The 1,105,029-nt window shown below is 45.3% G+C and overlaps 4 protein-coding genes across 5 annotated transcripts in view; 2 read left to right on the top strand and 2 right to left on the bottom strand.

Moving 5' to 3' along the window:
• Positions 1 to 112,080, top strand: part of OSGEPL1 (O-sialoglycoprotein endopeptidase like 1) — a 152,750-nt gene extending 40,670 nt beyond the window's left edge. For both annotated transcript variants that reach the window (XM_073647843.1, XM_073647844.1), the window contains exons 3-8: positions 13,872 to 14,259; positions 30,733 to 30,937; positions 51,914 to 52,062; positions 66,658 to 66,788; positions 87,231 to 87,302; positions 110,498 to 112,080. In XM_073647843.1, the coding sequence (XP_073503944.1) occupies positions 13,872 to 14,259; positions 30,733 to 30,937; positions 51,914 to 52,062; positions 66,658 to 66,788; positions 87,231 to 87,302; positions 110,498 to 110,576 (1,024 nt within the window). In that variant the 3' untranslated portion in view covers positions 110,577 to 112,080. The remainder of the gene's footprint in view (positions 1 to 13,871; positions 14,260 to 30,732; positions 30,938 to 51,913; positions 52,063 to 66,657; positions 66,789 to 87,230; positions 87,303 to 110,497) is intronic.
• An 18,814-nt stretch (positions 112,081 to 130,894) lies between these two features.
• ANKAR (ankyrin and armadillo repeat containing) lies at positions 130,895 to 671,998 on the bottom strand. Its single transcript, XM_073647842.1, has 24 exons — positions 671,945 to 671,998; positions 616,208 to 616,867; positions 609,716 to 610,150; positions 596,848 to 597,011; positions 554,462 to 554,577; positions 527,930 to 528,110; positions 477,041 to 477,263; positions 441,854 to 441,898; positions 411,346 to 411,547; positions 327,567 to 327,775; positions 323,847 to 323,951; positions 311,940 to 312,184; positions 288,371 to 288,539; positions 270,574 to 270,815; positions 270,329 to 270,482; positions 250,844 to 251,005; positions 199,812 to 199,918; positions 199,554 to 199,673; positions 183,639 to 183,797; positions 166,462 to 166,579; positions 158,740 to 158,849; positions 146,012 to 146,208; positions 144,468 to 144,523; positions 130,895 to 131,350 (listed from the first exon to the last, which is right to left on the bottom strand). The coding sequence occupies exons 2-24, from the start codon at positions 616,794 to 616,796 to the stop codon at positions 131,148 to 131,150; spliced, it is 4,311 nt and encodes a 1,436-aa protein (XP_073503943.1). The 5' UTR covers positions 616,797 to 616,867; positions 671,945 to 671,998; the 3' UTR covers positions 130,895 to 131,147.
• Positions 671,999 to 672,015: 17 nt separating this feature from the next.
• LOC141162100 (glucose-1-phosphate thymidylyltransferase-like) lies at positions 672,016 to 875,431 on the top strand. Its single transcript, XM_073647841.1, has 9 exons — positions 672,016 to 672,140; positions 693,742 to 693,941; positions 707,561 to 707,650; positions 732,479 to 732,558; positions 749,790 to 749,905; positions 772,999 to 773,096; positions 798,880 to 798,948; positions 802,991 to 803,049; positions 873,846 to 875,431. Exons 2-9 carry the CDS (start codon positions 693,750 to 693,752, stop codon positions 873,961 to 873,963), a joined length of 822 nt encoding a protein of 273 aa, XP_073503942.1. The 5' UTR covers positions 672,016 to 672,140; positions 693,742 to 693,749; the 3' UTR covers positions 873,964 to 875,431.
• ASNSD1 (asparagine synthetase domain containing 1) lies at positions 873,823 to 916,836 on the bottom strand. The gene is made up of 6 exons (XM_073647840.1): positions 916,434 to 916,836; positions 895,126 to 895,179; positions 893,288 to 893,363; positions 883,452 to 884,949; positions 879,439 to 879,620; positions 873,823 to 874,362 (listed from the first exon to the last, which is right to left on the bottom strand). The coding sequence occupies exons 4-6, from the start codon at positions 884,865 to 884,867 to the stop codon at positions 874,107 to 874,109; spliced, it is 1,854 nt and encodes a 617-aa protein (XP_073503941.1). The 5' UTR covers positions 884,868 to 884,949; positions 893,288 to 893,363; positions 895,126 to 895,179; positions 916,434 to 916,836; the 3' UTR covers positions 873,823 to 874,106.
• Between the last annotated feature and the right edge of the window lie 188,193 nt (positions 916,837 to 1,105,029).

Here is a 1,105,029-nt window from a genome sequence, read left to right as displayed (position 1 = left end):
TATCACATCTAATGTAGTGTACTTTAATTATATGTACCAAATGTCCAGCTGGGGACAAGGGGCAAAAACTTAGGACAAGGATGAATCATCATCGCCACACAATAAAAGAGAATAGATCTACCTGTAGCCAAGCATTTTTGTTCCCCTGATAACAGCATCTGTAACGGGTCTGGGAGGTGGAACCTCTGAGCTACTATACAAAGGGGCAGTCCTTGTAAGGAAGCGGGTGGCTCCCAGGGGAGGCGGGCAGGTAGTCACGGCAAGTGACAGGAACAGTCTCTGGGAAGAAGGGCAGGAGGTCACGGCAAGTGACGGGGACAGTCTCTAGACAGGCGGGTGGTTACGGCAAGAGACAGCAGGGTAAGAGTCTCTAGACAGGCAGGTGGTCACGGCAAGTGACAGCAGGGTAAGAGTCTCGAGACAGGCAGGTGGTCACGGCAAGTGACAGCAGGGTAAGAGTCTCTAGACAGGCAGGTGGTCACGGCAAGTGACAGCAGGGCCTCCAGGTAGGCTAGCAGGCGGGAAGCAGGTGAGCGCTCCCAGGTGAGCAGTTAAGAGTCTCACGGCTGGCTGGCAGGTGGTTACGGCAAGTGATGGCAGAGCCTCCAGGTAGGCTAGCTGGCGGGTAGCAGGTGAGCGCTCCCAGGTGAGCGGGGAAGAGTCTCTCGACTGGCTGGCAGGAGGTCTCAGGCAGGTCTCAGGCAGGAGCTTCCTGAACCGCAGGCGGACTGGTCCATAGACAGACTGGCGGATGCTGGTAGACAGACTGTCGGACCGCAGGGAATGCAAGCAGGTAGACAGAGCTGGAAAACAGACTGGCAACGGGACCTGAGGGCTGAAGCAGAGGTGAAAGGCTTTGCAACAACTTTGCTCTGGCACCTCCATTTTGGAGGAGGTGCCTTATATATGGGAGCTCCACCGGCAATTGGCCGGGGACTCCTTAGGACGGCGCGCGCGGCCCCTTTAAGAGCGAGGGAGCGCGCACACCCTAAGCACAGTGCCGGGAAGCAGCGAGCGCTGCCAGCAGCGCGGGAGGAGGACGCCGAGGACTGAGCAGGGAGGTGAGGGGAACGGCCTCTCTGCCTAGCAGGAGGCAGGGACGACGACGCTACAGTACCCCCCCCCCTTTAGGCCCCCCCTTTTTTAGGCCAGAGAGAAATTTATCAAGGATGAGCGGGGCATGAATGTTCTCCCTGGGCTCCCACGTTCTCGCCTCAGGACCAAACCCCTTCCAATCCACTAGAAAAAAGGTCTTTCCTCTTACCCTTTTTGTGGCCAGAATGCTCTCTACCTCAAACTCGTCCTCAGCGGAAACCGGAGCAGGAGACGTACCTGTAGACTTGGAAAAAGAGTTAAGTACCACAGGTTTGAGGAGAGAAACTTGGAAGGAGTTAGGGATCCGCAAGTTGGCCGGGAGTTTCAATTTATAGGCCACCGGGTTGATTTGTTTGATAACTTCCAGTGGGCGATGAACCGAGGCCCTAACTTGTAGGAAGGAATCTTGAGCCGGACATATTTGGACGAGAGCCAGACTTTATCTCCAGGACGGAATTGGGGCAGATCCAGACGTCTTTTGTCAGCCTGTTTCTTCATCCGCTCGGAGGACTGAAGAAGTGCGGATCTGGTACTTTCCCAAATGGAAGAGAATTCGCTAACAAGAGATTCCGCGGACGGATTATCCACCGAGGCGGAGACGGGAAACGGGATCCGAGGATGTTGACCGTAGACGATAAAAAATGGGGATTTGGAGGAAGACTCGCTCTCGTGATTATTATAGGAAAATTCGGCCCACGGTAAAAGATCCACCCAGTCGGAATGGTGGGCATTAACAAAGTGCCGGAGGTAACTGGTTAAAATTTGGTTGATCCGCTCTACTTGACCATTGGACTGTGGGTGATAAGCAGAGGAGAAGTCCAAGGTGACCCCCAGCAGTTTACACATGGCTCTCCAGAAGCGAGAGGTGAACTGAACTCCTCGGTCGGATTCGATGTGGAGAGGGAGACCATGGAGACGGAAAATATGATGGATAAAGTCTTTAGCCAACTCAGATGCAGACGAAAGACCTGGCAGGGGAATAAAGTGAGCCATCTTAGGGTATGTGCACACGATGCAGAAATGCTCAGGATTTTTTCCTGAGCATTTCTGCATCTCCCTGGCAGGAAAAAACGCATGTGGATTGTACATGCGGTTTCCTGCCAGGGACATGCGGAAATGAAGCGTTCTTCACTTTCATTTCTGCATGCGGGTTGACAAGCGCTTCCCAAGCGATTTTAGCATCACTTGGAAAGTGCTTGTCAACTTCACACTATATAAATCCATGCAACCGGCATGCATTTAAATAGTGTGTGAATGTCAAAAAATAAGAAATAAATATATACTTTACCCTCTGACGGCCCCCGGTGTCCTGCTTCGCTCGGTCCCGGCTGCCGGCAGTGAAGACTTTAGGACCTGCCAACGTCAGCGCCACGTGACCCGTCACATGACTCTGACGTCATCGAAGGTCCTTCTTCATTCAACCCCAAGCAGGAGCGCTGCGCGGGCCGTCAGAAGGCGAGTGTATGTATGTGTTTTTTAATGGTACCTGGGTGTGAATGAGACTCTCCTCTCCTCCACACCCGGGTACCATCCGCACATTAGACCGCACGGAATGCGCATCAACATATACAGTGATGCGGATTCCATGTGGTCTAATGCAAGTCAATGGCGACAAAAAAGCAGCGTTTCCGCAAAATTAATTGACATGCTGCGGATTTTTGAGCGCAGCGTTTACGCTGCGGAAAAATCCGCATCATGGGCACAGCACATGCGGATTTCAATTGGGGAACATTGCTGCCCTTCTACCATGCGTTTTTAATGCGTTTCCGCAGCTTCAAAAACGCCGCGGAAACGCATTAAAAACGCATCGTGTGAACTCAGCCTTAGAGAAGCGGTCAGCGACAACCCAAATGACCATACAACCAGCAGAGACAGGGAGATCCGTTATAAAGTCCATAGCTATATGCTGCCATGGGGCAGCAGTTATGGGAAGAGGCAGAAGGCGGCCGGCTGGCAGATGTCTAGGAACCTTGTTGCGGGCGCAGGACGCACAGGCTAAGACAAAGTTTATTACGTCCTTGTGCAGGGTAGGCCACCAGTAATGCTGGGTAATAAGCAGGAGGGTCTTTTTCTGGCCAGCATGGCCAGCTAGCTTAGACGAATGTCCCCAGTGTAGGACCTTCTCACGATCAGGTACTGCTACGAACGTCTTACCGGGTGGAAGACTATTTAGATCCACGGGAGCCACCTGCATTACCTTGGCGGGGTCGATGATGTGCTTTGGCTCCTCCTCTAGATCGGAGAACAAAAAGGATCGGGACAAGGCATCAGCTTTGATGTTTTTGTCTGCCGGGCGAAAATGAAGAATGAAATCAAAGCGGGCGAAGAACAAGGACCACCGGGCTTGGCGCGGGTTAAGTCTTTGGGCACTCTGGAGATAAGCCAAGTTTTTGTGATCCGTGTAGATTATTACCCGGTGAAGAGCCCCCCTCGAGCAGGTAACGCCACTCCTCCAGTGCCAACTTAATGGCTAACAATTCTCAGTCTCCTATAGAATAATTGCTCTCAGATGAGGAGAAGAGTTTGGAGAAGAAGCCGCAGGTTACCATTCTTCCGGAAGACGACTTTTGGGTGAGCACCGCTCCGGCTCCGGAGGAGGAAGCGTCTACTTCTAAGAAGAATTGTTTGTTGCGGTCCGGACAGTGCAGCACAGGAGCGGAAGAGAAAGCTTGTTTCAAAGACAGGAAGGCCTCCTCTGCCTCGGGCGGCCATTCTTTGGAATTAGCGCCCTTACGGGTGAGCGCAGAGATAGGGGCAGTCCGGAAAGAGAAGTGCGGAATGAAGAGGCGGTAGTAGTTGGCGAAGCCCAGGAACCGCTGGATAGCCTTCAACCCCTCCGGTCGGGGCCACTTCTGGATGGCAGAAAGTTTCTCAGGATCCATTCGTAGACCGGTCTGAGAGATGATGTAGCCCAGAAAAGGAAGCGAGGTCTGTTCAAAGAGGCACTTCTCAAATTTTGCGTAGAGGTGGTTCTGCCTGAGCCTGAGCAGGACCTGACGAACGTCCCTCCGGTGTGTGGGGAGATCCGGAGTGAAGACCAAGATGTCGTCCAGGTACACCACCACGCAAGAGTAGAGAAGGTCACGGAAGATATCATTGACCAACTCTTGAAAGACGGCGGGAGCATTAGAGACCGAAGCGCATTACGAGGTATTCATAGTAGCCGTCCCGGGTGTTGAATGCCGTCTTCCATTCATCCCCCTGACGGATACGAACCAGGTTATAAGCCCCACGGAGATCCAGCTTGATGAAGATTCTAGCACCCCTCAGACGATCAAATAATTCGGGAATGAGCGGAAGGGGGTATTTATTCATCACCGTGATCTGGTTAAGGCCTCTATAGTCTATGCAGGGACGGAGTGAGCCGTCCTTCTTTTTAACGAAGAAGAAGCCTGCTCCCGCCGGGGAGGTAGATTTCCGGATAAATCCCCGGGCCAGGTTCTCCTCGATATATTCAGACATGGACCGGGTCTCAGCAGCGGACAAAGGGTAGATACGCCCTCGGGGCGGAGTAGCGCCAGGTACCAAGTCGATAGGGCAATCGTATGGTCTATGGGGAGATAATGTCTCTGCTTCCTTTTTATTAAAGAAATCAGCATAAGACCAATAGGGTACCGGCAGGCTGGGTAGATTGGCTGGGGGAGGAGAAGGACGGGCAGGACGAACGGGAACTAAACAAGTCTTATGGCAGTCCTGTCCCCAGCGAAGGACTTCTCCAGTCTGCCAATCAAGCACGGGTGCATGTCTCTGGAGCCAAGGTAGGCCAAGCAAAAGGGCATGAGAGAGTCCTGGTAGAACATGGAAGAAGATGCTCTCAGAGTGCAGCATTCCCACCTGCAGAGTTATGGGTTCGGTGATAAGTTGGATGCGATGCGGTAATAGGCCCCCATCCACGGCAGCGACAGATAAGGGTACAGCCAGAGGTTTGGTGGGAATGCTGTATTTCTCTACCAGGGACTGAGAAATGAGATTTCCGGCAGCTCCAGAGTCAAGTTGGGCTAGTTCAAAATAACGGTTCTCCCCGCAGATGATAGAGACCGACAGCAACAGAGATGGAGGGGGTTTACTCTTGTCTAGGACGACCTCTCTGAGCGATCCTAGACACAGGCGTTTCCCGACCTCTCCGGGCAGGAACGGATCCGGTGCTCCAACTGCCACCGTAGAAGCAGCTCTCCTCGGCACGGCGTGACTCTTGACGGGTTTTGACCATCTTGGTCTGGTCGACCTGCATAGGCTCGGGTGAGTGCGCCTGGGGAGTAACAGAGGAAGTGACGGGATTCTGGAAGGTAGGAGCAAGGCGAGGAAACCTCCTCTCACGGGTGACCTCTTTGGTACGCTCCTGGAACCGGATGTCAATCCGGGTGGCAAGTGTTATTAAGTCGTCGAGAGAGGTAGGAATGTCCCGACCGGCAAGTTCATCTTTAATCCGGCCGGATAGACCCTCCCAGAAGACGGACACCAGGGCGTCGTTATCCCAGGCAAGCTCAAAAGCAAGGGTGCGGAACCGTATGGCATATTGGCCCACGGTGAGACTCCCTTGACGGAGACGTAGCAGAGATGAGGTGGATGAGGTCTTTCGTCCTGGTTCGTCGAAGACTTTCCGGAAGGCCGTGAGAAAGGCTGGCAGGTTGGACACCAGGGGGTCTCCTCTCTCCCATAGAGTATTTAGCCAAGCCAGCACCTCCCCAGTGAGATGGGACATGATGAAGGCCACTTTGGCTCGGTCGGTGGAAAACTGGTGTGCCAAAAGTTCGAAGTGCAGGGTGCACTGGTTAATGAAGCCCCGTGCCTGACCGGGATCTCCACTAAAACGAGGCGGGGCGGAAAGGCGGGGACCGGGAAGAGATGCCATGGTATTGATGGGCAGCGACGCTGCCGGGGTAGGAGTCGTGAGACTAGAAGCAGGTCCCGATGAGGTAGTCAGTGTGTCCAGGCGGGAGTTAACATTACGCAGGTGGCTCAGGATGGACTTCTGTTGGGACCTCTGATGGGATAGTTCATGGCATAGGTCCGAGAGCGAGGGAGCTTGGGTGCCACCGGGTTCCATGGCCTGAGCAAACTGTAACGGGTCTGGGAGGTGGAACCTCTGAGCTACTATACAAAGGGGCAGTCCTTGTAAGGAAGAGGGTGGCTCCCAGGGGTGGCGGGCAGGTAGTCACGGCAAGTGACAGGAACAGTCTCTGGGAAGAAGGGCAGGAGGTCACGGCAAGTGACGGTGGACAGTCTCTAGACAGGCGGGTGGTCACGGCGAGTGACAGCAGGGTAAGAGTCTCTAGACAGGCAGATGGTCACGGCAAGAGACAGGGTAAGAGTCTCTAGACAGGCAGGTGGTCACGGCAAGTGACAGCAGGGTAAGAGTCTCTAGACAGGCAGATGGTCACGGCAAGAGACAGGGTAAGAGTCTCTAGACAGGCAGGTGGTCACGGCAAGTGACAGCAGAGCCTCCAGGTAGGCTAGCAGGCGGGAAGCAGGTGAGCGCTCCCAGTTGAGCAGGTAAGAGTCTCACGGCTGGCTGGCAGGAGGTCTCAGGCAGGTATCAGGCAGGAGCTTCCTGGACCGCAGGCGGACTGGTCCATAGACAGACTGGCGGATGCTGGAAGACAGACTTTCGGACCGCAGGGAATGCAAGCAGGTAGACAGAGCTGGAAAACAGACTGGCAACGGGACCTGAGGGCTGAAGCAGAGGTGAAAGGCTTTGCAACAACTTTGCTCGGGCACCTCCATTTTGGAGGAGGTGCCTTATATATGGGAGCTCCACCGGCAATTGGCCGGGGACTCCTTAGGACGGCGCGCGGCCCCCTTAAGAGAGAGGGAGCGTGCGCACGCCCTAAGCACAGTGCCCGGGAAGCAGCGAGCTCTGCCAGCAGCGCGAGAGGAGGACGCCGAGGACGGAGCAGGGAGGTGAGGGGAATGGCGTCTCTGCCTAGCAGGAGGCAGGGACGCCGACGCTACAGCATCAAAGACATGAAATTACTGGTATTAAAAGGTAACTTCAAATCTCAGAGCAAAAGAAGAGTCTCGGAATATAAACTCATGCTCACCTTTGACACCTTCAGCGCAGGAATGAATGTGTCGCATGGATTTATGTCATTCTACATCAACTAAGGAATGTGCTCATCAGACCTGTGGGGTCATCACAACCCTGGACCAAGTCACAGGAAAATAAAACTTTCACTCTCCTTATCTATTAACTGCTAAAATATTTATAGCCAGAACTGTTTATCTCTCCCATAGTAATAGTTCTGCTTTCGGTCACCTGTCTCATCTACTGCATTATTTCTGTGTCCTATTGTGTATAAATATGTGACTCTTCAGATTTTGTGTTATACTAGCCTGATGAAGAGGCCTGAGTAGTCTCGAAAGCTTGCAACTTGTTACCATCTTTTCAGTTAGCCATTAAAAGGTATCAACCACTGAGGACTCACAAATCTAAATATTTTTTATACCAAAACAGTAAGCTGTAGAGGCATGTACCGCCAAAATGTTAGGGTAGGGTCAAAATTTCATGCAGATTTTTGACAATTTCCATGTGAAATCCAGCCACAAACTGGCTCCCATTGTTTTAAATGTTAAATCCACATTGTCATACGCAGATTTTTTTTTAAATGCTTCGTCATGGAAAGTGTGGCAGATAGCTACATAAAGATTAGCCCCATTAAATGTCAGACCCCCCACTGATGGTGACTGAACCACCCCTTTATAACCACTCCCCTCATCTGAGGTTTTAGTCAGGGTCATGCATTTGTGTTTGGCTGTCTGAGTACGTAACTCAAAGCACGGATTGACTGCGACCTTATAGGTACAGTTAGGTCCATATATATTTGGACAGAGACAACATTTTTCTAATTTTGGTTCTAGACATTACTATAATGAATTTTAAACAAAGCAATTCAGATGCTGTTGAAGTTCAGACTTTCAGCTTTCATTTGAGGGCATCCACATTAAAATTGGATGAAGGGTTTAGGAGTTTCAGCTCCTTAACATGTGCCACCCTGTTTTTAAAGGGACCAAAAGTAATTGGACAATTGACTCCAAGGCTATTTCATGGACAAGCGTGGGCAATCCCTTCGTTATGTCATTCTCAATTAAGCAGATAAAAGGCCTGGAGTTGATTTGAGGTGTGGTGCTTGCATTTGGAAGGTTTTGCTGTGAAGTAAACAATCGGTCAAAGGAGCTCTCCATGCAGGTGAAACAAGCTATCCTTAAGCTGCAAAAACAGAAAAAACCCATCCGAGAAATTGCTACAATATTAGGAGTGGCAAAATCTACAGTTTGGTACATCCTGAGAAAGAAAGAAAGCACTGGTGAACTCATCAATGCAAAAAGACCTGGGCGCCCACGGAAGACAACAGTGCTGGATGATCGAAGAATAATCTCCATGGTGAAGAGAAACCCCTTCACAACAGCCAACCAAGTGAACAACACTCTCCAGGAGGTAGGCATATCAATATCCAAATCTACCATAAAGAGAAGACTGCATGAAAGTAAATACAGAGGGTTCACTGCACGGTGCAAGCCACTCATAAGCATCAAGAATAAAAAGGCTAGACTGGACTTTGCTAAAAAAAACATCTAAAAAAGCCTGCACAGTTCTGGAAGAACATTCTTTGGACAGATGAAACCAAGATCAACCTCTACCAGAGTGATGGAAAGAGAAAAGTATGGCAAAGGTGTGGTACAGCTCATGATCCAAAGCATACCACATCATCTGTAAAACATGGCGGAGGCAGTGTGATGGCTTTGGCATGCATGGCTGCCAGTGGCACTGGGTCACTAGTGTTTATTGATGATGTGACACAGGACAGAAGCAGCCAAATGAATTCTGATGTATTCAGAGCCATACTCTGTGCTCAGATCCAGCCAAATGCAGCCAAACTGATTGGTCATCGTTTCATACTACAGATGGACAATGACCCAAAACATAAAGCCAAAGCAACCCAGGAGTTTATTAGAGCAAAGAAGTGGAATATTCTTGAATGGCCAAGTCAGTCACCTGATCTCAACCCAATTGAGCATGTATTTCACTCGTTAAAGACTAAATTTCAGACAGAGAGGCCCACAAACAAACAGCAACTGAAAACCACCGCAGTGAAGGCCTGGCAGAGCATCAAAAAGGAGGAAACACAGCGTCTGGTGATGTCCATGAGTTCAAGACTTCAGGCAGTCATTGCCAACAAAGGGTTTTCAACCAAGTACTACAAATGAACAAGCCTCAACAGCTAGATGTAAATTGTCGGGGGTCTGTGTCTAATTATCCCCTGCTTCTGACAGAGGGAAATACACTCACATTTTGATTGGGTTGGTAGCACCTCCTGTGCCAGCATTTGTTTACAAGTCACTTCTGCTGTAGGTGATAATTTGCAGAGAGATCGCTCTTTAGATTGTCAGCTCTTCTCTGGTGACAAATGGTAGATAGGAGGGTGAGAGGGGTTTCAGGGGGAGAAAGAATTGTTAATATTTTTCTTAATATCTCCATGACCATACCATTGCCCTTAAACTGAATGACTTGGGTTAAACATTTGGGATATCCTTCCACAAGCTTCTACTGGAAATTTTTCTAGAGCAATATTGCGGTTCCATTTTTCCAAAATTCCACATGTACATAATGTAGCACTGATCTATTTTTCATGGCAGTAATGTACACTTCTCATAAAAAATAAAGGGAACACTCAAATAATACATCCTAGATCTGAATGAATGAAATATTCTCATTGAATACTTTGTTCTGTACAAAGTTGAATGTGCTGACAACAAAATCACACAAAAATCATCAATGGAAATCAAATTTATTAACCAATGGAGGCCTGGATTTGGAGTCACCCCCAAAATTAAAGTGGAAAAACACACTACAGGCTGATCCAACTTTGATGTAATGTCCTTAAAACAAGTCAAAATGAGGCTCAGTATTGTGTGTGGCCTCCATGTGTCTGTATGATCTCCCTACAACGCCTGGGCATGCTCCTGATGAGGTTACGGATGGTCTCCTGTGGGATCTCCTCCCAGACCTGGACTAAAGCATCCGCCAACTCCTGGACAGTCTGTGGTGCAATGGTGGATGGAGCGAGACATGATGTCCCAGATGTGCTCAATCAGATTCAGGTCTGGGGAACGGGCGGGCCAGTCCATAGCTTCAATGCTTTCATCTTGCAGGAACTGCTGACACACTCCAGCCACATGAGTTCTGGCATTGTCCTGCATTAGGAGGAACCCAGGGCCAACCGCACCAGCATATGGTCTTACAAGGGGTCTGAGGATCTCATCTCGGTACCTAATGGCAGTCAGGCTACCTCTGGCGAGCACATGGAGGGCTATGCGGCCCTCCAAAGAAATGTCACCCCACACCATTACTGACCCACTGCCAAACCCGTCATGCTGAAGGATGTTGCAGGCAGCAGATCGCTCTCCACGGCGTCTCCAGACTCTGTCACGTCTGTCACCTGTCCTCAGTGTGAACCTGCTTTCATCTGTGAAGAGCACAGGGCGCCACTAGCGACTTTGCCAATCCTGATGTTCCTTGGCAAATGCCAAGCGTCTTGCACGGTGTTGGGCTGTGAGCACAACCCGCATCTGTGGACGTTGGTCCCTCATACCACCCTCATGGAGTCGGTTTCTAACCGTTTGTGCTGACACATGCACATTTGTGGCCTACTGGAGGTCATTTTGCAGGGCTATGGCAGTGCTCCTCCTGTTCTTCATTGCACAAAGGCGGAGGTAGCGGTCTTGCTGCTGGGTTGTTGCCCTCCTACGGCCTCGTCCACGTCTCCTGGTGTACTGGCCTGTCTCCTGGTAGCGCCTCCAGCCTCTGGACACTACGCTGACAGACACAGCAAACCTTGCCACAGCTCGCATTGATGTGCCATCCTGGAGGAGATCCCACAGGAGACCATCCGCAACCTCATCAGGAGCATGCTCAGGCGTTGTAGAGAGGTCATACAGGCACGTGGAGGCCACACACAATACTGAGCCTCATTTTGACTTGTTTTAAGGACATTCCATCAAAGTTGGATCAGCCTGTAGTGTGTTTTTCCACTTTTGGGGGTGACTCCAAATCCAGGCCTCCATTGGTTAATAAATTTGATTTCCATTTATGATTTCTGTGTTGAATGTGCTGACAACAAAATTACTTTGTACAGAACATAGTATTCAATGAGAATATTTCATTCATTCAGATCTAGGGATGTGTTATTTGTGTGTTCCCTTTATTTTTTTGAGCAGTGTAGTTCCAATTATCTAAATACCACATAGAAGTGAAGTATGCCGGTATCCGTTCCCAAATCTTGCCTGTTTAGTCAAAAAAAACTCTGACTTTTTTTTTTTTTTTTTTTAAGCCCTTGGCTATCCACATCAGGAGGTGCTATGTCTAAATAAGCAGTGCTAATCAAATGTCCAAGAAAGTATGAAAAGACAGCACTCACCAATGGATGCAAATAAAAGATCCTGTATGCTGGATCTGAAATAAAAGGATCTTTTATTGGCATCCATTGGTGAGTGCTGTCTTTTTCATACTTCCTTGGACATACATTTAGATAATTGGATCCTTCTAGCAACCTAGAGTGCAGCTATATATTTTTTTATAACCCCTTAACCTGGTCTGTTTTCAAGTCTTGAGATATGGGAAAAATGTAGGCCGCCATACGAGAAAGCAGCAGCGGCGGTGGTGTCGGACTGCTGGATCCAGGTGTCAGAGAAAGCCAGAAAATTATGTAAATTTAAAAGGAAAAAGTCATGGCTATAGGAGAGTTTGTTACAGGATGATCGTGGGTTCCAGAGGGCAAAGTTAAAAGAGACAAAAGACATGCAAAGAATATTAATGAGATTTTCAGAGTTTCTGAGTGTAGCAGGGAATGAGTTAAACTTACTAATACAAGAAGAGCCGAGAGCTCTCCTGCAACTAGGAGAAGGAGAATAGAGAGAGTGAGCAAATGGTTAAGAGATTTGTGAGCTCGTCTCTTGTGTTGTATGGTTGGAGTGAATGGATCTGTGCTGTTTAAGAATGTGGAAAGCACGTGAGAGCGGTTTATAGGAGAGGAGAATAGGGGTTGATATGAACGCAGAGTGAGTGAAAGGGCAGTAGATAGGAGTGTCTGCAGCAGCTAGAACATAAATGAGACAAATACATAGGGTGAATACATTTTGCAGTACAAAATAACTGGGCACAAGTTTGTTTAAATGTCTTGCATGTCTTGCCTGTCTCCTGCCCTGTCCAACTTGCCATGTTTAACTGCCCTGGCACTTTGAAACAATTGACACTGGGATAAATCTGCACAAATGCCTTCCCCTTAGCTTTGTCTAAAGAGGAAAGACTTCCTTCATGGACAACACCCATGCATGCCATTCCTCTGCAGTGTATGCCATATTGTGTCACAGAAAACACTCACCCCAATTTGGCTGTCTACTTATTTAACTAACTACAGTAAACTTGCATGTCGATTTTCTTCAACCTTTCTCGTCAGAAGATGCTTCTGTTCTGACTGAAAAGTAAAGCTGTGCTGATCTTATTGTAGTCTTCACCTTTCTTTTGTAAAGAAATTATTTCCTTTCTCAGGTCTTGACATTTCTATTCCATGTGGTGCTATTGCAGACAGCATGAAATGGGAAGAGTTTTTCTTTGTTAAATAATGGCTCACATTTGTGGGAGTATTTTGTGGTATGTTATCCCATAGAAAATGTTGATTCCGAAAAGAAACTAAAGGATTTAGTTGGGGTATACTCATTTATTCTTAGCACTGTATATAAATAACGAAGGATCCACTATTTAACAATAGGATGTGGTTACAGCTCACTTCCTCCCTATAACTACAAATTAACCTCTGTATAGATCACAAAGGTTGACTAGACAACTCTTCCATAGAAGGCAATAGATCAGATTTACTATTGTGAGGGTGTCTAGACTTTGGTGAATTTTGCCTTAGACCTATATATATATATTTTTTTATTAAACCACTCATTTATTGATTTAGAAAAACTATTTTGGGCAGACTCCTGCACTTTTAATCCATTTTTTTTTTTTGCAAAACTGGAAGTATACTTTAAAACAGAACTGAACGTTCAACACATTGCATAAGTATGTTCTCAGAGAAATCTGCTTACTTCTGTTGATATGAGACACTTCTCCCTCTGTGTCCTGAATGCACCATCCACTTGGAAAAAAGTTCATATATCCATTGCTGAGACCAGAAGGACAGCTCTGTGTGGTGTGATGTGGTACAGCCCATTATACTCTTTGTAGAAGAGAGTGGAGAGGAGGAATTAGAAGCATAGTGCGGAAACAAGCAAAGGAAAACACAGATGGAGTGTGCTGAGGTTTCTAACAAGTCTTTTTCCTCACCCCATGTGCTGGGTTCGTATTCAGACACCTCAGCACTACCATGTAATGTCCTCCATGCTCCTGCTGCTTCTCTCTGTGTGCTAAAAAGGGATGAAAAGCAGGAATGTGTGATGTGCTGTCTATGAAAGACATTATAGCATCTCGGCTCCTCAATTGAGCTCGAAGTGGAATGTAAATTAGAGATGGTGTCTGCAGAAAGTAAAACTGGTGAAAATGCAGAATATAAGTCAACTAACCATCAGAAACTGTATTATTGCTGATGTACACACAGGTCAGTCTATTTTGAAAAGTTACTTGAAAGTATGGTTAACCCTTTAGTAATGTTTTTATTAAGCAGTTTGTAATAAAGCAGAGAAACCTTCTTACATAGTAGTACTGAAAAATAAATTTTTATAAAGTTTCTGTGTTCTGTAAGTGTTTTATTTTTGTCATTACACTTCTTTTCCAGAACTGGAGGAATCATACCAAGTGTGGCACAGCAACTTCACAAGGATAATATTGACAGAGTTGTTAATGCAGCTATTCTGTCTAGTGGCATCTCTCTACATGAGGTTTCGGCCATTGCAACAACAGTAAAGCCTGGACTTGCATTAAGCCTTGGAGTTGGTCTTTCATACAGCTTAAATTTGGTGAAACGTTATAACAAACCCTTTATCCCAATCCACCATATGGAAGCTCATGCATTAACAATTCGATTATTGCACCAAGTGGAATTTCCTTTTTTGGTGCTTTTAATTTCGGGAGGCCATTGCATCTTGTCCGTAGCTAATGGTATTTCAGACTTTTTGTTACTTGGACAGTCACAGGATGAATCACCAGGTCAAGCCTTAGACAAGGTATTGTCATTTGGTTTGCATTTAACCTTACAAATAGTTTTTTATTACATTTTTCTAATTAACAAGCGTTTTAAACTGTTTGAGGCAAATAAGTTTTACTACAATAAATAAACAGAGCAAGGGTAAGTCAGGAAGGGAAAAAAATCTAAGATTAGGTACGGGAAGTGAATTGGATAGATGGGAAAGCGAGAGAGGGAAATGTCTAAAACAAGATGGGGATAAAAAAAAATAAAAAAAATTTAATGATATTTAAGGTTTTGATGGGGATTTCAGGTTCAGATTCCTGACCACAGATTTGCAGTAGTGTGTAGTATAATACATGTGGGTGGGGTCATTTTATGGCAGGAAAGACGGATTCACACATCATTGTTTCATGATTCATACTTGGGCCATGATGCATGGGCTGGCTGCATATGTAAAGCTGTTGAGTACAGGTCAGGAGATCCACGGCAAGTCCTTGCATTGTGGTCCAAGTATGAACCACGAAACACTGATGAGAGAATCAGGCCTTAATCAATTTTCCAAGGATGTAAAAAAAAGCCTCCTGCCCAAGCACGTATCCTAGGGAAACTGAGTAAAAAAAAGAAAAAAGCAATAGTGTTTGGGCACAAATGGGCACTTTTGCACAGGGCACCATTAAGCGTAAGTTCGGTTGTGTAGGGCAGCATGGTAGCTCAGTGGTTAGCACTTCAGCCTTGCAGCACTGGGGTCTTGGGTCCAAATCCCACCAAGGACAACATCTGCAAGGAGTTGGTATGTTCTCCCTGTGTTTGCAAGAGTTTCCTCCCGGGTCTCCGGTTTCCTCCCACACTCCACAGACCTACTGATAAGGAATTTAGATTGTGAGCCCCAATGGGGACAGCGATGATAATGTATGTAAAGCACTGTGGAATATGTTGGCACTATATAAAAATAAAGATTATTATCGTGTGTGTGAGATGCAATGATACCGCCCTGTTTGCCTGATCTAACCTCCTACATGATTAGCAATTGCCCCCCTTCCCAAGCACATATGCGGTTTCCACACTTAGTCACATGCCGACGAGCTGCTCTCCCTAATTCTCTCAATGTTCAGTGAAAAACTGAGAGAAGCAGGGTGAGAAACTCGTTGTCACGTGACCTGAAGTATGAAAATTGCATATGAGTAAAGTGACTATGTGATGACTGATGGAGCCTGCAAGCAGATCCTGACAGTAAGTATTTTACACGCTGTTAGGATTGCCATGCTACAGTGCTTCATTTTATAATTAAAGGGCTCGTCTAGGTTTGAGATGAAAGTCTACAGTCACTCTGTGACTGCTGACTTCTGAATTCTCACAGCGCATGCACTGCACCATTTTAGGCAAAAGTGGACGGCCATGTAAGCACAATTATGAGATTTGTATACTTCTGGCAACATTCTGACCAGACATGTCCCGCATTTCTAAGTTCATTTTCATTGAGTGAGGACACGCATGTCTAGTGGGCACGTGACCACATGTATGCAAATCGCTTGCACCAGAGATTCCAGACAGCGTGCAGTGTGTACTGTGAGAATTCAGAAGTCTGCAGTCACATAGAATGACTGCAGACTCATCACAAAATTGGACAATCCCTTTAATGCTCCTAACAAATAGAAACATGAAAATTAGCATCACAAAAAAACATTTACATCCAGGTACCTTATAGATGACGTCTAGGATTGGAGTCGTTCTCTTTCTTTTCTTCATATTGCACAGACTCCATGATGACTTTTCTTATCCACAGCTCATCTCTGCAGACTTCCATTTTCTCCGGTTTTCTGCAGCACATACCCACACGATGCCCTTAAAAATAGCAGTGTCACTATAATGCTCTTGAATAAAGATATATGCCCTTAGCTGATTCCCTGAATAAATAATTGCCCCTCATGCACAAAATATGACCCCAAACCCCTCCCTCTTATAGTACTTGCCCTCCATACTGTCATCTCCTTTCCATGCTAGGCCCTCTCTTCACACTATCCTGTCACTGTGTCCCCCCTATAGGTCCCAGTCTCTATACTGTGCCCCCTCATCACACTCCCCCCTCCTTGGCATACTGTCCCCTCCTGGCAGTGCCCTTACCCTGTCCCCCATGCTACACCTCACACTACTCATTCTTTATTCTGTGCCCACTCACACTTTTCTCCCCTTATACTGTCTCCTCACACTATTCCCCTCAATAGTCTCCTCACACATCTTCCCCTCCCTTCTCATAGTGTCTCCTGTCACATCCCCCTGTTAACCATACTGTCTCCTCATATATTTACCCCCTCACTGTCCATCCTGCCTGCTTACACATCCTCCCGACTCCCTATACTGTGTCTGCACACATCCCATCACCCTCGTTCCCCATATGGTGTCTGCACACATCCCATTACCCTCGCTTCCCATACTGTGTGTGTACAACCAAAGAGTGTATACACCCCTTTAGGGATGACTACATACGTTTACCAGATTCCCCAGAGGGTAAATAAGCCCTAATTTAGGCATGTATCAATGGATCCAATTAGTTGCATAAAAGCATGTTTCTTATTGAAATCGAATAGACCAATGCAAACGTAGCAAAGTCATTAACCCATTTTTGCTGCACTATAGCCCCAGCCCCCCGAGGAAGCCAGTAATTACTAAACTTGTTGGGGTGGCTATATGTTTGTTTTAGAGAGCATCAGGGAATCTGTGTATATCATAGTGAGCAATCTACCTGATAAACTAACCTATGAACTGCAGCATAGGGGAGTTACTACTAAACTGACAAATGATTTATGAACTGTATGTATCTTAGAGTCTGTAATTTCGGGAATATACTCAGATTGATTAATTAATCAGATAGGTTTTAGAGAAAAGATTTTTTTTCCATAAATAACAGACAGCCTGAAATAATTTTAATATCAAATTTCCACTTTTTTAACAGAAAGTTTATTAATTAAAGTCATGTTTTAATACATCCCTGAATTAGGGCTTATTTACCCTCTGGGTAATCTGGTAAAACATACTGTGTCTGCACACATCCCATCACCCTCGCGCCCCATACTGTGTCCGCATACATTTTTCCGTTCGCTGCTCATACTGTGTCCGGACCCATACCCCCACTCACTCCGAATACTGTGTCTGCATACATACATTTCCCCCCTTTGCTCCCCACTCACCATACTTTCTGCACCCACCACCCCCTCGCTCCTTATACTGTGCCCTCACTCATCATACTGTGTCCGCACCATCCCCCTCATAATGTTTCCTCATACATGCCCCCCATCTCCGCCCTTGTTCCTCATTTTGTGTCTTCAAATTTCTCCAGCTCCCCATCTTGTCTGCACTTGTCCCTTCCTTGCTCCCCAAACTGTGTCCTCAAATCTTCCCCACCTCCTTTACTCCCCATCCCCACACAAAATCTCCCCCACACACTTAATATTTGGTGTCTTCGGCTCCACTGGAGCAGTTACCACCAATGCGCGCCTCTGCAGCGCCAGCGAATGCCGTCAGCAGTGTGATAACATGATCTGATCATGCTGTTGACGTTGCTCTAACCTAGCTGCCAGAGATTCAATTGTACTCGCGTCTGAAAACGACGCTGGGAGCCAGCACGCTGCAGCTTCTCTGAGACGGCTGTCAGCTTGACAGCTGGCTCAGAGAACGACCAACTATTTGTCCGGGGGGCTGCAAAATGCAGCCGCCGGGTGAGACACTTCGGACCGCCGCATTAGGCGGCCTGATGGCACACCGTCTGCACCCCCTTAGATACGCCTCTGCTCACACCTATCATAATACACACCGAAGCTGCTGCAGAACATCACAACAGCCACCTCAACTGCTGAAAAACCTCATAATACACATCTAATCTGCTGCAGAACATCATAATAGTCACCTCAACTGCTGCACAGCCCCTTTAAAGGAACCTGTCACCAGCAAAAAAAACCTATTAACCTGCAGATATGTCACTAATCTGCAGGTAATAGCGTTACTAAACTTCCCAGCGCCTGCACGTAGCTGAACGCTGTGGGGAAAAATGTAACTTTATTCTTTCCGGCAGCATTTGGTTTTAGTCACGGGGGTGGCATTTTAGCTGGTTTAGTCACCACTCTGAGTCCAGTGAGCGGCGGCTGTAAGCGCGCCTCCGATCCTGACTGACACTGACTCTGCATTAGGTCTGGCTGTCAATATCCATTGCCCCTTCCCAGCCTATTAATATCAGCCTGCAGCTTTCGATGTAGCCTTTGCTAGTTATTAAAAAATAGGGGCGACCCACGTCACTTTTTTTGGGGGGGGTCCCCCTTTTTAATAATAAGTAAAGGCTAAGCAAACAGCTGTGACCTGTTAATAGGCTGGGAACCATTATGGCTATTGGCCCCTTCCCAGAATAATAACACCAGCCCCCAGCTGTCTGCTTTCCCTCAGCTGGATAGTAAAATTAAGGAGCTGTTGTTTTTTAAATTTATTTATTTAATACACTCTATTTACCGACAGCGAGTGCTGACTCCAACTCTCATCAGCGTCGCTTGGTTGCGCTGATCGCAGGGAGACCAGGCGATGATGATGAGAGTTGGATTCAGCATCTAGCGCTGTTCCCAGGCGCCAACTGAACTGCTTTTCCCAGACGCTGGTACGTGTCACACTGATGGTTCACACGGTTGCCACACGGATATTACACTCGGACACGGATAGCACTTGGTACTGGTTTTTCCAGTACCGGAAATATCCGGACATGTGAAAGAGGCCTACTTCAGTAATTTCCCAACCATACCGACCAAACAGCAGTTTGTATGGTGTGTACCCAGTGGTGGCATGGACCCGATTGTTGTGCACCCACGCCAACTTTGAGACAAATTCAGGCCACCTTATCTTCCGATCTTCTTCCAATGTTCGCAACATTTGCAACAACGTCCTGTTGAAGTGTAACGGGTCTGGGAGGTGGAACCTCTGAGCAACTATACAAAGGGGCAGTCCTTGTAAGGAAGCGGGTGGCTCCCAGGGAAGGCGGGCAGGTAGTCACGGCAAGTGACAGGGACAGTCTCTGGGTAGAAGGGCAGGAGGTCACGGCAAGTGACGGGGACAGTCTCTTGACAGGCGGGTGGTCACGGCAAGTGACAGCAGGGTATGAGTCTCTAGACAGGCAGGTGGTCACGGCAAGTGACAGCGGGATATGAGTCTCTAGACAGACGGGTGGTCACGGCAAGTGACAGCAGGGAAAGAGTCTCTAGACAGGCAGGTGGTCACGACACGTGACGGCAGAGCCTCCAGGTAGGCTAGCAGGCAGGTAGCAGATGAGCGCTCCCAGGTGAGCGGGCAAGAGTCTCTGGACAGGCTGGTGGTCACAGCACGTGACGGCGGAGCCTCCAGGTAGGCTAGCAGGCAGGTAGCAGATAAGCGCTCCCAGGTGAGCGGGCAAGAGTCTCTGGACAGGCAGGTGGTCACGGCACGTGACGGCGGAGCCTCCAGGTAGGCTAGCAGACAGGTAGCAGGTGAGCGCTCCCAGGTGAGCGGGCAAGAGTCTCTGGACAGGCAGGTGGTCACGGCACGTGACGGCGGAGCCTCCAGGTAGGCTAGCAGACAGGTAGCAGGTGAGCGCTCCCAGGTGAGCGGGCAAGAGTCTCTGGACAGGCAGGTGGTCACGGCGCGTGACGGCGGAGCCTCCAGGTAGGCTAGCAGACAGGTAGTAGGTGAGTGCTCCCAGGTGAGCGGGCAGACTGATCCATAGACAGACTGGCAGGGCTGGTAGGCAGACTGTCGGACCGCAGGAATGAAAGCAGATGGATAAGTATCAGGCAGGTATCAAGCAGGAATCTGGCAGGTAACTGGTAACGGGACCTGAGGGCTGAAGCAGAGTTGAAAGGCTTTGCAACAACATTCCTCGGGCACCTCCATTTTGGAGGAGGTGCCTTATATATGGTGAGGTCCTCCGGCCATTGGCCGGGGACTCCTTAGGACGGCGCGCGCGGCCCCTTTAAGAGAGGGGGAGCGCGCGTGCGCGCCCTAAGCACAGAGGGCGGGAAGCAGCACGCGCTGCCAGCAGAGCGGGAGGAGGCCGCCGGGCACGGAGCGGAGAGGTGAGGGGAACGGCGTCCCTGCCTAGCAGGAGGCAGGGACGCCGACGCTACAGTACCCCCCCTTTAGGCCCCCCCTTTTTTAGGCCAGAGAGAAATTTAGCAAGGATGAGAGGGGCATGGATGTTCTCCCGGGGCTCCCATGTTCTCTTCTCAGGACCAAACCCCTTCCAATCTACCATAAAAAAGGTCTTTCCTCTTACCCTCTTAGTGGCCAGAATACTCTCTACCTCAAAGACGTCTTCAGCGGAAACCGGAGCAGGAGGAGTACCTGGATTGTTGGAAAAAGAGTTAAAGAGAACGGGTTTGAGGAGAGATACGTGGAAGGAGTCGGGAATCCGTAAGGTGGCCGGGAGTTTTAATTTGTAGGCCACTGGATTAATTTGCCTGAGGATTTCGAAAGGGCCGATGAAGCGAGGACCTAACTTGTAGGAGGGTATCTTGAGCTGTACATGTTTGGAGGAGAGCCAAACCTTGTCTCCCGGACGGAATTGAGGCGGATCCAGACGTCTCTTATCAGCATATCGCTTCATCCGCTCGGAGGACTGAAGAAGTGCAGACCTAGTACTCTCCCAAATGGTAGAAAACTCGCTGACAAGAGACTGCGCGGCAGGGTTGTCCACAGAGGCGGAGGCGGGAAACGGAATCCGGGGGTGCTGGCCATAGACAATAAAGAATGGGGATTTGGAAGAGGATTCGCTCTCGTGGTTATCATAAGAGAATTCGACCCAAGGAAGGAGGTCCACCCAATCAGAATGGTGGGCATTAACAAAGTGCTGGAGATAGCTGGTAAGGATCTGATTGATCCGCTCCACTTGACCATTGGACTGAGGGTGGTAAGCGGAGGAGAAGTCCAGGGTGACGTCCAGCAGTTTACATGTGGCTCTCCAGAAGCGTGAGGTAATCTGAACCCCTCGATCCGACACGATGTGGAGGGGTAGGCCATGGAGACGGAAGATATGGCGGATAAAGTCCTTAGCCAGCTCAGGTGCTGATGGAAGACCAGGCTGGGGAATGAAGTGAGCCATTTTAGAAAAGCGGTCCGCGACCACCCAAATGACCGTACACCCGGCAGAGACAGGAAGATTGGTAATGAAGTCCATAGCGATATGTTGCCACGGGCCAACAGGTATGGGAAGCGGCAGGAGATGACCAGCTGGTAAGTGTCTGGGAACTTTGTTGCAGCCACAAGATGAACAGGCAGAGACGAAGTCTGCCACATCCTTACGCAGGGTAGACCACCAGTAATGCTGGGAAATGAGTAGGAAGGTCTTTTTTTGGCCGGCATGGCCAGCTAGTTTAGAAGAATGACCCCAGCGAAGAACCGTCTCACGGTCAGGAGGCGCCACGAACGTCTTGCCGGGTGGAAGACGAGTCAAATCCAAGGGGGCCATATTCATCACCTTGGAGGGGTCGATAATGTGCATAGGCTACTCCTCTTGGTCGGAGGACAGGAAGGATCGGGACAAGGCATCAGCTTTGACATTCTTGTCCGCCGGGCGGAAATGAAGGATGAAATCGAAGCGGGCAAAAAACAAAGACCACCGAGCCTGACGTGGATTAAGTCTCTGGGCATTTTGGAGATATGCCAGGTTCTTGTGATCCGTGTAGATGATCACCGGGTATAGAGCCCCTTCAAGCAGGTAACGCCACTCCTCCAGCGCCAATTTAACGGCTAACAGTTCTCGGTCTCCTATGGAGTAATTGCGCTCAGAGGAGGAGAAGATTTTAGAGAAAAAGCCGCAGGTTACCATTCTCCCGGATGAAGACTTTTGGGTGAGCACCGCTCCGGCTCCAGAGGAGGAGGCATCAACCTCCAGGTAGAACTGTTTGTTGCAGTCCGGACGGTGCAGCACAGAGGCAGAGGAGAAGGCTTGCTTCAGGGAAAGGAAGGCCTCCTCAGCTTCGGGTGACCATACCTTGCGATTTGCTCCCTTACGGGTGAGCGCAGATATGGGCGCAGTCCGTGACGAGAAGTGAGGAATGAAGAGACGATAGTAATTAGCGAAGCCCAGGAATCGCTGTATCGCCTTCAAGCCCTCCGGACGGGGCCACTTTAGGACAGCAGAGAGCTTCTCGGGATCCATTCGCAAGCCTGTCTGGGAGATAACATAGCCCAGGAAAGGAAGAGAGGTCTGCTCAAAAAGGCACTTCTCGTATTTAGTATAGAGGTGGTTCTGCCTGAGCCTAAGCAGGACCTGACGAACATCCCTCCGGTGTGTGGGAAAATCCGGAGAGAAGACCAAGATGTCGTCCAGGTATACCACCACGCAGGAGTAAAGAAGGTCACGGAAGATGTCGTTGACCAGTTCTTGGAAGATGGCGGGAGCATTGCAGAGACCGAAGGGCATCACACGGTACTCATAGTGTCCGTCCCGGGTATTAAATGCCGTTTTCCACTCGTCTCCCTGACGGATACGGACCAGGTTATACGCTCCACGTAGATCCAGCTTGGAAAAGATCCTGGCGCCTTTAAGGCGATCAAATAACTCAGAGATGAGCGGAAGGGGGTATTTATTTTTAACCGTGATCTGATTGATTCCTCTATAGTCAATGAAAGGGCGAAGCGAGCCATCTTTTTTTTTGAGAAAGAAGAATCCGGCTTCAGCCGGGGAAGTAGACTTCCGGTTGAATCCCCTAGCCAGATTCTCCTTTATGTACTCAGACATGGCCCGGGTTTCAGCCGCAGACAACGGATAAATACGCCCACGGGGTGGAGTGGCGCCGGGTACCAGGTCGATCGGGCAATCATATGGCCTATGAGGTGGCAATGTCTCTGCTTCCTTTTTTCCGAAGACGTCAGCATAGGGCCAGTAAGGAGCCGGAAGACCGGGTAAATTAGCTGGGGTAGGTGGAGGACGAACCGGAACCAGGCAGGTCTTATGGCAGGCCGGCCCCCACCGGAGTACTTCACCAGAATGCCAGTTCAACACGGGTTCATGTGTCTGGAGCCAAGGTAGACCTAGCAATAGGGAGTGGGAGAGTCTGGACAACACATGGAAGGAGATTACCTCAGAGTGCAGCATTCCCATCTGCAGGGTTATGGGTTCCGTGACGAGCAGGATGGTCACCGGAAGGAGTCTTCCATCCACGGAGGCGACTGACAAAGGTTCAGCCAGAGACTTGGTGGGAATACGGTATTTCTCAACCAGGGACTGGGAGATGAGGTTTTCAGCGGATCCAGAGTCCAGGTGGGCGAGTTCAAAGTGACGGTTCTCTCCCCAGGAGATAGATACAGACAAAGTCAGGGTTGGAGAGGACTTATTTTTGTCTAGGGCGACCTCTCCGAGCGGTCCTAGACACTGGAGTTTCCCGGCCTCTCCGGGCAGGAACGAATCAGGTGCTCCTTACTGCCACAATAGAAGCAGCTCCCCTCGGCTCGGCGTGACTCTTGGCGAGATTTGACCATCTTGGTCTGGTCGATCTGCATGGACTTGGGTGAGTGCGCCCGGGGAGTGACAGAAGAGGAGACAGGTTTCTGGAAAGTAGGAGCTAGGCGGGGAAACCTTCTCTCACGGGTGGTCTCTTTGGTCCGTTCTTGAAACCGGATGTCAATCCGGATAGCCAGCGACACCAGATCATCCAGGGTGGTAGGAATGTCCCGACCGGCGAGCTCATCTTTAATCCGACCGGAAAGACCCTCCCAGAAGACGGACACCAGGGCCTCATTATCCCAGTCAAGCTCAGAAGCGAGGGTGCGGAACCGTATGGCGTATTGGCCCACGGTGAGACTCCCTTGGCGGAGACATAGCAAAGAGGAGGCAGATGAGGTCTTTCATCCCGGTTCATCGAAGACTCTTCGGAAAGCAGTGAGGAAAGACGACAGGTCGGACACCAGAGGATCCCCTCTTTCCCACAGGGGGTTAAGCCATGCCAGTGCCTCCCCAGTGAGATGGGACATGATGAATGCCACTTTGGCCCTGTCGGTGATAAACTGGTGGGCCAGGAGTTCAAAATGCAGGGTGCACTGGTTTATGAAGCCCCGAGCTTGAGCGTGGTCTCCTCCGAAGCGAGGAGGTGCAGAAAGCCGGGGTCCGGGGCAGGATGCCATGGTATTGGTGGGCAGCGGCGCTGCCGGGTTGCGAGTCATGACACTAGCGGTGGTTGCTGGTGGAGCAGTCAGAGTGTCCAGGCGGGAGTTGACATTCCGCAGGTGGCTCAGGATGGACTCCTGTTGGGACCTCTGACGGGACAGAGCGAGGGAGTTTGGGTGCCACCGGGTTCCATAGCCCGAGCAAACTGTAACGGGTCTGGGAGGTGGAACCTCTGAGCAACTATACAAAGGGGCAGTCCTTTTAAGGAAGCGGGTGGCTCCCAGGGAAGGCGGGCAGGTAGTCACGGCAAGTGACAGGGACAGTCTCTGGGTAGAAGGGCAGGAGGTCACGGCAAGTGACGGGGACAGTCTCTTGACAGGCGGGTGGTCACGGCAAATGACAGCAGGGTATGAGTCTCTAGACAGGCAGGTGGTCACGGCAAGTGACAGCGGGATATGAGTCTCTAGACAGGCGGGTGGTCACGGCAAGTGACAGCAGGGAATGAGTCTCTAGACAGGCGGGTGGTCACGGCAAGTGACAGCAGGGAATGAGTTTCTAGACAGGCAGGTGGTCACGACACGTGACGGCAGAGCCTCCAGGTAGGCTAGCAGGCAGGTAGCAGATGAGCGCTCCCAGGTGAGCGGGCAAGAGTCTCTGGACAGGCTGGTGGTCACAGCACGTGACGGCGGAGCCTCCAGGTAGGCTAGCAGGCAGGTAGCAGATAAGCGCTCCCAGGTGAGCGGGCAAGAGTCTCTGGACAGGCAGGTGGTCACGGCACGTGACGGCGGAGCCTCCAGGTAGGCTAGCAGACAGGTAGCAGGTGAGCGCTCCCAGGTGAGCGGGCAAGAGTCTCTGGACAGGCAGGTGGTCACGGCACGTGACGGCGGAGCCTCCAGGTAGGCTAGCAGACAGGTAGCAGGTGAGCGCTCCCAGGTGAGCGGGCAAGAGTCTCTGGACAGGCAGGTGGTCACGGCGCGTGACGGCGGAGCCTCCAGGTAGGCTAGCAGACAGGTAGTAGGTGAGCGCTCCCAGGTGAGCGGGCAGACTGATCCATAGACAGACTGGCAGGGCTGGTAGGCAGACTGTCGGACCGCAGGAATGAAAGCAGATGGATAAGTATCAGGCAGGTATCAAGCAGGAATCTAGCAGGTGACTGGCAGGTAACTGGTAACGGGACCTGAGGGCTGAAGCAGAGTTGAAAGGCTTTGCAACAACATTGCTCGGGCACCTCCATTTTGGAGGAGGTGCCTTATATATGGTGAGGTCCTCCGGCCATTGGCCGAGGACTCCTTAGGACGGCGCGCGCGGCCCCTTTAAGAGAGGGGGAGCGCGCGCGCCCTAAGCACAGAGGCCGGGAAGCAGAGCGGGAGGAAGCCGCCGGGCACGGAGCGGAGAGGTGAGGGGTACGGCGTCCCTGCCTAGCAGGAGGCAGGGACGCCGACGCTACATGAAGCATTTGCAGGCCCTGTTCCCTTGTGGGTGGTACGGTGTTGTGTAATTCTTCCATGACTCTCCCTTCGAAACAGGCCCCCTGGTCAGAGTGTATTCTCTTCGGGCACCCATACACACGAATAAAGTCTTGACTTATACACTAGGCCACCGCCTCAACTTTCTAGTCCCTGGTTGGGATCAAAACTGCGAACTTGGTGAAGTGATTTCATCACCAGGCGGTATTCGTAACCATTATGTGACTAACCAATCATCAGATAGCACGACCCTCAGTACTTCTAGTGGCGCAGAAGTCTGGATCGCTTGATCGGGGGCCCTTTGCGCTGGGGGTTTGGTCAGCTCACACTGTTGACACCTTCAGCAAACATCTTCCACCGCTCTGCGTAGTTGAGGCCAATGTACAAGTCCCTTTTACCAACGGAAGGTCCTTTCGGCCTCTTTCATGGGCTTCTTAGGCTAAGCTCAGTGCAATTTCTTATGGTACCAACACCTGCCATGTGGCACCGAATTCTTGGGGCAGCTGTAGCCTTCGATACAATAAGCCATTTTTCATGCTGAGTCCATTGTGCTAGGTTCTGAGTGTACTGTGGGATAAAGCTGCTCTCTCTTCCCTGCTGGGTTTCTGACCTAGAGCAACCCACTTCCGTAGCTCTGCCAACTCAGGATTGGATTATTGTAACTGCACCCACTCATCCCTTGGGCATCACAGTATCTGAGTGGATTGGGGTTCTTCACCTGACTCTTGGGCGGCTACTACAGCTGTAGCGAATCCCTTGAAAACTGGGGTCTCGTCACCCTCAAACTCTTCATCTGTGTCACGTGTTGGGCATCCCTGGGTTACCCTAGACAATGCATCTGCATTTTTTATTCTCACCTTTTGTCATGCAAGGTGTGAGAAAGACTTAGTGCAACACAAAGGGAAGAGGGAAAGGAAACCCTCTACACTCTAGGGAAAGGGGGGGAGTGGAGACCTCCTGGCTGATAGAATATTACCCTGTCTCTACTAACGTCCCTATATTGACTCTTCACCAGTTGCCACACGTGTTCCTCGCCCTGTCTTTCCCTGGCGTTAGGCTAAGGCTATAGAAGGGATGAGGTGAGCACTAGTCGATCCCCACTGCACACTAAAGACAACAAGGGAAGACAAACAGGCGGGAATTGATTTGCTTTAGACAACTCCAGACAAATGCGCACACGTCCTCAAGCACCAGAGAAGAGGAAGTACTTCTTTTGCTAAAGCCTTCACAAGGAGTAAAGAATATCGCCGGCACCTCCCTCTGGAACAGAGCAGGTATTTATACACCCAGGTCAGGGTGTTAATTAGTCAGAGGAAGGTAGCTGCTGGGTCCTAGACACAGTCTCTAAGAAGGTGTCTGCAATGCCAAACATAGAGATCTCCTGCAACCCACTGCAGGGCGACTGTTTGTCACTTCTGACACACCCGTGACACCTTTTGACCGGTATGATATTTTGTATCCATACTTGGACATTCTCGCAACTCCACCTCTGCTCCCCCAGTTTTGCATTCTCCAGGTGGGCAAGTGGATTGTTATCGGTTTATTACATGTGCTTCCGACCCTGACAGGTATTCTGCAAATTTCTCATTCATGTCCCACAATTGCTTTAGCAACTCCAATTTGAACAAATTGTAGTTGTTAGGATTCTTCTCCAAGTCCTTTAAAGACCAGCTGGTGTACACAATCAGCCATTGACTTCCTTCTGGAACTTGAGCCAACATCGCCCCCAAGCCGTAAAGGCTTCCATCGGTGTACAACACGAAGGGTTGGGAGAAGTCTGCATACGCCAGGATGGCGTTATCGGTCAGGGCCTGCAAACTTATTCTTGCCTTGGTCCCCATGGAATCGGCCATTGCTTGGTCCCTCTGGCCACCCCCTTCAATAGCTCATGTACTGTTTCTTTTTGCGAAATTTTTGATAAACCTTCGACAGTACTCTGACAGCCCCAACAATACTCTCGGCTCCCTCAGTGTTGTGGGCGTGGGCTATTTTTGTACAGCAGCTAACTTTTCTGTGGTAGGATAGACCCCAGCATTGATGACTGTGTCCCAGGTACTCAGTGGTTATATTTTTTTAGTCCATATCTTTGAAGCTGCTTCGGATTACTATACTGGCACTAGCGGGTATTTCCCATTAGGCCACCAATCCTTAGCAACATGTCACTTAGTACCCTATGTTTGTTCCTCACACTGGCTGTCCCCTGTCACTTTTGTAACCCGCCCTGTACCGTACGTCTATGCTGGAAGTAACGGCCCGGTTTACACACGTTTCCTGGTCTTGACTAGTGCAGTCTGGACTTCGGTGCTTGATCCGCTTGTCTCGGTCCCCAGCCGCTCTTTAGTTGCTGTGCTTCTGCGTTCCACCGCTCACACGTCCTACCTCTTTCACTGGTTGGTGCCATCTGCCTTCCCGCCTTCTCATTCCAGCCTTTTTATTTTTGATAACTGTGCCACAGCTAACAAGAACTAACCCGGTGTCCCCTTCAAGATCGTCCCACCAGAAGTGCTTCCTCCATCTTCTAGTTCCACCTTACTCGGTGCTGTCAGCAGATGGTGACATTTGGTCGTGAGTACCATAGAGCATTGATAAACCACATCTTTGGCTCCCCACCTCCTTACACATGTAAAGATGTTTTCTGTCAAAAATGCCTTGTTTGAGGAGACCAGGGAGCACACATATTGCAGAAAAGATCTGTGCACTCTCGACCGGAGCAGGAGAACTCTGATACTTGACAAACTAATGTTAGCAGGAAATAATAAGCAAATTATCAGGCCATATAGGAGAGGCTGCATTAGAAAAGTAATGCAGTTTTGAAGATGAATTGTATTTGAAAAGTTCATTGCTATTCCAAGACCTTTTGCACAGAATGTATTTACAATCATGGTATAACCACTTTAAGGAACCATTTCAGCATTTTTTGTTTGATTTTATTGCCGCACTGATACCTGTCAATACTATGTGTGTAGTGTGATTCGGTCATTGTCTTCTGCCATTTCCAACGCTGATTTGGTCCTGTCCTGCACCATTTGACCCCAGCTCTGGGTTTCTGGCCATTATGTCCTTTCTTATGAAAGCCTCCTTCTAAGTTTCACAGACTTAAATTGAGAAAGCAACATCTTATCCATACAAAAGATGCTGTGTGAGCTGACAGGTCACAATTGTTGTCACGTGATGCGGGAGACGACCAGAGCGAAACTACAAATGGTAGAAGACAGCGACGGTTAAGTATCTTAATGCACACATTTTATACACGGCACTGTTTTCTTTCAATAGTATAGGATTGTACAGTCACATATACACTGTGTGCAGAATTATTAGGCAAGTTGTATTTTAGAGGATTATTTTTATCATTGATCAACAACTATGTTCTCAATCAACCCAAAAGACTCATAAATATCCAAGCTTAATATTTTTGGAAGTTGGAGTGTTTTTTTTTTTAGATTTGGCTATCTTAGGAGGATATCTGTTTGTGCAGGTAACTATTTCTGTGCCGAATTATTAGGCAACTTAATAAAAACCAAATATAATCCCATCTCACTTGCTTATTTTCACCAGGTAAACCAATATCAGTGCACAAAATTTAGAAATAAACATTTCTGACATGTAAAAAAAAAAAAAATTAGTGATCAATATAGCCACCTTTCTTTATGATGACACTCAACAGCCTTCCATCCATAGATTCTCTCAGTTGCTTGATCTGTTTTCGATCAACATTGCGTGCAGCAGCCACCACAGCCTCCCAGACACTGTTCCGAGAGGTGTACTGTTTTCCCTCCCTGTAGAACTCACATTTTATGATGGACCACAGGTTCTCTATGGGGTTCAGATCAGGTGAACAAGGGGGCCATGACATTATTTTTTCTTCTTTTAGACCTTTACTGGCCAGCCACGTTGTGGAGTAGTTGGATGCATGTGATGGAGCATTGTCCTGCATGAAAATCATGTTTTTCTTGAACGATACCGACTTCTTCCTGTACCACTGCTTGAAGAAGTTGTCTTCCAGAAACTGCCAGTAGGTCTGGGAGTTGAGCTTCACTCCATCCTCAACCCGAAAAGGTCCCACAAGTTCATCTTTGATGATACCAGCCCATACCAATACCCCACCTCCACCTTGCTGGCGTCTGAGTCGGAGTGGAGCTCTCTGCCCTTAACAGATCCAGCCTCTGGCCCATCCATCTGGCCCATCAAGAGTCACTCTCATTTTATCAGTCTATAAAACCTTTGAAAAATCAGTCTTAAGATATTTCTTGGCCCATTCTTGACCTTTTATCTTATGTTTCTTGTTCAAAGGTGGTCATTTTTCAGCCTTCCTTACCTTGGCCATGTTCCTGAGTATCACACACCTTCTGCTTTTTGATACTCCAGTAACGTTGCAGCTCTGACATATGGCAAAACTGGTGGCAAATGGCATCTTGGCAGCTTCACGCTTGATTTTCCTCAATTCATGGGCAGTTATTTTGCTCCTTTTTTGGCCAAAACGCTTCTTGCGACCCTGTTGGCTATTTGCCATGAAACGCTTGATTGTTCGGTGATCATGCTTCAAAAGTTTGGAAATTTCAAGACTGCTGCATCCCTCTGCAAGACATCTCACAATTTTGGACTTTTCAGAGCCCGTCAAATCTCTCTTCTGACCCATTTTGCCAAAGGAAAGTAAGTTGCCTAATAATTAAGCACACCTTATATAGGGTGTTGATGACATTAGTCAACACCCCTCCTCATTACAGAGATGCACATCACCAGATTTACTTAATTGGTAGTTGGCTCTCAAGCCTATGCAGCTTGGAGTAGGACAACATGTATAAAAAGTATCATGTGATCAAAATACTCATTTGCCTAATAATTCGGCACACAGTGTAGTTGTTAGTGATCTGAACTGTAATTGTGTGGAAATAAAACAAAAATGCATAGTGACCTCTATGTAACATTTCTTTAGGTTGCCAGAAGACTCTCATTGTACAAACTTGCTGAATGTTCCTCATTGAGTGGTGGACAGTCCATAGAGTACTTGGCTCAGTTTGGTGAAAAGAGGTTTATCAACCACAGTCCGCCAATGGCACATTACCAAGACTGCAACTTTTCTTTTACTGGATTGCGCAACCATTATAATCGTCTTATTAAAAATCTAGAGGATAAGGAAGGTATGTTTGGTTTTGTGTTTTCTTTTTTTTTCTTTTTTTTTTTTCGATTTGTTCCCATCCACATCAAATGTGCCTAAGTAGTTTGAATTGTCTAGTTAAAGCCATCAATGCAAATTACTTTTTGATATGACTGTCATGCCATCTGTTATGGTAAGGTATACAGTTAGGCTATGTGCCCACGATGCAGAAATGCTCCGGATTTTTTCCTGAGCATTTCTGCATCTCCGTGGCAGAAAAAACGCATGCGGGTGTGAAGCGTTCTTCACCTGTATTTCCGCATGCGGGTTGACAAGCGCTTTCCAAGCGATTTTAGCATCACTTGGACAGTGCTTGACAACTTGGTCACACTATATAAATCCATGCAAACGGCATGGATTTATATAGTGTGACCTTAAAGAATAGCAGAAAATAAAAAAAATAAATCTATACTTACCTTCTGATGGCCCCCGCAGTCTTTATTCGCTCCGTCCTGGCTTGCCGGCAGCTCGTGGTACACAGAAGGGCCTGCCGACGTCAGCGTCGCGTGACCCGTCACATGACTAAATGACGTCAGCGCAGGTCCTTCAGTCCACCGCGATCTGCTGGCAAGTGAAGACAAGCGCACCGGGGGCCGTCAGAAGGTAAATATAATATTTATTTTTTATTTTATTCTTTTTTTTACAGGTTCTATGGTACCCGGGTCCGGAGGAGAGTCTCCTGTCCTCCACACCCGGGTACCATCCGCACATTGAAACGTTTGGATTCCGCATGTACAGATCCAGCGATGCGGAATCCAAATGTTCTAATGCAAGTCAATGGCGGCAAAAACGCAGCGCTTCCGCAAAATAATTGGTAGTGCTGCGTTTTTTTCTGCAATGATAACCCGCAGCGGAAATTTCCGCAGCATGTGCACAGCACATGTAGATTATCATTGGGGAACATGGCAGGCCTTCTACCATGCGTTTTTTAAGCGTTTCTGCAGCGTTTTTGCCGCTGCGGAAATGCTTAAAAAAAATGCATTGTGGGCACACAGCCTTAGATTTGCTAGTTGTTATTTTGCCTATCTGTGAAATTGTAACTTCATATCATTACCATTTGTGTTTGTTCTAAAAAGAAAATAGCATTGGAGGGGCTGTTTTCCTTTTTTTATACATCACACTTCTTTGGGCTTGTTAAAATGAGCATTTATTTAGTTCATTTACGCCATGCTTCACACAGACCGATAGTCCATGTGGAAAGAAATCATAGTATGCGCTATTCTGGTCTGTGAAATGCAAGTGATATAAAGTCCATCATTGCCATGATTTGTGGACACAACTGGCCCATTTTTTTAATATAGCTTTAACATAGTTTAGTATAGTCTACAACACTTGTTGTTTAGTTATAGGCTATAAACTAAGTCACTTTAGTGATTAACTGCTTCTGGACTGCCCCATAGCTCATAAGAGTATGTGCACACTTGAGTATTTGGATAACGAAATTTCTGCACCATTTCTGCATCTCTTGACAGGAAAAACACAGCGGACACTGTCTCACTCTCACTCTGAACTTGACGGAATAGTGAACCCAGTGGTCTTTTGCAGCATTTTTTGATGCGATTTAGCATGTGTTTTTGAACAGCAATGAATGCAATGGACATACTAGATAGATAATAGATACATATAGACAGGCTGGCAGACATACAGTTATATGAAAAAGTTTGGGCACCCCTATTAATCTTAAGCTTAATGTTTTATAAAAATTGGTGTTTTTTGCAACAGCTATTTCAGTTTGATATATGTAATAACTGTTGGACGCAGTAATGTTTCTGCCTTGAAATGAGGTTTATTGTACTAACAGAAAATGTGCAATCTGCATTCAAACAAAATTTGACAGGTGCATAAGTATGGGCACCCTTATCATTTTCTTGTTTTAAATACTCCCACCTACTTTTTACTGACTTACTAAAGCACTTTTTTTGGTTTTGTAACCTCATTGAACTTTGAACTTCATAACCAGGTGTATGCAATCATGAGAAAAGCTACTTAAAGTGGCCACTTGCCAGTTGTTCTCCTGTTTGAATCTCATCTGAAGAGTGGCATCATGGGCTCCTCAAAACAACTGTCAAATGATCTGAAAACAAAGATTATTCAACATAGTTGTTCAGGGGAAGGATACAAAAAGCTGTCTCAGCGATTTAACCTGTCAGTTTCTACTGTGAGGAACATAGTAAGGAAATGGAAGAACACAGGGACAGTTCTTGTTAAGGCCAGAAGTGGCAGGCCAAGAAAAACATCAGAAAGGCAGAGAAGAAGAATGGTGAGATCAGTCAAGGACAATCCTCAGACCACCTCCAGAGAGCTGCAGCATCAACTTGCTGCAGATGGTGTCACTGTGCATCGGTCAACTATACAACGCACTTTGCACAAGGAGAAGCTGTATGGGAGAGTGATGCGAAAGAAGCCGTTTCTGCAAGAACGCCACAAACAGAGTCGGCTGAGGTATGCAAAATCACATTTGGAGAAGCCAATTTCTTTTTGGAAGAAGGTCCTGTGGACTGATGAAACCAAGATTGAGTTGTTTGGTCATACAAAAAGGCGTTATGCATGGCGGCAAAAAAACACAGCATTCCAAGAAAAACACTTGCTACCCACAGTAAAATTTGGTGGAGGTTCCATCATGCTTTGGGGCTGTGTGGCCAATGCCGGCACCGGGAATCTTGTTAAAGTTGAGGGACGCATGGATTCCACTCAGTATCAGAAGATTCTTGACAATAATGTTCAAGAATCAGTGACAAAGTTGAAGTTACGCAGGGGATTGATCTTTCAGCAAGACAATGATCCAAAACACCGCTCCAAATCTACTCAGGCATTCATGCAGAGGAACAATTACAATGTTCTGGAATGGCCATCCCAGTCCCCAGACCTGAATATCATTGAACATCTGTGGGATCATTTGAAGAGGGCTGTCCATGCTCGGCGACCATCAAACTTTACTGAACTGGAATTGTTTTGTAAAGAGGAATGGTCAAAAATACCTTCAGCCAGGATCCAGGAACTTATTAAAAGCTACAGGAAGCGACTAGAGGCTGTTATTTTTGCAAAAGGAGGATCTACTAAATATTAATGTCACTTTTCTGGTGAGGTGCCCATACTTATGCACCTGTCAAGTTTTGTTTGAATGCAGATTGCACATTTTCTGTTAGTACAATAAACCTCATTTCAAGGCAGAAACATTACTGTGTCCAACAGTTATTACATATATCAAACTGAAATAGCTGTTGCAAAAACACCAATTTTTATAAAACAATAAGCTTAAGATTAATAGGGGTGCCCAAACTTTTTCATATAACTGTATACTTTATTTTTCACTTTATAGGACGCACTTTTTCCCCCTAAAATTTGGGGGGAAAATAGGGTTGCGTCTTAAAAAGCGAAATCACCTTACCAGCTGCGGTGAAGCAGAGTCCCGGAGATGCTGCGGAGGCGGCGAATGCTCAGATTGAGATCTCTGCTCTGAAATCTCAATCTGAGCATGCACCGCCTCCGGCGGCCATTTTCCTGGAGTCCACCGCATAGGACAGTATGGCAGGTGCGGGGCTCCGGCTGCCACAAGATGTCGTACCACCGGACACCTCCAGCGCAGAACTTGGCAGACAGCATGGGGCCGCAGCCGCTTCCGAACACCCCGTCCTGACCCCACAGCATCTCCAGGACCCCGCAGCATCTCCTGCCTCAGCCAGCGGCAACCCTGGGACCCCTCTCTACCAACGCTGCCCCCATGTAAGCTGATTGTAATATGCACCGATTTATTTAAAAAACAATTTTTCCTATTTTCCTCCCCAAAATTTGGGGTGTGTCTTCTAATCCGGTGCTTCTTATAATCCGCAAAATACGGTAGACATATAATTGCACAACTCCCCAGCATGTTATAAAATTGCACCCTGTGGAGCTTATTGGACAGCTTTTTATGAATAAAGTGAAACTGTCACCAGATTTGGCCAATATGAGATACGGCTTCCATTCTATAATGCTGCATAAAAGCCCCTGATCTGACCTGCAAGACAAGAGAAAGAGCTTTTATTATACTCACCTGGGGGCGGTCCTGGCAAATGGGTGTCGCTTGTCTTGGTCTGGCGCCTTCCTTCTTCTTTCAATGACGTCCTCCTTCTTGCTTCATGTGGATGACATGTCCCTACGTCATCAACACAGGGTCCCCAGCATCACGCTCCTGTGCAGGTGTACTTCTCTGCCCTGGCGAGGGCAGTGCAAAGTACTGCAATGCGCAGGCGCCGTGGCTTTGCCCTCATCAGGGCCGAGAAGCTTCCCTACGCAGGAGCGTGATACCGGGGACCCTGTGTGGATGACGTAGGATGTGTCATCCACACGAAGCAAGAAGGAGGACAACATCGGAAAAAGAATGGAGCCGTCGGACCAGGATGAGCGACACCCATTGGACCGGACCGCCCTCCCCTCCCGATGTGTATAATAAAAGCTCTTTTTCTTCTCTTGCAAGTTGGATCAGGGGCTTATATACAGCATTGTAGAATGCTGTATATCAGGCCTGCAAGGTGGTGGACTTATCTCATATTTGCCAAACCTGGTGACAGGTTCCCTCTAAATAATGAAAAAAAAATTGCTTGGGGTCCCCCCATATTTTGTAACCAGCAAAGGTAAAGCAGACAGCTGAGAGCTGATATTATCAGGCTGGGAAGCTCCATGGTTATTGGGCCCTCCCCAGACTAAAAAGGGTCCTAAAGCTGTCCAATAAGCTCCACAGAGTGCAATATGTCGGGGGTGGGTGTGCAATTATATGTCTGTTTATATCTATCTATCTATCTTATCTATCTCTATAATATTCACTGCTGTATAAAAACGCATACAATAGCGATACAAAAAACTCAGCAAATCCATAATCTTTTTTAGACCTGCGTTTTTAACTGTCTTTATTGAAGTCAATCGGTTTAAAACGCTGAAAGAATTGACATGCTGCAGATTTGAATCTGCACCAAATCTGCAACTCACAAATATGCAACGTGTGCATGATACTTCAGGATTCTTATTCACTTTGCTGGCATCAGGACTCCTTTCAGGTTTTGTGATAAATCCAAGAGGCAAAAACATGATATGTGCACACAGCCTAAGGCCACATGCACACATTGAGTATTTGGTGAGTTTCTTACCTCAGTATTTGTAAAAAATTACCAGCAGTATAGGGGGTATATAATCAATAACCACTTGATAAATAGATCAAAGCAAAATAGTGGTATAAGAGTTAAAACATAACCTTTAATTAATTATGTGAATAAAATCCTATATAGGAATAGTGATACAAAGGACTAAAATATAAATAGACCGGTCACATAGACCAAAAGTTACACAAATTATTGCCAAGTTGACCAAAAATCAGTGGCCTAACCTTCCTAGAACCATCCCAGCCTGAAACATCAAATTTCATTCTTAGCAGACCATCGGTGGTTAATAATGAGCACACAATTCATCAAAACTATGAATTAACACATGTGGAATTATATACTTAACAAAAAAGTGTGAAACAACTGAAAATATGTCTTATATTCTAGGTTCTTCAAAGTAGCCACCTTTTGCTTTGATGACTGCTTTGCACACTCTTGGCATTCTCTTGATGAGCTTCAAGAGGTAGTCACCAGAAATGGTTTTCACTTCACAGGTGTGCCCTGTCAGGTTTAATAAGTGGGATTTCTTGCCTTATAAATGGGGTTGGGACCATCAGTTGTGTTGTGCAGAAGTCAGGTGGATACACAGCTGATAGTCCTACTGAATAGACTGTTAGCTGCTTTTTTATTGCCATAATACAAATTCTAAGTAAAGAAAAACGTGTGGCCATCATTACTTTAAGAAATGAAGGTCAGTCAGTGCGAAAAATTGGGCAAACTTTGAATGTGTCCCCAAGTGCAGTTGCAAAAACCATCAAGCGCTACAAAGAAACTGGCTCACATGAGGACCGCCCCAGGAAAGGAAGACCAAGAATCACCTCAGCTTCTGAGGATAAGTTTATCCGAGTCACCAGCCTCAGAAATCGCAGGTTAACAGCAGCTCAGATTAGAGACCAGGTCAATGCCACACAGAGTTCTAGCAGCAAACACATCTCTACAACAACTGTTAAGAGGAGACTTTGTGCAGCAGGCCTTCATGGTAAAATAGCTGCTAGGAAACCACTGCTAAGGAAAGGCAACAAGCAGAAGAGACCTGTTTGGGCTAAAGAACACAAGGAATGGACATTAGACCAGTGGAAATCTGTGCTTTGGTCTGATGAGTCCAAATTTGAGATGTTTGGTTCCAACCACCGTGTCTTTGTGCGACGCAGAAAAGGTGAACGGATGGACTCTACATGCCTGGTTCCCACCGTGAAGCATGGAGGAGGAGGTGTGATGGTGTGGGGGTGCTTTGCTGGTGACACTGTTGGGGATTTATTCAAAATTGAAGGCATACTGAACCAGCATGGCTACCACAGCATCTTGCAGCGGCATGCTGTTCCATCTGGTTTGCGTTTAGTTGGACCATCATTTATTTTTCAACAGGACAATGACACCAAACACACCTCCAGGCTGTGTAAGGGCTATTGGACCAAGAAGGAGAGTGATGGGGTGCTATGCCAGATGACCTGGCCTCCACAGTCACCAGACCTGAACCCAATCGAGATGGTTTGGGGTGAGCTGGACCGCAGAGTGAAGGCAAAAGGGCCAACAAGTGCTAAGCATCTCTGGTAACTCCTTCAAGATTGTTGGAAGACCATTTCCGGTGACTACCTCTTGAAGCTCATCAAGAGAATGCCAAGAGTGTGCAAAGCAGTCATCAAAGTCAAAGGTGGCTACTTTGAAGAACCTAGAATATAAGACATATTCTCAGTTGTTTCACACTTTTTTGTTAAGTATATAATTCCACATGTGTTAATTCATGGTTTTGATGTCTTCAGTGTGAATGTACAATTTTCATAGTCATGAAAATGCAGAAAAATCTTTAAATGAGAAGGTGTGTCTAAACTTTTGGTCTGTACTGTGTATATATATATATATATATATATATATATATATGTTCGCCAATGATAATCCTCATGTGCTGTGCAGATGCTGCGGATTGTCATTGCGGAAAAATCCGTAGCACTACCATTCATTTTTGTAATCGTGGCGTTTTCGCCGCCATTGACTTGCATTGAATCGCATAATATCCGCATCACTACATGTGCCCATACGGATATTAAGCGATTCAATGTGCGGATGGTACCCGGGTCTGGAGAAGAGGAGACTCTCCTCCAGACCCGGGTACCATAGTACCTGTTAAAAAAAAAAAAAAAAAAATTAAAATAAACAATAAACATTATACTCGCCTTCTGATGACCCCCAGTCTCCTTAGCGATGCGTCCTGGCTCCATCGGCGGTCGCGTGACCTGCCACATGACTAAATGACGTCATGGAGGGTCCTTTTAGACCACCGCGAGCCGCCCAACACACCGGACACAGTGGACAAGGAGACCGGGGGCCATCAGAAGGTGAGTATAATGTTTATTTTTTATTTTTTACCTTTCTTTTTAACTATTAACTTGGTTACACTAAATAAATCCATACCCCAACTTGGCTCTGCCGCCGGATGGATTGCTTGCGCCGGGTGGTTAAGAGGGAGCGGTGCCCCTATCTGGGGTGGGCCGCCTCAGCATCGCTCTGGTGCCAGGTGGGAGCGGCGTCCGCGTATGAGGTTGTGGCTTCAGCGCTGCATGTTACGGCGGGGCCACACTCTTCCGGTATCTCTGTAGCCGGGGACGCGGTTTGATGACGCCGCTATGCGCCCCGGCGATCACATGACTGGACCAGGAAGTTCCGGCCACATGTGCTCAGATGCCGAGGGAGCTGCAATAACCCCTGCGACCAGCAGGTGTCACGCCCGGAGACCAGGTGCACCTGTTATTAGGAAGAATGTGTTTAAAAAAATAAATAAAAAGTGTGGAGCAGGTGCTGCTATTTAAGCATCTAGGCACCGTTGCTCCAGGCCTCCCAGCTACTTTTTTCTCTGTAATGGAGTCAGAAAGTGAGCAGCAGCAGCAAGTTCAGCAGCCGCCATCTTCACCATCTCAGCGGCTGCTTGGGGAGCTCCAGGAGTCACGACACCCTTGAGTTACTGGTAACACCCGGACCTCAGGAAGGCTAGGATCTGTGACCAGGTCCAGCCATCATGGCTCCAGCAGGATGGATAAATCTGCAGTCTCCAGGGACGATCCCCCGGCTGAGAAAGGTCCTTCCTCAAAACCGGTGCCAGCCCTTTGAGCCATCTGGGTAAGTGATCTTCGAGAAAGTTCACGTAGTAATGGAGTGTCCCTTCTTCTTGTGTATTCTTAGTAGGGAAAGAAGTGTACTTCCAAAACCAAGCACAAAGAATGTGCATTGTGTAAGGCCATTTTGACGGACTCCTATCCCAAAAGGCTGTGCCAATCCTGTATTAATTAAACTTTGGCAGACGAGACCCTTTAGTTTCGCCTCAGTGTTAAAAACCCTAGTAAAATCAGAGATCAGCAAAGTCCTTTCTAAAAAATATAAGAGAAAGGAGGATACAGATTGTGAGGTCTCCCCTGCCCCGGATGACTCCCTACCTTCTGCTCATGAGGTGGACTCTGACAATTCATCTTCTTCATCCTCCTCATCCTCAGACAGTGGTACAGATCAGCATTGTTTCCCACTACATGAAATTGACAGTCTGGTTAAAGCGGTCCGCTCAATTATGGGCATTACGGATACCAGACCAGAAAAATCAGTCCAGGACGTTATGTTCAGGGGACTGGGACAAAGAAAAAAAAAAGGTGTTTTCCGATTAATGATAAGCTCCAGGATCTGATACATAGGGAATGGGAAAGACAGGAGTGAAAGGACTCTCTCCCCCCTTTCTTTAAGAGGAAATACCCCTTTGAGGACTCATCCTCTTCCTCCTGGGAGAAAGCTCCAAAGCTAGATGTTGCTATAACAAAGGCATCTAGGAAGTCATCTCTCCCCTTTGATGATATGGGGCCCTTAAGGACCCTTTGGACAGAAAAGCTGATACCTTTCTCAATGGGACCTAGGAAACAACTGCTGGGGCCTTAAAGCCGGAAGTTGCTGCAACTTGTACGGCCAGGTCCTTGATGATATGGCTGGAACAGCTTGAATCCCACCTAAAAAATGACACATCCAGAAAGGAGATATTATCCAACGTTCCACTCATGCAGGGGGCAGCAGCTTTCCTAGGGGATGCCTCCGCGGCCTAAGTTACGTTGGCAGCAAGGTCGGCCGCCATGTACAACGCAGCCCGTAGAGCCCTGTGGCTTAATTTTTGGCCGGGAGATATCCAGGCCAGAACAAGACTGTGTTCTATATCATGTGAGGGGAAACATCGCTTTGGACCAGTTCTGGATGAGATCTTGGATAAAGCAAGCGACAAGAAGAAACGGTTTCCTAGCTTATCCATGCCTGCTTATAAACGTTCTTTTCGTAAAAAAGAAGATTTTTTTCGTAAAAGATCGCAGAGAGATCAGGATAAATGGGAAGACCAATGGCAGAAAGGTAGAGGGCTTCTGTTTGATTCTTCTTCTGCTCGGGGACCCCGGAAGCCGAGTCAATGACTCGTAGCCCAGGTAGGGGGGAGGCTGTCGGGCTTCTTACCTGCCTGGACAAAAATTTCGGCCAGTATCTGGATCCTTCATCTGATAGGTTCAGGTCTGAGGTTCAAATTCCAGGCGATTCCTTGTGGGAGATTAATCTTGACCCTGGTCCGTCCCTCTGGGTCAGAGCAGCTGGTCCTACAAAAGGAGGTGCTGGACTTAGTTCATAAAGCAGTACTGGTGCAAGTCCCGGCATCCGAATTAAAGGGGGTTGGGATTCTACTCTCCTTTCTTTCTAGTCTCTAAGCCGGACGGTTCTTTCAGGTGTATCATTAGCTTAAAAGCTCTTAAGTTCTTGATAATTCCCACCTTTTAAGATGGAATCTGTTAATTCAGCAATAAAATTGCTGTTTTCAGGCTGTTACATGGTAGTATTAGATTTAAAAGATGCCTATTACCATGTACCGATCCATGAAGATTACCAGAAATCCCTTAGAGTAGCCTTGGTCATGGATGGGGAAATCAAGCTTTTCCAGTATAGGTTCTTGCCATTCGGTCTGGCCATAGCCCCCTGGGTATTTACTAAAATTATAGCGGAGGTCATGGCTCATGTCAGAGAACGTGAGATTTTGATTGTCCCTTATCTAGATGATTTCTTCATAGTTGGAAATTCTGCCTTCCATTGTAATATTCACCTAAAAGAAGTGATCACCATCTTAGAGAGCCTGGGCTGGTTGCTAAATTTTAAAATATCTAGGTTAGTGCCTTCAAAAGTTCAGCAGTTTTTAGGTATTATGCTCAATTCAGATTCTCAAGAATGTTACCTCCCGGAAGCCAAAAAGCAAAAGGTTAGGAATCAGGTGAAAAATGCGATATCAAATCCGCTCATGTCCCTTAGAGCAGCAGTGTCTCTGTTGGATACCCTGACATCATGTTTCCCAGGGGTTCTGTGGGCACGATACCACTCCAGGGTTCTTCAGTGGGATGTGCTTTATAATGAAGTTTCGCTTAAGCGGCACCTGGAAGGAAAGATGTCCTTGTCACCCCGGTCAGTTGAGTCCTTACAGTGGTGGGAGGATGAGGCGAACCTATCTCGAGGTGTCCCCTGGGTTCTTAAAACCACTAGAACAATTACCACCGATGCGAGTCCCAGTGGGTGGCGAGCCCATCTGGGGGATATGATAGCTCAAGGGTCCTGGTCGGATAATGAAAAGGGTCTCTCATCCAACACTAAAGAGCTGCTGGCGATAGACAAGGCGGTTAATTATTTCTTAGTTTTCTTCCAAAGTCAGAGCGTAAAGATCCTTTCGGATAAGAGTTACGGTAGCATACCTGAACCACAAGGGGGGTACTCGGTCAAGATCACTGATGAGAGTGACGGATCATCTCTATCAGATCACGGAATGTCATCTTCTTTCCTTAATGGCCCTCCATATAAGGGGAAAATAAAATAAAAGAGCAGACTACTTTTTGCCGCTATCCTCTGAGACAGGGAGAATTGGAACTAAAACAAGAACGATCTGGGAGACTTTTTCTCCCAGATAGTTCGAAGATGGCGACCTCCGGTGGTAGACCTGTTTGCTACAAGGCTAAGTCGGAAGACAAAGGCTCTTCTGTTCCCTAAATCCCAGAGAAAATTCCCTGGCTGTGGACGCTCTCCTTATATCTTGGGATTTCAACCTGGCCTATGCCTTTCCCCCTTTGGATCTTCTTCCCATGATCATAAGGAAGATCAGGGAGGACAAGGCAAGGGTTCTACTGGTCGCACCATTTTGACCCTGGTTCTCATGCTTGAGGAGCATACCCATCTCCGATCCTTGGGTCCTGCCCAATGTCCCGGATCGCCTCTCCCAGGGTCCAATAATCCATCCTCAAGCATCTGGCCTCCACTCGACAGTATGGAACTTGAAAGGTCATTGCTAAGTCAAAAGGGATTTTCTCAAGACCTAGTAGCTACCCTAATGTGTAGCAAAAAACCCGTTACAACTTGAATTTATGCCAGAACTTGGAAAAAAATGTTGTCGTTTTCTGGGTCTAGAATTAACGAGGGGGCACCAATACGATAAGTTTTGGAGTTTTTACAAAAGGGTCTTGAACTAGAGTTATCCACTAGCACTCTAAAAGTTCAGGTTTCTGCCTTAGGCACCCTTTATAGCTGTGATCTGGCAGGCAATTATTGGGTTTCTCGGTTTATTAAGGCCGCGTTTAGATCGAGACCCATCATCAAAAGTAACTTGGTTCCCTGGGACCTAAATTTGGTTACAAAGGCCTTGACTAGCTCGCCTTTTGAGCCAATAGAATCAGCAACCCTTAAATCCCTCTCCCTTAAAACAGCACTACTAATAGCTTTAACCTCGGCTAGGAGGATTAGTGACATTCAGGCTCTGTCTTCGGCCTTGCCTTTTACTCAAATCCTGGATCATAGAGTAATTTTTAAACCTGATCCCGCCTATCTCCCTAAGGTAACTACTCGTTTCCACAGACTTCAGGGGGTAGTCCTACCCTCCTTCTGTCCTAATCTAAGCAATCAGAAAGAAGCAGAGTTACATACATTAGACGTAAGGAGATGTGTGGTTAGGTACCTCTCGGTCACCAAAGACTTTAGAGAGATAGCTCATTGTTTATATCCTACCAAGGGGTTAGGAAAGGGTTTAAGGTCACAAAGTCCACAATAGCTAGATGGATTAGGGAGGCTATTTCTCTGGCTTATGGGTCCAGCGGCGAGGAAGTACAAGGGTTGAAGACTCACTCCACCCGGGCTGTGGCGACCTCCTGGGCGGAGAAGACGGGTGTCTCGATAGAAGACATATGTAAGGCTGCTACCTGGTCCTCTCCCTCTACATTCTATAGGCACTATAGACTGGATATGGGTGTTTCATCTGACCTCACCTTTAGGAGAAGGGTGATCCAGGCATCTGACCTCACCTTTAGGGGAAGGGTAATCCAGGCTGTGGTCCTTCCCTAGATTACTTCGTCTTTGTAATTCTCTCGTGGTGCTGTCATGGTCGACCGATAAGTTACTTACCGGTAACTGGATTTTTCGGAGACCATGACAGCACCCATATATTCCCTCCCTTCACGTTTGTGAGAGCACTCCTTATTTATTAATTCGAATTTCACACTTAATAGGTGTGTATGATATAGTAGTTTTGTGATTGTTTACTATGTTCATTAACCTAGCGGCCCTCTCAATGCTTTGTAATCCAAACTGAGGCGAGAGAGAGGTGCCGCCCCTTTAAGCCTGTAGGTTTCCTGTCCTTGGTGGCCGGATCCCCTCTCTCGTGGTGCTGTCATGGTCTCTTAAAAATTCCATTACCAGTAAGTAACTTATGTCTTTCGCTGCATCCAGTACGCTGCGTTCAGTCACACAGTTAAATCCACATGTGTTCACTGAACAATGCAGATTTACCGCATCTAATACATTCTATTGTAGTAATTTCTGTCTCCGCAACAGAAATTAACATGCTGCGGCTCGTAAACTCGCGCTGTGGGTGAGTTACGTAGCGTCAAATAGAAGCACAGTGGGCATGGGATTTCTATAAATCCCATCCACTGTGCTTGTATCGTAGAATGCAGTATTTTGGATGCTGCGCAGGTGAGCTCATCCAAAACACTACTATTCCTGATCGTGGGCACGTACCCAAAGATGCACTTTTTAGCAAGAAAAATTCTTGCTAAAAAGTGTGTATGTCTTTTATAGTCCGAAGATAGCTTCTTGTTATCGAGAAGAACGCTGACACCGTGCCATTCTTCATCACTAAGAGAACTATGCAGGGGCACAGTACTCTAGCCTCCTCTCTCACACTGATCTATCTGATCAGTGCAGGGCAGGAGAGAATGCTGACAGAATGCTGCATGGCTTCAGTACCTGAAGGACCTTTCGCCCAACTAGATCTTTCAGGTGACGTGATTCCATGCCTGTAGGAGAGCTGTGTGTGTGTGTGTGTGTGTGTGTGTGTGTGTGTGTATATGTAGGAAAGCTGTGTGCATGTGTAAAACAGTTGAGTGTATATGAAAAAGAGCTGCTTCTGTGTATTTATAGCAAAGCTGATTATGTATGTCCTGTGCATGCAGAATTCTGTAGATGTGTGCACTGCAGAGAGTGTATATAATTTGCTTGCTGTAAAAAAAATTATAGATGTATAATACACGTCATGAAGAACCACTAACCATGGATTTGTGGTAAGGAGAGGTGTGCCCTTAGTGTCGACTTAAGCTTCGGACAGAGTAACCATTGCCATAAGGTACCGGGTGCTGACATATAAAAGTCAACACATGTATTTGAAAAGAGAACCACAGTGGCACTCACCGCTCCTGTAAAATCCAACGTCTTTATTTACTGCATTATAAAAACCTTGTGCAGGGAGGGAAGAAGCGCCTACATAGGATGACGGCCGTTTTGCACTGGCCTGCACTTCAACGGGTCCTGGGATACAGGTGGGCGGAAGGAACACACTAATATACCTTAAGCCCTCCCACCCACACCTGTACAATCAATCCCCACAGAACAGAAATAATACACCATATTCAAACAAACAGGTTTTTTTTTTATAAAAACACAGACATGTCAAATTTGTCATTGAATCCCACAGGTCCCCATGTGTGGGTACGCATAATCCATCTTGACTCTTTCATCAGAAGCAGTTTATGGTGATTATCGCCTTGTGGGGGACAGTGCACTCTTTCAATGCAAGCGAACCGCATTACATTGGGGTCTGCATTGTGTGTCTCACAAATATGCTGGATTAACCTACTTGAAACATTACCTTAGGATATTGACTTGAAATGTTCCCTGAATCTCACATATAAGGGCCTTATTGTTTTGCCTATATAAAAAAGATTACAGGGACAAAGAATAATATAAACAACGAACTGAGTTTTTTAAAAAAAATGAAATTCTGGACTTGATGAGTTATTTGCCCTATCTTGACAAATTTGGACGTCAGGTGCAGATTGCAGAACGGGCACCTCCCACATTTGAAATTACCTTTAGGTTGGACATCGCTCAACCAATAACTGCGGACAGGTGAGAATAAAAGGTGTTTTTTATTTTAATATAGATTTTTACTTTTTTTTTTTACACTGCGCACAGACACCGGCTAAGGAGACTACTTCTCGCCTCAGCTGCACCTGATAACATCAGTAGCGGCCGTCGGATGATGGGAGGAGTAGTCTTTCCAGATATCATTCTTTGTACTTTTTTGCGGCGTTTTTGACTCATTGACTTAAATTGAGTCAGTCAAATATGCAGCAAACATCCGCAGCAAATATATTTATACCTGCGTTTTTGTTCTGGATTTGACTGACTCAATTCAAGTCTATGGGTGAAAACGCTGCAGAAACGCACAAAGAATTGACATGCTGCAGAATTAAACGCTATGACAATCCTGACAGGAAAAATACTGATCATGGGCACAGCACTTCAGGATAGTCATTGCATTAGCTGACACATGGATTACCTAACATTTTTGGTGCATTTCCACACGGAAACAACACCGCGAAAACGCATCAAAGACACACAGTGTGCACATAGCCTAATTTTTTTTTTTTTTAAATACTTTTTCATTATGCTGACATGGAATAAAAAGTGATCAAAAAGTTATGTAATAAAAAAAATGGTATCAATGAAAACGTCAACTCTTGCAAAAAACAAGCCTTTATATAGCTCTGTTGGCAAAAAATTAAAAAAGTTACAGCACTTTGAATATGGCGATACAAAAATAAATTAATTTTTGTAAAAAAAAATTATAATTTGCAAAAATAGCAATTTATTAAAAACTAATGTTTAAATCTGGTCTTGCTATAATTGTACTGACTGTAAGAGGTTTATGTATCACTGAGGTGGTTGGCATCGGTGATGTAAATGCTGGAAAGTCTGTACCAGTTAGGCTATGTGCCCACTATGCATTTTTCAAGCGTTTTTGCCGCGGAATTTCCATAGCGAAAACGCTTAAAAGACGCTTGGTAATACGTGCCCCATGGTCCCCAATGATAATCCACATGTGCTGTGCACATGCTGCGGAAATTTCCGCTGCGGATTATCATTGCGGAAAAATATGCAGCATGTCCATTAATTTTGCGGAAGCGCAACGTTTTCGTCGCATTGGAACGCATGGAATCCACATCACTGCATCTGTACATGCGGATTCCATGCGTTTCAATGTGCAGATGGTACCCGGGTTTGGAGAAGAGGAGACTCTCCTCTGGACCCGGGTACCATAGAACCTGTAAAAAAAGAATAAAATAATAAATAAATATTATACTTACCTTCTGATGGCCCCCATGCCCTTTGCATGGATTTATATAGTGTGAACAAGTTGTCAAGCACTTTTCTAAGTGGTGCTAAAATCGCTTGGAAAAGCGCTTGATAACCCGCATGCAGAAATGCATGCAAAAGCACTTGACAAACGCTTCTACCTGGCGGGAAAAATGCATGTAAAATCCGCATGCGTTTTTCCTGCCAGGGAGAAGCGGAAAAAATATGCAGCATTTCTGCACCGTGGGCACTTAGCCTAACACTTGTTTACTGAGTAGTTTGTACTGAGTAGATTCCGGGGCCGGGATTTAGGAGTGACCGTAGAGCCTGGGTGGAAAAGGTCGTTCCCATACTGTAGCCTGGGCCTCACTGGCCTAATAAAAGGCAGCTGAGACAGCTCAGAAGGGGCTCTGTGCTTGATGTGAACAGTTGTGTTCTTTGGGGAGAGTGTTTAAAGCTGTTTGAGCTCCTACTGCATGCAGCCCAGAAATCAGCGAGACAATTACATTTATTTTGTTTTGCCTTGACTGAAGAAAATACTGTTTGTTATATCCTATTGTGCTGAAGAAATCAATTTTAGTTGAAGTGCAGAAAAACACAAATGTTATTTTGTGTTTGAACAGATACCTGTGCCTTCTTGTGAGCTGAAACCCCATGTGACCCCCAAAAAATCTCTCATCACTTTTACCACATGGTGAACAGCATAAAAAAACAGTAACTGAATTGCTGATTTATGATCATTTTGTGTCCGAAACATCTGAATAAAAAACAATCAAAAAATATTTTTAGTAGTACCAATAAAAACTTCAATATGTTCTGAAAAAACAAGCCATCATACAGTTTTGTTAGAGAAAAAAAATAGAAAAGACATAATTCTCAGAATATGGCAACCAAAAACAAAAAAAACCCAGTGAGTTAAAAAAAGAAACAAAAGCACAATATATAAATCTGATATTGTTGTAATTGTACTGATTTAAAGAAAAAAGCTCTCTTAAAACTCGTGAAAGCATGAACAGCGTAAAAAAAACAAATACAAATTCTTGAACAGCTGTCTATTTGATTAATCTGCCTCCCAAAAACCAGAGTGAGGTTCGGTTCACATTTATCCTGTACTTTCCGCCTAGCATTTTCCCCAGGGTTTCCGTGTAGATCCAAAAAAAAAGTGATTCAAATGGAACCCCTGAAATATAATAAGACAAAAGGAGACACTTTGGACACTATCTAGCCTTTGTTCTGACTGTGTCCTGACAATTTAAGAGTCTTTTCAGTGCACAAAAGTATGGTTGACAGTTGTGTACCTGCCTAATGGAACAGGACGGCCCTGGAACAGAGTTCAAAAGGAGTCCAAATGAACTCAATGTGCCTCATCTTAGTGAGTGGTTCCGTCAGGGGGTTTTGTCTGAACCGCTGTTTTTGGTGGATTTAGATGGAAGCCCCAATGTTACAGCACTGGAAAATATGAAACTAGTTTTTAAAAGTAACATTTTTTTCCTAAAAATAGGAAAAATTTCTGCTAATCTTCTTGCATCCAACTTCCCTCCGTCTCCAAACAAAATAAAGATAATTAACATGTCTACTTTATGGCACCATATATATTTTTTTAACTATTCTGTGCTGCATTTTTTTGTATTACCTGCAGAAAAGTTCAGATTTTTAGAAAATTGAAAATATTTCCACATTTTTCCTAACGGTTTGTGTTCTTACATGTTGTTTAACTTTATCATAAACTGCAATGTGTTGTGAAAAAAGACATTTGCATAACAGATTAGGTAATTCTGACATAATGTGACAAACATCAGGTTTGAAAAAAAGGGTTGTATTCAGAAGACTATCTGCATCCTTCTTTAATGACCGGTGGAAAAAAATAATTGTCATTGGCAGACAATAAGCAGGTTAAAGGCAACCATGTATGCTTACATTTTGGTTTCATAGGGTATTGGCAGCTATAAGATATATGTATTGTACATCTATAGGTTTAGATATAAGCACAAAAGACAAATTTGTTGCAGAAATTTTAGCAACTGATATTTACAGCATGTGCATACATTTCTGAATGCACTATGAATATGAAAGTGTCAGACATTTCTCCCTAAAATCTGACATACAGGTGCAGCTCATAAAATTAGAATATCATCAAAAAGTTAATTTCGGTTCTCCAGTACAAAAAGTGAACCTCATATATTATATAGAGTCATTACAAACAGAGTGATCTATTTCAAGGGTTTATTTCTGTTGATGATTATGTCTTACAGCCAATGAAAACACAAAAGTCATTATCTCAGTAAATTAAAACACTTTATAACAGCTGCTTGAAAAATGTTTTTAAAATCCGAATTGTTGGCCTACTGAAATGTATGTTCAGTAAATGCACTCAATACTTGGTCGGGGCTCCTTTTGCATCAATTACTGCATCAATGATCTTGATAAAACACAGTGAACCTACACCAGCAGATGACATGGCTCCCCAAACCATCACTGATTGTGGAAACTTCACACTAGACCTCAAGCAGCTTGGATTGTGTGTCTCCACTCTTCCTCAAGACTCTGGGACCTTGATTTCCAAATGAAAATTGGAACTCTGGGACCTTGTGGAGTGTGTCAATGACTGTCTTCTGGACATCTGTCAAGTCAGCCGTCTTCCCCATGATTGTGGAGACTACTGAAACAGACTAAGAGACCTTTTTAGTGCTTAGGAATCCTTTGCAGGTGTTTTTTTTTTGTTAATTATTTTAATTTACTGAGATAATGACTTTTGTGTTTTCATTGGCTGTAAGCCATAATCATCAACATTAACAGAAATAAACACTTGAAATAGATCACTCTTTTTGTAATGACTCTATAAAATATATGAGTTTCACTTTTTGTATTGAAGAACTGAAATAAATTAATTTTTTGATGATATTCTAATTTAGTGAGACGCACCTGTACCTACGGTAAATATACCTGAATATGCTCTTTGATGGTTTGCTGACTGGGTTGTCAAATTCTTGTCTGTCATTGAGTGAGACCACCAACCGGAGCCCAGAATGAGCAGAGATTTAAATGACTAAAATACAAATTATGCTGAATCTTCACAAGCCTGTATATCAATTGTGTCTGCTACCTGATGTATCAAAGGTTGTAAGCCTGCAAGCAGGGCCCTCTCTCTTCCTGGTATCTGTTGATTTATGTGATTATTGTTATTCTGTAATGTCTTTTATTGTCTGTACAAGCCCCTCTAAAATGTAAAGTGGTGCGGAATATGTTGGCGCTATACACTCCCTGACAGAAGTTATGTCGCTTATCCATGTTATGTAAATGAAAGCTTATAATCTGACGTTAAATTCATCCATTGGTTTTATAAATTACTCTTTTGAAAGCTGAAACCCTCCCAAATTTGGTATAGGTTAAGAAAATAAATTGGCATCAATGCTGAAATATTGATCATTTAATGAACACAGAATGGTCAGATTTTGGCAAGACAAAAGTTTTGTCGCCTGGTCATATAATGCACCCAATCCTAGTTTACATCCTCACCAGTGCTCAGTAAATGATCGGTTAATTAGTGATTGTGTATAAAAAGAAACCCAGCACCCCAGACCTTCACTTGAACTGCAACTTTGACAACATGCCAAAAATCCACCCTGCGACCAAAGCCTTGATTATCAAGAGGCTGAAGACCAGATCCACTGCAGAGGTGGCTGGCACCTTTTAATGTGTCTCAGCGTCAAGTACAAAGAATTAAAAAAAGATTTGAAGAGACTGGAGATGTGTTTGGCAAGCCCAGGTCCGGCAGACCCCGCAAGACAACTGCTCAGGAGGAACATTTGTTGGTTAGAAAATCCAAAGCAAGCCCCTCTTCCACTGCAGCAAAGCTCCAACAGGCCTAGTCACCTCAAGTCCCTGTGTCAACTAGAACAGTTTGTAGGATTCTGTCTCGAAATGGCTTCCATGGTCAAATCAGTGCCCAGAAGCCAGCACTAAACAAAAGGCAAATAAAAAAAACGTGTGGCATTTGCAAAGTCCCACATCCTGCTAAACAGATGGACGCTGGAAAAGTGGCAGAAGGTGGATTTCTCTGATGAATCTTCAGTAGAATTACACCACAGCCGCAGCAAATACTGCAGGAGACCTCCTGGAGCCCGTATGGATCCAAAATACACCCAGAAAACAGTTAAATTTGGTGGTGGAAAGATCATGGTCTGGGGTTACATTCAGTATGGTGGCGTGTGAAACATTTGCAAGGTGGAAGGCAATATCAATAGCCTAAAATATCAAGAAGTATTAGCTACCTCTTACATTCCAAATCATAAAAGGGGTCAAATTCTGCATCAGGATGGTGCTACATCTCATACATCCATCTCTACAACAAAGTTCCCCCAGGCAAAAAAGATCAAGGTGCTCAAGGACTGGCCAGCCCAGTCACCAGACATGAACATCATTGAGCATGTTTGGGGTAGGATGAAAGAGGAAGCTTGGAAGACAAAACCAAAGAATCTAGATGTACTCTGGGAGGCATGTAAGACTGCATTCTTTGCTATTCCTGATGACTTCATTAATAAATTGTATGAATCATTGTTGAACCGCATGGATGCAGTCCTTCAAGCTCATGGAAGTCACACAAAATATTAAATATGACTAATAGCACCACAACTTCATTCACCAATGTTATGCAACATATATTTGTATTTTAAGATAATTATTTGTTTGAATATCACATTACTTTCTGTGGGCGACAAAACTTTTGTCTTGCTAAAATCTGACCACTCTGTGTTCATGAAATGATCAATATTTCAGCATTGATGACAATTTATTTTCTTAACCTAAACCAAATTTGGGAAGGTTTCAGCTTTCAAAAGAGTAATTTATAAAACCAATGCATGAATTTAACGTCAGGTTCTAAGCTTTTATTTACATAACATGGATAAGAGACATAACTTCTATCAGGGAGTGTAGAAATGAAAATTATTATTAAAGGTTTGTTCCATGCTTAATAGAAAACAAACAAACAAAAAACTTAAGGAACGTGACTGCTAAGGTCAGACATTCAATGATGTAGAGTAGTTCAATTACTGAAGTAATAATGCATTTCTGAGCTTTTCTTTTTTATTCTAAATGATTTACTGCTTTTGTATTTTGTTAATAGCACTTTTGTTATTTTTTTCATTAATAATATTCATCAGGTATACAGAAAGGAGCACTGCTTTCTAATGCAGCTGACATTGCAGCTTCGGCTCAACACTCTGTTGCACATCACTTGGTGAAACGTACCCAAAGAGCTATTTTGTTCTGCAAGCAAGAAAGACTTTTACCATCTTCAAAAGCTTCATTGGTGAGAATTCTCATTATTTTGGGGGTATACCAGATAAAATGATGATGCTAAAGGTTTATTTCTATCTTGGACATTTATGGTATGCAATTAACTTCTAAAACGTGTCGATTACATAATTGATGCAAGTGGAATCATAGGGACCCCCTTGAGAAATATGTGATCCATCTACATTCCACCAAGTGTCCGATTTTAGAATAGAAGAAAAGGCACACTTTGCAGAACTTTTTCTTCTATTCTAAAAACAAACACGTAATGGAGCCCAGACAGACCCCATAGTAATTTATGTGATCTCTCTACTCGCATAAGTTATGCTACAGATTTATTTTGGACATGAATTCCTAAAATGAAACAGACAAATGGAATGTCCAAATGGAAATGTGAACTTAGCCTTACATTTTATTGCTGAATTGTTTATTGCGCATCTTGGACCATTAGAACTGTCAGCTGCAGGCTGTATTGTACGTTATGATGCTGTTTGCTTAGATGTTTATTATGAACAGCACAGCCATCAACTTTACTATCCAAAAGATTCTAAACCACGTCAAAATCTGTGTCTATAATCCTAATGTTTATATCAGCAACATCAAATTTCTAATATTACAATGGCACCTTTCAAATGTTGAGAAATATTAGGCAGCAAGAAAACGTTTAGTTTTTGAGGTTGAATAAAATAATACCTTGATATCTGCGACCTGATGTCATGGTTCTGAGAAATCCACATTTTTCTTAATCTGCAAATGAGCTGTTAAGATCTATGGTCAGGAGCTTATTTTAAATGAAAGGTGGTGTTTCCAGTGGGAGTAATATAGACCAGGAGAGCAGGCTGTCAGCCATTACATGTCTCACACTGGAATAAGATTTTCGGGAAGATCAGTGTTTCATAGATTGAAACAGCTCATTTACATATTAAAGAGAACCTATCAGCAGGAGTTAGCTCTGTAAACTAAAGGCATGGCCATAAGGGCGCTGTGATGCTGATTCATCTGATACCTGATATTAAGGGATTCGATCAGTGACTATTACATACTCACCTTATGAAGTTTTCCTAAAATGACGACTTGTGTGCTTCGGGGTGGCAAGTGGGGACACAGTGTCTTCTTCTGGTTCTCCTTCGCCCACCAGCCTCCTTTGCTTCTTGTGCAGTTCGCTGATTATTCAGTGACCTGCCCTGCCTCCTTTTTAAAATTCTATGCCGCCCACACAATGATGGCGCGCACAATTTTTCACGGAGCCGAAATCTTGATCTGCGCATGCGCCGCCTTCGGTGCCATTTTATTAAAGTCCTGCACACAGGATTCAGACTCACACTGCGCACGCGCCTCCCACACTGTAGGCACAGAATTTTAGAAAGGAGGCAGGTCACTGAATAATCAGTGACCAGTACAAGAAGCAGAGGAGGCTAGTGGGGGTGGAGAATCAGAAGAAGTTCCTGCTCCCAAGTCCCACCCCGAAGCACACTGAACCACAGAAGATGTCATTTCATGTAAACTTCACAAGATGAGTATTCAACAGCCACCTATCGGATCCCTTAACATCAGATATCAGATTAATCGGCATCACAGCGCCATTATGGACCCGACTTTAGGTTATAGGGCTAAATCCTGCTGACAGGTTCTCTTTAAGAAACACGTGGATTGTCCTGGAGTAAGACATCGGCTTGCAGTTATCAAGGTATCATTTTATTCAACTTTCTAACCTGCATGCTCACATAGACTGCTTAGGAGAATTGATTCTACTGACTGGTTCCCTTTAAGCAGTTTCTTCCTGTATCATTCTGCTTTTGTTTCCCTTTCTCTTCTCCCAGCTCCTCTTAGAGTTTTTATAGGCAAAAGGTGTATTTTGATTCCCTCTGCAGACCGATTTGTAGACATATTTTGAGAATGACTGATAAAACCGGAAACAAAAAATGACCAGTAGAGAAAGAAAATACATATTACAAAGTTTCTTATCTTCACTTGAACTGTAAATTAACCCCTTCCCGACATTAGACGTACCAGTACGTCCTATTTTGCAATGCATTTCCGCAAATGGACGTATCAGTACATCCTGACGATTATGGGGGCACAGAAGCTGTGCCTGCACGATCGCCACTGAGCGCTTGGCTTAAGAAGAACATGTGTATCTCTCTTTAATATAGTAACACTTCCCTGTACAAGGATGGGAAAAACCATCCCTCTTAAGCACTGTTGGTTACCCTTTTACCTCTACTAAGTATGTCTTACTTAACCTTATCCATGTGACACTTGAATTTTCTGTGCGTTGCAGGATTTTGATGACTGTTTACATTTGACCTGATACAGGTCACATGACCTATGTTACTATAACTTTTCCTGCACACTTTTGCTGTGATCAATGGATTGTATGGGTTGGACTATGTGACCTATTATAGGTCCAGTGTAAATCTGATACCAACTGTGTCTCTATCTACCCTCTGTTGCCTCATCTGCCCATGTTATGTCTGTTAATACATGAAATTAATACTATGTGTGTCTTTTAAAATATTTAAATAAAGTAGTGTACCTTTTTAGTCATCACATTGTGTTCTAACCACGTCTTATTCTGGGGTTTTTGAAACACTTATGGTCCTTCTTTTGCTTATCTAATGTTTAGTAGTATGCCCCTCATTATTTATGAGGTCTTGTTTTTCATTGTTACCTTGTTGTGCTTCAATTAAGAAATGCCTTGACAAACTATGATTGATACTACTATTCTTTATATTGTATCTGTTTGTTCATGCTATTGTGAACTGGTTGTATTGTTCAACCAACGTATTGGAGATTGCAGTTACATTGCAATAAGTAAATCACATAATTGGTGTTACAATTCAGACATTGGTTGATCCGAAAAATCTCCCCTGTGGCAGTAGCTTGAAATTCAGCACTCCCGTGCAACATTATATTACAGCAAAGACATTTTTTCCCCCCACAACGGTATGATCCTGTGATAGGGGCTCGTAGATTAAATCCTTGTATAGGATGATTACAAGATGTATGTAATTTAATCCTGCTAGGTGCACTGTGATTTTTTAAATTCATACTCCTGCGGAAAATAATATTAGGATTTTTTGGTATGATCCTTGGAAGAATAGGATCATTTGTTAGTGTTGACCAATATTTTGTCAAAACACTTCTTATATTTTTGTGAGATTGGTTGAACGTAGTGATAAAACTATATTGGATTTTTTGTTCAGTTCAAAACCCTCTTTAGTTTGTTCATTAATTGCTACTTCGTTTTCTTTATGGGACTTACCTTCTGTATTAAGACAATATAACTGGTTTAACCTCCTGGTACGTTCATAGGCATTTTTTCACCCCTTCACGACCTTTGACGTATCCATATGTTTTGGTTGGTAAGGACTTACCGAAATTTGACATATGGATACGGCCTAGCTTTAATGTGACACTGCGACCGCATTCGGGGTGATCACATTAAGGTGCCTGCTGAATCTTGCAGCAGGGCATCGGGAGTCGTCATCATGGGGTTGGCGCCGCCCCCCACAACTACGATTGCTGTGATTGGCTGTTCAATTTTGGACAGTCAATCTAAGCGATTGCCTGAAACACTGATGTCAAGCATATGATTGATACTGTAACAGCACTGAAAATAGGCTGGTGCTATGCATGTTATTCCACTTTTTTGGCGGTTTGATGAAAGCATATTTTTTACCACTTTTTATTATTTTTTTTACGGTGTTCACTAAAGGGGTTAAATAGTTTGACAGTTTTATAGATAAGGTCGTTCTGGATGTGACCATATCAACTGTGTACTTTTTTTTTTTAATATACATATTTATTGCTATATTTTTTCATTTTTTTTTGTTCTTTATTTTGTGATTTTATTTTTACTTAGCTCCTCTATGGGACTTTTATTACTCTGATCACTGATCTAATGCATTGCAATGCACCATGACTGCAGTGCATTATAGCTGTCAGTATTACACTGATAAAAAACGCCTTTTAGACCATTCTCTGGGCAGGGTATAATAGGCCATCGTAGCTGGCAGACTCGGAGATCGTCATGTGACCTCCTGCTGCCATGACTATGATCAATCCCCTTGATCACGTCTCAACGTGCCAATTGGGTGGGAGAGGGAGCACCATCCCTCTCCCAGCCATCTAAATGCTGCGATCGCTATTGATGGTGGCAATTAGGGGGTTAAATGGCTCGGGATGGTGCGAGCACCTTCCCTGGCTGTGACAACTGGAGCTCCGCTATCACTTAAGCTGAGCTCTTGGTGGCAATCAAGCGAGCACAGCTTCTGTGCCCGCATGATCACTATGTTGTAAGTTTTCGTCACTTTGCGGTAACCCTTTCCCAATCATGACGTAAACCTGCGTCAAATGTCGTGAAGGAGTTAAAAAGGTTCTCTGGGTCTAATCATTATCTGTCCGACTGCATAGTTCTTCAAATGAGACCGGTGGCGGTACGGCTGCAGCGCACCCACCTATCAGCTGAAAACTGTTCCTTAAGCAGCCAGACCTAAGCGATTTACGGGTGGAACATAGCAGCCCTGCACATCTCTCAGTACACGAGTACTGAGCCTGTTCTCCTATTTAAGTGAATGTATTACAGTATTTAGACAGCAGCCACTAAACAATGTACTTGCTATATACAGCAACCCCGTACATCTCTTAAGCTACATGCACACTGCGTCCGTGCACCTAGCCTACAATATACTCCTGGAAACTTTTCCAGACATATACTGTAACGTCACCATGGCTGACCATTCACCAGACACAGGCTAAACGTTTGATCTTTCAGCCTCTGTCTGACTGGCATGCACTGATGTAACTGTATAGGAAAGGTTGGCAGATTGAACTTTCCTATATAGGGGGACAATGTAAAGAGACATATTCAGCATGGTACACATCTCTTTACAGTGTGTCACTATGGTGGATGGTTTCTTCGCGATCCATGCTGACATTGCACGCAACAGTGTCGACAAGCGCAGGGTAGACCTAGCCTTAGTTCGAGTTGCTGCCAGAGTAGTATCAGCTGATTGTGAGAGTGTGGGACCCCCACCAATATTATATTGAGATGAGTCGTCAATTGTTAGGTCATGGACAACCCTTTTAGCAATCTGTGTGACACATGTCTCCAGAAGCACAAGTATGTTTGCAATTTTCACAGTGTGACATCCATGGTGCACTGATATCTGGAAAATTCCAGTGGGGTCAAAATAACCACTACATCCCTAGATGATTTTCCTGAGTGTAATTTACAAAGTGGGACCACTTTGGGGGGATTTCTGCTATTTTGGAAGCTTAGGGTCACTGCAAATTGTGCCCACTTTATGAAACTCTGTTCCCTAAAAGCCAAATGGCACTCTGTCTCTTCTGACCCCTGACGTACGCCTGAACAAAAGTGTATGACCACATATAGGGCATTTCTGAAATTGGAAGAAATAGCATATTAATTTATAGCCATGGTTAAAATGAAACATTTTGATCTAAATCTTATTATTGTAACATAACAAATGTAATTTCGATGCCTAAACAGTTGAAAATGCGATGAACCAGGCCCCCGGTGTCACCAATAGCAAGTGGACTCCTCCCCCCCGTTTATCCAGAGCCCCCGCACTTTCCTGAGTGTGGCGAGTGGTGACGCCAGTCATGCTGCACACCTTTAGTATTAAATTAATGGTGTACAAATGCTCTATGTGGCCAATATACAAACATATACATGACACCTTTGGTGGTCAGTTGTGCCGCCCTTTGTATATGTTACTGGCCTATTTTGTTCTCATATATATGATGCATCAGCACACTGCGACTAATGAATACATTAACTCCAGTATTGCTGTAAACAATAAAAACATTAAGGTACTTGACTTTTTTGATCAAAGAGAGCAAAAGCCATGCAACGACATCAAGGTGTACGTTTTAGCAATGTCGGACTGGGGTGTCTGGGGCCCACTGGAGGAATTGATCCTCAGGGCCCACCCTACAGCAATATGCAAATAACTGTTAGCCGATATCCCCGTTGTAGTGGAGCGCCGACTGTAAATCACAGGCGGCTCCTGCACATCTACTGTGCACATACTATAACTGGGATGTAGAATTACGGTAGTTTCTATTAAAGGGGTTCTTTGGTTAAAACAAGTTATCACCGATCCATGGGATCCACAGGATCGGTCACTGATTGATCGTTTGGGACCGAAATTGGAAAACGCACCTATCGGAAGAATGGGGACATTTTATCCCTGACAGGACACTTCTCCCCATTTTAAAATGCAGCAGCAGGTGGGACGTATGACTGCAGCTCCATTCATTCTCTTTGAGGATTCCAGAAAAAAAACAAGAACAGCCACTGAGGGAATGAATGGATCAGTGGTCAAGTCGCACATGAGTTCCAGTCTAATGGGGATAAAAGCTCCACACTCTACCAATCGGTGCGGGTCCCAGCAGTCAGACCCCCACTAATCAATAATTTATCACTTATCATGTGGAGAAGTGATTACTTGTTTTCCCTGGAGAACCCCTGTAAGTGCATCTTGTTCCAAGTATTTAATCACTAATGGAAATAAAGAATCTACTTCTAAGTAATATCAGAGAGAACAAATGACCACCATACACAACACAATCCACTATACCAACACCAATAGTACCACATACAAGGGAGAAATACTGCCACACCATGACCAGACCACATATTACCACCACATAGTGACCGAATAATACTATATACAAGGGAGAAATACCACCACACCATGACCAGACCACATATTACCACCACATAGTGACTGAATAATACTACATACAAGGGAGAAATACCACTACACCTTGACCAGACTACATATTACAACAACATAGAGACCGAATAATACCACATACAAGGGAGAAATACCACCACACCGTGACCAGACCAGATATTAACAGCATATAGCGTCTAAATAATTCCCGATCATTTCTCTCCCCCACCCCCATCATTGCTCTCCCCCCACCTCCTCCATCATTGCTCCCTCAAAATCCCCATCATTGCTCTCCCCCACCTTCTCCATCATTGCTCTCCCCCACCTTCTCCAACATTGTTATATCTCCCCCACCTTCTCCATCATTGTCATATCTCCCCCACCTCCTCTATCATTGTCATATCTCCTCCATCATTGCCATATCTCCCCACCTCCTCCATTATCATTGCCATATCTCTGCCCACCACCTCCATCATTGCCATATCTCCCCCCACCACCTCCTCCATCATCATTGCCATATCTCCCCCACCACCTCCTCCATCATTGCCATACCTCCCCCCACCTGCTCCATCATCATTGCTTTATCTCCCCCACCTGCTCCGTCGTCATTGCCACATCTCCCCCACCTGCTCCATCATCATTGCCATATCTTCCCCACCTGCTCCATCATCATTGCCGTATCTCTCCCACCTGCTCCATCATCATTGCCATATCTTCCCCACCTGCTTCATCATCATTGCCATATCTCCCCCACCTGCTCCATCATCATTGCCATATCTCCCCCACCTCCTGCATCAACAGTGCCATGTCATATCTCCCCCCACCTCCTCCATCACCATGCCATGCATATCTCTCCCTACCTCCTCCATCACCATGCCATGTATATCTCCCCCCACCTCCTCTCTCACCCCAACATGCATATCTCCCCCTACCTCCTCCATCACCATGCCATGCATATCTCCCCCTACCTCCTCCATCACCATGCCATGCATATCTCCCCCCACCTCCTCCATCACCATGCCATGCATATCTCCCCCCACCTCCATCACCATGCCATGCATATCTCCCCCATCTCCTCCATCACCATGCCATGCATATCTCCCCCAACCTCCTACATCACCATGCCATATCTCCCCCCACCTCCTCCATCGCCATATCTCTCCCCACCTCCTCCATCACCATGCCATATTCCCCCCACCTCCCCCATTGCCATGCCATATCTCCCCCACCTCCTCCATCACCATAACATGCATATCTCATCCCACCTCCTCCATCACCATGCCATGCTTATCTCCCCCACCTCCTCCATCACCATGCCATGCATATCTCCCCCCACCTCCTCCATCACCATGCCATGCATATCTCCCCCCACCTCCTCCATCACCATGCCATGCATATCTCCCCCACCTCCCCCATCGCCATGCCATATATTCCCCCACCTCCTCCATCATCATTTCCATGCCATATCTCCCCCCACCTCCTACATCACCATGCCATATCTCCCCCACCTCCTCCATCACCATGCCATATTCCCCCCACGTCCCCCATTGCCATGCCATATCTCCCCCAACCTCCTCCATCACCATTGGTCTCTCTATTCTCCCCCCCGCCTCCTCAATCACCGTTGCTCTCCCTCATCTCCCCCCACCATCAACATTGCTCTCCCTCATCTCCCCCCACCATCACCATTGCACGCCCTCATCTCCCCCCACCATTACCATTGCACTCCCTCATCTCCCCCCACCATCACAATTGCTCTTCCTCATCTCCCCCCACCATCATCATTGCTTTCCCTGATCTCCCCGCACCATCACCATTGCTGTCCCCCTTACCTCTCAGCACGTTCCACCGCAGCATCGTCCTCTGCTTTCTGCCCGGCATCTTTCTCCCTGACACAGGCTCGCTCTGCATGATGAAGTCATCAAGTAGCGCGAGCCTGTGTCAGGGAGGAAGCGCCGGGCGGGAAGCAGAGGTGAGGACGGATCCCTCCAGCTTCGCTGCCATTTTCCTCCTGTCGGCAGCGGAGCTGGAGGGATCGCTCCCTGCCCGCCGCACAGGATGAGGGCAATCTGGCCATGGGCCCCCCCGGAGCCAGATTGCCCTCATCAGCCACACTGCAAGGGCCTCCTGACCTTCCGGGCCCTTGCAGTACGGAGCACTGGTGGCCATGTTAACCAGGGGCCCCTTGCGTCCTGCTCGGGGGCCCGCCGAGGACCCGGGCCCACTGGAGAATTCTCCGGTGTCCCAGTGCCCCAGTCCGACCCTGCCTTTTAGTATAGATGGATGGTTTCTAACCACTATATGTCCTACCTCTATGTGCCAAACCACACCTCACCTGAATGAGGACTGAAAAGAAAACCAGGAGTAGCTCGCACTTAAAACCTTGTATGGGAAAGATACGTGGATAAGGGTGCTCAGCTTTTTCAGATGAGGCCATGGAGAGGTAGGACATATAATGGTTACGGACCATCCACATTAAAAGGTATAGTTTGACATGGTTGGATGGCTTTTACGCTTTGATCAAAAAACGCTAACTAAGTACCTTAGGTTTTTGACAGCAGTATTGATGTTTATATATTCATTAGTCGCAGTGGTCATATACATATATGATACATCCACACGTTCAAGCATAGTCTACTTTCCAAAAAGCCACTCCTTCCCTTTGAAGCTCTGCTGTGCGCCCAATCAGTAATTTTACCCCACGTATGTGGCATTTGCATGATCGGCACAAAATTGCACAAGAAATTGGGTGGTTCATTTTCTCCTTTTGCCCTTATAAAAATTAAACATTTTTGGCTAAAGCAATATATATGGGGAAAAAAATAATTTTTCATGTTCACAGTCCAATGTTTTAAAATTCCTTGAAGCACGTGTGTTTGTAAAGATTTGTAAATTTTGTTGGAAAAATGAAATATTACTGCTAAACGTTTAACCCTTCTCACTTAACAAAAGTAGACATCTGTTAAATGTTATTTATTAATTATTTTGTATAGTATGACTTTATTTTGAGGGCATAAAAATTCAAGGTTCAAATATTGTCACCTTTTTCATATTTTTGCCAAATTGTACATATTTTCATAAATAAACGCAAATTATATTGACTTAAATGTACTACTATCATGAATGAAGTGCAATGTGTCACGAAAATCACTGGGATATGTTGAAGCATTCCAGAGTTATTACCACACAGTGACACTGGTCATAATTGAAAAATTTGGCTTGTTAAGAAAAGTGAAAAAGGCTTTGGCATGAAGGGGCTAAAGTCCCATAGACATGCTGGTAAATGATACAGTGCAGGAGTGGTCAGACAGATTGAAGAAGCAGGAGAGAACTGTGTCCTTGAGGCCGATTGAATGGAGCATGGTGAGGAAAAACTGGTGATCCACAGTGTCAAATGCAGCAGGGAGTAGTGACAATTACATTTAACTATTAGATCGGTAGAGACTTTAGTAATGTCATTTTCAGTAGAGTGTAACAGAAACCGGATTGTAACAGGTCAGTAAGAGCGTTATCTGAGAGATGGCAGATTATGTAAGCGTGGATGAAGCAAGAGTGGACCAAGCATTCCAGGATTTTAGAGATGAAGGAGAGATTAGAGACAGGTCTGTAATTAGCAGCGCAGTTCTGGTCGAGGGATGTTTTTTAAGTAATGGGTTTATGATGGCATGTTTGAATGAGAAAGGTAAGATTACAGAAGAAAGAAAGGTGAAATATTTTAGTTAGGTGGGAAGTGACAGTCGGGGAGTGGTACTAAAGGAGATGAGAGTGAATAGGGTTATTGATGCAGGTTGTAGGTTGAGAAGAAGCATGGAGCCTGGTAACTTCTTCTGTGACAGGTTCAAAGAAGGAAAGTGAACTTGAGTTGCAGGAGTGAAGGGGTTCCAAGCTGTGAAGAGATTGAGTAAAAAATGTCCTGACCACTGACTTCAACTGTTTGCTTGTAGTACCAACCCAAACCCCTCTTGGGCTCACTCTGTCACCCCATTTTTAATCATTTTATCTTTTTCATGTTATGATATTCCCCTCCCCTAATTTTACTTCAAGCTGTTAATAAATATACAGAAATTTAGATTTGGGGTTGAGGTTGTGAAGATGGGTATCTGATCATGTGTCCTTTTTTACATTTAGTGTTTTACTTGGCCTGTAATATACCTGATTTTTTATTACATGTTCATACAATGTGGAGCTTTTCACACTCTCTGTACCTTTTTCTTTGCTATAAATAAAGTTATTAAAACAAAATTACAAAGGCTGCCTATTAGACCCCTGCCAATTGTTGGCTCTAGTAGGCTTCCTTTCCTGAGTGTATGGGCCATTGTTGGGCCTCAAGTTGCCATAACAACTCAGTGACACTCTATGATCGTACACATGCATTTACTTGCGCCAGTAGGTTGCTAACTACTTTGTGTGGTATGATCATATCTGTCTTAAAAGCAAAAAAAATGAAGTTTTAAAAGTAAAAGCATTCTAAAGTTATTGCCACACAAAGAAGCACAAGTAATATTTGAAAAATGATGCTCCATCCTGAAGTTCAAAGTAGGCTGTGATATCAGGATCAAATGCTTTTCTTTTGCATTTATTTTTCTTTTTACCTTTGTTGTATGCAACATTTTTATATTATAATTTTTAGATTGTTCAGTTTTTAATTTGTCTTACGATTTTTTTGTTTGCTCCCCATTGGAATAATGGGCTACTGTGTCTACTTGTAATCTACGTGAATAATTCACATTTTTCTTTTTTATGAACAGTGATGCTCTTGGCTTTAGTAAGTTATCTGCAATGCGATGCTTATACAGTGGCATGTAAAACTTTGGACACCCATGGTCAAAATAATTGTTAATGTGAACAGTTAAGCTAGTTGAAGATTAAGTGATCTTTAAAAGGCCTCAAGTTGAAGATGACACATTCCCTTTGTATTTTAGGCACAAAATATATATATTTTCATATTTTCCATTTTAAAAATTATAAAAAGGAAAATGGGCACCCTGCATGGTTAGTACCTAGTAGCACCCCCTTTTGAAAGTATCACAGCTTGTAAACGCTTTTTGTAGGCAGCCAAGAGCCTTTCAATTCTTGTTTGAGGAATTTTCATCCATTCTTCCTTGGAAAATTCTTCCAGTTTTGTGAGATACTTGGGTCGTCTTGCATGCACTACTATTTTGAGGTCTAGCCACATATTTTCAATGATGTCCAGATCAGGGGACTGTGAGGGCCATTGTAAAACATTCAGCTTGCACCTTTTGATGTAGTCTATTGTGGATTTTGACTTGTGTTTAGGATCATTATCCATTTGTAGAAGCCATCCTCGTTTCAACTTCAACTTTTTTACAGATGGTGTTATGATTGCATCAAGAATTAGTTGAAATTTCATTGAATCCATTCTTCCCTCTACCCGTGAAATGTTCCTTGTGCCACTGGTTGCAACACAGCCCCAAAGCATGATTGATCTACCCCATATTTAATGGCTTGCGAGATGTTGTTTTCCTGAAATTCTGTACCATTTTTTTCTCCACACATACCTTTGATCATTGTTCTATTTTAACCTCATCGTTCACTGTACTTGCTTCCAAAATGCATCGGGCTTATTTAGATGTTCTTTTCTATACTTCTGACATTGAATTTTATGGTGAGGATGCAGGAGAGGTTTTCTTATGATGACTCTTACATTAAGGCCATATTTGTGCTGGTGTCTCTGAAGAGTATAACAATGTACCACAACTTTAAATCTTCCAGAAGATCTTTTGCAGTCAAACGGGGTTCTGATTTGCCTCTCTAGCAATCCTATGAGCACTCTCACTGAAATTTTGTTTGGTCTTCCAGATCTCCACTGTTCCTGGTAACTGCCATTTCTTAATTACATTTCGAACTGAGGAAAGAGCAAAGCGTTTTCAAGGTGCCATCTACTTATAGCCTTCTCCAGCTTTGTGGGCCTCCACCATTTGCATTTTCAGAGTGCTAGGCAGCTGCTTAGAAGAACCCAATGGCTGCCATTTTTTGGCACATGGTTAGAGAGGGTTGGGTTTTTATAAAGCTGGGGAATTTGCATCACCTGGTCTTTCCTAACGCTAAAAGTGAACAATCCATAGCCCTAACAGGCTAATTAAGGTCTGAAAATTATCTGAGCACACAAATCTCCAAGAGTGCCCAAACATTTGCATCGGCCAATTTCCTTTTTGTAATTTTTAAAATGTAAAAAATTACAATATATATATATTTTTTTGCCTAAGATACAAGGGAAATGTCATCTTTAACTTTAGCCCTTTCAGAGATCATTTCATCTTTATCCGGACTGTAAGATGCGTATTTCATGCGTTTCCGCGGCGTTTTTGCAGTTGCGTAAACGCCGCGGAAACGCATGAAAAACGCATGGTAGAAGGGAAGCAATGTTCCCCAATTGAAATCCGCATGTGCTGTGCCCATGATGCGGATTTTTCCGCAGCGTAAACGCTGCGCTCAAAAATCCGCAGCATGTCATTTAATTTTTCGGAAACGCGGCGTTTTCGCCGCCATTGACTTGCATTAGAACGCGCCAATTCCGCAAGACTGCATCTGTACTTGCGTAATTGGCGCGTTCTAATGTGCGGATGGTACCCGGGTGTGGAGGAGAGGAGAGTCTCATCCACACCCAGGTACCATTAAAAAAGCTGTAAAAACAAGAATAAAATAAAAAATATATATATACTTACCATCTGTCGGCCCGCGCAGCGTTCCTGCTTGCTTCCCGGCACTTGCAGTGAGTTGTAGGACCTGCGGTGACATCAGAGTCATGTGACGGGTCACGTGACGCTGACGTCGGCAGGTCTTTCAATTCAAAGTTGCCGGCAGCCGGGAGAACGGAGTGAGCAGGACAGCACGGGCCATCGGAGGTAAGTATATACACTCTCTCGGGTCACACTATATAAATCCATGCTGTTTGCATGGATTTATATAGTGTGACCTAGTTGTCAAGCACTTTCCAGGTGATGCTAAAATCGCCCTGAAAGCGCTTGTCAATCTGCATGCGGAAACGCATGTGAATCTGCATGTGGATCCGCATGTATTCTGCAGGAAAAACGCATGCACAATCTGCATGCGTTTTTTCTGCCAGGGAGATGCAGAAATGATGCAGAAATTTTCTGCTTCATTTCTGCATCGTGTGCACATAGCCTGAGGCTGTGTGCCCACGTAGCGTTTTTCAAGCGTTTTTGATGCGGAATTTCCGCAGTGGAAACGCTTGTAAAACGCTTGGTAACCCGCACCCCATGGTCCCCAATGGGATTCCGCAAGTTCTTTGCACATGCTGCGGATTTTTCCGCAGCGTTTATGCTGCGTTCAAAAATCCGCAGCATGTCATTTAATTTTGCGTTTCCGCAAGCAGAATTGCCTTTGTCCAATGCATAAAAAACGCAAGGCAATTCCGCATGTGGAAAACGCGTGATAAATGCGCGATAAACGCGTGCGGAATTCCGCATGCGTTTTTCCGGGAGAGGACTTGCAGAAATGAAGCAGAAATTTTCTGCTTCATAAATGCAACGTGGGCACATAGCCTAACTGTTCACACTGCAAACTTTTACATGCCACTGTATATAGCTTGCATCTGAAAAGTTAATATATTATGGTTACTGATCTCTGTGCTATTAAAAGATCCATTGGAACAAACGCTGTCAACTGATCATGTATCAACTGACGCAATAAATTATTCTGTGCTAGACTAAACAAATTATTTTTCAGACTTTATCAAGTTAAAATCTCCTAAAATGATTGTATTTTACTTTTGTGCATTTTGAGTTGCTATGGTGATCCTAACCAATGACAGTTTTGAAAATAAATTCGTGATGAATTAATGACAAATTAAAAAAGATTGAGTTGATATTCATAGATGTCCAAAGTGTGGCTATATAACTGTCTGTATGTTCCTATTTTAGGTTGTATCTGGAGGGGTTGCCAGCAATAAATATATTTTAAAAGTGCTACAAAATTTAACAGATGATCTGGATATGTCTTTGTTGTGTCCTCCACCAAACCTCTGCACAGACAACGGTGTTATGATTGCCTGGTAAGATAACAGGGTTGAAAATTTTCACATATTTACCTAACCACATCTGTATATATAAGTACATCTAAAAGCACAGCTTTTTAGACACCCCTAATCCATCTGGATTTACTTACAGAAGGGCAACAGTGTTACCCAGCTACACTCCCAATATAGCAATTGACATTCAAGAAGGGTCCAGTGCTGGTTGCTTGACTTCTTAGATGCCTCTGTCAGCGGTCACAGGGTGCTGATGGAGAAACCTGGTATCTACAGCTTGACAAAGGTACTCAGTTCTGCTATAGGGTTTTTGCCTACTAGGGTTTTCACAGACAAGCACAATGACCAGTAATTACTTTATGTGCCTGTGCACATAAATAGTTTACTCGCTAACTGGTGGAAAAAAAAATCACATCGAGCACTAGTCTAGTGCATGCTATAGAAGGCAGTTCCTACTCCCATCCACTATGCAAATGACCACAAGCTCCACACATGAAAAATCAATTTGTGGATATGATTGACAATACCACCATATGAACCCAGCATTAGACTGATGTGGTCAGTTGATTCACAGCTACATATAAAAAATTACTTACAAAAATAATGAATTTGTTTATGAATTAAAACTAATATTGTTTAAAAATGGTAAGCCATCTAAAAAACATTATTGCTGCAGAAATAATGATTCATAGAATAAAGCTATATTTAAAGGGATTTTCCCACGAACGAAAGTTCATTTTAATCAATAGATGTTGGAATAGTAATAACTTCCACAATTGAATGTATTTAAATATAATGTTCCTGTGCTGAGATAATCTTATAAATGTGCCCCTGCTGTGTACTGTGTAATGGCTATGTCTGACCATGCAGGAACATGGTGTGATCATACCACATCTCCTGGGCAGGGGAGGACGCAAAAGAGTATACAGACATTACAGCAGTGGATCGCTGCTGATTAGTGTTGAGCATTCCGATACTGTAATATCGGGTATCGGCCGATATTCGCGGTGTCGAAGTTCCGATACTGAGTTCCGATACTTTTACAATATCGGATACCGGAATCGGAAGTTCCCATAATGCCTGCACTCTGCAGCCTCTGAAGGATGACAAGCTGGATGGCAGCGCTCAGCTGCGATCCAGCCTGTCATCAGAATGCCATAACGGCGTGAGAGAATTCTCCTGATTTTTTAAAAGCCGGCGGGCAGTAAAAAGCCAGCGGGCGGTAAAAAGCCGCCGGCTATTAAACAATCACACAGCCCCATACTGCTTCCCCGCAGCCTCCCACCCCGATCCTCCGCTCCCCTCTCCACCTCACATCCCGATCGTAAGTTAGGACCGGGCGGGGAGCGCAGCACCAAGGAGCAGGGAGCGAAGGACCCGGGCGGGGAAGCCGGCAGTGAAAAGACTTCACCGCCGACTTTCCTGTTCTGTGCTGCGCTCTCCCGCCGGTTATTTCAAATGAACAGCTAAGGTATCAGGTGATGCTGATCAGCTGTTCATTTGAAGTACCCGCGGTGCCCTCAGAGGGTTCATGTGAGTTCATGCTTCACTGCATTGCATGAACTCACATGAACTTTCCCACGGCCGCACAGGTCAGCCACACCTCCCAGACCATCAGACCCATCATGATTGGTGTGTGCGCGGTGTCTGTGCGATGTCTGCGGGTGTGTGCGCGATGTCTGCGGGTGTCTGTGTGCAGGCAGACATAGGCCGATGTGACACTACTACTCCCATCGGCCTATGTCTGTCCCCCGTCCACTCGTGCCAGCAGGATCAGCTTGATGGGAGCAGTAGTTCCCATCAGCCTGATCCTGCTATTTAAACTGCCCCATATGTTATTTTTGCCCCTATACATCTTTTATTCTTTTAGGCCCCCATATATTTTTTTGCTTTTTGGTCCCCAATAAATTTTAAATACATTTCATTGGTGGCCAGTGGTTACCTAAAATAAATTAGTTTATACATTACCTGTCCCCGCCGATCGCCACCTAAAATAAAGTAAAAAATAAAAAACTACACCTATACTCACCTAGACACCTAATTCCCCAAAGCCATCGATCTCCTGTAATAAAATATAAAATAATAAACCACAACCTTATCCTTACCCCTCCGTAGTAATCCACGAGTGTCCCACGAAGATCTCCAGTTTAGAGCAGCCACATAGAATGTGACCGCTCTGAACCGCTGCCGCCGCCAGAATGACGGGGCTGTAAAGCAGCCCCGTCATTGCATAAGCGGGTTCGCCGGAGTTCAGGCAGCGCTGCTCCGGTTAGCTCATTTACGGCCCTGCTGTACCGTGAGAAATTCCCACGGTACAGCAGTGCCGTAAAGGAGGTCTCCGGAGCTGCGCTGACTGAATGCACTCCGGTGACCTCAGTCAGGGGCTCCCGCTGCCGGGAGCGGACGTGTTCCCGGCAGTGTGAGCTTACAGCAGCCATGCACAGCTGTCACAATCTCCAGATGTGACAGCTGTGCATGGGAGATCAGCGCAGGAACGTGGACAGGTAACTATTTTTTTTTAGTAAACTAAGAATTAAATAAAATGGTGTGTTTTATTTCAAATAAATTATTTTTTTTCTGGGTGTAGTGTGTGTTTTTTTCTTTTTAACACTTTGTAGGTTAGTAATGGGGGTGTCTTATAGACGCCCATCATTACTAACCTGGGCTTCATGGCAGCTGGCGCTGACATGAAACCCACCACTATTACCCCCTGCCACCGCACCAGGGCAGCGTGGAAGAGCGAGGCTAAGTGCCAGAATTGGCGCATCCTATGGATGCGCCATTTCTGGGGCGGCTGACGGCTGCTGTTTCTAGCCTGGGAGGGGGCCAATATTCATGGCACCCTTCCTGGGCTATTAGTATCAGCCCCCAGCTGTCTGCCTAGCCTTTGCTAGCTATTAAAATAGGGGGCACCCCACGTCATTTTTTTGGGGGGGTCTCTCATTTTGATAGCTAGTAAAGGCTAGGTATTCAGCTGGGGGCTGATATTAGTAGCCTGGGAAGCTCCATGGGTATTATCCCCTTCCCAGGCTTCAAACATCTGCCCCAGCCGTTTGCTTAACCTCCGCTAGAGGCTAAAATTATGGGGGATCCCACGCCAATTTTTTTTAAAATAAATCCTTTATTTTAACACTAAATGACACTTGAGGGGTTAATAAAGATGCCATCCCTAAATTATTATTTATTTTTTAATTAATTTTTCCCAAAAATTTTGATGTGGACTTTGCCATATTTTTGTATGCCAGCAGGTACAGCATCCAGGAACGGGCTGCCCCCAACTCCCAGCTGCCTGTTTGTACCTGGCCGGACACAACAATATAGGGAAGCCCCTTTTTTTTTATTATTTCATGAATTTCATGAAATTAGTAAAAAATAAAAAAAAATACGTGGGACTTCGCCCTATTTTTGTGTCCAGCCAGGTACAACTAAGCAGCTGGGGGCTGGAATCCACAGCGCAGGGTGGCCCAAGCTTTGTGGGCCCCCCCTGCTGCGAACTGCAGTCCGCAGCCACCCCATTAAATGTTGCGTTCATAGAAGCGCCATCTTCTGGCGCTGTATCCAGCTCATCCAGGGCCCTGGTGCGGTGGCTCACTGGCTAATAAAGGGGTTAGGGCCAGCTTTGTATTATCCGCTGGCCCTAAGCCCGAAATTCATGGGGTCACGCCAATATTAGGCTATGTGCCCATGATGCAGAAATGAAGCAGAAATTTTCCGGAGTTCAGGCAGCGCTGCTCCTGACCGTGAGAAATTCCCACGGTACAGCAGGGCCGTAAGGGAGGTCACCGGAGCTGCGCTGACTGAATGCACTCCGGTGACCTCAGTCAGAGGCTCACGCTGCCGGGAGCAGACGTGTTCCCGGCAGTGTGAGCTTACAGCAGCAATGACAGCTGTCACATCTCCAGATGTGACAGCTGTGCATGGGAGATCAGCGCAGGAACGTGGACAGGTAACTATTTTTTTTTTTTAGTAAACTAAGAATTAAATAAAATGGTGTGTTTTATTTCAAATAAATTATTTTTTTCTGGGTGTAGTGTGTGTTTTTTCTTTCTAACACTTTGTAGGTTAGTAATAGGGGTGTCTTATAGACGCCCATCATTACTAACCTGGGCTTCATGGCAGCTGGCGCTGACATTAACCCCACCACTATTACCCCCTGCCACCGCACCAGGGCAGTGTGGAAGAGCGAGGCTAAGCGCCAGATTTGGCGCACAAATAGGATGTGCCAAATCTGGGGCGGCTGAGGGCTGATATTATAGCCTGGGAGGGGGCCTATAACCATGGCCCCTTTCTAGGCTATTAATATCAGGTCGCAGCTGTCTGCCTAGCCTTTGCTGGCTCCAATTTATAGGGGGACCCTTTTTATTTTTTTTTTTTGGGGGGGGGGGGGTCCCACCTGTAGAATGGGCTGTAAAGCCTAAGCTAACTGCTGCGGACTGATATTAATAGCAAGGGAAGGGGCCATGATCCTTGGCTACTTCCCAGACTATTAAATCAGCCCTCAGCTTTCCCTCTTTCCCTTAAAAATACGCGTAAGCCCACCTTTTTTTTTATACATTGATTAGGGGTTGGACTAGGAAATGACATCAGATTGGCCTTTTTTTTTTTTTTTCTTCAAAAACGCGTCAAAAACGCACATAGAATCCGCATGCGTTTTTCTGGCAAGGAGATTCGGAAATGGTCAGGAAAATTTCTGCTTCATTTCTGCATCGTGGGCACATAGCCTAATATTGGCGTGACCCCATGAATTTCGGGCTTAGGGCCAGCGGATAATACAAAGCTGGCCCTAACCCCTTTATTAGCCAGTGAGCCACCGCACCAGGGCCCTGGATGAGCTGGATACAGCGCCAGAAGATGGCGCTTCTATGAACGCGATATTTTCTGGGGTGGCTGCGGACTGCAGTTCGCAGCAGGGGAGTCCACAAAGCTTGGGCCACCCTGCGCTGTGGATTCCAGCCCCCATCTGCTTAGTTGTACCTGGCTGGACACAAAAATAGGGCGAAGCCCCACGTATTTTTTTTTTTTAATTATTTCATGAAATTCATGAAACAATAAAAAAAAAAAAAGGGCTTCCCTATATTGTTGTGTCCGGCCAGGTACAAATAGGCAGCTGGGAGTTGGGGGCAGCCCGTTCCTGGATGCTGTACCTGCTGGCATACAAAAATATGGCGAAGCCCACGTCAAATTTTTTGGGAAAAATTAATTTAAAAATAAATAATAATTTAGGGACTGCATCTTTATTAACCCCTCAAGTGTCATTTAGTGTTAAAATAAAGGATTTATTTAAAAAAAAATTGGCGTGGGATCCCCCATAATTTTAGTCTCTAGCGGAGGTTAAGCAGACAGCTGGGGCAGATGTTTGAAGCCTGGGAAGGGGGTAATACCCACGGAGCTTCCCAGGCTACTAATATCAGTCCCCAGCTGAATACCTAGCCTTTACTAGCTATTAAAATGGGGGACCCCCCCAAAAAATGATGTGTGGCCCCCCCTATTTTAATAGCTAGCAAAGGCTAGGCAGACAGCTGGGGGCTGATATTAATAGCCCAGGAAGGGTGCCATGAATATTGGCCCCCTCCCAGGCTAGAAACACCAGCTGTCAGCCGCCCCAGAAATGGCGCATCCATAGCATGCGCCAATTCTAGCACTTAGCCTCGCTCTTCCACGCTGCCCTGGTGCGGTGGCAGGGGGTAATAGTGGTGGGGTTCATGTCAGCGCCAGCTGCCATGAAGCCCAGGTTAGTAATGATGGGCGTCTATAAGACACCCCCATTACTAACCTACAAAGTGTTAAAAAGAAAAAAACACACTACACCCAGAAAAAAATAATTTATTTGAAATAAAACACACCATTTTATTTAATTCTTAGTTTACTAAAAAAAAATAGTCACCTGTCCACATTCCTGCACTGATCTCCAATGCACAGCTGTCACATCTGGAGATGGTGACAGCTGTGCATGGCTGCTGTAAGCTCACACTGCCGGGAACAAGTCCGCTCCCGGCAGCGGAAGCCCCTGACTGAGGTCATCGGAGTGCATTCAGTCAGCGCAGCTCCGGAGACCTCCTTTACGGCACAGCTGTACCATAGGAATTTCTCACGGTACAGCAGGGCCGTAAATGAGCTAACCGGAGCAGCGCTGGCTGAACTCCGGCGAACCCGCTTATGCAATGACGGGGCTGCTTTACGGCCCCGTCATTATAGCGGCGGCAGCGGTTTAGAGCGGTCACATTTTATGTGGCTGCTCTAAACTGGAGATCTTCGTGGGACACTCGTGGATTACTACGGAGGGGTAAGGATAAGGTTGTGGTTTATTATTTTATATTTTATTACAGGAGATCGATGGCTTCGGGGAATTAGGTGTCTAGGTGAGTATAGGTGTAGTTTTTTATTTTTTACCTTATTTTAGGTGGCGATCGGCGGGGACAGGTAATGTATAAACTAATTTATTTTAGGTAACCACTAGCCACCAATGAAATGTATTTAAAATTTATTGGGGACCAAAAAGCAAAAAAATATATGGGGGCCTAAAAGAATAAAAGATGTATAGGGGCAAAAATAACATATGGGGCAGTTTAAATAGCAGGATCAGGCTGATGGGAACTACTGCTCCCATCGAGCTGATTCTGCTGGCACGAGTGGACGGTGGACAGACAAAGGCCGATGGGAGTAGTAGTGTCACATCGGCCTATGTCTGCCTGCACACAGACACCCGCAGACATCGCGCACAGACACCGCGCACACACCAATCATGATGGGTCTGATGGTCTGGGAGGTGTGGGAAAGTTCATGCAATGCAGTCAAGCATGAACTCACATGAACTCTCTGAGGACACCGCGGCTACTTCAAATGAACAGCTGATCAGCATCACCTGATACCTCAGCTGTTCATTTGAAATAACCGGCGGGAGAGCGCTGCACAGAGCGGGAAAGCCAGCGGTGAAGTCTTTTCACTGCCGGCTTCCCCGCCCGGGTCCTTCGCTCCCCACTCCTTGGTGCTGCGCTCCCCGCCCGGTCCTAACTTACGATCGGGATGTGAGGTGGCGAGGGGAGCGGAGGATCAGGGTGGGAGGCTGCGAGGAAGCAGTATGGGGCTGTGTGATTGTTTAAAAGCCGGCGGCTTTTTACCGCCCGCTGGCTTTTTACCGCCCGCCGGCTTTTAAACAATCAGGAGAATTCTCTCACGCTGGGATGGCATTCCGATATTAGTGTCCCATTGACTTGCATTGGTTTCCGGTATCGGAATCGGCGATATATCCGATACTTTTTGGGTATCGGTCCGATCCAATCAGATCCGATATTTCCCGATATCGGAAGGTATCGTTCAACACTACTGCTGATTCTTTTTGTGAGATAAAACATTTCCCTGCCTGTTTTTAAACAATGTTTCACTTCAAAGAAAGAATCAGCTGTGATCCCCTGCTGAAATGTCTGTATAGTCTTTTGCTTCCTCCCCTGCCCAGGAGATGTGGTATGATCAGACAATGTTCCATACATAGTCAGACACAGCTATTACACAGGGGAACATTCATAAGATTACCTCCGCATAGGAACATTTTATTTAAATACATTCAATTGTGGAACTTATTATTATTTCAAGATCTATTGATTAAAATGAACTTTTGGGAAAACCGCTTTAAATTGCAGATTACATAACATAAAAAAAACATTAAAAGTTAATCAAAACATTAAACATTTCAAAAATGTGTGCTATTGAAATTAAATGTAAGGGTATGTGCATGTGTTGCTTTTTTACTCCTCAGTTTTGTCACAAAACCTGAAGAATTTCCTAGTACCAGCAAAGTGAATGAGATTCCTGAAGTCTTTTTTCATTGCAGATTTGGTGCAGATTGAAATCTGCAGCATGTCACTTCTTGTAGCGTTTTTGCTGCAAATTTCACCCATACTAATGAGTGGGGAAAATCAGCAAAAAAAAAACCTGCAAAAAATTGCACTTTTTTCCTGCTAACACATCAGTATTTGCAGCAGAATTGTCTACTGCAAGTCCTAGATGTGTGCACATACCCTAAAACTTAAGTAACTAAGCCAACACTATTACCTAATTATGCTGCAGGATAAGAATGTCTGTCAACAAACGTGAAAAACTTATTAAGATATATAGACACGTGGTCAAAATGGTTGGTACCCCTCGTTTAATGAAAGAAAAACCCTCAATGGTCACAGAAATAACTTGAATCTGACAAAAGTAATAATAAATTAAAAATCTATGAAAATGAACAAATGAAAGTCAGACATTGCTTTTCAACCCCGCTTCCACAGAATTTAAAAAAAAATTCAACTGATAAAATAGGCCTGGACCGAAATGATGGTACCCCTGAAAATAATGTGACAAAAGGCACATGTTAAATCAAGTTGTGTCCACTAATTAGCATCACAGGTGTCTACAATCTTGTAATCAGTCAGTGGGCCTGTATATAGGGCTATAGATACTCACTGTGCTGTTTGGTGACATGGTGTGTACCACACTCAACATGGACCAGAGGAAGCAAAGGAAAGAGTTGTCTCAGGAGATTAGAAAGAAAATTTTAGATAAGCATGTTCAAGGTAAAGGTTATAATACCATCTCCAAGCTGCTTTATGTTCCTGTGACTACAATTGCTCATATTATTTAGAAATTTAAGATCCATGGGGGACTGTAGCCAACCTCCCTGGACGTGGCCGCAGGAGGAAAATTGATGACTAATCAAAGAGACAGATAATACGAATGGTAACAAAAGAGCCCAGGAAAACTTCTAAAGAGATTAAAGGTGAACTTCAAGCTCAAAGAACATCAGTGTGAGATTGCACCATCCGTCGTTGTTTGATACAAAGTGGACTTCATGGGTGACGACCAAGGAGAACTCCATTGTTGACAAATAAAAAATCATAAAAAAGCCAGACTGGAATTTGCCAAGCTACATGTTAACAAGCCACAAAGCTTCTGGGAGAATGTCCTATGGACAGATGAGACAAAAATGGAAGTTTTTGGCAAGGCAGCTCTATGTTCACAGACGGAAAAATGAAGCATATCAATAAAAGAACACTGTCCCTATTGTGAAACATGGAGGAGGCTTTAATATGTTCTGGGGCTGCTTTGCTGCATCTGGCACAGGTTGTCACGAATCTGTGCAGGGTACAATGAAATCTTAAGACTATCAAGGGATTCTAGAGAGAAATGTGCTGCCCAGTGTCAGAAAGCTTGGTCTCAGTCGCAGGTCATGGGTCTTGCAACAGGATAATGACCCAAAACACACAGCTAAAAACACCCAAGAATGGCTAAGATGAAAACCTTGGACTATTCTGAAGTGGCCTTCCCTGACCTAAATCCTATTGAGCATCTTTGGAAAGAGCTGAAACATGCCGTCTGGAAAAGGCAACCTTCAAACACAAGACAACTGGAGCAGCTTGCTCATGAGTGGGCCAAAATACCTGTCGAGAGGTGCAGAAGTCTCATTGACAGTTACAGGAATTGTTTGATTGCAGTGATTGCCTCAAAAGGTTGTAAAACAAAATATTAAGTTAAGAGTACCATCATTTCTGTCCAGGCCTATTTCATGAGTTTAATTTTTTTTTTAAATTCTGTGGAAGCAGGGTTGAAAAGAAATGTCTGACTTTTATTTGTTCATTTTCAAAGATTCTTAATTTATTATTACTTTTGTCAGATTCAAGTTATTTCTGTGACCATTATGGGTTTTTCTTTCATTAAACGAGGGGTACCAACAATTTTGACCACGTGTGTGTGTGTGTGTGCCAAGAGCGTGCAAAGCAGTCATCAAAGCAAAAGGTGGCTACTTTGAAGAACCTAGAATATAAGACATATTTTCAGTTGTTTCACACTTTTTTGTTAAGTATATAATTCCACATGTGTTAATTCATAGTTTTGATGCCTTCAGTGTGAATGTACAATTTTCATAGTCATGAAAATACAGAAAAATCTTTAAATGAGAATGTGTGTCCAAACTTTTGGTCTGTACTGTATATATATAATACATACACTGCTCAAAAAATAAAGGGAACATTCAAGTAACATATCCTAGACAACAAAATCACACAAAAATCATCAACGGAAATCAAATTTAGTAACCAATGGAGGCCTGGATTTGGAGTCACCCCCAAAATTAAAGTGGAAAAACACACTACAGGCTTATCCAACTTTGATGTAATGTCCTTAAAACAAGTCAAAATGAGGCTCAGTATTGTGTGTGGCCTCTACGTGCCTGTATGACCTCCCTACAACGCCTGGGCATGCTCCTGGTGAGGTTGCGTATGGTCTCCTGTGGGATCTCCTCCCAGACATGGACTAAAGCATCCGCCAACTCCTGGACAGTTTGTGGTGCAACGTGACGTTGGTGGATGGAGCGAGACATGATGTCCCAGATATGCTCAATCGGATTCAGGTCTGGGGAACGGGCAGGCCAGTCCATAGCTTCAATGCCTTCATCTTGCAGGAACTGCTGACACACTCCAGCCACATGAGGTCTGGCATTGTCCTGCATTAGGAGGAACCCAGGGCCAACCGCTCCAGCATATGGTTTCACAAGGGGTCTGAGGATCTCATCTCGGCACCTAATGGCCGTCAGGCTACCTCTGGCGAGCACATGGAGGGCTGTGCGGCCCTCCAAAGAAATGCCACCCCACACCATTACTGACCCACTGCCAAACCGGTCATGCTGAAACATGTTGCAGGCAGCAGATCCCTCTCCACGCCGTCTCCAGACTGTGCCACATCTGTCACATGTGCTCAGTGTGAACCTGCTTTCATCTGTGAAGAGCACAGGGCGCCACTGGTGACTTTGCCAATCCTTGTGTTCTGTGGCAAATGCCAAGCGTCCTGCACGGTGTTGGGCTGTGAGCACAACCCCCCATCTGTGGAGGTCGGATCCTCATACCACCCTCATGGAGTCGGTTTCTAACCGTTTGTGCAGACACATGCACATTTGTGGCCTTCTGCAGGTCATTTTGCAGGGCTCTGGCAGTGCTCCTCCTGTTCCTCCTTGCACAAAGGCGGAGGTAGCGGTCCTGCTGCTGGGTTGTTGCCCTCCTACGGCCCCCTCCGCGTCTCCTGGTGTACTGGCCTGTCTCCTGATAGCGCCTCCAGCCTCTGGACACTACGCTGACAGACACAGCAAACCTTCTTGCCACAGCTCGCATTGATGTGCCATCCTGGATGAGCTGCACTACCTGAGCAACTTCTGTGGGTTGTAGAGTCCGTCTCATGCTACCATGAGTGTGAAAGCACAACCAACATTAAAAAGTGACCAAAGCATCAGCCAGAAAGCATTGGTACTGAGATGTGGTCAGTGGTCCCCACCTGCAGAACCACTCCTTTATTGAGTGTGACTTGATAATTGTCAATAATTTCCATCTATTGTCTCTTCCATTTGCACATCAGCATGTGAAATTGATTGTCAATCAGTGTTGCTTCCTAAGTGGACAGTTTGATTTCACAGAAGTTTGATTTACCCCTTTATTTTTTTGAGCAGTGTATGTGTGTATATGTATATGTATGTATATATATATATATATATATATATATATATATATATATATATATATATATATATATATATATATACAGTACAGACCAAAAGTTTGGACACACCTTCTCATTTAAAGATTTTTCTGTATTTTCAGGAGTATGAAAATTGTACATTCACACTGAAGGCATCAAAACTATGAATTAACACATGTGGAATTATATACTTAACAAAAAAGTGTGAAACAACTGAAAATATGTCTTATATTCTAAGTTCTTCAAAGTAGACACCTTTTGCTTTGATGACTGCTTTGCACACTCTTGGCATTCTCTTGATGAGCTTCAAGAGATAGTCACCGGAAATGGTTTTCACTTCACAGGTGTGCCCTGTCAGGCTTAATAAGTGGGATTTATTGCCTTATAAATGGGGTTGGGACCATCAGTTGTGTTGTGCAGAAGTCTGGTGGATACACAACTGATAGTCCTACTGAATAGACTGTTAGAATTTGTATTATGGCAAGAAAAAAGCAGCTAAGTAAAGAAAAACGAGTGGCCATCATTACTTTAAGAAATGAAGGTCAGTCAGTCCAAAATATTGGGCAAACTTTGAAAGTGTCCCCAAGTGCAGTTGCAAAAACCATCAAGCGCTACAAAGAAACTGGCTCACATGAGGACCGCCCCAGGAAAGGAAGACCTAGAGTCACATCTGCTTCTGAGGATAAGTTTATCCGAGTCACCAGCCTCAGAAATCACAGGTTAACAGCAGCTCAGATTAGAGACCAGGTCAATGCCACACAGAGTTCTAGCAGCAGACACATCTCTACAACAACTGTTAAGAGGAGACTTTGTGCAGCAGGCCATCATGGTAAAATAGCTGCTAGGAAACCACTGCTAAGGACAGGCACCAAGCAGAAAAGACTTGTTTGGGCTAAAGAACACAAGGAATGGACATTAGACCAGTGGAAATCTGTGCTTTGGTCTGATGAGTCCAAATTTGAGATCTTTGGTTCCAACCACCGTGTCTTTGTGTGACGTAGAAAAGGTGAACGGATGGACTCTACATGCGTGGTTCCCACCGTGAAGCATGGAGGAGGAGGTGTGATGGTGTGGGGGTGCTTTGCTGGTGACACTGTTGGGGATTTATTCAAAATTGAAGGCGTAGTGAACCAGCATGGCTTCCACAGCATCTTGCAGCGGCATGCTATTCCATCCGGTTTGCGTTTAGTTGGACCATCATTTATTTTTCAACAGGACAATTACCCCAAACACACCTCTAGGCTGTGTAAGGACTATTTGACCAAGAAGGAGAGTGATGGGGTGCTACGCCAGATGACCTGGCCTCCACAGTCATCAGACCTGAACCCAATCGAGATGGTTTGGGGTTAGCTGGACCCCAGAGTGAAGACAACAGGGCCAACAAGTGCTAAGCATCTCTGTGAACTCCTTCAAGATTGTTGGAAGACCATTTCCGGTGACTACCTCTTGAAACTCATCAAGAGAATGCCAAGAGTGTGCAAAGCAGTCATCAAAGCAAAAGGTGGCTACTTTGAAGAACCTAGACTATAAGACATATTTTCAGTTTTTCACACTTTTTTGTTAAGTATATAATTCCACATGTGTTAATTCATAGTTTTAATGCCTTCAGTGTGAATGTACGATTTTCATAGTCATGAAAATACAGAAAAATCTTTAAATGAGGTGTGTCCAAACTTTTGGTCTGTACTGTATGTAAGTATATATATGTATATATATATATATATATATATATATATATATATATATATAAATATAATATATTACCTCTCAACATGTGACACATTTATCTCCTGCACTAAAATGATAGCTGAATAGGAAAAACAAAGAAAACTACAAAATAGTCAATAATCTCACTTGTATAGTGGCATTAGAGCTGGAAAGCTAGAAGTGCATGAATATGATGTGGCTAAATATGTACAGACCTGGATCGTGAAACACAGACTTGAATAACAGTCCATATGATAGTAATGTAGTCTGTATAGGTCCGATGGAGCTGTTTAACCAACTTGCTCTCTTGTGGATAATACTTCGAATATGGGCTGCAGTGTCCGATATGCTTCTACTGCTCCATCCGAAGCGCCTTTTGCTTGAACACAAATAACACAAGTAGCTTTCGTTGGTTATGTCACCTGCATGGAAACCTAGGTAGGCCAACAGTCCTCCAACATGTTTTGAAAAGTAACACTTTCCTTTGACAGGGATGAAATCTTGTTATTCCCAGGCTCTTTATGTAGTCTCTCCAAGCTGCTTTTAATTGACTTGCAGCTTTCCCTCTCAGACAATACTAGACTGCCCTAAATGGAAACAATATTTAGGCTGGGTGCCCACGTAGCGTTTTTCAAGCGTTTATGCTGCCGCAGCGTAAACGCTTGTTAAGCGCTAGGTAATCCGCCCCCCATGGTCCCCAAGGGGATTCCGCATGTTCTATGCACATGCTGCGGATTTTTCCGCAGCGTTTATGCTGCGTACAAAAATCCGCTGCATGTCATTTAATTTTGCGGTAGCGCAGCGGAACTCCCGCCATTGACTTGCATTGAAACGCATAGAAACCGCGACTGTACATTTCTACAAGCGGCTTCTATGCGTTTCTATGTGCGGATGGTACCCAGTTCTGGAGGAGAGGAGACTCTCATCCAGACCTGGGCACCATTGTACCTGTAAAAAAAGAATAAAATAACAAATAAAGTTATATTCACCTGTCCGGCGGCTTCTCTCTGAATGCACCGCTTGAGGACCTGCGGTGACGTCACAGTCATGTGACCGCAGGCCCTTCACCGCTCTGTCTAGCGATATGCCGGCAGCCGGGAACCAGACAGGAACGAGCGCTGCAGCACACACCGGGGCCTCAGGGGTGAGTATAGCTTTATTTGTTTTAATTTTTACCGTTCACACTGTATAAATCCATGCCGTTTGCATGGATTTATATAGTGTGACCTAGCTGTCAAGCACTTTCCAAGTGATGCTATCGCCTGGAAAGCGCTTGTCAATCTGCATGCGGAAACGCATGTGAATCCGCATGTGGATCCACATGTATTCTGCAGGAAAAACGCATGCACAATCTGCATGCTTTTTTTTCTGCCAGGGAGATGCAGAAATGCTGCAGAAATTTTCTGCTTCATTTCTGCATCGTGGGCACATAGCCTTAACACAATCATGCCACATGCATATGTATCTTTATTGAAAATTTGTAAAAAAAAAAAAGTTATATATTGATAGTATACACTACCCACAAAAAATCATAGATGTCAATGTGATACTATTAGAAAAAATTGTTAGAATTAATGTATAAATAAACAGACTGCCTTAAATATTGTAAAATCCTATTTCTCATTCCAGAAAAATTCATATTTTTCTTATATGAAAATGAGCTGTTCATGACTATGGGCCGGACATTGATCTGTATGAGAATCTGCCTCCAAAGATTATTTTAAATGAAAGGGGGCATTACCAGTGTGAGACATGAACTAACACAGAACAGTAGAACTGAACTTTGTCTCATAACAAACAGTAGCTGCAGCTCTCACAGTTCTGCTGTATTGCAAAAATATTGCAACACTGGCTGCCTGTGAGATGGAAGCTGAAGCTGAGAGGAATCTGCAAGTGTGTCAGGTATAATCACATACATCTCTGCAGTGAGATCAGGAGAGCCGCCATTACACATCACACTGGTAACTTCCCCTATTATTTTAACCCCTTCATGACCGGAGCATTTTCCGTTCTTGAGTTTTCATTTTTTGCTCCCCTTCTTCCCAGAGCCATAGCCTCTTCATTTTTAGGCCAATATAGCCATGTGAGGGCTTATTTTTTGCGGGACGAGTTGTACTTTTAAACGCCATTACTAGTTATACCATATCATGTACTGGAAAACTGAAAAAAAAATTCCAAGTGCGGTGAAATTGCAAAAATAATGCAATTCCACATTTGTTTTTTGTTGTTTTTTCTTTCCACATTCACTGAATGCTAAAACTGACTGGCCATTATTATTCTCCAGGTCATTACGAGTTCGTAGATACCAAACATGTATAGGTTCTTTTTTATTTAAGTGGTGAACAAAAATTCCAAAGTTTGCTAAAAAATGAATAAATAAATGGCGCCATTTTCCGAAACCGAAGCGATTCCATTTTTCGGGATCTGGGGCCGGGTGAGGGCTTATTTTTTGCGTGCCAGGCTGACGTTTTTATTGATACTTTTTTGGGGTAGATCCGATGTTTTGATCGCCCGTTATTGCATTTTATTGCAATGTTGCAGCGACCAAAAAACGTAATTCTGGCGTTTGGAATTTCTTTTTCTCGTTACGCCGTTTACTGATCGGATTAATTATTTTTTTATATTCATTGGGCGATTTTGAACGCGGCAATACCAAATATGTGTATGTGGAGTTTATTTTTTATTTTATTTTGAATGGGGCAAAAGGGGGGTGATTTAAACTTTTATATTTTTTTATTTTTTTATATTTATATTATATATTTTTTAAAACATTTTTTTTACACTTTTTGCATGCTTCTATAGTCTCCATAGGAGACTAGAAGCAGCACTTGTCTGATCGCCTCTGCTACATAGAGGTGATGAGCAGATCACCTCTATGTAGCCGAAATGCTCCAGTGCTATGAGCGCCGACCATTAGGTGGCGCTCATAGCAATCTTTACATGATAACCACTGGGGTCTACTGCAGACCCAGGGTTGTCATGCCCACCCATCAGTGACCCGCGATCATGTGACGGGGTCACCGATGGGCGGGGTAAGTGACAAGCTTCCGGTGCTGCGCTGTTAAATGCCGCTGTCAGAGATTGACAGCGGCATTTAACTAGTTAACAGCCGTGGGTGGATTGCGATTCCACCTGCGGCTGTTGCGGGCACAAGTCAGCTGTAATAATCAGCTGACATGTGCCCGGTTCAGTGCGGGCTCAGCGCCGGAGCCCCCGCTGAAACGGCCTTTCCGACGTGGTGCGTACTATTACTGAACACGTTGGAAAGGGGTTAAAATAACCCTCAGACGCAGATTCTCATACAGATCAGTGTCCGGCCCATAGCCCTGAACAGCTCATTTACATATTCCAGAGAAATTTTTGTTTTTCTTATAAGACATCAGATGACAGATATCAAGGTACAATTTCATTCAGGTTCCTATAACCTACATGTCCATATAGACAGCTTAGGAGGGTTGATCCTACTGACATATAAATATAACTTTAAATATAGTTAGAGAGAAGGAGATTATATTTAACAATGTCCAAAACAGAGACTAGCTTCATATAGTTGTAATAATGAAATAAAATTACCATATTTTTCGGACTATAAGACGCACTTGTCTTCCCCCAAATTTGGGAGAAAAATGCGAGTACGTAATCTTATAGCCCAAATATACCTGGCTCGCTGAGATGAGGTGGCGGCGGAGCGGGGTCACAGGAGGCAAGAGCAGGGTCGCCACTGCAGGAAGCCGACGCCAGGGTCAATCATGTGTGTCCGATATTAAAGAGGATGAATACTCACTACTCCCCACGCCCATAATCATACAATTCTATGTAGCGAGGAGGAGGGAGGAGCTAGAGGCTCCCCTCCTAATAAAAAATTTTTTTTAAAAAATAGTACCCCTAAAATTCAACTGGTCCCAATGCTGGAATGCAACAATGAAAAACAAAAAAAAGTTTGATAATTAAAGAGGTATTCCAATCTGTAAGATCATATCCCAATATTTAGTAGTAATAGTAGCAGTAGCAGCAGCAGCAGCCAATTAGAAATGTAGTATAGTTCTTCTGATTCGCTATGTCGCTTAACCCATTTTGCAGGGCATTACAGTAGCTTAGGTATCCATAGTTACGACTACTCATAGTGACAGTTAATTAGCTTTTAGTTGTTGTAACCATGGATACCTAAGCTACTACAATCCCACGTGACATAGTGAATTAAAAGAACTATACTACATTTTTAATTGGAAGTATTTGCTAATATTATTATTATTACACCTACTACATATTGGGAAAGAATTTTGGAGAAAGGAATACCCCTTTAAGGCCAATTAGGCTTGGCCCTTAGGTCTTATTTAGACGTCAGTGATTTTTCTCATATGTAAAAAGATGGACTGTTCTTCATCAGTCTTTTAGATCCGAGTTCCATCAGTGTTTGTTCAGTGTATCAGTTTTTACCATCAGAGTTTCATTAGTGATTTCTTTTACAAAAAAGAAATAAGTTATAAAGCTTCTGTACATTACAATGTTAATCAGTTAATCATGGACTGCACATGGATTGTACATTGCTGCCATCCGTGTGCTCTCCTTGATTTGCACGGACCCATAGACTTGTATGGGTGATTTGGATCCCTGATGAGGATCAAAAACTGACATGTCTCCATGATTACTTTTGTGTACACATGGTTCATAAACAACTTGGACACGTGAATAGCACCTTATGTTATAATGGGTATGTGTTCTGTCCGTGAAGAATACAGAACACGTACTTGAAAAGACAGATGTCTGAATGAGGCTTTGGGGGTTTAAGGATTAGATGAGGATTCACATTTTAAAATCCTATTTCAAACCTATTCTTTATCATTTTAGCCCTTCTATAGATACTAGACAGCAATTAAAGTGAGAATCTAAAACATAACTTTTAATGTTTAACAATTAAGAACAAATAAACAAAAAATGGGGGGGGGGGGTTGATATATATGAGGTACCCCATTCATCATGACTTTATCTATTATTTTATCCATAACATGAGTGGCATACATAGGAGAAAGTTTAGGGTTATTGGCAGTATCTAAAAGACAATCTCATTATTGGTTGGCTAAAATGAAAAGTGACTCTGTAACTGATACGGAAAAAGGTGGTCAAATTCTTCCCTTTAAATTAAACACCCATAATTAATTTGTTCGTTCAAACCTGTCGGTGACATGGTTCTCATGTGGAAAATATACTTGGCTTCCTTCTGTAAGATAACCCTGTCCCAGTCTCCTCCTCTTATTGGGCTTGGCACTTTTTCAATTCCCATAAATTTGAGAACACCCAAATTGCTCCCATGCTGGTTATTAATATGCCTGGCTAGGGGTGTATCTCTTTTATGGCCAATATCTCCTACATGATCACCTATTCGTCTTTTAAACTCTCTGATGGTTTTTCCGATATATTCCATCCCGCAGACGCATGAGGCTTTGTAGATTACCCCCTTTGTACTACAATTAATAAATTCTTTTATTTTGTAGTTTTTCCCGGTTGTATTACTGCTAAATTCTTTGCCTACTAGAATATAAGGACAGGCCACGCAATAGCCACATTTGTAGCATCCCTTGCTGTCATTTACGAGCCACTTATTATTCATTTCCTTTTTGAAATGGCTATGTACTAGTCTGTCATTCAATGACCTGCCTTTTTTGTAGGTTATTTGGGGACTGCTGGTGAGTTGAGGGCCGATATTTTGGGCCATTAGAAGGATGGGCCAATGTTTATTCAGAATTTCTCGTACTTTGAAGACTCCATTGTCATATGTCATAATGAACCTAGTTACTGCTGGTTCTGTCATTTTGGCTCTATGGTTGAGTAGCTCTGATCTTTCTTTTCCTTTGGCCTCTTTATAAGCCTCTTTCCAATTTTTTTGTGGGTACCACCTTTCTTTGAGTCTATCTCTGAGCTCTCTTGCTTGCTCTTCAAAGAGCTGTTCCTTTGAGCAATTCCGGCGTACTCTGAGATATTGGCTCTTGGTTATACCTTTTTTAACATGTATAGGGTGACTACTCTCCCATTGGAGTAATGCATTGGTGGCCGTAGGTTTTCTATAAATTGCCGTCTCAAGTTCCCCGTTAGGACCCCTCATGATCACTACATCAAGAAATGCCAAGGATGAAGGGTGTGCCGTCCAGGTGAAGAACAGACCACAATCATTTTGGTTTAGCCCTCCCACAAAGTTTTCAAACTCATTTTCAGATCCTCTCCACACTATAAAGACATTGTCTGTATACCGTGTCCAGATGTCAAGTTTGTTAATTTCCTCTGCTTCTCCCCTGAAGAGCCTAGTCTCTTCCCACCAACCTAGATACAGGTTAGCATAATTATCGTAATAATTTTAGTATGAAGGTATTATGTGCCTGGTACTGACAGCCCCTCATCCCAAGAAAATATTGCACTGCCTCTAATCCCTTCTCGTGTGGGATGGAGGAGTACAAAGCCTCAACATCCTAATAACGCCTCGGGATCTATTGTCAGACCTTCTAAAGGAGGCAGTAAATCAGGGGTGTCTTGGATATAGGACTGTAATACGGTTACAAATGGTTTGAGAACCAGATCAAGGTAGATCCCTGTATTTTGACTGATACTGCCTATCCCAGACACAATGGGCCTCCCCTTAAGAGGGGTAAGCCCCTTGTGTATCTTTGGTAGGCAGTAAAATGTTGCTGTTACTGGATTCTTGGGGAAGATAAAGTCATACTCTGCCTGATTTATTACACCAGTTGCCAGCCCATCATTTAAGATATCTTTCAATTCCTTAACATATTTCGTAGTGGGGTTAGATGCTAAGATCTCGTAGCTAATACCGTCAGAGAGAATATTTTCACATATACCTTGGTATTTGTCAATATCTTCTATAGATATCTGTCAAGTCAGCCATCTTCCCCATGATTGTGGAGCCTACTGAAACAGACTAAGGGACCTTTATAAATGTGTAGGAAGCCCTTGCAAGTGTTTTTCGTTAATTATTTTAATTTACTGAGATAATGACTTTTTTGTTTTCATTGACTGCATGCCATAATCATCAACATTAACAGAAATAAACACTTGAAATAGATCACTGTTTGTAATGAGTCTATATAATATATAAGTTTCATTTTTTGTATTGAAGAACTGAAATCAATTAACTTTTTGATGATATTCTAATTTAGTAAGATGCACCTATAGTGATAAATATGGGTTTTATATATGGTAATGCACTGAAAATATTTTCATTACTACAGTTTACAAACCATTATTTCGTAGGAATGGTATTGAGAGGCTGCGCATTGGTGCTGGAGTATTTGAAAATCTAGATGACATACGGTATGAACCAAGGTAATGATTCCAGTCTTATACTTGTTTGTGTATACCAGTATATAAAAAAAGCTAAAAACTGAGTGTACTCAGTAGTTTATACTTTTAACGGCTACCCAAAAGATGATGACAAATAGCAATCTTCTGATGATAGTTTGGTCTTTTTTATGACATTTTTATGACATAAAGAAACCGAAGTTGTCTCCAAAGCATGTTATTAGTAATCATCATGCTTTCAATCAGGGCTGTGGAGTCGGAGTCGTGGAGTCGGAGCCCATTTTGGTGGAGTCAGTATAAAATGGACCAACTCCGACTCCTAAAATATATAATAAATTGGGTACAGTAGTTCAATGCAGTTTGTGGGGAATATTTTTTCATAAAAATTTCGGAAAGTTATGAAATGTCCTATAAATGTCTGTCCTATTCCTGATCTAAGGGTCAAGACTTTTAGCTGAGATGAATCTGTGCTACAGAAAATTTATCACTTAAACATGAGCCATGTATGAGGGAGTCGGAGTTGGAGTCTGTGTCATGGAAATTGAGGAGTTGGAGGTTTGGCTTACCGACTCCACAGCCCTGCTTTCAATTAGCCATTAAAAGGCATCAACTACTGAGGACTTTTAATTACAAATGATTTATTAATGAATAGAAAATTAATATTTCTAATAATGTTTACTTCATTTTAACACCAAAATGAAGTGTTTCTTATTATTTTGTTAATTCTGGTGAAGTCAAGGAATTCCAGTGATAATCTAAGATCTAATATCAATGGGACAAGGCTATTGCAACAGTGGCATGTAAAGGTTTGGGCACCCCTAGTCAAAATTACTGTTATTGTGAACAGTTCAACAAGTTGAAGATGAAATGATCTCTAAAGGTCTAAAGTTAAAGATGACACATTTCCTTAATATTTTAGACAGTTTTTTTTTTTTACATGTTAAAAATTACAAAAAGGGAAATGGGCCGATGAAAACGTTTGGGCACCCTTGGAAATTTGTGTGCTCATATAACTTTGACCAAGATTTCAAACCTTATTTAGCCTGTTAGGGTTATGGTTTGTTCACTTTCATTGTTAGGAAAGGCAAGGTGATGCAAATTTCCCAACTTTATAAAAACCCAGCCTCCTCTAACCTTGTGCCAAAACATGGGTTCTTCTAAGCAGTTGCCTAGCACTCTGAAAATGAAAATGGTGGAGGCACACAAAGCAGGAGAAGGCTATAAGAAGATGGCAAAGCGTTTTCAAGTTTCCCTTTTTAGGGTTCGAAATGTAATTAAGAAATGGCTGTTAACAGGAACACTGGAGATCAAGATAAGGTCTGGAAGATTAAGCAAAATTCCACTTAGAGCTGCTCGTAGGATTGCTAGAGAGGCAAATCAGAACCACCACTTGACTGCAAAAGACCTTCAAAAAGATTTAGCAGACTCTGTGGAGTTGTGGTACTGTTATGTTCTGCTACCAGAGCTAAGGAAAGAGAGGAGATCTGTCCCTACGATAGAACTCAGCTTGATCCCTACGATGTAACAGGGAACCTGATCCTGCGATCAGACCTGCTAAAGTCCTCAGCTAGTCTGTACGGAGACCTATAGATGTGGGGAAGGAATCCCTACAAGTACTAGGAACTGGGAGCAAAATGGACACCTCCTAACAGAAATAGTAGCAGACATACAAACAAACAAAATATATAGAACACAGAGGTCCGAAGACCAAGCAAACTAACAGAGTTAGATACTGAGCACAGGCTAGCTAAAGAGTAGTAATACAATGAAGTGCAGCAAAGCCAGAAGGGCGGAGCAGGACTAAATAGGCCAACAAGGTCATGTGACCAGCAATAGAAAAAACCTAAGAGCAAGGTTCTAACAGGTACATTGTTCTACTGTTCAGAGACACCTGCACAAATATGGCCTTCATGGAAGAGTCATCAGAAGAAAACCTCTCCTGCATCCTCACCATAAAATTCAGCGTCAGAAGTATGAAAAAGGACATCTAAACAAGCCTGATGCGTTTTGGAAACAAGCCCTGTGGACTGATGAGGTTAAAATAGATCTCTTTGGCCACAATGATCAAAGGTATGTGTGGAGAAAAAAGGGCACAGAATTTCAGGAAAAGAACATGCTTTAAGGTTGTGTTGCAGCCAATGGCACAGGGGACATTTCACGGGTAGGGGGAAGAATGGATTCAATGAAACGTCAACAAATTCTTGATGCAAACATAACACCATCTGTAAAAAATCTGAAGTTGAAAAGAGGATGGCTTCTACAAATGGATAATGATCCTAAACACACACCAAAACCCAAAGTAGTCTACCTCAAAAGGCGCAAGCTGAAGGTTTTACAATGGCCCTCACAGTCCCCTGATCTGAACATCATTGAAAATCAGTGGCTAGCCCTCAAAATAGCAGTGCATGCAAGATGACCCAGGAATCTCACAGAACTGGAAGAATTTTCCAAGGAAAAATCGATGAAAATTCTTCAAACAAGAATTGAAAGACTCTTGTCGGGCTGCAAAAAGCGTTTACCTAAAATACAAAGGAAATGTGTCATCTTTTTAACTTTAGGCCTTTAAAGCGCATCTGTCAGCAGGATTGTGCTCAGTAAACCACAAACATTATCGGGTGGGCGCCATTACACTGAGTAAAATGATACCTTTGTTGATGAAATCCATCCAGTGGTTCTTACATAATCTTTATTTTCATTTCTGCCATAATGATATGCTCGTGCTTCGGGGTGGACCTTTGGGGAGGGGTTTTAACTGGTGCTCTGCTTATGTATTCATATCTTTGACTTCTAACAGGTCACTGTGCTTTCAGTGACCTGCCTACTATTTTAACCCCTCTAAAGCCCAAGACGTATTAATACTTATGTGTGCCCTGGGCTTTAAGAGCCTGATACGTATTAATACGTCTTTGCTCTCAGAATAAAGCGATGCAAAAAAATATTTTTTTCTATAAAATAGCTTTTATTGTGTAAAAGCGCCAAAACATAGAAAAACGATATAAATGTGGTACAGCTGTAAACGTACTGACCTGAAAAATAAAGCTACCTTATCAATTTTACCACATGCGGAACAGCATAAAAAAAAAACAAAAAAAAAACAATTCCTGAATTGTTGGTTTTTGTTTATTTTATCTCCCAAAAATCGGAATAGAAAGCGATCAAAAAATGTCACGTGCCTGAAAATGGCACCAATAAAAACGTCAACTCATCCCGCAAAAAACAAGCCGCTACATGACTCTGTCGGCCAAAATATGGAAAAATTATAGCTCTCAAAATATGGCAATGCAGAAACTAGATTTTACAAAAAAATGCGTCTTTTAGTGTGTGACAGCTGTCAATCATAAAAACCCGATATGATTCTGGTATCGCTGTAATCGCACCGACCCGAAGAATAAAGTCGTCTAATCACTTATACCGCATGAGGAACGGCGTAAAAAATAAACTCTCGGGTTAGGGTTGTGTTAGGGTTGGGGTTAGGGTTGGGCTAGGGTTGGGGTTGGGGTTAGGGTTAGGGTTGGGCTGGGGTTTGGGTTAGGGTTGGGCTAGGGTTGGGGTTAGGGTTCGGCTAGGGTTAGGGTTGGGGTTGGGGTTAGGGTTGGGCTAAGGTTGGGCTACGATTAGGGTTGGGATTTTTTTCAAAAGTAAAAAGAAAAAAAAGATGACGATATGGCGACTAGTGTTGAGCGCAAGTGCTCGCTACTTGAGTTTGCATTGGGTGCTCGGGTATGCACTGAGTATCGCGGGTGCTCGAGTGATATATTCGAGTCTCTGCCCCATATGCTTTGCGGACAAAAAAAACCTTGCAGGGGTTGCCTACTATGCACGAGCGATCCCCGCATGTTTTTTTGGGTGTCTAATAACCGTGAAAAATATTTAGATTTGAGAGTCCTCAGTGGTTGATACCTTTTAATGGCTAACTGAAAAGATGGTAACAAATTGCAAGCTTTCGAGACTACTCAGGTCATTTCATCAGGCATAGTATACCACAAAATCTGAAGAGTCACATATTTATACACAATAAGACACACAAGAAAAAAAAATGCAATAGGTAAGACAGGTGATGAAAAGCAGAGTTATTATGGAAGAGATAAAACAGTTCTGGCTATAAATATTTTAGCAGTTAATAGATAAGGAGTGTGAAGGTTTTATTGTCCTGTGACAAGGTCCAGTGTTGTGATGACCTCACAATTCTGAGGAGCACATTCCTTAGTTGATGTAGAATGACATAAATCCATGCGACACATTCATTCCTGCTCTGAAAGTGTTAAAGGTCATCATCAGTTTATATTCTGAGACTCTTCTTTCTCTTTGAGATTTGAAGTCACCTTTTAATACTAGTAATTTCATATCTTTTATGCTGTGATCAGGGGAACAAAAATGCTTGGCTACAGGCAGATCTATTCTTTTTTCTTTTATTGTGTGGCGATGATGATTCATCCTTGTTCTAAGTTTTTGCCCTGTTTCCCCTACATAAAGACCCCCAGCTGGACATTTGGTACATATAATTAAGTACACTACATTAGATGTGATACAGCTGAACGTACCAGGGATCTTATAGTCCTGATGTAAATTGGGGATCTTTATCTTGTCTGTGGTCGTTATAAACGAACAGGTTTTACATTTTTTTCTGGTTGCAAGGAAAGGTACCTGTAGCTGGTGGAGATGACAGGGAGCTTCTGACAATGATGCTTCTTAGATTTGGGGGCTGCCTAAAACACAGAAGTGGGGGGTCTGGAAATATGGAGTCTCAGAATATAAACTGCTGATGACCTTTAACACTTTCAGAGCAGGAATGAATGTGTCGCATGGATTTATGTCATTCTACATCTTTGCAGTCAGTATGCTTAGTGCATATAAAAGGGTGTGGCCGCCCTTTGTCTGGGCTGAGACGCCCATTCTGCCCCGGCCTTATGCTCACCCTAGGGATCCAGTCTCTCTGCCCTTGTCCATATGTATGTCACTTGACAAATGGTAAGGTTTTTAATATTAGAGTTAGGACTGTCCCATAAGGGTTGCCGTGAAGTGGCGGGATGGCTTTCACATTATTTTGATCAAAATTATGTTAACTAAATACCCTTTATTATTTATCATTCTTTTTGCACTGTGTGCGATTTATACATTTACTTTCAGTTATTTTGGTATTTTTCTTGTCTTTGGTTTCTTTCTGTTTAATGGCCTTGTGTGAACATGCATTTACATTTTGCATGCACATCTACTTACGTTTCAGTTCAGACCTTCAGGTTTTTTCTTTGCAGTCAGTATGCTTAGTGCATATAAAAGGGTGTGGCTGCCCTTTGTCTGGGCTGAGACGCCCATTCTGCCCTGGTCTTATGCTCACACTAGGGATCCAGTCTCTCTGCCCTTGTCCATATGTATGTCACTTGACAAATGGTAAGGTTTTTAATATTAGAGTTAGGATTGTCCCATAAGGGTTGCCGTGAAGTGGCGGGATGGCTTTCACATTATTTTGATCAAAATTTTGTTAACTAAATACCCTTTATTATTTATCATTATTTTTGCACTGTGCGATTTATACATTTACTTTCAGTTATTTGGGTATTTTTCTTGTCTTTGGTTTCTTTTTATAAATATTTTAGCAGTTAATAGATAAGGAGTGTGAAGGTTTTATTGTCCTGTAACCAGGTCCAGTGTTGTGATGGCCTCACAATTCTGAGGAGCACATTCCTTAGTTGATGTAGAATGACATAAATCCATGCGACACATTCATTCCTGCTCTGAAAGTGTTAAAGGTCATCAGCAGTTTATATTCTGAGACTCCATATTTCCAGACCCCCCACTTCTGTGTTTTAGGCAGCCCCCAAATCTAAGAAGCATCATTGTCAGAAGCTCCCTGTTATCTCCACCAGCTACAGGTACCTTTCCTTGCAACCAGAAAAAATGTAAAACCTGTCCGTTTATAACGACCACAGACAAGATAAAGATTCCCAATTCACATCAGGGCTATAAGATCCCTGGTACGTTCAGCTGTATCACATCTAATGTAGTGTACTTAATTATATGTACCCAATGTCCAGCTGGGGGTCTTTATGTAGGGGAGACAGGGCTAAAACTTAGAACAAGGATGAATCATCATCGCCACACAATAAAAGGAAAAAGAATAGATCTGCCTGTAGCCAAGCATTTTTGTTCCCCTGATCACAGCATAAAAGATATGAAATTACTAGTATTAAAAGGTGACTTCAAATCTCAAAGAGAAAGAAGAGTCTCAGAATATAAACTGATGATGACCTTTAACACTTTCAGAGCAGGAATGAATGTGTCGCATGGATTTATGTCATTCTACATCAACTAAGGAATGTGCTCTTCAGAATTGTCAGGTCATCACAACACTGGACCTTGTCACAGGACAATAAAACCTTCACACTCCTTATCTATTAACTGCTAAAATATTTATAGCCAGAACTGTTTATCTCTTCCATAATAACTCTGCTTTTCATCACCTGTCTTACCTATTGCATTTTTTTTTCTTGTGTGTCTTATTGTGTATAAATATGTGACTCTTCAGATTTTGTGGTATACTATGCCTGATGAAGTGACCTGAGTAGTCTCGAAAGCTTGCAATTTGTTACCATCTTTTCAGTTAGCCATTAAAAGGTATCAACCACTGAGGACTCTCAAATCTAATCTTTTTCTATCTGCTGGCTAACACGGTACAAGAATATATATTTTCCCTATAATAACTGTGAAACATGCGGGCGGGGACTCGAGCAAGTCACTCGAGCACCCACGATACATGGTGCTTAACTGAGTACCCGATGCAAACTCAAGTAGCGAGCACTTGCGCTCAAGACTAATGACAGCTTATTCAAAATGATGACCTAATGTTATAAAATTCTGCGTCGTACCTGTGGGTTCAAAATGTTCACTTTACCCCTTGATGAAATCCTTGATGGGTGCAGTTTCTGAAATGGGGTCACTTGTGGGGGGGTTTCCACTATTTAGGCACATCAGGGGCTCTCCAAACACGACATGGCGTCTGCTCTTGATTCCAGCCAATTTTGCGTTCAAAAAGTCACACAGTGCTCCTTCCCTTCTGAACTCTGCCGTGCGCCCAAACACTGTATTTTCCCCACATATGGGGTATTGGCGTACTCAGGAGAAATTGCACAAAAGTTTTGGGGTCCATTTTCTCCTTTTACCCTTGTGAAAAAAAAAATTGGGGCTAAAACATAATTTTTGTGGAAAAAGTTTGATTTTTTTATTTTCACGGCTCCATGTTATAAACTTCTGTAAAACACTTGGGGGTTCAGGGTGCTCACCACACATCTAGATAAGTTCCCTGAGGGGTCTAGTTTCCAAGATGGTGTCACTTGTGGGGGGTTTCCACTGTTTAGGCACATCAGGGGCTACCCAAACGCAACATGGCGTCCGCTAATTATTCAAGCAAATTTTACATTCAAAAAGTCAAATGGCGCTCCTTCCCTTCCGAACCCTGCCATGTGCCCAGTGTTTTTTCCCCACATATGGGGTATCTGCGTGCTCAGGGGAAATTGCACAACAAATTTTGGGGTCCATTTTTTCCTGTTATCCCTGTGAAAATAAAAAAAATTGGGTCTAAATCAACATTTTTGTGAAAAAAGTTAAATGTTCATTTTTTTCTTCCACATTCCAAAAATTCCTGTGAAGCACCTGAAGGGTTAATAAAGTTCTTGAATGTGGTTTTGAGCACCTTGACGGTGCAGTTTTTAGAATGATGTCACTTTGGGGTATTTTCTGTCATAAAGACTACTCAAAGTGACTTCAAATGTGATGTGGTCCCTGAAAAAATGATTTTGTAAATTTTGTTGGAAAAATGAGAAATCGCTGGTCAACTTTTAACCCTTATAGCTCCCTAATAAAAAAAAAAAAAATTTGTTCCAAAATTGTGGTGATGTAAAGTAGACATGTGGGAAATGTTATTTATTAACTTTTTGTGTGACATATCTCTCTGATTTAAGGGCAAAAAAATTCAAATTTTGAAAATTGCAAAATTTTCAAAATTTTCACCAAATTTCTGCTTTTTTTCACAAATAAACGCAAGTGATATCAAAGAAATTTTGCCACAATCATGAAGTACAATATGTCACGAAAAAACATTCTCAGAATATGGGGGATCCGTTGAAGCGTTCCAGAGTAATTACCTCATAAGGTGACAGTGGTCAGAATTGTTAAAATTGGCCTGGTCATTAACGTGCAAACCACCTTGGGTTGTAATGGGGTTAAATACTGCCTGTGTAATTTGTGTGGCAAACATGAAATTCACATACACCAATATGGCCCCACCGCATCTGCAGTAGCATCTCTCGGTTACTGAGAGATGCTACTGCGCACGTGCAGGAGCCATTTTGCTTGAGGAAAAAGAATTTAAGTGCAGCAATATGGCGCTGCTCATGCTCAGTAGCATCTCTCGACAACCGAAAAATGCTACTGCGCACGCGCTGGTGGTGGGGGCCATATTGCTGGAGGCAAATTTTTTTTTTCCTCTAGCAAAATGGCGCGTGCGCAGTAGCAACTATTGTTTGCCGATGCTACTGCGCACGCGTGGACGCCATTTTTCTAGAGAAAAAATAAATTTGCCTGCAGCAATATGGCACCCGCCACCCGCACTTGCGCAGTAGCATTTCTCGGTTGCCGAGAGATGCTACTGCACATGCGCGAGCGGCGGGGGCCATATTGGTGTATGTAAATTTCATGTTTGCCGCACAAATTACACTGGCTGGCTACAAAAAGCGTTTACAAGCTGTGATACTTTCAAAAGGGGGTGCTACCAGGTACTAACCATGCAGGGTGCCCAAACTTTTGCTTCGACCCATTTAAATATATATATTTCTTTGCCTAAAATACAAAGGAAATTTTTCATCTTTAACTTTAGACCTTTTTAGAGATCATTTCATCTTCAACCTGCTTAACTGTTCACAATATCAGTAATTTTGACCTGGGGTACCCAAACTTTTATATGCCGCTGTAGTTAGCATTTGACACTGAACAATTGATAAGTAGAAAATACGCTACGTGACGCAGTGAGAATACATATAAATGGCTACATGTAAATAGCATTGTTCAGGATATTAAATGATGTAGTAGCCCCAATAGAAATAAAGAGGGGAAGACTTAAATGATACCTGTATAGTTAGGTAAAAGAAAGGGATCCGAAGGCGCTTCCATTGGTGAGGGGGATTCCAATCTACAATTAAAGCTTCACTGATTGTGTGTGTATGCGCCGGAGCCACTGCACGTCAGTCTGTGAAGCTTTAGAACTACACACTGCTTCACTGCGCACGCGCGGGGAGCCACTCGTCACAGCACGGCTCCCAGATAGACAGTGCGCAAGCGCGGCTGGTAAATTAACACTGCGCAAGCGTGGCAATTAAACTCCTATTCTAGTGACGTCTATGCAAACCCGGGAACAGAATTTAAATGGCGTGGGCGGCGGCAAGCCTAACTAAACACCATGAAGCACATCCCTTTGACTAAACGAGCAGATATGATATAACTATACAAAATGCTTTTTACAAAGGATAACAACGCTGATTTTAATGAAAAAAGCATGTTAGTGATGCACATTGCATCACTAACAACGCAATAGGGGCAGTATAGATACTACAGTCATGGCCAAAAGTATTGAGAATGACACCAAAATTATATTTTCACATGATCTGCTGGCCTCTGGTTTTTATTAGTGTTTGTCTGATGTTTATATCACATACAGAAATATAATTGCAATCATATTATGAGTACCAATAGGTTATATTGACAGAATGAGTTAATGCAGCAAGTCAATATTTGCAGTGTTGCCCCTTCTTCTTCAAGACCTCTGTAATTCTCCCTGGCATGCTCTCAATCAACTTTTGGACCAAATCCTGACTGATAGCAGTCCATTCTTGCATAATCAATGCTTGCATTTTGCCAGAATTTGTTGGTTTTTGTTTGTCCACCCTTCTCTTGATGATTGACCACAAGTTCTCAATGGGATTAAGATCTGGGGAGTTTCCAGGCCATGGACCCAAAATCTCTATGTTTTGTTCCATGAGCCATTTAGTTATCACCTTTGCTTTATGGCAAGGTGCTCCATCATGCTGGAAAAGGCATTGTTGGGCACCAAACTGCTCTTGGACGGTTGGGAGAAGTTGCTCTTGGAGGACATTCTGGTACCATTCTTTATTCATGGCTGTGTTTTTAGGCAAGACTGTGAGTGAGCCGATTCCCTTGGCTGAGAAGCAACCCCACACATGAATGGTTTCAGGATGCTTTACAGTTGGCATGAGACAAGACTGGTGGTAGCGCTCACCTCTTCTTCTCCGAATAAGCTGTTTTCCAGATGTCCCAAACAATCGAAAAGGGGATTCATCAGAGAAAATGACTTTGCCCCAGTCCTCAGCAGTCCACTCCCTGTACCTTTTTCAGAATATCAGTCGGTCCCTGATGTTTTTTCTGGAGAGAAGTGGCTTCTTTGCTGCCCACCTTGAAACCAGCCCTTGCTCAAAGAGTCTCCGCCTCACAGTGCGTGCAGAAGCACTCACACCAGCCTGCTGCCATTCCTGAGCAAGCTCGGCACTGCTGGTAGTCCGATCCCGCAGCTGAAACAGTTTTAAGATACGGTCCTGGCGCTTGCTGGTCTTTCTTGGGCGCCCTGGAGCCTTTTTGACAACAATGGAAGCTCTCTCCTTGAAGTTCTTGATGATGCGATAGATTGTTGACTGAGGTTCAATCTTTGTAGGTGCGATACTCTTCCCTGTTAGGCCATTTTTGTGCAGTGCAATGATGGCTGCACGTGTTTCTTTAGAGATAACCATGGTTAACTGAAGAGAAACAATGATACCAAGAACCAGCCTCCTTTTAAAGTGTCCAGTGATGTCATTCTTACTTAATCATGACTGATTGATCGCCAGCCCTGTCCTCATCAACACCCACACCTGTGTTAATGGATCAATCACTAAAACGATGTTAGCTGCTCCTTTTAAGGCAGGACTGCAATGATGTTGAAATGTGTTTTGGGGGTTAAAGTTCATTTTCTGGGCAAATATTGACTTTGCAAGTACAGTAATTGCTGTTAAGCTGATCACTCTTTGACATTCAGGAGTATATGCAAATTGCCATTACAAAAAATGAAGCAGTAAACTTTGGAAAAATTACTATTTGTCTCATTCTCAATACTTTTGGCCATGACTGTACAAATGACATAACAGGTTCCCTTTAAGGTGAAAAAAGGCAGCAGACTTGAAAGATTCTAGCATTTATTTGCTGCAATAATGATCCGATGCTCAAAGTGCAAACAAAGTGGAATATTAGAATTGAATTCGGGAAGGAGTTAATTGCTGCCTTGTTTTGTCCATGTGAATCCCACTGGAGTGAATACCATGAATGACCCAGAATTATCAATGAGACTAATTCAGGAACTATCGTTTTGGAAACATTTTTGAGATTTGAAAATAGTATAAATACAGAGATCAGACATCAAATAGTTGCTGATTTCTTGGAAATCTGTATCTCACAAAAATAAATACCAAAAGGTTTACAGGTGAATATACTATCCACTTTTTAAATGATACATAGAAAGCGTATCTAAACACCTGTTCGGTTGGCTTAATTAGACTGTTAATACAAAAACGTAAGGAACTCGCACTTGCAGGCACCTCCAATATGTGAAAAATGCTTACAATAATTAGAAAAATATTCCTCATTGTCTATTTATAAAGAAATCAGTATAGAGATTACCGCTAGATTAAAAAAAATTGAAACTACCTTGTTTGAAAATAAAAAGCACACAAATTTAAACGTGACCAAAACTCTGACTCCAACCGCACAGGCGTCCATCTCCATAATAGGTTTGTGTCTGACCAGAGGAATCAGTATAGGATTTTTTTACCTCATTCAGACAATACAACAGAGACATAATGTGGCCAGATCATCCCAATAGTTGCCTTCCAATAATATAAACCAGTTTCGAAATAAGTCATCCTCCTACTGAATTTCAATCCCTCACCTTTCATCGTACCTTACCCAAACCTATCCCCCAATTTGTGCGACAAGCACACAAATCCCCAGGTTCCCCTGTTCTAGTCGAGCCACACCCGGTTCAGAAGTGTACTGTTTCCAAACCAACAACCACTCATAGACCTCCATCCAATACCTCCAATTCTATGAATGTTCTTCCCATTCCTGTTCCAAATCCCCCCTCTCATTCCGTTTATTCCCTCACCATTAGTCACTACAAGTACATCCTCCAAGTTTGGAGACATATCCCCTATCAATTTGGACAGAATATCTATATATGATCATTCCTACCATCATCCTCACAAACCACTGTTAGGGTATGTGCACACGATGCAGAAATGCTCAGGATTTTTTCCTGAGCATTTCTGCATCTCCCTGGCAGGAAAAAGCGCATGCGGATTGTACATGCGGTTTCCTGCCAGGGACATGCGGAAATGAAGTGGTCTTCACTTTCATTTCCGCATGCGGGTTGACAAGCGCTTCCCAAGCGATTTTAGCATCACTTGGAAAGTGCTTGTCAACTTCACACTATATAAATCCATGCAAACAGCATGGATTTATATAGTGTGTGAATGTCAAAAAATAAATATATACTTTACCCTCTGATGGCCCCCGGTGTCCTGCTTCGCTCGGTCCCGGCTGCCGGCAGTGAAGACTGAAGGACCTGCCGACGTCAGCGTCACGTGACCCGTCACATGACTCTGACGTCAGCGAAGGTCCTTCTTCATTCAACCGCGAAGTGCTGGGAACCAAGCAGGAGCGCTGCGCCTGCCGTCAGAAGGTGAGTATATATATTTTTTTAATTTTATTCTTTTTTTTTTTTAATGGTACCTGGGTCTGGATGAGAGTCCTCTCATCCACACCCGGGTACCATCCGCACATTAGACCGCATGGAATGCGCATCAACATATACAGTGATGCGGATTCCATGCGGTCTAATGCAAGTCAATGGCGCCAAAAAACCAGCGTTTCCACAAAATTAATTGACATGCTGCGGATTTTTGAGCGCAGCGTTTACGCTGCGGAAAAATCCGCATCATGGGCACAGCACATGCGGATTTCAATTGGGGAACATTGCTGCCCTTCTACCATGCGTTTTTCATGCGTTTCCGCGGCGTTTACGCAACAGCAAAAACGCAGCGGAAACGCATTCAAAACGCATCGTGTGAACTCAGCCTTATTCCTCTAAATACATCCCATCCTTCTCTCAGAATAGAATCACCGTCCCCTACCTCATCTGTGGCTAGCACTATATCACATTTTTCTTTTTTAGGACTGGGATCCACATGTCCCTCACCACTGCAACTCCAATCGGCAACACTCCCTCCCAACAATCACCACAATCCTCATACCAGTTCCATAAAAAAATATTTTTTACATCGCAAATTACTCATTCGCGATCCACCCGTAGCTGTTAACCAGTTAAATGCCGCTGTCAATCTCTGACAGCGGCATTTAACTTGCATTTCCAGGAAGCGCGTCCTAGGCCCCGCCCATCGGTGACCCCGTCACGTGATCGCGGGTCACCAATGGGTGGGCATGACAACCCAGGGTCTGCAGCAGACCCCTGTGGTTGTCATGTCTCAATTGCTATGAGTGCCACCCAGTGGTCGGCGCTCATAGCAAGTGAGCATTTCTGCTGCATACAAGTGATCTGCTCATCGCCTGTATGCAGTAGAAGCAATCAGATAACTGCTGCTTCTAGTCTCCTATGGAGACTATTGAAGCATGCTGTAAGTAAAAAAATGTTTTTAAAAATATTAAAAAAATAAAAAAATATAAAAGTTTAAATCACCCCTCTTTTGCCCCATTCAAAATAAAATAATTTAAAAAAAAAACACATACACATATTTGGTATTGCTGCGTTTAGAATCGCCCGATCTATCAATATAAAAAAAGAATTAATCTAATCGATAAATGGCGTAACGAGAAAAAAATTCTAAATGACAGAATTACGTTTTTTTGGTTGCCGCAACATTGCAATTAAATGCAATAACGGGCGATCAAAATGTCGGATCTACCCCAAAATAATATCAATAAAAACATCAGCTCGACGCTCAAAAAATAAGCCCTCACCCGGCCCCAGATTCTGAAAAATGGAGACGCTATGGGTCTCAGAAAATGGCACCTTTTTTTTTTTTTTTTTTTTTAAGCAAACTTTGGATTTTTTTTTCACCACTTAAATAAAAAAGAACCTATACATGTTTGGTATCTACGAACTCGGAATGACCTGGAGAATAGTAATGGCAGGTCATTTTTAGCAATCAGTGAATGTGGTGAAAAAGGACCCAAAAAAAACAACTGTGGAATTGCATTTTTTTTGCAGTTTCACAGTACTTGGAATTTTTTTCCCGTTTTACAGCACACGATATGGTAAAACCAGTGATGTCATTCAAAAGTACAACTCGTCCCGCAAAAAATAAGTCCTCACACGGCCATATTGAACAAAAAATAAAAAAGTTCTGGCTCTGGGAAAAAGGGGAGCAAAAAATGAAAACGCAAAAACAGAAAAACCCAAGATCGTTAAGGGGTTAAAGTACACTCTGCACCCCATCTTGACTGAAAAGAAAACAGAAATTTTTTAAAAATTTATTAAAAAAGAAAAACTGAAATATCACATGGTCATAAGTATTCAGACCCTTTGCTCAGACACTCATATTTAAGTCACATGTTGTCCATTTCCTTGTGATCCTCCTTGAGATGGGACAACCTGATGTTGTATTTTTTGTTTCCATCTCTTATTTATGCTCAATTGTGTTATATTGTATTCCACGACTAGTACATATATCTGCCACTCATTATATTCTCATTAGTGTACATTTTCTTTTTCTAATTGTCGCCATTTTCTCCTGGTGAACTAGAATTTCATATATGCCATTGACACTGATGGTGGTCTGAAGTTTTGATCTATTGTTAGGAAAATGCAGGTTTTTATATACACATATTCACACCAGTTTCGTATTGGTCATATTTTCCCCTTTGATCTGGTGACATTGACAATTATGTGTGTGTGTGTGTGTGTGTATGTATATTTGTGTGTGTATATGTATGTATGTGTACATATATATATAATTACATACAGTGGGTACGGAAAGTATTCAGGCCCCTTTAAATTTTTCACTCTTTGTTTCATTGCAGCCATTTGGTACATTTTTTTTCTCTCATTAAAGTACACTCTGCACCCTATCTTGACTGAAAAAAGCAAGAAATGTAGAAATTTTTGCAAATTTATTAAAAAAGAAAAACTGAAATATCACATGGTCATAAGTATTCAGACCCTTTGCTCAGACACTCATATCTAAGTCACATGCTGTCCATTTCCTTGTGATCCTCCTTGAGATGGTTCTACTCCTTCATTGGAGTCCAGATGTGTTTAATTAAACTGATAAGACTTGATTTGGAAAGGCACACACCTCTCTATATACAGCTCACAGTGCATGTCAGATTAAATGAGAATCATGAGCTCATTGTAACTGCCCAAGAAGCTCAGAGAGAATTGTGGCAAGGCACAGATCTGGCCAAGGTTACTAAATAATTTCTGCATTTCTCAAGGTTACTAAGAAAACAGTGGCCTCCATAATGCTTAAATGGAAGAAGTTTGGGAGCACCAGAAGTCTTCCTTGACCTGCCCGTCCAGCCAAACTGAGCAATCGTGGGAGAAGAGACTTGGTGAGAGAGGTAAAGAAGAACCCCAAGATCACTGTGGCTGAGCTCCAGAGATGCAGTAAGGAGATGGGAGAAAATTCCACAAAGTCAACTATCACTGCAGCCCTCCAGCAGTCGGGCCTTTATGGCAGAGTGGCCCGACAGAAGCCTCTCCTCAGTGCAAGACATATGAAAGCCCACATAGAGTTTGGTCAAAAACACATGAAAGACTCCCAGACTATGAGAAATAAGATTCTCTGGTCTGATGAGATGAAGATAGAACTTTTTGGTGATAATTCTAAGCGATATGTGTGGAGAAAACCAGGCACTGCTCATCATCTGCCCAATACCATCCCAACAGTGAAACATGGTGGTGGCAGCATCATGCTATGGGGTGTTTTTCAGCTGCAGGGACAGGACGACTGGTTGCAATTGAAGGAAACATGAATGCGGCCAAGTACAGAGATATCCTGGATGAAAACCTCTTCCAGAGTGCTCTGGACCTCAGACTTGGCCGAAGGTTCTCCTTCCAACAAGACAATGACCCTAAGCACACAGCTAAAATAACAAAGGAGTGGCTTCAGAACAACTCTGTGACCATTCTTGACTGGCCCAGCCAGAGCCCTGACCTGAAAACCAATTGAGTATCTCTGGAGAGACCTGAAAATGGCTGTCCACCAACGTTCACCATCCAACCTCATGGAACTGGAGAGGATCTGCAAGGAAGAATGGCAGAGGATCCCCAAATCCAGGTGTGAAAAACTTGTTGCATCATTCCCAAGACGACTCATGGCTATACTAGCTCAATAGGGTGCTTCTACTCAATACTGAGCAAAGGGTCTGAATACTTATGACCATGTGATAGTTCAGTTTTTCTTTTTTAATAAATTTGCAAAAAATTCTACATTTCTGTTTTTTGTCAGTCAAGATGGGGCGCAGAGTGTACTTTAATGAGAAAAAAATGAACTTTTTAGAATTTACCAAATGGCTGCAATGAAAAAAGAGTGAAAAATTTAAAGGGGTCTGAATGCTTTCCGTACCCACTTTACACTGCTCAAAAAAATAAAGGGAACACTTAAACAACAGAATACAACTCCAAGTAAATCAAACTTCTGTGAAATCAAACTTTCCACTTAGGAAGCAACACTGATTGACAATCAAGTTCACATGTTGTTGTGTAAATGGAATAGACAATAGATGGAAATTATTGGCAATTATCAAGACCCACTCAAAGGAGTGGTTCTGCAGGTGGGGACCACAGACCACATCTCAGTACCATTGCTTTCTGGCTGATGTTTTGGTCACTTTTGAATGTTGGTTGTGCTTTCACACTCGTGGTAGCATGAGACGGACTCTACAACCCACCGAAGTTGCTCAGGTAGTGAAGCTCATCCAGGATGGCACATCAATGCGAGCTGTGGCAAGAAAGTTTGCTGTGTCTGTCAGCATAGTGTCCAGAGGCTGGAGGCGCTACCAGGAGACTGGCCAGTAAACAAGGAGACGTGGAGCGGGCCTTAGGAGGGCAACATCCCAGCAGCAGGACCGCTACCTCCACCTTTGTGCAAGGAGGAACAAGAGGAGCACTGCCAAAGCCCTGCAAAATGACCTTCAGCTGGCCACATGTGCATGTGTCTGCACAAACGGTTAGAAACCGACTCCATGAGGGTGCTATGTGGGCCTGACGTCCACAGATGGGGGTTGTGCTCACAGCCTAACACCGTGCAGGACGCTTGGCATTTGCCACAGAACACCAGGATTGGCAAAGTCGCCACTGGCGCCCTGTGCTTTTCACAGATGAAAGCAGGTTGACACTGAGCACATGTGACAGACCTGATAGTTTAGAGACGTCGTAGAGAGCGATCTGCTGCCTGCAACATCCTTCAGCATGACTGGTTTGGCAGTGGGTCAGTAATGGTGTGGGGTGGTATTTCTTTGGAGGGCCGCACAGCCCTCCATGTGCTCGCCAGAGGTAGATTGACTGCCATTAGGTACCGAGATGAGATCTTCAGACCCCTTTTGAGACCATGTGCTGGTGTGGTTGGCCCTGGGTTCCTCCAAATGCAGGACAATGCCAGAACTCATGTGGCTGGAGTGTGTCAGCAGTTCCTGCAAGATGAAGGCATTGAAGCTATGGACTGGCCCGCCCGTTCCCCAGACCTGAATCCGATTGAGCACATCTGGAACATCATGTCTCTCTCCATCCACCAACGTCACATTGCACCACAGACTGTCCAGGAGTTGGCGGATGCTTTAGTCCAGGTCTGGGAGGAGATCCCACAGGAGACCATCCGCAACCTCATCAGTAGCATTCTCAGGCGTTGTATGGAGGTCATACAGGCACGTGGAGGCCACACACAATACTGGGCCTCATTTTGACTTGTTTTAAGGACATTACATCAAAGTTGGATCAGCCTGTAGTGTGTTTTTCCACTTTAATTTTGGGGGTGACTCCAAATCCAGGCCTCCATTGGTTAATAAATTTGATTTCCATTGATGATTTTTGTGTGATTTTGTTGTCATGCACATTCAACTTTGTACAGAACAAAGTATTCAATGAGAATATTTCATTCATTCAGATCTAGGATGTGTTATTTAAGTGTTCCCTTTATTTTTTTTAGCAGTGTATATACATACATACACTACCGTTCAAAAGTTTGGGGTCACCCAGACAATTTTGTGTTTTCCATGAAAATTCATACTTTTATTTATGAAATGAGTTGCAAAATGATTAGAAAATACAGTCCAGACATTGACAAGGTTAGAAATAATGATTTTTATTTGAAAGAAAAATGTTCTCCTTCAAACTTTGCTTTCGTCAAAGAATGCTCCCTTTGCAGCAATTACAGCATTGCAGACCTTTGGCATTTTAGCTGTTAATTTGCTGAGGTAATCTTGAGAAATTTCACCCCATGCTTTCTGAAGCCCCTCCCACAAGTTGGATTGGATTGATGGGCACTTTTTGCGTACCATACGGTCAAGCTGCTCCCACAACAGCTCAATGCGGTTGAGATCTGGTGACTGCACTGGCCACTCCATTACAGATAGAATACCAGCTGCCTGCTTCTTCCCTAAATAGTTCATGCATAATTTGGAGGTGTGCTTTGGGTCATTGTCCTGTTGTAAGATGAAATTGGCTCCAATCAAGCGCTGTCCACAGGGTATGGCATGGCATTGCAAAATGGAGTGATAGCCTTCCTTATTCAAAATCCCATTTAACTTGTACAAATCTCCTACTTTACCAGCACCAAAGCAACCCCAGACCATCACATTACCTCCACCATGCTTGACAGATGGCATCAGGCACTCTTCCAGCATCTTTTCAGTTGTTCTGCATCTCACAAATGTTATTCTGTGTGATCCAAACACCTCAAACTTTGATTCGTCTGTCCATAAAACTTTTTTCCAATCTTCCTCTGTCCAATGTCTGTGTTCTTTTGCCCATGTTAATCTTTTCCTTTTATTAGCCAGTCTCAGATATGGCTTTTTCTTTGCCACTTTGCCCTGAAGGCCAGAATCCCAGAGTCGCCTCTTCACTCTAGATGTTGACACTGGCATTTTGCATGTACTATTTAATGAAGCTGTCAGTTGAGAAGCTGTGAGGCGTCAATTTCTCAAACTAGAGACTCTAATGTACTTGTCTTGTTGCTCAGTTGTTAAGCGGGGCCTCCCACTTCTCTTTGTACTCTGGTTAGAGCCTGTTTGTGCTCTCCTCTGAAGAGAGTAGTACACACCGTAGGAAATCTTCAGTTTCTTGGCAATCTCTCACATGGAATAGCCTTCATTTGTAAGAACAAGAATAGACTGTCGAGTTTCACATGAAAGTTCTCTTTTTCTGGCCATTTTGAGAGTTTCATAGAACAAACAAATGTAATGCTCCAGATTCTCAACTAGCTCAAAGGAAGTCAATTTTATAGCTTCTCAAATCAGCCAAACCATTTTCAGCTGGGCTAACATACTTGTGCAAGGGTTTTCTAAACATCCATTAGCCTTCTTACACAGTTAGCAAACACAATGTACCATTAAAACACTGGAGTGGTGGTTGTTGGAAATGGGCCTCTATACACCTATGTAGACTTTGCAGCAAAAACAAGATGTTTGCAGCTAAAATAGTCAATTACCACTTTAACAATGTATAAACAATAGAACCGAACTCTATAATAATGTAACATCCACATATTTAGTATTACGGGTACTCTACTGGATAACACATAGCCTATAAAGAGTATAGAGTATCTACCCAAACAGAAACAATTCTGAAACAATATATAAATGGTATTAAAACATCTAAATTTATTAGAACAATTAAAAGACATATCAGTATAGATAAAAATAGCAGGCCATCCGGGGTGAAATACACAAAAACAGAGCAGCAAACAAAAGTAGGTCCTCATGGGAAGATCTGACCAAAAATACACAGGCTTGCAAAGTAGTGTATATTAATTCAGACCATAGATAAGTTACATACATGTACAAAGGGGCTGAATAATTACAGGCTGTAGAGACACCAAAAGCAAAAGCCTACAGAACATCAGAGGTCAGCAAAAGCCTCACTAGGTAATAAATAATCGCGTGATCGTATATCTGATCACAACGACAAGCTTGTTTGTGAGGCTTACTCATGCAGGTGTGGGGACCAGTAGCAGCGCTGAAGACCCGACGCTTGTTTCGTGTTGCTTCTTCGGGGGGCTGTGCCGAAGAAGCAACGCGAAACGCGTGTCGGGGCTTCATTTGTTACCAGTCATCATCAGACTGCGGACCATACAGGAACCACAGTACTGATGAGACACAGGCAGTATCACAAATAAACAATTACATCCAGGTATCTTACCTGTGATGTCTTCTCTGATTAGAGTTCTCTTTCTTTTCGTCTCCATCTTGTTCAGACGCCATGATGTCCTTTCACAACCACAGCTCTTCTCTGCAGACTCCCATCTTCTCCGGTCTTCTGCAGCACATCCCGACACGCTACCCTTAAAAACAGCATAGTGATTATAATGCTCCTGAATAAAAATATCTGCTCTACGCTGAGCCCCTAAATAAACCATTAACTCTCACAATGCTCCCTGCACAAAATATTACCCACACTCTACCCCTCTTATGGTACATGTCCTCCACACTGTCCTTTGTATACTGGGTCTCCTCTTCAGACTGTCCTCTCACGCTGTGTCCCTCCCTATACTGCCCAGTCTCTATACTGTGCCCCTTCATCACACTACCCCTCCTCAGCATACTGTTCCCTCTCTGCTGTGACCTCACACTGTCAACCCCATGCTGCCCCCTCTCTATACCTCCCCACAGCTGTCTCCTCACACATTTCTCCCCTTACTCTCCATACTGTCTCCTCATACATCACCCTTCCCCATTCTATTCCCCACCATCCCCTTATTCACCATACTGTTTCTTCACACATTCTTCCCATTATGTCTCCTCAAATTTCTCCCCTATCTCTCCCAGTTATAATAATAGATATTCAGAAGAGCACGCTGACACACAGACCTGCAGAAGCATGCATACAAACACGAAGACACGCATTCATACATACACTTGCGTGCAGACACGCATATATTCCAAAAGAAAAGCAAGCAGCACTCCAATAATACTGAAAAAAGTGAGGACTTTATTAGCCCATCAGATGTGGCAACGTTTTGACTGAACACAGCCTTTTTCAAGCCACAGACATGCACACATAAACACACATGCAGACACGCGCACACACACAGAAATGCACACGTAGTCATGTTGTTTGGTCAACAACTCTGCTGTGTGTACTTTTAATTATATGTAACATTGTGCTATGTGCCATCTGCATATTTTTTATATAAATTTTCAATAAAAATACTTTAATTGGAAGGTATCTTCTTGGATAGTGTCTTTTCTCTACCATTTTTTTTATATATACGTTCTTCAATATGCAGTGTCCACTATCTTGTAGTGTTGTGGTGTCGGTTGCATTATTATATTCCTACTAAACTTTTGCACAAGAATAGCATAAGCAAAAAATAATGATTTTTTAATTAAAAAAAAACTGTCCAAAGACACTATAAATGTTTCCTATTGTTTTTTTATGTGCATTTACTAGCAGCCCAGAGCATATACCATGCCTAATCTACAATGGTGTTTAGAAGGAAAAAAGCAAAATGCTATGAAGATTACCGTATTTTTCGGATTATAAGATGCAGTTTTTTTCCCCAAAATGGGGAAAATGAGGGTGCGTCTTTATAATCCAATTGTAACTTACCAGGGGTGGGGCAGCAGCGGTGGAGCTGGGTCCCAGGAGGCAGGGTCGCTGCTGCAGGAAGCTGGCATTGGCAGGATTGTAGCGATGCTGCAGGCCCCAGGCTGAGAGGAGGGGGTGTTCGGCGGTGCAAGGATGCAGCAGACTCCGGGCCTTCACAAAATGTCGCTGGAGTCCCCCCCTCCCCGCTCATGGTTTTCAATGTGATGGACTTCAGAGGCTGCGCATGTGCAGATTGAGATCTCGGGAGCTGAGATCTCGGGGCTGAGATTTCAATCTGTGCATGCGCCACGTCCTGCAACCATTTTCACAAAGTCCACCGCATTGAAAACCATGAGAAGTATCGGGGCTCCAATGATATTTTGTGAAAGCCTGAGTCTCGCTGCATCCTTGTACTGCCGAACACCACCTCCTCCCAGCCTGGGGCTCACAGCGTTGCTCCACTCCTGCCGCTGCCAGCTTCCTGCAGCAGCAACCTTGCCTCCTGGGAACCCGTTCCACTGCAGCCGCCATCCCCCCTGTAAGCTACCGTAAAAGTGGACTATAACATGCATCGCCATTTTATTGAAAAAATTGTTTTCCTATTTTTCTCCCCAAAATTTGGGGTGCATCTTATGGTCCAGTGCGTCTTACAATCCGCAAAATATGGAATTTAGAAAAATTGCTATTTTGTGCACTGTAATATTTTTTTTTAAATAATTAGAGGAACACTTTAAAAATCTACCATAAGGCTGAGGGTTGTGGAGAATTGTGTGATGCAGTAATTTCAGTTCACCCCTTGTTTTTTGCGTAATAAACTTTTACACAACTGCATAAACTTTGTTTGAAAATGCATTGGACTTCGATTGTTGCTTACCATTTGCTATAAAAGCCATCCCACAACAAAATTCCTGTTTAAACCTAAAGTAATCTCCAAAATGAGTTACTTTAAGAAGTATCGCAATACTTATCCATAGAGCAAGACAATATAATATACAGTTCAACGTCAAATTCTACATAATAAATCAGAGGAAGAGAAGACGCTAGGAGAACCAATAATGATTATTAAAAATACAAATTTTATTGACTTCATAATTATAAAACTATTTAACAACTAGATAAAGATGACAGTATAGTTATGGTGGCTATTGCCAAAAAACAAGGGCACCATAACTATACTGTCATCTTTATCTAGTTGTTAAATAGTTTTATAATTATGAAGTAAATAAAATTTGTATTTTTAATACTCATCATTGGTTCTCCTAGTGTCTTCTTTTCTTTTGATTTATTAAACAAAATTCCTGTGTAGATCATTCATTATTTGGTCTTAGACATGTTAATTAAAGCCAAATTATTATTTTCCTTTTAGAGCTCTGCTTGGAAAAGACATCTCAGAACAAGTTCGGAAAGCTGCCATCAAGTTGCCTGCTCTTAAAAATATGAAGTAAATTTTAATCAATGTACATTTTAACTTGCAAAATTAAAAAAAAAACAATTTTGTTACATTTGATTTGGTCAGCTAGAAATGTAGTTCTTCAGTGAATGCAACAATCAAACTGTACTTTATATTTTTCTTACGGAAGCTCTCCCATTAATATTTTTATTAGCTAAACCTGTATTAATGTGTGTGTAATGTGATATAATCACTGTCTTCTCCAGTTTCCAGCTCTGCTTCGTTCCTCTTCTGGAACACGTGACCTCTATTCTGATTTGCAGCCTCACACCTAGGTCTAGTGGCGTAACTGGAGTCCTAGGGGATCCCACCAGCATGTTGGTCAGATGTATGAGCCTCTTTATTAATATTGTTTGTCCTGGCCCCTAGTCTTTATTGTCCCCCATCCTGTAGAAATTTCCAATGTCCTCTGTCCTGGCACCAATATTGTAATAATGTCCAGCATTCTGGCCCCATTTTATAATAATGGCCCCCTTCCTGGACCCTATCCTTTTGTAATGGCCCCCATCCTATAGTAATGCCCCATCTTGGGCCCCCTCCTGTAATAATTTTCTCCTTTCCTGGCACTCTACAAAACACATTTAAACACAAACAATTCTTCTTACTTTCCCTCGCTCCCGTGGCTAGCAGTGCCATCTTCCGCCTCCATAGGGCCCGTGGATGGCACATGCCAGTGACGTCATGCGTCGCTCCACAATGAGCACACAGACATCAGCGGTCGGCCTGTGATAGGCCGGCAGCCACTATAGCCACTATATCTTCTTACTTTCCCTCGTTCCCGTGACTAGCAGTGCCATCTTCCGTCACTATAGCCACTATATCTTCTTACTTTCCCTCGCTCCTGTGGCTAGCAGTGCCATCTTCCGCCTCCATAGGGCCCGTGGATGGCACATGCCAGTGACGTCATGCTTCGCCCACGATGAGCATACAGACATCAGCGGTCGGCCTGTGATAGGCCGGCAGCCACTATAGCTATTGCGGCACTGGAACCTGGCGCTTCACCGTACACCGCTTAAGATTTCGGCTAAATGTGTGTCCAAACTCGTACATTCAGCTGTAAACGTGGCTGGCATTGGTGGGCCCCCTGACTTCACGGTCGTGGTAGCACACTCTATGATCATTACACTCCTGCCAGGTTCTATGTGTGAGCCTGACAGTCGCTTTTACAATGTAAACCTATGAAGTATCAGAAGACAAGAGCGGTGCTGAAAACCAGCGAAGGCAGCAATTGGTAAGTATATTAACAGCCTTACACTACATTACACACACACTTACACAGGTTAAGCTAATCAAAAATGCATGCTTCTTTAATTCGTCAGAAATTTACTGATATATTATAAATAATAAAAAGACATTCTCACCTGCTGTTTTGTTTTCAAGTCTGCATCTAGATTTTTTTCTTACTTGTATTTGTCAAATTACGTACAGTTAGGTCCATATATATTTGGACAGAGACAATATTTTTCTAATTTTGGTTCTAGACATTACCACAATGAATTTTAAACAAAACAATTCAGATGCAGTTGAAGTTCAGACTTTCAGCTTTCATTTGAGGGTATCCACATTAAAATTGGATGAAGGGTTTAGGAGTTTCAGCTCCTTAACATGTGCCACCCTGTTTTTAAAGGGACCAAAAGTATTTGGACAGATTAAATAATTGTAAATAAAATGTTCATTTCTAGTACTTGGTTGAAAACCCTTTGTTGGCAATGACTGCCTGAAGTCTTGAACTCATGGACATCACCAGACGCTGTGTTTCCTCCTTTTAGATGCTCTGCCAGGCCTTCACTGCGGTGGTTTTCAGTTGCTGTTTGTTTGTGGGCCTTTCTGTCTGAAGTTTAGTCTTTAACAAGTGAAATGCATGCTCAATTGGGTTGAGATCAGGTGACTGACTTGGCCATTCAAGAATATTCCACTTCTTTGCTTTAATAAACTCCTGGGTTGCTTTGGCTTTATGTTTTGGGTCATTGTCCATCTGTAGTATGAAACGACGACCAATCAGTTTGGCTGCATTTGGCTGGATCAGAGCACACAGTATGGCTCTGAATACATCAGAATTCATTCGGCTGCTTCTGTCCTGTGTCACATCATCAATAAACACTAGTGACCCAGTGCCACTGGCAGCCATGCATGCCCAAGCCACCACACTGCCTCTACTGTGTTTTACAGATGATGTGGTATGCTTTGGATCATGAGCTGTACCACACCTTTGCAATACTTTTCTCTTTCCATCATTCTGGTAGAGGTTGATCTTGGTTTCATCTGTCCAAAGAATGTTCTTCCAGAACTGTGCTGGCTTTTTTAGATGTTTTTTAGCAAGTCCAGTCTAGCCTTTTTATTCTTGATGCTTATGAGTGGCTTGCACCGTGCAGTGAACCCTCTGTATTTACTTTCATGCAGTCTTCTCTTTATGGTAGATTTGGATATTGATACGTCTACCTCCTGGAGAGTGTTGTTCACTTGGTTGGCTGTTGTGAAGGGGTTTCTCTTCACCATGGAGATTATTCTGCGATCATCCAACACTGTTGTCTTCCGTGGGCGCCCAGGTCTTTTTGCATTGATGATTTCACCAGTGCTTTCTTTCTTTCTCAGGATGTACCAAACTGTAGATTTTGCCACTCCTAATATTGTAGCAATTTCTCGGATGGTTTTTTCTGTTTTTGCAGCTTAAGGATGGCTTATTTCACCTGCATGGAGAGCTCCTTTGACCGATTGTTTACTTCACAGCAAAACCTTCCAAATGCAAGCACCACACTTCAAATCAACTCCAGGCCTTTTATCTGCTTAATTGAGAATGACATAACGAAGGGATTGCCAACACCTGTCCATGAAATAGCCTTGGAGTCAATTGTCCAATTACTTTTGGTCCCTTTAAAAACAGGGTGGCACATGTTAAGGAGCTGAAACTCCTAAAACCCTTCATCCAATTTTAATGTGGATACCCTCAAATGAAAGCTGAAAGTTTGAACTTCAACTGCATCTGAATTGTTTTGTTTAAAATTCATTGTGGTAATGTCTAGAACCAGAATTAGAAAAATGTTGTCTCTGTCCAAATATATATAGACCTAACTGTATATGTGTATTTTTTTAATTAAATAATAGTTTTTAACTAAAAGTATATACAAGTATAGGAGTAAACCTGGTTGGTTTGGCATTTATGTCTCTGTGACGGATGCAATGAATTAAACATATTAAAGATTACTGTAAATAAAATTTTTGTATGTAACTGGCAGATTTAGGTTTAAATCAACCCTAAAGTCATCACATTTACTAGTAAAACATGTAGTTGTAGGAAATGCAATGCTAAATCTAGTGAGGAAAGTTTATGAACAGTGGTGCATTATAAAGCATTATAATGACTATTTTAACCCCAAAAGTGTCTGTAAGAAATTAATCTGCAACAGATGACAAAAATGAACTTTTTTCCCTTTAGGAAATTTGGAAAATTGGTAAAATTTTGGGGTGTATGTGATTTTTTTCAAATTACTTTTAAATCCAGATTTTGTGAGACAGTGACATTAAAAACAGTGATTCTGACAGTATTTATTTTCTATGCTGTTTACAGGGTTGAATACATGATAATTTTATAATTTGGTACGTTACAGATACGATCATATCAAATATGTGTTTGGCATGTTGCATCTCGGCATGGATCGCAGCTGCAGAAGCAACATAGGTCGCATTTTAACACCTTTCAAACATTGGACGCACTGCTAATGTCCTATATCTGCTCCCTGTCTCTGCTGAGCACTCAGAAACCGAACTCGGATCTATACTGGCAAATGATGACTGTTTTATTCAGCCATCACCTGCCTGTAACAGCCAAGAGTGGAGCAGAGCTCCGCCTGCAACTATTAACCTGTTCACTCGTTCATGCCGAAGCCTGTTTTTACCTTCCTGATCAGGCTAAATTTTTCAATTCTGAGCAGTTTCAATTTATGAAGTAATAACTCTGGAACACTTCAACATATCTTAGTGATTCTGAGATTGCTTTCTCGTGACATATTGTACTTCATGATAGTAGTAAATTTGGTCTATATTATTTGCGTTTATTTATGAAAATATAAAAAATGACACATTTTGAAAAGTTCACAATTTTTGAACTTTACATTTTAATGCCCTCAAAACAGTCATACAACATATAATAATTAATAACATTTTCTACATGTCTACTTTTATGTCAGTATCATTTTCTAAATTTTTTTTTATAGGACCTTAGAGGGGTTAAAAGTTTATCAGCAATTTTCATTTTTCAACAAAATTTACAAATCTTATCTTTTTAGGGACCACTTCACTTTTGAAGTGACTTTGAGGGTCCAATGTGTCGGAAAACACCCAAACAAGATTCCATTGTAAAACTGAACCCCCTCACAGTATTCAAAACCTCATTTAGGAAGTTTAACTCTTCAGGTGCTTCACAGGAATAATAGAAAATTGGAAGAAAGTAATGAAAAATATTTTTTTTCTACAAAAATGTTGCTTAAGCCCCACATTTTTCATTTTCACAAGGGTATCAGGAGAAAACGGACCACCGAATTTATTGTGCAATTTCTCCTGAGTACGCCAATCGCTGCCCATTATGCAAGGGAAAACTACAATTTGGGTGCACGGCAGGGTTCGGAAGGGAAGTAGCTCCATATTGGAGTGCAGATTTTTGCTGGAATAGTGTGTGAGTGCTATGTCACATTGGCAGAGCCCATGAGGCGTGAGAACAGCAGAAGCCCCCATAAGTGACCCCATTTTACAAACTACACATCTCAGTGAATTCATCTAGGGGTGCAGTGAGCATATTGACACCACAGGTGTGTCACAGATTTTTATATACTATGGTGATCAAGAAATAATAATTACATTTTTATCACTAAAATGTTATTGTAGCCCCAGATTTTTCATTTTCACAAAGGGTTAAAGTGGCACCATAATTTGTTACACAATATATAGTATCATATATGCTGCTGTACAGTACAGTTTGGCCACACGGCAGGTTTGGGAGGGAAAGAGCTCTATTTGATTTTTGAGGCACAGATTTCCCTAGAATAGTTTGCAGAACTCCAAATGTCAGAAAAGCAGAAACCCTCATCAAGTGACCCCTTATTGGAATTTAGACCCCTGTAGGAATTCATCTACAGGTGTAATGGCAATTTTGACTCCATGGGTGGAAGTTGCAGAGTGAACATGCAAATATGCCATTGTAGTGTTCCCATACACTTTAGTGCCCAATACATCAAGCCCAGCTTGCACTTCTGGAGAAATATACCCCATAAATTGAGCTAGCTCTCCTTGCTACAATAATGCCAAACATGTGGGCGCTAACTGCAGTTTGGGCACCCTGACAGAAGGGAGGAGGGCATTTGAATTTGGGAGCGCAGATGTCACTGGATTTCTTATGGGGGGATCCATGGCACTCTTCCAGAGCGTTTGTGCTACCAGTAACGTGGAAACCCCCTGTATTTCTGTTAACAGATGATGGACCTGGGTGTGAATTTGCTTTATTGTGGGTTGAGTTGCAGCTTTTATTGGTAGCATTTTGGGTTACATTACATTTTGGATGAGTTCACATGTATCCTGTGGTCTACACTACGCACTTACTTTAGGGTTTCCATCCAAATCTCCGAAATACATTATTCAGATGAAGCCCGCAACGGATCCATTCATTAATGAGGCAGGCAGAGATACTGTGTAGTCTTGTCTGGCTTCTGTTCAATGATGTCGGTCTTTTCAGACAAAATTGTGGCCGATCACACTTTTTTGAATGCGTAAAAAGACGAATATTGTCAGATCATAGGCCAGACGGAGTCCAAAAGTCCTCTTTCTATCTGCCTCACTATAAAGAATATTCCATTGGGCATTTTGTGGGAATCACATATTTTAGAGATTTACATGGAAACCCCCGTGTAAGTGCTCAGCGTAGAGCACAGGATAAATGTGAGCTGAGGCTTACTGCCTAACTGGCAGACAGAATGAGCAAATCAACAGCAGTTCAAGAATTGTTTCTATTTTATTTTTTTTACGGCGTTCCTCGTGCGGTATAAGTGTTAAAATGACTTTATTTTTCGGGTCAGAGTGATTACCATATTACCAGATTCATATTGTTTTTCAAGGTTTTGTAACTATCACACACTACTTGCTTTTTTGCAAAAAAATGTTTTTTTGTATGGCCATATTTTGAGACCTGGTTTTTGGGATTCAGAATTAGCAAAAAAACAGTAATTTAGAAATAGTTGGTTTTTTATGCTGTTCACCATGTGGAATTAGTGATAAGACAGCTTTATTCTTTAGGTCACTATGGTTACAGTGATACCAGATTTATACAGTTTTTTGTTTTGTTGCTTTTACACAATAACAACAGTGTAATAGAAAAACAAATTGTCTTTGCATCACATTATTTTGACAGCTATAGCTTTTTTATTTTTCCATTGACGGAGCGGAGTGAGGGCTTGTTTTTTGCGGGACAAGATGACGTTTTCTAATTTGCATATGACTTTTTAATCACATTTTATTCTATGTTGTGTTCGGCTGTACGATCAAAAAAAAGTTTTGCTACTGTTTATTTTACGGTGTTCTCTGAATGGGTTAAGTAGTGTGACAGTTTTATAAATCAGGTTGTTCGGGATGTGGTGATACTAAATGTGTACTTTTATTTATTTTTGTTTTTACAAACATATGCATATTTATTGGCGTAATAATTTTTAACAATTTATTTTGTTTTTTATTTAAGCTGTTGTTTTTTTACTTACCGTATATACTCGAGTATAAGCCAACTTTTTCAGCCCACTTTTTAGGCTGAAAAAGTCCCTCTCGGCTTATACTCGGGTATATACTTTATTGTATATACATTCTGGTGGTGGAGGGAGTTGCGGCGGCAGAGGAGCAGGGCACATGGAGTAGCTGCTGCTGCAGCTATCACGTGTGCCAGCTGCTAAAGGAAAATGAATATTCACCCTTCTCCAAAACCAGGTGAGAAACAATCACCGAAAAGGTATGATAGAAACAAATGAACCAATTCTGCATTCATCACTAGTGTTGAGCGATACCTTCCGATATCGGGAAATATCGGATCGGATTGGATCGGACCGATACCGAAAAAGTATCGGATATCGCCGATTCCGATACCGGAAACCAATGCAAGTCAATGGGACATAAATATCGGAATTAAAATAAACCCTTTCTTTCCTTGTAGGTTATTTCTACATGAAGGAAAACAACTAAGAATAATGTAGAATGTATTGGGGGAGGTGGGGGAGACAATAAAGGCATAGAGGTTTAGCCCAGTCAAATGGAATAGCAGGAATTAATATTTTTTTATTATGTTCTGAGTTACGGAAATATTAACTATGTTAAGTATTTTTATATTTTGTCAGATATTTATGTTTCACTACTTCCATGCTCTTCACCTTCTTTTTTACTTCTCCCACACTTTCTCCTTCATCATCCTCAGCATCTTTTTCATCCACTTCTTCTTCACCTTCTTCTTCTTCACCTTCTTCGTATTATTCTTTTTTTTACATTCTTCATATTCTACTTCTTCATCTTCTTCATATTCTTCTTCTTCATCATATTCTTATTTGTGACAGGCATTCCTGTAGTTGTTATCTATAAAAGGTTGGACATTACACCTTTCGTTCTGCCCGTCACAAAAGATTTACAACAGGATTTGTCCGCGTTCAGTTTGGCCTGCAGCAGCAGGTCTTTTCCAGGGGCACCACGAGGAGGAACGGACTCACCCCCATACACTGCTTAGTCATCTTCTGCTTATAATTTAGATATTATCTTTTGCTCTGATTTTTAGTCTTATGCTTAATGTTCTTCCGCTTTTTGTTCTGCAGCTTCTTGTATTTCTGCTTCTTGGTTTTCTGTCTCTTGTTTTTCTGTATCTTGGTGCTTGTCTTCTCTTCTTTGTCTTCTTGGTCAACTTCTTCAGGGTCATCTTCTTGGTCTTCTTCGGGGTGGTCTTCAGGGTCGTCGTCTTCGGGGGTCCTCGTCTTCGGGGTCCTCGTCTTCTTCGGGTTGGTCTTCTGGGTCCTCGTCTTCGGGGTCCTCGTCTTCTTCGGGGTGGTCTTCAGGGTCCTCGTCTTCTTCGGGGTGGTCTTCAGGGTCCTCGTCTTCAGGGTCATTGTCTTCGGGGTCCTCGTCTTCTTAGGGTTGGTCTTCAGGGTCCTCGTCTTCAGGGTCCTCGTCAGGGAGATCCAGAGTGATTACCAAGAACCATTTCAAAAAGCTTGAACTTGGAAATGTAGCAGAAGGTACAAGAAAGCTGAGGAACTACCGAGGACCAGCTGACGGTACTGGAACCCGGATGGATAGCAGAAGGTACAAGAGCCAATGGAACTACCGAGGACCAGCTGATGTTACTGGAACTCGGTTACTAAGCAGGAGGTACCTGTGCCAGAAAGCACTACCAAGGACCAGCAGACGTTGGTGGAACTTGGATACCGAGAAGGAGGCACCTAATCCAAAGGCACTGCCGAGAACCAGCTGACGGTACTGGAACCCGGATGGGTAGCAGAAGGTACCCATGTAAAAAAAAAGTTCAAGGCCGCGAGCCGGCCGCAGTTACCAAAACCCACAGTCCTACAGAGGGTGCTTGTCCTATTGGCACTATGGAACCAGCCTTCATTGCCAGATCCCGCAGCCCACATAGGAGTCACCTAAACTGCAGGCACCATAGAGTCGGCTAACCCGACCGCAACACGACAGGACAACGCATTGGAGGCAAAGTGACGTTGACACTACCCGGAAACAGCTGGCGTGCTGGAACCAGGCTGGGCAGGAGGGAGTACCCGTGCCAAAGACACTGCCGAGAACCAGCTGACGGTACTGGAACCCGGATGGGTAGCAGAAGATACAAGAGCAAATGGAACTACCGAGGACCAGCTGACGGTACTGGAACCCGGATGGGTAGCAGAAGGTACAAGAGCCAATGGAACTACCGAGGACCAGCTGATGTTACTGGAACTCGGTTACTAAGCAGGAGGTACCTGTGCCAGAAAGCACTACCAAGGACCAGCAGACGTTGGTGGAACTTGGATACCGAGAAGGAGGCACCTAATCCAAAGGCACTGCCGAGAACCAGCTGACGGTACTGGAACCCGGATGGGTAGCAGAAGGTACAACAGCCAATGGAACTGCCGAGAACCAGCTGGCGGTGCTGGAGCCCAGGGTAAATACTAAAAACAGAAGAGCCAGAGGTGTATTTGGAGGAGGTTTTAAATCCGTACTACAGTGGATGTGGACAAAGCAGGAGAATTTGCCGGACACACAGCTGGGGATCAGCTGACGTTACTGAATCCCAATAACACTGGAGCAAGCGTTGACTGTGCAGACGGCACTTCTGAGCAGCAACTAGCGGTATTGGAGCCCAGGGTAAATACTAAAAACGGAGGAGCCAGAGGTGTAATTGGAGCAAGTTTTAAATAAGTAGCACAGTGAATATGGACAGAGCAGGAGAAATTGCCGTGAACACAGCAGGGGAACAGCTGACGTTACCGAACCCCAATAACACCGCAGCAAGTGTTGACTGTGCAGACGGCACTTCCGAGCGCCAACTGGCGGTGCTGGAGCCCAGGGATAAGAATGAAAACAGAGGAGCCAGAGGTGTAATTGGAGCAACTTTAAAATCTGTAGTAGTGAGAATGTGGACAGAGCAGGAGAAATTGCCGTCCGCACAGCAGGGGAACAGCTGACGTTACTGAACCCCAATAACATGGTAGCAAGTGTTGACTGTGCAGACAGCACTTCCGAGCGCCAACTGGCGGTGCTGGAGCCCAGGGATAAGAATGAAAACAGAGGAGCCAGAGGTGTAATTCGAGCAACTTTAAAATCTGTAGTAGTGAGAATGTGGACAGAGCAGGAGAAATTGCCGTCCGCACAGCAGGGGAACAGCTGACGTTACTGAACCCCAATAACACGGCAGCAAGTGTTGACTGTGCAGACAGCACTTCCGAGCGCCAACTGGCGGTGTTGGAGCCCAGGGTAAATACTAAAAACGGAGGAGCCAGAGGTGTAATTGGAGCAAGTTTTAAATAAGTAGCACAGTGAATATGGACAGAGCAGGAGAAATTGCCGTGAACACAGCAGGGGAACAGCTGACGTTACTGAACCCCAATAACATGGTAGCAAGTGTTGACTGTGCAGACGGCACTTCCGAGCGCCAACTGGCGGTGCTGGAGCCCAGGGATAAGAATGAAAACAGAGGAGCCAGAGGTGTAATTCGAGCAACTTTAAAATGTGTAGTACAGTGGATGTGGACAAAGCAGGAGAAATTGCCGTCCGCACAGCAGGAGAACAGCTGACGTTACTGAACCCCAATAACACGGCAGCAAGTGTTGACTGTGCAGACGGCACTTCCGAGCGCCAACTGGCGGTGCTGGAGCCCAGGGATAAGAATGAAAACAGAGGAGCCAGAGGTGTAATTCGAGCAACTTTAAAATGTGTAGTACAGTGGATTTGGACAAAGCAGGAGAAATTGCCGTCCGCACAGCAGGAGAACAGCTGACGTTACTGAACCCCAATAACACGGCAGCAAGTGTTGACTGTGCAGACGGCACTTCCGTGCGCCAACTGGCGGTGTTGGAGCTCAGGGATAATACTGAAAACAGAGGAGCCAGAGGTGTAATTGGAGCAACTTTAAAATCTGTAGTAGTGAGAATGTGGACAGAGCAGGAGAAATTGCCGTCCGCACAGCAGGGGAACAGCTGACGTTACTGAACCCCAATAACATGGTAGCAAGTGTTGACTGTGCAGACAGCACTTCCGAGCGCCAACTGGCGGTGCTGGAGCCCAGGGATAAGAATGAAAACAGAGGAGCCAGAGGAGTAATTGGAGCAACTTTAAAATGTGTAGTACAGTGGATGTGGACAAATCAGGAGAAATTGCCGTCCGCACAGCAGGAGAACAGCTGACGTTACTGAACCCCAATAACACGGCAGCAAGTGTTGACTGTGCAGACGGCACTTCCGAGCGCCAACTGGCGGTGCTGGAGCCCAGGGATAAGAATGAAAACAGAGGAGCCAGAGGAGTAATTGGAGCAACTTTAAAATGTGTAGTACAGTGGATGTGGACAAATCAGGAGAAATTGCCGTCCGCACAGCAGGAGAACAGCTGACGTTACTGAACCCCAATAACACGGCAGCAAGTGTTGACTGTGCAGACGGCACTTCCGAGCGCCAACTGGCGGTGCTGGAGCCCAGGGATAAGAATGAAAACAGAGGAGCCAGAGGAGTAATTGGAGCAACTTTAAAATGTGTAGTACAGTGGATGTGGACAAATCAGGAGAAATTGCCGTCCGCACAGCAGGAGAACAGCTGACGTTACTGAACCCCAATAACACGGCAGCAAGTGTTGACTGTGCAGACGGCACTTCCGAGCGCCAACTGGCGGTGTTGGAGCTCAGGGATTACAGTTCAGGTGGTAGAAACATGAACAGAACAGGAGACCTGGATACTGTTGCCAACCAATTATTTATTCTGGAAGAGGACTGGCAAATTCATGAGAGATCCAGGCCTTGTTCATTTTGAGAAAAGTAAGCCGGTCAACGTTATCGGAGGATAGTCGCATGCGACGGTCTGTTAGTACACCACCTGCGGCACTAAAGACGCGTTCCGATAATACACTAGCAGCAGGGCAAGCTAGCACCTCCAGTGCATACTGACTAAGCTCTGGCCATGTATCCAGCTTACAGACCCAAAACTTGAAGGGAGAAGAGCCGTCTGGGAGTACACTAAGAGGGCAAGACATGTAGTCTGTCACCATCTGACGGAAACGTTGCCTCCTGCTGACTGGAGCTGTCTGTGATGGTGTAGACATTTGTGGCGGCGGGGACACAAAACTTTGCCACATTTCGGCCATACTGGTCTTGCCTTGTGCTGAGGCGCTGCTTCTGCTCCCTCTTTGTGCAGAGCTTCCTCCACTGCCTCGACGCACTGAGCTGCTTTGTAAAGCACTAGCAGCACTGCTCTCGGTTGGAATGGAGAACATGATGGAATGCACCAGTGCGTCTTGGTACTCCCGCATTTTACGCTCCCGGTTCAATGGTGTTATGAGGCTTTGTAAGTTGTCCCGGTAGCGAGGATCTAGGAGGGTGGACACCCAATAATCAGCCGTGTTGAGAATGTGGGCGATGCGGCGGTCGTTTCTGAGGCACTGCAGCATGAAATCAACCATGTGCTGCAGACTGCCAACTGGCCAAGAAACGCTGTCCCCTGCTTGAGGCGTGATCTCTGCCTGCTCTGCATCACCCCACCCTCGCTCTAGATACTGACTACTAGAGCATTGTGTACCTCCCTCCTCTGGACAGATGTCTTCCTCATCCATTGACTCCTCCTCATCCTCCTCACAAAGTGTCCCCTGCCTAGGCCTTTGTGAGGAACCACGTTGCGCAGACTGTAGAGAAGCAGATGGCATTTGTGACTCCTCATCCTCCACCTCTTCCAAAACCTCGTCCCTTAGTGCTTGCAGTGTTTTTTCAAGCAGGCAGATAAGGGGGATAGTCATGCTGACTAGTGCATCATCTGCACTCGCCATCCGCGTGGAATAATCGAAGGCACGCAAAACGTGGCAAATGTCCTTCATAGAGGCCCACTCAGTGGTGGTGAAGTGTGAACGGCGCGCACTGCGACTTGTTTGCGCCTGCTGCAGCTGGTACTCCATTACTGCTGCCTGCTGCTCACACAACCTCTCCAACATATGTAACGTTGAATTCCACCTGGTGGGTAGGTCACATATGATGCGATGTTCCGGAAGACATAATCGGCGCTGCAGAGCTGCAATGCGTGATCTTGCATTGCTGGAACGCCGCAAGTGAGCGCACTCTATGCGGACCTTGTGAAGCAGTGCATCAAGATCCGGATAGTCCCTCAAAAAACTCTGCACGACCAAGTTGAGCACATGTGCCAGACATGGGATGTGAGTGAGGTTGCCTAGGCCCAGAGCTGCCACCAGATTTCGGCCATTGTCACACACTACCATGCCTGGCTGGAGATTCGCTGGCACAAACCACACGTCACTCTGCTGCTTGATGGCATTCCAGAGCTCCTGCGCTGTGTGGCTTCGATTCCCCAAAGAAATTAATTTTAATACGGCCTGTTGACGTTTGGCCACGGCTGTGCTCATATCGGTCATCATAACAGGTAACCAACCGTTCACGGGTCGATGTGGAGGTAGACCGTGACGGCTCCTGCAGCGCTGATTCAGAGGAACTGGAGTATGAGGAGGAGTCAATGTGTACAGACTGGATTCCTGCAATCCTTGGAGTTGGCAGAACACGTACAGCGCCACTCTCAAGATCTGTACCCGGCTCCACAACATTTACCCAATGGGCAGTGAGGGAAAGGTATCGTCCCTGTCCATGCTTACTGGTCCACGCATCAGTGGTCAGGTGGACCTTGCTACTGACGGCGTTTTGTAGCGCATGTTTAATTTTTCCCTCCACATGATGTTGCAGGGCAGGGACGGCTTGCCTGCTGAAATAAAAGCGGCTGGGCACGTTGTATTGTGGGACTGCCAATGCCATAAAGTTACGGAATGTGTCAGTCTCCACCAGCCTGAATGATAGCATTTCAAGGGCCAGTAGTTTAGCAATGCCAGCATTCAGAGCCTGTGCTCGGGGGTGGTTTGCCGAGTATGGGCGCCTTTTCTCCCATGCCTGTGCTAACGATGGCTGTAGACTGGCCTGGGAGTGTGAGGATGACTGGGAAAGTGGTGCTGTGGGTGGAATTACACTGTGTCTCTGTACAACAGTGCCAGAGATTCTTCCATGGCGATCCTGTGAGGAAGCCGAACCAGCTGTGTGTGAGCTGGAGGAAGAGGCTACAACACGAGCTGAAGAGGTGGTAGGTGGCGCTGTAGGTTGGCCTAGGTCTTCAGTGTGTTTGTGTAACTCCACCACGTGCTTGGTCCGCACATGTTTCCACATATTTGTGGTATTGAGGTTGCTGACACTTTTCCCTCTTTTCACCTTCTGATTACACAGCTTGCATTTGACAAAGCAAATGTCATCTGCAACTGTGTCAAAAAAGGACCAGGCACTGCAAGTCTTGGGAGCGCCCGCTTTGGATTTTGGAAGAGCCATGCTCCTAATGGGTGCCGAAGTGGAGGCTACAGGCAACCAAGTCTGCCCCCTCCCTCTCCCTCCTTTTTGGGCCGTTCGGGGAATCTCTTCCTCAGAGCTGCTCCCACCACCTTCCTGTCCCTCACGCCATGATGGGTCAAGGACCTCATCATCTACACCACCCTCTTCAAACAACTGCTTCTCCTGGGTAGTCTCGACAGCACAGTACGCACCAGAAAGTGGCACCTGAGTCTCATCATCAGATGCGTACTGAGGTGTGCTGCTGACCATAGGCACTGGCCCACCCGCCTCTTCAGATTCAGAGAGACAAAACGGTTGCGCATCACTGCATACTACCTCTTCTTCAAATTCTCGAATTCTGCTTGGCTGGCCCCCTCTTTCCAAGCCAAGAGATTCAGAGAACAGAAGTAGAGATGGCTCCTGTCCAGGGCTCTCTGACTGCCTGGGCAATTTGGCAGGTGGTGAAGAGACAGATGGGTGCTCTTCAGTGCTCAGGACCTGAGAGGATCTGGAACTAATTGAAGTCGATGCGTTAGCTGCCATCCATCCGACAACGGCTTCAATTTGGTCCTCGCGCAGCAGTGGGGTACGGCTAGCTCCTACAAAGCTGCGCATAAAGGACTGTTCCCTGGTAAAACTGGGGGATGCTGAGTCACTGGTGCCCGCAGCAGGCACAGAATCCCCACGTCCTCTCCCTGCAGGCACAGAATCCTCACGTCCTCTCCCTGCAGAAACTCCACGCCCACGCCCACGACCACGACCACATGCCTTACTCCCTGCCTTCTTCATCTTGGTAGACTGATAAAGATAGGCAGAAAAGTACTAAGGGCTTAGTGTGCTTATTCCTGAACAGCTGCTAACAGGTATAAGAAACACTAATTTTATAAAGTGTGGACTAGACTTTAATATGAGCTAATGTGGCCTACACAACTGTAAAGTGGAGTGTTTGGTGAACTTTATTTAGGTTTTTTTTGTCACAAAAAGACACTGGATGTGCCTAAAGATGTAATAACGATAGTATCACAAACTTTTTGTAGCTATTACAATGTAGGAAGGTAACCTACAATGCAATAGATGAGGCTGCAAAAAATAGGCTAATACTAATCTGGCTGGGGCTGCAGGGCCCAATGCTGCAGAAAGGCTCCTCTATCTACTCCTATATAGTGTGTTTGGAATCAATTTAGCTGAATATGGATGGAACCACCACACTAATAGGAGATATCAGGAAAAATTATGAATTGGCAATAAAGGACAATGTATGAGGCAGTGACACACACTGAGTGCACTACAACCAGACGGGGTTGAAGCACACACTACAGGGTGAGCTGCACTCACACACCAGACCTTGCAGACAGCGGTGAACAGTACAGATGCAGAGCACTGTGCACTAGTGCTGCAAGACGGAAAAAAAATTCTCTATCTACTCCTATATAGTGTGTTTGGAACCAATTTAGCTGAATACAGATGGAACCACCACACTAATAGGAGATATCAGGAAAAATTATGAATTGGCAATAAAGGACAATGTATGAGGCAGTGACACACACTGAGTGCACTACAACCAGACGGGGTTGAAGCACACACTACAGGGTGAGCTGCACTCACACACCAGACCTTGCAGACAGCGGTGAACAGTACAGATGCAGAGCACTGTGCACTAGTGCTGCAAGACGGAAAAAAATTTCTCTATCTAGTCCTATATAGTGTGTTTGGAACCAATTTAGCTGAATACAGATGGAACCACCACACTAATAGGAGATATCAGGAAAAATTATGAATTGGCAATAAAGGACAATGTATGAGGCAGTGACACACACTGAGTGCACTACAACCAGACGGGGTTGAAGCACACACTACAGGGTGAGCTGCACTCACACACCAGACCTTGCAGACAGCGGTGAACAGTACAGATGCAGAGCACTGTGCACTAGTGCTGCAAGACGGAAAAAAATTTCTCTATCTACTCCTATATAGTGTGTTTGGAACCAATTTAGCTGAATACAGATGGAACCACCACACTAATAGGAGATATCAGGAAAAATTATGAATTGGCAAAAAAGGACAATGTATGAGGCAGTGACACACACTGAGTGCACTACAACCAGACTTGGCTGAAGCACACACTACAGGGTGAGCTGCACTCACACACACAGACCTTGCAGATAGCGGTGAACAGCACAGGGAACTGTGCACTAGCACTGCAAGGCACAGTGATTTAGAAAGTAGCTTGGGTAAAGCAGTATAGAGCAAATAGGTAGCTAAAACTGTCCCTCAGAACAACAGCGTCCTATCCCTAACTGAATTCACAGCAGAGTGAGCTCAAAATGGCGGCGGTGGCTTTTATAGTGCATCATGACATCATTTCAGCAGCCAATCACAGCCATGCCATTAGTTAAGATGCCTACATGCCTAACAGGATGTGCCCACACTTCTTAGGATCCTCATTGGCTGAATAAAATGAAAATGTCTCATTGCATTATGGGAACTTCCGATTCCGGTATACGATATTGCAATAGTATCGGAATTAAGTATCGGAATTCCGATACCGCGAATATCGGCCGATACCCGATATTTCAGTATCGGAATGCTCAACACTATTCATCACCCATTCCTAAGAAAAAATACTGACCGAATACTGACCAAATACTGATAGTGGGGCCGTGACCTAACTCCTGATACCTCAGGCCGGGTCGCAACTATGTCTGTGATTTTGATTTGATTTACAGCTGAGAATCTTTTCTTCTGTAGTTGTGATCGATACTGAGATATAGCCATAAGTAACCAGGACATACAGTACAGACCAAAAGTTTGGACACACCTTCTCATTTAAAGATTTTTCTGTATTTTCATGACTATGAAAATTGTGCATTTACACTGAAGGCATCAAAACTATGAATTAACACATGTGGAATTATATACTTAACAAAAAAGTGTGAAACAACTGAAAGTATGTCTTATATTCTAGGTTCTTCAAAGTAGCCACCTTTTGCTTTGATGACTGCTTTGCACACTCTTGGCATTCTCTTGATGAGCTTCAAGAGATAGTCACCGGAAATGGTCTTCCAACAATCTTGAAGGAGTTCCCAGAGATGCTTAGCATTTGTTGGCCCTTTTGCCTTCACTCTGCGGTCCAGCTCACCCCAAACCATCTCGATTGGGTTCAGGTCTGGTGACTGTGGAGGCCAGGTCATCTGGCGTAGCACCCCATCACTCTCCTTCTTGGTCAAATAGCCCTTACACAGCCTGTAGTTTTGTTTGGGGTCATTGTCCTGTTGAAAAATAAATGATGGTCCAACTAAACACAAACCGGATAGAATAGCATGCCGCTGCAACATACTGTGGTAGCCATGCTGGTTCAGTATGCCTTCAATTTTGAATAAATCCCCAACAGTGTCACCAGCAAAGCACCCCCACACCATCACACCTCCTCCCCCATGCTTCACGGTGGGAACCAGGCATGTAGAGTCCGTCCTTTCACCTTTTCTGCGTCGCACAAAGACACGGTGGTTGGAACCAAAGATCTCAAATTTGGACTCATCAGACCAAAGCACAGATTTCCACTGGTCTAATGTCTATTCCTTGTGTTCTTTAGCCCAAACAAGTCTCTTCTGCTTGTTACCTGTCCTTAGCAGTGGTTTCCTAGCAGCTATTTTACCATGAAGGCCTGCTGCACAAAGTCTCCTCTTAACAGTTGTTGTAGAGATGTGTCTGCTGCTAGAACTCTGTGTGGCATTGACCTGGTATCTAATCTGAGCTGCTGTTAACCTGCGATTTCTGAGGCTGGTGATTTGGATATCCTCAGAAGCAGAGGTGACTCTTGGTCTTTCTTTCCTGGGGCGGTCCTCATGTGAGCCAGTTTCTTTGTAGCGCTTGATGGTTTTTGCAACTTCACTTGGGGACATTTTCAAAGTTTGCCCAATTTTTCGCACTGACTGACCTTCATTTCTTAAAGTAATGATGGCCACTCGTTTTTCTTTACTTAGAATTTTTATTATGGCAAGAAAAAAGCAGCTAACAGTCTATTCAGTAAGACTATCAGCTGTGTATCCACCAGACTTCTGCACAACACAACTGATGGTCCCAACCCCATTTATAAGGCAAGAAATCCCACTTATTAAACCTGACAGGGCACACCTGTGAAGTGAAAACCATTTCCGGTGACTACCTCTTGAAGCTCATAAAGAGAATGCCAAGAGTGTGTAAAGCAGTCATCAACGCAAAAGGTGGCTACTTTGAAGAACCAAGAATATAAGACATATTTTCAGTTGTTTCACACTTTTTTGTTAAGTATATAATGCCACATTTGTTAATTCATAGTTTTGATGCCTTCAGTGTGAATGTACAATTTTCAAAGTTATGAAAATACAGAAAAATCTTTAAATGAGAAGGTGTATCCAAACTTTTGGTCTGTACTGTACCTCACACATCATTGGCTACTGAGTTACCACCCTGCATGGACATGTGAGATAAGGCTATGGTATACATCAACAAGTGCAAACTTAGCCACAGAAAGGAAATTTCACGAATTGTTAGGCTGTGTGCCCACGATGCCTTTTTTAAGCGTTTCCGCAGCGGCAAAACGCTTAAAAAACACGTGGTAGAAGGCCTGCCATGTTCCCCAATGATAATCCGCATGTGCTGTGCACATGCTGCAGAAATTTCTGCTGCGGATTATCATTGCGGAAAAAAACGCAGCACTACCAATTATTTTGCGGAAGCGCTGCATGTTCGCAGCCATTGACTTGCATTGGAACGCATGGATTACGCATCACTGTATATGTAGATGCGCATTCCATGCGTTTCAATGTTCGGATGGTACCCGGGTGTGGAGGACAGGAGACTCTCCTCCGGACCCGGGTACCATAGAACCTGTGAAAAAAAGAATAAAATAAAAAATAAATGTTATATTTACCTTCTGATGGCCCCCGCTGTGCTCGTCCTCCCATGCCGGCAGATCACGGTGGACTGCAGGACCTGCGCTGACGTCATAGTCATGTGACGGCAGGTCCTTCAGTGTACCGCGATCTGCCGGCAAGGGAGGACGGAGCAAAGCAAGACTCCGGGGGCCATCAGAAGGTAAGTATAGATTTATTTTTTTATTTATAACCAATCTTTGGGGTCACACTATATAAATCCATGCCGTTTGCATGGATTTATATAGTGTGACCAAGTTGTCAAGCACTTTCCAAGTGATTCTAAAATCGCTTGGAAAGCGCTTGTCAACCCGCATGCGGAAATGCAAGTGAAGAACGCTTCACATCCGCATGTCCCTGGCAGGAAAAACGCATGTACAATCCGCATGCGTTTTTTCTGCCAGGGAGATGCAGAAACGCTCAGGAAAAATCCGGAGCATTTCTGCATCGTGGGCACATAGCCTTAGACTGTGAAATTTACAATTTGTCATCAAGCCATCATCTTTTCCCAAAAGATTTGTTTAAAAAATAGTTACTACACTTGCAGACACTTCTTTTTTTGTTAACGTTTTGGCTATGCTGTTGTTAAAGGGTTTTTCCCACGAACAACGTACATTTTAATTAATAAATCTCTGAATAAAAATAAGTTCCACAATAGGATGGGTTAAAAGAAAATGTTCCTGTGCTGAGATAATCTTATAAATGTGTCCCTGCTGTGTACTGCGTAATGGCTGTGTCTGTCCGTTCAGGAACATGGTCTGATCATACCACATCTCCTGGGCAGGGGAGGAGGCAAAAGAGTATACAGACATTACAGTATGGTATTACTAATGATTGTTTTTTTGAGGCAAAATAGCTCACTGCCTATTTTTAAGCAATGTTTTACTTCAAAGAGAGAATTATCTGCGATCCCCTGCTGTAATGTCGGTATGGTCTTTCTTCCTCCTCTGCCCAGGAGCTGTGGTATGATCAGACCATGCTCCTGTACGGTCAGACACAGCTATTACACAGTACACAGCAGGGGCACATTTATAAGATTATCTCAGCACAGGAATTTTTTTTAAAACATCCAGCTGTGAAACGTATTATTATTCTAAGATCTGTTGATTAAAATGTTGATTAAAATTAACTTTGTTCATGGGAAAACCCCTTTAATCACCATGGAGACATCTTGTACCCCGACTGTCATCATGAAATTTGACTGTACAATTGTCAAAAACTGTGCTTCCTGAGGAGTGCTGTACATAACTCATGCATGTAAGATACAACAAGAAAAGTTACTCTGAGAGCTGTTGCTGAATGTAGCGTTTATTTTATGGATGATCTTGGTCTCCTTACATTTAGCTAATTTATTTATCAAATGTCTTAAAGCATATATGGGTAATTAAACATCAATTAAATAATTAAAACTAACAGTACATCCAAACATCAAACCATTATGTCACCTACTAACAAATATTAAAAAGTTTGTGTGACTGCCTGTTTCCATACTAAGCATAAATTTGCAACACAAATTTGAGGTTTAACGTGCTATCTGACTGTAGCATACTGCACTCGCATAACATACATATAAAATACATTTATTCTATTTAAAGAACTTTAAATTTTCCAAATTAGCAGTCTTAGGTCTTGCAAGGCCTAAAGCAGATGATAAGGATAGCCCCACTTTTCTTTGGGTGCGAGGGTCTGCTGTCCTAGGTTTCGAATGTAAAACCACAGATTTGAATCGGTAACGTTCTTTCCAATGGTAATCCTTTAAGTCTTCATAGTTTAGGAATTCTTTTGACTCTATAAAAACACAAAATAAGCTTATATCAAACTTAAAATGCTTAAGCACTTGAAAACATGTTGTCATGTGAAAATGCTAATTTTCTCCTGAATTCATATTAATGTTTGTGGGTACCATGAAATCTCCCTATAAAATCTTTTTTGGCAAGAGGATGATACTGAAGGGACTGCGACAACTGAGAAAAACAAATGAAAATGCCTTCAAATTATTATTAATTAATAATAACTAATCAAGGAACAACAATCACTGCTTTCGCTTATGGTTTTAAAGGGGTTGTCCGGTCAAAAGTGATAAGTCTGCAGTCACTCTGTGTGACCGCAGACTAATGAACCCCCCCAGCGCATGCACTGTGCGCTGCGGGGATTCGCCGGTATGAGACACAGGACCGGAAGCTATGTATGCGTTATACATGCCAGTGGGCATGGCCTCGCTTTCCATACACTTGTATTGAGCGAGGCCACGCCTTCTAGTCAGACGCGCCCACTGGCGGTCCACGTCACTTGACAAGGAGTGGCCTCACTCCATACAAGTGTAGAGGCGGCACTGAATGGCCGGGGGTATGTATAAGGTATACATAACTTCCGGTCACTCACGGGTCTCATACTGGCAAATCCCTGCAGCGCAGAGTGCATGCGCTGGGGAGATCCATAAGTCTGCAGTCACACCGAGTGACTGAGACTTATCACTTTTGACCGGACAACCCCTTTAACCCCAAGACGTACTAATATGTATCTGCGCTCTGGGACTTAAGAGCCAGGTACGTATTGGTAGGTCATGGCGATCGCGCCCGCACACAGGCTGTGCAGGCGCTATGGCCGCCGGATGTCAGCTGATTGTCACAACTGACACCCGGTGCTATGTGCAGGGAGGGGTCCCGTGCTGCTCCCGGCACATTAACCCCCGTAATGCTGCGACCGAAGTCGATTGCAGCATTGCGGGGGCAAGGGGAGGTGATCGGGATACTCACCTCTCCTGCCGGCGTCCAGCGATGTCTGCCACGGCTTCCCGGATGTTGCCATGACGACTCGATGTTAGGGTTGGGCTAGGGTTAGGGTTGGGCTAGGGTTAGGGTTGGGATTTTTTTCAAAAGTAAAAAAAAAAAAGACGATATGGTGACTAGTGTTGAGCGCAAGTGTTCGCTTGGGTATGCGCTAAGTATCGCAGGTGCTCCATATGCTTCGCGGCCAAAAAAACCTCATGGGGATTGCCTGCCATGCACGAGCGATCCCTCCATGTTTTTTTTTGGGTGTCTAATAACCATGAAACATGCAGGCGAGGACTCGAGCATGTCACTCGAGCACCCGCAATAGATGGTGCATACCTGAGTACCCGATGCAAACTCAAGTAGCGAGCACTTGCGCTCAAGACTAATGACAACTTATTCAATATGATGACCTAATGTTATCAAATTCTGTTTCGTACTTCTGGGTTCAAAATGTTCACTATACCCCTTGATAAAATCCTTGAGGGGTGTAGTTTCCAAAATGGGGTCACTTGTGGGGGGTTTCCACTACTTAGGCACATCAGGGGCTCTCCAAATGCGACATGGCGTCCGCTCTCGATTCCAGACAATTTTACGTTCAAAAAGTCACACAGTACTCCTTCCCTTCTAAACTCTGCCGTGCTCTCAAACACTGTATTTTCCTCACATATGGGGCATTGGCGTACTCAGGAAAAATTGCACAAAAGTTTTTGGGATCCATTTTCTCCTCACAGCTTTGTGAAAATAAAAAAATTGGGGCTAAATCATTATTTTTGTGGAAAAGGTTAGATTTTTTTATTTTCACGGCTCCATGTTATAAACTTCTGTAAAGCACTTGGGGGTTCAGGGTGCTCACCACACATCTAGATAAGTTCCCTGAGGGGTCTAGTTTCCAAAATGGTGTCACTTGTGGGGGGTTTCCACTGTTTAGGCACATCAGGGGCTCCACAAACGCAACATGGCGTCCGCTAATTATTCAAGCAAATTTTACATTCAAAAAGTCAAATGGCGCTCCTTCCCTTCCGAACCCTGCCGTGCGCCCAAACAGTGGTTTTCCCCCACATATGGGGTATCTGCGTACTCAGGGGGCCATTTTTTTCCTGTTACCCCTGCGAAAATATAAAAAATTGGGTCTAAAGTAACATTTTTGTGAAAAAAGTTAAATGTTAATTTTTTTCTACCACATTCCAAAAATTCCTGTGAAGCACCTTAAGGGTTAATAAAGTTCTTGAATGTGGTTTTGAGCACCTTGAGGGGTGCAGATTTTAGAATGATGTCACTTTTGGGTATTTTCTGTCATAAAGATGCCTCAAATTGACTTCAAAGTGGTTTTGTAAATTTTGTTGGAAAAATGAGAAATCGCTGGTCAACTTTTAACCCTTATAGCTCCCTAATAAAAAAAATAAAATTTTGGTTCCAAAATTGTGCTGATGTAAAGTAGACATGTGGGAAATGTTATTTATTAACTATTTTGTGTGACATATCTCTCTGATTTAAGGGCATAAAAATTACAATTTTGAAAATTGCAAAATTCTCTAAATTTCCTCCAAGTGTTCATTTTTTTCACAAATAAACACAAGTGATATTGAAGAAATTTTACCACAATCATGAAGTACAATATGTCACAAAAAAACAATCTCAGAATCAGGGGGATCCGTTGAAGCGTTCCTGAGTAATTACCTCATAAAGTGACAGTGGTCAAAATTGTAAAAATTAGCCTGGTCATTAACGTGCAAACCACCTTGGGTTGTAAAGGGGTTAATGAAGTTGTCCACTACTTTTTGATTGATGCCCTATCTGTTGGATAGGGCATCAATGGTTGAATGGCCGGGGGCCCGCACCCGGTACCCCCGCTGATTTGCTGTTATTGGTGCTGGCGGCCGCTGGCCAGAGGTACTCACTTGCGGTGCTTGGCCGTCCATCTGTAGTGGCGCCGCTGAGTACTACACATCCGCTTCCCACTGAATTGAATAGGAGGCGGATGTGTAGTATCCCTCGGCGGCCACTACAACTGAACGGCCAAACACCGCAAGTAAGCACTTGTGGCTACCGCCGCCGGCACCGGTAACAGCTGATTGGCGGAGGTGCCGGATCCGTGACCCCGGCCGATCAGTCAAAAAGTAGTGGACAACTTCTTTAAAGATCGAAGGCTCCTCTGACCATACCACACTGAAAGATCTAGAGTTCCCAATCCCTGTTTCTATCCCAATCAAGTAAGGATGGAAAATATGTACAGTTTTCAAGAAAGAGTTAATAATGTCTGAAGTAAACGTTTCCACAATTTGACACTTAGTTAAAGCCTTTTTCTTTTTTTTTTTTTTTTAAAGAAAAAAGGAAAACATTTCCTTGCAGGTTTCTAACCCGTCATGAAATAGGGTTCTGGTTGTGATAGAAAACTGGTGCCAGCTTACTCCCTTTTTTAGATTGTTCACATTCAGCAACCAGAGATGAGATAATTTGACATGGCTGGTGAGGATAATTTTCCAATGCAGAGTCGAGGGAGATTTGTCCCAACGAGACAGAACTGGGGACAAAAGTGGTCTTGTGTGTGTTGACACCAAAGAACAGCCTAAATACAGTAAATACTGTCATGGAATCCAGAATTGACATAACATTACTCAAATATACTTTTCTTTGTTTTTGGAATGAAGATGTTCTGCAAGTGACTCAGAGTCTTTTCTATTTCCTGGATAGTATTGACATTAGCTTGCAAGAATCAACAAGGATCTCTGGAAGGACACTGAGTTACAGAGGTGAAGTGGATAACTTTATTGTGATGAATTGAATAACTTTTTATCCACCTGGCTTTCCAGTCTTTTTAAGCAGTTAATGACCACACAATTGTCTTTATTTTTTCATGCTCACATTCAAAGAGTCATAAAAGTTTTATTTTCCTATTGATGTAGCACCAACAAGGGAACGTAAACCACTAATTGTTGGAACCCTTTGGCCCCTTTGACAAAGGCTAATTTGCAGATATATATGGCCCTCAGACAGGGGCATACATAGAAATCATGGCGCACTTTCCTCTCCCCCTCCGCCCCCGAAAAACAAAAATATTCGGTGGAGTCACAGAAGAGCATATTTCACAACTTTGCTGCCTTTACAAAGTAATTATCCTCCTACTGAAGCCCTAGATTCCCCTTCCACTACCCCTCATAAACTATGATGCCAACAAAAGTGCAGCACAAATACCGTATGATACCCCCCACAATGAATTCCTCCACAGTACCCACCACACACACAGTATGATGACCCCACAGTACTCCACCTCAATTCCCCCGGCAAAGTATGATGACCCCAATACCGTATGATTCCCCCAACTGTGACCCCCAAACAGCCCTCCATGCAGTATAATGGGCCTACATACATAAAGGGGGAGAAAAAACTACGATCAACAGTCCCAAATAGTGAAAAAATGCTTATTCAATTAATAAAAAGATCAAGGTGTGGGAAATAGGGAGACCACGATGTGATGGTAGGAAAGCAGTGACACACAGCACAGGAGCAAGCACAAAATGTATACAATAGAGCTTTGGACTAGCCTTAGTCAGGGGGCAGGACTGTGGGGATAGTGGTGGGGCTTAAAAAGGCTCGGCCAATGGTGCGGATCGGGAGCGACATATGTACTGCCGTGGCAACCGCGATGCCAGCCGGCATCCGCGTCAAGTGGTGAGTGACGTCAGGATCACATGACTTGGCATGTGACCTGACATCAGTCACCACATAGAAACACAGAAAGCCGGCGGGCTTAGCGGAACAGGGTGTGCAGGTTAGCAGTGGGTGGCTGGATATATATGTTCACAAGAATGGCGCCTATATGTTACCAGGGGTCAGGGAAATATTGAAAATATCCTTTCTCCCTCTGAAGCCCCTCTCACCCCTTCCTTATCCACCCTTTGTCACAAGAGGAGAGCTGAGAGCTATGTCTCTATTCAAATTGACAAACACCTGATAAGGGCCTTGGAAGCAAATGCTGGCACATTAGGTGCAACAGACCCATTTAGCAGGCGAGTGTGTTTTCCTCTGACACAGAGAGGAGGGTGCAGCTCGTTAAGATCAAATGCACTCAAATAATCAGAACAATTCCCAGCCACAAGTTCTCAGGACATCCAGTACTGATACAAAATATGGAATAGTTTAAGTTCCATAATTCTGATAATAACGTGACCTATATTTTTAGTGGCAGGGTCAGCCAAGGAACAAGAGGCTTATTTCTTGTAGCCGTAAGCCCCTCTGGGGGGCTGTGGCGCACAAGTAACAGAATAGCAGATCACAACTACGCCATGTGTGGTCTCTAAATGAAGGTAAAATCATAATAGAAAACATTGGGCTTCTGGGATCAACTACCGATGTTATCCCAAAAACCAGGTATCTTAAATAAAATGTGCAGGCTGGAGACCAGCCCCATGATGTCAGCACAGCGGGTGTGTGGGCAGATCTTCCCTTAGGCGTAAAAGAGCCAACTGAAGATTGATCCATATTCTTTACCAGGGGGGTATAAATACTATAAGCAACGGATCGCGTTCAATAACATTCAAATCAAATTGGGAGCCCCTCCTCCACCTATGCGGATTCGTCCCTGCGAACTGTATAGAGTAAGTTTCTTCTTTAATCGTTATTATTTTGTGTAACTGTCTATTCTGTATTGTAAATGTCCATTTGTAAAATCTTGTATATTTTTCGTAACACTGCCTTCCTTTTGGATTAAATATAAAATGTAATAGTCCTGTTTCTTTTGTCCTGTAATCGTTCCCTCCCTTGAAGCCATACACGCTACCAGAACGTAGGCGTCCATCCAGGCCTGTATTATATTTCAAATCTGGACGGTGGTGGCAGAGAATAATAATAATTGGGTTATCGTGAAGCTGACAGTGACCTACGGAGGCGTATACGCATATCCATGCGTTGGAATCCGGAGGTGTGATGCCATATACTCACTGGTCGCTTGCCGATACCTACGTAGTGAGTTGTGGGGACCGTGTGCTCATGGATCCCTGACGAAATCCTGACAGCGTGACGGCAACGGTGAGATATTGCGTGATCTCCCCGGTGTCGTCTCGGAGAGTCCCTAACACCAAGTGTGAGCCATAATAGGTGATAATAAACCTATGAAATGCTGGAAGAGGGTTGAATCAAAGGAGCAATAGTATACTATGGGCCACAATAGGAATATATATTATACAATAGAATGCATAAAAGTAAACATAAGTTGTGACACAACTTATGTATAGTTTCTTTATTAATTTCCTTTTGAAGTCTTGTATGGTAATGTTTGTATACTTGGTATATTTTCGTTCATATATATTTTCTTTATTTTTTCGCTTGTGAAGTCTTATATGATAATTGCTGTATAATTGGTACATTTTCTTTCTTTTTTCTACTCATCTTGTATAGTGACGTGTCAGTCATTTTTACTTACTTATGTATTCTATTATACAATATACTAGCTATTGAACCCGTTCTATGCTCGGGTGGCGAGCATTTTTATTGGTATATGGTCTCCCATGCTGGTATGTGCTGCCCCCATCCTGGTATTTGTACTCCCCAATCCTGCTCCCCCATCCTGTTATGTGCTGCCCCCATCCTATCCTGGTATGCATGACACCCCTTATCCCTATCCTGGTATGCATGGCACCCCTCACCCCCAATCCTGGTATGCATGGCACCCCTCATCCCCAATCCTGGTATGCATGGCACCCCTCATCCCCAATCCTGTTATGCATGGCACGCCTCATCCCCAATCCTGGTATGCATGGCAACCCTCATTCCAAATCTGGTATACATGGCACCCCTCATCCCAATCCTGGTATGCATGGCACCCCATCTCTGATCCTGCTATGCATGGCCCTCTCATCCCAAATTTGGTATACATGGCACCCCTCATCCCAAATACTGGTATGTATGGTACCCCTCATCCCCCAATCCTGGTATGTCTGGTACCCAATCCCTTATCCTGGTATGCATGGCTTCCTCATCCCCCAATCCTGGTATGTATGGCACCCAATCCCTCATCCTGGTATGTATGGCTTCCTCATCCCCAATCCTGGTATGCATGGCACTCCTCATCCCCCAATCCTGGTATGCATGGCACCCCTCATTCCAAATCTGGTATACATGGCACCCCTCATCTCAGTACTGGAATGCATGGCACCCCATCTCTCATCCTAGTATGCATGGCCCTCTCATCCCAAATTTGGTATACCAGGCACCCTTCATCCCAATCCTGGAATGCACGGCACCCCATTTCTCATCCTGGTATGCATGGCCCTTTCATCCCAAATTTGGTATACATGGCACCCCTCATCCCTATTCTGGTATGCATGGTACCCCTCATCCCTATTCTGGTATGCATGGCACCCCTCACCCCCTAATCCTGGTATGCATGATCCCCTCACCCCCCAATCCTGGTATGCATGGTACAACCTCATCCCTATCCTGGTATGCATGGTCCCCTCACCCCCCAATCCTGGTATGTGTGGTACCCTCACCCCCCAATCCTGGTATGCATGGTACCCTCACCCCCCAATCCTGGTATGCATGGTACCACCTCATCCCTATCCTGGTATGTATGGTACCCCCTCAGCCCCCCAATACTGGTATACATGGTCCCCTCAACCACAATCCTGGTATGTATGGTACCCCTCATCCCTACCCTGGTATGCATGGTCCCCTCACCCCCCAATCCTGGTATGCATGGTACCCCCTCATCCCTATCCTGGTATGCATTGTTCCCTCACCCCCCAATCCTGGTATGCATGGTACCCCTCATCCCAATCTTGGTATGTATGGCACCCCTCATCCCTATCACGCTGCACACATACAAAAAAATAAACACTTATACTCACCTTTCTTCCCTGTGCTCCAGCGTTGTGTCCCGTTCTGCCGGTAGAGGAGTGCGGCGTCGGAGTACGCGCGTGCCCATACCGCGCTGTCCGGCACCATTTTGCTGAAGACACACTGCAAATGTGTCTTCAGTAAAATGGCGCCGGATAGCGCTATGTGCATGTGCCGATTCCGACGCCTCACTCCTGCCCAGGTCTCCGGCGAGAAGAGAGGCGCCGCGGCAACGCTCCTCCCAGTCAGGTGAGTATGTAAGTATGGCGCCGGAGATCGCGGTATGCGTTCAGTGCCTAGGCATACTGCAATCTCTGGGCCCATACACACTCCTCTTACCTGTAATGGCTCCATGCGTTGTTCTGTCTGGAGCCAGACTACGCAGGCGTGTCGCGCTTGCGCAGTCTATAAATGCTTCAGACAGAGGGACGCATCTCCAGTTTTATTATAGATGTTCCTATTGTGGCCCATAGTATACTATTGCTCCTTTGGTTCAACCTTCTTCCAGCTTTTCATAGGTTTATTATCGCCTATTATGGCTCACACTTGGTAACATATAGAAACCAATCCTGTGAACATATACTACCATTCAAAAGTTTGGGGTCATTTAGAAATGTCATTATTTTTGAAAGAAAAGCACATTTTTTTTCAGTGAAGCTAACATTAAATGAATCAGAAATACACTCTATACATTGTTAATATGGTAAATGACTATTCTAGCTGCAAATGTCTTATTTTTATTGCAATATCTACATAGGTATATAGAGGCCCATTTCCAACAACCACCACTCCAGTGTTTTAATGGTACATTGTACATAGTGTAAGAAGGCTAATGGATGTTTAGAAAACCCTAGAACACCCTTGCACAAGTATATTAGCCCAGCTGAAAACGGTTTGGCTGATTTGAGAAGCTATAAAATTGACCTTCCTTTGAGCTAGTTCAGAATCTGGAGCATTACATTTGTTTGTTCTATGAAACTCTCAAAATGGCCAGAAAAAGAGAACTTTCATGTGAAACTCGACAGTCTATTCTTGTTCCTACAAATGAAGGCTATTCCATGCGAGAAATTGCCAAGAAACTGAAGATTTCCTACAACGATGTGTACTACTCCCTTCAGAGGAGAGCACAAACAGGCTCTAACCAGAGCAGAAAGATGAGTGGGAGGCCCCGCTGCACAACTGAGCAACAAGACAAGTACATTAGGGTTTCTAGTTTGAGAAATCGACGCCTCACAGCTCCTCAACTGGCAGCTTCATTAAATAGTGCACGCAAAACGCCAGTGTCAACGTCTACAGCGAAGAGGCGACTCCGGGTTGCTGGCCTTCAGGGCAAAGTGGCAAAGAAAAAGCCATATCTGAGACTGGCTAATAAAAGGAAAAGATTAATATGGGCAAAAGAACACAGACATTGGACAGAGGAAGATTGGAAAAAAAGTTTTATGGACAGACGAATCAAAGTTTGAGGTGTTTGGATCAAACAGAAGAAGAGACGCAGAACAACTGAAAAGATGCTGGAAGAGTGCCTGACGCCATCTGTCAAGCATGGTGGAGGTAATGTGATGGTCTGGGGTTGCTTTGGTGCTGGTAAAGTGGGAGATTTGTACAAGGTAAATGGGTTTTTGAAAAAGGAAGGCTATCACTCCATTTTGCAACGCCATGCGAAACCCTGTGGACAGCGCTTGATTGGAGCCAATTTCATCCTACAACAGGACAATGACCCAAAGCACACCTCCAAATTATGCATGAACTATTTAGGGAAGAAGCAGGCAGCTGGTATTCTATCTGTAATGGAGTGGCCAGCGCAGTCACCAGATCTCAACCCCATTGACCTGTTGTGGGAGCAGCTTGACCGTATGGTACACAAAAAGTGCCCATCAAGCCAATCCAACTTGTGGGAGGGGCTTCAGGAAGCATGGGGTGAAATTTCTCAAGATTACCTCAGCAAATTAACAGCTAGAATGCCAAAGGTCTGCAATGTTGTAATTGCTGCAAAGTGAGCATTCTTTCACGAAAGCAAAGTTTAAAGGAGAAAATTATTCGTTCAAATAAAAATCATTATTTCTAACCTTGTCACTGTCTGGACTATATTTTCGATTCATTTTGCAACTCATTTGATAAATAAAAGTTTGAGGTTTCATGGAAAACACAAAATTGTCTGGGTGACCCCAAACTTTTGAACGGTAGTGTAGATATCCAGCCACCCACCGCTAACCTGCGCGTATGCGCGCCCTGTCCTCGCTATCTCCGCCGGCTCTATGTGTCTCTATATGGTGACTGATGTCAGGTCACATGGCGAGTAATGTGATCCTGACGTCACTCGCCACATGATGCGGACGCCAGGTGGCATCGCGGTTGCCACGGCAGCGCATGCTTCACTTTTGGTTCGCGTTGATACACCTCTGGCTTGGATCCTCTTTTTAAACTCCCCCACTATGTACACAGTCCTGCCCCCTGACTAAGGCTGGTCCGAAACTTTATTTGTTATTTAATTGCTATTTTTTAATTTGAATTTCTTCCATGAGTAATCTCTGGGCCTACATACAGTGTAATGGTCCCACACCTTATCACACTGTACAATGGCCCTCTCTAGCCGTACAAACAGTATAATGACTCCCACACAGACATCCACATAGTATGATGGTCCCCACACAAACCTTCATACTGTATAATTGCTTGCATACAGCATAATGGCCCCCCATAGTTCTCCATAAAGGATAAAAGTTCCCACATAGCCCTTCAAATATTATAATGGTCCCCACATGGTCACATAGCCCTCCAAATATTATACTGGCCCCCCACATAGACCTCCATATATTATAATATCCCCCACCCCATAATCCTCCATATAGTATAATGCACTATACTAGTCCTCCCTATAGTATAATGCACTCACAATAGTCCTCCATACTGTATAATTTTCACCATAGTCCTCCAAATAGTATAATGCACTCCCCATAGTCCTTCTATACATGACAAGAATCTGCATAACTAATTATATGCTAAATATTTGAAAATCAACTTTATGTATGAGATTGCAAAGATGATTGTCTATAAAATGATGGTAGTCTCATGTTCGAAGCCGTAGTGGATGGTGAGATATGGAGACTGAAAGTTAAAAGTTCAAAACATTGTTACCCTTTTGCTTGTCAGTGTAGGATAATGCACTCCAAATAGTCCTCCATATTGTATAATTCACTCCCCATAGTCCTCCATATAGTATAATGCACTCCCCATAGTCCTCCGTACAGTAAAATGCACTTCTCATAGTCCTCCATATAGTAAAATGCACCCCATAGTCCTCCATATAGTATAATGTGCTACCCATAGTCCTCCATATAGTATAATGTGCACCCCATAGTCCTCCCTACAGTATAATGCACTCCCCATAGTCCTCCATATAGTATAATGCACTCCCCATAGTCATAGTAACATAAGTTGAATAAAGACCTGGGTACATCAAGTTCAGCCTTCCTCTCTGAATTGTACTCCTTACTCTAACACTACACTAATTTACTAACTAACTGGGACTAGGCCTCACAAATGTATTATTATTATTACTATTTTTATTATTGCTGCATTATTACAATTAGAAATGTACCCGTTTATAATTACATTTTTTTAATTAGTTTAATATTTTGTATTACTCTTGTGATTCTAATAATGGTATTACTAAAATCCCTATGCTTAATTCTGTTGATCCAGAAGAAGGCAAAGACCCCAGGACACCTTCAGCCAATTTGTATCACTGGGAAAAATTCCTTCTTGACCCCGAGAAAAGGCGATCAGTCCTAGAACCCTGGACAAAACCTAATTATAATACTAGTTATGTAATTACTATTACCGCATTATCTGTACTATTATAGTTGTAACATTGTGTCTAATTTAACTGTAACCCACAATGCTATGTGTACTGGGGAAGTCATCCAGCCCTTTTTTAAAAGCTGTTATAGTGTCGGCCATCACTACCTCTTATGGTCGGCATTCCACAGTCTGACTGCTCTGACTATAAAGAACCCTTTCCTATTTAGGTGCCGGAATCGCCTTTCTTCCACCCGTAATCAGTGCCCTGATCCAAAGTATGGTCTTCGGAAGGAATAAGTCATGTACCAGTCCTTTGTACTGACCACACATATATTTATACATGTAAATGAGATCTCCTCTGAGGCTTTGTTTTTCTAAGCTAAACAAGCCCAACTTTTACAACCTCTCATCATATGAGAGGCCTCCATCCCTTGTAATAATCTAGTTGCCCGCCTTTGAACTGACTCTAACTTCTGAATATCCTATTTAAAAATGTGGAGCCCAAAACTGGATCCCATATTCCAGATGTGGCCTCACCAGTGATTCATAAAGGGGTAACAGTACGTTGGGATCACAGGATTTTATTTCTCTTTTTATACATCCTAAAATCTTGTTTGCTTTTGCGGTTGCTGCTTTACAGTCCTCCATACAGTATTATGGCCACCACAATTAAAACAAAAAAATACAATACTCCCCTCTTCTTCTCCTTGTTCCCCTGGTCTCAGCAGCGAGCGCTCTGAAGCTCCACACATCCCAGCGCAACGGATGCCATGTAGTGACATCATTGCACTCGCTGAGCTGAGATGTCAGACGCCAAGGAACAATGATGGAGGAGGAAGCATCAGTTAACACTCCCTCTTTCATCATTGCTTTCAATTGTATCGGCATTCAGATACTGATATAGTTGAACTGACAGTGGGCCCGAGGGGCCTACGCTGGCTCCGGGCCCCCTCAGCTCATGGGCCCCATAGCAACCACGTGGCTTGCCGCCATCGGCGGTACGCCGCTGCCCTCAGATACACATGATAGACTTGAGGGCCATTTTTTGGCCACTATCTGCCATGGAAGATCATCAGCAACCTTCAATTGTGTCAGGATCCATGAACTGACAGAGATAGCCCCTCCCTCTGTCAAATATGCTGCAGTCGCTATTGACCACTATATAAAAAGGGTAAACTACAGGAGTGACTTAGTGCGTGAAGCTCTGCAACTGATAGCATCTATCTTGTAGGTATAATGGGTAGTACTCACGAGATCACCAATATTGGAACAAGAACCTGCTCATGATTGATATATCCATCACAGAACATAAAGGGTGTAGTTCCCTCCAGCAATAAAAACGTTAACATGTAATATAGTGATTCAAATTCTTTCAAAATACAATTTGGTCAATTAAACTTTATATATTTCAAATATTTACTAAAAAAAATCATGTTTTACCGGTAATATTCATTGTAAAATCCAGATACAAGCAAAATTGATTTTCATTTTCTTACCTTTCCAATCTTTCTTAGTTGTTAGGTTGATGGGTCGTCCTCCATTTACAGCTAAACTGTAAAATAAAACTGACAGATCAAAATAGTACACTACACAGCAAGTAACTTTGTGCCTGTAATATACTGTAGATGCTGTTATCATTTCTTGTGGGCCAATAAACAGCAGTTATGGTTTTCCACATGGAAATGCAAATCCATTTTCTTTTAATGCAATGTAAGATCTACTCAAGACTTGATACCGTGGCCTTCTGTCAACTGAATGTACTGACTTAAAGAGACTATATATTCAGTTAAACAGCTAATGCTCTCAACCGTTCCTTACTCACATGTCTGCGTGGATTAGCAAAGTGTGTATGCGTTGATGAATAGGAAAAGGGAAGTAAACCATTGCCAGAGAGACACTTATGGTGGAAGCTTATCTTCCTTGAGGATAAAGGATTGGGCAAGCTAAAATTCTACAGGTTAGATACCCTCCAACATCTGCCCACTACTATACATTTATATTGTCAGCCAGTCCCACCAAAATCAGAAGATTCTGCTGTCTTATTGTAATGTGGATCTGTTCTCTTAAAGAAGTCCTGTCACTTGCTTAAAAAATTGAGTTAAATACCTTACAAAAAAATCTCGGCGTTCCCATGATTCTGCCGCTGTTTTGCATTTTGCACTGTCCTTACTTTACAGAGATTGTCACATTTGTTTCTTTTGGAACGCACTATGCCAATAAACACCCATACTGTAAACCTAATCCGGTGTGCAGAATGCTGCACATCCCCAATTTTTTATTCTGGATGTGCAGTACTCTGCACACCGGATTAGGTTTACCTGTCACTACAGGACCTGGTACAGTTCTTGTGTTTGGATGATTATTACACAAGTTTTTGTAGTTATGTTTTTTCCCTCCTTTCGCCACCAGCATGTTCACTCCCCTGAGGACGCCTTGGCAGTGAGGCATAAACATGTTGGGAAGGTTTCTTCTTGGGGACACAAGGTGCAGCATTACACTTGGGTATTGCGCTTGTGAGGGCGGGAGCACTACACGGGACACAACAGGGAGACCTAGGGTAAATTAGACCTCCGTGCTTATGTGGCACCTCTAGTGACTCCATGAAATACAACAAGCTGTCTTCTGGTTTGCGTGAGATTGCAACAATTTACTGTTGACACAGGTATTAGCACTACACTTTGTAGCTTCTATGTTATACCTTGTTTTACCCTTTATGTCCTGTGTCCTGTAAACAGGAGATCTGCATAGGTTCCTGGTTAAATGATTTGTGGGAATATCCCTATTTTTAAAAGTTATATTTAAACAATAGAATCTCTTAATGCTATTTACTGAGATATTAAACTCATTTTTTTTTCAAACAAGTGAAAAGTCCTCTTTAACTTGTGCTCTAAACAAATCATTGTCCCACCTTTTATCACAAGTAAAGCTCAAGAAAGTTTTATAAATTATGAGAATGGGAAAATGTATTGGTTGGGTTGACTTTTCTGTCAGAAGCGCTTCGTATGTATGTTTTGATTTCCAATAATGCATAAGCATTTACCTGAGTGTGGGCAATCCTATTTGTCTTTGTGTTTTAAATTCATCTGTAAATTCTTTGGAAATCTTTGCCTCATTGCTGAGGTTATTTTTCAGCAAATCGTACAATTTTGGCTTGTTCCTGCATTTCGATAAAATAAGACGGTATGCATGGCTACTGAATGTTAAATATCCCAAAGCATTAGCACATGATACTCTGACCTATAAGTCAAAGGATAAACAGTTATTATAGATCTTACAGTTTGGCAAAACCTTTCTTAGACAAATATAAAAGAAGAACCCCAGCATTGTTTCTTTGCACATACAGTATAATGCTTACTCACATCCATATCCTAACTTTTTATTTTTTTCAAATATATTATGTTTTAACAGTAGAACCATGAATAGAATAAAATAAAATATAGCAATAACTTCAATATGTTCACAGATCATATTAAAAACCAATGGTGCATAACATTGTTGGGTGCACATGTGTAATGATGGCAGCCTGCCTGACCTAATAGTATGGCCGCCACTATAGGCTGTAAGCCGGACACTGTGCATGTGACTGACGCCTTATACAAGCTTTATCTGTGTGCATTTATAATACTAGGCAACCTCCTGAACCATGAATCGGGGGCATGTGTATGGGCAGCACGGTGGCTCAGTGGTTAGCAGTCCAGGGTTCAAATACCACCAAGGACAACATCTGCAAGGAGCTTGTATGTTCTCCTTGTGTTTGTGAGGGTTTCCTCCGGGTTCTCCAGTTTCCTTCCACACTCCAAAGACATACTGATAGGGGCTCACAATCTATATTCCCTATGGGGACAGTGCTGATATTGTCTGTGAAGCGCTGTTTAATTAATGGCGCTATATAAGTGAGTATCTATATAAATAAAAATGTAAATGTTGGTTTGATCAAAATCTTAAAGGGAATCTGTCACCACCTGGGAGATATCAGACCTCTACTATGGCCATACAGGGTATAGAAAAGTAAATCTATACATTGCAAAGAATTGCATAGAAAAGTGTTTTTATAAACTCCGTTTTGCACAGGCTTGGCGTCCCCCGGACGCCAAGAAATCCCCGCCCATCTGTGCACAGAGAGACGGGGTCGGGATGACGCAAATCGCGCTCTATGTGAGTGGTGCTTTGCGCATGCCCAGAAAATCAGGGAGCATAGTGCACGTCACAGGGCCCTGTGACGTGCAGGGGAATATGGTAATTAATCATATAGACGGAGATTTAGGGGAATAATAAACAGATGGGCGGGGATTTCTTGGCTTCCGGGGGATGCTAAGCCTGTGTTAAACGGAGTTTATAAAAACACTTTTCTCTGCAATCAGACCTCTACTATGGGGCCATACAGGTATGTATAGATTAACTTTTCTATACCCTGTATGCCCATAGTAGAGGTCTGATATCGCCCAGGGAGTGATAGATTCCCTTTAAATCTCTGAAAGTTCTTCACCGATTGCTTTGAAATTTTGACACAACGTTGCATTCGAATACACGCATGTTTTTATATACCTACTATGTTTTTATATACAAGCTGTTGGACATAAAAGCAACAGCGAGAGGGGGTGTTACGAGCTCAGTCCCAGGCTGACTCTCCCCGGCCGCCCGGCATTCTCCCCCCTTAGTGACATCTCATTCATAAACCCTTCTCCCTGTCTTTCATTCGTCCCAGCCGCTGCCTGTGCTCTGCTCCTTTCTTTTCCTCCGTGGGGGTTGGGAGGAAGGGGAATGACGAGACTGTCTGTTCGAGGCCGAAAGACGCTGCTATTTTCCTCCTTTAAAACCTAGGTGCATCTTATGCATCTCCGGTGTGTCTTATAGCCCGAAAAATACAGTAAATGTATGTTATTGGGATTTTATATGATATACCAACACTAGGTAGGAAGTATTTGCTAAGTGTAAAGGGAATGATGGATCATTTTCTAAATATTTTAAAAATATAAATCTGAAAACTATGACGTGCATTTATTTTGAGCTCCCTGACGTCTGATACCCCTAAATTTTTCCTGAGTGACCAATTGCCTCCAGAAGTCACAATTAGTAAATTGAGTCCACCTGTCTGTAATTTTATTCTCAGTATAACGACAGCTTTTCTGTGAAGGCCTCAGGGGTTTGTTTGAGAACATTAGTGATCAAACTGCATCTTGAAAACCAAGGAACACACCAGACAGGATAAAGTTGTGAAGTGAAGCAGGATTAGGTTATAAAACAATAGCCCTTAGCTCTGAACATCTCATAGAGCACTGTTCAATCCATCATCAAAAAATAGAAGGAGTATGGCACAACTGCAAACCTACCAAGACATGGCCGTCCACCTAAACTGACATCCCAAGCAAGGAAAGCACTAATTAGAAAAACAGCCAAGAGGCTCTGGAGGAAATGAAAGATCCACAGCGCAGGTGGGAGAATCTGTCCACAGAACAAATATTAGGGTTCGCTCACACTTGCGTAGAAAAAAATCAGTCCCATTCTCATCCAAGAGAATGGGACAATTTTTTTCTCACTTGTCATCCATGTGCTGTTCGTATGCAATCTGTTTTTTTACTCCACAGTTATTAATCTTCTACAGGACCATTGATTGACTTGACCAAGAAGGGGGCAGATGTAACTAACTTGAAGCCTGGGGCCATCCATGCCTTCAATAAGTTAAAGTTTTTCATCTGACTCTCTATTGGTTCAGCCTGATCTAGAAAATCGCTTTATAGTTGAAGTTGATGCCTCTGAGGTTGGTGTTGGAGCGATGCTATTGAAAGATACTCACTTAACTTAGTCTATACTCCTTCTATTCACGAAAATTTTCAGCCACTGAGAAGAACTATGACATCGCTAATCGTGATTTGTTGGAAATCAATTAGACCTTCGAGGAATGGCACAACTTCCTCGAAGGAGCTAAACATAAAATCACGGTTATCACTCACCACAAAAACCTTACTTATTTGAATCTGCAAAAAGACTGAATTCTAGACAAGCTAGATTGGCTTTGTTCTTTTCTAGGTTTGATTTTTTTGTAACGTTTAGAGCTGGAACTAACCATGTTAAAGCCGATGCTCCTTCCCAAAGCTTATGTAAGCATCTCAATCCAAGGACTCTGAACCACCCTATTTTAGCTGAGGGTATTGTTGTGTCCTTCGTTTTCCTAGATCTTATTGAGTTCCGTATCTTAAGTGTTCGCTCCAGACAATACTCCCACCCCAAAATTTTGCCCCATTCTCCTACCCCCAATTTTATTTATGAATTCTTCAGGCCAACCATTGTTTGAGATTGTGAGGAATATTTAATTGTTTGGGAAATCTGTGCCCAAGCTAAAGCACTATGGACTTGTCCTGCTGTACTTCTCCAGTCTTTACTCATAAAATCCCTTTGACACTTCTCTCCATGGACTTCATTATTGGCCGTTCTCCAAGGGAAATACTGTTATCTGGGTGGTGGTTGACAGGTTCAGTAAACAGTGTTATTTTGTCCCTCTATCTGGGATACCAAACACTCAAACCTTAAGTAAATTATTCATTGAGCACACTGTGCGTTTACATGGTATTCCAGAAAATATAGTTTTTGACCAGGGGACTAAGTTTGTTTAAAAATGCTGGAGGGCTTTATGTAACCAGATCAATGTAGAATTGTTCTCATGTGTTTACCACCAAGAGAGCAATGGTCAAACTGAACGTGCCAACCAAACACTGGGAGTAGTGATGAGCGAGTAAGATCGGTTAACCCTTTGCTTGTTTCTTAAGCATTCCTCACATGTATTAAAGCTGTCAAACAGTCACAAATCATGCACTCGGAAGTGATTCAAACATATTACCGAGTACGCTGAAGATACTCTGTACTCGCCCGAGCATACTCGTCAAAAGGGTTAACCGAACATACTCGCTCATCACTAACTGGGAGCAATTTCTTTGGTGTTAGGTCTCTGACTATCAGTCTGATTGGGTGGAATATCTGCCTCTAGCTGAATTCACCATAAACAATCAGTATTAAGAATCTATTAAAGGGAAACAGTCACAAATGTTTGAGTCTATCAACAAATGCCATGACCCTTATCTGCTGCTGTTATGCATTCCACAAACGTATACATTATCTCCTGACTCATCCTGTATACCTGAAAAATACCATTTGATTCTGTGCTGTATTTAAATTAGAATGGTCTGGTCAGATGGACATCATTGCTTCCACTCTGCTCCCAATAGCAGTCCCCCGGCTCTAATTGATGTGGATGACAAGTCCTGCATAATCCACACAGGCATGTGCAGTGATGTCCTTTGCTCTGCACGCAGTAGGGCAGAGCAAAGTTTGAGTGCGTGGGCCATCAATCCTACTGCGCAGGTGAGAGAATTCGTTGAGCTATGTGGATGAGGCAGGACGCGTTATCCACATCAGTTAGAGCCGGAGGATGGCTATTGGGAGCAGAGAGGAGGCACAGATGCCGCAGCAATGGTGCCCATTAGACCAGACCATCCTCATTTAGCCCCTTTACACCCAAAGGTGGTTTGCACGTTAATGACCAGGCCAATTTTTACAATTCTGACCACTGTCACTTTATGAGGTAATAACTCTGGAACGCTTCAACGGATCCCACTGATTCTGAGACTGTTTTTTCATGACATATTCTACTTCATGATAGTGGTAGAATTTATTCAATATGACTTGCGTTTATTTGGGAAAAAAATTGGAAATTTGGTGAAAATTTTGTACATTTTGCAATCAGAGAGATATGTCACACAAAATAGTTAATAAATACAATTTCCCACATGTCTATTTTACATCAGCACAATTTTTTTTTTGTTAGGAAGTAATAAGGGTTAAAAGTTGACCAGCGATTTCTCATTTTCCAACAAAATTTACAAAACCATTTTTTAGGGACCACATCACATTTGAAGTGACTTTGAGGGGCCTTTATGACAGAAAATACCCAAAAGTGACACCATTCTAAAAACTGCACCCCTCAAGGTGCTCAAAACCACATTCAAAAAGTTTTATTAACCCTTCATGTGCGTCACAGGAATTTTTGGAATGTGGAAGAAAATAATGAACATTTAACTTTTTTTCACAAAAATGTTACGTTAGACCCAATTTTTTTTTATTTTCGCAAGGGTAACAGGAAAAAATGGACCCCAAAATTTGTTGTGCAATTTCTCCTGAGCACGCCAATACCCTATATGTGGGAGAAAACCACTGTTTGGTGGGCGCACGGCAGAGTTCGGAAGGGAAGGAGCGCCATTTGACTTTTTGCATGTAAAATTTGCTTGAATAATTAGCGGACGCCACGTCACGTTTGGGGAGGCCCTGATGTGCCTATACAGTGGAAACCCCAACAAGTGACACAATTTTGGAAACTAGCCCTCAGGGAACTTATCTAGATGTGTGGTGAGCACCCTGAACCCCCAGGTGCTTCACAGAAGTTTATAACGTAGAGCCGTGAAAATAAAATAATCTAACTTTTTCCACAAAAATGATCTTTTGACCCCCAAATTTATTTTCACAAAATGGACCGCAAAAACGGTTGTCCAATTTCTCCTGAGTATGCCGATACCCCATATGTGGGGAAAATACATTGTTTGGGTGCACGGCAGGGTTCAGAAGGGAAGGAGTAGTTTGTGACTTTTTGAACGCAAAATTGTCTGGAATCGAGCACTGACACCATGTCGCATTTGGAGAGCCCCTGATGCGCCTAAACAGTGGAAACTCCCTACAAGTGACCCCATTTTGGAAACTAGACCCCTCAAGGATTTTATCAACGGGTATAATGAAAATTTTGAACCAGGAGGTCCGACAGAATTTGATAACATTAGATGATCATATTGAATAAGTTGTTATTAGTCTTGAGCGCAAGTGCTCGCTACTTGAGTTTGCATCGAGTACTTGGGTATGCACCATGTATCGCGGGTGCTTGAGTCCCCGCCCCGCATGTTTTATGGTTGTTTCACATCCAAAAAAAACATGTGGGGATCGCTCGTGCATGGTAGGCAATCCCGCAAGGTTTTTTTGGCTGTAAAACAGCCACGAGCATATGAGACTCGAGCATGTCACTCGAGCACCTGCGATACTCGGTGCATACTCGAGCACTCGATGCAAACTCAAGTAGCGAGCACTTGCGCTCAACACTAGTCACCATATCGTCATCATTTTTTTTTCTTTACTTTTGAAAAAATCCCAACCCCAACACAATTCTAACCCCAACTCTAGCACAACCCTAACCCTAGCACAACCCTAACCCTAGCACAGCCCTAATCCTAGCACAGCCCTAACCCTAGCACAACCCTAACCCTAGCACAACCCTAACCCTAGCACAACCCTAACCCTAGCACACCCCTAACCCTAGCACACCCCTAACCCTAGAGTTTATTTTTTACGCCTTTCCTCGTGCGGTATAAGTGATTAGACGACTTTATTCTTTGGGTCGGTGCGATTACAGCGATACCAGATTCATATTGGGTTTTTATGTTTGGCAGCTGTCACACACTAAAAGACACTTTTTTTTTTTGCAAAGACTAGTTTTTGCAATCATTTTTCCATATTTCAGCCAACAGAGTCATGTATTGTAAGGGCTTGTTTTTTGCGGGACAAGTTGACGATTTTATTGGTACCATTTTCAGGCAAATAACTTTTTTTTTTTACAACATTTTTATTTGATTTTTTAAGACACAAATACATAACATACACCTAATCTGGTACATAGAGAGGTAATAGTGCCCATACGCAGACTGGGTCTATAACAACTCTATTCACATATTTAATTGGTATAACAGATATTACAAACAACAAAATGAATTAGTTGACAGTATGTCTTATATCTCATTGAAGCCATCATGGATAATTAATGCATTTATATCTATGCCAGAAGTCCTGACCCATTGATTGTTCTCCTCACCATTCTCTTCTTCATTTTAAGTTAAACGAAGTGGACCTAAGTTATTTTTGAGATCTTCTAGTATATACCATCAAATAAAATTTTTTAATCGCTTTCTATTCCGATTTTTGGGAGGCAGAATAAACAAAAAACAACAATTCATGAATTATTATTATTATTAATTGATAAGGTAGTGTTATTCTTCGGGTCAGTATGTTTACAGTGATACCACATTTATAGCTTTTTTATGTTTTGGCGCTTTTATACAATAAAAACTTTTATAGAAAAAATAATTTTTTTGGTATCGCTTTATTCTGAGAGCTATAACTTTTTTATTTTTCGGCTGATGGAAGCTGTATGGTGGCTTGTTTCTTACGGGACAAGATGACGTTTTCAGCGGTACCAATTTTATTTATATTTGTCTTTTTGATGCCATTTTATTCCATTTTTTGTTTGGCGGTAGGATGATAAAGCATCGTATTTTGCGTTGTTTTGTTTTTTTACCATGTTCACTAAAGGGGTTATCTAGTGGGACCGTTTTATAGGTCAGATCGTTCCGGACGTGGCGATACCAAATATGTGTACTTTTACTGTTTTGTTTTTTTTCATAATATTTATTTATGGGTACAGTATATTTTTCTTTTTTTTTGATTATTTTTTCATTTTTAAAAAAATATTTTTACAACTATTTTTTTTTTCACTTTCTTACACTGTTCTTTTACTTTTACATTTTGTCCCACTATGGGACTTTCATTTTTTGCAGGCTGATCACTTCTATAGTATAGGGATGCAGCAGCATCCTTATGCTATGTAGGCTGTCAGCCCCTGCAGACACAAGTTAGATAGATCGTGCACTGAACATGATCTATCTAACTTGCTGATGCCTGGTGACCTGGATGTCGTCATGACGAAATTGAGTCACCATGGCAATGATCGGGAACCCTCGTACATAGCGCGGGGTCCACGATCCAAGGTAAGAGGTGCACTCTTACCGCTGCCTGCCCCGGAAATACTGAGATCGACTTCGATCGCAGGATTTCAGGGATTAAAATGCTGGGAGCGGCACGGAACAGCTCCTGGCACATAGTACCGGGTGTCAGCTGTGAGAATCAGACACCCGGCGGCGATCGCCCCGCACAGCTTCTGTGCGGGCGCATTCACATTGTGCGTAATAGTACATACCTGGTCCATTAGGCCCAGGGCACAGGGATGTACTATTACTGACAATGTCAGTGAGGGGTTAATTACAACTCAAACGGTATTTTTGGGGTATACACGGGGAGTCAGGAGACAATGTAAATGTTTGTGTAATGCATAACCGCAGCAGATAAAGGTTGTGGCATTTGTTGACTGATTCAAAAACTGTTAACAGGTTCCCTTTAAGATCTCTTAGTTTTTCTGCAATCTTGGGTATCACTCTCGCTTTGATTCCTTTTTCGGCTTCTGAATTTCACACCTCTGAGGCCAGTAAATCCTTATAAAAATTAAAGATTATCTGGTCTGAGATCCGAGAAAACCTGAGTAGGCCACAGGGCAGACAGTCATCTTTGGCTAATAAAAGTACTGATGGACCAAGTTTTGGGGTGGGGGAACAAGGTGTGATTATCCACAAAAAATATTAACGCACCACTCCAGCATTTTTTTTATTGCAGCACTGGAGTGGTTTTACTAATGTAAGTTCCCTGCCCCTAGTCTTATACTAACCAGTCGTCGTCTTCATCTTTTATCCGCGCCGCTCCAGTTGGTCTCCAGCAGTTTGTGACCTGCTGGATCTAACATAGTAACATAGTTTTTAAGGTTGAAGGAAGACTAAGTCCATCTAGTTCAACCCATAGCCTAACATGTTGATCCAGAGGAAGGCAAAAAAAAACATGTGGCAAACACTAAGCTCCACATTGGGGAAAAAAATTCCTTCCCGACTCCATACGACAATCAGACTAGTTCCCTGGATCAACTCCCTATCAAGGAATCTAGTATATATAACCTGTAATATTATACTTTTCAAGAAAGGCATCCATGCCCTTCTTAAATTTTAATAGTGAATCACTCATTACAACATCATGCGGCAGAGAGTTCCATAGTCTCACTGCTCTTACAGTAAAGAATCCCCGTCTGTGATTATGATTAAACCTTCTTTCCTCCAGACATAGAAGATGCCCCCTTGTCCCCGTCTCTGGCCTCAGAGTAAAAAGATCAGTAGACAGGTCTTTGTACTGTCCCCTCATATACTTGTACATAGTAATAAGATCAACCCTAAGCCTTCGTTTTTCCACAGTAAATAACCCCAAGTGTAATAACCTGTCTTGGTATTGCAGACCCCCCAGTCCTCTAATAACCTTGGTCGCTCTTCTCTGCACCCTCTCTAGTTCAGCTATGTCTTTCTTATACACCGGAGACCAGAACTGTACTCAGTATTCTAAGTGTGGTCGCACTAGTGACATGTATAGAGGTAAAATTATGTTCTCCTCATGAGCATCTATGCCTCTTTTAATGCATCCCATTATTTTATTTGCCTTTGCAGCAGCTGCCTGACACTAGCCACTAAACATGAGCTTGTCGTCCACCAATACACCCAGGTCTTTTTCAGTTACAGTTTTGCCCACTGTTTTACAATTAAGCATATAATTATACATTTTATTTCCTCTGCCCAAGTGCATTACCTTACATTTATCCCCATTAAAGCTCATTTGCCATTTATCAGCCCAAGCTTCTAGTTTACATAGATCCTCCTGTAACATAAAATTGTCCTCCTCTGTATTGATTACCCTGCCGAGTTTAGTGTCATCTGCTAATATTGAAATATTACTCTGTATGCCCCCTACAAGGTCATTAATAAATATGTTAAAAAGAAGGGGGCCCAATACTGACCCCTGTGGTACCCCACTGTTAACTGAGACCCAGTCTAAGTGTTTTCCATTAATAACCACCCTTTGTTTCCTATCACTGACCCAATTCTTAACCCACATACATATATTTTCCCCTATCCCCATTGTTCTCATTTTATGTATCAACCTTTTATGTGGAACCGTATCAAAAGCTTTTGAAAAGTCCATATACACAACATCCACTGCATTTCCTTGGTCCAGTCCGGAACTTGCCTCCTCATAAAAACTGATCAGATTAGTTTGACAGGAACGGTCCCTCGTAAACCCATGTTGATATTGGGTCATGAGGTTATTCTTCTTCAGATACTGTAGTATAGCATCTCTTAGGAAACCCTCCAGGATTTTACCCACAGTAGAGGTTAAGCTTACTGGCCTATAATTTCCAAGTTCGGTTTTTGTCCCCTTTTTGAATATTGGCACCACATTTGCTATACGCCAGTCCAGTGGTACAGACCCTGTTATTATGGAATCTTTAAAGATTAAAAATAATGGTCTGTCTATGACGTTACTTAATTCCTGCAGTACTCGCGGGTGTATCCCATCCCGGGGATTTGTCAACTTTAGTGATTTTTAGACGCCGCCGTACTTCCTGCTGGGTTAAGCAAGTGACATTTAATGGAGAATTTTTGTTATCACTAATCATGTTTTCTGTCATGTGATTTTCTTGTGTAAATACGGTTGAAAAAAACTCATTTAGCATATTGGCTTTTTCCTCATCCTCATCCGCCATTTCACCCAGACTATTTTTAAGGGGGCCAACACTATCATTTTTTAGTTTTTTACTATTTATGTAGTTAAAGAATATTTTGGGGTTATTTTTACTTTCTCTGGCAATGATTCTCTCTGCCTCAATCTTTGCTGCCTTGATTTGGTTTTTACAGAATTTATTTAATTTTCTATATTTATTTAATGCCTCATCACTACCTACTTGCTTTAGTTCTCTAAATGCTTTTTGTCACTTATTGCGCCCCTTACAGCTCTATTTAGCCATAGTGGTTTCCTCCTATTTCTAGCATGTTTATTCCCATAGGGTATATATTGTGCACAGCTCCTATTCAGGATGCTAATAAATGTCTCCCATTTGCTTTGTGTAGTTTTATGTCTCAGGATATCGTCCCAGTTTATTGCACTAAGATCATCTCGCAATCATTGGAAATTTGCCTTCCTGAAGTTTAGTGTCCTTGTAACCCCTCTACTACACATCTTATTAAAGGTTACATGAAAACGTATTATTTTGTGATCACTATTACCCAAGTGATATTGCGGTCTGGCCTATTGGTTAATATTAGGTCTAGCAGTGCCCCCCTTCTTGTTGGGTCCTGAACCAGTTGTGAAAGGTAATTGTCTCTCATAGTTGTCAAAAACCTATTACCTTTGCTTGAACTACAGGTTTCTGTCCCCCAATGTGTTTCAGGGTAGTTGAAGTCCCCCATAATAATGACTTCTTCTTGAGTCGCTGCTTCATCTATTTGCTTTACGAGGATATTCTCCGCTGCTTCCATTATTTTTGGAGACTTATAACAAACCCCTATCAGTAATTTATTATTTTTTCCCCCTCCCCTTATCTCCACCCACAGGGACTCTACATTTCCATTAGATTCACATATATCCTCCCGCAAGATGGGTTTTAAGGATGATTTTACATATAAACACCCCCCCCCCCTCGCTTGTTTGTACGGTCATTTCTGAACAGACTATAGCCCTGTAAATTAACTGCCCAGTCATGGCTCTCGTCCAGCCATGTCTCAGATATCCCCACCATGTCAGAATTATTTTCCAACAAAATTAATTCTAATCTCTCCATTGTTTGCTGGAGTAAGCTGGAAGTCACTTTTCAATGTAAGTCATAGAGAGCCAGAATGAGGCTCTCATAGACGTGCATTGAGAGCTTTTCACCGTTACCTCTAACATCCAGTCAGCCATAAGTTGTGATCACAAGATGGCACCGCGAGACAGGAGTAGCGCCAATAAGAGCTGAAGACAGAGGGTGCTGAGTGTAACATTAGGTGCAGGGACCTTACGTTTGTAGCACCACTACAGCATTGCAATAAAAGAAAAACGCTGGAGTTGTGCTTTAAACTTGAGGTAACTCTTCTCTAAACTAGGGCCAAAATGTATTGGTTCATACAAAAAACTGAGGTTATCAATCCTATGGCCATCCGCTTAAAGCATCACACTTCCTTTTAGATACCCAATGTGTTCCACAAATCATTACTGGTCAGTTCATCCTGTTAGAAATTCTCCTCCTCCTGCTTTGATAAGGCAATCTGGAATATGAAGTTTAAAATATTCTAAATTAACAGATTATGAGAGAGTCCCTACAATACTTGATGCATTGGAAAGGTTATGGGCTAGAGGAAAGATCTTGGGCTCTGGCTGGTAACATTGATGAAACCGTCTGACTAAGGTGTTTGCATTAGTCTTTCCCTGAAAAACCTGGTCCTACGGGTCTATGCGAAATGGGAAGGGGTACTGTCACATCCGTATCTGAACATACTGATGCAACCCTTGTCATGGTCGAAAGGCGGCACAGCACTAATACTGATTGTGGTCTTTTCTGGTTTCCAGTGCAGCTTGGGTCCCAAGGGATTGCTCTGCAGTTTTGCAGGCATATACAGAATCTACTTTGAGGAGCGATAGCTGTTTTCCCAGTGCAAGTCTATGAGACTCAGAACTAGGCTTCATAGACTTGCATTAAGAAAGTGATTTCCAGTCCACAAATAAATCTGTGTGTGAGCTGGCTAGGCTGATTTCAGACCACGGGGGCCAGAAAAGATTGAAGCAACGCTCTAAACCTTGGAAGAAGGTGATCCGTAAGCATTTTAATATTCTTACACACCACTACATGGATAACTAGGACAAGTTTTATTTGTATCTTTTATATTTTACTTTCACACCACTTTATTTAATGTAATTATTAGAATTATAGTTAAATATATTTAGTTTTACTTAGATTTTATTACTAAAAAGTGTTTCCCATGTTAACCAAATAAAATTTCTTACCTCTTCAATTTCAGAATTTAAATGGTTACAAAGGCATTCCACTGTTCCTAATGTAGTTATTGCTTCTGGAATTCCAGCTCTGGTGTGAGCTAAACAAGAAAGCAATTCCCCTGCCAATCAGAAATGTCTGTATTAACATTAATATAATCAATAGAAATACTTAAAGGTTTTGAGTCAAATTTGCAAGTTATTTACAATTTAATGGGCAGTTATTTACCAATACCATGCACACCTACACTTCCTTCATTCTTTATGGACTGCTGGAGAATGTAACAGATGAGTAAATTGTCACCTACCCAATGTATAGGAATAACTTAAAGATGCACAAACCCTTTAAGAACCATTGAAAAGACTATTTCCCAGTGTATCTATTTTTTAATTGTCACGTTACTAAAACCGTATATAGACTGGCCCATGATTATATATCTGAGTAACTTCAAAAAATTCTTAGCAGAAAAGTATAAGCATTTGGGGCGTGGTCAAGACACTGAGGGAAAAACATGTGTATGTGCACAGCTCCTGCTCCTAGATCCTTTATAAAGTACCTTTTTCTTAGAAAGTGAAGATAAAATCTCACCCACAGGATCCCCTGCTTACCCAAACCTGCTGGGAGATCAGGCTAGAAGAAGAAACTCACCAGGAAGGTCAGTGGAAAACACTTTGGACCTGGACCCTCTCTAGGGACTGTGACTGCAAGGTGTCTCTTCTGCCACACGGACTAGATTGGGAGAGGAGGAAGAAAAACCTGCCCTCTCATGGGCTGTGCTCAAAAGACTCAGAAGAGACCTTTTGTGGAGGTCTCTACCTGGTGCTACAGTCTGACGCAGTGAGAAGCAGGGACGTCTCTCACAGACGTACCCGAGGCAAGTCTGAGGTGATGGAGGGGACCTGAAGGAATAACAACAGGATCCCCACACTGGCTGAAAGAGATCTCTCCTCATTATATGGGGGCGAGTGACCAGCTCACCTGGGGTTGAAGACATTGGGTGGCTTTTGCTTCTCTCCTGGTGTCCTGGGCAGGAAATGCCATCTTGCCTGCTCTTGGCACCAATTCTTCCATCTTAAGAGGCATCAGTGCGGAACAATCAACATCACCCCTTCTCCACATATACGTGCCCAGCAGTGAAATTCCGCGCTACACCAAGAGACAATCACTCATAACCTTTATGACCGTCCTCATAAAAGAGGGCTACTCTAACTTTTCAGGCCCCCTGTTATAGGGGGCTGTATATCATCTGCTGATCACTTTTCAAAAGAAATCTGCATTTCTGTGATTGGGGTCTTCAGCCTAATTTTTCATCTATTGCAACACTGCAGTAGAACATTCTAAGATACAAGATCTTTGAATAAATCAGGGTCTTTGGCCCAAATTTTTCAACTGCTGAATCTCTACTGTAGACTATTGCATAATACAACATTTTGTATATATCTCCTGCCATCTACTGGACATTCTGAATCACAACATCTACACAATCTCCACCTCATATGTTTGTACAAATATCCATGTATGAACAGCTATCTGCGTGCTCACATCTAAACATGGTCAAACCCAGCAAAGAACGCGCAAAAAAAAACTGCCAACACTTCAACATCTCACAAATAAGGTGACAGAGACAAATTCTTGAAGAAAAAAAACTATCTACACCATAAGCAACTTTCAAATAGGCAACTTCCCATTCGACTCTGCTCCAAATGAGGTCTCAGCATCTAACAATGAAAACTGAGAGCGAATCTCAATCTGCAGACTCAGCACCCATCTCCACGTCACTCCTTAAAAAGACTTTAGCACAAGCAATGAAACCTTTCAATAAATTATCAGGTCTCAGATTTGACATAAAACAATTAGGACATCGGGTAGACTCCCTAGAAACTTCAGAGATGGATCTCCTAAAATTCTCAAACACCCAGAAGGAACAAGTGACCTACCACCAACATTAGCTCAACTCTTATTCTTGCACTGGAAGACCAGGAGAACAGAAGTAGATTCAAGAACTTTAGAATTAAAGGAGTCCTGGAATCTTTTCCCCAAGTGTCTCTGGAGTAAGTCACCAAAGAGATATTTTCTTCTATAATCAGCTCTGGCAGAGCTGAAAATATAGATGACGCGCCCCTGGGCCTGTGTCGCGCTGCGTTGCGCACGCGGGAGCTTACCCGGAGCCGGATCTCTTGAGGGTTGTAGTCTCGTGGCGGTGACCCGGTCCGTGCCCAGGGAGTCAAACTGAGCGGCGATGTAACAGCGGTAGATGCAGGACGACTACGCCACCCGTTGAATGCAGCTATGGAGCTGCCGCTGCAGGACAGTCCGCTGAGGCCGGTGGATGGATGGTGCAGCGTAGATGGTATAACCCCCAACGGGAGGGGTATGGCCTCAGGGCAGCAGATGTGGATGATGGGGGTAGCAGGAACCACTCAGAGACGGTGCGGTGTAATTCAGGGTCTTTACTGGTAACAACGATAGACCCTCCCGGAGTACTTGCTAGTGAACGGGGCCTGGTCAGTCCTTGAGCAGATGGGATCTCCCCTGGCCAGGCGGAGTTGTAGGCCTCCCAAACTGACTGTACTCTTCTGGCTACCTTGCTAGAAGCGGATATAAGTAGCCCACGTCCCTGAGTGTACCGTGTGGTGCTCACCCGTATGGCCGGTGACTCGGGGCCTTCTAATGGCTTCCGCTCCACGATGGCGGTGCTGGTCCCACGCGTGTGACCGTGCCTTCGGGTTTCTGGGCCTGAGGACCTGAAATCCCCTGCCGGTCGGCTTCTGCTGCTGGGTAAGAGTTAGTCCCCACAGCCTCGGACGCCGGGTCCGGTAAGAAAGCTTCTCAGTCAGGGCGAGCTCTGCAGCTGCCAGCCCCTGACTCGTAGTAATATTGCTCCCACTGAGCTTCTGCTGTTTCTTCCTATGCTGCTTCTCTGTCTCTACTCTCCTTGACTGACTAACCCTGCCTCAGCCCAGGGTTTATACAGGGGAAGTTCTTCCCCTCCCAAGACTGGGCAGGAGGTGTGGCATGCACAGGATCCCTGACCAAAGGACCTCCCACCTGCTCTCAGACATAACATTACATTACTGTGGAAAACCAGACCCCTGGGGTGCCACATAGAGATCGAAAGAGTCCCCCGAGCCTTATAACTAAGACCCTTGGACCCTCCGCGAGATCTAATATATGGTCTTCTGAGTTTTGTAGATACCTCAGCTATCCTTACCAAAGCAAGATAAATACCATCTCTAACCTACAACAGCATAACAATACAAATCTTCCAAGACATTGCCTCATCTATCTTAGCAAAGAGAAGACAGATTAAACCTCTGCTTGAAGTCTTACGAGCAACCAAATTAATCTGCAGATGGCTATTCCCATTCGGTCTTGCCGTTTTAAAACACAGGAAACAAATTTCCATTCACACTCCAGAAGATATGGGGATATTCTACAAATTACCCCAGTGGAAGTTCCTTCTTGGATGCCACTTGAAAGCTTCATCTTCCACAACTGCAGTTAACCAGATCAGTACACAAGAAATCAACCTCTCCTAAGGCCAGGAAACAGACCTCAATACATCCAGGTTCCTTGAGTCCTTAGAACAGATGGCTATGGCACATTGCCCTTTTGTTCCTCCTTTCCTATTTCTTCCCATAAGTTGCTGGAATTCCCTATTTCCTTATGACATTTTGCCTCAAACGAAATTTGCCCAGTCATTTTAACTGATGTTTCTCTACTCTTTTATATATTGTTGATTCTTTCTTTGTATTAAAGAATGAGTCACCATCTGGACTGTCTTGTCTGCTATACACTGAGATGTTACACCAAGACCTCCACTCCCCCCACGTCTGCTGCAGATAACATCTCTTCTGTTTATATTTGTATATTGTTTTTGTTTCTTTTATGCCTGAGATGCTGGAAATGTCCATAGGAACCACACCTCTCCAACTTCATAAATGGCTGACACAACTACTCCTGATTTGTGATGGGCAAACCCGAACAGTAGGGCACGGACCCCGAACAAGGACTTCCTCAGGAAAGTCCGTGTTACTGTTTGGGCTCGGGTGTTTCCCGCACTGTCACTTGTGTGACAGCGCAGAAAACACAGGTTTTGATCGGCAGTAATAGCATTACCGCGGTCAGAGCGCTGTGGCATCATGCTGACAGGTGTCAGCATGATTCCACAGCTTTGACAGTGACCCACGGTAAAAAGCTTACTGCGGGTCATAGGCGCCGGCTGATGGTACTACTACCACCATCAGCCAGCGCCTCCTGCCATAAGAAACAGCGAGGGCAGGCACCGCTGGATGGCAGCAGTAGTCTCCGATCCGCCGGCGCCTGTGCTCTGCTGAAAGTAAAAAAAAAATTATACTCATCTACACATTGTCCCCGATGTTCACCGCCCCTGCAAAAAAATAAAAAAACACCATATACTCACCTTACACCTAATCCCTGAAGCCCATGATCACCTGCAATAAAAGTAAAATAATAAAGCAACCTCATCTTCACATGTCCGCCGCAGTCCAGTAGCGATAGTCCCGCGAAGATCCCATGAACAGAGCGGCCACATTGTAAAATGTGACCGCTCTGTTCAGCAGCCGGCAATACACTGAGTTCAACTCATTGGCAAGCGTGGGAAAATACTCACTGCGCATGCGCTGACCTCATTTGCCGGCAATACACAGAGTCAGTGTATTCTGGGTGTAGGTGTTTTTATTTTACATTTTACTTACACTATCGGGTTAATAATAGGGGCGTCTTATAGACCCCTCTCCATTACTAATCTGGCCTTGATGTCAGCTGGCATTATAAGCTGACATCAACCCCAACTCTATAACCCCACTGCCACCACTACAGGGCAGTGGGCAGACCAAGGCTAAGTGCCAGAATTGGCACATCCTATGGATGCGCCATTTCTAGGGCGGCTGAGGGCTCCCGTTTCTAGCCTCGGAGGGGGCCAATATTCATGGCCCCTTCCTAGGCTATTAATATCAGCCCCCAGCTGTCTGGATAGCCTTTGCTAGCTGTTAAAATAGGGGGACCCCACGTCATTTGTTTTTGTGGGTCCCCATTTTAATAGCCAGTAAAGGCTAAGTATACAGCTGGGGGTTGATATTAGTAGCCAGGGAAGCTCCATGGGTATTACCCCCTTCCCAGGCGTCCGCTTTCCCTCTGCTAGTTAATAAAATTACGGGGGAGCCCACTGCCCTGCTATTACTGCTGATCAGAGCCTGTGTTTCTTGCGCAGTCACACATCTGACAGCACGGGAAACTAGGTAAATTCAGGTCCCCCATTCACATGAATGTGGTCCGGGTTCGAGTACTGTTCTGGTACCCGAACTTTTAAAAAAAAACTGTTCGGTGTTCGGCTCAATTAGCCGAACCCGAACAGTCAATGGTTCGCCCATCACTACTCCTGAAACAATCATGGTAGCATCGTTTAACATAAAGGGCATCAATTCCCTTGTAACCAAATATTGAATCTTCTAAGTAGAAAACATATCGATAGCTTTCATACAAGAAAGATATGAAAAATGTAATAAAATCCTACATACTCCCTAAAATACTATATACATTAAATATGCTGCCCATTGATCTCCCTAACTCCTTCTTCTTTACAAAGTCCAGTAGTGAAATGGGTTGGTTATTAAAAATGTTATTTCATACCATTGAGAATTCTTCATTTCCGCACGCACAGCTGTCACGTAAGGTATGGGAAAGACTTAGTGCAACATAAAGGGAAGGGAGAAATGGACCCCAGACTCTAGGGAAAGGGGGGAGTGGAGACCTCCTAGGCTGATCTAATATCACCATGTCTCCACTAACGTCCCTATATTTGTTCTTCATCAATCGCCGCAAGCGAACCTAGCCCTGTCTTTACCTGGCATTTGGTCCTAACTAGAGAAGGAAGGGGATGAAAGCTAGGCGATCCCCACTGACAACTAAGGAAAACAAAGGGGTAACAAACAAGGGAAGATAGCTTAGCTTTTAGTTGACTTCAGAGTGATGAACACCCGTCCTCATAGCTCCAGAGAGGAAGAAGTAAAGCACTTGCTCTGAGCCTTCACAAGGGGTCATGTGAATATCGCCAGCACCTCCCTCAGCAAATAGCAAGTATTCATACACCCAGACCAGGGTGTTAATTAGCCAAAGGAAGGTAGCCGCTGGTTCCTAGTGAGACAGCTTCTAAGAAGGTGTCTGTAATGCCAAATGAAGAAATCTCCTGCAACCGACTGCAGGGCGACTGTCTGCCACTTCTGACACACCCATGACAACAGCCCAGGTCCGGTGATCTCTCCATTAAAGTGAATAGAAAAAGCCTTAACTTCTATAAAATGCTCCCTCAGTTAAGCTCCTATATCCACCATCCCATATCTATTAGATTGTAACTATTTAGACATATATAATTGATGGGCCTATTTGCCGAACAATAGCATTTCCCAACTTTTATCCAACAAAATCCCTATGGTGGATTTCTGGCCAGAAGAGGATTCAAGTCGTCTTTGTTGATTTTTGGCAACTAACCCATGTCTCTCATATTCTTACTCTTTTTAAGACAAAATTCCCAACAATTGGAGAATGGTCCTGGCTTGACCTACTGTTAAGACTTTTCTTCCCTATCCCCAGAGGAGTCTCGAAAATATGTAACTATTTAATCTACTCAATGTATCCTTTTCTGATCTTGTGGGAAAAAGAATGAAGCATCAGCTTATCAGATTATGAAGTTAAATCTATTGTATCCAACTCCTATGACTTGTCCAGATGCTCATTTCTACAAGAAAATTCCTATAAAATACTATCCTGATGGTATAGAATTCCTGAATTCTTACATCACTTAGGTTTAATGGAATCTAACTGATGCTGGAGATGTGGCACCCACAAAGGTTCGCGTTCTCAAATATTCTGGTTCTGTTCTAAAGTAAAACCATTTTGGATGGAGATAGTCGACATTACGAGATCTAGACCTAATCAAACATTCTTTAACTCCCTCAGAAGTTTTGCTATCTCACCCTTCCAAATACTTTAAACCTAGAGAACATGACTTGTTAGCACTTTTGTTAGGAGCTGCAAAACACCTAATCCTTTTGCATTGGAAACAATCAACACCCCCTACTCATTCAGATTGGATAACTAAAATATACTCGATATATCGTCCTGAAGAGCTCTCTAGCTGGAAATCGCACACATCCACGGTTTCTTAAAATATGGACACCTTGTACAAAGAAACCCCTGGACTTGCTACCAAAAAAACATGCATTGCACATCGCACCCACCCTAAAACATCACAACCCTCCTGCTCCTCTTCTTACACTGGATGGTCTCCTTTTTGTTCCCTACAGTATTCCTCTTTTTCATAGCCCTTTTTATAAATTTGTTCCACTTTAGTAAACTACATTGATAAGGACATTCCTGATACTACAACTAATCACTTATTTATTATGCTTGGACATTATTACTTTGTTGATCTTTTGACCTTGTTTATATTATCATTTTTTACAATTATGCAAATTGCATCCTTACATTCACGTGACTGATGATCACATCAGAAAAACAGAGGAATCATGACAGTGTGTGGCACGATTCGGCAGTCTGCAGAGTAACTACAGACTTTTATGCTCAGCCTAAAATACTGCTTAAAGAATGGATTGTAAAACAGTTGATTAGCACAATACAGGATTTTTTTTCTATAAAGTGAAAACTATCAACTATAAATATTGTAAAAATCAATAATTAGTATGTTTAAATACCTGCCAACACAACAGTTGTTGAATTATTTGAGTGCAAAAGATCTGATAGTATTGTCACACCTCTGGATGAAAGAGAAACTTGATCCATGTCCACTATAATTCTGGCTAAAACAACAATCTGTAGAAATATATAATACAACATTTAGATTTCATCACATTATATCTGAGGATAATGACATCTGATAATAGTAATCTGAGGAACATTTTTCCATAAATAAATTAGTTCATGCTCTGATTTATTAGTTTATACTTTGGTTTTTTTTTTTTGCTTGAAACAGTACCGGTAATTATATTTGATAAATATAACCTACGTCTAATCCAAACATTATTACCATGGCTTTATTAATACCTGGGAGTACTACGTCCCGTAGTAACCCACTGTCACGAACAGTGCGATCAGCCTTGTCCATACCACTCTAGCGGATCTGATAAAGGATAACATAATTGATGACCATCAGTTATGATCTGATTCCCATAGACTTCAGTGTTTAATAAAACGGATCAGTCTGCTATACAATTTTTGGGCATGAAAAAAAAAAGTGCAGGCAACGCTTTTTGGTCCATCCTAAAAAACAGATATCAGATGGGATGGAGACACATAGTAACATTTTATGACAATTCCGTTCCCAGTCAAATGAATGAGTCCTGTACTGGAATGTTTTATTTTTATTATCTCAAAATGGATCCAAAAGAAGAAATAACTACTGGGCATGTGAACAGAGCCTGGTACTTAAGGTACTACTCGTGGTCATAACTGGTTACCAGGACTAAATTTCTGACTGGCCTGAGGAATACTAAGACTGAGACTTCTACTCCTAGTTCTGACTCTTATATACACACATGGTCAAAATTGTTGGTACCCCTCGTTTATTGAAAGAATAACCCACAATGGTCACAGAAATAACTTGAATCTGACAAAAGTAATAATAAATTAAAAATCTATGAAAATGAACAAATGAAAGTCAGATATTGCTTTTCAACCCTGCTTCCACAGAATTTAAAAAAAAATTAAACTCATGAAATAGGCCTGGACAGAAATGATGGTACCCCTGAAAATAATGTGACAAAAGGGACATGTTAAATCAAGTTGTGTCCACTAATTAGCATCACAGGTGTCTACAATCTTGTAATCAGTCAGTGGGCCTGTATATAGGGCTACAGATAGTCACTGTGCTGTTTGGTGACATGGTGTGTATCACACTCAACATGGACCAGAGGAAGCAAAGGAAAGAGTTGTCTCAGCAGATTAGAAAGAAAATTATAGACAAGCATGTTAAAGGTAAAGGTTATAAGACCATCTCCAAGCAGCTTAATGTTCCTGTGACTACAGTTGCACATATTATTTAGAAATTTAAGATCCATGGGACTGTAGCCAACCTTCCTGGACGTGGCCGCAGGAGGAAAATTGATGACAAATCAAAGAGACGGATAATATGAATGGTAACAAAAGAGCCCAGGAAAACTTCTAAAGAGATTAAAGGTGAACTTCAAGCTCAAGGAACATTGTTGTTTAATCCAAAGTGGACTTCATGGGACACGACCAAGGAGAACACCATGTTGAAAAAAAAAATCATAAAAAAGCCAGACTGGAATTTGCCAAACTACATGTTGACAAGCCACAAAGCTTTTGGGAGAATGTCCTTTGGACAGATGAGACAAAGATGGAAGTTTTTGGCAAGGCACATCAGCTCTATGTTCACAGACGGAAAAATGAAGCATATCGAGAAAAGAACACTGTCCCTACTGTGAAACATGGAGGAGGCTCTGTTATGTTCTCGGGCTGCTTTGCTGCATCTGGCACAGGGTGTCTTGAATCTGTGCAGGGTACAATGAAATCTCAAGACTATTAAGGGATTCTAGAGAGAAATGTGCTGCCCAGTGCAGAAAGCTTGGTCTCAGTTGCAGGTCATGGGTCTTGCAACAGAATAATGACCCAAAACACACAGCTAAAAACACCCAAGAATGGCTAAGAGGGAAACATTGGACTATTCTGAAGTGGCCTTCTATGAGCCCTGACCTAAATCCTATTAAGCATCTTGGGAAAGAGCTGAAACATGCCATCTGAAAAAGGCAACCTTCAAACATGAGACAACTGGAGCAGTTTGCTCATGAGGAGTGGGCCAAAATACCTGTCGAGAGGTGCAGAAGTCTCATTGACAGTTACAGGAATCGTTTGATTGCAGTGATTGCCTCAAAAGGTTGTTCAACAAAATTTTAAGTTAAGGGTACCATTTCTGTCCAGGCTTGTTTCATGAGTTTGATTTTTTTTTTAATTCTGTGGAAGCGGGGTTGAAAAGCAATGTCTGTCTTTCATTTGTTCATTTTCATAGATTTTCAGAGATTTTTGTACCACCAATTTTGACCACGTGTGTATTGCTAACCATGTTCCTGCCTAAAACATAGAATATTATACCTTATACCTATAGTACTACGTCTGGATATGACTCCTGACTTATGCATTTCTGGGAACCCTTACCTGAGGATCACCACTCAAAAATTCCAAATACTCTGTATCCTAGTCTAGCAATGTGCAAAATCACTTAGAGCCTAAAGATTCACTGTGCATGTCATTCATGGGTTAATTAAATGGTTGCTGTGAAACGCTGTTTAGATGCTTCTTGCTACAGTAGAGAAGCACATCCTTTATATCCTAACCAGCTTCTATGAGGAGGTACTATAACTTCTTGACTGTACTTGGGTAAATCATTGAAGGTTGCTAATTAGAATTTCTCAAAAACATTTGATGCACAAATCGGTATGTAAAATAAGGATGCTACAATTTCATATTAAATCATAAAACAGACATGTAAAAGGCCTAATAGATATTAATCAACATAAAATATATGAATCATTTAAAAGTGCAGATAACAAATCATGTTAATGGCAATACATTCCCTGTTTACTTAGGGCGATATGCTGTCAATTACTTTTTTTGCTGTTAAAAATTATCTGTTTACCCAGCAGATGAGCAGTTTGCAGATAATCGGAAACAAGTTTTCCTACAAAACAGATTTTGCAGATTTACTGGACGAAATGCATTATTAGATGTATCAATTAATGATAGGTCATTGCTACCACAGCTGTTAAGATCACAGGTTGCGACAAATGGGGCAAACATTTGTATGAGAACAAAGTTCTACTACAAATCACTAAAGCACTAAACTTTCCTCCAGGTTTGGATGTAGAACACTTTCTTTCCTGGAAGGCAGTTGAAGATCCACGTTTTTTTCTGTCCTGACAGGCACAACATTACCTCCTTTTAGCTCTCCATCAACCACTGACATTAGTTGCTCCCCTTCGTGGTTGGAGTATTATCAATTACTATCCTTCCTCTCCTCTTCTCATACAGATCTAAGATTTATTAGTCTACTCCTACCCAATTTGAAAAGCTTTTTCTGTAGGATTCATCGCCCGCACACACCGTGTCCCTTTATATGCTCTCTTGAGCCAAGGTGGCGAAACTAATAGACCAAAATATACAGAGAAATGGATGGAGGAATTGGGGGTCGACATCTCAGAAGCTGATTGGAAATAAGCATATTTATTTTCTCACAAATTATATATACCTTGTGCAGCGCAAGAGAAAAACTACAAGATACTTACCCGATGATATGGTTGTCCACCAAATCTGCATTCCATTTTTCCCTCTGTTTCTGAAAGAAGCTGGCGCTGTGACAGGGAAAAGAGTACCATGCTACATATATGGTGGGGTTGTGACAGCCTGAAGCCATTTGGAGAATCAGTTTTTTCAGTTTATGGGACTAATAATGGAAATAGCATGCACAATTCTCCTCCGGTGGCTTTCTCGTCCATTCTCCCAGAAGCTCTGAAAATGGAGCTATTGAGATTTTATTTAACAGCCGCTCGTCTAATTATCACTTGATACTCAAAATTGCCGCAATTTTCATCTTTAGCTGAATGGTTTCAGGAGATGACCCATCTTTGTAAAATTAAGATACGGAGAAGTTGTGGATACCTCCTGTGCTGCCGATTATTGAAAACGTCAGTTCACAGGAAATTAAACTTACGTTTTTTATTCAACGCATTTCGAAGTGACAAGCACTTCTTCTTCAGGAAAAAACCACATACCCCTAGTGTTTATTCTTTGTAAAATGGGAGATCTAACCTAAAAATTCAACAGTACTACCAATAAGTTTCTGCAAGTAGGGAGACTTTGGATCCTAATTTTGGATTCCCCTGAATTCCATTTACTATGTACTGTTACATAAGGGATAGTGATTTTCCTTCTTTTCTCTGTGTTCGTCCTCCATCTCATTTTTCCCGCTCCCCCTGAAAACGATCAGGTATGAACATCTTTACCAGAAGGGTTGAGGAGCCAATTTTCAAAGCAGCTGTCAGGGTCACTCTCCTGTACTTTCTCCAGAACCCCCACCAGCCTGATGTTATTCTGGCTCTGGCGATTCTCCATATCCTCTGCCCTAGCCAACAATTCTGCCACTGCCTGTGTAGGACTTTGAATATTTTTATGGACAGGGGCACCCTCCAGCTCACTTATTCTTCCTTCAACAGCAGTGGTACGTTCCACCCCCTTCTGCACATTGTGGCGAATTATGTTAGTGGTCTCCTGAATGAATCCCACCTGTCCACCCAAAGTATACAGTGTGGTATTGCATTCATTTACTGAATTCAATACATCCAATATGGAAGGGGACTCTCACAAAACTTAATTTACTGGAGCAGCCTTTTTCTTTCCTTCTGCCTCTGGGTACCCCCAAGTAGTGAAAGCCTTTGTAGGGGAATCCACCTCCTCAATTTCTAGGGCCACAAATCTGGACAGTTTCAATGAGTTATTTAATGATCCCTGAGTGTTCCCATCCGACTTTTGGCTCCTTGGAGTTGCATTTTGTGAGCACACTGCTCAAACTTGGCCGCCACCTTCCCATTGATATCTCGCTGTCTCCTCACACTAGGTGTATGAGTGTCTTTCTGGAATTCAGGCTGCATTTCTCCTTCCTCCCTTCCAATCTTTTGCTGCCTGTCATTTTGCTCTTTTTCCGGCCAGATAACCCCTTGACAGATGGCCCTCTTCGACACACTAGGTATAATCACAGAAGTCATTTACAGGATAAGCAGCATGTGGAGTTGAGAAATGGCGCCAAGATTCTCCTTTAGTAGAGTGTCATCAGCCCAGGTACCACACTATATTGCAGGAAATCCGGCACTTTCTCTGCAATTCTCTCAGACTTCGCTGCCCACAGCATGAAGGGAGTTGGAGGCACTAGGACCCAGTGACGTCTCCTTCACCTGTCCCCTCAAGAAACCCGAGATCTCTCACCAGGAGACCCCAGGACTACTCGAGCTCCCGGACCCATGACAGCGTAGGTAAGTATAATCAGAATAGCACCTCTTCTCTCCTCAGCACTCTTCACTTCTAAGCACTGTGTTCTGCACACAAGATGGCCACCATATCTACCTCAGCAAACAACAAGGTGATAGTTTTTAAGACTGGAGCCGTCCTCCATCCACTCCAGCCATCGCACTTCAGCCCTGTAGCTTCACCTCACCCTCCGACAGGCTTAGCCTGTAGGGAGAGCCAGAAAATGTATTTTCCTTTGCAGGATATGATGTCAGGATAGTAGGAGCTTTGCTTCAGCGCGTCTGTTACACTCTGCAGCATAAACACTCCCCCCAGAACTTCTTTATGTTAAACATTGACAGTCATAATTGTAGGCCATGCAATGATTTAGTGAGGTTTCAGGAGGCCCTCAATAATATATAACGTGTATCTAGTCTCAGGAAGGTGATCCCGATTCAGGGGGCTCAAAGAAGGTGCTCTTATTCTCTTGTGTTGTGTCTTCTAACAGATTTTTGACAGAGCCTCAGACGGTTGTGGTATTTCCCAATCTTGGAGGTGTGGAGGAAAGATAGTGAAGAGCTGTCACACACTAAAAGATGGTTTTTTTTTGCAAAGACTAGTTTTTGCATCGCCATATTTTGAGAGCTATAATTTTTCCAGATTTCGGCCGACAGAGCCATGTAAGGGCTTGATCTTTGCGGGAGAAGTTGACGTTTATTTTTGGTACCATTTTAGGGCATGTGACATTTTTTGATCACTTTCTATTCTGATTTTTGGGAGGCAGAATAAAGCAAAAATCAACAATTCAGGAATTGTGTTTTTTGTTTTTTTTATGCTGTTTTGCGTGTGGTAAAATTGATAAGGCAGCTTTATTCTTCGGGTCAGTACGTTTACAGCGATATTACATTTATATCGTTTTTTTAAGTTTTGGCGCTTTTACACAATGCCAGGGAAAAATTGAGAAATATTGAAAATATTCTTTCTCACCCTGTCATAGATAATAAGTCTTTCTCCCAAGCCCCTCTCCACACCTCCCTTATCCACCTTTTGTCACAAGACAAGAGCTAGCAATCGACCACCTGTCAGTACAAGAGCTGTGTCCATGTAAATCTCAACACAAAACCCCAATTAACACACTCCAGAGTAAGGCCTTGTACACAAATGCTGGCAAGGTAGGTGCTACCAATCTACTTAAAATGCGAGTAGAGTTCCCCTGGCAAAGGCAGGGGACAATTAGATGCAAGCGTGCAATAAATCTACAGATACCTGTTGAAATTTCATTCCCAGGGCTTCAAAGAGAGTTTAACAAAAGTCTCAGACTCTTCAGAGCCGAAAACTAAATATGGAATAACTAAAGTTCCATACATCCAATAATGATGGGATCCATATTTTTAGTGACAGGGTCAGCTAGAGAAAGGGAGGGATATTTTCCTGTCGCTGTAAACCCCTCTATGGAGCGGTAGCGAAAAAGCACCAGAATAACAGGTCGCAAATACACTATGCGTGGTCTCTATGCAAAGGTAAATTCATAATGGAAAAAATGGCGTCACTTGCCATCTTCTGCGATCAACGAGCGATATATTATCCCAGAAGTTAGTTATTTTAATAAAAACATGAAGGGTGGAGCTTGAGCCCACGTGATGTCACCACAGGGGTGTGTGGGCAGATCTCACCTTAAGTATAAAAGAGCCAACTGAAGATTGATCCATACTCATTACCAGGGGGGTACAGATACTATAAGCAATGGATCACGTTCGATAACGCTCAAATGAAATCGGGGAGCTCCTCCTCCACTTATATTGAATCGTCTCAGTGATCTTATAGTAGGTCTCTTCTTTAATCCTTATTATTTTATGTAATTGCTTATGTATTGTAATGTCTCCTTTGTAAAATCTTTTGTATATTTTTCCTAAACACTGCCTCCTTTTTGGATTAAATATAAAATGTAATAGTTCTGTTTCTTTTGTCCTCTAATCGTTCGTTCGTCGCTCTGGGACACAGAACCCATTTCCTTCCTGAGCGGTATGATGGCTGGACATTCCCATCTTCTTTGTACTTGCATATAATTGTTTGTACAGATGAACGAGGCACCTTCAGGTATCTTGAAATTGTACCCAAGGATGAGCCAGACTTGTGCAAGTCCACAATTCTCTTCCTGATATCTTGGCTCATTTCTTTAGACTTTCCCATGATGCTACACAAAGAAGCAGTGTGTTTCAGGTGTGTATTAAAATACATCCACAGGTGTGTCTCTAATTAACTCAGATGTTGCCAAAAGACCTATCAGAAGCTTTCAAACATATGGCATCATCATATAGGCAGACCAGAATTGTCTAAAGGCATAGTAAGCTTAGTGTATGTAAACTTTTGACTTTGCAGTAAGTAATAAAAATGCCTTAAAAGATTTTCTCTCTCTCATTATTCTGGCATTTGGCAAATATTAAAAATTATGGTAATCCTTATTGACCTAAAACGGGAAAGGCTTATTCTGATTTCATGTCAGATATTGAGAAAAGCATGCATATGTGTCTTTTTATATAGTGTATGTAAACTTCTGGTTTCAATAGTAAATACACATCACCTGATCTGCTTCATCCAATAGGCATTCAAGTTTATACAGCTTGGATAGGAAAATATGCATAAAAAAGATGATATAGTTAAAATACTCACTTGCCTAATATTTCCACACACAGTGTATAATGAACACCTGACTAGTGCTGCAAAGGCCTCTCTCCATGAGAATCCAGAATAAATTCCAAAAAAAGTTCTGGAGCATGCATAAATTTCTTCAATGCTTTTTTTTTATACATATGTGGTATTTATGTTCATCCCACAGATGATATTCCACCATAAACTATCACAGATAATGCAACCACCAAAATTATCACCATTGTGAATTATTCATCAAGATTTCATTAAGGTTTCCTTAAGGATACCTAAGCTACTGCAATGCCCTGCACATGGGGTAGCGGCTTAGCGAATCAGAACTATACTACATTTCTAACTGAAGGTATTTGCTCATATTATTACTATTACACCTACTACATATTGGGATAGGATTTTGTAGAATAGGGAATAGCACTTTAAGCCATAGAGCTAGCAGAGACACCTATGTTGAGATAAAGCATCCACAGACATTTTGAGGAACACTCCTTTCTCAAGCATGTGCTTCCAGTTTCCTCTGAGTTTAAAACACATTCACCACATGACAAACTTCTATCACTAAAAACATTGCAGTAAACAATATTACAAAACTTGCAACATTTTTAAAGGAAGATAAAAATGTAACAGCTGTGGACGCATTATCTCAACATAGAAGTCTCGGCTAGTTCTAAGGCTTAATGTTGTGGGTCAAGAAACGAAAAATTCACAATGGTGATTATTTTGTAAAAAATAATTTTTAAATATTTTCTAAAGTCTTTCTTTAAACCTTAAGGCAGCTGCCTTGTGTGGATATCTATTTTAGACATAACACCATTTCTGCCTCCACACACATGGAGCATACATGCATGAACTCCCATTTTCTCCCATAATCTGCAACGTCCTTAATTTAAAAAGGAAAGAGAGAGCACTCCCTTTGTAATACCGCAGAGTGATCGACAGGATGGCAACATCTCTGTCGCTCACCTGGATGAGTTGTGTGCGGCACTACTCAGATGCAGGTATAGAACCAAATGATAGAAGGCTCCTACTCCGGTCGCTGCACTCACACCAAGTGGGTGGAGAGGAGAATCAAGGAGCTGGAGGAAAATTGCGGAGGTGGTGTCCTGATGCTGCCAAGGAGGAACGGTGGACCAAGTATGGAGTATTGGATTTTAAAAAAACTATAAAAACATATTCCAGAGTTGGAGCAACTTCTCCAGATATAATAAACAAAGTGACCACCCACCCCTTATATAGGAGTAGGATGTGGCATCTGTAACCAATTACATCACAACTTATATATATATATATATATATATATATATACATATACATATATACACACATACACATATTCACCGAGGTTGGAAAAGCATGCTCCAGCACATGTAGTGCTGAGAGGGTTAATTGTGCGTATCAGAGCCGGTTTTTACGAGCAGTCATAAGAGTTGGGAAGGACTGGCTGCTCACATATCCCCACCCCAGGGCGTGTAAATAAAATGGAGACCGAGTGTCTCATTCAGTGTCTGTGGCTAGAGGTGTGGAGACCTCCAGCGTGTCTGTGCTACAGAACACTGACTGTGAGCGAGCGAACCCGCAGTATTGTATGGACTAGTTATTTTTTCTGCTTTGCTACTTTGTGCCAGACAAGGCTGTCTTTTGTTTACTTTGCAATTGCGGTTTATGAGGTCTGAATAAATCTGCCTTAGACATTTTTAAGAAACTGACTCTTGTGCCTACCTCAAAAGCAGCTGAGTGAGTACCAAACCCTACAATTGGTGCTAGAAGCACGGGCACGAATCCCAAGGGGCAGTGTGACTGCTACAGGAAACCGTTTATGTCCTGGGTAAAGGCCGCCAGCCAGCAAGGGACGTTCAGCAGCATGGAGGAGCTGATAAAGCAACTGGTGCAGGCTAATCTTCAGCAGCATCAACAGCAGCAGTGGCAACAGCAGCATCAACAGCAGCAATGGCAACAGCAGCAGCACATGCAACTGCAGGAAAAGCAGCAGATGGAGCTCCTAGCCGAGGTGGTCTGTGGCAGGGCAACCGCCTCACCCCCAAGCCCAGGTGACGACTCACATGTCAGGAAGACAGTAAGGAGAGCGTTACAAAAGACCCCGGGTGATGACGTCGAGGCGTTTCTGACTGTATTTTAAATGGTGGCGGAACGGGAGAGATTGCCTCCGGAACAGTGGGCAGAGGTTCTGGCGCCATATTTAACAGGCGAGCTGCAGAAAGCCTATTATGACTTGGCACTGCAGGACGCAAAAGAGTATGCCAAGTTAAAAATAGACATCTTGGCGCGCTTGGGGGTGACTCTTACTGTCAGGCTGCAACAGGTGCACCACTGGGCCTATTACAGTGACAAACCTCACTGGTCCCAAATGTTTGACCTCCTACACCTTGTACGAAAGTGATTGCAACCTGAATCTTCCTCCCCAGCACAGATGGTGGAGAGTGTGGTCATGGACAGGTTCATCCACTCCCTTCCGAGGTCGGTGCAAGCCTGGGTTGCCCAGGGAGATTCTGGTAATGCCAATGACCTGGTGGGGTTGGTGGAAAGGTACCAGGCACTGGAGAGTTTCTTGGGAACGCCAGAGGTCGTAGCATCTCCATACTAGGGTTCCCAAAAGGGGGAAGACGCCCAAAAGAGGGGAGCTCCAGGCACATCTGGGGGGCGTCCAAGAGCCCCGGAGGGGTCTGAGTTGCTGCCAAAGGTCAAGCCCAATAACATAGTATGTTGGAGATGTCACACCCCAGGTCACATAGCCGCCCGTTGCCCCATGACAAACAAGCCAATGGACTGCAGCATAGGACGGTGCTGTTCGCACTTTGCATATCCTGCCTGAAGTGCTGTCCCTCAACCAGACGAGGGACCGCAGCTATGCCTCGTGTCAGTGAATGGAGTGCAGGTGACTGCTCTGTTAGACTCGGGGAGTTTGGTAAGCTTAATAAGGGCCATAATTCCTCATCAGCTGATTCCGGGGGAAAAGGTTGGCGTGCGTTGTATCCATGGGGACGCTAAAGACTATTCTGTGGCCCAAGTGGTCATAGACACAAACTGTGGCACCGAGTCCCATGAGGTGGGCGTAGTCAAGGACCTGCTGCACCCTGTTATAATAGGGCGGGACTTTGCCTTGTTTTGGGACTTGTGGGAGAATGGGAGGAAGCCGGGTTGTCCGGACAACAACCACGTCGCACCAAAAGAAACCTCATCGCAGAACGCAGCCGACGGGTTTCCCTTTTGTGTGTTGGTTGGGGATGAGAATGAGGCAGCATCCCCGGAAGCCAACATCCCTGAACTGGAGGTGTTCTGAGGAAACTTTGGAACTGCCCAGCTCAGGGACTTAACTCTAAAATTGGCATTTGAAAATGTAACAGTTCTGAATGGTGTTGCTCAAGAGCCGGGGGCTGACACCCGATATCCATACTTTGCTGTAAATGGGGAGTTACTATCGGGCCACCAAGCTCAGAGAGGAGCTAATCGAGCAGTTACTAGTGCCAGGGCCGTACAGATGCTGGGTGTTAAATATGGCCCATACACATGTGTTGGGTGGTCATCTGGGGGTAGAGAAAACGCAGGAAAGGATCCTCCAAAGGTCCAATTGGCCTGGTTGTCACCGAGAAATTGTAAATTATGTATGTCATGTCCCACCTGCCAGCTGATTTCCCCGGTGGCTCACTTCCGTAGCCCCTTAGTGCCAATACCGATCATTGAGGTGCCATTTGATCGCATAGCCATGGATCTAGTGGGACCCCTGGTCAAGTCCGCCAGAGGACATCAGTATATCCTGGTGGTACTGGACTATGCTACTTGGTATCCGGAGGCCATGCCACTACGTAACTCCTTTGCCAAATGTATAGTCCGGGAGTTGGTCCACATCTTCTCTGGAACGGGGTTGCCTAAGGACATCCTAACAGACCAAGGGACCCTATTTATGTCAAGGGTGATGAGGGAGTTGTGCAGGACCCTGCAGATCACACAACTCAGGACCTCAGTCTATCACCCCCAGACAGATGGTTTAGCGGAGAGGTTTAATAAAACCTTGAAGGCCATGTTAAAGAAGGTCGTAGAGAAAGACGTCCAAGACTGGGACTGTCTACTGCCGTACCTTCTGTTCTCCATTAGAGAAGTTCCACAGGTCTCTACTGGATTCTCCCCATTTGAGCTGTTATATGGCCTGGGAGGCGGAGTCTACACCCTACAGGAGTGTGATCGAACACATTGCCCAGATGCAAGAGAGGATTGCAGAGGTGATGCCCATTGTAAAAGAACACCTCCTCAAAGCACAAGCGGCACAGTCGAGGGCATACAATAGGTCGGCGAGGGTGAGAAACTTCAACCCTGGGGATCGTGTACTGGTGCTGGTACTGTTAGAACCCTCCTGTTTGTTTTTTCCATCTTGTGTTTTGCGGTCACGTGATCATCTGCCTTTATATTCCAGCTCCGCCCTTTTCGCTGTGCTGGACTTCAGTGTTTGACTGTTTCTCTAGCCAGGTGCTTCTGTGCCTTTCTCTGTCAGTTCGCTTGGTCCTTCTGGGACCTCTAGTACCTTTTTGTCAGTTTGTCTTTTTGTGTTCTGCAACTACTTCTCTGTTTAGGTGTCCCATTTTTTGTCCCAGTCCTTAGTTCTTTTAGGGACCCCTCCCTTTATGCTATAGGTCTTCGTTCAGACTAGCCAAGGACTAAGGCGGGTCTGTTCGCTAGGAACAGGCAGCCCGCTACATCGTAGGGATTCAGCTTAGTCTTACTGTAGGGACAGCTTTCCCCTATCTTTCCTTAGTTCATGTTGCAGATCATAACAGGTACCTATGGTGGAGAGAAAATTCCTGGCTAAGTGGCAAGGCTCCTATTAAGTAGTGGAAAAGATTGGTGATGTCAACTATAAAGTCCACCAACCAAGGAGAAGGAAGCCCTACCAGGTGTACCATGTCAACCTGATTAAGCCATGGCGAGATAGGGAGCCCGTGGAAGCTCCGTGTTTGGTGGAGAAGTCGGAAGCCGATGTTGGAGAGGTCAAGGTGGCAGAGTTGCTGTCACGTGTCCAAAACAACAGTGCAACGAGTTGCTACAGTGGAACAGGGACCTGTTCTCGGATCTACCAGGGTGTACTCAGATCATAGAGAATGAGGTGCTTACGGAGCCTCATGTCCGAGTAAACTTGAAACCGTACCGGATTCCTGAAGCCCACAAAGAGGTAATCTCTAAAGAGGTGAAGCGCATGCTGGGTCTAGGAGTCATTGAAGAGTCCAAGAGTGGTTGGTCCAGTACCATAGTCTTAGTTCCGAAACCATACAGAGAATGGCATTTCTAAAATGACTATAAGAAAATCAACAAGGTCTCGAAGTTCGACACCTACCCAATGCCCAGGGTAGACGAACTGATTGAAAGGTTAGGACCGGCTAGGTACATTACCACCCTTGACCACACAAAAGGATATCGGCAAATACCCAAGTCCCAAGAGTCCAAGGAGAAGACGGCCTTTTCAACACCAGATGGGTGTTTTCAGTACACAAAGATGCCTTTTGGAATGCAAGGAGCTCCAGATACCTTCCAGAGAGCCATGGACCGAATCCTAGCTCCCCACAAGAAATATGCAGCGGCCTACCTAGATAATATCGTGATCTACAGCCAGGATTGGGGAAGCCATCTGAGCAAAGTCCAGGTGATCTTTGATGCACTACGAAAGGCACGGTTTTCCATCAACCCGAAGAAATGTGCCATGGGAATGGAGGAAACCAAGTATTTGGGCTATGTTGAAGGCCGAGGTGTGATAAAGCCCCAAACAGGTAAAGTTGAGGCGATCCAGGGTTGGCCACAACCCCTCTCAAAAAAACAGGTCAGAGCGTTCCTGGGTATCGTGGGATACTACCGTCAGTTCATCCCTAACTTCACTATGATAGCTGCCCCTTTGACAGATCTCCTTAAAGAGACAAAATCGGCTATGGCTAAGTGTTCTCCGGAAGCTGGGACGGCCTTCCAGAAACTAAAGCAAGCCCTGTGTAAACAGCCAGTTTTGGTGCCACCAGATTTCTCTAAAGAGTTTGTGGTCCAAATGGAAAAATTTTCCATAGTTGAGAAGGAATGTTTGGCCATCAAGTGGGTGTTGGACACTCTAAGATACTACCTCTTAGGCAGGAAGTTCAGGCAGGTATCTGACCATGCACCACTAAGGTGGATGAGAGAGAAGAAGGGGAACAATGCACGAGTGACCAGGTAGTTCCTAGGCCTTCAAGACTTTAGCTTCCATGTAGAGCATAGGCCTGGGAAACTGCATGGCAATGCTGACGCCTTGTTGAGGGTCCACTGTTTCTTAGCAGACGGTGCCAAGCCCCCCCGGCTTTGAGCAGAGTGGGAGTATGTAAGATAGCTGCCAGACAGGTCCTTGAGGGGAGATATGTATCACCAAGGTTGGTAGCTTCGGTGTTGTAAACCCAGGAAAAGCATGCTCCAGCACACGTAGTTCTGAGAGGGTTAATTGGGTGTATCAGGGCCGGTTTTTACAAGGAGTCATAATAGTTGGGAGGGATTGGCTGCTCACATATCCCCACCCCAGGGCGTGTAAATAAAATAGAGACCGCTTGTCTCATTCAGTGTCAGTGGCAGGAGGTGTGGAGACCTCCAGCATGTCTGTGCTACAAGACACTGACTGTGAGCGGGCGAATGCGCAGTATTGTATGGACTAGTTATTTTTTCTGCTTTGTTACTCTGTGCCGGACAAGGCTGTTTTTGGTTTACTTTGCAAGTGTGGTTTATGATGTCTGAATAAACCTGAATTGGACATTTTTAAGAAACTGACTCTTGGGCCTACCTCAAAAGCAGCTGAGTGAGTACCAAACCCTACAATATATATACAGTGGGGAAAATAAGTATTTGATATACTTCCGATTTTGCACGTTTTCCTACCTACAAAGAATGGAGAGGTCTGTAATTTTTATTGTAGGTACACTTCAACTGTGAGAGACAGAATTTAAAAATAAAAACCAGAATATTACATTGTATGATTTTTAAATAATTAAATTGCATGAAATAAGTATTTGTTAGTTTTTCTTTAAGAAGCCGTTCTACTTTGCACTCATTACCTATATTAATTGCACCTGTTTGAACAGCACAAGTCCAGGCCCATTTGAAGTTCGCCAATGACCATCTGGTTGATTCAGAGGAGGCATGGGAGAAGGTCATGTGGCCAGATACTGGACCATATCCCTAATAGATTTCAAAAACAAATCAATCGTGAATACTATTGAATTTTTAAATTATCTACTCTACTGCCCGAAGAGTTTAATGAGACTATTGAGAGCATATGGTGAGGGGTTAAATATGAGAAATAAAAATATTTCCCTATGCAATCATATTCCAATATAGCTAAAAATACAAGCAATACGTTTCTTTTATAAAACTATTTCCAATTTATACATTAGTTTCATGTGGGTTTTATGTAGTTTTCATTGGTTTATATGTTTGTGTATATATAAAAAAAATTGTATTGTAATTGGTTACAAATGCCACACCCTGCCCCTATATAAGGCATGGGTGATCACTTTGTGTATTATACCTGAAGAAGGAGTTGAATCAACTCCAAAACACTTTGTTTTATAGTTTTTAAAATAAATCCGATCATCCATACTTGCTCGATCGTTCCTCCTTGGCAGCACAAGGCACCACCGCGCAATTTTCCTCCCACATCTTAATTAAAAAGGAAGAATAATTATGTTTGTATCGCCGCTGAGTGCCCTGCTGGTCCTGAGCACCTGGATCCACCTGGAAAGTACGGCCCTGCCTAATCCACATATACTAGTACAATCACCTGCAACCAAAGCCAAGTAGCCTTATGTTGTAAGCGGATGCAGGGCTGATTAGCTTTCTATTGACAAAGTTGTGAATTGTACCTCATACCAAGTCCTCATAGACCAAATAGGCAGCCTCTGTGGCATTAATTACACAGAAAAGTGCAGGGAAAGTCTTGCAACAAATTTCAGAAAGCCCAATAGATAAGCTAGTACTTTCCCTTTTTCTCACCTTCCCTTTTATCATACACTGTCTTCACCCTATTCAAATGAAATTTCTTTAACAAAAGTTAAAACATTTCCACATATTTCCCGTTCCAATTTTTTCCCTCACCTTATTTTTTAAATGGACAACAACAGGGACCTTACACATTCCTGCATTAGCAAAGACAGTTACACTTGAATTGCTACTCCCTCCAGGCTCCCTGCTAGACTCTCACTCACTGATCTTCCTGCTGCTACTCCCTACTGACCCAAACACTACACCCACAGACACTTCTGACTCCAAGTACTCTACGCCCAATCCCCCCCCCCAGAGGGGCTAGCAACCCAGTGCCTAATCTCACTATTAACCCCCATCCAGATACTAAACCTCTCAGGCCACTTAACACTTCTGTAATACCCCTACTCACCACCCAAGGTGACCTTCAAAATTCCCCATGTAGTTAGGTAACAAAATACATATTTATATTCACTGGCTGCCTGAATGTCGGATGAATCAGGCTACTGTAACTGAAAATCCTTCTCAGCACAGTCTGAAGCTGTGCTAGTGTCACCTCCTAGCTTCTGGCTATGTCCCTCACATGCAGCACTAAGCTCCCTTCCTATAGGAAATGTCAGACAACTGCTGCACACTCTCCCACTCCCGTGCTGAGACATCATCACCTGTAGTCTCAGTATCACTCTGCCACCAAGACCCATGATAGGGGGTGCCATCACAGGACTTAGGCGTACTTGGAGGACTGGTCTTCTGTGACTGGCAAAACTGGCCATTGTCCCTTTGCCACTAACGTTGACTCAATAGGTTTTATGATTGAAAGTTTTTTTTTCTACATATCGAATGCGGAAAGATAGCTCTCTGAAGGTCTGTTGTTATACAATGGCTCCAGGCCCTTCTTAATCTGGTCAAGAAGGGCCTGTATTATCTTTACTCCCCCCTGTTATAACAATAACACTTTCCGCTCCTGTCAGTTTAAATTACAGTCCCTCCAAATCATGTCATACACAGGGTCACTTAGACCATATCTTAGTCCAGCCTCACTTTTCTGTTTGCCAAACCATATACTTTTACAAATGTACTCACCATATTTTACAGTAAACAGTGCCAATAAGGAAGATTGCTAAATGAATAGCTATGATCATAGCAATCCCCCAACAAGTCTTTAAATTAAATGTATAAGGTTCATTTTAGTTTGTTCTATAATTACCTGAAATGCAGATAGTGCTCTGTGGGCCTCAATCTCGGATTGTAAGAAAGGTTCATAAATGGATATTTCAATGCCACCATGCTCCAAAATGTAGAATTGTTGCAATGTATTGTTGTAAGCAAAAAGAGCCAATGCATAACCTGCTTTTAAACAAATATCCTGAAATATATTACGGTACATATTAAATTATTTTTTTTATGCTTAGTTAGAAAAAGGGAAACAGTAAGATCACTGATTAAAAGCTTCAGTCTCACTATTTTATCATTTTATTTGCTCTTTATAATATGGAATAGAAAGCAAAGACTTGGTCACATTATCACCAGCCAATCTTGTGTGCCATCCAGAGGTATGCTTGCAAGTTTGGCTCCTTCACCGTTTTTGCACTACTTATTATTTGATTAAAAGGAGCATCTAATGAAAGTACAAGGGAGTGGGATATCATTTACTAAGCATATGCACAAGCATATGAAAGAACAGAGCCATTGTATCTGATGTGAAGGGGCTCAAGAGAGGGATAACGCAAAACTTTTAAGCACCACTCCAGTATTTTTTTTTATTTCAGCACTGGAGTGGTGTTACTAATATAAGTTCTCTGCCCCTAGTCTTATACAGTGGGGAATTAAATATTTGATACACTGACGATTTTCCACGTTTTCCCACCTACAAAGAATGGAGAGGTCTGTAATTTTTATCGTCGGTACACTTCAACTGTGAGGCTAAGTGCCCACGATGCAGAAATGCTGCAGATTTTTTCTGCATCTCCCTGGCAGGAAAAACCCATGTGTATTTTACATGCGTTTTTCCTGCCATGTAGAAATGTTTGTCAAGCGTTTTAGCACGCATTTCTGCATGCGGGTTATCAAGCACTTTTCCAAGCGATTTTAGCATCACTTGGAAAAGTGTTCGACAACTTGGTCACACTATATAAATCCATGCAACCGGCATGGATTTATATAGTGTGACCATGTTAATAGTTAATAAAAAAGAATAAAAATGGTAAAAAATAAAAAAAAAACATTATACTCACCTTCTGATGGCCCACGGTCTTCTCTCCGATGCGTCCGGTCTCTTGTACGACTCGCAGTGGTGTAAAATGACCTTCCATGACGTCATTTAGTCATGTGACGGCTCACGCGACCGCCGACGTCAGCGGTCGCGTGACCTGTCACATGACTAAATGACGTCATGGAAGGTCCTTTTACACCATCGCGAGTTGCCAGGGAGCCAGGACGCATCGTACAGGAGACCGGGGGACATCGGAAGGTGAGAATAATGTATATTTTTTATTTTAAATTCTTTTTTTTTACAAGTAATATGGTACCCGGGTCTGGAGGAGAGTCTCCTCTTCTCCAGACCCAGGTGCCATCCGCACATTGAATTGCTTAACCCCCTTAAGCCCCGAGGGTGGTTTGCACGTTAATGACCAGGCCAATTTTTACAATTCTGACCACTGTCACTTTATGAGGTAATTACTCTGGAACGCTTCAACGGATCCCCCTGATTCTGAGATTGTTTTTTCGTGACATATTGTACTTCATGATTGTGGTAAAATTTCTTCGATATCACTTGCGTTTATTTGTGAAAAAAAATGGAAATTTGGTGAAAATTTTGAAAATTTTGCAATTTTCAAAATTTGAATTTTTATGCCCTTAAATCAGAGAGATATGTCACACAAAAGAGTTAATAAATAACATTTCCCACATGTCTACTTTACATCAGCACAATTTTGGAACCAAAATTTTTTTTGTTAGGGAGCTATAAGGGTTAAAAGTTGACCAGCGATTTCTCATTTTTCCAACAAAATTTACAAACCATTTTTTTAGGGACCACATCACATTTGAAGTCACTTTGAGAGGTCTTTATGACAGAAAATACCCAAAAGTGACACCATTCTAAAAACTGCACCCCTCAAGGTGCTCAAAACCACATTCAAGAACTTTATTAACCCTTCAGGTGCTTCACAGAAATTTTTGGAATGTGGAAGAAAAAAATGAACATTTAACTTTTTTCACAAAAATGTTATTTTAGACCCAATTTTTTTTATTTTCACAGGGGTAACAAGAAAAAATGGACCCCAAAATTTGTTGTGCAATTTCCCCTGGGCACGCAGATACCCAATATGTGGGGAAAAAACACTGTTTGGGTGCATGGCAGGGCTCGGAAGGGAAGGAGCGCCATTTGACTTTTTGATTGTAAAATTTGCTTGAATAATTAGCGGACGCCATGTTGTGTTTGGAGAGCCCCTGTGTGCCCAAACATTGGAGCTCCCCCACAAGTGACCCCATTTTGGAAACTAGACCCCCCAAGGCACCTATCTAGATGCATAGTGAGCACTTGGAACCCCCAGGTGCTTCACAAATTGATTCGTAAAAATGAAAAAGTGTTTGTTTTTTTTTCACTTTTTCATTTTTACGAATCAATTTGTGAAGCACCTAGGGGTTCCAAGTGCTCACTATGCATCTAGATAGGTGCCTGGGGGGGGTCTAGTTTCCAAAATGGGGTCACTTGTGGGGGAGCTCCAATGTTTGGGCACACAGGGACTCTCGAAATGCAACATGGTATCCGCTAACAAATTGAATGGAAAATCGGCTCAAATTGTTAGCGGACACCATGTTGCGTTTGGAGAGCCCCTGTGTGCCCAAACATTGGAGCTCCCCCACAAGTGACCCCATTTTGGAAACTAGACCCCCAAAGGCACCTATCTAGATGCATAGTGAGCACTTGGAACCCCCAGGTGCTTCACAAATTGATTCGTAAAAATGAAAAAGTGAAAAAAAAAAACCTTTTTCATTTTTATGAATCAATTTGTGACGCACCTGGGGGTTCCAAGTGCTCACTATGCATCTAGATAGGTGCCTTGGGGGGGTCTAGTTTCCAAAATGGGGTCACTTGTGGGGGAGCTCCAATGTTTGGGCACACAGGGACTCTCCAAATGCAACATGGTATCCGCTAACAAATTGTCGGCTCAAATTGTTAGCGGACACCATGTTGCGTTTGGAGAGCCCCTGATGTGCCTAAACAGTGGAGCTCCCCCACAAGTGACCCCATTTTGGAAACTAGACCCCCCAAGGCACCTATCTAGATGCATAGTGAGCACTTGGAACCCCCAGGTGCTTCACAAATTGATTCGTAAAAATGAAAAAGTGAAAAAAAAAACACTTTTTCATTTTTATGAATCAATTTGTGAAGCACCTGGGGGTTCCAAGTGCTCACTATGCATCTAGATATGTGCCTTGGGGGGGTCTAGTTTCCAAAATGGGGTCACTTGTGGGGGAGCTCCAATGTTTGGGCACGCAGGGGCTCTCCAAACGCAACATGGCGTCCGCTAACAATTTGAGCCGATTTTCCATTCAATTTGTTAGCGGACACCATGTCGCGTTTGGAGAGCCCGTGATGTGCATAAACAGTGGAGCTCCCCCACAAGTGACCCCATTTTGGAAACTATACCCCTCAAGGATTTTATTAAGGTGTATAGTGAACATTTTGAACCCAGAGGTACGACACAGAATTTGTTTACATTAGGTCATCATATTGAATAAGTTGTCATTAGTCTTGCGCGCAAGTGCTCGCTACTTGAGTTTGCATCGGGTACTCAGGTATGCACCATGTACAGCGTGTGCTCGAGTGACATGCTCGAGTCACTGCTCCGCATGTTTCACGGTAATTAGACACCCAAAAAAAAACATGCGGGGATCGCTCGTGCATGGCAGGCAATCCCCGTAAAGTTTTTTTGGCCGCGAAGCATATGGGGCAGAGACTCGAGCATGTCATTCAAATACCCACGATACTCAATGCAGACCAGAGCACCCGATGCAAACTCAAGTAGCGAGCACTTGTGCTCAACACTAGTCGCCATATCGTCATCTTTTTTTCTTACTTTTGAAAAAAATCCCAACCCCATCACAACCCTAACCCCAACCCTAACCCCAACCCCAGCCCTAACCCTAGCACAACCCTAACCGTAGCACAACCCTAACCCTAGCACAACCCTAACCCTAGCAAAACCCTAACCCTAGCACAACCCTAACCCCAAACCCAGCCCTAACCCTAGCCCAATCCTAACCCAAGAGTTTATTTTTGACGCCGTTCCTCGTGCGGTATAAGTGATTAGACGACTTTATTCTTCGGGTCGGTGTGATTACAGCAATACCAGAATCATATGGGGTTTTTATGACTGACAGCTGTCACACACTAAAAGACGCATTTTTTGTAAAATCTAGTTTTTGCATCGCCATATTTTGAGAGCTATAATTTTTCCAGATTTTGGCAGACAGTCATGTGATGGCTTGTTTTTTGCGGGATGAGTTGACGTTTTTATTGGTGCCATTTTTAGGCACGTGACAGTTTTTGATCGCTTTCTATTCCGATTTTTGGGAGGCAGAATAAACAAAAACCAACAATTCAGGAATTGTTTTTTTTTTTTTTTTTAATTCTGTTCCGCGTGTGGTAAAATTGATAAGGCAGCTTTATTCTTCGGGTCAGTACGTTTACAGCGGTACCACATTTATATAGTTTTTCTATGTTTTGCACTTTTACATAATAAAATCAATTTTATAGAAAAAATTATTTTTTAGCATAGCTTTATTCTGAGAGCTATAACTTTTTTATTTTTCGGCTGATGGAGCTGTATGGCGGCTTGTTTTTTGCGGGACGAGATGACGTTTTCAGCGGTACCATTTTTATTTATATTTGTCTTTTTGAGCGTGTGTTATTCCATTTTTTGTTTGGCGGTATGGTGATAAAGCATTGTTTTTTGCTTCGTTTTTTTTTTTTTACCGTGTTCACTGAAGGGGTTAACTAGTGGGACAGTTTTATAGGTCAGGTTGTTCCGGACGCGGCGATACCAAATATGTGTACTTTTCTTGTTTTTTTTTGTTTTTTTTATAATAATATTTATTGATGGGTACATTATATTTTTATTTTTGGTGGATTATTTTTTTTATTTTTTTTTTTATATTTTTGCAATTTTTTTTTTTTTTTTCACTTTCTGAAAGTTTATATACTTTATTACTTTGTCCCACTCTGGGACTTTTACTTTTTTTTCTCTGATCGCCTGCATAGCATAGGGATGGAGCACCATCCCTGTGCCATGCAGGCTGTCAGCGCTGCACAGTGAGAAGATTGTTTGGAGATGCACTGCGCATGTCCAAACAATCTTCCTGCTGTCTGGTGACCCGGATGTTGTCATGACAACATCGGGTCGTCATGGCAACACCCGGGAAGCCTTTGCAGACAGCGCTGGAAGCCGGAAGAGGAGGTGAGTATCTGCGATCACCTCCCCTTGCCCCCGCAATGCTGCGATCGACTTCGATCGCAGCATCGCAGGGGTTAATGTGCTGAGAGCGGTGCAGGACCGCTCCCTGCACATAGTATCGGGTGTCAGCTGTGACAATCAGCTGACACCAGGCGGTGATCGCGCCCGCACAGCCTGTGTGCGCGCGCGATCGCCATGACGTACTAATACGGGTCTGGCTCTTAAGTCCCAGGGCACAGACGCGTATTAGTACGTCAAATGTTGTTAAGGGGTTAATATCCGCATGTAAACATGTAGTCATGCGGATATTAAGCTATTCAATGCAAGTCAATGGCGGCAATTATGCTGCATGTCCGTAAAAATAATAGACATGCTACTTATTTTTCCGCAATGATAATCCGCAGCGGAAACTTCAGCAGCATGTGCACAGCACATGCGGGTTATCATTGGGGACCATGGGGCATGTACTACCAAGCATTTTTTAAGCGTTTTTGTTGGGAAATTTCGCAGCAAAAATGCTTGAAAAACGCATAATAGGCACGCAGCCTGAGAGACAGAATCTTAAAAACAAATTCAGAAAATCACATTGCATGATTTTTACATAATTAATTGTAATTTTATTTCAGAAAATAAGTATTTGATACAATATAAAAACAAAACCTAATATTTGGTACAGAAACCTTTGTTTGCAATTACAGAGGTCAGACGTTTCCTGTAGTTCTTCACCAAGTTTGCACACACTCCAGATCTTTCAGGATTTGGGGCTGTCGCTGGGCAACTGTCACGGGTGTGTCAGAGGTGACACAACAGTCGCCCTGCAGTTGGTTGCAGGAGATCTCTACATTTGGCATTACAGACATCTTCTTAGAGACTGGCTGTCTCTAGGACCCAGCTACTACCTCCCTCTGGCTGATTAGCTCCCTGGCCTGAGTGTATAAATACCTGGTGTGTCTGAGAGGGAGGTGCCGATGATATTCATTACTACTTGTGAGGCTTTAGCAAGAGCAGTACTTTGTCCTCTCTGGAGCTTGAGGCCGTGTGCGCATTTGGCTGGAGTAGTCTAAAGCTAAGCAATCCCCCCCTGTTTGTCTACCCTTGTAGTCTATAGAGTTTAGTGGAGATCGACTAGTGCTCATCTCCTCCCTTCCCTAGCCTTAGCCATATGCCAGGGAAAGTCAGGGCGAGGCACGTGTGCCGCAATTGGTGAAGAGCCAATATAGGGATGGTGGATGAGACAGGGTGACACTAGACCAGACTAGGAGGTCTCCACTCCCCCCTTTCCCTAGTGTCTGGGCTCCCTTTCCCTCTTCCCTTTGTGTTGCAGTAAATCTTTCCCACACCCTGCGTGACAGCAACATTGACTTTCAGCTCCCTCCAAATATTTTCTATTGGGTTCAGGTTTGGAGACTGGCTAGGCCACTCCAGGACCTTGAAATGATTTTTACGGAGCAACTCCTTAGTTGCTCTGGCTGTGTGTTTCGAGCCATTGTGATTAGGGCTGTGGAGTCGGTAAGCCAAACCTCCGACTCCAACTCCTCAATTTCCATGACACCGACTCCAACTCCAACTCCCTCATACATGGCTCATGTTTAAGTGATAAATTTACTGTAGCACAGATTCATCTAAGGTAAAAGTCTAGACCCTTAGATCAGGAATAGGACAGACATTTATAGGACATTTCATAACTTTCCCAAATTCTTATGAAAAAAATATTCCCCACAAGTTACATTGAACTACTGTACCCAATTTATTAAATATTTTAGAAGTTGGAGTCGGTCCATTTTATACTGACTCCGACTCCACCAAAATGGACACCGACTCCGCGACTACGACTCCAACTCCACAGCCCTGATTGTCATGCTGGAAGACCCAGCCATGACCCATCTTCAATGGTCTTACTGAGGGAAGGATGTTGTTGGCCAAATTCTCGCAATACATGACCCCATCCATCCTCCCTTCAATACGGTGCAGTCGTCATGTCCCCATTGCAGAAAAGCAGCCCCAAAGTATGATGTTTCCCCCACCATGCTTCACTCTTTAGACTGTGTTTTTGAGTTTGTACTTATCCTTCTACTTCCTCCAAACATGGTGTGTGGAGTTGATATCAAAAGGTTCTATTTTGGTCTCATCTGACCACATGACCTTCTCGAGAGAAAACCAAAAATAAATAGAACAAGGGTCTATAATTACAGACAACCTAAAGAAAAAAGACTATAAAAATTAGCTTTTATTACATCATTTGTAATGACATCATGTCCCTTAGGGTGCCAATCTTCACTCTCAGGAAGGGAAATGAAGGATAAGACACCGTCTATCTCCCTTAGATTTTTCTTGGCATATTTGACTAATATGAATGTTTTTCCTGATATGTGATTATCTACATAACCTCAGTGGACCTCACTTACTTAATTGATATATTTATTTAGTTGGTTGCTTTTTATATTATGTAATAAAAGCTAATTTACACATGACCTTCTCCCATGCCTCCTCTGGATCATCCAGATGGTCAGTCGAGTGCTTCAAACAGGCCTGGACATGTGCTTGCGTGAGCAGGGGGACCTTGCATGCCCTGCAGGATTTTAATCCATGATGGTGTAGTGTGTTACTAACGGTAATGTTTGAGACTGTGGTCCCAGGTGTCTTCAGGTCACTGACCAGGTCCTCCTGGGTAGTTCTGGGCTGATTCCTGTCCTTTTTCAGAATCATTCTTACCCCACGAGGAGAGATTTTGCATGGAGCCCCAAAACGAGGAAGATAGACAGTCATCTTGTGTTTCTTCCACTTTTTAATAATTGTGCCAACAGTGGGTAAATACATAACTACTAGGACCTGTGTGGACTCTGAGGGACTTTCAGGTAGTTCATTTGATACTTTCATGTTCTCTTTTTAGTACCTCTGACCTTTGCATTAGCCTTCTTATTCATTCACTCATTGACACTTTCTAGTAGTTATGTATTTACCCACTTGGGATATCTTTGCTGCACATTGCACTTTATTTAAATGATGGTTCCCATAAGTGTCTTTACCTTTACCTTAGGCTGGCTTGGTCATTGTGCTTTGTTACATGGTTCTAAATATTGATTCATGCTTCTACCTACCCCCCCTCAGATGCCCATTTTCTGTTTACTTTTTTCCTCTTTTGTATTATTGTTTCCTACGTGTTTTTATGGAATTTTTCAATAAATGTCTTTTTATATTGACCATGAGTCATATTTATAGGTTCTATTGCTTATTGTCCTGTAGCCCATCCCAGCCTTGTGCAGGTTTACAATTTTGTCCCTGGTCCTTAGACAGGTCTTTGGCCTTGGCCACGGTGGAGAGATTGGAGTGTGATTGATTGAGAGTGTGTACAAATGTCTTTTATACAGGTAACGAGTGCAGAGTGGGAGGGCTTCTAAGAGTATGTGCACACGATGCAGAAATGAAGCAGAAAATTTCTGCATCATTTCTGCATCTCCCTGGCAGAAAAACGCATGCGGATTGTACATGCGTTTTTCCTGCGGAATACATGCGGATTCACATGTGTTTCCACATGCGTTTCCGCATGCGGATTGACAAGCGCTTTCCAGGCAATAGCATCACCTGGAAAGTGCTTGACAACTAGGTCACACTATATAAATCCATGCAACCGGCATGGATTTATATAGTGTGACCGTAAGAATGTTTAAAAATAAAAAAATAAAGCTATACTTACCCTCCGATGGCCCGGCGTGTGCTTCCGTGTTCGTTCCTGGTTTGTTCCTGGCTGCCGGGATATCGCGAGACACTGTGCTGAAGGGCCTGCGGTCACATGACTGTGACGTCACCTCAGGTCCTTCAGTCTTGCACGCGAGCAGAGGGAAGGAGACCGGGGGCCGTCGGAAGGTGAATATATCTTATTTTTTATTTTATTCTTGTTTTTACAGCTTTTTAATGGTACCTGGGTGTGGAGGAGAGTCTCATCTCATCCGCACATTAGAACGCGCCAATAACGCAAGTACAAATGCAGTCTTGCGGTATTGGCGTGTTCTAATGCAAGTCAATGGCGGTGAAAACGCAGCGTTTCCGCAAAATTAATGGATATGCTGCGGATTTTTGAGCGCAGCATAAACGCTGCGGAAAAATCCGCAGCATGGGCACAGCACATGCGGATTTCCATTGGGGAACATTGCTGCCCTTCTACCATGCGTTTTTAATGCGTTTCCGCGGCGTTTCCGCAGCTGCAAAAACGCCGCGGAAACGCATTAAAAAAGCATCGTGTGCACACAGCCTTAAAGAAAAACTAACATGTCTGTGCGAGCCAGAATTCTTGCTGGTTGGTAGGTGATCAAATACTTATTTCATTCAATAAAATGCAATTTAATTATTTAAAAATCATATAATATGATTTTCTGTTTTTTATCTTTATGGAGCAGTGGGTGAAAATCCCTGCTGCCGTGTGTGCAAACTTGGTCAAGAACTAAAGGAAACCTCTGACCTCTGTAATTGCAAACAAAGGTTTCTGTACCAAATATTAAGTTCTGTTTTTCTATTGTATTAAATACTTATTTCATGTAATAAAATGCAAATTAATTATGTAAAAATCATACATACATACAATGTCATTTTCTGGATTTATTTTTATGATTCTGTCTCGCACAGTGGAAGTGTACCTACGATAAAAATTACAGTCCTCTCCATTCTTTGTAGATGGGAAAACTTGCAAAGTCAGCAGTGTATCAAATACTTATTTTCCCCACTGTACTCACCAGACACTCGTTTCATCTTTCATAGGCACTGCTCTGGTCCCGTGCCACCAACTTCTCACCGCTACTTTAGATTGACTGGAAGTCAGAGATAACAGTCACAAGCGTTCAATGTAAGTCAAGGGAGTCTCATTCTGCCTCTCATAGACTTACATTGAGTTGTGACATCCAGCTCACCCAGCAAATACTGGAGTGATCCGACAAGTCACAAACTGCTGGAGGCCGAGACCGACCAAAGCGGTGCCGATTTAAGATGAAGACAGTGGCTGGTAAGTATGAGTCTAGGGTCAGGGAACTTACATTAGTAACACCTCTTCAGTGCAGAAACAAACAAAAAAATGCTAGAGTGGTGCTTTTGTAAGGGGACGAATGAGTGAGAAAACAGACACAGTAATGCCTAAACTGAATGTCTGCAAATGAATATCACCAAAAATGATAAGAAAGGAGAAGGCAGAGACAACTACATTAGTAGGAACTGAAGAGTAAAGTACACTTCCCCTGAGGGAAGAGATTGGAGGGGATACCAGGTCAGCTGTGGTGTAGTTAATAATTATAAAAGGTCCAGGAAGGCCGAGAAGGGGAGGAGCTGGCTTCTGGACCTGTAGCGGGACGATCGTGTGAGCCTACGGAATTGGCTTATAGCCATCATAACAAGAGACCAGACCCAAGAGACCAGGCCCAAGTGAAGACCTAGGAGACCAGAACTGAGTGAAAACCCAAGACCAGAGTGAAAATTTATGGGCAAAGCTGAAAAGGCAGGTGCGAGCAAGGCGACCTACAAACCTGGATCAGTTGCACCAGTTTTGTCAGTTGGAATGGGCCCAAATTCTGACCAACTATTGTGAGAAGCTTGTGGAAGGATATCCCAAACGTTTGACCCAAGTCATTCAGTTTAAGGGAAATGGTACCAAAGAGTAATGAAATGTGTGTAAACTTTTGACTTTGCAGTAAGTAATAAAAATGCCTTAAAACATTCTCTCTCTCTCATTATTCTGGCATTTGGCAAACATTAAAAATTATGGAAATCCTAATTGACCTAAAACAGAAAAGGTTTATTCTGATTTCATGTCATTAAGAAAAACAATCATATGTGTCTTTTTATATAGTGTATGTAAACTTCTGGATTCAACTATACATACATGAATGGAGATACAGATACATGCGGCACATACAGAGAAAGGCATTCACAGGCATATGCATACAGAGACATATTCACAGGCACATACATATAGACGCATGCACATACATATAGACACATGAATGCACATACATATAGACACATGCATGCACATACATACAGACACATACAGACACATGCATGCACATACATACACATACTGGCATGAACATATATATATATATACATACAGACACATGCATGTACATAATGTACATATATACACATTCATGCACAAACATACACATGCACGCACATACAGTGAAGGAAATAATTATTTGATCCCTTGCTGTTTTTGTAAGTTTGCCCACTGACAAAGACATGAACAGTCTATAATTTTAAGTGTAGGTTACCGTATTTTTCGGACTATAAGAAGCACTTTTTTCCTCCAAAATGTTGGAGGAAAGTGAGGGGTGCGTCTTATAGTCCGATATACATAAATACTGTGGCTGTGGGTGGTGGGGGATGTGGGGGAAGCGACAGTGGCGGAGTAGCAGTGCACAGGAGGAAGCAGCCGCCTGCTGTAGCCTACACTGTGCCCGCTACTGAAGAAAATGAATATTCACTGCTCCCCAGGTACGCAGTCCTGGTGTGGGGAGCAGTGACTATTTTGGCACAGAGCGGGACACAGCGCTGGAGGAGAGAGGAGGGGAGTATGGTTGTTTATTTTTTTTTCTGTGCAGCATGACAGGGATCAGGGGGTGCCAAGCATACCAGGATGAGGGGGCCATACATACAAGGATGAGGGGGGCCATACATACAGGAATGAGGCATGAGGGGGGCCATACATACAGGTATGAAGGGGGCCATACATACAGGGATGAAGGATGAGGGAGGCTATACATAGAGGGATGAAGGATGACATACAGTACAGACCAAAAGTTTGGACACACCTTCTCATTTAAAGATTTTTCTGTATTTTCATGAATATGAAAATTATACATTCACACTGAAGGCATCAAAACTATGAACACATGTGGAATTATATAATTAACAAAAAAGTGTGAAACAACTGAAAATATGTCTTATATTCTAGGTTCTTCAATGTAGCCACCTTTTGCTTTGATGACTGCTTTGCACACTCCTGGCATTCTCTTGATGAGCTTCAAGAGGTAGTCACCGGAAATGGTCTTCCAACAATCTTGAAGGAGTTTCCAGAGATGCTTAGCACTTGTTGGCCCTTTTGCCTTCACTCTGCCGTCCAGCTCACCCCAAACCATCTTGATTGGGTTCAGGTCTGGTGACTGTGGAGGCCAGGTCATCTGGCGTAGCATCCCATCACTCTCCTCCTTGTTCAAATAGCCCTTACACAGCCTGGAGGTGTGTTTGGGGTAATTGTCCTGTTGAAAAATAAATGATGGTCCAACTAAACGCAAACCGGATGGAATAGCATGCCGCTGCAAGATGCTGTGGTAGCCATGCTGGTTCAGTATGCCTTCAATTTTGAATAAATCTCCAACAGTGTCACCAGCAAAGCACCCCCACACCATCACACCTCCTCCATGCTTCACGGTGGGAACCAGGCATGTAGAGTCCATCCGTTCACCTTTTCTGCGTCGCACAAAGACATGGTGGTTGGAACCAAAGATCTTAAATTTGGACTCATCAGACCAAAGCACAGATTTCCACTGGTCTAATGTCAATTCCTTGTGTTCTTTAACCCTAACAAGTCTCTTCTGCTTGTTGCCTGTCCTTAGCAGTGGTTTCCTAGCAGCTATTTTACCATTAAGGCCTGCTGCACAAAGTCTCCTCTTATCAGTTGTTGTAGAGATGTGTCTGCTGCTCGAACTCTGTGTCGCATTGACCTGGTCTCTAATTTGAGCTGCTGCTAACCTGCGATTTCTGAGGCTGGTGACTCGGATAAATTTATCCTCAGAAGCAGAGGTGACTCTTGGTCTTCCTTTCCTGGGGCGGTCCTCATGTGAGCCAGTTTCTTTGTAGCGCTTGATGGTTTTTGCAACTGCACTTGGGGACACTTTCAAAGTTTTCCCAATTTTTCGGACTGACTGACCTTCATTTCTTAAAGTAATGATGGCCACTTGTTTTTCTTTACGTAGCTGCTTTTTTCTTGCCATAATACAAATTCTAACAGTCTATTCAGTAGGACTATCAGCTGTGTATCCACCTGACTTCTGCACAACACAACTGATGGTCCCAACCCCATTTATACGGCAAGAAATCCCACTTATTAAACCTGACAGGGCACACCAGTGAAGTGAAAACCATTTCCGGTGACTACCTCTTGAAGCTCATCAAGAGAATGCCAAGAGTGTGCAAAGCAGTCATCACAGCAAAAGGTGGCTACTTTGAAGAACCTAGAATATAAGACATATTCTCAGTTGTTTCACACTTGTGTTGTTTCACACAATGTGTTAATTCATAGTTTTGATGCCTTCAGTGTGAATGTACAATTTTAAAAGTCATGAAAATACAGAAAAATCTTTGAATGAGAAGGTGTGTCCAAACTTTTGGTCTGTACTGTACATACCAGGATGAGGCGAGCCATACATACAGGGATGAAGAGTGCCATACATACCAGGAAGAGGAATGAAGGTACCATACATACCAGGAAGAGGGATGAAGGTGCCATACATACCAGGATGGGTGTGAGGGGGGCCATACATAACAGGATGAAGGGTGCCATACCTACCAGGAAGAGGGATGAGGGGGCCATGCATACCAGGATGGGGGATTGGGGTGCGAAGGAGACAACTGTTGGTGCAATAGTAAGAAAATGGAAGAAATACAAAATGACTGTCAATCGACATCGATCAGGGGCACCATGCAAAATCTCACCTCGTTGGGGTATCCTTGATCATGAGGAAGGTGAGAGATCAGCCTAAAACTACACAGGGGAACTTGTTAATGATCTCAAGGCAGCTGGGACCACAGTCACCAAGAAAACCATTGGTAACGCATTACGCCTTAAAAGTTTCAAATCCTGCAGTGCCTGCAAGGTCCCCCTGCTCAAGAAGGCATATGTGCAGGCCTGTCTGAAGTTTGCCACTGAACACCTGGATGATTCTGTGAGTTATTGGGAGAAGGTGCTGTGGTCAGATACAAAAATTAGCTCTTTGGCATTAACTCAACTCGCCGTGTTTGGAGGAAGAAGAAGGAAGAGCACAACCCTAAGAACATCGTCCCAACCGTGAAGCATGGTGGGGGAAACATTATACTTTGGGGGTGCTTTTCTGCAAAGGGGACATGATTACTGCACCGTTCTTAAGGGAAGATGGATGGGGTCATGTAATGCGAGATTTTGGCCAACAAGCTCCTTCCCTCAGTAAGAGCATTGAAGATGGGTCATGGCTGGGTCTTCCTGCAAGACAATGACCCAAAACATACAGCCAAGACAACAAAGGAGTGGCTCAAAAAGAAGCACAGTAAGGTCATGGAGTGGCCTAGTCAGTCTCCAGACCTTAATCCCATAGAAAACTTTTGGAGTGAGTTGAAGCTCCGAGTTGCCAAGCGACAGCCTCAAAATCTGAATGATTTAGGGATGATCTGCAAAGAGGAGTGGACCAAAATTCCTCCAGACATGTGCGCAAACCTCATCATCAAATACAAACAACGTCTGACTGCTGTGCTTGCCAACAAGGGTTTTGCCACCAAGTATTAAGTGTTGTTTGCCAGAGGGATCAAATACTTATTTCTCACTGCAAAATGCAAAAAAAAATGTATCTAATTCATACGATGTGATTTTCTTGATTTTTTTGGGATATTCTATCGCTCAATGTTAAAATGAACATACCCTTAAAATTATAGACTGTTCATGTCTTTGTCAGTGGGCAAACTTACAAAAACAGCATATATATATATATATATATATATATATAAATATAGATATCATATTTTTCAGACCATAAGACGCAGTTTTTTTCCCCAAATTTGGAAGGAAAATTGGGGTGCGTCTTATGGTCCCAAAGTAACTTACCAGTGGTGGTGGAGCGGGATCGGCGGCAGCAGGCGGTGGCAGCAGAAGAGGTATCTGCCTGGGAGCCGGGGCCTTGCCCGGTACCGGGGCCGGTTTCTTGATGTGAGCGGCGTGAGTTGCTTCTGGTGCGCGCAGCCATCTTTCTGAACCTGATCTACAGGAAAATGGCCACCGGAGCCGGCGCATGCGCTCTGCTATGCCGGCGGCCATTTTCCTGTAGATTTCAGCTTCAGAAAGATGGGCGCGAGCATCGGAAGCCGCTCACACAATAGAATACTTACCAGTCCCCTCTTCTTCAGTTCTTCTAAACTCCCGCACATTACAGGACCTGTGGTGACATCACAGACACGTGACTGTGATGTCACGGAAGTTCCTTAAGCTCTCTCAGGATTGAAAATTAAATTCATATTATCATTATAATTTTTGCTGTAGACGCTGGGGGCCCCTGGGGAGTGGGGGCCCTAGGCAAATGCCTAGTTTGCCTGCCCCTAATGCCGGTCCTGGCCTTAGGCACTAAGTACGTATAAATTGGTGTTAATCAAATAAATAGTTGTTGGTTAAGTACCACTGTCTCCTCATTCTCTGCAACGTTGCATCAGTGTACCTGTTAACACTTTAACAGGGGTTGGGAGGAGTGCATACATAATTTTTCTCTACTTTGCTCAGAATAAACTTTTAACAGTCAAAAAACCCCCACAATGAATGAATATTGGGGTACCTATTAAACCTAATAATGACAACAGTGGTGCAGTAAAAAAATTATCTGCCATCAGAACATGAAAAGTGTCTAAAAAATCAATGTAAAATCTCAACGAAAACAAAATACCTTATTGGATGAATACAGGAGATCAATAACATCAGTAAATGTAAATCCATCATTGTATAAATGACACTGTAGAGTTGTATTTCTCAGAACGATACAAGCAAGAGTACAGGCCACTTCAACCTGTCCATATAAATGAATGGATAAATAATATAGGTCAAAATTGATTTCTTTAGTACATAACAGAAACACACAAAAAATATTGATAACCAAAATGTGCATTAAAAAATATATAACATATACATTAAAATGATTGCCTACCTTAATTTCTAATGAGCTGTGAGATTTTAGAAGGTGAATGAGAGTAGTGAGTGCTTGTTCCTCAACTATTTTTTCCTGGGTAACTGGATTACTTATAAGTGCTATACCTTTAGAAAACAAACAAAAGAACAATATATATATTTAGGCTGTATGAATGCATATAGAATATAAAAGATAATATAGAAAATCACGGAGCACTGAAAGACTCAGAGGTGATAAGCTCCCATATCTTTACTAATAAATAATGTAAATTATATACAAAAGATTTAATGTCAAAGGGGTTGTCCGGGACTGTTATATTGAAGTTCTAGCCTCTGTGATTTGTGGGGGTGCAACACCCAGCAACTGCGCTGATCTGCTGTTCCCAGTGAAAGCGACGTCCAGATGTGCTGAGCTACAGAGCTGCACAGCTCTGTCAGCTGAATAGTGGCTGCAGCCGGGTATTGCACATCCACCCCTTATTGACTCGAATCAATAAGAGGTGGTTATGCTGTACCCGGCCGCAGCCACAATTCAGTTGACAGAGCTGTGCTGACCCCTCAGCACAATGCACAAGATCTGTTTCCCAGGCAGTTTATGGAATGGAGCCAGTCCTTTGGTCTTGCACAGAGGTTACATCCAGCACTCATCCAAAGGATCCAAAAATGTAAAAACATAGGCCCAAATTCATCACGATAAGCGTTGTTCATGAATTTGGATGAATGGCTGTCACTATGCTGTCGTCCCACCTCAGCTCTGCCTACTTTGTCCGATCTGCACAAAAATGGTGTGAGAATGACAAAAGTCATCAAATTTTAACACACCCTCAAGTTGCGCCAAAATGTTGTGACTTTCAAAACTTTCCTACACCAGAATACTGGCGTAAAAGCTTTGATGAATAGGGCCAATAGTTTTATTCAAATCAATTTAAAATTCACACAAAAAAAACACGTGGAGACTGGTACACGTTTCAAATCTTAGTCTGTGAATCCTTAATCATAACTGAAGAGTTTGTCTGAACCTTCCAACTAAAAACTTCATTCATTAAGGGTGTGTGTGTCAATTCAGTAAGTGAGTGTACTATGTATGGACTAAAAACTAATATGATAACATGGAGTTCATAGGTGTGTATAGGAGCATAGAAAAGGTGGTGCAAAATTGTTCCATGCACAAATTATTAAGATGGTAGTATGGTTAATTAGTCTTTATCTACGGGACAAAAACACAAGGTGTAAATAGTAACCTTTAGGTTAGGTTCACACAATCGTATTAAAAAATCAGTCAGTGTTTCATCCAGAAAAGTGGGACGATTTTTTTCTCACTTGTCATCCATGTGCTGTTCATATACAATCTGTTTTATTTGCTTTTGCACGTATTAATCTTTTACAAGACCATTTACAGTTTCTTATGAAAAAAAACTGCAATGTATCCGTAAAAATTGAATGCTATAGTGTGACTCCGTATGGCATATGATTTTTTTTTTTTACAAACCCATAGACTTGAATGGGCGAGTCTCATCCAATGTACGGAGGAAACTAGTGCATGCTGCAAGTTTTTCACTCTCAGATTAAGACAGTGATAAAAAATCGCTCATCTGCAGTGCCCCATTGAATAACATTGGTCCGGGTCTATGCATTCAGACCGAAAATACAGTCGTGTGAACGAGCCTTCACGGGAGTGGGTTGTAGAGAATATTCATGGACTTTAATAGCGGGCATGCTGACCGCCGGCTGCTGCAGGAGCCGCGCTGGGGGTACAGTGTGTGCGTTATTAGAGAATCAATGGTCACTGCTCCCCACGCACACAACCCGGGCGTGGGGACCAGTGACTGCCGGCACAGCATCTCACAGTGTGAGGGTGCATGGCGTCGTCGCTATGCGCGGCTCACACTGAGATAAGTGCTGGCTGCAGAGGAGAAGACAGCACTGGAACACAGGGAAGAAAGGTGAGTAGAACTAGTGTTTATTTTTTTGTGTGCAGCATGGGATGGGGGATACCAAGCATACCAGGAAGAAGGATGAGGGGGACCATACATACCAGGAAGAAGGATGAGGGGAACCATACATACCAGGAAGAAGGATGAGGGGGACCATACATACCAGTAAGAAGGATGAGGGGGTCCATACATACCAGGAAGAAGGATGAGGGGGACCATACATACCAAGAAGAAGGATTAGGGGGCCATACATACCAGGAAGAAGAATGAGGGGGACCATACATACCAGGAAGAAGGATGAGGGGGGATCATACATACCAGGAAGAGGGATGAGTAGGACCATACATACCATGAAGAGGGATGAGGGGGACCATACATACCAGAAAGAGGGATGAGGGGGACCATGCATACCAGGAAGAGGGATGAGGGGTACCATGCATACCAAGAAGAGGGATGAGGGTGGCAATGAATAACAGGAAGAGGGATGAGTGATGAGGGGTACCATGCATACCAGAATGAGGGGTGCCATGCAAACCAGGATGAGGGGTGCCATGCATACCAGGATGATGGGTGCCATGCAGGTGCCATGCATACCAGGATGAGGGGTGCATTCATGTGCAATACTAAATCTATCAATTTAATGCAAACCAATCATTTCCCATTAGAACGTTTATCAACTGTAGCAAAACTTATGTAGTTTATTTTATATAGCTTGTTGAGCCTGCAGGAAACAATACGTATAGTGTAAAAATCGCACATTACGAAAATGTATTAATAAGCATTGGTGGGTTATACACAACCCAACAACTAGAAAACCGTCTGGTACTTACAGACACGTTATGGATATACACTGAGGCAACACAGAACATCTTACTATTTTGCCGTGGAAATGGTCAACAGACTGTTTTGGGGAGAGATTGGCGCCACAGTCTCTTGAAAGAAGCATTATGTATCTTGAAAATTGTCACTTTTTTGGCTACCTTCTCACGGTATGTTTTTTATTATAACTTTCTACATCAGGGGTTGGCAATTAATTTTCCGAAGGGGTCACATGAGAGACTATAACTTACGGAGACCGAACCAACAGGCTTAAATTAATTTAGTTCATTATCATTATTATTGTTTTATATTATATTTTATCACTTAATACTGTACAGAATTGAGCATGCTGACTAGCTGCTACTGATAAGAATACATGTTATAATTAGCCCTACCAGTTGCAGCTAATCAAAACCATATAACTTACTGCTTTTTTTCTAAAGAGTAAATCGTACTGCTCCTGTTATTCAGTCATTGCACCATGATCCATGTTATGTAAATAAAAGCTTATAACCTGACGTTCAATTCATCCATTGGTTTTATAAATTACTCTTTTGAAAGCTGAAACCTTCCCAAATTTGGTTTAGGTTAAGAAAATAAATTGGCATCAATGCTGAAATATTGTTCATTTAATGAACACAGAATGGTCAGATTTTGGCAAGACGAAAGATTTGTCTCCCACAGAAAGTAATGTGATATTCAAACAAATAATTATCTTGAAATACAAATATATGTTGCATAACATTGGTGAATGAAGTTGTGGTGCTATTAGAGTCATATTTAATATTTTGTGTGACTTCCATGAGCTTGAAGGACTGCATCCATGCGGTTCAACAATGATTCATACAATTTATTAATGAAGTCATCAGGAATAGCAAAGAATGCAGTCTTACGTGCCTCCCAGAGTTCATCTAGATTCTTTGGTTTTGTCTTCCAAGCTTCCTCTTTCATCCTACCCCACACATGCTCAATGATGTTCATGTCTGGTGACTGGGCTGGCCAGTCCTTGAGCACCTTGATCTTTTTTGCCTGGAGGAACTTTGTTGTAGAGATGGATGTATGAGATGGAGCACCATCCTGCTGTATAATTTGACCCCTTTTATGATTTGGAATGTAAGAGGTAGCTAATACTTCTTGATATTTTAGGCTATTGATATTGCCTTCCACCTTGCAAATGTTTCGCACACCCCTATACTGAATGTAACCCCAGACCATGATCTTTCCACCACCAAATCTAACTGTTTTCTGGGTGTTTTTTGGATCCATACAGGCTCCAGTAGGTCTCCTGCAGTATTTGCATTTGTGGCGGCTGTGGTGTAATTCTACTGAAGATTCATCAGAGAAATCCACCTTCTGACACTTTTGCAGCGTCCATCTGTTTAGCAGGCTGTGGGAATTTGCAAATGCCACACGTTTTTTTATTTGCCTTTTGTTTAGTGCTGGCTTCTGGGCACTGATTCGACCATGGAGGCCATTTCAAGACAGAATCCTACAAACTGTTCTAGTTGACACAGGGACTTGAGGTGGAGCTCTGCTGCAGTGGAAGAGGGGCTTGCTTTTGGATTTTCTAACCAACAAACGTTCCTCCTGAGCAGTTGTCTTGCGGGGTCGGCCAGATCTGGGCTTGTCAAACACATCTCCAGTCTCTTCAAATCTTTTTTTAATTCTTTGTACTTGACGTTGAGACACATTAAAGGTGCCAGCCACCTCTGCAGTGGATCTGGTCTTCAGCCTCTTAATAATTAAGGCTTTGGTCGCAGGGTGGATTTTTGGCATGTTGTCAGAGCTCAAGTTGCAGTTCAAGTGAAGGTCTGGGGTGCTGGGTTTCTTTTTATACACACCCACTAATTAACCGATCATTTACTGAGCACTGGTGAGAATGTAAACTAGGATTGGGTGCATTATATGACCAGGCGACAAAACTTTTGTCTTGCCAAAATCTGACCATTCTGTGTTCATTAAATGAACAATATTTCAGCATTGATGCCAATTTATTTTCTTAACCTAAACCAAATTTAGGATGGTTTCAGCTTTCAAAAGAGCAATTTATAAAACAAATGGATGAATTTAACGTCAGGTTATAAGCTTTTATTTACATAACATGGATAAGCGACATAACTTCTGTCAGGGAGTGTATGATGTACCCATAAAGCACCTCACACAGTATGATGTCCTTACACAGCTCCTCGCAGAGTATGATGGCTCCACACAGCCCCTTAAACAGAATGATGTCCCTTCAGACAATATGATGTCCCCACACAGCCCTCTAAAAACTATGATTCCCTCACAAAGCCCCCCACACAGTATGTTGTCCCCACAAAGTCCCTCACACAGTTTGATGTCCCCTCACAGCTCTGCAAGCAGTGTGATGCCCTCACAGTCCCCATAAGGTCCTCCACCCAGTATGATATTCCCACACAGGCCACCATGAAGTATGGCGACCCCACACTTACCAACAAGTACTGAAAATTAAAAAAAAACATACCTAAACCCTGCTCTGTTCTGTGCAATGTACTGACCTCTGCGCCAGTGGTGCAAATGTAGTGATGTAATCATGCCTGCAGCACTCTCAGATGCACAGGCTCATTGGTAGAAGATGGAACTGACCGCTACATCATTTTAGTCACCAGTATCTGCAACTCGAAAATTTAGATACTAGTGAAATTGAGACACCAGGCAGGGGGCGGCTGAAAGTTGTGGCATACCATCGTTTCTAGGTGTTTGATGGTCCTGGTCCACAGCCAGACAGGAACAGCCTAAGGGCCAATATGACCAGCACTTCGCTCTGGTCTACTGTAGATGATCTAATGAGATCTAATTTCTTGCATGTGTTACTATTAATATTACTGGTCATCTTGTTCTGTTACATGTCAGAATCCTCTCACCGACTAACTAATCAATGTCTTTTAGATTTATTATTATAACTTGTCACATTCTACAACATTATTTGATAAGAGACTCTAGTATTTGAGCTCAGACCTTCTTTTAATAATTGGTTAATTTGTTTTTCAGCACATTAGCACATTACTATGTTGCTATTCACAACATATTTTTGTCCTACAAATACATACTGTAGATCAGTGGTGTAACTTGAGTCTGATGGGCCCCAATGAAAGATTTGGACCGAGCCCCGCCCCCCCATCCGGAATAAATGATATATACATCCTCCATCCTGGTATATATGTCCCTCATCCTGGCCCAATTCTGGTATATACAGTGCGTACGTTAAGTATTCAGACCCCTTTAAATTTTTCACTCTTTGTTTCATTGCAGCCATTTGGTCAATTCTAAAAAGTTCATTTTTTTTCTCATTAAAGTACACTCTGCACCCCATCTTGACTGAAAAAAACAGAAATGTAGAAATTTTTGCAAATTTATTAAAAAAAAAAACTGAACTATCACATGGTCATAAGTATTCAGACCCTTTGCTCAGTATTGAGTAGAAGCACCCTTTTGAGCTAGTACAGCTATGAGTCTTCTTGGGAATTATGCAACAAGTTTTTCACACCTGGATTTGGGGATCCTCTGCCATTCTTCCTTGCAGATCCTCTCCAGCTCCGTCAGGTTGGATGGTGAACGTTGGTGGACAGCCATTTTAAGGTCTCTCCAGAGATGCTCAATTAGGTTTAGGTCAGGGCTCTGGCTGGGCCAGTCAAGAACGGTCAGAGAGTTGTTCTGAAGCCACTCCTTTGTTATTTTAGCTGTGTGCTTAGGGTAATTGTCTGGTTGGAAGGTGACCCTTCAGCCAAGTCTGAGGTCCAGAGCTCTCTGGAAGAGGTTTTCATCCAGTAAATCTCTGTACTTGGCTGCATTCATGTTTCCTTCAATTGCAACCAGTCGTCCTGTCCCTGCAGCTGAACAACACCCCCATAGCATGATGCTACCACCACCATGTTTCACTGTTGGGATTGTATTGGGCAGGTGATGAGCAGTGCCTAGTTTTCTCCACACATACCGCTTAGAATGATCACCAAAAAGTTCTATATTCGTCTCATCAGACCAGAGAATCTTATTTCTCATAGTCTGGGAGTCCTACATGTGTTTTTGAGCAAACTCTATGCGGGCTTTCATATGTCTTGCACTGAGGAGACAAAGAAAATGACGGCACTTCCACTACAAAAACTAGGTGTGAACAGGTGCTTACTAAGAGCAGCTACCTCCATATATAATGAACAAAGTAGCACACTGTAACACTGAGTATATAGATGTGAAATATGAAATATGAATAGCATAACTGCTGTAAAAAATAGAAATAAATGAAAAATTTTTTTAGCGCATGAAATATGAAGTATGGAAAATGAATAGCATTACTGCTGTAAATAAATGAGAAATCTTAGCGCATAAATTGGCCAATTCATGTGTACCTGACAGCCGCGGTAAGGCGTTTCTCGATGTCAGGACCTACCAATGTGAATACCTCTCTAAGAGACCTCCGTCTGCTTATGTGTGGGAAAGACAGATCCTGATGCATTTAAAACCACCTGCGGCATGGGGGTGGGGGTGGAGTGCTCAGTCAACGCTAAATCTAGTAACAAAGAAAATGACGGCACTTCCACTACAAAAACTAGGTGTGAACAGGTGCTTACTAAGAGCAGCTACCTCCATATATAATGAACAAATAAAGTAGCACACTGTAACACTGAGTATATAGATGTGAAATATGAAATATGAATAGCATAACTGCTGTAAAAAATATTAATTTATTCTATTTTTTACAGCAGTTATGCTATTCATATTTCATATTTCACATCTATATACTCAGTGTTACAGTGTGCTACTTTATTTGTTCATTATATATGGAGGTAGCTGCTCTTAGTAAGCACCTGTTCACACCTAGTTTTTGTAGTGGAAGTGCCGTCATTTTCTTTGTTACTAGATTTAGCGTTGACTGAGCACTCCACCCCCACCCCCATGCCGCAGGTGGTTTTAAATGCATCAGGATCTGTCTTTCCCACACATAAGCAGACGGAGGTCTCTTAGAGAGGTATTCACATTGGTAGGTCCTGACATCGAGAAACGCCTTACCGCGGCTTTCAGGTACACATGAATTGGCCAATTTATGCGCTAAGATTTCTCATTTATTTACAGCAGTAATGCTATTCATTTTCCATACTTCATATTTCATGCGCTAAAAAAAATTTTCAAAAAATTTTTCATTTATTTCTATTTTTTACAGCAGTTATGCTATTCATATTTCACATCTATATACTCAGTGTTACAGTGTGCTACTTTATTTGTTCATTATATATGGAGGTAGCTGCTCTTTGTAAGCACCTGTTCACACCTAGTTTTTGTAGTGGAAGTGCCGTCATTTTCTTTGTTACTAGATTTAGCGTTGACTGAGCACTCCATCCCCACCCCCATGCCGCAGGTGGTTTTAAATGCATCAGGATCTGTCTTTCCCACACATAAGCAGACGGAGGTCTCTTAGAGAGGTATTCACATTGGTAGGTCCTGACATCGAGAAACGCCTTACCGCGGCTGTCAGGTACACATGAATTGGCCAATTTATGCGCTAAGATTTCTCATTTATTTACAGCAGTAATGCTATTCATTTTCCATACTTCATATTTCATGCGCTAAAAAAAATTTTCAAAAAATTTTTCATTTATTTCTATTTTTTACAGCAGTTATGCTATTCATATTTCATATTTCACATCTATATACTCAGTGTTACAGTGTGCTACTTTATTTGTTCATTATATATGGAGGTAGCTGCTCTTAGTAAGCACCTGTTCACACCTAGTTTTTGTAGTGGAAGTGCCGTCATTTTCTTTGTTACTAGATTTAGCGTTGACTGAGCACTCCACCCCCACCCCCATGCCGCAGGTGGTTTTAAATGCATCAGGATCTGTCTTTCCCACACATAAGCAGACGGAGGTCTCTTAGAGAGGTATTCACATTGGTAGGTCCTGACATCGAGAAACGCCTTACCGCGGCTGTCAGGTACACATGAATTGGCCAATTTATGCGCTAAGATTTCTCATTTATTTACAGCAGTAATGCTATTCATTTTCCATACTTCATATTTCATGCGCTAAAAAAAATTTTCAAAAAATTTTTCATTTATTTCTATTTTTTACAGCAGTTATGCTATTCATATTTCATATTTCACATCTATATATTCAGTGTTACAGTGTGCTACTTTATTTGCACTGAGGAGAGGCTTCCGTCTGGCCACTCTGCTATAAAGGTCCGACTGGTGGAGGGCTGCAGTGATAGTTGACTTTGTGGAACTTTCTCCCATCTTCCTATTGCATTACTGGAGCTCAGCCACAGTGATCTTGGGGTTCTTCTTTACCTTTCTCACCAAGGCTCTTCTCCCACAACTGCTCAGTTTGGCTGGACAGCCAGCTCTAGGAAGACTTCTGGTGGTCCCAAACTTCTTCCATTTTAGGATTATGGAGGCCACTGTGCTCTTAGGAACCTTGAGTAATGCAGAAATTCTTTTGTAACCTTGGCCAGATCTGTGCCTTGCCACAATTCTGTCTCTGAGCTCCTTGGGCAGTTCCTTTGAGCTCATGATTCTCATTTGGTCTGACATGCACTGTGAGCTATGAGGTCTTATATAGACAGGTGTGTGCCTTTCCAAATCAAGTCCTATCAGTTTAATTAAACACAACTGGACTCCAATGAAGGAGTAGAACTATCTCAAGGAGGATCACAAGGAAATGGACAACATGTGACTTAAATATGAGTGTCTGAGCAAAGGGTCTGAATACTTATGACCATGTGATATTTCAGTTTTTCTTTTTTAATAAATTTGCAAAAATTTCTACATTTCTGCTTTTTTTCAGTCAAGATGGGGTGCAGAGTATACTTTAATGAGAAAAAAAATGAACTTTTTAGAATTTACCAAATGGCTGAAATGAAACAGAGTGAAAAATTTAAAGGGGTCTGAATCTTTCCGTACCCACTGTATATCGCCCATTCTGCTATATGTCCCTTGTCTCGGTATATATATTCCCATCCTGGTATATATGTACCCGGTTTTGCCACTGTTCTTTAATGTATAGAAGAAAATAAACTATTATACTCACCAGGGGCATACATAGAAGTCATGGTGCTCCATAGAAGCAGTATAATGCACCCCCATAGTCCTCCATATAGTATAATGCATCCCATAGTCCTCCATATAATATACTGCACAGCTCATAGTCATCTATGTAGTATAATGCACAGTCCATAATCCTCCATAAAGTATAATGCACAGCCCACAGTCCTCCATAAAGTATAATGCACTCCCAAAGTTCATCCATAAAGAATAATGCACAGTCCATAGTCATTCATAGTAGTATAATGCACCCCCATAGTCATATATAGTAGTATAATGCACCCCAGTCATCCTATAAAGTATAATGCACTCCCATAGTCATCCATAGTAGAATAATGCACCCCCATAGTCAACCATAATAGTATAATGCAACCCCATAGTCATCCTATTCAGTATAATGCATCCGATGGACATCCATAAAGTATAATGCACCCCACAGTCATTCATAGTAGTATAATGCACCCCCATAGTCATAGTATAATGCACCTCTGTCATCCTATAAAGTAAAATGCACTCCCAATAGTCATCCATAGTAGTATAATGCACCCCATATTTAAATAAATAAACACTCACTGTTCCTACGCTCCTGCGATGCGCACTTCCTCTTGTGAAGCCAGCAGTTGCTTCCGGATTGCGACAGGAACATGTGACGTCACTGCAATGCGCCCGTCATTTGCAGTTGATGTTAGCTGCTGGCCTTTGATTGGCCGGCAACGTGTATTGCGGTGCACGGACCTGCGCGCTGCCATACACTTCGACTGTATGTGCGTCCAAAGACGCACATTCAGTTGAAGCTGTTGCTGGCATCGGCGGGCCCTGGACCTCATGCGCCGAGCCCCTGACCTGCCGGGCCCGATCGCAGCAGCGGTCATTACACCACAGCTGTAGATGTTTTATATATTCATTATTGTTACAATCTTTGTCTGACTAATTTTTCTCCACTTCTTTTTTTTACTGCCCTCGTTCATGCCTATGAACTCCATGGTTTATAGATCATATGTAATATTTAGTGATGAGCGAGTACCATAATATTCATAATCGCTATGCTGTTAACGAGTACTTTCTAATAATTGCGTATTCGTTCCGAATAGCGAGTACAATGGGAAATGCGAGTAATTTTCTGCTGGACCTTACAAAGTGGTCTGGGGGCCTGAGGAAAAGGCTGAAATGGATAGGAAAGTGATGAAACACAATGGGAAGAGCCTGAAGAATATGCCTACATGCATTTCTGACTCACATATGGTTCCTAGGAATAAGTTTGTCGCAGTATTACGCCACTTTTACAGACACACAAGAACCACTACCAAACCTAACCTAAATTGCATTTAACAGGCCAAAAGGGTTAAGAAATAGTTTTTTCCTGCATAATCATTTGTATATAAGACTAAATAAATAAGAGAAACCCAAGAAATATCCCTTTTTGCGTTTGCTCACACATACTGTTGTGGCTTTTTTTCACCTTTTACAATTGGGAGGGCCCTGACTTATACATTTTGTAGGTCCCTCCGTCATACATCATTTTTAGTTCGATATTCCCTAGCACTTTACAAGCACAGCTAGAACGCACCAGTGGCTCTATAACATGCGTTTTGGAGTGACAGCTGTTACTTAGACATTTGGGCGGTCCCTCTATCATTGACACTCAGATAGTGGAATACATATAGCAGTTTACAATGTTCCCATTCTAGCTTTGGGCTTGATCCTCCTCCTCCTCCACCATGCAATACTGCGGCCCTAAATTCAAATGTTCAGTGGGCCTGCAGTAGGCAGTAAAGCTGAGTTTTGTGAGAGCCCTCGTGTGGCCCTGTAACATACATTTTGAAGTGCCCTCCTCTAGAAATTTTGGGGATCCCTCTTGTGTACATTTGAGAGTGCCCTCACTTATTCATATTGTAGGGCCCTTATTTAACTCATTTAAGGGCAGAGACTACAGAGAAAAAGGCGAAGAGACATGGAGTACTAGGAGGTAGAAGTGAGTGCGGTCTGCGATCCTCAGGTATGGCTGAACTCTGTGAACCAGAAAAATAAAGCTGCACTAGTCAACTGGATGACTAGCTCAAATATATGACTTGTGGAAGTCAATGGACAAAGGATATATGGTGCCCCCCCTCCAGGATGGGTTGGAGAAGCTTCTCCAAATGGCTCAGAGATTTTGAGTGTTAATATTCTCCAGATTATATAGCAAGAGAAGCCTTCTTGATACTGTACTACTTGGTCCAGTGCAGAATGTGCATTGTATTTCCAAAAATTACTCCTGGGGGCTGTGTCATAGGTGCAGGAAGATTCCATCACAAGGGCCTCCCTTGACAAACATTATCTACAATGGAGTACTGTAGCAGTTGTGGACCTCAATTCCAGTTTTCAGAGGGCCATCAGTCGGTCATCAACAGTCAGTGTAAATTTCTATTGAATATGTATTCCCTATCTCAGTCACAATGTGGCACAAACCAGGCATGTTTTTTTGCCAAATAGGGTGACTGACAGTACATTTCTATTGAATATGTATCCCCTATCTCAGTCACAATGTGACACAACCTGTGACAAGGGCCTCCAATAACAAATATTAGTTTGGTACGACCATTGTACATTCCTGATTTGTCCACTGCATAATGTGCATAGGGTTTGCAAAAATTAGCCCTATGGGCTGAGTCATGATTGACGCAGGAAGCCACCAACCCAAGGGCCTCCAATCACAAATAGTAGTTAGACTGAAGTAGGAATACTATCCTGGTTTGTCCACTGCAAAATGTGATTAGGGTTTGTAAAAATTAGCCCTATGGGCTGAGTCAGGAAGGAAACGGGTTTTTATGGGAAGGGGGTGACGTTAACAGCAGTAGTATGAATCTGCATTTTTGGTGAATTTAGGTTGGCTTGCTGTGATCTGGAGGTATTACAAACTGTGGAGATATCCAGTACTTGTGAATTTAATCAGAATAAGTCTGTCTGCATTTTCCGTGGAGAGGCGTGTGCACCTATCAATGATGATTGCCCCAGCGGAACTGAAAACACGCTCTGACACCACACTAGCAGCCGGGCAGGCCAGCACCTACAAGGCATATAAGGAGAGGTCGGGCCAAGTGTTCAGCTTAGACATCCAATAATTAAAGGGAACTGAAGCGTCACAAAGGACGCATGTATGGTCAATTAAGTACCCCTTGACCATGTTCTGCAACTTATACCTCCTTGGCATTGTTACAGGCACAGATAGCCCTTGCTGTTTTGCTGGTTTCTTGAAAATTGCCCAATTTGTGCACATTTGTGTACTATTTGTGATTGGAGGCCCTTGGGATGGTGGCTTCCTGCGTCAACTATGACTCAGCCCATAGGGCTAATTTTTACAAACCCTATGCACATTGTGCAGTGGACAAACCAGGACAGTATTCCTACTCCAGCCAAACTACTATTTGTGATTGGAGGCCCTTGAGATGGTGGATTCCTGCATCAACCATGACTCAGCCCATAGGGCTGATTTTTACAAATCCAATGCACATTGTGCACTGGACAAACCAGGACAGTATTCCTACTCCAGCCTATCTACTATTTGTGATTGGTGGCCCTTGGAATGGTAGCTTCCAAAATAGGGGGTAAAATGGCTGGTGTTTGCTTGGTAGCAGGCAGTAGGAAATGTTTGGACTACTGCTTTGTGTAGAGCACTAAACGCCTTTTTAAGTGGACTAATGTAGACAGCAGAAGGCAGGCGGTCACCCCAAAAACAGCAGGGAAAATGGCCTGGTGCGTACCTTGTAGCAGGCAGTAGGAAATGTTTAGACTAATGCTTTATGTAGGGCACTAAAGGCTTTTTTAAGTGGACTAATGTGGACAGAAGGCAGGCTGTCACCCCAAAAACAGCGAGGAAAATGGGCTGGTGCGTGCTTTGTAGCAGGCAGTAGGAAATGTTTGGACTACTGCTTTGTGTAGCGCACTAAACGCTTTTTTAAGTGGACTAATGTGGACAGAAGGCAGGCTGTCACCCCAAAAACAGCAAGGAAAATGGCCTGGTGCATGCTTGGTAACAGGCAGTAGGAAATGTTTCACCCTTCCAGTCTCTAGCTCCTCATCCTCCATCCTCTCCTTTGGTTCTTCTGGAGGCAGCTCTCCTGAGCCGCTCCTCTTGGCTGGCTACGCCAATTGTAAGAAAGTCCTTACTGAGAGCTGGAAGAGCTGAGAAAACAGTGTGGACGATTTCTTCTTTACAGCAGAGAATAAAGTTTATTCAGAGATATGCGGCAGAACAGTTTAGAATGCAGGCAAGGAATATACACTGGCATTCGCAGGTTACCAAATCAGCGACACAGCATTACGATATCTGGCAGTGGTCTGGCGATGGTGTGCCCTTGGCGGTGGACTGCCTTGGCGATCGTCTGCCCCGAACAACAGTATCAGTGCCTTTTTATACATTGCTTAAACAAAGGAACTACATATTGTGGCAAAAGGTGTATACATGATAACATCATACTGCAGGGAAGACATGCATTTTAGAACAACAAACTGATAATGCAACATGACAATATTTATGAGTATTTTTACCAAACTCCATTACAATCCATAAATGCCCATGTTCCTCTTAAGTAATGACAGTTTCATCATAATTCTCCACATATTGACAACTGTATTGTCCTAGTTTCCATACCACAATTACAATGACACTATTTACTACACTATAACACCACTTATCTACTCTCACAATGACCTGCAGCTGCTCCCATTAACTTTTGTGTATACTAACCATACCTGCTTATGGCACTGACATAATTTTATGTCTGCATTGTGGGGAGAGCACGCAGAACATGCATCTCATTAGCTGCAAAACTTAGCTCAAACTAACAAGATGGCTGCTAGGTTTAACATGGCTGTTCAGAATATTAGGACTTCTCATTCTCTTACAACACACACATATACATACATACATACATATACTGTAAGAAGGGAAGAGGTAAGGTTGTGGATGTCAGGTATGTGTCACTGAGGTGGCAGACCTTGGTGATGTAAACCCCCAGAGACAGTGCACCAGCAACAATAGGTTACTGAGAGAGTTTTGTTTTGACTGGATTTTTGGTCTGGGATTTAGGAGCGACCAGCAACCAACAGAGCCTGAGTGGGAAAGATCGCTCCCATACTCCAGTCCGGGACTTACAGGCCTCATAACAAGCAGCTGGGTTAGCTGAGCAGTGTGTTGTTGCGCTGGGACTGGAGAAAGACAGTTCCTAGTGGATAGTCTATGTCAGAGACTGAGAAGTGCCTATGACAGCAAGTTGAGCATGCATTTCACTTGTTAAAGACTAAACTTCAGACAGAAAGGCCCACAAACAAACAGAAACTGAAAACCACCGCAGTGAAGGCCTGGCAGAGCATTAAAAAGGAGGAAACACAGAGTCTGGTGATGTCCATGAGTTCAAGACTTCAGGCAGTCATTGCCAACAAAGGGCTTTCAACCAAGTACTAGAAATGAACATTTTATTTACAATTATTTAATCTGTCCAATTACTTTTGGTCCCTTTAAAAACAGGGTGGCACATGTTAAGGAGCTGAAACGCCTAAACCCTTCATCCAATTTTAATGTGGATACCCTCAAATGAAAGCTGAAAGTCTGAACTTCAACTGCATCTGAATTGTTTTGTTTAAAATTCATTGTGGTTATGTCTAGAACCAAAATTAGAAAAACGTTGTCTTTGTCCAAATATATATGGACCTAACTCTAAGTACCTTAAGAGCTCTGTTTAACCATACTGTTTCTGAATATGTTTATTGTGTCCTGGAATGTTAAAGATTAGTGATGAGCGAACGTGCTCGCCACTACTCGGTACTCACCCGAGCATCATGGTGCTCGGCGAGTATTTCCAGGTTGCTCGGGCGGGAACTCGGGTCCCTCCCCTGCATGTTTGGCGCTCTTTAGAGAGCCAATGAACATGCAGGGATTGCCTGCCATGTACTGTAATGCCGTAGCCATGTTGGTTGTGGGCATTACAGTGATTGGCTGGCCGCACAGCGTCATCAGGTCTATATCAGACCTGGCGCCGCCATGCTCGTCACAGTCACTCCGTATCAGACAGTGTAGGGAGAGCTGCTGCTGTGTCAGGGAGAGATTTGATCGTGTATTAGGTAGTGTAGGGAGAAAAACCGTACATTACACATATCCATCTTAACAAACAGTCCATCTGAGGACTAATCCATCTGCAGAGATATCAGGCAGGCAGGGTGTATAGGCAGGCGGTGTATATAGCAGACTGCAGTGCACATAGCACAAGAGGCTCCATTCCAGTTCTGTCGGCTGCTGCTGTTAGATATTTCTGGAAATAGGCCCAGGTCTCAGGAGCCAGGAATAATTTTTTTTGCATCTTAATCCTCATTATTTGCTTAAAAAGCAATCCAGAGAACACCGTTTTTCTGCGCCATTTGCTTGTTGGCACTGCAGAATACAGCCAGGTCCATTCCATATTACAGCGCTAGAAATCCAGCTATTTAAAACTTTGTTTTCTCCGTCACACGGATCACATATACATTTTCAGAAAATACTGCCATTTCTGGCCTCCATTAAAAAAAATTTTTCAGTGAGTCAGCAAAGTTTTTGACACTGGTTTGCTGTTCAAAACAGTTACCTACAGGCCAGCTATATAAAACTGTGTTGTCTCTGCCACACGGATTACATATACGTTTTCAGAAAATACTGCCATTTCTGGCCTCCATTAAAAAAAAAATTCAGTGTGTCAGTGAAGCAATTGACACCAGATTGCTGTTCAAAATAGTTACCTACAGGCCAGGTATTTAAAACCGTGTTTTCTCCGTCACACGGATTACATATACGTTTTCAGAAAATACTGCCATTTCTGGCCTCCATTAAAAAAATTTTTCAGTGTGTCAGCAAAGTTTTTGACACTGGTTTGCTGTTCAAAACAGTTACCTACATGCCAGGTATTTAAAACAGTGTTTTTTCCGTCACACGGATTACATATACGTTATCAGAAAATACTGCCATTTCTGGCCTCCATTAAAAATTTCTTTCAGTGTGTCAGTGAAGCAATTCACAGCAGTTTGCTGGTCAAACTACTTACCTACTGGCCAGGTATTTATAACTCTGTTTTCTCCGTCACACGAATCACATATAAATTCTCTCCAAACTCAGTCATTTGTAGTGAGCGTGGAAGATACTGTCCTCCATTTAAAATGGGCAAGGCACGTGGCAAGGGACGGGGAACTGGACGTGATGGTAATGGTGCATGCAGAGGCCGAGGACAAGACCGTGGGCAAGCCAAAATAGTGCCACAACAAACACCCACATCTTCTCGCCTGACCTTCCGGTCCCAATTTCTAGGGGACCGCAGCACACCACTATTAAACCCAGAGCAGTGTCAAAAGGTTGTTGGTTGGATAGCGGATAATGTTTCCAGTCACTTAGCCACCACCACCTTGTCTTCCACACGGTCAAGTCTCAGTAGCCGTGAGTCTGGACCGCATATTCCTCACCCTGATCCTCCTTCCGCCCACCATGCCGAGTACCCAGAGACAACTGATCCCACACTTGGACACTCTGAAGAGCTGTTCACTTTTCCATTTATAGATTCGGGCCACTCGCCCGGTCCACTTGAAGCGGGGCAAGAGGAGATCGCGTGTAGCAATGCCCAAATATTTGAGCAGACCCGGTCACACGAAGGCGACGGTGGGAAAGTGTCACAAGAGGTGGACGATGATGAGACACAATTGCCAGAAAGTCAGGAGGAGGACCAGGGTGCGGAAGTGGAAGACGAGGTGGTGGATGATATAGTAACTGACCCAACCTGGCAAGAGGACATGCAGAGCGAGGACAGCAGCACACAGGGGGAGGGAGGCAGAGCACCCCAACAGGCAGGAAGAAGCAGTGTGGTGGCCACAGACAGAAGGCAGGCAACCGTTCCCCGTAACACCAACACGAAGGAAGTTGCCAGTACAACTGTTAGGTCTTCCCGAGTCTGGTTGTTTTTTAAAGACTCTGCCGATAACCCCAAAAAGGCCATTTGCAACACCTGCCAGGCCAGCATCAGCAGGGGTGGCAAAACGACCAGCCTGACCACCACCAGCATTATCAGGCACATGGCAGCAAAGCACCCGACTTTGTGGGCCGAACCCCAGGTTCGAGGAACAGTGTCTGCGGGTGGCACTATTGCTTCTTCCGCTGTTGTGCATGCAAGCCAATCCCTTGTCCATGGTGCATGCGAAGATGCCTCCTGCCCTGCATCTGTCGTTGCACACTCTCAAGTAGCAGCATCAGGAAGCACGTCCATGTCCTTGTCCCAGCGCAGCGTTCAGTTGTCCATACTTCAGTCCTTGGAACGCAAGTGCAAATATGCAGCCAACATCCCACAGGCCACACTACTAAATTCTCACATTTCACGACTGCTTGCGCTCGAAATATTGCCTTTTAGGCTCGTGGAGACGGAAGCATTCCGCAACCTGATGGCGGCGGCCGTCCCTCGGTACTCGGTTCCCAGCCGCCACTATTTCTCCCGGTGTGCCGTCCCCGCATTACACAAGCACGTGTCCCAAAACATTAGCTGTGCTCTCAACAACGCAGTTACCGGTAAAGTCCACCTAACCATGGACACGTGGACAAGGGTTTGTGGGCAGGGACGGTACATCTCGCTGACGGCACACTGGGATAACATAGTGAAAGCTGGGACCCAGTCAGACCTTGGGACGGAATACGTCCTCCCGACGCCAAGGATTGCGGGCCCTAGGTCAATCAGGGTTGCCCCCACGGTCTACAGCTCCTGCACCTCATCCTCCTCAGCCTCCTCCTCCTCTTCAGCCTCCATCTCCGAAATGTCCACATCAGTCACAATCTGGAAGCACTGCAGCACTGCCTTGGCCAAGCGGCAACAGGCTGTGCTGAAGCTAATATGCTTAGGTGAAAAACTGAACAATGCTGAAGAGTTGTGGACAGCTCTGAAATGGCAGGCAGATCTGTGGCTCACACCGCTGAACCTACAGCCAGGCATGGTCGTGTGTGACAATGGCGGGAACCTGATGGCGGCTCTGGGGCGAGGCGAGCTCACACACGTACCATGCCTGGACCATGTGCTTAACCTCGTGGTTCAGCGGTTTCTCAAATCCTAACCGGAGCTGCCGGATCTGCTTGTTAAAGTACGCCGCCTGTGTGCCCATTTTAGAAAGTCAGCTACAGCTTCCGCCGCCCTTGCAGTGTTTCAGCAGCGTTTGCAGCTTCCGGCTCAAAGACTGGTGTATGATGTCCCCACGCGTTGGAACTCTACACTGCAGATGTTGGGAAGGATTTGTGAGCAGAAGAGGGCAGTTGTTGAGTACCAGCATCAACAAGGCCATGGGTATTCAGTTTAGACTCCACACATAAGACCTCAGGAGTGGACATGGATGTTAGACATATGTACCATCCTCCAAAACTTTGAGGACTCCAAGATGGTGAGCGGCGATGATGCCATAATTAGCGTCACCATCCCGCTTCTCTGTGTTCTGAAACGCTTTCTGCTCACAATCAAAGAGGATGCATTGCAGGAGGAGCACGATGAGATGGAGCAAGTAACCATACAGGGTGATTACACACAGCCAAGCCTCATCTCATTCCAACGTGGATTGGGTGACAGTGAAGGAGAGGAGGAGGAGGAGGAAGGACAGGAGCTAGTTTCATGCACTATAGACGGTATTACCTGCACAGCTGTCATACAGTCTGTTCAGCGTGGATGGCCAGAGGACAGAAAGGAGGAGGAGGAGGAGGAGAGCATGGTCAGTCATCCTCTTGGTGAGGACACGGAAGTCTTGCCTGTTAGTAGTCTGGCACGCATGGCCGAGTTTATGTTACGCTGCCATGAACCTCGCGTTCTCAAAATTTTGGGTGACAGTCATTACTTGTTGGTGACACTTCTAGACTCACGCTACAAGAAGAACTTTATATCTCTTATTCCTGAGGCGGACAGGTCTACAAAAATGGGGCTGTACCAGAAGGCCCTTGTTGCGGAACTATTAAAAAAATTCTCATCTAAAAAAGCTGGCGGCAGAGGGCACACTTCGTTGGACAACCAAGGAGTACAGGCGAGAAAGACACAACTTCAATCCAGCAGAGGCAGGGAAACAGTCAAAGTTCTGGGAGAGTTTTCTCAGACCCTCCCATCGGACAGGCCCTGAGGCGCGGGGTACTCTCACAAGGAGTGCAAAGTTTGGGAAGATGCTGAGGGTGTACCTTGCCGACCGTACCAACGTCCTCCGTGATTCCGCTGTGCCTTATAATTATTGGGTATCAAAGCTGGATACGTGGAATGAACTGGCTCTCTATGCCTTGGAGATCCTGGCCTGCCCTGCCGCCAGCGTTTTATCAGAGCGGATTTTTAGTGCCGCTGGTGGAATTATAACTGATAAGCGCATCCGCCTGTCATCTGAAAATGCTGACAGGCTGACTCTTATAAAAATGAACAAGGGCTGGATTGGGCCAGACTTCTCAACACCACCGAATGATAGCAGCGTAACATAAACTCCAATCCAGTGTCTTTTCTTGGGAGGTGTATTGCATGCACCTTTTCACACCCACACATGGGTATACGCTTCCTGATTTTGGCTATTTGCTCTTGTCCTCCTCCTTCTCCTCATCCTCCACCACCATATCACCAGTGTGACCGTGGTCCGTGATGCAACAGCCACCTAATTTTTTTAAAGGTTGTTTATGATGCCCGTAAAAAAAAAAATTTATACAGTATGTTCATGTATACCCCCCAGTGGTAAATGTTTGTCAGCTCATACACTTAGTGCATGGGCATTACAAGTATAGGAGGCCCGCTCCTTTCTAATGGGAACATTTTTTTTATGAGGCCCTCCTCCACGTCTCTTCCAGGGGGCATTGAAGTGCCTCCAAATTTTTGGCAGCCCTTGCATTCCACTGCATAGGCCAACACTATGGGAGACTCTCTCCTTTCTAATGGGAATTTGTCATTACTGTGGCCCTGCTCTGTGTGTCTTTAAATTCTTAGTGGGGTTTTTCCTAAAATTGGTCAGCCGTTGGATTCACTGCATACCCTACAACAGTATAGCCGACTCTCTCCTTTCTAATGGGAACATGTCGTACCTTGTTACTGTGGCCCTGCTCTGTGTGTCTTTAAATTCTTAGGCTGTGTGCCCAAGATGCGTTTTTTAAGCGTTTCCACAGTGGCAAAAACGCTGCAGAAACACTTAAAAAATGCATGGTAGAAGGCCTGCCATGTTCCCCAATGATAATCCACATGTGCTGTGCACATGCTGTGGAAATTTCCGCTGCAGATTTCATTGCGGAAAAAAACACAGCTCTACCAATTATTTTGCGGAAGTGCTGCGTTTTCGCCGCCATAGACTTGCATTAGATCGTATGGATTACGCATCACTGTATATGTACAGTATAGACCAAAAGTTTGGACACACCTTCTCATTTAAAGATTACTCTGTATTTTCATGACTATGAAAATTGTACATTCACACTGAAGGCATCAAAACTATGAATTAACACATGTGGAATTATATACTTAACAAAAAAGTGTGAAACAACCGAAAATATGTCTTCAAGAGGTAGTCACCGGAAATGGTTTTCACTTCACAGGTGTGCCCTGACAGGTTTAATAAGTGGGATTTCTTGCCATATAAATGGGGTTGGGACTATCAGTTGTGTTGTGCAGAAGTCAGGTGGATACACAGCTGATAGTCCTACTGAATAGACTGTTAGAATTTGTATTATGGCAAGAAAAAAGCAGCTATGTAAAGAAAAACGAGTGGCCATCATCACTTTAAAAAATGAAGGTCAGTCAGTCCGAAAAATTGGGCAAACTTTGAAAGTGTCCCCAAGTGCAGTTGCAAAAACCATCAAGCGCTACAAAGAAACTGGCTCACATGAGGACCGCCCCAGGAAAGGAAGACCAAGAGTCACCTTTGCTTCTGAGGATAAGTTTATCCGAGTCACCATCCTCTGAAATCGCAGGTTAACAGCAGCTCAGATTAGAGACCAGGTCAATGCCACACAGAGTTCTAGCAGCAGACACATCTATACAACAACTGTTAAGAGGAGACTTTGTGCAGCAGGCCTTCATGGTAAAATAGCTGCTAGGAAACTACTGCTACGGACAGGCAACAAGCAGAAGAGACTTGTTTGGGCTAAAGAACACAAGGAATGGACATTAGATGAGTCCAAATTTGAGATCTTTGGTTCTAACCACCGTGTCTTTGTGCGACGCAGAAAAGGTGAACGGATGGACTCTACATGCCTGGTTCCCACCGTGAAGCATGGAGGAGGAGGTGTGATGGTGTGGGGGTGCTTTGCTAGTGACACTGTTGGGGATTTATTCAAAATTGAAGGCATACTGAACCAGCATGGCTACCACAGCATCTTGCAGCGGCATGCTATTCCATCCGGTGTGCGTTTAGTTGGACCATCATTTATTTTTCAACAGGACAATGACCCCAAACACACCTTCAGGCTGTGTAAGGGCTATTTGACCAAGAAGGAGAGTGATGGGGTGCTACGCCAGATGGCCTGGCCTCCACAGTCACCAGACCTGAACCCAATCGAGATGGTTTGGGGTGAGCTGGACCGCAGAGTGAAGGCAAAAGGGCCAACAAGTCCTAAGCATTTCTGGGAACTCCTTCAAGATTGTTGGAAGACCATTTCCGGTGACTACCTCTTGAAGCTCATCAAGAGAATGCCAAGAGTGTGCAAAGCAGTCATCAAAGCAAAAGGTGGCTACTTTGAAGAACCTAGAATATAAGACATATTTTCAATTGTTTCACACTTTTTTGTTAAGTATATAATTCCACATGTGTTAATTCATGGTTTTGATGCCTTCAGTGTGAATGTACAATTTTCAAAGTCATGAAAATACAGAAAAATCTTTAAATGAGAAGGTGTGTCCAAACTTTTGGTCTGTACTGTAGATGCGCATTCCATGCATTCTAATGTGCGGATGGTACCCAGGTCTAGAGGAGAGGAGACTCTCCTCCGGACCTGGGTACCATAGAAAACTGTAAAAAAAAAAAGAATAAAATAAAAAATAAATATATACTTACCTTCTGGCGGCCCCCGCTGCGCTCGTCCATTCATGCCGGCAGTTCGCGATGGACTGAGGGACCTGCGCTGACATCATAGTCATGTGACGGGTCACGCGATGCTGACGTTGGCAGGTCCTTCAGTGTACCGATGCCGTTAAGGGAGAACAGAGGGACGCAAGACAGCGGCGGCTATCGGAAGGTAAGTACATATTTATTTTATTTTTTGACATTCTCTCGGGTCACACTATATAAATCCATGCCGTTTGCATGGATTTATATAGTGTGACCAAGTTGACAAGCACTTTCCAAGTGATGCTAACATCGCTTGGAAAGTGCTTGTCAACCCGCATGCGGAAATGCAAGTGAAGAACGCTTCACTTCCGCATGTCCCTGGCAGGAAAACGCATGTACAATCAACATGCGTTTTTTACTAACAGGGAGATGCAGAAACGCTCAGGAAAAATTCCTGAGCATTTCTGCATCGTGGGCATATAGCCTTAGTGGGGTTTTTCCTAAAATTGTCAGCCATTGGACCTACTGCATACCCTATAACTGTATAGCAGGCCCTCTCCTTTCTAATGGGAACATGTCGTACCTTGTTACTGTGGCCCTGCTCCATGTGTCTTTAAATTCTTAGTGATGTTTTTACTAAAATTGGTCAGCCATTGGACTCACTGCATACCCTATAACTGTATAGCACACCCTCTACTTTCTAATGGGAACATGTTGTACCTTGTTACTGTGGCCCTGCTCCGTGTGTCTTTAAATTCTTAGTGATGTTTTTACTAAAATTGGTCAGCCGTTGGACTCACTGCATACCCTATAACTGAATAGCAGACTCTCTCCTTTCTATTGGGAACATGTCGTACCTTGTTACTGTGGCCTTGCTGTGTGTCTTTAAATTCTTAGTGGGGTTTTTCCTAAAATTGTCAGCCGTTGGACTCACTGCATACCCTATAACTGAATAGCAGACTCTCTCCTTTCTATTGGGAACATGTCGTACCTTGTTACTGTGGCCCTGCTCCATGTGTCTTTAAATTCTTAGTGGTGTTTTTACTAAAATTGGTCAGCCGTTGGACTCACTGCATACCCTATAACTGTATAGCAGACCCTCTCCTTTCTAATGGGAACATGTCGTACCTTGTTACTGTGGCCATGCTCCATGTGTCTTTAAATTCGTAGTGGGTTTTTTCCTAAAATTGTCAGCTGTTGGACTCACTGCATACCCTATAACTGAATAGCAGACCCTCTCCTTTCTAATGGGAACATGTCGTACCTTGATACTGTGGCCCTGCTCTATGTGTCTTTAAATTCTTAGTGGGGTTTTTCCCAAATTTTGGCAGCCCTTGCAGTCACAGCATGGGCATTACAACTATAGGAGACCCGCTCCTTTATGATGGGAACATTTTTTTTACTGAGACCCTCCTCTATGTCTCTTCAAAGGGGTATTGGGTTGCGTCCAAATTTTTGGCAGCCCTTGCAGTCACTGCATACGCAATAACAGTATAGAAGACCCACTTTTAATAATGGGAACAGCAAAGCATAGCCGGCTGATGGCTTTCTAACAATAGCTAGGGCCGACTGCTGGCCTTTTAAGAATAGTAAGGGCTGTCAGATGTCCCTATAAAAATAAGCTTTATGACTTTCAGAGTCCCTCCATCATAAATAAAACAGGATGTGTCTGATGATGTGTCACACACTACATTGCCAGATAAGGTTGTAAAATGTTGAAATGACATTTCCCGGTGAATGCATTTGTCTTAAAAAAAAAACGTAAAAAAACCCCCAAAACAATAGGATCTTTCTTTAGAATAAAAAACAGCGTCACCAATTTAACAACAATGTAATCACATTGTTCAGCTCATGCATCTCCTCCTCCATCTCCGAAATGACCACATCAGTCACAAGCTGACAGCACTGCAGCACTGCCTTGGCCAAGGCTGTGCTGAAGATAACATGCTTAATGCTTAATTGACAAACCGCCCAGTGCTGCAGAGTTGTTGAAAGCTGTAACACAGCAGCCTGATCTGTGTCTCTCACCGCTGAACATACAGCCAGGCATTGTTATTATTTATTAATATAGCGCCATTTATTCCATGGCACTTTACATGTGAAAAAGGGGTATACATACAAGAGCAATTACAATAATCTTGAACACAATGTGACAGCGACTGGTACAGGAGGAGCGAGGTCCCTGCCCGCGAGGGCTCACAATCTACAAGGGATGGGTGAGGATACAGTAGGTGAGGGTAGAGCTGGTCGTGCAGCGGTGTGGTGGATCAGTGATTACTGCAGGTTGTAGGCTTGTCGGAAGAGGTGGGTCTTCAGGCTCCTTTTGAAGGCTTCCACTGTAGGCGCGTGTTATGATCTGCTACAGGGACTAAGGAAAGACAGGAGAACTGTCCCTACAATAGAACTAAACTAGATCCCTATGATGTAACAGGGAACCTGATCCTGCGATCAGACCCGCTAAAGTCCTCGGCTAGTCTGAACGAAGACCTATAGATGTGAGGGAGGGATCCCTACAAGAACTAGGGACTGGGATAAGTTGGACACCGCCTAGCAGAAATAGTAGCAGACAAAGACAAACACACAACAAAAAGCATAGAGGTCAGAAGACCTAGCAAAACTAACAGAGAACGGCAACAGAGCACCAAGCTAGCTCAAGAGTAGTAAATACAATGAAGTCCAGCAAGACCAGGAGGGCGGAGCCGGATTAAATAGGTAAAAATGGTCATGTGACCAGCAAACTAAAAAAAACCTAACAGGAGAGTTCTAACAGTACCCCCTCTTCTAAGAGGATCCTCCGGATCCCCTAGGCCCAGGCTTACCAGGAAACCTCCTGTGAAACGCTCTGACAAGTCTGGAAGCAGAAACATCATCCGCCCTCACCCATGAGTTATCCTCGGGTCCGAAACCCTTCCAAGCGACGAGATACTGCAAACTCCCTCTGTACCGTCTAGAATTTAGGATGCGGGAAATTTCATATTCCCCGTCCTCCACCACCGGAGGAACAGTGGCAGAGGCGTCACCATCAGACACATCAGCTTTTTTCAACAGAGAAACATGAAACACCGGGTTAATCTTCCAGGACGTAGGAACCTCCAACCTAACAGCAGATTGCTTAACTATCTGAAGCACCTTAAAGGGCCCTACGAACTTGGGACCCAATTTTTTAGAAGGAATCCTCAATCGCAGATTCTTAGAGGACAACCAAACCATGTCACCAACAGCAAACAAAACCTCTTGCCGTTTCCTATCAAAGTACCTCTTAGATTTTTTGTTAGCCTCCTGAAGATTACCACGCACATCCGTCCAAACTCTCTCCAAATCACCGGAAAAACTCTCCTCCTGAGGCACAGCCGAAACCAATTTGGAGAATGACCCAAAAGACGGATGTCTCCCAGAACAACAAAAAAAAGGCGAACACCCAGCAGAAGAGGATGTATGGTTGTTAAGAGCAAATTCAGCAAGTGGCAGAAACTCAGACCACCCCTCTTGATTGTCTGCCACAAAACAATGCAAGAACTGCTCAACATCCTGGTTCTTCCTTTCTGTCTGGCCATTAGACTCAGGATGATATCCAGATGAAAACGACAAATGAACTCCCAACCTGTCACAAAAGGCACGCCAAAAACGAGCCACGAACTGAGGTCCCCTATCAGAAACAATGTCAGTAGGAACACCATGTAGTCTGACAATTTCCTTGATAAAGGCCTTAGCGAGTGTCTTAGCGCAAGGCAGTTTGATGAAGGGAACCAAGTGACACATCTTGCTAAAACGGTCCACGACCACCCAGATGACCGTGAAACCTTCAGAGGGGGGAAGGTCAGTAATAAAGTCCATAGCCAGATGTGTCCAAGGTGCACTAAGAACCTCCAGAGGGCAAAGCAACCCCGCAGCAGGAGCATGCGAAGACTTGGATCTAGCACACACAGTACATTGGCGCACCCACTTAATGACTTCCTTCTGCCATCCAGGCCACCAAAAACTGCGACCCACAAGTCTCTTGGTCTCAGAAATTCCTGGATGACCTGCCAACCGAGACTCATGACACTCAACAAACAAATCTCTCCTAAAGGTCCTAGGCACAAACAACCTCCCATGGGGAGTGTCAGATGGGGCATTCTCCTGAGCTTTAAGAATCTCATCCTCCAAAAAGGAGTCCAAAGCAGCAATCACAACACCTTCTTGTAAAATGCTCTCCTCTTCCTCCTCAACACCGACCATGGGAGAAAAGCTGCGAGACAAAGCATCCGCTTTAACATTCTTGGTACCCGGGATGTAAGTAACGGAAAAATTAAACCGCGAGAAAAAAAGTGCCCACCTAGCCTGACGGGCATTCAAGCGCTTGGCAGCATCAAGATAGATCAGATTTTTATGATCAGTGAAAACCTGAATGGGAAATTCAGCACCTTCCAAGAGGTGACGCCAGTGTTCAAATGCGAGTTTAATCGCCAGCAATTCCTGATTACCAATATCGTAATTAAGTTCAGTCTCAGAAAATTTTTTTGAAAAAAAGGCAGCGGGATGTACTCCATCCTTGTTTTCCTGAGACAACACCGCACCGACCCCCACCGAAGAAGCATCAACCTCAACCAAAAATGGCTTAGTCACATCAGGCTGCATAAGGATGGGAGCAGAGGTGAACCTCTCCTTTAGAAACACAAAAGCTTCAATGGCCTCAGAAGTCCACTGAACCGCATTAGCACCTTTCCTGGTGAGATCGGTCAGCGGTTTGACAATAATAGAAATTTTTTTTATGAATTTTCTGTAATAATTGGCGAAACCCAAAAACCTCTGTATCGATTTCAAACCAATAGGCCTAGGCCATTCCTGCACAGCTTGAACTATAACCGGGTCCATCTCAAAACCTCCACTGGAGATAATGTAGCCCAAAAAACTAATTCTCTGTACAGCGAACTCACATTTCTCCAGCTTAGCAAAAAGCGAATTGTCCATTAATAACTGTAATACCTCACGTACGCTCCGCCAATGAGACTCCAGATCAGGCGAATAAATCAGAATGTCATCCAAATACACAACCACATTTTTGCCGATTAAAGTTCTAAGGATGTCATTAATAAGATTCTGAAAAAATGCTGGAGCATTGGTAAGACCAAAAGGCATAACCAGATTCTCAAAATGACCCACAGGAGTGTTAAAAGCAGTCTTCCATTCATCACCCTCCTTCATGCGCAACAAATTGTATGCCCCCCGAAGATCAATTTTAGAGAACCACTTGGCCCCCACTAACTGGTTAAACAAATCAGGAATCAATGGCAGTGGGTAAGGATTGCGTACAGTAATTTTATTAATCTCACGAAAGTCCAGACAAGGACGTAAACCGCCATCTTTTTTTTTTACAAAAAAAAATCCAACAGCCACAGGAGACTTGGAAGGCCTAATGTGACCGGCGGCCAAGCTTGTCTGTATGTATTCCTCCAAAGCCTTTCTCTCAGGAATAGTAAGATTAAATAAATGACTTTTAGGAAGAGTCGCTCCAGGGACAAATTCAATGGTACAATCATAGTCTCTATGGGGAGGCAAAATTTGTGACTCCTCCTCAGAAAAAACTCTCCAAAAATCCTGAATAGGTACAGGCAATTCCCCTTTATCCACAGCAGCAATACGTCCGTTACAACACTTGTCATAACACTTAGGGCTCCAGGACTTAATTTCATTGGTAGACCAATCCAGTACAGGATTGTGCAATTTTAACCAGGGTAACCCCAATATTACTGGAGAAGGCAAATTATCCAATACCACCAAATCCAAATTTTCTTGGTGAATACCATTAATAGTGAGGGGAAATTCACAGACCTTATGAGTAACACTCTTCAAGGGAGAGCCATCAACAGAAACCACAGCAATAGGGGATGACAAAGTTTTAGGTTCTAATCTAAGTTTTTCCAAGAATCCCCCATCAATCACATTCAGAGTAGAACCACAATCCACAAATACCCGAAATTCAATTAATTCATCCTGAGCAGCAGTAGTGGCAGATTGGAATACTCCCTTAGAATTTAAACAGGCAATACGGGCATAACTGACCATTTTTTTTTCTTTCTGAGGTGGCTGTCTGTGTTTGGAGACAAAGGATTGTATGTTGAGGAATAGCTCTGAGGAGGAGGTGAGATGGGTGGGGAGAATGGAGGGAGAGATGAAGAGTTCATTACTAGGTGTAGGGATTAGGGGTGGTTGGAAAAGGTGAAGGATTAAGGAGGTGAGAGTGAAAACAAACACAAACTTTGTTGCATGGTCGTGGGTGACAATGGGCAGAACCTGGTGACAGAGAAATGACAGCCGAGGTAGATACGTTTTCCCTCTATGCCAGTCCTTTCACTGAGCTTAAGAATATGGCTGTGGTGAAATACAACTCCCACTGAGAAGCTGTTTCAGATTGAAAAACATTGTGCCCACCAGAGGATTTGATTCTGAGGGCTAGCCTTTCTCCCCCGCTCAAGAGCCACATAGCAGCTGCAAAGTTAGCGCTATCATGAACTCTCCTGAGGTAGAAGCCAAGGCACACCAGAGGATTCTCTGGTGGGACCGTCCAACCCTGCCAAGAAGCAGTCCAGGCTAAGAAAAGTGTGTGGAAAGGTTCCCGGACACTCTATGGCTGCTTTTTTACTGAGGAGGAAACACAGGCAAACACGGGAAGAACATACAAAGTCCTTGCAGATGTTGTCCTTGCTGGGATTTGAACCCAGGATCCCAGCGCTGCAAGTCTTCAGTGCTAACCACTGATCCAATGTGCTGCCATTCACTCTCTAATATCTAACAGGCTGGAGAAACTTGCACCTACTGCCACTCTATCTTCAGCTCCTTTGTGAGAAAATGTATTTGGGCAGCCACTCAGTCTATCAAATATAATTCCTGAGAAGGAAATTGGGGATGGCTTCGCTACTGGTACTGGGGGCAGTGCTAATACCATGGCGTTGTACCATAGTTTGCTGGAAATATTCCAGGCTGGTAGGAAGCAAGCAAATTCCCACAGAAAAGTACCAACAGTAATGTTCAGGGACCCATGCTTGTAGAAGACGGAGACAACACCGGGAGAAATAGTGACGGCTGGGGACTGAGTATGGACACGAGGCATGAGGCATGTGGTTGTGAAAAGCTTCTGCCTCCACGAGCCTAAAAAGCCACATTTCAAGTGAAAGCAGCTTTACCGGACATCCTGTGAGAAATGACACGCAGGGTAGATAGGGTTTCCCTCTATGCCAGTGCTTTCACCGAGCTAAATATAACTGTCAGCAAAAAAAGTTGTGGACTGGCTCCATACTGTCCCTGGCCACATTCACCTGTCCACGTGTTTGTGGTTAGGTGGTCCTTCCCAGTAAGTGCACTGAGGAGGGCACGGGTAATGTTGTGGGATCCGTGCTTGTGGAAGGCAGAGGCGATACCGGGAAATATAGTGGCGGCTGGGGACCGAGTATGGACACCCGGCCGCCGCCTGCATGAGGTTGTGAAAAGCTTCCGCCTCCATGAGCTTAAAAGGCCATATTTCAAGTGCAAAAAGCTGCCCAGAAATCTGGCAGTTTAGTGTTGCGGCCTGTGGGTGGGTGGCTGGCTGCATACTTGCACTTGCATTCCAAGTAACAGAAAACTAAGCAGATGGTGGCCTCTATCATCATCATGGCCTCACCTCGGCACTATGAAATCTCCTGAAGGAGAAGCCAGGGCCTGCCGAAGGAGTCTCCGGTTCTCTGGTGGGCCCGTCCAACCCAGCCGAAAAGCAGCCCTGGCTAAGAAAAGTGTGGGGGAAGGTTCCCGAACACTCTATGGCTGCTTTTTAATGTGGATCGGCCATGCTTATGCATGTTATTTCTCAAACCGCATTACAGATCAGGCCATTGTCCAACTCTGTATTCAAGAAATTAAATGCGCAAAGAAAGATGTGTGTGTGTCAAAGCACCACCGACAAGTGCAAGTTGATGTTGGGTGGGCTGCCATTGCTTCTGCAACAAGCTGCATTACAGGACTTCCTGTGAGAAATGACATGCAGGGTAGATAGGGTTTCCCTCTATGCCAGTCCTTTCACCGAGCTAAGTACAACTGTCAGCAAAAAAAGTTGTGGACTGGCTCTGTACCGTCCCTGGCCACATTCACCTGTCCATGTGTTTGTGGTTAGGCAGTCCTTCCCAGTAAGCGCACTGGGGAAGGCACGGGTAATATTGTGGGACCCGTGCTTGTGGAAGGCGGAGGCGATACCGAGAAATATAGTGGCGGCTGGGGACCGAGTATGGACACCCGGCCGCCGCCAGCATGAGGTTATGAAAAGCTTCCGCCTCCACGAGCCTAAAAAGCCACATTTCAAGTGCAAGCAGCTGTCAAAAATTTGGCAGTATAGTATTGCAGCCTGTGGGTGGGTGGCTGGATGGCTGCCTGCATACTTGCGCTTGCATTCCAAGGAATGGGGTAGGGACAACTGAACGCTGCAGTGGGACAAGGACGTGGACGGTGATTGTTGCAAGTCTGCAACGACAGGTTCATGGCGGGAGGCATCTTCGTATGCGCCAAGGATCACTTATGATAAGCACACTTTTAGGCAGTGCCCTGGGAGTCAGAGATCCTTCCAGAGGTCTTCCCCATGCTGTTGCCTTGACTTTTCAGCACCGTATGCATATGTCTGATGATGTGTCACACACCACATGGCCAGATAAGGTTGTAAATTGTTAAAATGAAATTTCCTGGTGAAAAAAACGCATCAAAAACGCTACATGTGAACATAGCCCAAGGTGTGGAGGAGTATTTTTGTTTTTGGTTATTTATTTTGCTTTATATACATTGTACATGTCATGGAAAGGATGTTCCTTAACATATTTCTCAGGAAAATCCATTTTGGTTTCGTTTTGGTATGTTTTATTGTGAGTCCGTAAAAGTGGCGTAATACCTCTGACAACGTTGTTGACAGAAGTGACCTGGGAGTCAGAAATGCTTCCAGGGGTCTTCCCCATGCTGTTCCCATGTCATCTGAGCACTGTTCCCATCGATTTTGGCAATTTTTAGGCCCTCTGCAGACCGCCGGGGGGAGCCGCCTGAAAAATGCTCGAGTTTCCCATAGACTTACATTGGGCTCGTTGCTCGGGTCGAGCGCCCGAGTATTCCAATTTGCTCGACCCGAGCAACGAGTACCCGAGCATTTTAGTGCTCGCTCATCACTATTAAAGATCTCCCCAAAAACGCATGAAACTCCTCTGACATCTAAAACGCTTAAAACCTGACACAGCCCTCCTTCAGGAGATACAACTCCCAGAGGCAGATTTCCCCCGGATGAAAAAATTTGGGTGGGCGGCATTTATGGTTCCTCTTCGGTGGATAGAAAGGCTGAGGTCTTAATCCTTATCAGTAAACATTTCTCACACCAGATTATCAGCCAGCAAACAAATAGTGAGGGTAGATTGACTCACCTAACAATATCTACGTCTTGTGTTTTTTTCCATTTATAATGTCTATGCACCTAATGTAGGGAATAAATCCCTTTTCAAACAACTGGAAACTAGACTTTTGCTCGATCCCCACCCCCACCCCAATTCTAATAAAATAGTAGGTTGTGATTTTAATTCAGTAGTATCGGTACATGAAGACAGGAAAAATATTATAGGCACCATCCAATTAAAAACTACACATCACAAGGCGCTGTCACCTCTTATGTCCACCTGTCAGCTAGTCGATTCATGGAGATTCCTTACTCCTAGCAATAGAGAGTATACACATTTCTCACACGCCAATGATTCCTGGTCTCAAATTGACTATATATTTGTGTCCCCCTCCCTGCTGGCCAAATTGATCTCTGTACACATCGATACCATTGCTATTTCAGACCATGCTCCAGTAATTTTGGAATTGTAGAAGGTTTTCCCCCGAGGCTCAAACTTTTTATGGAGATTTCTTGATTACTTTTGTAAAGATGACTCTTTCATCTTCTGTCTCAGATTATGGTGGCAAAAATTCATGTCGGACAGCTTGGCACACCAAAATGATCCTATGTTACTATGGGAGTCGGCCAAAGCGGTGCTTAGGGGGGAAAATTTTGGCGTATATATTTTCTCACAAAAAAGTTCTAAAAAATATGGTGAATGCTCTACTGATTTAAAACAAGCCTACACAAAATTTTTACTTGACCCATCCACCATAAATAAAAACCACTGGTCGCAAAAACAAGCGGAGTTCAACCAATATGCAGACTTGAGGGAAAAATTTCACCTATCTGAATCACAAGCTTATTTTTATAGATTCGGTAACAAATCAGGGTGGATGTTGGCTAATTTGGCTAGAGGGATGAGAAAACCACAGGGAATTTTTCAATTAAAAATGTACCAGCGGGGAAATTCACACCAACCCTAAGGGTATGTGCACACGATGTGGATTTAAAGCAGAAATTTCCTGAGCGTTTTTGCCTCTCCCTGGCAGAAAAAAATGCATGTGGATTTACATGCGTTTTTGACATGTTTTTACATGCGTTTTTTTAAGCGTTTTTGAGCATCAATGAATGATTTTTGGAGCTAAATAAAATTATTAGGTTGGACATTGCTTAAGCCCTTGGATTACCATAGAACTGGGGTTAGTATATTGGTTCATTTAAATGATTAAAGAATGGGTCTGTTGTATTTCAAATAAAGTGTTAACACTGTGTCTGTGTGTTTCTTTACTTTGCTTGATCATGAAAAGGTCTGATTGACACCTTGACATCACCAAACAAAAGAGCTGGGTGTTAACTAGTCCCATTCGTCCAAGCTTCATTAGCATTTCTATTCATATAATTTATGCGACTGCTGTGAGCTGTTTTTTTTGGTCTGGGAAGGTGCCATTAGGCAAACATTTCCCTGGCCATAATTAACATCTCACAACTGGTTCATTAGCCTCTATGTCCTCCAATCAGCACTCAGCAGCGATTTGGACACAATGTATTTATGTTGCGTCCAAAATGCGGTGTTCTAATGCCGCACTTTTGTTGTCGGTAAATGTGAATCCACCGCATATAATGACACTTCAATCGGTCTAAATCTGCAGTGGAGACTAGCGTGTCTGCTACAGAAATTGACATGCTGCGGGTGAATTTGGATACGTGGCCACGCTCAGGAGCCGCGGCAGGTTTGACGCTGCGAGTATATACAGCGTCAAACCCGCAGCGTCCAGATGTTACGGTATAGTGGATGGGATCTCTAGAAATCCCATGTCCACTATACGTGCATCAGAGGCTGCGAACCACCCGTGGACACTGACATGCGGCGCGTCTTTCAGGACTGCAGCATGCCAATTTCTCTTGCGGAGTCGCTAGTCTCCGTAACAGAAATTTGACCACTAGAAAGTATTGAATGCAGTAATTCGCATGGTTCAGTGAACACATGTGGATTTACCTGCGTTCAATAGAATGTAACGTTTTGGACGCAGCAAAAATTAGCGTCCAAGGGTTTTCTACGTTTGAGTTATGGGCACAGAGTCTAAAATTTAAAAAAAAACGGCGTGGGCTCCCTCGTCATTTTTATAACCAGCAGAGGGAAAACCAACTGCTGGGGGCTGATATTAGTAGCCGCGGAAGGGGCCATTAGCCAACAATGTTCCGTGGCTATTACTATCAGCCCACAGCTGTTGGTTTAGCCTTTACTGGCTAGATTACAGGGGGACCCTAGAAAAAAAATTTACGCAGGGTCCCCCTATAAAATCTAACCAGCAAACCAGAAATGGCGCATCCATAAGATGTGCCAAATGTGGCGCTTAGCCTTGCTCTTCCACACTGCCCTGTAGCGGTGGCAGGGGGTAATGGGGTTGGGGTTCACGTCCGCCTTCAATTGGTGGCTGACAAGAAGCCCAGGTTAGTAATGGAGGGCGTCTGTAAGACGCCCCCATTACTAACCACATGGTAAAATGGTCGCCGCTTTTTCAATAAAAGACACAGCCAGAATAAAGTATTTTAGTGAAATTAAACACACAGGGTTCTACGATTTTTTTTTATCACACGCCTCCGCAAAGCCCTCGATCTCCGTAAAAATACGTAAAAAAACAAACAACAATATTCCTCACCTGTCCGCCGTCAACGACGCAGTCCATGTACCGCCAAGGTCCCACGACGATCTATGTCACTTCTACAGCTGTGACATCAGAAATCACTGTCACAGCTGTAGAATACAGCATTGTATACTGACAGGGGTGTAAAATCACCCCCTGTCAGTATACAGTGCTGCAGGAGGTCACTGGGGTTCTCCAGCTGAAGATCAGCTGATGAGCCCCGGTGAGTTAGAGACCATGGGAACATTCTTGTGAAAGTCCCCACGGTCAGCTAATCAGTCATGAGACCGATCAGCTGATTACTGGCGTCAGTAATCACCTGATGGTCACGTGACCATCAGCTGATTGCTGCCAGCACTGATCACCTGATGGTCAAGTGACCATCAGGTGATTGCTGACGTCACCGATCAGCTGATGGTCGCGTGACCATCAGGTGATCAGTGACGTCACCGCAGGCCCTGCTGGACGCTGGAGAGAGAACATCGCCGCCGGGAGAACATCGTTGCCTGGGGCCGCCGGACAGGTGAGTATGAAGGTTTTTTCTTTTATTTTTACTTTTTAATCTTTTTTTTTTTTTTTAACTGCCGCGGGCACACGGGCTGGGAGGAGCAGGCTGCTGCTTCTCCCATCCACATCCTCGCTGCTCTCGCTGTTATCAGCCAGAGCTGCGGTTGGATGAGAGGAGTAGCAGTCTCCTCTCCTGACCCGGGTACCAGCTGCGATTTTGTACCTATTGATTTACATTGAAACGTAGCAAATCCGCATGTATAGATATTATACATGCGGGTTTTCTGCGATTCAATGCAAGTCAATGAATGCAAATTTGCAGCGGAATCGCGTGAAGACGTGATTATGCTGCGATATGTGCAGCAATGATAATCCAGTAATGAAACTTCCGCATCATGTGCACAGCACATGCGGATTATCATTGCTATACATGGCAGACCTTTTACAAAGTGGTTTTAATGCGTTTCCGTGGCGGAAAAAATGCAGCGGAAACGCATTAAAACCGCATTGTGTGCACCCAGCCTAAAACAATAAATGAGATATTAGGTTCTTTTCATAAGGACCTTTACAAGAATCCAAAACAAACCCCTCCCACAGTTACACTTTTAGATAGGGTCAAGCTGCCCTTTCTTCTCAGAGGAACAAAAATCTATATTGAACAAATATATCTCTTTGGAAGAAGTCACGAATACAATTAAGAAACTAAAACCAAATAAAGCACCCGGCCCAGATGGATACACAAAAAATTTTTCAAATCTTTAAGGGAGGAGATCTCCCCATTATTGGAATCAATCTTCAACAAAATATCTCAAGGCGATCCTATTTTTCCTTCTGCAAACATGGCATACATTAAATTGTTACTAAAACCAGACAAAGACCTGTTATCCACCAGCTCGTATAGACCAGTCTCTCTCATCAATTCCGACATTAAGATCATATCTAAAATAATGGCCGACAGACCAGCCTTCATTTTACCCCATCTGATATCTCCCACCCATGCAGGTTTTGTAAAAGGTCGCTCTGCCACGCTGAATGACAGAAAAATACTATTGGTACTGGATAATATTCACTCCTCATCTAACTCAAAAGGCTCCCCAGCGATTGTTTCCCGTGAACGCGGAAAATGCCTTTGATAACATAAATTGGGAGTGGATATACAAGGTCTTACCAAAAATGTCATTAACAGGCCCCTTCTTTAATTACATCCGCAATTTATATTCGTCCCCAAGGGCTCAGGTATACACCCCAGATGTCTTGTCCACTCCCTTTCATCTTGAGAAGGGTACGAGACAGGGTTGTCCGTTGTCCTCCCTCCTCTTTAACTTAGCTCTGGAACCCTTAGTTCGCATTCTGTCTGATCCAAACACTTTCTCAGGTATCCAGTTTACTAGGAGATCAATTCAGGCGGCTTTTTTTGCAGATGACGTCATTCTGTTTATGTCTGATCCCATTCAACATTTGCAAATAGTGTTGGACTTGCTTAAAAATTTTGGTTTTATTCTGGGTTTAAAATCAATGTAAAAAAGTGTGAAATACTCCCATTAATCGAGAAGGGAATAAAACTCGGCCCAAATGGGTCTTTAAACGGTATATCCTTAGCACCCTCGAGCGCAGCGTCAGCACCCGGGCAAGTGCCGGGGCCCTGGACAGCGGGGGGAGCCCACTCGCCTCGGTTGCTATGTGAGCGCCGCCCACGATGTCCTGGGTTACCGCCGTCCGATCCTCTTCTGGACAGCGGGGGGAGCCCACTCGCCCCGGTTGCTATGTGAGCGCCGCCCGTGGCGTCCGGGGTTACCGCCGGCTGGCAGATCCTTTCCAGTGTTCATGCAGATGCATTCTTAGCCTCCCGGCTCCGGCTATCGAGTGCCGCAGAGTGCATGCGCTGGCCGACATCCAGGCTGATGACACTATCTCGACTACAGCGCATGCGCTGCCTTCAGCCTGTGTGCGTCCTCCAAGCTCGAGCTCCTCAGGATTCAAGCGCCAGCCAGCAACCACCACCGGTAGGTAAAATTAGTTTATGTGTCAGAGACTGAACGTCTTATGTAATGTCTATATATAGATACATGATGATGTGACTGTGACATCATCATATATCTATATATAGTCTAGACATTAAATAAGACGTTCAGTCACCACTGCAGCATCTTACAGGAAACCCTGGCCCTGTCTGTGTGGTATGGCTGAGAAGGAAGGGGCAGGGATGTTGTTGACAATCTGCTGATCCATAGGAGGGCTATATATATTGTTATGTGGCCCCTTCTCCTGGCACTGACCACCCAGTGGTGCCCATCTCCACTATGTGGGGTCACTGGGTGAGTTACTGCCATGGCTCCAATCAGCACTGCAGTATAAACAGGAAGCCCTGTGAGAAATGGCAGAAAAGTAAGGGGCAACGATGTTGGTGATGATGGTGACAGTTTGCTGATCCAGAGGGTTAGTTACTGCCATGGCTCCTGTCATGTCACTCATGTAATGTAACAAGTCAGTGAAATCAGTGAAATCTTTGCATTGCACTATATACACTGTGTTCCAAATTATTATGCAAATAATATTTTCTCAGATTTTCCCAAATTACCTATATGAATTGCAGTCATTGTAATTTTCCAGTCAAATAACTATTAGAGTACAATTGAAAGGTTTTTGTACAAACTGCCTATGATAACAGTATATTTTTTAAAAAATAAAAAACTCAAACTGCACTCAAAATGCATGTTCCAAATTATTATGCACAGCAGAGTTTTCAACCTTTTCATTTTAATAAAGAACAAAAAAATGGTCATTTTTGAAATTATAAGCATTAGCAGGTTATTACAAACTGAAATCAAACAGTTTTCAACTCAAAACTTTATTCTAGGTGATGTTACATTTGCACATAGGACCGCTTGTTCGAAAGAAGCTTCTGAACTCTCTCGTCCATTGAATTTGTCAGGTTTTGAATGCTTTCTGCTTCAATTGTTTTGCATGAGGACAGAATACCCTCCCAGAGCTGTTGCTTAGATGTGAACTACCTCCCGCCATCATAGACACTCCTTTTGATGATGCTCCAGAGGTTCTCAATGGGGTTGAGGTCAGGGGAGCATGGGTGCCACACCATAAGTTTGTCCCCTTTTATGCCCATAGCAGCCAGAGGTGCAGATGTGTTATGTGCAGCATGAGACGGGGCATTATCATGCATGAAAATGATCTTGCTGCGGAATGCACGGTTCTTCTTCTTGAACCATGGAAGGAAGTGCTGTTTGAGAAACTCAACATACATTATGGAGTTCATCTTTACCCCTTCAGGGATCCTAAAAGGGCCGACAATCTCTCTCCCCATGATTCCAGCCCAAAACATTACTCCACCTCCTCCTTGTTAGCGCCATAGCCGTGTTTGCATGGGGTGTCCATCAACCAGCCATCCTCCACTCCATCCATCTGGACCATCGAGATCATTTCATGCATGATAGTGGGTGAAAAATATCATTTAGCCCAGATGATGCAGTATGCAGAAAAATGTCAAGATTGTCAAGTTGAACAGGCTAATATCACTTCCTCCCCCTTCAGAGCAGACTTTCAGGAGGGCGTCCCTTGTGCCTACATCGATGGAGCTCGATACTGGTATAATGGACGCTCTGCCACAGGTTATGCTGCATAGTTTCCCGATAAACAGTTGTTGCTGCAGTATAGACTCCCAGGTCACTTTTCTGGCCAGAGAGCTGAATTAGAAGCAGCTCTACAAGTTATTCTAGCGTTCACCGAACCTATGAATATTTTCAGTGACAGTGCCTAAGTTGTTTCCTCCCTTACTTTATATATAAATGTTTGGGCCCTGAGGGGGATGGTTGATTCACAGAACAAGCCCTTACAACATGCAGAGATTCTCAGACAAATTGAGCAGCGGGGCAAAGAATTCCCAAATTTATGGTCCTTTTGTAAAATCAAAGGTCACCAAAATCTGACTCCTGACCCCCACATCCTTGGCAATGCATATGTAAATCACACAGCCAAGGAAGCCGCCCTTACAGAACAGGAAAAATACCCTCATGAAGTGATTTCTGCTGTTACGAAGAAAGCCTCAAGAGCCCCCCCCCCTTGTTTTTTCTCCTTGTCAGGACCTCATACAGGCACAGGAGAAGGATGGAGACTCATCCTTGTTTAATTCCCTCGAGTCTTTGCCCATGGAAAAAGGGGAGTGTCTGTGCTACAAAAGGCTTAATGACAAGCTTGTGACTAACATCCCCACGACAATGATCAAGCCTCTGATTAAATTTAATCAGTAAGTTTTTGCTCACCCGGGACCTGGGGCTTTACTAGAGCTTGTACAACACAAAATGTGGTATCCCCGCTTGAGAGCTTTGTGTCATGAGATACATGATGAATGCCTTATTTGTTTACAGAATAATCCCAAAGGAAAAGGCAAGCCCCATTTCCAGAGAATACAAGTAGCGGAGGGTCCCTGGCAGCCTATTCAAATTGATTTTATTGGTCCCTCCCCTCCAGCAAAAGGAGGTTTTAAATATGCCCTTGTGTTAGTCAACATCTTTTCTAAATGGGTAGAGGCACTCCCAACCACAAACAATACTGTGCTGACTACAGCTAGACTCTTATGGAAAAATGTCTTCTCACATTGGGGTTTCCCTAAAATAATTGAAAGTGACAATGGCCCTCACTTTGTGGGACAGATTATGACCCACCTTTGTGCTCTGCTGAGGATCCAGCAGCGGTTTCATGTCCTCTATCATTCGCAGTCTGCAGGAATGGTAGAGCGCATGAACAGAACCCTAAAGTTGAAAATGTCCAAGATGATTCAGGAAAAAGGCAATTATTGGGTCAATCATTTACTGACTATTCTGTTAGCCACCCGTGCTGCGGCATCCAAGTCCACCGGCATTTCCCCATTTGAATTAATAACTGGGAGACATATGCCTGTTCAATTGCCAAGTGTCATTGTACTTCCTAGTGCAGAGGGATCAGTGATTACAACAAATACAACAGCAGATTAAGCTCCTTCAGCAGTATGCTGCTTTTCAGATGGCAAAGAGTTGTGCAGATCCTACTGGAAAATCCTACAAGTCTAAATTTGTTGAAGGAGCTCAGGTGATGATTAAAAATTTCAGAAAACCAGGACCTTAGGAAGCTAATTGGGAAGGTCCCTTTGTTGTTACTCAAATAATTGGCCCCACAGTTTTAGGAGTGTGGAGGGTTAAAAAAAAGCAAGAGATAAAGAAATCAAAATTGTTCATATTGATCAGTGTAGACTTCTTAATTATCTTATTGAGATTTCTGGTAAGGATTGATACTCCACCTTTTTTTCTCCTCAGGTCAGCCAAAGATTTTCATATTTGACTCCTGTGACCATGAACCTATCAAATGATCTAGAGATGGTGTTTCACACTACACAGTGGGACTCTGATAGTGTGAGAGAGGGACAAGACCAGGAAAATCCAGAAACCAAAGAATGAGAAGAAAAAGAGAAGACAGGGATCAAAAGATTTAACTATTATGGGACTTATTTTTTTGGGACTAATACTTTAATTACTTTTTATTATTTATTTTGCTTTTTTAGGGATTTTTGCTGCTCCAGACACAGGTTTATAAAATGATGAATTACCACAATAATCCTGTTTATAATAATTCACCTTTGCATATCACATCAATGTAAAGTTGTACTCTGGAGAGAGTACAAGAGGGGGACTTGTAAGAGAATGAGAAGTCCTAATATTCTGAACAGCCATGTTAAACCTAGCAGCCATCTTGTTCAGAAGTTTGAGCCAAGTTTTGCAGCTAATGAGGTGCATGTTCTGCGCGCTCTCCCCACAATGCAGACATAAAATGATGTCAGTGCCATTAGCAGGTATGATTAGTATACACAAAGGTTATTGGGAGCAGCAGCAGGTCATTGATAGATAAGTGGTCTTATAGGGTAGTAAATAGTGTCATTGTAATTGTGGTATTGAAATTAGGACAATACAGTTGTCAATATGTGGAGAATTATGACGAAACTGTCATTACTTAAGAGGAACATGGGGATTTATGGATTGTAATGGAGTTTGGTAAAAATACTCATAAATATTGTCATGTTGCACTAGCACTTTGTTGTTCTAAAATGCATGTCTTCCCTGCAGTATGATGTTATCATGTATATGCCATTTTCCGCAATATGTAGTTCCTTTGTTTAAGCTATGTATAAAAAGGCTTTGATACTGTTGTTTGGGGCAGACCATCGCCAAGGCAGTCCACTGCCAAGGCCACACCATCGCCAGACCAAAGCCACACCATGGCCAGACTTCCTAATGCTGTGTCACTGATTTGGTAACCTGCGAATGCCAGTGTATATTCCCTGCCTGCATTCTGAACTATTCTGCCACCTATCTCTGAATAAACTTCATTCTCTGCTTTAAAGAAGAAATCATCTATACTGTTTTCTCGGCTCTTCCAGATCTTAGTTAGGCTATGTGCCCATGATGCAGAAATGCTGTGGATTTTTCCTGAGCGTTTCTGCATCTCCCTGGCAGAAAAAACGTATGCGTATATTACATGCTTTTTTTTCTGCCAAGTAGAAGCATAAGTGAAGCGTTTTGAACATGCGATTTCGCATGTGGGTTGTCAAGTGCTTTTCCAAGCGATTTTAGCATCACTTGGAAAGTGCTTGACAACTTGGTCACACTATATAAATCCATGCAACCGTCATGGATTTATATAGTGTGACCAAGTTACAATGCTGCAAATGCAGTATCAATAGTAAAAAAATAAAAAAAAAACATTATACTCACTTTCAGATGGTCCCCGGTCTCCTCAGAGATGCGTCCGGTATCTTTGGCGGCTCCCGATGCTCTAAAAAGGAACTTCCATGACGTCATTTAGTCATGTGATGGTCACGCGACCATCACCTGACTGCTGACGTCAGCGGTCGCGTGACCGTCTCATGACTAAATGACGTCATGGAAGGTCCTTGCAGACCACCGCCGGAAGCCAAGGAGACAGCAGCGCCACTCAGAGGAGACCGGGTGGCGCTGGAAAGGTAAGTATAAGTTTTTTTTTTTAATTTTAATTGTTGTTTAACTACAGGTACTATGGTACCCGGGTCTGGAGGAGAGTCTCCTCTTCTCCAGACCAGTGTACTATCCGCGCATTGAACCAAATAATATCCACATGTTCACATGTAGTCATGCGGATGTTATGCGGTCCAATGGAAGTCAATAGAGGCTAAAACGCTGCGATTCCACAAAATTAAATGTAGTGCTGCGGATTTTTCCACAATGATAATTCGCAGCATGTGCTCAGCACATGCGGATTATCACTGGGGAACATTGCAGACCTTCTACCAAGCGTTTTTTAAGCGCTTCCGTGGCGGAATTGCAGCTGCGGAAACGCTTAAAAAACGCATAGTGGGCACACAGCCTAAGGACTTTCTTACATGTGTGTGTGTACATATACATATTTTATTCTATTCAAATATATTTTCCAAGTGGCAAAAAATTGTGATTTTTATATATTCTAGGTGACTAGACATGTGTCGCGTATAGTCATACCTGTTTCCCTCCATTTGACTCTTGCTGCCTCCTTAGCCAAGACTAGTATTCCGATTCTTCTGCATCCAAGATGGCTGCCGTAGTGGCATGGATAATTAAGTGGTAAGTCTGAACCACACTTTGCCTGCCTTTCTAACTACCTACTCATGTGCCACTCTTGCAGCCATCTTGGATGAAAGAGGAGTATAGTCTCAACAGAGGATGCAAGTGGAGGACAATAGGTGGAATGACTATCCATAACAATTGTATAGTCACTTTTCAGTGGCAGGATAGAGTATTGCTTTGAGGCTGGAATTTTTAAATCCAAAGCATGTACATTCCTTCTGCTAAGTTTTACTGAGGATTTGCATCTGTGTGCAGAATTTTTGATTGCAGACATAAGAGGTTATTTTTAATGTAAATTTAAAAAAAAAATAATAATATTCAGTCATCTGAGCGCAGCATTGTATATCTCCATGTCATCCATTGTAGAGCAGAATGTTCACTTTAAGGCCTGTATCATTTTAAATACTGTATTTTTCGGACTATAAGACGCACCGGACCACAAGGCGCACCTAGGTTTTAGAGGAGGAAAATAAATAAAAAAATGTAAGCAAAAAATGTGGTCATGATGCACTTTTAAGGGCGAGGGGGTCTTCTGCTGACACTGGTATAGGGGTAATGTCCCCCAATTCTGACAATATCCCCCATCCTGGTATATATGCCCCCTCCCTTCCTTTTATACGTGGTCCCCATTCCCATCCTGGTATGCCTGGCATCCCTCCATTCTGGTATGCATGGAACCCCTCCATCCTGGTATGCATGGCACCCCTCCATCCTGGTATGCATGGCACCCCTCATCCCCAATCCTGGTATGCATGGCACCTCTCATCCCCAATCCTGGTATGCATGGCACCCCTCATCCCTGTCCTGGTATGCATGACACCCCTCATCTCTATCCTGGTATGCATGGCACCCCTCATCTCTGTCCTGGTATGTATGGCACCTCTTATCCCTATCCTGGTATGCATGGCATCCCTATTCCCTATCCTGGTATGCATGGTACCCCTAATCCCTATCCTGGTATGCATGGCAACCCTAATCCCTATCCTGGTATGCATGGCACCCCTAATCCCTATCCTGGTATGCATGGCACCCCTAATCCCTATCCTAGTATGCATGGTCCCCCTAATCCCCATCATGCTGCACATAAAAAAATAAACACTCCTACTCACCTCTCTTCTCTCCTCCAGCGCTGCATCCTGTCTGCCTGCACTGATCTCACCATGTGAGCCGCGCATGGCGTCACTGCCATGCGCGGCTCACAAGGAGAGATCAGCTGCTGGAAGTCACTGCTCCCCACGCCGGGACTGTGTGCGCAGGAGCAGTGACTTCACTCTCCTTCATAGCCGGCACACAGCGGAGCTGCGCTGCGGCTCCTGCTGCTGCCGGCTATCTCGTGTGCTCGCTCATTAAAGGGCATGAATGTTCATCCCCTCCCCACGCCCATGGGCGTGGAGAGAGGTTGAATATTCATACCCTTTAACAGTGGGCACAGGTGATTCCGGCAGCAGCAGGAGAAGCAGTGGGGCTACACTGTGTGCCGCTATTAAGGAGCATGAATATTCAGTGCTCCCCACGCCCCATGGTTAAATTAGTGACAAGATGTACAATTGGTGGAGAAAGGTTGAACTTGATGGACCTAGGTCTGTTTTCAAACTATGTAACGATGTAACTAAAATAGAACGACCCCAGAGAACATCTGAACCGAGTTTCTCAGTGTGATCTGGTAAGAGTTATGTCTAACAAGGTCACACAACTCTAATTGCCAGAATTTTCTGTGCAGGGGGAGAATCAACAAAACAGTGTACTGTAACGGGTCTGGGAGGCGGAACCTCTGGGCTACTATACAAGGGAGCGGTCCTTGTAAGGGAGCGGGTGGCGACCAGGCAGGCAGTCACAGCAGGTGACCGGGACAGTCTCTGGGTGTACGGGCAGGAGGTCACGGCAAGTGATCAGGGCAGTCTCTGGAAGAACGGGCTGGAGGTCACGGCAAGTGACCGGGGCAGTCTCTGGGAGAACAGGCTGGAGGTCACGGCAAGTGACCGGGGCAGTCTCTAGGTAAAGGGTAGGTACGACCTGTGATGGCTGAACCTCCAGGTAGGCTAGCAAGGCAGATGGAGGATGTGTGCTCCCAGGTGAGCAAGCGAGAGTCTCTGGAATAGCAGGTGGTCACAGCACGTGACGGAGGAGCCTCCAGGTAGGCAAGCAGGCAGGTAGCGGAGAAGCGCTCCCAGGTGAGCGGGCAAGAGTCTCTGGAATAGCTGGTGGTCACAGCACGTGACAGCGGAGCCTCCGGGCAGGCAAGCAGGCAGGTAGCGGAGAAGCGCTCCCAGGTGAGCGGGCAAGCTGGTCCATAGACAGACTGACCGGAGTTGTAAGGCAGACCGTCGGACCTCAGGCAAGCAGGCAGGTAGCTGATGTGCGCTCCCAGGTGAGCGGGCAAGTTGGTCCTTAGACAGACTGACCGGAGTTGTAAGGCAGACCGTCGGACCTCAGGCAGGCAGGCAGGTAACAGGAAATCAGGCAGGATTAGGACAGCAAGCTGGCAGGAATCTGGCAGGTAACTGGCAGGTAACTGGCAACGGGACCTGAGGGCTGAAGCAGAGTAGAACGGTGCAACAACATTGCTCGGGCACCTCCATTTTGGAGGAGGTGCCTTATATATGGTAAAGTCCTCCGGCCATTGGCCGGGGACTCCTTAGGACGGCGCGCGCGGCCCCTTCAAGAGGGAGGGAGGGCGCGCGCGCGCGCCCTAAGCACAGTGGCCGGGAAGGAGCGCGCGCTGCCAGCAGAGCGGGAGAGGGACGCCGGGCACGGAGCAGAGGGGTGAGGGGAACAGCGTCCCTGCCTAGCAGAGGGCAGGGACGCCGGCACTACAGTACCCCCCCCTTTAGGCCCCCCCTTTTTTAGGCCAGATAGAAATTTAGCTAGGATGAGAGGGGCATGGATGTTCTCCCGGGGCTCCCACGTTCTCTCCTCAGGACCAAACCCCTTCCAATCTACCAGAAAAAAGGTCTTTCCTCTTACCCTTTTGGTGGCAAGAATGTTCTCTACCTCAAACTCGTCCTCAGCAGAAACCGGAGCAGGAGGCGTACCTGTAGACTTGGAAAAAGAGTTAAGCACCACGGGTTTGAGGAGAGATACATGGAAGGAGTTAGGGATCCGTAAGTTGGCCGGGAGTTTCAATTTATAGGCCACCGGGTTGATCTGACTGATGACCTCCAGAGGACCCATGAACCGAGGCCCTAACTTGTAAGAAGGTATCTTGAGTCGAACATATTTAGATGAGAGCCAGACTTTATCTCCTGGACGAAATTGTGGAGGATCCAGGCGTTTTTTGTCAGCGTGTCTTTTCATACGCTCGGATGACAGAAGGAGTGCGGACCGGGTACTCTCCCATATGGAGGAAAATTTGCTAACGAGAGATTCCGCAGCCGGGTTGTCCACAGAGGTGGAGACAGGAAAAGGAATCCGAGGATGCTGACCAAAGACTACAAAAAACGGGGATTTGGAGGAGGATTCGCTCTCGTGATTATTATAAGAGAACTCGGCCCATGGTAGGAGATCCACCCAGTCAGAATGGTGGGCATTAACGAAGTGCCGGAGGTAACTGGTCAGGTTCTGATTGATCCGCTCCACTTGACCATTGGACTGTGGGTGGTAAGCGGAAGAGAAGTCCAGGGTGACGTCTAGTAGTTTACAAGTGGCTCTCCAGAAACGTGAGGTGAACTGTACCCCACGATCCGACACGATGTGGAGGGGCAGGCCATGAAGACGGAAGATGTGGCGGATAAAGTCTTTAGCCAGCTCGGGTGCAGACGGAAGGCCTGGCAGGGGAATAAAGTGAGCCATCTTGGAAAAGCGGTCAGCGACCACCCAAATGACCGTACAACCGGCAGAGATGGGGAGATCAGTTATAAAGTCCATTGCTATATGCTGCCAGGGGGCAGCAGGTACAGGAAGCGGAAGGAGGCGTCCGGCTGGCAGATGTCTCGGGACTTTGTTGCGGGCGCAGGACACACAGGCAGAAACAAAGTCTATTATGTCCTTGTGCAGGGTAGGCCACCAATAGTGCCGGGCAATAAGCTGGAGGGTCTTTTTCTGACCGGCGTGGCCAGCTAGTTTAGACGAATGGCCCCAGTGTAGGATCTTCTCCCGATCAGGTACTGAAACAAACGTCTTACCGGGAGGGAGACGATTTAGACTCACGGGAGCCACCTGCATTACTCTGGCGGGATCGATGATATGTTTAGGTTCTTCCTCGAGATCGGACACCAGAAAGGATCGGGACAAGGCGTCTGCTTTGACGTTTTTGTCAGCCGGGCGAAAATGAAGAACAAAAACAAAGCGAGCAAAAAACAAGGACCACCGGGCTTGGCGCGGGTTAAGTCTCTGGGCATGCTGGAGGTAAGCCAAGTTCTTGTGGTCAGTGTAAATTATTACCGGATGAAGAGCCCCCTCGAGTAGGTAACGCCACTCCTCCAACGCCAGCTTGATGGCCAATAACTCTCGGTCTCCTATGGAATAGTTGCGCTCAGAAGAGGAGAAGAGTTTGGAGAAGAAGCCACAAGTTACCATTCTCCCGGAAGATGATTTTTGAGTAAGTACCGCTCCGGCTCCAGAGGAGGAGGCGTCAACTTCCAGGAAGAACTGCTTGTTGCCGTCCGGGCGATGCAGCACCGGGGCGGAAGAGAAGGCCTGTTTTAGGGAAAGAAAGGCCTCCTCTGCTTCGGGCGGCCACTCTTTGGGATTAGTACCCTTACGGGTGAGCGCGGAAATTGGGGCAGTCCGGGAAGAGAAGTGCGGGATGAAGAGGCGGTAATAGTTGGCGAAGCCCAGGAACCGTTGAATAGCCTTCAACCCCTCTGGTCGGGGCCATTTCTCGATGGCAGACAGTTTCTCAGGATCCATTTGTAGGCCGGTCTGAGAGATAATGTAGCCCAGAAACGGAAGCGAGGTCTGCTCAAAGAGGCACTTCTCATATTTAGCGTAGAGATGGTTCTGCCTGAGCCTGAGCAGGACCTGACGAACATCCCTCCGGTGAGTCTGGAGATCCGGAGAGAAGACCAAGATGTCGTCCAGGTACACCACTACGCAGGAGTAGAGAAGGTCCCGGAAGATGTCATTGACCAACTCTTGAAAGACGGCAGGAGCGTTACAGAGGCCAAAGGGCATTACCAGATATTCATAGTGGCCGTCCCGGGTATTGAATGCCGTCTTCCATTCATCCCCCTGACGGATACGAACCAGGTTGTACGCCCCACGGAGGTACAGTTTGGTGAAGATTCTAGCCCCCCTCAGACGATCAAATAACTCCGGAATGAGCGGAAGGAGGTACTTATTCTTCACCGTGATCTGGTTAAGGCCTCTATAGTCTATACAGGGACGGAGAGAGCCGTCCTTCTTTTTGACGAAAAAGAAGCCTGCTCCCGCCGGGGAGGTAGATTTCCGGATGAATCCCCTGGCCAGATTCTCCTCAATATATTCGGACATCGACCGGGTCTCAGCAGCGGATAATGGATAAATACGCCCACGGGGAGGAGAAGTACCAGGTAACAGGTCGATAGGGCAGTCGTATGGTCTATGAGGGGGTAGTGTCTCTGCCTCCTTTTTATTAAAGACATCAGCATAAGACCAATAAGGAATCGGAAGTCCAGGTAGATTAGCTGGGGTAGGAGAAGGACGGACGGGATGAACGGGAACCAGACAGGTCTTATGGCAGCCCTGTCCCCAGCGAAGGACTTATCCGGTCTGCCAGTCAAGAACGGGTTCATGTTTCTGAAGCCAAGGTAGGCCTAGCAAGAGGGCGTGAGAGAGTCCAGGCAGAACATGGAAGGAGATACTTTCAGAATGCAGCATTCCCACCTGCAGAGTAATGGATTCGGTGATGAGTTGGATGGGGCGTGGTAAGAGCCCCCCATCCACGGCAGCAACAGACAAGGGTACAGCAGAGGTTTGGTGGGGATGCGGTATTTCTCTACCAGGGACTGTGAAATAAGATTCCCGGCTGCTCCAGAGTCCAGTTGGGCTAGTTTGAAATAACGGTTCTCCCCGTAGACGATTGAAACTGACAACAGCAGGGATGGAGAGGATTTATTCTTGTCTAGGTGGACCTCTCTGAGCGAACCTAGACACAGGCGTTTCCCGACCTCTCCGGGCAGGCACGGATCTGGTGCTCCTTACTGCCACAGTAGAAGCAGGTCCCCTCGGCACGGCGTAAGTCCTGACGGGTCTTGACCATCTTGGTCTGGTCGACCTGCATAGGCTCAGGAGGGTGTACCTGGTTAGAGACAGAAGGAGTGACGGGTTTCTGAAAAGTAGGAGCTAGACGTGGTAACCTCCTCTCACGGGTGACCTCTCTGGCACGCTCCTGGAACCGTAGGTCAATCCGGGTGGCAAGAGTTATTAAGTCATCGAGAGTGGTAGGAATGTCCCGACCGGCAAGTTCATCTTTAATACGGCCGGACAGACCCTCCCAGAAGACGGAAACCAGAGCGTCGTTATCCCAGGCCAGCTCCGAGGCAAGGGTACGGAACCGTATGGCATATTGGCCCACGGTGAGACTTTCCTGACGGAGGCGTAGCAACGATGATGCGGATGAGGTCTTCCGTCCGGGTTCGTCGAAGACTTTCCGGAAAGCCGTGAGAAAAGCAGGCAAGTTGGACACCAGGGGGTCTCCTCTCTCCCATAGAGGATTTAGCCAGGCCAGGGCCTCCCCGGTGAGATGGGACATGATGAATGCAATTTTGGCTCGGTCGGAGTTAAACTGGTGGGACAATAGTTCAAAGTGCAGGGTGCACTGATTTATGAAGCCCCGAGCCTGGGCTGAGTCGCCTCCGAAGCGAGGAGGTGCAGAAAGCCGAGGTCCGGGGTAGGATATCATGGTGTTAGTGGACAGCGGAGCTGCCGGATTGCGAGACATGGCACTGACGGAGGTTGTTGGTGGAGCAGTCAGAGTGTCCAGGCGAGTATTGACATTCCGCAGGTGACCCAGGATGGACTCCTGTTGGGACCTCTGACGGGACAGTTCATGACAGAGGTCCGAGAGCGAGGGAGCTTGGGTGCCACCGGGTTCCATGGCCCGAGCAAACTGTAACGGGTCTGGGAGGCGGAACCTCTGGGCTACTATACAAGGGAGCGGTCCTTGTAAGGGAGCGGGTGGCGACCAGGCAGGCAGTCACAGCAGGTGACCGGGACAGTCTCTGGGTGTACGGGCAGGAGGTCACGGCAAGTGATCAGGGCAGTCTCTGGAAGAACGGGCTGGAGGTCACGGCAAGTGACCGGGGCAGTCTCTGGAAGAACAGGCTGGAGGTCACGGCAAGTGACCGGGGCAGTCTCTAGGTAAAGGGTAGGTACGACCTGTGATGGCTGAACCTCCAGGTAGGCTAGCAAGGCAGATGGAGGATGTGTGCTCCCAGGTGAGCAAGCGAGAGTCTCTGGAATAGCAGGTGGTCACAGCACGTGACGGAGGAGCCTCCAGGTAGGCAAGCAGGCAGGTAGCGGAGAAGCGCTCCCAGGTGAGCGGGCAAGAGTCTCTGGAATAGCTGGTGGTCACAGCACGTGACAGCGGAGCCTCCGGGCAGGCAAGCAGGCAGGTAGCGGAGAAGCGCTCCCAGGTGAGCGGGCAAGCTGGTCCATAGACAGACTGACCGGAGTTGTAAGGCAGACCGTCGGACCTCAGGCAAGCAGGCAGGTAGCTGATGTGCGCTCCCAGGTGAGCGGGCAAGTTGGTCCTTAGACAGACTGACCGGAGTTGTAAGGCAGACCGTCGGACCTCAGGCAGGCAGGCAGGTAACAGGAAATCAGGCAGGATTAGGACAGCAAGCTGGCAGGAATCTGGCAGGTAACTGGCAGGTAACTGGCAACGGGACCTGAGGGCTGAAGCAGAGTAGAACGGTGCAACAACATTGCTCGGGCACCTCCATTTTGGAGGAGGTGCCTTATATATGGTAAAGTCCTCCGGCCATTGGCCGGGGACTCCTTAGGACGGCGCGCGCGGCCCCTTTAAGAGGGAGGGAGGGCGCGCGCGCGCGCCCTAAGCACAGTGGCCGGGAAGGAGCGCGCGCTGCCAGCAGAGCGGGAGAGGGACGCCGGGCACGGAGCAGAGCGGTGAGGGGAACTGCGTCCCTGCCTAGCAGAGGGCAGGGACGCCGGCACTACATACCTATACACATTGTTCCCAAGGCTTTGATAATACTAAGAAGTGTTCTTTCTGCTATTTGAGGACTTCTCAACAACCGTACCAAAGAGCCAATGCTATTGCCTTCACATAGTTTATCCTGGTGAGGTTTGCTATCCTTGCACAGAGCAATAACTGCTTGAGCGCCTGCAAAATAAAATATTTCTAGATTAATTTAATGATACATGCTAAGTCATGTAAATATAGACCGTAACACAATTTAAACGTAGTGTTTTGCATTAGACATAACACATCGCAAGATCTAAGATTCATAAACATATTTTTGCTTAGATGGAAGAAAGTAACAAAGTACAAGCTCCATTTGACTCCTAAAACTATGCATTCAGAGTTGACCGCTGAACAGTGACTTTTGCTGTTAAATAAGAGCTGTTATAAATGTTCATTAGTCCTCCTGCAAGGTAAGGACAGATGTTGCTACTTTATACTTTGGGCTGAAGTTAAATAATGAAATTATGCTGTTACTAACCTCTACATTTTAGTGCATCTTACCCTTAACCCCTTAAAGTGCACCTGTCAGCAGGATTGTGCTCAGTAAACCACATACACTGTCAGGTGGGCGACGTTACACTGATTAATATGATACCTTGGTTGATGAAATCCATCCTGTGGTTGTCGTGTAATCTTTACTTTCAGTTTGGAGATAATGATATGCTCGTGCTTCGGAGCGGCCTGTGGGGGCGCTCTATCTGGTGCTCTGCTTACATATTCATCTGTATGCTCTTTTGACAGGTCACTGTGCTTCACTGACCTGCCTCCTATATTACATAATGCATCTAGTAGTGCGGGGCTAGATAAAATAGGAGGCAGATCAGTGAAAGCACAGTGAGCTGTCATAAGAGCATACAGATGAATATGTAAGCAGAGCACCAGATAGAGCGCCCCCTACAGGCCACCATGGAGCACGAGCATATCATTATCTCCAAACTGAAAGTAAAGTTTACACAACAACCACAAGACGGATTTCATCAACCAAGGTATCACTGTAATCAGTGTAATGTAGCCCACCTGACAGTGTATGTGGTTTACTGAGCACAATCCTGCTGACAGGTGCGCTTTAAGGACGGAGCCAATTATGTACCGTTATTTTTTGGACCATAAGACGCACTTTTTTCCCCCAAAATTTGGAAGGAAAATGGGGGGTGGGTCTTGTGGTCCGAACGTTACTTTACCGGTGGTGGTGGAGCAGGGATCGCAGGGTCCTCCGGCAGTGGCAGAGGAGAGATGCGTCTGGATCCGGGGCTTGTACCTGTGCTGGAGTGGCTGGTGAGCGGCGTCCGGCGGTGAGGCAGAGGAGCTGCCGGACACCGCTCACAGCCCGGCCCACGCCCCAGCAAGTCCAAAGGCCCCAGGCAGGTCCACAGGCCCCAGCAAGTCCACAGGCCTCGGGCAGGCCACAGGCCCCAGCAGGTCCACAGGCCCCAGCCGATCCACAGGCCCCAGCCAGACACCGGCATCTCACCTCTTCTGCTGCCGCCGGGTTCCTGAGGCAGGAAACGGAGGGACCTGCGATCCTGCTCCACCATCACCACAACTCACAGCTGCTGGAGCACCGGCTTCATGTATCCAAGGTCCGCAGCATTCCTCCACTTCCGCCGGGCCAGTTTCCTGAAGGACCCTGCCTCCTGCTCCACCACCCCCAGGTAAGATACCTAATCAGACTATAAGAGGGCCATCATCTTATAAAAAAATTTTTTTTCCTATTTTCCACCCCAAAATTTGGGGTGCGTCTTATGGTCCGGTGCGTCTTACAGTACGAAAAATACGGTACTTAATGACCAAGCCAAATTTTACACTTCTGACCACTGTCACTTTATGAGGTAATAACTCTGGAACGCTTCAACGGATCACACTGATTCTCAGAATGTTTTTTCATGACATATTGTACTTTATGATATTGGTAAAATTTCTTCAACATGACTTGCGTTTACTTGTGAAAAAAATGGAAATTTGGCGAAAATTTTGCAATTTTCAAACTTTGAATTCTTATGCCCTTAAATTAGAGTTATGTCACACAAAATAGTTAATAAATAACATTTCCCACATGTCTACATTACATCAGCACAATTTTTGAAACAAAATTGTTTTTTGTTAGGAAGTTATAAGGGTTAAAAGTTGACCAGCGATTTCTCATTTTTCTAACAAAATTTCCAAAACCATTTTTTTTAGGGACCACATCACATTTGAAGTGACTTTGAGGGGCCTTTATGACAGAAAATACCCAAAAGTGACACCATTTTAAAAACTGCACCCCTGAAGGTGTTCAAAACCCCATTCAAGAAGTTTATTAACCCTTCACATGCTTCACAGGAACTGAATCAATGTGGAGGGAAAAAAATTAACATTTAACTTTTTTCACAAAATGTTTACTTTTGACCCAATATTTTTATTTTCACAAGGGTAAGGGGAGAAAATGGACCACAAAATTTGTGGGGCAATTTATCCTGAGCATACCGATGCCCCATATGTGGGGGGAAACCACTGTTTGGGTGCACTTCAGAGCTCTTAAGGGAAGGAGCACCGTTTGACTTTTTGAACGCAAAATTGGGAGCTCGTAAGTGAAGGAGCACCGTTTGACTTTTTGATCGCAAAATTGTCTGCAATCGAGAGCGGACACCATGATGCATTTGGAGAGCCCCTGATGTGCCTAAACAGTTGTAACCACCCACAAATAACCCCGTTTTGGAAACCAGACCCCTCAGGGAACTTACTTGGATGTGTGGTGAGCACCTTGAACCACACAGAAGTTTATAACGTAGAGCTGTGAAAATAAGAAATCATTTTTTTCCCACAAAAATGTACTTTTAGCCCCAATTTTTTATTTTCACAAGGGTAACAGGAGAAAATGGACCCCAACATTTGTTGTGCAATTGCTCATGAGTATGGACATACCTGATATGTAGGGGAAAACTATTGTTTGGGCACACGGCAGGGCTTGGAAAGGAAGGAATGACGTTTGGAACACAGACTTGGTCTGTGGGTGTCATGTCGCCTTTGGAGAGCCCCTGATGTGCCTAAACAGTGGAAAACCCTGACAAGTTACCTCACTTTGGAAACTACACCCCTCAAGGATTTTTTATCCAGGGGTACAGTGAGCATTTTGTACCCACAGGTACTACACAGAATTTGATAAAATTAGGTTGGCATATTGAAAATTTTCATTTTTTCCACAAAAATGTAGTTTTAGCCCTAAATTTGTAATTTTTACAATGGATAATAGGAGAAAACGGACCCCATAATTTGTTTATCTATTTCTCCCGAATGCGATGATGCCCCATATGGCATCAGAAATTACTGTTAGGCCACACATCAGGGCTGAGAAGGAAGGAGCACTATTTGGCTTTTGGAGCATAGATTTTGGTAGAATAGTTTGTATGTGACATTTGCGGAGCCCTAAAGGTGCCAGAACAGCAGAAAAAATACAAAAGTGACCCCACTATAAAAATTACACATCTCAATGAATTCATCTACGGCTGCAGTGACTATTATGTAACATCCACACCAGGCTTGATTATGCATGATTCCAAATATGCCAGTTTAGTACCCATACATTGTGCCCCCATAAAGTGTAGTGCCCCCATACAGTACAGACCAAAAGTTTGGACACACCTCATTTAAAGATTTTTCTGTATTTTCATGACTTTGAAAATTGTACATTCACACTGAAGGCATCAAAACTATGAATTAACACATGTGGAATTATATACTTAACAAAAAAGTGTGAAACAACTGAAAATATGTCTTATATTCTAGGTTCTTCAAAGTAGCCACCTTTTGCTTTGATGACTGCTTTGCACACTCTTAGCATTCTCTTGATGAGCTTTAAGAGGTAGTCACCGGAAATGGTCTTCCAACAATCTTGAAGGAGTTCCTAGAGATGCTTAGCACTTGTTGGACCTTTTGCCTTCACTCTGCGGTCCAGCTCACCCCAAACCATCTCGATTGAGTTCAGGTCTGGTGACTGTGGAGGCCAGGTCATCTGGCGTAGCACCCCATCACTCTCCTTCTTGGTCAAATAGCCCTTACACAGCCTGGAGGTGTTTGGGGTCATTGTCCTGTTGAAAAATAAATGATGGTCCAACTAAACGCAAACCGGATGGAATAGCATGCCACTGCAAGATGCTGTGGTAGCCATGCTGGTTCAGTATGCCTTCAATTTTGAATAAATCCCCAACAGTGTCACCAGCAAAGCATCCCCACACCATCACACCTCCTCCCCCATGCTTCACGGTGAGAACCAGGCATGTAGAGTCCATCCGTTCACCTTTTCTGCGTCGCACAAAGACACAGTGGTTGGAACCAAAGATCTCAAATTTGGACTCATCAGACCAAAGTACAGATTTCCACTGGTCTAATGTCCATTCCTTGTGTTCTTTAGCCCAAACAAGTCTCTTCTGCTTGTTGCCTGTCCTTAGCAGTGGTTTCCTAGCAGCTATTTTACCATGAAGGCCTGCTGCACAAAGTCTCCTCTTAACACTTTTTGTAGAGATGTGTCTGCTGCTAGAACTCTGTGTGGCATTGACCTGGTCTCTAATCTGAGCTGCTGTTGACCTGCGATTTCTGAGGCTGGTGATGAGGATAAACTTATCCTCAGAAGCAGAGATGACTCTTGGTCTTCCTTTCCTGGGGCGGTCCTCATGTGAGCCAGTTTCTTTGTAGCGCTTGATGGTTTTTGCAACTGCACTTGGGGACACTTTCAAAGTTTGCCCAATTTTTCGGACTGACTGACCTTCATTTCTTAAAGTAATGATGGCCACTCGTTTTTCTTTACTTAGCTGCTTTTTTCTTGCCATAATACAAATTCTAACAGTCTATTCAGTAGGACTATCAGCTGTGTATCCACCTGACTTCTGCACAACACAACTGATGGTCCCAACCCCATTGAAAAGGCAAGAAATCCCACTTATTAAACCCGACAGGGCACACCTGTGAAGTGAAAAACCATTTACGGTGACTACCTCTTGAAGCTCATCAAGAGAATGCCAAGAGTGTGCAAAGCAGTCATCAAAGCAAAAGGTGGCTACTTTGAAGAACCTAGAATATAAGACATATTTTCAGTTGTTTCACACTTTTTTGTTAAGTATATAATTCCACATGTGTTAATTCATAGTTTTGATGCCTTCAGTGTGAATGCATGGGCATACCCAGGATCAAAACTAAGGGGGGTCAAGCCATGGTCGTTCAGGTTGTAAAATTTTAAAACGAAAAAGGTGCAAAGCTGGAAACAGATAAGACACCGGAGGGTGAGTATAAGATGGAGCAGGAGAATTACATTTAGAGCACCAATCCAGGTAATCACATATAGAGGCCTCCCCGTATTGTAATTACATATAGCCTAGAATAATGACGCTGACACTCGGGGTACAGGATTATGACACCGACATTGGGGGTACAGGATGACACCAACACTGGGGGTACAGGATAATGACACCAACACTCAGGGTACGGATTAATGGCGCTGACACTCGGGGTACGGATTAATGGCGCTGACACTCGGGGTACAGCATAATGACATCGACACTGGGGGTACAGGATGACACCGACACTGGGGGTACAGGATAATGGCGCCGTCATTGGGGGTACAGGATAAAGATGCCGACACTCGGGGTGCAGGATAATGGGGCCGACACTGGGGGTACAGGATAATGGCGCTGACACTCGGGGTATGGGATAATGGCGCTGACACTTGGGGTGCAGGATAATGGCGCTGACACTCGTGGTGCGGGATAATGGCGCTGACACTCGGTGTACGGGATTTTATTTATATTTTATTTATTTATATATAATAGTGCTATTGCTATAATAATTAACGTCCCCCCAGCTGGCCCAGCATTAACCACCTGTCCTTTCTCCACGTCCCGTTCCTACTCTCAAGGCCCAGGCCCCAGGCCCTTCCAAATTTCAATAATTACACAGTGAGTGAGTGTATTGTGTAATTTACACTGGCTGGCTGCCACAGTCACTGGCAGCCGGCCCATAGTAACAAGACACGCGCTCCACTCCGGCGGGATTCTCAGAGACAGGAAACAGGGGAGGCAGGCAGCGTGCTACGTCAGCACGCCTCAAGAGTCAGGACCCTGATCAGGTGACATGCGGCACTGCGGCGTGCTGTGTCACTCAGCGTGCGTTAAAGGTAATCCCGGCCGGACCCCATGCAGTGACACTGCGCAGTTCCGGCCGCCAGGTGCAGAGCAGTCACCTGCGGCCGGCCGCAGAGGGAACTTTCGCTGGCCGCGACCGCCGGTGATCTAAGTGTGTGTGCGGCGTGCAGGCGTGGATTAAGAGTAGCAAGGGCCCCGGGCAGTTTAGAAGGCGCGGGTCCCCCCCCCACACACACACACACACACCTGATGTAACACATGTCAGATGATCCCCTGTGATAGATTATGTGATAGTTCACGTGAAATTCATTTGGCACAATATTAATTATAATAATTTTGTTTAAGCTGTCTGCCCACTATGCGTTTTTTAAGCGCTGTGCACATGCTGCGGAAATTTCCGCTGCGGATTATCATTGCGGAAAAATCCGCAGCACTACCAAATATTTTGCGGAAGCGCAACGTTTTCGCCGCCATTGACTTGCATTGGAACGCATGGAATCCACATCACTGCATCTGTACATGCGGATTCCATGCGTTTCAATGTGCAGATGGTACCCGGGTTTGGAGAAGAGGAGACTCTCCTCTGGACCCGGGTACCATAGAACCTGTAAAAAAAGAATAAAATAATAAATAAATATTATACTTACCTTCTGATGGCCCCCGGTGTCTTTATCCGATGTGTCATGGCTTGCCAGCAGCTCACGATGATCTGAAAAGGACCTGCCGTGACGTCATTTAGTCATATGACGGGTCACGCGATCGCTGACGTCGGCAGGCCATCAGAAGGTAAGTATATATTTACTTTTTACCATTCTTTTACGGTCACACTATATAAATCGATGCTGGTTGCATGGATTTATATAGTGTGACCAAGTTGTCAAGCACTTTCCAAGTGATGCTAAAATCGCTTTGAAAGCGCTTGTCAACCCGCATGCAGAAATGCATGTGAATAACGCTTCACTTCCACTAGTCCCTGGCAGGAAAAACGCATGTAAAATCCGCATGTGTTTTTTCTGCCAGGGAGATGCAGAAACGCTCAGGAAAAATCCGAAGCATTTCCGCATCGTGGGCACATAGCCTTACATTAATTGTATGACTCAATATTGAGCACACGTAGCCATCTATACACAGCAGGAGGGCGCACGTAGCCATCTATACACAGCAGGAGGCCGCACGGTGCCATCTATACACAGCGGGAGGCCGCACGGCGCCATCTATACACAGCGGGAGGCCGCACGTAGCCATCTATACACAGCAGGAGGCCGCACGGTGCCATCAATACACAGCAGGAGGCCATACGTAGCCATCAATACACAGCAGGAGGCCACACGTAGCCATCTATACACAGCAGGAGGCCGCACGGCGCCATCTATACACAGCGGGAGGCCACACGTAGCCATCTATACACAGCGGGAGGCCGCACAGTGCCATCAATACACAGCAGGAGGCCGCACGTAGCCATCTATAGACAGCAGGAGGCCGCACGTAGCCATCTATACACAGCAGGAGACCACATGTAGCTATCAATACACAGCGGGAGGCCACACGTAGCCATCTATACACAGCGGGAGGCCGCACAGTGCCATAAATACAAAGCAGGAGGCCGCACGTAGCCATCTATAGACAGCGGGAGGCCGCACGGCGCCATCTATACACAGCGGGAGGCCACACGTACCCATCTATACACAGCGGGAGGCCGCACAGTGCCATCAATACACAGCAGGAGGCCGCACGTAGCCATCTATAGACAGCAGGAGGCCGCACGTAGCCATCTATACACAGCAGGAGGCCACACGTAGCCATCAATACACAGCAGGAGGCCGCACGTAGCCATCTATACACAGCGGGAGGCCGCACGGTGCCATCAATACACAGCAGGAGGCCGCACATAGCCATCTATAGACAGCAGGATGCCGCATGTAGCCATCTATACACAGCAGGAGGCCACAATTAGCCATCAATACACAGCGGGAGGCCGCATGTAGCCATCTATACACAGCAGGAGGCCGCACGTAGCCATCTATACACAGCAAGAGGCCGCACGTAGCCATCTATACACAGCGGGAGGCCACACGTAGCCATCTATACACAGCGGGAGGTCGCACGGCGCCCCCCCCAGAGACAGCGGGAGGCCATACGCAGTCACGCACACACAAACATATACAGACATAAACACGCATAAACACATTTGAAACACAAAAATACATATAAACAGACATCACACAATGATATCTGCCTGCACACACACACTCACTCACTCAATCACACACACACTCACACACACACACTCTCACACACACTCTCACACACACTCACACACACTCACCATCCCCCGGCTCCAGTCCTCCTGCTCCTCTCCGGTGCAGCAGTGCAGGCCGGGCGCGCACTGCGTGACGTCACAGCTAGGAGACACGGCCGCGCACAGGGCCGTGTCTCCTAGCTGTGACGCGGTGGGGCAAGCCGAAGAAGAAGTAGCGGCCGTGCACCACTGCTGGGGGAGCGGGCCCCCCCGTCACTGTCTGCCGGTATGTGCCGCGGCGCCACACATATAATGAGGGCAATCTGGCCATAGACAACCCGGAGCCCCGGGCGGTAGGCCAGATTGCCCTGCCTATGGCGCCGTGCGTCCCTGCTTCTAGGGGGGGGGGGCAGCTGTCCTCCCCTGCCCCAAGGTGGGTACGCCCATGTGTGAATGTACAATTTTCATAGTCATGAAAATACCGAAAAATCTTTAAATGAGAAGGTGTGTCCAAACTTTTGGTCTGTACTGTATAAGGCAAGAAATCTCACTTATTAAACCTGACAGGGCACACCTGTGAAGTGAAAACCATTTCCGGTGACTACCTCTTGAAGCTCATCAAGAGAATGCCAAGAGTGTGCGAAGCAGTCATCAAAGCAAAAGGTGGCTACTTTGAAGAACCTAGAATATAAGACATATTTTCAGTTGTTTCACACTTTTTTGTTAAGTATATAATTCCACATGTGTTAATTCATAGTTTTGATGCCTTCAGTGTGAATGTACAATTTTCAAAGTCATGAAAATACAGAAAAATCTTTAAATGAGAAGGTGTGTCCAAACTCGTGGTCTGTACTGTATTCAATGAGAATATGTCATTCATTCAGATCTATTATGTGTTATTTGAGTGTTCACTTTATTTTTTTGAACAGTGAATATGTACACTGACAAGCAAAAGGGTAACAATGTTTTGAATTTTTGACTTTCAGGCTCCATATCTCACCATCCACTACTGTTTCGAACATGAGACTACCATCATTTTATAAACAATCATCTTGGCTATCTCGTCCATGAATTTGACTTGCCGATATTTAGAATATGATTAGTTATGCAGATTGTTGTCATGTCACTGCATTGTTATGGTTATGCTCCTGGTGGTCGAAAAATATTTTTTTTCCTGTATACTACAAAAATACAACCTGTTCTCATAGTTTCCGATAGCTCAGTGTGTTATTAAGTGGATTCCCAAATGAAAGGTCACTGGTCCAAATCGAGGAGCAGCCATAAAGAAGATCTCCCAAGAAAAGGGAAACAGCATCATCCAGCTCATCTCGGCCAAGAAAATTGCCAAACTGCATCATGTGAGTGCCATGTCAGTTGGAAGAATACAAAATGAAGTCTGTCCATCCATTCAAAAGCTAAGAGGTGGACGTCCAGGCAAAATAGCGGAATCAACAAGTCGACTCATTACAAGGTCTATCAGTTCTGGAGCAACAAACAAGGTAGCGGAGGTGGCTGGTATGCTTAGTAATAGTGAGATCTCAGACGTCCATGCAATCACCATGCAACGCATGTTACACAAGTCTGGCATGGTGGCCAGATAAAAGGTGAAGAAACCTCGAGTTCAATATCATCATAAGAAGCATCGGCTCGAGTTTGCAAAAAAGTACAAATAATGGACAGTAGACGATTGGAAACGGTTGATTTGGAGCGATCAGACGAAAGTCAATAGACTAGGCTCTGATGGGTGCAAATGGGTCTGAAAGAAATAAGGGAAAAAGGTGCTCATGGATCAAGAAATTGAAGGAACTGTCAAGTTCTGTGGAGGAAGCTTGATGATATTGGGTTGGTTCACAGCCAAAGGCGTTGGATAGTTGACCAGAAACTATGGTGTTCTCAGTGTTGAGCTATATATCAGTATCCTACAAGACGAGTTACTTTGTACACTTGAGTAATTCAATATCGTCATAAGATGCATCGGAACTGGACTGTGGAAGATTGGAAACGCGTGATTTGTAGTAATGTGACAAAAGTCAATAGACTAGGCTCCGCTGGGTGAAAATGAGCCTAGAAGAAAAAAAGGAAAAAGAGGCTAACGGATCAAAAAATTTAAGAAACTGTCAAATTCGGTGTTGGAAGTCTGTAGATATGGAGTTGTTTCAAAGCCAAAGGCGTTGGATACTTGACCAGGATCGACGGTGGTCTCAATGCTGAGCTATATGTGAGTTTCCTACAAGATCAATTCGTACACTCGAGTACTATGGGTATGAAAAGCACGACACAATGTTCCAGCATGACAATGACCCAAAGCATATGTCGAAATTGGCTAAGAAATGGTTCAATGACAATAAAATAGAGGTGTTGGATTGGTCCCCAGACCTCAACTCAATTGAACACTTGTGGGCAGAGTTGAAGAAAATACTGTATACATACCTAAGTGACTCGACCAGTATGCATCAACTTTGGGAACGTGTAGAAGAAACCTGGGATCAGATTTGCGTCGAGACATGCTTGAATCTCATGGAGAGCATGCCCAGAAGGATTCAGGCAGTGTTGAAAGTCAAAGGTGGATTTGCAAAATATTAACAAAATAATAATTACAATTAAAATTTTAGGAGCAAAACAGTAACAATGCAGTGACATGACAAAAATCTTCATAACTAATCATATACTAAATAGTTGCAAGTCAAATTTATTTATGAGATAGCCATGATGGTTGTCTATAAAATAATGGTAGTCTCACATTCTAAGCAGTAATGGATGGTGAGATATGGAGCCTGAAAGTCAAAAGTAACATTGTTACCCTTTTCCTCATTAGTGTATAATAATATTAGCAAATACCTCCAATTAGAAATGTAGTATAGTATTTCTGATTCACTATGTCTCTTTCCTCATGTGCAGGCATTACAGGACCTTAGGTATCCACGGATAAGACCACTAGCAACTATATAACTAACTGTCACTATATCAGTGGTTGTAACCATGTATATCTAAGGTCCTGCAATGCCTGCACATGAGGAAAGAGACATAGTGAATCAGAAAAACTTTACTACATTTCTAATTGGAGGTTTTTGCTAATATTATTATTACACATACTACGCATTGGGATAGGATCTTGGAGATGGGAATACCCCTTTAGGTCCCTACTTTGGGCAGTCCCAAAGTAGTCCTGGCCAGGAATATTGGCCTCAGGGGATGCTTCCTCATCCTCCTGTACAGTGAACCAGGGGACACTGTTCCCAAATCCACAATCCATTTCAATTCGAGTTGTGCCAGGGTCCGTTTTACATCTCCCTTCCCCCTATTTCTCTTCCTGATGTTGGTCTGTGGTTATATGGCCAGACCAAGTGAATTGGGTTTATTTATTGTGTTATGATTGATTGTATGGACTGTATTTTAAAGCTATAATCTGCAATATGAGATTTCCTAGCCAGTACATGTAACCATATTATCAAATCTATTTTGGTGGTGCCATTTATTCTTGTAGATTCAATGTCTGGTATTTTATGCTTGTATAGAAGATTTCCTCTTTTTCTGTATGTATTTGATGGTGGCATTTTTTTACCTGTGGCGATTGTTCACTATAATCCCCTATTTGCACTTTTTACACTTCTTGCACTTTAGGCTGGCAGGTATTAGATGCTGCTGTTTGTATGATTTTTCCAATGTATTCACTTTTTACTTTGAATTGATATAGATGACATACTGTATGACATACAGTATATACTTACCATTTAATGATTTTACCCTGTGGCGGCCTCTATGAAGTATGACCTTTCTGATGTTCTTTTTATCTTTTCCCCATTGGAGGTGGGGGGGTGCTTGTTGTAACAATTGGAATTCCTTCCGATTGTCGTTATTTCCGGTTTTCTTTAAGTCCGTATGTACATTTTCTAATGACATATGAGAAAATGGCCTCCCCCTATGGACCTCTTAAAAATGGCTTACTCACTCTGTAAGGATTCATGTTTAGCATAGATGTCAGGGAAGATGGCGGCCCCCGCTGGACTTCACGAATATGGCGCCAGTATGCGCATGCACACCTAACCGGAGATCTCTGTATTGGTGAAGGCCTCTGTAAACTATCGGCGCATGTCTACAACGTCATGGATACACTTTTCTCCTGACACGCACAGGAGATGAGTGCCGGAGCCAAATGCACCTGTGATCTGGGGGAGGTTTCCGCATGCATTGCTGACATTGGCCCACATGTAGGCAACACCAGATATATAAGAATGGTAGGAGCAAGTATGTGACACACTCCCCTTGAGAGAGCATTGAGTGCAAAATGCGCATCGGGGTGGCTGTGGTGGTCCCCACAATTTGGTGTCCATTGTAGACAAAAGCACATATCATGTTCTGTCGTAGGGCCACTTTCCGTATTACTACAAGGAAATATGATATTGTAATCATGCCTTAAGTCTTACCTTGGTGACCATCACTCCTTTTATCTTTACTTGAATAATCCTCTTTATTCAGTCTTCATACATGTGTCATTTTTTACCTTATATGGTACATGGTTTTTAACAGTTTGTCAATAAAATATGATTGATTTTATATTGGTTTTTGCGAGTGGTTTATGGGTATTAAGTATCCAGGTGTTGGTTAGTATACGGAGTAATCCACTGCATGTAATTTTTCAACATTGTCAATGGGAAGACAGATACCGATCTGTCTCTAGCCAGGATTAATATTATATGCATCTTGAATATTTGTATAAGTACATATTTGGATATTATTTTGGAGATGGGAATACCCCTTTAACGGTGAAAAGTACTCTGGAAAAAATAACAGTGTTGAAGGGTGTTCCTCAAGAGCTAATAATCATTTTCAGCATCAGGCAGGGCATAATGTTTCAAGGGACCAAAAGGAGGGGCCAGGTAAAAGAGCGCCAAGGCACAAGAGGATACATTTGTATCTGTCTCCCATGATCTTCAAATTACTCTGAAACCCCCGCCACACAGAAGAGAGCAACAAAGCAAAACTTTCCTCCTCAGGAACTCCAGAAACCCCTCCCTCACTAAAGGTACTAAACTGAATGAAAACCGTATGCACCAAAGAAAGGTAACCTGGCAGTAGACTCTTAATGATGATTATTAATAGCAAACTCGGACAACGGTAAATATGATGCCCAATTCTCCTGGTTCTCGGAGACAAAACACCTGAGGTAAGTCTCCAAATTCTGATTAATGCGCTCGATCTGTCCATTTGACTGAGGATATAAGGCAGAAGAAAAAGACAACTGCACCCCCTGTCGAGTACAGAAAACTTACCAGAATTCAGAAACAAACTGGGTCCCCAAACCTGACACCCCATCGGAAGGTACCCCATGAGGCTTCACAATCTCATTAATGAATATCTGAGCAAGAGTCTTGGCATTCGGAAGTGCCGGTAATGCGATGAAATTAACCATCTTACTGAATCTATCTACAACTACCAGAACCACAGTCTTGCCTACAGATACCGGTAGGTCAGTAATAAAATCCATGGACACGTGTGTCCATGGTCTGCTAGGAATAGGCAGGGGCAGAAGAGGACCAGACGGATAGCTTTGCGATACTTTAGAATGTGCATAAATACTTGCAAGCAGACACATGTTCAACCACATCATGATGCAACCCCGGCCACCACAAATAACGAGCAAGGAGGTCCGCAGTTGCCTTTTCACCTGGATGACCAGCAAGCACAGAGTTGTGATGTTTCCTAATTACTTTACGGCGAAGATTAGATGGTACAATTAACCTCCCCATAGGGCAGGAGGCAGGGATGTCCCCCTAAGCCTCCTACACCTCTTCCTCCAGGTCAGGATACAAAGCCAAAATAACTACCCTCTTCTGCAAAATAGGGGCAGGGTTCTCATGGTCACCACCACCAGGGAAGCTCCGGGATAAAGAATCAGCCTTAATGTTTTTAACCCCTGGACGGAAAGTAACAACAAAATTGAATCTAGTTAAAAACAGAAAACATCTAGCCTGCCTAGGGTTGAGACGTTTAGCAGACTGAAGATTCTTATGGTCCGTGCTAACAGTAATAGGATGGACTGCTACCTCCAACCAATATTGCCATTCTTCAAAAGCCAATTTAATTGCCAAAAGCTTCCTATTACCCACGTAATGATTTCTCTCGGCCGAATACAATTTTTTGGAAAAGAAAGCGCATGGACGCCATTTACCGGGGTATGGATCCTGAGACAACACAGCCCCAACCTCCACCTCTGACTATCAATTTCTATTATGAAAGATTGAGAAACATCAGATTGACTGAGTATAGGTGCTGTGGCAAAACATCTCTTTAAGGTGGAAAAAGCCTGCTGGGTGGCATTCGACCATTTAGAAAGATCAGACCGCTTTCTTGTCATGTCAGTGAGGGGTTTCACAATTACCAAATAATTTTGGATAAACTTCTGGTAAAAATTAGTAAAGCCCAGAAAGTGCTGTAATGCCTTCAGGTTCTCGGGACGGTCCCAATCTAGTACAGCACTGATCTTCTCCGGATCCATCCAAAAACCCGATGATGACAACAGGTACCCCAAAAATTGCACCTCCTGGACAGCGAAAACACATTTCTCTCATTTGGCATATAGTTTATCTCTTAATATCTGTAGTACCTGTTTAACATGACCCTGATGCGTCTCAAAATCAGGTGAGTAAACCAAAATATCATCCAGATAGACCACCACAAACCTGATCACTAAATGATGGAAAATATCGTTTATGAAATGCTGGAACACAGCAGGTGCATTGGTCAGACCAAAAGGCATGACCAGACTCTCAAAATGCCCCTCAGGGGTATTGAACGCCGTTTTCCATTCATCCCCCTCTCTGATTCTAACAAGATTGTAGGCTCCCCTTAAATCCGAATTGGAGAACACCTTAGCTCCCACAATCTGGTTGAATAAATCTGGAATCAGAGGAAGAGGATAAGGATCTCGGACGGTAATTTGATTCAATTCCCAGAAATCTAAACAGTGACAGAGACCCCCATCTTTCTTCTTAATGAAGAAGATCCCTGCCACCACGGGAGAAGATGAGGGTCTGATATGTCCCTTCTCCAGACTCTCAGCAATGAAATCCTTCATGGCTTGTCTCTCAGGGCCAGAAAGATTATACAGTCTGGACTTGGGTACTTTAGCTCCGGGAATCAGGTTAATAGGACAGTCATGATGAGGAGGCAAATCCTGACACCCCTTCTCAGAAAATACGTCCTCAAAACCAGACAAAAACACAGGTAAGGTCTCCGTAGAGACCGCAGAAAGGGAAATGTTTAAACAGTTTTCATGACAGTAATCTCCTCATTCCACAATTTCCCTGAATTGCCAATCCACTATCGGATTATGTTTCACCAACCAGGGTAAACCCAGTACAACAGGAGTGGGAAGACCCTCCAGGACATAACAAGGAATTACTTCATAATGAAGGGACCCCACCCTCAGTCTTATATCATGTATATACTGTGTCAGACATCTCTGTGCAAGTGGCGCTGAGTCAATGGCATAAATAAGGATGGGCTTAGTTAACGTACAGCAAGTAAGCCCATGAGTTCTCAGAAATGCAGCATCAACCATGCTGACTCCATCTCCCCTGTCCACAAACACCGAAATTTTCTTAGTCCTGCTCTCTAGCACCACCTCTGCCGTCAGGACACATCGAGAACTGCATGTTGAAGACAAATGCACCCCCTGATTATCCAACTCCACACTACCAAGGGTTAATCGAGTTTCTTTTTGCTTAGGAACCAAGGGACAGACCCCAATAAAATGTCCCTTTTTACCACAAAAAATACACACCCTTTCTCTTGCGGATTTCAGGGGAAATATGCGACCAGTAGCTCCCCCTAACTGCAAGGGTTCCTCCAACTCATAAGTAAAGGTTCATCCCCAGACCGCCCCCCAGCCAAGGGCATTGCCCCAAAAAGGGGGCTCAGGAGAAGGTGGTCTCACCCACCTATCCCAAAAGCGTCTATCCACGCATATAGCCAACGACATGGCAGCCTCCAAGGACCCTAGGGTTTCGTAAACTGCCAAGGCACCCTTCAACCTTTCTGAAAGACCCTGACAAAATTGGCTTCTAAGAGCCGGGTCATTCCATTTGGTATCAACTGCCCATCTACAGAATTCGGAACTATAAGTCTCCACTGACCGATTCCCCTGCTGAAGGCGACGCAGCCTGGATTCAGCCAAGGACATTCGGTCAGGATCATCATAGATGAGGGCCAGAGCCTCCTCAGAAAAAAAAACAGGTCACAGCATTCCAGGGAATTGTAGGCTACTACAGGAGGTTTGTCCCTAATTTTCTCATAATATCAGTGCCTTTTACCGGTGTCCTAAAGGGCACAAAATCAGTGATGGATAAGTGGTCTACAGAGGCTATGAGTGAATGTCAAGAGCTTAAACTGGTCCTCTCTAGGCAACCAGTGTTGATAGCGCCCGAATTTCTCCAAAGTGATCCCTGGTACACTGTTTATGGGTAGACGGCAGTCAGCGCCCAGCTTTGGGCATAAGGGGAGGGTATGTAGTGAGGCAGTAACGTGTTACAAAAGTTTGTGTTTTCTGGTGGTCCAAGACGGGTACGCAGTGGTCCTACAAGACCATTTTTAACAAAATCTCTGCCAGTGATTGGATAATTTGTGGTCTATTATATGTTTCAATGTGTCTTTAGATGTATAACTGACCATTGTTTAATGAAATTGAATGAAGTCACAAGTATAATATTTCAGGAGTTTAGGGATTGTAATATGTTGTCTTCATTGTCTATATGACTGTTATTTCTGGAATGATATTGTTGTAAACTATGAGGATCCTTGAATGTTGAACTAAATGATTTTTGCGTGACTGACATATTGTCAAATAATTCTGATGAATCATCATTCTTGGTGTCTCTGTTGTGTGAACTCAAGAAAGGAAATGCCATAATAGGAGTTGTAGTCCTTAACAGAACAGCCAGTATATTAAAACCTGGAAACATAATAGCAAGAAAGAAAAGACATAACACAGATTTAATTGTCAAGCTGTGCCCCCTACAAGACATTGAAAAGAACTCCTTGGTTAGGTAGTCAAAGCCCGACATTATGCTCTGATCTGGGTTTCCTCGCCTCTTCTGTGCTAGATGTAATGTGTTTGAATCAGAGGAGGGGCATAAAGGTTTTTTAGAAAAATAACTTATTCTCCCATGACGTGGTAATTGCTTCCACTTGTCAAGATAACAGAACTATTTGTAGTATAGTTTTTGGATTGTTATTTGTTAGGTTGTCTATCAAAATTCCGTGGGTACAAAAAGCTGGTTATCTGATGTTGATATTTCCTAGAAATTCTTCTATTGCAAGAACAGTGGTTCTGGGAGTTGAAATCCTTCTCTTGCAAGCAAATTAATACGGGGGAAGGAGAGTAGAGCCTTCTGCAGTTAAGACTCTATGAGCCCATTTCAGAGTTATGCTGATGAGGGCTGGCAACTGTAAGGAAGTAAGCAACCTCAGAGGCACCACCCTTGTCTCTACATGTGATATAGTAAAAAGACTAAGAAGGAATGGGATAAATGTATTTACAATTGGAAAGGATGGCTGTAACATAGATAAGAACAAACTTGAGCAGGCTAGGATGCAGTTAGAAGTAACAAAGCGTCTCTCAATCAGTGACCATAAATCAAAGGAAACCAGACATGGAATTGTGCATGTAATCTATGAAAGTATAAAAAACAGAAACCCCTGTATTCTCTGTACTTAATGTAAAACTAGCATCCCATTTAGCTCCCCTGCCTTATGCAGGAATGATGGCATAGACCTACAGAAATTGTGGCCCATAGAATCCCCCTGGGGTTAATTGTTGTGTGTCCTGTTGGTCCCCACACCCAGGGATAGGGTTCAAGGTGTCTCTGCTCCCCATGAGGACCACAAGTCATGTACACTTTATACCTCCTAGGATAGAAAATAACTTGCAGGCACATGATCCTCCCCAGGTTTGACCAATAGCAACACATTGTCCCTGGTCCCCTAGTGAGCTCATTGCTCTTGCTACCCAACTCCCGGACTCCTAACATTTAGAATGCACTTTCAGGGTGTCCAGAAGGCATATCGAACCACATGGGATGGTCTAGTATCAATAATTTTACAGAGAAAGGGAGTGACCCCTTATTTACTACTGCTGCAGTGTTTCATGAATGGCCTTAGACCTATAGTCCAGATCACAGTTGCCCAGAGTGGCGCAATATGCAATGGGCTCATCTGAAGAAAATAGCCCGGGAGGCTGCACTAGAAAGCATGTCAAAGAAAGACATGCAGCCGAAAAAAGGAAGGGGGGGTTGACCATCAAGGAATAGAGACTGCAGCAATGTAGAAAGTTGGTCTTATGAGCAAAACGGATATTTTTGGCCAAACGTCCTACAAAATCAACAGCTTCATACCTGAATCCCCCATAAGAAATTGACAATCCAGATGTCTCCCTGTGCCCTGTAGTCATTCCCATGGACCCACACTCACTGTACCCATTTAGCTGGGGTGGGTCAAACTGTTTAATTCATGATAGACACTGGAGCAGCCTGTACAATGTTAAAGCAAAAACACATCTTGGAGGACATACTGTCCCCAGATTATGTAAATTGTGAAGGGATAGAGGGACGACCTACTAAACTGCAAATGACTCAGCCCCTCTGACTGAACTTGCATGATTGTTTGTATAGGACAGTATAAGGGTATGTGCACACGATCAGGAGCCACAGGGGTTTGAAGCTGCGTGTTTATGCAGCATCAAAGCAACAGCGTCCAGAAGTTACAGCATAGTGGATGGGATTTCTAGAAATCTCATGTCCACTATGCGTCTCTGTGCACCTGCGGATCACCCGAGAGTAACTGACATGCGACTTGTCTTTCAGACCCACAGCATGTCAATTTCTCTTGCGGGTCCGCAGGTGGACTTTCCCCTTAAACTAACATCAATGAGGAAAGTTCGCATGTGAAAAAAAAAATCGTTCCGCTCATTTGCAAAATGAGGGCGGAAGCCAAGCGGCTATTCAGCAGCTTTGGGGCCGCATGTGGCTACGGATCATGGGCACATACCCTAACTGGAAGATAAATAAATAAACAATCAATTTTTGTAGTAGCCTCTGAGTACAGAACATGACTTACCAACATACTGCATCTTGTCTGAAGGTGATACGAGCATGTCTAAAATTAAGTTAATTCCTATGTGTTCTGACATTGCCTTCTGTTGTTTCCAAGTTTGACCTGCAAGCACCCAAAGAGTTCTGCTACCTTGTTCTCTGACGTCCAACTGAAACACCTGAAGAAAAGTAGTTTTACAATAGATTCCATACTCATGAGAATCTGCAAAACAATAAAACATTTTATAGTAACTAACAAAACACACTTGCCTTAAGAAGTTTTAATATGGGTGTTGATGCAGATCTGTCCAGAAACTCTTTTTGTACTCCAGCATTATGATCGGCAAGGGCTTCTATGGCTAAAGCTGCTTTTACTTGGATATTAAGTTTCTTTGTTCGAATAATATGGATAAGAAAAGAGATGGCATTTTGATTTGAAATAGCATCCTGGTTAATTCTGTTTCCTCTAGCAAGCTCGGCAATGGCAGCTGTCGATGCACCAACAAGACCATCTTTAAGGGAATATAAACAAACAAGAATAATAATTAACATGAACTATGCATAGCTATATAATGGATAGAACATTAATTTAGGAGGAAATATTCTTTAACCTTTTGGAGATGAAATTTAGTAAGTGGGTTCTATAGCATCCCCAGTAAAATGTAAACAGATATTAATAATATATATAAAATAGCCTTTTTCTTGTATTATCTTGAAAAATTGGTTACTGCAGTCTATTGTGAAAATTATTTTCTCCTATAATATCCAGCCACAGGCTGGAATTCACAGGAGGAGAAAGATGGAAGCCATTGGGGCCTTCTACAGGCCCCTCTCTGCCATGTCAACCCATTGGCTTCATGGGATTATGTCACAGGGGGCCAGTGGGAACTGGTGTATGAGCGCACTGGTAATCGCACTATTTATGTTAGAACCCTCCTGTTTGTTTTTTCCTGCTTGTGTTTTGCGGTCACATGACCACCTGCCTTTATATTCCAGCTCCGTCCTTTTGGCTGTGCTGGACTTCAGTGTTTGACTGTTTCTCTAGCCAGGTGCTTCAGTGCCTTTCTCTGTCAGTTCGCTTGGTCCTTCTGGGACCTCTAGTACCTTTTTGTCAGTTTGTCTTTTTGTGTTCTGCAACATCTTCTCTGTTTAGGAGGTGTTCCATTTTTGTCCCAGTCCTTAGTTCTTTTAGGGACCCCTCCCCTTATGCTATAGGTCTTCGTTCAGACTAGCCGAGGACTAAGGCGGGTCTGTTCGCTAGGAACAGTCAGCCCGCTACATCGTAGGGATTCAGCTTAGTCTTACTGTAGGGACAGCTTTCCCCTATCTTTCCTTAGTACTTGTTGAAGATCATAACAATTTAAATGCAGCTGTCAGAGATTTCAGAAATGCCAGCTGATGCTGCCCTGTGACTGGGGGAAAACTCCAGGAGATTTTTGCAGAAATGCATAAACATGGTATACATATAAAGTGCTGGAAAATTAACATGATTCAATGCACAAGGACTTTAAAAAATCTAGATTGAGCACCAAGGGACACAAGAACGCCCAGTGGGGAGTTTCAAAATGGGAAAGAGGGGAGGAGAGAAAGGGTGTGATTATCAAATTAAAAAACAGTGGAAGTGTGGTGACTAAATAAAGTAAAGAGATAAAGATAGAAAATAGAAAAGAAAAATATAGTGTAACAAATGAGGCTATGACCAGAGTTAGGGTGAAGTTTCGGAGAGCATTGAAAGTGTTAGAGTTCACTCACACTTGCAAATAAAAGATCGGTCCCATTCTCATCCAGGAGAGTGGGATGATTTTTTCTCACTTGTCTCACGTGTGCTGTCCGTATACAATTCGTTTTTTTTTGCTCAGCAGCTATTAATCATTTACAGAACCATTTGCAGTTTCCTATGCTACAGAATTGTAATCTATCCATAAAAATCAGATGTTATACTGATGGTATACAATTTTTTTCTCGTACTGCCCGATTTCGGAGTGAAATCGCAGCATGTTGTGAGAAAAAAATTGCAGATCTGCATAGCCTCATTGAATAACATTGATCCGACTGCAATCGGAAAAGCTCATGTGTAGACTAAAGTAATTTAGTCTATTAGGATGTACCAGTTCTATTTATGGATATGAACATGCTTAAAGGAAAAGAATTGTGATTCTTTAAGTGATATGTAAGAACTATAAAACAAATTAAATTTTTTTTAATACATATACAGTAGTGTTCAAAATAATAGCAGTGTGTTAAAAAAAAACATGATTTCAGCACAAAATTACACTAGCTTTTATTCCCATGGATTTGGAACATTGCACACTGTTTTCTAATTCAATTTCTTAACATCACGCATTTTATTTCATGTCCATGAGACGTGTACTGTGATTACAATTTTTTATATTCTAATTTGTGGATGCCTATAGGTGTGAGCGCCTGTCTCTGTAGTGCCACCCACTTACCCAACCATGTATTCATTAAAAGTTTTTTAATTTGCTGCATTTGTATACCTTGATCTTTTTGTTCAGGTTTCCTCCTTTGTTTTGTTTTTTTTTATTCAAATCATGAAGAGAAATGTATATAATTTTTAACTACTTTGCAGAAAATAACAAAAAATGAACATTGGGCTGTTCTAAAAAATAGCAGTGTCTGCATTTGTCTTTACAAACTCACAATATGTACTCTTTTTTTTAGGATTTAGCATTCCTGTGAATCACTAACCTAATATTTAGTTGTATAACCACAGTTTTCAGAACTGCTTCACATCTATGTTCCATAGAGTCAACCAACTTCTGACACCTGTCAACTGTTATTCCAGCCCAGGATGCTTTGACTACATCCCACAATTTTTTGGCATTTGTTGGCTTTGCCTCAGAAGCAGCATTTTTTACGTCATCCCACAAGTGTTCTATCAGATTAAGGTGCGGGGATTGGGCTGGTCACTCCATAACCTCAATTTTGTTGGACTGGAATCAAGATTTTGCTTGTTTACTGGTGTGTTTAGGGTCGTTGTCTTGTTGAAACACCCATTTTAAGGGCATATCCTCTTCAGCGTAAGGCAACATGACCTCTTTAAGTATTTTAATATATGCAAACTGGTCCATGATCCCTGGTATGCGGTATATAGGTCCGGCACCATAGTAAGAGAAGCATGCCCATATCATGATGCTTGCACCACCATGCTTCACTGTCTTCAGAGTGTACTGTGGCTTGAATGCAGAGTTTGGGGGTCTTCTGACGAACTGTCTACAGCCCTTGGACCCAAAAAGAACAATTTTACTTTTATCAGTCCACAAAATGTTTCTCCATTTCTCTTTAGGCCAGTTGATGTGTTCTTTGGCAAATTGTATCCGCTTCAGTACATGTGGGGTTTTTTAACAGTGGGACTTTGCGGGGACTTCTTGCTAAGAGATTAGCTTCACACAGGCGTCTTCTAACTGTCACTGTACTCATAGGTAACTTGAGACTGTCTTTGAATGCCTCTCTAAGGGACATCCGTCTGCTTATATGTGGGAATATATGTGGCAATTAAAATCACCTGCGGCATAGGGGTGGCCAATTTATGCGCTAAGATTTCTCATTTATTTCTATTATCTACAGCAATAATGCTATTCGTATTTCACACTTCATATTTACATGCGCTAAAATTCCTAATTTATTTCTATTTTTTACAGCAGTAATGCTATTCATATTTCATATTTAGATACTTAGCGTTGCAGAGTGCTACTTTATTTCTTAATTATATATGGAGGTAGCTTCTCCTAGTAAGCACCTGTTCACACCTATTTCTTGTATTGGAAGTGCTGTCAGTTTTTTTTGTTTCTATGTTTAAGCTTTGACTGATCACTCCACCCCTATGCCGCAGGTGGTTTAATTGCAGCAGGATCTTACTTTCCCACATATAAGCAGATGGATGTCCCTTAAAGAGGTATTCACATTGGTAGGGTCCTGACATTGAGAAAAGCCTTACCGCGGCTGTCAGGTACACATGAATTGGATAATTTATGCGCTAAGAGTTTTCATTTATTTCTATTTTCTACAGCAGTAATGCAATTCATATTTCATACATCATATTTACATGCGCTAAAATTCCTCATTTATTTCTATTTTTTACAGCAGTAATGCTATTATTATTTCATATTTACATACTTAGCATTGCAGAGTGCTACTTTATTTGTTAATTGTATATGGAAGTGTGGCACCCCAGAGGGTCTGGTTGCCACAGTGGTAGTAATACCATGTCTGGGAGCAAAACAGGAGTTTCCTGGTCAGGAACACATTACATGCAACACCTCGTGCCCCAGACCAGAAAGGGGAGGATCCTGTCCTTTATAACTGGATCTGGAGGCGGGGTGAGGGGGAGTCTAGAGTGCAGTGTGTGGAGTCAAGTAGGACACGGAGGAGTAAAGAGCCAGGGACTGGAGCTGGAGTTAGCTCGTCCTGGATAGTATCCACAGAGGACCGGATGCCGGAGTCCGAGGCTGTGGGGATTGCATACCCAGCAGCAGATACCGCAGGGCAAGAGATTGCATGTCTCCTTGCCCAACAGAAGCCCGGAGGCTCAGCCACACGAAAGGACCCGTACCGCCACAGAGGAGCGAGGAATACACAAGGTCCGAGTCGCCAGCCATACGGGTGAGCGCAGGATGTTACACTCAGGGACGTGGGCTACAAAACGACTATAAGCGGGATAGCCAAAGAGTATAGTGAGAACGGCAGGCCTACAACTTCACCTGGCCAGGAGGACTCTAGGATTGTTCCCAGACTGATCAGGCCCTCATCACTAGTCGGTACTCCCGTTGGGGCCCATATAATTGCCAACAGTAAAGACCCTGGGACTGCACTGCAAAGACTCCGTGTTGTCATTACTGATACCTTGCACTACCACCACCATCATCTATACACGCTGCCCTGGAGCTACACTCTTCCTGTGGGGAGTTACTTCACCTTGCTGCACATACCACCAGCTTCAGCGGACACCTCCGCAGCGGCGGTTCCCAATAACCGCATTCCACAGGTGGCGCAGTTGGACTATATATAACAGATATACATAAACTACCCTTAGATTGACCACCTGGGTCACGGACCGGGTCACTGCCACGGTGACTACAACCCCCAGCATCTACAGGCCCGGCTCCGGGTACCCCACGGCCCAGGGAGAGCGTCAACTTTGGCGTAGTCGGCAGGATTTCGTGCCCGCTACCACCGGGTACTGCGCGCCTTCACAGACTGTGTCGCATACCGTGGTGAAGATTTCCCGCCATTTGTCGCCGTTTTCCGCCATTGTCCGCCATTTTCGAGTCGCCGCGCGGGAAGAAGAGGGGCGTGATCGCTGGAAACGCGCGAAGTCAAAAGCCCCGCCCCACGTACGGACGCAGCACCAGGTTCTGGAAGGAGCCACAGCGAACGCTGACGTCAGACGCGTGCGACGCCAGGTCCTCAACAGAAACCATCGCCTGCGGAACTGCGGTCTATGGAAGAAAAGAGAAGGAAGGTAGGCCACGGTTCACTAGGGGGGAGGAAGACACCCGATATGGAGGGAACTTCAACCACCGGCGTGGCCGCTGCCGCGGTAATGCCATTCTCCATGCCATATATACCGGGGGCGGCGTGGTTGCCCCAGTACTCAGGAGAATCGCACACCCTGAGTGACTTCAAGGAGAGACTAAGCAGTTTATTTAAAGTATACCCCCTGTCCGAGGAGCAGAAAGTGAGCATCCTCGTAGGCCAGTTGATTGGTGCAGCCCAGAGAGAAGTAAAATCCTGGTCAGCCAGAGAAAAAGGGACTGTAAAAGAGATACTGGCCCGCCTAAAGGACACTTTTGACACCCGTACTACGGCAGAGATAAAGATGAAGTTTTATGGGTGCAAACAACGGGCACAGGACAGTGTACAGGACAGTGTACGGGACTATGCTTTAAACCTGCAGGAGGCGCTGAGGGCCATCAAACAGGTAGACCTTGACAGTGTGCGTGATGAAAATAGACTGTTAACTGAGCAATTTATTGAGGGTTTACTGTCCAGCGCCCACCGAACCCAGCTGCGCATAATGGCTCTGCAAAACCCTGACTTGGACTTTGCTCAATTTAAGGACAGGGCCATCCGGGTGCTACAGGAACCAGCACCAGGTGGCGCTACAGCTCACCGGCGCCCGGCTATCACCTACCACCAGGAGGTGGCACTCTTTTCCCCAGAGCCTGTAGGAGCTGATGCACAGACTCTGGACAATGCCCCGTCTACAGACCTGCACCATCAGGTCCAAGAGTTAACTAAAAGTGTAGCTGTGAAAACCAAAACTGTGCAGTCCTTGCAAGTGTATCCCAAAGGAAAGATCCAGCTGGCTTCCAGTCCGGAGGACGTATCGTGGCACCGACAGAAGAGGATTCCACCATCCAGAGGGAGGAACAGCGACCACTACTACCAGGACGGAAAACCCATCTGCCGCCGCTGCAACCAGCCAGGACATTATGCAAGGTACTGTCATTTAAACGAGCAAAACCTGGGGCAGAGGGCCAACCCCCAGGTATTATGATCTGCAACATAGGCTAAGGAAAGATGGGGAGAGCTGTCCCTACAGTAAGACTAAGCTGAGCCCCAACGTTGCAGCGGGCTACCTGTTCCTTGTGAACAGACCCGCCTTCGTCCTCGGCTAGTCTGAACGGAGACCTATAGAGAAAGGGAGGGGTCCCTAAAGGAACTAAGGACTGGGACAAAAATGGGACACCTCCTAACAGAAGTTGTTGCAGAGTAAAAGATAAACTGACAAAAAGTACTAGAGGTCCCAGAGGACCAAGCAAACTAGAGAGAGATAGGCACAAAAGCACCAGGCTAGAGAGACAGTCAAAACAACACTGAAGTCCAGCAAAGCCAGAAGGGCGGAGCTGGAATATATAGGAAGATGGTCACGTGACAGCAAAACACAAGATAGAAACAAAAACAAACAGGAGGGTTCTAACACCAGGCGTAAGACCACCAGGCCCATCAAGCTGGAGAGACAAATATGTGGGAGGACAACCAGTCCTACCTATCGTGCTGGACGGCTTTCCAATGAGCGCGTTGCTGGACACTGGGTCCCAGGTGACCACCATCCCCTACATTCTTTTCAAACGGTACTGGACTGATTCGGACATTACCCGCCGTCCAGATGAACAATTTGAGTATTTATGCTAGTAATGGTCAACCCGTACCTCAGGTGGGGTACAAAGAAGTGACCATAAAGGTTGGCAAAGTCGAACTGCCAGCACAAGGACTGATTATTGTCGACATTGATCGCCGAGAAAGTCATCCCATGATAACCTTAGGCACTAATGTCATTGAAAATTGTCTTGCAGAAATAATTGTCTTGTTACAGCAGGTTGCGGAGACCGCCAGTTCCAGCCAGCAGCGGGTTCTACAAAGAGAGATCAGAGCCCTGATGAAAAGACAACAGGTAGAACTGTCTGGTGGTGAAATTGGCAGTGTCAGGATGAGTGACCCATTCTCTATTGCCATGCCCCCAAGAAGTGAAATGCTGATACGGTGAAGGGTAGCAATCGGTCTCCGGGGTAGAGATTACCAGGCCCTGGTAGAGCCCGTCTACTGTGACAGTAGGCCCACCATTTTGACAGCCAGGGGGGTGGTTGATGTCCGCCATGGGAGAGTGCCAGTCTGCATCCTGAACATTGGGGAAAAAGAAGTCCATTTGCCCCGGTATGCCACCCTAGCCAAGCTATTTACCGTCAATCAAAATGCTATAAAAACAGTGGAACCCTTACCTCCATCCAACCAGGCGGAGGGTAATGGTTCTGAGGGACAGATGGAGGACTGGTGTCAGAAGCTGCATGTGGGCACTGACTCCACCCCTCAACACCAAAAGCAAGGAGTATACCGGGTGGTCCAAGAGTATGAAAGCGTCTTCAGTAAACACCCACTCGACTTCGGGCAGGTAAAGGGGGTTCAACACCATATCCCCACGGGAGACCATCCACCCATTAAAGAAAGGTACCGGCCTGTACCGCCAGCACACTACCAAAATGCCAAAGGGATGTTGCGAGAGATGAAGGAGGCTGGGGTAATAAGAGACAGTTGTAGCCCCTGGGCAGCTCCATTAGTTCTTGTAAAAAAAAAGGATGGCACAATGAGAATGTGTGTAGACTATAGGCAAATTAACCACATAACACATAAAGATGCATACCCGCTACCCAGGATAGAGGAGTCACTGGCTGCGTTAAAATCTGCTAATTATTTCTCTACTTTGGATCTTACTAGTGGGTATTGGCAGGTTCCTGTAGCAGAGGCGAATAAGGAAAAGACTGCATTCACCACCGCAATGGGCCTCAGCGAGTTCAACTGCATGCCATTCGGGCTCTGCAATGCCCCAGGAACCTTCCAGCGGTTGATGGAGTGCTGTCTAGGGCATAAGAATTTCGAGACAGTCCTGCTGTACCTGGATGACGTCATCGTATACTCCAAGACATATGAGGATCATCTGAAGCACCTGGCGGAAGTGTTTGAAGCCCTGGCTGGCTTTGGCCTGAAGGTGAAGCCGTCTAAGTGCCACCTGCTGAAGCCCAAAGTACAGTACTTAGGACATGTGGTGAGCGCTGACGGTGTAGCACCAGACCCTGACAAGATCACCGCAATCAAAGACTGGCCGAGACCTTCCACCATCAAAGAAGTGCGGCGGTTCCTCGGGTTGGTGGGCTACGACCGAAGGTTTATACCAGGCTTCACCAAGATGGTGGCACCCATGCAGGACCTCCTGATAGGCCAGTCCAGGAAGGCCAAGAACCAGAAACCACCATTCAAATGGGACAAGCTGGAAGATGAGTCCTTCACCAGGTTGAAGATGACCCTAACAGGAGACGAGGTCCTGGCCTACCCTGATTATGGCCAACCCTTCATCCTTCACACGGACGCGAGCAACGTGTGACTAGGAGCGGTGCTGTCCCAGATCCAGCAAGGCAGAGAAAGGGTGATAGCCTACGCCAGCAGGAAGCTCCGGCCCACAGAAAGAAACCCAGAAAACTACAGCTCCTTCAAGTTGGAGTTCCTTGCCATCTTTTGGGCTGTGACTGAGCGCTTCAAACATTATCTCGCCTCGTCTAAATTCACTGTGTACACGGATAATAATCCGCTGACACACCTGGACACTGCAAAACTTGGTGCCCTGGAACAAAGATGGATGGCCCGACTGTCTAATTACGAATTCACCATCAAGTACCGGGCTTGGCACAAGAATGCAAACGCAGATGCGCTGTCCAGAATGCCTAACTTGCCAGACAGGGGAGAAGACCCAGAGGAGCTGGAAGAGATAGAAATCCCCGCGTTCCACCGCCATGGGATAAAGCAGTGCTCCCATTGTGTGAAGAACAGGTGCTCTGCCAACAGAGAAGCCACGTTCAATCCATTGCCCCACCATGGATGGGCAGAAACACAAGACAGTGACCCGGCTGTTCGCCTAGTCAAAGAGTTGCTGACACAAGCTGACTCATACCCTGATTCAGATGCTCCAGAAGAGACCAAACAACTGTGGAAAGAAAAGAGCAAGCTGTTTATCTATGAACGGAAGCTGTGTCGAAGAACTGTCAACTCCCGGACACATGAGCTGGTCTGGCAGGTGGTAGTCCCGAGGCGAGATGCGTCTATGGTCCTGGAAGCGTACCACGATGGAGCGGGACATTTTGGATGGAAGAAGCTGGAAGTCCTGCTACGTGAATGGTTCTATTGGGTTGGCACGAGGAAAGCAGTCGAGAGGTGGTGTCGAGAATGCGGACCATGCAACATGAGAAGAAAAGACCGTGACAGCCAGAGGGCTCCCCTGCAGCCCATCATCACCAAGCAGCCACTCGAACTGGTAGCCCTGGACCATGTGAAGCTATCCCCGAGCAGGTCAGGCTATGTCTACGCTCTCACCATCGTAGACCACTACTCCCGGTTCCTGGTAGTAGTGCCAGTCAAGGACCAAACGGCTCAGACAGCAGCCAGAGCTTTCCAACAGCACTTCTGCCGCCTGCATGGTTACCCAGAACGTGTGCTAACTGACTAAGATCCGGCCTTCGAAGCAGAAGTATTCCAGGAATTCTGCAACCTGTACGGCTGCAAGAAGATCCGTACAACGCCTTATCATCCCCAGACCAACGGGATGTGTGAAAAGATGAATCAGGTGGTGATAGACCTACTGAAGACGTGGCCCCTGGAGGAACGCAGCCTGTGGCCACAAAAGTTGCCGGAACTGGTGGATCTCTACAATCACATCCCAGTGAATTCCACCAACTGCACACCTGCTTACCTGATGAGAGCAAGACCTGGTAAGCTGCCCATTGATCTGGATATGGGAGTTCTGACACCAGAGGACGCCTCACCAGATGTGGATTGGGATACTGAGCGGCAACAGCAATACCGTAAGGTACAGGAAAGTGTTGAAAGAAGTCTGTCCCAAGCAAGAGAAAGGCAAGAAAGGACTTACAATCAACATGCACCTGCTGCCCCCTTGTCACCTGGAGAGCAAGTCCTAAAAAGGAAAAGGCGGCTCCATAAATTGGATGACCAGTGGGAAAAAAGAGCCGTACACCATTCTACCATCAAGGCATGATAACACCAAGGTGTACCTCATAAGTAAGGATGGAGGAGAAACGACAGCAACAGTTTCCAGAGACCACCTGAAGAAATGTCCCGAGCAGCTACAGCATGCTGAAGAAGGCCAAGATATCCCTCAACCCGCAGAGGAGGTGGAAGAAATGGTCAGCACAGTACTCGGAGAATTTCCCCGGTCATGGACGCAAATGAATAATGCCATTGTTGTGCCAGTCCTTACATTTCTCCAACCAGCCCCTCAGGGAGCTGTAGAAGTCCCAGTAAAGTTGGAAGAACCATTGGCCCCAGAGACAGAAGATTCCTCATCAGCAGACCAGGAGAATCTACCCTCTGCTAGTAGCGAACCTGTCGTACCCACGGTAAGCCAAAGGATCCATAGGGAACTGCCCAACCTACCAGAGACACCTCCAAACACCTGTAGTGTGGTGAACATTGAACCCACCACACCAGGGGTAAATACAGGGGACCAAGGTAGAACACGGATGGACAGTGTGTTACGTAGATCTACCAGAAGCACCAGAGGTCAGATCCCTGCTCGCTGGAGGATTTAGATGTAACCTATAACTGTAGTATTGCAAATGTTGAAATGTTTTATATGTGTGTACTAATTATGTTTTTCCAGTTACCCGACAGGGTTCAAAGACTTTCAGGTTATGGACAGTGAGTAACCAAAAACTTACCCTGTAAATAGTTGCACCTATAAAGTGCCCCTTTGCAACAGACCACGGAACAAAAACCTGTCTGGCATGGCCCTACTTGTGGTCCAACGGGACTGCCTAAGCCTTGCAGCCACGCCCAAGGCCAACTTTGGGGTTTGTTTTGGACAGGTCCCCCATTCTACAACTGCACCTTGTTGGGTGAAAAGGGACACCTGGTTACGGATGATACCGTGACCTATAAGGACTGTAATGCCTGTAAATATGTTCATGTATTGTTATTGCTATTGTTTATTGTTATCTGTTATATTTTTGCAAAATATGCTCAGTCCCGGAGTACTGAAATTTACTAGGGGGGAATGTGGCACCCCAGAGGGTCTGGTTGCCACAGTGGTAGTAATACCATGTCTGGGAGCAAAACCTCGTGCCCCAGATCAGAAAGGGGAGGATCCTGCCCTTTATAACTGGATCTGGAGGCGGGGTGAGGGGGAGTCTAGAGTACAGTGTGTGGTGTCAAGTAGGACACGGAGGAGTAAAGAGCCAGGGACTGGAGCTGGAGTTAGCTCGTCCTGGATAGTATCCACAGAGGACCGGACGCCGGAGTCCGAGGCTGTGGGGATAGCATAACCAGCAGCAGATACCGCAGGGCAGGAGATTGCAGGTCTCCTGGCCCAACAGAAGCCCGGAGGCTCAGCCACACGAAAGGACCCGTACCGCCACAGAGGAGCGAGGAATACACAAGGTCCGAGTCGCCAGCCATACGGGTGAGCGCAGGACGTTACACTCAGGGACGTGGGCTACAACACGACTATAAGCGGAATAGCCAAAGAGTATAGTCAGAACAGCAGGCCTACAACTTCACCTGGCCACGAGGACTCTAGGATTGTTCCCAGACTGATCAGGCCCTCATCACTAGTCGGTACTCCCGTTGGGGCCCATATAATTGCCAACAGTAAAGACCCTGGGACTGCACTGCAAAGACTCCGTGTTGTCATTACGGATACCTTGCACTACCACCACCATCATCTATACACGCTGCCCTGGAGCTACACTCTTCCTGTGGGGAGTTACATCACCTTGCTGCACATACCACCAGCTTCAGCGGACTGCTCCGCAGCGGCGATTCCCAATAACCGCATTCCACAGGTGGCGTAGTCGGACTATACATAACAGATATACATTAACTACCCTTAGATTGACCACCTGGGTCACGGACTGGGTCACTGCCACGGTGACTACAACCCCCAGCATCTACAGGCCCGGCTCCGGGTACCCCACGGCCCAGGGGGCGCGTCAGAAGTAGCATCTTCTAGTAAGCACCTGTTCACACCTATTTATTGTATTGGAAGAGTCGTCAGTTTTTTCTGTTTGAGACTGTCTTGGATCATCCTGGAGCTGATCATTGGCTGAGCCTTTGCCATTCTGGCTATTCTTCGATCCATTTGAATGGTAGTCTTCCGTTTTCTTCCACGTCTCTCTGGTTTTGCTTTCCATTTTAAAGCATTGGACATCATTGTAGCTGAACAGCCTATCATTTTCTGAACTTCTTTAAAAGTTTTATCCTCTACAATCAACTTTTTAATCAAAGTACGCTGTTCTTCCGAAAAATGTCTCGAATGACAGATATTTCTCAGGCTTTCAAGGAGAAATGCATGTACAACATGTGTTGGCTTCACCCTTAAATAAGGGCCATCGGATTCACACCTGTTTCTTCACAGAATGATTGACCTCACTAATTGAACTCAACACTGCTTTTATTTTGAACATACCCCCTTTTCAATTAATTATTCAAATACACAGACTCAAAAACATGCAGACCATGAATGCGGAGTCTGTTGGTTTTCTTAGAATCTACTGCACCAACTGGTAAATTGTTTGACATGTGCTAATATAATTTATACCAAAATCAGTGATTAATCTGGTTAGCCATACTGGACTGCTATTATTTTAAACACTACTGTATATGTATATGATTAAAATGTAAAAATGTATGGGTGGTGGAAAGGAGGAGGAGAACCAACGGCATGGGGCACATAAGAACCATTAAAAACAAAAGGGGGGTGATTTGTAGTGTTAGATATTTGATCATTTGGATGAGAGGTAACCCAGATCATACCAAAGTTTCTACATATTGAAGTGGTGTATTGAAATATAAATACATTGTTTTTTTTAAAAAAATTCTGTAATTTAATTTAACCCATATGAATTTAGAGTAGTAATTATGTAGATCCAATATATATCTTTCTTTTTTCATGACTTTCATCTGGAAGTTCCAGGGGAACAAATTCAATAAGTATAATTGAAATGTTCATGGAGTCTTTATTATGTTCAGTTGCACAATGTCAAAAAAGGCAGTGTTGTACAAACCTTTGACAAGGTTTGCACAATGAGAGTTCAACCTTCTGTGTAGGGTCTATGTAGTACTACCTACGTATTGTAACCTACATCTGCATTCCTTCAAGTATATAACATAGCGGGTTTAGCAATTCATGTTGGTTTTAAGAGGGAAGGATTCCACAGTCTTTGTGGACTGGAAATATTGAACATTATGTTTAATGCTTTTAAAGCATAAACATTTTTTCCACTTGATAGTTTACTGCACAGTACATGATGTGGAATCAGGTGCCATTTCTATGTGGATATGGGGGAACTGGTGTCAGTACCATGCACACTCTAATCTGTAGTCATTCAGACATATTATCTCCTGCAGACTGCGGGAGCATAAGAGCTCTGGAAACAGGGAATCACTTGTGAGCTGGTGGGGTATCAGAAGGTTTAGCTGTGAAAGCACATAACACTTTAAGCGATCCCACTGTTATCATTGTGGTACGAAGACACCGCAATTATAGGAAGGTCGTGGGAGTCAGGAGTAGTGTTGAGCCACCCCCGTAGTGTTCGGGTTCGGTTCGGTTCGTCGAACACCGGGATGTTCGAGGAACTGTTCGTCGAACTGTTCGTCGAACACCTTAGAACACCGTTGAACACCGTTAAAACCAATGGCAGGCAAACAAAAACACATAGAAACACATAGAAAACACCTTCAAAGGTGTCCAAAAGCTGACAAACTGCTCAGAAGACGCTCTCTTTAAAAAAGCCGGCCGGCAATTCAGCAGCAGCATACACCGATACCCGACAATTTAGACAAGAAGGAATAGAGCAGCACACATAGATTAGATAGATAGAAACATGTCAGTCACATATATATGAAGTACACTGACAGTGTTGCTTACTGTACTTGTCATTTAGTGTAAAGGATTTATTTAAAAAAATAATAGTGTTTTCATGCACCGTCTCTTTAAAGAAGCCGACCGGCAACTCAGCAGCGGTACCCGACAATTTAGAACAGAAAGATAGAGCATCACACATAGATTAGATAGATAGAAACATGTCAGTCACATATATAAGAAGTACAGTGACAGTGTTGGTTACTGTACTTGTCATTTAGTGTTAAAATAAAGGATTCATTTAAAAAAAAATTGGCGTGGGGTTCCCCAGACTTTTAGTCTCTAGCGGAGGTTAAGCAGACGGCTGGGGCAGATGTTTGAAGCCTGGGAAGGGGGTAATACCCACTGAGCTTCCCAGGCTACTAATATCAGCCCCCAGCTGAATACCTAGCCTTTACTAGCTATTAAAATGGGGGACCCCCCCCAAAAAAATGACGTTGGGCCCCCCCTATTTTAATAGCTAGCAAAGGCTAGGCAGACAGCTGGGGGCTGATATTAATAGCCCAGGAAGGGTGCCATGAATATTGGCCCCCTCCCAGGCTAGAAACACCAGCCGTCAGCCGCCCCAGAAATGGCGCATCCGTAGGATGCGCCAATTCTGGCACTTAGCCTCGCTCTTCCCACTGCCCTGTAGTGGTGGCAGTGGGGTAATAGGGCTGGGGTTGATGTCAGCTTATAATGCCAGCTGACATCAAGCCCAGGTTAGTAATGGAGAGGCGTCTATAAGACACCCCCATTACTAACCCCATAGTGAAAGTTAAAAAAAAAACACAGAACACCCAGAATAAAGTCCTTTAATTGAAATAAACACACAATTCTTTATTGTTCTAAATTAAACCATACTTACCATCACGCCCATTCCAGCTGAAGCCAACGATCTCCTGCAATAAAAGTAAAATAATAAATCAACATCATCCTTACCTTTCCATGGTTCCCACGACGGCTGGACACAAAAATAGGGCGAAGCCCCACGTATTTTTTTTTTAAATTATTTCATGAAATTCATGAAATAATTAAGAAAAAAAGGGCTTCCCTATATTGTTGTGTCCGGCCAGGTACAAATAGGCAGCTGGTGGTTGGGGGAAGCCCGTTCCTGCCTGCCTAAGTGCCAGAATTGGCGCATCCTACGGATGCGCCATTTCTGGGGCGGCTGACGGCTGGTGTTTCTAGCCTGGGAGGGGGCCAATATTCATGGCACCCTTCCTGGGCTATTAATATCAGCCCCCAGCTGTCTGCTAGCCTTTGCTAGCTATTAAAATAGGGGGGACCCCACGTCATTTTTTTGAGGGGTCCCCCATTTTAATAGCTAGTAAAGGCTAGGTATTCAGCTGGGGGCTGATATTAGTAGCCTGGGAAGCTCAGTGGGTATTACCCCCTTCCCAGGCTTCAAACATCTGCCCCAGCCGTCTGCTTAACCTCCGCTAGAGACTAAAATTATGGGGAACCCCACGCCAATTTTTTTTTAAATGAATCCTTTATTTTAACACTAAATGACAAGTACAGTAATCAACACTGTCACTGTACTTCATATATATGTGACTGACATGTTTCTATCTATCTAATCTATGTGTGATTCTCTATTCCTTCTATTCTAAATTGTCGGGTACCGCTGCTGAAATGCCGGCCGGCTTTTTTAAAGAGACGGTGCATGAAAACACTATTATTTTTTTAAATAAATCCTTTACACTAAATGATAAGTACAGTAAGCAACACTGTCAGTGTACTTCATATATATGTGACTGATATGTTTCTATCTATCTAATCTATGTGTGATTCTCTATTCCTTCTATTCTAAATTGTCGGGTACCGCTGCTGAAATGCCGGCCGGCTTTTTTAAAGAGACGGTGCATGAAAACACTATTATTTTTTTAAATAAATCCTTTCCACTAAATGACAAGTACAGTAAGCAACACTGTCACTGTACTTCATATATATGCGACTGACATGTTTCTATCTATCTAATCTATGTGTGATTCTCTATTCCTTCTATTCTAAATTGTCAGGTACCGCTGCTGAAATGCCGGCTGGCTTTTTTAAAGAGACGGTGCATGAAAACACTATTATTTTTTTAAATAAATCCTTTACACTAAATGAGAAGTACAGTAAGCAACACTGTCACTGTACTTCATATATATGTGACTGACATGTTTCTATCTATCTAATCTATGTGTGATTCTCTATTCTTTCTGTTCTAAATTGTCGGGTACCGGTGTATGCCGCTGCTGAATTGCCGGCTTTTCATGTTTCACTGTGAGCACTGTTCCCATCGATTTGGGCAATCACTGTAATGCCACAACCACCATGGCTGTGGCATTACAGTGAGTGGCAGACAATCCCTGCATGATTGGTGCTCTAAATAGCGCCAGACATGCAGGACACACTTTTGGTGCACGAACAGTTATCGAACATAACCTCGAACAGCCAAATTTTTTGCAAATCGTTCGGGTTCGTCGAACAACTCGAACACCACCCAAAACAGCTCGAATTTGAGATTGGCGAACAGTTCTAGTCGAACACCGCTCATCTCTAGTCAGGAGTCACTTTGGTGAAGTTAGAACAGCTTCTCGTTGTGGAACAGGTCCCTGGCAAGAGTCTACCTCCAGCCTAACACCTGACAGAAGTGCAGGGCTCTCCGTGTAGGCTGCAGGTGTGATAGTGGTGAGCAGTAGGCTGTACTGGAGTTGGTATGCTTGTATATTGCTTTGTGCTGGGGTGACGTGACACATCTAGTTTGGAGTTTGCACTTTTTGGTTCAGATCATGTCTTTTTATGCTTATTTGGCCTAATAAATAAGTGCTGAGGCAGAGAAGCTTTCAAATATCTGTCCTCATTCTTCTGCAGCTGGCAACCCCTCTGAAAACTTTTATTTTTTAAAGCATGTATTGCTTGCAGCATATTTTCCACCCGTCTTAAACTTTTACACAGTACTGTACATATACAGTGGATATAAAAAGTCAACACAGCCGTCTGAGAAATTAAAGAACCTCATCCACAACTACCACAAAAGATTTTTTGTTATCGTTCATATTCTCTGAAACAAGGCCAAGAAAGGAAAAATTCTGCCGGGGTATGTGAACTTACAGTACAGACCAAAAGTTTGGACACACATTCTCATTTAAATATTTTTCTGTATTTTCGTGACTATGAAAATTGTACATTCACACTGAAGGCATCAAAACTATGAATTAACACATGTGGCTCATCAAGAGAATGCCAAGAGTGTGCAAAGCAGTCATCAAAGCAAAAGGTGGCTACTTTGAAGAACCAAGAATATAAGACATATTTTCAGTTGTTTCACACTTTTTTGTTAAGTATATCATTCCACATGTGTTAATTCATAGTTTTGATGCCTTCAGTGTGAATGTACAATTTTCATAGTCAAGAAAATACAGAAAAATCTTTAAATGAGAAGGTGTGTCCAAACTTTTGGTCTGTACTGTATATATATATATATATATTTATATATATATATATATATATATAATTTTTTTTTGTATACTTCTCCTGTTTTATTGTCATTTGTTACCCTGATAGCCTAGTTAACAACACACTATTTGCTACAAATGCGGTTTCTTGCTCTAACCGCTGACACAACCCATTTAATACTTAAAAGGTAATACTTACCTGACTTGACAGATAGAAAATCCACAAGGAGAGGGATGCCGCCTAAATCTTTTATTGAGTTCTGATTGGATAGGTTATGAATACACAAAACCCTAATGCAATTCATAGCATTAATCAACACATCTTCAAAGTCTCCATTCAGCAAGTCAACCAAAGGCTGAAGTCCATCCTAATATAAAAAAAATACCCATTAAAGATTTTTTTCTATAATCATGATTTTAAGTCTGGAAGAAAATACTGAGCCTTAGGCACTACTGGTTGAGGAAGTCTGTATAGAATGAAAAGTCGATCAAACAGGATGTTAACTAAGTGAGTCTTTCTGTTATGATAGAGTAGTAACTCACTCGGGAAAATAGGTAACAAACTAACAACTGCAACTGACCCTGTCAGTTCCTGTACAGACTAGAGATTCTGACTCACAGTCCCTAATGGTTCCTGCGTGAGCAGAGATAGCCCTAACTATAGACTAGAAAATGGCAGCTCAGACCTATGTTGTCTGAAAGGCCGTCGTTAACTTCATGTTCCTCCTAAAGAACCGGAGGGCTGTGCAGAGTGTAAGTTACCTACAAAAAGAGAAAGTGTGCTGAAAAAAAGGAAAGATGCTAGAGTGAGAGAATACACGAAATACAATATAAAGTATAAAGTATATACTGTTAGAATATATGCTGTCTACTTCCTAAAGAGAAACAGAAGGCAGGTGTAGATTAAAGAACAGAAACAGCAGAGAGATAAACCCTAGCTGGAATTTCACGGACTGGCTTTAAGCTTCAGCAGAATGGCTGAATCCACAAGAAAGTATCACCAGCAGAAAATGCCAGCAGGAAAACAGAATATAAAGCCACATCCGAAAGGTGATAGGGCAAACAAATGAAAACAACAGGCATTTTTTTCTGTTATTTTTCATTTATTTAATTTATACATTTTGCCCCCTATAAGGTCATACAAGACCTTTCAGTAGTATTTTAAATATTGAAATATTTTTATTTTCATTTTGTTTCCCTTGTAGCTGTGGCTAGTATATTAGCCTCAGTTACAATGTAAATATAACAGCGATAAAGAAGGCGCAGATACAAACATACCATCTGAGTCTTCTATCTGGGGACCGGCAGTGAACATCCGGATCCCTGCTTCCGAAGCTACAAGACTGTGTCAACCTATGCTGCTCCTATGCAGTAACTTTTATACTGTTTCTGCAGAGTAGGAATGGGACCACTTGGATATTTAAAGTCTACTGGTGGTCCAAAAGCGGTTAACAGTGGCTTGTAAAGGTATCCTCCCCCTTGTTTTTTTACTTATTTTGTTACATTACAACCTGAGTTTAAATATTTCTGTAATCCGATTTGTGTGTGATGCATCAGCACTACATAGTTTAAATTGGTGAAGTGAAGGGAGAAAAATGTAGGCATAAAATTAAATTTATGAGATCAAAGAACTAAAAATTGGCATGTGCATATGTATTCACCCCTTTTGCTATGAAGCCCCTAAAAATTTCTGGTGCAAGAAATTACCTTCTTAAGTCACATGCTTAGGGAAAGGAAGTCCACCGGTATGCAGTAATTTGAGGTCAGACTTGAAGATTGCTATTCACTAGAGGAAACCATCTAACTTGAAGGTAGAGCAGTTTTGCCTTGAGAAATGGGCAAAAATCCCAGTGGCAAGATGTGAAAAGCTCATAGAGACTTATCCAAAGCGACCTGCAGCTGTAATTGCCACAAAAGGAGGCTTAACAAAGTACTGACTTTAGGGGGGGTGAATAGTTATGCACACTGAAGTTTTCAGTTATTTTGTCCTATTTGTTGTTTGGTTCACAATAAAAAGAAAACCAAATGTTCACAGTTGTAGGCATGTTCTTTACATTAACTGATGCAAACCCTCAAAAAAAACTGTGAAATTCCAGGTTGTGAGGTAGCAAAATAGGGAAAATGCCATGGGGGTGAATACTTATGCAAGCCACTGTAGATGGTTTCCTCTTGTGAACAGCAATCTTCAAGTCTGATCACAGATTCTCAATTGGATTATGGTCTGGGCTTTGACTAGGCCACTCCAAAACATTGACATGTCTTCCCTTAAACCACTCGAGTGTTTTTTTAGCAGTATGCTTTGGGGCATGGTCTTATTGGAAGGTGAACCTCTGTTCCAGTCTCAAATCACTGACAGACTGAAACAAGTTTCGCTCAAGAATATCCCTGTATTTCGCATCATCCGTCTTCCCCTCGACTCAGACCATTTTCCCTGTCCCTGCTGCCAAAAATCAGCCTGATAGCATGATGCTGCCACCACCATGTTTCACTGTGGGGATGGTGTTCTTGTGGTGATGAGCAGTGTTGGTTTGGCGCCAGACATAGCGTTTACCTTGGTGACCAAAAAGTTCAATTTTGGTATCATCTGACCACGGCACCTTCCTCCAAACATTTGGGGAGTCTCCCACATGTCTTTTTGCAAACTCAAAACAAGCCTGCCAATTTTTGTGTGTAAGTAAAGGCTTTTTTTCTGCCCTCTCTGGGCGTCCTTGTCTTGGCAGGTTTGTTGTGGTACCATATTCTTTCCATTTGATGATAATGGATGAGATGGTACTCCAGGGGATCATCAGAGATCAGGGTATTTTTTTTTAGAACCCAACCTTGACTTGTACTTCTCAGCAACTTTGTCCCTGACTTGTTTGGATATCTCCATGGTCTTCATGGTGTTGATTGGTTAGTGGTGCCTCTTGCTTAATGGTGTTGCAAGTTCTGTTGCTTTTCAGAAAAGCTGTGTGTATATACTGACAGACCATGTGACACTTAGATTGCAGACAGATGGACTTCCTTTCACTAAGCATGTGACTTAGTTATGATAGTAATTGCTTGCACTTGAAATTTTTAGGGTCGTCATCGCAAAAGGGGTGAATACGTATGCACATGGCAAATTATAGTTCTTTGATCCCATAAATTTATTTTATGCCTATATTTTTCTAATTTCATCAACTTATACTATTTATTGCTGACGCATCACGCACAAATCAAGTTACAAAAATATTTAAACACGGGTTCTAATGTAACAAAATAGGTAAAACCCAAGTGGGTGAATACTTTCAAAAGCCACTGTATAGTTTATACATATACAGTAGTGTGCAAAAGTTTTAGGCAGCGGTGGATAAAAATGTGCAAAGTTAGAATGCTATAAAAAACAGAAGTGTTAATAGTTTATTTGTATTACCGGTAATTAACAACACGTAAGTGAGTGAACAAAAGAGAAATCTAACTCAAATCAATATTTGTGATGGCCCTTTGCCTTCAAAACAGCATTAAAGCATCAACTCTTCTAAGCACACTTGAAATATCTCTGAGAACTAATTACTAGTGTTGAGCATTCCGATACTGAAATATCGGGTATCGGCCGATATTCGCGGTATCGGAATTCCGATACTTAATTCCGATACTTTTGCAATATCGTATACCGGAATCGGAAGTTCCCATAATGCAATGAGACATTTTCATTTTATTCAGCCACTGAGGATCCTAAGAAGTGTGGGCACATCCTGTTAGGCATGTAGGCATCTTAACTAATGGCATGGCTGTGATTGGCTGCTGAAATGATGTCATGATGCACTATAAAAGCCACCGCCGCCATTTTGAGCTCACTCTGCTGTGAATTCAGTTAGGGATAGGACGCTGTTGTTCTGAGGGACAGTTTTAGCTACCTATTTGCTCTATACTGCTTTACCCAAGCTACTTTCTAAATCACTGTGCCTTGCAGTGCTAGTGCACAGTTCCCTGTGCTGTTCACCGCTGTCTGCAAGGTCTGTGTGTGTGAGTGCAGCTCACCCTGTAGTGTGTGCTTCAGCCAAGTCTGGTTGTAGTGCACTCAGTGTGTGTCACTGTCTCATACATTGTCCTTTTTTGCCAATTCATAATTTTTCCTGATATCTCCTATTAGTGTGGTGGTTCCATCTGTATTCAGCTAAATTGGTTCCAAACACACTATATAGGAGTAGATAGAGACATTTTTTTCCGTCTTGCAGCACTAGTGCACAGTGCTCTGCATCTGTACTGTTCACCGCTGTCTGCAAGGTCTGGTGTGTGAGTGCAGCTCACCCTGTAGTGTGTGCTTCAACCCCGTCTGGTTGTAGTGCACTCAGTGTGTGTCACTGCCTCATACATTGTCCTTTTTTGCCAATTTATAATTTTTCCTGATATCTCCTATTAGTGTGGTGGTTCCATCCGTATTCAGCTAAATTGGTTCCAAACACACTATATAGGAGTAGATAGAGAAATTTTTTTGGTCTTGCAGCGCTAGTGCACAGTGCTCTGCATCTGTACTGTTCACCGCTGTCTGCAAGGTCTGGTGTGTGAGTGCAGCTCACCCTGTAGTGTGTGCTTCAACCCCGTCTGGTTGTAGTGCACTCAGTGTGTGTCACTGCCTCATACATTGTCGTTTTTTGCCAATTCATAATTTTTCCTGATATCTCCTATTAGTGTGGTGGTTCCATCTGTATTCAGCTAAATTGGTTCCAAACACACTATATAGGAGTAGATAGAGAAATTTTTTTCCGTCTTGCAGCGCTAGTGCACAGTGCTCTGCATCTGTACTGTTCACCGCTGTCTGCAAGGTCTGGTGTGTGAGTGCAGCTCACCCTGTAGTGTGTGCTTCAACCCCGTCTGGTTGTAGTGCACTCAGTGTGTGTCACTGCCTCATACATTGTCCTTTTTTGCCAATTCATAATTTTTCCTGATATCTCCTATTAGTGTGGTGGTTCCATCCGTATTCAGCTAAATTGGGTCCAAACACACTATATAGGAGTAGATAGAGAAATTTTTTTGGTCTTGCAGCTCTAGTGCACAGTGCTCTGCATCTGTACTGTTCACCGCTGTCTGCAAGGTCTGGTGTGTGAGTGCAGCTCACCCTGTAGTGTGTGCTTCAACCCCGTCTGGTTGTAGTGCACTCAGTGTGTGTCACTGCCTCATACATTGTCCTTTATTGCCAATTCATAATTTTTCCTGATATCTCCTATTAGTGTGGTGGTTCCATCCGTATTCAGCTAAATTGATTCCAAACACACTATATAGGAGTAGATAGAGGAGCCTTTCTGCAGCCTTGGGCCCTGCAGCCCCAGCCAGATTAGTATTAGCCTATTTTTTGCAGCCTCATCTATTGCATTGTAGGTTACCTTCCTACATTGTAATAGCTACAAAAAGTTTGTGATACTATCGTTATTACATCTTTAGGCACATCCAGTGTCTTTTTGTGACAAAAAAAAACCTAAATAAAGTTCACCAAACACTCCACTTTACAGCTGTGTAGGCCACATTAGCTCATATTAAAGTCTAGTCCACACTTTATAAAATTAGTGTTTCTTATACCTGTTAGCAGCTGTTCAGGAATAAGCACACTAAGCCCTTAGTACTTTTCTGCCTATCTTTATCAGTCTACCAAGATGAAGAAGGCAGGGAGTAAGGCATGTGGTCGTGGGCGTGGGCGTGGAGTTTCTGCAGGGAGAGGACGTGAGGATTCTGTGCCTGCAGGGAGAGGACGTGGGGATTCTGTGCCTGCTGCGGGCACCAGTGACTCAGCATCCCCCAGTTTTACCAGGGAACAGTCCTTTATGCGCAGCTTTGTAGGAGCTAGCCGTACCCCACTGCTGCGCGAGGACCAAATTGAAGCCGTTGTCGGATGGATGGCAGCTAACGCATCGACTTCAATTAGTTCCAGATCCTCTCAGGTCCTGAGAACTGAAGAGCACCCATCTGTCTCTTCACCACCTGCCAAATTGCCCAGGCAGTCAGAGAGCCCTGGACAGGAGCCATCTCTACTTCTGTTCTCTGAATCTCTTGGCTTGGAAAGAGGGGGCCAGCCAAGCAGAATTCGAGAATTTGAAGAAGAGGTAGTATGCAGTGATGCGCAACCGTTTTGTCTCTCTGAATCTGAAGAGGCGGGTGGGCCAGTGCCTATGGTCAGCAGCACACCTCAGTACGCATCTGATGATGAGACTCAGGTGCCACTTTCTGGTGCGTACTGTGCTGTCGAGACTACCCAGGAGAAGCAGTTGTTTGAAGAGGGTGGTGTAGATGATGAGGTCCTTGACCCATCATGGCGTGAGGGACAGGAAGGTGGTGGGAGCAGCTCTGAGGAAGAGATTCCCCGAACGGCCCAAAAAGGAGGGAGAGGGAGGGGGCAGACTTGGTTGCCTGTAGCCTCCACTTCGGCACCCATTAGGAGCATGGCTCTTCCAAAATCCAAAGCGGGCGCTCCCAAGACTTGCAGTGCCTGGTCCTTTTTTGACACAGTTGCAGATGACATTTGCTTTGTCAAATGCAAGCTGTGTAATCAGAAGGTGAAAAGAGGGAAAAGTGTCAGCAACCTCAATACCACAAATATGTGGAAACATGTGCGGACCAAGCACGTGGTGGAGTTACACAAACACACTGAAGACCTAGGCCAACCTACAGCGCCACCTACCACCTCTTCAGCTCGTGTTGTAGCCTCTTCCTCCAGCTCACACACAGCTGGTTCGGCTTCCTCACAGGATCGCCATGGAAGAATCTCTGGCACTGTTGTACAGAGACACAGTGTAATTCCACCCACAGCACCACTTTCCCAGTCATCCTCACACTCCCAGGCCAGTCTACAGCCATCGTTAGCACAGGCATGGGAGAAAAGGCGCCCATACTCGGCAAACCACCCCCGAGCACAGGCTCTGAATGCTGGCATTGCTAAACTACTGGCCCTTGAAATGCTATCATTCAGGCTGGTGGAGACTGACACATTCCGTAACTTTATGGCATTGGCAGTCCCACAATACAACGTGCCCAGCCGCTTTTATTTCAGCAGGCAAGCCGTCCCTGCCCTGCAACATCATGTGGAGGGAAAAATTAAACATGCGCTACAAAACGCCGTCAGTAGCAAGGTCCACCTGACCACTGATGCGTGGACCAGTAAGCATGGACAGGGACGATACCTTTCCCTCACTGCCCATTGGGTAAATGTTGTGGAGCCGGGTACAGATCTTGAGAGTGGCGCTGTACGTGTTCTGCCAACTCCAAGGATTGCAGGAATCCAGTTTGTACACATTGACTCCTCCTCATACTCCAGTTCCTCTGAATCAGCGCTGCAGGAGCCGTCACGGTCTACCTCCACATCGACCCGTGAACGGTTACCTGTTATGATGACCGATATGAGCACAGCCGTGGCCAAACGTCAACAGGCCGTATTAAAATTAATTTCTTTGGGGAATCGAAGCCACACAGCGCAGGAGCTCTGGAATGCCATCAAACAGCAGAGTGACGTGTGGTTTGTGCCAGCGAATCTCCAGCCAGGCATGGTAGTGTGTGACAATGGCCGAAATCTGGTGGCAGCTCTGGGCCTAGGCAACCTCACTCACATCCCATGTCTGGCACATGTGCTCAACTTGGTCGTGCAGAGTTTTTTGAGGGACTATCCGGATCTTGATGCACTGCTTCACAAGGTCCGCATAGAGTGCGCTCACTTGCGGCGTTCCAGCAATGCAAGATCACGCATTGCAGCTCTGCGGCGCCGATTATGTCTTCCGGAACATCGCATCATATGTGACCTACCCACCAGGTGGAATTCAACGTTACATATGTTGGAGAGGTTGTGTGAGCAGCAGGCAGCAGTAATGGAGTACCAGCTGCAGCAGGCGCAAACAAGTCGCAGTGCGCGCCGTTCACACTTCACCACCACTGAGTGGGCCTCTATGAAGGACATTTGCCACGTTTTGCGTGCCTTCGATTATTCCACGCGGATGGCGAGTGCAGATGATGCACTAGTCAGCATGACTATCCCCCTTATCTGCCTGCTTGAAAAAACACTGCAAGCACTAAGGGACGAGGTTTTGGAAGAGGTGGAGGATGAGGAGTCACAAATGCCATCTGCTTCTCTACAGTCTGCGCAACGTGGTTCCTCACAAAGGCCTAGGCAGGGGACACTTTGTGAGGAGGATGAGGAGGAGTCAATGGATGAGGAAGACATCTGTCCAGAGGAGGGAGGTACACAATGCTCTAGTAGTCAGTATCTAGAGCGAGGGTGGGGTGATGCAGAGCAGGCAGAGATCACGCCTCAAGCAGGGGACAGCGTTTCTTGGCCAGTTGGCAGTCTGCAGCACATGGTTGATTTCATGCTGCAGTGCCTGAGAAACGACCGCCGCATCGCCCACATTCTCAACACGGCTGATTATTGGGTGTCCACCCTCCTAGATCCTCGCTACCGGGACAACTTACAAAGCCTCATAACACCATTGAACCGGGAGCGTAAAATGCGAGAGTACCAAGACGCACTGGTGCATTCCATCATGTTCTCCATTCCAACCGAGAGCAGTGCTGCTAGTGCTTTACAAAGCAGCTCAGTGCGTCGAGGCAGTGGAGGAAGCTCTGCACAAAGAGGGAGCAGAAGCAGCGCCTCAGCACAAGGCAAGACCAGTATGGCCGAAATGTGGCAAAGTTTTGTGTCCCCGCCGCCACAAATGTCTACACCATCACAGACGGCTCCAGTCAGCAGGAGGCAACGTTTCCGTCAGATGGTGACAGACTACATGTCTTGCCCTCTTAGTGTACTCCCAGACGGCTCTTCTCCCTTCAAGTTTTGGGTCTGTAAGCTGGATACATGGCCAGAGCTTAGTCAGTATGCACTGGAGGTGCTAGCTTGCCCTGCTGCTAGTGTATTATCGGAACGCGTCTTTAGTGCCGCAGGTGGTGTACTAACAGACCGTCGCATGCGACTATCCTCCGATAACGTTGACCGGCTTACTTTTCTCAAAATGAACAAGGCCTGGATCTCTCATGAATTTGCCAGTCCTCTTCCAGAATAAATAATTGGTTGGCAACAGTATCCAGGTCTCCTGTTCTGTTCATGTTTCTACCACCTGAACTGTAATCCCTGAGCTCCAACACCGCCAGTTGGCGCTCGGAAGTGCCGTCTGCACAGTCAACACTTGCTGCCGTGTTATTGGGGTTCGGTAACGTCAGCTGTTCCCCTGCTGTGTTCACGGCAATTTCTCCTGCTCTGTCCATATTCACTGTGCTACTTATTTAAAACTTGCTCCAATTACACCTCTGGCTCCTCTCTATTTTTATTCTTATCCCTGGGCTCCAGCACCGCCAGTTGGCGCTCGGAAGTGCTGTCTGCACAGTCAACACTTGCTGCCGTGTTATTGGGGTTCGGTAACGTCAGCTGTTCCCCTGCTGTACGGACGGCAATTTCTCCTGCTCTGTCCATATTCACTGTGCTACTTATTTAAAACTTGCTCCAATTACACCTCTGGCTCCTCTCTATTTTTATTCTTATCCCTGGGCTCCAGCACCGCCAGTTGGCGCTCGGAAGTGCTGTCTGCACAGTCAACACTTGCTGCCGTGTTATTGGGGTTCGGTAACGTCAGCTGTTCCCCTGCTGTACGGACGGCAATTTCTCCTGCTTTGTCCACATCCACTGTACTACACATTTTAAAGTTGCTCCAATTACACCTCTGGCTCCTCTGTTTTCATTCTTATCCCTGGGCTCCAGCACCGCCAGTTGGCGCTCGGAAGTGTCGTCTGCACAGTCAAAACTTGCTGCGGTGTTATTGGGGTTCGGTAACGTCAGCTGTTCCCCTGCTGTGTTCACGGCAATTTCTCCTGCTCTGTCCATATTCACTGTGCTACTTATTTAAAACTTGCTCCAATTACACCTCTGGCTCCTCCGTTTTTAGTATTTACCCTGGGCTCCAATACCGCTAGTTGCTGCTCAGAAGTGCCGTCTGCACAGTCAACGCTTGCTCCAGTGTTATTGGGGTTCAGTAACGTCAGCTGATCCCCAGCTGTGTGTCCGGCAAATTCTCCTGCTTTGTCCACATCCACTGTACTACGGATTTAAAACCTCCTCCAAATACACCTCTGGCTCCTCTGTTTTTAGTATTTACCCTGGGCTCCAGCACCGCCAGCTGGTTCTCGGCAGTTCCATTGGCTCTTGTACCTTCTGCTACCCATCCGGGTTCCAGTACCGTCAGCTGGTCCTCGGTAGTTCCATTTGCTCTTGTATCTTCTGCTACCCATCCGGGTTCCAGTACCGTCAGCTGGTTCTCGGCAGTGTCTTTGGCACGGGTACTCCCTCCTGCCCAGCCTGGTTCCAGCACGCCAGCTGTTTCTGGGTAGTGTCAACGTCACTTTGCTTCCAATGCGTTGTCCTGTCGTGTTGCGGTCGGGTTAGCCGACTCTATGGTGCCTGCAGTTTAGGTGACTCCTATGTGGGCTGCGGGATCTGGCAATGAAGGCTGGTTCCATAGTGCCAATAGGACAAGCACCCCCTGTAGGACTGTGGGTTTTGGTAACTGCGGCCGGCTCGCGGCCTTGAACTTTTTTTTACATGGGTACCTTCTGCTACCCATCCGGGTTCCAGTACCGTCAGCTGGTTCTCGGCAGTGCCTTTGGATTAGGTGCCTCCTTCTCGGTATCCAAGTTCCACCAACATCTGCTGGTCCTTGGTAGTGCTTTCTGGCACAGGTACCTCCTGCTTAGTAACCGAGTTCCAGTAACATCAGCTGGTCCTCGGTAGTTCCATTGGCTCTTGTACCTTCTGCTACCCATCCGGGTTCCAGTACCGTCAGCTGGTCCTCGGTAGTTCCATTTGCTCTTGTATCTTCTGCTACCCATCCGGGTTCCAGTACCGTCAGCTGGTTCTCGGCAGTGTCTTTGGCACGGGTACTCCCTCCTGCCCAGCCTGGTTCCAGCACGCCAGCTGTTTCCGGGTAGTGTCAACGTCACTTTGCCTCCAATGCGTTGTCCTGTCGTGTTGCGGTCGGGTTAGCCGACTCTATGGTGCCTGCAGTTTAGGTGACTCCTATGTGGGCTGCGGGATCTGGCAATGAAGGCTGGTTCCATAGTGCCAATAGGACAAGCACCCCCTGTAGGACTGTGGGTTTTGGTAACTGCGGCCGGCTCGCGGCCTTGAACTTTTTTTTACATGGGTACCTTCTGCTACCCATCCGGGTTCCAGTACCGTCAGCTGGTTCTCGGCAGTGCCTTTGGATTAGGTGCCTCCTTCTTGGTATCCAAGTTCCACCAACGTCTGCTGGTCCTTGGTAGTGCTTTCTGGCACAGGTACCTCCTGCTTAGTAACCGAGTTCCAGTAACATCAGCTGGTCCTCGGTAGTTCCATTGGCTCTTGTACCTTCTGCTACCCATCCGGGTTCCAGTACCGTCAGCTGGTCCTCGGTAGTTCCATTTGCTCTTGTATCTTCTGCTACCCATCCGGGTTCCAGTACCGTCAGCTGGTTCTCGGCAGTGTCTTTGGCACGGGTACTCCCTCCTGCCCAGCCTGGTTCCAGCACGCCAGCTGTTTCCGGGTAGTGTCAACGTCACTTTGCCTCCAATGCGTTGTCCTGTCGTGTTGCGGTCGGGTTAGCCGACTCTATGGTGCCTGCAGTTTAGGTGACTCCTATGTGGGCTGCGGGATCTGGCAATGAAGGCTGGTTCCATAGTGCCAATAGGACAAGCACTCCCTGTAGGACTGTGGGTTTTGGTAACTGCGGCCGGCTCACGGCCTTGAACTTTTTTTTACATGGGTACCTTCTGCTACCCATCCGGGTTCCAGTACCGTCAGCTGGTTCTCGGCAGTGCCTTTGGATTAGGTGCCTCCTTCTCGGTATCCAAGTTCCACCAACGTCTGCTGGTCCTTGGTAGTGCTTTCTGGCACAGGTACCTCCTGCTTAGTAACCGAGTTCCAGTAACATCAGCTGGTCCTCGGTAGTTCCATTGGCTCTTGTACCTTCTGCTACCCATCCGGGTTCCAGTACCGTCAGCTGGTCCTCGGTAGTTCCATTTGCTCTTGTATCTTCTGCTACCCATCCGGGTTCCAGTACCGTCAGCTGGTTCTCGGCAGTGTCTTTGGCATGGGTACTCCCTCCTGCCCAGCCTGGTTCCAGCACGCCAGCTGTTTCCGGGTAGTGTCAACGTCACTTTGCCTCCAATGCGTTGTCCTGTCGTGTTGCGGTCGGGTTAGCCGACTCTATGGTGCCTGCAGTTTAGGTGACTCCTATGTGGGCTGCGGGATCTGGCAATGAAGGCTGGTTCCATAGTGCCAATAGGACAAGCACCCCCTGTAGGACTGTGGGTTTTGGTAACTGCGGCCGGCTCGCGGCCTTGAACTTTTTTTTACATGGGTACCTTCTGCTACCCATCCGGGTTCCAGTACCGTCAGCTGGTTCTCGGCAGTGCCTTTGGATTAGGTGCCTCCTTCTCGGTATCCAAGTTCCACCAACGTCTGCTGGTCCTTGGTAGTGCTTTCTGGCACAGGTACCTCCTGCTTAGTAACCGAGTTCCAGTAACATCAGCTGGTCCTCGGTAGTTCCATTGGCTCTTGTACCTTCTGCTACCCATCCGGGTTCCAGTACCGTCAGCTGGTCCTCGGTAGTTCCTCAGCTTTCTTGTACCTTCTGCTACATTTCCAAGTTCAAGCTTTTTGAAATGGTTCTTGGTAATCACTCTGGATCTCCCTGACGAGGACCCTGAAGACGAGGACCCTGAAGACCAACACTAAGAAGACGAGGACCCCGAAGACAATGACCCTGAAGACGAGGACCCTGAAGACCACCCCGAAGAAGACGAGGACCCTGAAGACCACCCCGAAGAAGACGAGGACCCTGAAGACCACCCCGAAGAAGACGAGGACCCCGAAGACGAGGACCCAGAAGACCAACCCAAAGAAGACGAGGACCCCGAAGACGACGACCCCCGAAGACGACGACCCTGAAGACCACCCCGAAGAAGACCAAGAAGATGACCCTGAAGAAGTTGACCAAGAAGACAAAGAAGAGAAGACAAGCACCAAGATACAGAAGAACAAGAGACAGAAAACCAAGAAGCAGAAATACAAGAAGCTGCAGAACAAAAAGCGGAAGAACATTAAGCATAAGACTAAAAATCAGAGCAAAAGATAATATCTAAATTATAAGCAGAAGATGACTAAGCAGTGTATGGGGGTGAGTCCGTTCCTCCTCGTGGTGCCCCTGGAAAAGACCTGCTGCTGCAGGCCAAACTGAACGCGGACAAATCCTGTTGTAAATCATTTGTGACGGGCAGAACGAAAGGTGTAATGTCCAACCTTTTATAGATAACAACTACAGGAATGCCTGTCACAAATAAGAATATGATGAAGAAGAAGAATATGAAGAAGATGAAGAAGTAGAATATGAAGAATGTAAAAAAAAGAATAATATGAAGAAGGTGAAGAAGAAGAAGGTGAAGAAGAAGTGGATGAAAAAGATGCTGAGGATGATGAAGGAGAAAGTGTGGGAGAAGTAAAAAAGAAGGTGAAGAGCATGGAAGTAGTGAAACATAAATATCTGACAAAATATAAAAATACTTAACATAGTTAATATTTCCGTAACTCAGAACATAATAAAAAAATAGTAATTCCTGCTATTCCATTTGACTGGGCTAAACCTCTATGCCTTTATTGTCTCCCCCACCTCCCCCAATACATTCTACATTATTCTTAGTTGTTTTCCTTCATGTAGAAATAACCTACAAGGAAAGAAAGGGTTTATTTTAATTCCGATATTTATGTCCCATTGACTTGCATTGGTTTCCGGTATCGGAATTGGCGATATCCGATACTTTTTCGGTATCGGTCCGATCCAATCCGATCCGATATTTCCCGATATCGGAAGGTATCGCTCAACACTACTAATTACAGATCTTCTATGGATGTAGGCTTGTGCAAATCCTCATGTTTCTTTATGCAATCACAGACAACAGTGTCAATGAGGTTGAGATCAGAGCTCTGTAGGGGCCATATCATCACTTCTTGGACTCCTTGTTTTTCTTTATGTGAACAATAGTTCTAAATGACAATGGGTGTATGTTTTGTGTCACTGTCCTGTTGATGAACACATGTGGAGCCAATTCAATGCCTCAGTGATGGCATTACATGATGGCTATTATCTGCTTGTCAGCAATTATATTGACCAAATCCCTAACTTTATTTGTTGAAAAGCAGCCCCAAAATTGCAAGGAACCTCCACCATACATATCTGTTGCCTGCAGTCACTCAGTGTGTACTACTCTGCAACACTTTGGAGAACAAACTTTCCTCTGCTACAGCCAAATATTTAAAATTTTGATTCCTCAGTCTGGAGCACCTCCTTCCATTTTTTGGCAGCCAAGTTCCTATGTTTACGTGCACAGTTGGGTCGCTTGATTTTGTTTCAACATCGAAAGTATAGCTTCTTGGCCACAATTCTTCCATGAAGACCATGTGGTGAAATTTTTCCAAACAATACATTAGTGTAGCTGGGTCACACTGGTTGCTGCAAGTTCTGAGCTAATGGCACTGCTGATCTTCCGATTTCAAAAGGAGGCAAGCATCTGCTACACTAAGTTTCTACTACATTTACCATGCTCAACATTGCCCATTTCTTGGTCTGCTCAATGCTGATAAAATAAAGGCAGACATGTATCCATCATGCAATACCACCAGGGAGGCACCTAATTATTGTATTTTTTGAACTATAAGACCCACCAAACCATAAGACGTACACAGGTTTTAGAGGTGGAAAATAGGGGGAAAAAAAGCTCCTATGGCATGCTGGGAGCTATAGTTCCCCACACATTTGTCACGTGGTTGCTCTGAGGAGAACGATAACTCCCAGCACGTCCTTCAGCTCTTATGTCATGCTGGGAGTTATAGTTCACCACAGGAGTGGTACAGTGTTTAATGACATGAGCTTTTTCACTTTACTTTATACTTTACTTCTACCTTATAATGCTTGCCTCTCATTCTGGATAGGCAGGGAGCGGGGTCACACTGGCTGGGGGCTGCAGCAGCGGAGGCAGCTGGGGTTGTGGCAGAGAAGGCAGCTGGGGCTGCGGAGGGGGCTGTGGCAGAGGAGGGGGGTGTGGCTGCGGAGGGGGCTGTGGCTGCGGAGGGGGTTGTGGCAGCGTAGGGGGCTGTGGCTGAAGAGGGGGCTGTGGCAGCTGTGGCGGCGATGGAGCGGTGTTACCCAGTGGGCGCCGCCATGAATTCACTATGGCAGCGCTAGACATCAGGAGGTGGGCGGTCTCCCATTCAGATCGAACGCTGCAGTGACGTTACTAAGAGGCAGGGCCGGGGCAACACAGAACAGCACAGCACGCCATCATCCCCGGCCCTGCTTCTTAGTAACGTCACAGCAGCGCGTGATCTGGATGGGAGACCGCCCACCTCCTGATGTCTAGCACGGCCATAGTGAATTCATGGCGGCGCCCACTGGGTAACACCGCTCCATCGCTGCCCCAGCCCCCTCCGCTGCCACAGCCGCAGCTTCAGCCGCTGCCGCAGCACCAGCTGCCCAGGCTGCAGCATTCCCAGTCAACTCCGCTGCCGCAGCCCTAGCCGCCCCCCACATCACAAAAATGGTACAGTCGGAAAAGGAGGCTTCAAAGTGCAAAGCAGTCATCAAAGCAAAAGGTGGCTACTTTGAAGAACATAGAATATAAGACATATTTTCAGTTGTTTCACACTTTTTTGTTAAGTATATAATTACACATGTGTTAATTCATAGTTTTAATGCCTTCAGTGTGAATGTACAATTTTCATAGTCAGGAAAATACAGAAAACTCTTTAAATGAGAAGGTGTGTCCAAACTTTTGGTCTGTACTGTATGTCACAAAAAATAGTTAATAAATAACATTTACCACATGTCTACTGTCACAGGTTTACCCCGACAGAGGGGCCAGAAGACCGCAGTGTCTGATTTCACATACTCCTGTACTGATTAGAAGCACTTCACCATCATATTAAACAGTGAAGGTTTCTGCTAGCAGTGCAGGGGTTAATCTGTTCAGTTGAGAGCTCCTGGAGCTTTCCTGCTTTGATGGTCTCAGCTGTTCTATGTTGGTCACTCCCATCTGCTATATATACTCAATCGGGGATTGCCAGTGTTAGTTTTATACTGCCTGGTTCTGGAGTTGGAGGTGTTGGTTGTTTGAGGACTTGTTTGGTGTGTTATTATAAAGACTGTTGCTTGGTGATTTGTCTGTGTGCATATCTTCAATCTCTCCTATTTCATTTTTTTTTCCTTCCTATACTTTCCAGTGTTACACTCTGTTGTTTGTGACTGCACATTTGTATGATTTGTATTTTCATTTATCACTGTACGTCTTTCCTTGTTAGTCTGGTTTGTGTATTCTTATAAACTACTATTCCCCACTTCCCTGGGTGGGGGAGGGGAAAGATAAGGGCTGATTGATTTAGGAGCTCAGCAATGCACGTGGCTCCAGCATTTTCACCATTAGAAGTAATCCGGGAGCAGGGAATAACTAGGGCGCCCCTATCTTTAAGGATAGGGAAGGAACCCCTGGCCCGGGGATATCCGACAACAGTGCAGTGACATCTACTTTACATCAGCACAATTTTTGAAACATAATTGTTTTTGTTAGGAAGTTAGAAGGGTTAAAAGTTAATCAGCAATTCCTCATTTTTCCAACAAAATTTACAAGACCACTTTAAGTACCACATTTGAAATGACATTGGGTCCTATATGACAGAAAATACCAAAAAGTGACACCATTTTAAAAAATGCACCCCTCAAAGTCCTCAAAACTACATTCAAGAAGTGTATTAACCCTCCAGGTGCTTCACAGGAATTAATGCAATGTGGAAGGAAAAAATGAACATTTTACTTTTTTTCACAAAAATTTTACTTTAGCCCTAAATTTTTTATTTTCACAAGGATAACAGGAGAAAATGGACCCGAAAATTTGTTATGCAATTTCTCCTGAGTATACCCTTATGTAGGGAAAACTACTGTTTGGACGCATGGCAGAGCTCAGAAGGGAAAAAGCACCGTTTGCCTTTATAACTGCAAAAATGTCTGGAATTGAGAGCAGACACCACGTTGCATTCAGACAGCCGCTGATGTGCCTAAACAGTGGAAACCCCCCACAAGGGACCCCATGTTGGAAACTAGATCTCTCAAAGAATGTATGTAGATGTGTAACGAGCACCTTGAATCCTCAGGTGCTTCACATAAGTTTATATTGTAGAGCCGTGAAAATAAAAAATCAAATTTTTCTCACAAAAAATGTTCTTTTAGCCTCAAATTTTCTATTTTCATAAGGGTATCAGAAGAAAATGGACTGAAAATTTATTTTGCAATTTCTCCTGAGTACGCCAATACTCAATATGTGGGGGAAAACTACTGTTTGGCAGCATGGCAGGGCTCGGAAGGGAAGGAGCACCGTTTGACTTTTTGAACGCAAAAAAGGCTGGAATTGAGAGCGGATGCCATGTCGCATTTGGAGAGCCCCTGATGTGCCTAAATAGTGGAAACTCCCCACAAGTCACCCCATTTTGGAAACTAGACCCATCAAGAAATGTATGTAGATGTGTGGCGAGCACCTTGAACCCTCAGTTGCTTCACAGAAATTTATACAGTAGAGCCATGAAAATAAAAAATCACTAAATGAGTGCGCCAATACCCCATATGTCGTCGAAACTACTATTGAAGCACAGTGCACAGAGCAGAAGGGAAGAAGTGCCATACTGGAGTTCAGATTTTGCTGAGGTGCCAGAACAGCAGAAATCCCTCATAAGTGACCTCATTTTACAAACTATACCTCTCAATGAATTCATCTAGGGGTGCAATGAGCATGTTAACACCACGTGTGCCTCACAGAAATTGAACCGCTTTCTGACGTGATCAGTAATAGGACGTCTCCCCACTCTTGGCCCATAGGACCAGGTACGTACTATTACGCATCATGCCATCACGCTCGCACACAAGCTCTGTGGGGCGATTGCCGCCGGATGTCAGCTGATTCTCACAGCTGACACCCGGTGCTATGTGCCAGGAGCGGTGCCAAACCACTCCCAGCACATTAACCCCTGAAATGCTGCGACTGAAGTCGATCGCTGCATTCCGGGAGCAAGGAGAGGTAAGTGCGGCTTACTTACCTTGTCTCCAGCATCCCGCGCTGTCTGTGTCGGATCCCGGTAGTTGCTATGGCGACCCGATGTCGTCATGACGACATCCGGGTCACCAAGCATCAGGAACTTAATTTGATCATGTGCAGTACACGATCAAAGTAATTTCTGCAAGGAAGCTGAGAGCCTGTATAGCATAGAGATGCTGCTGCTGCATCTCTATGCTATACAAGCGAAAAGCCTGCAAAAAGTGAAAGTCCCATAGTAGGACAAAGTATTAAAGTAAAAAAAGTGCCAGAAAGTGGAAGAAAAATTAAAAAACAATTGTAAAAATATGTCATAGAAAATATTAGGAATTTCTCTCTCCCCCTCCCGTATACTATTTGTCAGGGGAACAAGAGTTGACCCTTGGCCAGTTGCTTCTATGCAAATCGCTGTACACAGGAGAGGTGGCAAGCTCAATAGTCCAGTCAAATTAACATACGAATGTAGTTGTAGTAGCAGAGGCCTGTGATAAATATACACCTGGGTGTTACATAGTTTATAAGGCCGAAAAAAGACAAGCGTCCATCCAGTTCAGCCTATTTCTTGTGCACTGCAGCTATTCCGCAGCGTTGATCCAGGGGAAGGCAAAAAAAAAACATGCGGTATAAGCCAATTTACATCACTGAGGAAAAATTCACTTCCCGACACCAATCTGGCAGTCAGATTAAATACCTGGATTAATTAACTATCACTAAGCATAAGATGTAATTTTATTGTTCTCAAGAAAGGAATCCAGGCCTCTCTTGAACTCATTAACTGAGTTGATAGTTACATAGTGAGGTGAGGAGGATGCAGCTCCTAGCTTCAAAAGAATTCTCTCTTACCCCCAGGGCATCCCCATTTGCTCAACAGAAATCTGCAGTCTCGCCGGCACCAACACGAAATATGGAATATCGGAAGTTCTATACTTCCGATAATAATGGGACACATTTTTAGCGGCAGGGCCAGCTAAGGAACAATACGCATATTTTTCCGGATCTGTGAGCCCTTCCGGTGAGATGTAATCCAAAAGTACAAAGATAACCAACCGCAGTCACATCATGTCTAGTCTCTAAAGAAAGGTAAATTCGTAATAAAAAATATGGCGTCACTTGCGAGCTTCTACGATCAACCAGTGAGAAGTTATCGCGGAAGATAGATATTTTAATACAACCAGGAAGGGTGGAGCCCACCCCACATGAGGTCATCACAGGGGGGGAGGTATGGGCAGGACCCCCCAACAGCATAAAAGATCTAGCTGAAGATTGATCTATATTCATTGCCAGGAGGTATATATTCTATAAGCAAGGGGTCCCGTTCGATAACGGTCAAATCAATTGGAGCGCCTCCCCTCCAGCTAAACTGAATGGTCTCTGTGATCGGTCTAGTAAGTCTTCTATTAATCCTATTTCTTTTGTGTAACTGTATACCCTGTATTGTATTGTCTCCTTTTGTAAAACCTTTTGTATATTTTTCATGAACACGGCCTCACTTTTGGATTAAATATAAAATGTAATAGTTCTGTTTTCTTGTGCTCTGTAATTGTTCCCTCCCCCGAAGCCATAAGCTACCGGAAAGCAGGCGCCCGATCAGCACTGTATTGTATATTAAAGCTGATCGGTGGTGGCAGCGAATAATCGTAATTGGGCTATCGTGAAGCTGGCAGTGACCATAAGGGGGCGTATACACATATTCCATGCGCTGCAATCCGGACGTGTGTACGCCATACGCTCTCTGCTCGCTTGCCGATAGCTACGTAATGAGTATTCGGGATAGTGTGAGTGCGAATCCCTGACAATCCTGACAAAGTGACGGCAGCGGTGGGATATTGTATGCCTTCCCCCCCCCCCCCCCCGGGTGTCATCCCTGACGTTCCTGACAAAATATAAAAAAAAAGAAAAAATAATCCCAAAAAAATAAAAATATATGGTACCCATAAATAAATATCATGAAAAAAAAAAAACAATAAAGTACACATTAATAGAACTGTCCCAGTAGTTAACCCTTTTAGTGAACACGGTAAAAAAACATAAATAAAAAACTAAGCAAAAAACAATGCTTTATCATCATAATAAAATGCGATAAAAAAGACGAATGTAAACAAAAATGGCTCCACTGAAAACGTCATCTTGTCCTACAAAAACAGGCTGCCATACAGCTCCATCAGCCGAAAAATAAAAAAGTTATAGCTCTCAGAGTAAAGCGATACAAAAAAAATATTTTTTCTATAAATAGCTTTTATTGTGTAAAAGCGGCAAAAACATAAAAAAACTATATAAATGTGGTACAGCTATAAACGTACTGACCTGAAGAATAAAGCTACCTTATCAACTTCACCACACGTGGAACGGCATCAAAAAAACAAAAAACTATTCCTGAATTGTTGGTTTTTGTTTATTCTGCCTCCCAAAAATCGGAATAGAAAGCGATCAAAAAATATCATGTGCCTGAAAATGGTACCAATAAAAACATCAAATTGTCCTGCTAAAAACAAGCCATCACATGACTCTGTCAGCCAAAATATGGAAAAATTATAGCTCTCAAAATATAGCGATGCAAAAACTAGTCTTTGCAAAAAAAAGGTTTTCTTAGTGTGTGACAGCTGTCAATCATAAAAACCCCATATGAATCTGGTATTGCTGTAAACGCACCGACCCAAAGAATAAAATCATCTAATCACTTATACCACATGAGGAAAGGCATAAAAAATAAACTCTAGGGTTAGGGTTGTGCTAAGGTTAGGATTGTGCTTGGGTTAGGGTTGTGCTAGGGTTAGGGTTGTGTTAGGGTTAGGGTTGTGCTAGGGTTAGGGTTAGAGTTGTGTTGGGATTTTTTCAAAAGTAAAGAAAAAAAATGCTGACTATATGGTGACTAGTGTTGAGTGCAAGTGCACCGAGTATCGCGGGTGCTCGAGTGACACGCTCGAGTCTCCGGCCCATATGTTTTGCGGCTGTTATACAGCCAAAAAACCTAGCAGGGATTGCCTGCCATGCACGAGTGATCCCCGCATGTTTTTTTTGGGTGTTTAATAACCGTGAAACATGCGGGGCGAAGACTCAAGAATCCGCGATACATGGTGCATACCCGAGTACCCAATGCAAACTCAAGTAGCGAGCACTTGCGCTCAAAACTAATGACAACTTATTCAATATGATGACCTAATGTTATCAAATTCTGTGTCATACCTCTGGGTTCAAAATGTTCACTATAGCCCAATACTCCACTGTTTAGGCGCATCAGGGGCTCTCCAAACGCGACATGACGTTCGCTAATTATTCAAGCAAATTTTACATTCAAAAAGTCAAATGGCACTCCTTCCCTTCCGAACCCTTCCAGGCGCCCAAACGCCACATATGGGGTATCGGCTTACCCAGGAGAAATTTCACAACAACATTTTTGTGGGAAAAATGTGAAAATTGTATTTTTACGGCTCAATGTTATAAACGTCTGTGAAGCACCTGGGGATTCAAGTGTTCACCACACATGTAGATAAGCTCCCTGAGGGGTCTAATTTCCAAAATAGCATCACTTGTGGGGGGGGTTTCCACTGTTTAGGCACATGAGGGGCTACCCAAATGCGACATGGCATCCTCTAATTGTTCAAACAAATTTTACATTCAAAAAGTCATATGGCGCTCCTTCCCATCCGAGTCCTGCCGTGTGCCCAAACAGTGTTTTTCCCCACATATGGGGTATCTGAATGCTCAGGAGAAATTACACAACAAATTTTGGGGTCCATTTTTTCCTGTTACTGTTGCGAAAAAAAAAAAATGCGTCTAAAGTAACATTTTGTGAAAAAAATAGATGTACATTTTTTCTTCCACATTCCAAAAATTCCTGTGAAGCACCTGAAGGGTTAATAAACTTTTTGAATGTGGTTTTGAGAACCTTGAGAGGTGCAGTTTTTAGAATGGTGTCACTTTTGGGAATTTTCTGTCATAAAGGCCCCTCAAAGTCACTTCAAATGTGATGTGTTCCCTAAAAAAATGGTTTTGTAAATTTTGTTGGAAAAATGAGAAATCGCTGGTCAACTGTTAACCTTTATAACTTTTTAACAAAAAAAATTTTGGTTCCAAAATTGTGCTGATGTAAAGTAGACATGTGGGAAATGTTATTTATTAACTATTTTGTGGGCAGTGAAGAAAAAATAATTATATTTTTACCACAAAAATGTTGTTTTAGCTCCAGATTTTACATTTTTACAAGGGGAAATGGGTAAAAATAACACCAAAATTTGTCACACAATTTCTTCTAAACGTGGAAATACCCCATATGTGGCTGTACAGTACCACTTAGCCACACAGTGAAACTCGGAACAGAAGCAGCACTATTTGCCTGGTGCGCAGATTTTGCTACAATAGTTTATGGAATCCATATACAAAGCCCATAAGTGCTTAAAGAGCAGAAAACCATAGTTTGCCACTTTTTTTGTTTTCTTCATGGCTTTCACTCAAGAGGTTAACTAGTGTGACAGTTTTATAGATTGGGTCATTCTGGACGCGGTGATACCAAACATGTGTATTTTTTTTGTTTATTTTTTTTTTACATAAAAATGTGTATTTGTTGGTATAATATTTTTGCATTATTCTGTAGTTTTTTTAAAAAAAATATTTTTTAATTTTTTTTTACTTTTCTACTTAGTCCTTCTATTGGACTTTCACTTTGATCGCTGGTATAAAGCATTGCAATGCACTAGCATTGCAATGCTTTACATCTGTATAGAAGCTTCTTAGAGCTTGCTCTGGGCATGATCTAAGACGCTTTCCATAGCTTGGTGACCCGGGGTCGTTAAGACTACCTCGGGTCACCATGGCAATGATCGGGCCCCCGCGATGACATCACGGGTGTGCCGATCTGAATGTGGTCAGCCTCCCAAATGTTGCGATCACTCTTGATCGCATCTTTTAGGGGGTAAACAGCCATGGGCGGTGCTGTCACCATCCCTGGCCGTTACTGCAGGAGCTCGGCCATTAGCAGCGCTGAGCTCCTGCAGTGATCGTGCAGGAGCGACTGATGTTTCAGCACCTCCTGCACGATCATGCTATGATCAGTCAGTCACGGAACTGTCGGTACGGAACTGTCTCTGCGTAGTTACACTCAGTGACAGTTTTAAAGCATGACGGACGTAGCATGTCATGAAATGGGAACTGACACCCGCTCATGATATGCTATGCCCATCATTGGTCATGAAGGAGTTAAAAACTGCATGTAAGTGTACATAGAAGAATTGACGATTTCATCCTGTTTTGAAGGTAAAGGGTGGTCAAACCAAATATTGATTTGCTTTAGATTTGTCTCTTATTCATCCATTTTGCACTTTGTTAATTGATAAAAAAAAGTCTATTAACATTTATATTTTTTTAAAGAATTGTTACTTTGCAGAATTTATTCCATACCTACCTAAAACGTTTTCACAGTTCTGTATGTGTTTCATTACATCATTAAATGGATACCCAACCTTTAACACTGAGTTTTTCCTTAGGACAAGTCACAAATACTGGATCAGTGGAAATCCAACTATTGGAACCTACTTCAAATGATTGTTTGTACAAGTGCCACTCTTCAAACAGCTGATCCAAAGGGGTTACGATAGACCCTTATTAAAACAATGTTGATGGTTTAACCTAAGAATGGAAAACCCATTTAAACATTCATTTCATTTACATACGGTACTTACCATTTCAGCTATGAGGGCTGGATTATCATCCATTTGGGCAATATCACACAAAATAACTGAGCATCGGGACTGAAGTTCAGGATGTTTGGAATGTAGTAGTGTTATCAGAATTGGTATAGCTTCTGCTTGTTTAAGAGCCCTTGCAACAGGAACATTATTCGATATATTGCTTAACACTCCGGAAGCTAAACATTGTAGGTTCTCTTGCGGACTCTGCAGTAGTTTTACTAGACTTGGTATGCTTCCTATAAATAAATTTTTCCTAAATTAGTAATGTTACATCTTTACCAATGTGTGTGCCTTAAAAAATATTTAAGAATTCATATAAAAACTATATTTACATTTAGAAATTCTGATTTGATAATTCACTTCTAGCAAATAATATTTTTAGTGAGGACAGTTATATTAGAACATAATGGTTTCTGCACACCACAGAATAAGTGCTGTAAAGCCTCCTCTGTGTGAAAGCACATAGACTCTGTTGAATGCACACCTACATTTTTTTGCTGAAAATGGAACTAATTTGATCAATGGTGCCCAGTAGCATCAAAATTCTTTCAAACAATTATTAAATAAAACCTGACATTTGTAGTGAGGCTTCAGTTCACAGTACATACAGTGGCATGTAAACGTTTGGGCACCCCTGGTCAAAATTATTGTTATTGTGAACAGTCAAAGAAGTTGAAAATGAAATAATCTCTAAAAGGTCTAAAGTTAAAGATGACATTTCTTTTGTATTTTAGGCAAAAAATATATATATTTTCATTTTTTACATTTTAAAAATTACAGAAAGGAAAATGGGCGGATGCAAAAGCTTGGGTACCCCGCATGGTTAGTATCTAGTAGCTTCCCCTTTTGAAAGTATCACAGCTTGTAAACGCTTTTTGTAGGCAGCCAAGAGTCTATCAATTCTTGTTTGAGGAATTTTCATCTATTCTTCCTTGGAAAATTCTTCCAGTTCTGTGAGATTCCTGGGTCATCTTGCATGCACTGCTATTTTGAGGTCTAGCCACAGATTTACAATGATATTCAGATCAGGGGACTGTGAGAGCCATTGTAAAACCTTCAGCTTGCACCTTTTGAGGTAGTCTATTGTGGATTTTGACATGTGTTTAGGATCATTATCCATTTGTAGAAGCCATCCTCTTTTCAACTTCAGTTTTTTACAGATGGTGTTATGTTTGCCTCAAGAATTTGTTGAAATTCGATTGAATCCATTCTTCCCTCTACCCATGAAATGTTTCTCGTCCCATTGCCTACAACACAACCCCAAAGCATGATTGATCCACCCCCATGCTTAATGGTTGGCGAGATGCTTTTTTATTGAAATTCTGTGTCTTTTTTCTGTACATATACCTTGATGATTGTGGCCAAAGAGTTCTATTTTAACCTCATCGGTCCACAGAACTTGTTTGCAAAATGCATCAGGTTTGTTTAGATGTTCTTTTGCATACACCTGGCGCTGAATTTTATAGTGAGGATGCAGGAAGGGTTTACTTCTGATGACTCTTCCATGAAGGCCATATTTGTGCAGGTGCCTCTGAATAATAGAACAATGAGCCACAACTCCAGAGTATGCTAAATCTTTCTTTTGCAAGCAAGCGGGGGTTCTGATTTGCCTCTCTAGCAATCCTACAAGCAGGTCTCACTGAAATTTTGCTTTGTCTTCCAGACCTTATCTTGACCTCCACTGTTCCTGTTAACTGCCGTTTCTTAATTACATTTCGAACTGAGGAAAGGGCAATTTGAAAAGGCTTCGCTATCTTCTTATAGCCTTCTCATGCTTTGTGGGTCTCCCAAATTTTCATTTTCAGAGTGCTAGGCAGCTGCTTAGAAGAACCCATGGCAGCTGGTTTTCATAAAGTTGGAAAATTTGCATCACTTGGCCGTTCCTAACGATGATCGTGAACAAGCCATAAACCTAACAGGCTAAATAAGGTCTGAAACTTTGGTCAAAGCTATCTGAGCACACAAATCTCCGAGGTTGCCCAAACGGTTGCATATGCCCATTTTCCTTTTTGTACTGTAGTGTTCAAAATAATAGCAGTCCAATATGGCTAACCAGATTAATCACTGTTTTTGTTACTTTGATTAAAAAGTTGATTGGAGAGAGTAAAACTTACAAAGAAGTACAGACAATGATAGACCGTTCAGCTAAAATGATCCCCAATGCTTTAAAATGGAAAGCAAAACCAGAGAGACGTGGAAGAAAACGGAAGACTACCATTCAAATGGATCAAAGAATAGCCAGAATGGCAAAGGCTCAGCCAATGATCGGCTCCAGGATGATCAAAGACAGTCTCAAGTTACTTGTGAGTACTGTGTCAGTTAGAAGATGCCTGTGGGAAGCTAATCTCATAGCAAGAAGTCCCCGCAAAGTCCCACTGTTAAAAAAAAACACATGTACTGAAGTGGATACAATTTGCCAAAGAACACATCAACTGGCCTAAAGAGAAATGGAGAAATATTTTGTGGATTGATGAAAGTAAAACTTTTCTTTTTGGGTCCAAGGGACACAGACAGTCCATCAGATGACCCCCAAACTCTGCATTCAAGCCAAAGTACACTCTGAAGACAGTGAAGCATGGTGGTGCAAGCATCATGATATGGGCATGTTTCTCTTACTATGGTACTGGAGCCATTTACGGCATACCAGGGATCATGGGCCAGTTTGCATATATTAAAATACTTGAAGAGGTCATGTTGCCCTACGCTGAAGAGGATATGCCCTTGAAATGGGTGTTTTAGCAAGACAGCGGCCCTAAACACCCCAGTAAACAAGCAAAATCTTGATTCCAGGCCAACAAAATTGAGTTTATGGAGTGGCCAGCAAATCCCCACACCTTAATCCGATAGAACACTTGTGGGGTGACATCAAAAATGCAGTTTCAGAGGCAAAGCCAACAAATGGCAAAAAAATTGTGGGATGTAGTCAAAGCATCCTGGGCTGGAATAACAGTTGACAGGTGCCAGAAGTTGGTTAACGCTATGGAACATAGATGTGAAGCAGTGCTAAAAAACTGTGGGTATACAACTAAATATTAGGTTAGTGATTCACAGGAATGCTACATCCTCAGAAAAAAAGAGTACATATTGTGAGTTTGTAAAGACAAATGCAGACACTGCTATTTTTTAGAACAGCCCAATGTTAATTTTTTGTTATTTTCTGTAAAGCAGTTAACATTTATATACATTTCTCTTCATGTTTTGAATTAGAAAACAGTGTGCAATGTTCCCAATGCATGGAAATAAAAACTAGATGACAATTTTGTACTTAACTCATGTTTTTGAACACTACTGTATATTTGCCTAAAATACAAAGAAAATGTGTCATCTTTAACTTTAGGCCTTTAAGAGATCATTTAATCTTCAACTTGCTTAACTGTTCACAGTAACAGTAATTTTGACCAAGGGTGTCCAAACTTTTACATGCCACTGTAACACCTAGTGGTACACTCCATTTTTAAATAGAGCTATTTACTTATTTTAGGCTATGTTTACAAGTTGCGTTTTTCTGCGTTTTTTTTCTGCATGCATAACCTGCTCTCTTTGCAGTAAAGAAGTTGCTTACAAAAAGCAGGTTTTCAGGTTTTGCTGTGTTTTTTTGCTTCGTTTTTGCTTCGTCTCTTGCTGCGTTTTTCAGGATTCCAAAGTTCAGCTTTGCTTCCACCACAAAAGCATGAACAATGCAAGGTGTTAGGTCACCAATGCAAGACATGTGAATCCTTAAAACCATTTTTGGAGAAAAGGGCAATTTTATCAAATTATTAAGTGGAAAAAGATTTTTATATCTGAAAAAAATAGTGACTATTCTGAACAAAAAAGTTCATATGACTTCATGAAAAAATACACAATTACAAATGTAAAAGCAGGGGGAGTTGAATCGATCTGGAGTAGTTTACTTAAGACATTTGCAGAGCATTGAGTTTGTAGATGACTGTTTACTTTTACACTTTGGGCAGCCCTTGAGTTGGTCAGGTATTGTTCAATTTTACACCTTGGTCAGCCAATGTTTACTTTACACACAACCCTAATTTAATTAAACTGTACAAATCCTAACTTTCATTCTCAGGTGAAGACACCAAGATATTATGGATTAAATTTGGGAAAATCACAAAAATTAAATGTGTCTCACATACTGAGGTACTTGCTTTTTTTCACTAAAAATGCAGGAAAACCTGATACCTTGATTTTTGTTGCGTTTTTGCACTTAACCATTGCTTTCTATGGGTGAAAAAAAGCTGGAAATTTGGTGACATAAGTGACATGCTTCAGTTTTCAAAAACACAGCAGTTTTCCAATTCAGTCAGGAAAAAAAATGTCTGTATAAGATTTCTGAAATCTCATACCTTTTGCTAGTAATGTAAAATGCAGCTTTTAATTTGCATAAAAAAGCACCAATAATGCAACATGTGAACATAGCTTTAGGCTGTGTGCCCACTATGCGGTTTTTAAGCGTTTCCGCAGCGGCAATTCGGCTGCAGAAACGCTTAAAAAACGCTTGGTAGAAGGTCTGCCATGTTCCCCAATGATAATCCGCATGTGCTATGCACATGCTGCAGAAATTTCCGCTGCAGATTATCAGCAGCACTACCAATTATTTTGCGTAATCGCAGCGCTTTCGCCGCCATTAACTTGCATTAAATCGCTTAATATCCACATCACTGCATGTGCACATGCGGATATTAAGCGCTTCAATGTGCGGATGGTACCCAGGTTTAGAGAAGAGTAGACTCTCCTCCAGACCCAGGTACCATAGTACCTGTAAAAAAATAGAATTGAAATAAAAAATATACATTATACTCACCTTCTGATGGCCCCCGGTCTCCATAGCGATGTGTCCTGGCTCACAAGCAGCTCGCAATGGTCTAAAAGAACCTGCCATGACGTCACTTAGTCATGTGACGGGTCACGCGACCGCTGACGTCGGCGGTCGCGTGACCAGTCACATGGCTAAATTACGTCATGGCATGTCCTTTTAGACAACCGCGAGACACCGAGAAGACCGGACGCATCGGATAAGGAGACCGGGGGCCATCGGAAGGTAAGTATAATGTTTTTTTTTTTACGATTTTTATTCTTTTTGTTAACTAACTTGGTCACACTATATAAAATCTATGGATTTATATAGTGTGACCAAGTTGTCAAGCACTTTCCAAGTGATGATAAAATCGCTTGGAAAGCGCTTCACAGCCCGCATGCGAAATCGCATGTGAAAAATGCTTCACTTACGCTTGTCCCTGGCAGGAAAAACGCATGTACAATCCGCATGTACAATCCGCATGTACAATCCGCATGTACAATCCGCATGCGTTTTTTCTGCCAGAGAGATGCAGAAACGCTCAGGAAAAATCCGGAGCATTTCTGCATCGTGGGCACTTAGCCTTAGTCTTTAACTTCTGTTCCAATCTGATTGTCTGTTAAAAGCCTGACTGGGACAAAAATGTTACAATTGTGTTTTGGGACTGCTATAAATAAACCAGGAGTTAAATATAAACATAAAAAAACTGACCGGCACTTTCTAAATAGAGCTTGGTTCAACCTGCACATATAATTGTAGACTTTTAGCCCGGGAGAGGCATCATTTTAGGTTTACGGTCCGAACAAAGGGGTACGCCTTGTCGCTGGCTATTGGGTTCACACGAATTGGCCAATTTGTGCACTAAGTACTTTCATTTTTTAACATGTTTTCTACAGCAGTAATGCAGTTCCAATTTCATATCGCCAATGTTTACATATTATATTGATTCAAAGTGCAGCTTTAATTTGTTATTTAAACCAGGAGTTAAAGCGTCACTACTACAGGTGCCGGTTTTCATTTTTTAATTGGGTAATTACATACATACAGTGCTTTGAAAAAGTATTCATATATTCATACACTGTGAACTTTTCTACATTTTGTTTTCACATTACAGTCTCAAACTTAAATGTATTTTATTGGGATTTTATGTGATATACGAACACAAAATAGCAAGTTACATATAGTTACATAGGTTGAAAGTTCAACTTTCTTCACCAATTATAAATTATTTGTCACGATTTGAGAAGTGTAAAGGAAATGATACATCATTTTCTAAATATTTTAAAAATATAAATCTAAAAACTGTTACATGCATTTGTATTCAGCCCCCTGTAGTCTGATATGAATAAATATGACCAATTGCCTCCAGAAGTCACATAATTAATAAATTGAGTCCATCTGTGTGAAATTTATTCTCAGTAAAACTACACCTGTTATGTGAAGGCATCAAAGGTTTATTTCTTTCCATTACACTCTACAAATACAGTGCTGCTCACCATTCTTGGCACCCCTTCATTTTTTCATAGACTGTACAATATTTTTAGAAATAAGTGGAAATGCACCAAAGGGAAATCCTCAGGATTTTTTAAATAGTGGTTCAAAGTAATACAGCAATAAAACATTGTTTTCAACTTCCATGTTGCAATTTCCAAGAAGAAACAGAATAAACTGCATGTGCAGCAATAAAGGCACCCCTAATTAATACTTGGTTGCAGACCCTTTGGCATTGATGACAGCCTCCAAAAGTTTCTTGTAGCCATCTATAAGCTTATTGGTCTTCTAAGCTGGAATTTTCTCCCACTCTTCCTTTGCAGTTTGTTCAAGCTCTTGAATGTTTTCAGGGTTCTTTTTTCCAAAGGCAGATTTCAGCTCAACCCAAAGATTTTCAATGTAATTGAGGTCAGGATCACTGCTGGGCATTTTAATAAGCCCATTTTCCTTTTTCAACCATTCCTGTGTACTTTTGGATGTGTGCTTTGGTCATTGCCTTGCTGGAGGACCCATGATCTTCGACTCAAACCAAGTATTCTTATACAGGGTAGGACATTTCGCTCTAAAATCTACTGATAATTCTCTGAAATCATGATTACTGTGATACGATCAAGGCCTCCAGTACCAGATGCAGCAAAACAACCCCACGGCATTATGGATCATCCACCATGCTTCACTTTTGGTAGGGTGTTATTTTCCTTATAAGCTTCATTGCGCCGTCTGTAAACAAACTGTTGCTTTGCATGGCCAAAAAGCTCTACTTCTGTTTCATCTGTCCACAGAACATTTTCCCAGATGGATTGTGGTTTGCTAAGGTACTCTTTGGCAAATATCAGTCGTTCCTTTTTATGTCTTTACTTCAGCAATGGTTTCTTCCTTGGCCTTTGCCCATAAAGTTCTGCTTGGTTTAGTGTGCGGCGTATGGTACTTGTTGAAACCATGACCCCAGACTGCTGCAGGTTGGCCTTCAGGTCTTTGGATGATTGACGTGGTGTTTTTTCCACCATTCGCACGAACCTTCGAAGACATGGTGTTTTTTCCACCATTCGCACCAACCTTCGAAGACATCTTTTTCCTCTTTCCCCCACGTTCAGGGAAGTTCTTGACGGTCCCATGCTTGGCAAACTTCTTAATAACATTGCGCACTGTAGAAACTGGGATACCAAGGTCTTTGGAGATGTCCTTATACCCTATGGAAGTCTTTTGTTAATAATAGCAGTTCTGATGTCCTCAGACAGCTCCTTTGTCTTCACCATTGTGACAAAGGAACAGGGCCTACCATGTGGCTTTTTAAAACACTGTAGTCATTATTCATTGGCTAATTCAAGTCACAAAGGCACCGCCAATTAATCACAGGTGTATCTCTTTTGTGATTTACCATAGGCGAGTCAAAATGTGTTTCCATACTAAATTAATGTAAGGGGTGCCAATACCAGTGGCAAGCTTTAGTTTTTTCTAATTTTCTCTCCCATTGTTTTTGGTTTTAAATTTATTGTTTATCATTTGCTCTTTTGTGATTAACATAAGTGCTCTATACAAAAAACTGTTTCACTTGATTCATTTTTTCAGAGATATTCCACATTATGTACTTAAACTTCATGGGTGACAATAACGATGAGCAGGACTGTATTTGGTACTTTGCCTTGGTATATACAGTACAGACCAAAAGTTTGGACACACCTCATTTAAAGATTTTTCTGTATTTTCATGACTATGAAAATTGTACATTCACACTGAAGGCATCAAAACTAACACATGTGGAATTATATACTTAACAAAAAAGTGTGAAACAACTGAAAATATGTCTTATATTCTAGGTTCTTCAAAGTAGCCACCTTTTGCTTTGATGACTGCTTCGCACACTCTTGGCATTCTCTTGATGAGCTTCAAGAGGTAGTCACCGGAAATGGTTTTCACTTCACAGGTGTGCCCTGTCAGGTTTAATTAGTGGGATTTCTTGCCTTATAAATGGGGTTGGGACCATCAGTTGTGTTGTGCAGAAGTCTGGTGGATACACAGCTGATAGTCCAACTGAATAGACTGTTAGAATTTGTATTATGGCAAGAAAAAAGCAGCTAAGTAAAGAAAAACGAGTGGCCATCATTGCTTTAAGAAATGAAGGTCAGTCAGTGCGAAAAATTGGGAAAACTTTGAAAGTGTCCCCAAGTGCAGTTGCAAAAACCATCAAGCGCTACAAAGAAACTGGCTCACATGAGGACCGCCCCAGAAAAGGAACACAAAGAGTTACCTCTGCTTCTGAGGATAAGTTTATCCGAGTCACCAGCCTCAGAAATCGCAGGTTAACAGCAGCTCAGATTAGAGACCAGGTCAATGCCACATAGAGTTCTAGCAGCAGACACATCTCTTCAACAACTGTTAAGAGGAGACTTTGTGCAGCAGGCCTTCATGGTAAAATAGCTGCTAGGAAACCACTGCTAAGGACAGGCAACAAGCAGAAGAGACTAGTTTGGGCTAAAGAACACAAGGAATGGACATTAGACCAGTGGAAATCTGTGCTTTGCTGTGATAAGTCCAAATTTGAGATCTTTGGTTCCAACCACCGTGTCTTTGTGCGACGTAGAAAAGGTGAACGGATGGACTCTACATGCCTGGTTCCCACCGTGAAGCATGGAGGAGGAGGTGTGATGGTGTGGGGGTGCTTTGCTGGTGACACTGTTGGGGATTTATTCAAAATTGAAGGCATACTGAACCAGCATGGCTACCATTCCATCCAGTTTGCGTTTAGTTGGACCATCATTTATTTTTCAACAGGACAATGACACCAAACACACCTCCAGGCTGTGTAAGGGCTATTTGACCAAGAAGAAGAGTGATGGGGTGCTACGCCAGATGACCTGGCCTCCACAGTCACCAGACCTGAACCCAATCGAGATGGTTTGGGGTGAGCTGGACCGCAGAGTGAAGGCAAAAGGGCCAACAAGTGTTAAGCATCTCTAGGAACTCCTTCAAGATTGTTGGAAGACCATTTCTGGTGACTACCTCTTGAAGCTCATCAAGAGAATGCCAAGAGTGTGCAAAGCAGTCATCAAAGCAAAAGGTGGCTACTTTGAAGAACCTAGAATATAAGACATATTTTCAGTTGTTTCACACTTTTTTGTTAAGTATATAATTCCACATGTGTTAATTCATAGTTTTGATGCCTTCAGTGTGAATGTACAATTTTCATAGTCATGAAAATACAGAAAAATCTTTAAATGAGAAGGTGTGTCCAAACTTTTGGTCTGTACTGTACTTTGCACCTATACCAGCTTATAGTCCAGCTCAGTTGTTTGGTTTTGCAATTCTCCCCAAGAGGCAACACTAAGGAAAAATACTTCTGTAATATGGTTGAGCAAAAATATTCGCAGGACAACGATTCAGCAATCATCTCGGTAGAACCATGGCCACCGGATCAGAGCTATGCGCACCTCCTCCTATATACCAGCATACTCGTCGTCTGTTCTTTTTAGTAGGCATTTAGCAATGTCAGCATTGTCCACTAATAAGAGGAGGCACAGGTGATGCCGGCACATAGGAGAAAGTTCGCAGCACTCTGGTCAGACGGCCATAGACTATTGATATAGCTGGTAGACGGGGGTCCTAACAATTTATTTGCTCAACTCTACTCTGTACATGCAAGATGGGTTTTGAGGAGCATGGAGTAATATGCCCACATACAAAATTTTAGAAACACAGAGGTGAAGTGTAGGCTTCATGCTGTTTATGGCAGGCCTACACCGATTCATACAAAATCAAGCCATAATACAGCTGTGCGCACAAGCCATAAAGCTTTAGTGCAGAAATGTAAAATGCTCTTCTTCTTTCTTTCTTCAACTCAAGTAAGTCTAACAGGAGCAGTTCTAAAAACAGTACAATATATTAATGAGATTTTTTTATTGACATGTACTGTATGTAAACAATTGTGTGATTGTGAGGAGATGATGCTCCTCACTGGTCTTTAACCCTTTCACGACATATGATGTATATTTACTTCATATGTCATGTCCCTGACTTTGATGTAGGCTCCGCTACAGCCACAGGTGCATTGGAGCTCCACTCCCGGTTTTTATCCTTAAATCTCTGACACTGGGATTTAACACAAGCCAGCAGGAAGTGTGTGAAAAATCACACCCCTGTCATGTGATCGGGGAGTGCCGATGGTTTGTCATGATAGCAGGGGGTCTGCAGAAGACCCCCATGCCTCTCATTACGATCCTCTTGTGAACATTGGCTTGTGGCCGGCGTTCTTAGGAGATCATATTTTCTGCTATACATAACAGTGGTGAAGCACTGCTATATATGGCACAGGTGATCGGACGATCGCAGCTTCAAGCTATGTGCCCACGATGCAGAAATGCTGCATATTTTTTCCGCTTCTCCCTGGCAGGAAAAACGCATGCAGTTTTTACATGCGTTTTTCCCGCCAGGTAGAAGCGTTTGTCAAGCGTTTTTGCATGCATTTCTGCATGCGGGTTACCAAGCGCTTTTCCAAGCGATTTTAGCATCACTTGGAAAAGCGCTTGACAACTTGTTAACACTATATAAATCCAGGCAAAGGGCATGGATTTATAGCAGTGTGACCAAGTTAGTTAAAAAAAAAGAATAAGAATGGTAAAAAATAAAAAAAAAGATTATACTCACCTTCCGATGTCCTCCCGGTGTTTTCTCTGCTGCGTCCGGTGTCTTGGGCGGCTCGCGGTGGTGTGAAGGACCTGCGGTGACATCATTGAGTCATGTGACAGGTCACATGACTCAATGACATCATGGCAGGTCCTTCACAACACCGCGACCCATACAGCAGACCAGACGGAGGGGAGAAAACACAGGGAGGACATCAGAAGGTAAGTATAATCTTTATTTTTTATTTTAAATTCTTTTTTTTACAGTTTCTATGGTACCCAGGTCTGGATGAGAGTCTCCTCTCCTCCAGACCTGGGTACCATCCGCACAATGAACCGTGTGATATCCACTTGTGCAGATGCAGTGATGCGGATATCATGCGGTCCAATGCAAGTCAATGGCGGCGATTACGCTGCGTGGCCGCAAAATTAACGGACATGCTGTGTATTTTTCCGCAATGACAATCCGCAGCGGAAGTTTCCGCAGCATGTGCACAGCACATGCAGATTATCATAGGGGACCATGGGGTATTTTGCAATTTCACTGCACTTGGAATTTTTTTCCTTTTTTCCAGTATACTATATGGTAAAATAAATGGAGCCATTCAAAAGTACAACTCGTCCCATAAAATGTAAGCCCTCATATGGCTATATTGACGCAAAAATAAAAAAAAGTTATGGCTCTTGGAAGAAAAAGAGGAAAAAATGAAAACAAAAAAACGGAAAATGGCTATAGAATGAAGGGGTTAACAGAGTAACTGAGCAGTATATGAAAAGGAAAAATGTACCCCTACTATATTTTATTACTATGTTATTATATATATTATTCAAAACGTTCAAAGCTTACTAGGCATTCTGTGATCACAGGAATCTTCTAAGATTGTAGTATTCTCATATTATACAATAAAGTGTACACTATTAAAGAACAAAATAAGGAAATTCTGCAAGTTTTCATGCAAATGTAGTAATCACCAAGCGAAATGTAAGTTAGCTTACCACTCTCAGAAATGTCCTTCCAAAACTGGTGCTCCACAACACAAAGAACCTCCAAGCATCTCACTGCCATTTCTCTTCTGTGTATACCTTTAGAGTTCAGCATTTCTGATACAAAGAAACAGAAATCAGATGCATTTCTATACTTGTACAAGCAAGACATTCTAGAGAAGTATTAAATATTTAAGCATATCTGTCACCACATTAGCTTGGGTATTGTAGACCAAAATAGTATGTAGTGCCGGCGTCCCTGCCCTCTGCTAGGCAGGGACGCTGTTCCCCTCACCGCTCTGCTCCGTGCCCGGCGTCCCTCTCCCGCTCTGCTGGCAGCGCGCGCTCCTTCCCGGCCACTGTGCTTAGGGCGCGCGCGCGCGCCCTCCCTCCCTCTTAAAGGGGCCGCGCGCGCCGTCCTAAGGAGTCCCCGGCCAATGGCCGGAGGACTTTACCATATATAAGGCACCTCCTCCAAAATGGAGGTGCCCGAGCAATGTTGTTGCACCGTTCTACTCTGCTTCAGCCCTCAGGTCCCGTTGCCAGTTACCTGCCAGTTACCTGCCAGATTCCTGCCAGCTTGCTGTCCTAATCCTGCCTGATTTCCTGTTACCTGCCTGCCTGCCTGCCTGAGGTCCGACGGTCTGCCTTACAACTCCGGTCAGTCTGTCTAAGGACCAACTTGCCCGCTCACCTGGGAGCGCACATCAGCTATCTGCCTGCTTGCCTGAGGTCCGACGGTCTGCCTTACAACTCCGGTCAGTCTGTCTATGGACCAGCTTGCCCGCTCACCTGGGAGCGCTTCTCCGCTACCTGCCTGCTTGCCTGCCCGGAGGCTCCGCTGTCACGTGCTGTGACCACCAGCTATTCCAGACTCTTGCCCGCTCACCTGGGAGCGCTTCTCCGCTACCTGCCTGCTTGCCTGCCCGGAGGCTCCACTGTCACGTGCTGTGACCACCAGCTATTCCAGACTCTTGCCTGCTCACCTGGGAGCGCTTCTCCGCTACCTGCCTGCTTGCCTGCCCGGGGGTTCCGCTGTCACGTGCTGGGACCACCTGCTATTCCAGAGACTCTCGCTTGCTCACCTGGGAGCACACATCCTCCATCTGCCTTGCTAGCCTACCTGGAGGTTCAGCCATCACAGGTCGTACCTACCCTTTACCTAGAGACTGCCCCGGTCACTTGCCGTGACCTCCAGCCCGTTCTTCCAGAGACTGCCCCGGTCACTTGCCGTGACCTCCAGCCCGTTCTTCCAGAGACTGCCCTGATCACTTGCCGTGACCTCATGCCCGTACACCCAGAGACTGTCCCGGTCACCTGCTGTGACTGCCTGCCTGGTCGCCACCCGCTCCCTTACAAGGACCGCTCCCTTGTATAGTAGCCCAGAGGTTCCGCCTCCCAGACCCGTTACATAGTAAAATAGCAAAATAAAAATGGCAAAAAATATTGTGCTATTTTGCCAAATAGGAGTGATTGGAAAATACAAAGAAACTGTAAATGTCACAATTCTGGAGGAATTTGCATCAAAAATCTGTATTTTATGATGTGCTCCATATTTATTATTTGTTTTGACATTTTCGGTGCCTTAGTCGATTAGGGAGCGTGGTCTTGCAGAAAGGGCCGTGCCTTAGAAAGGAGTGAGGTCTTACTGTGCAACAAAAGTGTGGTGCAAATTTCTGGTACAAAACCAACTAATAGGTGGTGTAAACCTAGACTAGACCACCAGATTTATCAAACAATCCCTTGTATAAATCTGCAGCATTCTAAGACTATATAGACTACATACAGCAAAGTATCAGTGTATACTATGTGATATATATACAGCAGTTGCAGTGTGTCAAGGTATCATTTTATTCAGCTTGCTATGACCTACATACCCATATAGATGGCTTAGGAGGGTTGATCATACATCCCTTTAACAGGTAGAGAAACCTTCTGTAGGGGCTATCGTTAAAGTTACAGGACACAATCATATATATGTACAGAATTTACATACAGTACAGACCAAAAGTTTGGACACACCTTCTCATTTAAAGATTTTTCTGTATTTTCATAACTATGAAAATTGTACATTCACACTGAAGGCATCAGAACTATGAATTAACACATGTGGAATTATATACTTAACAAAAGAGTGTGAAACAACTGAAAATATGTCTTATATTCTATGTTCTTCAAAGTAGCCACCTTTTGCTTTGATCACTGCTTTACACACTCTTGGCATTCTCTTGATGAGCTTCAAGAGGTAGTCACCGAAATTGGTCTTCCAACAATCTTGAAGGAGTTCCCAGAGATGCTTAGCACTTGTTGGCCCTTTTGACTTCACTCTGCGGTCCAGCTCATCCCAAGCCATCTCGATTGGGTTCAGGTCTGGTGACTGTGGAGGCCAGGCCATCTGGCGTAGCACCCCATCACTCTCGTTCTTGGTCAAATAGCCCTTAAACAGCTTGGAGGTGTGTTTTGGGTCATTGTCCTGTTGAAAAATAAATGATGGTCCAACTAAACGAAAACCGGATGGAATAGCATGCCGCTGCAAGATGCTGTGGTAGCCATGCCGGTTCAGTACGCCTTCAATTTTGAATAAATCCCCAACAGTATCACCAGCAAAGTACCCCTACACCATCATACCTCCTCCTCCATGCTTCACGGTGGGAACCAGGCATGTAGAGTCCATCCGTTCACCTTTTCTGCGTCGCACAAAGACACGGTTGTTGGAACCAAAGATCTCAAATTTGGACTCATCAGACCAAAGCACAGATTTCCACTAGTCTAACGTCCATTCCTTGTGTTCTTTAGCCCAAACAAGTCTCTTCTGCTTGTTGTCTGTCCTTAGCAGTGGTTTCCTAGCAGCTATTTTACCATGAAGGCCTGCTGCACAAAGTCTCCTCTTCACAGTTATTGAAGAAATGTGTCTGCTGCTAGAACTCTGTGTTGCATTGACCTGGTCTCTAATCTGAGCTGCTGTTAACCTGCGATTTCTGAGGCTGGTGACTCGGATAAACTTATCCTCAGAAGCAGAGGTGACTCTTGGTCTTCCTTTCCTGGGGCGGTCCTCATGTGAGCCAGTTTCTTTGTTGGGCTTGATGGTTTTTGCAACTGCACTTGGGGACAAAGTTTTCCCAATTTTTCGCACTGACTGACCTTCATTTCTTAAAGTAATGATGGCCACTCATTTTTCTTTACTTAGCTGCTTTTTTCTTGCCATAATACAAATTCTAACAGTCTATTCAGTAGGACTATCAGCTGTGTATCCACCACACTTCTGCACAACACAAGTGATGGTCCCAACCCCATTTATAAGGCAAGAAATCCCACTTATTAAACCTGACAGGGCACACCTCTGAAGTGAAAACCATTTCCGGTGACTACCTCTTGAAGCTCATCAAGAGAATGCTAAGAGTGTGCAAAGCAGTCATCAAAGCAAAAGGTGGCTACTTTGAAGAACCTAGAATATAAGACATATTTTCAGTTGTTTCACACTTTTTTGTTAAGTATATAATTCCAAATGTGTTAATTCACAGTTTTGATGCCTTAAGTGTGAATGTACAATTTTCATAGTCATGAAAATACAGAAAAATCTTTAAATGAGAAGGTGTGTCCAAACTTTTGGTCTGTACTGTATATATATATATATATATATATATATATATATATATATAATATATATATGATAAATACGTATATGATATATATACGTACAGGAAAGTTGACAAGCATGCTCACAGAACTTACCAAACAGATGATTCCATACTTGTAGCTCTGGTATATTTAATTCTATTACATATTTTAAAATCTGAGTATGGAAATATAGCACAGCTAAATGAATTAAATTATTGCCCATACTATCAGTTTTTTTCCAACTTCCTCCAAGAGAAATAATATATTTGAAAGCATCAAATGCTCCTGATGTGGCTGTGAGAAGCAATGGAGTAGATTTGTATCTGTGAATCACAAAACAGAAGTAAATACAACACTGGGTTTAAATGAGGCTAAAAACAATAACATTTCAAATCTTACATCAAACTAAATTTAAAAAGGCAACTCAAACATGCACAAATGCAAGAGAAAAGTAGCAATAACCTATCACGGTGTATAAACATGAAATCATCACTGAAGACTCGCCACCAAGCAGAAAGCATGAACTTTGTTGCTGTTCTGCACTTGGTCATTGGTCTGATTAAGGTAGTATTGCATAAATTCTGAACTGCACCATTTCTCTTTTGTGGGTTTATTATTTAAGACTTAGGTGTCCAACCCCTTTAAAGACAATTCTAATCTATGTCTAATCTATGCAGTTAGTTGTTGTTTTCTTTTTACTTAAATGAATGTATGTCTAGTAGGAAGGTTTGCAACCCTTTTGTTATCTGTCTTTTTTGAGGTCTTCTCAGATGACTTATGGTCACAAACTACAATAAAGTTGAATGTGTAAGGAAGTAGAGCCTGTAACAATAAAACATTGCAAAATTTGTAATGAAGCTCAATTGTAAAACTTATTTTTAGCCCAAAATACATGCATTTAGATAAAAAAAAATGTCCCCAAAGGTGCCCAAACCCATTTAAAATCTCCTTATGGTCACTTACCATGCTAGTTTTGTTTAAAGATGACCTTTCATAAAATGTTTAATGTTGAACTGGACAAAAGTGGAATATAATTATTATTTTTTTTAATTGTGCCTCTTAGTTACAAAGATATTAGCAAAGTATTTGGTACCTATTGAGTTAACTTTTGTTAAGACCAAGTGGGTGTTATTAGATGGTTTTCACTGGGGGCATGTATGTCTTCTTCCTGTATGAGTTGCTTAATCATAAGCAGGCAGCAACACAGCCAAAAAGGAACATGCCCCCACCATAGTTTGGTTTCTCAGTGTGTGTGATGTTAGGATCATAGGCGGATTATAATGAGGCTGATCTGGGCTACCGCCCGGGGCCCCGAACCTCCAGGGGGCCCGGGGCTCCGGGGTGTCTATGGCCAGATTGTCCTCATTATTGTCCGGCAGACAGTGGCGGGGGGCCCCCGGACCGCTCCCCCAGCAGCGGCGCACGGTTGCTGCTTCTTCTTCGGCCGGGCCAGCACTGCAGCAGTTAACTTCCCTGTGCTGGCCCGGCCGCGTCACTGCTAGGAGACACGACCCTGTGCGCGGCCATGTCTCCTAGCTGTGACGTCACGCAGTGCGCACCCGGCCTGCAGTGCTGCATCGGAAAGGAGCAGGACCACTGGAGCCGGGAGCAGGACCACTGGAGCAGAGCCGGGGGATGGTGAGTGTGTGTGTGTGTGTTTGTGTGTGTGCAGGCAGATATCATTGTGTGATGTCTGTTTATATGTATTTTTGTGTTTCAAATGTGTTTATGCGTGTATGTATATGTCTGTATATATTTGTGTGCGTGCGTGACTGTGTGCGGCCTGCTGCTGAGTATAGATGGCGCCGTGCGGCCTCTTGCTGTCTCTGGGGGGGAGGCGCCGTGTGGCCTCCCGCTGTGTATAGATGGCGCCGTGCAGCCTCCCGCTGTGTATAGATGGCGCCGTGCGGCCTCCTGCTGTGTACAGATGGCGCCGTGCGGCCTCCCGCTGTGTATAGATGGCATCGTGCGGCCCCTTGCTGTGTATAGATGGCATTGTGCGGCCTCCCGCTGTGTATAGATAGCACCGTGCAGCCCCCTGCTGTGTATAGATGGCGCCGTGCGGCCTCCCGCTGTGTATAGATGACATTGTGCGGCCCCCTGCTGTGTATAGATGGCATTGAGCGGCCTCCCGCTGTGTATAGATGGCGCCGTGTGGCCTCCCGCTGTGTATAGGTGGCGCCGTCCGGCCTCCCGCTGTGTATAGGTGGCGCCGTGCAGCCTCCCGCTGTGTATAGGTGGCGCCGTGCGGCCTCCCGCTGTGTATAGATGGTGCCGTGCGGCCTCCCGCTGTGTATAGATGGTGCCATGCGGCCCCCTGCTATGTATAGATGGCATTGTGCGGCCTCCCGCTGTGTATAGATGGCGCCGTGTGGCCCCCTGCTGTGTATAGATAGCGCCGTGCGGCCTCCCGCTGTGTATAAGTGGCGCCGTGCGGCCTCCCGCTGTGTATAGATGGCGCCGTGCGGCCTCCCGCTGTGTATAGATGGCGCTGTGCGGCCTCCCGCTGTGTATAGGTGGCGCCGTGCGGCATCCCGCTGTGCATAGATGGCGCCGTGCAGCCTCCCGCTGTGTATAGGTGGCGCCGTGAGGCCTCCCGCTGTGTATAGATGGCTACGTGCGGCCTCCTGCTGTGTATAGATGGCTACGTGCGGCCTCTTGCTGTGTATAGATGGCTACGTGCAGCCTCCTGCTGTGTATAGATGGCTACGCGCGGCCTCCTGCTGTGTATAGATGGCTACGTGCGGCCTCCTGCTGTGTATAGATGGCTACGTGTGCTCAATATTGAGTCATACAATTAATGTAAGGCTATGTGCCCACGATGCAGAAATGCTCCGGATTTTTTTTGAGCGTTTCTGCAACTCCCTGGCAGAAAAAATGCATGCGGATTGTACATGCGGATTGTACATGCGTTTTTCCTGACAGGGACATGCTGATGTGAAGCGTTCTTCACATGCATTTCCGCATGCGGGTGTCAAGCGCTTTCCAAGCGATTTTAGCATCACTTGGAAAGTGCTTGACAACTTGGTCACACTATACAAATCCATGCAACCGGCACCGGCATGGATTTATATAGTGTGACCGTAAAAGAATGGTAAAAAATAAATATATAATTACCTTCTGATGGCCTGCCGATGTCAGCGGTCGCGTGACCCGTCACATGACTAAATGACGTCACGGCAGGTCCTTTTCAGACCATCGCGAGCTGCCGGCAAGCCAGGACGCATCGGATAAAGACACCGGGGGCCATCAGAAGGTAAGTATAATATTTATTTTTTATTTTATTATTTTTTTACAGGTTCTATGGTACTCGGGTCCGGAGGAGAGTCTCCTCTTCACCAAACCCGGGTACCACCCGCACATTGAAATGCATGGATTCTGCATGTACAGATGCAGTGATTCGGATTCCATGTGTTCCAATGCAAGTCAATGGCGGCGAAAGTGCTGCGCTTCCGCAAAATAATTGGTAGTGCTGCGGATTTTTCTGCAATGATAATCCGCAGCGGAAATTTCCGCAGCATGTGCACAGCACATGCGGATTATCATTGGGGAACATGGCCGACCTTCTACCAAGCGTTTTTAAGCGTTTCTGCTGCGGAATTGCCGCTGTGGAAACGCTTAAAAAATGCATAGTGGGCACACAGCCTAAAAAAAATTATTATAATTAATATTGTGCCAAATTAATTTCACGTGAACTATCACATGATCTATCACAGGGGATCATGTGACATGTCATGTGATACATCAGGTGTGTGTGTGTGTGTGTGTGTGTGTGTGTGTGTGTGTGTGTGTGTGGGGGGGGTGGGGGAGGGTTGGGGGGGCCGCGCCTTCTAAACTGCCCGGGGCCCTTGCTACTCTTAATCCACCCCTGGTTAGGATACAGCTCTGATCTCCTGGTCTAACCTCCTACATGATGAGAAAGTGCTTGGAGATTAGAGCACAGATGACTCACACCTTTCAGATAAATAAGGTCTCAGTTTAGCTGTGTCACATTACAAGCCCTTCTATCAGCTCTCCTCCTCTCATAGCAGTGTCAGTGCCTGTCCAGAGATGAGTCACAGTTACGTCTGTTGTGTTAGGAGTAGTTGTGCTCTTACTGCACAGCGATTACAAGTTGCTCTTGTGTGAGATGTAATGACACCTAGCTCAGCTCTGCTCTCACTGCAGAGGGATTCCAAGATGATGTGAGCACAAGAGACATAAGTGTGACTCATCTCCGAAGAGACACAAGTATAAGTCATCTCCAGACAGACAGTTGGGGGCAATGCAGTAGAGCACAGAGTGCTATAAGAGGAGAGCTGATAGAAAGATTTATAATGTGACATAGCTAAACTTGCTGCACTTTTCTAATCATGCAGAAGGTTAGATAAGGAGATCAGAGCTGTATCCTTACATATTACACACTGAGAAACCTAAGAAATGGTGGGGGAGTGTTCTTTTTCAGCTGTCTTGCTGCATGTTTATGATTGGGCAACTCATGCAGGGACAAGTATATGACCCCACTGAAAACTATCTGATAACACCCACTTGGGCTTAAAACATTAGTTCATTTGGTGCCAAACACATTAATTATCTCCACAATGAAGAGGAGAAATTAGAAAAAACAAAACAAAAAAAAAAACTTTTATTCTGCCCTGCAGTCACTATGTGTCTAGTTCAACAACAAAAAAATTGCAGAAAGGTCCTCTTTAATTCTTTGTTTAACTTGTTAAGCAAAATAATTATACAAAGGGATTCAGAAAAAAATGAGCAGGCGGTAAATACATGCGGGGCTGGGGATTTTGTTAAAACAATCATGTACACAGGAATAGAGGGCGCGCAGGTCAAATATATAATAGGTGGGTGCAAAGACCCAATCAGAATAGTGTTGGGAGTGGTCCATTAAAGAAGCGAGGGGAAGGAGAGAAGAAATCTGGAATAATAAATACATAAACAAATATATTAATTAAAATAAGCTGTTCTTCAAACTCTTTCATCACACTCTTGTAAACGCCTGTGGCCTCTTGTGGTGCCATCTTGCAAGGATTGAATTTATATCCTCGCGAGACCTTGAACAAGTCCTATACTTTTTGGATCCAAAACTTGAGAGAGGGATATTGGATTGCATACTCTTGCTGCCAGAGGTGCACATAAAATTCATGGGGCAGGGCACAGATCTACCCAAAAGTCTGCCTCCAGAGCTTTTTTTTTTTAAATGGAAGAGGAAGTTAACAGCGTGAGACATATGACTGGCACTTTTCTCTCAATCTTCATGTCTCATACTGGTAACTTCCACTTTTATTTAAAATTAGCTCTGAAGGCGATTCACTGGGAGACTATGTCCGGCCCATAGATATTAACAACTTATTTACATATTGAGAAAAATATGGCTACAACCACTAACAACTAACTAATTAACTGTCACTATATGAGTGGTCATAACCATGGATACATAAGCTACTGCAATGCACTCCACATGGGGTAAGCTGCATAGTTTATCAGAAGAACTATACTACATTTCTAATTGAAGGTATTTGCTAATATTATTGTTATTACTCCTATTACATACAGTTGTGCTCAAAAGTTTACATACTCCGGCAGAATTTTTCCTTTCTTGGCCTTGTTTCAGAGAATATGAATGATAACAAAAAACTTTTTCTCCACTCATGGTTATTGGTCTGCTGAAGCCATTTATTGTCAAACTACTGTGTTTTCTCTTTTTAAATCTTAATGACAACCAAAAACATCCAAATGACCCTGATCAAAAGTTCACATACCCTGGTGATTTTGGCCTGATAACATGCACAGAATTTGACACAAATGGGTTTGAATGGCTACTAAAGGTAACATCCTCACCTGTGACCTGTTTGCTTGTAATCAGTGTGTGTGCATAAAAGCTGAGTGAGTTTCTGGGATCCATACAGACTCTTGCATCTTTCATCCAGCCACTGACGTTTCTGGTTTGTGAGTCATGGGGAAAGCAAAAGAATTGTGAATGGATCTACGGGAAAAGGTAGTTGAACTGTAAAACACAGGAAAGGGATACAAAAAGATATCCAAGGAATTGATAATGCCAGTCAGCAGGGTTCAAACTGTGATTAACAAATGGAAAATCAGGGGCTCTGTAAAAACCAAACCAAGGTAAGGTAGACCAACAAAAATGTCGGCCACAACTGGCAGGAAAATTGTTCGGGATGCAGAGAAATACCCACAAATAACATCAGCTGAAATTCTGGACTCTCTGAAAACTAGCCATGTGGCTGTTTCAAGATACACGATAAGGAGGCACTTGAAGAAAAATGGGCTACATGGTCGAATCGCCAGAAGAAAGCCATTACTGTGCAAATGCCACAAAGTATCTCACCTACAATATGCCAAACAGCAAAGAGACAAGCCTCAAAACTTCTGGAACAAGGTAATTTGGAGTGATGAGTAGAGATGAGCGGTGTTCGACTCGAACTGTTCGCCAATCTCAAATTAGAGCTGTTTTGGGAGGTGTTCGAGCCGTTCGATGAACACGAACGATTTGAAAAAAATCCGGCTGTTCGAGGTTATATTCGATAACTGTTCGTGCACCAAAATCGTAACTGGATTTTTTCACAGTAATGCTGTTAATCAATGTTAATACACAGTTCGAGTGTACAGTGGGTGAGGGGAGGGGCAGGGGATGGATCTCTGCAGAAATAATGAAGATCTCAATTTTTTTTTTCTTTCCCGCATTTACAGTGGGGAGGTGCAGTCTGTCAGCCTATCAGCAGCGCACACACGCAGCGAAGTGCTTTTTATCACACAAGCAAGGGCATGTGTCATTGGCTGTGTATGTCACATGTCCTTGCCCTATAAGACCCAGCCATTTTCCACGTCGCCACCATTTTCTCACTGCTGCAGCTGAGTGTTAGACGGCACCGCTGCTGCTGTGGGCGCTATACTTTCTAACTGTGTGAATTGCAAGCAAATTTGCTCCTAAATAGACAGATAGGTTGGGAGTAGGGACTAGTTGTAATTGCAGCCCTTTTGAGGGCTACGTTACAGCATTTCCTAGGACTTTTTGCCAGGCAGGTCTGTTTTAGTGCTGTGCAAGTGTTTTTCACAGCATTTGGCTAAATCTAGCTAAGCAAATCCTTTTGGGCCTCTTGCAGTGTGTGCTAGTCAGTGGAGTAGTGTATCTGTGTTGCAAGCTACACTACCTGTGTATGTAATACAAATTTTTTACTGCACCTTTTGGGCATAGTAGCAGTGTGTGGTACTCATTGTATTAGGCCATCTATACCAAGCTCCACCAGCTTTGAAATTAATAATAATTTTTAGCTGCATCTAGCCCGGAAAATAATTTTGGGCATAGTAGCAGTGTGTGGTACTCATTGTATTAGGCCATCTATACCAAGCTCCACCAGCTTTGAAATTAATAATAATTTTTAGCTGCATCTAGCCCCGAAAATAACTTTGGGCCTGTAGCAGTGTGTGGTACTCAATCTATTAGGCCATCTGTACTAAGCTCCACCAGCTTTGAAATTAATAATAATTTTTAGCGGCATCTAGCCCGGAAAATAATTTTGGGCCTGTAGCAGTGTGTGGTACTCATTCTATTAGGCCATCTATACTAAGCTCCACCAGCTTTGAAATTAATAATAATTTTTAGCTGCATCTAGCCTGTAAAATAATTTTGGGAATAGTAGCAGTGTATGGTACTCATTCTATTAGGCCATCTATACTAAGCTCCACCAGCTTTAAAATTAATAATAATTTTTAGCTGCATCTAGCCCGGAAAATAATTTTGGGCATAGTAGCAGTGTGTGGTACTCATTGTATTAGGCCATCTATACCAAGCTCCACCAGCTTTGAAATTAATAATAATTTTAAGCTGCATCTAGCCCGGAAAATAATTTTGGGCATAGTAGCAGTGTGTGGTACTCATTGTATTAGGCCATCTATACCAAGCTTCACCAGCTTTGAAATTAATAATAAATTTTAGCTGCATCTAGCCCGGAAAATAATTTTGGGCCTGTAGCAGTGTGTGGTACTCATTCTATTAGGCCATCTATACCAAGCTCCACCACCTGTGTATGTAATAAAATTGTTTTACTGCTTCTAACCCAGCCAATCTTTTGGGCTAGTACCACAGTTTGGCCACTCAGCTCTGCTCGGTTTCCATCCATCGTTTTTTGTGCAAACAACTACAGAGTTGTCAATTAGTTAACCACCAAAATGAGTGGCAAAAGGCCTGCTGCTGGTGGAAAGGGGAATAGGCATGTTGGGAAGGGAAAAAAAGGTTGTGTCCGTGGGGTAGGTGTTAAAGCAACAGTAACATCTGCAGAAGAAAGACCATCTTCCAGCCAAACTAAGATGTCTACTTCTTTTCGTGGACAATGTGATCCGATCCCTTTCTTACGGCCACGCCCATCGCTACAAATTCCAGATGAGGCACAAAACAGCAGGTGCTTCAACGGATATCAAGTGCTCCTTTAAGTGGGCTCTCCTCCACCTCAACTTCAACATCACAAATACTCCAGTCCTCAAAGGTGTCACCCCAATCGCACTTGCTTCCTCACAGCTCCCAAGTCTCCAGCTGCCCGTCTGAGTATGGGGTAGCACAGATGGTTGAGTCTGCAGAGCTGTTTACTCATACTATAGCCTGGGAATCAGAGGTCTGCTCCAGAGCTTCTGTGAATCCAGACGAGGAAATGATCTGCACTGATGTCCAGAATCTTTATGAGTCGGATCCAGGACCAGATGAAGAAGGTTCTGAGCATAATGTAGACCCTCGTTCCCAAACTGTAACTCCTGTTGGTGGAGACAATGATGAAGACGATGATGAGACTCAAATACCTGATTGGAGCGACAACTTGAGTTTTCGGTCAGGGCAGGAAGAGGTTGGCTCTGAGGACGACGGGTGTGAGACCACACAGGGTGATGATGACGAGGTTGGAGATCCCACTTACTGTCAACCCACAGTCAGTCAGTCGATGAGGTCAGCAGAGGAGGTGGAGGAGGATGCTAGTGATGATGAGGTTAGGTTGCGCCTTCCTGGACAGAGATGTAGTACTGGAAGCACGTCAACAACTGCATCCTCAAACAGAACTGTGCCTTTGACCACAAGTCGTGGTGGCTCTTCAGGTCGCATGGGCTCTAAGCCTTGCATAGCCTGGGCATTTTTTCAGATCGATAAGGATGACCCAACTCGTGTTATCTGTAACATTTGTCACCAAAAGGTAAGTAGAGGCCAATAATCCATAGTTTGAGTACTTCATGCATGAACCGTCACATGGATATGAAGCATAAGTTGCAGTGGGAAGCTCACTGTGCTACAATGCGGCTTAGCGGGCCGGGCCAACCACCGTCTGCCCCATCTTGTGCATCCGCGGCCTCTTCATCCTCTGTGACTGGGGGGACAGCAATCACACATGTTTTGGGACGCAGACCTGCCACCTTTTTACCCGCAACAGTCAGCGTAATTGGCAGGTCATCATTTTATTTGGAAGTGGAAACACCAGCTGGTGTTGAGCGCTCTCCGACATCGAGAGCACCACCTTTGGATCAAGGCAACCTAACATGTCCGCCTGCATCTTCCTCACAGACCGTCAGTTTGCTGGGGACACCCTACTCAACCCCGTCTAAACACAACAGCCAGCCCTCGATCCCTCAGATGTGGACAAGTAAAAGTCCATTTCCTCCTAGCCATGAGAAAGCTAAGAGGTTGAATTTCACCATCTGCAAGCTCTTGGCTACAGAAATGCTGCCTTTCCGCCTGGTGGACACAGAGGGTTTTCGAGACCTTATGTCCGTCGCAGTGCCCCAGTACCAGATGCCCAGTCGGCACTACTTCTCAAAGAAAGGTGTGCCTGCGCTCCACCAGCATGTCGCACACAACATCACCGCTTCTTTGAGAAACTCTGTGTGTGACAGGGTGCATTTCACCACAGACGAGTAGGCATGGACAGGGGCGTTACATGTCGCTGACTGGGCACTGGGTAACTATGGTGACAGCAGGACAAGGGGCTGCTGTCCAAGTCTTGCCGTCCCCACGAGCTGTGCGTCAATCCTCTTTATCTCGAAGTTCCTCCACTGCTTCTGCCTCCTCAACCTCCTCTCGGTCCTCCACCTGCACCCAAAGCCTGCATGGTAATGCCACCCACTTTCTAACTGCGCAGAAGGAACCCTGCACACCTCCTTACTATGCTGGCAGCAGGGCTCAACGTCATCAGGCGGTTTTTACTTTTAAATGTCTGGGAAATGTGAGTCACACAGCTGAGGAGTTGTGGTCAGCTCTGGAGAAACAGTTTCATGAATGGTTGTCTCCACTGGACATGCAACCAAGGAAGGCCGTGTGCAACAATGCTGCAAACCTGGGTGCGGCCCTTCGCCGGGGCAATGTCACACACGTGCCTTGTATGGCTCACGTGTTGAACCTGGTTGTCCAGCAATTTTTAGCCCACTATCCCGGACTAGATGGCCTTCTGCAGAGGGCATGGTCGCTGTGTGCTCACTTCCGCCATTCGCATCCCGCAGCTCAGCGACTTACATCTCTACAGAAGTCGTTGGGCCTGCCACTTCACCGGCTGAAATGCGATGTGCCGACACGGTGGAATTCAACTCTGCACATGTTACAGCGACTGTGGCAGCACCGACAAGCCCTGGTGCAATACGTTGTGACGTATAGCCTGGGCCAACGAGATCCAGAGGTGGGGCAAATCACGCTGGAGGGGTGGTCTCAGATCAGGGACCTACGCACCCTTCTGCACAGTTTTGAAATGGCGACGAAGATGTTTAGTGCTGACGATGCCATTATCAGCATGACTATTCCGGTGATTTACATGCTGGAGCACATGTTAAACAGAATTCGGAGTCAGGTGGTGGGACAAGAGGAGGTGGAGGAAGTAGAGGAGGAGGAGTTGTATGCTGAAGGGCTAACATCTGCAAGGTGCAGACGGTCGGCAGCACAAAGTCGGCAGGCATAGGAGGGTGAGGGAGAGGGATTAACCAGGGCACATGGTAGCAGCAAACTGTTGAGGAAGGTGCAGGAGCCGAGGAATAAGTGGAGGACGAACTGGCGATGGGCATAGAAGACGCATCAGATGAGGGAGACCTTGATCACATTTCTGTTGTGCGAGGTTGGGGGGAGAGGGCAGAGGAAGGAAGCATGATTCTTACTTCGCCACCAACACAACAGGGACTTGGTGCTCCTGGATGCGCAAGACACATGAGTGCCTCTTGCTGCACTACCTGCAACATGAACCTCGGATTGTCAGAATTCGAAATAATCCTGACTACTGGGTTGCCACACTCTTAGATCCCCGGTACAAAAGTAAATTTGCAGAAATAATTCCTGCCATAGAAAAGAATTCACACATGCAGGAGTATCAGCAGAGACTGTTGCAGAATCTTACATGTGCTTTTCCACAAAACACCAGTGGTGCACGTAGTGAATCTCACAGTTCTAACTTGCCAACCGTGGGACTGTCGAGTCTTCAGCACTCAAACCGTAACAGAAACACAGTATCTGCTGGTAACAGCAATTTTGTGCAATCATTTCACCACTTTTTTAGCCCATCCTTTGCAAGGCCACAGGAGACAAGAAGTCTGACACATAGTCAACGCCTAGAGACGATGGTACAGGAGTATCTCCAAGTGAATATCGAAGCCATGACTGTGTCACTGGACCCTTGCTCATTTTGGGCTTCCAATCTGGAAAAATGGCCTGAGCTCGCCACTCACGCCTTGGAGATCTTTTCGTGCCCCGCAGCCAGCGTTCTCTCTGAACGTGTGTTCAGCGCTGCTGGTGATGTGCTGACAGATAAGCGCACGCGGCTGTCCACTGAGAATGTAGACAGACTCACGTTCATAAAGATGAACAAATCATGGATCCGCAAGGACTTTTCTACCCCTGTGTCATCCTGGGGAGAGTAAAAGCTTGAGGATTTGGTAAAATCACCTCACCAACCGTTTTAAGCAACTCTGGGGCAATTGATGCCACTTAAGTGGTGTCTGTGCCACAAATTTTTGGAAAAAAATTTAGACTCTTTTTGGAGTCCCCTTGCTGTGTTTTACGTGACGTTGGCATCGTCAATTACAGGTGGGTTGGGTCTTCCCCCTCCCCCCTTTTAACCGTAAGAAACTACATACACTATGGCTTGGGGTAACACAGATGGTTGAGTCTGAAGAGCTGTTTACTCAGAGGTCTGCTCCAAAGCTTCAGTGTCTGCTAGTCAGCGTAGTAGCTCAGCTGTGAAGCAAGCTGCACCGCCTGTGTATCTAATAATAATTTTTAACTGCATCTAGCCTAGGCAGACTGTGGGGACCCCCAACCAAACCCAGACGCTCAGCCCCCTTACCACCCCCTTTCATTGACAATACAGTCATGTAAGTCTTACAACTGGATGGGTGAGGATCGGTCACAGCTTTATTAACTGTTTATACTCATGACATTAGAAAGGCATTTTATTTCTAAAATAATTCAGCTTGTTGCAGCATGCCGTGTCTCCACACCGGCAAGTTGGCCAACAAGTGTAACTCTCCAACATGTCCTTTCTATTTCCAGGCTACAGAGGATCCTGCGTACTCGTATGCAGGACTCCGACCCCCATCCATCACTCTTAACGCTTGTTCCACTCCGTCCTGGAGTCCTGACAGGAATATGTCCAGTCCAATATCCATTAAGTGAACACCGTCGGGCCGTATGAGGCCTGCTTTATCTCCTTCCAGTTGTCGGTGTCGTATCACTACACCGCCTCTGTCTCTTATAAATTTTGCCATCCAAATATTTATTAGCCGCCTTGTCCGTTCAATGGCCGTGATGTCTTGGGCACCTTGCCATACCGCTCTCGGCACAATCTCTAACCGTACTATAGTTATTTTTGTGAAAAATTCTCTAAAGCGCTCAGTGTCTAGTTTCATTATTGCCATTAGTTATGCGCTCTTGTGATAACCTATGTCGTTTCCCCCGGCCTGTATAACTAAGATGACCGGACCTCTTGCCTCTCTCCCTACCTTGATTACCTCCATTAGTACTTGTGGCCATTGCAGGCCTCTGATACCTCTCCAGTTGAAATATGTGTTATGAAACTCAAATTTCCTCCCGCCTGGGCGGACTTTCGCCCTTTTTTCTGCCCAATATATATACAAGTGGCCTATCACCCACACTGTTGGCTTAGCGTCACCTGTAAAAGAAACAAACCACGTTAGGATAACAAGTCCAGTCTTATGTATCTCGCCAAACACGTGGATCGCCATCTCCCTATCCTCTGAACTTCCGTTTCTGACAGTCCTGCTCTTGCTGCTTCCGTGGCCGCGCCTATGCGGAATGAGTGTGTCCCATAATCTTTCGGGTGGTTCCCTGCCGATGTTAGGCATTTATTAAATATAGCTTGGAACTGGTATCTTGATAATGGCGTTCCATCAATGTGTGATAGGAAGAAATTACTTTGTGATCTGATGGTTATATATGTTTTTACTATTGTTACCCGACTCAGCGTACCATTTGTGTGTTGTAGAAGTACCCAAGTGCCCCTGCCCGCTGGAACCGTTTTCGATTTGCGAATGCATAGACGTATTGCATTATTGGCTATGACTACGTCCTGGTGTAATAAGCCTCCACTGGTGTTAATTTTGGATTGAGGGACTAATTCTCTTATGCATAGCGCCCCGAAGAAGGCGATCGCAAATACAGTTGACAGTAGTGTTGCTTCGAATTGTGAGTATCATGTTAATGGTGTTAGGGATATGATGTGAGAAATCAGTTTTAGTGACAAGGGACGGGACGTCTACACTCCTGACTTGGCTGACCCCTTTTCCACCCTTTTATGGATTGTCTGATGATGAATCTCTTTGTCACATCTCCCCAATTCAGTAGTTGGAAGTGAAATGCTACTCCGGTCAGCCACCACTGCGCTGACGCCCCTGATATGCCCCTCACAATTAGCTGGTGGAGAAATTCTATGGTGACTTGTAATCTGGCTTGTTCACATTGGTCAACCCGTCTGCCTGCTACTAGTCGTGTCCACTCTTCCCATGCCTTACCGTATGCTTGCCACATCGACGGGGCAACAGACGCTCTGATTAATGGCATCAACTATTCGCCACTAGATCCCATAGGGATGCTGGGCAACTGTTGCCCGATGGGTGGGCATTGGGGAGGAGCTCTGTGAAAATCTGCCAATTGAATTGTGATAAAGCATTAGCAGCAGTGTTAGACCCCTCAGCATCGTGGCTAGCGTGGACCCATACATTGTGTTTTAGGCACAGGAATGCTAGCCGGCGTAGTAGGCCTAGCACTGGGAGAGACGATGCCATATTATTAATGAAGTGCGCTAGGCTGGTGTTTTTTGTTATGAAGAATATATTTTTGTTAGCCAGGCGCGCGCCCCATATTTCTATTGCTACCACTATTGGAAACAGTTCCAGGACTGTCTATTTTTTTTGTCAGCACTTGTTCTGCCCAATACAGAGGCCATAAGCTTGTGCACCATTGGTTATTTAGTATCGCTGCATATCCGCCTGATTCTGCCGCCCCGGTGAATAATCTTACTTCAATGTTGGACTGTTCTGCTGACATAAATAACGTGTGACCGTTGAATGATTATAAGAAGGTTTTCCACACCTCTAAGTCCGCCCTTAGCTGCCTGCTGATTTTGATTGTATGACTCGGTTTAGATGCCCCTTTTGTTGCGGGTGATAAATGAAGAAAAAAAACCCTTCCGACTGGCATCACCCGGCTCGCAAACATGAGGAGACCTAGTAATACTTGCATCTGCTGTAGTGTTACTTTCCATACCTCGCAAAAACCTAGATCAGGTGTAATGTTTTGGTGTTTTTTCCCATGTGAGGCGGAACAACCTTGCTGTGGTGTCAATTTCGATGCCTAAGAACGATATGTTTGTTGTGGGGCCTATGTTTTTGGTTGGGCATAATGGGACTCCAAACCGACGGGAGATGTTTGTGAATTCGTTGAGTAAGGGGCAGCGAAAGTGGATGACCAATCGCCACGGCCCGCGGAGGGGCCACAACAGTCAGTGAATCCTTCCTTATTTAGTATAGAGTCTACCAATACTTTGGGCGTAGTAGCCCAGCTGCGAAGCAAGCGGCACCGCCTGTGTATCTAATAAGAATTTTTTACTGCATCTAACCCAGCCAATCATTTGATAGTATTGCTAGTAGCAGAGTAGCATGGGCTCTAAACCTTGCATAGCCTGGGCATTTTTTGAGAGGTCTAAGGATGACCCAACTCATGTTATCTGTAACATTTGTCACCAAAAGCTAAGTAGAGGCCAAAAAAACAATAGTTTGAGTACTTTATGCTTGAATCGTCACATGGATATGAAGCATAAGTTGCAGTGCGAAGCTCACTGTGCTACAATGCGGCCTAGCGGGCCGGTCCAACCACCATCTGCCCCACCTGTGTCATCCTGGGGAGACTAAAAGCTTTAGGATTTTGGAAAATCACCTCACCAACCATTTTAAGCAACTCTGGGAAAATTGATGCCACTTAAGTGGTGTCTGTGCCACAATTTTTGGAAAAAATGGAGACTCTTTTTGAAGTCCCCTTGCTGTGTTTTACATGATGTTGGCATCGTCAATTCCAGGAGGGTCGGGTCTCTACCCCCCCTTTTAACCGTAAGAAAGTACATACACTATGGCTTGGGGTAACACAGATGGCTGAATCTGAACAGCTGTTTACTCATACTATAGCCTGGGAATCAGAGGTCTGCTGCAAAGCTTCAGTATCTGCTAATCAGCGGAGTAGCCACCGCCTGTAGATCTAATCACAAATTTTTAACTGCATCTAGCCCAGGCAATACTTTGGGCCTAGTAGCAGTGTCTGCTAGTCAGCGGATTATCCCAGCTGTTAAGCAAGCTACACCACCTGTAGTTTGGACACTTAATTTTTTCAAAGGAAATGCTTCGGGCCCCCGGGACACTCAGTGAAGAGCATCGGGGGAGGCACCCCAAGGCACACGGGCTGGGACTGGCGGTAGGACGCCTTGCGGTAGACCGCCAAGCTCGATCCTTATAAAAGCTTTTTAACTGCAGCAGCTTTAGTGGACGCTACTGGAGCTGGAATTACCGCGGCTGCTGGCACCAGACTTGCCCTCCAATAGATCCTTGTAAAAGGATTTAAAGGGTAAACATTCAAATTAGAGAGACAATTTAAATTACAGAGCTTAGACCTGCCTCCACCGCGGGGGGGCTCGACCCACCAGCGGACAGGCACCAGTATTGGGAGAGGGGGGCTGGCCGTCAGGGTCCACCACAGCTCTGGCACAAACTCGGCGACACGGAGGTCGCACGGGCAGGAACGGACTGGCCGTGTCAGCTTCTCACTTTTTTTGTTTTAGAAGGGCATCACATGCCTATATCTGTGTCTCCCCCTCCTTTTACTCCTCCACCTCTTTTATTTCGCATGACTATATTTACTTGTCACTTTTCCATGTGTTAGTTGTGTCTTCTGAGCAGTTTGTCAGGTTTTGGACACCTTTGAAGGTGTTTTCTATGTGTTTCTATGTGTTTTTGTTTGCCTGCCATTGGTTTTAACGGTGTTCGATGGTGTTCGACGAACAGTTCGGCGAACACACCGGTGTTCGACGAACCGAACCCGAACACTACGAGGGTGGCTCAACTCTAGTGATGAGACCAAAATTGAACTTTTTGGCCACAACCATAAACCTTACATTTGGAGAGAGATGAAAAAAACACTATTCCTACAGTAAAGCATGGAGGTGGATCGCTGATGTTTTGGAGATGTGTGAGCTACAAAGGCACAGGAAACTTGGTAAAAGTTGAAGGAAAGATGAATGTAGCACGTTATCAGCAAATACGGGAAGCAAATTTGCACTCATCAGCCCGGAAGCTGCGCATAGGACGTACTTGCACGTTCCAACATGACAACAATCCAAAACATAAGGCCAAGTCGACCGGTCATTGGCTACAGCACAACAAAGTGAAGGCTCTGGAGGGGCCATCTCAGTCTCCTGACCTCAATATCATTAAGCAACTCTGGGGAGATCTCAAGCGCGCAGCTCATGCTAGACAGCCCAGTAATTTACAGGAACTGGAGGCTTTTTGCCAAGAAGAATGGGCAGCTTTACCATCTGAGAAAATAAAGAATCTCATCCACAACTACCACAAAAGACTTCAAACTGTCATTGATGTTAGAGGGGGCAATACATGGTATTAAGAACTGGGGAAAGTGAACTTTTGATCAAGGTAATTTGGACGTTTTTAGTTATCATTAAGAATTAAAAAGAGAAAACAGTAGTTTTACAATAAATGGCTTCACTCAACCAATAACCATGAGTGGAGAAAAAGTTTTTTTGTTATCATTCATATTCTCTGAAACAAGGCCAAAAAAGGAAAAATTCTGCCGGGGTATGTAAACTTTTGAGCACAACTGTATACTGGGATAGGATCTTGGACATGGGAATACCTCTTTAAGATGTTAAAAGAATTAAAAGTTTAGCAGCAATTTTTCTTTTTTTTTCTCTGAAGAGGTAATATGCATAATAAATGCAAAAAATAAGACCACATTTTAAAAACTCCACCGCTCAAAGTATTTAACACCACATTCAGAAAGTTTGTTAACCCTTCAGATGCTTGAAATGTTTTTAAGCCCCAAATTTTTCATTTTCAAAAGGAAAAATGGAGAAAACGTATCTAATAACTTGTTTTGCAATTCCCTTTGAATACATTTCTACCCAAAATGTGGCTGAAAATCACTGTTTCGGTACATAGGAGGGTTTTGAAGTGAAGGAGCGCTATTTGACTTTTGGAGCACATTTATTGCTGGAATAGATTGTGGACGCTGTATCTTATATGCACAGCACCTTAGCGGCCAAATATCAGAAACCCAATACATATGATCCCATTTTGGAAACTGTATTTAATTTGAGGTGGTGAGCATTTTGAAATGTGAAAATTAAATATTACATATTTATGACAAAAATGTTGCTTTAGCTCAAAATTTTTCATTTTCACAAGGTATGCTGATACCCAATAGGTGGTCAAAAACTACTGTTTTAGGTACATGGCAGGACTTCAAAAGGAAGGAGCGTTTTTCGCATGCAAATTGAGTAGTAGGATATTGTGTACGCCATGTCATAATTTGAAGAGCAGGACGTAGATCCAGCTCACCTGACATCACATTGAATAAAATTCTGAAATTTATTTCATCCAAATTTAAAAGCAAAATATTCTTCTTGTAAATTCATATATACATATTGTCCTCAATCCATGAGAAAAGAGAAGGAAGGAGAACCTGGGGTACAGTGCCGGTTTACAAGACGCGTTTCGAACAACACATGTTCTTAGACTTGGTATAGATGTATACTGGGAAACATAGGAGTGTTCCTGATATACAGTACAGACCAAAAGTTTGGACACACCTTCTCATTTAAAGATTTTTCTGTATTTTATTGACTATGAAAATTGTACATTCACACTGAAGGCATCAAAACTATGAATTAACACATGTGTAATTATATACTTAACAAAAAAGTGTGAAACAACTGAAAATATGTCTTATATTCTAGGTTCTTCAAAGTAGCCACCTTTTGCTTTGATGACTGCTTTGCACACTCTTGGCATTCTCTTGATGAGCTTCAAGAGGTAGTCACCGGAAATGGTTTTCACTTCACAGGTGTGCCCTGTCAGGTTTAATAAGTGGGATTTCTTGCCTTATAAATGGCTGTTGGGACCATCAGATGTGTTATGCAGAAGTCAGGTGGATACACAGCTGATAGTCCTACTGAATAGACTGTTAGAATTTGTATTATGGCAAGAAAAAAGCAGGCAAGTAAAAAAAAACGAGTGGCCATCATTACTTCAAGAAATGAAGGTCAGTCAGTCTGAAAAATTGGGCAAACTTTGAAAGTGTCCCCAAGTGCAGTTGCAAAAAACATCAAGCGCTACAAAGAAACTGGCTCACATGAGGACCGCCCCAGGAAAGGAAGACCAAAAGTCACCTCTGCTTCTGAGGATAAGTTTATCCGAGTCACCAGCCTCAGAAATCGCAGGTTAACAGCAGCTCAGATTAGAGACCAGGTCAATGCCACACAGAGTTCTAGCAGCAGACACATCTCTACAACAACTGTTAAGAGGAGACATTGTGCAGCAGGCCTTCATGGTAAAATAGCAGCGGCATGCTATTCCATCCGGTTTGCGTTTAGTTGGACCATCATTTATTTTTCAACAGGACAATGACCACAAACACACCTCCAGGCTGTGTAAGGGCTATTTGACTAAGAGGGAGAGTGATGGGGTGCTACGCCAGATGACCTGGCCTCCACAGTCACCAGACCTGAACCCAATCGAGATGGTTTGGGGTGAGCTGGACCACAGAGTGAAGGCAAAAGGGCCAACAAGTGCTAAGCATCTCTGGGAACTCATTCAAGATTGTTGGAAGACCATTTCCGGTGACTACCTCTTGAAGCTCATCAAGAGAATGCCAAGAGTGTGCAAAGCAGTCATCAAAGCAAAAGGTGGCTACTTTGAAGAACCTAGAATATAAGACATATTTTCAGTTGTTTCACACTTTTTTGTTAAGTATATAATTCCACATGTGTTAATTCATAGTTTTGATGCCTTCAGTGTGAATGTACAATTTTCATAGTCATGAAAATACAGAAAAATCTTTAAATGAGAAGGTGTGTCCAAACTTTTGGTCTGTACTGTACCTTAATCATTATCATAATTACCTAACAGGTGTCCAGGGAGGCGGTCACCTAAGTAATGCAACAGGTACACAGAAAACGACATTTAACAATAAAGTTTTACTGCAAACATTTAAAAACAACACCAATATTAAAATTAAAAAAGAAAATATACCATAGATTAATTAATAATATGACAGACTAGATTAGTAATATAACATCATTTCTTTTCTCAAATTAAGAACCAAAGGGACTCTGGTATTCAGAACAAATATCCAGAATTCCTCTCTATTTCGGAGCATTTTCTCCCTATCTCCACCATGGGAATTTTTTGGGATATGTTCTATATCAAACACTGAAAAATCCTTTATTGATCTGTTATGAGTATTAATAAAATGTTTGGATACATTTGATATATTTCGGGTAGAAGGATGTTCTATGTCGCATAAGTGCTCCCTTATACGAGCTCTTCGTTTTCTCGTTGTAGAGCCTATATACTTCAAATTGCATGCGGTGCATTCAATGACATAAATAATATTATCAGTATTGCAGTTTAAAAAAAAATTAATTTCATAATTTTGACTATTATCATTATTAGAAAAGGTAGATTTGTTTTTAGTGTGAGGACATGTTTTACACGCTAGGGAACCACATTTATAGAAACCGCTTAATGAAAGCCAGGTTTTCTGTCATGTGGTAGAATTTGTTTTTTTAAAGGCTTGGAGAAAGTTTATTTCCTATTGTTGGAGCCTTATGAGAAACCACCCCAATTAAATTATTCAAGATTAAATCTATTGTGTCATCATCCCTTAAGATGTTAATGTTTTTTTTCACTATGAAATAGCTGAAAAAAAAAGTACTATATGTGAGTAGTAGAGTGGGCAAACTGCATTTAGATTTTTTGTTGATATTCTTTTGATTTTTTATTTAATAAGTTAGATCTACTTTTTGTGTCCACAATATTTGTTGCACGATCGAATGTTCAAGTGGGATAATTTATATTCTGTAATCTAGATTTAATATTTTTTAATCCTTTATTATAAGCGATATTATTGCTGTAGTTCCTTTGAGCCCTTGTTAATTCACTGCCACGGGTGTGTCAGAAGTGACAGACAGTCGCCCTGCAGTTGGTTGCAGAAGATCTCTACGTTTTGTATAAATACCTGGTGTGCTCTAGAGGGAGGTGCCGGCGATATTCATTACTACTGGTGAAGGCTTTAGCAAAAGCAGTACTTTGTCCTCTCTGGAGATTGAAGACGTGTGTGCATTTGTCCGGAGTCATCTAAAGCTAAGCAATTTCCAAGTGTTTGTTCTTCCTTGTTGTCTATAGTATTTAGTGGAGATCAACTAGTGCTCATCTCCTCCCTTTCCTAGCCTGAGCCAAACGCCAGGGAAAGACAGGGCGCAGCTAGATCAACCTAGGAGGTCTCCACTCCCCCCCTTCCTTTCCCTAGAGTCTGGGTTCCCTTTCCCTCTTCCCTTTGTGTTGCACTAAGTCTTTCCCACATCTTGCATAACATTATCGCTGGCCGAGCACATTTTGAAAAGGAAAAAAAACAAACAAAAAACTGACACTTTGTTTTTTTTTTCTATGTGTGTTTTTGGGCGTGCACCTTTTTTTTTTCCTTTCTCCTTTGGTATGGGTTCAGTTGCAGAGATCGCAGAGCGGCTACACAGCCTGTCTCTGGAGGTAAATGACTACCACTGTGAGGTTCAGCAGCAGCATCAGCAGCTACAGGTCGCCAATGTGGGGGTCTCTGCAGGTAGGCCTGTCCAGCCTGAACCCAAGGTTGCCCTCCCGGACAGGTTTTCAAGAGGTAGGGACAAGTTTTTTGTATTTAAGGAGGCATACAAACTGTATTTTAAACTTCGTCCTTATTCTTCCGGAAATGAGGAGCAATGGGTTGGCATTGTGATCTCTCTACTGCAGGGATATCCTCAGTCGTGGACGTTTTCTTTACCGCAGGACTCTGTTTGTCTATAGTCTTTGGAGGGGTTTTTCGGGGCTCTGGCCCTCATCTATGATGACCCTGACCGAGTCATTTTGGCTCAGTCTAGGATACGCCACCTTCAGCAGGGGTATCGGTCAGTGGAGATGTACAGTTCGGAATTCCGTAGATGGGCAATGGATTCCAAATGGAATGACTCAGCCCTTAGAAGTCAATTTTGTGAGGGGCTTATTAAAAGGTTGAAAGATGCCTTGGCAGTATATGAAACCCCTCAGTTCTTGGAGGCTGCCATGTCGTTGGCCATAAGTCTTGAAAGACGCCTTCCTTCGGTATAGACGGGTGAGACCACCTTCTCCGGGGTCTTCTTGTCGGAGTTGTGTACCTCTGCCGGGGGAGCGATCTGGGGTTGAGCCAGTACTGGGGGAGGTGGAGGTACCCATGCAGTTAGGGGGTGTGTCTACATCACACATCTCCCCGGAGATTCGCAGGAAAAAAGGCGCATGATTTTTTTGTGGGAAAAGGGGACATTTTCTTGGGACCTGTCCTTAAATTCTAAACAAAAAGAGTCTCGATTAACCCTCGGTAGTCTGGAGTTGGATAAACAAGGGGTGCATTTGTTACCAACCTGCAGTTCCCACTTTGTCCTGTCAGCAGAGGTGGTGCTAGAGAGCAAAACCGAGAAAATTTCTGTGTTTGTTGACAGTGGAGCCGGAGTCAGCATTGTTGATGCTGAGTTTGTGAAAACTCATGGTCTTGCTTGCTGTGCTTTAGCTGAACCTATTTCCATCTTTACTATCGACTTGGTGCCACTTGCACAGAAAGCATTTATTCAGATTGTACATAATGTAAAACTGAGGGTGGGGTCAATACATTGTAAAATAATCCCTGGCTATGGTCCAGAGGAGAGGACGTGGGTTTCAGCGTCAGAGGTGAACGCTTCCAGGTTGGTTCGCTCATTCCACACGTCTTATCCTGAGAAACCCGGTCCTGAGTGTCCGGAGGCCACTCATAGAGGGGGGGTATTGTCACGGGTGTGTCAGAAGTGACAGACAGTCGCCCTGCAGTTGGTTGCAGGAGATCTCTACGTTTTGCATTACAGACATCTTCTTAGAGCAGGGGTCTCAAACTCGGCTAAGTATATGGGCCGCACATAGTAAAAATGTGAATTTGAAGGGCCGCATTCTTTGCAGGATGATATGAAATTTTTAATGATACCCTATTGTTTATTCTATACAACTTTTGGATCATTTTTTTTAACATTTTAGGCTTTTTTATTTTATTATTTTACATGACATTCATTTTATGGGCTATGGTACAGTTTTACAGCTTTTTACAAGTTTACAGTTTTACAGTTTTTATTTCCTTTTTGTGTCCCCTAATTGGCCACATACAGTGATTTTTTTTCTTACAATTTACACCATATAGTAATTCTGACCAACTTCTTATAGTAATGTCCCCATCTTGTAGTAGTTTCCCCATCTCGTGGTAATGTCTCCATCCTTGTCCGCATATTGTAGTAATGTCCCCCATTTTGGTCCTCCTCTCCCGGTCCCCAGCTTGTAGTAATGTGTCCATCCCGGTCCCCAGCTTGTAGTAATGTGCCCATCCCGGTCCCCAGATTGTAGTAATGCGCCCATTCCGGTCCCCAGCTTGTAGTAATGCGCCCATCCCGGTCCCCAGCTTGTAGTAATGCGCCCATCTCGGTCCCCAGCTTGTAGTAATGCGCCCATCCTGGTCCCAAGCTTGTAGTAATGCGCCCATCCCGGTCCCCAGCTTGTAGTAATGCGCCCATCCCGGTCCCCAGCTTGTAGTGATGCGCCCATCCCGGTCCCCAGCTTGTAGTAATGCGCCCATCCCGGTCCCCAGCTTGTAGTAATGCGCCCATCCCGGTACCCAGCTTGTAGTAATGTGCCCATCCCGGTCCCCAGCTTGTAGTAATGTCCCCATCCCGGTCCCCAGCTTGTAGTAATGTGCCCATCCCGGTCCTCAGCTTGTAGTAATGTGTCCATCCCGGTCCCCAGCTTGTAGTAATGTGCCCATCCCGGTCCCCAGCTTGTAGTAATCTGCCCATCCCGGTCCCCAGCTTGTAGTAATGTGCCCATCCCGGTCCCCAGCTTGTAGTAATGTGCCCATCCCGGTCCCCAGCTTGTAGTAATGTGCCCATCCCGATCCCCAGCTTGTAGTAATGTGTCCATCCCGGTCCCCAGCTTGTAGTAATGCGCCCATCCCGGTCCCCAGCGTGTAGTAATGCGCCCATCCTGGTCCCAAGCTTGTAGTAATGCGCCCATCCTGGTCCCCAGGTTGTAGTAATGTGCCCATCCCGGTCCCCAGCTTGTAGTAATGCGCCCATCCAGGTCCCCAGCTTGTAGTAATGTCCTCCATCTTTGTCCACATCTTGTGGTAATGTGCCCATCCCGGTCCCCAGCTTGTAGTAATATGCCCATCCCGGTCCCCAGTTTGTAGTAATGTGCCCATCCCGGTCCCAAGCTTGTAGTAATGTGCCCATCCCGGTCCCCAGCTTGTAGTAATGTGCCCATCCCGGTCCCCAGCTTGTAGTAATGTGCCCATCCCGGTCCCCAGCTTGTAGTGATGTGCCCATCCCGGTCCCCAGCTTGTAGTAATGTGCCCATCCCGGTCCCCAGCTTGTAGCAATGTGCCCATCCCGGTCCCCAGCTTGTAGTAATGCGCTCATCCTGGTCCCCAGCTTGTAGTTATGTGCCCATCCGGTCCCCAGCTTGTAGTAATGTCCTCCATCTTGGTCCACATCTTGTAGTAATGTGCCCATCCCGGTCCCCATCTTGTAGTAATGTCCTCCATCTTGGTCCCCAGCTTGTATTAATGTCCTCCATATTGGTCCCCAGCTTATAGTAATGTGCCCATCACGGTCCCCAGCTTGTAGTAATGTGCCCATCCCAGTCCACAGCTTGTAGTAATGTGCCCATCCCTGTCCCCAGCTTGTAGTAATGTGTCCATCCCAGTCCCCAGCTTGTAGTAATGTGCCCATCCCGGTCCCCATCTTGTAGTAATGTGCCCATCCCGGTCCCCATTTTGTAGTAATGTGCCCATCCTGGTCCCCATCTTGTAGTAATGTGCACATCCTGGTCTCCATCTTGTAGTAATGTGTCCATCCTGGTCCCCATCTTGTAGTAATGTCCTCCATCTTTGTCCCCATGTTGTAGTAATGTCCTCCATCTTGGTCCACATCTTGTAGTAATGTGCCCATCCCGGTCCCCATCTTGTAGTAATGTGCCCATCCCGGTCCCCATCTTGTAGTAATGTCCTCCATCTTGGTCCCAAGCTTGTATTAATGTCCTCCATCTAGGTCCCCAGCTTGTAGTAATGTGCCCATCCCGGTCCCCAGCTTGTAGTAATGTGCCCATCCCGGTCCCCAGCTTGTAGTAATGTGCCCATCCCGGTCCCCAGCTTGTAGTAATGTGTCCATCCCGGTCCCCAGCTTGTAGTAATGTGCCCATCCCGGTCCCCAGCTTGTAGTAATGTGCCCATCCCGATCCCCAGCTTGTAGTAATGCGCCCATCCCGGTCCCCAGCTTGTAGTAATGCGCCCATCCCGGTCCCCAGCTTGTAGTAATGCACCCATCCAGGTCCCCAGCTTGTAGTAATGCACCCATCCAGGTCCCCAGCTTGTAGTAATGCGCCCATCCTGGTCCCAAGCTTGTAGTAATGCGTCCATCCCGGTCCCCAGCTTGTAGTAATGCGCCCATCCCGGTCCCCAGCTTGTAGTGATGCGCCCATCCCGGTCCCCAGCTTGTAGTAATGTCCTCCATCTTGGTCCACATCTTGTAGTAATGTTCCCATCCTGGTCCCCATCTTATAGTAATGTCCTCCATCTTGGTCCCCATCTTGTATTAATGTCCTCCATCTTGGTCCCCAGCTTTTAGTAATGTGCCCATCCCGGTCCCCAGCTTGTAGTAATGTGCCCATCCCGGTCCCCAGCTTGTAGTAATGTCCTCCATCTTGGTCCACATCTTGTAGTAATGTGCCCATCCCGGTCCCCAGCTTGTAGTAATGTGCCCATCCCGGTCCCCAGCTTGTAGTAATGTGTCCATCCCGGTCCCCAGCTTCTAGCAATGTGCCCATCCCGGACCCCAGCTTGTAGCAATGTGCCCATCCCGGTCCCCAGCTTGTAGTAATGCGCCCATCCCGGTCCCCAGCTTCTAGTAATGCGCCAATCCCGGTCCCCAGCTTGTAGTTATGCGCCCATCCCGGTCCCCAGCTTGTAGTAATGTGCCCATCCTGGTCCCCATCTTGTAGTAATGTCCTCCATCTTGGTCCCCATCTTGTATTAATGTTCTCCATCTTGGTCCCCAGCTTGTAGTAATGTGCCCATCCCGGTCCTCAGCTTGTAGTAATATGCCCATCCCGATCCCCAGCTTGTGGTAATGTGCCCATCCCGGTCCCCAGCTTGTAGTAATGTGCCCATCCCGGTCCCCATCTTGTAGTAATGTGCCCATCCCGGTCCCCATTTTGTAGTAATGTGCCCATCCTGGTCCCCATCTTTTAGTAATGTGCACATCCTGGTCCCTATCTTGTAGTAAAGTCCTCCATCTTGGTCCCCAGCTTGTATTAATGTCCTCCATCTTGGTCCCCAGCTTGTGGTAATGTGCCCATCCCGGTCCCCAGCTTGTAGTAATGTGTCCATCCCGGTCCCCAGCTTGTAGTAATGTGCCCATCCCGGTCCCCAGCTTGTAGTAATGTGCCCATCCCGATCCCCAGCTTGTAGTAATGCGCCCATCCCGGTCCCCAGCTTGTAGTAATGCGCCCATCCCGGTCCCCAGCTTGTAGTAATGCACCCATCCAGGTCCCCAGCTTGTAGTAATGCACCCATCCAGGTCCCCAGCTTGTAGTAATGCGCCCATCCTGGTCCCAAGCTTGTAGTAATGCGTCCATCCCGGTCCCCAGCTTGTAGTAATGCGCCCATCCCGGTCCCCAGCTTGTAGTGATGCGCCCATCCCGGTCCCCAGCTTGTAGTAATGTCCTCCATCTTGGTCCACATCTTGTAGTAATGTTCCCATCCTGGTCCCCATCTTATAGTAATGTCCTCCATCTTGGTCCCCATCTTGTATTAATGTCCTCCATCTTGGTCCCCAGCTTTTAGTAATGTGCCCATCCCGGTCCCCAGCTTGTAGTAATGTGCCCATCCCGGTCCCCAGCTTGTAGTAATGTCCTCCATCTTGGTCCACATCTTGTAGTAATGTGCCCATCCCGGTCCCCAGCTTGTAGTAATGTGCCCATCCCGGTCCCCAGCTTGTAGTAATGTGTCCATCCCGGTCCCCAGCTTCTAGCAATGTGCCCATCCCGGACCCCAGCTTGTAGCAATGTGCCCATCCCGGTCCCCAGCTTGTAGTAATGCGCCCATCCCGGTCCCCAGCTTCTAGTAATGCGCCAATCCCGGTCCCCAGCTTGTAGTTATGCGCCCATCCCGGTCCCCAGCTTGTAGTAATGTGCCCATCCTGGTCCCCATCTTGTAGTAATGTCCTCCATCTTGGTCCCCATCTTGTATTAATGTTCTCCATCTTGGTCCCCAGCTTGTAGTAATGTGCCCATCCCGGTCCTCAGCTTGTAGTAATATGCCCATCCCGATCCCCAGCTTGTGGTAATGTGCCCATCCCGGTCCCCAGCTTGTAGTAATGTGCCCATCCCGGTCCCCAGCTTGTAGTAATGTGCCCACCCCGGTCCCCAGCTAGTAGTAATGTACCCATCACGGTCCCCAGCTTGTAGTAATGTGCCCATCCCGGTCCCCAGCTTGTAGTAATGTGCCCATCCCGGTCCCCAGCTTGTAGTAATGTGCCCATCCCGGTCCCCAGCTTGTAGTAATGCGCCCATCCCGGTCACCAGCTTGTAGTAATGCGCCCATCCCGGTTCCCAGCTTGTAGTAATGCGCCCATCCTGGTCCCAAGCTTGTAGTAATGAGCCCATCCCGGGCCCCAGCTTGTAGTAATGTCCTCCATCTTGGTCCACATCTTGTAGTAATGTGCCCTTCCTGGTCCCCATCTTTTAGTAATGTCCTCCATCTTTGTCCCCATCTTGTATTAATGTCCTCCATCTTGGTCCCCAGCTTGTAGTAATGTGTCCATCCCGGTCCCCAGCTTGTAGTAATGTGCCCATCTCGGTCCCCAGCTTGTAGTAATGTGCCCATCCCGGTCCCCAGTTTGTAGAAATGTGTCCATCCCGGTCCCCAGTTTGTAGTAATGTGCCCATCTCGGTCCCCAGCTTGTAGTAATGTGCCCATCCTGATAAGCCCCTTGTAGTAATGCGCCCATCCCGGTTCCCAGCTTGTAGTAATGCGCCCATCCTGGTCCCAAGCTTGTAGTAATGCGCCCATCCCGGGCCCCAGCTTGTAGTAATGTCCTCCATCTTGGTCCACATCTTGTAGTAATGTGCCCTTCCTGGTCCCCATCTTTTAGTAATGTCCTCCATCTTTGTCCCCATCTTGTATTAATGTCCTCCATCTTGGTCCCCAGCTTGTAGTAATGTGTCCATCCCGGTCCCCAGCTTGTAGTAATGTGCCCATCTTGGTCCCCAGCTTGTAGTAATGTGTCCATCCCGGTCCCCAGCTTGTAGTAATGTGCCCATCTCGGTCCCCAGCTTGTAGTAATGTGCCCATCCCGGTCCCCAGTTTGTAGTAATGTGTCCATCCCAGTCCCCAGTTTGTAGTAATGTGCCCATCCCGGTCCCCAGCTTGTAGTAATGTGCCCATCCTGATAAGCCCCTTGTAGTAATGTGCCCATCCCGGTCCCCAGCTTGTATTAATGTGCCCATCCCGGTCCCCAACATGTAGTAATGCGCCCATCCCGGTCACCAGCTTGTAGTAATGCGCCCATCCCGGTCCCCAGCTTGTAGTAATGCGCCCATCCTGGTCCCAAGCTTGTAGTAATGCGCCCATCCCGGTCTCCAGCTTGTAGTAATGTCCTCCATCTTGGTCCACATCTTGTAGTAATGTGCCCTTCCTGGTCCCCATCTTGTAGTAATGTCCTCCATCTTGGTCCCCATCTTGTATTAATGTCCTCCATCTTGGTCCCCAGCTTGTAGTAATGTGTCCATCCCGGTCCCCAGCTTGTAGTAATGTGCCCATCCCGGTCCCCAGCTTGTAGCAATGTGCCCATCCCGGTCCCCAGTTTGTAGTAATGTGCCCATCCCGGTCCCCAGCTTGTAGTAATGTGCCCATCCTGATACACCCCTTGTAGTAATGTGCCCATCCCGGTACCCAGCTTGTATTAATGTGTCCATCTCGGTCCCCAGCTTGTAGTAATGTGCCTATCCCGGTCCCCAGCTTGTAGTAATGTGCCCATCCCGGTCCCCAACTTGTAGTAATGTGCCCATCCCAGTCTCCAGCTTGTAGTAATGCGCCCATCCCTGTCCCCAGTTTGTAGTAATGCGCCCATCCCGGTCCCCAGCTTGTAGTAATGGCTTATTGTGGTCCCTAACTTGTACAACATTCAACTGAAAAGAATCACTGAATCACTGACTTTGGTGGCCCTCAGGACCAGGTCGTAATCATTACAGGGGCTCCAGTGCCTGCGGGCCGCATTAAGCAGCCTCAGGGGCCGCATGCGGCTCTCGGGCCACGTGTTCGAGACCCCTGTCTTAGAGGTTGTCCCTAGGACCCAGCGGCTACATTCCTCTGGCTAATTAACTCCCTGGCCTGGGTGTATAAATACCTGGTGTGTTCTAGAGGGAGGTGACGGTGATATTCATTACTACTGGTGAAGGCTCTAGAAAGAGCAGTACTTTGTCCTCTCTGGAGCTTGAGGACGTGTGCGCATTTGTCTGGAGTCGCCTAAAGCTAAGCAATTTACCCCTGTCAGTCCTTCCTTGTTGTCTATAGTGTTTAATGGAGATCCACTAGTGCTCATCTCCTCCCTTCCCTAGCCTGAGCCAAATTCCAGAGAAAGACAGGGCGAGGTACGTGTGCAGCGATTGGTGAAGAGCCAATACAGGGACGTCAGGGGAGACAGGGTGATGCTAGATCAACTTAGGAGGTCTTCACTTCCCCCCACCCGCCTTTTCCTAGAGTCTGGACTCCCTTTCCCTCTTCCCTTTGTGTTGCACTAAGTCTTTACCACACCTTGCGTGACGTTCACCAACAGGGATTACTATTATTATTATCAGAAAAATATTAATGTCAATAAAATGTTCTTCCATATTTGCCTGACATAAATGTTCACCCTCCTTCCTTACTCCCCTCACCACTAATCACCACCGAGCTGTCCCATTTTCCTCAGCATAAAAGCCTCAATTAACAAACGCCTGAGAAACAGCTTATGCAAACAATGCCAGCCAAGGAGTGTTATAACTTCGTTAGGAGGCAAGCATCTTGTCTCTGAAAGACACAGGAGGTAATTAAAACGCTGGCTTGCATTAATTTGCGTGTAACCGTGAGGCTGCGTCTTGAGCCTCAAAGGGAAATTTGCAGACGCTCTGACTCCGATATGAACTATGAAATATTGTGAGTTCCATACGTCCGACAGTAACGGGATCCATATGTTTAGTGACCAAATCAGCCTAGGAATGTATATGTAGTTTTTCAGGGTTGTAAGCAAAATCAGGGAGATGTAGTGCAAAAACACCAGAATAGCAGACTGCAGCTATGTGATGTGTGGTCTCTCAATAAAGATAAACTCATAAGGGAAAAAATGGTGTCGTTTGCAAGCTTGTGCGATCAACGAGCGATGAGTTATCGCAGAAGTTAGCGTTTTTAATAAAAAATGTACAGGCTGGAGACCGACCCACATGATGTCACCACAAGAGGAGTGTGGCCAGATCTCCCCTTAGGTATAAGAGAACCCATGGACAGTACAGAAGCACTCATTGTCAGGGGGGAATAAGGACTATAAGCAACGTGTCCTGTTCAATAACAGCATAATCCAACTAGGGAGCCCCTTCTCCACCTATATTGAATCATCTCCGCGATCGTATAGTGTAAGTTATCTTCTTTCATCCTGTTTTAATTATGTAACTGCATATGTATTTTAATGTCTCCTTTGTAACATATATATGTATGTATTTTTCTTAAACACTGCCTCCCTTTGGGATTAAACATAAAATTTAATAGTTCTGTTTCTTTTGTTCTGTAATCGTTCCCTTCCCCGAAGCCATATACGCTACCAAAACGCAGGCATCCGGCCAGGCCTGTATTATACACTGATCAAAAAAATAAAGGGAACACTCAAATAACACATCCTAGATCTGAATGAATGAAATATTCTCATTGAATACTTTGTTCTGTACAAAGTTGAATGTGCTGACAGCAAAATCACACAAAAATCATCAAAGGAAATCAAATTTATTAACCAATGGAGGCCTGGATTTGGAGTCACCCCCAAAACTAAAGTGGAAAAACACACTACAGGCTGATCCAACTTTGATGTAATGTCCTTAAAACAAGTAAAAATGAGGCTCAGTATTGTGTGTGGCCTCCACGTGCCTGTATGACCTCCCTACAACACCTGGGCATGCTCCTGATGAGGTTGCGGATGGCCTCCTTTGGGATCTCCTCCCAGACCTGGACTAAAGCATCCGCCAACTCCTGGACAGTCTGTGGTGCAACGTGACGTTGGTGGATGGAGCGAGACATGAAGTCCCAGATGTGCTCAATCAGATTCAGTTCTGGGGAACGGGCGGGCCAGTCCATAACTTCAATGCCTTCATCTTGCAGGAACTGCTGACGCACTCCAGCCACATGAGGTCTGGCATTGTCCTGTATTAGGAGGAACCCAGGGCTAACCGCACCAGCATATGGTCTCGCAAGGGGTCTGAGGATCTCATCTCGGTACCTAATGGCAGTCAGGCTACCTCTGGCGAGCACATGGAGGGCTGTGCGGCCCTCCAAAGAAATGCCACCCCACACCATTACTGACCCACTGCCAAACCAGTCATGCTGAAGGATGCTACAGGCAGCAGATCGCTCTCCACGGCGTCTCCAGACTCTGTCACATGTGCTCAGTGTGAACCTGCTTTCATCTGTGAAGAGCACAGGGCACCAGTGGTGACTTTGCCAATCCTGGTGTTCTGTGGCTAATGCAAAGCGTCCTGCACGGTGTTGGGCTGTGAGCACAACCCCCATCTGTGGACGTCGGACCCTCATACCACCCTCATTGAGTTGGTTTCTAACCGTTTGTGGCCTGTTGGAGGTCATTTTGCAGGGCTCTGGCAATGCTCCTCCTGTTCCTCCTTGTACAAAGGCGGAGGTAGCGGTCCTGCTGCTGGGTTGTTGCCCTCCTACGCCCCCCTCCACGTCTCCTGGTGTACTGGCCTGTCTCCGGGTAGCGCCTCCAGCCTCTGGACACTACGCTGACAGACACAGCAAACATTCTTGCCACAGCTCGCATTGATGTGCCATCCTGGATGAGCTGCACTACCTGAGCAACTTCTGTGGGTTGTAGAGTCTGCCTCATGCTACCACGAGTGTGAAAGCACAACCAACATTCAAAAGTGACCAAAATATCAGCCAGAAAGCATTGCTACTGAGATGTGGTCTGTGGTCCCCATCTGCAGAATCACTCCTTTATTCAAGGTCTCTTGATAATTGCCAATAATTTCCATCTATTGTCTATTCCATTTGCACAACAGCATGTGAAATTGATTGTCCATCAGTGTTGCTTCCTAAGTGGACACTCGGCTGGTGGTGGCAGCGAATATTATTAATTGGGCTATCGTGAAGCTGACACTGACCATACGGACGGCCTTAAAGACGTGTTCCATGCTTTGGAATCCCCGAGGATGGCAATGCATGTATAATAGGTATCACCGGGTGATCTACTATTAAATACTCTGATCTTTTTTTTAAACGATACCAGTAGAAAAACCCTCATTGATTCATTTTTTCAATTTATTCTGAAAAAAAGGAGTTGGATCGTTAGGTAAAGGTGTATATATGGTTTTATCCGCTAACATGTCATTAATAGAATTGGCATAATCATTATTATTTAGAACCACAATAGAACCACCCTTGTCAGATCTTTTAATAATAATATCAGATCTCATTTGAAGAATGTCCAAAGCTTTTTGCTCCAGTTTAGATAAATTACTGTATTTTTCGGACTATAAGATGCACCAGACCATAAGACGCACCCAGGTTTTAGAGGTGGAAAATAATGAAAACAAAACTTTTGAAGCATTCCGCCCATGGATTGCGACAGCTGATGCATGCTGCCCGTGGATCAGGCAGAATGTATCAGACACTGCGATACAACGATATGGTATGTTTCAGTATTCCGTTTGAAATGCTGCGGCAGAGGAAAACATACCGTACTTTGGCTTCTCCTCGCCTGCTGTCAATGACTGACTGGTCTCTAACTGTACACACACACAGGAAGAAACGCCGAAAAACAAACGTGGCTGAAGTCATACAGCCAGTATGCTACCAGATCCACTGGCGGCTTGCATCATGTACTGGCTGTATAACTTCAGCCCACAGGTTTAACTTTAACATCCCACAGGTATTGTTGTTGCCTTTGAGGGGCACTATAACTCCCAGCATATCCTGCAGCTCTTATGCCATGCTGGGAGTTATAGTTCACCACACATTTGTCATGTGGTTGCTCCGAGGAGAACTATAACTCCCAGCAAGTCCTTCAGCTCTTATGGCATGCTGGGAGTTATAGTTCACCACAGGAGTGGTACAATGTTTAATGACATGTGCTTTTTCACTTTACTTTATATTTTACTTCTGCGTTATAATGCTAGCCTCTTATTCTGGACCCACAATAGGCAGGGACCGGGGTCACACCGGCAGGGGGCTGCGGCAGAGGAGGCGGCCGGGGCTGCGGAGGGAGCTGTGGCAGCGGAGGTGGCTGGGGCTGTGGCAGAGGCTGGGGCTGCGGCGGCAGAGGGAGCCGGGGCTGCGGCAGCGGAGGCAGAGGGAGCTGCGGCAGCAGAGGCGGCTGGGTCTGCGGCAGCGGACGCGGCTTCGGACGGGGCTGCGGCAGCGGTAGCGGACGGGGCCGCGGCAGCGGACGGGGCTGTGGCAGAGGACGCAGACGGGGCTGCGGCAGCGGATGCGGACGGGGCTGCGGCAGCGGACGGGGCTGCGGCAGCGGACGCGGCTGGGGCTGCGGCAGCGGACGCGGCTGGGGCTGCGGCAGCGGACGCGGCTGGGGCTGCGGCAGCGGACGCGGCTGGGGCTGCGGCAGCGGACGCGGCTGGGGCTGCGGCAGCGGCAGCGGCTGGGGCTGCGGCAGCGGACGCGGCTGGGGCTGCGGAGGCGGCTGGGGCTGTGGCAGCGGAGGTGGCTGGGGTAGCGGAGGCAGAGGGAGCCGGGGCTGCGGCAGCGGAGGTGGCTGGGGTTGTGAAAGCAGAGGCGGCTGGGTCTGTGGAAGCGGACGCGGCTGGGGCAGCGGAGGCAGCTGGGGTTGTGGCAGCGGAAGGGGGCTGGGACTGTGGCAGCGGAGGGGGCTATGGCAGCGGAGGGGGCTGTGGCAGCGGAGGGGGCTGGGGCAGCGGAGGGGGCTGGAGCTGTGGCAGCGGGAGGGGGCTGGGGCTGTGGCAGCGGGAGGGGGCTGGGGCTGTGGCAGCGGGAGGGGGCTGGAGCTGTGGCAGCGGGAGGGGGCTGGGGCTGTGGCAGCGGAGGCGGCTGGGGCTGTGGCAGCGGGAGGAGGCTGGGGCTGTGGCAGCGGGAGGAGGCTGGGGCTGTGGCAGCGGAGGGGGCTGTGGCAGGAGGGGGCTGGGGTTGTGGCAGCAGGAGGGGGCTGGGACTGTGGCAGCGGAGTGGGCTGTGGCATCAGGGGGCTGTGGCAGCGGCATCAGGGGGCTGGGGCTGTGGCAGCAGAGGGGGCTGTGGCAGCAGAGGGGGCTGCAGCTGTAGGAGCGGAGGAGGCTGTGGCTGTAGGAGCGGAGGGGGCTGGGACTGTGGCAGCGGAGGGGGCTGTGGCTGTGGCAGCAGGGGGCTGGGGTTGTGGCAGCGGGAGGGGGCTGTGACTGTGGCAGCGGAGGGGGCTGTGGCAGCAGCAGCAGGGGGCTGGGGCTGTGGCAGCAGCAGCAGGGGGCTGTGGCAGCAGCAGCAGGGGGCTGGGGCAGCAGAGGGGGCTGTGGCAGTGGCAGCAGGGGGCTGTATGAGCGGAGGGGGCTGTGGCTGTATGAGTGGAGGGGGCTGTGGCAGAAGAGGGGCCTGGGACTGTGGCAGCGGAGGGACTGGGACTGTGGCAGCGGCAGAAGGGGGCTTGGGCTATGGCAGCGGAGGGAGCTGTGGCTGTATGAGCGGAGGTGGCTGTGGCAGCGGAGGGGGCTGGGACTTTGGCAGCGGAGGGGGCTGTGGCAGCAGGGGGCTGGGGTTGTGGCAGCGGGAGGGGGCTGGGACTGTGGCAGCGGAGGGGGCTGGGACTGTGGCAGCGGAGGGGGCTGGGACTGTGGCAGCGGAGGGGGCTGTGGCTGTGGCAGCAGGGGGCTGGGGCAGTGGCTGTATGAGCAGAGGGGGCTGTGGCAGCGGAGGGGGCTGGGACTGTGGCAGCGGAGGGGACTGTGGCTATGGCAGCAGTAGCAGGGCGTTGGAGTTGAGGCAGCGAGAAGGGGCTGGGACTGTGGCAGCAGAGGGGGCTGTGGCAGCGGAGGCGGCTGGAGCTGTGGCAGCGGAGGGGGCTGGGGCTGTGGAGGCGGCTGGGGTTGTGGCAGCGGGAGGGGGCTGGGACTGTGGCAGCGGAGGGGGCTGTGGCAGCAGGGGGCTGGGGTTGTGGGAGCGGGAGGGGGGTGAGACTGTGGCAGCGGAGGGGGTTGTGGCTGTGGCAGCGGCAGCAGGGGGCTGGGGCTGTGACAGCAGAGGGGGCTGTGGCTGTATGAGCGGAGGGGGCTGTGGCAGCGAAGCGAGCTGGGACTGTGGCAGCGGAGGGGGCTGTGGCAGCAGGGGACTGGGGTTGTGGCAGCGGGAGGGGGCTGGGACTGTGGTAGCGGAGGGGGCTGGGACTGTGGCAGCAGCAGCAGGGGCCTGGGGCTGTGGCAGAGGAGGAAGCTGTGGCAGCAGCAGCAGGGGGCTGTGGCAGCGGGTGGCTGGGGCAGTGGCAGCGGAGGGGGCTGTGGCTGTATGAGTGGAGGGGGCTGTGGCAGAGGAGGGACCTGGGACTGTGGCAGCAGCAGCAGGGGGCTGGGGCAGCGGAGGGGGCTGTGGCAGCAGGGGGCTTGGGCTATGGCAGCGGAGGGAGCTGTGGCTGTATGAGCGGAGGGGGCTGTGGCTGTGGCAGCGGAGGGGGCTGGGACTGTGGCAGCGGAGGGGGCTGTGGCAGCAGGGGGCTGGGGTTGTGGCAGCGGGAGGGGGCTGTGGCAGCAGGGGGCTGGGGCAGCAGGAGGCTGGGGCAGTGGCAGCGGAGGGGGCTGTGGCTGTATGAGCGGAGGGGGCTGGGACTGTGGCAGCGGAGGGGGCTGTGGCAGCAGGGGGCTGGGGTTGTGGCAGCGGGAGGGGGCTGGGACTGTGGCAGTGGAGGGGGCTGTGACTGTGGCAGTGGAGGGGGCTGTGACTGTGGCAGCGGAGGGGGCTGTGGCTGTGGCAGCAGGGGGCCGGGGCAGCAGGAGGCTGGGGCAGTGGCAGCGGAGGGGGCTGTGGCTGTATGAGCGGAGGGGGCTGGGGCTATGGCAGCAGTAGCAGGGGGTTGGGGTTGAGGCAGCGGAAAGGGGCTGGGACTGTGGCAGCGGAGGGGGCTATGGCAGCGGAGGGGGCTGGGACTGTGGCAGCGGAGGGGGCTGTGGCAGCAGGGGACTGGGGTTGTGGCAGCGGGAGGGGGCTGGGACTGTGGTAGCGGAGGGGGCTGGGACTGTGGCAGCAGCAGCAGGGGGCTGGGGCTGTGGCAGAGGAGGGAGCTGTGGCAGCAGCAGCAGGGGGCTGTGGCAGCGGAGGGGGCTGTGGCAGCGGGTGGCTGGGGCAGTGGCAGCGGAGGGGGCTGTGGCTGTATGAGCGGAGGGGGCTGTGGCAGCGGAGGGAGCTGGGACTGTGGCAGCGGAGGGGGCTGTGGCAGCAGGGGACTGGGGTTGTGGGAGCGGGAGGGGGCTGGGACTGTGGCAGCAGCAGCAGGGGGCTGGGGCTGTGGCAGCAGCAGCAGGGGGCTGGGGCTGTGGCAGCAGCAGCAGGGGGCTGGGGCTGTGGCAGAGGAGGGAGCTGTGGCAGCAGCAGCAGGGGCTGTGGCAGCGGAGGGGGCTGTGGCACCGGGTGGCTGGGGCAGTGGCAGCGGAGGGGGCTGTGGCTGTATGAGTGGAGGGGGCTGTGGCAGAGGAGGGACCTGGGACTGTGGCAGCAGCAGCAGGGGGCTGGGGCAGCGGAGGGGGCTGTGGCTGTGGCAGCAGGGGGCTTGGGCTATGGCAGCGGAGGGAGCTGTGGCTGTATGAGCGGAGGGGGCTGTGGCTGTGGCAGCGGAGGGGGCTGGGACTGTGGCAGCGGAGGGGGCTGTGGCAGCAGGGGGCTGGGGTTGTGGCAGCGGGAGGGGGCTGGGACTGTGGCAGCGGAGGGGGCTGTGGCAGCAGGGGGCTGGGGCAGCAGGAGGCTGGGGCAGTGGCAGCGGAGGGGGCTGTGGCTGTATGAGCGGAGGGGGCTGAGACTGTGGCAGCGGAGGGGGCTGTGGCAGCAGGGGGCTGGGGTTGTGGCAGCGGGAGGGGGCTGGGACTGTGGCAGTGGAGGGGGCTGTGGCTGTATGAGCGGAGGGGGCTGGGACTGTGGCAGCGGAGGGGGCTGTGGCAGCAGGGGGCTTGGGCTATGGCAGCGGAGGGAGCTGTGGCTGTATGAGCGGAGGGGGCTGTGGCTGTGGCAGCGGAGGGGGCTGGGACTGTGGCAGCGGAGGGGGCTGGGACTGTGGCAGCAGGGGGCTGGGGTTGTGGCAGCGGGAGGGGGCTGGGACTGTGGCAGCGGAGGGGGCTGTGGCTGTGGCAGCAGGGGGCTGGGGCAGCAGAGGGGGCTGAGGCTGTATGAGCGGAGGGTGCTGGGACTGTGGCAGCAGAGGGGGCTGTGGCAGCAGGGGGCTGGGGTTGTGGCAGCGGGAGGGGACTGGGGTTGTGGCAGCGGGAGGGGGCTGGGACTGTGGCAGCGGGAGGGGGCTGGGACTGTGGCAGCGGGAGGGGGCTGGGACTGTGGCAGCGGGAGGGGGCTGGGACTGTGGCAGCGGGAGGGGGCTGGGACTGTGGCAGCGGGAGGGGGCTGGGACTGTGGCAGCGGGAGGGGGCTGGGGCAGCAGGGGGCTGGGGCAGTGGCAGCGGAGGGGGCTGTGGCTGTATGAGCGGAGGGGGCTGTGGCAGCGGAGGGGGCTGGGACTGTGGCAGCAGAGGGGGCTGGGACTGTGGCAGCGGAGGGGGCTGGGACTGTGGCAGCGGAGGGGGCTGGGACTGTGGCAGCGGAGGGGGCTGTGGCTGTGGCAGCGGAGGGGGTTGGGACTGTGGCAGCGGAGGGGGCTGTGGCTGTGGCAGCAGGGGGCTGGGGCAGTGGCAGCGGAGGGGGCTGTGGCTGTATGAGCGGAGGGGGCTGGGGCTGTGGCAGTGGAGGGGGCTAGGACTGTGGCAGCGGAGGGGGCAGGGACTGTGGCAGCGGAGGGGGCTGGGACTGTGGCAGCGGAGGGGGCTGTGGCTATGGCAGCAGTAGCAGGGGGTTGGGGTTGAGGCAGCGGAAGGGGCTGGGACTGTGGCAGCAGGGGGCTGTGGCTGTATGAGCGGAGGGGGCTGTGGCTGTATGAGCGGAAGGGGCTGTGGCGGTGGCAGCAGGGGGCTGTGGCAGCAGGGGGCTGTGGAAGTGGAGGGGGCTGTGGCGGCGATGGAGCGGTGTTACTCAGTAATGAGCGGCGGCAGCAGCATGTTTGTGGGCTCAGCCATGAATTCACTACGTCCACGCTAGACATCAGGAGGTGGGCGGTACCGCGTCCAGATCGCGCGCTGCAGTGACGTTACTAAGAAGCAGGGCCGGGGATGACTGCGCGCTGTGCTGTTCTGTGTTGCCCCGGCCCTGCCTCTTAGTAACGTCACTGCAGCGCGCGATCTGGACGCCAATGGTAAAAAATAAAGTTTATACTCACCTACCGATGCATTCTCTGCCCCGTCCGGAGTCTTGAGCGGCTCACGCTGTTGTGTGCAGGACCTGCGGTGAAGTCATTGAGTCATGTGATGGGTCACATGACTCAATGACGTGGCAGGTCCTTCACACAACAGCGCGACGGAGGGAAAACATCAGAAGATAAGTATAAACTTTATTTTATTCTTTTTTTACAGGTTCTTTGGTACCCAGGTCTGGATGAGAGTCTCCTCTCCTCCAGACTTGGGTACCATCCGCACATTGATTCCGCTGCGCTTCCGCAAAATTAATGAACATGCTGCGGATTTTTGACCGCAGCATACAGTACAGACCAAAAGTTTGGACACACCTTCTCATTTAAAGATTTTTCTGTATTTTCATGACTATGAAAATTGTACATTCACACTGAAGGCATCAAAATTATAAATTAACACATGTGGAATTATATACTTAACAAAAAAGTATGAAACAACTGAAAATATGTCTTATATTCTAGGTTCTTCAAAGTAGCCACCTTTTGCTTTGATGACTGCTTTACACACTCTTGGCATTCTATTGATGAGCTTCAAGAGGTAGTCACTGGAAATGGTCTTCCAACAATCTTGAAGGAGTTCCCAGGGATGCTTAGGACTTGTTGGCCCTTTTGCCTTCACTCTGCGGTCCAGCTCACCCCAAACCATCTCGATTGGGTTCAGGTCAGGTGACTGTGGAGGCCAGGTCATCTGGCGTAGCACCCCATCACTCTCCTTCTTGGTCAAATAGCCCTTACACATCCTGGAGATGTGTTTGGGGTCATTGTCCTGTTGAAAAATAAATGATGGTCCAGCTAAACGCAAGCCAGATGAAATAGCATGCCGCTGCAAGATGCTGTGGTAGCCATGCTGGTTCAGTTTGCCTTCAATTTTGAATAAATCCCCAACAGTGTCACCAGCAAAGCACCCCCACACCATCACACCTCCTCCTCCATGCTTCACGGTGGGAACCAGGCATGTAGAGTCCATCCGTTCACCTTTTCTGCATCGCACAAAGACACGGTGGTTGGAACCAAAGATCTCAAATTTGGACTCATCAGACCAAAGCACAGATTTCCACTAGTCTAATGTCCATTCCTTGTGTTCTTTAGCCCAAACAAGTCTCTTCTGCTTGTTGCCTGTCCTTAGCAGTGGTTTCATAGCAGCTATTTTACCATGAAGGCCTGCTGCACAAAGTCTCCTCTTAACAATTGTTGTAGAGATGTTTCTGCTGCTAGAACTCTGTGTGTATTTACTTGGTCTCTAATCTGAGCTGCTGTTAACCTGTGATTTCTGAGGCTGGTGACTCGGATAAACTTAACCTCAGAAGCATAGGTGACTCTTGGTCTTGCTTTCCTGGGGCGGTCCTCATGTGAGCCAGTTTCTTTGTAGCGCTTGATGGTTTTTGCAACTGCACTTGGGGACACTTTCAAAGTTTGCCCAATTTTTCGGACTGACTGACCTTCATTTCTTAAAGTAATGATGGCCACTCGTTTTTCTTTACTTAGCTGCTTTTTTCTTGCCATAATACAAATTCTAACAGTCTATTCAGTAGGACTATCAGCTGTGTATCCACTTGACTTCTGCACAACACAACTGATGGTCCCAACCCCATTTATAAGGCAAGAAATCCAACTTATTAAACCTGACAGGGCACACCTGTGAAGTGAAAACCATTTCCGGTGACTACCTCTTGAAGCTCATCAAGAGAGTGCCAAGAGTGTGCAAAGCAGTCATCAAAGCAAAAGGTGGCTACTTTGAAGAACCTAGAATATAAGAAATATTTTCAGTTGTTTCACACTTTTTTGTTAAGTATATAATTCCACATGTGTTAATTCATAGTTTTGATGCCTTCAGTGTGAATGTACAATTTTCATAGTCATGAAAATACAAAAAATTCTTTAAATGAGAAGGTGTGTCCAAACTTTTGGTCTGTACTGTATACGCTGCGGAAAAATCCGCAGCATGGGCATGGACATTGCGGAATGCCATTGGGGAACATGGATATACATGCGTTTTACAAGCGTTTACGCTGCGGAAATTCCGCAGCATATACGCTTGTAATACGCAATGTGGGCACGCAGCCTTATGGTCCGAAAAATACGGTATGTTGTTTTTGAAAATTGTCAGGATTCCTTTGTAATGTCCTTAAGTCTCGATCTACATTTTCCTGAAAATGGTCCATCATATTGGTTCTTGCATGAACCGGATAAAATGAAGGGGTTTTAGTAGAAAGCATAGGTATAGTTTGTATATCTTGTGGCATTGTTTCATTTTGATTAAGGTCCATTAGGCATAATAAACTCGATTGTTCCATAAAATTCATCCCTTTAAATATATTTACTAATGTTGAAGATTCACCATTGTTATTCATTATATTAACTTGTGTACCGGATTCATTGTCAATATTCAATTCATTATTATTCCAAAAGTGTTTTTTGACCCTTTCACCCCGAAGCCTGTTTTCACCTTCCTGACCAGGCCAATTTTTTTAATTCTGACCATTGTCAATTTATGAGGTAATAACTCTGGAACGCTTGAACAGATCCCACTGATTCTGAGAATGTTTTTTCATGACATATTGTACTTCATGATAGTGGTAAAATTTATTTGATATGACTTACGTTTATTTGTGAAAAAATCGGAAATTTGGCGAAAATTTAGCAAATTTAGCAAATTTCTAAATTTTAATCTTTATGCCCTTAAATAGTTAATAAATAACATTTCCCACATGTCTACTTTACATCAGCACAATTTTTGAACCAAAATTTTTTTTCGTTAGGAAATTATAAGGGTTAAAAGTTGACCAGCGATTTCTCATTTTTCCAACAAAATTTACAAGACGATTTTTTTGTAGGGACCACATCACACTTGAAATGACTTTGAGGGGTCTATATGACAGAAAATACCCAAAAGTGACACCATTCTAAAAACTGCACCCTTCAAGGTGCTCAAAACCACATTCAAGAAGTTTATTAACCCTTCAGGGGCTTCACAGGAATTTTTGGAATGTGGAAGGAAAAAATAAACATTTAACTTTTTTTACAAAAATTTTACTTTAGACCCAATTTTTTTTACTTTCACAAGAGTAACAGGAGAAAATGGACCCCAAAATGTGTAGAGCAACTTCTCATGAGCACACCGATACCCAATATGTTGGGGAAAACCACTGTTTGGGCGTACGGCAGGGCTTGGAAGGGAATGAGCGCCATATGACTTATTGAATGTAAAATTTGCTGGAATAATTAGCGGACGTCATGTCGCGTTTGGAGAGACCCTGATGTGCCTAAACAGTGGAAACCCCCACAAGTGACACCATTTTGGAAACTAGACCCCTCAGGGAACTTATCTAGATGTGTGGTGAGCACCTTGAACCCCCAGGTGTTTCACAGAAGTTTACAACATTGAGCCGTAAAAATACAATTTTCACATTTTTCCCACAAAAATGTTTTTCAGCCCCCAATTTTGAGTTTTCATAAAAGTAACAGGAGAAATTGCCCTATACCATTTGTTGTGCAATTTCTCCTGAGTAAGCCAATACCCCATATGTGGGCAAAAAACACTGTTTGAGCGCCTGGCAGGGTTCGGAAGGGAAGGAATGCCATTTGACTTTTTGAATGCAAGATTTGCTGGAATAATTAGTGGACGCTATGTTGCGTTTAGAGAGCCCCTGATGTGTCTAAACAGTGGAAACCCCCCACAAGTGACGCCATTTTGGAAACTAGACACCTCAGGGAACTTGTCTAGATGTGTGGTGAGCACTTTGACACTTTGAACCCCCAAGTACTTCACAGAAGTTTACAACATTGAGCCGTGAAAATAATAAAAAAAATTCCTGCAAGAATGTTTTTTAGCACAAAAGTTTGCATTTTCACAAGGGTAACAGGAGAAAATGGACCCGAAAATTTGTTGTACAATTTCTCTTGAGTATGCAGATACCCCGTATGAGGTTAAAAACGACCTGATGAAGGTGGCTGTGTCCACCGAAACGTGTTGTGTGTATTAATAAATCAGTCCTTTTAATATTTTTGCCCTGTTATTGGCGCTCTGGTACCGCTATTCATATTCACTGATTGTCCCTTTCCCCCTGTTGGGGTGCGGTAGAGCTGCCTTTAATCTATTGTTCTTTCACCTGTGGGAGCAATTTAATTAGAATTACTACCCTGGTTTTCCAAGCTGCGCTGCCCTAACCCCTCCAGAACGCTGCCGGGGGTGTTGGCGAAGCTGGACGTCCATCTCGGCGTTACATGCTACTAACCTGACCACGTGATCCACCACCGAGAGATCAGGATGTGTCAACGCCGCTGGAAATAGATGACAGCCACCAACAGAGCGGAGCTTGTGGAGCTTTACACTGGGGTTGTGCAGAGGTGCACAACTTAACAAGGTTAGTAGCCATCCCCACACCCCTCTAACAATTGCAATACTGAGCCACCCATTGCGCCTTGTTCTCTCCTCTCTTTACAAAAACGACTTTTGAGGCATAGTGCAAAGCTCGGAAGGGAAGAAGCACCATATTGGAGTTCAGATTTTGTTGGACTGGTTTGAGGGTGCCATGTAACATTGGTAGAGCCCCTGAGGTGCCAGATCAGCTGAACCCCCCATAAGTGACTCCATTTTACAAACTACACCTCTCAATGAAATCATCTAGGGGTGCAGTGATCATATTGACACCACAGGTGTGTCTCATAATTTTATACCATTGGGCAGTGAAGAAAAAATAATTACATTTTTACCATGAAAATTTTGTTTTAGCCCCAGATTTTACATTTTCACACTGGGAAATGGGTAAAAATGCCACCAAAATTTGTCCCACAATTTCTGCTGAATGTAGAAATACCCCATATGTGGCTGTACAGTACTGCTTAGCCACACGGCGAGACTCAGGAGGGACGGAGCGCTATTTGCCTCCTGGAGCGCAGATTTTCCTAAAATAGTTTGCGTACTCCATATACAGAGCCTATACATGCTAGAAAAGCAGAATCTCCCTTAAGTGATCCTATTTTGGAAATTATACCCCTTTGTGAATTTATCTACAGGTGTAGTGACGATTTTGACTCCATGGGTGTTTTCCAGAAACAAGCAGCAGTGGATGTTGCTAAGTGAAGATTGCAAACTGCCGTTGTAGTGACCAGTACATTATGCCCAGCTCGTTCTTCTGGAGACATGCACCCATAAATTAGGCTGACTCTCATTGCTACAGGAATGCCAAACATGTGGACGTTAAGTGCGGTTTAGACACACACTGGAGCTCAGAAAGGAGGGGGACATTTGGATTTGGGAGCGCAGAAGTCGCTGGATTTCTTTTGGAGGGCGAGGAGCCATTTCGTTTTTTCAGAGCCTTTGTGCTACCAGTAATATGGAAGCCCCTATATTATTGTTAACAGATGACGGACCTGAGCAGGGACTTGCTTATTTTGTGAATGGAGTTGAAGCTTAAATTGGTAACATTTTACATAACATTTTAGATCACGTTTTTCCTGCGCTCTACACTGAGCACTTATATCGAGGATTACATCTAAATTTCCAAGTGATGTGATTTAGATGACATCCCCAAGGGATCTATTCACTATAATGAGGCAGCAGAGTTACCCTGGATTCCGTCTGGCCTCTGTTCAGCGTCGTCCTTCTTTTCAGAAGTGCACAGAACTGTGGCCTACGGCACTTTTATGCACGCCTAGTAAAAAGACAGACATCGCCAAATCATAGGCCAGATGATGTCCACAGTGCCTCCATCTGCCTCATTACAGAGAATCTTCTGCTGGGGGTTCTGTCTGAATCACATATTTCAGAGATTTACATGGAAATTCCAGTGTAATCGCTCAGCGCAGAGCGCCGGATAAATGTGAGCCGAGCCTTACTGCGATCTTTGGGAGGCACAAAGAACCAATCAGCAGCATGTGAAGAATTGGTTTTATTTATTTTTTATGCCGTTCTTCGTGCGGTTTAAGCGATTAGACGACTTTATTCTTCGGGTCGGTGCGATTACAGCGATACCAGATTTATATCGGGTTTTTATGTTTGGCAGCTGTTACACACTAAAAGACGCTTTTTATTGTAAAAACAAGTTTTTGCATCGCCATATTTTGAGAGCTATAATTTTTCCATATTGCTGCCGACAGAGTCATGTAAAGGCTTGTTTTTTGAGGGAGGAGTTGACCTATTTATTGGTACCATTTTCGGGCACGTGACATTTTTTGATCGCTTTCTATTCCGTTTTTTGGGAGATTTTTTTATGCCGTTCCGCGTGTGGTAAAATTGATAAGGCAGATTTATTCTTCGGGTTGGTGCGATTACAGCGGTACCACATTAATATAGTTTTTTTATGTTTTGGCACTTTTACACAATAAAAACTTTTATAGAAAAATAATTATTTTGGCATCACTTTATTCTGAGAGCTGTAACTTTTTTTTATTTTTCTGCTGATGGAGCTGTATGGCAGCTTGCTTTTTGCGGGACAAGATGACGTTTTCAGAGGTACCATATTTATTTACAGTCGTCTTTTTGATCGCATTTTATTTCACTTTTTCTTCTGCGGCATGATTATAAAGCATAGTTTTTTGCCTTGTTTTTTTACTTTTTTACGGTGCTCACTGAAGGGGTTAACTAGTGGAACAATTTTATAGGTCAGGTCGTTACGGACGTGGCGATATCAAATACCGTATTTTTCAGACTATAAGACGCACTTTTTTCCTCCAAAATTTTGGAGAAAAGTGGGGGTGCGTCTTATAGTCCAAACCTTCTATTCTATACTGTCTTGTTACTGTGGGTGGTGGGGTTATGGGTGGGGCAGCAGCGGCGGAGGAGCGGGGTACAGGAGGCAGCAGTGGCTACTGCAGCCTACACTGTCCCCGCTGCTGAAGAAAATGAATATTTACTGCTCCCCACACCCATGGGCGTGCGGAGCACTGAATATTCATTGTCCTTAATCACGGGCGTACAGTGTAGCTGCAGCGCGGCTCCTGCAGCACTCGGCAGTCATTTGTGCCTGCTACTAAAGAGCATGAATATTCACCCCCTCTCCACGCCCATGGGAGTGGAGAGGTGGTGAATATTCATGCTCTTTAATAGCGGGCACACGCAACCGCCCGGCAGCAGGAGCAGCGCTGCGGCTCCAGTGTGCGCCCGCTATCCAGGAGCATGCAATCACTGCTCCCCAAACACACAGTCCCAGCGTGGGGAGCAATGACTCTTCCGGCACAGCATCTCCCTGTGTGAGCGCGCATGTCGGTTACGTCATGCGCGGCTCACACAGGGAGATCTGTGCTGGCTGCAGAGGAGGACACAGCGCTGGAGGAGAGAAGAAGAAAGGTGAGTAGGAGTGTTTATTTTTTTGTGTAATGGAGATGGAGGTGCCAGGCATACCAGGATGTGGGGGTGCCAGGCATACCAGGATATGGGGGCGCCAGGCATACCAGGATGTGAGGGTGTCAGGCATACCAGGATGTGGGGCTGCCAGGCATACCAGGATGTGGGGCAGCCAGGCATACCAGGATGTGGGGCAGCCAGGCATACCAGGATGTGGGGGTGCCAGGCATACTAGGATGTGGGGGTGCCAGGCATACCAGGATGTGAGGATGCCAGGCATACCAGGATGTGGGGCTACCAGGCATACCAGGATGTGGGGGTGCCAGGCATTCCAGGATGTGGGTGTACCAGGATGTGGGGGTGCCATGCATACCAGGATGAGGAGGGGCATGCATACCAGGATGAGGGGGACTTTGCATACCAGGATGAGGGTGGTCTTGCATCCCAGGATGAGGGATTCCATGCATCCCAGGATGAGGGGTGCTATGCATACCAGGATGAGGGGCGCCAAGCATACAAGGATGAGGGGGGCCTTGCATACCAGGATGAGGGGTACCAAGCATACCAGGATGAGGGGTGCCAAGCATACCAGGATGAGGGGTGCCAAGCATACCAGAATGGGGGCTATTAGAACAGAATGAGTGGATATTACCCCTATAACAGTGTCAGCAGCAGACCCTCTCCCCCTTAACAGGGCATCATGACCACATTTTTTGCGTACATTTTTTTTTTCAGAGCATCAGAGCAGCGTCTGACAGGCAGGAAGGAGGCCTCAGCTCCTGCTCTCTGAGCAAGCACTGACAGGCCACCTTCCTGCAGGACCCTGAAGGATCCCGTGGCCATTTTGGGACCGGGGGTCACCATGGAAACCATCAACACAACGCAATCACATTGTGTTGTGTTGATGGGATTACAGAGGGAGCCCACTCCCTCTGCAATGTACTGCAATGTCGCTGTCACTACTGACAGCGGCATCAGAGAGGTTAAACGCCCACGATCGGTGCTGCAGGGTGCCAGCTCTCACACAGAGCTGACACTCGCATGTGATTGAGGCGGCGCTCAGCGTTAGCCCGCCCGATCACTGCGCCGTACATGTACTGCTGTTTGCGGGAACGCAGCTCCCACAGAGCAGTACATGTACGGTGCATGTCGGGAAGGGGTTAATAGTGAGGTCTCGTACAAATTTGTTGATATCTTTAAGTGTGGAGAAAATGTCCAAGTTATTATTCGTTGGATAACCTCTGGGTAATAAACTTATTTCCACATCATTTAATGTAATAGAAGACAGATTAATTACATCCAATGTTGGAACCGCATCCCATTCCTGAGACGCTGCTTGATGGAGTCTGGATCTCTTGCGGTGCTTCCTGCCCGCTCTCCTATATCGTTTTTTGTCTGTTTCTATTTTGGGGAACCTTGGTGGTTACTTAGTAACATGGATCAAATGTTTGAAAACATGAGGAAAGAATGTACTGCAAAAGTTTTTCTTGATTCCACTAAGCAACCTAATGTGGGGGCAGATATCCATGATTGGATTACCCAAATAGAAAAACTTTCCCTCAGGGAAAAACGTACCTGGTGGGACCAAACAACACTTACTAATTACATTGAAAAAATATGATCCCAAGGGGATTGAGACTGAAAAAGATTCCAACAACTACAGGTGTATCTCACTAAATTAGAATATCATCAAAAAGTTAATTTATTTCAGTTCTTCAATACAAAAAGTGAAACCCATATTATATAGAGTCCTTACAAACAGTGATCTATTTCAAGTGTTTATTTCTGTTAATGTTGATGATTATGGCTTACAGCCAATGAAAACACAAAAGTCATTATCACAGTAAATTAAAATAATTAACAAAAAACACCTGCAAAGACTTCTAAGCGTTTAAAAAGGTCATTTAGTCTGTTTCAGTAGGCTCCACAATCATGGGGAAGACTGCTGACTTGACAGATGTCCAGAAGGCAGTTATTGACACTCTCCACAAGGTCCCAGAGTTCCAATTTTCATTTGGAAATCAAGGTCCCAGAGTCTGGAGGTAGAGTGGAGAGACACAATCCAAGCTGCTTGAGGTCTAGTGTGAAGTTTCCACAATCAGTGATGGCTTGGGGAGCCATGTCATCTGCTGGTGTAGGTCCACTGTGTTTTATCAACAATTTCATCAATAAATTAACTTTTTGATGATATTCTAATTCAGTGACATGCACCTGTGTATATTCTGATGAATTTGTAATGGAATGGAATAGCATCTTAACATCCTGCTATATGCGACTCATGGAACTTATTGTAAAAAATTAAAATCAAGACCTTATCATGATACAAAAAAATATTTCTGAACACGTGTAGAATGTTAAAAAATCAATGACCTCTGACGACTATGGATTATTCCAAAAAAATCTACAAAAAAGATACAAGATCTTGAAGAATCAATTATCCTTATAAAGAAAAGGAAATTTAATTGGAATTCTATAGACTATAATAAGAACCAGGCTACCCGGCGCACAAGAACACTGCGGAATTAAAGAGATAGGTGGGGATTTCTTAGCGTCCGTGGGACGCCAAGAATGTGAAAACAGATTTTATAAAACTCCATTTCACTGCAAGTAGACCTCTGCTATGGGCCATACAGGTATCTATAGATTTACTTTTCTATCACCTGTATGCCGATATTAGAGGTCTCAAATCTCCCAGGGGGGTGACAGATTTCCTTTAATCAAAATGAAACAATGGCACAAGATATACAAACTATACCTATGCTTTCTACTAAAACCCCTTAATTTTAACCGCTACATGCAAGAACCAATATGGTATACCATTTTCAGGAAAATGTAGAGAGAGACTTAAGGACATTACAAAGGAATCCTGACAATTTTCAAAAACAACATAATTTATCTAAACTGGAGCAAAAAGCTTTGGACAATCTTTAAATGAGATCTGATATTATTATTAAAAGATCTGACAAGGGTGGTTCTATTGTGGTTCTAAATAATAATGGATTATGCCAATGCTATTAATGACATGTTAGCGGATACACCTTTACCTAACAATCCTACCCCTTTTTTTCAGGATAAATTGAAAAAAATTAATCAGTGAGGGTTTTTCTACTGGTATCTTTTCAAAAAAGGGATCAGAGTATTTAATAGTAGATCACCCGGTGATACCTATTATACATGCATTGCCAAAAACACACAAATCAGGCACTAATTTATCTATGCGCCCCATTATTACGGGTATTGGTTCTTTTGGGGAACATATAGGACAATGGTTGGATCTGTGCCTACAACCTTTAGTACATCACATTCCAGGTTACATACAAGATTCTTGTGATGTATTTGATGCTATTAAAGATACCGTTTGGCATAAAGATTGGTCCTGGATCACATGCGACGTTATCGCAGTATATATGGTGTCCCCCACCATGTAGCCATTTCAGCAATTCATCACCACCTGTCAAAATTTAGCTCTTATTCTCAAGAATTAAAAGCATTTATCAAAATAGTTTTAAAACGTTTTTGCTTACACATAACTATTTTATGTTTAATAATACATTTTTATTACAGAACAGTGGACTTTCAATGAGGGTGAAATTTTCCCCTTCAGTTGCAAATTTAGTGATGGCATGGTGGGAGGAACACTTTATGTATATCCCTTTTAATGCATCTATTTTTTTATATCTTAGATTCATTGATGACATATTAATTATTTGGAAGGGACTAACAACAGAAATCTCATCTTTTATTCAATATTTAAATAATAATCAATTTAATTTAAGATCTACACATACAATTAATAATAAAAAATATTACCTTCTAGGACCTTGAATTAACCAGAGAATACAATTAATTAATCCACAGTACTACATATAGAAAACCAGTTTCAGGGAATACCATCCTTCACGCTAAAAGCTTCCATCCCCCACACATAATAAAAGCACTTGTAGATTGTGAGCCCTCGTGGGCACAGTCATCTTTCCTCTTGTACCAGTCGCTGACTCGTTTTGTTCAAGATTATTGTAATTGTTCTTGTATTATACCCCTTTTTCACATGTAAAGCGCCATGGAATAAATGGCGCTATAATAATAAATAATAATAATCCCTGTTGGTGAATTAACAAGGGCTAAAAGGAACTGCAGCAATGATATCGCTTATAATAAAGAATTAAAAACTATTAAATCTAGATTACGGAATATAAATTATACCACTTGAACATTCGATCGTGCAACAAATATTGTGGACACAAAAAGTAGATCTAACTTATTAAATAAAAAAACAAAAGAATATCAACAAATCTAAATGCAGTTTGCCCACTCTACTACTCACATATAGTACTTTTTTTTCAGCTATTTCGAACATAGTGAAAAAAAACATTAACATTTTAAGGGATGATGACACAATGTATTTAATCTTGAATAATGAAATTGGGGTCGTTTCTCATAAGGCTCCAACAATAGGAAATAAACTTTCTCCAAGCCTTTATAAACCAAATTCTACAACATGACAGAAAACCTGGCTTTCATTAAGCAGTTTCTATAAATGTGGTTCCCTAGTGTGTAAAACATCTCCTCACACTAAGAAGAAATCTACCTTTTCTAATAATGATAATAGTCAAAATTATGAAATTAACATTTTTTTAAACTGCAATACTGATAATATTATTTATGCTATTGAATGCACCGCATCCAATTTGAAGTATATAGGCTCTACAACGAGAAAACGAAGAGCTCGTATAAGGGAGCACTTATACGACATAGAACATCCTTCTACCCGAAATATATCAAATGTATCCAACCATATAATTAATACTCATAACAGATCAATAAAGGATTTTTCAGTGTTTTATATAGAACATATCCCAAAAAATTCCCATGGTGGAGAGAGGGAGAAAATGCTCCGAAATAGAGAGGCATTCTGGATATTTGTTCTGAATACCAGAGTCCCTTTGATTCTTAATTTATGAAAAGAAATGATGTTATTTACAAATCTAATCATGTCATATTATTAATTCATCTATGGTATATTTTCTTTTTTAATTTTAATATTGGTGTTGTTTTTAAATGTTTGCGGTAAAACTTTATTGTTAAATGTCGTTTTCTGTGTACCTGTTGCATCACTTAGGTGAACCCCTCCCTGGACACCTGTTAGGTAATTATGATAATGACTAAGGTAGATCAGGAACCCTTCTATGTTTCCCAGTATACAGCTATACCAGGTCTAAGAACATGTGTTCGAAACGCGTCTGGTAAACCGGCACTGTACCCCAGGTTCCCCTTCCTTCCCTTTTCTCATGGATTGAGGACAATATGTATATATGAATTTACAAGAAGAATATTTTGCTTTTAAAACTGGATGAAATAAATTTCAGAATTTTATTCAATGTGATGTCCGGTGAGCTGGATCTACGTCCTTCACTTTATTGTACCTGAGCGCCTGCAGAGCGCTGATTACGAGCTCCTGGGGCTGGTTACTTCGCCTTTTACTTATACATTTGAAGAGCCCCTGAGGTTCCAGCAAAGCAAATATCTCCCACAAGTAACCGCTTTTTGGAAAATACCTCCATCAAGTAATTATTTTATGGGTATGAAGATCATTTTAAGTACTTCACAAAACCTTATAATGTTGGGCTGTGAAAATGGAAGATTTTGTCAAAAATGTTGCTTTAGCCCCAATTTTCTTATTTTCACAAGGGTAACAGGGAAAAATGAACTACACAATTTGCTGTTGTCACGGGGATACTGCGACAGAAAGGGGCCAGAAGTTTGTGGTGTCTGGTTTCACAAACTCCTGCACTGGTTAGAAGTATTTCATCATTTTATTAAACAGTGCAGTTTTTTGCTTGCTAGCAGTGCAACGGTTAATATGTTCAGTTTAAGGTCCTGGAGCTTTCCTATCTGGATTTTCTCAGCTGTTCAGTGTTGGCCACTCCCTCGGCTATATATGCTGGCCTCTGGCACTTAGGAATTTCTAGTGTTAGTTCTTACTGCCTGGTTTGGAGTTGGTGGTGTAGTTCATGGTTGGAGTTGGCATTTGGAGATTTGATCAGGAGATTGTTGCTTGGAGTTTTGTTTGTGTGCACAACCTCATCCTCTCTGTTAAGATTCTCAGGGATTCGCAAGCATACGATCCCAATTACTCACTACGTAGCTATCGGCAAGCGAGCAGAGCGCGTATGGTGTACATACCTCCGGATTCCAATGCATGGAATATGTGTATATGCCCCCGTACGGTCACTGCTAGCTTCACGATAGCCCCAATTACGATTATTCACTGCCACCTCCGATCAGCTTTAAAATATATAATGCAGGCCTGATCGGACGCCTACTTTCTGGTGGCGTATATAGTATAAAGGTTTTACAAAAGGAGACATTACAATACAGAATATACAGTTACACAAATAAAATGGGATTAAAGAAGAACTTACTATAAAGATCGCAGAGACAATTCAGTTTAGCTGGAGGGAAGCATTCCAATGCCGGTTCAGTGAACGTGACCTAAGCTACACTTAAATATGTAACTTCCAACATGAGTCCTGGCTCATCCTTGGCTGGGTCTTTTATGTCGAAGGGGGGGACCTGCCCACACACCCCCTGTGATGACATCACGTGGGCAGGGCTCCACTCTTCATTTTTTTTTTTTAAATCTCTAACTTCTGGGATAACTTCTCACTGGTTGATCGCAGAAGTTTGCAAGTGATGCCATATTCTTTATTACAAATTTACCTTTCCTTAGAGACTACACATGGCATAGCTGCGGTCTGTTATTCTGGTACTTTTGCGACACAGCTCAACGGAGGAGCCCACAGCTATGGAAAACTATGATACTGTTCCTTAGGTGACCCTGCCGCTAAAAATGTGTCCCATTATTATCGGAAGCATAGAACTTCCGATATTCCATATTACACGTCGGTGCCGGCGAGACTGAGAGAGAATTGTTTTGAAGCCAGGACTACATCCTTCTTACCTAGGTGTATATTTATCACAGGCCAGTGCCACTAGAAAATACACTCGTATGTTAATTGGGTTAGTAGCTCCCTTTGTGCTAGCATTTGCCTATTAGGCACTTCTTCAGTGTGTGCTAAATTGCAGAGAGACAGCTCCGTAGATTGCCAGCTTTTCTACTCTGACAAATAGTATAGAGGAGAGGGAATGAGGGGTGTGGGAGAAATTCTTAATATTTCTATGCACTCTCCTATTTTATTTCCCCTTCTGTTAACTCCCCTGTGTTACACTCTGCTGTTTGAGGAGTGTATTTTTTATGATTGTTACAGTTCTGTTCATCATTATTGGCACCCATGAAGTTTAAGTACATAATGTGGAATATCTCCTGAACAAAATGAATCAAGTGAAACAGTTTTTTTGTATAGAGCACTCGTGTTAAATACAAAAGAGCAAATGCTAAACAATCATTTAAAACAAAAAGCAATGGGAGGGAAAAATAGAAAAGCCTAAAGCTTGCCGTGACACTGGTATTGGCACAAAAGAGATTCACCTGTGATTATTTGTTGTGCCCATGTGACATGAATGATGACTGCGGTGTTTTAAAAAGCCACATACGTTATGCTCCTTTGTCACAATGGTTAAGACAAAGGGGCTGTCTGATGACATCAGAACTGCTATTATTAGCAAACACAAGACTTCCAACGGGTATAAGGCCATCTCCAAAGACCTTGGTATCCCGATTTTCAACAGTATGCAATGTTACTAAGAAGTTTGCCAATCATGGAACGATGAAGAACCTCCCTTGGCGTGGGGCAAAGAGGAAAATTGACAAGACATGTCTCTAAAGGTTGGTGCAAATGGTGGAAAAAACACCACATCAAACATCCAAAGACCTGAAGGCCAACATGCAGCAGTCTGGGGTCATGGTTTCAACAAGTACCATACGCCACACACTAAACCAAGCAGAGCTTTATGGGCAAAGGCCAAGGAAGAAACCATTGCTGAAGAAAAGACATAAAAAGGAACGAATGATCTTTATCAAAGAGTACCCTGACAAACCACAATCCTTCTGGGAAAATGTTCTATGGACAGATGAAACAAAAATAAAGCTTTTTGGCAGTGCAAAGCAAAAGTTTGTTTACAGACGACGCAATGAAGCTTATAAGGAAAAGAACACCTTACCAACAGTTAAGCATGGTGAAAGATTCATAATGCTGTGGGGTTGCTTTGCTGCGTCTGGTACTGGAAGCTGTAGGGTTCGGTACTCACTTAGCGGTAGGCACGGGACACTGTCTCTTTAAAATGTCCAAGGCAGGTTTATTATGCTGCACAAACCGAACTTCCAGAAGTAAACAAAAGAAAGCCTTGTCTGGCACAGTGTAACAAAAACAGAAAGTAAACAGTCCATCAAATATGGCGAGTTCACCTGGTCACGGTCATGGTCAGTGTTTTTTTTGGCACAAACACTCTGGAGGTCTCCACACCTCCAGCCACAGACACTGAATGAGACACTTGGTAGTAGCCCACGATGTCCAGGAACGCTCTGACCTGATTTTTTGAAAGAGGTTGTGGCCAACCCTGGATCGCGTCAATTTTATTTATTTGGGGCTTAATCACGCCTCTACCTACGACATAGCCCAAATACTTGGCTTCCTCCATGCCCATGGCACATTTCTTCGGGTTGATGGAAAATCCCACCTTCCGAAGAGAATCGAATATCGCCTGGACTTTACTCAGATGGCTACCCTAATCCTGGCTGTAGATCACAATATCATCCAGGTAGGCCACTGCATACTTCCTGTGGGGAGCTAGGATCCGGTCCATGGCTTTCTGGAAGGTAGCTGGTGCTCCTTGCAACCCAAACGGCATTCTGGTGTATTGGAAACACCCATCTGGTGGTGAAAAGGCCGTCTTCTCCTTGGTCTCTTGGGACATAGAGATCCGCCAATACCCTTTTGTGAGGTCAAGGGTGGTGATGTACCTGGCCGGCCCTAGCCTCTCAATTAGTTCATCTACCCTGGGCATTGGGTACGAGTCAAACTTAGAGACCTCATTCAGTTTCCTATAGTCATTGCAGAAGCGCCACTCTCCATCTGGTTTCGGCACTAAGACTATTGGACTGGACCAGCCACTCTTAGACTCTTCGATGACCCCCAGATTCTGCATGCGCTTCACCTCCTTCGAGATCCCCTCTCGGTGGGCTTCAGCAATCCGATATGGCTTCATATTCACTCGGACATGCGGCTCCGTAAGTATCTCGTGCTCTATGACCTGAGTACAGCCCAGTAGATCCGAGAATAGGTCCTTGTTCTGCTGTAGCAACTCCCGGCATTGTTGCTTCTGGGAACGTGACAGCGACTCTGCCACCTTCACTTCTTACACATTGGTTTCAATCTTTGTTATCAAAAACGGAGCTTCCACAGGCTCCCTGTCTTGGCACGGCTTAATGAGGTTGAAACCTGGTAGGGCTTCCTTGTCCCTGGTTGGTGGACCCTATAGTTGATGTCACCAACCTTTTCAACCACTTCATTGGGGCCCTGCCACTTGGCCAGGAACTTGATCTCCACCGTAGGTACTAGCACTAGTATCCGATCCCCAGGGTTGAAATGTCTCACCCTCGCTGATCTATTGTACACTCTTGACTGTGTGTCTTGTGCTTTGAGGAGGTGTTCTTTCACAATGGACATCACCTGTGCAATCCTCTCTTGCATCTGGGCCACATGTTCGTTTAGGACTCTTGTAGGGTGTAGACTCCACCCCCAGGTCTCCTTTGCCACGTCCAGGAGTCCGCGGGGGTGTCGGCCATACAACAGTTCAAATGGGAAGAACCCAGTAGAGGTCTGCGGGACTTCTCTAATAGAGAACAGAAGGTATGGTAGTAGACAGTCCCAGTCTCAGCCGTCTTTCTCTACTACCTTCTTTAACATGGCCTGAAGGTCATGGCCTGAAGGGTTTTATTGAACCTCTCCACTAAGCCATCTGTCTGAGGGTGGTAGACTGAGGTCCTGAGTTGTGTGATTTGCAGGGTTTTGCACAACTCCCTCATCACCCGTGACATAAATGGGGTCCCTTGGTGTGTGAGGATCTCCTTAGGCAACCCCATTCTAGAAAAGATGTGGACCAACTCCTGGGCTATACATTTGGCAGAGGCGTTACGTAGTGGCACGGCCTCCGGATACCGCGTAGCATAGTCCAATACCACCATACACTGATGTCCTCTGGCAGACTTGACCAGGGGTCCCACTAGATCCATGGCTATGCGATCAAATGGAACCTCCATGATTGGCAATGGCACTAAGGGGCTACGGAAGTGGGCTACCGGGGAGGTCAGCTGGCAGGTGGGACATGACCTACAAAAATTTACAACTTCTCGGTGACATCCGGGCCAATAGAACCTCCGGAGGATCCTTTACTGGGTTTTCTCGACCCCCAGATGACCACCTAACACATATGTATGGGCCATACCTAACACCCTGCGCCTGTACGGCCCTGGCACTAGTAACTGCTCGATTACCTCCCCTCTGAGCTTGGTGACCCGATATAACAACTCCCCATTTACGGCGAAGTGCGGATATCGAGTGTCAGCCCCCGGCTCCTGAGCAACACCATTGAGGACAGTAACATTATCAAACGCCCCTTTTAGAGTCAAATCTCTGAGCTGGGCGGTTCCAAAGTTTCCCTCGGACACCTCCAGCTCAGGGATGTTGGCCTCTGGGGATGCTGCCTCATCCTTATCCCCAACAAGCACACAAAAAGGAAAACCGGCGGCAGTCTGTGGCAAGGTTTCATCCGGAGTAACCTGGTTGTTGTCCGGACAACCTGAGCTCCTCCCTTTCTCCCAGAAGTCCCAAAACAATGCAAAGTCCCTCCCTATTATCACAGGGTGCAACAGGTCCTTGACTACGCCCACCTCCTGGGCCTCGGCACCACAGTTTGTATCTATGACCACTCGGGCCACAGGGTAGACTTTAGCGTTCCCATGGATACAACAGACGCTGACCTTTTTCCCCGGAACCAGTTGATGACGAACTGCAGCCCGCACTAGGGTTACCAAACTCCCCGAGTATAATAGAGCAGTCACTTGCACTCCATTTACCAATACAGAGCATGCCTGCGGTCCCTCACCTGGTTGAGGAACAACACTGCAGGCAGGATATGCAAAGTACGAGCAGCGCCGTCCTGCGCTCCAGTCCACTGGCTCGTTGGTCATGGGGCAACGGGTGGCTATGAGACCTGGGGTATGACACCTCCAACATACTACGTTATGGGGCAGCAACTCAGACCCCTCCTGAGCTCTAGGATGCCCCCCAGGTGTGGCTCTAGCTCCCCTCTTTTGGGAACCCCAGTATGGAGACGCTACGACCCTTTGTTTCCCCAAGGAACTCTCAAACGCCTGGAAACTTTCCACCAACCCCACCAAGTCATCGGCATTGTGGGGATCTCCCTGGGCAACCCAGGATTGCACAGACCCTGGAAGGGAGTGTATGAACCGATCCATGACAACTTTCTCAACCATTTGTGATGGGGAGGAAGATTCAGGTTAGAACCACTTTTGGACCAGGTGTAGGAGGTCAAACATCTGGGATCGGGGAGGTTTGTCATTGCAATAGGCCCAGTGGTGCACCCGTTGCGCCTTGACAGTCAGAGTCACTCCCAAGCGTGCACAAATCTCATTTTTCAACTTGGCGTACTCCTTTGCGTCCTGCAAGGTCAGGTCATAATAGGCCTTCTGCGGCTCCCCTGTTAAATATGGCGCCAGCACCTCCGCCCACTGCTCCGGAGGCAATTTCTCTCGTTCCGCCACCCTCTCAAAGACCGTCAGGAACGCCTCGACATCATCACCCGGGGTCATCTTTTGCAATGCTCTCCTTACTGTCTTCCTGACGTGTGAGTCATCACCTGTAGAAGGGGGTGGGACTGTTGCCCTGCCATGGATCATCTCGGCCAGTAGCTCCATCTGCTGATTGTGCTGTAGTTGCTGTATCTGCTGCTGCTGTTGCCACTGCTGCTGCTGTGCTTGCTGCTGCTGTTGGTGCTGCTGGAGGTTAGCCTGCACAAGTTGCTTAATCAGCTCCTCCATATTGCCGGATGTTGCTTGCTGGCTGGCGGTCTTTACCCAGGACATAAACTGTTTCTTATAGCAGTCACACTGCCACTTGGGATTCGTGCCCGTGCTTCTAGCACCAATTGTAGGGTTCGGTACCCACTTAGCCGCGTTAGAGGTAGACATGGGACACTGTCTCTTTAAAATGTCCAAGGCAGGTTTATTATGCTGCATAAACCGCACTTCCAGAAGTAAACAAAAGAAAGCCTTGTCTGGCAAAGTGTAACAAAAACTGAAAGTAAACAGTCCATCAAATATGGCGGGTTCACCCGCTCATGGTCACGGTCAGTGTCTTTTTGGCACAAACACTCTGGAGGTCTCCACACCTCCAGCCACAGACACTGAATGAGACACTTGGTCTCCATTCTATACACACGCCCTGGAGTGGGGATATGTGAGCAGCCAATCCCCCTCATCTCTTATGACTGCTCAAAAGAAACGGCCCTGATACGCCCTATTAACCCTCTCAGCACTATGTGCGCTGGAGCATGCTTTCCTGGTTTCACATCACTGAAGCGGCCAACCTCACCGACACATATCTCCCCTCAAGGACATGTCCGGCGGCCCTCTTTCAAGGCCTTAACCGTATCACAGGAATCATGAAATCAGAGAATTATCAAGAGATTTTAGAGTGAAATGTCCTACCCTGTGTAAGAAAACTTGGTTTGAGTCTAAGATCATGTGTCCTCCAGCAAGGCAATGACCCAAAACACACATCCAAAAGTACACACGAATGGTTGAAAAAGAAAAAATGAATGTTTTAAAATTGCCCAGCATTGAGTCCTGACCTAAATTCCATTGAAAATCTTTGGGGTGAGCTGAAATCTGCCATTGGGAAAAAGAACCCTGCAAACATTCAAAATCTTGAACAATCTGCAAAGGGAGAAAATTCTAGCTGAGAAGTGCAAGAAGCTTATAGATTGCTACAAGAAATGTTTGAAGACTGTGGGCAATGACAAAGGGTGTGCAACCAAGTTTTAATTAGGGGTGCCTTTATTGCTGCACATGCAGTTTTTTTTTTCTTTGAAATTGCAACATAGAAGTTGAAAAACAATGTTTTATTGTTGTATTACTTTGGACCACTAATTAAAAAATCTTGAGGATATAACTTTGGTTCATTTCCACTTATTTCTAAAAATATTGTACAGTCTATGAAAAAAATAAAGGGTTGCCAATACTGGTGAGCAGCACTGTATTTTCAGCTATCCCTGTCCATCTTCCCTTGTTTGTCTGTTTAGTATATTCCTATACACTTCAGCTTTCCCCCTCCCTGGTGGGATAGGTGGAAGATAAGGGTTGATACAGGAGCATAGCAAGGCACGTGAACCCGGCGTCTCCACATTCAGGAGTAATCCGGAGGACAGGGATAGACTAAGGCGCTGCTAGTTCTAGGGACCTGATTAGCGCCCACAGTTCCAAGATTCTGTGTGACAGTTGTGCAATTTCTCATAAATATGCAAATACTCCATATGTGGTCAGAAACTACTGTTAGGACACACACAGTAGGACTCGAAAGGGTAGCAGCACCATTTCACTTTTGGAGGATAAGTTTTGGTTGAATAGATTTCAGATGCCATGTTTAATTAGGAAAGCTCTTGAGGTGCCAAAACAGCATAAACTTTAATTCAATGTGGTGCTCGAGTAGGGGCCCAGGCCATAAAAATAGTGAGAAAAACTCGGCACTCGATTTTGCAGTGAATGAAAAAAAAATATTTTAATGGCATATATTAATGGCAATCCAAAATAATATTTTAACATTTCGGTCCTAATCTGGACCTTTGTCGGAAACTGACTGCTGCAGAATGAGCGATTATGAGCATCATGGAAGCACAATAGAAGGGAGTCCTGGGTCACCTGTGTGTAGCGCTACACACTTCTACTGTTTATGATACCTTATTCTGCGTCCGTTTCTGACGCAGTCCTGATTAGGACCGAAATGTTAAAATATTATTTCACATTGCCATTAAAAATTGTTTGTTCATTCACTGGAAAATCGAGTGCCAAGTTTTTCTCACTAACACTTATTGTAACTCACATATCAACACACCTCATGATTCAAGCTCCCCAACATGGCATTCACTGACAAAAAGTAAAAACCTGGTATCCAGACATTCCACTTTGCAAGGCTTCTTTTTTTATCAAATATTGAATCATATGTATATATGTCTTCTGTACAGATTTGCAATAAATCTATCTCCACTCTTACCTATGTGTAGTAAGTCCATTTAGAAGTAGTGTAGAAGGCTTCATTCCAGCTATATGGAGCAGAGAAACATCAGCACCTGTAGCGACATTTGGAGGACCTGCTGCTTTCTCAAGCAACAGAAACAAGTGACCCAATTTTGGAAACTACACCCCTTAAGGAATTAATTAAAGGTATAGGGAGCATGTTGTCACTACAGGTGTTTCTGCATAGTTTTATGTCATTGAGCAGTGAAGGAAAAATAATTCCAATTTTAGGACTAAAATGATGTTTTAGCCCCAGATTTTACATTTTTCATCAGAGAGAATAGATAAAATAGGATTAAAATTTGTGACATAATTTCTCCTGAATGTGGCAATGCCCCATATGTGCTAGTTCAATATGGTTTGACAATACAGGAGGGGTGCTATTTGATATTTATCATTTGGAGAGCAAATTTTCCTAGACTGCTGACTCCATTTACAGAGCTTTTAAGTGTCAGAACAGCAGAAACCCCATTTTGGAAATTACTCCAAGAGTTTTTTCCAGAAATATGCATGCATTGGATATGGCAGAGTGAAAATTGCAAATATGCCAGCTTTAGTGCCTGATACGTTGTGCCCAGCTTGTAATTCTGGAGATATGCACACCGTCAGGGTCGGACTGTCCTGGCCGGAAATCCCCGGAGGGCCCTTGCAGGGGAGAGTAAGAGTCAGAGGAGAAGAAAAAAAAAGAAAGAAAAAAAAAAAGTGGCCGCGGGCCCTTTAAGGGCGTGCGCTCGCACCTTCACCGCGGCGATGCCCAGGACAGTGGTGGGTGGGCTCAGGGAGCAGGGGTTGCTTGGCCACGTCACTGTTAGCAGACACGGCCGCAGTCACGTCTGCTAAAAGTGATGTCACTCAGCGCGCTCTACACTGCCGTCTCCCGCTGTAGAAGCGCTTCAATAAAACATATGGGAAGCCAAGGTAGGGTAATATTTCTGTGTGTTTATATGAATTTTTAGATATATCCCTACATGTATGTATGTGTTTATATGAATTTTTATGTATATGCCTAGATGTGTGTACGAGTATGCATGTAAATGTCAATGTATGCACATCTACCTGGGTGGGTGTGTCTGAGTATGCATTTCTGTGCGTGTGTCTGCATGTGCGTGTCTGTGTTTACATGTGCATTTCTGCGTGTGTATGTCTTTGAGTATCTGCATGTGCATGTCTGTGTGAAAGTCTATGTGTGCGTGTCTGCGTATGCATTTCTGTGCGTGCATCCGTGTTTAATTGCGCATTCCTGTGTGTCTATGTTTGCGTGTCCCCATTTCTGCGAGTGTGTGTCTGCGTGCGTATATTAGTGCGTATCTGTGTATGTGTGCCTCTCTTTGTGTGTGTAAGCGCACTTCAGCATATCAGCATGCTCTTCTGAAGCGTTATTACGGTATATTTGGGGAGAGATGGGGAGAAATTTTAGGAGACAGTATGGAGAGATGTGTGAGGAAACAGTATGGTGAACAAAGGGAGGGGGGAAATGGGTGGGGGAACAGAATGGGGAAGGGGATGTATGAGGAGACAGTATGGAGGGAGAAAAATTTGAGGGGACACAGAACAGAGACTGGGTAGTGTGGAGGGAAGTATAGAGACGCTGCAGTGTGGGGGGACAGTGTGAGGCCACAGCTAGGAAAGAACGGTATAGTGATAAGGGGGAGTGTGATGAAGGGGCATAGTATAAAGGGGACACCGTGTGAGAGGACAGTCTGAAGAGGAGACCCAGTATAGAAAAGAAAGGGCAGTGTGGAGCCCATGTACCATAAGAGCGGTAGAGTGTGGGTGTTATTTTGTGCAGGGAGCATTGTGAGAGTTAAGTTTATTCAGGGGCTCAGTGTAGGGCAGATATTTTTATTCAAGAGCATTATAATGACACTGCTATCTTTAAGGGCATTGTGTTGGGATGTGGTGCAGAAGACCGGAGAAGATAGAAGTCTGCAGAGACAAGGTGTGGATGAGAAAAATCATCATGGAGTCTGGACAAGATGAAGACGAAAAGAAAGAGAACGACTCTAATCAGAGAAGATGTCTCAGGTAAGATACCTGGATGTAAATGTTTGTTTGTGATACTGCCTGCGTCTCATCACTGTATGGTCTGCAGTCTGATGATGACTGGTAACAACAACTCACAGTATCTCTATTGTTAATGACATACTGGGAGTTGTAGGTGTATACGATACAAAGGTATATGGGGTTGACCTGACATTACAATTGATGTACCATGGTCTGATGGTGGTTCAGATGATGTATTCATATACTGGAGTGTTTGTGCGTGTCTGTGCGTATCTGGAATTTTATGTATTTTTGTACGATCCGTAAATGTAACAGTACATTGTGGTGTGTAACAACATTCATATGCTTGGGGTATAGTTACTAAATCTATAAGAGCTCTTTCACATGTGAAAGGGAATTCCATTTGTCTTTCCACGTTTAGCAACAGACTAGTGAAATTTGCTAACCTTGTCACAACTGTCACCTTAGGGTTGTGCTTTTATGGAGCGTGTTCAGGAGCTGAGTCTGCTCCATACCGGGCAGATGTCAGCTGTGATACATAGCCGGCGTCCGCCTGTTACAACAGTGATCAGAGCTCGCTTTGATTGCTGCTATTTTAAGTATTTAAGTGCCCTTGTCAATCAGTGACAGTGGCATTTAGATGGCCGGTGCATGCACTCACCGGCTTCCTTCAGCACCCTGTGACGCAATTGCAGGTTGCTGATGGGTTGCCAGTAGAGCTGAGCAAGCATGGTTGGATAAGGTGTTATCCGAGCATGCACGGATGCTATCAGAGTATCTAGTAGTGCTCTGCTAATATGTTCGAGTCTCTGCGGCTGCATGTTTTGCAGCGGTAGACAGACACAACAAATGCAGGGATTGTTTAACAAACAAGTCAATTCCCCTGGTGGGCCCTAGGCATCCCAGTCTGACCCTGCACACCGTAAAATAAGTTGCTTCTCAACGCTACACTAATACCAAACGTGGACACTAAGTGCAGCATAAGCAAACTATGGGGCTCAGTAGGGATGGAGGCATTTAGATTTGGTAGCCCATATATAGCCAGATTTTTTCTGGAGGAAGAACCATGTCATTTTTCCGAGCATTTGTGTTTATGAGTATCATTGAAAACACCCTATATTAAAGGGAATCTGACACTCCCTGGCACTTATCTGACCTCTAATATGGGCATACAGGTGATAGAAATGCAAATGTATACATACCTGTATGCCTTACATTAGAGGTCTTGTTGCTGTGAAATGTCTTTTTATTCCTACAAGTTTCTGATGTGTTCTAGTCCCGAGAACCAGAAATCTCTGCCTCCTGTGTGAATTACAATGCTTCCCCCCTCCCCTGCATGTCACTGTGCCTGGATTTGGCTGCTGCAACTGCACATCACAGGGCACTGTGACATGCAGGGGAGTGGGGAAACGTTATAAATCACACAGGAGGTGGGGATTTCTTCCAAGCCCCGGCTCCACAGCATCAGAAACTTAGCTGAATTAAAAGACATTTCACAGCAACAAGACCTCTAATATGAGGCATACAGGTAGGTATAGATTTACATTTCTATCACCTGTATGCCCATTTTAGAGGTCAGATAAGTGTCAGGAGGTGACAGATACCCTTTAACCCCTTAAGCCCCGAGGGTGGTTTGCACGTTAATGACCAGGCCAATTTTTACAATTCTGACCACTGTCACTTTATGAGGTAATTACTCTGGAACGCTTCAACGGATCCCCCTGATTCTGAGACTGTTTTTTCGTGACATATTGTACTTCATGATTGTGGTAAAATTTCTTCGATATCACCTGTGTTTATTTGTGAAAAAAATGGAAATTTGGCGAAAATTTTGAAAATTTTGCAATTTTCAAAATTTGAATTTTTAGGCCCTTAAATCAGAGAGATATGTCACACAAAAGAGTTAATAAATAACATTTCCCACATGTCTACTTTACATCAGCACAATTTTGTAATCAAAATTTTTTTTTGTTAGGGAAGGAGCGCCATTTGACTTTTTGATTGTAAAATTTGCTTGAATAATTGAGCCGACAATTTGTTAGCGGATACCATGTTGCATTTGGAGAGTCCCTGTGTGCCCAAACATTGGAGCTCCCCCACAAGTGACCCCATTTTGGAAACTAGACCCCACAAGGCACCTATCTAGATGCATAGTGAGCACTTGGAACCCCCAGGTGTTTCGCAAATTGATTCATAAATATGAAAAAGTGTTTTTTTTTTCACTTTTTCATTTTTACGAATCAATTTGTGAAGCACCTGGGGGTTCCAAGTGCTCACTATGCATCTAGATAGGTGCCTTGGGGGGTCTAGTTTCCAAAATGGGGTCACTTGTGGGGGAGCTCCAATGTTTGTGCACGCAGTAGCTCTCCAAACGCAACATGGCGTCCGCTAACAATTTGAGCCGATTTTCCATTCAATTTGCTAGCGGACACCATGTCGCGTTTGGAGAGCCCCTGTGTGCCCAAACTTTGGAGCTCCCCCACAAGTGACCCCATTTTGGAAACTAGACACCCCAAGGCACCTATCTAGATGCATAGTGAGCACTTGGAACCCCCAGGTGCTTCACAAATTGATTCGTAAAAATGAAAAAGTGAAAAAAAAACACTTTTTCATATTTATGAATCAATTTGTGAAACACCTGGGGCTTCCAAGTGCTCACTATGCATCTAGATAGGTGCCTTGGGGGGTCTAGTTTCCAAAATGGGGTCACTTGTGGGGGAGCTCCAATGTTTGGGCACACAGGGACTCTCCAAATGCAACATGGTATCCGCTAGCAAATTGTCGGCTCAAATTGTTAGCGGACATCATGTTGCGTTTGGAGAGCCCCTGTGTGCCCAAACATTGGAGCTCCCCACAAGTGACCCCATTTTGACTCCAATGTTTGTGCACGCAGTAGCTCTCCAAACGCAACATGGCGTCCGCTAACAATTTGAGCCGACAATTTGCTAGCGGATACCATGTTGCATTTGGAGAGTCCCTGATGTGCCTAAACAGTGGAGCTCCCCCACAAGTGACCCCATTTTGGAAACTATACCCCTCAAGAATTTTATTAAGGTGTATAGTGAACATTTTGAACCCAGAGGTACGACACAGAATTTGTTTACATTAGGTCATCATATTGAATAAGTTGTCATTAGTCTTGAGCGCAAGTGCTCGCTACTTGAGTTTGCATCGGGTACTCAGGTATGCACCATGTACAGCGTGTGCTCGAGTGACATGCTCGAGTCCCTGCTCCGCATGTTTCACGGTTATTAGACACCCAAAAAAAAACATGCGGGGATCGCTCGTGCATGGCAGGCAATCCCCGTAAAGTTTTTTTGGCCGCGAAGCATATGGGGCAGAGACTCGAGCATGTCACTCAAATACCCACGATACTCAATGCATACCAGAGCACCCGATGCAAACTCAAGTAGCGAGCACTTGCGCTCAACACTAGTCGCCATATCGTCATCTTTTTTCTTACTTTTGAAAAAAATCCCAACCCCATCACAACCCTAACCCCAACCCTAACCCCAACCCCAGCCCTAACCGTAGCACAACCCTAACCGTAGCACAACCCTAACCGTAGCACAACCCTAACCCTAGCACAACCCTAACCCTAGCACAACCCTAACCCCAAACCCAGCCCTAACCCTAGCCCAATCCTAACCCAAGAGTTTATTTTTGACGCCGTTCCTCGTGCGGTATAAGTGATTAGACGACTTTATTCTTCGGGTCGGTGTGATTACAGCAATACCAGAATCATATGGGGTTTTTATGACTGACAGCTGTCACACACAAAAAGACGCATTTTTTGTAAAATCTAGTTTTTGCATCGCCATATTTTGAGAGCTATAATTTTTCCAGATTTTGGCAGACAGTCATGTGACGGCTCGTTTTTTGCGGGATGAGTTGACGTTGTTATTGGTGCCATTTTCAGGCACGTGACATTTTTTGATCGCTTTCTATTCCGATTTTTGGGAGGCAGAAAAAACAAAAACCAACAATTCAGGAATTGTTTTTTTTTTTTTTTATTATGTTCCGCGTGTGGTAAAAGTGATAAGGCAGCTTTATTCTTCGGGTCAGTACGTTTACAGTGGTACCACATTTATATCGTTTTTCTATGTTTTGCACTTTTACATAATAAAAGCAATTTTATAGAAAAAAATATTTTTTAGCATAGCTTTATTCTGAGAGCTATAACTTTTTTATTTTTTGGCTGATGGAGCTGTATGTCAGCTTGTTTTTTGCGGGACGAGATTACGTTTTCAGCGGTACCATTTTTATTTATATTCGTCTTTTTGATCGCGTGTTGTTCCATTTTTTATTTGGCGGTATGGTGATAAAGCATTGTTTTTTGCTTCGTTTTTTTTTTTTTTTTACCGTGTTCACTGAAGGGGTTAACTAGTGGGACAGTTTTATACGTCAGGTTGTTCCGGACGCAGCGATACCAAATATGTGTACTTTTATTGTTTTTTTTTATAATAATATTTATTGATGGGTACATTATATTTTTATTTTTGGTGGATTATTTTATTTATTTTTTTTTATATTTTTGCAATTTTTTTTTTTTTTTTTTTTCATTTACTGACAGTTTTTATACTTTATTACTTTGTCCCACTATGGGACTTTCACTTTTTTTTCTCTGATCGCCTGCATGGCACAGGAATGCAGCACCATCCCTTTGTCATACAGGCTATCAGCGCTGCACAGTGAGAAGATTGTTTGGAGATGCACTGCGCATGTCCAAACAATCTTCCTGCTGTCTGGTGACCCGGATGTTGTCATGACGACATCGGATCGTCATGGCAACACCCGGGAAGCCTCTGCAGACAGCGCTGGAAGCCAGAAGAGGAGGTGAGTATCTGCGATCACCTCCCCTTACCCCCGCAATGCTGCGATCGGCTGCGATCGACTTCGATCGCAGCATCGCAGGGGTTAATGTGCTGGGAGCGGTGCAGGACCGCTCCCTGCACATAGTACCGGGTGTCAGCTGTGACAATCAGCTGACACCCGGCGGCGATCGCGCCCGCACAGCCTGTGTGCGCGCGCGATCGCGATGACGTACTAATACGGGTCTGGCTCTTAAGTCCCAGGGCACAGATGCGTATTAGTACGTCAGATGTTATTAAGGGGTTAAACACCATTAACAGATGACGGACCTCAGTGGGGACTTGTTTTTGGTGCATTGAGCAGAACTTTTTATTAGTACCACTTTGGGGACATAACATTTTGGATCACTTTTAACTCCTTCACGCCATGGACATTTTCTGTTTTTTCCTCCCCTTTTTCCAAGAGCCATAGCTTTTTTACATTTTAGTCAATATAGCCGTATGAGGGTTTGTTTTTTGCGGGACAAGTTTTACTTTTGAATAACACCATTGATTTTACCATATAGTAATCCAAGCCTGAAGAAATTGCAAAAAAAGTGCAATTACACAATTGTTTTGGGGGTTTTCTATTTATCATGATCACTTTATGGTAAAATTGTCCTGGTAACATGATTACCCAAGTCAGTATGAGTACACAGATACCAAACATGTATAATTTTTTTTTTTCATTTAAGTGGTGAAAATAAATTCCGAAATTTGTATGAAAAAAGTTTTTGTGTTTGTCGCCATTTTCCGAGACCCGTGGCGTTTCCATTTTTCGGGATATGGAGTTGAGGGATGGCTTATTTTTTGCATCGTGAGCTGACATTTTTATTGATCGCCTTTTATTGCATATTATTGTGATGTTGCTGCAGCAAAAAACACCGTAATTCTGGCGTTTCGATTTTTTTCTCATTACGTCGTTTATCGATCGGATTATATTATTTTATATTTCGGTAGATTGGACATTTCTGAAGGCATCAACACCAAGTATGTGTATTTTTTAATTGTATTTTGTTCATCTGATTGCCTGTGCTGCACATAGCAGAGCTTCAGCACAAGCCAGCGTTAACAGGAGTATCGTAATGACAGGCACAGTGGTCTGTTGCAGACCCCTGGCTATCATGACAACCCATCGGCGCCACGCCATCACATGACGGGTGCCAATGGGTCAAATTCACCGAATGACACGCTTCTGGCCGCAGCGTGTTAAATCCCGCTGTCAGAGATTGACAGTGGGATTTAACTGGTTAACAACCACGGGTGGTATGCCGATCCACCCGTGGCTATTAAAGGCACATAACAGCTCATTACAGAAAAAGATACGGGATCAGCGACACATGAAGTAAATATACATGTTGTGAAGGGGTTAAGACTCCATTCACATTTATTCTGTGCTATTTGCTGAACACTTACATGCACAGTATAAACTAAGGTGCCAGTTGCTGAGGGGTGCACTTAGATATCGCCCTCCTAATCTAATAGTATGGGCATCACTAATAGGCTATAAACCAGACACTGTGCACTACCTGTGTTTGACCAGCGCCCCTATCTGAATTTCCATTAATATTTTACATATATATTTAATTTTTTATCAGGTTTATGATAGCCAAATTATCAGTAGTGTATTGCATTGAGAGCGTATTAGTAGCATTAATGTTGTGTTTCGGGTGTGTTTTGTATTTTCAAGATATCCTTATCGTGATTGTAGTGCAACTTTTGCTTGTGCCCTATTCAGAACACCATTTTTATAGTAGAGTTGCTGCAAGTGATTTTTAATGTTAATGACAGTGCTATAATTAAAACCCCCCAATGTGCTGTGTTCCATTTTTAAATATAGATTTTTTGCTATGTGGTTTTAACAAGGGTGGAATAAAATTGGATTTTTATAAACCAGAATCGACACTGGATTACCTATTTTCCATTCTATGACAGTTTTTATTGGTGCCATGTTGGGATACATAAGACAGTTTAATAATTTTTATTTAATTTTATGCAAGGCAAGATTAACAATAATGGCAATTCAGGCAAAGTTGTATTTTTTTTTTCTGTGCGTTGTTCACCGTGTGGGTTAAAGACGGATTTTGGTAAGACCTTACCTGTAAAATCCTTTTCAGCGAAGGAAGGAAGGGAGACACAGATCCATTACTAGTGGGTAGGCGGAGCCCCACAGGATAGTTCACCTCAGATTAGAAAAAGTGACGACCGGCCCCTCCAGCTTAGGCTCCTCCTACTCCCATGTTATTCAGTCCCTACACAAGCTAAGGAAGAGCAGACAACACCAGCGGAACAACACAACCACTTCCGAAAATTCAGAAATGCGAGAGAACAGGTTATGCATATAACAGAAAAAACACACAGTCCCAGGCACTACTCACTGGACCTGACAACTGCGATGAGCTGGCAATGCTGGAACAGAGCCCTAGCGCGCCGACCCCCGCCCAGATGACCGCCATCAGAGAGGAGTCGCGCCGCATCTAGAAAACAATAATGCACTTCTGCCATGGGAGGGTGCTGTGTCTCCCTTCCTTCCTTCGCTGAAAAGGATTTTACAGGTAAGGTCTTACCAAAATCCGTCTTTCTGCAGCAGAAGGGAAGGAAGGGAGACACAGATCCATTACTAGTGGGATGTCTCAAAGCAGTCCAGAACTCAAGGGTGGGAAACAGTGGCAGAATCGCCAACACCCCAACAACTTAGTCAAGCGCGCAACAAGCGCCAAAACTAGATAAAGAGATAACCTAAACCACCGCCGCCTGCAGGACCCTGCGTCCCAAGGCCGCATCGGCGGAAGCACTCACGTCCACTTTATAAAATTTAGTAAAAGTGTGAACAGAGCGCCAGGTAGCCGCCCAGCAGAGCTGCGCTGCCGAGGCCCCCTGATGAAAAGCCCACGACGAACCAACAGCTCTCGTGGAATGAGCTCGAACCTTAACCGGACAAGGCTCGCCCTTGAGCTGGTACTTTTCCAGGATAGCCGAGCTATAGTGTCCTTGGAGGCCCGCTGACCACGCCGATGACCAGCAGGAATCACAAAAAGAGAGTCCGACTTCCGAAACCCTTGCGTGATTGAAAGATAGAACTTCAAAGCCCGCACCAAATCCAACGAGTGCAAGGCTCGCTCCTTTGGACTTTTCGGATTCGGACAGAGGGAGGGCAACACGATGTCCTGATTGACGTGGAAACGCGACACCACTTTAGGCAGAAAATCGCCACGGGTACGAAGCACCACGCGATCCGAGTGGAACTCCAGAAAAGGGGGCGAGCAAGACAGTGCCGCCAACTCAGAAACCCTTCTCAAAGAGGTGACCGCCACCAGGAAGGCCACCTTCCAAGAAAGTAAGTAAAGCGTAGCTGAATCCATAGGCTCAAACGGCCCATGCTGAAGAGCCTCCAAGACTAGATTGAGCCGCCAAGGAGCCACAAACGCCCTTCGAGGCGGAAACTGACGTGCAACCCAGCGAAAAAACGAGCGCACATCCCTGCGCGAGGCAATAGCCTTCCGAAAAAGCACGGATAGTGCAGATACCTGACCCCGCAACGTACCAACCGCCAGACCCTTGGCCAAACCACATTGCAGAAAAGCCAATAAGTTGGGAATGGAAAAAACCCTCGGGTTCCTTGACGATCCAGAACACCATGAATAGAAGGCCACCCAAGTTCTGTGATAAATCCTAGTCGTAGCTGGACCTCTGGCCGCCCGCAAGGTGGCAATGACCTCGGCCGAAAACCCACGACGGGTCAAGATCTCGGTCTCAAGTGCCACGCCGTCAAACGAAGCGACTTCAGGTCCGGATGACGAATGGGCCCTTGGGTTAACAGGTCCAGGCGAAGAGGCAGTGGAAACGGAGGCGCCGCCAGAAGAGACACCAGCGTTGAATACCACGCCCTCCGCGGCCAATCCGGTGCCACCAAAATTGCCGGAATTCGTTCGAGTTTGATCCGCCGGATGACCAGAGGAAGCAAGGATATCGGCGGAAACACGTAGATCAGCTCGAACTGGTCCCACGGGGCCACTAGAGCATCTACTGCCACAGCCTCCGGGTCCCTGTACCTGGACATGAACGTCGGAATCCTGGCGTTCAGCCTGGATGCCATCAAGTCCACCTGGGGAGTCCCCCAACGGGAGCACAGCAGTGTAAAAACTTCCGGATGAAGACTCCATTCTCCGGGATCCACCTGCTCGCGACTGAGGAAGTCCGCTGTGATATTCAGCACTCCTGGGATGTGAATCGCGGAGATGGCTGGGACCCTGGACTCGGCCCATACCAGGATCCGAGAGACCTCCATCATGAGTCTGGAACTCCTCGTCCCGCCCTGATGGTTGATATACGCGACCGCTGTCGCATTGTCCGCTTGAATCCGGACCGGCAGACCGCTCAAGGGGACTGTCCAATGTCGGAGGCAGAGAAATATCGCTCTCAACTCCAGGATGTTGATTGGCAGAGACGACTCCTCTGACGACCAGACCCCCTGAACCCAGAGATCGTTCCAAACCCCCCCCCAGCCAGTCAGGCTGGCATCGGTGGTAATGACCGACCACCGTGGGAGGAGGAAGGATTTCCCCAGGGATAAAGCCTCCGGACGTAACCACCATCCAAGAGACTCTCGCACCCTGCGGGAGATACCGACACAGCGATCTAGCGAAGCCGGCGATTGGTCCCAACGGGTCAGAATAAGATTTTGGAGACCCCGGGAATGAAATTGTGCAAACGGTACCGCTTCCATTGCTGCCACCATCAGACCCAGAAGGCGCATACACTTCCGAAGGGACATCGCCATTGCCGACCTCATATCCTGGACATGGTGACGAAGGTTCGCTTGTTTGTCCAGAGGCAGGGACACCACTGCTCGAACCATGTCGAAATGCATCCCCAAGAACAGGATTGACTGCGACGGCTCCAAAGATGACTTCTTCCAATTGACCAGCCACCCGAAGTCCTCCAGGTGCTGAAGGGTGAGATTGCGAGCTGTCACCGCCTCCTCCGCTGTGGATGACACAATTAACAGGTCGTCCAGGTAGGGGAGAATCGTAACTCCTTGCCTTCGAAGGAGCGCCATGAGCGGCGCCACAATTTTTGTAAAAACCCTGGGCGCCGAGGCCAACCCGAATGGTAGGGCCACAAACTGGTAATGGGCCTGACCTATGGCGAAACGCAGGAAGCGCTGGTGAGCCCTGCCGATAGGGACATGCAAATAGGCGTCGCGGATGTCGATCGACTCCAAGAAATCGTACTGCGACAGGGCCGCCACGACAGAGCGAAGAGACTCCATACGGAATTTCCGGGTCCGGACATGAACATTCAATTCTTTGAGGTCCAGAATGGGGCGAAACTTGTCTTCCTTTTTGGGGACCACAAAAAGGTTGGAGTAAAACCCCCTTCCCCGGTCCTCCGGCGGAACCGGAACAACCACCCCCTGCTGCAGAACAGAGTCGACCTCCCGCAGCAGTGCGGCAGCCAGCTTGGGCTCGGACGGGATGCGTGACTGCCGAAATCTATCCGGGGGTCGAGAATGAAACTCTATGAAATAGCCTGCCGACATAACCCGCGTCACCCAGGCGTCCGATACGCTGGACGCCCAAATCGACCCGAATTGAAGCAGACGACCTCCCACCCGAGAGCCCTCGAGAGGGTTCCTGGCGTCAGTCCGCCTTAGCGGGCTTTTTGTCAACCTCCCGTTTGTCCTGACGGAAATGTTGTTTCCAGGGTGTACGGGATTTCTGGGTGGTCTTCTTTCCGGAAGACGAGGGACTACCCGATCTCCAAGAGGGCTGACCGAACCGTCCCCTGGGCCGAAAGGACCGACGACCACTACCGGCACTTGACTTGCCAGACGTAGAAGCTGCTGCTTTCCGCTGCGGCAAAGCCGAATCCTTGGCCTTGGCCTTAGCAATCAGCTCCGTGAGGTCCGAACCAAAAAGCTGACCGCCCTTGTACGCCAGACTCAGCAAACCTTGTTTGGATACCGCGTCTCCAGTCCACTGTTTAAGCCACAGTGCTCTCCTGACTGAGACGGCCGAGGATTGAGCCCTGGACAGAACTGAAGTAGTATCCAGCACTGCGTCCCTGCCATATCGGGCCGCCTCTTCCAACAGCTGGAAGATTCTTTCCATCTCAGACAGAGTCCCATCTTGCCACGCCGTCCGCAGCTGATCCAACCACCGCAGAGAAGCCTCACTAGCCCACATGGCCCCCAAGGCCGCTCGGAATCCATGACCCGCGGCCTCGTAGATGGACTTCGCCGCTAACTCCGTCCTTCTATCCAGCGGGTCCTGTAGACTCGCCTTCCCTTTAACAGGAAGCAAAGAGGATTTGCTCAGCTGAGACAATGGCACGTCCACTTCAGGAGAGGGGACCCAATTAGCGATGGTCTCCATGGAGCTGGGATACAGGGCATCAAAAAACCGCATCCCCTGGAAGCGTTTATCCGGACACAGACGTTCTTTCTCCACCGCCTCGTTAAGTTCATCGCGCGCCGGCAGCGTCGAACGAGCCCGACGCGACTCCTGATACAGCCGGGCCGACTTGCCAGGGCGCCTCGTCACCTCTTCAGACAGCTGTAACGCTTCCCGCATAGCCCCAATAAAAGCATCCACGCGGCCCGAAAGCTAAGCACAGCGACCCTGCCGATCCTCTTCATCAGAATCGGAGATCTCACCAGCAGAGTCTGTCGGTGATTCCGAAGCCTCTGACACACTGCGCGGAGGAGACAGCGCCACCACAGGCCTGTGGCGCTTCTTGCCTCGTGACGTCGGTTGGGACTTAGCTGATACCCAATGACCCAGGAGGTCAGACAGACTGTCAATGGAGCGAGTGAGCGCTTCCACTTTAACATCACTGAGACCCCCGACCAGTGTCGAACCTGACGCCGTCGAAGACCCCGGCGTATCAGATACGCGTGACCGATCCTGAAGCGGACCGGGAGAGAGGTCCGCGCCCCCTGGTCCCTGATCCGACATGCCCCCACACAGTTGCGAGCGTCGTGAATAAGGCGGTAACAACCCCTTACAATGGGTACGGGAACCGAGGATGTGTGATTCTGCTACCACAGCCTGTTCCTACACACAAAACCCCCAAACAGTGAAGGGTTAAAGCTCCTCCTTAAAGGGAGAAGAGCTACCCCAGCTGCCTACAGAGCAAAAGTTAACCTAACAGACAAGGGTCCAGAAAGGGTTAACTGCCCTGGAGAGGCCAGACCCCTCAGAAGGGGTTAATGCTGCTGACCACGCAATACGCCTTAGCCTTAGAAGGATAGCGGTGTGCGAGTCCCTCAGCAGGGAAGTAGCAGCGCTGTATATAGCACACCCTGTCTGCCTTAAGAGGCCAGCAGTAAGGTGCTCTGCGTTGCAATAGTGTGAGAAAGGAATCTTCTGCCTTAAAAGACAGAAGTGACTCACCAGCTGGCCGGGGTGACTGCTCTTCCTTACACAGTGCTCGGTGTCTGGTGTAGAGAGCGGGGAGCAGGGAGCAGGGAGCAGGAGGTAGCATGAGGTAATGGCCGGAAGAAGAAGAGGGGGGCTGGGACAGTTCCAGCGCGCGCTTTCCTGGCACTTCCTGTCTGAGCTATGATGACAGGCAGCAGAGAGGCACGAAGCCACGCCCCCCGCCGCCGCTACCAACGAAGCCCGCGCTCCTCCGTCCCTGCTCCCCTGCCGATAACACAAACGCCTGCAGCGGAGATATCCTCCTGCAGGGACAAAACAAGCAGTCACCACTTGAAAACAGTAACAGCGGCTGCCACAGCAGCCGCTGAAGCACTCAGACCACAGAGAGCACTTACCCAGCTGAGCGCCACAGGGACCCCCAGGGATGTGTGGCGCCGTGGCCCTTTGCTACCCCCCACGGCGGAGCGCGCAGGGACCCCACAGAAGCGGTGTGCGTCTCCGCCAGGGAGCGCCCTGTATCCCCCGGGGCCGGCAGGCTTCTGCGGGGACCTCCTTAGGGGGTACACAGATCTGCCAGGGGAGGGTCAGGGGTCCCAGCAGCGCCGAGACCCCCTGAGACCTCTAGACCACGGGGGGTCCAGGTCTCCGGAGTAAAATAAAAAATTCTTCTGAGGAGCTGCAAAGGCAGCGACTATCCTCTGCGACCTCAAATTTTAGACTGGAGAACATGGGAGTAGGAGGAGCCTAAGCTGGAGGGGCCGGTCGTCACTTTTTCTAATCTGAGGTGAACTATCCTGTGGGGCTCCGCCTACCCACTAGTAATGGATCTGTGTCTCCCTTCCTTCCCTTCTGCTGCTGAAATAATTATATAGTTTTATTATACAAGTCATTATAGATGTGGTAATATCAGATATGTGACTTTTTGGGGGGAGCTTGCTTTTAATAAAACTGCCTTATCAAAATACATTTTACATTTTTTTTTAACTACTTCAACATTTTTTCTACTATATTTATTAGTTCTAGAAGAGAACTTGAATAAGCGATCCTTAGAATTATCAAGCTTGACAGTGTTAGGGCTCGTTCACGAGATTGTAATAAAACAGACATCACATGGACAGTACTATGACCCAAGATATTCTATGGAGTAGGGCTCATGAGAGATTTTTTAGCATGCACTAATTTCTTCCATGCGTCAGCAATAGGATGGAGAGGGGGCGCTAATAGTGCTGTTACCCAGACAAGTAGTGGTATAAAGGAAAAAGGATGCTCACCTTGGTGAGTTGTGAAATGCACAACTCATATGATGGTATAGTGGAGTGCTGCAGGAGACACCAAACCTCAAGGGTCCAAGTACCATAAGTTGTGGATGCAAGAAAGTGCCAATGATTCCGCGCTCCTCCGGGTCAGAAGAAGGGATGCATTACCCAGTGCTTGGTTAAGAGTCCATTTATTTAGAAGCTAAAATCAAAGCGTTTCGTGGACGTGCTGTCCACTTCATCAGTGCATAGCTTGTGTCAGGTATAGCAAGGAGTGGACATATATATACAAAAAATGTGAAAAAAACTGGCGCCAAAACAAGCTGGCCATTAAGGCAGATAAGAACAATCAATAAAAAGGCATAAATTTGAGTATCCATCAATATATATATGCGTCGGGAATAAAATATTGTTAGCATGATTAAAAATGAATTAAGAACCGATATAGTTCAATGCAAAAAAATAAATAAATAATTTAAATATATATATATATATACATATATATATATATATATATAAATCCTGAAGTGGGAATTGAACCTGTTGTATTGCGATCAACTGGATCGTGTTTAGATACTGATCATGGTACAACCGTCTAAGCAACGGGTGCTCATGTATGTTAAGATTTTGTTCTGATAGGAAGTAATAAACGAATATTAAAAGATATACAGTACAGACCAAAAGTTTGGACACACCTTCTCATTTAAAGATTTTTCTGTATTTTCATGACTATGAAAATTGTACATTCACACTGAAGGCATCAAAACTATGAATTAACACATGTGGAATTATATACTTAACAAAAAAGTGTGAAACAACTGAAAATATATCTTATATTCTAGGTTCATCAAAGTAGCCACCTTTTTCTTTGATGACTGCTTTACACACTCTTGGCATTCTCTTGATGAGCTTCAAGAGGTAGTCACTGGAAATGGTCTTCCAACAATCTTGAAGGCGTTCCCAGAGATGCTTAGCGCTTGTTGGCTCTTTTGCCTTCACTCTGCGGTCCAGCTCACCCCAAACCATCTCGATTGGGTTCAGGTCTGGTGACTGTGGAGGCCAGGTCATCTGGCGTAGCACCCCATCACTCTCCTTCTTGGTCAAAGAGCCCTTACACAGCCCGGAGGTGTGTTTGGGGTCATTGTCCTGTTGAAAAATAAATGATGGTCCAACTAAACGCAAACCGGATGGAATAGCATGCCACTGCAAGATGCTGTGGTAGCCATGCTGGTTCAGTATGCCTTCAATTTTGAATAAATCCCCAACAGTGTCACCAGCAAAGCACCCTCACACCATCACACCTCCTCCTCCATGCTTCACGCTGGGAACCAGGCATGTAGAGTCCATCCGTTCACCTTTTCTGCGTCGCACAAAGACACAGTGATTGGAACCAAAGATCTCAAATTTGGACTCATCAGACCAAAGCACAGATTTCCACTGGTCTAATGTCCATTCCTTGTGTTCTTTAGCCCAAACAAGTCTCTTCTGCTTGTTACCTGTCCTTAGCAGTGGTTTCCTAGCAGCTATTTTACCATGAAGGCCTGCTGCGCAAAGTCTCCTCTTAAAAGTTATTGTAGAGATGTGTCTGCTGCTAGAACTCTGTGTGGCATTGACCTGGTCTCTAATCTGAGCTGCTGTTAACCTGCGATTTCTGAGGCTGGTTACTCGGATAAACTTATCCTCAGAAGCAGAGGTGACTCTTGGTCTTCCTTTCCTGGGGCGGTCCTCATGTGAGCCAGTTTCTTTGTAGCGCTTGATGGTTTTTGCAACTGCACTTGGGGACACTTTCAAAGTTTGGCCAATTTTTCGGACTGACTGACCTTCATTTCTTAAAGTAATGATGGCCACTTGTTTTTCTTTACTTAGCTGCTTTTTTTCTTGCCATAATACAAATTCTAACAGTCTATTCAGTAGGACTATCAGCTGTGTATCCATCTGACTCCTGCACAACACAACTGATGGTCCCAACCCCATTTATAAGGCAAAAAATCCCACTTATTAAACCTGACAGGGCACACCTGTGAAGTGAAAACCATTTCCGGTGACTACCTCTTGAAGCTCATCAAGAGAATGCCAAGAGTGTGCAAAGCAGTCATCAAAGCAAAAGGTGGCTACTTTGAAGAACCTAGAATATAAGACATATTTTCAGTTGTTTCACACTTTTTTGTTAAGTATATAATTCCACATGTGTTAATTCATAGTTTTGATGCCTTCAGTGTGAATGTACAATTTTCAAAGTCATGAAAATACAGAAAAATCTTTAAATGAGAAGTTGTGTCCAAACTTTTGGTTTGTACTGTATCTATCTTATATGTACATACTAAACAAAATAAAAATGTATGTCAAGATCCAAAAGACAGTGCCTAAGAAGAGAATGTGTTTTATGGAAGATACGTATTAAGAAATGTACCAGTTACCCTTGGTCTGTATTATACAGCCCAAATGTATGAAATTTGTACTCACATACAATGAATTGTTCCCCCAATTTTTATTTTTATTTTTTTATTTATTTTTTTTAACTCTTCTTATAAGGGTATGTGCACACGATGCAGAAATGAAGCAGAAAATTTCTGCATCATTTCTGCATCTCCCTGGCAGAAAAAACGCATGCGGATTGTACATGCGTTTTTCCTGCGGAATACATGCGGATTCACATGCGTTTCGGCATGCGGATTGACAAGCGCTTTCCAGGCGATTTTAGCATCACCTGGAAAGTGCTTGACAACTAGGTCACACTATATAAATCCATGCAACCGGCATGGATTTATATAGTGTGACCGTATAAGAATGTTTAAAAATAAAAAAATAAAGCTATACTTTACCCTCTGATGCCCCGGCGTGTGGTGCCGCGTTCGTTCCTGGCTTATTCCTGGCTGCCGGGATATCGCGAGACACTGTGCTGAAGGGCCTGCGGTCACATGACTGTGACGTCACCGAAGGTCCTTCAGTCTTGCACGCGAGCAGAGGGAAGGAGACCGGGGGCCGTCAGAAGGTGAATATATCTTTATTTTTTATTTTATTCTTGTTTTTACAGCTTTTTAATGGTACCTGGGTGTGGAGGAGAGTCTCATCTTCTCCACACTCGGGTACCATCCGCACATTAGAACGCGCCAATAACGCAAGTACAAATGCAGTCTTGCGGAATTGGCGCGTTCTAATGCAAGTCAATGGTGGCGAAAACGCCACGTTTCCACAAAATTAATGGACATGCTGCGGATTTTTGAGCGCAGCATAAACGCTGCGGAAAAATACACAGCATGGGCACAGCACATGCGGATTATCATTGGGGAACATTGTTGCCCTTCTACCATGCGTTTTTAATGCGTTTCCGCAGCTGCAGAATCGCTGCGGAAACGCATAAAAAATGCATCGTGTGCACTCAGCCTAATAGAATATGTGATCGTATCTGCAACCAGAATTATTTTCAGAACATGAATGATTACTGTAGGAGTGTGTCCGTATTACCGGTGTAGTACTAGAGAATAGTCGTGCGCATTAATGTCCACTAGGTGCAGGGGTGGATTAAGAGTAGCAAGGGCCCCGGGCAGTTTAGAAGGCGCCCCCCCCCCCACACACACCTGATTTATCACGTGACATGTCACATGATCCCCTGTGATCGATCATGTGATAGTTCACGGGAAATTAATTTGGCACAATATTAATTATAATATTTTTTTTTAGGCTGTGTGCCCACTATGTGTTTTTTAAGCATTTCCGCAGCGGAAATTCTGCTGCAGAAACGCTTAAAAACGCTTGGTAGAAGGTGTGCAATGTTCCTCAATGATAATCCGCAGCACTACCAATTATTTTGCGGAAGCGCGGCATTTTCGCCGCCATTGACTTGCATTAGAACGCATGGAATCCGCATCCCTGCATCTGTAGATGCGGAATCCATGCGTTTCAATGTGCGGATGGTACCCGGGTCTGGAGAAGAGGAGACTCTAGAACCTGTAAAAAAAGAATAAAATAAAAAATAAATATTATATTTACCTTCTGATGGCCCCCGGTGTCTTTATCCGATGCGTCCTGGCTTGCCGGCAGCTCGCGATGGTCTGAAAAGGACCTGCCGTGACGTCATTTAGTCATGTGACGGGTCACGCGACCGCTGACGTCGGCAGGCCATCAGAAGGTAAGTATATATTTTTTATTTTTTACCATTCTTTTACGGTCACACTATATAAATCCATGCTGGTTGCATGGATTTATATAGCGTAACCAAGTTGTCAAGCACTTTCCAAGTGATGCTAAAAGTGCTTGTCAACCCGCATGCGGAAATGCATGTGAAGAACGCTTCACATCCGCATGTCCCTGGCAGGAAAACGCATGTACAATCCGCATGTAAAATCCGCATGTACAATCCGCATGTAAAATCCGCATGCGTTTTTTCTGCCAGGGAGATGCAGAAACGCTCAAAAAAAATCCGGAACATTTCTGTATTGTGGGCACATAGCCTTACATTAATTGTATGACTCAATATTGAGCACACGTAGCCATCTATACACAGCGGTAGGCTGCACGGTGCCATCTATACACAGCGGGAGGCCGCACGTAGCCATCTATACACAGCAGGAGGCCGCACGTAGCCATCTATACACAGCAGGAGGCCACACGGCGACATCTATACACAGCAGGAGGCCGCACGTAGCCATCTATACACAGCAGGAGGCTGCACGTAGCCATCTATACACAGCGGGAGGCCGCACGTTGCCATCTATACACAGCGGGAGGCCGCACGTTGCCATCTATACACAGCGGCAGGCCGCACGTAGCCATCTATACACAGCGGGAGGCCGCACGGCGCCATCTATACACAGCGGGAGGCCGCATGGCGCCCACCCCAGAGACAGCAGGAGTCCGCACGTAGCCATCTATACTCAGCAGGAGGCCGCACATAGCCATCTATACACAGCAGGAGGCCGCACGGCACCATCTATACACAGCAGGAGGCCGCACGGCACCATCTATACACAGCAGGAGGCCGCACGTAGCCATCTATACACAGCAGGAGGCCGCACGGCGCCATCTATACACAGCAGGAGGCCGCACGGCACCATCTATACACAGCGGGAGGCCGCACGGCGCCCCCCCAGAGACAGCAGGAGGCCGCACGGCGCCATCTATACTCAGCAGGAGGCCGCACGTAGCCATCTATACACAGCAGGAGGCCGCACGGCGCCATCTATACACAGCAGGAGGCCGAACGGCACCATCTATACACAGCAGGAGGCCGCACGGCGCCATCTATACACAGCAGGGGGCCGCACGGCACCATCTATACACAGCAGGGGGCCGCACGGCACCATCTATACACAGCAGGAGGCCGCTCGGCGCCATCTATACACAGCAGGAGGCCGCACGGCACCATCTATACACAGCAGGAGGCCGCACGTAGCCATCTATACACAGCAGGAGGCCGCACGGCGCCATCTATACACAGCAGGGGGCCGCACGGCGCCATCTATACACAACAGGGGGCCGCACGGCACCATCTATACACAGCAGGAGGCCGCTCGGCGCCATCTATACACAGCAGGAGGCCGCTCGGCACCATCTATACACAGCAGGAGGCCGCACGGCGCCATCTATACACAGCAGGGGGACGCACGGCGCCATCTATACACAGCAGGGGGCCGCACAGCGCCATGTATACACAGCAGGATGCCGCTCGGCGCCATCTATACACAGCAGGAGGCCGCACAGCGCCATCTATACACAGCAGGAGGCCACACGTAGCCATCTATACACAGCAGGAGGCCGCACGGTGCCATCTATACACAGCAGGGGGCCACACGGCGCCATCTATACACAACAGGGGGCCGCACGGCACCATCTATACACAGCAGGGGGCCGCACGGCGCCATCTATACACAGCAGAGGGCCGCACGGTGCCATCTATACACAGCAGGGGGCCGAACGGCGCCATCTATACACAGCGGGAGGCCGCACGGTGCCATCTGTACATAGTGGGAGGCCACACGGTGCCATCTATACACAGCGGGAGGCCGCACGGCGCCATTTGTACATAGTGGGAGGCCACACGGCGCCCCCACCCAGAGACAGCAGGAGGCCGCACAGCGCCAACTATACTCAGCAGGAGGCCACACGCAGTCACGCATGCAGTCACGCACACACACAAACATATACAGACCTATACATACACACATAAACACATTTGAAACACAAAAATACATATAAACAGACATCACACAATGATATCTGCCTGCACACACACATACACACACACACACACACACTCACCATCCCCCGGCTCCATTCCTCCCGCCTGCTCTGACTTCTCCATTGCAGCAGTGAAGGCCGGGCGCGCACTGCGTGATGTCACAGCTAGGAGACACGGCCACGCACAGGGCCGTGTCTCCTAGCAGTGACGCGGCCGGGCCAGCACAGGGAAGTTAACTGCTGCAGTGCTGGCCCGGCCGATGAAGAAGTAGCGGCCGTGCGCCGCTGCTGGGGGAGCGGTCCGGGGCCCCCCCTCCCGCCACTGCTACCGGTATGTGCCGCGGCGACCCGCACACATAATGAGGACAATCCGGCATTAGACACCCCGCCCGGAGCCGCGGGCCCCCTGCAGGCTCGGGGCCCCGGGCTGTAGCCCGGATTGCCCTCATTATAATCCGCCTATGACTAGGTGGTATGATGAGCACTGAAAGTATCCTAGGAAATAGTGCAGACTACTGGGAACAGAACGCAATGATCATAAGAAAAAAAAGGAAACTTGACTCGGTCAAAACCTGGATCGGGACAGGGGATCAAGAATAAGCCAAGACATATGTTCCTGACCATGTAGAGGTAAATTATATTTGCCAGTGCTTTCAAATAAAAATCTCTGATATTTCATTTAGACCCCAAGGTTTCATAGTATTTAGTTGATATATCCAGTATATCTCTTTCCTATTGAGACACTGAATTCTATTGGGAGTGGTGCATGGAATGTGCTCTATGGGCATGATTTTAAGACACCCAAAGTCTTTATTGTGATGGATTGCCATATGACGGGATAAACCATGTTTTAAAAAACCTGTAGCGACATTATGCCTATGAGAATTTAGTCTTTTATGAAAGGATTGCATAGTTCTACCGACATATTGCTTGGGACTCGTGCATTCAATCAGATATATGACAAAATCAGTGTCACAGGACATATTACTATTTATTTTGAACTGTTCATTGCTTGATGTGGATGCAAAAGTGTCGGCTCCATGAGTAATATTCAAGCAACACATGCAGTTCTTTTTGCCACATTTGGTGATTGTTTTATTCTTATTATTGATCTTGCTACCATCTAGAGTAGAAAGGGTGTGTATCCTACTGGGGGCTAAAATGTTCCTTAGAGTGGGGGCTCTCCTATACATAATGGAGGGTTTTAGCTTCTAAATAAATGGACTCTTAACCAAGCACTGGGTAATGCATCCCTTCTTCTGACCCGGAGGAGCGCGGAATCATTGGCACTTTATTGCATCCACAACTTATGGTTCCATGTGTCAGTTGAGACCAGCCCATTAAAATCTATGGGTGCGCCTAAAAAAACAACAGATGCCATATGGAGCCACAGTATACCATTTGTTCATTCTCTCAGCAAAACTACACACTGTCAATTTTAAGTTTGTAGTCTCATGACATTGTGGAAAATCTATGGAACACTGAACCTACAGTATGTTTGACGAGGCAAGGGAGCTTATAGTACCCTAAGTTATGAAAGTGAGTGAGGATCTGTTCCCACTGCTTTTGGTGTGTACGTGTAGTGTTTGTGCCGAGTATAACTTCCATACGATGAATAGACTCATTAACCCATACTGGCATAATGATGCCAAAAGAATATTTTGTTCTCCATCTACTGGTCAGGTAGACCTTTTTTTTCCCATTTCGTAATGCGTATTTGCTGTAGTTTTTTATACAACTGACCACCACAAAAAAGAGACAGGAGAGTTACATTATAAACATGATTGATAATTACTGATGACATATGAAACTACTACGTGCAGTTGCTTAGGTCAGAACTTAACGTCTGCCAAATCAACGGGATGGCGATGTAAACGGAGGCTGAGCACATTCTGCTCGAATAATGTTGGGTGTAAATTATATTTGTTTGGAAGCCTATACTAAAATGAAGGTAATATTCTGTTGGCAAACATCATCTGCTGAGATTACTAGGGCAAATAATTGTACATAATAGTGTCATACTTTGTGAAAGTAGCAGTTTTATATTAAAAATACTTTCATCTTCACAGTACTACTTACCCAGCAGCTGTTTCCATCTCCAATAAAGAACGGTCTTTTCTGCAAAGAGCTCGGATACAGGGAACTGCCCCATAAAAAGCTGCAAAATGTATTGCCATCCATCCCCGATGGTCGTACAACATATAATCTGCTTTCAAAGAAAGAAGGCATGTGAGAACTCCAAGTGAGCCACACTGAGCTGCGATGTGTACGGCAGTGAGTCCTTAAAGACAAAAATACCACATTTCATTGGTTATTCAGTGTCTGTAAAAGACCAAAAGACAAACAATCATCTACAGTTACAGTCAGACTAGAAGGCTAGGTTACTATAAGTTGTTCACAGAAATTTTAGATTTCATTGGATACATTAAAACAAAATAAATCCCCTAAATAGGAGCTAATACTTGTAAATAGAGAAAAGACTATTGTGTGGTGCAAGTATCCTTGCACCACAAGGGTAAATCAGGGTCTAAAAATAGGAAGGACCGGCAATACCTAAATAATGTGTGCCATACTGTGCCATACACCAGGAAACAATAAACAGAGAAAAGAAGAAACTGATGTAAAACAGCACCAGCACTCATATAATGCAGAAAAGAATATATGTGCTAAAGAATAAGAAATCTTTATTACTGTAAGTAATCCTAGCGAATAAAAGACACTAATACATTCAAAACAATTCAAATAGCAAAAATTTATTTATTTTTTGTTGCAAAAACAGGATATCCAACGTACAATATATGTGGAAAGTCTAGCACACTCCCTATAAATAGGTATATAGAAACATACATGCAAACAGATAGTATAGTATACAGCTCAAAACCATAAATACAGAGCAAATAACGAAATCCAAATAAAGGTGATACCCAAAAGAAGTATAAATGGGAGAACAAAAAAAATGAATAATGTATAAGATGGCTGTGGTAAAGCAAAAGCATTATTAATAGAGAATAAGGAAATAACAATTAAACAGTATAAACATCAGATCAAATATACTGTAGGAGTGTGACCATTTCATACTATCCAAATGTGTATAAAGAAAAATGGACAATCTGTGAACCCCAGCGTTACGCCAGCAACCGGTAAATTCTTTAGGGGAATGTGTCAAATATTCACAAGTATCATATATACTGTATATAGAGAGCATAATAGTAAATGAATCAATATTAAATATGTATAATACAGTATGATTCACTCGCTACTTTACCGGGAAAAAATGCTGTAACTTCTAAAAGAGACAATCTATTGGACTGAAATTTGGACTGAACGTACTTTGGTTCATGAGAAACTGATGTCTTAAAGCAGGTGTTAAAAATGTCCACCGTTCATATCCAAGCACGCCTGAATGCGCCGTTCCATAGTGTTGAATGTATTCCTCAGGACATCTTAGGTCATAGTCTGAATTTTTTGCTGTATATTCTGCTTGAGTTCCTGTAATGTTCGTGGCTTGTTACTGTACACCCGACCCTTCAAATGGCCCCAAAGGAAAAAATCCGGCAATAGCGAATTCGTTTCTCTTGATAGGGCCATTTCAATATCTGAATGTTAGTAACTCTCTAAGGGCGAACACGACCTTTCTTGGCCTGTGGATGACGACATGCCTGTCTCCTGGGAAAGCCTGTGCAATGATTTCTGTGGAGATGCCAGAAGTCGCTGTTTCACATCTTGAATTGTTTCCTCAGACATTTTTAGACATCCTCCATCATGCCTAACTAGTAATGTTACTGTACATTCCAGCATATTCACCAATGACAGAATACATGGCTTGGATGGAGGACTTCGACCTCCAAACTTCTTTAGAAACTCTATTTGGCACCTCTTTAAAGGGGTTGTCCGCTCAAAGCCGATAAGTCTGTGTCACTTGTATTGAGCGAGATAGCTCCTTCTAGTCGGACTCACCGACTGGCCGTCCACGTCACTAGACGGGGCGTGGCCTCGCTCCATACATTTGTGGCGCTGAATGGCCGGGGGTATGTATGACATACAGTACAGACCAAAAGTTTGGACACACCTTCTCATTTAAAGATTTTTATGTATTTTCATGACTATGAAAATTGTACATTCACATTGAAGGCATCAAAACTATCAATTAACACATGTGGAATTATATACTTAACAAAAAAGTGTGAAACAACTGAAAATGTGTCTTATATTCTAGGTTCTTCAAAGTAGCCACCTTTTGCTTTGATAACTGCTTTGCACACTCTTGGCATTCTCTTGATGAGCTTCAAGAGGTAGTCACCGGAAATGGTTTTCACTTCACAGGTGTGCCCTGTCAGGTTTAATAAGTGGGATTTCATGCCTTATAAATGGGGTTGGGACCATCAGTTGTGTTGTGCAGAAGTCTGGTGGGTACACAGCTGATAGTCCTACTAAATAGACTGTTAGAATTTGTATTATGGCAAGAAAAAAGCAGCTAAGTAAAGAAAAACGAGTGGCCATCATTACTTTAAGAAATGAAGGTCAGTCAGAGTGAAAAATTGGGAAAACTTTGAAAGTGTCCCCAAGTGCAGTTGCAAAAACCATAAAGCGCTACAAAGAAACTGGCTCACATGAGGACCGCCCCAGGAAAGGAAGACCAAGAGTCACCTCTGCTTCTAAGGATAAGTTTATCCAGTCACCAGCCTCAGAAATCGCAGGTTAACAGCAGCTCAGATTAGAGACCAGGTCAATGCCACACAGAGTTCTAGCAGCAGACACATCTCTTCAACAACTGTTAAGAGGAGACTTTGTGCAGCAGGCCTTCATGGTAAAATAGCTGCTAGGAAACCACTGCTAAGGACAGGCAACAAGCAGAAGAGACTTGTTTGGGCTAAAGAACACAAGGAATGGACATTAGACCAGTGGAAATCTGTGCTTTGGTCTGATGAGTCCAAATTTGAGATCTTTGGTTCCAACCACCATGTCTTTGTGCGACGCAGAAAAGGTGAACGGATGGACTCTACATGCCTGGTTCCCACCGTGAAACATGGAGGAGGAGGTGTGATGGTGTGGGGGTGCTTTGCTGGTGACACTGTTGGGGATTTATTCAAAATTGAAGGCATACTGAACCAGCATGGCTACCCAGCATCTTGCAGCGGCATGCTATTCCATCTGGTTTGCGTTTAGTTGGACCATCATTTATTTTTCAACAGGACAATGACCCCAAACACACCTCTAGGCTGTGTAAGGGCTAATTGACCAAGAAGAGTGATGGGGTGCTACGCCAGATGACCTGGCCTCCACAGTCACCAGACCTGAACCCAATCGAGATGGTTTGGGGTGAGCTGGACCGCTGAGTGAAGGCAAAAGGGCCAACAAGTGCTAAGTATCTCTGGGAACTCCTTCAAGATTGTTGGAAGACCATTTCCGGTGACTACCTCTTGAAGCTCATCAAGAGAATGCCAAGAGTGTGCAAAGCAGTCATCAAAGCAAAAAGTGGCTACTTTGAAGAGCCTAGAATATAAGACATATTATCAGTTGTTTCACACTTTTTTGTTAAGTATATAATTCCCCATGTGTTAATTCATAGTTTTGATGCCTTCAGTGTGAATGTACAATTTTCATAGTCATGAAAATACAGAAAAATCTTTAAATGAGAAGGTGTGTCCAAACTTTTGGTCTGTACTGTACATAAAACATCACAGAAAAAAGAGCGGCCTCACCAACACCACTTTAGATTACCAAAGCACAAGCAGGATGCAGCAGACCGCGCATAACAAAGGAGGGGGCAAGCACAGGTGCAAAATACTGATGCAACAGCCACCTCCTCCATGAATTGGCAGATATGTGAGTGGCTGTGTAGTATTACAATGCACACAGATGGGGCTTGCATAGGGCGCCAGCCACACAGATAGGTGTGATGCACAGTGTCTGGCTTACAGCCCATTAATGACGCCCATAATTTTAAATTAAGCGGGCTGCCCAGCACTATATACGTGCACCCCACAAGACAGACGCACCAATTCACCCAACCAACACTAAAAGGCCTGGCTGCATCCTTCAAAAAATGAAAAATGTGCAAAAAAGATGAAAAAATAACGTATAAGATAAATACATTACATGAGGTATTGGTCGATATTTTGGCCAAAATACGCAAGCTCGCAACCCGTGTCAAGGGTCCCCATACTTGCGAGTCCCAACACTAAAATTAAAAACGGCTCACACGGTTTTAAATTCAAAAAACATCACAGAAAAAAAAAAACGGCCGTGTTTTTTTCTGTGATGTTTTTTGAAGTAATGTCCTTATTAGTGTTGAGCGAGCACTAAAATGCTCGGGTGCTCGAAGCTCGGGCCGAGCTCGCCGTGATACTTGGGTGCTTGACCTGAGCAACGAGCCCAATGTTAGTCTATGGGAGACCCGAGCATTTTTGCAGCGGCACCCCCGGCAGTTTGTAGAAAGCCTACAAAGTGCCAAAAACGATAGTGACAGTGCTCAAAAGACATGGGGCAGCATGGGCAACGCCCCAGGAAGCATTTCTGACCCCCAGGTCACTGCTGTCAACAACGTGGTCAGAGGTATTAAGGCACTTTTACAGGCTCACAATAAAACGTTCAAAAACGAAACTGAAACGGTTTTGCTGTGAAATATGTTAAGGAACTTCCTTTCCAGGGTAAAGACTTGTGTGTAAGGCAAAATAAATAACCAAAAACAAAAATACTACTCCACACCTTGGGCTATGTTCACAAGTAGCATTTTTTATGCGTTTTTGCACTTTTGTATTGCTTTCAACCGTGACAAATGCATTCACCGGGAAATGTCAATTTAACATTTTACAATCTTATCTGGCCATGTGCTGTGTGACACATGCATACAGTGCTGAAAAGACATGGGAACAGCATGGGGAAGACCCCTGGAAGCATCTCTGACACCCAGGTCACTGCCTAAAAGTGTGCCCATCAGAAGTGATCCTTGCCGCATCAGAAGATGCAGACTTGCAACTATCCCCGTGCAAGTCCTTGTACCAGGGCAGTGTTCAATTGTACCTCCCCCATTCCTTGCAATGCAAGCGCAAGTATGCAGCCTGCCACCCACCCACCCCCAGGCTGCAATACCATACTGCTAGCTTGCTTGCACTTCAAATTGGGCCTTTTAGGCATGTGGAGGCGGAATCTGGCCACCACGTCATGGCTGCGTCGGGGGCCGTGTATCCATACTCAGTCTCCAGCCGCCTGGTGGCCGGGTGTCCACGATCGGTCCCCAGCCGCCAGGGGGCGGTCGGATGTCCATAAACGGTCCCCAGCCGCCCCGCGGCCGGGTGTCCACACACGGTCCCCAGTCGTCTGGGGGCGGCCGGGTGTCCACACACGGTCCCCAGCCGTCTGGGGGCGGCCGGGTGTCCATATACGGTCCCCAGCCGCCCCTATTTGAAGGACAGCCTAACCACAAACACGTGGACAAGTGAATGTGGCCAGGGATGGTCCATCTCACGCCTTCACACTGGGTTAATATTGTGGAAGCCGGGACACAGTTGGACACTGGGATGCAACAAGTCCTACAGACATAGAGGATTGCGGGTCCTGGGTCAATCAGGCTTCAACACAAAGTTCAAAAAGTAGACAGCAGCAGTGGTCGGCCTCCTACACAACGAGTAAATTATTCATGATCATGAGGCCATCCATCTCCTTAGCGTTCTGTTCCTTGGAATGCTAAGCGCATGTATGTAGTAGCGGCTAGGCCTGAGGTGGTCAGCGTTTTGGCGCATATCCTACCTTCTCCGAGGATTGCTGGATGTTTTCCTGCTACTATCCCAGTTCTATGACTCCCGTTAAAACAAAGCTTCAGGTGATAAATGATGGATGAGGTGGTGGCAAAGGAGAAAGAGCAGGAGGAACAGGGACCATTCACATCAATATGAGGCCAGTCAACCACAAATGTCTTGTAGGATATGTTTCTGTACCGAAAGGAGCGGTTTGGCTACACAGTTATAGGGCATACAGTGAGTGCAATGCCTACCAAAAATTTTGAGGCACTCCAATGCCCCTTGGAAGTGACATGGAGGTCAGAGGGCCTTAACTAAACCGTTTTTTCCATTTATAGCAACTGGGTCTCCTGTGCACTGTTGGCCTAAGCAGTGAATGGAAGGCTTTCCAAAAATTAGGAGGAACTGCAATGGCCCTTGAAACAGACGTGGATTACAGCATACTAAAAAACTTCTACCCATTATTGGGGAGTGGGTCTCCCTTAGTGTTCGCCTATGCATTGAAAAGCAAAAGCTGACAAAAATTAGGAGGAAATGCAATGTCCGTTGGAAGAGTCGTGGAGGTTAGAGTTAATTAAAAACAACATTTCAATGCCCCTTGGAAGAGCTGTGGAGATCAGAATGGTTTAACAAGACGGTTTTAATGCCCCTTGGAAGAGACGTGGAGGTCGCAGTAGCTTAACAAGACGGTTTTAATGCCCCTTGGAAGAGACGTGGAGGTCGCAGTAGCTTAACAAGACGGTTTTAATGCCCCTTGGTAGAGACGTGGAGGTCGCAGTAGCTTAACAAGACGGTTTTAATGCCCCTTGGAAGAGATGTGGAGGTCACAGTAACTTAACAAGACAGTTTTAATGCCCCTTGGAAGGGACGTGGAGGTCGCAGTAGCTTAACCAGAAGGTTTTAAAGACCCTTGGAAGAGACGTGGAGGTCACAGTGGAATAAAAAGACAATATCAATGCCCCTTGAAAATGTGGTGGAGGTCACAGTAGCTTAACAAGACGGTTTTAATGCCCCTGGGAAAAGTGGTGGAGGTCGCAGTAGCTTAAAAAGACGGTTTAAATGCCCCTTGGAGGAGACGTGGAGGTCGCAGTAGCTTAAAAAGACAGTTTTAATGGCCCTTGGAAGAGATGTGGAGGTCGCAGTAGCTTAACAAGACGGTTTTAATGGCCCTTGGAAGAGATGTGGAGGTCGCAGTAGCTTAAAAAGACAATTTTAATGGCCCTTGGAAGAGATGTGGAGGTCGCAGTAGCTTAACAAGACGGTTTTAATGCCCCTTGGAAGAGACGTGGAGGTCGCAGTAGCTTTACAAGACGGTTTTAATGCCCCTTGGAAGAGACGTGGAGGTTGCAGTAGCTTAAAAAGACGGTTTTAATGCCCCTTGGAAAAGACGTGGAGGTCGCAGTAGCTTAACAAGACGGTTTTAATGCCCCTTGGAAGAGACGTGGAGGTCACAGTGGAATAAAAAGACAATATCAATGCCCCTTGAAAATGTGGTGGAGGTCGCAGTTGTTAGAACCCTCCTGTTAGTTCTTTTTCTATTTTGTTGGTCACATGACTTTCTGCCTATATAATCCTGCTCCGCCCTTCTGGCCTTGCTGGACTTCAGTGTTACATTTACTCTTAAGCTAGCAAGGTGCCTTGTACCTAACTCTGTAGTTTGCTTGGTCTTTGGACCACTAGTACTCTTTGTTTGTTTGTCTTTGCTCTGCTACAATTTCTGCTAGGAGGTGTCCAACTATATCCCAGTCCTTAGTTCTTGTAGGGACCCCTCCCTTATATCTATAGGTCTGCGTTCAGACTAGCCGAGGACTTAGGCGGGTCTGTTCACAAGGAACAGGTTCCCCGCTGCATCGTAGGGAATCAGCTTAGTCCTACTGTAGGGACAGTTTTCCTATCTTTCCTTAGTGCTTGTAGCAGTTCATAATAGTAAGTCCAGCCCAAAATAAAACACTCTAGGAAAGTAATCCAGATATCAGCATGGTGTCGGTTCAGGAGTTGGCTCAACGCCTGCAGGGACTGTCTTTGGAGGTGGCTGAGCTCCAGCAACACATGAGTAGCTGTCCTGGAGCGCATTTTGTCGAACCGAAGGTAGGACTGCCAGATTTTTTTATGGTAAACAACAAGATTTTTTTTCCTTTAAAAATGCTTGTTTATTATATTTTCCTTTAAGACCCAGATCCTCGGGGAATGAATCACAGCGCATTGGGTTTATAATGTCACTTTTGCGCAAAGAACCACAGGGATGGGCCTTTTCTCTACAACCTAATGATCCGTGTTTTAGATCTGTGGAAGATTTTTTTTCTGCTATGGGGTTGTTGTATGATGATCCTGATCGTGTCTCATCTGCTGAAACGGAATTAAGACGTTTGAAGCAGGGATCAGGTGATGTGGAAAATTATTGTACATACTTCAGAAGATGGTCGGCCGAAGTGGAATGGAATGACTCAGCATTAAAATGTCTGTTTCTTGCTGGTCTAGGTGAAAGGGTTAAGGATCTGCTGATTGCCTTCCCAAAACCTGGAACCTTGCAGGAGGCAATGCAATTAGCTATACGTATGGACAGGAGACTGCGTGCTAGGATTAATGAAGAGAAATCTACTGCTATGGCAGCTCCTAGTTTTCAGAGGGTCTGCTCGGAAGGTGGAGAACCGATGGAGATTGGGGCGATGTCACCCCACTCTCAGGAACAAGACCACAGGTTTGCTAAGGGATTATGTTTTTATTGCGGTAAATCTGACCACTTTATTAAGAACTGTGTGCTTCATTTGAACAAAGAAAAAAAAAAGAGGTCAGTTACGCCCGTATAGCTTGTTTAAACTCAAAAGGAGTATTTCTTTCTGGAAGCACCTCATTCCAAGAGGAGTTGATTGAATTTCGGGTATTTGTGGATTGTGGTTCTACACTCAATGTGATTGATAAGGGATTTTTGGAAAAATTTAAATTAGTATCCAAACCTTTGTCATCTCCTATTTCTGTGGTTGCTGTTGATGGCTCTCCCTTGAAATGTATTACTCACAAGGTTTTTGAATTTCCCCTCACCATTAATGGTATTCACCAAGAGAATTTGGATTTGGTGGTATTAAATAATTTGCCTTCTCCAGTAGTTTTGGGGTTACCTTGGTTAAAATTGCACAATCCTGTACTGGACTGGTCTACCAATGAAATTAAGTCTTGGAGTCCTAAGTGTTATGATAAATGTTGTAACGGTCGCATTGCTGCTGTGGAAAGAGGGGAATTACCTGTACCTATTCAGGATTTTTGGAAGTTTTTTTCTGAGGAGGAGTCGCAAGTTTTGTCTCCTCATAGGCACTACGATTGTACTATTGAGTTTGTCCCTGGAGCTACTCTTCCCAAGAGTCGCTTATTTAATCTTACTATCCCTGAAAGAAAGGCCTTGGAGGAATACATACAGACAAGCTTGGCCGCCGGTGGTCACATTAGACCCTCTAAGTCACCCGTGGCTGTTGGATTTTTTTTTTTGCAAAAAAAAATGACGGCGGTTTACATCCATGTCTGGACTTTTGCAAAATTAATAAAATTACAGTACGCAATTCCTATCCACTGACATTAATTCCTGACTTGTTCAACCAGTTAGTGGGGGCCAAGTAGTTCTCTAAAATTGATCTCCGGGGGGCATACAATTTGTTACGTATGAAGGAAGGTGATAAGTGGAAAACTGCTTTTAACACTCCAGTGGGTCATTTTGAGAATCTGGTTATGCCTTTTGGTCTTACCAACGCACCAGCATGTTATCAGAACCTTATTAATGACATCCTAAGACCGTTGATCGGTAAGAATGTGGTGGTGTATTTGGATGACATTTTGATTTATTCACCGGATCTGGACTCTCATTGGCAGAGCGTACGTGAGGTATTGCAGTTGTTAGGTGACAATTCACTTTTTGCTAAGCTGGAGAAATGTGAGTTCCCTGTGCAGAGAATTAGTTTTTTGGGCTACATTATCTCCAGCGAGGGCTTTGAGATGGACCTGGTGAAGGTTCAGGCAGTGCAGGAATGGCCTAGGCCTATTGGTTTGAAATCGATACAGAGATTTTTGGGTTTCGCCAATTATTACAGAAAATTCATTAAGAATTGTTCTATAATTGTTAAGCCGCTGACCGATCTCACCAGGAAAGGTGCGAATATGGTCCAGTGGACTACTGAGGCCATTGAAGCTTTTGTGTATCTCAAGGAGAGGTTCAGTTCTGCCCCCATCCTTATGCAGCCTGATGAGACCAAGCCTTTTTTGGTCGAGGTTGATGCTTCTTCGGTGGAGGTCGGTGCTGTTTTGTCTCAGGAAAACAAGGATGGAGTACATCCTTGTGCTTTTTTTTTCAAAAAAATTTTCTGAGACCGAACTTAATTACGATGTCGGTAATCGGGAATTGCTGGCGATTAATCTCACATTTGAACATTGACGTCATCTCTTGGAAGGTGCTAAATTTCCCATTCAGGTTTTCACTGATCATAAGAATCTGATTTATCTTGATGCTGCCAAGCGCTTGAATGCCCGTCAGGCTAGGTGGGCACTTTTTCTTTTCGCGGTTTAATTTTTCTGTTACTTACATCCCGGGTACCAAGAATGTAAAAGCTGATGCTTTATCTCGCAGTTTTTCTCCCATGGTTGGTACCGAGGAGGAGGAGAGCATTTTACAGGAAGGTCTTGTGATAGCAGCATTGGACTCCGTTTTGGAAGATGGGATTCTGAAAGCCCAGGAGGATGCCCCATCTAACACTCCCCATGGGAGGTTGTTTGTGCCTAGGAACTTTAGGAGAGATTTGTTTGTGGAGTGTCATGAGTCTCGGTTGGCAGGTCATCCAGGAATTTCGGAGACTAAGAGACTTGTAGGTCGCAGTTTTTGGTGGCCTGGGTGGCACAAGGAAGTCATTAAGTGGGTGCGTCAATGTACTGTGTGTGCTAGATCTAAGTCTTCACATGCCCCTGCTTGGGGTTGCTTTGCCCTCTGGACGTTCCTAGTGCACCTTGCTATGGATTTTATTACTGACCTTCCTGCCTCTGAGGGTTTGTCTGTCATCTGGGTGGTCGTGGACCGTTTTAGCAAGATGTGTCACTTGGTTCCCTTCATCAAACTGCCCTGAGCTAAGACACTCGCTAAGGCTTTTGTTAAGGAAATTGTCAGGCTCCATGGCGTTCCTACCGACATTGTTTCTGATAGGGGACCTCAGTTTGTGGCTCGTTTTTGGCGTGCCTTTTGTGACAGGTTGGGAGTTCATTTGTCATTTTCATCTGGATATCATCCTGAGTCTAATGGACAGACGGAAAGAAAGAACCAGGATGTTGAACAGTTTTTGCGTTGTTTTGTGGCTGACAATCTAGAGGGGTGGTCTGAGTTTCTGCCACTGGCTGAATTTGCTCTTAACAACCATACATCCTCTTCTGCTGGGTGTTCTCCTTTTTTTTGTTGTACTGGAAGACATCCGTCGTTTGGGTCATTCTCCAAATTGGTATCGGCTCTGCCGGAGGAGGACAATTTTTCCGGTGATTTGGAGAGAGTTTGGACTGATGTACGTTGTAACCTGCAAGAGGCTAACAAAAAATCCAAGAGGTATTTTGACAGGAAACGTCAAGAGGTTTTGTTTACGGATGGTGACATGATTTGGTTGTCCTCTAAGTATCTGCGGTTGAGGATTCCTTCTAAGAAATTGGGCCCGAAGTTTGTAGGGCAGTTTAAGGTGCCTCAGGTAGTTAACCAATCTGCTGTTAGGTTGGAGGTTCCTACCTCCTGGAAGATTAATCCGGTGTTTCATGTTTCCTTATTGAAAAGAGCTGATGTTTCTGATAGGGATGCCACTGTCTCTGTTCCTCCGGTGGTGGAAGACGGTGAATATGAAATTTCTCGCATTCTTAATTCTAGATGGCTTAGAGGGAGATTGCAGTATCTCGTCGCTTGGAAAGGTTTCGGTCCCGAGGATAACTCCTGGGTAAGGGCGGATGATGTCTCTGCTCCTAGACTTGTCGGAGCGTTTCACAGGAGGTTTCCTGATAGACCTGGGCCTGGAGGATCCGGAGGATCCTCATAGAAGAGGGGGTACTGTTAGAACCCTCCTGTTAGTTCTTTTTCTATTTTGTTGGTCACATGACTTTCTGCCTATATAATCCTGCTCCGCCCTTCTGGCCTTGCTGGACTTCAGTGTTACATTTACTCTTAAGCTAGCCAGGTGCCTTGTACCTAACTCTGTAGTTTGTTTGGTCTTTGGACCACTAGTACTTTTTGTTTGTTTGTCTTTGCTCTGCTACAATCTCTTCTAGGAGGTGTCCAACTATATCCCAGTCCTTAGTTCTTATAGGGACCCCTCCCTTATATCTATAGGTCTGCGTTCAGACTAGCCAAGGACTTAGGTGGGTCTGTTCACAAGGAACAGGTTCCCCGCTGCATCGTAGGGAATCAGCTTAGTCCTATTGTAGGGACAGTTTTCCTATCTTTCCTTAGTGCTTGTAACAGTTCATAACAGCAGTAGCTTAACAAGACGGTTTTAATGCCCCTTGGAAGAGACGTGGAGGTCGCAGTAGCTTAACAAGACTGTTTTAATGCCCCTTGGAAGAGACGTGGAGGTCGCAGTAGCTTAACAAGATGGCTTTAATGCCCCTTGGAAGAGACGTGGAGGTCGCAGTAGCTTAACAAGACGGTTTTAATGCCCCTTGGAAGAGACGTGGAAGTCACAGTGGAATAAAAAGACAATATCAATGCCCATTGAAAATGTAGTGGAGGTCGCAGTAGCTTAACAAGACGGTTTTAATGCCCCTGGGAAGAGTGGTTAAGGTCGCAGTAGCTTAACAAGACGGTTTTAATGCTCCTTGGAAGAGCCATGCAGTACAGCATCTTAAAAACATTACTCCCAATATTGGGGAGTGGGTCTCCCATAGTCTTTGCCTATGCCTTCCAAGCAAAAGCTGCCAAAAATTAGGAGGGAGGAACTTGCAATGCTGGCAACACGGACCAAGGTCACCCTGGTGGTATAGTGGTGGTGGAGGCTGAGGATAAATAGAAGAGCAAAATACAGCCGAAATGAGGAAGCGTATACCCATGTGTGGGTGTGAAGCGGTGGATGGGAATACACCTCCCGAAATAACACAGTGGATTTGACTTTATGTTACTCTGCTGTCATTTGGTGGTGATGAGAAGTCTGGCCCAATCCAGCCCTTGTTCATTTTGATAAGGGTCAGCTTGTCAGCATTGTCATTTGACAGGCGAGTGCGCTTATCAGTTATAATTCCCCCAGCGGCACTAAAAACACGCTCCGATAACACGCTAGCGGCAGGGCAGGCCAGGACCTCCAAGGTGTACAGAGCGAGTTCATTCCAAGTGTCCAGCTTGGATACCCAATAATTAAAAGGCACAGAGGAATCACTGAGGATGCTGGTACGGTTGGCAAGGTACTCCCTCACCATCTTTTGAAACTTTCCACTCCTTATGAGAGTACCCTGCGCCTCAGGGCCTGTAAGCTGGGCGGGTCTCAGAAAACTGTCCCAGAATGTTGACAGTGTTCCCCTGCCTCTGCTGGATTGGAGTTGCGTCTCTCTCGCCTGTACACCTTGGTTGGTCAACGAACTGTGACCTCTGCCGCTAGCGTGTTCAGATGGGAATTTTTTTAACAGTTCTGTAGCAAGGGCCTTCTGGTGCTGCTCCATTTTTGTAGAGCTCTCCACCTCAGGAATAAGAGAGTGAAAGTTCTCCTTGTAGCAGGGGTCTAAAAGTGTCACCAACCAGTAATGACTGTCACCCAACATTTTTACAACACGAAGGTCACGGTTAAGGCAGCGTAACATAAAGTCAGCCATGCGTGCCAGACTGTTAATGGGCAAAGACTTCCGTGTCCTCACCAAGATGACGACTGACCATGCTCTCCTCCTCCTCCTCCCCCTGTCCTCAGGTCACCCACGCTGAACCGACAGTATGACAGTTGTACAGGTACTACCATCTACAGCGCATAGTACCAACTCCTGTTCTTCCTCCTCCGTCTCCTCTCCCTCATTGTCCCCCAATGCACGTTGGGATGAGATGAGGCTGGGCTGTGTGTAATCGCCCGCTACGGCTTCTTGATCCATCTCATCATACTCTGGCTGCAATGCCTCCTCTTTAATTCTCTGCAGAGAACGTTGCAAAAGACAGACAAGTGGGATGCTGAAGCTAATGATGATGTCATCGCCACTCACCATCTTGGTGGACTCCTCAGAGTTTGTCACGATGGTACATATGTCAGACATCCAGGTCCACTCCTGAGGTCTTATGTGTGGAGTCTGACCTGAATATCGACGGCCTTGTTGCAGCTGGTACTCCACAACTGCTCACAAATCCTTTGCAACATGTGGAGGGTAGAGTTCCAACGTGTGGGGACATCACACACCAGTCGGTGTGCCGGAAGCTGCAAACGCTGCTGCAACACAGCAAGGACGGCGGAAGCTGTAGCCGACTTGCGAAAATGAGCTGACAGGCGGCGTACTTTGACGAGCAGATCTGGCAACTCGGGGTACGATTTAAGAAACCGCTGAACCATGAGGTTAAGCACATGAGCCAGGCATGGTAAGTGTGTGATCTCGCCTCGCCTCAGAGCCGCCACCAGGTTACGGCCATTGTCACACACGACCATGCCTGGATGTAGGTTCAGCGGTCTCAGCCACAGATCTGCCTGCTCTTTCACAGCTGTCCACAACTCACAAGCAGTGTGAGGTTTATCACCTAAGCTTATGAGTTTCAGCACAGCTTGTTGCCGCTTGGCTGAGGTAGCACTGCAGTGCTTCCAGCTTGTAACTGTTGTGGTGATATCTGAGATGGAGGCTGAACATGAGGAGGATGAGGAGGATGAGGTGCAGGAGCTGTACACTGTGGGGGCAACGCTGACTGACATAGGGCCCGCAATCCTCAATGTGGGGAGGATGTGTTCCGTCCCAAAGTCCGACTGGGTCCCTGCTTCCACTATGTTTACCCAGTGTGCCGTCAGGGAGATGTACCGTCACTGGCCACAAGCACTTGTCCACGTGTCCGTTGTCAGGTGGACTCTCCCAGTAACTGCGTTAATGAGGGCACGGCAGATGTTTTGGGACACGTGCTTGTGTAATGCGGGGATGGCACAATGGGCAAAATAGTGTCGGCTGGGGACCGAGTACCGAGGGACGGCCACAGCCATAAGGTTGTGGAAGGATTCCGTCTCCACCAGCCTAAAAGGCAGCATTTCCAACGCAAGCAGTCGTGAAATATGCAAATTTAGGACTGTGGCCTGTGGGGCGTTGGCAGCGAATTTGCGCTTTCGTTCAAAGGTCTGGAATATGGACAATTGAACGCTGCGGTGGGACGTGGATGCTGTTTCTTGAGAAACTGCCATAACAAGTGAAGACTAAGAGGAGAGGGCATCTTTGCATGCAGTATGGACAGGGGATTGCCTGGCACGCACAACAGGGGGTTCTATTACACGCACAACAGCGGAAGAAGCAGTGGTGACACCCGCTGACACTGGTCGTGGACCCTGGGGTTCGCCCCACAAAGTCGGGTGCTTTGCTGCCATGTGCCTGATCATGCTGGTGGTGGTCAGGCTGGTAGTTTTGTCACCCCTGCTGATGCTGGCATGGCAGGTGGTACAAATGGCCTTTTTGGGGTTATCAGAAGAGTCTTTAAAAAAATTCCAGACTCTGGAAGACCTACCGGTTGTACTGGCAGCGTCCCTCGTGTTGGTGTTACACAAAAATCATCAATGGAAATCAAATTTATTAACCAATGGAGGCCTGGATTTGGAGTCACCCCCAAAATTAAAGTGGAAAAACTCACTACAGGCTGATCCAACTTTGATGTAATGTTCTTAGAACAAGTCAAAATGAGGCTCAGTATTGTGTGTGGCCTCCATGTGCCTGTATGTGTTAGAACCCTCCTGTTAGTTTTTGCTATCTTGTGTTTTGCGGTCATGTGACCAGCTGCCTATATATTCCAGCTCCGCCCTTCTGGCTTTGCTGGACTTCAGTGTTTTTTGCCTGTCTCTCTAGCCAGGTGCTTCGGTGCCTATCTCTGTCTAGTTCGCTTGGTCCTCTGGGACCTCTAGTACTTTTTGTCAGTTTGTCTTTTTGCTCTGCAACAACTTCTGTTAGGAGGTGTCCCTTTTTGTCCCAGTCCTTAGTTCTTTAAGGGACCTCTCCCTTTATTCTATAGGTCTCCGTTCAGACTAGCCGAGGACGAAGGCGGGTCTGTTCACAAGGAACAGGCCGCCCGCTACATTGCTTAGTCTTACTGTAGGGACAGCTTTCCCCATTCTTTCCTTAGTTCATGATGCAGATCATAACAGTAAGTCCAGTCCAAAAAAAAATAAAAGGAAAGAAATTCGGGGATCAGTATGGTTTCCGTCCAGGAGTTGGCTCAACGCCTGCAGGGATTGTCTCTGGAGGTCGCCGAGCTTCAGTAACACGTGAGTAGCTGTCCTGGGGTGCATTTTGTCGAACCCAAGGTAGGAGTGCCTGATATTTTTTATGGTAAACAGCAAGATTTTTTTTCCTTTAAAAATGCTTGTTTGTTATATTTTCGTTTGAGACCGAGGTCCCCTGGGAATGAATCACAGCACATTGGTTTTATTATGTCACTTTTGCGCAAAGAACCACAGGGGTGGGCCTTTTCTCTCCAACCTAAAGATCCGTGTTTAAGTTCTGTTGAAGAATTTTTTTCAGCTATGGGGCTATTATATGACGATCCTGATCGAATCTCATCTCCTGAATCAGAACTTAGACGTTTGAATCAGGGGTCAGATGATGTTGAAATTTATTGCACACACTTCAGGAGATGGGCTTCAGAAGTTAAGTGGAATGATTCGGCGCTGAAAAGTTTATTTCTTGCTGGTCTGAGTGAAAGGGTTAAGGATTTGCTAATTGCATTCCCTTCACATGAGACTCTGCAGGAAGCTATGCAGTTAGCTGTTCGTGTGGACAGGAGAATAAGGTCCAGGGTCAATGATGTAAAATCTCCTGTAACTTCAGGTCCTAGTTTCCAGAAAATCTGCTCTGACAGCGGAGAACCAATGGAGGTTGGGGTGATGTCATTCCGCTCTCAAGAAAGAGATCGGAGATTCGCCGAAGGTTTGTGTCTTTATTGTGGTAAAGCTGATCATTTGATTAAGTATTGTGAGCAACGTTTAAGTAAAGAAAAAAAAAAGGTCAGTTACGCCCATATAGCTTGTTTACGCTCTGCAGGAGTGTTCCTTTCTGGGTGTACTACTCTGCACGGAGATTTGATTGAATTTCAGGTATTTGTGGATTGTGGTTCAACACTTAATGTGATTGATAAAGAGTTTTTGGAAAAACTTAAATTGAAATCCAAACCTTTGTCATCTCCTATTTCTGTGGCTGCAATTGATAACACTCCTTTGAAATGTATTACTCACAAGACTGCTGCATTTCCTCTCACTATCAATGGTGTTCAAGAAATTTTGGACTTGGTTGTTTTGGATAATTTGCCCTCTCCAGTTGTTCTAGGATTGCCTTGGTTAAAACTGCACAATCCTTTGTTGGACTGGTCTACTAATGTGATTAAGTCTTGGAGTCCGAAGTGCTATGATAAATGTTGTAATGGTCGCATTGCGGCTGTGGAAAAAGGAGAATTACCTGTACCTATTCAAGATTTTTGGAGGGTTTTTTCGGAACAGGAGTCGCAAGTTTTACCTCTTCATAGGGATTATGATTGCGCCATTGAGTTTGTTCCGGGTGCTACTTTTCCCAAAAGTCGCTTGTTTAATCTGACTATCCCTGAAAGAAAGGCCTTGGAGGAGTACATAGAGACTAGCCTGGCTGCTGGTCACATTAGACCTTCTAAGTCGTCTGTGGCAGTCGGATTCTTCTTTGCTAAAAAAAAAAAAGGACGGCGGTTTACGTCCATGTCTGGATTTTCGTGAAATTAATAAGATTACCGTACGCAATCCCTACCCATTGCCGTTAATTCCTGACTTGTTTAACCAGTTAGTGGGAGCCAAGTGGTTCTCAAAAATTGATCTCGAGGGGCATACAATTTGTTACGTGTGAAGGAGGGTGATGAATGGAAAACTGCTTTTAACACTCCGGTAGGTCATTTTGAGAATCTGGTGATGCCCTTCGGTCTTACCAATGCACCTGCATTTTTTCAGAACCTTATTAATGACATCCTGAGACCTTTGATTGGTAAGAATGTGGTTGTGTATTTGGATGACATTTTGATTTATTCACCAGATTTAGAGTCCCATTGGCAGAGTGTACGTGAAGTTTTGCAGTTATTGAGTGATAATTCACTCTTTGCTAAGCTGGAGAAATGTGAGTTCGCTGTGCAGAAAATTAGTTTTTTGGGCTACATTGTCTCCAGCGAGGGCTTTGAGATGGACCCTGTGAAGGTTCAGGCTGTGCAGGAATGGCCTAGGCCTATTGGTTTGAAATCTATACAGAGGTTTTTGGGTTTTGCCAATTATTACAGGAAATTCATTAAGAATTTTTCTGTAATTGTTAAACCTCTAACCGATCTCACCAGGAAAGGTGCGAATACGGCCCAGTGGACTACTGAAGCCATTGAAGCGTTTGAGTATCTCAAAGAGAGGTTCAGTTCTGCCCCTATCCTTATACAGCCTGATGAGACCAAACCTTTTTTGGTCGAGGTCGATGCTTCATCGGTGGGGATTGGAGCAGTTTTGTCTCAGGAGAACAAGGGTGGAGTACATCCTTGTGCCTTCTTTTCGAAAAAAATTTCGGAAACCGAAAGGAATTATGATGTTGGAAATCGGGAGTTGCAGGCTATTAAACTTGCGTTTGAACACTGGCGTCATTTTTTGGAAGGCGCTAGATTTCCTATTCAGGTTTTCACAGATCATAAGAATTTGATCTATCTGGATGCTGCCAAGCGCTTGAATGCCCGTCAAGCTAGGTGGGCATTTTTTTTTCTCGGTTTCATTTTTCTGTTACCTATATCCCTGGTACTAAGAATGTTAAAGCCGATGCTTTATCTCGCAGCTTCTCTCCTACGGTCGGTGCCGAGGAGGAGGACAGCATTTTGCAGAAAGGAGTTGTGGTGGCGGCATTGGACTCCGATTTGGAGAATGGGATTCTGAATGCTCAAGATGATGCTCCATCTAACACTCCCCATGGGAGGTTGTTCGTGCCTAGAGCCTTTAGGAGAGATTTGTTTGTGGAGTGTCATGAGTCTCGGTTGGCAGGTCATCCAGGAGTTTCGGAGACTAAGAGACTTATCAGTCGCAGTTTTTGGTGGCCTGGATGGCAGAAGGAAGTCATCAAGTGGGTGCGTCAGTGTACTGTGTGTGCTAGGTCAAAGGCTTCACATACTCCTGCTGCGGGGTAGCTTTGCCCTCTGGAGGTTCCTAGTGCGCCTTGGACGCATCTCACTATGCATTTTATTACTGATCTTCCTGTGTCTGAGGGTTTTACTGTCACCTGGGTGGCTGTAGACCGTTTTAGTAAGATGTGTCATTTGGTTCCATTCATTAAGTTGCCCTGCGCCAAGACACTCGCTAAGGCGTTTGTTAAGGAGATTGTCAAGCTCCATGGCGTTCCCAAGGATATTGTTTCTGATAGAGGACCTCAGTTTGTGGCTCGCTTTTGGCGTGCTTTTTGTGACAGGTTGGGAGTTCATTTGTCATTTTCGTCTGGTTATCATCCTGAGTCTAATGGACAGACTGAAAGAAAGAACCAGGATGTTGAACAGTTTTTGCGTTGTTTTGTGGCAGACAATCAAGAGGTGTGGTCTGAGTTTCTGCCTCTCGCAGAATTTGCTCTTAACAATCATACATCCTCCTCTGCTGGGTGTTCTCCTTTTTTTTGTTGCACTGGGAGACATCCGTCTTTTGGTTCGTTCTCCAAATTGGGGCGGCGGTGCCAGAGGAGGAGAATTTTTCCGGTGATTTGGAGAGAGTTTGGACTAATGTACATTGTGACCTGCAAGAGGCTAACAAGAAGTCCAAGAAGTATTTTGACAGAAAACGTAAAGAGGTTTTGTTTACTGTGGGTGACATGGTTTGGTTGTCCTCGAAGAACCTGCGGTTGAGGATTCCCTCTAAAAAACTGGGTCCTAAGTTTGTGGGTCCATTTAAAGTGCTTCAGGCTGTTAACCCATCTGCTGTCAGGTTGGATGTCCCTACTTCCTGGAAGATTAATCCTGTGTTTCATGTTTCCTTGTTGAAAAAGGCTGACGTTTCTAATAGGGACGCCACTGTGGTGGAAGACGGTGAATATGAAATTTCTCGTATTTTGAATTCAAGATGGCATAGAGGGAAATTACAGTATCTTGTCTTCTGGAAGGGTTTCGGTCCCGAAGACAACTCCTGCTCCTGGGTAAGGACGGATGATGTCTCTGTTCCTAGGCTTGTTAAAGCTTTCCACAGGAGGTTTCCTGATAGGCCTGGGCCTGCAGGATCCTCATAGAAGAGGGGGTACTGTTAGAACCCTCCTGTTAGTTTTTGCTATCTTGTGTTTTGCGGTCACGTGACCAGCTGCCTATATATTCCAGCTCCGCCCTTCTGGCTTTGCTGGACATCAGTGTTTTTTGCCTGTCTCTCTAGCCAGGTGCTTCGGTGCCTATCTCTGTCTAGTTTGCTTGGTCCTCTGGGACCTCTAGTACTTTTTGTCAGTTTGTCTTTTTGCTCTGCAACAACTTCTGTTAGGAGGTGTCCCTTTTTGTCCCAGTCCTTAGTTCTTTTAGGGACCCCTCCCTTTATTCTATAGGTCTCCGTTCAGACTAGCCGAGGACGAAGGCGGGTCTGTTCACAAGGAACAGGCTGCCTGCTACATCGTAGGGATTCAGCTTAGTCTTACTGTAGGGACAGCTTTCCCCATTCTTTCCTTAGTTTATGTTGCAGATCATAACAGTATGACCTCCCTACAGTGCCTGGGCATGCTCCTGATGAGGTTGCGGATGGTCTACTGTGGGATCTCCTCCCAGACCTGGACTAAAGCATCCACCAACTCCCGGAAAGTCTGTGGTGCAAAGTGATGTTGGTGGATGGAGCGAGACATGATGTCCCAGATGTGCTCAAACGGATTCAGGTCTGGGGAACAGGCGGGCCAGTCCATAGCTTCAATGCCTTCATCTTGCAGGAACTGCTGACACACTCCAGCCACATGAGGTCTGACATTAAGAGGAACCCAGGGCCAACCGCACCAGCATATGGTCTTACAAGGGGTCTGAGGTTTTCATCTCGGTACCTAATGGCAGTCAGGCTACCTCTGGCGAGCACATGGAGGGCTGTGCGGCCCTCCAAAGAAATGCCACCCCACACCATTACTGACTCACTGCCAAACCGGTCATGCTGAAGGATGTTGAAGGCAGCAGATCGCTCTCCATGGCGTCTCCAGACTCTGTCACATCTGTCACATGTGCTCAGTGTGAACCTGCTTTCATCTGTGAAGAGCACAGGGTGCCAGTGGCAACTTTGCCAATCCTGGTGTTCTGTGGCAAATGCCAAGCGTCCTGCACGGTGTTGGGCTGTGAGCACAACCCCCATCTGTGGACGTCAGGCCCTCATACCACCCTCATGGAGTCGGTTTCTAACCGTTTGTGCAGACACATGCACATTTGTGGCCTGCTGGAGGTCATTTTGCAGGGCTCTGGCAGAGCTCCTCCTGTTCCTCCTTGTCCGCCGTCATGACGTAATCCAGATTGTCCCTTGGCGATCCGGGTTACTTCTACAGCAGTCACATTAATCACTGATGTGACTGCTGTAGAAGAGAGCACTGTACATTGATAGGAGTGTAATCACTTCTGTCAGAGTACATTGCTCTGCTGCAGGCTGAGGTCATGTGAGTTCATCAGCTGAAGATCAGCTGATCAGCCTCAGTGACTTCATACAGCATCAGTGGTACGCGGGAACATTTGTGAGAACTCACGTGACCTCAGCCGGCAGCAGCGATGTACACTGCCGGGATAGAGCGCTCCCATCAGTGTGCCGCCGGCCAACCGGGTGACCAGGAAGCTGGGGGACTTCGGGAGGATGACGGGGATAGGTGTTTTTATTTTGATTTTTACTTTTTTTTTTTTCACCTTGCGCACACGCCGGCTCGACTGAGGAAACTACTTCTCCCCTCAGCCGCGCCGCTCTCACTGTTATCAACAGGAGCAGCGGTTGGATGATAGGAGAATTAGTCTTCCCCAGCTGTCCCGGGTACCATCTATTGTGCGTTTTTGCAGCGTATTTGACCCATTGACTAGTCAAATACGCAGCAAACAACCGCAGCAAGTATGCAAATATATTTATAACTGCGGGTTTGCTGTGGCTCAATTGAAGTTAATGGACGGGAAACGCTGCATTTACGCTAAAAAGAATGGACATGCTGCTTATTTTACCGCAATGACAATCCTAAGCGGAAAATTCCGCATCATATGCACAGCACATCAGAATTGTCATTGCATTAGCAGGCAGATGGATCACATAGCATTTTTGGTGCATTTCCACGTGGAAAAAACGCAGCGAAAACGCATCAAAAATGCACAGTGTGCACATAGCCTAATAGTGTATTGTGGTGTATGTGTAATACATTTCTATATTGAGGGCACAACAATAAATCTATAAGAGCTTGATCACATATACAGAACAGGCCAAAAGTTTGGACACACCTTCTCATTTAAAGATTTTTCTGTATTTTCATGACTATGAAAATTATACATTCACATTGAAGGCATCAAAACTATGAATTAACACATGTGGAATTATATACTTAACAAAAAAGTGTGAAACAACTGAAAATATGTCTTATATTCTAGGTTCTTCAAAGTAGCTACCTTTTTGCTTTGATGACTGCTTTGCACACTCTTGGCATTCTCTTGATGAGCTTCAAGAGACAGTCACCGGAAATAGTCTTCCAACAATCTTGAAGGAGTTCCCAGAGATGCTTAGCACTTGTTGGCCCTTTTGCCTTCACTCTGCGGTCCAGCTCACCCCAAACCATCTCGATTGGGTTCAGGTCTGGTGACTATGCTGGCCAGGTCATCTGGCGTAGCACCCCATCACTCTACTTCTTGGTCAAATAGCCCTTACACAGCCTGGAGGTGTGTTTGGGGTCATTGTCCTGTTGAAAAATAAATGATGGTCCAACTAAACGCAAACCGGATGGAATAGCATGCCGCTGCAAGATGCTTTGGTAGCCATGCTGGTTCAGTATGCCTTCAATTTTGAATAAATCCCCAACAGTGTCACCGGCAAAGCACCCCCACACCATCCCACCTCCTCCTCCATGCTTCACGGTGGGAACCAGGCATGTAGAGTCCATCCGTTCACCTTTTCTGCGTCGCACAAAGACACGGTGGTTGGAACCAAAGATCTCAAATTTGGACTCATCAGACCAAAGCACAGATTTCCACTGGTCTAATGTCCATTCCTTGTATTCTTTAGCCCAAACAAGTCTCTTCTGCTTGTTGTCTGTCCTTACCAGTGGTTTCCTAGCAGCTATTTTACCATGAAGGCCTGCTGCACAAAGTCTCCTCTTAACAGTTGTTGAAGAGATGTGTCTGCTGCTAGAACTCTGTGTGGCATTGACTTGGTTTCTAATCTGAGCTGCTGTTAACCTGCGATTTCTGAGGCTGGTGACTCGAATAAACTTATCCTCAGAAGCAGAGGTGACTCTTGGTCTTCCTTTCTTGGGGCGGTCCTCATGTGAGCCAGTTTCTTTGTAGCGCTTGATGGTTTTTGCAACTGCACTTGGGGACACTTTCAAAGTTTTCCCAATTTTTGGACTGACTCACCTTCATTTCTTAAAGTAATGATGGCCACTCGTTTTTCTTTACTTAGCTGCTTTTTTCTTGCCATAATACAAATTCTAACAGTCTATTCAGTAGGACTATCAGCTGTGTATTCACCAGACTTCTGCACAACACAACTGATGGTCCCAACCCCATTTATAAGGCAAGAAATCCCACTTATTAAACCTGACAAGGCACACCTGTGAAGTGAAAACCATTTCCGGTGACTACCTCTTGAAGCTCATCAAGAGAATGCCAAGAATGTGCAAAGCAGTCATCAAAGCAAAAGGTGGCTACTTTGAAGAACCTACAATATAAGACATATTTTCAGTTGTTTCACACTTTTTTGCTAAGTATATAATTCCACATGTGTTAATTCATAGTTTTGATGCCTTCAGTGTGAATGTACAATTTTTTCAAAGTCATGAAAATACAGAAAAATCTTTAAATGAGAAGGTGTGTCCAAACTTTTGGTCTGTACTGTATGTTAGAGAATTCCATTTGTCTTTCCATGTTTAGGAAAAGAAAGGTGAAATTACCCCTTCTTGCAAAGTGATGTAATATGTCACCATAAGGCCTCATTCTCATGTTCGTGTTTCTGGTACGTGTTGTATCCGTTTTTTTTCACGGATACCGCATGTACCCATTATAACCTATGGGGCTGCTCACATGTCCGCTTGTTTACACAGACCATGTGAACCCAACGGAGACGTCCATTTTTTTTTCAAGCAGCACAGATGACAAGGGCAAATACAAGTCTATGGGTCCGTAAAAAGCATGTACTGCACAAGTGCTAAGTTTTGCTCTCATGAAGGTGAGACCTCTTAAATTCGTGTCTGTGCTTAAAGACATGCAGATGGACTGTCTCCAATAAGTGGAGAAGGATGATTGGGATCCTATCATGTCTGGATAATTAAGCTTGGGGGAACAATGTGACGATACAACTTAAAATCTTAATTAGCCAGTAGATTTGATTTGTTAATCCAAGAAAAATACCTTACTTTGTTTAATTAGAGATTGCTGGCTGTGTTTTATTAATGTTCTGCTTGCTCGTCAGTTTATGTACACTAATTAAACTTGTAATGTGTCCAGCATTCCACTAATTTCATTAGTATCTCAGGAGCCTCTAATCATTGTTCAAAAATCGTCTACGCCAATTGTTTAAGTTTTGAAAGAAGATCAGGCAGAGCCTTCACCACAGGGAGTATGTAGATCCAGGTGATTTGGTCCCCTTGAGAAAGATATCTCCACTAATGCACCCTGAGCTTTAAGGGGGGGGGGGTGAGTGAGAGCAGCTCTGCATTCAGGGGGCTGAGCCCAGAGAAGCAGAAGGGACATGTGTTTTTGTAGCAGTCAGACTTGGAACAGAATCACAGAGAATCACAAAGACTTTAGAAGGAGAATGAGAGACATCCTTCAGGAAAGTAGATGGATAGCATGGCATCCAAAGAGACACAGATTTGAATTATACATGATTCTAGCCTAAGGGTATCGGTACCTGGAAAGATTCAGATCTGCTCCATTGACCATCAGAGAGACATAGATACATTTTGGGGAGACCAGTGTTGGGACGAAGAAGTCACCTGGCCCCATGGATATGTTGCTTGGGGTTGCCAGGAGAGACCCACCAGTCACCTGGAACCCATAGAGACATTCGGAGAAGCCAGATTGTGACCTGTCGGTCATCTGGCCCCATGTAAACTCTCGGAGAGGCCAGGGTGGGACCCTCGAGTCTCCTGGCCTTGTACCTTGATGGACTGCTAGCTTCCTAAGCTTGCTGCTACCTTCACTCTGTGGGGGCCCGCCAGAAGCAGGGGACCACTGGTTGAGGTAGTTGGCCCTGGAATTCTCCAAAGTCGCAGCTGTTCTATCCCAGGCGGGCGGAGAAGGAAGGGTGAAACTGTGTAATGTTGTACCATCTTGGGTATTTGCTGGGACTGTTCTGTGTGTTTTTTGTCCACTTTGTGGTTCAATAAAGTATTGCCACGCTGTTTTACCCCCACCCTGTGTTGTCTGAGTAGCGTTACGCCCACGGAAGACCCTGGGTCTTCACAACCATTTTCTTAGGAACCACGTACCATTTGAAGTGATTTTGAGGGGCCTATGTTACAGAAAATACCAAAAAATGACACCATTTTAAAACTACACCCCTCGAAGTGCTCAATACTACATTCAATAAGTTTATTAACCTTTTGGGGGCTTCACCAGAATTAAAGCAGAATTAAAGTGGAAGGAAAAATTAAAATTTTACTCTTTCCCACAAAAATATTGCCTTAACCCCAAATTTTGCATTTTCAAAAGGGCAACAGGAGAAAAAGGAACATACAATTTGTTGTGCACTTTCTCCTAAGTACACCAATACACCATATGTGGTGCAAAAATACTGATTGGGTGCATGGCTTGGAAGGGAAGGAGAACCATTTGACTTTTGGAGCGCAAAAGTGGCTGGAATAGACAGCAGATGCCATGTCACGTTTGCAGAGCCCCAGATGTGCCTAAACAGTGGAAACCCACCGCAAGCAACCCCATTTTGGAAACTACACCCCTCAAGGAACTTATTTAGAGGTGTGGTGAGCACCTTAAACCCACAGGTGCTTCACAGAATTTTACAACGTTGAACTGTGAAAATAAAATAAATTTTTGCCACAAAAATGTTGCTTCAGCCCCAAATTTTTAATTTCCACAAGGGTAACAGGAGAAAATGGACCCAAAATTGTTGTGCAATTGCTTATGAGTAAGCCGATACCTCATATGTGGTGGAAAACTACTGTTTGGGCGCAAGGCAGGGCTCAGAAGGGAAGGAGCGCCAGTTGAATTTTGGAGAACAATTTTGGCTGGAATAGATTATAGATGCCATGTCAAATTTGAAAAGCCCCTGACATGCCAAAACAACAGAAACCCCAACAAGCAACTCCATTTTCGAAACTACACTTTTTGAGGAATTCATCTAGGGGTGTAGTGAGCATTTTTAACCCTCAGGCGATTCACAGAATTGTATAACATTGGGCTGAGTAAATAGAAAATTACATTTTTTCCACTGCAATGTTGTTTTGGCCTCAAGTTTGTAATTTTCAAAAAGAATAATAGGTGAAAATGAACAGTTCAATTTGTTATGCAATTTCTCCTGAGTATGACAATACCCTATATGTGGTAAAAAAATGTCTGTATTTTTCGGACTATAAGACGCACCTAGGTTTTAGAGGAGGAAAATAGAAAAAAAAAATGTAAGCAAAAAATGTGGTCACGATGCACTGTTAAGGGGGAGGGGGTCAGCTGCTGACACTGGTATAGGGGTAATGTCCCCCAATTCTGATAATATCCCCCATCCTGGTATATATGCCCCCCCTTCCTATTATACATGGCCCCCATCCCCATCCTGATATGCATGGCACCCCTCCATCCTGATATGCATAGCACCCCTCCATCCTGGCATGCATGGCACCCCTCATCCTTATCCTGGTATGCATGGCACACCTCATCCCTATCCTGGTATGCATGGCACCCCTCATCCCTATCCTGGTATGCATGGCACCCCTCATCCCTATCCTGGTATGAATGGAACTCCTCATCTCTATCCTGGTATGCATGGCACCCTCATCCCTATCCTGGTATGCATGGCACCCCTCATCCCTATCCTGGTATGCATGGCACCCCTCATCCCTATCCTGGTATGCATGACACCATGACACCCCTCATCCCTATCCTAGTATGCATGGCACTCCTCATCGCTATCCTGGTATGCATGGCACCCCTCATTCCTATCCTGGTATGCATGGCACCCCTCATCCCTATCCTAGTATGTATGGCACCCCTATTCCCTATCTTGGTATGCATGGCAACCCTCATCCCTATCCTGGTATGCATGGCATCCCTCATCACTATCCTGGTATGCATGACATCATGACAACCCTCATCTCTATCCTGGTATGCATGGCACTCCTCATCCCTATCCTGGTATGCATGAGACCCCTAATCCCTATCCTGGCATGCATGGCACCCCTCATCCCTATCCTTGCATGCATGGCACCCCTCATCCCTATCCTGGTATGTATGGCATCCCTCATCCCTATCCTGGTATGCATGACACCATGACACCCCTCATCCCTATCCTGGTATGCATGGCACTCCTCATCCCTATCCTGGTATGCATGGCACCCCTCATCCCTATCCTGGTATGTATGGCACCCCTAATCCCTATACTGGTAAGCATGGCATCCCACATCCTTATCCTGGTATGCATGACATTCCTCATCCTTATCCTGGTATACATGGCCCCTTCATCATTATCCTGATATGCATGGCCCCCTCATCCGTATACTGGTATGTATGATCCCTCTGACCCTTATCCTGGATATGTATGGCCCCTCATCCTTATCCTGGTATGTATGGCCCCCTCATCCTTATCCTGGTATATATGGCCCCCTCATCCTTATCCTAGTATGCATGTTCCTCGTAATCCCCATCACGCTGCGCATAAAAAAAAACACTCCTACTCACCTTTCTTCTCTCTCTTCCAGCGCTGCGTCCTGTCTGCCCGCACTGATCTCTCCATGTGAGCCGTGCATGACGCCACTGCCATGCGCGGCTCACAAGGAGAGATCAGCTGCCGGAAGTCACTGCTCCCCACGCCGGGATGTCAGCATACTTAATTCTGCTCAATATTAAGTGATACAATTAATATTAATATAAAATAATTATAATTAATATGTTAATCTTAATATATTAATATTGAGCAGATTTAATTTCAGCCTATTGGTTCGGCCCTCCACAATAGTCACGGTCTCTCATTTGGCCCCTTGGGAAAATAAATCGCTCACCCCGGCCTTATAGTGATGACTATAACCAAATTACATTCTCTTCCAAAGCACCAAAGATATATTCAACATCAAATATAGACTTATTAGTATAGTCCGTACGTAGAAGTATTGATATAAAATCACATTTATCTTATTAAATCTGCATCCTGATTAAAGTATGTAGGTCGCACTGTACATGAACTGAACAGCGGTCTGCACACAATAAGATACAATTGCCAAAGAAAGTATCTGAAAAAGAGTGTCTCTAAACACTGTGTACTGAAAAATAGTAGGGATATTTACTGTTTTACCATTACTAGCTCCCATTGACCAGACTGAAGCAAGTTGGGCCAAGTAGTACCAATGCCTTTGCTGATGAGACATCCACTGGATTTACGCCTCAACACTTTTTTCCCTTTTGTCTTGACCTCATTCTACACTGTGTGCAGAATTATTAGGCAAGTTGTATTTTAGAGGATTACTTTTATTATTGATCAACAACTATGTTCACAATCAACCCAAAAGACTCATAAATATCCAAGCTTAATATTTTTGGAAGTTGGAGTGGTGTTTTTTTTAGATTTGTCTATCTTAGGAGGATATCTGTTTGTGCAGGTAACTATTACTGTGCAGAATTATTAGGCAACTTAATAAAAACCAAATATAACCCCATCTCACTTGTTTATTTTTACCAGGTAAACCAATATCAGTGCTCAAAATTTAGAAATAAACATTTCTGACATGCAAAAACAAAAAACAAAAAAATTAGTTATCAATATAGCCACCTTTCTTTATGATGACACTCAACAGCCTTCCATCCATAGATTCTGTCAGTTGCTTGATCTGTTTTCGACCAACATTGCGTGCAGCAGCCACCACAGCCTCCCAGACATTGCTCCGAGAGGTGTACTTTCTTCCCTCCCTGTAGATCTCACATTTTATTATAGACCACAGGTTCTCTGTGGGGTTCAGATCAGATGAACAAGGGGGCCATGTCATTATTTTTTCTTCCTTTAGACCTTCACTGGACAGCCACACTGTGGAGTAGTTGGATGCATGTGATGGAGCATTGTCCTGCATGAAAATCATGTTTTTCTTGAACGATACCGACTTCTTCCTGTACCACTACTTGAAGAAGTTGTCTTCCAGAAACTGGCAATAGGTCTGGGAGTTGAGCTTCCATCCTCAACCCGAAAAGGTCCCACAAGTTCATCTTTGATGATACCAGCCCATACCAGTACCCCACCTCCACCTTGCTGGCGTCTGAGTCGGAGTGGAGCTCTCTGCCCTTTACTGATCCAGCCTCTGGCCCATCCATCTGGCCCATAAAGAGTCACTCTCATATCATCAGTCCATAAAACCTTTGAAAAATCAGTCTTAAGATATTTCTTGGCCCATTCTTGACATTTTATCTTATGTTTCTTGTTCAAAGGTGGTCGTTTTTCAGCCTTCCTTACCTTGGCCATGTCCCTGAGTATCGCACACCTTGTGCTTTTTGATACTCCAGTAACGTTGCAGCTCTGAAATATGGCAAAACTGGTGGCGAATGGCATCTTGGCAGCTTCACGCTTGATTTTCCTCAATTCATGGGCAGTTATTTTGCACCTTATTTGGCCAACACGCTTCTTGTGACCCTGTTGGCTATTTGCCATGAAATGCTTGATTGTTCGGTGATCACGCTTCAAAAGTTTGGAAATTTCAAGACTGCTGCATCCCTCTGCAAGACATCTCACAATTTTGGACTTTTCAGAGCCCGTCAAATCTCTCTTCCGACCCATTTTTCCAAAGGAAAGGAAGTTGCCTAATAATTAAGCACACCTTATATAGGGTGTTTATGTCATTAGTCAACACCTCTCCTCATTACAGAGATGCACATCACCAGATTTACTTAATGGGTAGTTGGCTCTCAAGTCTATGCAGCTTGGAGTAGGACAACATGTATAAAAAGTATCATGTGATCAAAATACTCATTTGCCTAATAATTCTGCACACAGTGTAAAGTTCCTCATTTGGGCTGAAATAGAAAACATCTGCCAAGTGAACTGGCCTACCGGTGATAGTTATATTTTGCTCAGGCTGTCATCCCCTGTTAGCCCGTTGCTCAGATTTAAAATTGTGCTATAAATTAATGTAAAAAAGTTTATTTTCATGTTTTGCTTACTTGAATTAATTTAATTTATACATATTACATATCGGGTACATTTTAACTGGTATAATTTCAACTGGTATAATACACTGAATGCATAACTATGTTCCTATGCTTGTTATCTAATAAAAGTATTGTTTCCAATATACTACTCCTATTCTTAGCTGGAACTGCTATATAAAAATTGACAAAAGTCTTAGATAAAACCTACCTGTTTTTTTAGAAGAACTTTCCAAATTCTGAAAACTTTGTGATCCTGTAATAAAATAAATAACTACTTAATATTAAAAACCAAAAATAAAAGTTAGATAGCATAAAACTGACAAACGTGAAAAGAGGCTCATTGCAACAATAAGGGTGTGCACACAGAGGTAGAGGCAGTGAGCTGTGCATAGAGGCAGAGGTAAAGTGCTGTGCACAGAGGCAGAGGTAGTGTGCTGTGCACAAAGGCAAAGGTAGTGTGCTGTGTATAGAGGCAGAGGTAGAGTGCTGTGCACAGAGGCAGAGGTAGAGTGCTGTACACTGAAAAAGAAGTCTGAGGAGTTTATGCTAAATGCGCCAGAAATCTACAATGCACCATTGTAACAGTATCAGCGTCCTGGGGCACGGCAGGGAGACTCAATGTCCCTGCACTGCCCAGCGGAGGGGGGGGGCCCGGTGCCAGCACCGGGGGTTCCCCGCCCGTCACCGCAAGCTCAGTGATGAGAGAGAGAGTGAAATTCTCCCTCTCCCATCAGTCCCCCCTCTGCGTCTGACGCCATCGCTTGGTGTCCGGCCCACAGTTCTGAAGATGTGTGCGGGCCGGGCGCTCAGAGCAGCAGGGGAACTATGGGGAGGGGGGGGGGGAGTATGCTACAGACTCTGCCTATAGGGGGGTGGTTATGCTACAGACTTTGCCTATGAGGGGGGGGATTATGCTACAGACTCTGCTAATTGGGGATTTTTATGCTACAGACTCTGCCTATGGGGTATAATGGGATTATACTACAGACTCTGCCTATGGGGGGGGGATCATACTGCATACTCTGCCTATGGGAGTAATTATGCTACAGACTCTGCCTATGGGAGTAATTATGCTACAGACTCTGCCTACGGGGTGGGGGGGATTATACTACAGCCTCTGCCTTTGGGGGGATTATACCATAGACTCTGCCTATGGGGGGGGGTTATATTACAGACTCTGCCTATGGGGGGGGTATTATACTACAGACTCTGGCTTTGGGGGTGATTATACTACAGACTCTGCCTATGGGGGGATTATATTATAGACTCTGCCTATAGGGGGATTATACTACAGACTCTGCCTATGGGGGGGGATTATCCTACAGACTCTGCCTATGGGGGGATTATACTACAGACTCTGCCTATGGGGGGATTATATTACAGACTCTGTCTATGGGGGGGATTATACAGCAGACTCGGCCTATGGGAGGGATTATACTCTAGACTCTGCCTATGGGGGGATTATATTACAGACTCTGCCTATGGGGGAGATTATACTGCAGACTCTGCCTATGGGGGGGATCATACTGCATACTCTGCCTATGGGAGTAATTATGCTACAGACTCTGCCTATGGGAGTAATTATGCTACAGACTCTGCCTACGGGGTGGGGGGGATTATACTACAGCCTCTGCCTTTGGGGGGATTATACCATAGACTCTGCCTATGGGGGGGGGTTATATTACAGACTCTGCCTATGGGGGGGGTATTATACTACAGACTCTGGCTTTGGGGGTGATTATACTACAGACTCTGCCTATGGGGGGATTATATTATAGACTCTGCCTATAGGGGGATTATACTACAGACTCTGCCTATGGGGGGGGATTATCCTACAGACTCTGCCTATGGGGGGATTATACTACAGACTCTGCCTATGGGGGGATTATATTACAGACTCTGTCTATGGGGGGGATTATACAGCAGACTCGGCCTATGGGAGGGATTATACTCTAGACTCTGCCTATGGGGGGATTATATTACAGACTCTGCCTATGGGGGAGATTATACTGCAGACTCTGCCTATGGGGAAGATTATACTACAGACTCTGCCCATGAGGGGGATTATACTACAGACTCTGCCTATGGGGGGATTATACTACAGACTTTGCCTATGGGGGGATTGTGCTACAGACTCTGCCTATGGGAACGCATTATAATATATTGAGGACTATCTGGTGCATTATACTATATGTAGGCTATTTATACAGTATGGGGATTATAGTTAGGGTCATACAGTGTGGGAGATAATGTGGGGTCTTTGCACAGTGTGGGGGCCATCATACAGTGTGGGAGATAATGTGGGGTCTTTGTATAGTGTGGGGTCCATCATACAGTGTGGGGAGCCATCAGTTTAAAGGCTACTAAAGGGATTAGTATACTGTGTGGGGTTACTGTACAGTGAGGGGGCATTATTATGTGTATAAGAGAGCATCATACTGTGTAGAGGGGAGCTGTACATGGGGGGAGTCTCAGGACATTATTAAATGTTAAGTGAGCACTTATCGTTATAGGGGAACTTAGGTTATTATGACTGTCAAAGGGGCACACAGAGGGCACTATTACTTTCTAGGGGGCAAAATGTGGGTACTGTTTACTAGGACATGGCATTATTCTAGAGGGTTGTTTTACCATCTAGAGGGCACACAGTACCACACAGCAGGAGAAGTAATAGGGACATATACGGCAGCAGAGGCTCAGTATTGGGGTATCAGCAGGATGAGGAGTTTGTGCAGGTTGGGAATAGATGGGGACTGTGCCTGAAATGTAAGGAGTCAAATGTGCCTTTGTTGTGATCTCTGCAGATGAGTCCTGGATGGAGACATAGTCGTATAGGTCTGGGCCAGATGGAAAAGTGAACAATTTAGTCAGAAAGAACGTCAGCTGTAAGTTACTATATATAACTGAGCTGTGATCTCTTATATGTTCTGCAGGACTGGTATCTATCAATATATGTCAGCATATGGCGGTAGTATCAGTCCTGATCTTTATATAGAGATTATTTTCAGTAACAGTGCAGTCATCTGCTGAGGTTCTCCTACATCCACTATCTAGGTGTGTCACCATAGTTGTAATCAGGGTTACCTGGCTAGGGGCCCACTCAAAAGTTTAGCCCCCTCTGAACCAAAACCCTAGCTACGCCTCTGGTTCCTAGGAACATCGATTTCATGATAATCTTGCAGCGTAACCAGGTTACTGAAAACCAAATAAACAAGCTGAACCCTTGTTTGTCAGTTGAAATGATTCGTGCTGCAAAAAATATATGTAGTCTTGGCAGCATATCATCCTATGTAAACAGGACTCATGATGCCAGGAAAAATGACATCCTATGTGCACTGAACGATCTATTACACATCCTTCAGTGTGCAACTAAAATGCAGTCTGCCAGCATAAACACCCGGCGGCGATCGCGCCCGCACAGCCTGTGTGCGCGCGCGATCGCCATGACGTACTAATACGGGTCTGGCTCTTAAGTCCCAGGGCACAGACGCGTATTAGTACGTCAAATGTTGTTAAGAAGTTAATAAACTTTTTGAATGTGGTTTTGAGCACCTTGAGGGGTGCAGTTTTTAGAATGGTGTCACTTTTAGGTATTTTCTGTCATAAAGGCCCCTCAAAGTCACTTCAAATGTGATGTGGTCCCTAAAAAAATGGTTTTGTAAATTTTGTTTGAAAAATGAGAAATCGTTGGTCAACTTTTAACCCTTATAACTTCCTAACCCAAAAAAATTTTGGTTCCAAAATTGTGTTGATGTAAAGTAGACTTGTGGGAAATGTTACTTATTAACTATTTTGTGTGACATATCTCTCCTATTTAAGGGCATGAAAATTTAAAATTTGAAAATTGCGAAATTTTTGCCAAATTTTCCGATATGCAAGTCATATCAAAGAAATTTTACCACTTTCATGAAGTACAATATGTCACAAAAAAAATCTCAGAATCAGGGGGATCCGTTGAAGCGTTCCAGAGTAATTACCTCATAAAGTGACAGTGGTCAGAATTGTAAAAATTGGCCTGGTCATTAATGTGCAAACCACCCTCGGGGGTTAAGGGGTTAAGCCTTCAGGTGCTTCACAGGCATGATTGGAAAGTGGAAGAAAAAAATGAACATTTAATTTTTTTCACAAAAATGTTACTTTAGACCCAATTTTTTTTATTTTTGCAAGGGTAACAGGAAAAAATGGACCCCAAAATGTGTTGTGCAATTTCTCCTGGGCACGCCAATACCCCATATGTGGGAAAAAAACACTGTTTGGGCACACGGCAGGGTTCGGAAGGGAAGGAGCGCCATTTGACTTTTTGAATATAAAATTTGCTCGAATAATTAGCGAATGCCATGTTGCATTTGGAGAGCCCCTGATGTGCCTAAACAGTGAAAACTCCCCACATGTGACCCCATTTTGGAAACTAGACCCCTCAGGGAATTTATCTAGATGTGTGGTGAGCACCTTGAACCCCCAGGTGCCTCTCAGAAGTTTATAACATTGAACCGCAAAAATAAAATTTTCACATTTTTCCCAGAAAAATGTTTTTCAGCCCCCAATTTTGCATTTTCAGAAGGGTAACAGGAGAAAATGCGCCATACCATTTGTTTTGCTATTTCTCCTGAGTAAGTCGATACCCTATATGTGGGAGAAAACCACTGTTTGGGAGCACGGAAGGGTTCGGAAGGGCAGGAGCGCCATTTGACTTTTTAAATGTAAAATTTGCTTGAATAATTAGCGGATGCCATGTAACGTTTGGAGAACTCCTGATGTGCCTAAACAGTAGAAACCACCCACAATTGACACCATTTTGGAAACTAGACACCTCAGGGAACTTATCTAGATGTGTGGTGAGCACCTTGAACCCCCAGGTGCTTCACAGATGTTTATAACATTGAGCCGTAAAAATAAAATTTTCACATTTTTCCCACAAAAATGTTTTTCAGCCCCCAATTTTGCATTTTCATAAGAGTAACAGGAGAAATTGCACCATACCATTTGTTGTGCAATTTCTTCTCATTAAGCCGATACCCCATATGTGGGAGAAAACCACTGTTTGGGCGCACGGCAGGATTCAGAAGGTAATGAGCGTCATTTGACATTTTGAATGTAAAATTTGCTTGAATAATTAGCGGACGCCAAGTAGATTTTGGAGAGCCCCTGATGTGCCTAAACAGTGGAAACCCCCCACAAGTGACACCATTTTGGAAAGTAGACCCCTCAGTGAACTTATCTAGATGTGTGGTGAGCACCCTAAACACCCAGGTGCTTCACAGAAGTTTATAACATAGAGCCAAGAAAATAAAAAAATCAAAATTTTTCCACAAAAATGATGTTTCAGCCCCAATTTTTTTATTTTCACAATGGTAGGAGGAGAAAATGGAGGCCAAAAACTTTTGTGCAATTTATCGTGAGTACGCCGATACCCCATATGTGGGGAAAATACACAGTTTTGGGAGCACGACAGGGTTCACAAGGGAAGGAGCACTGTGTGACTTTTTGAACGTAAAATTGGCTGGAATTGAGAGCGGACGTCATGTTGTGTTTGGAGAGCCCCTGATGCACCTAAATAGTGGAAACCCCCCACAAGTGACCCCATTTTGGAAACTAGACCCTTCAAGGATTTTATCAAAGGGTATAGTGAACATTTTGAACTCAGAGGTATGACACAGAAATTGATAACATTAGATCATATTGAATAAGTTGTCATTAGTCTTGAGCGCAAGTGCTCGCTACTTGAGTTTGCATCGGGCACTCAGGTATGCACCATTTATTGCAGGAGGTCAAGTGCCATGCTTGAGTCCCCCCCCCCGCATGTTTCACGGTTGTTAGACACCCAAAAAAAACATGTGGGTATCGCTCATGCATGGCAGGCAATCCCCGCCAGTTTTTTTTGGCCGCGAAGCATATGTGGCGGAGACTTGAGCATGTCACTCGAGCACCCGCGATACTCGGTGCATACCCAAGCACCCGATGCAAACTCAAGTAGCGAGTACATGCTCTCAACACTAGTCGCCATAACGTCATTTTTTTTCCTTTACTTTTGAAAAAATCCCAAGCCCAACACAACCCTAACCCTAGCACAACCCTAACCCATTCCTAACCCTAGCACAACCCTAACCCTAGCAGAACCCTAAAGCTAACCCAACCCTAAACCTAACCAAACCCTAACTCTAGCACAACCCTAACCAAACCCTAACCCTAGCACAAGCCTAACCTTAGCACAAGCCTAACCCTAGCACAAGCCTAACCCTAACACAACCCTAACCCTAGAGTTTATTTTTTACGCCTTTCCTCGTGCTGGATAAGTGATTTGACGACTTTATTCTTCGGGTCGGATTACAGCGATATCAGATTTATAGCGGGTTTTTATTATTAACCGCAGTCACACACTAAAAGACGCTTTTTTTTGCAAAGACTAGTTTTTGCATTGCCATATTTTGAGAGCTATAATTTTTCCATATTTCAGCCGACAGAGTCATGTCACGGCTTGTTTTTTGTGGGACGAGTTGGCATTTTTATTGGTACCATTCTTAGGCACGTGACATTTTTTGATCGCTTTCTATTCCGATTTTTGTGAGGCAGAATAAACAAAAACCAACAATTCAGAATTTTTTTGTTTTATGCTGTTCCGCGTGTGGTAAAATTGATATGGTAGCTTTATTCTTCCGGTCAGTACGTTTACAGCGGTACCACATTTATATATTTTTTTTAGGTTTTGGCGCTTTTACACAATAAAAACTTTTATAGAAAAAATAATATTTTTTGCATCGCTTTATTCTGAGAGCTATAACTTTTTTATTTTTCAGCTGATGGAGCTGTATGGCGCCTTGTTTTTTACGGGACAAGATGACGTTTTCAGCAGTAACATTTTTATTTACATTCGTCTTCTTGATCGCGTATTATTCCATTTTTTGTTTGGCGGTATGATGATAAAGCATCGTTTTTTGCTTTGTTTTTTATTTTTTTTACCGTGTTCACTAAAGGTGTTAACTAGTGGGACTGTTTTATAGGTCAGGTAGTTCCGGACGTGGAAATACCAAATATGTGTACTTTTATTGTTTTTTTTTTCATAATAATATTTATTGATGGGTACAATATATTTTTATATTTGAGGGATTCTTTTTTTCATTTTTTTTAAAAAGTTTTACAATTTTTTTTTTCACTTTCTGATTCTTTTTTAACTTTTACACGTTGTCCCACTATGAGACTTTCACTTTTTGCAGGATGATCGCCTGTATAGCTTAGGGATGCAGAACCATCCCTGTGCTATACAGCCTGTCAGTGCTGCACAGGCAAAAGATACTGTGACCGTGCACTAAGCATGATCAAACTATCTTCCTGCTGTCTGGTGAACTGGATGTCGTCATGATGACATCCGTGTCACATGACAACCACGGGACCCGGCCACAGACAGCGCGGGGCGCTGGTGAGGAGGTAAGTAACGGCACTTACCTCCTCTTGCCACCGGAATGCTGTGATCGATTTAGAACGCAGCATTTCGGGGGTTAATATGCTGGGAGCGGTGCGAGACTGCTCCCAGCACATAGCACCGGGTGTCAGCTGTGACAATCGGCTGACACCCAGCGGCGATTCCGCCCGCACAGCGTACTAATACGTATCTGATCCATAAGACCCAGGGCGCAGATACATATTAGTACGTATCATGTCAGAAAGGGGTTAACCGAGGGTTAAGAAAGGACAAAGGTAAGGGGCGCATATACAACTACAATGCATAATGCAGTCTGCCCCAAAATAACTTATCTTTCCCTCCAGATCTAATTTGTTGATTCACTGGACCACACATTCAGAAAAGAACTTTACTAGTGTTGAGCGAGTATGTTCTATTAACCCTTTCACCGAGTATGCTCGGGCCGAGCTCCGAGTATTTACAGCTGCTCGGTGATAAGGTTAAATCGCTCCCGTGTGCATGATTTGCAGCTGTTTGACAGCTTTATTACATGTGAGGAATGTCTATTTCTTACACATTCCTCACATGTAATAAAGCTGTCAAACAGTTGCAAATCATGCACACGGGAGCGATTTAACCTTATCACCGAGCAGCTGTAAATACTCGGAGCTCGGCCCGAGCATACTCGGACAGAACATACTCGCTCAACCCTAAACTTTACACCTTTTCATAAGTATTTCTGCTCTTTTTTTCCAGAAAAAAAAAAATAACCCTACATACATCCAAGATTTTTTGGAAACCATCAACAGATCCAACTGTGACCAGCTTTTGAGGTCGACTATTCCACCAATAATAATTAATAGTTCTTATGGTACAGAAGACCGGTCTCCTCTGGGTATTGAACCTCCAGGCAAAGGGAGTACCCCATTGTATTTTGAAGGGGTTTTGCATTAAGCAACTTTAGTTAACCATGTCTGTCCTTAGACGTCTTATCTCAAGACTTATGCATGTGGTCACATACAACACCCACATGGGCATCCTAAGGAAGATTGGTGCTGATCTTCAACCCATATTCTACAGACTACACACAGACTAAGGCCAGAGTCACACCAGGGTATGGCATCCGAGGTGAGAGCATGGGATGCAATATGCTAATGACCCCCGGCTCCTCCTCTGCTGCGAGTGTCGTGCTACTGTGCTGTGATTCTCTTGCATGAGAGGATCACAGCACCAGCTGCGGAGGAGATTGAGAAATTAATTTCTCCATCTCCTCCATGGCGTGATTCTGCATATATCGGACTGCACTGGGCTGACATCTGAGTGCAGTCTGATGTTTCTGTCACACTGTCACAGAATACTGGAGGTAGGGGGCCTAAGCTGACCCTAAGCTGGGGCCCTGACTAATCCCTCATCCTGGAGGTACTGTTAAAGGTACAGAGGTCCAGGCCGCCAGCGTAACCCCTACCTCCTGAGGATCCCTGCACCACAGTAATCTAGTCCTGAGAAGGACCCCGATCACAACAATTGGGAACCAGCGATAATATGCCCACACACAGTATTTAGACGAACGAGACAGTACAAGGGAAAAACCAAAACCACCTTGCATACAACTTCAACAAAACTACAACAGAGGGAACACCAACGGGAAAGGAGATAAATGATAAAGCGAGGAAAGGGAAATAACACTTTCAAATACACTTATCTCAGCAACTCCAAACACCACGATCCGCTCTGTAAGTCTGAATGAAAAGCTTTCACCGACACCTCACAAACAGACCTGCAGGAATATAAAGGAGTCTCACTAACGAAGCATTGATTGCAGCTGGGCGAGGCTGGACCTCAGCTAGCCCAGAGAGAGAGAGAATTAACTCCTTCACTGCCGAGAAAACACAAAGCACCAACAAGTCAGCTGCGAGAAGTCAGGCTGTGTACTCGTGACGATCTTCGTGGCAACACACCCGTGACAGTACCCCCCCTTCTACGAGGGGCCTCCGGACCCTCAGGGCCAGGTTTATCCGGGTGAGTCGTGTGGAAGGCCCGAACTAATCGGTCTGCGTTAATATCTGACGCAGGAACCCACATCCTCTCCTCAGGACCATACCCCTTCCAATGAACCAAGTACTGAAGGGACCGGCGATTAAAGCGTGAATCAATGACCCTCGATACCTGGAACTCCAAGTTACCATTGACAACCACAGGAGGGGGAGGTAAAGGTGACGGTACCACCGGCGCCACATACCTCTTAAGCAATGATCTGTGAAACACGTTGTGAATTTTAAACGTAGGGGGGAGGTCAAGACGGAATGCCACCGGATTAATAACAGAACTGATTCTGTACGGCCCGATGAACCTGGGACCCAGTTTCCAGGAGGGAACCTTAAGTTTAATATTCCTGGTAGACAACCATACCTGATCGTTCACACTTAGGTCCGGACCAGACACTCTCCTCCTATCAGCCATACGTTTGTATCGGTTCCCCATAGTATTCAGATTCTTCAGCACCCCTCTCCATACTGAAGCGAGAGATGAGGAAAATCGTTCCTCCTCCGGAACCCCCGAAGAGCCCCCCCTACTGAAAGTACAAAACTGGGGGTGAAAACCATATGCCCCAAAAAACGGGGACTTACCAGTGGACTCGCTTCGCCTATTATTGAGAGCAAACTCTGCCAGAGGTAGGAAAGAAGCCCAGTCCTCCTGGTTCTCTGACACAAAACACCGAAGATATGTCTCCAAGCTCTGGTTCATACGTTCCGTCTGACCATTGGTCTGAGGATGAAAAGCCGACGAGAATGACAAATGCATCCCCCGCCGTGCACAAAACGCCTTCCAGAACTTGGACACAAACTGAGACCCCCGATCAGACACCACCTCGGAGGGTACCCCGTGAAGCCTCACAATCTCCCCAATGAACACCTGCGCAAGAGTTTTAGCATTAGGGAGAGCCGGAAGAGCGATAAAATGTGCCATCTTGCTGAACCTGTCCACTACAACGAGTATGACCGTTTTACCCGAAGACGGAGGGAGGTCCGTAATAAAGTCCATAGACAGATGAGTCCAAGGACGCTCCGGGATCTTCAAAGGTAAGAGGGCCCCAGACGGACGGGTATGTGAGGTCTTAGAGCGCGCACAAACCCCACAGGACGCGACAAAAGTTACCACCTCTTTATGTAAGTTAGGCCACCAAAACCGACGCGAGAGGAGATCCACAGTTGCTTTACTCCCCGGGTGTCCTGCAAAAACTGAGTTATGGTGTGCCTCGATCACCTTTTGTCGCAACTGATCTGGAACGAACAGTCTCCCCGGAGGTCCAACAGGGGCGTCCCCCTGAGCCTCCAATATCTCCTCCTCCAGCTCAGAGCATACTGCCGAAACCACCACCCCCTCCTGAAGAACAGGAATCGGGTCGTCCGTATTCCCGGCCCCAGGGAAACTACGAGATAAGGCATCCGCCTTTACATTTTTAGACCCAGGACGATATGTAACGACGAAATTAAACCTGGTAAAAAACAATGACCACCTAGCTTGTCTGGGATTCAGACGTTTAGCGGACTCCAGATATAGCAGGTTCTTGTGATCGGTGATGACGGTGACCGGATGAACTGCCCCCTCCAAAAAATGGCGCCACTCCTCAAAAGCTAACTTAATGGCCAGGAGTTCCCTATTGCCGACATCGTAATTCCTCTCAGCGGACGACAATTTTTTAGAGAAAAAGGCGCACGGATGCCACTTACCAGGGGACGAACCCTGTGACAATACTGCTCCCACCCCTACCTCGGAAGCGTCTACCTCTACAAAGAATGGCTGAGACGCATCAGGTTGAATGAGTATGGGTGCCGAGGCAAAACATTTTTTCAAGGAGGAGAATGCTTGACAAGCCTTGTCAGACCACCTAGAAAAATCCGTCCCCTTTTTAGTCATGTCTGTGAGAGGCTTAACCACGGACGAGAAATTACGAATGAACTTCCGGTAATAGTTAGCAAACCCCAGGAAACGTTGTAGTGCCTTAAGATTCTCCGGCCGATCCCACTCAAGAACTGCCCGCACTTTCCCAGGGTCCATACGAAAACCGGACGCAGAAACCAGGAAGCCTAAAAACTGGAGTTCCTGTACGGCGAACACACACTTTTCCCACTTGGCATACAGTTTATTATCCCGCAAGATCTGTAACACCTGTCTAACATGCTCCTGATGAGACACCAGATCCGGCGAGTAAATTAAGATATCATCCAGATATATGACAACAAACTGTCCCACCAGGTGGCGAAAAATATCATTAACAAAGTGTTGAAACACCGCCGGGGCATTAGTCAGACCGAATGGCATGACAAGGTTCTCATAATGCCCCTCCGGAGTGTTAAAAGCCGTCTTCCACTCATCCCCCTCCTTCATCCTAATCAAATTGTACGCCCCCCTGAGATCCAACTTAGAGAACCATTTGGCGCCCACGATCTGATTAAAGAGATCGGGAATAAGTGGGAGCGGATACGGATCTCGGACCGTAATCCGATTAAGTTCACGGAAATCCAGGCAAGGGCGTAGGCCTCCATCTTTCTTCTTAACAAAGAAGAACCCCGCGGCCACCGGTGAAGATGAAGGTCTAATATGCCCCTTAGCCAGACTTTCAGAAATATAATCCTTCATGGCCTGCCTCTCAGGACCAGAAAGGTTATACAACCTAGCTTTAGGTAACTTGGCCTCAGGGAGCAGTTTTACAGAACAGTCATACTCGCGATGAGGAGGTAGTTCCTGACACCCATTCTCCGAGAATACATCCTCAAAGTCTGCCAGAAATGGAGGTAAGACCCAAGGAGTAACCGCACCGATGACCGTGTTCATGCAGTTTTTATTACAGAATTTACTCCATTGGCTTATCTCTCTGGTTTGCCAATTAATAACAGGGTTATGCTTAGCTAACCAAGGAAGGCCCAACACTATAGGAGTGGGAAGACCCTCCAACACGTAGCAAGACAACAGTTCTTTATGTATTGCCCCCACTTGAAGTTTTACGCCATGCACAGCTTGCAAAAAACTTCCCTGACCGAGAGGCCTGGCATCGATCGAGAATATGGGGATGGGTTTAGCCAACTCACTCAATCGCATACCTTGAACCCGGGCAAACCGAGCATCAACCAGATTAGCCCCGGCCCCACTATCCAGAAGAACAGATATCCTCTCAGTTCTCGTACCCACCACCACCTCCGCCGGTACGAGAAACTGAGACGAACCTAGGGACGAAATACCTACTCCCAGATTGCCGTCCACCACACAACCTGGGATCAACAGTTTTTTCGACGACTCTTTACTCAGCAAGGGGCGGGATGGACACCCCCCAATAAAATGTCCCTTTTTCCCGCAGAGGAAACACCTTCCTGTCTTATGGCGCACCACCGGTCCCCTTCCCCGAAATGATGTCCCTCCTAATTGCATAGGCTCCTCCGGACTGACCAGGGGAACCACCATATGAGGGGACCTTGTAAGAGGTGGAGACATTACAGGGGGTAGAGTTATCCCGCACCTCTCCCGAAGCCGTCTGTCAACGCGAATAGCAAGGGCCATAGCGGCTTCCAGTGACGCGGGAGAGTCATACTGTGCCAACACATCCTGTAATTTGTCGGATAAACCATGACAAAACTGGCTCCTAAGAGCCGGGTCATTCCACTGGGTGTCCGTGGCCCACCTACGGAACTCCGAACAGAATTCCTCCGCCGGACGATCTCCCTGCTGAATCCTACGTAACTTAGACTCAGCAAGGGAGATCCGATCTGGGTCATCATATACGAGTCCCAAAGCAGCGAAAAACCTATCCACTGACTGGAGAACTGGGGAGCTAGGGGGAAGAGAGAACGCCCAAGATTGTGGGTCCCCTTGTAGGAGCGAGATGACAATTCCCACCCTTTGTTCTTCACTGCCCGATGACCGAGGCCGCAGCCGAAAGTACAATTTGCATGCCTCCCGGAAAACAAAAAACTTGTCCCGCCCCCCAGTGAACCTGTCAGGGAGAGCTACTTTAGGTTCTGGTCCGGCTTGCTCCAGAGGATGCAAAACCTTGGACCTAACGTCCGCCAGCCCCATGGACAAACTCTGCAACTGCTGAGCTAGACCGGCTACTGGATCCATGGTAGCTGGAGAAAAACTAAGTTGGTCGGTGAAAATGTCACACTGTCACAGAATACTGGAGGTAGGGGGCCTAAGCTGACCCTAAGCTGGGGCCCTGACTAATCCCTCATCCTGGAGGTACTGTTAAAGGTACAGAGGTCCAGGCCGCCAGCGTAACCCCTACCTCCTGAGGATCCCTGCACCACAGTAATCTAGTCCTGAGAAGGACCCCGATCACAACAATTGGGAACCAGCGATAATATGCCCACACACAGTATTTAGACGAACGAGACAGTACAAGGGAAAAACCAAAACCACCTTGCATACAACTTCAACAAAACTACAACAGAGGGAACACCAACGGGAAAGGAGATAAATGATAAAGCGAGGAAAGGGAAATAACACTTTCAAATACACTTATCTCAGCAACTCCAAACACCACGATCCGCTCTGTAAGTCTGAATGAAAAGCTTTCACCGACACCTCACAAACAGACCTGCAGGAATATAAAGGAGTCTCACTAACGAAGCATTGATTGCAGCTGGGCGAGGCTGGACCTCAGCTAGCCCAGAGAGAGAGAGAATTAACTCCTTCACTGCCGAGAAAACACAAAGCACCAACAAGTCAGCTGCGAGAAGTCAGGCTGTGTACTCGTGACGATCTTCGTGGCAACACACCCGTGACAGTTTCACATGCACCCATGGACTTGTATGGGTGCGAGTGAATCAAGTCTCGCTGCAAATCGCAGCATGCTGCAATTGTTCTCTCATATAGAATCGGCATGAGAAAATAATCGCTGATCTGAGCTGCCCCATAGAATAACACTGGGCCTAGTGCTATGTGATGTATTATCGCATAGAACTTGGCCATGTTGACGGTAGCGTGACCCCAGCTTAAAAGGAATATTCCCAGGACTACCACTTCTCTCCCAGAAACAGCTCCCTAACCTAAGGAATCTCCTTGTCAGAAGTGTCCTCTGGTCACCCTCAGTGACGGGCACATTCCCCTATAAGGCTAAGTGCCCACGATGCAGAAGTGCTCCGAATTTTTAAGGAGCGTTTCTGCATCTCCCTGGCAGAAAAAACGCATGAGGACTTTACATGCGTTTTTCCTGCCAGGGACAAGCATAAGTGAAGCGTTTTTCACATGCATTTCTGCATGCGGGTTGTCTAGCGTTTTCCAAGCGATTTTAGCATCACTTGGAAAGTGCTTGACAACTTGGTCACTAGAGATGAGCGGTGTTCGACTTGAACTGTTCGCCAATCTCAAATTCGAGCTGTTTTGGGCGGTGTTCGAGTTGTTCGACGAACCCGAACGATTTGCAAAAAATTCGGCTGTTCGACGATATGTTCGATAACTGTTCGTGCACCAAAAGCGTGTCCTGCATGTCTGGCTCTATTTAGAGCACCAATCATGCAGGGATTGTCTGCCACTCACTGTAATGCCACAGCCATGGTGGTTGTGGCATTACAGTGATTGCCCAAATCGATGGGAACAGTGCCAACAGTGAAACATGAAAAGCCGGCAATTCAGCAGCGGCATACACCTGTACCCGACAATTTAGAACCGAAAGAATAGAGCTTCACACATAGATTAGATAGATATAAACATGTCAGCCACATATATACGAAGTACAGTGAAAGTGCTGCTTACTGTACTTGTCATTTAGCGTAAAGGATTTATCAAAAAAAATAATAGTGTTTTCATGCACCGTCTCTTTAAAAAAGCCGGCCGGCAATTCAGCAGCGGTACCCGACAATTTAGAATAGAAGGAATAGAGAATCACACATAGATTAGATAGATAGAAACATGTCAGTCACATATATAAGAAGTGCAGTGACAGTGTTGATTACTGTACTTGTCATTTAGTGTAAAGGATTTATTTAAAAAAATAATAGTGTTTTCATGCACTGTCTCTTTAAAAAAGCCGGCCGGCAATTCAGCAGCGGTACCCGACAATTTATAACAGACAGAATAGAGCATCATACATAGATTAGATAGATAGAAACATGTCAGCCACATGTTAGAACCTTGCTGTTAGGTTTTTTTTCCTTTGCTGGTCACATGACTTTGTTGGCCTATTTAATCCTGCTCCGCCCTTCTGGCTTTGCTGGACTTCATTGTATATCTACTTTCTAGCTAGCCTGTGCTCTGTATCTACCTCTGTTAGTTTGCTTGGTCTACGGACCTCTATGTTCTATCTATTTTGTTTGTTCGTCTGTCTGCTACTATTTCTGTTAGGAGGTGTCCCATATTCCTCCCAGTCCTTAGTACTTGTAGGGATTCCCTCCCCACATCTATAGGTCTTCGTACAGACTAGATTAGGACTTTAGCAGGTCTGATCGCAGGATCAGGTTCCCTGTTACATCGTAGGGATTCAGCTGAGTCTTATAGTAGGGACAGATCTCCTCTCTTTCCTTAGCTTTAGTAGCAGAACATAACAGTAAGTCCAGCCTGCAAATTCTCTAAGGAAAGATTTTTCTGTTCCATCATGGTGTCGGTTCAGGATTTGGCTCATCGCCTGCAGGGACTCTCTCTGGAGGTGGCCGAACTCCGTCAGCACGTGAGTAACTGTCCTGGAGCACATTTCTTGGAGCCTAAGGTATGTTTGCCGGATTTATTTTTTGGTGAACACCGAGAATTTTTTTCATTTAAAAATGCTTGCTTATTGTATTTTCGTTTGAGACCTAAGTCCTCTGGGGATGAATCCCAGCGCGTAGGGTTCATAATGTCACTTTTGCGCAAAGAGCCTCAGGAGTGGGCCTTTTCTTTGCAACCTAGTGATTCATGCTTCAGATCAGTGGATAGTTTTTTTTTCTGCTTTGGGACTATTATATGATGATCCTGACCGTGTCGCATCAGCTGAGACTGAGTTGAGACGTCTAAAACAAGGATCGGGTAATGTGGAAAAATATTGTACACATTTTCGTCGTTGGTCCACTCAAACAGGGTGGAACGATTCTGCTCTGAAAAGTCTATTTCTTGCTGGGCTCAGTGAAAGGGTTAAAGACCTGCTAATTGCTTATCCTACACCTGAGGATTTGCAACAGGCTATGCAATTAGCTATACGGGTGGATAGAAGACTGCGTGCTAGGGTTAATGAGAGCAAATCCTCTGCTATGTCAGTTTCTGGTTATGATAATGTGTGTACTAACAGTGGTGAACCGATGGAGATTGGATCGGTGGCACCTCGCTCTCAAGAAAAAGACCGTAGTTTTTCGGAAGGCTTGTGCTTCTATTGTGGAAAATCTGGTCATTTGATTAAAGGCTGTGAGCTTCGGATGAAGAAAGAAAAAAAAATGGTCAGTCACGCCCGTATTGCCTGTTTAAATTCCAAGGGTATATTTTTAGCTGCTGCCACGATTGCTCAGAAAAAATTAATGGAATTTCGGGTGTTTGTTGATTGCGGGTCTACACTGAATGTAATTGATGGGGGATTCGTGGAAAAACTCAATTTAAAACCTGAACCTTTATCATCCCCCATTGCTGTGGTTTCTGTGGATGGCTCCCCTTTGAAGAATATTACTCTCAAGGTCAGTGAATTTCCTCTCACTATTAATGGTGTTCACCATGAGAAATTGGATTTGGTAGTGTTGAATAACTTGCCTTCTCCTGTAATATTGGGTTTGCCCTGGTTAAAATTTCACAATCCTGTACTGGATTTGTCTACCAGTGAAATTAAATCCTGGAGCCATAAATGTTATGACAAGTGTTGTAATGGGCGTATTGCAGCTTTGGATAGGGGAGAATTGCCTGTTCCTATTCAGGATTTTTGGAGAGTTTTTTCTGAGAAGGAATCGCAGGTTTTGCCTCCCCATAGAGACTATGATTGTTCTATTGAATTTGTCCCTGGAGCGACTCTTCCTAAAAGTCGTTTATTTAACCTTACTATTCCTGAGAGGAAGGCTTTGGAGGAATACATACAGACAAGTTTGGCCGCCGGTCACATTAGGCCCTCTAAGTCTCCTGTGGCGGTTGGATTTTTTTTTGTAAAAAAAAAGGACGGCGGTTTACGTCCTTGTCTGGATTTTCGTGAGATTAACAAAATTACGGTACGCAATCCTTACCCACTGCCATTGATTCCTGATCTGTTTAACCAGTTATTGGGGGCCAAGTGGTTCTCTAAAATTGACCTTAAGGGGGCATACAATCTGTTGCGCATGAAGGAGGGTGATGAATGGAAGACTGCTTTTAACACTCCTGTGGGTCATTTTGAGAATCTGGTTATGCCTTTTGGTCTTACTAATGCTCCTGCATTTTTTCAGAATCTGATTAATGACATCCTTAGACCTTTGATCGGTAAAAATGTGGTTGTGTATTTGGATGACATTTTGATTTATTCGCCAGATCTGGAGTCTCATTGGCGGAGCGTGCGTGAGGTATTACAGTTATTAATGGACAATTCGCTTTTTGCTAAGCTGGAGAAATGTGAGTTCGCTGTACAGAGAATTAGTTTTTTGGGCTACATTATCTCCAGCAAAGGTTTTGAGATGGATCCGGTTAAGGTTCAGGCTGTGCAGGAATGGCCTAGGCCTATTGGTTTGAAATCGATACAGAGGTTTTTGGGTTTCGCCAATTACTACAGAAAATTCATAAAAAATTTTTCTAGTATTGTCAAACCTCTGACTGATCTCACCAGGAAAGGTGCTGATGCGGTTCAGTGGTCTTCTGAGGCCATTGAAGCTTTTGTGTATCTCAAGGAGAGGTTCACCTCTGCTCCCATCCTTATGCAGCCTGATGTTACTAGGCCGTTTTTGGTTGAGGTTGATGCTTCCTCTGTGAGGGTTGGCGCAGTATTGTCTCAGGATAACGGGGATGGATTACATCCCTGTGCCTTTTTTTCAAAAAAATTTTCGGAGACTGAACTGAATTACGATATTGGTAATCGGGAATTATTGGCTATTAAACTCGCATTTGAACACTGGCGCCACTTCTTGGAAGGTGCGGAATTTCCCGTTCAGGTTCTTACGGATCATAAAAATCTGATATATCTTGATGCTGCCAAGCGCCTGAATGCCCGTCAGGCTAGGTGGGCACTGTTTTTCTCGCGGTTTAATTTCTCCGTTACTTACATCCCTGGTACTAAGAATGTTAAGGCGGATGCCTTATCTCGCAGTTTTTCTCCCATAGTCGGTGCTGAGAAAGAGGAAAACATTTTACAAGAAGGTGTTGTGATAGCTGCTTTAGACTCCGTTTTGGAAGATGAGATTCTTAAAGCTCAGGAGAATGCCCCATCTAACACTCCTCATGGGAGGTTGTTTGTGCCTGGGACCTTTAGGAGAGATTTGTTTGTTGAGTGTCACGAATCTCGGTTGGCAGGTCATCCCGGAATCTCTGAGACCAAGAGACTGGTGGGTCGCAGTTTTTGGTGGCCTGGATGGCAGAAGGAAGTCATTAAGTGGGTGCGCCAATGTACTATATGTGCTAGATCTAAGTCCTCACATACTCCTGCTGCGGGGTTGCTTTGTCCTTTGGAGGTCCCCAGTGCTCCTTGGACACATTTGGCTATGGACTTTATAACTGACCTTCCCCCCTCTGAGGGTTTTACTGTCATCTGGGTGGTCGTGGACCGTTTTAGCAAGATGTGTCACTTGGTTCCCTTCGTCAAACTGCCCTGCGCTAAAACTCTCGCTAAGGCCTTTGTCAAGGAAATTGTCAGACTTCATGGCGTTCCTACTGACATTGTTTCTGATAGGGGTCCTCAGTTCGTGGCTCGTTTTTGGCGTGCCTTTTGTGACAGGTTGGGAATTCATTTGTCGTTTTCGTCCGGATATCATCCTGAGTCTAATGGCCAGACAGAAAGGAAAAACCAGGATGTTGAGCAGTTCTTGCGTTGTTTTGTGGCAGACAATCAAGAGGGGTGGTCTGAGTTTCTGCCACTTGCCGAATTTGCTCTGAACAATCATACATCTTCTTCTGCTGGTTGTTCGCCTTTTTTTTGTTGTTCTGGGAGACATCCGTCGTTTGGGTCGTTCTCCAAGTTGGGATCTGCCGTGCCTGAGGAGGAGAATTTTTCCGGTGATTTGGAAAGAGTTTGGACGGATGTGCGTGGTAATCTTCAGGAGGCCAACAGAAAATCTAAAGACTACTTTGATAGGAAACGACAGGAGGTTTTGTTTGCTGTTGGTGACATGGTTTGGTTGTCCTCTAGGAATCTGCGGTTGAGGATTCCTTCTAAGAAATTGGGTCCCAAGTTTGTAGGGCCCTTTAAGGTGCTTCAGGTTGTCAACCAATCTGCTGTTAGGTTGGAGGTTCCTACCTCCTGGAGAATTAATCCGGTCTTTCATGTCTCTCTGTTAAAAAAAGCTGTTGTGTCGGATGGTGACGCCTCTGCCTCTGTTCCTCCGGTGGTGGAGGATGGGGAATATGAAATTTCTCGCATCCTTGACTCTAGACGGTATAGAGGTAGTTTGCAGTATCTTGTGGCCTGGAAAGGTTTCGGACCCGAGGATAACTCTTGGGTGAGGTCTGATGATGTTTCCGCGTCCAGACTTATCAGAGCGTTTCACAGGAGATTTCCTGATAAGCCTGGTCCTAGGGGATCCGGAGGATCCTCTTAGAAGGGGGGGTACTGTTAGAACCTTGCTGTTAGGTTTTTTTTCCTTTGCTGGTCACATGACTTTGTTGGCCTATTTAATCCTGCTCCGCCCTTCTGGCTTTGCTGGACTTCATTGTATATCTACTTTCTAGCTAGCCTGTGCTCTGTATCTACCTCTGTTAGTTTGCTTGGTCTACGGACCTCTATGTTCTATCTATTTTGTTTGTTCGTCTGTCTGCTACTATTTCTGTTAGGAGGTGTCCCATATTCCTCCCAGTCCTTAGTACTTGTAGGGATTCCCTCCCCACATCTATAGGTCTTCGTACAGACTAGATTAGGACTTTAGCAGGTCTGATCGCAGGATCAGGTTCCCTGTTACATCGTAGGGATTCAGCTGAGTCTTATAGTAGGGACAGATCTCCTCTCTTTCCTTAGCTTTAGTAGCAGAACATAACACCACATATATACGAAGTACAGTGACAGTGTTGCTTACTGTACATGTCATTTAGCGTAAAGGATTTATCAAAAAAAATAATTGTGTTTTCATGCACCGTCTCTTTAAAAAAGCCGGCCGGCAATTCAGCATCTGTACCCGACAATTTATAACAGACAGAATAGAGCTTCACACATAGATTAGATAGATAGAAACATGTCAGTCACATATATATGAAGTACAGTGATAGTGTTGGTTACTGTACTTGTCATTTAGTATTAAAATAAAGGATTTATTATTAAAAAAATTGGCGTGGGGTTCCCCTTAATTTTAGGCTCTAGCGGAGGTTAAGCAGACGGCTGGGGCAGATGTTTGAAGCCTGGGAAGGGGGTAATACCCACGGAGCTTCCCAGGCTACTAATATCAGCCCCCAGCTGAATACATAGCCTTTACTAGCTATTAAAATGGGGGACCCCCCAAAAGAAATGACGTGGGGTCCCCCCTAATTTAATAGCTAGCAAAGGCTAGGCAGACAGCTGGGGGCTGATATTAATAGCCCAGGAAGGGAGCCATGAATATTGGCCCCCTCCCAGGCTAGAAACATCAGCCGTCAGCCGCCCCAGAAATGGCGCATTCATAGGATGCGCCAATTCTGGCACTTAGCCTCGCTCTTCCACGCTGCCCTGGTGCGGTGGCAGGGGGTAATAGGGTTGGGGTTGATGTCAGCTTATAATGCCAGCTGACATCAAGCCCAGGTTAGTAATGGAGAGGCGTCTATAAGACACCCCCATTACTAACCCCATAGTCAAAGTTAAAAAAAACACAAACACCCAGAATAAAGTCCTTTAATTGAAATAAAGACACAATCCTTTATTGTTCTAAATTAAACCATACTTACCGTCACGCCCATTCCAGCTGAAGCCAACGATCTCCTGCAATAAAAGAAAAATAATAAAGCAACCTCATCCTTACCTTTCCATGGTTCCCACGACAGCTTCAGCTCTGCTACATCGAGATGACAGGCTGGACCGCAGCAGAACGCTGCCATCCAGCCTCTCATCCCGCAGACACTGAGAAGCGCAGGCTTGCTTGCGCTGCTCAGCGTCTCTCTGTGACGACATCCAGATGAGCCGAGTTCATGTCCAATGAACTCGGCTCACCTCATGCACGTCACTGACAGCGTGGGAAAATTCTCAAGCTGAAGCGGTGAGTGCAGGAGAATTCTCCCACGCTGTCAGTGACGTGCAGGAGGTGAGCTGAGTTCATTGGACATGAGCTCACCTTATGCACGTCACTGACAGCGTGGGAGAATTCTCCTGCACTCAGCGCTTCAGCGTGAGAATTCTCCCGCTGAAGCGCTGAGTGCAGGAGAATTTTCCCACGCTGTCAGTGACGTGCATAAGGTGAGCTCATGTCCAATGAACTCAGCTCACCTCCTGCACGTCACTGACAGCGTGGGAGAATTCTCCTGCACTCAGCGCTTCAGTGTGAGAATTCTCCCACGCTGAAGCGCTGAGTGCAGGAGAATTTTCCCACGCTGTCAGTGACGTGCATGAGGTGAGCCGAGTTCATTGGACATTAACTCGGCTCATCTGGATGCCCTCACAGAGAGACACTGTGAAGCGCAAGCAAGCCTGCGCTTCTCAGTGTCTGCGGGATGACAGGCTGGATGGCAGCGTTCTGCTGCGGTCCAGCCTGTCATCTCGATGTAGCAGAGCTGAAGCTGTCATGGGAACCATAGAAAGGTAAGGATGATGTTGCTTTATTATTTTTCTTTTATTTCAGGAGATCGTTGGCTTCAGCTGGAATGGGCGTGATGGTAAGTATGGTTTAATTTAGAACAATAAAGAATTGTGTGTTTATTTCAATTAAAGGACTTTTTTCTGGGTGTTGTGTTTTTTTTAAATACTTTACTAGAAATTCATGGTGGTCATGTCTAATATTGGCGTGACCCCATGAATTTCGGGCTTAGGGCCAGCTGATAATGCCAAGCTGGCCCTAACCCCTTTATTACCCAGTGAGCCACCGCATCAGGGCCCTGGATGAGTTGGGTACAGCGCCAGAAGATGGCGCTTCTATGAACGCGCCATTTTCCGGGGTGGCTGCGGACTGCAATTTGCAGCGGGGGTGGCCCAGAAAGCTTGGGCCTCCCTGCGCTGCGGATTCCAGCCCCCAGCTGCCTAGTTGTACCTGGCTGGACACAAAAACAGGGCGAAGCCCCACGTCAATTTTCTTTAAATTATTTCATGAAATAATTAAGAAAAAAAGGGCTTCCCTATATTGTTGTGTCCGGCCAGGTACAAATAGGCAGCTGGTGGTTGGGGGCAGCCCGTTCCTGCCTGCTGTACCTGGCTGGACACAAATATAGTGCGAAGCCCCACGTCAATTTTTTTTAAATTATTTCATAAATTTCCTGAAATAATTTAAAAAAATTGAAGTGGGGCTTCGCACTATATTTGTGTCCAGCCAGGTACAGCAGGCAGGAACGGGCTGCCCCCATCCACCAGCTGCCTATTTGTACCTGGCCGGACACAACAATATAGGGAAGCCCTTTTTTTCTTAATTATTTCATGAATTTCATGAAATAATTAAAAAAAATTGAAGTGGGGCTTCGCACTATATTTGTGTCCAGCCAGGTACAGCAGGCAGGAACGGGCTGCCCCCAACCACCAGCTGCCTATTTGTACCTGGCCGGACACAACAATATAGGGAAGGCCTTTTTTTCTTAATTATTTCATGAATTTCATGAAATAATTAAAAAAAAAGTACGTGGGGCTTCGCCCTATTTTTGTGTCCAGCCAGGTACAACTAGGCAGCTGGGGGCTGGAATCTGCAGCGCAGGGAGGCCCAAGCTTTCTGGGCCCCCCCCCGCTACAAATTGCAGTCCGCAGCCACCCCGGAAAATGGCGCGTTCATAGAAGCGCCATCTTCTGGCGCTGTACCCAACTCATCCAGGGCCCTGGTGCGGTGGCTCACTGGGTAATAAAGGGGTTAGGGCCAGCTTGGTATTATCAGCTGGCCCCAAGCCCAAAATTCATGGGGTCACGCCAGTATTAGACATGACCGCCATGAATTTCTAGTAAAGTATTTAAAAAAAACACAACACCCAGAATAAAGTCCTTTAATTGAAATAAAGACACAATTCTTTATTGTTGTAAATTAAACCATACTTACCATCACACCCATTCCAGCTGAAGCCAACGATCTCCTGCAATAAAAGAAAAATAATAAACCAACCTCATCCTTACCTTTCCATGGTTCCCACGACAGCTTCAGCTCTGCTACATCGAGATGACTGGCTGGACCGCAGCAGAACGCTGCCATCCAGTCTGTCATCCCGCAGACACTGAGAAGCGCACGCATGCTTGCGCTCCTCACTGTCTCGCTGTGACGGCATCCAGATGAGCCGAGGTCATGTCCAATGAACTCGGCTCACCTCATGCACGTCACTGACAGCGTGGGAAAATTCTCACGCTGAAGTGCTGAGTGCAGGAGAATTCTCCCACGCTGTCAGTGATGTGCATGAGGTGAGCTCATGTCCAATGAACTCAGCTCACCTCCTGCACGTCACTGACAGCGTGGGAAAATTCTCCTGCAATCAGCGCTTCAGCGTGAGAATTTTCCCACGCTGTCAGTAGCGTGCATGAGGTGAGCCGAGTTCATTGGACATGAACTCGGCTCATCTGGATGTCGTCACAGAGAGACGCTGAGCAGCGCAAGCAAGCCTGCGCTTCTCAGTGTCTGCGGGATGACAGGCTGGATGGCAGCGTTCTGTTGCGGTCCAGCCTGTCATCTCGATGTAGCAGAGCTGAAGCTGTCGTGGGAACCATGGAAAGGTAAGGATGAGGTTGCTTTATTATTTTTCTTTTATTGCAGGAGATCGTTGGCTTCAGCTGGAATGGGCGTGATGGTAAGTATGGTTTAATTTAGAACAATAAAGGATTGTGTCTTTATTTCAATTAAAGGACTTTATTCTGGGTGTTTGTGTTTTTTTTAACTTTGACTATGGGGTTAGTAATGGGGGTGTCTTATAGACGCCTCTCCATTACTAACCTGGGCTTGATGTCAGCTGGCATTATAAGCTGACATCAACCCCAACCCTATTACCCCCTGCCACCGCACCAGGGCAGCGTGGAAGAGCGAGGCTAAGTGCCAGAATTGGCGCATCCTATGAATGCGCCATTTCTGGGGCGGCTGACGGCTGGTGTTTCTAGCCTGGGAGGGGGCCAATATTCATGGCTCCCTTCCTGGGCTATTAATATCAGCCCCCAGCTGTCTGCCTAGCCTTTGCTAGCTATTAAATTAGGGGGGACCCCACGTCATTTTTTTGGGGGGGTCCCCCATTTTAATAGCTAGTAAAGGCTATGTATTCAGCTGGGGGCTGATATTAGTAGCCTGGGAAGCTCCGTGGGTATTACCCCCTTCCCAGGCTTCAAACATCTGCCCCAGCCGTCTGCTTAACCTCCGCTAGAGTCTAAAATTAAGGGGAACCCCACGCCAATTTTTTTAATAATAAATCCTTTATTTTAATACTAAATGACAAGTACAGTAACCAACACTATCACTGTACTTCATATATATGTGACTGACATGTTTCTATCTATCTAATCTATGTGTGATGCTCTATCTTTCTGTTCTAAATTGTCGGGTACCGCTGCTGAATTGCCGGCCGGCTTTTTTAAAGAGACAGTGCATGAAAACACTATTATTTTTTTAAATAAATCCTTTACACTAAATGACAAGTACAGTAAGCAACACTATCACTGTACTTATTATATATGTGACTGACATGTTTCTATCTATCTAATCTATGTGTGAAGCTCTATTCTTTCTGTTCTAAATTGTCGGGTACAGATGCTGAATTGCCGGCCGGCTTTTTTAAAGAGACGGTGCATGAAAACACTAATATTTTTTTTAATAAATCCTTTACACTAAATGACAAGTACAGTAACCAACACTGTCACTGTTCTTCTTATATGTGAGACTAACATGTTTCTATCTATCTAATCTATGTGTGATGCTCTATTCCTTCTTGTCTAAATTGTCGGGTACCGGTGTATGCCGCTGCTGAATTTGCCGGCCGGCTTTTTTAAAGAGAGTGTCTTCTGAGCAGTTTGTCAGCTTTTGGACACCTTTGCAGGTGTTTTCTATGTGTTTCTATGTGTTTTTGTTTGCCTGCCATTGGTTTTAACGGTGTTCGACGGTGTTCTAAGGTGTTCGACGAACAGTTCGACGAACAGTTCCTTGAACATCCCGGTGTTCGACGAACCGAACCGAACCCGAACACTACGGGGGTGGCTCAACACTATTGGTCACACTATAAATCTATGCAACCGGCATGGATTTATATAGTGTGACCGTAAAAGAATGGTAAAAAATAAATATTATACTTACCTTCTGATGGCCCCCGGTGTCCTTATCCGATCCGTCCGGTGTCCCCGGTGGTGTAAAAGGACCTTCCATGATGTAATTTAGTTATGTGACGGGTCACGCAACCGCCAACGCCAGCGGTCGCGTGACCTGTCACATGACTAAATGACGTCATGGCAGGTCCTTTTAGACCATCGCGAGCTGCCGGGAAGACAGGACGGATCGCTATGGAGACTGGGGGCCATCAGAAGGTAAGTATAATGTATATTTTTTATTGTATTCTTTTTTTTTACAGGTACTATGGTACCTGGGTCTGGTAGAGTCTCTCCTCTTCAACAAACCCGGGTACCATCCGCACATTGAACCGCATGATATCTGTATGTGCACATGTAGTGATGTGGATATCATGTGACTCAATGCCAATCAATGGCGGCGAAAACGCCGTGATTCCGTAAAATAATTGGTAGTGCTGCGGATTTTTCCGCAATGATAATCCGCAGCGGAAATTTCCGCAGCGTGTGCACAGCACATGCAGATTATCATTGGGGAACATGGCAGATCTTCTACCAAGCGTTTTTCAAGCGTTTCTGCGGCGGAATTGCCGCTGCGGAAACGCTTAAAAAACACATAGTGGGCACGAAGCCTAACAGTAAAAAATGCAAGACTTGTACCCACATATTACCAACAAATACAGTCCGCATATTCAACACAAATCAGGACTATAAAATCATGGATTTCTTCTCGTGTACATCCTCCAAAGTGGTGTACATGATAAAATGTACAAGGTGCCCTGGAGGTACCTACGTATATTGGGGAATCGGGGAATCTACAAAGGAGGATGAATCTACACGGGCACAATTAGGAATGGACGGGGCTCACCTGTCGGAAAATATTTCTGTGGAGCTCAGTGTACAAAAACAAACTTATATAGCAGGATGCAGGGAGGAAGTGGAGACCAAACGTCATTGTTGCGAACGCCGGAGGTCACTGGAGCAGAAGTCACAGTGACTACCGGTGCCTGCGCCCTAGAGCAGATAAGTAAAATAGCGCAGGGAGAAAAAAAAAAAGCACCTTCAGCTATAGGTGCAGGGGAGGGGGGTAATATTTAAATTAAGCAGATAGGCGGACATTTTCTCTCTGACTCTATTCTACCACTGACATCCATATCTTCACTTCATGACACAAACAGCGCCACTGCTTTCTACAATGCCACTGTCGCATCAGCTATTGACTTGGTCGCCCCTCTTATGCATGGCAGAGCGCAACGAGTCAAAAGGCAACTCTGGCACAACAACCTCACTAAATAGCTTTGACAGGCGTCCAGGGTTGGGGAGCGGTGATGGAATAAAAGACTTCACAGCATTCAAACAAGCAACACTCGCATTCAAATCAGCACCCACCTCTGCTAAACAGGCCTACTTCGCAACCCTCATATCTTCCCTATCCTACAACCCCAAACAGCTATTCAACACTTTTAACTCTCTTCTCCACACTCCACTGCCCTCTTCGACCTCCGTCATCTCTGCTGAGGAGTTTGCCACACACTTCAAAAACAAGATTGACCAAACACGGCAAGTCTTTACTGTCCGACCACCACAACCCCTTTGTTTTCCACACCATTGCCCTACCCCCAAAACCTTCCTTCCTAACATCACAGAAAGAGACCTAACTCGTCTCCTCTCCAAATTACACCTCACCACTTGTGCACTCGACCCCATCCCATCTCCTGCCAACCTCACCCCCACACTCATCCCATCCCTAACCCATCTCTTCAACCTATAACTATCTTCTGGTACCTTCCCTGCTGCCTTCAAACATGCCACAATCACGCCCATCTTCAAAAAGCCATCCCTTGACCCAATCGCCTTGTCCAGCTATTGCCCCATATCGCTGCTCCCTTTTGCCCCCAAACTCCTTGAGCAACACATTCATGCTGAACTTTCATGACACTTCTCATCTAACTCTCTCTTCGACAACCAAAAATCCGGCTTCCACCCCAACCATTCCACCGAAACTGCCCTTACCAAAATCACCTACTTACAGGCAAAGCTAACAGACAATTCCCTGTACTCCTTCTTCTTGACCTGTCCTCTGCTTTCAATACAGTTGACCACTGCCTCCTACTACAGATCCTCTCTTCCTCTGGTGTCAAAGACCTTGCCTTATCTTGGATCTCCTCATACCTTTCTAACCGCACATTTAGCATCTCCCACTCCCACACTACCTCCTCACCCCGCCCCCTCTCTGTTGGAGTCCCTCAAGGCTCAGTCCTAGGACCCCTACTCTTCTCAATCTATACCCTTGGCCTGGGACAGCTCATAAAATCCCATGGCTTCCAGTACCATCTGTACGCTGATGACACCCAGATCTACCTCTCTGGCCCAGATGTCACCTCTCTGCTGTCCAGAATCCCAGCATGTCTAGCAGCCATATCCTCCTTCTTCTCCTCCCGCTTCCTCAGGCTCAATGTGGACAAAACTAAACTCATCATCTTTTCCCCATCTCGCATATTTTTCCCATCTGATCTTTCTATCACAATAAATTACATCACTCTTTCCCCTGTACCAACAATCCGCTGCCTCGGAGTAACCCTTGACTCTGCCCTGTCGTTCAAACCCCACACCCAATCTCTCGCCACCTCCTGTCACCTCCAGCTCAAAAATATTTCCAGAATCCGTCCTTTCCTCAACCCTCAATCTACTAAACTGCTTGTGCATGCCCTCATCATCTCCCGCCTTGACTACTGCAACATCCTCCTCTGTGGCCTACCTGTTAACACTCTCACACCCCTCCAGTCCATCCTTAACTCTGCTGCGCGACTGGTCCATCTATGGCCTCGCTACTCCTTTGCTACCCCCCTTTGCAAATCCCTTCACTGGCTCCCAATTAACTAACACTGACCTACAAAGCCATCCATAACCTCTCTCCTCCGTACATCTCTGAACTAATCTCCCGATATATTCCCTCATGTAATCTCCGGTCCTCCCAAGACCTCCTTCTCTGCTCCACACTTATTTGTTCCTCACGCAATCGCCTCCAAAATTTCTCCTGAATATCTCCAGTCCTATGGAATTCTGTGCCTCAACAAGTCCGATTATCCGCCACACTTGGATCCTTCAGACGGAACCTGAAAACCCATCTCTTCAAACAAACTTACAGCCTGCCATGACCTTGCTTGCTGCCACCTCAACAACACCGGAGCTACTGCAACCCCTCAACCTACTGTCTCCTTTCCCATTCCTGTAGAATGTAAGCCCGCAAGGGCAGGGTCCTCTTCCCTCTGTACCAGTCTATCATTGTTAGTTTGTTTACTGTAAGTGATATCTGTATTTGGTATGTAACCCCTTCTTATGTACAGTACCATGGAATCAATGGCGCTATATATATAAATAATAATAATAAAATTTCTTGGCGTCCCCTGGACGCCAAGCTCAGGAAAGAGTATTTAATAAAAAGATATTTCTCTACTATCAGACCTCTAATATGGGCCATGCAGGTATGTATAGATTTATATTTCTATAACCTGTATGCCCATATTAGAGGTCTGATAACTCCCAAGGGGTGACAGATTCCCTTTAATGCTATTATTTATATGCAGCATTATTGCATTATTTTAATGCACTCCATACAACTTACAGATGCTTCCATGTCATAAAGTGAAATAACAATAAAACTACTGCTATACCCCTACATAAATACAACAATTTTTCAATTTCTCCTAACCTTGCAGAGTGCCCACACAGCATTTTGTGACTACTTATTTGGCTTTGCTGCACCTAGCAGAACACAATTTATGTGTGTGTGTGTGTGTGTGTCCAGTGGCACAAACTGGACACAAAATATTAGGCATTAAAATGGGATATCTGCAGAAAAATTACAATTTTGACTATCTTTTCACAATAGCACAAGTCGGGTACAACATATTGGGCACTGAAATGGCAAATCTGTTACTTTACCTGTTATGATCTGCTACAAGAACTAAGGAAAGATAGGAAAACTGTCCCTACAATAGGACTAAGCTGATTCCCTACGATGCAGCGGGCAACCTGTTCCTTGTGAACAGACCCGCCTTCGTCCTCAGCTAGTCTGAAGGCAGACGGATAGATATAAGGGAGGGGTCCCTAAAAGTACTAAGGACTGGGACAAAATTGGACACCTCCTAGCAGAAGTTGTAGCGGAGCAAAAAGACAAACAGACAAAAATACTTAGAGGTCCAAGGACCAAGCAAACAATAAAGAAAGGTACAAAGCACCTGGCTATATTAAGAGTCAAAGTAACACTGAAGTCCAGCAAAGCCAGAAGGGCAGAGCTGGAATAAATAGGCAGCAGGTCACGTGACCACAAAATAGAAAAAAACTAACAGGAGAGTTCTAACAGTACCCCCTCTTCTATGAGGATCCTCCAGATCCTCCAGGCCCAGGCCTATCAGGAAACCTCCTGTGAAACGCTCTGATAAGTCTAGGAGCAGAGACATCATCTACCCTTACCCAGGAGTTACCCTCAGGACCGAAACCTTTCCAAGCGACGAGATACTGCAATCTCCCTCTATGCCTTCTGGAATTCAGGATAAGAGAAATTTCATATTCACCGTCTTCCACCACCGGAGGAACTGTGACAGTGGCCTCCCTATCCGATACATCAGCTTTTTTCAACAAGGAAACATGAAACACCGGATTAACCTTCCAGGAGGAGGGAACCTCCAACCTAACAGCAGACTGGTTAACCACCTGAAGCACCTTAAATAGTCCCACAAACTTCGGACCCAATTTCTTAGAAGGAATCCTCAACCGCAGATTCTTTGAGGACAACCAAACCATGTCACCAACCGAGAACAAAACCTCTTGACGTTTCCTGTTAAAATATTTCTTAGACCTTTTGTTAGCCTTTTGAAGGTTACAACGTACATCAGTCCAAACTCTCTCCAAATCACCGGAAAATTTCTCCTACTCCGGCACAGCCGACACCAATTTGGAGAACGAACCAAACGACGGATGTCTCCCAGTACAACAAAAAAAAGGAGAACACCCAGCAGAAGAGGATGTATGGTTGTTAAGAGCAAATTCAGCAAGTGGCAGAAACTCAGACCACCCCTCTTGATTGTCTGCCACAAACCAATGCAAAAACTGCTCAACATCCTGGTTCTTTCTTTCTGTCTGTCCATTAGACTCAGGATGATACCCAGATGAAAATGACAAATGGACTCCCAACCTGTCACAAAAGGCACGCCAAAAACGAGCCACAAACTGAGGTCCCCTCTCAGCAACAATGTCGGTGGGAACTCCATGGAGTCTGACAATTTCCTTGACAAAAGCCTTAGCGAGTGTCTTAGCGCAGGGTAGTTTAATGAAAGGAACGAAGTGACACATCTTGCTAAAACGGTCCACGACCACCCAGATGACAGTGGAACCCTCGGACACAGGAAGGTCAGTAATAAAATCCATTGCAAGATGCGTCCAAGGTGCACTAGGAACCTCCAGAGGGCAAAGCAACCCCGCAGCAGGAGCATGTGAAGCCTTTGATCTAGCACACACCGTACATTGATGCACCCATTTAATGATTTCCTTCTGCCACCCAGGCCACCAAAAACTGCGACCTACCAGTCTCTTAGTCTCAGAAATTCCTGGATGACCTGTCAACCGAGACTCATGATACTCCACAAACAACTCTCTCCTAAAGGTTCTAGGTACAAACAACCTCCCATGGGGAGTGTTAGATGGGGCAACCTCCTGGGCTTTCAGAATCCCATCTTCCAAAACGGAGTCCAATGCTGCTATCACAACTCCTTCCTGTAAAATGCTCTCCTCCTCATCGGTACCAACCATGGGAGAAAAGCTGCGAGATAAAGCATCAGCTTTAACATTCTTAGTACCCGGGATGGAAGTAACAGAAAAATTAAACCGCGAAAAAAAAAGTGCCCACCTAGCCTGAAGGGCATTCAAGCGCTTGGCAGCATCTAGATAGATCAGATTCTTATGATCAGTGAAAATCTGAATGGGAAATTTAGCACCTTTCAAGAAATGTTGCCAATGTTCAAATGCGAGTTTGATAGCCAGCAATTCCCGATTACCAACATTGTAATTAAGTTCGGTTTCAGAAAATTTTTTTGAAAAAAAAAGCACAGGGATGAACCCCATCCTTGTTCTCCTGAGACAAAACCGCACCGACCCCCACCGAAGAAGCATCAACCTCGACCAAAAAAGTCTTGGTCTCATCAGGCTGCATAAGGATGGGGGCAGAACTGAACCTCTCCTTGAGATACACAAAAGCTTCAATGGCCTCAGTAGTCCACTGGACCGTATTCGCACCTTTCCTGGTGAGATTGGTCAGCGGCTTAACAATTATAGAAAAATTCTTAATGAATTTTCTGTAATAATTGGCGAAACCCAAAAATCTCTGTATCGATTTCAAACCAATAGGCCTAGGCCATTCCTGCACAGCCTGAACCTTCACCGGGTCCATCTCAAAGCCCTCGCTGGAGATAATGTAGCCCAAAATACTAATTCTCTGCACAGCGAACTCGCATTTCTCCAGCTTAGCAAAAAGTGAATTGTCACTTAATAACTGCAATACCTCACGTACGCTCTGCCAATGAGACTCCAGATCTGGCGAATAAATCAAAATGTCATCCAAATACACAACCACATTCTTACCAATCAAAGGTCTCAGGATGTCATTAATAAGGTTCTGAAAAAACGCTGGTGCATTGGTAAGACCAAAAGGCATAACCAGATTCTCAAAATGACCCACCGGAGTGTTAAAAGCAGTCTTCCATTTATCACCCTCCTTCATTCGCAACAAATTGTATGCCCCCCGGAGATCAATTTTAGAGAACCACTTGGCCCCCACTAACTGGTTAAACAAGTCAGGAATTAACGGCAGTGGGTAGGAATTGCGTACGGTAATTTTAGTAATTTCGCGAAAGTCCAGACATGGACGTAAACCGCCGTCCTTTTTTTTTACATAAAAAAAATCCAACAGCCACAGGTGACTTAGAAGGTCTAATGTGACCAGCAGCCAAGCTCGTCTGTATGTATTCCTCCAAGGCCTTTCTTTCAGGGATAGTAAGATTAAATAAGCGACTCTTGGGAAGAGTAGCTCCAGGAACAAACTCAATGGTGCAATCATAGTCCCTATGAGGAGGTAGAATTTGCGACTCCTCCTCTGAAAAAAACTTCCAAAAATCCTGAATAGGTACAGGTAATTCCCCTTTTTCCAAAGCAGCAATGCGACCGTTACAACATTTATCATAACACTTAGGACTCCAAGATTTAATCTCATTAGTAGACCAGTCCAGTAAAGGATTGTGCAGTTTTAACCAAGGCAAACCTAAAACTACTGGAGAAGGTAAATTATTTAATACCACTAAATTCAAATTCTCTTGATGAATACCATTAATAGTGAGGGGAAATTCAAAAACCTTGTGAGTAACACATTTCAAAGGAGTGTTATCAACAGAAACCACAGAAATAGGAGATGACAAAGGTTTGGGTTCCAATTTAAGTTTTTCCAAAAATCCCTTATCAATCACATTCAGTGTAGAACCACAATCCACAAATACCTGAAATTCAATCAACTCCTCCTGCAATGAGGTACTCCCTGAAAGAAATACTCCCTTAGAGTTTAAACAAGCAATACGGGCGTAACTGACCTTTTTTTTTTCTTTGTTTAACAGAAGCTCACAGTTCTTAACAAAATGGTCAGATTTACCACAATAAAAACACAATCCCTTGGAAAACCTGCGTTTTTTTTCCTGAGAGCAGAGTGACATCGCCCCAATCTCCATCGGTTCTCCGTCGTCCGAGCAGACCCTCTGATGACTAGGAGCTGCCATAGCAGGAGTTTTCTCCTCATTAACCCTGGCACGCAGTCTCCTGTCCACCCGTATAGCTAATTGCATGGCTTCTTGAAAGGTTCCAGGTGCAGGAAAAGCAATCAGCAGATCTTTAACCCGTTCACTTAAACCAGCAAGAAACAAACATTTTAATGCCGAATCATTCCATTCCACTTCAGAAGACCACCTTCTGAAGTGTGTACAATAATTTTCAACATCACCTGACCCCTGCTTTAAACGTCTCAGTTGTGTCTCAGCAGATGAGACTCGATCAGGATCGTCATACAACAACCCCAAAGCAGAAAAAAAATCTTCCACTGATCTAAAACACCGATCATTAGGTTGGAGAGAAAAGGCCCATCCCTGTGGTTCCTTGCGCAAAAGTGACATGATAAACCCAATGCGATGTGATTCATTCCCAGAGGACCTGGGTTTCAAACGAAAATATAATAAACAAGCATTTTTAAAGGAAAAAAAATCTTGTTGTTTACCATAAAAAAATCAGGCAGTCCTACCTTCGGTTCAACAAAATGCGCTCCAGGACAGCTACTCACGTGTTGCAGGAGCTCGGCCACCTCAAGAGACAATCCCTGTAGGCGTTGAGCCAATTCCTGAACTGACACCATGCTGATTTCCAGATCTCGTTCCTTAGGATTTTTTTTTTTTATTTTGGGCTGGACTTACTGTTATGATCTGCTACAAGAACTAAGGAAAGATAGGAAAACTGTCCCTACAATAGGACTAAGCTGATTCCCTACGATGCAGCGGGCAACCTGTTCCTTGTGAACAGACCTGCCTTCATCCTCAGCTAGTCTGAACGCAGACCTATAGATATAAGGGAGGGGTCCCTAAAAGTACTAAGGACTGGGACAAAATTGGACACCTCCTAGCAGAAGTTGTAGCGGAGCAAAAAGACAAACAGACTAAAATACTTAGAGGTCCAAGGACCAAGCAGACTATAGAGAAAGGTACAAAGCACCTGGCTAGATTAAGAGTCAAAGTAACACTGAAGTCCAGCAAAGCCAGAAGGGCGGAGCTGGAATAAATAGGCAGCAGGTCACGTGACCACAAAATAGAAAAAAACTAACAGGAGGGTTCTAACATTACCAGGGTTGGGGACCCTCAGGCCCGGGGCCATTTAACGGCAGTCATTGACCTTTTATTGACTTTTACTTGAAGTGCGCAGTCAATGTATTTTGCGGTCACTGCATGAGCAGAGACACTGCAGCGGTGACCGCAAGATATATTGACTGCGCACGCGCCGGGAGCCACAGGTCATAGCGCATGCGCACTGAAGCTAGTGATTACACAGCCTCAGTGCGCACGAGAAAGACCAGCAGCCCGACGTGTGCAAATGCGCATGTGCCCCATAAACCTAGCGCTTGCCAGGAGCAGTATTCAAATGTCATGGGAGGCGCCAACACTGACTGGATGCGGTGCTGCCCATGACTGAATCTGAGATTCACACCCCTATGACTGAATACGAGCAGGTAGGACAAAGTATATAAAACGTTAGAAAAGCATTATGATACCACCGATTTTCATGAAAACAGCTTATCAGTGATGCACATTGCATCACTAACAACGCTATGGGGACAGTGTACATAGCAACTAGGACGTGACTGGTTCCCTTTAAAAACACAGATGTATATCTGCTTGTATAGTAAGAAAAAAGAAATATGTAAACAAACAGATTTCATCATCAACAAGTGACAGTAATACAAGATTTACCTTCTGTTAGAACATGATCACTTCTTCGCTGATTTATATTTAAACCAGCTTTTGCTAACTGTGAAACAATCGATACCCTGTTATGCAAAGCAGCATGGTGTATAATGGAATAGCCAAAATCATCAAGGATATTTAATCCAGAAATAGGTGTTCTGCGGCAGTAGGTAAAGAAGATTGCAGCCAGGCCTCTCTCTGCAGCAACTTTTAATCCACATTGCAAATTCTAAAACAAAACAATTAATTTGGATCAATACAATAACTCTGAATATGAATGAAACACAATTTAAGCATCCGACATGTGAATATTTATTTATTTTACTCACTTATATAGTTCCATTAATTCCACAGCACTTTACAGACATTATCTGTATTTTTTTATTTAGTATACTTAGAATTTATTTTATTGTGCTCTTCCCTTCATTCCTTCTTCAACGACTTTTCAGCCACATAAAGTATATAAACATCCTAACTGCAGCTGTTGACTTATTTTATGCCAGAAATTTTGCAACCTTTGACGTTTTTACGCCAGTTTGGGCCAAAATGGTGAGGGGGAATATGTGACAACATCTATTCATCTAATTCATGATGCGCTGTGGTGCACTTTATGCACAAATCTTGATTCTAAGATTTGTGGCGAGAAGCATGCCACTTAAAAGACGCGCCCGATTTATGAAGATACAGGTGCACCCTTTAATGAATCCCTCATCAAGACCGCAAGACTGGCATGAGCAATCATGGCCGATGTCTTTAGTGTTATTTGAATTTTGCACACCTGTGCTGCAAGGCAACAGTTATAACCAGTCCTTATGCTGACTACTTATACATATATTAATATACAGAAATATATACAGTCATGGCTGAAAGTGTTGGCACCCTAGAAATTGTTCCAGAGAATGAAGTATTTCTCCCAAAAAATGATTGCAATTACACATTTTGTTCTACACATTTTTTTCCTTTGTGTGTACTGGAACAACACAAAAAACAGAAAAAAGGCAAATTGGACATAATTTCACACAAAACCCCAAAAATGGGCCAGACAAAATTGTTGGCACCTTTCCAAAATTGTGGGTAAACAAAAGTGATGAGCGAGCACTAAAATGCTGGGGTGCTCGTTACTCATATCGAATACGTTGTACTGCTCGAGCGCTCGTCTCAAGTAACGAGTATAATGGAAGTCAATGGGAAACATGAGCATTTTTCTGGTGGACCCTTCCATGAGGACTGGGGGTCATTACAATTGCTGAAATAGATGGAAAAAGTGCTAAAATGGAATGTTAACAGCACGGGGAAGACGCCTGGATGCATCTCTGACTCCCAGGTCGCTGTTGTCAATGTTGTCAGAGTATTATGCCACTTTTACGGACTGGCAATAAAGCATACAAAACCAAAAATAAAATGGATTTTACAAGAAAAAATGTTAGGAAACATTCTTTCCTGTATAGAAAAAAAAGAGAAGGAAAAAAAGCTCCTCCATCCCTTCAGGCTATGTTTACATGTAGTGTTTTTGCACTTTTTCATTGCTTTCAATGGTGAAAAAAACATTTACCGGTAAATGTAATTTTAACATTTTACTACCTTATATGGGCATGTGGTGTGTGTGACATGGTTAGACACATTCTGTTCAATTTATAAAGGAGGAACTCTGAAACTTACAAAGCCTATGCAGACAACGCAAGAACTGCCAAAAATGAGAAGGAGAAGGAACTCCGATACACCCTGAATTAGAAGTAAAGGAAGGTCTCATACACAGTCTGTTAAAATTCTTAGCTACTGTGACTCCTACACTTATAATGTCAATGCACTATGTGCAGGGACTGACAAAACTGAGAAGGAGGCTCTCTGATACACCCTGGAAGACATGGTGAGGGCCTGGGGCACATAGACATGTAGAGGAGGGACCCTAATTCAATTCTGATACTATTTTAAAAAGATTCTGACTTTGAAACTGGCAAAGGCTATGTAGTCACTGCGAGGCCTAGCTAAAATTACAAGGAGGCATTGCAATACAGCCAGCAAGATACGTAAACCAATAGAGAAGAAAAGCAAACCATTGAATTTAGAGGTAATCAGTTTATCCACTCATATTTTATCTGATACTCAATGTGAGGTCCTGAAGTTAGGTTTAACTTTTGTGCCCAATAATAACTTCGATTTTTTTACCATAGTAAAGGACTTGTACCTTTTTTCAAGAAAACTTATCCTAAAAAAACTACACTCCAGGACTGATTCCCATTTGAACCTTAATATCAGGGCAAAGCAAAAGGCCATCCGAATTCTTGAAGAATTAGAGAGGGATAGCTCTGGAGCACCCACAGGTAATTTTCCTTCTTCCATCCTGCCCAGATCCACCACGTTCCACTGTCTTTGTGTCCTCAGGTGGAGATATTTTGCAGATTGGTCATGGAGGACTTTAGGGCTATGTGCCCACGTAGCAGATTTGATGCAGAGCGTTTTTGCCTCTCTCTGGCAGAAAAAAACGCATGCAGATTTACATGCGTTTTTTCTGCCAGAGAGAAGCGTTTTTTCAGCGTTTTTACATGCGTTTTCACATGCGGTTTTTCAAGCAGTTTTCCAAGCGATTTTAGCATCACTTGGAAAAGTGCTTGACAAGTTGGTCACGCTATATAAATCCATGCAACCGGTATGGATTTATATAGTGTGACCAAGTAATAGTTAAAAAAAAAGAATAAGAATGGTAAAAAATAAAAAAAAAAAGATTATACTCACCTTCTGGTGTCTTCCCGGAGTCATCTCTGCTGCGTCCGGTCTCTTGCAATGCTCGCGGTGGTGTGAAGGACCTGCGGTGACGTCATTGAGTCATGTGATGGGTCACATGACTCAGTGACGTCATGGCAGGTCCTTCACAACAGCGCGAGCATTGCAAGAGACCGGACGGCGTGGACAAAACACCGGGAGGACATCGGAAGGTGAGTATAAACTTTATTTTTTATTTTAAGTTCTTTTTTTTACAGGTACAATGGTACCCAGGTCTGGAGGAGAGTCTCCTCTCCTCCAGACTTGGGTACCATCCGCACATTAGAACGCGCCAATTACGCAAGTACAGATGCAGTCTTGCATAATTGGCGCGTTCTAATGCAAGTCAATGGCGGCGATTAAGCTGCGTGTCCGCAAAATTAATGGACATGCTGCATATTTTTGAGCGCAGCATAAACGCTGCAGAAAAATACGCAGCATGGGCACTGAAAGTGCGGAATTGCATTGGAGACCATGGGGGAAGGTTTACCAAGCGTTTCCCAAGCGTTTACGCTGCGGAAATTCCGCAGCATAAACGCTTGAAAAACGCATCGTGGGCACACAGCCTAAAACCATTCCCACCGGTAGGAGACATGATAATCTTACAGGGGCACAGAGAAAGGCATTGTGCGAATTAAGAGCACTGAAGGACGTGGTGATAAAACCTGCTGATAAGGAGGGGAACGTGGTGGTCTGGCCTGTTAGGATATATGAACAGGAGGCTTTTAGACAACTTAAAGAGGACCTATCACCTCCACACATCTTATGATATATTACAGTAAGGAAACTGTAGATATAAATAAACATGAAATAAATTACCTTTGGAAGAATTACTTGTGTTATGGAATAAGAGAATCACAGTTATGGGAGCGGCCATCTTGGGACTGGCAGCTCAGCGTGCTGTGTTCTGAGACACGCCCCCAGAGGCTAGTTGCTAGGCAGCGCCTCTGGTCAGCAGCAGTGTAGTGACCCTAAGAGCTCATTTATCAAATGGTCGTAATAGAAAGGGGGACAATCTATATAAAGGGGTCTCCTGTCTATATATATAATGTGTAAAGCCAGAGAAAAGGCTACAGAGTAACCACAGCATGTATGACCCATATCTGCTAATAAAAATCCACATTTACATCTCCTGGCTAAAAATGGAGCAAGTTGAATAATAGAGTTGAAGCAGCGCTGCAGTGGAAATAAGGCCGACGTCATCCACCTAGATCAGATGGGGGAATACAGTCTATCACTTATTTTCAGTGAAGTGCTGCTTCCATTCTATTTTTTCCTAATTTGAAGGTTTTTGGCTGGTTGCTGATATTTTTCCATATATCCCTCTATATCTATAGAAAAAAAATGGCAGGCAGCACTAGTTCTTTGAAAAAATATGGACTTTATTAGCCCAGTGTGACGACAGTTTCGTTGCATACAACCTTCATCACAGCTTGATCACTGCACCGCAACCGAAACGTCGCCACGCCGGGCTAATAAAGTCCATATTTTTTCAAAGAACTTTTGGCGTGCTACCTGACATTTTTTTGCTATACTCTCCCTTGCTATATATAAATATGTATGTGTGTATATGTCATAGAGCGAGAAATATAAATATAGCTGTGTACTATATATTATACAGGTATGTTTGTATATGTATCTCTTTCTATAGAGAAGAGAGCTATAGCTATACAAATATATCTGTGTAGTATATAGTAGTATATATATTACACAGGTATCTTCACATCTCTCTATGGCATACAGGAACATATATATATATATATATATATATATATATATATATATATATATGACACGCCCCCTGGGCCTGTGCTGTGCAGGGGATACCCGGAGCCGGATCGCTGGGGGTTGTAGTCCTCCGTGGCTGTGACCCGGTCCGTGCCCAGGGCGGTCAAACCAGTGGCAGTCTTAATGTTGTAACAAGTGTCCGACTACGCCACCCGTGGATTGCGGTCAGTGGGGACCGCCACTGCGCTGCAGACCGCTGAGGCTGATGTTGTAAGCGCAGCCAAGTATGGGATAACTCCCCACGGGAGAAGTATTGCCTCAGGGCAGCTAGTGTGGATGATGGGAGTGATGGGGTGAGCGTCCCAGTACTGATGGTGCTGGTGCGGCGATGAAACACAGAGACGTGGGGTTGCAGTTTCCAATGCTTTACTCACAGTTGTTATTCGTGTCAATCTTGCCGGCGATAACTGCCCAAGCCGTGCTGCGTCCACCAGGCAGGGGACTCGACCAACTCCCAGGCAATTCCAGAGCGTGGCACAGGGCTCCCTTCTCTGGCCGTCCCCACCAGTGACCCACCTTTGTCCAGCTTCCTCGGGCCTTCTATTGGCGAAACCTATCTCCGGTTTCCCTGACCCTATATGGTATGCTTTCCTGGTGGATGTAGTGAGGGGTCGCACCAAGATGTGGTCACAACCTCCGGTCTTTGGCTGAGGAATCTGTTGCCTCCACCAATTTGGGTCCCGGTACCCTGCTCTGCCAACCCTTCACCCGCAATCTCCTGGGCCTTTGGGGTTCCCTCTGTCCTCGTGTCTCTGGGCCTTTCTTGATGTTCTTGTTCCTTTCTTACTTTCCTTTCTGTTCCTTCTCTCTCTCTCAGGCCCCGGCCTCCTGACAAGGCCTGCCTGGGGAGCAGAGCCCATGCAGCAGCTCTGCTCCTTGTCACTCCTCCTCAGACTGAACTCACTCTCCGGACTGAACTGAACTGACTACTCTAAGATGGTGCCCACCTTTTATACCTCCCTCTAGCACCCGAGCCCAGGTGACTAGCAACCAATGGGCTCCTACCTATGCCCAGAGACCCACCCCTATCTGCTCCTACACCACTGGGTTTTCCTCCCCCTCCCCACTCCAGCCAGGGACAGAAGCTGTCGTGCCTGCACTTCTGTGGGAGCACCGTTGAGCTGTCCCTCGGAAATGGGGTGTGTGTGGTGCATGCAGCCTAACGAGCCCTAGTCCACACTCCATCCTTACCCGGGAGTGGAATATCACACCTCTGGTTTGAGGTGAAATACCCCTGTAGCAGCCGAGCCCTCGGGGTGCTACATTCCCCCCTGGTAAATCACAGCACGTCCTCGGGCTGGAAAAGAGCAAAACAATTTAAACATACAAAAATTTTAGAATGCATTCGTATATAAGACATTAACTATTAACCCATCCCTTTATGGGAGGCACTTTTCCCTTTTAACGTTACTGGTATAAAACATTACAAAACTTTCTTCACACACATATAAAATGCTATAAACTCTTTTAGCAGCATATGAAACTTTTTCAGTATAAGACATTCTTAAGTAAAACATTTTTTATTTATTTATTTTTTTTCAAAAACACATTCTTGAGTTCTGGCCGCGGTGCAACTTGCGACCAGGTGTTCTTTCTTCTTAGGGGAATGGCTGCTCTCAGTCCCCAGCCAGATTAGGAAAAAGGGATGGCTGTTCTCAGTCCCCAGCCAGATAAGGGATATAGGGGGTAACTTCTACACAGTTCTATATCAGTCCCAACGGGGACCACACTCAACTCAGCAACAGTTTCTATACCCTTACGGGTAACTATATACAGTTCCATTTACCGTTCATTAGTAACGGTGTCCTCCTGATGCTCCTTCCTCGTAATCTTCAGACCTGTCCGGGTCCTCTTGGCTTTCCTCGTACTGGTGGTACTGCAGCTCTTCCTCGGTTAGCCGGTTGACGTGGAGGGCGTACAATCCCTTTGCGCCCTTGTGCAGCAGGCCTTGCGGCGGGGCCTGGAGAAGGCCGCTGTTGATGACGCCCGGGGTCAGAGGGTGCGACTTTGGGCCTGGGCGCGGGCTGGTGGTGGCAGTGCCCAGCGCTAGAGGGCTCGGCTGCAGGGCTTGTTGCGGGGTCTGGAGCAGGTCGGTGTTTGCAGCGCCCGGGATTGGCGGCTCCACCAGGGGGCCCGGGAGCAGGCTGACGCTGGCAGCGTCTGGGACAGGGAGACTCCTATTACCTGCTCCCGCGACCGCTCCTGCATCACGCGTCTTCACCTGGCGCTGGTCGGGGCCCGTGACGGCTGGGGCACTGCCGATGCTGGGCAGCTTAGTCTGCTGCCGGTCCGCCATCTTGCTCTCCGTTCCTGGTGTCCTCCTCCACCCTGGTGGACCGTGGCCTACCCTGCGTTGATCTTCCTCCGTAGGCCGTGGCTCCGCAGTCGATCGTCGGGGTTGAGGACCTTGGTCGCGCTCCTGTGACGTAAGCGTCGCTCCCTCTCCCTTCCAGGACCTTACGCAGCGTCAGTGCGTGGGGCGGAGCTTCGGATCTCGCGCGCTTTCGGCGTCCAAGCCCCTCTTCTTCCCGCGTGGCGTCCCGAAGATGGCGTCCGATGGCGGAAAACGACTCCGGACGGCGGGAAACTTCTCTCAGGTAAGTGCAAAAGTCTTTTTTTTTTTTCTCAGGCACGCAATACCCGTTGGTGGCGGGTTGGTTTGAATCCTGCCGACTACGCCAAAGTTGACTCGCCCCCTGGGCCTGTGCTGTGCAGGGGATACCCAGAGCCGAATCGCTGGGGGTTGTAGTCCTCCGTGGCTGTGACCCGGTCCGTGCCCAGGGCGGTCAAACCAGTGGCAGTCTTAATGTTGTAACAAGTGTCCGACTACGCCACCCGTGGATTGCGGTCAGTGGGGACCGCCGCTGCGCTGCAGACCGCTGAGGCTGATGTTGTAAGCGCAGCCAAGTATGGGATAACTCCCCACGGGAGAAGTATTGCCTCAGGGCAGCTAGTGTGGATGATGGGAGTGATGGGGTGAGCGTCCCAGTACTGATGGTGCTGGTGCGGCGATGAAACACAGAGACGTGGGGTTGCAGTTTCCAATGCTTTACTCACAGTTGTTATTCGTGTCAATCCTGCCGGCGATGACTGCCCAAGCCGTGCTGCGTCCACCAGGCAGGGGACTCGACCAACTCCCAGGCAATTCCAGAGCGTGGCACAGGGCTCCCTTCTCTTCCCTTCTCTGGCCGTCCTCACCAGTGACCCACCTTTGTCCAGCTTCCTCGGGCCTTCTATTGGCGAAACCTATCTCCGGTTTCCCTGACCCTATATGGTATGCTTTCCTGGTGGATGTAGTGAGGGGTCGCACCAAGATGTGGTCACAACCTCCGGTCTTTGGCTGAGGAATCTGTTGCCTCCACCAATTTGGGTCCCGGTACCCTGCTCTGCCAACCCTTCACCCGCAATCTCCTGGGCCTTTGGGGTTCCCTCTGTCCTCGTGTCTCTGGGCCTTTCTTGATGTTCTTGTTCCTTTCTTACTTTCCTTTCTGTTCCTTCTTCTCTCTCTCTCAGGCCCCGGCCTCCTGACAAGGCCTGCCTGGGGAGCAGAGCCCATGCAGCAGCTCTGCTCCTTGTCACTCCTCCTCAGACTGAACTCACTCTCCGGACTGAACTGAACTGACTACTCTAAGATGGTGCCCACCTTTTATACCTCCCTCTAGCACCCGAGCCCAGGTGACTAGCAACCAATGGACTCCTACCTATGCCCAGAGACCCACCCCTATCTGCTCCTACACCACTGGGTTTTCCTCCCCCTCCCCACTCCAGCCAGGGACAGAAGCTGTCGTGCCTGCACTTCTGTGGGAGCACCGTTGAGCTGTCCCTCGGAAATGGGGTGTGTGTGGTGCATGCAGCCTAACGAGCCCTAGTCCACACTCCATCCTTACCCGGGAGTGGAATATCACACCTCTGGTTTGAGGTGCAATACCCCTGTAGCAGCCGAGCCCTCGGGGTGCTACATATACACACGTGTTTTGTGTATACATATCTCAAGAGAGCACTACATATACATGTATTATGTAGACAGCGACCCAACCATATTGTGCAGTTACATAAAAGACCACTATCTCTAGCTTTCTCTCTCTCTCTCTCTCTCTCTCTCTCTCTCTCTCTCTCTCTCTCTCTCTCTCTCTATATATATACAGTACAGACCAAAAGTTTAGACACACCTTCTCATTTAAAGATTTTTCTGTATGTTCTTGACTGAAAATTGTACATTCACACTGAAGGCATCAAAACTATGAATTAACACATGTGGAATTATATACTTAACAAAAAAGTGTGAAACAACTGAAAATATGTCTTATATTCTAGGTTCTTCAAAGTAGCCACCTTTTGCTTTGATGACTGCTTTGCACACTCTTGGCATTCTCTTGATGAGCTTCACGAGGTAGTCACCGTAAATGGTCTTCTAACAATCTTGAAGGAGTTCCCAGAGATGCTTAGCACTTGTTGGCCCTTTTGCCTTCACTCTGCGGTCCAGCTCACCCCAAACCATTTCGATTGGGTTCAGGTTTGGTGACTGTGGAGGCGTAGCACCCCATCACTCTCTTTCTTGGTCAAATACCCCTTACACAGCCTGGAGGTGTGTTTGGGGTCATTGTCCTGTAGAAAAATAAATGATGGTCCAACTAAACACAAACCGGATGGAATAGCATGACGCTGTTAGATGCTGTGGTAGCCATGCTGGTGCAGTATGCCTTCAATTTTGAATAAATCCCCAACAGTGTCACCAGCAAAGCACCCCCACACCATCATACCTCCTCCTCCATGCTTCAAGGTGGGAACCAGGCATGTAGAGTCCATCCGTTCACCTTTTCTGCGTCGCACAAAGACACGGTGGTTGGAACCAAAGATCTCAAATTTGGACTCATCAGACCAAAGCACAGATTTCCACTGGTCTAATGTCCATTCCTTGTGTTCTTTGGCCCAAACAAGTCTCTTCTGCTTGTTGCCTGTCCTTAGCAGTGGTTTCCTAGCAGCTATTTTACCATGAAGGCCTGCTGCACAAAGTCTCCTCTTAACAGTTGTTGAAGAGATGTGTCTGCTGCTAGAACTCTGTGTGGCATTGACCTGGTCTCTAATCTGAGCTCCTGTTAACCTGCAATTTCTGAGGCTGGTGACTCGGATAAACTTATCCTCAGAAGCAGAGCTGACTCTTGGTCTTCCTTTCCTGGGGCGGTCCTCATGTGAGCCAGTTTCTTTGTAGCGCTTAATGGTTTTTGCAACTGCACTTGGGGACACTTTCAAAGTTTGCCCAATTTTTTGGACTGACTGACCTTCATTTCTTAAAGTAATGATGGCCACTCGTTTTTCTTTACTTAGCTGCTTTTTTCTTGCCCTAATACAAATTCTAACAGTCTATTCAGTAGGACTATCAGCTGTGTATCCACCTGACTTCTGCACAACACAACTGATGGTCCCAACCCCATTTATAAGGCAAGAAATCCCACTTATTAAACCTGACAGGGCACACCTGTGAAGTGAAAGCCATTTCCGGTGACTACCTCTTGAAGCTCATCAAGAGAATGCCAAGAGTGTGCAAAGCAGTCATCAAAGCAAAAGGTGGCTACTTTGAAGAACCTAGAATATAAGACATATTTTCAGTTGTTTCACACTTTTTTGTTAAGTATATAATTCCACATGTGTTAATTCATAGTTTTGATGCCTTCAGTGTGAATGTACAATTTTCAAAGTCATGAAAATACAGAAAAATCTTTAAATGAGAAGGTGTGTCCAAACTTTTGGTCTGTACTATATATATATATATATATATATATATATATATATATATATATACAGTTAGGTCCATATATATTTGGACAGAGACAACATTCAACATTTTTCTAATTTTGGTTCTAGGCATTACCACAATGAATTTTAAACAAAACAATTCAGATACAGTTGAAGTTCAGACTTTCAGCTTTCATTTGAGGGTATCCACATTAAAATTGGATGAAGGGTTTAGGAGTTTCAGCTCCTTAACATGTGCCACCCTGTTTTCAAAGGGACCAAAATTAATTGGACAGATTAAATAATTGTAAATAAAATGTTCATTTCTAGTACTTGGCTGAAAACCCTTTGTTGGCAATGACTGCCTGAAGTCTTGAACTCATGGACATCACCAGACGCTGTGTTTCCTCCTTTTTGATGCTCTGCAAGGCCTTCACTGTGGTGGTTTTCAGTTGCTGTTTGTTTGTGGGCCTTTCTATCTGAAGTTTAGGCTTTAACAAGTGAAATGCATGCTCAATTGGGTTGAGATCAGGTGACTGACTTGGCCATTCAAGAATATTCCACTTCTTTGCTTTAATAAACTCCTGGGTTGCTTTGGCTTTATGTTTTGGGTCATTGTCCATCTGTAGTATGAAACAACGACCCATCATTTTGGCTGCATTTGGCTGGATCTGAGCACACAGTATGGCTCTAAATACATCAGAATTCATTCGGCTGCTTCTGTCCTGTGTCACATCATCCATCAACACTAGTGACCCAGTGCCACTGGCAGCCATGCATGCCCAAGCCATCACACTGCCTCCACCATGTTTTACAAATGATGTGGTATGCTTTGGATCATGAGCTGTACCACGCCTTCGCCATACTTTTCTCTTTCCATCATTCTGGTAGAGGTTTATCTTGGTTTCATCTGTCCAAAGAATGTTCTTCCAGAACTGTGCTGGCTTTTTTAGATGTTTTTTAGCAAAGTCCTTTTTATTCTTGATGCTTATGAGTGGCTTGCACCGTGCAGTGAACCCTCTGTATTTACTTTCATGCAGTCTTCTCTTTATGGTAGATTTGGATATTGATACGCCTACCTCCTGGAGAGTGTTGTTCACTTGGTTGGCTGTTGTGAAGGGGTTTCTCTTCACCATAGAGATTATTCTGCGATCATCCACCACTGTTGTCTTCCGTGGGCGCCCAGGTCTTTTTGCATTGATGAGTTCACCAGTGCTTTCTTTCTTTCTCAGGATGTACCAAACTGTAGATTTTGCCACTTCTAATATTGTAGCAATTTCTCGGATGGGTTTTTATCTGATTTTGCAGCTTAAGGATGGCTTGTTTCACCTGCATAGAGAGCTCCTTTGACCACATGTTTACTTCACAGCAAAACCTTCCAAATGCAAGCACCACACCTCAAATCAACTCCAGGCCTTTTATCTGCTTAATTGAGAATGACATTACGAAGGGATTGCCCACACCTATCCATGAAATAGCCTTGGAGTCAATTGTCCAATTACTTTTGGTCCCTTTAAAAACAGGGTGGCACATGTTAAGGAGCTGAAACTCCTAAAAACTTCATCCAATTTTAATGTGGATACCCTCAAATGAAAGCTGAAAGTCTGAACTTCAACTGCATCTGAATTGTTTTGTTTAAAATTCATTGTGGTAATGTCTAGAACCAAAATTAGAAAAATGTTGTCTCTGTCCAAATATATATGGACTTAACTGTATATACACACAAAAAAATGCATCACCCAGGACATCTACGTCTTCTTGTAGCAGTCACACTGCCGCTTGGGATTTGTGCCCATGCTTCTAGCACCAATTGTAGGGATTTGTACTCACTGAGCCGTGTTGGAGGTAGTCACAGGTTCACACAGTGATGCAGTCCGTGGGTTCAAACAAACAGGTGGTTTATTTAGTGTCCATACACCAGTGAGGAAACAAAAGTAACAGCCTTTTCCTGGCACAAAAAGGAATAACAGAACAAAGCTCAAAATAACAAGTCCATGCAGCACGGCCTCAGCCTTCCTCTGCCTCCAGCAAAGTCTGAGCAGCACATGCAAGGTCTGCTCACCTTGCCCAACACACTCAGACAGACTGAGACAGGTGCAGCTGTCTTAAATCAGCCTTCCAAGACCTCGACTAGAGGTAAGTGAGCAGCTGCCCCCCCCCCCCCAGCTCTTTCTGCTGCTCGTAAAACCCGGCTCTGTAATCGGGGCCCATTAAATTCCTCTCAGCACTATGTGTGCTTGAGCCTGCTTCTCCAGGTCCTACATCACCGAAGCCTGGCACTCCGGGAACATATACCTCCCGTCCACGACCTGTCCGGCAGCCACCTTACATACCCCCCCTCTCTGCCCAAAGCCGGGGGGCTTGGCATCTTCTGTCACCATACAATAAAACCTTGACAAGGCATCAGCATTCCCATGTTGTTTCCCAGGCCTATGCTCTACCCGGAAACTAAAATCTTGTAGAGCCAGGAACCACCTAGTCACTCTGGCATTGTTCCCCTTCTTTTCTGGCATCCACCTCAGTGGGGCATGGTCTGACACTAACCTGAACCTTCTACCTAACAGGTAATACCTCAGAGTGTCTAACGCCCACTTAATGGCCAAACATTCTTTTTCTACAATGGAGTAGTTCTTCTCACAAGTGGAGAGTTTCCGACTGAGGTATATTACAGGGTGTTCTTTTCCGTTAGTCTCCTGGGACAAGACTGCTCCCAGCCCGACATCCGATGCATTGGTCTGGACCACAAACTCTTTGGAGAAGTTGGGCGCCACAAAGACAGGCTGTTTACAGAGGACCAGTTTCAATTCCTGTAAGGCCACTTCTGCTTCTGGGGACCACTTGGCCATAGCCGACTTTGTCCCTTTCAGAAGATACGTCAGCGGGGCTGCTATCAGGGCAAAGTTAGGGACAAATCTTCTATAGTAGCCCACAATGCCTAGAAACGCCCTGACCTGCTTCTTCGAGAGGGGCTGTTGCCAGTTCAAGATCGCCTTGACCTTATTTATTTGTGGTTTTATTTCCCCTCTACCAACCACGTACCCTAGGTACTTGGCTTCCTCCATCGCCATGGCACATTTCTTCGGGTTGATAGTAAAGCCCGCCTTCCTTAGGGCACCAAGTATGGCTTGAACTTTGTCCAGATGACTTTTCCAGTTCTGGCTGAATATGACGATGTCATCTAGGTAGACCGCTGCTTTCTTTTTGTGGGGTGCTAAGATCCGGTCCATGGCTCTCTGGAAGGTGGCCGGAGCTCCCTGCAACCCAAACGGCATCCCGACATATTGATAACATCCGTCTGAAGTCGAGAAGGCTGTCTTCTCCTTGGCCTCTTTGGACAGGGGAATTTGCCAATATCCTTTGGTGAGGTCCAGAGTGGTGATGTACTGAGCGGGTCCTAGCCTTTCGATAAGCTCATCTACCCTAGGCATTGGGTAGGCGTCGAACTTCGAGACCTCGTTCAGCTTCCTATAGTCGTTGCAAAACCGCCATTCCCCATCTGGTTTCGGAACGAAGACTATAGGACTGGACCATCCACTTTTGGACTCTTCAATGACTCCCAGGTTAAGCATCCGCCTTACTTCTTTTGAGATCTCCTCTCTGCGGGCCTCTGGGATCCGGTATGGTTTTAGATTGACGCGAACATGAGGCTCTGTGAGTACCTCATGCTCTATGACCTGAGTCCTGGCAACTCGAAAACAGGTCTTTATTTCGCTGTAGCAACTCTTTGCACTGTTGCTTTTGGGCATGTGACAGTGACTCTGCCACCTTGACCTCTTTCACATCGGCGTCAGCCTCAGCCACTAAACAGGGAGCTTCCATGGGCTCTCTATCTTGCCATGGCTTAATCAAGTTAACTTGGTAAATTTGGTAGGTGTAATGCACACGCCCGGACTGACTGGCGTGTGCGTGTTTAGTGGTTCCACTGTGCCATGAACCGGAGAGTGTCTGGAGGGGCGTAACTAAGTATCTGCCCGATCCGACCAAGGTCGCACAACGGCATACGACGCCAGTGCACCAGGGAGGAACCGAGCAGAGGGACCAGGGTCTACTCCAGGTCAGACTCCGGTCACGGCTATTGACCCACACCGGGGAAGACAGGAACAGGCATACTAGAGCGCATGCTGGGTAGTGTCCAGTACAGACTGGGAGACAAATTCGGAGCCGCAGATGCGGTAAACAAACAGAGTAAAGCGATACCGCAGGTGCGTTAGTCAAGGCCGAGCAGAGCAGAATCGCAGACGCGGTAGACAAAGCAGAGCAGAGCAGAACCGCAGACGCGGTAGACAAGGCTGAGCCGAGCAAAACCGCATATGCGGTAGACAAAGCTGAGCAAAGCGAAACCGCAGACGTGGTGGACAGGACTGAGCAAAGCGAAACCGCAGACGCGGTGGACAGGGCTGAGCAAAGCGAAACCACAGACGTGGTGGACAGGGCTGAGCAAAGCGAAACCACAGACGTGGTGGACAGAGTTGAGCAAAGTGAAACCGCAGACGCGGTGGACAGGGTTGAGCAAAGCGAAACCGCAGACGCGGTGGACAGGGCTGAGCAAAGGTAAACCGCAGACGCGGTGGACAGGGCTGAGCAAAGCGAAACCGCAGACGCGGTGGACAGGGCTGAGCAAAGCGAAACCGCAGATGCGGTGGACAGGGCTGAGCAAAGCGAAACCGCAGACGCGGTGGACAGGGCTGAGCAAAGCGAAACCGCAGACGCGGTGGACAGGGCTGAGCAAAGCGAAACCGCAGACGCGGTGGACAGGGCTGAGCAAAGCGAAACCGCAGACGCGGTGGACAGGGCTGGGCAAAGCGAAACCGCAGACGCGGTGGACAGGGCTGAGCAAAGCGAAACCGCAGACGCGGTGGATAGGGCTGAGCAAGCAAGAACCGCCAAAGCGGCAAGCAAGGCAGAGCGGAGGGGACAGGGCTCAGTTCACACGGAACAGACAGGATGGGAAAGGCAGAACCAGATACCCACAGGGTACTTGCAGAGAAGTAGCGAGTGGACCACAAACTCACAAACGGAAGTACAGTGACAACGAGCAGGAGTTAGGTACGAGTTCAGACTCTGCAGAAAAAGGGAAGGTACGGACATAGATAAAAACAAAACAGGCTAGGAGAGTATTCAGACAAGAACAGACACAGCAGCAAGATACAGGAGCGGGTCTAGGTATGCGGCCCCTAGAAGGCGGAACGAACAGGCAGGAGCGTGTTCACACAGGCCTGGAAATACAGCCTCCAGGATAGGCAGAAGACAACAGGCTAGAAGATAATACAGACAGGACACAGTTCAGACACGGGAACTGATACCGAAGGCAGGAAACATAAACGGGACCTGGCATATCAGTGACCAGAAGCCAACTGACAGAACACAATGCTCAGGCATGGGTTAATTGGAGCAGCTGGTTTAAATACCAGGTGACAGACAGCAATAGGCTGAGGACGCACAAGGGGTGTGCCTGCAGCAGGTACACAAAGGAGGAAGTGATCGGGCGCCGCCCTTAAGCAGCAGAAACAGAAACAAACAGACAGCATGGAGGGAAGCCAGAGAGACATTCTGGATTGGAGATCAAGTGCGCGCTCTTGCACAGTGGGAGATGGACCACTATGCAAGGACGCCGCCAGGTATGTTACAGTAGGGCTTCATCTTCGCCGGTTGGTGGATTTTATAGTTGACTTCCCCCACTTTCTCTACCACCTCATACGGGCCCTGCCACTTGGCCATGAACTTGCTCTCCACTGTGGGCACTAGCACAAGCACTCGACCTCCTGGGTTGAACGGTCTCACCCTAGCCGATCTATAATACACCCTGGAATGTGCCTCTTGTGCCTTGAGGAGGTGCTCCCTCACAATGGGCATCACATGGGCAATCCTGTCTTGCATCTGGGCAATGTGCTCCACCACGCTCCTATAGGGAGTGGTCTCAGCTTCCCAGGACTCTTTCGCCACATCCAGGAGTCCTCGAGGGTGTCGTCCATAGAATGGTTCAAACGGGGAGAAACCTGTGGAAGCTTGGGGAACTTCCCTGATGGCGAACAACAGATAGGGAAGCAGACAGTCACAGTCTCGTCCATCCTTTTCCACTGCTTTCCTCAACATTGCTTTCAAGGTTTTGTTAAACCTCTCGACCAGTCCGTCCGTCTGGGGATGGTTCACGGAGGTTCTCAGTTGTGCAATCTGCAATGTCTTGCACAATTCCCTCATGACCTTCGACATAAATGGAGTTCCTTGGTCTGTTAGGATCTCCTTAGGCAACCCCGTTCTTGAAAACATGTGGACTAACTCCCGGGCTATACACCTGGAGGAGTTTCGTAGTGGTACGGCCTCCGGATACCGTGTAGCATAATCTAATACCACCAGGACATACTGATGCCCTCCATCGGACTTGACCAGAGGCCCCACTAGATTCATTGCTATGCGTTCGAATGGAACCTCGATGACGGGTAGGGGCACTAGGGGACTGCGGAAGTGGGCCACTGGGGAGGTTATCTGGCAAGTGGGGCAGGAATGACAATAACTCTTTATTTCTCTATAGCAACCTGGCCAATAGAGGATCCGTTCCTGAGTCTTGTCTGCACCCAGGTGACCACCCAACACATGAGAATAAGCCATATGTAACACCCTGCGTCTATAGGGCCCTGGCACCAGCAACTATTCTATTACCTCACCCCTTGGCTTGGTTACTCTGTACAGCAAATCCCCATTCACAGCAAAATGAGAGAACAGAGTGTCAGCCCCTGGTTCCTGAGGCACTCCATTTAACACAGTAACATTTTCAAAGGCCCCTTTCAGAGTTAAATCCCTGAGTTGGGCAGTCCCAAAGTTTTCCTCGGACACCTCCAGCTCAGGGATATTGGCCTCAGGGGATGGGGCCTCATCCTCATCGCCTACAAACACACACATGGGAAACTCATCTACCATGTTCTGCGGGTAAGTTTCCTTAGGGGCGACCTGGCTGTCGTCCGAGCAACCAGGTGTCCCCGCTTTCCCCCATATTTCCCAGAATAATGCAAAAATCACATCCAATTATTATGGGATGCATAGGTCCTTAATGACCGTCACTTCATGAGATGTGGTGCCACAATCTGTGTTTACATCCACCTGGGCCACAGGATAGTTCTTAGCGTCCCCATGGATACACCAGACACCCACCACCTTCCCAGGAACCAGTCGATGAGGGAGTGTGGCCCTTATCAGGGTCACCAAACTTCCTGAGTCCTATAGTCCAGAGACTTGTATCCTGTTTACTGACACTGAGCATGCCTGAGGGCCCTCGCCATATTGAGGAACTGCGCTGCAGGCGGGGTAGGCAAAATAGGAGCAACGCCAGCCAAAGTTGCAGTCCATTGACTCAGAGTTTATGGGACACCGGGCGGCAATATGGCCAGGGGTATGACATCTCCAACACACTATATTATGGGGTGGGACCTTGGGCAGCAACTCAGACCCCTCCTGAACTCTAGGACACCCCCCCCCCCGGTGTGGCTCCCTTCTTTTGGGTGTCCACCGCCTTTTGGGAACCACAGTTTTGAGAGGCTACGACCCCTTGTTTTCCCAATGAACTCTCATCCGCCTGGTATCTTTCCACCAATCCCACCATGTCATCGGCATTATGGGGATCTCCCTGGGCAACCCAGGATTGCACCGACTTCGGAAGAGAGTGCATAGACCTGTCTATAACAACCTTCTCCACCATCTGTGCTGGGGAGGAAGATTCAGGTTGCAACCACTTTTGGACCAGGTGTAGGAGGTCGAACATCTGGGACCGAGGAGGTTTGTCACTGCAATAGGCCCAGTGGTGCACCCGTTGCGCCCTGACAGTCAAAGTCACTCCCAAGCGTGCCAAAATCTCAGTTTTCAACTTAGCATACTCTTTTGCGTCCTGCAAGGCCAAGTCATAATAGGCCTTCTGAGGCTCGCCTGTCAAGTATGGCGCCAGTACCTCTGCCCACTGCTCTGGAGGCAATTTCTCCCGCTCTGCCACCCTCTCAAAGACCGTCAGGAACGCCTCAACATCATCACCCGGGGTCATCTTTTGTAATGCTCTTCTTACCGTCTTCCTGACGTGTGAGTCATCACCTGGATCTGAGGATGTGGCGGTTGTCCTGCCACGGATCTGCTCTGCCAGGCTTTCCATTTGTCTTTGCTGCTGTTGGATCTGCAGCATCAGAAGTTTATTTGTTTCCTGCTGCTGCTCCCGATGCTGCTGCTGCATGCTCTGTTGGCTCTGCTGCATGCTCTGCTGGCTCTGGAGGTACTGCTGCTGGAACTGTGCCTGCTGGGCCTGCTGTTGCTGAAGTTACTGCTGGTGCTGCGCTTGTTGCGCCTGCTGTGCCTGCAACAGATGTTTAAGCAGGTTCTCCATTTTGTCCGGCAAAACTTGCTGGCTTATGGCCGGCTTCACCCAGGACATCTACGTCTTCTTGTAGCAGTCACATTGCCGCTTGGGATTTGTGCCCATGCTTCTAGCACCAATTGTAGGGATTTGTACTCACTGAGCCGCGTAGGAGGTAGGCACAGGTTCACACAGTGATGCAGTCCGGGGTGCAAAGAAATTGGTGGTTTATTTAGTGTCCATACACCAGTGAGGAAACAAAAGTAACAGCCTTTTCCCGGCACAAAAAGGAATAACAGAACAAAGCTCAAAATAACAAGTCCATGCAGCACAGCCTCAGCCGTTTAAACAAAGAGCCTTCCTCTGCCTCCAGCAGAGTCTGAGCAGCACATGCAAGGTCTGCTCACCTTGCCCAACACACACAGACAGACTGAGACAGGCACAGCTGTCTTAAATCAGCCTTCCAAGACCTGGACTGGAGGTAAGTGAGCAGCTGTTCCCCCCAGCTATTTCAGCTGCTCGTAAAACCCGGCCCTGTAACCTGGGCCCATTAAATTCCTCTCAGCACTATGTGTGCTGGAGCCTGCTTCTTCGGGTCCTACACCACCGAAGCCTGGCACTTCGGGGACACATACCTCCCGTCCGCGACGTGTCCGGCAGCCACCTTACAATATATATAATATATGCGTGTATGTATATACAGTACAGGCCAAAAGTTTGGACACACCTTCTCATTTAAACATTTTTCTGTATTTTCATGACTTTGAAAATTGTCCATTCACACTGAAGGCATCAAAACTATGAACACGTGGAATTATATACTTAACAAAAAAGTGTGAAACAACTGAAAACATGTCTTATATTCTAGGTTCTTCAAAGTAGCCACCTTTTGCTTTGATGACTGCTTTGCACACTCTTGGCATTCTCTTGATGAGCTTCAAGAGGTAGTCACTGAAAATGGTCTTCCAACAATCTTGAAGGAGTTCCCAGAGATGCTTAGCACTTGTTGGACCTTTTGACTTCACTCTGCGGTCCAGCTCACCCTAAACCATCTCGATTGGGTTCAGGTCTGGTGACTGTGGAGGCCAGGTCATCTGGCGTAGCACCCCATCACTCTCCTTCTTGGTCAAATAGCCCTTACACAGCCTGGAGGTGTGTTTGGGGTCATTATCCTGTTGAAAAATAAATGATGGTCCAATTAAACGCAAACGGGATGGAATAGCATGCCGCTGCAAGATGCTGTGGTAGCCATGCTGGTTCAGTATGCCTTCAATTTTGAATAAATCCCCAACAGTGTCACCAGCAAAGCATGTCCACACCATCACACCTCCTCCTCCATGCTTCACGGTGGGAACCAGGCATGAAGAGTCCATCCGTTCACCTTTTCTGCGTCGTACAAAGACACGGTGGTTGGAACCAAAGATCTCAAATTTGGACTCATCAGACCAAAGAACAGATTTCCACTGGTCTAACGTCCATTCCTTGTGTTCTTTAGCCCAAACAAGTCTCTTCTGCTTGTTGTCTGTTCTTAGCAGTGGTTTCCTAGCAGCTATTTTACCATGAAGGCCTGCTGCACAAAGTCTTCTCTTAACAGTTGCTGTAGAGATGTGTCTGCTGCTAGAACTATGTGTGGCATTGACCTCGTCTCTAATCAGAGCTGCTGTTAACCTGCGAATTCTGAGACTGGTGACTCGGATAAACTTATCCTCAGAAGCAGAAGTGACTCTTGGTCTTCCATTCCTGGGGCAGTCCTCATGTGAGCCAGTTTCTTTGTAGCGTTTGATGGTTTTTGCAACTGCACTTGGGGACACATTCAAAGTTTGCCCAATTTTTCGGACTGACTGACCTTCATTTCTTAAAGTAATGATGGCCACTCGTTTTTCTTTACTTAGCTGCTTTTTTCTTGCCATAATACAAATTCTAACAGTCTATTCAGTAGGACTATCAGCTGTGTATCCATCTGACTTCTGCACAACACAACTGATGGTCCCAACCCCATTTATAAGGCAAGAAATCCCACTTATTAAACCTGCCAGAGCACACCTGTGAAGTGAAAACCATTTCCGGTGACTACCTCTTGAAGCTCATCAAGAGAATGCCAAGAGTGTGCAAAGCAGTCATCAAAGCAAAAGGTGGCTACTTTGAAGAACCTAGAATATAAGACATATTTTCAGTTGTTTCACACTTTTTTGTTAAGTATATAATTCCACATGTGTTAATTCATAGTTTTGATGCCTTCAGTATGATTGTACAATTTTCAAAGTCATGAAAGTACAGAAAAATCTTTAAATGAGAAGGTGTGTCCAAACTTTTGGTCTGTACTGTATATATATATATATATATATATATACTGTATATATATATATTTATACACACACACGCATATATATACATACACACACTGCATACAGATATATAAAAATACATACACTGCACACATATATTCACATGCTGCATATAGATATACACACACACATACACCTCATAAAGTTCTCAAATGCACCATACTCCTCCTCCACTTTACACGTCTATGCAGACATGTCACACATGTATACACACAATCAGGGCCGGCGTCAGCACCCGGCGTACCCGGGCAAGTGCCGGGGCCCTGGAAAATCAGAGGGGCCCAGCCGCCCACTCACTGTCGGGGCCGGGCTCACACACCCGCCCGCCCACTCACTGTCGGGGCCGGGCCCACACACCCACCCGCCCACTCACTGTCGGGGCCGGGCCCACACACCCACCCGCCCACTCACTGTCGGGGCCGGGCCCACACACCCACCCGCCCACTCACTGTCGGGGCCGGGCCCACACACCCACTCACTGTCGGGGCCGGGCCCACACACCCACCCGCCCACTCACTGTCGGGGCCGGGCCCACACACCCACCCGCCCACTCACTGTCGGGGCCGGGCCCACACACCCACCCGCCCACTCACTGTCGGGGCTGGGCCCACACACCCACCCGCCCACTCACTGTCGGGGCCGGGCCCACACACCCACCCGCCTACTCACTGTCGGGGCCGGGCCCACACACCCACCCGCCCACTCACTGTCGGGGCCATGGCCGCATCTTCGGCACCTGTTCAGTGACGCAGGCGCTGCTTGATAGCCGGCACTCCCCCAGTCCCAGAAATGGCCGTGCGCTGTCAGGCTGTGTCTGCTAGTAATGACACGGCAGGGTCGACGGCACTGCACCTTTAATTTTGCTTGTGTGTCGCCCCTGCCGCGTCATTACTAGCAGACACAGTCGCACAGCGCGCGGCCATGTCTGGGGGAGTGCCATCAAACACCGTCGGAGCGGAGGTCCTGCACAGATGGGGGGGGGAGCGGCCCGGACCCGACCGCAAGTGGGCCCCTCTGATGGTCCAGGGGGCCCTGCACTGCCCCATACCTGAGGAGCTGCTGGACAGGACACTGGACCGGGGACAGGTGAGTGAGGCTTCCCCAATCCCCATATTAAAAATACTTGTAATGGGTCTGTGTGAGTGCATCTATGTGAATGTCAGTGTGTATGACTGTGTATATATATTTGTCTGTTTTATATATGTCTTTAAGAATTTGTGTAAAAATATGTTTGTCTGTATGTGTACATATCTGTGTACCATGTGTGTCTGCGTACCGTGTGTGCGTGTCTGCGTACCGTGTGTGCGCGCGCGTGTCTGCGTACCGTGTGTGCGCGCGCGTGTCTGCGTACCGTGTGTGCGCGCGAATGTCTGCGTACCGTGTGTGCGCGCGCGTGTCTGCGTACCGTGTGTGCGCGCGCGTGTCTGCGTACCGTGTGCGCGCGCGTGTCTGCGTACCGTGTGCGCGTGCGTGTCTGCGTACCGCGTGCGTGTCTGCGTACCGTGTGCGCGTCTGCGTACCGTGTGCGCGTGCGCATGTCTGCATATGTGAAGGATGAGGTGGCAGGCTGGGCCCTGTGTACTAATATATATATATATATATATATATATATATATATATATATATATTTTCTCCGCCGTATCTGTGCATCATGAATCGTGTATGTGTTAAAAGGGCCCACTGAGACTCTTTCGCCCGGGGCCCAGAAAAACCTGGAGCCGGCCCTGCACACAATTATACATACACTGACCATATGAAATAAATAACACCCCTTTTTTCTGGCACATATCTTCCTCATGTTTAGTTTCTGTTGCTGGTAAGATCTTTCTCCTCTGTGTGCTTGTGGTGACCAGTCAGGAGAAGCCCAATCACTACTTGGGAGGCTTCAGTGCTGGATAGTGTGAGCAAGGGAATGGGAGGTGAAGGAGGAAACAGGAGAGCAGCTTCCAGCTCACTGCCTGGTGAGTTATGGAGCACATACCCACAGCTGCATGCTGGGCTGAGCACATCCAGCTCAGTCACAGTGCTTGGGCTCAGACCAGCAGACTACCGTTCACTTTCCTTGATGCACTGTATCATGGGAGAGTGACGTCAGCACAGCAGAGAAGCTGGGGAATCCCCAGCCTGGCTGCAACTTCAGCTGAAGTCGGCTCAGTTGAATCAGAGGCTCCTGCCAAGAAAGGGAGTTTTTCTCCCACTTGGTATATGCCTTGGTTATAATGTTTTGGCCAAATTCTAAATGTTATTACATCTGCATTTAATTTAAACAATAAAACATTTAGTGATAGGTGCGCTTTAAGGACAAGGAAGCATACATATCCCTTGCTTACAATCCCTTGCCAGGGTGTCAAGGGATATTTTTAAGATCTTGGATAGAGCCCTAATTTAGGGGATCATCACCAAAAAGGTCTTTGAGAGGCTGTTCACTCAACATCCAGTGGTCCCCACTTTTTATCTCTTGCCCAAAGTCCATAAAAATTCCTTTGTCCCTCCTGGACTTCGATTGTCTCTGGCATAGGAGGGCCTTGTGATCCAATTTGTAAATTAACTGAATATTATTTACATCTACTAGTGGAGACCATGCCCTCCTATGTCAGGGACACAACGGACGTCCTGAGGAGACTTGATGGTCCCTTTCTGGAGTCGAATATGCTGTTGGTAACAGCCGATGTTGAATCGCTGTACACGTGTATTCAACATCAACATGGGCTTAAAACAATTGAGTTTTACCCAAATATGAGCAATTTGGATTCCTTATTACGGTCACTGATTCTGGAACTGTTGGAACTCATATTAACTCATAATTTTTTTACATTCAATGATTGTTTTTTTCTTTAGAAGCAGGGGACTGCAATGGGTGCGGCGTGTGTGCCATCGTACGCAAACCTCTTGGTTTCTGGAAGAGGGAGGTTTTCAGGGGTGGCGCACACACCGCTACCCAGGTGCAGTGTTGGCATCGATATATCGATGACCTACTTTTGATTTGGCAAGGAACCTCTGAAGACCTACATAACTTTGCTAGGTCTCAATAAGAACGAATTCAATATCAAACTTACATATAAATTCCATCAGAACCAGATCGACTTTTCGGACATCCAGATTGCCATATCCAATGACGAGAGGATTTATACTGATGTTTTTTGAAAAGAAACATCAGTAAATGCATTATTACATGCATCATCAGCTCATATGCCATCCACAATACAGGCCATTCCAATAAGACAGTTTTGAGAATTAAATGTCAATGTCCCACCACTGAACTATTTGAGAAACAAGCTAGGGACCTTACTGATCGCTTTGAGGTGCACGGATACAGTAAATGGTGCATTAAGCGCGGATATCTACGAGCGAAGTTTGCAGACCGTAGTCAGCTCCTGGGCAGTGTAAAAAGGAATAGAAAGGGATCAGAGCAAATGAGGTTTATTACAATAGCCGTTGGAATTCTAAACGAAACATTCTTAACAAACATTGGCACATCCTTAAAACTGACCCAACTATTGGTGGTCTATTATCTGATAGACCCCTGGTTACGGCGAGAAGAAGCAATAACCTTAAGTATTTGTTGGTAAAAAAGCCACAATGTGGCACGACCCTCTCTTCCTTTTAACACGGGCAAGCCACAGCAGGGGTGCTATCCATGAGGATCTTGCCTGGCGTGCCACAATATTGAACGGGCAACTACATTCACCTCATCTGATGAGAAGAAGACATACCAAATTCGAAATTATATCGCATGTACTAGTGATCATGTGGTATACTATGTGACTTGCCCTTGTGGCCTTATCTATGTGGGCCTGACGTCATGCGAATTTCAGGTTAGCACAAGAGAGCACATCAGGGACATAGTGGCAGCCCAAGGTGCAAACGATCTATTTATGTTAAAAACAATACCCCGCCACTTCAGGTTGAGTCATGACTGCAACCCAGACCTCCTTAAAATACGTGGAATTGACCTTCTTCACGGGGGAATAAGGGGTGGTCATTTGAAAAGCAGGCTGGCGCAACTAGAGTGTAGGTGGGTCATTAAGCTGGGGACCATGATCCCTTCGGGTCTTAATGAAAAATTAAGCTTCTCATCATTCTTATGAATTGGGCTATTCTCCACTATATATCACTCTTTTATAACACTCTGGTATTGCATGCTTTTTAATGTGTTTAAATTCTTTTTAACCTTTTTAGTAGTTGGATATCAATATATTCAAAGGGTTCATGCCCTTTAAATTTTAATCCCAGACCTATGATGTCATCTATATTACCCCACATCAAGCACCTGGTTATGCGACCACTTCACCATATGGAATTTACAGTCTGTAAATTGATTGTTGGGTCAATATGCACCATGAGATGGTGTTTTTCATAACTTTTTTGGTAGGGGATGGGAGTTTTCTACCCTTTTTTTTTTCTTATTCTCCTCGCTCCGTAGCTGGAAGGCACAGGGTTAATTACTTATTTTTAATCTATATACACTAGTGCTTATCCTGCTCTTCCTACATAACTTTTGTAACATATATATGACATGAACACCATTGGGCTGCTTTGCCCACCTAATTGCCCATCTAATTGTGCATATTTAAGATGTTGGACTGAGACGTCATCACAGACGTACCTAGTATGACTGCTGCATGGTGTGTGTGGTGCTTCCATCCAAACTCCGTCGCTGAAGGTGCACAGCATGGGGCGGTGTGCGTCACTCTGACGTCACTAGGGGTATTCCCCCTGACATGCACCACCGCCAGGACACCGTAAGGGATGCGAGGGGTGGCGTAAGTACCGCTCTCCAACGCCAACGATACACGGGGGAGTGGTTCTGGGAATAAACAACGCTGGGATGATGGGATATATAAAGAGCACACCTGACACACATGCCACATCGCCCTCCGAGGAAGCTAATGCAAAAAGCGCATCGGGGCAGTGGCGTGACTCATCTGCACTGCTTCAATATATGGGTAAGGCAATCAATATTGACATGCACCTTATGCCTTCCCAGCTCTCACAAACATGCACTCAAATACTTTATCTTCCACAGCTTGTATTGACTACTTTAATCTACATCACTAAAGCAACATAAGGAACTGTCCCTTGGATTATTTGCCCTACATGTTTTTTGCTGGTGACATTTTTTGACTGTGACCTTTTTAGTGTACACCATCCCTACTTTGTTGGATAGCATTACAGTGTGTCATGTTTGCTATATGACTAGAGCATTGCTGGTGTTATCGCCCCTCTTTTTGTGTTGTTGAGCATCTGTTTATCCTATGTACTTTTCGGACAATATATTCATACTAAAACCTGTTTTTAATTATCTAAAATAAACACCGTATTTTTTAAAAATAACAGGTCTATGTGATCAATTATACTCTTCATGGGCTTCATGTATGCTCATAGTTTTGGGAGTGCCTCCCATTTAGGATCATGGTCCTTTCTGTAGTCCACTTTGCTGGCTATGCTTTGATAAGATAAGTAAAGGCAGGACTCTGATTAAATTCTGGTACTATTTTAAAAATATTCTGACTCCGAAACTAGGAAAGCTTATGCAGTCAGTGCAAGGCGAGGCTAAATTTACAAGGAGACATTGCAATACAGCTAAAAAGACACGTAGAGGGGGAACTCTGAATACATTTTTGGACAATTTTAAAAAGATTGTGAATTAGCTTGGATGACGAATACATTTTTGGACAATTTTAAAAAGATTGTGACTCCGAGACTGGTTAATATCTGCCATCCACCATCCAATGCACTATATGCAAGGCCTGACAAAAATTAGAAAGAGGCACACCAATACACCCAGCAAGACATGCAGGTGAAGGCCTCAGAAAACCATTTTTTACTCTTACTAAAGGAGTGGGACTCCTAGATTGGTAAAGGCAATGCACTATGAGGAAGGCCTGACAAAAATTTGGAGGGACACCAATACACCCTGGAAGACAAGTAGAGGAGGGACCCTGATTCACTTTTGGTACAATTTTAAAAAGATTTGACTCCAAAATTGGGAAAGTCTAAGCGTGCAGTGTGAGGCCTAGCTAAAATTACAAGGACTCAGGAGGCATTGCAATACAACCAGCAACAAATGTAGAGGGAGGACCGCAGACTAAATTTTGTGATTATTTTAAAAAGATTGTGAATTGGATTGCATTCTTTTGGGAATTTCTATCTAGACATGACCATAAAGAGACAAAATCAGGCAACGAATGCATGGAAAGAAGGCCTCATGCTGTGGACCGTGGAAGAGTCCAAAACAAAATAGGTGGTAAGACATGCCTCCAAGAGAATGTTTTCTCAAGTTAGGAAACTTACCTCGTCCCTTACTAGATCCATATGTAAACGTTCAAATAAAAAAGTCACATAGAGTTAATGAGAAGAACTGCCAGAAAGGAAAAAGAAACAAAGAATTTGCATCTGTTACAAGTTAAGGTCTCGCTAACACTTTAAGATTGTTGATGAAAAAAATATGAAAAATTTTGCAAAAAGCCAGTGAAACAAATTCTTTAAAATCATTGCAACACTGTAAACTGATGTGTTGGAAAATGATTCCTGCTTTCATTACAGCTTTTGAAAGGAGCAACACCTAGTTTTGAAAATTTCCCCCACACAGCCTGGAGTCATTGTATTGGGAGTTCCACACTTGGACTATGGTTCCTATTTTTGTTCATGGTTCTAGCAAATTTTGCATAGCCTGGTGCACAGTGACCACACAAAGGCAGTTTTACAATTCTACCCATAGAGCCTGACACTGCCCCTCACTCGAGCCACATTCTGTCTCTACACTAGTCAGAGCACAATGGCGGCGCCCCCCGTGATCCGGCGGTTAAGCTAGACCTCCTTAAATTATGAGTGAGAATTTTAAAAACAGTGGGACTCCTACACTGGCAAAACCTATACACTTAGTGTAAGTCATAGGAAATATTTAAAGGAGGGATTGCAGTATACCCTGGAAGAGATGTAGAGGAGGGCCTGAAGAATTTTTTTTTTCACATTACTAAGGAGTGGGACTCATAGTCTGTTAAATCGTATGTACTATGTACAACGGCTACCAAAAGATTAGAAGGAGGCACTGCGAGACACCCTGGAAGAGACATAGAAAAGGGTCTCAGAAAACATTGTTTTACCATTGGTAAGGAGTGGGACTCCTAGAGTGGTAAAACTGATGCACTATGTGCAAGGTCGGACAAAAAAATGTACCCCTATGGGGTATACATATATCTATATGTTAGCAAATTTTAGAGGTAGGCCTCTAAATATTGGATAGTAGGGCATTCGACACACCCTTGAAAAATTTGGAGATGAAATTTCTTCTCCGTTCTGCTGTATTGCTGCTCTGTTTTATTTCTAAACACTAGTTTTTATCTAAACACCCTTGAAAAATTAGGAGCGAGTGTCGGATCATGACCCTGTAGATATAGTGGAGGAGAAGGAACAGAAAAAAAACAAGAACCATATACTCTTGTTTAAGTGGGAAGGGGTGCACATGAATACAACTGAAAAAATGAACGTATTGGCTGCCTTTGGGTTCAGCTGCTGTCATCTGGTTGGGTGGCAGAGTCGGGGGAAACCCAGCACTTGTTCATTTTGATAAAAGTCAGCCTGTCAGCATTTTCCATTGACAGGCGGATGCGCCTATCAATTATTATGCCCCCGGCAACACTAAAAACCCGCTCAGACAACACGCTAGCAGCATGGGCAGACCAGCACCTTCAAGGCGTAGAAGGAGAGTTTGTGCCACGTGTCCAGCTTGGACACCCAATAGTTGTATGGCACTGAGGAACACAGAGAAAGCTGGTACCGTCGGCTAGGTACTCCTTCACCATCATCATAAACTTCTCCCTCCTTGTCAGAGTACCCCGCACATCCGGGCCTTGGTGCTGGGAGGGTTTAATGAAAACGTGCTCCCCTGCTTTTGTTGGACCTGGTGGGTGTATCCCTCCTCTCTACTCCTAGTTTGTCCAAAGAGCTGAGATCTCTGCAGTCAGCATTGTCAGAGGGGAATTTCTTTTACTGCTGCATTTTCGTAGCCCTTTATAACACGGGAAAGAGAAATGGAAAGTTCTCCTTGTACCATGGGCCTAGAAAGGTGCACAATCAATATTCAGTGTTGGCCAAATATGTATCACGCTAGAGTCACCGCCATGTGTGCCAGACTCCCAAATGCAACACTTCTTTACTCGCATCAGGAGGAAGACTCACCATCTCCTCCTGCTGCTCCTCTTCAGGCAATCCACGCTAAACAGACGAGAAGCTGGTGTTGGTAGTCCCGTCTGTAGAGCAGGCAACCATCTCCTGTTCCTCCTCCTCAGCATCCTCCTCCTCATTATCACCCAATCCGCGCTGAGAACATGAGATGAGGCTGGGCTGGGTAGTACCACCCAGTGTAAGTTCTTCCTACATAGCCACCAGCTCCACATGCAAAGCTTCCTCTTTAATATTAAGCAGCGAGCATTTCAGTAGACACAGCAGCGGGATGGTTAAGCTGATTATGGCGTCATCGCCGCTCAACATCTTGGTGGATTCCTCAACGTTTTGGAGATCTCAGACATCCCTGGCCACTCGTTGTTATGTGTGGAGGCTGAGCGGAATTCCAACAGGCATTTAGGAGCTAGTAATCAACTACTGCCCTCTGCTGCTCACAAAGCCTTGCCAACATATGTAATGTTGAGTTCCAGGGCTTGGGCAGGTCGCAAAGCAATTGGTGAGGTGGCAATTGAAAGCGCTGATGCAGCACTGCCAGAACGGCGGCAGCTGTAGGTGACTTTCTGAAATGGGCGCAGATGCGGTGTACCTTGAAAAGTAGCTCCGGCAAGTCTAGGTAGGTTTTCAGAAACCGCTGAACCACTAAAATGAGCACATGGACCAGGCATGCTACGTGTGCCAGCATGCCAAAGTTCAGAGGTTATGGCAATTATCACACGCGATCATGCTGGCTGTAGGTTCAGCAGAGAAAGCCACAGATCTGTCTGGTTTGTTACACCTTTCAACAACTCTGCGGCGGTGTGCTGTTTGTCACCTAAAAATATCAGTGTAAACAGAGCCTGTTGCAGCTTCAACGAGTCAGTGCTGCATTGCTTCCAGCTTACGACTAATGTGGATGCTAATTCTGACATGGGGGATGAGGAGGAGGGGGTGCAGGATCTAGTGTAGGAGGAAGGGGAAACCCTCATGCAACTTGGGTCCGCAATTCTAGTCATCAGTAGGACGTGTGCTGTCCCAGAGTTCAACTCTGTCCCAGCCTCCACCAGGTTCACCCAGTGTGCCGTCAGGGAAATGTAGCGTGCCTGGCCACAAGCACTTGTTGGTTGTTAAGTGGACCTTCCCAGTAACTGCGTTGGTCAGAGCACGGGGATGTTATGGGACATGTGCTTGTGTAAGACGGGGACAGCACATCGGGAGAAATAGTGGCGGATGGGGACCGACCACCAAGGGACAGCCACCACTAAGAGATTGCGGAAAGACTCAGTGTCCACAAGCCAAAATGGCAACATTTCCAGGGCAAACAGTCTGCAATGTAGCCGTCTAGTGTTTGGGCCTGTAGGTGGCTCCGTATTTCCGCTTGCGTTCCAATGCCTGGGGTAGGGACAGCTGAACGTTGTGCTGGGACAAGGAAGTGGATGCTGATGGTGCTTGCGAATGTGCAACGACAGCTGCAGGGCAGGAGGCATCCACGCTTCCAGGGCAGGGTATTGGCAAGCATGTAGCATGTGCTTGCTGGTGGTGCTCAGGTTGGTAGCGGTCTTGCCCCTGCTGAGCTTGGTATGGCAGATGTTGCAAATGACTGTCCTTTTGTCTTCTGGACTTTCATTAAAAAAGAGCCAGAATGGGGAGCACCTAACCCTTGGCCTGTGATCTGGCCACGTAGGGGTGCTCTGGGGAACAACTGACCTTCTTCTCTCTCTGGCCAACCCACTGCCTCTTCCTGCCTGTTGTGGTGCTACTGATCCCTCCCTCTCTATGCTGCTGTGCTCGCATGGATGCCATCTTGCAAGGTTGGGTCGGTAGCTTCATCATCTACCACCTCATCTTCCACAAACTCACTCTGGTCCTCCTCCTGAGTTGTTAACTTAACCTGACTTATTGGCAACTGAGTCTCATAATCGTTCACCTCTTAAGACAGTAATTGCCGTTCCCCACCGTTTGCTTCTTCTGACCATGGCTGCTCAAATATTTCGACATCACTGCACGCGATCTCCTCATGTCCCTCTTGAAACGTGCACGGTGAGAGGCCAGAAGAATCCATAAAAGGAAAAGTAAAGAGCTCCTCAGAGGGACAAAGTGTGGGGTCAATTGACTCCTGAGACTTGTTATGGTGGGAGGAAGGAGGATCAGGGTGATTTTGTGGTTCAGACTCTAGGCTAATGACACTGGACCGTGTGGAAGACAATGTGGTGCTGGCAAACAGGCTGGAGGCCTTATCTTCCATCCAACCATGGCCGTATTTGGTGTTTATGTTGCCCTAGGCACTCTAATTTGTGATGCCCCCTACTGATAAGTCAGACTAAAAGTGCCCATATCCTTTAGATAATAGTTAAAGTCCCCCATAAACACCAGACTAATGTTGACCAAGCTCACCGATATCTCGGGTTCAGCTGACAGTCTAAGGGCTGCCAGCTGTTTCATCCAGAAAACTCGGTCGATTTTTTTCTAATTTTCATCAGATTTTAATCCATGTGTAAATCCATGTATTTGTTTTTTATACAAGTACATGATCACATACAGTTTCCTAGGTTTATAATTGAAATCTATCAATAAAAATAGGATGCAACTTGGATGTTCCGTGTGCGATGAGATTTTATTTCTCGCACCCATAGACTTAAATGTGTGAATCTCATCTGAGATTCGGAAGAAAGTAGTGCATGCTTAAATTTTTTTTCTCATTTTTTTCTCCTGGGTAGTCATTCATCTGAACAGCCCTATTGAATAGCATGGGTCAGTGTGCTGTCTGTGTGCAATCTGATCAAAAAATCAGACAGCACACGGACGATTTAAATGTTTGTCTGCATGAGCCCTAAGGCTACATTCACACATCCGTGTGAGTGTTAAAATTAAAGTGTCATCCTAGTTGTACCTAATTGCTTTGGTGTGTAGAGGTGTCCTTCCTTCCAAGCCAATAAAAAAAAACTTTGGAAGATTACATATTTTACTCGTTCATCACTAAGCAACATATTTGTGATGCAAAATGGAGGCAAATGTGAAGCCTCCGATCTTCATCCGTGTCTCACGGATCCCCATAGACTTGCGTGACCAAGTCTGATGCCCAGATAGTATCCACATACTCTAGCAGCAGAATGAGACCTGCTCTGAGTCACAGGGATCAGATCCATGGTTTTAACGAAGTGTGAATACATCAATTCTACTTTATGGGACAAAGTGGTGTCCGAGGAAAAAATAAAATTTGGACAGAAGTCGGAAGTGAATTAGCCTCCCATCAACGTCACTCTGTCCCTGTGACATTGCCTGCTCGAGAGGAAGTCTCGCACGTGTGCATTACTTCTTTCCTCCTCAGTCTTCTGCCCTTATACAGGTACAGGTATCAGGTGTCGTGGAGCAGCTCGCCGCAGACGATCGTGATGGACAACTGCAGCTGATCCTGAAATTCCAGGAGCGAGCAGAGTAACGGGCCCAAGCGGACTGGGCTGAGCGAGAGGCCCAGCCTGAGAGAGCTGAGCAACAGGCCGAGGCTGACCGACAGCACCAGCTGGAGCTAGCCCGGATTCAGAAGGAGCCATCCACCCTGCAGATCTGTGAGTGGGTGCACCTAATCATGCCCGGAACAGAACCTGCCCAAATGCACCTGATGCCTGTGCCCATAGAAGGGAAGAATACTGCGGAGGAAAGATGAGAACAGTAATGCGCAGGTGCGAGATTTCCTCTCAAACAGCCAATGTCACAGGGACAGAGTGACGCTGATGGGCTGATGGGAGGTGAGATGTCAGGGAAATATTGAGAAACATTGAAAATCTTTTCATCTCCCTTGTCATAGATATTAAGAGAATATTAAAAAGTCTCTCTCTCCCAGACCCCCCATTCCCTCTCACCCCTCCCCTATAGTATTTGTCCAGAGATGACAATCTACAGTGTCTACTATGCAAATTAACACTCCATGCAGTTGCCTGTATGCAAGTCTCAGCACACAGGAAAAGTGTCTAGGTAGACAAATGCTGGCACAAGAGAGGTGCAACAGAACCCGTTTAGCATGTAAATGTGTTTCTCTCTGACACAGAGAGGAGGACGTAGCTCGTTAAGTTCAAAGGCACTCACAAATAATTAAGACAATTCCCCAGCTGCAGACTGCAGGATTCTCACAGCCGATACAAAATATGGAATAACTAAAGTTCCATATGTCCGATAATAACGGGACCTATATTTTTAGTGGCAGGGTCAGCCAAGGAACCATATGCTTATTTTTCAATTGCTGTAAGACCCTTCGGGGAGCAGTAATGCAAAAGTACCAGAATAGCAGATCACAACTACATCATGTGTGGTCACTAAAGAAAGGTAAAATCTTAATAGAAAATATGGTACCACTTTGGCTTCTGGGATCAACCAGCAATAAGTTATCCCAAAAAAAAGATTTTTAATACAAACATGAAGGGTGGAGCCCCAGCCCACATGATGTCATCACAGGGGTGTGTGGGCCGATCTTCCCCTTCAGCATAAGAGAACCGACAGAAGATTGATCAATACTCATTACAGGGAGTATATGTATCATAAGCAAGGGGTCATGTTCCGCTGAACGGTCATAAGGAGAGCTCCACTCCGGCTATATTGAGTTGTCTCTGCGAACTATATAGTAAGTTTCCTCTTTAATACTTATTATTTTGTGTAACTGCATATGTATTGCAATGTCTCCTTTGTAAAATCCTTGTATATATTTTCCTAAACACTGCCTCCCTTTTGGATTAAATATAAAATTTAATAGTTCTGTTTCATTTGTCCTGTAATAATTCCCTCTCCCGAAGCCATACGCTACCAGAACGCAGGTGTCCGGCCAAGCCTGTATTATATTTTAAACTTGGCCGGTGGTGGCAGCGAATAATATTAATAATCGGGCTATCGTGAAGCTGACAGTGACCGTACTGAGGGTGTAAACATGTATTCCATACGTTGGAAACCAGAGGTGTGATGCCATATGCTCACTGGTCACTTGCCGATACCTACATAGAGAGTAGTGGGGACCGTGTGCTCGTGGATCCCTGACGATATCCCGACAGACACAGAGTCACTGAAAACTTGCATGGTTCTTGCGAGAATCCTTTGCTCCTTTGCTGAGTTTTAAGAAAGCAGACTCAGTGTTTTAATATTTTTTATCTGGGACATTACTGTATGTGAAGCAGTTGCATCTCCTCCCCTTCTCTTGTTTTTCTGTCCTATCTTTTGTTTGGTAACGATGGCTATGCGTGGAGAGTCCTGGTATCAACAGCAGGCGAACACCACTATCACTGCTCTCAGTGAGCTGAGGCAGATTGACCCTACCGGCAAAACCAAGGACAAATGATTGCTGAACTGTTGCAAATTGCCGCAGAGCCAGTCCGACAGCAGAGCCCTGATGATGCGACGGCCAGCCAAGTCCCGGATGGCTTTGCTGCAGGGGTCCCACCTGTGATTGCCAGTCAGACCCGCAGCCAGGGTAGAGTGGACCCCCACCTGCAGTTCGGCTTGGAGCAGCTCGCCGCAGACGATCGTGATGGACAACTGCAGCTGATCCTGAAATTCCAGGAGCGAGCAGAGTAACGGGCCCAAGCGGACTGGGCTGAGCGAGAGGCCCAGCCTGAGAGAGCTGAGCAACAGGCCGAGGCTGACCGACAGCACCAGCTGGAGCTAGCCCGGATTCAGAAGGAGCCATCCACCCTGCAGATCTGTGAGTCCAACAGCACCAACAGCTTTAAACCCCGTCCTGAGCATTTTCCTGTAATGGAAAAGGATGGGGACTTGGACATATTTCTGTGCGGCTTTGAAAAGTCCCTGCAGGCAGTATCAGCTGCCCATGGACCAGTGGACAAGGGACTTAACTCCAGGGCTCAGAGGAAAAGCTCTGGAGGTGTTTGCTTCTCTCCCTCGAGAACAAGATGGAGACTATGAGGCCGTCAAGCTGGCCCTGATAAAAAAAGTACCAGGTGACTCCGGAGGTTTACCGGAAAAAGTTCAGAGCCCTCCAACGTGGACCCCATGATAGCTACAGTGATGTGGTGGATGGGCTCAGAACCAACTTTGAGCAGTGGGTCTAAGGACTGTCCGTTACCACCTTCGAGGACCTGAAGGATCTGGTGGTGAAGGACCAGTTTTTTCATCTTTGCCCTGTGAAGGTGAGGCAGTTTCTGCTGGACCCGGTGCCGAAGGAAACCGTCAAAGCAGCCCAGATCGCGGATACCTATGAGGCCAACCGCACACCCGAGGTGCGGAAGTTAGCCACCACCAGCTGGTAAGGGGGTAAGCCGACAACCACCCCCAGTGTTCAAACCAGCCGTCCCACAGCGGGTCCTGCCCTATCTTCCAGGATCCGCCTGCGTCTGACTCACGCCGGTGCTATACCTGTGACAAGATCGGTCACATCAGCCTCACCTGCCCGCAGAGGCGGAAGAAGAGCCCCACACCTAAGGCCCAGGGGCCTACTGCAGCAGTTATTTTTTGTGGGTGGGGCAGTTGGGGGCGGTCTGTGACAACCTGCAATCAGTCACCATGGGTGATAAAGTCACTATGGGGCTCAAGGACACCGGAGCCGAACGGACCCTCATCCGCCCTGAGTTGGCGTCCTCTGAATACCTTATCCCCGGGAAAACCCTGACTGTCACCGGGATTGGGGGTGTTCACCGTCCTTTGCCCATGGCCCGGGTTTTCCTAGACTGGGGTGCGGGGAGGGGGTTGTGGGAAGTGAGGGTGCCCGAGAACCTCCCGACCAATGGTCTATTGGAGACTGATTTGGGACGGTTAATTGCCCAATATGTTCCTGACAACCCACCCGAATCTGATAAGGTCGGTGATAAAATGCTGATTATATGAACACTAATATGAAGCATAATGATGATATGTATTGTGGTAACGGAGTGCTCAGCCATGTCACCCTGCGGGGTGATGTTGCTGAGGACCCCCAAAACGGAGCCAGCATGAGTGCTAAGAGCGATGGGAGCAGCCATGGGGACTTTGAAGCCAGTGGTCCCGTGCCGCCGACCAGTGTCACGAGGGATTGTGACTTGGCTGGTTGTAGCTGTCCCAAGATTGGCACGGCTCCTGAGGTATTGGGGGATGACAGGGAGGTGGTGCCTCCAGCTTGTCCGGCTGATGGTAAAGGGTTGTTGTCCTCCGGGGAGATGGCCTACATAGACGCTGTCATCCAGAGTATGAGTATCCAGAACGCACGCGATGTGCTGCCTTCTGAGCCCTCATCCCCTGGTGGGACAACAGAACTGGCTGTGGACCCAGAGCCGGTCCCAGACGGTTCCAGTGAGGTTGGGGCCCTAACGTCGCTTCTGGCTACCTCCAGCCAGGAGTTCCAGGTGGCTCTGAACACAAATGCTAGCCTAGATGAGTTAAGGTACCTTGCAGAGAAGCCCATCTCCAAATCCGATAAGGAGAAGGTAATTCTGGGAACAGGGTAGGTTGTACCGGGTAATGGTTCCCTGTAACCCACAACAGGAGTGGATGAGGGAAAGACAGCTAGTCATGCCCCATCAGTTTAGGAGTTGTTGCGGGTTGCCCATGAGATTCCACTAGCTGGACACTTGGGGGTCCGCAAAACCATGGCCCGGCTGTCATACCACTTCTATTGGCCCCAAATGGGGACAGATGTTGCCAACTACTGCCGCTCCTGTATCACGTGTCAAAGAGTGGGGAAGTCGGGGCGTGCCTCCAAGGCTGCCCTGATCCCTTTTCCAGTGATAGAGGAGCCATTCCAGAGGATTGCTGTGGACATCATTGGCCCGCTGGCCGTCCCCAGCAGCTCTGGAAAACAGTTCATCCTTACTGTGGTAGACTAAGCTACCCGGTACCCGGTGGCAGTAGCTCTGTCCTCCATTAGGGCTGATAAGGTGGCAGATGCCCTGCTGGCCATTTTTTCACGAGTAGGATTTCCCAGGGATATGCTTACGGACCAGGGGACTCAGTTCATGTCTCGGTTAATGGAAACTCTCTGTAAGAAAATGCAGGTGCAGCACCTGGTGTCAAGTTCGTATCACCCACAGACCAATGGCTTGTGTGAACGATTCAATGGCACCCTTAAGCAGATGCTTAAGATGCTGGTTGAGTCCCATGGGCGCGACTGGGAGCGGTAGCTCCCACACCTGCTCTTTGCTTACAGAGAGGGACCACAGACCTTGACGGGGTTCTCCCCCTTCGAGCTTCTGTATGGCAGACAAGTCCGGGGGCCCCTTGGTCTGGTAAGAGAATTCTGGGAAGGGGAACTGAACTCACCCAAAGTATCCATCGTAGAGTATGTCATGCGGCTCCATGACAAAATGGAGGCAATGACGCAGCTGGTGCATGGGAATATGGTGCAGGCCCAAGCCAGAAGCTGTGGTACGACTGGAACGCCCGGCAGCGGGTGTACAAAGTGGGTTACCCAGAACAAGCTTCAGGCGACCTGGGAAGGTCCATACCCCATATGCCAGCGCCTCAATGATGTGAGCTACGTGGTCACCATTGACCACGCCAGGAAGAGGCAGAAGTTATTCCACATCAACATGATGAAAGCTCATCATGACAGGGAGGCATGTGCCCTTCCTGTGTGTAGCGTCCTCGAAGAAGGCGAGATAGAAGTCCTGGTGGACTTGTTGGGTGCCGCCCGGGACGGAGGGTCTATTGAGGACGAGGAATTTAACCCGCAGCTATCCACGAACCGAAGTCCCAGCTGTGGGAGGTGTTCCGGCATTACCTGACCCTCTTCACGGGTGTACCAGGGAGGACGCAGCTAGCTGTCCACCAGGTGGACACAGGGAGTCAGCCCCCAGTTCGTCAATCCGCTTACCGTGTTCCTCTAGAGGTACAGAAAGACATGAGGGCGGAGATAGATGAGATGTTGGGCCTGGGAGTGATCCAAAGGTCAAAAAGTGCATGGGACTCGTCAGTAGTCCTGGTTCCGAAAAAGGACCGTACCACCCGGTTCTGCGTGGACTACAGGAGGCTAAATGCCATCACAGCTCCCGATGCATACTTAATGCCACGCATCGATGAGCTGCTGGATCGCTTAGCTGGGGCCCGGTACTTGACGATTATGGACCTGAGTCGAGGATACTGGCAGATTCCTCTGTCTCAGGAGGCCCAGGAGAGGTCCGCCTTCATTACACCGTTCGGGCTGTATGAATCCCTCGTCATGCCCTTTGGCATGAGTAATGCACCTGCCACTTTCCAGCGATTAGTCAACCAGCTGCTCGAGGGACTGGAAGGAATGGCGGTTGCGTACCTGGATGACATTGTCATCCTCAGTCCCACCTGGAAGGAACACCTGGCGCATGTGCTCAGGCGGGTCCACGTCACTGGGTTGACCCTAAGCCTGCAAAGTGTCAGATAGGCATGACGGAGGTGTAGTAACTCGGACACCGAGTGGGTGGCGGAACTCTGAAGCCAGAGCCCCGGAGGTTGATGCTATCACCTCCTGGCCGTCCCCCAAAACCAAGAAGCAGGTGATTACCTTCTTGGGTGCGGGAGGGTACTATAGGAAGTTTGTTCCCAATTATAGTGCCCTGGCTAAGCCTCTGACAGATCTCACGAAAAAGAAGCTACCACTGACAGTCAACTGGACAGCTGACTGTGAGCGGTCTTTCACAGCGCTGAAAGTTGCCCGGGCCAGTTCCCCAGTTCAACAGGCCCCGGACTTCGCCCGGTGGTTTGTAGTCCAAATGGACGCCAGTGCGTTTGGCCTGGGTACTGTGCTCAGCCACGTAAAGGGGTAGGGGGAAGAGCATCCGGTGATGTTCCCCAGCCGCAAGCTCTTACCCCGGGAAGTGGCCACTGTGGAGAAGGAGTGCCTCATGATAGTGTGGGCACTGCGGAAGCAGCAGCCCTATCTATACAGGCGCAACTTCATCATAGTGACTGACCACAACCCCCTCAGCTGGCTGCACCGGGTGTCCGGTGACAATGGTAACCTACTGCGGTGAAGCCTGGCTCTACAGCAGTATGATATTACCATTCAGCACAAGAAGGGTAGTGAACCTGGCAACGCCAAAAGCTGTCCCATCAAGGAGATACTGAGGAGGTGGGCTTGAGGGGTGATCTGTAAATCAGCCCCTACGCCACCTCAAAGAGGGGAAGATGTCAGGGAAATATTGAGAACTATTGAAAATCTTTTCTTCTCTCGTCATAGATATTAAGAGGATATTAAGAAGTCTCTCTCTCCCAGACCCCTCATTCCCTCTCACCCCTCCCCTATAGTATTTGTCCAGAGATGACAATCTACAGTGTCTCCTATGCAAATTAACACTCCATGCAGCAGCCTGTATGCAAGTCTCAGCACACAGGAAAAGTGTCTAGGTAGACAAATTCTGGCACAAGAGAGGTGCTACAGAACCCGTTTAGCATGCAAATGTGTTTTCCTCTGACACAGAGAGGAGGACGCAGCTCGTTAAGGTCAAAGGCACTCACAAATAATTAAGACAATTCCCCAGCTGCAGACTGCAGGATTCTCGGAGCCGATACGAAATATGGAATAACTAAAGTTACATATGTCCAATAATAACGGGACCTATATTTTTAGTGGCAGGGTCAGCCAAGGAACCATATGCAGATAGCAGATCAAAACTACATCATGTGTGATCAACTAAAGAAAGGTAAAATCATAATAGAAAATATGGTACCACTTTTGGCCTGCTGGGATCAACCAGCGATAAGTTATCCCAAAAATCTGATTTTTAATACAAACATGAAGGGTGGAGCCCAAGCCCACATGATGTCATCACAGGGGTGTGTGGGCCGCTCTTCCCCTTCGGCATAAGAGAGCCGACGGAAGAATGATCAATACTCATTGCAGGGAGTATATGTATCATAAGCAAGGGGTCATGTTCCGCTGAACGGTCATAAGGAGAGCACCCCTCCGGCTATATTGAGTCATCTCTGCGAACTATATAGTAAGTTTCCTCTTTAATCCTTATTATTTTGTGTAACTGCATATGTATTGTAATGTCTCCTTTGTAAAATCCTTGTATATATTTTTCCTAAACACTGCCTCCCTTTTGGATTAAATATAAAATTTAATAGTTCTGTTTCTTTTGTCCTGTAATCGTTCCCTCACCCAAAGCCATATGCTACCAGAACGCAGGCGTCCGGCCAGGCCTGTATTATATTTGAAACTTGGCTGGTGGTGGCAGCGAATAATATTAATAATCGGGCTATCGTGAAGCTGACAGTGACCGTAAGGAGGGCGTAAATACGTATTCCATGCATTGGAATCCAGAGGTGTGATGCTATACGCTTGCAGATACCTAAGTAGTGGGGACTGTGTGCTCGCGGATCCCTGACGAAATCCAGACAGAGTGATGGCTCGGTGAGATATTGTGTGATCTCCCCGGTGTCGTCTCTGTGGAATACCTGACATGATATATATTTAGATAAAGTGAGGAGGCAGCGTTCTCTTCCAGGCAGTTTCCTGCCCATAGCCTGGAAGATAGCTCATTTATATAAACAGATAAAAGATGATTTATCAACAACAAGGCGACTGACATACAGGGATCACTCTCCTCAGCAGTCTATGACTTGTATGCCCACATTAATAGTTTAGATAGGTAAAATAAGGTAACAGATTCCCTTTAAGCTTACAGTGGGTACGGAAAGTATTCAGACCCCTTCAAATTTTCCACTCTTTGTTTCATTGCAGCCATTTGGTAATTTCTAAAAAGTTCGTTTTTTTTCTCATTAAAGTACATTCTGCACCCCATCTTGACTGGAAAAAAACAGAAATGTAGAAATTTTTGTCAATTTATTAAAAAAGAAAAACTGAAATATCACATGGTCATAAGTATTCAGACCCTTTGCTCAGTATTGAGCAGAAGCACCCTTTTGAGCTAGTACAGCCATGAGTCTTCTTGGGAATGATGCAACAAGTTTTTCACACCTGGATTTGGGGATCCTCTGCCATTCTTCCTTGCAGATCCTCTCCAGTTCCGTCAGGTTGGATGGTGAATGTTGGTGGACAGCTATTTTCAGGTCTCTCCAGAGATGATCAATTGGGTTTAGGTCAGGGCTCTGGCTGGGCCAGTCAAGAATGGTCACAGAGTTGTTCTGAAGCCACTCCTTTATTTTAACTGTGTGCTTAGGGTCATTGTTTTGTTGGAAGGTGAACCTTAGGCCAAGTCTGAGGTCCAGAGCACTCTGGAAGAGGTTTTCATCCAGGATATCTCTGTACTTGGCCGCATTCATGTTTCCCTCAATTGCAACCAGTCATCCTGTCCCTACAGCTGAAAAACACCCCCATTGCATGATGCTGCCACCATCATGTTTCACTGTTGGGATTGTATTGGGCAGGTGATGAGCAGTGCCTGGTTTTCTCCACACATACCGCTTAGAATTATCACCAAAAAGTTCTATCTTCTTCTCGTCAGACCAGAGAATCTTACTTCTCATAGTCAGGGAGTCCTTCATGTGTTTCTGAGCAAACTCTATGCGGGCTCTCAAATGTCTTGCACTGAGGAGAGGCTTCCGTCGGGCCACTCTGCCATAAAGGCCTGGCTGGTGGAGGGCTGCAGTGATAGTTGACTTTGTGGGACTTTCTCCCATCTCCCTACTGCATCTCCGGAGCTCAGCCACAGTGATCTTGGGGTTCATCTTTACCTCTCTCACCAAGGCTCTTCTCCCACGATTGCTCAGTTTGGCTGGACGGCCAGGTCTAGGAAGACTTCTGGTGGTCCCATCTTCTTCCATTTAAGGATTATGGAGGCCACTGTGCTCTAAGGAACCTTGCGTAATGCATAAATTCTTTTGTAACCTGGGCCAGATCTGTGCCTAGCCACAATTCTGTCTCTGAGCTCCTTGGGCAGTTCCTTTGAGCTCATGATTCTCATTTGATCTGACATGCACTGTGAGCTGTAAGGTCTTATATAAACAGGTGTGTGCCTGTCCAAATCAAGTCCTATTAGTTTAATTAAACCCAGCTGGACTTCAATGAAGGAGTAGAACCATCTCAAGGAGGATCACAAGGAAATGGACAGCATGTAACTTAAATATGAGTGTCTGAGCAAAGGGTCTGAATACTTATGGCCATGTAATATTTCAGTTTTCTTTTTTTAATAAATTTGCAAAATTTTCTACATTTCTGTTTTTTTCCAGACAAGATGGGGTGCAGAGTGTACGTTAATGAGAAAAAAAATAACTTTTTAGAATTTACCAAATGGCTGCAATGAAAAAAACTGTGAAAAATTTAAAGGGGTCTGAATACTTTCCGTACCCACTGTACTAAAATATCATTGTTCTCGGCAGCAGATTGTCCTGTGTAAACATGTGCTGCTGAGAACATTTTTATTCTATGCGCACAGAGATGTCATATTAAGGATGGTTTTCTGCGCATGAAAGTGCAGTTGGCTGATCTAAACAGGCTAATAAACGACTGCCAATCGGCTTCAGAAAACCAGTCAGTGATAATTTAAGCGTCGTGATTGACCAGTGTAGATGCCTTCTTAGATCCAAGTACTTTATAGGTGACATTTCCTCTGATTTAAGTTCTTCTCCTTTTCTTCTTCATCTGATTCCGATGTTATATGCCAGTATGAGGGCACAAATACCAGGATGGGGCAGCATATACCAGGATGGGGGAGCATATACCAGGATGGGGGAGCATATACCAGGATGGGGGAGCATATACCAGCATGGTGGCACAAATATCAGGATGGGGGACCAGTTTTGGGGACCATATACCAATAAAAATGCTCGCCACCCGGGCGTAGAACGGGTTCAATAGCTAATAAAATATAACCTCAAAACTGTCCCCATCTTCAGTACCCCTCCCCACACTATACTCCCTCCATACTGTGCCCTCAATAAATACTACTCCCCCTCACTGTCTACAGTAAAAATTCCTTACATCTTCAACTCCACTAAGGAGTGCTTACCTTCACGTCCTTTGTGGCGCTCTATCACATACAGTCCGCAACCCATGTAGCGCAAACATACAGCATGCACCCCCTGCACTCCTATCCACCCCCATATACAGTCTGCACCCCCATGTAACCCCCACATACAGCTTGTACACCCATGTACCCTTTACATATAGTCTGCAATTAATTCCATGTCGCCCCTACATACAGCTTGCATTCCCATATTCCCCACACATACAGCCTGCACCCCCATGTAACCCCCACATACAGCTTGTACACCCATGTACCCTTTACATATAGTCTGCAATTAATTCCATGTCCCCCCTACATACAGCTTGCATTCCCATATCCCCCACACATACAGCCTGCACCCCCACGTAATCCTCACATACAGCTTGCACCACCATATACCACCCACATGCAGCTTGCATCCCCCACATACTTCCGGCACCCCATGCAGCCTCCAGATACAGCGTTCACCCCCATATGTACCCCCCACATACAGCCTGTTTCCCCATATGCACCCCCACAAATGGCCTGCACCCTGATATATATTTTAATTATTTAATATGCATTGTTTATACAGTGCCATCATTTTCCACAGCGAGACTTTATCATCACTGTCCACATTGGGGCTTACCATGTAAACTCCCTATCAGTTTTTGGAGAGAGGGAGGAAATCTGAGAATCAGGAGGAAACACACACAAACACGGGAAGAACACACAAACTCCTTGCAGATGTTGTCCTTGATGGGATTTGAATCCAGGACCCCGGTGCTGCAAAGCAAACAGTGCTAATCACTGAGCCAATATGCTGCCCATATAGCCTGCACCCCCATATATAGCCTGCACCCACCCATATGTACCCCCACATATAGCCTGCACCCACCCATATGTACCCCCACATATAGCCTGCACCCCATATATGTACACCCCACATATAGCCTGCACCCCAATATATGTACTCCCCACATGTAATATGCACCTCGTGTGTACCCCCACATATAGCATGCAACCCCCTATATGTACCCCCCACGTATAGCATGCACCCCCATATATATACTCACACATGTAGCCTGCACCCCCATATATGTACCTCAACATATCTCCAGCACCTCCTATATGTACCCCCACGTAGCTGCAGCACCTCCTATATGTACCCCGACATATAGACTGCACCCCCCAAATGTATTCTGCCCCCCCATATACATTCTATACCCCCATATGTATCTCCCCACATACAGCCTGCACCCCCATATGAACCCCCACATAGCCTGCATCCTATGTACCACTGTTCCCTAATTACCTGTCACTAATGTCTCTTCTCTGATGTTTTCTGCCCAGGAAAAAATTTCTTGCAAGCTGTTGTATGGCTCTGCCCATAAGTCACATGGGCATGACATCATCACAGGTCCTTAACTTCTATCATTTAACTTCCTCTGTCGGGCAGGGAGATGATAAGTGCTCATTTGCCCATGCACTCACCTAATAAAAATGGCGCATTTCATACACAGTCCAGTGGAGGTAAGAATAAGTGGGAAATTTAGAAAAATAAATCTTCCATCATGGTGGCGCCCCATACAACCTGCCGCCCTAGGCACCTCTCCTTGGGTGCCTAGTAGCAAATACGGCCCTGCATATGTGCCGCTCCGGCCAGCCACTGCAGTCACGGTACTGGTGCATGGCGTGATTTATTATTAACCCCCAATTGTTAATAATAAAATAATAAAAAGGTTTGTGACGCCAGTTGGGATAATCGGCCTGGTATGGCCGGTCACTGATGAAGGCTCCTGGGAGTTATCTAGTGATGAACTGTGTCAGATGATTAACCCTTCCCAACCAGGGCTGGCTCCCAGGGGAGTTGGAGCGGGAATGACGCAGCAGAGAATAATCAGCGTTAGACGGGTAATAACCAGTTTGCACCTTTTACTGAAGTTTTGTAAACAATTCCTGAAGCTTCCATACAACTCACTTACAGGGTTTTGGTCGGACCTGCGTGGTTAGGTTGCTGTGAGGTTGTGTAGCCTTCCTGCTGCTAATTATACCTCTGGTAAATGACCCTATAGGACTAAGATAGCTAGATACTGGATTTGTGATCCCTTCCAGTGAGAAGGCAGCTCAAATTCTGTAGAAAAACACCTACTTTCTCTTGCAGAAGTGTTCCTGATTCTATGCACAGCTGAGCTCTTGGGCAAAAGCACTCTTCTGCTCGATGTTTGAAGACCGAGCAGTCTTTCAGTTTAACATGGACCCTAGAAGTCTCTGAGCTCTAGGGACTGAGACCCTGCCTCACGCAGTTTGTCCTTGCAAAGAGAGCACACTTCTCTGCCTTGCACTGGGACCTCCATGATGCTATGTCTCCTCACATCTTCACTGCTCCACTGAAGCACACTTCACTTCAGAAGCACCTCCTCCCCTCTGATGGATCGTGCACACTTCCTGGTTTAAGCAAAAGTGCACAGTCCATCAGTAAATGATCGGGTAACAATGTGTGGATGCAATTATAACAGCAGAGAAACCAACCTTCACCATAGCTGGCAATACAGATAAATTATACTACACATGCAGGCATTTTGTGGCGCTACAGATACGGGTGTCACACATACAGCCCACAACCTGCTCGCACTGCTATGGCTTTAACAGTGGTGACCCGCACTCTCCAGCAAATTGTGACAGGAAGCTAGGTCGAGATGAGGTTTGGGGTGTGCCCGCAGCAGGCCCAGTTTGCCCTGTCACACGGCCACTTTGTGCACCACCATCAGCGCCACATTCACTTCCCCGCCCCTTATCGCTGCCTTGCACATTTTTTATTAAGTACGCATCAAAGAGCGGTATTACTAGAGAATGTTTTGCAATCGGCCCTGAACTTGGGGTCGTACGTGGCAGCACCAAGGACTGTAAAACAATAATCCCTAAAAAGATGTCTAGAAGCCTCTAATCTTACTCCAGAAAACTTTCCCTGCACTAATTACACCGAACAGCCCTATTAGGATACACTAGAATCTATTGTAATTAGCCCTTGTTTGTTTTAATGTTGTAACAGCAATAAACCCTGCCTAGGCATATAATTTGCTAGCCCTACTCCAGAATCTAGCCCTGCACTAATTACTAATTAGCTGTATTAGTATACACTAGAATTGATTGCAGAGCTTCCAAACGTCCCGGTTTCCACGGGACTGTCCCTATTTGAGAGATCAGTCCCACGTCCCGTCACGGCTCAGCTGTAAATCCCGGCTGTGGAGGGTGGTGGGCGTTGTTGTGGCGGTGGAGCAGCGGGCACAGGTAGTAGCCGGCAGCGGCAGCTACCACGTGTGCCTGCTGCTAAAGAAAATGCATATTCACTCCTCTCCACGCCCATGGGCGTGGAGAGGAGTGAATATTCATTCTCCTTAATAGCGCACACTGTGATACGCAGCCGCCGGCTTCCTGCTGCGGCTCCTCGATTCTGTGTGCCCGCTATTACAGAGAATGAATATTCACTCTTCTCCACTCCCATGGGCGTAGAGAAGAGTGAATATTCATTCTCTTTAGTAGCGGGCACAGAGGATTGCGGAGCCGCAGCAGGAGCCGTGGCCCTGCTGACAATGCATGCTACTAAGGAGGGTTACTATTCACTCCTCTCCACGCCCATAGTCCCGGCGTGGAGAGGAGTGAATATCCCCTCAGCTCACCTTGGCATCTGAGGGCGCATGGCAGTGATGTCATGCACTGTTCAGATTCTGAGATCAGCTGCTGGAAGACAGGACACAGCGCTGGAGCAGAGGGGAGGAAGGAAGGTGAGTATAAGTGTTTATTTTTTTATGTGTGCAGTGAGGCCATGTATACCAGGATAGGCGGCCATGCATACCAAGATTGGGTCTGAAGTGGCTATGCATACCAGGATTGGGTCTGAGGGAGCCATGCATACCAGGATTGTGTCTGAGGGGCCAAGCATACCAGGATTGGGTCTGAGGCGGCCATGCATACCAGGATTGGGTCTGAGGTGGCCATGCGTACCAGGAATGGGTCTTTGGGGGCCATGCATACCAGGAATGGGTCTTTGGGGGCCATGCATACCAGGATTGGGTCCGACGGGGCCATGCATACCAGAATTGGGTCTGACGGGGCCATGCATACCAGGATTGGGTCTGAGGGGGCCATGCATACCAGGATTGAGTCTGAGGGGGCCATGCATACCAGGATTGGGCCTGAGGGCGCCATGCATACCAGGATTGGGTCTGAGAGGGCCATGCATACCAGCATTGGATCTGAGGGTGCCATGCATACCAGCATTGGGTCAGAGGGGGCCCTGCTTACCAGGATTGGGTCTGAGGGGGCCATCCATACCAGGAATGGGTCTGAGGGGGCCATGCATACCAGGAATGGGTCTGAGGGGGCCATGCATACCAGGATTGGGGATGAGGGGGCCATGCGTACCAGGATTGGGGATGAGGGGGCAATGCGTACCAGGATTGGGGATGAGGGGGCCATGCATACCAGGATTGGGGATGAGGGGGCCATGCATACCAGGATTGGGGATGAAGGGGACATGCATACCAAGATTGGGTTTGAAGGGACCATGCACACCAGGATTGGGGATGAGGGGGTCATGCATACCAGGATTGGGGATGAGGGGGCCATGCATACCAGGAATGGGGATGAGAGCCGTCTGCTGAATGCCCCTCATTACCAGCGCCCTCCTGACAACTCCTCCTGCCAGGGGAGAAAGAAATGGTAAATGAGCATGGATTGGGTGTGGCCAAAATTTGCCACGGCGTGCTCAGCGCGCCAAATAATCTGTCCCTCTTTCTCTTCTTCGAAGGTTGGGAGGTATGGGATTGTAATTAGCCTTAGGCCAGGGCCCCACTATCAGTATTTGGTCAGTACTTTTTCTCAGGAGTGGGAGCCAAAACCAGGAGTGGATGATAAATGCAGAATTGGTGACTTGTTTCTATTATACCTTTTTTCTGATTGTTCCTCAACTGGTTTTGGCTCCCACTCCTGAGAAAAAATACTCCCCGAATACTGACCAAATACTGATAGTGGGGCCGTGGCCTTATACACATTTTATGTGATGGTGGGATGTTGAGTTTTAGTATGAGAATCTCTTTATATGTTCTCCCTTGGACAGGTTTTATTCTGGCAAAACTTCTCTTCTTGTATCTTGTTTTTAATTATATTTTAAAATTTGATCGATAAAATTCACTATATTTTATTTTCAGCTGTAGGCTCCGAATTTTCTGTGTTGGTGTCATGTTGATGCTAATACAATTCAAAGTTTTACTCGCCAAAGATCCGCAGCTCCATGATGCTAGCAACTAAACTGATAATGAGTACATATGAAAAACTCGGATGGAACACGTATGTGAGAAGCATCTGAATGGGGCCTAACTCTCCAGATTCACTTCAGCAGTGACAGAAATACCTAAGATTGCTTCCTCTGTCACCCCACAACCCCCTGCAGCATGATGACAGGATGTCCTCTGGGTCTGTCATGTTTAAAAGCCATTAAATCCGACCTACAGTTGTGCTCAAAAGTTTACATACCCCGGCAGAATTTTTGCTTTCTTGGCCTTGTTTCAGAGAATATAAATGATAACAAAAAACTTTTTGTCCACTCATGGTTATTGGTTGTGTGAAGCCATTTATTGTCAAACTACTTAATTTCTCTTTTTAAATCATAATGACAACCAAAAACATCCAAATGACCCTGATCAAAAGTTCACATACCCTGGTGATTTTGGCCTCATAACATGCTCAGAATTTGACACAAATGGGTCTGAATGGCTACTAAAGGTAATATCCTCACCTGTGACCTGTTTGCTTGCAATCAGTGTGTGTGCATAAAAGCTGAGTGAGTTTCTGGGATCCAGACAGACTCTTGCATCTTTCATCCAGTCACTGACATTTCTGGTTTGTGAGTCATGGGGAAAGCAAAAGAATTGTCAATGGATCTACGGGAAAAGGTAGTTGAACTGTATAACACAGGAAAGGGATACAAAAACATATCCAAGGAATTGATAATGCCAGTCAGCAGCATTCAACCTGTGATTAACAAATGGAAAATCGGGGGCTCTGTAAAAACCAAACCACAGTCAGGTAGGCCAACAAAAACTTTGGCCACAAATGCCAGGAAAATTGTTCGGGATGCAAAGAAAACCCCACAAATAACATCAGCTGAAATTCAGGACTCTCTGAAAACTAGCGGTGTGGCTGTTTCAAGATGCACAATAAGGAGGCACTTGAAGAAAAATGGGCTGCATGGTCGAGTTGCCAGAAGAAAGCCATTACTGCGCAAATGTCACAGAGTATCTCACCTACAATATGCCAAACAGCACAGAGACAAGCCTCAAAACTTCTGGAAGAAGGTAATTTGGAGTGATGAGATCAAAATTGAACTTTTTGGACACAACCATAAACATTACATTTGGAGAGAGTTCAACAAGGCCTATGATGAAAGGAACACCATTCATACTGTAAAGCAGGGAGGTGGATCGCTGATGTTTTGGGGATGTGTGAGCTACAAAGGCACAGGAAACTTGGTAAAACTTGAAGGAAAGATGAATGCAGCATGTTATCAACAAATACTGGAGGCAAATTTGCACTCATCAGCCCACAAGCTGCGCATGGGACGTACTTGGAAGTTCCAACATGACAACGATCCAAACACAAGGCCAAGTGGACCTGTCATTGGCTACAGCAGAACAAAGTGAAGGTTCTGGAGTTACCATCTCAGTCTCCTGACCTCAATATCATTGAGCGACTCTGGGGAGATCTCAAGCGCGCAGTTCATGCAAGACAGCCCAGGAATTTACAGGAACTGGAGGCTTTTTACCAAGAAGAATGGGCAGCTTTACCATCTGAGGAAATAAAGAACCTCATCCACAATTACCACAAAAGATTTCAAGCTGTCATTGATGTTAAAGGGGGCAATACACGGTATTAAGAACTGGGGTATGTGAACTTTTGATCAGGGTCATTTGGATGTTTTTGGTTGTCATTAAGGTTTAAAAAGAGAAAACACAGTAGTTTGATAATAAATGGCTTCACCCAACCAATAACCAAGAGTGGAGAAAAAGGTTTTTGTTATCATTCATATTCTCTTAAACAAGGCCAAGAAAGCAAAAATTTTGCCAGGGTATGTAAACTTTTGAGCACAACCGTATCTGTATGACACTGATAGGAAGGGATTATGCACTTAACTACACAGATATTACCTTTACTTTTCTATTAATTCTAATAAAGAGATGATAAAAGTTAATAAGTTACATGTACTCCTAAATGGAGCCACAGAGCTAGTATTTTCAGTCTGAGTGCTATTCGTGCAAAAATGACCATTTGCTTTCATGGACAGTACGTTCATGTGAAAAACAATCGCAGCATGCACAAGTCTTCTCCAAACTTCGGCTGAGACTCGCTTGTTCAAATCTATGGATGCACGAAAAAAATATAGGATCCCATATGGATTAACACACAGCTTCCGATTTTTATGGATATATTGGAATTCTTTAAGATAGGAAACTGTATGTAGTCTTGCAAATTTTAATTATCGCTTAAGTATAGAAATGGATGTCATACAGACAGCATACAGATCACACATGTATGACAATGCAGATGAAAATTCATACTTTTTTTTCTGGATGAAAAGCAGTTGACTTTTTATACGCTCGTTTGAGCTTAGCCTGACAAATACAAATCATACTACAAACAAGCCCACATACAGCTACGGTGACAAAAAAAAGGATTGTGGTATGAGATGATAAAAAACATCAAATGCCAAAATAGACCTTTTCCATAAGGTGTTAACTTATGCATAATGCTAATATTTCATAATTTACATGATTACATGGATGTGAAAAAATATGAATATGTTCCAAAACTATTTAAACTCAGCTAAAACAATTAAAATGTGTACAATAGTCTAAAATACCTCATCCACATACTTCAGTAAATCACTTACCTTACACTTAATGGCTTTTTTATAGCCACATTTTTTCTTGAACTGTTCATGCAGCTGGATATCAGTTAACGGAAGTCTTTTAGGTTTTAACGTGCATACTATTCCATTAATAGCTCCCCACCATTGTTTTTTCAGCATCGTTTGGTAAAAATCTTCAAGGTGGATTGAAAGGACATGATAGCTACAAGAAAACAAAAGTATTTAAAAAAAATGTTATGCTTTTGTTATAAAAAAAAACAAGCTGCAGAATAAAGATCCTACCACCCTAGTACTTTCCTAAATCAACACTATAAGTTTATGGTGAAAATCCTAGCATCCTGCCTCCATTACTTTCCACATTTCTTAAATCCAGCTTAACAAGGCTACTGTCATGGGTGTGGCAGAGGTGACGGACAGTCGTCCTGCAGTGGTTTGCAGGAGATCTCCACGTTTGGCAATGCAGACAGCTACCTAGATAGGAGGCTGTCTTTGGGACCCAGCGACTACCTCCCTCTGGCCTGGGTGTATGTATACCTGATCTCTCCAGGTGGGCGTCGCCGGTTATACTCATTTCTACTTGGAACTTGGCTGAAGCAGCATCACATTCTCTCTGTAGTCTTGAGGCTGTGTGCACTGTTGGAGTTCTTCTAAAGCTGAGTTGTTGTTCCCCTGTGTTGTTTTCCCCTTTTGCCTTTAGAGTGCTAGCGGAGGTTGACTAGTGTTCATCTCCTTCCACCCCCAACTATAGCCATACGCCAGGGATAGTAGGGCGAGGCACGTGATCGGCGACAGCTGCAGAGGCTGTATAGGGACGTTAGGGGGAGATAGGGTGACGCTAGTCGAGATTAGGAGGTCACCTCTTCCCCTTTCCCTAGTGTCTGGGCTCCCTTTCCCCTCTGTGTTGCACTCACACCTGGCGTGACTCTCTGTGTTGCACTCACACCTGGCGTGACATTATAACCGGCTGAGCACATTTTGGGAAAAAAAAAAAAAAAACGACACAAGATTGACATTTTTTCTTTCTTTGTGTGTTTTTGGGCGTGCACCTTTTCTTTCCTTACTCCCATTAGTATGGGATCAGTTGCAGAACTCGCAGAGCAGTTCTGCTGTCTGTCTCTGGAGGTGAATGACCTCCGCTGTGATGTTCAGCAACAGTATCAGCGGTAACAGTCCGCCAATGTGGGGGTCTCTGCAGGTAGGCCTGTCCAGCCTGAACCCAAGGTTGCCCTCCCGGACAGGTTTTCAGGAGGTAGGGACAGTTTTTTTGTGTTTAAGGAGGCATGCTAATTGTATTTCAAGCTTCATCCCTACTCCTCCGGTAATGAGGAGCAACAGGTTGGCATTGTGATCTCTCTACTGCAGGGAGATCCTCAGTCATGGGCAGTTTCGTTACAGCAGAATTCGGTTTGTCTCCAATCTGTGGAGGTTTTTTTTAGAGCTCTTGCCCTCATCTATGATGACCCTTCAGCAGGGGATTCAGTCAGTGGAAACATATAGTTCGGAATTCCGCAGATGGGCAACGGATTCCAAATGGAATGACTCAGCCCTTAAAAGTAAATTTTTTGAAGGGCTAATGGAAAAGTTGACAGATGCCTTGGCTGTATATGATACCCCTCAGTCCTTGGAGGCTGCCATGTCTTTGGCCATACGTCTGGATAGGCGCCTTCGGGATAGATGGGTGCAACCTCCTTCTCCAGGGCCTTCTTGTCGGGGTTGTGTACCTTTGCCAAGGGAGCGGTCTGGGGGTGAACCAGTACTGGGGGAAGTGGAGGAACCTATGCAGTTAGGGGGTGTCTCTACATCATACATCTCCCCGGAGATTCGCAAGAAAAAAGGAGTATGTTTTTTTTGTGGGATTTGCCTCCTCATCGTGCTTATGACTTTCCTATTAACCTGACCCCCGGAGCTAAACTACCCAAGTCCAGACTGTATAATCTTTCTGGCCCTGAGAGACAAGCCATGAAGGATTTCATTGCGGAAAGTCTGGAGAAGGGACATATCAGACCCTCATCTTCGCCCATGGTGGCAGGGTTGTTCCTTGTGAAGAAAAAAGTTGGCAGTCTACGTCCCTGTTTAGATTTCCGAGAATGAAATCAAATTACCATCTGTGATCCATACCCTCTTCCTCTGATTCCTGATTTGTTCAGCCAGGTTGTGGGACCTAAAGTATTCTCCAAGTTGGATTTAAGGATAGCCTACAATCTGGTTAGAATCAGAGAAGGGGACAAATGGAAGACAGCGTTCAATACCCCGGAAGGTCATTTCGATAGTCTGGTTATGCCTTTTGGCTTGACCAATGCACCTGTGGTATTCCAGCATTTCATATGATATTTTTCATCATTTGGTGGGGAGGTTTGTGGTGGGCTATCTGGACGATATTTTGGTTTGTTCACCTGATTTTGAGACCCATCGGGGGCATGATAAGCAGGTGCTCCAGATATTAAGGGATAACAAACTCTATGCCAAACTAGAGAAATGTGTTTTCTCTGTTCAGGAGGTGCAGTTTTTTGGTACTTATTGTCATCTTCAGGTTTTCGGATGGATCCGGAGAAGATCCGTGCAGAACTTGACTGGGAACATCCCGAGAACCTGAAAGCCCTATAATGTTTTCTGGGCTTTACTAATTTTTACAGGAAATTCATCCGAAATTACTCTGTTGTAGTGAAACCTCTTACTGACATGCCTAAGAAGGGGTCTGATTTTTCCAAATGGTCAGAGGCTTCCCTCCAGGCTTTTTCTTCCTTAAAGAATCACTTTGCCACTGTACATATATACTCAGTCAAACCGATGTTTCTCAACCCTTTATTGTGGAGGTCGATGCTTTGGATGTCGGGGTTGGGGCTGTGTTGTCTCAGGGTTCGTCCCCTGGTAAATGGCGTCCATGCACCTTTTTTTCTAAAAAAATTGTCTTCGGTTGAGAGAAATTATGACGTGGGTAATAGGGAACTTTTGGCGATCAAATTGACGTCCGAGGAATGGTGACACTGGTTGTAGGGGGCTGTCCATCCTATTACTGTTATTACTGACCATAACAACCTGTCATATCTCCAGTCAGCTAAACGTCTCAACCCTAGGCAAGCCAGATGGTCCCTGTTTTTTACTAGCTTCAATTTTGTTGTCACTTTTCGTTCAGGGGTCAAAAACGTCACGGTTGATGCTTTGTCCCGGAGCTTCCCTGGTGGTGGTGACCATGAGAACCCTGCCCTGATATTACAGATTGGGGTAGTTATTTCGGCTCTTTTTCCTTAACTGGAGGGTGAGGTGCTGGAGGCTCAGGGGGACGCCCCTGCCTCCTGCCCTTCAGGAAAGTTATTTGTACCACCTGATCTGCGCCGTAAAGTAATCAGGGAACATCATAACTCTGTGCTTGCTGGGCATCCAGGTGGTAAGGCAACCGCGGACCTCCTCTCTCGTCGTCTTTGGTGGCCGGGGTTGCATCGGGATGTAATTGAACATGTAGCTGCTTGTAGTATTTGCGCACGTTCTAAGGTTTCACACACCCATCCATCGGGTACTCTTCTTCCGCTACCTATCTCTAGCAGGCCATGCACACACTTGTCCATGGATTTTATTACTGACCTACCGGTTTCTGCAGACAAAATGGTGGTTTTGGTAGTAGTAGATAGGTTCAGTAAAATGATTCACTTCGTCGCTTTACCTGCACTTCCCGATGCTGAGACACTTGCCCAGGTGTTCATAAATGAGATTGTGAAGCTTCATGGGGTTCCCTCCGATGTGGTGTCTGATCGGGGGACCCAGTTTGTTTCCAGGTTCTAGAAGGCATTCTGTTCTCGACTGATGGTGCAGCTGTCCTTTTCCTCTGCCTTCCACCCTTAGTCGAATGGCCAAACCGAGAAGGGTCAATCAGAACTTGGAGATATACTGTACCTCAGGTGTTTCGTCTCCAAAAATCAGGAGGATTGGGCATCCTACTTACCGCTGGCAGAATTTGCCATCAATAATCATCGTCAAGAATCCACTGGCAGGTCACCGTTCTTTGGTGCATATGGCTATCATCCACAGTTTGGTACCTTCAGTGGGGGTGGTGCTTCAGGAGTTTCTGAGGAGGAACGGTTTGCTTCTTTGCTCTCCTCGGTATGGCAGGGTGCTCTGTGTAATTTAAAGACCATGGGTGACAGGTATAAAGTGTAGCTGACAGAAAACCCTTGCCAAGTCCGGACTTGAATGTGAATGACTTTGGGTGGTTTTCTACCAAGAATATAAGATTGAAAGTTCCTTCTTGGAGCCGGGACCTAAGTTTATTGGTCCCTATAAAATAACCGCCGTCATTAACCCAGCAGCGTTTCGTCTTGAACTTCCTCGGGCCCTTAAGGTCCATAATGTGTTCCACAGGTCCTTACTCAAAAGGTACGTAGAACCTCTTGAGCCCTCACCTCTACCACCGCCCCCAGTAATGGTTGATGATAACCTGGAGGTTGAGATTTGGAGGATTGTAGATTCTCATCTCCAACGTTGTTCTCTACAATACTTGGTGCCCTGGAAAGGCTATGGTCCAGAGGAGAGGATGTGGGTTTCAGCGTCAAAGGTAAACGCTCCCAGATTGGTTCGCTCTTTTCACACCTCTTTTCCTGAGAAACCCGGTCCTGAGTGTCCGGAGGCCACTCGTAGAAGGGGGGGTACTGTCACGGGTGTGTCAGAGGTGACGGACAGTCGTCCTGCAGTGGTTTGCAGGAGATCTCCACGTTTGGCAATGCAGACAGCATTTTTCTCCCCCCCTTTTCTCTCTTTTTCCTTTGGGATATTTTCTGCCCTTATTTGTACAAGTTTTCTCTAGGACTAGGCTACATAGAGACGTTATAGGGAGACAGGGTGAAGCTAGTCCAGATTAAGAGGTCACCTCTTCCCCCTTTCCCTTTCCCCTCTGTGTTGCACTCACACCTGGTGTGACTCTCTGTGTTGCACTCACACCTGGCGTGACAGCTACATGTCACTGGTCTCTGCACACCGGCTATTCTAACACCACTCTGTTGGCGGCTCATTACTGCTGATCTGACAACAGAGCGTGCGCATTCTGCACGTCACACAGTGCACAGGGACTAGCCCAGCCCCTCAAATAAGCGTCAGTGATGACACTTCAACTGATGACGTGTTGTTTGAGTATCTCAGCATGCATTGGGATTCTTAAACAAAGCACCATCAAAAAGGAAGTAGAGAAAAAAATGTAAAAGCCCTTAGAGTAGTAAGGGAAGGATTGGGAATGTTTAATTAAAGTATATTACAAAATAGCTTAGATTAAGGCATCAAATAAATAGGGATTTAGCATGAAAATTCCTTTGCCTTTGGACCGCCTGTTAATACGCCATACTTTGACATGTTTAGAGGAACCCGACTTTTTTTCCATTTAGCTCTCTATCCATTTGTGAACAAATGGCACTGAGGGACCCAACAGAATCCCACCGCTGCCACTAATGTGAAGAAATGGCAACAGAGAGACCCCGCAGAATCCCACCGCTGCCACCACTTGTGATGGATCCACATCCTGCCACCCGCCTTACGTTACTAGTACATCAGACGGATCACATGATATGGATCTGCCCTTTGACATTCCGTACCCCCTCGAGGATGCATATGGTCAGATTGGTACAGTTCTACACCGACACCTCCTGTCCACACGGGGACAGAAAGGCACCAGGGAGTGAGAAGAGGTGGCCCACTCTCAGCTCACTGACGTGGCACCACACTCGCTCACACCCCTGACAGGCTGAGAGGCTCCTTCACTAGCTCCAGTGAAGCAGAGCCTGGTCAGCCTGGGAGAGCTGCCACCAGTTTCTATTAGATATAAAGGACTTATATAGGGCTAGAAACCCACCCGGTAGCGTGTTTGTGGACCGAACAACGGACGTGAGAGCTTGTGGATCGAGATAAAAGAGCAGCCCAGGGTTAAATCATATATATAATCGCCGTAAGGGCACACTAGATGTTACACTATATACTTAAGCGTTATACATACACAATGGTTAGAATTGCAGACACAATAGTAGGGGTACGAAAGATATAAAGCAGTTATTGAGAGTCAGTTACCAGTCCGATGGACGACCTGGCTTTCATGGGAAGGGTTGCCACATGGGAGGCTTGTGGGCCCTCTCTTAGTTGCCAGACTCCTTCCAAACGACTTGACGTCACGACCTCCCCAGGAAAAAGGCACTGGGCTCTAACTGCAGGGACCTTTGAACTCTTTGGGTCACTCCCACTACTGTTCCCTGGTTGAGCCCAAGTCTCCACCCATGGTCTAAACTCCCAAAAACTACAATGGGCTATACCTCTCTAATGGACGATCCTAGAGGGCCGGTTCTGGTGACATCAGACCCAGCCGGACCCCTGCTACACCCTAGGTGCATGGTATGTATCCACATACCAAGCACCTAGGGGTCCCCACAAGGCTGTGCCATGTATCTCCCTTTCCCTATGTGCTGGACTGCACTGAAAGCTAGGGTGACATTCCCCGTTCTTTTGCGTTTCCAAAAATCGAGTTGGTTTATCACTAGGATGTATTGTATTCCCATAACTCGGTGTTGAATTATAGTATCTTACACAAAAGAACACATAGCCTGGGGGAGGGGTCGTCCTGTGCCACTCACAGCTGCTGTGAGGGATGTCACTCCCTTGCAAGAGTGTCGAATTACACTGTGCATTGAAGATCTCTATAAAACCCGCCATAACAGGGCACAATGATTGACAGGGGACTATCTTGAATATTCTTCACACCATTGCTCTACCATCTTCAAAACACCCAAGTTTTCAAGGTGGGTGAGAGGACATTTCAAATCACTGCTTTTGCGGTATCATGTTAATGATCTCACACCATAAAATTTATTTAACCCCTTTACCCCCCAAGCCTGTTTGCACCTTCATGACCAGGCCAAATTTTACAATTCTGACCAGTGTCACTTTATGAGGTAATAACTCTGGAATGCTTCAACAAATTCCAATGTTTCTGAGTTTGTTTTTTCATGACATATTGTACTTCATGACAGTGGTAAAATTTCTTCGATATGACTTGGGTTTATTTGTGAAAAAAGCAGAAATTTGGCAAAAATTTAGCAATTTTATGCCCTTAAATCAGAGAGTTTTGTCACATAAAATAGTTCATAAATAACATTTCCCACATGTCTACTTTACATGAGCACAATTTTGGAAACATAATTTTTTTTTGTAGGAAGTTATAAGGATTAAAAGTTGACCAGCGATTTCTCATTTTTTTTAACAAAATTTACAAAACCATTTTTTTAGGGACCACATCACATTTGAAGTGACCTTGAGGGGCCTATATGACAGAAAATACCCAAAAGTGACACAATTCTAAAAAGTGCACCCCCCACGGTGTTCAAAACCACATTCAAGAAGTTTATTAACCCTTCAGGTGATTCACAGGAATTAATGGAATGTGGAAGAAAACAATGAACATTTAACTTTTTTTCACAAAAATTTTACTTTAGACCCAATTTTTTTATTTACGCAAGGGTAACAGGAAAAAAATGGATCTCAAATTTTTTTTTTGCAGTTTCTTCTGAGCATGCCTATAACCCATATGTGGGGAAAACCATTGTTTGGGCACACGGCAGGGCTCAGAAAGCAAGGCACTCCATTTGACTTTTGAATGTTAAATTTACTGTAACGGTCGCATTTGGAGAGCTGCCTAAACAGGGGATACCCCAAGTGACCCCATTTTGGAAGCTTGATCCCTCAAGGAACTTATCTAGATGTGTGGTGAGCACATTGAACCCCCAGGTGCTTCACAGAAGTTTATAATGTAGAGCTGTGAAAATAAAAAATCTATTTTTTCTATAAAAATGATCTTTTAGCCCCAATTTTTTTATTTTCACAAGGGTAACAGGAGAAAATGGACCTCAAATATTGTCGTGCAATTTCTCCTGAGTACACTCCATATGTAGCGGAAAATCACTGCTTGGGTGCCCGGCAGGGCTCAGAAGGAACGGAGCACATTGGACTTTTTGAACGCAAAATTGTCTGGAATTGAGAGTGGAGGCCATGTCATGTTTGGAGAGCCCCTGATGTGCTTAAACAGTAGAAACCCCCCACAAGTGCCGCCACTCCTCTAGAGCCATCTTAGTTGTGCTCTGGGGCAGAGAAGGTCTTAGAGAAGAAACCACAGGTCACCATATATAGGGCTGCCACCAGGAATTTCAGAGCCCCATACTGGCAAATTTTTTGGGCCCCCTTGAGACTCAGGCTCCACCCCAGCTCCGCCTCCATCCCTCGAACCTTTCACAGTCCCACCGCCCACTCTTGGAAAAACTCACTTCTGCACGATGTCCTCACCAATCACACATTAACAGATTCCATCGAACACCGTATCACATACATAGCCATCGGCTTTTGTTTTAGACAAAAGATTTTTTAAGCCGCCACCATGACAAGGTGGACTCCAACTACTCTAACTTTTTAAACATTTCTTATCATACCCAATACTCTTTTTAGGTATATTTTTATTTATTTTTCTTTAAAGGAATGTGTCACATACATTTTTAAAAGGATCAATAATATCATATACAAGGGACAAATACTGTCACACCATGACCAGATCAAATATTACCACCACATAGTGACCGAATAATATCACATACAAGGGACAAATATCACTTCACCGTGACTAGACCACATAGTTACTAAATAATACCATATACAAGGAACAAATACCGTCACACCATGACCAGACCTCATATTATATATTACACACATAGTGACTGAATAATTCCACATACAATGAACAAATACCACCACACCATGACTAGACTACATATTACCACCACATAGTGACCGAATACTTCAATACTGATCATTAATAAAATAAACACAATACTAATATTACCATAAGTGGCATTATACACAGGAGCGCTGTACACAGTATACAGTGTATAGTGTAAGTGTACAGGTAATATAGTGATCACCAGTGACATTATACACAGGAGCTCTCTATATAATGTCAGTGTACAGGTAATACAGGGATCACCGGTGACATTATACACAGGAGCTCTGTATATAGTGTCAGTGTACAGGTAATACAGTGATCACCAGTGACATTATACATAGGAGCTTTGTATATAGTATACAGTGATCACCGGTCATATTATACATAGGAGCTCTGTATATAGTGTACAGGTAATACAGTGATCACCAGTGAGATTATACACAGGAGCTCTGCATATAGTGTACAGGTAATACAGTGATCACCAGTAACATTATACACAGGAGCTCTGTACATAGTATATAGTGTATAGTGTCAGTGTACAGATAACACACTGACTCACCGGTGACGTCTCTAGTTGAAGTCCTTCATCTTCGCTTTTCTCCTTCATCCAACGCAGACCGCCATCACTTCTTCCAGCCAGGACTCGTTTCGGCATAAAATAGCACAGTTATCTAGAGCAACGCTTCCAGAGCAAATTCCACAACTTATACACTATGCAGCTGAATACTGATATGCACCCACCATTAATATATTAGTTATTATGCAACCCAACATTCGAAATATAAATTGTAATCCACCACTGTGTCCCCACTAACTGTAAATAGCCAGTTTCCCCAGCCAATAAATATATAAATTAGCACATGTACTCTTTCCCCCAATTTATTACTAGTCACACTCCGTCATCCTCAACGCCCCCACCCTGTACCTCCTGCTATACCGATTCATTTACATGCCCCTCTTCACTCCAATTCATTATGTCATGTCCTCTCTCTATCCCATCCCCAACCTCTATTCATCATCAGTTACTCTACCCCACCTCCAGTTCATCATCATTTGCTCTCCCCACCCCCCACTCCCAGTTCATCATTTGCTCGCCCCACGCTCCACTGTCAATTCATCATTTGCTCTCCCAACCCCCCACTCCAAATTCATCATTTCATCATGTGCTCTCCCCATCCCTCACTCCCAATTCATCATGTGCTCCCCCAAGACCATTTAATTCTATAAAAAAATAAATAAAGGTTTATATACTACCCTCTCATATGATCCCCTGCTGCTCCACTTCTGGACTGGCAGCATCCTAGCGCTCGATGCCGGCGAGTACGCAATGACGTCATCGCGTATGCACTGTCTCCAGTGCATTACAGAAGAGTCAGAGGGACTCCCTTGGAGCTGCACAGCCATTCAGTTTTGATGGCTATGAGAGCTCCAAGGCTCCCTGCACGGAGGAGATGTACGCCGTGCTCCGGCACAAGATATCCCGGGGCTCAGTGAGCAGAAGCACAAAAAGGGGGGCCCTGGACCAGGCCCCCGCTCTTTTCTTCTGTTCACCGGGCCCCATACAGCAGTAAGGGCAGTAATGCCTGTTTCAGAAAGAGAAAAGCATTCTCAGCTTTTGGGGTCCATACTTCGGATCAGCACCTTTGCGGATCATGGTGGAGATGAGAGCGGTCCGGTACGAGAAATGCGGAATGAATTGTCGGTAGTAGTTGACAAATGCAAGAAATCAATGAATAACTTTAACTCAGTCAGGACGAGGCCACTGAAGGACGGAAGACACCTTCTCCGGATCCATCTCCAGGCCTGTGTATGAGATGATATAATCTATGAAAGGGAAAGAAGATTGTTCAAACACACATTTTTCAAATTTAGCATACAGGTGATTCTCTCTGAGTCACTGCAGGACTTGGCGAACATTCCGCCTATGAGAGGGCAGATCTGACAAGAAGACCAAGATATCGTCCATGTAAACCACAACACAAGTATAAAGGAGGTATTGAAAGATGTCGTTCACAAATTCTTGGAACACAGCTGGGGCATTGCTGAGCCCGAACGGCATAACTCGGTGTTCAGAATAACCGTCCCAGGTGTTGAAAGTGGTCTTCCATTCATCTCCACGACTTTTCAAGATTAGATTGTATGCTCCTCGCAGATCCAGTTTGGTAAAGATCCTACGTCCTCTGAAGTGATCGAACAACTCCAAAATCAACGGCAATGGATATTTGTTCTTAACCGTGATCTGTTTAAGACACCTATAATCAATGCAAGGTCAAGTCGTTTTACTTTTCAAAGAAGAAGCCGGCTCCAGCTGCAGAAGAGGATTGGTAAAACCCCTAGCTATATTCTCCTTTACATACTCGGACATGTCTAGAGTCTCTGCCTGGGACAGAGGATAAATACGGCCTTGTGGAGGTGAGGATCACAGAAGCAGGTCTATAGGGTAGTCATATGGCCTATGTAATGTCTCTGCTTCTTTTTTGTCAAAGTCGTCCGCATATGACCAGTAGGCAGATTGTAATCCTGACAGAGAAGATGGTGCCATGGGAGGCCAGGCCGGTCATACAGGTACAAGACACTTTTAATGATAAGATTGGCCCATCGAAGCACCTTTACAGATCCCCAGTCAAGGACGGGTTCATGCATGCGGCGGCACGGTAGAACCAGAAGAAGCGGATGAGAAAGGCTAGGAAGCATGTAGAAGGCGATCTTCTTAGTGTGCAGCATTCCTATCCAGAGATCTACTTGCTCGGTGACCACCTTAATGGCTTCAGATAGGAACTTCCCATTGATAGATGACACCAGGAATGGGTTTTGTAGTAGTCGAACGGGGATATGGTAGCGATCTGCCACTGCTTTTGCTGTATGAAGTTCCCTGCCACAGCGGAATCCAGATACGCTGTCTCAACGAACCGGGAATCTCAAGAAGTCACCGATACGGTCAGGATCAATGTTGGAGAGGAACTGTTATCGCCCAGGGTGGCCTCTCCTAACAGCCCTAGGTTTGGGAGTTTCCTGGCCAGTCTCTCTACAATAGAAACACAAGCCCTTGGCTCGACGGATATCGTACCGTTGCTCAGCCAGCTCCAGGTTGTCAACTTAAATAGATACAAGAGATGCTGTGGGCGTGGAAGGATGAGGAATTAGCAGCCTTTGGAAGGACGGAGCCAGACAAAGTGGTTTTCTTTCACGCTCCATTTCTCAGGAGCGATCCTGGAACCAGAGGTCGCTTAGGATGGCCAGGGAAACTAGATAATCCAGAGTAGTAGGAATGTCTCGGCCTGGTAGCTCATCCTTGATTTTCCCGGACAATCCCTCACAGAAGGCGGTTAACAGTGCCTCGTTGTTCCAACCGAGTTCAGAAGCCAGGGTGCGGAAAAGGACTGCTTATCGGCCTACAGACAGACTGGACTGACATAGTCTGAGGAGTGATGAGGCAGTAGAAGTAACTCAGCCTGGTTTGTCAAATACATTGTGGAATGCCTCCAGGAAGATCAGCAGGTCTGAGATTATCGCATCTCCTCTTTCACACAAGGGGTTGAGCCATGCCAGGGACTCTCCTCCAAGATGAGCCATTAGAAAGGCTACCTTTGCCCGATTGGAGGGAAACTGGTGGGCCAACAGTTCAAAGTGCACCAAGCACTGGTTGATAAAACCTCGGCATTGATCGGATACCCGTCAAAACGTGGTGGTGCAGGTAGACGGGGACTCTGACTTGAAGCATGACTTGTGGACCGAATGGTCACTACCAAGTTTGCCACAGAATGAACCGGAGCGGATGCGGCAGCTGAAGTCAAAGCATCCAGGCGGGTGTTAAAAGTCCGTAGCTAAGATAGAATGGTACATGTCCGAGCCTGGAGGGGTATGAGAATCAGCAGGTTCTATTGTCTTAGCAAACTGTTATGAACGTGGTTTATGGAACCACTGTGCCACAGTCTGGGAAGAGCTTGGGGGGGTGTAACTAAGCAACCACTTGGTTCTTCACTAGAGCCCCTGATGGTGTGGTTAGACTTGAACCCAGGTGGATGCCTGGTGCTACTCCAGGATGGACCCTCGGACCCATGACAGATGACCCCCAAGGGAACAGGGAAGCAGGACTGGCCAGGAACTGGATTATCAGGAGGGATACAGCTTGTGGGTAGATAGATGTGGAATTCAAGCACAGGCAGGACAGGTGCAGGACAGGTGCAGAAACACAGGATGGCCACAGGTACGGGATCACAGGTGCAGGTACACAGGTGCCGGTTCAGGCGGATCAGGTACAGGACGAAGTACAGACAGGACGGGGTTCAGATGTAGGTGAAGTAAGATGGACTGGAACAGGTCGAGACAGGATAAGGTATACAGGACAGACAGGATCAGATGCAGCGTGCACAGGTATGGGGACCTTACAACTAGGTAGCAGGATGTATATTGATAACTGAAGTTGCTAAGGCACTTCCCAATAGGACAATAGGGCAGGGTGCCTTATATACCAGGCGCCTCCCAGCAATTGGCCAGGGACATTTTAGAAGCGTGATCTGGCCCTTCAAGAGGCAGGGAGCATGCGCGTGCCCTAAGCACACTCCCAGGAGACCTGCGTGCCATGCGTTGGTCCTGGGAGTAGACAGACGTCGAGGGAGCGTAGACAGGTAAGTGAACACGCCGGCGTCCCTGCAGGGGAAAGGAAGGGGACTCGTGTAGGGACGCCGGCTCTGTTCTAACAAGAGATATCTCGTACATATCGTATTGAAGCCTGATGAAGGACACATCACCCGAAACGTTGCTAGACTTCACACTGGTTTCATTTTCTGGATACAAGGAAAGCAAAATGAAAAGCATTCAAAAACATTCCTTCTTGTGCCTATTTTTGATGTGCTCTTACACCATACACTATTAATTTTCTGATGAATTAGGGAGCAATATAATCTGCTCCAGTGGAATAAGCACTCATTCTCTTTTTTGCCTATAAACTGGAGGTTGAGCAACTCAGCTTTTTGTCCACAACTATTTTTATTATTTCCACCTTTTTTGTCAATTATTTTTCACTATCACTTCAGGTTTTTATCTTTGTTTTATGTGAAACATTTTTCCAAGATCCTTGTTCACACATCACCATTGTACAATCCATTTGTTTCCTTATCCCTCCTTATCATTACCATTTAATTGGTACTACTTTATCAATTACAGGTTATTTTTTCAACAGTTACTTGCTGGCAAAAAAATTCTCTTGACTGACTTACCTGAATAAAATGAAGGTTTGGCTTTAATAACAGAGTCTCACATATTCCTTGTATATTATCATCACTGGTAACAATATGCGCTAATTCCATGACTAGCGTATACATGTTCTGTACCTGCTTGTATTTGCCACCTGGCGCATGTACAATGTCTATAGCTCTATGTTTGGTACTTGTCTTCTGTGCTTGCTTATATTCAAAATTTGACTTATGCTCAATGTTGTATATTCCTGGGCCGCCTTTTACACATATATTCATAGTACTTCCGGACACCAACCACTCACGTGAGCATCTCAGCATATTCCTCCTTCCGTTAATTTGATTTAGTTTATTGCTTATTATGATATGTTAAAGGACATTATTACCATACTGTATACTTCGCCCCTGAGGAGGCCAGAATTATTGGTGGAGGTACATCTGGATTTTTTGTACCCTGCTCCGCTGTACTGTGGTATGACCCTCTTGCCTGGTCACTTGTTGCTATATTCTCCTTACAGGTTTACACATTGGTAACTTACTTTATAATATTTTCAGTCATTCCCTGACTCTCATTTGTCACCTTGTACTTTAACATCTTCTTATGATCACTTTATATATTTGTTTAGTGTTAGTGGTCCGCATTAGTGCACCAATACACTGTATGTTAATATGCATTGGATATTTAGTGCTAACCATTATAGTATACGCAAAATTATTATTGTGCAAGCCTTTGGTCATTTTTAAAGGGAATCTGTACCCTAAAATTGGGTACAGTAATTCAATACAGTTTGTGGGGAATATTTTTTCATAAGAATTTGGGAAAGTTATGAAATGTCCTATAAATGTCTGTCCTATTCCTGATCTAAGGGTCTAGACTTTTAGCTAAGATGAATCTGTGCTACAATAAATTTATCACTTAAACATGAGCCATGTATGAGGGAGTCAGCGTCATGGAGTCGGTGTCATGGAAATTGAGGAGTCGGAGTCAGAGGTTTGGCTTACCGACTCCACAGCCCTGGTTGTTATAAAGTATTCTAATTTACTGAGATAATGACTTTAGTGTTTTCACTGGCTGTAAGCCATAATCATCAACATTAACAGACATAGACACTTGAAATAGATTACTCTGTTTGTAATGACTCTATATAATATAAGAGTTTCAGTTTTTGTATTGAAGAACTAAAATAAATTATCTTTTCGATGATATTCTAATTTAGTGAGATGCACCAGTATGTATATGTGTGTGTATGTATATATACTGTATAAATATATACATATATATATATATATATATATATATATATATATATATATATATATATTGTAAGGCGGCAGTGTTCACACCGTGAAGTAACTGAGGCAGTGACCCAAGCAAGTCCAACATAAGCAGCTTTAATTCAGCAGACTCACGGGTAAACAGAAAAGTCCTCCGGTTCGCAGCCGGGTTAACACAAGTCCATAACAACGGCTGTCGGGGCAACGGCCGCGCCGGGCCGCTCAGAGCCTAACGGGTGCAGAGCCTTCCCAGGCGTGGGTTCAGCTACTCACAGGTCCGCCGAGCTTTCCTGCTATGCTCCTAGCAGGTCCCAACTCTGAACAACACTAATCCTTAGTGCAGGGGTTTTAAAGGACCTGTGGCAAGAGCCACTGGAAAACCCGGGTTGCAGGGAGGAGGCTGCCCCACTGCCTTCCTGTAGCCTCCTCCAAGAAATGAAGGCCCTGCCAGGTTTTACTTAATCTGCCTTAGCCAGATAGCCTGACCAGGTCAATGCTCACCTTCATTCCTACATTGCAGCCGCAACTGTGTCTGTGACTGCCATGCACTCCAACAGGTTTAATAGGTCTGTACACATTCTGGGGGATATATAACGTCCCTCGTATACGATCCCGGTCACTGCCTCACAATATACAGGGTGGTCCAAAAGTAGGTGGCCAGAAAATAATAACATTCATTTTGATTTATATATAAAATGATATTTACTAACACAAGCATAACAATGACAATTAAATTTTATTCTGAACAATAATACAAATGCCCTTAAATTTTATCAGCGCAGGTGCTCAAACTGTTTTCCATTACAATTTGCACAGTTTTGAAGTCGGCCTCTTACGCTTTGACAAATTTTTTTGCACAAGTCTCTTTGGGTATTAATTTCTTGAAATGCAGCTCTAATGTAATTTTTCAAATCACTGACACTTTTTGGTTTTCGACTATAAACTTTGTCCTTGAGTGCTCCCCAAAAGAAAAAATCCATTGGGGTCAAGTCTGGTGAAAGTGCTAGCCAATCAAGTGCGCCTCTTCGGCCAATCCATTTATTAGGAAATGTTTCATCAAGATACTCGCGGACTACTCTTGAATAATGTGGAGGGGCCCCATCTTGTTGGAAATAAAGGTCATTTGAATTAGGCTGTTGATGTAACTGGGGAACAACTTGATTCATTAGAATTTCGAGATGCTTATCTCCTGTGACTGTTTCATCAAAAAATATTGGTCCTAAAACACCAAAACTTGAAATACCACCCTAAACATTGACACCAGGCTCATTTAGTTGTTGCTCTAATGTTAAATGCATGTTCTCATTATACCAGTAAATACAATTATGTCTGTTAATATGGCCGGATAATTTGAAAGAAGCTTCATCACTCCACATAAGGTTATCTAAAATTACTGGATTTTCTTCAATTTTGTTAAGCATAATCTCACTAAATTGCAGCCGCCTGTCTGGATCATCCTCCAATAAACCATGAATTAGATGTGGACAATAAGCTTTCCACCCAATAGATTTCAGGATTCGCAGGATAGAAGCTCATGAAATTCCCAATTCCAAAGAGGCTCTTCTGGTGGACTTTTTTGGACTCTGAACAAATGTTTCAGCAACAAGTTGTTTATTATCTTCTGTACAGACTGTTTTGGGTCGACCAGTTTTTGGAGCATTAAGGATTGAGCCAGTGGCATTGAATTTGTCACGAATGCGGTAAATGGTTTGTCTCTTTGGGGCTTGAGTACCAAATGTTTCAACCCAGTTTGCTCTAACGGTTTCAGCATTTTGAGATTCCCAATACTCTGTTAAAATCCATTTACTTTGATCTGTATTTAAATTATTTGCCATTATGTGTTATCTGAATTATCTGAAAAGAAAACAGATTTGGGGGAGATCTATCTGTGAAAACTAGATCTGTGAAACTGGCCCAGTTGCCCTTAGCAACCAATCAGATTCCACCTTTTATTTTCCAAAGAGTCTGTGAGGAAGGAAAAGTGAATTCTGATTGGTTACTAAGGGCAACTGAGCCAGTTTCACTTTACACCGTGTTTGATAAATTTCCCACTTCATAACCTTATTGCACTTTCTGTCCACCTACTTTTGGACAACCCTGTATACAGTACAGACCAAAAGTTTGGACACACCTTCTCATTTAAAGATTTTTCTGTATTTTCATGACTATGAAAATTGTACATTCACACTGAAAGCATCAAAACTATGAATTAACACATGTGGAATTATATACTTAACAAAAAAGTGTGAAACAATTAAAAATATGCCTTATATTCTAGGTTCTTCAAAGTAGCCACCTTTTGCTTTGATGACTGCTTTGCACACTCTTGGCATTCTCTTGATGAGCTTCAAGAGGTAGTCAACGGAAATGGTCTTCCAACAATCTTGAAGAAGTTCCCAGAGATGCTTAGCACTTGTTGGCCCTTTTGCCTTCACTCTGCGGTCCAGCTCACCCCAAACCATCTCGATTGGGTTCAGGTCTGGTGACTGTGGCGGCCAGGTCATCTGGCGTAGCACCCCATCACTCTGCCTCTTGGTCAAATAGCCTTTACACAGCCTGGAGGTGTGTTTGGGGTCATTGTCCTGTTGAAAAATAAATGATGGTCCAACTAAACGCAAACCGGATGGAATAGCATGCCGCTGCAAAATGCTGTGGTAGCCATGCTGGTTCAGTATGCCTTCAATTTTGAATAAATCCCCAACAGTGTCACCAGCAAAGCACCCACACACCATCACACCTCTTCCTCCATGCTTCACAGTGGGAACCAGGCATGTAGAGTCCGTCCGTTCACCTTTTCTGCGTCGCACAAAGACACGGTGGTTGGAACCAAAAATCTCAAATTTGGACTCATCAGACCAAAGCACAGATTTCCACTGGTCTAATATCCATTCCTTGTGTTCTTTGGCCAAAACTTGTCTCTTCTGCTTGTTGCCTGTCCTTAGCAGTGTTTTCCTAGCAGCTATTTTACCATGAAGGTCTGCTGCACAAAGTCTCCTCTTAACAGTTGTTGAAGAGATGTGTCTGCTGCTAGAACTCTGTGTGGCATTGACCCGGTCTCTAATATGAGCTGCTGTTAACCTGCGATTTCTGAGGCTGGTGACTCGGATAAACTTATCCTCAGAAGCAGAGGTGACTCTTGGTCTTCCTTTCCTGGGGCGCTCCTCATGTGAGCCAGTTTCTTTGTAGCGCTTGATGGTTTTTGCAACTGCACTTGGGGACACTTTCAAAGTTTTACCAATTTTTCGCACAGTACAGACCAAAAGTTTGGACACACCTTCTCATTTAAAGATTTTTCTGTATTTTTATGACTATGAAAATTGTACATTCACACTGAAGGCATCAAAACTATGAATTAACACATGTGGAATTATATACTTAACAAAAAAGTGTGAAACAACTGAAAATATGTCTTATATTCTAGGTTCTTCAAAGTAGCCACCTTTTGCTTTGATGACTGCTTTGCCCACTCTTGGCATTCTCTTGATGAGCTTCAAGAGGTAGTCACCGGAAAAGGTTTTCACTTCACAGGTGTGCCCTGTCAGGTTTAATAAGTAGGATTTCTTGCCTTATAAATGGGGTTGGGACCATAAGTTGTGTTGTGCAGAAGTCTGGTGGATACACAGCTGATAGTCCTACTGAATAGACTGTTAGAATGTGTATTATGGCAAGAAAAAAGCAGCTAAGTAAAGAAAAACGAGTGGCCATCATTACTTTAAGAAATGAAGGTCAGTCAGTGCGAAAAATTGGGAAAACTTTGAAAGTGTCCCCAAGTGCAGTTGCAAAAACCATCAAGCGCTACAAAGAAACTGGCTCACATGAGGAGAGCCCCAGGAAAGGAAGACCAAGAGTCACCTCTGCTTCTGAGGATTAGTTTATCCGAGTCACCAGCCTCAGAAATTGCAGGTTAACAGCAGCTCAGATTAGAGACTGTAACATCCCTGGCGGCATGCTGGCATGGCTTACCACCTCCCACCATGCAAGACCGCCATCTTACCTATCAATCCAGGCTGCACACTTTGCTGCAGTACCTGCTGTGTCTCTTGTCTGATTGCTTAGGGCGGCGGTGCAGTTACTGCCTGATTCTTATAGTTACTGTGTGCGCACTCCTAATGCCTTCCCAGCCTATTGCTGTGAGTCACTGGATACTTAAACCCCCTCCACCCAGTAAGGGGTGCCTGAGCAACACTTTTCTTCAGTGTGTTCCTTGCAACTGAGTTGCCAGGTCCTGTCCTGTATCTTGTCTGTTCCGCCCCTGGGGGCTGTATACCCAGGCCTGTTACCTGTATCTGTGACTTCTAGTCTGTCTCCGCCACCCTGGGGGCTGAGTTCCCAGGCTCGTTCCTGTATCTTGTTCCTGGTTCAGTTCCTGTCTGAACTGTGTCCTAGCCCGTTACCTGTTTGTCTCTATGTCCGAACCTTCCCTTTTCTTGCAGTGTCTGAACCTGCACATAACTCCAACTCGTTGTCTTTGAACTTCTGTTTGTGAGTTTTGTGTACACTCGCTACTTCATTGTAAGTACCTTGTGTATATCAGGTTCTGCTTGTTCACCGCACCTGCGGTTTTGCTCTGCTCTGCTTGTTCACCGCACCTGCGGTTTCGCTCTGCTCTGCTTGTTCACCGCACCTGCGGTTTTGCTCTGCTCTGCTTGCTCACCGCATCTGCGGGTTTTGCTCTGCTCTGCTTGCACACCGCATCTGCGGGTTCTGCTCCGCTCTGCTTGTTCACCGCACCTGCGGGCTTTGCTCTGCTCGTTTACCGCACCTGCGGGTTTTGCTCTGCTCTGCTTGTCTACTGCACCTGCGGGTTTTGCTCTGCTCTGCTTGTCTACTGCACCTGCGGGTTTTGCTCTGCTCTGGTTGTCTACCGCATCTGCGGGTTTTGCTCTGCTCTGCTTGTCTACCGCATCTGCGGGTTTTGCTCTGCTTGTCTACCGCATCTGCGGGTTTTGCTCTGCTCTGCTTGTCTACCGCACCAGCGGGTTTTGCTCGGCTCTGCTTGTCTACAGCACCTGCGGGTTTTGCTCTGCTCTGCTTGTCTACCGCACCTTCGGGTTTTGCTCTGCTCTGCTTGTCTACCGCACCTGCGGGTTTTGCTCTGCTCGTCTACCGCACCTGCGGGTTTTGCTCTGCTCCGCTTGTCTACCGCACCTGCGGGTTTTGCTCTGCTCTGCTTGTCTACCGCACCTGCGGGTTTTGCTCTGCTCTGCTTGTCTACCGCACCTGCGGGTTTTGCTCTGCTCTGCTTGTCTACCGCACCTGCAGCTCCGTTCCTGTATCCCAGTCTGTACTGGTCCCTATCCTGCCTGCGTTCCTACCTGCCAGTATCTGCCTGTCTGCATACCAGCCTTGCCTGCCAATACCCACCTGTCTGCATACCAGCCGTGCCTTCCAGTACCCACTTGTCTATTTGCCAGTCTAACCTGCCTGTTCCTGCATTCCCCGGTGTGGGTCAACAGCTGTGACGGGGTCTGACCTGGAGTAGCACCTCGTCCCTCTGCTCGGTTCCTCCCTGGTTCACGGAGTCGACTGAGCCGCCGTGCGACTTTGGTCGGACCGGGTTGATACTTAGTCACGCCTCTCCAGGCACTCCTCGGTTCATGGTCCAGTGGGATCCCGAACCACGCTCATGCCAGTCAGTCCGGGCGCGAGGGTAACAGAGACCAGGTCAATTCCACACAGAGTTCTAGCAGCAGACACATCTCTACAACAACTGTTAAGAGGAGACTTTGTGCAGCAGGCCTTCATGGTAAAATAGCTGCTAGGAAACCACTGCTAAGGACAGGCAACAAGCAGAAGAGACTTGTTTGGGCCAAAGAACACAAGGAATGGACATTAGACCAGTGGAAATCTGTGCTCTGGTCTGATAAGTCCAAATTTGAGATCTTTGGTTCCAACCACCGTGTCTTTGTGCGACGCAGAAAAGGTGAACGGATGGACTCTACATACCTGGTTCCCACCGTGAAGCATGGAGGAGGAGGTGTGATGGTGTGGGGGTGCTTTGCTGGTGACACTGTTGGGGATTTATTCAAAATTGAAGGTATACTGAACCAGCATGGCTACCACAGCATCTTGCAGCGGCATGCTATTCCATCCGGTTTGCGTTTAGTTGGACCATCATTTATTTTTCAACAGGACAATGACCCCAAACACACCTCCAGGCTGTGTAAGGGCTATTTGACCAAGAAGGAGAGTGATGGGGTGCTACGCCAGATGACCTGGACTCCACAGTCACCAGACCTGAACCCAATCGAGATGGTTTGGGGTGAGCTGGACCGCAGAGTGAAGGCAAAAGGGCCAACAAGTGCTAAGCATCTCTGGGAACTCCTTCAAGATTATTGGAAGACCATTTCCAGTGACTACCTCTTGAAGCTCATCAAGAGAATGCCAAGAGTGTGCAAAGCAGTCATCAAAGCAAAAGGTGGCTACTTTGAAGAACCTAGAATATAAGACATATTTTCAATTGTTTCACACTTTTTTGTTAAATATATAATTCCACATGTGTTAATTCATAGTTTTGATGCCTTCAGTGTGAATGTACAATTTTCATAGTCATGAAAATACAGAAAAATCTTTAAATGAGAAGGTGTGCCCAAACTTTTGGTCTGTACTGTATGTTACACAAAACAGTTAATAAATAACATTTCCCACATGTGTACTTTACATTAGCACAATTTTGGAACCAAAATTTTTTTTTATTAGGGAGCTATAAGGGCTAAAAGTTGACCAGCGATTTCTCATTTTTACAACAAAATTTACAAAACCATTTTTATTAGGGACCACATCACATTTGAAGTCACTACGAGGGGCCTTTATGACAGAAAATACCCCAAAGTGACACAATTCTAAAAACTGCACCCCTCAAGGTGCTCAAAACCACATTCAAGAAGTTTATTAACCCTTCTTGTGCTTCACAGGAATTTTTGGAAAGTGGAAGAAAAAAATGAACATTTAACTTTTTTTCACAAAAATGTTACTTTAGACCCCAATTTTTTTATTTTTGCAAGGGTGACAGGAAAAAATAGACCACAAAATTTGTTGTGCAATTTCTCCTGAGCACGCCAATTCCCCATATGTGGGGGCAAACCACTGTTTGGGCACACGGCAGGGTTCGGAAGGGAAGGAGCGCCATTTGACCTTTTAAATGTAAAATTTGCTTGAATAATTAGCGGATACCATGTTGCGTTTGGAGAGCCCCTGATGTGCCTAAACAGTGGAAACCCCCAACAAGTGACACCATTTTTGAAATTAGACTGCTCAGGGAACTTATCTAAGTGTGTGGTGAACACCCTGAACCCCCAGGTGCTTCACAGCAGTTTATAACATGGAGCCGTGAAAATTAAAAAATCTAACTTTTTCCACAAAAATGATGTTTTAGCCCCAAATTTTTTATTTTCACAAAGGTAAGAGGAGAAAATGGACCCCAAAAACTTTTGTGCAATTTCTCCCGAGTATGCCGATACCCCATATGTGGGGAAAATACACTGGTTGGGCGCACGGCAGTGTTCAGAAGGGAAGGAGCACTGTGTGACTTTTTGAACACAAAGTTGGCTGGAATTGAGAGCGGTCATCATGTCGCGTTTGGAGCCCCTGATGCACCTAAATAGTGGAAACCCCTCACATTTTGGAAACTAGACCCCTGAAGAATTTTATGAAGGAGTATAGTGAACATTTTGAAAGCAGAGGTACGACACAGAAATTGATAACATTAGGTCATCATATTGAATAAGTTGTCATTAGTCTTGAGCGCAAGTGCTCGCTACTTGAGTTTTCATCGGGTACTCAGGTATGCGAGTGCTTGAGTGACATGCTCGAGTCCCCGCCCCACATGTTTCACGGTTGTTAGACACCCAAAGAGAAACATGTGGGGATCGCTCGTCCAAGGCAGGCAATCCCCGACAGGTTTTTTTTGGCCGCAAAGCATATTGGGCGGAGACTCGAGCTTGTCACTCAAGCACCCGCGATACTGTGTGCATACCCAAACACCCGATGCAAACACAAGTAGCGAGCATTTGCGCTCAACACTAGTCACCATATCGTCACTGTTTTTTTATCTTTACTTTTGAAAAACTCCCAACTCCAACACAACCCTAACCCTAGCACAACCCTAACCCTAGCACGACCCTAACCCTAGCACAACCCTAACCCTAGCACAACCCTAAACCCTAGCACAACCTTAACCCAACCCTAGCACAACCCTAACCCTAGCACAACCCTAACCCTAGAGTTTATTTTTTACGCCTTTCTTCGTGCCATATAAGAGATTAGACGACTTTTTTCTTTGGGTCGGTGTGATTACAGCGATACCAGATTTATAGTTTTTATTATTGACAGCTGTCACACACTAAAAGATGCTTTTTTTTGCAAAGACTAGTTTTTGCATAGACATATTTTGAGAGCTATAATTTTTCCATATTGCGGCCGACAAAGTTATGTGACGGCTTGTTTTTTTGCGGGACGAGTTGGCGTTTTTAATGGTGCCATTTTCAGGCACGTGACATTTTTTGATCGCTTTCTATTCCAATTTTTGGGAGGCAGAATAAACAAAAACCAACAATTCAGGAATAGTTTTTTTTTTAATGCCGTTCAGCGTGTGGTAAAATTGATAAGGCAGCTTTATTCTTCGGGTCAGTACGTTTACAGCGATACTACATTTATATAGTTTTTTTTATGTTTTGGCGCTTTTACACAATAAAAACTATTTTATAGAAAAAAATATTTTTGCGTCACTTTATTCTGAGAGCTATAACATTTTTATTTTTCGGTTGATGGAGCTGTATGGCGGCTTGTTTTTTGCGGTAAGATGACATTTTCAGTGGTACCATTTTTATTTACATTTGTCGTTTTGATCGCGTTTTATTCCATTTTTTGTTTGGCGGTATGATGATAAAGCATTGTTTTTTGCGTCGTTTTTTATTTATTTTTTTTAAAGTGCTCACTAAAGGGATTAACTAGCGGGACAGTTTTATAGGTCAGGTCGTTCCGGATCCGGCGATACCAAATATGTGTACTTTTATTGTTTGTTTTTTTCAGAATACTATTTATTGATGGGTACAAAATATTTTTATTTTTTGGGGATTATTTTTTTCATTTTTTTTTTATATTTTTACAATTATTTTTTTTATAGCAGCAGCATCCCTGTGCTATACAGGCTGTCACAGCTGCAGAGGGAGAAGATACTGTGATCATGCACTGCGCATGATCAAAGTATCTTCCTGGTGTCAGGTGACCCGGATATAGTCACGACGACATCTGGGTCACATGACAACCACAGCACCCGGCCACAGACACCGCGGGACGCCGGAGAGGAGGTGAGTATCGGCGCTTACCTCCTCTTGCCACCGGAATGCTGCAATCGACTTCAATCGCAGCATTTCGGGGGTTAATGTGCTGGGAGCGGTGCGGGACCGCTCCCTGCACATAGCACCGGGTGTCAGCTGTGACAATCAGCTAACTCCCGGTGGCGATTCCGCCCACACAGCCTGTGTGCGGGCGGAATCGCCGATGCGTACTAATACGTATCTGGTCCATAGTTCCCAGGGCACAGATACATATTAGTAGTACGTATCATGTCGGAAAGGGGTTAAATTAATATCTAACACTAAGGATAGCTCATCAATATAAAATCAGTATGTCCTACAACCCATAATCAGCTGTATTTACCTCCATCAGATGCTGGATGCAAACAGCGCAAGAAGCGGAACAACACATATACGTACACTGCTTAGAACAGTTAAAGAGAATAGGAGCTGATCTGCAGTACCCACAGCAGCCACTAAACAAGAGTATGGAACTATGGTGTTCCCCCCCCCCCATACACTGTTTACATCTGACAGCACATAGAGGTGATGACAGCACATGTTGTCGGGCTTCCTCCAATTTTATATTGATTAGCTTTCCTGAGAATAGGATCATCAAAATAAAAGCAGTGGACAATCGCTTTAAGAATTTAAACATTTTGTGTATCATTAATTGTTTCTGCACTTGGGTTTTACAAAGAGACATGAAAAAAATTAAACGGTATTATAGGGGTTGTCCATTTACAGCAATCTGCGGGTAAATGGCAATACAATACTGCCTGTCCGCTTGATGAAAGTGTGGCTACCGGCAAGACGTTAACTTATGTCCTCCTGGGAGCCGCTGGAGTTCAGTCATAAGGACATGCATGAACTGGTTTCAGCTACCTCTCACAGCAACGCACTCTATTCTGTCAGGCGGTGGCTGTAAGTACACCCCAACACTTTGATTGACAGCCGTCTCTGCACAGATATGCTGAACTGCGAGATGTAGAGCAAAGTGCAGGGGCGTGCTTGCAGACTCTGAGGTCTGGCAGGCTATCTTAGCCCTACTACACAGGGACATCTCTCTTAGCCCTACTATCCAGGGACAACGCTTTTAGCCCTACTACCCAGGGAGAGCTCTCCCAGCCCTACTACACAGGGACATCTCTCATAGCCCTACAACCTAGGTACAGTGCTCTTAGCCCTACTATCCAGGGACAGCTCTCTAAGCTCTACTACCCAGAAACAGTTCTCTTAGCCCTACTGTCCAGTGACATGTTCTTAGCCCTACAACCCTGGGACAGCTCTCATTTAGCCCATGGCCAGTCGATGCATTACAGTCCATGCTCGTACCGTGTTGAACAGATGTCAGTATGAGCCCTTACAATCTGAATTGGCCCTTTGAAGGAAATAATGCTGATGTGGCCCTCGGTGAAAATGAGTTTGATACTCATAGTCCACATGGTGACTTTGGCCGCGACAGACGTCACACGGCCAAAGATTGCTATACGTCTCTGTTACATCACAGCACAATACAAGTGAATGGGGTCGCATTGCAATCACTAATGTAACACAAACCCAACAAGCAAGTCACAAAAAATCCAACATTGTTGGATTTTTTTTAAAACTTGCTTGTTGCGGTACCTTAGAGATTACAATGCACCCCATTCACTTGTCTTGTGCTGTGATGTAACAGCAACACACAGCGGTCTTTTGACAAAGTCTTTGTGTAGCTCTATCCTAAAGCACATTTTTCACTCAGTACTAAGAGATAGGCCTTAGGATTTACGAGGGTTTAGATTTTTAAAACACACACTTCCGTTGCTTCCTATCCTGTACTGATACTTACAGACTAGCTCATTGGCTACAGCATAAAGAAAAGCACATAGTTTGCTAAAAAAAAAACATGTGGACATTCAGCATTCTATACTATCTTGGCTAAGTGAATTAGTATGTTCTGGCTGTTCTCTCAGCCTAATTTGCCAAATATCTACCCTTTTTGAAAATTCAGAAAGTAATTTTTTGGGGTTAAACGAAATATTACATTTTTCAATATATATTTTTGTTAACTTGCCTCTTTCCTTCAAATTCTATGACAGGAATAGGGTAGTGATCCCTGTATGCTGTGTCAAGGTTAAAGAGCTCATTACCATGCTCTGTGGCCATGGTACATATCTCTTCATAAGCAGCCTGAAAAGAAGAAACAGCTATTAAACACATAACTGATTAGTATTCCACATATAAGCATTATTTTTGCCAAGAGAAAGTCCATTAAGTATAAGAAGACCAAAATATAATACCACTCTAAATATATCAAATTAGTAAAAATAAAAAAAAAAGTTTGTTCTAAAAACATCACTGTATAGTGGAGCAGCTGCACAAAATATTTCAGGTGAGGAGGGCAGGGGGCTGGCTACCATACACAGCCAGACTCCCCATAGAGATGGCACAGATGGTTTATTACCGTCTCTGCCTTCATGAACGCTACATACAGACAGCGGTTTCTCCTTTGGACCAGAGGTCATGGGTTTAGGGAGGGAGAGAAGTTGCAGTGTCTTAATAGACACCGAACAGTTCTGCTATGCACGCAGGAGGTTGGATTTGCCCTTTAATAGGGGTTAATACACCAGCCAAAGTTACAGGGGAGATCAGATTAAGGGTTCGCTCACATCTGCGTATAAAATCAGTGAGTGAAATGTGAGAAAAAAAAAATCGCTACACTGTTATTCAATTAGGCAGTGTCCATCTGTGAGTTTTTCCTCACCTGCATATGCCGGCGTAAAACGGCCAAGACTCACCAATGCAAGTCAATGGGTGAGAGAAAAGAATTGCATAGCACACAAACCATGCGTGTGCAGTGCGATTTTTAGGCACCCATTTCATAGGAAACCCGACATTTCATCAGCCGAGTACAGTAAAGTCACAGCGTGAACTGTCAGAATAGATTAGATAGAATAGATATATAGATAGAATTAATAGACAGATGTCATTGAGATATATAATTAGTGCAGTGCATGTGTAGCTTACTGTACATGTATTTAGCTAATAAACAAAAGAAAAAAATGGTCTGGGGTCCCCCTTATTTTTCTTAACCAGCTGAGGGAAAGTCTACAGCTGGGGGCTGTTGTTCATAGTCTGGGAAGGGGGTAATAAACATGGAGCTTCCCAGGCTATTAATATCAGCTCACAGCTGTCTACTTAGCCTTTACTGGATATTAACAAGATGGGACCCCCCCCAAAAAATGACATGAGGCCCTCCCTATTTTTCATAACCAGCAAAGGCTAAGGAGACAGCTGCAGGCTGATATTAATAGCCTAGGAAGGGGCCATGGATATTGGCCCCTTTCCAGACTAATCAACAGCCCTCAGGCGCCCCAGAAATTACTCATCCATTAGATGTGCCAATTCTGGCATTTAGCCTCGGCGCTTCCCACTTGCTCTGGTGCGGTGGTAAGTGGGGTAATGGTTTTTGGCATGATGTCAGCTTTGTAATGACACCCTCATTACTAACCCCGTAAGTTTAAGTAAAAAAACACAGAGCAAAGTCCTTTATTTGAACAAAACACTCCCCAACGCTCTTTTACCCATTTATTAAGATAAAAAATAAAATAAAAAAGTCATCCTCACCTGTTCACAGATAATCCATACTGATGATGTCCCATGACGAACCCCAGCACTTCTACATCCGGATGGTATGTTGAGCGGTGGCATGATGCGACCGATCAGCACGCCAGCCGGAACACACTTGTCAGCACTCGCTCTGTGAACATTCTCACGCAGCGAGCGCTGACGTAAGTAAGGTCACCAGAGTTCATCGGCTATTAACTTGAAAAAAAAAATTACAAGTGGTAAAAAATGTTTGGAAGTGTATAAAAAAATTTGTTTTGTTTTGCTATTTTCCAAGAAATGTAACATTATTTTCCATCGATTGAGCTGTGTGAAGGCTTGTTTTTGAAGAGACGCTATAACAATTTATTAAGATCGCTATGGGGTAGATGTCACGGTTTGCTTGCTTTTTAATGCTTCTTTTAGGGATGTGTGGTGACAGAAATCGGAAATTATAGCATTTTTTTAAAATAAATTTTACTTCTATCATATGGATTTATGGATCCATATCCATATGGATTAATTCCTTTTATATTTTGATAGACCAGAATTTTATAGCGAAGACAATGTCAAATATGTTCGTTTTTTAATTTTTGTTTGACTTTTTTTTTCATTTTTCAGTTTTGGAAACAACATATATTAATATAAGTTACATATAACATCTTTATTTAAACCCTTCCTACCCAACCTGGTTCAATCAACAAAAAGAAAAAGAAATAATGGGGGCTGTTTGGGAGGTGCTTCTCCAGTTTCCTCTCTCTACTACTCACCTCAGCCACTTGAGCCAATTTTTCCCATCTATAATTTTGGCCCTATCTCTACACCAAATTCACTCAGACTCCTTTATTTTACTCATCAGATTTTCATTAATTATCAGTATTTGATTTGCATACTTCAGGCCACATTCTGACTAGATGTGTGCGGTCTCTCTCAATCACTTGTATTGAGCGAATCAGCGCATGTCTTGTCAGGACGTAATCACATGTACGCAAATCACACAATTGCGGTCATGCCTTAAGTGACTTGAACTTGTGATCATTCAATTGCTTATACTATGTACTGTAATACTACAGCATTGCAATATATAGTGAAAATCAAGGTCTCCTATGGAGCTCAGGCTGCATATAATATTACCTTTAATCTGCACAATTCAGTTAAAAAACAAACAGAAATCTTTTTGTGTGAAAAAAGAAAAATAAAGAACTAAAATACGTGGTTTCATAAATATGCACACCCTTAAAATAATACTTTGATGATGCATAGCTCCCAACCGTCCCGGATTGGGCAGGACTGTCCCGTCATGACACAGCTGTTCTCTCGTCTTCTATATATACTTACCTCTCTGAGGTTTTCATCACTCCGTAGCTCCTCCTCAGGGGGCGGGACTGCTTCTCCCTGTGAAATGCATAATTTAAATTACATTACTCACCTCTTGTTTCTCCTGTGATCGCATCTACTCAGGACTGGAACTCAAATCAACTGGGATCTCAGCATCCAGAGGCAGAGACTGTAGCTCTAACCACTGAGCTACAGCTCTCAATGATAAGCATAGGAGAATTTGGTTATCTTGACTCTACATTGCAGGCAATGAATCCTGAAGCAGCTCATACAAATCCACAGAGAAACATTGTGTATAACAATATATTTTTTATGGTGCCTGTATACTGAGGAGAAGAAAATTATTTTTTTGGTCCTATAAAAGTAGTAAAAATAATAAGCAATTACAAAAATTTAATATTTTTTTCTGAGAGTCCCTGGTCTTGAACCCACAACTTTAAAACATTATTGACACAGACACTTGAGCTGCTAAACTACAAGCTCTGATGATGTCATGGGAGAATTTTGTGTACTTGATCTGTACTGCAGCATCTGACCATAGGCTGATTGTACTGATAGAAATACACGGCTATGTAAGATGTATGTATTTTTATTCTAGAGGGAGAATAAGAGATTTTTTTCCGCCTATAAAATTGCTAAAAAATAATAATGAAAAACACTTGATAATGAAAAATATTGTAATTTTTAATGCGTTTTATAAAAAATAATGAGCATCACAAATCAGCAAATAACACGGACATATTTGGTGTCCCTGTAATCGTAAGGACCCGCACAAAACAGCGATCAGCTTATTTACGGGGATCAGTAAATGACATAAAAAATGGCATGATTGATATTTTTTCTCTATTAAACCCATAAAAAATGTAGTAAGACTGTAATGCTGACGCCATGTTCACACGGAGCGTAAATGCAGCATTCTTTCTGCTGCTTTTTTTCTGCAGGTGTCCGCACCACACGACGCAATAACACTCTTATCTTATTATTGCGTGTTTTCTGTGTTTCTTTTATGCGTTTCCCCACTTATTTGATTTGATTCTGGGGCAGATATGAAGCAGTTTTTAACACTTTTTTAATACCACAGAAAAGCTTTGATTTTGCACTTAAAAATGCAGCGGTGTTTTTTTTCTTCATGCAATTTTTTCAGAAGAAGCCTATAGAGAGAAAATGTGTCCCAAACCTCAGAGTTCAGCAGCGTCTTCAGACCACAGAGGGCGGAGATTTCATGGAATCACGTCCACTTTGCTTCGAAATTTAGACCTTGTTCACATGTAGCGCAAATGCTGCATATTTTTTGCACAAAAATTCTACTGTGTTTAACTGTCCAAGCAAAGTGGTTGTGATTTCATGAAAACTGCACCCGCTATTAGAATTCAACAAACAGTATTTTACAATATTTAAAAGTTAGTATTTATCTCAATGCTTCTCTCCAGCTGTTTTTACAGGTGTTCTTCCTTTCCCTTTTCTTTCCTTGCCTTTCCCATTCCTTTTCTCCCCCTCCTACCTCTTAAAAGTTTTATATATAAGATATCTTATAGGTGTATCATAACTCCTTTCCCTCGCCTATCCTGTACATATCAATCTTTTTCATTTTTCTTCTATCCCTTTAATTTTTTCTTTTTCCTTTTTCTTCCTTTTCCTTAATAAACCATAGTTTTCCTTCCCCTCCTCATCATTAACCCTTTCCACCTTTATTTTGCCTATATCTCTCACTCCTTTAAATTTCACTTTTTTGCTTTTATTATGTTCTTGTTTGCTTCTATATTACTGTGTATTTATAATATGTCTCCCCCCTTTTTCTTTAGCCTCTTTTTTGTAAAACATCGTTAATAAAACCTACAGAACTTTAACAAAAAAGGTGCCCACTGTGCGTCCAAGGACGCTGCTGAACTGTGCAGTTTTGGTGCTTTTATTCTCTAGATGCTTCTATGTGGAACCTAAAAAATAAACGCAGATACTTTACTAAGTGCAGAACCAAAGCTTTTCTGTACTATAAAAAGCACATTAAGGCTATGTGCCCACAATGCAGAAATGAAGCAGAAAATTTCTGCAGCATTTCTGCATCTCCCTGGCAGAAAAAACACATGCAGATTGTGCATGTGTTTTTCCTGCAGAATACATGCGGATTCACATGCATTTCCACATGCGTTAGCGCATGTGTTTCCGCATGCGGACTGACAAGCACTTTCCAATCGATAGCATCACTTGGAAAGTGCTTGACAACTAGGTCACACTGTATAAATCCATGCAAACAGCATGGATTTATATAGTGTGACCGTAAAAATAAAAAAATAAAGCTATACTTACCTCCGATGCCCCGCCGCGTGTGTTGTCGCGCTCATCCTGGCTTCTTCCGGGTTGCCGGCATATCGCGAGACAGGCTGCGGTCACATGACCGCGCCGTCATCTCAGGTCCTGGAAGGTAAGCGCTGCAGGGGCCGCCGGACAGGTGAATATAAACTTTATTTATTATTTTATTCTTTTTTTTACAGGTACAATGGTACCCAGGTCTGGATGAGAGTCTCCTCTCCTCCAGACCTGGGTACCATCTGCACATAGAGACGCATAAAATCCGCGTGTACAAATGTACAGACACTGATTCTATGCGTCTCAATGCAAGTCAATGGTGGGGCTTCCGCTGCGCTTCCGCAAAATTAATGAACATGCTGCGGATTTATTTGCGCTGCAGAACCGTTGCGGAAAAATCCGCAGCATGTGCATTGACATTGCGGAATGCCATTGGGGACCATAGGGTGCGGATTACCATGCGTTTTTGATGCGTTTCCGCTGCGGAAATTCCGCAGCATAAACGCATGAAAAACGCATCGTGTGCACGCAGCCTAAAACGTGGCTTCACATCTGCACCAAAAACATATCAAATAAGGGGGAGAAGATTGTTGTGTACAGTACAGACCAAAAGTTTGGACACACCTTCTCATTTAATGAATTTTCTGTATTTTCATTACTTTGAAAATTGTACATTCACACTGAAGGCATCAAAACTATGAATTAACACATGTGGAATTATATACTTAACAAAAAAAGTGTGAAACAACTGAAAATATGTCTTGTATTCTAGGTTCTTCAAAGTAGCCACCTTTTGCTTTGATGACTGCTTTGCACACTCTTGGCATTCTCTTGATGAGCTTCAAGAGGTAGTCACCGGAAATGGTTTTCACTTCACAGGTGTACCCTGTCAGGTTTAATAAGTGGGATTTCTTGCCTTATAAATGGGGTTGGGACCATCAGTTGTGTTGTGCAAGTCATCAAAGCAAAAGGTGGCTACTTTGAAGAACCTAGAATATAAGACATATTTTCAGTTGTTTCACACTTTTTTGTTAAGTATGTAATTCCACATGTTAATTCATAGTTTTGATGCCTTCAGTGTGAATGTACTATTTTCATAGTCATGAAAATACAGAAAAATCTTTAAATGAGAAAGTGTGTCCAAACTTTTGGTCTGTACTGTAGTTTGGGGCGGATCCTGCAGAAAACAAAAACACAGTATTTCTGCAATGTGTGAACACAGACTTAGAGACACCAGAAATCAGATGTCTTATAGTGAAGCTACATAAAGATGAGAAAGTTCTGGCAGCTCTGACTGTGAATGAATGAACAAAAAATGATCCACAACTAGAGATGAGCAGGACGCGCAGATGACGTCCCACCGGCCCTAATTGATCTAAAGCCGCCGGGGAAGGTGGAAGGTTAGAGATTCGAGGCCAGCCGCCAAGTACCACTGACCTGGACGCTGAACAAGAGACCCATGAATCGATCTGCTCATCTCTAGTCCCAACTGTCCTGGATACAGCAGACTGTTCCGGATTTGGGTCTACGCCCTGCAGTCTTGGACGTCTACTGAATTTCCCTCACTACCACCGCCAGGGGAGAAAGGTAATGGTAAATGGACATGGATTGGGGTGTGGCCAGGGGCGTGGCCAAAATTTGTCTCAACATATCTCTCTTTCTGTTCTTCATAAGTTGGGACGTACTGTGTGTTTGAAGTATCCTTTGAATTTATGACAGCATTCAGTCTGTTTGGGTAGAAGTCTATCAGCATGACACATCTAGAATTAGCAATCTTTACCTTCTCTTCTTTGCAGTAATACTCCAAATCTGTCAGATTGCAGGGCATCCTGTGTATAGTGCTCTCTTCAGGCCAACCCACAGATTTTCAAGTGTAATTAGATCTAGTCTCTAGTTGGGTCATTCCAAAACTTTGATCCTTTTGTGGTGAAACCACTTTCTTGTTGCTTTGGAGGTAAGCTTAGGGTAGTTGTTGTGCTGAAAAATGAAATTCCTATCCTTCTTCAGCATTTTAGCATAGGTCTGAAGGTTTTGATGCAAAATCAACTGATATTTGAAACTGTTCAAAATTCATTCCACCTTGACTAACACCTCAGTTCCAGTTTGTTGATACATGCTGTACACAACTAGCACTTGCCAGAAATTCCTGCACCTTCTTTAATACCGATGTAGGCCTCTAAGCAACCTCCATAATGTCCCCATAGCTCCATAATGTCACCCATTGCCCCATAATGTTAACCATAGCCCCATAATGTCACCCATTACTTCATAATGACCCCATTGCCCCATAATATCCCCCATTTGTCCATCATGTCCCCTGGAAAGTAACAGCAATCATGGCGCCAGCAGCAGTGTGATGAGGTCAGGAACGTGCTGACCTCATCATGCCGATGCACATCGGGATAGGCGCTCCTCTGCTCTGCCCCTGTCCTGACACCACAGTGTTCAAATGTATTTACGACTTAAAAATGTGAATACATTTGAATATAGGAAGAAGGGAGCAGCGTCTCCTGGACAGCTCTGCGGGCCGCAACAAACCCCTTGGTGGGCCGTATATGGTGCAGGCATGCTCTAAATGGTAGATGGTACATATTCTAAAAGCAATGCAAATAGTAGAATGGTAGAAGCAATGCAAAAATGTATATAAAATGATATGCAGATATACTGTTGTATGTGGCCTTTGTTCACCTAGTCATGCGGCGTAGGTAATTGGGAAAACCGTTTTAAGGCGATGCTTGGCATGTATACTTCATTTATAAAGAATAGGCACAAGATTTGCTTATGGCACCCAAATAGTTTGGTTATCTTTTTTTTTAGAATTAGGGTTTATACAAATAAAATATCTGACCTGCACATACATCTGTGCTTCGCTGGTTGGAGGACTACAAGTTCATAAGACTGTAAGCGAGGCTGCTGAGCACAACGGGGGCTGCTTTTGCAGGGCTGCAGATTAGTGCAATATCATAGTTTAAACACAACAGCATAGTGTGGAGTTTTCCTTACTAGTTTTCCATTGCTTTCTGCTTTCATCTGTACTGTGTATCCCCATTTAGTATGTGCTCCATGGACAATGCTACCAGGTGTGCATCTTGTGAGATGTATGCATGCCTTGAACAGCCGTTCGAGGGTTAATATGTCTGCGCGCAATGTCAGCTGGTATATGTTTGGAAGCTCAGGTAATGGATCTAAATATGCAGCTAACAACACTCAGGAGCATTGCAAACCTGGAGAGGAGTCTAGAGCTCACTGAGCGGCTCTAGGTGGGGCCAGTGATTTGGAGGAGTTGGAGGTGGGGAAGATCAGGACAGAGAAGTAGGTACCTGGGTAACAATTAGAAGAAGGGGTAGGGGGAAAAGTGCCAGGGAGCTCAGACCTAATCTGGCACAACCTAGTAAATATGCCTTTTGGGCTGATATCAGGATTGCAGGCCCAGGAATGGGATCACTGCAGCAGGTCGCTGCTCCTAGCAACCAGGAAGACGACTGCTGTAGGAAGGAGGGAAATAAGAGTGCAGCAAAGTCCAGACAGATGGTAGGGGGCTCTATTAGGCGGACAGACAGGGTCATCTGCCACCGAGACCGTGAATGCCGAACAGTGTGTTGTCTGCTGGGTGCTCGAGTTTGCGGCATATTGCGGATCAGATAGACAGATTGCTGGGTGGGGGTGGGGAAAACCCAGCGGTCATGGTACACATCGCTACCAATGACAAAGTTGGAGGGAGGTGCAAGGTCCTTAAAAATGATTACAGGGAACTAGGAGAGAAGCTGAAGGCCAGGACCTGCAAGGTGGTGGTTTCAGAAATACTGCCGATGCCACGAGCGTCACTAGAAACACAGTGGGAGCTTAGGGAGAAAAATAAGTGGCTTAAAGATTGGTGCAGGAAGGAAGAATTTGGGTTCATGGAGAACTGGGCTGACTTGTCTGTTGGCTACAGGCTCTACAGTAGGGACGGGCTGCATCTCAATGGGGAGGGTACAGCTGTGCTGGAGAAAAAATGGTCAGATTGAAGGAGGAGTTTTTAAACTAGGATCTGGGGGGAGGGTAATTGTGCTAATAAGGGGATAGATAGAGTAGAGAGAGTGAGACAGTAGATGTTAATGAGGATTTAGGGAGGGCTGGGATATGCAAGGAAAGTAGGGAGGGGAGTAGGAGTAATAAATGTGCTAATAGTATTAAATGTCTGCTGGCAAATGCAAGAAGTCTTGCAAGCAAAATGAATGAATTGGAGACTCTTATTGTCGACCACACATTACGATGTGGTGGGCATTACAGAAACCTGGCTAAACGAAAGCCATGACTGGGTGACAAATTTAGAGGCATACACTACATTTAGAAAGGACAGGAAAGACAAAACAGATGGAGGGGTGTGTATTTTCGATAAATCCAACTTAAGACCTGTGCTCAATGATGACATTGGGGGGAGCTGCAATAATGTAGAGTCAGTATGGGTAAATGTACATGGGGATGGCAATAATGGAAAGCTGCTAATTGGAGTTTGCTACAAGCAACCTAATATAGCAGAACAGGTAGACGAGGAAATGTTGCAACACATGAAAAAGGCAGCAAATAATATGGTCCTTATTATGGGGGATTTTAACAATCCAGACATTGAATGGGACATAGAATCTTCTAGTTATTGTGCTAAAATCTGCAAATTCTTATCCACAATTCAAGACAGTTACCTCTCTCAGTTGGTAGATGAAACAACCACGGAGGTAATCTGTAGGATCTGGTTCTGTCAAATAGACCAGATATAATTTCAGATCTACATGTCAGGGAGCATTGGGAAGCAGCGACCATAATATGGTAAGTTTCAATGTAATTTTCAATCAAACATTTAAAGGGGAAATGCAAAAACCTGAAACTTTAGGAAAGCTGATTTCAACAAATTAAGGGAAGAGCTTAATTGTGTAGACTGGGACCATGTTGTTACACTCTGGGTGGTGGAACCACTGTGCCGCGATCCGAGGAAAGCCCAGAATGGTGTAACTAGGTACCTGACCAAGTCCGACCTCAACTGCACGGCAGCTGACGACACTGTGATCCGAGTAGAGACGAGGGAGGCGGAACCAGGTGCTACTCTGGGACTGACCTCGGGTGGATGGCAGCTGACCCCCAAGGGACAGGAGCGGCCGGGAATGGTAGACTGACACGACATAAGCAGGCTGGCTGATAGAAAGGCAAGCTTGCACGGCAGATGGGCACGCGGTCTGACACAGCTGATAGACAGGCGGAGTGGCACGGCAGATGGACAAGCAGGCTGGTACGGCTGACAGGCAGGATTGCACAGCAGATGGACGAACAGGCTGACACCACTGACGGACAGGCAGGCAGGCATGGCTGACGGACAGGTAGGTATACTGGATACACGCACTGGGACCTGAGAACTAGCAAGTGTGTTTTAGGAAACATACAAACAACATTGCACAGGCACCTCCATGTTGGAGGTGCCTTAAATAGAAGGTGTCATTCAGCTAGTGGTTGGGGACACCTTAGGACGGCGTGCGTGGCCCCTTTAAGAAGGAGGGAGAGCAAGCGTACCCCGGGCAGCAGACATCGAGGAAGTGCAGGATGGGGGCTGCGGTGGTGAGTAGGCTGGCATTCCTGCCGGGGGAAGGGGGCCAGCGCTACACATGTCATGGCAACTGGGGATACTTAACATAAATGGGGCATGTTTAAGAATACACTACTAGAATCCTGTAGAAAATGTATACCCTCTGGTAATAAAATGTCCAGGAATAAAAATAAACCATTATGGATAAATAAGACAGTATAGAGTTTAATCAGACAAAAACAAAGGACATTCAAAATCTTGAAGGCCGATAATGTCTAAATAGCATTTCAGGAGTATAAAGACCCAAATAAGAAATATAAAAAAGAAATCAAGCTAGCAAAATTATCTACAGAGAAACAAATCGCCAGCGACATTAAAATAAATCTTAAAAAATGTATAAATACATCAATGCGAAAAAGAAAATAACAGATGTTATCGGATCCTTAAAAGACAATAATAGCAAGATAATTATAGGGGACAAAGAAAAGGTTGAAATTAAACAGGCATTTTTCATCCAAATTCACCAATGAACTGTCTGTTCCAGGGATCTTTCAATAAGGAAAAAATCAAAGTTCACCATCTGAAAGAAGTAGTTTAACACAAAAAGAAGTACGCCTGCGTCTGAGCAAATTAAAACATTGACAATCCCCCTGCCCATATGGTATTCATCCACGGATACTGAGGGAATTGAGCTCAGTAATTGACAGACCGATGTATCGCATTCTTAGACTCTCTTGTAATGGGTAGTGCCACAGGATTGGAGGATGGCTGATGTGGTACCGATATTTAAGAAAGGTACAAGGTGGATCCAAGCAACTACCGTCCGGTAAGTATGACATCGGTAGTGTGCAAAGTTTTTGAGGGCATCATAAGAGATGACCTGCAGAGTTATGTCACAGAGAATAATATAATAAATGATAACCAGCATGGATTCATGAAAGATAAGTCGTGTCTAATGTTAGGTTTCTATGAGGAGGTAAGTGCAAATCTGGATGTTGGTAATGCAGCTTATGTGATTTATCTGGACTATGCAAAGGCATTTGATACTGTTCCACATAACAGTCTTATACTGAAGCTACAGAAGCAAGGACTTGGGGAAACTATATGTAGATGGGTAAGGAATTGGCTAAATGATAGGAAACAAAGAGTCGTCATAAATGGTACGTTCTCTAAATGGGATATAGTCAGCAGTGGGGTGCCACAGGGATGTGTGCTAGGACCAATTCTTTTTAACCTCTTTATTAATGACATTGTGGATGGGATCGAGAGTAAAGTGTCAGTTTTTGCTGACGACACCAAACTACAACCCCTGGCAAAAATTATGGAATCACCGGTCTCGGAGGATGTTCATTCAGTTGTTTAATGTTGTTGAAAAAAAGCAGATTACAGACATGGCACAAAACTAAAGTCATTTCAAATGGCAACTTTATGGCTTTAAGAAACACTAAAAGAAATCAAGAAAAAAAATGTGGTACTCAGTAAGGGTAATTTTTTTCAGACCAAGCAGAGGGAAAAAATGATGGAATCACTCAATTCTGAGGAAAAAATTATGGAATCATGAAAAACAAACACACAAAAGAACACTCCAATACATCACTAGTATTTTGTTGCACCACCTCTGGCTTTAATAACAGCTTGCAGTCTCTGAGGCATGGACTTAATGAGTGACAAACAGTACTCTTCATCAATCTGGCTCCAACTTTCTCTCATTGCTGTTGTCAGATCAGCTTTGCAGGTTGGAGCCTTGTCATGGACCATTTTCTTCAACTTCCACCAAAGATTTTCAATTGGATTGAGATCCGGATTATTTGCAGGCCATGACATTGATCTTATGTGTCTTCTTTCAAGGAATGTAAACTTGGGCATTTATTGAAGATGTAATGACAGCCGTCTCCCCAGTGCCTTTACCTGACATGCAGCCCCATATCATCAATGACTGTGGAAATTTGCATGTTCTCTTCATGCAGTCATCTTTATAAATCTCATTGGAACGGCACCAAACAAAAGTTCCAGCATCATCACCTTGCCCAGTGCAGATTCACGATTCATCACTGAATATGACTTTCATCCAGTCATCCACAGTCCACGACTGCTTTTCCTTAGCCCATTGTAACCTTGTTTTTTTCTGTTTAGGTGTTAATGATGGCTTATGTTTAGCTTTTCTGTATGTAAATCCCATTTCCTTTAGGCGGTTTCTTACAGTTCGGTCACAGACATTGACTCCAGTTTCCTCCCATTCGTTCCTCATTTGTTTTGTTGTGCATTTCCTGTTTTGGAGACATATTGCTTTAAGTTTCCGGTCTTGACGCTTTGATGTCTTCCTTGGTCTACCAGTATGTTTGCCTTTAACAACCTTCCCATGTTGTTTGTATTTGGTCCAGATTTTAGACAGAGCTGTAATTAGAATTATATACTTCCTTCTGTATTGAGATGAACATTCTAATTACATCTATTATATAACCTTTATATCTATGTGATTTGCACTATATTAGGCACCTTATTTTTGAATGTACTTTTTATATGAGGTAATCAATTAATATTATGGTTTCTCTGATGTGGACAGTTAGCTGAATGGATTATTATGCCATTGTGGATTTATGAATTGTACTGTCTTTCAGTACATGTTCACAGTATACTTACCATAATTTTCATTTGCTGTACCATACTTGCTTCAGATGAGAGTTCAGTCTATCTTTACATCATGGAGCTTGGGCTCTCCCCAGTGGTGTAGCTTGTCATGACTGGTTCATGATTTTTTTCTGCTACCGTTTTCCCCTTATTTATAGTAAGATAGTTTGTAAAGCCGAATAAAGACTTGCGTCCATCAAGTTTGACCTGTTAATTTTGTAATTCCTAAAGTTGATCCAGAGGAGGGCAAAAACCCCAAATGATTTGGCCAATCTTCACCTGAGGAAAAATTCCCTCCCGACTCTGAAACCAGCAGTCAGAATAAATCCCTGTATCAACCTACTATTTTATTTTATTTTTAAGTATACGCTGAAATCTGCCTGGTATCTAGAAATGCATCCAGTCCCCGCTTGAACTGGTGTAGTGAATCCGACATTACCGTCTCCTCACTCAGTGAATTCCATATTCTCACTGCTCTTACCGTAAAGAACCCCTTCCTATGCTGGTGCTGAAACCTTTTCTCTTCCAGTCTTAGTGAATGCCCTCTTGTTACCGTAATATCCCTCCTTTTGAACAAATCCCGGGCAAGATCTCTATACTGTCCCCTAACATATTTGTACACATTTATTATGTCCCCCCTCAACCTTCTCTTTTCCAGGCTGAATAGTCCTAGTTGTGCCAACCTCTCTGGGTATTGCAGTCCCTCCATTCCCTTTATTAATTTTGTTGCCCTCCTTTGTACCTTTTCAAGCTCATTTATATCCTTTCTATATATTGGGGCCCATAACTGAGCACAGTATTCCAAGTGTGGTCTGACCAGTGCTTTTTACAGTGGAAGAACAATGTTCTCATCCTTTGCAGCTATACCTCTTCTGATACATCCCATTACCCTGTTTGCCCTTACAGCAGCGGCCTGACTTTGGGCACTCCAATTTAGTTTGCTATCAATCAAGATGCCCAAGTCCTTCTCCATCTCTGAATCCCCCAATGATTTCCCATTCAGTGAATACTGGTGACTTCCATTTTTCCTTCCCATATGTATGACCTTACATTTCTCCTCGTTAAACCTCATTTGCCATTTAATGCTCCACCTACCCAGCTTATCCAAATCCCTCTGTAGGTCTGCACTGTCCTCTTTTGTATTAATTGTTTTACATAACTTTGTGTCATCTGAAAATAGTTTTTTTTTATCAACAATTTGTTAATAAAGATTTATATCCAGTACAGACCAAGTGTTTGGACACAACTTCTCATTTAAAGATTTTTCGATATTTTCATACATGAAAATTGTACATTCACACTGAAGGCATTAAAACTATGAATTAACACATGTGGAATTATATACTTAACAAAAAAGTGTGAAACAACTGAAAATATGTCTTATATTCTTGGTTCTTCAAAGTAGCCACCTTTTGCTTTGATGACTGCTTTGCACACTCTTGGCATTCTCTTGATGAGCTTCAAGAGGTAGTCACCGGAAATGGTTTCCACTTCACAGGTGTGCCCTGTCAGGTTTAATAAGTGGGATTTCTTGCCTTATAAATGGGGTTGGGACCATCAGTTGTGTTGTGCAGAAGTCAGGTGGATACACAGCTGATAGTCCTACTGAATAGACTGTTAGAATTTGTATTATGGCAAGAAAAAAGCAGCTAAGTAAAGAAAAACGAGTGGCCATCATTACTTCAAGAAATGAAGGTCAGTCAGTCCGAAAAATTGGGCAAACTTTGAAAGTGTCCCCAAGTGCAGTTGCAAAAACCATCAAGCGCTACAAAGAAACTGGCTCACATGAGGACCGCCCCAGGAAAGGAAGACTAAGAGTCACCTCTGCTTCTGAGGATGTTTATCCGAGTCACCAGCCTCAGAAATCGCAGGTTAACAGCAGCTCAGATTAGAGACCAGGTCAATCCCACACAGAGTTCTAGCAGCAGACACATCTCTACAACAACTGTTAAGAGGAGACTTTGTGCAGCAGGCCTTCATGGTAAAATAGCTGCTAGAAAACCACTGCTAAGGACAGGCAACAGGCAGAAGAGACTTTTTTGGGCTAAAGAACACAAGGAATGGACATTAGACCAGTGGAAATCTGTGCTTTGGTCTGATGAGTCCAAATTTGAGATCTTTGGTTCCAACCACCGTGTCTTTGTGCGACACAGAAAAGGTGAACGGATGGACTCTACATGCCTGGTTCCCACCGTGAAGCATGGAGGAGGAGGTGTGATGGTGTGGGGGTGCTTTGCTGGTGACACTGTTGGGATTTATTCAAAATTGAAGGCATACTGAACCAGCATGGCTACCACAGCATCTTGCAGCGGCATGCTATTCCATCCGGTTTGCGTTTAGTTGGACCATCATTTATTTTTCAACAGGACAATGACCCAAAACACACCTCCAGGCTGTGTAAGGACTATTTGACCAAGAGGGAGAGTGATGGGGTGCTACGCCAGATGACCTGGCCTCCACAGTCACCAGACCTGAACCCAATCAAGATGGTTTGGGGTGAGCTGGACCGCAGAGTGAAGGCAAAAGGGCCAACAAGTGCTAAGCATCTCTGGGAACTCCTTCAAGATTGTTGGAAGACCATTTCCGGTGACTTCCTCTTGTTCATCAAGAGAATGCCAAGAGTGTGCAAAGCAGTCATCAAAGCAAAAGGTGGCTACTTTGAAGAACCTAGAATATAAGACATATTTTCAGTTGTTTCACACTTTTTTGTTAAGTATATAATTCCACATGTGTTAATTCATAGTTTTGATGCCTTCAGTGTGAATGTACAATTTTCATAGACATGAAAATACAGAAAAATCTATAAATGAGAAGGTGTGTCCAAACTTTTGGTCTGTACTGTATGTTTTTCAATATGATGGCTTTTTTGACTTCCATGATTTTGTAGATTGTTTTTTTTAGATTATTACAAGGGATGGAAGGCCTCTCATATGATTAGAGGTTGGAAAAGTTGGGCTTGTTTAGCTTCGAAAAAGACGCTTCAGAGGAGATCTTATTTATATGTATAAATATATGTGTGGTCAGTACAAAGGACTGGCACATGACTTATTCCTTCCAAAGACCATACTAGGAACACTCATTACGGATGAAAGAAAGGCGATTCCGGCAACTACACAGGAAAGGATTCTTTACAGTCCGAGCAGTCAGACTGTGGAATGCTCTACCACAACAGATAGTGATGGCAGACACTACAACAGCTTTTAAAAAGGGTTGGATGATTTCCTCAACACACATAACATTGTGGGTTATAGTTAATTTAGTGACAAAATGTACAATTGGTGGAGAAAGGTTGAACTTGATGAACCTAGTGTCATGCACAGTGTGGGAAAGACTAAGTGCAACACGAAGGGATGAGGGGAAGGAAGCCAGACACTAGGGAAAGGGGGAGTGAAGACCCCTAGGCAGATCTAATCACACCCTGCCTACCCTACCATCCCTATATTGGTTCCATACCAATCGCCGAGCAGGAAACCTAAGCCCTGTATATCCCTAGAGTTAGGCCCTATATAGGGAGGAGGGGGTGAGCACTGGTCAGTCCCTACTATGAACTAAAGACAACAAGGGAGACAAACAAAGGGGGGAAAACTTAGCTTGAGCAGATATCAGAGGGATAACACCAAACGTCCTCCAAGGGCACCAGAGAGGAAGCTAGCTGACTGCAATAGCTCCAAGAATTCAGAAGGGAAAATGAGAATATCACCAGTGACTCCCTGAAGAAGACAGAGTTTATAAACACCCAGACCATAGTGTCAATCAGAGCAGGAGGGAGGTTGCCACTGGGTCCAAAAGTTAGAAGGATTAAGAAGGCATCGGCAATGCCAAATGCAGTGGCCTTCTGCAGTCAGATGCAAAGCGACTGTCTGCTACATCTGACACACCCGTGACTGTACCCCCCCCCTTCTACGAGTGGCCTCCGGACACTCAGGACAAGGTTTCTCAGGATAAGAGGTGTGGAATGACCTTTGATGCTGAAACCCACATCCTTTCCTCTGGACCATAACTGTCACGGGTGTGTCAGATGTGACAGACAGTCGCCCTGCAGTTGGTTGCAGAAGATCTCTTCATTTGGCATTACAGACACCTTCTTAGTTCTGTCTCACTCTAGGACCCAGCGGCTACCTCCCTCCTGCTAATTGACACCCAGGCCTGGGTGTTTAAATACTTTCTGTCAGCTACAGGGAGGTGATGGTGATATTCACATGTTCCCTTGAGAAGGCTTGGAGCTATTGCAGTCTGCTTACTTCCTCACTGGTGCTAGGAGGACGTTTGGTGTAATCTCTCTGAAGTCGGCTCAAGCTAAGTTTCTTTCCCCCCATGTTTGTCTCCCCTGTTGTCTTGAGTTGTTAGTGGGGACTGACAAGTGTTCATCCCCCCCTTGCCTATCCAGGGCCAAGCTCTAGCGAAATACAGGGTTTAGGTTCCTGTGTGGCGATTGGTGAGGAACCAACATAGGGATGATAGGGGAGACCGGGTGATATGAGATTAGCCTAGGAGGTCTCCACTCCCCCTTTCCCTAGTGTCTGGGCTCCCTTCCTCTCTTCCCTTCGTGATGCACTTAGTCTTTCCCTCCTTGCGTGACATTATCACCGGCCATGCACAATTAGAGAAAAAAAAAAAACTTGACACTTGGGTTTATTTGTGTGGGTTTCTTTTCGGGTGTGGTTTCCCCCCCCCCTTTTGGTATGTTTTCAGTTGCAGAGCTTGCAGAGCGGCTGCGCTATCTGTCTCTGAAGGTGAATGCGCTGCGCTGTGATGTTGAGCAGCAGCATCAGCGGCTACAAGTCGCTAATGTGGGGGTCTCTGCAGGTAGGCCTGTCCAGCCTGAACCAAGGTGGCCCTCTTGGACAGGTTTTCAGGAGGTAGGGACAAGTTTTTTGTGTTTAAGGAGGCCTGCAAACTATACTTTAGACTTCGTCGTTACTCCTCCAGAAGTGAGGAGCAACGAGTGGAAATTGTGATCTCTCTGCTGCAGGGAGATCCGCAATCCTGGGCTTTTTCTTTAGCGCAGGATTCGGTTTGTCTCCAGTCTGTGGAGGGGTATTTTGGGGCCCTGGCCTTAATCTACGATGACCCTGACCAAGTCGGCTTGGCTGAGTCTAGGCTACGTCGCCTTCAGCAGGGGAATCGGTCAGTGGAGACATATAGTTCTGAATTCCATAGATGGGCAACAGATTCTAAATGGAATGACTCAGCCCTTACAAGCCAATTTTGTGAGGGCCTTACTGAAAGGTTGAAAGATGATTTCGGAGTACATTAAACCCCCGAGTCCCTGCAGGCTGCCATGTCATTGGCTATATATATTGATAGACGCCTTTGGGATAGGCCGGTGAGACCACCTTCTCTAGGGCCTTCTTGTCGGGGTTATGTACCTCTGCCGGGGGAGCGGTCTGGCGGTGAACCAGTACTGGGGGAGGTGGAGGAACCCATGCAGTTAGGGGTGCCTCTGCATCATACTTTTCCCCAGAGATTCGCAAGAAAAAAGGCGTATGTGTTTTTTTGTGGGAAAAAGGGAAATTTTATTGGGGCCTGTCCTTCGATTCCTAAGCAAAAGGAAACTCGATTAACCTTTGGTAGTCTGGAGTTGGATAAGCAAGGGGTGCATTTATCGCCAACCTGCGGTTTGTCCTGACAGCAGAGGTGGTGCTAGAGAGCAAAACCGAGAAAATTTCTGTGTTTGGTGACAGTGGAGCTGGAGTCAGCATGGTTGATGCTGAGTTTGTGAAAACTCATGGTCTTGCTTTCTGTACTTTTGCTAAGCCTATTCCCATCTTTGCCATCGACTCAATGACACTTGCACAGAAAGCACCAACTCAGATTGCACATAATGTAAAACTGAGGGTGTGGTTGGTTATTTGTGAGATAATCCCTTGCTATGTCCTGGACGGTGTTCTCACCCCAATTGTTTTGGGTCTTACCTGGCTGGTGAAACATAATCCATTGGTGAATTGGCAAGCCAGGGAGATCATTGAGTTGGGAGATTACTGCCATGAGAACTGTTTAGTTATTTTCCTTGCTACAGTCTCTACGGAAATATTACAATATTACCTGCTTTTCTGTCTGGTTTTGAGGACGTTTTTTCTGAGAAGGGGTGTCAGGATTTGCCTCCTTATCGTGCATATGACTGTCCAATTAATCTGACCCCCGGAGCTAAACTACCAAAGTCCAGACTGTATAATCTTTCTGGCCCTGAGAGACAAGCCATGAAGGATTTCATAGCGGAAAGTCTGGAAAAGGGACACATCATCTTCGCCCGTGGTGGCAGGGTTCTTCTTCGTGAAGAAAAAAGATGGTGGCCTACGTCCCTGTTTAGATTTCCGGGAATTAAATAAAATTACCATAAGAGATCCATACCCTCTTCCTCTGATTCCAGATTTGTTCAGCCATGTTGTGGGAGCTAAGGTGGTCTCCAAGTTGGATTTAAGGGGAGCCTACAATCTGGTTAGAATCAGAGAAAGGGATGAATGGAAAACAGCGTTCAATACCCCGGAAGGGCATTTTGAAAGTCTGGATATGACTTTCGGCTTGACCAATGCACCTGCGGTGTTCCAGCATTTCATAAATTATATTTTCAATCATTTGGTGGGGAGGTTTGTGGTGGTCTATCTGAACGATATTTTGGCTTACTCACCTGATTTTGAGACACATCGGGGGCATGTTAAATAGGTGCTCCAGATATTAACGGATAACAAACTATATACCAATCTAGAAAAATGTGCTTTCGCCGTTCAGGAGGTGCACATTTTGGGGTACTTGTTCTCATCTTCAGGTTTTCGGATGGATCCTGAAGAAGATCCATACAGTCCTTGATTGGGACCGTCCCGAGAACCTGAAGGCTCTACCACGTTTTCTGGGCTTTACTAATTTTTACCGGAAATTCATCCAAAATTACTCAGTAATCGTGAAACCCATTACTGACATGACTAGGAAGGGGTCTGATTTTTCCAAATGGTCAGATGCCTCTCTCCAGGCTTTTTCTTCCTTGAAGAATTGTTTTGCCCCAGCACGTATACTCAGTCAACCCGATGTTTCCCAACCTCTTATTGTGGAAGTTGATGCGTCAGATGTGGGGGTTAGGGCTGTGTTGTCTCAGGGTTCGTCTCCTGGTAAATGGCGTCCATGCGCTTTCTTTTCTAAAAAATTGTCTTCGGCTGAGAGAAATTATGACGTGGGTAATAAGGAGCTTTTGACGATCAAATTGGCGTTCGAAGAATGGCGACATTGGTTGGAGGGGGCTGTCCATATTATTACTGACCATAAGAACCTGTCATATCTCCAATCAGCTAAACGTCTCAACCCTAGGCAAGCCAGATGGCCCGTTTTTTACTAGGTTCAATTTTGTTGTCACTTTTAGTGCAGGGGTCAAAAATGTCAAGGCTGATGTTTTGTCCCGTAGCTTCCCTGGTGGCGATGACCATGAGAACCCTGCCCCGATATTACAGAAGGGGGTAGTCCTTTCGGCATTATATCCTGAACTGGAGGGTGAGGTGTTGGTGGCTCAGGGGGACGCCCCTGCCTCCTGCCCTTCAGGAAGGTTATTTGTACCATCCAATCTGCACTGCAAAGTAATTAAAAAACATCACAACTCTGTGCTTGCTGGTCATCCAGGTGGTAAGGCAACCGCGGAATGGACAGACTGAGCGTGTTAATCAGAATTTGAAGACCTACCTCTGGTATTTCGTCTCTGAAAATCAGGAGGATTGGGCATCCTACTTACCGCTGGCAGAATTTGCCATTAATAATCATCGGCAAGAATCCACTGGCTGGTCACCGTTCTTTGGTGCATATAGTTACCATCCATAGTTTGGTACCTTTAGTGGAGGAGGAGCTTTGGGAGTTCCTGAGGAGGAACGTTTTGCTTCATCGCTACTATTCTCGGTGTGGCGGGGGGTTCTGAGTAATTTAAAGATCATGGGAGACAGGTACTAGCGTATAGCTGACAGGAAACGCTTGCCAGATCCAGATCTGAATGTGAATGACTTTGTGTGGTTGTCTACCAGGAATATCAAGTTGAAAGTCCCTTCTTGGAAGCTGGGACCTAGGTTTATTGGTCCCTATAAAGTAACCGCTGTCATTAACCCAGCAGCGTTTTGTCTTGAGCTTCCTCGGGCCCTTAAGGTCCACAATGTTTTCCACAGGTCCTTACTCAAGAAATATGTGGAACCTCTTGAGCCCTCACCAGGGGCGTACATATAAATCATGGGGCCCCATAGCAAAAGTCCAAACTGGGCTCCCCTATAAAAAAAAAACTCTGCAAAGTAAGTGGGATCACAGTATATAGGCACAGTCAAAAAAGGGGATATCTATTTTAAAGACAGGGAAATGGACATGTCTTGTGGCATATACATAGTGAATGTGCCCATACTGAAGCCCTTTTGTAATGTACAAAAAAATAGATTTCAGCTCACCTGGGTCAGCCTGCTCGGTCCACTTTCTCATGAGGCACGGTGCTCGGATTGTAAAGATCCCCCCGTCTGGGAGACATTAGGCAGTGATGAAAGGGTAGTTATCCAGCAACTCGTGAAATTGACTTAAAAAATAGCCTTTATTTTGAAAAAATGTTTTTAATTTTTTCAAAATAAAGGCTATTTTTTAAGTCAATTTCACAAGTTGCTGGATAACTACCCTTTCATCACTGAAGCCCTTTTGTGTTCACATCTCTTTTATAGACCTATAGATTTAAATACCCCCAAAAATGCATCCAACACACTGCATGATACCCCCTACAGTAAATTCCCTTACTGTAACCCTTACATGCACAGTATGATAACTCCATAGTCCCCCGAGCAAAGAATGATGTCCCCACAACCAACCACACAGTATGATGGCCCCCACAAGGTATGATGGCCACACATACCAACAAAGTATGATGGCCCTCACAAACCCCCACAGCACTTCCCCCTCACACAGTATGATGGTCCCCACAAAGTATGATGATCCCCACAGACCCACATTGCATGATGGCCCTCACAGCCCCCACACAGTATGATGGCCCCACAGGCCCTCCACAGTATCCCCATGCAATATGATGAAGGTACCCACAGTATGTTGGTCAGCACAGGTCCCCCACACACAGTAAAATTGGCCTCCACAGTAGTCTCAACCACAATATGATGGTTCACACAAGCCCCCACACAATATGATGACCCCCTTTCAGTAGTCCCCATCACAGAATACGGTCCCACTAACCCTAACAAGTCCTGATGTATGAAAAATATAAAAACGTATAACCTAGCTCTGTTTCCCTAATGAACTGCTCTATGCATCGTGTGAACTGAGGCTATGTACAGCAGACGCAATATAGTGACGTCATCATGCCTGCTGCGCTGAGACACAGACTCACGGCTTAATGGTACAGCAGCACCTTTTAGCATTGGGTCTCCTCAACTCAAGGCTCAAAAGTGGCCATATGATCTGCCGCTATTAGTGGTATGCCACTGGTACTATAGTAAGAGCTATTTTGCAGTGACATTTTTATGTATATACATGTGTATAGTGAAGTTCATGTTACTACAATCATGAAATGATATACGCATGGTATAGCGTTTCACTCATAAAGACAACCTTTGTTCAAATATCAACATCATGGACAAAATCCCCTGATCAGAAACTGGGCTACCTTTATGGGTTTGTAATCTGTGAAGATTGTGCAAAGCGGCTCTCTCTCCCACTCCAATGTGTTAGCACTCCGCACATCAGCTGGCTATGAAGACGGGCCTGCCAAGAGTTTATGGTTTATATAAGAATACAGCCACCTCTGTAAGCAATGAGATGTGCAAACATTGAATATATGACATTTCAACTTCATTGCTGCTATATAGAATATACTTATAAAATGAAGGTGCTTAGCGCATAAATTGGCCAATTCAAGAGAGCCCATCATCCGCGACAAGCCATATCTTTCTTTCATGGGACCATAACCTAATAATTTTCAGACATATCCCTCCCAGTCAAAAGCTACAAATATAAAAGGCAGGTAGGATCCAGAACTAATTAAAACAGCATAAGGCTTCATTCACATGTCAGTGTTTTGCATCAGTGTTTGTTAGTGAAAAATTGGAGTGAAGCTTATAGAGAAAAACTATAATTCAAAGATTGCTACCTGTTCTGTGTTTTGGAGACACTCCTGGATTTGGCATAGAAATACTGATAAAATACTGATCAAAAATACTGATGTGTGAATGAGGGTTAAGGCTGATGGGAGGGGGATCAGTCAGATATGGAGGCAGTCACCATCCCCAATGGTATACTGATTTCCTTTGATCAGCCTAAGTCCCCTTTCATGCGTCCAGATATTTCCGGAACTGGAAAAAACAGTACTGGAGATGTCCGTGTCTACCTGTGTGGCATATGTGTGACTACAGTGTGCCGCCTGCAAATGCTGAGAAGCAGAGGAGAATGACTCAGTCCAGCGAGCGGCCCCTGACCTGTGCTGAGCTCAGTGAGTGGTGTCTTGTCATTCAGTGAGCTCAGCGCAGGTCAGGGGTTGCTCCAAGCACCCGCACACACTGATGCAGAATTGTCGGTCAGGTGGATTACAGCGTGGGACAGTATGTCTGACAGGTGAGTATAAGTGTTTTTTTATTTTATTCTTATTTTTGCACTTGCTGGACACAGCGGTAGCAGAATACAACTCTCAACATTATAACCTGCTGGTGCTGATCGCAGCGCAAGCAGGGGACAACAATGACAGATGCCTTCAGCACCCAGCGCTTGGGAACAGCGCTAACTGTACTGCTAATTCCCAGGCGCCAGTACATGTGATCCTGATGTCACACGGATGTTTTTTTTTATTTCTCCACTTACAATAAAAACGGATGACACTTGGACCACACTATGATCAAGTCTGATCATAATAATTGGTCCATTTTTCTTGTATGTGGAAAAATCAGAAGTGTGAAAGGCTGTTTTTAATTAGTGGTGGATCCTACCTGCCCTTTAAATGTAGTTAGGTCCCATGAAAGAATGGCATATCTTGTCGTTGTTGATGGGCTCTCGTGAATTGGCCAATTTATGCCCCAAGTACCTTCATTTTGCATACAATACAGACCAAAAGTTTAGACACACCTTCTCATTTAAAGATTTTTCTGTATTTTCATGACTATGAAAAATGTACATTCACACTGAAGGCATCAAAACCATGAATTAACACATGTGGAATTATATACTTAACAAAAAAAAGTGTGAAACAACTGAAAATATGTCTTATATTCTAGGTTCTTCAAAGTAGCCACCTTTTGCTTTGATGACTGCTTTGCACACTCTTGGCATTCTCTTGATGAGCTTCAAGAGGTAGTCACCGGAAATGGTTTTCACTTCACAGGTGTGCCATGTCAGGTTTAATAAGTGGGATTTCTTGCCTTATAAATGGGGTTGGGACCATCAGTTGTGTTGTGCAGAAGTCAGGTGGATACACAACTGATAGTCCTACTGAATAGACTATTAGAATTTGTATTATGGCAAGAAAAAAGCAGCTAAGTAAAGAAAAACGAGTGGCCATCGTTACTTTAAGAAATGAAGGTCAGTCAGTGCGAAAAACTGGGAAAACTTTGAAAGTGTCCCCAAGTGCAGTTGCAAAAACCATCAAGCGCTACAAAGAAACTGGCTCACATGAGGACCGCCCCAGGAAAGGAAGACCAAGAGTCACCTCTGCTTCTGAGGATAAGTTTATCTGAGTCACCAGCCTCAGAAATCGCAGGTTAACAGCAGCTCAGATTAGAGACCAGAGTTCTAGCAGCAGACACATCTCTTCAACAACTGTTAAGAGGAGACTTTGTGCAGAAGGCCTTCATGGTAAAATAGCTGCTAAGAAACCACTGCGAAGGACAGGCAACAAGCAGAAGAGACTTGTTTGGGCTAAAGAACACAAGGAATGGACATTAGACCAGTGGAAATCTGTGCTTTGGTCTGATGAGTCCAAATTTGAGATCTTTGGTTCCAACCACCGTGCCTTTGTGCGACGCAGAAAAGGTGAACGGATGGACTCTACATGCCTGGCTCCCACCGTGAAGCATGGAGGAGGAGGTGTGATGGTGTGGAGGTGCTTTGCTGGTGACACTGTTGGGGATTTATTCAAAATTGAAGGCATACTGAACCAGCATGGCTACCACAGCATGTTGCAGTGGCATGCTATTCCATCCGGTTTGCGTTTAGTTGGACCATCATTTATTTTTCAACAGGACAATGAGCCCAAACACACCTCCAGGCTGTGTAAGGGCTATTTGACCAAGAGGGAGAGTGATGGGTTCTACGCCAGATGACCTGGCCTCCACAGTCACCAGACCTGAACCCAATTGAGATGGTTTGGGGTGAGCTGGACCGCAGAGTGAAGGCAAAAGGGCCAACAAGTGCTAAGCATCTCTGGGAACTCCTTCAAGATTGTTGGAAGACCAATTCCGGTGACAACCTCTTGAAGCTCATCAAGAGAATGCCAAGAGTGTGCAAAGCAGTCATCAAAGCAAAAGGTGGCTACTTTGAAGAACCTAGAATATAAGACATATTTTCAGTAGTTTCACACTTTTTTGTTAAGTATATAATTCCACATGTGTTAATTCATAGTTTTGATGCCTTCAGTGTGAATGTACAATTTTCATAGTCATGAAAATACAGAAAAATCTTCAAATGAGAAGGTGTGTCCAAACTTTTGGTCTGTACTGTACCTCTGCGCTTAAAGAGGCAACTGTATTGTTTTGTTTGTTTATTATGTAGCCACACACACATATATACACACACAGAGGGGTTGTTTGGGATGAAAGTCGGCAATCGCTCTATATGACTGCAGACATCTGAATCCTCACATCATACGCCGTCAGGATTCTCCGATGCCAGTGGCAAGAGCAGCTGGTCATGCAGCTACGAGTGTATGATTTGCATATATGTGATCACGTGCTGATCAGACATGCTCAGCCTCACTCAGTTCACTTGTATTGATCGAGACAGAGTATTTCTAGTCGGAATGTGACTGGAAGCATGCAAATCGCTTACTTGTGGTCGCATGACTGCCCACTCTCACCGCTGGAACTAGAGAATCCTGACAGTGTGCAATGTGTGCCCTGTGAGGATTCAGAAGTCTGCAGTCATATAAAGTGATTGCAGACTTTCATCTCAAACCTGAACAACCATTTTAAGCTAGATGCAGCAAACAGACTAGTGGTTAGTGATGGTCTGGGGGTCAGATTTACGGTTTCTGAAAGCCTTGTGTTTTGCTCTGCTGTGCACTCTTCAGCCTGTCCATTCCTCCATCAGTTAAAGAGGTTGTCCACTACTTTTTGATTCATGACCTATCTCTGGGATAGGTCATCAATCTCTGATCAGTCGGGGTCCGACACTCCCCGTCGATCAGCTGTTATCAGTGCCAGCTGGAAGTTCTTACTTGTGGAGCTGGCCATCTTCTGATAGCGGCAGCTGCAGTGTACTATACATCCACCTCCTATTGATTTGAATAGGAGGCAGATTTGTATTACCAAGCTTCGGCAACTACCAGAACACAACCAGCTCTGCAAGTGAGCACTTCCGGCCGGCACCATAGCTGATCGGCAGGGGATGGGTGCCGGATCCCGACCTATCAGACATTGATGACCTATCCTAAGGGACCAGAGGGGATTATAATTGAACATAACACCTGTGACAATAGAAGCATTGGCTAAAAATAGGTCATTAATCAAAAAGTAGTGGACAACCTCTTTTAGGCTATGTGCCCACGATGCAGAAATGCTCCGGATTTTTCCTGAGCGTTTCTGCATCTCCCCTGACAGAAAAAAACGCATGTGGATTGTACATGTGTTTTTCCTGCCAGGGACATGCGGATGTGAAGCGTTCTTCACTTGCATTTCCGCATGCGGGTTGACAAGCGCTTTCCAACCGATTTTAGCATCACTTGGAAAGTGCTTGACAACTAGGTGACACTATATAAATCCATGCAAAAGGCATGGATTTATATACTGTGACCGAAAGAATGGTAAAAATAAAAAAATAAATATATACTTACTTTCTGATGGCCCCCGGAATCTCGCTTCACCGTCCTGGCTGCCGGCAGATCGCGGTACACTGAAGGACCTGCTGACGTCAGCGTCGCATGACCGGTCACATGACTATGACGTCAGCGCAGGTCCTTCAGTCCATCGCGAGCTGCCGGCATGGGAGGACGAGCGCACCGGGGGCCGTCAGAAGGTAAATATAACATTTATTTTTATTTTATTCTTTTTTTTACAGGTTCTATGGTACCCGGGTCTGGAGGAGAGTCTCCTCTCCTCCACACCTGGGTACCATCTGCACATTGGAACGCATGAAATGCGCATCTACTGTACATATACAGTGATGCGGAATCCATGCATTCCAATGCAAGTCAATGGCGGCAAAAACTCAGCGCTTCCGCAAAATAATTGGTAGTGCTGCGTTTTATTCCGCAATGATAATCCGCAGCGGAAATTTCTGCTGCATGTGCACAGCACATGCGGATCATCATTGGGGATCATGGCAGGCCTTCTACCATGCGTTTTTTAAGCGTTTCTGCAGCGTTTTTGCCGCTGCGGAAACGCTTAAAAAACGCATCGTGGGCACACAGCCTAATCCTCCACTAGGAGACCATGACCTGCAGTGCAGATAAATATGTGTAAAGAAGTAATTTATACAATTTACTAATGAGCTTCCATTGACACAGGTGTCATGTTCAGCTATAATCCCCTCTGGTCCCAGGTTCAGGAGCTCCACCTCTGGCCCTGTGGTGACAGACACAGGACACAGACAGTTGCCCCATGTGAAGGAGGCTTCCTGACTCTTTCACAATTCTATTTATGACCACTCCCCTCCCCCTGCCTTAACACCCGCACATCCAACAGACCGCACAGAGGGCAGAAACTCATTTCACACAGAGTGTGCAGTGCTGCGCTGTTAAATATGCTGAGCCAGTCAGCTGAGTCTCATCCCTGCATACAAGAGGGCTCTCTCTGTCTCCAATAGCCAGGCTCTAATGATCACCACGCTCAGGTTGTTTGGCTCCTCTCTGGTGACTGTGCACTCAGCGCAGTGATCTAGAGGGGCGTGTCTATGGACAGGGCAGCCGACGCCAGGCCCCCTGAACCATCGGGCCCCATAGAGGTCGCATGCTCTGCCGCCATGGATGGCACGCCATTGGCCCTCTCCCCTACCGCCTTCCCCAATAATGGTTGACGGTAATCTTGAGTTTCAGATTTCGGGGATTGTAGATTCTCGTCTTCAACGTCATTCCCTACAATACTTGGTGCACTTGAAGGGTTATGGTCCAGAGAAGAGGATGTGGGTTTCAGCATCAGAGGTGAACGCTCCGAGGTTGGTTCATTCATTCCACACCTGTTATCCTGAGAAACCTGGTCCTGAGTGTCTGGAGGCCACTCGTAGAGGAAGGGGGGGGGTGGTACTGTCATGGGTGTGTAAGATATGACAGTCGCCCTGCAGTTGGTTGCAGAAGATCTCTTCGTTTGGCATAACAGACACCTTCTTAGATATGTCTCACTCTAGGACCCAGCGGCTACCTCCCTCCTGCTAATTGACACCCAGACCTGGGTGTTTAAATACTTTGAATACTTTGAAGGCTTGGAACTATTGCAGTCTGCTTACTTCTTCTCTGGTGCTAGGAGGACATTTGGTGTAATCTCTCTGAAGTCGACTCAAGCTAAGTTACTTTCCCCTGTGTTTGTCTCCCTCGTCTTTAGTTGTTAGTGCAGACTGACTAGTGCTCACACCCACTCCTTCCCTATCCAGGGCCAAGCTCTAGGGAAATACAGGGTTTAAGTTCCTGTGCGGCGATTGGTGAGGAACCAATATAGGGACGATAGGGGAGACAGGGTGATATCAGATCAGCCTAGGAGGTCTCCACTCGCCCTTTCCCTAGTGTCTGGGCTTCCTTCCCGTCTTCCCTTCGTGCTGCACTTAGTCTTTCCTTCACCTTGCGTGACAATAACCCTTCCAGTGCACCAAGTATTGTTTGGAACGACGTTGGAGACGAGAATCTACAATCCTCGAAATCTGAAACTTCAGATTACCATCAACCATTATTGGGAGCGGCAGTAGCGGTGAGGACTCAAGAGGTTCCACATATTTCTTGATCAGAGACCTGTGAAAGACAATGTGGATCTTAAAGGCCTGAGGTAGCTCAAGACGAAACACTGCTGGGTTTATGACGGCTGTTATTTTATAGGGACCAATAGATCTAGGTCCCAGCTTCAAAGAAGGAACCTTCAACTTGATATTCCTGGTAGCAGGGGTGTTGCTAGCATCAAAGATACAGGGTTCCTGCCCCGAACTTCTTGGTCCGAGCCCCGGATCTCCTGCGACTGCTCCACTTAAGGGTTTTGGCATCAACATCGACCAGAGGAAGGCTGGCTCGGTCCCCAATCAGCCAATCATAGCAGCCACCAGCCGGCACTGTAATTGTAAGCGTACGGCTGTGCCCTGCCAGCGGTATCCAGGCCCGAAACAAGGGCTAGGCAGGGTTGGTACTGGCCTAGGGTGCCGCCTCCTGCCTACCCGAGGGGGGGGGGGGGGGGCGCACTTTTAAAAAATAATCATCACTGAATGTCTACGGCCACAGGACACCTTCCTCCTACTGCAGACATTCAACACAGCGAAGGCCATGGCACAGACAGTCACGGAGGTGAGCGATGTCCGTCACTCCCTTCTCGCACTCAATTGTATTTGCGTCTATCAGACACGAATACAATTGCTGTCACCACCGCCCGGGACAGGAGCAGTGGGGCTGTCATCGCCCCTGCTTACCAGGAATAATTCTTTATTAAATACAAAAAGTCAATAAAATAAACAATACACAGTAAAAGTTACAGTGGGAAACCACAAGATGGCAGCACAAACCCATATTACAGGATAGCAGAAAAGATGCTAAAGTTTTTTGTGTAGCCAGGAACATGAATCACAGAAGGAAACCTAGTTTCTAATATTGTCCCAGCATCTATGTGTAGGCTAGATAATAAAAAAAAAACTATTTACACCACCTCTTTAATGAGCAGTGCCGCCGGCCTCTATGCACATTTCAGCGTAAGCCTTCATCTTGTGGTTTCCCACTGTAACTTTTACTGTGTATTGTTTATTTTATTGACTTTTTGTATTTAAAAAAGCATTATTCTATTTTACATATCTTGATTCTTGAGTACTTTTTCTTTATATGATCTATATATGGGGGCTGTGTTGGTGACAATACCATACACGACAGGCTCCAGGTTTTTGTGGGCCCTGGGCGAAAGAGTCTCAGTGGGCCCCCTTTAACACATACCATGATTCATGAGGCACAGATACCGCAGAGAAATATATACACTGTTCAAAAAAATAAAGGGAACACTTAAACAACAAAATATAACGCCAAGTTAATCAAACTTCTGTGAAATCAAACTGTCCACTTAGGAAGCAACACTGATTGACAATCAATTTCACATGCTGTTGTGCAAATGGAATAGACAATAGATGGAAATTATTGGCAATTATCAAGAAATCCTTAATAAAGGAGTGTTCTGCAGGTGGGGACCGCAGACCACATCTCAGTACCAATGCTTTCTGGCTGATGTTTTGGTCACTTTTGAATGTTGGTTGTGCTTTCACACTCGTGGTAGCATGAGACGGACTCTACAACACACAGAAGTTGCTCAGGTAGTGCAGCTCATCCAGGATGGCACATCAATGCGAGCTGTGGTTTGCTGTGTCTGTCAGCGTAGTGTCCAGAGGCTGGAGGCACTACCAGGAGACAGGCCAGTACACCAGGAGACGTGAAGGGGGCCGGAGGAGGGCAACAACCCAGCAGCAGGACCGCTACTTCCGCCTTTGTGCAAGGAGGAACAGGAGGAGCAATGCCAGAGCCCTGCAAAATGACCTCCAGCAGGCCACAAATGTGCATGTGTCTGCACAAACGGTTAGAAACCGACTCCATGAGGGTGGTATGAGGGCCCGATGTCCACAGATGGGGGTTGTGCTCACAGCCCAACACCGTGCAGGACGCTTGGCATTTGCCACAGAACATCAGGATTGGCAAAGTCGCCACTGGCGCCCTGCGCTCTTTACAGATGAAAGCAAGTTCACACTGAGCACATGTGACAGACGTTACAGAGTCTGGAGACGCCGTGGAGAGCAATCTTCTGCCTGCAACATCCTTCAGCATGACCGGTTTGTCAGTGGGTCAGTAATGGTGTGGGGTGGCATTTCTTTGGAGGGCCACACAGTCCTCCATGTGCTCGCCAGAGGTAGCCTGACTGCCATTCGGTACCGAGATGAGATCCTCAGATCCCTTGTGAGACCATATGCTGGTGCGGTTGGCCCTGGGTTACACCTAATGCAGGACAATGCCAGATCTCATGTGGCCGGAGTGTGTCAGCAGGTCCTGCAAGATGAAGGCATTGAAGCTATGGACTGGCCCGCCCGTTCCCCAGACCTGAATCCGACTGAGCACATCTGGGACATCATGTCTCGCTCCATCCACCAACGTCACGTTGCACTAAACACTGTCCAGGAGTTGGCAGATGCTTTAGTCCAGGTCTGGGAGGAAATCCCACGGAGACCATCCGCAACCTCATCAGGAGCATGCCCAGGAGGTGTAGGGAGGTCATACAGGCACGTGGAGGCCACACACAATACTGAGCCTCATTTTGACTTGTTTTAAGGACATTACATCAAAGTTTGATTAGCCTGTAGTGTGTTTTTCCACTTTAATTTTGGAAGTGACTCCAAATCCAGGCCTCCATTGGTTACTAAATTTGATTTCCATTGATGATTTTTGTGTGATTTTGTTGTCAACACATTCAACTTTGTACAGAACAAAGTATTCAATGAGAATATTTCATTCATTCAGATCTAGGATGTGTTATTTGAGTGTTCCCTTTATTTTTTTGAGCAGTGTATATAGTACAATGCCGAAGATTTCACTTCTTACATTATATGAGCGATATCTATTGTAAATTCTACAAAAGCTCAGAAACCGGAGAATCCTCGCAGCGCACATTACAGATCGGACAGTATAGTCCTCCATATAGTATTATGGGCCCCATATATTGCTCCATACAGAATAATGACCCCACATAGCTTTCCATACAGTATAATGGGCCTCATATAGTCCTCCATACAGTATAATGGGCACCAGATAGTCCTCCATACAGTATTATGGGCCCCATATAACGCTCCATGCAGAATACTGGTCCCCATATAATGCTCCATACAGGATACTGGTCCCCATTTAATGCTCCATACAGGATTCTGGTCCCCATATAACGCTCCATACAGGATACTGGTCCTCATATAACGCTCTATAGAGAATACTGGCCCTCTTATAACACTCCATAAAGGATACTGGCCCCCATATGACACTCCATACAGAATACTGGCCCCCACATAATGCCCTATGCAGGATGTCACTCCCCTATATAATGCCCCATGCAGAATGTCACCTCTCCCTCCATATAATACTGGTCCCCATTTAATGCTCCATACAGGATTCTGGTCCCCATATAACGCTTCATACAGGATACTGGTCCTCATATAACGCTCCATAGAGGATACTGGCCCCCTTATAACACTCCATAAAGGATACTGGCCCCCATATAACGCTCCATACAGAATACTGGCCCCCATATAATGTCCCATGCAGGATGTCACCCCCCCCATATAATGCCCCATGCAGGATGTCACCTATCCCCCCATATAATGCCCCATGCAGGATGTCACCTATCCCCCCCATATAATGCCCCATGCAGGATGACCTCTCCCATCTCCCCCCATATAATGCCCCATGCAGGATGTCACCTCCCCCCCATATAATGCCCCATGCAGGATGTCACCTCTCCCATTTCCCCCCATATAATGCCCCATGCAGGATGTCACCTCCCCCCCCATATAATGCCCCATGCAGGATGTCACCTCTCCCCCCCATATAATGCCCCATGCAGGATGTCACCTCTCCCCCCCATATAATGCCCCATGCAGGATGTGACCTCCCCTCCTCATATAATGCCCCATGCAGGATGTCACCTCTCCCCCCCATATAATGCCCCATGCAGGATGTCACCTCCCCTCCTCATATAATGCCCCATGCAGGATGTCACCCCCCATATAATGCCCCATGCAGGATGTCACCTCCCCCCCCCATATAATGTCCCATGCCTCCATATATATATATATATATATATATATATATATATATATATAAATCAAATACTCACCTCACTTCTCCTCACCTGCTGCCGCTGCTCTGGAATCCTCAGCATCGCCGGCGTCTTCCCGCTCTGCGCTGTGACGGCTCAGGAGAGAGCATGGTGTAAAGACGTTCATCGCACCCTCTGACCTGAAACGTCACAGTGCAGCCGCGGAAGAGACCGGACCTGCTGCGGAGGCACGGGGATAGGTAAGTATTGTGCCGCCAGGGCCCTGAGCAAGGGGAGCGGGCACCGACACCGCACCGCTCACGGATCCCATAGTGATGAGTGGGCCCCCCCGCCTGCTTAGGGCCCCGGCATTTGCCCTGGTGCTGACGCCGGGCCTGATACCATATATTGGCAGCTTGTTGTGGATATCATACCGTATTGGTGGCTGTGGTGACTATCATACTGTGTAGGGGGACAGTGTGAGGAGTGGCTACAGTTTGAAGAGTGCAGCGTCGTGGCCAATATAAGGGCATAGTGTGAAGAGGGGGCACAGAATGGATATGGAGAGGAGACAGCATGAAATGGAGGCACAATATGGAGAGGGGTTAGCATGGCGGAGGGGACAGTGTGGCGATATAGAAAGTGTAATGGAAAATTAGAGAGCCATGGTATAGGCTGGGGTTCTTAAGGGTGCATGGTGTGGCGGTTATAGCTGATAATAGCAGACTGTGCGGGGTCATGTCATAGACTGGAGAAAAGAGAGGTCTGCAGAGTCGAGCTGTGGATGTGAAAAGTCACCATGTCATCTAGACAAGATGGAGATGAAAACAAAGAGAAGATGTAAGCTATAAGGTACCTGAATGTAAATGCTAATTTGTGATACTGACTGCAGCTCATAAGAACTGTGGTTCCTGTATGGTCCCAGCAGTCTGATGCGGATGATGGCTGTTAATAACAACTCTCAATATCACCTTACCATTGTTAAGGACATACTGAGATTTGTAGGTTCATGCGATACAATTGCTTATGGGGCTAACTTGGTAGTAAGCTCAGTTCTGCTCCCATATCTAGGTAGTAAGCTCTGTTCTGCTAACATATCTAGGTAGTAAGCCCGGTTCTGCTCCCATATCTAGGGTCTGCTCCCGTATCTAGGTAGTAAGCCCGGTTCTGCTCCCGTATCTAGGCAGTAAGCTCAGTTCTGCTCCCATATCTAGGCAGTAAGCTCGGTTCTGCTCCCGTATCTAGGCAGTAAGCTCGGTTCTACTCCCGTATCTAGGTAGTAAGCTTGGTTCTGCTCCAGTATCTATGTAGTAAGCTCGGTTCTGCTCCCGTATCTAGGTAGTAAGCTCGGTTCTGCTCCCGTATCTAGGTAGTAAGCTTGATTCTGCTCCCGTATCTAGGTAGTAAGCTCGGTTCTGCTCCCGTATCTAGGTAGTAAGCTCGGTTCTGCTCCTGTATCTAGGTAGTAAGCTCGGTTCTGCTCCCATATCGATATGCTATCTCTGCTGCTTTATTGCAGGCTAAAGATAGGCCACCACAAGTCATGGACTAGGGCTATCTATTTGACCCCAGGCTAAAATTTGCCAGCCAGCCCCTGACATCGACACCGTTCTATCCGGTGATAGAGCAGCGAGACACAAGCTCTCTGCACTATCACTATACATCTCCTAAACCGCAGACCGCTATAGGCCTGCAGTTTACGAGACTTCAGCATACCCATGCAGGCGGTGAGATCATGTAATTGCATCGTACCACTTCTGTAGGTCCACCATGGAAGTCAGACTAGGAGAAGTAGGCTGTGGTACCGGGAATCAGGATTAAGTGAGTATAATCTTTATTGTTTTTGATATTATCCGGTTGTGGGAGCCACCAACTATATACAGTGGCTATGGAAAGTATTCAGACCCCTTCAAATTTTTCACTCTTTGTTTCATTGCAGCCATTTGGTAAATTCTAAAAAGTTCATTTTTTTCTCATTAAAATACACACTGCACTCCATCTTGACTGAAAAAAAACCAGAAATGTAGAAATTTTTGCAAATTTATTAAAAAAGAAAAACTGAAATATCACATGGTCATAAGTATTCAGACCCTTTTCTCAGTATTGAGTAGAAGCACCCTTTTGAGCTAGTACAGCCATGAGTCTTCTTGGGAATGATGCAAGTTTTTAACACCTGGATTTGGGGATCCTCTGCCATTCTTCTTTACAGATCCTCTCCAGTTCCGTCAGGTTGGATGGTGAACGTTGGTGGATAGCCATTTTCAGGTCTCTCCAGAGATGCTCAATTGGGTTTAGGTCAGGGCTCTGGCTGGGCCAGTCAAGAATGGTCACAGAGTAGTTCTGAAGCCACTCCTTTGTTATTTTAGCTGTGTGCTTAGGGTCATTGTCTTGTTGGAAGGTGAACCTTCGGCCAAGTCTGAAGTCCAGAGCACTCTGGAAGAGGTTTTCATCCAGGATATCTTTGTACTTGGTCGCATTCATGTTTCCTTCAATTGCAACCAGTTGTCCTGTCCCTGCAGCTGAAAAACACCCCCATAGCATGATGCTGCCACCACGTTTCACTGTTGGGATTGTATTGGGCAGGTGATGAGCAGTGGCTGGTTTTCTCCACACATACCACTTAGAATTATCACCAAAAAGTTCTATCTTCGTCTCATCAGGCCAGAGAATCTTATTTCTCATAGTCTGGGAGTCCTTCATGTGTTTTTGAGCAAACTCTATGCGGGCTTTCATATGTCTGACATTGAGGAGAGGGTTCCGTCGGGCCACTCTGTCATAAAGGCCCGACTGGTGGAGGGCTGCAGTGATAGTTGACTTTGTGGAACTTTCTCCCATCTCCCTACTGCATCTCTGGAGCTCAGCCACAGTGATCTTATGGTTCTTCTTTACCTCTCTCACCAAGGCTCTTCTCCCACGATTGCTCAGTTTGGCTGGACGGCTTGGTCTAGGAAGACTTCTGGTGGTCCCAAAATTCTTCCATTTAAGGATTATGGAGGCCACTGTGCCCTTAGGAACCTTGAGTAATGCAGAAATTCTTTTGTAACCTTGGCCAGATCTGTGCCTTGCCACAATTCTGTAAATTAGCTCCTTGGGCAGTTCCTTTGAGCTCATGATTCTTATTTGGTCTGACATGCACTGTGAGATGTGAGGTCTTATATAGACAGGTGTGTGCCTTTCCAAATCAAGTCCTATCAGTGTAATTAAACACAGCTGGACTTAAAATGAAGGAGTAGAACCATCTCAAGGAGGATCACAAGGAAATGGGCAGCATGTGATTTAAATATGAGTGTTTGAGCAAAGGGTCTGAATACTTATGACCGTGAGACATTTCAGTTTTTCATTTTTAATAAATTTGCAAAAATGTCTACATTTCAGTTTTTTTCAGTCAAGATGGGGTGCAGAGTGTACTTTAATGAGAAAAAAATGAACTTTTTAGAATTTACTAAATGGCTGCAATGTAACAAAGAGTGAAAAATTTAAAGGGGTCTGAATACTTTCCGTAACCACTGTATAAGGATCTGTGGGGCCATATTAAAGTAAATAAGGGGCTGTGGGGGCCATAATAAAGGCTATAGAGAGCTGTGGGAGCCATCATACAGCAAAGAGGGAGCTGTGGGGGGCCATCATACATATTTGGAGCTGTGGAGGCCATCATACCATATATACGGAGATGTTGGGGTATAATTCGGTGTATAAGGGGCTGTGGGGGCCATAAAAAGCATATATATGGCTTTGTGGGCCATAATACATTGTATATATGGCTGTGATGGCCATAATACATTATATAAGGGTCTGGGGGGGCCATAATACAGCATATAGAGAGCCGTAGAGGCTATCATACTATACTATTTTCTATAGGACACTTATTTTTAGAGGCATGATGTCTTTGTAGCATTAATTGACTGAGGGGTTATCATAGTAATGACATATTTTTGAAGTAGTGGGGTCACTGTTCCAGGCTTGAATAGCAGGCAGCATGGGGAGGTTGTGCAGGTTGGGAATAAATGAGGTCGGTGCTGGAAATGTGAGAAGTCAGATGTGTCTTTGTTGTAATCTCTGCAGACCAGTCGTGGCTGGAAGAAGTTGTTATGTCGGTCTGGGCCAGATGGAAAAGACAAGAAAAGTGAACGATTCCATCAGAAAAAACGTCATCTGTAAATCCCTATACTGTATATAATTGTACTGTAATCTCTGAAATATCGTTGGCAGGACTGGTATCTACCACTATATTGTCACCGTATCGTGGTATTCAGTTTCTTTAATAGCTTTTTTTTTCTTTTTATTTATGAACAGCTCATTATGTAGTGGTAGGTGTATGGCGGTATTATTGGTGTTTGTGTAGTGTGTTTTGTTATGTAGAGGTAATGGTCATATTATAATATGATGTACTTACTGTGTAGTGGTGATGGTAGAGGGCATTGTGTAGCAATATTATTTTGGCCATGTATAGTGGTAATTTTGATAATATTGGTCTTTGTATAGTGTGTTTTAGGATTAGCAACAGTGGTATACTGTAATTATATATGAATAGATGCTCTTTTTAGTGGCGGGGAGGTTGTAAGGGAATACATGTACCTTGGGGCTTGAGCCCCGCATCCTTTAGTACCATAGCAACGCCCCTGCCTGGTAGACAACCACACAAAGTCATTCACATTCAGGTCCGGAACTGACAAGCATTTTCTGTCAGTCATACGCTTGTACCTGTCTCCCATGATCTTCAAATTACGCAGAACCCTCCGCCACACCAAGGAGAGCGACGAAGCAAAACGTTCCTCCTCAGGAACTCCCAAAGCCCCTCCCCCACTAAAAGTACGAAACTGTGGATGGTAACCATATGCACCAAAGAACGGTGACCGGCCGGTAGATTCTTGACGATGATTATTAATGGCAAATTCTGCCAGCGGTAAGTAGGATGCCCAATCCTCCTGATTTTCAGAGACAAAACACCAGAGGTAAGTCTCCAAATTCTGATTAAGGCGCTCGGTCTGTCCATTCGACTGAGGATGGAAGGCAGAGGAAAAGGACAGCTGCACCCCCAGTTGAGAACAGAATGCCTTCCAGAACTTGGAAACAAACTGAGTCCCCCGATCAGACACACATCGGAGGGAACCCCGTGAAGTTTCACAATCTAATTTATAAACACCTGAGCAAGAGTCTTGGCATTCGGAAGTGCCGGTAATGCGACGAAGTGAACCATTTTATTGAACCTATCTACAACCACTAAAACCACAGTTTTGCCTGCAGATACCGGTAGGTCAGTAATAAAATCCATGGACAAGTGTGTCCATGGCCTGCTAGGAATAGGTAGCGGAAGAAGAGGACCAGACGGACGGGTATGCAATACTTTAGAACGCGCACAAATACTACAAGCAGATACGTGTTCAACCACATCCCGATGCAACCCTGGTCACCAAAAATAAGTAGAAAGGGAGGTAAGCAGTTGCCTTACCAGCAAGCACAGAGTTGTGATGTTCCTTAATTACTTTGCAGCGCAGATTAGATGATACAAATAACCTTCCTGAAGGGCAGAAGGCAGGGGCATCCCCCTGGGCCACCAACACCTCACCCTCCAGTTCAGGGTACAATGCCGAAATGACTACCCACTTCTGTAAAATCGGGGCAGGGTTCTCATTGTTACCACCACCAGGGAAGCTACGGGACAAACATCAGTCTTGACATTTTTGACCCGTGGACGGAAAGTGACAACAAAATTGAACCTAGTAAAAAACAGGGACCATCTAGCTTGCCTAGGGTTGAGACGTTTAGCCGATTGAAGATATGACAGGTTCTTATGGTCAGTGATAACAGTAATAGGATGGACAGCCCCCTCCAACCAATGTCGCCATTCTTCGAACGGCAATTCAATCGCCGAAGATATTTTTTTAGAAAAGAAAGCTCATGGACGCTATTTACCAGCAGACAGACCCTGAGACAACACAGACCTAACCCCCACAATAAAATATTGGGAAACATCGGGTTGAATGAGTATAGGTGCCGTGGAAAAACAGCACTTTAGAGCGGAAACAGCCTGCGGGACGGCATCTGACCATTTGGAAAAATCAGACCCCTTCATTGTCATGACAGTGAGGGGTTTAACAATTACTAAATAATTTTGGATGAATTTCCGGTAAAAATTATAGAAAACGTTATAGAGCCTTCAGGTTCTCGGGTCGGTCCCAATCAAGGACAGCACAGATCTTCTCCAGATCCATCCGAAAACCCGAAGATGAGAACAGATACCCCAAATTCACACTTTTTTAGTTCGGCATATAGTTTGTTATCCCTTAATATCTGAAGCACCTGTCTAACATACCCTCGATGTGTCTCAAAATCAGGTGAGTAAACCAAAATATCATCCAGAGAGACCACCACAAACCTGCCCACCAAATGATGGAAAATATAATTTATGAAATGCTGGAACACCGCAAGTGCATTGGTCAGACCGAAAGGTATAACCAGACTCTCAAAATGCCCTTCAGGGGTATTGAACGATGTTTTCCATTCATCCCCCTCTCTGATTCTAACCAGATAGTAGGCTCCCCTTAAATCCAACTTGGAGACCACCTTAGCTCCCATAACCTGTCTGAACAAATCTGGAATCAGAGGAATAGGGTATGGATCACGGATGGTAATTTGATTTAATTCCTGGAAATCTAAACAGGGACGTAGACCGCCATCTTTTTTCTTCACAAAGAAGGACCCTGCCACCACGAGGATCTGATATGTCCCTTCTCCAGACTTTCCGCAATGAAATCCTTCATGGCTTGTCTCTCAGGGCCAGAAAGATTATACAGTCTGGACTTTGGTAGTTTAGCTCTGAGGGTCAGGTTATTAGGACAGATTAGGACAGTTATATGCATGATGAAGAGGCAAATCCTGACACTCCCTCTCAGAGAAAATGTCTTCAAAACCAGACAGAAATGCAGGTAAAGTCTCTGTAGAGACTGTAGAAAGGGAAATATTTAAACAGTTGTCATAGGTAGACCCAAAACAATTGGGGTGGGAAGACAGTCCAGGACATAGCAAGGAATTATCTCATAATGGACCGACCCCACCCTCAGCTTTCCATTATGTACAATCTGAGTCAGAGATCTCTGTGCAAGTGGCGCTGAGTCGATGGCGAAGATGGGAAGGGCTTAGCTAAAGTACAGCAAGCAAAACCATGAGTTCTCACAAACTCAGCATCAACCATGCTGACTCCAGCGCTACTGTCAACAAACACAGAAATTTTCTTGGTTTTGCTCTCTAGCACCACCTTTGCTGTCAGGACAAACCGGGAACTGCAGGTTGACGATAAATGCACCCCTTGTTTATCCAACTCCAGACTACCAAGGGTTAACCGAGTTTCCTTTTGCTTAGGAATTGAAGGACAGACCCCAATAAAATGTCCCTTTTTTTCCACAAAAAAACACACGCCCTTCTTTTTGCGGATCTCCGGGGGAATGTATGATGCAGAGGCACCCCCTAACTGCATGGGTTCTTCCACCTCCCCCCGGGGAAAGGAGCATTACCCCAAAAAGAAGGCTCTGGAGAAGGTGGTCTCATTCCAACTATCCCAAAAGGCATCTATCAACACGTATAGCCAACAACATGACAGCCTCCAAGGACTCTGAGGTTTCATACACTGACAAAGCATCTTTCAACTTTTCATCAAGGCCCTGACAAAATTGGCTTCTAAGAACTGGGCCATTCCATTTTGTATCAGTTGCCCATCTGCGGAATTCGGAGCTGTACGTCTCCACCGACTGATTTCCCTGATGAAGGGGATGCAACCTGGACTCAGCCAAGGAGATTCAGTCAGGGTCATCATAAATGAGGGCTAGAGCCCCGAAAAACCCCTCCACGGACTAGAGACAAACTAAACCCTGCGACAAAGAGAAAGCCCAGGATTGAGGATCTCCATGCAGCAGTGAGATCACATTTCCCACTCGTTGCCCCTCATCTCCAGAGGATTAAGGAAAAAGTTTAAAATACAGTTTGCAAGCTTCCTTGAACACAAAAAACTTGTCCCTACCTCCTGAAAACCTGTCCGGGTGGGCAACCTTGGGTTCAAGTGTGAACGGCCTACCTGCAGAGACCCCAACATTAGGGACCTGCAGCCGCTGTTGCTGCTGCTGAACCTCATAGCGGAGGTCAGTCAACTCCAGAGAAAGCCTGTGCAGCAATGAGATCCATGAACCAAGAAAAAAAAAACTCACACCCGGAAAAAACAAACAAACAAAAAAACACTTGTCAGTTTTTTTTTTCCTATATTTGCACGGCCAGTGATAATGTCACGCACAGTGTGGGAAAGACTAAATGCAACACGAAGGGATGAGGGGAAGGAAGCCCAGACACTAGGTAAAAGGGGAAGTGGAGACCCCTAGGCAGATCTATTACCACCCTGCATACCCTACCTTCCCTACATTGGTTCCACGCAGAGCAGGAAATCTAAGTCCTGTATATCCCTAGAGCTAGGCCCTAGATAGGGAGGGGGGTGAGCACTGGTCAGTCCCCACTATAAACTAAAGACAACAAGGGAGATAAACAAAGGGGAGAAAACTTAACTTGAGCAGACACCAGAGGGATAACACCAAACATTCTCCAAGGGCACCAGAGAGGAAGCTAGCCGACTGCTATAGCTCCAAGCCTTCACAAGGGAAAATGAGAATATCACCGGCGACTCCCTGAAGTTGACAGAGTTTATAAACACCCAGACCAGGGTGTGTCAATCAGAGCAGGAGGGACGTTGTCGTTGGGTCCAAAAGTCAAAAGGATTAAGAAGGCGTCCGCAAAGCTAAACGCAGTGACCTTCTGCAGCCAGATGCAGAGCGACTGTCTGTTACATCTGACACACCCGTGACAACTAGGTCTTTTTTCAGCCTTTGTAACTATGTTGAGTATGTAATATATCATTAGATACATTACTAAACTTTCTCATACCTTAATGCTGTCTGGTGCATTTTGAAGTAATGGTGTTCCTAAGTCAAATTCTATTCCTCCATGTAAATGAAAATATTTATTTGGTGAATGCTGGAAATGTTGACATTTATAATTTTCCCCGAGCATAAGTGGTGGTAATTCACGTTCAGTCTTTACTTTATCATCTGCAACAGAAAAAATTCAAAAAACGTGTTACAACATATACATATTAGGTTCTAAAACAAGTTCTAAAACAATATATGTTTTGGTAAAAACAGACATACGGACCAAATACTGATGACACACAGACCAAACATTGATGATGCAGATACCATTTTTTTCCCAAGTATGTGTTTGAACACAGATGTGTGAAATGCTTTTTGTGGCATTTTATCCCCTTCACCCCTGAGCCTGTTTTCACCTTCATGATTGGGCCAAATTTTACAATTCTGACCAGTGTTACTTTATGAGGTAATAACTCTGGAATGCTTCAACGGATCCCACTGATTCTGAGACTATATTTTTGTGACATATTGTACTTCATGATAGTGGTAAAATTTATTTGATATGACTGGCATTTATTTGTGAAAAAATCGGTCATTTGATGAAAATTTTGAAAATGTCGCAATTTCCAAACTTTGAAATTTTATGCCCTTAAATCAAAGAGATATGTCACACAAAATAGTTATTAAATAACATTTCCCACATGTCTACATTACATCAGCACAATCTTGGAACCACATTTTTTTTTGTTAGGAAGTTATAAGGGTTAAAAGTAGAAATTTACAAAACTATTTTTTAGGGACCACATCACATTTGAAGTGACTTTGAGGGGCCTTTATGACAGAAAATGCACAAAAGTGACATCATTCTAAAAACTGCACCCCTCAAGGTGCTCAAAACGACATTCAAGAAGTTTATTAAACCTTCCAGTGCTTCACAGGAATTTTTGGAATATGGAAAAAAAAACAATGAACATTTAACTTTTTTTAAACCCAATTATTTTTTATTTTCACATGGGTAGCAAGAAAAAATGGACCCCATAGTTTGCTGTGCAATTTCTCTTGACTACGCATATACCCCATATGAGGGGGAAAACCACTGTATGGGCCCACGGCATGGCTCGGAAGGGAAGAAGGGACTTTTTGAATGTAAAATTTGCTTGAATAATTAGTGGACGCCATGTTCTATTTGGAGAGCCCCTGATGTGCCTAGACAGTGAAAAACCCCCACAAGTGACACCATTTTGGAAACTAGACCCCTCTGGGAACTTATCTAGATGTGTGGTGAGCACCTTGAACCCCCAGGTGCTTCACAGAAGTTTATAACATTGAGACTTAAAAATAAAATGTTCACATTTTTCCCACAAAAATGTTTTACAAACCCAAATTTTGCATTTTCATAAGGGTAACAGGAGCAATTGCACAATACAATTTGTTGAACAATTTCTCCTGAGTAAGCTGATACCCCATATGTGAGGAGGGATGTAATCTGTAACGGGTCTGGGAGGCGGAACCTCTAGGCTACTATACAAGGGAGCGGTCCTTGTAAGGGAGCGGGTGGCGACCAGGCAGGCAGTCACAGCAGGTGACCGGGACAGTCTCTGGGTGTACGGGCAGGAGGTCACGGCAAGTGATCAGGGCAGTCTCTGGAAGAACGGGCTGGAGGTCACGGCAAGTGACCGGGGCAGTCTCTGGAAGAACGGGCTGGAGGTCACGGCAAGTGACCGGGGCAGTCTCTAGGTAAAGGGTAGGTACGACCTGTGATGGCTGAACCTCCAGGTAGGCTAGCAAGGCAGATGGAGGATGTGTGCTCCCAGGTGAGCAAGCGAGAGTCTCTGGAATAGCAGGTGGTCACAACACGTGACGGCGGAGCCTCCAGGTAGGCAAGCAGGCAGGTAGCGGAGAAGCGCTCCCAGGTGAGCGGGCAAGAGTCTCTGGAATAGCTGGTGGTCCCAGCACGTGACAGCGGAACCCCCGGGCAGGCAAGCAGGCAGGTAGCGGAGAAGCGCTCCCAGGTGAGCGGGCAAGAGTCTGGAATAGCTGGTGGTCACAGCACGTGACAGCGGAGCCTCCGGGCAGGCAAGCAGGCAGGTAGCGGAGAAGCGCTCCCAGGTGAGCGGGCAAGAGTCTGAAATAGCTGGTGGTCACAGCACGTGACAGTGAAGCCTCCGGGCAGGCAAGCAGGCAGGTAGCGGAGAAGCGCTCCCAGGTGAGCGGGCAAGCTGGTCCATAGACAGACTGACCGGAGTTGTAAGGCAGACCGTCGGACCTCAGGCAAGCAGGCAGGATTAGGACAGCAAGCTGGCAGGAATCTGGCAGGTAACTGGCAGGTAACTGGCAACGGGACCTGAGGGCTGAAGCAGAGTAGAACGGTGCAACAACATTGCTCGGGCACCTCCATTTTGGAGGAGGTGCCTTATATATGGTAAAGTCCTCCGGCCATTGGCCGGGGACTCCTTAGGACGGCGCGCGGGGCCCCTTTAAGAGGGAGGGAGGGCGCGTGCGCGCGCCCTAAGCACAGTGGCCGGGAAGGAGCGCGCGCTGCCAGCAGAGCGGGAGAGGGACGCCGGGCACGGAGCAGAGCGGTGAGGGGAACAGCGTCCCTGCCTAGCAGAGGGCAGGGACGCTGGCACTACAGTACCCCCCCCTTTAGGCCCCCCCTTTTTTAGGCCAGATAGAAATTTAGCTAGGATGAGAGGGGCATGGATGTTCTCCCGGGGCTCCCACGTTCTCTCCTCAGGACCAAACCCCTTCCAATCTACCAGAAAAAAGGTCTTTCCTCTTACCCTTTTGGTGGCAAGAATGTTCTCTACCTCAAACTCGTCCTCAGCAGAAACCGGAGCAGGAGGCGTACCTGTAGACTTGGAAAAAGAGTTAAGCACCACGGGTTTGAGGAGAGATACATGGAAGGAGTTAGGGATCCGTAAGTTGGCCGGGAGTTTCAATTTATAGGCCACCGGGTTGATCTGACTGATGACCTCCAGAGGACCCATGAACCGAGGCCCTAACTTGTAAGAAGGTATCTTGAGTCGAACATATTTAGATGAGAGCCAGACTTTATCTCCTGGACGAAATTGTGGAGGATCCAGGCGTTTTTTGTCAGCGTGTCTTTTCATACGCTCGGATGACAGAAGGAGTGCGGACCGGGTACTCTCCCATATGGAGGAAAATTTGCTAACGAGAGATTCCGCAGCCGGGTTGTCCACAAAGGTGGAGACAGGAAAAGGAATCCGAGGATGCTGACCAAAGACTACAAAAAACGGGGATTTGGAGGAGGATTCGCTCTCGTGATTATTATAAGAGAACTCGGCCCATGGTAGGAGATCCACCCAGTCAGAATGGTGGGCATTAACGAAGTGCCGGAGGTAACTGGTCAGGTTCTGATTGATCCGCTCCACTTGACCATTGGACTGTGGGTGGTAAGCGGAAGAGAAGTCCAGGGTGACGTCTAGTAGTTTACAAGTGGCTCTCCAGAAACGTGAGGTGAACTGTACCCCACGATCCGACACGATGTGGAGGGGCAGGCCATGAAGACGGAAGATGTGGCGGATAAAGTCTTTAGCCAGCTCGGGTGCAGACGGAAGGCCTGGCAGGGGAATAAAGTGAGCCATCTTGGAAAAGCGGTCAGCGACCACCCAAATGACCGTACAACCGGCAGAGACGGGGAGATCAGTTATAAAGTCCATTGCTATATGCTGCCAGGGGGCAGCAGGTACAGGAAGCGGAAGGAGGCGTCCGGCTGGCAGATGTCTCGGGACTTTGTTGCGGGCGCAGGACACACAGGCAGAAACAAAGTCTATTATGTCCTTGTGCAGGGTAGGCCACCAATAGTGCCGGGCAATAAGCTGGAGGGTCTTTTTCTGACCGGCGTGGCCAGCTAGTTTAGACGAATGGCCCCAGTGTAGGATCTTCTCCCGATCAGGTACTGAAACAAACGTCTTACCGGGAGGGAGACGATTTAGACTCACCGGAGCCACCTGCATTACTCTGGCGGGATCGACGATATGTTTAGGTTCTTCCTCGAGATCGGACACCAGAAAGGATCGGGACAAGGCGTCTGCTTTGACGTTTTTGTCAGCCGGGTGAAAATGAAGAACAAAATCAAAGTGAGCAAAAAACAAGGACCACCGGGCTTGGCGCGGGTTAAGTCTCTGGGCATGCTGGAGGTAAGCCAAGTTCTTGTGGTCAGTGTAAATTATTACCGGATGAAGAGCCCCCTCGAGTAGGTAACGCCACTCCTCCAACGCCAGCTTGATGGCCAATAACTCTCGGTCTCCTATGGAATAGTTGCGCTCAGAAGAGGAGAAGAGTTTGGAGAAGAAGCCACAAGTTACCATTCTCCCGGAAGATGATTTTTGAGTAAGTACAGCTCCGGCTCCAGAGGAGGAGGCGTCAACTTCCAGGAAGAACTGCTTGTTGCCGTCCGGGCGATGCAGCACCGGGGCGGAAGAGAAGGCCTGTTTTAGGGAAAGAAAGGCCTCCTCTGCTTCGGGCGGCCACTCTTTGGGATTAGTACCCTTACGGGTGAGCGCGGAAATTGGGGCAGTCCGGGAAGAGAAGTGCGGGATGAAGAGGCGGTAATAGTTGGCGAAGCCCAGGAACCGTTGAATAGCCTTCAACCCCTCTGGTCGGGGCCATTTCTCGATGGCAGACAGTTTCTCAGGATCCATTTGTAGGCCGGTCTGAGAGATAATGTAGCCCAGAAACGGAAGCGAGGTCTGCTCAAAGAGGCACTTCTCATATTTAGCGTAGAGATGGTTCTGCCTGAGCCTGAGCAGGACCTGACGAACATCCCTCCGGTGAGTCTGGAGATCCGGAGAGAAGACCAAGATGTCGTCCAGGTACACCACTACGCAGGAGTAGAGAAGGTCCCGGAAGATGTCATTGACCAACTCTTGAAAGACGGCAGGAGCGTTACAGAGGCCAAAGGGCATTACCAGATATTCATAGTGGCCGTCCCGGGTGTTGAATGCCGTCTTCCATTCATCCCCCTGACGGATACGAACCAGGTTGTACGCCCCACGGAGGTCCAGTTTGGTGAAGATTCTAGCCCCCCTCAGACGATCAAATAACTCCGGAATGAGCGGAAGGGGGTACTTATTCTTCACCGTGATCTGGTTAAGGCCTCTATAGTCTATACAGGGACGGAGAGAGCCGTCCTTCTTTTTGACGAAAAAGAAGCCTGCTCCCGCCGGGGAGGTAGATTTCCGGATGAATCCCCTGGCCAGATTCTCCTCAATATATTCGGACATCGACCGGGTCTCAGCAGCGGATAATGGATAAATACGCCCACGGGGAGGAGAAGTACCAGGTAACAGGTCGATAGGGCAGTCGTATGGTCTATGACGGGGTAGTGTCTCTGCCTCCTTTTTATTAAAGACATCAGCATAAGACCAATAAGGAATCGGAAGTCCAGGTAGATTAGCTGGGGTAGGAGAAGGACGGACGGGATGAACGGGAACCAGACAGGTCTTATGGCAGCCCTGTCCCCAGCGAAGGACTTCTCCGGTCTGCCAGTCAAGAACGGGTGCATGTTTCTGGAGCCAAGGTAGGCCTAGCAAGAGGGCGTGAGAGAGTCCAGGCAGAACATGGAAGGAGATACTTTCAGAATGCAGCATTCCCACCTGCAGAGTAATGGATTCGGTGATGAGTTGGATGGGGCGTGGTAAGAGCCCCCCATCCACCGCAGCAACAGACAAGGGTACAGCCAGAGGTTTGGTGGGGATGCGGTATTTCTCTACCAGGGACTGTGAAATAAGATTCCCGGCTGCTCCAGAGTCCAGTTGGGCTAGTTCGAAATAACGGTTCTCCCCGTAGACGATTGAAACTGACAACAGCAGGGATGGAGAGGATTTATTCTTGTCTAGGTGGACCTCTCTGAGCGAACCCAGACACAGGCGTTTCCCGACCTCTCCGGGCAGGCACGGATCCGGTGCTCCTTACTGCCACAGTAGAAGCAGGTCCCCTCGGCACGGCGTAAGTCCTGACGGGTCTTGACCATCTTGGTCTGGTCGACCTGCATAGGCTCAGGAGGGTGTACCTGGTTAGAGACAGAAGGAGTGACGGGTTTCTGAAAAGTAGGAGCTAGACGTGGTAACCTCCTCTCACGGGTGACCTCTCTGGCACGCTCCTGGAACCGTAGGTCAATCCGGGTGGCAAGAGTTATTAAGTCATCGAGAGTGGTAGGAATGTCCCGACCGGCAAGTTCATCTTTAATACGGCCGGACAGACCCTCCCAGAAGACGGAAATCAGAGCGTCGTTATCCCAGGCCAGCTCCGAGGCAAGGGTACGGAACCGTATGGCATATTGGCCCACGGTGAGACTTTCCTGACGGAGGCGTAGCAACGATAATGCGGATGAGGTCTTCCGTCCGGGTTCGTCGAAGACTTTCCGGAAAGCCGTGAGAAAAGCAGGCAAGTTGGACACCAGGGGGTCTCCTCTCTCCCATAGAGGATTTAGCCAGGCCAGGGCCTCCCCAGTGAGATGGGACATGATGAATGCAATTTTGGCTCGGTCGGAGTTAAACTGGTGGGACAATAGTTCAAAGTGCAGGGTGCACTGATTTATGAAGCCCCGAGCCTGGGCTGAGTCGCCTCCGAAGCGAGGAGGTGCAGAAAGCCGAGGTCCGGGGTAGGATATCATGGTGTTAGTGGACAGCGGAGCTGCCGGATTGCGAGACATGGCACTGGCGGAGGTTGTTGGTGGAACAGTCAGAGTGTCCAGGCGAGTATTGACATTCCGCAGGTGACCCAGGATGGACTCCTGTTGGGACCTTTGACGGGACAGTTCATGACACAGGTCCGAGAGCGAGGGAGCTTGGGTGCCACCGGGTTCCATGGCCCGAGCAAACTGTAACGGGTCTGGGAGGCGGAACCTCTAGGCTACTATACAAGGGAGCGGTCCTTGTAAGGGAGCGGGTGGCGACCAGGCAGGCAGTCACAGCAGGTGACCGGGACAGTCTCTGGGTGTACGGGCAGGAGGTCACGGCAAGTGATCAGGGCAGTCTCTGGAAGAACGGGCTGGAGGTCACGGCAAGTGACCGGGGCAGTCTCTGGAAGAACGGGCTGCAGGTCACGGCAAGTGACCGGGGCAGTCTCTAGGTAAAGGGTAGGTACGACCTGTGATGGCTGAACCTCCAGGTAGGCTAGCAAGGCAGATGGAGGATGTGTGCTCCCAGGTGAGCAAGCGAGAGTCTCTGGAATAGCAGGTGGTCACAGCACGTGACGGCGGAGCCTCCAGGTAGGCAAGCAGGCAGGTAGCGGAGAAGCGCTCCCAGGTGAGCGGGCAAGAGTCTCTGGAATAGCTGGTGGTCCCATCACGTGACAGCGGAACCCCCGGGCAGGCAAGCAGGCAGGTAGCGGAGAAGCGCTCCCAGGTGAGCGGGCAAGAGTCTGGAATAGCTGGTGGTCACAGCACGTGACAGCGGAGCCTCCGGGCAGGCAAGCAGGCAGGTAGCGGAGAAGCGCTCCCAGGTGAGCGGGCAAGAGTCTGAAATAGCTGGTGGTCACAGCACGTGACAGCGGAGCCTCCGGGCAGGCAAGCAGGCAGGTAGCGGAGAAGCGCTCCCAGGTGAGCGGGCAAGCTGGTCCATAGACAGACTGACCGGAGTTGTAAGGCAGACCGTCGGACCTCAGGCAAGCAGGCAGGATTAGGACAGCAAGCTGGCAGGAATCTGGCAGGTAACTGGCAGGTAACTGGCAACGGGACCTGAGGGCTGAAGCAGAGTAGAACGGTGCAACAACATTGCTCGGGCACCTCCATTTTGGAGGAGGTGCCTTATATATGGTAAAGTCCTCCGGCCATTGGCCGGGGACTCCTTAGGACGGCGCGCACGGCCCCTTTAAGAGGGAGGGAGGGCGCGTGCGCGCGCCCTAAGCACAGTGGCCGGGAAGGAGCGCGCGCTGCCAGCAGAGCGGGAGAGGGACGCCGGGCACGGAGCAGAGCGGTGAGGGGAACAGCGTCCCTGCCTAGCAGAGGGCAGGGACGCCGGCACTACATAATCATTAGCAGACTCCATATCGCGCTTAGAGAGCCCTTGATGTGCATTCCATTTTGGAAATTAGACCCCTCAAGGAATTTATCTAGACACTAGATGGTGACCCGATTCTAACGCATCGGGTAATCTAGAATATGCATGCGGCCGACCGGGCGCGACTAATCAGCGAAGCAGTGTTTAAATGGGTTGTGCACTACTTTAAATGAACCCCCCCAATGTATCCCCCCGGGGCCCCTAATGAATTTTGTAATTACGTCATGTTGTCAATACGGCTTGTGGCAACATCGCTGACCACGCACAGCCAGCACATAATTCCCCTGGCTGCAGCCGGCTCTTGCTTCCGCTTACATCACGACTATTTGCGGCTGCAGCCAGGGGTCTCCTGTTCCGCGTACCACGGTGAATGACGGGCTGTGGGCGGGTTTCAGCGAACCGTGTTAGTGAGGACCGGGGAGCGGCGCTGCCTGTGCGGGTACTTCCGCTGTGAGCAGCCGGGGGATGATCGGCTAGCACCGGTCATCTCCCGGCTGCATCGCCGCTGACCTCCATGCGGCAGATGAGCCTCTAACGGTTGCCATCTTGTTCTGAAATCCCGCATTGCTGATTGGCCGTGGCCGGACCAATCAGCGACGCTGGATTTCCTGGACGGACAGACAGACGGGATAAGCCAATTATATAGTAGATGTGGTGAGCACCTTGAACCCACAAGTGCTTCACAGAAGTTTATAACGTGGAGGCGTGAAAACAAAAGAATCCCATTTTTCTCACAAAAATGTTTTTTAGCCCGAATTTGTTTTATTTTAAAAGAGACAGCAGGAGAACATGGATCCCAAAATTTGTTGTGCAATTTCTCCTGAGCATGCAGATACCCCATATGTGGGGGAAAACTATTGTTTGGGCGCACAGCAGGGATCAGAAAGGAAGGAGTGACATTTTGGAATGCAGACTTTGATGGAATGGTCTGCGGGTCTCATATTGCTTTTGGAGAGCCCCTGATGTGCCTAAACAGTGGCAAACCCCCACAAGTGACCCCATTTTGGAAATTAGACCCCTCAAGGAATTCATTTAGATGCATGGTGAGCACCTTGAACCCACAGGTTCTTCACAGAATTTTACAACGTGGATCCGTAAAAATAAAAAAATAAAAATATTTTTTCCCACAAAAATGTTTTTAGCTCCAAGTTTTTTCATTTTCACAAGGATATCAGGAAAATGGACCCCAAAATTTGTTGTGCAATTTTTCCTGTGTACACAGTTACCCCATATGTGGTCTAAAACTACTTTTGATGCACAGTGCAAAGCTCAGAAGGGAAGAAGCACCATCTTGGAGTTCAGATTTTGCTGGACTGGTTTGCGGATGCCATGTCACATTGGTAGAGCCCCTGAGGTGCCACAACAGCAGACCCCCCATAAGAGACCCCATTTTACAAACTACACCTCTCAATGAATTCATCTAAATATTAGAATGACGTGATTCAGATGAACCCCCGAGGGATCCATTCACTATAATGAGGTAGTAGAGTTACTCTGGACTCAGTCTGGCTTCCGTTCAGCGTTGTCCTTTTCAGAAGTGCACAAAACTGTGGCCGACATCACATTTATGCACACCTAAAAAGACGTAGACCGCCGGATCACAGGGCAGATGGCGTTCACAGAGCCTCCATCTGCCTCATTATAGGGAGTCTTCCTTCGGGGTTCCATTTGAATCACGTACTTCAGAGATTTACATGGAAAGCCCGGTGTAAGCGCTCAGTGCACAGCGCAGGATAAATGTGCGCCGAGCCTTACGACGATCTTTCGGAGGCAGAATGAACAAATCAACAGAAAGTGAATAATTGGTTTTATTTAATTTTCACGCTGTTCATGTGCGGTATAAGTAATCAGGCGACTTTGTTCTTCGGGTCGGCGCGATTACAGCTATACCACATTCATATCGGGTTTTTATGTTTGGCTGTTGTCACACACGAAAAGACACTTTTTATCGCAAAAACTAGTTTTGGCATCGCCATATTTTGAGAGCTATAATTTTACATATATCGGCCGACAGAGTCACGTGAGGGCTTGATTTTTGCAGGACGAGTTGCCGTTTTTATTGGTACCATTTTCGGGCACGTGACATGTTTTGATCTCTTTCTATTCTGATATTTGAGAGGCAGAATGAACAAAAACAACAATTCAGGAATTGTTTTTTGGGTTGTTTTTTTTTAATGCCGCTTCGCATGTGGTAAAATTAGTAAGGCAACTTTATTCTTCAGGTCAGTTGGATTACAGCAGTACCACATTTATATCATTTTTTATGTTTTGGCGCTTTTACACAATAAAAACTATTTTATAGAAAAAATAATTGTTTTTGCATAACTATATTCTGAAAGCTATAACTTTTAATTTTTCCGCTGATGGAGCTGTATGGCAGCTTTTTTTTTGCGGGTCAAGACGACGTTTTCAGAGGTACCATTTTTATTTAAATTTGTCTTTTTGATCCGGTTTTATTCCATCGTATTTTGCCTCGTTTTTTTTTTTTTACGGTGTTCACTGAAGGGGTTAACTAGCGGGACAGTTTTAGAGGTCAGGTCTTTCCAGATAAGGTGATACCAAATATGTGTACATTTTTTGTTTATTTTTTATTTTTTCAGAAAAATATTTATTTATTGGTACAATATACACTGCTCAAAAAAAATAAAGGGAACACTCAAATAACACATCCTAGATCTGAATGAATGAAATATTCTCATTGAATACTTTGTTCTGTACAAAGTTGAATGTGCTGACAACAAAATCACACAAAAATCATCAATGGAAATCAAATTTATTAGCCAATGGAGGCCTGGATTTGGAGTCACCCCCAAAATTAAAGTGGAAAAACACACTACAGGCTGGTCCAACTTTGATGTAATGTCCTTAGAACAAGTCAAAATGAGGCTCAGTATTGTGTGTGGCCTCCACGTGCCTGTATGACCTCCCTACACCTCCTGGGCATGCTCCTGATGAGGTTGTGGATGGTCTCCTGTGGGATCTCCTCCCAGACCTGGACTAAAGCATCTGCCAACTCCTGGACTGGTCTGTGGTGCAATGTTGGTGGATGTAGCGAGACATGATGTCCCAAATGTGCTCAATCGGATTCAGGTCTGGGAAACGGGCGGGCCAGTCCATAGCTTCAATGCCTTCATCTTGCAGGAACTGCTGACACACTCCAGCCACATGAGGTCTGGCATTGTCCTGTATTAGGAGGAACCCAGGGACAACCGCACCAGCATATTGTCTCACAAGGGGCCTGAGGATCTCATCTCGGTACCTAATGGCAGTCAGGCTACCTCTGGCGAGCACATGGAGGACTGTGTGGCCCTCCAAAGAAATGCCACCCCACACCACTACTGACCCACTGACAAACCGGTCATACTGAAGGATGTTGCTGGCAGCAGATCGCTCTCCATGGCGTCTCCAGACTCTGTCACGTCTGTCACATGTGCTCAGTGTGAACCTGCTTTCATCTGTGAAGAGCACAGGGCGCCAGTGGCGACTTTGCCAATCCTGGTGTTCTGTGGCAAATGCCAAGCGTCTTGCACGGTGTTGGGCTGTGAGCACAACCCCCATCTGTGCACGTTGGGCCCTCATACCACACTCATGGAGTCCGTTTGTGCAGACACATGCACATTTGTGGCCTGCTGGAGGTCATTTTGCAGGGCTCTGGCAGTGCTCCTCCTGTTCCTCCTTTATTGGAAAGTACTCCTTTATCAAGACACACTCCTTTATTGAGTGTGTCTTGATAATTGCCAATAATTTCCATCTATTGTCTATTCCATTTGCACAACAGCATGTGAAATTGATTGTCAATCAGTTTTGCTTCCTAAGTGGACATTTTGATTTCACAGAAGTTTGATTTACCTGGGAGTTATATTCTGTTGTTTAAGTGTTCCCTTTATTTTTTGAGCAGTGTATATATATATTTTTTTTTATTATTATTTTGTGATTTAAAAAAAAATATTTTTACAAATGTTTTTTCACTTTGGCCCACTATGGGAATTTCACTTTTTTCAGTCTGATCGCTTATAAAGCATAGGGATGCAGGATCATTCTTATGCCTTATAAACTGTCAGTGCTGAACTGACAAAGTTGCTAGATCATACACTGTGCATGATCTAGCAACGTTTATAGCTCTGGTGACCCAGATATCGTCATGATGACATCAGGTCACCATGGCAATGATCGGGCTACGCAATGACATTGCGGGGTCTCCGATCCAAGGGCAGAGGGGCTTTCCATACTCTGCCTGCACGCTAAATGCTGTGATCGCAGCATTTAGCAAGTTAAATTGCCGGGAGTGGTGTGGGCAGAATCAGCTGACACCCTGTGAGCCGACGATCACCATGACATACATATACTGCCTCTGTCGTGAAGTCATTTGTACTGCAAATGTCGGGAAGAGCTTAAAAGATCTTTTTTTCTTAGTAGCTTTTCATCTAAGTCAGTCTGCTGGGGCAGTGGAGCAGACTGGAGGTGTCTTGAAGCTCAAGACAGGTCAGAATCTCTCTCTGAGAAGAGTCTGCACAGGCCGTGTGCAGCGAACCTTAAGTATCAGTGGTTGCTATGGATGATAGCTGTTTTTTTTGCCTGAGTTTTGGCTAGCTCAGCCATGTATGAGTAGCCAGGGTCTATACTGTTTAGTTAACTCCCTAGCTTTGTCTAGGCGCTATGTTTATGATTTAGTTTTGGTGCTGTGCAACCTGTTGAAAGCAATAAAACTACATGTGTTTGGACCAAAACTGTATTGCCTGTGTGAACAAAACCTAAGGTCTACCTACCTCTGAGAGTAAATCCCTGCAGTGTGTACATACTATTTTTACTGTAACATGATAGGAGTTCTTGATATGTAGCATACACGCATTCACTTACCGGAAAATGGATGCAGTAGACAACTCAAATCTGGAACTTTCAACTTTTTCTTCAATCCCAATAAAAAAGGTACAAGGAAGCTGATGAGCTTGAGATAGCCTATATTTCGTTGAATTTCAGCTTTTTTTTCAATGTTTTCTTTTACAAGCCTCTGATGCATCGCTAATCTCTGCTGAAGACATTGGTATGTTATGAGGTCCATTTTCTCTTGTGTTAGTTTTATCACATTTGACAAGTCATAAGATGCACCATAGACAAACAAGTTATCATACTGTTGCACTTGAAGGGTGAAGCAAGTCATCGCTATTGTGATATAATCCGCATAATGCATAAACAGGCTTCTTTCTTCTTCATTTGGTTCATATGTTGGGTCCATATTATTTGCATTGGAGTATATACCCTCAAATTCTGCTTCACTTTCAATATCAACCAGACCTAATTGAGAAATAATCATAGGGCATTACTTTGTAAATGTTACAAATCTGTTTACAGCTGTAATTAAAGGGGTTGTTCAGGCTTGGGCCAAAAGTTTGTATTTCCTCTATGTGACTATAGACTGCCAAATCACGACAGCGGGCAGTGCGCATGTTGTCACAATTCTCTGGCATTCCAGGTGAGAGCAGGTGGTCACATGACCAAATGTATGCGATTTGAATACTTGCGGTACATGCCAACTAGCATGTTCGGCTTCTCTCTGTAGAGGTGAATTGGGAGACGCTATGAGTTTAGTCGGCATGTGACCGCAAGTCTGCAAATCATATATGTGATCACGTGACTTCCCTATCTCACTGAAAATATCACGGCAATCTGCAATGACATTGAGTAAATGCAGACTTTTGTCTCAAGCCTGGACAACCCTTCAATTAATAAAATTACAGTAATTGATCTTTTGAGGTACATTCTCATGGTGCAGCTGCAGTGCATTAGTTAGTGCCACAATTCCGGTATAACCACAACATTTTTACCATGATTTATAACTAATTGCAACCTTTGGTACTTTGGCACTGTGGCCACAACGCGGAAACGTAACCATAGTAATTGTCCAGGCTCTACATTTCCAACTACTTACTGTATGTATTGTGAGGCAGTGAGGGACGGTATGTATCCCCCAGAATGCGCACAGAAGCATATTGAACCCGCTGAAGTGCATTGTAGTCACAGAGATAGCTGTGGTTGCAGTGCAGAATAAAAGTAAGTTTGGACTTGATCAAACTATTTGACCAAGGTAGATTTGGTAAAACCCGGCATGGGCTTTTATTCTTGGAGTGGACTACTGGATGGCAGTGGGGCGGTTCACTCCCTCCAGCCCAGGTTTTGCATTTGGCTCATGTCCACAGTTTTCATTTAAAAACTTGCAGCAAAGGTTTGGGTGTGTCAGTGGCTTGTCTGCAAGCTGCAGAGCAGGAGGCTCTGCAACACAGGCCTGTGTGAAGCTGACACAGAGCCAAGGGAAGCAAAACTCCTGGCGCTCCTCAGCGTGACACGGCGGTGTCGTTGTCCACGGTAACGACTTTGGAGAAGGACTGTGTTACGACCCGGCTGCGATCCGGAGGATACCGCTTACCTTTACTTTGTGAGTTTTGGAAAATAAAAAAGACATTTAAGTTGAACTTTACTGGGTCCCTGCCTCATTACCGCACAGTGTGAACACCAATGCACTACAGTATGAAAAGCTCAATTTCGCTCACTCTTATGCCACATGCACACATTGAGTATTTGGTGAGATTTTTACCTTAGCATTTGTAAACCAAAACCAGGAGTGGATGTAAAATGCAGAAGTGGTGACGTGTTTCTATTATACAGTGCTTTTCCTTTGACTGTTTCACTCTACTTTACTGAGGTAAAAAACTCACCATACTCAAAGTGTGCATGTGGCCTTAAGGGTATGTTCACACAAATGTATTTTTAGTCCATGTACTGTTTGTGTGGAGAACGGACTGCAGACAGATCCAATGTTAACCCATGTGCCGATGAACATGGGCAACTTAAAGGGAATCTGTCACCACATTTGACCTATCTAAACCCCTTTCTGACATTGTACGTAATAATACGTGCCTGTGCCCTGGTACTTATGGACCAGGTACATGCTATTACGACATGGTGATCGCGCCCGAACACATGCTATGTGGGTGCAATCACCACCGGGTGTCAGCTGACTCTGACAGCTGACACCGGCACTTAGTGCCAGGAGGGGTGTCCGCACCGCTCCTGGCACTTTAACCCCCAAAATGCTGCAATCGCAGCGTTTAGTGAGCGAGCAGAGAGACAGAAGCCACTCTGCTCCCGGATAGGAAACCCCGTGCCGTCAACGTGTATATACATATATATATATATATATATATATATATACATACATACATACATACACAGTTGAAACCAGATGTTTACATACACTATATAAAAAGACACATATGCATGTTTTTCTCAATATCTGACATGAAATCAGAATAAACCTTTCCCGTTTTAAGTCAGTTAGGATTACCGTAATTTTTAATATTTGCCAAATGCCAGAATAATGAGAGAGAGAGAGAATGTTTTAAGGCATTTTTATTACTTACTGCAAAGTCAAAAGTTTACATACACTAAGATTACTATGCCTTTAAACAATTCTGGACTGCCCATATGATGATGTCATGTGTTTGGAAACTTCTGATGTTTTTTTGACAACATCTGAGTTAATTAGAGACACACCTGTGGATGTATTTTAATGCACACCTGAAACACACTCCTTCTTTGTGTAGCATCATGGGAAAGTCTAAAGAAATCAGCTAAGATATCAGGAAGAGAATTGTGGACTTGCACAAGTCTGGCTCATCCTTGGGTACAATTTCAAGATACCTGAAGGTGCCTCGTTCATCTGTACAAACAACTATATGCAAGTACAAACAAGATGGGAATGTCCAGCCGTCATACCGCTCAGGAAGGAGAGGGGTTCTGTGTCTCACAGATTAACAAGCTTTGGTGCGACATGTGCATATCAGCCCAAGGACAAAAGCAAAAGACCTCGTGAAGATGATGGCGGAAGCTGGTAAGATTGTGTCAATATCCACAGTGAAGCGAGTACTGTATCAACATGGGCTGAAAGGCCACTCTGCCTGGAAGAAGCCATTACTCCAAAAGAAACATAAAAAGCCAGATTAATGTTTGCAAATGCACACAGGCACAAAGACCTTAATTTTTGGAGACATGTTCTGAGGTCTGATGAAAAAATTGATCCAAACTATGAAACCCGGGGGGTGGCAGCATCATGTTATGGGGTTGTTTTGCTGCAGGATGGACTAGTGCATTTCCCAAAATAGATTGTGCCATGAGAAAAGAAGATTACGTGGCAATACTGAAGCAACATCTCAATATATCAGCCAAGAGTTAAAGCTTGGGCGGAAATGGGTCTTCCAATCGGACAATGACCCGAAGCATACTGCCAAGATAGCAACAAAGTGGCTTAAGGATTACAAAGTCAATGTTTTGGAGTGGCCATCACAAAGCACTGATCTCAATCCTATTGAAAATTTATGGGCAAAGCTGAAAAAGCAGGTGCGAGCAAGGCAACCTACAAACCTGGATCAGCTACACCAGTTTTGTCTGGAAGAATAATCCCAAATTACGACCAACTATTGTGAGAAGCTTGTGGAACGATATCCGAGACCTAAAACGGGAAAGGTTTATTCTGATTTCATGTCAGATATTGAAAAAAACATGCATAAGTGTCTTTTTATATAATGTATGTGTTACGCAAGGTGAGGGAAGGAACAAGTGTACAACAACGGGAAGAGGGGGAAGGGAGCCCAACAACTAGGGAAAGGGGGAGTGGAGACCCCTAGGCAGATCTAATTTCACCCTGACTAGCCTATTGTCCCTATATAGGTTCTGCACCCATCGCCAAGCAGGAAACCTAATCCCTGAATGTCCCTAGAGCTAGGCCCTAGGTAGGGAGAGGACGGGATGAACACTTGTCAGGCCTCACTGTAACTAAAGACAACAAGGTAAACAAAGAAAGGGGATACACTTAGCTTGAGAAGACACCAGAGAGATAACGCCAACTGTCCTCCAAGGGAGGTCCAAGAAAAAACTACACGACTACTAGTATTCCAGGCATGGACAGAACTATCACCGGTGACTCTCTGGAGACACAGAGTTTTTAACTACCAAGAAAGGGTGTGCCAATTAGCAGCAGAAGATGGCGGTCGCTGCAGGGTCGGAAGAAAGATATTACTATACTACAGAGATGAGAGAATCAAGAAGGCGTCTGCAATGCCAAGCGCAGTGACCTTCTACAGCCGGATCCAGTGCGACTGTCTGTCACACTTGATACACCCAAGACAGTATGTAAACTTCTGGTTTCAACTGTAGAATTCCCAAAGCCCATCGCAAGGTGTTTTCGAAGGAAAGAGCTAAAATTGGCGCGCATCCAATACTCCGCGACGATGAACTCATATCAAAGCTAGGGTCAAAGCTAGCCAGATACATCACTTCCCTGGACCTAACGAAAGGTTACTGGCAAATCCTCCTCTCTTAAAGTGCCAAGAAGAAGATGGCCTCTTCTACACCTGACAGTCGCTTCCAGTATACCAGAAGCCCAGTTGGCCTGCAAAGAGACCCAGCTACCTTTCGGAGGGCAGTAGACCAGATCTTAGCACCTCACAAAAAGTACGTCGCAGCTTACCTTGACTATATTGCGATAGTCAGCCTAGATTGGGGGAAGTCATCTGTAGAAAGTCCAGCCCGTGCTGGATGCGTTGAGAAAAGAGGGTTTTACCATAAACCCAAAGAAGTGTGCCATCGGGAAAAAGAAGGAAAAATACCTGGGCTACATCGTTGGAAGAAGCAAAGTAATGCCGCAAGTGAATAAAGTGGAGGCAATTGAAAAATTGGCAGAAACCGGTGTCCAAGGAACAGCTTTCGGCATTTCTGGGAATGGTGAGATACTATCAGCCGGGTATCCTGAATTTCCCCATGATAGCCACACCCCTGACCAACCTTCTTAAGGGCATGAAAACGTCAATGGCCAAATGGCCTCTTGAAGCAGAGATGGCGTTGTAACTCAAGACTATAGGTCTTCAGCTTTCATGTGGAACACACTTTGGAAACTTCACACTAATGTAGATGCCAGTTTAGACTCCCCTGCTTGGTGAATGAAGGTGCCAAAACCTACGGAGGTGGGGAATATGTGACAAAGTCACTGGCAAAGTACTGGAGAGGAGATATGTAGCACTGAGATTGTTAGCTCCAGTAATTAAACATTGGAAAAAGGTTCCAGCACACCAAGAATGAGAGGTTAATCAGCTATCTTTAGTGCTAGGATGATTAGATGAACACCTGTAAAGATGGAGGAGGTCAAAGGATAAAATTTACAGCCTTTAGAGCATTTGGCGTGGGCCTGGAGGTGAAAGCTCTGAGCTGTTTGTTTTACACATGCTGGATGAATGGAGATTGCAGGTCTCCTGTATTGAATGCCTTTGTTAAAGGACAAGGAAGCTGGACTCTAAGCCAGGTGGGCTAACCAGTACTTATGTATGGACTTATTTTATGTTTTACCTTATATCAACAAAGGCTGTATTTACTTTTTCTGGTGACGTGGTTTATGAGGATTGCAATAAACCAGCCGCACTTTAAATAGAAACAGTTCCTGTGTCTGCCTCTTCAGAAGCCGAGTGAGTCGATCTACCACAACATACACACACACAGCGGGTGAAATTAGTAATTTTCTAAGTAGATGTATTTCTAAAGGTGCTATTGACATGAAATTCTCACTGGATGTCAGTAACAACCTAACCATTCCACACAGGCATAGAAATCAAACCATAGATGTCCATAAGTTAAGTTATATGAACTCGATAAATCACAAGGAGTAGAGACTAGTCGTGACAGCAACTATGCAAATTGCATAATCGCGGTAACTCACTCAAATGGGGGATACAGGACAAATCATGGCAGTGTGCGTAGTTTGTCACTTTTCTCCTCAGCCTGGAATTCCTGGCTTGTCTCCCAACTACAGATCCATCTCACCCTCCAGCTTGTTGTACATTGATTGCTATTCCATTGACCCATAGCTACCTTTCAGACACTACAGGTATAGGTCCTTCATCAAAGCACCATTCAGTGACTAATCTGTAGACCACAACCTGGAAATCTAAACTGGGAAAGCATACTTTTAGAGTTGGTAAATGATGAAAGGGCTACTCCACAGACCCGAAAACCCCATCTAGCTAGGTGCAAATGACTGTGGCCTACGATTCATTTTTCTACTGAGAAACATAATGAGTACAGAACTGTGTATCGTTATACATGAATTACAGCCCTTGTAGATTAATTACTCTTGACAATAGATGTAATCTATATCATGGTAGAATATTGGCCCTTTATTGACTGTCATATTAAAAGTGTATTGGGAGTCATTATGGTGTTAATTTGCTTGTTTCCATGTCAGAAGAAACCATAAAGGGAACTGTAAAGTAGTTGGTAAATTATGACCAAAATTCCTATGAACCTTACCAGCTGAGCAAAACTCTTTAAATACATTTTTCTTGGTTTGGGGTTGTCCATTTGCATCAACATCCATAGCAGACCTCCAAAATTCAGAGAACCTTATTCGTTTTTCTGCTGCCATGTATGCTCCATGCCATAAGGCCTTCATCATATAGTCTACACTTATCAGAATCTGCCCAACTTTAGTGTCACAATAAGCAGGGGGCAGCTGGCAGGATGTACTACAGTCAAAATTGGCTTCCAGGCTGATGGATGGCACTTGGTTAAAGCAATAAATGCCTACAACAAGTTCTCTTAGTATTTGATGAACTTCCCGACAATCCAGGATAACGTCAGATTCCACTGGAGCTAAGAGAATAATTTTTGATTGGGTAAGATTTTTCATCTCAGTTATTAAACCATTAGGAAGCTGGAGGGGTAATTTGGCATCATCCATTGATACAAGCCAGCTTGAAGTAGTATGCGCCAAAAGTTCTTGTACCTCACTTCGATCAAATTTGTCAAAGAAAGCATTAGCATTTCTCTGTACTAACATTTCAGCCAGAAAGGCCTCATCATGCACTGGGTTTTTACCATCCTTGACTGATCTCAACATTTCCAGTTCGATATATGGTTACTATTCTGATTTTCAGAATGATCTATTCCAACCAAAATACTTCCATGTATCTGAAAAGAAAAACATTATTTTTGTTAGTGTGCAACTTAAAAAAAAGTCACAGGAATTTTTAAAGAAGCACTCTCATTAAAGTTTTTATCCTCTTAATATATTGCAGTCATCAGGCACTGTGTACTTACAAGTGCTCATTTTGCCTTTCTACCCAGTAATTATTTTCTTTTCTCTGCTCTATGAAGAAATAGGAAGTCTCTTGTCCCTGCATGACGCATTTCCCTCTTCACCTTCTAATCTGGCTGCTCTGCTCATCCCCGCTGCCAGGGACTTTTGCAGTGACTTATGACTTGTGGAGAGAAAATTGACCTCATGTTTCTACATAGAGCATAGAAGGATTCAGCTAGTCAGTTTTTAATCATGTGCTGTCATAGACTTAATGATGCTGCAAAGTGTCCTGGATGAAGCTGCACTGCCTACACTTAGAACACCTTGGCAAAGACGGCGACAAACCTGGCACATGCTGCAAACACATTTTCTCCAGTGGAGCTCCAGGTGCGCCGGAACGTTTGTGGAGAAAATCCAATCCGGCTGAAGATTTCATCCATTATAAGTTTATGCTTAAAACATACAACTCCACCCTTCACCTCTCCAAACAAGCCTACTTCAACACCCTTATCGACGCATTATCCAACAATCCTAAATGTCTCTTTGACACTTTTCATAATCTCCTCAATCCAAGAGTGCAGGTCCCAACCACCAACCTCAGGTTTGATGATCTGGCTAATTATTTCAAAGAAAAAATTGACCATATCTGACAGGAAGATTTCTCCTAATCCCCTAATGTTATGCATTTTCATCCCTCCAACACTGCATTTAGCTCACTTTCTGTCTTTGAACCAGTCACGAAAGACGTGACCAGGCTCTTTGCATCTTCTCGCCCTACTAACTGTACTAGTGACCCTATTCCCTCACATCTCCACCAGTCCCTTTCCCCAGCTGTTACCACTCAACTAACTAAAATATTTAATCTCTCTCATCTGGTATCCTTCCCTCTTCATTTAAACACACCAGCATACACCCATTACTTTAAAAAAATCCCTCGACCAGAACTGCACTGCAAACTACAGATCTGTCTCCAATCTTCCCTTCATCTCTAAACTCCTGGAACACTTGGTCCATTCCCGTCTAATCCGCTATCTCTTAGACAACTCTCTTGTTGACCCTTTACAATCTGGTTTACGCTCTTTACACTCTACTGAAATTGTCCTTGCTTAAATCTCTAACGATCTACTGACAGCTAAATGTAATGGTCACTACTCCCTGCTGAAGCTCCTAGATCTCTCTGCAGCATTCAACACTGTGGATCACCAGCTACTCCTCACTATAATTTGCTCTATAGGCCTTAAGGACAAAGTTCTCTCCTGGTTCTCCTCCTACCTTTCTGACAGCTCCTTCACTGTATCTTTTGCTCACTCCTCTTCTTCTCCTTTTCCACTCACTATTGGGGTTCCTCAGGTCTCAGTTCTAGGTCCCTCTCCTCTACTCCTTATATACTGCCCCTATTTGACAAACAATCAGTAAATTCGGTTTTCAGTGCCATCTCCATACTGACGACACCCAATTATGCACATCATCTCCTGGCATCACCCGTGCATTACTACAAAATATCAGTGATTGTCTTTCCGTTGTCTCTAACATTATGTCTTCCCGCTATCTAAAACTGAATCTGTCAAAAACTGAACTCCTTGTGTTTCTTCCCTCCACTAACCTACCTATGCCTGATATTGCCATTTCCATATGTGGTTCTATACCATTACTCACCAGCAACATAACTGCTGCCTTGGTGTCAAATTTGTTACAGATCTTTCCTTCACTCCCCAAATTCAACTTTTTCTTGCCTTTGACTTGGCAAAAACTCTTAGGGTGCTTTCACATTGCGTTCTGTGTCTTTGTCAGGGCATAAGTCCGAAATCCCCCGCAAAATAGGGTCCAGGCATACACCTACAGGAAGAGGACACTCAGACGTAGTAGACTGTGTCTGGGTGTCCACTTCCAGTAGGTGTACACTCCTGAAGAGTGCACGTCAGAGCGCACGTTCACTCTGCTGTCACCATTACAGTCTATGGCCCGTCGCCGCTGTTTTGTGCAGGATTTCGGACGTATGCCCTGACAGGGACACAGAACGCAATGTGAAAGCTCCATTACTGCTGCTCTTAGTCATTCTCGCCTTGGCTATTGCAACTCTCTACTAATCAGTCTCCCCCTTAGTAAACTCTCCCCTCTCCAATCCATCTTGAATGTAGAAGCCAGGATTATATTCCTTTCTAACCGCTACACAGATGCCTCTACCCTGTGATAATCATTGCACTGGTTGCCCATCCGCTACAGAGTTCAAAATAAAAGTATCACTCTCACCTACAAAGCGCTCCACAGTTCAGCACCACTCTATATCTTGTTAACCCCTTAAGAACGGAGCCAATTATGTCCTGAAAGGGAATCTGTCACCACTTTGGAGTTATCAGACCTCTACTGTGGCCATACAGGGTATAGAAAAGTAAGTCTATACATACCTGTATGGCCCATAGTAGAGGTTTGATTGCAGAGAAAAGCGCTTTAATCAATTCTATTTTGTACAGGCTTGGCGTCTGGGGGACGCCAAGCAATCCCCGTCTATGTCCTTATTATTCCCCCAAATCCCCGCCTGTATGCTTAGTTACCATATCCCCCCCCTCCCCTGCACGTCACAGGGCCCTGTGACGTGCACTGTGCTCCCCGACTACCCGGGCATGCATAAAGCGCCACTCACATAGAGCGCACTTTGCTTCATCCCGGCCTCGTCTGCCTGCGCACTGCGCTGCTGGTTTCTATTGTGCATGGGTCGGGAAGTGAAAGTGACTCCCCGGCGCCTGCATAATAGAAACCTGCGGCGCAGTGCACGGAGAGACGGGGCCGGGATGAAGCAAAGCGCACTATATGTGAGCGTCGCTTTATGCATGCCCGGGTAGTCAGGGAGCACAGTGCACGTCACAGGGCCTGTCACAGGGCCCTGTGATGTGCAGGGGAGGGGGGAATATGATAATTAAGAATGTAGGTGGGGATTTGGGGGAATAATAAGCACATAGGCGGGGATTGTTTGGCGTCCCCCGGACGCCAAGTCTGTACAAAATATAACTGATTAAAGCGCTTTTCTTTGCAATTAAACCTCTACTATGGGACATACAGGTATGTATAGATTTACTTTTCTATACCCTGTATGGCCATAGAAGAGGTCTGATAACTCCAAAGTGGTGACAGATTCCCTTTAATGAACGGGCCAAATTTTACAATTCTGACCAGTGTTACTTTATGAGGTAATAACTCTGGAACGCTTCAACAGATCCCACTGATTCTGAGATTGTTTTTCGTGACATATTGTACTTCATGATAGGGGCAATATTTCTTCAATAAGACTTGTGTTTACTTGTGAAAAAAACAGAATTTTTGCAATTTTCAAACTTTGAATTTCCATGCCCTTATATCAGGAGAGATATGTGACACAAAATAGTTAATAAATAACATGTCCCACATGTCTACTTTACATGAGAACAATTTTTGAACCTAAATTTTTTTTTGTTCGGAAGTTATAAGGGTTAAAAGTTGACCAGCGATTTCTCATTTTTCCAACAAAATTTACAAAACCATATTTTTAGGGACCACATCACATTTAAAGTGACTTTGAGGAATCTATGTAACAGAAAAGACCCAAAAGTGACACCATTCTAAAAACTGCACCCCTCAAGGTGCTCAAAACCACATTCAATAAGTTTATTAACCTTTCATGTGCTTCACGGGAACTAAAGCAACATGGAAGGAAAAAATGAACATTTAACTTTTTTTCACAAAATGTTTACTTCAGACCCAATTTTTTTATTTTCACAAGGATAACGAGAGAAAATGGACCCCAAAATTTGTTGTGCAATTACTCCTGAGCACCCCGATACCCCATATGTGAGGGAAAACCACTATTTGGGTGCACGGAAGGGTTCGGAAGGGAAGGAGCACCATTTGACTTTTTGAATGTAAACTTTACTTGAATAATTAGCGGACACCATGTCGTGTTTGGGGAGCCCCTGATGTGCCTAAACAGTAGAAATCCCCCACAAGTGACCCCATTTTGGAAACTAGACCCCTCAGGGAACTTATCTAGATGTGTGGTGAGCACCTTGAACCGCCAGGTGCTTCACAGAAGTTTATAACATAGAGCCGTGAAATGAAGAAATCACATTTTTTTTTCCACAAAAATGTATTTTTGGCCCCAATTTTTTTATTTTTACAAGGGTAACAGGAGAAAATGGACCCCAAAATTTGTTGTGCAATTGCTCCTGATTACGGACATACCCTATATGTAGGGAAGGAGTGACATTTGGAACACAGATTTTGATGGAATGGTCTGCGGGTGTCATTTCGCGTTTGGAGAGCCCCTGATGTCCTTAAACAGTGGAAAACCCAGACAAGTTACCCCAATTTGAAAACTACACCCCTCAAGGATTTTATTCAGGTATAGTGAGCATTTTGAATCCACAGATACACAGAATTTGATAACATTAGGTCATCATACTGAAAATTGACATTTTTTTACGAAAATGTAGTTTTAGCCCCAAATTTGTAATTTTTGCAATGGATAACAGAAGAAAACGGACCCCATAATTTGTTATGCTATTTCTCCCGAATGCGATGATGCCCCATATGTCATCAGAAATTACTGTTAGGCCACACGTCAGGGCTAAGATGGAAGGAGCACTATTTGGCTTTTGGAGCATAGATTTCGGTAGAATAGTTTATGGGCGATATTTGCAGAACCCTTAAGGTGCCAGAACAGCAGAAAACCCCCAAAAGTGACCCCATTGTAGAAATTACACATCTCAATGAATTCATCTACTGCTGCAGTGACTATTATGTAACATCCACGCCAGGCTTTATTCTGGAGAATTCCAAATACATTGTGCCCCCATAAAGTGTAGTGCCCCCATACATTTCTCCTGTGATACACACCCCGTAAATTAAGTGCTCTCTCCCCGCTACAATAAGGGCAAACATGTCGCCGCTTACTGCGGTTTAGGCACAGTGGTGCTTAGAAGGAGTGGGCATTTGGATTTGGGAGCGCAGAATTCACTGGATTCTATTTGAAGGGATAGGAGCCATGTAGTTTTTCCACAGTCTTTGTTCTACCAGTAACGTGGGACCCCCTATAGTCCCAGTGACAGATGACGAACCTGAGAAGGGGCTGGTTCTGTGTGGGATAAATTAGGGGTTTTATTGGTAACATTTTGGGGTACATAATTTTTGATTGCTTCCAGAAAAAGACTGGATCGCCAGTCTACGCTGAGCACTTATGACGGGGTTTCCGTGTAATTCCCACAAAAATGCGATTCAGACGAAACCATATTCAGACCCCCACCACAAAGAGGCAGATGGGAGACACTTTGGAGCCCGTTTGACGTCTGCTCTGGTGGTCTCTATCTTTTTAGGCGCACACAGATCTGTGGTTGTCCACACTTGTGCGCTAAAAAAAAGACTAAAATTATGATATGCTGCCAGAACAGAGACCAGTCCAAAGAGACTCCATAAGCCTCATAAGTGAGTGGCTCCATCTGGGTTTTTTTTTCTGAATTGCGGTTTTGGTGAATTTACACAGAAACCCCAACGTAAGCGCTCAGCGGAGAGCGCAGGATAAATGTGAGCCAAGCCTTATTCCGATTTTTTTGGAGACAGAATGAAGAAATAGACAGCAGTACCAGAATAGTTCTTATTTTTATTTTTTCCCCGTTTCACCGTGCGGTATAAGTGATAAGGCGGATTTATTCTTTAGGTCGGTGCGATTACAGCGATACCAGATTTATATGGGTTTTTATAGTAAAAATGCTTTTTTTTTAATAAAAAAATAGTTATTTTCGTTGCCATATTCTGAGAGGTGTAACTTTTTTATTTTTTGGTGAACAGAGCAGTATGAGGCCTTAATTTTTGCGGGAAAAGTTGCAGATTTTTTTGGTACCATTTTGGGGCACATAGTAATTTTTTATCGCTTTTTATTCAGATTTTTCAGACAGAGAATGAACAAAAAACAGCAATTCAGTTTTTGTTGTTATGTTTTGCGCCGTCCGCCGTGCGGTAAAAGTGATAACACCGATTTGTTTGTCTGGTCGGTACGATTACAGCGATACCAGATTTATATATTTTTTTTAGGATTTGCTATTTTTACACCCTAAAAACAGTATTTTACAAAAAATAATTAGATTTTGCATCGTGACGTTCTGAGAGCTGTAACTTTTTTATTGTTTTGCCGAATGAGCCATATTATGGCTTGTTTTTTTGCAGGATGGTTTGGCGTTTTTATTTATATAATTTTTTTTACATACGACTTTTTGATCGATTTTTATTCACTTTTTTTGTGAGTCAGTATGATGAAAAAGCATTATTTTTGGCATTTTTTTTATTTTTTTTTACGCCATTCGCCAAACGGACTAAATAACATGACATTTTGATAGTGCGGGTCGTTCCGGACACGGCGATACCAATTATGTGTACTTTTTTTCGCTTATTTTTGTTTTATCACAAACGCTGCTTTTTGAGTGGTGAAACAGATTTTAGTGATTTGTGTACACTTTTTGTGTTTCTTTAACTTTTTTACACAATTTAATTTAACTTTTTTTTAAACTTTTTACCAAGTCCCACTGTGTGACATGTGTGATTGTCACTCCAATATGGAGGTGCCAGTGCAAGGTTGTAGCTTTGTGTTTGATACTCTGCTTCAGCCCTCAGGTCCCGCAGCTAGCCTGACTACAAGTCCAGCCCGCCAGCCAGACTACAAATCCAGCCCGCCAGCCTGACTACAAGTCCAGCCCCCCAGCCTGACTACAAGTCCAGTCCGCCTGCTTGTCTACTCTCCAGCCCGACAGTCTGTCTACAGTCCAGTCCGTCAGTCTGTCTATGGGCTCTGTCCGCCTGCTTACCTGGAAGCACCGGCCTGTTACCTGCCGTGCCTACCAGCCAGCCTACCTGGAGGCTCCTGCCTGTTACCTGCCGTGCCTACCAGCCAGCCTACATGGAGACTCCTGCCTGTTACCTGCCGTGCCTGCCAGCTCGCTTACCTAGAAGCACCTGCCTGTTACCTGCCATGCATACCAGCCAGCCTACCTGGAGGCTCCTGCCTGTTACCTGCCGTGCCTGCCAGCCCGCTTACCTAGAAGCACCTGCCTGTTACCAGCCGTGCCCACCAGCCCTCCTACCTGGAGGCTCCTGCTTGGTACCTGCCGTGTCTGCCAGTCCGTCTGCCCGGATCACCCGTCAGCCTGCCTGCCGTGCCCATCAGATGTACCAGTCAGTCCCTACCTTCTGACCCGTGGGAGTCACCTGCTTTCATACAAGGTCGTTCCCCAGAGTAGCACCTGGTCCCTCTGCTCGGTCCTTCCCTGGTCATGGAGTCGATTGAGCCGCCGTACTGCCTTGGTCGGTCCGAGTTGATACCTAGTTACGCCCCTCTGGTTCCTACTTGCACCGCAGCACAGAGGTTCCACCACCCGGATCCGTGACAGTTTGCACGGGCCATGGAACCCGGAGGCCCCCAGGCCCCTTCGCTTGCTGACCTGTACCAGGAGGTTTCTCGTCAGAGATCCCAACAGGAAACCATCCTGACCTTCCTGCGGTCTGTCAACTCTCGCCTGGACACGCTGTCTGTCCCACCTGTGTCTGCCTCAAGTCGAGCAACACCCGCTCCGGCAGTGCCGCTACCTACCAATACCACGGCATCCAGCCTAGGACCCCGGCTTTCTGCGCCTCCTCGTTTTGGAGGTGACTCCGTCCTATGTCGGGGCTTTCTGAATCAGTTAACGCTGCAGTTTGAACTTCTGCCACATCAGTTTCCCTTCGACCGGGCCAAGGTGGCGTTCATCATGTCTCACCTCACCAGGGAAGCATTGGCATGGCTTAACCCTCTATGGGAGAGAGGGGATTCCCTGGTGTCCGATCTTCCGGCTTTCCTCACTGCCTTCCGGAAGGTCTTCGATGAACCCGGACGAAGGATCTCTACTGCCTCCTCATTGCTCCGTCTCCACCAAGGGAGTCTCACTATGGCCCAGTATGCCATACGGTTCCGTACCCTCGCTTCTGAGCTTGCCTGGAACAACGAGGCCCTGGTGTCCACCCTCTGGGAGGACCTTTCGGGTCAGATTAAGGACGAGTTAGCCGGCCGGGACGTTCCTACCACCCTGGAACCTGGTGTCGCTAGCTACCCGGATCGACATCCGTTTCTTAGAACGTGCTAAAGAGACTACCCGGGAGAGAAGATTTCCTCGTCTTGCTCCTACTTTCCAGAGACCTGCCTGGTCCCAGTCCGTCCGGTTCGTCCTCCACTCACCCCGGCTAATCTACCCGGTTTACCGGCACCTTACTGGTCCTATGCAGATGTCTTCGACAAAAAGGAAGCAGATACACTGCCACCTCATAGGCCATATGATTGCCAGATCAACCTGGTACCCGGTGCCACTCCACCCCGTGGGCGTATTTACCCGTCGTCGTCGGCCGAAACCCGGGCCATGTCGGAGTACATTGAGGAGAATCTGGCTAGGGGATTAATCCGGAAATCTACCTCCCCGTCTGGAGCCGGATTCTTCTTCGTCAAGAAGAAGGATGGTTCACTACGCCCCTGTATTGACTATAGAGGACTCAACCGAATCACGGTCAAAAACAAATACCCCCTGCAGCTCATCTCTGAGTTGTTTCACCGCCTTAAGGGCGCCAAGATCTTTTCCAAGCTGGATCTACGTGGGGCGTAGAACCTGGTCCGGATCCCTCAAGGAGATGAGTGGAAGACGACATTCAATACCCGGGATGGTCACTATGAATACCGTGTGATGCCCTTCGGTCTCTGCAATGCTCCAGCCGTCTTCCAAGAATTAGTCAATGACATCTTCCGTGACCTTCTATATTCCTGCGTGGTGGTGGACCTGGACGACATCTTGGTCTTCTCTCCGGACCTTCCCACACACCGGAGGGATGTTCGTCAGGTCCTGCTTAGGCTCAGGCAGAATCACCTCTATGCCAAATTTGAGAAGTGCCTCTTCAAGCAGACCTATATTATCTCCCAGACAGGTCTACGAATGGACCCCATGAATCTCTCTGCTGTCTTAAAGTGGCTCCGTCCTGAGAGGTTGAAGGCGATTCCGAGATTCCTGGACATCGCCAACTACTACCGTCTCTTCATCCCGCAATTCTCTTCCCGGACTGCTCCCATCTCTGCGCTCACCCGTAAGTGATCAAATCCCAAGGAATGGCCGCCCGAAGCTGAGGAGGCCTTCCTTTTCTTAAAGCAAGCCTTCTCCTCTGCCCCAGTGCTGCACCGTCCGGACTGCAACAAACAGTTCTTCCTAGAGGTTGAGCTTCCTCCTCTAGAGCCAGAGCGGTGCTCACCCAAAAATCTTCATCCGGGAGAATGGTAACCTCCGGCTTCTTCTCCAAACTCTTCTCCTCGTCTGAGCGCAACTACTCCATAGGAGACCGAGAACTACTAGCCATCAAATTGGCGCTGGAGGAGTGGCGTTACCTGCTTGAAGGGGCTCTATACCCAGTGATCATCTATACTGATCACAAAAACCTAGCATATCTCCAGAATGCCAAAAGACTCAATCCGCGTCAGGCCCGGTGGTCTCTGTTCTTCGCTCGCTTCGACTTTATCCTACATTATCGCCCGGCGGACAAGAATGTTAAAGCTGACGCCTTGTTCCGATCCTTCCTGTCCTCCGATCTAGAGGAGGAGCCTATGCACATGATCGACCCCTCCAAAGTGATGAGTATGGCCCCCTTGGATCTGACTCGTCTCCCACCCGGTAAGACATTTGTAGCGGTTTCAGATCGGGAGAAGATTCTTCACTGGGATCATTCATCTAAACTAGCCGGCCATGCCGGTCAGAAGAAGACCTTCCTGCTCATTATCCGGCATTACTGGAGGCCTACCCTGCGCATGGATGTGGTAGACTTCGTCTCGGCCTGTTCGTCTTGTGCCCGCAACAAAGTTCCCAGACATCTTTCAGCCGGTCACCTCCTGCCTCTTCCCGTACCTGCTGCCCCGTGGCAGCACATTGCTATGGACTTTATTACAGATCTCCCTGTTTCTGCCGGCTGTAGAGTCATTTGGGTGGTCGCCGACCGCTTTTCTAAAATGGCCCACTTCATCCCTCTGCCTGGTCTATGAGGTAGAGGACATCTATGAGGTAGAGAACATTCTGGCCACCAAGAGGGTAAGAGGAAAAACCTTTTTTCTGGTGGATTGGAAGGGGTTTGGCCCAGAGGAGAGATCTTGGGAACCCAGGGATAACATTCACGCCCCGCTTCTCCTTAAAAATTCGTTTGCTTGCATGAAAAAGAGGGGGCGTAAAGTGGGGAGGGTACTGTAGCCGTCTACCTTACTGCAGCGGTCCTGCTTCGGTGTCTTCTGGCCTCCCTGCAGCTGCTGCTGGTGTACGCAGCTTCCTAGGCTCTGTGCTTAGGGCGCGCGCGCTCCCTCCCTCTTAAAGGGGCCGCGCGCGCCATCCTAAAAAGTCTCCGGCCAATGGCCAGAGGACTTCCAGTATAAAAGGCACCTCCTCCAATATGGAGGTGCCCGTGCAAGGTTGTAGCCTTGTGTTTGATACTCTGCTTCAGCCCTCAGGTCCCGCTGCTAGCCTGACTACAAGTCCAGCCCGCCAGCCAGACTACAAGTCCAGCCCGCCAGCCTGACTACAAGTCCAGTCCGCCAGCCTGACTACAAGTCCAGTCCGCCTGCTTGTCTACTCTTCAGCCTGACAGTCTGTCTACAGTCCAGTCCGCCAGTCTGTCTATGGGTTCTGTCCGCCTGCTTACCTGGAAGCACCTGCCTGTTACCTGCCGTGCCTACCAGCCAGCCTACCTGGAGGCTCCTGCCTGTTACCAGCTGTGCCTGCCAGCTCGCTTACCTAGAAGCACCTGCCTGTTACCTGCCGTGCCTACCAGCCAGCCTACCGAGAGGCTCCTGCCTGTTACCTGCCGTGCCTGCCAGCCCGCTTACCTAGAAGCACCTGCCTGTTACCAGCCGTACCCACCAGCCTGCCTACCTGGAGGCTCCTGCTTGGTACGTGCCGTGTCTGCCAGTCCGTCTGCCCGGATCACCCGTCAGCCTGCTTGCCGTGCCCATCAGCTGTACCGGTCAGTCCCTACCTTCTGACCCGTGGGAGTCACCTGCTCTCATAAAAAGGTTGGTCCCCAGAGTAGCACCTGGTCCCTCTGCTCGGTCCTTCCCTGGTCACGGAGTCGATTGAGCCACCGTACTGCCTTGGTCGGTCCGAGTTGATACCTAGTTACGCCCCTCTGGTCCCTCCTTGCACGGCCGCACAGAGGTTCCACCACCCGGATCCGTAAAAAATTGATATTTCAGTTTTTCTTTTTTAATAAATTTGCAAAAATTTCTACATTTCTTTTTTTCTTTTCAGTCAAGATGGGGTGCAGAGTGTACTTTAATGAGAAAAAAAAATTATCAAACTTACCAAGAATTTACCAAATGGTTGCAATGAAACAAAGAGTGAAAAATTTAAAGGTGTTTGAATACCTTCTCATTTAAAGATTTTTCTGTATTTTCATTACTATGAAAATTGTACATTCACACTGAAGGCATCAAAACTATGAATTAACACATGTGGAATTATATACTTAACAAAAAAGTGTGAAACAACTGAAAATATGTCTTATATTCTAGGTTCTTCAAAGTAGCCACCTTTTGCTTTGATGACTGGTTTGCACACTCTTGGCATTCTCTTGATGAGCTACAAGAAGTAGTCACCAGAAATGGTCTTCCAACAATCTTGAAGGAGTTCCCAGAGATGCTTAGCACTTGTTGGCCCTTTTTCCTTCACTCTGCAGTCCAGCTCACCCCAAACCATCTCGATTGGGTTCAGGTCTGGTGACTGTGGAGGCCAGTTCATCTGGCGTAGCACCCCATCACTCTCCTGCTTGGTCAAATAGCCCTTACACAGCCTGGAGGTGTGCTTGGGGTCATTGTCCTGTTGAAAAATAAATGATGATCCAACTAAACACAAACCGGATGGAATAGCATGCCGCTGCAAGATTCTGTGGTAGCCATGCTGGTTCAGTATGCCTTCAATTTTGAATAAATCCCCAACAGAGTCACCAGCAAAGCATCCCCACACCATGACACCTCCTCCTCCATGCTTCACGGTGGGAACCAGGCATGTAGAGTCCATCCGTTCACCTTTTCTGCGTCGCACAAAGACACGGTGGTTAGAACCAAAGATCTCAAATTTGGACTCATCAGATCAAAGCACAGATTTACACTGGTCTAATGTCCATTCCTTGTGTTCTTTGGCCCAAACAAGTCTCTTCTGCTTGTTGCCTGTCCTTAGCAGTGGTTTCTTAGCAGCTATTTTACCATGAAGGCCTGCTGCATAAAGTCTCCTCTTAACAGTTGTTGTAGAGATGTGTCTGCTGCTAGAACTCTGTGTGGCATTGACCTGGTCTCTAATCTGAGCTGCTGTAAAGCTACGATTTCTGAGGCTGGTGACTCGGATAAACTTATCCTCAGAAACAGAGGTGACTCTTGGTCTTCCTTTCCTGGGGCGGTTCTCATGTGAGCCAGTTTCTTTGTAGCGCTTGATGGTTTTTGCAACTGCACTTGGGGACACTTTCAAAGTTTGCCCAATTTTTCAGACTGACTGACCTTCATTTCTTAAAGTAATGATGGCCACTCGTTTTTCTTTACTTAGCTGCTTTTTTCTTGCCATAATACAAATTCTAAGTCTATTCAGTAGGACTATCAGCTGTGTATCCACCTGTCTTCTGCACAACACAACTGATGGTCCCAACCCCATTTATAAGGTTAGAAATCCCACTTATTAAACCTGATAGGGCACACCTGTGAAGTGAAAACCATTTCCGGTGACTACCTCTTGAAGCTCATCAAGAGAATGCCAAAAGTGTGCAAAGCAGTCATCAAAGCAAAAGGTGGCTACTTTGAAGAACCTAGAATATAAGACATATTTTCAGTTGTTTCACACATTTTTGTTAAGTATATAATTCCACACGTGTTAATTCATAGTTTTGATGCCTTCAGTGTGAATGTACAATTTTCATAGTCATGAAAATACAGAAAAATCTTTAAATGAGAAGGTGTGTCCAAACTTTTGGTCTGTACTGTATATATACACACACACACACACTCACATATATACACAGGGGGGTCCAAAAGTAGGTGGACAGAAAATAATAACATTTATTTTGATTTATATATAAAATTATATTTACTAACACAAGCATAACACTGACAATTAAATTTTATTCTGAACAATAATACAAAGGCCCTCAAATTTTATCAACGCAGGTGCTCAAACTGTTTTCCATTACAATTTGCACAGCTTTAAAGTCTGCCTCTTACGCTTCGACAAACTTTTTTGCACAAGTCTCTTTGGGTATTAATTTCTTGAAATGCATCTCTTATGTAATTTTTCAAATCACTGACACTTTTTGGTTTTCGACTATAAACTTTGTGAGGAATGAAAAGTGGAATCTGATTGGTTGCTAAGGGTAACTGAGCCAGTTTCACTTTACACCATGTTTGATAAATCTCCCCCTTCATAACCTTATTACACTGTCTGTCCACCTACTTTTGGACCACCCTGTTTATAAACACTACCGTTCAAAAGTTTGGGGTCATTTAGAAATGTCATTATTTTTTAAACAAAAGCACTTTTTTTTTTCAATGAAGCTAACATTAAATGAATCAGAAATACACTCTATACATTGTTAATGTGGTAAATGACTATTCTAGCTGCAAACGTCTTGTTTTATTGCAATATCTACATAGGTATATAGAGGCCCATTTCCAACAACCACCACTCCGGTATTTTAATGGTACATTGTGTTTGCTAACTGTGTAAGAAGGCTAATGGATGTTTAGAAAACCCTAGAAAACCCTTGCACAACTATGTTAGCCCAGCTGAAAACGGTTTGGCTGATGTGAGAAGCTATAAAATTGACCTTCCTTTGAGCTAGTTGAGAATCTGGAGCATTACATTTGTTTGTTCTATGAAACTCTCAAAATGGCCAGAAAAAGAGAACTTTCATGTGAAACTCGACAGTCTATTCTTGTTCTTAGAAATGAAGGCTATTCCATGCGAGAAATTGGCAAGAAACTGAAGATTTCCTACAACGGTGTGTACTACTCCCTTCAGAGGAGAGCACAAACAGGCTCTAACCAGAGTAGAAAGGAGTAGGAGGCCCCGCAGCACAACTGAGCAACAAGACAAGTACATTAAAGTCTCAAGTTTGAGAAATCGATGCCTCACAGCTCCTCAAGTGGCAGCTTCATTAAATAGTACACGCAAAACCCAGTGTCAACGTCTACAGTAAAGAGGCGACTCTGGGATGCTGGCCTTCAGGGCAAAGTGGCAAAGAAAAAGCCATATCTGAGAATGGCTAATAAAAGGAAAAGATTAATATGGGCAAACGTACACAGACATGAGACAGAGGAAGATTGGAAAAAAAGTTTTATGGACAGACGAATCAAAGTTTGAGGTGTTTGGATCACACAGAAAAACATTTGTCAGACGCAGAACCAGGGCTGTGGAGTCGGAGTCGTGGAGTCGGTGCTCATTTTGGTGGAGTCTGAGTCGGTATAAAATGGACCGACTCCGACTCCTAAAATATATAATAAATTGGGTGCAGTAGATCAATGCAGTTTGTGGAGAATATTTTTTCATAGGAATTTGGGAAAGTTATGAAATGTCTTATAAATGGCTGTTCTATTCCTGATCTAAGGCTACATTCACACACAGCGTTTTTGCTGCGTTTTTTGAAGATACATTTTTCAGCTGCAAAAGCACATCAGCTTTTTAAAATACCGCATCACCTGAAAGGTTTTTGAGCTCATAGATAATGTTTTCAATAGCAAAAGCAGATTAGAAAAACGCCGAACAAACTGACATGCTCATTCTTTGTGAGGATCCATTTTTGAGCCCGAAAACGGATCCTCACAAAAAGATGTGTCTGAATGTCATATCTTGAAACCCATTGACTTAGCTGGGATGCCCAGAGACACTGCATTTTACTGCAAAAAATGGATCCGCAAAAACGCTGTGTGTGAATCATGGCCGTAGCCAGCGAGGGGCACGGGGGCAGCTGCCCCCACCCCCCCTAGAAGCAGGGGCACGCACCTATCAAAACTCACTTGTATGCTGCAGTGCTCCCCTCCTGCACTGGCTCCAGACTGCAGGGGGCAATCTCCCCTCCTCTGTCCTGTCTTCTGCCGTCTTCACCAGAGAGAGGAGGGGGAGGGGTGCCTGCCCTGCACAGGATCCGATTCCTCGGACCCGAGCTGGAGAAAGTGAAAGTACTATTGCTCATCTCTGTCACAGGAATGTAACTAATGCTAATATTGTAGGTGATTATTATGTGCTCTCTGTACAATGTGTGTAAACTACAGTATATGTGCGATATGTGCAATGTACTATTTGCTGTCTGTAGCTGTCATCTGTCTATCACACTCTGTCCCTCCATCTATCCCTCTATCTATCCCTCTATCTATCCATCCCTCTAGCTATCCCTCCAGCTATCCATCATTATATTCTATCTAAATATCTTGATTATTGTATCATAAAAATGATTAAATGCCTGATGTTCACATTGTACTACAATAAAATTTTCACTTAAATATAAGCAATATATGTGGGAGTCGTAGTCGTGGAGTCAGAGTCGGTGTAAGTGAAATTGAGGAGTCGCAGTCCCAGGTTTGGCTTACCGACTCCACAGCCCTGCGCAGAACAACTGAAAAGATGCTGTAAGAGTGCCTGACGCCATCTGTCAAGCATGGTGGAGGTAATGTGATGGTCTGTGGTTGCTTTGGTGCTGGTAAAGTGGGAGATTTGTACAAGGTAAATGGGATTTTGAATAAGGAATGCTATCACTCCATTTTGCAATGCCATGCCATACCCTGTGGACAGCGCTTGATTGGAGACAATTTCATCCTACAACAGGACAATGACCCAAAGAACACCTCCAAATTATGCATGAACTATTTAGGGAAGAAGCAGGCAGCTGGTATTTTATCTGTGATGGAGTGGCCAGCGCAGTCAACCCCATTGAGCTGTTGTGGGAGCAGCTTGACCGTATGGTACGCAAAAAGTGCCCATCAAGCCAATCCAACTTGTGGGAGAGGCTTCAAGAAGCATGGGGTGAAATTTCTCAAGATTACCTCAGCAAATTAACAGCTAGAATGCCAAAGGTCTGCAATGCTGTAATTGCTGCAAAGGGAGCATTCTTTCACGAAAGCAAAGTTTGAAGGAGAAAATTATTCATTGTAATAAAAATCATTATTTCTAACCTTGACAATGTCTGGACTATATTTTCTAGTCATTTTGCAACTCATTTGATAAATAAAAGTATGAGTTTTCATGGAAAACACAAAATTGTCTGGATGACCCCAAACTTTTGAATGGTAGTGTACATTATACAGTTATGTGAAAAAGTTTGGGCACCCCTATTAATCTTAAGCTTAATGTTTTATAAAAATTGGTGTTTTTGTGACAGCTATTTCAGTTTGATATATGTAATAACTGTTGGACACAGTAATGTTTCTGTTAGAACTCTCCTGTTAGGTTTTTTTTAGTTTGCTGGTCACATGATCATTTTTGCCTATTTAATCTGGCTCCGCCCTCCTGGTCTTGCTGGACTTCATTGTATTTACTACTCTTGAGCTAGCTTGGTGCTCTGTTGCCGTTCTCTGTTAGTTTTGCTAGGTCTTCTGACCTCTATGCTTTTTGTTGTGTGTTTGTCTTTGACTGCTACTATTTCTGCTAGGAGGTGTCCAACTTATCCCAGTCCCTAGTTCTTGTAGGGATCCCTCCCTCACATCTATAGGTCTTCGTTCAGACTAGCCGAGGACTTTAGCGGGTCTGATCGCAGGATCAGGTTCCCCGTTACATCGTAGGGATCTAGTTTAGTTCTATTGTAGGGACAGTTCTCCTGTCTTTCCTTAGTCCCTGTAGCAGATCATAACAGTTTCTGCCTTGAAATGAGGTTTATTGTACTAACAGAAAATGTGCAATCTGCATTCAAACAAAATTTGACAGGTGCATAAGTATGGGCACCCTTATCATTTTCTTGTTTTAAATACTCCTACCTACTTTTTACTGACTTACTAAAGCACTTTATTTGGTTTTGTAACCTCATTGAGCTTTGAACTTCATAGACAGGTGTATGCAATCATGAGAAAAGCTACTTAAAGTGGCCACTTGCAAGTTGTTCTCCTGTTTGAATCTCCTCTGAAGAGTGGCATCATGGGCTCCTCAAAACAACTGTCAAATGATCTGAAAACAAAGATTATTCAACATAGTTGTTCAGGGGAAGGATACAAAAAGCTGTCTCAGAGATTTAACCTGTCAGTTTCCACTGTGAGGAACATAGTAAGGAAATGGTAGAACACAGGGACAGTTCTTGTTAAGGCCAGAAGTGGCAGGCCAAGGAAAACATCAGAAAGGCAGAGAAGAAAAATGGTGAGATCAGTCAAGGACAATCCTCAGACCACCTCCAGAGAGCTGCAGCATCAACTTGCTGCAGATGGTGTCACTGTGCATCGGTCAACTATACAACGCACTTTGCACAAAGAGTAGCTGTATGGGAGAGTGATGCGAAAGAAGCCATTTCTGCAAGCACACCACAAACAGAGTCGGCTGAGGTATGCAAAAGCACATTTGGAGAAGCCAATTTCTTTTTGGAAGAAGGTCCTGTGGACTGATGAAACCAAGATTGAGTTGTTTGGTCATACAAATAGGCGTTATGCATGGCGGAAAAAAAACACAGCATTCCAAGAAAAACACTTGCTACCCACAGTAAAATTTGGTGGAGGTTCCATCATGCTTTGGGGCTGTGTGGCCAATGCTGGCACCGGGAATCTTGTTAAAGTTGAGGGCCGCATGGATTCCACTCAGTATCAGCAGATTCTTGACAATAATGTTCAAGAATCAGTGACAAAGTTGAAGTTACGCAGGGGATGGATCTTTCAGCAAGACAATGATCCAAAACACCGCTCCAAATCTACTCAGGCATTCATGCAGAGGAACAATTACAATGTTCTGGAATGGCCATCCCAGTCCCCAGGCCTGAATATTGAACATCTGTGGGATCATTTGAAGAGGGCTGTCCATGCTCGGCGACCATCAAACTTTACTGAACTGGAATTGTTTTGTAAAGAGGAATGGTCAAAAATACCTTCATCCAGGATCCAGGAAATCATTAAAAGCTACAGGAAGCGACTAGAGGCTGTTATTTTTGCAAAAGGAGGATCTACTAAATATTAATGTCACTTTTCTGGTGAGGTGCCCATACTTATGCACCTGTCAAATTTTGTTTGAATGCAGATTGCACATTTTCTGTTAGTACAATAAACCTCATTTCAAGGCAGAAACATTACTGTGTCCAACAGTTATTACATATATCAAACTGAAATAGCTGTTGCAAAAACACCAATTTTTATAAAACATTAAGCTTAAGATTAATAGGGGTGCCCAAACTTTTTCATATAACTGTATATATATATATATATATATATATATATATATATGTAACATACCTGGCGGCGTCCTTGCATGGTGGTCCATCTCCCACTGTGCAAGAGCGCGCACTTGATCTCCAGTCCAGAATGTCTCTCTGGCTTCCCTCCATGCTGTCTGTTTGTGTCTGTTTCTGCTGCTTAAGGGCGGCGCCCGATCACTTCCTGCTTTTTGTACCTGCTGTGGGTCACACCCCTTGTGCGTCCTCAGCCTATTGCTGTCTGTCACCTGGTATATAGCTCAGCTGCTCCCATCTATCCCTGCCTGAGCATAGTGTTTCATTCAGTGTGTGCCTTCACTCTGAAGATGCCAGGTCCCGTTCTTTGTCTCCTGTCTTGCGGTATCAGTTCCCGTGTCTGAACTGAGTCCTGTCTATGTCTCCTGCCTTGCGGTATCAGTTCCCGTGTCTGAACTGAGTCTTGTCTGTGTACTCTTGCCTGCTGCCTTTCCTGGAGGCTGTATTTCCATGCCTGTCTGAACATGCTCCTAGCCTGTTCCTCCTGCCTTCTAGGGGCCGATTACCTAGATCCGTTCCTGTATCTTGTCTGTCCTGTCTGAACACGCTCCTTGCCTGTTTGTCCCGCCTCTCTGGGGGCCGATTACCCAGACCTGCTCCTGTATCTTGTCTGTCCTGTCTGAACACGCTCCTTGCCTGTTCGTCCTGCCTCTCTGGGGGCCGTATTCCCAGACCCGCTCCTGTGTCCCGCTCCTGTGTCGGCCTCGTCCGTACACTCAGTTCCAGTCTGTACTCTCTCCTATCTTTCATCTGTCTTTTCTCTATGTCCGTTCCTTTCCTTTTTCTGCAGAGTCTGAACTCGTACCTAACTCCTGCCTGTTGTCTCTGTACTCCCGTTTGTGAGTTTGTGGTCCACTCGCTACTTCACTGCAAGTACCCTGTGGGTGTCTGGCTCTGCCTTTCCCTTCCTGTCTGTTCCGTGTGAACAGAGCCCTGTCCCCCGTACTCAGCCTTGCCTGCTCTGACTCCTTTGCTCACTGCTCCGGCGGTTCTAGCCTGCTCTGACTCCTTTGCTCACCGCTCCGGCGGTTCTAGTCTGCTCTGACTCCTTTGCTCACCGCTCCGGCGGTTCTAGTCTGCTCTGACTCCTTTGCTCACCGCTCCGGCGGTTCTAGTCTGCTCTGACTCCTTTGCTCACCGCTCCGGCGGTTCTAGTCTGCTCTGACTCCTTTGCTTACCGCTCCGGCGGTTCTAGCCTGCTCTGACTCCTTTGCTCGCTGCTCCGGCAGCCTTGCTCCGCTCTGACCCTTTTGCTCGCTGCTCCGGCAGTCTCGCTCCACTCTTGCTCACCGCTCCAGGCGGCCTCGTCCTGCTTTACTCTTGCTCACTGCTCCAGCAGTCTCGCTCAGCTTTGATCCTTTGTTCACCGCTCCTGGCGGCCTTGTCCTGCTCTACTCTTGCTCACCGCTCCAGGCGGCCTTGTCCTGCCCTGTTCTCGCTCACCTCTCTGGGCGGCCTCACTCTGCTGTGTTTGTCCGCCACATCTGTGGCTCTGTTCCTGAGTCCCAGTGTGTACTGGGTCCTATCCCGCCAGTGTCCCTACCTGCTAGTGCCTCCCTGTCTGCACTCTAGCTGTGCTTGCCTGTACCCCTCTGCCTGTATTGTTCCTGAGTCCCAGTGTGTACTGGGTCCTATCCCGCCTGTGTTCCTACCTGCTAGTGCCTCCCTGTCTGCACTCTAGCTGTGCTTGCCTGTACCCCCCTGCCTGCTTACCCGCCTGCCTGCATACCAGTCGTGCCAGCCTACCAGTCTGTTCCTGTATTCCCCTGTGTGGGTCAACAGCCGTGTCCGGGGTCTGTCCTGGAGTAGCACCTGGTCCCTTTGCTCGGTTCCTCCTTGGTGCACTGGCGTCGTATGCCGTCGTGCGACCCTGGTTGGATCGGGTGAATACCTAGTTAAGCCCCTCCAGGCATTCACTCTCCGGCACGGTCCAGTGGAATCACTACAATCACACGCACACGCCGCTCAGCCCGGGCGTGTGCATAACAATATATATATATATATATATATATATATATATATACACAGTACAGACCAAAAGTTTGGACACACCTTCTCATTTAAAGATTTTTCTGTATTTTCATGACAATGAAAATTGTACATTCACACTGAAGGCATCAAAACTATGAATTAACACATGTGGAATTATATACTTAACAAAAAAGTGTGAAACAACTGAAAATATGTCTTATATTCTAGGTTCTTTAAAGTAGCCACCTTTTGCTTTGCACACTCTTGGCATTCTCTTGATGAGATTCAAGAGGTAGTCACCGGAAATGGTCTTCCAACAATCTTGAAGGAGTTCCCAGAGATGCTTAGCACTTGTTGGCCCTTTTGCCTTCACTCTGCGGTCCAGCTCACCCCAAACCATCTCGATTGGGTTCAGGTCTGGTGACTGTGGAGGCCAGTTCATCTGGCGTAGCACCCCATCACTCTCCTTCTTGGTCAAATAGCCCTTACAAAGCCTGGAGGTGTGTTTGGGGTCATTGTCCTGTTGAAAAATAAATGATGGTCCAACTAAACGCAAACTGGATGGAATAGCATGACGTTGCAAGATTCTGTGGTAGCCATGCTGGTTCAGTATGCCTTCAATTTTGAATAAATTCCCAACAGTGTCACCAGCAAAGCACCCCCACACCATTACACCTCCTCCTCCATGCTTCACGGTGGGAACCAGGCATGTAGAGTCCATCCGTTCACCTTTTCTGCGTCGCACAAAGACACGGTGGTTGGAACCAAAGATCTCAAATTTGGACTCATCAGACCAAAGCACAGATTTCCACTGATCTAATGTTCATTCCTTGTGTTTTTTAGCCCAAACAAGTCTTTTCTGCTTGTTGCCTGTCCTTAGCAGTGGTTTCTTAGCAGCTATTTTACCATGAAGGCCAGCTGCATAAAGTCTCCTCTTAACAGTTGTTGTAGAGATGTGTCTGCTGCTAGAACTCTGTGTGGCATTGACCTGGTCTCTAATCTGAGCTGCTGTAAAGCTGCGATTTCTGAGGCTGGTGACTCGGATAAACTTATCCTCAGAAACAGAGGTGACTCTTGGTCTTCCTTTCCTGGGGCGGTCCTCATGTGAGCCAGTTTCTTTGTAGCGCTTGATGGTTTTTGCAACTGCACTTGGGGACACTTTCAAAGTTTGCCCAATTTTTCAGACTGACTGACCTTCATTTCTTAAAGTAATGATGGCCACTTGTTTTTCTTTACTTAGCTGCTTTTTTCTTGCCATAATACAAATTCTAACAGTCTATTCAGTAGGACTATCAGCTGTGTATCCACCTGTCTTCTGCACAACACAACTGATGGTCCCAACCCCATTTATAAGGTTAGAAATCCCACTTATTAAACCTGATAGGGCACACCTGTGAAGTGAAAACCATTTCCGGTGACTACCTCTTGAAGCTCATCAAGAGAATGCCAAAAGTGTGCAAAGCAGTCATCAAAGCAAAAGGTGGCTACTTTGAAGAACCTAGAATATAAGACATATTTTCAGTTGTTTCACACTTTTTTGTTAAGTATATAATTCCACATGTGTTAATTCATAGTTTTGATGCTTTCAGTGTGAATGTACAATTTTCATAGTCATGAAAATACAGAAAAATCTTTAAATGAGGTGTGTCCAAACTTTTGGTCTGTACTGTATATATATACTAGATGGTGGCTCGATTCTAACGCATCGGGTATTCTAGAATAGGTATGCCGCCGACCGGGCGCAATCAGCAGAGCGGTATTTAAATTTGGCGCCAAAATCGCTGATTGGTCGAGGCCGGCAACCGCGACCAATTAGCAAAGCCTTGTTAAAATTTGGCGCCTATATCGCAGATTTGTCACGGCCGGCGGTCGCGACTAATCAGCAGAGCGGGGTTTAAATTTGGCGCCAATAATGCTGATTGGTTGCGGCCGGCGGTCGCGACCAATCAGCAGAGCGTTATTTAAATTTGTCGCCAATAATGGTGATTGGTCATGGCCGCGACATATCAGCAGAGCGGTGTTTAAATTTGCCGCCAATAATGCTGGTTATTCGTGACCGGTAACCGCGACCAATCAGCAAAGCGGTGTTTAAATTTGGCGCCAATATCACTGATTAGTTGCAACCACCGGCCGCGACCAATAAGCAGAGCGTTGTTTAAATTTGGCGCCAATCTCGCTGATTGGTTGCGGCCGGCGTCAGCGACCAATCAGCAGGGCGTTGTTTAAATTTGGCGCCAATCTCGCTGATTGGTCGCGGTGGCCGGCCGACCGCGACCAATCAGCAGAGCGGCGTTTAAATTTGGCGCCAATCTCGCTGATTGGTCGCGGTGGCCGGTCGACCGCGACCAATCAGCAGAGCGGCGTTTAAATTTGCCGCCCATCTCGCTAATTAATCGCGGCCGGCCACCGCGAACAATCAGCAGAGCGGCGTTTAAATTTCCCGCCCATCTCGCTGATTGGTCGGGGTAGCCGGCCGCGACCAATCAGCAGAGCGGCGTTTAAATTTGCCGCCCATCTCGCTCATTGGTAGCGGTGGCCGGCCGCGATTAATCAGCAGAGCGGCGTTTAAATTTGCCGCCCATCTCGCTGATTGGTCACGGCCGGCCACCGCGACCAATCAGCAGAGCGGCGTTTAAATTTGCCGCCCATCTCGCTGTTTGGTCGCGGTGGCTGGTCGCGACCAATCAGCAGAGCGGCGTTTAAATTTGCCGCCCATCTCGCTGATTGGTCGCGGTGGCCGGCCGACCGCGACCAATCAGCAGAGCGGCGTTTACATTTGCCGCCCATCTCGCTGATAGGTCGCGGCCGGCCACTGCGACCAATCAGCATCGTATTAGTGTGGGCCCGGGAGCGGCGCTGCTTGTGCGGCTCCGTATTAGCGAGGACCGGGGAGCGGCGCTGCCTGTGCGGCTCCTTCTGCTGCGAGAAGCCGGGAGATGAGCGACTGCTCGCAGCAGAAGCATCCCGACCGGCGGCGCCGCTCCCCGGTCCTCCGTTCACACTTGCTGTCGGGAGATCAGCGGGCCAAGCCGCTGATCTTCCGACGTTAGCCGCATGGAGGTCAGCGGCGCCGGTCGGGGTAGTTGTGCTGCTAGCGCCGCTCATCTCCCCGCTGCATCGCCACTGACCTCCGTCCGCCAGATGAGCCGCTAACGGCCGCCATCTTTTTCAGAAATCCTGCGGCGCTGATTGGCCGCTGCCGGACCAATGAGCGAGCGGGATTTCCAGGACAGACAGACAGAAAGATAGACAGACAGACAGACACAGACGGGATAAGACAATTATATAGTAGATATATATATATATATATATATGATATAAAAGTGGCACACAATGGGCAACAAAGTGGGCACAGAAGGCTGTTATCAAAAGGGTTAAATGACTTTGGGCCACTGATCTCCCACCACCATCAGACAGACCCCACATCAAACGCAGGTCACTTCAGCCGGCCCAAACGGTTTCTGGGCATTAGAGCAGGCATCAAAGTCAGCAATTAGCCAATTTACATAGATTTTAATAAGTAACTGGTGTTGCTTTTAAAGGGTTAAATTACTTTGGTCCACTGATCCCACATCATCATTACACAGATAGCGATGCCATGCATCAAACACAGATACAGGTGCATCTCACTAAATTAGAATATCATCAAAAAGTTAATTTATTTCAGTTCTTCAATACAAAAAGTAAAAACTCATTATATAGAGTCATTACAAACAGAGTGATCTATTTCAAGTGTTTATTTCTGTTAATGTTGATGATTATGGCTTACAGCCAATGAAAACACAGAAGTCATTATCTCAGTAAATTCAAATAATTAACAAAAAACACCTGCAAGGGCTTCATAAGTGTTTAAAAATGTCCCTTAGTCTGTTTCAGTAGACTCCACAATCATGGGGAAGACTGCTGACTTGACAGATGTCCAGAGGGCAGTCATTGACACCCTCCACAAGGTCCCAGAGTTCCAATTTTCATTTGGAAATCAAGGTCCCAGAGTCTGGAGAAAGAGTGGAGAGGCACACAATCCAAGCTGCTGGAGGTCTAGTGTGAAGTTTCCACAATCAGTGATGGTTTGGGGAGCCATGTCATCTGCTGGTGTAGGTTCACTGTGTTTCATCAAGACCAAAGACAGCGCAGCCATCTACCAGGAATTTCTGGAGCACTTCATGATTCCCTCTGTCGACAAGCTTTTTGGAGATGGAAATTTCATTCTCCAGCAGGACTTGGCACCTGTCCACACTGCCAAAAGTACCAATACCTGGTTTACAAACAACAGTATCACTGTTCTTGATTGGCCAGCAAACTCGCCTGACCTTAACCCCATAGAGAATCTATGGGGTATTGTCAAGAGGAAGATGAGAGATACCAGACCCAACAATGCACACGAGCTGAAGGCTGCTATCAAAGCAACCTGGGCTTCCATAACACTTCAGCAGTGCCACAGGCACTCCATGCCACGCTGCATTGATGCAGTAATTGATGCAAAAGAAGCCCCGACCAAGTATTGAGTGCATTTACTGAACATACATTTCAGTAGGCCAACATTTCGGATTTGCAAAACATTTTTCAAGCTGGTGTTATAAAGTATTCTAATTTACTGAGATAATGACTTTTGTGTTTTTATTGGCTGTAAGCCATAATCATCAACATTAACAGAAATAAACACTTGAAATAGATCACTCTGTTTGTAATGACTCTATATAATATATGAGTTTCACTTTTTGTATTGAAGGACTGAAATAAATGAACTTTTTGATGATATTCTAATTTAGTGAGATGCACCTGTACCTCCAGTCTGTCCCAAATGGCTTCTCGAGCATCTGGAGCTGGCATTAAATCGCGCAAATAGCCAATTTCCATGAAATCGAACAAGTAACTGATGTTTTTAAAGAGTTAAATGACTTTGGGCCACGGAACTTACATAATTTTGAAACAGACACAAATGCTGTGCTTCATACTCAGGTCACTCCGGCCTGGCCAAAATGGGTTCTGGGAATCAGATCTGTTATCAAAGGGGCTATTAGCCAATTTCCACAGATTTGAATAAGCAACTGGTGTTTTTAAAGGGTTAAATGACTTTGGGACACTGATCTCGCACCACCATTACACAGGAAACAATGCTCTGGATCAATTACAGGTCACTCCAGCCTGGCCCAAACAGGTTCCAGTAGAACCATGTGTATCTGAACTTATCTTTCATTCATGATTTTTATGACAAGACCCCCATATGCATAATATCACTAATTTTACTGATCCATAGAGACAGGTAGTTTGCCTCCAAAACAGAAGGCTGCAAGCTCTAGCTGCTAAGATCAGAAATAACATAAAATAATGCTTATAGGAGATCGAAGAGTCGCAGTGATGGAGGAGGAACAGGGCCAGGTCCAAGTCCATTGAACTACCATTAACTTACTGAATTATTTGCTTGACACTTTTCCAGTATGGGGGAGAGGATGGCCCTGGACCAGAAAATATGTATAAAGGTCCCTCCTCAGATCCACATCTTCAACAGACAGGGTCTACCATGGTATGAACGATGCTAATTAGATGCAACTCTGTACCAGCGTGAGAGAAGTTTAAAGCTAGCTTCCTGCACTTTGTTTAGGGGACAGCGACAAACCAATATCTTGTTCCCATTGCAGAAGGTACCTGGGGGGGAGGCTGATCCTCCAGGTCCTGATGAATGACGTCCAACAGCAGAGGTGACTAGCTGGAAGCAGGAAAATTTGCCAATAGTTTTACATCAGTGTTCAATTACGAAATGGGTCGATAGCTGGAACATAAGGAAGGGTCTTTACCACTTTTATGAATGTGTAATCATAGGGTGTCAATGGGAAAATTGGAGTTATAAGAAAGTGAGTTAAAGAAATTGAGTATATGAGGAGTCAGGTGCTCTCCATGTAGTTTAAAATACACTATTGGAAGTCCTACCCGACCGAGAGTCGTTGATTGACGGCTGTAATTTTCCTTCTTATAGGGGGGCCTCCAATGATTCTACATCCAAAGATTTAAGTGAAGAGAGATCAGAAAGCAGTAAGTATTTCCAGATCTGGACTGGAAATTCAGGTGAATTAGAATTGGGATTAGAATGGTCTATTCGATAACATTCAAAAAGCGAAAAGACGAAACTCAATAGTCCAAAATAATCAAAATATCAAAATTTATTAGAAGATTGTTTATGGGACAAGAGGAAACAGGGATGCACACGTGAGGAATGAACATGTAAAAAGGAGCGTAGGGAAGGAGCAATACCAGGTATGGTAAGTATATCATATAGAATCAATATTCATAATATTACCTGGCAAATAGCCCTACATGTCTCCAAGTGGAGAAAGGTGTCCAAAATACATATGCATGCTGAATAACAGCAGACTATAGTGATGGTATATACTAGAATATAGATTACCTTATGTGGACACAAAACATGTACGACACACGTTTTGGATCTGCCTTCTTAAATTCGGAAGCTATCTGCCGGGAACATCGTCAGATGGATCAAATATGAAAGGTACTGTAAGCACTTGTGCTAGGAATTTACTACATTTATTACCGTATTCGTAATAATGTCTTTTACATCTTGCCAGAGTACCCATTGCCCTTTTTACAAGGAGAGAGCGCAAAGATTCTGTTATGGATCCGGGTGGTGGAACCTCTGTGCTGCGGTGCAAGGAGGGACCAGAGGGGCGTAACTAGGTATCAACTCGGACTGACCAAGGTTGCACGGCGGCTCAATCGACTCCATGAACCAGGGAAGGACTGAGCAGAGGGACCAGGTGCTACTCTGGGCCAGTCCTTGTATGAGAGCAGGTGACTCCCACGGGTAACTGGCAGGATCCTCCAGGTAGGTTGGCTGGTAGGTACAGCAGTTAACTGGTAGGAGCCTCCAGGTAGGCTGGCTGGTAGGCACGGCAGGTAACTGGTAGGAGCCTCCAGGTACGCTGGCTGGTAGGCACGGCAGGTAACTGGTACGTTCTCCGGGTAGGCAGGCAAGCCTGGCCCATAGACAGACTGGCGGGTTTGCATCGTAGGCAGACCGTCGGGCTGGAGAGTACACTTGGCTGGCAGAGACAGGTAGTCAGGCTGGCGGACAGGACTGGCAGTCAGGCTGGCGGACTGGACTGGCAGGCTGGACTGGTAGTCAGGCTGGAGGACTGGACTGGTAGTCAGGCTGGAGGACTGGACTGGTAGTCAGGCTGGCGGACTGGACTGGTAGTCAGGCTGGCGGACTGGACTGGTAGTCAGGCTGGCGGACTGGACTGGTAGTCAGACTGGCGGACTGGACTGGTAGTCAGACTAGCAGCGGGACCTGAGGGCTTAAGCAGAGATTAGAACACAAAGCTACAACCTTGCACGGGCACCTCCATTTTGGAGGAGGTGCCTTTTATATGAGAGATCCTCCGGCCATTGGCCGGGGACTGCTTAGGACGGCGCGCGCGGCCCCTTTAAGAGGGAGGGAGCGCGCGCGCGCCCTAAGCACAGTGCCCGAGAAGCTACGCGCGCCGGCAGCAGCAGCAGGAGAGCCGGAAGACGCTGGACCGGGAGCGCGGCGGTAAGGGGGGCGGCGTCTCTGCCTATCAGGGGGCAGAGATGCCGATACTACAGATTCTCACCTTTGTAATAAGTCAGATTTTAAAGAGGGTGTCGGAGAATGTTTATGAGAGAGCTCTAAGTCCCTTATATCAGAAAGGAGGGCAGTAATTGCTGTATCCTTATTTTATTATAGGCACCACGTTTAAAAACGAGCCCTCTGATAACACATTTATGTGCTTCCCACAGGTGAGAGGGTTAGTTTCTGAGTTATCATTAGTCAAAAAATTATTAGATAACGTCTGAGATAAACCTTGCATGACTATTGGATAAAATTAATAATAATAATGAAGTATAGTCACCATAGAGATTGTTTTAGGGAGAAGACAACTGTAGCATCGGCGTCTCTGCCCCGTTCTAGGCAGAGACGCCGTCCCTCTCACCTCCCCGCTCCTGGCGCGGCGTCCTCCAGCTCTGCTCTCCCCGCTGCTTCCGGCACGCGCTCCTTCCCCGGCAGTGTGCTTAGGGCGCGCGCGCGCTCCCCCTCTCTTAAAGGGACCGCGCGCGCCGTCCTAAGGAGTCCCCGGCCAATTGCCGGAGGACCTCCCATATAATAGGCACCTCCTCCAAAATGGAGGTGCCCGAGCAATGTTGTAGCACTGTTCACTACTCTGCTTCAGCCCTCAGGTCCTGTTGCCAGTTACCTGCCAGATTCCTGCCAGTCTGCTGTCTAATTCCTGCCTGTTATCCTGCTACCTGCCTGCTAGCCTGAGGTCCGACGGTCTGCCTTACTACTCCTGTCAGTCTGTCTAAGGACCAGCTTGCCCGCTCACCTGGGAGCGCACATCTGCTACCTGCCTGCTAGCCTGAGGTCCGACGGTCTGCCTTCCAACTCCTGTCAGTCTGTCTATGGACCAGCTTGCCCGCTCACCTGGGAGCGCTCATCTGCTACCTGCCTGCTAGCCTACCTGGAGGCTCCGCCGTCACGTGCTGTGACCACCTGCCTGTCCAGTGACTCATGCCCGCTCACCTGGGAGCGCTCATCTGCTACCTGCCTGCTAGCCTACCTGGAGGCTCCGCCGTCACGTGCTGTGACCACCTGCCTGTCCAGTGACTCTCGCCTGCTCACCTGGGAGCGCTCATCTGCTGCCTGTCTGCTAGCCTACCTGGAGGCTCCGCCGTCACATGCTGTGACCACCCGCCTGTCCAGAGACTTCTGCCCGCTCACCTGGGAGCTCACGTCTACCATCAGCCGCCACAAGTCGTACCAACCCTTTACCCAGAGACTGCCCCGGTCACTTCCCGTGACCATCTGCCCGTTCACCCAGAGACTGCCCCGGTCACTTGCCGTGACCATCTGCCCGTTCACCCAGAGACTGCCCCGGTCACTTGCCGTGACCATCTGCCCGTTCACCCAGAGACTGCCCCGGTCACTTGCCGTAACCATCTGCCCGTTCATCCAGAGACTGCCCCGGTCACTTGCCGTGACCATCTGCCCGTTCATCCAGAGACTGCCCCGGTCACTTGCCGTGACCTCCTGCCCGTTCTTCTAGAGACTGTCCCGGTCACCTGCTGTGACTGCCTGCCTGGTCGCCACCCGCTCCCTTACAAGGACCGCCCCCTTGTATAGTAGCTCAGAGGTTCCGCCTCCCAGACCCGTTACAGTTTGCTCGGGCCATGGAACCCGGTGGCACCCAAGCTCCCTCGCTCTCTGACCTATACCATGAACTCTCCCGTCAGAGATCCCAGCAGGAGTCCATCCTGAACCACCTGCGGAATGTCAACTCCCGCCTGGACACACTGTCTGCTCCACCAGCAACCACCGCTAGTGTCACGACTCACACCCCGGCAGCACCGTTGCCCACCAATACCATGGCATCCTGTCTCGGACCCCGGCTGTCTGCACCTCCTCGCTTCGGAGGGGACCCCGCTCAAGCTCGGGGCTTCATAAACCAGTGCACCCTGCACTTTGAACTCTTGACTCACCAGTTTATCTCCGACCGGGCCAAAGTGGCATTCATCATGTCCCATCTCACTGGGGAGGCACTGGCATGGCTTAACCCCCTGTGGGAGAGAGGGGATCCAATGGTGTCCGACCTGTCATCTTTTCTCATTGCTTTCCGGAGAGTCTTCGATGAACCGGGACGAAAGACCTCATCTGCCTCCTCTTTGCTACGTCTCCGTCAAGGGAGTCTCACCGTGGGCCAATATGCCATACGGTTCCGCACCCTCGCTTCTGAGCTTGCCTGGGATAATGAGGCCCTGGTGTCCGTCTTCTGGGAGGGCCTTTCTGGTCGGATTAAAGATGAGCTCGCCGGTCGGGATATTCCTACCACCCTGGATGACCTGGTGTCGTTGGCTACCCGGATAGACATCCGGTTTCAAGAACGCACCAAAGAGACCACCCGAGAGAGAAGGTTTCCCCGCCTAGCTCCTACTTTCCAGAAACCTGTCTCCTCTTCTGTCACTCCCCGGGCACACTCACCCGAGCCCATGCAGGTCGACCAGACCAAGATGGTCAAATCTCGCCAGGAGTCTCGCCGAGCCGAGGGGAGCTGCTTCTATTGTGGCAGTAAGGAGCACTTGATTCGTTCCTGCCCGGAGAGGCCGGGAAACTCCAGTGTCTAGGACCGCTCGGAGAGGTCGCCCTAGACAAAAATAAATCCTCTCCAACCCTGACTTTGTCTGTATCCATCTCCTGGGGAGAGACCCGTCACTTTGAACTCGCCCACCTGGATTCTGGATCCGCTGGAAACCTCATCTCCCAGCCCCTGGTTGAGAAATACCGTATTCCCACCAAGTCTCTGGCTGAACCCTTGTTGGTCGCCTCAGTGGATGGAAGACTCCTTCCGGTGACCATCCTGCTCGCCACGGAACCCATAACCCTGCAGGTGGGAATGCTGCACTCTGAGGTAATCTCCTTCCATGTGTTGCCCGGACTCTCCCACTCCCTATTGCTAGGTCTACCTTGGCTCCAAACACACGAACCCGTGTTGAACTGGCATTCCGGTGAAGTACTCCGGTGGGGGCCGGACTGCCATAAGACCTGCCTGGTTCCGGTTCGTCCTCCACCTACCCCAGCTAACTTACCCGGTCTTCCGGCTCCTTACTGGACCTATGCTGACGTCTTTGGTAAGAAGGAAGCAGAGACATTGCCACCTCATAGGCCATATGATTGCCCGATTGACCTGGTTCCTGGCGCCACTCCACCCCGTGGGCGTATTTATCCGTTGTCTGCGGCCGAAACCCGGGCCATGTCTGAGTACATAGAGGAGAATCTGGCCAGGGGATTCATCCGGAAGTCTACTTCCCCGGCTGGAGCCGGATTCTTCTTTGTCAAAAAAAAGGATGGCTCGCTACGCCCTTGTATTGACTATAGAGGACTCAATCAGATCACGGTTAAAAATAAATATCCCCTTCCGCTCATCTCCGAGTTATTTGATCGCCTTAAAGGCGCCAGGATCTTTTCCAAGCTGGATCTACGTGGAGCGTATAACCTGGTCCGTATCCGTCAGGGAGACGAGTGGAAAACGGCATTTAATACCCGTGACGGACACTATGAGTACCGTGTGATGCCCTTCGGTCTCTGCAATGCTCCCGCCGTCTTCCAAGAACTGGTCAACGACATCTTCCGTGACCTTCTTTACTCCTGCGTGGTGGTATACCTGGACGACATCTTGGTCTTCTCTCCGGATCTTCCCTCACACCGGAGGGATGTTCGTCAGGTCCTGCTGAGGCTCAGGCAGAACCACCTCTATGCTAAATACGAGAAGTGCCTTTTTGAGCAGACCTCTCTTCCATTTCTGGGCTACGTTATCTCCCAGATGGGTTTGCGAATGGATCCCGAGAAGCTCTCTGCTGTCCTAAAGTGGCCCCGGCCGGAGGGCTTGAAGGCGATACAGCGATTCCTGGGCTTCGCTAATTACTATCGTCTCTTCATTCCTCACTTCTCGTCTCGGACTGCGCCCATATCTGCGCTCACCCGTAAGGGAGCAAATCCCAAGGTATGGCCACCCGAAGCTGAGGAGGCCTTCCTTTCCCTGAAGCAAGCCTTCTCCTCTGCTCCTGTGCTGCACCGTCCGGACTGCAACAAACAGTTCTACCTGGAGGTTGATGCTTCCTCCTCTGGAGCCGGAGCGGTGCTCACCCAAAAGTCTTCTTCCGGGAGAATGGTAACCTGCGGCTTCTTCTCTAAAATCTTCTCCTCCTCTGAGCGCAATTACTCCATTGGAGACCGAGAACTGTTAGCTGTTAAATTGGCGCTGGAGGAGTGGCGTTACCTGCTTGAAGGGGCTCTATACCCGGTGATCATCTACACGGATCACAAAAACCTGGCATATCTCCAAAATGCCCAGAGACTTAATCCACGTCAGGCCCGGTGGTCTTTGTTTTTTGCCCGCTTCGATTTCATCCTTCATTTCCGCCCGGCGGACAAGAATGTCAAAGCTGATGCCTTGTCCCGATCCTTCCTGTCCTCCGACCAAGAGGAGGAGCCTATGCACATTATCGACCCCTCCAAGGTGATGAATGTGGCCCCCCTGGATTTGACTCGTCTTCCACCCGGCAAGACGTTCGTGGCGCCTCCTGACCGTGAGAAGGTTCTTCACTGGGGTCATTCTTCTAAACTTGCTGGCCATGCCGGCCAAAAAAAGACCTTCCTACTCATTTCCCGGCATTACTGGTGGCCTACCCTGCGTAAGGATGTGGTAGACTTCGTCTCTGCATGTTCATCTTGTGGCCGCAACAAGGTTCCCAGACACTTACCAGCTGGTCATCTCCTGCCGCTTCCCATACCTGTTGCCCCGTGGCAACACATCGCTATGGACTTCATTACCGATCTTCCTGTCTCTGCCGGGTGTACTGTCATTTGGGTGGTCGCTGACCGCTTTTCTAAAATGGCCCACTTCATTCCCCTGCCTGGTCTTCCATCTGCACCTGAGCTGGCTAAGGATTTTATCCGCCATATCTTCCGTCTTCATGGCCTACCCCTCCACATCGTGTCGGATCGAGGAGTTCAGTTCACCTCGCGCTTCTGGAGAGCCACATGTAAACTGCTGGACGTCACCCTGGACTTCTCCTCCGCTTACCACCCTCAGTCCAATGGTCAAGTGGAGCGGATCAATCAGATCCTTACCAGCTATCTCCGGCACTTTGTTAATGCCCACCATTCTGATTGGGTGGACCTCCTCCCTTGGGCCGAGTTCTCCTACAATAACCACGAGAGCGAGTCCTCTTCCAAATCCCCGTTCTTTGTTGTCTTTGGCCAGCACCCCCGGATTCCGTTTCCCGTCTCCGCCTCTGTGGACAACCCTGCCGCGCAGTCTCTTGTCAGCGAGTTTTCTACCATTTGGGAGAGTACTAGATCTGCACTTCTTCTGTCCTCCGAGCGGATGAAGAGATATGCTGATAAGAGACGTCTGGATCCGCCTCAATTCCGTCCGGGAGACAAGGTTTGGCTCTCCTCCAAACATGTACGGCTCAAGATACCCTCCTACAAGTTAGGTCCTCGCTTCATCGGCCCATTCGAAATCCTCAGGCAAATAAATCCGGTGGCCTACAAACTAAAACTCCCGGCCACCTTACGGATTCCTAACTCCTTCCATGTGTCTCTCCTCAAACCCGTTGTCTTTAACTCTTTTTCCAATAATCCAGGAGCCCCTCCTGCTCCGGTTTCCGCTGATGACGTCTTTGAGGTAGAGAGTATTCTGGCCTCCAAGAGGGTAAGAGGAAAGACCTTTTTTCTGGTAGATTGGAGGGGGTTTGGTCCTGAGGAGAGAACTTGGGAACCCAGGGAGAACATCAACGCCCCGCTTCTCCTTGAGAAATTTCTTTCTGGCCAAAAAAAGAGGGGGCCTAAAGGGGGGGGTACTGTAGCATCGGCGTCTCTGCCCCGTTCTAGGCAGAGACGCCGTCCCTCTCACCTCCCCACTCCTGGCGCGGCGTCCTCCAGCGCTGCTCTCCCCGCTGCTTCCGGCACGCGCTCCTTCCCCGGCAGTGTGCTTAGGGCGCGCGCGCGCTCCCCCTCTCTTAAAGGGACCGCGCGCGCCGTCCTAAGGAGTCCCCGGCCAATTGCCGGAGGACCTCCCATATAATAGGCACCTCCTCCAAAATGGAGGTGCCCGAGCAATGTTGTAGCACTGTTCACTACTCTGCTTCAGCCCTCAGGTCCTGTTGCCAGTTACCTGCCAGATTCCTGCCAGTCTGCTGTCTAATTCCTGCCTGTTATCCTGCTACCTGCCTGCTAGCCTGAGGTCCGACGGTCTGCCTTACTACTCCTGTCAGTCTGTCTAAGGACCAGCTTGCCCGCTCACCTGGGAGCGCACATCTGCTACCTGCCTGCTAGCCTGAGGTCCGACGGTCTGCCTTCCAACTCCTGTCAGTCTGTCTATGGACCAGCTTGCCCGCTCACCTGGGAGCGCTCATCTGCTACCTGCCTGCTAGCCTACCTGGAGGCTCCGCCGTCACGTGCTGTGACCACCTGCCTGTCCAGTGACTCCTGCCCGCTCACCTGGGAGCGCTCATCTGCTACCTGCCTGCTAGCCTACCTGGAGGCTCCGCCGTCACGTGCTGTGACCACCTGCCTGTCCAGTGACTCTCGCCTGCTCACCTGGGAGCGCTCATCTGCTGCCTGTCTGCTAGCCTACCTGGAGGCTCCGCCGTCACATGCTGTGACCACCCGCCTGTCCAGAGACTTCTGCCCGCTCACCTGGGAGCTCACGTCTACCATCAGCCGCCACAGGTCGTACCAACCCTTTACCCAGAGACTGCCCCGGTCACTTCCCGTGACCATCTGCCCGTTCACCCAGAGACTGCCCCGGTCACTTCCCGTGACCATCTGCCCGTTCACCCAGAGACTGCCCCGGTCACTTGCCGTGACCATCTGCCCGTTCACCCAGAGACTGCCCCGGTCACTTGCCGTAACCATCTGCCCGTTCATCCAGAGACTGCCCCGGTCACTTGTCGTGACCATCTGCCCGTTCATCCAGAGACCGCCCCGGTCACTTGCCGTGACCTCCTGCCCGTTCTTCTAGAGACTGTCCCGGTCACCTGCTGTGACTGCCTGCCTGGTCGCCACCCGCTCCCTTACAAGGACCGCCCCCTTGTATAGTAGCTCAGAGGTTCCGCCTCCCAGACCCGTTACAACAACGACATAGTCACAGTAATTAGAGCATGGTCCGAGAAGGTAATAGAGTCCATATGTGCAGAGAATAGATGGTGATGGCTGTGTTTGATAAAATTGAATCTAATCTGGTATATACAGTATATCATGTACTGCCCAATAAAAAGAGAAGTCCCTATCTGCTGAATGGAACAAACCTCAAGTGTCAATTAGCTGATGACTGTGAAAGGAACGGCGAAGGAGACGCAAACAAGCTTGGGAGAGAGAAGGGTAGCCCAATATATCTATATGGACAGGAAGTCCAGCATCTCTGGATTGATCAGACAAAAAACAAAAACCCTACTCCTGTTGAACTAAAAGAAGAATACACAGTACCACTGAAGATTCTGTAGGAAGAATCCCTAACCCATCAATAGAGTTTGGGATATATAGTCCTTTTATAGGGCCTTGGTCTTGAAGACGCAGATTGTGTCTGACCCTCTGTGGCATAGGGACTGCCTGAGAAGGTGGAGGAGGTGACGATCTGTTAAAAATTGAAATACGTGGGATATCCAAAAAGACAAACAGATCCTACAGATCTTCATATTTGAGATGAAGAAATGTGTTACCACCCGTCCTTACAAGTAAGTGAAAAGGATGAGCCCTGATTCACGAATTTTAAAGACGAGAGGCTGTTGATCTCGTAGCGTAGCATGTACAGCGCTTAGGTGAGACATCTGGGAAAAGTTTAACCTCAATTCAGAAGCTGTTGTTCTAACAGAGAGATTTTCAACCTCATCTTTACCAGCTGCTAACGCTGGTTGGTGTGCTGACTCTATATGCTGCACCACCACATCCAGATTGTGACTAGTGAATAAGTTCCTTAAAGGGAACCTGCAACCAGAAAAAAACGTTATTAACCTGCAGATATGGGGTTAATCTGCAAGTTAATATCGTTACTAACATTACTGGCGTTTGCATGTAGCCGGACGCTGTGGGAAGAAAATCAACTTTATTCTGCCCGGCAGCGTTCGGGTTTCAGTCACGGGGGTGATGCCGGCTCTGTCACAGCTTGGCGGCTGGAACTGCGCCCCGGCCCTGACTGACAGCCAGCCCCAATGCAGAGTGAGTGTCAGTCAGGGCCGGGGGCTCAGTTACAGCCGCTGCTGCCTATACACAGAACAGTGACTGAACTTGCACCGGCGCCGCCCCCTTGACAGCAATAAATAATAATAAAGTTCATTTTCTCCCCGCAGAGTTTAGATAAGGCCGGTTTCACAAGTCCGCATATCTCCGGTGCCGGAAAAATGGTACCGGAGATATCCATGTCTCGTGTGTCCGAGTGTGTCACACGTGTGGCGCATCAGGATCAAACAGACAGGTATCTGGGAATCAGCGCTATAGGTAATGCTGTTCCCAGGAGCCGGTCCCGTGTGTCCGAGTGTGTCACACGTGTGGCGCATCAGGATCAAACAGACAGGCATCTGGGAATCAGCGCTATAGGTAATGCTGTTCCCAGGAGCCGGTGCTGAACACTGCTCTCATCATGGTTCCCTATCGGCGCTGCGATCGGCACCAGCAGGGACTATGATGAGGGTAGTGGTAATCTGTTCCTAGTGTCCACCTGTGTAAAAATAAGAATAAAATAATAAAATCCATATACTCAGCTCTCCTAGGTGTCCCCCACTGTATCCATGCGACTGCTGCTGCCGAGGCACCGGGGAGAATGAACCGGAGCTGCGCTCAGTGAGTGACAGGACACCACTCCTGAGCTGCAGCTCTGGAGCTTGCTCATTCTCCCCGGCTCCTGGGCAGCAGCGGTCGCATGCATACAGCGGGGGACACCAAGGAGAGGTGAGTATATGGATTTTATTATTTTATTCTTATTTTTACACAGGTGGACACCGAGAACAGACTACTACTACCCTCATCATAGTCCCTGCTGGTGCTGATCACAGCGCCGGCAGGGAACCATGATGAGGGCAGTGTTCAGCACCGGCGTTTGGGAACAGCACTAACTGTGCACTGATACTCAGGCGCCGGTACGAGTCACACGGATGACATACGGATGTCATCCGTGTATTATGTGTGTGTCAGTGTCTCCGGTACGTGTGGAAACTGTCATCACTCGTACCGGAGATACTGATGTGTAAAACAGCCCTAAGTGTGAGCGCTGGGCAGTTTAGTAACGCTATTAACCTGCAGATTAACTCCATATCTTCAGGTTCATAGCGTTTTTTCTGCTGACAGGTTCCCTTTAAGCAGTTGGAACTCCATATGCTCGAACGGCCCACCCTCCTAATGAAGGTAAAGGCGACTCCAAAGGGCAAGACTGTGAATTTTGTGTACAAAGGATCGCTGGAAGAGTCTGTACAATCAGGAGAAGATGAGGATAATGGATGATACAAACTCACCAAATGAGAGGCTACGAGGAGCCACATGGTACACCCTGCTGGAGTTGACGCCATGTTTTCCATAACTTAGGAGGTGGCAGAGGTACAAGGAGGAAAAAGAAATGTAATTATACTGTGAATATGTTGCGAGGGAGTCAGATGGGCATAGTGAGCGGCGGCTGTAACCACGCCCTGGCACTGACTGACAGCCGTCTCAGCAGTGCATCAGTACTCAGCCAGCTGTCAGTCAGTACAGAGGCGTGGTTACAGTCAACACTTACTATGTACTGAGCGGTGACTGAAGGTGCATCTCTGACTGAAAGCCGGGGTCTGCCAGGAGGAATAAAGTTTGTTTCTTCCACGCAGCGTGGCTTTCAGTGAGGCGGTGGGACAGCGGTTAATAGCAGGTTATTTGCATTTTTTCACCTGACAGGGTCCCTTTAATTCTTAAAAAACATCACTTATTCATATCTGTGAAAATTGACTAACTGACCAATCTAATGCCAGCCCTCATGCCCAGAACCCATTTGGGCCAGCATTGAGTCACATGAATCTAATTCGGGGCATCACTATCTGTCTAACGGTGGTGTGAGATCAATGTCCCAAATTCATTTAACCCAATAATAGCACAAGATCCTTATTCAAATCTCTGAAAACTGGCTATTTGCCCACTTTTATGGCAGATCTGATGCCCAGAACCAGTTTGGGCCAGGCTGGAGTGATCTGCGTTTGATGTGGGGCATCCCTATCTGTCTACAGGTGGTGTCAGATCACTGGCCCAAAGTTATTTAACACTTTAACAACAGTTACTTAACCAAATCTGTGAAAATTGGCTATTTGCTCACTTTGATGCCAGCTCTGATGCCCAGAACCCATTTGGGCCAGGCTGGAGTCACCTGAGTTTGATGTGGGGCATCACTTGTCTTTCTAATGGTGGTGTGATATCAGTGGCCCAAAGTCATTTAATCATTTTGATAACAGCTTTTGGTGCCCACTTTTATATCTTTGGAACTGCTTGTTGGCATACAGGTGCTTCTCACAAAATTATAATATCATCAAAAAGTTAATTTATTTCAGTTCTTCAATACAAAAAGTGAAACTCATATACAGTTATATGAAAAAGTGTGGGCACCCCTATTAATCTTAAGCTTAATGTTTTATAAAAATTGGTGTTTTTGCAACAGCTCTTTCAGTTTGATATATGTAATAACTGTTGGACACAGTAATGTTTCTGCCTTGAAATGAGGTTTATTGTACTAACAGAAAATGTGCAATCCGCATTCAAACAAAATTTGACAGGTGCATAAGTATGGGCACCCTTATCATTTTCTTGTTTTAAATACTCCTACCTACTTTTTACTGACTTACTAAAGCACTTTTTTTGGTTTTGTAACCTCATTGAGCTTTGAAATTCATAGCCAGGTGTATGCAATCATGAGAAAAGCTACTTAAAGTGGCCACTTGCAAGTTGTTCTCCTGTTTGAATCTCCTCTGAAGAGTGGCATCATGGGCTCCTCAAAACAACTGTCAAATGATCTGAAAACAAAGATTATTCAACATAGTTGTTCGGGGGAAGGATACAAAAAGCTGTCTCAGAGATTTAACCTGTCAGTTTCCACTGTGAGGAACATAGTAAGGAAATGGAAGAACACAGGGACAGTTCTTGTTAAGGCCAGAAGTGGCAGGCCAAGAAAAACATCAGAAAGGCAGAGAAAAAGAATGGTGAGATCAGTCAAGGACAATCCTCAGACCACCTCCAGAGAGCTGCAGCATCAACTTGCTGCAGATGGTGTCACTGTGCATCGGTCAACTATACAACGCACTTTGCACAAGGAGAAGCTGTATGGGAGAGTGATGTGAAAGAAGCCGTTTCTGCAAGCACGCCACAAACAGAGTCGGCTGAGGTATGCAAAAGCACATGTGGAGAAGCCAATTTCTTTTTGGAAGAAGGTCCTGTGGACTGATGATACCAAGATTGAGTTGTTTGGTCATACAAAAAAGGCGTTATGCATGGCAGCAAAAAAACACAGCATTCCAAGAAAAACACTTGCTACCCATAGTAAAATTTGGTGGAGGTTCCATCATGCTTTGGGGCTGTGTGGCCAATGCCGGCCTCCCGGAATCTTGTTAAAGTTGAGAGACGCATGGATTCCACTCAGTATCAGCAGATTCTTGACAATAATGTTCAAGAATCAGTGACAAAGTTGAAGTTACGCAGGGGATGGATCTTTCAGCAAGACAATGATCCAAAACACCTCTCCAAATCTACTCAGGCATTCATGCAGAGGAACAATTACAATGTTCTGGAATGGCCATCCCAGTCCCCAGACCTGAATATCATTGAACATCTGTGGGATCATTTGAAGAGGGCTGTCCATGCTCGGCGACCATCAAACTTAACTGAACTGGAATTGTTTTGTAAAGAGGAATGGTCAAAAATACCTTCATCCAGGATCCAGGAAATCACTAAAAGCTACAGGAAGCGACTAGAGGCTGTTATTTTTGAAAAAGGAGGATCTACTAAATATTAATGTCACTTTTCTGGTGAGGTGCCCATACTTATGCACCTGTCAAATTTTGTTTGAATGCAGATTGCACATTTTCTGTTAGTACAATAAACCTCATTTCAAGGCAGAAACATTACTGTGTCCAACAGTTATTACATATATCAAACTGAAATAGCTGTTGCAAAAACACCAATTTTTATAAAACATTAAGCTTAAGATTAATAGGGGTGCCCAAACTTTTTCATATAACTGTATTATATAGATTCATTACAAACAGAGTGATCTATTTCAAGTGTTTATTTCTGTTAATATTGATGATTATGACTTACAGCTAATGAAAACACAAAAGTCATTATCTCAGTAAATTAGAATACTTTGTAACAACAGCTTGAAAAGTGATTTTCAAATCCGAAATGTTGGTCTACTGAAATGTATGTTCAGTAAATGCACTTGTGTCACCCCAGGCCTGGATGCCACAAATAATAAAGGCTGTGTCTGAGAGCAGGAGGGAGGTTCCCTGGTTAGGGACAATTAGCATGCAGCACCTCCTGTCCCAGGCCAGTAGGGGGAGCTGGCTGCCCTATAAAAGCTGGAACTGGGGCAGGGTTAGAGAGACCAGGACCCACTTCTGAAGTGACCAGAAGGGTTTCTTAGAGTAAGGGACAGGTCAGCAGCAGCTGAGGAGTCCGTGAGGCAGAAGAGAAACTGCTAGCCAGGGACGTACGGCGCCGAGAGCCTGTCCTGGCAGAAAGGGAGAATAATCTACCGGACATTGGGGTCCGAGGCTGTAAAGACTCTAAGTCCAGCAGCAGAGAACCAATCCGCGAGGGATTTCATGTCCTTTGGCCTAAAAAGCCGGAGGCTCCGCCACAACAGAAGGGACCAGCAAAGCCAAGAGAGGCCAGAGGTAAAAGGAGCCCAAGTTGCAAGCCATACGGGTGAGAATACACGGCACGCTCAGGGACGTGGGCTATTTTACCACTAAAGGGGGAAATAGTCAGAAAGAGCATAGAGAGCACGGGAGGCCTACACCCTCACCCTGACCAGAGGGGCTTCCCGAGTGTTCTCAGACATCCAGGCCCCCTTCTAGCCGGTACTGTTGTTGGGTCATTACCATCTGTTACAATAAAGACCCTGAACTGTTTAAGCGGACTCTGCATTCTGACCATCGCGGCCGGAACTATCACCCCCAACATCCACCTACACTGCCCTGGGGCTACACTCCTCCCGTGGGGAGTTATACCATTCCTGTGCTGCTCACCAACACCAGCCCCAGCGGTCTGTCCTGCAGAGGCGGTTATCCCCGACCGCAATCCACGGGTGGCGTAGTCGGACTTTCACATGTATATATATATATATATATATATATATATATATATATAGAGAGACTGCCACCATTTTAGCCTGACACCCTGAGCATGGGACCGGGTTGCCACTACTACCCCCATCAGCACCACGCAACCCAGAGATCCGGTCTTGAGTACCCCATGGCCCAGGGGGCGAGTTAGCTTTTTGGCGTAGTCGGCAGGATTGTGACCAACCCGCCACAAATGGGTATTGCGTGCCTGAAAAGACTTTATACTTACCTGAGTGAAGTTTCCCGCCATTCGGGGCCGTTTCCCGCCAAAAGGCGCCATCTTCGGGACGCGAAGCGGGAAGAAGAGGGGCGTGGACACCAAAACCGCACGAGACCTGAAGCCCCGCCCTACGTCCGGACGCTGCGCAAGGTCCTGGAAGGAGAGAAAGCGACGCTGACGTCACCAGGACGCGACGCAAGGTCCTCGCCCAGAGCAGCGCTAGCGGAACCGTGGCCTACGGAAGAGGATCAACGGAAGGTAGGCCACGGTTAACTAGGGGGAGGAAGATGTCGGAAGCGGAGGGGCCCACTACCACCAGCGTGGCTGCAGCAGCGGTGATTCCGTTTTCCATGCTCTATATCCCCGGAGCGGCCTGGCTGCCCCAGTACTCAGGGGAATCCCATACATTAAGTGACTTTAAGGAAAGACTGCACAGTTTATTTAAAGGCTATCACCTAACAGAAGAACAGAAAATCAGCATACTGAGAGGGCAGTTAACTGGTGCGGCCCAGCGGGAGGTAAAATCATGGCCAGCTGAGGAGAAAAGGACTGTAAAGGACATTTTGGCCCGGCTGCGGGATACCTTTGACACCCGCACCTCAGCTGAAATTAAAATGCGGTTCTACGGATGTAAGCAGTGGACAAAGGACAGCATCAGAGATTATGCCCTAAATTTACAGGAAGCCTTGGGAGCAATCAAACAAGCTGACCCTGGCAGCGTGCAGGATACAGATAAACTATTGGCTGACCAGTTCATAGAAGGTCTGCTGTCCAGCGCCCACAGAACCAAGCTGCACCTTATGGCCCTACAGAACCCCGATTTGACTTTCGCACAGTTTAAAGAGAGGGCCATCCGGGTGCTCCGAGAACCCACACCAGGTGGCGCTGTAGCTTCCCGGCGTCCTGCCATTACGTATGGCGCCCTACCCTGCAGACCTTGTGGGGGCTGATGCGCAGGCTCTAAACCCATCCCCGCCTGCAAACCTGAACCATCAGGTCCAAGAACTAACAAAGAGTGTTGCTGCATTGACCAGGACCATACAGTCGTTACAGATGGACCCGTCAGTACCAATCAAGCTGGCTTCCAGTCCGGAGGATGTCCCGTGGCGTCGACGGAGGAGGATCCCGTCGTTCAGAGGGAGGCCCACAGACCGCTACGCTGAGGATGGACAGCCGATTTGCCGCCGTTGCAACCAGCCAGGACACATAGCCAGGTACTGTACTTTAAACGGGTCCGACCTGGGGCAGAGGGCCAACCCCCAGGCATAAGGTCACCAGACCCATCTAATTGGCGCGATAAGTACGTGGGGGGACGCCCGGTTTTAACCGTAGTGCTGGACGGTATCCCCATGAGTGCACTGCTGGACACTGGGTCTCAAGTGACTACCATCCCCTATGTACTTTTCAAGCAGTACTGGAGTGACACTGATGTAACCCGTTATCCAGACGATGACTTGAGCATCATCGCCAGCAATGGCCAACCCGTGCCGCAGGTGGGGTTCAGAGAGATGACCATTAAGATTGGTAAAGTTAAACTGCCGGCACAGGGAGTGATTATTGTGGACATTGACCGTCGAGAAAGTCACCCTAAAATAACCTTGGGTACTAATGTGATTGAAAATTGGCTTTCAGAAATAATTGTAATTTTGCAGCAGGTGGCGATGAATGCTAGCTCCAGCCAACAGAGGGTCCTCCAGAAAGAGATAAGAGCCCTGATGAGACGGCAACAGGTAGAACTGTCTGGTGGTGAGATCGGTAGCGTGAGGATGAGCGACCCGTTCCCCATTGCCATGCCTCCCAAAAGTGAAATGATGATCTGGTGTCGGACTGCAATCGGGTTAAGAGGAAGAGACTACCAAGCGATGGTAGAACCGGTGTACTCAGACAGCAGGCCCACCATTTTGACAGCCCGGGGGGTGGTTGATGTCCGCCATGGAAGGGTGCCCGTCCGTATCTTAAACATTGGGGAAAGGGAAGTACACTTGCCCCGGTACGCTACACTGGCCAAATTGTTTGCTGTCGAACACAATGCTCTCAGGGTCGTGGAACCCGTGCCTCCATCTCCCCCGGTGGAGGATAATGGCTCCCAGAAACACAAGGAGGACTGGTGCCAGAAACTCCATGTGGGTGCTGACTCCACTCCCTTGCACCAAAAACAAGGAGTCTACCAGGTGGTTCAGGAGTACGAGAGAATCTTTAGTAAGCACCCGCTAGACTTTGGCAGAGTGAAAGGGGTAGAACACCACATCCCCACGGGGAGCCACCCACCAATAAAAGAAAGATACAGACCTGTACCCCCGCACACTATCAGAACGCAAAGGGCATGCTGAGAGAAATGAAAGAAGCCGGGGTCATTAGAGACAGCTGTAGCCCCTGGGCAGCCCCCTTGGTTCTGGTAAAAAAGAAAGACGGTACCATGAGAATGTGCGTGGACTATAGAAAAGTCAAGCGTATCACCCATAAAGACGCATACCCGTTGCCTAGAATAGAGGAGTCTTTGGCCGCACTAAAATCAGCTAATTTCTTCTCTACTTTGGACCTTACTAGCGGGTACTGGCAGGTTCCTGTGGCAGAGGCTGACAAGGAGAAGACCGCCTTCACCACCCCGATGGGATTAAGTGAATTCAACTGTATGCCATTCGGGCTCTGCAACGCACCCGGGACCGTCCAGAGGCTGATGGAATGCTGTCTAGGGCACCGAAACTTTGAGACGGTCCTACTTTACCTGGACGACGTGATTGTATATTCAAAGACCTACGAGGACCATCTGAAACACCTGGCAGAGGTGTTTGAAGCCCTGGCAGGCTTTGGCCTGAAGGTGAAGCCCTCAAAGTGTCACCTGTTGAAACCGAAGGTACAGTACCTAGGACACGTGGTGAGCGCAGAGGGAGTAGCCCCCGACCCAGACAAGGTTACAGCAATCAAGAGCTGGCCAAGCCCCTCTAACATCAAAGAAGTGAGGCAATTCCTCGGGTTGGTAGGCTACTACCGAAGGTTTATCCCCGGGTTCACTAAAATGGCAGCCCCAATGCAGGACCTCCTAATAGGTTAGTCCAAAACTAGAAGTAACAAACCACCCTTCAAGTGGGATAAGTTGGAAGAGGATTCCTTCCGCCAGCTGAAGATGGCCCTCACGGGGGATGAAATTCTGGCCTACCCTGATTATGGCCAGCCTTTTATCCTCCACACCGACGCCAGTAATGTGGGGCTAGGAGCCGTACTGTCCCAAAATCAACAGGGCAGGGAACGAGTGATAGCGTATGCCAGCTGGAAGCTGAGGCCCACCGAAAGAAACCCGGAGAATTACAGCTCTTTCAAGCTAGAGTTCTTGGCAGTGGTGTGGGCCGTAACAGAATGGTTTAAACATTACCTGGCCTCTGCAAAGTTCACGGTGTACACGGACAACAACCCGTTGACACATCTGGACAATGCTAGACTTGGTGCCCTAGAGCAGCGGTGGATGGCCCGGCTGCCAAATTATGACTTCACGATCAAATACCGAGCGGGCCGAACCAATGCCAACGCAGACGCCCTATCCAGAATGCCTCACTTACCCGACGGGGAAGAAGACCCAGAAGAGCTGGAGGAGGTGGAGCTCCCTGCGTTTCACCGGTATGGGGCCACCCAATATTCCCACAGCGTAAGAGACAAGAACGTAACCACCGTCATGTTCAACCCCTTACCTCATCACGGCTGGGCTGAAACGCAGGATAGTGACCCTGCAGTCAGCCTGGTGAAAGAGATGCTGACCCAGGCAGACGCTCACCCTGATCCGGATGCTCCAGAGGAAGCTAAGCAGCTGTGGAAGGAGAAGAGCAGACTATTCCTCTACGAAGGTAAGCTGTGAAGAAGACTTGTCAACCACCGGACGCACGAGCTGACCTGGCAAGTAGTGGTCCCAAGACGAGATGCGGCTATGGTTCTGGAGGCCTACCATGACAGAGCGGGACACTTCGGGTGGAAGAAACTAGAGTTCCTACTGAGAGAACGGATCTTCTGGATAGGTATGAGAGGGGCCATAGAGAAGTGGTGCAGGGACTGTGGCCCATGTAACCTAAGAAGGAAGGACCGTACCAGCCAGAAGACACCCTTGAGGCCCATCGTCACCAGGCAGCCTCTTGAGCTGGTAGCTCTGGATCATGTGAAATTGGCTCCAAGCCGGTCGGGCTACATCTATGCCCTGACAATAGTGGATCACTATTCCCGGTTCCTGGTGGTGGTCCCGGTTAAAGACTTGACAGCCCAAACGGCGGCCAGAGCCTTCCAGCAGCACTTCTGCCGCCCACACGGGTATCCGGAACAGGTACTGACAGACCAAGGTCCTGCGTTCGAGGCTGAAGTCTTCCAAGAGTTCTGCAACCTCTACGGCTGTAAGAAGATTCGGACGACGCCTTACCACCCACAAACCAACGGGATGTGTGAGAAAATGAATCAGATAGTCATTGATCTCCTCAAGACGTTGCCCCTGGAAGAACGCAGCCTGTGGCCAGAAAAACTGCCGGACCTGATAGACTTATACAATCATTTCCCGGTGAAGGCTACCAACTGCACCCCGGCTTACCTGATGCGAGCAAGACCAGGTAATCTGCCTATGGACCTGGAGATGGGAGTCCTGACACCTGAGGACAACTCCCCAGATGCGGACTGGGATACAGAACGGCTGCTACAGTACAAAAAGGTACAGGAGAGCGTGGAGAGGAGCCTGGCTCAAGCAAGAGAAAAGCAAGAGAGGCTCTTCAACCAACACGCCCCTGCTGGTCCCCTGGAACCTGGCGAGCAGGTCCTGAAGCGGAAGAGAAAGCTTCACAATCTAGATGACCAGTGGGAGAGAGACCCGTACACAGTACTGCCGTCCAACCACGACAACTCGAAGGTATGTGTAATAAGCAAGGATGGAGGAGAGACCACGAACACTGTCTCCAGAGACCACCTAAAACGGTGCCCCGAGCAACTACAGAGTGCAAGTGAAGATCAAGATGACCTTGAGCCCGCAGTGGACAAGGAAGAAACGGTCAGCACCGTTCTCGGAGAGTTTCCCGGTCCTGGACTCGGATAAACGACGCAATAGTGGTACCCGTCCTACACTTCCTTCAACCAACCCATCAAGAACATACAGGAGAGCAGGAAGAATCAGAAGAACAAGCAGCCCCGGAGGCAGAAGAACCCATGCCAGCAGCCCAGGAGAGTCTACCCTCTGCTGACAGTGAGCCTGCCATACCTGCGGTAAGCCAAAGGACCCGCAGACAGCTGCCTGCACTGCCTGTAAACCCAGCTAGTAGCTGTACCCTAAATGCTAGTGGGGAAAACCAGGTTAGACCACCACCAGACAGTGGGTTACGCAGGTCAACCCGGAGCACAAAGGGGCAGATACCCGCTCGCTGGAGAATATAGGGTGTGTTAAGAACTGTAAATAACCCTTATAAATAATTGTCAAATGTTGAAATGTTTGAAAAGTTAATTGCATGACCAGTGATTATGTGTTTCAGTTTCTTTCAGTTAACCCAATGGACTAACAAGTTATGAACTTTGAGTAACCGGGACTGCTTGTAAATAACTGCACAAAGTGCCTCCTTTTGAAGCTTAACTGAGGAATGAATAAAGACTGTCCATCAAAGACTGTCAAGGACTCGGGGCTAGGACAGACCCCCACCCGGTTTAAGCTCCCTTTTGTTTGTGATATGGACACCCGGTCACAGACCACACTGTGACCTTAAGAACTCAAATTGTGCTGGTATTTGCTGATGTTTTATGGTTGTGTGTATTTACCCTGTTTGTTTTTGGGCAAAAAGGCTTAGTCCCGGAGTACTAAACTTTTACTAGGGGGGAATGTGTCACCCCAGGCCTGGATGCCACAAATAATAAAGGCTGTGTCTGAGAGCAGGAGGGAGGTTCCCTGGTTAGGGACAATTAGCATGCAGCACCTCCTGTCCCAGGCCAGTAGGGGGAGCTGGCTGCCCTATAAAAGCTGGAACTGGGGCAGGGTTAGAGAGACCAGAACCCACTTCTGAAGTGACCAGAAGGGTTTCTTAGAGTAAGGGACAGGTCAGCAGCAGCTGAGGAGTCCGTGAGGCAGAGGAGAAACTGCTAGCCAGGGACGTACGGCGCCGAGAGCCTGTCCTGGCAGAAAGGGAGAATAATCTACCGGACATTGGGGTCCGAGGCTGTAAAGACTCTAAGTCCAGCAGCAGAGAACCAATCCGCGAGGGATTTCATGTCCTTTGGCCTAAAAAGCCCGGAGGCTCCGCCACAACAGAAGGGACCAGCAAAGCCAAGAGAGGCCAGAGGTAAAAGGAGCCCAAGTTGCAAGCCATACGGGTGAGAATACACGGCACGCTCAGGGACGTGGGCTATTTTACCACTAAAGGGGGAAATAGTCAGAAAGAGCATAGAGAGCACGGGAGGCCTACACCCTCACCCTGACCAGAGGGGCTTCCCGAGTGTTCTCAGACATCCAGGCCCCCTTCTAGCTGGTACTGTTGTTGGGTCATTACCATCTGTTACAATAAAGACCCTGAACTGTTTAAGCGGACTCTGCATTCTGACCATCGCGGTCGGAACTATCACCCCCAACATCCACCTACACTGCCCTTGGGCTACACTCCTCCCGTGGGGAGTTATGCCATTCCTGTGCTGCTCACCAACACCAGCCCCAGCGGTTTGTCCTGCAGCGGCGGTTATCCCTGACCGCAATCCACGGGTGGCGTAGTCGGACTTTCACATGTATATAGAGAGAGACTGCCACCATTTTAGCCTGACACCCTGAGCACGGGACCGGGTTGCCACTACTACCCCCATCAGCACCACGCAACCCAGAGACCCGGTCTTGAGTACCCCACGGCCCAGGGGGCGAGTTACACTCAATATTTGGTCGGGGCATCTTTTGCATCAATTACTGCATCAATGAGGTGTGGCATGGAGGCGATCAGCCTGTGCACTGCTGAAGTGTTATGGAAGCCCAGGTTGCTTTGATAGCAGCCTTCAGTTGGTCTGCATTGTTGGGTCTGGTGTCTCTCATCTTCCTCTTGACAATACCCCATAGATTCTCCATGGGGTTAAGGTCAGACGAGTTTGCTGGCCAATCAAGCACAGTGATACTGTTGTTTTTAAACCAGGTATTGGTACTTTTGGCAGTGTGGACAGGTGCCAAGTCCTGCTGGAGAATGAAATTTCCATCTCCAAAAAGCTTGTCGGCAGAGGGAAGCATGAAGTGCTCTAAAATTTCCTGGTAGACGGCTGCGCTGACTTTGGTCTTGATAAAACACAGTGGACCTACACCAGCAGATGACATGGCTCCCCAAACCATCACTGATTGTGAAAACTTCACACTAGACCTCAAGTAGCTTGGATTGTGGCCTCTCCACTCTTCCTCCAGACTCTGGGACCTTGATTTCCAAATGAAATGCAAAATTTATTTTCATCTGAAAACAACACCTTGGATCACTGAGCAGCAGTCCAGATCTTTTTCTCCTTGGCCCAGGTAAGAGGCTTCTGGCGTTGTCTATTGATCATGAGTGGCTTGACACAAGGAATGCGACACTTGTAGCCCATGTCCTGGATATGTCTGTGTGTGGTGGCTCTTGAAGCAATGACTCCAGCTGCAGTCCACTCCTTGTGAATCTCCCCCACATTTTTGAATGGCCTTTTCTTAACAATCCTTTCAAGGCTGAGGTTATCCTGGTTGCTTGTGCACCTTTTTCTACCAGACTTTTTCCTTCCACTCAACTTTCCATTAATATGCTTGGATACAGCACTTTGTGAACAGCCAGTGTAGCACCCTGAGGATTCGGCTGCTACAGGGGTATTGCACCTCAACCCAGAGGTGTGATATTCCACTCCCGGGTAAGGAAGGAGTGTGGAACTGAGCTCGGTAGGCTGCATGCACTACACACATCCCATTTCCGAGGAGCAGACCGACGGTACTCCCACTTAGAAATGTGCAGGTACGACCGAGTCTGTTCCTGGCTGGAGTGGGAGGGGGGTGGTACATCCCATGTAGTGTAGGGGCAGATAGGGGGAGCAGCCTGGATAAAGATAGGAGCTCATTGGGTGCTGGTCACCTGAGCTCACACATAGAGGGATATATAAGGTGGGCACCAACTAGAATCAGGGTCAGTCTGTCAGAATCAGGAAGAGGAGCAGAGCAGAGCCCTAGAGAGAGAGAGAGTGGAGCAGAGAAAGAGAGACCCAGAGGGGGAAGCAGAAGAGAGGACTCCAAGATCCCAAATTAAAACAACGGGTGAAGAGCCGGCATCAGGGTACCGGAACCCAAGCTGGTGGGGGCAGAAACACACCCCAGCCAGAGACCGGAGGCCGTGGGCAGCGTCTGCCACGGCCACCCACCACATCCACCCCGAAGGCATACCACGCGGAGGGTCAGGGAACCCAAGGCCAAGGGTCACCCAACAGAAGGCCCGAGGGAGCTGGACCTGGGTGGATCACTAGTGGGGACGGCCAGAGAAAGGACAGAAGGAGAGCTCAGGGTCACGCTCCGGACTCGCTTGGGGGTTGGCTGGATCCAGGACCTGGTGGACGCAGCACGGCTCGGGTGGTCACTAGCAGCTGGAGTGACCGGAACATCAGCAGTGAGTAAATACCCTAAACTGCACAACCCGACTCTGTCTTCCTTTAACATCTATGCTGCACCACCACAACCCCCATCCTCTGCACCTGACCCCCTGAGGCTATACCCCACCCGTTGGGGGTTATACCATCAAAAGCTGCACCTACACCATCAGCCTCAGCGGACCCTGCTGCAGCGGCGGCCATAGTGACCGCAATACAACGGGTGGCGTAGTCGACACAAAAGAACTTTAGTAACATCTGTAGAACTGCCACATCACACTGAGCTTGACGCCCTGGGCACGGGACCGGGTCACAGCCGCTCGGAGACTACAACCCCCCATCTGATCCGGTGCCGGGTATTCCCCTGAAAAAGGAATATGTCCCAGGGGGTGCGTCAACTTTGGCGTAGTCGGCAGGATTACGTGCCCGCAACACCCGGGTACTGCGTGCCTGAAGAAAAGTGCAAGTTTACCTCAGAAAGAAGTCTCCCGCCGGTTCCGGAGGGTCCACGCCATCGGACTCCATCACCAGTCGTTTCCCGCCGATTGTCCGCCATTTCCAACTTGTTCCCGCCATCTGCAGAGTTTCCCGCCACTGGGCGACGCTTCCCGCCAAATCCGCAGATTTCCCGCCTTGGAAGAGCAGCGGACGCCATTATGGGCGTGCCAAAGGAGGGCAAGAGGCCACCTCCCATCGTGGGCCGGGACAGAAAATGGCGCCAAAAGTGGAAACCGCCCCCACCAACAGAGACTGTGATGCTGGAGGTGTCTGTCAGCGTGAAAGAACTACCCCTGGAGCTGACAGTCACCGAGTTGCCCCGGGACCGCCCTCTAAGTGGGAGGAGACGAAAGAGAAGAGAAAAGATGGGTGCCGCTTGGAGCAGTCTGGAGCGAGCGGACCCGGAGGCAAGAGGTCTAACGGGGAGTAGCGGAGGAGCTCACCCGGAGATGGAGAGAAAGCAGAACAGCACCGGCCCGCTGGCCAGGAGTCTGCTAGAGACCGAGGAAGGAGGGCAGAGCAGCACCGGCCCGCTGGCCAGGAGCCTGCCGGAAGAAGAGCAGAGCAGCACCGACCCGATGGTCAGGAGCCTGCTAGAGTCCACAACCCCGCTAGGTCTAGCGGAGATCTTAGCGCAGCTCCCCCGAGACCGGGAGTGTGCACAAACTGCCTTGGAGGGCCTCGCAAGGAGGATGGCCCGGGTGCAGCGCGAGATACTGGCGGAGTGGAGCCGGGAGATGACCCAGCAAGCTGAGACCAGTCAACGGAGCACGCTACCCTGGAAGAGGAAGCAGACCGCCTCTGAGGATGGCGCGGGAGGACCCAAGGCCGGAGACGGCGCCGAGAAGGGAGCCGAACGCATGGAGGCAGGTAAAGGGGACGCCTATACCCCAAGCCGTGACACCGCTTACCTGCCCCAGCTCCCCGTCGCAGAGCCCGAAAGTCCCCCTGCTGTGCCCGTAGCCGCCATGTCACCGCTATGGACTAGGCCCCGACCGGAAGCCGCCGCAGCGACCCCTGTGACGTCACGCGCCTCGACCCGGAGCGTGACAAAGCAGGAAATACCACCACCCTGGTCGCAAGGCCTAGTACCCCCGGGCGCCGCATCACCAACAGCGCCCCCTACCTCCGCGGAGCCTCCGGCCTGGCCGCAAGGCCAGGTAGCCCAGGGTGCCGCCGTCCTAGCGGTGCCCTTCGCCTTCCAGGTGCCCCAGGCCTGGCCGCAAGGCCTGGGCAACCCGGGCGCCACCACCACCGCGCCCGCGCCCGTAAAACCAAGGGTGCCACACCTGGGGGAGGACTTGTTCAGCCAGCTCACATGGCCGGACGGGCGGCCCTTCATCTGGCCCGAAGGATACCATGAGCTGGAACGGCAGCAGAAACTAAGACCCCTGGATGAACCCCTGATTCCGGCTCCGAAGCCCGTGGCACGGATCTCGCCCCCGCTAGCGGAAGCACAGTTTGAGTGGGACCCCACGGGAGAAGATTTGATGGGGTTCACCGGAGAAACTCGGGCAGTCGCCGCTGAGCGTACTGAGTGTTGTCGTCAGCAGCTAGCAGAGTTTGCGAGAGAACGGGAGGAGAGGCGGGTCAGAGAACAACAGGCCCAAATCCGGAGCGCGGAGCAGAAGAGCCGGACTAGGAGGAACCCCCGTGCAGCGCACTGTCCCCGCACCATCGGGACGGTGATAAAGTTCAACCCGCAGCATGGGTGGGGCTTTATTCGGGACCGTAACAACCGCGGTGACGTTTTTGTGACCCGCAGAGACGTCGAGTCCCACCTGCCGGAAGGTCACAAAGGCCGTGACCTCTACGTAGGAGACGAGGTCACTTTCACCCGGCACAAGTGTGCCAAAGGACCTTACGCCCTCCACGTACACCGCTTGACGGAGGAGGAGTTGCGGTACGGGGAGGAGGAGCCAGAGGACCCGGACGGGTCTGAAGCAACACCATATCACCAAGAAAAAGCAGGAGGGAGCCGTCGTTGAGGACGGGAGTAGAGACTGTATATAGTTGCCCGTCGGGGCACAGTGAACCGTTGCTGCTAAAATAGTCCCCGTTGGGACCAGTGAACTGTTTACCCGTTAACCCCTTCATCCTACAGGCTGAGGACTGTGAGCAGCCATTCCCTTCCCTCTAACTGGCCGAGGACTGAGAGCGGCCAACTTCCCCTGTAAATAGTTGCGCGTCCTAAAGCGCCCCCTACCGGTTTTATAGAAAACCAGTTTTTCTAAGAGACTGTCGTACTTTTCCCGGACACACGTTGCACAGTGTCCGGAGGAGGAACCAGAAACAAGAGACGACGAGAATGTTATATGAAAAGTTTTATATATATATAATGTTTTATATGTTTTCTATGTTTATAAAAAAAATTTGTATGTTTTGGTGTTTATGTCTTACAGCCCGAGGACGTGCTGTGATTTACCAGGGGGGAATGTAGCACCCTGAGGATTCGGCTGCTACAGGGGTATTGCACCTCAACCCAGAGGTGTGATATTCCACTCCCGGGTAAGGAAGGAGTGTGGAACTGAGCTCGGTAGGCTGCATGCACTACACACATCCCATTTCCGAGGAGCAGACCGACGGTACTCCCACTTAGAAATGTGCAGGTACGACCGAGTCTGTTCCTGGCTGGAGTGGGAGGGGGGTGGTACATCCCATGTAGTGTAGGGGCAGATAGGGGGAGCAGCCTGGATAAAGATAGGAGCTCATTGGGTGCTGGTCACCTGAGCTCACACATAGAGGGATATATAAGGTGGGCACCAACTAGAATCAGGGTCAGTCTGTCAGAATCAGGAAGAGGAGCAGAGCAGAGCCCTAGAGAGAGAGAGAGTGGAGCAGAGAAAGAGAGACCCAGAGGGGGAAGCAGAAGAGAGGACTCCAAGATCCCAAATTAAAACAACGGGTGAAGAGCCGGCATCAGGGTACCGGAACCCAAGCTGGTGGGGGCAGAAACACACCCCAGCCAGAGACCGGAGGCCGTGGGCAGCGTCTGCCACGGCCACCCACCACATCCACCCCGAAGGCATACCACGCGGAGGGTCAGGGAACCCAAGGCCAAGGGTCACCCAACAGAAGGCCCGAGGGAGCTGGACCTGGGTGGATCACTAGTGGGGACGGCCAGAGAAAGGACAGAAGGAGAGCTCAGGGTCACGCTCCGGACTCGCTTGGGGGTTGGCTGGATCCAGGACCTGGTGGACGCAGCACGGCTCGGGTGGTCACTAGCAGCTGGAGTGACCGGAACATCAGCAGTGAGTAAATACCCTAAACTGCACAACCCGACTCTGTCTTCCTTTAACATCTATGCTGCACCACCACAACCCCCATCCTCTGCACCTGACCCCCTGAGGCTATACCCCACCCGTTGGGGGTTATACCATCAAAAGCTGCACCTACACCATCAGCCTCAGCGGACCCTGCTGCAGCGGCGGCCATAGTGACCGCAATACAACGGGTGGCGTAGTCGACACAAAAGAACTTTAGTAACATCTGTAGAACTGCCACATCACACTGAGCTTGACGCCCTGGGCACGGGACCGGGTCACAGCCGCTCGGAGACTACAACCCCCCATCTGATCCGGTGCCGGGTATTCCCCTCAAAAAGGAATATGTCCCAGGGGGTGCGTCACCAGCTTCTTTAGCAATGACCTTTTGTGGCTTACCCTCCTTGTGGAGAGTGTCAATGACTGCCTTCTGGACATCTGTCAAGTCAGCAGTCTTCCCCATGATTGTGGAGCCTATTGAAACAGACTAAGGGGCCTTTTTAAATGCGTAGGAAGCCTTTGCAGTTGTTGTTTGTTAATTATTCTAACTTACTGAGATAATGACTTGTGTTTTCATTGGCTGTAAGCCATAAACCTCAACATTAACAGAAATAAACACTTGAAACAGATCACTGTTTGTAATGACTCTATATAATAAAGGAGTTTCACTTTTTGTATTGAAGAACTGAAATAAATTAACTTTTTGATGATATTCTAATTTTGTGAGCAGCACCTGTATTTATGTCGGGCACAGCACTACATTGGGTTTTATTATTGTGCTCATTTCTGTTATTCAACTTGTGAAAAAAAGGGAAATTTTATGAATAAAAAACTGGAGGAACAAAGAGCACCTTCAGCACCTGCAGCATTGTGCTGTTTTAGCCAATTCAGTTTACTTGCACTTTCACTCGGCTTTTTCACCTGCGTCTTAATCGCGTTGCTTGCGCTTTTTCTGCCCTTCTGAAGTCAGAAATGTCAATGAAAACACTCATTATACTGGACCCACAATCTGGACGGAGACGTCAGGAGAACGGTCCGGTCCTGTGTGGATGCTGATACCGGAATGTGTCTCGGTTACCAGTGATTGCTGAGGGATAACGTCCCCGGAGACGCGCACTCACCTGCACCGGCGTCTCCGCTCCTCTCTGTTGCTTAGTAACGGAGTGCTGGCGTCTAGCTAAACGTCATTTCCGTCCGGGATTTCGAGAAACTACATTTCCCAAGTTCCCCCTCTCAGACCACGTGATCCGTATAACAGTGGCCTCCAGGAAACTTCCTGCCGTCCCGGTCTGCTTGTCGTGCATACAAAGTCAACAGGCGAGTTCATACAAGTGTATACATGGTCCTATGCAGAGTCATCATGTTTCCTTTTCTGCGGTAAATGTTGGGGTGCAGCTCAGTGGTGAAAAGACCTGCAAGAAAGTTGGTGCTGATCGTCAGTCAGAGTATGTGTTGTGGGGGATCCGGGCTCCTCCATGGGGGGTCGTACCACACTCCTGTGGTGATGATCACCCCTATGGAGGTGGATCAATCCCAGGGGGAAACTGGCTGGAGAGCTGATCCCACACATTGCTACAGGACGCTCACATCCATCCAGCGGCAGTCGTAGCGTCTGATCAAAAGATGCTACTTGTCCCTTTTTTCGCCCCTTGTCCTGATGAAGAGGTATGATCACAAAACTGCATCCATACTACATTTGGTCCCCATTGTATATTGGATCCTCGGCAGTGCAGGGTTTCTATCCACTTTCATCTCCAAGTGTCCATGTTTCGCCCCGGCTCTCCAGGATGGCTGTAGAAGCGAGTGGAAAAGCTGAGTGACTGCTCGTCCTGGCATCAGTTCAGGCACAAGACGTGTGATCTGGTAGGGCAGGAGATATGTAGGCCTGGCTCGTCCTGGCATCAGTTCAGGCACAAGACGTGTGATCTGGTAGGGCAGGAGATACGTAGGCCTGGCTCGTCCTGGCATCAGTTCAGGCACAAGACGTGTGATCTGGTAGGGCAGGAGATATGTAGGCCTGGCTCGTCCTGGCATCAGTTCAGGCACAAGACGTGTGATCTGGTAGGGCAGGAGATACGTAGGCCTGGCTCGTCCTGGCATCAGTTCAGGCACAAGACGTGTGATCCGGTAGGGCAGGAGATAAGTAGGCCTGGCTCGTCCTGGCATCAGTTCAGGCACAAGACGTGTGATCTGGTAGGGCAGGAGATACGTAGGCCTGGCTCGTCCTGGCATCAGTTCAGGCACAAGACATGTGATCTGGTAGGGCAGGAGATATGTAGGCCTGGCTCGTCCTGGCATCAGTTTAGGCACAAGACGTGTGATCTGGTAGGGCAGGAGATACGTAGGCCTGGCTCGTCCTGGCATCAGTTCAGGCACAAGACGTGTGATCTGGTAGGGCAGGAGATATGTAGGCCTGGCTCGTCCTGGCATCAGTTCAGGCACAAGATGTGTGATCTGGTAGGGCAGGAGATACGTAGGCCTGGCTCGTCCTGGCATCAGTTCAGGCACAAGACGTGTGATCCGGTAGGGCAGGAGATAAGTAGGCCTGGCTCGTCCTGGCATCAGTTCAGGCACAAGACGTGTGATCCGGTAGGGCAGGAGATAAGTAGGCCTGGCTCGTCCTGGCATCAGTTCAGGCACAAGACGTGTGATCTGGTAGGGCAGGAGATATGTAGGCCTGGCATCAGTTCAGGCACAAGACGTGTGATCTGGTAGGGCAGGAGATACGTAGGCATGGCTCGTCCTGGCATCAGTTCAGGCACAAGACGTGTGATCTGGTAGGGCAGGAGATACGTAGGCCTGGCTCGTCCTGGCATCAGTTCAGGCACAAGACGTGTGATCTGGTAGGGCAGGCAATACGTAGGCCTGGCTCGTCCTGGCATCGGTTCAGGCACAAGACGTGTGATCTGGTAGGGCAGGAGATACGTAGGCGTGGCTTCTCCTGGCATCAGTTCAGGCACTAGACGTGTGATCTGGTAGGGCAGGAGATACGTAGGCCTGGCTTATCCTGGCATCAGTTCAGGCACAAGACGTGTGATCCGGTAGGGCAGGAGATATGTAGGCCTGGCTCGTCCTGGCATCAGTTCAGGCACTAGACGTGTGATCTGGTAGGGCAGGAGATACGTAGGCCTGGCTTATCCTGGCATCAGTTCGGGCACAAGACGTGTGATCCGGTAGGGCAGGAGATACGTAGGCCTGGCTCGTCCTGGCATCAGTTCAGGCACAAGACGTGTGATCTGGTAGGGCAGGCGATACGTAGGCCTGGCTCTTCCTGGCATCAGTTCAGGCACAAGACGTGTGATCTGGTAGGGCAGGCGATACGTAGGCCTGGCTCTTCCTGGCATCAGTTCAGGCACAAGACGTGTGATCCGGTAGGGCAGGAGATACGTAGGCCTGGCCTTCAAACACATGAGGCCGAGTTTGTGCGAACTCCAGATTTTGGAAAAATAAAGCAGTCAATGCGTGCGTCCGACTCTGTCCACCAGCATCGGGTGTTCCTGGTTGCCACAATTCCCAAACCAGTGGGTGAAATGTGCAGCAATATGTGAGCACAGAACATGGCGGAGAACTGCTGCCCTCGGCTTCAAGCGCATTGGTCTCCTGAATCTGCTGCTATTTGTCTTTTATTCCTGCTCCTATCCATTTCTGAAATATGGCTCCATCATCCTTGTGAAGAATGGAGTAGGAGTGGTCTTCAGTTATTCGATGGGAGTCTCCCTGAGGACCACGCCTAGATTTAAAAGACTAGATTTATACACAGCGGAGAGAGAGGGCCACACTTTAGGACTGAGAGGAGTAGAAATAAAAAGTAACCAACTCAGAACAGAAGGTAAAAAATACAGCTTTATGTCAAGCACCGGGTCCTAGCTGAGGCTCGTGCTTTGCGTACCTGCGACACACTTGTCACACACTGTCTCATGGACGTGCTTTATTGGTTGTCTTCGGCCGTCGCCATGCACAGCATGTCACTGTGGTGGCCACGTAGAGGTCCAGCGTTAATTGCAGCTTATAGGTTTGGTTCTTTGTGTGGTTATAGGATCTCGCTTAATGTGTCCAATCTCCCAGTGAAAAAAACTCAATTGAAACACAACAATGTGAATATTATGCATATTATGGTCAGGAACTCCTGGTACGCCATGTTTTGCATCTTATTCTGTAATATAATACTGTCAAGGAACAGCACTCTGCTGCCTCCAATCGTCAGGACAATACACAATTGACCCACGATAGAAAGACAGGACGAGGCGACGGTTGCTTTCCCTACCTGGAAACGCACAGTGAAGTGTATCATATATATATAATTTTATAAACAAAAACTGAGAGGCAGCCCACCTCACTACAGAACCGAAACGTCACCATGATGGGCCATTTAACAGCACTTTTTTTTTCTTAACACTGGATGGTGTGCTGCCTCTCTTTTTTTTGTCCTATGTTGAAGGTTGGTCTATACTGGGGAGGCTATGCACCCGGGCGTTATATGCTGGTGCGGCTTCTATCTTTATTTTTTCTATATACAGTACAGACCAAAAGTTTGGACACACCTCATTTAAAGATTTTTCTGTATTTTCATGACTATGAAAATTGTACATTCACACTGAAGGCATCAAAACTATGAATTAACACATGTGGAATTATATACTTAACAAAAAAGTGTGGAACAACTGAAAATATGTCTTATATTCTAGGTTCTTCAAAGCAGCCACCTTTTGCTTTGATGACTGCTTTGCACACTCTTGGCATTCTCTTTATGAGCTTCAAGAGGTAGTCACCGGAAATGGTCTTCCAACAATCTTGAAGGAGTTCCCAGAGATGCTTAGCACTTGTTGGCCCTTTTGCCTTCACTCTGCGGTCCAGCTCACCCCAAACCATCTCGATTGGGTTCAGGTCTGGTGACTGTGGAGGCCAGGTCATCTGGCGTAGCACCCCATCACTCTCCCTCTTGGTCAAATAGCCCTTACACAGCCTAGAGGTGTGTTTGGGGTTATTGTCCTGTTGAAAAATAAATGATGGTCCAACTAAACGCAAACCGGATGGAATAGCATGCCGCTGCAACATGCTGTGGTAGCCATGCTGGTTCAGTATGCCTTCAATTTTGAATAAATCCCCAACAGTGTCACCAGCAAAGCACCCCCACACCATCACACCTCCTCCTCCATGCTTCACGGTGGGAACCAGGCATGTAGAGTCCATCCGTTCACCTTTTCTGCGTCGCACAAAAGACACGGTGGTTGGAACCAAAGATCTCAAATTTGGACTCATCAGACCAAAGCACAGATTTCCACTGGTCTAATGTCCATTCCTTGTGTTCTTTAGCCCAAACAAGTCTCTTCTGCTTGTTGCCTGTCTTTAGCAGTGGTTTCCTAGCAGCCATTTTACCATGAAGGCCTGCTGCACAAAGTCTCCACTTAACAGTTGTTGTATAGATGTGTCTGCTGCTAGAACTCTGTGTGGCATTGACCTGGTCTCTAATCTGAGCTGCTGTTAACCTGCGATTTCTGAGGCTGGTGACTCGGATAAACTTATCCTCAGAAGAAAAGGTGATTCTTGGTCTTCCTTTCTTGGGGCGGTTCTCATGTGAGCCAGTTTCTTTGTAGCGCTTGATGGTTTTTGCAACTGCACTTGGGGACACTTTCAAAGTTTGCCCAATTTTTTGGACCTTCATTTCTTAAAGTAATGATGGCCACTCGTTTTTCTTTACTTAGCTGTTTTTTTCTTGCCATAATACAAATTCTAACAGTCTATTCAGTAGGACTATCAGCTGTGTATCCACCAGACTCCTGCACAAAACAACTGATGGTCCCAACCCCATTTATAAGGCAAGAAATCCCACTTATTAAACATGACAGGGCACACTTGTGAAGTGAAAACCTTTTCCGGTGACTACCTCTTGAAGCTCATCAAGAGAATGCCAAGAGTGTGTAAAGCAGTCATCAAAGCAAAAGATGGCTACTTTGAAGAACCTAGAATATAAGACATATTTTCAGTTGTTCCACACTTTTTTGTTAAGTATATAATTCCACATGTGTTAATTCATAGTTTTGATGCCTTCAGTGTGAATGTACAATTTTCATAGTCATGAAAATACTGAAAAATCTTTAAATGAGAAGGTGTCTCCAAACTTTTGCTCTGTACTGTACATACATACCCCGGTAAGGTCACTGCCAAGCTCCACAATAACCCAAGAAAAACTACTAGCTGCCACCACCAATTGCTTTACAGACCGATTGGACCCTCATTACAGATAGCATATGAATTTGTAGTGCGGTTTTTTTAGAGCAAGAAGAACAAAGCTAATACATTTTTATATATTTAATCTGAAAAGTAGGTGGTGCTTATAAAAATATACAAAATATTTTATAAAGGGGATGTAAAGAAGTGCGGTTGTGGATTTTAATAATCACCTAGGCAAGTTATCGATGCAATTAGCTTTATTCCTTCCGACCACGGTGAACAGCAATTCCAGGTAAATGTCCAACAGGCAATTCTCTTAGTCCTTGAGTTTCCAACCTGGAATCATTAGTTCCACTGCCCCGTACCAGGTGATACCCACTGTCCCCCAACTTTTGGTTGGCCCACAGCTTTTTGTATCTCCCGCCGGTATATTGGCAGTCACAGCATATGCTACTTCAGATGATGGATATCACGACCGCAGCCCGTGATACCACCCAGCTCTCAGTCCGACTAGCAATGAATCTTCCCTTTTTCCTGCACAGGGTTCAGCCTCCTGAATCGGCAGAAGAGCTCACCCCTCCCTCCCCCAGCTAACTGTGCCTAGTGGAGATATTTTCTCAAGTGGTACCCATCCCCTGGGTTTGCATGTGAGACTACCTGTGGTGAGGGAGAGAACAATGGCCCAAGGTCTTGGAGATATGGTCAGTGAATGGAATAGATACCTGAGGTTGAACTGATGAGCAAACAAATCACTAACAAAACACAGCAAGCAAATTTCTAACAAAACCCAAAATTAAAATTGACGAAAAGGGGTGCTCAGTGCTGGAAAAGTATTTAGAAAGTGGCCAGGTCCTCACAGGGGACAAAACAATACAGTATAACTAAACAATTAATTAAAATATAAAGGAATAATGAAAGAAAATTGCTAAACCTGATGTCACGGAAATGGCTCAGATTTATAGAGGGAAGAACTCCAGTGAAACATGGATCAATCCTACACAGCAATGTATCTTCCTGGCATTGAACAAAGATCATAATTTGGTATTTGCCGTTTATCAACACAAGTTACACCCACATACCTCCCCTCTGGTGACTCGTAACAGAGCTGGACTTCTGAGAGCTATATGATGTGTCTTAGGCCACGGCCCCACTATCAGTATTCAGTCAGTATTTTATCCCAGGAGTGGGAGCCAAAACCAGGAGTGGGTGATAAATGCAGAATTGGTGACTTGTTACTATTATACCTTTTCTCGGATTGTTCCTCACCTTGTTTTGGCTCCCACTCCTGAAAAAAAATACTGACCACATAGTGATAGTAGGGCCGTGGCCTTAGTCTTAGAAAATTATAAGATTCTCAACTTTTAGTATAACGTTGTCCCTAGAATTCCCCAGCAGGAGATATTTCCGTCATCTTTCCTATCATGATTTTATCTGTTCATAGATAGGAGACATGGCATAGATATTATCATTCATCTTGCCGATATCTATTTGGCGGACCCACGGCCATCATCCACTGTCCAGAAAATATGACTTTCCTATCTATTATGTCAGCGCAGTTTATAAATCCTCACTTCATAATTTCTATAGGGGAGACAAAGGATTTTACATTTTCTAGTTAGCTGGGGCTCTTATCTCTACTGGTCTAAAATCTGCCTTTCTTCGCATTCTTGTGTGTCAAGCTAAGAGTGGCTTCACATCTGCTAGCCATTAGGATTTTCCTTAATTACCTGTTTCCAAAGGAGGGGATCAGCTGTAAAAGCGGTCATGTAAAGGTAACTTGTTAGATTGCAAGCTCTTTAGACCTCTTATAGATTTGAAATTATATAACAAATACTTTTTTTGTAGATCTTTGATGTAATGAGAAATCCAGCTTAGAAGCCATATTGTAATCAGGCTGGACATGCACTGGGAGAGGGTCCATGTACTGGGACAGTATCTACCAATTGCATCAATATGCCCATAGTACCCCTTCATTAGAGCACAAACATGGCGGGCATAGAGGCCTTTAGCTGGCTCATCAGCAATCCACAATCCTGACACAATGGGCAACAAACTCCCCCTTCATTTGTATTTTAGTGATTTTAAAACTGCTGCAATTGGTGTCAGCTTCAGTCAGGAAATCTACACTTGGAGGTAGACACCTAAGGGGTTAGCCGTTTGTCCTCCAGCCATTTATAGGAGAGAGCTGCTTGGAGGAGGCTGATGGTCTGGTCACATGCTCCTCCACCACCAGCCATTGTATGGTCACAAGTGGTTGGTCAGTGTGTGAGGAAAGCTGCTTGGAGGAGGCAGATGGTCTGGTCACATGCTCCTCCACCACCAGCCATTGTATGGTCACAAGTGCTGGTCAGTGTGTGAGGAAAGCAGCTTGGAGGAGGCAGATGGTCTGGTCACATGCTCCTCCACCACCAGCCATTGTATTGTCACAAGTGCTGGTCAGTGTGTGAGGAAAGCTGCTTGGAGGAGGCTGATGGTCTGGTCACATGCTCCTCTACCAGCAGCCATTGTATGGTTACAAGTGTTGGTCAGTGTGTGAGGAAAGCTGCTTAGAAGAGGCTGATGATCTGGTCACATGCTCCTCTCCCAGCAGCCATTGTATGGTCACAAGTGTTGGTCAGTGTGTGAGGAAAGCTGATTGGGGGAGGCTGATGGTCTGGTCACATGCTCCTCCACCACCAGCCATTGTATGGTCACAAGTGCTGGGCAGTGAGTGAGGAAAGCTGCTTGGGGGAGGCTGATGGTCTGGTCACATGCTCCTCCACCACCAGCCGTTGTATGGTCACAAGTGCTGGGCAGTGTGTGAGGAAAGCTGCTTGGAGGAGGCTGATGGTCTGGTCACATGCTCCTCCACCACCAGCCATTGTATGGTCACAAGTGCTGGGCAGTGTGTGAGGAAAGCTGCTTGGGGGAGGCTGATGGTCTGGTCACATGCTCCTCTACCAGCAGCCATTGTATGGTCACTGTTATGATCTGCTACAAGAACTAAGGAAAGATAGGAAAACTGTCCCTACAATAGGACTAAGCTGATTCCCTACGATGCAGCAGGCAACCTGTTCCTTGTGAACAGACCCGCCTTTGTCCTCAGCTAGTCTGAACGCAGACCTATAGATATAAGGAAGGGGTCCCTAAAAGTACTAAGGACTGGGACAAAATTGGACACCTCCTAGCAGAAGTTGTAGCGGAGCAAAAAGACAAACAGACAAAAATACTTAGAGGTCCAAGGACCAAGCAAACTATAGAGATAGGTACAAAGCACCTGGCTAGATTAAGAGTCAAAGTAACACTGAAGTGCATGAAAGCCAGAAGGGCGGAGCTGGAATAAATAGGCAGCAGGTCACGTGACCACAAAATAAAAAAAAAACTAACAGGAGGGTTCTAACAGTCACAAGTGCTGGTCAGTGTGTGAGGAAAGCTACTTTGAGGAGGCTGATGATCTGGTCACATGCTCCTCTACCAGCAGCCATTGTATGGTCACAAGTGTTGGTCAGTGTGTGAGGAAAGCTGCTTGGAGGAGGCTGATGGTCTGGTCGCATGCTCCTCTACCACCAGCCATTGTATGGTCACAAGTGCTGGGCAGTGTATGAGGAAAGCTGCTTGGAGGAGGCTGATGGTCTGGTCGCATGCTCCTCTACCACCAGCCATTGTATGGTCACAAGTGCTGGTCAGTGTGTGAGGAAAGCTGCTTGGAGGAGGCTGATGGTCTGGTCACATGCTCCTCCACCAGCAGCCATTGTATGGTCACAAGTGCTGGGCAGTGTATGAGGAAAGCTGCTTGGGGGAGGCTGATGGTCTGTTCACATGCTCTTCCACCATGTGGAGGGAAGTGAGTATAAGCTTTTTTTTTATTTCATTGGCGCCAAACATTTAGGCTGAGTGTACACGATGCAGTTTTAATGCGTTTCCGCAGCGGTTAATCCGCTATTATTAAAATCGCTTGTTAATAGGTCTGCCATGTATTCCAATGATAATCCGCATGTGCTGTGCACATGATGCTGAAATTTCCTCTGCGGATTATCATTGCGGCACAAACCGCAGCACAACCAATTCAGGCGCGATTTCGTGGCGAATTCGCACCCATTGACTTGCATTGTATCGCAGCAAACCCGCATGTATAATATCTATACATGCGGATTTGCTGCATTTCAATGCAATCAATAGGCGCAAAATCGCACCTTTGCGCCTATTGATTACATTGAAATGCAGCATTGAAATTGCTGTGATTCAATGCTGCTGGTACCTGGGTTCAATGCTGCTGGTACCCAGATTCAATGCGGCTGGTACCCTGGTCGGGAGAGGAGGCTGCTACTTTACTCATCCGACCGCTGCTCTGGCTGATAACAGCGAGAGCAACGTGGATGGGAGAAGCAGCAGCCTGATTCTCCCAGCCCGCGTGCTAGCTGCAGTGTAAAAAAGTAAAAAATAAAAATAAACCTTCATACTCGCCTCTCTGGCGGCCCCCGGTGTCCACCACGGGCGATGCTGTCCCGTCGGCGGCTCGCTGTACATTGCGGGGCGAGGGCTCGCGCCCCGCTGTGTACTTACAGGACCTGCGGTGACTTCACTGATCACCTGATGGTCACGTCAGCGATCACCTGACGGTCGCGTGACCATCAGGTGATTAGTACCGGCAGCAATCAGCTCATGACCGATCAGCTGATGCTTACTGTGGGAACCTTCACAATAAGGTTCCGATGGTCTCTAGCTCACCGGGGCTCAACAGCTGATCTTCATCTGATGAACCCCAGTGACCCTCTGCAGCCTGTATACTGACAGGGGGTGATTTTACACCCCTGTCACTATACAGTGCTGTATTCTACAGCTGTGACATAAGTACACTTTGCTCTTTATCTAGACTTATCTTTGTTGGTCAACCACTTCTGGGGATGGTAATAATGGTCTTGAATTTCTTCCATTTTCACACAATCTGTCCGGCTGTGGATTCATGAATGAAAAAATTATGAAAGGTTCATAAATGTTCAGGCACCACTGCATATTGAAATGTGAACACTGTGGGGAAAAAAATCAAGGGGTACATTCTGTGTGTGGAGATCACCAAGTTGTTATAGGGAGACATACAGGCCATGCAATGTTCCCCCGGTAATTAATATAAGAAATTAGCCTCTTCAGAGAAAGAGAGGACTGGGATGCTAGTACCACCTATTGGAGGAAAGAATTCTAAAAGTCAGTATTGACCCTTTAAACCCTTACCTGTACAATTAATTTTCGTTTTTGGGCTTTTGTGTTTACCTCCACCTCTTCCGACTGCCGTGACTTTATTTTTCCATTGACATGTCCGTATGAAAACTTGTTTTTGCAGCATAAGTTATGCTAAAGAGTGCTAAAATAGTGACACATTTTGGTTTTGAATTCGCTGCTTCATTGTTTTTGGAGCATTTCATAAGTTTTTATATTTTTATTGACAAAACATCAAGTTTATGCAAAGACTCAATATTTACAGTGTTGTCTCTTTATTTGAAGACTTCTGCAATTTGCCCTGACATGCTGGGTATCAGCTGACGGGATTGTTGTTCTCTCCATTATAATCTTCACCACTCCCACCCGCCAGATATTATCTTACATGCTGCACAGCTTAGTGGCTGTTTATATTATGATTTTGGCATTCACTCAGTGAATACTTTTAAAAACCCTCTGGGTATGTGCGTACGTTCAGGATTTGAAGCAGAAATTTCTGCAGCTTTTCTGCATCTTCTTGGCAGGAAAAACGCTGCCTAAAAACATGCGGTTTGCTGCGATTTTGACATTTTTTTAAGCGTTTTTTTAATGCGTTTCTGTACATCAATGAATGCTTTTTGGAGCTAAATAAAGTTATTTGAAAAGGAACGTGGGACATTGCTTTAATTCTTGGATTACTGTCAGAACTTGTGGGCTTATATTGGTTCATTTATGAATTTCTGTTGTATTTCAAATAAAGTGTTTGCTCTGTGTCTGTGTGTTTATTTAACTCTTTACTTTACTTTAATTAGGTTTGGTAATGAAAGAGTCTGATTGACACCTTGTCATCACCAAACAAGAGCTAGGTGTCAGCTAATCCCATTCGCCCAATCTCATTAGCATTTCCATTCAAGTCATTTCTGGGGCTGCAGGGAGCTGCTATTTTTAGCCTAGGAAGGTGCCATTAGGCAAACATGGTCCCTGGCTATTATTAACAGCTCGCAGCTGTTTTGTTAGCCGCTTCTTTCCCCACGAACAGCAACAAGCAGCGCTTTGGACGCAGCGTATTTTTGCCATGCTGCGGGTGAGGTTGGGTATGTGCCCACGATCAGCAGCCGCTGCAGGTTTGACGCTGCGTGTTTATACAGCATCAAACCCGCAGCGTCCAGATGTTACAGTATAGTGGATATGATCTCTAGAAATCCTATGTCCACTATGCTGGCATCTGAGGCTGTGGATCACCCGTGGACACTAACATGTGGTGCGTCTTTCATGACCGCAGCATGTTAAATTATCTTGCGGAGCAACAGAAATTTGACCACTAGAAAGTATTGAATGTGATTTAAATCCGCATGGTTCAGTGAACACATGTGGATTTACCTGCGTTCTATAGAATGCAACGTTTTGGATTTAGCAAAAATATGCGTCCAAAGCGCGGCTACATCCGGATCGTGGGCTCAGAGCCTAAAAAAAAAAAGTGGTGTGGGCTCCCGCGTCATTTTAATAACCAGCAGAGGGAAAGCCGACCGCTGGGAGCTGATATTAGTAGCCGGGGAAGGGGCCATTAGCCAAAAAATGTTCCCTGGCTATTAATATCAGCCCATAGCTGTTTGCTTAGCCTTTACTGGCTAACTTACATGGGGACCCCAGAAAAAAATTGACGTACGGTCCCCCTATAAAACCTAACCAGAAAAGGCTAAACAGACAGCTGCAGGCTGATATTAATAGCCAGGGAAGGGGCCATGGATACTAGCCCCCTCCGCGGCTAATAATATCACCCTTTAGCAGTCCCATAAGATGCGCCAAATCTGGCGCTTAGCCTCCGCTTTTCCCACTGCCCTGTAGCGGTTGCGAATGGGGTTGGGGTTCATGTTAGCCTTGTTTTGGCGGCTGACATGAAGCCCAGGTTAGTACTAGATGGCGTCTATAATACGCCCACGTTACTAACCGCGTAGTAAAGATTACAACACTTTTTTAATAAAAGACACAGCAAGAATGAAATAAAAATACACACTGTTTTAATAATTTTTTTATTATACGCTCAGTCCCCGAATCCCTCGTCTCCTGAAGAAAAATTAAAAAAACAACCATATCCCTCACCTGTCCGCCGTCACAACGTAGTCCATTGGATTGTCCCTCGGCGATCCGGGTCACTTCTACAGCAGTGACATCAGCAATCACTGATATCACTGCTGTAGAAGACAGCAATGTACACTGACAGGAGTGTAAAATCACTGTCAGTATACATGTTGCTACAGGAGTGAGGTCACATGGGTTCATCAGCTGATCAGCCCCGGTGACCTCAGCATCAGTATTGGTGGGAACATTCTTCAGAATGTTCCCATGCAGCACCGGTGCCATAAAGTGAGGTCACATTTGGTATCGCCACGTCCTGAAAGACCGAACCTATAACATTGTCCCACTAGTTAACCCCTTCAGTGAACATCGCAAAAATAAATAAATAAAAAAACAAGACAAAAAACGATGCTTAATCATCATACCACCGAACAAAAAGTGCAATAAAACACAATGAAAAAGACAAATGTAAATAAAAATAGCACCGCTGAAAACGTCATCATCTTGTCCCGCAAAAAACAAGCCGCCATACAGCTCCATCAACTGAAAAATAAAAAAGTTATAGCTCTCAGAATAAAGCGATGCAATAATAATAATTTCTTTCTATTAAATAACGTATATATTCGAGTATAAGCCTACTTTTTCAGCCCACTTTTTTAGGCTGAAAAAGCCCCCCTCGGCTTATACTCGGGTATATACTTTATTGTAAATACATAGTCCGGTGGTGGATAGTGGTTGGGGGGTGAGGGGGCGGAGGAGCGGGGCACACGCAGTAGCCGCTACTGCAGCTACCACGTGTGCCCGCTGCTAAAGGAAAATTAATATTCACCCTTCTCCACCCCCATGGGGTTATACCCCCAAAGGCCAGATGGAGTCCAGAGTAACTCTGCTGCCTCATTATAGTGAATGAATCCTTCTGATGTTTCATCTGAATTTCGTCACTCAGAGATTTAGATGGAAACCCCAATATAAGTGCTCAGTGTAAAGCGCCGGATAAATTTGATGCAGAATGTTATGTAAAATGTTCCTAATAAAAGCTTCAACTCCATTCACAAAAAAATCCAGTCCTCACTCAGGTCCGTCATCTGTTAACGGAAATATAGGGGCTTCAACGTTATTGGTAGCACAAAGGCTCTGGAAAAGAGAAATGGCTCCTCACCCTCCCAAAGAAATCTAGCGCATTCTGCGCTCCAAACTCAAGTGCCCCCTCCTTTCTGAGCCCCAATGTGCCTAAACCACACTTAGCGTCCACATGTTTGTCATTTCTGTAGAGATGAGAGCCCTCCTAATTTACAGGGTCCTTTCCTCCAGAAGCACGACCTGGGCATAACGTACTGGTCACTGCAACATACTGGTCACTACAATGGCAGTTTGCAATTTTAACTTGGCAACATCCACTGCTGCTTGTTTCTGGAAAACACCCATGGAGTCAAAATCCTTACCACACCTGTAGATAAATTTCCAAAATGGGGTCACTTGAGGGGGAATTCTGCATATAGGGTATTTCTACATTCAGCAAAAATTGTGGGACACATTTTGGTGCCGTTTTTACCCATTTCCCAGTGTGAAACTATGCCACTTCATCCCTTCTGAACTTTGCACTGTGCCTCAAAAGTAGTTTTCAACCACATATGGCGTGTCTGCATACTCAGGAGAAATTGCACAACAAATTTTGGGGTCCATTTTCTCCTGTTACCCTTCTGAAAATGCAAAACTTGCAGCTAAAAAACATTTTTGTGGGAAAAACAAATTTTTATTCCTTATTTTCACGGCTTAATGTTATAAACTTTTGTGAAACACCTGGGGTTTAAGGTGCTCACCACACATCTAGATAAGTTTCCTGAGGGGTCTAGTTTCCAAAATGGTGTCACTTGTTGGGGATTTCCACTGTTTAGGCACATCAGGGGCTCTCCAAATGCTACATGGCGTCCTCTAATTATTCCAGCAAATGTTGCATTCAAAAAGTCAAATGGCGCTCCTTCCCTTCCGAGCCTTGCTGTGCGCCCAAACAGTAGTTTTCCTCCACGTATGGGGTATCTGCGTACTCAGGACAAATTGCACATCAAATTTTAGGGTCCATTTTCTCCACTTGCCTTGTAAAAGTAAAAAAATGGATCTAAAGTAAAATTTTTGTGAAAAAAGTTAAATGTTTATTTTTTCCTTCCACATTCCATTAATTCCTGTGAAGCACCTGAAGGGTTAATAAACTTTTTGAATGTGGTTTTGAGCACCTTGAGGGGTGCAGTTTTTAGAATGGTGTCACATTTGGGTATTTTCTGTCGTATGGACCCCTCAAAGTCACTTCAAATGTGATGTGATCACTAAAAAATGGTTTTGTAAATTTTGTTGGAAAAATGTAACAACAAAAAAATTGTTTCCAAAATTGTGCTGATGTAAAGTAGACATGTGGGAAATGTTATTTATTAACTATTTTGTGTGACATATCTCTCTGATTTAAGGGCATAAATATTCAAAATTTGAATATTGCAAAATTTTTAACATTTTCACCTAATTTCCATTTTTTTCACAAATAAACGCAAGTCATATCGAAGAAATGTTACCACTATCATGAAGTACAATATGTCACAAGGAAACAAATATCTCAGAATCACTAGGATCTGTTGAAGCGTTCCAGAGTTATTGCCTCATAACGTGACAGTGGTCAAAAATGGCCTGGTCAGGAAGGTGAAAATATGCTTCAGGGTAAAGAGGTTAAAGGAAATCTGTCAGCAGGTTTTTGCTATGTAAACTGGGGACAGCGTGAGGTAGGGGTTAAAACACTGAAATGTCTGGCTGTGTGGTGTCGTTTACTTAAGCTGAAGCTTTAATCACCTTGTGATTAACATCACTGTGGCTAGATGGCCTGTGCTTGCAAGTCCGACTCCACCCCCTCCTGTGATAAGCAGCTCACTGTCTATAGCTTATGCACACTGAGCCTGAAGTGGGCGGGATTAGCTTTCTCAGCTCTGCTTCATGTTAAATTTAAAAACTTTGTGTCAGAATTGCTGTACCCAATGATAAAAGTGATGCATCATTGGATTTAGCTTCTCGTTGCTTACATCAGGCTGCTCTCAGATGAGGTAGTAAAAACCTGCTGACATATTCCCTTTAACAATCTCTAGTGATGGCTGCTGTAGATGAACAGCAGCTGTGCAGTATCACTCTATGGAGTCAGTAGCACCCTACAGTACGAGACACAATCTCAGCTAGCTCTGATCAAATCAGTTTACCTTTCTGAATATCGCAGTAAAACGTGCTAGTGTCATCTAACGGGCTTCCACATAGCAGATGACCCTTCTGATGGCCATTGGCACCCCGGGTGATTGTAGGTTGCTGAACGTTTGTCATGGTCTTTTTGCAAGCCACATGTCTTACATCTGAGATCTCTTATAAAACCCAACCTGGGGTTGAGTCTCCTAGAAAACTGTAAGTTTCACAATACACTGCAATACCATACTACTGCAATGTATTACATAGGTGATAAAGCGATCAGAGTTTCAAGCCCCCATGGGGACTATTTAAAAGTGTATATACTGTGCAAACATTTTTGGCAGATGAGGGAAAAAATGCTGCAAAGTAAGAATGCTTTCAAAAATGGAAGTGTTAATTTTGTCAAAGTGCTAAGTGAGTAACCAACTGATAAATCTAAATAAAATCAATATTTGGTGTGATCGCCCTTTGTTTTCAAAACACTGGCAGTTCTTCTACATAAACTAGTAAACAATGGTGCAGCGGTCTCAGGGAGCGCCAAAGGAATACTGGACAATATAATACATTGTCCAGTATTCCTTTGGCGCTCCCTGAGACCGCTGCACCATTGTTTACTTGTGAAATATCTCCATACGGAGCCAAAGCGGCAGGAGCAGCCTGGTCTATTTGGATGTGTGAGGACCTGCGGTTATCCAGCCACCGGGTTAAACCTGCGGTGACGTGGTATCTGGTCCGGCAGGATCGTGTGACCACTTGAGGAGCACGGAGTTGCGAGGCAAACACCGACAGGACGGTACTACAAATAGAGGTGACCCGGAGCCTCATTAATCACACGCTTAATCTTGGTTGTGTAGACGTACACAACCATCACAGGTGAGTGTACTGGCACTTTTTAAATTAATTAAATAGCCCTGTGAGTCTACACATGCGCCCTTTCTTTTCTTTTCACTTCTACATAAACTGGCACACAGATGGGAAGGAACTCGGGAGGGAGGTTGTTTAAAACATCTTGGAGAGCTAACCACAGATCTTGCAAATTCTTCTGTTTCTTCATGTAATCCCAGACATACTCGGTGATGTTGAAATTAGGGCTTTCTGGGGGCAATATCCTCTTTTACAGGACTCCTTGATGTTATTGCAAGATTGGTAATTTATCTGCCTTTATTTCTCAGCACTGAAGACCGCAAAAATAGGACAATGTTGAGTTCCATAGGCGCTGTGGTTTGCCAAGGAAACTTCATGCAGCAGAAAAGAAACATCATGCTTATTTCCTTTGAATCTGGAAGATGTCCAGCAGTTCCATCAGCTTAGATCTTGCAGCAGGCAGAGAGACCCCGCTACACCTATTTTCTGTTCGGAGAAGCCTGTTCAGAAGTGGTCTTCATGGACACATTGTGGCGAAAAACCATACCTTGCTGAGTTTCTTCAAAAACGGAGTTCAAATGTACTGTGAAGAATTGATGCTTTTATAGCAGCTTTAAAGGCAAAGGGTGGTCATACCAAATATTGAATTGTTTTTGATTTTGTTAATTGATGAAACCATTAACGTTTCTATTTTTAAATAATTTTTCCACCACACCTTTTGTTAACCCTTCAGGAGCCTCACAGGATTAAATGCAAAAAGGAATAAAAAAATTAAAACATTATTTTTCCACTATAATATGTCTTGATCCCTAATTTTTCATAAGGGGTAATAGGATAAAATGAACCCTGCAATTTGTCCCAAACGCAGCAATACCCCATATGTGGTCGAAAACAACTTTTGGCACGCAGCAGGGCTTAGAAGAGAAGAAGCACCATTTAAATTTTGGAGAGAAATTTTGGCTGCAATAAATTGTGGAAGCCATGTCGCATTTGCAAAGCACACGAGGTGCCAAAGTAAAGTACAACTCCCTCCAAGTGTCCCCATCTTAGAATATGCCCTTAAGTAATTCATTTGGGTGTATTGATCAATTTCGACACACAGATGCTTCACAATGTTTTTAAAAAAATTGGGAAGAAAAATGTTTTTTTTTCACAGAAATGTTCCTTTAGCCTAAAATTCCTACTTTTCACAAGGGTAATAGGAAAAGATGGACCGCATAATTTGTTCCACAATTTCTCCTGAATGTGGCAATATCTCATATGGGTCAAAAATTGACGTGTACGCACACAGTAGGCTTCGAAAGGGAGGGAGTGAAAATTTTGTCTGGAACAGATTGTGGATGCTATGTCACATTTGCAGAGCCCTTGAGGTGCTAAAACAATACAGACACACACGACCCCCTGTGAAGTCACGGGGTCTTCAATGGGCAGAACACTACTCAGACAACATGGTTGAGGGTAAGGCTGCGTTCACACATTGCGTATTTGCTGCTTTTTTTTACGCGCGTATATTTTCCTGCAGTTTTTACCTGCGTTTTTTTACGCAGGTAAAAAAAGCACCTCCATTCACACACTGCGTTTTTTGCTGCTTTTTTTTATGCATGCGTTTTTTCTGCAGTGTACACTCATACTGTATTATGGCCACCGGTCACTGATTTAAAAAAAATAGATCCAGTACTCACCTCTCCTGGTTCCAGCCGATGCTCCGGTCTCCTCAGCGTGCAGTGTGAAGCGCCGGACAGCTCATAGCAGCGAGTGCCCTGTAATGACGTCATACGTCGAGTAAAATGATGGGGATGGAAACGTCTTCTGATGCTACCTCCTCCATCATCATTGCTCGCACTGGGCCCCCTCCGGCTGTCAGTGTGAGCAATGATGATGGAGGAGGAAACATCAGAAGACGTTTCCAAGCCCATCATTTTGTGCGGGCGAGCGGCCGGGCAGTGCGGGTGCTAACGGGAAGAAGCAGGGCCCGCTGCGGTGAGGTTCACAGGTCCCATAACAGTGGAGTGGCCTGCCGCCATTGGCGGTACACCACTGCATATATGCACACATATATATATATACACACACACATGTACACACATATGCATTACACATGGAATTACCCTCTCTGCAGATGATTCCACATGATGCATTTCTCTGATGCAGCCTCCCATCTCCCAGGGCCCGACTGCAGAGTGTTCTTGCAAATTGCAGGGCTGAAGGCAGGAGGGGGAGAGCGGAGCAGGGGAGGCAGAGAGAGAGAGCACAGGGGAGGCAGGGAGAGAGAGCACAGGGGAGGCAGGTAGAGAGAGCACAGGGGAGGCAGAGAGAAGGGGCCATGCTGGGAGCAGCCGCTCTGCTGGAGCTACAGGCCGGAGCTGGTGGGCGGAGCCTCATCTCCTGCACCTACAGACACTGAGGCATCATCCCACCGCTTCCAGCATCTGCCGGTGAACCGATCAGCTGACTGTCAGCTGACCAGCTCGTACATCAGCTGATCGGTCGGTATACCGATCAACTGACTAGACCGATCAGCTGATTTACAAGCCGGTCAGCTGATCGGTTCACCGGCAGATGCTGGAAGCGGCGGGACCGGACCGGACACCTCTCCCATCCATCGGATAGGTGAGTATCCATAGTTTCTCCTGCACCTCCATAAAAAAGCGCTGGAATTACGCAGTGTGTGAACACCGCTGCGTAATTCCATCGCTTATAATGGGCACAATATGTGAGAAAGAGCAGGCCGCGGTGCGTAAAGAATTGACATGTCAATTCTTTACGCAGCTGCTCTTTTGCGCTGCGTAAAATCACACAGTGTCTGAACGGCAAAGTGAATGGAACGGCAAAGTGAATTTCCCATTCACTTTGCTGACAGACAGAAGGCACATTGCGTATTTTTGCGCGCGCTTTTTCAAAATACGCAATGTGTGAACGCAGCCTAAAACAGTGTGGCAATACTTTATTGAACCACCAAACGGACAATAAACACACAGAACAGTCCCAGCAATAACCAAGATGGTGCAAAATTACACAGTCTCACCCTTCCGCTGATCCGCCGGGAATAGATCAACTGCAACTTTGGGCTTCCAGGCTCAACTACCTCAACCAGTGGCCCCCCCACTTTTGGCAGGCCCCCACAGAGAGTAGGTAGCGGCAAGCTTAGGAAGCTGACAGTCCATCGAGTTACAAGGCCAGGAGACCCGAGGGTCCAACCCTGGCTTCTCTGAGAGTTTCCATGGGGCCAGATGACCGGCTGGTCCCAATCTGGCTTCTCCGAACGTCTCCATATGTTCCAGGCGACCGGAGGGTCCCACCTGGCAACCCCAAGCAACATATCAATGGGGCCAGGTCAGGAAAGTGTAGAATCCAAATCTGTGTCTCTCTGGATGGAGCCATGCTACCAAACTACTGTCCTGAGAGGCTCTCTGAATCTTTGATTCTCTCATTCTGCTTGCAGCAGTATAGAAAACCATTTTTATGTTTACAACTGTGGCTCAGGTTATCATTCACAGGTTAGGGAAAAAGATGCAGGGCTCATGTCTCATTGTTTGAGCATTTAATCAATTTGCATAGTTGATATACCCCTGCTCTTGTAAATCAACACCTAGCTGGCCTATTACAATATGTAACTAGCATATTAACAAACACTATTGTTCTCAAACCAAGGGAAGTCAACATTCAGAGTTATACAAATACTGGTCTGTCCTTCATCACCCACCAAAGAAACACACATAAATTCTAAAGTAAACATAAAGATAATAGCGTACTCCTTCTGGCTTAACAAATCTAGATGTCTGGGTAATTAAGATTAGAAGCTGTGTCGTCACACCCCCTTTTTTTATGTTTTGCATTTCAACATGGTTTTCATTAGATTTAGTAACAAATGATAAGCCAAAAATATCTTTTATTTTTCACACCATTATGTATATATATTCCTTTTTTCCTGTAGGCAATCAGTTACTGAATAGTTCTTATCCTTAACAAGTGAAGGGGTGAGTCTTCAGTGTCACAAGCTGGCCTTCTGTGCTCTGACTTTTGTTTGTATGTTCTGTCGAAAAAGTTAGGGCCACATACAGGGTGTTTCTAAAATCAGGAAACCCAGCATAGTATAGAGCTGCTATTTCATAGTGGCACATAATGGGCACAAAATATTAGTCAATTGCTGGGTCTGTTAGAATTTTAGGAGATTGACAACTTACCGGATATATTCGCCCCTGGGGATTCCAGGCAGGAAATATCGTCATATTTTTTATTGTGATTTTACCTTTACAAAGAGACCAAATATGACCTGGTTCGCATCATCTTTCGGACAGTGATTAAGTTGGAGTAGTTTCAGTGGCCCCACGGTGATGTGAGTGAATGCATTCCATTCGTTCCTTTGCTATGACTCTGAAAATCGTTATCCTATAAATATCAGATCGATACAAGCACCAATATTCATTCCTGACCACTGACACCGGCTGGTTTTGCAATCTGTGTTTTATGAAAGAAAGCCCTATGCCTGGGAAAGCATACTTCTCCCATGGTAAACACATTTCAACGTGGTTGTCATTTTCCCAGAACAGATCTTCCTGTTTAATTACCTGGCCACTGCAGGGGGGCACTGCTTCAAAAGGAGATTGAAGCTTGAGCTTCCTATGTTTTAATTAGTATTTCTCACTTCCTCCTATGTTCAATGTGAAGGCCTACTTCACAAGGTTGAATTGTCAGCTCCTCTCCATTCTCTGGAGATGTCCATATGGATTATACATTTTTCTCTGACACCATGGCTATGCTTATTGTGTCTTAGTGTTGTAGTTGTTTTTATTTTTTTCTTAAATCTCAATAAAAATTTACTGTTCAAAAATGTGTTAGCTTTATTGTGCCGGTCAGTTACAGTGAAAACCTACTTATGATGTTTTACTAAAAATAAAAGCATTTTTTTTCATTTATTCTTTTTTCGTCATCCTCAGAGAGTCATAACTTTATTTTGATTTTTTTTACTTTTTTTTTTCATTTTTTGGGAGGTTGGAGGCAGAATGCATGATACCAACTTTTTTTTGCCTATTTTGTTACCATATAACTTAGATTATAAATTGTGATGGATGTATAGTTCAGGTCGGTTTTGAATATTTTTTTTATTATTCTCTTTTTCAGTTGTGCCAACAGAAAAATATAAAGGGAATGTTCAACTGTGCGATATCTAAAAAAAGAGAAAAAAAATCTCCGTTTGGTATTGCTGCTTTTATATTGCTGTGGAGAATAGAGTTAACCTGGAATTTGTATCGCACGGTAAATGGCGAAAAAACAGAATGACTGATTCATTTTGGAAAGGGCAACGCCAAAACACAATGGCGAATCAATAAATTATATGTGCCCAATATTTATGGCGTTGCAAGGAAAGTGTAATAAAAATGTGTGTGCGCCTGTGTGTTTATATAAATATATATATATTTTTTAGGACTAAAAATGAAAGCAGTAATCTTGGCAGCTGGTTATGGAACAAGACTTCTTAAGGATCTACAAAGTGTAAATGAACAGAAATTGCAAGATCTCGTTGGAACACCCAAAGCGTTACTCCCAATTCAAGGTTTTCCTTTAATCTCTTATTGGATTGAGGCCTTAAAATCTGGACAGGACCCTAAGGATGTTTTCATTGTTGTAAGTGTTTCTTTGCCAAATAATCAATTGTATGTATGTGCGTATAGCTATAGACACCATCAACCATAACAGTAAAACCTGATTGGTTAAAACAATCAACTAGGTGAATACTTACACAGTTCCAACAGATGGGGCAGGAGACAGGCTGGAATCCTGCGCCCAGCTTATAGCGGGTGCCCAGCTTATAGCGGGTGCCCAGCTTATGGCAGGTGCCCAGCCGCAACGTCTCTGATAATGATCAGTGTGTGATCCACTTCACTACTGCACGACAGATCCAGTTGCAGAGTAGAAGAAGATCCCGTCAGATCTCCCAGGCTTTGAGGAAAGGATTACTTGTATGAGAAAGGCAATTATAAGTATTCTGGATACAAGAAGTTTTCCCCTTTATATGTCAAGTTACTATGTCCACCATTATGTCTGTCATCATGCCTTAAGAAAACGGCAACATTTTACTTAATGTAGAACCACGTTCTGATGTTGGTTTCTCCAGAAAAGACGTGACTTTTTCTTTGAGAAAGCTAAGTATTCTTCTGTATGAATCATTGCCTGTTGTATTGCAGAGCACTATGGCTGCTAGTTTAACACTTAGGGCAGGTGCAGGCAAGCGTATTTTGCTACGAGTGCAATCCGACAAAACATCAGATTTCACTGGGACCAATGTTGGTGTATGGGGCTCTGCACATGTCAGAGACTGAGGAACAAAATCGCTGTATGCCCAATTAAGTTCCTTAACAACCCCTTCACAACATGCACCGTACATGTAAGGCGCTGCGGGAAGTGCGTTCCTCCAAATTTGAGTAAAGATGGCTGCTGTCTCTGAATGTGGCTAGAGGTGATTGGTGCTGTCTGAGACAGCACCAATCATAGCAAGGGGTGATCTTGATGTCATCTCTGTTTATTAGCCTATTTGGCACCGATTGGTTTTTGATTGACTAATCTGAGCCAAAAGGGGTTCGTTTAAAGTACTGATCGTCGCTCTACACGCCATATCTCCCTCATATCTGACATGCAGAGTGGTTGTATAGCCCTATGTGAACCTATGAGAGATATAAATATTTGGTGGCTAGTGTCTGCGATCCTGCTCCATTCAGATCTTTATTCCGTCTGATCTTCTCCTGTGCTTTGCTGTCTGTTGTCATGCCTTGTGTGGCTCATCTCTGATCGCAGCAACCAAAGTTCCCAATCTTGTTTCCAGCTTCCTCCACTCCTCAATTGCATTTTTGGCACACTTTTTTTTTTTTGCGACACTTGAGTGTGCACGTCCCACAGCCGCAATGCACTGATCATTTCACTTCAGGGAGTGTAGTATCCAAAATTGGGGCACTTTTGGGGGGGTTTCCACTGTTTAAGCACATCAGAGGCTCTGCAGATGTGACATGGGGTGAGCTATCTATTCCAGACAATTTTCTGCTCCAAAACTCAAATGGCGCTCCCTCTCTTCCGAGCTCTGCCATGTGCCCAAACAGTGGTTTTCAACCATATATGGGGTATCAGTGTACTCAGGAGAAATTGCACAACAAATTGTATGGTACATTTTCTCCTGTTACCCTTGTGAAAATGAAAAATTTAGGGCTAAAGCAACATTTTTGTGGGAAAAATATTACATTTTAATTTTTTTCCACATTGCTTTAATTCCTGTATAGCATCTAAAGGGTTAATAAACTTCTTGAATGAGGTTTTGAGCACTTTGAGACTTGCAGTTTTATAAAATGTCACTTTTGGGTATTTTCTGTCACATAAGCCCCTTAAAGTCACTTCAAATGTGATGTGAAATTTATTAAGTTTCCAATTTTTTTCATAAATAAATAAAAAACGTCTCAAACTATATTTACCAATGATATGATGTACAGTGTCACGAAAAAACATTCTCAGAATCCCTGGGATGTGTTGAAGCTTTCCAGAGTTATTACCACATAAAGTGACACTGGTCAGAACTGAAAAATTTTGGCCTGGTCAGGAAGGTGAAAACAGGCTTGGGTGTGAAGGGGTTAAAGTGATTCTGATTAACTCCATATAAAGTTTTTTAATTCTAGATTTTCCTTTTCTTAGTTGCATTTTACATCAAAAGCCGTGGCCTTTTAAATACCCTATAATATAGCAAAGGGATATCATTGTTGAACGTTATTAGTCAGGAAAAAAACTTCAAAGGCATTATATACCTTGGAACACTGTGAAGATGGTCATCAAGAAGAGGCTTAAAGAGGTGGCCCACTACAATATACACTGCTCAAAAAATAAAGGGAACACTCAACACATCCAAGATCTGAATGAATGAAATATTCTCATTGAATACTTTGTTCTGTACAAAGTTGAATGTGCTGACAACAAAATCACACAAAAATCATCAATGGAAATCAAATTTATTAACCAATGGAGGCCTGGATTTGGAGTCACTCCCAAAGTTAAAGTGGAAAAACACACTACAGGCTGATCTAGCTTTGATGTAATGTCCTTAAAACAAGTCAAAATGAGGCTCAGTATTGTGTGTGGCCTCCACGTGCCTGTATGACCTCCCTACAATGCCTGGGCTGGGCATGCTCCTGATGAGGTAGCGGATGGTCTCCTGTGGGATCTCCTCCCAGACCTGGACTAAAGCATCTGCCAACTCCTGGACAGTCTGTGGTGCAACGTGACGTTGGTGGATGTAGCGAGACATGATGTGCCAGATGTGCTCAATCGGATTTAGGCCTGGGGAACGGGCGGGCAGTCCATAGCTTCAATGCCTTCATCTTGCTGACACATTCCGGCCTTATGAGGTCTGCCATTGTCCTGCATTAGGAGTAACCCAGGGCCAACCGCACCAGCATATTGTCTCACAAGGGGTCTGAGGATGTCATCTCGGTACCCAAGGGCAGTCAGGCTACCTCTGGCGAGCAAATGGAGGGCTGTGCGGCCCTCCAAAGAAATGCCACCCCACACCATTACTGACCCACTGCCAAACCGGTCATGCTGAAGGATGTTGCAGGCTGCAGATCGCTGTGAACCTGCTTTCATCTGTGAAGAGCACAGGGCGCCAGTGGTAACTTTGCCAATCCTGGTGTTCTGTGGCAAATGCCAAGCGTCCTGCACGGTGTTGGGCTGTGAGCACAACCCCCATCTGTGGACGTCAGGCCCTCATACCACCCTCGTGGAGTCGGTTTCCAACCGTTTGTTCAGACACATGCACATTTGTGGCCTGCTGGAGGGCATTTTGCAGGGCTCTGGCAGTGCTCCTCCTGTTCCTCCTTGCACAAAGGCGGAGGTAACGGTCCGGCTGCTGGGTTGTTGCCCTCCTACAGCCCTCTCCACGTCTCCTGCTATCTGCTCCATGCTCTGAACACTGTGCTGACAGACACAGCTATCCTTCTTGCCACAGGTCACACTCATGTGCCATCCTGGATGAACTGCACTACCTGAGCAACTTCTGTGGGTTGTACTGTAGACACTGCCTCAAGCTACTGTACCTCTAGGGTGAGAGCAATGGCAAAATGAAAAAGTGACCAAAACAGCAGCCAAAAAGGATGAGAACAGAGAAATGGTCTGTGGTCACCACCTGCAGAACCACTCCTTTATAGGGGGTATCTTGCTAATTGCCTATCATTTCTATCAGTTGTATGTTCCATTTGCACAACAGCAGGAGAAATTGATTCACAATCAGTGTTGCTTCATAACTGGACAAGTAGATTTCACAGAAGTGTTATTGACTTGGAGTTACATTGTGTTGTTTAAGTGTTCCCTTTATTTTTTTGAGCAGTGTATAATCCCCTCCATCCATTTAAACCTTGTAAATAAGTATTTTTGTAAATACCTCTTGGTGCCATATGTGCCTGTGAGTGACGCCCTCGCTGACCGCTCAGTCTGCATCATGTGACCCTGGCTGCAGCCACTGCTGACATCCGCTGATGTCACAACAACTTCTAGATTTCCTTGATTCCCCAAGGCGTGACCCAGTCGCACACACCCCACCTGATTGGGCTATGGGCGATGTTTCACCGCACATCACAGCCCAGTATCCAACGCGCATTTGCAGCCAATGAAAGCAGAGGAGAGATGAAATGAAACCGCTTTCTGGATAGTCACGTGATTCGGACTTAGCGGTCAGCGATAGCGCCGCTCACAGGCACATATGGCAACAAGAGGTATTTACAAAAATACTTATTTACAAGGTTTAAATCGATGGGAGAATTATATATTGTAGTGGACCGCCTATTTTAAAGGGAACCTGTCACCAGTTTTGTGACATAGCAGCTAAAAATATTACCTTATTCAGCAACTGCGCTACATTCCCTAAATCCTTATATAACCCCCTGGTGGCTCCCCCTGTATACCGCAGAAAAATCTTAATGTCTCCCATGATGTATGCGAATCTCAGTCCGGTCCAATGGGAGATGCTTCGAGCCTCTTTATCCCTCCCCCAGACTGCTGCTCGCTGTCCTGCTTTGATTTACATGGGCGACTCCTCCTGCGTCATCCAAATAGCCTGGTGAAATCCCATTCTTGCACAGAGAAATCACCGACCCGCGCAAGAGCAGTGTTCTTTGCCCAGTTGCGGGCAAAACCAAATATCAGAAGTGCGCATGCGCTGGCACACGTCTTTCCGGCTCACGTACCGGAAGTATTTTGCATCCTTTGCTGTGCGCATGCCCAGTGATGTTTTCGGCTCTGCACAGTACACAAACGTGAGCCGGCGATTTCTCTGCGCAAACGTGGGATTTCACCCAGCTATCTGAAGCTGACATCAGACCCAACCCTATTACCTCACTTGCCACTGCACCCGGGCAAGTGGGAAAAGCAAGGCTAAGCGCCAGAATTAGTGCATCCTATTGATGTGTCATTTCTTGGGTCACAAGGTGCTGATGTTATTAGCCTGGGAAGGGAGCCAATATCCATGGCCCCTTCCCTGGCTATTAATATTAGCCAACAGCTGTCTGTTTAGTCTTTGCTGGTTAGAACTTATAGTGGGACCCTATGTCAACTTTTTTCTGGGGTCCCCCTGTAAACTAGCCAGTAAACGCTAAGCATACTAGCCCCTTTCCCTGGCTAGTAATATCAGTCCCCAGCGGGCGGCTTTCCCTCTGCTGGTTATGAATGATCAGCGGGAGCCCACGCTGTTTTTTTTATTCTTTATTTTACAAACTATGTACACAGCGGGTGCTGAATACAACTCCCATCATTGTCATCTGATCTCAGGGAGAGCAGGCAACAATGGTGTGCATTGCCTTCAGCGCCCGGCGCCAGGGAACAGTGTGAACTGTACTGCTGTTTCCTAGGCTCCGGTATGTGTCACAATGATGACACATGGATGTCATAAGTGTGCAGGATGTTTTGCGGCCCGTGCTGCTGATAAAAGACAGACTTGTCAGCATGCTTTGCCCACAGACACATGGTCCATGGAAACACACTGACGTGTGCGCAGACCCATTCATTTGAATGGGTCTACGTGTGTTAGTGTCTCCGGTACGTGTGAAAACTGTAACCACACGTACCGAAATTATGGCATCCGTTTTCTCCTATTATTCATTGTGAAAATTACAAATTTGGGGCTAAAACACCCCCCCCAGATAAATTCCTTGATGGGTCTATTTTCCAAAATGGGGTAACCTGTGGGGATTTCTTCAGTTTTGGTACCCCAGGGGCTCTGCAAATAATACATGGTGTCTGCAATCTATTCCAGCCAAAGTTACATTCCAAATATCAAATGTCTCGTCTTCCCTTTCAAGATCTGCCATGTGTCCAAGCAGATTTTTTTTGACTACATGTCGTGTATCGCCGTGCTTAGAACAAAGTGGGTAACAAACTGAGGGGTCCACTTTTATGTGTTACCTTTTGCTAAAGTGACAAATTAGGCCTAAAGCAACATTTTCATGGAAAAGTTTTCAATATGACAATGTAATGTTATCAAATTCTGTATAGTACCTGTGAGTTCAAAATACTCACATCCCTGGATAATATCCTTTGGGGTGTAGTTTCCAAAATGTGGTCTGTTGCGGGGGTTTTCTGCTGTTTAGGCACCTTAGGGACCCTGAAAATGTGACATGGTATCCAGTCTATTTCAGCCAAATGTTCCAAAATTCAAATGATGCTTCTTCCCTTCCGAGCCCTGCCTTTTGTCCAAAGAAAGGTTTCTGACCACATATGGGGTATCAACGCGCTCAGAGTTAACTGTGTAACAAATTTGGGGTCCATTTTCTCATGCTATCCCTTGTAAAAGTGAAAAATTTGGGTCTAAAGCAACATTTGAGGAAAAATTTTAAAATGTTTCTTTATTTTCATTCCACTTTGCATTAATTCCTGTGTAGCACTCAAAGGTTTGACAAATTTATTGACAGCAGTTTGAAGTATTTTAGGGGTGCGGTTTTTAAAATGGTATCACTTTTGGGGATTTTCCAATATATAAGCCCCTCAAAGTCCATTTATATCTAAATAGGTCAATAAAAAAAACCTTGAAAAAATTACAAATTGCTGCTAAACTTTTAACCCTTCTAACAACATTACAAAATAACATGACATGAAAAATTATACAGCTGTAAAAGTAGACATATGGAAAATGTTCTTTATTAATTATTTTGTACAACATAACTAATGTTTAAGGATATAAAAATTTAAATTTTGAAAATTGCTAATTTTTCAAAATATTCTCCAAAATTCCAATATTTTCACAAATAAACGCAAAACATACCAACCTAAATTTATCACCAACATAAAGTACAAGGTGTCACGAAGAAACATTCTCAAAATCACTGAAATATGTTGAAGCGTTCTAGAGTTATTTCCACATAAATTGATATTGATCAGATTTAAAAAATTGGGCTTGGTCATTAAGGTCAAAATTGGCTCTGTCACTAAGTGCTTAAAACACATGATTGTTTTAAAGCTCGAGTTGCTATGAATGCAGCAATACAAATAGTTGGAATATCACTAGGAGGAGGAATATCATCTGTCTTCCTAGCGCAGCACTGGGATACTTTTATTATATATGCTGGATGAGCAATCTCAGCAGGAACATGATGGAGGTGTTACTGGGCATCAGACCCCAGCGATGCAATTTTATTATATGCATGGCATGCCGCAATAGCAGCTGGAAGGTGTGTGGAAGAGGAGGATCGGTCATTTCAACAGACTGTATCTTTGCCTGAAACGGGTCTGGAGCTGTGACTTCAGTCATATTTTGAAGCCAAGAGTCTATCAGAATTGTGAAGCTTGCAGCCCATTAGTGGCCGCTGATGGGCTGCAGAGCTCATGTGGCATAACGTGAGTGCCGTGAGACACATCGCCAACATTGGTGGAATGGCACTGCTCTGGGAGTTGAGTATTTATTTTTAGAGGGGCCAAGATGTAACTTTTGTTCAAACATGCAGTGAAACACAATAACTGCACAAATTATTTATTGATATATGGCTTTCAATCTGTCAGCGATTCATTCACTTTATCTGAATTCCTTAAGAGTCACATTCAGTTGGTTATAGGTTGCATACAATCCTTTAGCATCTAGCAAGTGAAGTAGACTTATCGCGTCGTCACCATCAATTACTCCTCCTACACGCTGACATTTCTTCTGACAGTACTTACTTATTATATTCACTTTTCATTTCTATCTGACATCACTTCTGTTTGTTCTTTGTCACTGGAGGGGCTCAGCTATCTCATAACCAGGGCTGTGGAGTCTGTAAGCCAAATCTCCGACTCCTCAATTTCCCTTACTCTCGACTCCACTGCATTGCCTGAGCGTGTACATAAAGTGCAGCACAGATTCATCTCAACTAAAAGCCTAGTTCCTTAGATCAGGAATAGAAAAGACATTTATAGGACATTTCATAACTTTCCCAAATTTTTATGAAAAAATTTACAGCACATACTGCATTGTACAACTGTATCCAATTTATTAGATATTTTCGGAGTCAGTATAAAATGGACTCCAACTCCACAACCCTGCACATAACTCTCACTTTCAGCACACACCTCACCACGGCATTCTCATCTGTCTCCTGGCACCATCTGTCTTCTGCTGAAAGGTGGGAAACTTCATCCAATCTGATCTCAGGCTTCACCAATGTGGACGCCAAAAAAATCCAAAACACCCCAAAAAAACAGAAACTGCAGATACACCCAAGACATACTAACTGACAATGAACAGGTTAATAGGAAGACATGGGTAACAAGGGAAACTAGAAGCACATACTGTACACACCCCATACACCTACACTACTATTCAAAAGTTTGGGGTCATTTAGAAATTTTATTATTTTTGAAAGAAAAGCACATTTTTTCAATGAAGCTAACAATAAATGAATCAGAAATACACTCTATACATTATTAATGTGGTAAATGACTATCCTAGCTGCAAACGTCTTGTTTTTATTGCAATATCTGCATAGGTGTATAGAGAGACCTATTTCCAACAACCACCACTCCAGTGTTTTAATGGTACATTGTGTTTGCTAACTGTGTAAGAAGGCTAATGGATGTTTAGAAAACCCTTGCACAAGTATGTTAGCCCTAATGAAAACGGTTTGGCTGATTTGAGAAGCTATAAAATTGACCTTCCCTTGAGCTAGTTGAGAATCTGGAGCATTACATTTGTTTGTTCTATGAAACTCTCAAAATGGTCAGAAAAAGAGAAGTTTCATGTGAAACTCGACAGTCTATTCTTGTTCTTAGAAATGAAGGCTATTCCATGCCAGAAATTGCCAAGAAACTGAAGATTTCCTACAACACTGTGTACTACTCCCTTCAGAGGAGAGCACAAACAGGCTCTAACCAGAGTAGAAAGAGAAGTGGGAGGCCCCGCTGCACAACTGAGCAACAAGACAAGTACATTAGAGTCTTTAGTTTGAGAAATCGACGCCTCACAGCTCCTCAACTAGCAGCTTCATTAAATAGTACATGCGAAACGCCAGTGTCAACGTCTACAGTGAAGAGGCGACTCCGGGATGCTGGCCTTCAGGGCAAAGTGGCAAAGAAAAAGACATTTCTGAGACTGGCTAATAAAAGGAAATAAGTTAGGGCAAAAGAACACAGACATTAGACAGAGGAAGATGGGAAAAAAGTTTTATGGACAGACGAATCAAAGTTTGAGGTGTTTGGATCACACAGAAGAACATTTGTGAGACGCAGAACAACTGAAAAGATGCTGGAACAGTGCCTGACGTCATCTGTCAAACATGGTGGAGGTAATGTGATGGTCTGGGGTTGCTTTGGTGCTGGTAAAGTGGGAGATTTGTACAAGGTAAATGGGATTTTGAATAAGGAAGGCTATCACTCCATTTTTAAACTCCATGCCATACCCTGTGGACAGCGCTTGATTGGAGCCAATTTCATCCTACAACAAGACAATGACCCAAAGCACACCTCCAAATTATGCATGAACTATTTAGGGAAGAAGCAGGCAGCTGGTATTTTATCTGTGATGGAGTGGCCAGCGCAGTCACCAGATCTCAACCCCATTGAGCTGTTGTTGTCAATGTCTGGACTATATTTTCTAATCATTTTGCAACTCATTTGATAAATAAAAGTATGAGTTTTCATGGAAAACACAAAATTGTCTGGGTGACCCCAAACTTTTGAATGGTAGTGTATGTTTATCCTCTTACACGTTGCTTTTATTTCATTTGGGGCACTGTAGCATTTAACATGTGTTTGTCCACTAGTGAACAACCCCTTTTAAACTTTTAAGTAAACTTATTGTGATGTGATACATGGGTGCCTTACATGAATCTTTTGGTGCACCATTTGCCATGATAATGTTGGCAACATTTGATGTTTGGGAAACCAAGGAACAGGTTGTCCTGATGTCACAGCCATTACTACATGAAAATTAAACACCAATCGACTTCCCATATCACCCATTCTCATTTCATGCAGTTTGTCTGCCGATGTAAAAGGACTCTAAGGCAGAAATGAGGAGTTGTCCATAGGTATCGAGCTCAGATAAAATAGCAGCAGCAAAGGTCGTATAATAATTAGTGATGAGCGAGCATGCTCGCCACTTTTCGGTACTCGCCCGAGCATCTCAGTACGCTCGGAGCTCGCCGAGTATTTGCGCGATGCTCGGGTCCCCTCCCTGCATGTTTGGCGCTATTTAGAGGGTCAATCAACATGCAGGGATTGCCTGCCACTCACTGTAATGCCGCAGCCATGTTGGTTGTGGCCTTACAGTGATTGCCCAAATCGATGGGAACAGTGCTCACAGTGAAACATGAAAAGCCGGCAATTCATCAGCAGCATACATTGGTACCCGACAATTTAGAACAGAAAGAATAGAGCATCACACATAGATTAGATAGATAGAAACATGTCAGTCACATATATAAGAAGTACAGTGATAGTGTTGATTACTGTACTTGTCATTTAGTGTTAAAATAAAGGATTTATTAAAAAAAAAATTGGCGTGGGGTTCCCCGTAATTTTAGTCTCTAGCGGAGGTTAAGCAGACGGCTGGGGCAGATGTTTGAAGCCTGGGAAGGGGATAATACCCACAGAGCTTCCCAGGCTACTAATATCAGCCCCCAGCTGAATACCTAGCTTTTACTAGCTATTAAAATGGGGGACCCAAAAAAAATGACGTGGGGTCCCCCTATTTTGATAGCTAGCAAAGGTTAAGCAGACAGCTGGGGGCTGATATTAATAGCCCTGAAAGGGTGCCATGAATATTGGCCCCCTCCCAGGCTAGAAACACCAGCCCTCAGCCGCCCCAGAAATGGCGCATCCATAGGATGTGCCAATTCTGGCACTTAGCCTCGCTCTTCCCACTGCCCTGTAATGGTGGCAGTGGGGTAATAGGGCTGGGGTTGATGTCAGCTTATAATGCTAGCTGACTTCAAGCCCAGGTTATTAATGGGGAGGCGTCTATAAGACGCCCCCATTACTGACCCCATAGTGAAGGTGAAATGTAAAATAAAACACCAACACCCAGAATAAAATCTTTTAATTGAAATAAACACACAATACTTTAATATTCTAAATTAAACTCTACTTACCATATCGCCCAATCCAGCTGAATCCCATATCTCCTGCAATAAAAGTAAAATAATTAACCAACCTCATCCTTACCTTTCCATGGTTCCCATGATGGCTCCAGCTCTGCTACATTGAGATGGCAGGCTGGATCATAGCAGAACGCTGCCATCTAGCTGGTTTGGCAAACTTTAGTCTAATGTGTATGGGGGCTTACGTTCCAAGACAACCAATTTAATCTGTGAGTGCAACTTTGTTTAGTGCATTGTTGTTCATTATTTTTTTCCTAACTACAGTGGGTACGGAAAGTATTCAGACCCCTTTAAATTTTTCACTCTTTGTTTCATTGCACCCCATCTTGACTGAAAAAAACAGAAATGTAGAAATGTTTGCAAATTTATTAAAAAAGAAAAACTGAAATATCACATGGTCATAAGTATTCAGACCCTTTGCTCACACACTCATATTTAAGTCACATGCTGTCCATTTCCTTGTGATCCTCCTTGAGATGGTTCTACTTCTTCATTGGAGTCCAGCTGTGTTTAATTAAACTAATAGGACTTGATTTGGAAAGGCACACACCTGTCTATATAAGACCTCACAGTTCACAGTGCATGTCAGACCAAATGAGAATCATGAGCTCAAAGGAACTGCCGAAGGAGCTCAGACACAGAATTGTGGCAAGACACAGATCTGGCCAAGGTTATAAAAGAATTTCTGCATTACTCAAGGTTCCTAAGAGCACAGTGGCCTCCATAATCCTTAAATGGAAGAAGTTTGGGACCACCAGAAGTCTTCCTAGACCTAGCCGTCCAGCCAAACTGAGCAATCTTGGGAGAAGAGACTTGGTGAGAGAGGTAAAGAAGAACCCCAAGATCACTGTGACTGAGCTCCAGAGATGCAGTAGGGAGATGGGAGAAAGTTCCACAAAGTCAACTATCACTGCAGCCCTCCACCAGTCGGTCCTTTATGGCAGAGTGGCCCGACGGAAGCCTCTCCTCAGTGCAAGACATATGAAAGCCCGCATAGCTTTTGCTCAAATACACACAAAAGACTCCCAGACTATGAGAAATAAGATTCTCTGGTCTGATGAGATGAAGATAGAACTTTTTTGTGATAATTCTAAGCGGTATGTGTGGAGAAAACCAGGCACTGCTCATCACCTGCCCAATACAATCCCAAGTGAAACATGGTGGTGGCAGCATCATGCTATGGTGGTGTTTTTCAGCTGCAGGGACAGGACGACTAGTTGCAATTGACGGAAACATGAATGCGGCCAAGTACAGAGATATCCTGGATGAAAACCTCTTCCAGGGTGCTCTGGACCTCAGACTTAGCAAGGGTTCACCTTCCAACAAGACAATGACCCTAAGCACACAGCTAAAATAACAAAGGAGTGGCTTCAGAACAACTCTTGACTGGCCCAGCCAGGGCCCTGACCTAAACCTAATTGAGCATCTCTGGAAAGTACTGAAAATAGCTGTCCACCAACGTTCACCATCCAACCTGACGGAACTGGAGAGGATCTGCAAAGAAGAATGGCAGAGGATCCCCAAATCCAGGTGTGAAAAACTTGTTGCATCTTTCCCAAGAAGACTCATGGCTGTACTAGCTCAAAAGGGTGCTTCTACTCAATACTGAGCAAAGGGTCTGAATACTTATGACCATGTGATATTTCAGTTTTTCTTTTTTAATAAATTTGCAAAAATTTCTACATTTCTATTTTTTTCAGTCAAGATGGGGTGCAGAGTGTACTTTAATGAGAAAAAAATTGAACTTTTTAGAATTTACCAAATGGCTGCAATGAAATAAAGAGTGAAAAATTTAAAAGGGTCTGAATACTTTCCGTACCCACTGTATATTTGAGAATATAAATATTTTCAAGTGGAGATTAATTATACTGAAGGGTAGTTATACAGGTGTTTATATTCCGACAGTCTCTTTTAAATGTGATTTATGGCCAATCAAGCACAGTGATTCTGTTGTTTGTAAACCAGGTATTGGTACTTGGACAGGTGCCAAGTCCTGCTGGAGAATGAAGTTTCCATCTCCAAAAAGCTTGTCGGCAGAGGGAAGCATGAAGCGCTCTAACATTTCCTGGTAGACGGCTGCGCTGACTTTTGTCTTGATAAAACACAGTGGACCTACACCAGCTGATGACATGGCTCCCCAAACCATCACTGATTGTGGAAACTTCACACTAGACCTCAAGCAGCTTGGATTGTGCCTCTCCGCTCTTCCTCCAGACTCTGGAACCTTGATTTCCAAATGAAAATTGGAACTCTGGGACCTTGTGGAGTGTATAAATGACTGCCTTCTGGACATCTGTCAAGTCAGCAGTCTTCCCCATGATTGTGGAGCCTACTGAAACAGACTAAGGGACCTTCTTAAAAGCTTAGGAAGCCTTTGCAGCTGTTTTTTGTTAATTATTTTAATTTACTGAGATAATGACTTTTGTGTTTTCATTGGCTGTAAGCCATAATCATCAACATGAAAAGAAATAAACACTTGAAATAGATCTCTCTGTTTGTAATGACTCTATATAATATATGAGTTTCACTTTTTGTATTGAAGAACTGAAATCAATTAACTTTTTGATGATATTCTAATTTAGTGAGATGCACCTGTATATGTATTTTTTTTCTAATGTATTGATTTTTTTTTTTGTGTGTGTTTTTTTTGTCTAGACCAACGAAATGTACTACGGTAAATTTAAAGAGTGGGCAAAGAACTATCCATCTGTGACAGTAATTAGTGACGGGACATCTACAAATGAGGTATGTTGATATTGCAAACAGCAAAAAAAAGTGAAAACCTAAAAATCATTTCTCAACTATGTATGGGAAAACTCAAGATCAATGTGGCCCTGCAGAAAATACAATGTTTAGACTCTTATTTTTATTTTTTTACATATATAGCAAGGCATGGCGCTGTCCATTAAGTAAGGGGTCCTATGGTCATACGTTTTGTGATGCAACCAAGGTTTTCTCAACTGTGAAAATATGTCCAATGCACATCACTACATAGCTGCTGAGAAAACAAGTTTTAAACCCTCCAGTACTGGGCATTTTTTTCATTTTGAGCTCTCATTTATTCCTCCTCTTCTTCCAAAAGTCATAAGTTTTGTTATTTTTCCGTCGACATAGCCGTATTAGGGTGTTTTTTTTGCAGGACAAGTTGTACTTTTGACCATATCATATACTGAATAACGGAAAAGAAAATCCAAGTGGGGTTAACGGTGAAAAGCATGCAATTCCAACATTGTTTTTTTGGTGTCCATTGTGTAGTAAAAATGACCTGGTAACATGATTTTCTATGTAAGTACGAGTACAGAAATAACAAACTTCAATATATATTTTTTTATTTAAGTGGTGAAAAATCTAGAAGTTTGTAAAAAAAATAAATAAATAAAAATAATTTTGTGTCGCCATTTTCCAAGACCAATAATGTTTTTACTTTTTCAGCAATGGAGTTGTTTGAGGGCCTGTTTTTTTGCGTGGCGAGCTGCCGTCTTCTTTGGTATAATTTTGAGGTACAGGTAACGTTCTGATCACTTTTAGGCTATGTTCCCACGATGAGTTTTTGATTCTGCTTTTTTCGAAAAAATGCAAGTAACCTATTCTACTTAATGGGTGGAGAAAATCTGCAATATCAAAAACTCAAATATATAACAAGCTATCGTGGTAACCACCAGATCAATCAAATTTTAAGCAAGATAGTTAAAATATAACATTTATTAGATTATATATTAAAAAAAATTTCACCTTTTAACCGGTTCCCGACCGCCCAGTGTAGATAAACGTCGGTGCTTGCCGGGCTCTGTGCAGCGCCGACGTTTAAAAATGGTGGGTGGTCTCGCAGCACTCAGGACCCCCAGGGTCCTGCAAGCGCTGTTATTCCGGTGCAGAGCGTTAGCTCTGACAGGGGACATCATCGGGACCTGATTGGATCAGGTCCCAGTGATGTTAACCCTTTGCTATGTTCTATATGCCACGATCTATAGTGATCGCGGCATATAGAAGATAGACAGAGGAGAAGGGGTCGTCTTACTTACCTCTCCGACGACCCCTGATACCTTCCAGGACCTGGGGTTGCTATGGCAGCTGGAGGTCACATGACCGCCTCCAGATCTGCCATATATGGTGTCCTGCCTGGCTCAGCCTGCAGCTGAAGCCAGGCAGGAGACTCTGACTGTGAAACAGTCAGCAAAGATCTCATGTAATGTAATACATGTCTATTACATTACATGAGATCAGTGATCAGAAAAATAAAAATTAATGTCCCATACAGGGACTAAGTAAAAGTGTAAAAAAAAAAATGTTTTTAAACTGTTAAAAAAAAATCACAAAATAAATAAAAATAAATAAATTAAATATTAAACCAATAAATCCGTATATTTTTACAAAACCAAAAAAAGTACACATATTTGGTATCGCCGCATCCGAAACAACCCGAGCTATAAAACTGTCACACTAATTAACTGCTTCTGTGCACACCGTAATAAAAATAAATAAAAAACGGAGCAAAAGAATATGCTTTTTCATCATATCGCCAAACAAAAAGTGGAAAAAATGCGATCAAAAGCAAAATAGAAATAAAAATGGTACCGCTGAAAATGTCATCTTGTTCCACAAAAAAAAGCCGCCATACAGCTCCATCAGCCGAAAAATAAAAAAGTTACAGCGCTCAGAATAAAGCAATGCAAAAAAATATATGTTTTTCTATAAAATTGTTTTATTGTGTAAAAGCGCCAAAACATAAAAAAAAATACAGTAAGGGTAGTATCGCTGTAAACGTACTGACCCGAAGAATAACGCTGCCTGATCATATGGAAAAATTATAGCTCTCAAAATATGATGATGCAAAAACTAGATTTTGCAAAAAAAAAAAGCGTCTTTTAGTATGTGACAGCTGTCAGTCATAAAAACCCGATATAAATCTGGTATCTCTGTAATCGCACCGACCCGAAGAATAAAGTAATCTAATCAGTTATATCACACTAGGAACAGCGTAAAAAATAAATAAAACCAATTCTTCACCTGCTACTAATTTGTTTTTTATGTCTCCCAAAGATCGCAGTAAGGCTCTGCTCACATTTATCCTGCGCTCTGCGCTGAGCACTTACACCAGAGTTTCCGTGTAAATCTCTGAAATACGTGATTCAGCCGGAACCCATGACGGAAGATTCCCTGTAATGAGGCAGATATAGGCCAATGTAGATACCATCTGGCCTGTGATCCCACGGTGTCAGTTTTTTTAGGTGTGCATAAAAGTGCGGTTGGCCACAGTTTTGTGCACTTCTGAAAAAAAGGACACCGCTAAACAGAGGCCAGACGGAGTCCAGAGTAACTCTGCTGCCTCATTACAGTGAATGGATCCCGCAGGGGTTTCATCTGAATTACATCACTTGGAAATTTAGATGGAAACCCCGATGTAAGTGCTCAGCCTCGAGCGCCGGATAAATGTTACATAAAATGTTCCCAATAAAAGCTTCAACTCAGTCCTCAAAAAAAGCTAGTCCCCACTCAGGTCCGTCATCTGTTAAAAATATAAGGGACTTCCAAGTTACTGGTAGCAGAAAGGCTCTGGAAAAGCGAAATGGCCCTTGCCCCCCAAAAGAAATTCAGAAAATTTTGTGCTCCCAAATCCAAATGCCTATTCTACAATAATTTGTTCTCCTATTGTCAAATAGCACTCCGTCCCCCCCAGATCTCGACATATGGCTGAGCGGTACGATACAGCCTCATATGGGGTATTGCCACTTTTAGAGGAAATTGTGTGACACATTTCGGCACCATTTTTACCCATTGCCCTGTGTGGAAATGTAAAATCTGAGGGTAAAACATTTTTTTGTGGTAAAAATATAATTATGCTTTTTTCACTGCCCAATGGTATAAATTTAAAAATTAAAAAATACTCACTACTTCCCTAGATGAATTCCTTGAGAGGTGTAGTTTACAATATGGGGTCACTTGTAGGGGTTTCTGCTGTTTCGGCATGTCAGCGACTCTTCAAATGTGACATGGTGTCTGCAACCTATCCCAGCCAACATAGCGCTCCTTTCTCTTCCGAACCCTGCCGTACACCAAAGCAGTGGTTTTCCCCCACATATGGGGTATCGGCGTACTCAGGAGAAATTGCACAACAAATTTCATGGTGCAATTTATCCTGTTACCCTTATGATAATGCAAAATTAGGGAATGAAAAACATTTTTTGTGGGAAAAATGTGAAAATTTTATTTTTACGGCTCAATATTATAAACTTCTGTGAAGCAGCTGGGGGTGCAAGGTGCTCACCACACATCTAGATAAGCTCCCTAAGGGGTCTAGTTTCCAAAATGGTGTCACTTGTGGGGGGTTTCCACTGTTTAGGCACATCAGGGGCTCCCCAAATGCAACATGGCGTCTGCTAATTATTCAAACAAATTTTACATTCAAAAAGTCTAATGGCGCTCCTTCCCTTCCGAACCCTGCAGTGCGCCCAAACAGTGGTTTTCCCTCACATATGGGGTATCAGCACGCTCAAGAGAAATTGCACAAAAAAATTTGGGGTCCATTTTTTCCTGTTACCCCTGTGAAAATAAATAAAATTGGGTCTAAAGTAACATTTTTGTGAAAAAAGTTAAATGTTAATTTTTTTCTTCCACATTCCAAAAATTCCTGTGAAGCACCTGAAGGGTTAATAAAGTCCTTGAATGTGGTTTTGAGCACCTTGAGGGGTGCAGTTTTTAGAATGGTGTCACTTTTGGGTATTTTCTGTCATAAAGACCCCTCAAAGTGACTTCAAATATGATGTGGTCCCTAAAAAAATGTTTTTGTAAATTTTGTTGGAAAAATGAGAAATCGCTGGTCAACTTTTAACCCTTATAGCTCCCTAACAAAAAAAAATTTTGGTTCCAAAATTGTGCTGATGTAAAGTAGACATGTGGGAAATGTTATTTATTAACTATTTTGTGTGACATATCTCTCTGATTTAAGGGCATGAAAATTCAAAGTTTGAAAATTGCAAAATATTCAAAATTTTTGCCAAATTTCTAATTTTTTCACAAATAAACGCAAGTTATATCGAAGAAATTTTACCACTATCATGAAGTACAATATGTCATGAAAAAACAATCTCAGAATCAGGGGAATATGTTGAAGCGTTCCAGAGTAATTACTTCATAAAGTGACAGTGGTCAGAATTGAAAAAATTGGCCTGGTCACGAAGGCAAAAACGGGCTCTGGTGCGAAGTGGTTAAGTAAAAAAACCATAATGGGCCAAATAATGAACCCCGGGTCTTCTGAATTACCATAAATAGTTTATAAATGTGTATACATGCAGTAATATATTGTATTAGCATGGGACAATTGCAGGTTCAAGTCCACTAAGACTAACAAAGCAAAAAAAAAAGGTTTTTTTAAAAGAAAAATGTAAAAAAAAATTGAAATCACCCCCATTTTCTCCCCACTAACTATAAAGAAATGTAAAAAAAATAAACATGATATCGCCACGTTAATAAAAGTCTGAACTATGAAAATCTAAAATTAATTAACCTGGATGGTAAATGCTATAATGAGAAATAAATCAGAGTGCCAGAATTAAGGTTTTTTTTGGTCAGCACGCCTACCTGAAAAAAAACACAAGGCTACATTCACACGATGAGCCTTTGGTGAGTTTTTGATATTTTAAGCAAGATAGTTAAAATATAACATTTATTATATATATATTACATTTTTTTCACCTTTTAAGTAAAAAAATCCTAATGGGCCAAATAATGAACCCTGGGTCTTCTGAGTTACCATAAATAGTTTATAATTGTGTATACATGCAAACCACACCTCAAAATGCCAAATACTAAGTATGTAGGGTTTAGAAAAGACAACGTCAATTCATTCAGAGCATTGAGGATCATACAATTAAATATTACCCTTACTAGTGGTTAACATTTTTAATAATCATATAGAGATACCATGTATGCGCTCAGAAAATACAATGAAATCCCACATGCCCTTAAACAAAAAAGGTACCATGGACTATACAGTAAAATCCCACATGACCTCTATTCAAAAAAGGTACCGTGGACTATGTCAGGGAAAATCAACAAAGCCTCACTGAAAGAATCCTTCGGGTTGTTGTTATACCAAGCAAAATGAAACAATCTCACCCAATCCTAAAGTGCATCATGGCTTGATTCATCCTGGTGTAATGTCATCCTATTTGTAACGGGTCTGGGAGGCGGAACCTCTGAGCAACTTATACAAGGGGGCAGTCCTTGTAAGGAAGCGGGTGGCGACCAGGGAAGACAGGCAGGCGGTCACAGCAGGTGACCGGGACAGTCTCTGGGCAAGCGGGCAGGAGGTCACGGCAAGTGACCGGGACAGTCTCTGGGTAAACGGGCAGGAGGTCACAGCAAGTGACCGGGACAGTCTCTGGGTAAACGGGCAGGAGGTCACGGCAAGTGACCGGGGCAGTCTCTGGGTAAACGGGCAGGAGGTCACGGCAAGTGACCGGGGCAGTCTCTGGGTAAACGGGCAGGTACGACCTGTGACGGCTGAGCCTCCAGGTAGGCTAACAGGCAGGTAGCAGATGAGCACTCCCAGGTGAGCGGGCAAGAGTCTCTGGACTGGCAGGTGGTCACAGCACGTGACGGCGGAGCCTCTAGGTAGGCTAACAGGCAGGTAGCAGATGAGCGCTCCCAGGTGAGCGGGCAAGAGTCTCTGGACTGGCAGGTGGTCACAGCACGTGACGGCGGAGCCTCTAGGTAGGCTAACAGGCAGGTAGCAGATGAGCGCTCCCAGGTGAGCGGGCAAGAGTCTCTGGACTGGCAGGTGGTCACAGCACGTGACGGCGGAGCCTCTAGGTAGGCTAACAGGCAGGTAGCAGATGAGCGCTCCCAGGTGAGCGGGCAAGAGTCTCTGGACTGGCAGGTGGTCACAGCACGTGACGGCGGAGCCTCCAGGTAGGCTATCAGGCAGGTAGCAGGTGAGCGCTCCCAGGTGAGCGGGCAAGCTGGTCCATAGACAGACTGACAGGTGTCGGAAGGCAGACCGTCGGACCTCAGGCTAGCAAGCAGGAAAGCGGATGACAGGCAGGAATCAGGCAGCAAACTGGCAGGAGACTGGCAGGTAACTGGCAACGGGACCTGAGGGCTGAAGCAGAGTAGTGAACAGTGCAACAACATTGCTCGGGCACCTCCATTTTAGAGGAGGCGCCTTATATATGGAGGGATCCTCCGGCCATTGGCCGGGGACTCCTTAGGGCGACGCGCGCGGCCCCTTTAAGAGAGGGGGAGCACGCGCGCGCGCGCCCTAAGCACAGTGACCGGGGGAGAGCGGGCGCTGCAGGCAGAGCGGGAGGAAGCCGCCGGGCACGGAGCAGAGAGGTGAGGGGAACAGCGTCCCTGCCTAGCAGGAGGCAGGGACGCCGACGCTACACTATTATTCATGACCAAAACATATTGGAGGTATCCTGCTCCCAACGCGTTTCCTCCTAAAATAGATTCATCAGGGAAAACTGAAAAAGGGGCTGAGGGTCTCCACCATTCCAAGCAGCCCGTATCCTCCTCTCAAAAGACCCAGGGTTCCACCTGTCACCTCCTACACCATGTCTCCTTTAAACTGCTGCGCTGAACAACACGCCACTATGTCACTTCCGGTCACGTGGGCTGGTATATCCAGTATCTGGAACGCAAACCATCGGGTGGCACGCTTACGGGATCCCGCCAACGTCACATCCGGTGTCCATCATGCGTGATGCAATCCAGAGCTGTGTATCTAATGACCATCATGCGTGATGCAACCCAGAGCCGTGTATCTAATGCCCCTTATGCATGATGCAACCCAGAGCCGTGTATCTAATGACCATCATGCGTGATGCAACCCAGAGCTGTGTATCTAATGCCCATCATGCGTGATGCAATCCAGAGCCGTGTATCTAATGCCCGTCATGCGTGATGCAATCCAGAGTCGTGTATCTAATGCCCATAATGCGTGATGCAACCCAGAGCCGTGTATCTAATGCCCGTCATGCGTGATACAGCCCGCAGAGACCTGCATTAAAATCCCAGCACGTGATACACTGCATATTCAATCCCAGCGCATGATGCACGTTACACCACTGCTCTCATAAAAGTGGACGGTGCAGTGTCACACATTACGCTACTGCCCCCATAGAAGTGGACGGAGTGATGTCACACATTACTGCTGCTGTTCTCTCACTTCCTCTGGATATATGTGATATGTCCAAAGGCAGGGAGAGTGAAGCGGGCACTGATTGGCCGCAGGGATCGTGTGCTGTAACAATGAGAAAGCCAGTACCGACACCGCTGGAACAGTGCCAGCACCAGAAGTGAACATAAATGTTATAATTTAACTGGGGGGCAAACATAAGGATTTAGAAGTGGTTGTCCGAGTAGTGCACAACCCCTTTAAGGATGCCCACCCAGGCTCTCTCTACCCTTTAATTGCTATTGGCACTGCCCTGTTGTAGTTCAGCTGTTCCTGGTTGAACATTCACAGTGTAGTCTTCCTCGGCTGGCTTCCTGCCAGCATACAATAATGTGCAAAAGATTTAGGCTGGTGTAGAAAAAATGTTGCAAAGTAAGAAAGATTTAAAAAATAGAAACTTTTATTAGTATATTTTTATCAAATTGCAAAATGCAAAGTGAATGAACAAAAGAGAAAACTAATCAAGTCAATATTTCATGTGACCACCCTTTGCCATCAAAACAGAATAAAAGCCTGAGTTCTTTAAGGTACACTTGCACACAGTTTTTGAAAAAACTCTTCAGGGAGGTTGTTCCAAACATCTTGGAGAACTAACTGCTCCAAACAGTAGATGGCTGTAGCTGGGTCACTCTGCTTGCTGTCAGTTATGAGCGGATGGCACTGCTTGACATCTTCTGGTTTCAGAGGGAAATAAGCATGATGTGTCTTTCATCTGCTGCACTAAGTTTCCTTGACCAATTACTGCGTCTACAGTCCTCGATGCGGATACATACAGACAGATACTTAACCATCATGCAATACCATCTGGAAGCGTCTGATTGTCTCTTAATTTATTCTGCAACAGGACAGTGACCCCATACATACAGCCAATGTCATTAAGAACTAACTTCAACTGAGCCCTGACCTCAACGTCATTGAATCTGTGTGGGATTACATGAAGTCAGAAGGATTTGCATAAGCCTTTATCTACAGAAGATCTGTGGTTAGTTTTCCAATCTGTTTGGAACAACCCCCATAGCGTTCCTTCAAAATTGTATACAAGTGTACCTAGAAAAATTGATGCTTTGATGCTGTTTTGAAGGCATAGAGTGGTCACACCAAATATTGATTTAATTTAGATTTCTCTTTTGTCCGTTCACTTTGCATTGTGTTAATTGATAAAAACCATTAACTTTTTTCTTTTTTTACAAGCATTCTTACTTTGCAGCATTCCTTCCACACCTGCCTAAAATTTTTGGCCTAATACTGTAGCTGTACTTTTGGAAATTTCTGCATCAGAGCTGTCACGAAAAGGGGTGGAGCCTCGTATATCACAGTGCAGAGCGCTCATTCCAGGAAGCAGCGGTGTGCCTGTGTGCTGGTAACTTAGACGAGAGATATACTGCAAGATGGGGCTATGTATACAGGGGACAAAATAGAGGATATACTGCAGGATGTGCGTCTTTATACAGGTGACATATGCATCAATAGAGCGGCATTAGTAGTTTCTCCTCACTGTTCTCTTAGGCATGAATATTAGCTCTGCTCTACCATTTTTTATGTTTTATATATGATTTTCCATTTGTGATGTCTATTTTTGGATATTAGTAAAGATTTAAAACTTGTATAATTCAATTAATGGATTTCTAGCCTCTTTCACAAATTTACTTTTTCTCTGAATATTTTACAGGATTTAGATATGAGGCCACCGACTGCTAAAGATGTCAATCAGGAGTAGCTTTCATAGAGTTATGAAGGTGCAGATTAGCCCCCAATGCATTACAGTACTGCACAACACTGACATTTAGTCAAACAAGTTAGAGAGCCTGGGCCATCCGTATCCCTTCACCCTGCATTCTGATGGGCATGCTGATCACAACTTCATACACCATAACCAGCGGGCGCCTTGGACAGCCAATATAAGGAAATATGCTGCACTGTATGTGTCCTATGCCAGAACAGCTCAAAATATTTTCTTCTGAACCACTAAAAACAAGCTTAATTATTCGCACAAACTCTCTTTAGACTGCCATTTCTCAGCTTTCTATTCTCCCACACACAATACCAGGTTTAGACAACAGAAATTAGGAAAGAAAATATTTTATACTACGATAATTAAGATTTCAGTGGTGAAAGGAAATGGAGTGGTTAATGTGACTAACTTTGGCCTATTAGAGTGTCTTCTTTGAATATATTTTAAATACAATCATGCACAACATTACCATGTACCAAAAATGACGGTGTTTTTAATTTACAGAAAATACTTGAAGCACTTTAGCCTTTTTCTCAGGGGTGTAACTAAAAAGGCTGGGCCTCATAGCAAACTTTTGAAGGCCCCCCCTACCTTTTTTCAATATTAATATTATTGTAAGACGATCAGAAGAACAATGACCAAATTACTGGAATTATGATGGGAAAGAATCACCGTTCATGACAGCAGCCATCTTGAGATTAGCAGTTCTGCCTGCTGTATTCTAAGGAGACATGGTCCCAAAGTCCAGGCTGGTTGTTCATAAGAGATTGCAGAGTAAAGCACAGCATGTATATACAGTACAGTGCGTACGGAAAGTACTCAGACCCCTTTAAAAATGTCACTCTTTGTTTCATTGCAGCCATTTAGTAAATTCTAAAAAGTTCATTTTTTTCCTCATTAAAGTACACTCTGTACCCCATCTTGACAGAAAAAAACGAGAAATGTAGAAATTTTTGCAAATTTATTAAAAAAGAAAAACTGAAATATCACATGGTCATAAGTATTCAGACCCTTTGCTCAGTATTGAGTAGAAGCACCCTTTTGAGCTAGTACAGCCATGAGTCTTCTTGGTAATGATGCAACAAGTTTTTCACACCTGGATTTGGGGATCCTCTGCCATTCTTCCTTGCAGATCCTCTCCAGTTCCGTTAGGTTGGATGGTGAATGTTGGTGGACAGCCATTTTCAGGTCTCTCCAGAGATGCTCAATTGGGTTTAGGTCAGTGCTCTGGCTGGGCCAGGCAAGAATGGTCACAGTGTTGTTCTGAAGCCGCTCCTTTGTTATTTTAGCTGTGTGCTTAGGGTCATTGTCTTGTTGGAAGGTGAACCTTTGGCCAAGTCTGAGGTCTAGAGCACTCTGGAAGAGGTTTTCATCCAGGATATCTCTGTACTTGGCCGCATTCATGTTTCCTTCAGTTGCAACCAGTCGTCCTGTCCCTGCAGCTGAAAAACCCCCATAGCATGATGCTGCCACCACCATGTTTCACTGTTGGGATTTTATTGGGCAGGTGATGAGCACTGCCTGGTTTTCTCCACATATACCACTTAGAATTATCACCAAAAAGTTATATTTTCGTCTCATCAGGCCAGAGAATCTTATTTCTCATAGTCTGGGAGTCCTTCATGTGTTTTTGAGCAAACTCTATGCGGGCTTTCATATGTCTTGCACTGAGGAGAGGTTTCCTTTGGGCCACTCTGCCATAAAGTCTCGACTGGTGGAGGGGTACAGTGATAGTTGATTTGTGGAACTTTCTCCCATCTCCCTACTGCATCTCTGGAGCTCAGCCACAGTGATCTTGGGGTTCTTCTTTACCTCTCTCACCAAGGCTCTTCTCCCACGATTGCTCAGTTTGGCTGGACGGCTAGGTCTAGGAAGACTTCTGGTGGTCCCAAACTTCTTCCATTTAAGGATTATGGAGGCCACTGTGCTCTTAAGAACCTTGAGTAATGCAGAAATTCTTTTATAACCTTGGCCAGATCTGTGCCTTGCCACAATTTTGCCTCTGAGCTCCTTGGGCAGTTCCTTTTGAGCTCATGATTCTGATTTGGTCTGACATGCACTGTGAGCTGTGAGGTCTTATATAGACAGGTGTGTGCCTTTCCAAATCAAGTCCTATCAGTTTAATTAAACACAGCTGGACTCCAATGAAGGAGTAGAACCATCTCAAGGAGGACCACAAGGAAATGGACAGCATGTGACTTAAATATGAGTGTCTGAGTAAAGGGTCTGAATACTTATGACCATGTGATATTTCAGTTTTTCTTTTTTTAATAAATTTGCAAAAATTTCTACATTTCTGTTTTTTTCAGTCAAGATGGGGGGGGTACAGATTGTACATTAATGAGAAAAAAAAATGAACGTTTTAGAATTTCCAAAATGGCTACAATGAAACAAAGAGTGAAAAATTTAAAGGGGTCTGAATACTTTCTGTTCCCACTGTATAATATGTGAGCGCATATATGTGCAATTTCAATGTTGAGGAGTGTATGTATAGTATTGTACAAAAGTTTTAGGCCGAGGTAGACAAAGTTCTGCAAAGTAAGAATGCTTTCAAAAATAGAAGTGTTAATAGTTTTAATTTTATCAATGAATACATCAATGATGGGTTACCTCATAAAGATATAATAGCCAAGGCGTAACGCCCCTGGAATAAGCTAGGCAAAACGTGTGTCGGGGTGTGGGGACACCACACCGGACTCTTTCTACACCATGGCTATCATATCCTTATCAGGTAAGTCATGATTGATTTATACTTATCAGTATTTACGGGGGAATTACATGTTGTGTCACTATGTGCTTCATGTTTGTTTTTCTATTTCCCCTTCTCAATTTACTTAAAGGAGTTGTCCACTACTCTTAATAAATGGCCAATCTATTTTTATGTTGAAAAGAAGTTTCTTTGTAAATACCTTCTGCTACTGTTACTGCCTGTGAGCGGCGCTATCACTGGCTGCTGCCGGCTTTGACATCCGCTGATGTCGCGTCATGTTCCGGATGCAGCCTGAGGTCTCTCTCTGCTGCGTTCCATGATGGATGCTGGGCTGTGGGCGGGGTTACCCCGCACACCACACCCAGCATCCACTGCGCGCTCACCATTGGGAAAGAGCGTGGTGAATGCGGAGTGTGACACGCGGGGTAACCCCGCCCACAGCCCAGCATCCATCGTGGAACGCAGCAGAGAGAGACCCCCGACTGCATCCGGAACATGACGTGACTTCAGCGGATGTCAAAGCCGTCTGCAGCCGGGGATCCCGTGATGCCTGTGAGTGGCCAGCGATAGCGCCACTCACAGGCAGTAAGAGCAACGCAAGGTATTTACAAAGATGCTTATTTTCAACATAAAAATAGAATGGCCAGTTATTACTAGTAGTGGACAACCCATTTAAGATAAAATGGTTATAAAAACCTTTCTTAATACATCATCATACCACCTATGGGTAATGGATAGCTTTACATGCTACTCATAATATAAGTCCACTTCTATAGGTGAGTCACAAAACTTCATTATATATAGATATGACCTTATTAACATTTTTATACCCCTTATAAGGGGACGATCCTTTACAACATATTAATCATTGAACATTTTCCTTATTGTCAGGTTATTTCAATTTCCCCTTTATTGAGGCATTCCCTAATAGCAATATTTTAATGGTTTTATATATGGTGAAAAAAAAATTTGCTTTTAATACTCTATGGATCTTTTCGGTGTTTTCTGGTTATTTCTCATAGCTGGAAAATAGGTTTAACTATTGTTGTATGAGGTGCCATAAACATAATTATTTGGACATTGTTGGTAATCTTCTGTGGATGTAGGCTTGCACAAATCCTTTTGTTTTTTTATGTAATTCTAGACAATTTTGATGTTGAGATCAGGGCTCTGTGGGGGCCATATCATCACTTTCAGGACTCCTCGTACTTCTTTACTCTGAAAATATATCTTAATGACATTGACTCCAAGTATATTCTACAGTAGGACAACGACCCCAAACATACAGCCAATCAGATTCCTCCCTGATGGTGTTGCATAATGGATACGTGATCTGACTGTATTTCTCTTCATTCAGGACACCTAGAAATGGCCAAACTTCATGACCATAAACACAGTGATTGGCCAAAGAAACGCAGTGCAGCACCATGCTTGTTTCCATTCAATATTGGAAGATGTCCAGCAGTGCCCGTAGCTTAGACCTGGAAGAAACTGGTAGCACAAAAGTACACCCATCTAATGTTCCGAGAAATCTGGCCAGAAATGGTCTTCATGGAAGAAATATTTCTAAAAACTATTCCTTTGACATGGAAATAAGGCCAAGTAACTCAACTATGCACAAAAACATAAGAACTGTAGAGAAAAAATAATGGCAGCAGGTGTTCTGGCCTTATGAGTCAAAATATATCTGCAGGCAAGAGTGAATCACGGTGGAGGATCCTTGAAAGTTTGAGTCTGCATTTCGGCAAATGGAGTTGGGAATTTGGTCAGGATTAATGGTTTCTTCAATGCTAATAATTACAGGCAGATGTTTATCTATCATGCAATACCATCAGGAAGGCATCTTATTGGCGCCTACTTTATTCTGCAGCAAGCCAATAACCCCAATCATATAGTCAGTGTCATTAAGAACTACCTTCAGCATGAAGAAAAACAAGGAGTCCTGGAAGTGATGATATGGCTCCCTACAGAGCCTTGACCTCAATATCCTGTTGGATTCACATGAAGAGAAGAAAGATTTGCGCAAGCCTACATCCACAGAAGATCTATAGTTAGTTCTCCAAGATGTTATGATGTTATGTTATGAACAACCTATTTTCTGAGTTTCTTCAAAAGCTATGTGCAAGTGTACTTAGAAAAGTTAATGCTTTGATGCTGCTTTGAAGGCAAAAGGCATGACACCAAATATTTGATTTTGATTTCTTCTTTGTTCACTTACTTCACATTTTGTTAATAAACTATTAAATCTTCTATTTTGCAAACGTTTGCTCAGTACTGTGCTGTATACAACAATTGGTGTATGTGTGTGTGTGTGTATATATATATATATATATATATATATATATATATATATATATATATATATATATATATATATATACATACGTCCACTACCGTTCAAAAGTTTGGGGTCATTTAGAAATGTCATTATTTTTTAAAGAAAAGCAAATTTTTTTCAATGAAGCTAATATTAAATGAATCAGAAATACACTCTATACATTGTTAATGTGGTAAATGACTGTTCTAGCTGCAAACGTCTTGTTTTTATTGCAATATCTACATAGGTGTATAGAGGCCCATTTCCAACAACCACCACTCCAGTGTTTTAATGGTACATTGTGTTTGCTAACTGTGTAAGAAGGCTAATGGATGTTTAGAAAACCCTTGCACAAGTATGTTAGCCCAGCTGAAAACGGTTTAGCTGATTTGAGAAGCTATAAAATTGACCTTCCTTTGAGCTAGTTGAGAATCTGAAGCATTACATTTGTTTGCTCTATGAAACTCTCAAAATGGCCAGAAAAAGAGAACTTTCATATGAAACTCGACAGTCTATTCTTGTTCTTAGAAATGAAGGCTATTCCATGCGAGAAATTGCCAAGAAACTGAAGATTTCCTACAACGGTGTGTTCTACTCCCTTCAGAGGAGAGCACAAACAGGCTCTAACCAGAGTAGAAAGAGAAGTGGGAGGCCCCGCTGCACAACTGAGCAACAAGACAAGTACATTAGAGTCTCTAGTTTAAGAAATCGACGCCTCACAGCTCCTCAACTGGCAGCTTCATTAAATAGTACACACAAAATGCCAGTGTCAACGTCTACAGTGAAGAGGCGACTCCGTGATACTGGCCTTCGGGGCAAAGTGGCAAAGAAAAAGCCATATCTGAGACTGGCTAATAAAAGGAAAAGATTAATATTCGCAAAAGAACACAGACATTGGACAGAGGAAGAGTGGAAAAAAGTTTTATGGACAGACGAATCAAAGTTTGAGGTGTTTGGATCACACAGAAGAACATTTGTGAGGCGCAGAACAACTGAAAAGATGCTGGAAGAGTGCCTGACGCCATCTGTCAAGCATGGTGGAGGTAATGTGATGGTCTGGGATTGCTTTGGTGCTGGTAAAGTGGGAGATTTCTACAAGGTAAATGGGATTTTGAATAAGGAAGGCTATCACTCCATTTTGCAATGCCATGCCATACCCTGTGGACAGCGCTCGATTGGAGCCAATTTCATCCTACAACAGGACAATGACTCAAAGCACACCTCCAAATTATGCGTGAACTAGAAGCAGGCAGCTGGTATTCTATCTGTAACGGAATGACCAGCGCAGTCACCAGATCTCAACCCCATTGAGCTGTTGTGGGAGCAGCTTGACCGTATGGTGCGCAAAAAGTGCCCGTCAAGCCAATCCAACTTGTGGGAGGGGCTTCAGGAAGCATGGGGGGAAATTTCTCAAGATTACCTCAGCAAATTAACAGCTAGAATGCCAGGTCTGCAATGCTGTAATTGCTGCAAAGGGAGCATTCTTTCACAAAAGCAAAGTTTGAAGGAGAAAATTATTCTTTCAAATAAAAATCATTATTTCTAACCTTGTCAATGTCTGGACTATATTTTCTAATCATTTTGCAGCTCATTTGATAAATAAAAGTATGAGTTTTCATGGAAAACACAAAATTGTCTGGGTGACCCCAAACTTTTGAACGGTAGTGTACATACATACTGTGTATAATATATATTTTACACATTATACACTCCTCAGCATAGAGATTGCATCATTAAAAAGGAATAGGTATGGAATTGTGGAAATTACAGGATGGATATACATCTTAAGCCCCGGAGCATTTTTCGTTTTTGCATTTTCGTTTTTGCTCCCGTTGTTCCCAGAGCCATAGCGTTTTTATTTTTTGGTCAATATGGCCATGTGAGGGCTTATTTTTTGCGGGACGAGTTGTACTTTTCAACGCCATTACTAGTTTTACCATATCCTGTACAGGAAAACGGGAAAAAAATTCCAAGTGCGGTAAAATTGCAAAAAAAGTGCAATACCACAGTTGTTTTTTATTTATTTTTTTTACCACGTTCACTGAATGCTAAAACTGACCTGCCCTTCTTATTCTACAGGTCATTATGAGTTCATAGACACCAAACATGTATAGGTTCTTTTATATTTAAGTGGTGAAAAAAAATTCCAAAATTTGGTAAAAAAAAAAATTAAAAAATAGCGCCATTTTCTAAGACCCGTAGCGTCTCCATTTTTCGGGATCTGGGGCTGGGTGAGGGCTTATTTTTTGCGCGCCGGGCTGACGTTTTTATTGATAATATTTGGGGTAGATCCGATGTTTTAATCGCCTGTTATTGCATTTTATTGCAATTTTGCGGCGACCAAAAAACGTAATTCTGGCGTTTAGAATTTTTTTCTCGTTACGCCGTTTACCGATCGGATTAATTCTTTTTTTATATTGATAGATCGGGCGATTCTGAACGCGGCAATACCAAATATGTGTATGTGGTTTTTTTTTTTATATGTTTTATTTTGAATGGGGCGAAAGGGGGGTGATTTAAACTTTTATATTTTTTTATTTTTTTTTTTATATTTTTAAAAACTTTTTTTTTTTACTTTTTGCATGCTTCTATAGTCTCCATAGGAGACTAGAAGCAGCAACTATCCGATCGCCTCTGCTACATACAGGGGACGAGCAGGTCCCCTGCATGCAGCAGAAATGGTCCTGTGCTATGAGCGCCGACCACTAGGTGGCGCTCATAGCGACAAGATCATGACAACCACAGGCGTCTGCTGCAGACCCTGGGTTGTCATGCACGCCCATCGGCGACCCGCGATCACGTGACGGGGTCGCCGGTGGGCGGGGCTTATGACGCGCTACCCGGAAGCGCGCGTTAAATGCTGCTGTCGGAGATTGACAGCAGCATTTAACATGTTAACAGCCGCGGGTGGATCGCGATTCCACCCGCGGCTGTTGCGGGAACATGTCAGCTGTAAGAATCAGCCGACATGTGCTCCGTTCAGTGAGGGCTCAGCGCAGCACCCCTCACTGAACGGGGGGATCGCAAATATGCGTACTAATACGTCCCCGGTAAGTAAGGGGTTAACTATATACAAATGATGAAGTAATTTAAAATTTCAATTTATTCAGTATCAAATGTGAGAGCCATGTGCAGAAATACACGAACTTACATGTCTTGGCATGTTCTCAGTGAGGTTATTAATCGTAGTCTGAGAGAAGTTCTGCCATGCTAAATGCACTTGGCAGGCAAATCAGCAGGATCTACTGCTGGCAGCTCCCTTTGCATGAAGGCACTGACCACACATCACCCCTCCCAAAGGCTATCATGGTGCAGAGCAAGATTTCAATGGAGGCTGGAATAGAGGTCATTAAGCCGAGATCTCAGTCTGCACATGCACCGCCTCCGGCGCCATTTTCCTGAAGACTGCCAGAAAATCAATCTGCGCATGCGCGGTGACGGCATCATTTTATTGAAGCCCATCAAGAGGTTAACCTGCGCAAGCGCCGCCTGCGGCTAGGACGGCGCCAGTTCGGAATTTAAATAAAGAAGAACATAAACAGCAGATGGGCCATGGCAAAGCTGAAGACGCTACCCGCATGCCCGTCCCGATGCACAGAGTCTATAACTTATAATGATGATTTTATAAAAACCAGGCTATGGATTTCTTCACTGAAAATATGTATAAAATCAGTATGCGAGCTCCATGATGGCAATACCTTTAGTTTAATATGTATATCCCTGCTGACAGGTTCTCTTTAATCTGTTCCCGACATGTGTCGTATATGTACGGCGCTGCGGGAGCTGCGTTCCCGCAAACCGCCGTGCATATACTGCTTCACGATCGCGCAGGCTCATGCTGAGCGCCGCCGTGATCAAATGTGGGTGTCAGCTGTATATGAGAGCTGAGACCCTGCAGCAACGCCCACGATTGGTGCTAGCAACAATCACGGACGTTTAACCCCTCTGATGCCACTGTCAATAGTGACAGCGACATTGATGGGCATCGCAGAGGGAGGGAGCTCCCTCTCTGCTCCCATTGGCACACGTGATTGTGATCACGTTGTGCAGATGGTCTGAAAGATGGCCGCGGGGTTACCCAGGGACGGTGGTCTGTAAGCTCCTGCTCAGAACAGGAGCTGACATGCCTCCTCCCTGCTTGCGATGCAAAAGCATTGCAGAGTATTAGATCAGCAATCAAGGCACGGAAATATGATGCCCCATCGTGGGACAATGTAAGAAAAAAGTTATTAAAAGTTGTGGAAAAAAAGTCACAAAGTAAAGGACAAAAAAAAATAAAAAATATTAATCAATAAATACATTTATGTAAAAAAATAAAATAAAAAAATTACACATTTTTGGTATCTCCGCATCCGGAACGACCCGACCTATTAAACTGCACTACTAGTTAACCCCTTGAGTGAACAGCGCAAAAAAAAACGAGGCAGAAAACGATGCTTTATCATCATAACACCGAATAAAACGCAATCAAAAAGACAAATGTAAATAAAAATGGTATCTCTGAATATGTCATCTTTTCCCGCAAAAATCAAGCCACCATACAGCTCCGTCAGCGGACAAATAAAGTTATAGCTCTCAGAATGAGGCGTTGCAAAAATAATTATTTTTTTCTATAAAATTAGTTTTTTTGTAAAAGCTCCAAAATATAAAAATAATATAAATGTGGCATCGCTGTAATCGTACTGACCCGAAGAATAAAGCTGCCTTATCAATTTTACCACACGCGGAAAGGCATAAAAAAAACTTCCAAAAACAATTCCTGAATTGCTGATTTTTGTTCATTCAGCCTTCCAAAAATCTGAATAGAAAGCGATCAAAAAATGTCATATGCCCGAAAATGGTACCAATAAAATTGTTAACTCGTTCCACAAAATAGCAAACCTTCACTTAACTCTGTCAGGCGAAATATGGAAAAATTATAGCTATCTAAATATGGGGATGCAAAAACTTATTTTTGCAATAAAAAGCGTCTTTTAGTGTGTGACAGCAGCCAAACATAAAAACCCGATATAAATCTGGTATCGCTGTAATCGCAGCGACCCGAAGAATTAAGTCATCTAATCACTTATACCGCATGAGGAACGGTGTAAAAAATAAATGAAACCAATACTTCACCTGCTGTTGATTTGTTGATTCTGTCTACCAAAGATCGCAGTATGGCTCAGCTCACATTTATCCTGCGCTCTACGCTGAGCATTTACACTGGGATATCTCTGAAATACGTGATTCAGACGGAACCCCCGCCGGAAGATTCCCTATAATGAGGCAGATGGAGGCACTGTGGAAGCCATCTGGCCTATGATCCGGTGATGTCCGTCTTTTTATTAGGCGTGCGTAAAAGCGCGGTCCGCCACAGGTTTGTGCACTTCTGAAAAGAAGGACACCGCTGTACAGAGGCCAGACGGAGTCCAGAGTAACTCTGCTGCTTCATTCTAATGAATGGATCCCTCGTGGGTTTCATCTGACTCGCGATTTAGATGGAAACCCAGATATAAGTGCTCAGTGTAGAGCAATAAATGTGATCCCAAACATTACAGTATGTAAAATGTTACCAATTAAAGCTTCAACTCAGTCCACAAAAAATAAAGTCTCCACTCACATCCATCATCTGTTAACAGAAATATAGGATGCTTCCACGTTACTGATAGTACAAAATCTCTGGAAAAGCGCTATGGCTCCTTCTTCTCCCCCGTCCAAAAGAATTCAAATTCTGCACTCCCAAATTCAAATGCCCCTTTTTTTCTGACATCGATAGTGTGCCTAAACCACATTTAGCATCCACATGTTTGGCATTTCTGTAGCGATGGTGGCTCGCCTAATTTACAGATGCATGTCTCCAGAAGCACGAGCTGGGCACTACACTGTACTAGTGACTACACTACACTGTACTAGTGACAGTTTGCAATTTTCACTCAGCAACATCCACTGCTGCTTGTTTCTGGAAAACACCCATGGAGTCAAAATCGCCTGTAGATAAATTCCCAAAGGGGTATCATTTTACCCATTTCCCAGTGTGAAAATGTAAAATCTGGCGCTAAAACAAAATTTTGGCAGTCAAAATGTAATTATTTTTTTTTCACTGCCCAATGGTATAAAATTCTGTGTGACACACCTGTAATGTCAATATGATCACTGCACCCCTAGATTAATTCATTGAGAGATGTAGTTTGTAAAATGGGGTCACTTATGGGGGTTCTGCTGTTCTGGCACCTTAGGGGCTCTACCAATGTGACATGGCACCCTCAAACTAGTCCAGCAAAATCTGAACTCCAATATGGCGCTTCTTACCTTCTGAGCTTTGCACTGTGCTTCAAAAGTAGTTTTTGACCACATATGGTGTACTCAAGAGAAATTGAACAACAAATTTTGGGGTCCATTTTCTCCTGTTAACCTTGTGAAAATAAAATATTGGGGGCTAAAACAAAATTTTTTGAGGAAAAAATTTGATTTTTAATTTTCACAGCTCAACGTTATAAACTTCAGTGAAGCACCTAGGGGTTCAAGGTGCTCACCACACATCTAGATAAGTTCATCGTTGGGTCTAGTTTCCAAAATGGTGTCACTTGTGGGGGGTTTCCACTGTCGAAGCACATCAGGGGCCCTTCAAATGTGACATGGAATCTGCTAATGATTCTAGCAAATTTTGCATTCAAAAAGTCAGATGACCCTCCTTCCCTTCCGAGCCCTGCTGTGCTCCCAAACAGTGGTTTTCCTTCACCTATTGGGTATTGGCATGCTCAGGAGAAATTGCACAACAAATTTTGAGGTCCATTTTCTCCTATTACCCTTGTGAAAATAAAAAAAAATGTGTCTAAAGTAAAAAATTTTGTGAAAAAAGTTAAATGTTAATTTTTTTTCTTCCACATTTCCAAAAATTTTCTTTTTTTTCCTTCAACATTGCTTCAGTTTCTGTGAAGTACCTGAAGGGTTAATAAAATTGGTGAATGTGGTTTTGAGCACCTTGAGGGGTGCAGTTTTTAGATTGGTGTCACTTTTTGGTATTTTCTGTCATATAGACCCCTCAGTCACTTCAAATGTGATGTGGTCCCTAAAAAAAATAGTTTTGTCATTTTTGTTGTAAAAATGAGAAATTGCTGGTCAACTTTTAACCCTTAGAACTTCCTAACATAAGAATTTAAAGTTTGAAAATTGAAAATTTTTCAACATTTTTGCCAAATTTCAGATTTTTTTTTTCACAAATAAACGCAAGTCATATTGAAGAAATTTGATCACTATCATGAAGTACAGTATGTCACAAAAAACATTCTCAGAATCAGTGGGATCCGTTGAAGTGTCCCAGAGTTATTACCGCTTAAAGTGAACCTGGTCAGAATTGTAAAAGTCAGGGCTTGGCAGTGAAAGGGTTAAAGGGGACCTTTCACCAAATATTTCATGTTAAACTGGACACACAATGTAATTGGCTTCAGTTCAGAATAAAACATTTTTTTTTTTTTTTTTTTTTTTAATTTTGCCGCTCCATTGCAGAGTTCTTGGCAGTCGAAGTATTTGGCACCTAATGAGTTAACATCCACTTGGACTTAATAAAAGTTATCGGATAGCATAGAGGGAGAAGAAGTATACGCCCTTGGTAAAAAAAGTATGTAATAACTTTAGTTAAGTCCAAGTTGGTGTTATCTCGTTAGGTGCCAAATACTTTGATTGCTAATGTCTCTGCATCATAGAGGCAAAAAAAAAAAAAAGAGAGAGTTATATTCTTCTCTGCTGTCGCTAAATTATCATGTGTCCTGCTCAAAACAAAAAAATTGGTGAAAGGTCCTCTTTAAGGGCTGTCTGGCCAAGAAGGAGAGGGATGGAGTGCTGCATAAGATGACATGACCTTTTATAATCACAACAACCAACAAGTGCTTCCCACCTCTAGTTACTCCTTCATGACTGTTGGAAAGCCATTCCTGGTGACTATCTACTGAAGCTGCTTGAGAGAGTGCATAAAACTGTTAGCAAAGTAACAGGAAGGATACTTTGATGACTCCAAGGTGTATCTCACATTCTGGTTTGTTTCACATGTATTCCTTTACTCCTTTTTTCCAAATGTGTACTTTCTGTGTTTTGCTGCTTTTAGTCTAAATCTATAATGTGCACAATACAATAAGAACAATGAAAACCACTGCATGAACAAGTGTGTCCAAACTTTTTAACTGATACTCAAATAGTATATGTATATACACACAATGTCCCAGGAGCCATGTTGAAAAATAGCTTCTAGGACACTGTCGTGAAATGGCTGTACCATTGGTTGCATGATTGATCCATTCTGTGAAACTAGGCATCACATACCAAACTTAAGGTGTCAAACACTGTCTACACACATCATCAAAAAGTGTCTGCGCAGCACAACATTGGAATTCCAGCCTGATGTCCAACTATAGGTATTCATTGACCTCACGCCACCACTCTCAAAGGCTATTGTGGTGTAGAGTAAGGATGAAATGTAAGCTGGAGTGCAGGTCTATCCTTCACGAGGGAATGTCACATCGATCCTACTCCCAGGAGTATGGTGTGGTGTGATATAATCTATGTTAGCCAGACACCTGTAGGCTTCATTCCAGATACATTAACAGCTCAGTGTTACATTGATTTGGTCATGGAACCAGTGGTCTGGCCATTTCTTCAAAGTGTCCCAGGAGCCTTTCTTCAGTTTGACGAGGCCAGTCTGCAATTTTTTTTCTACGTTGAGCAGCCTTGCAACACAATGAAGGAAAAGTCATGGAGTCACAGGATTCATAAACATATTAAAGGGAATTTGTCACCACATTTGACCTATGTAAACTATTAATATGGGCATTGAGGTTATAGACAGCTGAGGAGACCTGTATGTCTCATATCAGATGCTTTGTTGTTGTTGTTGTTTATCACTTTATATAAATGACCTCTTCCAGGCTATGGGGAGTATGCTGACTCCAGACATTATTTTACATGAAGGGGGAGTTCCCAGTGTGATGTGTGATGGCCGCTCTCTGCTCTCCTGATCTCACTGCAGAGCTGTGTGTGATTATACCTGACACATCTGCAGGTTCCTCTCAGCTTCCATCTCACAGGCCGCCATTGTTGCAATATTATTTATTATTGCAATACAGCAGGCAGAGCTCAGAGAGCTGCAAAAAATGTTGTAAGACAAATTTCAATTTTGTTCTGTGTTAGTGACTTGTCTCACACTGGTAACTCCCCTTTTTATTTAAAATAATCTCTGGAGGTGAAGTCATCTTACAAGCAACATACTCACCATAGCCTGGAAGAGGTCATTTACATATAAGAAAAACGTGGAATTCTCTGGAACAAGACATCAGATCACAGATATCAAGGTATCATTTTATTCAGATTCATATGATCTGCATGCCCATACAATAGCTTCGGAGGGGTGATCTTACTGACAGATTCCTTTTAATATGCACTCGATGAAAAGTAGAAATAATTTTTCAAAACCTCTCGATTTCAGTATAGAGTATGAGCGCCACATGCAGAAATACAGACACTTACCTTGGCTTGCTATCAATGAGGTTATTAATGGTTGTTTGAGGAGTGTTCAGCTAATTTGTATGCTCCTGGTCACACTGATCTTCAAGATCAGCTGCTGGCAGCTCTTTTTGGCAAGTCCCGGATGTGCTCAATAGGAGACAAGTCTGGGGACACAGCAGGCCACGGTAGCCCATTTAGTTCTATAGAGCAAAGTCCAACAATCATTAATCCAAGCAAAACCAGGACTCATCATTGAAGAGGATAGACCTCTATCCAGCCTCCTTTCCATCTTGCTCTGCACCATGATAACATTTGAGTGCAGTATCATGAGGTCAGAGAAACACTTGTAGAGGCTCTGATGGACAGGTCTGGTCACGTTACTCTGTCAACTGCAGTTTTGAGAACAGGATCTTTGTGCAGTCTGTGAAGAAGGCTAGTGCTAACAAGTGCAGGAGAACCTTTGCTAATTATATATTATAAAGTGCCATATTATCATTTCTCTAACACATTCATTAAAATAAAGTGGTCATCCCCTTTTAAAGAGGTTGTCTGTGATATTTTTTATCAATAGGGTTGCAGCCATAGAAAATAATAAACTTTATTACATTCATTCTTCCCAAGTCCAACACTGCCTCTTTGCCGCTGCGCCAGTCTTTGTTGACAGCCTGCAGTGGTGATGTACAGCTTATATATCAAGTGCAGCCAATCCCTGAGCTCAGCAGCTTGTGTCCTCTATATATTGGCACACCTGCTGAGTCCAGGGATTTTCTGCAGTGGTCACTTGCACTGTAGTCATTACTTCATCACTTATGCCTTTAAGAAAAAAACGGAGTAGTGGTGGAGAGGCAGAGCAGGCCCTTATGAGGAGGAGTACAGATGAGTTTGTTATTTTATAAAGCTGCAAATCTATAGATTAAAAAAAAAATCCCTTACAACCCCTTTAATATAATTAAGAGGCAATACTTACAGATGTAAGACAGGTTAAAATACTAGTTACCAGCAGAATAAAGACAAGCCATACCTTTTATAAAAGGGCCCGTACTACATACTGATGAACATCCGACCATAAAAATTGGAAATACATAGTAAAACCCTAATAACATGACAGTAATCTAGGTTTGTACCTTTTTTGTTTATTTTTTAATTCATCTATTTTATTGTAGGAGCGACTAGGTGCGGTGTCTTGCCTTCAACTAATTATTGAAACATTTAAAATAGAAGACAGTATAATCGTTATTGGAGGGTAAGTGACATGTATCTGTTTTACTGTCATTTTTATTTTACAACTTTTCTTCCTTTAACAATGACTACCGGGAAAGACGACCTGTCCGGTCAAAAGTTACCAATTTTCACTCTTATTTTATTGCTGCGGCTCCCCTGAGTGTTCCAGTTTTTTGTGTTTCTTTTTTTAATCTGCCTTACTGTCCCAGAGATTTGGACCTTCTTATTTAGTGCTACTTTTTATGGAGAATCCTCTGGCTTTGATCACAGGTTTTTCTAGGGGGTGTCTTTAGGCTGCTTTTATTATGGTCCCGTAAACATAGTAACATAGTAACATAGTTTGTAAAGCCATATAAAGACTTGCGTCCATCAAGTTCGACCTGTTAGTTCTGTAATTGCTAAAGTTGATCCAGAGGAGGGCAAAAACCCCAAATGATTTAGCCAATCTTCACCTGAGGAAAAATTCCCTCCCGACTCTGAAACCAGCAGTCAGAATAAATCCCTGTATCAACCTACTATTTTATTTTATTTTTAAGTATACGCTGAAATCTGCCTGGTATCTAGAAATGCATCCAGTCCCCGCTTGAACTGGTGTAGTGAATCCGACATTACCGTCTCCTCACTCAGTGAATTCCATATTCTCACTGCTCTTACCATAAAGAACCCCTTCCTATGCTGGTGCTGAAACCTTTTCTCTTCCAGTCTTAGTGAGTGCCCTCTTGTTACCGTAATATCCCTCCTTTTGAACAAATCCCGGGCAAGATCTCTATACTGTCCCCTAAAATATTTGTACACATTTATTATGTCCCCCCTCAACCTTCTCTTTTCCAGGCTGAATAGTCCTAGTTTTGCCAACCTCTCTGGGTATTGCAGTCCCTCCATTCCCTTTATTAATTTTGTTGCCCTCCTTTGTACCTTTTCAAGCTCATTTATATCCTTTCTATATATTGGGGCCCATAACTGAGCACAGTATTCCATGTGTGGTCTGACCAGTGCTTTGTACAGTGGAAGAACAATGTTCTCATCCTTTGCAGCTATACCTCTTCTGATACATCCCATTACCCTGTTTGCCCTTACAGCAGCGGCCTGACTTTGGGCACTCCAATTTAGTTTGCTATCAATCAAGATGCCCAAGTCCTTCTCCATCTCTGAATTCCCCAATGATTTCCCATTCAGTGAGTACTGGTGACTTCCATTTTTCCTTCCCATATGTATGACCTTACATTTCTCCTCGTTAAACCTCATTTGCCATTTAATGCTCCACCTACCCAGCTTATCCAAATCCCTCTGTAGGTCTGCACTGTCCTCTTTTGTATTAATATTTTACATAACTTTGTGTCATCTGCAAATATTGATATTTTACTATTTATCCCGTTGACTATGTCGTTAATAAAGATATTAAATAACATTGGGCCTAGTACAGACCCCTGTGGTACCCCACTAGTGACGCTTACCCAATGTGAGTATATTCCATTTATAACCACCCTCTGCCTTCTATCCTTTAGCCAGTTTGCTACCCACTTGCAGACATTTTCCCCCAGCCCCATCATTCTCATTTTGTATACCAACCTATTATGTGGCACGCTATCGAACGCTTTTGAGAAGTCGAGATACACGACATCCACTGGTTCCCCCTGATCTACTCGAGAGCTAACCTCCTCGTAGAAGTCAATCAGGTTTGTTTGGCAGGAGCGATTCCTCATGAATCCATGTTGGTTCGGGATTAAAAGATTATTAGCATCAAGATGCTCCGTAATTGCCTCTTTAATGAAGCTTTCAAAAATTTTGCCCACAACGGACGTCAGACTCACCGGCCGATAGTTTCCGGCGTCACTTTTCGCTCCCTTTTTGAATATTGGCACTACATTCGCCTGTCGCCAATCAAGTGGCACAGACCCAGTCTCAACAGAGTCCTTAAATATAAGATATAACGGTCTGTCTATCACATTACTTAGTTCCCTTAGTACCCGTGGGTGTATGCCATCAGGTCCTGGTGATTTGTGTATTTTAATGTTACTGAGGCGTTTCTGTACCCCAGCTTGGGTTAGATTTGTCATACTTAGTGGAGGATTAAGCTTGTCACTTCTCATTTCTCCTGTTAGTTCGATTTCCTTTGTGAAAGTTGTCGAAAAAAAATTATTTAATAGATTAGCTTTATCCTCATCTTTCTCTATGATTTTGCCTTCCTCACTTTTTATCGGTCCAATATTATCCGATTTAATCCTTTTACTATTTATATACGTAAAGAACAGTTTGGGATTTGATCTACTTTCCCTAGCAATACGTCTCTCTGTTTCCTCCTTCGCTATTTTTCTTTGTTTTTTACAGGTTCTCGTTTTTTCCTTGTAACACATTAGTGCTTCCTTACTGTTTTCCTGTTTTAATCTCTTGAATGCCTCTTTTTTGCTATTTAACGCCCCTTTTACGTTCTTGTTCAACCATATTGGTTTCCTCTTATTTCTGGCCCTTTTATTCCCATACGGTATATATCTCTCGCACTGAGTATTCAGAATTCTTTTGAAGGTTTCCCATTTACTATTCGTATTCCTTTGATTAAGAACTTTGTCCCAGTCAATAAGTTGAAGGCTTTCTTTCAGCTGATCAAACTTCGCCCTCCTAAAGTTTAATGTTTTTGTTGTTCCCTTATTGATAACCCTACTGAAGGGCATTTTGAAGTCGATAATATTATGGTCGCTATTACCTAGGTGCCCCCCTATCTGTACCTCAGTTATTCTATCAGGCCTATTAGTCAATATTAAGTCCAACACGGCCTTCCCTCTCGTTGGTTCCTGCACTAGTTGGGAGAGATAATTATCCTTAATATTTGTCAAGAACCTTTTTCCTTTCTGAGATCTACAGGTTTCTGTTTCCCAGTCAATATCCGGGTAGTTGAAATCCCCCATTACAATCACTTCATTATGTTTTGCTACTTTGTCTATTTGTCCTAATAGCAGATTCTCATTCTCCTCTGTTATATTTGGTGGCTTATAGCAGACCCCCAGTAATATTTTATTATTATTTTTAGTTCCCTCTATCTCTACCCACATGGACTCGACCCCCTCTTCTCCCTCTCCTATATCTTCCCTTAGTCTGGGTTTTAGACATGACTTTACATATAAGCAGACTCCTCCGCCTTTCCCCTGTTTCCGGTCCCTTCTAAATAAACTATAATCTAATAAATTTACCGCCCAGTCGTAGCTATCGTCTAGCCAAGTCTCTGTTATACCTACGATGTCATACCTCTCCTCCGATATAAGCGCCTGCAGCTCATCCGCCTTATTGGTCAGGCTTCTTGCGTTGGTCAGCATGCAAGATAAAACTTTGGGGTTATTTAGCATCCTATTCTTCTCTAACGATCTAACTGTACTATCCCCACCCCCCTCTCCACCCTCATTATATTCACTTCTCCCCTTCCCCCTTGCTTGCCTCACATCCCACCTATTTCCTTGGTTTCCCCCCCCCCGTCTCTAGTTTAAAAACTCCTCCAACCTATTAGCCATCTTCTTCCCCAGCACCGCTGCACCCTCCCCATTGAGGTGCAGCCCGTCCCTACGGTAGAGCCTGTAGCCGACCGCGAAGTTGGCCCCGTTCTCCATGAACCCAAGCCCTTCTGCCTTGCACCAACTCTTTAGCCACTTATTTACCTCCCTAACTTCCCGTTGGCGCTCCTGTGTGGCTCGCGGTATTGGTAGTATTTCTGAGAAAACTACCTTGGAGGTCCTTGCCCTAAGCTTCCTACCTAGGTCCCTGAAATCATTTTTAAGGACCCTCCATCTACCACTCACTTTGTCATTGGTGCCGATGTGGACCATGACCGCTGGGTCTTCGCCAGCCCCACCCAGTAACCTGTCAACCCGATCCGCGATGTGCCGGACTCGAGCGCCAGGGAGGCAGCACACCGTTCGGCGATCCCGGTCTTTGTGACAGATTGCCCTGTCTGTCCCCCTAATAATAGAGTCACCCACTACCAGAACCTGTCTTGCCTGCCCTACACTTCCCCCCTCCCCCTCATTACTGGAGCATACACTCCCCCGGCGGTCAGAGGATCTATCGTGCTCCAATAATGCCGGTTCTGAACCAGCCTTCCTATACTTCTTCCCTCTATCCCTCCTAACTGTTATCCAGCTCCCTGCCTGTTCAGCCTGCACTTCCCCTCTATGCTCCACCCCCAGTATTGACCCATTGAGTGTCTGCTCGGTGAGCAGCAAACTCCGTTCCATGTTGTCGATGCTCCTCAGTACCGCTATCTGAGCAGTTAGATCCAGAATTTGGGCTTCCAAGTGCACGATATGCTCACATCTCTCGCAGCAGTATGGATCCTCGAGCGGTTGCTCACGGAATGCCTACATTGCGCAAGATGTACACTGCACGGCTCCGGCCAACATGGACGTCATTCTAAATATGGGGATACAGTCAGTATATATATACAAGTACAAAACACAATTATTTATATATAGGTGTATGGACGGGGATCAATTAGGGATGTGCAAGTGTATCAATTAGATATCGGCGGGGGATCAGTTAAGTATCAAGTATGGACGGGGGAATCAGATAAGTAGGTCAGGTGGATTAATTAAGCAAAAAGTAAAGTAAAGAAAGAATGAAATACAGTCAGCAATTCAGTCCTAAGTCCTCCCTTCCAAACTCCCTGAATCCAAAGTCACTGAAAAACAAGTCACACACTTACTTTCGTTCGCACTTACGCTCCGGACACACGCAGCTTGTTCACACTCGCAAACTAAGAGATTTAAAGAGTTTTTTTTTTCTTCCTTTTCCAGCAATGTACCCTTCACCTCAATGCACTTCCAAAGGACTTGATGTCCAACCAGCTGCCCCTTATAAACCCTTAATTATGACCCCTTCCCCTTAATTAACCCCTTGTGAGTAAATCTACACCTCAGGATTTTAGTGCAATGTAGTTAACCCTTAAATACACAGGTAGTAAACTAAGAAACTAAAACTGTAGTGAGAAAATAGGTTTTAAAAAGCCCAATAAATCTAAACAGGTAGAAAAGCACTCAGCAGGTCACAATGCAGCACTCACCGCAATACACAGGTATTTTCTGCAGGATTCCCAAATACCTCTTCACTGAAAAACAAGTCACACACTTACTTTCGTTCGCACTTATGCTCCGGACACACGCAGCTCGTTCACACTCGCAAACTAAGAGATTTAAAGAGTTTTTTTTTTTTTTTTTTCTTCCTTTTCCAGCAATGTACCCTTCACCTCAATGCACGCCGCCTTAAAGTAAAGCCCTTAAAAATTTGAACTAAATAAAAAGGCGAACATCTCTGGAACCATATGGAGCATTAAAATAAAAAAGCAAAAAAAAATAAGCTATGTACTCAATTGAGCAGTGGGATGAAATAAGAGCAAACATAGACCTGGTGACAGTTCTTCTGTAACAATGGTAAAAAATGTATAGACAACAAATATACTGACAATTGGTGGTAAAGTGTCTGCAAATCTATTTATTACCCTTATCAGTATGTTTAGTGAAAGGGAATCTGTCTCCACGTTTTTACTACCTAATCTGAAAGCAGCATAATGTAGAGACAAAGACCCTGATTCCAGCGATGTATCACTTACTGGGCTGCTTGCCAACTGTTTTATCAGCTGGTGATTATCACTAGAGGACTAGTGAACCTGCTGCAATGTAGTCCTCCATATTCATAAGCTCTATACAACTCCACCCCCACCACTGATTGGCAGCTTTCTGCCTTTGCACAGAGTACACAGAAAGCAGCCAATCAGTGATGTGGACGGGGATATACAGCGTTCCTCGACAAGCTGCTTTTTCATTTTTGAAATTTTTTGGGGGGTTTTTTCTTCCACCTGTTCCAAGAGCCACCACATTTATTTTTTCTGTAAACATTCCCGTATGAGGGCTTATTTTTTGGAGGAAGAGTTGTAGTGTTGACACCATTCATTTTACCATGTAATGTACTGATGTACTGGAAAACAGGAAAAATATTGCAAGGGTGGTGAAATTGTGAAAATAAAATGCATTTCCACCAATATACAGGTGCTTCTCACAAAATTAGAATATCATCAACAAGTTAATTTATTTCAGTTCTTCAATACAAAAAGTGAAAGTCATATTATATAGAGTCATTACAGAGTGATCTATTTCAAGTGTTTATTTCTGTTAATGTTGATGATTATGCCTTACAACCAATGAAAACACAAAAGTCATTATCTCAGTAAATTAGAATAATTAACAAAAAACACCTGAAAAGTCTTCCTAAGCGTTTAAAAATGTCCCTTAGTCTGTTTCAGTAGGCTCCACAATCATGGGGAAGACTGCTGACTTGACAGATGTCCAGAAGGCAGTCATTGACACTCTCCACAAGGAGGGTATGCCACAAAAGGTCATTGCTAAAGACGCTGGCTGTTCAGAGTGCTGTATCCAAGCATATTAATGGAAAGTTGAGTGGAAGGAAAAAGTGTGGTAGAAAAAGGTGCACAAGCAACTGGGATAACCGCAGCCTTGAAAGGATTGTTAAGATAAGGCCATTCAAAAATGTGGAGGAGATTCACAAGGAGTGGACTGCTGCTGGAGGCATTGGTTCAGGAGCCACCACACACAGACGTATCCAGGACATTGGCTACAAGTGTCGCATTCCTTGTGTCAAGCTACTCATGACCAATAGACAACACCATAAGCGTCTTACCTTGGCCAAGGAGAAAAAGACCTGGACTGTTGCTCAGTGGTCCAAGGTGTTGTTTTCAGATGAAAGTAAATTTTGCATTTCATTTGGAAATCAAGGTCACAGAGTCTGGAGGAAGAATGGGGAGGCCACATTCCAAGCTGCTTGAGGTCTAGTGTGAAGTTTCCACAATCAGTGATGGTTTGGGGAGCCATGTCATCTGCTGGTGTAGGTCCACTGTGTTTTATCAAGACCAACGTCAGCACAGCCGTCTGCCAGGAAATTTTAGAGCACTTCATGCTTCCCTCTGCCGACAAGCTTTTTGGAGATGGAAATTTCATTCTCCAGCAGGACTTGGCACCTGTCCACACTGCCAAAAGTACCAATACCTGGTTTACAAACAACAGTATCACTGTGCTTGATTGGCCAGCAAACTCGCCTGACCTTAACCCCATAGAGAATCTATGGGGTATTGTCAAGAGTGTAACGGGTCTGGGAGGCGGAACCTCTGAGCTACTATACAAGGGGGCGGTCCTTGTAAGGGAGCGGGTGGCAACCAGGGAAGACGGGCAGGCAGTCACAGCAGGTGACCGGGGCAGTCTCTGGATGAACGGGCAGGAGGTCACGGCAAGTGACCGGGACAGTCTCTGGATGAACGGGCAGAAGGTCACGGCAAGTGACCGGGGCAGTCTTTGGATGAAGGGGCAGGAGGTCACGGCAAGTGACCGGGGCAGTCTCTGGATGAACGGGCAGGAGGTCACGGCAAGTGACCGGGGCAGTCTCTGGGTAAAGGGTTGGTACGACCTGTGACGGCTGAGCCTCCAGGTAGGCTAGCAGGCAGATGGTAGACGTGAGCTCCCAGGTGAGCAGGCGAGAGTCTCTGGATAAGCGGGTGGTCACAGCATGTGATGGCGGAGCCTCCAGGTAGACCAACAGACAGGCAGCAGATGAGCGCTCCCAGGTGAGCGGGCAGGAGTCTCTGGACAGGCGGGTGGTCACAGCACGTGACGGCGGAGCCTCCAGGTAGACTAGCAGACAGGCAGCAGATGAGCACTCCCAGGTGAGCGGGCAGGAGTCTCTGGACAGGCGGGTGGTCACAGCACGTGACGGCGGAGCCTCCAGGTAGACTAGCAGACAGGCAGCACATGAGCGCTCCCAGGTGAGCGGGCAGGAGTCTCTGGACAGGCGGGTGGTCACAGCACGTGACGGCGGAGCCTCCAGGTAGGCTAGCAGGCAGGTAGCAGATGTGCGCTCCCAGGTGAGCGGGCAAGCTGGTCCATAGACAGACTGACAGGAGTTGGAGGGCAGACCGTCGGACCTCAGGCTAGCAGGCAGGTAGCAGAAGTGCGCTCCCAGGTGAGCGGGCAAGCTGGTCCTTAGACAGACTGACAGGAGTCGGTAGGCAGACCGTCGGACCTCGGGCTAGCAGGCAGGTAAGCGGAATATCAGGCAGGAATCAGACAGCAAACTGGCAGGAATCTGGCAGGTAACTGGCAACGGGACCTGAGGGCTGAAGCAGAGTAGTGAACAGTGCAACAACATTGCTCGGGCACCTCCATTTTGGAGGAGGTGCCTTATATATGGTGAAGTCCTCCGGCCATTGGCCGGGGACTCCTTAGGACGGCGCGCGCGGCCCCTTTAAGAGGGAGGGAGCGCGCGCGCGCGCCCTAAGCACGGTTGCCGGGAAGGAGCGCGCGCTGCCAGCAGAGTGGGAGGAGGACGCCGGGCTCGGAGCAGAGGGGTGAGGGGAACAGCGTCCCTGCCTAGCAGAGGGCAGGGACGCCGGCGCTACAGTACCCCCCTCTTTAGGCCCCCCCTTTTTTAGGCCAGAGAGAAATTTAGCTAGGATGAGAGGGGCATGGATGTTCTCCCGGGGCTCCCACGTTCTCTCTTCAGGACCAAACCCCTTCCAATCTACTAGAAAAAAGGTCTTCCCTCTTACCCTTTTGGTGGCCAGAATTTTCTCTACCTCAAATTCGTTTTCAGCGGAAACCGGAGCAAGAGGCGTACCTGTAGACTTGGAAAAAGAGTTAAGTACCACAGGTTTGAGGAGAGATACATGGAAGGAGTTAGGGATCCGCAAGTTGGCCGGGAGTTTCAATTTATAGGCCACCGGGTTGATCTGACTGATGACCTCCAGAGGACCGATGAACCGAGGCCCTAACTTATAGGAAGGAATCTTGAGCCGGACATACTTGGACGAGAGCCAGACCTTATCCCCTGGACGGAATTGAGGAGGATCCAGACGTTTTTTGTCAGCATGTCTTTTCATACGCTCGGATGACAGAAGGAGTGCGGACCGGGTGCTCTCCCATATGGAGGAAAATTTGTTAACAAGAGATTCCGCAGCCGGATTGTCCACCGAGGTGGAGACGGGAAATGGGATCCGAGGATGCTGACCGAAGACAACAAAAAACGGGGATTTGGAGGAAGATTCGCTCTCGTGATTGTTGTAAGAAAATTCGGCCCATGGCAGGAGATCCACCCAGTCTGAATGGTGGGCATTAACGAAGTGCCGGAGGTAACTGGTCAGGTTCTGATTGATCCGCTCCACTTGACCATTAGACTGTGGGTGGTAAGCGGAGGAAAAGTCCAGGGTGACGTCTAGCAGTTTACAAGTGGCTCTCCAGAAGCGTGAGGTGAACTGTACCCACGATCCAACACTATGTGGAGGGGCAGTCCATGAAGACGGAAGATGTGGCGGATAAAGTCTTTAGCCAGCTCGGGTGCAGACGGGAGGCCTGGCAGGGGAACGAAATGAGCCATCTTGGAAAAGCGGTCAGCGACCACCCAAATGACCGTACAACCGGCAGAGACGGGGAGATCAGTTATAAAGTCCATTGCTATATGCTGCCAGGGGGCAGCAGGTACTGGGAGCGGAAGGAGGCGACCGGCTGGCAGATGTCTCGGAACCTTGTTGCGGGCGCAGGACACACAGGCAGAAACAAAGTCTATTACGTCCTTGTGCAGGGAAGGCCACCAGTAGTGCCGGGTAATAAGCTGGAGGGTCTTTTTCTGACCGGCGTGGCCAACTAGTTTAGACGAGTGACCCCAGTGTAGGATCCTCTCCCGATCAGGTACTGATGCGAACGTCTTACCGGGAGGGAGACGATTTAGACTCACGGGAGCCACCTGCATTACTCTGGCGGGATCGATGATGTGTTTCGGTTCCTCCTCGAGATCAGACACCAGAAAGGATCGGGACAAGGCGTCCGCCTTGATGTTTTTGTCAGCCGGGCGAAAATGAAGAATAAAATCAAAGCGAGCAAAAAACAAGGACCACCGAGCTTGGCGCGGGTTAAGTCTCTGGGCATTCTGGAGGTAAGCCAAGTTCTTGTGGTCAGTGTAAATTATTACCGGGTGAAGAGCCCCTTCGAGCAGGTAACGCCACTCCTCCAATGCCAGCTTGATGGCCAATAACTCTCGATCTCCTATGGAATAGTTGCGCTCAGAAGAGGAGAAGAGTTTGGAGAAGAAGCCACAAGTTACCATTCTCCCGGAAGTTGATTTTTGGGTAAGTACCGCTCCGGCTCCAGAGGAGGAGGCGTCAACCTCCAGGAAGAACTGCTTGTTGCCATCTGGGCGATGCAGCACCAGGGCGGAAGAGAAGGCCTGTTTTAAGGAAAGAAAGGCCTCCTCTGCTTCGGGCGACCACTCTCTGGGATTAGTGCCCTTACGGGTGAGCGCGGAAATTGGGGCAGTCCGGGAAGAGAAGTGCGGTATGAAGAGGCGGTAGTAGTTGGCGAAGCCCAGGAACCGCTGAATGGCCTTCAACCCCTCCGGTCGGGGCCATTTCTCGATGGCAGACAGTTTCTCTGGATCTATTCGTAGGCCGGTCTGAGAAATAATGTAGCCCAAAAACGGAAGCGAGGTCTGCTCAAAGAGGCACTTCTCATATTTAGCGAAGAGGTGATTCTGCCTGAGCCTGAGCAGGACCTGACGAACATCCCTCCGGTGAGTCTGGAGATCCGGAGAGAAGACCAAGATGTCGTCCAGGTACACCACTACGCAGGAGTAGAGAAGGTCCCGGAAGATGTCATTGACCAACTCTTGAAAGACGGCAGGAGCGTTACAGAGACCAAAGGGCATTACCAGATATTCATAGTGGCCGTCCCGGGTGTTGAATGCAGTTTTCCATTCATCCCCTTGACGGATACGGACCAGGTTGTACGCCCCACGGAGGTCCAGTTTGGTGAAGATTCTAGCCCCCCTCAGACGATCAAATAATTCTGGAATGAGCGGAAGGGGGTACTTATTCTTCACCGTGATCTGGTTAAGGCCTCTATAGTCTATACAGGGACGGAGAGAGCTGTCCTTCTTTTTTACGAAAAAGAAGCCTGCTCCCTCCGGGGAGGTAGATTTCCGGATGAATCCCCTGGCCAAATTCTCCTCAATATATTCGGACATCGACCGGGTCTCAGCAGCGGACAATGGGTAAATACGCCCACGGGGAGGCGTAGTACCGGGTAACAGGTCGATAGGACAGTCGTATGGTCTATGAGGGGGTAATGTCTCTGCCTCCTTTTTATTAAAGACATCAGCAAATGACCAATAGGGAATCGGAAGTCCAGGTAGATTAGTTGGGGTAGGAGAAGGACGGACGGGATGAACAGGAACCAAACAAGTCTTATGACAGTCCTGTCTCCAGCGAAGGACTTCTCCGGTCTGCCAGTCAAGCACGGGTGCATGTGTCTGGAGCCAAGGTAGACCTAGTAAGAGGGCGTGAGAGAGTCCAGGCAGAACATGAAAAGAGATGCTCTCAGAATGCAGCATTCCCACCTGCAGAGTAATGGATTCGGTGATGAGTTGGATGGGACGTGGTAAGAGGCCCCCATCCACAGCAGCGACAGATAATGGTATAGCCAGAGGTTTGGTGGGAATGCGGTATTTTTCTACCAGGGCCTGTGAAATAAGATTCCCGGCCGCTCCAGAGTCAAGTTGGGCTAGTTCGAAAAAACGATTCTCCCCGCAGATAATTGAGACTGACAGCAGCAGAGATGGAGAGGATTTATTCTTGTCTAGGTCGACCTCTCTGAGCGAACCTAGACACAGGCGTTTCCCGACCTCTCCGGGCAGGTACGGATCCGGTGCTCCTTACTGCCACAGTAGAAGCAGCTCCCCTCGGCACGGCGTAAGTCCTGACGGGTTTTGACCATCTTGGTCTGGTCGACCTGCATAGGCTCAGGAGAGTGTACCTGGGGAGAAACGGAGGGAGTGACGGGTTTCTGAAAAGTAGGAGCTAGACGTGGAAACCTCCTCTCACGGGTGACTTCTTTGGCACGCTCCTGGAACCGTAGGTCAATCCGGGTGGCAAGAGTTATTAGGTCATCGAGAGAGGTAGGAATGTCTCGACCGGCGAGTTCATCTTTAATACGGCCGGACAGACCCTCCCAGAAGACAGATACCAGAGCGTCGTTATCCCAGGCCAGCTCCGAGGCAAGGGTACGGAACCGTATGGCATATTGGCCCACGGTGAGACTTCCCTGACGGAGGCGTAGCAGGGATGATGCGGATGAGGTCTTCCGTCCGGGTTCGTCGAAGACTTTCCGGAAAGCCGTGAGAAAGGCAGGCAAGTCGGACACCAGGGGGTCTCCTCTCTCCCATAGAGGATTTAGCCAGGCCAGGGCCTCCCCGGTGAGATGGGACATGATGAAGGCAATTTTGGCCTGGTCGGAGTTAAACTGGTGGGACAGGAGTTCAAAGTGCAGGGTGCACTGATTTATAAAGCCCCGAGCCTGAGCGGAGTCGCCTCCGAAGCGAGGAGGTGCAGAAAGCCGGGGTCCGGGGTAGGATACCATAGTATTGGTGGGCAGCGGAGCTGCCGGATTGCGAGTCATGGCACTGGCGGTGGTTGCTGGTGGAGCAGTCAGAGTGTCCAGGCGAGAATTGACATTCCGCAGGTGACCCAGGATGGACTCCTGTTGGGACCTCTGACGGGACAGTTCATGACACAGGTCCGAGAGTGAGGGAGCTTGGGTGCCACCGGGTTCCATGGCCCGAGCAAACTGTAACGGGTCTGGGAGGCGGAACCTCTGAGCTACTATACAAGGGGGCGGTCCTTGTAAGGGAGCGGGTGGCAACCAGGGAAGACGGGCAGGCAGTCACAGCAGGTGACCGGGGCAGTCTCTGGATGAACGGGCAGGAGGTCACGGCAAGTGACCGGGGCAGTCTCTGGATGAACGGGCAGAAGGTCACGGCAAGTGACCGGGGCAGTCTCTGGATGAACGGGCAGGAGGTCACGGCAAGTGACCGGGGCAGTCTCTGGATGAACGGGCAGGAGGTCACGGCAAGTGACCGGGGCAGTCTCTGGGTAAAGGGTTGGTACGACCTGTGACGGCTGAGCCTCCAGGTAGGCTAGCAGGCAGATGGTAGACGTGAGCTCCCAGGTGAGCAGGCGAGAGTCTCTGGATAAGCGGGTGGTCACAGCATGTGACGGCGGAGCCTCCAGGTAGACCAACAGACAGGCAGCAGATGAGCGCTCCCAGGTGAGCGGGCAGGAGTCTCTGGACAGGCGGGTGGTCACAGCACGTGACGGCGGAGCCTCCAGGTAGACTAGCAGACAGGCAGCAGATGAGCGCTCCCAGGTGAGCGGGCAGGAGTCTCTGGACAGGCGGGTGGTCACAGCACGTGACGGCGGAGCCTCCAGGTAGGCTAGCAGGCAGGTAGCAGATGTGCGCTCCCAGGTGAGCGGGCAAGCTGGTCCATAGACAGACTGACAGGAGTTGGAGGGCAGACCGTCGGACCTCAGGCTAGCAGGCAGGTAGCAGAAGTGCGCTCCCAGGTGAGCGGGCAAGCTGGTCCTTAGACAGACTGACAGGAGTCGGTAGGCAGACCGTCGGACCTCGGGCTAGCAGGCAGGTAAGCGGAATATCAGGCAGGAATCAGACAGCAAACTGGCAGGAATCTGGCAGGTAACTGGCAACGGGACCTGAGGGCTGAAGCAGAGTAGTGAACAGTGCAACAACATTGCTCGGGCACCTCCATTTTGGAGGAGGTGCCTTATATATGGTGAAGTCCTCCGGCCATTGGCCGGGGACTCCTTAGGACGGCGCGCGCGGCCCCTTTAAGAGGGAGGGAGCGCGCGCGCCCTAAGCACGGTGGCCGGGAAGGAGCGCGCGCTGCCAGCAGAGCGGGAGGAGGACGCCGGGCTCGGAGCAGAGGGGTAAGGGGAACAGCGTCCCTGCCTAGCAGAGGGCAGGGACGCCGGCGCTACAAAGAGGAAGATAAGAGATACCAGACACAACAATGCAGACGAGATGAAGGCTGCTATCAAAGCAACCTGGGCTTCCATAACACCTCAGCAGTGCCACAGGCTGATCGCCTCCATGCCACGCCACATTGATGCAGTAATTGATGCAAAAGAAGCCCCGACCAAGTATTGAGTGCATTTCCTGAACATACATTTCAGTAGGACAACATTTCGAATTTTAAAAACATTTTTCAAGCTGTTGTTATAAAGTATTCTAATTTACTGAGATAATGACTTTTGTGTTTTCATCGGCTGTAAGCCATAATCATCAACATTAACAGAAATAAACACTTGAAATAGATCACTCTGTTTGTAATGACTCTATATAATAAGCTGGTGACCTGATACCAGAAAGTCCAAGAACAGGCACGTTTTACATGCTTCCCAAAATCCACAAATCAGGAAATCCAGGAAGAACAATCATTTCATGTGTGGGCACCCTCACCGAACAAATTTCTGGATGGGTAGAGGGTGTTCTCAAACCCCTGGTAAAAGAGACACCCAGCTACATTCTTGAAGCTCATCAAGAGAATGCCAAGAGTGTGCAAAGCAGTCATCAAAGCAAAAGGTGGCTACTTTGAAGAACCTAGAATATAAGACATATTTTCAGTTGTTTCACCCTTTTTTGTTAAGTATATAATTCCACATGTGTTAATTCATAGTTTTGATGTCTTCAGTGTGAATGTACAATTTTCAAAGTCATGAAAATACAGAAAAATCTTTAAATGAGAAGGTGTGTCCAAACGTTTGGTCTGTACTGTATGTGTATGTGTATGTGTGTATGTATATGTATATATATATATATTTATATATAATATAAAAAAAATATATATATTTTTTTGTTGTTGTTTTTTTTTGATCGATCGGTTCACTCGGCTGCACATACTCTGCCTTCCCGGCCAAAGAGGGAAAATAAAACATAATGTATGGCACAGTCCTTCCGCTTTAGGAACAAACAACACAAGGTTTAGCTTTCCTTTACATGGTAATACAACTCCAAAGCTTGTACCTCGAGACCCACCCCACACCAAATGCTCTAAAAGGCTGGGAATTTGTCCTCTGTCCTCCTCCCTCTCTACAGGTGTTTAATCACCCTAGCACTAAACATGGCTGATTAACCCCTCTCATCACTTTGTGTGCTGGTGCATTTTTCTATGTTTATATTACTAATCTCCCCCTGCCAGTACTTTGTCATTGACTTTGTCACTATATATGTTTATTAATGGTGAAAAAAACAGAATTTAATTACAGCAATAATGTATATACATAAATAATGTCCAAAAAAAAGAGAAATTTTGGTTTAGATCACCATTTTCTGAGACTCGTAACATCAAGTATAGCTGTGAGGAGACTTATTTCTAGTGTAATGAGCTGTCCTTTTAATTATGATTATTTTTTAGTCCACTTGGAATCTGTGATTGCTTATCTGATAGCTCATGCTATTTATTGCAGTACTGCTTTCTTGCATTAAATAGTACTCATATGAAGCCACCATTTCAACTAACTCTTGAATGCTGTCATCTGGGATTTAACCCCTTAGTGACCAATAGACGTGTTTTTACTGACCTGCAATATAAGAGACTAGCATTCCCCAACAGGTGACAATCCTGTAGCTGTCTCCTGTACATTATAGCTGACAACTTGCTGCATCAGCCCCCATCAGTGTTGACACTGACCATGGACATTTAACCACTTAGATTCTGCAGTCAATAATGACTACAGAATCTAAATAGTTAACAGAGTGTGGGGGCTCCCTCTTTAACCTCATTGGCACCCTGAGATCTTGATTGTGTGGTCCTGATGTTTGCCATGGCTATTCATGGTGAAATATCGGCCTTAAAGTCTGCCGGCTATAGCGGCCTGTTCAGAAGTTATCAAAATTTAGGTGGTAAAAATAAACTTTTTCATTCTAGTCATGCCACTTTCCATTACTTCCTGGAAAGAACCAGAAGGGTTAATGAACTACATGAAAGCAGTTTTGCATACGCTGAGGGTTGCTGTTTCCAACATATAGGACCCCTAAAGTCACTTCATAACTGAACAGGTCCCTATAAAAATAAGTTTTGTAAATTTCCTTGAACAAAATGAAAAATTACTGCTACATTTTTAAACCTTCTAAAACGCTAACAAAATAAAACAACACTTTATAAATGGTGCTGATGTAAAGCAGACATGAGGGAAATGTTATTCATTAATGTTTTTGTGTGGTACGACTATTGGGATTAAAGGGATCGTCATTCAAAGTTTGAAAATTGCAATTTTTTAAACATTTTTGTAAAATTTCTGATATTTTTATAAATAAATGCAAAACATATCAACCTAAATTTACCATTTTTATAAAGTATCATGTGTCACACAAAAGCAGTCTTAAAATCAATGAGATATGTTGAAGCATTCCAGAGTTATTACTACATAAAGTGACACTGGTCAGATTTTTAAAAAAAAAATGGTCCGGTCACTAAGGGGTTAACATCAGTTATTCAAATGGGAAAGTGTTTGATAGGTGAAAGTGAGAGAGAATTTCATCAGAAAAACAATATAGTGCTAGGTGTTATGACATTATTCATTCTCAGTCAGGTGTCCCAGCATCTGAATTTTAGAAAGGGGCCATTCATTGCTGGACACCATATGCTGAACTGAGGCGTGAATGACCCCACATTTTAGAGACAGACGTTGAGTTTTGTGCTGTCAGCTCTTCAAAACAGCTTTTTTGCTATATCTGTAATAGGTTTTTTGTTCTTCAGCTTTATATTTATCGGTGCCAGAATCTGCTTCTCAGAATTTGGCAAGAGCTTTATCACCTGCCCCCCCCCAGGTAATGGGTGGCATGCTTTGTGTTGGTTGAAACGATTCACTGTGACCCCAGCAATGAGGACAGTCTCAATACGTTCTGCGTGGGATGCTATCATTCACATCCCCTGTGCAGAATACAATTCACTGTGTTAATATGGGAATATAAGTAGAACAGGTGAATGATAACAATAAATTGCACATTAGTAATTTTGGTGCCCTGTATCTCCACAATGAAATGATGAAAAAAAAGAAAGAGAACATTTTTCTGTTCACTCCTTCTGCTATGTGCGGGCATGTGCAGCTTGTGAGACAAAAGATTGCTAACATATCCTCTTTAATCAATGCTGAAACTTCACCTTAAAAATGGAGTGTGAGTCCGGTATTGTTAATAGTGTCATTGCTTTTCTGAGATTTTACAATCTAGACCTATCCTTGGCACAGTTAACCTGCTGCAGTCAGCCTGGATCAAGAACATTCAAATATGGATGGAAAGATGCAATTATACGAGAAAGTACAATATAAAGATTGTATATTGCATAATACTCTTTCTACTATTGTAGAGATACTTTATTTTATGAAGACTTTCATCTCCAAGATGTTCTGAAAAAATATGAAGTTTTGTATCTGGGCAATAATGAAGCAAACTTGGTGTTATCGTATATCTGCAAAGATGAAGGTAAATATCTGCATTACTCCTGTCTCCTTACCTTAAAATATGTATTGCAGAAAAGAATAATGGACTTTCATACATGAAGGGGGAATTATTCATGTAGTGCTATTGAAAAAAAATGTTTTCTCCTTCCAGGTGATTTCCTTTAAACCCTTTCCACACTGCTTTGTAGTAGCCTCCATTTGTTGGGTGTCAATGGGTTGCTGTGGAAGCAGGGTGACCTAAACATAGAGCCCAGGCCTACCGTGTATCGGAGCCTAACAAGGCCACCAACCTCAGGCAGAATACGCCAGTGGGAAGCCCATTGATCAATGATACCAACTAGCATGTACAATAAACATACCCCATACAGGACATAATAAAAAATACATCACTCCATTTAATCAATGTAACTGCTTCAAAAAAATAAAAGCCCCTAATCATGAAGGTGTTTTTGCCAGTTTTCTTGTATAAAACACCTTCAAGTGTCCTCAAATTTTTGTGCAGCTCAGCAGTTACTCAAAAATTGTGTGACTTTTGGCTTTTTCACGTCATTCCCGGCCAGCTTCACCCACATGGGTGGGACGTGGTTAAACCCGCCTATCTAATTCATGAAAATTCTTTAGTGGCAAATATTTTGCCAGAAATGTACTCCAGCCACTGACTGCAGTAACAATTTTGGCAGAGGCGCGCATAATTCTTTAAATGGCATGAGCCGCTTAGTAAATTAGACTTATTTTACTCCAGCGGCCCTGTTCATTACAGACTGCTGTGCACAGCGCCAGTCTAAAAGGGATGTCCAGCTTTGTGATAAAAGTCTGCAGTCACTATCACTATGTGACTGCAGACTTTCGAATCCTTACAACTTGCACACCTTAGGCTATCACGATTCTCCACTGTTGCCGATGAGAGACATATTTTTTGGCTTTGCAGTATCTTTTAAACGCTTAAGGCTATCAAAGACACCAAGTGGTTTTTCAGTCATTTTCGGCTTAGAAGCCTCTGAAGAAATTACAATGCAACTCATGGGGAAGGCCTAAAAGACAAGGGGACGTCTTTTGTAACGTTTTGTCAGCATTTTTCTGGTGTTTTTGCATCTGAAAACTGCAAGTGTTTATTACAAATTCATTACATTCCCTTAGAAAGGGGTGTGTTTTGCAACTTTTAGAATCTTGTCCTTGGAGCAGCCTGCAAAGGACAGAAGAGAACAATGGCAGCCCACAGAAAGACCTAGCAACATACTATACGTATATTGAGGTCTCATCACTCATATCAGAGGCAAGTTTCATAGCAAATTCATGCAGATGTTGTCAAGCATGCAACGGTGTAAATACATGTGCGTAGAAACTCCTGTGCATGTGGGATTTGGTCCATAACTGCTGCTGTAATTTTTGCAGTTAAATGAACGTGTTTTGTCTATAGTCTGCTTTTGTTGACCTACACAAAAAACCACTGTATAAAAGGTATTTACGTGCATAATTTAGATGTGCACGAATGCTTACTGGTTGCCTGTTACATTACAATACAGACGGTCTCCTCGGGTTCCAGACTGGGTAGATTTTGTAGGTTTGTTTGTAACTTGAATTTGTATGTCAGTCTCTCACCTCTCTGGCCACCCTGCTACTCGCTGCTCACTGTCCGGTCCTCTTATTTCCACCGTCTCACACCGCATTTCTGGTCTCTTCACTAAAGGCCAGGAATTCCAGCCGCATCCAGGCCTGGGAGGTCACTGTGCATCATAAGGTCGTGTCGCAAGTCTTGACGTCACATCCTTAAAACACCTAGTGACCTCCACTGACTGGACGAGGCCAGAAGTCCTGGCTTATCATGAAGATGCTAGAGATGCGGTGTGTCGGTGGCGGAAAGAAAAGGACCTGATGGGCGGGCAATGAGCAGCAGGGCAGCTGGAGAGGTGAGTGATGAGTAGTGTTGAGCGATACCTTCCGATATCAGGAAATATCGTATCGGATTGGATCGGACCGATACTCAAAAAGTATCGGATATCGCCGATTCCGATACCGGAAACCAATGCAAGTCAATGGGACAGAAATATCGGAATGAAAATAAACCCATTCTTTCCTTGTAGGTTAATTCTACATGAAGTAAAACAACTAAGAATAATGTAGAATGTATTATGCGAAAAGCCGGCAATTCATCAGCGCATACACCGGTACCCGAAAATTTACAACAGAAAGAATAGAGCTTCACACATAGATTAGATAGATAGAAACATGTCAGTCACATATATATGAAGTACAGTGACAGTGTTGCTTAATGTACTTGTCATTTAGTGCAAAGGATTTATTAAAAAAAATATTAGTGTTTTCATGCACCGTCTCTTTAAAAAAGGCGGCCGGCAATTCAGCAGCAGTACCCGACAATTTATAACAGAAAGATAGAGCATCACACATAGATTAGATAGATAGAAACATGTCAGTCACATATATATGAAGTACAGTGACAGTGTTGCTTAATGTACTTGTCATTTAGTGCAAAGGATTTATTAAAAACAATATTAGTGTTTTCGTGCACCGTCTCTTTAAAAAAGCCGGCCGGCAATTCAGCAGCGGTACCCGACAATTTATAACAGACAGAATAGAGCTTCACACATAGATTAGATAGATAGAAACATGTCGGTCACATATATATGAAGTACAGTGACAGTGTTGCTTACTGTACTTGTCATTTAGTGTAAAGGATTTATTTAAAAAAATATTAGTGTTTTCATGCACCGTCTCTTTAAAAAAGCCGGCCGGCAATTCAGCATCTGTACCCGACAATTTAGAATAGAAGGAATAGAGAATCATACATAGATTAGATAGATAGAAACATGTCAGTCACATATATATGAAGTACAGTGACAGTGTTGATTACTGTACTTGTCATTTAGTGTTAAAATAAAGGATTTATTTAAAAAAAAATTGGCGTGGGGTTCCCCTTAATTTTAGTCTCTAGCGGAGGTTAAGCAGACGGCTGGGGCAGATGTTTGAAGCCTGGGAAGGGGGTAACACCCACGGAGCTTCCCAGGCTGCTAATATCAGCCCCCAGCGGAATACTTAGCCTTTACTAGCTATTAAAATGGGGGACCCCCCCAAAAAAATGACGTGGGGTTCCCCCTAATTTAATAGCTAGCAAAGGCTAGGCAGACAGCTGGGGGCTGATATTAATAGCCCAGGAAGGGTGCCATGAATATTGGCCCCCTCCCAGGCTAGAAACACCAGCCGTCAGCCACCCCAGAAATGGCGCATCCACAGGATGCGTCAACTCTGGCACTTAGCCTCGCTCTTCCCACTGCCCTGTAGCGGTGGCAGTGGGGTAATAGGGTTGGGGTTGATGTCAGCTTATAATACCAGCTGACATCAAGCCCAGGTTAGTAATGGAGAGGCGTCTATAAGACACCCCCATTACTAACCCCATAGTCAAAGTTAAAAAAAAAAACACAAACACCCAGAATAAAGTCCTTTAATTGAAATAAACACACAATTCTTTATTGTTCTAAATTAAACCATACTTACCGTCACGCCCATTCCAGCTGAAGCCAATGATCTCCTGCAATAAAAGAAAAATAATAAAGCAACCTCATCCTTACCTTTCCATGGTTCCCACGATGGCTCCAGCTCTGCTACATCGAGATGACAGGCTGGACCGCAGCAGAAAGCTGCCATCCAGCCTGTCATCCCGCAGACACTGAGAAGCGCAGGCTTGCTTGCGCTCCTCAGTGTCTCTCTGTGACGGCATCCAGATGAGCCGACAATGAACTCGGCTCACCTCATGCACGTCACTGACAGCGTGGGAGAATTCTCCTGCACTCAGCGCTTCAGCGTGAGAATTTTCCCACGCTGTCAGTGACGTGCATGAGGTGAGCTGAGTTCATTGGACATGACCTCGGCTCATCTTTATGCCGTCACAGAGAGACACTGTGGAGCGCAAGCAAGCCTGCGCTTCTCAGTGTCTGCGGGATGACAGGCTGGATGGCAGCGTTCTGCTGCGGTCCAGCCTGTCATCTCGATGTAGCAGAGCTGAAGCTGTCGTGGGAACCATGGAAAGGTAAGGATGAGGTTGGTTTATTATTTTACTTTTATTGCAGGAGATCGTTGGCTTCAGCTGGAATGGGCGTGATGGTAGGTATGGTTTAATTTAGAACAATAAAGAATTGTGTGTTTATTTCAATTAAAGGACTTTATTCTGGGTGTTGTGTTTTTTTTAAATACTTTACTAGAAATTCATGGTGGTCATGTCTAATATTGGCGTGACCCCATGAATTTCGGGCTTAGGGCCAGCTGATAATGCCAAGCTGGCCTTAACCCCTTTATTACCCAGTGAGCCACCGCACCAGGGCCCTGGATGAGTTGGGTACAGCGCCAGAAGATGGCGCTTCTATGAACGCGCCATTTTCCGGGGCGGCTGCGGACTGCAATTTGCAGCGGGTGGGGCCCAGAAAGCTTGGGCCTCCCTGCGCTGCAGATTCCAGCCCCCAGCTGCCTAGTTGTACCTGGCTGGACACAAAAATAAGGCGAAGCTCCACGTATTTTTTTTTTTAAATTATTTCATGAAATTCATGAAATAATTAAGAAAAAAAGGGCTTCCCTATATTGTTGTGTCCGGCCAGGTACAAATAGGCAGCTGGTGGTTGGGCGCAGCCCGTTCCTGCCTGCTGTACCTGGCTGGACACAAATATAGGGCGAAGCCCCACGTCAATTTTTTTTTAATTATTTCATGAATTTCCTGAAATAATTAAAAAAAAATTGACGTGGGGCTTCGCACTATATTTGTGTCCAGCCAGGTACAGCAGGCAGGAACGGGCTGCGCCCAACCACCAGCTGCCTATTTGTACCTGGCCGGACACAACAATATCGGGAAGCCCTTTTTTTTAAAAAAAATATTTAATGAAATAATTAAAAAAAAAATACGTGGGGCTTCTCCCTATTTTTGTGTCCAGCCAGGTACAACTAGGCAGCTGGGGGATGGAATCTGCAGCGCAGGGAGACCCAAGCTTTCTGGGCCTCCCCCCCACTGCAAATTGCAGTCCGCAGCCACCCCAGAAAATGGCGCGTTCATAGAAGCTGGATGCTGTACCTGGCTGGCATACAAAAATATGGCAAAGCCCACGTCAAAATTTTTGGGAAAAATTAATTAAAAAATAAATAATAATTTAGGGACTGCATCTTTATTAACTCCTCAAATGTCATTTAGTGTTAAAATAAAGGATTTATTTAAAAAAAAAATTGGCGTGGGATGCCCCATAATTTTAGTCTCTAGCGGAGGTTAAGCAGACGGCTGGGGCAGATGTTTGAAGCCTGGGAAGGGGGTAATACCCACGGAGCTTCCCAGACTACTAATATCAGCCCCCAGCTGAATACCTAGCCTTTACTAGCTATTAAAATGGGGGACCCCCCCAAAAAAATGACGTGGGGTCCCCCCTATTTTAATAGCTAGCAAAGGCTAGGCAGACAGCTGGGGGCTGATATTAATAGCCCAGGAAGGGTGCCATGAATATTGGCCCCCTCCCAGGCTAGAAACACCAGCCGTCAGCCGCCCCAGAAATGGCGCATCCATAGGATGCGCCAATTCTGGCACTTAGCCTCGCTCTTCCACGCTGCCCTGGTGCGGTGGCAGGGGGTAATGGAGCTGGGGTTCATGTCAGCGCCAGCTGCCATGAAGCCCAGGTTAGTAATGATGGGCGTCTATAAGACACCCCCATTACTAACCTACAAAGTGTTAAAAAGAAAACACACACTACACCCAGAAAAAAATAATTTATTTGAAATAAAACACACCATTTTATTTAATTCTTAGTTTACTAAAAAAAAATAGTTACCTATCCACGTTCCTGCGCTGATCTCCCATGCACAGCTGTCACATCTGGAGATGGTGACAGCTGTGCATGGCTGCTGTAAGCTCACACTGCCAGGAACACGTCCGCTCCCGGCAGCGTGAGCCCTGACTGAGGTCACCGGAGTGCATTCAGGCAGCGCAGCTCCGGAGACCTCCTTTACGGCACTGCTGTACCGTGGGAATTTCTCACGATACAGCAGGGCCGTAAAGGAGCTGACCGGAGCAGCGCTGCCTGAACTCCGGTGAACCCGCTTATGCAATGACGGGGCTGCTTTACGGCCCCATCATTCTAGCGGCGGCAGCGGTTCAGAGCGGTCACATTCTATGTGGCTGCTCTGAACTGGAGATCATTGTGGGACACTCGTGGACTACTACGGAGGGGTAAGGATAAGGTTGTGGTTTATTATTTTATATTTTATTACATGAGATCGATGGCTTCGGGGAATTAGGTGTCTAGGTGAGTATAGGTGTAGTTTTTTATTTTTTACTTTATTTTAGGTGGCGATCGGCGGGGACAGGTAATGTATGAACTAATTTATTGTAGGCAACCACTGGCCACCAATGACATGTATTTAAAATTTATTGGGGACACAGTAGGGCAATTTAAATAGCAAGATCAGGCTGATGGGAACTACTGCTCCCATCGAGCTGATCCTGCTGGCACGAGTGGACGGGGGACAGACATAGGCCGATGGGAGTAGTAGTGTCACATCGGCCTATGTCTGCCTGCACGCACACACCCCCAGACATCGCACAGACACCGCACACACCCGCACACACCCGCAGACACCGCACAGACACCGCACAGACATCGCACAGACACCCCACACACCGCGCACACCCGCACAGACACCCACACACACCAATCATGACCGGTCTGGGAGGTGAGGCTGACCTGTGCGGCCGTGGGAAAGTTCATGTGAGTTCATGCAATGCAGTCAAGCATGAACTCACATGAACCCTCTGAGGGCACCGCGGCGACTTCAAATGAACAGCTGATCGGCATCACCTGATACCTCAGCTGTTCATTTGAAATAACCGGCGGGAAAGCGCAGCACAGAACGGGAAAGCTGGCGGTGAAGTCTTTTCACTGCCGGCTTCCCCGCCCAGGTCCTTCGCTCCCCGCTCCTTGGTGCTGCGCTCCCCGCCCGGTCCTAACTTACGATCGGGATGGGAGGTGGCGAGAGGAGCGGAGGATCGGGGTGGGAGGCTGCGGGGAAGCAGTATGGGGCTGTGTGATTGTTTAAAAGCCGGCGGCTTTTTACCGCGCGCCGGCTTTTAAACAATCAGGAGAATTCTCCCACGCTGGGATGGCATTCTGATGATAGGCTGGATCTCAGCTGAGCGCTGCCATCCAGCTTGTCATCCTTCAGAGACACTGCAGAGCGCAGGCATTATGGGAACTTCCGATTCCGGTATCCGATATTGTAAAAGTATCGGAATTAAGTATCGGAATTCCGATACCGCGAATATCGGCCGATACCTGATATTTCAGTATCGGAATGCTCAACACTAGTGATGAGGTAAGTTTTTTTTTTTTTTTCCTTTTTTACATCTTGCTTTTGCAACTATGAGTCACATCTAAATTGGATTTTCGTTTCTCGGGGACTGCCTGTAATGTTGCTGCCTCTTTTGCCTTGCTCATTTCATTAAATTTGGTGGCATCTGTCCTTGTCCCAGGGGTTATTGGATCCACCTGGGTCTGGGCTTATATTTAATTTTCATGCCCTTTTGCTGGAAGGAAGCTCGGAACCACTGCATAAGCTAGTGAGTAGAAAGTGGGAGACAGATGTAGGATTGATAAGTGCTGAGCACTGGTAGCTCAATTGGAAGCCCCTAACCATGATTCCCCAAACAATACTGAAATATCCGCACAATTATATACAGTTAGGTCCATATATATTTGGACAGAGACAACATTTTTCTAATTTTGGTTCTAGACATTACCACAATGAATTTTAAACAAAACAATTCAGATGCAGTTGAAGTTCAGACTTTCAGCTTTCATTTGAGGGTATCCACATTAAAATTGGATGAAGGGTTTAGGAGTTTCAGCTCCTTAACATGTGCCACCCTGTTTTTAAAGGGACCAAAAGTAATTGGACAGATTAAATAATTGTAAATAAAATGTTCATTTCTAGTACTTGGTTGAAAACTGTTTGTTGGCAATGACTGCCTGAAGTCTTGAACTCATGGACATCACCGGACGCTGTGTTTCCTCCTTTTTGATGCTCTGCCAGGCCTTCACTGCGGTGGTTTTAAGTTGCTGTTTGCTTGTGGGCCTTTCTGTCTGAAGTTTAGTCTTTAACAAGTGAAATGCATGCTCAATTGGGTTGAGATCAGGTGACTGACTTGGCCATTCAAGAATATTCCACTTCTTTGCTTTAATAAACTCCTGGGTTGCTTTGGCTTTATGTTTTGGGTCATTGTCCATCTGTAGTATGAAACGACGACCAATCAGTTTGGTTGCATTTGGCTGGATCTGAGCACACAGTATGGCTCTGAATACATCAGAATTCATTCGGCTGCTTCTGTCCTGTGTCACATCATCAATAAACACTAGTGACCCAGTGCCACTGGCAGCCATGCATGCCCAAGCCATCGCACTGCCTCCGCCGTGTTTTACAGATGATGTGGTATGCTTTGGATCATCAGCTGTACCACGCCTTCGCCATACTTTTCTCTTTCCATCATTCTAGTAGAGGTTGATCTTGGTTTCATCTGTCCAAAGAATGTTCTTCCAGAACTGTGCTGGCTTTTTTAGATGTTTTTTTTAGCAAAATCCAGTCTAGCCTGCTTATTCTTGATGCTTATGAGTGGCTTGCACCGTGCAGTGAACCCTCTGTATTTACTTTCATGCAGTCTTCTCTTTATGGTAGATTTGGATATTGATACGCCTACCTCCTGGAGAGTGTTGTTCACTTGGTTGGCTGTTGTGAAGGGGTTTCTCTTCACCATGGAGATTATTCTGCGATCATCCACCACTGTTGTGTTCCGTGGGCTCCCAGGTCTTTTTGCATTGATGAGTTCACCAGTGCTTTCTTTCTTTCTCAGGATGTACCAAACTGTAGATTTTGCCACTCCTAATATTGTAGCAATTTCTCGGATGGGTTTTTTCTGTTTTTGCAGCTTAAGGATGGCTTGTTTCACCTGCATGGAGAGCTCCTTTGACCGCATGTTTACTTCACAGCAAAACCTTCCAAATGCAAGCACCACACCTCAAATCAACTTAAGGCCTTTTATCTGCTTAATTGAGAATGACATAACGAAGCGATTGCCCACACCTGTCCATGAAATAGCCTTGGAGTCTATTGTCCAATTACTTTTGGTCCCTTTAAAAATAGGGTGGCACATGTTAAGGAGCTGAAACTCCTAAATCCTTCATCCAATTTTAATGTGGATACCCTCAAATGAAAGCTGAAAGTCTGAACTTCAACTGCATCTTAATTGTTTTGTTTAAAATTCATTGTGGTCTTGAAGCTCATCAAGAAAATGCCAAGAGTGTGCAAAGCAGTCATCAAAGCAAAAGGTAGCTACTTTGAAGAACCTAGAATATAAGACATATTTTCAGTTGTTTCACACTTTTTTGTTAAGTATATAATTCCACATGTGTTAATTCATAGTTTTGATGCCTTCAGTGTGAATGTACAATTTTCATAGTCATGAAAATACAGAAAAATCTTTAAATGAGAAGGTGTGTCCAAACTTTTGGTCTGTACTGTATGTGTTTCTACTTACATCTTATTCGTGGTCATTTTTGGGGTTTTGTGTGAAATTATGTCCAGTTTGCCTTTTTTTCTCTGTTTTTTTGTGTTGTTCCAATACACACAAATTAAATAAACATGTGTATAACAAAACATGTGTAATTGCTATAATTTTCTGGGAGAAAACTTCATTTTCTGGAACAATTTCAAGGGTGCCAACACTCTTGGCCATGACTCTATAAAGTAAATATTAGTAATATGCATAAAACAGTATTAATGGGGTGGTCCGAAACTAATGTTGAGTTTAATCCTAAATGTCTATTTAATGTAAAAAAGGGTATAACTTCCCTACCGTTCCCTCTCTGCTCTATCAATCTTCTTTATTAGATAGGACAGAGAGTTATTATTTTTATTTTTTCAATTCCGGTTTGATTACATTTCATTTGGGAATCCCCAGTTTATGCCAACATACTCATATGAGATGTCATCAGGGGGCTGAGGCTGCAGCAACTGCCACAATCTCTGTCCCCATCCTGAAACAAAGCATCATCAGTGACGTCCGTTTCAGGCGCTAGGCTAGTCCCTGCTCTACTGAGCATGCGTCTGTTGCCAATTCAGATGAATGCGCAATAGGAGCTCAGTACTCACTGTGCGATATTCCTTTTTAATGCAGAGTGACAGTGCGCTCCCTTGCCAACTCTAATGAGAAGTGATAAACTGAGAAAAGAGTGCACTGTCAGTGTGCATTAAGAGTTAGGTGAATAATCCAGTACCAATCACGTGGAAAAATCAGAAAAAGTAAATAAAAACAACCTTTATTCCAAATGGATTAAAAATTTTGTTAGAAAAACAAGCGCTGATTCAGATGCATGCCACTGAGTTAGCGCTTGTTTTTAGAACATGAATTTTTAATCCATTTGAAAAAAGATTGTTTTTATTTTTTTAAATTTTTTTTTCCACGTGATTGGTGCTGGACTATTCACCTAACTCTTTTTGCTCTAATTACTTGTGGCCGATGCAAGCTTTCAGCCCGAGCACTACTGTTGGACTTCATCAGAAATAGTGAGTGAGCTGGATATATTCTTTTTATTTTCTTTCTTGTCAGTGTGCATTGTGAAGAGGGAATGTGGTGAGCAGGAACAGCCCCCCTCCCCAATCAGTTTCAGGGATGGGGCTGATTCCTGTTCTCCCTGCTTGCCACGTTCTCTCCTCTGCAATGTGCATTGACAATGCCCTCTCTTGCCAGCTTGTTACTTCTCATTAGAGCTGGTGAGGGAGCGCACTGTCACTGTGCATTGAAAAGGAATATCGCACACCGAGCTCACTCTAAACATAAAAGTCGGAATTGGCAATCCATGTATGCTCAGTAGAGAAGGGACTAGCCAAGTCCTTGAAACGAACATCACTGATGACGCTTTATTTCAGGGTGCTGACAGGCTGTGGCAGTAACCCCAGCCCCTTTCCCCTGATGACGTCTCGTTTGAGAAGCCCCAGTGCTAGGATACTCAAACGAAATGTCAAAATGGAAGTAAAAAAAAGGAAAATAAAGCAGTTAGGACAGAGAGGATGATAGGGACTTTTTAATTGAAGTATATTACAAAATCCATTAGATTAGTACATTAAATAGATAGAATTTTAGGTTTAAATCAACATTACTTTCAAACCACCCCTGTAAGTATTTTATAGGTTTATTTTAAAGGGAATGTGTCTGCAAGTTTTCACTTTGTAAACTGAAGACAGCATGAGGTAGAGGTTAACACTCTGAACTCAATGATGTGTCACATGTCTGGCTGTGCGGTGTTGTTTATTTAGACTGAAGCTTTAATCACCTTGTGATTAATATTGCTGTGACTAGCTGGATGCATGCTTGCAAATCTGACTCGGCCCCCTTCTGTGATAAGCACCTCACTGCATACACTGCGAGCCTGGTGTGGATAGGGTTAGCTGTGGTGTGGGCGGAGTTAGCTTTCTCAGCTCTGCTGCAATGCAAAATCGAAACGCTCTGATTGTGTCAGAACCGCTGTACCCAGTAAACTAAGTGATACATTGTTGGATTCAGAGTCTCTTTGCCTACATCATGCTGCTCTCAGATGAGGCAGCAAAAACCTGCTGACAAATTTCCTTTAAAGGCCTGATTCCATCATTCTATGCTAACACCTATTTATAGGCTATGCGATTACTTGATGATCAGTTTTCGCCCACCATTGAGTCTCACAGGGACCAATGAACATTTTTTTAACCACCTGTAACCCTTTACCAACATCTGCCTTACACCTATGGTGCAATTCAGGATCAAGTGTATGGAGTGGGCTCAAAGGCTTAGCCCACAGTATAACTGGCAGATAAATAATAGCTGTGTATCACAGCAAGGATCTGCCTTTAACATTTGTGACTGTTAACCTGTTAAATGACACTGTCAATAAACGACAGCATGCTGGCATGGGGGGGGCATCATTCATTGTGATTGCGGTGCTCTGGTAAGTTGCTATGACAGCAGGTTCAAGCCTCCTAAGGTGATTAATAAATACAGTAAAAGAAAAAAAGGTTACAAAATATAAAAAAGTTAAACACATAAAAATCCAAATCACCCATGTTTTCACTACTTAAAAATAAAAATATTAGAAAATATACATTTGGTAATACCACGGTCATAAAAGTCTAATCGATCAAGAGATAAAATGACTTACTCCAATCGGTAAACACCATAAACAGAAAAAAATAAAACCGCCAAAATAGCATTATTTTTCTTGGGTTGCTGCAGCACTGCCAAAAGTTCAGTAGGAAGCAATCAAAATTTATACCAATATTATATCAATAAAAACATTATCTCATTTCGCAAAAAATATGCCCTCACGTTGCGGGTCTCGAAAAATTTTATTTATTTTTTTTTGTACAAATTGCTGATTATTTTTTCACTACTAGAATAATCAAAAACTGGTCAAGTTTGGTATTGCCTGTAATAGTACTGACAAGAATAATCATGATGCCTGGACATTTTTCTCACACAATGTACGCTGGAAAAACAATTCCCAAAAAACCATGTCAGAATTTAGTTTTCTTCACAATTTCACAGCAATCTTGTTTTCCAGTTCATAATGTGATAAAAGCTGGAATTGGTCATGTAGGGAAGGGGTTAATGGTGCAGTAGGTTGGACATTCGGCCTCCGGTCCATTCATTCGATATGCCGCTTGTTGAAAAAAGCTGAGCGCAGCGTTTGCTTTCTAATGCACATGTACAACCTGTGCTCCATTCATTCTCTATGGGGCTACAGAGCACAGTGCTTGACTTTCTGGAAGACCCATAGGGAAGGAATGGACTTTCAGTTGAACATGTAAAATGCCCCAACATAAAAATAATGAAAAATAATGTTTGTGGGTGAAAAAGCTGGTCCGATCTGGCTACCTGTGCGTGGCCAGTCATGCAACAAACAAACCATAGAAGTTTCATGACCATAAAAAAAGTTTACACATATTTGTCTACTTGATTCAAAATAGATAATAAAAAAAATAAAGGAAAGGAAGCCCATTTTGTTGAAAAAAAAATTGAATTCATCATGAATGCTTGCAGTCCACATTCACATGTAAAATATGTTGCTTAGTCAAAGACCACACAACTCTTTGTACACATTGTACACATTACGAAAAAAAAAAAATTATGCTGAAAAAAAAAAAAAACATGACAGCATGGCACCACTTTTCTGTCAGGCCTGGTGTGGCTGCTGGACATTGATATTACTTTGAGGTTGTCCGGACAAGGCACCTCAGGAGTTAAGAAGAAAGCGCGGTTGGGTGGCCGACTCATGGCCCAATTGACAAGTTGGTCACACAAAGCTACTTGTGTGTCCACTTTTAGGGTCAGTAGCTCAAAGCCACAAACCTAGTTGTGGAGCACATAACTTTGATGACCAGTTCAGCTGCCCCCTCATCCAACTGAATTCCATTAGTGAAGACCCCCCACTTACCCATTATGATACCAAGGATCCGCTTAATGAAGCATTGTGCCCAGTTATGCCTTGGGTTCAACATTTTCTTCCGGGGCATACAGTACCCTGCATGGACAGGATTGTAGCAGGTTAGGCGACAGCGGAAAAGCCTAATCCAATACCATGACATAGAGGACTGAATGCGTGGTACCCTGGAAGAGGATTAGCAGGAGGAAATAAATTGGTCTAACAGTATCCTATGACCAAATTCTGAGGTAAGTAGCAAAGTAGCATCTGGGAGCCCCCAGTCCTGCTGTAGGCACTGACTTCAATAGCTACAAATTTGTACATTGCATCAGCCACTGCCATCAGGACCACTGAAAATCATTTTCTGCAGTTAAAGGAAAGTGAGCCCGATTGTGGTGGTTGTTGCACACGAATGTGCTTACCATCGACAGCACCTTTACACTTGGAGAAATTCGCCTCAGACTGAAAGTATGCTGGCATTTGCAACTAAATCTCCATGATGCTGTCATGATTGGTTGCAAATATTGCTTCATCACGTGGCATATACTCATGACAATTCCAGAGATGGTGAATTTCCCAACGCTAAATTGTAGGTGCAGAGAGGCAAAACTCTGAAAATAGAAAATCAGTACAGTTATACAAAAATTGTGCAGGCTACATTGCTCATTCAACATAACCAAAGTGCACAAATAAGGTCAAATGTCAGTCCTAATTCTGTAACATTGGAAACTGTAAATGGTCTTGTAAATGCTGTTGCTGTAAAAAAAACGCATCGTATACGGACAGCGCACAGATTACCATTGAGAAAAAAATTGTCTGAATTGGATGAAACTGACGATTTTTGATATTCTTGTGTGAAATTAAACTAGTAAGCAGAGGCTCACAAAGCTTTATAACTTCACACACGGGCGTTCTCTCGTCGAAGCTGGTCTTAACTCCGTCCGTACATGGCTATTTTCCGTTTTATTTTTTTCCATTTCTTTCAAGAGACATAACTTTTTTATTTTTCCGTCTACATAGCCATATAGGGGCTTGTTTTTTGCGAGATGAGCTGTAATTTTGAATGACACCATTTATTTTATGATATGATATACTGGAAAGCAGGAAAAAAATTCCAAGTGCTGCAAAATTACAAAAATAGTACATTTCCTTGTTTTCTGTTGGTTTTTATTTACCAAGTGCACTATATGATAAAAATGACCTGGCAAACTGATTCTCCAGGTCAGTACAAGTGCACAGAAGCCAAACATGTATAGTTGTTGTTTTTTTTATTTAAGTGACGAAAAAAAATAGCTTTTTGTCGCCATTTTCTGAGATCTCTAACTGTTTACATTTTTGGTTGATGAGGCTTTGTAAGTGCTTATTTTTTTTTCCCTGAGCTGATGTTTTTATGGATACCATTTTGGGGTAGATACAAAGTTTTGATTGCCTCTTATTGCATTTTGTTGCAGTGTTGCGACACTGTAATTTCGGCGTTTAGATTTTTTTTTTTCAATACGATGTTTACCGATCAGGTTAATTCATATTATATTTTGCAGAACTGTAGAAAAAGACATGGACCGCACATCCCAATATTCATACTTTGATCTAACGCCTCTCGGGAAAAATTTACAAACTGAATGAGATTCTTGGTTTAACTTTCTGATCAGACTGTATGAAGCCCACGACCACGTCACGGTGAACCTCTTAGTGGGTCCCTAGCCTGAAAAGTGCGACACTGTGCACAAACCACCATCTCAGATACAATGCACCAACAGGGCGGGCGGCTCGATGCCCCACAGCACCCATGCTGCAAGACTTGAGTCTCCACGACTCCAGGCTGCACCGCCCCACTAACACAACACCACAGCAACAATGGCTGTCACACAGCACCAAACACTCCAGGTGAATAGATGTAAAATAACTCACCTACTACAAGCTCTCAGACTGAGAGCAAAAATAGGTGAACCCCCTCTTGCAGTCTCCTGCTAATTTAACCCCTTAAGGACTCTGGGATTTTCCGTTTTTGCATTTTCATTTTTTGCTCCCCTTGTTCCAGAGCCATAGCGTTTTTATTTTTTGGTCAATATGGCTGTGTGAGGGCTTATTCTTTGCGGGACGAGTTGTACTTTTGAACAACATTACTGATTTTACCATATCATGTACTGGAAAACGGGAAAAAAATTCCAAGTGTGGTGAAATTGCAAAACAAGTGCAATACCACAGATGTTTTTTTTTTATTTATTTTTTACCACGTTCACTGAATGCAAAAACTGACCTTCCATTCTTATTCTCCAGGTCATTACAAGTTTGTAGATAGCAAACATGTATAGGTTCTTTTTTATTTAAGTGGTAAAAAAAAAAACAAAGTTTGCTAAAAAAAATAAGCAAATAAAAAAATGGCGTCATTTTCCAAGACCCGTAGCGTCTCCATTTTTCGGGATCTGGAGCCGGGTGAGTGCTTATTTTTTGCGCACCGAGCTGACGTTTTTATTGATACCATTTTGGGGTAGATCCGATGTTTTGATCGCCTGTTATTGTATTTTATTGCAATGTTGCGGCGACCAAAAAACGTGATTCTGACGTTTAGAATTTTTTTCTCGTTACGCCGTTTACCGATCGGATTAATTCTTTTTTTATATTGATAGATCAGGCAATTCTGAACGCGGCGATACCAAATATGTGTATGTGGGTTGTTTTTTTATTATTTTATTTTGAATGGGGCGAAAGGGGGATGATTTTAAACTTTTACATTTTTTTTTTTTTTTTTTATATTTTTAAAAACATTTTTTTTACACTTTTTGCTTGCTTCTATAGTCTCCATAGGAGACTAGAAGCAGCAACTGTCCGATCGCCTCTGCTACATAGAGCTGATGAACAGAACACTTCTATGTAGCAGAAATGCTCCTGTGCTATGACCGCCGACCACTAGGTGGCGCTCATAGCCATCATTACATGACAACCACTGGGGTCTGCTGCAGACCCAGGGTTGTCATGCCCACCCATCAGTGACCCGCGATCACGTGACGGGGTCACCGATGGGCGGGGTAAGTGACGCGCTTCCAGCGCGGTGCTGTTAAATGCCGCTGTCAGAGATTGACAGCAGCATTTAACTGGTTAACAGCCGCAGGTGGATTGCGATTCCGGCTCTTGCGGGCACATGTCAGCTGTATAAATCAGCTGACATGTGCCTGGTTCAGTGCGGGCTCAGCTCCGGAGCCCTCACTGAACCGGGGGTGATGGCCGGTGCGTACTATTACGTCCCAGGCTTTAAAGGGGTTAAAAACACCTGGGTTAAATGGGAGGAGTGCTAGTCCAAGTAAAACAAAAAAAAGAGTGGACAGTAATGCAAATGCCAGAACTGTAGAAAGAGCCATGCACTACACATCCCAATATCCATACTTTGATCTAACACCTCCCTCAAAAATTTACAAACTGAACATGACGTTTTTAGTTTAACATTCCGATCATGAAGCCCACGACCACGTCACGGTGAACCTCTTAGTGGGTCTCTAACCTGAACGGTGCAGCGCCATGTGCAAACCACCATCGCAGCGACAATGCACCAGCAGGACGGGCGGCCCGGTGCCCCACAGCGCCCAGTCTTCGAGACTGAATCCCCACGACTGCAAGCCGCACCTCCCCACAGTCATTTTATATTTTGATAGATCGGACTTTCACGAATGTAACAATACCACATATGTGTATATTATATTTTTTATTTATTTTTAATTGGGCAAAACGGGGACGATTTGACCTTTTTATATTTTTAACTTTTTTTTTTTTTACTTTTCACTGTACTTGTTAGTTTTCCTTAGGGGAATTGAACCGCTTGTGCTATGTACAGCAATGCAACATTATTGCTATATATAGCAAAAATCACGGTTTTCTATGAACATCAGATGTCTTTCTGTAGTTCTCCACAGGTGATTGTTGGCTCTTGGACATTATTATTATTATTAACGACCTTTAGCTCGATTTTGAGCCATGGCGACTTGATGGATGAACACTCTGTAGGAAGATTGATCTTGGACAACTCTTCTAATTATTCTTTTCACTCCTCAGTCTAAGGCTATGTTCACACATCATTGTTTTTTCAGCGTTTTCTGATGCATTTTTTTATGCAAGTTTTCAGCTGCGTTTTGCAGTACCAGAAAAGTCTATGAGATTCCAGAAATGTCTTGCACACCTCATGGTGTTTTTCGTTCAGGATTTTGTGCTTTGTATGCTATTTTTGCAAGATGGAGCATGTCACTTGTTTCAGCATTTTTTTCAGCGTTTTTTTCACCTATTGGAAGTAATGGGAGTTGAAAAAAACACAGGTGTCAAGTTTTCAGCAGTTTTTGTGCATAAACCAGAATGAGATTTTTTTTTCACAGAACTTTATGTACATGCATAACAGAGACGAAACGACAGTGAAAAAAAAACGGCACCAAAAAAAGGCAAGAAAACAGCAACAAAAATCCTGAACAACCTCCTGGCAAGAGATTAGGTTTTGCTGCAGAAAATGTATGCTGAAAAAAACATGATGTGTGAACATAGCCTAAAAGCTTGCAGGGAACACCTGGCTGTTGCCGGTTTATGGTGAAATGATCTTCTTCTGCTTCCGGATTATGGCTTCAACAATGCTCACTGGAACCTTCAGTAGTTTAGAAATTCTTCTGTAACCAATGCCATCAGTATGTTTTGGAACTATAAGATTGCAAATGTATTGAGGCAGCTCACTGGTTTTACCCATCATGAGATGTTTCATATGAGACACATTTTTTAGGCCATCAGATGAACCAGCTGATATTATTTTTCACTAAGTGGCAGAATTTAATTACTGATAGATTTCTGCTGGTGTCATGACTTTCCATGGCTTTTTTCACCTCTCTTTCTTCATGTGTTCAATACTTTTTCCAGGTGTCATTTCTCATTATTGCAGATAACTTTAATTTATGGATATCTATGGTTTGATTTCTTTGCCTGTGTGGATTGGATGGGTTGTTACTGACATCTGGTGAGAATTTCATGTCAATAGCACCTTTAGAAATATAGTTACTTAGAAAACTGATGACATGTTCGATATTTATTTCACTTGCTGTAGTTGTACATTGATTGATAATTTTCTTCCATAGAATTAATCCTTTTCAGCTCTGCTGCTCTGTGGCGTAGATCCTGAAAGTGCGTGATTTACCGTATTTAGATTGTGAGCCCCAATGGGGACAGCGCCCATAATGTCTGTAAAGCGCTGTGGAATTAATGGCGCTATATAAGTGAGTTAAATAAATAATAACTACTGGCAGTTCTGTATGGACTATAGCATAAGGGCCTCCTTTAACAGCAGACTTGCCTTCTTTGTCCAGTTAGAAGGCCTTCTTCAGTCCTTACTTCATTACCATGATCTAAGCCCAGTTTTGAAAACTGTGTTTTTCTGGATCCAGTATGAGAAATACTGCGATACAACAGGCCCAATAAACTAGCCTCCATCATCTTACTTTGTCTTCTGGTCATGCTCCTGTAGTAAGTGAGGGAGAAACACTTGATATGATGGTGTTAAACACTGATGCTAATGCTTAAAGAAGTTGTCCAGTACTTTATATTACCCCCCCCCCCCCCCCAATGTATCCCCCGGGGTCCCTAAGGATTTTTGTAAATACCTTACGTTGCTGTTTCTGCCTGTGAGCGGCGCTATCGGTGGCCGCTCACAGGCATCATATGACCCCGCGCTGACGTCACAACAAGTGAGGCGTGACTCAGCGCTGGGGTCCCCGCGGTGGCTGCTGGGTTGTGGGCGGGGTTACCCCCCGCGTCACACCCGGCATCCACCACACACTTTCCCAATGAATGGGGAGAGGGAGACCGCACGGTGGATGCCGGCTGTGACGCGGGGGGTAACCTCGCCCACAGTCTGGCATCCACCGTGGAACGCAGAAGAGAGAGGCCCCCGGCTACTGCCAGCACTTGATGTGACATCAGCGAATGTCAGAGCCGGCTGTAGCCGGGGGTCACGTGATGCCTGTGAGCAGCCAGCGATAGCGCCACTCACAGGCAGTATCTGCAATGTAAGGTAATTACAAAAATCCTTAGGGGCCCCCGGGGGATACATTGGGGAGGTAATATAAAGTACTGGAAAATCCCTTTAAAGAGCTAGAGATTCAGAGTTCAGAAGATCAAATCCACCATGTAATGATTCAAAGAGGACCTGCCACTTGCCATGAATGTGTCATTTTATCTGGTATGAATGCTGCTGTTCTGAATCTGGAATTATTTTTTGTTCCTTTTTCAAACAAACTTTATTAGTGTTTTCAAAGTTTAACTTATGCAGACTGAATAGGAAAAGCAGTAAGGGAAAAACCGGGGAAAAAGCTCAAGTAGACTTCCTTCCTTGGTTTAATAAGGAACTACCTAAAGTTGGGAAAGACTAGGAAAGGGGAAAGGGTAAGCCATCTTAACAGGAATGTTTACAGCATCTTTTTTACAATGGTTGATCAGTTTTACATTTTAAATGCTTAATCCGAATCAGAGAAGAACAATGACAATATGTCAAGATGTAAAACAAATCAAAGATTTCCATCTCTTATAATATACATCATAATTATTTGCAATTGCATGACTTCTTTCATATGAGTTATGCAAAGTAATTTTGTCAATACTGTCATTACCAACAGGTACTGATTTTTCTTTCCAAAGTGCTGCTATGGCATTCTAGGTTACCAAAAGGATGTGAATAATTATTGGTTTATAGATTGGATTAATGAGTTCTAGATCTAAGTATCTTTTGTTCCTGTCCCAGGAGCTGGATGGAAAATGTTGGCTTCGCGAGGAAGCACACAGCACCGGCCCATCCTTAATCAATAACCCTGCCCAGGCGGGATTTAATTCGCCATAAATTCGCTGGTGAAAAGATGGCTGGTGGTGTTTTTATTTCAGATCATATAAGCATGTGTAATCCCAGATAGGTTATTAAACTGTTAGCAAGAGCTCCATCATTCAGTGGGGCCAAGAATGATTGCTGAATTGTTAATTTGCATTAGCTTTGTGTGTAGTAGCGTAGCTAAATGCCATGATAGTGTTTGAGGACATTGGCATGAGGCCAGAGGACACCTGTAGCAGGACATCTGGCTCGTAGCCTAGTCTTCTGATGTTGTGGGCTGGTATAACGTACGGCAACCAGACCCCATTCCTGGTACACTAACAGCCTCTTGGGTCCTTATTGTACATATTTATTTGTGGTTCCCTTTTTAAACAAAACCTGACAGGACCCCCATGACCTCCAACACATGAGCATTTGTATATTTATTTCCAAATACCCTGCCTAAAAAATAACAAACCCTTTATACTGTTTGACACAGATGTTTTAAAAAAAATCTTTTGTGTTTGTTTTCCCCAGACTAATAGTCCGATCCAGAGAGTTATCACACTCCTGTTGGCGTGATAACATTATTTGCAAGAGCCGTCATCATCGCCATCTCTCGGCAAATCTCGCGCATACACGCGACTATATTGCCCACACGCCTCTGAAGCCGGCTGTACGCTTCCTGACTTCAGAGGCGCACTTTGCTTGTCTAGAAGTGAAGATCTGTTCCAGCGACGGATATTCGGCTACTCCGTGGCTGTCAGCCATCTTCTTTGCTTCCAGACATGTGCAGTACGCCTCTGAAGTCAGGGAGCGTACACCCGACTTCAGAGGGACAGTGACATGTGGGCAAAAAAGTTGCATGTATGTGTGAGATTTGCAGAGAGCAGGAGATGACGCCGGCTCTTGCAGATCATGTTATTACGCCCACAAGGGTGTGATAACATGCAGAGAGGAACGACTAGCCTTGGGAAATATACGCCCCATGAGTAGTCAAAAGGAAATTTGCATATTAAAAACGGACTGTAACAAGACTTTTTTTTAAACATCTTTTTATGTGTCAAACAGTATTAAGGAACTGTTAGGCGTGGAGTTTAGAAAAGAATATACAAATGCTGATGGGCTGGAGGGCATGGAGCCCTGACAGGTTACCTTTAATATAAACGCAGTGTTCTGCTGTAAGTTTCTTTGGAGGAATTTATATATTAGAATGTCTAACATGTAAGCACCTGTAGAAAACCAGTTATGAAATGACGGAAGAAAAATCCAGCTTCATAAAAATTCCAAGATTTACGGTATTTCCAAAGCAGAGCTCTTATAAAGAACGCCATGAGCGCTCGAAACGCATTTGCTGTATGATGGACTTTTACAATTGTTAAGCTGCTTTGGAAATAAATCTTGGAATTTTTATGAAACTGGATTTTTCTTCCATCATTTATTATCCTTGCCAAGTGGTCCCTTGGAATCCCTGCTTCAGGCGCCATTAGCTCAGGTGAGCTGGTACTATCTCTTTTTGTGTTTAATCCATCACCCAACAGGTATTGAAATAAGTTTTATATTATTTTTCATTCACCTCAGATATCTGAATGCTCATTTTCATATATTGTATTTCCCGACATGGCGTACATCTGATAGAAGGATGAAAACCGTTCCATGAAAAATTTGGGGATATTCTTTATTTTTATGTGACTCTTTAATAATTTTGCCTTCTATGCTCCTGAACTACTGGCACAATGATTGAAATCTTTAAATATTCAGCAATGAAAATAATATTAAGTAAAGGATTTATCTTTTAAGTTTCCATTAATTGCTTTAGTGTCTTCTTTAAAGACACCAAAGTCAAAAGACTTCAAAAGAAGTCAAAAGACTACTTTTGAAGACACCAAAGTCAGAATGGATCAACCCTCCTAAACCGTCTACATGGACATGTAGGTCATAGGAAGCTGAATAAAATGATACCCTCATATCTGCAATACAGTGTCTTATTCCAGAGAAATCCTTGTTTTTCTTATGTGTAAATGAGCTGTTAAGATCTATGGGCAGGAAACCGATCTTCCTAAAAATCTGCCTCCACAGATTATTTTAAATGAAGACATGTAGATCAGAAGAGCAGACTGTCAGTCATTACATGTCTCAAACTTCTACCGCTTCCTTTTATTTACAATAAGCTCTGGAGGCAGATTCTCATGGAGGTCAATGTCCAGCCCCTAGATCTTAACAGCTTATCTACATATGGGAGGGTTGGATACGATACGATGACCCTGGAGGTCCCTTCCAACTCTAACATTCTATGATATTAAGAAGAATGTGGATTTCTCTGGAATAAAAATCAGATTGCAGATATTCAATAATACCAATTTCAGGGCTTTGGAAGTCTGAGAATTTGGCACTGCAGCATCATTTTGAATGGAGCAGATGTGTGCATGCTCAGCCTCAACTCCATTCATTGTCAGTAAGACCGCTCGAAATAGCCAAGTACAGCTTACCATGTACCATGTTGAGAAAAATAATAAGTATATTGTTCTACTTGCTTTGTATCATTTCTTTTGTTTTTGTTGGTTTTTAAAATATATCATATATAAGAATATAAGAGATTTTGTCTCTCCTACTGAATGCAATAAAGCCAGTATTTTTATGAAAACTTAATTTTTATGAACGTTATTTGCTTTCCGCACTTTTCTGCATACTTTAACTTATAGCGTAGTTTAAAATTTTCTACTATGTAAATTGTGTTTTTTTTTAATCTGTAAATTATTTATAAAAAAATTAAATGCAAAATATTTTAACTTACAAAAGTTATGTTTCTACCAGAAACTGAGAAATATGGTATAATGGAAACAGACGAAAAACAGAGAATCAGAGCTGTAAAGGAAAAGCCACTACCCACAGATACAGCATCAAGACGAGCCGTAAGATTTTCTTACTTATACATGTTTATTTCTGTATCATAAAAATAGAAATAATTGTATGCATTAAATCACTAAAAGCAATTAACCCATCAACTCAAATCACCTATTAGATGCCCCTTCAACAAGCACACACCCCAGAAAATGAGCCAGAATGGAAATCCATTAACTCAGTTCTAACTGAGAAATCCATTAATTCAGTTCTTGCTCTGGCAGATATGGGCCAAACATGTATTACTTCCATCCAATTAAATGGGTGCATGTTACTTTTAACTATTATACTTATTGTTGTTTAACAAATTCTAAAAATATGAAAGATATTCAGTCAACAAAGTTATTTGACCGTTAGAAATAAGGGTACATTCACACTGCATTTTGACATTCCCTTATTCTGTTTAGTTTTTAGAAACAGACAAATGAAATGTCAAAAACTGATCCTTTGTGTAACTGGAAAGCAGCAGGGCCCCATTGATCATTTTCTGGTCTGCTTTGGTTCTGCTATGTTGTTATGTGTCTGTTCTGAATGGAAGAAAAAGAGCATCATGTAGAACTTTTTACTCTTTTATAAAAACTGACTATTGATGAGCGAGCTTGCTCACTACTGCTCGGTACTTGCCCGAGCATCTCACTGCTCGAGATGCTTGGCGAGTATTTCCGGCAGTCATTTCCATGACTCCGACTCCACGACTCCGACTCCCTCATACATGACTCATGTTTAAGTGATAAATTTACTCAGCTAAAAGTCTAGACCCTTAGATCAGGAATAGGACAGACATTTATAGGACATTTCATAACTTTCTGTAACATACCTGGCGGCGTCCTTGCATGGTGGTCCATCTCCCACTGTGCAAGAGCGCGCACTTGATCTCCAGTCCAGAATGTCTCTCTGGCTTCCCTCCATGCTGTCTGTTTGTGTCTGTTTCTGCTGCTTAAGGGCGGCGCCCGATCACTTCCTGCTTTTTGTACCTGCTGTGGGTCACACCCCTTGTGCGTCCTCAGCCTATTGCTGTCTGTCACCTGGTATATAGCTCAGCTGCTCCCATCTATCCCTGCCTGAGCATAGTGTTTCATTCAGTGTGTGCTTGCACTCTGAAGGTGCCAGGTCCCGTTCCTTGTCTCCTGCTTTGCGGTATCAGTTCCCGTGTCTGAACTGAGTCCTGTCTATGTCTCCTGCCTTGCGGTTTCAGTTCCCGTGTCTGAACTGAGTCCTGTCTATGTCTCCTGCCTTGCGGTATCAGTTCCCGTGTCTGAACTGAGTCCTGTCTGTGTTCTCTTGTCTGCCTATCCTGGAGGCTGTATTTCCAGGCCTGTCTGAACACGCTCCTAGCCTGTTCCTTCTGCCTTCTAGGGGCCGATTACCTAGATCCGTTCCTGTATCTTGTCTGTCCTGTCTGAACACGCTCCTAGCCTGTTCCTCCCGCCTTCTAGGGGCCGATTATCTAGACCCGCTCCGGTATCTTGTCTGTCCTGTCTGAACACGCTCCTAGCCTGTTCCTCCCGCCTTCTAGGGGCCGATTACCTAGACCCGCTCCTGTATCTTGTCTGTCCTATCTGAACACGCTCCTTGCCTGTTCATCCTGCCTCTCTGGGGGCCGTATTCCCAGACCCGCTCCTGTATTCCCTGCAGTGTCGGTCTCCTCTGTACACTCAGTCCCAGTCTGAACTCTCTCCTATCCTTTACCTGTTTTGCCTCTATGTCCGTTCCCTTCCTTTCTCTGCAGAGTCTGAACTCGTACCTAACTCCTGCTTGTTGTCTCTGTACTCCCGTTTGTGAGTTTGTGGTCCACTCGCTACTTCACTGCAAGTACCCTGTGGGTATCTGGCTCTGCCTTTCCCTTCCTGTCTGTTCCGTGTGAACAGAGCCCTGTCCCCCCTGCTCAGCCTTGCCTGCTCTGACTCCTTTGCTCACCGCTCCGGCGGATCTAGCCTGCTCTGACTCCTTTGCTCACCGCTCCGGCGGTTCTAGCCTGCTCTGACTCCTTTGCTTACCGCTCCGGCGGTTCTAGCCTGCTCTGACTCCTTTGTTCGCTGCTCCGGCAGCCTCGCTCCGCTCTGACCCTTTTGCTCACTGCTCCGGCAGTCTCGCTCCGCTCTTATCCTTTTGCTCACTGCTCCGGCAGTCTCGCTCAGCTCTGACCCTTTGCTCACCGCTCCTGGCGGCCTTGTCCTGCTCTACTCTTGCTCACCGCTCCAGGCGGCCTTGTCCTGCCCTGTTCTCGCTCACCTCTCTGGGCGGCCTCACTCTGCTGTGTTTGTCCGCCACATCTGTGGTTCTGTTCCTGAGTCCCAGTGTGTACTGGGTCCTATCCCGCCAGTGTCCCTACCTGCTAGTGCCTCCCTGTCTGCACTCTAGCTGTGCTTGCCTGTACCCCTCTGCCTGCATACCCGCCTGCCTGCATACCAGTCGTGCCTGCCTATACCCACCAGTCTGTGTGCCAGCCTACCAGTCTGTTCCTGTATTCCCCTGTGTGGGTCAACAGCCGTGTCCGGGGTCTGTCCTGGAGTAGCACCTGGTCCCTCTGCTCGGTTCCTCCTTGGTGCACTGGCGTCGTATGCCGTCGTGCGACCCTGGTCGGATCGGGTGAATACCTAGTTACGCCCCTCCAGGCATTCACTCTCCGGCACGGTCCAGTGGAATCACTACAATCACACGCACACGCCGCTCAGCCCGGGCGTGTGCATTACAGCATGCTCAGGCCATGGTTCCCGTTGAGCCCCACGGCCTTCGCTCTCTGAGAAGTTTTCCAGCGAATACATGCATTAAAATAAATAAATACATTTTTTTTTTTCCTTAGCTGAGTTCCAGGCGAATTACGCACCGTCCAGATGGATCTATCAGCTCTCGTTCCTGCGGATCCGCCACGTTACTATGGGGATCCAAGACAGTGTCGTGCATTTGTGGAGCAATGCATGCTACACTTTAAGGCCTACCCTCTCTATTTTCCTTCCGATTGGGCTAAAGTGGCCTTTATGATTGACTACCTAGCAGGTGATGCCTTGAAATGGGTCACCCCCCTATGGGAAGCATGGGATCCTGTCGTCCTTGACCTGCAGGCCTTCCTGGTGGCCTTTCGTATGGTCTTCGAGGACCCTAACCCTGAAGCCCCTGCTGAAGCTTCACTTCCCAATATCCCGGAGCAGCCCCAACGGGTTATGTGTGTGGGTAGCGCAATAGTCCTCCAGCCCAATGAGACTACTGCCCACCCAGAATCCTCACAGGGTGACTACGCTTTCCGGAATACTTCTCCCAACCTCAAGAGGCAGTCCAGACGTGCTAGACGTAGAGGCAAGCCGTCACGCCAGGGTCTGTCCTCCCTGAGACCTCCTGACCCCAACCTTGAAGTCCCTACTGAAGCTTCATCTCCCTGTATCCCGGAGAAGCCCCAACGGGTAATGTGCGTGGGTAGTGCACCAGTTCTCCTGCCCGAAGAGACTTCTGCCCATCCAGACTCCACACAGGAGAACTTCCTGCACCCGGCATCAGATGCTTCACCCACTTTAACCGGTTTGCATGTCCAAGGATGCTCCAAAGCTGTGGTTACCTCAGAGTCTGTGCACCTCTACTACCTGGTGGAGGACCCCCTGTTGCCTCCTGAATCCTCCGGGATACCACTCGATGACAAATGGAGAGAGACTTCTCTACACCCGGTACTCGATACTTTGTCCGCTTCGTCCTGTGAGCCTGACAATGGGTACCCCAAAGTGGTAGTTACCTCCGAGTCTCTACACCCCTCCGACCAGGCGGAGGACCTCCAGTTGTCTCCAGAACCCTTCGGGGTGCTACCTGGTAGCGAAAGGACAGAGACTCTCCTATACTCTGTACCTGATACCTCGCTCGCTTCGTCCACTGAGTCCAACCTAGTGTACTCCGAAGCAGTGGTTACTCCCGAGTCTCTACACCCCTCCGACCAGGCGGAGGACCTCCAGTTGTCTCCAGAACCCTTCTGGGTGCCACCTGGTGGTGAATGGACAGAGACTTTCCTATATCCTGGATCTGATACCTCGCTTGCTTCGTCCAGTGAGTCCGACCTAGTGTACTCTGAAGCAGAGGTTACCCGTGAGTCTCTACACCTCTCTGACCAGGCGGAGGACCGCCAGTTGTCTCCAGAACCCTTTGGGGTGCCACCTGGTGGTGAATGGACAGAGACTTTCCTATACTCGGTACCCAATACCTCGCCTGCTTCGTCCAGTGAGTCCGACCTAGTGTACTCTGAAGCAGATGTTTTCTCTGAGCCTCTGCACTCTTCTGACCCGGCGGAGGACCTCCAGTTGTTTCCTGAATCCTCCGGGGTACCACCAGATAACAAAGAGACAGTGACTTTTCCTCATTATGTACCTGATAACCCGTCTATTTCTTCCTGTGAGCTTGACAAGATGTACCTCGAAGCAGAGATTACCCCCAAGTCTCTGTCCCCCTCCAACCCGGTGAAGGACTTCCAGTTGTCTCCTGTACCCTCTGGGGTGCCACCTGAAAATATGTGGAGAGAGACTTCCTTGTGTGCTGTTCCTGGTACTCCACCCGTTTCGTCTGTTGCTGAGGATGGCTGGATAGGAGGTAGCATCCTAGCTAACCAGATGAGATCAGTTTTTCCTGTGGACAGTGGAAGTGATCTCCTTGAAGTGAACGACTGGTCCTCGAATTCCCTGCGGAAGATTCTGGCAGGCCTGAAGAAGAGGGGGCGTAAGGGGGGGGGTACTGTAACATACCTGGCGGCGTCCTTGCATGGTGGTCCATCTCCCACTGTGCAAGAGCGCGCACTTGATCTCCAGTCCAGAATGTCTCTCTGGCTTCCCTCCATGCTGTCTGTTTGTGTCTGTTTCTGCTGCTTAAGGGCGGCGCCCGATCACTTCCTGCTTTTTGTACCTGCTGTGGGTCACACCCCTTGTGCGTCCTCAGCCTATTGCTGTCTGTCACCTGGTATATAGCTCAGCTGCTCCCATCTATCCCTGCCTGAGCATAGTGTTTCATTCAGTGTGTGCTTGCACTCTGAAGGTGCCAGGTCCCGTTCTTTGTCTCCTGCTTTGCGGTATCAGTTCCCGTGTCTGAACTGAGTCCTGTCTATGTCTCCTGCCTTGCGGTTTCAGTTCCCGTGTCTGAACTGAGTCCTGTCCATGTCTCCTGCCTTGCGGTATCAGTTCCCGTGTCTGAACTGAGTCCTGTCTGTGTTCTCTTGTCTGCCTATCCTGGAGGCTGTATTTCCAGGCCTGTCTGAACACGCTCCTAGCCTGTTCCTTCTGCCTTCTAGGGGCCGATTACCTAGATCCGTTCCTGTATCTTGTCTGTCCTGTCTGAACACGCTCCTAGCCTGTTCCTCCCGCCTTCTAGGGGCCGATTATCTAGACCCGCTCCGGTATCTTGTCTGTCCTGTCTGAACACGCTCCTAGCCTGTTCCTCCCGCCTTCTAGGGGCCGATTACCTAGACCCGCTCCTGTATCTTGTCTGTCCTGTCTGAACACGCTCCTTGCCTGTTCATCCTGCCTCTCTGGGGGCCGTATTCCCAGACCCGCTCCTGTATTCCGCTGCAGTGTCGGTCTCCTCCGTACACTCAGTCCCAGTCTGAACTCTCTCCTATCCTTTACCTGTTTTGCCTCTATGTCCGTTCCCTTCCTTTCTCTGCAGAGTCTGAACTCGTACCTAACTCCTGCTTGTTGTCTCTGTACTCCCGTTTGTGAGTTTGTGGTCCACTCGCTACTTCACTGCAAGTACCCTGTGGGTATCTGGCTCTGCCTTTCCCTTCCTGTCTGTTCCGTGTGAACAGAACCCTGTCCCCCCTGCTCAGCCTTGCCTGCTCTGACTCCTTTGCTCACCGCTCCGGCGGATCTAGCCTGCTCTGACTCCTTTGCTCACCGCTCCGGCGGTTCTAGCCTGCTCTGACTCCTTTGCTTACCGCTCCGGCGGTTCTAGCCTGCTCTGACTCCTTTGCTCGCTGCTCCGGCAGCCTCGCTCCGCTCTGACCCTTTTGCTCACTGCTCCGGCAGTCTCGCTCCGCTCTTATCCTTTTGCTCACTGCTCCGACAGTCTCGCTCAGCTCTGACCCTTTGCTCACCGCTCCTGGCGGCCTTGTCCTGCTCTACTCTTGCTCACCGCTCCAGGCGGCCTTGTCCTGCCCTGTTCTCGCTCACCTCTCTGGGCGGCCTCACTCTGCTGTGTTTGTCCGCCACATCTGTGGTTCTGTTCCTGAGTCCCAGTGTGTACTGGGTCCTATCCCGCCAGTGTCCCTACCTGCTAGTGCCTCCCTGTCTGCACTCTAGCTGTGCTTGCCTGTACCCCTCTGCCTGCATACCCGCCTGCCTGCATACCAGTCGTGCCTGCCTATACCCACCAGTCTGTGTGCCAGCCTACCAGTCTGTTCCTGTATTCCCCTGTGTGGGTCAACAGCCGTGTCCGGGGTCTGTCCTGGAGTAGCACCTGGTCCCTCTGCTCGGTTCCTCCTTGGTGCACTGGCGTCGTATGCCGTCGTGCGACCCTGGTCGGATCGGGTGAATACCTAGTTACGCCCCTCCAGGCATTCACTCTCCGGCACGGTCCAGTGGAATCACTACAATCACACGCACACGCCGCTCAGCCCGGGCGTGTGCATTACACTTTCTCAAATTCGTATGAAAAAATATTCCCCACAAACTGCATTGAACTACTGTACCCAATTTATTATATATTTTAGGAATCGAAGTTGGTCCATTTTATACAGACTCCAACTCCACGACTCACGACTCCACAGCCCTGATTTCCAGGATGCTCGGGCGGGAGCTCGGGTCCCCGCCCTGCATGTTTGGCGCTCTTTAGAGAGTCAGTGAACATGCAGAGATTGTCTGCCACTCACTGTAATGCCGTAGCCATGTTGGTTGTGGCATTACAGTGATTGGCTGGCCGCACAGCGTCATCAGGTCTATATAAGACCTGATGACGCTCTGCTCGTCACAGTCTAACCTTCAGATAGGCAGAGTAGGGAGAGGTGCTGCTGTGTGAGGGACAGAATTGGCGGTGTAATAGTTCATAGGTATTCCACACCAGGGTATACAGTGGGTACGGAAAGTATTCAGACCCCTTTAAATTTTTCACTCTGTGTTTCATTGCATCCATTAGGTAAATTCTAAAAAGTTCATTTTTTTCTCATTTAAAGTACACTCTGCACCCCATCTTGACTGAAAAAAAAACAGAACTGTAGAAATTTTTGCAAATTTATTAAAAAAGAAAAACTGAAATATCACATGGTCATAAGTATTCAGACCCTTTGCTCAGACACTCATACTTAAGTCACATGCTGTCCATTTCCTTGTGATCCTCCTTGAGATTGTTCTACTCCTTCATTGGAGTCCAGCTGTGTTTAATTAAACTGATAGGACTTGACTTGGAAAGGTACACACCTGTCTATATAAGACCTCACAGATCACAGTGCATGTCAGACCAAATGAGAATCATGAGGAACTTCACAAGGCGCTCAGAGACATAATTGTGGCAAGGCACAGATCTGGCCAAGGTTATAAAAGAATTTCTGCATTACTCAAGGTTCCTAAGAGCACAGTGGCCTTCATAATCCTTAAATAGAAGAAGTTTGGGACCACCAGAAGTCTTCCTAGACCTGGCCATCCAGCCAAACTGAGAAATCATGGGAGAAGAGCTTTGGTGAGAGAAGTAAAGAAGAACCCCAAGATCACTGTGGCTGAGCTCCAGAGATGCAGTAGTGAGATGGGAGAAAGTTCCACAAAATCAACTATCACTGCAGCCCTCCACCAGTCGGGCCTTTATGGCAGAGTGGCCCGACGGAAGCCTCTCCTCAGTGCAAGACATATGAAGGACTCCCAGACTATGAGAAATAAAATTCTCTGGTCTGATGAGACGAAGATCGAACTTTTTGGTGATAATTCTAAGCGGTATGTGTGGAGAAAACCAGGCACTGCTCATCACCTGCCAATACAATTGTCGCACACCCGGGGCCGTGGGGTACTCGGCAGCCGGGCCCTCCGATGCTTGGGGAATATCACGATGGCTGGCCCGGTCCGTGGCCCAGGGCGGACAACTGAAAAGAGGGGATTGTATATTGGGATGATAGGTTTGTAAATGTTCGTGACGCCACCTGTGGTGCCTGGTGAGGATCACCAGCGCTGCGGCAGTCCACTGAGGCCGGTGTTAAGGCAGCTTGGGTAGTATAGCTCCCCACAGGTGGAGCTAGGCCTCAAGGCAGCGTAGGAGAGGGGATGCAGGACAGAGGAGACCCAGCCGGGTCTGAAGAAGGATAGGCAAACACACAGTTCACTTCAGTACCTTTTACTGATGGAAATTCAGGCACGTCCCGGAGCACTGTAGGGTGAAGGGTGCATATCAGGATCCTCCCCAGTGAGCCGGTGTAGGGCCTCCTGTTTCTTGCCTTTGTGTAGTAAGTTTCTGACCTGCCTGGAGCTAGGCCTAACTTTGTTTCTGTTCTGCACCTGCTGACTTGGTGATAGGGCCTTCTGTTGGAGATCACTCTCCCTATTCTTTGGGGTCTCCGTCATTCCTGACCCTGGTACGTATCAGCTTTTGGTGATCCTGGGACATGTAGTTCGCCAGGGGTTCCGGTTGTTTTCTACTGGTCTAGAAGATCCACGTAGACTCGGACCCGGTGTCTGGTATATATACTTCTGAGGTGAGCTTGTAAAGCTCCTCTGCCCCCTATGTTACTTTCTTCCACTTGCCTTCGGCCCCGCTCTGGCCCTCACTAGGCTACACACACTGCAGCCGGGACGCTGCTCTTCTTCGCCGCTCTCAGAGTGTCGACACACTCCTAGCTCTCTATCCTGAGCTCTGTGAGTTCTAGTCTGGACTCCCTCTACAGACTGTACTGAACTCTTTCTGCAGGAACTGCTAGGCTCTGGCTCAACTGCACTGACTCCTTCTGTGTCTGAGCAGGAACTGCTGAATCACTGGGCTGCCTGGCTCCACCTTCACCTTTTATATCCCTAACGGGCTCCCTCTGGTGGTCTGCAGTGGAAGGTGGAGGTGTGTGTGTGCTGTGGGGGCCTCTTGTGGAGGAATCCTTTAATGCACCCTTCTAGGATCTGTGGTACCAAGCGCAGCTGGGCGCCACATTCCCCCCTAGCAAAGCTCAGCACTCCCGGGCTGAAGTACATTTTATAAAACAATAAACATTAACAATCTTCCCTTTATGGGAGGCACATTTCTTAAACGTTGCATAACAAAAACATTATAAACATATAAAACATTTTCAGCAGTTCAATAATGGTGCTCCTTCCGGGGAAGCACCTGTCCATGATAGGCTGGCCCAGCCGGGTCATCAGCTGTAGATGGCGGGGGTTTGCTCTCCTCCCCCACCTTGTGGACATTCAGGGCCATGGGTATGACAGGAGATACCGGTCCTGCTGATGGAGCGGCTGCTTTGGCCTGCTCGGCGCCGAGCTCGGGTTGAACATCAGGGCCATTAACCGGTGCTCCGGCGTTTTGCTCTTCCTCGAACATTCTGGCGCCCCCCTAGCGAACCGTGGCCTACCTTCTTTTCTTCCGTTAGGCCACAGCTCCGCAGGTGACTGTCTTCTTCAGGACCTTGCGTCGCTTGCGTCCTATGTTAGAGCGTTCGACGACGCTCCTTCCAGGACCTGGCGCTTCCTGGTTCGACGTCGAGGCGTGGGGCGTGTCTGGGGCTTTGCGCACTTTTGCAGGTATGCCTCTCAGTTTCCCTCGGTTACGCCCTTCTTCCCGCTCGGCGGCCCAACAATGGCGGCAATCTTCACCACAGTCAAATACACTGTTTTTTTTTTTTTTGATTAAAGGCGCACAGTACCCGGTGGCAATGGGCATAACACTCCGTCGTTGCAGCGGGCACGCAATCCTGTTCGTGACGCAAGAAGTTGTCGCGCCCCCAGGGCCGTGGGGTACTCGGCAGCCGGGCCCTCAGATGCTTGGGGGATATCACGGTGGCTGGCCCGGTCCGTGGCCCAGGGCGGACAACTGAAAAGAGGGGATTGTATATTGGGATAATAGGTTTGTAAATGTTCGTGACGCCACCTGTGCTGCCTGGTGAGGATCACCAGCGCTGCGGCAGTCCACTGAGGCCGGTGTTAAGGCAGCTTGGGTGAGAGAGCTCCCCACAGGTGGAGCTAGGCCTCAGGGCAGCGTAGGAGAGGGGATGCAGGACAGAGGAGACCCAGCCGGGTCTGAAGAAGGATAGGCAAACACACAGTTCACTTCAGTACCTTTTACTGATGGAAATTCAGGCACGTCCTGGAGCACTGTAGGGTGAAGGGTGCATATCAGGATCCTCCCCAGTGAGCCGGTGTAGGGCCTCCTGTTTCTTGCCTTTGTGTAGTAAGTTTCTGACCTGCCTGGAGCTAGGCCTAACTTTGTTTCTGTTCTGCACCTGCTGACTTGGTGATAGGGCCTTCTGTTGGAGATCACTCTCCCTATTCTTTGGGGTCTCCGTGATTCCTGTCCCTGGTACGTATCAGCTTTTGGTGATCCTGGGACATGTAGTTATCCAGGGGTTCCGGTTGTTTTCTACTGGTCATGAAGATCCACGTAGACTCGGACCCGGTGTCCGGTATATATACTTCTGAGGTGAGCTTGTAAAGCTCCTCTGCCCCCTATGTTACTTTCTTCCACTTGCCTTCGGCCCTGCTCTGGCCCTCGCTAGGCTACACACACTGCAGCCGGGACGCTGCTCTTCTTCGCCTCTCTCAGAGTGTCGGCACACTCCTAGCTCTCTATCCTGAGCTCTGTGAGTTCTAGTCTGGACTCACTCTACAGACTGTACTGAACTCTTTCAGCAGGAACTGCTAGGCTCTGGCTCGACTGCACTGACTCCTTCTGTGTCTGAGCAGGAACTGCTGAATCACTGGGCTGCCTGGCTCCACCTTCCCTTTTTATATCCCTAATGGGCTCCCTCTGGTGGTCTGAGGTGGAAGGTGGAGGTGTGTGTGTGCTGTGGGGGCCTCTTGTGGAGGAATCCGTTAATGCACCCTTCTAGGATCTGTGGTACCAAGCGCAGCTGGGCGCCACACAATCCCAACAGTGAAACATGGTGGTGTCCGCATCATGCTATGGGGGTGTTTTTCAGCTGCAGGGACAGGACGACTGGTTGCAATTGAAGGAAACCTGAATGCGGCCAAGTAAAGAGATATCCTGGATGAAAACCTCTTCCAGAGTGCTCTGGACCTCAGACTTGGCCGAAGGTTCACCTTCCAACAAGACAATGACCCTAAGCACACAGCTAAAATAACAAAGCAGTGGCTTCAAAACAACTCTGTGACTATTCTTGACTGGCCCAGCCAGAGCCCTGACCTAAACCCAATTGAGCATCTCTGGAGAGACCTGAAAATGGCTGTCCACCAACATTCACCATCCAACCTGACAGAACTGGAGAGGATCTGCAAGGAAGAATGTCAGAGGATCCCCAAATCCAGGTGTGAAAAACTTGTTGCATCATTCCCAAGAAGACTCATGGCTGTACTAACTCAAAAGGGTGCTTCTACTCAATACTGAGCAAAGGGTCTGAATACTTATGACCATGTGATATTTCAGTTTTTCTTTTTTAATAAATTTGCAAAAATTTCTATATATTTTTTTTTTTTTTCAGTCAAGATAGGGTGCAGAGCGTACTTTAACCCCTTTACGACATAGGGCGTATTAATACGTATCTGTGCCCTGGGCCTTATGGACCAGATACGTATTAATACGCCCTATCTTTAATGCAGCACCTCGACCGAAGTCGAGGTGATAGCATTAAAATTCTGGTGCCATCTTACCTTAGGGTAGATGGCGCCGGCATCTCGAGGGGTGTCGCCGCCCCTTCACACCCACGATCGCTGTGATTGGCTGTTCAATTCTGAACAGCCAATCACAGCATTTATCACTGTTTCCGGCAATCAGATTGCCGGAAACAGTGATGTGCAGCCTAGGATCGGTGCTCCTAAGAGCACCGATCCTAGTCTGTTGCCTAGTAACCCCAGCCCTCTCTCCAAACTGCTAGGATCGGTGTGATCGCCGATCAAATCGATCACAGCGGGACCGCGCAGTAACAGGGCGGTGACGGGGCGGTGACTGGCTTGTGACCTGCCTGTCACCTCCCCATGACCCCCTGTGATGTCATATATCCCCCAGCCAGCCCCCAGCCAGCTCTGATTGGAGCGATCGATGATGACATCGATCGCTCCAATCAGAGTACCTGAACACAGGTGAAAGGGCGGTCACAGGGCGGTGACCGGCTTGCGACCTGCCTGTCACCTCCCTGTGACCCCATGTGGTGCGTGCCCAGGCCCCAGCCATCTCTGATTGGTGCGATCGATGTCATCATCGATCGCACCAATCAGAGTACCTGACCGGCCTGTGACCTGCCTGTCACCACCCTGTCACCCCCCTGTGACCGCCCTGCAGATCCTCACACTTGGTGAGGATTTCTACAGAGCGGTCACGTCTGATCTGCGCTGTGCTGGGCCTTGTAGTGCCACAGAATCTTCTGTTACACTACAAGACCTTTCTCCTACCTGCTCCAGTCGCTGCTGCTGCTCCGGCATCCTGCTGCGGTCTCCAGGGTCCTGGATCTCCTGCTCCGGCGTCCTGCTGCGGTCTCCAGGGTCCTGGATCTCCTGCTCCAGCGTCCTACTGCTGCTGTCTCCAGGGTCCTGGGTCTCCATCTCCTTATCCTGCTGCTGCGGATCCTGCTCCAGAGCCTCTTCCAGAACCTGCTGCTGATCCTGCTGAAAGAAGAACTCATCTGTTCTCCCCTCATCCACCCCTCTCCCCCCCTCCTTTTACCCCCAATCCCCCCCCCCCCCCCCCCCCCCCCAGTTTTTTTTTTTTGTTTTTTTTTTTTTGTGCGTCCTGCAGCGGCCGAGCGCTGAGCAGTGTCTACGTTACTGATCAACGTCCGTGCTCGCTGCTTTTCAGGACTTTTTCTTGTCCCTGTCAATTCCCCTCCCCCCACCTTTGCACCACATCCGCGCACACACCCAGCAGCTGCCGAGAGTTGATTGGTGACCTAGTTCACCGATCCGCACTCGTGCTCGCTGTTTGCACCACCTACGGTAGTTCCTTTTTTTCTCTTTTTTTTTTAGAAAAAAAAAGTTCATACCAAGCACACTGACACACACACACTCTAAATAAAGTACTGACACACATGCACCACATACACGAGAAAAAAAAAATGTCCGGCTCATCCCAAACTCGCTATTCAGCGGAGGAGGCATACACTATTGTTGCCTCAGACACTAAGACTGACAGCGAGGGCGAGGATCCCACATTTCTTTACTTTTCCGACGCCTCATCGTCCTCCTCTTCCTCCTCTTCTTCCTCCTCTTCCTCCTCAGGTGCTGCTGGACCGCCCGCAGTCGTCGCAGGAGACAAGATGTTCCAGCACCCCCCCACTACTGATCCCGTATGGACCTTGCCCACCGAAAATTTTGAACCACTGATTCGTGATTTCGTTGCTGAATCAGGAATCAAGTTTGACACCACCGGCCTCACAGAAATAGACTTTTTCAAAGTCTTTTTCTCTGAGGATTTTATAAACCTCATGGTGGGCCAAACTAATTTGTATGCTCATCAATTTTTGGAACAAAACCCCTCTTCATCATTTTCTAACTGGTCTCCTGTAGACGTAGAAGAAATTATGAAGTTTTGGGGCTTGGTCCTTCATATGGGGATCCTGAAAAAAACAGAGGTTTGGCAATACTGGAGTGCTGACGTTTTGTATAATACTCCAGTGTTCCGAATGGTCATGACCCGGACACGTTTTCAGGCCATCCACAAGTTCTTGCATTACCAAGATAATGCAAGGTGTCCTGCACGCGATGACCCAAACTTTAATCGTCTTTTCAAAGTTCGGCCGGTCATCGAGCACTTCAACAACAAGTTTGGTGAAGTGTACGTGCCCCAAAGGGACATCTGCGTGGATGAGTCCTTAATTTCTTTTAAGGTGCGGCTTGGATTCCGGCAGTACTTGCCCAGTAAGAGGTCCAGGTACGGGATCAAGCTGTATAAACTTTGTGAGAGTACCTCAGGGTACACTCACAAGTTTAGAGTTTATGAAGGGAAGGACTCCCGGATTGAACCCCCTGAATGCCCCCCTGTTCTGGGAGTGAGTGGGAAAATTGTGTGGGACTTGGTGCACCCACTGCTGGATAAAGGTTATCACCTGTACGTGGATAACTTTTATACAAGTATCCCGCTCTTCAAGTCCCTCTCTGCGCGACATACCGCAGCTTGCGGTACTGTCCGCAAAAATCAGAAAGGCCTCCCAAAGACTCTAATTGGGCAGCTGCTCAGAAGGGGTGAGAGCAGAGCCCAATGTAGCGACCACCTGTTGATGGTTAAGTACAAGGACACCACCATACATGGTGACCACCATACATGGTGATGGCAGCACCCTCAGCACTGTAAGAGGTTCCACTACTCAGGTCGCCAAACCAGACTGTGTAGTGGGGTACAACAAGTACATGAGGGGAGTTGATCTCTCCGATCAAGTCCACCAGCCGTACAGTGCTTTGAGAAAGGCCAAGGTATGGTATAAGAAGCTGGCCGTGCACATTGTTCAGATGGCAATGCACAACGCTTTCCTTCTGTCAAAATGTGCAGGCCAGACTTCTGCGTCGTATCTTCACTTTCAGGAGACAGTTATCAAGGCCCTGATATTTGGCAGTGGTGGCGGAGCGGGCCCCACTACTTCTGGAACTGAAGGACCTCGAATTGTACCGGGCCAGCATTTCCCGGGGCAGATCCCTCCCAGCGGAAAAAAAGGTAAGTCACAAAAGAAGTGCCGAGTGTGTTACCTAAAGGGAATACGCAAGGACACCATTTACCAATGTGATACCTGCCCCGACAAACCTGGCCTCTGCATGAAAGACTGCTTCAAAAGGTACCATACTTCCATGTACTGTTGAATTAATTTCTGACGTATGACAACCTGACGAACACTACACAGCTGACGTAGTGTTCGTCAGGTTGTCATACTTCAGTTGTGTAGTGTTTGTCAGGTTGTCCTACACAACTGGCGTATAACACTACATTATAAAATTGACAAATCAGGTATCCGTTCCAAAAAGGGGGCACTTGTTGGGCATTTCCACTGTTTAGACACATCAGGGGCTCTGAGAACGTGACATGACGCCCGCAGACCATTCCATCAAAGTCTGTATTCCAAAGCGTCACTCCTTCCCTTCCGAGCCCTGACATGCGCCCAAACAGTAGTTTTCTCCAACACATGGGGTATCAGCGTACTCAGGAGAAATTGCACAACAACTTTTGGGGTCCAATTTCTCCTAGTACCCTCGTGAAAATAAAAATATTGCGGCTAAAAGAGCGTTTTTGTGGAAAAAAAATGATTTTTTTTTTCATGGCTCTACGTCATAAACCTTTGCAAAATACTTGGGGGTTCAAAGTACTCACCACACATCTAGATAAGTTCCCTGAGGGGTCTAGTTTCCAAAATGGGGTCACTTGTGGGGAAGCTCCAATGTTTAGGCACACAGGGGCTCTCCAAACGCGACATGGTGTCCGCTAACAAATTGAATGGAAAATCGGCTCAAATTGTTAGCGGACACCATGTTGCGTTTGGAAAGCCCCTGTGTGCCTAAACATTGGAGCTCCCCCACAAGTGACCCCATTTTGGAAACTAGACCCCCCAAGGCACCTATCTAGATGCATAGTGAGGACTTGGAACCCCCAGTTGCTTCGCAAATTAATCCGTAAAAATAAAAAAGTGTTTTTTTTTTTCACTTTTACAAATCAATTTGTGAAGCACCTGGGGGTTCCAAGTGCTCACTATGCATCTAGATAGGTGCCTTGGGGGGTCTAGTTTCCAAAATGGGGTCACTTGTGTGGGAGCTCCAATGTTTAGGCACACAGGGGCTCTCCAAACGCAACATGGCGTCCGCTAATTATTCAAGCAAATTTTACAATCAAAAAGTCAAATGGCGCTCCTTCCCTTCCGAGTCCTGCCGTGCGCCCAAACAGTGGTTTTTCCCCACATATGGGGTATCTGCGTGCCCAGGGGAAATTGCACAACAAATTTTGGGGTCCATTTTTTCTTGTTACCCCTGCGAAAATAAAAAAAATTGGGTCTAAAGTAACATTTTTGTGAAAAAAGTTAAATGTTCATTTTTTTCTTCCACATTCCAAAAATTCCTGTGAAGCACCTGAAGGGTTAATAAAGTTCTTGAATGTGGTTTTGAGCACCTTGAAGGGTGCAGTTTTTAGAATGGTGTCACTTTTGGGTATTTTCTGTCATAAAGACCTCTCAAAGTGACTTCAAATGTGATGTGGTCCCTAAAAAAATGGTTTTGTAAATTTTGTTGGAAAAATGAGAAATCGCTGGTCAACTTTTAACCCTTATAGCTCCCTAACAAAAAAAAATTTTGGTTCCAAAATTGTGCTGATGTAAAGTAAACATGTGGGAAATGTTATTTATTAACTATTTTGTGTGACATATCTCTCTGATTTAAGGGCATAAAAATTAAAATTTTGAAAATTGCTAAATTTTCTAAATTTTTGCCAAATTTCTGTTTTTTTAACAAATAAACGCAAGTGATATCGAAGAAATTTTGCCACAATCATGAAGTACAATATGTCACAAAAAAACAGTCTCAGAATCAGGGGGATCCGTTGAAGCGTTCCAGAGTAATTACCTCATAAAGTGACAGTGGTCAGAATTGTAAAAATTGGCCTGGTCATTAACGTGCAAACCACCCTCGGGGGTAAAGGGGTTAATGGGAAAAAATGAACTTTTTAGAATTTACCAAATGGCTGCAATGAAACAAAGAGTGAAAAATGTAAAGGGGTCTGAATACTTTCCGTACCCACTAGATATCCATCTGAACTAACAGTCCCTCTGAGGACTAATCCAGCTGCATACATTCAGTGGTGATAGCAGGAGTTAGGCAGGCTGAGAAATTTGTGAACACTATACAGCACAATAGTGTCCATTGCACATTCTGTCTGCTGCTGCTGCCTGTTACAGATAGCCATTGGACTAGATATCTTTTTTTTTCTCTTAATCCTGATTATTTTCTTAAAAAGTAATAGAGTCCAATATTTTACTGCTCCATTTGCTTTTTAGCACTGCAGAATACAGCCAGATCTTTTCAGTCATCAGACGTGATCCCTTATTACAGCGATAAAAATCCAGAAATTTGTAGTGAACGTGGAAAATATTGTACTCCATTTACAGTTTGGCAGCAATATGTCAGTGAAGCTATTCACACGTGGTCGCTGGCAATAATGGTAAACTACAAGGCCGCTATTTAAAACCGTGGGCGTCTGTCGGATGTATCACATATAACTGCGGTACAAATCCAGCCATTTGTAGCGACCATGGAAAATATTGTACTCCATTTACAGTGTGGCAGCAGTGTGTCAGTGAAGCTATTCATACGTGGTCGCTGGCAATAATATTAAACTACAAGACCGCTATTTAAAACCGCGGGCGTCCATTAGATGTATCACATTGCAATTACTGTAGCATGAGGTGGATGATGAGACACAATTGCCAGAAAGTCAGGAGAAGGACCAGGGTGCGGAAATGTAACACGAGGTGGTGGGCGATGAAGTCACTGACCCAACCTGACAAGGTGACATGCAGAGCAAGGACAGCAGCACACAGGGGGAGGGAGGCGTAGCACCACAGGTAGGAACAAGCAGTGTGGTGGCCACAGACACAAGGCGGGCAACTGTTCCCCGGAACACTAACACAACGGAAGTTGCCAGTACAAATGTTAGGTCTTCCCCAGTCTGGTTGTTTTTTAAAGACTGTGCAGTGCAAATTGCACCATCTGCCAGGCCGGCATCAGCAGGGGTAGCAAAACTAGCAGCTTGACCACCACAAGCATGCTCAGGCACATGACAGTAAAGCACCCGACTAGGTGGGCCGAACACCAGGGTCCAAAAACAGTGTCTGTGGGTGACACCACTGCTTGTTCCGCTGTTGTGCGTGCACGCCAATCCCCTGTCAATGTCGCATGCGAAGATGCCTCCCGCTCTGCTCTGTCGTTGCACTCGCAACTACCACCCTCAGCAACCACGTCCTTGTCCCCGTGCAGCGTTCAGTTGTCCCTACCCCAGTCCTTGGAACGCAGGCAAAAATACGCAGCCAACATTCTACAGGCCACACTACTAAACTCACACATTTCACGAATGCTTGCACTCGAAATATTGCCTTTTAGTCTCGTGGAGATGGAAGGTTTCCACAACCTGATGGTGGCGGCCGTCCCTCGGTACTCTGTCCCCAGCCGCCACTATTTCTCCCAGTGTGCCGTCCCCGCATTACACAAGCACGTGTCCCAGAACATTAGCCGTGCCCTCAACAACTCGGTTACTGGGAAGGTCCACCAATCCACGGACACGTGGACAAGTGCTTGTGGGCAGGGACGATACATCTCGCTGACGGCACACTAGGTTAATATAGAGGAAGCCGGGACCCAGTCAGACCTTGGGACGGAACACATCCTCCCGACGCCGAGGATTGTGGACCCTGGGTCAATAAGGGTTGCCCCCACATTCTACAGCCCCTGAAACTCCTCCTCTTCAGCCTCCATCTACGAAAAGACCACATAAGTCAGAAGGTGGAAGCACTGCCTCGGCCAAGCAGCAACAGGCTGTGCTGAAGCTAATATGCTTAGGTAACAAACCGCACACCGCTGAAGAGTTCTGGACAGCTCTCAAAGAGCAGGCAGACATGTGGCTGTCACCGCTGAATCTACAGCCAGACATGGTCGTGTGTGACAATGTCCGGAACCTTGTGGCAGCTCTGAAGCGAGGCGAGCTCACACACGTACCATGCCTGGCCCATGTGCTCAACCTAGTGGTTCAACGGTTTCTCAAAATCTACCCAGATCTGCCTGATCTGCTTGTCAAAGTACGCCGCGTGTGTGCCCATATTAAAAAGTAAGCTACAGCTTCTGCCGCCCTTGCCGTGCTTTAGCAGCGTTTGCAGCTTTCAGTTCACCGACTGGTGTGTGATGTCCCAACTCATTGGAACTCAACGTTGCATATATTAGGAAGGATTTGTGAGCAGCACAGGGCTGTTGTTGAGTATCAGCTTCAAAACATCCGTCAGTATTCAGGTCAGCCTCTGCGCATAAGAGCTCAGGAGTGGGCATGGATGTCAGACATCTGTGCTGTCCTCCAAAACTTTGAGGACTCCACCAAGATGGTGATCGGCGATGGCGCCATAATTAGCGTCACCATCCCACTTCTTTGTCTTCTGAAATGATCGCTGCTCACAATTAAAGAGGAGGCATTGCAGGCGGAGCACGATGAGATGGAGCAAGGAGCCATACAGGGTGATTCCACACAACCAGCTTCATCTCATCTCAACATGGATTGGGCGACAATGGGGAAGAGGAGGAGGAAGAACAGGAGCTAGTTTTCTCCACTACAAATGGTACTACCCACACAACTGTTATACCGTCTGTTCAGTGTGGATGACCTGAGGAGAGGGAGGAGGAGAGCTTGGTCAGTCGTCCTCTTGGTGAGGACATGGAAGTCTTGCCTATTAGCAGTTTGGCACACATGGCTGACTTTATGTTATGCTGCCTTTCCCGTGACCCTCACGTTCTCCAAATTTTGGGTGACAGTCATCTCTCATTCCCGCGGCGGACAGGTCTACTAAAATTTTGCAGTACCAGAAGGCCCTTGTTGCGGAATTATTAACAAAATTCCCGTCTGAAAACTCTGACGGCAGAGGTCACAGTTTGTTGGACAACCAAGGAGTACAGGCGAGAGAGACACAAATTCCATCCAGCAGAGGCAGGGGAACACTGTCAAAGGTCTGGGAGAGTTTTCTCAGACCCTCCCATCGCATAGGCCCTAATGCACGGGGTACTCTCCCAAGGAGGGATAATTTTACAAAGATGCTGAAGGAGTACCTTGCCAACCGTACCAACGTCCTCCATGATTCCTCTGTGCCTTATAATTATTGTGTATCCAAGCTGGGCACGTGGCATGAACTAGCTCTCTACGCCTTGGAGGTCCTGGCCTGGCCTGTCCTGCCACTAGCGTTTTCTCAGCGAGTTTTTAGTGCCGTCGGGGGAATTCAGTTGACAGGCATCCGCCTGTCATCTGAAAAAGCTGATAGGCTGACTCTTATAAAAATTAACAAGGGCTGGATTGGGCCAGACTTCTCAACACCACCGAATGATAGTAGTGGAACATAAACTCAAATCCAGTGTCTTTTTTTTTGGGAGGTCTATTCCCATGCACTTCTTCACACCCAGACATGGGTATACGCTTCCTGATTTTGTCTATTTTCTGTTGTCCTTCTCCTCATCCTCCACTTAACAATAGTGAGGGCCAACTGCTGGCCCTTTAAGAATAGTAAGGGCTACCGGATGGCCCTATAAAAATAGGCTTTGTGACTTTCAGAGTCCCTCCTTCATAAATGAAACAGGATGTGTCTGATTATGTCTCACACACCACAGGTCCAGACAAGGTAGTAAAAGGTAGTAAAATGTTAAAATGACATGCTACGTGTGAACATAGCCCAAGGTGTGGAAGATCATTTTTGTTTTTGGTTATTTATTTTGCCTTATATACAAGTCATTACCCTGGAAAGCATGTTCCTTAACATTTTTCCCAGAAAAATCCATTTTGGTTTTGTTTTTGTACGCATTATTGTGAGCCCGTATAAGTGGCGTAATACTCTGACAACATTGTTGACAGCCGTGACCTGGGAGTCAGAGATGCCTCAAAGGGTCTTCCTCATGCTGTTCCCATGTCATTTGAGCACTGTTCCCATCGATTTGGACAATTTTTAGGCCCCCATGCAGACCTCTGCTCACGTTTCGCATAGACTTACATTGGGCTCGTTGCTCGGGTCGAGCACCCGAGCATTCCAATTTACTCGACTCGAGCAACGAGCACCCGAGCATTTTAGTGCTCGCACATCACTAATCTTGCAGATTTGCGTGCCCAAGTGCATTCAGCGTGGCAGAACATTCCTCAGACAACCGTTAACAACCTCACTGATAGCAGCCATAATGAGTAAGTGCATGGATTTGTGAGCATGGTGCTCATACTCTATTCAAAATGAATTGAGCCGTTTTGAAAAAAAATGTCTTTTTTTTTTAGCATTTGCATATCATTCACATGTTTAGCAATAATTCCAGAATTTCACTTTTCCTTCTTGGTGTTGCAATTTCAATGCTAAGGAATGTAACAGGCCGCTCCTGCACGCATCCATTCCGAGATAGCAATTTGCAGACTTGACTGGTCGTACTGCAGCAATGAGTAGTACTTCTATACACCCATTTACTTCTCAGAAATGGTCTTCATGGAAGAATTTCTGTCAAAAGCTTTGACATGGAAGCAAGACCAAGTGACTTAACTATGCATGCAAACATAAGGACTGGAGTGCAGAAGAACGTCAGCAAGTGCTCTGGACTGATGAGTCAATTTTTTTAAACATTTCCTTAGCAGGCAGATTGTTTGCAGAAGGATTTGAGAGCGGTAGAATAATGAGTGAACGTGCATTGTTTCATGGTTATCTTGCAATGCCAGTAGCATCGGCAGCGATCACCTGAAGAACGAGAAAAATGCTGGCTTATCTGGTGAAATGATCTTTTAAGCAGCACAAAAGATCATCATTCTCTGTGGTGCATCATCCTATATAAACAGGACTTGCACTGCCGAGAACAATGACCGTATATGTACACTGAACAATCTAGTATAGCTCGCTCAATGCGCATCATTTACTTTGGTCTGCCTGTGTAAACAGGCATTCAAACGACCGCCAATCTGTAAACCTTTACCGATCGTCAGTCATCTTATGCTGCCGGTCGGTCTGTGTAAACGGACCCTGACAGCCATCTTTAGCATAAAGAACAAGGAGACTTGGAAGTGATGAAACGGCCCCCACTGAGCTTTGGTCTCAACATCATCTGTCTGTGAGATTACATGAAGAGTCAGAAGGATTTATGTAAGCCTACATAGAAGATCTGTGATTAGTTCTCAAAGATGTCCGGTACACTCTCACTGCGGAGTTCCTTTAAAAACGGTGTGTGCAAGTGCCACATGTACCTAGAAGAATTGATGCTTTCATGCTGTTTTGAAGGCAATTAGTGCTCACCCAAAATATTGATTTGATTTATACTTCTCGATTGTTCAATCAATTTAGTTTTTTACATTAATAAAATGTAAACTATTATAATTTTTATTTTTTAAAGCATTCTTACTTTTTTAATATTTTTTCTATACCTGCATAAAACGTTTGCACCGTACTAGGGCAACACGGTGGCTCAGTGGTTATCACTACAGCCTTGCAGCGCTGGGGTCCTGGGTTCAAATCCCACCAAGGACAACATCTGCAAGGAGTTTGTATGTTCTCCCCGTGTTTGCGTGGTTTTCCTCTGGGTTCTCCAGTTTCCTCCCACACTCCAAAGACATACTGATAGGGAATTTAGATTGTGAGCCCCAATGGGGACAGTGATGATAATGTCTGTAAAGCGCTGCGGAATTAATGGTGCTATATAAGTGAGTAAAATAAATAAATACTACAGATCAGAACCTACTAGTACACTTTTGTGGAAACCTGAGTGGAACTGGGAGAAAAACAAAACAATTGTCTTGGACTTTGCTGACTTGGTTTGACTTTTCCATCCTGCTGAAAGATCTTAAAAGGTTTGTGCTAAGTTTTAAGTAACCATTGGCTATGACATAACCGAATAATGGCCGAGGTCAGACCACTGGGGCCTCACTGATCCCGAGAAATGTGGAGGCTCCAGCAGTTGGGACCCCCCCCCCCATCAATCAGTAAGTTACATCTTACCCTTTGAATAGGGAATAACTTTACAGGATATCAGTCATAGAAAAAATGGTATTTACCAGCATCCATAATTGTTCGGCTGCAGAGGATTTTCGGCTGCAGGAAGAAAATGAAGTTATATTCTCCTTGAAGCTGCTCGATTACAGTCACGTGGACGGCGCCGGGGTCTGTAAGCAGTCAGCGCTCTGTACACTGTTAAAGTTCTGTACTCATTCCTCTTTTACTGCCATCTTGCTCATCAGCGTGTGTGTTGATAGCTGATAGGATACCGGTCTTACTAGAATTATCTAAACACTTTACAATGACTGGGTCTGGACGTTCAGTTGTCTTATGTTACTCCTTTCCTCATTTCCGTAGGTGGACTGAGTTCTGGTCCAACCTTGTACAACCTCTCCACCTTACCTCAATTCTTTTGTCTGTGGCCAGTTTTGCACACCGCATTTTTTTAAATATTTTTGGTTATTCTTTCCTTTAGGTAGTCTTTTTTTATTTTTCTACACCACGGTTGTAAAAATTGTATAATTTTTCCATGTGGAATTTGTGTAAAACCTTTTAGTCTTTTTGCCCCTTGAGAGTGGGTGGGGCTTGGTATAAAAGGGGCGTGGTCTGCCACAGTCTGATAAGTTTCTATAACGTATTCCAGGAAACTGATGTTCATTACAGCTGAAATCCATGCAAACCTCGGTGCTCCAAATGGGTTGAGAAGTATGATCCTCCTACTAGATTAGGCATACGTTTTTGGTGCCAGACTGATGTATGAATCACAGTTCTTGATAAATTTCCGCCATAGAGTATTTTCATTTCAAACCCATTTTTAATTGTTTGAAAAGAAAGCCCAAAGCAGGAATATCTGGTATTTTCCTACAGAAATGTAAGACATAATTGAAAGCCTTCTTCTTTGTTAGTTTTTAACATGTATTTATTTTTGTATCTCTTCTTAAACACAATATAAAGCACTGACCTGTAAAATAATTTTGGTATGACCACATGTTAAAAGAGATTAGCCCAACATCAGATATTACATCCACTGTATAGATCATAAAAAAAGAAATACAGTACAGACCAAAAGTTTGGACACACCTTCTCATTTAAACATTTTTCTGTATTTTCCTGACTATGAAAATTGTACATTCACACTGAAGGCATCAAAACTATGAATTAACACATGTGGAATTATATACTTAACAAAAAAAGTGTGAAACAACTGAAAATATGTCTTATATTCTAGGTTCTTCAAAGTAGCCACCTTTTGCTTTGATGACTGCTTTGCACACTCTTGGCATTCTCTTGAGGTAGTCACCAGAAATGATTTTCACTTCACAGGTGTGCCCTGTCAGGTTTAATAAGTGGGATTTCTTGCCTTATAAATGGGGTTGGGACCATCAGTTGTGTTGTGCAGAAGTCTGGTGGATACACAGCTGATAGTCCTACTGAATAGACTGTTAGAATTTGTATTATGGCAAGAAAAAAGCAGCTAAGTAAAGAAAAACGAGTGGCCATCATTACTTTAAGAAATGAAGGTCAGTCAGTGCGAAAAATTGGGCAAACTTTGAATGTGTCCCCAAGTGCAGTTGCAAAAACCATCAAGCGCTACAAAGAAACTGGCTCACATGAGGACTGCCCCAGGAAAGGAAGACCAAGAGTCACCTCTGCTTCTGGGGATAAGTTTATCCGAGTTAACAGCCTCAGAAATCGCAGGTTAACAGCAGCTCAGATTAGAGACCAGGTCAATGCCACACAGAGTTCTAGCAGCAGACACATCTCTACAACAACTGTTAAGAGCAGATTTTGTGCAACAGGCCTTCATGGTAAAATAGCTGCTAGGAAACAACTGCTAAGGACAGGCAACAAGCAGAAGGGACTTGTTTGGGCTAAAGAACACAAGGAATGGATATTAGGCCAGTGGAAATCTGTGCTTTGGTCTGATGAGTCCAAATTTGAGATCTTTGGTTCCAACCACCGTGTCTTTGTGCGATGCAGAAAAGGTGAAAGGATGGACTCTACATGCCTGGTTCCCACCATGAAGCATGGAGGAAGAGGTGTTATGGTGTGGGGGTGCTTTACTGGTGACACTGTTGGGGATTTATTCAAAATTGAAGACATACTGACCCAGCATGGCTACCACAGCATCTTGCAGCGGCATGCTATTCCATCCGCTTTGCGTTTAGTTGGACTATCATTTATTTTTCAACAGGACAATGACCCCAAACACACCTCCAGGCTGTGTAAGGGCTCTTTGACCAAGAAGGAGAGTGATGGGGTGCTACGCCAGATGACCTGGCCTACACCGTCACCAGACCTGAACCCAATCGAGATGGTTTGGGGTGAGCTGGACCGCAGAGTGAAGGCAAAAGGGCCAACAAGTGCTAAGCATCTCTGGGAACTCCTTCAAGATTGTTGGAAGACCATTTCCGGTGACTACCTCTTGAAGCTCATCAAGAGAATGCCAAGAGTGTGCAAAGCAGTCATCAAAGCAAAAGGTGGCTACTTTGAAGAACCTAGAATATAAGACATATTTTCAGTTGTTTCACACTTTTTTGTTAAGTATATAATTCCACATGTGTTAATTCATAGTTTTGATGCCTTCAGTGTGAATGTACAATTTTCATAGTCATGAAAATAGAGAAAAATCTTTAAATGAGAAGGTGTGTCCAAACTTTTGGTCTGTACTGTACATTTGAAAAACGTGACCCCATTTGAACTTTGGACATTTTCTGTAATTCTATTTTGAAATATTTTCTTCAAAATTGAATACAATATATTTTTCTTGATTTGCAAAATGATTAATAATGCTTAATTGATGTTTAATAAAACAGATTGAATATAAAAAAGAAATAATACTTGCATATTCCATGCTGCACATGCATTACATGTCCACGTGTTCTGTCTCCTCACTGCCAGCTCTCTGCATACTGATTCCCAGTTCTGTAAAGAGCGGCCAGTAGAAGAACCTTTCTGTCCAGAAAGCTATTTCTATTGGTTGCTCTACTCTCCCAAACTTTCTTTTAACCATTTTAATAATATTGATACACTTTTTTTTTCAGTGTCCATGCTTCTATATGTTTTCCAAACACACACTGCCATGTGTAAAAGAGTTTCTGGAAGAGAAAAAGGTGAGGAAAATGTTATAATTGACAAAGTTTGTTAAAGGAAAAATGCTCTGTAAGTAATAAATACTCTAGAATGTTCATAATCTGGCAACTATTGTCCACACAGAATGGCAAGCAGGAAACTAGGCAGAGATAACCTATGCTCAGATTTAAGGGGAAAGTATCATCAGAAAATGGCATTGTATTTAAATTGGATTTGCGTTTAAAACATATTTTATATGATTTGTAAATATATACATACATGAACTAAACAAAATTTCAAGATTGTTAACACACCCTGCTCCAGAGCTTTGCCACTGCCAGTAGCCACAAGTATTCTGTATATGTTGCTTCTCAATGGCAACCCACTTTGTAGGACCGGAATTAGGCAAATTGTTCCCACCCCCCCAAAACAAACACACTCCTACATGGTGTAGAATCAACTAGAAGCAACTTTACCTGCTTCAGAACTGCTTCTTAACCCCTGAGTGACAGACCCAATTCTGATCTTAAAGGGTTATCCACTACTATGACAACCCCTTCTCAATCACTATGTTTCTCCACAGTAAAATAATATCTATACTCACCTTTGGTGCAGGCGCTGTTCCAGCGCTGTCAGCACTGACTGTCCTAGGACTCACGTGACATTAATATGTGTTACTTGATCCCTGCAGCCAGTCAGAGTTGCCTTCACTGACCCTTCATTTGGACATAAATGACATCTGTAGTAAGTCAGACCTGAGGCTGCTCTCTCACCTCCTCCGTATGTCAATTATGTCCAAAGGAGGGGTCAGCCGCTGATTGGCTGCTGGGATCCTGTGACATAACGTTACGCAAGCCCCAGGAGAACCAGTGTCGACACCAGCACTGGAGGTGAGTATAAGTGTTATTCATAGAATGTTAAAGTTGGAAGGGACCTCCAGGGTCTTGTCTAACCTCCTGCTCATTGCAGGATTATTATACTGTGGGGGAAAGAAAGTGATTGAGAAGGGATTGTCCAACTAGTGGACAACCTCTTTAATGATCATGCACCATTTTTCACTTCTGACCAGTGTCATTTTATGTGGTAATAACTCTGGAATGCTTGTACACAGAGCCGAGACAAAGAGTAGGCAGGGTAGACACTTGCCTAGGGCTCTTCCTATTGCCTTGGATAAATTGCACAACAAATTGTACGGTGCGTTTTTCGTCTGTTACCCTTGTGAAAATAAAAAATTTGGGGCTAAAAGAACATTTTTGTGGGCAAAATGTGATTTTTTTTTTCACAGCTCTACGTTATGAACTTCTGTGAAGCAACTGGGGGTCTGGTTTCCAAAATGGGGTACTTGTGGTGGGTTTCCACTGTTAAGGCAGATCAGGGGCTCTCCAAATGTGACATAGCGTCCGCTCTTGATTCCAGACATTTTTGCATTCAAAAAGTCAGACGCTGCCCCTTTCATTCCGAGTCCTGCCAAGGGCCCAAACAGTAGTTTTCCCCCACATATGGGGTATCGGAGTACTCAGGAGAAATTGTACAACACATTTTTTGGTCCCTTTCCTCCTGCTATTTTTGTGAAAATAAAAAAATTGGGGGCTAAAAGAACATTTTTGTAAAAAAAAAAAAGTTAAATGTTAAACTAAACATAGGGTCAGTATACGAGTATATACAGTAGTGTTCAAAATAATAGCAGTCCAATATGACTAACCAAATTAATCACTGTTTTTGGTATAAATTATATTACCACACGTCAATCAATGTACTAGTTGGTGCAGTAGATTCTAAGAAAACCAACAGACTCTGCATTCATGATCTGCAGGTTTTTGAGTCTGTGTATTTGAATAATTAATTGTAAAGAGGTGAGTTCAAAATAATAGCAGTGTGGAGTTCAATTAGTGCGGTCAATTATTCTGTGGAGAAACAGGTGTGAATCAGGTGGCCCTTATTTAAGGGTGAAGCCAGCACATGTTGTGCATGCATTTCTACTTGAAAGCCTGAGAAATATCAGCCTATTGAGACATTGTTCAGAAGAACAGCATACTTTGATTAAAAAGTTGATTGGAGAGGGTAAAACTTATAAAGAAGTAAAGACAATGATAGGCTGTTCAGGTAAAATGATCTCCAATGCTTTAAAATGGAAAGCAAAACCAGAGAGACGTGGGAATGTGAGGAATGTCTATTTCTCACACATTCCTCACATGTATTAAACCTGTCAAACAGTCGCAAATCATGCACATGGGAGCGTTTCAAACATATCACCGAGCAGCTATAAATACTCGGAGCTCGGCCCGAGTATACTCGGCGAAAGGGTTAACAGAACATACTCGCTCATCACTAAAGACTACCATTCGAATGGATCGAAGAATAGCCAGAATGGCTCAGCCAATGATCAGCTCCAGGATGATCACAGACAGTCTCAAATTACCTGTGAGTACTGTGACAGTTAGAAGACGCCTGTGTGTACTGTGACAGTTAGAAGACGCCTGTGTGAAGCTAATCTCTTAGCAAGAAGTCCCTGCAAAGTTCCAATGTTAAAAAAACAAACAAAAAACAGACATGTACTGAAGCGGATATAATTTTCCAAAGAACACATCAAATGGCTTAAAGAGAAATGGAGAAACATTTTGTGGACTAATGAAAGTAAAATTGTTCTTTTTGGGTCCAAGGGCCGCAGACAGTTCGTCAGGAGACCCCCAAACTCTGTATTCAAGCCACCGTACACTCTGAAGACAGTGAAGCATGGTTGTGCAAGCATCATGATATAGGCATGTTTCTCTTAATATGGTGCCGGGTCTATTTACCGCATACCAGGGATCATGGACCAGTTTGCATATATTAAAATACTTAAAGAGGTCATGTTGCCTTACGCTGAAGAGGATATGCCCTTGAAATGGGTGTTTCTAAACACACCAGTAAACAAGCAAAATCTTGGTTCCAGTCCAACAAAATTGAGGTTATGGAGTGGCCAGCCCAATACCCAGACCTTTATCCGGTAAAACACTTGTGGATGACATCAAAAATGCAGTTTCTGAGGAAAAGCCAAAAAATTGGGGGATGTAGTCAAAGCATCCTGGGCTGGAATAAGAGTTGACAGGTGTCAGAAGTTGGTTGACGCTATGCAACATAGATGTGAAGCAGTTCTAAAAACTGTGGGTATACAACTAAATATTAGGTTAGTGATTCACAGGAATGCTAAATCCTCAAAAATAAGAATACATATTGTGAGTTTGTAAAGACAAATGCAGACACTGCTATTTTTTAGAACAGCCCAATGTTATTTTTTTGTTATTTTCTGTAAAGTAGTTAAACATTAAATACATTTCTCTTCATGTTTTGAATTAGAAAACAGTGTGTAATGTTCCCAATGCATGGAAATAAAAACCAGTATAAAAAATGTTGTGCTTAACTCATGTTTTTGAACACACTGCTATTATTTTGAACACTACTGTACTTATTTATAAAGGAATCTAAGAAAGAGATATGTATGGGAGTTTCCCTTTTTTATGATAGGTTTTCCACTTTGGGGAACTCCGTCGACGAATACAGGGAAAGATATACATTTCTCAAGGAGGAATTCACCTCCAGACATCTGATGAAGGCTTTGCTAAGCCGAAACGCTTTGTGTTAATTCTTTTTAAAATTATTTTTAAGACCATTTTATTTTTTATAAAAGAAAATAAAATAATTATTAATACTTATAAGGACACTTTGTTGATTTACCACGATTCACCTTGGAGATTCCCTCTGAAACGGAAGCGCATTCCAGAACATACTAACAGTAATTCTGACCAGGGGTGCCCAAACTTTTACATGCCACTTGTATATCAAATATTTCACATTTTGACTCATCCGTCCAGAGCACCTGCTGCCATTTTCTGCACCCCAGTTCCTATGTTTTTGTGTATTTTCTGTCACATGCTCTTGTATGGATTCATGAACAGGTGTTTTAAAAGGGACATTTTCCTGCTGATCTACAACTGTTGGCGTAAAGCATTTTTTTTAAATAGAATATCTTTTGTAGTTTATATTATCTTTTTTTAGCTTACATAAGTGTGCTGAAATTTTACAAAATATGTACACTTCTTTCAGAACGCACCGATTGATGAAAAAGATGCTCCAGGTCACTTCTTATCTTGGCTTGTGACGAGGTAAAAAGCCTGCATACATTACTGAATAAAGTACTGGTCAAAAGTCTGGATAAATCTGTTCATGCAATGGTTTTTCCTTGCTTTTATTGGAATGTGCACATTGTAGATTCAGACTGAAGGCAGCAACACCATGAAGGGACACATTTGGAAACCAGGAGTAAACAATTGTGTGAAACAAACCAGAATATGTATTAGGCTACGTTCACACATTCAGTTTTTGGTCAGCATTTTACATCAGTATTTGTAAGTCAAAACCAGGAGTGGGTGATAAATGCAGAAGTGGTGACGTGTTTCTATTATACTTTTCCTCTGATTTTTCCACTGCTGGTTTTGGCTTAGAAATACTGATGTAGAATACTAACCAAATACTGAACGTGTGAACATGGCCTTAAACTGAACCCGCTATTACCATAATGATAGCCTTAAACAATAAGAACAAGGAAAACCATTGCATGAACAGGTGTTCAAACTTGTAAGCGGTTCTGTGCATATGGTATGTTTACATTCATGGAGGTTTTTCTATTTTTCTATTAAACAGTTTTTCACTATCCTGTGGCTAGGCAATAACTTGTTTAGTTGGGACACCCCCTTTAAACACTAATGAATATGCGAAAGATAGTACCACCCATGGTCTACTCTCGCACTAGGCAACAAATGGTGAAAGCTGCACTCACCGTTTTTCATTGAATAAAATGTCCTTTATTTCATCATATAGATATGCTGTTTAACGCTTCAGTTAGCGCTTCTGCGGGTCCATGTCATACAGAGCGGAAACCTCACTTCCTTTAACAGGTGTTAATTAGGTTCACGTCAGAAAATTATAATAAAAACTATAAAAACATTGAGAAATCGGATTGATTATTAAGTCCCAACGGACCAGTGGCATTTACACGAGAAATCCATCTAGCTTCTCTTTGTAGCAAAATCTTATTATAATTACCACCTCTGGGTGGAAAATTTACTTGTTCTAGGTTGTAGGTTCCAGCAGTCATCACATGGCCACTTCACTTAAATGTGATTTTCATACTGACGGTCACGTGACAACGAGATTCTCTTACTGCTTCTCTCAGAGAGAATTAAGGAGAGCAGCTCGTCAGCATGTGACTAAGGCCACGGCCCCACTATCAGTGTTCGGTCAGTATTTTTTCTCAGGAGTGGGAGCCACAACCAGGAGTGGGTGATAAATGCAGAATTGGTGACTTGTTTCTATTATACCTTTTCTCTGATTGTTCCTCACCTGGTTTTGGCTCCCACTCCTCAGAAAAAATACTGACCGAATACTGACCAAATACTGATAGTGAGGCCGTGGCCTAAGTGTGCAAATCGCATATGTGCTGAGGGGGCGGGGGGTGGGGTGAGGATGCCAAACTGAATTCTTGCCCCGGGTGCTAGAAGACCTAGATACAACTGATTGTAATCCTAGGACAAATTGTCTGCACTGTGCCTGAAGAGTGGCAGAATTTATGGATACATTTAACCGGTTCAGGACCGCCCACTGTACATAAACGTCAGCGCTGCCTGGGCTCTGTGCAGTGCCGACGTTTAAAAACGGTGGGTGGTCCCGCAGCGCTCAGGACCCCCAGGGTCCTGCAAGTGCTGCTTTTCCGGTGCAGAGCGATAGCTCTGACAGGGGACATCATCGGGACCTGCTTGGATCGGGTCCCAATGATGTTAACCCTTTGCTATCTTCTATATGCCGCGATCTATAGTGATCGCGGCATATAGAAGATAGAGAGGAGAGGGGGTCGTCAACTTACCTCTCCGACGGCCCCCTGATATCTTCCAGGACCTGCCGTTGTTATGGCAGCTGGAGGTCACATGACCGCCTCCAGATCTGCCATATATGGTGTCCTGCTAGGCTCAGCCTGCAGCTAAAGCCTGGCAGGAGACACAGTATGAAACAGTCAGCAAAGATGTCATGCAATGTAATACATGTCTATTATATTGCATGACATCAGTGATTAGAAAAATAAAAATTAATGTCCCATACAGGGACTAAGTAAAAATGTAAAAAAAAAGTCAAAAAAATGTTTTCAAACTGTTAAAAAAAAATCACAAAATAAATAAATAAAATATTAAACCAATAAATCCGTATATTTATGCAAAAACAAAAAAAGTACACATATTTGGTATCGCCGCGTCCGAAACAACCCGATCTATAAAACTGTCACACTAATTAACTCCTTCTGTGCACACCGTAATAAAAATAAATAAAAAACGGAGCGAAAAACTATGCTTTTTCATCACGTCGCCAAACAAAAAGTGAAAAAAAATGCGATCAAAATGGAAATAAAAATGGTACCGCTGAAAACGTCATCTTGCTCCGCCAAAAAAAAGCCGCCATACAGCTCCATCAGCCGAAAAATAAAAAAGTTATAGCGCTCAGAATAAAGCGATGCAAAAAAAATAATTTTTCTATAAAATTGTTTTATTGTGTAAAAGCGCCAAAACATTAAAAAAATATACAGTACGTGTAGTATCGCTGTAAACGTACTGACCCGAAGAATAACGCTGCCTAATCACTTTTACCACATGCAGAACGGCATAAAAAAAAACCTCAAAAAACAATTCCTGAATTGTTGGTTTTTGTTAATTTTACCTTCCAAAAAACGGAATAGAAAGCGATCAAAAAATGTCACGTACCCTAAAATGGTACCAATAAAAATGTCAACTCGTCCCGCAAAAAAAAAGCCATCACATGACTCTTTCGGCTGAAATATGGAAAAATTATAGCTCTTAAAATATGGCGATGCAAAAACTAGATTTTGCAAAAAAAAAGCGTCTCTTAGTGTGTGACAGCTGTCAATCATAAAAACCCGATATAAATCTGGTATCTCTGTAATCGCACCGACCCGAAGAATAAAGTAATCTCATCACTTATACCGCACGAGGAACAGCGTAAAAAATAAATAAAACCAATTCTTCACCTGCTACTGATTTGTTGATTGTCTCCCAAAGATCGCAGTAAGGCTCTGCTCACATTTATCCTGCGCTCTGCGCTGAGCACTTACACCAGAGTTTCCGTGTAAATCTCTGAAATACTTGATTCAGACGGAACCCATGACGGAAGATTCCCTGTAATGAGGCAGATATAGGCACTGTGGATGCCTTCTGGCCTGTGGTCCCACAGTGTCAGTTTTTTTAGGCGTGCATAAAAGTGCGGTTGGCCACAGTTTTGTGCACTTCTGAAAAAAAGGACACCGCTAAACAGAGGCCAGACGGAGTCCAGAGTAACTCTGCTGCCTCATTACAGTGAATAGATCCCGCAGGGGTTTCATCTGAATTCCATCACTTGGAAATTTAGATGGAAACCCCGATGTAAGTGCTCAGCCTCGAGCGCCGGATAAATGTTACGTAAAATGTTCCCAATAAAAGCTTCAACTCAGTCCTCAAAAAAAGCTAGTCCCCACTCAGGTCCGTCATCTGTTAAAAATATTCCAAGTTACTGGTAGCCGAAAGGCTCTGGAAAAGCGAAATGGCCCTTGACCCCCAAAAGAAATTCAGAAAATTTGGTGCTCCCAAATCCAAATGCCTATTCTACAATAATTTGTTCTCCAATTATCAAATAGCGCTCCGTCCCTCCCAGATCTCACCGTATGGCTAAGCGGTACGATACAGCCACATATGGGGTATTGCCACTTTTAGAAGAAATTGTGTGACACATTTCGGCACCATTTTTACCCATTGCCCTATGTGAAAATGTAAAATCTGAGGGTAAAACATTTTTTTGTGGAAAAATATAATTATGTTTTCTTCACTGCCCAATGGTACAAATTTAAAAATTAAAAAATACTCACTACTTACCTAGATGAATTCCTTGAGAGGTGTAGTTTACAAAATGGGGTCACTTGTGGGGGATTCTGCTGTTTCGGCATGTCAGCGACTCTTCAAATGTGACATGGTGTCTGCAACCTATCCCAGCCAACATAGCGCTCCTTTCTCTTCCGAGCCCTGCCATACACCAAAGCAGTGGTTTTCCCCCACATACGGGGTATCGGCGTACTCAGGAGAAATTGCACAACAAATTTCATGGTGCAATTTCTCCTGTTATCCTTATGATAATGCAAAATTAGGGAATGAAAAACATTTTTTGTGGGAAAAATGTGAAAATTTTATTTTTACGGCTCAATATTATAAACTTCTGTGAAGCACCTGGGGGTGCAAGGTGCTCACCACACATCTAGATAAGTTCCCTAAGGGGTCTAGTTTCTAAAATGGTGGCACTTGTGGGGGGTTTCCACTGTTTAGGCACATTAGGGGCTCCCCAAATGCGACATGGCGTCCGCAAATTATTCAAACAAATTTTACATTCAAAAAGTCAAATGGCGCTCCTTCCCTTTCAAACCCTGCCGTGCGCCCAAACAGTGGTTTGCCTCCACATATGGGGTATTGGCGTGTTCAGGAGAAATTGCACAGCAAATTTCATGGTGCAATTTCTCCTGTTACCCTTATGATAATGCAAAATTATGGGATGAAAAAAGTTTTTGTGGGAAAAATGTGAAAATTTTATTTTTACAGCTCAATATTATAAACTTCTGTGAAGCACCTTGGGGTTCAAGGTGCTCACCACACATCTAGATAAGTTCCCTAAGGGGTCTAGTTTCCAAAATGGTGTCACTTGTGGGGGGTTTCCACTGTTTAGGTGTAACGGGTCTGGGAGGTGGAACCTCTGAGCAACTATACAAAGGGGCAGTCCTTGTAAGGAAGCGGGTGGCTCCCAGGGAAGGCAGGCAAGTAGTCACGGCAAGTGACAGGGACAGTCTCTGGGTAGAAGGGCAGGAGGTCACGCCAAGTGACGGGGACAGTCTCTTGACAGGCGGATGGTCACGGCAAGTGACAGCAGGGTAAGAGTCTCTAGACGGGCAGGTGGTCACGGCAAGTGACAGCAGGGAAAGAGTCTCTAGACGGGCAGGTGGTCACGGCAAGTGACAGCAGGGAAAGAGTCTCTAGATGGGTAGGTGGTCACGGCAAGTGACAGCAGGGAAAGAGTCTCTAGATAGGCTAGCAGGCAGGTAGCAAGTGAGCGCTCCCAGGTGAGCGGACAAGAGTCTCTGGACAGGCAGGTGGTCACGGCAAGTGACGGCAGAGCCTCCAGGTAGGCTAGCAGGCAGGTAGCCGGTGAGCTCTCCCAGGTGAGCAGGCAAGAGTCTCTGGACAGGCAGGTGGTCACAGCAAGTGACGGCTAAGCCTCCAGGTAGGCTAGCAGGCAGGTAGCAGGTGAGCGCTCCCAGGTGAGCGGGCAAGAGTCTCTGGACAGGCTGGTGGTCACAGCAAGTGACGGCTAAGCCTCCAGGTAGGCTAGCAGGCAGGTAGCAGGTGAGCGCTCCCAGGTGAGCGGGCAAGAGTCTCTGGACAGGCAGGTGGTCACAGCAAGTGACAGCTAAGCCTCCAGGTAGGCTAGCAGGCAGGTAGCAGGTGAGCGCTCCCAGGTGAGCGAGTAAGAGTCTCTGGACAGGCAGGCAGGTAGCAGGCAGGTATCTGGCAGGTACTTCCTGGTCCGCAGGCGGACTGATCCATAGACAGACTGGCGGGTGCAGGTAGGCAGACTGTCGGACCACAGGATAGCAAGCAGGTAAGCAGATATCAGGCAGGTATCAAGCAGGAATCTGGCAGGTGACTGGCAGGTAACTGGTAACGGGACCTGAGGGCTGAAGCAGAGTTGAAAGGCTTTGCAACAACATTGCTCGGGCACCTCCATTTTGGAGGAGGTGCCTTATATATGGTGAGGTCCTCCGGCCATTGGCCGGGGACTCTTTAGGACGGCGCGCGCGGCCCCTTTAAGAGAGGGGGAGCGCGCGCGCCCTAAGCACAGAGGCCGGGAAGCAGCGCGCGCTGCCAGCAGAGCGGGAGGAAGACGCCGGGCACGGAGCGGAGAGGTGAGGGGAACGGCGTCCCTGCCTAGCAGGAGGCAGGGATGCCGACGCTACAGTACCCCCCCCTTTAGGCCCCCCCTTTTTTAGGCCACACAGAAATTTATCAAGGATGAGCGGGGCATGGATGTTCTCCCGGGGCTCCCATGTTCTCTCCTCAGGACAAAACCCCTTCCAATCCACTAGAAAAAAGGTCCTTCCTCTTACCCTTTTGGTGGCCAGAATGTTCTCTACCTCAAACTCGTTTTCAGCAGAAACCTTAGCAGGAGGCATACCTGTAGACTTGGAAAAAGAGTTAAGTATCACGGGTTTGAGTAGAGATACATGGAAGGAGTTAGGAATCCGCAAATTGGCCGGGAGTTTCCATTTATAGGCCACCGGGTTGATTTGTTTGATAACTTCCAGTGGGCCGATGAACCGAGGCCCTAACTTGTAGGAAGGAATCTTGAGTCGGACATATTTGGACGAGAGCCAGACCTTATCTCCAGGACGGAATTGTGGTGGATCCAGACGTCTCTTGTCAGCCTGTTTTTTCATCCGCTCGGATGACTGAAGAAGTGCGGATCTGGTACTTTCCCAAATGGAGGAAAATTCGTTAACGAGAGATTCCGCAGCCGGATTGTCCACCGAGGCGGAGACGGGAAACGGGATCCGAGGATGCTGACCGAAGACTACAAAAAACGGGGATTTGGAGGAAGATTCGCTCTCGTGATTATTGTAAGAAAATTCGGCCCACGGTAAAAGATCCACCCAGTCGGAATGGTGAGCATTAACAAAGTGCCGGAGGTAACTGGTTAAAATTTGGTTGATCCGTTCTACTTGGCCATTGGACTGTGGGTGATAAGCAGAAGAAAAGTCTAAGGTGACCCCCAGCAGTTTACACATGGCTCGCCAAAAACGAGAGGTGAACTGAACCCCTCGGTCGGATACGATGTGGAGAGGAAGACCATGAAGACGGAAGACATGATGGACAAAGTCTTTAGCTAACTCTGATGCAGACGGGAGACCCGGCAGGGGAATAAAGTGAGCCATTTTGGAGAAGCGGTCAGCGACCACCCATATGACCGTACAACCGGCAGAGACAGGGAGGTCCGTAATAAAGTCCATAGCTATATGCTGCCACGGGGCAGCAGGTACAGGAAGAGGAAGGAGACGGCCGGCTGGCAGATGTCTCGGAACCTTGTTGCGGGCGCAGAACACACAGGCTGAAACAAAGTCTATTACGTCCTTGTGCAGGGTAGGCCACCAGTAATGCCGGGTAATAAGCTGGAGGGTCTTTTTCTGACCAGCGTGGCCAGCTAGCTTGGACGAGTGTCCCCAGTGTAGAACCTTCTAACGATCAGGAACAGTTACGAACGTCTTACCGGGTGGAAGACGACTTAGATTCACGTGGGCCACCTGCATTACTTTGGCGGGGTCGATGATGTGTTTAGGCTCCTCCTCAAGATCAGAGACCAAAAAGGATCCGGATAAGGCATCTGCTTTGATGTTTTTGTCAGCCGGGCGAAAATGAAGAATGAAATTAAAGCGGGCGAAGAACAAGGACCACCGGACTTGGCGCGGGTTAAGTCTCTGGGCACTCTGGAGGTAAGCCAAGTTCTTGTGGTCCGTGTAAATTATTACCGGGTAAAGAGCCCCCTCGAGCAGGTAACGACACTCCTCCAGTGCCAGCTTAATGGCCAACAATTCTCGGTCTCCTATAGAATAATTGCGCTCCGAAGAGGAGAAGAGTTTGGAGAAGAAGCCGCAAGTTACCATTCTTCCGGAAGACGACTTTTGGGTAAGTACTGCTCCGGCTCCGGAGGAGGAAGCGTCGACTTCTAGAAAGAATTGTTTGTTGCCGTCCGGACGATGCAGCACAGGGGCGGAGGAAAAAGCTCGTTTTAAGGAAAGGAAGGCCTCCTCTGCTTCGGGCGGCCATTCTCTGGGATTAGCGCCCTTACGGGTGAGCGCCGAGATAGGGGCAGTCCGGGAAGAGAAGTGCGGAATGAAGAGGCGGTAGTAGTTGGCGAAGCCCAGGAACCGCTGAATAGCCTTCAACCCCTCTGGTCGGGGCCACTTCTCGATGGCAGACAGTTTCTCAGGGTCCATTCGTAGGCCGGTCTGAGAGATTATGTAGCCCAGAAACGGAAGCAAGGTCTGCTCAAAGAGGCACTTCTCATATTTAGCGTAGAGGTGGTTCTGCCTGAGCCTGAGCAGGACCTGACGAACGTCCCTCCGGTGAGTGAGAAGATCCGGAGAGAAGACCAAGATGTCGTCCAGGTACACCATCACGCAGGAGTATAGAAGGTCACAGAAGATGTCATTGACCAACTCTTGAAAGACGGCGGGAGCGTTACAGAGACCGAAGGGCATTACAAGATATTCATAGTGGCCATCACGGGTGTTGAATGCCGTCTTCCATTCATCCCCCTGACGGATACGGACCAGATTATACGCCCCACGGAGGTCCAGCTTGGTGAAGATTCTAGCCCCCCTCAGATGGTCAAATAATTCAGGAATGAGTGGAAGGGGGTATTTATTCTTCACTGTGATCTGATTAAGGCCTCTATAGTCTATACAGGGACGGAGTGAGCCGTCCTTCTTTTTGACGAAGAAGAAGCCTGCTCCCGCCGGGGAGGTAGATTTCCGGATAAATCCCCGGGCCAGATTCTCCTCAATGTATTCAGACATGGACCGGGTCTCAGCAGCGGACAAAGGGTAAATACGCCCACGGGGAGGAGTAGCGCCGGGCATCATGTCAATTGGGCAGTCGTATGGTCTATGAGGGGGTAATGTCTCTGCTTCTCTTTTATTAAAGACTTCCGCAAAAGACCAATAGGGAGCCGATTGGCTGGGGTAGGAGAAGGACGAGCAGGATGAATGGGAACTAAACAAGTCTTATGGCAGTCCTATCCCCAGCGAAGAACTTCTTCGGTCTGCCAATCAAGCACGGGTGCGTGTCTCTGGAGCCAAGGTAGGCCTAGCAAGAGGGCGTGAGAGAGTCCAGGCAGAACATGGAAGCAGATGCTCTCAGAGTGCAGCATTCCCACCTGCAGAGTTATGGATTCGGTGATGAGTTGGATGGGATGTGGTAAGAGGTCCCCAACCACGGCGGCGACAGATAAGGGTACAGCCAGAGGTTTGGTGGGAATGCGGTATTTCTCTACCAGGGACTGAGAAATGAGATTTCCGGCAGCTCCAGAGTCAAGTTGAGCCAGTTCAAAATAACGGTTCTCCCCGCAGATGATAGAGACCGACAGCATTAGAGATTGAGAGGGTTTATTTCTGTCTAGGGTGACCTCTCTGAGCGATCCTAGACACAGGCGTTTCCCGACCTCTCCGGGCAGGAACGGATCCGGTGCTCCTTACTGCCACAGTAGAAGCAGCTCCCCTCGGCACGGCGTAATTCTTGACGGGTCTTGACCATCTTGGTCTGGTCGACCTGCATAGGCTCGGGTGAGTGCGCCGGAGGAGTAACGGAGGAAGTGACGGATCTCTGGAAGGTAGGGGCAAGGCGTGGAAACCTCCTCTCACGGGTGACCTCTTTAGTGCGCTCCAGGAACCGGATGTCAATCCGGGTGGCAAGTGTAATTAAGTCGTCGAGAGTGGTAGGAATGTCCCGACCGGCGAGTTCATCTTTAATACGGCCGTACAGACCCTCCCAGAAGACTGACACCAGGGCGTCGTTATCCCAGGCAAGCTCCGAAGCAAGGGTACGGAACCGTATGGCATATTGGCCCACGGTGAGACTTCCTTGGCGGAGGCGTAGCAGAGATGAGGCGGATGAGGTCCTCCGTCCTGGTTCGTCGAAGACCTTCCGGAAAGCCGAGAGAAAGGCTGGCAGATTGGACACCAGGGGGTCTCCTCTCTCCCATAGAGGATTTAGCCAGGCCAGCACCTCCCCCGTGAGATGGGACATGATGAAGGCTACTTTGGCTCGGTCGGTGGAAAACTGGTGTGCCAACAGTTCGAAGTGCAGAGTGCACAGGTTAATGAAACCCCGTGCCTGACCAGGATCTCCGCCAAAATGAGGCGGGGCGGTGAGGTGGGGACTGGGAAGAGATGCCATGGAATTGATGGGCAGCGGCACTGCCGGGGTAGGAGTCGTGCGACTGGAAGCCGGTCCCGAAGATGTAGTCAGTGTGTCCAGGCGGGAGTTAACACTACGCAGGTGGCTCAGGATGGACTCCTGTTGGGACCTCTGACGGGACAGTTCATGGCATAGGTCCGAGAGTGAGGGAGCTTGGGTGCCATCGGGTTCCATGGCCCGACCAAACTGTAACGGGTCTGGGAGGTGGAACCTCTGAGCAACTATACAAAGGGGCAGTCCTTGTAAGGAAGCGGGTGGCTCCCAGGGAAGGCAGGCAAGTAGTCACGGCAAGTGACAGGGACAGTCTCTGGGTAGAAGGGCAGGAGGTCACGCCAAGTGACGGGGACAGTCTCTTGACAGGCGGATGGTCACGGCAAGTGACAGCAGGGTAAGAGTCTCTAGACGGGCAGGTGGTCATGGCAAGTGACAGCAGGGAAAGAGTCTCTAGATAGGCTAGCAGGCAGGTAGCAGGTGAGCTCTCCCAGGTGAGCGGACAAGAGTCTCTGGACAGGCAGGTGGTCACGGCAAGTGACGGCAGAGCCTCCAGGTAGGCTAGCAGGCAGGTAGCAGGTGAGCGCTCCCAGGTGAGCGGGCAAGTGACTCTGGACAGGCAGGTGGTCACAGCAAGTGAAGGCTAAGCCTCCAGGTAGGCTAGCAGGCAGGTAGCAGGTGAGCGCTCCCAGGTGAGCTGGCAAGAGTCTCTGGACAGGCAGGTGGACACAGCAAGTGACGGCTAAGCCTCCAGGTAGGCTAGCAGGCAGGTAGCAGGTGAGCGCTCCCAGGTGAGCGGGCAAGAGTCTCTGGACAGGCAGGTGGTCACAGCAAGTGACGGCTAAGCCTCCAGGTAGGCTAGCAGGCAGGTAGCAGGTGAGCGCTCCCAGGTGAGCGAGTAAGAGTCTCTGGACAGGCAGGCAGGTATCAGGCAGGTGACTGGCAGGTAACTGGTAACGGGACCTGAGGGCTGAAGCAGAGTTGAAAGGCTTTGCAACAACATTTCTCGGGCACCTCCATTTTGGAGGAGGTGCCTTATATATATTTTCGCCAAATTTCCGATTTTTTCACAAATAAACGCAAGTGATATCGAAGAAATTTTACCACTATCATGAAGTACAATATGTCACGAAAAAACATTCTCAGAATCAGGGGAATACATTGAAGCGTTCCAGGGTAATTACTTCATAAAGTGACAGTGGTCAGAATTGAAAAATTGGCCCGGTCACGAAGGCAAAAACAGGCTCTGGCGCGAAGTGGTTAAATATCATCTTTTCAGTCAAGCAACTTTAGTGAAGGTTATCCATGGTTAAGATTAATACTTTTTTTAAAAGGTTGAGGTAAGACTGTTTAGGAACATGTCATATGGTATAGAACTCTAATACCTTGGGATCAAACCCATCCGAGATTTAACAAGTTTGCATATGAGTTTTTTCTTTCCAAGAGTTGCATCCTCTTGAGAATGAATTGACTAAAGGCCCCACATTAGATAGCTGACAGCCAAATGGTCATTTGCCTGACATATCTTTCCTGGGTCCACCATACAGAGGAGGGCTCCCATGTTCTCGGTGAAAGTATCTCTTCTAGACTTCTATGGCTGCGGCCTCATTCCCATTAGACTGATAGATAATCCTGCCGATATCGACTGGTTTGGCTGACTTTAATGTGTACACAGCTGAGTACCGTGTATCTGCCCCCCATTTGAAATCACTAGGTATGCATTACCTGGCCGCAGCAACTATTTCGTTGGAGCTGTGCTTTGCAGCTCCACACTGAGCAATTCCAGACTCCGTCAGCATCGAGAACAGCTGATTAGTGTGGTGCTGGGTGTTGTGCCCCCTCTGATCAGACATTGGTGACCTATCGTAAGGATAGGTCATCAATATTAAAGTCTCAGACAACCCCTTTAACCCCTTAAGCCCCGCGGGTGGTTTGCACGTTAATGACCGGGCCAATTTTTACAATTCTGACCACTGTCACTTTATGAGGTAATTACTCTGGAACGCTTCAACGGATCCCCCTGATTCTGAGATTGTTTTTTCGTTACATATTGTACTTCATGATTGTGTAAAAATTTCTTCGATATCACTTGCGTTTATTTGTGAAAAAAACGGAAATTTGGCGAAAATTTTGACAATTTTGCAATTTTCAAAATTTGAATTTTTAAGCCCTGAAATCAGAGCGATATGTCACACAAAAGAGTTAATAAATAACATTTCCCACATGTCTACTTTACATCAGCACAATTTTGGAACCAAAATTTTTTTTTGTTAGGGAGCTATAAGGGTTAAAATTTGACCAGCGATTTCTCATTTTTCCAACAAAATTTACAAAACCATTTTTTTAGGGACCACATCATATTTGAAGTCACTTTGAGAGGTCTTTATGACAGAAAATACTCAAAAGTGACACCACTCTAAAAACTGCACCCCTCAAGGTGCTCAAAACCACATTCAAGAACTTTATTAACCCTTCAGGTGCTTCATAGGAATTTTTTGAATGTGGAAGAAAAAAATGAACATTTAACTTTTTTCACAAAAATGTTACTTTAGACCCAATTTTTTTTATTTTCACAGGGGTAACAAGAAAAAAATGGACCGCAAAATTTGTTGTGCAATTTCCCCTGGGCACGCAGATACCCAATATTTGGGGAAAAAACACTGTTTGGGCGCACTGTAGGGCTCGGAAGGGAAGGAGCGCCATTTGACTTTTTGATTGTAAAATTTGCTTGAATAATTAGCGGACACCATGTTGCGTTTAGAGAGCCCCTGTGTGCCCAAACATTGGAGCTCCCCCACAAGTGACCCCATTTTGGAAACTAGACCCCCCAAGGCACCTATCTAGATGCATAGTGAGCAGTTGCAACCCCCAGGTGCTTCACAAATTGATTCGTAAAAATGAAAAAGTGAAAAAAAAAACCACTTTTTCATTTTTACGAATCAATTTGTGAAGCACCTAGGGGTTCCAAGTGCTCACTATGCATCTAGATAGGTGCCTTGGGGGGTCTAGTTTCCAAAATGGGGTCACTTGTGGGGGAGCTCCAATGTTTGGGCACACAGGGACTCTCCAAATGCAACATGATATCCGCTAACAATTTGAGCCGACAATTTGTTAGCGGATATCATGTTGCATTTGGAGAGTCCATGTGTGCCCAAACATTGGAGCTCCCCCACAAGTGACCCCATTTTGGAAACTAGACCCCCCAAGGCACCTATCTAGATTCATAGTGAGCACTTGGAACCCCAGGTGCTTCACAAATTTATTCATAAAAATGAAAAAGTGGTTTTTTTTTCACTTTTTCATTATTACGAATCAATTTGTGAAGCACCTGGGGGTTCCAAGTGCTCACTATGCATCTAGAAAGGTGCCTTGGGGGGTCTAGTTTCCAAAATGGGGTCACTTGTGGGGGAGCTCCAAAGTTTGGGCACAGAGGGGCTCTCCAAACGCAATGTGGTGTCCGCTAACAATTTGAGCCGATTTTCCATTCAATTTGTTAGCGGATACCATGTTGCATTTAGAGAGTCCCTGCGTGCCCAAACATTGGAGCTCCCCCACAAGTGACCCCATTTTGGAAACTAGACCCCCCAAGGCACCTATCTAGATTCATAGTGAGCACTTGGAACCCCAGGTGCTTCACAAATTGATTCATAAAAATGAAAAAGTGTTTTTTTTTTCACTTTTTCATTATTACGAATCAATTTGTGAAGCACCTGGGGGTTCCAAGTGCTCACTATGCATCTAGAAAGGTGCCTTGGGGGGTCTAGTTTCCAAAATGGGGTCACTTGTGGGGGAGCTCCAAAGTTTGGGCACAGAGGGGCTCTCCAAACGCAATGTGGTGTCCGCTAACAATTTGAGCCGATTTTCCATTCAATTTGTTAGCGGATACCATGTTGCATTTAGAGAGTCCCTGCGTGCCCAAACATTGGAGCTCCCCCACAAGTGACCCCATTTTGGAAACTAGACCCCCCAAGGCACCTATCTAGATTCATAGTGAGCACTTGGAACCCCAGGTGCTTCACAAATTGATTCATAAAAATGAAAAAGTGTTTTTTTTTTCACTTTTTCATTATTACGAATCAATTTGTGAAGCACCTGGGGGTTCCAAGTGCTCACTATGCATCTAGAAAGGTGCCTTGGGGGGTCTAGTTTCCAAAATGGGGTCACTTGTGGGGGAGCTCCAAAGTTTGGGCACAGAGGGGCTCTCCAAACGCAATGTGGTGTCCGCTAACAATTTGAGCCGATTTTCCATTCAATTTGTTAGCGGATACCATGTTGCATTTAGAGAGTCCCTGCGTGCCCAAACATTGGAGCTCCCCCACAAGTGACCCCATTTTGGAAACTAGACCCCCCAAGGCACCTATCTAGATTCATAGTGAGCACTTGGAACCCCAGGTGCTTCACAAATTGATTCATAAAAATGAAAAAGTGTTTTTTTTTTTCACTTTTTCATTTTTACGAATCAATTTGTGAAGCACCTGGGGATTCCAAGTGCTCACTATGCATCTAGATAGGTGCCTTGGGGGGTCTAGTTTCCAAAATGGGGTCACTTGTGCGGGAGCTCCAATGTTTGGGCACACAGGGGCTCTCCAAACGCAACATGGCGTCCGCTAACAATTTGAGCCGATTTTCCATTCAATTTGTTAGCGGACACCAAGTCGCGTTTGGAGAGCCCGTGATGTGCCTAAACAGTGGAGCTCCCCCACAAGTGTCCCCATTTTGGAAACTATACCCCTCAAGGATTTTATTAAGGTGTATAGTGAACATTTTGAACCCCGAGGTACGGCACAGAATTTGTTTACATTAGGTCATCATATTGAATAAGTTGTCATTATTCTTGAGCGCAAGTGCTCGCTACTTGAGTTTGCATCGGGTACTCAGGTATGCACCATGTACAGCGTGTGCTTGAGTGACATGCTCGAGTCCCTGCTCCGCATGTTTCACGGCTATTAGACACCCAAAAAAAAACATGCGGGGATCGCTCGTGCATGGCAGGCAATCCCCGTAAAGTTTTTTGGCCGCGAAGCATATGGGGCAGAGACTCGAGCATGTCACTCAAATACCCACGATACTCAATGCATACCAGAGCACCCGATGCAAACTCAAGTAGCGAGCACTTGCTCTCAACACTAGTCGCCATATCGTCATCTTTTTTTCTTACTTTTGAAAAAAATCCTAACCCCAGCACAACCCTAACCCCAGCACAACCCTAGCCCCAGCACAACCCTAGCCCCAGCACAACCCTAGCCCCAGCACAACCCTAGCCCCAGCACAACCCTAGACCCAGCACAACCCTAGCCCCAGCACAACCCTAGCCCCAAACCCAGCCCTAACCCTAGCCCAATCCTAACCCAAGAGTTTATTTTTGACGCCGTTCCTTGTGCGGTATAAGTGATTAGACGACTTTATTCTTCGGGTCGGTGTGATTACAGCAATGCCAGAATCATATGGGGTTTTTATGACTGACAGCTGTCACACACTAAAAGACGCATTTTTTGTAAAATCTAGTTTTTGCATCGCCATATTTTGAGAGCTATAATTTTTCCAGATTTTGGCAGACAGTCATGTGACGGCTCGTTTTTTGCGGGATGACTTGACGTTGTTATTGGTGCCATTTTCAGGCACGTGACATTTTTTGATCGCATTCTATTCCGATTTTTGGGAGGCAGAATAAACAAAAACCAACAATTCAGGAATTGTTTTTTTTTTTTTTTTTATTCTGTTCCGCGTGTGGTAAAATTGATGAGGTAGCTTTATTCTTCAGGTCAGTACGTTTACAGCGGTACCACATTTGTATAATTTTTCTATGTTTTGGCGCTTATACACAATAAAAGCTATTTTATAGAAAAAAATATTTTTTAGTATCGCTTTATTCTGAGAGCTATAACTTTTTTATTTTTCGGCTGATGGAGCTGTATGGCGGCTTCTTTTTTGCGGGACGAGATGACGTTTTCAGCGGTATCATTTTTATTTATATGCGTCTTTTTGATCGCGTGTTATTCCACTTTTTGTTTGGCGGTATGGTGATAAAGCATTGTTTTTTGCTTCGTTTTTTTTTTTTTTTACCATGTTCACTGAAGGGGTTAACTAGTGGGACAGTTTTATAGGTCAGGTTTTTCCGGACGCGGCGATACCAAATATGTGTACTTTTATTGGTTTTTTTTTATTTTTTTTATAATAATATTTATTGATGGGTACATTATATTTTTATTTTTGGTGTATTATTTTTTTTATTTTTTTATAATATTTTTGCACATTTTTTTATTTTTTTTTCCACTTTCACACAGTTTATACACTTTATTACTTTGTCCCACTCTGGGACTTTCACTTTTTTTTTTCTGATCGCCTGCATGGCACAGGAATGGAGCACCATCCCTATGCCATGAAGGCTGTCAGAAATGCACAGTGTGAAGATTGCTTGGAGATGCACTGCGCATGTCCAAGCAATCTTCCTGCTCTCTGGTGACCCGGATGTTGTCATGACGACATCGGGTCGTCATGGCAACACCCGGGAAGCCTTTGCAGACTGCGCTGGAAGCCGGAAGAGGAGGTGAGTATCGCCGATCACCTCCCCTTGCCCCCGCAATGCCGCGATCGACTTCGATCGCAGCATCGCGGGGGTTAATGTGCTGGGAGCGGTGCAGGACCGCTCCCTGCACATAGTACCGGGTGTCAGCTGTGACAATCAGCTGACACCCGGCGGCGATCTCGCCCGCACAGCCTGTGTGCGCGCGCGATCGCGATGACGTACTAATACGGGTCTGGCTCTTAAGTCCCAGGGCACAGACGCGTATTAGTACGTCAGATGTTATTAAGGGGTTAATGTGTTAATTGAATAATTTTTTTAACAGAATTAAAAGAATACTGTTAGTTTTAACTAACTTTTAAACATTTTCTAAAAACTCAGACAATACAAACCATCAAACCTTAACCGCCCCCATACAAAGTCTCCACATATAAAACATAATATTTACTGTACAGTGCACTGCTATGGTTGGAGAAAAAAAAGGAATAAAAGGTTGTTTAATACATACAAGAAAAGAGCAATAAAACAAATTATACATTTGTAGCAAAACCACATCCCTTTTCTTCCTATTCCAGAATACATAAAAATTTTAATAAAACCCCAAAAGGAATAAAAAAAAAAATACAGGTATACAGCCTTACATTGAGCCGTAAAAATAACATTTTCACATTTTTCCTACAAAAATGTTTTTCAGCCCCCAACTTTGTGTTTTCATAAGGGTAACAGGAGAAATTGCACAATACCATTTGTTGTGCAATTTCTCTTGAGTAAGTTGACAGCCCAAACGTGGGGAAAAAAAACTGTTTGGGCGCACGGCAGGGTTCAGAAGGAAAGGAGCGCAGTGTGACTTTTTGAATGCAAAATTGGCTGGAATTGAGAGTAGACGCCATGTCTCGTTTGGAGAGCCCCTGAGTGCCTAAACAGTGGAAACCCCCCACAAGTGATCACATTTTGGAAACTACACCCCTCAAGGATTTTATCAAGGGGTATAGTGAATATTTTGAACCCAGAGGTACGACACAGAATTTGATAACATTAGCTCATCATTTTGAATAAGTTGTCATTAGTCTTGAGCACAAGTGTTCGCTACTTGAGTTTGCATCGGGTACTCGGGTATGCACCAAGTATCGCGGGTGCTCGAGTGGCATGCTTGAGTCTCAGTCCCGCATGTTTCATGCTTGTTAGACACCCCCCAAAAAAAAAAACATGCGGGGATTGCTCACGTATGGCAGGCAATCCCTGCATGTTTTTTTTTGCTGTATAACAGCCGCGAAACATGCGGGGCAAGGACTCTAGCACCTGCGATACTTGTAGCATACCAGAGTACCCGATGCAAACTCAAGTAGCGAGCACTTGCGCTCAACACTAGTCGCCATATCGTCATTTTTTTTTCTTTACGTTTGAAAAAATCCCAACCTCAACACAACCCTAACCCTAATCCTAACCCAACCTTAATCCTAACACAACCCTAATAAAACCCTACCCTAATCCTAACATAACTCTAACCCAACCCTACCCTAATCCTAACCCTACCCTAATCCTAACTGCAAAGAATGGAAAAAAAATATTTTACAACTTTTATCTAACTAAGGGGGGACAAAGGGGGATTTGACTTATTTTTTTCTTTTGATCAATGTGATAGGGTTTATCACAGTGATCAAAAGAAACCAGTAGGGAAAATTCCTTATTGTTGCCAGGCTTCGGCCGGCAGATCTCAGCGGGTGCACTGCGCATGCGCCCACCATTTTTTTTTTTTAAATAAAAGATGACGGCGAGCTAGGGGGCAGATCAGGAGATCCGGGGGGCGGCGGAGGTACCGGGAGGGCTCGGAGAATCTTCATTGGTCTCTCCTCTGACATGTATATCATGTCAGAGGAGAGAGAAATCATTAAAACCCCGGGCACACTTTTTTTTTTCTGTGATCGCCGCTATTCACTGAAAAACTGGTCCTGATCATATTCTCCAGGGTCTCACCTACCCCCGGTAGCGGAGACCCCGGAGAATTTCCAACTCTGGGTGGCGCTACAGCCTTATTCCTCAGTGAAGCATTTTCTCGGCGCTGAGGAATAAGTACCCTTATTTGCCGCCGTGAAAATGTGTTACGGTGGTTGTTAATGGGTTAACAAACCACTTAATTATCCATGTCCATAAGCTACAACAAACCCAGATAGAAAATAATCAGCTCTCTAAAAGCCATTTCAAATGTATCAATCCATATTGTCCACAATTTCTCAACCTTTGGAGAAGAACTGTATGCTAAACAAGGTGTCACTGCAGAGACTATAGCCAGTTTATCTTATGAAATTATTCTGCAGCTGGACCCCTCTCATCTATTCAATGTGTACTAACAATTTCTTTGCCCTGCGAAGCATTCTTGTGGTTACAACTTTTCTCTGCCCGTCCGTCTCTAGGCCCACCACATACCCCAGAATACCCTCCAGTGCCATGAGCAAAACATTTCCAGAATAGACATTATGTCTGTTACTCCTTTCCAAACCTTTCTAGGTGTGGGCCGGTCCACACCTTGTGGAGACGATCCGCAGATTGTGAATTTCATCTATGACACAGGGAGTCACCCCTCAGTCTTATATTATAAAGGAATTGAGGCTTTTATACACCCAACAAAGTAATTATCCCTCTTCAGGGGATCCCATCTCCTCCTATATATATATTTTTTACTTTGTACTGGATATTTTGATACCACTAAATCTAACAATGACCGGTATTGCGTGGATATAACTACTGCTGAATTCACCATGCAGGAAATGTGGTGTATTATACTATTTAGGGACATTCAGCCGGTCACTTCTAGCTACTCCACCTGATAAGCATTTCGCAGCTGCAATTTCATAATAATTGGTGTCAAATTTTATTTTTCGGAGTCTGTGACAGTGGTCCGTATTTTAACTCCTAAATATTGGAACTCTGAAACCACCTGCAGGGCAGAGCTCTCGAGGAGCAACATATTTTCTCTATTATCTACGTGGAGTAGAGCATTTAGACCAGTTGATGGTCAAACCAGAATAATATCCAAATCTTTCAATTACATAATAATGTCATCAGCCTACATTGTGCGTACAATTATTAGGCAACTGTATTTTTGATGATTAATTTTATTATTGAACAACTACAGTGCTGTCTGTTAATCCAAAAGGTTACTAAACCTGAAACCTGAATATTTAAAAAATATATTCTCCTAAGAAAGATAAACACTCATACTTATTATGTGTACATATTGGGGTAAGACGACTCGCTCGGCTGCTTCCCGAAGTAGACTCAGGAACCGGGTTTTCTCTGCAGGCTTTATTATATGGCATAAAGCCCTGCAACTCCAGCAAAGATAAACACTGCCTTACTGGCAAAACGACAAAACAAAAGATAAACAATATCACAGTCCATATGTATGTGGAACTCACCCACACAGGGTGTAGTCCCAGCCTTCAGCTCTGTCCTGAGCTGAAGCTTTCCCAGTCTGGAGACCCTGCCTCTCCAGACCACAACACAGCAAAAAAAAAACAAACCAGGACTGAACATTTAAACCATGCTCAGCCACACCCTGAAGGGAGGTATGGTGAATGACGTCCCTCCCATCTCTGTCATTCACATAAAACCACACCCTTTAAAAGAGTTAACCCCCAGTATATAACATGCTGGCAGAAATTCAGTAGGTCTCAGTTCAGACAGGAGAGCATCCTGAGTGACACATACCTCCCCTCATATATCACACTAGTGACTGTCACTTACAGTGGTGGCCAAAAGTATTGGCACCCCTGCAATTCTGTCAGATAATACTCAGTTTCTTCCTGAAAATGATTGCAATCACAAATTCTTTGGTATTATTATCTTCATTTAATTTGTCTTCAATGAAAACACACAAAAAGAATTGTCCTAAAGCCAAATTGAATATAATTCCACACCAAACCTAAAAAAGGGGGTGGACAAAAGTATTAGCACTGTTTGAAAAATCATGTGATGCTTCTCTAATTCGTGTAATTAACAGCACCTGTAACTTACCTGTGGCACCTAACAGGTGTTGGCAATAACTAAATCACACTTGCAGCCAGTTAACATGGATTAAAGTTGACTCAACCTCTGTCCTGTGTCCTTGTGTGTACCACATTGAGCATGGAGAAAAGAGAGAAGACCAAAGAACTGTCTGAGGACTTGAGAAACCAAATTGTGAGAGGAAGCATGAGCAATCTCAAGGCTACAAGTCCATCTCCAAAGACCTGAATGTTCCTGTGTCTTCCGTGCGCAGTGTCATCAAGAAGTTTAAAGCCCATGGCACTGTGGCTAACCTCCCTAGATGTGGACGGAAAAGAAAAATTGACGAGAGATTTCAACGCAAGATTGTGCGGATGGTGGATAAAGAACCTCGACTAACATCCAAACAAGTTCAAGCTGCCCTGCAGTCCGAGGGTGCAACAGTGTCGACCCGTACTATCCGTCGGCGTCTGAATGAAAAGGGACTGTATGGTAGGATACCCAGGAAGACCCCACTTCTTACCCCGAGACATAAAAAAGCCAGGCTGGAGTTTGCTAAAACTTACCTGAGAAAGCCTAAAACGTTTTGGAAGAATGTTCTCTGGTCAGATGAGACAAAAGTAGAGCTTTTTGGGAAAAAGCATCAACATAGAGTGTACAGGAAAAAAAAAAGAGGCATTCAAAGAAAAGAACACGGTCCCTACAGTCAAACATGGCGGAGGTTCCCTGATGTTTTGGGGTTGCTTTGCTGCCTCTGGCACTGGACTGCTTGACCGTGTGCATGGCATTATGAAGTCTGAAGACTACCAACAAATTTTGCAGCATAATGTAGGGCCCAGTGTGAGAAAGCTGGGTCTCCCTCAGAGGTCATGGGTCTTCCAGCAGGACAATGACCCAAAACACACTTCCAAAAGCACTATAAAATGGTTTTAGAGAAAGCACTGGAGACTTCTAAGGTGGCCAGCAATGAGTCCAGACCTGAATCCCATAGAACACCTGTGGAGAGATCTCAAAATGGCAGTTTGGAGAAGGCACCCTTCAAATATCAGGGACCTGGAGCAGTTTGCCAAAGAAGAATGGTCTACAATTCCAGCAGAGCATTGTAAGAAACTCATTGATGGTTACCGGAAGCGGTTGTTCGCAATTATTTTGGCTAAAGGTTGTGCAACCAAGTATTAGGCTGAGGGTGCCAATACTTTTGTCTGGCCCATTTTTGGAGTTTTGTGTGAAATTATCAATGATTTGATTTTTGCTTCATTCTCTTTTGTGTTTTTTCCTTGCAAGCGAATTAAATGAAGATAATAATACCAAAGAATTTGTGATTGCAATCATTTTCAGGAAGAAACTGAGTATTATCTGACAGAATTGCAGGGGTGCCAATACTTTTGGCCACCACTGTATTTCCCCACTCTGCCCAAAGCCAGGGGTTTGGGCACCTTCAGGCACCAAGCAGGGAATTCTGTAGAGGGCATCAGCATTAGCGTGTAACTTCCCGGGTCTATGCTCTACGTGGAAATGAAAGTCTTGGAGACCTAAGAACCATCTAGTTACTCGGGCATTCTTACCCTTCTTTTCCCTCAACCATCTCAAAGGGGCATGGTCTGACACCAATTTAAACTTTCGGCCAAGTAGGTAATATCTTAGCGTGTCTATGGCCCATTTTATGGCTAAGCATTCTTTCTCCACAATGGCATAATTTTTCTCGCAGGACGAGAGCTTCCGGCTCATATACAGGATGGGATGTTCTTCCCCATTTATCTCCTGCGACAGCACAGCTCCTAGGCCAACTTCTGAGGTGTCTGTCTGGAGCCCAAACTCTTTAGTAAAGTCTGGTGCGACCAGGACAGGCTGCTTACAGAGTGCCAGCTTCAGCTGTTAGAACGCCATCTCAGTTTCAACCGTCCATTTCGCCAATGTTGATTTTGTGCCTTTCAGAAGGTCCGTCAGTGGTGCAGCAATCATGGCAAAATTTGGGATAAACCGCTGGTAATATCCCACAATTCCAAGAAACGCTCTCACCTGCTTCCTGGAGAGTGGTTGCGGCCAGTTCTGAATTGCCTCGATCTTATTGACCTGTAGCTTAATTTTGCCTCTCCCGACGACGTAGCCTAAGTACTTGGCCTCCTCCTTTCCAATGGCACATTTTCTCGGATTTATCGTAAATCCCGCCTTCCTTAGAGCATCCAGAATGGCCTGTACCTTTGGCAGATGCCTAGTCCAGTCTGGGCTAAAGACAACAATGTCATCAAGGGAGGCTGCGGCATATTTCTTATGCGGGCCAAGGTCTGATCCATGGCCCTTTGGAAGGTGGCTGGTGCTCCCTGCAGTTATTAGGGTGCACTGGAAGCACCTATCAGGTGTTGAGAAAGCTGTTTTCTCCTTGGCCCTCTGGGACATGGGGATCTGTCAGTAGCCCTTTGTCAAGTCGAGGGTGGTAATATATCTTGCAGGTCCAAGCCTCTCGATGAGTTCATCGACGCGGGACAGCGCGTATGTGTCACCTATGTGAATGTGTGTGGATACCTAATTCAGCCTACAGTAATCATTACAAAATCTCCACTGCCCATCGGGCTTCGGCACGAGAACGATGGGACTTGACCATCCACTCTTTGATTCTTCCATCTTGCCGAGGTCCAGCATCCTTTTCACCTTGGCTGAGATTACCTCACGGCGGGCTTCAGGAATCCTATAGTGTTTGAGGTTTACCCTAACATGCGCTTACGTCAGCACGTCATGCTCAACCACCTGCTTACGCCCCGGCAACTCCGAGAACACGTCAAGGTTCCGTTGCAGCAGCTCTCTACATTGTTGCTTCTGTGCCGGCGATAGAGTCTCTGCTATCGTGACGTCCTCGACTTTGGCTTTCGGACTGGCTCCCAAAGTTTCCCGATCTCGCCATGGCTTAAGCAAGTTCACATGGTACACTTGGTGCGGCTTTCTTCGGCCAGGCTGGTGATTTTTGTAGTTCACTTCGCGGAGTTTCTTCACCACCTCATACGGGCCTTGCCACTTGGCCAGGAACTTGCTCTCGACGGTGGGAATAAGCACCAGAACGCGATCCCAGGGCCGGAACTGTCTCACACTCCCTGACCGGTTATAGACCCTTGCCTGGGCCTCTTGTGCCTGGAGGAGATATGCCTTCATGATAGGCTTCACTTTCGCCATTCTCTCCTGCATCTGGGCGACATGTTCTATGATGCTCCGGTGGGGCGTAACCTCGGCTTCCTTGACAATATCCAGGAGCCCTAGCGGATGTCATCCATACAGTAGCTCATATGGGGAGAAACCAGTAGAGGCTTGTGGGACCTCTCAACGAGAAAAGCAGGAACAGTAGCAGGTAGTCCCAGTTACGATCAGTCCCAGTCTCTATGACCTTTTTGAGCATTGCTTTTAAGGTTTTAATAAAGCGCTCCACCAGGCCGTCTGTCAGCGGATGGTAAACGGAGGTTCGCACCTGGGTAATCTGAAGGACTTTACACAGCTCCTTCATTACCTTGCTCAAGAACGGGGTTCCTTGGTCCGTTAGTATCTCCTTTGGCAGTCCGGTCCTGGCAAATATATGGACAAGTTCCCGGGCTATGCTCCTACTCGATGAGTTCCTCAGTGGTACCGCTTCCGGGTCGCATAGTCCATGACCACCAGGATGTATTGGTGGCTCCGGGCCGATTTGACTAAGGGCCACACTAGGTCCATGGCAGTTCTCTCAAAGGGGATTTCTAGCACTGGTAGGGGGATTAAAGTACTACGGAAGTGGGAAGAGGGGACAGTTATCTGGCACGTGGGGCTGGACCTAAAATGGTTCAGGAGCTCCCAGTAACACCCTGGCCAGTAAAACCTCCTCAATATCCTCTCCTGAGTCTTCTCGACCCCCAGAACATGTGAATGGGCCATATCTAATACCCTCTGTCGGTATGGCCCTGGAACTAATAGCTGCTCCACTATCTCATCACCCCTTGGTTTGGTCACCCGATACAATAACTCCCCCTGAACTGCGAAGTGTGGGTACCTGATGTCTGCCCCCGGCTCTTGAGCAACCACATTACAGACAGTAACATTGTCCCATGCCCCCCCTTCAAGGTCAAGTCCCGAACTTGACAAGACCCAAAGTTCTCTCCTGTCACCTCTAACTCAGGGAGGCCGGCCTCCTCGGTCACAGTCTCGTCCTCGTTGCCGGCAAGGACACACAATGGGAACTCAACCCCATCGATATCTGAAGGGGATATTTCCCTAGGGACCTGGATTTTGTCCACGCAACTCAGTCTGGTTCTTTTCCCCCACAAGTCCCAGAATGGGAAATCGCACCCCAATATGACGGGATGTATCAGGTCCTTAACCACCCCGACCTCGTGGGATTGGGCACCACAGTCTGTTCCCACTGTCACTCTGGCCATAGGGTAGTTCTTGGCGTCCTCATGTATGCAGCGAGCGCCCACAGTCTTGGCAGAGATCAGCAGGTGGGGAAGGTTGGCACTGATTAGGGTCCCTGGACTCCCTGAAGCCAACAGTCCAAGCACCATCACCCCATTAACGAACACGGAACATGCCTGTGGCCCCTCACCAGGTTGACCATCCATGCTACAGGCCGGATAAGCATAATAGGAACAACGCCGTCCTAGGCTGCAGTCCATTGGTTCATGGTACATATGACACCGGGCGGCTATGTGTCCACGCCAACAGCCTGTGCCTGTGTCCAGGCCAGACACTGCCAACATACCACATCCCTCACAGCAGTCTTTGCAGGGCCCTCAGTGGGATTGGGACGACCCCCGTTTGTGACTCTATACCCCTTACGTGGTGAACCCGCCCCTCTTTGGGTACTCCAGTACGGGGAATTGACTATGTCTGGTTTCCCAAGAGATTTTTCGACCCCTTTGTACCTCTCTACTAGGCCCACGAGGTCATCCGCATTCCGAGGGTCGCCCTGGGCAACCCAGGTCTGCACCGGCCTGGGTAGGGAATGGATGAACCTGTCCATCACGACTCATTCAACCATTTCTGGACTAGATGTAACAAGTCAAACATCTGGTGGACCCTTTGTGCTCTGACATACAGTCACTCCCGAGCGTGCCAGTATCTCGGTCTTTAACTTGGCATACTCCTGTGCTTCCTGTAGGGTCAGGTCATAGTAGGCCTTTTTGGGATTCACCCGTTAAATAAGGGGTCAGCAATTCCGCCCACTGCTCCGGTGGCAGTTTTTCCTGCTCTGCTACCCCTTCGAACACAGTCAGAAATGCCTCAACATCATCCCCCTGGGGTCATCTTTTGCAACGCGTGCCCTACCGCCTTCCAGATGTATGAGACATTACCTAGAGTTGGGGGAGGGGCGGCCTCTCTGCTGCAAACTTCCCCCGCTAGAAGTTCCATCTGCCTTTGTTGCTGCTGAATCTGCTGCATCAGGAGTTTATTGGTCTCTTGCTGTGTTTTCTAGCTCTGCAACTGCTGCTCTTGTTGCTGCTGTAGAAACTCCCTGTGCTGCAGTTGTAGGCTCTGCAAGTGCAGTTGATGTTGCTGTTGTTGGCTCTGAAGCAAGTGCTTGAGGAGCTCCTCCATGCTGCCGGACACCTCTGGCTGGCTGGCGGCCTTTACCCAGGACATCCACCGATCTCTGTGACAGGTACACGTGTTCCTGGAATCGTGCTCGCACTCTCACACAAACTGTGGTAAGACGACTCGCTCTGCTGCTTCTGGAAGTAGACTCAGGAACCGGGTTTTCTCTGCAGGCTTTAATATATGGCATAAAGCCCTGCAACTCCAGCAAAAATCAACACAGCCTTACTGGCAAAACAAAAGATAAACGATAGCACAGTCCATATGTATGTGGAACTCGCCCACAAAGGGTGTAGTCCCAGCCTTCAGCTCTGTCCTGAGCTGAAGCTTTCCCAGTCTGGAGACCTTGCCTCTCCTAACCATAACACAGAAAAAAAAATCAGGACTAAACATTTAAACCATGCTCAGCCACACCCTGAGGGGAGGTATGGTGAATGACGTCCCTCCCATCTGTCATTCACATAAAACCACACCCTTTAAAAGAGTTAACCCCCAGCATATAATATGCTGGCAGAAATTCAGTAGGTCTCAGTTCAGACAGAAGAGCATCCTGAGTGACACATACCTCCCCTTATATACAGTATCACACCAGTGACTGTCACAATATCTGTTGGCCAACTATTAGTGTGCATAATTGTTATGCAGCTAAATGAAAAACATTTTCACATCTCAATTGTTTATTTTAATCTGTTAAAGTGAGAATAATAACCAAGCAACTCAATATGTACATAAGTACATTTATGACATTTCCCAAAAAAAAATCAGTGTCCAATATAGCCACCTTTCTTTTTCAATCAACAGTCGTAAGCTCCATCCATAAACTGTCAGTTTCTTAACCCCTTAATGACCGCCAATACACCTTTTAACGGTGACCGTTAAGGGGCCTTAGGGTTCTTTCACATTATGTTCAGGCACCATTTTGGTGGCCCAGTCGACATTTACGTCTGAACCCCGGGATTTGGATGTATGCGCCAACGGGGTCATAGACTATAATGGTGCCGGCAGAGTGAACGTGCGCTTTGCCGTGCATCATTTTCGAGCGTGTACGCGTACTGGAGGTGGACACAGACATAGTCGACTGCGTCAAATTTTCCAGTACATTTTTTCATATTACCCCTTTGTGTGAATTAAAACCTTGAGGCTAAAAAGGAAAATTTTAGTAGAAAACCTTAAGTTTTTCATTTTCACTGCCCAATCTTATAAAATTCTGTGATGTACTTTGTGGTTAATAATGTTCACCCTTAGATGAATTCATTAAGGGGTTTAGTTTGCCAAATGGGGTCACGTGTGGGATTTTCTGTTTTTTTTTTTTTGCAATTCAGGGTCTCTGCAAATGCAACACTGTGTCCAAATTTGTGTTAAAAAAATTAAGTGTGCCCAAACAGCAGTTTTTAACCATATATGGGGTATCATCGCGTTAGCCAACTTCTACCGAACAAATTATGGCACTGAGTGTGCCACATTCGTAAATAACAGCAAGTAACATAGTACAATGTCTGTATATGTAGTCCTAAGAAATGTGACTTACCATCTTGACATTGAGGTCATTAGTCGTACTTAATTCTTATCAACAATTATACAATAGAACAACCCAATGTAAAGTTTCTTCATAACGTCAACCAAAAATCACATGTATACCAAGAAAGAAGCAGGTAGAGAAGAGAAAGCAGTAGAGAAAGCACAGGGGCAGAAAGACAGGAGGGGAGGGGTAGGTGGAGTGTTGATCAGATTAACCGTTTTCTCTTCTTATCCATTGTGAAAATTACAAATTTTGGGCTAAAACATTTTAGCAGAAAAAAAACTGAATTTTCATTTTCACATCGGCCTTTTAAAAAGTTCTGTGAAGCACCTACGGGCTCAACACTCCCATAGATGAATTCCTTGAGTCTAGTTTCCAAAATGGGATCATTGTGGAGGTTTCTACTATTTTGTTACCTCAGGGTCTCTGCAAGTGAAAAATGGTGTCTGCAATCTATTCCAGCCAAATTTACATTCCAAATACCAAATTATTATTATTTATTACTATAGCACCATTTATTCCAAGGCTCTTTACATGTGAAAAGGGGTATACATAATAAAAAAACAAGTACAATAATCTTGAACTAAACGAGTCAGCGACTGGTACAGGAGGGGAGAGGACCCTGCTCACGAGTGCTCACAGTCTACAAGGGATGGGTGAGGACACAGTAGGTGAGGGTAGAGCTGGTCGTGCAAATGTCACTTCTTCCCTTCCAAACCCTGCCATGTGTCCAAATCGAACTTTTGACTACATGTGAGGTATTGCCACGCTCAGAAGAAAGTGGGTAACAAACTAAGACTTGTATTCAAGCAGGTGAAGCTAATCCGGCACCAGTATCTATATAAAACATTTGACTCCTGTGGCCCTTATGGGAACGATGGCTACTAAATGCCTGTATATGGTGGTCCTTCCACAGATACAATAATGTGAACCATGACCAAGAATGCAGGAAAGGAAAACACTCACCACAGGCTGTCGGTCTTAGAATCCTTTAATCCAGATCACAGAAACATGTAAGCGGTGAACAGAGGGAAAGGGGGTGAAGGAGGAGGACAGATGTAACGAGTAGTGTTGAGCGAGCAATAAAATGCTCGGGTGCTCGAAGCTCGGGCCGAGCTCACTGTGATATTCGGGTGCTCGACCCGAGCAACGAGCCCAATGTTAGTCTATGGGAGACCCGAACATTTTTGCGGCGGCTCCCCCGGCAGTCTGTAGAAAGCCTAAAAAGTGCCCAAAACGATAGTGACAGTGCTCAAATGACATTGGGACAGCATGGGGATCGCCCCTGGAAGCATTTCTGACCCCCAGGTCACTGCTGTCAACAACGTGGTCAGAGGTATTAAGCCACTTTTGCGGGCTCACAATAAAACGTTCAAAAACGAAACTGAAACGGTTTTCCTGTGAAATATGTTAAGGAATTTCCTTTCCAGGGTAAAAACTTGTGTATAAGGTAAAATAAATAACCAAAAACAAAAATACTCCTCCACACCTTGGGCTATGTTCACAAGTAGCATTTTTCATGCGTTTTTGCACTTTTGTATTGCTTTCAACCGTGACAAATGCGTTCACCGGGAAATGTCATTTTAACATTTTACAACCTTATCTGGCCATGTGCTGTGTGACACATGCATACAGTGCTGAAAAGACAAGGGATCAGCATGGGGAAGACCCCTGGAAGCATCTCTGACCCCCAGGTCACTGTCTAAAAGTGTGCCCATCAGAAGTGATCCTTGCCGCATCAGAAGATGCAGACTTGCAACTATCCCTGTGCAAGTCCTTGTCCCAGGGCAGTGTTCAATTGTACCTCCCCCATTCCTTGCAATGCAAGCGAAAATATGCAGCCAGCCAACCACCCACCCACCCGCAGGCTGCAATACCATACTGCTAGCTTTCACTTGAAATGGGGCCTTTTAGTTTGGAGGAGGCCGAAGCTGGCCACTACCTCATGGCCGCTTCGGCAGCGAGGTATCCATACTCTGTCCCCAGCCGCCCGGCGGCTGGGTGTCCACGCTCGGTCCCCAGCCGCCAGGTGGCGGCCAGGTGTCCATACTCGGTCCCCAGCCGCCCTGATTTCTCCTGTCACCTTCCCCCACACTTTTCTTAGCCTGGCCTGCTTTAGGGCAGCATTGGACGAGCCCACCAGAGAACCAGACTCCTCCGGTGGGCCCTGGCTTCTCCATCAGGGAAGTTGAGAGTGCCAAGGTGAGGAGCATGATGATGATGATAGAAGTTAGCATCTGCTTTGTTTTCTTGGAATGCAAGCGCATGTATGTAGTAGCGGCTAGGCCTGAGGTGGTCCGCGTTTTGGCGCATATCCTACCTCCTCCGAGGATTGCTGGATGTTTTCCTGCTTCTATCCCAGTTCTATGACTCCCGTTAAAACAAAGCTTCAGGTGATAAATGATGGATGAGGTGGTGGCAAAGGAGAAAGAGCAGGAGGAACAGGGACCATTCACATCAATATCAGGCCAGTCAACCAGATATGTCTTGTAGGATATGTTTCTGTAACAAAAGGAGCGGTTCGGCTACACAGTTATAGGGCATACAGTGAGTGCAATGCCTACCAAAAATTTCGAGCCACTCCAATGCCCCTTGGAAATGACATGGAGGTCAGAGGGCGTTAACTAAACCTTTTTTTCGATTTATAGCAACTGGGTCTCCCGTGCACTGTTGGCCTAAGCAGTGAATGGAAGGCTTTCCAAAAATTATGAGGAACTGCAATGCCCCTTACAAGAGCCATGTGTGGCACCCCAGGGGTCTGGTCACCACAGTAATAGAGATATTACGTCGGAGAGCAAGTGGGAGGTTTCCTGGTCAGGATCCATTAAACATGCAACATCCTCCTGCCCCAGTCCTGGGAGGGGAGAATTCTGCCCTTATAAACTGGATCTGGGGCGGGGTTGAGTGAGTCAGAGAACAGTCAGAGTCAGAGTGAGAGCAAGGGAAAGTAACAGCAAGGATCTCTGTGGGAGCTAGGAACTAAAGACCAGGGGCTGGAAGCTGAGCAGAGCTCGCCCTGGCAGAAGACAATAGGAACCGGACACAGGAGTCCGAAGCTGTGAGGACTTATATATCCAGCAGCAGAAACCAGCCGGCAGGGGATTTCAGGTCCTCTGGCCATAGAAGCCCGGAGGCTCAGTCACAAGCAAGGGACCAGCACCGCCGTCGTGGAGTGGAGGCTAACAGAAGGCCCCAAGTCACCAGCCATACGGGTGAGCACTACACGGTACACGGTACATTCAGGGACATGGGCTACTTCTACCCGCTTACAGCAAGGTAGCCAGGAAGAGTGCAGACAGACGGGGAGGCCTACAACTCCACCTGGCCAGGGGAACTCCTGCTTGCTCACAGACTGACCAGGCCTCTTATGCTAGCCAGTACTCCTGGGAGGGTCTACCTTATAATCATCAGTAAAGACCCTGAACTGCACTGCAAAGACTCTGAGTCGTTCCTGCTGCGCTCGTGCACCATCACCCCCATCATCCACACTCACTGCCCTGAGGCTATACTCCTCCCGAGGGGAGTTATCCCATTCTATGCTGCGCTCACAACACCAGCCTCAGCGGTCTGCCTCGCAGCGGTGTTACTCCCTGACCGCAATCCACGGGTGGCGCAGTCGGACAATTAACCTCAAAACCTAAGAAAGACTGCCACTGATTTGACCAGCCTGAGCCACGGGACCGGGTCACTGCCACGGAGACTACAGACCCCGGAGACCCGGCACCGGGTATCCCACACACGTGTACACACGGCCCAGGGGGCGCGTCACATGCAGTACAGCATATTACAAACATAAGTCCCATTATTGGGGAGTGGGTGTCCCATAGTATTTGCTTATGCCTTGCAAGCAAAAGCTGCCAAAAATTAGGACGGAGCAACTTGCAATGCCCCTTACAAGAGACATGCAGTACAGCATATTACAAACATAAGTCCCATTATTGGGGAGTGGGTCTCCCATTGTATTTGCTTATGCTTTCCCAGCAAAAGCTGCAAAAAATTAGGACGGAGCAACTTGCAATGCCCCTTACAAGAGCCATGCAGTACAGCATATTACAAACATAAGTCCCATTATTGGGGAGTGGGTGTCCCATGGTATTTGCTTATGCTTTCCCAGCAAAAGCTGCCAAAAATTTGGACGGAGGAACTTGCAATGCTGGCACCCTGGTGGTATAGTGGTGGTGGAGGCTGAGGATAAGGAGAAGAAGATTAAACAACCGAAACGAGGAAGCGTATACCCATGTGTGGGTGTGAAGCGGTGCATGTGAATACACCTCCCGAAATAACACAGTGGATTTGACTTTATGTTACTCTGCTGTCATTTGGTGGTGATGAGAAGTCTGGCCCAATCCAGCCCTTGTTCATTTTGATAAGGGTCAGCTTGTCAGCATTGTCAGTTGACAGGCGAGTGCGCTTATCAGTTATAATTCCCCCAGCGGCACTAAAAACACGCTCCGATAACACGCTAGCGGCAGGGCAGGCCAGGACCTCCAAGGCATACAGAGCGAGTTCATTCCAACTGGCCAGCTTGGATACCCAATAATTAAAAGGCACAGAGGAATCACGGAGGACGCTGGTACGATCGGCAAGGTACTCCCTCACCATCTTTTGAAACTTTCCACTCCTTGTGAGAGTACCCCGCGCCTCAGGGCCTGTAAGCTGGGCGGGTGTCAGAAAACTGTCCCAGAACGTTGACAGTGTTCCCCTGCCTCTTCTGGATTGGAGTTGCATCTCTCTCGCCTGTACGCCTTGGTTGGGCAACGAACTGTGACTTCTGCTGCTAGCGTGTTCAGATGGGAATTTTTTTAAGAGTTCTGCAGCAAGGGCCTTCTGGTATTGCCCCATTTTTGTAGACCTCTCCACCTCAGGAATAAGAGAGTGAAAGTTCTCCTTGTAGCGGGGATCTACAAGTGTCACCAACCAGTAATGACTGTCAACATTTTGACAACGCGAGGGTCACGGTTAAGGCAGCGTAACATAAAGTCAGCCATGCGTGCCAGACTGGTAACGGGCAAGATTTCCGTGTCCTCACCAAGATGACGACTGACCATGCTCTCCTCCTCCTCCTCTTCCTCCTCCCCCCTGTCCTCAGGCCACCCACGCTGAACCGACGGTATGACACTTGTACAGGTACTACCGTCTACAACGCATGATAGCAGCTCCTGTTCTTCCTCCTCCTCCTCCTCCTCTCCCTCATTGTCCCCCAATGCACGTTGGGATGAGATGAGGCTGGGCTGTGTGTAATCGCCCGCTACGGCTTCTTGATCCATCTCATCATACTCTGGCTGCAATGCCTCCTCTTTAATTCTCTGCAGAGAGCGTTGCAAAAGACAGACAAGTGGTGGGATGCTGACACTAATGATGGCGTCATCGCCACTCACCATCTTGGTGGCCTCCTCAAAGTTTGTCAGGATGGTACATATGTCAGACATCCAGGTCCACTCCTGAGGTCTTATGTGTGGAGTCTGACCTGAATATCGACGGCCTTGTTGCAGCTGGTACTCCACAACTGCTCTCTTCTGCTCACAAATCCTTTGCAACATGTGGAGGGTAGAGTTCCAACGTGAGGGGACATCACACACCAGTCGGTGTGCCGGAAGCTGCAAACGTTGCTGCAACACAGCAAGGGCGGCGAAAGCTGTAGCCGACTTGCGAAAATGAGCTGACAGGCGGCTTACTTTCACGAGCAGATCTGGCAACTCGGGGTACGATTTAAGAAACCGCTGAACCACGAGGTTAAGCACATGAGCCAGGCATGGTACGTGTGTGATCTCACCTCGCCTCAGAGCCGCCACCAGGTTACGGCCATTGTCACACACGACCATGCCAGGATGTAGGTTCAGCGGTCTCAGCCACAGATCTGCCTGCTCTTTCACAGCTGTCCACAACTCACAAGCAGTGTGAGGTTTATCACCTAAGCTTATGAGTTTCAGCACAGACTGTTGCCGCTTGGCGGAGGCAGTACTGCAATGCTTCCAGCTTGTAACTGATGTGGTGATATCTGAGATGGAGGCTGAACAGGAGGAGGAGGAGGAGGATGCGCAGGAGCTGTACACTGTGGGGGCAACTCTGACTGACATAGGGCCCGCAATCCTCGGTGTGGGGAGGATGTGTTCCGTCCCAAGGTCCGACTGGGTCCCGGCTTCCACTATGTTTACCCAGTGTGCCGTCAGAGAGATGTACCGTCCCTGGCCACAAGCACTTGTCCACGTGTCCGTTGTCAGGTGGACTCTCCCAGTAACTGCGTTGTTGAGGGCACGGCCGATGCTTTGGGACACGTGTTTGTGTAGTGCGGGGATTGCACACCGGGCAAAATAATGTCGGCTGGGGACCGAGTATCGAGGGACGGCCACCGCCATAAGATTGCGGAAGGATTCCGTCTCCACCAGCCTAAAGGGCAGCATTTCCAATGCAAGCAGTCGTGAAATGTGCGAATTTAGGACTGTGGCCTGTGGGGCGTTAGCTGCGAATTTCCCCTTTCGTTCAAAGGTTTGGGATATGGACAATTGAACGCTGCGGTGGGACGTGAACGTTGATGCTGTTTCTTGAGAAACTGCCATAACAAGTGAAGACTGAGAGGAGGGGGCATCTTTACATGCAGTATGGACAGGGGATTGCCTTACACACACAACAGGGGGTTCTATTGCACGCACAACAGTGGAAGAAGCAGTGGTGACACCCGCTGACACTGGTCGTGGACCCTGGGTTTCGCCTCACAAAGTCGGGTGCTTTGCTGCCATGTGCCTGATCATGCTGGTGGTGGTCAGGCTGGTAGTTTTGTCACCCCTGCTGATGCTGGCATGGCAGGTGGAACATATGGCCTTTTTGGGGTTATCAGCAGAGTCTTTAAAAAAATTCCAGACTCTGGAAGACCTACCGCTTGTACTGGCAACGTTCCTCGTGTTGGTGTTACGGGGAACGGTTGCCTGCCTTCTGTCTGCGGCCACCACACTGCTTCTTCCTGCCTGTTGAGGTACTCTGCCTCCCTCCCCCTGTGTGCTGCTGGCCTCACTCTGCATGTCCTCCTTCCACGTTGGGTCAGTCAGTTACTAGATCATCCACCACCTCCTCCTCTTCCACTTGCGCACCACGATCCTCCTCCTCACTTCCTGGCAATTGTGTCTCGTCATCGTCCACCTCTTGTGACAGATTGCCAACGTCGACTTCCTGTGGCCGTGGCTGTTCAAATATTTGGGCATCGCAACATGGGATCTCCTCGTCCACCACTTCAAGCGTATCAGGCGAGGGGCCCAAATATGGAAATGGAACAGTGAACAGCTCTTCAGAGTGTCCAAGTGTGGGATCACTTGCTGTCTGACGACACTCGGCATGGTGGGAGGAAGGAGCATCAGGGTGAGGAGGAGTATGCGGTCGAGACTCACGGCTACTAAGAGTTGACCGTGTGGAAGACAGACCGGAGGTGGTGGTGCCCAGGTAACTGGAAGTATTGTCTGCTATCCAATTAATAACCTGTTCACACTGATCAGTTCTCAATACTGGTGTTGTTCTGTGCTTCCCTAGTAATTCGGTCAAGAAGTGGGAGCGAGAAGATGTGGCTGTTGGTTGTGGCACATTTTCACCTTGGCCACGGCCCCGTCCTCTGCATGAACCATCACCAGAATGTCCACTTCCACGTCCCTTGCCACGCGCCTTGCCCATTGTAAATGAAGTAAAATAGCTTACACTTGCACTATCAATGGAAAAAGGGTAATAAAGAGTAGATTAGAACCGTGGAAGAGAAAAACCACAGTTATTGTTTACTGGGGTATACCACACTTTTTTAAATAGAGATATTTGCGGCTGAACAGTGAGCGACACACTCAAACTGCTTTTTTTTTAGATACCAAAGGCCCAAAACTGGATAGTACAGCGATTTGACCCGTGGAACTGCGAAACCACACTGGGATGTCGGGCCTACACAAGACTATTTTCAACAGATATATTTTTGTGTCACAACAGTCAGGAGACACTACTGTTTTTCTTTACGGAAAAAACTACCAAAAGCTGAATAATAGAGATTTTTTTACCGTGGGATGGCAAAACCACAGTTATTGTTTACTGGGGTATACCACACTTTTTTAAATAGAGATATTTGCGGCTGAACAGTGAGCGACACACTCAAACTGCTTTTTTTTTAGATACCAAAGGCCCAAAACTGGATAGTACAGCGATTTGACCCGTGGAACTGCAAAACCACACTTGTATTTCTCGGGCCTACACCAGACTATTTTCAACAGATATATTTGTGTCTGAAAAATCAGGGAGATAATATTTTTTTTTTTTTTACAGCAAAAAATGCAAAAAGCAGGATAATAGAGATTTTTTACCGTGGAACAGCAAAAGCACACTTCTGTCTCTCTGGCCTACACCAGACTATTTTCAACAGATACAGTCATATGAAAAAGTTTGGGCACCCCTATTAATCTTAAGCTTAATGTTTTATAAAAATTGGTGTTTTTGCAACAGCTATTTCAGTTTGATATATGTAATAACTGTTGGATACAGTAATGTTTCTGCCTTGAAATGAGGTTTATTGTACTAACAGAAAATGTGCAATCTGCATTCAAACAAAATTTGACAGGTGCATAAGTATGGGCACCTCACCAGAAAAGTGACATTAATATTTAGTAGATCCTCCTTTTGCAAAAATAACAGCCTCTAGTCGCTTCCTGTAGCTTTTAATGAGTTCCTGGATCCTGGATGAAGGTATTTTTGACCATTCCTCTTTACAAAACAATTCCAGTTCAGTTAAGTTTGATGGTCGCCGAGCATGGACAGCCTCTTCAAATGATCCCACAGATGTTCAATGATATTCAGGTCTGGGGACTGGGATGGCCATTCCAGAACATTGTAATTGTTCCTCTGCATGAATGCCTGAGTAGATTTGGAGCGGTGTTTTGGATCATTGTCTTGCTGAAAGATCCATCCACTGCGTAACTTCAACTTTATCACTGATTCTTGAACACTATTGCCAAGAATCTGCTGATACTGAGTGGAATCCATGCGTCCCTCAACTTTAACAAGATTCCCAGTGCCGGCATTGACCACACAGCCCCAAAGCATGATGGAACCTCCACCAAATTTTACTGTGGGTAGCAAGTGTTTTTCTTGGAATGCTGTGTTTTTTTGCCACCATGCATAACGCCTTTTTGTATGACCAAACAACTCAATCTTGGTTTCATCAGTCCACAGGACCTTCTTCCAAAAAGAAATAGGCTTCTTCAAATGTGCTTTTGCATACCTCAGCCGACTCTGTTTGTGCGTACTTGCAGAAACGGCTTCTTTCGCATCACTCTCCCATACAGCTTCTCCTTGTGCAAAGTGCATTGTATAGTTGACCGATGCACAGTGACACCATCTGCAGCAAGTTGATGCTGCAGCTCTCTGGAGGTGGTCTGAGGATTGTCCTTGACTGATCTCACCATTCTTCTTCTCTGCCTTTCTGATGTTTTTCTTGTCCTGACACTTCTGGCCTTAACAAGAACTGTCCCTATGTTCTTCCATTTCCTTACTATGTTCCTCACAGTGGAAACTGACAGGTTAAATCTCTGAGACAGCTTTTTGTATCCTTCCCCTGAACAACTATGTTGAATAATCTTTGTTTTCAGATCATTTGACAGTTGTTTTGAGGAGCCCATGATGCCACTCTTCAGAGGAGATTCAAACAGGAGAACAACTTGCAAGTGGCCACTTTAAGTAGCTTTTCTCATGATTGCATACACCTGGCTATAAAGTTCAAAGCTCAATGAGGTTACAAAAACAAAAAAAGTGCTTTAGTAAGTCAGTAAAAAGTAGGCAGGAGTATTTAAAACAAGAAAATGATAAGGGTGCCCATACTTATGCACCGGTCAAATTTTGTTTGAATGCAGATTGCACATTTTCTGTTAGCACAATAAACCTCATTTCAAGGCAGAAACATTACTGTGTCCAACAGTTATTACATATATCAAACTGAAATAGCTGTTGCAAAAACACCAATTTTTATAAAACATTAAGCTTAAGATTAATAGGGGTGCCCAAACTTTTTCATATGACTGTATATTTGTGTCTGAAAAATCAGGGAGACACTTATTATTTTTATACAGCAAAAAATGCCAAAAACAGGATAATAGAGATGTTTTACCGTGGAACATCAAAACCACAGTAATAATTTACTGGTGTATACCAGGCTTTTTAAAATATATATATATTTGCGGCTGAACAGTGAGCGACACACTCAAACTGTTTTTTTTAGATACAAATGGCCCAAAAGTGGATAATACAGAGGTTTGTACCGTGGAACTGCAAAACCACACTTGTATTTCTCGGGCCTACACCAGACTATTTTCAACAGATATATTTGTGTCTGAAAAATTAGGGAGACACTATTTTTTTTTTTTTTACAGCAAAAAATGCAAAAAGCAGGATAATAGAGATATTTTACCGTGGAACAGCAAAAGCACACTTCTGTCTCTCTGGCCTACACCAGACTATTTTCAACAGATATATTTGTGTCTGAAAAATCAGGGAGACACTATTATTATTTTTATACAGCAAAAAATGCCAAAAACAGGATAATAGAGATATTTTACCGTGGAACATCAAAACCACAGTAATAATTTACTGGTGTATATCAGGCTTTTTAAAATATATATATATTTGCGGCTGAACAGTGAGCGACACCCTCAAACTGTTTTTTTTTAGATACAAATGGCCCATAGAACTGCAAAACCACACTTCTATTTCTCTGGCCTACACCAGACTATTTTCAACAGATATATTTGTGTCTGAAAAATCAGAGGCACACTTTTTGTTTTGGGGGGGGGGGACCAAAAGGTTAATAAGATGGGTATTTGTACAGTACAGACCAAAAGTTTGGACACACCTTCTCATTTAAAGATTTTTCTGTATTTTCATGACATTGAAAATTGTACATTCACACTGAAGGCATCAAAACTATTAATTAACACATGTGGAATTATATACTTAGCAAAAAAGTGTGAAACAACTGAAAATATGTCTTATATTCTAGGTTCTTCAAAGTAGCCACCTTTTGCTTTGATGACTGCTTTGCACACTCTTGGCATTCTCTTGATGAGCTTCAAGAGGTAGTCACCGGAAATGGTTTTCACTTCACAGGTGTGCCCTGTCAGGTTTAATAAGTGGGATTTCTTGCCTTATAAATGGGGTTGGGACCATCAGTTGTGTTGTGCAGAAGTCTGGTGGATACACAGCTTATAGTCCTACTGAATAGACTGTTAGAATTTGTATTATGGCAAGAAAAAAGCAGCTAAGTAAAGAAAAACGAGTGGCCATCATTACTTTAAGAAATGAAGGTCAGTCAGTGCGAAAAATTGGGCAAACTTTGAAAGTGTCCCCAAGTGCAGTTGCAAAAACCATCAAGCGCTACAAAGAAATTGGCTCACATGAGGACCGCCCCAGGAAAGGAAGACCAAGAGTCACCTCTGCTTCTGAGGATAAGTTTATCCGAGTCACCAGCCTCAGAAATCACAGGTTAACAGCAGCTCAGATTAGAGACCAGGTCAATGCCACACAGAGTTCTAGCAGCAGACACATCTCTACAACAACTGTTAAGAGGAGACTTTGTGCAGCAGGCCTTCATGGTAAAATAGCTGCTAGGAAGCCACTGCTAAGGACAGGCAACAAGCAGAAGAGACTTGTTTGGGCTAAAGAACACAAGGAATGGACATTAGACCAGTGGAAATCTGTGCTTTGGTCTGATGAGTCCAAATTTGAGATCTTTGGTTCCAACCACCGTGTCTTTGTGCGATGCAGAAAAGGTGAACGGATGGACTCTACATGCCTGGTTCCCACCGTGAAGCATGGAGGAGGAGGTGTGATGGTGTGGGGGTGCTTTGCTGGTGACACTGTTGGGGATTTATTCAAAATTGAAGGCATACTGAACCAGCATGGCTACCACAGCATCTTGCAGCGGCATGCTATTCCATCCGGTTTGCGTTTAGTTGGACCATCATTTATTTTTCAACAGGACAATCACCCCAAACACACCTCCAGGCTGTGTAAGGGCTATTTGACCAAGAAGGAGAGTGATGGGGTGCTACGCTAGATGACCTGGCCTCCACAGTCACCAGACCAGAACCCAATCGAGATGGTTTTTGGTGAGCTGGAGCACAGAGTGAAGGCAAAAGGGCCAACAAGTGCTAAGCATCTCTGGGAACTCCTTCAAGATTGTTGGAAGACCATTTCCGGTGACTACCTCTTGAAGCTCATCAAGAGAATGCCAAGAGTGTGCAAAGCAGTCATCAAAGCAAAAGGTGGCTACTTTGTAGAATCTAGAATATAAGACATATTTTCAGTTGTTTCACACTTTTTTGTTAAGTATATGATTCCACATGTGTTAATTCATAGTTTTGATGCCTTCAGTGTGAATGTTCAATTTTCATAGTCATGAAAATACTGAAAAATCTATAAATGAGAAGGTGTGTCCAAACTTTTGGTCTGTACTGTACATTGTGAAGGAGGAAAAAAAAAAGAGGATTTAGATAAAAAAAAGGATTTTTCCTGGCCCCCGGGACCTGGAGCTAAGTCCAGCAATTTCAGCAACAGGAGCAGCACACAGGACTGTAATGCAGCGTTTGCTGGTATAACCACTGCGTCTCCTATACAGCCTGCCTGCCTGCCTGATATACCTGGGATGAATATTAGTCCTGAGAAGGACTGTTTGTTTGATCTGGCAGCCTTTACAGACCCTACACTAACTATTTTGCAGGATATATCTCTCCCTAAATCAGCAGCGCTGTCCCAACACTGTCTGATCCGGAGCGACTGTGTCCAAGATGGCAGCGCCCGGTTTTAAATACTCGAGGTGACGCTGTGCGGCCAGCCAATCACTGTAATGCCCACAAACAACATGGCTGCGGCATTACAGTGACTGGCTGGCAATCCCTGCATGTTCATTGGCTCTGTAAAGAGCGCCAAACATGCAGGGCGGAGACCCGAGCTCCCGCCCGAGTAACCCGGAAATGCTCGGTGCTCTCCGAACATCCCGAGTAGCGTGATGCTCGGGCGAGTACCGAGCAGTGTCGAGCATGTTCGCTCAACACTAGTAACGAGCAGTAAGTCGCGCTTCTATGGGTCCAGTCGGATTCGACCCGTAGAAGCGCGACTTACTGCGCGAAACGGCCGTCGTCCTCCTTCACCCCGCATCCCCCGTGCCCACTGCTTACATGTTTCCATGATCTGGATTAAAGGATTCTAAGACTGACAGCCTGTAGTGAGTGCTTTCCTTTCCTACCTTCTTAGTCATGGGTAACAAACTCAGAGGTCCACTTTTTCGTTTTACCTCCTGCAAAAATGAAAAATTTGGGGCTAAAGCAACATTTTAGAGAAATAAAAATGTTTTTTTCATTCTTTTTGCATTAATTTCTGTAAAGCACCTGAAGGGTTAAAAAAAATAGGACAGCAGTTTTTTTAAGTATTTGAGGGGTGCAGTTTTTAAATTGGTATCACTTTTGGGGAGCTTCCAGTAAATAGGCCACTCGAAGTCCATTTAAATCTGAATATGTCCCAAAAGAAACAGGTTTTTTAAATTTCTTGAGAAAATGAAAAATTGCTGCTTAACTTTTAACCCTTCTAACATCCTGACAAAATAAAATTATATTTGAAAAATGATGCAGATGTAAAGTAGACATATGGGAAATATTATTTATTAATTATTTTATACTGCATAGCTAACTGGTTTAACCCCTTTACAACCCAAGGTGGTTTGCACATTAATGACCAGGCCAATTTTTACAATTCTGACTACTGTCACATTATGAGGTAATTACTCTGAAACGCTTCAACGGATCCTCCTGATTCTGAGATTGTTTTTTCGTGACATATTGTACTTCATGACTGTCACAAAATTTCTTCGATAACACTTGCGTTTATTTGTGAAAAAACGGAAATTTGGCGAAAATTATGACAATTTTGCAATTTTCAAAATTTTTATTTTTATGCCCTTAAATCAGAGAGACATGTCGCACAAAATAGTTAATAATTAACATTTCCCACATGTCTACTTTACATCAGCACAATTTAAGAACCAATTTTTTTTTTTATTAGGGAGCTATAAGGGTTAAAAGTTGACCAGTGATTTCTCATTTTTCCAACAAAATTTACAAAACCCATTTTTTTAGGGACCACATCACATTTGAAGTCACTTTGAGGGGTCTTTATGACAGAAAATACCCCAAATTGACACCATTCTAAAAACTGCACACCTCAAGGTGCTCAAAACCACATTTAAGAACGTTATTAACCCTTCAGGTGCTTCACAGGAATTTTTGGAATGTGGAAGAAAAAAAATGAACATTTAACTTTTTTCACAAAAATGTTACTTTAGATCCAATTTTTTTTATTTTTGCAGGGGTAACAGGAAAAAATGGACCCCAAAATTTGTTGTGCAATTTCCCCTGAGCACGCACATACCCCATATGTGGGGAAGAAACACTGTTTGGGCGCACGGCAGGGTTCGGAAGGGAAGGAGCGCCATTTGACTTTTTGAATGTAAAATTTGCTTGAATAATTAGCGGATGCCATGTTGCGTTTGGGGAGCCCCTGATGTGCCTAAACAGTGGAAACCCCCCACAATTGACACCATCTTGGAAACTGGACAACTCAGGGAACTTATCTAGATGTGTGGTGAGCACCTTGAACCCCCAGGTGCTTCACAGATGTTTATAACATTGAGCCGTAAAAATAAAATTTTCACCTTTTTCCCACAAAAATGTTGTTCAGCCCCCAATTTTGCATTTCCATAAGGGTAACAGGAGAAATTGCACCATGCAGTTTGGTGTGCAATTTCTCCTGAGTAAGCAGATACCCCATATGTGGGGGAAAACCACTGCTTGGGCAGGGTTCGGAAGGGAAGGAGCACCATTTTACTTTTTGAATGTAAAATTTGCTTGAATAATTAGCGGACACCATGTTGCATTTGGAGAGCCCCTGATGTGCCTAAACAGTGGAAACCCCCCACAAGTGACACCATTTTGAAAACTAGACCCCTCAGGGAACTTATCTACACTATGTGCAGAATTATTAGGCAAGTTGTATTTTAGAGGATTATTTTTATTACTGATCAACAACTATGTTCTCAATCAACCCAAAAGACTCATACATATCCAAGCTTAATATTTTTGGAAGTTGGAATGGGTTTTTTTTAGATTTGGCTATCTGAGGATATCTGTTTGTGCAGGTAACTATTACTGTACAGAATTATTAGGCAACTTAATAAAAACCAAATATAATCCCATCTCACTTGTTTATTTTCACCAGGTAAACCAATATCAGTGCACAAAATTTAGAAATAAACATTTCTGACATTGCCAAAACAAAAACCAAAAAAATTAGTGATCAATATAGCCACCTTTCTTTATGATGACACTCAACAGCCTTCCATCCATAGATTCTGTCAGTTGCTTGATCTGTTTTCGATCAACATTGCGTGCAGCAGCCACCACAGCCTCCCAGACACTGTTCCGAGAGGTGTATAAACCTATAGGGAAATCACTCAGGGGTGAGATCCATCCAAAATAGCCAAAAAAACTAAAAAAATGTTCCCAGATCTAGGTCATACACTAGTAGTGCACCATAGAAATATTAGAATCTAACGGGAATCCAAACAAACTGTGGAGTCAGTTTTATAAAGATAGTAAATTTTATTCAAGATAATATCAATATATAACATAAATACAATTCATCTAAAAAGTATGGAATAAAGAAAAGTGCTGCTATGGTGATATAGAAAAGGTGATAGAGGAGCTATCACACTAAAGAGATTTTTGAGACACAAAAGGTCCCATCTAGCGAGAGCAAGGCATGAAGAAAGGTAATAAGGCAAATCCCTACGTGTACTGAGCTATTAGATGACAGCTGGATTAAATGCCAGCAATAAGTCAGGCTCATAATGTACAATCATGTTGGATCCCTGTAAATATAAGTGACCAACTAGAAAGGGTACAGAGTAAGGGAATTACCTTGTGCCATGCTCGCAGATGAAGCAGAGCGTCTGTTGGACCCGTGCAGTGGCCTCAACTGTTCCGAGAGGTGTACTGTTTTCCCTCCCTGTAGATCTCACATTTTATGATGGACCACAGGTTCTCTATGGGGTTCAGATCAGGTGAACAAAGGGGCCATGTCATTATTTTTTCTTCTTTTAGACCTTTACTTGCCAGCCACGCTGTGGAGTAGTTGGATTCATGTGATGGAGCATTGTCCTGCAAGAAAATCATGTTTTTCTTGAACGATACCGACTTCTTCCTGTACCACTGCTTGAAGAAGTTGTCTTCCAGAAACTGGCAGTAGGTCTGGGAGTTGAGCTTTACTCCATTCTCAACCCAAAAAGGTCCCACAAGTTCATCTTTGATGATACCAGCCCATACCAGTACTCCACTTCCACCTTGCTGGCGTCTGAGTCGGAGTGGAGCTCTCTGCCCTTTACTGATCCAGCCTCTGGCCCATCCATCTGGCCCATCAAGAGTCACTCTCATTTCATCAGTCCATAAAACCTTTGAAAAATCAGTCTTAAGATATTTATTGGCCCATTCTTGATGTTTTATCTTATGTTTCTTGTTCAAAGGTGATCGTTTTTCAGCCTTCCTTACCTTGGCCATGTCACTGAGTATCGTACACCTTGTGCTTTTTGATACTCCAGTAACGTTGCAGCTGTAAAATATGGCAAAACTGGTGGCGAATGGCATCTTGGCAGCTTCACGCTTGATTTTCCTCAATTCATGGGCAGTTATTTTGTGTCTTTTTTGGCCAACAAGCTTCTTGCAACCCTGTTGGCTATTTGCCATGAAATGCTTGATTGTTCGGTGATCACGCTTCAAAAGTTTGGAAATTTCAAGACTGCTGCATCCCTCTGCAAGACATCTCACAATTTTGGACTTTTCAGAGCCCGTCAAATCTCTCTTCTGACCCATTTTGCCAAAGGAAAGGAAGTTGCCTAATAATTAAGCACACCTTATATAGGGTGTTAATGTCATTAGTCAACACCCCTCCTCATTACAGAGATGCACATCACCAGATTTACTTAATTGGTAGTTGGCTCTCAAGCCTATGCAGCTTGGAGTAGGACAACATGTATAAAAAGTATCATGTGATCAAAATACTCATTTGCCTAATAATTCTGCACACAGTGTAGATGTGTGGTGTGCACCCTGAACCCCCAAGTCCTTTACAGAAGTTTATAATAAGGAGCCGTGAAAATAAAAAAAATCTAACTTTTTCCACAAAATTTATGTTTTAGCCCCAATTTTTTTATTTTCACAAGGGTAAGAGGAGAAAATGGACCCCAAAAACTTTTGTGCAATTTCTCCTGAGTACGCCAATACGCAATATGTGGGGAAAATACAGTGTTTGGGCGCACGGCAGAGTTCAGAAGGGAAGGAGCACTGTGTGACTTTTTGAACGCAAAATTGGCTGGAATCGAGAGCGGACGCCATGTCGCATTTGGAGAGCCCCTGATGTGCCAAAATAGTGAAAACCCCCCACAAGTGACCCCATTTTGGAAACTACACCCCTCAAGGATTTTATCAAGGGGTATAGTGAACATTTTGAACCCAGAGGTACGACACAGAATTTGATAACATTAGGTCATCATATTGAATAATTTGTCATTAGTCTTGCACGCAAGTGCTCGCTACTTGATTTTGCATCGGTTACTCAGGTATTCACCATGCATCAAGGGTGCTCAAGTGACATGCTCGAGTCCCCACCCACATGTTTCACGGTTATTAGACACCCAAAAAAAAAACATGTGGGGATCGCTCATGCATGGCAGGCAATCCCCGCGAGGTTTTTTGGCCGCGAAGCATATGGGGCGGAGACTTGAGCATGTCACTCCAACACCCACGATACTCAATGCATACCCGAGTACCCCATGCAAACTCAAGTAGCGAGCACTTGCGCTCAACACTAGTTGCCATATTGTCATCTTTTTTCTTTTGAAAAAAATCCTAACCCTAGCCCAACCCTAACCCTAGCCGTTCATTTTTTATGCCGTTCCTCATGCGGTATAAGTGATTAGATGACTTTATTCTTCGGGTCGGTGCGATTACAGCGATACCAGAATCATATCGGGTTTTTATGATTGACAGCTGTCACACACTAAAAGACGCATATTTTGAGAGCTATAATTTTTCCATATTTTGGCCAACAGTCATGTGACGGCTTGTTTTTTGCGGGATGAGTTGACTTTTTATTGGGGCCATTTTCAGGCACGTGACATTTTTTGATCGCTTTCTGTTCCGATTTTTGGGAGGCAGAATAATTGTTCAGGAATTTTTTATTTTTTTTTTATGCTGTTCCGCGTGTGGTAAAACGTATAAGGCAGCTTTATTCTTCAGGTCAGTACGTTTACAACGGTACCACATTTATATAGTTTTTCTATGTTTTGGCACTTTTACACAATAAAAGCTATTTTACAGAAAAAAATATTTTTTGCATCGCTTTATTCTGAGAGCTATAACTTTTTTATTTTTCGGTTGATGGAGCTGTATGGCAGCTTGTTTTTTGCGGGACAAGATGACGTTTTCAGCGGTACTTCTTTTTGATCGCGTGTTATTCTATTTTTTGTTTGGCTTTATGATGATAAAGCATTGTTTTTTGCTTGTTTTTTTTTTTTTTTCACCGTGTTCACTTAAGGGGCTAACTAGTGGGACAGTTTTATAGGTCAATTCATTCCGGACGCGTCGATACCAATTATGTGTACTTTTATTGTTTTGGTTTTTTTTTCATAATATTTATTGATGGGTACATTGTATTTTTATTTTTGGTGGATTATTTTTTTTTTTATTTTTTTTTTAAAAAAAAACTTTTTTTTTCATTTTTAAACACTTTTTTTTATTTTTATTCTTTGTCCCACTATGGGACTTTCACTTTTTTTTATTCTGATCGCCTGTACAGCATAGGGATGGAGCACCATTCCTGTGCTATTACAGGCTGTCAGCGCTGCAGATGCAGAAGATACTTTCGTCATGCACTGCGCATGACCAGAATATCTTCCTGCTGTCTGGTGACCTGGATGTTGTCATGACGACATCGGGTTGTCATGGCAACATCCGGTAAGCCGCGGCAGAGAGCGTTAGACGCCGGCAGGAGAGGTGGGTAACCCGATCACCTCCCCTTTCCACCGCAATGCTGCTATCGACTTCGATCGCAGCATTGTGGGGGTTAATGTGCTGGGAGCGATGCGGGACCGCTCCCTGCACATAGCATCGGGTGTCAGCTGTGACAATCAGCCAATCAGCTGACACCCGGCGGCGATCGCGCCCGCACAACCTGTGTGCGGGCGCGATCGCAAAGACGTACTGATACGTACCAGGGTCTTAAAGGCCAGGGCGTAGATACGTATTAGTACGTCTTTGGATTTAAAGGGGTTAAGGATATAAAAATTGAAAGTTTGAAAATTGCAAAGTTTTCAAAATGTTTGCCAAAATTCCGATATTTTCACAAATAAACACTAAGCATATTGACCTAAATTTATCACTAACAAAGTACAATGTGCCACGAAAAAAACATTTCCAGTATCACTGCGATATATTGAAGCGTTTCAGAGTTGTTGCCTCATAAAGTGACACTGGTCAGATTTAAAAAACGTGGCTTTGTCATTGAGGTTAAAATTGGGTTTGTCACTGAGGTGTTAATCTGTTGACTATCAAATTTTTAGGCAGCACCAACCATAGCCTCCCAGACACTGTTCAGTGAGGTGTACCGTTTTCCTTTACCGTAAATCTCCCGTTTAAAAGAACTCTGTCAGTAACGAATGACTGTTTAAATCAAGTACAGGCACTCGGTGCATCGCAACATAGCCAAACATTTAAGTGCACCTTCCCACCTGCTTGTTTTCCCTCTACCCCCTCCTGTTCTTTGATTGACAGCTCTGTCTTCATAGAGCCAGAGAAGGACAGAGATAGATGTAAAACAAGAAGGTGTGAAGGTGCACTTAATTGTTTGGTCACGCTAAATTGCACAAATCGCCTGTACTTGGTTTGAACAGTTGTTCTGTGCTGACATAGTCCCTTTAAGGAGGGCCCACAAATTCTCAATACAGGTTATGTCAGGTGAGGAAGGGGCCATGTCATTATTCTTTCATCGATGCATGCGATGGGGCATTGCTCTGCATAAAAATGTTTTTCTGGAAAAATGCAGACTTTTTTCTGTACCACATAGAAAGCGTCTTCAAGTGTCTGGAGTTGAAGGGGAGGTCTGTACACGTTACTGATTCACCAACAGGCCAATCCATCTGGTCTGCTAAGAGTCACTCTCTTCTTTAGTCCATAAAACATTTGAAAAATCTGTCTTCAGATAATTATTGGCCCAGTGTTGACGTTCCATCTTCTGTGTCTTGTACAGTGGTGGTCGGGTTTTAGCCTCGCTTACCTTGGCCATATCTCTGGTGTGATCCGAAGTACAAGGTGTTCAGTGCTCAGAGGGTTGCAGTACTGGAATATGACAGCACTGGGGGATAATGTGTTCCTGGTCGCTTTACGTTTAATTCTTCTCAAATCTTTGGTGTGTCTTTTTTCTCAAAGCATTTTTGTGACCCTGTTGATTATTTGCAACCAAACTTTTGGAGGATTTGTGATCATGCTGCAATATTTTAGCAATTTCAAGAGTGTTGCATCTCTCGGTAAGACTTACCAATTTTTGATTTTTCAGAGTTAGATAAATCTCTTTTTTGGCCCATTTTGCTTGAGGAAAACTAGCTGCCTAATAATTCTGCACACCTTGATAAAGGTATCCGGAGACCTCGCCCTCCCTCATTACACAAATACACATCACCTGATCCGCTTCATCCAAGTTTATATAATTTGGAGTTAGAAAATCTGCATAAAAATTGTGATCTAGTCAAAATATTCACTTGCCTAATTGTGCACACAGTGTAAAGGGCCACCCTTTCACTCTCACCATCAGCAGCTCCCTGGAAGGTTTGCAGTAATTTGGCCAGTATAATACCATAGAATAGTTCATGAAGCTCTATCGGGAGTTCTGTAATTAGCCATAGCAACAGCAGCCTCCTCTAATTCCTCCAACTGAATTGGACTATTTAAATATTCCTATTCTCTTCTGACAGAGTGGGAGGGCGCACCCATCCATATATTCTTGGATTTATTCTTTATTTAATTTGATTTAGACTCGTAGAGAGTAATATAAATTGTCAAAAATGTGGAGAATAGTATCAGACTCACACAGTTCTCCCATACCTATCAGTAATGGCTGTGGTATATGAGGGCCCCTTTGTGCTTTTGCAATTAGAACCAAAATGTGTCCGCTATCTTTCCCTCTTTTGGTTTTTGCTACCTCCATAACATGAACATTATAGGCATATTGAGCCCCCTCCCATTCTAATAAATTCCCAGCATCTCTATTGCGTACGAATGTCTCATTAGATTTGACCTTTTTCTGAAAAATTTCCCAAATTTGCGAGGTTTCATTTTAACCCCTTTATGACATGTGCCGTAGTGGTACGACACACACGTCATATCCCCCCCTGTATGGTGAGGGCTCCGGCGCTGAGCCTGCACTTTTCCGGGCACATGTCAACTGATCTATACAGCTGACATGAGCCCGCAACAGCCGCGGGTGGAATCGTGATCCATCCACGACTGTTAAATGCTGCTGTCAATCTGTGATAGCAGCATTTAACTCGAGCTTCCGGGAAGCGCGTCATTGGCTCCGCCTATTGGTGACCCTGTCACATGATCACGGGTCGCCGATGGGTTGGCATGACAACCCGGGGTCTGCAGGAGACCCCTGCGGTTGTCATTGCCAGATTGCTATGAGCAATTTAGCTACACACAGGCGATCAGACAACTGCAGCTTCATGTCTGCTATGGAGACTATTGAAGCATGCAAAAAATAAAAAGTTTAAAAATATAAAAATTTAAATCACCCCCTTTTCGCCCCATTCAAAATAAAATAAAAAAACCCACACATACATATATTTGGTATTGCCGCGTGCAGAATCGCCCGATCTATTAATATAAAAAAATAATTAATCCGATCGGTAAATGGCGTAATGAGAAAAAAATTCAAAACGCCAGAATTAAGTTTTTTTGGTCTCCTCTACAGTGCAATAACGGGCGATCAAAACATCGGATCTACCCTGAAATAGTATCAGTAAAAACATAAGCTTGGCGCGCAAAACATAAGCCCTCACCCGGCCCGAGATCCCGAAAAATGGAGACGGTACGGATCTCGGAAAATGGCTCTATTTTTTTTTTTTTTTTGCAAACTTTGGATTTTTTATTTATTACTTAAATAAAAAAAAAACTATACATGTTTGGTATCGACAAACTCTTAATGACCTGGAGAATAATAATGGCAGGTCAGTTTTAGCATTCAGTGAACGTGGTAAAAAAAACCTGTGGAATTGCACTTTTTATTTGCAATTTCACAGTGATTGGATTTTTTTTCCCGTTTTCCAGTACACGATATGTTAAAACCAGTGATGTCCTTCAAAAGTACAACTTGTCCTACAAAAAAATAAGCCCTCACACGGCCATATTCACAGAAAAATAAAGTTATGGCTGTGGGAAGAAGGGGAGCAGAAAACGAAAAATGGCCCATCATTTAGGGGTTAACCCTACTTGCACTGAATGGATATTATTTACATTAAAATATCACCTTTATTTAAACAATAAAATATTCTTACAACATGTAACATGTGGTATTAATATTTAATTATCAATTGCTCTACCAGAGTCTTTGTTAACATATCCACTCCTTCTTATACGGTTGTCTTATATAAATAAGGATATTAGGGCACTAAATGGCCCTTTAAGGAAAGTATTCAACTAGATTAGACCTTTGAACGATTGTTACTTCACTTAGAGTGAACCCTCTTAGATATTTAATGTTAAAAGTACTTAGGGTTGTACATTATTCATTCAATTTATTTTCTTCCCTATATTTGTTCTTTTATTCTCAGAGGGAGATATAAACCATTATATGCATAGACATGTCCTCTTTACTACATAGCTCAAGGATTTATCATCATAATTAGTTCTATGTTTCAGATATAAAACAACATAGTTCCAGTTGTCTTTAATGCTGCCTCTTATACACTGCTCAAAAAAAATAAAGGGAACACTTAAACAACAGAATATAGCTCCAAGTAAATCAAACTTCTGTGAAATCAAACTGTCCACTTAGGAAGCAACACTGATTGACAATCAATTTCACATGCTGTTGTGCAAATGGAATAGACAATAGATGGAAATTATTGGCAATTATCAAGACACCCTCAATAAAGGAGTGGTTCTGCAGGTGGGGACCACAGACAACATCTCAGTACCAATGCTTTCTGGCTGATGTTTTGGTCACTTTTGAATGTTGGTTGTGCTGTCACACTCGTGGTAGCATGAGACGGACTCTACAACCCACAGAAGTTACATATACACAGTTCATGGAAGCGCGTAGTATGTACCTCATAAATCGAGTATATCTTTAGATCATATCATAGAATATTCAATACTACCATATTGTGGACTCAATATACTCCATCGTCAGACAGACACAAAAAAACCTAGAGAAAAAAATTGACGACATAGGAGCCTCTAAGTATGAAAAAATTACAGTAAATTTATTTTATTATAAATACATGATCAGGTACACAGCAGGGGTAAGTGCAGAAAAATCTGTGAGGCTAAAAGAAGAAAGATCCACCCCACATAGCGACCTCCAAAATAGATCCTACATACACATATATGAATAATATATTACAATAGTATATATAGGGACAACAGGAACATCACCATGGAAAAGAAGGTAATTGGTAACATCTCAATATATATTCATACAGCCAATATGGCAATATCAGTTAAATTGATTCAATGCCATTATTGATTTCATTTAGAACATGGGATATCCACTACCGTGTCCTCATTACTTAGATGGTATAGCTGGGTACGTACTCCAGCCACTTGTTACCTTAAGCCCATAGATAGTCCCCAGCACAGCCACTGTATACATACCAGGGATATCGGGCAGGCGTCACGTGACAGTCGCTGGGCAGTTAAAGATGCAGGAGTCTAAATGGATGGTACGCACGTGGAGCGGGGGTGCCCCGACGCGCGTTTCGGTCTTCCCTTCGTCAGGGGCACCCCCGCTTCACGTGCGTACCATCCATTTAGACTCCTGCATCTTTAACTGCCCAGCGACTGTCACGTGACGCCTGCCCGACATCCCTGGTATGTATACAGTGGCTGTGCTGGGGACTATCTATGGGCTTAAGGTAACAAGTGGCTGGAGTACTTACCCAGCTATACCATCTAAGTAATGAGGACACGGTAGTGGATATCCCATGTTCTAAATAATGGTATTGAATCAATTTAACTGATATTGCCATATTGGCTGTATGAATATATATTGAGATGTTACCTATTACCTTCTTTTCCATGGTGATGTTCCTGTTGTCCCTATATATACCTTTGTAATATATTATTCATATATGTGTATGTAGGATCTATTTTGGAGGTCGCTATGTGGGGTGGATCTTTCTTCTTTTAGCCTCACAGATTTTTCTGCACTTACCCCTGCTGTGTACCTGATCATGTATTTATAATAAAATAAATTTACTGTATTTTTTCATACTTAGAGGCTCCTATGTCGTCAATTTTTTTCTCTGGGTTTTTTTGAACCCACAGAAGTTGCTCAGGTAGTGCAGCTCATCCAGGATGGCACATCAATGCCAGCTGTGGCAAGAAGGTTTGCTGAGCCTGTCAACGATGTGGCCAGAGGCTGGAAGCACTACCAGGAGACAGGCCAGTACTCAAGGAGACGTGGAGGGGGCCATAGGAGGGCAATAACCCAGCAGCAGGACCGCTACCTCCGCCTTTGTGCAAGGAGGAACAGGAGGAGCACTGCCAGAGCCCTGCAAAATGACCTCCAGCAGGCCACAAATGTGCATGTGTCTGCACAAATGGTTAGAAACAGACTCCATGAGGGTGGTATGAGGGCCCGATGTCCACAGATGGGGGTTGTGCTCACAGCCCAACACCGTGCAGGACGCTTGGCATTTGCCACAGAACACCAGGATTGGCAAAGTCGCCACTGGCGCCCTATGCTCTTCACAGATGAAAGTAGGTTCACACTGAGCACATGTGACAGAGTCTGGAGATGCCATGGAGAGCTATCTGCTGCCTTCAACATCCTTCAGCATGACCGGTTTGTCAGTGGGTCAGTAATGGTGTGGGGTGGCATTTCTTTGGAGGGCTGCACAGCCCTCCATGTGCTTGCCAGAGGTAGCCTGACTGACATTAGGTACCAAGATGAGATCCTCAGACCCCTTGTGAGACCATATGTTGGTGCGGTTGGCCCTGGGTTTCTCCTAATGCAGGACAATGCCAGACCTCATGTGGCTGGAGTGTGTCAGCAGTTCCTGCAAGATGAAGGCATTGAAGCTATGGACTGGCCCACCCGTTCCCCAGACCTGAATCCGATTGAGCATATCTGGGACATGTCTCGCTCCATGCACCAATGTCACGTTGCACCACAGACTGTCCAGGAGTTGGCGGATGCTTTAGTCCAGGTCTGGGAGGAGATCCCACGGGAGACCATCCGCAACCTCATCAGGAGCATGCCCAGGCGTTGCAGAGAGGTCATACAGGCATGTGGAGGCCACACACACAATACTGAGCCTCATTTTGACTTGTTTTAAGGACATTACATCAAAGTTGGATCAGCCTGTAGTGTGTTTTTCCACTTTAATTTTGGGGGTGACTCCAAATCCAGGCCTCCATTGGTTAATAAATTTGATTTCCATTGATGATTTTTGTGTGATTTTGTTGTCAGCACATTCAACTTTGTACAGAACAAAGTATTCAATGAGAATATTTCATTCATTCAGATCTAGGATGTGTTATTTGAGTGTTCCCTTTATTTTTTTGAGCAGTGTATATTATCACAACTTATAGACAGACATTTGATTCCATGATTTATTTTGTTTTTCATGATTTAGACCTAAATCCGCATCATTCCAATTGTCTATCATATATTTCTTCTATTATATCCTATATACTAAAAAATGATAGTGTTGGCCCCCTTAAAAATAGTCTGGGTGAAATGGTGGATGAGGATGAGGAAAAAGCCAATATGCTAAATGAGTTTTTTTCAACCGTATTTACACAAGAAAATCGCATGACAGAAAACATGATCAGTGATAACAAAAATTCTCCATTAAATGTCACTTGCTTAACCCAGCAGGAAGTACGGCGGCGTCTAAAAACCACTAAAGTTGACAAATCCCCGGGCCCGGATGGGATACACCCGCGAGTACTGCAGGAATTAAGTAACGTCATAGATAGACCATTATTTTTAATCTTTAAAGATTCCATAATAACAGGGTCTGTACCACAGGACTGGCGTATAGCAAATGTGGTGCCAATATTCAAAAAGGGGAGAAAAACCGAACTTGGAAATTATAGGCCGGTAAGCTTAACCTCTACAGTGGGTAAAATCCTGGAGGGTTTCCTAAGAGATGCTATACTAGAGTATCTGAAGAAGAATAACCTCATGACCCAATAATAACATGGGTTTACGAGGGACCGTTCCTGTCAAACTAATCTGATCAGCTTTTATGAGGAGGCAAGTTCTGGACTGGACCAAGGAAATGCAGTGGATGTTGTGTATATGGACTTTTCAAAAGCTTTTGATACGGTTCCACACAAAAGGTTGATACATAAAATGAGAACAACGGGGATAGGGGAAAATATATGCATGTGGGTTAAGAATTGGCTCAGTGATAGGAAACAAAGGGTGGTTATTAATGGAAAACACTCAGACTGGGTCTCAGTTAACAGTGGGGTACCACAGGGGTCAGTATTGGGCCCCCTTCTTTTTAACATTTTTATTAATGACCTTGTAGGGGGCATACAGAGTAATATTTCAATATTTGCAGATGACACTAAACTCTGCAGGGTAATCAATACAGAGGAGGACATATTTTTATATTACAGGAGGATCTATGTATACTAGAAGCTTGGGCTGATAAATGGCAAATGAGCTTTAATGGGGATAAATGTAAGGTAATGCACTTGGACAGAGGAAATAAAATGTATAATTATATGCTTAATTGTAAAACACTGGGCAAAACGGTCACTGAAAAAGACCTGGGTGTATTGGTGGACGACAAGCTCACGTTTAGTGGCCAGTGTCAGGCCGCTGCTGCAAAGGCAAATAAAATAATGGGATGCATTAAAAGAGGCATAGATGCTCATGAGGAGAACATAATTTTACCTCTATACAAGTCATTAGTGCGACCACACTTAGAATACTGTGTACAGTTTTTGTCTCCGGTGTATAAGAAAGACATAGCTGAACTAGAGCGGGCGCAGAGAAGAGCGACCAAGGTTATTAGAGGACTGGGGGGTCTGCAATACCAAGACAGGTTATTACACTTGGGGTTATTTACTGTGGAAAAAAGAAGGCTTAGGGGTGATCTTATTACTATGTACAAGTATATGAGGGGACAGTACAAAGACCTTTCTACTGATCTTTTTACTTTGAGGCCAGAGACGGGGACAAGGGGGCATCTTCTACGACTGGAGGAAAGAAGGTTTAATCATAATCACAGACGGGGATTCTTTACTGTAAGAGCAGTGAGACTATGGAACTCTCTGCCGCATGATGTTGTAATGAGTGACTCACTATTAAAATTTAAGAAGGGCATGGATGCCTTTCTTGAAAAGTATAATATTACAGGTTATATATACTAGATTCCTTGATAGGGCGTTGATCCAGGGAACTAGTCTGATTGTCGTATGGAGTCGGGAAGGAATTTTTTTCCCCAATGTGGAGCTTAGTGTTTGCCACATGGGTTTTTTTGCCTTCCTCTGGATCAACATGTTAGGCTATGGGTTGAACTAGATGGACTTAGGCTGCGTGCACACGATGCGTTTTTCATGCGTTTATGCTGCGGAATTTCCGCAGCGGAAACGCATCAAAAACACATGGTAATCCGCACCCCATGGTCCCCAATGGCATTCCGCAATGTCAATGCACATGCTGCGGATCTTTCCGCAGCGCTCATAAATCTGCAGCATGTTCATTAATTTTGCGGAAGCGCCGCCATTGACTTGCATTGAGACGCATAGAATCCGTGTCTGTACATTTGTACAAGCGGATTATATGCGGTTCAATGTGCGGATGATACCCAGGTCTGGAGGAGAGAAGACTCTCATCCAGACCTGGGTACCATTGTACCTGTGAAAAAAAGAATAAAATAATAAATAAAGCTTATATTCACCTGTTCTGCGGCCCCTGCAGCGCTTACCTTCCAGGACCTGAGATGACGGCGCGGTCATGTGACCGCAGGCTGTCTCGCGAGATGCCGGCATGCCAGGAAGGAACCAGGAAGGAGCGCGACGGCACACGCGGCGGCATCAGAGGTAAGTATAGCTTTTCTTTTTTTATTTTTACGATCACACCGCATAAATCCATGCTGTTTGCATGGATTTATACAGTGTCAAGCACTTTCCAAGTGATGCTATCGCCTGGAAAGTGCTTGTCAGTCCGCATTCGGAAACATATGCGTTAACGCATGTGGATACGCATGTGAATCCGCATGTATTCCGCACGTATTCTGCAGGAAAAACGCATGCACAATCTGCATGCGTTTTTTCTGCCAGGGAGATGCAGAAATGCTGCAGAAATTTTCTGCTTCATTTCTGCATCGTGGGCACAGTTTTTAAGGTTGAAGGAAGACTAAGGCTATGTTACTATGTTACTATTGGGGATTATTCTGTCTGCCCTAGCTAAAGGTTAACATGCAAATTATAAAATACTCAATTTGTTCTAATTCACCCTAAAGTGCAAAAATAGTGCAATTTACTAAGCTGCTATTGGTCCCATTAAGCTTCTACGTGTTTCCTTGTTTATTGTGGTAATCAGGGAAGGTATTATTAGGGAAAGAGTAGAAACCAGTAGAATGGTTGGGTGTAATTTACTTGAGCAATGGCCTCTGTATAATATCCTGCATCCTATTTAACCATTTTAACACACACATAGTGCTGAAAATGCCCCTCTTATCGGTCTGAATTTTCCAGGGGACTGGGCAACACACAGTGCCACAGTGCCAGGAACATCAGGGGGGCGACATAGGGAAGATCACACAGTATGCCACCGCTGCCGTCACTCTTGTCAAGATTTGTCAGGGATTCGCATGCACACGATCCCAATTACTCACTACGTAGCTATCAGCAAGTGAGCAGAGAGCGTATGGCTTACACACCTCCGGATTCCAACGCATGGAAAAATGCCATCTTCACGATAGCCCGATTACGATTATTCGCTGCCACCACCAATCAATTTTAAAATATAATACAGGCCTGATCGGCCTGCTATCTGGTACCGTATATGGCTTCGGGGGAAGAATGATTACAGGAAAAAATAAACAGGACTATTAAATTTTATATTTAATCCAAAAGGGAGGCAGTGCTTATGAAAAATATACAAAAGGTTTTACAAAAGGAGACATTACAATACAGAATATACAGTTACACAAATAAAATGGGATTAAAGAAGGACTTACTAAAAAGATCACAGAGACAATTCCGTTTAGCTGGAGGGGAGGTGCTCCAATTGACAGTTATCGAACATGACCCATGCTATATGAAATATATACTCCCGGCATGAGTACTGACCCATCCTCGGCTGGGTGTTTTATGTTGAAGAGGGGACCTGCCCACACATCCCCTGTGATGACATCACATGGGCTGGGCTCCAGCCTTCATATTTTTATTAAAATATCTAACTTCCACGATAACTTATCGCTGGTTGATTGCAGAAGCTTGCAAGTGACGCCATATTCTTCATTACTTATTTACCTTTCCTTAGAGTCTACACATGGCACAGCTGCAGTACGTTATTCTGGTACTTTTGCACCACAGCTCACCGGAGGGGCCCACCGCTACGGAAAACTATGCTTATTATTCCTTAGCTGACCCTGCCTCTAAAACTGTGTCCCATTATTATCGGAAGTATAGAACTTCCGATATTCCATATTTCGCGTCGGCGAGACTGCAGATTTCTGTTGAGCAAATGGGGAATGCCCCAGGGGTGAAAGAGAAGACACCCAGATCTACCTCTCTGACCGAGATGTCACCTCTCTGCTGTCCAAAATCCCACAGCATGTACAGTACAGACCAAAAGTTTGGACACACCTCATTTAAACATTTTTCTATATTTTCATGACTTTGAAAATTGTACATTCACACTGAAGGCATCAAAACTATGAATTAACACATGTGGAATTATATACTTAACAAAAAAGTGTGAAACAACTGAAAATATGTCTTATATTCTAGGTTCTTCAAAGTAGCCACCTTTTGCTTTGATGACTGCTTAGCACACTCTTGGCAAGCTTCAAGAGGTAGTCACCGGAAATGGTCTTCCAACACTCTTGAAGGAGTTCCCAGAGATGCTTAGCACTTGTTGGCCCTTTTGCCTTCACTCTGCGGTCCAGCTCACCCCAAACCATCTCGATTGGGTTCAGGTCTGGTGACTTTGGAGGCCAGGTCATCTGGCGTAGCACCCCATCACTCTCCTTCTTGGTCAAATAGCCCTTACACAGCCTGGAGGTGTGTTTGGGGTCATTGTCCTGTTGAAAAATAAATGATGGTCCAACTAAACGCAAACTGGATGGAATAGCATGCCGCTGCAAGATGCTGTGGTAGCCATGCTGGTTCAGTATGCCTTTAATTTTGAATAAATCCCCAACAGTGTCACCAGGAAAGCACCCCCACACCATCACACCTTCTCCTCCATGCTTCACGGTGGGAACCAGGCATGTAGAGTCCATCCGTTCACCTTTTCTGTGTCGCACAAAGACACTGTGGTTGGAACCAAAGATCTCAAATTTGGACTCATCAGACCAAAGCACAGATTTCCACTGGTCTAATGTCCATTCCTTGTGTTCTTTAGCCCAAACAAGTCTCTTCTGCTTGTTGCCTGTCCTTAGCAGTGGTTTCCTAGCAGCTATTTTACCATGAAGGCCTGCTGCACAAAGTCTCCTCTTAACAGTTTTTCTAGAGATGTGTGTGCTGCTAGAACTCTGTGTGGCATTGACCTGGTCTCTAATCTGAGCTGCTGTTATCCTGCGATTTCTGAGGCTGGTGACTCGGATAAACTTATCCTCAGAAGCGGAGGTGACTCTTGGTCTTCCTTTCCTGGGGCGGTCCTCATGTGAGCCAGTTTCTTTGTAGCGCTTGCTGGTTTTTGCAACTGCACTTGGGGACACTTTCAAAGTTTGCCCAATTTTTCAGACCGACTGACCTTCATTTCTTAAAGTAATGATGGCCACTCATTTTTCTTTACTTAGAATTTGTATTATGGCAAGAAAAAAGCAGCTAACAGTCTATTCACTAGGACTATCAGCTGTGTATCCACCAGACTTCTGCACAACACAACTGATGGTCCCAACCCCATTTATAAGGCAAGAAATCCCACTTATTAAACCTGACAGGGCACACCTGTGAAGTGAAAACCATTTCCGGTGACTACCTCTTGAAGCTCATCAAGAGAATGCCAAGAGTGTGCAAAGCAGTCATCAAAGCAAAAGGTGGCTACTTTGAAGAACCTAGAATATAAGACATATTTTCAGTTGTTTCACACTTTTTTGTTATGTATATAAATCCACATGTGTTAATTCGTAGTTTTGATGCCTTCAGTGTGAATGTACACAGTCATGAAAATACAGAAAAATCTTTAAATGAGAAGGTGTGTCCAAACTTTTGGTCTGTACTGTATATCCTCCTTCTCCTCTCACTTCAAGCTCAATATGGACAAAACTGAACTCATCATCTTTCCCCCATCTCGCATATCTTCCCACCTGATCTTTCTATCACAATAAATTACATCACACTTTCCCCTGTGCCGGCAATCCGCTACCTTGGAGTAACCCTTGACTCCGCCCTGTCCTTTAACCTCCACATCCAAGCTCTCGCCACCTCCTGTCGCCTCCAGCTCAAAAATATTCCAGAATCCGTCCTTTCCTCATCCTTCAATCTACTAAACTGCTTGTGCATGCCCTCATCATCTCCCGCCTTGACTACTGCAACATCCTCCCCTGTGGCCTACCTGTTAACAGTCTCACACCCCTCCAGTCCATCCTTAACTCTGCTGCGCGACTAGTTCATCTCTCGCCTCGCTACTCCTCTGCCACCCCCCTTTGCATATCGCAATTGGCTCCCAATTGGCCAGCGTATCCAGTTCAAACTACTAACTCTGACCTATAGAGCCATCCATAACCTTTCTCCTCCATACATCTCTGAACTAATCTCCCGATATATTCCCTCACGTAATTTCCGGTCCTTACAAGACCTCCTTCTCTCCTCCACACTTATTCGTTCCTCAGCCAATCGCCTCCTACATTTCTCCCGAATATCCCCCATCCTATAGAATTCTGTGCCTCAACACGTCCGATTAGCCTCCACATTTCGATCCTTCAGACAGAACCTGAAAACCCATCTCTTCAAACAAGCTTACAGCCTGCCATGACCTTTCTTGCTGCCACCTCAAGAACACCAGAGCTACTGCAACCCCCACCCTACTGTCTCCTTCCACGTTCCTGTAGAATGTAAACACGCAAGGGCAGGGTCCTCTTCCCTCTGTACCAGTCTATCATTGTTAGTTTGTTTACTGTAAGTGATATCTGTATTTGGTATGTAACCCTTTCTTATGTACAGCACCATGGAATCAATGGTGCTATATAAATAAGTAATAAAAAGCCAGGACTGCATCCTTCTCACCTAGGTGTGTATTTGTCACAGGCCAGCATCACTAGAAAATACACTCGTATGTTAATTGGGTTAGTAGCTCCCTTTGTAGTAGCATTTGCCTATTAGCCACTTCTCCTGTGTGTGCCAATTTGCATAGAGACAGCACTGTAGATTCCCAGCTTTTCTACTCTGACAGATAGTCGATAAGGGAGGGGGTGAAGAGCGGTTTGGGAGAAATTCTTAATATTTCTATGACAGTCATCAAAGTTGCGCCATCCTTCTGGCGTTTCCAAATAGTTAATGACACACGCCTCAGTTGATCGGTGACACATTCTCAAGTAAATTGCGCAGACTCAGTGGAGCCTGTTGAGTGTGTCTGAATATGCCAAGCACACCCACTAGTGACATTACATGTCGGCCATAACTTCCTTACCTTACTGGATATTCTTTTAACAAACCAATTTGATATATTATTCAGCTAGGGGAAACAAACAAAAAAAATTTATCTTTTCACGCAGTCTCAGATGGACATCTGTCTCACAATACCTAGGTCACTGTATTTACATAGCATTAAAAACGGAATCTACACCTCTATAAATGAAAGAATACAATTAGCATTGTGATCTCAAGGATTGTGATATATAGAGCATCATCAGCTACTATAACATTTCCAGCGATAATGCATTATACACTGCTCAAAAAAATAAAGGGAACACTTAAACAACAGAATATAACTCCAAGTAGATCAAACTTCTGTGAAATCAAACTGTTCACTTAGGAAGCAACACTGATTGACAATCAATTTCACATGCTGTTGTGCAAATGGAATAGACAATAGATGGAAATTATTGGCAGTTATCAAGACACCCTCAATAAAGGAGTGTTTCTGCAGGTTGGGACCACAGACCACATCTCAGTACCAATGCCAGTTCACCAGGAGACGTGGAGGGGGCCGTAGGCGGCGAACAACCCAGCAGCAGGACCGCTACCTCCGCCTTTGTGCAAGGAGAAGCACTGCCAGAGCCCTGCCAAATGACCTCCAGCAGGCCACAAATGTGCATGTGTCTGCACAAATGGTTAGAAAGCGACTCCATGAGGGTGGTATGAGGGCCCGACGTCCACAGATGGGGGTTGTGCTCACAGCCCAACACCGTGCAGGATGCTTGGCATTTGCCACAGAATGCCAGGATTGGCAAAGTCGCCACTGGCATCCTTTGCTCTTCACAGATGAAAGCAGGTTCATACTGAGCACATGTGACAGACGTGACAGAGTCTGGAGATGCCGTGGAGAGCGATCTGCTGCCTGCAACATTGTTCAGCATGACTGGTTTGGCAGTGGGTCAGTAATGGTGTGGGGTGGCATTTCTTTGGAGGGCCGCCCATCCCTCATCCCAGAGGTAGCCTGACTGCCATTAGGTACCGAGATGAGATCCTCTGACCCCTTGTGAGACCATATGCTGGTGCGGTTGGCCGTGGGTTCTTCATAATGCAGGACAATGCCAGACCTCATGTGGCTGGAGTTTGTCAGCAGTTCCTGCAAGATGAAGGCATTGAAGCTATGGACTGGCCCGCCCGTTCCCCAGACCTGAATCCAATTGAGCACATCTGGGACATCATGTCTCGCTTCATCCACCAACGTCACGTTGCACCACAGACTGTCCAGGAGTTGGCGGATGCTTTAGTCCAGGTCTTGGAGGAGATCCCACAGGAGACCATCCACAACCTCATCAGCAGCATGCCCAGGAGGCCACACACAATACTGAGCCTCATTTTGACTTGTTTTAAGGACATTACATCAAAGTTGGATCAGCCTGTAGTGTGTTTTTCCACTTTAATTTTGGGGGTGACTCCAAATCCAGGCCTCCATTGGTTAATAAATTTGATTTCCATTGATGATTTTTGTGTGATTTTGTTGTCAGCACATTCAACTTTGTACAGAACAAAGTATTCAATAAGAATATTTCATTCATTCAGATCTAGGATGTGTTATTTGAGTGTTCCCTTTATTTTTTTGAGCAGTGTATTTAAACAAATACAAACATCATTTAGATATACCACATATCTTAAACTTTGGCCCGTGGTTCAAATCTGGCCCACATGGTGAGTATATTTGGCCTGTGACGCCAGCTGTACCGAGAGGTGCAGAGCATCTGAAGAGAAAGGAGCAGCAGCGGAACTGGCAGAGGTATTTATTTTTTTAATGTGGGGCCCTTTATATCTGAACTAATCTCCCACCACATAATCTCCAGTCCTCCCAAGACCTACTTCTCTCCTCCACACTCGTGCGTTCTTCACCCGATTGCCTGCAAGAATTCTCCCAAGTTTCCTCCATCCTTTGGCATTCTGTGCCCCAGGATTATCCCCTACATTCAGAACTTTCAAGCGGAACTTGAAAATCTCTTCAGAACAGCTTACAGCCTGCACTAACCACACTGCCACCTCACCACTACCAGAGCTGCTGCTCCACCAACACTGGAGCTGCTGAAACCCCCAAACCTACTGTAATTTTTCCCAATATCTGGTAGAATGTAAGCCCGGACGGCAGGGTCCTCTCCCCTCTGTATCTGCCTGTCACTATTAGTTCGTTCATTGTAATTTTCTATTTGTGTTTTTTAATGTAAACCCGTCTCATGTACAGCACCATGCAATCAATGGTGCTCTGAAAATAAATAGGCAGCAGTGTTTTTTGTTCTCCAAGACCCAGAGGGAGCATGGACGCCATGTTGGAAGTCCCTCTCACTACTTCCCCATCACCTCCTTCTGCTTTATTCTTGCTCCACCGTCCATAGCGAACAGCAGCCTTAATAAACAGCACATAAAAATAAGCACAGGTGTGAATTTGAATGTGTGCCCGAACTAATAGAGAAGAGCCTGGTGCTGAGGGAGCGCTTTCACTCACATGCCACTCCAAACCGCACACCAATTGAATAATCTTTACAGCTGCTTCTGGACTTTCACCCTTTTATAGATTTTATTGCAGAAAGTTCTACAATGGTCTTCATCTAAAATAGGGGTATGGCACCTCCAGCTCAAGAATTTGATCCAGCCCTCCGGGAGCTGGCCAGTGTTTGGGCCACTATACCTATCTTTTTTCTTTAGAGCACATGCACACAGCTTTCACTAATGACCGCTGCAACACATGCAGTGCTGGACTACATCCAACTTTGGCCACAAGAAATTTCAGGGCCCCATATTGGCAAAATTTTCGAGCCCCCTTTAGGTGCCGCATCCACCCCTCAAACCTTCCACAGTCCCACCACCCACTCTTGGAAAAACTCCACTTCTGCACCATGTCCTCACTAGTGATGAGCGAGCATGCTTGTTACTCAAGATTTACAAGCATGCTTGGGCGAACAGAGTATCTTCAGCGTGCTCGGTTATGTTTGAATCACTCCCGTGTGCGTGATTTGCGACTGTTTGACAGCTTTAATACATTTTAATACTCTGTACCTCCCACTCACCTGATTCATTATATTTACATGCCCCCTCCGTCCCTGTTCATTGTCTTGTTCTCTCTCTCCCCCTACCCTCTATTCATCGTTTACTCTCCCCCCACCCCCTCAATTCATTATAATTTGCTCTCCACCCTCAAGTCATCATTTGCTGTCCCTGTCCCTCACCCTCAATTCATCATTTGCACTCCCCCACCCTCAATTAATTATTTGTGCTCTCCCACTCCCAATTCATCATTTGCTGTCCCCCAAGACCATTTAATTATATTTAAAAAAGTTTTATATGCTTACCTCTGATACGATCCCTGCATCTCCACTTCTGAACTGGCATCCTGGTGCTGGATGCCGGCGCATACGCGCTGTCACAGAAGAGGCAGAGGGACTCCCTTGGAGCTGCCCAACCATGAGAGCTCCAAGGCTCCCTGTGCTGAGATGTAAGCCGCTCACAGTGGCGCTCCGACACCCGATACTGCTCATCGGGCCCCAGGGTATCACAAGAGGGGGCCACACTGGGTTCATGCCCACCTCTTTACTTCTGTTCACCGGGCTCCATACAACAGTAATAACCTGATGGCGGCCCGGCTTGCCACTGCCAGGACGTTTTTGGTTAGTAGCGTTAGCGCAGTCTAGTCTGTGATATGTATGCAGGAGGCTCAGGGTCTGGCCTTCGTGGTGTATACAGCAATCACACTGTCTTCTATGGGACGTTCACTGCAGTCTGTGTTTCCTATGTGATGTACTGTATATACTGCAGACCACCAGCAGTCATGTATTTCCCACTTTGAGGAGCAGACATACATTGAAATATGCATGCATGTCCTGAACAACTGACTGCTGCAAGGAGATCTTTTCATCGCAGAGTCAACTGTACTCCAGATTGACCAACACAACCCTGGGAAAGCAGTTGAGAGTAGCAACATTAATACCATACACCTCAAAGAAAAGCAGTTCCAGCTATCACAGTAAGGGCATGTAAATTAAACGTTTGACTAAATATAACAGCATCATTTTTAAGTTGATAATTTTGTATGCCCAGGGAATGATGTTATAAATATTCTAATGGCCCTTGGCAGAAAAAAGGTTCCCCAACCCTGATCTAAAACAAAAGATGAATGAAACTGTTAGATTTTGCGGCAGAATTTTCTGTAGCCTGAAAAAAAAGAAAGAAAAAAAAAAAAAAAAAAGAAGAAGGAGCATTCACCTTTAGTCTGCATGATTAGAAAAGCTATTGCGGTTCTCCTGGTATTACTACTGGTTACCATTATTTGCAAGTAAAACAAGCGTTCTTACACAGAATCTACCACATTTATTAAAGGGGTATTCCAATCTCAGACATTTTTGACACATCTATCATTGTGACTCACATCTACAGTCATGGCCAAAAGTTTTGAGAATGACACCAAAATTATATTTTCACATGATCTGCTGGCCTCTGGTTTTTATTAGTGTTTGTCTGATGTTTATATCACCTACAGAAATATAATTGCAATCATATTATGAGTACCAATAGGTTATATTGACAGTTAGAATGAGTTAATGCAGCAAGTCAATATTTGCAGTGTTGCCCCTTCTTCTTCAAGACCTCTGTAATTCTCCCTGGCATGCTCTCAATCAACTTTTGGACCAAATCCTGACTGATAGCAGTCCATTCTTGCATAATCAATGCTTGCATTTTGCCAGAATTTGTTGGTTTTTGTTTATCCACCCGTCTCTTGATGATTGACCACAAGTTCTCAATAGGATTAAGATCTGGGGAGTTTCCAGGCCATGGACCCAAAATCTCTATGTTTTGTTCCATGAGCCATTTAGTTATCACCTTTGCTTTATGGCAAGGTGCTCCATCATGCTGGAAAAGGCATTGTTGGGCGCCAAACTGCTCTTGGACGGTTGGGAGAAGTTGCTCTTGGAGGACATTCTGGTACCATTCTTTATTCATGGCTGTGTTTTTAGGCAAGACTGTGAGTGAGCCGATTCCCTTGGCTGAGAAGCAACCCCACACATGAATGGTTTCAGGATGCTTTACAGTTGGCATGAGACAAGACTGGTGGTAGCGCTCACCTCTTCTTCTCCGAATAAGCTGTTTTCCAGATGTCCCAAACAATCGAAAAGGGGATTCATCAGAGAAAATGACTGCCCCAGTCCTCAGCAGTCCACTCCCTGTACCTTTTGCAGAATATCAGTCGGTCCCTGATGTTTTTTCTGGAGAGAAGTGGCTTCTTTGCTGCCCTCCTTGAAACCAGCCCTTGCTCAAAGAGTCTCCGCCTCACAGTGCGTGCAGAAGCACTCACACCAGCCTGCTGCTATTCCTGAGCAAGCTCGGCACTGCTGGTAGTCCGATCCCACAGCTGAAACAGTTTTAAGATACGGTCCTGGCGCTTGCTGGTCTTTCTTGGGTGCCCTGGAGCCTTTTTGACAACAATGGAAGCTCTCTCCTTGAAGTTCTTGATGATGCGATAGATTGTTGACTGAGGTGCAATCTTTGTAGCTGCGATACTCTTCCCTGTTAGGCCATTTATGTGCAGTGCAATGATGGCTGCACGTGTTTCTTTAGAGATAACCATGGTTAACTGAAGAGAAACAATGATACCAAGAACCAGCCTCCTTTTAAAGTGTCCAGTGATGTCATTCTTACTTAATCATGACTGATTGATCGCCAGCCCTGTCTTCATCAACACCCACACCTGTGTTAATGGATCAATCACTAAAACGATGTTAGCTGCTCCTTTTAAGGCAGGACTGCAATGATGTTGAATGTGTTTTGGGGGTTAAAGTTCATTTTCTGGGCAAATATTGACTTTGCAAGTACAGTAATTGCTGTTAAGCTGATCACTCTTTGACATTCAGGAGTATATGCAAATTGCCATTACAAAAAATGAAGCAGTAAACTTTGGAAAAATTACTATTTGTCTCATTCTCAATACTTTTGGCCATGACTGTATATTGAGAAAAAGGATCAATGACTTCCCTCCTGCCTGATGAAGTAGCTTCCTCATGTGGGAAGAATGGAGAGGTGGTTGCATTTTTTTCTTTTTCTGTTACTTGCATAGAAGTAAATGAAAAGAACCACATGCACACACCCAGCAACCGCATCAGGTGCCTTCCTAGATACAGGTGCTGTATTTTCATTTAGGCATCACCAATGCACTTATTTACATTTTAGAACTTTTCAGAGTCTTGTTCACAAGTTGCATTTTTGCTGCCTTTTTTCTATAAAAAAAAACCTGCTCACTTGGCAGAAAAGAGGCAGCATCAAAAATACAGGTGTTGGTGAGTTTTTCAGTTGAGCTTTGCTTCCACCACAGAAGCATGAACACAGGTCACCAATGGCAGTGACAGTTTGTAAGACACTGTTAACTTTCACACTCTGGTCTGCCATTAAGTTGCTCAGGCATTGTTCAATTTCACACCTTTGTCTGCCAATGTTTACTTTGGTGTGTACGAACTCAATGACCTGGAGAATAATAATGGCAGGTCAGGTTTAGCATTCAGTGAACTTGGTAAAAAAAAACCAAAAAAAAAACCACACAACTGTGAAATAGCATTTTTTGGGCAATTTCACCGCACTTGGATTTTTTTCCCGTTTTCCAGTATACAGTATGGTAAAACCAGTGATGGCGTTTAAAAGTACAACTCGTCCCGCAAAAAATAAGCCCTCACATGGCAATGTTGAACAGAAAATAAAGTTCTGGCTCTGGAAAGAAGGGGAGCAAAAAACGGAAAATGCTCTGTCATTAAGGGGTTAATTAAAACTTTACTAACCCAAACTGCCATCTCAGGTGACCAAGACAAAATGGTAAACTTGTGGGAGTGGGGGAGAGAAACGCAAACATAAATGGGTTTCACATACTGCGGTACTTGTTTTTTTTTTTCCTGCGTTTTTGCAGTACCCATTGCTTCCAGTGGGTGACAAACGCTGAAAAAAATGTTGAAAAGTGACATGCTGCATTCTGCAAAATCCAAGGTTGTGCGGAGGACGAAAAAACAAAAACTGTGTGCATGAGATTTCTAAAATCTCAGACTTTGCTGGACTGTAAAAGGCAGGTGAAAATTTGCAAAAAAAAAACATCAAAACCCGCTGAAAAAACGCAACGTGTGAACATAGCCTTGCACTGGTTTTTGGCCCATGGGAGTCATCTGGTTTATTTTTTCCTATCCTAGGTCGATCACTATACTCCCTCTTGGTCGCAAGGTTTTCTAATAAAACTCTTTTAATGGTTGAATAAGATACGGTTTGCAGGATTTACAAGCTGCTGGTTCAACACTTCACTGATCAAAATTAATGCAATATAAGTACCGTATTTTTCGGACGATAAGAGGCACTGGACCATAAGATGTATCTAGGTTTTAGAGGAGGAAAATAGAAAAAAAAATTGAAGCAAAAAATGTGGTCATGATGCACTGTTATGGGGGATGGGGTCTGCTGTTGATACTGTTATAGTGGTAATATCCCCCATCCTGGAATACATGGTCCCTAATCCTGTTATGTATGGCACCCCCATCACACACACAAAAAAAAAAAATTCTACTCACCTTCCTTCCCTCTGCTCCAGTGCAGCGTCCTGTTCTGCTGCCAGCAGCTGATCTCAGCTTGTGAGCAGCGCATGGCGTCACCGCCATGCACCCTCACACGCGGAGTTCAGTTGCCGGAATGTTCACTGCTCGCCATGCCGGGACTATGGACGTGGGGAGCAGTTGATATTCATTCTCCTTATGAGCACGCAGCGGCTCGGCGATCATGTTAGCCCACTATTAAAGAAAATGAATATTCACTGCTCTCCACTCCAATAGGTGTGGGGAGCAGTGAATATTCATTCTCCTTATGAGCACGCAGCGGCTCGGCGATCATGTTAGCCCACTATTAAAGAAAATGAATATTCACTGCTCTCCACTCCAATAGGTGTGGGGAGCAGTGAATATTCATTCTCCTTATGAGCACGCAGCGGCTCGGCGATCATGTTAGCCCACTATTAAAGAAAATGAATATTCACTGCTCTCCACTCCAATAGGTGTGGGGAGCAGTGAATATTCATTCTCCTTATGAGCACGCAGCGGCTCGGCGATCATGTTAGCCCACTATTAAAGAAAATGAATATTCACTGCTCTCCACTCCAATAGGTGTGGGGAGCAGTGAATATTCATTCTCCTTATGAGCACGCAGCGGCTCGGCGATCATGTTTGCCCACTATTAAAGAAAATGAATATTCACTGCTCTCCACTCCAATCGGTGTGGGGAGCAGTGAATATTTATTCTCTTTAATAGCGGACACACGGGATCGCCGAGCAGCTTAAGGAGCTGGTGGCTGACACTGTGTGCACGCTATTAAGTTAATATTAATTTAACTACTACACACGCCCATGGGCGGGAGGAGCAGTGATTATTAATTTTCTTTAACAGCGGGCAGTGTTAGCTGCAGTAGCCAGCTACTGCCTCCTGTGAGCCGCTCCTCTGCCACTGCCCCCACCATCCACAGCCGGACCGTAAAAAAGTGTGTCTTACAGTGTGAAAAATACAGTAATTAGGGAAAAAAAACAACAACCTGGTCTTATTTGTTCTGCTTAATGACACTGTGGGTTCCCCATGGCCACCAAGAATATGGGTCTGGCTCTGATGGTGTTGCAATGTATGTTTTACTCTGAAACGCTGCGGCACTACCGAGAAAACATATTTTGAAAAGATGGCTGGAAACTATGGGCTCAATTATTTAAGATTGATGTTTTGTATGCCAGTCTTAAAAGGGAATCGGTCATATCATTTGTATAATTTAAACTGTCCCCAGGTCACAATTAGTGATGCAGTGTGTGCATCACGCTACTATACGCATTTCCAAAAAACACTTTATATACTTATATCTTACTTGCTCGTTCAGTCATAGGGGTGTTCATTACTGTATTCAGCCATGGTGGTCGCCGCCCACTCAAATTTACATTCTGTCCAAGTGTTTGCGGCAACATCATCTGACTAGTGGAGTTCAAATTCCGCCCTTGCACACTTTGCAGTATTAGCCAGCTTGCGCAGAGTGAGTGAGTGGTGTGCATGTGTGTCATTCGCGCTTGCGCAATGTGTAGGTTTTAGCCGCGCTTGTGAATTGTCCATGGGGTCCCCGCGCTTGCGCCGTGACGCTCCCTGCGCATGCGCCATGAAGCTGTGTTCAGTTCACAGCTTCACTAACTGTGTGCACACGCCGGGGGGGGGGGGCCATGGACAATATGCAAGCGCCGCTAAAACCTACACATTGTATTAGCTGGCTAATACTGCAAAGTGCGCAAGGTCCACTGTATTTTTACCTAAAATGGCACATTTGGAAAAACTGGTGCAAAGAATACAGTTCTTCCCCAGCCTGTCCTTAGCACACTGTACTCAAACTATAGCCTCTGATTCATCAAAAGTGGGGTTTTGTACACCAGTCTATGAAGGGAGAGCTGGGGTAAGATTTGCCAGATTCATTGAGTGGTAAGGAATTAGACACATCTTTTGATGGCTATGAATCACCACCAGAAATAATACTCCAGTCAGGGACAGGAGCACGTGTCATAATTAATATAACTTTGTGGTGTAAATTATGATTTGTCAAGTGCACTCATCAATTCCCATCCAAGCACTGCCTACTTCTTCAAGACGTTGATGGAGGACTGGTGTAAAAATTTCAAGAGTCAAGTTTTTCTGCAACTTCAAATTACACAAATCTTTTAGCAACATTTCAGTTTTTTATGCCATAAAACTTGCAAAAACTGCTTAATAAAACAGGGTTTAAGTGTTCAATGTATTCATGGATCAACCCTATTAACCAAAACTGCTTTATGTTTTTGTGTACCATTTCTGATAGAGAATAGACCTTTACCCATTCTATACAGCCCTTAAATAGTTCTGCATAGTCTGACAAGCCTTAAAATGTTCCCATAATTGAAAGGCATCACCATATACATGACATAGGCTTCACCAAGTGTGACTGGAACAAAGGTGCACTTGCTCAGCTTTCGCTCCATTAAATTTGCTTTGGGACTGCAGGAGAAGTACAGTGCTCCATGAATGCAAATACAAACTAACTTAAAATTTATATAATCAGTCAGTCAATTTAGGTCATTGTTAAAACTTTATTTTTTTTGCTTCATTTCAGGAAACCTGTGTATTATTACAGCATATCAGGCCGCTTCGACGTTGGAAATCTGGCGTCCTACCTTCTGTGTAATGAATATTTTCAAAAGAAAATAAGTAAACTGAATTATCTTCAATAACCGTGTCTATGAAAGCGCTGCCATCATACATACAGAATAACAATCCCTTCAGTTTAAGACGTGTCTAAATCTCACATTTAATACACAGCAGCTAATGAAAACTTTCTTGACCTCCAAATTCATGGAAATCCCTCGAAGGCTTTTCACTGAGTGACATGAGGCTGAAGTCTGCTGCATTTGTCTGATGCCTTTTCATTTTTATTTTCCATTTTTGCAATTCTGGATCCAAACTGCATGGCTCTTTTGGGCAAAACTGAAGAGTTTCCAAGTCCAAGTATCACAGCAGCTACTCGCAAAATGAACTTTTCACCTAGCCCCCTGGCAAGCAACAAGTTTGTTTTTTCCCATAGTGGGAGAGAGTTCAAAAAAGAAACCACATCTTCATCCAGAAATGGAAACCTAAAACAGAATGTAAATGCCATGAAACTCCAGCCACATTATAATATTTTACATCAAAGGTTAAGGACTTCTTTGAGGCTAAACCAAACTGACATAAAATTCATATAAAGATTATCTTTTACCAAATGTTTCATGCTGAACATGACAATGTAATAGTGGCTGCACAATGGAATCAATTTTCTTTATTTTTCTTCTCTGTTGAAGAGATATTAGCAATCAAAATATTTGGCACCTAATGACTTAAAGGGGTATTCCCATCTCTAAGATCCTATCCCAGTATGTAGTAGGTGTAATGATAATATTAGCAAATACCTCAAATTAAAATTTAGTATAGTCCTACAGTGCATTGCCGTAGCTTAGGAATCTATGGTTACGACAGTTGTTAGTGGGCGTAACCATGGATACCCAAGTTACTGCAATGCCCTGCACATGGAATAAGCGACATAGCGAATCAGAAGAACTATAAACATTTCCTATTGGAGGTATTTGCTATTATTACACCTACTACATATTGGAATAGATTCATGGAGATGGGAATATGCCTTTAATTTCCGTTAAGTCCAAGTGGGCATTATCAATTTTCACTGGGGTACTGAACTTCCCCCTGTATGATGCCGACCAATCATAAGCAGGCAACACTCAAAAGGAAATAACATGACCTACCATAGTTTAGAGCAGATTTTCAGTGTGTAAGATGCAAGGATACAGCTCTGATGTCATGGCCTAGCCTCATGCATGAGTCAGTGGTAGGGGAGGGACAGTGCAGCAGAGTTTAGCTGTGTCACATTACAAACCTATCTGCTTTATGCCTTTCGTAGCACTGTCAGCTCTGCTGTACTACCCCTCCCTCCTCAGAGTCTGAGCTCTCAACTCTGGACATAGTGTCAGTAATCCCACTTTTAGGTCTCTTGTAGTGATGAGCGAGTATGTTCTGTTAACCCTTTCGCTGAGTATGCTCGGGCGAGCACCGAGTAGTTACAGCTGCTCGGTGTTATGTTGAAATCACTCCCGTGTGCATGATTTGCAACTGTTTGACAGCTTTAATACATGTGAGGAATATGTGTAAGAAATAGACATTCCTTACTTGTACTAAACCTGTCAAACAGTCGCAAATCATGTACACGGGAGTGATTTCAACATAACACCGAGCAGCTGTAAATACTCGGTGCTAGCCCGAGCATACTCGGCGAAAGGGTTAACAGAACATACTCGCTCATCACTAGTCTTTTGTGCTCAACCTCTAAATCGCAGAGCAGGTTGTCATATCTTATGCAGGAGTAGTCCAGAACAGGCAGGTTATTCCTGTGTGAGACATAATTACACCATGCTCTGCTCTCACTGCAGAACGATTACAAAGTTGAGCACAAAAAAAATAAGTGTGATTACTGACACTGAGCACTCAGATATGGACAAACTGTATGGGGGAGCAGCAGTACAGCAGAGGTGACCATGCTATGAGAGGAGAGCGGATACAAATCCTTCTAATATGACAACTAAACAACTGCACCACCACTCCTTCTCACACTGACTCATGCAGGAGGTTAGACCAGGAGATCAGAGCTCTATTCTTACCCACACTATAGCGTAGAGCAGGTTTTTTTAGTTTGTGAGATGTGTGTGGTTTCTTACCCCTGAGTGCTGCTGCCTGCTTATGACTGGTTAGCCTTACAACGAGAAGGAATGTTAGTACAATAGCCCTGGATTTTATATGGGCATACATGTGCAATGCTATTCCCCTGATGAACCCAAATGGAAGAAACGAGTCGGAAAGCACATAGGGTGAATCCACAGTTGGTACCTTTGCAAAGGGACAGCTGTGGCCTTGCCTTTGTCAGGGTGATCATATGTGTTGGGGTAATCAGGCCCCTAACAGACATACGGTCTAACAGGGATATTTCAGGATTACTGCTTTTGCTGGTTATATGAGTCATTGCTAATATGCAAGGACTCCTTTGGATGGGTTAGAATGCTCCTTTTTCCCCCATGTATCTCCCTAGACACACACCAATGGTTTTATGGATAACTGTTTTTGAGATTGTGTTTTTGATACCCCTTTAACAGGACAGGTGGGTCTTTTGTATTTGGTGGACCATCTTTGTAAAGGTAACCGCTGTCAGCACGATTCAGATATACAGTGGCTTGTGAAAGTATTCACCCCCTTGGCTTTTTACCTATTTTGTTACATTACAACCTGTGTTTAAATATTTTTCTAATCAGAGCTGTGTGTGATGCATCAGCACTAAATAGTCTAAGTTGGTGAAGTGAAATGACTAAAATATAGGCCTAAATTAAATTTATGGGATCAAATAACTATAAATTAGCATGTGCATATGTATTCACCCCTTTTGCCATGAAACCCCTAAAAATTTGTGGTGCAAGCAATTACCTTCATAAGTCACATGCTTAGTGAAAGGAAGTCCACCTGTGTGCAATCTGTCACATGGTCTGTCAGTATATACACACCTTCTCTGAAAGGCTACAGAGGCTGCAACACCTTTATAGGAGTTCTCCATTACTAGTACAACACCTTCTTAAACTAAATATTCGGCCCCGATAAAATAAAACCTATACTCTCCTCCCATGCCGCCTCCGTTCCAGCAGTGTCGGCGCTGGCGGTCCCGGAGCTATGATGCAGTGGAATGACCTGGTGCCATGCGCCCAATCAGAGCTGGTGTCACTGTCCCTGCCTTCAGACAAACTGAAGATGAAGAGGAAGTCCAGGATCAGATGCAGCTCTGGCTTCCTCTCCATGTTCAGTTTGTACGAAGGTGACAGTGACGCCAGCGCTGATTGGGCAGAGGGCATCACACGTGTTATTCCACTGCATCACAGCAACAGGAACACTAGTGCAGACACCGCTGGAAAGGAGCCAGCACGGGAGGAGAGTATAGGCTTTATTATTTTATTGGGCCCGAACATTTAGTTTAAGAAAGGGGTTGTCCTAATAGTGGACAACCCCTTTAAGCAAGAGGCACCACTAACCAAACAACACACCATGAAGGCCAAAGAGATCTCCAAACAAGTCTGGGACAAAGTTGTCGAGAAGTACAAGTCAGGTTTGGGTTATAACAAAATGTCCCAATCTCTGATGATCCCCGAAGCACCATCAAATCAATTATCATCAAATGGAAAGAACATGGTACCACAACAAACCTGCCAGGAGACAGCCATTACCCAAAACTCTCAGCCCGGGGGCAAGGAGGGCATTAATCAGAGAAGGAGCACAAAGATCAAAGCAACGGATGCAAAACAACCGTTGGGGACCTGGGTCAAGGTGCTGCCAGGTCTCTTGCAATGGGTACTTACCTTTTATATACATGGGCTGTCCAGCTTCTTTTCTGCTATGCCTATATACAATTTCACATGCTCACTTTATACAAACATGCAATAGGCAATCTGGTCTTTCATGCTTTAAGCTTATACTTGTGGCTGACGGTCCGCCACTTTCTGACAGACATGTCTACACTCCAATACTACATTGATTTAACTTAACTTACTTATCAGCAACTTATCTTTTAGTGTGTAGTATGTGCCTGCCATTCAGTGGAGGAGGGTCTCCCACCTTATGACATCTATCTGACGTTGAATGTAATTGTGTATGCTAGCATCACCTTTTTAATTGCAACCTAGCTAGTGGTCCTTGGCTTCGCCATACAGAACTTTCTTCATTGATTTTTGAACAGGTGCATCTCACTAAATTAGATTATCAAAAAGTTTATTTATTTCAGTTCTTCAATACAAATGTGAAACTCATTATATAGAGTCAGTACAAACAGAGTGATCTATTTCAAGTGTTTATTTCTGTTAATGTTGATGATTATGGCTTACAGACAATGAAAACACAAAAGTCATTATCTCAGTAAATTAGAATACTTTATAACAACAGCTTGAAAAATGTTTTTAAAATCCAAAATATTGGCCTACAGAAATGCATGTTCAGTAAATGCACTCAATACTTGGTCGGGGCTCCTTTTGCATCAATTACTGCATCAATGCGGCGTGGCATGGAGACGATCAGCCTGTGGCACTGCTGAGGTGTTATGGAAGCCCAGGTTGCTTTGATAGCAGCCTTCAGCTCGTCTACATTGTTGGGTCTTCCTCTTGACAATAGCCCATAGATTCTCAGGTCAGGCGAGTTTGCTGGCCAATCAAGCACAGTGATACTGTTATTTTTAAACCAGGAATTGGTACTTTTGGCAGTGTGGACAGGTGCCAAGTCCTGACGGAGAATGAAATTTCCATCTCCAAAAAGCTTGTTGGCAGAGGGAAGCATGAAGTGCTCTAACATTTCCCGGTAGACGGCTGCGCTGACTTTGGTCTTGATAAAACACAGTGGACCTACACCAGCAGATGACATGGCTCCCCAAACCATCACTGATTGTGGAAACTTCACACTAGACCTCAAGCAGCTTGGATTGTGGCCTCTCCACTCTTCCTCCAGACTCTGGGACCTTGATTTCCAAATGAAAATTGGAACTCTGGGACTTTGTGGAGTGTGTCAATGACTACCTTCTAGACATCTGTCAAGTCAGCCATCTTCCCCATGATTGTGGAGCCTACTGAAAGACTAAGGGACCTTTTAAAACGCTTAGGAAGCCTTTGCAGGTGTTTGTTAATTATTTTAAATTTACTGAGATAATGACTTTAGTGTTTTCATTGGCTGTAAACCGTAATCATCAACATTAACAGAAATAAACACTTGAAATAGATCACTGTTTGTAATGGCTCTATATAATGAGTTTCACTGTTTGTATTGAAGAACAGAAATTAACTTTTTGATATTCTAATTTAGTGAGAATCACCTGTACATTGCTTTGTGACCATCTTTTGTTATTTTTTGTTTGATGTAATATTGTGTCAACTTTTTAATGCATCTTAATAAATGTGTTATTTTTATAGTAGCATTGACTCTTGTCGTCCTCTATATGCTCTACACAATATTGTAGCTGTCGTCTAGGCTCCTGTATGTAGCACATGTCTGAATTGTCCCAAGGAGAAGTAAATAGGAGCAGCCACTCAATTTATGTATGAAGAATTTGTGATTAATCAGCATTATGCAGAGATACACACAGATACCTTGCTTCCTTGCCATGGTCACCAATGACTCTGTCATCTCGTCCAAGATTTCTGGAAGAGATACGTCCCAATTCTATATTTAATTCTTCAAGGAGGCCTCTGTGACCGTCTCGGTTGAACCTTACTCTGTGACGAGAATATCCAGCAAGTTGTTCATCTGCTCCAATACCTGTGAGCACAACCTAGTAAAGTGGGGTGGCGAGGAAATAAAGAATTTCAGTTATTTGCTCTATGATAAGTCAACAGGAGTGATAAATTAGATAGGCTTTTTCATAGCATGCTAGCATATTCCTGTCATCCCATTAACCCCTTCTCGCCCCATAATATGTCCGGAGTCTCAAGATTCCCGTACATAAGGCTGAACCCAACAATATCAGCCGAATCAACCAATAGTGTGAGCATAGGTCTCCTGACGCCAACACGTCCGGCAGTTTGAACTTCAAGGCTTTGTGCACATATTCTGCAACATTTTCTGCTGAAAACCCAGATGTGTTTGCGACAAAAAACAAAAACACGTGTTTTTGCCATGTTTTCTACATGCGTTTTTTGTTGCGCATTTTCCCCCACTCATTAGTATGGGACAAATATGCAGCAAAAAAGCTGCAAAAATTGACATGCTGCAAATTTGAATCTACTGCAAAGAAAAAATAAGCAATGTGTGCATGATATTTCAGAGAGCTCACTTTGCTGGTATTGTAAAACACTGCGTATTTTCTGCACCAAATGCATGTGGAGAAACTCAAAAGCGCGTGCACAGTCTAGCACCCAACTCTTTCGGTGATGGTAATGGGGCGTTATCTGGTCATGGCCAATCATGCAGCTGGCAAGTTTCTAATGTGTATGGGGGCCTCTACTGTTACAGGGTAGTGCCACATTGTAGGATGCAGATATAGTCGAAAGTGCGATGGGGACCTGCCTGGCGTCGCAGACCAAATATACTCAGAAGATCCGCCCGGCATCACGGGTAAAGTACACGCGCCCTGCGGGACAGTGTTTCACATGTCTGATTTATACAGTGTGAACCCCACATAGCCTCCTACATACAAATCTCCCATACACATATATAAAAAAAAAAAACACACACACTCACCTCGCTCCCATTCCCCCAGTGCTCTGCTCCTGTCTCTTGTGCACTGACTCTCGGCAGCAGTACGATGAAGTAACGTCATCGCGTCTGCTGTCTCACATACTGATTGTTTGGTGGAATATGGAGACAGTGGCTCCGTCCTCCAAAGTATTCACTTCTGTCTGCACCCTGAGGATGACCGCGGATGACCGGCGCTCTACAGGTAGGTAGGTAGGTGTATATATATACACACACACACTTAACTATAATATGAGGCCCAATACATTTTTAATTTTCCACGGAGCGCGCTGTATGAAGGTTTCTTTTTTGAAGAACTAGTGGCACTTTTGATTGGAACCATTTTTTGCAGCTTATCACTTTTTTTTTTTTTTTTTTTTTTTTTTAACACTGATGCAATTTTTAGGAAGCAAAAAGAACAAAAAGAAAAATATAAAGGCTGCTAGAATTGCTACTCTCTGTGCTGGATAAAGACATTGATCACTTATTTTAGTACGATTATGACAAGACCACATTTATCTAGTTTCTCTTACATATTACTACTTTGGCATTTAGAGGATACAGTGAATTGTGACAATAAATGTAAAACATGGCTGCCATGGCAGCTAGAGTGATGGGTTGCTATTGAAACTGAGGCCATCAGTACCCATTCCACAATTTAACCATTTAGATGCTACAGCTAATGCAGACCATGGCCCAGATCAGATTAACCTTTAGGCTGTGTGCCCACGATGCGTTTTTTAAGCGTTTCCGCAGCGGCAAGAACGCGTGGTAGAAGGCCTGCCATGTTCCCCAATGATAATCTGCATGTGCTGTGCACATGCTGTGGAAATTTCCGCTGTGGATTATCATTGCGGAAAAAAACGCAGCGCTACCAATTATTTTGCGGAAGTGCTGCGTTTTCGCCGCCATTGACTTTCATTGGAATGCATGGAATCCGCATCACTGGATCTGTACATGCAGAATCCATGCGATTCAATGTGCGGATGGTACCCGGGTGTGGAGGACAGGAGACTCTCATCCGGACCCGGGTACCATAGGACCTGTAAAAAAAAGAATAAAATATTATATTTAGTCATGTGACGGCAGGTCCTTCAGTGTAGTGTACCGCTGCCGGCACGCCAGAACGAAGCGAAGCAAGACTGCGGGGGCCATCAGAAGGTAAGTATAGATTTATTTTTTACCATTCTTTACGATCACACTATATAAATTCCATGCCGGTTGCATGGATTTATATAGTGTGACCAAGTTGTCACAAGCACTTTCCAAGTGATGCTAAAATCGCTTGTCAACCCACATGCAGAAATGCATGTGAAGAAAACTTCATATCCGCATGTCCCTGGCAGGAAAACGCATGTACAATCCGCATGTACAATCCGCATGTGTTTTTTTCGGCCAGAGAGACGCAGAAACGCTCAGGAAAAATCCTGAGCATTTCGGCATCGTGGGCACATAGCCTTAATCCCATCTTTTAGCACAGGGTGTTGGCTGTGTAATCCAATTAGACCGCAGTATCACTGTGATGTACTAATATGTCCATTAACAGAAACTGCATATATCCTGCAGTTTAATAGTACATCCCAGTGCAAGAATGGGATGGAACAGCCAAATCCAGAGCAAGCAATATAAAACACCATTATAAGGCATAAAGAACGAGGTAGTCTGACCCCATCCCCAGCATCCAGCGTATATTCAGGGCAGGAGCCGTAATGACTTGTTTGGAGCGGAGCTCTGTCATTAAGCAGCAGGCGCTGGCTATGCTATACAGTCAAGGCTTCAGCTGCAACATTTGGGAAAATGGCCCAACCCTCGTCTAGGTGATTAAAAGATCACTTTTAGCAAGTAGGAAAAAAAATAGCATTTTTATGGCCACAGCAGTGAACAATTTAACAAAACCCATACAACAATCCAAAATATTGTAGGTGTTTTTTTTAATATATTATATGGTGTATTAAGGGCGCTGTTAAATACAACTGCCTGCAAAAAAAACCCAAAACACTTCTACAGCTAGGGTGATGGAATAATAGGAAAAATGACAAAATGGAAAAACTGCTCAAGAAAATCCAAAGATGTAACAATATAAACACCATTCTCCACAGAATAATCATAGATGTAACAAACACCTACTGATATATTAAAGGGAACCTGTCACGTCCAGAAACGCCATTTACCTGCAGATACAATGCCAACCTCCAGGTAAATAGCACAAAATCATGTTAGGCTGCTTTATTGGAAGGATACCGCACGTACTGGAAACAGATGTGTAAAGGAGACCTTTAATGGACTGTCAGCACAGTGACTGTGCAACAAGCGCCTGTACTTAGTTTGAACAACGTTGTGGCCAATCATTTATGTACACCTGCCCTCAATCTCCACCATCCTCTGATTGACAGCTCTGGCTTCATAGGGCCAGAGAAAGGTGGTGGTAAATGGAAAACAAGCAGGTGGGAAGGTGAATGTGAATGATTGGCCCGCCACGGTGCATTGAGCACTTGTACCTTGTGAGTAGTGTTGAGCGGGTATGTTCTGTTCGAGTATGCTCGGGCGAGCTCCGAGTATTTATAGTTGCTCGGTGATAAGGTTAAATCGCTCCCATGTGCATGATTTGCAACTGTTTGGCAGCTTTATTACTTGTGAGGAATGTGTAAGAAATAGACATTCCTCACATGTAATAAAGCTGTCAAACAGTTGCAAATCATGCACACGGGAGCGATTCACCCATATCACAGAGCAGCTGTAAATACTCGGAGCTCGGCCCGAGCATACTCGGCGAAAGGGTTAATAGAACATACTCGCTCAACACTACTTGTGAGCAAAGAAGGTCTCTTCACACAAAGTCCCTATAAGTGTAGCTAAGGCCAGCTACATGCTTATAACAGTATTCACAAGATACAGAAGTTTTGTTCTTTACGCTCACTTCTTCACTTACCTTAGTTTTGCTGTTGTATGGCTTCATTTCACCATTGCATTTCAGCATGCCAGTTCCTCTAGAAGCAAACCAAACAGCACAGCCAATGCTGTCATCTAGAACAGTGTTCAATGGTTGGACTAACTGCGAGATATGCTGTTGTCTCATTTGCTCAAGTTCTTCTGGGGTGACATTAATTTCAACAAAATTCCATATTCTTCTAGGATTTATTGCTTTAAGTTCTTCCAAACCCAGCCTGCCAGTTATTCGATCAGGAACATCAAATGGATCAAAGTATTTAAGGGAATCGGCAGCTCCTTGTTGTGAAACTGCGGAGCCTTCTTTCTTTTGTGAATGACTTTTTTTTATATGGACACTCTGAGGCTTTATCATAAACGCGACATTGAGTAGGTCAATAGGTTCCTCTGGTGGAACATGTCTATCTGCAAGAGCAGCCAGCATCATTGAATCAATTCCCCCAGAAAAAAGGATTGCAACATTTGCCAGATTTTCAGCTTCCAAAGTTAAGAGCCTGTTGTCACGCGGTAAGCATATAACACGTTTCCTCACAGCTGCACTTAAAACTTCGATAAAAGACTCAGCATTTTTCTTATGTACTTCTGAGATCAGCATTTTAAGGTGATCCAGGGTGACGCTGTTAGGAGTTTGGCAGTTTGACTCTGGCAATGATTCAGGAATAGTTGTATTCAGTGGAGTAACTGGAGTGATCAGCCTGCCATTTCCAGGTATAATTTTGGATACAGGGATTTCAAAGTCATTAGAAACAAATGTTTGCAGTTTTTCCAGTTGTTCCTCTTCTGTAGTAGACATCCATGAATATAAAGTGACTCTTATTGACTTTATTTCAGCACATGAGCTTAGGTTACACTTAAAAATACCGGATGCTGGAACCTCATGCCACTGTGCAACATCTGACTTACAAGGCAATTCAGTTACAGAAGTCAGACACAACGCCTCCCCGGGGTCCTCTCCAAATCGCCACAGAAGACTGCGGCGACCAAAATAATCTCTTCCAAACCACAGGCTATGCTGTTTCTTCTGATAGTAAATGAAAGCCCAAGGACCATGTAATTTGGAAATCAGTGCCAATATATCATGCTCATTGTCACAAGACACAATATGCGCAAATAATGATTGAGTGTCATTAGCAGTGTCAGGAACGTCAACTCCACCAAAGACTTCTCCATTCCAAAGAAATACATTGCCATTTCTATCTTGCAAGGGCTGAGGAGTTAGTTGTCCTCGCAAATGAAGAACATGACCTGAAAAAAAACAGCTGTACTTGTGGCAAGTGTCTGTCTGTAACAGGTGAGAGCTGCTGTCAGGGCCCCGGCGTCGTAAATTCAGGACATTTTGACTGTACGGTTTAATTATTACATCAGCAGTCAAACTGACAGAACAGCATATTCCACACATCTTCACCTGCCGAAAGATTATTTACTGGCTTGCAAATATTCCGACATTTCCTGGTAAGTAGGTGTCATATTGTCCAATTTCTCTGTCAAATAAAAATGAAAAGGTTTCGTTCATTTTGATTACTACTTCTCTACAACTACAAGGGCTTCATTAAAGGGGTTCTCCGGTCTCGGAAGAAAAGTCATGACAGTATGAGATGCACAGTCAGGATTCCTCTGTATTTCCGGTTGAGTGGGCAGTCACATGACTGCCTGTATGTGATTTGCATAGTTGTGATCATGTGCGATTAGTCTCACCAGCTTCCCTCAATAGAAATTAAAGTGATAGAAGGGCAGGAGTTGTCAGCATGTCGCCATAACTATGCAAATCTCACACAGGGAATTTCGCGCACTCGCACAGGAAATACAGAGGACTCATGACCATGCATCGCACACACTGTCACGATTTGGTAGTCTATAGTCACAAAGTCTTTCACAACCAAACAACCCCTAAAAATCCTTCCCTCTACAGTAATTCATTTTTGTCTCTCCTCTGGTCACCTGCACCTTCCAGGTGTGATATAATAGGTAACATTATAAGCAGCAATGCAATGTAATGAAAAACCAAAAAAAATTATGAGAATAGAATGGAGGAAAAAAAGTACAGGCATTGTGTTTTTTTAACAGAGCTCACTGTGCAAAATAAAAATGGAATAATGGCAAGTTACTTTGTTCTGTTGGTTAGCACATATACAAAAGAGTATGTACAGTAGGTACGGAAAGTATTCAGACCCCTTTAAATTTTTCACTCTGTTTCATTGCAGCCATTTGGTAAATTCTAAAAAGTTCATTTTTTTTCTCATTAACCCCTTTACAACCCAAGGTGGTTTGCACGTTAATGACCAGGCCAATTTTTACAATTCTGACCGCTGTCACTTTATGAAGTAATTACTCTGAAACGCTTCAACGGATCCCCCTGATTCTGAGATTGTTTTTTCGTGACATATTGTACTTCATGATTGTGGTAAAATTTCTTCAATATCATTTGCGTTTGTGAAAAAAACAGAAATTTGGCCAAAATTTTGCAATTTTCAAAATTTGAATTTTTATGCCCTTAAATCAGAGAGATATGTCACAAAATAGTTAATAAATAACATTTCCCACATGTCTACTTCACATCAGCACAATTTTGGAACCAACATTTTTTTTTATTATTGGGGAGCTATAATGGTTAAAAGTTGACCACCATTTCTCATTTTTCCAAGAAAATTTACAAAACCATTTTTTTTTTTTTTAAGGGACCACATCACATTTGAAGTCACTTTGAGGGGTCTTTATGACAGAAAATACCCAAAAGTGACACCATTCTAAAAACTGCACCCCTCAAAGTGCTCAAAACCACATTCAAGAACTTTATTAACCCTTCAGGTGCTTCACAGGAATTCTTGGAATGTGGAAGAAAAAAATGAACATTTAATTTTTTTCACAAAAATGTTACTTAAGACACAATTTTTTTAATTTTCGCAGGGGTAACAGGAAAAAATGGACCCCAAAATTTGTTGTGCAATTTCCCCTGAGCACGCAGATACCTCATATGTGGAGAAAAACACTGTTTGGGTGCACGGCAGGGATCGGAAGGGAAGGAGCGCCATTTGACTTTTTGATTGTAAAATTTGCTTGAATAATTAGCAGATGCCATGTTGCGTTTGGAGAGCCCCTGATGTGCCTAAACAGTGGAAATCCCCCAAAAGTGACTCAATTTTGGAAACTAGACCCCTCAAGGAACTTATCTAGATGTGTGGTGAGCACCCTGAACCCCAAAGTCCTTGTTTTGGCCCCAATTTTTTTTATTTTCACAAGGGTAAGAGGAGAAAATGAATGGACCCCAAAAACTGTTGTGCAATTTCTCCTGAGTACGCCAATACCCCATATGTGGGGAAAATACAGTGTTTGGGCGCATGGCAGAGTTCAGAAGGGAAGGAGCACTGTGTGACTTTTTGAACGCAAAATTGGCTGGAATCGAGAGCGGACGCCATGTCGCGTTTGGAGAGCCCCTGATGTGCCTAAATAATGGAAACCCCCCACAAGTGACCTCATTTTGGAAACTACACCCCTCAAGGATTTCATCAAGGGGTATAGTGAACATTTTGAACCCAAAGGTACGACACAGAATTTGATAACATTAGGTCATCATATTGAATAAGTTGTCATTAGTCTTGAGCGCAAGTGCTCGCTACTTGAGTTTGCATCGGGTACTCAGGTATGCACCATGTATCAAGGGTGCTCGAGTGACATGCTTGAGTCCCCGCCTGCATGTTTCACGGTTATTAGACACCCAAAAAAAAACATGCGGGGATTGCTCGTGCATGACAGGCAATCCCCGCAAGGTTTTTTTGGCCGCGAAGCATATGGGGCGGAGACTCGAGCACGTCACTGGAGCACCCGCGATACTCCGTGCATACCCAAGCACCCGATGCAAACTCAAGTAGCGAGCACTTGCGCTCAACACTAGTTGCCATATCGTTTTGTTTGTTTTTTTTAAACTTTTGAAAAAAATCCTGACCCTAACCCAACCCAACCCTAACCCCAAACCAACCCTAACCCGAGAGTTTATTTTTTACGCCGTTCCTCGTGTGGTATAAGCGATTAGACAACTTTATTCTTTGGGTCGGTGCGACTACAGAGATACCAGAATCATATCGGGTTTTTATGATTGACAGCTGTCACACACTAAAAGCCGCATTTTTTTTGTAAAATCTAGTTTTTGCATCGCCATATTTTGAGCGCTATAATTTTTCCATATTTTGGTTGACAGAGTCATGTGATGGCTTGTTTTTTGCTGTAAGAGTTGACGCTTTTATTGGTGCCATTTTCAGGCACGTGACATTTTTTGATCGCTTTCTATTCCGATTTTTGGGAGGCAGAATAAACAAAAACCAACAATTCAGGAAGTTTTTTTTTTTTTTTATTCTGCTCCGCATGTGGTAAAATTGATAAGGTAGCTTTATTCTTCGGGTCAGTACGTTTACAGCGGTACCACATTTATATACACTGCTCAAAAAAATAAAGGGAACACTCAAATAATACATCCTAGATCTGAATGAATGAAATATTCTCATTGAATACTTTGTTCTGTACAAAGTTGAATGTGCTGACAACAAAATCACACAAAAATCATCAATGGAAATCAAATTTATTAACCAATGGAGGCCTGGATTTGGAGTCACCCCCAAAATTAAAGTGGAAAAACACACTACAGGCTGATCCAACTTTGATGTAATGTCCTTAAAACAAGTCAAAATGAGGCTAAGTATTGTGTGTGGCCTCCACGTGCCTGTATGACCTCCCTACAACGCCTGGGCATGCTCCTGATGAGGTTGCCGATGGTCTCCTGTGGGATCTCCTCCCAGACTTGGACTAAAGCATCCGCCAACTCCTGGACAGTCTGTGGTGCAACGTGACGTTGGTGGATGGAGTGAGACATGATGTCCCAGATGTGCTCAATCGGATTCAGGTCTGGGGAACGGGCGAGCCAGTCCATAGCTTCAATGCCTTCAGCTTGCAGGAACTGCTGACACACTCCAGCCACATGAGGTCTGGCATTGTCCTGCATTAGGAGGAACCCAGGGCCAACCGCAACAGCATATGGTCTCACAAGGGGTCTGAGGAGCTCATCTCGGTACCTAATGGCAGTAAGGCTACCTCTGGAGAGCACATGGAGGGCTGTGCGGCCCAAAGAAATGCCACCCCACACCATTACTGACCCACTGCCAAACCGGTCATGCTGAAGGATGTTGCATGGAGCAGATCGCTCTCCACGGCGTCTCCAGACTCTGTCACATCTGTCACATGTGCTTAGTGTGAACCTGCTTTCATCTGTGAAGAGTACAGGGCGCCAGTGGAGACTTTGCCAATCCTGGTGTTCTGTGGCAAATGCCAAGCGTCCTGCACGGTGTTGGGCTGTGAGCACAACCCCCATCTGTGGAGGTCGGGCCCTCACACCACCCTCATGGAGTCTGTTTCTGACCATTTGTGCAGACACATGCACATTTGTGGCCTGCTGGAGGTAATTTTTCAGGGCTCTGGCAGTGCTCCTCCTGTTCTTCCTTGGACAAAAGCGGAGGTAGCGGTCCTGCTGCTGGGTTGTTGCCCTCCTACGGCCCCCTCCACATCTCCTGGTGTACTGGCCTGTCTCCTGTTAGTGCCTCCAGCCTCTGGACACTACGCTGACAGACACAGCAAACCTTCTTGCCACAGCTTGCATTGATGTGCCATCCTGGATAAGCTGCACTACCTGAGCAACTTCTGTGGGTTGTAGAGTCCGTCTCATGCTACCACGAGTGTGAAAGCACAACCAACATTCAAAAGTGAACAAAACATCAGCCAGAAAGCATAGGTACTGAGATGTGGTCTGTGGTCACCACCTGCAATACCACTCCTTTATTGAGTATGTCTTGATAATTGCCAATAATTTCCATCTATTGTCTATTCCATTTGCACAACAGCATGTGAAATTGATTGTCAATCAGTGTTGCTTCCTAAGTAGACAGCTTAATTTCACAGAAGTTTGATTCACTTGGAGTTAAAACAGAATATAAGTGTTCCCTTTATTTTTTTGAGCAGTGTAGTTTTCTATGTTTTGGCGCTTTTACATAATAAAAGCAATTTTATAGAAAAAAAAATTTTTTGCATCGCTTTATTCTGAGAGCTATAACTTTTTAATTTTTCGGCTGATTGAGCTGTATGGCGGCTTGTTTTTTGCAGGACGAAATGACGTTTTCAGCGGTACCATTTTTATTTATATTTGTCTTTTTGATCGCGTGTTATTCACTGAAGGGGTTAACTAGTGGGACAATTTTATAGGTCAGGTCGTTCCGGACGCGATGATACCAAATGTGTACTTTCATTTTGTTTTTTTTTCATAATAATATTTATTGATGGGCACATTATATTTTTATTTTTGGTGGATTTTTTTTTATTTATTTTTTAAATATTTTTACAACTTTTTTTTTCTTTTCTTCACTTTGACAGTTTTTTTACTTTTATACTTTGTCCCACTATGGGACTTTCACTTTCTTTACTCTGATCGCCTGCATAGCACAGGAATGGAGCACCATACCTGTGCTATGCAGGCTGTCAGCGCTGCACAGGGAGAAGATAGTTTGGTCATGCACTGCGCATGACCAAAAAAAAAAAATCTTCCTGCTGTCTGGTGACCCCGATGTTGTCATGATGACATCGGGTCGTCATGGCAACATCCAGGAAGCCGTGGCAGACAGCGCTGGAGGCCGGAAAAGGAGGTGAGTATTGCGATCACCTCCCCTTAGCCACCGCAATGCTGCGATCGACTTCGACCGCAGAGTTGTAGGGGTTAATGTGCCGGGAGTGGTGCGGGACTGTTACCTGCACAAAGAACCAGGTGTCAGCTGTGACAATCAGCTGACACCTGGCGGCGATCGCGCCCGCACAGCCTGTGAGCGCGCGCGATCGCAATGACGTATTAATACGGGTCAGGCTCTTAAAGCCCAGGGCACAGACGCGTATTAATACGTATTGGGCTTTAAAGGGGTTAAAGTACACTCTGCACCCCATATTGACTGAAAAAAAAAAAAACAGAAATGTAGAAATTTTTGCAAATTTATTAAAAAAGAAAAACTAAAATATCACATGGTCATAAGTATTCAGACCCTTTGCTCAGACACTCATATTTAAGTCACATGCTGTTCATTTCCTTGTGATCCTCCTTGAGAGGGTTCTACTCCTTCGTTGGAGTCCAGGACTTTATTTGGAAAGGCACACACCTGTCTATATAAGACCTCACAGCGCATGTCAGACCAAATGAGAATCATGAGCTCAAAAGGAACTGCCCAAGGAGCTCAGAGACAGAATTGTGGCAAGGCACAGATCTGGCCAAGGTTACAAAAGAATTTCTGCATTGCTCAAGGTTCCTAAGGGCACAGTGGCCTCCATAATCCTTAAATGGAAGAAGTTTGGGACCACCAGAAGTCTTCCTAGACCTGGCCGTCCAGCCAAACTGAGCAATCGTGGGAGAAGAGCCTTGTTGAGAGAGATAAAGAACAACCCCAAGATCATTGAGGCTGAGCTCTAGAGATGCAGTAGGGAGATGGGAGAAAGTTCCACAAAGTCAACTATCACTGCATCCCTCCACCAGTCGGGCTTTTATGGCAGAGTGGCCCGACGGAAGCCTCTCCTCACTGCAAGACATATGAAAGCCTGCATAGAGTTTGCTCAAAAACACATGAAGGACTCCCAGACTATGAGATAAGATTCTCTGGTCTGATGAGACGAAGATAGAACTTTTTGGTGATAATTCTAAGCGGTATGTGTGGAGCAAACCAGGCACTGCTCATCACCTGCCCATTACCTGCCCAATACAATCCCAACAGTGAAATATGGTGGTGGCAGCATCACGCTATGGGGGTGTTTTTCAGCTGCAGGGACCGGACGACTGGTTGCAATTGAAGGAAACATGAATGCGGCCAAGTACAGAGATATCCTGCATGAAAACCTCTTCCAGAGTGCTCTGGACCTCAGACTTGGCCGAAGGATCACCTTCCAACAAGACAATGACCCTAAGCACACAGCTAAAATAACAAAGGAGTGGCTTCAGAACAACTCTGTGACCATTCTTGACTGGCCCAGCCAGAGCCCTGACCTAAACCCAATTGAGCATCTCTGGAGACCTGAAAATGGCTGTCCACGAACATTCACCATCCAACCTGATGGAACTGGAGAGGATCTGCAAGGAAGAATGGCAGAGGATCCCCAAATCCAGGTGTGAAAAACTTGTTGCATCATTCCCAAGAAGACTCATGGCTGTACTAGCTCAAAAGGGTGCTTCTACTCAATACTGAGCAAAGGGTCTGAATACTTATGACTATGTGATATTTCAGTTTTTCTTTTTTAATAAATTTGCAAAAATGTCTACATTTGTTTTTTTTTCAGTCAAGATGGGGTGCAGAGTGTACTTTAATGAGAAAAAAAATTAACTTTTTAGAATTTACCAAATGGCTGCAATGAAACAAAGTGAAAAATTTAAAAAGGGGTCTGAATACTTTCTGTACCCACTGTGTATTATACTCCAAAGACATACTGATAGGGAATGTAGCTTGTGAGCCCCAATGGAGACAGTGCCGATAAGGTCTGTAAAATTGTCTGAATTGTAAAGTGCTGCGGAATATGTTGGCGCTATATAAATAAAAAGATTATTATTATTATATTACTATCTCTCGCACACTATTTATATTAGTCAACTCCCCCTTTGAACTCTACTATTGTGTTGGGGTTTTTGTTTCCACTGCACTTATTGTGCTGTAGAAGTAAAAGGACCTGGTATTGTACAAATCAGCCCTACATACTGCAATGCTCTAAAAAAAAAAAAAAAAAAAAAAATTCAGATCTTTGTCAAATTTGTTTTTTTGGGAAGCACCACAGCTTAATTCTATAGGACTATATGCGGGTCCACTCCTTAGTGGGGGAGATGGGCTCAATTTTCTATTGGTACCATTTTGGGATACACACAACTTTTTAATCACTTTATTCCAGATGACCAGAAAAATGCAACAACCTTTTATGAAGCCCAACAAAGATGACAGCACCCAGGGCTTGAATGGCCCCCGGCTCCCATCAGCTCTCCAAGATCATGCTGCGACAGCACCAATAAGCAAGTAAAAACATGCACTCCCCAATAACAAAACTTAATGCCGCTGTCAGAGGTGGACAGTGGCATCCAAGTGGTTGAATAGCAACAATCGGTGCTAGCTCTAATCACTGATGTTCTGTTAGAGGCAATTGCGGGCTGAGTCAACACAACTGAATCGGCTCCATACACAAATCTAATGTATAGCGGATGACAGTAAGGGGATAAACCAGATATGCGACTCTGCAACCATGAACATAGACAGGAGCATAAATTCACTCCTGAACTTATATCTGAAGATGTTGTACATCTAAAGCTCAGCTTGATTCAGTCTAAGTCAATGAATTAAAAGATCATTGTAAAACTGCAAAAAAGCATCTGCAATCATTCAAATATTTGCTGTACAGTTTTCACATGGATACAAATAATGACTGACTTCTTTAGGTGTGTTTGAGGCATAGTCAGCATCATGCAGAGATCACTGTATGGGAGGGGAAGAAGAATGATCTATCCCCATCACCCATTTTGTAAATGATGTAAAAGTGTTTTGTGCTTACAGGTTTATGATAGTGGTGTTACTTCTATCTATAATCTTGTCTGTGAGGATAAGGAGATAAGATCTAACAGTTTCAGTATGTATTTAAGTATGAATACAATATGAGAAAATATATACACAAAAATTCTACAGGGAAAATTATATAAAATATTTTTACCTTATAAATTATTTTTAAAATATTATTCAAAAAACATCCATTAATCTCAACAAAAATGAATTTACTCACTTTTGCACTCACTAAGTGTTTTAGATCTATCCGCAAGAAAGTAAATGTTGCTGTTCAACTGCTGTCTGTATACCCGCTGAAAACAAAAATGTTACATATTGGTCACCTCTCAGAAATAAGAAATGCATGCAATGTTCAAGCATGTCAAAGGCAACATTTAAATAAACAGTAATAGTTATTTAATAGAACTTTAGCAAGGAAAAAAAAAACAGACATCTAGAACAACCTATTCTCTAGCAATGCATAGAAAGATGCTCTATGAGGGTTGTCCACTACTCGGACATCTTTTCAATTGCTATATTTCCCCATATAACAGCCTATACTCGCCTCCAGCGCCGTTCCAGAATCATCGGAGCCTGGTCTCCACGTGACGTTATGTCTCCTGAGCCCTGCGATACATCAGCTTCACTCTCACTTACTTCTTCTGGGTGTGTTTCGTCTGAAGGAGAGCTGCTGCTGCTCTTCCACCACCTCTGAATGGCAGCTACATCTGAAGAACGTGAGTGAAGAAGCCGCAGATTGCCTGCAGGGCTCAGGAGGCGACACCAGGAATCCGCAGGAACGGTGCAGTGGGGAGTATAGGCTGTTTTTATTTTATGCGGGGGAACGTAGCAATTGAGAAGGGGTAGACCAAGTACTGGACAACCACTAACCATGACAATGTGGGTGAAAACATTTTGGTTGTTCATGGGTTATATTGCAAGACTGGTAAAGAGGTTGCCCACTTTATTTGAAGTGTGTTGGAACCTTGATTTTGTGATACCTTCTTACATAAACGTAAGAAGTTCTGTTCCCATGACGAGTTTCCGTTACGGTGTATTTTTGCAGTTCAGTAAAGTGGATGAGATACATAAAAATAAAATGGTGAGCGTGAGATTTCTGTAGCGTAAACTGACCTGCGGGGAATTTTTGAAATCCACATGTTAATTTCTATTGTGAGCAGGCAGAGTTTTATATGTGGATTCTCTCACAAAATTACATTAGATGTGGGAAATCCACATGTAAAAAAAATGCATATGCGATTTTAGTGTGTTTCTGCTGTAGAGATGCACAGCATTTCCTGCCTTAAAAGGAACGGCGCCCTACACCAACCACCGCCGCAGCGACGATGCACCAGCAGGGTGGGCAGCCTTTGTTGCCTCACAGCACCCATGCTGCAAGACTGAGTCCCCATGACTCCAGACCGCGCCGCCCCCACCAGCACAAAACCACAGCAACAATGGCCGACACTGCACCAACACCACATGAAAGGAGCATAGCAACTCACAAATGTCACCAAGTCGCCCGCCCTGCTGGTGCATGGCCGATGCAACAGTGGTTGGCGCACGGCGCCGTTCCTGTAAGGCAGCAAAGCCAATTTTTTTATGCTAATTTTCAGCTGCGTTTTTAAGTACCAGCAAAGTCTATGCGATTTCAGAAACCTCATGTACACACATTACTTTTATTTTCCAAACGGTTTTGTCAAAAGATCTGTCTTTTTGCAAAATGCAGCATGTCACTTCTTTCAGCTTTTTCACCTCATAGAAAGCAATGAATAGTGCAAAAACGCAACAAAACACGCAGGTATCAAGTTTTGCTGCATTTTGGTGATAAAACCTGAGGAAGTTAAATCAGTTTGGTGCAGCAAAAAATAACCTATCAGCATGCACAAGAGACACATGTATTCTGATAAAACCGCAGTAAAAAAGGCCACAAAAAAACTTGTCAAAAACTCAGCAAAACCAGCTTTTTTTACGTTGCTCTTTACCACATACTTTATAGACCAGAAAGGCTGCAGTGTATCTGAAGTTTTCACTCAGTGGCAAGAATAAATGCATCATGCAATGTCAATGACTTACCCTATCTTTCTTTAGGGTGGAGAGCTCATCAATAACTACCTTCTGTTCTTTAAACTGTTGAAAAAAAAAAATTAAATAAATAATCATATCTATATCCTTATCTAACTCTTTTGAATAAAACTGATTTATGTTATATTTGGAATTTCTTTTGTTTTATTTTTCCTACTAGCAAACCTATCACTGATAAACCACATATTTCCCCCCTCCTTCCCTCCTGTGCCAAATAGCTTGTAAATTAGCCTTAACATCTGCATTAGCAGATCTTCTCTGGGGGCCCGTTTTCTTTTTCCCCTGCATGACACCTCCTGCTAATAACCGGCAAAGTCCTGCTGTGAGACAAAATCCCTAATGTGCGACCAGTACTTGTCACCAATACTGGCGCATTATTCCCCAACACAGTGGCTCAGTGGTTAGCACTGCAGTCCAGGGTTCAAGTCCCACCAAGGACAACATCTGCAAGGAGTTTGTATGTTCTCCCAGTGTTTGCGTGGTTTTCCTCCGGGTTCTCTGGTTTCCTCCCACACTCCAAAGACATACTGATAGGGAATGTAGATTGTGAGCCCCAATGGGGGCAGTGCCTATAATGTCTGTAAAGCGCTGCAGAATTAATTTCGCTATATAAGTGAGTAAAATAAACAAATACCTGGGATAGGTGCAGAGTGGTGTTTGTAATGACACACAGCTCTGCTATCCTGCATAGTAATCGCTGGCAGTGACATCTGTGTGATCTGGTTAGGAACACGTCTTACCACATCACATAGAAGACAGTTTTTTAGAGCATTTTTTTTTACGCCTTTTTTTGATTGGGCAATGTCATACAGGAGAAAAAGTTAATGCCCCCCAAAAAATCTCTGCTAATTCCCCAGTGAAGAAAAGCAAGTACAGCAGTATGTGAAACCCATTTATTTTTGTGATTTTCCCAAGTTTACCATCTTGTCTTGGTCACTTGAGATGGCAGTTAGGATTAGTACAGTTTATTTAAATTAGTGATGCGTACAAAGTAAACATTGGCAGACCAAGGTGTGAGATTGAACAATACCTGGGGCCAACAAAGGTGTGAGATTGAACAATGCCCTAGAATCTCATTTCAGACCAAAGTGTGTAAATAAATCTTGTCCTACAAACTCAATGCACTGCCAATGTCATAGGTAAACCATTCCAGACCTATTCACCTCCCACCACTTACATTTGACATATGTCTTGCTTTGGTGACATGTGTTCATGTTTCTGTGGTGGAAGCAAAGCTGAATTTTGGATCCTGAAAAATGCACCAAAACCTGTTTCTGACACGGCTTTTCCTGCCAAGAGAGCAGGTTTTGTTGTAGAAAAAAACGCACCAAAAACACCCTGTGTGAACATACACTAAATGTGTCTTCTCCTATGGTGAACTCACCCAAAAGAGCCAGATCACCAAAAGGAGCCAGACTTCCCATCATGATCATAGAGGTGAATGGGTAGTTCTATTATCTGCTAAAACTACATTTCCCAGCAGCACTTGGGTCTCAGTGGAGCAGACCCCCTCCCCCGACAAGCCCCATTCCCCTTACGCCTCTGCACATTTACGGTGCCTGACTGCCCTCCGCCATCCACATTGGTATAGCTGCACAGTGGTTTTACATCAAGACTACGTTCTCAGATTTTCTGCACCTATTATGTAAATTAGGTTTCTTGCATTTTTTTTTTTTTGTGCTTTTATCTCTGCGGTTTGTCTCTTCTTGGTATGTCTTATATAAAGCTGCTTGTTTTTAATACTTTCTGGTATTTGGCTATGACAAACCTTTACTGATATAGTCATTTGCGGAATTTGCAGGGCGTAGACCCAAATCCAGGACTGTCTGCAGTATCCGGGACAGTTGGGACTAGAGATGAGCAGATCAATTCCCGGGTCTCTGGTCCAGCGTCCAGGTCAGTAGTACCTGGCAGCTTGACGGGAGGCTGTGAATCTCCAACCTTCCGGTGTCCCCGGAGCAGCTTTTGATTAGCCAGGGCCGGTGGGACGTCATCTGTGTTTCCTGCTGATCTCTAGTTGGGACCTGTGGATTATTTTGTGTTCCTTCATTCACAGTCTGAGCAGCCAGAACTTTCTCATCTTTATGTAGCTTCACTACACGACATCTGACTGTCTTTAAGGCCATGTTCACATGTAGTATAAATTCTGTGGTTTTTGTTTCCTGCAGGATCCACACCAAACTACACAATAACAATATTCTCCCCCTTATTTGATGTGTATTTGGTGTGTTATGGCAAATATTTATACTTTGCTTTGATTTTAGACAATTAAATCTACCTATATATCTAACTAACTTATTAGTTTTAGGCTGTGTGCCCACGATGCGTTTTTTAAGCGTTTCCGCAGCTGCAGAAACGCTTAAAAAGAGCATGGTAGAAGGCCTGCCATGTTCCCCAATGATAATCCGCATTTGCTGTGCACATGCTGCGGAAATTTCCGCTGCAGATTATCATTGCGGAAAAAAACGCAGCATGTCCATTAATTTTGCGTAAGTGCTGCGTTTTCCCCGCCACTGACTTGCATTGGAACGCATGGATTCCGCATCACTGCATATGTAGATGCGCATTCCATGCGTTCCAATGTGCAGATGGTACCCGGGTCTGGAGAGGAGGAGACTCTCCTCTGGACCTGGGTACCATAGAACCTGTGAAAAAAAGAATAAAATAAATAAGTGTTATACTTACCTTCTGATGGCCCCCGCTGCGCTCGTCCTCCCATGCCGGCAGCTCGCGATGGACTGAAGGCCCTGCGCTGACGTCATAGTCATGTGACGACAGGTCCTTCAGTGTACTGCGATCTGCCTTCAGCCAGGACGGAGCGAAAGAAGACTGGGGGGCCATCAGAAGGCAAGTATAGATTTATTTTTTTATTTTTAACCATTCTTTGGGGGTCACACTATATAAATCCATGCCGGTTGCATGGATTTATATAGTGTGACCAAGTTGTCAAGCACTTTCCAAGTGATGCTAAAATCGCTTGGAAAGCGCTTGACAGCCCGCATGCGGAAATGCATGCAAAAAAGCTTCACTTCTGCATGTCCCTGGCAGGAAAATGCATGTACAATCCGCATGCGTTTTTTCTACCAGGGACATGCAGAAACGCTCAGGAAAACTCCGGAGCATTTCTGCATCGTGGGCACATATCACTTTTATGAATAACACTTATAAGGCTAACAGGGTATAGAGCTGTGTGTCTGTTACAGTTTCATCTGTTTTTTTTTAAAGTATAGTTAATTGGACAGAGCTAGCTTTCAAAGACGACTTATTTCCAATTAAAATACTTTCTCTGTTAGGTAATGTTAGCCATCCCCTTTCTTCTGGGGGTGTAATAAATACTGGTAGCTTGGGATCTGAGGACAGACAAGAATTGTACACAGACACTGGCTGTGTGTTATTTTCTTTCTCCGATGCATCATATTATTTATATAATTTGAACCAGAAATGGCAGACAGATTTAAAGATAATGATCTCAATCCAAATTAGATCTTCTTGGGAGGGCTACCATGACAGGTGCAGATGTGAAGCCTTATTTTTAATGTGTTTTTTAAAGTGCAGAAAAGCTTTGATTCTTCACTTAAAAAAAAAAGGATCTGCAGGTTTTTTTAGGCTTCAAGTAGAAGCATCTGGAGAGAAAAAAAAAAAAAAAAAAAAGCACCAAGACAGCACAGTTCAGAAGAGTTCTCAGATACGCCTTCCATGACAGCAGTGGAGGATGTTGTCCACGCCCTATTGGGGTACAGGAACATAGGGAGGTTAAAAATTCCCTCCCCAAAGCCAACCACCAGTGCTTTCCTATTCTCCCTTGGGGCATGGAAAGGTTCTTCAGTGCTGTCTGGCCGGCGCAGCAGCATTGAGCTTTTTTATATATATACTTGCCGGGCAGTGGTCGGTTGTGGGTCCTCCCCTCCTCCTCCCTTGCTGCTCCCGATTTGGGACCATCCCGTCTTCCCTGCACTCCACTGGGGGTAAAGCAGGCCGGGTACTATGCACGCCGGGAGGTCTGCTTCAGCTCTCTATTAAAGATAAGATTCCATCCTGCAAGTGTGGTGTCTGCGCCAGGAAACTACCCTCATCATATAAAAAGAAACTATGCCAGCCCTGCACAGCCAGCATAGTTAATGAGGAAAATCCCTCTCTGCTAAATGAGCTTCGGTTATTGGTCAGACAAGAGGTTCAAGCAGTCAGACAGGAGGGCCCATCCATTGCTGCTTCGCCTCGCTACACTTCATCCTCCAAATCCTCTCCCCCTAAGAAGAGGAGAATCCAGGAGGAGGATTCAGATGTTTTCTCTGACGAAGCTAGTTCTTCCTCAGAAGATCTTGGGGAAAGGGAATCCTTAGTCTCCAGTAGAAAACCTGAGTCTGGGAGATATTACTCCTCCCTCCTCAGATAACATGGAGGAGTTGCTTGATTCCGCCAGGAGCACCATAGGTCTAGAAGAGGTGGATATCCCCTGTTCTGTTCAAGATGAAATATTCAGGGGTCTCAAGTAAAAAAAGCAAGCTGGATTTCCAGTACATGACATTATTAGAGAACTCATCCACCTGGAGTGGGAAGCCCAGGAAAACAGTCTTACCACCCCCTCAGAGTTGAAACATAGGTTTCCCCTGGAGGGAGAAGAATTTGATTGGGACATTCCTAAAGTAAACATCCAGGTAGCAAAAAAGACCTCGCTCCCCTTTGAAGACTCATCCCACCTGAAAGACCCCCTAGACCGCAAAATGGAAAGTATCCTTAAATAATCTTGGGAGACCTTGTCTGCCTCCCTTAAAGTTAACATTTCTTCGACTTGCGTGGCCAGATCTCTCTTTAAGTGGTTAGACCAAGTGGAGGAACATCTGTCTCAGGGCACATCTAGGAAAGAGCTGTTGGATTCCATTCCTCTCCTCCAGAAAGCCACAGGCTTCTTAGCAGATGCCTCGGCTGAATCGGTCCGGATTGCGGCTAGGGCAGCTGTATTATCTAATACTGCCCGACGCGCACTGTGGCTTAAAATGGAGTGAAGATGTTACATCTAAGGTGAAGCTCTGCTCCATCCTATTCCAGGAAAAATATGTATTTGGGCCAGCCCTGGATGATATTCTTGAGAAGGCCTCAGACAAAAGGAAAACTCTTTCTGAAAAGAAGCTAGCCAGGAAGCGTTCCTTTCGTCACCCTCAGAATCAGCCCTCCCAATATAAAGGGAAGTGAAAATCTGGGTGTTGGAGCTACCCCAAAGGAGGCAAAGGCCGTAACATCCTGGTGCCTCAACAGCAGTACCAACAGTCGGAGAAGCAATGACTCCAATCCCATGGGTGCGGGCGTCTCTTGGGCTTCTTCCCCCAGTGGCAGGCAATATCTTCCTGTCAGTGAATCCTCAGTACCATCAAGGAGAGTCTTCGCTTGGAGCTCGAGTCTTGTCCCTCTCGAGGTCTAAAGGTCACTTCCCTTCCGTCTCAGGGAGTCCAAGATCTATTATCATCAGGTCTACAAAACCTGCTGGATTCAGGGTTAATATCACCGGTCCCTCCTGGAGAGGAGGGGATGGGTCATTACTCGAGACTGTTCCTGGTTCGGAAGCCTTCAGGGAGTCAGGAGATCAGTATCAGGTCCTCCAACTTCAGGGAGCTGAAGGCAGTTGAGGAGACACTCAAAGCTGCAGTCAATCTGATTCAGGGGGCACATGTAAGAGTGCTTTCAGACAATATGACCATTGTTGTCTTCCTTCTACATCAAGTGGGCACGAAGGTGGAAAGCCTAAAATTAGTCACTGGCTGAATATTCTGCTGGGCAGAACAACACCTTCTGTCTCTGTCTGCAATTCACCTGCGAGGTTCAGACAATATTCAAGCAGACTTCCTGAGCAGGAAAGACGTCCATCCAGGAGAATGGAGCCCGAATCAAGAAGTATTTCAGGTCCTAGTATCGAAATGGGGTCTCCCCGAGATAGATCTCTTCGCCAGTCGAATAAATGTAAAGGTGCCTTCCTTTTTCTCTCTAGACCGCAGAGACAATGCCCTGGCGTTAGATGCATTCGCACATTCATGGCACTTCAGACTAGCCAATGCATTCCTTCCAATCTCTCTTCTGTCAAGAACCATCCAGAAGATTCGGCTAGACAGAGTGAGTACAATACTGGTGGCCCCTCTGTGGCCTAAAAGGTCCTGGTTCGGAGCAATCTTAGAACTCTGCCTAGACGGTCCAATGATATTGCCACAGGTCAACGACCTTCTCTCCCAGGGTCCGCTCTTCCACCCAGACCCTCAGTGGCTAAATCTTGCAGCCTGGTTACTGAGGCCGATGTCCTTAAGTCTAGAGGTCTCTCGGAGAAGGTTATAAAGACCCTTCAACAAAGTAGGAAACCAGTGACCAATGCCATATACGGCAAAATATGGAATTAATTTCTTTCCTGGTGTGCTTCTGATACTCCTGATCTTCTACACCCTAATATAGCCCAGATCCTTGATTTCCTACAGAGGGGATTGGAATTAGGCCTTAAACCTAGTACTCTCAAAGTGCAGGTCTCAGCCCTGAGTTCTGTGTTTGATCATGATCTTGCCTCTCACAGATGGATCAAGAGATTTATGATTTCAGTGCTCAGACTTCATCCTAGGAATCAGGCTCATGTACCTTCCTGGGACCTTAATGTGGTACTCAAAGATATAACTCTCTCCCTTTGAGCCTCTGTCCTCTAGCACACTACAAGCTCTCTCCCATAAGACTGTCTTTCTTGTGGCCATCACTTCGGCCAGAAGAGTGGGAGAACTGCAAGCTCTCTCTATCAGAGAACCCTACATGACGGTAACAGATGATAGGATTATGCTTCGCCTGGATCCTTCATTCCTCCCGAAGGTGGTTTCGGATTTCCATTGCTCTCAAGAAGTCATCCTTCCCTCCTTCTGTCAGAACCTTGCTAATCCTAGAGAAGCAAAGTTCCACTCCTTAGATGTTCGGAGAATTGTTCTACACTATCTTCAACAGACAGAATCTTGGCGGTTTGACCAAAATCTTTTTATCCAACATTCAGGACGCAACAGGAAGGAAAGTCGCCAAATCCACTATAGTGAACTGGACTAAGAGGGCAATCAGCGAAGCCTACATTAACCAGAAACTAACTCCACCGGTTGGTCTGAAAGCGCACTCTATTAGATCGACATCAGCCTCCTGGGCCGAAAGAGCGGGCATCTTCGGAGCAGATTTGCAGGGCAGCTACGTGGTCTTCCCTTCACACATTTTCCAAACATTACAGATTAGACCTATCATATACTAGGGATTTAGCCTTTGGTAGGAAAGTCCTCCAAGCTATTGTCCCTCTCTAATGAAACATCGTTGGTATTCCTCCAATGCTGTCGTGGAAGGCGTATCTGAGAAAATAGAATTAGTCCTTACCGGTAATTCGTTTTCTAGCAGCCTTCCACAACAGCACGAATTTCCCTCTCTACGTGGTTCTTGGATTTCCATGAATCTGTCAGGTAACCCCTTTTCCAGGTGATCTTGGTAAACACTGGTGTGGTTGGCGGTGGGGAGGGGCCTTTTAACCTATGTTCCTGTCCCCGAATAGGGCGTGGACAACATCCTCCAATGCTGTCGTGGAAGGCTCCTAGAATTAGTCCTTACCGGTAATTCGTTTTCTATTTTTAGACCAAAGGGGGAGCAGTTCTCATGAAATCACATCCACTTTGCTTGGACAGTAAAATGCAGCAGAATTTCTGTGTAAAAAAAAAAAAGCAGAAAAAACGCAGCATTTACGCTACATGTGAAGAATCTAAATGTGTAAGCAAAGTGAATGTGATTTCAAGAAATCTCCGCCCTCGGTGCATCCGAAGACGCTGCTGAACGCTGCAGTATTGGTGCATTTTTTCTCTATAGGCTTCTATAAAAAGAAAAAAAAACTGCCGTTGCATTTTTAAGCGCAGAATCAAACCTTTTCTGTACTATTAAGAAAGCATTAAAAATGCAGCTTCACATCTGCACCAAAATCGCATCAAATAAGGGGGAAAACTAATAAAAGAAGCGCAGCAAACACAATAACCAGAGAAGATTGCTATTGCATCATGTGGTGCTGACACCTGCAGAAAATGTGCAGGAAAAAAAATAGAAAAAAAAAAGCAGGATTTATGCTACATGTGAACACGGCCTCAACGTTATTTTTTTCTCCATTAAACCCATAAAAATGTATCAATCATGCAATTTTTTTCTGTCATTCACCAAACCCCGTAAATAATTTGATTGTTGTGTGGATCGCTACGATTACAGGGACACCAAACGCATTAAAAATTACATTTTAAGTGTTTTTCATTATTTTTTTGTCATTTTATAGGAAGAAAAAAAAAACTGTTTCTCCCTCTAGAATATAGAAATATTCTGCTGTGTAAAATGTATCAGTACAATCTACCTGTGGAGTCAGAGCCTGCAATATATGAAGTAAACAAAATTCTCATTGCATCACCAGATCTTGTTGGTCAATTGGTTTACCTCCTGCCTGTAATGTTAAGGGTTGTGGGTTTGATTATAGGGGAGGACTCACAAATATTTTTATTTATTTTTTTCGTCCTGGGTTAAAATTCCACCTAGGACAACATCTGCAAGGAGTTTGTATGTTCTCCCTGTGTGTGTGGGTTTCCTCCCACACTCTAAAGACATACCGATAGGGAATCTAGATTGTAAGCCCTAATGGGGATAGTGCTGATAATGTCTGTAAAGAGCTGTGGAATTAATGGCGCTATGAGTAAAATAAATAAAAATAAACACATTTTTGTAATTTATTATTTTTATTAGTTTTCTATGAATAAAAAATCGTGAGCATTGTATATCACAAGCGGGTCCTGCTGAGAATGGTTTGGGGACATCTGTGCTGCTCCACCCCATCCACATTAGCTATGTCCTGATCCCGTAACTAACACCTCATCAGCATGTTCGGTTGCAGCCAACAGCGGGAAGGGGTTAAACAAGCATGGCTTTGACAGTTTTTAGGATTATATGCTGTTTAGCAGGGTCATTACCATGTGATTGGCATATTATCTTATCTGTAGGTTATTGGGGGCAAACTAATGGGTCCCTAGAAACCTTGACAAGGGGCTGCAGCCCCATGGTGAGTGGAGAGGAGGTGCTGGACCCTCACTGCATCACTGTCTGTGGGATTCTGGAGATCGTAAGGCTAAGTGCCCACGATGCAGAAATGCTGCAGATTTTTTCCGCATCTCCCTGGCAGGAAAAACGCATGCGGATTTTACATGTAGAAGAGTTTGTCAAGCGTTTTTGCATGCATTTCCGCATGCGGGTTGTCAAGACCTTTCCAAGCGATTTTAGCATCACTTGGAAAAGTGCTTGACAACTTGGTCACACTATATAAATCCATGCAACCGGCACGGATTTATATAGTGTGACCAAGTAATAGTTAAAAAGAATAAAAATGGTAAAATATAAACATTATACTCACCTATCGATGGCCCCCGGTCTCCTGTACGATGCATCTGATCCGTTGTATGGCTCGCGGTGGTGTAAAAGGACCTTCCCTGGCGTCATTTAGTCATTTTAGCCGACGTCAGCGGTCGCGTGACCTGTCACATGACTAAATGACGTCATGAAAGGTCCTTTTAGACCATCGCGAGACGCCGTGGAGCCAGGACGCATCGTACAGGAGATCGGGGGACATCGGACGGTAAGTATTTATTTTTTATTTTAAATTATTTTTTTAACAGGTACCATGGTACCCGGATCTGGAAGAGAGTCTCCTCTTCTCCAAACCTGGGTATCATCCGCACATTGAATTGCTTAATATCTGCATGTGCACATGTAGTCATGTGGATATTATGCGATTCAATGCAAGTCAATGGCGGGAATTACGCTGCGTGTCCGCAAAATTAATGGACATGCTGCATATTTTACCGCAATGATAATAAGCAGCGGAAATTTCTGCAGCATGTGCACATGCAGATTATCACTGGGGACCATGGGGCACATATTACCAAGCATTTTTTAAGCTTTTTCGCTGCGGAAATTCCACGACAAAAACGCTTGAAAAACGCATAGTGGGCACACAGCCTAACAAACCTGTCACCACCATGTCTGCTTATGCCGCTAACCAAGTGTGGTTATCATTTATTACTGCGTCACAGCTGTGCCATATAACCTTATGCCAAGCCTCTGCTCAGACAGTTTAGAGCACGGTGAGAACAGATCTGCTCCACAAGCATTCACGTCTATGGGAAATTCACTGTGTAGATTATGAGGGGTTTTTAGAAAAAAAACAATTCAGGAACAGAAATACCCTTCTCAAAATTTCTTGGAACAGTTTCCATTTACACTTTTAAAGAACATGTTGATTGCTGCGAAAACTGTGTGTGAACAATGTACCAAGCAATGGAAGCTATGGCTGGATCCATATGGCAGGCTAGCACAAGCTGCGGCACAGTACAGGCCGCTGGATCCCTATGGCAGGCTAGCACAAGCTGCGGCACAGTACAGGCCGCTGGATCCCTATGGCAGGCTAGCACAAGCTGCGGCACAGTACAGGCCGCTAGATCCCTATGGCAGGCTAGCACAAGCTGCGGCACAGTACAGGCCGCTGGATCCCTATGGCAGGCTAGCACAAGCTGCGGCACAGTACAGGCCGCTGGATCCCTATGGCAGGCTAGCACAAGCTGCGGCACAGTACAGGCCGCTGGATCCCTATGGCAGGCTAGCACAAGCTGCGGCACAGTACAGGCCGCTGGATCCCTATGGCAGGCTAGCACAAGCTGCGGCACAGTACAGGCCGCTGGATCCCTATGGCAGGCTAGCACAAGCTGCGGCACAGTACAGGCCGCTGGATCCCTATGGCAGGCTAGCACAAGCTGCGGCACAGTACAGGCCGCTGGATCCCTATGGCAGGCTAGCACAAGCTGCGGCACAGTACAGGCCGCTGGATCCCTATGGCAGGCTAGCACAGGCCGCTGGATCCCTATGGCAGGCTAGCACAGGCCGCTGGATCCCTATGGCAGGCTAGCACAGGCCGCTGGATCCCTATGGCAGGCTAGCACAGGCCGCTGGATCCCTATGGCAGGCTAGCACAAGCTGCGGCACAGTACAGGCCGCTGGATCCCTATGGCAGGCTAGCACAAGCTGCGGCACAGTACAGGCCGCTGGATCCCTATGGCAGGCTAGCACAAGCTGCGGCACAGTACAGGCCGCTGGATCCCTATGGCAGGCTAGCACAAGCTGCGGCACAGTACAGGCCGCTGGATCCCTATGGCAGGCTAGCACAAGCTGCGGCACAGTACAGGCCGCTGGATCCCTATGGCAGGCTAGCACAAGCTGCGGCACAGTACAGGCCGCTGGATCCCTATGGCAGGCTAGCACAAGCTGCGGCACAGTACAGGCCGCTGGATCCCTATGGCAGGCTAGCACAGGCCGCTGGATCCCTATGGCAGGCTAGCACAGGCCGCTGGATCCCTATGGCAGGCTAGCACAAGCTGCGGCACAGTACAGGCCGCTGGATCCCTATGGCAGGCTAGCACAAGCTGCGGCACAGTACAGGCCGCTGGATCCCTATGGCAGGCTAGCACAAGCTGCGGCACAGTACAGGCCGCTGGATCCCTATGGCAGGCTAGCACAAGCTGCGGCACAGTACAGGCCGCTGGATCCCTATGGCAGGCTAGCACAAGCTGCGGCACAGTACAGGCCGCTGGATCCCTATGGCAGGCTAGCACAAGCTGCGGCACAGTACAGGCCGCTGGATCCCTATGGCAGGCTAGCACAAGCTGCGGCACAGTACAGGCCGCTGGATCCCTATGGCAGGCTAGCACAAGCTGCGGCACAGTACAGGCCGCTGGATCCCTATGGCAGGCTAGCACAGGCCGCTGGATCCCTATGGCAGGCTAGCACAGGCCGCTGGATCCCTATGGCAGGCTAGCACAAGCTGCGGCACAGTACAGGCCGCTGGATCCCTATGGCAGGCTAGCACAAGCTGCGGCACAGTACAGGCCGCTGGATCCCTATGGCAGGCTAGCACAGGCCGCTGGATCCCTATGGCAGGCTAGCACAAGCTGCGGCACAGTACAGGCCGCTGGATCCCTATGGCAGGCTAGCACAAGCTGCGGCACAGTACAGGCCGCTGGATCCCTATAGCAGGCTAGCACAAGCTGCGGCACAGTACAGGCCGCTGGATCCCTATAGCAGGCTAGCACAAGCTGCGGCACAGTACAGGCCGCTGGATCCCTATGGCAGGCTAGCACAAGCTGCGGCACAGTACAGGCCGCTGGATCCCTATGGCAGGCTAGCACAAGCTGCGGCACAGTACAGGCCGCTGGATCCCTATGGCAGGCTAGCACAGGCCGCTGGATCCCTATGGCAGGCTAGCACAAGCTGCGGCACAGTACAGGCCGCTGGATCCCTATGGCAGGCTAGCACAAGCTGCGGCACAGTACAGGCCGCTGGATCCCTATGGCAGGCTAGCACAAGCTGCGGCACAGTACAGGCCGCTGGATCCCTATGGCAGGCTAGCACAAGCTGCTGCACAGTACTGGCCGCTGGATCCCTATGGCAGGCTAGCACAGGCTGCGGCACAGTACAGGCCGCTGGATCCCTATGGCAGGCTAGCACAGGCCGCTGGATCCCTATGGCAGGCTAGCACAGGCTGCGGCACAGTACAGGCCGCTGGATGCCTATGGCAGGCGAGCACAAGCTGCGGCACAGTACAGGCCGCTGGATCCCTATGGCAGGCTAGCACAAGCTGCGGCACAGTACAGGCCGCTGGATCCCTATGGCAGGCAAGCACAAGCTGCGGCACAGTACAGGCCGCTGGATCCCTATGGCAGGCTAGCACAAGCTGCGGCACAGTACAGGCCGCTGGATCCCTATGGCAGGCTAGCACAAGCTGCGGCACAGTACAGGCCGCTGGATCCCTATGGCAGGCTAGCACAAGCTGCGGCACAGTACAGGCCGCTGGATCCCTATGGCAGGCTAGCACAAGCTGCGGCACAGTACAGGCCGCTGGATCCCTATGGCAGGCTAGCACAAGCTGCGGCACAGTACAGGCCGCTGGATCCCTATGGCAGGCTAGCACAAGCTGCGGCACAGTACAGGCCGCTGGATCCCTATGGCAGGCTAGCACAAGCTGCGGCACAGTACAGGCCGCTGGATCCCTATGGCAGGCTAGCACAAGCTGCGGCACAGTACAGGCCGCTGGATCCCTATGGCAGGCTAGCACAAGCTGCGGCACAGTACAGGCCGCTGGATCCCTATGGCAGGCTAGCACAAGCTGCGGCACAGTACAGGCCGCTGGATCCCTATGGCAGGCTAGCACAAGCTGCGGCACAGTACAGGCCGCTGGATCCCTATGGCAGCCTAGCACAAGCTGCGGCACAGTACAGGCCGCTGGATCCCTATGGCAGCCTAGCACAAGCTGCGGCACAGTACAGGCCGCTGGATCCCTATGGCAGGCTAGCACAAGCTGCGGCACAGTACAGGCCGCTGGATCCCTATGGCAGGCTAGCACAAGCTGCTGCACAGTACTGGCCGCTGGATCCCTATGGCAGGCTAGCACAGGCCGCTGGATCCCTATGGCAGGCTAGCACAGGCCGCTGGATCCCTATGGCAGGCTAGCACAGGCCGCTGGATCCCTATGGCAGGCTAGCACAGGCCGCTGGATCCCTATGGCAGGCTAGCACAGGCTGCGGCACAGTACAGGCCGCTGGATGTCTATGGCAGGCTAGCACAGGCTGCGGCACAGTACAGGCCGCTGGATGCCTATGGCAGGCTAGCACAGGCTGCGGCACAGTACAGGCCGCTGGATGCCTATGGCAGGCTAGCACAGGCTGCGGCACAGTACAGGCCGCTGGATGCCTATGGCAGCCTAGCACAGGCTGCGGCACAGTACAGGCCGCTGGATGCCTATGGCAGGCTAGCACAGGCTTGCAGCACAGTACAGGCCGCTGGATCCCTATGGCAGGCTAGCACAGGCCGCTGGATCCCTATGGCAGGCTAGCACAGGCTGCGGCACAGTACAGGCCGCTGGATGTCTATGGCAGGCTAGCACAGGCTGCGGCACAGTACAGGCCGCTGGATGCCTATGGCAGGCTAGCACAGGCTGCGGCACAGTACAGGCCGCTGGATGCCTATGGCAGGCTAGCACAGGCTGCGGCACAGTACAGGCCGCTGGATGCCTATGGCAGCCTAGCACAGGCTGCGGCACAGTACAGGCCGCTGGATGCCTATGGCAGGCTAGCACAGGCTTGCAGCACAGTACAGGCCGCTGGATGCCTATGGCAGGCTAGCACAGGCTGCGGCACAGTACAGGCCGCTGGATGCCTATGGCAGGCTAGCACAGGCTGCGGCACAGTACAGGCCGCTGGATGCCTATGGCAGGCTAGCACAGGCTGCGGCACAGCACAGGCCGCTGGATCCCTATGGCAGGCTAGCACAGGCTGCGGCACAGTACAGGCCGCTGGATCCCTATGGCAGGCTAGCACAGGCTGCGGCACAGTACAGGCCGCTGGATCCCTATGGCAGGCTAGCACAGGCTGCGGCACAGTACAGGCCGCTGGATCCCTATGGCAGGCTAGCACAGGCTGCGGCACAGTACAGGCCGCTGGATCCCTATGGCAGGCTAGCACAGGCTGCGGCACAGTACAGGCCGCTGGATCCCTATGGCAGGCTAGCACAGGCTGCGGCACAGTACAGGCCGCTGGATCCCTATGGCAGGCTAGCACAGGCTGCGGCACAGTACAGGCCGCTGGATCCCTATGGCAGGCTAGCACAGGCTGCGGCACAGTACAGGCCGCTGGATCCCTATGGCAGGCTAGCACAGGCTGCGGCACAGTACAGGCCGCTGGATCCCTATGGCAGGCTAGCACAGGCTGCGGCACAGTACAGGCCGCTGGATCCCTATGGCAGGCTAGCACAGGCTGCGGCACAGTACAGGCCGCTGGATCCCTATGGCAGGCTAGCACAGGCTGCGGCACAGTACAGGCCGCTGGATCCCTATGGCAGGCTAGCACAGGCTGCGGCACAGTACAGGCCGCTGGATCCCTATGGCAGGCTAGCACAGGCTGCGGCACAGTACAGGCCGCTGGATCCCTATGGCAGGCTAGCACAGGCTGCGGCACAGTACAGGCCGCTGGATCCCTATGGCAGGCTAGCACAGGCTGCGGCACAGTACAGGCCGCTGGATCCCTATGGCAGGCTAGCACAGGCTGCGGCACAGTACAGGCCGCTGGATCCCTATGGCAGGCTAGCACAGGCTGCGGCACAGTACAGGCCGCTGGATCCCTATGGCAGGCTAGCACAGGCTGCGGCACAGTACAGGCCGCTGGATCCCTATGGCAGGCTAGCACAGGCTGCGGCACAGTACAGGCCGCTGGACCCCTATGGCAGGCTAGCACAGGCTGCGGCACAGTACAGGCCGCTGGACCCCTATGGCAGGCTAGCACAAGCTGCGGCACAGTACAGGCCGCTGGACCCCTATGGCAGGCTAGCACAAGCTGCGGCACAGTACAGGCCGCTGGACCCCTATGGCAGGCTAGCACAAGCTGCGGCACAGTACAGGCCGCTGGACCCCTATGGCAGGCTAGCACAAGCTGCGGCACAGTACAGGCCGCTGGATCCCTATGGCAGGCTAGCACAAGCTGCGGCACAGTACAGGCCGCTGGATCCCTATGGCAGGCTAGCACAAGCTGCGGCACAGTACAGGCCGCTGGACCCCTATGGCAGGCTAGCACAAGCTGCGGCACAGTACAGGCCGCTAGATCCCTATGGCAGGCTAGCACAAGCTGCGGCACAGTACAGGCCGCTGGATCCCTATGGCAGGCTAGCACAAGCTGCGGCACAGTACAGGCCGCTGGACCCCTATGGCAGGCTAGCACAAGCTGCGGCACAGTACAGGCCGCTGGATCCCTATGGCAGGCTAGCACAAGCTGCGGCACAGTACAGGCCGCTGGATCCCTATGGCAGGCTAGCACAAGCTGCGGCACAGTACAGGCCGCTAGACCCCTATGGCAGGCTAGCACAGGCTGCTGCACAGTACTGGCCGCTGGATCCCTATAGCAGGCTAGCACAGGCTGCGGCACAGTACAGGCCGCTGGATCCCTATGGCAGGCTAGCACAGGCCGCTGGATCCCTATGGCAGGCTAGCACAGGCCGCTGGATGCCTATGGCAGGCTAGCACAGGCTGCGGCACAGTACAGGCCGCTGGATGCCTATGGCAGACTAGCACAGGCTGCGGCACAGTACAGGCCGCTGGATGCCTATGGCAGGCTAGCAGCACAGTACAGGCCGCTGGATGCCTATGGCAGGCTAGCACAGGCTGCGGCACAGTACAGGCCGCTGGATGCCTATGGCAGGCTAGCACAGGCTGCGGCACAGTACAGGCCGCTGGATGCCTATGGCAGGCTAGCACAGGCTGCGGCACAGTACAGGCCGCTGGATCCCTATGGCAGGCTAGCACAGGCTGCGGCACAGTACAGGCCGCTGGATCCCTATGGCAGGCTAGCACAGGCTGCGGCACAGTACAGGCCGCTGGATCCCTATGGCAGGCTAGCACAGGCTGCGGCACAGTACAGGCCGCTGGATCCCTATGGCAGGCTAGCACAGGCTGCGGCACAGTACAGGCCGCTGGATCCCTATGGCAGGCTAGCACAGGCTGCGGCACAGTACAGGCCGCTGGATCCCTATGGCAGGCTAGCACAGGCTGCGGCACAGTACAGGCCGCTGGATCCCTATGGCAGGCTAGCACAGGCTGCGGCACAGTACAGGCCGCTGGATCCCTATGGCAGGCTAGCACAGGCTGCGGCACAGTACAGGCCGCTGGATCCCTATGGCAGGCTAGCACAGGCTGCGGCACAGTACAGGCCGCTGGATCCCTATGGCAGGCTAGCACAGGCTGCGGCACAGTACAGGCCGCTGGATCCCTATGGCAGGCTAGCACAGGCTGCGGCACAGTACAGGCCGCTGGATCCCTATGGCAGGCTAGCACAGGCTGCGGCACAGTACAGGCCGCTGGATCCCTATGGCAGGCTAGCACAGGCTGCGGCACAGTACAGGCCGCTGGATCCCTATGGCAGGCTAGCACAGGCTGCGGCACAGTACAGGCCGCTGGATCCCTATGGCAGGCTAGCACAGGCTGCGGCACAGTACAGGCCGCTGGATCCCTATGGCAGGCTAGCACAGGCTGCGGCACAGTACAGGCCGCTGGATCCCTATGGCAGGCTAGCACAGGCTGCGGCACAGTACAGGCCGCTGGATCCCTATGGCAGGCTAGCACAGGCTGCGGCACAGTACAGGCCGCTGGATCCCTATGGCAGGCTAGCACAGGCTGCGGCACAGTACAGGCCGCTGGATCCCTATGGCAGGCTAGCACAGGCTGCGGCACAGTACAGGCCGCTGGATCCCTATGGCAGGCTAGCACAGGCTGCGGCACAGTACAGGCCGCTGGATCCCTATGGCAGGCTAGCACAGGCTGCGGCACAGTACAGGCCGCTGGATCCCTATGGCAGGCTAGCACAGGCTGCGGCACAGTACAGGCCGCTGGATCCCTATGGCAGGCTAGCACAGGCTGCGGCACAGTACAGGCCGCTGGATCCCTATGGCAGGCTAGCACAGGCTGCGGCACAGTACAGGCCGCTGGATCCCTATGGCAGGCTAGCACAGGCTGCGGCACAGTACAGGCCGCTGGACCCCTATGGCAGGCTAGCACAAGCTGCGGCACAGTACAGGCCGCTGGACCCCTATGGCAGGCTAGCACAAGCTGCGGCACAGTACAGGCCGCTGGACCCCTATGGCAGGCTAGCACAAGCTGCGGCACAGTACAGGCCGCTGGACCCCTATGGCAGGCTAGCACAAGCTGCGGCACAGTACAGGCCGCTGGATCCCTATGGCAGGCTAGCACAAGCTGCGGCACAGTACAGGCCGCTGGATCCCTATGGCAGGCTAGCACAAGCTGCGGCACAGTACAGGCCGCTGGATCCCTATGGCAGGCTAGCACAAGCTGCGGCACAGTACAGGCCGCTGGATCCCTATGGCAGGCTAGCACAAGCTGCGGCACAGTACAGGCCGCTGGACCCCTATGGCAGGCTAGCACAAGCTGCGGCACAGTACAGGCCGCTGGATCCCTATGGCAGGCTAGCACAAGCTGCGGCACAGTACAGGCCGCTGGATCCCTATGGCAGGCTAGCACAAGCTGCGGCACAGTACAGGCCGCTGGACCCCTATGGCAGGCTAGCACAAGCTGCGGCACAGTACTGGCCGCTGGATCCCTATGGCAGGCTAGCACAGGCCGCTGGATCCCTATGGCAGGCTAGCACAGGCCGCTGGATCCCTATGGCAGGCTAGCACAGGCCGCTGGATCCCTATGGCAGGCTAGCACAGGCCGCTGGATCCCTATGGCAGGCTAGCACAGGCCGCTGGATCCCTATGGCAGGCTAGCACAGGCCGCTGGATCCCTATGGCAGGCTAGCACAGGCCGCTGGATCCCTATGGCAGGCTAGCACAGGCTGCGGCACAGTACAGGCCGCTGGATGCCTATGGCAGGCTAGCACAGGCTGCGGCACAGTACAGGCCGCTGGATGCCTATGGCAGGCTAGCACAGGCTGCGGCACAGTACAGGCCGCTGGATGCCTATGGCAGGCTAGCACAGGCTGCGGCACAGTACAGGCCGCTGGATGCCTATGGCAGGCTAGCACAGGCTTGCAGCACAGTACAGGCCGCTGGATGCCTATGGCAGGCTAGCACAGGCTTGCAGCACACTACAGGCCGCTGGATCCCTATGGCAGGCTAGCACAGGCCGCTGGATCCCTATGGCAGGCTAGCACAGGCCGCTGGATCCCTATGGCAGGCTAGCACAGGCCGCTGGATCCCTATGGCAGGCTAGCACAGGCCGCTGGATCCCTATGGCAGGCTAGCACAGGCTGCGGCACAGTACAGGCCGCTGGATGCCTATGGCAGGCTAGCACAGGCTTGCAGCACAGTACAGGCCGCTGGATGCCTATGGCAGGCTAGCACAGGCTTGCAGCACAGTACAGGCCGCTGGATGCCTATGGCAGGCTAGCACAGGCTGCGGCACAGTACAGGCCGCTGGATGCCTATGGCAGGCTAGCACAGGCTGCGGCACAGTACAGGCCGCTGGATCCCTATGGCAGGCTAGCACAGGCTGCGGCACAGTACAGGCCGCTGGATCCCTATGGCAGGCTAGCACAGGCTGCGGCACAGTACAGGCCGCTGGATCCCTATGGCAGGCTAGCACAGGCTGCGGCACAGTACAGGCCGCTGGATCCCTATGGCAGGCTAGCACAGGCTGTGGCACAGTACAGGCCGCTGGATCCCTATGGCAGGCTAGCACAGGCTGCGGCACAGTACAGGCCGCTGGATCCCTATGGCAGGCTAGCACAGGCTGCGGCACAGTACAGGCCGCTGGATCCCTATGGCAGGCTAGCACAGGCTGCGGCACAGTACAGGCCACTGGATCCCTATGGCAGGCTAGCACAGGCTGCGGCACAGTACAGGCCGCTGGATCCCTATGGCAGGCTAGCACAAGCTGCGGCACAGTACAGGCCGCTGGACCCCTATGGCAGGCTAGCACAAGCTGCGGCACAGTACAGGCCGCTGGACCCCTATGGCAGGCTAGCACAAGCTGCGGCACAGTACAGGCCGCTGGACCCCTATGGCAGGCTAGCACAAGCTGCGGCACAGTACAGGCCGCTGGATCCCTATGGCAGGCTAGCACAAGCTGCGGCACAGTACAGGCCGCTGGATCCCTATGGCAGGCTAGCACAAGCTGTGGCACAGTACAGGCCGCTGGATCCCTATGGCAGGCTAGCACAAGCTGTGGCACAGTACAGGCTGCTGGACCCCTATGGCAGGCTAGCACAAGCTGCGGCACAGTACAGGCTGCTGGACCCCTATGGCAGGCTAACACAAGCTGCGGCACAGTACAGGCTGCTGGACCCCTATGGCAGGCTAGCACAGGCCGCTGGATCCCTATGGCAGGCTAGCACAAGCTGCGGCACAGTACAGGCCGCTGGACCCCTATGGCAGGCTAGCACAAGCTGCGGCACAGTACAGGCCGCTGGATCCCTATGGCAGGCTAGCACAAGCTGCGGCACAGTACAGGCCGCTGGATCCCTATGGCAGGCTAGCACAAGCTGTGGCACAGTACAGGCCGCTGGATCCCTATGGCAGGCTAGCACAAGCTGTGGCACAGTACAGGCTGCTGGACCCCTATGGCAGGCTAGCACAAGCTGCGGCACAGTACAGGCTGCTAGATCCCTATGGCAGGCTAGCACAAGCTGCGGCACAGTACAGGCTGCTAGATCCCTATGGCAGGCTAGCACAAGCTGCGGCACAGTACAGGCTGCTGGACCCCTATGGCAGGCTAACACAAGCTGCGGCACAGTACAGGCTGCTGGACCCCTATGGCAGGCTAGCACAGGCCGCTGGATCCCTATGGCAGGCTAGCACAAGCTGCGGCACAGTACAGGCTGCTAGATCCCTATGGCAGGCTAGCACAAGCTGCGGCACAGTACAGGCTGCTGGATCCCTATGGCAGGCTAGCACAAGCTGCGGCACAGTACAGGCCGCTGGACCCCTATGGCAGGCTAGCACAAGCTGCGGCACAGTACAGGCCGCTAGATCCCTATGGCAGGCTAGCACAAGCTGCGGCACAGTACAGGCCGCTAGATCCCTATGGCAGGCTAGCACAAGCTGCGGCACAGTACAGGCTGCTAGATCCCTATGGCAGGCTAGCACAAGCTGCGGCACAGTACAGGCTGCTAGATCCCTATGGCAGGCTAGCACAAGCTGCGGCACAGTACAGGCTGCTAGATCCCTATGGCAGGCTAGCACAAGCTGCGGCACAGTACAGGCTGCTAGATCCCTATGGCAGGCTAGCACAAGCTGCGGCACAGTACAGGCCGCTGGACCCCTATGGCAGGCTAGCACAAGCTGCGGCACAGTACAGGCCGCTGGATCCCTATGGCAGGCTAGCACAAGCTGCGGCACAGTACAGGCCGCTGGACCCCTATGGCAGGCTAGCACAGGCTGCGGCACAGTACAGGCTGCTAGATCCCTATGGCAGGCTAGCACAAGCTGCGGCACAGTACAGGCCGCTGGATCGCTATGGCAGGCTAGCACAAGCTGCGGCACAGTACAGGCCGCTGGACCCCTATGGCAGGCTAGCACAAGCTGCGGCACAGTACAGGCTGCTGGATTACTGGGTTGGGTCAGAACACAGAGCCCAGTATTCCAACATGCCTTCACGTGTCCTGTAACCTCCAAACATCCCCTGCCACCTGCGTGTACACTTGGGAAGCCTTTACTGCCGAGCACGGCGGCACCAGCAGTCACCTAACCTTAGCTATGAACTCCTTCTGCGCTTCCGTCCAGCTCCGGTCTCCGTCCGTCTCTCCGGTATAGGACTCTGACATGCTGACAACCTAACGGAAGCAGTCACCAGTCCCGGCGCCTCCGCTACACGGCCACACGAGGGCAAGCCAGCTGCGACCAGAGCTGGGCAGACACAGCACAGCCTCCTCACCACTAGTCACATGTGTGCGGGCCGCCGCTTCTCTTCCGGAGTGACGTCACGACGTTGGGTCTGTTTGTTTGATGCGATGTTTTGATGTTTTTCATCCTTTGGTAAATCCCTTTCTTCCATTGGTTTTCCTCGCGCGCTAACAAGTGCGGACAGTAATAAGGCTGCGACAGAGCAGAGCCGCTACTAAAGAGGGCCTGACATTGGGGTCATTTCGCCCCCTATTGGTCGATCACATACCAGGATTACCTTTCTCAATAATGGAATCATGACAATTTACTAGTATTGAGCGAGCATGCTCAACACTGCTCGGTACTCGTCCGAGCACCTCACTACTCGGGATGTTCGGCGAGCACCGAGCATTTCCGGGTTACTCGGGCGGGAGCTCGGGTCTCCGCCCTGCATGTTTGGCACTCTTTACAGAAGCAATGAACATGCAGGGATTGCCAGCCAGTCACTGTAATGCCGCAGCCATGTTGTTTGTGGGCATTACAGTGACTGGCTGGCCGCACAGCGTCACCTCCAGTATTTAAAACCGGGCGCTGCCATCTTGGACACAGTCGCTCCGGATCAGACAGTGTAGGGACAGCGCTGCTGATTTAGGGAGAGATATATCCTGCAAAATAGTTAGTGTAGGGTCTGTAAAGGCTGCCAGAACAAACAAACAGTCCTTCTCAGGACTAATATCCATCCCAGGTATATCAGGCAGGCAGGCTGTATAGGAGACGCAGTGGTTATACCAGCAAACGCTGCATTACAGTCCTGTGTGCTGCTCCTGTTGCTGAAATTGCTGGACTTAGCTCCAGGTCTCGGGGGCCAGGAAAAATCCTTTTTTTTTCATCTAAATCCTCTTTTTTTTTCCTCCTTCACACTGTACAAATACCCGTCTTATTAACCTTCTGGTGTCCGTCCCCCCCCCCCCCCCCAAAAAAAAAAGTGTGTCTGTGACAGTTCAGACACAAATATATCTGTTGAAAATAGTCAGGTGTAGGCCCGAGAAACAGAAGTGTTGTTTTGCAGTTCCGCGGTTCAAACCTCTGTATTATCCACTTTTGGGCCATTTGTATCTAAAAAAAAAAACAGTTTGAGTGTGTCGCTCACTGTTCAGCCGCAAATATATATATTTAAAAAAGTCTGGTATACACCAGTAAATTATAACTGTGGTTTTGCCGTTCCACGGTAAAAAATCTCTATTATCCAGCTTTTGTTATTTTTTCCGTAAAGAAAAACAGTAATAGTTTCTCCCTCATTGTTCAGATTGTTTAAAAGAGACGGGTGTAGGCCAGAGAAATATAACTGTGGTTTTCCTCTTTCACGGTTCTAATCTACTTTTCATTATCCTTTTTCCATTGATAGTGCGAGTGTAAGCTATTTTACTTTTACTTCCTTTACAATGGGCAAGGCGCGTGGCAAGGGACGTGGAACTGGACGTTCTGGTGATGGTGCGTGCAGAGGACGGGGCCGTGGGCAAGGTGAAAATGTGCCACAACCAACAGCCATATCTTCTCGCTCCCACTTCTTGACCGAATTACTAGGGAAGCACAGAACAACACCAGTATTGCGAACTGATCAGTGTGAACAGGTTATTAATTGGATAGAAGATAACACTTCCAGTTACCTGGGCACCACCACCTCCGGTCTGTCTTCCACACGGTCAAATCTTAGTAGCCGTGAGTCTCGACCGCATACTCCTCCTCACCCTGCTGCTCCTTCCTCCCACCATGCCGAGTGTCGTCAGACAGCAACTGATCCCACACTTGGACACTCTGAAGAGCTGTTCATTGGTCCATTTACAGATTTGTGCCCCTCGCCTGCTCCGCTTGAAGTGGTGGAAGAGGAGATCCCATGTAGCGATGCCCAAATATTTGAACAGCCACGGCCACAAGAAGTCGACGCTGGCAATTTGTCACAAGAGGTGGACGATGACGAGACACAATTGCCAGGAAATGAGAAGGAGGATCGTGGTGCGCAAGTGGAAAAGGAGGAGGTGGTGGATGATCTAGTAACTGACCCAACGTGGCAGGAGGACATGCAGAGCGAGGCCAGCAGCACACAGGGTGAGGGAGGCAGAGTACCCCAACAGGCAGGAAGAAGCAGTGTGGTGGCCGCACACAGAAGGCGGGCAACAGTTCCCCGTAACACCAACACGAGGGACGTTGCCAGTACAACCTGTAGGTCTTCCAGAGTCTGGAATTTTTTTAAAGACTCTGCTGATAACCCCAAAAAGGCCATTTGTACCACCTGCCATGCCAGCATCAGCAGGGGTGATAAAACTACCAGCCTGACCACCACCAGCATGATCAGGCACATGGCAGCAAAGCACCCGACTTTGTGGTGCGAACCCCAGGGTCCACGACCAGTGTCAGCGGGTGTCACCACTGCTTCTTCCGCTGTTGTGCGTGCAATAGAACCCCCTGTTGTGTGTGCAAGACAATCCCCTGTCCATACTGCATGCAAAGATGCCCCCTCCTCTCAGTCTTCACTTGTTATGGCAGTTTCTCAAGAAACAGCATCAACGTCCACATCCACCGCAGCGTTCAATTGTCCATATCCCAGACCTTTGAAGGAAAGCGGAAATTCGCAGCTAACGCCCCACAGGCCACAGTCCTAAATTCGCACATTTCACGACTGCTTGCGTTGGAAATGCTGCCTTTTAGGCTGGTGGAGACGGAATCCTTCCGCAACCTTATGGCGGTGGCCGTCCCTCAGTACTCAGTCCCCAGCCGACACTATTTTGCCCGGTGTGCCATCCCCGCACTACACAAGCACGTGTCCCAAAACATCTGCCGTGCCCTCAACAACGCAGTTACTGGGAGAGTCCACCTGACAACAGACACGTGGACAAGTGCTTGTGGCCAGGGACGGTACATCTCCCTGACAGCACACTGGGTAAACATAGTGGAAGCCAGGACCCAGTCGGACCTTGGGATGGAACACATCCTCCCCACACCGAGGATTGCGGGCCCTATGTCATTCAAAGTTGCCCCCACAGTGTACAGCTCCTGCGCATCATCCTCCTCCTCCTCCTCATGTTCAGCCTCCATCTCAGATATCACCACATCAGTTACAAGCTGGAAGCACTTTTGTACTGCCTCCACCAAGCGGCAACAGGCTGTGCTGAAACTCATAAGCTTATGTGATAAACCTCACACTGCTTGTGACTTGTGGACAGCTGTGAAAGAGCAGGCAGATCTGTGGCTGAGACCGCTGAACCTACATCCAGGCATGGTCGTGTGTGACCATGGCCGTAACCTGGTGGCGGCTCTGAGGCGAGGCGAGATCACACACGTACCATGCCTGGCTCATGTGCTTAACCTCGTGGTTCTTAAATCGTACTCTGAGTTGCCAGATCTGCTCGTCAAAGTAGGCCGCCTGTCAGCTCATTTTCGCAAGTCGGCTACAGCATCCGACACCCTTGCTGTGTTGTAGCAGCGTTTGCAGCTTCCGTCACACCGACTGGTGTGTTATGTCCCCACACGTTGGAACTCTACGCTCCACATGTTGCAAAGGATTTGTGAGCAGAAGAGAGCAGTTGTGGAGTACCAGCTGCAACAAGGCCGTCGATATTCAGGTCAGACTCCACACATAAGACCTCAGGAGTGGACCTGGATGTCTGACATATGTACCATCTTGACAAACTTTGAGGAGTCCACCAAGATGGTGAGTGGCGATGACGCCATCATTAGCGTCAGCATTCCACTTGTCTGTCTTTTGCAACGCTCTCTGCAGAGAATTAAAGAGGAGGCATTGCAGCCAGAGTATGATGAGATGGATCAAGAAGCCGTAGCGATCGATTACACACAGCCCAGCCTCATCTCATCCCAACGTGCATTGGGGGACAATGAGGGAGAGGAGGAGGAGGAAGAACAGGAGCTTGTATCATGCGCTGTAGACGGTAGTACCTATACAACTGTCATACTGTCGGTTCACCGTGGGTGGCCTGAGGACAGGGGGGAGGAGGAGGAGAGCATGGTCAGTCGTCATCTTGGTGAGGACACGGAAGTCTTGCCCGTTACCAGTCTGGCACGCATGGCTGACTTTATGTTACACTGCCTTAACCGTGACCCTCGCGTTGTCAAAATGTTGGGTGACAGTAATTACTGGTTGGTGACACTTTTAGACCCCCGTTACAAGGAGAACTTTCACTCTCTTATTCCTGAGGTGGAGAGGTCTACAAAAATGGGGCAGTACCAGAAGGGCCTTGCTGAAGAACTGTTAAAAAAGTTCCCATCTGAACACGCTAGCGGCAGAGGTCACAGTTCGTTGCCCAACCAAGGCGTACATGTGAGAGAGACGCAACTCCAATCCAGCAGAGGCAGGGGAACACTGTCAACGTTCTTGGACAGTTTTCTCAGACCCTCCCTTCGGACAGACCCTGAGGCGCGGGGTACTCTCACAAGGAGTGGAAAGTTTCAAAAGATGGTGAGGGAGTACCTTGCCGACCGTACCAGCGTCCTCCGTGATTCCTATGTGCCTTTTAATTATTGGGTATCCAAGCTGGACACTTGGAATGAACTCGCTCTGTACGCCTTGGAGGTCCTGGCCTGCCCTGCCGCTAGCGTGTTATCGGAGCGTGTTTTTAGTGCCACTGGGGGAATTATAACTGATAAGCGCACTCGCCTGTCAACTGACAAGCTGACCCTTATCAAAATGAACAAGGGCTGGATTGGGCCAGACTTCTCATCACCACCAAATGACAGCAGAGGAACATAAAGTCAAATCCACTGTGTTATTTCGGGAGGTGTATTCACATGCACCGCTTCACACCCACACATGGGTATACGCTTCCTCATTTTGGCTGTTTTATGTTCTTATCCTCAGCCTCCACTACCACTATTCCACCAGGGTGACCGTGGTCCGTGTTGCCATTATTGAAAGTTCCTCCGTCCTTATTTTTGTCAGTTTTTGCTTGGAAGGCATAAGCAAAGACTGTGGGAGACCCAATCCCCAATAATGGGAATAATATTTTTAAGATGCTGTACTGTATGGCCCTTGTAAGGGGTATTAAAACCGTCTTGTTAAGCTACTGCGACCTCCACCACTTTTCCAAGGCGCATTAAAACCGTCTTGTTAAGCTACTGGGACCTCCGCGTCTCTTCCAAGGGGCATTAAAACCATCTTGTTAAGCTACTGTGACCTCCACCACTTTTTCAAGGGGCATTAAAACCGTCTTGATAAGCTACTGCAACCTCCACCACTTTTCCAAGAGGCATTAAAACCGTCTTGATAAGCTACTGGGACCTCCACGTCTCTTCCAAGGGGCATTAAAACCGTCTTGTTAAGCTACTGTGATCTCCACGTCTCTTCCGAGGGGCATTAAAACCAACTTGTTAAGCTACTGCAACCTCCACGTCTCTTCCGAGGGGCATTAAAACCGTCTTGTTAAGCTACTGGGACCTCCACGTCTCTTCCGAGGGGCATTAAAACCGTCTTATTAAGCTACTGTGACCTCCACGTCTCTTCCGAGGGGCATTAAAACCGTCTTGGTAAGCTACTGTGGCCTCCACGTCTCTTTCGAGGGGCATTAAAACCATCTTGTTAAGCTACTGTGACCTCTACCACTTTTCCAAGGGGCATTAAAACCGTCTTGTTAAGCTACTGTGACCTCCACGACTTTTCCAAGGGGCATTAAAACCGTCTTGTTAAGCTACTGCGACCTCCACGTCTCTTTCAAGGGGTATTAAAACCATCTTGTTAAGCTACTGTGACCTCCACCACTTTTCCAAACAGCATTAAAACCGTCATGTTAAGCTACTGCGACCTCCACCACTTTTCCGAGGGGGCACTAAAACCGTCTTGTTAAGCTACTGTGACCTCCACGTCTCTTCCGAGGGGCATTAAAACCGTCTTGTTAAGCTACTGTGACCTCCACGTCTCTTTCGAGGGGCATTAAAACCGTCTTGTTAAGCTACTGGGACTTCCATGTCTCTTCCGAGGGGCATTAAAACCGTCTTGTTAAGCTACTGTGACCTCCACGTCTCTTTCAAGGGGCATTAAAACCATCTTGTTAAGCTACTGGGACCTCCACCACATTTCCAAGGGGCATTAAAACCGTCTTGTTAAGCTACTGTGACCTTCACCACTTTTCCAAGGGGCATTAAAACCGTCTTGTTAAGCTACTGGGACCTCCACGTCTCCTCCAAGGGGCATTAAAACCGTCTTGTTAAGCTACTGTGACCTCCACCACTTTTCCAAGGGGCATTAAAACCGTCTTGTTAAGCTACTGCGACCTCCACCACTTTTCCAAGGGACATTAAAACCGTCTTGTTAAGCTACTGTGACCTCCACCACTTTTCCAAACAGCATTAAAACCGTCATGTTAAGCTACTGCAACCTCCACCACTTTTCCAAGGGGCATTAAAACCGTCTTGTTAAGCTACTGTGACCTCCACATCTCTTCCGAGGGGCATTAAAACCATCTTGTTAAGCTACTGTGACCTCCACGTCTCTTTCGAGGGGCATTAAAACCATCTTGTTAAGCTACTGGGGCTTCCATGTCTCTTCCGAGAGCATTAAAACTGTCTTGTTAAGCTACTGTGACCTCCACGTCTCTTTCAAGGGGCATTAAAACCATCTTGTTAAGCTACTGTGACCTCCACCACTTTTCCAAGGGGCATTAAAACCGTCTTGTTAAGCTACTGTGACCTCCACCACTTTTCCAAGGGGCATTAAAACCGTCTTGTTAAGCTACTGGGACCTCCACGTCTCTTCCAAGGGGCATTAAAACCGTCTTGTTAAGCTACTGTGACCTCCACCACTTTTCCAAGGGGCATTAAAACCGTCTTGTTAAGCTACTGCGACCTCCACCATTTTTCCAAGGGACATTAAAACCGTCTTGTTAAGCTACTGCAACCTCCACCACTTTTTCAAGGGACATTAAAACCGTCTTGTTAAGCTACTGTGACCTCCACCACTTTTCCAAACAGCATTAAAACCGTCATGTTAAGCTACTGCGACCTCCACCACTTTTCTGAGGGGCATTAAAACCGTCTTGTTAAGCTACTGTGACCTCCACGTCTCTTCCGAGGGGCATTAAAACCGTCTTGTTAAGCTACTGTGACTTCCACGTCTCTTTCGAGGGGCATTAAAACCGTCTTGTTAAGCTACTGGGACTTCCATGTCTCTTCCCAGGGGTATTAAAACCGTCTTGTTAAGCTACTGTGACTTCCACGTCTCTTTCGAGGGGCATTAAAACCATCTTGTTAAGCTACTGGGACTTCCATGTCTCTTCCCAGGGGCATTAAAACCATCTTGTTAAGCTACTGGGACCTCCACGTCTCTTCCGAGGGGCATTAAAACTGTCTTGTTAAGCTACTGTGACCTCCAGGTCTCTTTCGAGGGACATTAAAACCGTCTTGTTAAGCTACTGTGACCTCCATCACTTTTCCAAGGGGCATTAAAACCGTCTTGTTAAGCGACTGGGACCTCCACGTCTCTTCCGAGGGGCATTAAAACCGTATTGTTAAGCTACTGTGACCTCCACCACTTTTCCAAGGGGCATTAAAACCGTCTTGTTAAGCTACTGCGACCTCCACCACTTTTCCAAGGGGGATTAAAACTGTCTTGTTAAGCTACTGGGACCTCCACGTCCCTTCGGAGGGGCATTAAAACCGTCTTGTTAAGCTACTGTGACCTCCACGTCTCTTTCGAGGGGCATTAAAATCGTCTTGTTAAGCTACTGTGACCTCCACCACTTTTCCAAGGGGCATTAAAACCGTCTTGTTAAGCTACTGCGACCTCCACCACTTTTCCAAGGGGCATTAAAACCATCTTGTTAAGCTGCTGCGACCTCCACGTCTCTTCCGAGGGGCATTAAAACCGTCTTGTTAAGCTACTGTGACCTCCACATCTCTTACGAGGGGCTTTAAAACCGTCTTGTTAAGCTACTGTGACCTCCACGTCTCTTCCGAGGGGCATTACAACCGTCTTGTTAAGCTACTGTGACCTCCACGTCTCTTCCGAGGGGCATTAAAACCATCTTGTTAAGCTACTGTGACCTCCACGTCTCTTTCGAGGGGCATTAAAACCATCTTGTTATGCTACTGTGACCCCCACCACTATTCCAAGGGGCATTAAAACCGTCTTGTTAAGCTACTGTGACCTCCACCACTTTTCCAAGCGGCATTAAAACCGTCTTGTTAAGCTACTGCCACCCCCACCATTTTTCCAAGGGGCATTAAAACCATCTTGTTAAGCTACTGTGACCTCCACCACTTTTCCAAGGGGCATTAAAACAGTCTTGTTAAGCTACTGCGATCTTCACCACTTTTCCAAGGGGCATTAAAACCGTCTTCTTAAGCTACTGGAACCTCCACGTCTTTTCCGAGGGGCATTAAAACCGTCTTGTTAAGCTACTGTGACCTCCACGGCTCTTCCAAGGGGCATTAAAACCGTCTTGTTAAGCTACTGTGACCTCCACGTCTCTTTCGAGGGGCATTGAAACCGTCTTGTTAAGCTACTAGGAGCTCCACGTCTCTTCCGAGGGGCATTAAAACCATCTTGTTAAGCTACTGCGACCTCCACCATTTTTCCAAGGGGCATTAAAACCATCTTTTTAAGCTACTGTGACCTCCACCACTTTTCCAAGGGGCATTAAAACAGTCTTGTTAAGCTACTGCGACCTCCACCACTTTTCCAAGGGGCATTAAAACCGTCTTGTTAAGCTACTGGGACCTCCACGTCTTTTCCGAGGGGCATTAAAACCGTCTTGTTAAGCTACTGTGACCTCCACGTCTCTTCCGAGGGGCATTAAAACCATCTTGTTAAGCTACTGTGACCTCCACGTCTCTTTCGAGGGGCATTGAAACCGTCTTGTTAAGCTACTGGGACCTCCACGTCTCTTCCGAGGGGCATTAAAACCGTATTGTTAAGCTACTGTGACCTCCACCACTTTTCCAAGGGGCATTAAAACCGTCTTGTTAAGCTACTGCGACCTCCACCACTTATCCAAGGGGCATTAAAACCGTCTTGTTAAGCTACTGTGACCTCCACGTCTCTTCAAAGGGGCATTAAAAGCATCTTCTTAAACCACTCTGAACTCCACATCTCTTCCAAGGGGCATTGAAATGTTGTTTTTAATTACCTCTAACCTCCATGACTCTTCCAACGGGCATTGTATTTCCTCCTAATTTTAGTCAGCTTTTGCTCTTCAATGCAAAGGCGAAAACTAAGGGAGACCCACTCCCCAATAATGGGTAGAAGGTTTTTAGTGCGCTGTAATCCACGTCTGTTTCAAGGGGCATTGCAGTTCCTCATAATTTTTGGAAAGCCTTCCATTCACTGCTTAGGCCAACAGTGTACAGGAGACCCAGTTGCTATAAATGGAAAAAACAGTTTAGTTAAGGCCGTCTGACCTCCATGTCATTTCCAAGGGGCATTGGAGTGCCTTGAAATTTTTGGTATGCATTGCACTCACTGTATGCCCTATAACTGTGTAGCCGAACCGCTCCTTTTGTTACAGAAACATATCCTACAAGACATATGTGGTTGACTGGCCTGATATTGATGTGAATGGTCCCTGTTCCTCCTGCTCTTTTTCCTTTGCCACCACCTCATCCATCATTTATCACCTGAAGCTTTGTTTTAACGGGAGTCATAGATCTGGGATAGTAGCAGGAAAACATACAGTAATCCTCGGAGGAGGTAGGATATGCGCCAAAACGCTGACCACCTCAGGCCTAGCCGCTACTACGTACATGTGCTTGCATTCCAAGAAAACAAAGCAGATTCTAACTTCTATCATCATCATCATGCTCCTCACCTTGGCACTCTCAATTCCCCTGATGAAGAAGCCAGGGCCCAACGGAGGAGTCTGGTTCTCTGGTGGGCTCGTCCAATGCTGCCCTAAAGCAGGCCAGGCTAAGAAAAGTGTGGGGGAAGGTGACAGGAGAAATAGGGGCGGCTGGGGACCGTTTATGGACACCCGGCCGCCCCCAGGCGGCTGGGGACCGTGTGTGGACACCCAGCCCCCCCCTGGTGGCTGGGGACCGAGTGTGGACACCCGGCCGCCGGGCGGCTGGGGACTGAGTATGGATACCAGGCCGCCAACGCAGCCATGACGTGGTGGCCAGATTCCGCCTCCACATGCCTAAAAGGCCCAATTTAAAGTGCAAGCAAGCAGTATGGTATTGCAGCCTGGGGGTGGGTGGGTGGCAGGCTGCATCCTTGCGCTTGCATTGCAAGGAATGGGAGAGGTACAATTGAACACTACCCTGGGACAAGGACTTGAACGGGGATAGTTGCAAGTCTGCAACGACAGGTGCAGGGTGGGAGGCATCTTCGCATGTACCATGAATAGGGGTTTGGCATGCACACACTACAGCAGAATAGGTTGTCCTTCCCACTAAATGCACTGGGGAGGGCACAGGTAATGTTTTGGTATGCACGCTTAATCTTATGTATATGGCGCACCGGGACAAATAGGGGCGGCTGGGGACCGAGTATGGACACCTCGCTGCCGAAGCAGCCATGAGGTTGTGGCCAGCTTTGGCCTCCTCCAAACTAAAAGGCCCCATTTCATGTGCAAGCTAGCAGCATGGTATTGCAGCCTGGGGGTGGGTGGGTGGCAGGCTGCACACTTACGCTTGCATTCCAAGAAAACAAAGCAGATGCTAACTTCTATCATCATCATCATGCTCCTCACCTTGGCACTCTCAACTCCTCTGATGGAGAAGCCAGGGCCCACCGGAGGAGTCTCTGGTTGTCTGGTCGGCTCGTCCAATGCTGCCCTAAAGCAGGCCAGGCTAAGAAAAGTGTGGGGAAGGTTCCCGGGACAAATAGTGGCGGCTGGGGACTGAGTATGGAGACCTCACCACCGACGCAGCCATGAGGTAGTGGCCAGCTTCGGCCTCCTCCAAACTAAAAGGCCCCATTTCAAGTGCAAGCTAGCAGTATGGTATTGCAGCCTGGGGGTGGGTGGGTGGCAGGCTGCACACTTACGCTTGCATTCCAAGAAAACAAAGCAGATGCTACATTAACTTCTATCATCATCATCATGCTCCTCACCTTGGCACTCTCAACTCCCCTGATGGAGAAGCCAGGGTCCACCGGAGGAGTCTGGTTCTCTGGTCGGCTCGTCCAATGCTGCCCTAAAGCAGGCCAGGCTAAGAAAAGTGTGGGGAAGGTTCCCGGGACAAATAGTGGCGGCTGGGGACCGAGCGTGGACGCCGGGCGGCTGGTGACTGAGTATGGATACCTCGCTGCTGAAGAAGCCATAAGGTAGTGGCCAGCTTCGGCCTCCTCCAAACTAAAAGGCCCCATTTCAAGTGCAAGCTAGCAGTATGGCATTGTAGCCTGGGGGTGGGTGGGTGGGTGGCAGGCTGCACACTTACGCTTGCTTTCCAAGAAAACAAAGCAGATGCGAACTTCTATCATCATCATCATCATGCTCCTCACCTTGGCACTCTCAACTCCCCTGATGGAGAAGCCAGGGCCCACAGGAGGAGTCTGGTTCTCTGGTGGGCTCGTTCAATGCTGCCCTAAAGCAGGCCAGACTAAGAAAAGTGTGGGGGAAGGTGACAGGAGAAATAGGGGCGGCTGGGGACCGTTTATGGACACCCGGCCTCCCCCAGGCGGCTGGGGACCGTGTGTGGACACCCGGCCGCGAGGTGGCTGGGGACCGTTTATGGACACCCGGCCTCCCCCAGGCGGCTGGGGACCGAGCGTGCACCCCCGGCCGCCGGGCGGCTGGGGACTGAGTATGGATACCTCGCTGCTGAAGCAGCCATGAGGTAGTGGCCAGCTTCGGCCTCCTCCAAACTTAAAGACCCCATTTCAAGTGCAAGCTAGCAGTATGGTATTGCAGCCTGGGGGTGGGTGGGTGGCAGGCTGCATATTTGCGATTGCATTGCAAGGAATGGGGGAGGTACAATTGAACACTGCCCTGGGACAAGGACTTGCACGGGGATAGTTGCAAGTCTGCATCTTCTGATGCGGCAACGATCACTTCTGATGGTCACACTTTTAGGCAGTGACCTGGTTGTCAGAGATGCTTCCAGGGGTCTTCCCCATGCTGTTCCCATGTCTTTTCAGCACTGTATGCATGTGTCACACAGCACATGGTCAGAAAAGGTTCTAAAATGTTAAAATGACATTTCCCGGTGAATGCATTTGTCACGGTTGAAAGCAATACAAAAGTGCAAAAACGTATAATAAATGCTACTTGTGAACATAGCCCAAGGTGTGGAGGAGTATTTTTTTGGGGGGTTATTTATTTTACCTTATACACAAGTCTTTACCCTGGAAAGGAACTTCCTTAACATATTTCACAGGAAAGCAGTTTCAGTTTCGTTTTTGAGCGTTTTATTGTGAGCCCTTAAAAGTGGCTTAATACCTCTGACCACGTTGTTGACAGCAGTGACCTGGGGGTCAGAAATGCTTCCTGGGGTGATCCCCATGCTGTCCCCATGTCATTTGAGCACTGTCACTATCGTTTTGGGCACTTGTTAGGCTTTTAAAAGATTGCCGGGGTGCCGCCGCAAAAATGCTCGGGTCTGCCATAGACTAACATTGGGCTCGTTGCTCGGGTCGAGCACCCGAGTATCATGGCGAGCTCGGCCCGAGCATTTTAGTGCTCGCTCAACACTAGTTACTAGGTTTACAACTAAGTCTTGGAACATGGGCGGAGCCTAGCCAGGTGTGGGCGTGGTCGAGCAGGCTGGATTGTCACATAAAAAAGTGGTGTAAATGATAAAAGAAATGTAGGCCCCAATTAATTAAAGGAAATCTGTCACCAGCTGGGACCTATCAGACCGCTAATATGGGCATACAGGTGATAGAAATATGAATCTATACTTACCTGTATGTCCCATATTAGGGGACGTACTAAACTGCATATTGGGATGATGGGATGATGGGCTGCAATGCTAGACTCGACCACTAGATGGCAGCACATTTTTCAAATGCAGACCAGGAAATGACTTCTGGCCTTGATACTGGATTAGAAGAAGCTGCAGTTTTTAACTCTTGACCTGTAATATAGAAAGAAATCAGAGGGAATTCAATGGAAATACTAAAATGAATCAGAACATCCACAGGGCTGGATTAAAGTTTAATAATAGAACCAGGGAAAAAAGATTGTAACTATTTGGGATTATGTGTAGAATATCGGGGTTACACACGCCTGGTGATATATCTCACCAACATCTCATAGGAATATGGGTATAATTATTGTTCTGTATGGGGATTATGGCTAAAATATCACAAATACATATGCCCAGGAACATATTTCATCTACTTCTCATAGGAATATGGGTATAACTATTGTTCTGTATGGGGATTAAGGGTGAAATATCACAAATACACATGCCCGGGAACATATTTCATCTACTTCTGATAGGAATATGGGTATAACTATTGTTCTGTATGGGGATTATGGGTGAAATATCACAAATACACATGCCCAGGAACATATTTCATCTACTTCTCATAGGAATATGGGTATAATTATTGTTCTGTATGGGGATTATGGGTGAAATATCACAAATACACATGCCCAGGAACATATTTCATCTACTTCTCATAGGAATATGGGTATAACTATTGTTCTGTATCGGGATTATGGGTGAAATATCACAAATACACATGCCCAGAAACATACTTCATCTACTTCGCATAGGAATATGTGTATAACTATTGTTCTGTATGGGGATTATGGGTGAAATATCACAAATACACATGCCCAGGAACATATCTACTTCTCATAGGAATATGGGTATAACTATTGTTCTGTATGGGAATTATGGGTGAAATATCACAAATACACATGCCCAGGAACATACTTCATCAACTTCTGATAGGAATATGGGTATAACTATTGTTCTGTATGGGGATTATGGGTGAAATATCACAAATACACATATCCAGTAACATATTTCTTGTACTTCTGATAGGAATATTGGTATAGTTCGTATTCTATATGGGGATTTTGGGTGACATATCAGGAATACATATGTGAACAATTTTCAAAAAGAATATGAGTTGTGGCAGGTTGACCACAGTAATGATAGTTGTTGGCTGCTAGGAGGCCATATGGACACCCATCCCAGCAGCATAGGAGTTAATCGATTGGGTAGGGCAATTTGGACACTGTTGGGAGGGTTATTTGTTGGCCCTATGTTCCCACAGCAGTGTCATGCATTGCTCCAGGAGGGAGCCGGACCTGGAAGTATGAAGGGTCCCATGCAGGCGAGAGAGGCCTGTGGGCAAGGAAAATTATTGGGGCATGGTGCCCAAAAGTGTTTGATCAGTGCTGTAACTGAGCCGTATCTTTTTCTGTTGAAATAAACCTGGCAAGAGCCAGAATTACCTTTAAAACCCATGTGAAGTGCCTTTAATTGAAGAGTGCCATCCGCCTCGAGACGCTAGGCGGCGATCCCGAGACTAAAGTCGTCAAGGGTATAAATATTTTTACTGGGAATTATGGTTGAAATACAATGAATACACATGCCCAGTAGCATATATGATTTACTTCTGCTAGGAATATGGGTATAATTGTTCTTTGTGGGTATTATAGGTGATATATCATGAATACACATGCCCAGTGTCATATTCGATCAATTCCCGGTAAGAATATGTGTACAATTATTGTTTTATATGTTGATTATTGGTAAAATATGATGAATTCACATGTTGAAACATTTCATTAACTTCCGGTAAGAATATGGGTATATTTATTATTCTGTATGGGGTTATGGTCAGAATGCCATGGATATACAGATCCTGTAACCTATTTGCATCTGACAGGATTACATGTCCATTGACTTCTCCCACCCCTGGGAGATGTGAGCGCTGGCATCATAGCTCCTTATTAGATAGGCCGGCCATGTCAGAGTGATGAGCAGTCTTGCACCATACTTCTTGCTTATATACCTATATTATTCTCAACACATTGTTCTTTATAGGATGTTGGATCTTTTGGATACTTTTATTGGTTACTTTGGTTTGTTGCCATCAATAACTTTTAATGGAGATATATAGAAATTTTTTTAAACAACTTTTAATAAAATAATAGGTTTTATCTTAACCAAGAAATTTGGAAATGTAACATGTATTTTAGTGTATACTGGTCTCTAGGTTAATATGAAGGCCATCATAACAAATACAACAAAATAGCTTTCATGGAACAATAAATTATCCTGCTTACGTTCACATGTCTGATATAGGACTCGGTATTGCTTCTTAGTCAGTAGGCAAGGCATAATTGAATCTTATGTGCCTGTTTTCCATCAGGGTTCACTTGAATGGGAATGGAAACTTTCATATTGTTCCCCGCTATACAGGGCAGATTTTTTCTTTGTGTGTCCGTTTCTGTGCTGCCACTATCATCCTCTGCTGTGCCTCGAAAACCCGGGTACAGTGCGTGGCATATTTCCTTCTACTTCTTCAAGAGAATTCTGACCTCTGCCGGAACACTCATGTGGAGGGGTGGACATCAAGGGAGGATGATGTCTGCCTGACATAGGTCACAGATATCATCCTCCCTCTCCACTGCAATAGGGATTGGCGGTCGGTAGACCTACTCACCCCTCTCCCTCTGCCCTCACTGCCTGTCTGATTGCACAGTTTAGCTGTGCCACCATCAAAAAGTCCTATGTTCAGCACATTCGTTCCTGATGTACAGAACACACATTATGCCAATTCAGAGCCTTTATACACTCTTTACTGTATTTTATGGGCACTTTTGGAAAATAGTGAAAGTCTAAAGCGCCCATAAAATACAAATTACTTGTAAAATTCTGGATACCAGGCTAAAAATATCAATCTTCCTTGTTTTTGATCTGTTTAAAGAGTCAGTGTACTTTTTACTTACCTGTCATTTTCAGCTCCGCGCCGTCCTCCAGATGCTTTTTGCACCCACGATGCCGGGTCTCCTCATGCTCCTTCTCCTTCTGACCCGCCGCAGCTCCGGAGTCCGGTGTCAGCACTGTGCTCCAACAATTGAGAAAAATCGGAGTGCAGCACTGAGACCATGTGCCTGATTGGCTGGCTGCACGCAGCAGTTTGCAGCCAGCCAATCAGGATCGCTGTATCAGCGCTGGCACTTCCGTGTCACGTGACACAGCTTGCTCAGCGCTGATACAGGATCCTTGATCTTCAGCGGGTCAGAAGCGGGTGAAGGAGCGCGAGGAGACCTGGCACCGCTGGACTGAGGAGGATCGGGAGGACAGCGCGGACCTGAAAATGAAAAAGTTAGTAAAAAGGACAGTAATTCTTTAAAAAGTAAGTCCACATTAAAGTATAAAGGTTTTTTTTTAAATATCAAGTCTCTCACCGTAAACAAAATGGCAATAACATTTTGCACTAGTTTCTTTTACATTGTAAACATAGGAAATATTTTGGTGGTCGGCCCATCGGTCCTGCACACTTCTGGTGATACCAATTTCGACACATTACACACAGGATCTGTTTTTCTTCATGGTAAATGTCACTTGTGCAATAGCAAGACCTGCAAAATGTCCACCCTTCTGAATTGCTGTAGCCGGATGCAAGAGTACTTATTTCCTGCTCTGTTTCCTTTTCTATTATTTTGATCATTGATGGGCTGTAGGTCTTCATTTTCTCAGCCACAATTTTTTGTTTTGGTGTTTGTTTGGAGCTGAAATGTGAGTAATTAACTTCCATAATCTCGGTCTGTATCCACCTTCTAACATTATTGCTGTCAAAGCAATGAACATAGTTAATACCATTACATATCACATGAATTTAGTATGACATGCACTCCACAGTCATATGAATTATTCTGTTTTGGGCAGTCGGCGCTCACAATAAAAATCCATTCATCTTCAAAAAACTCCACTGAGGAACATAGAGAGTGGATGCCATAGAGAATTTTTTTGAGAACAGCACAGTGTAAGTTGTATTCGGAGATCATAGAGTCCATTAATGTCACTGTTTTAGATTTTAGGTCTGCTAAAGCCAAAAACCAGTGGAAACCACGTCCATATAAAGTGAGGTCACTGTTTATTGGAAATAGCAAAATGTCAGTTTAAAAGTGCTAAGGAATCAGCAAATCTTAAAAAGGATGCGTGTCCTCCATTACTAACAGCATTGAAAAAATGTGGAGGAACAGCCAAACAACCACTGGAAATTCCAGATTCCTTAACCAACTGTATTATGGCACTGTCTATTACTTCTCCTTCAAGCCAGGCCTTTGGTTTTAGACATAGTGTCAGACTGTCAATTAGGTCTACTGGTTCATCCCAAGGCTTTCTATCTATAAAGCTAACAGACTTTCTTGGTGTGCTTTGATACTTTGGAGATTGTAGTTCAATATTCTCATCAGTTAATTCTGTAAGCGTGAGACTTTCACAGGAAAACGGTGAAACTGGTTGGTTATCAATTAGTTTGTGTGAACTGGCAGACTGGTCTTGATCTTGAGTATTCTCTATTAACTGCATGACTGTAGGTATCAAGATTGCATGAGATTCATTTGCTACATTCTCCTCTAGGTTTTTTTGGTTAAGATTTGGCTGTGATGAGTTTGGCTGAGTTGCCATCTCAGAATCTGGTGCAGCCTCTGTTTCATAGTCATAATCTCTCTTTCTTGCCTTTTTACGTCCTGATTTTCCCTCTTTCCGACGTTGTCGTTTCCTCAAAGTGGAAAGATTATAAGTGAAATTATCTGGGATAAAAATTCCACATGCCTTTTGGACTGCAATTAAATGGAAACACAGTCCAGAACCATGGTGATAAATATTTATTCATTTTCTTGATCTTTGAGGAGCTGCTATTTAAAGGGGATCTATCAGCAGTTTTTTTACGTATGGAGCTGTAAGCAGGCTTGTGCTGGCCTGCTTAGACATAGCTGAATGCCACCTGCAGCACGCTTCTCCGTTATGCCATTTTTGCACAAGGGGACCAAGAAGTCTGCGTGCATGGTTTGTAAATCCACTAGATTAGTCTGATGACGTGGTCTGCCCTATTAAGAACGACAGGACAGCCATGTCACCAACTGATATTGCTACAGTGCATGTAGACTTCCAGTTTCTGCTGCGCCTGAATGGCACCACGGACAATAGCACTGCTGGTAGCATCAATCTCTGTGTCAGGAGGCCAGAACAAGCCTGCTGACACCTTCATATGTAAAAAAAACCCTGCTGATACCTCTCCAGCATCCAGGCATATGGTGCATGACAAAGTATGAGTAGAGCCTAAAGTGAGGATGGTTCGAAGAACAGATATTTTAGACACCATTAAAGGAGTATTGCCAACATGGCAAACCCCTTTCAGATGATAGGGCCCCACCTGCCCAACAATTCCTTAATGCACTTGCCACTTGCCAATTCATTGTTGTGGCCGGCATGAGAGATATGATTGCCGAGTCCAGCAACAGCAGGACCTGGCTCATAACTTTCCGGGTGCTAAAGGAGCATATTAACATATGCCACAGGACTTGTGGTATGTTGAAAACACTCCTTTAATTATTTTTCAAGGGACTTAAAGAGCAACTCAAAGCAAATTTTTTATTGTTCCCCGCCCCCCCGTAAACAGTGTATTCTCCTAACCTTAGTATATGTGAATACACTGTTTTCTCCTCTCTTACCTGCAGCGCATGTCTCATATGCACTCTGCAGCCGGCCCAAAGGTGTCGGCTCCTCCGAGGCAGCAGCGCTGAGAGGGTGCTCGCTATTGACTGTTTGATAAGTCATGCTTGATTGACACAGCAATCAGCCAATAGCGAGCGCCTTCTCAGCGCTGCTCCCGTGCATGAAACCATGTCGGATCGGCTGCAGAGCATCGCACCGGGACGCAAAGCTGCCGATAAGAGGGGAGAAAACAGTGTATTCTCCTATACTAAGGTTAGGAGAATACACTGTTTCCAGGGGTCGGGGAACAGTTGCAGCACATTGCTGCTATAAAAATTTTGCATTGAGTTGCTCTTTAACCCCTTCCCGACATCCGCCGTACATGTACGGCATATTTTGTCCAGACCAATGGACAGCCGCCGTACATGTACGGCGGAGTGCTTCTCCAGTCCCCGCACGCGATCGCACGGGGACCGGAGGGGGGCGATAGTACCTACGGTACCGTCGGGGTCCTCGGCTGCCGGGAAGCACACTTGGCTTTGAAAATAAAAAAAAAAAAAGGATATTTTCTAACTACTATGGGACACTTGTTGGGTCAAAGTGGTCACTATACCCCCTAAAACATTCCTTAGGGGGTGTAGTTTCCAAACTGGGGTCACTTTTTGGGGGTTCCACTGTTGAGTTACCTCAGGCGGTCTTCAAATGGGACATGGCCTCCTAGATTTCTTCCAGTGAAATCTACCCCCAAAAAAACGCATAGTGCTCCTTCTGTGTTGTGCTCTGCTGTGCGCCCATACTTTAGTTTACGGGTACATGTGGGGTGTTTCTGTAAACGGCAGAATTTGGGTAACCCATTGTTGGGTTGCTGGGTTGCAGGTAAAATTGGATTACAATGGAATATCTGCACAAAAAAATGAAAATTTGAAATTTCCCCTTCACTCTGCTTGAATTCCTGTGGAACACGTAAAGGGTTAACTATGCTTTAAAAATCAGTTTTGAACACCTTGAGGGTGTAGTTTGAAAAGTGGGGTCATTTATGGAGGGTTTCTGTTATGTAACCATCGTAATATGACTTCAGAAGTGACTTGGTCCTTTAAAAAGTGAGTTTTGAAAACTGCGTTGTAAATTTTAAAAATTGTGCATAAAACTTTAAGCCCTATCACGTCCTAAAAAAAAAAAATTAATTTCCAAAATGATGCCAATATAAAGTAGACATGTGGAGAATGTTAACTAAGAAAAAATATGGGGGGTAAAGTATTTTTGTAAAAAGCAGAGCATTTCAAAGTTAAAAAAGTCATAAGTTACTTACCGGTAACGGGATTTTTCGGAGACCATGACAGCACCATGAGAGAGGGGATCCGCCCACCAAGGACAGGAAACCTACAGGCTTAAAAGGGGTGGCCCTCTCTCTCGCCTCAGTTTGGATTACAGAGCATTGAGAGGACCGCCAGGTTAGTAGACATAGCAAAACAATCATTAAAATAATATTTTTATACAACACCACTAAGTGAGAAAAGATTGTAATTAATAGATAAGGAGTGCTCCCATAAGGTGAAGGGAGGGAATATAAGGGTGCTGTCATGGTCTCCTAAAAATCCCATTACCGGTAAGTAACTTATGACTTTATCGTTCGACCATGACAGCACCACGAGAGAATTGCAGAGATGAAAAAGTCTAGGGAGGGACCACAGCCTGGAGCACCCTTCTCCCAAATGTGAGGTCAGATGAAACACCCAAATCTAGTCTATAGTGCCTATAGAAGGTAGATGGAGAAGACCAGGTAGCAGCCTTACATATGTCTTCCATCGAGACACCCGTCTTCTCCGCCCATGAGGTTGTCACCGCCCGGGTAGAGTGAGCCTTCAACCCCTGTGGCGCTTCCTCACCGCTGGAGACATAGGCTAGAGTAATAGCCTCCCTGATCCACCTAGCTATGGTGGATTTAGCAACCTTAAGCCCCTTTCTAACCCCTTGGTAGGAGATAAACAAGGAACTATCTTTCCTGAAAGCCTGGGTGACCGAAAGGTACCTAATCACACATCTCCTTACATCTAAGGTATGGAACTCTGCCTATTTTTGGTTACTTGGATTAGGACAGAACGAGGGTAGTATTATTTCTTGGAGTCTATGGAAACGGGAAACTACTTTAGGGAGATATGCTGGGTCAGTTCTAAGAATTATTCTATCGTCCAGGATCTGAGTGAAAGGTGGGGCTGAAGACAGAGCCTGGAGGTCACTAATCCTTCTAGCTGATGTTAGGGCTATTATAAGCGCTGTTTTAATTGAAATGGACTTAAGGGATGCTGAATCTATTGGTTCAAAGGGTGAACCAGTTAATGCTTTTAGAACTAAATTTAGACCCCAGGGTACTAAATTGCTTTTGATAACAGGCCTGGATCTAAACACAGCTTTGATAAAGCGAGAAATCCAGTAATTTCCTGCTAAGTCACAGTTATATAGGGAACCTAAGGCAGTGACTTGGACTTTAAGGGTGCTTGTTGCCAACCCCAACTCGAGGCCTTTCTGTAAAAATTCTAAAATTTTGCCAATCGGCTCTCCCTCACCAACTGTAGAACCAAAGAAAGATAAAAAAAATTTCCAAGTTCTAGCGTAAATCCTGGTAGTGACAGGTTTTCTATTACGCATTAGTGTAGTCACTAGATCTCGGGAGAATCCTTTGCGTTGTAACAGGGACCTTTCAAGTTCCACACCGTCAAGTGGAGGCCGGGAGCTTGAGGATGGATTATTGGACCCTGGCTGAGGAGGTCCGGAATTTCTGGTAGGACCCAAGGATCGGAGATGGACATGTTCCTCAGGCATGAGAACCAGGGTCTCCTGGGCCAAAAGGGGGCGATCAGGAGGACCCTCGCCTTGTCCTCTCTGATCTTTCTTAGAACCATGGGAAGGAGATTCAATGGGGGGAAGGCATAGGCCAGACTGAAATCCCAAGTTATTTGGAGAGCGTCTACTGCCAGGGGGTTTTCTCTGGGATTTATGGAGCAAAAGACCTTTGTCTTTCGATTTAGCCTTGTAGCAAAGAGATCTACCACCGGAAGACCCCATTTTCGGACTATTTGGGAAAAAATATCCTGCTTTAGTTCCCATTCACCCTGCCTCAGAGAAAAACGGCTTAAGTAGTCTGCTTTTACGTTTTCTTTTCCTTTGATGTAGAGGGCCGTTAAGGAAAGGAGATGACATTCCGAAATCTGAAAAAGATGATCCGTCACTTTCATCAGTGATCAAGCACGTGTACCCCCCTGATGGTTCACGTAAGCTACAGCTATCCTATTATCTGAAAGGATTTTAACGTTATTATCATGAAGGAAAGGCAAGAAATGATTAATCGCCTTATCCACTGCTAGCAGTTCCTTAGTGTTGGAGGAAAGACTTTTTTCAGCGTCTGACCAGGACCCCTGGGCAACCATAACCCCCAGATGAGCCCCCCATGCATGGAAGCTTGCATCGGTTGTAATTATTTTAGTGACTCTAAACACCCAGGGAACACCTCGTGACAGGTTCACCATATTCACCCACCACTGCAAGGACTCAACAGATCGGGGAGACAAGGACATTTTTCCTTCTAAGTGCCCATTTAACAGAACCTCATTATGTAGAACGTCCCATTGTAGAACCCTGGAGTGGTATTGTGCCCACAGAACCCCAGGAAGGCAAGATGACAGGGTACCCAACAAGGACATCGCAGCTCTAAGGGACATGACCGGGTTTGATAATGCTTTCTCTACAAGAATTTTAACCTTTTGTTTTTTGGCTTCCAGGAGGAAACATATTTGAAAGTCTGAATCCAGCATGATACCCAAGAACTGTTGTATTTTTGAAGGGACTACCCTGGACTTCTCTAGATTTAGGATCCAACCTAGACTTTCCAAGATGGAGGATACTAATTTAAGATGATTATCACATTGGGAGGCTGAGTCTCCAACTATCAAGAAATCATCTAGGTAAGGGATAATTAAAATATTATGTTCCCTAACATGAGCTATGACTTCCGCTATAACCTTAGTAAATACCCTGGGGGCTATGGCCAAACCAAACAGTAAGGCTCTAAACTGGAAATGTTAAATTTCATCATCTATGATCAAAGCCACCCTAAGGTATTTCTGGAAATCCATATGTATAGGTACATGGTAATAGGCGTCTTTTAGGTCTAGCACTACTATGTAACAGCCTGAAAAAAGTAACTTTATTGTAGATTTAATGGATTCCATCTTAAAGGTGGGAACTAACAAAAATTTATTAAGGGCTTTAAGGTTAATGATGCACCTAAAAGACCCGTCAGGCTTAGAAACCAAAAAGAGAGGCGAGTAGAATCCTAGTCCCCTTTCTGCTGTCGGGACTTCTACTAGGACTGCTTTATGGACCAAGTTCAGGACTTCCACTTGTAGGGCCGTCTGCTCTAATGCTGAGGAACTGTTTGGGGTCAAGATTAATCTCCCACGAGGAATCTGCCGAAACTCGAACCTCAGACCGGAACCTACCAGAGCAAGGATCCAGTTACTAGAAGAAATTTTTGTCCAGGCAGGTAAGAAGCCCAACAGCCTCCCCCCTACCTGGGCTGCGAGTCATTGACTCGGTTTCCGGGGGCCTTGGTTAGAAGAAGAGCCGAATAGGAGCCCTCTACCTTTCGGTCTGCAGTCTTCCCATTTCTCCTGACCCTTCTGTGGTCTTTTTCGTAGAAACCTTCTCCTATGGAAAGGACGTTTATAAGTGGAGATAGACAAGCTAGGGATGTCTCCCAGGTCCCTTTGAGAAAAGTGTCAGCTTTCCTATCCAAAGGGTCCTTAAGAGCCCCCATATCATCAAAGGGGAGAGAAGATCATTTAGATGCCTTAACTATAGCCACATCTATTCTGGGGGCTTTCTCCCAGAAGGAAGAAGCTGAGTTTTCAGAGGGGTATTTTCTTTTAAAGAATGGAGGAAGAATACCCTTTCTCTCTGGCCTTTTCCATTATCTATGTATCAAGTCCTGAATTTTATCGTTAAAGGGAAAACTTCTTCTTTTCCTCTGTCCCAGCCCCCTGAACATAACATCCTGGACTGATTTTTCCGGTCTGGCATCTGTAATACCCATGGTTGACTAAATTGCTTTAATTAAACCATCGACACCATTAAGGGGAAAACAATTCTGACCCGCACCACTATCTGAGGAAGTGGATGATGAAGAGGCTGCGTCGTCCGAGTCCAACTCATAAGCCGAAGACAGGGAGTCATCAGGGGCTGGGGAGATCTCACGGTCTGTATCCACCTTTCATTTAGTTTTTTTGGCGAGGATTTTACTAATTTCAGACTTGACCAAGGTTTTTAATCCCGAGGTCAGGCTAGGGGTCTCCTCTGCCAGCATTTGATTTATACAGGACTGACACAATTTTTTGGGATATGAGTCGGGAAGGACGGAGTTACACAATGCACACTGAATATGCTTGGTCTTGGAGGTACACTTCTTCCCCTGTTAAAATTAGAAGGGATAGTCCATTACTATGTGAACTTTCTCAAAGATCACTTACTCAGGTGGCTCAAAAAGGCTGGTACTGATTTGGAGGAAGGACCCTTCTCAGCCGGGGGATCATCCCTGCAGGCTGCAGATTCTTCCATCCTGCTGGAGCCGTGATGTCTGGACTTAGACGCCGAACCTCGTTTTCCTGAGGACCGGGCATTACCAGAAACATGAGGGCGATGCACTTTTTGGGGCTCCCCAAACAGCCGCAGAGATGGTGGACATGGCGGCTGCTCAACTTGCTGCTGCAGTAGCTGCTGCTGCTGTTGCTGTTCATTATCAGACTCCATGATAGGGAGAATGAAGCTGGGAAGCCCTGAACAGTGGTGCCTGGGCCAGTTAAATAGCCCTTGATCCACCCCTCAGCCACCTGTTTTAATCAACTCCTTCTTTTTTTTTGAACTTCCTACAGGGACGCTTGGTGCCCCCTCACCCCGGTTAATACCACGCTAACATCTAGGTGCAGGTGACCGGACTTCCGGGTTCCGGTCACGTGATCGCCCCGAGGCGCGGTGACGTCATCGGGCCGTGACTTACAGGAGGAGGCCGCAAGTGCGCGCCCGCACGAGCCTCGCGCCGGGAAGCTTCATACGCCGCCGGCGCTCCAAGGTAGGCCCTGCTAATAGAGATGGCCTGCTACCCCAGAACGGGGCGCAGCCCCCCCGGATATCCAGCGCGCCGACCTCCGCCGGGTGTCGATGGGGACAACATCCCACGCAACCCGCATCATCTCCAGGGCGAAGGTGGGCTTGCCACCCCAGATAGGGGCGCAGTCCCACTGCAATCCGGATCAGACCAGGGGCAGACTCCTCCACAGAAAGGGGCGCAAACCTGGCTGAAGCAGATGAAAGGGCTGCCACCCCAGATAGGGGCGCAGCCCCCTGCATATCCGGTGCAAAAATGCTGTGCCTTTCCCAGATAGGGGTGCACCCGCATAGGCAGAACGCTGGAGCTGCAGATCCCAGATAGGGGCGCTGCTCGACAGCCGTCGCCATCCGGTTCTTCCACAAGCCGGTAAAAAGGTTCCCTCCATCAAGGACAGGAAACCAAACTGAGGCGAGAGAGAGGGCCGCCCCCTTTTAAGCATGTAGGTTTCCTGTCCTTGGTGGGCGGATCCCCTCTCTCGTGGTGCTGTCATGGTCGACCGATAAATAGCGAATTTTTCAAATTTTTTTGCGTATTTTGTATTTTTTTTTATACAGAAAGGTATAATACAGTGGCTCACATTTAGCACTGACTTGAAGTACAATATGTCACGAGAAAACAGTCTCAGAATTGCTTGGATAGGTAAAAGCGTTCCCGAGTTATTACCACATGAAGTGACACTGGTCAGATTAGCAAAAAATGGCCTGGGCATTTGGGTGAAAATTTGCATGGGGCTGAAGGGGTTAAGATGGTGGGATGTTCAATCACCTTTTTTTTTTTTTTAATAATAAAAACTGAAAGAGCAACTGTCACCAAAATCTTTTTTTTCACCATTGGTTAGCTGCATCTATCAGCATGCTAGCCATGTTTTTTTCTTTGTTTGTTTTTTTTATGTCACTATTTACCTTGTATTTAGCAACCGCAGCTCCAGAGATTGCGGCTTCCGGTCCACATTGTATGTCAGTTAGGCTGAGTTTGTACTTATGGACGGGCCCGTTATGGCCCTTCCGGATAGCTATGGCATAAGGCCTGCACAAAGCTGGCACTTTTGCCGATTCTTTATAGAGCTGACATCACAGGCAGTACCTTCTTGTGATTGGATGAGGGAGGGGAGCTCATCACCACCCATTCGCTCCACTGACAGGTCGGCCCGGCAGTGAGTTGCCATGCACCCGTCGGCACCCATCCACCTCCACTGCACCAACTGACCAATGCAGAAGAAGACGGGGTTCCCCTGCAACGAGAGGCAGAGAGGCCATCCCTGCCGCCCAGAGAGGACCCGACAGAGCCGGTGACTACTTTAAACTGCGACGGGAGGCAGGTGGGTGCCGGCCAGTGCGGGACAACTCGCTGCCGGTCCAGATCGGCCCGGCAGCGAGCTGTCAGAGGGCTTGCACAGATGGATATCTGTACCAGTAAAATAGTGGGAAAACTACGGTTACGGTATGTATGCAAATCTATGGAATTTTTAACGTTTGGATACCATAATCGCCACTTGGCCGCTCACGAATAACGACCAAAACTTCAGTCCTGATGCGTCCGTTGTCCGGTGACCATTATTATAACTGTGTACATTCGTGCCACTTGTGTTATCAATCCAAGTCAATGGAGATTAGTAACGCTCCGCTACTTCACCGTAAAGAATGGAGTTGTAACCTTCTGGTCTTAAGGGTGAACTAAAGCAGGTGCGAACCTAACCTAACAATACTGACGTACGATGTGGACCAGAAGCTGCATTCTGGTAGCTGTGGGTGTGAAACAGCAATTTCAGCATTGACAATAGCCACCTGTGTTGAGCCAATGCTAATCAGGAGGGCTGCGCTGCATTGCATTACTCAGGTCTCGCTATGGCTGGCGCCCACACTGAGTTTATGCATCAGCTCAGTGCGGGCGCTATTGCAAGACCTGTGTGAGGCAGCCGGATGCTAATTTTGTGGCCGACGCTGCATCGGCGTAATGCGATGCAGTGCCACCCATGAAATTAGAATCAGGCTACCTCACACAGGTTTCGCGGTTGGGCCTGCACTGAGTTGATGCTAATGAATCAGCTCAGTGGGGGTGTCATAGCAAGACCTGAGTAATGCAATGCAGCAACGCCTTCCTGATTAGCATTGGCCCAACACAGGCAGCCTGTGTCCAGGCTGAAATTCTGGTTCATGGTCACACTCGTCACTGACGTGCGATGCAGAACAGAAGCCTTAATATGTGGAACTGTAGGTGCAAAATACAAGGTCAACCACTGTAGTAACTTAAAAAAATAATTGGTTACAGTTGCTCTTTACAGATAAACTGAAGCAACATATGACAAAAAAACAAAAAACAAACTGATTTATTTTTACAGTCAGCTTTGTTTTGCACAGATTTTTGCAAATTCCCTTTCACAATGGAAAAATGATTTAGAAACCCACCTTTTTTGGAGTTGTGTTTCCACATACCACTTGCGCTGCTTGTTGTTTCCTCTTGAAATCCATCTGTATTGATCTCTTGAATAATCATTTTCTTGAAGACTATTTAGAGGCACAAAGGTGTAAATTTCTCCTCCTTTGGGAGTCACTGGTGGACCATGCATAATTAGTTCTTCTGGAATTTCTCCTCTAGCTACCTTTTCAATCAGGTCAATAACCTGTTGATTTGTAAGGTCATCCTTCTTGTCTCTTAAATATGGTTTGTTTGCCATTAGATTGGTACAATGGTCAGAGAAAGAAAACTCAGTTTAAGAATGTAGGCAGATTCTCCTTCATCCTGGGAGGGTCACTGAGAGGCTAGTAGTAGCATCTAATATATGTAACTTAGTAACTTTTCCCCTAAGATGTTGCTTTGGTAACGGTCAGGTGACCATCCTGAGCTGGATCTCTCCATGTATAGAGAAAGACATGCTGCAGTTGTAAAAGCCATTTCATCTGCCACCTCAAAATCATCTTTGCTTCTGTCAGCAGACCTGCATTGACCTGCTGACACAGAGCATAATGAGACCAGAGGCGCTCCGATCCGATGTACCGTTCGGGTGCTACGGCCCCTGGAATGGAGCACGTGCTGACTGTCAGAGCGCTGGGACTAGTCCCATGATGCAGCTCCTCCATTGAACTCAATGGAGGAAACCATGTGATCGGACTAAACCCGGCTCTGACAGCCAGCGTGCTCACTATGGTCTCACTATACTCTGCGTCAGCAGGCCAATACAGGCCTGCTGAGCACAGCACAGTGATCCCAGCTGCGCTCTGATCCGATGAGCTGTTCGAGTGCTACGGCCCCTGGAATGGAGCATATGCTGGCTGTCAAAGCCAAGATTAGTCTCGGTCACGGGGTCTCCTCCCATTGAATTGAATGGGGGAGCTACGTCACAGGACTAGTCACAGCACTGTGACAGCCCAGTACGCGCTCCGTTCCGGGGGCCGTAGCTCCCGGACGGCTCATCGGATCGGAGCGCGGCTGGGATCACTGTGCTGTGCGGCAGCAGGTCAATGCAGGCCTGCTGAGCACAACACATGTGATTTGGCAGTGGCAGTCCCTTTAACAAAAAAGAAATTATTTTCATTTTTTTTTTTTGTGTGTTGTTTTTGTTTTTTGGTGTGTCTGTGGGAAAAAGATGAGGGTAACGTATACAGCACTTTGCCAGCCAATTTATTGCTTTATCCAAGCTTCCAGGCGGCTGCCCAGGGCTCCCCTTTTCGACACAAAAAAAGGGACAAAAGCGGACAGTAGAACATAAAAGAGAGGTAGGATGACACAAAAGGAGGATACACAGAGGGACAGAAGGATACAAGAGGGACAGGAAGACCCAAAGCGGGACAGCAGGATACAAAGGGGGGCATTTTATTCAGTTGTTTGAGTTATCCAAGTTTTTCACTAATCCAAGCACCCTCTGGTCCCGTTTAGCTTGGATAAAAGAGACTCTACTGGATATTTTTTTTTCAGGTAAAGGATGAATATGGCAGTTGGGATTTGTAGCCATGTTATCCAAATCATAATCCCCATATGAATAAATATTGATAATAATCAATAATATAATCACCCACATCTGATGATCATATCACATTACATTTTATGTGAAATTAGTGGGGTAAGGTGTTTGTTGGTTGACAGCACACGCTATGCACGATTGAGCAGCTAAGCATAAAATTTCACCAGGAAAACAGGCTATTTTCAACCTGACGCTTTAAAGAGGACCTGTCATCACATTCAATGCCACCAAGCCGCAGCTGTGGTGGCATAGTTGACAGGTCCAGCAGTGTGGAGAGACCTTTGTCCACCTCCCTGGGTGCCTCCTCACTGAAATACTAAACTTTATTGCCCCCTTGGCGCACGTAACGGGAATCAGGACGTGGTCCTGTTGGTGTTTTGGAGTGTGAACCAATCAGTGCTTGAGCACTGCGCTGTGTCGCGTCATCAGTCGCTGGGCAGCAAAAAAATTCCTGCCCAGCAACTGATGACGCAGTGCATTGTAGATAGCGCAGATGTGTTCACACTCCATCGGACCGATACAGACACTTCATGCTTCCAGTGGTGCCCGCCGAGGGGAATAAAGTGTAATATTTTAGTGAGGAGGCACCAGGGAGGCGGATAGAGGGCTGTCCACACTGCTGGACCTGTCAGCTATGCCACCATAGCTGCGGCTTGGTGGCATTGAATGTGATGACAGGTCAGCTTTAAGCCATTTATCAGTACTGAAGATAAACAGTCAAAAGTCTCTTAAATCAGCCTTTATTTGCTTATTTCAGCAACATTGACGTACAACCACAAAATATATCAATAAAGTCACAAAAGCTATTTTCAAGTCAATGCTTCAGACAGTTTTCACAATCTTGAAAAAAAAAAAAAAGCAAAAACTTTGTTAAACCCGTCTTTCCAGGCCTGTTTCAGCATCGCTGAGCGTATAAACCCTGCAGATGTCCAGGAAATCAATGCTAATATTTTCAAATTAATAGTTCAAACTGTTTTCGCACTATTAATGAAAAGGCGTCATATAGAGACAATAAACAGCCTATACTGACTTATTACCGCGCCATTGAATGCAGAATTACCAAGCTTTAAAAGGAAATGACTTAGCCTATTTGACGCTGTAATATAAATGTACATATAGGTATTCATTTATTATGGAGCTTAGGTGCCCACAAGTTTTTAAAGATATTTTCTCAAACAAAGCTACAAAATTATTTGGCCTCTGTAAATATATTTCACATTGAATTACCATGTAGGTGAATAATTATATGCATATTATTATGGGAAATTCATCAAATGTGGTATTGGGCATGACTATTTGGGATAAATATATAAATATATATATGTTCTTAAAATAAAATGATAAAATATGTTCCTGGGCATGTGTATTTGTGATATTTCACCCATAATCCCCATACAGAAAAATAGTTATACACATATTCCTATGAGAAGTAGATGAAGTATGTTCCTGGGCATGTGTATTTGTGATATTTCACCCATAATCCCCATACAGAACAATAGTTATACCCATGTTCCTATCAGAAGTAGATGAAGTATGTTCCTGGGCATGTGTATTTGTGATATTACACCCATAATCCCAATACAGAACAATAGTTATACCCATACTCCTATCAGAAGTAGATGAAGTATGTTCGTGGGCATGTGTATTTGTGATATTTCACCCATAATCCCCATACAGAACAATGGTTATACCCATATTCCTATTGAATGTAGATGAAATATGTTCCTGGGCATGTGTATTTGTGATATTTCACCCATAATCCCCATACAGAACAATAGTTATACCCATATTCCTATTGAATGTAGATGAAATATGTTCCTGGGCATGTGTATTTGTGATATTTCACCCATAATCCCCATACAGAACAATAGTTATACCCATATTCCTATTGAATGTAGATGAAATATGTTCCTGGGCATGTGCATTTGTGATATTTCACCCATAATCCCCATACAGAACAATAGTTACACCCATACTTCTACCAGAAGTAGATGAAGTATATTCCTGGGCATGTGTATTTGTGATATTTCACACATAATCCCCATACAGAACAATGGTTATACCCATATTCCTATTGAATGTAGGTGAAATATGTTCCTGGGCATGTGTATTTGTGATATTTCACCCATAATCCCCATACAGAACAATAGTTATACCCATATTCCTATTGAATGTAGATTAAATATGTTCCTGGGCATGTGTATTTGTGATATTTCACCCATAATCCCCATACAGAACAATGGTTATACCCATATTCCTATTGAATGTAGATGAAATATGTTCCTGGGCATGTGTATTTGTGATATTTCACCCATAATCCCCATACAGAACAATAGTTATTCCCATATTCCTATGAGAAGTAGATGAAGTATGTTCCTGGGCATGTGTATTTGTGATATTTCACCCATAATCCCCATACAGAACAATGGTTATACCCATATTCCTATTGAATGTAGATTAAATATGTTCCTGGGCATGTGTATTTGTGATATTTCACCCATAATCCCCATACAGAACAATAGTTATACCCATATTCCTATTGAATGTAGATGAAATATGTTCCTGGGCATGTGTATTTGTGATATTTCACCCATAATCCCCATACAGAACAATAGTTATACCCATATTCCTATTGAATGTAGATGAAATATGTTCCTGGGTATGTGTATTTGTGATATTTCACCCATAATCCCCATACAGAACAATAGTTACACCCATACTTCTATCAGAAGTAGATGAAGTATGTTCGTGGGCATGTGTATTTGTGATATTTCACCCATAATCCCCATACAGAACAATGGTTATACCCATATTCCTATTGAATGTACATGAAATATGTTCCTGGGCATGTGTATTTGTGATATTTCACCCATAATCCCCATACAGAACAATAGTTATACCCATATTCCTATTGAATGTAGATGAAATATGTTCCTGGGCATGTGTATTTGTGATATTTCACCCATAATCCCCATACAGAACAATAGTTATACCCATATTCCTATTGAATGTAGATGAAACATGTTCCTGGGCATGTGTATTTGTGATATTTCACCCATAATCCCCATACAGAACAATAGTTACACCCATACTTCTATCAGAAGTAGATGAAGTATGTTCCTGGGCATGTGTATTTGTGATATTTCACACATAATCCCCATACAGAACAATGGTTATACCCATATTCCTATTGAATGTACGTGAAATATGTTCCTGGGCATGTGTATTTGTGATATTTCACCCATAATCCCCATACAGAACAATAGTTATACCCATATTCCTATTGAATGTAGATGAAATATGTTCCTGGGCATGTGTATTTGTGATATTTCACCCATAATCCCCATACAGAACAATGGTTATACCCATATTCCTATTGAATGTAGATGAAATATGTTCCTGGGCATGTGTATTTGTGATATTTCACCCATAATCCCCATACAGAACAATAGTTATTCCCATATTCCTATGAGAAGTAGATGAAGTATGTTCCTGGGCATGTGTATTTGCGATATTTCACCCATAATCCCCATACAGAACAATAGTTATACCCATATTCCTATTGAATGTAGATGAAATATGTTCCTGGGCATGTGTATTTGTGATATTTCACCCATAATCCCCATACAGAACAATGGTTATACCCATGTTCCTATGAGAAGTAGATGAAATATGTTCCTGGGCATGTGTATTTGTGATATTTCACCCATAATCCCCATACAGAACAATAGTTATACCCATACTCCTATCAGAAGTAGATGAAGTATGTTCCTGGGCATGTGTATTTGTGATATTTCACCCATAATCCCCATACAGAACAATGGTTATACCCATATTCCTATTGAATGTAGATGAAATATGTTCCTGGGCATGTGTATTTGTGATATTTCACCCATAATCCCCATATAGAACAATAGTTATACCCATATTCCTATCAGAAGTAGATGAAATATGTTCCTGGGCATGTGTATTTGTGATATTACACCCATAATCCCCATACAGAACAATAGTTATACCCATACTCCTATCAGAAGTAGATGAAATATGTTCCTGGGCATGTGTATTTGTGATATTTCACCCATAATCCCCATACAGAACAATAGTTATACCCATATTCCTATGAGAAGTAGATGAAGTATGTTCCTGGGCATGTGTATTTGTCATATTTCACCCATAATCCCCATACAGAACAATAGTTATTCCCAATTTCCTATCAGAAGTAGATGAAGTATGTTCCTGGGCATGTGTATTTGTGATATTACACCCATAATCCCCATACAGAACAATAGTTATACCCATACTCCTATTAGAAGTAGATGAAGTATGTTCGTGGGCATTTGTATTTGTGATATTTCACCCATAATCCCCATACAGAACAATGGTTATACCCATATTCCTATTGAATGTACATGATATATGTTCCTGGGAATGTGCATTTGTGATATTTCACCCATAATCCCCATACAGAACAATGGTTATACCCATATTCCTATGAAAAGTAGATGAAGTATGTTCCTGGGCATGTGTATTTGTGATATTTTAGCCATAATCCCGATACAGAACAATAGTTATACACATATTCCTATGAGAAGTAGATGAAATATGTTCCTGGGCATGTGTATTTGTGATATTTTAGCCATAATCCCCATACAGAGCAATAGTTATACCTATATTCCTTGAGAAGTAGATGAAATATGTTCCTGGGCATGTGTATTTGTGATATTTTAGCCATAATCCCCATACAGAACAATAGTTATACCCATATTCCTTGAGAAGTAGATGAAATATGTTACTGGGCATGTGTATTTGTGATATTTTAGCCATAATCCCCATACAGAACAATAGTTATACCCATATTCCTATGAGAAGTAGATGAAGTATGTTTCTGGGCATGTGTATTTGTGATATTTCACCCATAATCCCCATACAGAACAATAATTCTACCTATATTTCTATGAGATGTTGATGAGATATATCACCAGGCGTGTGTAACCCCGATATTCTACATATAATCCCAAATAGTTACAATCTTTTTTCCCTGGTTCTATTATTAACCTTTAATCCAGCCCTGTGGATGTTCTGATTCATTTTCGTATTTCCATTGAATTCCCTCTGATTTCTTTCTATATTACAGGTCAAGAGTTAAAAACTGCAGCTTCTTCTAATCCAGTATCAAGGCCAGAAGTCATTTCCTGGTCTGCAGTTGAAAAAAATGTGCTGCCATCTAGTGGTCGAGTCTAGCATTGCAGCCCATCATCTCATCATCCCATTATCCCAATATGCAGTTTAGTATGTCCCTAGATCTGACTGGTTTCCCGGTGTGATCTCCAGGGGTCTGCGGCTGTGATATTCTATGTCCCATAGTTGCCTTATTTAATAGTGCCGCGGTGGTCTCTGGGGTCTTGGCAGTAGGACCCTCACCAATCGAACACTTCATGTGAGGCCTATCCTAGTACATGTGACGTCTCGCACATCAGAGTTGCCGGATTTCTCGTCTTCCTCTTTCTGATGGTCACATGAGTTGTAGCCGCAGTCCTGGACGCTGATTTACACCCTGACTTTGGCTGTATGTTTCTCATCATAATGGTATGTACACACGGTCAGCGTTCACTGCGGATTGGATGCAGCACAAGTGCGGTGCATGCAATCCGCAGTGACCAGATGTTACAGCATAGTGGATGGGATTTATACAAATTCCATGCCCACTATGCGTCTGCGGATCACCCGCGGAAACTGACATGCGGCGCGTCTTTCCAGATCGCAGCATGTCAGTTTCTCTGGCGGGTCCGCATGCGGGCTTTCCCCATAGACCTAATCTCTATAGGGAAAGTCTGCATGTGAGAAAAATAAAAGGCCGGATAGTCTGCACATACCCTAACAGAGGACTGTTTACTGCAAACATCGTCCTACCGGTGTAGGAATTGTTTGCCCTAAACTGGACTGTGGTGTCCACAACCTCCTGCCATCGCGTCCTCAACCTCCTGCCGTGGTGCCCTCAGCCTCCTGCCATCCTCCATTATTATGGTGCCCTTCACATTTCCCTCTGAATCACCAGTCACTTCACTTCATGAATCCACATTGTTATATGAGATGATTGCTGTAGGCCTCCCTAGAACAAAGGAAATCTGTCTCCAGGTTGTTGGTGCCATATCTGAGGGTATCGTCAAATAGTGAACCTAATTCCGGTGCACGGTCACTTTTTCATCCAGCTGTTTTCACATATTTTAATCTTCTGCAGCGCACCGCACCGTTCAGCATGGTGGAAACAAAGGGCTCTTTAGGGATGAAAATTCTTATTGACAGATCACCCAGGGGGTAAATAAACCCTATTTTAGGGATGTAATAAACCATATAGATCAAAAATTGCCACGCCACCAGAGAAACCGAGTAAGCAAAATAGACACTAGAAATGTGTCAACGCTAGTATAATTTTATTGAAAATATTAGGGACGCTCCCTGAGGAAGAGTGGACGAAATGTGCGTCATGGCAGAGAAATGTAGGACTGATCCAGCTACACCACACATCTAGTAAGTTGCACAAATAAAGTTGGGCATGACATCGCATTTGCTTTGATTTGTAGATTGTGAGCCCTCGCGGGCAGGGTCCTCGCTCCTCCTGTACCAGTCACTGTCACATTATGTTCAAGATTATTGTAATTGTTCTTGTATTATACCCCTTTTTCACATGTAAAGCGCCATGGAATAAATGGCGCTATAATAAATAATAATAATAATCTGTTGACACAACTGAGCAGCTTTGCTTTACTACAGGACACAATCACAGTTACCAATAGCTCTGCAAATTTTAAACTGATGTGTTGCAGCACCCTTGTACTTTTTTCTATATGTCTGTTGGCCATCTTAGTATACAGGATATATTCATACAGACCTATTCATTGGTCCATGATATGCACAGGCACTTTTTCTCATATTTATTTTTTGGTAGTTTCAACATGTTAACATACTGTAAGTATACTCAAGTATAAGCCGTCTTTTTCAGCCCATTTTTTAGGCTACAGTGGGTACGGAAAGTATTATCCCCCTTTAAATTTTTCACTGTTTCATTGTAGCCATTTGGTAAATTCTAAAAAGGTATTTTTTTTTCTCAATAAAGTACACTCTGCACCCCATCTTGACTGAAAAAAAACAGAAATGTAGAAATGTTTGCAAATTTATTAAAAAGAAAAACTGAAATATCACATGGTCATAAGTATTCAGACCCTTTGCTCAGTATTGAGTAGAAGCACCCTTTTGAGCTAGTACAGTCATGAGTCTTCTTGGGAATGATGCAACAAGTTTTTCACACCTGGATTTGGGGATCCTCTGCCATTCTTCCTTGCAGATCCTCTCCAGTTCTGTCAGGTTGGATGGTGAACGTTGGTGGACAGACATTTTCATGCCTCTCCAGAGATACTCAATTGGGTTTAGGTCAGTGCGCCGGCTGGGCCAGTCAAGAATGGTCACAGAGTTGTTCTGAAGCCACTCCTTTGTTATTTTATCTGTGTGCTTAGGGTCATTGTGTTGTTGGAAGGTGAACCTTCGGCCAAGTCTGAGGTCCAGAGCACTCTGGAAGAGGTTTTCATCCAGGATATCTCTGTACTTGGCCACATTCATGTTTCCTTCAATTGCAACCAGTCGTCCTGTCCTTGCAGCTGAAAGACACCCCCATAGCATGATGCTGCCACCACCATATTTCACTGTTGGGATTGTATTGGGCAGGTTATGAGTAGTGCCTGGTTTTCTCCACACATACCGCTTAGAATTATCACCAAAAAGTTCTATATTCGTCTCATCAGACCAGAGAATCTTATTTCTCATAGTCTGGGAGTCCTTCATGTGTTTTTGAGCAAACTATATTCGGGCTTTCATATGTCTTGCACTGAGGAGAGGCTTCCGTCGGGTCACTCTGCCATAAAGGCACGACTGGTGGAGGGCTGCAGTGATATTTGACTTTGTGGAACTTTCTCCCATCTCCCTACTGCATCTCTGGAGCTCAGCCACAGTGATCTTGGGGTTCTTCTTTACCTCTCTCACTAAGGCTCTTCTCCCACGATTGCTCAGTTTGGCTGGACGGCCAGGTCTCGGAAGACTTCTGGTGGTCCCAAACTTCTTCCATTTAAGGATTATGGAGGCCACTGTGTTCTTAGGAACCTTGTGTAATGCAGAAATTCTTTTGTAACCTTGGCCAGATCTGTGCCTTGCCACAATTCTGTCTGTGAGCTCCTTGAGCAGTTCCTTTGACCTCATGATTATCGTTTGGTCTGACATGCACTGTGAGCTGCGAGGTCTTATATAGACAGGTGTGTGCCTTTCCAAATCAAGTCCTATTAGTTTAACTAAACACAGCTGGACTTCAATGAGGGAGTAAACCATCTCAAGGAGTATCACAAGGAAATGGACAGCATGTGACTTAAATCTGAGTGTCTGAGCAAAGTGTCTGAATACTTATGACCATGTGATATTTCAGTTTTTCTTTTTTAATTAATTTGCAAAAATTTCTACATTTCTGTTTTATCTGTCAAGATGGGTTTCAGATTGTATTTTAACCACTTCGCACCAGAGCCTGTTTTTGCCTTCATGACCGGGCCAATTTTTTCAATTCCGACCACTGTCACTTTATGAAGTAATTAATCTGGAACGCTTCAACGGGTTCCGATGATTCTGAGATTGTTTTTTAGTGACATATTGTACTTCATGATAGTGTTAAAATTTCTTCGATATCACTTGCGTTTATTTGTGGAAAAAATCGGAAATCTGGCGAAAATTTAGAAAATTTTGCAATTTTCAAACTTTGAATTTTCATGCCCTTAAATCAGAGAGATGTATCACACAAAATAGTTAATAAATAACATTTCCCACATGTCTACTTCACATCAGCACAATTTTGGAACCAAAATTTTTTTTTGTTAGGAAGCTATAAGGGTTAAAAGTTGACCAGCGATTTCTCATTTTTACAACAAAATTTACAAAAACATTTTTTTAGGGACCACATCTTATTTGAAGTCACTTTGAGGGGCCTTTATTTTTCTCAAATCTTTATTTAAGGAATTTGTATACATATAATAATAAAGCGATAGCAAATACGGTAAATGTTGTTCCAATTATTACTTAGTGAGTCAAAATATATACTAAACATTTACTTTCATTTAGGAAATTTTTTTTTTTAACAAGAAAGGAAGAGGGGGAGGGTGGAATGGGGAAGAACTTTGGGATACAGTGTCTCAGGCGAGCAAGTCGTGCATGATAGAATTAGATGTCATGTCAAGTTCAGTAAAAACATCAAATTAAGTTTGTCAAGGGGAGGTGCGAGCTTATCGGCTGTGATGGTTAACGTCAGTGTCCTTGCAAATGCTAGTGGTTTCGGTCGTCGTGGCATATTGATTTAGGTCTGGGGTAATTGGCTCAAGTAGTGGTTGAGATCGGGCCGCAGAAGATGTCTGAGGGCACACATGCAATTGGAAGTTTGCGTACCATGGGGACCAGGTATCTACAAATTTGTCATGGGATCCGGTTTCCCAACTTGAGATTTCTTCTAAACGATAGAGATCTTGTACTTTGTGTACCCAATCGTGTAAGGTTGGTGGTGAAACCTGTTTCCAGCGAGTCGTGATTAGATTTTTTGCACAAGAGAGTAATAGTGGAACAAGTGCATGTTTCTTAGGTTTATATTTATGGGTAGGCAGGAATTTGAGGGGCCTTTATGACAGAAAATACCCAAAAGTGATACCATTCTAAAAACTGCACCCCTCAAGGTGCTCAAAACCACATTCAAGAAGTTTATTAACCCTTCAGGTGCTTCACGGGAATTTTTGGAATGTGGAAGAAAACAATGAACATTTAACTTTTTTTCACAAAAATTTACCTTGGATCCAATATTTTTTAATTTTCGCAAGGGTAACAGGAAAAAATGGACCTCAAAATGTGTTGTGCAATTTCTCCTGAGCACGCAGATACCCCATATGTTTGGGCACACGGCATGGCTCGGAAGGTAAGGAGCTCTATTTGACTTTTGGAATGGAAATTTGGCTGGAATCGATAGCGGACGTCATGTTGCATTTGGAGAGCCCCTGAGGTGCCTAAACAGAGGAAACCTCCAACAAGTGACCCCATTTTGGAAACTAGACCCCTCAAAGAACTTATTTAGATGTGTGGTGAGCACCTTGAACCCTCAGGGGCTTCACAGAATTTTATAATGTTGAAGTGTGAAAATAAAAAAACACATTTTTAACACAAAACTGCTACTTTAGCCTCAAATTTTTAATTTTCACAAGGGCAGCAAGAAAAAATGGACCCCAAAATGTGTTGTGCAATTTCTCTTGAGCATGCTGATACCCACTGTAGCGTCGGCGTCCCTGCCTCCTGTTAGGCAGGGACGCCGTTCCCCTCACCTCTCCGCTCCTTGCACGGCGGCTTCTTCCTGCTCTGCTGGCAGCGCGCGCTGCTTCCCGGCCTCTGTTCTTAGGGAGCGCGCGCGCGCTCCCCCTCTCTTAAAGGGGCCGCGCGCGCCGTCCTAAGGAGTCCCCGGCCAATGGCCGGAGGACCTCACCATATATAAGGCACCTCCTCCAAAATGGAGGTGCCCGAGCAATGTTGTTGCAAAGCCTTTCAACTCTGCTTCAGCCCTCAGGTCCCGTTACCAGATACCTGCCAGTTACCTGCCAGATCTCTGCTTGATACCTACCTGATTCCTGTCTATCTGCTTGCATTCCTGCGGTCCGACAGTCTGCCTTCCAACACCTGTCAGTCTGTCTATGGATCTGCCCGCCCGCTCACCTGGGAGCGCTCACCTGCCACCTGCCTGCTAACCTACCTGGAGGCTCTGCCATCACTTGCCGTGACCACCTGCCTGTCCAGAGACTCCTGCCCGCTCACCTGGGAGCGCTCATCTGCTACCTGCCTGCTAGCCTACCTGGAGGCTCTGCCGTCACTTGCCGTGACCACCTGCCTGTCCAGAGACTTTTGCCCGCTCACCTGGGAGCGCTCACCTTCTACCTGCCTGCTAGCCTACCTGGAGGCTCTGCCGTCACTTGCCGTGACCACCTGCCTGTCTAGAGACTCTTATCCTGCTGTCACTTGCCGTGACCACCTGCCTGTCTAGAGACTCTTACCCTGCTGTCACTTGCCGCGACCATCCGCCTGTCAAGAGACTGTCCCCGTCACTTGCCGTGATCTCCTGCCCATCTACCCAGAGACTGTCCCTGTCACTTGCCGTGACTACCTGCCCGCCTTCCCTGGGAGCCACCCGCTTCCTTTCAAGGACTGCCCCTTTGTATAGTTGCTCTGAGGTTCCACCTCCCAGACCCATTACAGTTTGCTCGGGCCATGGAACCCGGTGGCACCCAAGCTCCCTCGCTCTCGGACCTATGTCATGAACTTTCCCGTCAGAGGTCCCAACAGGAGTCCATCCTGAGTCACCTGCGTAGTGTTAACTCCCGCCTGGACACACTGACTACCTCTTCGGGACCTGCTTCCAGTCGCACGACTCCTACCCCGGCAGCGTCGCTGCCCATCAATTCCATGGCATCTCTTCCCGGTCCCCGCCTCGTTTTGGCGGAGATCCCGGTCAGGCACGGGGCTTCATTAACCTGTGCACTCTGCACTTCGAGCTGTTGGCACACCAGTTTCCCACCGACCGAGCCAAAGTAGCCTTCATCATGTCCCATCTCACGGGGGAGGCGCTGGCTTGGCTAAATCCTCTATGGGAGAGAGGAGACCCCCTGATATCCAACCTGCCAGCCTTTCTCACGGCTTTCCGGAAGGTCTTCGACAAACCAGGACGGAAGACCTCATCCGCCTCATCTCTGCTACGCCTCCGCCAAGGAAGTCTCACCGTGGGCCAATATGCCATACGGTTCCGTACCCTTGCTTCGGAGCTTGCCTGGGATAACGACGCCCTGGTGTCCGTCTTCTCGACGACTTAATTACACTTGCCACCCGGATTGACATCCGGTTCCAGGAGCGCACCAAAGAGGCCACCCGTGAGAGGAGGTTTCCACGCCTTGCCCCTACCTTCCAGAGATCCGTCACTTCCTCCGTTACTCCCCCGGCGCACTCACCCGAGCCTATGCAGGTCGACCAGACCAAGATGGTCAAGACCCATCAAGAATTACGCCGTGCCGAGGGGAGCTTCTTCTACTGTGGCAGTAAGGAGCACCGGATCCGTTCCAGCCCGGAGAGGTCGGGAAACGCCTGTGTCTAGGATCGCTCAGAGAGGTCGCCCTAGACAGAAATAAACCCTCTCCATCTCTAATGCTGTCGGTCTCTATCATCTGCGGGGAGAACCATTATTTTGAACTGGCTCAACTTGACTCTGGAGCTGCCGGAAATCTCATTTCTCAGTCCCTGGTAGAGAAATACCGCATTCCCACCAAACCTCTGGCTGTACCCTTATCTGTCGCCGCCGTGGATGGGGGCCTCTTACCACATCCCATCCAACTCATCACCGAATCCATAACTCTGCAGGTGGGAATGCTGCACTCTGAGAGCATCTTCTTTCATGTTCTGCCTGGACTCTATCACGCCCTCTTGCTAGGCCTACCTTGGCTTCAGAAACATGCACCCGTGCTTGATTGGCAGACCGGAGAAGTCCTTCGCTGGGGACAGGACTGCCATAAGACTTGTTTAGTTCCCGTTCATCCTGTCTGTCCTTCTCCTACCCCAGCCAATCTACCCGGCCTACCGGTTCCCTATTGGTCTTATGCGGACGTCTTTAATAAAAAAGAAGCAGAAACATTACCTCCTCATAGACCATACGACTGCCCAATCGACCTGATACCCGGCGCTACTCCTCCCCGTGGGCTTATTTACCCTTTGTCCGCTGCTGAGACCCGGTCCATGTCTGAATATATTGAGGAGAATCTGGCCCGGGGATTTATCCGGAAATCTACCTCCCCGGCGGGAGCAGGCTTCTTCTTCGTCAAAAAGAAGGACGGCTCACTCCGTCCCTGTATAGACTATAGAGGCCTTAACCAGATCACGGTGAAAAATAAAATACCCCCTTCCGCTCATTCCAGAATTATTTGACCGTCTAAGGGGGGCTAGAATCTTCACCAAGCTGGACCTCCGTGGGGCGTATAACCTGGTCTGTATCCGTCAGGGGGATGAATGGAAGACGGCATTCAACACCCGGGACGGCCACTATGAATACCTTGTAATGCCCTTCGGTCTCTGTAACGCTCCCGCCGTCTTTCAAGAGTTGGTCAATGACATCTTCCGTGACCTTCTCTACTCCTGCGTGGTGGTGTACCTGGATGACATCTTGGTCTTCTCTCCGGATCTCCTCACTCACCGGAAGGACGTTCGTCAGGTCCTACTCAGGCTCAGGCAGAATCACCTCTACGCTAAATATGAGAAGTGCCTCTTTGAGCAGACCTCGCTTCCTTTTCTGGGCTACATAATCTCTCAGACCGGCCTACGAATGGATCCTGAGAAACTGTCTGCCATCCAGAAATGGCCCGACCAGAGGGGTTGAAAGCTATTCAGCGGTTCCTGGGCTTCGCCAACTACTACAGGCCTCTTCATTCCGCACTTCTCTTCCCGGGCTGCCCCTATCTCGGCGCTCACCCGTAAGGGCGCTAATCCCAGAGAATGGCCGCCCGAAGCAGAAGAAGCCTTCCTTTCCTTAAAACAAGCTTTTTCCTCCGCCCCTGTGCTGCATCGTCCGGACGGCAACAAACAATTCTTCCTAGAAGTCGACGCTTCCTCCTCCGGAGCCGGAGCGGTACTTACCCAAAAGTCGTCTTCCGGAAGAATGGTAACCTGCGGCTTCTTCTCCAAACTCTTCTCCTCTTCTGAGCGCAATTATTCTATAGGAGACCGAGAATTGTTGGCCATTAAGCTGGCACTGGAGGATTGGCGTTACCTGCTCGAGGGGGCTCTTCACCCGGTAATAATTTACACGGACCACAAGAACTTGGCTTACCTCCAGAGTGCCCAGAGACTTAACCCGCGCAAAGCCCGGTGGTCCTTGTTCTTCGCCCGCTTTAATTTCATTCTTCATTTTCGCCCGGCTGACAAAAACATCAAAGCTGATGCCTTGTCCCGATCCTTTTTGGTCTCTGATCTTGAGGAGGAGCCTAAACACATCATCGACCCCGCCAAAGTAATGCAGGTGGCCCCCGTGAATCTAAATCGTCTTACACCCGGTAAGACGTTCGTAACTGTACCTGATCGTGAGAAGGTTCTACACTGAGGACACTCATCCAAGCTAGCTGGCCACGCTGGTCAGAAAAAGACCCTCCAGCTTATTACCCGGCATTACTGGTGGCCTACCCTGCACAAGGACGTAATAGACTTTGTTTCAGCCTGTGTGTCCTGCGCCCGCAACAAGGTTCCGAGACATCTGCCAGCCGGCCGTCTCCTTCCTCTTCCTGTACCTGCTGCCCCGTGGCAGCATATAGCTGTGGACTTTATAACGGACCTCCCTGTCTCTGCCGGTTGTACGGTCATTTGGGTGGTCGCTGACCGCTTTTCCAAGATGGCTCACTTTATTCCCCTGCCGGGTCTCCCGTCTGCATCAGAGTTAGCTAAAGACTTTATCCATCATGTCTTCCGTCTTCATGGTCTTCCTCTCCACATCGTATCCGACCGAGGGGTTCAGTTCACCTCTCGCTTTTGGCGAGCCATGTGTAAACTGCTGGGGGTCACCTTGGACTTTTCTTCTGCTTATCACCCAGAGTCCAATGGCCAAGTAGAACGGATCAACCAAATTTTAACCAGTTTCCTCCGGCACTTTGTTAATGCTCACCATTCCGACTGGGTGGATCTTTTACCGTGGGCCAAATTTTCCTACAATAATCACCATAGCGAATCTTCCTCCAAATCCCCGTTTTTTGTAGTCTTCGGTCAGCATCCTCGGATCCCGTTTCCCGTCTCCACCTCGGTGGACAATCCGGCTGCGGAATCTCTCGTTAACGAATTTTCCTCCATTTGGAAAAGTACCAGATCCGCACTTCTTCAGTCATCCGAGCGGATGAAAAAACAGGCTGACAAAAGACGTCTGGATCCACCACAATTCTGTCCTGGAGATAAGGTCTGGCTCTCGTCCAAATATGTCCGGCTCAAGATTCCTTCCTACAAGTTAGGGCCTCGGTTCATCGGTCCACTGGAAGTTATCAAACAAATCAACCCGGTGGCCTATAAATTGAAACTCCCGGCCAATTTGCGGATTCCTAACTCCTTCCATGTATCTCTACTCAAACCCGTGATACTTAACTCTTTTTCCAAGTCTACAGGTACGCCTCCTGCTAAGGTTTCCGCTGAAAACGAGTTTGAGGTAGAGAACATTCTGGCCACCAAAAGGGTAAGAGGAAGGACCTTTTTTCTAGTGGATTGGAAGGGGTTTGGTCCTGAGGAGAGAACATGGGAGCCCCGGGAGAACATCCATGCCCCTCTCATCCTTGATAAATTTCTCTCTGGCCTAAAAAAGGGGGGGCCTAAAGGGGGGGGTACTGTAGCGTCGGCGTCCCTGTCTCCTGCTAGGCAGGGACGCCGTTCCCCTCACCTCTCCGCTCCTTGCCCGGCGGCTTCCTCCCGCTCTGCTGGCAGCGCGCGCTGCTTCCCGGCCTCTGTGCTTAGGGCGCGCGCGCTCCCCCTCTCTTAAAGGGGCCGCGCGCGCCGCCCTAAGGAGTCCCCGGCCAATGGCCGGAGGACCTCACCATATATAAGGCACCTCCTCCAAAATGGAGGTGCCCGAGCAATGTTGTTGCAAAGCCTTTCAACTCTGCTTCAGCCCTCAGGTCCCGTTACCAGATACCTGCCAGTTACCTGCCAGATCTCTGCTTGATACCTACCTGATTCCTGTCTATCTGCTTGCATTCCTGAAGTCCGACAGTCTGCCTTCCAACACCTGTCAGTCTGTCTATGGATCTGCCAGCCCGCTCACCTGGGAGCGCTCACCTGCTACCTGCCTGCTAGCCTACCTGGAGGCTCTGCCGTCACTTGCCGTGACCACCTGCCTGTCCAGAGACTCCTGCCCGCTCACCTGGGAGCGCTCATCTGCTACCTGCCTGCTAGCCTACCTGGAGGCTCTGCCATCACTTGCCGTGACCACCTGCCTTTTACAGAGACTCTTGCCCGCTCACCTGGGAGCGCTCATCTGCTACCTGCCTGCTAGCCTACCTGGAGGCTCTGCCGTCACTTGTCGTGACCACCTGCCTGTCCAGAGACTCCTGCCCGCTCACCTGGGAGCGCTCATCTGCTACCTGCCTGCTAGCCTACCTGGAGGCTCTGCCGTCACTTGCCATGACCACCTGCCTGTCCAGAGACTCTTGCCCGCTCACCTGGGAGCGCTCACCTGCTACCTGCCTGCTAGCCTATCTAGAGACTCTTTCCCTGTTGTCACTTGCCGTGACCACCTGCCTGTCTAGAGACTCTTATCCTGCTGTCACTTGCCGTGACCACCTGCCTGTCTAGAGACTCTTACCCTGCTGTCACTTGCCGTGACCATCCGCCTGTCAAGAGACTGTCCCCGTCACTTGCCGTGATCTCCTGCCCATCTACCCAGAGACTGTCCCTGTCACTTGCCGTGACTACCTGCCCGCCTTCCCTGGGAGCCACCCGCTTCCTTACAGGGACTGCCCCTTTGTATAGTTGCTCTGAGGTTCCACCTCCCAGACCCGTTACACCCCATATGTGGTGCAAAACCACTGTTTGGGCGCACGGCATGGCTCGGAAGGTAAGGAGCTCCATTTGACTTTTGGAATGGAAAATTGGCTGGAATCAATAGCGGACGCCATGTTGCATTTGGAGAGCCCCTGAGGTGCCTAAACAGAGGAAACCCCCAAAAGTGACCGAATTTTACAATCTACTCCTCTGTATAAATTAATCTAGTAGTGGGAAAATAAGTAGATAGGTAAATAATCACTAAACCCATAGATGAATTCCCAGAGAGGTGTCATTTCCTAAATGGGGTCACTTCAGGGGGGATTCTGCTGTTCTGGCACTTTTCAGAGCCGCTAAGTACCATAAATAAAGAATCCCCCCTGAAGTGACCCCATTTTGGAAATGACATCCTTCTGGGAATTCATCTATGGGTGTAGTGACCATTTTAACTCAATGGATGATTTCCAGAAACAAGCACGCAATGGAAGGTTTAGATTCTGGAGAACCCCCCCCGGGAAATTAAGTGAGCTCTACTCGAATGTGTCATTCACTAAATGAACCAAATGTTTGAATGACAAAATGGGATACATTTTTACAGTTTAAAAACGTGGTTCTGTGTGGAAGATTTTAAAGCAGTCAGTGACGCATAAGGCTGGCAATGATGGGCATTGTGGGCAATAGTTGGGGGTATCACGCCTCATTCCTCTCTTAGTACATACACGACATCTATTCTGGGGGTTCCTTCTCGTTTCCGTTGCTGGAATAAGTGCAATAAAATGTCGCTCAGTGAGGTTTTTCACATCCTCAGATTCTAATGGATGAGCGGGGCTAACACTTTCAAAAACAAGATTTTCAATTACCTTTTCTTGATAATCAAGAAAAGGATCTGAATTTCCTGCTTTTTTGTACAGCACAAAAGAATTGTATGTGGCCACCTGAAACAAATAAATAACCAACTTTTTATACCAGGTATTGGACTTTCTTGCTACCTGGTATGGCTGTAGAACCTGGTCTGCAAGGTCCACACCCCCCATGTGTTTGTTGTAGTCAATGACTGACACAGGTTTTTGCTTCGGAGTAGTGGATCCTAGTTCTACAGTGGCCCTTGTGGCATCTGTGTGGATCGAGCTGAGGACAAAAATATCCCTCTTGTCCCTATACTTCAGGGCAACAGCTCTCCGTTGCGTACAGCCCCTGACTGCCCCTTTTGGTACTTTTGGTTGACCAATGGTTGTGGAAACCCCTAACGGTTTTTACGAATGGTCCCACAAGCTCCGATGTTGTGTTCAACCAGACTTTTAAATAGGGGTATGCTGGTGTAGTAATTGTCCACATATAGATTGTAGTCTTTTTGAAAAAAATGGACTTATCAGCTCCCAAACAATTTTTCCATAAGTCCCCAGATAAATAGGGCATCCAGGTGGATTTAGTTGGCTATCTTTCCCCTCATATATGCAAAAAGCGGATGTGTATCCGGTTGAACTTTCGCACATTTTATAGAGCTTTATTCCATACCTTGCCCTTTTAGATGGGATAAATTGCCTGAGGTGCAGTCTTCATTTGAATTTTACAAGGGACTCATCTATAGAAATATTTTGTGTTGGGGTGTAGAGCCTTAAGAATTTTTCTGACAAATTTTCAATGATGGGTCTGATTTTATATAACCTGTCATGTTCTGGGGCATTTCTGGGCAGGCATTGACTATTGTCGTTAAAATGCCAAAACCTCATGAGCATTTCATAACGGGTCCTGGGAAGAACGACTGAAAACATAGGGGTGGCTTGAACAGGGTGGTTGGACCAGTAGTATCGAATGCTCGGTTTTTTAACAAGCCCCATGGCAAATGTAAGTCCTAAAAAATTTTTTATTTCCGGGACATTAGTTGGTGTCCATAAATTTGCCCTAGCATAGTAAGATCGGGGATTCTGGCTTATGAATTGGGACGCGTATAAATTTGTTTGCACGACAATATGCTCTAGCAAGCTGTCTGTAAAAAACAAATGAAAAAAATGAATTAGTCCAAAATCTTCCACCTCCACATTTATACCAGGAATGGCGTTGAAATCAGGGCTGAATGGAGCAGCCGAATCCGATGCCTCCCATCTGGGAAATGCTATATCAAGTGGCAAAGCCCTTTGTACACTGGCGTGCGCCAATTCACTAGTAGCAGGGACAGCGCTTGTACTGGGCAGTGTTCCCTGATTTGGAGACGTTTCTCCAGTAGCTCTATTTTCCCCTATTGTTGTACTGGTTCTTGGGCTTGAGGATGGACCAGAATCACTGCTCATTTCTGAGCTCTCAGTGTCGCCACTACTAAAGCCCTCAAAATCTACATCTCCATCTGAGATTGCACTGTCGTCACTGTCAGAACATAGCAGGGCATACGCCTCCTCTGCGGTATAAGTCTGACGGGCCATTTTATTTGTTTTTATATTTTTTGACTGGACTGACCGGATTGGACTGACCGGACTGGACTGGACTGACCGGACTGGACGGGAGGGGACTGGACTGACCGGACTGGACTGACCGGACTGGACTGACCGGACCGGACTGACGGGACTGACTGACTGGACTGACTGAAGGCTGGCAGGACTGACTGACGGGACTGACTAACCCTAAGGCTAACCCTAACTTTAGTATACATAGGGCGGCCTTCATCTTTTAAGGTCGTGGCGAAAAGACAACCAGAAAATTCATAGCTTCTAATAGCCACAAGCCTACTCAATATTGAATATAAATACAACAGGAGGAACAGAGTATATATAGGCATAAAATCAGTATAGCTTTATTAGATACAAAATAGTAAAAGGGCCACGGCAGTGGCGACACAAAGTACATAACAAATTACAAAATGCAGTACATGGTAACATATATAGGGGATATATGTAGCAGAAACCCCCCCAAAGAAAAAGAGGAAAGGCAAGCAAAAAACATGTAGGATATACCATAAATGGAGAGTATCCGCACAAGTGTGCAGGTATACCTGAAATGTTAAGAAAAATTCTAGTATCGCTTACCAGTCAATAATAGGGGGGGCCAGTAGAAAAAAGGTGACAGGCAGACCGGGAACAGGATAAGCTTAAGGTGCCAAGTGACCAAAAGAGAACCTCAGACCGGGAACAGGATAAGCTTAAGGTGCCAAGTGACCAAAAGAGAACCTCGACGCGCGTTTCGCCCCTCTATTATGGGCTTTCTCAAGAGGCATAAGCTTATGAAGGGCAAGGACCTTTTTAAAGTTTTTTCACAAGGTCACGTGACCGCGATGTTCGCCACGTGACCGGAAGTGAAGGAGTGACCGATGCTAGTCGGCGCATGCGCTAGGCGTCAGAAACTGTCGGCGCGGGCAAAGTCCGTCACCCGGCAATGCACACGCCGGAAACGCAAGGTATGTGAACCGGAAGTGTGCGGCCAGGGGAGAGACGGCCATGCCCGGGCCGAGAGCAGCGCGCCCAAAGCGCATGCGCACCGCATTATATGTCACCAGGCAACATAATGGCCAATAGCAGAGAGCGGTGTCCAAAAGAAGGGGGTAACAGAAAATCAAACATACATTGGTCCTTCATTGCATTGTACATATCAGGTTAAATAGATAATGATACGAGTCACGACAGTACAACAACATATGTATGAAAATATCCATATATGCAATACGCAGGGCCGGTCTCATTGAATCCAGTGATGTTGATCAGCACATAAATTTAGGGTATAGTTCTGTTCTCGTGCTATATATAGACCAAAAACGGAAAAGGGGCCCAGGGAAGAAGAAAAGGAGAAAAAAAGAAAATGATTAAAAGGTAAAAAAACAAATATTAAAAATACCAAATAATAATTAAAAACAAGGAATGGCCAAAACGGCAAAATTTGGTTATATGGCATCCAAGGCGGAGAACGATATAACAGGCGAGGCCCATGTCACAAAAAGGGGGCAAAACTTAGTGCCTCATTAAGGCCCCGAGGGGACATGGTGTTCAAGCGTACCATCCATTTTGTTTCCATTTGACCAAGGACCTTTGCCCAGTCACCCCCACGGGAGCCGAGATGTAAAATATCAATTCCACGCACTTTTAAGGATTTTGGATCGCAATTATGTTTGCGTTGAAAGTGTCGTGGGATAGTTTTTAGCTCCCGTGGGTCGGCCACCGTTCTGGCCGCGCCAATGTCGCGCACGTGCTCCCGAATCCTCACTCTTAGCTCACTCGTGGTCAAACCGATGTAAATTAAATTACAAGCGCAGGTTGCGTAGTAGATCACATGTGTTGAACCACAGGATATATAATTACGAATTTGGTATTCACGGGAGCCATCGGATGAGGAAAAGGAGACAGAGCGCACGGCATTGGCGCATGCCAGACAGTGGCCGCAGGGGAAAAAGCCAAACCTTGGTCCTCGGGACCCAAAAGGGTTGGTTAGTGGGGGAACATAATGACTTCGTGTCAGCATGTCGCCCAGGTTATTGGCTTTCCTGGGCGTCTTGGTCAAATGGAAACAAAATGGATGGTACGCTTGAACACCATGTCCCCTCGGGGCCTTAATGAGGCACTAAGTTTTGCCCCCTTTTTGTGACATGGGCCTCGTCTGTTATATGGTTCTCCGCCTTGGATGCCATATGACCAAATTTTGCCGTTTTGGCCATTCCTTGTTTTTAATTATTATTTGGTATTTTTAATATTTGTTTTTTTACCTTTTAATCATTTTCTTTTTTTCTCCTTTTCTTCTTCCCTGGGCCCCTTTTCCGTTTTTGGTCTATATATAGCACGAGAACAGAACTATACCCTAAATTTATGTGCTGATCAACATCACTGGATTCAATGAGACCGGCCCTGCGTATTGCATATATGGATATTTTCATACATCTGTTGTTGTACTGTCGTGACTCGTATCATTATCTATTTAACCTGATATGTACAATGCAATGCAGGACCAATGTATGTTTGATTTTCTGTTACCCCCTTCTTTTGGACACCGCTCTCTGCTATTGGCCATTATGTTGCCTGGTGACATATAATGCGGTGCGCATGCGCTTTGGGCGCGCTGCTCTCGGCCCGGGCATGGCCGTCTCTCCCCTGGCCGCACACTTCCGGTTCACATACCTTGTGTTTCCGGCGTGTGCGTTGCCGGGTGACGGACTTTGCCTGCGCCGACAGTTTCTGACGCCTAGCGCATGCGCCGACTAGCATCGGTCACTCCTTCACTTCCGGTCACGTGGCAAACATCGCGGTCACGTGACCTTGTGAAAAAACTTTAAAAAGGTCCTTGCCCTTCATAAGCTTATGCCTCTTGAGAAAGCCCATAATAGAGGGGCGAAACGCGCGTCGAGGTTCTCTTTTGGTCACTTGGCACCTTAAGCTTATCCTGTTCCCGGTCTGAGGTTCTCTTTTGGTCACTTGGCACCTTAAGCTTATCCTGTTCCCGGTCTGCCTGTCACCTTTTTTCTACTGGCCCCCCCTATTATTGACTGGTAAGCGATACTAGAATTTTTCTTAACATTTCAGGTATACCTGCACACTTGTGCGGATACTCTCCATTTATGGTATATCCTACATGTTTTTTGCTTGCCTTTCCTCTTTTTCTTTGGGGGGGTTTCTGCTACATATATCCCCTATATATGTTACCATGTACTGCATTTTGTAATTTGTTATGTACTTTGTGTCGCCACTGTCATGGCCCTTTTACTATTTTGTATCTAATAAAGCTATACTGATTTTATGCCTATATATACTCTGTTCCTCCTGTTGTATTTGTATTTAACCCTAACTTTAGCCTAACTCTTACTTTCTTTTTTTTTTTTACTGTTTCACAGTGGCAAGGCTGACACAGCTCTTGTCACACTGTTCTCCGCTGCTCTCTCACTGAGATCTGAGAAGAAACAGTGTTTTATCAGGCAGATCGCCTGGGAAAGTTTGTTGCTACAACAAACTTCTCCAGTGATCTCTGATTGGCTGGTGCGACGCTGATATCATCGAGACCTGAGCCAATCAGGTCTCGATGAGGTCAGAGGTCACAGCACCGGGATCTCCTCGCTGTTAAGGTATGTGGGGGTCCTGATCACCGACCACCGGCTGTCACTATCTTTTAAATGCCGTGATCGCTATGGATCGCAGCATCTAGAAGATAGGAACGGGTTAACATCATGGGGACCTAATCCAATCAGGTCCCCGTGATGTCACATGTCAGAGATATCGCTCTGCACCGGAACCGCAGCGCTTGCAGGACCCTGGGGGTTCTGAGCGCTGGGGGACCACCCACCGTTTTTAAACGTCAGCGCTGCACAGAGCCCAGGCAGCGCCGACGTTTATGTACAGTGGGTGGTCCTGAACCGGTTAATGAGAAAAAAAATATACCAAATGGCAGCAATGAAACAAAGAGTGAAAAATTTAAAGGGGTCTGAATACTTTCCGTACCCACTGTATGCATAGTCCGGTGGTGGATAGTGGGGTGGGGGGGAGGGGGCTGTGGCAGTGGAGGAGCGGGCACAGGCAGTAGCCGCTACTGCCGCTACCACGTGTGCCCGCTGCTAAAGGGAAATGAATATTCACCCTTCTCCATGCCCATGGGAGTGGTGAGGGGTGAATATTCATTTGTTTAATAGAGTGCGCACAGTGTCAGTAGCTCAGTGATCCGCTGTGCCCGCTACTATAGAGAATATATATTCATCCTTCTCCAAGCCCATGGGCATGGAGAAGGGTGAATATGCATTCTCTTTAGTAGCGGGCACACAAGACAGCTGAGCCACAGCGGGAGCTGCGGTGCTGCTGACACTGTGCGCACGCCATTAAAGAACAGGGATATTCACTATTCTCCATGCACATAGTCCCAGCGTGGAGAGGATTGAAAAACGCCGCAGCTCACCTCAGTGTCTGAGAGCGCATGGCAGTGACGTCATGCGCTGCTCAGATGCAGAGGCGAGCTGCTGCTGGCAGAACAGGAGCAGCGCTGGTGCAGAGGGGAGGAAGGTGAGTATGAGTATTTATTTTTTTAATGTGTGCAGTAATGGGGGGCCATGCAAACCAGGATGGGGGGGCATACACACCAGGATTGGGATGAGGAGGCCATGCATACCATGATTGGATCTGAGGGGGCCATGCATATTAGGATTGGGGATGAAGGGGCCATGCATACCAGGATTGGGGATTAGGGGTGCCATACCAGGATTGGGGATTAGGGGTGCCATACATTCCAGGATTGGGGATGAGGGGGCCATGTATACCAGGATTGGGGATGAGGGGTGCCATGCATACCAGGATTGGGGATGAGGGGTGCCATGCATACCAGGATTGGGGATGAGGGGTGCCATACATACCAGGATTGGGGATGAGGGGTGCCATACATACCAGGATTGAGGATGAGGGGTGCCATACATAACCAAGATTGGGAATGAGGGGTGCCAAACATACCAGGATTGGGGATGAGGGGTGCCATACATACCAGGATTGAGGATGAGGGGACCATGCATACCAGGATTGGGGATGATGGGGCCATGCATACCAGGATTGGGAATTAGGGGTGCCATGTATACCAGGATTGGGGATGATGGGGCCATGCATACCAGGATTGGAGATGATGGGGCCATGCATACCAGGATTGGGGATGAGGGGGCCATGCATATCAGGATTGGGGATGAGGGGAGTCATGCATACCAGGATTGGGGATGATGGGGCCATGCATACCAGGATTGGGAATTAGGGGTGCCATGTATACCAGGATTGGGAATGATGGGGCCATGCATACCAGGATTGGGAATGATGGGGCCATGCATACCAGAATTGGGGATGATGGGGCCATGCATACCAGGATTGGGGATGATGGGGCCATGCATACCAGGATTGGGGATGAGAGGGCAATACTTACCAGGATGGGGAAATTTACCAGTAGCTGCTGCATTTCCCACCCTAGGCTTATACTTGAGTTAATAAGCTTTCTCAGGTTTTTTTTGGTAAAATTAAGTGCCTCGGCTTATATTCGGGTCGGCTTATACTCGAGTATATATGGTAGTTATTTTATGCACAAGCATTTTAAATTTATATCACTCTTTGTGTTCCATTTAGTGTTTTGAGAGCATAGTATTTGAACCTGTTACTGCATGGATGTGTCATTAGTTTTTGCCTATTTAAAGTACATTTTCTATTTTGCATGCATGTATCTATTTGATAAACTTTGGAAAGGTAAAGGATACAGTGCAAATTCCATTTAATGGGCTAATCTATGCTATTGACAAGGGTGTACTTGTGTGTAATACATATATATGTTCTAGACCAGTGATTTTCAACCTTTTTTGAGCCGCGGCACACTTTTTATACTTAGAAAATCCTGGGGCACACCACCAACCAAAATAGCACAAAATGACACTAAAACAGTCATATTATACATATAGTTAATAATATAGATTCTAAATTTATTTTACTCACTCAGTGTGAAACCTGGGCCTGTTTCGATAAACACAAAAGGGATATCCTGGCAGGAATGGTGGAAAGACACACACGAAGCTCTTCCTCAACAGTTCTCAGTTTCTCCCTGTTTTTAGTTTTTATTGCAGTGAAGCTTGAGAAGCCCAGCTCACATAGATATGTGGTTGAAAATGGGAGCAATGTCAAAATAGCTTTGTTGGCCAGAATGGGGAACTCCTTGGCAACAGATAACCAAAAACTGTCCAAAGGAAGATCAGCAAACTTTAGCTTTAAACCGCGATCTTGCTTCAGTTCAACGAGTTCCTCTTGCTCCTTTAAAGTCATGTCCTTTCCAGCAACGGATATTGAGCTGTATGGGTCCCTAACCCAGTCAAGGCATTCTGTGAAGGCTGAAGAGAAATAGAACGATAACTTCTCCTCAAGAGTTTTCAAATGTCTGCCAATCGCTTCGCACATTGCAGCAGTATTGTCATCATGCAGTTTCTCGGTGAGTGGGAACATCTGAAGGTTGCCACCCTGCACATGTTGTTGCCAGAGCTGCACCTTTAAACGGAATCCGTTCATTTTATCAGTGCTTGTAAGCAGGTTTTCATTTTGACCTTGCATCCGTGTGTTTAGTTCATTCAGATATTGAAATATATCAGCCAGGTATGCCAGCTTTGCATACCACTCATCACTTGCAAGCAGCTTTGAATAATCGGACCTCTCGTTTGTAAGAAATATTTTAAGTTCCTCTCGCAACTCATACACACGGGCCAGCACTTTGCCGGTGACAGCCACCTGACCTCCGTGTGGAGCAATAAGATTTTATGTTCCGCTCCCATTTCTGTACACAAAGACGGAAATAAGCGACATCTCAAAGGTCGCGTCTTCACAAAGTTCACTATGCGCACAACATCATCCAACACAGGAGCTAGATCTGCTGGTAAGGTCTTTGCAACGAGGGCCTCACGGTGCAAGAAACAGTGGGTAGCAAGAACATCTGGGTTTCTTTCTTTAACCCTACTTACAAAGCCTTTGATGCTCCCGACCATGGCTGCGGCTCCATCAGTGCAGACACCTGTGCAGTTTTCCCATGTAAGTCCACTTTTATCAAGATATTCCGATGTGACTTGGAATATTGCCTCTCCTGTTGATTTTTCTGTCAGTGCCTTGCAAAATAGGAAGTTTTCTCTAATGGCTTCACCATCCACAAAACGCACATTGGCCAACAACTGACAATGTCCACTGATATCCGTCGACTCATCAAGTTGCAAGGCAAATTTCTTACTAATGCGCACCTTTTCCAAAACAACTGTTTCAATGTCCGCAGACAAGTCATCAATCCGTCTGGCAATTGTGTTATCAGAGAGAGGCACTTTAGCTATCTCTTTAGCTGCTTCAGGGCCAAGCATCTCATTTACAATAGCTTTACAAGCTGGTAGTATTAATGTTTCTGCCACAGTGTGGGACTTTTTTGATTTAGCTATGAGTTCAGCAACAAGGTAGCTAGCTTTGAGGGCTCTCTCATTTATCTTTGTGTTTTTTCTCAAAAAAGTTGCCCCTTTCTCATTGTTTGTACGTAAGCGTACAAAATACTCCATCGGTTTATTTTGAACGGAAGGGTGTTTCGTTTGGAGATGGCGTTTAAGTTTGCTTGGCACCATAGCGCTATTGGAAAGCTTCTCACCACACACCAAGCACAGTGGTGTTGGTGCTGTCGCATCCCCAGTGGAAGTAAATCCAAATGAAAGATAGCTTTCACTGTATTGCCTTGAGCTCACCGTCTTGTCTTTTTTCTTTTGTCGAACTCTCATACTAGGGCCTTCATTTGGGTTAGAATTGTGTCCAGGGTCCTGTTCGGCATTTGCCTTTTCCATTCTCAAATACTTCTCCATCACTGCTGAGATAGTGTGCGCAGCCACACACTAAAATAGAAGAGTATTACATTATCTGCCACACTTAAAGGACCTCTGCTAGGCATATTTCATTCCTGAGGGCTTAAAAAGCAGCTCTCGTGGTGACAAGAAGCTGATTTAAACCCCCCAAGAGTGAACTTCGCGAGAGCTGTATGTGTGTGATAATAACTTATATTACTACGGTCTGCATTTCCTGCTTGAATTGACACTAGTAACGTAGCACTCAGCTTTCTCTATAAGTAGAATAGAGCCGGCTGCCAAGTGCTACGCCACTAGAGTCAATTCAAGCAGGACATGACTGCTGAAGAACGGTACTAATATCATTTATTATTCCATACATACAACTCTCACGGAGTTCACTCTTGGGGGTTTTAAATCAGCTTCTTACCACCACAAGAGCTACTTTTTTAGCCCTCAAGAGTGAAATATGCCTGGCAGAGGTCCTTTCAATAAATTATTTATTTTAAAAAAGTGAAATAAAAAACGATAACCCCCTCATATATTCAATCCCATGTAACCTCATAAATACAGTCCCACGTATATGAGCACATGATTATCAGCATCATATACTGTGGTGATGTGCACTGTACAGCGCCACAGTATATGGTGCTGATTATTATGTGGCTCATATACTGCAATATAAAGGGGTACAATGAGAAGTACTATGGCCATGAGGCCAGAGTACAAGTGCCAGCTCATATACTCAGCATATGAGCTGGTACTTGTAGTACTCCAGCCTCATGACTATAGTATTTCTCATTTTACATTTCTCATTGTTATATGCAGTATACTGCTGGAGTACTAAAAGTACCAGCTCATATGCTGAGTATTCTGCCAACAGTTCATATACTCAGGCAAAAGCTCATATAGTCAGCATTATTGGCGGGCATTACCTTGGCGGCGGGCAAATGCGAGAGTCTCTCTGCTCTCAGGATGACGTTCCGGCCTCGGTGACGTCATTAAGTCGCGCGACGTTCAAAGCTTGCGCATGTGTTATTGTACACGTCTCCTACATTGTAAGAAGGCGTGACTGCGCATCGAGCGCATTGCCGGGAAACAAAGCACAGGGGGCACCATAGTTTGGGGAACTTTCCCCGCGGCACACCCGACCATGTGTCGCGGCACACTAGTGTGCCGCGGAACACTGGTTGAAAATCACTGTTCTAGACAGTCTCTTCCTACATCTCTCACACAAGAGGCACCTGTTTTTAACCTATTTACATGTTGTGATTTGTCTATGATATTTTCAGTAAAATCACAGTAGCGTTTACACTTTTCTAGTGTCTATTTTGCTTACTTGGTTCCTCTGATGGAGAACATACACTGAGTGGCAATTTTTGATCTACCGTATTTTTTGGACAATAAGACACACTTTTTTCATCCAAAATTTTGGAGGAAAGTGGGGGGTGCGTCTTATAGTCCGAATACTATATACATGGCTGTGCGTGGTGGTGGGTGTGGGGGAGCGGCAATGGGGGATCAGCGTGGCACAGGAGGCAGCAACCGCTTGCTGTAGCCTACGCTGTGCCCGCTCCTAAAGAAAATAAATATTCCCTGCTCCCCATGCCCATGGGCGTGGAGGGCAATGAATATTCATTTTTCTTAATAGTCGGCACACTGGAGCCGCAGCGCGGCTCCTGCTGCCGCTTTTCGTTCTATGTGCCTGCTATTAAAGCTCATGAATATTCCCTACAACCCACTATGGGTTTTAGTGAATATTCATGGTCTTTAATAGCAGGCACACTGACCACAGAGCGGCAGCAAGAGCAGTGCTGCGGTACAGTGTGTCGGCTATTGAACAGACTGAATGGTCACTGCTCCGCACGCACAGAGTCCCGGCGTGGGGAGCAGTGACTATTCCAGCACAGTGTCTCACACTGTGTGAGGGCGCATGGCAGGGACGCCATGCGCGGCTCACAAATTGAGAGTGTCGGCAGCAGAGCGGGACAGCGCTGGAGGAGAGAGGAGGTGAGTATGATTGTTTATTTTTTTTTGTGGGCAGCGTGATGGGGGCTCAAGGGGTGCCATGCATACCAGGATGGGGGCTCAAGTAGTTCCATGCATACCAGGATTGGGTTCAAGGGGTGCCATGCATACCAAGATGCGGGCTCAGAGGGTGCCATGCATACCAGGATGGGGACTCAAGGGGTGCCATGCATACCATGATGGGGTATCAAGGGGTGCCATGCATACCAGGATGGGGAATCAGGGGGTGCCATGCATACCATGATGGGGTATCAAGGGGTGCCATGCATACCAGGATGGGGGATAAAGGGGTGCCATGCATACCAGGATGGGGAATCAAGGGGTGTCATGAATACCAAGATGGGGTATAAAGGGGTGCCATGCATTCCAGGATGGGGGATAAAGGGGTGCCATGCATTCCAGGATGGGGGATAAAGGGGTGCCATGCATACCAGGATGGGAAACCAAGGGGTGCCATGAATACTAGGATGGAGATCAGGGGGTGCCATGCATACCAGGATGGGGGATCAAGGGGTGCCATGAATACCAGGATGGGGGATCAAGGGGTGCCATGATTACAAGGATGGGGGATCAGGGGGTGCCATGCATACCAGGATGGGGGATCAAAGGGTGCCATGAATACTAAGATGGGGATCAGGGGGTGTCATGAATACCAGGATGGGGGATAAAGGGGTGCCATGCAGACCAGGATGGGGGATCAAGGGGTGCCATGAATACCAGGATGGGGGATCAAGGGGTGCCTTGAATACCAGGATGGGGGATCAAGGGGTGCCTTGAATACCAGGATGGGAGATAAAGGGGTGCCATGCATACCAGGATGGGGATGATGGGGCCATGCATACCTGGATTGGGGATGATGGGGCCATGCATACCAGGATTGGGGATGAGAGGGCAATACTTACCAGGATGGGGAAATTTACCAGTAGCTGCTGCATTTCCCACCCTAGGCTTATACTTGAGTTAATAAGCTTTCTCAGGTTTTTTTTGGTAAAATTAAGTGCCTCGGCTTGTATTCAGGTCGGCTTATACTCGAGTATATATGGTAGTTATTTTATGCACAAGCATTTTAAATTTATATCACTCTTTGTGTTCCATTTAGTGTTTTGAGAGCATAGTATTTGAACCTGTTACTGCATGGATGTGTCATTAGTTTTTGCCTATTTAAAGTACATTTTCTATTTTGCATGCATGTATCTATTTGATAAACTTTGGAAAGGTAAAGGATACAGTGCAAATTCCATTTAATGGGCTAATCTATGCTATTGACAAGGGTGTACTTGTGTGTAATACATATATATGTTCTAGACAGTCTCTTCCTACATCTCTCACACAAGAGGCACCTGTTTTTAACCTATTTACATGTTGTGATTTGTCTATGATATCTGCAGTAAAATTACAGTAGCGTTTACACTTTTCTAGTGTCTATTTTGCTTACTTGGTTCCTCTGATGGAGAACATACACTGAGTGTCAATTTTTGATCTACCGTATTTTTTGGACAATAAGACACACCTTTTTCATCCAAAATTTTGGAGGAAAGTGGGGGGTGCGTCTTATAGTCCGAATACTATATACATGGCTGTGCGTGGTGGTGGGTGTGGGGGAGCGGCAGCCTGGGATCAGCGCGGCACAGGAGGCAGCAGCCGCTTGCTGCAGCCTACGCTGTGCCCGCTCCTAAAGAAAATAAATATTCCCTGCTCCCCATGCCCATGGGCGTGGAGGGCAATGAATATTCATTTTTCTTAATAGTTGGCACACTGGAGCCGCAGCGCGGCTCCTGCTGCCGCTCTTCGTTCTATGTGCCCGCTATTAAAGCTCATGAATATTCCCTACAACCCACTATGGGTTTTAGTGAATATTCATGGTCTTTAATAGCAGGCACACTGACCACAGAGCGGCAGCAAGAGCAGTGCTGCGGTACAGTGTGTCGGCTATTGAACAGACTGAATGGTCACTGCTCCGCACGCACAGAGTCCCGGCGTGGGGAGCAGTGACTATTCCAGCACAGTGTCTCACACTGTGTGAGGGCGCATGGCAGGGACGCCATGCGCGGCTCACAAATTGAGAGTGTCGGCAGCAGAGCGGGACAGCGCTGGAGGAGAGAGGAGGTGAGTATGATTGTTTATTTTTTTTTGTGGGCAGCGTGATGGGGGCTCAAGGGGTGCCATGCATACCAGGACGGGGGCTCAAGTTGTTCCATGCATACCAGGATTGGGTTCAAGGGGTGCCATGCATACCAAGATACGGGCTCAGAGGGTGCCATGCATACCAGGATGGGGAATCAGGGGGTGCCATGCATACCATGATGGGGTATCAAGGGGTGCCATGCATACCAGGATGGGGGATAAATGGGTGCCATGCATACCAGGATGGGGAATCAAGGGGTGTCATGAATACCAAGATGGGGTATAAAGGGGTGCCATGCATTCCAGGATGGGGGATAAAGGGGTGCCATGCATACCAGGATGGGAAACCAAGGGGTGCCATGAATACTAGGATGGAGATCAGGGGGTGCCATGCATACCAGGATGGGGGATCAAGGGGTGCCATGAATACCAGGATGGGGGATCAAGGGGTGCCATGATTACAAGGATGGGGGATCAGGGGCAGCCATGCATACCAGGATGGGGCATCAAAGGGTGCCATGAATACTAAGATGGGGATCAGGGGGTGTCATGCATACCAGGATGGGGGATAAAGGGGTGCCATGCATACCAGGATGGGGGATCAAGGGGTGCCATGAATACCAGGATGGGGGATCAAGGGGTGCCTTGAATACCAGGATGGGGGATCAAGGGGTGCCTTAAATACCAGGATTAGAGATAAAGGGGTGCCATGCATACCAGGATGGGGGATCAAGGGGTGCCATGAATACCAGGATGGGGGATCAAGGGGTGCCATGAATATCGGGATAGGGGATCAAGGGTTGCCATGAATACCAGGATGGGGGATAAAAGGGTGCCATGAATACCAGGATGGGGGATCAAGGGTTGCCATGCATACCAGGATGGGGGATCAAGGGGTGCCATGAATACTAAGATGGGGATCAGGGGGTGCCATGTATACCAAGATGGGGGACCAAGGGGTGCCATGAATACCAGGATGGGGATGAGGGCTGGGTATACCAGGATGGGATGAGGGCCGGGTATACTAGGATGGGATGGGGGCTATGTATACCAGGATGGAGGATATTTACAGAATTGGGGTACATTCCTACATCTTAAATTCCTACTCATTTGGCTAATTATCGTACTATCAGGGTAAATGGAGTTTGTAATATACACAAGAGTCACTAAAGCTAATTAAAAGTAACTCATAGCCTCCCCAACAAGTTTCGCCTAGACAGGCTTCCTCAGGGGCTTGGGCTATAATGAGTTCTAAAATGGAGTACTGGACCTTTTTAAGCTTTTACTCTTAACAACATACAGTGGGTACGGAAAGTATTCAGATCCCTTTAAATTTTTCACTCTTTGTTTCATTGCAGCCATTTGGTAAATTCTAAAAAGTTCATAAGTATTCAGACCCTTTGCTCAGTATTGAGTAGAAGCACCCTTTTGAGCTAGTAAAGCCATGTGTCTTCTTGGGAATGATGCAACAAGTTTTTCACACCTGGATTTGGGTATCCTCTGCCATTCTTCCTTGAAGATCCTCTCCAGTTCCGTCAGGTTGGATGGTGAACGTTGGTGGACAGTCATTTCCAGGTCTCTCCAGAGATGCTCAATTGGGTTTAGGTCAGGGCTCTGGCTGGGCCAGTCAAGAATGGTCACAGAGTTGTTCTGAAGCCACTCCTTTGTTATTTTAGGTGTGTGCTTAGGGTCATTGTCTTTTTGGAAGGTGAACCTTTGGCCAGGTCTGAGGTCCAGAGCACTCTGGAAGAGGTTTTCATCCAGGACCAGAGAATCTTATTTCTCATATTCTGGGAGTCCTTCATGTGTTTTTGAGCAAACTCTATGCGGGCTTTCTTATGTCTTGCACTGAGGAGGGGCTTCTGTCGGGCCACTCTGCCATAAACGCACGACTGGTGGAGGGCTGCAGTGATAGTTTGACTTTGTGGAACTTTCTCCCATCTCCCTACTGGAGCTCAGCCACAGTGATCTTGGGGTTCTTCTTTAGCTCTCTCACCAAAGCTCTTCTCCCATGATTGCTCAGTTTAGTTGGACGGCAAGATCTAGCAAGACTTCTGGTGGTCCCAAACTTCTTCCATATAAGGATTATGGAGGCCACTGTGCTCTTAGGAACATTGAGTAATGCAGAAATTCTTTTGTAACCTTGGCCAGAGCTATGCCTTGCCACAACTCTGTCTCTGAGCTCCTTGAGCAGTTCCTTTGAGCTCATGATTATCATTTGGTCTGACATGCACTGTAAGCTGTGAGGTCTTGTATAGAGAGGTGTGTGCCTTTCCAAATCAAGTCCTATCAGTTTAATTAAACACAGCTGGACTCCAATGAAGAAGTAGGACATCTCAAGGAGGATCACAAGGAAATGGACAGCATGTGACATAAATATGAGTGTCTGAGCAAAGGGTCTGAATACTTATGACCATGTGATATTTCAGTTTTTCTTTTTTAATAAATTTGCAAAAATGTATACATTTCTGTTTTTTTTCAGTCAAGATGGGGTGCAGAGTGTATTTTAATGAGAAAAAAAATTAACTTTTTAGAATACATCAAATGGTTGCAATGAAACAAAGAGTGAAAAATTTAAAGGGGTCTGAATACTTTCCGTACCTACTGTAGGTCCCAATAAAAAAGAATTAGGTATCCTCTACTAAGTATCCAATTAGAATGGTACTTCTCAAGGGCCATCGTGAGTGCATTTAACTTACTTAGCCACGTAGAATGGGATAATTGCGTATGTACTCACCTCCTCCTTAAGCACATCATTACTTGAGAGAGAGAAAAAGCCCAATACTTATCCTTGGCGTCAGACGCCGTCCACGTCATTACAGAGCCTTATCGGAGGATTCTTTACTAGCCAACCAATGGGATCATATCAAGACAATTAACTATACGCCTGCACTAATAATCATCATTATTTACCTCTCTCCCTATTGGCTGAACTCACCGTCCAATCATATTCGGTTGGAGGCTTGTGTATGCGTTCGTCCTATAGGCCTGTACCCCTCGCACGTCATCGAAACATCCAGCCAATAGAATCACGTCTCTGACGTCACTGTGCATGCGTTCTGCCGCTACACTGTAGTGCACAGGTCTCCTGACTTTGTGATACTGGAAGAAAAGCATTAATCGTTAGTGTGCATGTCATGGGACTTTGACAAAAAGTCTAAACTTGTCACTGCGCATTTATGGGACTTAGTCCCAGAAATCACTTCTAAGAGAGGTGATACATGTGTCCTGATATTATTTTATGTAGATATATCCCATGAACGACTTACGGTATTTTTTGGACCAAATTTGTGAGGAAAATGCGGGATGTGTCTTATGGTCCGAACGTAGCTTACTGGATAGTTGCAGTGGTGGTGGAGCGGGATCGCCGGGCCCTCCGTTCCCTTTCTCCCTCAGGAACCCAGTGGTAACAGAAGAGGTGAGATGCTGCACTATAGGATCATGTGCAGACTGGGAGCTCGGGCGGCCATTTACCTGTAGATCACCACTTCAGGAAACCAGCACACTCCACTCTGCCTCACCGCCGACAGCATCTCACTTCTTCTGCTGCCGCCGCGTTTCTGAAGGAGGGAACGGAGGGCCCTGCGATCCTGCTACACCGCAACTCCCCGCTGTTGGAGCACTGCCTTATCTCACCCAGAGTCCGCAGCATTCCTCCACGCTTCCTGAAGGACCCTGCCTCTGTGACCCCCGTTCCACCGCCCCCCAGGTAAGATACCGTACCTATTCAGACTATTAGACCGACCCCATCTTATAAAAATATTTTTTTTCCTATTTTCCACCGCAAAGTTTGGGGTGCGTCTTCTGGTCCGGTGTGTCTTTTAGTACGAAAAATACGGTATATATGACTGTAACATACTAGATATAAAGGTAAGAATAAGGTAGTAATCATCCTCCATGTAGCATCGGCGTCTCTGCCTCCTGCCAGGCAGAGACGCCGCCCCTCTCACCTCCCGGCTCCCCGCGCGGCGTCCTCCTGCGCGCCTCTTCCTGCAGCGGCCGGCGCGCATTCTTTCCCGGGCACTGTGCGTAGGGCACGCACGCGCTCCCTCTCTCTTAAAGGGGCCGCGCGGGCCGTCCTAAGGAGTCCCCGGCCAATAGCCGGAGGACCTCCCATATTTAAGGCACCTCCTCCAAAATGGAGGTGCCCGAGCAAAAGTTTTTGCACAGTTACTTATCTCTGCTTCAGCTCTCAGATTCCGCTGCTAGCCTGACTCCTCGTCCTGCCTGCCAGCCTGTTATTTGCCCGTTACCTGCCGAGCCTGACAGTCCGCTCACCTGGAGCACTCACCTGTTACCTGCCTGTTACCTGCCTTGTCTGTCAGCCCGCTTACCTGGGAGCACCCGCCTGTTACCTGCTGTGTCGGTCAGCCCGCTCACCTGGTAGCGCTCATCTGTTACCTGCCTGTTACCTGCCTTGTCTGTCAGCCCGCTCACCAGGGAGCACCCGTCTGTTACCTGCTAGCCTACCTGGAGGCTCTGCCGTCACTTGCTGTGACCACTTGCCTGGTAAACCTAGAGACTACTACTTGCTCTGCTGTCACTTACCGTGACCACCTGTCAGCTAACCAGAGACTTCTGCCTGCTTGCTGTGTCCATCCGTCATACCAGTTAGTCCTAGCCATCTGACCCGTGGGAGCCACCTGCTCTCTTACAAGGTCGTCCCCAGAGTAGCACCTGGTCGGATCCTCCCTGGTCACGGAGTCGTTAGCTGCCGTCCGACCAGGGTCGGTTCGGGTTGATACTTAGTCACGCCCCTCTGAGTCCCTCCTTGCACCGCGGCACAGAGGTTCCACCACCCGGACCCGTAACACTCCATAAAGACATATAAAGGGCTAGATATGCACTTATTCAATTAAAATATATAGGACCATATATATACTGTATATATATATATATATATTTATACATATATTTATAGATATATATAGATTTATATATATTTATACATACACACACTACCGTTCAAAAGTTTGGGGACACCAAGGCAATTTTGTGTTTTCCATGAGAAATCATTACTTTTATTTATCAAATGAGTTGCAAAAAGGATAGAAAATAGAGTCCAGACATTGACAAGGTTAGAAATAATGATTTTTATTTGAAAGAATAATTTTCTCCTTCAAACTTTGCTTTCGTCAAAGAATGCTTCCTTTTTAAGCAATTACAGCATTGCAGACTTTGACATTCTAGCTGTTAATTTGCTGAGGTAATCTTAAGAAATTTCACCCCATACTTCCTGAAGCCCCTCCCACAAGTTGGATTGGCTTGATGGCCACTTTTTGTGTACCATATGGTCAAGCTGCTCCCACAACAGCTCAATGGGGTTGGGATCTGGTGACTGCACTGGCCACTCCATTACAGATAGAATACCAGCTGCCTGCTTCTTCCCTAAATAGTTCATGCATAATTTGGAGGTGTGCTTTGGGTTATTGTCCTGTTGTAGGATGAAATTGGCTCCAATCAAGCGCTGTCCACAGGGTATGGCACGGCGTTGCAAAATGGAGTTATAGCCTTCCTTATTCAAAATCCCATTACCTTGTACAAATCTCCCACTTTACCAGCACCAAAGCAACCCCAGACCATCACATTACCTCCACCATGCTTGACAGATGGCGCCAGGCACTCTTCCAGCATCTTTTCAGTTGTTTTGCGTCTTACAAATGTTCTTCTGTGTGATCCAAACATCTCAAACTTTGATTTGTCTGTCCATAAAACTTTTTTCCAATCTTCCTCTGTCCAATGTGTTCTTTTGCTCATATTAATCTTTTCCTTTTATTAGCCAGTCTCAGATATGGCTTTTTCTTTGCCACTTTGCCCTGAAGGCTGGTGACTCGGATAAACTTATCCTCAGAAGCAGAGGTGACTCTTGGTCTTCCTTTCCTGGGGCGGTCCTCATGTGAGCCAGTTTCTTTGTAGTGCTTGATGGTTTTTGTAACTGCACTTGGGGACACTTTCAAAGTTTTCCCAATTTTTCGGACTGACTGACCTTCATTTCTTAAAGTAATGATGGCCACTTGTTTTTCTTTACTTTAGCTGCTTTTTTCTTGCTATAATACAAATTCTAATAGTCTATTCAGTAGGACTATCAGCTGTGTATCCACTTGACTTCTGCACAACACAACTGATGGTCCCAACCCCATTTATAAGGCAAGAAATCCCACTTATTAAACCTGACAGGGCACACCTGTGAAGTGAAAACCATTTCCCGTGACTACCTCTTGAATCTCATTGTAGTGCCGGCGTCCCTGCCCTCTGCTAGGCAGGGACGCTGTTCCCCTCACCGCTCTGCTCCGTGCCCGGCGTCCCTCTCCCGCTCTGCTGGCAGCGCGCGCTCCTTTCCGGCCACTGTGCTTAGGGCGCGCGCGCGCGCCCGCCCTCCCTCTTAAAGGGGCCGCGCGCGCCGTCCTAAGGAGTCCCCGGCCAATGGCCGGAGGACTTTACCATATATAAGGCACCTCCTCCAAAATGGAGGTGCCCGAGCAATGTTGTTGCACCGTTCTACTCTGCTTCAGCCCTCAGGTCCCGTTGCCAGTTACCTGCCAGTTACCTGCCAGATTCCTGCCAGCTTGCTGTCCTAATCCTGCCTGATTTCCTGTTACCTGCCTGCCTGCCTGAGGTCCGACGGTCTGCCTTACAACTCCGGTCAGTCTGTCTAAGGACCAACTTGCCCGCTCACCTGGGAGCGCACATCAGCTACCTGCCTGCTTGCCTGAGGTCCGACGGTCTGCCTTACAACTCCGGTCAGTCTGTCTATGGACCAGCTTGCCCGCTCACCTGGGAGCGCTTCTCCGCTACCTGCCTGCTTGCCTGCCCGGAGGCTCCGCTGTCACGTGCTGTGACCACCAGCTATTCCAGACTCTTGCCCGCTCACCTGGGAGCGCTTCTCCGCTACCTGCCTGCTTGCCTGCCCGGGGGCTCCGCTGTCACGTGCTGGGACCACCAGCTATTCCAGAGACTCTTGCCCGCTCACCTGGGAGCGCTTCTCCGCTACCTGCCTGCTTGCCTACCTGGAGGCTCCGCCGTCACGTGCTGTGACCACCTGCTATTCCAGAGACTCTCGCTTGCTCACCTGGGAGCACACATCCTCCATCTGCCTTGCTAGCCTACCTGGAGGTTCAGCCATCACAGGTTGTACCTACCCTTTTTCCAGAGACTGCCCCGGTCACTTGCCGTGACCTCCAGCCCGTTCTTCCAGAGACTGCCCTGATCACTTGCCGTGACCTCCTGCCCGTACACCCAGAGACTGTCCCGGTCACCTGCTGTGACTGCCTGCCTGGTCGCCACCTGCTCCCTTACAAGGACCGCTCCCTTGTATAGTAGCCCAGAGGTTCCGTCTCCCAGACCCGTTACAGTTTGCTCGGGCCATGGAACCCGGTGGCACCCAAGCTCCCTCGCTCTCGGACCTGTGTCATGAACTGTCCCGTCAAAGGTCCCAACAGGAGTCCATCCTGGGTCACCTGCGGAATGTCAATACTCGCCTGGACACTCTGACTGCTCCACCAACAACCTCCGCCAGTGCCATGTCTCGCAATCCGGCAGCTCCGCTGTCCACTAACACCATGATATCCTACCCCGGACCTCGGCTTTCTGCACCTCCTCGCTTCGGAGGCGACTCAGCCCAGGCTCGGGGCTTCATAAATCAGTGCACCCTGCACTTTGAACTATTGTCCCACCAGTTTAACTCCGACCGAGCCAAAATTGCATTCATCATGTCCCATCTCACCGGGGAGGCCCTGGCCTGGCTAAATCCTCTATGGGAGAGAGGAGACCCCCTGGTGTCCAACTTGCCTGCTTTTCTCACGGCTTTCCGGAAAGTCTTCGACGAACCCGGACGGAAGACCTCATCCGCATCATCGTTGCTACGCCTCCGTCAGGAAAGTCTCACCGTGGGCCAATAGGCCATACGGTTCCGTACCCTTGCCTCGGAGCTGGCCTGGGATAACGACGCTCTGGTTTCCGTCTTCTGGGAGGGTCTGTCCGGCCGTATTAAAGATGAACTTGCCGGTCGGGACATTCCTACCACTCTCGATGACTTAATAACTCTTGCCACCCGGATTGACCTACGGTTCCAGGAGCGTGCCAGAGAGGTCACCCGTGAGAGGAGGTTACCACGTCTAGCTCCTACTTTTCAGAAACCCGTCACTCCTTCTGTCTCTAACCAGGTACACCCTCCTGAGCCTATGCAGGTCGACCAGACCAAGATGGTCAAGACCCGTCAGGACTTACGCCGTGCCGAGGGGACCTGCTTCTACTGTGGCAGTAAGGAGCACCGCATCCGTGCCTGCCCGGAGAGGTCGGGAAACGCCTGTGTCTAGGTTCGCTCAGAGAGGTCCACCTAGACAAGAATAAATCCTCTCCATCCCTGCTGTTGTCAGTTTCAATCGTCTACGGGGAGAACCGTTATTTCGAACTAGCCCAACTGGACTCTGGAGCAGCCGGGAATCTTATTTCACAGTCCCTGGTAGAGAAATACCGCATCCCCACCAAACCTCTGGCTGTACCCTTGTCTGTTGCTGCCGTGGATGGGGGGCTCTTACCACGCCCCATCCAACTCATCACCGAATCCATTACTCTGCAGGTGGGAATGCTGCATTCTGAAAGTATCTCCTTCCATGTTCTGCCTGGACTCTCTCACGCCCTCTTGCTAGGCCTACCTTGGCTCCAGAAACATGCACCCGTTCTTGACTGGCAGACCGGAGAAGTCCTTCGCTGGGGACAGGGCTGCCATAAGACCTGTCTGGTTCCCGTTCATCCCGTCCGTCCTTCTCCTACCCCAGCTAATCTACCTGGACTTCCGATTCCTTATTGGTCTTATGCTGATGTCTTTAATAAAAAGGAGGCAGAGACACTACCCCCTCATAGACCATACGACTGCCCTATCGACCTGTTACCTGGTACTTCTCCTCCCCGTGGGCGTATTTATCCATTATCCGCTGCTGAGACCCGGTCGATGTCCGAATATATTGAGGAGAATCTGGCCCGGGGATTCATCCGGAAATCTACCTCCCCGGCGGGAGCAGGCTTCTTTTTCGTCAAAAAGAAGGACAGCTCTCTCCGTCCCTGTATAGACTATAGAGGCCTTAACCAGATCACGGTGAAGAATAAGTACCCCCTTCCGCTCATTCCGGAGTTATTTGATCGTCTGAGGGGGGCTAGAATCTTCACCAAACTGGACCTCCGTGGGGCGTACAACCTGGTTCGTATCCGTCAGGGGGATGAATGGAAGACGGCATTCAACACCCGGGACGGCCACTATGAATATCTGGTAATGCCCTTTGGCCTCTGTAACGCTCCTGCCGTCTTTCAAGAGTTGGTCAATGACATCTTCCGGGACCTTCTCTACTCCTGCGTAGTGGTGTACCTGGACGACATCTTGGTCTTCTCTCCGGATCTCCAGACTCACCGGAGGGATGTTCGTCAGGTCCTGCTCAGGCTCAGGCAGAACCATCTCTACGCTAAATATGAGAAGTGCCTCTTTGAGCAGACCTCGCTTCCGTTTCTGGGCTACATTATCTCTCAGACTGGCCTACAAATGGATCCTGAGAAACTGTCTGCCATCGAGAAATGGCCCCGACCAGAGGGGTTGAAGGCTATTCAACGGTTCCTGGGCTTCGCCAACTATTACCGCCTCTTCATCCCGCACTTCTCTTCCTGGACTGCCCCAATTTCCGCGCTCACCCGTAAGGGTACTAATCCCAAAGAGTGGCCGCCCGAAGCAGAGGAGGCCTTTCTTTCCCTAAAACAGGCCTTCTCTTCCGCCCCGGTGCTGCATCGCCCGGACGGCAACAAACAGTTCTTCCTGGAAGTTGACGCCTCCTCCTCTGGAGCCGGAGCGGTACTTACTCAAAAATCATCTTCCGGGAGAATGGTAACTTGTGGCTTCTTCTCCAAACTCTTCTCCTCTTCTGAGCGCAACTATTCCATAGGAGACCGAGAGTTATTGGCCATCAAGCTGGCGTTGGAGGAGTGGCATTACCTACTCGAGGGGGCTCTTCATCCGGTAATAATTTACACTGACCACAAGAACTTGGCTTACCTCCAGCATGCCCAGAGACTTAACCCGCGCCAAGCCCGGTGGTCCTTGTTTTTTGCTCGCTTTGATTTTGTTCTTCATTTTCGCCCGGCTGACAAAAACGTCAAAGCAGACGCCTTGTCCCGATCCTTTCTGGTGTCCGATCTCGAGGAAGAACCTAAACATATCATCGATCCCGCCAGAGTAATGCAGGTGGCTCCCGTGAGTCTAAATCGTCTCCCTCCCGGTAAGACGTTTGTTTCAGTACCTGATCGGGAGAAGATCCTACACTGGGGCCATCCGTCTAAACTAGCTGGCCACGCCGGTCAGAAAAAGACCCTCCAGCTTATTGCCCGGCACTATTGGTGGCCTACCCTGCACAAGGACATAATAGACTTTGTTTCTGCCTGTGTGTCCTGCGCCCGCAACAAAGTCCCGAGACATCTGCCAGCCGGACGCCTCCTTCCGCTTCCTGTACCTGCTGCCCCCTGGCAGCATATAGCAATGGACTTTATAACTGATCTCCCCGTCTCTGCCGGTTGTACGGTCATTTGGGTGGTCGCTGACCGCTTTTCCAAGATGGCTCACTTATTCCCCTGCCAGGCCTTCCGTCTGCACCCGAGCTGGCTAAAGACTTTATCCGCCACATCTTCCGTCTTCATGGCCTGCCCCTCCACATCGTGTCGGATCGTGGGGTACAGTTCACCTCACGTTTCTGGAGAGCCACTTTTAAACTACTAGACGTCACCCTGGACTTCTCTTCCGCTTACCACCCACAGTCCAATGGTCAAGTGGAGCGGATCAATCAGAACCTGACCAGTTACCTCCGGCACTTCGTTAATGCCCACCATTCTGACTGGGTGGATCTCCTACCATGGGCCGAGTTGTCTTATAATAATCACGAGAGCGAATCCTCCTCCAAATCCCCGTTTTTTGTAGTCTTTGGTCAGCATCCTCGGATTCCTTTTCCTGTCTCCACCTCTGTGGACAACCCGGCTGCGGAATCTCTCGTTAGCAAATTTTCCTCCATATGGGAGAGTACCCGGTCCGCACTCCTTCAGTCGTCCGAACGGATGAAAAGACACGCTGACAAAAAACGCCTGGATCCTCCACAATTTCGTCCAGGAGATAAAGTCTGGCTCTCATCTAAATATGTTCGACTCAAGATACCTTCTTACAAGTTAGGGCCTCGGTTCATCGGTCCTCTGGAGGTCATCAGTCAGATCAACCCGGTGGCCTATAAATTGAAACTCCCGGCCAACTTACGGATCCCTAACTCCTTCCATGTATCTCTCCTCAAACCCGTGGTGCTTAACTCTTTTTCCAAGTCTACAGGTACGCCTCCTGCTCCGGGTTCTGCTGAGGACGAGTTTGAGGTAGAGAACATTCTTGCCACCAAAAGGGTAAGAGGAAAGACCTTTTTTCTGGTAGATTGGAAGGGGTTTGGTCCTGAGGAGAGAACGTGGGAGCCCCGGGAGAACATCCATGCCCCTCTCATCCTAGCTAAATTTCTATCTGGCCTAAAAAAGGGGGGGCCTAAAGGGGGGGGTACTGTAGTGCCGGCGTCCCTGCCCTCTGCTAGGCAGGGACGCTGTTCCCCTCACCGCTCTGCTCCATGCCCGGCGTCCCTCTCCCGCTCTGCTGGCAGCGCGCGCTCCTTTCCGGCTACTGTGCTTAGGGCGCGCGCGCGCGCCCTCCCTCCCTCTTAAAGGGGCCGCGCCTGCCGTCCTAAGGAGTCCCCGGCCAATGGCCGGAGGACTTTACCATATATAAGGCACCTCCTCCAAAATGGAGGTGCCCGAGCAATGTTGTTGCACCGTTCTACTCTGCTTCAGCCCTCAGGTCCCGTTGCCAGTTACCTGCCAGATTCCTGCCAGCTTGCTGTCCTAATCCTGCCTGATTTCCTGTTACCTGCCTGCCTGCCTCAGGTCCGACGGTCTGCCTTACAACTCCGGTCAGTCTGTCTAAGGACCAACTTGCCCGCTCACCTGGGAGCGCACATCAGCTACCTGCCTGCTTGCCTGAGGTCCGACGGTCTGCCTTACAACTCCGGTCAGTCTGTCTATGGACCAGCTTGCCCGCTCACCTGGGAGCGCTTCTCCGCTACCTGCCTGCTTGCCTGCCCGGAGGCTCCGCTGTCACGTGCTGTGACCACCAGCTATTCCAGACTCTTGCCCGCTCACCTGGGAGCGCTTCTCCGCTACCTGCCTGCTTGCCTGCCCGGGGGCTCCGCTGTCACGTGCTGGGACCACCAGCTATTCCAGAGACTCTTGCCCGCTCACCTGGGAGCGCTTCTCCGCTACCTGCCTGCTTGCCTACCTGGAGGCTCCGCCGTCACGTGCTGTGACCACCTGCTATTCCAGAGACTCTCGCTTGCTCACCTGGGAGCACACATCCTCCATCTGCCTTGCTAGCCTACCTGGAGGTTCAGCCATCACAGGTCGTACCTACCTTTTTTCCAGAGACTGCCCCGGTCACTTGCCGTGACCTCCAGCCCGTTCTTCCAGAGACTGCCCTGATCACTTGCCGTGACCTCCTGCCCGTACACCCAGAGACTGTCCCGGTCACCTGCTGTGACTGCCTGCCTGGTCGCCACCCGCTCCCTTACAAGGACCGCTCCCTTGTATAGTAGCCCAGAGGTTCCGTCTCCCAGACCCGTTACACTCATCAAGAGAATGCCAAGAGTGTGCAAAGCAGTCATCAAAGCAAAAGGTGGCTACTTTGAAGAACCTAGAATATAAGACATATTTTCAGTCACACTGTTTTGTTAAGTATATAATTCCACATGTGTTAATTCATAGTTTTGATGCCTTCAGTGTGAATGTACAATTTTAATAGTCATGAAAATACAGAAAAATCTTTAAATGAGAGGGTGTGTCCAAACTTTTGGTCTGTATTGTGTGTATATATATATATATATATATATATATATATATATATATATATATATATACACACACATACATACATATATACACACACACACGTGGTCAAAATTGTTGGTACCCCTCGTTTAATGAAAGAAAAACCCACAATAGTCACAGAAATAACTTGAATCTGACAAAAGTAATAATAAATTAAAAATCTATGAAAATGAACAAATGAAAGTCAGACATTGCTTTTCAACCCTGCTTCCACAGAATTTAAAAAAAAAATTAAACTCATGAAATAGGCCTGGACAGAAATGATGGTACTCTTAACTTATTATTTTGTTGAACAATCTTTTGAGGCAATCACTGCAATCAAACGATTCCTGTAACTGTTAATGAGACTTCTGCGCCTCTCGACAGGTATTTTGGCCCACTTCTCATAAGCAAACTGCTCCAGTTGTCTTGTCTTTGAAGGTTGCCTTTTCCAGACAGCATGTTTCAGCTCTTTACAAAGATGCTCAATAGGATTTAGGTCAGGGCTCATAGAAGACCACTTTAGAATAGTCCAATGTTGTCCTCTTAGCCATTCTTGGGTGATTTTAGCTGTGTGTTTTGGGTCATTATCCTGTTGCAAGACCCATGACCTGCGACTGAGACCAAGCTTTCTGACACTGGGCAGCACATTTCTCTCTAGAATCCCTTGATAGACTTGAGATTTCATTGTACCCTGCACAGATTCAAGACACCCTGTGCCAGATGCTGCAAATCAACCCCAGAACATAACAGAGCCTCCTCCATGTTTCACAGTAGGGACAATGTTCTTTTCTTGATATGCTTCATTTTTCCGTCTGTGAACATAGCGCTGATGTTCCTTGCCAAAAACTTCCATTTTTATCTCATTTGTCCATAGGACATTCTCCCAGATGCTTTGTGGCTTGTCAACATGTAGTTTGGCAAATTCCAGTCTGGCTTTTTTATGATTTTTTTTCAACAATGGTGTTCTCCTTGGTCATCTCCTATGAAGTCCACTTTGGATCAAACAACGACAGATGGTGCGATCTGACACTGATGTTCCTTGAGCTTGAAGTTCACCTATAATCTCTTTAGAAGTTTTCTTGGTCTCTTTTGTTACCATTCGTATTATCAGTCTCTTTGATTTGTCATCAATTTTCCTCCTGTGGCCACGTCCATGGAGGTTGGCCACAGTCCCATGGATCTTAAATTTCTGAATAATATGTGCAACTGTAGTCACAGGAACATAAAGCTGCTTGGAGATGGTCTTATTACCTTTAACATGCTTGTCTATAATTTTCTTTCTAATCTCCTGAGACAACTCTTTCCTTTGCTTCCTCTGGTCCATGTTGAGTGTGGTACACACCATGTCACCAAACAGCACAGTGAGTATTTGTAGCCCTATATACAGGCCACTGACTAATTACAAGATTGTAGACACCTGTGATGCTAATTAGTGGACACAACTTGATTTAACATGTCCCTTTTGTCACATTATTTTCAGGGGTATCATCGTTTCTGTCCAGGCCTATTTCATGAGTTTAATTTTTTTAAAAGTTCTGTGGAAGCAGGATTGAAAAGCAATGTCTGACTTTCATTTGTTCACTTTCATAGATTTTTAATTTATTATTACTTTTGTCAGACTCAAGTTATTTCTGTGACCATTGTGGGTTTTTCTTTCACTAAACGAAGGGTACCAACAATTTTGACCTCGTGTGAATATACACTGCTCAAAAAAATAAAGGGAACACTCAAATAACACATCCTAGATCTGAATGAATGAAATATTCTCATTGAATACTTTGTTCTGTACAAAGTTGAATGTGCTGACAACAAAATCACACAAAAATCATCAATGGAAATCAAATTTATTAACCAATGGAGGCCTGGATTTGGAGTCACCCCCAAAATTAAAGTGGAAAAACACACTACAGGCTGATCCAACTTTGATGTAATGTCCTTAAAGCAAGTCAAAATGAGGCTCAGTATTGTGTGTGGCCTCTACGTGCCTGCATGACCTCCCTACAACGCCTGGGCATGCTCCTGATGAGGTTGTGAATGGTCTCCTGTGGAATCTCCTCCCAGACCTGGACTTAAGCATCCCCCAACTCCTGGACAGTCTGTGGTACAACGTGATGTTGGTGGATGGAGTGAGACATGATGTCCCAGATGTGCTCAATCGGATTCAGGTCTGGGGAACGGGCGGGCCAGTCCATAGCTTCAATGCCTTCATCTTGCAGGAACTACTGACACACTCCAGCCACATGAAGTCTGGCATTGTCCTGCATTAGGAGGAACCCAGGGCCAACCGCACCAGCATATGGTCTCACAAGGGGTCTGATGATCTCACCTCGGTACCTAATGGCAGTCAGGCTACCTCTGGCGAGCACATGGAGGGCTGTGCGGCCCTCCAAAGAAATGCCACCCCACACCACTACTGACCCACTGCCAAACCGGTCATGCTGAAGGATGTTGCAGGCAGCAGATCGCTCTCCAGACTCTGTCATGTCTGTCACATGTGCTCTGTGTGAACCTGCTTTCATCTGTGAAGAGCACAGTGTGCCAGTGGCGACTTTGCCAATCCTGGTGTTCTTTGGCTAATGGCAAGCATCCTGCACGGTGTTGGGCTGTGAGCACAACCCCCATCTGTGGACGTCGGGCCCTCATACCACCCTCATGGAGTCGGTTTCTAACCCTTTGTGCAGACACATGCACATTTGTGGCCTGCTGGAGGTCATTTTGCAGGGCTCTGGCAGCGCTCCTCCTGTTCCTCCTTGCACAAAGCCGGAGGTAGCGGTCCTGCTGCTGGGTTATTGCCCTCCTACGGCCCCCTCCACGTCTCCTGGTGTACTGGCCTGTCTCCTGGTAGCGCCTCCAGCCTCTGGATACTACGCTGACAGACACAGCAAACCTTCTTGCCACAGCTCGCATTGATGTGCCACCCTGGATGAGCTGCACTACCTGAGCAACTTCTGTGGGTTGTAGAGTCCGTCTCATGCTACCACGAGTGTGAAAGCACAACCAACATTCAAAAGTGACCAAAACATCAGCCAGAAAGCAATGGTACTGAGATGTGGTCTGTGGTCCCCACCTGCAGAACCACTCCTTTATTGAGTGTGTCTTGATAATTGAGTGTGTGTTGATAATTGCCAATAATTTCCATCTATTGTCTATTCCATTTGCACAACAGCATGTGAAATTGATTGTCAATCAGTGTTGCTTCCTAAGTGGACAGTGTGATTTCACAGATTTGATTTACTTGGAGTTATACTGTGTTGTTTAAGTGTTCCCTTTATTTTTTGAGCAGTGTATATTCAACACAGTCATGTAGTTTATTATTCTATTAGATCATCCCAAACTTCATAAATATCAAGACTCACTGATTAATATTATTTATTTAGTCTACAAGTAGGTAGGGAATTATATACATAAGATTAAATATGGACATCATAATTTTATTATCAAATTTGATGGTATATATACTTCCTTTTATTTAAAAGGATAAAACTACATTATAGAAAGGCGCTATAACTAGATGCCTCATTTAACCCCTTTACAACCTTGGACATATAGGTACGTCCAAGATCGTGTCAGTCCCTTTGATGAGGGCTTCGGCGCTGAGCCCGCATCTTTCCCTGCACATGACAGCTGATGTCATCAGCTGTCATGTGCCCGCAACAGCCGCGGGTGGAATCGCGATCCACTCACAGCTGTTAACATGTTAAATGCCGCTGTAAATCTATGACAGCGGCATTTAACTCTCGCAGACTGGAAGCGCGTCATAAGACACTCACATCTGCGTCCTGCCACGTGATTGCGGGGCCCCGATAGGTTGTCATGGCAGCCAGGGATCTGCAGAACACCCCTGTGCCTGTGATTGAGAACCTCCTATGTACGGCAGCCTGTGGCTGAAGCCCTTCTATGTGTAGCACAGGCGGTCGTAAGATCCTAGCTTTAAGGCTATGTGCCCACGTTGCGGATCTGAAGCATATTTTTTACGCTTCTCCCTGGCGGGAAAATCGCATGCGGATATTACATGCGGTTTTCCCGCCAGGTAGAAGCGTTTGTGAGGCATCTTTGCATGCATTTCCGCATGCGGGTTATCAAGCACTTCTCCAAGCATCACTTGGAAAAGTGCTTGACAACTTGTTCAGAATGGTAAAAAATAAAAAAATAAACTTTATACTCACCTTCCGATGCATTCTCTGCCCCGTCCGGAGTCTTGAGCGGCTCACGCTGTTGTGTGCAGGACCTGCGGTGACGTCATTGTGTCATGTGGTGGGTCACATGACTCAATGACGTGGCAGGTCCTTCAGACAACAGCGCGACGGAGGGAAAACATCAGAAGATAAGTATAAACTTTATTTTATTCTTTTTTTTACAGGTTCTTTGGTACCCAGGTCTGGATGAGAGTCTCCTCTCATCCAGACTTGGGTACCATCCGCACATTGAGTCCGCTGCGCTTCCGCAAAATTAATGAACATGCTGCGGATTTTTGACCGCAGCATATACGCTGCGGAAAAATCCGCAGCATGGGCATTGACATTGCGGAATGCCATTGGGGACCATGGGGTGCGGATATACATGCGTTTTTCAAGCGTTTACGCTGCGGAAATTCCGCAGCATATACGCTTGAAAAACGCTACGTGGGCACACAGCCTAAGTCTCCCAAGGGGACTTATTGAAGCAAGTAAAAAAATGTTTTAAAAAACAAAAAAAAACATAAAAGTTCAAATCACCCTTTTGGCCTCATTCAAAATTAAATAATAAAAAAACACATATTTAGTATATCCGTGTTCAAAAATGTCCGCTCTATCAAAATATAAGATAAATTAATCCGATAGGTAAACAATGTAACAAGAAAAAAAAATCAGAATTACTTATCTTTTGGTCACTGAACTTTTCAGTAAAATGCAATAACAGACAATGAAAACATATTATCTACCCCAAAATAGTATCAATAAAAATGTCAGCTTGGGCTGCAAAAAATAAGCCCTCACCCATCCCCATATCATGAAAAATGGCGCCATGTTTTTTTTTGGCTTTCTTTTTATTAATTTTGGAATTTTTTTCACTACTTAAAGAGAACCTGTCAGCAGAGTTTTGCTAAGTAAACTAAAGGCATTGTCATGTTGAGGCTGCTGCACTGACTAAAATGATACCTGAGGTGAAGAAATCCGTCTAGTGGTTCTTGTGTAATCAGTGTTTGCAGTTTTGAGTTAATGCGATGCTCGTACTTCGGGGCTGGACTGTAGGCAGGGTCTTTCCTTGGTGCTCTAGGCCAGATCAGCAAGATGGTCCCACCCTGGCTTCTCCGAGAGTTTTCATGGGGCCAAATGACCGACTGGTCCCAATCTGGCTTCTCCGAATGTCTCCATTGTTTCCTGGCGACCGGAGGGTCCCACCTGGCAACCCTAAACAACATATCCATGGGGCCAGGTGACCTGGTCTCCCCAAATGTATCCATGGGTTCTCTGATGGTCAATGGAGCAGATCTGTATCCTTTCAGTCAGGGCTGTATACCTTTAGACCGGAATCATGTAGAATCCAAATCTGTGTCTCTCTGGATCGAGCCATGCTACCAAGCTGATGTCCTGAAGAATGTCTCTCTGATTCTCCTTGATTTCCCTTGCAGCAGGATAGAAAACCCTTTTTATATTTACATGTGGATAAGGTCAGTCACAGGTCAGGGGGAAAGGTGCAGCACTCACTCAGGTCTCATTGTTTGAGCTAATCTCCCCCTGCTCTTGTAAATAAACTAGCTGACTTAGTACAATATGCAATTAGCATAGTAACTAGGGCTGTGGAGTTGGAGTCGGAGTCGTGGAGTCGGTGTCCATTTTGATGGAGTCGGAGTCTGTATAAAATGGACCGACTCAAACTTCTAAAATATATAATAAATTGGGTACAGTAGTTCAATGCAGTTTGTGGGGAATATTTTTTTCATAAGAATTTGGGAAAGTTATGAAATGTCCTATAAATGTCTGTCCTATTCCTGATCTAAGGGTCTAGATTTTTAGCTGAGAAGAATCTGTGCTACAGTAAATTTATCACTTAAACATGAGCCATGTATGAGGGAGTCGGAGATGTGGAATTGGAGTTGGTGTCATGGAAATTGAGGAGTCAGAGTCGGAGGTTTGGCTTACCGACTCCACAGCCCAGATAGTAACAAACATCACTGTTCCCAAACACTGAGTCACTGTCCTTCTTCACCAGCCAAAGAAACACATACATTCAAAGGTCAACACAAACACAATAGTGTATTTCTCATGGCTTAAAGGGAACCTGTCACGTCCTAGCTACTATCTACACTGCCCCCATAGCGTTGCTATTTTCATTAAAATTAGTGGTAGTATAATGAATTTATAACCTTTGATACACTTTGTCCTACCTACTCGTTTTCGGTCATAGGGGTGTGATTCTCACATTTAGACATGGGCGGGCGCAGCATTCAGTCACTGCTGGCGCCACCCATCTATTTGAATATTGCTCCCGGCAAGCGCTATTATTGTGGGGAGCATGCGCATTTGTACAAGTACGGCCGCTGGTCCCGCACCTGCGCAGTGAGACTGTGTGATTACCAGCTTCACTCCGCAAGCACTATGTTCCCTGTACTGTGAAGCTGTGTAGTTCCCAGCTTCACTGCGCATGCGCTATGACGCTCTATTCCCCGTGCGTGCGCAGTGAGGTTGTGTAATTGCCAGCTTCTCTGCGCACGCGCTATGTTCCCCGCACATGCGCAGTGAAGCTGCAAACTACACAGCCGCGCGTGCTCAATGAAGCTGGTAAACACACAGCCTCACTGCAGTTCCCGCTTTGTCCTGACAGCAGAGGTGGTGCTAGAGAGCAAAACTGAAAAAAATTCTGTGTTTGTTGACAGTGGAGGCGGGGTTAGCATGGTTGATGCTGAGTTTGTGAAAACTCATGGTCTTGCTTGCTGTACTTTAGCTGAGCCTATTCACATCTTTGCCATTAACTGGGCGCCACTTGCATAGAAATCATTTACTCAGATTGTACATAATGTAAAACTGAGGGTGGGGTCAGTTCATTGTGAAATCATCCCTTGCTATGTTCTGGACAATCTTCTTACTCCGACTGTTTTGGGTATCCCTTGGCTTGTTAAACACAATCCGTTGGTGGATTGGCAAGTCGGGGAGATTATTGAATGGGGAGAATATAGCCATGAGAACTGTCTGGATGTTTCCATTGCTGCTGTCTCTACGGAAATATTACCTGCTTTCCTGTCTGGTTTTGAGGATGTTTCTTCTGAGAAGGGGTGTCTGGATTTTCCTCCTCATCGTTCTTATGACTGTCCTAGTAACCAAGCCCCGGAGCTAAACTACCGAAGTCCAGACTGTGTAATCTTTCTGGCCCTGAGAGACAAGCCATGAAGGATTTCATTGCGGAAAGTCTGGAGAAGGGACATATCAGACCCTCATCTTCGCCCATGGCAGCAGGGTTCTTCTTTGTTTACCATCCGTGATCCATACCCTCTTCCTCTGATTACTGATTTGTTCAGCTAGGTTGTGGGAGCTAAGGTGTTCTTCAAGTTGGATTTAAAGGGAGCCTACAATCTGGTTAGAATCAGAGAAGGGGACGAATGGAAGACAGCATTCAATACCCTGGAAGGACATTTCGAGAGTCTGGTTATGCCTTTTGGTTTGACCAATGCACCTGCGGTATTACAGCATTTCATAAATGATATTTTCCATCATTTGGTTGGGAGGTTTATGGTTGTCTATCTGGATGACATTTTGGTTTATTTACCTAATTTTGAGATTCTTCGGGGGCATGTTAAGCAGGTGCACCAGATATTAAGGGATAACAAACTTTATGCCAAACTAGAAAAATGTGTTTTCGCTGTTCAGGAGGTGCAGTTTTTGGGCTACCTGTTGTCATCTTCAGGTTTTCGGATGGATGCAGAGAATATCCATGCAGTCCTTGACTGAGAACGTCCCGAGAAACTGAAGGCTCTACAATGTTTTCTGGGCTTTACTAATTTTTACTGGAAATTCATCCAAAATTACTCTGTTATTGTGAATCCCCTTTCTGACATGACTAAGAAGGGGTCTGATTTTTCCAAATGGTCGGATGCTTCCCTCTAGGCTTTTTCTTCTTTAAAGAATCATTTTGCCACTGCACCTATACTCAGTCAACCCGATGTTTCTCAACCCTTTATTGTGGAGGTCGAAGCTTCGGATGTCGGGGTTGGGGCTGTATTGTCTCAGGGTTTGTGCCCTGGTAAATGGCGTCCATGCGCCTTCTTTTCTAAAAAATTGTCTTCGGCTGAGAGAAATTATGACTCTTTATCCTGAACTTTAGGGTGAGGTGTTGGAGGCTCAGGGGTACGCCCCTGCCTCCTGCCCTTCAGGAAAGTTATTTGTACCATCTGATCTGCGCCGCAAAGTAATCAAGGAACATCATAACTCTGTGCTTGTTGAGCATCCAGGTGGTAACGCAACTGCGGACCTCCTCTCTCGTCGTTTTTGGTGGCCTGGGTTGCATCGGGATGTAATTAAACATGTAGCTGCTTGTAGTATTTGCGCTCATTCTAAGGTTTCGCATACCCGTTCGTCTGGTACTCTTCTTCTGCTACCTATCCCTAGTAGACCATGGACACACTTGTCCATGAATTTTATTACTGACCTACCGGTTTTTGCAGGTAAAACAGTTGTTTTGGTGGTAGTAGATAGGTTCAGTAAAATGGTTCACTTCGTCACATTACCTGCACTTCCCAACGCCAAAACACTTGCTCAGGTGTTCATAAATGAGATTGTGAAGCTTCACGTGGTTCCCTCCAATGTGGTGTCTGATCGGGGGACCCAGTTTGTTTCCAAGTTCTGGAAAGCATTCTGTTCTCGACTAGGGATACAGCTGTCCTTTTCTTCTGCCTTCCACCCTCAGTCGAATGGTCAGACCGAGCATGTTAATCAGAACTTGGACACATACCTCAGGTGTTTCGTTTCCGAAAATCAGGAGGATTGGGCATCCTACTTACCACTAACAGAATTTGCTATCAATAATCATTGTTAAGAATCTACTGGCAGGTCAGCGTTCTTCTGTGCATAAGGTTATCATCCACAGTTTGGTACCTTCTGTGGGGGAGGAGCTTCAGGAGTTCCTGAGGAGGAATGGTTTGCTTTGTCGCTCTCCTCGGTGTGGCAGGGTGTTCTGTGTAATTTAAAGACCATGGGAGACAGATATAAATGTATGGCTGACAGAAAACGCTTGCCAGGTCCGAACCTGAATGTGAATGACTTTGTGTGGTTGTCTACCAGGAATATAAGATTGAAAGTTCCTTCTTCGAAGCCGGGACCTAAGTTTATTGGTCCCTATAAAATAACCGTTGTCTTTAACCTAGCAGCGTTTCGTCTTGAACTTCCTCAGGCCCTTAAAATCCGCAATGTGTTTCATAGGTCCTTACTCGAAAGGTATGTGGAACCTCTTGAGCCCTCACCTCTACCACCGCCCCCAGTAATGGTTGATGGTAATCTGGAGTTCCAGATTTAGAGGATTGTAGATTCTCGTATCCAACGTCGTTCTCTACAATACTTGGTACACTGGAAAAGCTATGGTCCAGTGGAGAGGATGTGGGTTTCAGCGTCAGAGGTGAATGCTCCCAGATTGGTTCGCTCATTCCACACCTCTTTTCCTGAGAAACCCGGTCCAGAGTGTCACTCGTAGAGGGGGAGTACTGTCACGGGTGTGTCAGAGGTGACAGACAGTCGCCCTGCAGTGGGTTGCAGGAGATCTTCATGTTTGTAATTGCAGACTTGGATAGGAGGCTGTCTTTAGGACTGAGCGACTACCTCTCTCTTGCTAATTTGCTCTCTGGCCTGGGTGTATATATACCTGGGGTGTCTGAGAGGGCGTCACCGATTGTATTCATTTCTTTTTTTTTTAACTCTTTTTTTTCAAAAAAATTCCACAGGATAATGGTTGCAAACAAATACTGTCATAATATAAGGTCAGGGTAATCCAAACATTAACCATTCTCAGTTCAATACAGTTTACATCACGTTCTCAATAATCGGAGTAAACAGTTAAAGAAAAAAAAACAAATAGTTTGAAACATAAGTTTCATTGTGGAGTACTGCACTCTTTACTAAACCGGCCAATTCCCTATCAGAATTCAGTATATCTATCAATTATAGTTGCAGCAGAGGTACACTCTTACAGCCCATATATATCATTTCCCATGCACTCAAAAGGGCATATATCAGGACTCATAACATGAGATTAGCGTGGTCATGGCACCAGGGGACAAATGTGTTAAGGGCGAATAACACCATCTTTCCCATATCCTTTGGAATTTCTGGGGACATCCCCTATTTCTATATACTATATTTGCATACGGTATTGTATCATTCACTTGTTTTTTCCATTGGTTGATAGTAGGACATTTCCCTCCCATCCATCTTAGTGCTATCACTTTCCTGGCCATAAATATAGCCTCCCGAACGAATATCCGATCATAGTGTGTCCACGTTTCCTCGTCCACAATACCCAAGACACAAAACTCTGGACTACATTCAATTGGCATCCCAACTATCCGTTCCAATGTAGTTATCACTTCACTCCATTATCTTTGTATTATCCCACAATTCCAAATAAGATGCCAGAAATCTGCTCCTGATTCCCCACATCTGTGACATTCATCAGATGCCATTCTACCAAATCTATGCATTCTCATTGGGGTCAGGTAAGATTGATGTAGTATATATAATTGAATTAATTTATTATTGGCGGCTGGTGACGCCACCATATGCGCTTACAGTGCATCAGTCCACTGATCATCAGTTATAGAAGGGATTAATTGCTGCCATTTATTCTCAACAACAAGTTGGGTAGAAGTGATTTTAGAATTCAGTAGAAAGGTATACAGAGAGGATACCACGCCTGTGGGTCCTTGAGTTTTTAGTACTCCTATTAATGGGTATTTCGATATTCGCCTCCTAGGATGTGGGAATTGGTGTGTTATGGCATGCCTCATTTGTAGATATCTGTAGAAATCCCTATGAGGGATCCCAAACTTTATACGAATTTGATCAAATGACAAAATTTTGTTTCCAAATATCTGAAGTGTTGTTTTTCCGTGTTGCTTCCAGAAGATTGTGTGATGTAGGTTTTTAAGCTGTGGAAATTCAGGATTATCCCATATTTGGGTTTCTCCCATTTGATCAGTAAATCCCACGATACACCTACTCTCACGCCACACCTGCTTCGCTAGGCTATGTGCAAATAATAAGCCCTGTGGTGGTCTGTAAGAGCCTTCTAATATAGCCCATGGTGTATTCCCATTTAAAAAATGTATAAGATGCGCTTCTGCATTAATGAGTTTATCATTACTTATCCAGCACTTCAAATACCGTTTCTGACCAGCTAAAGAGTAGAGAAATAGGTTGGGCACCGCGCTACCCCCCTGATCCTTGGGTCTCTGCAGAGATCTAATACTTAGTTTGAGCCTTGCTGAGCCCCATATAAATGTCGCCATCATGCCGTGCAGATTCCGAAAAAAATCTTTGGGGATTTTAATGGATGAATGTTCTAATACATACAAAGATTTTGGAAGGATAATCATTTTGATTAGGTTAATTCTTCCCGCCACAGACAATGGGAGTTGGGACCAGCTTTCAAATTTTTCCTCATCATATCCTTTATGAGGTACACATTGTCCTTGATGTCCATAATTGGGTTTTGAATAGTTATAATGCCTAGATATTTGAATTTTTGTACTACCTGTAGTCCAAAAAAAACGGTTCGGTTATGTTATCTATAAGTGGCATAACCACAGATTTGCTCCAATTGATTTTAAGGCCCGATAATTCCCCAAAGTAATTAATAAGGTCAATTGCTCTTGGAAGGGATTGTTCTATTTTGTTTAGGAAGAGGATCAGGTCGTCTGCAAATAACCCCATTTTATCTGTTCTAGAGTTTATACTAATACCCTCCAGCAGGTGGTCCTGCCTAATTTTAAGGGCTATAGGCTCTATTGCTAGAGCGAAGAGCATCGGAGATGAGGGGCAACCCTGTCTAGTTCCTCTACCCAGGTTAAAGTATTCCGATAATATTCCATTTACTAGAATGTTAGTCCTTGGAATATAGTAGATCAATTTAATCCAGCTACAAAATTTATCAGCAAACCCAAATTTTAGCAGCACACACTGTAGAAGCGTCCACTCTAAGGAGTCAAAGGCTTTTGCCGTATCTAAAGAAGCTATAGCCCAGGGTTCCTGATATTTATGTCCTATCTGTGTTAACACTTGAACTCTTCTAATATTAGATTAAGTAGACATTCCCGGCATAAAGCCAGATTGATCCTCATGTATAATGTTTAATATTACTGTTTTTAATCTTTTGGCTATGAGTTTCGTAAGTATTTTGTAATCTGTATTCAATAGGGATATAGGGCGATAAGAACTACATTCCTCAATTGGTTTATCTGGCTTGGGGATCAATACTATAGTAGGATCATAGAAGGATTGGGGAAGTGAGCGTCCAGAAAGTGCTTCAGAAAAACTTTGCAGCAGAACTGGAGCTATTAGGTCTAAATATCTTTTGTATAATTCTATGGGTATGCCATCGGGTCCCGGTGCCTTCCCATTATATAAAGACACGGCTGCTTCCTTTATTTCTTCCAAAGTGATATTGTGGCACCTCTGAGGGTTCAGTCGCCACAGAGGTACTGCACCTCACCCAGAGGTGTGGTGTCTCCTTCTCTCTGGTAAGGAGGGAGTGCTGCCCGGGACCCCAAATACCTGCATCCAACACTACACTGCTCCAGGCTGGCTGGAAGGGCAAGACGCAATGTATGTTTCTGCTGAGCCCTGACCCTGGCTGGAGTGGGGGGAACCCAGAGGTAGGGGGAACCAGTAGTGGGTGTGGGTGGAGGAAGTAGTTAGGGGGAGCACTTTGGTAGGAGTATATATAGGGAAGCCATCTTTGGGTGGCAGTGCTGAAGAGAGGAGAGCAGTTCAGAAGAACAGCTCAGGACAGTTCAGAAGAACAGTGCGGGGGGCAGAGTCTCATTAGGAACTCTGCTCCACAAGTAGGGCCAAGTCTGGAGGCCCAGGAGGGGAGCAGGGAGAAGGCTCCGTTCTGTCAAAAGGGATCCTAGGGGGTACAGCGAGTGCAGGACGGCACCCGTACGCCCCGAATCTGTCAGAAGACAGAGGGATCGTAATCCACATTCTAATCCCCGTGAGGGTCAAGCAGGTCTGTGAACTCCGACGTACTGGAGGGACTTCAGAGCACCCGAGAGGATTGAGAGTGGGCAGCGCAGGGCAGGAGGGAGAAAGACCCAGCGTGAAGTCGGTCTAGAGAGGAACACGAGAAAGTGAGATTCTGTCAGGCATTCCTAAATCACCTGGGAAAGAGCTGAACCCCTGCCTGGTGAACGCAGCGCGACTCGGGAGGCTGTAAACTGACAGTGCACCCTGAGGAACTAAAGAACTGTGAGTAAAGACACGGATGACTGCACCGCACCGCCTCTGTCCAATTATTTTGTCTGCGCCATCTTTCCCCCTGCACTACAACGCCCAGCGCAACTTCCACTCACTACACTGCCCTGGAGCAGGCTCTACCTGTGGAGAGCCACACCATCCCTGCTGCCGTAACACCAGTTCCAGAGGACTGCTCCGCAGCGGCGGCACCCCTTAGCCGCATTCCACAGGTGGAGTCACGAACTTTCCAAATCCCCTAAAAATGTCCCCCTTTTACTGACCGCCCTGGGTCACGGACCGGGCCAGCCACCGTGATATCCCCCAGCAACCAGAGACCCGGCTGCCGAGTACCCCACGGCCCAGGGGGCGCGTCAACATCTCCATCCAGGAACGTCCGATGTTCACAAGAGAGTTTAGGGAATTCTATTTGATTTAGGTATTCATCAATTTCCTCTATAATGTGATTGGATTGGGAGTTATAAAGTTCTCTATAGTTGTGACGCGAGTCGCTACAGAAATAACAGTCTCAGAAGAGGAGAGAAGAGACTAATATTACTGTAAGAAATATTATGTAAGTGCTACTTACTGGATTAATAGAGGGAGGTCAAACAATCCAAAGTCAAGTCCAGGAAAATGGCGCAGTACAACAAGGAGAAGTCACAGACTTAAGCTACTACACAAACCGGGGTCAGGAAAACCAAAAAGACAAGGCAGTACACAGGGAGCAGACAAAAGAGAAGTCAAATAACAGGCAAATGGTCAAAATCCAGGTAAGGGAAAATAGTCAGGCTGGGTCAGGCACAGAGCACAGAGAGATCAGTCCTACACAGGCAACAGCAAGTGTACAATTGACACTGGGTGAAGGAGCTAGCATGCTTAAGTAGAAGACTAATCAAGGGAAGTGAACACAGATGATTGCAGAATCCACCCAGCAAAACCAAAACAGACTGACAGCCTCCACACAATAGTAACAAAGCAGACAAAGAAAGTGTGGAGACCATGACAATATTATTCTTAAAATCTGCTTGCAATCTGATCTGATTTAAGCAGTGGGCTCCCCTCCCTTGTGTTAATGGCTAATATTGATGGGGGCATCTGATTTTGTTGGACTATGTATGCTAAAAATGTACTCGATTGGTTGCCCAGCTCGAAGTAAGTTTGTTTTGAAAACAAAAGTTTTCTCTGCGCCTTTTCCTGTAAATAGGTCAGGTACTCCCTCCCTTTCCCAAGCCTATTATGTAAGGAATTATGTGAGGGATTGTTAATATATTCAGCTTCTAATAGTTTGCATTCTTCGGCCAGCCTCTGCTCCCCAATAGACGATTCCCTTTTAATGTATGAAATCGTTGATTTAGTGCATCCCCTTATATATGCTTTAAGTGTGTCCCATACTAACAATCTGTCAGGGAAGTCCCCATGGTCCGTTATAAATACTTCCACTTGATCTGGTATCCTATCATGTTCTCCTATAAGGGACAACCAAAACGGATGTATGCGAAACCTCTTGGGTCTATTAGGACCCCCCAAATGAAGGGATGCTATCAGCGCAGCGTGATCCGATACCGTTCTAGGGGAATATTCAATTTTACTTAAATCTGAAAATGCAGTACTGTTTCCAAATATATGATCAATTCTAGATAAACATCGAACAGCAGGTGTATAGCAGGAAAATTCTCTCGAGTGGGTGCTGCTGTCTCCACAAATCAATCCAACCCACCTCCGTTATGAAAGTATGTAAAGAAGTGATGTCCTGACTATCAGACCTAATGTTTGCAGGGCTCATTTTATCCAAGTGTGTATTAAGAATCATATTAAAGTCTCCCATACATAACATTTTAGCATCTGGGTACTGTGATACAAAAATCACTGCCTGTTGGAGTACATCCATTTTGGCTGGTGGTAGGTTGTATGTGTTGAGTATTACATATGGCACCATATCTATAAATGCGTATATGAAAATAAATCTACCCTCTGAGTCTCTTTTAACAGTTTGCACTGACCATCTCACTGACTTATGCACAATGGTAACTACACCTCTAGAATAAGAAGTATGTGTGGCATGTTTATGCCACTGTATCCAGGGTTTGTTCATTCTGGACACAGTGTTTGGAGTTAAATGGGTTTCCTGAAGGCATATTATTTGAGCTTGAGATTTACGTATCTGGGAGAATACAATATTCCATTTCTTGGCATTCCCCAATCCCCTAATGTTCCATGAGAGACGTTTATGTGAGGCCATATAGGTTCCATTTAAAATTTTGACCAAGCAAATTATTCCCCTCAAGAGTGCATGCTTCAATCATTTGTAGGCCATTTCTGAACAATGAAGTAAGAGCGCAGTGCTTGCATTCAACTAAAATTACAATCAGATATAAAACAAATGACCAGTAGTGGCCATAGAAATACAACTGGAGATGCCTATAAACTTTCAAAAACTTAAGTACAGGCGTGAATAGAAAATCCCCCCTTTATGAAAAGAAGGAATTATCCACTTTTCTATCCGAACCACTAATATCAAATTGCAATAGATTCAAAATATATACCTTAAATAATTCTATATAAAGGCTACTAAAGGATTATTAGTCCAATAACCTGGTTTTTGCTAAACCCAAAGGGTAACCAAGTCCTCGGACCCGGGACTGAGGCACTAGTACCCAAAGAAGTGGATTCTTCGCCACCTTCCCAATACAAATTTTTTATAATTTTCATCAGCCCTTTCCAAGAACATTAACATGAGAATATATAATCACAATCTGGATCCCACCCCTTTCAATTTACTCTTCGCCCCTCCGTCCTGGCTAATAAATTCTGGAAGGACAAAACTTATTTTGTTTAATCACTATATGAACTGTCCAACTCAACCTTATGGGTGTAAGTTCTGTTTTGTTTTGATAATCGGACATTAGATTAAATTCAGAGAGGTATTCTGATTTCATCAATATCCTTCAGGATTTAAATTGATGTCCTCTATCTGAATCAAATAATTCAATGTTAATACAATAAACTTTTCATATCAACATGTATTATCATTACTGCCTCTGACGTCTCTCTCTCCTGGAAATCCACTCCTCCGCTTCCACAAGATTCTGAAAGAAAACTACCCTCTCACCATCCACCACCCTTAGCCTGGCTGGATATGCCATAGAGTAGCTCACATTGGAACTTTTCAGACATCTTTTAATCGATATGAATGAGGTCCTTTGTTTCTGTAAGTCAGCTGAAAAGTCCGGAAACAACATTACGGTGACGCTTTCATGTTTAATCACTTGGGCCTTCCGTGCCAATTGTAGAGTATAGTCTCTATCTTTCCAGTTAAGGAATCTGGCCAGTAGAGGTCTGGGAGGGGCCCCCGGAGGATTTGGTCTCCCTGGAACCCGGTGTGCCCTTTCCACCGCATATGCAGCAGAAAAGGTGGCATCTGGAAATAGGCTACGTATCCATTTTTTCACAAAGTCACTGGGGTTGTTTCCTTCTGCTCTCTCAGGCAATACAATTATACGGATTGTTGTTTCGCCACAGTCTATTCTCCAAATCATCATTCTTTTGTATACACAGTTCCATTTTTTGTTCTATTTCTTGAATACGCTCTGGCAAAGGTGTTATTTGGTCCTCCAGATTCGAGATTCTATCCTCCGCCTGTCGGACTTTCTCTCCCAGATTTGACATATCATTGCGAAGTAGTTCCAGATCAGTTTTAACCTCCTCAATTTTCCCAGTAAGGGAGGCTGTGCTGTCTTGAATAGCAGCCAGCAATTGTGTAGAGACCTACTTCAGAGTAGGGTCTGAGTTCACATCATCTGGTTCTTGCAGTAATGGTTGATTTATTCCACAACTCACACAAGACGTTTCAGCCTGTCCAAGGCTTTTTTCAATTGTGGTTAAATACATTCAGTCAAGATATTTATAAACACATCCCCGGAAATGATATAATTCTCATTAACATAAAAAAAGAGTAGACCAATAAAAAAATTATATATAACAGAATTTACAACAACATACAAAAAATTAAGCAATAATAAACTCAAGTTGCACAATGAAAACGCCGAAAGTTTGCTAGAGACACAGAGGATTATTTTATGAATAAGGTCTATAAGTGGCGGGACCCGGCTTTTGGTTATGAAAAATACTCCAGAACTTTTTTCCGCAGCAGTCAATATTCTTCGGATTCTGGGAGTGATACTTCAGGATCTTGGAACCCACAACGCCCTTTTTTCAGGAGAGGAAGAGGACGACATTTCAGAAGAAATCGAGGAGAGCCGGTCGTCATCACAGGAGGAACTACTCCAGCGATGACAACAAGGTCGCAGGTACTAAGGACATGCTAGTTATTAATATTTCCTCTAAGACTTTACAACCGTCACAAATAGAACTGCTACAGAAAGGTTTATCTTTTGGTGTTATGTCTAAACTTAATGGTTTTCAATTAGATCTGGACTTAAATCGTTTCTTTAGAAATGTAAGGTTAAAAACACATTTCTCCACTATACCACCACCGGTACCAGTTAGATCTGTTGTAGATAAGGAGGAGTGTTTGAAGTTAGCAGATTTAAATTTGAGAATTAAGAGCAGTTTTTCGCCACCTAAGATTTATCACCCGACAGAAACATATATTAGCTTTGTTACAAGAGAAGTTGAATCTTTATTGAATCGGATACAACTAGGAGGTTTTTCTTACAGTAGTAATCTAACCATGAAAGAAAGGGAAGCCCTTAAACTTTTACAGGATGATAAGACGATAGAGATAAAGCCCGCTGACAAAGGGGGATCAATTGTAATAATGGATAGGGAGAGATATATTGGGGAGATAATGAGACAATTATCAGATTCTACAACTTATCAACCATTAAAAGGGAACCCATTGAAAGATATACAAAGGAAAATTGAGATAATGATAGATAGATATAAATTAGGGGGTAATATTGATTCAAAGTTGGCTGATTTTTTGATTAAAGATGATCCTATCACCCCAGTATTTTATATATTACCGAAAGTGCATAAAACTTTAATTGATCCTCCAGGCAGACCAATTGTGGCGTCCACAGAGTCAGTATTATCCCCTCTATCTATAACGTTGGAACACATTTTGACCCCTCTAGTAAAGAAAAATAAATCTTTTTTATTAGATACAGGAGATTTTTTGGAAAAAATTAAAACCATTCATAATATATCTGCAGATGCCATCATTACTACAATAGATGTTACAAGTTTATATACATCAATAGAACATGAAAAAGGATTAAACGCAGTGAGGTGGCTTCTTGAGATTAATGAATTTCCAGGGGTTCAAAGAGATGTAGTGATGGAGTTACTAAGGGTGGTTCTGTATGAGAACTATTTTTTATTCCAAGATGTATATTATAAGCAGAAGAGGGGATCGGCAATGGGTGCGAATGTGGCCCCCCCATACGCAAATACATATATGTCATTTTTTGAGGAGCATTATGTCTATGAACATCCTCTATTCAAGATACATGGAAGAGCCTGGTTTAGGTTCATAGATGACATTTTTTGCGTATGGGAGGGGCCACAAGAAACCCTAATGACATTTTATGATGATTTGAATAGTGTATGGAGTGAACTAAAATTTACCATTTCATATAGCACTGAGAGGATAAATTTTTTGGACACTATGGTTATTAGGAATGAGAAATGGGACTTTGAGACAGATTTATATAAAAAAGATACGGACAGGAATAGTATCTTACATTTTAGGAGTGCACACCCATATTCTGTTAAAAAAGCTATCCCCAAATCACAGTTTCAACGAGTGACTAGGATTGTTACCAACCCCTCCATCTGTTCAAAAAGAATTGAGGAAATGTGTGAAAATTTTAGATTGAGAGACTATCCCCAACGTATTCTAGATGGGGCATTAAAAGAGGTGGTTACTGATGAAAAAACACGTAGAAGGAATGGATCACGTATATGCTTTGTGAGGGAATATCATCCGGTCAATTTAAAAGTAGATCAGATTATAAAGAAATATTGGCATATTCTAGGGCAGGCATATCCGAGTGTGATGGAATTTAATATACCTCCCCTTATCTGTAACAAGAGATTGCCCAATGTGAAGGATAAATTAATACGGGCGGATGTTGGGAGCGATGCAATAATTCCAAGACAAACTTTTCTTTCAACAAAAAATAAAGGAACGTATCCCTGTCTGAATTGTGCTCAATGTAGTAATGTAATTAAGGGGGAATATTTTAGTCTTCCTAGGACAGGTAAAAGATTTAATATTAAGGGCTTCTACACGTGTAAATCTACAAATGTGGTTTACCAGATAAAATGTCCGTGCGGCTTTTCATATATTGGAGAAACAATGCAGTCAGTAGGAACACGGGTTAATAAACATAAATCCACTATCAGGTGTGGAGATACTTCGCTTCCCCTTCCATTACATTTTAAGGAAAAAGGACATTCAATAGCCCAATTGAAATATCAGGTGTTAGAACAAATAGATACACCTAGAAGAGGAGGCAGTATCAAAAAAATCCTTTTACGTAGAGAAGCCTTTTGGATTTATACTTTGGGAACTTTATATCCGAATGGCCTGAATCGAGAATATGATGTTAGTGGCATTATGTGATTAGGATAATGAGTAATATATACATCCTATTTTTCTTTCTAGACATCTCAGATGCGATGAAATCCTGAAGTATCTGCATAGGAACAAATGGGATGCATATTGTACTTGCCACATTTTGTCGGGTTAAATAAGATTGAATGCGGAGATAAGACATGATGTAGGCTGGACGGCTTCCCTATGTATTTCTAGGAATCATGGGTGGACAATTAATTATACTGTCACCTTTAACGAAATAAATAAGGTCTAATTTAGGGAATAGAGGATAACAAAAGATAAATTTAAAAAGTCACTCTTATCTCAGTCAACGATCTGGGGGAGGTGAGGATCACTTAGGACATAGATGTTCTCTATTCCCGTATGTCTGTGATTGTTCCTTCAGCAGTAGCTTTATATGTAGTTACAATTTATAATGAGATATAAAGTGATATAGAAATAATATGATGAATTTTTTCTACTATGTGAATTGGGATCTATGGGAATATGGCAGTATACTGATCTCTGTATAGGGTATTTACTAATAGAATTATAAAGGGCAAGAGAATAAAAGATAGATTTAGTCACTTGTTGCAGGCTGTTCATGAGGAATCAGTTGTATATACAAATGTAATAAACAGTATTGTTCTAATAAAAAATCTTTTTGAAAAAATCTAAAAATATCTAGGATTTTTTTCCAGAAAAATGATATAATGTTGAATGTGTTTAATAAAAAGAACATTGAGAAATTTAGATGGGAATATCTTTGATACATTTATGAAATGGAATCCATGTTTTAGGATTTATATTCTCATATTTGGTTGGAGATTATATATATATATGAATTTACTTGTCACTGATATATTTGATTCCATGGGAAATATTAAAAAATCTTAAAAACATTAAGGATTTTTTCTGGAGAAACTATGAAATGTTACATATTTTTAGCTAAAAGAATATGGAGAAATAAAGATATAATGTGGTATATGTTAGCAATAAATTTTATAATCTGCGATGTATATGGTCTTATGTGTAATCGAGGATTATTTAAATATATGAATTCACTTGTTCTTTTTCATTATGCAACTTGAGTTTATTATTGCTTAATTTTTTGTATGTTGTTGTAAATTCTGTTATATATAATTTTTTTTATTGGTCTACTCTTTTTTTATGTTAATGAGAATTCTATCATTTCCGGGGATGAAAAAAGCCTTGGACAGGCTGAAACGTCTTGTGTGAGTTGTGGAATAAATCAACTGATTATCAACACGTGAGTGCCGGGATTTTCTTTTCCTACAGACATTGTTTTCCACGTGCACCACTCTAGCTATACGGAGTGCCGACTATTCCTTTTTGATACTTGCAGTAATGGTGTCTCCCCTTGAGATAGTTTTGAGGATCTCTGGGCTGTCGCTGAGTTATTCCCTCTGGCATAGGGCTTCAGTTTCTCAGCTGCAGATTGTTGTCTATTAGGACTCATGTTGCTTTCCCCGAGAGGCGTATGCAGTATAAGGGGTGAACTTGTAGTTGGCAATTTAATATGTGTTACAGGATATTGTCAGTGGTCCGAATATTAATATTTAGAAGATCATAGAGTCATTTCTATACTAAGTCATACTGTAGAATATGTGCAGCAAGTGCGATTCCAAAAAAGGACAGTAGGTGGCATTAGCACACGGCAGCATCCAAATCCTATGTCTGCACTTTTGCTCCTTCTCCTCCAGTTCAAATTTCACCTACACACACACACCAATGGCCTTTTATGAGTGATAGTGCAGGGGAAGTCCTAAAGCTCAGATAAAGTAGAAGAGCCACTGCAGGTTGGTAGTATGCTGAGAGATAACGGGGGAATGATAGGAGAATTGTTTAGCCACTGGAGAGGTTACTCACCACGCAAGGTCTGGTGCAGCGACCCTTAAATACAAGTTGGTTGGCAGCGGCGATCCGCCCGTACCCCTCTGCCAGCCGGATCTTCACTTCCTTCTGGTTCTCCCGTTCTCCGAAGGGAAGAGGGGGGGGTCACCGGCCAGTCGTCGCTCCTGCGATCGCAGCACCACACCTGCACCGCTGCAGGCTCCGCTGAACACGGGTTACAGAAGGGGGCCGCGTCCCAAGAGGGCGTCCCTCTTCTCAAACTCCTCTCCTCACCCTCAGTCGCCCCAGGAGACACCAGGCTCCGACCAGGCTCCGAGTCCCTCGCCGACACCGCGTGCCCTGACCAGCAGGGCATCTATCCGCGATGAACGATGGGCTGGTCCCAGGGGCAGGAGACACCGCAGCCTCGGACTGGTCCAAGTGCCGACACAGGCTCCCCAAGTCTCAGCACCGCGCACCACGGTCTCCCTCAAAGGCTCCACAGAGGGACCCCGTCTGTCACAGTACCTCAATCCGCGGTTGCGGGCCTCCGCACTGGAGAGGTAGGCTGGCGATGATGCATGGATGGGTGAGGGTCATCTGGAGAAGTCGCCGTCACGATGTAGGCCTCAATCCCTATCTTCGCCTAAATGAGGCCGATCCGGTCCAGAGAGGTCTCAGATGGTAGCTCACAATCAGGAGAGTAATATGTGGGCAAAAAGGGCCTAAAATGGCTTAGAATGCAGAAGGATTGTTATAGATAGCTTGGCGGGGTCACAGAGCTTGAGCAAACACGTCCAGCTTCATTGACTTCCGGCTGAAATCCTCAGTTGTATTCATTTCTACTTGTGAAGCTTAGCAAGAGGAGTACCTTGACCTCTCTGGAGCTTGAGGCCGTGTGCACATTTGGAGTTCAGCTAAAGCTAAGCCATTTCCCCTGTTTTGTCTTCCCTTGTTGTCTTTAGAGTTTTAGTGGAAGTTGACTAGTGCTCATCTCCTTCCATCCCTAGCCGTAGGCATACGCCAGCGAAAGTAGGGTGAAACACGCGATCGGCGATAGCTGAGGAGGCTATATAGGAACATTAGTTGAGACAGGGTGATGCTAGACCAGACTAGGAGGTCTCCACTTCCCCCTTTCCCTAGTGTCTGGGCTCCCTCTCCCTTTTCCCTCTGTGTTGCACTTACACCTGGTGTGACAGTCAGTCGACAGACTGCTATTATTACTGTGGTCGGTCGGTCCACACGTAGTGTAAATGCTATGGTCAGTCGGTGCACAGTCTATTGTAAATGTTGTGGTCAGTCATTCCACAGTGTAGTGTAAATATTATAATTAGTCGGTCCTTAGTTCAGCATAAATAATGTGGTTTATAAGTTGTAACGGGTCTGGGAGGTGGAACCTCTGAGCAACTATACAAGGGGGCGGTCCTTGTAAGGAAGCGGGTGGCTCCCAGGGAAGACGGGCAGGTAGTCACAGCAAGTAACAGGGACAGTCTCTGGGTAGAAGGGCAGGTAGTCACGGCAAGTGACAAGGACAGTCTCTGGGTAGAAGGGCAGGTAGTCACGGCAAGTGACAGGGACAGTCTCTGGGTAGAAGGGCAGGTAGTCACGGCAAGTGACAGGGACAGTCTCTGGGTAGAAGGACAGCAGGCAGGTGGCTGGTGAGCGCTCCCAGGTGAGCGGGCGAGAGTCTCTGGACAGGCAGGTGGTCACGGCAAGTGACGGCAGAACCTCCAGGTAGACTAGCAGACAGGTAGCAGGTGTATGCTCCCAGGTGAGCGGGCAAGAGTCTCTGGACAGGCAGGTGGTCACGGCAAGTGACGGCAGAGCCTCCAGGTAGGCTAGCAGGCAGGTAGCAGGTGAGCGCTCCCAGGTGAGCGGGCAGGCTGGTCCCTAGACAGACTGACAGGTGTCGGAAGGCAGACCGTCGGACCGCAGGCTTGCAAGCAGGTAAGCGGATATCAGGCAGGAATCAAGCAGGAATCTTGCAGGTGACTGGCAAGTAACAGGCAGGAATCTGACAGGTGACTGGCAGGTAACAAGCAGGAATCTGGCAGGTGACTGGCAGGTAACTGGTAACGGGACCTGAGGGCTGAAGCAGAGTGAAGGCTTTGCAACAACATTGCTCGGGCACCTCCATTTTGGCGGAGGTGCCTTATATATGGTGAAGTCCTCCGGCCATTGACCGGGGACTCCTTAGGACGGCGCGCGCGGCCCCTTTAAGAGAGGGTGAGCGCGCGCGCCCTAAGCACCGTGGCCGGGAAGCAGCGCACGCTGCCAGCAGAGCGGGAGGAAGACGCCGGGCACGGAGCGGAGAGGTGAGGGGAACAGCGTCCCTGCCTAACAGGAGGCAGGGACGCCGACGCTACAGTACCCCCTCCCCTTTAGGCCCCCCCCCTTTTTAGGCCAGAGAGAAATTTATCAAGGATGAGAGGGGCATGGATGTTCTCCCGGGGCTCCCACGTTCTCTCCTCAGGACCAAACCCCTTCCAATCTACCAGAAAAAAGGTTTTTCCTCTTACCCTTTTGGTGGCCAGAATGTTCTTTACCTCAAACTCGTTCTCAGCGGAAACCGGAGCAGGGGGCGTACCTGTAGACTTGGAAAAAGAGTTAAGTACCACGGGTTTGAGGAGAGATACATGGAAGGAGTTAGGGATCCGTAAGTTGGCCGGGAGTTTCAATTTATAGGCCACCGGATTGATTTGTTTGATAACTTCCAGTGGGCCGATGAACCGAGGCCCTAACTTGTAGGAGGGAATCTTGAGCCGGACATACTTGGACGAGAGCCAGTCTTTATCTCCAGGACGGAATTGTGGAGGATCCAGGCGTTTTTTGTCAGCGTGTTTTTTCATCTGCTCGGACGACTGAAGGAGTGCGGATCGGGTACTCTCCCAAATGGAGGAGAATTCGCTAATGAGAGATTCCGCAGCCGGATTGTCCACCGAGGTGGAGACAGGAAATGAGATCCGAGGATGCTGACCGAAGACTACAAAAAACGGGGATTTGGAGGAAGATTCGCTCTCGTGATTATTGTAAGAGAATTCGGCCCATGGTAGGAGATCCACCCAGTCCGAATGGTGGGCATTAACGAAGTGCCGGAGGTAACTGGTCAGGATCTGATTGATCCGCTCCACTTGACCATTGGACTGTGGGTGGTAAGCAGAGGAGAAGTCCAGGGTGACGTCAAGCAGCTTACATGTGGCTCTCCAGAAGCGTGAGGTGAACTGAACCCCACGATCCGACACGATGTGGAGGGGCAGGCCATGGAGACGGAAGATGTGGCGGAAAAAGTCTTTAGCCAGTTCGGGTGCAGACGGGAGACCCGGCAGGGGAATGAAGTGCGCCATCTTGGAAAAGCGGTCAGCGACCACCCAAATGACCGTACAACCGGCAGAGACAGGGAGATCCGTTATAAAGTCCATAGCTATATGCTGCCACGGGGCAGCAGGTACTGGAAGAGGAAGGAGGCGACCGGCTGGCAGGTGTCTCGGAACTTTGTTGCGGGCGCAGGACACACAGGCTGAAACAAAGTCTATTACATCCTTGTGCAGGGTAGGCCACCAGTAATGCCGGGTAATAAGCTGGAGGGTCTTTTTCTGACCGGCGTGGCCAGCTAGCTTAGACGAGTGACCCCAGAGTAGAACCTTCTTCCGATCAGGTACTGTTACGAACGTCTTACCGGGAGGGAGACGATTTAGATTCATGGGAGCCACCTGCATTACTCTGGCAGGATCAATGATGTGCTTCGGTTCCTCCTCTAGATCAGACACCAGGAAGGATCGGGACAAGGCGTCAGCTTTGATGTTTTTGTCTGCCGGGCGAAAATGAAGAACGAAATCAAAGCGGGCAAAAAACAAGGACCACCGGGCTTGGCGCGGGTTAAGTCTCTGGGCGCTCTGGAGGTAAGCCAAGTTCTTGTGGTCAGTGTAAATAATTACCGGGTGAAGAGCCCCCTCGAGCAGGTAACGCCACTCCTCCAGTGCCAGCTTAATGGCCAATAACTCTCGATCTCCTATAGAATAATTGCGCTCAGAAGAGGAGAAGAGTTTGGAGAAGAAGCCGCAAGTTACCATTCTTCCGGAAGGCGACTTTTGGGTAAGTACCGCTCCGGCTCCAGAGGAGGAGGCGTCAACTTCCAGGAAGAATTGTTTGTTGCCGTCCGGACGATGCAGCACCGGGGCGGAAGAGAAAGCCTGTTTTAAGGAAAGAAAGGCTTCCTCTGCTTCGGGTGGCCATTCTCTGGGATTAGTGCCCTTACGGGTGAGCGCAGAGATTGGGGCAGTCTGGGAAGAGAAGTGCGGTATGAAGAGGCGGTAGTAGTTGGCGAAACCCAGGAACCGCTGAATAGCTTTCAACCCCTCTGGTCGGGGCCACTTCTGGATGGCAGACAGTTTCTCAGGATCCATTCGTAGGCCGGTCTGAGAGATTATGGAGCCCAGAAACGGAAGCGAGGTCTGCTCAAAGAGGCACTTCTCATATTTAGCGTAGAGGTGGTTCTGCCTGAGCCTGAGCAGAACCTGACGAACATCCCTCCGGTGTGTGGGGAGATCCGGAGAGAAGACCAAGATGTCGTCCAGGTACACCACTACGCAGGAGTAGAGAAGGTCCCGGAAGATGTCATTGACCAACTCTTGAAAGACGGCGGGAGCGTTACAGAGACCGAAGGGCATTACCAGGTATTCATAGTGGCCGTCCCGGGTGTTGAATGCCGTCTTCCATTCATCCCCCTGACGGATACGGACCAGGTTATACGCCCCACGGAGGTCCAGCTTGGTGAAGATTCTAGCCCCCCTCAGACGGTCAAATAATTCCGGAATGAGCGGAAGGGGGTATTTATTCTTCACCGTGATCTGGTTAAGGCCTCTATAGTCTATACAGGGACGGAGTGAGCCGTCCTTCTTTTTGACGAAGAAGAAGCCTGCTCCCGCCGGGGAAGTAGATTTCCGGATGAATCCCCGGGCCAGATTCTCCTCAATATATTCTGACATGGATCGGGTCTCAGCAGCGGACAAGGGGTAAATGCGCCTACGGGGAGGAGTAGCGCCAGGCATCAGGTCGATTGGGCAGTCGTATGGTCTATGAGGGGGTAATGTCTCTGCCTCCTTTTTATTAAAGCCGTCCGCATACGACCAATAAGAAGCCGGAAGACCAGGTAGATTGGCTGGAGTAGGAGAAGGACGGACAGGATGGACGGGAACTAAACAAGTCTTATGGCAGTCCTGTCCCCAGCGAAGGACTTCTCCGGTCTGCCAATCAAGCATGGGTGCATGTCTCTGAAGCCAAGGTAGGCCTAGTAAGAGGGCGTGAGAGAGTCCAGGCAGAACATGAAAGAAGATGCTCTCAGAGTGCAGCATTCCCACCTGCAGGGTTATGGATTCGGTGATGAGTTGGATGGGATGTGGTAAGAGGCCCCCATCCACGGCAGCGACAGATAAGGGTACAGCTAGAGGTTTGGTGGGAATGCGGTATTTCTCTACCAGAGACTGAGAAATGAGATTTCCGGCAGCTCCAGAGTCAAGTTGGGCTAGTTCAAAATAACGGTTCTCCCCGCAGATGATAGAGACCGACAGCAACAGAGATGGAGAGGGTTTACTCTTGTCTAGGACGACCTCTCTGAGCGATCCTAGACACAGGCGTTTCCCGACCTCTCCGGGCAGGAACGGATCTGGTGCTCCTTACTGCCACAGTAGAAGCAGCTCCCCTCGGCTCGGCGTAACTCTTGACGGGTTTTGACCATCTTGGTCTGGTCGACCTGCATAGGCTCAGGTGAGTGCGCCTGGGTAGTAACGGGAGAAGTGACAGGTTTCTGGAAGGTAGGGGCTAGACGTGGAAACCTCTCACGGGTGACCTCTTTGGCGCGCTCCTGGAACCGGATGTCAATCCGGGTGGCAAGTGTTATTAAGTCGTCGAGAGTGGTAGGAATGTCCCGACCGGCGAGTTCATCTTTAATACGGCCGGACAGACCCTCCCAAAAGACAGACACCAGGGCGTCGTTATCCCAGGCCAGCTCCGAAGTAAGGGTACGGAACCGTATGGCGTATTGGCCCACGGAGAGATTTCCTTGACGGAGGCGTAGCAGAGATGATGCGGATGAGGTCTTCCGTCCTGGTTCGTCGAAGACTTTCCGGAAGGCCGTGAGAAAGGCTGGCAGGTTGGACACCAGGGGGTCTCCTCTCTCCCATAGAGGATTTAGCCAAGCCAGTGCCTCTCCCGTGAGATGGGACATGATGAAGGCTTCTCTGGCTCGGTCGCTGGAAAACTGGTGTGTCAACAGTTCGAAGTGCAGAGTGCACTGGTTCATGAAGCCCCGTGCCTGGCTGGGATCTCCGCCAAAACGAGGAGGGGCGGAGAGGCGGGGACCGGGAAGAGATGCCATGGTGTTGATGGGCAGCGGCGGTGCCGGGGTAGTAAGTGTGCGAGTGGAGGCAGCTCCCGAAGAGGTAGTCAATGTGTCCAGGCGGGAGTTAACACCACGCAGGTGACTCAGGATGGACTCCTGTTGGGACCTCTGACGGGAAAGTTCATGACATAGGTCCGAGAGCGAGGGAGCTTGGGTGCCACCGGGTTCCATGGCCCGAGCAAACTGTAACGGGTCTGCGAGGTGGAACCTCTGAGCAACTATACAAGGGGGCGGTCCTTGTAAGGAAGCGGGTGGCTCCCAGGGAAGACGGGCAGGTAGTCACGGCAAGTGACAGGGACAGTCTCTGGGTAGAAGGGCAGGTAGTCACGGCAAGTGACAGGGACAGTCTCTGGGTAGAAGGGCAGGTAGTCACGGCAAGTGACAGGGACAGTCTCTGGGTAGAAGGGCAGGTAGTCACGGCAAGTGACAGGGACAGTCTCTGGGTAGAAGGACAGCAGGCAGGTGGCTGGTGAGCACTCCCAGGTGAGCGGGCGAGAGTCTCTGGACAGGCAGGTGGTCACGGCAAGTGACGGCAGAACCTCCAGGTAGACTAGCAGACAGGTAGCAGGTGGATGCTCCCAGGTGAGCGGGCAAGAGTCTCTGGACAGGCAGGTGGTCACGGCAAGTGACGGCAGAGCCTCCATGTAGGCTAGCAGGCAGGTAGCAGGTAAGCGGATATCAGGCAGGAATCAAGCAGGAATCTGGCAGGTGACTGGCAGGTAACAGGCAGGAATCTGACAGGTGACTGGCAGGTAACAAGCAGGAATCTGGCAGGTGACTGGCAGGTAACTGGTAACGGGACCTGAGGGCTGAAGCAGAGTGAAGGCTTTGCAACAACATTGCTCGGGCACGTCCATTTTGGAGGAGGTGCCTTATATATGGTGAATAGTGTTGAGCCACCCCCATAGTGTTCGGGTTCGGTTCGTCGAACACCGGGATGTTCGAGGAACTGTTCGTCGAACTGTTCGTCGAACACCTTAGAACACCGTCGAACACCGTTAAAACCAATGGCAGGCAAACAAAAACACATAGAAAACACCTTCAAAGGTGTCCAAAAGCTGACAAACTGCTCAGAAGACACTCTCTTTAAAAAAGCCGGCCGGCAAATTCAGCAGCGGCATACACCAGTACCCGACAATTTAGACAAGAAGGAATAGAGCATCACACATAGATTAGATAGATAGAAACATGTCAGTCACACATATAAGAAGCACAGTAACAGTGTTGGTTACTGCACTTGTCATTTAGTGTAAAGGATTTATTAAAAAAAATATTAGTGTTTTCATGCACCGTCTCTTTAAAAAAGCCGGCCGGCAATTCAGCAGCGGTACCCGACAATTTATAACAGAAAGAATAGAGAATCACACATAGATTAGATAGATAGAAACATGTCAGTCACATATATAATAAGTACAGTGACAGTGTTGCTTACTGTACTTGTCATTTAGTGTAAAGGATTTATTTAAAAAAATATTAGTGTTTTCATGCACCGTCTCTTTAAAAAAGCTGGCCGGCAATTCAGCATCTGTACTTGACAATTTAGAACAGAAAGATAGAGCATCACACATAGATTAGATAGATAGAAACATGTCAGTCACATATATATGAAGTACAGTGACAGTGTTGATTACTGTACTTGTCATTTAGTGTTAAAATAAAGGATTTAGTAAAAAAAAATTAGCGTGGGGTTCCCCGTAATTTTAGGCTCTAGCGGAGGTTAAGCAGACGGCTGGGGCAGATGTTTGAAGCCTGGGAAGGGGGTAATACCCACGGAGCTTCCCAGGCTTCTAATATCAGCCCCCAGCTGAATACCTAGCCTTTACTAGCTATTAAAATGGGGGACCCCCCAAAAAAATGACGTGGGGTCCCCCCTATTTTAATAGCTAGCAAAGGCTAGGCAGACAGCTGGGGGCTGATATTAATAGCTCAGGAAGGGTGCCATGAATATTGGCCCCCTCCCAGGCTAGAAACACCAGCCGTCAGCCGCCCCAGAAATGGTGCATCCATAGGATGTGCCAATTCTGGCACTTAGCCTCGCTCTTCCCACTGCCCTGTAGCGGTGGCAGTGGGGTAATAGGGCTGGGGTTGATGTCAGCTTATAATGCCAGCTGGCATCAAGCCCAGGTTAGTAATGGAGAGGCGTCTATAAGACACCCCCATTACTAACCCCATAGTGAAAGTTAAAAAAAACACAAACACCCAGAATAAAGTCCTTTAATTGAAATAAACACACAATTCTTTATTGTTCTAAATTAAACCATACTTACCGTCACGCCCATTCCAGCTGAAGCCAACGATCTCCTGCAATAAAAATAAAATAATAAACCAACATCATCCTTACCTTTCGATGGTTCCCAGGAAAGCTCCAGCTCTGCTACATCGAGATGACAGGCTGGACCGCAGCAGAACGCTGCCATCCAGCCTGTCAACCCGCAGACACTGAGAAGAGCAGGCTTGCTTCGCTCCTCAGTGTCTCGCTGTGACGGCATCCAGATGAGCCGAGGTCATGTCCAATGAACTCGGCTCACCTCATGCACGTCACTGACAGCGTGGGAAAATTCTCCTGCGCTCATCGCTTCAGCGTGGGAGAATTCTCACGCTGAAGCGCTGAGTGCAGGAGAATTTTTCCACGCTGTCAGAGACGTGCATGAGGTGAGCTGAGATCATTGGACATGAACTCACCTCATGCACGTCACTGACAGCGTGGGAAAATTCTCACGCTGAAGCGCTGAGTGCAGGAGAATTCTCCCACGCTGTCAGTGACGTGCATGAGGTGAGCTCATGTCCAATGAACTCAGTTCACCTCATGCACGTCACTGACAGCGTGGGAAAATTCTCCTGCACTCAGCGCTTCAGCGTGAGAATTTTCCCACGCTGTCAGTGACGTGCATGAGGTGAGTTCATGTCCAATGATCTCAGCTCACCTCATGCACGTCACTGACAGCGTGGGAGAATTCTCACGCTGAAGCGCTGAGTGCAGGAGAATTTTCCCACGCTGTCAGTGACGTGCATGAGGTGAGCTGAGTTCATTGGACATGAGCTCACCTCATGCACGTCACTGACAGCGTGGGAGAATTCTCCTGCACTCAGCGCTTCAGCGTGAGAATTTTCCCACGCTGTCAGTGACGTGCATGAGGTGAGCCGAGTTCATTGGACATGACCTCGGCTCATCTGGATGCCGTCACAGAGAGACACTGAGGAGCGCAAGCATGCCTGCTCTTCTCAGTGTCTGCGGTATGACAGGCTGGATGGCAGCGTTCTGCTGCGGTCCAGCCAGTCATCTCGATGTAGCAGAGCTGAAGCTGTCATGGGAACCATGGAAAGGTAAGGATGATGTTGCTTTATTATTTTTATTTTATTTCAGGAGATCGTTGGCTTCAGCTGGAATGGGCGTGATGGTAAGTATGGTTTAATTTAGAACAATAAAGAATTGTGTGTTTATTTCAATTAAAGGACTTTATTCTGGGTGTTGTGTTTTTTTTAAATACTTTACTAGAAATTCATGGCGGTCATGTCTAATACTGGCGTGACCCCATGAATTTTGGGCTTAGGGCCAGCTGATAATACCAAGCTGGCCCTAACCCCTTTATTACCCAGTGAGCCACCGCACCAGGGCCCTGGATGAGTTGGGTACAGCGCCAGAAGATGGCGCTTCTATGAACGCGCCATTTTCCGGGGTGGCTGCGGACTGCAATTTGCAGCGTGGGGGGGGGGGGCAGAAAGCTTGGGCCTCCCTGCGCTGCAGATTCCAGCCCCCAGCTGCCTAGTTGTACCTGGCTGGACACAAAAATAGGGCGAAGCCCCACGTATTTTTTTTTCAATTATTTCATGAAATTCATGAAATAATTAAGAAAAAAAGGCCTTCTCTATATTGTTGTGTCCGGCCAGGTACAAATAGGCAGCTAGTGGTTGGGGGCAGCCCGTTCCTGCCTGCTGTACCTGGCTGGACACAAATATAGTGCGAAGCCCCACTTCAATTTTTTTTAATTATTTCAGGAAATTCATGAAATAATTAAAAAAAAATTGACGTGGGGCTTCGCACTATATTTGTGTCCAGTCAGGTGCAGCAGGCAGGAACGGGCTGCCCCCAACCACCAGCTGCCTATTTGTACCTGGCCGGACACAACAATATAGGGAAGACCTTTTTTTTTTAATTATTTCATGAAATAATTAAAAAAAAATTGACGTGGGGCTTCGCACTATATTTGTGTCCAGCCAGGTACAGCAGGCAGGAACGGGCTGCCCCCAACCAACAGCTGCCTATTTGTACCTGGCCGGACACAACAATGTAGGGAAGCCCTTTTTTTCTTAATTATTTCATGAAATAATTTAAAGAAAATTGACGTGGGGCTTCGCCCTGTTTTTGTGTCCAGCCAGGTACAACTAGGCAGCTGGGGGCTGGAATCCGAAGCGCAGGGAGGACCAAGCTTTCTGGGCCACCCCCGCTGCAAATTGCAGTCCGCAGCCACCCCGGAAAATGGCGCGTTCATAGAAGCGCCATCTTCTGGCGCTGTACCCAACTCATCCAGGGCCCTGGTGCGGTGGCTCACTGGGTAATAAAGGGGTTAGGGCCAGCTTGGCATTATCAGCTGGCCCTAAGCCCGAAATTCATGGGGTCACGCCAATATTAGACATGACCACCATGAATTTCTAGTAAAGTATTTAAAAAAAACACAACACCAAGAAAAAAGTCCTTTAATTGAAATAAACACACAATTCTTTATTGTTCTAAATTAAACCATACTTACCATCACGCCCTTTCCAGCTGAAGCCAACGATCTCCTGAAATAAAATAAAAATAATAAAGCAACATCATCCTTACCTTTCCATGGTTCCCATGACAGCTTCAGCTCTGCTACATCGAGATGACAGGCTGGACCGCAACAGAACGCTGCCATCCAGCCTGTCATCCCGAAGACACTGAGAAGCGCAGGCTTGCTTGCGCTCCACAGTGTCTCTCTGTGAGGGCATCCAGATGAGCCGAGTTAATGTCCAATGAACTCGGCTCACCTCATGCACGTCACTGACAGCGTGGGAAAATTCTCCTGCACTCAGCGCTTCTCCATTACTAATCTGGGCTTGATGTCAGCTGGCATTATAAGTTGACATCAACCCCAGCCCTATTACCCCACTGCCACCGCTACAGGGCAGTGGGAAGAGTGAGGCTAAGTGCCAGAATTGGCGCATCCTATGCTTCAAACATCTGCCCCAGCTGTCTGCTTAATCTCCGCTAGAGCCTAAAATTACGAGGAACCCCACGCCAATTTTTTTTTAAATAAATCCTTTATTTTAACACTAAATGACAAGTACAGTAATCAACACTGTCACTGTACTTCATATATATGTGACTGACATGTTTCTATCTATCTAATCTATGTGTGATGCTCTATTCCTTCCATTCTAAATTGTCGGGTACCCTGCTGAATTGCCGGCCGGCTTTTTTAAAGAGACGGTGCATGAAAACACTAATATTTTTTTTAATAAATCCTTTACACTAAATGGCAAGTACAGTAATCAACACTGTCACTGTACTTCTTATATGTGTGACTGACATGTTTCTATCTATCTAATCTATGTGTGATTCTCTATTCCTTCCATTCTAAATTGTCGAGTACCGCTGCTGAATTGCCGGCCGGCTTTTTTAAAGAGACGGTGCATGAAAACACTAATATATTTTTTTAATAAATCCTTTACACTAAATGACAAGTACAGTAAGCAACACTGTCACTGTACTTCTTATATATGTGACTGACATGTTTCTATCTATCTAATCTATGTGTGAAGCTCTATTCTTTCGGTTCTAAATTGTCGGGTACCGGTGTACGCCGCTGCTGAATTGCCTGCTTTTCATGTTTCACTGTGAGCACTGTTCCCATCGATTTGGGCAATCACTCTAATGCCACAACCACCATGGCTGTGGCATTACAGTGAGTGGCAGACAATCCCTGCATGATTGGTGCTCTAAATAGCGCCAGACATGCAGGACACGCTTTTGGTGCACGAACAGTTATCGAACATAACCTCGAACAGCCGAATTTTTTGCAAATCGTTCGGGTTCGTCGAACAACTCGAACACCGCCCAAAACAGCTCGAATTTGAGATTGGCGAACAGTTCTAGTCGAACACCGCTCATCTCTAATGGTGAAGTCCTCCGGCCATTGGCCGGGGACTCCTTAGGACGGCGCGCGCGGCCCCTTTAAGAGAGGGGGAGCGCGCGCGCGCGCCCTAAGCACCGTGGCCGGGAAGCAGCGCACGCTGCCAGCAGAGCGGGAGGAAGACGCCGGGCACAGAGCGGAGATGTGAGGGGAACAGCGTCCCTGCCTAGCAGGAGGCAGGGACGCCGACGCTACATAAGTCCACAACTAGTGTTAGTGCTGGGATGAGCCGGTCTATAATCTGTTGTGAATGTTGTGGTCAGTCAGACCACAGACTAGTGCTAATGACGTAGACAGTCAGTCCACAGTCTGGTATTATTACTGCGCTCGGTCGGTCCACACCTAGTGTAAATGCTATGGTCAGTCGGTGCACAGTCTATTGTAAATGTTGTGGTCAGTCATTCCAGAGTATTGTATAACTACTGTGCTCAGTCATTGCACACCTAGTGTAAATGCTGTGTTCTGTCAGTCCCTGGTCTAGGGTGAATGCTGTGGTCAGTCTCGCGTAATCATGGTTTTGATTGTGTCACCGCTGAGAGCAGGTGTGTTATGAAATAAAAGACGGAGGATAATGAGAAGAAATGTTCCTTATCTCTGTTCCTGAGATATGGTGGTGTTATACTAGGAGTTATGTATAGAAGATATACATTTGAAAAAACACATACAGTATATTGTCATGTATCAGGAAGGTGGGTGTTATTACACCTCTGCCAGTCTAGAACTTAAGCCTAGACCAACGATTATCAGTAATTAATACGAGAATTAATTACCTGTTATGTGATTCCTCTGATTCTCTTCTTGGAGTCCACAATCAAAAATTTCACGTTCTAATATCTCATTGGGATTCAGTCACCTGTAAAAAAACAAACTATATGATAATATGTTCCTGCTACATGCTATACACACCAATAACACACTAGGGCCAAAATTACTTATCTCAGGGATAATGACTGTGGTTAGTCTATCCACAGTTTATTGTAAAAGCTGTAGTCAGTCAGTCCACAGTCTACTGTAAATGTTGTGGTCAGTCAGTCCACAGTGTAGTGTAAATATTAGAATCAATCGGTCCTTAGTTCAGCATAAATACTGAGGTTAATAAGTCCACAACTAGTGTTAATGCTGGGATGAGGCGGTCTATAATCTATTGTGAATGTTGTGGTCAGTTAGTCCACAGACTAGTGCAAATGATATAGACAGTCAGTCCACAGTATGGTATTATTACTGTGCTCGGTCGGTCCCCACCTAGTGTAAATACTATGGTCAGTTGGTGCACAGTCTTTTGTAAATGTTGTGGTCAGTCATTCCAGAGTATTGTATAACTACTGTGCTCAGTCAATGCACACCTAGTGTTAATGCTGTGTTCTGTTAGTCCGCGGTCTAGCTTGAATGCTGTGGTCAGTCTCGCGTAATCATGGTATTGATTGTTTCACCGCTGAGAGCTGGTGTATGTCATGAAATACAGTATAAGAGGGGGAATTACAATTTGGAAAACAGAAGATAATGAGAAGAAATTTTCCCTATCTCTGTACCTGAGATTTGGTGGTGTTATACTAGGAGTTCTGTATAGAAGATATACATTTGAAAAACACATACAGTATCCTGGTCATGTATCAGGAAGGTGGGTGTTATTACACCTCCGCCAGTCTTGAACTTAAGCCTAGACCAACGATTATCAGTAATTAATACGAGAGTTAATTACGTGTTATGTGATTCCTCTGATTCTTTTCTTGGAGTCCACAAACAAAAATTTCACGTTCTAATATCTCATTGGGATTCAGTCACCTGTAAAAAGACAAACCATATGATAATATGTTCCTGCTACATGCTATACACACCAATAACACACTAGGGCCAAAATGACTTATCTCAGGGTTAATGACAGTGGTTAGTCTATCCACAGCTTATTGTAAAAGCTGTTGTCAGTCAGTCCACAGTCTACTGTAAATGTTGTGGTCAGTCAGTCCACAGTGTAGTGTAAATATTAGAATCAATCGGTGCTTAGTTCAGCATAAATACTGTGGTTAATAAGTCCACAACTAGTGTTAATGCTGGGATGAGCCAGTCTATAATCTATTGTGAATGTTGTGGTCAGTTAGTCCACAGACTAGTGCAAATGATATAGACAGTCAGTCCACAGTATGGTGTTATTACTGTTCTCTGTCGGTCCCCACCTAGTGTAAATACTTTGGTCAGTTGGTACACAGTCTATTGTAAATGTTGTGGTCAGTCATTCCAGAGTATTGTCTAACTACTGTACTCATTCAATGCACACCTAGTGTAAATGCTGTGTTCTGTCAGTCCGCGGTCTAGGGTGAATGCTGTGGTCAGTCTCGCGTAATCATGGTATTGATTGTGTCACCGCTGAGAGCATGTGTATTATGAAATAAAAGACAGAGGATAATGAGAAGAAATGTTCCTTATCTCTGTACCTGAGATATGGTGGTGTTATACTAGGAGTTGTGTATAGAAGATATACATTTGAAAAAACACATACAGTATATTGTCATGTATCAGGAAGGTGGGTGTTATTACACCTCCGCCAGTCTAGAACTTAAGCCTAGACCAACGATTATCAGTAATTAATGCGAGAATTAATTACCTGTTATGTGATTCCTCTGATTCTCTTCTTGGAGTCCACAAACAAAAATTTCACGTTCTAATATCTCTTAGGGATTCAGTCACCTGTAAAAAGACAAACTATATGATAATATGTTCCTGCTACATGCTATACACACCAATAACACACTAGGGCCAAAATTATTTATCTCAGGGATAATGACTGTGGTTAGTCTATCCACAGATTTTTGTAAAAGCTGTAGTCAGTCAGTCCACAGTCTACTGTAAATGTTGTGGTCAGTCAGTCCACAGTGTAGTGTAAATATTATAATAAGTAGGTCCTTAGTTCAGCCTAAATACTGTGGTTAATAAGTCCACAACTAGTGTTAATGCTGGGAAGATCCGGTCTATAATCTATTGTGAATGTTGTGGTCAGTTAGTCCACAAACTAGTGCAATTGATATAGACAGTCAGTCCACAGTATTGTATTAATACTGTGCTCGGTCGGTCCCCACCTAGTGTAAATACTATGGTCAGTCGGTGCACAATCTATTGTAAATGTTGTGGTCAGTCATTCCAGAGTATTGTATAACTACTGTGCTCAGTCAATGCACACCTAGTGTAAATGCTGTGTTCTGTCAGTCCCTGGTCTAGGGTGAATGCTGTGGTCAGTCTCGCGTAATCATGGTTTTGATTGTGTCAACGCTGAGAGCAGGTGTGTTATGAAATAAAAGACAGAGGATAATGAGAAGAAATGTTCATGTTGTGGTCAGTTAGTCCACAGACTAGTACAAATGATATAGACAGTCAGTCCACAGTATGGTATTATTACTGTGCTCGGTCGGTTCCCACCTAGTGTAAATACTATGGTCAGTCGGTGCACAGTCTATTGTAAATGTTGTGGTCAGTCATTCCAGAGTATTGTATAACTACTGTGCTCAGTCAATGCACACCTAGTGTAAATGCTGTGTTCTGTCAGTCCCTGGTGTAGCGTGAATGCTGTGGTCAGTCTCGCGTAATTATGGTATTGATTGTTTCACCGCTGAGAGCAGGTGTATGTGACTCGCCCCCTGGGCCGTGGGGCACTCGGATCCGGGCAATAGGGGAACGATGGGGGTAGTAGTGGCAACCCGGTTCCGTGGCTCATGGTGGTCAGGCCAGTGGTAGTCTGCTATGTGCTGTTGATAACGTCCGACTACGCCACCCGTGGATTTGCGGTCAGTAGGAACCGCCGCTGCAGGGCAGACCGCTGGGGCTGATGGTGTATGCAGCTGAAGTGGTGTGACTCCCCACGGGAAGAGTGCAGCCCCAGGACAGTGTAGTGGATGGTGGGAGTGATGGTGGTGAGAGTCCCAGTACCGGTAGTACCGGAGGAGCGAAAAAGCACACAGACAACGTACTGCAGTCCAGGGTCTTTACTCACGGTTAATATCCAAGTCATTTCAGCTGGCAATGACTGCCCGAGCCGTGCTGCGTCCACCAGGTGAGGGGCTCGGTCAACTCCCAGGCAGCTCGGAAGTATGGCTCAGGACCCCCTTCAATCCTTCCTCTGGCCTGCCTCACCAGTGACCCACTTTTGTCCAGCTGCCGCGAACTTGTGCGGGTAAACGTGGATCCCGTTCCCCGCTGTTCTATATGGTGCCTTCCTAGCAGGTTTAATGAGGTGTCGCACCAATAAATGATCACGACGTCCGGTCTTTGGCTGAGGGTAGTTTCTCCTCCACCAACTTGGGATCCGGCACCCTTAATCTGCCTGACCCTTCACCCTGTATTCTCGTGGGTTCTTAGGGTCCCTTCTGTTTCTTTCTCTTCTTTTCCCTTCTCTGTTCCTCCTTCTTCTCCTTTCTCGTGGAGCTGGGCTGAGAAGTAATCCCAGCTCCCCTTCACCTCCTCTCTCTCTCTACTCTCCTCCTCGGCCTCTCTCTAGGCCCACTCTGGAGTAGAGCTCATACAGAGCCTCTACTCCCTGTCTTCTCCTCTCTCCGCACAGACTGTCTGAACTGACTGACTGTCCTAAGATGGTGCCCACCTTTTATACCTCCCTCTAGCCATGAGTCCAGGTGACCAGCAACCAATTGGCTCCTACCTACGCTCCGGAACCGTCCCCTATCTGCTCCTACATCACCGGGTATTCCTCCCCCCTCCCCACTCCAGCCAGAGACATGGTCTATCGTACCTGCATTTCTGTCTAATGGGAGTACCGTTGAGCTGTCCCTCGGAAATGGGGTGAGTGTGCTGTATGCAGCTAACTGAGCCCTGGTCCATACTCCATCCTCACCTGGGAGTGGAATACCACACCTCTGGCAGAGGTGCAATACCCCTGTAGCGGCTGAACCCTCGGGGCGCTACATATGTTATGAAATATAAGAGGGGGATTCCCAATTTGGAAGACACAGGATAATGAGAAGAACTGTTCCCTATCTCTGTACCTGAGATATGGTGGTGTTATACTAGGAGTTGTGTATAGAAGATATACATTTGAAAAAACACATACAGTATATTGTCATGTATCAGGAAGGTGGGTGTTATTACACCTCCGCAGGTCTAGAACTTAAGCCTAGACCAACGATTATCAGTAATTAATATGAGAATTAATTACCTGTTATGTGATTCCTCTGATTTTCTTCTTGGAGTCCATAAAAAAAAATTTCAAGTTCTAATATCTCTTAGGCTATGTGCCCAAGATGCAGAAATGCTCAGGTTTTTTTTCTGAGCGTTTCTGCATCTCCCTAGCAGAAAAAAACGCATGCGGATTGTACATGCGTTTTCCTGCCAGGGACATGCGTAAGTGAAGCGTTCTTCACTTGCATTTCCGCATGCGTGTTGACAAGCGCTTTCCAAGCGATTTTAGCATCACTTGGAAAGTGCTTGTCAACTTGGTCACACTATATAAATCCATGCAACCGGCGTGGATTTATATAGTGTGACCGAAACAATGTTTAAAAATAAAAAATAAATCTATACTTACCCTCTGATGGCCCACGCTGTCTTGCTTCCCTCGGTTCTCCCTTGCTAGCAGCGGTACACTGAAGGACCTGCCGACGTCAGCGTCGCGTGACCCCATCACATGACTGACATCAGCGCAGGTCCTTCAGTCCACCCCGAGCTGCCGGCAAGTGAAGACAAGGAGAGCGGGGGCTGCCAGAAGGTAAATATAATCTTTATTTTTTATTTTATTCTGTTTTTCAAAGTTTCTATGGTACCCCTGTCCGGAGGAGAGTCTCCTCTCCTCTAGACCTGGGTACCATCCGCACATTAGAATGCATGGAATGCGCATCTACATATACAGTGATGTGTAATCCATGCGATCTAATGAAAGTCAATGGCGGCGAAAACGCAGCTCTTCCGCAAATACTTGGTAGTGCTGCGTTTTTTTCCGCAATGATAATCCGCAGCGGAAATTTCCGCAGCATATGCACAGCACATGAGGATTATCATTGGGGAACATGGTAGGCCTTCTACCATGCATTTTTTAAGCATTTCTGCAGCGTTTTTGCCGCTGCGGAAAGGCTTAAAAAACGCATCGTGGGCACACAGCCTTAGGGATTCAGTCACATGTAAAAAGATAAACTCTATGATAATATGTTCCTACTACATGCTATACACACCAAAAATACGCTAGGGCCTAAATTGCTTATCTCAGGGATAATGACTGTTGTTAGTCTATCCACAGTTTATTATAAAAGCTGTAGTCAGTCAGTCCACAGTCTACTGTAAATGTTGTGGTCAGTCAGTCCACAGTGTAGTGTAAATATTATAATAAGTCGGTCCTTAGTTCAGCATAAATACTGTGGTTAATAAATCCACAACTACTGTTAATGCTGGGATGAGCCGGTCTATAATCTATTGTGAATGTTGTGGTCAGTTAGTCCACAGACTAGTGCAAATGATATAGACAGTCAGTCCACAGTATGGTATTATAACTGTGCTCGGTCGGTCCCCACCTAGTGTAAATACTATGGTCAGTCGGTGCACAATCTATTGTAAATGTTGTGGTCAGTCATTCCAGAGTATTGTATAACTACTGTGCTCAGTCAATGCACACCTAGTGTAAATGCTGTGTTCTCTCAGTCCCAGGTCTAGGGTGAATGCTGTGGTCAGTCTCGCGTAATCATGGTATTGATTGTGTCACTGCTGAGAGCAGGTGTGTTATGAAATAAAAGACAGAGGATAATGAGAAGAAATGTTCCTTATCTCTGTACCTGAGATATGGTGGTGTTATACTAGGAGTTGTGTATAGAAGATATACATTTGAAAAAACACATACAGCATATTGTCATGTATCAGGAAGGTGGTTGTTATTACACCTCTGCCAGTCTAGAACTTAAGCCTAGACCAACGATTATCAGTAATTAATACGAGAATTAATTACCTGTTATGTGATTCCTCTGATTCTCTTCTTGGAGTCCACAAACAAAAAGTTCATGTTCTAATATCTCATTGGGATTCAGTCACCTGTAAAAAGACAAACTATGTGATAATTAGAGATGAGCGGTGTTCGAATCGAACTGTTCACCAATCTCAAATTCGAGCTGTTTTGGGCGGTGTTCGAGCCGTTCGACGAACCCGAACGATTTGAAAAAAATCCGGCTGTTCGAGGTTATGTTCGATAACTGTTCGTGCACCAAAATCGTAACTGGATTTTTTCACAGTAATGCTGATAATCAATGTTAATACACAGTTTGAGTGTACAGCGGGGCAGGGGGAGGGGCATGGGATGGATCTCTGCAGAAATAATGAAGATCTCCATTTTTTTTCTCTTTCCCGCATTTACAGTGGGGAGGTGCAGTCTGTCAGCCTATCAGCAGTGCACACACGGAGCGAAGTGCTTTTTTTCACACTAGCAAGGGCATGTGTCATTGGCTGTGTATGTCACATGTCCTTGCCCTATAAGACCCAGCCATTTTCCCCGTCGCCACCATTTTCTCACTGCTGCAGCTGAGTGTTAGACCGCACTGCTGCTGCTGTTAGCGCTATATTGTGTAACTGAATTGCAAGCAAATTTTCTCTTAAAAGACAGAAAGGTTTAGGGAGTACGGACTAGTTTGTAATTGCAGCCCTTTTGAGGGCTAGGTTACAGCAGTTCCTAGCACTTTTAGCAGGCAGGTCTGAGCTCTTAAATAGACAGATAGGTTGGGAGTAGTGACTAGTTGTAATTCCAGCCCTTTTGAGGGCTAGGTTACATCAGTTCTTATCAATTTTTGCCAGGCAGGTCTGTTTTAGTGCTGTGCAAGTGTTTTTCACAGCATTTGGCTAAATCTAGCTAAGCAAATCCTTTTGGGCCTCTTGCAGTGTGTGTTAGTCAGTGGAGTAGCGTATCTGTGTTGCAAGCTACACTACCTGTGTATGTAATACAAATTTTTTACTGCACCTAGCCAAGTAAAACCTTTTGGGCATAGTAGCAGTGTGTGGTACTCATTGTATTAGGCCATCTATACCAAGCTCCACCAGCTTTGAAATTAATAATAATTTTTAGCTGCATCTAGCCCGGAAAATAATTTTGAGCTTAGTAGCAGTGTGTGGTACTCATTGTATTAGGCCATCTATACCAAGCTCCACCAGCTTTGAAATTAATAATAATTTTTAGCTGCATCTTGCCTGTAAAATAATTTTGGGCATAGTAGCAGTGTGTGGTACTCATTGTATTAGGCCATCTATACCAAGCTCCACCAGCTTTGAAATTAATAATAATTTTTAGCTGCATCTTGCCTGTGAAATAATTTTGGGCATATTAGCAGTGTGTGGTACTCATTCTATTAGGCCATCTATACTAAGCTCCACCAGCTTTCAAATTACTAATAATTTTTAGCTGCATCTTGCCTGTAAAATAATTTTGGGCATAGTAGCAGTGTGTGGTACTCATTCTATTAGGCCATCTATACTAAGCTCCACCAGTTTTCAAGTTACTAATAATTTTTAGCTGCATCTTGCCTGGAAAATAATTTTGGGCATAGTAGCAGTGTGTGGTACTCATTGTATTAGGCCATCTATACCAAGCTCCACCAGCTTTGAAATTAATAATAAATTTTAGCTGCATCTAGCCCGGAAAATAATTTTGGGCATAGTAGCAGTGTGTGGTACTCATTGTATTAGGCCATCTATACCAAGCTCCACCAGCTTTAAAATTAATAATAATTTTTAGCTGCATCTAGCCCGGAAAATAATTTTGGGCATAGTAGCAGTGTGTGGTACTCATTGTATTAGGCCATCTATACCAAGCTCCACCAGCTTTGAAATTAATAATAATTTTTAGCTGCATCTAGCCCGGAAAATAATTTTGAGCTTAGCAGCAGTGTGTGGTACTCATTGTATTAGGCCATCTATACCAAGCTCCACCAGCTTTGAAATTAATAATAATTTTTAGCTGCATCTAGTCCGGAAAATAATTTTGGGCTTAGTAGCAGTGTGTGATATTCATTGTTTTAGGCCATCTATACCAAGCTCCACCAGCTTTGAAATTAATAATAATTTTTAGCTGCATCTAGCCCGGAAAATAATTTTGGGCTTAGTAGCAGTGTGTAGTACTCATTGTATTAGGCCATCTATTCCAAGCTCCACCAGCTTTGAAATTAATAATTATTTTTAGCTGCATCTAGCCCGGAAAATAATTTTGGGCATAGTAGCAGTGTGTGGTACTTATTGAATTAGGCCATCTATACCAAGCTCCACCAGCTTTGAAATTAATAATAATTTTTAGCTGCATCTTGCCTGTAAAATAATTTTGGGCATATTAGCAGTGTGTGGTACTCATTCTATTAGGCCATCTATACTAAGCTCCACCAGCTTTTAAATTACTAATAATTTTTAGCTGCATCTTGCCTGGAAAATATTTTTGGGCCTGTAGCAGTGTTTGGTACTCATTCTATTAGGCCATCTATACCAAGCTCCACCACCTGTGTATCTAATAAAATTGTTTTACTGCTTCTAACCCAGCCAATCCTTTTGGGCTAGTACCACAATTTGGCCACTCAGCTCTGCTCGGTTTCCATCCATCGTTTTTTGTGCAAACAACTCCAGAGTTGTCGATTAGTTAACCACCAAAATGAGTGGCAAAAGGCCTGCTGCTGGTGGAAAGGGGAATAGGCGTGTTGGGAAGGGAAAAAAAGTTGTGTCCGTGGGGTAGGTGTTAAAGCAACAGTAACATCTGCAGAAGAAAGACCATCTTCCAGCCAAACTAAGATGTCTACTTCTTTTAGTGGACAATGTGATATGATCCCTTTCTTATGGCCACACCCATCGCTACAAATTCCAGATGAGGCACATAAACAGCAGGTGCTTCAACGGATGCTCCTTTAAGTGGGCTCTCCTCCACCTCAACTTCAACATCACAAATACTCCAGTCCTCAGAGGTGTCACCCCAATCGCACTTGCTTCCTCACAGCTCCCAAGTCTCCAGCTGCCCGTCTGAGTATGGGGTAGAACAGATGGTTGAGTCTGCAGAGCTGTTTACTCATACTATAGCCTGGGAATCAGAGGTCGGCTCCAGAGCTTCTGTGAATCCAGACGAGGAAATGATCTGCACTGATGCCCAGAATCTTTATGAGTCGGATCCAGGACCAGATGAAGAAGGTTCTGAGCATAATGTAGACCCTCGTTCCCAAACTGTAACTCCTGTTGGTGGAGACAATGAGGAAGACGATGATGAGACTCAAATACCTGATTGGAGCGACAACTTGAGTTTTTTGTCAGGGCAGGAAGAGGTTGGCTCTGAGGACGACGGGTGTGAGAACACACAGGGTGATGATGACGAGGTTGCAGATCCCACTTACTGTCAACCCACAGTCAGCCAGTCGATGAGGTCAGCAGAGGAGGTGGAGGAGGATGCTAGTGACGATGAGGTCAGGTTGCGCCTTCCTGGACAGAGACGTAGTACTGGAAGCACGTCAACAACTGCTTCCTCAAACACAACTCTGCTTCTGACCACAAGTCGTGGTGGCTCTTCAGGTCGCATGGGTTCTAAGCCTTGCATAGCCTGGGCATTTTTTCAGAACGATAAGGATGACCCAACTCATGTTATCTGTAACATTTGTCACCAAAAGTTAAGTAGAGGCCAAAAAATCCATAGTTTGAGTACTTCATGCATGAACCGTCACACGGATATGAAGCATAAGTTGCAGTGGGAAGCTCACTGTGCTACAATGCGGCCTAGCGGGCCGGGCCAACCACCGTCTGCCCCATCTTGTGCATCCGCTGCCTCTTCATCCTCTGTGACTGGGGGGACAGCAGTCACACCTGTTTTGAGACGCAGACCTGCCACCTCTTTACCCGCAACAGCCAGTGTGATTGGCAGGTCATCATTTCATTTGGAAGTGGAAACACCAGCTGGTGTTGAGCGCTCTCCGACATCGAGAGCACCACCTTTGGATCAAGGCAACCTAACTTTTCCGCCTGCATCTTCCTCACAGACCGTCAGTTTGCCGGGGACACCCTACTCAACCCCGTGTAAGCACAACATCCAGCCCTCGGTCCCTCAGATGTGGACAAGTAAAAGACCATTTCCTCCTAGCCATGAGAAAGCTAAGAGGTTGAATTTCACCATCTGCAAGCTCTTGGCTACAGAAATGCTGCCTAGCCGCCTGGTGGACACAGAGGATTTTCGAGACCTCATGTCCGTCGCAGTGCCCCAGTACCAGATGTCCAGTTGGCACTACTTCTCAAAGAAAGGTGTGCCTGCGCTCCACCAGCATGTCGCACATAACATCACCGCTTCTTTGAGAAACTCTGTGTGTGACAGGGTGCATTTCACCACAGACACTTGGACGAGTAGGCATGGACAGGGGCGTTACATGTCACTGACTGGGCACTGGGTAACTATGGTGACAGCAGGACAAGGGGCTGCTGTCCAAGTCTTGCCGTCCCCACGAGTTGTGCGTCAATCCTCTTTATCTAGAAGTTCCTCCACTGCTTCTGCTGTTATGTTCTGCTACCAGAGCTAAGGAAAGAGAGGAGATCTGTCCCTACGATAGAACTCAGCTTGATCCCTACGATGTAACAGGGAACCTGATCCTGCGATCAGACCTGCTAAAGTCCTCAGCTAGTCTGTACGGAGACCTATAGATGTGGGGGAGGAATCCCTACAAGTACTAGGAACTGGGAGCAAAATGGACACCTCCTAACAGAAATAGTAGCAGACAGACGAACAAACAAACAATATAGAACACAGAGGTCCAAAGACCAAGCAAACTAACAGAGTTAGATACTGAGCACTGGCTAGCTAAAGAGTAGTAATACAATGAAGTCCAGCAAAGCCAGAAGGGCGGAGCAAGACTAAATAGGCCAACAAGGTCATGTGACCAGCAATAGAAAAAACCTAAGAGCAAGGTTCTAACAGTACCCCCCCTTCTAAGAGGATCCTCCGGATCCCCTAGGACCAGGCTTATCAGGAAATCTCCTGTGAAACGCTCTGATAAGTCTGGACGCGGAAACATCCTCCGACCTCACCCATGAGTTATCCTCGGGTCCGAAACCTTTCCAGGCCACGAGATACTGCAAACTACCTCTATACCGTCTAGAATTAAGGATGCGAGAAATTTCATATTCCCCGTCCTCCACCACCGGAGGAACAGAGGCAGAGGCGTCACAATCCGACACAACAGCTTTTTTCAACAGAGAGACATGAAACACCGGATTAATTCTCCAGGAGGTAGGAACCTCCAACTTAACAGCAGATTGGTTGACAACCTGAAGCACCTTAAAGGGCCCTACAAACTTGGGACCCAATTTCTTAGAAGGAATCCTCAACCGCAGATTCCTAGAGGACAACCAAACCATGTCACCAACAGCGAACAAAACCTCCTGTCATTTCCTATCAAAGTAGTCTTTAGATTTTCTGTTAGCCTCCTGAAGATTAACACGTACATCCGTCCAAACTCTCTCCAAATCGCCGGAAAAATTCTCCTCCTCAGGCACGGCAGATACCAACTTGGAGAACGACCCAAACGACGGATGTCTCCCAGAACAACAAAAAAAAGGCGAACAACCAGCAGAAGAAGATGTATAATTGTTCAGAGCAAATTCAGCAAGTGGCAGAAACTCAGACCACCCCTCTTGATTGTCTGCCACAAAACAACGCAAGAACTGCTCAACATCCTGGTTTTTCCTTTCTGTCTGGCCATTAGATTCAGGATGATATCCGGATGAGAACGACAAATGAACTCACAACCTGTCACAAAAGGCGCGCCAAAAACGAGCCACGAACTGAGGTCCCCTATCAGAAACAATGTCAGTAGGAACGCCATGAAGTCTGACAATTTCCTTGACAAAGGCCTTAGCGAGAGTCTTAGCGCAGGGCAGTTTGACGAAGGGAACCAAGTGACACATCTTGCTAAAACGGTCCACGACCACCCAGATGACAGTAAAACCCTCAGAGGGGGGAAGGTCAGTTATAAAGTCCATAGCCAAATGTGTCCAAGGAGCACTGGGAACCTCCAGAGGGCAAAGTAACCCCGCAGCAGGAGTATGTAAGGACTTAGATCTAGCACATATAGTACATTGACGCACCCACTTAATGACTTCCTTCTGCCATCCAGGCCACCAAAAACTGCGACCCACCAGTCTCTTGGTCTCAGAGATTCCGGGATGACCTGCCAACCGAGATTCGTGACACTCAACAAACAAATCTCTCCTAAAGGTCCCAGGCACAAACAACCTCCCATGGGGAGTGTTAGATGGGGCATTCTCCTGTGCTTTAAGAATCTCATCTTCCAAAACGGAGTCCAAAGCAGCTATCACAACACCTTCTTGTAAAATGTTCTCCTCTTTCTCAGCACCGACTATGGGAGAAAAACTGCGAGACAAGGCATCCGCCTTAACATTCTTAGTACCTGGGATGTAAGTAACGGAAAAATTAAACCGCGAGAAAAACAGTGCCCACCTAGCCTGACGGGCATTCAGGCGCTTGGCAGCATCAAGATATATCAGATTTTTATGATCCGTAAAAACCTGAACGGGAAATTCAGCACCTTCCAAGAGGTGGCGCCAGTGTTCAAATGCGAGTTTAATAGCCAATAATTCCCGATTACCAATATCGTAATTCAGTTCAGTCTCCGAAAATTTTTTTGAAAAAAAGGCACAGGGATGTACTCCATCCCCGTTATCCTGAGACAATACTGTGCCAACCCCCACAGAGGAAGCATCAACCTCAACCAAAAACGGCTTAGTCACATCAGGCTGCATAAGGATGGGAGCAGAGGTGAACCTCTCCTTGAGATACACAAAAGCTTCAATGGCCTCAGAAGTCCACTGAACCGCATCAGCACCTTTCCTGGTGAGATCGGTCAGAGGTTTGACAATAATAGAAAAATTTTTAATGAATTTTCTATAATAATTGGCGAAACCCAAAAACCTCTGTATCGATTTCAAACCAATAGGCCTAGGCCATTCCTGCACAGCTTGAACTTTAACCGGGTCCATCTCAAAACCTTCACTGGAGATAATGTAGCCCAAAAAACTAATTCTCTGTACAGCGAACTCACATTTCTCCAGCTTAGCAAAAAGCGAATTGTCAATTAATAACTGTAATACTTCACGTACGCTCCGCCAATGAGACTCCAGATCCGGCGAATAAATCAAAATGTCATCCAAATACACAACCACATTTTTGCCGATCAAAGGTCTAAGGATGTCATTAATAAGATTCTGAAAAAATGCAGGAGCATTAGTATGACCAAAAGGCATAACCAAATTCTCAAAATGACCCACAGGAGTGTTAAAAGCAGTCTTCCATTCGTCACCCTCCTTCATGCGCAACAGATTGTATGCCCCCCGAAGGTCAATTTTAGAGAACCACTTGGCCCCCACTAACTGGTTAAACAGATCAGGAATCAATGGCAGTGGGTAAGGATTGCGTACAGTAATTTTGTTAATCTCACGAAAATCCAGACAAGGACGTAAACCGCCGTCCTTTTTTTTTACAAAAAAAAATCCAACCGCCACAGGAGACTTAGAGGGCCTAATGTGACCGGCGGCCAAACTTGTCTGTATGTATTCCTCCAAAGCCTTTCTCTCAGGAATAGTAAGGTTAAATAAACAACTTTTAGGAAGAGTCGCTCCAGGGACAAATTCAATAGTACAATCATAGTCTCTATGGGGAGGCAAAACCTGCGATTCCTTCTCAGAAAAAACTCTCCAAAAATCCTGAATAGGAACAGGCAATTCCCCCCTATCCACAGCTGCAATACGCCCGTTACAACACTTGTCATAACATTTATGGCTCCAGGATTTAATTTCATTGGTAGACCAATCCAGTACAGGATTGTGCAATTTTAACCAGGGCAATCCCAACACCACCGGAGAAGGCAAGTTATTCAAAACTACCAAATCCAATTTCTCATGGTGAACACCATTAATAGTGAGGGGAAACTCACAGACCCTGAGAGTAACATTCTTCAAAGGGGAGCCATCCACAGAAACCACAGCAATGGGGGATGACAAAGGTTCGGGTTTTAAATTGAGTTTTTCCAAGAATCCCCCATCAATTACATTCAGAGTAGACCCACAATCGACAAACACCCGAAATTCCATTAATTTTTCCTGAGCAATAGTGGAAGCAGCTAAAAATACACCCTTGGAATTTAAACAGGCAATACGGGCATGACTGACCATTTTTTTTTCTTTCTTCATACGAAGCACACAGCTTTTAATGAAATGACCAGAATTTCCGCAATAGAAACACAAACCTTCAGAAAATCTGCGGTCCTTTTCTTGAGAGCGAGGTGCCATCGCTCCAATCTCCATCGGCTCTCCACTGTCAGTACACACATTCTCATGACCAGAAACTGACATAGCAGAGGATTTGCTCTCATTAACCCTTGCACGCAGTCTCCTATCCACCCGTATAGCTAATTGCATAGCCTGTTGCAAATCTTCAGGTGTGGGATAAGCAATTAGCAGGTCTTTAACCCTTTCACTAAGCCCAGCAAGAAACAGACTCTTCAGAGCAGAATCGTTCCACCCTATTTGAGTAGACCACCGACGGAAATGAGTACAATATTTTTCCACATTACCTGATCCCTGTCTCAAACGTCTCAACTCAGTCTCAGCAGATGAGACACGGTCAGGATCATCATATAATATCCCCAAAGCAGAAAAAAACTATCCACTGATCTAAAGCATGTATCACTAGGTTGCAAAGAAAAGGCCCACTCCTGAGGCTCTTTGCGCAAAAGTGACATTATGAACCCTACGCGCTGGGATTCATCCCCAGAGGACCTGGGTCTCAAACGAAAATACAATAAGCAAGCATTTTTAAATGAAAAAAATTCTTGGTGTTCACCAAAAAATAAATCAGGCAAACGTACCTTAGGCTCCAAGAAATGTGCTCCAGGACAGTTACTCACGTGCTGACGGAGCTCGGCCACCTCCAGAGAGAGTCCCTGCAGGCGTTGAGCCAAATCCTGAACCGACACCATGATGGAACAGAAAAATCTTTCCTTAGAGAATTTGCAGGCTGGACTTACTGTTATGTTCTGCTACCAGAGCTAAGGAAAGAGAGGAGATCTGTCCCTACGATAGAACTCAGCTTGATCCCTACGATGTAACAGGGAACCTGATCCTGCGATCAGACCTGCTAAAGTCCTCAGCTAGTCTGTACGGAGACCTATAGATGTGGGGGAGGAATCCCTACAAGTACTAGGGACTGGGAGCAAAATGGACACCTCCTAACAGAAATAGTAGCAGACAGACGAACAAACAATATAGAACACAGAGGTCCGAAGACCAAGCAAACTAACAGAGTTAGATACTGAGCACTGGCTAGCTAAAGAGTAGTAATACAATGAAGTCCAGCAAAGCCAGAAGGGCGGAGCAAGACTAAATAGGCCAACAAGGTCATGTGACCAGCAATAGAAAAAACCTAAGAGCAAGGTTCTAACATCTGCCTCCTCAACCTCCTCTCGGTCCTCCACCTTCACACAAAGCCTGTCTGGTCATGCCATCCGCTTTCTAACTACGCAGAAGGGATCCTGCACACCTCCTTACTATGCTGGCAGCAGGGCTCAACGTCATCAGGCGGTTTTTACTTTGAAATGTCTGGGAAATGTGAGTCACACAGCTGAGGAGTTGTGGTCAGCTCTGGAGAACCAGTTTCATGAATGGTTGTCTCCACTGGGCCTGCAACCAGGGAAGGCAATGTGCGACAATGCTGCAAACCTGGGTGCGACCCTTCGCCGGGGCAATGTCACACACGTGCCTTGTATGGCTCACGTGTTGAACCTGGTTGTCCAGAAATTTTTAGCCCACTATCGCGAACTAGATGGCCTTCTGCAGAGGGCACGGTCGCTGTGTGCTCACTTCCTCCGTTCGCATCCTGCAGCTCAGCGACTTACATCTCTACAGAAGTCGTTGGGTCTGCCACTTCACCGGCTAAAATGCGATGTGCCAACACGGTGGAATTCAACTCTGCACATGTTGCAGCGACTGTGGCAGCACCGACAAGCCCTGGTGCAATACGTTCTGACTTATAGCCTGGGCCAACGAGATCCAGAGGTGGGGCAAATCACGCTGGAGGAGTGGTCTCAGATCAGGGACCTATGCACCCTTCTGCACAGTTTTGAAATGGCGACGAAGATGTTTAGTGCTGACGATGCCATTATCAGCATGACTATTCCGGTGATTTACATGCTGGAGCACATGTTAAACAGAATTCGGAGTCAGGTCGTGGGATAAGAGGAGGTGGAGGAAGTAGAGGAGGAGGAGTTTTATGCGGAAGGGCTAACATCTGCAAGGTCCAGACGGTCGGCAGCACCAAGGCGGCAGGCATGGGAGGGTGGGGGAGAGGGATTAACCACGGCACATGGTAGCAGCCAAACTAGTGAGGAAGGTGCAGAAGCCCAGGAAGAAGTGGAGGACGAACTGGCGATGGGCATGAAAGACTCATCAGATGAGGGAGACCTTGATCACATTTCTGTTGTGCGAGGTTGGGGGGAGAGGGCAGAGGAAGGAAGCATGATTCTTACCTCGCCACCAACACAACAGGGACTTGGTGCTCCTGGATGCGCAAGACACATGAGTGCCTTCTTGCTGCACTACCTGCAACATGACCCTCGAATTGTCAGAATTCGAAATAATCCTGACTACTGGGTAGCCACACTCTTAGATCCCCGGTACAAAAGTAAATTTGCCGAAATAATTCCTGCCATAGAAAGGGATTCATGCATGCAGGAGTATCAGCAGAGACTGTTGCAGAATCTTACATGTGCTTTTCCACAGAACACCAGTGGTGCACGTAGTGAATCTCACAGTTCTAACTTGCCAACCGTGGGACTGTCGAGTCTTCAGCACTCAAACCGTAACAGAAACACAGTATCTGCTGGTAACAGCAATTTTGCGGAATCCTTTCACCACTTTTTTAGCCCATCCTTTGCAAGGCCACAGGAGACAAGAAGTCAGACACATAGTTAACGCCTAGAGACAATGGTACAGGAGTATCTCCAAGTGAACATCGAAGCCATGACTGTCACTGGACCCTTGCTCCCTTTGGGCTTCCAATCTGGATAAATGGCCGGAGCTCGCCACTCACGCCTTGGAGATCTTGTCATGCCCCGCAGCCAGCGTTCTCTCTGAACGTGTGATCAGCGCTGCTGGTGGCGTGCTGACAGATAAGCGCACGCGGCTGTCCACTGAGAATGTAGACAGACTCACGTTCATAAAGATGAACAAATCATGGATCCGCAACGACTTTTCTACCCCTTTGTCATCCTGTGGAGAGTAACAGCTTGAGGATTTGTTAAAATCACCTCACCAACCGTTTTCAGCTTTCAAATTAATAATAATTTTTAGCTGCATCTAGCCCGGAAAATAATTTTGGGCCTGTAGCAGTGTGTGGTACTCATTCTATTAGGCCATCTATACTAAGCTCCACCAGCTTTCAAATTACTAATAATTTTTAGCTGCATCTTGCCTGGAAAATAATTTTGGACCTGTAGCAGTGTGTGGTACTCATTCTATTAGGCCATCTATACTAAGCTTCACCAGCTTTCAAATTAATAATAATTTTTAGCTGCATCTTGTCTGGAAAATAATTTTGGGCATAGTAGCAGTGTGTGGTACTCATTCTATTAGGCCATCTATACTAAGCTCCACCAGCTTTCAAATTAATAATAATATTTGTTCTCTCTGAACGTGTGTTCAGCGCTGCTGGTGGTGTGCTGACAGATAAGCGCACATGGCTGTCCACTGACAATGTAGACAGACTCACGTTCATAAAGATGAACAAATCATGGATCTGCAAGGACTTTTCTACCCCTGTGTCATCCTGGGGAGAGTAAAAGCTTGAGGATTTGTTAAAATCACCTCACCAACCGTTTTAAGCAACTCTGGGGCAATTGATGCCACTTAGTGGTGTGTGTGCCCCAAATTTTTTGAAAAAATGGAGACTCTTTGGAGTCCCCTTGCTGTGTTTTACGTGATGTTGGCATCGTCAATTACAGGTGGGTTGGGTCCCCCCCCCTTTTAACCGTAAGAAACTACATACACTATGGCTTGGGGTAACACAGATGGTTGAGTCTGAAGAGCTGTTTACTCAGTGGTCTGCTCCAAAGCTTCAGTGTCTGCTAGTCAGCATAGTAACCCAGCTGCGAAGCAAGCTGCACCGCCTGTGTATCTAATAATGATTTTTAACTGCATCTAGCCTAGGCAGACTGTGGTGACCCCCAACCAAACCCAGACGCTCAGCCCCCTACCGCCCCCCTTTCATTGACAATACTATCATGTAACTCTTACAACTGGATGGGTGAGGATCGGTCACAGCTTTATTAACTGTTTATACTCATGACATTAGAAAGGCATTTTATTTCTAAAATAATTCAGCTTGTTGCAGCATGCCCTGTGTCTCCAGTCTCCACAATGGTAAGTTGGCCAACAAGTGTAACTCTTCAACATGTCCTTTCTATTTCCAGGCCACGGAGGATCGTGCGTACTCGTATGCAAGACTCTGACCCCCATCCATCACTCTTAACGCTTGTTCCACTCCGTCCTTGAGTCCTGACAGGAATATGTCCAGTCCAATATCCATTAAGTGAACACAGTCGGGCTGTATGAGGCCTGCTTTATCTCCTTCCAGTTGTCCGCCTCTGTCTCTTATAAATTTTGGCATCCAAATATTTATTAGCCGCCTTGTCCGTTCGATGGCCGTGATGTCTCGGGCACCTTGCCATACCGCGCTCGGCACAATCTCTGACTATTTTTGTGAAAAATTCTCTGAAGTGCTCAGTGTCTAGTTTCATTATTGCCATTAGTTATGCGCTCTTGTGATAACCTAGGTCGTTTCCCCCGGCCTGTATGACTAAGATGACCGGACCTCTTGCCTCTCTCCCTACCTTGATTACCTCCATTAGTACCTGTGGCCATTGCAGGCCTCTAATACCTCTCCAGTTGAAATATGTGTTATGAAACTCTAATTTCCTCCCGCCTGGGCGGACTTTCGCCCTTTTTTCTGCCCAATATATATACGAGTGGCCTATCACCCACACTGTTGGCTTAGCGTCACCTGTAAAAGAAACAAACCACGTTAGGATAACAAGTCCGGTCTTATGTATCTCGCCAAACACGTGGATCGCCATGTCCCTATCCTCTGAACTTCCGTTTGTGACAGTTCTGCTCTTGCTGCTTCCGTGGCCGCGCCTATGCGGAATGAGTGTGTCCCATAATCTTTGGGGTGGTTCCCTGCCGATGTTATGCATTTATTAAATATAGCTTGGAACTGGTATCTTGATAATGGCGTTCCATCAATGTGTGATAGGAAGAAATTACTTTGTGATCTGATGGTTATATATGTTTTTACTATTGTTACCCGACTCAGCGTACCATTTGTGGGTTGTAGAAGTACCCAAGTGCCCCTGCCCGCTGGAACCCTTTTCGATTTGCAAATGCGTAGACATATTGCATTATTGGCTATGACTACGTCCTGGTGTAATAAGCCTCCACTGGTGTTAATTTTGGATTGAGGGACTAATTCGTTTATGCATAGCGCCCCGAATAAGGCGATCGCAAATAAAGTAGACAGTAGTGTTGCTTCAAATTGTGAGTATCATGTTAATGGTGTTAGGGATATGATGTGAGAAATCAGTTTTAGTGACACGGGACGGGACGTCTACACTCCTGACTTGGCTGACCCCTTTTCCACCCTTTTATGGATTGTCTGATGATTAATCTCTTTGTCACATGTCCCCAATTCAGTAGTTGGAAGTGAAATGCTACTCCGGTCAGCCACCGCTGCACTGACACGCCTGATATGCCCCTCATCATTAGCTGGTGGAGAAATTCTATGGTGACTTGTAATCTGGCTTGTTCACATAGGTCAACCCGTCTGCCTGCTACTAGTCATGTCCACTGTTCCCATGCCTTACCGTATGCTTGCCACATCGACGGGGCAACTGACGCTCTGATTAATGGCATCAACTATTCTCCACTAGATCCCATAGGGAGGCTGGGCAACTGTTGCCCAATGGGTGGGCGTTGGGGAGGAGCTCTGTGAAAATCCTCCAATTGAATTGTGATAAAGCGTTAGCAGCAGCGTTAGACCCCTCAGCATCGTGGCTAGCGCGGACCCATACATTGTGTTTTAGGCACAGGAATGCTAGCCGGCGTAGTAGGCCTAGCACTGGGAGAGACGATGATGCCATATTATTAATGAAGTGCGCTAGGCTGGTGTTTTTTGTTATGAAGAGTATATTTTTGTTAGCCAGGCGCGCGCCCCATATTTCTATTGCTACCACTATTGGAAACAGCTCCAGGACTGTCTGTTTTTCTGTCAGCACTTGTTCTGCCCAATACGGAGGCCATAAGCTTGTGCACCATTGGTTATTTAGTATCGCTGCATATCCGCCTGATTCTGCCGCCCCGGTGAATAATCTTAGTTGAATGTTGGACTGTTGAATGATTATAAGAAGGTTTTCCACACCTCTAAGTCCACCCGTAGCTGCCTGCTGATTCTGATTGTATGACTCGGTTTAGATGCCCCTTTTGTTGCGGGCGATAAATGAAGAGAAAAAAAAAAACCTTCCGACTGGCATCACCCGGCTCGCAAGCACGAGGAGACCTAGTAATACTTGCATCTGCTGTAGTGTTACTTTCCATACTGCGCAAAAAACCTAGATCAGGTGTAATGTTTTGGTATTTTTTCCCATGGGAGGCGGAACAACCTTGCTGTGATGTCGATTTCGATGCCTAAGAAAGATTTTTTTTAGTTGTGGGGCCTATGTTTTTGGTTGGGCATAATGGGACTCCAAACCGACGGGAGATGTTTGTGAATTCGTTGAGTAAGGGGCAGCGAAAGTGGATGACCAATCGTCACATGGCAGAAAAAGAAAGGAAAAAATCAGCTCACCCACCTAGAAGATCAACAGCACGGAGCCAGGAGTGCTACCAGACGAACATGAGGAACCAGGAAGATCCAGCTGAACAAATCTTCTAAAATCCACTTTTTATTGGGTCATACAAAAAATATTTTAAAAGTCCACCTTGGAGAAGAGTAGCAAACGCATTTCGAACTAAAGGTTCTTAATCATTGCATAGCAAAAAAACAGCAAGGAAGTGGTATTTATATGTCATGTCCTGCTATGCACCTGTTCAAGGCTGAGTTAATCAGAAATTTAAACACACATACCATGTTAAAATCGTATAGCATAGAAACAATGCATATAGATGTACATAATCCAAAAGAAGAAAAAAGGAACATATATATAATAATAATCTATAAATGATCATTCATAATGATACATCAAATCATGTCTGATGTTTAAACCCGCTGGTACACGTGTATTTAAAGTATAAATCCACCAACTTTCTCTATTAAGGAGCTTTCTCCTATAATCATCCACCAAATCTCCACCAATCGCCACGGCCCTTGGAGGGGACATCACAGTCAGTGAATCCTTCCTTATTTAGTATAGAGTCTACCAATACTTTGGGCGTATTAGCCCAGCTGTGAAGCAAGCTGCACCGCCTGTGTATCTAATAATAATTTTTAACTGCATCTAGCCTAGGCAGACTGTGGGGACCCCCCACCAAACCCAGACGCTCTGCATCTAACCAAGCCAATCATTTGATAGTATTGCTAGTAGCAGAGTCGCATGGGCTCTAAACCTTGCATAGCCTGTGTATTTTTTCAGATCGATAAGGATGACCCAACTCGTGTTATCTGTAACATTTGTCACCTGTGGCACCTAACCGGTATTGGCAATAACTAAATCACACTTGTAGCCAGTTAACGTGGATTAAAGTTGACTCAACCTCTGTCCTGTGTCCTTGTGTGTACCACATTGAGCATGGAGAAAAGAAAGAAGACCAAAGAACTGTCTGGGGACTTGAGAAATCAAATTGTGAGGAAGCATGAGCAATCTCAAGGCTACAAGTCTATCTCCAAAGACCTGAATGTTCCTGTGTCTTCCATGCGCAGTGTCATCAAGAAGTTTAAAGCCCATGGCACTGTGGCTAACCTCCCTAGATGTGGACGGAAAAGAAAAATTGCCGAGAGATTTCAACGCAAGATCGTGCGGATGGTGGATAAAGAACCTCGACTAACATCCAAACAAGTTCAAGCTGCCCTGCAGTCCGAGGGTACAACAGTGTCAACCCGTACTATCCGTCGGCGTCTGAATGAAAAAGGACTGTATGGTAGGATACCCAGGAAGACCCCACTTCTTACCCCAAGACATAAAAAAGCCAGGCTGGAGTTTGCCGAAACTTACCTGAGAAAGCCTAAAACGTTTTGGAAGAATGTTCTCTGGTCAGATGAGACAAAAGTAGAGCTTTTTGGGAAAAAGCATCAACATAGAATGTAAAGGGAAAAAAAGAGGCATTCAAAGAAAAGAACACAGTCCCTACAGTCAAACATGGCGGAGGTTCCCTGATGTTTTGGGTTTGCTTTGCTGCCTCTGGCACTGGACTGCTTGACCGTGTGCATGGCATTATGAAGTCTGAAGACTACCAACAAATTTTTCAGCATAATGTAGGGCCCAGTGTGAGAAAGCTGGTTCTCCCTCAGAGGTCATGGGTCTTCCAGCAGGACAATGACCCAAAACACACTTCCAAAAGCATTATAAAATGGTTTTAGAGAAAGCACTGGAGACTTCTAAGGTGGCCAGCAATGAGTCCAGACCTGAATCCCATAGAACACCTGTGGAGAGATCTCAAAATGGCAGTTTGGAGAAGGCACCCTTCAAATATCAGGGACCTGGAGCAGTTTGCCAAAGAAGAATGGTCTACAATTCCAGCAGAGCATTGTAAGAAACTCATTGATGGTTACCGGAAGCGGTTGTTCGCAGTTATTTTGGCAAAAGGTTGTGCAACCAAGTATTAGGCTGAGGGTGAAAAATACTTTTGTCCGGCCCTTTTTTGGAGTTTTGTGTGAAATGATCAATGATTTGATTTTTGCTTCATTCTCTTTTGTGTTTTTTCCTTGCAAGCAAATTAAATGAAGAGAATAATACCAAAGAATTTGTGATTGCAATCATTTTCAGGAAGAAAGTATTATCTGACAGAATTGCAGGGGTGCCAATACTTTTGGCCAGCACTGTACACTATGGCTTGGGGTAACACAGATGGTTGAGTCTGAAGAGCTGTTTACTCATACTATAGCCTGGGAATCAGAGGTCTGCTCCAAAGCTTCAGTGTCTGCTAGTCAGCGGAGTAGCCACCACCTGTAGATCTAATTACAATTTTTTTTTTCAAATTCAAGTTTTTTTTTATTTTTCTGTTGAAAAAGTACAAGAAAATACAATATACAGTAAAACGGGGTAGTATAACTATAAATCTATGCATAACGACAGTACATTGGGGGGTACAGGGAGGGTTTTCCATCAATATCCAGATCAAGCATGTATTTTTCCATATGAAAGATAGAGAGAGGGAGCGGATCACGGCAGACCACCAATCAATAGAGTGCGATTATGATCATTGTTGTGCCGACATCACGGATAACTTTAGTTGGGGGCTAGATGGTAGGCGTCAGAGTTTTGCAAATCAATCCAATCCCTCCAAATCACACAGTATCTATCAACATCAGCCGGTGAGATGGCAATCAAATGCTCCATCCTATTAAGGAGGGAGATCTCCGCAAACCATTCCTCCACAGTAGGTGGGTCTCTGCTTTTCCAGTGTCGTGGAATGACATTTTTAGCAGCCTGTATTAGGTCGCCTATTGATGACCTTTTATAACTACGTTTACTTATTGGTAACATTGATAAAAGGAGGGCTTCTGGCGTATTAGGGATAGTCAAACCAGTTATTTTCTCAATCATGGGAACCACCTTTGCCCAAAATGCATTTATTAAAGGGCATGCCAACCATATGTGTGACATTGTCCCTTCCCCCTCCCCACATCTCCAACATCTATCTGAGACCACTGGATACCATCTATGAAGGACTGCTGGTACCCGGTACCATCTAGAGATACTTTTGAAGGAGGTTTCCTGAGCTTTGGACCCTATTGAGGTTTTATGTGTTAGGAAGAAACATTTATCCCATTGTGAGTCAGAGAAGGACTTCCCCAGTTCCCTTTCCCATGCACCGCAGAATCCTGGCCTATTGTCAGTTACCTGGGCAATGAGGAGATTATACAGTAGGGAGATGGAGTGTGTAGGGGGTGACAATGATAGGCTCAATTTTTCAAAGTTTGTGAGATCTCTATGAAGATGTGTGCGCTTCTTCACAGTTGAATAGAAGTGTTGTAACTGGCTATATTCAAAATTAGCCTTTGGGGAAGTGGCTCTTCCCTGTAACAAGTCATTGAGGAGGAACAGCGAAGTATTGGAGATGACATGAGAATATAATATCGAATGGGATTTATTTGAACCGAGAAATCTATTTGCAGATAGTCCTGGTAGGAAATCTGGATTATCTGAAATCGGGAGCAAGGGGCCCTGGGGGTCGATTGAGGATAAGCTTTTTTTTTGGGATCTCAAAGCCAAAGCAGTGGCATAAGTACTATATGACATGAGGCCAAGAGAGGGGACAATTAAATGGGCGCACCATGGGAGAGTGGTAAGAGCTTTAGGACAAATGGATTGAGCTATTTTGACCCACAATTTCCCCTCCGAATGATGGAAGAAGTCCAGGATTCTAGCGTGTACTGCTGCCATGTAATACCTTCTACAATCCGGAAGGCTAAGGCCCCCCTTTTGTTTGTGTCTGATCAGAATCTCCCCCCGAATGCGTGGACGCCTACTTGCCCAGATAAATCTGCAAAAGCTACTGCGTAGTCTTTTCCAAAAATTTGAGGGAATTGCCATGGGAACGGTTTGGAAGAGGTATAAGAGTTTAGGCAGGACGTTCATTTTTAGTATATTTATTCTGCCGAACCAGGAAAAATCCTTCACGGCCAAGAAGTAAGATCTCTATGGAGTTGTTCAATAAAGGGCCCAAAATTAAGATAAAATAGACGGGAGAGGTCTCTATGAATACGAATTCCTAAGTATTTGATACCCTGTGAGGGCCAGGCATAGGGAAAGTTGGACTGGATGGAATCCTGTATGGATTTGGAGAGGGAGACATCGAAGGCCTCATACTTCGCTGCATTGATTTTAAAATTTGACCATGTACCAAAATGATCTATTTCAGCCATAACAGCAGTAATGGATATATGTGGTTGAGTGATATATACTAGGACATCATCAGCAAATGCAGAGCACTTGTACTTGGTGCCTCCCACCTCAATCCCCCTAATATTGGGGTTATCGTGAATTGATGAGAGCAGGTGCTCCATCACTAGGATCTATAAGAGAGGGGACAAAGGACATCCCTGCCTTGTCCCCTTGGTGATTATGAAAGGTGATGATAATGTTCCATTTATCTTCAGCCTAGCTGACGGATTGTGATACAGGGCCATGATTTTGGCTATAAAAGGGTCCCCTAGCCCAAGCTTTTTAAGAGAATAATATATGGCATGCCAGGAGACTCTATGGAATGCTTTCTCAGCATCCAACGAGAGTATCTAATTACAAATTTTTAACTGCATCTAGCCCAAGCAATACTTTGGGCCTAGTAGCAGTGTCTGCTAGTCAGCGGATTAAACCAGCTGTTAAGCAAGCTACACCACCTGTAGTTTGGACACTTAATTTTTTCAAAGGAAATGGTTTGGGCCCCCGGGACACTCAGTGAAGAGCATCGGGGATGCACCCCAAGTCACAGGGGCTGGGACTGGCGGTAGGACGCCTTGCGGTGGACTGCCAACCTCGATCCTTATAAAAGCTTTTCAACTGCAGCAGCTTTAGTGGACGCTACTGGAGCTGGAATTACCGCGGCTGCTGGCTTGAGACTTGCCCTCCAATAGATCCTTGTAAAAGGATTTAAAGTGTACTCATTCAGATTAGAGAGACAATTTAAATTAAAAAGATTAGACCTGCCTCCACCGCAGGGGGGCTCGCTCGACCCACCAGCGGACAGGCACCAGTATTGGGAGAGGGGGGGCTGGCCGTCAGGGTCCACCGCAGCTCTGGCACAAACCCGGCGACACGGAGGTCGCATGGGCAGGAACGGACTGGCCGTGACGGCTTCGCACTTTTTCGGTTTTAGAAGGACATGACATGCCTATATCTGTGTCTCCCCCTCCTTTTACTCCTCCACCTCTTTTCTTTTCGCATGACTATATGTACTTGTCACTTTTCCATGTGTTAGTTGTGTCTTCTGAGCAGTTTGTCAGCTTTTGGACACCTTTGAAGGTGTTTTCTATGTGTTTCTATGTGTTTTTGTTTGCCTGCCATTGGTTTTAACGGTGTTCGAAGGTGTTCGACGAACAGTTCGACGAACAGTTCGGCGAACATACGGGTGTTCGACGAACCGAACCGAACTCGAACACTACGGGGGTGGCTCAACACTAATGATAATATGTTCCTGCTACATGCTACATTCCTCTGATTCTCTTCTTGGCGTCCACAAACAAAAATTTCACGTTCTAATATCTCATTGGGATTCAGTCACCTGTAAAAAGACAAACTATATGATAATATGTTCCTGCTGCATGCTATACACACCAATAACACACTAGGGCCAAAATTACTTATCTCAGGGATAATGACTGTGGTTAGTCTAACCACAGTCTATTGTAAATGTTGTGGTCAGTCATTCCAGAGTATTGTATAACTACTGTGCTCAGTCAATGCATACCTAGTGTAAATTCTGTGTTCTGTCAGTCCCTGGTCTAGGGTGAATGCTGTGGTCAGTCTCCTTTAATCATGGTATTGATTGTGTCACCGTTGAGATCAGGTGTGTTATGAAATAAAAGACAGAGGATAATGAGAAGAAATGTTCCTTATCTCTGTACCTGAGATATGGTGGTGTTATACTAAGAGTTGTGTATAGAAGATGTACATTTGAAAAAACACATGCAGTATATTGTCATGTATCAGGAAGGTGGGTGTTATTACACCTCCGCCAGTCTAGAACTTAAGCCTAGACCAACGATTATCAGTAATTAATACGAGAATTAATTATCTGTTATTTGATTCCTCTGATTCTGTACTTGGAGTCCACAAACAAAAAATTCAAGTTCTAATATCTCATTGGGATTCAGTCACCTGTAAAAAGACAAACTATATGATAATATGTTCCTGCTACATGCTATACACACCAATAACACACTAGGGCCAAAATTAGTTATCTCAGGGATAATGACTGTGGTTAGTCTATCCACAGTTTATTGTAAAAGCTGTAGTCAGTCAGTCCACAGTCTACTGTAAATGTTTTGGTCAGTCAGTCCACAGTGTAGTGTAAATATTAGAATCAATCGGTCCTTAGTTCAGCATAAATACTGTGGTTAATAAGTCCACAACTAGTGTTAATGCTGGGATGAGCCGGTCTATAATCTATTGTGAATGTTGTGGTCAGTTAGTCCACAGACTAGTGCAAATGATATAGACAGTCAGTCCACAGTATGGTATTATTACTGTGCTCGGTCGGTCCCCAACTAGTATAAATACTATGGTCAGTCGGTGCACAGTCTATTGTAAATGTTGTGGTCAGTCATTCCAGAGTATTGTATAACTACTGTACTCAGTCAATGCACACCTAGTGTAAATGCTGTGTTCTGTGAGTCCCTGGTCTAGGGTGAATGCTGTGGTCAGTCTCGCGTAATCATGGTATTGATTGTGTCACCGCTGAGAGCAGGTGTGTTATGAAATAAAAGACAGAGGATAATGAGAAGAAATATTCCTTATCTCTGTACCTGACATATGGTGGTGTTATACTAGGAGTTGTGTATAGAAGATATACATTTGAAAAAACACAAACAGTATATTGTCATGTATCAGTAAGGTGGGTGTTATTACACCTCCGCCAGTCTAGAACTTAAGCCTAGACCAACGATTATCAGTAATTAATGCGAGGATTAATTACCTGTTATGTGATTCCTCTGATTCTCTTCTTGGAGTCCAGAAACAAAAATTTCACGTTCTAATATCTCATTGGGATTCAGTCACCTGTAAAAAGACAACCTATATGATAATATGTTCCTGCTACATGCTATACACACCAATAACACACTAGGGCCAAAATTACTTATCTCAGGGATAATGACTGTGGTTAGTCTATCCACAGTTTATTGTAAAAGCTGTAGTCAGTCAGTCCACAGTCTACTGTAAATGTTTTGGTCTGTCAGTCCACGGTGTAGTGTAAATATTAGAATCAATCGGTCCTTAGTTCAGCATAAATACTGTGGTTAATAAATCCACAACTAGTGTTAATGCTGGGATGAGCCGGTCAATAATCTATTGTGAATGTTGTGGTCAGTTAGTCCACAGACTAGTGCAAATGATATAGACAGTCGGTCCACAGTATGGTATTATTACTGTGCTCGGTCGGTCCCCACCTAGTGGAAATACTATGGTCAGTCGGTGCACAGTCTATTGTAAATGTTGTGGTTAGTCATTCCAGAGTATTGTATAACTACTGTGCTCAGTCAATGCACACCTAGTGTAAATTCTGTGTTCTGTCAGTCCCTGGTCTAGGGTGAATGCTGTGTGTCAGTCTCGTTTAATCATGGTATTGATTGTGTCACCGCTGAGATAAGGTGTGTTATGAAATAAAAGACAGAGGGTAATGAGAAGAAATGTTCCTTATCTCTGTACCTGAGATATGGTGGTGTTATACTAAGAGTTGTGTATAGAAGATGTACATTTGAAAAAACACATGCGGTATATTGTCATGTATCAGGAAGGTGGGTGTTATTACACCTCCGCCAGTCTAGAACTTAAGCCTAGACCAACGATTATCAGTAATTAATATGAGAATTAATTACCTGTTATTTGATTCCTCTGATTCTGTAATTGGAGTCCACAAACAAAAAATTCAAGTTCTAATATCTCATTGGGATTCAGTCACCTGTAAAAAGACAACCTATATGATAATATGTTCCTGCACATGCTATACACACCAATAACACACTAGGGCCAAAATTACTTATCTCAGGGATAATGACTGTGGTTAGTCTATCCACAGTTTATTGTAAAAGCTGTAGTCAGTCAGTCCACAGTCTACTGTAAATGTTTTGGTCAGTCAGTCCACGGTATAGTGTAAATATTAGAATCAATCGGTCCTTAGTTCAGCATAAATACTGTGGTTAAAAAAATCCACAACTAGTGGTAATGCTGGGATGAGCCGGTCTATAATCTATTGTGAATGTTGTGGTCAGTTAGTCCACAGACTAGTGCAAATGATATAGACAGTCAGTCCACAGTATGGTATTATTACTGTGCTCGGTCGGTCCCCACCTAGTGTAAATACTATGGTCAGTCGGTGCACAGTCTATTGTAAATGTTGTGGTCAGTCATTCCAGAGTATTGTATAACTACTGTGCTCAGTCATTGCACACCTAGTGTAAATGCTGTGTTCTGTCAGTCCCTGGTCTAGGGTGAATGCTGTGGTCAGTCTCACGTAATCATGGTTTTGATTGTGTCACCGCTGAGAGCAGGTGTGTTATGAAATAAAAGACAGAGAATAATGAGAAGAAATGTTCCTTATCTCTGTACCTGAGATATGGTGGTGTTACACTAGGAGTTGTGTATAGAAGATATACATTTGAAAAAACACATACAGCATATTGTCATGTATCAGGAAGGTGGGTGTTATTACACCTCCGCCAGTCTAGAACTTAAGCCTAGACCAACGATTATCAGTTATTAATACGAGAATTAATTACCTGTTATGTGATTCCTCTGATTCTCTTCTTGGAGTCCACAAAGAAAAATTTCACGTTCTAATATCTCATTGGGATTCAGTCACCTGTAAAAAGACAACCTATATGATAATATGTTCCTGCTACATGCTATACACACGAATAACACACTAGGGCCAAAATTAGTTACCTCAGGGATAATGACTGTGGTTAGTCTATCCACAGTTTATTGTAAAAGCTGTAGTCAGTCAGTCCACAGTCTACTGTAAATGTTGTGGTCAGTCAGTCCGCAGTGTAGTGTAAATATTAGAATCAATCGGTCCTTAATTCAGCATAAATACTGTGGTTAATAAGTCCACAACTAGTGTTAATGCTTGGATGAGCCGGTCTATAATCTATTGTGAATGTTGTGGTCAGTTAGTCCACAGACTAGTGCAAATGATATAGACAGTCAGTCCACAGTATGGTATTATTACTGTGCTCGGTCGGTCCCCACCTAGTATAAATACTATGGTCAGTTGGTGCACAGTCTATTGTAAATGTTGTGATCAGTCATTCCAGAGTATTGTATAACTACTGTACTCAGTCAATGCACACCTAGTGTAAATGCTGTGTTCTGTGATTCCCTGGTCTAGGGTGAATGCTGTGGACAGTCTCGCGTAATCATGGTATTGATTGTGTCACCGCTGAGAGCTTGTGTGTTATGAAATTAAAGACAGAGGATAATGAGAAGAAATTTTCCTTTTCTCTGTACCTGAGATATGGTGGTGTTATACTAGGAGTTGTGTATAAAAGATATACATTTGAAAAACACATACAGTATATTGTCATGTATCAGGAAGGTGGGTGTTATTACACCTCCGCCAGTCTAGAACTTAAGCCCAGATCAACGATTATCAGTAATTAATACGAGAATTAATTACCTGTTATTTGATTCCTCTGATTCTGGACTTGGAGTCTACAAACAAAAATTTCACGTTCTAATATCTCATTGGGATTCAGTCACCTGTAAAAAGACAACCTATATGATAATATGTTCCTGCTACATGCTATACACACCAATAACACACTAGGGCCAACATTACTTATCTCAGGGATAATGACTGTGGTTAGTCTATCCACAGTTTATTGTAAAAGCTGTAATCAGTCAGTCCACAGTCTACTGTAAACGTTTTGGTCTGTCAGTCCACGGTGTAGTGTAAATATTAGAATCAATCGGTCCTTAGTTCAGCATAAATACTGTGGTTAATAAATCCACAACTAGTGTTAATGCTGGGATGAGCCGGTCTATAATCTATTGTGAATGTTGTGGTCAGTTAGTCCACAGACTAGTGCAAATGATATAGACAGTCTTTCCACAGTATGGTATTATTACTGTGCTCGGTCGGTCCCCACCTAGTGTAAATACTATGGTCAGTCGGTGCACAGTCTATTGCAAATGTTGTGGTCAGTCATTCCAGAGTATTGTATAACTACTGTGCTCAGTCAATGCACACCTAGTGTAAATGCTGTGTTCTGTCAGTCCCTGGTCTAGGGTGAATGCTGTGGTCAGTCTCTTTTAATCATGGTATTGATTGTGTCACCGCTGAGATCAGGTGTGTTATGAAATAAAGGACAGAGGATAATGAGAAGAAATGTACCTTATCTCTGTACCTGAGATATGGTGGTGTTATCCTAAGAGTTGTGTATAGAAGATGTACATTTGAAAAAACACATGCAGTATATTGTCATGTATCAGGAAGGTGGGTGTTATTACACCTCCGCCAGTCTAGAACTTAAGCCTAGACCAACGATTATCAGTAATTAATACGAGAATTAATTACCTGTTATTTGATTCCTCTGATTCTGTACTTGGAGTCCACAAACAAAAAATTCAAGTTCTAATATCTCATTGGGATTCAGTCACCTGTAAAAAGACAAACTATATGATAATATGTTCCTGCTACATGCTATACACACCAATAACACACTAGGGCCAAAATTAGTTATCTCAGGGATAATGACTGTGGTTAGTCTATCCACAGTTTATTGTAAAAGCTGTAGTCAGTCAGTCCACAGTCTACTGTAAATGTTTTGGTCAGTCAGTCCACAGTGTAGTGTAAATATTAGAATCAATCGGTCCTTAGTTCAGCATAAATACTGTGGTTAATAAGTCCACAACTAGTGTTAATGCTGGGATGAGCCGGTCTATAATCTATTGTGAATGTTGTGGTCAGTTAGTCCACAGACTAGTGCAAATGATATAGACAGTCAGTCCACAGTATGGTATTATTACTGTGCTCGGTCGGTCCCCACCTAGTATAAATACTATGGTCAGTCGGTGCACATTCTATTGTAAATGTTGTGGTCAGTCATTCCAGAGTATTGTATAACTACTGTACTCAGTCAATGCACACCTAGTGTAAATGCTGTGTTCTGTGAGTCCCTGGTCTAGGGTGAATGCTGTGGTCAGTCTCGCGTAATCATGATATTGATTGTGTCACCGCTGAGAGCAGTTGTGTTATGAAATAAAAGACAGAGGATAATGAGAAGAAATATTCCTTATCTCTGTACCTGAGATATGGTGGTGTTATACTAGGAGTTGTGTATAGAAGATATACATTTGAAAAAACACAAACAGTATATTATCATGTATCAGGAAGGTGGGTGTTATTACACCTCCGCCAGTCTAGAACTTAAGCCTAGACCAACGATTATCAGTAATTAATGCGAGGATTAATTACCTGACCTGTTATGTGATTACTCTGATTCTCTTCTTGGAGTCCAGAAACAAAAATTTCACGTTCTAATATCTCATTGGGATTCAGTCACCTGTAAAAAGACAACCTATATGATAATATGATCCTGCTACATGCTATACACACCAATAACACACTAGGGCCAAAATTACTTATCTCAGGGATAATGACTGTGGTTAGTCTATCCACAGTTTATTGTAAAAGCTGTAGTCAGTCAGTCCACAGTCTACTGTAAATGTTTTGGTCAGTCAGTCCACGGTATAGTGTAAATATTAGAATCAATCGGTCCTTAGTTCAGCATAAATACTGTGGTTAAAAAAATCCACAACTAGTGGTAATGCTGGGATGAGCCGGTCTATAATCTATTGTGAATGTTGTGGTCAGTTAGTCCACAGACTGGTGCAAATGATATAGACAGTCAGTCCACAGCATGGTATTATTACTGTGCTCGGTCGGTCCCCACCTAGTGTAAATATTATGGTCAGTCGGTGCACAGTCTATTGTAAATGTTGTGGTCAGTCATTCCAGAGTATTGTATAACTACTGTGCTCAGTCAATGCACACCTAGTGTAAATGCTGTGTTCTGTCAGTCCCTGGTCTAGGGTGAATGCTGTGGTCAGACTCCTTTAATCATGGTATTGATTGTGTCACCGCTGAGATCAGGTGTGTTATGAAATAAAAGACAGAGGAAAATGAGAAGAAATGTTCCTTATCTCTGTACCTGAGATATGGTGGTGTTATACTAAGAGTTGTGTATAGAAGATGTACATTTGAAAAAACACATGCAGTATGTTGTCATGTATCAGGAAGGTGGGTGTTATTACACCTCCGCCAGTCTAGAACTTAAGCCTAGACCAATGATTATCAGTAATTAATTCGAGAATTAATTACCTGTTATGTGATGCCTCTGATTCTCTTCTTGGAGTCCATAAACAAAAATTTCACGTGCTAATATCTCATTGGGATTCAGTCACCTGTAAAAAGACAACCTATATGATAATATGTTCCAGCTACATGCTATACACACCAATAACACACTATGGCCAAATTACTTATCCCAAGGATAATGACTGTGGTTAGTCTATCCAAAGTTTATTGTAAAAGCTGTAGTCAGTCAGTCCACAGTCTCCTGTAAATGTTGTGGTCAGTCAGTCCACAGTGTAGTGTAAATATTAGAATCAATCGGTCCATAGTTCAGCATAAATACTGTGGTTAATAAGTCCACAACTAGTGTTAATGCTGGGATGAGCCGGTCTATAATCTATTGTGAATGTTGTGGTCAGTTCGTCCACAGACTAGTGCAAATGATATAGACAGTCAGTCCACAGTATGGTTTTGTTACTGTGCTCGGTCGGTCCCCATCTAGTGTAAATACTATGGTCAGTCGTTGCACAGTCTATTGTAAATGTTGTGGTCAGTCATTCCAGAGTATTTTATAACTACTGTGCTCAGTCATTGTAAACCTAGTGTAAATGCTGTGTTCTGTCAGTCCCTGGTCTAGGGTGAATGCTGTGGTCAGTCTCGCGTAATCATGGTTTTGATTTTGTCACCGCTGAGAGCAGGTGTGTTATGAAATAAAAGACAGAGGATAATGAGAAGAAATGTTCATGTTGTGATCAGTTAGTCCACAGACTAGTACAAATGATATAGACAGTCAGTCCACAGTAAGGTATTATTACTGTGCTCGGTCGGTCCCCACCTAGTGTAAATACTATGGTAAGTCGGTGCACAGTCTATTGTAAATGTTGTGGTCAGTCATTTCAGAGTATTGTATAACAACTGTGCTGAGTCAATGCACACCTAGTGTAAATGCTGTGTTCTGTCAGTCCCTGGTCTAGGGTGAATGCTGTGGTCAGTCTCGCGTAATCATGGTTTTGATTGTGTCACTGCTGAGAGCAGGTGTGTTATGAAATAAAAGACAGAGGATAATGAGAAGAAATGTTCCTTATCTCTGTACCTGAGATATGGTGGTGTTATACTAGGAGTTGTGTATGGAAGATGTACATTTGAAAAAACAAATACAGTATATTGTCATGTATCAGGAAGGTGGGTGTTATTACACCTCCGCCAGTCTAGAACTTAGGCCTAGACCAACGATTATCAGTAATTAATACGAAAATTAATTACCTGTTATGTGATTCCTCTGATTCTCTTCTTGGAGTCCACAAACAAAAATTTCACGTTCTAATATCTCATTGGGATTCAGTCACCTGTAAAAAGACAACCTATATGATAATATGTTCCAGCTACATGCTATACACACCAATAACACACTAGGGCCAAATTTACTTATCTCAGGGATAATGACTGTGGTGATTCTATCCACAGTTTGTTGAAAAAACTGTAGTCAGTCAGTCCACAGTCTCCTGTAAATGTTGTGGTCAGTCAGTCCACAGTGTAGTGTAAATATTAGAAGCAGTCGGTCCTTAGTTCAGCATAAATATTGTGGTTAATAAGTCCACACCTAGTGTTAATGCTGGGATGAGCAGGTCTATAATCTATTGTGAATGTTGTGATCAGTTAGTCCACAGACTAGTGTAAATGATATAGACAGTCAGTCCACAGTATGGTATTATTACTGTGCTCGGTCGGTCCCCACCTAGTGTAAATACTATGGTCAGTCGGTGCACAGTCTATTGTAAATGTTGTGGTCAGTCATTCCAGAGTATTGTATAACTACTGTGCTCAGTCAATGCACACCTAGTGTAAATGCTGTGTTCTGTCAGTCCCTGGTTTAGGGTGAATGCTGTGGTCAGTCTCGCGTAATCATGGTTTTGAATGTGTCACCGCTGAGAGCAGGTGTGTTATGAAATAAAAGACAGAGGATAATGAGAAGAAATGTTCCTTATCTCTGTACCTGAGATATGGTGGTGTTATACTAGGAGTTGTGTATAGAAGATCTACATTTGAAAAAACACATACAGTATATTGTCATGTATCAGGAAGGTGGGTGTTATTACACCTCTGCCAGTCTAGATCTTAAGCCTAGATCAACGATTATCAGTAATTAATACGAGAATTAATTACCTGTTATGTGATTCCTCTGATTCTCTTCTTGGAGTCCACAACAAAAATTTCACGTTCTAATATTTCATTGGGATTCAGTCACCTGTAAAAAGTCAACCTATATGATAATATGTTCCAGCTACATGCTATACACACCAATAACACACTAGGGCCAAATTTACTTATCTCAGGGATAATGACTGTGGTGAGTCTATCCACAGTTTATTGAAAAAGCTGTAGTCAGTCAGTCCACAGTCTACTGTAAATGTTGTGGTCAGTCAGTCCACAGTGTAGTGTAAATATTAGAAGCAATCGGTCCTTAGTTCAGCATAAATACTGTGGTTAATAAGTCCACAACTGGTGTTACTGCTGGGATGAGCCGGTCTATAATCTATTGTGAATGTTGTGGTCAGTTAGTCCACAGACTAATACAAATGATATAGACAGTCAGTCCACAGAATGGTATTATTACTGTGCTCGGTCAGTCCCCACTTAGCGTAAATACTATGGTATGTCGGTGCACAGTCTATTGTAAATGTTGTGGTCAGTCATTTCAGAGTATTGTATAACAACTGTGCTCAGTCACTGCACACCTAGTGTAAATGCTGTGTTCTGTCAGTCCCTGGTCTAGGGTGAATGCTGTGGTCAGTCTCGCGTAATCATGGTTTTGATTGTGTCACCGCTGAGAGCAGGTGTGTTATGAAATAAAAGACAGAGGATAATGAGAAGAAATGTTCCTTATCTCTGTACCTGAGATATGGTGGTGTTATACTAGGAGTTGTGTATAGAAGATATACAGTTGAAAAAACACATACAGTATATTGTCATGTATCAGGAAGGTGGGTGTTATTACACCTCTGCCAGTCTAGATCTTAAGCCTAGATCAACGATTATCAGTAATTAATACGAGAATTAATTACCTGTTATGTGATTTCTCTGATTCTCTTCTTGGAGTCCACAACAAAAATTTCACGTTCTAATATCTCATTGGGATTCAGTCACCTGTAAAAAGACAACCTATATGATAATATGTTCCAGCTACATGTTATACACACCAATAACACACTAGGGCCAAATTTACTTATCTCAGGGATAATGACTGTGGTGAGTCTATCCACAGTTTATTGAAAAAGCTGTAGTCAGTCAGTCCACAGTCTACTGTAAATGTTGTGGTCAGTCAGTCCACAGTGTAGTGTAAATATTAGAAGCAGTCGGTCCTTAGTTCAGCATAAATATTGTGGTTAATAAGTCCACACCTAGTGTTAATGCTGGGATGAGCAGGTCTATAATCTATTGTGAATGTTGTGGTCAGTTAGTCCACAGACTAGTGCAAGTGATATAGACAGTCAGTCCACAGTATGGTATTATTACTGTGCTCGGTCGGTCCCCACCTAGTGTAAATACTATGGTCAGTCGGTGCACAGTCTATTGTAAATGTTGTGGTCAGTCATTCCAGAGTATTGTATAACTACTGTGCTCAGTCAATGCACACCTAGTGTAAATGCTGTGTTCTGTCAGTCCCTGGTCTAGGGTGAATGCTGTGGTCAGTCTCGCGTAATCATGGTTTTGATTGTGTCACCGCTGAGAGCAGGTGTGTTATGAAATAAAATACAGAGGATAATGAGAAGAAATGTTCCGTATCTCTGTACCTGAGATATGGTGGTGTTATACTAGGAGTTGTGTATAGAAGATATACATTTGAAAAAACACATACAATATATTGTCATGTATCAGGAAGGTGGGTGTTATTACACCTCTGCCAGTCTAGATCTTAAGCCTAGATCAACGATTATCAGTAATTAATACGAGAATTAATTACTTGTTTTGTGATTCCTCTGATTCTCTTCTTGGAGTCCAGAACAAAAATTTCACGTTCTAATATCTCATTGGGATTCAGTCACCTGTAAAAAGACAACCTATATGATAATATGTTCCAGCTACATGCTATACACACCAATAACACACTAGGGCCAAAATTACTTATCTTAGGGATAATGACTGTGGTGAGTCTATCCTTAGTTTATTGAAAAAGCTGTAGTCAGTCAGTCCACAGTCTACTGTAAATGTTGTGGTCAGTCAGTCCACAGTGTAGTGTAAATATTAGAAGCAATCGGTCCTTAGTTCAGCATAAATACTGAGGTTAATAAGTCCACAACTGGTGTTACTGCTGGGATGAGCCGGTCTATAATCTATTGTGAATGTTGTGGTCAGTTAGTCCACAGACTAGTACAAATGATATAGACAGTCAGTCCACAGAATGGTATTATTACTGTGCTCGGTCAGTCCCCAACTAGTGTAAATACTATGGTAAGTTTGTGCACAGTCTATTGTAAATGATGTGGTCAGTCATTTCAGAGTATTGTATAACAACTGTGCTCAGTCAATGCACACCTAGAGTAAATGCTGTGTTCTGTCAGTCCCTGGTCTAGGGTGAGTGCTGTGGTCAATCTCGCGTAATCATGGTTTTGATTGTGTCACCGCTGAGAGCAGGTGTGTTATGAAATAAAAGACCAAGGATAATGAGAAGAAATGTTCCTTATCTCTGTACCTGAGATATGGTGGTGTTATACTAGGAGTTGTGCATAGAAGATATACATTTGAAAAAACACATACAGTATATTGTCATGTATCAGGAAGGTGAGTGTTATTACACCTCTGCCAGTCTAGAACTTAGGCCTAGACCAACGATTATCAGTAATTAATACGAGAATTAATTACCTGTTATGTGATTCCTCTGATTCTCTTCTTGGAGTCCACAAACAAAAATTTCACGTTCCAATATCTCATTGGGATTCAGTCACCTGTAAAAAGACAACCTATCCGATAATATGTTCCTGCTACATGCTATACACACCAATAACACACTAGGGCCAAAATTACTTATCTCAGGGATAATGACTGTGGCGAGTCTATCCACAGTTTATTGAAAAAGCTGTAGTCAGTCAGTCCACAGTCTACTGTAAATGTTGTGGTCAGTCAGTCCACAGTGTAGTGTAAATATTAGAAGCAATCGGTCCTTAGTTCAGCATAAATACTGTGGTTAATAAGTCCACAACTAGTGTTAATGCTGGGATGAGCCAGTCTATAATCTATTGTGAATGTTGTGGTCAGTTAGTCTACAGACTAGTGCAAATGATATAGACAGTCAGTCCACAGTATGGTATTATTACTGTGCTCGGTCGGTCGCCACCTAGTGTAAATACTATGGTCAGTCGGTGCACAGTCTATTGTAAATATTGTGGTCAGTCATTCTAGAGTATTGTATAACTACTGTGCTCAGTCAATGCACACCTAGTGTAAATGCTGTGTTCTGTCAGTCCCTCGTCTAGGGTGAATGCTGTGGTAAGTCTCGCATAATCATGGTTTTGATTGTGTCACCGCTGAGAGCAGGGGTGTTATGAAATAAAAGACGGAGGATAATGAGAAGAAATGTTACTTATCTCTGGACCTGACATATGGTGGTATTATACTAGAAGTTGTGTATAGAAGATATAGATTTGAAAAAACACATATAGTATATTGTCATGTATCAGGAAGGTGGGTGTTATTACACCTCCGCCAGTCTAGAACTTAAGCCTAGACCAACGATTATCAATAATTAATACGAAAATTAATTACCTGTTATGTGATTCCTCGCATTCTCTTCTAGGAGTCCAAAAATAAAAATTTCACGTTCTAATATCTCATTGGGATAAAGTCACCTGTAAAAAGACAATCTATATGATAATATGTTCCTGCTACATGCTATACACACCAATAACACACTGGTGCCAAAATTACTTATCTCAGGGATAATGACTGTGGTTAGTCTATCCACATTTTATTGTAAAAGCTGTAGTCAGTCAGTCCACAGTCTACTGTAAATGTTGTGGTCAGTCAGTCCACAGAGTACTGTAAATATTAGAAGCAATCGGTCCTTTGTTCAGCATAAATACTGTGGTTAATAAGTCCACAACTGGTGTTACTGCTGGGATGAGCCGGTCTATAAACTATTGTGAATGTTGTGGTCAGTTAGTCCACAGACTAGTACAAATGATATAGACCATCAGTCCACAGAATGGTATTATTACTGTGCTCGGTCGGTCCCCACCTAGTGTAAATACTATGGTCAGTCGGTGCACAGTCTATTGTAAATGTTGTGGTCAGTCATTCCAGATTATTGTATAACTACTGTGCTCAGTCAATGCACACCTAGTGTAAATGCTGTGTTCTGTCAGTCCCTAGTCTAGGGTGAATGCTGTGGTCAGTCTCGCGTAATCATGGTTTTAATTGTGTCACCGCTAAGAGCAGGTGTGTCATGAAATAAAAGACGGATGATAATGAGAAGAAATGTTCCTTATCTCTGTACCTGAGATATGGTGGTGTTATACTAAGAGTTGTGTTTAGAAGATGTACATTTGAAAAAACACATACAGTATATCGTCTTGTATCAGGAAGGTGGGTGTTATTACACCTCCGCCAGTCTAGAACTTAAGCCTAGACCAACGATTATCAGTTATTAATACGAGAATCAATTACCTGTTATGTTATTCCTCTGATTCTCTTCTTGGAGTCCACAAACAAAAATTTCACGTTCTAATATCTCATTGGGATTCAGTCACCTGTAAAAAGACAACCTATATGATAATATGTTCCTGCTACATGCTATACACACCAATAACACATTAGGGTCAAAATTACTTATCTCAGGGATAATGACTGTGGTTAGTCTATCCACAGTTTATTGTAAAAGCTGTAGTCAGTCAGTCCACAGTCTACTGGAAATGTTGCGGTCAGTCAGTCCACAGTGTAGTGTAAATATTACAAGCAATCGGTCCTTAGTTCAGCATAAATACTGTGGTTAATAAATCCACAACTACTGTTAATGCTGGGATGAGCCGGTCTATAATCTATTGTGAATGTTGTGGTCAGTTAGTCCACAGACTAGTGCAAAAGATATAGACAGTCAGTCCACAGTGTGGTATAATTACTGTGCTCGGTTGGTCCCCACCTAGTGTAAATACTATGGTCAGTCGGTGCACAGTCTATTGTAAATGTTGTGGTCAGTCATTCCAGAGTATTGTACAACTACTGTACTCAGTCAATGCACACCTAGTGTAAATGCTGTGTTCTGTCAGTCCCTGGTCTAGGGTGAATGCTGTGGCCAGTCTCGCGTAATCATGGTTTTTGATTGTGTCACAGCTGAGATCAGGTGTGTTATGAAATAAAAGACAGAGGATAATGAGAATATATGTTCCTTATCTCTGTACCTGAGATATGGTTGTGTTACACTAGGAGTTGTGTATAGAAGATATACATTTGAAAAAACACATACAGTATATTGTCATGTATCAGGAAGGTGGGTGTTATTACATCTCTGCCAGTCTAGAACTTAAGCCTAGACCAACGATTATCAGTAATTAATACGAGAATTAATTACCTGTTATGTGATTCCTCTGATTCTCTTCTTGGAGTCCACAAACAAAAATTTCACGTTCTAATATCTCATTGGGATTCAGTTACCTGTAAAAAGACAACCTATATGATAATATGTTCCTGCTACATGCTATACACACCAATAACACACTAGGGCCAAAATTACTTATCTCAGGGATAATGACTCTGGTTAGTCTATCCACAGTTTATTGTAAAAGCTGTAGTCAGTTAGTCCACAGTCTACTGTAAATGTTGTGGTCAGTCAGTCCACATTGTAGTGTAAATATTAGAAGAAATCGGTCCTTAGTTCAGCATAAATACTGTGGTTAATAAGTCCACAACAGGAGTTACTGCTGGGATGAGCCGGTCTATAAACTATTGTGAATGTTGTCGTCAGTTAGTCCACAGACTAGTACAAATGATATAGAAAGTCAGTCCACAGTATGGTATTATTACTGTGCTCGGTCGGTCCCCACCTAGTGTAAATACTATGGTCAGTCGGTGCACAGTATATTGTAAATGTTGTGGTTAGTCATTCCAGAGTATTGTATAACTACTGTGCTCAGTCAATGCACACCTAGTGTAAATGCTGTGTTCTGTCAGTCCCTGGTCTAGGGTGAGTGCTGTGGTCAATCTCGCGTAATCATGGTTTTGATTGTGTCACCGCTGAGAGCAGGTGTGTTATGAAATAAAAGACCGAGGATAATGAGAAGAAATGTTCCTTATCTCTGTACCTGAGATATGGTGGTGTTATACTAGGAGTTGTGCATAGAAGATATACATTTGAAAAAACACATACAGTATTTTGTCATGTATCAGGAAGGTGGGTGTTATTACACCTCTGCCAGTCTAGAACTTAGGCCTAGACCAACGATTATCAGTAATTAATACGAGAATTAATTACCTGTTATGTGATTCCTCTGATTCTCTTCTTGGAGTCCACAAACAAAAATTTCACGTTCTAATATCTCGTTGGGATTCAGTCACGTGTAAAAGACAACCTATATGATTATATGTTCCAGCTACATGCTATACACACCAATAACACACTAGGGCCAAAATTACTTATCTCAGGGATATTGACTGTGGCGAGTCTATCCACAGTTTATTGAAAAAGCTGTAGTCAGTCAGTCCACAGTCTACTGTAAATGTTGTGGTCAGTCAGTCCACAGTGTAGTGTAAATATTAGAAGCAGTCGGTCCTTAGTTCAGCTTAAATACTGTGGTTAATAAGTCCACAACTAGTGTTAATGCTGGGATGAGCCGGTTTATAATCTATTATGAATGTTGTGGTCAGTTAGTCCACAGACTAGTACAAATGATATAGACAGTCAGTCCACAGTATGGTATTATTACTGTGCTCGGTCAGTCCCCACCTAGTGTAAATACTATGGTCAGTCGGTCCACAGTCTATTGTAAATGTTGTGGTCAGTCATTCCAGAGTATTGTATAACTACTGTGCTCAGTCAATGCACACCTAGAGTAAATGCTGTGTTCTGTTAGTCCCTGGTCTAGGGTGAGTGCTGTGGTCAATCTCGCGTAATCATGGTTTTGATTGTGTCACCGCTGAGAGCAGGTGTGTTATGAAATAAAAGACCGAGGATAATGAGAAGAAATGTTACTTATCTCTGTACCTGAGATATGGTGGTGTTATACTAGGAGTTGTGCATAGAAGATATACATTTGAAAAAACACATACAGTATATTGTCATGTATCAGGAAGGTGGGTGTTATTACACCTCTGCCAGTCTAGAACTTAGGCCTAGACCAACGATTATCAGTAATTAATACGAGAATTAATTACCTGTTATGTGATTCCTCTGATTCTCTTCTTGGAGTCCACAAACAAAAATTTCACGTTCTAATATCTCATTGGGATTCAGTCACCTGTAAAAAGACAACCTATCTGATAATATGTTCCTGCTACATGCTATACACACCAATAACACACTAGGGCCAAAATTACTTATCTCATGGATAATGACTGTGGTTAGTCTATCCACAGTTTATTGTAAAAGCTGTAGTCAGTCTGTCCACAGTCTACTGTAAATGTTGTGGTCAGTCAGTCCACAGTGTAGTGTAAATATTAGAAGCAATCGGTCCTTAGTTCAGCATAAATACTGTGGTTAATAAGTCCACAACTAGTGTTAATGCTGGGATGAGCCAGTCTATAATCTATTGTGAATGTTGTGGTCAGTTAGTCCACAGACTAGTGCAAATGATATAGACAGTCAGTCCACAGTATGGTATTATTACTGTGCTCGGTCGGTCGCCACCTAGTGTAAATACTATGGTCAGTCGGTGCACAGTCTATTGTAAATATTGTGGTCAGTCATTCTAGAGTATTGTATAACTACTGTGCTCAGTCAATGCACACCTAGTGTAAATGCTGTGTTCTGTCAGTCCCTGGTCTAGGGTGAATGCTGTGGTAAGTCTCGCGTAATCATGGTTTTGATTGTGTCACTGCTGAGAGCAGGTGTGTTATGAAATAAAAGATGGAGGATAATGAGAAGAAATGTTCCTTATCTCTGTACCTGAGATATGGTGGTGTTATACTAGGAGTTGTGTATAGAAGATATACATTTGAAAAAACACATACAGTATATTGTCATGTATCAGGAAGGTGGGTGTTATTACACCTCTGCCAGTCTAGAACTTAAGCCTATACCAACGATTATCAGTAATTAATACGAGAATTAATTACCTGTTATGTGATTCCTCTGATTCTCTTCTTAGAGTCCACAAACAAAAATTTCACGTTCTAATATTTCATAGGGATTCAGTCACCTGTAAAAAGACAACCTATATGATAATATGTTCCTGCTACATGCTATACACACCAATAACACACTAGGGCCAAAATTACTTATCTCAGGGATAATGACTGTGGTTAGTCTATCCACAGTTTATTGTTAAAGCTGTAGTCAGTCAGTCCACAGTCTACTGTAAATGTTGTGGTCAGTCAGTCCACAGTGTAGTGTAAATATTACAAGCAATCGGTCCTTAGTTCAGCATAAATACTGTGGTTAATAAATCCACAACTACTGTTAATGCTGGGATGAGCCGGTCTATAATCTATTGTGAATGTTGTGGTCAGTTAGTCCACAGACTAGTGCAAATGATATAGACAGTCAGTCCACAGTATGGTATTATTACTGTGCTCGGTTGGTCCCCACCTAGTGTAAATACTATGGTCAGTCGGTGCACAGTCTATTGTAAATGTTGTGGTCAGTCATTCCAGAGTATTGTATAACTACTGTGCTCAGTCAATTCACACCTAGTGTAAATGCTGTGTTCTGTCAGTCCCTGGTCTAGGGAGAATGCTGTGGTCAGTCTCGCGTAATCATGGTTTTGATTGTGTCACTGCTGAGAGCAGGTGTGTTATGAAATAAAAGACAGAGGATAATGAGAAGAAATGTTCCTTATCTCTGTACCTGAGATATGGTGGTGTTATACTAGGAGTTGTGTATAGAAGATATACATTTGAAAAAACACATACAGCATATTGTCATGTATCAGGAAGGTGGTTGTTATTACACCTCTGCCAGTCTAGAACTTAAGCCTAGACCAACGATTATCAGTAATTAATACGAGAATTAATTACCTGTTATGTGATTCCTCTGATTCTCTTCTTGGAGTCCACAAACAAAAATTTCACGTTCTAATATCTCATTGGGATTCAGTCACCTGTAAAAAGACAACATATATGATAATATGATCCTGCTACATGCTATACACACAAATAACACACTAGGGCCAAAATTACTTATCTCAGGGATAATGACTGTGGTTAGTCTATCCACAGTTTATTGTAAAAGCTGTAGTCAGTCAGTCCACAGTCTACTGTAAATGTTATGGTCAGTCAGTCCACAGTGTAGTGTAAATATTAGAAGCAATCGGTCCTTAGTTCAGCATAAATACTGTGGTTAATACGTCCACAACTGGTGTTACTGCTGGGATGAGCCGGTCTATAATCTATTGTGAATGTTGTGGTCAGTTAGTCCACAGACTAGTACAAATGATATAAACAGTCAGTCCACAGTATGGTATTATAATTGTGCTCGGTCGGTCCCCACCTAGTGTAAATACTATGGTCAGTCGGTGCACAGTCTATTGTAAATGTTGTGGTTAGTCATTCCAGAGTATTGTATAACTACTGTGCTCAGTCAATGCACACCTAGTGTAAATGTTTTGTTCTGTCAGTCCCTGGTCTAGGGTGAATGCTGTGGTCAGTCTCGCGTAATCATGGTTTTGATTGTGTCACCGCTGAGAGCAGGTGTGTTATGAAATAAAAGACAGAGGATAATGAGAAGAAATGTTCCTTATCTCTGTACCTGAGATATGGTGGTGTTATACTAGGAGCTGTGTATAGAAGATATACATTTGAAAAAACACATACAGTATATTGTCATGTATCAGGAAGGTGGGTGTTATTACACCTCTGCCAGTCTAGAACTTAGGCCTAGACCAACGATTATCAGTAATTAATACGAGAATTAATTACCTGTTATGTGATTCCTCTGATTCTCGGAGTCCACAAACAAAAATTTCACGTTCTAATATCTCATTGGGATTCAGTCACCTGTAAAAAGACAACCTATCTGATAATATGTTCCTGCTACATGCTATACACACCAATAACACACTAGGGCCAAAATTACTTATCTCATGGATAATGACTGTGGTTAGTCTATCCACAGTTTATTGTAAAAGCTGTAGTCAGCCTGTCCACAGTCTACTGTAAATGTTGTGGTCAGTCAGTCCACAGTGTAGTGTAAATATTAGAAGCAATCGGTCCTTAGTTCAGCATAAATACTGTGGTTAATAAGTCCACAACTAGTGTTAATGCTGGGATGAGCCAGTCTATAATCTATTGTGAATGTTGTGGTCAGTTAGTCCACAGACTAGTGCAAATGATATAGACAGTCAGTCCACAGTATGGTATTATTACTGTGGTCGGTCGGTCCCCACTTAGTGTAAATACTATGGTCAGTCGGTGCACAGTCTATTGTAAATATTGTGGTCAGTCATTCTAGAGTATTGTATAACTACTGTGCTCAGTCAATGCACACCTAGTGTAAATGCTGTGTTCTGTCAGTCCCTCGTCTAGGGTGAATGCTGTGGTAAGTCTCGCATAATCATGGTTTTGATTGTGTCACCGCTGAGAGCTGGAGTGTTATGAAATAAAAGACGGAGGATAATGAGAAGAAATGTTCCTTATCTCTGTACCTGACATATGGTGGTATTATACTAGGAGTTGTCTATAGAAGATATTGATTTGAAAAAACACATATAGTATATTGTCATGTATCAGGAAGGTGGGTGTTATTACACCCACGCCAGTATAGAACTTAAGCCTAGACCAACTATTATCAATAATTAATACGAAAATTAATTACCTGTTATGTGATTCCTCGTATTCTCTTCTAGGAGTCCAAAAACAAAAATTTCACGTTCTAATATCTCATTGGGATAAAGTCACCTGTAAAAAGACAACCTATATGATAATATGTTCCTGCTACATGCTATACACACCAATAACACACTGGTGCCAAAATTACTTATCTCAGGGATAATGACTGTGGTTAGTCTATCCACATTTTATTGTAAAAGCTGTAGTCAGTCAGTCCACAGTCTACTGTAAATGTTGTGGTCAGTCAGTGCACAGTGTACTGTAAATATTAGAAGCAATCGGTCCTTTGTTCAGTATAAATACTGTGGTTAATAAGTCCACAACTGGTGTTACTGCTGGGATGAGCCGGTCTATAAACTATTGTGAATGTTGTGGTCAGTTAGTCCACAGACTAGTACAAATGATATAGACCATCAGTCCACAGAATGTTATTATTACTGTGCTCGGTCGGTCCCCACCTAGTGTAAATACTATGGTCAGTCGGTGCACAGTCTATTGTAAATGTTGTGTTCAGTCATTCCAGAGTATTGTATAACTACTGTGCTCAGTCAATTCACACCTAGTGTAAATGCTGTGTTCTGTCAGTCCCTGGTCTAGGGTGAATGCTGTGGTCAGTCTCGCGTAATCATGGTTTTGATTGTGTCACCGCTAAGAGCAGGTGTGTCATGAAATAAAAGACGGATGATAATGAGAAGAAATGTTCCTTATCTCTGTACCTGAGATATGGTGGTGTTATACTAAGAGTTGTGTTTAGAAGATGTACATTTGAAAAAACACATACAGTATATCGTCATGTATCAGGAAGGTGGGTGTTATTACACCTCCGCCAGTCTAGAACTTAAGCCTAGACCAACGATTATCAGTTATTAATACGAGAATCAATTACCTGTTATGTTATTCCTCTGATTCTCTTCTTGGAGTCCACAAACAAAAATTTCACGTTCTAATATCTCATTGGGATTCAGTCACTTGTAAAAAGACAACCTATATGATAATATGTTCCTGCTACATGCTATACACACCAATAACACACTAGGGTCAAAATTACTTATCTCAGGGATAATGACTGTGGTTAGTCTATCCACAGTTTACTGTAAAAGCTGTAGTCAGTCAGTCCACAGTCTACTGTAAATGTTGTGGTCAGTCAGTCCACAGTGTAGTGTAAATATTACAAGCAATCGGTCCTTAGTTCAGCATAAATACTGTGGTTAATAAATCCACAACTACTGTTAATGCTGGGATGAGCCGGTCTATAATCTATTGTGAATGTTGTGGTCAGTTAGTCCACAGACTAGTGCAAATGATATAGACATTCAGTCCACAGTATGGTATTATTACTGTGCTCGGTTGGTCCCCACCTAGTGTAAATACTATGGCCAGTCGGTGCACAGTCTATTGTAAATGTTGTGGTCAGTCATTCCAGAGTATTGTATAACTACTGTGCTCAGTCAATTCACACCTAGTGTAAATGCTGTGTTCTGTCAGTCCCTGGTCTAGGGTGAATGCTGTGGTCAGTCTCGCGTAATCATGGTTTTGATTGTGTCACTGCTGAGAGCAGGTTTGTTATGAAATAAAAGACAGAGGATAATGAGAAGAAATGTTCCTTATCTCTGTACCTGAGATATGGTGGTGTTATACTAGGAGTTGTGTATAGAAGATATACATTTGAAAAAACACATACAGTATATTGTCATGTATCAGGAAGGTGGGTGTTATTACACCTCTGCCAGTCTAGAACTTAAGCCTAGACCAACGATTATCAGTAATTAATACGAGAATTAATTACCTGTTATGTGATTCCTCTGATTCTCTTCTTGGAGTCCACAAACAAAAATTTCACGTTCTAATATCTCATTGGGATTCAGTCACCTGTAAAAAGACAACCTATATGATAATATGTTCCTGCTACATGCTATACACACCAATAACACACTAGGGCCAAAATTACTTATCTCAGGGATAATGACTGTGGTTAGTCTATCCACAGTTTATTGTAAAAGCTGTAGTCAGTCAGTCCACAGTCTACTGTAAATGTTGTGGTCAGTCAGTCCACAGTGTAGTGTAAATATTAGAAGCAATCGGTCCTTAGTTCAGCATAAATATTGTGGTTAATAAGTCCACAACTAGTGTTAATGCTGGGATGAGCCGGTCTATAATCTATTGTGAATGTTGTGGTCAGTTAGTCCACAGACTAGTGCAAATGATATAGACAGTCAGTCCACAGTGTGGTATAATTACTGTGCTCGGTTGGTCCCCACCTAGTGTAAATACTATGGTCAGTCGGTGCACAGTCTATTGTAAATGTTGTGGTCAGTCATTCCAGAGTATTGTACAACTAATGTACTCAGTCAATGCACACCTAGTGTAAATGCTGTGTTCTCTCAGTCCCTGGTCTAGGGTGAATGCTGTGGCCAGTCTCGCGTAATCATGGTTTTTGATTGTGTCACAGCTGAGATTAGGTGTGTTATGAAATAAAAGACAGAGGATAATGAGAATATATGTTCCTTATCTCTGTACCTGAGATATGGTGGTGTTATACTAGGAGTTGTGTATAGAAGATATACATTTGAAAAAACACATACAGTATATTGTCATGTATCAGGAAGGTGGGTGTTATTACATCTCTGCCAGTCTAGAACTTAAGCCTAGACCAACGATTATCAGTAATTAATACGAGAATTAATTACCTGTTATGTGATTCCTCTGATTCTCTTCTTGGAGTCCACAAACAAAAATTTCACGTTCTAATATCTCATTGGGATTCAGTCACCTGTAAAAAGACAACCTATATGATAATATGCTCCTGCTACATGCTATACACACCAATAACACACTAGGGCCAAAATTACTTATCTCAGGGATAATGACTCTGGTTAGTCTATCCACAGTTTATTGTAAAAGCTGTAGTCAGTTAGTCCACAGTCTACTGTAAATGTTGTGGTCAGTCAGTCCACATTGTAGTGTAAATATTAGAAGAAATCGGTCCTTAGTTCAGCATAAATACTGTGGTTAATAAGTCCACAACAGGAGTTACTGCTGGGATGAGCCGGTCTATAAACTATTGTGAATGTTGTCGTCAGTTAGTCCACAGACTAGTACAAATGATATAGACAGTCAGTACACAGTATGGTATTATTACTGTGCTCGGTCGGTCCCCACCTAGTGTAAATACTATGGTCAGTCGGTGCACAGTATATTGTAAATGTTGTGGTTAGTCATTCCAGAGTATTGTATAACTACTGTGCTCAGTCAATGCACACCTAGTGTAAATGCTGTGTTCTGTCAGTCCCTGGTCTAGGGTGAATGCTGTGGTCAGTCTCGCGTAATCATGGTTTTGATTGTGTCACCGCTGAGAGCAGGTGTGTTATGAAATAAAAGACAGAGGATAATGAGAAGAAGTGTTCCTTATCTCTGTACCTGAGATATGGTGGTGTTATACTAGGAGTTGTGTATAGAAGATATACATTTGAAAAAACACATACAGTATATTGTCATGTATCAGGAAGGTGGGTGTTATTACATCTCTGCCAGTCTAGAACTTAAGCCTAGACCAACGATTATCAGTAATTAATACGAGAATTAATTGCCTGTTATGTGATTCCTCTGATTCTCTTCTTGGAGTCCACAAACAAAAATTTCACGTTCTAATATCTCATTGGGATTCAGTCACCTGTAAAAAGACAACCTATATGATAATATGCTCCTGCTACATGCTATACACACCAATAACACACTAGGGCCAAAATTACTTATCTCAGGGATAATGACTCTGGTTAGTCTATCCACAGTTTATTGTAAAAGCTGTAGTCAGTTAGTCCACAGTCTACTGTAAATGTTGTGGTCAGTCAGTCCACATTGTAGTGTAAATATTAGAAGAAATCGGTCCTTAGTTCAGCATAAATACTATGGTTAATAAGTCCACAACAGGAGTTACTGCTGGGATGAGCCGGTCTATAAACTATTGTGAATGTTGTCGTCAGTTAGTCCACAGACTAGTACAAATGATATAGACAGTCAGTACACAGTATGGTATTATTACTGTGCTCGGTCGGTCCCCACCTAGTGTAAATACTATGGTCAGTCGGTGCACAGTATATTGTAAATGTTGTGGTTAGTCATTCCAGAGTATTGTATAACTACTGTGCTCAGTCAATGCACACCTAGTGTAAATGCTGTGTTCTGTCAGTCCCTGGTCTAGGGTGAATGCTGTGGTCAGTCTCGCGTAATCATGGTTTTGATTGTGTCACCGCTGAGAGCAGGTGTGTTATGAAATAAAAGACAGAGGATAATGAGAAGAAGTGTTCCTTATCTCTGTACCTGAGATATGGTGGTGTTATACTAGGAGTTGTGTATAGAAGATATACATTTGAAAAAACACATACAGTATATTGTCATGTATCAGGAAGGTGGGTGTTATTACACCTCCGCCAGTCTAGAATTTAAGCCTAGACCAACGATTATCAGTAATTAATACGAGAATTAATTACCTGTTATGTTATTCCTCTGATTCTCTTCTTAGAGTCCACAAACAAAAATTTCACGTTCTAATATCTCATTGGGATTCAGTCACCTGTAAAAAGACAACCTATATGATACTATGTTCCTGCTACATGCTATACACACCAATAACACACTAGGGTCAAAATTACTTATCCCAGGGATAATGACTGTGGTTAGTCTATCCACAGTTTATTGTAAAAGCTGTAGTAAGTCAGTCCACAGTCTACTGTAAATGTTGTGGTCAGTCAGTCCACATTGTAGTGTAAATATTAGAAGAAATCGGTCCTTAGTTCAGCATAAATACTGTGGTTAATAAGTCTACAACTGGAGTTACTGCTGGGATAAGCCGGTCTATAATCTGTTGTGAATGTTGTTGTCAGTTAGTCCACAGACTAGTGCAAATGATATAGACAGTCAGTCCACAGAATGGTATTAATACTGTGCTCGGTCGGTCCCCACCTAGTGTAAATACTATGGTCAGTTGGTGCACAGTCTATTGTAAATGTTGTAGTTAGTCATTCCAGAGTATTGTATAAGTACTGTGCTCAGTCAATGCACATGTTAGAACCTTGCTCTTAGTTTTTTTCTATTGCTGGTCACATGACCTTGTTGGCCTATTTAGTCCTGCTCCTCCCTTCTGGCTTTGCTGGACTTCATTGTATTACTACTCTTTAGCTAGCCTGTGCTCAGTATCTAACTCTGTTAGTTTGCTTGGTCTTCGGACCTCTGTGTTCTATATATTTTGTTTGTTTGTCTGTCTGCTACTATTTCTGTTAGGAGGTGTCCATTTTGCTCCCAGTCCCTAGTACTTGTAGGGATTCCATCCCCACATCTATAGGTCTCCGTACAGACTAGCTGAGGACTTTAGCAGGTCTGATCGCAGGATCAGGTTCCCTGTTACATCGTAGGGATCTAGCTGAGTTCTATCGTAGGGACAGATCTCCTCTCTTTCCTTAGCTCTGGTAGCAGAACATAACAGCACACCTAGTGTAAATTCTGAGTTCTGTCAGTCCCTGGTCTAGGGTGAATGCTGTGGTAAGTCTCGCGTAATCATGGTTTTGATTGTGTCACTGCTGAGAGCAGGTGTGTTATGAAATAAAAGACGGAGGATAATGAGAAGAAATGTTCCTTATCTCTGTACCTGAGATATGGTGGTGTTATACTATGAGTTGTGTATAGAAGATATACATTTGAAAAAACACATACAGTATATTGTCATGTATCAGGAAGGTGGGTGTTATTACACCTCTGCCAGTCTAGAACTTAAGCCTATACCAACGATTATCAGTAATTAATACGAGAATTAATTACCTGTTATGTGATTCCTCTGATTCTCTTCTTGGAGTCCACAAACAAAAATTTCACGTTCTAATATCTCATTGGGATTCAGTCACCTGTAAAAAGACAACCTATATGATAATATGTTCCTGCTACATGCTATACACACCAATAACACACTAGGGCCAAAATTACTTATCTCAGGGATAATGACTGTGGTTAGTCTATCCACAGTTTATTGTAAAAGCTGTAGTCAGTCAGTCCACAGTCTACTGTAAATGTTGTGGTCAGTCAGTCCACAGTGTAGTGTAAATATTACAAGCAATCGGTCCTTAGTTCAGCATAAATACTGTGGTTAATAAATCCACAACTACTGTTAATGCTGGGATGAGCCGGTCTATAATCTATTGTGAATGTTGTGGTCAGTTAGTCCACAGACTAGTGCAAATGATATAGACAGTCCACAGTATGGTATTATTACTGTGCTCGGTTGGTCCCCACCTAGTGTAAATACTATGGTCAGTCGGTGCACAGTCTATTGTAAATGTTGTGGTCAGTCATTCCAGAGTATTGTATAACTACTGTGCTCAGTCATTTCACACCTAGTGTAAATGCTGTGTTCTGTCAGTCCCTGGTCTAGGGTGAATGCTGTGGTCAGTCTCGCGTAATCATGGTTTTGATTGTGTCACTGCTGAGAGCAGGTGTGTTATGAAATAAAAGACAGAGGATAATGAGAAGAAATGTTCCTTATCTCTGTACCTGAGATATGGTGGTGTTATACTAGGAGTTGTGTATAGAAGATATACATTTGAAAAAACACATACAGTATATTGTCATGTATCAGTAAGGTGGGTGTTATTACACCTCTGCCAGTCTAGAACTTAAGCCTAGACCAACGATTATCAGTAATTAATACGAGAATTAATTACCTGTTATGTGATTCCTCTGATTCTCTTCTTGGAGTCCACAAACAAAAATTTCACGTTCTAATATCTCATTGGGATTCAGTCACCTGTAAAAAGACAACCTATATGATAATATGTTCCTGCTACATGCTATACACACCAATAACACACTAGGGCCAAAATTACTTATCTCAGGGATAATGACTGTGGTTAGTCTATCCACAGTTTATTGTAAAAGCTGTAGTCAGTCAGTCCACAGTCTACTGTAAATGTTGTGGTCAGTCAGTCCACAGTGTAGTGTAAATATTAGAAGCAATCGGTCCTTAGTTCAGCATAAATACTGTGGTTAATAAGTCCACAACTGGTGTTACTGCTGGGATGAGCCGGTCTATAATCTATTGTGAATGTTGTGGTCAGTTAGTCCACAGACTAGTACAAATGATATAGACAGTCAGTCCACAGTATGGTATTATAATTGTGCTCGGTCGGTCCCCACCTAGTGTAAATACTATGGTCAGTCGGTGCACAGTCTATTGTAAATGTTGTAGTTAGTCATTCCAGAGTATTGTATAACTACTGTGCTCAGTCAATGCACACCTAGTGTAAATGTTGTGTTCTGTCAGTCCCTGGTCTAGGGTGAATGCTGTGGTCAGTCTCGCGTAATCATGGTTTTGATTGTGTCACTGCTGAGAGCCGGTGTGTTATGAAATAAAAGACAGAGGATAATGAGAAGAAATGTTCCTTATCTCTGTACCTGAGATATGGTGGTGTTATACTAGGAGTTGTGTATAGAAGATATACATTTGAAAAAACACATACAGTATATTGTCATGTATCAGGAAGGTGGGTGTTATTACACCTCTGCCAGTCTAGATCTTAAGCCTAGATCAACGATTATCAGTAATTAATACGAGAATTAATTAGCTGTTATGTGATTCCTCTGATTCTATTCTTGGAGTCCACAACTCAAATTTCACGTTCTAATATCTCATTGGGATTCAGTCACCTGTAAAAAGACAACCTATATGATAATATGTTCCAGCTGCATGCTATACACACCAATAACACACTAGGGCCAAAATTACTTATCTCATGAATAATGGCTGTGGTGAGTCTATCCACAGTTTATTGAAAAAGCTGTAGTCAGTCAGTCCACAGTCTACTGTAAATGTTGTGGTCAGTCAGTCCACAGTGTAGTGTAAATATTAGAAGCAATCGGTCCTTAGTTCAGCATAAATACTGTGGTTAATAAGTCCATAACTGGTGTTACTGCTGGGATGAGTCGGTCTATAATCTATTTTGAATGTTGTGGTCAGTTAGTCCACAGACTTGTACAAATGATATAGACAGTCAGTCCACAGAATGGTATTATTACCAGGGGCGGAACTACCGCCCGTGCAGCCGGTTCATTGAACGGGGGCCCCGAGGGAGAGGGGGCCCCTTCAGCCTCCAGCAGGGCCGCCATCAGGGCATGACTGCCCTGACTCCAGTATGGGGCCCAGCCGGTAGGGGCCCCCTTGGGGGCCCCCCTCTTGTGCGTCTCTCTCCTCATGGGGCCCCCGGCCCCATGCTAAGCGCCGGGGCCGGAACATCTCAGCGCTGCGCTGCTGCGGCAGCGCTTTCATGATTCCCCTGACTTCCGGTCATGTGACGGCACCGTCACATGACCGGAAGTCAGGAGAACCTGGTGTCATCGATTTGGACGAGCGCCAGGATTCTGCAGGGATCGCATGGGGGTAAGTATAACAAGTTTTTTTTTTTTTTTAAATACAATTTACTAGGAGTGGGGGGAATGGGAGGTGCACATGTGGGGGAGGGGAATGAGAGAGGTGCACATGTGGGGGAGGGGGATGAGAGGTGCACATGTGGGGGAGGGGGATGAGAGGTGTGCACATGTGGGGGAGGGGAATGAGAGAGGTGCACATGTGGGGGAGGGGGATGAGAGATGTGCACATGTGGGGGAGGGGGATGAGAGATGTGCACATGGGGGGGGATGAGAGAGGGGCACATGTGGGGGAGGGGGATGAGAGAGGTGCACATGTGGGGGAGGGGGATGAGAGAGGTGCACATGTGGGGGAGGGGGATGAGAGGTGCACATGTGGGGGAGGGGGATGAGAGAGGGGCACATGTGGGGGAGGGGGGTGAGAGATGTGCACATGGGGGGGTGAGAGCTGCACATGGGGGAATTGGGAGAAAATGAGCTGCACATGGGGGAATTGGGAGTAGGGGGATAATGAGCTGCACATAATGAATGTGGGGTGGGGGACAGTAAATGATAAATGATGATGGGGTGGGGAGAGCAGGACATGATATAATGAATTGGGGCAGGGGGTGCATGTAAATAATGAATGCGGGGAGCAGGAAGTATAGAGTAGGGGGCGTTGCGGATGCAGGAGTGTAACTGGTAACAAATTGGCGGAAAGAGTAGAGGTTCTAATTAAATTATATATTAAGTGCCTATTTACAGTTAATGGGGGCACCGTGGTGGATTACAATTTATATTTGGAATGGTAGGTTGTATAATAACTAACCATATATTGATGGTGGATACACGTCTGTATTCAGCTGCGTAATGTAGAAGTTGGGGAATGTGCTCTAGATAACTGTGTTATTTTATGCAGAGACGAGTCCTGGCTGGAAGACGTAATGGCGGTCTGTGCTGGATGAAGGAGAAAAGCGTAGCTGAAGGACTTCACCTAGAGACGTCACCAGTGAGTCAGTGTATTACATGTACACTTACACTATATACTATGTACCGGGCTCCTGTGTATAATGTCACTGGTGATCACTGTATTACCTGTACACTGACACTATATACAGAGCTCCTGTGTATAATGTCACTGGTGATCACTAGATTACCTGGACACTTACATTATACATACCATGTATAGAGCTCCCGTGCATAATGACACTTATGGTAATATTAGTAATGTGGTGGTAATATTAGTAATGTGGTGGTAATATGTGGTCTGGTCATGGTGTGGCAGTTTTTCCCCCTTCTGTGTGGTATTATTCGGTCACTATGTTGTGGTAATATGTGGTCTGGTCATGGTGTGGCAGTATTCCCTGTATGTGGTATTATTGGTCATTTTTAAAAAAAAATGTATATGACACATTCCCTTAAAGAAAACTAAATAAAAATATATCTAAAAAGAGTATTGGATATTTTAAGAAAATTTTAATAGGTTAGAGTAGGGCCCTGCCAGAAGAGTCTACCTTATCGTGGTGGCGGCTTTAAAAATCTTTTGGCCAAAACAAAAGCTGATGGCTATGCATGTGGCACCGTCTGGTGGCCGCGACGTGGACGAGCGCCAGGATTCTGCAGGGATCGCATGGGGGTAAGTATAACAAGTTTTATTTGTTTTAAATACAAGTAGTTAACTAGGAGTGGGGGGGATGAGAGATGCACATGGGGGGGGATGAGAGATGCACATGGGGGGGGTTGAGAGATGCACATGGGGGGGATGAGAGATGCACATGGGGGGGATGGGAGATGCACGGGGGGGATGAGAGCTGCACATGGGGGGGGGATGAGAGCTGCACATGGGGGGATGAGAGATGCACATGGGGGGGATGGGAGATGCACGGGGGGGATGAGAGCTGCACATGGGGGGGGATGAGAGCTGCACATGGGGGGGATGAGAGCTGCACATGGGGGGGATGAGAGCTGCACATGGGGGGGCGAGAGATGCACATGGGGGGGGGTTATGTTTAGATAACTTTGTTGCCTTATGAAGCGCAGGGGGGGGGGGGCCCAAAAAATTTCTTGCACAGGGGCCCACTACAGTCTGTGTCCGCCCCTGATTATTACTGTGCTCGGTCAGTCCCCACCTAGTGTAAATACTATGGTAAGTCGGTGCACAGTCTATTGTAAATGTTGTGGTCAGTCATTTCAGAGTATTGTATAACTACTGTGCTCAGTCAATTCACACCTAGTGTAAATGCTGTGTTCTGTCAGTCCCTCGTCTAGGGTGAATGCTGTGGTCAGTCTCGCGTAATCATGGTTTTGATTGTGTCACTGCTGAGAGCAGGTGTGTTATGAAATAAAAGACAGAGGATAATGAGAAGAAATGTTCCTTATCTCTGTACCTGAGATATGGTGGTGTTATACTAGGAGTTATGTATAGAAGATATACATTTGAAAAAACACATATAGTATATTGTCATGTATCAGGAAGGTGGGTGTTATTACATCTCTGCCAGTCTAGAACTTAAGCCTAGACCAACGATTATCAGTAATTAATACGAGAATTAATTGCCTGTTATGTGATTCCTCTGATTCTCTTCTTGGAGTCCACAAACAAAAATTTCACGTTCTAATATCTCATTGGGATTCAGTCACCTGTAAAAAGACAACCTATATGATAATATGCTCCTGCTACATGCTATACACACCAATAACACACTAGGGCCAAAATTACTTATCTCAGGGATAATGACTCTGGTTAGTCTATCCACAGTTTATTGTAAAAGCTGTAGTCAGTTAGTCCACAGTCTACTGTAAATGTTGTGGTCAGTCAGTCCACATTGTAGTGTAAATATTAGAAGAAATCGGTCCTTAGTTCAGCATAAATACTGTGGTTAATAAGTCCACAACAGGAGTTACTGCTGGGATGAGCCGGTCTATAAACTATTGTGAATGTTGTCGTCAGTTAGTCCACAGACTAGTACAAATGATATAGACAGTCAGTACACAGTATGGTATTATTACTGTGCTCGGTCGGTCCCCACCTAGTGTAAATACTATGGTCAGTCGGTGCTCAGTCTAGTGTAAATGTTGTGGTCAGTTATTCCAGAGTATTGTATAACTACTGTGCTCAGTCAATGCACACCTAGTGTAAATGCTGTGTTCTGTTAGTCCCTGGTCTAGGGTGAATGCTGTGGTCAGTCTCGCGTAATCATGGTTTTGATTGTGTCACCGCTGAGAGCAGGTGTGTTATGAAATAAAAGACAGAGGATAATGAGAAGAAGTGTTCCTTATCTCTGTACCTGAGATATGGTGGTGTTATACTAGGAGTTGTGTATAGAAGATATACATTTGAAAAAACACATACAGTATATTGTCATGTATCAGGAAGGTGGGTGTTATTACACCTCCGCCAGTCTAGAATTTAAGCCTAGACCAACGATTATCAGTAATTAATACGAGAATTAATTACCTGTTATGTTATTCCTCTGATTCTCTTCTTAGAGTCCACAAACAAAAATTTCACGTTCTAATATCTCATTGGGATTCAGTCACCTGTAAAAAGACAACCTATATGATACTATGTTCCTGCTACATGCTATACACACCAATAACACACTAGGGTCAAAATTACTTATCCCAGGGATAATGACTGTGGTTAGTCTATCCACAGTTTATTGTAAAAGCTGTAGTAAGTCAGTCCACAGTCTACTGTAAATGTTGTGGTCAGTCAGTCCACATTGTAGTGTAAATATTAGAAGAAATCGGTCCTTAGTTCAGCATAAATACTGTGGTTAATAAGTCTACAACTGGAGTTACTGCTGGGATAAGCCGGTCTATAATCTGTTGTGAATGTTGTTGTCAGTTAGTCCACAGACTAGTGCAAATGATATAGACAGTCAGTCCACAGAATGGTATTAATACTGTGCTCGGTCGGTCCCCACCTAGTGTAAATACTATGGTCAGTCGGTGCACAGTCTATTGTAAATGTTGTGGTTAGTCATTCCAGAGTATTGTATAAGTACTGTGCTCAGTCAATGCACATGTTAGAACCTTGCTCTTAGTTTTTTTCTATTGCTGGTCACATGACCTTGTTGGCCTATTTAGTCCTGCTCCTCCCTTCTGGCTTTGCTGGACTTCATTGTATTACTACTCTTTAGCTAGCCTGTGCTCAGTATCTAACTCTGTTAGTTTGCTTGGTCTTCGGACCTCTGTGTTCTATATATTTTGTTTGTTTGTCTGTCTGCTACTATTTCTGTTAGGAGGTGTCCATTTTGCTCCCAGTCCCTAGTACTTGTAGGGATTCCATCCCCACATCTATAGGTCTCCGTACAGACTAGCTGAGGACTTTAGCAGGTCTGATCGCAGGATCAGGTTCCCTGTTACATCGTAGGGATCTAGCTGAGTTCTATCGTAGGGACAGATCTCCTCTCTTTCCTTAGCTCTGGTAGCAGAACATAACAGCACACCTAGTGTAAATTCTGAGTTCTGTCAGTCCCTGGTCTAGGGTGAATGCTGTGGTAAGTCTCGCGTAATCATGGTTTTGATTGTGTCACTGCTGAGAGCAGGTGTGTTATGAAATAAAAGACGGAGGATAATGAGAAGAAATGTTCCTTATCTCTGTACCTGAGATATGGTGGTGTTATACTATGAGTTGTGTATAGAAGATATACATTTGAAAAAACACATACAGTATATTGTCATGTATCAGGAAGGTGGGTGTTATTACACCTCTGCCAGTCTAGAACTTAAGCCTATACCAACGATTATCAGTAATTAATACGAGAATTAATTACCTGTTATGTGATTCCTCTGATTCTCTTCTTGGAGTCCACAAACAAAAATTTCACGTTCTAATATCTCATTGGGATTCAGTCACCTGTAAAAAGACAACCTATATGATAATATGTTCCTGCTACATGCTATACACACCAATAACACACTAGGGCCAAAATTACTTATCTCAGGGATAATGACTGTGGTTAGTCTATCCACAGTTTATTGTAAAAGCTGTAGTCAGTCAGTCCACAGTCTACTGTAAATGTTGTGGTCAGTCAGTCCACAGTGTAGTGTAAATATTACAAGCAATCGGTCCTTAGTTCAGCATAAATACTGTGGTTAATAAATCCACAACTACTGTTAATGCTGGGATGAGCCGGTCTATAATCTATTGTGAATGTTGTGGTCAGTTAGTCCACAGACTAGTGCAAATGATATAGACAGTCCACAGTATGGTATTATTACTGTGCTCGGTTGGTCCCCACCTAGTGTAAATACTATGGTCAGTCGGTGCACAGTCTATTGTAAATGTTGTGGTCAGTCATTCCAGAGTATTGTATAACTACTGTGCTCAATCATTTCACACCTAGTGTAAATGCTGTGTTCTGTCAGTCCCTGGTCTAGGGTGAATGCTGTGGTCAGTCTCGCGTAATCATGGTTTTGATTGTGTCACTGCTGAGAGCAGGTGTGTTATGAAATAAAAGACAGAGGATAATGAGAAGAAATGTTCCTTATCTCTGTACCTGAGATATGGTGGTGTTATACTAGGAGTTGTGTATAGAAGATATACATTTGAAAAAACACATACAGTATATTGTCATGTATCAGTAAGGTGGGTGTTATTACACCTCTGCCAGTCTAGAACTTAAGCCTAGACCAACGATTATCAGTAATTAATACGAGAATTAATTACCTGTTATGTGATTCCTCTGATTCTCTTCTTGGAGTCCACAAACAAAAATTTCACGTTCTAATATCTCATTGGGATTCAGTCACCTGTAAAAAGACAACCTATATGATAATATGTTCCTGCTACATGCTATACACACCAATAACACACTAGGGCCAAAATTACTTATCTCAGGGATAATGACTGTGGTTAGTCTATCCACAGTTTATTGTAAAAGCTGTAGTCAGTCAGTCCACAGTCTACTGTAAATGTTGTGGTCAGTCAGTCCACAGTGTAGTGTAAATATTAGAAGCAATCGGTCCTTAGTTCAGCATAAATACTGTGGTTAATAAGTCCACAACTGGTGTTACTGCTGGGATGAGCCGGTCTATAATCTATTGTGAATGTTGTGGTCAGTTAGTCCACAGACTAGTACAAATGATATAGACAGTCAGTCCACAGTATGGTATTATAATTGTGCTCGGTCGGTCCCCACCTAGTGTAAATACTATGGTCAGTCGGTGCACAGTCTATTGTAAATGTTGTAGTTAGTCATTCCAGAGTATTGTATAACTACTGTGCTCAGTCAATTCACACCTAGTGTAAATGCTGTGTTCTGTCAGTCCCTCGTCTAGGGTGAATGCTGTGGTCAGTCTCGCGTAATCATGGTTTTGATTGTGTCACTGCTGAGAGCAGGTGTGTTATGAAATAAAAGACAGAGGATAATGAGAAGAAATGTTCCTTATCTCTGTACCTGAGATATGGTGGTGTTATACTAGGAGTTATGTATAGAAGATATACATTTGAAAAAACACATATAGTATATTGTCATGTATCAGGAAGGTGGGTGTTATTACACCTCTGCCAGTCTAGAACTTAAGCTTAGACCAACGATTATCAGTAATTAATACGAGAATTAATTACCTGTTATGTGATTCCTCTGATTCTCTTCTTGGAGTCCACAAACAAAAATTTCACGTTCTAATATCTCATTGGGATTCAGTCACCTGTAAAAAGACAACCTATATGATAATATGTTCCTGCTACATGCTATACACACCAATAACACACTAGGGCCAAAATTACTTATCTCAGGGATAATGACTGTGGTTAGTCTATCCACAGTTTATTGAAAAAGCTGTAGTCAGTCAGTCCACAGTCTACTGTAAATGTTGTGGTCAGTCAGTCCACAGTGTAGTGTAAATATTAGAAGCAGTCGGTCCTTAGTTCAGCATAAATATTGTGGTTAATAAGTCCACAACTAGTGTTAATGCTGGGATGAGCCGGTCTATAATCTATTGTGAATGTTGTGGTCAGTTAGTCCACAGACTAGTGTAAATGATATAGACAGTCAGTCCACAGCAGGGGCGGAACTACCGCCCGTGCAGCCGGTTCATTGAACGGGGGCCCCGAGGGAGAGGGGGCCCCTCCAAGAGGGCCACCATCAGGGCATGTCTGCCCTGACTCCAGTGTGGGGCCCAGCCGGTAGGGGCCCCCTTGGAGCCCCGTTGGGGGCCCCCTCTTGTGAGTCTCTCTCCTCATGGGGCCCCCGGCCCCATGCCAAGCGCCGGGTCCGGGACATCTCAGCGCTGCGCTGCGCTCCTGCGGCAGCGCCTTCATGATTCCCCTGATTTCCGGTCATGTGACGGCGCCGTCACATGGCCGGAAGTCAGGAGAACCTAGTGTCAACGATTTGGACGAGCGCCAGGATTCTGCAGGGATCGCATGGGGGTAAGTATAACAAGTTTTGTTTTTTTCAAAATACAATTTACTAGGAGTGGGGGAAATGGGAGGGGTGTGTGTGTGTGTGTGTGTGTGTGTGAGATAAGAGATGCACATGGGGTGGGGGGGATGAGAGAGGTGCACATGTGGGGGGAGGGGGATGAGAGAGGTGCACGTGGGGGGAGGGGGATGATAAAAGATGCACATGGGGTGGGGGGGGTAAGAGATGCACATGGGGGGGAGATAAGAGATGCACATGGGGGAGGGGGATAAGAGATGCACATGGGGGAGGGGGATAAGAGATGCACATGGGGGGGATGAGAGAGGTGCACATGTGGGGGAGGGGGATGAGAGATGTGCACATGTGGAGGGGATGAGAGATGCCCATGGGGGGGATGAGAGAGGGGCACATGGGGGGGAGGGGGATGAGAGAGGGGCACATGGGGGGTGGTGAGAGCTGCACATGTGGGGGAGGGGGATGAGAGAGGGGCACATGGGGGGTGGTGAGAGCTGCTCATGGGGGAATTGGGAGAAAATGAGCTGCACATGGGGGAATTAGGAGTAGGGGGATAATGAGCTGCACATAATGAATGTGGGGTGGGGGAGAGTAAATGATAAATGACGATGGGGTGGGGAGAGCACGGACATGATATAATGAATTGGGGCAGGGGGTGCATGTAAATAATGAATGCGGGGAGCAGGAAGTATAGAGTAGAGGTTCTAATTAAATTATATATTAAGTGCCTATTTACAGTTAATGGGGGCACCGTGGTGGATTACAATTTATATTTGGAATGGTAGGTTGCATAATAACTAACCATATATTGATGGTGGATGCACGTCTGTATTCAGCTGCGTAATGTAGAAGTTGGGGAATGTGCTCTAGATAACTGTGTTATTTTATGCAGAGACGAGTCCTGGCTGGAAGACGTGATGGCGGTCTGTGCTGGATGAAGGAGAAAAGCGTAGCTGAAGGACTTCACCTAGAGACGTCACCAGTGAGTCAGTGCATTACATGTACACTTACACTATATACTATGTACCGGGCTCCTGTGTATAATGTCACTGGTGATCACTGTATTACCTGTACACTATATACAGAGCTCCTGTGTATAATGTCACTGGTGATCACTGTATTACCTGTACACTGACAATATATACAGAGCTCCTGTGTATAATGTCACTGGTGATCACTGTATTACCTGTACACTGACAATATATACAGAGCTCCTGTGTATAATGTCACTGGTGATCCCTGTATAACCTGTACACTATATACAGAGCTCCTGTGTATAATGTCACTGGTGATCCCTGTATTACCTGTACACTATATACAGAGCTCCTGTGTATAATGTCACTGGTGATCACTGTATTACCTGTACACTGACACTATATACAGAGCTCCTGTGTATAATGTCACTGGTGATCACTAGATTACCTGGACACTTACATTATACATACCATGTATAGAGCTCCCGTGTATAATGACACTTATGGTAATATTAGTAATGTGGTGGTAATATTAGTAATGTGGTGGTAATATGTGGTCTGGTCATGGTGTCGCAGTTTTTCTCCCTTCTGTGTGGTATTATTCGGTCACTATGTTGTGGTAATATGTGGTCTGGTCATGGTGTGGCGGTATTCCCTGTATGTGGTATTATTGGTCATTTTAAAAAAAAATTTATATGACACATTCCCTTAAAGAAAACTAAATAAAAATATTTCTAAAAAGAGTATTGGATATTTTAAGAAAATTTTAATAGGTTAGAGTAGGGCCCGGCCAGAAGAGTCTACCTTATCGTGGTGGCGGCTTTAAAAATCTTTTGGCCAAAACAAAAGCTGTTGGCTATGTATGTGGCACCGTCACATGGCCGAACGTCAGGAGAGCCTGGTGGCAGCGACGTGGACGAGCGCCAAGATTCTGCAGGGATCGCATGGGGGTAAGTATAACAAGTTTTATTTTTCTTAAATACAATTAATTAACTAGGAGTGGGGGGGATGAGAGATGCACATGGGGGGGGGGGATGAGAGATGCACATGGGGGGGGATGAGAGATGCACATGGGGGGGGGATGAGAGATGCACATGGGGGGGAGATGAGAGATGCACATGGGGGGGAGATGAGAGATGCACATGGGGGGGAGATGAGAGATGCACATGGGGGGGGAGATGAGAGATGCACATGGGGGGGGAGATGAGAGATGCACATGGGGGGGGGAGATGAGAGATGCACATGGGGGGGAGATGAGAGATGCACATGGGGGGGGAGATGAGAGATGCACATGGGGGGGGAGATGAGAGATGCACATGGGGGGGGGAGAGATGCACGGGGGGGATGAGAGATGCACATGGGGGGAGGATGAGAGATGCATCGGGGGGGTGAGCTGCACATGGGGGGGTTATGTTTACATAACTTTGTTGCCTTATGAAGCGCAGGGGGGGCCCCCAAAAATTTCTTGCACAGGGGCCCACTACAGTCTGTGTCCGCCCCTGGTCCACAGTATGGTATTATTACTGTGTTCGGTCGGTCCCCACCTAGTGTAAATACTACGGTCAGTCGGTGCACAGTCTATTGTAAATGTTGTGGTCAGTCATTCCAGAGTATTGTATAACTACTGTGCTCAGTCAATGCACACCTAGTGTAAATGCTGTGTTCTGTCAGTCCCTGGTCTAGGGTGAATGCTGTGGTCAGTCTCGCGTAATCATGGTTTTGATTGTGTCAACGCTGAGAGCAGGTGTGTTATGAAATAAAAGACAGAGGATAATGAGAAGAAATGTTCATGTTGTGGTCATTTAGTCCACAGACTAGTACAAATGATATAGACAGTCAGTCCACAGTATGGTATTATTACTGTGCTCGGTCGGTCCCCACCTAGTGTAAATACTATGGTCAGTCGGTGCACAGTCTATTGTAAATGTTGTGGTTAGTCATTCCAGAGTATTGTATAACTACTGTGCTCAGTCAATGCACACCTAGTGTAAATGCTGTGTTCTGTCAGTCCCTGGTCTAGGGTGAATGCTGTGGTCAGTCTCGCGTAATCATGGTATTGATTGTGTCACTGCTGAGAGCAGGTGTGTTATGAAATAAAAGACAGAGGATAATGAGAAGAAATGTTCCTTATCACTGCACCTGAGATATGGTGGTGTTATACTAGGAGTTGTGTATAGAAGATATACATTTGAAAAAACACATACAGTATATTGTCATGTATCAGGAAGGTGGGTGTTATTACACCTCTGCCAGTCTAGATCTTAAGCCTAGATCAACGATTATCAGTAATTAATACGAGAATTAATTACCTGTTATGTGATTCCTCTGATTCTCTTCTTGGAGTCCACAACAAAAATTTCACGTTCTAATATCTCATTGGTATTCAGTCACCTGTAAAAAGACAACCTATATGATAATATGTTCCAGCTACATGCTATACACACCAATAACAGACTTGTCACGGGTGTGTCGCCACGAAGATCATCGCGACTACACAGCCTGACTTCTCACAGCTGAGTTTTTGGTGCTTTGTGTTTCGGTAGTGAGGGAGTTAATTCTCTCCCTCTGTGCTTGACGAGGCTCAGCCTCGCCCAGATGCAGTTAATGCTGCTGGATTGGGATTCCTTCAAATACCTGCTGGTCTGATAGGGAAGTTGTCGGTGAAAGCATTTCTTGCAGACCTTCAGAGCGGATCGTTGTTTGGTGGAGTTCGGAGCGAAGAGTATACGGTGTGGTTTCTTCCCTTCCTCCCTTTATCATTTATCTCCTAACCTGTTGTTGTTCCCTCTGTAATTGTGGTGTGAGTTTTTGTATGCAAGGTGGTTTTTGGTTTTCCCCTTGTACTGTCTCGTTTGTTTAGTACTGTGTTTGGGCATTTTCTATCCTGTTCCCCATTGTTGTGATCGGGGTCCTTCTCAGTACTAGATTACAGAGGTTCAGGGATATTCAGGAGTTTAGGGTTATCCTGGCGGCCTGGACCTCTGTACTATTAACAGTACCTCCAGGTTGAGGGATTAGTCAGGGCCCCCGTTTAGGGTCAGCTCAGGCCCCTGACCTCCCGTACGTTGAGACAGCGTGACATTTTCACCGACCGACACAAAAAAAACAAAAAAAAAATTCTCTCCAGCCACCATGGATCCAGTAGCCAGTCTAGCTCGGCAGTTGCAGAGTTTGTCCATGGAGCTGGCGGACGTTAAGTCCAAGGTTTTGTATCCCCAGGAGCAAGCCGGACCAGAACCTAAAGTAGCTCTCCCTGACAGGTTCACTGGGGGGCGGGACAAGTTTTTTGTTTTCCGGGAGGCATGCATGTTGTACTTTCGGCTGCGGCCTCGGTCATCGGGGAGTGAGGAGCAAAGGGTGGGAATTGTCATCTCGCTCCTACAAGGGGACCCACAACCTTGGGCATTCTCTCTTCCCCCGGGCTCCCCGGCTCTCCAGTCAGTGGATAGGTTCTTCGCTGCTCTGGGACTCGTATATGATGACCCGGATCGGATCTCCCTTGCTGAATCTAAGTTACATAGGATCCACCAGGGAGATCGTCCGGCGGAAGAATTCTGTTCGGAGTTCCGTAGGTGGGCCACGGACACCCAGTGGAATGACCCGGCTCTTAGGAGCCAGTTTTGTCAAGGGTTATCTGACAAATTAAAGGATGTGTTGGCACAGTATGATCCTCCCGCCTCACTGGAAGCCGCTATGGCCCTTGCTATTCGCATTGACAGACGGCTTCGGGAGAGGTGCGGGATAACTCCGTTCCCTGTGATGACTCCACCTCCTACAAGGTCCCCTCTTATGGAGGTTACCCTGGTCAGTCCTGAGGAGCCTATGCAGTTAGGAGGGACATCATTCCGGGGGAGGGGACCGGCGGTGCGCCACAAGACTGGAAGGTGCTTCTTCTGCGGGAGAAAGGGACATTTTATTGGGGGGTGTCCATCCCGTCCTTTGCAGAGTAAAGAGTCGTCGGAAAACTGTTGATCCCAGGTTGTGTGGTGGACGGCAATCTGGGAGTAGGTATTTCGTCCCTAGGTTCATCTCAGTTTCTCGTGCCGGCGGAGGTGGTGGTGGGTACGAGAACTGAGAGGATATCTGTTCTTCTAGATAGTGGGGCCGGGGCTAATCTGGTGGACGCTCAGTTTGCCCGGGTTCAAGGTATGCTATTGAATATGTTGGCTAAACCCATCCCCATATTTTCGATCGACGCCAGGCCTCTCGGTCAGGGAAGTTTTTTGCAAGTGGTGCATAACGTAAATCTTCAAGTGGGGGCGATACATAAAGAACTGTTGTCTTGTTACGTGTTGGAGGGTCTTCCCACTCCTATTGTGTTGGGCCTTCCTTGGTTAACTAAGCATAATCCGGTTATTAATTGGCAATCCAGGGAGATAAGCCAATGGAGTGAATTCTGTAATAAAAACTGCATGAATACGGTCATCGGTGCTGTCACTCCTAGGGTCTTACCTCCATTTCTGGCGGACTTTGAGGATGTATTCTCGGAGAAAGGGTGTCAGGAACTACCTCCTCATCACGTGTATGACTGTTCTGTAAAATTGCTTCCTGGGGCCAATTTACCTAAATCTAGGTTGTATAACCTATCTGGTCCGGAAAGGCAGGCCATGAAGGATTATATTTCAGAGAGTCTGGCTAAGTGGCATATTACACCTTCATCTTCCCCGGTGGCCGCGGGGTTCTTCTTTGTGAAGAAGAAAGATGGAGGCCTACGCCCTTGCCTGAATTTCCGTGAACTTAATCGGATTACGGTCCGAGATCCGTATCCACTCCCACTTATCCCCGATCTCTTTAATCAGATCGTGGGCGCCAAGTGGTTCTCTAAGTTGGATCTCAGGGGGGCGTACAATCTGATTAGGATGAAGGAGGGGGATGAGTGGAAGACGGCGTTTAACACTCCGGAGGGGCATTATGAGAATCTTGTCATGCCATTCGGTCTGACTAATGCCCCGGCGGTGTTCCAACACTTTGTTAATGACATTTTTCGCCGCCTGGTGGGCCAATTTGTGGTCATATATCTGGATGACATCTTAATTTACTCGCCTGATCTTGTGTCTCATCAGGAGCATGTTAGGCAGGTGTTACAGATCTTGCGGGATAATAAACTGTACGCCAAATGGGAGAAGTGTGTGTTCATCGTACAGGAACTCCAGTTTTTAGGATTCCTGGTGTCAGCGTCCGGTTTTCGTATGGACCCAGGGAAAGTGCGGGCAGTTCTGGAGTGGGATCTGCCAGAGAATCTTAAGGCACTACAACGTTTCCTGGGGTTTGCTAATTATTACCGGAAATTCATTCGTAATTTCTCATCCATGGTTAAACCTCTCACAGACATGACAAAAAAGGGGACAGATTTTTCTAGGTGGTCTGACAAGGCTTGTCAAGCATTCTCCTCCTTGAAAAAATGTTTTGGCTCGGCACCCATACTCATTCAACCTGATGCGTCACAGCCGTTCATTGTTGAGGTAGACGCTTCTGAGGTAGGGGTGGGAGCAGTTTTATCACAAGGTTCGTCTCCTGGTAAGTGGCGTCCGTGCGCTTTTTTCTCCAAAAAATTGTCGTCCGCTGAGAGGAATTACGATGTCGGCAATAGAGAACTCTTGGCCAGTAAGTTAGCCTTTGAAGAGTGGTGCCATTTTTTGGAGGGGGCAGTCCATCCGGTCACCGTTATCACCGATCACAAGAACCTGCTATATCTGGAGTCCGCAAAACGTCTGAATCCCAGACAAGCCAGGTGGTGATTGTTTTTTACCAGGTTTAATTTTGTCGTTACATATCGTCCTGGGTCAAAAAATGTGAAGGCGGATGCCTTATCTCGTAGTTTCCCTGGGGCCGGGAATACGGATGATCCGGTTCCTATCCTTCAAGAGGGGGTGGTGGTGTCGGCAGTATGCTCTGAGCTTGAGGAGGAGGTATTGGAGGCTCAGGGGGACGCCCCTGTTGGACCTCCAGGGAGACTGTTTGTTCCAGATCAGCTACGACAAAAGGTGATCGAGTCACACCATAACTCAGCTTTGGCAGGACACCCAGGAAGTAAAGCAACTGTGGATCTCCTCTCGCGTCGGTTTTGGTGGCCTAACTTACATAAGGAGGTGGTAACTTTTGTTGCGTCCTGTGGGGTTTGTGCGCGCTCTAAGACCCGACATACCCGTCCGTCTGGGGCCCTCTTACCTTTGAAGATCCCGGAGCGTCCTTGGACTCATCTGTCTATGGACTTTATTACGGACCTCCCGCCGTCCTTGGGTAAAACGGTCATACTCGTTGTAGTAGACAGGTTCAGCAAGATGGCACATTTTATCACTCTTCCTGCTCTTCCTAATGCTAAAACTCTTGCGCAGGTGTTCATTGGAGAGATTGTGAGGCTTCGCGGGGTACCCTCCGATGTGGTGTCAGATCGGGGGTCTCAGTTTGTGTCCAAATTCTGGAAGGCTTTTTGTATTCGGCGGGGGATGCATTTATCGTTCTCATCGGCTTTTCATCCTCAGACCAATGGTCAGACGGAACGTCTGAACCAGAGTTTGGAGACATATCTCCGGTGTTTTGTGTCAGAGAACCAGGAGGACTGGGCTTCTTTCTTACCTCTGGCGGAGTTTGCTCTTAATAATAGGCGGAGCGAATCCACTGGTAAGTCCCCGTTTTTTGGGGCATATGGTTTTCACCCCCAGTTTTGTACTTTCAGTAGAGGGGGCTCTTCGGGGGTTCCTGAGGAGGAACGATTTTCGTCATCACTCGCTTCAGTGTGGAGAGGGGTACTGAATAATCTGTGTACTATGGGGAACCGATACAAACGTATGGCTGATAGGAGGAGAGTGTCTGGTCCGGACCTAAGTGTGAACGATCGGGTATGGTTGTCTACTAAGAATATAAAACTCAAGGTTCCCTCCTGGAAACTGGGTCCCAGGTTCATTGGGCCGTACAGGATCAGTTCTATAATTATTCCGGTGGCATTCCGTCTTGACCTCCCCCCTACATTTAAAATTCATAACGTGTTCCACAGATCTTTGCTTAAGAGGTATGTGGCGCCAATGATACCGTCACCTTTACCTCCTCGTCCAGTGGTGGTCAATGGAAATTTGGAGTTTCAGGTATCGAAAGTCATCGATTCACGTTTTAGTCGCCGGTCCCTTCAGTACCTGGTTCATTGGAAAGGGTATGGTCCTGAGGAGAGAATGTGGGTTCCTGCGGCAGATATTAACGCAGACCGGTTAATTCGGGCCTTCCACACGACTCACCCAGATAAACCTGGCCCTGAGGGTCCGGAGGCCCCTCGTAGAAGGGGGGGTACTGTCACGGGTGTGTCGCCACGAAGATCGTCGCGACTACACAGCCTGACTTCTCGCAGCTGAGTTTTTGGTGCTTTGTGTTTTGGTAGTGAGGGAGTTAATTCTCTCCCTCTGTGCTTGACGAGGCTCAGCCTCGCCCAGCTGCAGTTAATGCTGCTGGATTGGGATTCCTTCAAATACCTGCTGGTCTGATAGGGAAGTTGTCGGTGAGAGCATTTCTTGCAGACCTTCAGAGCGGATCGTTGTTTGGTGGAGTTCGGAGCGAAGAGTATACGGTGTGGTTTCTTCCCTTCCTCCCTTTATCATTTATCTCCTAAACTGTTGTTGTTCCCTCTGTAATTGTGGTGTGAGTTTTTGTATGCAAGGTGGTTTTTGGTTTTCCCCTTGTACTGTCTCGTTTGTTTAGTACTGTGTTTGGGCATTTTCTATCCTGTTCCCCATTGTTGTGATCGGGGTCCTTCTCAGTACTAGATTACAGAGGTTCAGGGATATTCAGGAGTTTAGGGTTACGCTGGCGGCCTGGACCTCTGTACCATTAACAGTACCTCCAGGTTGAGGGATTAGTCAGGGCCCCCGTTTAGGGTCAGCTCAGGCCCCTGACCTCCTGTACGTTGAGACAGCGTGACAACACTAGGGCCAAAATTACTTATCTCAGGGATAATGACTGTGGTTAGTCTATCCACAGTTTATTGCAAAAGCTGTAGTCAGTCAGTCCACAGTGTAGTGTAAATATTAGAAGCAATCGGTCCTTAGTTCAGCATAAATACAGAGGTTAATAAGTCCACAACTGGTGTTACTGCTGGGATGAGCCGGTCTATAATCTATTGTGAATGTTGTGGTCAGTTAGTCCACAGACTAGTACAAATGATATAGACAGTCAGTCCACAGTATGGTATTATTACTGTGCTCGGTCAGTCCCCACCTAGTGTAAATACTATGGTAAGTCGGTGCACAGTCTATTGTAAATGTTGTGGTCAGTCATTCCAGAGTATTGTATAACTACTGTGCTCAGTCAATGCACACCTAGTGTAAATGCTGTGTTCTGTCAGTCCCTGGTCTAGGGTGAAAGCTGTGGTCAGTCTCGCGTAATCATGGTTTTGATTGTGTCACCGCTGAGAGCAGGTGTGTTATGAAATAAAAGACAGAGGATAATGAGAAGAAATGTTCATGTTGTGGTCAGTTAGTCCACAGACTAGAACAAATGATATAGACAGTCAGTCCACAGTATGGTATTATTACTGTGCTCGGTCGGTCCCCACCTAGTGTAAATACTATGGTCAGTCGGTGCACAGTCTATTGTAAATGTTGTGGTTAGTCATTTCAGAGTATTGTATAACAACTGTGCTCAGTCAATGCACACCTAGTGTAAATGCTGTGTTCTGTCAGTCCCTCGTCTAGGGTGAATGCTGTGGTAAGTCTCGCATAATCATGGTTTTGATTGTGTCACCGCTGAGAGCAGGGGTGTTATGAAATAAAAGACGGAGAATAATGAGAAGAAATGTTCCTTATCTCTGTACCTGACATATGGTGGTATTATACTAGGAGTTGTGTATAGAAGATATAGATTTGAAAAAACACATATAGTATATTGTCATGTATCAGGAAGGTGGGTGTTATTACACCTCCGCCAGTCTAGAACTTAAGCCTAGACCAACGATTATCAGTAATTAATGCGAAAATTAATTACCTGTTATGTGGTTCCTCGGATTCTCTTCTTGGAGTCCACAAACAAAAATTTCACGTTCTAATATCTCATTGGGATTCAGTCATCTGTAAAAAGACAAACTATATGATAATATGATCCTGCTACATGCTATACACACCAATAACACACTAGGGCCAAAATTACTTATCTCAGTGATAATGACTGTGGTTAGTCTATCCACAGTTTATTGTAAAAGCTGTAGTCAGTCAGTCCACAGTCTACTGTAAATATTGTGGTCAGTCAGTCCACAGTTGGGTGTAATTATTAGAATCAATCGGTCCTTAGTTCAGCATAAATACTGTGGTTAATAAGTCCACAACTAGTGTTAATGCTGGGATGAGCCGTTCTATAATCTATTGTGAATGTTGTGGTCAGTTAGTCCACAGACTAGTGCAAATGATATAGACAGTCATTCCACAGTATGGTATTATTACTGTGCTCGGTCGGTCCCCACCTAGTGTAAATACTATGGTCAGTCAGTGCACAGTCTATTGTAAATGTTGTGGTCAGTCATTCCAGAGTATTGTATAACTACTGTGCTCAGTCAATGCACACCTAGTGTAAATGCTGTGTTCTGTCAGTCCCTGGTCTAGGGTGAATGCTGTGGTCAGTCTCGCGTAATTATGGTATTTATTGTTTCACCGCTGAGAGCAGGTGTGTTATGAAATAAAAGACCGAGGATAATGAGAAGAAATGTTCCTTATCTCTGTACCTGAGATATGGTGGTGTTATGCTAGGAGTTGTGTATAGAAGATATACATTTGAAAAAACACATACAATATATTGTCTTGTATCAGGAAGTTGGGTGTTATTACACCTCCGCCTGTCTAGAACTTAAGCCTAGAACAACGATTATCAGTAATGAATACGAGAATTAATTACCTATTATGTGATTCCTCTGATTCTCTTCTTGGAGTCCACAAACAAAAATTTCACGTTCTAATATCTCATTGGGATTCAGTCACCTGTAAAAGGACAAACTATATGATAATATGTTCCTGCTACTTGCTATACATACCAATAACACACTAGGGCCAAAATTACTTATCTCAGGGATAATGACTGTGGTTAGTCTATCCACAGTTTATTGTAAAAGCTGTAGTCAGTCAGTCCACAGTTTACTGTAAATGTTGTGGTCTGTCAGTCCACAGTGTAGCGTAAATATTAGAATCAATCGGTCCTTAGTTCAGCATAAATACTGTGGTTAATAAGTCCACAACTAGTGTTAATGCTGGGATGAGCCTGTCTATAATGTATTGTGAATGTTGTGGTCAGTTAGTGTTATGATCTGCAATATGTACTAAGGATAGATAGGGGAAAGCTGTCCCTACAGTAAGACTAAGCTGAATCCCTATGATGTAGCGGGCTGCCTGTTCCTAGTGAACTGACCCGCCTTAGTCCTTGGCTAGTCTGTACGAAGACCTATAGAATTAAGGGGAGGGGTCCCTAAAACAACTAAGGACTGGGACAAAAGGGACACCTCCTAAACAGAAGTTGTTGCAGAACACAAAAAGACAAACTGACAAAAAGTACTAGGGGTCCCAGAGGACAAAGCAAACTTGACAGAGAAAGGCACAGAAGCAACAGGCTAGAGAGACAGTAGAACACTGAAGTCCACCAGAGCCAGAAGGGCGGAGCTGGAATAGATGGTCACATGATCGCAAACCACAAGATAGAAAAAACAAAGAGGAGGGTTCTAACAGAACCCCTTTTTTAATGAGGATCCTCTGGATCCTCCAGGCCCAAGCCTATCTGGAAATCTCCTGTGGAAAGCTTTAACAAGCCTAGGAACAGAAACATCATCCGTCCTTACCCAGGAGTTGTCTTCGGGACCGAAACCCTTCCAGGAGACAAGATACTGTAATCTCCCTCTATGCCATCTAGAATTCAAGATACGAGAAATTTCATATTTGCCGTCTTCCACCACAGGAGGAGCTGTGACAGTGGCGTTCCTATCAGATACGTCAGCCTTCTTCAGCAAGGAAACATGAAACACAGGATTAATCTTCCAGGAAGTAGGGACATCCAACCTAACAGCAGATGGGTTAACAACCTGAAGCACTTTAAATGGACCCACAAACTTAGGACCCAGTTTTTTAGAGGGAATCCTCAACCGCAGGTTCTTCAAGGACAACCAAACCATGTCACCCACAGTAAACAAAACCTCTTTACGTTTCCTGTCAAAATACTTCTTGGACTTCTTGTTAGCCTCTTGACGGTTACAACGTACATTAGTCCAAATTCTCTCCAAATCACCGGAAAAATTCTCTTCCTCCGGCACTGCCGACCCCAATTTGGAGAACGAACCAAAAGACGGATGTCTCCCAGTACAACAAAAAAAAGGAGAACACCCAGCAGAAAAGGATGTATGATTGTTAAGAGCAAATTCTGCGAGAGGCAGAAACTCAGACCACACCTCTTGATTGTCCGCCACAAAACAAAGCAAAAACTGTTCAACATCCTGGTTCTTTCTTTCAGTCTGTCCATTCGACTCAGGATGATAACCAGACGAAAATGACAAATGGACTCCCAACCTGTCACAAAAAGCACGCCAAAAGCGTGCCACAAACTGAGGTCCTCTATCAGAAACAATATCCGTGGGAACGTCATGGAGCTTGACAATCTCCTTAACAAACGCCTTAGCGAGTGTCTTGGCGCAGGGCAACTTAATGAATGGAACCAAATGACACATCTTACTAAAATGGTCCACGACCACCCAGATGGCAGTAAAACCCTCGGACACAGGAAGATCAGTAATAAAATCCATAGTGAGATGCGTCCAAGGCGCACTAGGAACCTCCAGAGGGCAAAGCAACCCCGCAGCAGGAGTATGTGAAGCTTTTGACCTAGCACACACAGTACACTGACGCACCCACTTGATGACTTCCTTCTGCCATCCAAGCCACCAAAAACTGCGACAGATAAGTCTCTTAGTCTCCGAAACTCCTGGATGACCTGCCAACCGAGACTCATGACACTCCACAAACAAATCTCTCCTAAAGGCTCTAGGCACGAACAACCTCCCATGGGGAGTGTTAGATGGAGCATCATCTTGAGCATTCAGAATCCCATTCTCCAAAACGCAGTCCAAAGCCGCCACCACAACTCCTTTCTGTAAAATGCTCTCCTTCTCGGCACCGACAGTAGGAGAGAAGCTGCGAGATAAAGCATCGGCTTTAACATTCTTAGTACCAGGGATATAGGCAACAGAAAAATGAAACCGAGAAAAAAAAAAGTGCCCACCTAGCTTGACGGGCATTCAAGCGCTTGGCAGCATCCAGATAGATCAAATTCTTATGATCTGTGAAAACCTGAATAGGAAATCTAGCGCCTTCCAAAAAATTACGCCAATGTTCAAACGCAAGTTTAATAGCCAGCAACTCCCGATTTCCAACATGATAATTCAGTTCGGTTTCCGAATTTTTTTTCAAAAAGAAGGCACAAGGATGTACTCCACCCTTGTTCTCCTGAGACAAAACTGCTCCGACCCCCACCGATAAAGCATCGACCTCAACCAAAAAAGGCTTGGTCTCATCAGGCTGCATAAGGATAGGGGCAGAACTGAACCTCTCTTTGAGATACTCAAACGCTTCAATGGCCTCAGTAGTCCAATGAATTTCCTGTAATAATTGGCAAAACCCAAAAATCTCTGTATAGATTTCAAACCAATAGGCCTAGGCCATTCCTGCACAGCCTGAACCTTCACAGGGTCCATCTCAAAGCCCTAGCTGGAGACTATGTAGCTCAAAAATCTAATTTTCTGCACAGCGAACTCACATTTCTCCCGCGTAGCAAAGAGTGAATTATCACTCAATAACTGCAAAACTTCACGTACACTCTGCCAATGGGACTCTAGATCTGGTGAATAAATCAAAATGTCATCCAAATACACAACCACATTCTTACCAATAAAAGGTCTCAGGATGTCATTAATAAGATTCTGAAAAAATGCAGGTGCATTGGTAAGATCAAAAGGCATCACCAGATTCTCAAATTGACCTACCGGAGTGTTAAAAGCAGTTTTCCATTCATCACCCTCCTTCACACGTAACAAATTGTATGCCCTCCGGAGATCAATTTTGGAGAACCACTTGGCTCCCACTAACTGGTTAAACAAGTCAGGAATTAATGGCAATGGGTAGGAATTGCATACGGTAATCTTATTAATTTCACGAAAATCCAGACATGGACGTAAACCGCCGTCCTTTTTTTTAACAAAGAAGAATCCAACTGCCACAGGCGACTTAGAAGGTCTAATGTGACCAGCAGCCAGGCTAGTCTGTATGTACTCCTCCAAGGCCTTTCTTTCAGGGATAGTCAGACTAAACAAGTGACTTTTGGGAAGAGTAGCACCCAGAAAAAAACTCAATGGCGCAATTATAATCCCTATGAGGAGGTAAAACTTGCGACTCCTCCTCCGAAAAAACCCTCCAAAAATCTTGAATAGGTACCGGTAATTCCCCTTTTTCCACAGCCGCAATGCGACCCTTTCAACATTTATCAATGCACTTCGGACTCCAAGACTTAATCACATTAGTAGACCAGTGCAATAAAGGATTGTGCAGTTTTAACCAAGGCAATCCTAGAACAACTGGAGAAGGTAAATTATCTAAAACAACCAAGTCCAAAATTTCTTGGTGAACTCCATTGATAGTGAGGGGAAATGCAGCAGTCTTGTGAGTAATACATTTCAAAGGAGTGTTATCAATTGCAACCACAGAAATAGGTGATGACAAAGGCTTGGATTTCAATTTAAGGTTTTCCAAAAACCCTTTATCAATCACATTAAGTGTTGAACCACAATCCACAAATACCTGAAATTCAATCAAATCTCCCTGCAAAGTAGTACTCCCAGAAAGAAACACTCCTGCAGAGCGTAAACAAGCTATACGGGCGTAACTGACCTTTTTTTTTCTTTACTTAAACGACGCTCACAATACTTAATCAAATGGTCAGCTTTACCACAATAAAGACACAATCCCTCGGCGAATCTCTGATCTCTTTCTTGAGAGCGGAGTGACATCGCCCCAACCTCCATCGGTGCCCTGCCGTCAGAGCAGATTTTCTGGGGACTAGGACCTGACATTACAGGAGTCTTTACCTCATTGAGCCTGCACCTCAGTCTCCTGTCTATACGAACAGCTAACTGCATAGCTTCCTGCAGAGTCTCAGGTGCAGGGAATGCAATTAGCAAATCCTTAACCCTTTCATTCAGACCAGCAAGAAATAAACATCTCAGCGCCGAATCATTCCACTTAACTTCTGAAGCCCATCTGAAGTGTGTGCAATAATTTTCAACATCATCTGACCCCTAATTCAAACGTCTAAGTTCTGATTCAGCAGATGAGACTCGATCAGGATCGTCATATAATAGCCCCATAGCAGAAAAAAATTCTTCAACAGACCTTAAACACAAATCATTAGGTTGTAGAGAAAAGGCTCACCCCTGTGGTTCATTGCGCAAAAGTGACATAATAAAACCAATGCGCTGTGATTCATTCCCAGAGGACCTTGGTCTCAAACGAAAATATATAACAAACAAGAATTTTTAAAGGAAAAAAAATCTTGCTGTTTACCATAAACATCAGGCAGTCTTACCTTAGGTTCGACAAAATGCGCTCCAGGACAGCTACTCATGTGTTGCTGAAGCTCAGCCACCTCCAGAGACAATCCCTGCAGGCGTTGAGCCAAATCCTGGACGGAAACCATGCTGATCCCCGAATTTCTTTCTTTTTAGTTTTTTGGGCTGGACTTACTGTTATGATCTGCAACATGTACTAAGGAAAGATAGGGGAAAGCTGTCCCTACAGTAAGACTAAGCTGAATCCCTACGATGTAGCGGGCTGCCTGTTCCTAGTGAACTGACCCGCCTTAGTCCTCAGCTAGTCTGAATGAAGACCTATAGAATTAAGGGGAGGGGTCCCTAAAAGAACAATGGACTGGGACAAAAGGGACACCTCCTAGACAGAAGTTGTTGCAGAACACAAAAAGACAAACTGACAAAAAGTACTAGGGGTCCCAGAGGACCAAGCGAACTTGACAGAGAAAGGCACAGAAGCACCAGGCTAGAGAGACAGTAGAACACTGAATTACAGCACAGCCAGAAGGGTGGAGCTGGAATATAAAGGCAGATGGTCACATGACCGCAAACTACAACATAGAACCCTCCTGTTTGTTTTTTCCAACAGTTAGTCCACAGACTAGTGCAAATGATATAGACAGTCAGTCCACAGTATGGTATTATTACTGTGCTCGGTCGGTCCCCACCTAGTGTAAATACTATGGTCAGTCGGTGCACAGTCTATTGTAAATGTTGTGGTCAGTCATTCCAGAGTATTTGTGGTCAGTCATTCCAGAGTATTGTATAACTACAGTGCTCAGTCAATGCTCACCTAGTGTAAATGCTGTCTTGTCTCAGTCCCTGGTCTAGGGTGAATGCTGTGGTCAGTCTCGCGTAATCATGGTATTGATTGTTTCACCGCTGAGAGCAGGCGTATGTTATGAAGTATAAGAGGGGGATTCCCAATTTGGAAGACACAGGATAATGAGAAGAACTGTTCCCTATCTCTGTACCTGAGATATGGTGGTGTTATACTAGGAGTTGTGCATAGAAGATATACATTTGAAAAAACACATACAGTATATTGTCATGTATCAGGAAGGTGGGTGTTATTACACCTCCGCCAGTCTAGAACTTAAGCCTAGACCAACAATTATCAGTAATTAATACGAGAATTAATTACCTGTTATGTGATTCCTCTGATTCTCTTCTTGGAGTCCACAAACAAAAATTTCACGTTCTAATATCTCATTGGGATTGAGTTACCTGTAAAAAGACAAACTATATGATAATATGTTCCTGCTACATGCTATACACACCAATAACACACTAGGGCCAAAATTACTTATCTCAGGGATAATGACTGTGGTTAGTCTATCCACAGTTTATTGTAAAAACTGTAGTCAGTCAGTCCACAGTCTACTGTAAATGTTGTGGTCAGTCAGTCCACGGTATAGTGTAAATATTAAAATCAATCGGTCCTTAGTTCAGCATAAATACGGTGGTTAATAAGTCCACAACTAGTGTTAATGCTGGGATGAGCCTGTCTATAATCTATTGTGAATGTTGTGGTCAGTTAGTCCACAGACTAGTACAAATGATATAGACAGTCAGTCCACAGTCTGGTATTATTACTGTGCTCGGTCGGTCCCCACCTAGTGTAAATACTACGGTCAGTCGGTGCACAGTCTATTGTAAATGTTGTGGTCAGTCATTCCAGAGTATTGCATAACTACTGTGCTCAGTCAATGCACACCTAATGTAAAAGCTGTGTTCTGTCAGTCCCTGGTCTAGAGTGAATGCTGTGGTCAGTCTCGCGTAATCATGGTATTGATTGTGTCACCGCTGAGAGCAGGTGTGTTATGAAATAAAAGACAGAGGATAATGAGAGGAAATGTTCCTTATCTCTGTAGCTGAGATATGGTAGTGTTATACTAGGAGTTGTGTATAGAAGATGTACATTTGAAAAAACACATACAGTATATTGTCATGTATCAGGAAGGTGGGTGTTATTATGACGCGCCCCTGGGCCTGTGTCGCGCTGCGTTGCGCACGCGGGAGCTTACCCGGAGCCGGATCTGTTTAGGGTTGTAGTCTCGTGGCGGTGACCCGGTCCGTGCCCAGGGAGTCAAACTGGACGGCAGTCTGTTAGCGGTAGAAAATGGTTGATGACTACGCCACCCGTTGAATGCAGCCAGGGGGCTGCTGCTGCAGGGCAGACCGCTGAGGCCGGTGGAAGGATGGTGCAGCGTGATAGTATAACCCCCAACGGGAGGGGTATGGCCTCAGGGCAGCCGACGTGGATGATGGGGGTAGCAGGAACCACTCAGAGACGGTATGGTAGCGTTCAGGGTCTTTACTGGTAACAACGATAGACCCTCCCGGAGTACTTGCTAGCGAACGGGGCCTGGTCAGTCCTTGAGCAGATGGGATCTCCCCTGGCCAGGCGTAGTTGTAGGCCTCCCAAGCTGACTGTACTCTTCTGGCTACCTTGCTAGAAGCTGATGTAAGTAGCCCACGTCCCTGAGTGTACCGTGTGGTGCTCACCCGTATGGCCGGTGACTCGGGGCCTTCTAATGGCTTCCGCTCCACGATGGCGGTGCTGGTCCCACGCGTGTGACCGGGCCTTCGGGCTTCTGGGCCAGGGGACCTGAAATCCCCTGCCTGACGGATTCTGCTGCTGGGTAGAAGTTAGTCCCCACAGCCTCGGACTCCGGGTCCGGTAAAGAATCTTCTTAGTCAGGGCGAGCTCTTTAGCTGCCAGCCCCTGACTCCTTGTGACTCTGCTGCTTCCTATGCTGCTCTTGTCTCTACTCTTCCTGGACTCACTAACCCTGCCTCAGCCCCGGGTTTATACAGGGGAAGTTCTTCCCCTCCCAAGGCTGGGCAGGAGGTGTGGCATGCACAGGATCCCTGACCAAAGGAC

The sequence above is a fragment of the Phyllobates terribilis genome, unplaced genomic scaffold (genome assembly GCF_046119375.1).
Source record: "Phyllobates terribilis strain yellow unplaced genomic scaffold, ASM4611937v1 Scaffold_9__5_contigs__length_417890890, whole genome shotgun sequence".
NCBI lineage: Eukaryota > Metazoa > Chordata > Amphibia > Anura > Dendrobatidae > Phyllobates > Phyllobates terribilis.
Note: the sequence above shows the minus strand (reverse complement) of the source record. Positions and strands in the feature narration are given on the sequence as shown.

What these genes read in the sequence shown, in the direction of transcription:
- LOC141162100 (XM_073647841.1), top strand. Translation starts at nt 693,750, where the DNA reads ATGAAAGCAGTAATCTTGGCAGCTGGTTATGGAACAAGACTTCTTAAG. An exon ending in ACGGGACATCTACAAATGAG is followed by an intron (nt 707,651 to 732,478) that starts GTATGTTGATAT and finishes ATTTTATTGTAG; the next exon opens with GAGCGACTAGGTGCGGTGTC. An exon ending in ATACAGCATCAAGACGAGCC is followed by an intron (nt 773,097 to 798,879) that starts GTAAGATTTTCT and finishes TTTTTTTTTCAG; the next exon opens with TGTCCATGCTTCTATATGTT.
- ANKAR (XM_073647842.1), bottom strand. Translation starts at nt 616,796, where the DNA reads ATGTTGAGATCAGTCAAGGATGGTAAAAACCCAGTGCATGATGAGGCC. An exon ending in TAAAGAGTTTTGCTCAGCTG is followed by an intron (nt 610,151 to 616,207) that starts GTAAGGTTCATA and finishes TTTCTCAATTAG; the next exon opens with GTCTGGTTGATATTGAAAGT. An exon ending in GAGCACTATCTGCATTTCAG is followed by an intron (nt 166,580 to 183,638) that starts GTAATTATAGAA and finishes ATATTTCTACAG; the next exon opens with ATTGTTGTTTTAGCCAGAAT.
- ASNSD1 (XM_073647840.1), bottom strand. Translation starts at nt 884,867, where the DNA reads ATGTGTGGAATATGCTGTTCTGTCAGTTTGACTGCTGATGTAATAATT. An exon ending in CATACAACAGCAAAACTAAG is followed by an intron (nt 879,621 to 883,451) that starts GTAAGTGAAGAA and finishes CCACTTTACTAG; the next exon opens with GTTGTGCTCACAGGTATTGG. An exon ending in GACCATGGCAAGGAAGCAAG is followed by an intron (nt 874,363 to 879,438) that starts GTATCTGTGTGT and finishes ATTCTGTTTTAG; the next exon opens with GTTTCCATTTCTGGATGAAG.